Below are 986,043 nucleotides of genomic sequence, written 5' to 3' on the forward strand. Positions count from 1 at the left end.
AAACGAACGAGGTATGGGAGCACCCCGTTCACAGAAAATAACCCATCAATAGATTCTCATCCAACTGCAAGAGACTCAACATCATACTGAAAACACAGAATAAACCTAGGATGTGTGCATCACTGAAAGCCACACGTCCATCAACCATATGCCCCAACCTCTCCACTCTGAGGTATCTACCTAAAAGAAAGCCTTATGTCCACACAAAGACTCAGACACACATATTCATGTAGCTCTGTTTCTCAGGTGCAAACCTGGGAACAACCCAAATGTCCGCCAATAGGTGACCGGACACACATAGCGTAGAAGATCCCAACAAGAGAATACCCCTCAGCCACGAAGAGAAACGAATGACTGATACATGCGAACCTTACGACAATTATTCTGAACGATGCTGGAGTTGTGGGGAAAGTGCAGGGGTACATCCTGTACGTCTCCATTTATCTAAAATTCTGAAAACTCAAAATTCTAGACAGCAGATCAATGGCTGCTTGGTGTGGAGGTGGGGAGCAGAGGGGACAGGGAATTGACACTACAGTCAGGAATGTCATCTCTCAAAAAATTAATAAACACTAATGTGGTCTGTTTTATATAACTTATACTTCAATAAAACTTTTAAAATCTATCATGTGATATCCTGTCCATCAACCAGACTGACTGAGACAACATTGTGACTCCAGGAATCAGTCCTCTGGCTACAGGGGGAGGAAGCAACCCCCCGGGATACACAACAGCGGGGCAGAAATGGGCAAAACCCTTGAGTAGGAAACTCAGCAGCTGCCAAAATGTGCCGTGCACCCACCTTTGGACCCGCTTCTAGAAGAGTTACCACTTAGAGAAATTGACCTCTGTTAGTTTTCTGTTGCAGTCCTAACACACTACCAGGAGTTAAGTGGCTTGAAACACCACCCAGTCATTATCTCAAGGTCCCAAGGCCCAAAGTCCAGGTACAGCGTGACTTGGCCAGGTTATCTGCTTGCAGCCCCACGAGGTGGAGAAAACCTGGTACCAGCTCCTATGGATCCTTCCAGAGAATGGGACATGTTAACAAGCAAGTACATCCAGGGCCACCTGGGTGGCTCAGTCGGTTAAGCCTCCAACTTCGGCTCAGGTCGTGATCTCACAGCTCATGGGTTCGAGCCCCGCGTCGGGCTCTGTGCTGACAGCTCAGAGCCGGAGCCTGCTTCGGATTTCTGTCTCCCTCTCTCTTCCTCCCCCACTCACGCTCTCTCTCTCTCTCTCTCTCTCTCTCAAAAATAAACAAACATTAAAAAAGCAAGGCTTAGCTCCCAGGGGCTGACCTCACGCCTTCGCAGGCTTTCCTTGCAGCCCCCACCATGCTTCCAATGTTTCCTTCCACTTTATCTTTCTGCCACCAGCCAGAGAAATTCTCTTGTTTTTCTCATTGATTTGTTTAATGTTTATTTTTATTTGTGTTTTGATTGAGAGCACGGGCAGAGGAGGGGCAGAGAGAGCGAGAGAGACAGAGGATGCGAAGCGGGCTCTGCACTGACAACAGTGAGCCCCACGTGGGGCTCGAAATCACGAACCACAAGATCTTGACCTGAGCCAAAATTGGGCACTCAACCGACTGAGCCACCCAGGTGCCCCTGAAAGTTCTGGGTTTTTTTTAATGTGTTCATTTTTATTTATTTTTGAGAGAAAGAGAGTGAGGAGGGGAGGGGCAGAGGGAGACAGGGGACCCCAAGCGGGCTTCGCGCTGATGGCAGAGAACCCGACGCGGGGCTCCAACTCACCAACCATGAGATCGTGACCTGAGCTGAAGTCGGACGCTCAGCCAACTGAGCCACCCAGGTTCTCCGCTTTCAAAGGCTCACAAGACAGAGGGCAGTAGGAGTTTCCTGTTGCTGCTATAGAAGTTACCACAAACTTAGTGACTTACAACAATACAAAATTTTTTTTCTTACAGCACTGGAGGTCAGAAGTCTGATGTGGGGGCGCCTGGCTGGCTCAGCCGGTAGAACCTGTGGCTGGTGATCTTGGACTTTTAAGTTTGAGCCCCATGTTATGTGTAGAGATTACTTAAAAACAAAGTCTTGGCGGGGCGCCTGGGCGGCTCATTCAATTAAGCATCCAGTTCTCGACTGTGGCTCAGGTCATGACCTCACAGTTTCATGAGTTCGAGCCCTGTGTCAGGCCCTGCACTGACAATGTGGAGCCTGCCTGGGATTCTCTCCTTCTCTCTCTGCCCCTCCCCTGCTCACAGTCTCTCTCTCAAAAAATAAATAAATAAACTTGAAAAATAAAGAAAGAAAATTATTCTCAAAATCTGGGGGGGGGGGGGGCGGCGGGAGGGAGATGTGGGTCTTAAGGAGCCAAAAATCAAGGTATTGGGAGGGCTGATTTCTTTTGGAACCTCTGAGTGGAGAGAACCCATGTTCTTGGCTTTTCCAGCTTCTGGAACCTTCCTAAACTCATTGGCTTATGGCCCCTGCCCCTATCTAAAGGATTATCCGGGATCATCTCCCCATCTCAAGGTCCACACCTTTATCCAAAGTCCCTTTGGTCACCTAAGGGTAACATTCAGAGGGGCTGGGGATGAGGAGGCGAACCTATTTAGGGGGCCATAATCAGCTCAACAGGTGGGGCCCACCCAGGCAAGCCAGAAAGAGTCTCCCTACGGGAAGGTCTGCAAGCTTCATCGAACTGCCACATCCCTCTGGCCTTGTACTCTAACAGCTGCCCTGCTCACCAGATTTCCACCATGCAGAGAAGCAAGATGCGGAGGCTTGGAGGTTTTAGGCCACCGTCAAGTGTTAAAAGGCTGAAGCCAGAGACACTATGTGTGTGTGTTTGCTTGCTACTGTCTAGAACTCTGTGGGCAAGGACCTACCAGGAACTGTTAACTGCGGCTTTGTCTCGGGTGGGCGTGGGGAGCCAGAGGTGAGAGGCCATTCTCACTGCACCATTTGAGTTTTGCTCGGGGACCTATGCTGCTTAGTCAAAAAATAACTGTTTATGGGGGCGCCTGGCAGGCTCAGTTGGAAAAGCATGAGACTCTTGATCTTGGGGTTGATGGTTGGAGCCCCATGTTGGGTGAAGAGATTATTTTTAAAAAATAAACTTTTTTTTTTTTTTTTTTTAGAGAGAGAGAGAGAGAGAGAGAGACAATATTAAGCTCAGGGCAGAGTTCGACTCAGGGCTCGATCCCACGACGCTGGGATCACAAGCTAAGCCAAAATTAAAAGTTAGAGGCTCAACGGATTGAGGCACCCAGGTGCCCCCCAAAATAAACAAACTTAAAAAAAATACTATAAAAGAAATACTGGGAACATTTTAAGAAAAATTAACTGTTTGAAAAAAATTTTTTAATGTTTATTTTTGAGCGAACATGAGCAGGGGAGGGGCAGAGAGAGAGGAAGACACAGAATCCTAAGCAGGCTCCAGGCTCTGAGCTGTCAGCACAGAGCCCGACGCAGGGCTCGAAGCAACCAACTTCAAGATCATGACCGCAGGCGAAGTTGGATGCTTCACCGAGGAGCCCCCCCCCCCGGGCACCTCCCCAAATTAACTGTTTATGAGTGAGAGGTCAAGAAGTCCGCATGTGATATCGGCCGCTCGTGAAGAATGAGGGACGAGGAACACGAAAGGGATTTGGACGCTTTGCAGAAAATCTTGTATCCCTCATCTCAGGATCAAGGCTGACGCAAAATCAGCTCTTTCGAGTTGCTGTGCGGACCTGTGACCGCATGACAACCCAGCTCATGCCTGGAGTCTGCACATTGAAGATGTGCAACCCAGCCTGAGGCTCCCGCCCCAAGTTCCTGCTTCTCTTTCTCTGGGGGCACCTCTTACAAAAATCACTTAGGGTTGAGCACTCTAAAGTTAGTGCCCTCCGCCCCCATCACCTTCCAAGTAACAGGTGCAGGCCACCTGCTCTCCCTCTCCTGCTCCCCCTTGACCTGAGATAGAGGATTGGCCATCCCCCGGCTCATGGTGCACCCCCCCCAATTCTTCACATCATAAATCTTGGGACTCTACTTCCTGTGCGTCGGTAAATTGAAACTGCACCTCCAATCAGAACGACCCCATGGGTGTCACTTCCCCAAGGTGGGAGCTCCCACACCACGGGAGCTGCCTGCCCAGGGACCCCACGTGGGCGGCCCTGTGCCTCCGTATTCAGCTGGTCATCATCTGCATATTGTTGATGGTGGGGTTTTAAACCCAAGCTTTACACCCAGGGCTGGAACTCATGACCGTGAGATCAAGATGTGAGCTGAGATCAGGAGTGGGATGCTTAACCAACTGAGCCACCCAGGTGCCCCCGCATACCGTGAATTTAACACATCAGTTCCAGCACCCCCCCTCCCAAGTACAGACACCGCTTTGCTGGCAAGGACCGAGGACCCACTTCAGCTGCTGTCAGCTGGGGAGCAGCCAGTTCAAGCCACAAGGCCAAGATGACACCTTAAGCCTTTGCTCACCCACTGTGATGGGGGAAGTGGGACTCCCCTCTCCGGTTCTACTCTCCCCAGGGAACCGCCCTGTGCGGGGGGGGGGGGGGGTCTTCCCAAAATAAAAGGCTCTGGGTGCTTTGTGGACCTTGAGCTGGAGGGGGATGTGGGGTGTGTGGGGAGCACTGAGCTCCGAGTCCAAGTGGGAAAAGCGTTTAAGGCCCGCCCCTCTGTACTCACCATAAAGAGCCACCTGAAGGAGACGCCCCCTCCAGCCTCAGATAAATAAACTTAGGAAGGGACACCTGGGGGGCTCAGTCGGTTGAGGGTCCGACTTCGGCTCAGGTCATGACTTTGTGGTCTGAGCCCCGCATTGGGCTCTGTTGTCAGCACGGCTCCCACATCGGGTCCTCTGTCGCCCCCCCCCCCCCAAATAAATCAGTAACTTAAAAAGGGAAAGAGAACGAGACTTAGGAAGAAAGGCACCAAGACCAAGAACGTCGCTTTGCCAAGAGCACGGCAGGCCGGGGGCCTGAGCCCTTTGGGGACCCCCTCGGCCTGCCACGCGGTGCTGTTACCAAGCCCGCTGCGGGGAGGGCAGCTCTCCTGCGAGGTCTGCCTGGGGTCGGGCCGGAAAAGGCACACGGAGGGGCTTCGCTAAGGCCTGGCCTCCTCAGCGCCCGGATCCAGGGCCTGCTGGAACGACACAGCTGCCTGCCCCCACCTGCCCCAGGAGCGGGGAGGGGGGAGGCGTCCACACCTCGGGTTTGCCTAGGACGGCCCCCTCTCACACCTGCCGTCTCGTATCCTCATCAACAGCACTCCCTCTTCGTTCTCAGAAAAACCGTCTAACAAGCCATCGTCTTAGAAAGAGGACACAGCTACTCCTTTTGTCCACAGCCGACACAGGGAGCGGCAATTTTGGAACCATGAATTCCCTCGTGGTAAAAGGAAGCCATCGACAGAGAAACCAGAGGCGGTGCGCCCACACGACAAAAGACTGACGGATAGGCAACAACATGGACGGACCCTGAAAAGGCCAGGCTAAGGGAAAAAAGAGCCAGACGCGAGAAACCACACACTGTCTGAAATGTCCGGAATGAGCAACCCCATAGAGATGCAGATTAGCCGTTGCTTAGGGCTGGTGGGGGTGGAGGGTTGCTGGGGAGAGATGGGGGGTTGATAACTGTCGGATTCGGGGTCTCTTTTCGGGGTGATGGCAATGTAAGATTGATGGTGGTGATAGTGGCAAAACCCTATGAAAGAACAGACCAAAAAAAAAAAATCCTCCCTGATCACACACTTTAAATGGGGGCAGAATATCTCCATAAAATAAAGCTATTACCCTTCCCCGCCTTAGAAAAAGCTCTTACCTTGAAGCCCTTTGTCAGTGGCCATTTACAGAGGAAATTCTAGGCGGCGGAGTGGGAAACCACCCTCCCCCGCCCCTCCTCGCCCACTTTTACCCCAGCAGCCACCTCGCCTGGGCCTCAGCTCTATCGTCTACACCTGCTTGCCAGCCCGCCTCTTCCAAACGAAAGTACACCTGTCCGCATCCCATTCACTCCAGCTGCGGGGCCTGCAGGGTCCCACGTGAGCTCCTGCGAGGACCGTGACTCACGTCCAGGCATTTATTTGGTCCTGCTTCCGCGCCCCGGGCTCCGGGAACCATGACCCCGGGAAGAAACGCCTGGCCTGAGGTCCAAGAACGCAAAAGAGACGCTCCGATGGTGGCGTTCGCAGACTAGAAAGGAAGGCGGCCCCCATGACCCACCGGTAAAGGAATGTGAAGGCTTTTCGAGGGACGTGCAGAGGTGGCCACGGCTCCGTCCCCACAGGGAGCCCCGCGTGCTGAGGCACACACTGTACCTGGCAGCAGATGGTGGGGAAGGGGACACGGGCGGCCAGTCCTCGTGATTACTCTCACCCGCTGGGCCAGGCTGATCCTGCTAGTCAAAGCTGAACGCTGCCTGGTCCTAATTGAGACTGACTTCTCGGTGCCCGGCCTGCGTCTTGAGAAGTTTCCTAGCTTGCCAGCCACCGACAAGTTCCAGCACGTGCCACGGCCTTTCCCTAGAGCCCCACACCCCCCCACCCCCATTGCCCAGCGCAGACTTTTAGAGCTGGAAGGATCCGCCTGCCTCTTTTTAGAGAGGAGATGAACGTGGCCCAGGGAAGTTAAAATGACTTGCCCCAACCACACAGCAGGTTGTGGGGGCTCAGACACAGGTCTTGGTGGAGACCCTCTCCACCCACTCTTTTTCCTTCTCGAGGTCGACAAGCACACACCGCCCCCTTCCGCCGTGCTGTCCTGGCTTCCCAGACGGTAGTACGGAGGCCCTGCCCTCAAATTCTACCCTTTGCTCTCCAATATTATTTCATTATACGCTACACTCTTATTACACTTGTGAATGGTTACCACCTTGTTTACGTACCCCTTCTGATTACACTGGACGCACAATTAATTCACTCCGGCCCCATTTGACACACTGTCACAGTAAATCACCCAAATTGGCACATTTGGCATGAAGGTAAAACTCAACTAACATGAAACGAATCATTGTGTTTATTTGTTAATGTTTATTTTATTTTTGAGATGGAGAGACAGCACGAGTTGCGGAGAGGCAGAGGGAAACGGGGAGACAGACGATCCGAGGTGGGTTCCGTGCTGGCAGCACAGAGCCCGATGCGGGGATTGAACTCACAAACTGCAAGACCATGACCTGAGCTGAAGTTGGATACTTAACCGACTGAGCCACCCAGGCGCCCCAAAACGAATGATTTGACTTGATCTTCTTCTATTGTTATTACTTTTTAAAACTCTTTTCTTTTTTATTATTTTTTAACTATTTATTTTGAGAGAGAGAGCATGCGAGCAGGAGCAGGGAAGGGGCAGAGAGAGAGAGTCCCAAGCAGGCTCTGCTGTTAGCAAGGCAGAGACGGACACGGGCCTTGAACTCATGATCAGTGAGATCATGACCTGAGCTGAAGTCAGACGCTCAACCGACTGAGCCACCCAGGCGCCCCTAGAGGCATTTTTGGTTGTCACGACTGGGGCGAGCGCTATGGGGCGCGAGGGGAGAGGGCAGAGAGAGAGAGGGAATCCCAAGCAAGCTCTGTGAGGTCAGTGCAGAGCCCGATACGGGGCTCAAACTCACGAAACCGTGAGATCATGGCCTGAGCCAAAGTCGAGTCAGATGCTCCACCGACTGACACCCACCCAGGCATCTGGCCCCTGTGCTTTCGGGAAGGTGTCACACACCCGATGAGCACCTACTGGATGAAAGAGGCATGAAGAAGACCGTCACGTCAATGAGAAGGGCTTTGAAAGCAACACCAAACCCCAGACAAGGATCGGCAGACAGGGGGCACGTGGGAGCCACTTGCAGACATCCCTGGGCTCCTCCTTCCGCAGTAATGTCCAACTCTCTCTCTCTTTTTTTTTTAATGTTTTTAATGTTTATTTATTTTTGAGTGAGCAAGAGAGAGAAAGACGGAGTGTGAGTAGGGGAGGGGCAGAGAGAGGGAGAGAGGATCCCAAGCAGGCTCCGTGCCAGCAGCACAGAGCCCGACCTGGGGCTCGAACTCACTAACAGCGAGATCATGGCCTGAGCCAAAGTCGGAAGCTTAACTGACTGAGCCACCCAGGCGCCCCAGCAATGTCCAACTCTTGGTCTCAGCTCAGGTCATGATCTCCCAGTCCATGAGATCAGGCTCCACACTGATCACGGAGCTTGCTTGGGATTCTCTCTCTCCCTCTCCCTCTACCCCTCCCCTGCTCCAGCTCGCTCTTGCTCTCTCTCTCCCTCTCTCTCCCTCCCTCCCCAAAAAAGTGTAGTTTACGACTGCATTGGTAGAAAGAGGAATGTAATCCAGGTTGGATTCCTTATTGCTATTTTCAGGCTTTTCCCTTCTGATTACAGAAAAATAAAATCAGAGCATTTCCTTGAGCCCCAGAAGTATCGTGGGCCCCCGGCACTGTGCCCACGGTGCCCAGGGGAGAGGTCACCCGAGGCCTGGCTGCACCTTAAAGCTTCTGATTCAGGGGGTCTGGGCTGTGGCTGCAGCTGGGATTCACAGGTGCGGCCCCAGGGGGAGCGCAATGGCCTAGGCTGGTCCCACCACAGGAGCCTCAGAGGGGCTCCCCGCCCCGGAGTCACCAGCCTGAAGCCTGACGAGGGCGGTGACTGTCAAAGCCCGAGGCCAGGAGGCCAGGTGGGTCCACACCTAGGCAGTATCCAAACAGCTTAAATGCAGGAACGACGACAATCATTCGGGCCCTTTAGTCCTCAAGATCCACCCCCCCCCCCCCCCCGCTGGGGTGGTTGACCCGGATGTCCTTGCAGGGCCCCCCCCCCCCCCCCGAGCTGGAGGACTGAAGGCACAGCCAGGAAGCCACGTGGCCACGTGCAGGACGTGGCTTCCAGGAGGTACAGCCATGTGGCTGCCCTTTGCCTGCACACACCCAGAGACACACACACGCAGAGCTAGACACAGCAGCTAGGGAGACTCCCAGAGCCCCCCGAAATGCCCACAGAAACACCCACCCATGCACCGACCCACTCACACATAGCCAGACCCCACACACCCTCACAAGAGGCACGCACACTCTCACTTGCACTCACACGCATGCACACACATGCGGTCTCACTGATAAACCACTTCGCTGATGTAAGCGAGCAGGCTCAACATAAAACAAGGAGGGAAGGTTTCCTAGTTAGAAAAGCGACAAAGCAGGGACAGTTCCCCGGGCCGGCCACAGAGAAAGGCTCTCAGTGAAACGGGGCAAGAATCCTGTAATTACGTGGTCAAGATGCCCGCACCAACCACGCCAAGATCACACACACACACACACACACACACACACACACGCACACAGAGTTTCCTGCTGGGCTAACAGCTTCGGGTTTGAGAATGTGCAGAAAGCCAAGACGAAAGGAACCCACGGGTGAGGTTTTGGGGTGATGGTGGGGGATCTGGAGATAATGACCAAGAAAGAATTCTTGAAGGCATCTTTGGTGCAAAAAGGTGATTCTCATTAGACGGGACCCGTGGGCAGGAAGAGCTGCCCCAGGACCATGAGGAGAGACTAGTTATATACTATGGGGTTGGGGGGTAAAGCTCAGGGAAGTTTCCAGTGAGATTTGCATATGCTAAAGAACACTCCCAGGATAGGGGAGGCCTAGCTGTTGCCAGACTAGGGTCGTTTGTCCTCTAGCAAAGCATCAGCATGAAGACATAGGGAGTTCCTGGAGAAAGTTCTACTCTGCCCGCCTCCAGCATCTGTCTACGGGCTGCAGGTTATAAGGAAATTATAGCCGAAGAAGCTTGTATTTGTACCATACGTGCTTTCCCCACTCTCTGGGCCTGGGAGCCCACTGGGAATGAAGCAACAAAAACATCCCCACTGGGAATTGTAAGCGGTCGTCAAATGTTTCCTGCAATGTCCTCACTGGGGACGGCAAAGTCTGCTCGGGTGAGCCAGCTTCAAGAGGGGGCGCCCGCATCCTCAGGGGCACACGCCTGGGAGAACACGGCAGCCCCGTGGGCAGAGGTCACGTTTTCCACTGGTCACAGGCAGGTAGGTAGGCAGAGCCATACCCCGCCCGCGGCCGCCCACTTACTGGAAGCCAGCCCCAGGCTTCCTGCTTATCGACAGGAAATCAGGAGACAAGAGCTAGGGGAAAGGATTATGTTTCAAGGACTACCGCTCTTCCACAGAAAATGGCCAGAATCCGGTGATTGCACCCGGGGAGGAAGAAACAGCAAATTGAATCACACAAAGGCACAGAACAACAAACACACTTGCAGACTGTGGCCAAAAAGCCCAAGGGCTGCCCTCCTAAGGCAGAAGGACTTGATCGTCTAAAGGATAAGGCACCCCTCCCTGCAAAAGCCATCACTGCCCTTAACGCTGTTGGCCTGTACTTTGTAACAGTGACGAGGGGCCATAAGGCAAGCTGAGGTCAAGCACAGGTGGGATGTGGGTGACATTCCTTGGGCTCTCCTGGCTGCCCGAGAACAAAGGAAAGGAAAGAAAACAGACAGTAACTGACAGCGATCACAGTCTCCATCAGTTTACAAATGTCTTCGTAAATTACAAGAAAAAGGCAATCCTACCCATGGCCTCATCTCCAGAAACCTACAGGCTCAGTTTCCTGGAGCCCCAACATCACCCTCCCTCCACGGTGATGTGGGGAAACAAAGGCAGAAGGAAACGGCAGATAAAATTGAATTTCCTTATTCACCTGCAGTCCGTGGACAGATACTTGAGGCAGGCAGAGAAGAACTTTTCCAGGAACTCCCTAAATCTTAATGCTAATGTTTTGCTGGAGGGAAAAACCACCTTAGCTCCACAATAGCTAGGCCTTCAGTAATCTGTGAGTCTTTAGCATATGAAAGTCTCCTGCTCAGGGTCCCTGTCCCTAGTGCTTTAATAAAATCATATATTTTTTTTTTTTTCTGGCGCCTGGGTGGCTCAGTCGGTTGAGCGACCGACTTCGATTCAGGTCATGATTTCCCGGTTCATGAGTTCAAGCCCCGTGTCGGGCTCTGTGCTGACAGCTCAGAGCCTGGAGCCCTGCCTCGGATTCTGTGTCTCCCTCTCTCTCTGCCCCTGCCCCACTCATGCTCTGTCTCTGTCTCAGAAATAAATAAACATTAAAAAAAAGTCTTTTTAAATCACCTTTTTGCACCAAAGATGTCTTCAAGAATTCTTTCTTGGGCATCGGCTCTGAACCCCACAAACCCCACCATCACCCCAAAAGCACATCAACAGTTTTGTAATGTTAGGTTTTCTTTTTTTTTTTTTTTTGTAAATGTTTATTCATTTTTGAGAGGGAGAGAGCGAGAACAAGAGAGAGTGGGGGAGGGGCAGAGAGAGAGAGAGAGAGAGAGGGAGACACAGAATCCAAAGCAGGCTCCAGGCTCTAAACTGTCAGCACAGAGCCCGACGCGGGGCTCAAACCCACGAACCGTGAGATCGTGACCTGATCCGAGGCCAGATGCTCAACCGACTGAGCCTTTCTTACTTGATGTCTCTTCCCTTCTACAGTCAATTGCACAAGGGAGGGGACAGCAGAACCCCAGCTGTACCCCCAATCAGAGCGCATAGATAAACAAGTGACCGACAGCACCGGAGGACTCTATTTTGGGGTTCATAGCACCTTCTCGAAAGAAGGTCCACACAGAGGGGCTGAATGGGTTTCAGATCAGCTAAGGAGTCAGGGCAAATCCCTGTGGCCACGGGGCTGCTCCAAGAGCATATTCAGAATGGGGAGACCTTGCTAGATGCGGCTTCGCAATAGGGAACATTTCTTTTTTTTTTTTTTTAAATTTTTTTTACATTTATTTATTTTTTGAGAGACGTAGAGACAGAGCACATGTTGCGGAGGGACAGAGAGAAGGAAACACAGAATCTGAGGCAGGTTCCAGGCTCCGAGGTGTCAGCACAGAGCCCGACGCGGGGCTCGAACTCACAGACCTCGAGATCATGACCTGGGCCGAAGTCGGACGCTTAACCGCCTGAGCCACCCAGGCGCTCCAGGAAACATTTCTTTAAGAAGCAACTAGGAGGTTCCTCAAAAAGTTACACTGAACCACCGGATGACTCAGCAAACCCGCTCCGAGGCAAATACTCCGGAAAACCAACCACAGACATCCGCACAAAAACCTGCACACGTACGTGCACAGCAGCGTTCATTACTCGTAACGGCCAAAAGGCGGAAACGACTCGAATGTCTGTCAACAGACTACGGGACTGCCAAAATGTGGAATATGGCCACACCGTGGCATATCTTTGAGCCGCTAAAAGGGATGAAGCACGGATTCACGCGACAACGCAGACGAACCTCAAAACCGGGCCGCCGGGTGAAAGCAGCCAGCCACGGGAGGCCGCGGATCATGGAGGCGCCTTTACGCGAACTATCCAAACTAGGTAAATCCAGAGAAACGGAAGGCAAATGGGAGGCTGCCGGGTGCCGGGAGAAGAGGCAGAGGGCGTGGTGTTTTGCGTTGGGCCGCCGCCGAAGTTTCAGAATTTGCTAGCGGTGACGTTTGCGCGGCACCGTGGATGTGCCAAATGTTGCCGCATCAGACACCTTAATGGCAGGTGGATTTTAGCTTAAAAAACAGTCACCGCCAAGCAATGTTGGCAGGGCCGTGCTGGGCCCACTGCTCCCTCTTCCCAGGCTGGGCTGTGCTTGGTACCCGAGCTGCACAAGGCCCCGGATCCAAGACCCCTACGCCGATACGGCCTATCTGGGAAAAGGTGCATCACCTGGGAGACCCCGCGGCGCCCTAAGAGGCTTGTTTGGATCTCCTTGGCTGCGTAGTACATCCGCACAATGGAATACCACTCAGCACTCAAAGCCAATGAGCTCTCAAGCCACGGGGAGATGCGGAGGAACCTTAAATGCCTCATGCTAAGTGGAGGAAGCCAATCTGAAAAGGCTCCACGCTGGACGGCTCCCACTCTGAGACATTCTGGAAAAGCCAAAACTATGGAGACGGTAGAAGGATTAATGGTTGCCAGGGGTTAACGGGGAGGGAGGGAAGAACAGACAGAACACGGAGGATTTTTAGGGCAGAGCAAACTACTCAGTGTGATGCTATCACAGTGGATACCTATCATTACACATGTGTCCAAACCCCTAAGTTCATCAGTTCTAACAAATATAGCCCCTGCGGGGGGGTGGGGGGAGGAGGAGAGGCTGTGGTGAGGGCAGGGGTGTATGAGAGAGCTCTGTCCTCTCCGCTGCGTTTGGCCGTGAACCTAAAACTGATCTCAAGTAGCTTATTTAAAAGGGAAATAAAGTAAACGCGTGAACATTTTCCTAATACCGCAGAGAATAGTCCCCAAAGTTAGTTAAATGCACTAGGCGATACACTTGGCTGTGAGCTGTGGTTTTCTGTGTGTGTGTTTAAATCTGACCCTCAGAATCTTGTTTCTTTAAAATTCTTAGGCTGGAAACACACACACAAACTGGTTTCTCTTTCATCACCTTGCTGGATCTAGTTACAATCCTCTCCTGCATCTATAAAAAACAGACGACTCTTTGGAGAACAGTTGAGTCATAAATGCAGGAGATAACTTTAATAGGATCCCAAATGCAAATCAGAACTTTGCAAGTAAAATTCCAACGTCGACATTTACTCCTAACAGAGATCCTCGAGCCCAGAGAGTCAGAGAAGGATTTTAACAACCTGAACACGAAAGAGGCTGCCGCCAGGGAGAAAACCGAGGCCAAACTGCACATGAGTGTATGAAGCCACATTTAGGAATCGTTCGGCGCCCCGGAGAGGTGCTCTCACAGTAGAAATTGGGAAACCAGTTATCCTGGGGAAAACATTTTTGTGGGCAGTGCAGCGGGCGGCCAGGAAAAGTCATGGGCTTCCAGCTGGCTTAAATAGATGCCATCCCTGAATACTTTTTTGTTTACAAGACGCCAACCAACACTGATGTATTAGGCCACCTCTCCCAGATGGACGAACGGTATATGAGACAGCTGCTTGGCGTTTGAAATCGGTAAAATTCTTGAGGTCCTAGTAGACATAAAGCTCTTTCGTTCATTGGATGTGGTTCAGCGTTGGCGACACACTCAACTCCCAACGTCCCCGACAAACACTGGCCACACAAAAGAGCCTTGTAATTTGTAAACATGTATGAGTGCGCCCGCGCTCGGACCAACACAAAGGAGCGACCCATGAATGCTTCCTACTCCAGGCATCTGATGTCAGTTTCAGTTCCACAGAGTGTACGTCTTCTGGTCCCTGAAACAGGGCTCTTGTCTTGTGGACCCTGCATATGTAATTAATCCCAGCTTGAGACCAGTTCTGTACCACCATCCGCCCGGCCCCCATCTTGCCCAATGAGACCATGCGATCGAGAGGAGGTCGGTGGCGATTTTTCAGGACTGTTTAGGTTAGGGTTTAAACGACAACGTAAGCCACGCCGAGATGCCGTCATTTTCCCGTGCTTTCCGAAACGAGGCTCTGTGACCAGGTAGGACAAGGGGGGAGGACATTCATATTCCTGGCGAGTTACAATGCCCCTCTTTTCTCGCAACTCACAACCACCCTGATCAATGAACAAAGCAAGTGTTGTTTGGAGAATGAATGAGGACAGCTCTCTTCTGTGCATTTCATTAAAACCTGAAAGCTATGGTTTCCTGCCAGAGATGATGCCTAGTGAGTTCCAACAGCCTAACATTCAATTCTGACTCACTACCAATGCGCCCAGCTCTGCCCTGGTCGTCCTGAAGTGGAGGGATATTCAGCAAGCCTGACGTTTGTTTATCATGAAGGATTTTTCTACCGTTAGGGACCAAATAAAGGTTCTTTGTGGCAACGGCTGGAAACGCAACACGAGACCTTTCTTTACACCGTTAAGAATGGACAAATAGTTCACCGAGTAAACCAAAGACTTTATTTTGTAAAAGCAGATAACACCAAAGTACTATGTAGTATCCATAAATCGTTGCAAAAATAATTACTTTCAGAACATCCAATGTATAAGCTGAATCAATGGTTACAGCTAGGATTTTCAGCCAATATACAGATTTTTGTTCAAGCCCTAGGCTTGATTTCTACATATCATTCACATGCACGCCCTGTGCATATTCAGTATCAAAACGGGGACTCTTGAAAGCCGGACCCCAGCTTTATCTTGATTTCGAAGATGACACAACAGCCAACCGAGGACTCTGGTTTGCCGATTGAGTCCCAGAAACATGTCTTCCGACGTCCTACAACAAACTGTATCTCTGAAAAATAAAATCAGAATTTAGATTCCCTTGCAACAGTCAGGTCCCCAAGCTCTCCAGCACCGCGGTACCGGGATGTGCTGAAACTGCTCTTCCTTGGCCTTTCTAACCACTGGGAACCCAAATGGGGTCCCTCTTTAAGAGCGCCATTATAGAGGTTTTTAAGAACCACGCTAAACCCAAGGAGAAGCAGTGGATGAAATTATCCATTACTTTTTCCGTTAAGGACCAAAAACAAAAAAAGAGAGAAAGTGCACTGGCAAATGGGAACGTGGTGACAGTCATATGGTTAAGAAAAATGGTTCTATAAATCCCTCCTTTCAAAATGAGGTCCCAAAGTGTTTAAGACCAAAAGGGGGTCATAAGAGCGGTTAATACAAACAATTCCTCTCCAAGAATAAAAAAAAAGCCCTTCATGGAAAGCAACTGAGGGAAACCAGATCCATGGGTGGATCCGGCCCTACGTTTTCAGCATGCATTTCTGACCTCACGGACATGTGTCTGGCGGGTGTGAGTAGGTCCTCCTTGCACTTAAGAAGGAATGAAGAAATTAAAGTGAATCGGTGTGCTAATGAAAAGCCCGCCGTTACAGACTCTGAGAGCCAAGCCCTTAGTTTATAAGGCAAGATTTTTTGTCGCCACAAGGGGGGCGGTGGGGGCGGGGGGACACAGATGAGCCTGAAGGCAAGCACTCAAAAGGCTGGGTCAGCTGTATTCGGTATCTGGGCCAGAACGGTCTCAAAAAATAAGGCAACGTGCGGCTTCTCGGTTTGAGACTGTCCCCCGGAAAGGCCCCCGAGGCAAGAAAAGGGCCCCGAGGCAGCCGGCCACCGGCCAATCACCAGAAGATACTTGGACGGGGCAACGGTCACAGTTGGACGGGGTGACTTGGGGTCACGGTAGGCGGGAGGCCCTTGAACCAGCACTCAAGGTGAACGTCTTTGCGTGTCCTGTGCACGACGCCAAGCAGCAACGTCTGGGGTTCTGGAGGTGGGGTGCGTTGGCGATGTATTTTTTTGCCCCCAAAAGAAGACACGAAGGTGAAGCCCCTGGGGAGACGAGGCCGGCAAGGTGGAACCCCCACCAGGGGCGGGACTGGGTACGAGTCGGAGAGCACTCCCTGCGGCGCGCGGCTCCCTCCGGGTCTGGCCGAGTCCTACAAGCGCTTGTAGGTCCCCAGGAGAGCTTTGCAGTTGGGACAGTAGTGGTCCACGTCCTGTAGGGCGTCCACGCAGAAGGGAATGAAGCAGCAGCCTGCCACGCACCTGGAAGAACACAAAGAGCCACACGCGGAGCATGCCATCCTCCGTCAGGGTTTCGGTTCGGGACGGGGGGGAGGGGGGGGTGGATCCGTCGACGTCCTAACCCCCCCAGAACCTACGGCTGTCACCTTCCTCGGAACAAGGGCCTTCGCAGGTGTCAGTGATGATCTCAAGATGGGATCATCCGGGATTATCGAGGTGGGCTCCCTAAACTCAATGACCGACGTCCTTGCAAGAAGACAGAGGAGAGGGACACAGAGATGCGGGGACGGACAGGGTGAAGACGCAGGCAGAGACCGACGTCGTGCGGCCAGGAGCCAAGGGCCACCTGGGCCACCGGACAAGGAAGGATTCTGCCCTGAGAGTCCTCAGAGGGAGCACGACACTTGATGTTGAACCTCCGGCCGCCAAAATTGTGAGAGGACACGTTTTTATTGTTTTAAGCCAACGGGTTTGTGGTTGTTGGCAATGGCGGCCCCAGGGCACTAATACACCACCCAACGCCAAGGCTGCTATCTCAGACAGACTGTCCTGGGTGTGTCTTCAAATCCTGGCTCATCTGGGCATCTTTCAAAGTCTCAGACTGGGGCCAGCAAACTTGTTTTGTAAAGGGCCCGACAGCACATATTTTGGGCCGTCCTGCCATCATAGCCTGAAAACAGCCATAGATACAATCTGTAAACAAATGGGGGGGGGGGGTGTTTGTCCCACTAGAACTTAAAACGGGCTGGATTCGGCCCCAAGGCTAAAGTTTGCTGACCCCTGTCTAGACTGATCACTCTTCCATATGGAGAGGCTGCAACCAATCAGAATCCCCCAAAGAACAGCTCTTAACCTACGTCATCTGTTATCAGTGCACACAGGCAGGACCTTCAGACAGCCTGTGGGATAATAAGAACTGCAGTTGGTCTTTGTCCCCAGTTCCTGGCAAGGAGCTCCAAAACTCTAGGAATTTCCGGAGTGACCGGAGTGCCTTCTGTCACGCAAAACAATCCCCTTTCACTCACACCTGCTTTTCTGCTAACAAGGCGACCAGGGCAGGGTTCCTGCCTCAGGATGGGGCTGCTGGGCTTCCTAGGTTAGAACTCAGGAGGGGATAGGTAGGGGCTGGGGCTGTAAAAACCCTTGAACAATCTATTTGGAGAGCTTCCGGATTGAACACATCCATGGGCCAGGGGAGTGGTGCACCCCAACTCCACGGGGACAGCGGCTCCTGCGCCCGGGACCCTTCTGGACCTCACTCTAGGTATCTCTTCACGTACCTGCTGTTCATTTGTATGTACCCTTCATGACAAACTGGTAAATGTTAAGTACAGTGCCTTCCTGAGTTCTGTGAGCCAACAGCAAATAGTTCTGTGAGTTCTAGCAAATTATCAAATCTAAAGGGATAGTGGGACACCCCATTTATAGCTGGTCGGGGTCAGAAGGATGGATGGCCCGAGATTTGTGACTCGCATCTCTACTGGGGCGCAGTCTATGGGACTGGGTCCTTAAGCTTTGGGGTCTGTGCTAACTGCAGGTACTCAAGTGTCAGAACTGAATTGAATCACAGCTGGGGTTGGAGAGCTGGATGGTAACAGAAAACACCCCCACAGGCAATGTTTGCCCAAATGTAGTTAAAAATCAGCATTTCACAATGCACAGGACAGGGAGCGTAATCGACATTATTGTAATCACTTTGGTCGGTGACAGATGGTCGGGAACTAGACCTACCGTGGTGATCATTTCATAATATATGAAAACACTGAATCACTATCTTGTATGCCTGAAACTGATCTAATAATGTCTGTCAATTATCATTCAATAAAAAAAAATCAACAATTTACAGGAAGACACTGGCTTACACAAAGCAGAAACAGGATACCGCCTGGTGAGGAAATAATCTCAAGAAAAAAAATTCCCCCTATGGTCTAAGGTTACCCAACTTCAAATAGGGTCAGCCAGTGCCTTGGAGCTAACCCTCACTACCCTCGCCAGGGTCTTACGCATACAGACACAGCTCCAAGCTGCGGGATGCACACATTCACTTATTCTATCCCCAACAACCCCTGGGGGCAGGGGCGGGGAGCGTTATCACCTCCAGTTTTCAGAAGAGGGAATCAGAGCAGAGAGGTGAAGTCACTCGCCCACAGGCACACAGTACTGAGGCAGGACTTGACCCCAAAACCCTACAACCCTGCATGTAATCAGAAAAGGAGGGAGGGACAGAAAAGCTGCCCCAATCTGAAAGCTAAGATCAGCAGAGTCTGACACTCATCAGAAGTTCCCTTTCTGGGGGCGCCTGGGCGGCGCAGTCAGTCGGTTAAGGGTCAGACTTCGGCCCAGGTCGTGATCTCGCGGTTTGCGAGTTCAAGCCCCGCGTCAGGCTCTGTGCTGACAGCCTGCTTTGGAATCTGTGTCTCCCTCTCTCTGACCCTCCCCTACCCCTCCCGCTCTGTCTCGGTCTCTCTCAAAATAAACGTTAAAACAAAAAAAAGAAAAGAAAAAGAAATGTCTAAGGATATCACCCCGCCCAGACGCAGGGGGCTGCTGTGTCTGCCCGAGAGGGGTGTGAGCAGGCGGGCCAGACGTGGCGGATGGGACAGCAGTTTCCAGCTGTGATGTGCTGGAGAGCGGTGGTCCCCCACTGGGGACGACTTCTGTCGGGGGGGGGGGGGGGGGTGCGCGGAGGGCAGGGGTGCCGCTGACCCTCCTGCGGTAGACCCCCGGGGGAGAGCCTGGGGGCTGAGCACGCCGGACTTACCCCAGCAGGCACAAGCTCCCGCAGGAGAGCCAGGTGAGGGCACCGGCGTTATAGGACAGCTGGGTCACGATCATCTTGTTGCACGAAGGACAGCACATCTGGACTGGACGGTCGAAAAAGGACACTGGCTGCTGCACGTAGACGGTCTGCACAGCAACTGAGGGAACAGGAACAGGCGACCGGTGAACGCGGGGGGCCACTGGGACAACCGGGTGGTGGGGGCAGGGGCTTGGACACCAGAGCCACCCGAGCGTCCCCAGTGAGCAAGTGGATAAGCACGAAGGGACCTCTCCAGACAGTAGAGCCTCACTCGGCCTTCGAGCGACATCCTGGGGCACCTGGGTGGCGCAGTCGGTCAGGCGGCCGACTCTTGCTTGAGGGTTCAGGTCATGATCTCACGGTTTTGTGAGTGCGAGCCCCGTGTCAGGCTCTGTGCTGCTGCTTGGGATTCTCTCTCTCTCTCTCTCTGCCCCTCCCCAACTCACCCTGTCTCTCTCTCTCTCTCTCAAAAATAAATGAAAAATTAAAAAAAAAAAACAAAAAAAAAAAAACAGGAAAAAAAGGACATTCTGACCCGCACTAGAACACGGATGAACTTTAAGGCCATCACACGGAGTGAAATCAACCAGCCACGGGACAAATACCGCGTGATTTCTCATGGACGAGGCACCTAGAACCATCCACTTCACGGTGGAAGGCCATGGACGCCGGGGGCTGGGACAGGGGTGGGGGAAGGACACGCGAAGCAGCTGTTTGACAAGTTTAGGGTTTCAAGTTTTGTGAGGTTTCAAAGTTCTAGAAAGGGACGGCAGTGATGCCGCGTGAGAACGTGAACGTGCTTAACGCCACTCAACCACGTTATGTGTGTTTTACAACACGTGGCATCTTTCCAGCATCATCCTGCGACGGGCTCTCGACCCCCCTCACCCCCGCACGGGGGTGGGGTGGGGGGGGTGGGGAGAAGTTCCTGCAGCCGTTTGCGGCTCAGCCCCGACCGAGCTTTCAAACTTGGAAACATGTAGCAAGCTTGCTGCCCACCCCCCGGCACTTCCCACCTTGCCCAACACAGGCTGATTCAGCAAGACTGGGGCAGGGTCCCCAAAAGGCTCTTTAAGCTCCCTAAGTAGCTCTACGAAGGTGGTCTGCGGATGGTTAATTTCAGAAACAGTGATACGCTGGGGTTTCACCTCAATTTTCTTCATCCACGGATTAGTGGTTGCCAGGGGCTGGGGGACGGGGAGGGACGGCTCACGGGTACGGGCTTTCTTTCTGGAAATGTTCTGGAATTAGCGCTGAGGGTCGCACAAGTCTGCGACTTTACTGAAACCCCTGAGTTCTGTACACTTTAAAAAGAGTGAGCTTTACGGTACGGGAATCGTATCTCAGCAACGCTTTTATCTGAAAACATGAAGTAACGGTTGTTGCCAGGGTTACGCGAGATAAGGGGGGGCAGGGGGGGAAGGGGGTAAGGAACCCCACGCCGTGTCGTGGGCGCGGTGAACCCTCGATAAATAGTTTCGTCTTTTCACACGGGGCTCCTGACGAAGTCCAACGGCCAGCGATAAGGCAGGAGTTTCCCGCCTCATCGCTGGGCTGGGAACGCCGGCCCAGACTCTGGGGCAAGTCCAGGGAATCGAGGTGCCCGTGGCCCAAGACGTAAACTCGTGCTAAAACGAGGAAACTATGTAAAGAACACGTACAGGCGTTCACAGTCACCAGAGGTGAGCCTCGAGTGACATAAATCGTGAAGGCCTTAGCACTCAAAATGGTTTTGGTTTTTGGCAAAGCTGTGCAAGCTCGTATTCCTCTCAAAGTGACTACCTTCTGTTCCAGCTGGAACGCCATTTCTGTAATCCAGGCAGGAGGGGAAATTAACTGTCGTCCAAGCTCACAGAACCTAATACTCCTCGAAAGTCCCAGAAAGCCTCTCCTTCCAGAAAAGGAGTATGTAAGCATCTGCTAACGCTCACATGTGAGCTGTGTTAAAAATCTTTTTTTTTTTTTTTTTAACTTGGTGCAAGAATGAATTATTGATCAGAGCGTGATGTGAAACTGTCTAAAGTCACCTCGCTCTCTTCCAGCTGAAGGGGTCAAAGTTGCTCGAGCACGTCAACACTGGCTCCCTTTTATCAAATGATTACTCATAGAATTTTATTTTTATCTTAACAACCACTGATGTAGGCACTTGATGAGCCCAGTTTTACAGGTGGGGAAACTGAGGCCCGAAGCCATCGGGTGAGCCCAGGCAGTCTGACTCACAGCCCTTTCTCCGAGCTGGTGATCTCCTCCCGAGTGGCTTGCGATACTGAATCAGCTGTGTGCCTGGGCACACCTGGGCAGCAGGAAGGCCCAGAGGGCAAGGCCATGAAGAAATTGCTGGAAGGCCGGGAAGCCAGGCGGGCGGGCTGGCGGGTGGGCTGGGACAGGGTCGGCTCACCGGTTCCTAACCCCTGGCTTTCTGCTCCCTCTCCTACTCCAGCCCCGGCCTCGGGGCAGAGGTTTGAGCCTCAGCGGGCAGGGAGGGGACCCTTACAAGCAACCCCCCCCCCCCCCACTTTCCCTGGGATTGCCGTGTGCCTCTGCGGTCAGCGCCAAAGGACTGGTTTGTGGCGGACGTGGGAAAGTTCATAAACGGTACTTTATCAGGGAAATGACAGGAGCCCCACAGATGTGGAACCCAGAGGACTAGATGGAAAATTCCAGGACAGGGTAGAGGTGGACTGGCCAGCATTTCACTTAGACTCAGGCCGAGGGACTCCGGTGGCTCCCCTGATTCCTGCAGAGTCCCCCAAAGCCAGGGCGGAGGGCCAAGGAGAGGGGAAGGGGGCGCGGGAGGCGGCACGTACTTGCGTTGGCGTTGGGGACGGGCACTGGCTGGGTGTAGTACGCGGGGGGATTCATGCCCTTCCCGTCTGGGCCCGTCACCAGCCCCGTGGTCGGCCCTGGCACAGGTGCAGGAGGCACGGGGAAGTAACTGTTAACCGCCACTGTCTCTTCATAGGACGGGGGTGCGGACGGCACTGAGGAAGGCCCCGCGGCCGCCTGATAGGATCCCGGAACAGACATGTTATCTAAAGCAAAACAGAAGACACCAGATCAGAAATGTGAGTGACACCTCTCCCTCTCTCTCTCCCCCACCCCCTTCCACCCGAATCTTCCAATCCCTACCAGACAGAAAATGAGGAAATGGCTTGTGTCCAGCCGCGTCCAAAAGCCAGAAAGGGAGTTAATTAACGTCCCTCCACGACCCAAGAACTATCACCTGAACGAGGGATTCCCCAAATAAGGCTACAAGGGGAAAAAATCACCACGCCAAATCATTAGCACCTAGAAAACTCCAAGCACACATCACCCCCAAATGGAGCCGAAGCTTTTTTCTTCACCCTTCAAACTCCTGCCCAGCGGTGGCCCGCCTTTCACATCTAGCGCCTTCTTTTTTTACCCACTGTGGTTTTTACGGATGGGGTTTCAGGAGCCAGAAAAGACCCAGGCGTTCGAACTCAACCACAACCTATCACCAATGGAGTGTCTGCGTGAAGGAAGCCAGAAACGCACACCGTGTGATACCATTTTAATACAGTTCAGAAGCAGGCGAGAGGAGTCACAGGGGCCAGAAGTCAGGAAAGCCGTGAATCCTGCAGGGGTGAGGGGGGGTGGAGGCTGGAAGGGGTGGGCCGGGTGGGGGGAGTCTTCTAAGGGGCTGGTCTTGTTCTTCATGCTGGGGGGTGATCACGTGGTATGAACACTGTGTGAAAATCCAAGCGATACAATTAAGGCGTGTGCGCTTGTCTGTTGGTAAGTTACAGGTTTCTCTTTTTCAGTTTATTTATTTTGAGAGAGACAGAGGGAACGAGAGAGAGCAGGGGAGGGACAGAGAGAGAGAGAGTGAAAGGGAGAGAAAGAATCCCAAGCAGGTTCGGTGTGCGGGCAGCATGCAGAGCCCCACACGGGGCTCGAACTCACAAAACGGTGAGTGAGATCATGACCTGAGCTGAAATCAAGAGTGGAACGCTTAACCGACTGAGCCACGCAGGGGCCCTGTTACGGTTTTTAAAAAGTAAACACACACACACACACACACACACACACACACACACACACACACGGCTCCCATTTTGAGAAAGGAGTAATCAGAGAAGCCAGGCACATATTTCCTTTTGTGAGGGCAAAGAAAGGGTGCCCCCACCCCCGCCGCCACCTCGCAGAGCTGATGCCCGCCTAGAATTACGTGGCCTGTACCCAGAGTGCATTCCTGTCTGAAGCCCCGTGCTCAGCGGCCCCAGGGCAGCTGGAGAAGGACACAGTGCCGCCCTTTGTGTGGCTCTGTTTTTCTAAAGGGGCAGGGCTAAGGCAGCCTTAGAAGATCCATTGAAACCTGTCTCAGGAGAAATGGGGAAATGGGCTGGAGGGCGGTGTGCACGAGATCCCCTGCACTCTGCCTTGTCTTCTAGAACCCGTGGGAAGCAGAAGCAGCAATTAACTCTGCCGCGGGGAGAAGGGGAGACTCCTTCGAGGAAGCTCAGCCTTTGAGCTGCGACCAAAAGAGGACATTTCTCTGGGGGAAGAGAGGGGAGGGGGTTCCAAAGCAGAGACAGAGGCAAGGGAAAGCGAATCTGTGTAAAACAAAGTCAGTGAATAAAGCTAGACAGATTGGGGCCGGATTGTTGAAAATCTGAAAGTCCTATGGAGGTGTTGGGGCTTAACTGTAGGTGTCTGCCCGATGGAACCCTCTGGAAGAATGGAAATGCTCTCCATCTGGGTTGTCCAATATGGCCATCCAGCAGCTGCTGGACTCTCAGAATGTGGCTGGTGTGACCTGGGAGCTGAATTTTTAAATTGCATTTCAAGTTTAAGCGCTTTAAATTTAGAATCTAATAGGCAGGAGCACCTGGGTGGCTCAGTCGGTTAGGCGTCCAGCTCTTGATTTCGGCTCAGGTCATGATCTCATGGTTTCATGGGTTCGAGCTCCTTGCAGTGACAGTGTGGAAACTGCTTGGGCTTCTCTCTCTCCTTCTCTCTCTCTCTCTCTCCTTATCTCTCTCTCTCTCTCTCTGCCCCTCCCACACATGCTGTCTCTCTCAAAATAAGTAAATAAACTTAAAAAAAAAAAACATCTAATACGCAATGCAATTATTGGAAAACTTATGGAAGCTCTTCCACCTTTCCGAAGGACCCCTCGGCTATGTGAATCGACTTTATCTACAGCAAATTTAAGGAGCTCCGAATCTAGATCAAACATTTTTGACAAAATATGAGCATCCAACTTAGGATATGATGTCAACATAAAACACACCCCGGATTTCAAAAAATTTTAAAACACTGACGTGAAAGATTTCATTCCTAATTTTTCAAACGGACAGTTATGTTGAAATAACAATATTTTAGCTAGGTGGAGTTAAGTAAAATGTGTCCTTGCAAGTCATTTCACCTGTGTCTTTGCACTTTTTTAGATGTAACAGCCGAAAAATTTTCAACTATCTATGTGGCTCACTTTCTGCTTCTCCAGGACGGCAGGACTATGGAACACGGGGAGCCATGGAAGGTTATAGAGGAGTGGTCCAACCCTAGGAAGTGTAGCTGAAGCTGGTGTGTAACAGAAGCAAGAAACAAACCGTGGAAGGCCCCTACATGTGGGTGGAGGGGATGGTGGGTGGCGGCTACATTCAAGTCTATTGCGGGGGGGCGGGGGGGGGGGGACAGCTAGTCAGGAAGGCAGGGGCATCTGTGAAAACAGGTCCAGGGTTTAAAAATGGGAACCTTGTGAAAAGTGGTCACGGTATGTTGTCAGTTTCCTCTGACACAGGGAAACAGAAAAGCAGAAGAAGGGAGACAGAACACAAACATCAGCCCCAGGATCAGCCGGCAGCTGCTCCCGGCCCGGCATGGGCTCCAGGGGACTGAGGCTGGGGGGCGCTCTGGAGAAATTCCCGACCTCGCTGAAGGTCAAGGACTCGCTGTCCCTTCTCGTCTCAGCAAAGGCAGACCCCGAGCTGCCTCCACAGTTTATTCTAAAAACTGAGTCATAGAAGAAAACCACAAGAGCCGAAAACACAGGTTGTACAGAGAGCCTAAAATAGCACCGAGCACTCCGGCTGCAAGGGAGCTGCTCTGGGAGGGAAAACTATGGTCTGGGGGGGCCTTGGGGGGCCCTAAATTGTGCAGAAAAGGTTTGGGTCAAACGGCCGGGAAACAATGACTCAACTCGGAAGGCCAAATCCCTCCGCTTCAAAACCACTGCCCCTTCCTCCCAAAGTGACAAAAGGCAGCCAGAAACTGTGTGGTCAAGGGTGAACGTGGGGGTGTTGGGGGGGCCTTCTTTCCCCTAAAGGAAGGAAGAAGGGCCTGCGCTTCTAGAAAACGCTTCTGGAAATCAAGGCCGGGCGGCTTAATTGTCCAGGCATCGTGGGTCTGGTGGCCACATCCTAGCTTCTGAACTTCGGGACAGTGTCTCTTGGGAACACTGACTTTGTGTCAAACAGCCACATGATAAACACTTATAATCGTGAAAACGTACAAGAACAGGCTAGAATAGTGGGGGGAAAAAAAACAACATCCAAAAACATAGCCAGCTGGTTTGAAGGCTTTCTAAATAAATTCCAGGGCCTCCCCTCCCCAGGCCCCAGGCCAGGAAATGCCACTTCAGTCCTATTTCTTTTCCTTTTTCTCCCCACATTCCCCTGTTTCTTTGTAAGTTGGTTTCCCCCCCAGGGGTGGGGGGGCAGCAGGCCCACCTAGCCGCCCCTCCAGAAAGCTCTGCTCAACCGGCCTCCGCCTCCTGGTCCTCACCCTGCAACGTGAAACTCTGAAAAGGCAGCCAGTCTTCTCTCACTCCAACACACACGTACACACACCACACACACACACACACACACAGACCTACAAGACAGATACACAGACCACACACACACATACGCACTGCACGGTCACCAGAGAACCCTTCGTCCCTCCCGTCCCTCCAGGTAAGTAAGGCCCCCTACGTGCTGAGGTGCTACCACAGTCATATCTGACTCCGGCACTCCTCCCTCTGGGACCCACAGGAAGGCATCTCTGAGTTTCACAGAAGAGCAAAGCCACAGTGCTGCCACATAAAAGCACAGCCTTGAGAATCCCTTTGGCGGCCAGGGAGGCCAGGGAGGCGGCTGCGGATCCCAGGTTGCCATCGTTACCGGGAGCCTGGGCGGGGGAGGGAATAAAGGAAAAGACGAGGGGGTCTCCTCCCTGCCTCCCCACTTGTTTAACTTTGTGACTAGGCCCCTGAGAGTGGCTTCTCTTGACCGCCCATTGAAAAGGACACGTTGAAGGCAATTCTCCATCCACTTTCCACCACCTTCCACCACCTTCCACCACCTTCCACCACCTTCCACGCATCCAGGAAACGCTCGGGGCTGGGGAGCTCTGTTTTCCCCACCTCAGAAGGGCTCCGTCATCAGCGACTTTGAATCCACAAAGGCATTCCAAACCCATTGTTCAGACCCAGAAAATGTCACCGGAGCGTGGCAGCCCCGGGGGGCCCAACACCTGGGGGGGGGGGGGGGAACCCGCGCTCAGCCCGATCCTCTGCTGTCCCCAACTTGAAATTCTGAAGACTTTGGGAAGCGGGGCCCTGGGTTTCCATACTGCACTGGGGCCCAATGTCACGCAGCCCAGTGGGGCCACGGGTCACAGAAAAGGAAAAGGACGCGTGTCTGATGCACACAGAGGCATTTCTAACACAAAAAGGCCTGGACTTGAACCTAGAAATTGGCCCGTGACTGGCTGCACCATCCCAGCCCCCACTTTATCACCTGTAAATGTGCCACTTGGAATTTTGGGGTCCCTAGCTGAAAATTCCCCTTGTTCGCAGTCTCAACGGATTTCCTCAATGAGAGATTCTCTCTTAAATGGGCAGGGAGGGGTATATAACGGATACTTATTCCTGGGCTTACAGGAATGAGTCTGGGAGTAGCTCATTCATCAAACCCTGGTTTAGAACATGATTTCTCAATCTTGTTTTCATTATAGCTGCCTAACCCCCTCATCACCCCCAAGGAAAAAATTAAATTACATTTAAATTTAATTAATGAATTTAAATGTAATTTAATTTCTACCTAACAAGAGAAATTAAATACTAAGAAATAAGATTTCGTTGGATAGGGTTGAGTTTTGGAGGCCCACACAGCACCGTACTATCTAAGACTTTTTTTTTTAACCTCTCCCCCACCCCCCAAACCTATTTTCACTCCCCTAAGTCCCCACTGAGAAAGGGAGAGAGAGGTGGGCAATGAGGTATTTGGGGGCCAATGAGTTTTCCAAACCACTGACATTTATTCATTCAGTAGTCCCAAAATGTGTTTCCCCTCTCCTTGCTGTCATGAACGCAACTGTCTGAACGAATTTTAACCTTTTACTGACTGAGTCCTGGGGTCCCTTAGGTCCGTATTATGCCCAGCCTCTCATGGTTTCATCTGGTGAGTCACAACCAAGGGAGGTGGGCAGAGGGAAAGTGATCAGCCCAGGGAGCCCTCCCCTCTGCCTAAAGGGGCCAACCAGGATTGGACTGGCTGGCGCCCACTCCCTCCAGCACTGGAGTCTTGAACCTGCAGGATTCTCCCCCAGCCAGCAAGTGAACAATGCTAAGGGTACCAGATAACCAGGCTGTTTGAACCCTATTTGGGAATCTCTGAACCCAGAGGTCCTGGTCTGAGCAAAACCTGCTATCTGTCACCTGCTCCCCACCCCCCCACCCCAGGTTCACACTAAGATGTGAATTCGCATTCACCCAGCACCGGATTACGATGAACTATAACTGGAACTATAAGGGGCTCTCGGTACTGCAGCCGCCTCCGTAATTCACAGCCTTACTCGTCACCCCACGTGGTCCCGCTGACTCAGGAATTACTGTTGTCATCCCAACTCACACACGAAATAAACTGGGGCCCACAGAGGCGAAGCTGCTTGTCCAAAGTCACACAGACAGAGTGCATCGGACTATGGTTTGAACCTGCACCCATCAGACTGCAGAGGACTTCTTTATTATTACTATTATTGTTCATTTTGGACAGAGAGAGACACAGCAATCGCGGAAGACGGGTAGAGAGAGAGGGAGACACAGAATCAGAAGCAGGCTCCAGGCTCTGAGCTGCAGGCACAGAGCCTGATGTGGGGCTTGAACTCACACACCAGATCATGACCTGATCTGAAGTCGGACGCTCAACCGACTGAGCCCCCCCAGACGCCCCTAGGCCCTGGAATGCTTCTGACCTCACCCAACACCTCCCAGGGAGACACAGACACAATCAGCAGCCTTGTTTTGCACACCTGACCCCCAAATGACACGTGAAAAGAAAAACAGGGGGGGCGACATTATTTGAACGCTCTGCCTCCCTCACATGTGTAAAAAGATGCATTTTCTGCAGACGCTCGCACCACACACTCAGGACGAGGTGACAAAAGGCCTGCCTGTTATGGATTCCAACTCATTTTGTCACTGGCGACTTTGCCATGCAAAGCGATCTGCTTCTTTAATAAGGATGGAGGGGCGGGATTGAGGACCTTAATATCAGCCAAAGGCAGATCTCCAGGAAGCTCTTCCTTCTTGTGATGGGAAGAGGTCAGAACCTCCCCAAGATACAGTGTTGTTCTGCAGCTTCATATGTACGGGACCTCACGGGGCCGGGCCGGGTCGGCCAGCCGCCTCCACACCCGCTCGGGGAAAGGCAAAGGGCCCTTCCCCGAGGAGTCTCAGAGCAGCTCAGCCTCGGCTCTTTAATACCTGCTCTGTTGAAAGAGAAGGAAAAGGCCCTCAGCATCCTGGAGAGAAGCCAGGCCCGCCGAACCCAGCGATCCTCACATCCTGAGCTGATAATGAACCGGTCCTGAAGCCTCGGGACACGGGAACAAACCCAGAGAGACCTCCTGCTCCTAAAACGTTCGGCCTGACTGGGCTCAGAACTCTCTGGAACACCCTGGTGGGACCTACTTCGGGCCTTCAGGTCCTCCTCGCTCTGTTCCCGCAGAGCCGCGCGTTCGGTGTTGGCGGAGCTGAGCCCGGCCGCGGTCCGCGCGGCATCCTCAAGTCCAAGGGTAAGGGCTGACCCCGGGAAGTCTGGAGACGACCGGCAGACAGGCCTTCCCACCGCAAAGCTGGCCCCAAGAGATCGCCGGGTGAATCTCGACAATGCGATGCCGCGGGGTGGGGGGGAAAGCCAGGCGCAAAGACCACGTAGGGTAGGAGTCCCTTGACATGAAACGCCCAGAACAGGTATATCCGGACCCAGAAAGTCAGGGCAGGCCAGGAGCTGGAAGGAGGGTGCTGGGAGGAAACAGGGGTGACTGTTAATGGGTGGGGGGAAGGGCAGAGGCGGGGGTACAGAGGATCTGAGGCAGGCTCCACGCTGTCAGCACAGAGCCCCATGCGGGGCTTGAACTCATGAACTGGGAGATCATGACCTGAGCCAAAGTCAGACACTCAACCGACTGAGCCACCCAGGCGCCCCTGCACATTTTTATGCGTCTGCAGCCTCGCTTAGATATCCCCACACATGCCCTGGGCATGCTCTTTCCACTGCCCTCGGTTTCCTTCCTTCCCGATGAGCTGCAAATTCCTCCCATCTGTCACATCCCAGCTTGTGCATCACTTCCCCCAAGAAGCGATCTCTGGCCTTCCGAGGGGAGAATTAAACCTACACAGTGCGGAAATCAAGGGTGCAGGGTCTATAGCCGGACTGCCTCTGGCCAAAAGGCATGCCTCAGGGCATGACTTTAGTGCCTCATTGATCCCATCCGTAAAATGGGGACACTGGTAGTTTCTTAAGGCTCTTGGGAAGATTAAATGAATCCACTTAAAAAAAAATTTTTTTTTAATGTTTATTTATTTTTGAGACCGGGAGAGACAAGAGAATGAGTGGGGGAGGGGCAGAGAGAGGCGGGGAGACACAGAATCCGAAGCAGGCTCCCGGTTCTGAGCGGTCAGCACAGAGCCGGACGTGGGGCTCGAACTCATGACCTATGGTATCAACATCTGAGCCGAAGTCGGACGCTCAACCGACCGAGCCACCCAGGTGCCCCTGAATGAATCCACTTGTGAAAAGCACCCAGAACAATGGGGGACACAGAAGCACTCTGCTCTATTTGTCACAGAGCACTTCTCTTTACTGGTCTCTCTTCCTGATCAGTCTGTGGGCCTTGTAAGGGCAAGCACTGAAATGCCTTCAAATCTGCATCCCTAGCATCTAGAACTAGGCTCACAAGGTCACGGGTGCTCTGCGGGGTGACCCTCCACGCCAGTGCGCCTGAGATGGAGGGGTTCCTCTGGATACGGGATTCTGGTGCTCACACGGGGAGCACAGGACAAGCTGGTCATCCTGACATTTCAACAACATATGGGGAGAGAAAATAAGACCCATCCAGGAAAAAGGGAAAATAAGATCCCATCCCGGCATCAACATTTGGAAGCAGACATCATTGAGGGTCTTACCCTAACACCTCCACCGGAAGCTGAGGACGTTTTTTGCAGGAAGATGCTTATCTAATGACAAGCCTCGGTAACAGATGGTCTCCTGGTTCAGCTCAAGGTTAACATGAGGCTTTGGCCAAAGTGGCACCAAACACACCCCAGAATTGGAATCACTTGACTGGGTCTGAAACCCTTCATTTCCTCCAGGATTCCTGGGGAGGGTGGTGTTTCTCAACGGGGCACCCCGGGGATGTCAAGGCAGGAGATCGAGTCAAGACATGGGTGGCAAAGGAAGTGTGGAGGCGGGCAGACACGAACAAGATTGAATCAGAGAGGAAAAAAAAGAAGCCACGGTCTCTGAACGTCAAGACGGGCTCATTTCTATTCCTTGATGGAAGCTGATGCCACTGATGAAGGTCAGGGCTGACCTGCTCTGCGAAGGTGCCCCTGGTTTGTGCCAACGCCCACTCCTGGTTCCGGCTGGGGTTACCGAAGAGCGGGAGGGGTTCGTCCTGTGACTGTAGCACCCGTCTGACATCTGGAGGACTCGTGAGCAGGCTCCACACTGCCACCACCCCCCACTCAGAAACACCTGTCACTCCATGCTCACTACGGGGTAACCGGATGATGACTCATCGACTCTCCAGAAATGACCATCTCTCTTTTTTTCATGGTGTCAAGAAAACTCAGAGGCTCCATCCTGTACCCCCAAGAGACCATAAATGTCAGCAACTAGTGCTCACGCGTGGGGACAGGAAAGGGGACAGGAAAGGGGACGCGTGGGCACAGGACAAGTCACACCTTGGCTGGCACCTCCCTCCTCGGGGCTCGTTTATAACCAGGGAGGACCGAAGGGATGGGCACTCTTGGCAGATGAGGGGCTGAAGGAGTCTCGAGTCATTTGCCCTTCCCACCCCCATCCCTTTCTGCTGAGAGGACCAACAGGCAGGTCCAGAAGCAGGGGAGGAGGACAGAGAGACGATGCCCGACGTTCAGAGGTCTTGTGGCGCAAGAGTACAGGACATAACAGGCTTCACCGCAGACTCCAACCAGGAACTGACCTGGTGGAGAATCTGAGGCCGTGACCACCGAGCTCAGAGATGGTGCAGTGGGCCTCGCACCCAAGATACCATCACACGGTTTCCAGAAACACCTGCATGTACCCCCCAAGTCATTCACAAGAGTGGGGAGGCACCAGCCGTCTCCCGCGGGTCACTAGGAACGGCACGGACTGCGGCCTGGCTTGCTGACTCGGAATGATGTAAGCAGGTGCGTGCGGCATGGAGAGGGGAACGTCAAAGCCCAAAAGAAAATCCAGATGATGGAATTTAAAGGCAGGTGGGATGTGTAAGAGCCAAAAACTCTGGAACTAAGCTCCCGTGGCTCAAACCCCCAACTCTGTCCCTTCTAGGCTTGGTGAACTCGGGTGAGTTGCTTCACCGCTCTGTGCCTCGGTGTCCTCATCTGGAAAATGGGCTGATAGTACCCAGCCCTCAGAGGGGTGCATGCGGATGTGCTCAGAGCACTGGGCATGACCATTACAATACAAGCGCTCATTCTAATGACGTACAGGGAAGCGGAGTAAGGAACAGGGAGGGGTCGCTTGCCCACAGTGACACAGACGTGTCACTGCCAGAAGGCAGGAAGATTCAAGCATAGACAAGGCTCCCAGAAGAGGGAGGCAGGAGGGCCTGAGGAGACAGGGGCTGCTCCCCCACTGGCTTTGGAACAGGAGCAAGGGGCCACGAGCCAAGAAACGCAGGTGTCTCTGGAAGCTGGGAAAGGCAAGCATGGAGTGTCCCCTAGAGCCTCCAGAGGGAACGCTACACCTTGATTTTAACCCAGTGACATCCATTTTGGACTTCTGATCTCCAGAGCTAGCAGATAATGGATTTATGTTCTTTCAGCACCCCCCTCCCCACCCCCCGCCCCAGCTTAGGGTACTTTGTTACAGCAGCCATAGGAAATGAATACACCCACCTCCCAGCTGGGCGGCCCAGATTCCCCACCTGTGGATTCTCGAGGGGACTCCCCTCCTTCCCACAGTGGGGGCCCCCTGCACCTCTGACCACCCCCCTCCCCCCGCTGACCTGACTCCCTGAACCTCCCATCCGAACTCCCAGGCGTCCGTCCGCCTGCCCTCAGTTCCGAAGGAGGCCTTCTCTGGCTCAACTTCATTTAACTCTCTGAGTGTGGCCACCCTGGCGTCTGCATGCCCGGCCATCTCCCCGGGGACTGTGCTCCAACGGTGTCCCCTCAAATCTTTCCTTATCAACATGTCAAAATGAACACCTCTCTTCCCTTTGCCTGGGTGCTCGGACCCTCCGTCCCCCTGCTTCTCTTCTAAGTGCCCAGGTACAGCCCCCGCCTCCTCTCCACCCCCCTGCCCCGGCCTCACTCCTCCCTCAGCCACAACCCCACTAAGCCCGCTTCCCACTTCCTGTCCTCCTCTTCCCAGGCTGGAGGGCTTTCCTCATTTGGCCGAGGCCTGCACCTCTGTCTCCTTCAGGGGCTGCTCTTTCCCCACCAGCCGTCCCCCAGAAGATCCCCAGGGACTTGGGTCTACACCCACTCCTTAACCCCATACCCTTCAAGCTGATCCTGGGCCACCCACCCTGGACAACTCCCCTGGGGGTATTCACACACGAAAAGATGCTCATCTCGCTCCAGGAGACGCAGTTAAAATGCGGCAGAGAGACAGACAGTCAAGCCCAGTATCGGTGAGAAGTCCTGCGGACATCACGCACCTGCTGGCAGGATGGGGTGACAAATGCCCGTCAGTTCTGTGGTCTTCCTCCCCCAGACCCTTGACCCAGGCTCATCAGGAGAAAACATCAGACAAACCCAGACTTTCTACAGAGGACCAGGACAGTACTCCTTCACAAACTGCCTCAAGGTCGCAGAAACTAAGTCCGAGAAACTGTCACAGACCAGAGAATGAGACCTAACAGCTAAATACAATGCAGGATCCTGGACTGGATCCCGGAACAGAATCCAGTAGAAGAAAGTTCCTCCTCTGAATTCAAATAGTCTGGAGTTGGCTAAGAGCAAGGCACACCAATGTCAGTTTCTTACTCGTGACAAATACACCCTGATGCCGTGCGATGTCTATCTTACAACGGGGGGAACTGAACGGGGTGTATGCAACTCCTGAACACTTTGCAACTTTTTCTGTAAATGTGCAACGGAGGCACCTATCAAACTGTAACATGCACGAACGCTTCGACCCAACAGTTCCTCCTCTAGGCATGCAGGGGAGAGATGTCTCACGCGTGGGCGAAGAGACAAATGATGAGCCCACAGGTGCATTCACTCTAATGTGGCTAGAAACCACCTAACTCTCCATCAGCAGGAGACGGTGCACATCGGTGATGGGCCAACCGCACAAGAGAACAACAGTACAGCAACCATCAAAACAGAACAAGCAAGAGTTTTATGTGTGGAAATGCATCTCTTGGATAGATCACTGCATTAAAGAAAGTCCAAACAGACCATCATTTGGGTACACGGAAGGAGGATATATATATATATCTCCTTGTATAACGTGCATAAAATGTCTCCGAAAGGGTATATAAGAAACTCTAAGGGGCGCCTGGGTGGTTCAGTTGGTTGAGCGGCCGACTTCGGCTCAGGTCACTATCTCGACGTTCAAGAGTTCCAGCCCCGTGTCGGGCTCTGTGCTGATGGCTCAGAGCCTGGAGCCTGCTTCCGATCCTGTGTCTCCCTCTCTCTCTGCCCCTCCTCCGCTTGCACACAGTCTCTTTCAAAAATAAATAAGTATTTTAAAAATAAAAAAAAAAAAGAAAGAAACTGATAAAGTGGCTGTGAGCAGGGGAGGGAGGTGGACTGTGGGAAGGACAATCCTTCGCCTACACCTTTCCTGATCTTCTGTGTACTGACCCATAGCAGTACTGCATGATCAAAAACCAAATCAAGAAAAAAGTCAATGCAGTAAATTATAACTTATTAAGCAGACATCGTTTAATATGTTTATTAATTATAATATAATATATTTATAATTAAGTAATTTAATTTAAAATAAAACTTTTTTTTTTTTTTTTAGTGGGGAGAAAGAGCCTCTGCAAACCCGAATCTGTCCTCCCCAGGCCAGCCTCCTGGGTCCTCCCACCCGTGGGCGAAATGATGTCATCACAGCCCAACTGTCTCAGGTTGCTGGCGGGCACCTGGCCTTAGCCCCTCCCTGAGTGTTTGCAGAGTGATTAAAGCTTCTGATTACCTCTATTTGGTGAGAAAACGTATAAACTGCTGTTTTCACTATATCATCCCCAAAGCCATACAACAATCTCCTATTTACCAGAATAAAGTTCTTCTCTTTGAATTTTGTGCTCTGACCCAGTTCTGAAGCCTGATGGTTTATATCAGACCAGGGAGAATGGGCCCTCCCTCACCAGCCTTAAGGAATCCCTTTGAGGAGGCAAAGTTAAGCAACATAAGGGAGACAGGGGAGCGGACCCAAAGGGGAAACTGAGTCCAGATTCTAAGGCAAGTGGTGGGTCTCGGGGACACAGGCGAGGGCAGGCCAGGGGGTGGGGAACAGCATGGTTAGACATGCAGAAGCGGACATAGACTTGTGTCCCGGGGGGAGGCGAGCAGCGCTTGGCCAGGAGCGTGCGGTCCGGTCACGGGGGCCTTCCCACCAAAAAGCCGGGCCCAGGCGAGGTGGGCACCAGGCTGGACCTTCCAGGGAGGGACCCCGCACGTAAGGGTTCTGCTTAATGAACCAGCAGCCCAAGAGGAACTAGAAAACCCCCTAAAAGTATTCAGCGCCTGCCAACGAGAGTTAGTCTCTAAAAATAAGCCTCAAAACTTAGAACACGAAGAGAAACCAGCCCCAGCAGAAGCCACGCGGGCAGCGGCGGCCCATCAGCACAGACAGCATCAGACAGGCCAAGGGGGCGTCCCTCTCCCCAAATCCTGTCCACAGGCAAGGAAAACTCCAGCCTCGTAACTTCCGGTGCTGCTGCCTTCTTTCAGCATCCCTCCCCCAAGAGTATCTGAACCATTTTCTAACATCGATTCTGCGTTTCTCTCTGCTTCCTTAAAGTCTGCAAACAGTAAGAAAGACATACCTGGGTCGGCAGGCGGAGGTTCCGCGCTATCCCACACCCTGGAAGGTCCAGCCTGGGGCTGCTGGCAGCTCCCATCCCCCCCCCCGCTGCTGTGCCAAAGCCTCGAGCCTGGGAAACCAGCACCCACTGGGTAAGAACTCTGTGCAGAGGAAGAAAGAGTTACTACCTTCCTCAGGTGCCTCCTAGCAGTAAGGTAAACACGCTTGGGCGTCTGTCTTGAATGATAAATATCTGTGTTACTCGGGAGTCTCCTATTTGCTTATTTCCTCAACTCTGGCTATATTCCAGTTGACCGTGGGGAGCGGGGATTATAACTGTCCCGTCTTTGAAAGTTAAGGGAAATATCCGCCTTGCCTTTAGCAAGACTTAAGGTGAGAAGAGGGTGGGAAACGTTCCCCGCTGAGCTCTCTTAAGTCCTTGAGCCTCGCTCCCCCGGCCCATCCCACACAATCCAGCCCTCTGCGACATATGCCCTCCTTCAGCGTCCTAATTGCTTCCGGCCTGCAAGTTAGATTGCGTCTCCCTAACTGGACCACATTGCACCCCTCCAGGGCAAGGTCTGTGTGCTACATTTCTCCGGGGTCCCCACAGGGTTTTGGGAAGGCGATGCCCACACTGCGTCCTCGTAGAAGGGAGATTTTACATGCATAGAACAGTATGTATCCTCCACATAGGAAAGCCAAGTCTATTGTGCAAGCTCTTTAGAACTGTGCATTTTTTCAATACAGAAGAAAAGACAAGTCTTCCTTCCAGAGGAATTCCAAATAGTGTGTGCAGACGCCCCTCCCTCCAGGGGGTGGAGCTTAGTCCCTCCATCCCCCTCCTGGGTGTGGGCTGCATTTTGTATCTCGCTTTTAGGGGATAGTCCACCAGACAAAGACAGGAATTTTGCAATGAAAAAACCTGGCAACCACCACCTCAGGCTAGTGGTGAAGGTTCATGTTATTAGGACCCCCTGAGGTCATGAGACACATCCATGCCAATTCTTCCCCAAACCCCTAACCCCAAGTGTGACCAGAAGAAAAACCCCAGACAAACCCAATCTGAGGGAAATTCTACAAAATCCCTGATGGGCACGCCTCAAGAAGTCAGAGAAACAAGACTGAGGCACCGTATGACCAGAGGATGATAAAAAAGGGAATAAACGGCATGGGGTCCCAGGGATGGGACCTCGGGAGAGAAAGAGAATGTCAGTGGGAAAACTGGTGAACTCCAAACAGAGTCTGGAGTTTTGTTAATGGTGAAGCACCAATGTCATTTCCTTGGCTTGACAGAGGCACTGTGGGGATGACAAAGGACATTATAAACAATGGGGGAAACCAGGCGAGGGGTCCCCGGGGAACCCCCTATACTAACTGCAACTCTCCTATAAGCCTAAAACTGAACCATAGGGTGAACTGGGGCAGGCAGGCCTTGCCCAAAGGCATTCAATTCAAATTTTAAAAGACAAGTTTTTTTTTTTAAAAAGGGTTCTGTGTGTTTTTTTTAAAGAAAGTAATTTTGGGGGGCGCCTGGGTGGCTCAGTCGGGTGAGCGTCCAGCTTTGGCTCAGGTCATGATCTCACGGTCCCTGAGTTCGAGTCCCGCGTGGTGCTCTGTGCTGACAGCTCAGAGCCTGGAGCCTGCTTGGGATTCTGTCTCCGTCGCTCTCTGCCCCTCCCCCACTCTTGCTCTGTCTCTCTCTGTCAAAAGTAAATCAACATTAAAAAAATTAAAAAAAAAAAAGAAAGTAATTTTTTAAAGTGCATTTTGGTGAAATGCAAAACGTTACGTGGGAGCCGGTTTCTGTGACCAGGGTTTCTAATATTTCTAAATGGGGAGGAGAAAGGAAAGGAAGAGAAAGAGAGGAAAAGAAAAAAAAAAAAGAAGAAAGGAAGGGGGTGGAAGAGAAGAGAGGGAGAGGGAGAGAGGAGGGAAGGGAAGGGAAGGGAAGGGAAGGGAAGGGAAGGGAAGGGAGGGAGGGAGGGAGGAAGGAAGGAAGGAAGGAAGGAAGGAAGGAAGGAAGGAAGGAAAGAAGGAAGGGAGAGAGAGGGAGGGAGGGAAGGAGGGGGAGGGGGGAGAGAGAGGGAGAGGGAGAGGGAGAGGAGGAAAGAAAGAAAGAAAGAAAGACAGCAAGCAAGCAAGCAAGCAGGCAAAAGGAGGAAAGAGAAAAGACAGAGGGAGGGAGGTAGACAGAGGGAGGGAGGTAGACAGAGAGAGAGAGAGAGAGAGAGAGAGAGAGAGAGATGCCCAAATGTAAGCAAATGTCCAGACCCCGAGGTTTGGGGACTCTCCAAAACACCTCAGCTGCATGTACAAGGACGCCTGGCCACACATCTGTACCCCTCCCTTAAAACATCAGATTTCCAAACTCTCACAAAGCGGTTTTAAACACATGTGGGCGATAAACTCTTCTAAAAATACATCAGATCAACACGGAAAAGGGCAAGGCCTTCAGGGAGAAGATAAAGCAGTTTGTTTTTTTTTTTTAATCACCAACCGAATCCTCCTTCTAAAATCAGTTCTTTCAAGGAGAGAATAGGAAGATTATTCAATCCTACAGCCTGTCCCCACCGTCCAGCCCCAGAAAAGGAACCCAGAGACCAGCTCTGATTGGAATATTGAAATGATGGGGGGCGGGGGGATTCCTTAAGCCAAAAAATAAAAGCGGGGGGGGGGGGGGCACTCATGTCAGGACGGACATCTAAGAAAACAGCCCCTGTTGGTACACAGGTGGAGAGCCAGCTGGCAAGGCCAAAAAGATCGGGTCTTTTGCGATCTCTGGAGAAAAATGTTCTCTAACAAGAAGGCAAACATTAAGTGAAACCTGATTATAAAAACTCTAAGGAACTACCGGACTCGTACATGTAGTGAATCGAATAGTGCTCCAAATGCTTAAACTGAGACTAGTTAGCAGTCTTGAAAACACACAGATTCTGCAAAAGGCCGGTTTTGTTAGAATGGAATTTAACCTGCCTACGGTTCCGGAAAAAATGTCCAAGGTGAACGGGACTTCCTAAACTCTAAATTACCACAGGGGAGGAATTTCGACAAAAGGAGAAAACGGGATCTCCTGCCTTCTTCGGAAGACGAAGCGGGAACCCTGTACGACAGTTCTTAGGCTATGTGACCTCAAACAAATTCAGGCTCATAGGAAAGATTTCAGAGAAATATTTTCAACTGCCATCATCTGGACTCAGTCTGTTTCTACAGGGGGACACGTCCCACAAATCAAAGATAAAGTTACTACAATCTGAAGGCCAGGTTCAAATATGGCATAAGTACAAATTACAGTGATTCGCGGGATGGAAAAAATCCTTCCACTGGGGAGGTGGGCTTCTCCTCCCTCCCCGCCCCCCCCACCCCCGCAATTGGGAGAGGGGAACTTCCCTCTGGATTCCTGGTGAAACCACATCCCCAAGTTTCCACAGGAATGATGAGTTTTGATGAAACGGCACAAGAACACAAACACGACTGCATCGGGATACAAAATTGTAACGGACCCTGATTACAGCTTCAGAAAAAAACAAAAAACAAAAAACAAAAAAACAACAGGCTCCATGATAACAGACCAAGCCGTGCAACCAGGTAAACTGAGGCTAGCCGTTTGGTTCACAGGCTGAGATCGTCCCCCATCTTCTTTAACTTCCACACTTTCTGCAATATTGTTATTTTTTACATAGCTTTCAGAAATATCACTGCATCCTCTACAAATAACCTCCCTGCACTCAAGGTTACGGCAAAAGTGAATGATAAGCTCTTAAATTTATTTCAGGAACACTGACAATTCTAAAGTTCCCTGAACTAAGCAGCTGAAATTCTTTGGCTGTTCCTTTCTCGAAAGTTAACGCCTATAAGGAAGGAAGACATAAAGGACACAGTGCCTTGAGCCTTTAGGATCCTGGTGAATTAACTTCCCACCCACTACAGGGAAGCAGGGAAACCACCAAGCACATACCCTCTATATTTCCTTTCTTCTGTGTCTTTTTTTTTTTTTTTAAGATTTTATTTTTAAGTAATCTCTACACCCAACATGGGCCTCGAACTCACAACTCTGAGATCAAGAGTCGCAGGCTCCACCGGCTGAGCCAGCCAGGCGCCCCTCTGTCTGTATCTTAAAGCCTGTGAAATCACACACAGTTCTTCTACTGAAATTCTTGCACGCAGGGACGACTACATTAGCCAAGGGAGTGTTATCACGGCGGCCCAGAATACAAAGATTCGAATAATAAGACATTGTGTGGACCCAGGAAAGTACCAATTGGAGCTCAAGTAACAATTTTAAGGTTAAGCAAACACCCGTCGAGCTCAGAACGGACTATGGCAGGCCAAATGGGCACCAAGGACATCATAAACACGTCCGCACTAGAGAAATGCAGAGTCAAGGGGGTCTCTGCCTGATGAGACGGACCCCCTCACCCACTGGGCTGTTTTCATTGCAATAAAAGCAAAAACAAATACAACACAAGTTGCAGTGCCCGGACTCTAGGACTCCCTCTCATGAATCTCCTTTCTTCCAACCATCACTGTAGCTCCGGGTTGATTCATGGTTGGCAGCAGAATTTTAAGTCCCAGATGGGCACCAGCCCATTCTCACAGTGGTATTGTGGTTAATTAACAGCAAGAGGATGTGCTGCTTAGCTCCTTGAAAATTAACTTAGGCCGGAAATGCCTTCTGGCTCCTTCCCTCCCAGTGGTTCCCCTTTTCCGACCCAACCCTTGTCTTGTCTGTGCCTCCTCTGAAACTTTGCTGAGATCCTTCTGCTGCTTCCACATGTCCCCCCACGTGTCCACATATGCTCAGGCCTCGGCTTTGCTACTAAACCCACAGTGGCTATTCGCCTCTTGCTCACACCTCCCTCCTTTCCACTCCCCTCAAGCTCCTTCCAGGCATTAGAGAGCACTGACTTTTTCACCTGCATGCGTTTCCACTTTTAACCCACAGCGTAAATCCTTCAGGACCAGGAGCCATTTCTTCCAAGTCCTTTAAAGGGCAAGGGCGGCACTTTGTTTCTTCACAACCAGCCCATAAAAGAGACTGAAGGGGTAAAGGGAGGTATACTCACCAAAGTATCTAGTATTTTAGAGACCTAAGAAATTGATCCTGTTTCAGATCAATCACCCAGTCACGTAATCCGCAAAAACATTACAAGGATACTTTTTCAAATGTGAACAAAAGCATCTATTATTAATGCCTTAAAGTAACAGGAAAGAGAGAAGACGGGCCTCTCTCTAGTAGATTCTACAATTAATATTTCTTAGAGAGGCTGGTGCACTTTTTGATCCCACACAAAGGCTGGCTGAGCGGTAAGCCAAGTACAGCATGGGTGTTACTTCATGCAGGTAGAACAGGTCACCTGCTCTCCAGAGTCTGATCCAACTATGAGAAAACCAAACACGGTCGTGGAGTCCCAGATACCAGCTCATGCCTCTCTTTACAATGGAATCCAGGTTAGTCCTACTTTAAAAGAACCACCCTAGAAGGCTGCGGGTGGGGACAGGAAGGTAAGCGAGCAAGCGAGGCAGTCAAGCATACAATCATGCAAACCATGCCCTTGCTTAAAATGGGCCCCCGGGGAAACTGCAGAGCCAACCCCCCTTCCAGGCTGCCCCTGAATCAGCACCAGCCCCCCAGGCCAAGGCCAGGGTTTGTACCCCCTGGGGAGGGCTGGTGGGACAGTCTAACCTGATGGGGTAAGGGAAGGCCCTTGACTTCCAGAAACTGGATTTCCCAACCAGCAAGCTCAGTCCAACAGGTAATGACATCAGCCCCACGAATCGGAAGCACAAAAGTGATCAGAAAACTAGTGAAGGTCCAACTGGCCTGAGCCCTGAATGCTTGGCCTTTCTAGAATGGGCCCATTTCCCCATCCCCTGACCTTGACCAACACCACTGCCCAGATCCATACTGACCTGGAGAGCAGAGGGGAGGAGGCCACCTGCCTAGCTTGGTCGAGAGGGGTGATGTCCACCTCCGCCACAAGTTCCCCAGCCGGAGCCACCAGCACGCATCGGGCACCGCCAGTAGGTGGGTCTGTCGGGGCTCATCCCTGAGCTCACCGGGTGCCCACCTTAACCCGCGGGGAAGGGGTTTGGCCAGGGCCAAGGCTCCCTTCTCACTGTGTCCGGATTTTCGCCTCTCGGGGGCTCCCTCGGCCCCCAGGTGTCCACAAAGGCACGCGCTGACAGTGGCAGAGGCAAAAAGCGCCGATGCCGCGGCCCCTAAAAGCCGACTTTCCGGGACCGGCGTCCGGAAATTGTTTCGGACGACCCCAGCGCTGGCGCTGGGCCCACTCGTCGGGGCAGGGACGGAACCCGGCCTGTCCCACGGCCGGGACAAGCGCCGGGAGGCTGGACACCCGGCCCCGGGAGGGCCCCGCGCGCCAGATCTCGGCCGGTCCCCTACGCCCTCCACCCCCCCTCGACCCCCGGGGCCCGCCGGAGCCCCCGCCGCCCCGCGACCGGCGCGATGCCCCGGGTCTCCCGGCCTCGGCTGCTCCCGAGCCCGGGACCAGTGCTCGCGCCGCCGAGCCCCGCTCCCTCCCGGGCCGCCGCGCCCCCCGCCCGCGCCCGCGCCACACTCACCGCCGCCCGCGCAGCCAGTCGAGCCGGGAGGTCTGAGCGAGCCGCGCAGGCGGGCGGCCGGGCCGGGGTGGGGCGGGGCCGGGCCGGGGTGGGGCGGGGCCGGGCCGGGGCCGGGGGCGGGGCCGGGGCGGGGCTGCTCAGGCTTCCGGCTCCCCCTTCAGCCCGCGCGCGGACCCACCCCGCCCAGTGCGGCCTGGAACGTGCCCGAGGCTGTCCCCCCCTCCGGGCTCTGCCCGTCCCTTCCGTCCCGCGGAACATCCCCAGAGTGCACCCCGACTCCGCTCACTCCCTGGATCCTCTAGGTTCTGCCGAGGCTCCTCGCGATGACCTGGGGGGGGGGGGGGCCCAGACTCCCCATCCTGTCCCCCTCCCCCCACTGCGGATTCTGCCCCTGCACGTCGATCCCCCTCCCCTCCTGATTTCCTCATCCTGCTCTCCCCATTCCCCTAGGTCCCCCATCTCTGGCATTCCTAACCCCTCCCACCGTCAGACAAGGTGGACCACCAACTTCTGAGTCCCAGGTTCAGGGTTCCCTGCTTTCAGCAGAGCAGCCCTTACTCTACCCGTAACAGTTCCGTACCTTCAGACGCATCCGGATAGCCCGAGATACACGGTGTGCCTTTGGAAAAGTCCCCCACTCTGGGCCTCAGTTTCCTGTCTGTAAAATAGACATTAACAGTACCTGTCGCATATATCTAAGAATGCATTGAGATCTTGCAAGCAAAGGGTTTAGTACAGGTTAGGTGTTAAATGAAACCAATGTCCTGTCTTATCACCTTCTATGTCCCCAGGGAAGTCCACGCCCCCTAGGTACTTTCTTATTCCATCACTAAAATCTCTCTCTCTCTCTCTTTTTTTTTAATTTTGAAATTTATTTTTGAGAGAGAGAGCATGCGCGTGAGCAAGAAGAGGAAGACAAAGGATCTGAAGTGGGCTCTGTGCTGACAGGAGGGAGGCCCATCTGGGGCTCAGACTCATGAACCATGAGATCATGGCCTGAAACACCCAGGTGCCCCTGCCCCTAGAATCTGCAAATCAATATCTCCTGTTTCAACATCCACTCAGTCCTCTGCCCCTAAATGGGTGCTGCCTGCCTAGCCGATAAGAGCCCCATTTGCCTGGTAAGGTCGTAACCGCAGCCCTGATCCAGCAGGGTTCTGGGAGAAGTCATTACAAGCCATTAAGGAGCTTGTGTGGCTTTCAGAGTACACAGTCTTGGAAATGGGAGGAACCCTGATGCGGCCATCTAGAGAAATGCCACTTGGGCGGAGAGCCTCTGAGTCCCTCCAGGGATTCATAGATTTGGATCCTACTGGATCCTAAGACTCTTCCGGTGATGGGATCCTCTGCCTTCACACGAAGACCCCAGAGACACTGAGACCCAGACAGGTAGAATGACTTGTCCAAAGTCCCAGAGCAAACTGTCCTCTCTGCCCCTGTTCAAAGCTCTCACCACCTTTTACCATATGGACCCAGCCACTACCAGCCATGAAAGGTATTACTCATTTGGGGGAGGGGATTTCAAAGTCCTCCCAACTGTGAGTAATCGCCAGGGAAAGGTTATTAGTGAGGCCAATCTTTTATTTTAAAACTATTGAGGAAGCTGGAATAAGCCCAGCCTCTGCCATTCTCCATTTTCAAGGTGGGCAAAGAGGCATGTTGTCCTGACATAAAACCAGAGTATCACGGACTGTCACTAGCAAGATACAAGCCCTACAGAAACTCTGTCAGAGCAAAATGTTCAAGAAACAGCCTGTGTGAATGCTTTCCCCCTCCCCTCCCCTCCCCTCCCTTCCCCTCTCCTCTCCTTTCCTTTCCTTTCCCCTATCCCCCACCTCTTTCTTTCCTTCTTTTTCTGCAGAGGGAAAAGTAATCGCACATCTGAATTACTTCTGTCTTTTACTCAATGCTACCACGTCATTCCTTTTTCTCCTTCAACAACTGAGCATCACGGGAGCTGGCTTTGTTTGTTTTTTTTTTTTTTCAGATGTCCTAAACACTTAACTGCGCCTGTGAGCTAGCGATTATTTATGGGGAGAGCTGTAAAACTGTGACTCTTTTTTTCAATCCCCAAGAAAACATAGAGATTGAATTTCTAACCCAGTGCTTCTGAGAAGCGAAGGAAAGTAACCCAGACACACGATCATTTCAATAGACACAGAAAAAGCATTTGACAAAACTCCAACATCTTTTCATGAGAAAAATACTCAACAGGGTAGAAACAGAAGGAAACATTCCACAACCTGATAAAGAGCATCTACTGTGACCAACATCCTCCATGGTGAAAGACTGGATGTTCCCCCCCCCCCCGCCCCGAGATCAGGAACAAGCACTTTTGACACTTCTACTCAACATTGTACCAGAAGTGCTAGCCAAGACAATAACACGAGAAAAAGAAGTAAAAAGCATCCAGAATGGAAAGGAAGAAGTAGGAACTATCTCAGTTCACAGACAACATGATCTTACACAGAGAACATCTTAAGGAATCCACAAAACATCATCAGTGCGAATCAACAAGGTCAGCGAGGTGGCAGGGTACCAGATCAACATACAAAAATCAGTTGCATTTCTGTACACTAGTAAGGAATGACACAACAATGAAAATCAGAAAATAATTTAACAAAGTCTGACTTATACGGTGAAAACTACAAAATACTGTTGAAGAAATTAAAGACCTAAATGAAATGGAAAGACATTCGTGTAGTATATCAGCCAGAGTTCTCTCAGAGAAACAGTACTGGAAGGAGATGATAGATGGGTGGATGGATAGATAGATAGGATGGGAAGGAAGGAAGAAGGAAGGAAGGAAGGAAGGAAGGAATAGATAGATAGGATGGACAGATAGATAGATAGATAGATGGGATGGACAAGTAGGTAGGTAGGAAGGAAGGAAAGGAAAGGCTGGATGGACAGACAGACAGATAGGATGGGTGGGTGTGGTTGATGGATGGATAAACAGTGATAGATGATAGATAGATAGATAGAAAGCATAGGTAGGTAGGTAGATAGACAGGATGGGAAGGAAGGAAGGAAGGAAGGAAGGGAGGGAGGGAGGAAGGAAGGAAGGAAGGAATAGATAGGTAGGTAGATAGATAGATGGACAGATAGATGGGATGGATAAGTAGGTAGGTAGGAAGGAAGGATAGGATGAATGAATGTGGGGAGAGAGAGAGAGAGGTGAAGCCCTCAGGCAGGAGTAGACGCTTTGGTCCACAGGTGTAATCCTTTCTCCAGAAAACTTAAGTTTTGCTCTTAAGGCCTTTTAACTGATTGGATGAGGCCCAAATTACCAAAATAATCTCCTTTATTTAAAACTTGTTGTATGGAACATGACTCACTCATCGCACTGTTTCAAGTACAGTCAGACTTTGGATTGCGAGCATAATTCATTCCTGAAACACGCTTGTAATCCAAAGCACGTGTATATCAAAGTGAATTTCCCCACAAGAAATAATGGAAACTCGGATGATTCATTCCACAACCCAAAAATATTCATATAAAAATGATTACAATACTGTAATATAATGCAAAATAATAAAGAAAATGAGAAATGTACAGAAAAATAAACTAACCTGCACTTCCCTTTAAAAAAAAACAACAAAAACGTGTTGTAGAAGTTAACCCCTTCCAAAAATACCTTCACAGCAAGACTTAGATTAGTGTGTACTTGAATTACAGGCCACTATGGCCTAGCCAACTTGACATTGAGGCTAACAACCATCACAGGCGGCAAGACTCCCCAAACTGAGGTACAGATTGGTGTGATGTCTTTCAAAATCTCAGCTGCCTTTTCAGGCAAGTGTTATGTCCCACTCTGGTGCGGACTGTTGATAACGGGGGAGGGCTGTGCCTTTCGGGGGGCTGGGAGTGTATGGGGGGGAGTCTCGGTGCCTTTTTAAAAGAGTCTTTTTTTTTTTAATATTCTGGAGCTGGATGGTGCTAACAGTTGCCCAACACTGTGAGCACTTTGTGCCACTGAACTGTATGCTAAGAAATGGTTAAAAGGGTACGTTTTACCATCATGCACATTTTCCCATGAAAACTAAAAGCTATAGTAAAAGTAGGCAAAGGACCTGAGTAGACATTTCTGCAAAGAAGATACATGAGCGGCCAAGAATCAGCTGAAAAAAAAAAAATGCTCCACATCGTTAGTCATCGGGGAAATGCAAATCAAAACCATAATGAGATACCGCTTCGTACCCGCTGTGGTGGCCATAAAAAAATTTTTTTCTTTTTTTTCAATGGAAAATAACAAGGGTTGGGAGGGACGTCAAGAAATTGAAACTCTCACACATTGCTGGGGGCCATGTAAAACACCACAGCTGCTGTTCCGGCCCCAAATATATACACAGAATGATTGAAACCAGGCATTCAAACAAAAAGGTACAGAGGAATGTTCTTATCAGCAATATTCGCCCCCCGTCAGAATGTGGAAATGACCAAATGTCCACCAATTGATAAGTGGGTGAATGAGACGTTGTGCATCCACACGACAGAATACCGTTCGGGCACACAGTGGAAGAAAGCACAGGCCCATGCTACAATGTGGGTGACCCTTGAAAACATTGTGCTCCGGGCGCCTGGGTGGCTCAGTTGGTTAAGCGTCCGACTTCGGCTCAGGTCATGATCTCATGGTCTGTGAGTTCGAGCCCCGCGTCAGGCTCTGTGCTGACAGCTCAGAGCCTGGAGCCTGTTGCAGATTCTATGTCTCCCTCTCTCTCTGCCCCTCCCCTGTTCACGCTCTGTCTCAAAAATAAATAAACGTTAAAAAAATTAAAAAAAAAAAAAAGAAAACATTGTGCTTATTGAAAGAAGACTGACACACGAGGTCCCATATCATAGGATTCCATTTGTAGGTTATTTCGAGAATAGGCAAATCTACAGTGGCAGAAGGCTGATTCGTGGGGGCCTGGGGCTGGGAGGAGTGGGGAGCGACTTCTAATGGGTATGGGGTTTGTCTACACATGTTCTGGAAGCTGGTTGTGGTGATGGTCACACTATTTTGATGTACTAAATGCCACGAAATCATAGAGTTTAAAATAGTTGAAACACTAGGGCTCCTGGGTGGCTCAGTCAGTTGAACATCCAACTCTTGATTTTGGCTCAGGTCGTGATGCCAGGGCCATCCCCCTGCACCTCTCCTTCACTTGCACTCTCTCTCTAAAATAAAAAAAAAAAAAATGGGGGGGCACCTGGGTGGCTCGGTCAGTTGAATGTCTGACATCAGCTCAGGTCATGATCTCACAGTTCATGGGTTCGAGCCCCGAATCAGGCTCGGTGCTGACTTCAGATTCTGTGTCTCCCTCTCTCTCTCTGCCTCTCCCTCACTTGTGCGCTAACCGCCCCCCCCAAAAAATAAATACATAAACATTTTGTAAAAAAAGAAAAAAAATTTAAATAGTTGAAATCTTAAATTCTGTATTGTGTGCATTTTATTTCAATTAAAAAAAAAAAAAAGTAAAGCAGGGACTCACCTATGCCCTGTTAGGACACAGCCAAAGGGGGCCACATGGCTTTTCATGACATCTGTGGTTGTTTCTGTTCCCACTGAAGAGTCTGCTGTTGTGCTCAACCCAAAAAGTCTCGGCACGAGATCCGGGCCGTGAAGACACATGCGCCGATACCCCGGAATCACATGGGCAGACAGAAAGGGAGAGGCGCCCTCGGGCTGTGCTCTGAGACATCAGAAATGACAGCAGCCAGGAGAGAAGAACGAGCTGCTTGGAGAATGCAGAGAACGATCCCATTTTTTTGTTGTTGTTAAAAGAGGGGGGAAAAGATACACACACACACACACACACACACACACACACACCCTGGGAAAATGCCTTGACACTTTCTCAAGGATAAAGAACACCGCCAACGGGAGCCTCTGAGTAGGGATTCTTTGTCTCCTTTTGTTCCCGGCCATTTTTCTGATATTTACAGGACACATACAAATTGCTTGTTTAAAAAAGCTGATCTTCAAAGAAGGAACTCAGTAGTCAGAAATAGCCTCCACTGGCTGGTTTGTGCTATTCATAACAACAAGTTCTGGTAACTAATGTTTCCATAACACCTTTTCCATTTTCAAAACATGGTTGCTGCACACATCACATGACTCATCCTTGAAGAAGCCCTTTGGAGTAGCGAGTCTTACTGCTGAGACACACAGATGGGGAAATGAGGCCAGGGGACCAGAAGCTTGCCCGTGGTGGTGGTGGTGGTGGTGGTGGTGGTGGGAAACACCAACTGTGCCCCCGCTGGCTGCAAGGCCCCGGGCAAAACACTCGTACATTCGTCATCTCATTGTCTCCTTGCAAAAACCCTCATATTCTCGAGATGGGGAGATTGAGGTCCGGAGAGGTTCCAGCATCCGGGCCACCTGCGGAGACAGAGGCGTAAGAGGCACAGGGCTTCCGTGGGTGCCCATGGTGCGGGAAGAACAGGCAGGGGGACTTGGGCTGGGCTGCAGGAAGTCGGCAGAACTGTCTTTTCACACTGGAGAGGGCACGGGCTGGCTTCCACTCATACAGAATTGCCTATTTCTCTTTTGTGGGTTGGAACTCTGTAGGAGAATATACTGGGGGGAAAGGCTCTGAGGCCCTAGCCTGAAAGCTCTCAGTGATCTGGAGGGCTCTAAGCTCCAAGAAGCTCTCCACAACATGGGGGCTAAACACAGGCATGGAGCCAGGCAGCCTGGGTTTCAAACGCCACTGCCACTGTGACCAGCTGGGTGGCCTTTGGCAACTCGCTTAACCTCTCTGGGCCTCAGCTGTCACCTGTATCAAGTGGAAATGGTAATACTTGCTCATAGAGTTGTTTCTGTTCCCACTGAAAACTCTGCTGTGGGTGCACCATGTGACCATGTGTCAAATAAATGGGATTCTGGGATTTATCTTCCACTCACCCCTGCACGGCCCGCCCCCGCCCCCTCCGCCGGCCTCCAGTCCAGAGCTACGCAATGGACGTGTCTGTCCACGGCTCCCCACCTGGCTTCCAAAGGGACGTCCTTGTCTGCGACTTTCACCATCGCTGGGCTCTTTCTGCGTTTTGTGGAATTGGAACCTGAACAGGAGTTTTCATCCATCAGCTCCGGGGCGCCTGACCTCAACTGCAGAACTTGGTTCAAGGCTGGTTTCCCCTCCGGCCAGAAGGAGACAGGCAGGCCGGGGGCTGGGCTTGTGGGTCCGGGGAAGCCTGGAATCGCCCCACCTCCAGAGGGTCTGACCAGGGCTCAGGGGTGGGTTGGGGGGGCTGGTGGGCGGTTTGAGGAAACGGAGCAGTGGTGATGCCTTGAGTCCGGCACGAGGCCTGGGCCAAAGTTTCCTTGTTGGCTCCTTCCCAGGAGCAAGGCCTCAGCCGGCCCCTCCCTGCAGACTCCCCTGCTCCCTCAGCTGTCCTGCCAGCTCCCAGTGTGTCCATGACAGTGAGAAGAAGTCACGAAGGGAAGCAGCGTGGCAAGGTGCCGGCACAAAGGAAGGCTTCGGGGGGTTCAGAGCTGCTATTACTGACCTGCTATTGTTCTTAAGCGCCCCTTCCAGCAAACACAAAAACCCACATGGGGCGCCCGGGTGGCTCAGTCGGTTGAGCGTCTGGCTTCGGCTCAGGTCATGATCTCGCGGTCTGTGAGTTCGAGCCGCGCGTCCGGCTCTGTGCTGCCAGCTCGGAGCCTGGAGCCCGCTTTGGATTCTGTGTCTGCCTGTCTCTCTGCCCCTCCCCTGCTCGTGCTCTGTCTCTCTCTGTCTCTCAAAAATAAATAAGCATTAAAAAAAAATTTAAAACAAAACAAAACAAAAAAAACCCACAAGTCCCATGAGAGTGCCTCCCCTTGTTCTCGAATCAGTTTTGATCCACTGGCCTCAGACACAGCTCCGTGATAAGAAAATGGTCCCGCTCAAACAAATGAACTCTGGACACAGATCACCAAACACCCCCTACCTGAGCTCCTGACTCGGTTTCCCCACAATCCAGAGTGCTGTCAGGACCCTCCCTAAGGCCTCCAGAATGCTATACGATCTGAGCTCTGTTCTTCTCTGCCCTCAATTTCCAGACACCCTCGACCTCACTCTGCTCCGGCCAAATAGGCCTCCCTGCTGTTCTAGCACAGCCCTGCCCCAGGGCCTTTTCACTGGCTGTCCCCTCTCTAAAATGCTATAAATGAGGAAGCAATCAAGACTCAAGGTTTTTGCCACTGGTGTCAGAACTGGGATTTGAACCTAAGGTAGGACTACGAATAAATTCTAATGTGAACTGCTCGAATTCTCACTCTAATTCACTGCAGCCAAGTCCCCGCCCATTCCAAATCGTGCGCCTCTGCAGGGAGCCAACTTGTCCCCCCTGGGAGCTGACAAGCCAAGTCAGTAGAGCACGAAGGCCCTAAGGCCCCTGGACAGAAATCCCCAGCAGCAGGGAACAGCTGTGGCATCAGGGCTGAAGAGGGTCCCCTCGAGTGACAAAAGAGGAAGCGAAGAAGCAGAAAGGAGAAGCGGACTGTAGCCCTGCCTCATTTCTCAGACCCACATAGGTAGTTCCCAGCATCGCGAGAACGAAACAGAAGTGAAATCCTGTAGAGTCATCGGACTCAGGGCGTCCGGGGTTGGGGGGCTGTGGGGAGGAAATGATCCTACCGTATCTCCCTGAGCCCCTCTCTGGGCCAATCCCGGCGGCCGTGGAGATGTTGGAGAGGCGCTTGCTTGTAGACCTGTGGGCGATCCGCACTGAGAACTCACTCACTGCGCAGATGTCCCGGTGGCTGGGCACAGATGGGTCACCCCACGGAGCCTGCACAGCCCAGAGTGGAGATGATGCAAATGGCTATTAAAAGGGAGCCGGACAAACCCATCATGAAAAATCAGTGCGGAAACTGCTCTGCCACCATTTAGGAGGACAAAATGGCCCCAGCCCCGTCTGTCCAGTTACAGAGATCGGGCTGTGAAATCCTCCAGGGGGAAAGACAAGCTGTAGAGCAGGGAGGGGGTGGGGTGGGGCTGGGCAATGGACACCGAACGGGAACATGTATGGTACCTGCTTCCTCGAAGGTCACGCCAAGCGGTGGGACATGAAGCCATATGACTGGGTCATGACCAGCCACCTTGCCTTTTAAACAGAACGGGATGGGATGAGATAGGACAGGACAGACAGGACAGGACGGGGAAGGACAGCATCCAAGAGACAACCCCAGATGGCATTTCTTATAATAAGTAGCATTGCATAAGTTTTCTATTTAGTTATACGCCAGCATCCGCGTATACTGGGTTACGATGCAGAATCTATTTTTTCACTGCGGCTGGGAGCTAAAAAAAAAAAAAAAAAAAAAGTTTGAAAACCCTGGAAACGGAAAAAAATGAAAAGAAAGAAAGGACTCAAGGTGGCCCCCTCTGAAGAGAAGGAGGCCACGGGAAGCAGCCTTACTTTACACAATTCCGTGCTTTTTTTTTTTTTTTTTTAAACAACGAGCACGCATTGCTGGGCTTCTGCAATAACATAAAGAACTTTTAAAACCTTTTAGAAAACATAAACATGCCTGCCTCAGTCTCCAGGAAAGAGGCTGGGCTGTCTGAACTGTCAACTAGTTTTTGATGTGGAAAAGGCCAAAGCCCTGTCCCGAGGGGCGCTCCCTCCCAGAGGGTTTCCAGGGCCTCCCTGGGTTTTTTCCACTCGTCCTTCTCTTCCCCTCCAGAAAGCCACGGGACCATCCAAAAAGGAAACACGCCTTAAGACGTCAGTCTTCATTTTCGAAAACGGAACAGGCGCCCCCCACCCCGCAATGGCCATTGTGTTTTCTGTTTTCTGTTTGGCATTACAGAGTCCATATTTTCCATAAAGAGCCTCCCTGACTTCATTTTTAAAATGCCTACAAAGGTGACAACCTACGGTCGCACCCAATGATTTCCTATTGTACTTGTCACCTTGGTAGATATCCCTGGGTGTGTGGTCTTTCTTTTCTCTTTTTTGTAGGATTAGTTCCTTCGGGCAAATTCCCAGAAGTGTGATCGCTGGACAGGGAAGCGTCCACCTTTCCAGGCCCCTGATACACTCCGCCGAGCTGCTTTCCGAAAGAGCTGGGGACTCACGCCTTTTCAAGGAACTGCCCGCTGTGAGGGTGGTTAGGTCATCGCCACCTTTATCTCCCTGCGGGACACATCTGTGACCCAGGTGCCTGTGTCACGGAGCCCGGAGGAAGGCGGGAAAAAGCATTCCCCTCTCCGCCACCAGGCCAGAGCCTGGAACCGGCGGGTCTCGAGGACTCCAGAGGGTGGGGAGGGCATCCCTTCCCCACCGTGGAAACCTGGAGGCCAGGCCGGCACCATCTGGAAGCCAGGGCTGGGAAGGCGGGTGTGTTCTCTCACTGGGCCGCTTTGTGCACCGCGGGCCCCATCGGGAGGTTGCGAGCATGAAGAATGTGGCCCAGAGCACGTCACGCTGCATGTCTTGGAGGGTTTGGGCTCCTAGGACAGAAGGCCCCAGTAGGACCGGCTCAGAGACAACGCAGATGTATTTCTCACAGTTCCGGAGACTGGGATGTCCCAGGTCAAGGGGCCAGCCGATTCAGTGGCCGATGACCCGGATGTCATCATACGGTGCAAGCCCGCAGGGAGCTCCGTGGGGTCGCTTTCATCAGGGCACTGATCCCACTCATGAGGGCTCCGCCCCCATCCCCCAGTTGCCTCCCCAAAGCCCCACCTTCTCACACTATCCCGCTGGGGGTGAGGTTTCACCTTGTGGACCTGCTTGGGGGGGCGGTGGGGACACACACATCTGTCCGTCGCACTGGGCATTTCTGAGCAGAGAGGATCAGGGCCATCCGTTGTCCAGATGGGGATACAGGTCAGCATCAACTCTGCCTTCGGGGACCCCCACGGACCTCCTCGGGGCCTGGGGTTCTCATAGCTAAAAAAAAAAAGATGAAAAGCTGCTGCTTTCCCACGGGTTAGCATCAAGACCAGACGACCCCGTGACCTATGACCCAGACTCCTGCTCCCCACCTTCTCCTTAGGGCCTCGCTCATGCAAGGTGTGCCATTACCCACTAAGTTAAGGGATTGCAACCTTGCAAAACTCACATCCCACACAGCATCCACCGAGGCTTCACAGATCTCATCCAGGTCCCCCACGTCCCCTCTGCCACTGGATTTTTTTTTGCTTTTAATAAGCTGGTCCAGGGGAATCATTGTCCTCTTAAAGACTGCCATGACTTTGAAGCAAATCCCCGACATCGGATCATTTCATCTGCAAACAGGCTGGTTTGAGGCTCTCAAAAGATGAGGATTCCTTTTCAAAACACAACCACGAAACTACAATGCGCTGCAAAAAGAAAAAGAAAGAAAGAAAGAAAGAAAGAAAGAAAGAAAGAAAGAAAAAGAAAGAAAGAAATGAACACATTGCTGAATTCCATCCAATGTCATCCAGTCTGGGTTTACATTTCCCCAGCTGTCTCATAAACATTTTTTTTTTTTTTAATCTGGCTTCTTTGAAACAGGATCCTGCCCCCTGGGCCTCCAGGACCTGGCATTCGGCTCGTCTGGCACATAGTAGGTGCTCTGTAAATCCTCGCTGGGTTGAACAAATAAGGCTAAAGAATTTTCCAGGGGCAGCTCCCGTTTTCGGAGCGGTTCTCAAGCTGGGCAACTCGGATGTTCCCATCTAATCCTGACAGTCGTGCTGAGGGGGAAACGCTTTCTGTGAGCCCATTTTACAGAAGACACAGCTGAGGCACAGAGAGGTGAAACGACCTGCCCCAGGCTGCACAGCAAGGAGTAACGCCCGTAGGAGCAAGTAAAGAGGGCCCAGGACATAAGCTCACTGTGCCAGATGCTGTGATCTGTAGGGGAGGCTGTGCCGGGCTGGCCTCACCCACTCCCAGAAGCTCCCTAGCAGCATGAAGACACATGGGCGAGTGGCACAGCTTCTGAGGCCAGGAGTCAATCCCTCTTATGGACCGACACCCACGTGGGCACCCTCAGCCACATCGGTGCCCTGCAGGCGTATTCCTGACCTCTGTCTCCTCTAGGAGGACCCCAGGAATGTCCTCCTCTGGGCCCCAAAAGGAGGAACAAGGACATCTGAGACTGTCCTCTCTCCGTTTGGTCACGCAACAAATAAATACTGATCGTTACAAGATGCCAGTCACTAATCGCAGGGCCTGGAGAACAAGTGAGAGCCAAGAGCAAGTCTGAGTCCGGTGGAGGACTTAAAGAGGCCACGAAATGTATTTGTAAGGGCCAGTGGGAAAAGGGTACAAAGGAAGGATGTAGAGGTTCTAGGGGCATGGGCGGGGAGCAGTCAGTGAGGGCTTCCTGGAGGAGGTGAGGCCAAGAGTGCTGAATGTAAACTCCTGAAGCTAGTGGCTGAGCCCTCTTATTATTTTGAACAATGCCGATGAGCAAAGTACTATTAACAATAATATGAACAAGAATCGCGATGGGTGACAATCCCTGGATTCTGTTGGTGTGTTCATTTACCGATGGCATCTCCCTTAGTCTTTATAATAACCCAACAGGTAGAGACCGTAAAGGTAAAGCCCATTCTAGAGAAGAGCAAACTGAGCCTCAGAATGGTGAAGTGATTTAGCCAAGTCACAGAACTCAGCAGGTGGTGACGCTGGGATTTGAACCCAGGCCCGCTAGATCATCGAGCGCCTTCCTTTCTGTTAAGATGTCCCGCTTCCCAGACAGACTGCTGGCTGAGCCCCTCCCTGGGGCTTCATGGAATCATTCAAAGTTGTCTCCCTTCTGCAAATGTGACCCTAGGTCCCTCACGAGGGGTTGGAGCATGAGCGGCCTTCAGAGTCAGAGGCCCCAGCAGCACTGAGAGCCTGGCCACTGCCCGCACCAGTTCTGCAGCGGGGAGGATCTGAGTCCTTCCTCTGGGGCATACTGGCTGTGGGACCCGAGATAGGTTCTGCAGCAGCCTCTCTGAAAAGCAGGGATGACAATGGGGATGACCTTGGCGGGGGGGCTTCCGAGGCCGGAGGAACGAGGGCAAGGAGGTGGGGGCCTGTGGGACATATATTTGGGGACCAAATATGCCCTGGGACCCAGGGCATGGGGTAGGGAGACAGGGGACAGAGCTGGAGAACTCTGTTAGGGCGGGTGACTGAGCACTTACTTGGTATGAGGGCTGGAGACATGGAAACCCAAGGGTAGGGATTTTGTCTGTTTTGCTCGCTGCTACAACCCCAGTGCCTAGAACAATGGCTGCCACATGATAGTTCCCCAGTCCTCGATGGGTGAATGAATGATGGATTGCATCAATAAGTGAGTGAGTGAGTGAGTGAGTGAATGAATGAATGAATGAGTGAGTGAATGAAAGAAAGAATAAGTGAGTGAATGAATGAGCGAATGAACGAATGAATGAGTGAGTGAGTGAATGAATGAGTGAATGAAAGAGTGAAAGAATTTGTGAATGAATGAATGAGTGAATGAATGAATGAATGAGTGAGTGAATGAATCAGTGAATGAATGAATGAGTGAACATGCATTCTGACAGCAGACTTAGGGGAATACCTGGGGAGGATACAAGGAAGAAACCACTGTTCCCTAGTGGGTAGGAAATTCAACACTTTTTAAAGGGGCTGAGGGGCGCCTGGGTGGCTCAGTCGGTTAAGCCTCCGACTTCTGCTCAGGTCATGATCTCGCAGTCCATGAGTTCGAGCCCCACATCGGGGCTGGCAGCACAGAGCCTGCTTCATATCCTCTGTCCCTCCTCCACTCATTCTCTCTCTCTCACTCTCTCTCAAAATAAGTAAATAAACTTTTAAACACTTTGAAACAATAAAGCGGTCAATGCTTCGAGCAAGTCTTACTACGTGAGCGAGGCAGACGTGGGAAGAGGACACTGCACGAGCAAGGCCTGGTGAGTTGACGATGGGCTGGCATCCGGAATTACTATAGGATGCAGGTGGGTGTAGAGTGGAAAGGTTGGTGGTGAGTCAGGGACGAGCCCCACGTGCCTGGGATACAGCATTTGAAGGCTGCTCTCCTGCGACGAGGAATCAGAGAAGGTTTTCAGCAGGAACACAGCAGGATCATAACTGACCGTGTCTAGCTGCAGGTGTCCCACAGCCCAAAACCTTCCTTGCACTGCTTTCCAGGGCGGGTCTGGATCCCATAGCATGTGCCCCACCCCGAAGGCTGAATCCTTCACAACGCGTACCAAATGCAGGGGTTCCGAAAGTATTTACCAAGCACCCTCCGTAAAGAGAACAAGAGTTGATATGCATTAAGCATCTACATTTGCCAGCATTGGGCTCAGCCTTGGGTACGTATTATTTCATGTCATTCTGCCATCAGCCCTGTAAAGTAAGTAGGAGCTCTACCCCACGTGATGGATAAGGAAACTGAATTCAGAAAGCTTCAGTGAAAGGCCCAGGGTCCCACAGTTACCTGGGGAGAAAATCCGGATCCTGACCCCAGGCGGTCTGGATCCAGAGCCCCTGTTCCCATCAGCGTTCTGAACTGCTTAAAGCACGGGGCTTTGCCTTCTGCCATCATGTCGGGAAAGTAAACCACCAGACTCAGGTTAGATGCTTAGAAAAGGGCTGCCTTTGCCGAGCTGGCCTCAGCCTTAGGTCACAGACCTGCTTTGGAGAATGTGGCACTCAATACTGTGTAGGGCTGCTGTTGAGGACAGTGCTGTCAGCTTGAGCACATTGCTGTGGCCCCTGTATAAAAGGCAGACAAGAGAAAAGCCTTGAGTTCTTCAGATCCAGAAAAGCCAGACTTCCCTTGCGCTCTTAATTTGTTTTCAATTTTGGAATGGTGAACATCTTGAAATTGATTGTTTCCCTTTTTGCTCTGGCCACTGGGAAGCTCAGACCACATGTACATCCCAGCTCTGTAAGCAGTAGTGTGCTTTAACATGGGTGATGTTTTATTTTCCTTTTCTCCTATTTTTTTATGACCGTTTCCTCATTAAAAAAAAAATCCTAGTGTTTTTTGCTATCTTTGTTAGTTACTTTTTTAAGTTTATTTATTATTTTCTGAGAGAGAGAGAGAGAGAGAGAGACAGAGGGAACGTGGGAGGGGCAGAGAGAGAGAGGGAGAGGATCCCAAGCAGGCTCCACAGCTGTCAACACAGAGCCTGATATGGGGCTTGAACTCACAAACCGTGAGATCATGACCTGAGCCGAAATCAAGAGTCTGATGCTTAACTGAGTAAGCCACCCAGGCACCCCTAGTTATTTCTAATCCATTTCGGTGAAGGGCAAGTTTATAAATAAATATATACAGAGATTTACTCCAAGGATGCAAAGATGGTTCAACATCCACAAATCAATCAACGCGATGCACCACGTTAACAAAAGGAAAGAGAACAATCATCTATCATCTCAATAGATGCAGAAAAAGCACTTGACAAAATTCAACATCCTTTTATGATAAACACTCTCAACAAAGTGGATATGAACAGAATATACTGCAATACAATAAAGGCATGTCTGAAAAGGCCACAGCTAATATCATACTCAGTGGTGAAAAGGAAGTGGTGATCTTCCTTTAAGATCAGGAAAGAGACAAGGATAGCCACTCTCACAACGCTTATTCAACAAAGTATTAGAAATGCTAGCCACAGCAATTAGGCAGGTAAAAGAAATAAAGAGCATTCAACTTGGAAAGGAAGAAGTAAACCTGTACTATTGGTAGACAACAAGATTTTATACACAGAAAACCCTAAAGACGCCACAAAAAACCATTAGAACTAATAAATTCAAAAAAGTTACAGGGTACAAAGTCAATTTGCAAAGGTTGGCTGCATTTTTATACAGTAATGACAACCTATCAGAAAGAGGGACTAAGAAAACAATCCCATTTAGAATGGCATCAAAAAGAATAACATACCAGGGTGCCTGGGTGGCTCAGTTGGTTAAGCGTCTGACTTTGGCTCAGGTCATGATCTCACAGTCCATGGGTTCGAGCCCCACGTCGGGCTCTGTGCTGACAGCTCAGAGCCTGGACTCTGCTTCGGATTCTGCGTCTCCTTCTCTCTCTGCCCCTCCCCCGCTCATGCTCTGTCTCTCTCTGTCTCTTAATAGTACATAAACGTTAAAAAAAAAAAGAATAAAATACCTAGGAATAAATATAATCAAAGAGATGAAAGGCCGGTACACTGAAAACTGAAAGATATTGATGAAAGAAATGGAAGAAGACACAAATAAACAGAAAGATATTCCATGCTCACAGGTTGGAAGAATTAATGTTGTTAAAATGTCTAGACTACCCAAAGCAACCTACAGATTCAATGCAATGCCTGTCAAAACTCCAATGGCATTTTTCGCAGAAATAGAACAAACAACCCTAACATTTGTATGGAACCGCGGAAGATCACAAACAGCCAAAGCAATCTTGAGATCAAAGCCACAGGCATCAAACTCCCTGATTTGAAATTATGCTACAAAGCTACAGTAATCAGGACTGTGGTCTTGGCATCGAGACAGACAGCAGTATCAATAGAGCAGAACGGAGAACCCAGAAAAACACCCACGCATACAAGGTCAGTTAATTTGCGACAAAAGGAGGCAAGAACTTACAGTGGGTAAAGGACAGTCTCTTCAATAAACAGTGCTGGGAAAACTGGACAGCCACATGCAAAAGAGTGAAACTGGACCGCTTTCTTACACCATGCACAAAAATTAACTCCAAATGTATTCAAGACTTAACTATAAGACCTGAAACCATAAAACTCCTAGAAGAAAACAGGTGGTGAACTCCTTGACATAGCTCTGGATGATGATTTTTTCCTGGAGCCGACCCCAAAGGCGAGGTGAACAAAAGCAAAAACAAACAGATGGGACCACATCTAACTATAAGTCTTCTGCATAGAAAAAAAAAATTGGGGCGCCTGGGTGGCTCAGTTGGTTGAGCGTCCGACTCCGGCTCGGGTCATGATCTCGCGGTCCGTGGGTTCGAGCCCCACATCGGGCTCTGTGCTGACAGCTCAGAGCCTGGAGCCTGCTTCGGATTCTGTGTCTCCCTCTCTCTCTCTGCTCCTTCCCCGCTTGTGCTCTGTCTCTCTCTGTCTCTCAAAAATGAATAAATGTAAAAAAAAAAAAAGAAGAAAAAAAAATTAACAAAACGAAAAGGCAGCCTACGGAATGGAGGAAGCTATTTATAAACCATATACCCAGTAAAGGATTACTATCCAAAGCAAAGAAAGATAAGAATTCATACAACTCAATATCAAAACAACAAACAATCCAATTTTAAAATGGGCAGAGGATCGGAACTTTTTTTTCCCAAAGAAAACAGGTGGGCAACAGGCCCACGAAAAGAGGCTCATCACCACCCATCACCAGGGAAATGCAAATCAAAACCACCAGGAGATACCACTTCACACCTGTCAGAGTGGCTAGAATCAAAAAGACAAGAGCCAGCAGGTGTGGGCCAGGACGTGGAGGAAAGGGGACCCTTGTGCCCTGCTGGGGGGAACGCACACTGGCACAGCCACCGTGGAAAACGGTGTGGAGGTTTCCTCAAAATATTAAAACCAGACCTGCCACCCGATCCTGCAATTCCGTTCTTGGATATTGACCCAAAGAAAACACAAACACTACTTGCGGAAGACATCTGCACTCTCATGCCCACTGCAGCGTTATTCGCAACAGCCAAGATACGGAAACAGCCTCAGTGTCCACGGATGGATATGTGGGTAGAGAATACGCGGTGAATATATACAGAGTAATACTGCTCGGCCATTACCCAGAAGGAAATCTGGCCATTTCCGACAGCGCAGATGGACCTTGAAGGCATCACACGAAGTGACGTAAGTCAGACAGAGAAAGACAAACACTGGATGATTTCACTCACGTGTGTAATCTAAAAAACAGGACAAACAAATAAAACCAAACAAAACGCACAGATGATGGAGAACAGCTTGGCGGTGGCTGGCCGCGGGCCGGGTAGGAGGCCGAATGGATGAAAACGATCAAGAGGTACAAACATCTAGTTATAAAATGAATGAGTCACGAGAATGTCATGTTAAGCGTCCGACTTCGGCTCAGGGCATGATCTCGCGGTCCGTGAGTTCGAGCCCCGCGTCGGGCTCTGTGCTGATGGCTCGAAGCCTGGAGCCTCCTTCGGATTCTGTGTCGCCCTCTCTCTCTGCTCCATCCCCACTCGTGCTCTCTCTCTGTCTCTCAAAAATAAATAAACATTAAAGAAAACTGTTTAAGTAATACTATCGAGGTGTGTATTTGACAACTGCTAAGAGAGCAGATCCGGAGCATTCATCAAAAGAAAAGAAAAAGTTTTTGTGACTGTGGCGTGACAGTAATTACACAGTAGCAATTATCGTGGGGATCATTTCACAACATATACAAGTATCGCCTCCACAGGCTAGAACCTGAAACGGACGCAATGTTCTGTGTCCGTCTGCGTCAACGAAAAGCATTTTGATGAGAAATAAATGCGCACACGAAAAAGGAGTGACGATACTATCGTTCGATCAGGCGCTGTTAGCAGGTGGAGCTGGGTGGATATTTCTCCGTTGGGGGCCGTCCTGTGCCCTGAAGGACGCTTGGCAGCCGGCCTGGCCTCCATCCGCCAGATGCCAGGAGCAGCCCCCGCCCCGCTGTGACAACGGAAGAGGCCCATTGCTAAATGTGTCTCGGCGGTAAACTTGCACGCGGTTGGAAACCTGCACTCTCGCACTGCTCCTTGAAGGCAGGCCGAGGGTGGCTTAGGACAACAACCAAGGCCTGCTTGGGGCTGGAACTTGGGCCGGGTAAGAACCCCCAGCTGGAGAGGGCACGTCTTCAACGCTCCAGGCTCCCAGCTCACAGAGCTCTTACCGTCTCGTCCCCCACAGCAGCCCCACGGGGTCAGACTTAGGTCCTCATTTCACAGATAAAGGCACTGGGGTCCAGAGAGGCTGAGTGAGCAGCCCGACATCACACAGCAAGAGGGTAACGGGGCAAAGGACGCAAGGGCCGAGCAACCTCCCTGCCTCTGACGGAAGCTGAGAAGAACAGAGAGTGACCACTGTGAGAAAAGGGATGTGCGCTGGGGCCGGAGGCACAGGTCAGACCTGACTGGGCAGGGGGGAAGCCCAGGGAGGGAAGTCCCGGCAAGAGAAAGGCACAGCGGCAGGCACCAGAACAGCTTTCTTAGGAACGGGGACTCCCCAGAGAACGGAAAACCTGCCTGGAACGTTCATGGCAGCACTATTAACAATAACCGAAAGGTGGAAACAACTCAAGGGTCCATCCACGGACAAACCCATGACTTTGCGGTCCGTCCACATCAGGGACATTACTCGGCCGTAAAAGGAATAAAGCTTGACACACGCCCCGATGCGCACGATGTTCCGTGAAAGAAGCCGGACACACAACGGGCCGCATTTTGTCTGATTCCATTTACATGCGGTGTCCGGGAGGGGCAGATCCATAGGGACAGAAGGCAGGGGAGGGGAGGGGTCAGGGGGACTGGAGGTGACCTAGAAGGGGGAAGGGGTGCTTTTCGAGATGACGAGAGCATTCTCAACCTGGCTCTACTGACCGCTGAGAGCTGCACAGCTCGAGATACTGAAAGCCACGGAGGGCACTGTGCACTTGAACGGGGGAATTGCATGGCACATGAACGGTATCTCAGCGACGTTCTTCTTTAAACAAGCGACAAAAGACTTGGGTAGGTGGGGGCACGCTCACGGTTGAGGATTCGGGCTTCGGTGTTGGCTATGCCGCTCTCTCGCCGCGGGACCACGGGCACTTTATCTCCTGGAGCCTCAGCTTCCTTATCTGTAAAATGGGTGTATCAGAGGTCGCCCATCTGCTACGGTTGAGGGAAGACAAGACAAAGGGAGAAGCTTGCAGCCAGAGGCTGGCACACAAGTGACATCAGTCACAGGACACTAGCCTCCGGCTGTGCCTCGTCCTACCCGCTGCTCCCTCGAACTCCAGAAGCCTGGAGAACGCCCGTTCCAGGAATGAGGCAATTCCTTGAAATCTGAAAAGACCACGTAAGGCTTTCCCGGCTCGGGGAGGAAACAAAAGCCTTCACTGTCGTCCAAGCTCCGGATCCTAAAATCCTGCCCAGGCCCAGAGGCCCTCATCCATCACTTAGTTTCAAGACACCAAATGACCTCAGCGACGCGCGAAGGGATCTTCACAGCCATCGCGACTTGGGGCCCTGGAATCCATATCCCCTCCCCCGTCCCCACTGCTCCTGGGAGCTTTGGGGGCCGCAGGAAAGGCAAAGAGAAGCTGGCACGAGCCCTGCAAAATAATCCAGCCCGGGTGGGATGTGGTGGTGGGGGACCCCACAAAGGAGCAAGTGTGTGAGGGGCCTGTCCGTGTACAATGGCCCCTCAGAAACCTGTCCCCAGGGAAAACAGAGGATCTCTATTGGCATGGCCTAAGAAAGAAATGTCTGTATTCTTTTAGGAACTGCCCCCACAGGCTCCAGGCCAAGAATGTGCGGCACAGCATCTATTAAGTTTCTAAAATTATGCCTAGGTTGGGGGGTTGGCCAGGCCCAGGAGCGGGAAAGGATGTGGAGGGCGGGCAGGCGGGCAGGAAATCTTTAATCCCACTCTTTGCGCACTCCGGGCAGCGGGAAGGGAGTGCCCCTCCAGCAGATGTCAGGTCGGCGCTGAGAATCAAAAGCCCTTCTGTGCACAGCCTGGGCACTCAACTGTTTTTAAACACTGCTACAGTGCCTTCCCAGATTGCCCGAGTTGTCCTTGGTTGGAGAGAATTAGGAATAATGGGATGGTGTCCCTTGGGCGGCCTAATTTGAGGAGTAAATGAGAGAAAGCAAGCTCCTGGTGGTCAAAATCTAGACATACAAACTGGGTTGCTATATGGGGTTGTGCAGGTTGTGCAGGTCGTGCACTGCACAATTGCCGAGGGACGTATTTTCAAATATGGCGTTGGGCTGTGTACAACCCGTACGACCATTTGAAGTGGCCCATGATGTCCCAGAAGGAGGAACAGCTGGCTCCTGTGGCCGGGGTCTCACTCTTGGGTGGAGCTGGGAGGACGTGAATTGGAGGCCGGTTTGTATGTGAGCAAAGTTGACACAGCAAGACATACATCACCAATGTCAATACAGATTGAAATACTTTGAGCCCCTCTCCCCCAATATGCACAACTGAATATAAGGCAGCGGGAAGGAAAAGCCAAGGGGTAGGAGCCTCAAAATCTGTGGGTTATCCTACCTCCCAGATATGGTTACCAGAAAAAAAAACAGAGGACAGGCAGTTAAATTTGAATGTTGGATTAACAATGAATATTTTTTTTTGGCAGAATTATGTCCCAAATGTTTCACGGGCTATATCTACATTAAAAATTATCTGTTGTTTATCTGACCTTCCAATTTAGCCGGACATTCTCTGGTTTTAGTTGCTAAATCTAGCAACCCTACCTTCAGAGGACATGCCTATAAAAACTCTCCCACCCACCACCGCCTGGAAATAGCCATTAAAGCAGCAGCTAATTAGAGCATGTTCCCCCAAGCCTTTTTGGCCGCTGTTCTGTAGGCAGGACAGAGGACCGTGAGCACCCCCATCTCCCGCGCCCTCTCCCTCCTCCCCTGGGGGCTCTGACATGACCACCTTGCCACCCAGCCTGGCTACGAGGTTCGTCTGCACGTAGGTGCCCGGCGTGGCCACATGCCCCGTGGGGAAGACTGGAAACACAGCCTCACCGCCCACGCCACCGAAACTGGAGGAGTGGATCTTGCACAAACAAGGCTGGCTGGGCCCAGAGTTACCAGCGGGCCTCTCCAGGTGGTTCCCCAGGACCGTGACGCCGTGGCTTCCTCAAGCTGTGGCGGTCATGGGCTCCAGTGTCTCCTCTTTGTTGGCAGTGGGGCCACAGCCGGGTCAGCCTGGGGTGGGGGTGGGGGGTTGGTGCTCAAGTCCAAGCCAGGCCGGTTTTCTGGAAGGCGGGCAGAGAGTGAGGAAGGAGAGGCCTTAGTCGTCTCCCAGGCGGCTTCCACAGGAACGACTGGCCTACCTCTTGGGGAGCCACCTGTGGCCAGAGCAAACTGCATGTGGCCAGCGGTCGGTGGAGCCTATCCAGCAGGCAGGACGCGTCCATGCACGGGGAATCTGCACAGAAAGATATCCAAGGACGGAGCAGGAAAGGCCTGGACCCTGAGCCCCCAAAGGGCCCTGGCAGAGAGAAAGAGGGTCTCTCGGCTCCCCTGCCCCAGCTCACAACCGGCCACTGACTGCCTCACCCCCCTTCCCCACTCCTCTGTTTGTCTGAGTCCCTGGGAAGGGCAGGGAGGCCAGGAGGGGCTGAAATGACATGTGAGGGGTGAATCAGCCCTCTCTGGGAATAAATTCCACCTGGCTAGGTCGGAGGTGATTGGGCACCGTCGGAGCCTCCCCTGTGGCTCCTGACGGCTGCGGGTCCCCTCCCCTTCACCCCAGAGTCCTGTTCCCTGGAGAGGCACAGGGGCACGTGTTCCCTGCAAAAGCTGTCCCACATGGCGCACGAGGGCGCAACCAGAAGGCGCCCTCTTCCCACGAGAGGGCCAGCCAGTCGGGTTCTTGACTCTGGTTTATGTTTCCACGTCTGATCCCCGTGGCGGGAGAGAAGGAAGGACACTCACCGGGGCAGAGGGACCAGAGCTCCTGTATCACCTGGGGCGGGTGGGGAGACAGTCAACGCAGCCAGAAGCCAGGTCCCTCGGGCTGCTTTCTCCGAATTATCCGGGTAATTCCTTCACAGCTGGGTTTGAGGTGTCAGACTCTGTTCTTCTGCCTGTTTAGACCTGCCTCACTGTGGAGGCATCAGTGATTCCACACAGTGCCAACTGCAGGAGGGTAGGGCCCCTGATGATTCAGACTGGGCTCCTGGGAGAGCCCCCAGAGGGAAAGGGCAGTCAGGGAAGGCTTCCAGGGAAAGGGCAGTCAGGGGAGGCTTCCAGGAGGAAGCAGCTCCGAGTGAAGCCAGGGTTCATTGGGAGAAGAGTGGGAAGGGCATTGTCTGGTGGGGGGGGGGGCAGAGTTGAGATATGCAAGGTGTGGCATGCGCACAGTGCCCCCCAGGGCAGTTCAGGCTGGTGGAACTAGAAACATGCGGCTGAACAGAAAGAACATCCTGGAACAAGGGATGGGGACTCAGAGAGCCAGCCTCGCCCTGCCACGAGCCAGGTGTCTCTGGGCAAAGCCACCTTCACCTCAGTTTCCTCGTCTCTAAGATGGGAACAGTAATGGAGGTCACCGCTGATCTGTGTGGCCCCTTGGCCCCCCGCCAGGCCATTCACACATGTCCCTGCTCATCTCATCCACTCCCATGGGGATCCCCACGTGCAGAGAGGCAGCTGAGGTTCAGGTTTAGAAAGGTGTCCCACAGGGACAGTATGCTGGGCGTCCGACTTCGGCCCAGGTCATGATCTCATAATTCGTGAGTTCGAGCCCTGCCTCGGGCTCTGTGCTGATGGCTCAGAGCCTGGAGCCAGCTTCGGATTCTGTGTCTCCCTCTCTCTCTGCCTCTCCCCCACTCATGCTCTGTCTCTCCTTCAAAAATAACGTTAAAAAAAAAATAAAAAAGTAAAAAAAAGGAAAGAAAGGTGTTCCAGGGCCCAGGGCCCCAGGTGATCCTCTCCAGTAAGGATGAAACATCTTTAAGCTGAAGGAAGCTGGGAAAACAGTAGAAGCAGGAAGGGCATCTTAAAACGTATGTATCTGGTGTGTTGGCCGGGGGGGGGGGGGGGGGACGGGGACCCTAGGTGACTCAGTCAGTTGAGAGTCTGACTTCAGCTCAGGTCATTGCCTCTCGGTTGGTGAGTTTGAGCCCCACGTCGGGCTCTGTGCTGTCAGCACACAGTCTGCTTCGGATCTTCTGTCCCTCTCTCTCTGTGTCCCCTCCCGAAAATACATAAAACATTTTTTAAAAAGTATGTATTTGGTCTTTGTCCTGGGTTCCTACGCAGAGCCCCTAGAACCCTTGGGATTTCCTGAGGGATAGAAGGTCTTTCGTGTGTTAATGACATGACTCCAGGCAGGGAGCCTAGACAGTTTCAGGATGGGGGCTGGTCACCAGAAAAACCAGCCAAGTGACTGAGATCAAGATGGGAAGGTCCCAGGAGGGGAGAGGGGCCAGAGACTGGGTTCACTCCCCAGTGGCCCATCTTGCCTATGGAATCATGAAATCTCAAGACGAACCCCTAGATGACGGGTTCAAGGGGCTTCCGGGCTGGTGAACACAAACATGTGATGTACCCCAAGTCCACAGGGACTGAGGACCCTGTGATCGGGACCCTGCCGGACCCTACCTCCCTCTTCATCGGGCTGTTCCTCTGTACCCTTTGTCAGAGCAAGAACGGCACTTTCCTGCGTTCTGTGAGTCCTTCTAGAAAATCATGGAACCTGAATGGGAGCTAGCCACAGAGCATCCTTGGCCTATAGTCCTCTTTCCCACCCTTGAAGGGGATGTGAACAGAGAGGGATGTTTGTTTTCGGTATGAAAATCAGCCATACGCGAATGAGGACTCAGGGAAGGAATCCACGGCCCCCTGCTGGGGAGACAGACCCCACGGAGGGTGGGGGGGACTGCAGCAAAGGGCCGAACAAGGCCCCATCTAAAGGGTGCAGCGGGCGCTGGGGTGGCCCTGCCCACACCCCCCTGCAGCTGACCGTCAGGTACGTCAACAGTGTGTACATGATGGTGGCTCCCCATCCGTGCCCATCGGGCAGCAGGACTCTGAGGCGTGTTCCGTGTCGTCTCCCAGAGGTGCCCAGCGGGCCCGCAGCAGCGCCTGCCCACTGATGCCCGGTCTCCCCGCATCCTCTCCTCCCCACCCCCGCCTCGATGCTTCCAGGGATCCCCTCCCTAATAATTAACTTGCACCCAGGTCCGGGGGTCACCGAAACTCAGATAAGGGCCCAAATGCTGCCTAACAGGGGCCAATTTTCGCCGCTGGGGGCAAGGCAGACCCCATATTGCAGGACCTTCCGATCTGTTCAAGACAGACCAGAATCCAGAGTTCCCCGGGAAGCCTCCTGAGTCTTAACTGCCAGCTCAGATTAAACAACACAACACAAAAGAAAACAGAACAAAACAGAACGCATCTGTGGGCTTGCTCTGGTCCTTGAGCTGCCAGTTCAAAGCGGTTGGTGGCGGGCGGGAGGGGTACAGAAAGTTCTAAGCGGTGGGGGACTAGGTTGGGGGGACAGGGGGAGTCGCCTTGGCAACCCACACCAGCAGCCTGAGTGGGGAAGGCGGGCGAGGCCCCACGGTGGGCCAGGCGGCATGGCCAGCTGGAAGCATCTGGAGGGCCCGGTGTGGCCACCGTGGGCCGGCAGTAGACAGACGCAGAGTAAATAATCGGCTGGGATGCTTTTCCAAACACGCAGACCCCGAGCCGCCTGCGGCCTCCCCCTGGCTCGCCGGGTGGGGAGAAATCCCAGGACACCCTCCACCCGGCCCCACATCTAAGCTCAGTCCCAGGATAAACTCAGGGCAGCCAAGGAGGAGGAGGAGGGAGGGAGGGACGGAGGGAGGGAGGGAGGAGGTGGCCGTCACAAGAGCAGCACTTCTAGACCTCACACTTGTGAACTGCTTTTTAATTCTGTGCAGATGGATAAGACTGTCTTTACAGATTTCCATCTCTCCACGCTGCCCCGCTTCCCTCCTCTCGCAGAGCGAACACAGAGGATGTCTCTTGAGGTTGTTTTGGTACCATTTCCCAGGGTTATTCCAAGCCACCGCTCTTCTGCTGCATTTTCGGAATTTAGATTAAGAATGCAGGGTGTCAAGGGTACAGGTGTTAATGTCAAAGTTTGGTGTTGCGTGTTTATTCTACTACGACCAGCCAGGCCCATCCATGCCTGTCCTAAACTGTTTTATAATATGTTTAGAAGATTTTAACTTGGAACTACATTCACTGGAGGTCGGGGGGGGGGCGGGGTGGGCGGCGGAAGAGAAATTCCTGACAGCTTACCTTTAACGGGCCCCCTATGAGCCATGTATTCTATACACATCCTTAGCTCATTTAATCCTGATTGTGACCCAAATAGCTGCATCACATTGTCTCATTAAGATGTCTTTCGGTTGCAAGGGGTGGAAACTTACATCGAAGGCAATTTATCGACTTACATAAATGCAAAACCCACGGTGAGGGCTTCAGGCATGGCTGGATCCAGGAGTTCAAACGCTGTCATCAGAAATCTCTCTCCCCCTCTATCTTTTGGCTCTGCTCTCCTCTGTGCCTGTCTCATTCTCAGGCAGTCCCTTCTCTTCTGATTGCAAAGATGGTCCCCAGCAGTTCCAGGCTTCTAATCGGCCAAGCAATCCAAAAGGGTGGAAAGAGAACACCTTTTTCCCAACAGTTCGAGCAAAAGCCCCATGACCCAATCTCACTGGTCCAGCGTGGATCATGTGCCCATCCTGTGACCAAGCCCTATGGTAGGATTCCTGACCACACGCCCATACCTGGAGTCTGAGAGTGTCAGCCCCACTAAAATCAGGTAGGGATGGATGGCTAGCTACCACACCCCAAAAGGAATGCTGGACACCGGGCATTCAAAAATAACAACTGCTCGGGCGCCTGGGTGGCTCAGTTGGTCGAGCGTCCGACTTTGGCTCAGGTCAAGGTCTTACGGTTCGTGGGTTCCAGCCCCGCGTCAGACTCTGTGCTGACAGCTCAGAGCCTGGAGCCTGCTTCAGATTCTATGTTTCCCTCTCTCTCTGCCCTTCCCCAGGTCTCTCTCTCTCTCTCTCTCTCTCTCAAAAATAGACATTTGCAAAAAATTTAAAAAAACAAAACAGCTGCTTACCACGGCGAGGTGTGTGAAAACAGCAGGGTCGTCCTCACAGTTGCACACATTGCGCACTGCACATCCCCCGCGGGCTCCATTTACATTCACTGTCATCGTACACAAATACATTTTATCGAAACAGACTTCCAACGATGGCAGTTGGGTGTCTCGTGATTGAAAAACGGCCACGGCACTTTGTAATTCTTCCCATCGAGAGAAGGAATCTGCTTCCTCACCCCTCAGATCTGGGCTGGCCTCGTGACTGGCTTTAACTAACACAAGGCAGTAGAAGTGACCCTCCAGATTTTGAGGCTAGGCCTTGGGGGGTTTCCACAGTCACCCTCTTGGAGTCCTGCCTGAGGCCAGCGCGTAAGGCGGCCTCCGTGCAGAGGCACGGTCCTGTGAGGGAGAGCCGGGGTACCCAGCTGCCCGGCTCTGGACCGGAAGTTGTGAGGAGACAGGACAAGTGTGCCTTGTCCACTCATGTCAGCTGGAAACTCAGTTTCCTGGGATGCTCTTCCCACGTGGCCCCAGGTCAGAATTTGCCAGAAGAGGAACACACGAGAGGCTTGGAGAATGGAAGCAAAGCAGTGGATGAGACTCTGGGAAGGCAGGCGTCGTCTGATGAGATGAGGCCATGCCCGGGGATGACGTCCACCCAAATCCTTGTTTCTGGGGGAGCCTGAGCCGCCACCCCCCCACCCCCCCACCCCCCCCACCCCCGCTGTGTTGAGTGCTGAGGGAACCCAGTGAGGGAGCTCAGGGCACAAAGAGGGAAGCCCGGGGGCGCCTGGGTGGCTCAGTGGGTTAAGCGTTCAGCTCTTGATTTTGGCTCAGGTCATGATCTCACGATTCGTGAGTTCGAGCCCCGCATCAGGCTCTGCGCTGACAGCACGGAGCCTGCTTGGGATTCTCTCTCTCTCTCTCTCTCTCTCTCTCTCTCTCTCCCTCTCCCTCTCTCTCTGCCTCTCTCTCTTCCTCTCAACATAAATAAATATTTAAAAATAAAGAAAGAAAAAAAGGAAGAGGGAAATCTGCCCTCCATTATTTTTTCTCCATTCATTCAACAGTCAACGATCTCTTGCTGTGGGTCAGCACTGGGGACAGAAAGAGCCCAGAACTGGGGTTAACCAAGTTGGTGCTAACCCTACCCTGAGATCCGGGCAAGACACCCAACCTCACAGAGCTTCATTTAATCCTCACGAAGGTCCCATGAGATAGGAAATGTCGGGGCTCCATTTTTCAGGTGAGGGAGTGGAGGCACAGAGAGGTTGAGTGACTGCCCCAAGGTCACACAGCTAGTCAGTGGCAGAGCCAGGATTCCTCCCTAGGGGTCGACTCCCCGAGATCCTAAGTTCTCAGCCACTTCCTTAAAAGTTCTGGAGACTGAGCCTACCAAGGAAAGCTCCAGAATTTAGGATTCGCTCCCGGTAAATGGTATGAATTTATTCCATAATACTTGTGAGAAAGATCTCATGACTTTACTTTTCTAAGGCTGATGACATTGGGATCTGACCCTCCCTGCCTGCCTCCCTAGAGAACCCCCTACAAGTCTCTTGCAGACAGCCAGTCTCCACCCCCTATGATTCTGGGTATAGACAGCACGTCTCGTCATTGCTGCCCAAACTCCCCTTCTTCCTAGTCCCGCCCCAGGCTCCCAGGGCTGAGTCATGTGCGTGGCCAAGGCTGGCCATGGCGATGGCTTCAGTAATGGGCACGTGACCCAAGCTGAGCCAATGAGACTCAACCTCCAGACGCTGACTAGAAGTTTTGAAGGGGACATCTCAACGAGGCCAGTGAGCTAAAAGCCTGGGGCTGTGAGGCAGCATCCCTGCCAGCACGTGCAGAAGGCCCACGAGCGAATGAAGGGAAGCAGGGCCAAGAAAGGGAGACAGATCCCTGGCGACTCTGCCTGAGCCCCTGGATTCAGCCATGCCTGAAGCTGTTGCACTCCCAACTTGCCAGTGACACAAAACATAAGCTAATTTCAGTGGGATTCCATTATTTGCAGCTGGATGAGTCCTGACTCAGGTACTAGGCTCTGTACGAAGGTACCAAGGCCTGCTGACTCTAGCCCAAGGCAAACACAGCCCTTCAGAACACAGAGACCCGGTTGTTCTTTGAAGGAGATGCGGAGGGAGGGGAAAATACCTCCCATTCTTTCGTGATGAATCAACAGCCAAACAAAGACCGGCCCGTTTCTCAAGCAGGTTACTCTGCCTAACAACGATTAATCATCCAGGCCCAGCCAGCCCTGAGGTTGCTGTGGCCCCAAAGAACCTGCTACCCTCAGAGCCGCCCCAGATTTTCCACGTCCGTGTGAAAAGAATGTCTGTGCCATTGGTCCTTTCTCCTCCAGCTCAGAATCCTGGGAGCTGGGTTTTCTAAAGCTCCAAGAAAACACTTTGTAGAATGTCCAGCCAACAAATGCTTGTGAGGCACCCGGTGGGGGGGGGGGGGGGGCTCTGGAACTCACATCTCTTTGGAGAGGGTCCCAAGAAGCTGGTCCTGCCCCTTCTTACTGAGTGGTGGGCTAGCCCAGGACCTCAGAAGCCAGGGGGTGGGGGTGGGGGTCAGCTGGGGACAGAGGAGGAATGGTATCGAAGGCTGAGCCACGGAAATGAGACTCTTCCTGGAAGGACGGAGACCATGTGGGAAGATTCTAGGCTGGGGAAATGAGACATGATCTCATCTAGGCTAGGTCCCCTAGAAACAGAGCCCGAGATGGGGATTTAGGTGCATGTGGCTTTTGCAGGGGGAGGTTCTCAGGAGGAGGGGGCTGTCTTTCCCTTTGGGCTGCAGAGGGGGGTAAGGGGGTAAGGGAGGCGGCTGAGCGGCTGGAGCCTCTGCTTCCAGCAGCCGGCCCAGTGCAGCCTGGTGCGCTTCCTTCCTCCTCGGAACCCCATGCCTGCTTTTCAGGGAAGGGACTCATCCAGTGGCTGCAGCTGGGCTGGGAGGGATTCACCAGGGACAGTGTGGCACCGTGGTTGAGCACCCAGAGCCCAACGTGTGGGAGGTGCCCCCAAAGTGTTGGCTTTGCGCACATCTCTGAGTATTCCGGGCCTGGGGGGGTCTGTGGTGCAAGGTTTGGAATCAGTCAGCAGGGGTGTGTGTGTGCGTGTGTGTGTGTGTGTGTGTGTGTGTGCATAGCGTCTTCCTGGGCCCTTCCCAGCACCTGCAGACACTGACCTTCCTTATGTGCCAGACGTTACCAAAGCCCCAGTCTTTGGGGTGTCCGAAACCTGTCTGTGTTGGGAACCCCGGCTCCCCACTTCCCCTCCCACCGTTGGTCCCTCTGGATGCAAAAGCATTGGCATGAGAATCAGGTCTGGACCATAAAGCTGGGGGGTACTGGCAGAGGAGGAACTCAGGAAGAGACACAGGAAGTCTGGCCTTGGCCTTGAACCGGAATTGCTTCAGTGATCCTTAAGGCCCTCAGGACAAGCCCAGACCCTCACAGGCCAGGCTTCTAGGGGAGACCTCTTGGGCCTCATCGCTCACCACCACCCACCTCCTGGCTGCTTGGAATACTGAGGAGTCACTATTTTTCCACACGCTCCTGCCCCTGGGCCTTTGCATCTGCTGGGCTCGCTGCCTAGAATGCCTTCCCCTGCCTACGCCTGGCCTATTTGTCCTCTGTTCTGGCCTCGGGCCTCCCCTGACTCCAGAAGGCCTTTCCTGACTTAGCTCTCCTTCCTGTCCCCTCCTCCCCATCTTGTGCTGTCGCTGTCCCTGTTCACTTGCCTCCCCAACAAGACTGAATGCCCTGAGGGATAGCCCGCACGCTTGACTGCCTGAGGGTCCGCGGTGCAGACACAAGGCACATAGATGCTCAGGAAGTAGGTGTGGCGTGAATGAACGAAGCTGGTAAGTGGGGTGGGCGGCCAGTCATACTATCCTCCAGGCCGATGTTGCCCATGGTTTGTGACGGCCAAATCGTTCCAAGATACGTTTATCTGTAATGTACACCCTCCCCATCAAATTACAATTTCCCATTGCCTCTGATGAGTGGGCGACAGGTAGCGCCTGTGAGCAGCAGTCCCCTGCGATCCGTGCTGCCCTCGACGGATCCGGCTCAGCTGGGCAATGTCTGAGCAGTTTCGTTATTACCGTCCCTGGTTTTACACTTGTGGAAACTGAGGCTTAACATGGTGAAAGAGACTAGGAGCAGATCTGCAGAAAACAAATAACCAGGCTGCAGCGGGCGAGGGGCACCCATGCGGAGGCGGCTGTGGGTGGCTGAGCAGGTTCCCGGGGGGCTGTAACAGACTGCCACAGGCCCCGTGCCTCGAAACAACAGAGACTTCCTCTTTCACTCACAGTCCGGAGGACAGAAGTTTGAAATCGAGGTGACAGCAGGCCTTTGGGAGGCCTTGGGGATGGACGCTGGCCTCTCCCAGGTTCCAGGGTCCCCGGGGGCTCCTTGGCCCGGGCCCCTGCAGAGACCCTGTTTCCAAATAAGTTCACAGCGACAGGTCCCGGGGGGTCGTATCTTTTTGGGGGGGGGTGTCACCATCGACCCGCTACAGGTGCAGTGTCAACTGCCCCTGACCCTGTGACCCAGAGCCTCTTGTGACACCTCCCTCTCTGGCCCTGTGGCCTGGCACATGGGGTCCCTTGGCGGGGCCCTCGCGGAGGAGGCCCTGCAGTGCCAGGCGGAGGCTGCGACCAGCCGGGCTCTAGGCCCCAGTGAGCTGTCACCCAGACCCTGCTTTGGCTCTGCAAACATCACCGTCCAGTGCCCTCGGAGGACAGACTCCAGCCCCCACAAGTGACGGGGCCGCGTGCCCTCAGCCCTCACCCGGCCTCCAAAGGCAAATGCCTAGAATTCCATGGGATCCCACGGCAGCCGCAGCGGGGCCCCAAGAGAGGAGACAAAGGCGGGCTCTGGGCCCGGTGGGGGGTGGGAGGGCCTGGGGGTGGCCCGGGGCTGCCTTGCCCTGAGATTTGCTCTCAGGGCAGCCGAGCCAGCGCCCACGGGCCCCTCTTGGAGCCCCCACTCAGGGCCCAGCACACGTGCAGGGCCCACACATGTACGTGACCCCCACACCCGTCCACATGCGTGCCTGACCACACGCCCCCGTCCCCGGGGATCGCTGGGATGGAACACGGGTGGACACATTTCCAGGGGGGTGCCCGTCTGTGTGGACATGGGCAGCCCGGGGACCCCACCTCTGGAAGTCACTCGACCTCTCTGGGCCTCGCTCCCCTCGTCCGAACATTGGGATAAGAGCCCCGACCTCAAAGGGTCGTTGAGGGGGCTAACCGAGGTCATACGCGTGAACTCCCGGGAGCCAGGCACACAGGACACGCCATGGAAGCATGAACAACAGGCAAGCGTGAGGCTACCTACCGACATGCAGAGACACACGCAGGGGGACAGATGCAGCCGCAGAGGAAACCTTACGTGCACACGCACACGGATGCACACAGGCGCGTTCAGAACATAAACACGGTCGCACAGGGGCCAGGGGCACAGGCGTGTGCGGAGGTGGGCACACACGCGTCCACACGGGTGCCCACGCGCGTGCGCGCGGCCCCCCTGGCCAGCCCCCCATGTGGTTCACTCCTTTCCAGTGCTTCCCCTCCCCCAGCCCCCCCCCACTGTGCCCAGGACACATCTGGGTGTGGCCACGGGGCCCAGGAGGCCTCCCCGTTTTCAGAGAGGCGCTTGCGGCATCTTCCCGGTTACAACACGCCGTCCCACACAAGGTGGTTTCTGTCTGTCTGACCACGGACATCCCACAGCCCCCTGCCCTGCCCTCCCCCCCCCGGGGCATAAGCTGACCCCCGCCCCCACTGCAGCGCCCCGAAGTGGGAAATGAGGCTGGGCCAGGGAACAGAAGAGGGACCCAAGCCGCAGCCCAGGGGCTCCTCCAGCCTCCCTCCTTGGATCAGGGATCAGCGTCTCCAGCGGGACCCCTTTTGCCATCAGCGCCCCGCCCCTGACGCCGTGGACTGAAACCACAAAGGGCATTTCTGATCCAGGACCCCGACCTCGGCCTTCGCCTCAGGCATGCCCCCCTGGGGCTGGGCGAGAGTGGCACAAAGCCCCTGAGTGTTTCTGGGGGAGGCAGGAGGTAGGAAAGTGCCAGACAGTGGGGCCCGTGCCCCTCACCCCCGCCCCGAGCCTCGGTCTGCTCATCCGCACGCTGGGCAAGAAGCGAACCATCTGTTTGGGCGGTGGGCGTTGTGTGGGGGCTGCCCAGACTGTGCCCTTCCCACACGTGCAGAAATGCCCACCCTCTGGGTCTCAAGGAGGCGCAGGTCTGCTTCCCCCTGGGAAGACCGCGGATGATGGGTCCCGCACTTCACCGGCCTCCTGGCAGCTAGGATGTGGACATGTGACCCAAGCTGGGCTACTGGGTCCACAGGTGCCAGACAGAGCAGGCACCGGTGCCACGAAGAAGCAGGGATGGACGGGGGGCTCCAGTGTAGGTGGCAGGGACAGCCACCTTCTGGGGCCAGGCCTGCAGCCCTGGGGACAGAAGGAACCCCGCCTGAAATGCTCCTGCCAAGAATGCACTTTCTAGACCATAATCACAGCCCTTAGATGGCACTTCCTGTGCACCAGGCTTCCCAGCCAGCCCTCTTGGCAACCCTCGGAGGCGGGCACTACCATCTTGACTTGCAGAAGAGGAAACTAGGCACAGAGAGGGTGAGCGACCCCCCCGAGGTTGCAGAGGTGAGATCTGAACCCCAGCTGGCTTCCCTCAGTCAGTCTAGATCACCGTCTACAGAGCCCCTTGGAATTTCCTGGGTGATGGGAGTGTCTCCTGCTTCTCTGAGGTGACTCTTGGTGGGCTCCTGGATGTGAGTTGCTCTCTAGAAAGATCAAGCCGTGATTAGAATCTTGGAATTCTCAGCCCCATCTTCCCCCCTCAGGGAGGGGAAGAGGGGCTGGAGCCTGAGGTAATGATCCATCATGCCTAACGTGATGAGGCTTCTATAAAAATCCCTAAACTGTAGGCGTTGGCCAGCTTCCGAGTTGAACACATCTATGGGCTGGGAGGGTGGCACACCCCAACTCCACGGAGACAGAGCCCCTGCGCTCGGGACCCTCCCAGACTTCACCCTACGTATCTCCTCACTGGGTTGTCCCTATGTTTCCTTTATCACATCCTCTACGACCAAACGGTACCCATCAGCGTCTCTGTTGCGAGCTGTGCCACAAAATTATCAAACCTGGGTGGCGTGGGGAATGAGAATCCTCCACTGCGGCCAAGTCAGACAGAAGTGGGGGACTCTGTGGGGACCGGCTATTTGTGACCGACGTCTGAAGTGGGGTAGTCTTGTGGGACTGAGCCCTTCACCTGTGGGGTTAACTCCAGGTAGTTACGGTCAGAATGAAATTGAACTGTGGGACGCCAGAATGGCGTGCGGAAAGTTTGAGAACTGGTTGGGGCAATCCCTAACATTTGATGTCAGAAGTGTTGTGAGTGGAGAAACAGTTCTCGTTTGTCCTCATGGGAACGTTGCAAGGATTAGGTAAGATAATACACATAACGATGGTCAGAATTTCTGCCTTGGTAGCACTTGCCGTAGCATGGTAACGGCATGTTTTCCTTGGGCTTCCTAATGCAAGAATGAAGAGTGGGTCCTCAAATTCAGAGGGTCTGTGGATTTGGAGAGGAAAAAAAATCACCTCTTCATTTCACTAGCCTACAACTGAAATTTATTTATTTATTATTATTTTTTAGTGTTTATTTATTTTTGAGAGAGAGACAGAGCGTCAGTGGGGCAGGGGCAGAGAGAGGTGGAGACACAGAGTCTGAAGCAGGCTCCAGGCTCCAGGCTCCAAACTGTCGGCACAGAGCCTGACGTGGGGCTCGAGCACGCAAACCGGGAGATGGTGACCTAAGCTGAAGCCGGACGCTCAACCGACTGAGCCTCCCAGGCGCCCCTACAGCTGGAATTTAGTATGTAATTTCAATTCCTCATGTAGCAACACCCACAGACCTGTGACTCTGTCATCATCAGGAATCACAGGGACTTTTTTTATCCCATGCCTGTCACTGTAGATATACTTAGCTAGCTTCTTTTGTAAGCTGTGTATTTTGCAGGGGGAGGGGGCGGGGCGGGGGCATTGAAAAAGATCCTGAACATTCAACACTAGTTATTGAAATACATGCCAAAAACAAAAACAAAAAACATGCCCAAGTGTCTAAGGAGAGGGTACGATGTCAGCAACTTACTTTGAAATGCATCAAGGGGCGCCTGGGTGGCTCAGTCGGTTGGGTGGCCGACTTCGGCTCAGGTCATGGTCTTGCGGTCCGTGGGTTCTAGCCCTGCGTCGGGCTCTGTGCTGACAGCTCGGAGCCTGGAGCCTGCTTCATATTGTGTCTCCCTCTCTCTGACCCTCCCCTGTTCATGCTCTGTCTCTCCGTGTCTCAAAAATAAACGTTAAAAAAAAATTAAAAAAAAAAAAAAGAAATGCATCAAAAAGGTACATGGAGAGATGGAGGGTGGATGGGTGGATGGAAGGATGGATAGATGGATGGATGAGTGGGTGGATGGATGGGTGGGTGGGTGGGTGGATGGACGGATGGATGAGTGGACGGGTAAGTGATAAAACAAATATAACAAATGTCTCTGGGTAATCGGTACATGGCTCTTTGCCGGACAATTCCTTCAACTCCTCTATATGTTTGAACATTTTCACAATAAAATATTGGAGGAAAAGATTTTTTAAAGAGAGAAAAGGATGAAGAGAACGTTCAAAGCATGGGCAAAGAATTTTTTTTAAATGTTTATTTATTTTTGAGACAGAGAGAGACAGAGCATGAACGGGGGAGGGGCAGAGAGAGAGGGAGACACAGAATCCAAAGCAGGCTCCAGGCTCCGAGCCGTCAGCCCAGAGCCCGACGCAGGGCTCGAACTCACGGACCGCGAGATTGTGACCTGAGCTGAAGTCAGACGCTGAACCGACTGAGCCGCCCAGGTGCCCCAAATTTCCTCTGCTGCTTTTTCGCGTTTTTCAACACAGGTACAAGAAAATTTTAATGGCACGTGTGGCTTGCGTTGGTTATATTTCTACGGGGGAAGACCGGCCTAAAGGAAGCGTCCACCGTGAAAATTCTGATACACGCGTTTCTCACGGCACGCAGATTTGTTCTTTCAAAGGCCAGTCAGATGTGGATGTGCCAGAGAGAGCGTAATCGCTGCCCTCTGCTTACCTTCGGGTACATGACTTTATTTTATTTTATTTTATTTTATTTTATTTTATTTTATTTTATTTTATTTTTTTCATTCTTCTAGTGGTCAGTACTTCTGGGAGACAGTGTCAAACTAGAACCTAGGATGTTTACAAATAGGGTAAAAAGTGTATGTGTTAAATATTTTTTCGATGAACTGTCCACCCATAAATCAACAGAAATAAAATCCAGGTACATCGTGAAACATGACACAAGGGCTGCCCCAGTGGCTCAATCGGTTCAGTGGCCAACTTCAGGGCAGGTCATGATCTCATCGTTCAGGGGTTCGAACCCTGCACCGGGCTCTGTGCTGATGGCTCGGAGCCCAGAGCCCGCTTCGGGTTCTGTGTCTCCCTCTCTCTCTGCCCCTCCCAGGCTCGCGCTCTGTCTCTCTCTCTCTCTCTCTCAGAAAGAAAGAAACATTAAAAAAGAAACACAAAACAAGCCTAAATTTGGAAGGGGTCCCTGGGCTTCTCCAGGCCGCCAAAGGAGCCCTAGGGATTCGGGGACATCTCAGCTCAGTTCCCTGCTCTCCTGCCCTTTGAGGGTCATGTGGTTTCTGACCGAGGTTTCGTATTTTCAGATGACTCTACCACACAGAGATGGTCACCATGTAAACACGGGGCAGCATGTGACAGTCGCCTGACCCTGCTGCGTGGGCAGTGGCCGGAGCCCGCGAGGATTTGGCCTTCTGGTCCCTGCTTCAGATTAAGGAAACCGTGGGAGGCACCAGGCCCAAGTGCCAGTGACCCCTTCCCCCCGCCGGAGCCTGGCATGGGGCTAAGTCAGGCCCCTGCACCCCGATATTTACCCCAAAGGGAGCCTGGCCAGTGGGGATACCTGAGCTCTGGGCCGTGGGTAGCGGTCACATCGACACAACTCATAGGGAGGTAGTTCCTGCCATCGGGTCCCTCTGCTGCCCACCTCTTCACGCCTGAAGCTTTTCCTTCCTTATTTTGACCGTGTCCCAGGTCCTGGCCCCAGACAGACATTATCTCATTTCATCCCTGCAGACCCTGGAGGGAGGAGCTATCATCCCATTTCCTATCTCACTAACAAGGAAACTGAAGCACAGAGAGGTTATGTGAATGGCCCTGAGTCACACAGCTCCGGGCCTTTTCTTTTTTCTTTTTTCAAGACTTCATTTTTAAGTAATCTCTACACCCAGCGTGGCGCTCGAACTCAGGACCCCGAGATCAAGAGTCACGTGCTCCACTGACTGAGCCAGCCGGGCTCCTCCTGGCCTGAATTCTTCACAACCACTCCGTGCTGCCTCTTGGAAGAAGGGCCAGAAACCCAGGTGCGGCAAAGGGACCCTGCTCCACCCCGGTAACAACCTCAGGGAGGGCACCGTGCGAACAGAACTGCTCGTCCCCATGCGCCCCGCATCCTGTGGGCATTGCCACCCACTGGTCACCCAGTCAGACACCCGGGAGTCGCCTCCAGCCACCCCCAACCTTGACAGTACTCAGCCTCGTTCTCCAATCCCTCCTCCTATTACCGAGAGAGCTGGGGCAAGCCGCTTGACCTCTCTGTGCCTCATTTTTCCCACCTTTAGAACGGGGATAATGATAGGCCTGTCTCAGAGTCATCATGAGGTTGAAGTGTTTTTTGTTTTGTTTTTTTTTAATTCAAACAGACACATACGACGGGTGCCTATGTGGCTCAGTGGGTTAAGCACCCGAGTTCACCTCGAGTCACGATCTTGCAGTTCGTGGGTTCGAGCCCCGTATCAGGCTCTGTGCTGACAGCTCGGAGCCTGGAGCCTGCTTCGGATTCTGTGTCTCCCTCTCTCTCTCTGTCCCTCCCCCACTCACGGTCAGTCTCTCTCTCAAAACTTAATGAACATTAAAAATTAAAAAAAATTCTTTTAATGGTTTTACTTTTCACTTTTGAGACACAGAGAGACAGAGTGAGAGTGGGTGAAGGGCAGAAAGAGAGGGAGACACAGAATCGGAAGCAGGCTCCAGGCCCTGAGCTGTCAGCACAGAGCCCGACGCGGGGTTCGAGCCCATGAACCGTGAGATCATGACCTGGGCTGAAGTATCAGCCAATGTGGCCTGGTCCCGATGCTTGTTTTGCAGTCCGGGAAACCAAAGGGAGGATGAGGTGACTTCACAGGTCACACATGTTGTGGGTGACAGAGCCAGCGTCACCTGCACGACCGAGGTCATCATTATGAAATCTTGTGGAAGGACAAAGGGAAATACGCAAGGCGGACACGGCTCTAGAAGATTCCCTCTTTGATTTGCCTCCCAGACCTGGGGGTGCAGGCAGCGAAAGGTTCCCGCTTTGGAAGGACAGTCACCCTGGGTGTGGCACCAAGACACGGACCAGCTGCTAGGTCTCCTTCACTGATGCTGGGATGGGGGTTCCTGATGGCCCCGCTGGCAGGTCACGGGGCACGCCCCACCCCCCCGCCATGGCACAGGAAGTAGCATCCTCTCTGCTGAGTCATAGCCAGGCGGGCAGAGCACCTCATTCACAACCATGACACCACAACACCATGACATGCATTCCAAATCCAGCCCATCCCCCGCCCCTGCCCCCACCATCCCTGCCCCCCTCCGCTCAGCTGTCTTTAAGTCTGCTCACTGGCAAGAGCTGCCCGGGAGGAAGGAAGGAAGCAAGCTGGAGAGGGGGGAGGACCGATTTGCGGTGGGCGGCCTGGACGGACGTCCCGTGTGCAGGGGAGCGTGGGGGGCAGGACGCAGTCACGACTCCAAGAACAGCTAAGGCGCACTGAGTGCCTGCAGGGTGCTGGGTGCCGCTGAATCCTTGCTGGCCCCCCTGGGAAACAGGCAGAATGGTTCCTGCCACCTCACATGTGCAGAAAGAGGACTCAGAGAGGTTGAGGGCCTTGCCCGCGGTCACACAGCTGGCCAGAATTCCCCCGGGGCTGGAAACTCCAGAGCCTCGCCCACAGCGTTCCCACTGAGCATAAACCACTCGCCCGCCCGCCACACTGCCAGGTGCTTAGGACATGTCACGGCCTTTCATTTTTTACAACAAACCTACAAGGGATGGGCTGTTGTTGGCTCCATTTTCCAGATGAGGAAACTGAGGCTTGGCAGGGGAGACCACGCGCCCAGAGTCCACAGTCAGGGACTGGCAGATGTAGGATTCGAACCCAGTGCGTCTCCAGAGCCCCCGCGTTTCCTCTGCACCCGGCTGCCTCCTTCCTCATCTCACGGGTCACGGGACTCTTGGCTTCTGCATAGTCAGGCCGAGGCAGAAAAGTGACTCATGCCGTGACTTCCGAGCCAAGGACCTGGGACCATGGCCACCCCTGCCCGCCTCCCTCCTACTGCCGGGGCCCCTGGAGCAGACAAGCCCGAACAGCAGTGATCTGAGTCTGCACACAGTAGAGGAGGGACAGACTTGAAGGATGTTTGTCACTGACACCCAAGGAGGAAGTCACAGCTAGGGAGGGGCTGAGGAGTTGGTGACCTTCCCATTTAGGAGATCGGACAGAGAAGTTGGTGACGGTCCCCTCCCCCTTGCCCCATCACATGCTGGGGCACCTCTCACTGTCCCCAAGAGGCCATCTGGTCAAGCCGGCCTCTCAGGACATTCCCCACTCTATGCTCCATCAACCCACAGAGCCCGCCTCCCTTTCCAGACCCAGTGGAAGAAGCCGGGGTATTTCTCCCACTCTCTGAGTCTCCTGTCTCCTCTGAGGTCAGAACCCAGGCCTCAGGGCTTCGGTCACCACCCCACCTCCTCCTGTCCCTCTGGCCCCAGGCTGCCTTCCAGAACTCTGGCTCTCCCAGCATGGGGATAACTGGTCCTTCTGGTCCCCGGCCATGACCCCACCTGATCTGCTGGCCCGGGAGCCCCTTTTAAAGAATGAAACAGCTGGGACGTATGCTAAGGGAAAGACAGAAGGACAGTCTTGGAGGCAGATGGGGACACAGCCAGGGGACGCAGACAAGCAGGCAATGTACAGGTGAAATGCTGGTGCCAGATGTGAGCGAGGCAGATCCAGGAATAAAAATGCCCTGATTTTTCATCAGCCGAACACGGCCCCCTGGAGGCCAAGTGTGCGCTGTTTGAGGAAATACCCTGAAAACTGGGCTCGGCTCAGCCAGGAGCCTTGGAATCTTTTTTTTTTCTTTCCTTCCTTCCTTCTTCCTTCCTTCCTTCCTTCCTTCCTTCCTTCCTTTTCTTCCTTTCTTTCTTTGTTTTTCTTCCTTCCTTCCTTCCTTTCTTCCTTTCCTTTCCTTCGTCCGTCCTTCCTTTCTTTCTTTCCTTCCTTCCTTCCTTCCTTCCTTCCTTCCTTCCTTCCTTCCTTCTTTCTTTCCTTTCTTTTCTTTCTTTCTTTTCTTTCTTTCTTTCTTTCTTTCTTTCTTTCTTTCTTTCTTTCTTTCTTTCTTTCTTACAGTTTTATCAGGGTGCAATTCACATACAACTCACCCTTTTATTTTTTTAATGTTTCTTTACTTTTGAGAGCCAGCGAGTGAGCGGGAGAGGGGCAGAGCGAGAGGGAGACGCGGAATCCAAAGCAGGCTCCAGGCTCCGAGCTGTCGGCACAGAGCCCGACACGGGGCTCGAACCCTTGAACTTAGAGATTGTGACCTGAGCCGAAGTGGGACGCTCAACCGGCTGAGCCACTGGGTGCCCCACGACTCACCCTTTTGAATGTACATCACAGGGGTTTTTAGTCTAGTCACAGAGTTGTGCGACCATCGCCACTGTCAGTTTCACAACACCTTCAACGCCCCCAAAAAGAAACCCTTTAACTGTCACCTCCCTATCCCTTACCCCTGCTCGCTCCAGCCTTAGCAACCACTAATCTGACTTTCCGTCTCTATGCATTTACCTATTCTGGCCATTTCTTACAAATGGAGTCATGCAATTTGGGTGCTGGTCCCAGAAGGGGCTGGGGACCTGGGTGGGTAAAACAGTATAGCGCCCACCACAGGGCCCTGCCTGCCCGCTCCAATGTCCCGGGGCTGTAGGATTCTCCCCTCGGACCTCCATGCTGCAGCCCAGGCCTCCAGGGAAGGGTCTGACTGGGCTGAGAGCACAGAAGAGCCCAGAATTCCAGGCCTGCCACGCGGGCCTTTGCCCCACCAGGTTCTAACGCAGCCGGGGCACTGGCCTGTGTGCAGAAGGCCACATGGGCACACATGGGCACACAGGGGGCGAGTTAAAAAGCCACCCCCATCCGGGGGAGCACCTAGTCACGGTATGATCTGGACGAGTGACTCAGTGTCTCTGTTTTCTCATCTGTGAAGGAGGAGGAATAATCGAACCTCCCCCTAAGTGGTGACCGAACACATATAAAACGCTCGGCACAAGGTGCGGCCCACGGCAAGTGACACACACGTGTTCCTCGTCGTCACTGTCATGGCTGGTATTCCTGTGGTCCCGGGAGCAGCCTGGGAGGCGGGTAGTCTCCCCCCTGCCGCCCTGCAGGGGAGGAAAGTGAGGGAGAGCTCTGTGCTTTGGGGAAGCCAAGAATCATCAGACGGTAACTTTGTGGAAACTGCCTTCAGGCGCCGAGAACAACCCAGGCTGGTGATCGGGTCACATCTGTTGCCTATCACCGAGGGGGAGGCCCCACGCTTGTGCCCGCTGCACGGTGGTCTTGCGGTCGCCAAGGAAAACACAACCCTGTCAAGCGCCGGATGGAACAACGCTCCGTGTGCCTGGAGGAGGGACAAGACGCAGCTTCAGCAGCAGGCTTTGGTCCCCCGCGGCCTGAGAGGCCCTCGCAGCAGCCGATGGAGGGCCTGTGGGCCGCACACACCCTTCCTGTGTCACAGAGTGAAGGATCCTGTGCCCTCCCCACAGGGGACAGATACAGCGGCCGGGGTGGCCAGGTGCCGTGTGACGTCCGCACGCGCTTGGGCAGGACAAGGAACGCACGTGGGGTTTGAAACGGGGAAAGCATCCCCCACGAGGCAACAGGCTGGCGCGGGCTGAGCGGGCTCCTCCCGGCCGGGTAAGGAGGTGATCCAGGCCCAAGCCCTGCACGCGACCATCCTGAACCCAGGCCACCGCCCTGGGAGGTAGGTATTGCCACCTCCCTTTCAGACTCGCAAAATCTGAAGCTCAGAGAGGCTTACGAGTGACGTGCCCGGGGCCACACAGCAGCTAAGTGGACGTCAGACCAGGCATCCCCGACTCCAAGCCAAGCAGCACCCCCTCTACCCGCTCCGTGGGCTGAAGGGCAACTTCACCGAGGGACTTTTGGCAAACAGGCGACAAAGGCCGGCAAATTCTTCACTCCCATCTGCTGACATGTCTGTTGTCAGCTGCAAACATCTGTGTTTCTGCTGCCATCCGGCTGGCTCCCGCCGGTCTCCGCCGTCTGTCGGACAAGGGTGGGCTCCCAAGCCGGACCTCCGTGCTTCTAAGCTGACGGGCCACCCACGGCCCACATTATCGCAGGTCTCGGTGGGCAGGCGGCCCTCGTGAGCGTGTGACCATCTGTGATAGTAAGAGATGGGCACACACTCAGCGTGTACCTGGGTTTCCCAAGGGGGAAACTGAGGCCCGGGGCGGGGGCTGGGGGGGGAGCCCCCTGCTCTAGGCTGCCCAGAGAGCTGGAGCAGGGCTACAAGGGGAACTAGGGTGCTTGCTGCTCGTTTGCTTTACTTTAATAGCTTTATGGGCATGTAATTCACAGACCACACCGGCCTCCCATTTACAGGCTCTGCGGTCTATTCACAGCGCCGTGTCTCTGTCACCAGGGTCAACCGCAGACCATTTGCATCCCCCTTCCCCCAAATCCATACCCATGAGCAGTTGCCCCGACTCCGGTTTTCCCTGAATTCCCCCTCCCCCGCCCCGGCAACCACGAGCTAACTTCCGTCTTCGTGGATTCGCCTATTCCGAACGCGCCGTGTACACGGAATGGCACAGCACACGATCTGTAGCGATCAGCTTCTTTCCCTTAGCACCACGACTGCAAGGCCCCCCCCCCCTCCTTGTTGTGGCAGAAATAAACCCTCCGTTCCTCCGTAAGGCTGAACGACGCTCCCCCGTATGGACAGACCACGCACTATCTATCCACGCGTCTGCGACCAATCCTGTGGTTGCACTGGTGTTGGGTGCTTTCTTGTTAACCCCTGTGGACCGACAGCTTCCTACGGGTCAGCCTGACCACGTGCCGTGCGGACAGACCACACAGCCCTCCAGGAGGCAAAGCTGTTCCCGTGTCACAATCATGGAAACTCAGAAGAGCCACAGGCCCGGCTCAAGGATCCGAGTCAGAGCTACCCCCCCCTCCCCCAGAGGTCTCAAACTGGAGCCCTGGGGGCCAACACGGGATGCGTGGTTTGCTTTGGCCTGAAAAGCATTTCACAGTTGTTTGATGAGCTGCCCACATTTGAAACTTGGCAGTTGTCGTGTTTTTTAAAAAAAAAAACAACTTTCTAAGCGTTTTTTGAAACAAAAAATAGAAATCACGAGATCTGGCCACACGGACCCTGCTTCTCCCCTTCTAGGAGGCTGGGGACAGCTGCTGAAGACTAACGCCACCCCCTTTGGACAAGCCCGTGCTCTCTCCTACCCATCCCCCACCCCAGTTCACCTGCTGGGTTAGGGTGCCTACCCAACACGGTTTGCCCAAGACCATCCCAGTTTTCTAAATTTTATTTTATTCTTTTAGCACCGCCCCAGGTTTTTTTTTTTTTTTCAGTTTATTTATTTTGAGAGCGAGAGCGTGCGTGTGTGAGCGTGCGTGAGACGGGGAGGGGCAGAGAGAGGGAGAGAGAGGAGCCCAAGTAGGCTCGGCGCTGTCCGTGCAGAGCCCGACACAGGGCTCAGTCTCACAACTGTGAGATCATGACCGGAGCCGAAATCAAGAGTTGGACACTTAAACTGGCTGAGCCACCCAGGCACCCCAACTCTGTCCTAGTTTTAAACTGAAGGTCCAGGACCCGGGAAACCCCTTCGGTCCCAGGCAAACTGGTGACGGTCGGTCACCCTGCTGGGCCCAGGGCCTCATCACCCGCTGTCCCTTTTCCCCTAGCATCTTGCACTACAGAACCTCACCCCTGCTTTTGTGGGGTGGCTGCTGTTCTCGGCCACGGTCTGTAACCATTTCTCATTCTGCCCACATCCTCCAGGGCTAACACCAGCCCCCGCTTCCCACGGGTCCTTGGCGAGATGAGAAAAAGGAAGAGTCTGAATTCTTTGTTAACCTGGACTCACTCCCCGCCCACTCCTGTCCTTTCTTCTGGAGACCAGAGAGCCTCCTGCTGTTGCAAACATCCTTCCTTTTCTGAAACAGCTCAAGGGGGGGGGGGGGGGGTGGGTAATGGGCTGGTGAGATTTTTTAACGTGTTCATTACTAAAAACAAAAAGTTAGCAAACTCATGGCCACCTGCAAAAACTTGCTTTTTAAAAAAATTTTTTTAAGTTTATTTATGTATTTGGAGAGAGACAGAGGCAGTGTGAGCGGGGGAGGGGGAGAGAGAGGGAGAAGAGAGAGAATCCCAAGCAGGCTCTGCACTGTCAGCACAGAACCCGACACGGGGCTCAAACTCATGAAACCCTGAGACCGTGACCTGAGCTCAAACCGAGAGTTGGATGCTTAACTGACTGAGCCCCCCAGGTGCCCCTCAAAAATTTTCTTAATAACCTTCGTATTTTAATAGACTCTCAGAGTCTGTGAAGGTGGTTCAGCATGTTCCAGGGACACTCACATGCACTTCCTGTACCATTAACGCCTTCCGGGGCACTGGCCACAGGTAATGAACCAACACAAATACGTTCTTATGAACGGCAGTCTGTGCTTTCTTTGGAGTTCCTTTGTTTTTCCTAATGTCCTTTTTCTTTTCCAGGATCCCAGTCAGGACCCCACATTATGTGTAGCCATCACGAGTCCCTAGGCTCCTCTGGGCTGGGGACAGTTTCCCTGGTTGGATCCCCTTGACGGTTTTGAGAAGTATTTGTCCCGTACTTTGTAGAATGTCCGTCCACGGGGATTTGTCTGATGTTTTCCTTGTGATCAGAACAGGGTTGTGCGTTTGGGGAGGGAGACCACAGCAAACAAGGGCCATTTTGTCACAGTCGTATAAAGGGTATATGCCTTTGGGGCGCCAGGGTGGCTCAGTCGGTTGGGCGTCCGACTTCGGCTCAGGTCATGCTCTCACGGTCTGTGGGTTCGAGCCCCGTGTTGGGCTCTGTGCTGACAGCTCTGAGCCTGGAACCTGCTTCGGATTCTGTGTCTCTCTCTCTGTCTCTCTTTGTTCCTCCCCTGCTCGCACTCTCTCCCATTCTCAAAAACAAAGGAAGATTAAAAAAAAAAATTATTTTTTTTTTAATTTAAAGGGTAGATGCCTTTGAGATGACCGATCACCGCTGGTGTTAACCTTCTCACCAGGCTGATGGAGGCAAATTATTTGGAATTCTGCACGGGAGATTTACCCCTCTCCCAGTTAAGAAAAAAAAAAAAAACAACAACCAGTTATCAGCAAAGCCCCAAATTCTTGGCTCCCAAGGCTGCAGACTCCAGCCAGCTAAACGGGGTCTGCCAGAGGAGAGAGAGCCCCCTCTGTGCACCAGGCCTGCGTGAGGCATGTTCATTTCCCACATGAGGCTGCTTGCTGGCAGAATGGGGCCCGGCCTCCTCCCCTTACTAGATGAGGCTCAGAGAGGGGACCGCAGAGCCGCGGGGCCACAGGGGGGCAGCTGTCCCGTTTGAACACACCGGCTTCCCACCCGTCTCTTTGCAGGCTGTACTTGCTAAAGCCACCTGCGGGCGAGCAGGAAGAAACCCAGGCCACGGAAGGGGGGCCATTATACCAGCCTGGGTCCTCTGCCCTCTGTTCACGGGGCACCACGGGTGCCCACGTGTGTGCACCTTCAGAGGCCTCCCCCGCTACCGCTCCGGAAACTCCAGTTAGGAAATTAAAAAGGTCAAGAGAGGAGCTGCAGGACGCCCCGCCTGAAGGCGCCACCTGGCACCGTCCCTCCCCCTCCCCTTTATACAGGGCTTGGTGGCATAATGGGTACCCACCCGCAGGGAAAAGCCCCTGCATTTCATTCAGGGAGGTTTGACTGCTCCCTGGATCATGCCCCGAGGCTCATCGCCATCATCCCCCTGCCCCCCTAACAGAGCAGGGCTGAGCATCGGTGAAACCAGAAAGGCTTACTCCTAAGGGGGGACCTGGGGGTCCTGAACCCCACTCTTGATCTCCAAGTGCTCCCTGGCAGAGCACCAGAATGGGAGAACCCTCAGGTTGTAATGTGCCCCTTGGGAGACTCGGGCTCCCAGGCCCTCGGTGGGTCCTTCTTTGTAAAACGGGGTGAGAGCTGGCCCCCTGCGGACTGCCCAGTCCTGCGTTCCCTTCCCCCCACCCCACTCCGGGGCCGGCAGGCCCAGCAACCCCGCCCCCGTGCCCGCCTCCTGTGACAGCAGCGCCCCCTTCTGGCCGGGTGCGTCCTGGCCCCCGTGGCGCATCCCTTGCTCTCTGCTTCCCCCTGCAGGTCATTCGGGGAAGGGCAGGTCCGTTGAAAATCACCCCGAGAGAGACCAGAGCCCAGTTTCCAGATTTGGGGCACTCCCGGCTTCAGATCTGGGCTCTTCCACCTACTAATGGAAACTTAAGTGTGCCCCTGACCCCATCAAAACTTAACCCGATGCTCTGTCATTTGTAAAATGCATATGACATATTTTTTATATCTTTATTTTGGGTTGAGGCATAAAACTCTTACAGAAATAAAGACACGAATCTTACTTAAGTCCCGGCTCAACGGACCCTCATAAAGAAAACACACTGGGGGGGGGGCGGGGTGCTGGGGTGCTTGGGTGCTCAACTGGTTAAGCGTCTGACTCTTGATTTCGGCTCAGGTCATGATCTCATGGTTGTGAGACTGAGCCCCATGTCACGGTCCCTGCTGACAGCGCGGAGCCTACTTGGGATTGCCTCTCTCTGCCCGTCCCCCCACGCGCGCTCTCTTTCTCTCTCTCAAGATAAATAAATAAACATCAAATAAAAGAAAACACACTCGGGAACTACCCAGGGCAAGAACCGAAACACTGTCAGCATCCCAGAAAACCCCATCCTTCTCATCCCCAATCACTGCCGCCTTGCTTCGTCCCCCCCACATGCAGCCACCAGCCTAAATCCCAACACTGCCTGCCAGGTGTATTAATACTAACACCCCCCCCAACCCCCTGCAGGATTGTGATGAGGATCGGATACAGGAAATGTGAGCCACAAACCGTTGAGCGTGTACGAAAGCGCCCCATGCGTGGCTCCCTTTCTCTCCCACACTCCCCACGCCCCGGTCAACAGGGGCAGAGTCCCTCCCTCAGGGCTGTTTTTGTAGCCCATGCTGAGCGCGACAGAATGGCTGAATCGCCAGTGAGCAGAACATCTGTGCCTCCCTGGGCTAACATCTGCCCAGGAAATGACTGCCCCGGAGCCTGGTCCATTCTGCATCCTCAATGCTGCCATTTCCACCCGCCCACCCCTGGGTCCCTGCCCGGGCTAGCCTCTCTCTTTCTCTCTCTCTCGGATTCCTGCCTCATCCTTCAAATGGCCCCCAGGCTCCGCTTCCATCTGCCCTCGGAACTGCAGCCAAGGTTCTTTTTCTAAAACAACAGATCTCATGAGCCATTCCACTGCCCGCAACACTCCAAGGCTCCCTAGCACCCTAAAGAGAAAGTCACGCCCTGCCCAGCATTCAAAATATTTCACTTCACATCTGTTTGAATGGCTATGAGAGAGAGAGAGAGACAGAGATAACAAGCATTGGCAATGATGTGGAGAAAAGGGGACCCTCTTGCACCATCGGTGGGAATACAGACTGGTACAGCTGCTGTGTAAAACAGTATGGAGGTTCCTCAAAAAATTAAACACAGAACTACCCTACGGTCCGGCGATTCCACTACTGGGTGTTTATCCCAAGACATGAAATCACTCCCTTGGAAAGATATCTGCACCCCCAGGTTCACAGCGGCATTATTCCAATGGCCAAGACACGGAAACAGCCTCAGTGTCCGTCAGCAGACGACTGGATAAAGAAGATGTGTATATGCAATGGAATACCATTTGGCCATTAAAAAAGAAGGAAGCCCTACCATTTGTGACGACACGAGGGCTTTATGCTCAGGGACACAAGTCAGACAGAGAAAGACAAACGCGGTATGATCTCATATGCGGAATCTAAAAAAGCTGAACTCGTAGATGCAGAGAACAGGTCGGCGGTTGCGAGAAGCGGGGGTAGGGCTAGGGAGCGGAATGGGTGAAGGTGGTCCACAGGTAGAAGCTTCCAGTTACGAGACGGGTAAGTCCCGGGCATGTCGTGTACAGCATGGCGACTACAGTTAACAATACCGTGTCGTATATTTGAAAGTTGCCAAGCATAGATCTTAAGGGTTCTCATCGCGAGAAAAATCAGTTGTAACTGTGTGTGGTGAAGGATGTTAACGAGTTACTGTGGCGATCGTTTTACAATGTAGACCTATCTCGGGGCACCTGGTGACTCAGCTGGTTAAGCCTTCGACTTCAACTCGGGTCACGATCTTACAGTTTGTGAGTTCGAGCCCCACTTTGGGCTCTTGCTGTCAGCACAGAGCCTGCTTCAGATCCTCAGTACCGCCCCCCCCGCCCCCGCTGCCCTTCTACCCCTCTCTGAAAAATAAATAGATATTAAAATATATATACAGGGGCACCTGGGAGGCTCAGCCGGTTGAGCGTCTGACTTCGGCTCAGGTCATGATCTCACGGTCCGTTGAGTTCGAGCCCCGCGTCGGGCTCTGTGCTGACAGCTCGGAGCCTGGAGCCTGCTTTGGGAGTCTGTGTCTCCCTCTCTCTCTACCCCTCCCCCACTCTCTCTCTCTCTCAAAAATGAATAAATATTAAAAAAATTAATATATATATATGTATACCAAATCATTATGTCAGACAACGAAAATTAGTACCGTGTCAGGCCAATTATATCTCTGTAAAACTGGAGAGAAAAATCTTGTAGTGCAAGGCCCTGTCCTGTCTCTAATCCAATCATTTACCGTTTCCTTTTCCATCCTAGCTTCCTGCATGCTAAATTCGCTCTGTACCCCCTCCTCCTGTGTGATTCCTGCATCTGGGCCTTTGCACCTGCTGTTCCTGCTGCCTGAAAGACCTCACCTTTGCCTCTGTCCACAACTTGTCTTCCAGGGCGCAGGCGAAAAGACCTCTCCTCCCCACTCCCTGCGCTGCCCAGAGAAGAGTGGGTCCCTCCTTCAACTTGTCCTTCAAGCTTCTGCCCAGTCTCCGCCTCCTCCGGGAAGCCATTTCTGACTACCCCCACGCCCCCAGAATCCTTCCTTTAGTCTCGGCACTTGCGCACGCTGGGTTGGAGTATACTGGGGGTATGCTGGGTGGGGATGTACCGGGTTATTTTTGGTCTCTCTGCCTTTGGGGGCCGTGAGCTCTGTAGGTCAGGGGCCATGTCTGAGCACGCGGGTGTCTCCCGCACCTTCCCAGGGCCTGGCATAGAGCAAGAAAATCAGTTGGGGGTTGGTGCGTGGACAAAGGAACAAACGAACGGTTGAATGCACGAATCTGGATGAGCGAGCCAGAGCTTGGGAGCACAGGAACGGCAACTGAGAGGGGCCTCTTGGCCTCGTGGGACGTGGAAAGGGCTTGGCTCCTTTCACCCGATCGGAGCCTCGGTTTCTCCAGATGCCAACTTGGGATAATAGTAATACACTTCCCAGGTGGTTGTGAGGACTGAAGGGGGTCACATCGTTGGTTCTACCTGCCAAGCTGTCACCGCCTGGACCCGAGCGCCTGATGTGGGGGCTCAGGACGGGATACGCGGAAAGAGTGTCTAGGGCACATTGTGTCGAGGTCATCCAAGGTCACCCAGCCGGGAGGCCTGCGCTCTCTGTCCTCAATCCTCCAGGCCCCTTGCCTAACACAGGCACCAGGCTCTTCCTCTAGCCGAGCACCCGGGTTTTTCTTGGATCTGGCGTGAGCTTTTCTCAGCCCTCCAGACTTCCCAGGGATGCCCGCATCCTGTCCCATCCATCGGTGTCACAGCCATCTGGCCCCAGGTCCCCCCACTCCCCCATCCCCCCGCCCCCTACCTCCCCACCCCATACCCTACACACCCCGCTGTTAATAGGCAACCCCTTCCCCGCAGACAAGTTGACAGAGCCCTTTCATGGGCATTGTCTTCAGGGGGCGTCACGGCCACCCAGGAAATGTGAACCCGAGGCCTGTTTTCACAGCAGCAATGACAGCTGACATCTACTGAACGCTGACTGTGTGTCAGACCCTCTGCCAAGAGCACGCCCCTCCTCTGCTAATTTAATCTTTAAAACAAACAAACAAACAAAGCAAGATCCCCAGGAGGTTGGTTCTACTCTCCCACCTTCTAGGTGGGAAGACTGAGGCTCAGGGAGATGCCGTGACTTGCGCACGGTCTCGCGCGGGGAAGCGGCAGACCTGGGATCCACACCCAGACTGAACGACTCTGCAGCCCATGTCTCGGTCCACCGGACACGGCCCCCGGTGGAGGCACAGGGAAGGCGGAGGGACATAAAGACCGAGGCTTGGAGGGATTCTAGACCAGAGAGGCGGTCACGGGAAGCTCTGAGAGACGCTCCAGAGGGTGTCAGGGGGCAGAGAAGCCCGAGGAGGTGTGCTTAGCAGGGGAGGCAGCCCGAGTAAAGGCTTGAAAGTGGGGATCTGAGTCAATGTCAGTGTCACGTCCGAGAAGGAAAGCGTCTGAGAGACTGAGAAGGACCCCCAGAAACATGCACACACACACACACACACACACACACACACACACACACACAGTGCGAGCGTGAGACCTGTCTATGTGACTGGGGCATGCGTTAGCATGACTGTGTGTGCACAGACACATATGTGCGTGTGCACATGTGTCAGTGTGTGAAAGATGCAACATTTTGAAACAGGCAAAACAGACAACCAGCGCCTTCTCGGTGCGTCGTTTGTGGTTATTGCGGCCTCTCTCAACTTTAAGGCATCTTACAACTCTTACATCGTAGCAAGCCCATGGTAAGGCAGATTGTGCCCGGATACACTTTACTGCCCTGTGGGTAAGGACCAGCTTTGCCCCTGTTTGTACATCCCCAGCAGCGGTCCTGATCGCCCACGTGTGTGTGCTTTTTAATTCTCCTTGAGGTCAGTCGTTACGTCGTATTAGTTCCCTCATTAATGGAGGCATTAAAGAAAATCTTTGACACACGCTCAAGGATCTTATGTTTGCACGGGAGTGGTGGGTTTCCCTTTGCAAAAAGCGGATCCTTTGATTACGCTCATGTGCCCGCCCTCTCAGGGGCTGCAAAGCTGCGCACAAGCCGCTCCCTGCCCCCGAGCCCCTCACCGCCTCTGGCCTGCCCAGCTGACCGCACACAACATCCCCCTGGGGCGGGGACGCCAATTGTGACATTCGGCAGCACTCTCCACGTGCCCAGCTCTGGACCGAGCTACTTAAATGTCTGAGCTATTTAAACATCATCCCACGCTCCTGTGGGGCAGGCGGTCTCACTACCCCCGCTTGACAGGTGGGGAAACTGAGGCTCAGAGCCTGTGAGAGAGCTAGAGAGGAAGTGGTGAGGCCAGGCTTTGCAGCTCAGCAGCCCGACTTCTGCGTGTGCAGTTTCCTCCACTGTCTACAGGCAAGAGGGTTTGTGGGACCCTCCCCCCCCCAGACCTGGTGCAGGCAGAAATTAAGTCCGGTTGTGAAGGATCCCGTTTGCATGTCGTGATTTTCCCGTCAACCTCTGGGAACCGGGCACCTGGGATCGTCCCGGGTGGGACCGAGGGGCGCACTGTGATGCCGGCGTGTGACCACCTCCTCTCCAGCCCGACTTCCTCTCAGACTCCATCCCAGAGCAGAGCCCAGCGCATCCTACTCGCCCCGGGGCTGCCACGAGCTGAGCACCAGCACTGGCCCGGAGCAGCTGGGGGACGCTGTCCCTCTGCAGGTCCGCAGGGACACAGCCACTCCGAGTACGACGACCGTGTGCCAGTGCCGCCCGGGTACTTCACACGCCCCTCCGTGTCCTCACCATCGTTAGGCAGGTCCTGCCTCACTGCCATTGGACAGAGGAGAGGACCAAGGCTCAGAGAGGTTAAGCAACTCACCGAAGGTCAACAGGGCAGAGCTGCAGTTTGAACTCAGCTCAGCGTGTCTCCTAGTCCCGGGACAGAGTCGGGCTGCCTTCCCCTGGCTTGCAGGGGCGGCGGTCCTTCTTATCCCAGCCAGAGCCCAGAGGGGACTGCAGGCAGTCGGCAACAGTGGATACTGGTCCCTCGGCCCCCACCCGCTCCCTGCCCGGGGACACAGGCAGTGCTTTCACGGGGAGCTGGAGGTGGCCCCCTGCTCCAAGACCAGTCTGGGGACACCGGGACTTCCCGATCAGCTGCGACCGGAGCATTCTGCTACAGGGATGCTCCTCCCTACCTCGGCCTCCGTTCCCCCAACACCGGGATCCTGCTCCCGCCGCCGTGCACAAAGCTAGCTCATGTGCTACCCTACGGGGTGCGAGGTTAGAAAGAGCCGCCCCCCTCTGCTTCCTGTCTCAGCAAGTGGCACTTCCACCCACACGTGTGCACAAGCCAGAGAGCGAGGAGGCCTCCTTACCACCTCCCTCTGCTCCCCTCCCCCACCTCCAAACCCGCCCAGTGGCAGAGACTGCAGGCTGAGCCCCAGCCTCTGCCGTCCCTTCTCCCGAAGTGATAGAACCTCTCATGTGGAGCTGGGTAGGGCCACTCAGAATTAAACTACATTTCCCAGCCTCTCTTGTAGCTAGGCAGGTGTCCTCAAACGATTAAATTCTGGCAAACGGGGATGTGAGCAGAAGAGAGGCATGCAACTCCCCGGGAGGCCCTCCCCCTTCCCTGCTCTCCCTTCTGCTTTCCCTTCCCACTCATCATAGTGCAGGACATGGTGTGATCCATTTGGACCACAAGAGCAAAGGCAGTGGCATGGGAATGGCAGGGCAACAAGGTAGAAGGAGCCCGGGGCCTTAACGCCCTGGACCAGCCAAACCAGAACGAGAACACTTACACCAGGACTATACAAAAGAGGGGACATAGAGTTCTATCTTGTTTAAACCAGCACTTTGGGTCTCTGAAGTGGCAGGTGAATCTAGGTCCCAACGAATAGAATGACCAGGTTCTGTGCGTTTTATCTCCCAATTACCACCCACGTTCATCTTCTTTCAAATCTCCACCAACTTCACCGCAAAGGCATGGCCCCCTCACTCCCCTCCCTTTCTGAGCTCCAGCCTCATGGGCCTTCTGTCAATTGCTTACATATATCATGCTCGCACCTGCCACAGGACGTTAACACATCCTGCTGCCTGGAACACTTCTTCCTCCTCTCGTCATCTAACCATTTCCCACTTTTCCTTCAGACCTCAGCATGACCACCACTTCTTCCTCAGTGACTGAGGACTCAGGGAAGTCCTCAGTGACTGCCCTGACTAGGGCAGAGCCCTTGTGACACCCCCCCCCACCCCCGATAGCATCATGAATTCCTACATAACATGTGCCACAGTTACAATTAAAAATCCCATGAGGTCCCCTCAATTTTGCTGGGAATCTAAAACTGCTCTAAAACAACAGTCTTAGGAGAGTTAACAAAACCAAAAATTCCATGAGAGCATCTAGAAATCTATCTTCAAAATGCACTGCCCAAAGTATGAAATTATGCATGCACCAGGCTTTTGTTGCTGCACTGCTAGAAACAGCAGAAAACTGGAAACCAAACATCCACTGAGAGGGAACTGGTTGAATAAACCGTGGACTGCCACATAGGAGAGCACTCTACAGCTGTGACAAGGAGCAGGGAAGTTTTTCTGCCACTGCCCTGGAGTGATCTTCGGGATGTGGGATTCATGTGAGAAAATAAAAAAACAAAATCGACGGGACAGAAGTGTGTTCGCCATCTTCTGAATATGTGCATGGGGTATATACACCCTTGCTTCTTTTTTCAAAAAATACACAATGGAAGAATAAAGCATAAACGAACAAAAATGGTCACCTGTGGAGGAGGGAGGCAACGAGTAAAGGGAAGGGGAGTGGAAGTTAGTCCTCCCCGAGTGTACCTTGTTTCTTATTTTATACATGTAAACAGCTTACAAGAGTGTAAAGCAAAGACAAGAAAAAGGAATCCCTTAAAATAAATTAAAAAAAAAAAAAACGAGTAAACCTGGCTGAAAGTCAACTTGGCAACCACACTAAAAAGGATGATTGGAAGTGATTTTAAAACAGCACTTTGGTTGTACATCCCTAATGGGCTTTATCCTAAGGACCAGAGAACCACAAAGAAACAGAACCACAAGGCAATCTTCAACTGCCCTCCATCATTTTATAGGTAGTGATTATAGTGGTATCATTATGTTGAAACTATTAGCTTTATAATATAGGCTGAAGAGAAAAAGAGATACAAAGGCAGAATCGAAGGAGTTAAATGACAACCCTGTCATCTTGAAGGTGAATGAGTTCTCACTTCCTCCAGCTTGAAGCCCCGACTCCGTGAAAACCCAGGGGCAGTGAGCACCCCTGAATGTCCAGACTGTGGTCCCTAATTCCCAGTGATCACCCAAAGGAACAGGACTCCCATGAGAAACAGCTGATTCCAGGTAGAAAGTGTGTAAGATGATCCTAGGAGGGCCGTATGTTATGTTCATTTTACAGATAAGGAAAGCGACTGCCAGGGAGATTCAGCGAGCTGCCCAAGGTCATGCAACGGGTAGGGGGCTGTATGAGGATCTGAACTGGAGTTCATGCCCTTAACCATCTTCTCAGTTGCCTCTTCATTAATGTTGGATGTTCAGCATCAAAGTAAAAAAGGAAAATGAGGATAACAGCCCCAAGCTTGGCAGAGGCCAGTCGGGGAGGGGGGAGGGGGGAGGAGGAGGAGGAGGAGAAGGAGCGTTCAGAACCACGGACAGCACCCCCAATCGCTACCCCCATCATGGGTTCAGTTGTGCCTATACCCAGGGTGCTCAGGCTTGATCAGGGACTGGCTGGGAGGTGCAGACCCAGGTGTCATTATGCCAGCCTTTCTACTGGCCGCTTGTCACACCCTCCTGATGTGCTTGGGGCCAACCAGGCTCTCTCCAAGACCACCACCTTAAGAGCAGGGATCACCACTGAATTCCTCACGGCACCCAGAGAAGAGGCATTCTCACTGCCCAGACGGGGAAACTGAGGCTCAGAGAGGCACTACGCTGACTGAGGTCAGGCCACTGGGAAGCAGCTGATTCTGGTCATTCCCCTTGCCCACCCCGCTTTCCTCTTGTTGGCTCTTTGGAAGGCTGAGAGTGGGGTGCTGGTGGCCCATGCTGAGCGTGAATCACCCTCATCTTGTGTGTGTGTGTGTGTGTGTGTGTGTGTGTGTGTGTGTGTTTGAGATTTCCCCAGCTGCAGCTGTGAGCTGGGGAGAGGAGTCTGGGCACATGAGCTCCAGGCAAGAAGGCTGCTTTTCCCAGCAAAAAAGGAGCAGTAAGCCTGGCATGACTCCCGCCCTCCTCATCCATACAGCACCTGACCAAGTCTACCTCCAGAATATTCCTGGGCACTGTTCTGTCTTCACCCTGACCCAGGCCACCATCTGCTCTCTCTCTGAGAAGCCGGCAGATTTGTAGATATGCTTTGAAGGTGGGATTGACAACACCTTCAGGAGATGCACAAATGAATATATTTAGCTGCTGCCAACGTCAACGTGCCTCCGGTTTTCTGCCCAGACCTAATTTTCTTTCTTTGCAGACAACCACTGAAGTGGAAATCCCAGGCTCTCCATAAGGCCTGGAGGCTGGGCCAAACCCTCCCCTCAAACATCCCCTACCCCACCCATCCCCCACCCCACCCCCCACTTCTGCTGGAGGCCATTAAAGAGGCAGCAAATCAATCAAGGACTCCACACTGTGTGCAATGATCAAAACGCGAGGAAATAAAGAGGAGAGAATCATTATAGCTTAAAAGGGATTTAGGAGATCTACCAGCCAAAAGCAATGTAGGACTTTGTCTCCCAGGGTGAACCAAGCACCCATCAAAATACACTCAGGAAACAATGACAGGAAGGTGGGATTTTCGAGGATATTAAGGGATCACGAACTTCGGGAAGGTGTGAGAAGGGTAATTCCATGAAAATGTGGTTACTGAAGGGAGAGTCCTTATCTTCTAGAGATATGTTCTGAAGGATTTATGGGTGAAATGACCTAACGATATGATTTACGACAGGATAAGCCAGCAGCCGTGGGGAGGGCCCCCTACCCTCCCCAGGCCGGCAAGTGGGCGGGGCTGGCCCCGAATCAAGATCATCTAGAGGAAGCTGCACCTGAAAAGAAAAAAAAGAAAGAAAAGAAAGAAACGTGGAGGAAGTTGCACCTTTCCCAGAAGACCTACTTCACATGATTGCAGTCAACGCCCTGTGTCAGGAACGGGGCCAGCCTGCGGTTTACCGATGCGGAGGAGAACACGGCGGGACCCGCCCACTGGCCCCCTGTGTGGTGACACTTGTTGATTTTTATACTATAATCCTCTGTACTTTTGTGAGTGTGGTGGGGGGAGTGGGTAATGAGGGTTTGGGTTACCCTGTGTGGTTCAAACCCTGCCTCTGACACTTCTGTGACCTGGGCGAGTCACAGTGCCACTCAGTGCCTCAGTTTCCCCATCTGTCAAGCAGGGGATGATAATGTCAGCCTGACGGGGCCGCTGTGAGCCACAGGAGTCCACACTGAGAACAGAGCCTAGCATGTCACCCGTGAAAAAGAAATCCTAGCTCTGATCACTGCTACGAGGTAGCATTTGAGCGTTTACGCGGTATTTTTTACTTTTCATGTGTCTGAGCCGATCTGGACCCCACCTCTGTGGAGGAGGACACAGGACAGCCTGAAGGGTTTTTTTTTTTTAATCTATTTTTTTAATGGTTATTTTTGTTTTTGAGAAAGAGACCATCAGCAGGGAAGGGACGGGGACAGAGGATCCGAAGCTGTCAGCGCAGAGCCCAATGCAGGGCTCGAACTCACGACCCATGAGATCACGAGCTGAGCCGAAGGCGGACCCTCACCGACTGAGCCACCCAGGCTCCCTCAACCTGAGGGCTTTTTCAACAGATGGGGATGTAATTCATATACCATGCAATTCGCTCATTTCAAGCACACACCGCTGTGGACTTCAGTGCATTCACGTAGCGAGCACCACAATCAATTTTGGAATATTACCCCACCTCAGGGCACTGCTCCAAGGTAGGGTGGTGAGTCTGAGCCCTCTTCTGACTTCTCTCACGGCAGAAGGGGCGGGCTGTGAGGACCACGACCTCAGGAGCTTCTGGGGGAACTGCCAGCGGGCAGGGCCTGGGGTGTTCTTTAGGGACCTCGGGGAACTGTCCGCTGGCCCGGCTTAGAGATACGTCGCATGTACAGCAATCACGTGAGCTGTATCTTTAGAGAAAGGTGCCCACAGACCCCAGTGCGGCTTTCTCGAGATCAGTGATAACCTGCCACCGTTTCCCAAGAGGGAGGGAGAGAGAACCTCTACCTACATAGGGGGGGTTCGAGCTGCTACGAGGCCCATTGAGGGGCGTTTAATGACCGGCCCCTGGAAGAAGGGCAGTGAGGGAGGAGTCGCACGGCTCTGGGGTGTCTGACTGAGCCACTGGGGAGCTGGTAGCGACATTTGCCACCATGGGAAAGTGGGACAGCGAAGGAAGGGGTAGGAAAGGGACAGATGAATCTGTAACTCCTGCCATCATAAAACTGTCCTGAGGCGGCACCTGGGTGGCTCAGCCGGTTAAGCACGGGACTCCTGATTTCTCCTCAGGTCACGATTTCACGGTTCGTGAGCTCGAGCCCCGAGTAGGGCTCCACACATGGGATTCTCTCTCTCTCTCTCTCTGCCCCTCCCGGTTCACAAGCACACACTCTCTCTCTTTCTCAAAATAAATACATAACCATTAAACACACACACACACACACACACACACACACACACACACCCCCAACACTGTCCTGAGGCTCCGACGGGGTTTGACAGGCCTTTGGGATGCGACCGAGCTGAGTTCAAACCCTGACTCCTGCCTTCTGAGTCACGTGGCCTGGAGAAGCCTCGCTGGCTGCCTAGGTCTCCTGATCTGCAAAATGCAACAGCTGTGAGGCTCTGGGGGGCTCAGACCTGGCAGGTGGAAGGAGGTCCACGCGTGTGGCCTTCACCCTGAGCACTAGCTCCCCTCTCTGGTTCAGCTCCTGGGGAAATCTCACCCGAGGGAACACCTGTAACGGGGGAAAGGGGTGATGCTGGAAAGACCCTGGGAAAGGACTGACACAGGGCACTGCAGGTGAGGGGCTTTCCATGCTCAAGTGGAAGGGAGGTTCTGGTGGCTGAGAGGAGAGAAACCTGCCACACCTCCAGGGTCACGGTGACGATAGTCTCCACTCTCCCCTCCCCCCACCTCTGCTTGGCCCCCATCACATCACTGTTCCAGTAGTGACCCCTCTCTGAAATCTCTCATACGATTACCTTATTAACTTGCATGTGCCCTGCCTCCTTCTCTAGGATGTCAGCTCTTCCTGTAGCGACCTGTCCCCAGGACTTGGCATGTGCTTCCCGAATGGCTGAAGGGACACTCCCCACGCGGGGCTGGGCTAAGCAGGACAGGGGCTTCCTGGGAAGGAGCCCCGGGTTCCCAAGGAAGACTGGGGATGGCAGTGGGCTCTCAGCCCAGAAGGCAGGTGAGGTTCCCTGCCCAGCGAGGGTCACCCAGCAGCTTCCAGGAGGGACGGCAGGGTGGGGCTCAAAGGTCTCCTCCTCAGGGCACCAATTGCTGGGATTCTGGGAGGGAGAAGGGTGTTGGCTCCTGGAATATGTTTTCCATGGGGACAGGGTCAGCACCCCTTGTGTCCCCAGGCCCCTGGCTCTGGGGGGACTCCTGTCTGCTTGGTGACTGGTGGGCGGCCAGGGACTCCGGGCTTATTAGACCTTGTTCCTGACAAGGGGCTGCTCCTGGCTGGCCTGGCCCCTGCTTAGGCAGGACCAGGCCTCAGCCTGGGTCTGCCTGTTCTTCTCTCCGTAGAGCCAGTCCCCACCCAGCCAGGGGTGGGGGTAGCTCTTTGCTCAAAACCCTCTGAGCTCCTCATCCTTCCATCCCTGCCTCAGTCCCAGTGGCTCAGGGGCTGTAGGAGCCTCCTCCCTGTTCTCTCAGCCCCTTTGATCTGTTTTCCATGTGGCAGAACAACACGGCCATGTTCTAAAATTTGACTGGAGTCCCACCCCAGGGATGCCAAATCCTTGAACGTCCTGGCATTTCTCTGAGGGTAAAAGTTCAGCCACCCTCCCCCTCAGCCCCGACCCTCCCACCCTGGTCTCTGTGCTATGGTGTCTCACATGCTCCCCTCTACGTTTTCCTTGACCACTGGGCCTTTGCACATGCGGTTCCCTCTGCCTGGTTAGTTGTTGATTCTCAGCTTGCAGATCAGGCCTCAAATGTCACTTCTTCTTCTTTTAATGTTTTATTTATTTTTGAGAGAGACACAGACAGACAGAGGGAGATTGGGGGAGGGGCACAGAGAGAAGGAGACACAGAATCCGAAGCAGGCTCCAGGCTCTGAGCTGTCAGCACAGAGCCCGACGCGGGGCTGGAACTCACAAACCGCGAGATCATGACCTGAGCCGAAGTCGGACGCTTAACCGACTGAGCCACCCAGGGGCCCCTCAAATGTTATTTCCTCCAGGAGACCTTCTCAGACCCCTGACCAGGTCACATCCCCCTGCTACACACTCGAGGGGCACCGTATTTGCCTTCAGGGACTGTATGGGGTAATTATATAACTATTTGTTTAACATCTGCCTCCCCTTAGACCTCGAGTGCCCGGGGCGTGGGAACCCTCTCTACCCAGCTTCCCTCAGGACCGCACCTGGTATCTCAAAGTTTAGGGACTGGGAAGACAGGTTCATTCCTTCACGCACTCGTGCGTTTGCTTCCAGTAAGCGCTTACTGAGAATCCACTGTGGCCGGGCTACAAAGTTGGCAGAGACCTGACCCCAGCCCTGTGGGGCCCACAGAGCAGGGGCGCAGGGAGGGCTTCCTCCTGAGAGTCTTAGACAGTGGGCAGGGGGTCTGAAAGGCTGGGGAGGGGACCACTTGCTCGGCAACAGCCCATGCAAAGATCTGGAGACTGGGAAAGACACGCACGGTTGTGGGTATGTGGGGCTGCGATGCAGGGAGGGAGGAAGGGGGCAGAGAAAACAAGGACAGACGGAAAGGCTGAGGCCCCAGGAGTCAGAGCAGAAACTCAGGGCCTAGGGCCACCTTCCTGCCTGAGCAGCTCACTTCCCTCTGGCCTCCCAGCCTGGCAGCTCAGGGCCTGCAGGAGACATGCTCGCTGGCTCCAGCCCCTTCCCTCGGGGGCCCCTAGCAGCAGGGACAGGGCCTGGCAGGGGCCCAGGGCAGTGTGCGCGGGTTTTCCTCAGTGCATCAGCAAGCAGGGAGCCCTGAGGGGCACCAGCTCTGCTCAGAAATGATCCTCATTTTCGGGCACACCCCAGTCGGCCAGGGCTCTCACCGAGTGCTCAGGCCACCCGTGGACCAAGCCCAAGCTACAGATGGAGAAAGTGGGGCTTGGGGAGGTGTGGGGGGGGGTCTCAGAGCTGGGATGGGGCACAGTCAGGCCTGAACCCACAGCCCGTGTGGCTTTGAGCGCAGAACAACGCTCTCTCAGGAGCCGGTTCCGTGTGGGGCAGTCTGGTCCCAGGCAAATCCCCTCCCCTGAGTCACACGGGGCGTGTTGGGGCTCAAGGTGATCACAACAGCTTCAGTGCTTCTAGGTCCGGCTCTGAGCGTTCTGTGCACACGAAGGCACGGACCTCACCATACCCCAGAGGCGGGTACTATGGTCAGCCCATCGGCCCATTCCAGAATCACAGGCATTTCCTGACAGGACAGGCACACTGCCTGAAATCGCAGCATTTGTAGAGACCCTGAGGAGCCTGCCGGCTCCGGATCGCCCTGAACAGGAAGGAGCAGCTAGCTGGCTGGGCACAGAAGGTTCTGGGGCTTGGAAGGTGGGTTGTGCTATAGGAACGTGCCCTCTACCCATCTCTCATCTCACACGTGGAGGCCAGCAGGCCAGTTCCATCTTGACTCCTGGCACCATCTTCCCTTCTGGAAGCTTCTTCCTGCCTGGAGGGAGATCCGAGGGGGCAGAGTCCCGTCCTTGTGCCCCGGTATCCCAACCACAGCCTCATCCCCAAGCACAGGGTCTCAATCCCTGCAGGGTACCTTCTCAGCTCTCCCTGATGACGTTATATTCTTGTCACTATATTGCTAAATTGTAATGACCCCATATTAATGAAATATGATATCACTATACAGGACTATTCTATTATCCTGGTAACTTTGGCAGGGAGGTCTCTCAGACCCTACCATCTAGTAATATTGCCATCTGGGACTTAAAATTTCCCTGAAGTTAGTAGTTCTTATTTTCCACCTGTTTATAAAAGCTGCTCATGAACCTGAACTGTTTTTTGGGAACAGCACCCACACTGCGGGGTTGTGAGGACGATCGGATGAGTGGGCTGGCGATCGGGGCGGGGGGGTGTTGGCGCTCAACCAACGCCAGGTTCCGTTTCTCTAGCTCGGCAGCACCATGTTTTCGTATGTTCCAAATTATTCTTTAAAATCAAGAAATCAAACAGAATAAGGCCTATCCATATGTGATGATGGGAAGTGAGTTCTGAGATATATTTTCAAGTAAGAAGCGCAAAGAACAGCATGTATAGAAGATCACCATCTGTATTTTTAAAAACGGGGATATCTCATCCATGCAACTCAAGAGCAGAAAACAAACATCTCATTTACAAATGGGTAGGGGGATCCGAGTAGGCATTTTTCCAAAGAAGACATACAGACGGCCAAGTACGTGAATGTACTCGCCAAGTATGTGTACAAGGTACGTGACAAGGGGCTCAGTGTCACGGATCGCCCGGAAAACGCAAATCAAAAACAAGACGAGGTGCTACCTCACACATGTACAAGGGCCATTAAAAAACAAACAAACAAGGGGCGCCTGGGTGGCTCAGTCGGTTGGGCGTCCGACTTCGGCTCAGGTCGTGATCTCACGGTTCGTGAGTTCGAGCCCCGCGTCGGGCTCTGTGCTGACAGCTCAGAGCCTGGAGCCTGCTTCGGATGCTGGGTCTCCTCTCTCTCTCTCTGCCCTTCCCCCACACGCGCTCTGTCTCTCTCTGCCTCTCAAAAATAAAAAAAAAAACTAATAAAAAAAATTAAAAACCAAAAAACAAACCAAAGAGGAAACCGGTGTCGGCGAAGATGCGGAGAAAAGGGAAGGAACCCTTGCGCGCTGCTGGTGGGAATGTAAATTGGTGCAGTTCTCAAAAAGTAAATAAATAAAAATAGAACTACCATATGATCAGTAATTCCACTTCTGGGTATAGATCCAGGAAATGACATCACCATCGCTAAACAATATGGATTCACTGCAGCACTATTTCCAATAGCCAAGACATGGAAACGACCTACGTGTCCATCGATGGATGAATGGATAAAGAAAATACGGTGGATACGTGTACAGCGGAATCCCATCCGGCCATAAAGAGAGAAGGAAATGCTGCCATTTTCAACAGCGTGGATGGAACTCTGAGGGCTTCCCGCGAAGCGAAATCAGTCGGACAGAAAGTTAAATGTTGTGTGATCTCATTTACATGCAGAATCTGAAAAAGCCGCATCATGGAAAGAGAACAGGTTGGTGGTGGTCAGGCACCAGGGCGAGGGATGGGGCCGGGGGTGGACATGGTGAAGGCGGTCAAAAGGTTCAAATCCCCAGTTACAAGAGAAGTCAGTCCTGGGGCTGTCGCATACAGCGTGGCGACGACAGTTAATAATACTGTATTGTGTACGTGAAAGTTGCTGAGAGAGTAGATCTTAAACGTTCTCATCACAAGAAAAGCACCTCTGTAACTCTGTGCGGTGACCGACATTAAGGCCACTTACTGTGGTGATCTTTTTGCAATATATGCAAATATCGAATTATTATGTTGTATACCTGAAGTTAATATGCTGATTATGTCTCAAAAAGATAAATAAATAAAAAGGAGCAGGGGAGCCCGGGCAGCTCAGCTGGTTAAGGATCTGCCTCTTGGTTCGGCTCAGGTCATGATCAGGCTGTATGTGAGTTCGAGCCCCATGTAGGGCTCTGTGCCGACAGCATGGGGCCTGCTTTGGATTCTCTCTCTCCCTCTTTAGCTGCCCATCCCCAACTCGTGTTCTCTCTCTGTCTCTCTCAAAATAAATAAACATAAAATATATATACCAAAAGAATGGGGACATATCTAATCTGTCCATCCACCCATCCATCTGTCTCCTGTGTTCACACAGGATAAGTCTGGAAGGGTGCACAGGTGACATAAAATGTACCCCTGGACCCCCACCCCTCACGCTTTTCTCTCTCTTGTCACTCTCCCTAGAACGTACATGGCATACTATACATTTTACCTCCTTATTTGTCATCTGTCTCTTCCAGAGAAGAGCCCCATGAGGGCAGGGGTGTTTGTCCGCCATGTTGGCCGCTGTGACCCCTGAGCCAGAGTGGCGCTGTCCCAGGGGGTAACCAGCAGGCACAGGCGACGACTGAGCACTTGCAATGGGGCTGCTTGGGACAGAGATGTGACATGAGTCAAATACACACTGGGTTTTGAAGGCTCCGTGTGTGCTATGACTCAACTGTGTCTCCCTCCAAAACTCATATGCTCAAGCCCTAATGCTCACTTGGTCAGAAAGTGACTGTATTTGAATTTTTTTAATATTTATTTATTTTTGACAGAGAGAGAGAGCGCGCGCGAGCACAAGCGGGAGAGGGGCGGAGAGAGAGGGAGACACAGAATCTGAAGCAGGCTCAGAGCTGTCAGCACAGAGCCCGACGCGGGGCTTGAACTCACGAACTGTGAGATCACGACCTGAGCCAAAGTCAGGCACTTAACGGACTGAGCCACCCAGGCGCACCTGAATGTGACTGTATGTGGAGACAGGGCCTTTAAAGAGGTGATGAAGGTAAAATGAGGCAGTTAAGAGGGGCCCTAATATGATGTGACTGGTGTCCTTATAAGAGGAGATTAGAAAACAGGGACACAGGCACAGAGACAACACAACGTAAGGCCTTGGCCAGAAGCAGACCATCTACAAGCCAAGGAGAGAAGCCTCAGGACAAACCAGTTCCTCCCGCGCTTTGGTCTTGAACTTCCCGCCTCCAGAGCTGTGAGCAAGTACATTTCAGGTCTGTAAGCCACCCAGCCTGTGGGACTTTGTTATGCAGCCGCAGCAGGCTAGTCCAGGATGAGAAAACAATGTAAGCTATCTCATTAATAATTCTTAAATTGGCTCCACATCCTGGGTTTGGATATAGTAAACTAAAGAAACATATTATAAAAATTAATTTCACCGGTTTCTTTCTACTTTTTTTTTTTCAAACGCACCTCCTTGAAAAGTTAAAATTTCACCTGCGGCTCTCATTTGAGGTTCGTTATCATATTCCTGTCGGACCTCACAGCCTAGCACGGTGTCTGGAACATAGTAGGCACTCAACAAACATCTGATGGATGAATGAATGAGATCGCTGGCTTTGGGAAATGACTGGAGGACAGAAGGGAGGGAGCCTGGCTCGTCCCTTTGGTTAAGTATCTTGTTAAAAAAAAAAAAGATCTAAATTAAAACATGATAATATACTCCGTGCGATGACTTAATATATCACAACATAAGTGACATTAACACTCATGCACTTAAAAGATGCCCCTCATGGGTATAGACCTAATAGCCAGTCAGCAGGTGCTTCGGATGGAGTGCCGGAAAGTTGTGATTCAGAGGGCAGGGGCATCCCTCCCCACACCCAGCCTCAGGGGGGGAAGCAGACCCCAGAGTCTGTGCACAAGCCCCTTCCCCAGGATGAACAAAACACAGGTGGGGCCCAGGTATAGCCCTCAGGGTCAATGACCTAAGTACCACCCATCCCAAACTCCCTCCAATCCTCCTGTCTGCTTCTGGGGTTTGCTTTGTCCATCTGTAAAATGGGCACATTCGGCTCACACCGTTAAAAAATAAAAAAAATTTCTTATTATGGAAAATTTCAACCATTGGCAAAGGCATAGGAAATAGAAAGGGAGCCTCTAAACACCACACTTACCCTCCACAACCGTCAACTCGTGGCCAATCATTTTGTTTGACATATACACCCCCTCTCCACCTGATTTTTTTTTTAAGTTTTGTATTTATTTAAGTAATCTCTACATCCCAGGTGGGGCTCAAACTCACGCCCCCAAGATCCTGAGCTGCACGCTCTTCGGACAGAGCCAACCAGGCATCCCTCCACCTGATGATTTTAGTTGTTGACGTTTATTTATTTATTTTGAGAGCGTGCGAGCAGGACAGGAGGACAGAGAGAGAGGGAGAGAGAGAGAGGATCCCAAGCAGGCTCCGCCCTGTCAGCACGGAGCCCGACACGGGGCTTGCACTCAAAACCGTAAGGTCACGACCTGAGCGGAAACCGAGAGTCGGGCACTCAACCGACTGAGCCACCCAGGCACCCCTCCACCTGATTATCTGAAAGCTTATCTCCAACTGTGGTATTATTATACCAAATAAAAGAGAACAATAATACCCTAATATCATCCAAGATCCCTGTGGTATTCACATTTCCCCAAATATCAATGAAAAAAACACAATATGTTGTTCAAATGAGTGTGTTCAAATCGGAATCCAAACAAGGTCTACGCCTTGAACTTTTCTCAAATCTCCTTTAACACACATTCTAGATTCCTCCTGCAGTTCCTTTGGTCCTGCCAGTATCCCCCCTGCTATCAGTTATCTATCTGTTGCACAACAAATGGCCCCATAGCTTAGCGGGTTAAAACAGCAAAAGTTATCTCACGGTTGTTGTGGGGCAGGAGTCCGGGCGTGGCCTCCTCCAGCTCAGGGTCTCTCACAGGCTGTCGGCCTGGGCTGTGGTCTCATTCGCAGGCTGGCTGGGGAAGGATTTGCGTCTAAGCTCACTCACTAGATGTTGGCAGCATTCGGTGCCTTGCCGTTTGGTCCCCTCCAGCGTGGCAACTTGTTTCACCAAAGGGAGCAAAGGAGAGAGAGGGAGAGAGAGAGAGAGAGAGAGAGAGAGAGAGCGAGCAGTGAGTCGTGGGTTTCTGGCTTGTGCACCTGGAGAAGCTGCTGAAACACAGCTTGATGGGGCTCCTGACTCAGTAGGCTTGGGTGGGGCCCAAGAATGTGGATTTCTTTTTTTTTCCCTATCTATCTATCTATCTATCTATCTATCTATCTATCTATCTAGCAAGGGAGAGAGAAGGAGAGAGAATCCCAAGCAGGCTCTGGGCTGTTAGCACACATGAACCATGAGATCATGACCGGAGCTGAAATCAAGAGTCAGACACTTAACCGACTGAGCCTCCCAAGGAGCCCCAGAATGTGCATTTCTAACAAGTTCCCAGGTGACGCAGAGGACCATGCTTTGAGAAGTACTGAATTATAGGGACCTCCCTTCCTTCGGTTTTAATTTCTTCCTTACATTTTATCTGTTGGTGGGTGACTTAAGAATTCCCAGGTCAGGCCACTGATTTCAGCCCTGGTGGCGAATAAGAATTACTTGGGATGCTTTAAAAAAGATGGGGACTTAGAGGCCCCATTCAAGACCTACTGAATCAGAAAATGGGGTGGGAGTTTCAGAGATGGGTTTCTATTTCTTTTTAACGTTTATTTATTATTGGCAGACAGAGAGACACAGAGCATGAGCAGGGGAGGGGTAGAGAGAGGGGGAGACACAGAATCTGAAGCAGGCTCCAGGCTCTGAGCTGTCAGCACAGAGCCTGACGCGGGGCTGGAACTCACAAACCGCGAGATCATGACCTGAGCCGAAGTCGGTCACTCAACCAACTGAGCCACCCAGGTGCCTAAATGGGTGTTTCTATTTTTAAAACTCTGTGTGTGATCCTCCTGTGCAGCCAGGCAGGGTTGAGACCCACTGGGCAAAGAGAATGGGGGCTAACCCTGGGTAAGTCCCTTTAAATACTCACAGTGTTATCAGTGACTGGGGTTTATTGGGGTGTCTCTCACATGACAAGCCCTGCACTTGTATCTTCTTGTCTCATTGTCACCACGGCAATTGCGAGGCAGGTGTGATGGCTCATTACCCCCGTCTCACAGATGACAAGAATGAGGCTGACACAGAAGGGACTTCCCCGAGGTCACCCAGTGTGGGGATTTTCAAGTACATTCCACGGGGGATTTTCAAATAAATTCCTTGACACCCCTTCCCTCAAAAAGTGGAGCTGTGAGCTGGACTTAGTGACCACTTCTAGGGAACAGAATATGGTAGGAGTGACGGGGGGTGACTTCTGTGACGAGCATTCTGCTTGCTCCCTACCTGGAATCACTCAGGCTGGGGAAGCCGGCCGCCATATTGCAAGGCCACTCAAGAAGCCCTGTGGAGAACCCCTCTCCGTGAAGAACGGAGGCCTCCTGCCTACAGCCAGGTGAGTGAGAGCCGCGTGGAGGTGGGTTCTCCGACCGTGAAGCCTTCATGTGACTGCAGCTCTGGATGGCCTCTTGTTCGCAGCCTCATGAGGGACTCTGAGCCGGAACCAACCAGCTGAGCCACTCGGGAATACCTGACCCATAGAACCTCCAAGAAAAAACATGCCTGCTAAGGGTTGGGGAGTTTGTTGTGCAACGATAAACTCATACACGCCAAAAGACAATCTCAGGTCTGAGTGGTTCCGGGGGACTCCACTCTTACTCCGGCCCCTCAGGCAGAGTCTTCCAACAGGCAGGTGTGGGGGACATGGGCTTTGTAGTTTCAGGGATGGGTGTTCATGAGTCCCTACCCCACACATGCGCAGACCTGGGAGCCCTCTGCCCCCAGCCCATGTCCCAGCGTGGCCGTGGACTGACCCCGGGAGGTCTCCCCTAGCAGAGCCCCGCGTTTCCTGGGGCACTGGACTGTAAGGGCCACGGAGGTGGGGACATGACTGGTGGTCACCACAGAAGCTTATGGGGCACACAGCAGGTGTTCAATAAACAGCCGTTTCATGAATCATTCCCTTGAACCAGCTTCTTCGGGGGGACGTGTTGGCTGATTAGAAGCCGTTTTTTGCATGCAGCGTATCAGGGGTCTGTCTCCTGCAGGAGGCTGCAACTCCCTGAGGGGTCACTCTGCCTTTATACCCTAAACGGGGCTGGGACACCGTCCCTGGAGGAGCAAATGTAGTAACAGCACCTCCAGCGATCAGTAACTGGAAAGTGACAAAGCTGGGTTCAAAGGCAGCTCCGAGCCCCTTGTCTACTGGCGGCCACAGGCCTACAGCACGTGCTGGAGTCTCCGTGTTCTCTCGGTGGGAAGCCCCCAGCCCTCTGATGTACACAAGGGGGCTGTGTGCTCAGGCTCAGCTGTGGATAAAAGCCTCGGGGAGCCGGGCCTTGGGAGTAATTCCTGCCTGACCCCAAAGCCACCCCAGGCCCAGGATGGCAGCTGTGAATAATGGGTGACCCTGGGGGAACATTATGGCCCGTGATTCATCTGGTCTATGGCCTGTGGAGGGAGAGGCCGGATGGACTTCCCCAACAGCCTCTCATGAGTTCAGAGTCAAAGGCAGGGGCCCCAGGGGAATCGGGGGGGGGGGGTCCACCTCACTGCCTACCGCTCCTCCATTTCAACCTTCAGATGCTTCCTCCTGGAGAGGCAGCCATTCTGCTCCCCAGGCCCAGGGGCTGGACTCTGGACTACGGAGGAAAGGAAGGGAAATGGCTTTGATGGGTCGTGGTGATGGATGAGGGGGTCTACAGCAAGACTGCCAGGGTCCGAGTCCTCTACTGCATGCTAGCTGTGTGCCCTCAGAGGATTTACTCACCCCCACTGAGACTCAGTTTCCTCATCTGTAAACGGTAAGGAATAACACCTATTTCATGGAGTTGCCAGGGGCCCACTGACTTAATAGCACATATCAAGTACTCGGCAAGTGACCTGGCACACAGTAAGTGCTCAATAAATGCTAGTCAGTATTCTTATGCTGTGTACCAGGCAACGTGGGGAGCATTCTGCATATTTTAACTCATATAATCTCCATACCCAGGGCAGTATCCACTGTCGTACAGATGAGGAAACTGAGGCTCACAGACATGGAGCTTAAGATTTCACAGGCGACAGTCCATGCGAGAAGCAGAATTTGAAAAAGCAGAGTTTGAGAAAATCCGGTGAGCAATTTCCAGTACGCTCCAGAGTTCCAGTCGAATGTCCTGTCCCACTGTTCCCCAAATACACCTGCTACCCTACAAAGGCCCCTGAGATTATACGACCAATCCCTACCTCGTACCATCTATACAAAGCTCAACTCTAGATTGAAGACTTAATGCCAACGATCAACAAAAAACTCTTAAAAGTCTTCAATAGAAATTATAGGTAAATCTCCTTTAGAACTCAGTGTTGGGAAGGATGACAGATTATGAACTCAAATGTCTAAAACAAAGCTGCAGAACCTTAGTAGAAAGTATATGTGAAGATGTTTTAGTCCGTAGGGTTGAGAAGGATGCTCCGTATCATTAGTGACCAAGGAAATACAGATCAAGATCTCAATTGGAAATAATTTTATACTCAATTGGCAAACGTTTTCAAATCTAAAAATACCAAGCGTCAGAAAGGACATGGGTGGCACATGCTGAGGGTAGGAATGTAATTAGTACAACCACTTGAGGGACGCCTGGGTGGCTCAGTCAGTTAGGTGTCCAACTTTGACTCGGGTCATGATCTCACGGCTCGTGGGTTTGAGCCCCACGTCGGGCTCTGTGTTGACAGCTCGGAGCCCAGAGCCTGTTTCAGATTCTGTGTCTCCCTCTCTCTCTGCCCCTCCCCCGCTGGTGCTGTCTCCCCCTCTCTCTCAAAAATAAATAAACATCAAAAAAAAATTAAAAAAAGAAACCCACAAAAACCAAGTGGGACACGACCCAAATGGGACATGGCCCAAAAGGCCATCCGCAGGAGAGGTGATGGATCAGGGGTCCAGTGACCTGGTGGACTAGGACAGAACAGCTAAAACAAGTGAACTATTATGGGCCAATCCTAGCTACATACTATTACATGAAGAAACTAAGTCCCAGAAGATTCATATGCCCTGATACCATTTTTTGGTGGCCTGGATGCCCTTTGTTGTGGATTGAATTGTGTTCCCTCTCCTCCAAAACATACTCAAGTCCTAATCCTTGGAACCTGTAAATATGAACTTATTTGGAAACAGGGTCTTTGCAGATGTGATTAATTAAGTTTAGATGAGGTCATACTGGGTTAGAATGGGCCTCACCCATACGTGGTCGACTAATTTTTTTGACAAGCGTACCAAGAACACACAGAGGTGAAAAATAAGTCTCTTCAATAAGTGGTATTGAGAAAACTGGATATCCACATGCAAAAGCATGAAACCAGACCCCTGTCTTATATCACTCATAACATTTAACTCAAAATGGATCAAAGACTTACACGTAAGACCTCAACTCATAAAACTTCTAGAAGAAAACATTGATGTTAGTCTTAACGTTAGTCTTGGCAATGATTTCTTATATAAGATACCAAAAGCACAGGCAACAAAAGCTAAAACAAACAAGTGGGACGATATAAAACCAAAGAGCTTATGAAAAGCAAAGGAAACCATCCATGAAGCGAAAAGGCAATCTACAGAATGGGATCCCAAATATATAAAGAGCTGATACAACTCAATAGCCAAAACAGGAAACAATCCGAAGAAAAAATGGGCTAAGGACCTGAACAGACATCTTCCCGAAGAAGATACATGAATGGCCAACAGGTAGATGAAAAGGTGCCCAACATCACTCACCACCAGGGAAACGCAAATTCAAACCACAAGGTGATACCGCCTCATATCCGTTAGCATGGCTGTCATCACAAAGAGAAGAGACAAGTGTTGGGGAGGAAGTGGGGAAGGGGAGCCTTGGTGCACTGCGGGTGAGGATGGAAACTGGTGCAGCCAGGAGGGAAAACAGTATGGATGCTCCTCAAAATATTAAAAGTAGAACTACCCTACGATCCAGCAATCCCACTTCTGGGTATAGATCTGAAGGAAAGGAAATCAAGATCTTGAAGAAACACCTGTACCCTTATGTCTCTGCAGCGATATTCACAAGGAGCAAAGACAGAGGGTGACACAGAATCCAAAGCAAGCTCAGGCTCTGAACTGTCAGCACAGAGCCCAATGAGGGGTTTGAACTCACAAAATGAGAGATCATGACCTGAGCCGAAGTCGGACGCTCAACCGACTGAGCCACCCAGGCATCCCTGTACCCTTTAAATATATAGTTATATTTGTCGATTACTCTTCAATAATGTTGGGGGGTGGGAGGGAGAGACAATGACACACAGGGGAGATGACTTGTGACAATGGTGGCAGAGACTGGGGTGACACGTCCACAGGCCAAGGACTGCCAAGCCTGGCCACCAGCCACCAGGAGCGACAGGGAACAACAGATCCTTCCCTGGAACCTTCAGAGGGAGCACGGCCCTGCCGACACCTTGATATCAGATCTCTGGCCTCCTGGGCTGAGAGAGAATAAATTTCTATGGTCTTAAGCCGCCAGGTTTGTGGTTATGCGTCCCAGCGGCCCCAAGAAGCTAATACACTCTTCTAATAAAGTTAGCGAGAAGAAACTAAAATTAAAAACACAGGGAGAACTTGTTTTGTCACGCTTCGCTTCACTGTGCATCACGGACACTGTGGTTTTTTTTTTTTACAAACTGAAAGTTCGTGGCAACCCTGTGCTGAGCAAGTCTATGGGTGCCTTTTTCCCCAACAGCATCTGCTCGCTCTGTGTCTCTGTGTCACATTCTGGTAATTCTTGCAATGTTCCGCACCTTTTCATTATTGTTCTATTTGGATTGCAGCAGTGTCATGATAAAACTTTAACGGATGAGGAGCTGCTTCCTATGAAGGAGCAAAGAAAGTGGTTCCTTGAGATGGAATCTACTCCTGGTGAAGATGCCGTGCAGATGGTTGAAACGACAACAAGGGATCGAGAATATTCCAGAGACCGAGTGGAGGAAGGAGCAGCGGGGTTTGGAGGACTGACTCCAGTTTGGACAGCAGCTCTACACTGTGGGTGACATGCTCACGAGGAGCGTCACGTGCTACAGAGAAATTGTTCTTGAAAGGAAAGCCATCGATGCAGCAAACTTCACTGTTGTCTCATTTTAAGAAACTACCAGAGCCATCACCCCCACCTTCAGCAGCCACCAGCCATCAACATCGAGGCAAGACCCTCCACCAGCAGAAAGGTTATGACGCACTGAAAGCTCAGACGATGGCTAGTGTGTTTTTAGAATTGCTAAAGGCATGTGCATCGTTTTTTTAGACCTAATATTATTGCGCACTTAATAGGCTCCAGTGTGGTGTACACATAACTCTTACATGCCCTGGGAAGCCAAAAAAAATGCATCTGACTCGCTTTATTGGGGTATTTGCTTTGCTACGTTGGTCTGGAAAAAATCGACAATATCTCCACCGTGTGCCTGTATATTTTTTAGGATGTGGGTATGATAAAACCAATCAAAAGGGAAAGCAGGCTGAGATACAGACAGGATACAAGGCAGGGATGGGAGGGCTGCCTCGGGATTAGATGTTGGCCATTGTTAGGGTCCTAGCTTTTGATGGATGGGCGTAGTATGTGACTAAAATAATTACGGCAATTTTTAAGGGGGCTTGGGTAGCTCAGTCAGTTAAGCATCCAACCTCAGCTCAGGTTGTGATCTCACAGTTTGTGGGTTCAGCCCCGCGTCGGGCTCTGTGCTGACAGCTCGGAGCCTGGAGCCTACTTCGGGTTCTGTCTCCCCGTCTCTCTGCCCCTCCCTGCTCGTGCACTTTCTCTCTCTCAAAAATAAATAAACCCTTAAAAAATATTCAAGAAAACGAGAGCAGGTCCTGCAAGGACCAAAGAGACTACACCATGATCTGGATTATGATGCGCCCGCAATTCTGTGCACCTGGGGTTCCTAACCTGAGTTCTGGCCGGCTGGACAGGTTCCCCACCTCATCCAACCATCTGCCACCGTCCCCTTGCTTCCCTGTTCCCATGTCACCTCTACACTTATCTTCCGTTACATTCTGCTTCAAGGTGACTCACTCTTCCCACCCCACTAAATATTAGGGTGATGTAATAAGCTATGGGTATATCACTATCATCAATGGCAAAGCAATGCCTGTGCCACAAAGAGAAAGTAACTGCAAACATACATAGGCAGAGAATGACACGCTATTAAGTTCTAGGTCAAGGGTGTAGACAGAGCAAGATTCTGAGCCCAGGGTCTGCTCTCTCCGGGTGACAAGGGGCTGAGCCAGCCTTCAGGGGATGTTACAGCTGCGTAACAGGAGGTGAAGCTTCTTCCCCTTGAACCAGACAATCGCTGTGTGATTCAGAGCTACGTGACGGCTTCTCTGTGCCCTACCTAACCCCACCCTGCAGACCTCACCAATGGGTCACCTTTCCCTTTGGGAAACGGCCCGAAGGCTCAGCCGTTTCCAGTTGTATTTAGGCCTGGAACCCTTTTGGGAGGAGACCCAGCCTGATAGCTGTGGCTAAGCAGGGAAGCCCAGCTGGAGTCAGCTGGCTGACACCTCTCTGCTCCCCAGAAAGCCCCTCCCTGGTTCCGGCCCCTCCAGCACCCCAGGGAAGCGGGCACAGGGCCAGGCTGGCACAGGGCAGGCCCAGCTGGGTCTCAGCAAGCCCCAGGGAGCCAGGGTGAACTCATCGCTCACCCTTAATTATCTTCCTGGCTAATGAGCATCTGAGAAGCTCCACGCCATCAACAGAGAGGACCCCCCTGGGAGATGCTGGGGGCTGGGAGGTTCTAAGGGCCAGATGTCACCCTAGAGGAAGGTGGCAGGGGCCCTGACAGAGGAAATGGGCTTGGGGAGGGGACCTACGCTTCCTGCTTCTTCTCCGTAGGGGAGAAGGCCGGGGCCAGGCAGGAAGTTACAGCCACGGTTAAGGGCACTCGGCAGCCTACGATGTGAGGACGAAACAGGCTCGGGGGGCCCCCCACTTGTGTGACCTCTAGCCAAGGGCCTCACCTCTCACTGCTCCAAGCACAGTTCACAAACCATCACTACCCCCTGGGAGCTTGTGAGAAAAGCAGAACTTCAGGCCCAGACCTACCGAGTCAGAATATGCATTTTATCACGACTTCCAGGTGATTTCTGTGCCTCAGTTTCCCCATGCCTCAAATGGAGTTAAAATGTGCTTATGCATATGTGGTGCTTGCTGTCTGTTGCTACTGTTACTCGTGTTCTTGTTATTGAAACAACTCACTCTGGACAAGAGGAAGCCTGGTCCCAGGTCGCCTACGACCAGCCCCCCACCTCTGAGCATTCCCACGGGTGGGTTTCATGGGACCCCCTGTGAAGAGGAGGAGGCTGAGGCTCTGAGAGGTGCGGTGACTTGCCCCAATTCCATATGGTGAAGCCCAAGTTCACTCTACACCTGTCTGCCCCTGTTACTAATGTTAAGAGCCGGGGCGCCCAGGTGGCTCAGTTGGTTGAGCCTCCGACTTCAGCTCAGGTCATGATCTCAGTCTGTGAGTTCGTGCCCCACATCGGGCTCTGTGCCAACAGCTCAAAGCCTGAAGCTGCTTCAGATTCTGTGTCTCCCTCTCTCTCTCGCCATCCTCTGCTCATGCTCTCTGTCTCTCTCTCTAAAACAAACATTAAAAAATTTTTTTGTAAGAGTGAATGGGTAGGATTGCTTCCTCTGCATCGGAACCAAGCATTTGACGGGCTCACAATGACCTTGTGATGGTGACCTAACTCCCACCCCCATTTTCACATGAAGGACAGAGAGGGTAGGCTGCTTTTCCAAAGCTAGCCAGCAGGAAAGGCTGGATTTGAACCCAGCGGTCTCTCAACTTTTAAGTCATGGGGCATTTTCCCAGAATCTTTCTCCCCAGAGCGTCCCTGGCCTCCTCACTCATCTGCCAGTCCTGGCACTGGGGTTCTGAGCTCACCCCTGCCATGTCCTCACCACTAATGAGGTCTTTGCCAACTAAGGACGGGGCTGTCCAGACCCGCTAGAACTGGCTCCTTGGGAAGAACCTGTTTCCTCCTGCTCTGGGCTCCCAGGTGTGGCTCCTCTGGGCAGGGGCCAGGAGCTGCTCTGAGATGCTTGATCTGGCCTCAGGGGTACCTGACCTCGAGCTGGGCTTCCCTGTGCCTCTCTGTCCCCTGCTCCCGCTTAATTACACCCCCTCCAGCCACCCGCCCCCCCCCCCCCCCCCAGTTCACCATCTGGATCTCCTGGGCTAGGGTGTAGTGGGGCCGGGCCCGGAATTCTGCAGTGTGATCGTTCATTCATTCATTCACGCATCATCCCCATATTCGGCACCTACTGGGTGCCGGGTGCGATTCTGCAGACTTGGCAACGAAAAGGACAGACCCAGTCCTGAGGGGGAGAGACAGACCAGGGAGAATAATGAAGGGGACTGCTGTGGAGATCTGAAAGGTGAAGGGCAAGAATGCTGCAGCAGGAGGAAAGAGCACTGCCAAAGGCCCAGAGCGGGGAAACAGCTGGGTGCGTGCAAACCTGTAAAGAGGCCAGCTGTGCTGGAGTGGGGGGAGTAAGGAGGGCTTGGCCACCAGGCCTGGTGAGCTGGGTCCTCCCATCTTCTCCCAGAGGCTTTGCTGGAGGCTGGGAAAGACTGTTACAGCAGACAAGCCTTCCAGCTCCCAGGATGAGGGGCTCCCCCTGCCCCCCTCCTGCCTTCCAAACCGAGGGGCCCTGGAAACTTGGGCCACAGAGGCTTTGGAGGACCCACTCTCACCTCTCCTGTAGGCCCCAGCTGGCCACAAAGGGAGTGTCATCTCGCTGGACTGCCTTTTTGGGTGGACAAATGGAGATTACTAACTGGCACCTTGGGGTTTATAGGCAGACAAGGCCTGGCCTCGAATCCCACCTCTATCACGAGAGGGCTGGGGGTACTTCAGTACTTTGGAGCCTGGGTTGGGTCTTCTGTCCCAGGTCGGGTGGAAGAAGTGTGTTGAGCGGTTAGTACAGGTCGTGGCACCTGGTGGGGGCTAATCGCAGGGTTCGTAGGTTAAATTCCGTGACTACAAGCGGCCAAATGCGCCGCGGCCTCAGCCCGCACCTGAATGAGAGCTCCGTGCGGGCAGGGGCGTTGTCTGTCGTGTTCGTGTCTGTTCGCGTGGCCACCGGCGAGCCCGGCACCCGTGGGTGTTCCGTAGTGTGGAGGCAACGGAAGCACGAACGATGAATGAATGAATGAATGAACGAATGAAGGGACGAATGAATGACCTGCTCCCTCCCCAGGCTGCCCCGGCCCGGGGTTCCGCCGCTCCCCGTTTCCAGGCTACACCCTTACCTGCGGCGCGCCTCAGTTTCCTTCTCCGTGAGTGGGCGGGAATAGGGGCAGCGTCGGGGCGCTGGAGGGACAGCTGCCGCCGGCGTCCCGCACAGCCCCAGGCGCCCAATCCGCGCGCGCCGAGGCGGAGCCCGCCCCCCGCCCCCGCCCCCGGCCCCCGGCCCCCGCCCCCAGGGCTGCCAGCTGCGCTCAGCCCCCGCCCCTCCCGGGCCGCCCCGGCCCGGCGCGCACGTGACCCCGCCCCGGTCCGCCCCGCCCCGCCGTCCCAGCGCGGGCTTCCATTGGCCGCTCCCAGCGGGCCACGCCTCCCGCCGGGGCGGAGCCGGAGATGCTCCGCCCGCCGCAGAGCGGGGCTCCAGCGTCCCGACGGTGCGCGGCTGCCGGACCGGGCTAGCTGGCGGGCGGAGCCGGGCCCGCGGGGCTGCCGCGGGGCGATCGGGCCGGGCTGCGGGCGGCGCCATGGTGAGCGGAGCCCGACGGGCCGGGCGCTGGGACCGGGCGGGGACGTGCGGGAGGGGAAGGGGCGGCCCCCGATGGGCTGGGGGCTTGCGAGGGGCGGCTTGGCCGCGGGCCGGGGTGGGGGTGGGGGTGGGGGTCGCCGCGGCGGGGGAGGGACGGCCTGGGCGGGGGCGCGGCTGCGGGGGGGAGCGGAGGGTCTGTTCCGGGGGGCCCGCGCCCGCGGGCGGGGGTTCTTTGTCCGCTGCGCTGCGGCGAGATCGGGACAAAGGAGGCGGCGGGGGGCGGCGGCCGCTTTGCGGGGAGCGGGTGTTTCCCCTCACCCCCATTGCATGCCCGCCACCGCGGCCCGCAGTTCCGCGCCCCAAGCCGGCCGCCGGGCTCCTCGGGATATTTAAAATTAACGGAGAAGGCGGGCGTCCTGGCATCCCCCAGGGTGGTCCGGAGGGCTCCGGGGGTTAGGGGTGGGAGTGCGGCTGCTGGCGACGTCTGGCGCCCATTTCGCAAGTGGGGAAACTGAGGCCGGGCCGCAGCATTTGGTGCCGGGTTCCATCGGCAATGACTGCGCGGCGTGGGCATGACTGGGTATAGTGGGCCCCCCCCCCTCCGTCCCCCCGGGCGGGCAGACTGGAGTCGCTTCTCCAGCTGTCTCTCCCCCTCCAGCTGTCCCCCAGTAGGCTGAGCCCCTTCGTCCCTCTAGCCTCACTCAGCTCCTTGGTGGAGGGGTGGAGATGGCGTCGCCTGGCAGGGTTAAATGAGAGGGTGCGTGGAGCTCGTCTGGCACCGCGCCTGCACGTCGACCGCGCTAGGCACGCGGTAGCTGCCGGGCGCCTGTCATCCCTGTGTCCCCAGCATCGAGCCCTCCTCACTCTGCCTGCCCCGGTGGGACAGGGGTTCACCTGGGCCTGAGGCAGGGGAGTGGGGAGGTGGGGGTCAAGAATATGATATTTCCCTGTTAGGGTTGAAATCTGGGATTCCAGATGCAGATTGCCTGGGTTTGAATCCCTCTGCGGCTACTTCTGAGCTGTGTGACCTTGGGCAATTGACTGAACTTCTCTGAGCCGCATATTATCTGCAAAGTGGGCATGGTGATAACACTAGGGTTGTTTTGAGGCTGAAAGGAGAGCTGATCCGTGTGAAGCATTCAGCATCTCAGCGTCTAGCACAAAGTAATCATTGCCAACTTTTGTTCAGCATCTACTGTTATTGCCAGAGTCGTTGGGCCAAGTGGCTGACCCTGTGAGAATGACCAGTGGCTGATTCACAGGGTGGGGGCATGAGCCTCAGGCCTGGGCCACGCAAGACCAAGACTGACCTTGGGGCAGTCCCTCGGCTCAGTCTGTACCAGCTTCCTCTTCTGCCCGCGGGGAACCTAGGGGGTTCTGGTGCCAGCTTCCTCTTCGGGGGGGCTGGGGTATGGTTGGGTGGGTGACGGAGGCTGAGGGGACACTGGCTACGTGGCTGGGCACAGCCCCGTGATGGTTAGTTTCCCATCGGCATCCCTGCTGCTCTCGATCCTGGGTTTTGGAGTGCAGGAACCTCACGGGATGCATCCTTGGGTCCCCGCGCCTGCTTGGGCCTGGCACGGAGTAGATGTTTCAGCCGCGTCCTCCCTGCAATCCTGTGTTCCTAATCGGAAAACCAGGCGGGAAATGTTTCTGGCTTGTGACCTGGGGTCCCCCCCAAGGGGCAGAGTCTGGTTTCTTGGCACACCTGGCAGATAGATGGCTTTGTTGTCGCAGGGCATGGCGTAACCCCTAGGGGCAGTGCCACAAGCACTGTAAACAGGGGCCCATGTAAGCAGGGTCGTCCCAGAGATGGAGGCTGCAGGGTTGGGGTGGCGAGCTGGTGTCCTGCTGGGCGGGGTGACACTCGTGATATGCCCAGTTAAGCGAGAAGGTGGCAGGTGTCCTTGAGGAAGAGACTGTGTGTGGTTACAGGCCCGGACCAGGCTCTGTACCCTCCTGGGAGGCAGGTCCTTGGGGACAGGAGGCGGAAGTGGTCCCAAGGGCTCACTGTCCTCCCTGTGGCACCAGGAAGGCGTGCTGCCTGGTGACATGCAAACCCCATGGCCCCATGGCCCTTCCGTTTTCCCATTGCTTATCACCGCTCATCCTCCCCACAGCCTGGGGGGTGAGGTCAGGGCCTCATTCCCACTTTGCACGCTGAGAAACTGAGGCCATGCGGGGCAGTGTGCGTGGCTAGGTCAGAACAGCTCCCAGTAGAGGGGGGAAGGCGGCGGGGGAGGTGGGGGTGTGAATCCTGTTGCTAGCCGTGGCCCCCCTGGGCCTGAGTGTGTAAGGTCACCCGTGGACTGGGGTTAAGGCTCCGTTTTGGGGTCCCATGAAGGGGGCAGGTAACTGGACCCCAGTGCTACATTGGGGAAGACCTAAGTTGTGGGCCTTTGAGGGAGAGCAGGACAGTGAAAGGCATCTGTCCTCAGCTTGCTGGTGGCCGAGGTGGGGACTGTCCTTTTGAACCTGCTGGTGGGCAGAGGGGGCAGGGAATGGGGGGCTCAGGGGGGGCGGCCTCAGTAGACTGGGAGGCGGGGCTTCAGAGCCTGTTTTTGCAGGAGCTGTGGGGGAGACCTGAGGGACAGGCCACCCTGGTCGAGGGAGGCAGGGCCGGGGGTCCGCAGAGTGGGAGGGTGGAGGGTTGGTCCTGTATGTTCCAGGGAATCCAGATGGCCTCAGGTTTCCAGTGCTGATCTTTGTCCTGACCGAGGGAGCTTGTGAGGACGTGCTGCTGAGGTGGGGGACGAGGGAGTACGTTCTGTTGCCCACCCTCCTCCCCCACCCCCGCCCCCACCCCCTCACCAGTCTGGCCCCATCCTCTGCATTTGGAAGACCCCTTCCTTTGGTCGCCTGGGCTTCCACTTCTGGGGGCACATCCTGCTTTCTGGCTCTTCACTCTTGAGCAATCTACTCGAACTCTCTGTGCCTCAGTTTCCTTATCTGTAAAGGGGGGGTTGAGACCGGTGAGCAGGGTCATTAGGAGGATTAAACATATGGGATGAATGTTAACTCCTTGATGATCGTTCTCAGGGGTCCGGGTCTCCCACACGCCATCCCGGGCATCCATCCGGCCCAAGCTGTGGCCCTCCTGATCCCACCCCGTGGGCTTTCCTAGATCAGGGCGAGGCGTCTGCTGATTGCAGGAGCTACTTTGGTTCAGAAGGGCATGAGGGAAGTCCAGGAGAGGTGGGGTCCAGGCCGGGCCAAATGGGGTGCAGGGGGAACCAGCCAGCCGCCCTCATGCTTCAGGTTTCCTCTGGGCTCTGATTCTCGGTGGCCCCCTCCTCTCCCTGCCCCCCAGCACGTGGAGGCAGCTGCCCTTCATGGGCTCAGGCCTGCTGTGGATCCACCTGCACACGATGGCTCTGCCCTCGCTCTCAGGCTGCCAGCCTCTGGCAGGAGTCGGTTGGGACAGGTGCGGGGACCCACGCGTAGGGTCCCAGTAGTGGCTTTGGGTTGGAGAGCTGGCTCGTGGGGGGGGGGATGCTGCTGACCATGATCCCCATGAGGGCAGGGGCCCCTCTATCTCATCACTCTGTCCCCAGGCTCAGAACTCTCAGCAGACATTTATTGAGCGCCTGCTGTGTGCTGAGAATAGGGCTGGGGATCAGCCGTGGGCAAGATGGACAATGCCCTCTGCTTACAGACTCAGAGTCCGCCAAGGCGGCACGTTCTCTGACCCGAGAGAACTTCAGGTAGCAGGGAGCCCTAGGGAGTAACACAAAGTTGTGCAAGGCGGTGGCAGGCGTGGGGTGGCGGGGCATCTGGAGCCAGGGTGGTCTGGGAAGATATCTTCCCAGAGGCACCTGCAGAGGAAGTCCCATATAATAGGAAGGGGCCAGTCATGGGACAATCCAGGAAGAACATTCCAGGCACAAGGAACAGAAAGTTCAGAGGCCTTGAGGTGGGAAGACGAGGGGGAGGGGCGGGGGGGCAGGGGTTTTTGATTCTCTGCTGATGCCAGGGAGGATTCTGAGCAGCGGATGACGCGGTGAGATTTTTTGTTTTTTAATCAGTTCCCAGTAAATGTTGCCGAGTGAATGAGGGAATAAGCAAACGCATTCCGGGGGGGTGCCAGGGAGCACAGGCCGGTCATGACCATGGCCTGGTCACCCGGCTCTATGCTCATGGTGGGGAGAGGCCCATACCTGGCTCTGCCCAGTCCTCCTGGCCTGGGGCAGGTGCAGCAGACACGGCTTGGAGGTCACCACTGCTCTCGAAGGGTCTCTTTAAACTGGGGCTGCTGCTGTCTCCATTTCCTCATCAGTCCAGGGGCCACTTGGCTTCCCCCTGGACTTGTAGGTGCCTCCTAGGCCCCCCGGCAGGTTCGGCCCCTGGGGTCCCCCCACCCTCCATCTTGCTGCCACTGTTTGATTTCCCACTTCCTGCCCCCAAACCACCCCCACTCCCCAAACACACACACACTTCCCCTTCCGAATTGATATACCGCGCTGTCTTCCTGTCCGGGGGCCTGGTGGGAAGGCAGGTGCCCCAGCAGGCCCTGGACACAAGAGGTCCGGGGAGAGGGACGAGGCACGTGGGTTGTCCTCCCTAGCAGGAGGAGAGCCTGGGGGTGGGGACAGGTTCCCCGGCCCAGCTGGCAGGCCGTCTTGGGGTGTGCGGAGGGGGCGGGGGGCTACCTGTCCCGTCTGAAGGCCTGGGGGGACAGGCTGAGAGGGCTTGTGGGAGCCGATGGCAGCCCTGCCGAGGACGGGGGACAAGCCAGGATAAGCCTGTGCACTTGGCAGCACAGAAGTGTGCAGGGCCCCTCCTGGAGCACACAGCCCGATGGGGGAGGCGAGTGCTAACCAGATGGCCGTGCATTGGGAGCCAGGGTTGCGCACTGAAGCAAGCGCCCTGGAGGGAGTGGTGGGCAGGGGGGATGGGGAGAGCAGGTGCAGTTGTAGAACAGGGAGACCCTCCTGGACTCTCCCCGCTGGACTGCGGAGCCTGGAAGGCGTCCCCCCCACCCCCCGAGCTGGCGTCAACAGCATCAGGGCTTCTCACCCTCCATCCACACTGTTGATGTTTGGGGCCCGATCTCTGTTCGTGGAGGGCACTGTGGGATGTTTAGCACATCCTTGGCCTCTGCCCACTCCATAGCAATAGCACCCCCACAGCCAGTGGTGACGGCAAAAATGTCTCCAGACATTGCCAAATGTCCCTTGGGAGGCACAGTCGCCCCAGCTGAGAGCCACTGAACAAGGGCGAGGGGAGCAGAGCGTTGGGGCAGAGGAGGACCTGTGGGGCCAAAGGCCTGGAGGTCAGAGGCGGTGGGGTCACTGTGGCTAGGGAGAAGCAGCAGGTAGGGATGCGTCCCGTCAGGCCCTGTAGGTCACTTGTAAGGACTCGGGGCTTTTCCTTTGGGGGACCGGGCATTGGCTACAGTGGACCCGTACAGGTGGGCCAGGGAGCCTGTTGACCGTGACCACAGCAGCCTGACCCTGCAGGTGGGGAGAAGGGAGCAGACTGCAGGGACAGTGCCACCCCCCCTGCCCAGGACGCCTCTGCAAACGTGAGCACCGGTGGCAGGGCCGTACTCGGGGGGGCCCTGGTCCCAGGACAGACTCCAGGGGCGTGGACTTAGCTGCCTCTGACCTTCAGGCTAGCCAGGCCTTGGGCGGGTGGGGAGTCTCCCTGGTGTGGGTGAGAACCATTTCTAATTAAGGTGGTGATTGCTCAAGGACGTCAAGTTCCATCCTGTCTGGAGGGAAAACCTCCCCATCCAGTGCTGCGTCCTTGCGTTGACGTCCCTCTTACCAGAGAAATGGATCCCGCAGCTGGCTCTTACCGCGTGCCCGGCAGGCGCGGGCTTTTCCCTACCCTCACACCAGTCGGGTGCGAGTCACTATCATTTGGTTCGTGTACGGTGAGGAGGAGAAGCCAGAAAGTGCAGGGTCTTGGGACCCAGGGGAGCCCGCTGGCTTCAGCACCTCCAGCCTCGGCCACCATCACCGGAAGAGTCTGGGTGTTTTGTATGTGCTGTGCCTCCCGCTGCCGGCCGCCTGTGCCAGTCCCCAGCCCCGTTAACAGAGGAGGATCCCGAGGCCCCGCGAGGCGGAGGGGCTGGTCTGAGCCTGCAGCAGCCAGACGGTGGTCCGGCCGCCCACCGGCACCAGCTGACGCCTCGGGTCCAGCTGCCCACCGCCTGCGGCTCCTGCGCCCTCTCAGCAGCAGGCCCTCTCCTGCCTCAGAGCCTTCAAAGACGCCACTCCCCTGCCAGGAACGCTCCTCCCCAAGGGCCGGCCCCTCTTGCCAGCTCAGCCTCCGCCTCGCCTCCCTGGGTCTCACCCACCCCGCCCAACGTAGCATCCGGACACCAGGTCCCCTGTGTCCCTGGCGTGGCCCTGATGCATCTGTAGTGACAGGCACTGGTGTACTGACCCGTGTGCAGTCTGGGTCCTGTGCCTGCCGCTGAGCTTGGAGCCCGTGGGGTCCGCTCTGTCCCGCCCTTCCCTGCCCTCCCCAGAGCCGTCCTGAGTGCCTCCACAGTCCAGGACCGGGCTGCTTCGGGCTCTTCCCAGGCCGGCTGCAGCTCCCTCTCCCAGGTGTTCCAGAAGACTGGGTGACTTCCCCATGCCGCCTGTTTGAGAGAGGGACTGATGTCATTTCCCAGTGTCTTTCACTGGGATGAGGGCAGGGTGGTCAGGCCTGAGATCTGATTACAGAGAGACCCCGTGGGAGAGCCGCCGTCCCCCACCCCGAGCCCGTGAGCTGTGGGGGTCCCGCTGGCGCCTCACCCCTGCTTTGTCTTCCAGGGCCCTTGCGTCCAGCCTGAGTTCCAGCCTCGCTGAGCTGACCGCCCTGCGAGCTTCCTCCCGCGGAAGCGTCCCCAGGCGCTGACCATGTCTATTATGGACCACAGCCCCACCACGGGCGTGGTCACGGTCATCGTCATCCTCATCGCCATCGCGGCCCTGGGGGCCTTGATCCTGGGCTGCTGGTGCTACCTGCGGCTGCAGCGCATCAGCCAGTCGGAAGACGAGGAGAGCATCGTGGGGGATGGCGAGACCAAGGAGCCCTTCCTGCTGGTGCAGTACTCCGCCAAGGGACCGTGCGTGGAGAGGAAGGCCAAGCTGACCCCCAGCGGCCCAGAAGTCCACGGCTGAGCCGGGATGCCGAGGCCCCCAGGCCCGCTTGCAGCCGGTGCGGAGGCGCGGGCGGGGGCCGCTGAGAGGCGGGGCTGACGCTTGCTGGCACGGCCTCGCCGGGCTTCGTCACCGCATGCACGGACTCCCGACGTCCCGGCCGTCCTGAGCCAGGACCCGGTGGCCCCGGGCGTCCCCTCGGCCTCCTGGTGGGACTGCCCATTGCAGGCAGTGGGCAGGCCTGACCTCGCCGGGGCTCTCGACCCCGTAGCGCTCTTGTTACTTGAATGTTTAGCTGAGCCTGTTCCGGACGGAGCTACTTCTGTAACGCGGGGACTCACAACCCTCCGAAGTGTAAATAGGCCCCGGAAGCATGTGCTTAGAGCCTCGTTTGCTGATTTTTAACGATCCCGTGTAGAGCACGTGGGACCGACCGTAGCGATGATGAGCCGACGCAAGGCTCCGCCGGGGGCGGGGGCCTGGGACACGGGAGGGCCCGCGGTGCACGGCGCAGGGGTCTCCACACGGGCATGTGCAGGCAGAGGACGTGACCCGTCCGTTCTCAGTGTCGTGGCTCAGCAGCTGGGGTGCTGTGGGGATTTCTGCTTGGCTGGCAACGGATGGAGGAACCACACGCCCCTGCTTCAGTCGCCGGAGACCAGTTCCTGTTGAGAGCGGAGTTACTGCAAGGAGGCCACTGCCGCTGGCGCGCCGGTGAAGGACGAGTCAGGGCACGCGTCCCGAGGGCTGCCGGGCGGCCTGGCGGCGGAGCAGTTTCTCGAGCAGGCCGAACGCTCTCCCCCCTGCCCCCACCCCGTGCTGTCCCCCTCCCCGGCATCACTTAGCGCAGGCTTCGCTGGAAACACCAGAGCCCATGGCCCCGACCTTCATCTGAAACCCAGCCCACCCGGGAAAGAGGAACTGGTGCTTTTTTGTTTGTTGTATTTAGTATTTTCTGCACTGGAGGGTGGGGGGAGCTTCGAGGGGTTTTTCCCTCCCCCGTTCACACATTAGTTTCCTTTCTTCTCAGAGTACCACCCACCTGCTGGGTCCCGGGCCCCTCCTTCCCTGGCGGGCCACCTGGGAGAGTACCCCCGACCTGCCTCGGAGAGCCCCGGAGTGTGGCCCAGGGTTGTGAGCACATCACCTGCCTGACGGCCCCCTGGTACAGGGCGCCTGGGGGAGGGTGCGGGGGGGGGGGGGGAGTGAGTGTCAGGTTCAGGACTGGGTTTCCACGAAGATGAGTTGGTGGCTGTCTCGGTGAGGCCGGCACCCCCAAAGCCTGCATCCCCAAGGCGTCCCTCTTGGGTGAACTCGCTAAGATTGTGAATCCCAATCCCGAAGCACATCCTCAGCTATGGTGATTAAAATGTGGCTTGTGTAGGCATCCTTCGTAGTAAACTGGGGGCCGGCCCGGGCTTCACCTGGGAGCCCTGGCGGCTTCCACCCCACTCCCAGCCCACCCCTTCCCCCTCCCAAGCTCTGGCCTCCTGCTCAGGCTGGCCGAGGCTCCTCTGGCCTCACCAAGTCTCTTCAACAAAGCATGTTGAACTCATCTACTTTCTGGAACCCCCAAGGAAGGAGCTTAGGGAACACTTCATTTTGGCGGCACTTAAACTGGGGGTCAAACGTGAAGTATCAGCTTGCGGGGAGGGAGGAGGGTAGCTCTTCAGCCGGGTGAGCTGAAGGCAGGAATGAGATGCCCCAGGGGGCTACCCAGGAGCCCGGGCAAGACAGGCGGCTGGGCCTTATTTAGCCCAGGAGAGATGTCGGCCCCTATACGGGGATGGCCGAGCCTGCGAAGTCAGGCAAGACCCCCTCGGAGCCCCCGGGGGCCGGAGGGGGCCAGCTCGTTCCAAGATGCTGGGCAGAAGATCAGGGAGATGGCTGGCCTGCTGAAGGGCCCTCCAAACAAACGTGGAAGGCGTTGGGGTGTCTGATCCGTTCTCCCCGTATTTCAGAACTTCCAGGCTTTCTACCTCTCCTTCCCGCAGCCAGCCAGCAGCACACGCCCAGGTTGCGTCCCCTTGGGGAGCTGAGGACCCCGGGGCTGACCCCGACCGGGGTGGTCCCAGGGAGGTTTGGGTTTTGAAACCATGAACCGCCACTTTGTCCTGGGTTCCACTCCTGGCGGGTCCTCGATCCCACGATGCCCCGGTTGCCAGGGGTGACATCCCTGCCGTGGTGGTGGGTGGGTGCCCGGTCACGGTCACAGGCACAGTGGGGCACCAGTGGCGGGGAGGGGGGGTCTCTGTGGGGCCATTGGGAGTGCCTGGAGAGGCCGAGAACCACCACATAATAGCGCTCATTGTTCCTGGATCGACAGCTACTTTTTTTTTTTTTTTTTAAGCATAGAGGCCAGAGCCACGAACCACATGGCTTAGTCACGGCCTCTCATTCGGTTCTCTCTCAGGAGCCCGACTGTTGTGCTGAGGTCTTCCAACGGGCCGGTCAGGAAATCAGCCTTTCATCCCGAGAGTCCTCACAGAAGCAACAGGGGGGGTGGGGAGGGAACCCGGTGGCTGAGCCGCGGAGACGCAGACCGACGTTTCAGCCGCATCTTCACAAACGGGCTGGGCTACTGCTTCCGTCTCAAAGCTACCAAATCTGTGCCATGAGCGTAGGGATGTCATCCCTGTTCAAGAAAAGCTGAATGACACTCAACGTGATTTTCTAGACCACTGAGAAAATCTTTATTTACAATAAATTTCAATAAAATTTGCATAAATATATTCCCAACGTACAGCTTTCTCCTCGGATTTCTTCGTGTCGATTTACAAGTCAGCCTGTCCTGTTCTCATCACTCCTTTCGGACGCCGGCGCGGAGCTGATGTTGGGAGGCGGAGGGGCGCTGCCCGGGAGCCGGGGGGGACCTGAAGGCTCGGGGCGGTCGGGGCGGGCCTCTCGCGGGGGAGCGAGCTCTTCCGCTCCGTCCCGGCCCTCCAGCTTCCGCCCCATGGTGGCCACGAGGATCTTGAGCCACGCGTTCTCCGTGAGGAGGTCCTGCGAGGCGTCGGCCAGCTCCTGCAGCCTGCGGGCCAGCTCCTCGAGCTCGCGGGCCTTGCGCTCGGCCAGCGCCCGCAGCTGCTCACTGTGCAGCCGGAGCAGCCCGTGCCGCGCCTCCAGGCTCTGCTTCTGCCGCAGCAGCCGGTGCCCGTCCCTGCGCGCACTCGAGAGCTGGGCCTCCACCTGCCCCTGCGCCCGCTGCAGGGCGCCGATCTCCGCCCTCAGCTTCCGGATCTCTCTCTCCAAGTGGGAGATGTGCCCCTGCTGGAAGACGGCCTCGCTCTGAACACACTCTTTGGTGGGAGGATCAGCCCGGCTCCGAGGGGAAGAAGCCGGGTCCGAGTGATGCAGGATGAACCTCAGCAGATTGGGAAGGGTGATGGGAAGGTCTTCGGGGTACTTCACACTGCGGTCCTTCCTGGAGAGAGAGGGAAAGGAGTCAGAGGGGACAGCCCCGTCAACACGCTCCGTCCGGACGACACTGCCACCGGAGGCCAGGCCGTTGGCTTCCCACCAGGAGACATTCTGAGGATTTTACTTACCGGAAGTCAGCAAGGAAAATGTTATCTGGGCAAAAATGTTTCTACAAGGCGGAGCCTGTCGCCTGTGCTTGTTCTGTAATTAAGGCCGCTTATCTCAACTGCGTGTCTGTTCCCAGGACAAAGAGCTCAGTTTCTGTTAACAACCTTCTAAGCAAGACAAGGAGCTCCCAGGCCCAAGAGGGCACCGGCAGCGTGTGGGCAGAGGGGCCTCTTCGAGCTCTGGGAGGCCCAGTGGCCGGTAAGGAAGGGCGTCCCCGGGCAGGACGTCACCTGTGTCACCCCGTGGCCGTCAAAGTGCTTGGTGAAATGAAGACTGAACACTCAGCCAGATTTCTTCAGCCAGCCGGTAGGACGCATTATTCAGAGCAGGAGTTCTTACCTGGGGGAGACTATAACCCGCCCCCTGCCACGGGCATCTGGCAACATCTGGAGACACTGTTATTAGCAAAATGGGCGAAGTGTCACTCAGGCCCTGACTCCGGTCAAACAGACCCACCAAGGGACTGTGAGAAAGGAAGGCTGCCCCGCCCTGAGAGCACAGAATAAGGAAGCAAAGTGACGTAGGAAGGGGGTTTTCCCCAAAACTCTGTTGCAAGCCCTGATGCAGAAAATTCCTTTTGAGAAGTTATCATTTAACTGCCTGATGACCAAAATGTCTGGCGTGTGTACAGTGACCTGTGTATGCACAATCCGGCCGCACTACATCAGAGCCACCAGCTTGACGCACAAGGTGGGCAAAGAGCAGCTATGTTGTCCTGAAGCAACGGGGGTGAGGCAGGGCCACCTGCCAGGCAGACCTGTAAGGCTGCCGCCCACCGTCGTGAGTGCCCAGCCCGGCGGCCTCTCTGCGCCCCTGCACCCCCTCACCCGTGGAAGGGGTGACGAGAGTGTTGTTGCCCTCACGGGACTGTTGGAAGGAGGGCACGAGTTACCTGAAAGCTGAGCGTTAGCCTAAAATCAATCATACTGTTCTTTCAAAGCCCAACCAGAAACCACTCATTACAAGCTCACGAGCCCTCACCACACACAAAGCCAGGGGCCAAATACCTAAGACAAAAGGTGTTCTACTGATGGGTAGCTCTTTCCCAATGAAATAAGTATCACAGGGAAATTAAAATCGCATATGCCCCATTTTATACCACACTCAGGGAGACTTTCAGGGAAATGGAAAAGTCAAATATTCAGAGTAAATATATAACCACACCCTACTTTAAAACATGGTTTTCTTAACCTCCAGAAGCTTTCTTCGACTGCGCCCTCCCACCCATTCGACGACTACAAATCACCTGGTGCCTGTGGGGCGCAGGCGGGGAAGGATGAGCAGAAGCCGGATCGGCGCCGAGACCCGACTAGGCGGCGCAAACCCGGTCTTGTAGGGCAGAGTACCCAAACTGCCCCGGGAGGGGGCTGCCGAGGGACCGGAGCGTGGGTGGGAGACCTTCACGTGACTGAAAATGACCTCTGTAAGCACGCTATTTCAGAGCAGAGTTCGGGGCGCCATCCCCGTGAGTCTGCCTAACACGCGTGCTAAAGTGCTTTCCCACTTTTTACAAGTAGCAAGGACACAGGTGTGAACAAACTCCCCAGGAAAGAATCATTTCGGAAATGTGGTGGTAAAAGGCCCCGCGGTCCGACTCCCTTCGGAATTCCCTAGGCGTGTGTTCATGTAGCTCTAGCACCTAAAGGGCCAAATAAAAACCTGACCGAGGGTGTAAGGCATCTTCTCCAAAGACGGGGCCTTGCTACTGCGGCCGGGCGGGCTGCTCCTCTCAAGAGGCCCGGTCCTTGCCAGGGCACATGCTAGAATGAACCAGCCCATCCTTGTGACGTCTTCACCCAGGCGCGTGCCACGGCGCCTCGATTCTGAAACGTCACACGCAGTGGTGGCAGGAAGAGCGGCTCTAGGATGCACCTGCACAGGAAAGCCAGCGGGCGCAGGAGGCAGCCCAGGGCATGCCCTGTGGCAGAGGACAAGCCCTTGCATGTGGCTTCTGTTCCAGGACTGTGAAACACGTGCTGGCTGGAGGCAATGTGCACAGCAAACGAGGCACCCCCCCCCATCACCTGGAATCCTCCTCCAAAGTAACTGTCAACATCTTGACACTCCCCTACTTACTGCGCACGTAACCTAGTGTGTGGGCAGGCTGCTCTTATCAAAACGCACATATGCTTTTGCATTCTTTTCACTGAAGATGACGTAAGCACAGTCACCGTGAAAAAGGGATCTCTCCTTTCCTCTCTTGCCAGCGGTCAGCTCACACCCTTTGCCTGTTCATACCCTCTGAGTAACCTGAGCACTCATTCAATCTGGACCAGCTAACGGGGAGCTCACTTCTCTTGCGACTACTCTTTACTTTTAGGAAATAAGGAAAATTCCATTCCAGAGCAGTAATGAGGTTTTTTGGTTTACTAAGCTCTCTGCGTTAACAAAGAGCTGGACATGGGGCGCCTGGGTGGCGCAGTCGGTTAAGCGTCCGACTTCAGCCAGGTCACGATCTCGCGGTCTGTGAGTTCGAGCCCCGCGTCAGGCTCTGGGCTGATGGCTCGGAGCCTGGAGCCTGTTTCCGATTCTGTGTCTCCCTCTCTCTCTGCCCCTCCCCCGTTCATGCTCTGTCTCTCTCTGTCCCCAAAAAAAATAAAAAAAAAAAAAAGAATAAAACAAAGAGCTGGACACTCTTCTCACGTTCAGTATTTACATTCTCGACTTTCCAATACTAAGGGGCCACAGGGGCGCCTGGGCAGCTCAGTCAGTTGAGCGTCTGACTTCGGCTCAGGTCACGATCTCACGGTTCGTGGGTTCCAGTCCCGCGTCGGGCTCTGTGCTGACAGCTCAGAGCCTGAAGCCTGCTGTGGATTCTGTGACTCCCTCTCTCTCTGCTCTTCTCCCACTAGTGCTATCTCAAAAATAAACAAACATTAAAAAAGCTAAAAACAAAACACTAAGGGGCTGCAGGGATCACCAATGCACATCCTCCCATGGACAATCAGGCAACTTTCTACTGCAAGGCACTCCAGCCTGACTCAGTCCCCCAACACACACCCCGTCACCAATTCTCGGTTATCTCTTTCTGTCTCGCTCAAGACATACTCATGCATTCTAGCTGCTGGCACCTGCTGGGTGTTAGGACTTTAATACTTTTCCAAACTATGTTTGAAATTCGAAAACCATGCTTCATTAAACTTCCTGCCCAACATCCATCCCACACAGATGAAACTGCTTTATGGTCCATGATTCCTTGACTGTGCAGCACTTTATTTCTTAGAAGGAAAGAAGCTCATGACAACAGCACAACAGGATGAGTCACGCTCTGTTTTTAGTGCATGATGTGACAGGACCCTACTACCCCAGGAAGTATTCCAGCAAAAATTCCTTGAGATAAAGAGGAAACAACAAGGAAATGATTAGGTATCTATGAGAAATAAAAAGAGAAATAAAAAGTATGGCAGTGGCTGCCGTGAACAGTAAAAGTGAGGGCAGGAAATTAAAACAGGAGACACCACATACATGAAATAAGGACCTCGTTAGAGTAACCTGCAAATGCTTTTTCCCTAAAAAGATACCATCAGAGTCGTGTGACTAGGTCCCTGAGGACCCTTTTGAAAACAAAAGAGAATCTTTTTTTTTAAAAAAAGAGGTCAGAACATCTCGTTTATCAGGCTTTTAAAGGCCAAGAGTTCATTTCCCTTTTAGCAAAACATCCGCACCCAACATTTACTAATTGCCAAGTTAGGCCGTTCGTCCTCCTTGCTTAGGTCCCGTCCCCGCCTGCCGGGCTTTCAGGGAAGTTGCTGTCATCACTGGACTTGGAGTCCGCCTGCACGATGTGAAGAGATCAAGGGGAGAGCCCCGTGGCAGACGTTCACGGAAGTCTGCACACGTGGGGAGAAGGCTCCTTGAATCCCATGAACGGGGTACAGTGAGGAGTCGTCTCCATTTCCAGCTTGCACAGGAGGGACAAGCCGGGCATCAGGAGAACTCAATGGAAAATGACGCACATGAAAGCCTGGGTCAGCCAGGGCCTGACGCCCGGGGGGCTCAAGAGATGAGCTGCTGTCTGGCCCAGGTGAACGTGGCTCTTTGCCATCCATCTCAGCATCCACTGGAGGCTCATAAGACGGAGAAGGCAAACGAGTTCTGACGGCCACATGCACGCTCGTGAAAACACTGTGGGAGGGGTGAAGTTCTTACCAAAAACCACCTCCGACCTCGTGACATGAAAGCCCTTTTACCCCGGGTCCCTGATGGCGCATTTTTTTTTCTTTTTTTTTCCCCTCAATGGAACATTTTTTTAACAATACATTTTATTCAAAATAGTTTAGTAACAGCTAATGATTTGCATTTCATTTCTGTGAAGCACCTTAAACCCTTTTCATTTTCAAAACAATCCCATCTGCCCAAATATTGAGTAAAGATCGAAAACAGTGAAAAAACTTACCTGCTGCAGGGGAAAAATAAGATAGTAGGGAGACGGTCAACCATGAATTCCCAAGGAAGGTCATTCTGAGATACATCAATCCTGACAAAGGCAGAGGGAAAGATGAGAATAAGTAAAAGATCAGCCCAAGACACTCCGACCTCAAACAACTTTCTCCAATAAATGAAGATCCTGGAGCATATTCCGTGGCCATACTGGTCAGGCCCTCTGAGTAAACGTACTACTACTCCAGGTTGGGTGCAGCTCAGGGGACAAGAACTGATGCTTCCAGAACATGCAACTTTCTCCACTTTAACTTACGGAGCAGAAGGGACATGTCCTGAGAGTAAAAATGAACTTTCAAAAGAAAAACACCTCACTGACACCTCAGGAGCAGTCCACGCTCCCCTCACGGGGTCTGGGCAAGCAGTGAAATCCCTGGACTAGCTCTGGAAAAAGGAAATCATTGTGCAAAATACATCAAGCCTCTGAAGATGTAAGAAAACTGGAGAGTAAAGGTGATACTCTATTTTATATTTATATTTTGTAACTCCGGATGGAGGCCACAAAACACGCATCTTCTTAGCAGATTTTAGATTAATTTTCTAATCTGGAAAATGCCACGTGTGCTGAATTACCCAACCTGGGGTTTATTACTGGTGAAGCAGGTAGTGGCCCCTCCTGCAGCCGGCACTCAGCTCCCCCCCAACCTCAGCTGGCAGGCACTGCTCAGATGGAACGAAAAACACAAACAAACAAACAAACAAATAGTAGTCCTCGAAGAAGGGAGCAGACCTTGGAGGGCCACTCGGACAGGTGGTTCGGACATCAATCATCACAAATAATGCATACAAAAGTGGGGACTTTCTGAATCATTAACTTGATAGTAGTTCTCCGAGAATCATGGCCACTGGGCGTCAACCAGCGCCATGCATTCGCCCAAAAGGGTGACCACTATAGAATGGTTTTAAACAACTCAACGGCACTCCCGTCTCTGCCTGGGCGAGCCTACCTGAAACGTCAGAGTTCCGTTTTTTAAACAAGTGGTAGGGCACGCTCTAGCCTATCATCAAATACCGTTTTTCCTCCCGATTTTCACTCCAAAATCATGTAAAATTGAAAGAAAAACACTGTTGTAAGTATCACTCAGAATTCCATTGGGCCAATCGGGCCTTCTTTCTGGGATTCTCATTCAGGCTTGGTGTATATACCCACATGTTGTTAAGAGCAGTATTCATATATTTCAAATGCAATTCTTTTCAATAATTCTACGAAAAACATTGTTCTAATAAATGGGCAAAAATCCCATCAAACGCCCAACTGTAATTTACTTAGCTGTGCTTCTACCATTAGATACAAATAATGCTACAGGGAGTGACTAGCTCATGCTTCTCTGCCAGTCCTAGTTCCTTAATTCCCCAAAGTAAAATTAACTGGGTCAAAAATGTATAACAATTTTTGTGCTTTCTTACAAATGTTGCTAAAATGCCTTCCAAAAAGGTGGCGCCAATTCACTTCTGCTATTAGCTCCATCTCTCTGTGCCAATTTCACTCCATTTTATTAACACAAGATTCTGTCACGTCAAAGCATCTGTTAATAAGTGTAAATGATACTTTGTTATTGTTTTCATTTACATTTATTAGGCTGTAACTTCCACACTTGCTTACTTATACTCTCCTCCTCCGGCCGTGAAAAAGCCTATTCGTGTCTTTTCTTCACACAGGAGTCCCTCTCGGCTGTTTCTCCCCGGACCCCCAATTTGTCACTGCGGTAAAATACACACACAACGTGCCATCCAAACCACTCCTGAGCGCACAGTCTGGTCGTGCAAAGTGCATTCATAATGCCGTGCAGCCGTCCCCACCACCCAACTGCAGAAGCGTTCTGTCATCCTGAAAAACTGGGGAATCTCTACCTGCTGCACAGCCCCCACCCCCGCTCCCCCGGGCACCCACCATCTCCTCTCTGTCTCTGCGAATGTGACTGCCCTGGGTGCCCTGCATATGTGTGATCGCAAAGGATGTGTCCTTTCGTATCTCTGTATCTCACTTTGCACTGACGCCCTCAAGGTCTGTCCACCTCGTAACGGGTTTCAGAATGTGCTTCCTTTTTAAGGCCGAGTAACATTCCACTGTGTGGACTGACCGCATTTTCTTCTCAGCAGCTCCTTAAACCTTTGTCATTTCTCAGGGTCTAGAGTAGGAGCGCCTGACCGGGAAGCCTGGGCCCTCACTTACAGTCTGTGCGACTCTGCGAAAATTACTGCATCTCTCTGTGCCTCGGTCTCCTCCTCGGTAAAAAGAGAGTGACAGCCGCGCCTGCTTCACCGAGTGCGGCGACAATGAGGTCAGAGGATACGTACAAAGAAAACTCTCACGGCGCAGTTTGGCTCTATGCTGCTCAGAGCAGACCCAGCGGGTGAAACAGAGATGCTGTAAAATATACCTATTTTTCTTTCTTTCTTAAGCCTATTTTCCTTATGTCTTTCACTGCACACTTTTCTAGTGCAATCTGTCCATCTTTCTTTAATTATTTTTTTTTAACTGCTTCACTTTGGGAAGTTTCCATCTCTCAAACTAGCAAACTCAATATTCTATGTTCTGTTGTTTTTCCTATGATTTAATCTTTGTACTGAATTCTAATCTGTCTGGAAGGCTGAAATCCAAACACCACCTGCCCCCCCCCCCCCCAACAGCTTAGTACCTATCCAAACAGTCATTTCAGACTTGTCTCTACAAAACAGTGATTTAAAAACGGTTTTGCTGACTACGGAGCCCACATCCGGTACCCACGGAATCACAAAACCAGAACACAAAGGTACCAACCAGCGTTTCTTCCTAATGTGAGGAGTGAGGAGGGAGGCCAGACCTAGCGGAGGGATGTGCTCCGGGTCCCGGGGCTGGCGGGCGGCACGTCAGGACCGCCCCCTTTCACCGGGCCGAGGCCACCGTGCCACGGAGCTCCGTGGGCACCCTTCCCATGGGGTTCCTGGGAGCCGGCCGCTGGCGGGGAGGGGTCAGCGCCGCCCCCACACTCGCCCTCCCGGGAATTCGGTCGGGGCTACACACACTTGGCACCACGGAAGCAACACTCAGAACTCACTGGGAGCATGCGGGTTTCGAGGAGGTTCTGCTCTGGCTTCAAGCTGACAATCAAACTGCACCCAGTCTCACCCAAGGTTTATGAAAAGCGGGCAGGCCCTTGCCAGCCACACGGCTACGCTGTGAGAGCGAAGACGGGCAGAAGGGGCTTCCTTACCGGGCCACGGTGAGAGCGTCCGCCGGCAGGAGGCGAGCTAGCTGGATGAAGACGTGATTGAGGGATGGACAGAAGCCGCACCACTGTGCGTAATAGAGCAGCAACACGTCCTGGGGGAAGGGAAGACGGTGGTTACAAAGGGTGCACGCGTGTCCCGACCGTGCCCGGAACCCAGCGGGCATTCAGGAGCTGCTGCTTACTGCTCCCCTGCCAGGGAATATCTCCAGCTTCACATCGTTCCAATTCTGTGCTTTCTTAAGGACTTTCTGCGGTGAGAGAAGCGTCGGGTAACGCGTATGTCGTGCAGGGAGACCGTCCCGCGACTGACCTGGGCCTTATCAAAACCCAGCCTTCGCCCCGACGCCCGCAGCTTCGGCAGCTACCTCACCAGGGGGAGGTGGCTGGATTTGTGCCCCTCCGACTCCGTACCTGTTTTTGAAGGACCACTTCCCAAAAGGTATCAGTTGTCACTTCAGTGATTAAATGCTGAGGAGGGAACTGGGCAGAATCACTTCCAATAAGGTGCCTTTTCAAGGGACTGTAGAGAACGCTGAAGTTTTGAATAAAAGACTCTAAAAATAAAGAGAAAATGAGATCAGCTCTTGGCGAAGTACAGGGGGAGTAGCTGGCCTACTTTACACTCTGCATGTAAAAGCTGGGATGGCTTCACAGGCTGGCACTCTGAACACCTCGCCCACAGGGAGCGCCCTGAACGAGGCTGCCCGGGGCGGGGGGGGGGGGGGGAGGCACTAGGTTCAGCTCTGAGTGCGACCTCGGCAGACAGTAATCTAGCTACCAAAACACCACGCGGAGTCACAGGCTCTAGGATTTACAGGTCAGGAGTTCTCTTTTTTCCTAACGGGGCTGGTCCCCAAACAGACACCCGATCGACATGCCACCACCCCGAAGAGACTTCAACCTACAACGCTCAGACCTTTAGACAGCACTACAGATGCGGCTAACTCCACAAGGTACTGGAAGGTGACAGGCGTTTAATACTTGAGGCGGGGAGCTGTGGTTTTTGTTTCCTTTGTTCAAGTCCTTCAAGTTTCTTTCTTCAAAGTGTAGGAAAAATAAACTCAATTATATTTCGTGGAAAATCCCATAAGGCTCACAAATAATCCAAAAACCTAACTTGAACCAACAGCTTTCCCCTCCCACTGCCTTCAGACTCCTTGGCACCTGTCTAGAGCAGCACTGATCGGCGGGTCCCTTCTTTCTCTCTCTCCTCTCTCCATTTTGAGGTCCTAACGAATAGTGAGTGACACTTTCCACAGAGGGAGGAGGAAGTGAAGGATGTCCTGTGCATACTAAAGAGAACTCATTATCTGCATCTGAATAACTTACTTGGCTATGTTTCTGAAACATAAAACCAAAAATTATCTCCTAATGTGAATGAAACCTCAATTCTGAAACTGCCCCAGAAACAGCCGACTTAACAGTCAACTCTCCAAACCAGCGAGACACCGGTACTTTTTCACAAGGACCCTTACAAATTTTGTCACCAACTCCAGGACAAAGAGCTGAGCTACATGTACATTTCAGAGCAGATACAGAAGAGGAAAAGAAATTACGGGGCGCCTGGGTGGCTCAGTTGGTCAAGCGTCTGCCTTCGGCTCAGGTCATGATCTCATGGTTCGCGGGTTCAAGCCCCAGAGAGGGCTCTCTGCTGTGCGTGCAGAGCCCGCTCCAGATCTTCTGTCCCCCTTTCTCCCTGCCCCTCCCCTGCTTGTGCACTCTATCTCTGAAAGGAAGAAAGGAAGGAGGGAGGGAGGGAGGGAGGGAGGGAGGGAGGGAGGGAGGGAAGGGAGAGGAAAATAAATCTGAAAAAGGCTTCTTTCAGATTACCCTCAAGTTCAAATTGAACACATTATGAGCTCATTGAATGCTTGTGTATTACTGAACATAATTCGGGAAAGTCCAATAAACACTTCAAAAATACAGGCTTGTTTCACTTTAGAAAAACTCAGAACACCAAAACGTAACTTTAGAAAACACCAATCAGGAGTAATTTACAGTAACGATAGAGAATGCAATTCATAAAGCGATAGGTCACAGGTTCCTTTAAACACTCGGGAGCTTCATGTTTATAATGCAGACCTTGACACAGGACAAGAATCACCATTTACATGAGCCTTTCCAAAGGTGGCCATTGTAAGAAACAAGCTTCGCCTGGGCTTAAAAGAAGACAGCTAAAAGGACTGTTATTTAGGGGGCTTGGAGTTTCCTTTTGCTTTCATACCCTCTAAAACTTGGATAAGAAAGGTTTCCCTCTCTACCAAATTGCTCCTGCCTCCATCTGGCAAACGCTGGCTTCCCCCACATTTCCAGTGAGGCTGAACTAACACGGCTTTTGAATTCTCACTTCCTCGTGTGGACATCAAGGATGTCAGCAGAGCCCCGGGAACAGGACAGCTGGTGTTCCTTACAGCCGCTGCCACCGCCGAGCCCCGAGGTCGAGCTCCCGGACGCTTTCCCAGAATGGGCCTTACCCACTCCGCCCCCAAAAGTGGTTTCTGCTGGTCTGCAATGTGACACGTGTTTGTGACAGTCTAGGCACCCAAGGTCACAGCAGCATTTCTCAAGGAGGTACAAACAGCGGCAGAACAAATTAGGTCTGGCGGCCTGGAAATTTCTACATCCAAACCCGTGGGCCAAAAGGGAGGACAGGCTGCTGTGCGGGTTCAGTGCCTTCTGTCTCAGCTCCTCTAGAAGGGACCCCGCTGTCCGGGCTCAAATTCCTCAGCCCCCGGGATGCTCCCACCCCATGCAGCTCACTCCACCTCCAAACAGGACAGGGACCGCCAATTTGCAACGCGGACTTCTACCCACCCCCCAAGGGGCTGCATGAGAAACTTAGCCACAATTTGCAGTCAGGAAGTTTCCGGTCCACTTAACAGACAAAACCAGCTTCTCTTAAAACTATGACCAAGCGCAGTCTAAAGAATTCAAATGAGCTAAAGAGCTGACATCACCCATGACCAAGGGTACTGCCATCCCCGGAGGCAAGTTCCCAGTGTGAGGTTAAGGGATCCTTTTTACGCCTGGGGAAGGGAGGCGCCCACGGTACCTAGGGTGAACTTCCTAAGAGCTTCTTTTGGATCCAGGACATAGTGAGACTCTTCTCTCACATCGACAATCGTGGCAAATTCCTTCACCCGGGTGGCGCTCGGAGCCCCCAGCCTCTCTGCATACAACCAAAATAAATTCGAATCCAAAAGGTAGATGTTCAGGGTCTTGTTGGTTCTGCAGCTCAGGCCTGTGACGTTCGTGCTGCTCGCGTCCACCTCAGGAAAGAGATAGTCGTTCTCCTCAATGTGAGGAAGGGAGCCCGGGGTCTCAACATGGCATTTCTCCTCCAGGGAAGAAAACGCAACGGCCGGGGTTTCAAAGACACCTTGCGCAGAATCCACGAAGCCCGTCGCGGCCCTGTTTATCGTCCTGCAACATGCAGTGTAGTAGCTGAAAGGGCTGTAGGAGCTCAGGAAGTTGCTGCACTCCACGCTGTGGGACACCACGTGATAAAAGGTCTGTTCCTTGAGGTAGAAAGAATCCAGAGCCGCCGCCATCTCAAAAAAGCTGCACTGCGGCACGCCGGCCGAGCTGGGCCTGAGGCCCACCATGGTCTGGTAGACGCACAGCTCACAGACGTTGTGGGTCCTGGAGACGGGGCGCCACTGGGGCAGCACCACGGTGTTGCAGCAGGGGGACGCCGCTATCGGCGACGGGTCCGGCAGCTGGGCAGGGGGCTCGGGCGCCAGAGACCGGAACAGCGGGGCGTCCACTCGCCGCAGGTGCTGAAGGAGCCGCTCGACCACCTGGTCCCCGTGACAGTTGTTGTACTCCAAGGCCACTTCGGTGATCTGAAACACAGGGCGGAGCTCGTGAGAGGCGCAGCGAGGGCCGAGGGGCGACCCCGCAGCCGTCAGGCCTGGAAAGCATTGGAGTGTGAGTCACAAGGAGCCCCGGCCGGACGCGTCGCCCCGAACAGGAAGCTGCCACACCAAAAGCCTGAATCAAGAGGCTCGGGGTCTCTTTCAGAACACGCACCTCTATCGACAGGGAACCACCCGTGCAGAGAAGGGGCCGGAGAGGCAGACGTCTCCGTCCAGCACAGGACCAGCGTGAAGCTCGCCCCTTGACGTGCATCCGGGCCGTCGAGGGACCAGCAACAGGTTTTAAATCTCAACGCCCAGGGGAGCGCCTTTTCCTTCACACCTCTGCCCCTCTCCATACAAAGGATGTCTTCCTTCTTCACCTCCACTAAGTCTAAAAACTTCCCAAACACCTGAGTAGATCAAAGTATTTCAAGGCATAGGGGTTTCCAAATAAACCCACACCTCACAGGAGGCTCTGAATTCAACCTGCTCCAAACCATTCACCAGGTTTGGATCAAATTTGAATTTGGATCAAATTTGCCAGTTAGTTAAAAGGTGTAAAGTCACTCAGGACTTTGTTTCATTAAGGTAGGGGGTGTGTGTGTGTGTGTGTGTGTGTGTGTGTGTGTGTGTACACGGACGTGTGTAGAACCATTTAATGAGTGCTTTTCCAATTTCAAAAAAAATCTACAAATTTTATATATGGTATTTACAGACAATGTTAACTCAAGACATAGGCAATCATACAGAAAAATACCCTGAATAATTCTTGGGCATAAAAAAAAAGATCATTTTAGATGATAAACCAGTGTTTCACTTTCTTCCCCATACAAAAACCTCTCAACCCTTTCTGGATAAGGCTCTGAGAGCACACCGGACTAACCAAGTCAAGCCTACATGATCCATAAAGGGCCCAGCGACCCGCCGGCCCCATCTGAGGACTGCTTTGCACTCAAAGACACAACAGATCACTACTCCTAGCCATGCCCCCAGCCCCCAGAAAAACCCCACAAAAATTCAAGTATTTACAAAGTCCAAGTAGGAGCATACTAAGGGCAAGATTCCTGAAAACGCATTTTTCCTCCTCTCTTTTCACGACATTGCTCATAAGCAAAGCAGCCACGTAAAGGATGCTTTTATATTATTTATTATTTCATTAAAAAAATATTTTTTGACACTTATTCATTTTTGAGAGAAAGAGACAGAGTGCAAGTCGGGGAGGGGCAGAGGGAGGGAAGACAGAGAATCCAAAGCAGGCTCCAGGCACTGAGCTGTCAGCACCAGAGGCTGATGCGGGGCTCAAACCCACGAACCTCGAGATCATGACCTGAGCCAAAGTCAGAGCCTCCAGGTGCCCCAATTTCTTCCAACTGAAGAAAATATCTTGGGGGCACCTGGGTGGCTCAGTCAGCTGAGTGTCTGACTTTGGCTCAGGTCATGATCTCACAGTTCCTGAGTTGGAGCCCCGTGTTGTGCTCACTGCTGTCAGCTGGGAACCTGCTTGAGATCCTCTGTCCCCCTCTGTCTGCCCCTCCCCTGCTCGCTCTGTCTCTCTCAAAAACAAACAATGAAAATAAAAGAAAGAAAATACTCTGTGTAGAGTAATGCTCTTAAAAAGTGAGGAATTCTTACTTTTCTCCTGTAAACTGAACTGGTTTTTACTCTTCTATTACTTTGACACAACAGGCGGCTTTACACGTGAATCGCTTCATGTCCTATTTAATTTCGCATGAACGAATAAGGAAAATGTGACAAATAACCTGAAATGTCTGTGCTATAAATGCCTGCCTCCATTTTCTTTAATCAGATAAATGTTCAAGTCCCAATAAGACAACCGTGACTTTGCTTATCGGACTCCCGTGCCGTGAATGCCTCAAAGCAGTGCTGTTCAAGCTGAAAACAAGTCACCGGGTCTTTTGACAAGCACACTGAGATGTCTCAGGACCCCTCTAGGACTCTCTCTAGACACACAAGGGGGTCAGCGGCCTGACGCCGTGTGCGGCCCATGCCGTGTCCTCCGGAGCCGGGAGCGTGTGCGAGCAGCTGCTGGTCCTGGACCGGGCCTCGCAGTGCAACGACCACACGGCCACCCGCCCATGAACCCCCCGCCACGCCCCCCACCCCAAAGCCCCGATTCTACCGCCCTCGCCGTATGCTGCCTCCCTGCGCTCAACAGCCCGTAAGCTTCCTCAACCGTCTGCCACATCCCCACCACCATCCAAGTCGAGCATTTTACATCTTCCCACTTTCCTGGAAAACGTCGATAATGGTAACACACGGTTCTGCTGACACCTCTCCTTGGTCAGTGAGGCTCCGATGGCCACGATTAATCCTGAAGTCCTCAAAGCAGCCCCCAAGGGCCTCTCCTCATCAGGCTTTAACTCTGTGTCTCTCCAGCCAGCCCTTTATGGGGGTCACCACCCGCACTACATCCGAACACTGGACCCGCAGCAACTTCCCTACCTCCACCCACCCAGAAACTCTGTCCCAAATGCCTGCCCCTTCCGAAGCCTCTCCCAGCCTCAGCCCCGCCCAGCCCAGCCCCCAGCTTCCTGGGACGGAGCCCTGTCTCCTCCAATTCCCCCCAATCCAAACCTGGGGCTGACCTTCCTGTGCCTTGAATTACAAAGAGCAAGCTCGTGCTGCCCTACGGCACAAGCCTCTGGGACCATGAGAGCAAGGCTGTGTCTTCTCCATCCTTCTCCCCACGGCTCCCTGACATAGTGCTCAATAAACATTTGCTAAATTGATCTAAAACAAAGAGGGAAATGTACTGCACAGAGCACTCTGCTTGGCTAAGGAGTCCATAATACTGCTAGGATGCCATCTCGTTTTCAACAACCCCTCAGCCATACGCTGATGTTACGGGAATCCACTCACCTTGCGGGGACACTCTGAGCCTTGAGGAAAGGAGCCACAGGCAAACTCTGATAATACAAGGCGGCCTGGCCGCAGATGGAGGAAGTGGGGGAGAGAAGGGAAAAAGGCAGAAAACCAAGTGCCTTCCCACCAAGGGCCAAAATCCAACCACGACCCCCTGAACAGAGGAACTGGGCTCTGGTCACAGACCACCACCCCATCCAGGACCCTGGTTTGCCCAAACCAGACAAGAATAGAATTCTCCAGAAAGAAATTTTAAAAGCTGAAGCAAAGATCCAAAACCAGAGCTAACATCTTGGTTAAAAATCCCATCTCTCCTACAAAGAGCCTTCAGGCTCTTATTAGATGCAGTGAAGGCCGAGTAATTTGGGAGAAAGTCTCAGTCCATAAAATATCTGAGCCAGTGAAGGTTGTCTGAAGAATTAAGTCTTATTACATCAAGTCCTCCCTAATCAGAGGAGAAGAAACAAACCGATTTCATTTCTCTCCTCTCTTCCACTAAGCCAGGGTAGCAGCAGGAATAACAATGTTCATAAAGAGGCCCCCAGAGTGGCAAAGTCAGGGGTCTGGCTGGGCAAGAACCCCATCTCGCCGTCGCCTCCAGGCAGACCATCAGGCTCACATGGAAGGGCTCAGGGAGAGGCGGTGTCTGGTTAGCCCCGCCAGGGCCACACTGGCTGTCTGAAATTGGTTCTGGCCAATGAAGGGATCCTTGAGGGAAGGGAAAAATAAAACCCCACAGTAAATCCAATTTAGCAATCCCAGGCGCTCCCCGGTTATTGTCATTACTCTCTTTAAGTGCCTCCAAATGACCCATGTAGAAAATAAACTGACATCCAGAGAGAGTGAGAGCTCGAGACGAAACCAGAGAGGCAGGAGGAGGGGCAGGGACTCCTGACAGCGGCTGTCTCTGGGAACCGCTCTGGTTACCCACACGACAGGAAGGGCTCAGAGAAACAAGGGGGCCAGTGTCACCACTCCACTCGGGCTGCTGGCTGAGGACGGCCAGGGCTTGCGGTCGGGCATCCCCGAGGCCACACCCGCCCGTGCCGCTGGCCAGCCCCTCTATCCCACTCCCTGAACCGGTCATCACAGAAGAGCGACACCTGGTCCTTCCCCGGCCAGGCGCGGTTCGGTGTGGCTGTCCCCGCCGACTCCCCCAGACCCCAGCAGCTGTCGGTGTGGCCACAGACGCTGCGGCGGACCCTGTCCTGGGCACGGACGGACGGACGGACGGAGGGAGTATCGCCACGGAAACGCGGAGAACCCTCGGAACGTGGAACGTGGAGCGAGACGTCCAAGTTCACGAGGTTCTCCTGCTCCTTACAGGGTGTCTTTGAACATGACGACTCTTACCTCATCTATTAAAGGGTGGCTTTCAGCTAAAGGATTGAAAGGCAGAAACACAAGCAGCGCCGGGCCCTTCTTCAGCTCGTTGTTCAGCAGGAGGCTCTTGCCGCCGTGTGGACGCAACCAGCGGAGGAGCGCCTCTCGGTTCTCCAGGGCCCACTTGTGGATGTTCTCCGCCGTGTAGTTGACGGCCTCCCTGGGAAAGACCTGTGGAGGGCGACACAGGGTAGACGCGGGGCCGGCCCCCCGTGGCCCCCACCGCCCCACCACTGCCCGGGGGCAGACGGGAGATGCGGGGACAGGACCTGCCCCCGCTCCTCCAGACGCAGCGGCGCCTACCAAGTGCTTGGGAAAAGCAAAAAGTGGCTGCGAGAAGGGATGTTCCCATCACAGATGCCTCCTGCTCCCTTCAGACAGACCCAGCCATGAGCAAAGAACTCTCCCTGTCTGCCTCTGGCAACAAGGACCTCTTCTGCCCTGGCCAAGGGGACCTATTTCATTTGACTGGGTTCTTATAGAAGCATCAATGGATGAATCAGAGAAATTATCAAGTCAAGGAGCCTTTAGATTTTTACACTGCTTCCTCGAAAATCGGCTCGTAGGGCGGAAGCAGACCCTCCACTCGGGCAGAGGCTCGCATCTGTTCTGGTCACCTGTACCCCCCAGGGACTAGAAGAACAAATACTTGAATGAATCTGTGAATGACCTAGAACTTGTATCGGGCCACAGATCACACTTAACGTGTACGGAATGAAGCAAAGAGACACTTAGATTTTTTGCTTTTTTTTCCTGAAACAACCAAAGAACATCAACGTAAAATTATTTCTGAAATTCCAACGAGATGAATCACTGGGTTTCAAACAAAACTGCCGCCCCCCCCAAAGTGCTTTGGAGGGCTCCACGAAACAAGATATTTTGTACTCTCCAAAGCAGAGACTTTGCCTCGTGACGAAGACGTCCACGGCTATTTTAGAAAACCGGTGTCCCAGGAATACTTCATTTGATAAGAGGAATTCTGCTGTTCAACCAACCAACCAACCTTAGAGACTACAGACCTGATCAGTAAAACCCACTGGATCTGTCAGCGCCGTTCTCACAGCCCTACCTTCTCTTCTCTATTTTAAGTTCCTTGCTCAGCGCCCTCCCCTGTGAATGCACCCGCCCTGTGCTGGCTCTACGAGGAGGATGGAGAAGAAGGGCACACAGCGAAAGCAGAGCAAGTCAGAAGCTTAGACAGAGGCATGAGGAGAGCGGGAGAGAAACCACCACCACAGTGACTCTCCAAGTGGGACGGCGGGAGGTTGAGAAAACATATCCAAACGTCACATATGCATTTCTATTTGGAAAACGCAAAAATACATTGGACTCTGGGAACAGGAACTACAAGAAATAAAGCACAGCATCTGGGCTAGGAGGGACCTGCAGAAGCCAGGGGGACTGGCCACCAAGGGGGCACCCTGGAGAGGGCCTAAAGGCGCCCCCAGAGGCATAAGACTTGCACGCTGGGCTAAGGGGAGCGCAGGTTCAACGGGCTGCGTACGGAGGGTACAGAGACACTGGCCTTCACTCCACCTGTCAATCAGTGACCCTGTCAATGAAGTCAGAGACAGAAAATACTTAAGAAAAATCAACTCTTGGTGATGGGACTGAGGATGCAACAATAAATTAAGCAGAGGCACACGACTAAGCAGGATACATACAGGTCAAAAGCTCAGAAATAGCTGAGTTGGGGCCGGTCCAGCAAAAAAGCAAGTGAAATCAGGGAACAAAGACGACAATGGAGAACTGAGGTGCTCGGGTGAGAAGCCATCAACTTCTCAGTGTGACTTAACGAGAACTTCAAAACCCCTTTCATCAGCTAAGGAGAAAAGTGTATCATGTTACTACTCCTGACCAATGGCACAAATGAACAACCAACATCGTCGTCGCCTGATGGAAGCTTAACCTCTGAAGACATGGGCCCAGAGCAACAGCTCTCCAACAGATTATGCCTGCAGTTGCATCCGAGGAGGAAAACTAATGAGGCCAGGCCCAAACCAAAGAATATAAACAAAGAATTTCTCGATGTTACATTCGAGAGCCCTCTAACGCCTGGGTTCGTAAGTGGGGACAAGGGCTCCAGAGTGGGGTTGCAGAAACCCTAAGTTTGCATATAAAATCATGTTCGCTTTCCTAGGGAGAGTGCCCAGAGATTTTATCCAATTCTCAAAGAAGTCTGTGACCTAAATAAGGTTAAGAACCACTGCACTAATATAAATGTGATTTCAAAATACTTACAAGTGATGTGTTGAAATGTCTATGTAAATACACACTTCCAGAGTGTACTAAGGATACCAGTTTCGCAAGATGTTTATTTGTGATAACCCCAAATCGTACTGTTCCTAGGTAATCTGAAACAGAAAATTTTCCTTTATTAAAGAAAAAGCCTATGCCTTAAAACCACCACAAAACCCAATCATCAAGTCTTGACGCACAAATTCCCCAGAGCAAAGCTCTTTCTGGTCACCTAGCCTAGAAGAGGAGGAGGAGGAGCTGGAGAAATCTCCTCCAGAAACAGACCTCACGTCTACTCCTGAGTAACGTCTCTGATCATCACCCGCACGCTGTCTCCCTGCGACGACCTGATCTCATCGCCGGCTACCTGGTTCCCCTCACTCATTAGCCCCACTGGAGAGCCCAGGCGCATGATGCTCTGTCTGGATACTTCCACGGCTGGCCTCTCGTCATTCAGATGTCAACTCCAGCCCCACCTGCTCCGAGAAGCCTTCCCTGACCACCCCGCCTCAATGCAAACATTTAGAGGATGAAGTCCGTAACGGAAAACTGGGGCTTCCTCCCCGACTCACGTAGATGCTCTACCAGTACTCCAGTGCTTTTTTTATAGCACTTATTAACATCTACAGAATCTGGTTGATTTATTTTTCTCTTCTTCAGTCCAGCTTCCTCGGAACTTCTGTGAAATTAGGAATCTTGTTTATAGCTATTACCCCAGTACCTGTAGTGGTGCCTAGGCATATTAAGAGCTCAAAACATATGGGTTAAATGAATGAACCTAGCATGAACAAAGAACTCATACAAATTAATAATAAGAAGAAAGCAATTAAAAATGGGCAAACCAAAGGAAAAAATGTAAAAGGCTTAGAAGTACATGAAGACACACTCAACTTCCCTATTTCAGAGGAAAGCCCATTAGAACAAAATACCCCCTTTTCCCCTCCAACTGCCCCAAACTTGAGACAACGGGAAGTACCAAGCACAGTGAGCTGTAGAGAGATGATACTCGGATACAACGCTGGTGGGAAACGGTGACACGGCAGCTGCTCGGGAGCACAAGCAGCTGCACCTGTCACAGGGAGGTGCGGACACAGGCTGCAGCCCTACTGCTTCTCTGCACACGTGCACCAAGAGGCACACGAAGGACAGTCACCAGGAAGTACTCTGCAGATGTGAAAAACAATGGGGCAGGGCTGTCCACACAATGCGAACATTTTTTAAAGCCATATGTGAGTGAAAAAGCAAGCTCAAGAAAGATAAAGTGTACCTCTTCATTTAAAAGGTTGGCTCGGTTGGTTAAGCGTCTGACTCTTGGTTTCGGCTCAGGTCATGATCTCTTGATTCATGAGATCGAGCCCCACTTTGGGCTCGGCGCTGGCAGCGCAGAGCCTCCTGGGGATTCTCTCCCTCCTTCTCTGCCCCTCCCCCACTCGTGCTGTCTCTCTCTCAGAATACAAAAAATAACTCACACCTGATGGAACAATATACGTTTGTTTCTTACAGGCACATGTGTTCAGAAAAGTATAAAGCCTCCAAAAAGTAAGAAAAATAGTTGTGGCCGGGGGGTGGGGGCGGGGGGAAGAGATCAAAGAAAGTATAAGCTTTCTTTCCCTCAAGGGGTACACACAGCATTTGTGTGCCTAAAAATTGACTACAATATCTAGTATTCGTGGAGAGCTAGCGGATAAGACGATGTAGGAAAAGGTACATTCTTTCCTATCCCCTTTCTGCTTTATTAGATGTGAAGTAAGACATTGGTTTAACTTTAAATGTTACCAAGTTATACCCAAGCAGCCAAAATATAAAAATATTAAGGTACTGACCACACCAAGCTTCCAGCTTAACCCCACTCCCTGGCAGAGGTGCCCTCTTCCCCTCAGACAAGGTGTGACCAGCAGGGAGGAAGCAGGAACAGCAATCTCTGAGGCCACGTTGGACCATCTATCTTTCCCCCAAATCTGAGGAGTTTAAAATAGCACAAAACCGGGGCGCCTGGGTGGCTCAGTCGGTTCAGCGTCCGACTTCAGCTCAGGTCATGATCTCATGGCCCGTGAGTTCGAGCCCCACGCCAGGCTCTCTGCTGTGGGTGCAGAGCCTGCTTCAGATCCTGTCCCTCCCTCTCTGCCCCTCCCCCACTTGCACATGCACTCTCTCTAAAAAATAAACCAACATTAAAAAATAATAACAAAAACACAAAACGGCACAAAACCAAAGAAACACCAGAAGAATAAGTCACAAGTGACAGAGATTGGTTATGTGTGGAAGGAAGGGGGGCCAGGACGGGAAAGGAAAGGAAATGGGTTCCGGAGAACAGGGGTGAGGCAGCCTGGTCCTGCTCAGAGACCTTTGTGTATCGGACCCTTGGAACCAGAGCATGGTTCACCCTTCACATACTCAGAAACGAAAATCATTAAATTGACCACTACGTGCGGGAGCCCAATGTGGAATACAAGCACTAACAAATAAACGTAACTGTCACTCCATGGTGGAGGGGGTAGGGGTGGAGAGTTAAGAAGTGAGTCACTGACACAGTGTCCTGACCAAGCACTGTAAATCTAAAGACTGAGAGCCAGGATTCTCAGGGTGGGTGGACGAAGTTTGACACTAACAGAAGAGCGCTCTACTCTGGTGTGAGACTGGAATCAGAAGGAATTTTGATAAACTTACAGCTTTTCACACATACATGCGTGCACACACACACACGTAACAGAAACAGAACTACAAACATATACATACATGTGGGTATAAATACATAGATGTCCTAACTCTACCTGCTGAAAAGGCCTAAAAGTTATGACACCTCATACCAAAGAGCACACCCAACACCCAGATCTTGGTTTCTAAATGCCATTCTTCAATAAAAGAAACCAGGGCTCCCTGGAGAAGAAGCTAATTCCAGAGCTGAGGCAAGGAGAGTACAAAAGGAGATTGAAACGTTTTGTGTCACAATAAAAATGTGCTCATAAAAAGAATGAAACTTGTTCAAAGGACACAGGAGCGAACCCAAGACACTCCTAAAGGTGGAACCTGCAACTATCTGAGCAACAAAATAAACAATGACCACTATCCCTGAAAAGCGTCAAGGTCATACAAGACAAGGAAAGACTAAGGAGATGTCACAGGTTGGAGGAGACGGAGAAAAAAGAATTAAAAGTGATGTGGAATCCAAGATTGGATACTGGAACAGAAAAAAAACATCAGTGAAAACATGGGAAAAATGCAAATGAGCTCTGCGGTTCAGTCAATGATACTGGGTGGCCTGGGTGGCTCAGTCGGTTAAGTGTTGGACTTCGGCTCAGGTCAGGATCTCATGGTTTGTGGGCTCGATCCCCGTGTCGGGCTCTACGCTGACAGCTCAGAGCCTGGAGCCTACTTTCGGAGTCTGTGTCTCCCTCTGTCTCTGCCCCTCCCCTGCTTGCGCGCGTTCTCTTTCTCAAAAATAAACATTAAAAATTTTTTTGAATAAAAAATATAATAATAATAATAATAATAACCATACCAATGTTATGTTCTTAATTCTGGCCCAAGCACCTTTATAACAAATGGTTACATAATATGTGAACAATGGGGGAAGCGAGGTGAAGGTAGAAATTTGAGGAACTCCCTGTCCTATTTCTGCAACTTTTCTACAAGTACAAAATTGGCTCAAAATCAGAATTTTAAAAAATGGCACAGCAGGTAAGCTCAGATGCCAATCTGTCAGAAGAAAAAGCAGGACGTAAGAGAGGGTATGAACTGATGGAAGACGCCACCCTCTAGGAGAAGGCTAAATCTTGGTCGATGCCCACAGCTAAGAAGACAAGAAGGAAAGGAAGGAGGCAGCCAGTGACGAAGTTCATTTGAAAGTCTGCCAATGTCAGCAACATGGTTTATTGGAGCAGAGGAATAATAAGGGACAGCCTGCCCCGTAAGTTGAAAAGGCCCATTCAAAAACCTGTTTAACTGCACTAAAAAGAATGCACAGCCTGCCTGCCTGCACACAGCAGATTCTCGCACGTCCGAACATATCACAATTTCAAAATTTTATTTTTCACACATAGAGAGATCTACGAAAATCACACGTCTATTTTAAGTTCCTGCATATAGCGGAAATCTTGCTAGAAGAAGCAGCTTAAATTTGCACTCTCATGTGTACAAGGAGTACTTGAATTAGCAGGGGAAGTTTATAGCGTAAGAAAGACACAAAAAAATAACACTTCTTATCTCTATGCCCAGAACATTTTCTGTTAAGCAGGGCCCCAAGGCTTTCTACAGTAGGGAATCTCTGTCATTTATAAAGTGAGTAATTTCAGGGGTTCCGAGGTGGTTCAGTCGGTGAAGTGTCTGACTTTGGCCCAGGTCATATCTCACAGTTGAGGGGATCGAGCCCAAAGTTGGGCTCTGTGATGACAGCATGGAGCCTGCTTGGGATTCTCTCTCCCTCTCTCCCTGCCCCTCCCCTGCTTGCTTGCACACATGCACGCTCTCTCTCAAAATAAATAAACATAAAAAAACTTAATTAAGTAAATAAATTCAGAATAATGCTCTCCCCTCCTCCACCAAAAGGTCAAACAATGACATAACATGATCATATTCAATTAATTTTTAAAAATGTAAAGTCTCTTCACCACCCAGTGAAAGGTGTCACAGAGACCACTGCAAGATACAGCAAGACCAGGAAAGAACGTCTGGGCAAAAGCAGTGGTCTCTGAGCAGCTCCTGCAGCCGGTCCCTCAGGCAACTACGCGGGTCAAGGTGACCACCGCGTCAAGACTGGCGATACGCATCCATCGCTTGCTACAAAAGGCGCTGAGCCCCTGCCCCGGGTCCGTCGGCTGCGAGGCCCACAGCACACACGGCCACCATCTGGGCCCCCTGCGCCACATCACGGTTGGCGTGCACTCGGTAACAAACGGTCTCACTTGGATCCGATCATCGGGCCTCTACTTTTGGCGCTTAGGCAAACCGCCCTTGCCATCTTCTGGGGCTGGGCTGCTTCTGTGCCGCTGATGGAAAGCTCCACCCCTGCTTCCCCCACTACTCCCCCCTAGAATGGCTTCTGCTGACCTTCTTGTGCCTTCCACCTTCCACGGTCACCATTTACCTCGCGGCAGCCACCAAGGACGCGCTGAGGATACGAGAATCTGAAAGTCCGTTTGGTTTCTATTCGGATCCATCTGGCTCATTTGGGATCTCTGGTTTACATCAAGATTTTTGTTTTGGGGCTTTTGCAGACTGTTTTAACATCAAAGTACTTTATTTTACTTAAAACCACATGACTTAAATTCAATTTTTAATATTAAAGCTTCAGTTTGGTACTGGGGTAAAGCACATACACACCGAGGCAAGAACTACCTCGTGGAGGCAAAAATGTTAAAATTCTCAACCATTCCAGAAAGAGTAACAACAGTTTCTTTTGTTAGCAAAGAGGACAGAGTTTTGACGGTTTCAAAATTAATAGTACATTTGCCTGAAGGAACATTATACAACTCACACTCAGCAATGACAGGTAGCCGGGAGCACAAATCTGACACATTTACCTCGGGGATGTGCTCGCAGGGGACTCAGTAGCTCAAGAAAAATTTGCATCACGCTGGGACACTGGGGTCAGAGGCCTCTGTCCACAGCTGCACAATCCTATATGGGAGCCGCTACACTAACAAGCACTTGAAACATGAGCAAGTAAGGGACTCAATTTTTATCTCTATTTGATCTTAATTAATTTTAAAGCGACACTCAACTCAGTCCCTGGACAACTGTGAAGTATATATAAAACAACTTGAGGATATACCTCTTTTTCCACTGTAATTTTTATGTAATCTAAACAAAGATCAGGTGTTTCCAATGAAAATTCAGCACCTGAATTGAGACATGCTGTTAAGTGTAAAAGCATAAGAGACTTGGTTCAAAAAGTATCTATAAAATATCTCAATAGTTTTTATACTGACCGCCTGTTGAAATGGCAATAACCTGAATACACTGGGCTAAACAAAATGTATTATTTTATAGACAGAAGTTATTTTTACCAGTTTCTTAACTTAAAAAAAATTTTTTTTAATGTTTTTCTTCATTTTTTGAGAAACAGAAACAGAGCATGAGGGGGAGAAGGGCAGAGACACAGAACTCAAAGCAGGCTCCAGACTCCAAGCTGTCTGCACAGAGCCTGACAGGGCTCAAACCCATGAACTGTGAGATCATGACCTGAACAGAAGCTGGCCACCTAACTTAACTGACTGAGCCACCTAGGTGCCCCTCTTCTTAACTTTTAATGCAGCCACAGGTAAATTTAAAAATATCTATGTGGTTTATGTTACATTTCTATTGGACTATGCCACAGTGGTAATCATGAAAAAGTGAGATTCATATAAACTCAGGAAGAAAATTAGGCTGAGATAATAAATCTAGCAGCCAGTATGTCTTTTTTTTTTTTTTTTTTTTTTAGAGAGAGTGAGCGCATGCATGTAAGTAGGGGAGACGGAGGGAGGGGGAGAGAGAGAATCTTAAGCAGGGTCCACGCTCAGCACGAAGCCCGACACAGGGCTCCTATCCCAATGACCCTGGGATCATGACCTGAGTCAAAATCAAGAGTCAGACACTCAACCGACTGAGCCACCCTGGCGCCCTTAGCCAGGAAGTCTTAATGATGGGCAATGATCTGGGAAGGAGACCTAAGAATATTTCTCACACTTTTTTCCCCACAAAAACCCCTCCAACAGCAGAGAATGATTACTTTTAAACTTTGTTAAGTTTATTTATTCTTGAGTGAGTGAGAGAGAATCAGAGGCAGAGAGAGAAGCCCAAGAAGGCTCCACACTGTCAGGGCAGAACCCGATGCACGGCTCGAACCCACAAACCTGAGCCGAAATCAAGAATCGGACATTTCACCGAGTCACCCAGATGCCCCAATTATTTTCATTTTTTAATAGTGTGTGTCCCTATCTCTCCTTCAGGAAGGAAAAGGTGGGTCTCCAGATCTTGACTCTAGGTATAAAACCACTGAGCTTGTGAAATTCTCTCAGAAGCCTAGAGCTAACAGCACCCGGTGCAGTGCAGAGTAAGGCCCCCAAAGATACACAGAAAGAATGCGCAGAAACACTGGAGCTGAGCAGTGCAGAAACTTTGACATCAGGATGGGCCATGTGCTATCCAGGAGACATCTGTGTGAACTAATCTCTCAGGGATCGTGGAGCAAAACATAGTATCAGGTCAAGAAAAATACTCCTAAAGAGAACTAACAAATAAAGCATGCTGCTTTAATCCCACTGGATCAAGTCTTTTCATCAGCATAGTTAGGAGGCCATGGACCCCCTGGGAAAACAGCTCTCCAGTCTGTATTCTGGGCAACAGTGACATCCCAAGAGGCAAACCTGCATCACGGAACCTTCCACCCTGGGAACGATCCTCGTTTTCCTCCATACTTTGCCATTTCTGTTACCTTCTGCTTTCCCGGTCTCCTTTCCAAGGTTTTAGACAAGGCACAAAAAAAGGGAAATGGGATTATATTAAAAGGAATAACCACTCCCCTCCCGTTATTCAGCATTTACACAGTGATTCATAATTTTTCAATGGATGATTTCCCACATTTCCAATAAAACATTCATCCAAATGCAAAAAACCTTCAAAGAAATGTAATAGATCACAGAAATGTTTGTTTTCAACATAACGAACTAAAGCTATTACTTGCATTTTGTCCCTAGAAATGTCACTTTGAGATGTGTGTATTTTCAAAAGTCAATATAAGGCACAAAGCAATCATCTAGAAATTAATCTGGCACTGGGTGCCCGAGATGACAACACGCGCATTCCAGGGCTTGCCATGACACTGCTGAGTGCTAAGTAAATATGGAACTCTTTCACTGTGACTTCTTTCTCTTGAATTAGGGAGGACAGAAACGTACCTCCAAATGCATTCAGGGGAACACAAAATGCAGCGATACACATGTCATGCGCACTGACATGACCGTGAACTGACACCCGCACCCCCTCCGTCCCCATTTAACCAAAGCACATTACAACGATCAATTCAAATACCTTCCTTGTGCGTACTGCACTTAAATTCCTTCCTGTTTTTACACCTTCAGAGAAGGAAAGACTTCACAAAAGAAACCCACTCGGTTACAAATCCCTCCTCCAAACCCACTTAGGCTGCTCTTAGTTAGGGGTCACAGCTCCTGTTATTTTTTTTCTCACCAACAACCCTTCCCCGATATAAAAACAATTCTTGGCTCCCAAGCTTCCAAAAACAGGCCAAGGTCCAATGCAACCAGGGCATCTTACAGATGGAAGACCAGCTGGAAGGAAGGACCGGGTAGTCTGTGGTCCCACAGGGCACCTGCCACTAAAATGACTTATGAGGAGACTCAGTCTGGGCCTATGGGAACTTTGTGCTGGGAAGACACTAAGGAAGCTCAAGGGAACATTAGAAAACAATGCCAGCTGCTGAGTGGGAACACGGCCAACTAGTGCAGCACGAGGTCCAGGAAGGGGGCTGGTGGGATGCATGTCTCCACTTCATGTCCCTAACGTGCCAGACGTAATGCTAGCAAGGCAGTGTTTATAAATGCCACAGGCTTTGAGGCAGGCCTGGAGAAACCAGAAAGGCGGATGTTAACTAGGGAAAGGGCTTCCAGTAAAGCAGCGTCAGGGGCAAAGGCCAGGAGGCGGGAAACACCATACTGGGTCATCCTCCTCATCCCAGGACAGCACGACAGTAAATGGGAGGAACGGGATCCTGGCTTCCTACCTCAGCTCCCCTGCACTGCTTCCTGACTGAGTCAGCTCCCTCCACCGTAACAAAGTTGCACAGATTCAGGAGATTAAAAGACATAAAAGGACACAAATTAATCTCACGGTTCTGGAGGCCAGAAGCCCAAAACGGGCCTCACTGGCCTAACATCACGGGGTCAGCAGGGCATGCCCCTTCGGGAGGCTCCAGGGGAGGAGAACCCAGGTCCTGCCCTTTCCAGCTTCCGGCGGACCCCCTGCGCTCCTTGGCTCGTGGCCCCTCCCAGCTTCAAAGTCAGGGGCGGCAGGACAAGTCCTTCTCAAATTGCATCACTTTGACACCATTCTTTGGCTCTCAATTCCAACTTTTTTTAAAGTTCATTTATTTGAGAGAGAGCCGTTTAGGGCGGGAGGCGGGGGGGCGGCACGGAGAGGGAGAGAATGCCAAGCAGGCTCTGCACTGTCAGCACAGAGTCCGACGTGGGGCTCAAACTCACAAACTGCAAGTTCAGGACCTGACCCGAAACTAAGAGTCAGACACTTAACCGACTGAGCCACCCAGGTGCCCCTGCTTCTCAATTCCAATTTCAAGGATCCTCTTGATTACACTGGGCCCACTCAGATAATCCAGATAATCAAGGTCAGCTGATTAGCAACTTGGGCTCCTGCTTGCCATGTAAGGTACCATACTCACAGGCCGTGGTGATTACGGGGTGGGTATCTTTGGGGGGGCATTATTCTGCCCACCGCAGTGGCCTCCAGGGCGTTAACAACCTCCTGAGAGCCTGTTCCCCACCTGAGACAGTCACAGCTCCTCCTTCAGAGACTGGCAGTGAAGACTGGCTCATCCAGAGAAAGGGCTTGACTCAGGGAAGGGCTCAGCCCAGCATCAGCTTACCTACTCAACTTTACATCAAAAGTGGTCAAGTAGAGACTGCAAATGGGTTTGTCTGCACTGAGTTATTTCACTATAAGCTTGTGACTTCATTACAGAGGATCCCTGAGAGTTTTTCAAGATTTTAATGTTTTTGATTCTTTGGAGTCTTACTCCAGCTTCAAAAACAAAAAACATCAAACAAGCAAACCAAAACCTTGAAGAAATAGGATTCTCTCTCTCTTCCCCCCCCCACACCTTCAAATAGGTAGAAATAGGACCACCTTCAAAAGGTAGAAAACATCAGAAAACAATTAGAAAACGAAGATGATGCTATTTTTAAAACACAAGGAATTCAAAAAACCAAAATATCTATATTCCTATATGGGTTCAAGGAATCAAAATAACTACAGATGACCAAATTTGCTCCTCAGCTTCCTGCACAATTTCTGCTTCCCCCCACCCCTCCATCTTCTAATTTCCAACACACTCACCTGAAGGCTGACAACTCACTCTCCTGGGAAACCCTTCCCACACCAGCACCATCCCCTCTGAGCAGCTTTCCACGACCTGATGTGGATGTCCCGCCTCCTCGCTCCAACAACCTGTCACAGACCCATCCCTGGACTCACACTGTAGGCGACCCTACCTGCCCACCACACTATCTGGCGGTACTGACAGGTACTGGATTTATTCATCTTTACGCTTGGAGCACAGATCTCAAACGTTTGTTGAGTTAGTCACGCTTCTGAACCTGAGAGTGCGGGGAGGTCTGCTTTTGGCCTTAATTCTTACCTAGCAGCTTTTACAAGGCTTAAGAGAGAAATCAGAATGGGAATAAAAGCATCTCCTGTGAAATATAATGACATCCTTGCTAAAATAACGGCACCGAAGAAAAAAAGCAGTTTTAAGTACAGGAACAAAAAGTATGGAATTTCTAACACGCTTATTCTAACGTGCACTAATCAGTACCCAGAGGGCCTCAGAACACAGGGCGATACTTAGGAAAAGATTTCCCTCTATGAGTGAGTACAGTGACAATGAGTGAGATCATCCAACAAATCCAACTGACCCTAGAACCTGTTTCATTCACGAGAATTGTTAAACCCAATGCCTGATCCAAACTCCCAAGAGTCAGACCCAGGAACCCAGGAAAAAAAAAGGAACCTCAGAATCAACGCTGCCTAAGTTAGAAATCAGTCCCTCGTTTTTTCTATACCTTTGAGAATATGTCACAGAATAAGAAAACCCTACCCTTCAGACTTCTTGATGTTGTATAAAATTTCAGAATCTAACAGAAAAGTGCTCCAAAAAAATTAGCTTTATTCACGAATAAGGATATGGAGGAGACCATTTTTTCTGTGCCTTGACCCAATTCAACCAGCAAATCACAGCTTAATCTGACGCCACCTGGTGGAGTAGAGGGACCCTACACTGGAATTTGAAGTCCTTACTCTAGCACCTGGGTGGTTCAGTTGCATTAAGCGTCCGACTTCAGCTCAGGTCATGATCTCATGGTTTTTGGGTTTGAACCCCCCATCAGGCTCTATGCTGACAGCTCAGAGCCTGGAGCCTGCTTCAGATTCTGTGTCTCCCTCTCTCTCTGCCCCTCCCCTGCTTGTGCATTCGCGCGCTCTCTCTCTCTCTCTCTCTCTCTCTGAAAAATAAACAAAAAAAACCCCTTCCTTTAATAAATTCCTCTGTAAAAAAATTCATTACAACAGTTATTTCCCAAAGGTTCCCTAGTCATATATGTTTAGGAATTCTGAACGGTGGCAGAAGAAAGTAGAAAGGACATCCTAAATTCATGGTTTAGTGTATTCTCAAGGTAACATTTAAGTACCATGTGAATTTCAGTTCAATTCATGTGTCAGGGGACTGTGAAACGTCAGTGGAAAGAAAGCGTTAAGAAGAATGCATCAGGCAGGGGGGCACCCAGTCCAGCTGTGACCACTGCCTACACCCTGGGCTCAGGAACCCAAAAGTCTAGGCATGAGGAGAGGTGGGGGGAGGGGCCCAAGGTGACTTTACATCTCATTGTTCAAATCACTCACTTGAGCAATTTCAAGGTACAGTGCCCTGTATTAGAGCCATTCGTTCAACCTTTCCACGACAACACTGGTCAAGCAGGGTGCTGAAGCTGGAGGAGGGGAGGACAAAACCCTGGCCTCAAGACACTCGATCGAAATACTATCTGAACAAAGCAACTCAAATCCTGGTGGGAGAGGGCTGTAGTCGCTCCCACAGAGAGAACACCAGCCCGCTCAAGGAGAAGCTACAAGCAAAGGAAGGCCTGTCCGTTCATTAGTCAGTCAGGGTACACGATACCTGGTGGAGGGATCAGCCGAGGAAACAGACCCAATACTTATTTTAAGCCCTTTCCACCAGCTGGCTTTCTCATGAAGCTACTACAGACATTAGGGCTATGATCTTACTCACAAGGTATCGCACACATGACCGAGGCCTTATAAAGCATGCTTTACTCTTCTCCTCACCTTCCCCAGTATCAGTTAGACAAACTCAAAGAAAAGTTAAATGTTCCGTTCAAGTTTACAGATCCCGTCCGTGGCGGACAAAAGGACCAGGTAAGCACCAGGCAGCGTGGGCGCCCAGGCCACGGCTTCCCCCGCTCACCGACGCCGCAGCCCTTTTGTAGAGGCCAAATGAAAACCAGGATCGAAACTGGTTGCTAATTTTCTTTTCAGAAAGTCACTGAATCAAAGCAAACTATAACAACATTGTACCAGAACAGTCTTATAGCAAATAATGAAATAATCATAAGATGGGAAAAAAATCAAGTAAGCAACTTAAAAACACTGACCCTTCTACCAAATTTTCTTTGGGCAAAAGAAGAAAGCCTGCCTGCCAAGATCAAGTGGGAAATGGTTCGAAGAGGCTTTGCGGTCTGGGGAGCGTGGAGAAGTGGATGAGACTGGTTTCCCTCCAAATCCTGAAACACACACAGACTGCTGGCTCACAAGCCATCAATCACTCAGCACTCAGAAATGATTAAACATTAATGAGGAATGCCTAAGGCCTATTATAAAAAACAAAAAGGTTTGAATAAATGAATAATCATGCTGTGATCCTTTTAGAAAAAGGGAAGCCAAATATTGTGAACGTGGCCCTCGCCTCTAAGTCAATTTATACCTTTATACAATTGCAACCAAAATCCAGCGAGATGCACGGATGGATTTAAAAGAAGATTCTAGGGACACCTGAACCAGGGCTCAGTCGGTTAAGCGTCCATTCTTGGTTTTGGCTCAGGTCACAATCTCACAGTTTCGGGAGTTCAAGCTCTATGTCGCACTCTGCGCTGGCAGCAGGAAGCCTGCTTGGGATTCTGTGTCTGCCTCGCTCTCTGCCCCTACCCAACTTGCATTGTCTCTCTCTCTCAAAATAAATAAAAATAAATTTAAAAAAAAAAAAAAAAAAAGAAGAGGAAGAAGATTCCATGGGACACAAGAACCAGAGGAAGTGAAGTCCTGACTTTACCAGGTAGCAACTTACAAAGCAAGGAATGAAATGGTATTTACTCATACAAAAAGAGGGATCCAGACCAAGAGAAAACAAAGAAATAGACCCAGGGACACAGAAGAAAACCCTCTGTGATAAAGCCAGGCATCGTCAGGATGAGGAAAACCGGAAGCATTGTTTTGTAAATGGTGATTACCTAGTAAGAAGAGGAGGAAAAATATATTCTGCCTTGTATGTTAAGCCAAAAGAAATCCAGGTAGCATGAAGAGCTAGACAATTTTTGAATTTAAAAAGAAAACGAACTAATTAGTGATCAAATTTTTAGGAAAAAAAAATCAAAGAAACCAAGGAAAAAAACCACAGGTTTAACTACATGAAAATACAGAAGTGTTATATAAAAAACAATAAAAGTAAAATGAAAATGGCTAGGGAAGAAATGTAACAAAGGGACCCACACCTCCTAACAGGGGGACCTACATAAACTCACAAATCAACACCAAGACTTGAGATTAGCCGGTGAAGCAAAGGCCTGGATAATTGAGACGAGCGGAAACAGTTAAAACAAGAGAAAGCAGTCAATATTAAGTGGTCAGGTGGAAAGCCAGTATTCCCTATTTCCCTTATAATAACGTGTAAAACTATCAAACATTAGACAAACAGTTTTAAGAGAACAGCAAAGGGGCGCCTGGGTGGCTCAGTCGGTTAAACATCACACTTCAGCTCGGGTCATGACCGTGGGGTTCGTGGGATCGAGCCCCATGTCGGGCTCTGTGCTGACAGCTCAGAGCCTGGAGACTGCTTCCGATTCTGTGTCTGCCCCTCCCCAGCTCGTGCTCTCTCTCTCTCTCAAACGTAAATAAAAACATTAAAAAAAAAAAAAAAAAAAAAACTTAAGAGAACAGCAAAGTACCACGGAACCAGATCTCACAACCGAACGCCTACATTCCTGAGGCAGGCGTGTACTCTTAGCACTCTCCCAGCACCGAGGCATGAGGCTTCACATACGGGACATTCTCCAAATCCTTGGACAGCGATGGCCGGCCGGCTAGCTTCGAGACAAATGTCAGAGTCCTGGCTGTTTCTAAGTTACAAAAAGACTGAGGCAAAGGAAAGGTGTGTGCATTTCGGGAACACCCGTGCACTGCGCCCGGACATGTGCTTTCTACCGCAACAGTCTAAACGCTTCTTTGGTTGAGCTCTCTACAATCAAGCGTTGAGTATGGCAAATGTGTGTTAGGCCTCAATCTGTGGACACAATCTAAACACAGCCCTGCCCTAAAATTTACATTTCAAACTATAACATAAAACAACAACGACAACAAAACAAACAACCAGCGGGCACGTCTCTCTTACCGAACACCTACTATTAAAAGTAAAACACCATGTAACCGCTGGGTATGAGAAAGCAACATAGAAAACAAACCAGACGCTCAAGGCAAGATTTCTTTTAGGGCACAGATTATGGAAAGGGATCATTCCAAATTTGTCTTTTGCTTCTAAAAATGGTTCGTTCACCTTAAGTGAGAGGTGAAAAACGATGAATTAGAATGAATCTCAGCTCTCGCAAAGTTCACAAGCAAGAGGGTTTTACCAGGCCCAACTAGAGTCGCAAGTAAAGGTAATCTGACTGGATTTATTCTGAGAAGAAACGTCATGTAATCATTTGTCAATATTAGTGATTTGGCCAAAGAGGTTCGTTTTTGTCCCTCTGAGTAGTTTTTAGCCATGTATCACCCTCCTTGGCTTAGAAAACAAAAAGAAAACACAGGCGAAAAGTTACTCTCTTTACTTGGAAAGGTTTTTCCAAAAAAGAAATCCTATTTTGGAAACCTCTGAATGACAAACTAACTTAAGATGAATCATTAGCACATAATATAAGCTAACTGGATAATAAAACATCCATCCATGATCTAGAAACACCCTCTTCAACTCAGAACTTGGATGCTACCATCATTTCCGGGAATGACTGCAGATTAGCCTTACACGTACAATTTTCAGTTGGGACCTCTGAAGAGCTTTCAATTCTAAGAACATTTTTGAGGATCTGCTTCTTAAGCTTTTTTATTTTGGCAGTATGTTGCTTCCAAAATTCAAACTTTCACTAAGTCTTCTCAGTCACCTGAATCTGTGCAGCTCGGAATCTTTCAAGTGGACAGACACATACTCATGTGACGGCTTAATTTCCTCTTGCAGTGTCGCCCAAGATGAAAAACATGAAAACAGTACATTCTCTGTGCACAAAACCTTAAGGCAGTGTGTATCTTAACATGGCCAGTCATACGATTGTTCAAAGTATTAATACTCTACTATTCTAATTCCCACCCCCCCCCCCAAAAAATGTTGAGGCAATTTAATACCCCAGTAACAGAAGGACAGTTACGTGTTTTCGGTTGATTTACTGGGGGAAAGATGACATAACTATCAGTCTGGTCATTCAGCAAAAAGCAACTGAAACCCCACGATGTGCCAGATGCTGAAGAAAGAACACTAAACCGAAGACACACAGGCCCTACCCTCAGAAGTCTCACGGTCTGGGGAGGAAGACAGACGTTACACAAATCTCACAACTTCATACGTAAACACAAACCATGTCCGGCACTATGAAAGAAACCAAGCGGGTAGCCAAATGAGATGGGGGGAAAGTGTGGGGTGTTTGAACTGGACCCCGAAGGGTGAACAGGGGGTCTGCTGTGTGGGGAGCTGGGCCCGAGAGGCCGGGGAGAACAGACTCCCGTGTGAGGAAGAGAGGGCAAGAGAGGAGACCAGTTAAGGGCCCAATGGTCTAGTCCAGGGGGCGGGGGAAGGGGCCTGGACCAGAGTGGTAACAAAGGAGACAGAGACAAGGGAGCAGAACAAAGCGTACCGGACAGAGAACTGAAAGGAGGTTGTGACTGTAACAGAGGAAGAACATGGGCAATGTGAAAAGGTGGCCAGGACGCAATGTTTAACTTCACAAATAGGGACCTCAAATAAGAGAGGATTCCACCAAGTAAAAGAATAGATAGGTAGGTAAGCAGGTAGGTAGGTAGATAAATAAATTTGAGAATAGTGAAACTGTCAGCAGGCTTAGGCTATAATGTGGTATGACCTTCCTACTTGTAAAAACACTTCCTGAAGGAAACATATTCCTAAATCATGCTACATCCAACTGGCAATAATACAACCACTAAAAACTCTGACCAAACCTTGTACCTACACACTCAAAAAAATGTTATGCGATCAACTCTCAAGTACAAAACACGGACTTGCAGACACAGGATGACCAAGCCACATTTTTAAAAAGCTAAACATCTAGGAGACTCTATTTGAAACAGCATGGTATTTTGTTTGCCAATACAACACAAAACAGTGTAACCATTTAATAAAAAATACAGAGAAAAGGAATCAGAACATTTTAAACATATAAACACGAAGACAACGTACACAAAAGAAGGTATCAATATACACGCATTTGCTACAAGTACTGATGTCTAGATACGAATCGTGTTTACCTTTCTTTAATGAAAGTAACGCTGAAGTGAAGAAGGTCAAATAACCAGGAGGCTGGGGTGAGCCACTGAACTCAAAGTACCCGAGGACTCCAGGCTGTGGGAACAAGAACAGAATTGGGTGACTGACATACGGTTGGCCACGGCGTGACGCGAATATTTTAGGACATCATGATTTGGCAAGTGCCACCTGTCGTGCCTCAGTTCTTAAAAAGCCTAAACACGTGGGGAAAGCTGGGGATAGGACTCGGCTTTCCCTCCATTTCGGCAACAAGCGGGGAAAGGACGGAGGCGCAGCTTACGGGGGGGTGGGGGGGGTGGTGTCAGAGCTGACACTTCCTTCCCTCTCCCCAAGGTCTCTCCAGCCTCTGCGGACAGTTCTCCTAGGTCCCTGGCGAGAAACCTCACCATCAAGCTCAAGTACTCACGGCTTTTGTTTAGCGTCTCCAGGCATGTCGTATCAATGATTTCTTTGTAACCTCTCTCTGACTTTGTCCTCAATCACTTCCTCTCATTCACTCCAAACATGCTTCCCACTTACTGGACATCAGGTTGTATCTTTCAAGGTCATCCTTCCAGGGGCTCTTTCCTACCCCCCCACCCCACCCCAGAAGCCCGCCGCCCACACAACGGCAATCCTCCTGGCTCATCAGGTCGGTCTGCAGAGGGCTCGTCTCTTGCTCTCTTGCTCCTCCCCTCCTTCCTATACATGTATTGCCACCTGCTCATCCCATTTCTCTTAAGCTTCACCACAGGGCACCCCTGCATCCTGCCAAGCCAGTTAATTGTCCAGACGTATTCTGCCTTCCAGGTCAGGATAATTTCTTCCTTGTCTGAATGCTCTGTGGCACCCATTCTGTCTGGTGTTGTTCTAACAGTATCTAACAGTCAAGAGCCAAAGGGGGAAAAGAGTGCCAGGCCTAGAGTCAGAAGACCTAAGCTCCAGTCTGACACTGAAGGGTCTTGGGTGGACCATTCAACGGGAGGCCCCGGCTTCCTTCTTGGGCAAACGGGGACAACGCATCATGGGGTTACTGAGAAGAATGGGCCTGAGAGAGCACTAGGCAAATGTAGACTCCTTTTTGGCCCGAAAGCATGCTCTTAATACATAACTGGAGCTCATTTGATCACTGGGACAAAACCAGATCCCAAAGCTAAAGGAGAAACTTTATCTGTTGGTAAAAGTTTACATCAGCACATGGTATAAAAGAGGAAATTTCTCATCTGTAGTGGAACACACGATCTTTCCAATCTAAATCACTTGCTTAGTCTCTTAACAAATGAACTGGTTTTAGAAGCTGAGATAGTCAGAATGTTTACTTCTAACACCTAAAAAAAAAAAAATCATAAAAATAATTTATTTTTCCAACAACTGAGGAAATCAAAAAGCAAAGTTATTGAAAACAGGATTTTCTTTCACTTAACTCCATCAAAATGTGTTTAACAAGCCAACCCAGAACTGGCTTAAAGGAGAATTACAGCGTTTGGGTTCCGAATGTTCCAAGCAAGGCTAGGACGGTGTAACAAGCCTTTCTACCACGCACAAAGGAAGACAAAATCCCGAGAAATTCTAGGCACTTAGTTAAAACTGGGCACAAAGGTTAGCAAAAATGTAAACTGATAGAAAACAGACTCATTTAAGTTTCTTTAAATTCTGACCAATGTTCCAAACCCAAATCAAATGGAATAACTCCAAACTGCCTATTAAAAATTTCGTGGCTAAAAATCAAATTCACTGCTCACTCGTGTGGCCTGTGAGCATGCGCATACCTACGTGCACGACACAGCTGCACACGTGGTTCTGCACACACATGCACACGTGTGCACACAGCAATGCAAATAAGAAAAATGTGAATTCTGAGTCTTCAGGGGAAACCCAAATTAAGCCTTCAAACACGAGTAATGGTTGGACCATTCGCAGGGGTCCTGTGTAGACACCTTGACAGCGTAAAGGTTTTCTCTTGCTGATGGTGTCACTGCTGCTGTTTTCTGAGGAGCTACATAGTTCAGATGAAGGAGACTCTCTTTGCAGAAGAACTCGTAATGAAATTTTCAAGCAGTTTGACCAAAGTAATTCCATAAACAATACGAAGCACACAACCCCGTAAGAAAAACTATTTTCACTTCTCATTGCCAAAGAAATGAAAATCCTAAGATTCAACAGCTACAGGAGATGATAAAAGGCTACAGAAACTGTAAAAAAAGTAGCCACCTCAAACACGAGAAATGGGCAAAGTCGATTTCAAGTGTTACTTTTCAAGTATTCACAGTACCATTAACGGTCTGTATTAAATTTTGAAAACTGGCATGTTCCAGAATGTAACTTGAAATATTTCAAAATAAAAAAAGCAAAGAAGTGAGGTGATAATTACCTGTTTATTTCTACTGCCAATTATCACTTAAACGTTACTAAACTGGCTCTGGTTGTGCTTTAAGTAAGACAAATATACCGACCACGTCCCTAGAACTTCCATGTCTCCCAACAGCTGTCTCTGAGCCATGATTAGGTTCCTCCATGGTCCTTTCTTAAATCTGCAAAAGCGGGACTTTGGGGAACACAACATATGCACATTCACATACCAGGACCTTTCCAGATCCAGGCCCCTTGTCTGCTCAGCCGCAAATAAACCCAGGGGGCGCTACAGAGCAGACAACCCTATCCCGCCCCCCCCACACCTGCAAGGCCCTTTCGGATGAGCTGGGCGAGCACATAAACCAGGCGCTGGGACACAGGCTGTCCCTTCTCACTGGATGCTGACCCACGTGTAAAGGTCTTCCGACCCCAGGTTCCCACCCCAGTGTCCCGTGAGTCTGCTCCCGGGATGCTTAAGCAGCCACCACGCAAACAGTCAGAGGAACTCAGATGCCAGTGTTGTTCTTCCTTCACGTGTGCAACTCATCACAGGTTTAATCAGGACACAGGGCAGCAAAGCAGCAAGACCCCTCTGGGACCTCGTCTCCTACCAATCTCCCCTCTGCTCTGGCTCCACCAGCCCGATTTCCGCCTCAGGACCTCCGACTTACCGCGCCCACCCTCTGGAGCACTTTCGCCAAGTTTCCTCAGGGCTGGGCCACACACAGGCTTCACTGTGACTTTCTGCTCAAACCTCATTTCCTCAGAGAGGTCTCCTCTTCCTTCCGAAACAGCTACACCCTACCTCCCCGCCCTCGTGTCTATCCTATCCCTCTTCTTTGTCTGGGGGCACTTATCTGAAATGACCTCGTGTGTTAGCTTCCTAGAGCTGGGGTAACAAATTACCACACACCTGGTGGCTTAAAACAAGAGAAATGCATTCTCACAGTTCTAGAGGCTGGCAGTCCAAAATCGAGGGGGTAGCAGGACCGTGCCCTCCCTGGAAACTCTAAGAATCCTTCCTTGTCTCTCTCCTAGCTTCTGGGTGGCTCCAGACGGAACTTGGCCACACCCCTCCTACGTCTGCCTGTGTCTTCACCCGGCCTTCTTGCCTGTGTCTCTGCGTCCTCTTATAAAGACACCGATTAGCGGGGTCAGGCTCCACTCTAAGTCCAAGATGATTTCATCTCGTGATCCTTAACTAATGACACCTGTAAAGTCCCTATTTCCAAATAAGGCCACGTTCTGATGTTCCGCGGGGAGGGGGGGGTGGGGGGGGTATAGGGATTAGGGGTGGACACTACTCAACTCCCTGCACTTTGTCTGTGTTCCTGTTTGTTATCTCCGTGTTTACCCCCATGAAACAGAGGGACTCTTTCGTTCATCACTACATACCCAGCTCAGACAGTACCTGGCACAGAGCGGGCACAAAATAAACACTTGTGAACGAGTGAAAGAATGGAGACAAAAAGATAAGGGAGACAAAGCTCCCCCATTAAGTTGACAATTCAGCAAAGAATAAAATATGATGAATACCAGACTCTAACTTGACCCAGTTTGCATGTTTTTAATTCCATTCCATGGGGGTAGAGTATATTCAGCACCTGCTATAATGAGGTTGGAAACAGGCTATTTATAGGAGGCCAGCATATCCTTGTCAGCATACAAGAGTTCTCTACTAAGTGAACACCATTTGCAGGGTGGCATAAATTTCAGCAAATGGTGCACACACCCTCTAGTGGCCGTAACACTAGTTACTTCAGAGTGCTTCTAGTCCAAGGCAATTGAAATATTTCTGTACTGTTATTATCACACCCTGAAAATTTAAAACCGTTTCGCTCAGTGCTGTCAAACTATGAATTGATAGAGGCAGTTATCTGTTAATTCACTCAACATTCAGAGTTGACTTTTACTAACAAACAATAGGACGGCAGGTGCCAGGCATTCTACTACATTTTCTTCCAAAATACCCGGGTTTTCTCTCTCACCTGGCAATTTTCCTAACACCTGCTTCCCCCACCAAAAGATTCCTAAGATTCTCCCCATGCCACTTAAACTTAAAACAATGGTGGTTTGCCAAAACTGCTAAGAATGAATGACAGGATATATGCTAAATCACTCATCTTAAATGGATAAATTATAGAAATTCATTAAAAATTACAAGGAAAGAGTTCTAAATAAACTGTTGGCACTGGTGGGTAGATTGATTATAAGGCACAAATCAGATGATTCTGTCAAGGGTTTTAAAAAATAAAAAAGAAAGCATTACTGATGTAGAAGCTAGTGATACCAAAATCAAATGATACCTTAAGAAATACTAAAATTAGAACCGTGTTAGATCTAGTCTCTTTGCAAGTGACATTACCATCACTGAATCCTATTCCCTAACCACTGAACTCAAGAGCCACCAAAATGACCATGTCATATGTGTGTCCATGCTGTCCACAAGTCATCAACTAGACTCTCCTGTCTGCATCTCAAATAGGCAGGAAGAACCCTCCAGGAAGAGGGATTCCAGTTAGTTGGAGTGAATGCAGAAAGGAGAATGTCTTAACATGGTTTGTCAATGAGAGGACTTCCAGCTCTTCTCCCTCGTTGGTGAGTTTACTTCAGTTTTTAGCTACATTCATTATTTATGAGGCTGGTATGATTTATTTTATTTTACTTTATTTTTTTTAAGGAATCTCTACACTGGACATGAGGGTCAAACTCACAATCCCAACCAAGATCAAGAGCCGTGCGCTCCACCAAGTGAGTCAGCCAATTGCCCCAAGGTAGGTATGACTTTAGTGCACATCCGGGAAGAAATTCTAGACCATACCCGGCTTCAATGTTGGGGTTACCAACGAACACTCCCAACCCTGCAGAATAAATGCAAATGGGCCAATTAATAACAGGAAATGGTAAAACTCTGCTGCTTTAACAGGTCAATAGCCATGGCCCCATCCTTAATCAGCATTCTTAAAAAACACTCCTAAAAATGAAGGTAAGAAAGTTGAAGTCAAATTAAGAGGCCGACACCTTCAAAATTTTTCTATCCTGAAAGAGAAAGGCTCAAAAGTGACATAAAATAGTTAAATATCCCAAGTTTTGACCTCTAGATACATAGTCAAGTTTCAACTCTGGGACCTCAAACATTTCTTCGTATACAAGGGAGAATCTGGGGAGCAAGAAACTCTAAGCCATAGTCCAGTCTCCACTTAGGGTTAAATTACACCCTCTGTACCCCAACTTCTCAATCTGTTCAGAAGGATCTTATCATTTCTGTCTTACACGGCTATTAGGAGGATCAGAAGTAAAAGCACGTGAACACTGGAGGGCACTTACCAGGGCTAGTTTACACACTCTCGCTTGCTAATAATGAGCTAAGTATTTTGGAATTTACAGAATATTTACAATATTCACCCTCTAATGTCTTTCTGTCATGTTCCATAAGTTAAAGGCAAAATTATTTTCCTCAACATTGCATCTGGGCTCAGAGTCCTACTCTACAAGCAGAAAACCGGGGTTAGTGACAAACGGATTCGCACAGGTTTGAGACATCAGAGCGACATAAGCATATACACATACGGTCAGGATGCGTACAATATAATAAAAGTTTACATTCAAAGTGGTTAACTTCAGAATATCATCACTTCCCAAGTAATAAATACTAATGGCACAATTTTGTGTCGGTCCAAACTACTCACGAATATCTGGATTAGAGACAAGCTTACAATTAATCAATATGGTTTTTCTAAAGAGGGGAAACTACCAAATGCATTCCTACAAGATGTCACGAACACACCTAGAGACATAAGCAAAAAGCAAACAAACCCCAGAAGTACCACAGAAACATTCATGATTCAGCCTAATTCGGATATACTCAAATTTAAACACACTTGATACTGAAATCCCTATTAATAAAAAATATAAATTAGGAGATGAGGGTTTTGATAAAATTATCTTTCATTAGTAAGATTTCTTTAAATTAGCAAGATCCTTAAGATATTTAGGAGGCATGCTTTTGGGGGAGGTGCACCAACAATGTGAATAAAAGGTCGAGTATCAGGGAAAGCTCTACTGATGACAATACAAGTCATTCCTGGGGCGCCTGGGTGTCTCAGTCGGTTGGGCATCTGACCCTCGATTTTGGCTCAAATCATGATCCCAGGGTCATGAGAGTGACCCTGTGTCAGGCTCTGCACTGAGCGTGGAGCCTGCTCAAAGATTCTCTCTCCCCGCCCCCCACCTGTCTCCCCTGCTCATGTGTGCTCTAAAATTTAAAAAAACAAAAAAACCACCATATACACACACACACGTACGTATGTATACATATGTGTGTATGTATGTATACATATGTGTATATATGTGTGTGTACACGTGTATACGTATATATGTATAGGTATATATATAATTTCTGTCTCTAATCTTCCACAGATAACACTCCAGAATTTTCTAGTCAAGGCACTGCTTTATTTTCATATGCTCTGTGCCGTTATACGCGGATAAACTTGGAACAATCAGATGGTGGCATTCTGTGTGCTACATGAAAAAAAAGATGTGTTTTTACTAATACCTGTGAGACACTGAAGGCCTTCTTCGGAAAAACAGTAATTGAAAACAGAGGTTCTCAACTGAGGCGATTTGTCCCCACCCCAGGGGACATATAGCAATGCCTGGCTATTTTTGGTTGTCACAGCTAAGGGGGGAAGGGAGAGCTACTGGTATCTAGCAGGTGGAGGCCAAGAATGCTGCTAAACATTCTGGAAATCATGGGACAGCCCCCACCCCCAAACACAGAATCACCTGACTCCAAGCGTCAATCAAGCTGAGGTTGAGAAACCTTAACTGAGAGGAACATCCAAAAGTATATGGTGCTCTGGAGTGGGGCCTCCAAAAATCCCTGTATCCTTGCTCTCTCTACTCAACTCTCAAAGCCATGACAGTGGCTTCATTTCTGGATCTAGAATTGTGCCGTTGTGCTATCTTATAGACAGCGTGTATGAAACCCAGACCACATCTATGCAGTGTTGGTACGTCTCACAAGTTGAATGGTTTCACGAGCCCTGTGCTGAGCCTGACTCCTGAATTCTTCCACCATTGATCAAATATTGTCTCTTGCCAACCAGACAATTTCACCTCAGTGAGAAGCAGCCCAGTGACAAAGATGAGACCAACATAATAAAAGCAATCTACCACTTCGGGAGGAAGCGTTTTCAAAGCCGGCAGAAACCACACAGGGCCCCATCCTGGCCCTGTTTGAACGACAGGCTAATCATCGTTGGACATCATTCTAACTAAGTGGGCTGCTGGAACACAGCCTTGAGTAATGTCGCCGGCACGTCAGTGCATCTGATGTGGACTCTGTCAAACTCGGAGCGTCATCTCTGAAAGCACCGCTGAAAAGCAGATTCAGAGAACGCGGAGGCTAAAGGTTAAGGAATCAGCCTTGCTGCTGTCACTATGAGGGACTTGTCTCTCTCCTGCAGAGCCAACCACAGAGACATTAGAGAGGTAATAAATACAACAAGATGAGAAAGAACACTGATACAGATGTTCAAAGGCATGGTCTGAAAAATACTTCCCAACCAACAATGGATGAACCTTCTTCTACCTGCCTCTTTCCAGCCTCTAAACTTCACCCGGCCAAGACCGGAGGGATTATCTGAGCCAATTCACTTAACTCAGAGATGAGAAATCTGCGTAAAACTCAGAAATCAGAGACCGCAAATGTCAGGGCTACAACGCAGGCCTCTAGCAATCCCTCCTTATCATGCGATCCCTGCTAAGAACTGGCTCAGAACTTTCCGGATACAAATCTCCAACAGGGCATTTGAAGATAATGAAGCCGCCTCTTGGTGCTCTTATTACAAGGCTAAATGGTATCAACTTTTTCCATATCTTGTGTGTGTGTGTATGTGTGCCATAGCTCCTCTGGCATTCTGCTTTACTTCTGAGGAGAGACTGAATGAAAATGTAAAGAAAAAAAAGAAGGTTGTGTTCTGTAAAACCCCTACAGAGCCTACCTACCTGAAGGAAAACCTCTTTGCCCCTGCAAACAAAAGATTTCTTATGTAAGTAGGGAGTTCCAGCAAGTACCATGCACATGGGGGGGTTCTCTCAATAGTGCTGAATATCCAGGATTTTTCCATGATGTCATTTCTACTGCTAAATTTTCGTTTCTTGGGACTACATCCACCAGGCATTTTCATGTCTTACGTAAGTCCGGTTTATAGATGAAAACATGGAGACTTAAAGAAGTTAAGTAGCCCACAGGCCACACAGCTAACAAGCGACAGAGCTTGGTGTCCTAAGTCACCATTTGGCTGTGCTGCCTCCGTGCCTCTGTCATCCACTGCAAATCTACATGAAAACCCACTTCCCACACAATTCTTACACCTAACTGTCCTTGTTACACCAAAGGACTAGGCCCAGGTGCCCTGCCTCCCGGTATGGTTCCCGCCCACCAGCGTGCCCGGGAAGAACGAGAGCCAAGCCCACCAAGGGCACAGAAATCTATGCAGTGTCCATGTAAGGTCAAGGGCACATTCGCACTAATTCACATCTGGGAACTTACAGGCTCAGTACCTAGATATTAACACCGCCGCCCAGGAAATCTACCCACAGTTAACAACACATCAAAGAGTGTTGCTAACATGACTGAAAAAGCTGTGAGGTCCCAGTAAAAGAAATTCACGTCCAGTCTACAGAAAACCTCCCTAACGCAAAAGGTAAAATCCAACCCAGTCACAATTAGTAAATCCCTCAGTGAGGTCTGGATTCATAGGGTTTATCGCTCAGGTACTTATGGTCCTGATTTTGCTTTATCTAAGGATCATTTTTACTTTCTATACCCAAATGTGATTTACACTTGTTCCAGGGAATATTTTTGTGGAACTATTCTCATAATCTACTGAGATTATTTTAAGCTTTGTACCGGCCTCTGAAATAATAAGCTGTCCTGAACACACACTGAAGATCCTACGAAAATGATTTACCACGGGATGAAGCTGGCAATGGGAAAGCAGCAGAGAACCATGTTAGGAAACTTTCTGTTAACAAGGCCTGGAAACAGTTATGCACTTTATAAAACAGAAAGGCACATATTCGTAGGTTTTTTTAAAGCTAAACTACAACTAACACAAAAAAACAAGGAGTTCACAGTAACATGCCATGAGAGTCAAATAAAATGTTTAGACATTTGCAGTGCGTAAAAATTGTAATTTAATCCTTATATCCTCTAAATTCATCACAAGACAAATTGAAAATTGCTGGAAATTCCCAAATGAAAAATTCACAAGGTTTTACAAGTGTTCTATTCCCTTAAAACTCACTTGGCCAAACCATCCCTATAATCAAGTATCTCAAAAAGCATTTAAGTGGAGCTTATCTATAATGCGATCTTTTCAATGCTGAAAATCAGGAGGTATAAAAAACCCTTCCAATGTACACAATCCAACACCACCCGGTGAAGCCTTGGGGACGGGAGGAGATATGAAAGACAAGTACCTCGTAGTTTGAGAGAAAATCTAGTAACTCTGATTGAGATGGGATGTAGAGAAGTGGTTTCATCACCCGGCGGACAAACTTCTCAATGTAAACAGCACTCATGGGGCCTTTGTATTCGATTGGTCCAAAACTAGTTCCAAAAAAATAAAAAAAAATAACAAATAAAAATAATACACCATGCATTAGACCTGTTACGTGTAACTGAAATCATCAACACCACAAAACGAAAATGTCTCGCTTTAGGATCCTGACTGCTTCACAGGGAAGTAGCCTTCTGTGTCCCAGCAGGTGAAAGGAGGGCAAACTAAGCATTTCATGTGAGGAGAGGTACAAACAGCCACTGCCCTTCTATGAGCTTAATTCAACTGCAAATGGAATTTCAAAGCAGAGAACGTTCATTCATTCTAACCTCTAGAAAAGAAAAAAAAAAAATCCCCAAACAATATGTCTAAAAAAACGAAACCAAACAGAGAGGCAATCCTGGAAACTGACCAAAACTGCTAAAGGATTCCAGGATCTTAAGTACGTAATTCAACAAGCAGAATTTACTTTTACACATCACTCTTAATGTTTTTTTATTGTTTATTTATTTTTGAGAGAAAGACAGAGAGAGAGACAGAGAGCGCGCGACAGCATGAGTGGGGGAGGGGCAGAGACAGAGGGAGACAAGAGAATCCAAAGCAGGCTCCAGGCTCTGAGCCGTCAGCACAGAGCCCGAAGTGGGGCTTGAGCCCATGAGCCATGACGCCAAGAGCTGAGCGCAAGACAGAGGCTCAATCGAATGAACCACCCAGGCACCCCATACACATCACTCTTAAATAAGAAACAAGGTACGCAGTTGGCCCTTGACCTACTAAAATGTACTTATTAAATATTCCCACAGGCACTTACACAAGGGATCACTAAATCATCTTAAGCCTATTTAAAGTTTTATCGCAACAAAATAAGATTATGTGAAGGGACAAAGCCAGGGACCTGCAAAAATGGTCTTATTTTCCTTTCCAGCTGTGCTGAGGGATGCCCAGGAATTGGATTTAGCATTGCTAAGCAATAATACCAACATTCAGTTATCCTTCTAAGCTAATCAGAGTCCTCACATGGCTTTCTTCAATCTTGCACAATACAGACATTCCTCAAATATAACTGAAGGGTATGTGGTGGAGAAGTAGAGTAAGGTGAAATTCAACAACTCCATAACCATTCTTCTGTCCACACAGAAACTGACATTATGCTTCCTGTTCATTGCAGCAATAAACAGTCAAGAATTACATAAATGCTGCGAGATCCCAATAGTAAATGGTTATGTAAATGAACACACACACATAATGTGATGCGATGACCACAATTCCTCAGTGTGTACTGCAAAAGATGAGCCCAAACAAAAGAATGTTAGCATGAAAAAGGTAAAAACAGCATTCTACGTGCACAGCTGGGAGACAGAGTTAACAGTTCTATCAATTCAAGACTTGTAACTAACTTAAGCTCAAAAATTACCACCGCCACGACCCCGTCGGCTGCCAACAATGCTTAATTTAAAGGAAGAAATCGAAAAATCATCTGATAATTTATTTTCTTCCGCAAAAAGGGGTCAAAAATCTGGAAACCTCATCTACTCAGGCAAACAGGCTCCGGGAGTGTTGCTATAAGGGTCCCAGTGACTTGTGTAAGCGGAGGGAACCTCGGAATGCAGGACGCACAGTGCATTTTACCAACACGCCACCACTGCCACGACCACAGGACAAGCTGGTCTACGGCTGCAGGGCCTTGGGGAGAGTGTTTTAAGAAACGACTCCCTGCTTCAGAGCCTTTAAAAAACTTTCCTCCTCACTGGTATCAACACACGCCAAAAAATGAAATCCACGTAAGCAAAACAGAAAATCTACTAATTTCTTCAAGCAGCTACTACGACACTAGTTTAGCCGTTACAAAAACAGCAACAACAAAAATACAAACTGCAACATCCTGCCCAGTGACGGGGCCTAAGTGCCACGTGTGCAAGCGCTATTAACCAAAACAACCTCAAGTCTACTGACTGGTCACAAGAGAGCTTGGGTGAAGAAACGCATTCGTTCACATGCATTATGTATAAAACAGAGGGCTTTTTAGGTACTTCTGTGCCTGAGCACTTTCTTCTGTTTCAGGTACACTGGGCATGGTGGATACTGAAATGAGTAGGACGAGGTCTCAACTAATTTAAACAAGTAACACTCAACAGGCGAAGAGGAGGGGCCACACTTCGAGGGCAGCAGCAACCTCAAATCCCTCATCAGGAAAATGAGAAGGCTGGACTAGATGCTTCTAAGGTTCTCTGCGTGGCCTTGCACTCTTTCTATAAATCTAAGAAAACAGGGTAAGACAATATACTGCACAGCCATACGGCCCAAAATGGTATTTTGCACTGTGTTCAAGGGAACTCTCCTGATTGCAGTATCACATCAAGCTAAGCCCACCTCTGGGCAGCTGGCGTGCTTACCTAGAGTTGCAAGGCCTATCCTCCTCGCTAGGCACCTGTGCCCTATTTCCTAGCCCCCCGAAAAAGAAATGCAGGGACCTTCGCAGGGCAAACTTATTGATCCCATTACAGAGCACAGAGCTTTTACATCTTCAAATCTAACATTACGATATGAGAAGGATTCTTCTATCTAGAATAGACTTTGAAGGTGGAGACGGGGTAAAAAAGTGCATTTTTGCTCAAGTATTATTTACCAGCTCCTAACAAACAGTTCTACGAGCCACACAACATTTTGTACTGGAAACGTGAAGTGTGATGGAGCATGACAGTCCGCAAGTGATACTTTGATGATGTCTGTCATAAATCCCCACTGACGGAAACCCGAGAAGTTCAGACAGAGGAGGGAAAAATGCAGCATAAAAAGTAAAGCTCTTACTAATGAAAGCTTCCGTGCCCATTTTACCTTCATTAACAAACTTCAAGCCAATTACACTGAAGCCGTCCCCTTTCTTCAAACTTCTTCAAGTCACATTTCAGACATTATTTAACACACGCAGCAAGGTCTGGGCAGTACTCCAAACTCAAACACCAGTATTTGTGCAGCATAATAAACGGACTCCCTAAGTGGGATACAGACTAAAGGCAGCCTCTTGTTACTTCGGGCTAGATGAATGCACTGGGGGACAAAATTTATGAAAACCTTTTAGGGCTTCAAAGCTCTCTGGGTTTCAGTATTATGGGCACAGGATTGAGGACTCGTAGTAATTTTGGTCCCAGCTGAAAAGATGCTACGACTCCCTCCTGACTAGGCTATGTTGCCAGGTAGCAGGGTAAGGACTTCTGTGTATTCTCACACAATAAAATACTTGTAGGTTATCCGCAATACACAGCCACACAATGGGGTGCCAGAATTACCAAAAGCAATGCTGTAGACTATGTAATGGCATGACAAGATTTTCACAAAAGCAAGAAAAAGCAGTTGAGAAAATACTATCACTACATGACCCCCCCTTTTTTTTATTAAAAAAAAAAAAAGAGGGTGGGTAGGTAGAGTGACAAGAAGATATAAATCAAAACACACAGAGGTTATCTAAGGTTGATAAAATATCCAGACCCTTTAACTGATGTAGTTTTGCTTCTCTGTACTTTCTCAATTCCCCACAGTGAATATCTAATACTTTTAAACAGAAAAAAGAATTTGCTTTGGAACTTAACTGGCATTAGAAATCAAAATCTGAAAACTAGTTAACAGTTCTTACCTCCGATGATACAGATGTATTACAGGGAAATGAAAGAAGTGCTTCTGTCTTCTGCATTTCCCCTGGTTCCACCAACAGTTAATTGCCACAAACAACACCTGCAGAGCCAAAAAAGGTTTCAAATGACTATGAATAACAACTGAAAAATTACCAAGATTTTAAAGATAAAATTATAGAAATGGAACTATTCCTCTCTGAAACACAAAGTATGAAAAAAAATTATTTTGAGTATTCACAGAAGATCATCATTTACCTCTGCAATTAAAAAGAAAGACTCTCCTCTATGTGTCTAGCTCGGACACTAGCATTTTAGTAGCATTTTATAGTTTAGCCCAAGAGGGAAATGGTTTCATTTGAAACCTAAAAAATATTTTTCATGTTTATTATTGAGAGAGGGAGAGACAGAGAGAGACAGAAGGTGAGCGAGAGAAGGAGGGAGACAGAATCCGAAGCAGGCTGCAGGCTCTGAGCTGTCAGCACAGCGCTGGACACGGGGCTCGAACTCACAAGCCTTGAGATCATAACCTGGGCCGAAGTCGGACGCTTAGCTGACTGAGCCACCCACGAGCCTGGATTTGCTTTGAATTCTAAAGTGAATGAGCAAGCATTACACTAAAACTTAGTAGAAAGAAAGACAGGTCTTTTGATAGTCAAACTGAGGGTATGAGAAGGAAAAAAAAAAATACCTGCAAATAAAACATCGCTAAAGCCAAAGGACCGTTATTAATGACTATATTAAACACGAATAAGGATAACAGATGATTAAGGCTTGCTCTGAAATGGAATATTACACAGCAAAAGTATGAGTTAAATACATATTTATAGGTAGATGCTGCAGTATTTAAATCTCCAATCTACTTTGAAACGTCCCCAAACCAAGATGAGTTAATAGATGAGAGCAGAGTTTCTCAGCTTTTGCACTACGGCTATTTTGGCCTTCCGTTGTTAGGAGGGTCTGCGTTACGTGCATTTCTGTTGTGCGGGGCCGTCCCCCACGCTGGGGGCGCCATGGCCGGGAGTAACCTGGCCTCTACCCACCCCAGGCCAGCAGCTCCCCCTCCAGAGCAGCGGTAACCAAAAATGGCCCCAAACCCTGCTCACGGTTCTCTGGGGGAGAAAACGTCCTCCACGTGAGAACCACTGACTAGAGGAGTAATAAGATGAATAAATACATGATAAAACAAGCACAATAAAATGTGAATAGCAAAACTCTCGTGGCAGGTACATATAAACTCCTTCATCTTTGCTACGTGAAGAAATTTTCATAAGAACATTGAAAAAATATGAAAACTACAAATGAAAAATCACTTTCAAATGCCTTCCTTGTACTTACTAAGTAGCAGTATTGCTCTAAACTCTGTAGAGGCTCTATGGAGCCATTTACGAAAAAGAAAAGCAACAAAATCTTTACTTAAGGGGACATCTCACTTTTTTACTCAAAAATAGGGCACACTATACCACATCTGCTAATTTTACTAAGCGGTATGGCTTAAAAGATTTTTTGCCTGTTTCCAAGAATAAACCCCCTCCTTCTCCCTAGTGAGAACACAGAATAACTTAAGCTCTCCATTTGGAAGGAGCTGGAAAAAAAAAATGTGAAAAAAGCAGTGCCCATTAGTCGTGGATGGCACCATCACCTCCGCCACTTGTCATGTGATCTCTAGCCGAGCGGGCCACCGTGGAGGTGTGAGGTCCCGCTTCCGACAACAGGGACGTGAGTGCCAGCCCCAGAGCTGCCGGGAGAAAGCACAGAGCCCGGCACACCAGAACGTCGTGCCCACCGTCACTCGGAAGGACGGTTAGACGGCAAACAACCGACACCCTGGAACACAGCACATTCTCCCCGTGTTCCCCACACGTTCTCTAATTTCAGAAAACTTGGGGAAGGCCTGGGGAACGCCTGCCTCCCAGGGCTCCAGTAGAGTTCCTGTTTCCTCCCTGGAAGGGTCTACCAGGTTATTTGCATTTTTTTTTTTTTTTTGAAGTGAGCTCTACTGCCCAACGTGGGGCTTGAACTCATGACCCTAAGAATAAGAGTCACTTGCTTTGCCAACTGAGCCAGCCAGGTGCAGCTCTTACTAGCCATTTTTCAAGGGGGAGGAGAGTAAAGGGAGCACAGGGAATTGACTGATCCCCTGGGTCCCAAGTCAGAGCACAGAATCACACCCCTGAGAATCCATGTCATTGGAAACAGAGGTATAATGAAGAGCTAGATTTAAACAGTGCTTTGCACCACATTCAGGGATATATATAACGGTTTGAAAGGCTTTGCCAGGCGGGGCCAAAAGCCTCACCAGCATTTATAACATTGTTACTAAGAAGAACCAACCCAGAGTTCCAAAGAAACTTGGGACCCCAGCTGCCTGCATGAGTTACCTCAGATCAGTGGATCCCAGCAGCCGCCTCTCAGAAATCTGTGGGAGGCTCGCTCTCTGGCTTGTTGCAATGACCCAGCTGCTGCAGGGCATGTGTGGGCAGGGGCTGCAATGACCCAGCTGCTGCAGGGCATGTGTGGGCAGGGGCTGCAATGACCCAGATGCTGCAGGGCATGTGTGGGCAGGGGCTGCCCTAGGGGTAAGTCTGGGATGATGTTGCATCATCCCAGAGCAGCTTTAAATGTCCAAACGATGTGGGGGGAAAACCCGTTTATCACTCAAGCCTAGGACCGAACTCCTTTTTATATGTGAATCCACACTATGGCTTTTGTATTCACCGAATTTCTCCGGAAGGCAACGCCTATATAAATACAGGGCAGAAAAGACTGGTTCCGGACCTTACCAAGAGTTGTTCACCACTTAGGAAACTCGAATCACCGTTAAGCAGAGCCCCTCCAGTAACTGAGTTTCTGACACACCACACCTTTATGAGTCTGCATTTCCAATCGCCCACCCGCAGTCGTTCCACATAAACGGACAGAAACTACCTTGCCTGAGCATTTACATAGGGAAACACACATGGTCTAGTTATACATTATTTTGGTCTCCCCCACCTTTATGCGGTAATTAGTGTATTGGATTGAGTATCTTGAAATCATATGTGTAGGGAAATTTTATCACCTATGAATTTCTTTTCAGGACAGAAAAAAAATGGCACATCACAAAATACTTGCTGTATAAATGGCAACGGGGACCCACTGAGTTGAAAACCACTGCCACAAAGAGGACTCACGGGCCCATATATCCCTCGTGTCTAGCAGAAAGGTGACCTTCATTAAGTATCTGTTGCATATGGCTCTCTGGTCCAAGTATTTTTATTTTTTTTCAAGTATTTTTAAATACTGCTACGTAGTACTCGTGACACATAAATTTGTCTTACGGTAAACAACTAATCAAATACCAAAAGGAGAGTCAACTACGTCTTCCAGCAATGAAACCAAACAGCACGGCCCCTTCAGTGAGCACTGAGCTGTGCTACAGGGAAATGCACCTTCGGCTTCCTCTCCGGCCGCTACCCACCTATGACCCTCCCAGCCAGAAATCCTGTTTCTTTACAGAAGCCTTCACGATGGATGAAGCGAGGCTCCTGGCCTTCACCCGGGCTAACTCAGCCAGCGGGACAACGTGTGCCTCTGTGGGAACGACCCGCCCAGCACACGGTCACTCGATTCGATTCTCGGGTTCAACGTCAGCATTACCTGGTCCGACAGCTGACTCGCTGCTTGCTCAATCTCTGACCTGGCAGCAATGGACTGTCCACACCACGGAGCGTAGAAAAACAGCAGCACCACCTCTGAATCCCGGCGAACGTGCTCTGCGTAGTCCAGCTGCCCCTGGAAGAGGTCAAGAACCGGAGACCTCGAGGAGAAAAAGCTGACAGGTGGCTTTGCTGGTATTATCACATCTTTTGCTCGACTAAAAAAGAGCAAACACAGACAAGATCGCTAAGTTTATCTTCTTCTGAGGACAGCTTCGTGTGCAAGGAGAACAGAGCTTAAAAGACAAATCTCTGGCGTAAGGAAAAGGAGTTCCCAAAACATTGTCCTGGAGTAAAAAATATTCTGTGCTAAGGCGATATTTAGCTGAGAGAAAGCAAGCAAGACATAAACGATAAGTTGAAAACGCCTTTCTAAAATTGTCTCCCCAGATGTGGGATGGAAAGGCAGCAGACAAGGAGGATGTCTTGGAATAATCTATATTCTTCCCTCCCACACCCCAATCACTCCATCCTCGGCTCTCTGTGGCAGGAGCCACAACGTCAGAACAACCAGCGAGCTGGCTCAGAACTAAGGGGAGGGAGCACACGCGGGCTACCGCTACTAAGATTTGTATGGCAAATTCTTACATCAACTGAACTTCGAGAAAACATTAAGTTTCTTAGCTGGAGTTGGCCTGTACTTATCCAGGGCATTCTGGCAGAAGTAATACATATTGGGAAGCATCACTATAATGGAGTTGGGGGGCCTCATGGGGGGAGCCAGCACCTCTCCAGGTCAATTACAGGGAAAATGATCAATTACAGACTCCAACAGGAGAATCCTCAACAGGAAAAGAAATAGGGGTCCCAAGAGGAAAAGACAGAACACCTCCTACCCAAAACTGACCACTTCATCAGCGATGAGCCAATGAAAAACTGTCATCCCCCTGAACTCTTGCTTCTCTCCAATTTACTTTCATTCACAACAACCCCTCCCAATTTCCTCCTTCTCCATAAAATAATGTTCCTCTCCTTTGTATGTGGGACTTGCCTGTGGCTTGCCATAGCTTGTATGTCCCAGATTACAATTCTCTGCTGTTCCTGAATAAACCCACTTTTCTGGTAAAGTAACTTAAAAAAAATTTTTTTTTAATGCTTATTTATTCTTGAGAGAGACAGAGGGTGAGTGGGGGAGGGGCAGAGAGCGAGAGGGAGACACAGAATCTGAAGCAGGCTCCAGGCTCCAAGCTGTCAGCATAGAGCCCGACGCGGGGCCTGAACTCACAAACCACGATGATCATGACCTGAGCTGAAGTCAAACACTTAACTGACTGAGCCACCACAGTATCATGATCCCAAGGCTAGTAATGATGAACAACAAAGTAACAGCCCATTTTAACTGGACACCAGGCTTCCTGAATCCCTGAGGTTCTCAAAAGGAAGAGATCAAGAGGAGACAGGAAAAACCGAGTGATCTGAAGTCACAGAGCCGCCACGACTTTTCCCATCAAGACAAAAACGGTCTTGGCTGAGGCTGCATATCCCACCACGTGAAAGGACCCTATGAACACCTTGAGCTGTTCACACATCTGCACTAACATGGCATAAAACCATAATGGTGGTGTAGCCAAGAAACCAACAGAATAAAAATGGGACCCGAGAAAATACTCCATTAACCCAAAAAGCAGAAGGATCAAGAAACGAACAAAAATGGAAAACAAATAGCCAGAAAGTAGACTTATTTCCAACAATATCAATCATTCCATTAAACATAAAAGGACTAAACCATCCAGTTAAGAGGAAGAGAATGCCAGACTGGATAATGAAGCACTTCCCACCGTAAGAACTGAAACAGGGGCGCCTGGGTGGCTCAGTTGGTTGTGTCCAACTTCAGCTCAGGCCATGATAGCACAGTGTGAGGGTTCGAGCCCCATGCATCCGGCTCCAGAGGGACAGTGCAGAGACTGCTTGGGGTTCTCTCCCTCACACACATGTGCACACACACGCTCTCTCTCTAAAAAATAAATAAGCAAAACTTAAAAAGAAAAAAAAAAAAAAAGAACTGAAACATACTATAATTGGATGAGTCTCAAAATAAGTACACCAAATGAAAGAAGCAAGACACTAAAGAATACGAACAACATTAATGCATTTATACATTTCCAGAAAGGACACTTTCTGGAGAGAAGGAAATCTTAAGCATCTCAACTGAAAGCATGGAGGTGGTTAAACTTATGTCATCAACCTGTACGTGTCACATGTGTAATTCCACTGAGTGTAACATACACCACAATGAAGCTGATGAGGAAAAAAGCTTGGCCGCTGTGCCCCCTCGTCAGCAAGGCTTGCTCTGACAACTGAAGCGGGAGCCCTGACTTCTTCTCTCAGCTCCCTATTCGTTGTCTTTATACCCCTCACCACAATCGGTAACTTACTTCTTTTACCGATTATTTATCTACCTCTACCACGTCATTAACTGCATGAGGGCAAGAACCCTATCTTTTCCACTGGTAGATCCTCACGATTTATAGCGCCTGGTACTCTGAAGTTCAATAATTTGTGAAATGAACAAACCCACCCTACTCACCTCACCTGAACATACACAAAAGGAAATTAAATATAAACCCATACAGATAGACATTATGAAGAACACTCAGAACGCAAGTACCAGAGGCCCATGTGTTTTACTAGGGACGATCCTAAGGGCCACATCCTTATGTTCTAACTTCACAGATGTGTCCAAAGGAACCCGATGATCTGGTTTCTCAGAACACAGCAGAGGAGCAGGAAGGAAGAACGAGGAGGGAAGCACTGCCAGCTCTGAGACATGCAGCAGACAGACAGGTATTTAGAACCAAAAAAGAAAGTGTCAACACCCAAGACCCAGACTCCTCTAAGAGTCTTGGGTCATATAGCACAAGGGAAGGAACCCACACCTTCCTCTGCATCAAGAAGTTGTTAGCTTCCTGAATTAAGACAGATTTAAAATTACTACTTCCCTATTTTAACCAAAAACTATCAATATCCTAAAGGAGTGGTAGTACCAAAGAGCAAATCCCCTATTTACTCACTCAAACTAACGTTTCGACCCAGCAGTCAGGGAGCTTAGGCAAAATGTCTTTATAACCTGAAAAACTCGGTCACTTACACAGTAATTCAAAAAATGCTCATCAAGCACATGTTGTTTACACTTCAGAAACTGCACTACAGGTACCAAGGCTATAGCAGAGGGCGTAATAACATCCTCAAGGGACTTACTTTCTCGAGGAAGGAGACAGGCTGACAACCAAACACGTAAGCAACAGACAAAAAGATCACGGCTGCGTGGAAAATGGAACAGGGTGATTTGGCAGGTGACAGGGCATCTTTTAAGCTGAGACCCGAAAGACAGGCAGTCATGCAAAGAGATGACGGAGGCCCTGTGTGTGACACATTATTAAAAGCCCCCAAGCTCCCCTCCTTGGAAGTCCTTTTCTACTATTCAAACTGGGTGCAGAGTGTGAAATGACGCAATCTGAGGAAAAACGTAGGTCTGTGACAGCCAGACAAAGGGCACTGACGAACGCAGTATTACTGCCCGGCGTGCTCAGAGCAGGTCCTAGACTAAGACAGCCAGGTAAACACGTGGCCCATCAAAAGGGAAACATTAACCAGGGAAGAGAAACATCTGCGTCTGCTCCACCAGAAAGGTTGACAAGCTTCCATTTAACTCTTAAGTTCGCTACACATTTTTGAGACACTGTATCTAGATCAAAGATTTCCTGAAGCTTTGAAGGTTAGTAAGTAGTCTCAGGTACAAAAGACTCCAGAGCTGCTTGCAAACAAAACAGGCAGGCTGCAACTCCCAAATTTTATAAGAAATACACACACCCCTATACCTCCATCCAAAGAGGACCTGAAGCAGCTTTGAAATTAGAAAATGCGATAAAGCAAAATGAATATAAGCACAAGTACATATATAGATACAGACACACAACTTTTTTCCCTCCAAAACCAGGGTGAAAGGAAAGAGAGCAGGATGAAACTATGGGGATCCACTGCAGAGAAAGGCAGGTAAATAAAGATTAAAGGGGCGCCTAGGGGACTCAGTCGGTTTGAGAATCTGATTCTTGGTTTCAGCTCAGGTCATGATCCCAGGGTCATGGGGTGGAGCCTGCTTAAGATTCTTTCTCCCTCTCTCTCTCTCTCTCTCTCTCTCTGCCCCTCTCCCCCGTTCAAGTGTGCTCTCTCTCTTCCTCTAAAAAAAAAAAAAAGATTTAAGGCCCCCCAAAATGCAAAATTATTGTTTCAATGCCCAACCTTTTTTTTTTTTTTTTAAACGTTGAGAAAGACAGCGAGCAAGGGACAGAGAAAGAGGGGTACAGAGAATCCCAAGCAGGCTCCGCGCGGACAGGGGCAAGCCCGATGTGAGTCTCCAGCTCACAAACTGTGAGATCATGACCTGAGCCAAAGTCGGACGCTCAACTGACTGAGACACCCACGCGCCCTTAAATCAACCTTTTTTATGTGATCTGGTTTGAACTCAGCTAAGCCACCAATACTGACAAGGGCTGTCACCGATCTGAAGCCTGGAGCTATTAATGAAAATAAATTTTTTTAAAATCCTACTCTCCCGGAAACCTGTCTTCATTAATGCAAAAATCTTAAAAGTAAAATAGAAAAAGGGGACCAGACATGTTAGTGTATGTAACAGATGATGACACCCTTCAATCAAACGAGACTCTCCAAAATCAATCTCAGCCTACTGAATGACGGTCCAGATTTGCCAGCAGCGAGCAAAGCTGGACAGGCAAGCAGCCATTCACCGCTCCCTCCTAGCCTGACGCAGGAAGGGACCTTGCTCTGCCTGCTCCAGTAACTCGATTTACACAATTCCTGCTTCCCCAAATCTCAAAGGACCTTCTTAGCCATTTAAAGTCAGGTTCTTTCAGAACAAACACTAAGCAGTATTTCTACAGATGAACAAGCGGTAAACTTCCCACCCTGGAGAGGGGGAACCTCTCTTCCTACTTTGAACCCACGTGACACCTTGTCACTTCACGATGTAAAATACTTCATCCGTTTTCCTTTGCACAGCTTGTGATGAAGAGCAAGGTTAAGAGCCTAGCACTGACAACGAAGGATTCAAATTCCAGATCAGCCACTTAATGGGGGGGCGGGGGGGTGAGATTTCGGGCAAGTCTGTAACCGGACCAAAGCTCAATTTCTTCATCTATCAGTTGGAAGCATAAAAATATACCCAGACTTTACTGGGGATTGAGATTTAAAGGGTCCAGACCAGGCTCTCAGATTATGCGTTGAATGAATACATGCACTGATGTTTGCTACAGTTCTCGAGGAGGCAATTTTGTTCCCCAGGAGACAGTGCCGGTTATCATATCTAGGGCTGCATGCTACTGGCATTTAGTAGCTACAAGCCAGGCTACTGCTGGGCACTAACATGGACAGGACAGCCCCCTTCGCCCAGCGGGCAGCATAGCACCTGGCACTTGGCAAATGTTCAAGGGCGGTTATAATCTGTTCTCTTTCCACTAAAATTCCCAAGCCTCTGACGCCTCTCTGACAACGGAGGCCAAATACTATGCAGAACATACTCAGTACAAATGCTCCAAGGGGAAATCTTCCTCTTAGCTAATATGCCAGTCAGTTGCAACCGAGACTTCTACAATGGAAGTCCCGGGAGATAATACTGAAGACTTGGGAGACCAAAAGTACTCCTGAAATTTGTCTTATTTTATTTTTTTTTAAATTTACTTTTTTTGAGAGCGAGCGAGTGCCCAAGCAGGGGAGGGCTGAGAAAGGGACAGAGAATCCCAAGCAGGCTCTGCGCTGTCAGCACGGATGTGGGGCTCGAACTCAGGAATCAGGAACCCTGAGGTCATGACTTGAGCCGAAAGCAGATACTTAACTGACTGAGCCACCCAGACGTCCCCAACACTCCTGAAATTTGAATTAACATTTGTACCTGCGTCCCTTCCCCCAAAAGCAGCACATAAACTTTTAATTTTTCCTGTTCACTGTGCTCCAGCCTACTCGGGCTTTCCTTCCAGTTCCAGGAAAACACCAGCTTGCCCACGCTTTGCACTTGCGCTCCCTCTACCTCGGACACTCTTCCCCCAAATCTTCCCAATGCCGGCCCCTTCCTCCTTCCTGTATGAGCTTCCTGGTCGCTCCGTCGCGAAGGCCTATCTGCCCCACCCTCGTATCCCTTCTATTATTGCCTGCACAGCACTTCCAAAAGTCCTTCAAACTGACATGAAGTTGTTTTCTGCCTGTCCCACCCACTGGAAAGGAGCGGGTGATTTTTTATCGTCGACGCTCCCCCGGATGAGCGCTCGCCGCACGGCACGTGGGGATAAATAATCTTTAGATCGATGGATGCACGAATTCTCCAAGGGCTCCAACAGCTGTGAATCATCACACGCGACGCACAAGGGCAACAAAATGCGTGTTAAATGAGGGCCCTACAGCCTGGGCAGAAGTGACAGGTGCACCCCCAAGAAACCCCAACAGGTGACGAGCAGCTCAGAAGCTGGCGCACTTCCCTCGCTGCTAAAACGGGAGGAAGGGGCCCCGGGCAGCGCCCGAAAACCTCTCCCGGTGGCGGGCGGGCGGGCCAGGTGGCGGGCTCGGCTGCAGGCTGGGGAGAGTCGAGCCCGTCGCTGCACGCGAAGGCCGCGACGACCCCCGACCCTGCGGGCCCGGAGCGGGTCCTGCGCCGCCGCCGGGCCGGGGCCCCAGGGACGCGGGCCGCCTCACCTGCAGGTAAACTTGAGGGCGACGAGCAGCGCGCAGCCGAGCGCCACGGCCCCGCAGAGCAGCTCCGGCCGCCGGCGCGCCATGAGGGAGGCGCCGCGCAGCCCGCGGCGGAGCCGGCCCGCCGAGGACGCTCCGGCCGGGGCCGGGCTGAAGGAGCCGGAGCCCGCGGAGCCGCCGCCGCCGCCGCCACCCTCGTCCTCGGCGTCGTCGCTGCTGCTGCTGCTGTTGCCGCCGCCGCGGCCTCCGCATTCCGACATTACATGCTCCCTGTCGCCGGCTTTATACCGCCGCCGCCGCCGCTTCGGGCCACAGGGCCCGGCCCGGCCCGTCGCTCCCCAATCCCGCAGTTCGCCGCGCCCGCTAACCCGGACCCTCCACGTCAGCCCCGCCGCCGTCGCGAAGCCCGCCCCCGCGCAGGCGGCTCCGCCCCCGCCCGCGGAGCCTGCGCGGACGCCGACACCTCCCGGCGGACCCCGCCCCCCCCGCTGACGGAGTCTGCGCGCACGCCGGCCCCGCCTGACAGCCCCGCCCCCGATCGCGCCACGCCCCTCGCCCGCGGAGCCTGCGCAGACGGCCTCCCCGCAAGTGCCACCTGCGGCCCGGCGGTCTTCCCACAGGCCCCGCCCTCCGTCCGCGGAGTCTGCGCAGTCGCGGGTCGAGCGTCTTTCCAGTCCTCACCGGGATCCGCTCAGTGCGCGTGCAGGCAGCCACCGGCCGTCTGGGCTCCCAGCTTGGCCTGCCTCATTTTAGGTGCCATAATGACGACGGCATTCGTGCCCGCGAGTCCGTACAGGCTCCGGGGACATAGGTACCGTTCATTATCTCCGCCGTATTGAAGGAAAATACGGGCAGAGATGAGAAGTGTCCAAGGACCCAGGAGTGAGGCGGGCAGGAGAGGTCACTCGGCCTGGGTTTGCACGTCTGTAAAATGGGGGTAATAGGAGTGCCTCTCTGACAGGGTTGTTTTGAGGATCAATGGAATTTATGGAAAATGGCAGGCCCATAGTGAGGTCTTATTCTTAGTTACTGTAGTCTCCCAGTGTCCATGACCTGCCTCAATTAAGCCTACTATTATCCCTTCCACCACAGCCCTTGGGGGAGGGTGCGTGCCGCCTGTACTAGCTTCATAGATGGGAAGAAGAACTGAGGCTTGGAAAAGTCACTTGCATGAGGCGGCAAAGCTACTAGGTGAGAAATTCAGACTCAGAGGCAGCCCCCACCCCCACCCCCAAGAAGCTGCTCCAGCGACCCACTGCTGACTCTCAACACTTCCCTGACTCTGAAGGTTAGGTCCTTTCTGAATACGTTTTGTGATTATAAAGGACAAGCCAGGGGATGAGATGGGATGGAGTCGTTTCCATGAGAGAGAAGGACAACTCCATCTGGCACTAATCATTAAACAGCTCTGGGGGCCATACATCTCTGTAAATGACTACAAACTAGGCAAATAAAACGCAGAGGGAACAAAGCAGTTATGATTGCAGGCAAAAAACAAACAAAAAGCATGGCTCAGACCCAGAAGTTAGGGTGAGACCTCCCCTCTGCCACAGGGCAGCTGTGTGAGCCTGGAGTCTGGTTTCCAGGGATATAAAATGTGGCCACCAGTGGCTACCTTGCTAGGGGCCCAGGACATTCAGCATGTCCACCACTGAGGCCCAAAACGTTGGTAACTTATTTACATATGTAGTACCATTTTACTATTTGTTTTATATCTCTCCTTTTGTTCGCTCTTCCTTTTTATTAAGTGGATGTTTGCTAGTATATTAATTCCTTTAATGATTTTTTTTAATGTTTATTTATTTTGAGAGAGGCGGAGAGAGAGAATCCCAAGACTCTGGTCTCCATCCTATGAACTGTGAGATGATGACCTGAGCCAAAATCAAGAGTCAAATGTCACCCGGGCGCCCTTCCTTTAATGATTTTAAACCTTTTTGTTGTTGTTCTATCCTTAGCAGTTGCTCTGGGGATCGCTGTATACATTTTTTTTCAGAATTTCAGAATTTCTACTTGAGATTTCTACTAGCTTAATTCCAGGAAGATCTGGAAACTTCTCCAAACTAGCTTTTACCTCTTCCTGTTCTTGTGCTATTATTACTTTTCCACCTCTTCGATTACAAACCCGGTAATACCGAGTTCTATTACTGTTTTTTATAATCTTGTTTTTATAGACTCCGAGAAAAAATGTATTTAGAAATACATTTTTGATATTAACCTTATTTACCATTTCTAGTCCTCAATTTGTCCGTGTAGATCTGAATTCAACAGTGTATTACTAATATGGTCAAAAGTCACCCGGTCCCCATTCACTGTAGGTTGCTAGGACAGAATCCACCCTACACTTCTATAAGACACCTGTCATTTGCACAGGCCTGTATAAGGTTCAAAGAACTTTTGCTGCCTGTGGGTTGTCTCTTAAGACCCACAATACCTTGTGGCAATACAACGTGATGTCTTATAGGCCAGGAAACCACCCTGGATTAAAAAAGGCGATTGATTTCCTTTTCTCTGTGTAGACATGTGGCTGCTTCTCTGACACGAGAATGTACTTCTGAAACTGACAAATTCAGTTCTGAATATCCCAGGCAGTCAGGATCAGGCTGCACTGCTCTACAGGGCTAAGTCAGCCCTAACTTGTCCACATCAACCTGTATGTGAGTTGTCATGGTCACTTTTTATACCATACTCAAGTTGGTGGAGTTGGAGAAGGGCGCAGGGAGATTATATACCATATATAAACGCTTTCTTAGAACCAGAGACAAGTATGCTCATTAGCTTTTAAAGCTTCTAAGCATTTACCCAGCCAACAGGATGTGCCTGACGAGGTCCAGGTTGGCAGGTATTTCGAGAGGGAAGCCGACCCCTGAGCCTGAGTGGTCCAGGCAGTGGTGGCTATGCTTCCTGGAGACTTTGTGTCAAGACCCCAGAATTGGCTTTCCAGAAATTAGCGTTCTTTCCTTGCAACAAACACCCACAAGAAGTCTAAATTCTAATCTCTCGAGGCCAACTGAAGAGCATTTCCATTCTCATCTTGGACACTCACAGGATCTCAAACTTTAAGTTTCTAGCCTGGATTCTGAACACGATGACAACCAACTTTTTTTTCTTTCTTTTTTTTTTTTTTTTTAAAGAGAGAGAGGGAGAGCCCATGTGCACGTAAGTGGGAGACAGGTAGAGGAAGAGAACCTTAAGCAGTCTCCAGCCCAGTGCAGAGCCCGACTCGGGGCTCAATCTCACCACCAGGAGATTATGACCTGAGAGGAAATCAGGAGTCGGACGCTTAACCACTGAGCCACCCAGGCGCCCCAAGACAACCAACTTTTCAATCTGTAAACCAAAGCAGAACACCAGAGACAACTTTTGAACACCTGCTACTCTCCCTGGAAAAAGGAGTCGGGAAGCAAGTACAAAGAAAAAACGGAGTGAAGGCCTTCTGCCTAGAGAGACCTCGTACAAAACTAACACTACTGGTCTACTCTCCAGAAAAGGTCACTTGTAGCAGATTATCTGTTTGGCAAATAAGAGGCACTCCTGACACATCCACCAAGTCAAGTGGGTTCCAACTGCCTTGTCACACATGGAGGGAAACCAGTCTGTCCTTGAAGGAGTCATGGGGCTTGCTTGTCCGTCTGCAGCCTCTGGTTCTTCTAAATGCTCTATTTGTCTCGTCTCACCACCACCAACTGTGCCCTCCTCTCCACCCTGGCTGGACTCACATGCAGAAAAAAGACCCTTCTCTGTTACCCCCTAAACCCACTTAGTCAAGGCTGTCTGTCACGAGGGAGTGGCTTTGCCCGACCGTTTGGAGGCTGGTTACGTCACAGCCCAGCAGATCTCTGTCTTCCAAGTCCGTCCACCGCGCCCCCTGACCCCCGTCCCCAGCAAGGACTCGGCACTGGTAATATCCTCAGGATGTAGCAGCCGCAGGCCCGACTGTCGGCCCTTCTCTTCTAGCTGGCTGGGTCTCAGCCTCGGAAGCAGGTCAGGGTCCCACAGGACAGCTTAGCTCTGTCTCTGTCTCTGCCGGCCGTCCTGACCATGCCTTCGGTGCTCTCCAGCAACCAACAACGCCAGTCATCTGTAGAAGCCCACACCTGAATGAAACAAAGAAGAGCCCCACAAGGGTTCACACATCCCTGAACCAGAGAAGCTGCTTCTCACGCCACATCTGGGGGAGCGCAGGACAGAGTGAAAAGTCGCTTTCGTGTCTAATTTGCATCCTGCCACTAACTGCTTAAATAAAAGTGTTGAGAAAAATCAAACCTTGTGACGTTAGGTCCCAGTTTCAATAATTCTTTGTGGGCAAAGGATGACAGTGAAAAATGAAAGACCTCTATATATAAAATGTTTATTACAGGCAATATTGGTCCATACACTACACAATACCAACAGTACAAGTGTAATCTTTCAAAATCATCGTTTAAACAGCAAAAGACCAAGAAATAAAATTTGAGTCGACTGATTATTTTTCAAAATATTCTCAATGCACATTATCCTTAGTTCCCTTATTATAGTGAAACATACAAATACAGAAAAATACCCCATTTAACATGTACTAGTGTTAAATGGTTATTTGGCTTAAAATCTGAGTTAAGAAAATCCTTTTTAGCAACCTACGTACAGATAAGTAGCAAACTTTATTATATTAAACAAAGTCGTTCCGTTTCAAACCTGTGAAGAATTTCATCCATCATGTATTCTGGCCCTAGTGTCTACTCTCTCACCGCCGTGGTTCTGATCCAAAGGACCAACTCAAGGAGTCGTCTTAGACACAACCTCATCCTCTTCCCCAACACGCTTCATCCAAAAGTCTGTTCAACAGATGGCAACCGGGTAGCGGTCACTTCGCCATGCGATGCCAATGGTGCCACGAGAGCATGGCCAGACCTGTCAAACAGCCCGTTTTCCTACCTACTGTGGGTTGCTGCTCAGGAGGTACGATAGACGCCAATACAAGCAGAAAGTCTGCGGCTTCTCTGCCACGTGCCTGAGAACACTTTCCATTTTTTTCTGGTCGATGCTCTGATTAGGTAACATACATAAAAGCCAGCATGTTAGTTTAAATCTTTAAACAAAAAACTATATTTTCCAAAGTCATTATCATTTGGGGCGATTAAGTGATCTTTTCTTGCTTTGTTGAGCTTCATCTTTAGGGCGTCCCTCCGCTCTTCCCACTCGTGGAGCTCGGCGTTGCCGTGTGCAAACTTACAGCCGCTTCCTTCTGTGCAGGTGCCGTTCATATACCTGTGGGGCAAGTCAGTGCGGTGAGTGCCCGCAAGTGATTCACACAAACCTGAGGAGCACCTGCTTCACCAGCAAAAAAAAAACCCCTTAGTTCAAAACCTTAACCCTACGGGAGTGACTATGACACAGCCGTGACATCCACAATGGGAAAATTAGTACTTTTAAATGTATTAATGAGAAATACCGATTGATGGGGCGGAAAAGACTACAGTCCTTCCTGATGCAGTGGAAGGAAATCTGAACTGGCCGCGAGGAAAAGACACCTTCCATGGTGTGGGGTATCATGTGCATCTAAACGGGGAAACTAAATATGAAGAGTGATTTAACAATATGAGGAGCAATTCAAAATCGTGGCTGGTGGCTAAAAGATGTTCTAGGTCCACTGAAAACAAAGGAGCGAGAGTCACGTTCTCCTCTGACCTAAGTTCCACACGTGCACTTGAACAGTCAGTCATTCAAAGGCAGTTTCAGCACTCACACACGCCAGCTACAGGGCAGGTTGTGCTTAGCGACCCGCCCTTGACGATGGGAAGAGGGTTGGGGCAAATGCGAACACACGTACTTCTCTCTTCCGTTATCTCAAGACACTTCGGACCCGTATCAGCAGACCAGTGACTCTTGTCGCATGACCACAGAAGAGCGAACGAGCGTCCAAGGAGCAACCACCACTTTGAGCCCCGATCCGAGCACCCAGTGTTGGAGGACTCCACCCCCCGGATGATCCCCGCGCCGACCCAACGACCTGGCCTAACGCCGACGTAATGGCCAGGAAAACGGCGGGAGACCCGCCGTCCCCGCGGGGGGGCGCGCTACGTACCTATCGCAAACACTAAAATACCCTGTCGGAAAGCGGTGCTGCCAGCAGTACTGGTCGTCCTCGGTGTGGAACACCTTCTCCTTGTGCTTCTCCGAGGAGATGTGGCCTTGCCACTGCTTCTCACTGTTGCAGTTCTTCCCACACATCCAGCAGTGAAAGTCGGCCTGGAGTGCACGAGAGGCACGCGTGCCATCAGGGGTGCCGTGTGCCCCTGACAGGCCACACGCCGCTCAGGGAGGGCACCCAGACTGGGCACCACTTGACCTACAACCCCGCCTCCACTCTCGGGGAGCCTGTCTGGCCGGGGTGGGAGAGGGGGGAACCAGGCAGGAAGATCAAGTTCAAGCTCTGGGTCAGAAACAGGACCAAGAAAGGGATCCCGACACCGGGAGGCGGGCCAGGACACCGGCAGCAGAGAGTGGGGGTGATGGATTCGGCCAGGTTCCGGGAGATCTCTGGCAGGGAGGTGTCGGACTGGTGTGCAAACAAGGATGTCTGTGGGGAGGACGAGGGTTCATGAGAGGACCCTGGGGAGGAGGAACTCTTAAGGAACAGCAGAGAGGACGTGAAAGCCCGGGGCTCTGCAGCTGCGTAGGGAGCAGCAGCTGCTCCATCCAGGGCACGTCAAGTGAGCCTCCTACTACGGGCCACACTCGTGCCAGGGACCAGGGAAGTCCAGATGCTGAGAAGACACTGCCCCTGGGGCACAGACCGCACAGAAGGAACTGTGCTCAGGTCGCTGTAGGTACGACCACAGACGCAAGCTGTAAGGTCTGAGCAGTGGTTACCAACTGGCTAAGAATCATGTGCACACAGGTAAGAACAGATTCCTGAAGGCTTCCTGCGAGATCGTCACTATGTCTGGGGAACACATGAAGATCCACCTGACTGAACAGCCCAGGTAAATCTCACGACCCAGGAAGTCCAGGTGACCCTGCTTTGGGAACACAGGAACAAGGTGTCAAGGGAGTGAGTGCTGCACCCTGGCACAGGAGGGAGAGTTCACAGGGCACATCCCCAGGCACACACGTGGGGCAAGGCCAGGCCCCAGACGTGAGCCAATCCAGCTGAATCAATTACGGGAAATAGGAAACGGGATAATGCACACGCCCATGTCATCTTTAAAAAACAAGCCAGGCAGGGGCGCCTGGGTGGCTCAGTCGGTTAAGCATCTGACTTCGGCTCAGGTCATGATCTCGCGGTCTGTGATTTCAAGCCCCGAGTCGGGCTCTGTGCTGACAGCTCAGAGCCTGGATCCTGCTTCGGATTCTGTGTCTCCCTCTCTCTCTGCCCCTCCCCCGCTCGCACATGTGCTTGTGCTCTTTTTCTCTCTCTCAAACATAAACAAACAAAAGCCAGACAGAACTATGGATGAGAAAGAAATATGTCAAAGATATGTAAACATAGCCTGGCAAATACACACTGGATCTGGTCCGTCTGGGAAGGGGGACAAACGGGGTTCTAACTCTGTAACATTTTATTTATTTCACAGAAGAAAATACAACAAACTGCTAACATGGTAGCTTCAAGGTATTCATTATATTATCCTTTACTTTTATATAAAAAAAAAAATGTAAAAGAAAACCAAAACAGTACAAAACCACAGATGACTTAATGTCTCCAGTGAACCTTGGCGCCAGAGGCCAGACGCTGGCGCGTAAGGCGGGAATGCGGGCATAGCACCCACATTTCCCAAACATCTTCTGGGGCCCGGCACTGGGGTAAATGCTCCAGGACCCATCCTGCTTCGCTTACCCATCACAACCCCACTCAGGGGCGCTCGATTACTCGCCCAGGCTACAGGCTAGTAAGAGGGGACACAAGCACTTAGGCTCAAAATTCTCTGCCTCCAAAGTCAGGAAGAGCATTTTCTAGAATCAGGAGGCGTAAGCTTGGGGCCCAAGGCCACCTGAGGGAGGAGCGTGGGCAGCAGGGAGCCAGGCTGCGGGAAGGAGAAAAGAAGGATGAAGATAGAAGGACCCCTGGGGACTCACAGTAACTTCAGCGTAATCTGTCGGCATGTGGATTTGTTTTCCGTTCTCCTTGTTTGATTGACTGGCTACATCATCGCTTTTTTCATTTTTTTGACTCTTTAGCCAGAGCTCATAAAACTGCTCCATATCTTGTACTAAAGAAAAATGAATCGATTTCAGCAGATTTGAATACACCATTGAAATACATACAAGATCATGCAGACCTTTTGTATCAGGTGGCGTACGTTTTCAAGAGGAAAGCGAGACGGTGGAACAGAGACGGATTACAGTAGGCGTGGAGAGGGGCCACATCCATGCAACGGGTAAACTCTGGTGGGTCTGAACCAAATTCCGGACTGTTAGACCACAAGCACTAGTCTTCAAGATGAATTAACTCCTCCCTACGTTTGCAAGACACCTTGGGGGTGCTGAAAATTCAGTAACTATTATAAGGATATTGCTAAAAAGAAAGCCTCACAATGCTTCACACTGCCCCCAGATAAATACTCATGATCACTGCCATAACCACATAGCCACTTACACGGCTCGGGGCCCGAACAGATATGCTCCTCACTGTCTACTGAAAAAGACGAGAAACGCACTACCACTGGGACCATGATTCTGACCCCGACGGGAGCCCATCGAGTGAAGCCGCCATCCCTGAGGATTCACACGCTGGGGTGCAATTTACAACAGCACAACTGTGACCAGGTCTTGGGCAGTGGCCACAAGCTGCTTCCTACAGTACGAGCAAGTGCATTCAGCAGTACTGGCGAGTGCTAACGCCAGGTTTCTCAACCTCAGCGCTGGTGACATTCTGGGCCAGATAATTCTTTGCTGTAGGGGGCTGTCCTGGGCACTGTGGGATATTCAACGGCATTCCCGGACTCTACCCGCTGGATGCCAGTAGGACAACCCACCTAAGTCACAACAATAATAACGTCTCCAGACGTTGCCAAACATCCCCGGGGGAGAGGGGAAGTCTGGCCAAATTCATCCCCGGCTGGGAAATCTGGGAATGAGGTTACGATCCAAAAACTGGCTTTGAGGGGGCGCCTAAGTCCGACTTTGGCTCAGGTCATGATCTCACTGCTCGTGAGTTCGATCCCCGCGTTGGGCTCTGTGCTGACAGCTCAAAGCCTGGAGCCTGCTTCGTGTTCTGTCTCCATCTCTCTGCCCCTCCCTCGCTCATGCTCCCTCTCTCTCTCTCTCAAATATAAAATAAAATGTAAAAAAAAACTTTTTTTAAATGGGCTCTGTTGCCTACCCAAGTGTTTCTTACAATACATCATCAGACTAGGAGGAGAGATAACCCAGAAATCCTTCGTTCGGACCACTGGTGACAGGAATCACCGCCAGAACCCTGGTGTGCAAGAACACCTTCAGTAAGGCCCGACCGCATGTCCCTCCTCCAAACAAGACAGCGGGAAGGAGTCCCCTCCACACGTCCCCAAATGGGAACACTGGTTAAACATGGTAGGTGACACGCTTAAATCTGAATGGTTCACGTAATTCAGAGATCACGGATCTTCAGCAGTTGGTCAATTTCCATCACTCTGCTAGAGACTAAACAACACCCATTCCTGCCTTTGCAGCCAATCTTTCTGATCAAAAGTCAAAGGCTGCCTGAGGCTCCTCTCAAAGACTCCCACAATGAACATGCAGTGTGACCAAGGCACACATTCTGCGGGCCTCTGAATCTGAGCCTGTTCTCCCGGTGAGGCCTCCTTGAAGAAACTTTTGATTCTAGCCCGATTTGGGGGTGGGGGGGGGGGCTTGGCTATTCACAAGAGGAGCAGACGGTCTGGCGCAGGTGGTCAGGAAGGACTGAACTTCCCAGACCACCTTTCAGGAACACATCTGTGTCACATGCAACCCTACGGATCCGCACCCAGCTCTGCCCTGAGCAAACACAGATCAGAGGTCAGGCTCTGCTCCCCTGACTCAACGGCACGACTGTGCGGGATGCGAGCCGCTCTCTGCGTTCGCAGTGAGCTCGCATGTTTCCAGGGAGGAAGGAGACTTCCCCGCAAGCTAGACTTCACGGTCGACAGGCCACAGTCAAGACAGCAACTTACTGCCGTTCTCCTTCATGTACGTCCACACTTCCCGCTCCTCGGGGCTATGAGCAAACGAGCAGTTCCCAACATACTGACACTTCTTCCCGGAAGCAATATGATTGCACAGCTGTACCAAAAAAAAAAAAAAAAAAAAAAAAAAAAGAATATGCTTTAAGACAAGAGTACATTCACTAAAACTGCCTAGTTTTACTGAGGCCAAATAAGCATTATTCTCTGTGCTAGTGCTGAGTAACATAATTATTAAATAAGATTACTTTATATTCAAATGGACTCTAAGCCCAACATACAGGAGATGAGATTAAGCTTTCTATCTTGAAATCTTTCAAAACAGTATCTCCAACGGAAAAAAAGTAAGGAACTGGGAGATGGAACATTTTCATACAAGAAAATGTCGACAATCTCCCTTGTTCAGAGTATCCGCTTTTAACGCAGCAGAGCATTTGACCTCCACAGCGCAGCTCTCCGGCCCCCGTGGTCTCTGACAGCTCCCACGCTCTCCCTGCCTAATGCCCACCAAGCCTCCTTGTCAGCTCCTGGGAGGCAGTGGAGAAGCTGCAGGTACTAAAGAGTCTCGGGAAAAATCTCGGCCACTCAGCTGACCCATCACCAACACTGGCAGCGAATCTCAGCCCTCACGCATTCGCTATGCACTGTCTGGAGACGATTATGACAGTGGCCAGGCCATCCAGCTACATAGCGTTCAAATAATACCCCTCTGGTTATTTGCATTGTGCTTTTACAAAGTAAACACAGGGAAATTGGTAGGAAAATGAAGTGAGAGCGATCAGCAGGACACAGACGTCTCTAAGGACCACAACTATCAAGAAAACCTCCATCACTGAGACAGCTCATTCTTAAATAGCATCAGTGTGCTTGTCTTCACAGAGCACACATTCCAGTACAACGAACCTTTGGCTTAGTGTGTGCTTCAACAGATGCTGGCCCAGCCTTCCAATCTTCCGCATAAAGCGAAACCCCAGTAAGTACTTAGTCGGGCACTACTAGGGAGACATTTACCACCGTCTTTGAAAGTTCAACGACAAGGAACAGGGAAAAGAGAAGATAAAGGAGAAGAGGCCGGCCACTGTGCTGGGTTTTTACATAACACCATCTCATGTAATCTTCCCTATGACGTAAATATTCCCATTTGCAAATGAGCAAACTGAGGCTGAGTAACTTGACCAGGGCCCTCCTGGCAGACCCTGAGGCCCATTCTCTTTCCACCTCACCATACTGTCTACACACATGCACACACAGAGTATTATTTCTTCTTTTAGGAAAAGGATCCCTTAGCAATAAAAAGAGAGAAAAAAAAAAAAAAAAGAGGAAATGAGCCACCGTAGCATCGCACAGCAGTACGGCACGTCCAAGATTAATAAGGAATCATGAGAAGTCCTGGCGGCTGGACTAAAACCGTTCTCAGTCGCCTTCGTGTTAACAAAGAACGAGGAGCACACGCACCACCTCGTCTTTTAAAGCATCAGATGCCAATGGTTCCAATAAGCCTTCTTCCCCTCCTCGGAGGCCCACTGATGACATCACTTGGATGGAGGGGTCTAAAACCACGGTGGATGAAACACAAATGTACCGCCTCCTTCAGACACTGACCTGGGGACCTGCGTAAGTTTACAAAACGCAAGGCACTCTGGGTGATGGGGAATCAACGTGCCTCTTCCTCTTCCTTCACTCTGTTGGGCAATTCAGAGGGGGTGGGGCCTCATTTACGAGGGGGGTCTGTGATACATCCCACTGCTTCTCTGGGAAAATCTCTCTTCCTGTCTGCCATCGGGACAGACAGTTTACTACCTGTCAATGCTCTAAGTGTCCCTGTTCACTCACACAGTGGAACCCTCCGCTGTCTCATGAAGGGCGAAGTCCAGAGCCAACTCAAGGGCTTTGCTCAGACGGTCATCGTTAAAATCACGTAAGGCACCAAAGGGTAGCGAGATGAAATGTGCCCCCTCCTGAATGAAATACTACCCTAACGGTCAGCTGGGTCTGCTATTTTCGTTCTCCGGGTTTTTGACGATCACGTGCCTCTCACGTGCCTCTCACACGCTCAACATTTTCCCTGGGGGTTACTTTTAGAAAAGCCTACAAAGGGGGGTATCTTTTAGCTCATATCCATGACTTGAGTCAAAGAAACTTGTCAATAGTATTCGTAGTAACACAAGTTTGATGTCAAAGCCAAGGAATCAGATCTCAATGAAATTCTCTCCCACTCACTCCCCAAGTAATTCATCTGAAAAATAAGTTAGGTCATGCCCATAATTCTTTCTTGAGTCCACTGTCTATTTCCTTTTTCTGAGTAACTCCTCCAATCCCAGTCAATCCGAAAACTGTCACAGAGCCGCACGCACAAAAGGGGAAGGAAAGCAACGGGACCATTGGAAAATTGTGTCATTTCAACGAGCGTTTAAAGGTCTCCAAGTTTCGTTCTCAATCACTACTACTTTCTAATGATTTGAAATGCCTAATAAAAAAAAAAAAATTGGCTTAAAAATTACGTATGTACATCAAACTGTAAAGGCATTTGTTTCTTTGTGGGGAGAGGACGAATGTTCATCCACTTCTTACGTTCGATGGACATCACTCTCATCGCGCGGCGATCTCTGGTCCACCTAAGAAACATGGAGTTCAGAAAAAACAAAGACACACTGGCACAGGCAGCATATAAGGAATATAAAGGAACAGGTACAACGTTCGTACCTGAAGGACCAGAGATTTTTCTCAACCCTTCTCAAAGAAATGCCTTATGATTCTCTCATTTCACTTCCTATTGATATTTGTTAACAAACATTCCCTTTGAACCCTGAACAAAGAACCAATGAGGAAAGATCAGGAATCTGACTGAATTCTTATCTATGAAATCGTAAAAATCTCTTCCCTTTGCTTTGCAATCACTCCTACGTTATCTACTTTGCTCTGCTCTCTTCAAAGTCAATCGTTTTTTCTTATATGTATGATTTTATACCCAAGTAACAGAGAATCATGAAACAGGCAATGTTTACACACACTCACACACACACACACACACACACACAAGTGTGCACATGCACACACACACACAAAGACATACACACTACTTACGAGTGCCTTGCTTTTGCACTACAATATTTTCTGTTCTTGTCTGGTTCAATGACTTGACCATTTCTCAGACACTGAGCACACACAAATTTTATCTTCATATTAAGAGATCCAGGCATTAGCTGATTGCCAAGTACCTTAAACAATTAAAACCGAAGTTTTACTTTTAACAGAATACCAGTTTTCTGACAACAAAATTCTCAATTGCCACGTATTTACTTTTTCATAATAGCATACAATTTCTGGTACCGTCTGGTTTGATGAGTTGACCATTATATACATTATCTGATAACGAAATCTCCAGTTCCCACCCAAACACAAGAGAATATGATAGAAGCAAATTATCGATGCCACACCTCAATTTGTGAAAGCCAGCTCTGAAGGGAGACGACTAGAAACCGGGGGTGGAGGGGAGAAAGCACTTCTGGCAGCTGGGACACAGAACCACAAACAGTCTACCTCCCTTACTCCCGGGGTCCCCATGGTCCAAGCACCCAATTGTTTTGCCAATTAAACTCAGTAAGAAAACAGTATCCTGCAATATTGGCAGGTATCATGGGCTGGCTGATTTTTTTTTTTTTTTTTTATGATGATCACCTAAAATCTGGAATTCGTTTTCACATTAAACAATAACTCAAGTCACTGAACAGTAAGGAAGGAAGCTGACTGCAAGTGGAAACCACATCTGCCAAATGACCTCCGTTAGGCCGCTCCAGAAAGGACACCAAACGCAGCGAGTCTCTGAGAGAACATACCTGAGCCCCAGGTACGCTGGCTTCCAGATTTTGCCAGTATCGTTTAGATTCTTGAGCGATGGCATCGTGTGAGATACCTGTGAAACGTACAAGCCTTCCTTTAGGCTCACCCTCTACATATCAACAGTCCACCAGCCCGATCACAGCCTCAACTCCCCCGCCATCCCCTACGCAGCATAATCCGTCACCAAAGGTGAATGCTCGTCATGTCCCTCTTTTTCGCAACAGGATATTTACAAATACAGCTTTTGGTGCCTTCTAGGGTGTCTCTCGACCTCACAAAAGCATACTACGTGCGTGAACGGGTTCCAGCAATTAAGTGCATGAGGCGATTCTGAAAATAAGCCACTCTAAAAATAACGGTTTATAGCCGAGGATAAAATGAACGGTGTTGCCGTATCGGGATGATGGAGAAAGTTGTCTGATAGTGTTTTGTCAAACCCTGACGGCTCCTGAGGAAACGTTTTTTTTAAATTGTTTTTAGTCTTCATTCCGGTACAGTTAACATCCAGTGTTATATTAGTTTCAGGGGTACAACAACTCATTGAGCACTTCTATACATCCCGGTGCTTATTCCCATCATACATCCTGCCCACTCACTCCTTAACCCCCATCTCCTGTTTTACTACCCCCCCCCCCCGCCAGCCCCCCTCCCCTCTGGTAACTATGTTTGTTCTATGACTTAAGAGTCTCTTACTTGGTTTGAGGAGCCTTTTTTTTTTTTGCAATGTTTAGTTATCTTAGAAAGACAGGGCACGAGTGGGCGGGGGTGGGGCAGAGAGAGGGGGAGACACCGAATCCGAAGCAGGCTCCAGGCTCTGAGCTGTCAGCACAGAGCCTGACCGGCGCTCAAACCCCAGAACTGAAACCATGACCTGAGCCGAAGTCGGACGCTTAACCGACTGAGCCGCCCAGGCACCCGGTGAGGAGCCATTTCCTAATCATGCACCGACCTACCGGTTTCATTTTGCAGTATCCAGACTTTCAGTTCTACAAGACTATGCGCATAAAAGCACTCATCTTCCCTTAAGCAGCCATACCGGACCTCATGGCGACATAAGTCAAGCTGACACTGACCATGAAAAGAACGTATTTTGGAGTATTTTACCGTTGTCTCTCGCAAGATGTGGACAAGGCACCTAAGACAAAAACGGAGTGACACATTATTGTTCTACCCTAGCTTTTTCAAAGGAAAACAAATAACGTCAAGTTCTAGACTGAAAATACATGCTAAATCTTTACCAGAAAAAACAAGTCCCTTTACACAATTGTTGGATTAACAGGGGGTGGGTGGGGGGGGGGGGGAGGATAATTACACCATAAATTAAGCCATAAAATACTGAAATCCATGTCATGAGAAGCTACACATCAATAATGCCTTTTTGTATTAAACATAAATTTCATAAACCACTTAAAAATTCCCAGCAAAATATACTAACAGACATTTTTAAATAGTCATCATCTTTCAAAACAGCAACAAGGAAAAAGCACAGGGGGTAAAATGCCTGGGCAAACACTACTCTGGTTTTATTTGGGTCTAAAGACAGAATCTATTGCGTCACTAGAAAAATTAGAAACTACCAACATACTTATTGTCTTCAAACTCATGCTTTGTAACCGGGTGAGAACAAGAAGTAGAATTATCTTTATTTCTTTTACTTATCATTCTAGGTTTATGATCAAAACATTTCTGGAACAGACAGAGAAAAAGAATTACCACAACAACATCACACAAATTAGAACTTTTGTACCATACTTATGCACATACTTATACATTACAAACTGATGCCAACTAATGTCTCATAGGAAGTTTTTGCATTCTCTTGGATACTGGGAGGTGCGACTATTGACTGAGTGAACGCTCACCAGGTAGCAGGACGTGTGCTAAGTGTTTTATATTTCTGGGCTTGCAAGTCAGGAACGATCACCAATTTTACGTCAGAAAATAAGGTTTGGAGATAGTACCTCACAGAGGAATATAAACTCTCCAAGATGCTCTTGGAGAAGTTTGAATACAGTGAGGTTGATCTTTCCATTGCCACCAAAGAAAGCCTCTCTGCTGAACGCCCCTTTCCGCTCCAGTGTCCAGATATCTATCTCTTCTTGGCAATAAGCAAATGTGCAGTGGCCTGAATATCTACATTCCTCCTCAGCAGCAACATCTAGAAAGACAGACCATCAAAAGACATTTAAAACACAGCCATTGGTTTTGGTTTTTTTGGTTTTTGATTTTTTTTTTTTTTTTTTAGTGTTTTCTTTCTTTTTGAGAGACAGAGAAAAACAGCAAGTGCTCAAGCCGGGGAGGGGCAGAGAGAGAGGGAGACAGAGGATCCGAAGGAGGCTCTGTGCTGACAGTAGAGAGAACGATGCAGGGCTCAAACACACGAACCATGAGATCATCACCCGAGCCCAAGTTGGACGCTTAACCGACTGACCCACCCAGGTGCTCCTAGCCGTTGTTTCTTCAAAGCCAATGATTATGAAACATTTTTAGGGTACCAGCTGAACCTCTGTAGCTCACAGTTAGCTTCAAGCAATGATACACATTTTACTATGCAGGGATGGAACTCACTCTAGAACGATAGCACCACGGGTCTGGATTGTTTTTATTTTTGATGGGGAAAAGGCTCTCACATACTCCACCTAAGTTTAAAAAATCACTTAAGAGACATTCAAAGCACATTCAGATGAAGCAATCTGACAAAAATGAATACAGGGGTGCCTGGGTGGCTCAGTCAGTTAAGCATCTGACTTTGGCTTAGGTCATGATCTCATGGTTCGTGGGTTCGAGCCCCACATCAGGCTCTGTGCGGACAGCTCAGAGCCTGGAGCCTGCTTCAGATTCTGTGTCTCCCTCTCTTTCTGTTCCTCCCCTGCTTGTGCTCTGTCTCTGTCTCTCTCAAAAATAAATAAAGATTAAAATTAAAAAAAAAAATAATTGAATACATAAAGTTCTCTCAAAAGCAACTTAAAAGAACATTTTCAAAGCCTCAGTTCAGTATTCTGATTCTGTTTAGACTCAGCCAGGGAACCTAAAGCGTAAGACGGTTTTCTGTTTAAAACCTGTTTAAAATCTGCCAAAGCCCGGTTTCCATAACCATCTATACACACAGGCACTGGGGTGCCTGGTTGGCTCAGTCGGTTAAACCTCTGACTTTGGCTCAGGTCATGATCTCACGGTTCGTGAGTTCGGGCCCCACGTCGGGGTCTGTGCTGACAGCTCAGAGGCTGGAGCCTGCTTCAGATTCCGTGTCTCCCTCTCTCTCTGCCCCTCCCATGATCATGCTGTCTCTCTCTCAAAAATAAATAAACATTAAAAAATCCACACACACACACACACACACACACACACACACAAGCACTGAAAGAAGTTAAAAACAAAGGTAAAAATAATACAAAAGGTACAAATGTCTCAACCCAAGGAACTTTTAATTCTACCTACACATTTTTAGGGGCACCTGAGTGGCTCAGTTGGTTAAGCGTGTGACTTCAGCTCACGGCATGATCTCACAGTTTGTGAGTTCAAGCCCCACGTCGGGCTCTGTACTGACAGCTCAGAGCCTAGAGCCTGTTTCGGATTCTGTGTCTCCCTCTCTCTCTGCCCCTCCTCCACTCGCTCTCTGTCTCTCTCTCAAAAACAGACATTAAAAAAAAAAAAAAATTAACTCTACCTACACGTTTTTAATAACAGTAATACTGGGACCATTATAATAAATGTAACAAATCATTTATCACTTACGTCATGCACACCAATTAATTATAGTACATACCTTTACATATATAATAAGGTCCTTCATAATTTGTTTTTGTTGGTCTTGGGCGTATTTTTTTCCATGATTTATCTTCAACATTCTTTATTCTACCAATTAAAATATCTTTCTTACATTTATGATCTATATTAGCATGGTAAGTGAAATCCATTAACTTAGGGCCTGAAAAAGATGTAAAAAAGGATTGCTCATAGGCACAAAGAGCGACATTTCATTTTACAGGCACATTTACAAGCAGACGGATATTGATTATTAAATTCCCACAAAAACCCTGTTTTTATAACCCCCAAATGTAAATAAGCTACCGAAGTAATTTGTGCCTTTTATATGCTATTTGTCAGAGAACACGAAGTTTTATTCAACACCAGTGCCCTGAAAACATACTTATTTAACTATGAGGACAGGAATTCTGATGGCTTCTAAAGGGAAAAAACACCCTGAAATATACATAACTAAGAAAGAAAATGAATTTAGGCTTTGGTTTAGGATAAGTTGTGTTTATATCACCTGACTTGGGGGTAAAGGTATGAAACAAACCAGCAGAAAAGACTTTACCTTTATAAACACTGGTCTTAAAATGCTTTTTTTCTAGTTCTTGCTTTATTTGAAAATGATCACATTTTTTAATAAATATATAGAAAAGTAAAGAATTTCATAAAAAATTTCAGTAAGACTTCATCATCAGGTAAGGTATTCTAATCCATATGATTGTATAAATGAAATTATATCAAATAAGAACAGACTTATCCTATCCAGAACTCAAACGGGGACGGAAAAACCACGGTAGCTGGTGTTCTCCACGCGTATTTATGAGTCCGGAACTCTCAGACTATCGACTAAGCTCCCCTGTTTGGTCCTGACCTGATTTTACAAAACACATCTGACAAGCTTGTCTCAGTTCATGGGTTCCTTCAAGGGGGTGTCTTGGGGTCATGGATGAAGGTGGTTTAGTAACTGCGCTTCCAAAGAAGTTTCCAAAGTCATTTCTAGGGTGGCTTGAAATTCCCAGGAAACTCTCAGAAGCAAACAAGTTGCCTGGTCCATTCATCTGCAAGAAGGAAAAAAAAACAAAACAAAACAAAACAAAAAACCAAAAAAAAAAAAAAAACAGCCAACAAATATTGCACTCTCACTAAAGAAGGAAACAAATTTGTGACAAACAAGACATTTCTTCACGTACTGAAATCGGTACTAGTCTGCCGTTGCTGTGCTTCTATGGAAAAGCTGGTTCTTTCTGGGTTTTCCACTCTTTGGGTCTCTGGGCCCCTCCCCCACCTTCCTGGCTTCTCGCGAGTTGACAGAAGTAACAGGTCATCGTTCTGCTCCTACGGCACACACTCTTCCTATGCCCTGATCTCATCTTGCCTGTGTGGGTTCTGCGGTGCTAAAGCCTCTTGCGCCCCGTGCCACCGCGAGGACTGTGCCGTGACAGGCGCGGTCTTACGCACGCGGCGTTCGTCCCTGGCTGCTGCTCGAGGGTCCTGTCTCACCACCATTTCCCCCGGCACACGCGAGATGTAAGGGAGACCATCACGTCCATTCGGGTAATTCCATTACTTAAGTAAAAGACCTACGTTCAATTTAAGCGACGTTATTTACAAAAGAGGAAGTGGCACTTACAAGTAAAAGGGAGGAATTACTGCCGCTAAGCGCTGTTCCCTCTCTAGAAGTTGAGGTGGGCACATCTAAAATAATAAAAACACTTCAACAGACCTCATTCTAATCATGTCACAACAACATCAGGGCTCAGTGGCTGACTACGCTTCCCCCGTGTTACTTTCCCTCCCGCTCCCGCTTCCAAGGAGCTTTCTTGCTCATCAAGGACACTCGCAGAGGGCAGTGGATGGTCTCCTTCCCTCTGGAAATTTCCAGGGGCATACATACATAACCCTCAGGCAAACTGTTTTCGGAGACATTGGCTGAAGGAGGGCCTGCCGAGTGGGGCTGTTAAAAAGACCAAGAAAATAACTCCTGTCCGAAATGGGAAAAACAGCCTCCTCAAACTACAAAGCAGGAATTCACCACAACATTAGGAAAATTAGTAAGGTGCAGTGACTTTCTTTTTCTCAAGCTGCCCCTCGATTACCTTCTCTCTGCCCTCTGCTTCCCACAAATTTTAGTTTTTTCAGGTGTCAGTCTTTAAATCAATCGTTCTGATTTTTCTCCCTTTAACCACCTAACAATACCTTGGGAAAATTGGAAGATTTTGATCAATGTTGTTGAAAGCAGATATTAAAGAATTACAGAGGCAGGGGCCAGACCAAAAACTCAGCAATCTCTTGCAAAACTAAGGAACCACACACAGTTTGGGGCCCTCTGGGGATGAAGCCTAAAGCAGACAGATCTCATTCTATGGGTTTAATTCTGAATAATTCCGCCTTAAATTAGTCTTTTAACTATTTGCTTCGTTCAGAATTTTACAAGGATAGCCTGCCTTTAAGACCCGTGAGGATGGGGTACGCCTTTCTTGGAGAAAACATTTAAGCCATTTTGTCCCCCAAAACAATAGACACCCGGCTTAGCAAACTATCTTGTTTACAAACTCAAAACACCAAAATAAGTACCACATACATTCCTGTGTATTCCCCTGCTCCTTCATCTCCTGAATGGCATGGTTACGCCCAGGCGAATTAAAATTGCAGATTTAGTTTTCATTTTTACAGCCACAACGAAAGTAACTCAAGCACCAACTACCTAAAGTGAGTTACGTAATTGCCAAACAGACTGCCTTCTTTAGAAAACGAACTGCGGTTATTTACACAAGCGGCTTGATTCTTACCTCGCTTGGAATCACTCATTGAAAATGAACTCAAAGAAGAGCAGAAATCTTCCAAGGATGAGGTCAAAGGTGGATACAGTTCTGAGAAGGAGGGCGGAGGGGCATACCTCGCACCAATGGGCAAGGTGCCCAACAGAGATGCCGAGAAAGGCATGCTAGGGGGGACACTGGCTGCGGGAAGGGCTCCTCGGACTAAAGCTGACGGCTAAAAAAGAAAAAAGATTTTGTTAAACCCCAGGAAACTTGATTACAAGTGGGCCAACGTGCTTTGAACATCAGCGTACAGAAACAAATTACTGCACTGGGTAATTACGTAACAAAGCTGAAATCAGTATCAAGACTCAAGAGAAGAATCTAGGCTACGGGGGTGCCTAGGTGGCTCAGTTGGTTAAGCCTGCGACTTTGGCTCAGGTCACGATCTCACAGTCTGTGGGTTCGAGCCCCACGTCGGACTCTGTGCTGCCAGCTCAGAGCCTCGAGCCTGCTTCGGATTCTGTCTCTCCCTCTCTCTCTGCCCCTCCCCTGCGTGTGCTCTATCTCACTTTGTCTCTGAAAAATAAATAAATGTTAAAAACAAAACAAAACAAAACAAAAAAGAAGAAGAATCTAGGGTATGGAGCTTCTTTCTTTCCAAGCCCACTTTCAAAAAAGGATCAAGGTCTCAGGAAACGAACCGTCTTGCACTGTTGGTGGGAATGCGAACTGTGCAGCCACTCTGGTAAACAGTGAAGAGGTTCCTCAAAACTTAAAAATAGAACTACCCTACGACCCAGCAATTTGCACTACTAGAAATTTAGCCAAAGGCTACAAAAAAATGCTGATTCAAAGGGGCACATGTACCCCAATGTTTACAGCAGCGCTATCAACAATAGCCAAATGATGGCAAGAGCCCAAGTGTCCATCAACTGACAAACGGATAAAGAAGATATGGTTTATATACACAATGGAATACTACTCGGCAATGAGAAAGAATGAACTCCTGCCATTTGCAACAACATGGATGGAACTGGAGGGTCTTATGCTGAGTGAAATATGTCAGTCAGAGAAAGATATGATTTCATTCATATGTGTAATTTGAGAAATTTAACAGATGAACACAGGGGAAAGAAGGAAAAATAAGATGAAAACAGAGAGGGAGGCAATCCATAAAAGACTTAAATACAGAGGACAGACTTCGGGTTGCTGGAGGGGAGGTGGGTGGGGGGATGGGGTAAACGGGTGATGGGCAATGAGGAGGGCACTTTAGGGGCATCAGCACTGGGCATCATATGTAAGCGATGAATCACTGGGTTCTACTCCTGAAGGCAAGACTACACTGCATGTTAACTAACTTGAGAATAAAAAAATTAGGAGGAAAAAAGAAAAAGGCAAATGGACTAGAATAGACTTCAGAATCCCAAATAAATGCCCGTGAATACTCTGTGGGGGTCAGGGTGTGATGTCCATCCAATATTGTCTCAAACCCAATGTTACATTCACGTTTCATTTCCTTCCGATTCCTTACACGAGGCTCAGAAGAACTGGCTTTATTAAGGAGCAATAGTGTAGGGGCAGGGGGAAATGGAAGGTCCTCAAGAGAAGGGAGCCAGAGAAGGCAGAAGCGCTGGGCCATCTCTCTGGGGATGTGAATTTACGATCTCACAAGGACACACGGAATGCTGCCCCTCTCTTCCCCCATCACAGCGACAACTTACTGAGGGTTTCCCTGTGCCTTCTAAGTACTGATGCAAGTTCCACGCTATCTGTTGAATTCTTCAACTTTCCAAGATGCATCCTACCTACTGTGATCGCCATTGTACAGACAAGGAAACTAACGTCCTGAGAGGTGAGGTAAAGCCGCCCAAGACCACAGAGGTGGTAAGAATCAAACCCAAACAGGATCAGTTAACTGCCCACTGACATCATCTATCTCAGCCACGCTGGAACCAGCCCTGAATTGCTCCCCATCCTCCTCATGACAGTGTTGCTGCTCTTGCTGCTAGTTTAATATACTGTGTGGCAGGGGTCAGTAAACTTTTCCTGTGAAGGACTAGATATTCAGTATTTTAGCCACGCGGTCTGTTTCAACTACTCAGCTGTGTTGCTTCAGTGCAAAAGCAGCCACACACAATGCAGAAGTGAATGGTCATGGCTGTGTTCCAATAAAACTTTATTGATGACACCGAAATATGAATTTCATATAATTTCCATGTGTCACAAAATACGGGTCTGTTTTTCTCCCTTCCAGCCATTTAAAAACGTAAAACCCATTCTTATTTTGCAGCATTTCAGATATGGCCGGACCTTGGCTACACAGTTACCCTGAGGCATTTATCCTTTAAGCCTTTAATCCAAAACAAACAAACAAATTATTTTTCTTTAAATAAAAATAAAAATAAAGAAATTATTTTTCTTTAAATACCAAATGCCAATTCTTTTTCAGAATTTTAAGTTTACCCTTTCCATACTATGTGATTCCAACAGGTGTTGAGGAAAACTGGCTCATTACTAGACTGGCGTTTTGTTTTATTTAAAAAATAACCACACGGACATGGTACTCCCAGAGAAGGACAAAAGTACCTTTTAAGCTAAGTTTAACCTACAGGAAATGCTGAAAATACCGAGGAGGTCATACGGCAATTTTTTTTTTTTTTTTTTTTTTTTTTTTTTTTTTTACAAAATTAAGCCTGGCTTCAGAAGAGAGGAGTGACGCTGACATTTACCATAACAGTTTCATTGGCCTCAGGTGCCGAATCAAGAAGGTCATCTATTTCGTCGCCGAGGACCATATCTCCGTCATCCAGAAAAGGTTCCGGCATGGTGAAGGGGGCCTTTCCTCCATTTGCCAACACCGCCGATGGCAGGGGGCTCTCGTCCACTTGCAGGGGCAGCATAGAGGGTAAGGGCATGATAGGAACTGAGGCCAGCTCACTTCCGACTTGGTGGGAGAAACTGGACGCAGGCACAGAGACGACAGGAACTGCTTCCTGCCTCGGAGTTAACAAATCTGTAACACGGATCGAAACGTACCCACTCATCTTCGGTGTACTTACTCACCGAAGACTAGCGTCAAGAGCCAATAAGAGAGAAACGGAAGAGCCAGGTGAGGGTACGAAAGCAATGATAAAAATAAATAAGACGAGACAGTAGCAGAAGCAGGTCAGAGACAAGGGTAAAAATAATTCTCGAAGTCGTTGGTTTTACCCAGGGATAGACATAGCGGCTTATGAAAACTTATCCTTGTGTCTCAAAATGCCCGGGCGCCTGCCGGGCAGAGCTACGAGACGCTGGTAAAGCCACCCGGGGCGCTCACTGACCGCTTACTGACACGCAGAATTACCAATCACTGCCAGCACGTCCAGAAGCGCTAAGGTGGTTTTCAGAATTATTCTTGCTTTCACACCAACGGCCGCATGGTAATCGTATTTGACAACGCTATCACATCTAGAGCGTCTAACGCCGCCACTTTCTAGACCAACATGACGCGAGAAAACGTACCTGGCTCGATATCTTCCACAGAACAGCTCAAAGCCTGGAAATGAAACCAAACAACCGATCATCGTGCGTACGGTCAGGATTCCAGTCTATGAGGAGTCTGTAAATCTCACTCTGAGACAGCAATGCGAGTTCTCGCAGAAATTTTACTTCCTTCCAATGGAGATCCAAGAGATAAATGGAGTGGGCACACCTCGGGAACGAGTGGTTAAGCAGGGCGGGCCCAGCGGCGTGACCGCTGGGCCCTCGTGGACGGTGCTTCCCAAAGGCCGTTCAGGAGCGTTCAAGTTCTGGAGGGCCTCGTCTAGCCACCGTTCACTCCCCAACTCACAAAGGCATCCTAACAACTCCACGAAGACTTACCTTTTAAAAACCAACCGCTTGGGACCCGTGTTCAACCCAATGGCTCCCAACATTAATATCTGGCCCCGGGCCAATTTTCTAATAAAACCTAACATCTATGAATGTCCTGTAAAATGCGCCATTGGACTTGAGGAAATGCTGGTTGAAAGATACTACTTGAGTTGTTTGTTTCTTTTTATAGGACAGGAAGCTCTGGCCAATTATGTGTCTGAGAAACAAAAAGCTCTCAAAAATAGACACAAACCAAAAATATTAAAAGCAAAACTGCTAACGTGGCCATCTGCTCCTTTTTCCCAAAAAGTTACGCGTCTTACAGGAGCAATAACTTTACCTTGGTAGCCCCGTCCCCAGGAACGGATTTTAACGCGAGCTGAAAGAAAACAAAGATGCTAATTAAAAAAAAAAATTACGTGAAAAACAGAACTGTAACCAAGTTACAACCAAAGAAAACGAAAATACCCCGTGGGGAGAACTCCAGCTTACCTCAGCCCTAACATACGCTTTTCTTATTTTAAATCCCAATTTCTGAGCTAGTTCTTGCGTTAGTTTGATCACATGTTCATCCTGAAAAAAAAAAATGAAAATATGCCTAACGGAGGGTTATATTTACCAACTGTGGAGGCAAATCGCAAAACAGCTAGAACTCATATTCCGTGGAGACACTTGCTTGGTGGGCAGGTAATCCCAAATAAAGCGGGTGGACCGCGGACTGGAAAATGGAACTCTTTAGACGCCCCTTCTCCACAAGGAAGCAACAAAATGGTTACCATGTCAACCAGTGAACTCAAATATAAATTCCGTACCTGAGGCACCGCCAAGGAGCACTTTGCTACGGAGTCATAAGCCTCTCTGTATCTTCCTAAGTCACTGAGAGCCTTAGATTTCCGATACAGAGCTTTGCAGTTACTGGCATTTAAACTGAGCACTGTGTCACAGTCTTCTAAAACTTTATCGTGCAAACCCTGGGGTGTAAGAGCAAACAAGGTTAGCAACAATTCCTTCTGGCACACACGTCTTCCTGTCGATGCAGACAAATTAAGACCCTGGACTAATGCCCTCCTTTCAAACTCTGTTAGCGGTATTATTTTTCTTTGAAAAAAAATATTTTCATCATGAAACTCCCAAATGGAAAAAGTACAAATATCATGAACTCCCACGTAACCATCATCCAGACCAGACAAATGTTAACCTTTGGCTGTAAAGGCCCCAGGTCTCCAAGAAAGAAAGCTTTCCAGACGCAGTTGATGCCCCAGGCAAAACTCTCCCTTCCTGCTTCCTCCACTAGCTACCCTTTGTTGGAGATCATTAAAATGTCGACTGAAGTTAACTCCCAAACAGCTAGCTAGCCCGAGAAGAGTCCATTAGAAAAAACAAATGAGCCATCGGTGAACCTTCACTCAGTAAGAATCGGGTGACAACATGGGCACCTTGCTTAAATTCAGTTAAATGTTACTGAATGTCCACGGTGACAATTCAAAGTGCACCAAAATATTGCTTTTCTCAGCTCAGACATGTGAAAGGTCATGTTAAATCTCTTCAAGGTTAAACACCACGCTGCACTAACAGGGCTCCAAAGAGGACTAACACACTCTTGACCAAGTGTGCTGTTGGGACAGGGACTTGACTGATGCATGGACCTGGGACCTGCGTCCTCCTGGGCTGATTTTTGTTATAAGCGGACACACCCCAGAAACCAGACTCACGTGGCAACTCCAAGGACCAGTCACCAAGAAACAAATTTTATTTTTAAAATTCCTCAACATTTATCCAAAGCTGGCTTTTCAAAACTCCAGACCACTCTAAAAGCAGGCAGTTAGAGGGGCACCTGGGTGGCTCAGTTGGTTAAATGTGTGTCTTTGGCTCAGGTCATGAATGTCATGATTTGTGAGTTTGAGCCCCGTGTCGGGCTCTGCAATGAACAGCTCAGAGCCTGGAGCCTGCTTCAGATTCTGTGTCTCTCTCTCTCTCTCTGGCCCTCCCCTGCTTGTGTTCTATCTCTCTAGCTCTTAAAATAATAAATACGTATTTTTAAAAAATGTTTTAAAGCAGTAATACGATTCTCTTAAAAACTGAAATTAGAGGGGTACCTGGGTGGCTCAGTCGGTTAAGCATGCAACTCTTGATTTCGGCTCAGGTCATGACCTCATGGTTCGTGAGTTCGAGCCCTGAGTCAGCGCTGACAGTGCAGAGCTTGATTAGGATTCTCTCTCTCCCTCTCTCGCTCTCTGCCCCTCTCTCCCGCACAAAATAATTTTTTTTTAATTGAAATTAGCAAACTGACTTACAATGTACTTTTCTTATCAAAAACATTTTTTCCCTCTAGAAACCCTGTTCTGTTCTAAACAAAAATCACCACTCACCATATTAGAATAGCAAGCAATACGATTTATATGCAGTTTTTCAATTATTTCTTTAGGGATGACAATTTCTTCCGACTTCGCATAACCAGCTATATTCAGAGCTTCTGTGTACTGGCTTATCGAGTTGTTCCAATCGTGTTCCCGATAAACATCATTTCCTTCATTAAAAAGATTTCTCACAAGAGCACGTAAATATACCTTTAAAAAAAAAAAGAAAAGAAGAAAGAAAGCGACCACTTGAAGCCCTTTACGAAACAGGACAGGGTATAGGGAAACTTCAATTTTTGTACTGGAGACTTGTGGTCTTAGATGTGACGCAGCCGTGAGCGCTGCTGTAAGAAACGGGGAACCCAGGCCACCTCGCTACCGTCTCAGCGAGGCCCTCACCTCGCGTGCTTTCAAGAGAAAATGCAATTTCCCATCAGGAGGAAAAGTGCAGCAAAAGCACCTCGTAAAAACCTGTTCACATCCCCAACTCTGTGCCTACAACGAATTCCTACGAGTGGAAAGTCTAGGTCGGAAGGAAGGAGCATCTTGGGCCTTGGACCAGTATTTCTAAACTGCCTTCCGAAGCGGCGAGAACAGTGGACGCATCCAGCGGTCCGGTCCCCAGCCCACAGCACCCCCACCAACGCCGGGCAGCGTGTGTGCACCTGTGTGGGAAGACACAGAACCCCTACTAATTTCTAGGTGAAAACCCGTACCCTTTCTTATCCCTGTGCCTGATGACCAAGGATCTCTCACATTTTTATGGACCATTGTCTTTCCTCTCTGGTAAATGTCTGCTCAGGACTGGTCCGGGGAGAGGGGATGTTAAACCTTTTTCTCGCCGAGCAAGTACAGTACACAAGGTTCTTTTGGTACATATAAAAGTTCTGGAGGTTCCTTCGTGATTTCCTATCGCTGTGCTAATGTTTCACAAGTCAAGATCAGACACGTATTACGAGATCAGGTAAATACTCAGGTTCTGGGTCTCATTTTTTGAAATTCGTGTCTAAGCTGACAGAATTAGTAAAGCAAACTGGACAGATCAACCTTTAACAAGGGCGGTGGCTCGGGACAGGCCACTTAACCTCTCGAGATCCCGGTTCCAGTTATAAAAGTCAGGAACGTAAAATGAACTGTACAATGAACGGATTGTTCCCAGTGCTTTCTAGCCATAATACTCTATGATTCTACATCTGTTTGGAGAGAGAGAGGGCAGGGGCAAGGAAGAAGACAGAGAAGGAAACAGGGAAGAGGGAGGGGGAGAGGCGGAGAAAAAGAAGGAACATTGGCAAGCATCAAAACCCTTGGACACCAAAAGCCGCAGGTGAACTAACAGCCTGCACACACGAGGCCCGGTGAACTGGGCTTTCTCTGGGTTTCTAACTAGTTTCACCTCCGGCTGCTCTCTGCTAGGATCCAGGTATCCTTTGCTCCTAGGAGAACCTCTTTTCTCCTAAATAAAAATAGAAGATACTGGGCTCTCTCCTTCACAACATATTCTGTCCAACTTGTCTTCGGTAAACGAGAGGGAGGCTAAAAGTAATTTTCGAAGGAGGCGCCTGGGTGGCTCAGTCGGGTAAGCAGGTAAGCGTCTGACTCCCGATTTCGGCTCAGGTCATGCTCTCACAGCTGGTGAGATCAAGCCCCGAATCAGGCTCTGCGTGGACAGTGTGGAGCTTGCCCGGGATGCCCTCCCTCCCTCTCTGACCCTCCTTCATTCTGTCTCTCTCTTCTCTCGCAAAATAAATAAACATAAAGAAAACTTTACTTAAAAAGAAAAGTAATTTTCACGGGGCTCGGAAGACAACTTAGGCAAACTACACTCATGGAGGAAAGAAAATGGAGGACAACTGTCCCCATGTGCCAAAAGCAAAGTTGTCCTCTATATGGAGGAGATTGACTAATTCTTTCTGTAGGTGCCCAGAGAGTAAATACTTTAGGCTTTGTGGGCCATATGGTCTCTGTCTCAACTACCATATGTCGTGAAAACGGCCACAGATCGTAAATACATCACCAAATAGGTGCGGCTGCATTCCAATAAAACTTTATTTACAGAAACAGACAACAGACCACATTTGGCCCACAAAGCTGGAGTCTGCCAACCCCCACTATTCATTATGGTTCACAAGTTACTTGAACAGCTTTTAAGTAGATGTTCCCAATCATTACCGCATATTGTTCCTGTGTCCCTGGATATGACAGCGGTGACCTAAGAAAAAGAAACCAATGAATTTTAATTATCAGACTCTTATCAGGATTTCTTCATCCAGACGTCATTGTAAAGCTAAGGTTCTATCAGCTTGCTACGGGTTCAAAGCACATTTTAAAGACCTACCTTCCTTTACGACTATTGTTCACATATGCCATATTCACACACAACATGGTGGGGGGGGGGGGGGGATCTGTAACTATTCCCTTATATTTTCTTAAGTATAACACTTTTTTCCCTAAACCTACTTCTACTAAAAGAAGGCCTAATTCTTCAAATACCAACAAACTTTTTCTACAGCACAGAACCACTAATACTTTTTGATTCAATTCGCTGCAGTACAGAGGAGAATGTCTCCTCCCAGGACAAACAGAGAGGGACTTCTGCCTGCTCGTGTCCGCCCAAGGCCTGGGCTGCCTTGTCACTATCCTGCTTCATGGAGGCCGGTTAGAGACTGAGCTTCTTAAGAGAAATGTCTGATTACAAAAGCCCTATGTGCGTGGTGATTTCATCACTTTTCAGTCATCAGAAGCGCTCTGATGGGATTAGGTTCTGATCCTTCTGGGTCTAATATTTTCCAAGACACTACAGGATTTTAGCTCTAAAGATCAGGGACAGGAAGGTAGACTTCAGAACACATGGGAAGTCAAAAGTGCCCGAGCCAAAATATTGCTAGACAAAAATATCTAATTTCTAACCCAGATTAAGAGGACTTATAAACAGGACTAGAGGTTTGTTAATCTAATATAAAAAAGTACAGTCGACTCTTGAACAACACGGGTTTGAACTGTGCGGGTCCACTTACAACGTTATCTTTTTCAATAAACCTAGGACGGTGCTGTAAATGCATTTCCTCTTCCTAACGAATTTCCTAACTTTTTCTTTTCTCCAGCTTACTTTATTTTAATACGGTAAATAATACGCATAACGCACAAAACGTGTTCATCGACTGTTTACGCTATTGGCAAGGCATCCGGTCAACAGTCGTAGCCTGCTCGTAGCCCTGTTTTGGGAAGTCAAAAGTTACACATGGATGTGCAACTGTGCAAGGGTCTGCGCCCCTGACCCCGCGGTGCCAGTTGTATACGTGGCGTGAACACACGCGAGTCGGGCCCTTACTGGATAAACTGCAGTCCTTCCTTAATGTTCTGCTGCCTTTTTCTTCTCTCCTCGGACACACTGGACATGTTACCCCGCACATCCACTTTCTAAACGATCGACCTGGAAAAAATGAGGCACAAAGTCGCGTGAGGCACAGAGCTCTGGACCCCAACTAAAACACCCACAGTCCGCCGTCTTGCCATGCTATCAGCTGTGGGCACGTCCCTCTCTGCTGACTTGACTCTGGGCTGCTGGACACCAGGAACCCTGGCTCATCCGCACGGTCCCCGCTGCCCAGCACACGAAAGCATCTGGTTTTCACTCTCCCTTAAGGCTGCACAGCCATGCGGACTTTGCTTCCTCCTAAGTCATCTCCCCCCACCCCCTGGGCTACAGGTTTCGTTTCTTCCGTGTCTATATGCACGCACGCATGCACGCGTATGCTGCACTGGAACAGTCCTGGCCTTGTTTCGCTTCTGGAAGTGCTCCAGAAGTGAAAAGGTTTCACATCCGCTCGCCTCCGAGGGAGTCTGACTTCCTGGTGAGCAGAGCTGAAACCTCACACACGTTTTGTTACACAAACTTGTGAAATAATCCTTGCTGATTCAACTGATAGAATGAAAAATCTAAATGAAGTCATTCGGTTGGAATTCTCGAGAAGGTAAGGGTTCACCTTGCACATAACAGTGGCAAATGTCAACACAAAACAGTGCCGTTGGGATCTGCACCCCCCCCCCCCACTGGCCCGCCCCCATCAATGTTCATTAAGCAATTCCCAGCAAGTTAAAGGAAAACCACAGGGAAGAGATCCATGATAAAACACCATTTCCCAGTGTCCTCAACCAGGGTTTGGCGACCTCAGCAGCTCGGGCCAGACAGTCCTTGACTCTAGGGGCCCGTGCTGTGCACGATATGCCGCTGGCCTCCACCCACGAGATGCCAGTAACGCCCCTTCCCCCAGTTGTGACAACCAAAAATTCCTCCAGGCTTTGTTGTGTGTCCCCTGGCAGGGACGGGGAGGGGGCACATCATCCCTCCAAGATGAGCGCTGGGCTCTAAACCTAAGAGGACATCTTACCACACAAACCGTGTCTTTGAATGCGCATGACGGACGGGGAACTTGCATCCAGGTTTCAAGCTCAAATGTTCTAGTTTCATTATTGCTTGATGTTCATAGTTTTATTATAGAATCTACCTTTTTCAAAGTGTAGAGGTGGGGACAAGGGTTGAAAGGCCCCGAAGGCTGGTAACTGGTGATCATTTTTTTCCATCTTTTAAACACTGGAGTTCTACATGTTTCGATCTTCTAATCTCAAAGTTGTTGACTTTCCTGGGGCACCTGGGTGACTCAGTTGAACGTCCAACTCTTGACTGCAGCTCAGGTCCTGATCTCACAGTTTGTGAGTTCGAGCCCCATGTCGGGCTCTGCGCTGACAGTGCAGAGAGCCTGCTGTGGACTCTCTCTCTCTCTCTCTCTCTCTCTCTGCTCCTCCCCCACTCACGCTCATGCTCGATCCCTCTCTCACTCTCTCACATAAATAAAATAATTCTAAAAAAATGTTTAATAATAAAAGTTGTTACTTTACGGAAGTGTTTACTTGTGAAATGATCTATCCAAGATTTGTCACGAAATATTCCAGCAAACAAAAACAAAAGGGGGCTGGAGGGGGTGAAACAGCTGAATGTTCTCAAAACTAGTGACAAATACAGGGAATCTCTGTACTTTGTCAACGTCTGAAATGTTTCAAAATAAAAAGGGTACAAAGCCCAGGATGCTGAAGCAAGATGTCATTATTTCTGGAATTTGTGTTTCAGACAGTCTAGCTTAGAGGGGGATGAATGGGTAGAAATGAAACAAGACCGCCAAAAACATGGACCACTGTCCTAACATGTGATGGGGAGGTGTGAGGGCGGGGGGTGGGGAGGGGGGGCGGGGGTCTTTCTAATCTTCCACTTGAACTCATCCGACCATTTCCTTAACAACAACAACAAAAAAGTTAAATCATACTTGGATGTACAAAGGTATTTAAGGAGGTGCTATTTGTAAGAGAAAAAGACCAACAACGTACCCAATATCTATCAAGAAGGACATGGACTGTGTTGGGAAAAAAGACCAAGTAAAGGTGCTGTATCCCCAATAGGACCCTGTTCTGTTTAGAGAAAGGGTCGGGGGAGGCTGTCTATTCATATTTCCTTGTACATCCTCGCAACAGCTCCAGAGGGAATCTCAGAAAACCACAGCAATGGCAGAAACCTGGAGGCTCAGGGCGCGGTGAGAAGGGCCTTTGCACTGCATACCTACCTTTAAAACTTCTTCCTGAACGCTGAACGTGAATTACCGCTGAGAAAAAATTTGAAGTATTTTTTAGAAATCCACATAGCCTCTGACCCCTTCCTTGGAAAGACGACTTAAGGGACCACCAAGCCTTCTTCCTATTTTATGTAAGATGGGGCCGACGTAGAGCCAGAACCGACTGCCCAAAGGCACCCAGAAGGGCACTTGGGGGTGTCACGGCAGTCAGGCCTGAAAGACGGGGACAAGGAAAGGGTTACCCAAAGCAAGAATTCTTGCCTGTCCTCAATGATTAGTCACCTTTCTCCCAACCCCTGCACAGGCAAGGTGAGGAATTAGTTTGAGGTTCACTCAAAAGGCAAATCTGCTGGCACAGAAGGGACTCCCAGGTAATGATAATCCACTAAGTTAATAGCCTTAGAGCCATTTCCCCAGAAAGTGCCAGAAAACCTTGAACCTCAACCTCTTAAGGACAAAGGGCATGTGGCAAAGAGCTGACAACTCAAGTAGGTGATTAAGAGGAAATAAGACGCAGGCTCTTTTAATAGCATGAACCACCTCTCCTTTCCATGTTTAAAGATTTGCGAACGGATAATCAGGGGAGAGTCAAATACAGTAGGAAGGAGAATTTCACGTTCTTGTAGTTTTGCCCCCAAGTTAAAAATCTTTCTCGGTGAACACTGTACACCTACCTATGGTCTACAATTAATGTTTTGCTGTTTATCACATCTGCCCACCTTTCTCTTTCAATTTGAAAATATTTATTAATGGATTTTATTTTTAATAATTTATTTATTTCCACAATGATTTCAGGAGTAGATTCCTTAATGCCCCTTACCCATTGACCCCATCCCCCTTCCCACCACCCCTCCAGTAATCCTCTGTTTGTTCTCCATGTTTAACAGTCTCTTCTGTTTTGTCCCCCTCCCTGTTTTTACATTATTTTTACCTCCCTTCCCTTGTGTTCATCTGTTCTGTGTCTTAAAGTCCTCATATGAGTGAAGTCATATGATATGTGGCTTTCTCTGACTAGTTTCGCTTAGCATAATTCCCTCCGGTTCCAACCACGTAGTGGCAAATGGCAAGATTTCATTCTTTTTGAATGCCGACTAATACTCCATTGTCTACATATATCGCATCTTCTTCATCCATTCATCCATCGATGGACATTGGGTCTCTTTCCATACTTTGGCTGTTGGCTATAAACACTGGGGTGCGTGTGGCCCTTAGAATCACCACTCCTGTCCCCCTTGGATAAACACCTAGTACATCAACCATCTTTATCCATCCGCCCATCCCTCTGTCCATCCATCAATGCACCTTATTATTTTGCTAAACTGCAAAGTGGCAGACATCAATTACAATTCATCGATAAACGCTTCAGAATATGTAGCATTACTTAGGTTTCAAGATTTATGGGTTTTCTTAAGCCCATATGCACGAAACCTTTTTCCCCATAAAATGCACAAATTGTAAGGGAGGATTTGACAAACATCACACTCCTGTAACCCAGACCCCAGTCTTGAGTTCACCATTACGGTCAGTCCAGATAGTTTCTCAGCCAATCCCTGCCCCACCCTTACCCCCCGGCAATCACTGTTCTGACTTTCTTCCACCACAGATTAGTTTCACCCTCCCACTTCCCACTTTGAAAGAAAGAAAAGATAAACGCTTGATACATCATCTTATTTGGGGACCCAGTTAAAATCTGGCATCAATTTTAAAGTGAGGAAGAACGTGATAAAGTTCACCCAACAGCCCCCTATCTCATCCTAACTCAGCAGCACACAACAGGTGCACACTCCGTCCTTGAGCCTGGGGCTCTGTCCAGCTGGTCTCTAAACGTGCGAGCCCTGGGGCTTCACTGGAGCTCCTTCCCTCCCCCAGCCACACGCTCAGCTCTGGGACATCCCACATGGCCCAAGGCTGGAGACCGCCTACCTGCCGTTCTGATGGTTCTACTAGACAGCTCACAGGCATCACAGACTCTTTATTTAATAGTGTTTAATGTTTATTTTTTGAGAGCGAGCGGGGAGGGACAGAGAAAGAAAGAGAATCTCAAGCACACTGCACTGTCAGCACAGAGCCCAACACGGGGCTCGAACCCACCAACCACAAGACCATGACCTGAGCTGACACCAGAAGTCGGGCGCTTAACCGACTGAGCCACCCAGGGGCCCCTACATCGCATAGTTTAAAAGGCAAGATTTTAATATCAGGACGGAGGAAAAAAAGGATGGTCTCCTCTCCTGTCACTCAGCACCCACCCGCCCTTCCCGAGGACAACCACCCATTGTGTTACTGGGCTCTTCGTGTCCTGCCAGAGGAACTCTGCGGAATAGTGTGTCTCAACTGTGTTGACTGCGGTGGTGATTACGTGAATCTACACCTGGGATAACATCGCGCGCGCGCGTGCACACACACACACACACACACACACACACACACACACACACAGGTGCATGTCAAAAAACCTGGCAAGAGTAAGCGCCCCCAGTCTGGTTAACAGTACTCCACTAACACCAGCTTCCTGGCACCACTGGGGGAAGTGGACGAAGGGAGGCTTTGTGGGAGGCTCTACATACCCATCGGGCAATTTCCTGCGAGCTTATAATCATTTCAAAATAAAAAGTTACAAGCATCCTGTGCCTATGTTATCTTTTGTACAAACTGAGGCTCCTGACGTGTCTGCACCCTGCTTTTTTTCTCCCAGTACCTAACCTCAAAGGTCACTCCCCGACAGGACACGTGAAGCGGCTTGACCGGCCGCGATCCGCGATATGGCTGCAGGCCACCAGAGACGCACGTTCTGGTGGCTTCCAGTCTCTGAAGCTCCCCAGGGACCCAGGGCATTTCACAGAAGTCCGTCTTCAGAGGACGTCCACGGGCTGAAGGGAGCGTGTCTTCCGTCTACTGTACCTGCTCCTGCCCACGTGTGACACCACCCTGCCACCAACAAGGCCTGAGGGCCCCCATTTCGGCACGCGGCTCCCTCGCGGTTCACTCCACTCGTGCCAACCGGGGAAGGGACAAGCATGCGACAATGGGGAGACAATGTGACGAGGTTTTGTCTGGGCCCTTCCGTCACCTGTGAGGCTGCACAGCCCTTCAAGTTTCAGAGTCGCCGGTTCGTCCTTCTCCGTAAACTGTCTGTTCGTGCCCTTTGCCCATTTTCCTTCCAGGCTGAGCTTTTCTCATTCAGGAAGGCACTTCAGATGTTGACGAAAGCAGTCTTCTGGGTGTTCTCCTAGTACTCTTGGTTTTGTTTTGTTTTGTTTTGTTTTGTTTTGTTTTGTTTTCATTTGGGGAGGGGGCACCTGGGTGGCTCGGCTGGTTGAGCATCTGACTTCAGCTCAGGTCATGATCTCGCGGTTTCTGGGTTCAAGCCCCATGTCGGGCTCTGTGCTGACAGCTCGGAGCCTGGGGCCTGCTTCGGATTCCGTGTCTCCCTCTCTCTCTGTCCCTCCCCCCGGCTCATGTTCTCTCAAAAAGAAACATTTTTAAAAATTTAAAACTTGTTTTTAATTTTTTAAAAACTAAAATTGTTTTCGATTTTTTAAAAATAAAAAAAAGTAAACAAACATTTTAATGGGCTCTACCAGGTGACTGTAAGGAGTGATGTAGGGATATATATATATTCCTTCACTGTTTACAAAAAGGCCATCTAGTCTACACTGCTATGCATACAAAATTCTGGGCTGCCCGTGATTTTTACTCAGCATTTCCAACTTAAAGGGTCCTAACCCCAAGCTCTCCTGCCAATCCTATCCCTCTGCCCGCTCTTACCTTTTCAAAAGTCCTGAAACCACCTGCTAGCCACCTGCTCAAACCAGACCCAGAGACCTGGCATCACGCCCTTCTTTCCCCCACACCCACATCCATCACCCTGCTGATGAAGCCCACCGGCGACACTGCAGACTATGCACAGGGCACCCCGACTCTGACCACTCCCCACGAGCTCCCCCGCACCCCCTGGCCCGGTCACACCATCTCGAGTGACGCGATGTGGCAGCAGCCTCCTGTCCCTGCCTCCCCTCTAAGCTTCCGGTCCTCCCCCTGTCCCTCCCCCACCCACTTCCCACACTAAACTGAAAACGTCCACCAGCTATTACAGCCACGCTCTAAATCCCAGCACTTAGAGTAAAACCCAGAGTCCTCACCCTGACCTCTCAGACCGAGGACAGTCCCAAGCTCTTTCCTCGGCCCCGCCCCCACGCAGGCGCAGCAGGCTGGCTGTGCTCCCGCCCCTCCGCCCCGCCCCGCCGCCCGCCAGGGGTGTGCAGGAGTGCGGGGCTCCGCCCCTGGGCACTGCGCGCTAGCCCCTCCCCCCGCCCATAACACACTTCCCAGAGGGACCCAGAGCTGGTCCTTCCTTCCTGGAATCTTGGTTTAAATACCACCTTTCGAGACCTTCCCTGCCGTGCCCCCTAAGTGGTTGCCCCACCTCACTCTCACTGTGCTCTTGACTTCCACAGCTACCTCGTCTTAGTCCTGACCGCATTCCAACATCTGGGTCCAGGTCGATACATATTTGAATGGAAGAACGAATGAAGTGGCCAAGCGTGGAGAGAATGCTTCACACAAAGTTCAGAGGCGCAAGAGTTAACGCCTGATACAACTGTTCATGAAAAGGCAAGCACGACGGGGGGGGAGGGGGGGTCCCAGGGAGGGAATGACCAGGCGGGCAGACTGGGCTCTGGTGCACTCTGCCTGGACCCTTTAGGGGCACAAGGTGGGGAGACAATCGACAAGGCGGGGATCGACCTGAGACAGCCACAGAGAAAGACCACAAGCGACCCAGGAAGTAGTGCAGGGATGGGTTTCCTTCATCACCAACCGGGGTGGGGAGCAAGTCAGACGTGCTGTCTTCTCCCTACGCGAAAGGGAAATGGAGTGGGAGGGCTCTGAAGAGTACACTGCAAAGTAAGAAGCCCAATTAAATGTAAATTTCATTAAATCATCTAAAATTTTGCAGCTGGAACATTATCTTTTGCTTATCAGCTGGTCTTAAATGTTACTCATTCTCACCTTTTATGTAAGGAGGAAAGGTACCCCTGATCTTCATTATAATTCCTTAAGTACATACTCAGTGCCTGCTTTACGTGAAACTGATTATACTCACCATGTTCCAGGCTAGCAACCGGCTGTGTATTCCTGCCCATGACACAAGGTAACTTAAGAAACTAGCTCCCATTAGCACAAGACACGGAGGCAAGTGAAATTTGATTGCAACATGTTGTATAGACAGATACAATAGCTAACACTTAGCGCTCTTACTGGATGCCAAGCATCGTCCTAAACGCTTGGCATGTATTAAATCATTTAATCCCGTGATAGTCTTAAAGGATAGGTACTAGGAGGAAACCGAAGCACAGACAAGTGACGCAAGCAGTGCACAATCATGGCTAGGAAGTGGCTGAGCTGGATTTCAGAGCCAGACAGTCTGGCTCCAAGCCCGAATCCTGATCCAGCACCCTATTCTGCACTGTAAGTGCCAGGGACGCCAGGAGGAGGGCGAGCAGTCTAAGTCAGCCCTGGGCTGGGCTCTGAAAAACAAACACAGCTCTAACAGACAGGTGGGCATTTCAAAGCCACTCAAGGCGAACAGAATAAACACACCCTTGTACACACACACACACACACACACACACACCGACATGCTCAAAGAACATCATTTGAAGAAACTTAGACAAAGCAGAGGGTTTCCGGGGGAATGCAGTGGACACAGAGGGTTAAAATACCAGTCCAGGGAAACTTTGCATATGGAAATATGCTCCACCCACACCATAATATCTTTATACACAAAGACTGAATATTAAACAATCCTACAAGACACACACAGGAAGAGAAAGTGGTCCGACGGTATACGGCACAGTGCTGGTATTTTTGCCTAAAAAGGTATTCCTAAATTTCAAGTGAAAGATTGTAATACCACTCTGGATTAAATTCTATCCTCAGACTCCCGACTGGGGTGTGTAAGGGCATACACAAACAAAAAGTAGTTTCAAAGTAACATTACTGTCAAGCCTGTCTGGCAACAGTTAGTTTACTCTGGTAAACTTATAAAAGCATACAGCTACAATGTAACCTTCAGAGACTACAGACCCAGATAGGGCAACATCACAGATGTTCTACCATCTTCTTGGAAGAGTGACTATTCTACTGGATACTTCAGGAGAGCAATGATGAGCCCCCAGGCAAAAGTCACAATAACTCAAAGGAAGGCATGGGCTTTCCAGTTCATTTCAGGGGCAGAGGCCCTGAAAATTAACATGCTCTCTACAGTAGTCACATAAATACTGGTAATACTGAGCCTCGACAACTCACCATCTAATTCTGATTCGAACCTAACATAACTGTTTCCAGACTCCAAGAGACAGCACAGAGTGAACATTTTTCAACAAAGAAAATTCTAATAACTTGAACTATTCTGCAAATTAGGACAAGATCCTCATTTGCAATCAGCTCCACGGTTCAGTTCAGCTCAGGGGAAGGAAGAGGCAAGGGCCTCCTTGAGAGCCTAGGGGACAGGAGGCCACATGCCATCAGAGAAGCAGGGAAAGATAAGCAGAGGGCACAGGCTCCCAGCCAACCTGCCCCCACTCAGATGCTCTGTTTGAGCGCGGTCCAATAGAAATACAATGTGAGCCACATATGTAATTTCAAATTTTCAAGGTGCCACGTTAAACAAAAGTGGAAGGATACTGGAGGGAATTATTTTAACGCTTTTAATTAACCCAATTGTGTTCAAAATATCATCTTGATGTGTATTACTTACACACACACAAAAAGTATAAATGTGATAACCTTCCCCCCCCCCCCCCGCCATACCAAGTGTTTAAAAAACCACGTATGTATTTTTCACCCTGAGCATATCTCACCTGGGTCTAGCCACACACCAAGTGCTCCACAGTCCCGAGAGGCCAGCGGCCACCCTCCAGGGCCGTGCAGGTCTAATGTCAAGCAGATCCCCGCTCTCTCAATCCCTAAGCGAGGGTGCCCCCTCTGATCTCTAAACACTGGGGGACGGCGCGGGGGGGGGGGGGGTGGAATGCCGGAGCACGACAAATTCCCCAACCCGGGCGCAGGCGCAACTCTCGGGCCCAGCCGGCACTTCGCTGCTTGACCACACCCCTGCGATGACCGTCCCCAACCGTGAATGCGTGCTAATGAGAACTGACAGGTCTCCATTCCTTAAGGGTGGGGGAAAGAAACCTAAAGCCCGGCGGTGTCCGCATCCCCGGTAAAGACAGGAAACCATTCGCCGAGGGTCCTAGATGTGCGCCCGGCGCAAAAGAAAAGAGGGACGGCGCGCGGGGGGGTGGGGGGGGATGAAATCAACGAGCCACGCACTCTGCGCGCATCCTTCCCGCCCCCCAAACCCGAAATCCTCAATTAGGGGACCCACGGTCAGCAGACACACACAAATGATGAAAACACACTGTTGGTGGGGGAGGGGGGTAAGCAAGGCGAGAGGAGGTGCGGAGCCAGCGGAAACGCATGCGGGCGCGGAGGGCAGCGAGCCGCAGCCCTTCGCGCCCCCGTCCCGCAGACGCGCCCCCGAGGGGGGGGCCCCCGCCGCCCCGAGGGCAAGTGGAGGGTAAGGGGGGAGGAAGGGACCCCGGGACCCGGCCCTCCCGCGTCCGCCGCGAGCAGCCGGGCCCGGTTGGCGGCGCGCGCTCCGCCCTTCCCGCCCCGGGGGGCCGCGATCCCCACCCCCCCCCGCACCCCCGCTCCGCCGCCGCTGCCCGCGCCCCTCCGCGCCGCCGCCCCTCCCCCGCCCGGCGTCCGTTAACGGCCGCGCGCGAGCACGAGGCGGCGGCGGGCGCGCGCCGGGCGGGGGCGCCCGGCGGGGGAGGGGCGGCGGCGCGGGCCGGGCCTGAGGCGCGCGAGGGCCCGGCGGCGCCCCCCTACCTGCGGGGACGGCCGCGCCGGCCGGCGGGCGGACAGCGGCGCGCGGCGGAGCGGGCGGCGACGGCGGCGGCGGCGACGGAGGCCTGGGCGCTCGCTCGCTCGCAGCTTCCCTCCGCGACCGGCGGCGGCGGCAGCGGCGGCTCTGCTGCGCCCGCGCGGCGCCCTCTGGCGGCGGGAGGCCGCGCCCGGCTCCCGGCACAAGCCGCCATTGGCTGCGCCCGCGAGCGTCGTTGCCGGGGGCGGCGGCGCCACGTCGGGCCGGGCGGCGGCGGCGGCGGCGGTGGCCCCGGCGGCCCCGGCGGCCCCGGGGAGGGACGCGCGGGGCGCTGCGGGCTGCGGCCGCGGCCGGAGCCGGTGGAGCGCTCGCTGGGCCCGAGAGCCGACCGCTGGCTGACGCACGTTCACATTTCCGGGCGCCGCGTGTGCAGAGCAGCGGGGACTTAGCGCGGCGCCCGGCCAGGAACTGACCCACTTTCGGGGATCGCGAGGACTCCCCGACACCCTTGGCAAGCCCGCCTCCGGTGCTTCCTACTCTGCGAATGGAAACTGGAGGGCCGCGGAGCAACCATATTGTACCCCCCCCCCCGGCCCCCCGCCCCGTCTTCCAGAGGCGGAGCGCTAGGGGGCAGCTGTGGATGCCAGGCCCGCCTAGGCCGCATTCCGTGTGCTGGCTCTCCGAGGGCCTGGCTCCCTGCCCTGCAGGTGCCAAACAAATGCCACGTCACCCACCGCACTTGTAACAGCCAGGTGCCCCTGGGGGCCAGGCCCTGCCCTGTGCTCTGGGGCTCAACCGCGGGCAAGGCAGAGTTACCACCCAGAAATGGGATGGGGAGCGGGGTGTCGACCGTTTAGACCAGTGAAAACCAAAGACACTGAGGCCAGGTGACGTGACCGTGATGGAAGGCTACACCGAAGGTGGGATCTGAGTGAGGAAAGGCCTCAGAAGGTGACAGCCGTGTGCGGAGATGGGGAGCATGCCCCAGGCGGAGGGAAGAACAAGTGCAAAGGCCCTGAGGCTGGAGCTTGGTGTCTGGGGAGCGGGAAAGGCATATATGGTGAGTGGGTGTAAGGGGAGAAAGGTCTGAAAGAAGAGAGGGGCCGTGATTGGGAATGTGGCGTTCTGTGTGGTGTGGGAGTTCCTTGACAAATCAGAATCCAGAGGGCCTAACCTTGGTTTACATTCTGGAAAGTTCTCTTGGGCTACTGTGCAGAGACTAGGCCGAAGGAGGGACAAGACAGAGCAGAGAACAGACGGACTAGCTAGGTGGCTCTCACGGTCGCCAAGGGGACATAGATTTACAAACCAGATGTGTTAGCCTGCGTGGGCTGTCCTAACAAAATGGCCACAGACCTGGAGGCTTTAAAACAAGAATTAATTTTCTCACAGTCCTGGAGGGTGGAAGTCCAAGATAAAGAAGATAGTATGGGGGAGGGGGTGCCTGGGGGGCTCCCGTCCCTTAAGCGTCCAACTTATGCTCAGGTCATGATCTCCCCGTTAGTGAGTTTAAGCCCCACGTCAGGCTCTCTGCCGTCAGCGCGGAGCCTCCTTCAGATCCTTTCTCTCTCTCTCTCTCTGCTCCTCTTCCAGTTGCACACTCCATCTCCCTCTCTCTCTCTCTTTCTCTCTCTCTCTCTCTCTCCCTCTCTCAAAATATTTAAAAATAAAGGTGATGGCACAGTTGGTTTTGTGAGCACTCCCGTGGCTTGCAGGTGTCCACCTTCTCGCCGTGTCCCCTTGTAGCCTTTCTTGCATGCACACACGTCCCTGGTGAGTCATAAGGATTCCCCTCCTGCTGGTTTAGGGCTCACTCTTGTACCCTAACCTTAATCACCTCGGCAAAGGCCTTAATCCCCAGATACAGAGACATACGAATTCGGAGGGGACGCAAATCCGTCCAGGGAAGCGCTGTGACAGAAACAAGCAAGGAGCGCTGACCGGGGCTGGGACTTCAGCGAAGGGTCCTCTCAGAAGGAGGCTCTTCTCCGGGCCAGCAGCCTGTCAGGTCTCCGTTCCAACAAGGATGTACAAGAAGTCACGAGCTGCCGGGCTGCACGGAGAGAAAAGGAAACATTTAAGTGGGAAGATCCTGAAATCGCCAGGTGGCCAAACCACGGCCAGCTGGGCGGGGCACCAGGGCGACGACCCGAGCAAGGGCCAGGCCCTGAAGGACATCGAAAAGCCACGGGAAGTTGCACGCTATTCTGCCAGTACGAGGAAGAACTCAATGGGCTCGTGTCAGTCGCCTGCACCTGCTGCTACCGAATCACCACAAACTCAACGGCTTGACGCATTCATTATCTGACAATCTGGAGACCGAAATGGGCTTCCCCGGGCTAATGTCAAGGCGCCGACAGTCCTGGTTTCCTTCGGGAGGCTGCAGGAGAGAATTCTCTCGCTCTTCCCAGCTTCGAGCCGCCGCCCGAGTTCCTGGGCCCCCGGTGCCTCCCCGCAACTGGACGCCTGACTCAGACTCCTCTCCGGCTCTCTTCTTCCTCTCAGAAGTACCCTCGCGATGACACGGAGCCCATCCAGGTAACCCAAATGCCCAGCTGTCCGACTTCATCCTGTGACCCGACGATCTGGATTCTCAAGAGACACCATTCCTTTTCTATAGGTTTGTTTTTCCCAGGGTGTGTTCCGTCAGTCTGTGCTTTCAGTCTCCTTACTTCCCTTGGATATGACGGGGTGGGGTGGGGGGTTTGCCCTCCTTACTTGCCTGTATTAGGAGTCAGTATATAGGACTCTTTCTGGTCCCCTTGGTTTTCTTTTCAGCTGGGCACTAAAGTAGACATCTCAATGAAGGAAGGTCATCTCCAGTGCTCATCTGGAAATGCGGGAGTGACTGCCCCCTGGGCCGTCTCAGGACACAGCTCCCACACCCTGGCAGGGATGGCAGTGTTAGCTCTGTTTCGGGTATAGAGTTCTCCAAGATTTGGGGCGCCCAGGTGGTTCAGTCGGTTAAGCATCCAGCTTCGGCTCAGCTCATGATCTCACGGTTCCTGAGTTCAAGCCCGCGTCAGGCTCTGTGCCGACAGCGCGGAGCCTGGAGCCTGCTTCGGATTCTGTGTCTCCCTCTCTCTCTGCCCCTTCCCTGTTCGCTCGCTCTCTCTCTCTCAAAAATAACTATTAAAAAAATTTTTAAAGAAAATAAAGTTCTCCAAGATTCTCAGCTGAAGCTGGCCTGCACTACACGATGAGAATGGTTTTTGTTTTACCTATTTACATCCTAAGTTGCCTCTAAAGGAAAAAACAAGAATGTTCTGTATTGTGATAAATACCACACTCTCACTCAAGCTCCTCCAAATAAATACAAGGTGAATGTTGTGGAATAAATTTGTGTGTCCCCCTGAATGCCTAGGTCGGAATCGTAATCCCCAAGGTGATGGTGTTAGGAGCTGGGGCCTTTGGGGAGTAATTTGGTCATGAGAGCAGAGTCCTTCTGAATGGGGACTGGTGCCCTCCTACAAGAGGCCCCAGAGAGATGACGTCTGTCTCCACCATGTGAAGGTGGCCGTCTGCAAGTCGGAAGAGGGTCTCACCAGACACCAGACCAGCTGGCACCTTGTTCTTGGATTTCCCAGCCTCCAGAGCTGTGAAAAATAAATGTGTATTTCTTTTTAAATTTTTCTAATGTTTACTTACTTCTGAGAGAGAGAAGATAAGCAGGGGAGGGGCAGAGAGACAGATACACATAATCTGAACCAGACAATCTGAAGCAGGCTCCAGGCTCTGAGCTGTCAGCATAGAGCCCAATGTGGGACTCGAACCCACAAACTGTGAGATCATGACATGAGCCGCAGCCAGATGCTTAACCGACTGAGCTACCCAGGCGCCCCTGAGAAATCAGGGTCTTTAAGCCCTTGAGTCTATGATACTCTGCTAGAGCAGCCAAACGGACTAAGACAGTGAACATCTGAGATCTAGGAGGGAGCTTAGTGGTGAGAGGAGAGGGGCTCTGGGGCCTGGGAAACACGGGCTAATTGTCAAGTTGTTCCCTACCATGTGGGTGGCCCCAGCCAGCATCTCACAGCTCAGAGGCTTGCTTCGATCTCCTGGAAATTGTGGATAACGACCCCTCGGGCGTGGTCAGGACGGAATAAAGTGTGTGTAGGTAAGGCACCTGTCTCAGAGGGGGTGTTCAGTTACCTTTCCCTAGAGGAGCTAATGAACAGAGTAAGCTTTCCAGCATAATCTTGGGGGTGGGATGGGGCACTTGCAATGCTACACCACCTCCCAGACATGGGGAAGCATGTTCCCTGGTCTGTTCCCCCCCCCCACCCCCCACTGCCCCGGAGTTAATGACTTCGGAGAAACTGTTCCTGAGGGGCATGACGGAGGGGTGACCTATCTCTTCGGTGCACTGCAGCAGGGAAATCCTTGAGACTCACTGCCTTAAAAATGGAGCCTCAATCTTGGGACCATTATCACTACTTACGGAAATGGACTGACCAGAGGGACAACGTCAAATAAAAAAGAATAATGGAGGCGCCCGCGTGGCTCAGTTAAGTGTCTGACTCTGGATCTCGGCTTGGGTCATGATCTCACGGTTCATGGGTTTGAGCCCCGCGTTGGGCTCTGTGCTGACCCGCTTGCTCAGAGCCTGGACGCTGCCTCAGATTCTGTGTTTCCCTCTCTCTCTGCCCCTTCTCCCCCAAATAAATAAACTTAAAAAAAAAAAAAAGAACAAGGAGAAGAACGAAAATGATCTGTTTTCTCACATTACATACCTGTACCAGAAAAGGAAATTTGGTAGCACTCAGGATGTGAAAGACATATGCTAAATGTTTTGCCCAGCAACCATATGATAAGCGTACAAGCGACATGCATTGACATTTGTCAGTTAATCATATGGAACTCTGTGCACAGCATAAAAAAAGTTTAATATTATTCCATTCCTTCTTGAATCATCAAGTGAACTGAACAATATCTGCGAATCACCTAGGCTATACTTCTTCCAAGTTAAGCTCTGACAAAATCCTGAAGGGTCAGAAACCTACAAAAATATTGTCTGGATTCCTTTATGTCCCGTAGGCTGGTGGCTTGGACATTAAGTTGAATACGTAACTAACTGCAAAGCTGGCTCCTCAACGTGAGATAAGGGAAGAGAACCCTAAGTATTCAAAGGGGGGAAAAAAGCAGTTACGTAAGTGGATTTGGGGGCCAATAAGACAGCCTTTGTATTTTACCTGTCAGCACTTTTTTTGCAGTAACTTTTCAGGAGCTCTCCAGAAGGATGCCCTGCACAGTGATAGGAAAGCAGATCCTTGGGGCACCTGGGTGGCTCAGTCGGCCGGGCGTCTGACTTCGGCTCAGGTCACGATCTCGCAGTCAAGACCTTGCAGTTGGTGAGTTCGAGCCCCACATCGGGCTCCATGCTGACAGTGCAGAGCCTGCTCGGGATTTGCTCTCTCTGCCCCTCAGCCGCTCATACACTCTCTCTGTCAAAATAAACAAACGTTAAAAAAAAAAAAAAAACAAAACAGGAAAGCAGATCTTTGCTTCTGAAGGACATTTAGTCTTTCTGGATTTGACACCTAGTTTAATGTCACAGTGTATCACAGTTGCCTGCTCGTATTGGGGGAGACAACACATTTACCAGAAAAAAGGACCCCATTAAATCGTAGTAGCTTCTGAGAATGGAGAAGCATGAGAAATGAGGGGCCCTCCCTTCCGAGACCCAGGCTCAGTTCTTGCCCCTACTTTTTATTTATTTATTTATTTTTGCCCCAGTATGGGCACAGAGGATCCCTTTCCCCTGTGTTCTGTCTCCCCTCAATACCTATCCCCAGCTGATTTTTCCTCCCCTACCGTGTGATTATGGAGTTAATCCTGCCGTTATTTTCAACTGCCTCCAGGCTCTGGAGCTCAGGCCACTGGGAACTGGTCCTTCCAGAGCTGTGGATAGAACCTAGGGACCTTCATTCACCTTTTCAACAAATACAAGCGCCAACTACATTCAGAGCAGTTTTCCAGAAGCCAAGTCCCCCAGTCACGGTTCCCACAATCCAGATACTTAGAATAAAACATGCCATTCGAAGGGCCTCCGGGACGTGGGTTTGGAAAACGGAGTATGGAACCAGCAGGAACACCAGGACCCTGTGACGAAGCAAAAACCTCATCTGTTTGAATGTAGAGGCCAGGATCTTTGTCTTTCAAGATGTGAGGTTGGGGGGGGGAGGGCAGGGGCGCCTGGGTGGCTCCACCTGGTAAGCATCCAACACTGACTCAGGTCGGTTTGTGAGTTCGAGCCCCAAGATGGGCTCTGTGCTGACAGCCTGGAGCCTGCTTCGGATTCTGGGTCTTCCTCTCTCTCTCTGTCCTGCCCTGCTTGTGCTCTGTCTCTCTGTCTCTCCAAAATAAGTCAGCATTAACACAAAAAAATTTTCTTTGGAGATGCGAGGTTGTTGGGATGCGTATAAATGACGAAAATTAATGTGACATCAGAAGGTAACTCACCACCAACACTGCAGTTGAAAAAACACTGCCCTCAATGAAAGGGAAGTGCCGTCAGGCTCCATGAATGCAACAGATCGACAAGAGAGGGCTGACTTTTTTTTGTTTTGTTTTTTTAACATACTCAAGGATCATAAATTTTACTCAGTCATTTATATCCCTTGGCAGGGTGCCAAGGCTTATTAGGAAATTCGCAGAAACCATAAATATAAAGAGGGCACACCTTCCCCCTTGAGTAAACCCATGAATGTTTCCAAAAATATGTCCAAAGCCATTTTTCCCTTCTGCGAAGTTGTTATAAAATGCACTGAGCACAGACCTCCATCTGCTGTTCTAGACTGACTTACAGCAAAATTGAAGTCAACATTTAAAAGACATTTGCCAAAAGGCATAAATGTGAAAGCATTCTAAATCTAAGTCACGGTGGGGGCGCCTGGGTGGCTCAGTTGGTTAAGTGCCTGACTTCGGCTCAGGTCACCATCTGGAGGTGCGTGGGTTTGAGCCCCACTGTTGGGGTCTGTGCTGGCTGCACAGAGCCTGCTTGGGATTCTCTCTCTCCCTCCTCCTGTCTGCCCCTCCCCACTTGGGCATGCTTTCTCCCTTTCAAAATAAATAGATAAACTTCAAAAAAAGAAAAACAACATCTGACTTCAGTTCAGGTCATGAGCCCACGGTTTGTGAGTTCAAGCCCCGAATCGGTTGGCCCTACTTCCTCTCCTCTCTCTCTCTCCCTCTCTCTCTCTGCCCCTCATGGGATTCTCTCTCTGCCCCTCACTCACTTGAGCACTCTCTGTCCCAAAACAAAACAAAAAAGCTGGTTGTGAATATATGCTCCTTGATGACCACTGGTCTGCAACAGGGATTCTAAGGGGATTTTTTTTTTCAGTTTTATTTGTTTGAGAGAGACAGAGACAGTGCAGAGCCTAGAGCGGGGGCTCGAACTCACGAAGCCCCAGGTCAACACCAGAAACCAAGAGTCGGCACTTAACTGCCTGAGCCACAATTTAAAAGGCCATCCTGATGTCACCTGTACTTCAGTAATAAAACAATTTTTTTTTACAAAAGTAAATAACTAAGTAAAAGGCCATCCCAAGGGTGAGTGTAGCATTTTGTATTTAGTTGGGGAAAATCCAGCAAGTGGGAGATCGCGGTACAGCCAGACTGATGGACAGGTCAGCGCGAGAGAGAGGCGATGCTCCCCGGGAGGAAATAAAGCAGAAACTGATGAGATCAGCAAAGGCCCAGGAACAAAATGCAAAAACAAGGAAGGAAAAGTCAACAATGAGATGTGATGAACCAAGGAGCAAACTGTCCTTCAGGAAAGCCAAAGCTTTCTGAACAAAGTTCAGGGTGTTTACCAACAGAAGCAGCGAAGCGTGGGGGTTTTGAATCTGTGCTTTTTACAACCGAAAAATTCAGCACTGGCAAGGATTTGCCTCATGAAGGCAATTAAGTCAGAATTCTGAAAAAGGCTGTGAAGTAAAACAGCTTTAAAAAATTTGTTTTAATGTTTATTTATTATTTTTGAGAAAGAAAGGGACAGCATGGGCAGGGGAGGAATAGAGAGGGAGACACAGAATCCGAAGCAGACTCCAGGCTCCGAGCTGTCAGCACAGAGTCCAATGCAGGGCTCGAACTCACGGACCGCAAGATCGTGACCTGAGCCGAAGCCAGACGCTTCACTGACTAACCCACCCGGCCACCACATAGAATAGCTTTAATACAGTGAAGAAATGTTAATATTACAAAAGCCATTCACATGAAGAATCCATTTTGGAAGGCAGAAGACCCAAGAGGAGCACTAGAATGTTCTAGAGCAAATACAGAAGTTAGGAGGAAGGATATGGAAAAGTGAACTGCACTCATCAAGTGCTCTAAGAGAATGTAGTGGGTCTAGAAAACATCCGTATCAGAAGATTAAAAAGTAGAAGCATTATTGTGGAAAAGTGAACTATGAAACTCTGAAAGCTTTATCGCAGAACCTTCTGAGAGAATCCTGGGAACATTTATACTTCCGTAACAACCCCAGTCTGAAGAAAGGAGGGGACATCTGACACACTCTTGGAAATCAGTAATTATTAAGTGATAATAGAATATATTATTTCACTGCAAAACCAACAGATTGGGGTAAACCATTATCACTAAATTATTAAAACCATGACTAATGTTTTGCCTTGAGTTTGTACAAGGCGTTATCACTAAAGTTCTGTTGTTGTTGCAAGATCAGAACCAAAGTTTGATGTGTAATAAATATTTAATACAAGGCCTATGTTTTATGTGTCTACACCTATCCCTACAGACATTATTTTGTGAGTATAATCAGAGCCACTGCTGGGCCAGTGGCATCAGCCCTTTGAGCTTGTTGGGAATCCCACTCAGTAGGTCTGGGGTAGGACCTGAGGTCTGGCGTTTCTTACCAACTCTCAGTGCTGCCAGTCTGTGGACCACACTTTGGAGAGGGAGGTTCCTTTAGACAATGTCCCATTTGCCTTAAAAAAAAAAATTATTTATTTTCAGAGGCGCAGAGAGAGAGAAAGAGAGAGAGAGATCTCCAAGCAGGCTCCGTGCTGTCCGCGCAGAGCCCGACGTGGGGCTCGAACTCACGAAGACTGAGATCGTGACCTGAGTCGAGATCCAGAGCTGGATGCTTAACAGACAGAGCCACCAGGCGCCCCTCACCCTCCATTCCCCACCCCCAGGCAATTTGCCTTTTTCAAACTCCATTCCTTTTCTTAGGGTTTTTCTGTGTTTTCACCTAAAAAAGAGTGGGACACTGGGATTTCACAATGCTCCCAATCAGAAAAAAAAAACTTTGTTTGGGGTGCCTGGGTGGGTCGGTTTGTTGAGCATCTGACTCTTGGTTTCCCCTCAGGTCATGATCTCACTGTTTATGAGTTCGAGCCCCCCCATCAGATTCCGTGGGAACAATGTGGAGCCTGCGTGGGATTCTCTCTCTCTCCCTCTCTATCTGCCCCTCTCCTGCTTGCTCTCTTTGTCTCTCAAAATAAACTTAAATGTAAAAAAAAATTTTAGAAAAAAGTTACGTTTGAATACAGAAGTTTTGGGGCACCTGGCTGGCTCAGTCGGCATCAACACGTGACATTTGATCTTGGGATCGTGAGTTTGAGCCCCACCTTGGGGGTAGAGATTACTTAGTAAGTAAAAGTCAAAAAATCCATATGGCAGTTTTATGCTCTTAAGTCAAGTCGTTTCAAGAGCAACAGGGATCAGAGACACCCCCCTGCATGGGAGCCCTAGAAGGTATAGAAAACAATGGTTTTCAAGTTGCTGGACCACGGACCAGGCTGGCCAGCGATCCCAGGGGGACAGGAAGTAAACAAGCAAGACGAGCCTCCTATGAACTCTTAGTGTCCCCCCTACAGATGCGTATGTTGGAGCCCTGACCCCCAGCGTGAGGCCATAAGAGGCGAGGCCTACCTAAGGTGAGTGGATCATGAGGGCGACTCATCCAGAATGGGATGCCCCTCTTCCTGCCACGTGACCCACCAGAAGTCTGCAGCCTGCAGAGGCCCTCCAGAACTTCGAGGAGTGGATTCCTGCAGCTCATAGGCGCCCCCAACCCCGACTGTGGTCTTTTGTTGCAGCAGCCCAGATGGACGCAGACAGAGCCCCACATTTGTCCCCAGCTCACTGCCTAGAGAGAGATTGCAGGCCACAGCACAGGGAGGGGACAGAGGCACAGCCCCGCGGGCTCCCTGAGGCGGAGGGACCCAGCCGAGAGGGTGGGGAGGCCGCCAAAAGTACACTTCTCGCGGCAGAGCACCAGAGAAGAGAGGGCTGTCCAGAGAGAGCCCCAGAGCCCTCCAAGGGGCCCTTCAAGTATTCAGGGGGACACTGTGTGTGGGGGAGCTGGGGCCAGGGAAGAACCACTCCAGGGGGTGCAAGGTGCAACACCCAGGACTCAAGCAGGCCTGGTGACTGCCAGTTCCACCAGCCAGAGGAAACTTCGTGATTCCCTGGGGCGGGGGGAGGGGAGGGAGCACTGGGTAGAACATTTTTCTGTGGCAGCAAGTCTCAGCCTTATCCTCTGGTCCTGCTTAACAAGCCTTAAAAGCTAGACCTGAGAGCCAACGATTTCAAGTAACGTAGCTGCGTTCCCAACAGAGCGCAAGAACAGTTAGAAGCATCCAGAAAAATATCGGACACGCAACCACTTGACAACGGCAATGCGGGGCAGCCAGTGAAAACCTACAAGGCAGGCAGGAAGTAGAACAGAGTGACCCAGTCCTAGCCGATCCAGGAACGACGCAGCAAATAGTTATTACAACTGCATCCCACGTGTTCCAGAAAGTGGAGGAAAGCCTAAATATGCTTAGTAGAGATATGGAAGAGGTGTTTAAAAAAAAAAAAAAAAGACCCAGGGGCGCCTGGGTGGCTCGGTCGGCTGAGCGTCCGACTTCGGCTCAGGTCATGATCTCACGGTCTGTGAGTTCGAGCCCCCCGTCGGGCTCTGTGCCGACAGCTTGGAGCCTGGAGCCTGTTTCGGATTCCGTGTCTCCCTCTTTCCCTGCCCCTCCCCTGCTCACGCTCTGTCTCTGTCTCTGTCTCTCTCAAAAATAAATAAACATTAAAAAAAAAAATAATAAAATGCCCAATATAAACTGCTAGGGACGAACCCTATCATGTGTGAGATGAAAACCGCGCTGCACAGGAGTTTACAGCAAAGCAGACGCAGCAGAAGAGATCCGTGCCCTGGAAACTGACTTCCTGTTACCGCTGTAACCGACCGCCACAGACCTACCAGCTTCAAGCAACACACGTTTATTCTCTTACTTTTCTGGAGGCGCCAGAAGTCCCAAATGGGTCTCACGGGGCCAAGATCAAGGTGTCAGCAGGGTCGTGTTCCTCCTGGAGCCCCGAGGGGAGAGTCTGTCTCCTTGCTTTTCCCAATTTCTGGTGCCTGTGGGTTCTGTTCCCGCACCTCCCCGGCCTCTGCCTCCGGTTCGCACCTCCTTCCCTCTGACCTTCCTGCTTCCTCTTCTACAAAGACCTTCGGGATTACAGTAGGCTCACCCGACTAAGATAATTTCTCAATTTCAAAGTCCTTCACTTAGTCACACCTGGAAAGTCCCCTCTTCCATGGAGGTTAACATAGCCACAGGGTCCAGCGATTAGAACGTGGATACCTCAGGAGGCCGTGATTATTCCTTCCACGGGTTACGTCTAAGAAAAGAGGAGAAAAGCAGTAAGTCAGGCAAGGACTTCACAGCAGACTTCAATGTAACTATAACGTCTTGTTTATTTTATTTTTTTAAAGTTTATTTATTTTTGAGAGAGCGAGGGACAGAGCAAGAGTGGGTGAGGGACAGAGAGGAAGACACAGAATCCAAAGTAGGTTCCAGGCTCCGAGCCATCAGCACAGAGCCCGACGCGGGGCTCGAACCCACAAACCGTGAGATCATGACCTGAGCCAAAGTCGGACGCTCAACCGACTGAGCCACCCAGGTGCCCCTAATGTCTTAGTTTTTTTTAAAGTCTAAAGTACGTAGGCAAATTGTTAAGATCTTGCCCTAGATAACAAGATAGTTTATTTTATTGAGATATAGTTGACATATAAAAAATTATAAAGATTTCTCAAAGCCTGTGGTACCTGGGTATTGATTATATTCGTACTATTTTTGTATGTGCTTAAACACTTTTAAATGTTTATTTTTATTTTTTTTAAATGTTTATTTATTTTTGAGGGAGAGACAGAGCATGAGCAGAGGAGGGACAGAGAGAGAGGGAGACACAGAATCTGAAGCAGGCTCCAGGCTCTGAGCTGTCAGCACAGAGCCTGACGTGAGGCTTGAACTCACGAACTGAGAGATCATGACCTGAGCAGAAGTCAGACACCTATCTGGCTGAGCCACTCAGCCACCCTTAAATGTTCATTTATTTATTTTGAGAGAGAGAGAGAGAGACAGAGAGAGAGAGAGAGAATGTGTGTGTGTGTGTGTGTGTGTGTGTGTACTCGTGAGCAGGGGAGGGGCAGAGAGAGAGAGAGAGAGACAGAGACAGAGACAGAGACAGAGAGAGAATCCCAAGCAGGCTCCACGCTCCGTGCAGAGCCTGACCTGGGGCTTCATCTTACGACCGTGAGATCATGACCTGAGCCAAAATCAAGAGTTGGATGTTTAACTGACTGAGCCTCCCAGGCATCCCTTAAACATTTTTATGACAAACGAACTTGAAATGCCTAATCAATAGTCAAGCCTGGAGTCATATGATAATCTTCAAACAGTGCTTTCCTAATATGTGACTTCTTCCAAATATGATTTCTACACCTGCAATTTAGTAAAGTCACTCCTCTCCTGGAAGGATAGACCATTTAACATGAAGTGTTAGTTTCCTTAAAGGGGAGACGGTCTGATATACTTTATAGAGTTCTAGACAGGATCCTGGTTCATTTGCTTCCATGACTGATACCTCTATTCCTCATTGATAATACGAGAATCTACTTTTTCTTCCAAGTAGAAAAATTATATGACTAGTACATTGGTCTGCTAGGACTCTTATAACAAAACAACAGAGATCGAATGGCTTAAGCAACAGAAATTTATTTTCTCACAGCCCTGGAGGCTGGAAATCCAAGATCAAGGTGTGGGCAGATTTGGCTTCTCCTGAGTCCTCTCTCTTGGCTCGTGGATAACCACCTTTCCCCTGTATCCTCAGGTGGCCTTTTCTCTGTGCCCATGCACACTTGATTCTCTTCCAAGAGAACGATCCAATAGGACAATCCAGTAGTGGTCCTGTTGGATTAGGGTTCCAACCATATGACCTCGTTTGACCTTAATTACCTCTTTACAGATTCCATCTCCAAATACGGTCACATTGAGGGTCAGGGCTTCAACAGGGGTTTTTGAAGGGACACAACTGAGCCCATAACAACTCTTAGAAGGTATGATGTGAAGGGATACCAAATAGAGAGCTCGGTCTAAAGTATCGTTGAGGTCCTTTAAAGACCATGAGGAACTCACAGAAGGGTCATAAAGAAGCCAGCCAACTTTTCACTGAGCCAAGGTCTCCTTTCTTAAGGTGGTAAACTTCCCGAGAATGAATTCTCCTCCTCTCCTATGGGAAGATGGGGGCTGGCAGTAAATGTGGACGAGAAGGCTGACTGCCCAGTTGACATGGTTGACCTTGGTCTTAGACCAATAAGAAAGAGTCAGTTGGAACACAATGTTTAGCTACGTCAGTACAGACACCCAAGAGGTCATTCGTAAAGTGGACCAACGTTTGTGTATTTTAAGAAGAGCCGCGGAGCAGGAGAGAGAGGAAGAGGGGTTTGAGGGCACGTGGAAAACAGTGATAGTGGAATATGGACTCCAAGTCAGATAATGGGAGCAGTAAAGACCCTACGGGACTCGTGGAAAATAAGCAATTTGGCAGTGGTCGTGCTGGGGGTCTTCGGAGATAAGCATTTCCACAGTGGGAACAGTAGTGTAAATGATCTAAAAGATTGGGAAGCTGTGGTCAGAGACTAGAATGACTGAAGGTGGGGATCCAGGCTCCTGTGTTGCGGGTGACAGTGTCTGGAGTATGGCAAAAAGGCTGGTGCAGAGAGACACGGCCAAAAACCAGTGGCTGTCCATCAAGTGATGACCGGATGCATAACAGGCAGTCTAACCCTAACAGTGGAATATTGTTTGGCAATAAAAATAAAAGTGGATGAACCTAGAAGGCATGATGGTAAGTTGCAAAAACCCATATATTGTGCAATTCCATTTACATGAAAGGTGCAGAGTGAGCAGAGCTATAGAGCCAGAAAGTAGATCAGTAGTTACCTACGGTAGGGGGGCAGCAGGAAGTGACTGCTAATCTGGATGAGATTTGGGGGGGGCAATAAAAATGTTCTATGATCAATTGTCATGATGGTTGCACAACTCTGAATATACTAGACACCCCTTATTCCCATAGGTGGATCAATTGGATACTATGTGATTTTTGTCTCAATAAAGTCGTTTAAAAAAATACCAACGAGGGGTGTCTGGTTGGCTCAGCTGGTTGAGCGTCTGACTCTTGATTTCGGCTCGTGTCACGATCTCATGGTTCATGAGCTTGAGCCCCATGTCGAGCTCTGTGCTGGTAGCGTGGAGTCTACTTGGGATTCTCTGGCAGGTTTCAGTGACCAATGGGGAGGGGGCAGCACATGGGCCGACGGACACTAACAGGTCAGCCATAGGAAGGAGAGAGGGGCTGGAACCAGATAGCATGAGCTTTAGAAAACTCCAGAAGGAATAATCAGTTCCAAGTAAGGTGGAGATGTTAAAAATCTCTTTCACTTTAGTTTTCAGGGTCTTATTTCAAGTTTGAGAATGGTGCCTAATACAACATTGGAGGTGTAGAGACAGTCAGGTTCCATATAAGATTACAAGCAGGATGGGGTGCCTGGGTGGCTCAGTCAGTTGAGCGTCTGACTTCGGCTCAGGTCATGATCTCACAGTTCTTGAGTTCGAGCCTCACATTGGGCTCTGTGCTGACAGCTCGGAGCCTGGAGCCTGCTTCCGATTCTGTCTCCCTCGCTCACTGCCCCTCCCCCACTCATACTCTGTCTGTATCTCTCTCAAAAATAAATAAATATTAAAAAAAAAAAAAAAGATTCCAAGCAGGTACTGGCCTTGAGGTGGAACCTGATACAAGACAAGGTGGATGTTCTCAGCTGCTTCTTGTGCTCCAAAGGATCTCTGGAAGCATGTTGACACTTCCAGAGATAGTCAGAAAAACGAGTACGATCCCGACGATGACCACTATATATGTTGTCTTAAGCTCCGATTGTGATGGCAATGCCCATAACTGGAATCACCGATCCCAGGCTGGTGAGGATGATGGAGCCCAGTAGTGAGTGTGAAAAGGCTTTCGCAGGGCGCTCTTTGGTAACCTTATCCTCCAGATACTCAAACAGACCGCGTCCTTGCGGGAGAAGCTTAAAAAAAAAAAAAAGTCATGGGTTAGGCAGGCAAAAGATGAATCATAACCCTCCTTTTTCCATTTGGAGGCATATTAGATTTAGATAGAATCTGAAATCTACTCTCATGAATATGACAGGATAGACTAATAGTTGATTGAATCTGATCTTCTCAGGGTGCAAGAAGGGCTGACCTCTTACACGGTACTCTTGTCCTCCCTAAACAATCTTTGCAAGTGTTTTTTGTCTGCGATACCTTTTTAGGTGACCTCAGGAAGCCATCTGTCTTGATCTTCAAATCCAGTGAGTTGCCTCCAAAAAAACCAATGGTTTAGTCAGTACTCCTGAGATTCACGTGAAGCACAAGGAACCCCAGGGAGAAGAGAGAACATGGGTTCGAGAAACTTCGTATAAGTAAACCTATATAAATGTTAGGATAGGATGAACACTCTTTCAAATTTAAGAAGAACAGGAACAAGAGGGGAACTTTATTCTTCCCCCCTGGAAAACTGGGTGACTCTCTCCCACCAATCCAGCGTATGGATAGAAAGATAAGGAAGGAAAACTTTCAGAGGGGGGAAACACTCCCAGATGTTTCCTGTCACTGCTGTTGACTCGGGGTCAAGTTCCCGGGAAGGGGGAGCTCACGTTGCCTTGGGAAGGGTCAGCCGTGATTGAAACACTAAGTACAAGAACCATTAAGATATCTCGTGTCCGGCGCCATTTTTGCTGGGCAAATCGGCTGCCGGGATTATATTTATGTTCTGTGTCCCTGGATCCACGTGAGGACTGAGGCTTGAGCCTAGCAGGCCATGGTATGAATTCCAGGCTCACAATTCAGCAGCTTCCAAGTGTGAGGCCAATACCAAAGTGCCCCAAATAAATCTGCAGGTCACGAATCTTCGGAGGTTGGTGGATGCATGGAATTCTACAAGAGAAGTCTGTCTCAGTAGCATCCTTTTTACGGAAAGACTTCACTCCCTGATCCATACTCCCACGTTCTCTTCTTTCACTAAACAAGAGGGCTCACCTCTTTTCTAGAAACTTCCAGACTTTTTGATTTTGCATTCAAGTCAGGACATGACCTCTGGAGTGACTCCACTGCGTTCACCTTACAAAAAACACTCACTACAGAGAGATGTTCCCATAACAGTTTCCTTGAACTCGTGGACTTCAAAGTCTAAACTATGTATCTCTGAGTATTTTTAAATTTGTCGTGTTTCTTTTCAAGAGCTTTTTGAGGTATACTTTATAAACTATAAAGTTTACCTATTTCAAGTGTGCAATTCAATGATACTTATTACATCTATAGAGTTCGTAATATCACTACAATCATTTTTCTGACATTTCATCGCTCAGATGATCTGCTATGTCCCTTTAGAGTCAAGCCCTGTTCTCAGCTTCCGCTCCAGGCAACCACTAATCTACTTTCTGTCTCTTTAGGTTTGCTTTCAGCACGTTGCGTGTGAATGAGATCTTACAACATGCGGTCTTTGCACCTGGCCTCATTCCCTTGGCATAATGGTTTCAAGGTTCATCCATGTTGTAGCAGGTGTCTGGATTCATCCCTTTTATTTTTTTAAATTTTTTTAATTTTATTTATTTATTTTGAGAGAGAGAGAGTGAGAAGTGGAGGAGAGGCAGAGAGAGAGAGAGAGAGAGAGGGAAACAGAATCCCACACGGGCTTTACACAGTCAGCACAGAGCCCTAACCTGGGCTCAATTTCACGAACCACAAGATCATAACCTGAGCTGAAACCAAGAGTCCCACACTTAACTGACTGAACCACCAAGGTGCCCTGATACAGTCCACATTTTTTTAAATGTTAATTTACTTTTGAGACAGAGAGAGAGAGAGAATGAGCAGGGGAGGGGCAGACAGAGAGGTAGATACAGAATCAGAAGCAGGCTACAAGCTCTGAGCTGTCAGCACAGAGCCCGATGCGGGGCTCGAACTCATGAACCCATGAGATCATGACCTGATCTGAAGTCGGATGCTTAACCAACTGAGCCACCCAGGTGCCCAAGCCCCCATTTCTAAGAGTCAATTTATCTCTCTTTTCCAGCTTGATGGTGTTTTTTTGGTTTGTTTTGTTTTGGTTTGGTTCTCCAGCTTTGTTTAATAAAAGAATTTAAGGTCCTAATTTTGTTTTCAGGAATGAAACTGAAAACAGTAATTCAACACAAATGGATTATTTTCACTCAACAAAAAAAGAACAAATGTAGAGGAAAACAGAGCAGACGCCAAGTCAAAGGCAGGGACAGAGCAGGAGGATGGTTCTACAAGTTGTAACAGACAAGAAACTACACTTGAGCCACTGGAAGGAAGGGCCAATGAGGAGAAAGCCAAAACCCAACAGACAAACAGACCAAGTTCCAAGCCAGAAACACAAGTGAGGACAGGCAAACGGTAAAGCAACACATGCTGTGATGTTCCATCCTCACTAACAAGGGGGTTATGGGAAGAGCCAGGGGACAGGCAGCCTCTGGGTCTCCGGTGATGCTGAGAGGCCAGCAATAAGCAAGAGGAAACTGATTTCTTCACCTGACACGACTTTGAGAGCCAAGGATTTCTGCAGGAAGAAAAAGAGATTTCACAGAGGCAATACGGTGAACGAGAACATTCCGAAATTCAGGTAACAAGCTTTTTAGAAGCCAGAGTTTATTTCTACTCAAAACAATGCTCAAAGAGGTTTAAGGGGATCCAAAGGCCCAAAGATATATGGGTTTAACATAAAATTATAGTCAGGTGCTTGCTCTGGACGCTTCCATTTTACAATACCAGGAGTAGTTATTCTAAGCCTCTGGGCACTTCTAAGATTTGCTAATTCTTCTAGGCTGAAAGATGAATTTTCTGGAATTTTGACATGCTCCATACAAGGTGAACATTGAAGCAATAACAATAAAAACAATTCCAGAGGCATCTGGGTGCCTCAGTCAGTTAAGCATCTGACTCTTGATTTCGACTCAGGTCATGATCTCATGGTTTTGTGAATTTGACCCCCATATCGGGCTCTATGCTGACAGTGTGGAGCCTGCCTGAGATTTTCTCTCTCTGTGTCTCTCCCCCCCTCTCTTAAAATAAGTCAATAAACTTAAAAATTTTTCAGAAACATCATCATCGCAAGAGAAAGAGTTATGTGATCAGACAAGAAAGCCACTGCAGAAAGTTCCAGAAGAAATGAGTAATCCAAAAAAAAGGATACATTTATAAAAATTCTGTGGAAACCCTTCCTGCCATCTTCTCAGCAACCAGCTCCCCTGGGTATCACCTCAAAAGCTGAGGTCATGAGGAGTCTCGTCTGCAGAGATTAGGAGGAAAAAATTAAGGTTAGTAAGTCAGAAGTTGACTAGGAACCTATCTCCCCATTGGGCATGACATTTAAAAAAAATTAACTAATTAATTTTTAAATTTACCACCAAGTTAGTTAGCATATAGTGCAACAATGATTTCAGGAGTAGATTCCAGGGACTCATCCCCTAAATATAACACCCAGGGCTCATCCCAGCAAGTGTCCTCCTTCATGCCCCTTACCCCTTTAGCCCATCCCCCTCCCACAACCCCTCCAGTAACCCTCTGCTTGTTCTCCATATTTAAGAGTCTCTTGTGCTTTGCCCCCCTCCCTGTTTTTATATTATTTTTGCTTCCCTTCCCTTACGTTCCTCTGTTTTGTCTCTTAAATTCCCCGTATAAGTGACGTCCTAGGATATTTGTCTTTCTCTGACGGATTTCACTTAGCATAATACCCTCTAGTTCCATCCACGTAGTTGCAAATACGCCATTGGGCATGACGTTGCTTCCAGGTGAAATTTTAAATTCCATTCGCTGTAAGTGAATCCAGGATCATAACGGAGTTAAAAACAGAAGGCTAGAGGTAGGGATGAGTAGAGAAGGTTGCCAAGAAGTTAGGGATGGTTCATTCATATTCTTCATTTCCCTTTCATACTCCTTCCAATAACCTTCATGAAGCCATCACAAATGCCTAGAAGAGATCCAGGAGAGACCAGTATGGAACTGGGGCACTGCCCACAGTCTTGAGCGTTGCGTAGGGATGCGTATACACTAGGGATGCACATGGCATTTTATGGGAGTGTCAGCATTACTCAACGGTATGTTTAAAGTTGTCATACTAGTCCTAGTACATACAGGGTGGAACATAAAGGAAGGGCCCTGTTAATTAATTTCGTTTCAGATTTAATGGACTGGAGGCTGAACGCCACAAAGAAGACAAAGATTTAAGACCCTTCATATACAAGGGTACCTGGGTGGCTCAGCTGGTTAAGCATCTATCCGCCTCTTGGTTTCGGCTCAAGTCATGATGTCACAGTTGGGGAGTTCGAGCCCTGCGTTGGGCTCCTCGTTGATGGTGCAGAGGCTGCTTGGGATTCTCTCTCCCTCCCTCTGTGTCCCTTCCCTGCTCACCTGCATTCTCTCTCTCTCAAAATAAATCAACTCTTAAAAAAAGATCCTTTATATACAAAAGACGTTGACAAATAAAGAAATAAAACAATAGAAAAACAGAGTATAATAAGGAAACATCTAAGGAATCGCAGTGGTCCATGAACCTCAGAAGAGATCCCTGCCACCCCTCCCCAGGAATAAGAAAAAGAACATCTTTAATGACTTTAAAATACACCACTACTTTTAATATAGATACAGAGAGATCTAGAGATGATATAGATATGGATAGAGATGTAGATGTAGATGTAAATATAGATAGATCTCCACCTGGCATGACATGCAGCTTTTTCACAACAGAAACGGCCAAACACAGCTCTTCGGGCCTCTTTTAACAGGAGATAGGATCTTGATTGGATATCGGAACAGCATGGGTTCTCGTGGCAAAGCCAGTTCCCCCATCAGCTTAGCTTTCTCTCAATTGACCCAATAATATAAATGCTGACGATCTGAGAAAACTCCTTATAGGGGAGCGTGGAGGACCCTGGTTATACGGTAGCTAAGGTAGTTTACCCGGGTAAAACAAAACAAAACAAAACAACAGGAAATCATAATTGATTTCCTCCTGGCTGTTGATGGTGGTGGTTTCATGTGGCTCTCCATGGTGATGGTTTGGTCGAGATGAGGGAGGCCTCCCGCCCTCAGCTCTCACCCACGTTATACCCCTGTTTCCTCCCACCCCCTCCCCCCAGGCTTGGAAAATCTCGGGGCCCGGGTGGAAGGCACAATCCTCCAGATTGGTTCACAGAGGACCAGCTTTCCTCAAGCCCCACAGGGACTCTTAATGCTGAAGAGAACTAGCGAGACAATGCTCTAAAATTATTCACTCTCTACTTCCTCACTGCTTCAAAGAAATACAATAAGGTACGAGGATCGGCACCGTTAAGATCATGAACACATCCGTCACCCCTGAAAGTCCCCTTTTGTAAATCATGCCTTCCTCTGTCCCGCCTGCATTCAACCACTGATCTGCTTGCTCTTTCTTTCTTTCTTTCTTTCTTTCTTTCTTTCTTTCTTTCTTTCTTTCTTTTCTTTTCTTTTCTTTTCTTTTCTTTTCTTTCTTTCTTTTCTCTTTCTTTCTTGTGCAGAAAAGGTGTTTTTATTAAAGCATGGGGACAGGACCCCGTGGGCAGAAAGGGCGGCCCAATATCCGCTTTCTACTGCTATGAATTATTTTGCATTTTATATAAATAGCACCATTGAGTATAGACTCTTCTACATTCCTTCCCTCGGCATAAATATTGTGAGATTCATCCCTGTTGTTTTGGGCATCAATAGTTTGTTCTTTTTTTCCAGCTTTGTTGAGGTACAATTGGCAACTAAAAATTGCATATATTTAAGGTATACAACTGGATGATTTGAGATATATATAATATATATATATATTATATATATATGTATGTATGTTGTGAAATGATCGCCATAATCAAGCTAATTAACATACCTATCGCTTCCCAGCGATAAGTATTCTTTTTTACTGTTGCTATGAGAACGCGTAAGATCTACCCTCTTTGCAAATTTCATGTATACAACACAGTATTGTTTTTTAATATATAGTGAGTTTATTATGGTTATTTTTAAGTATCCTTAATACAGTCAGCATACCGAATTTTACATCCCTGGGTCTTATCTCATTTTGCACGACCGAAACTCTGTGCCCTTTGACCAACTCCCCATTTGTCCCTCCTCGCCAGCCCCTGGCAACGACCATCCTACTGTCTCCTTTTAGGAGTCTGTTTATTTATTAAAGTATTTTTTTTTTTTTTGAGAGAGAGCACAAGAAGGGGAGGGTGAGAGGGAGAGGGTGAGAGAGAGAATCCCAAGCAGGCTGCACACAGGCAGTGCAGAGCCCAACGTGGAGGTGATTCAGAGGCTCAGTCTTCCACTCAGGTCACGATCTCACCATTCCTGACTTTGAGCCCTGCATCCGGCTCTGTGCCGACAGCTGGGAGCCTGGAGCCTGCTTCGGATGCTGTTTCTCCCTTTCTCTCTGACCCTCCCCGGCTCACACTCTCTCTCTTTCAAAAAAAAAAAAAAAAAAGTAATACATATGTTCCTTGGAAAATTCTGGAAAATAGAAGATTCGTGTAGAAATAAAGGTCATTGAGTATTCCACCACTCAGAAACAATCACTATTAATGATATCCAATGTATTTCTGTTTCCAGCTTTATTGAGGTATACTTAATAGACAAAAAAATCATATATATTTAATGTATATATTTTGATGAATTTATGGACGTATGCATATACCCATGATACCATCCCTGCAGTCAAGGTAATAAATGAACCCATCATCTCCGCGAGATTGCTTGTGTTCTCTTGCTTTTTTTTTTTCCTTGTCTTCTTTTTTGGTAAGAACAGTTAAGAAGACATAAATTTAAGGGTAAAAAAAAAATTTTTAAGTGTATTTATTTTTGAGAGAGACAGAGACAGCGCGACTGGGGGAGAGACAGAGAAAGAGAGGAGACAGAGAATCCCAAGCAGGCTCTGAGCTGCCAGCACAGAACCCAACCCTGGGCTCAAACCCATGAAACCCCTTATCATGACCTGAGCCGAAACCGAGTCGGATGCTTAACCAACTGAGCCACCCAGGTGCCCCAAATTTAAGTTTTTAAGTGTGCAATGCCATTATGTTTGGATTTTTTAAGTAATCTTTATGCCCAACATGGGGCTTAAACCCCAAGATCAAGAGCCACATATTACACTGACTGAGCCAGCCCGGCGCCCTGTAATGTTTGGATTTTTTTTTAAATGTTTTTATTTATGTTTGCGACACAGAGAGACAGAGCATGGATGGGGGAGAGACAGAGAGAGGGAGACACAGAATCCGAAACAGGCTCCAGGCTCTGAGCTGTCAGCACAGAGCCCGATGCGGGGCTCGAACCCACGAACCGTGAGATCATGACCTGAGCCCAAGTCAGACGCTTAACCGACTGAGCCACCCAGGCGCTCCTAGATTTTTTTGACATTCACTTTAGGGACAATAAAATGTTTCAAGATCATGCCCCATTGTATGTGTGTATGAGTGTTTGTATGTGCTTAATCACTATTTTTGGACATTGTTTTCAGTTTTCCACATTGCAAATGGTTGTCCTTCAATATAGCCCTACACCTTTATCATACAAAAAATTTTCAGTTTTTAAAAAAAAAATTAATGTTTTTAAATTTATTTTTGAGAGAGACCAACAGAATGCAAGTGGGGGAGGGGCAGAGAGCGAGGGAGACACAGAATCCGAAGCAGGCTCCAGGCTCTGAACTGTCAGCACAGAGCCTGATGCGGGTCTCGAACTCACGGACAGCAAGATCATGACCTGAGCCGAAGTCCGACGCTCAACCTGAGCCACCCAGGTGCCCCTATGTTTATTTATTTTTGAGGGAGAGAGAGACAGAGCATGAGCAGGGTTGGGGCAGAGAGAGAGGGAGACACAGACTCTGAAGCAGGCTCCAGGCTCTGAGCTGTCAGCACAGAGGCCAACGCAAGGACTGAACTCACAAACTGTGAGACCATGACCTGAGCCGAAGTCAGATGCTCAACCAACTGAGCCACCCAGGTGCCCCCCAAATTTTTCAATTTTTAAGTTCTATCCTCATTTTTTTTTTTTTTTGAGAGAGAGAGAGGGAGAGAGAGCATGTGCAAGTGGCAGAGAGGGGCAGAGGGAGCAGGAGAGCCAATCTTAACAGGCTCCACGCTCCGTGTGGAGTCCAACGTGGGCCTCGATCCCACGACCTGGGATCATGACCTAAGCTGAAATCAAGAGTTGGACACTCAAGCAACTGAGTCACCCAGGTGCCCCTCTGTCCTTGTTTTTAATTCCCAAGAGCTCTTGCTTTTTTCTTTATTGATCCTTTATAACACACTATTCTTACGTCTCTTACGTAATTTGTTCCCTTATATGTCTGAAAATACCAGTATGAACTATCAATACCAATATATTTTTTCTGTTTCCTGTTCCCTGCCCTGGCTCTGTGTCTTCTAAAGTCCTTTGAGTTTGCAGATCATGGCAGGCGGAGATGCTCCTTAAAAGTTTGTCTTCCTTCATATTTCAGAGAGAGGGGCTCGGGGGCTGTTGGATAGGGTTTGGGGATGGGTAGGGCTCCCAGGGATAGGAGGTAAAATGGTAAGCCATCCCTATCATTGTGGGACACCCAAATGCCCATCGAGGGAGAAGGAAAGACTTTTCATTGGCCAACTGTCCTACAAAAGACTCTCTCAGACTCTTGGCAGAGTTGAAAGCATGATCGGACAGAGTGGGGACTGCCTTTTGAGGTTAGTGATCACGATTTGAAAGGCAGCCAGTCAACCTTAATCTGGTCAACCTTGGATTTGCTCCAAGATGTTTGCCCCTTTGATTTCATGTGCCCTGGTGGTGGTTTGGTGGGGGTAAGTTTATACAGGACCAGGCACGTAGAATTAGAAGGGAGGGAGGATTCTCAGGTATTTCTAGAGGGAGCACGAATCAGACAAGAAGAAGGGCAAGTCAGGGAAGCCAGGGCACCTGACCAAGAAGGAGATGGGCTGTGTGGTGAGAGAATGGGTATCTGAAGGGGCTCACAGGTGGCAGTGATGACGGGACAGGACAGGACCATGGAAGCGGGAAACTGCTCGCAGAGGTAAGATTAGGGCATCTCATCCCAAGGCAAGTGACGAGGGCATGAGCTGGGAACCTTCACTCTCGGGCAGGTCCCTGATGTGCATGTGAAAACCTGCAGGAGGTGACATGAAGAGACAGAACAAGAGGCACAAGTAGATCCTCGGCGACGGTAGGAAGATGACAAGAAGGTCAGGAGGGGCGGCAGCAGGAGAGAGAACGGGTTCCTTTGTCTGTCATGAACTTGACAGAGGGCTTCCCCACGAAGAAACTTCACAGAAGCAATAGGGAACAAGAACATTCTGAGACCAGACAAGCTTTTCAGAAACCAACGTTTGTGTCTTTCAAAACGCTCAGGAAGCTTTAAAAAGGCCCAAGGGTCTAAAGACAGCCAGGTTTCGGGCAAGTTTACAGGCCAGCGCTGACCGTGGGTTTCCCTGTCGCTAAGTCTAAATTTCAACCTGTTCCATCCTGTACCTCCACGATTCTTCTACACGGGGAGTGCCGATTTCCGCCGACCGGCAGCGTGCTCCGAAGGCGAGCGCTCCGAGAATGACGACATAAACCACGGCGGTGGCAATCACCATCACTGCCAAGAAGAACCTTCTAGGATCCAAGGAGACAGCTGCCGTGGCAATTCCAAAAACCAAAGCCATTAATCCGGTGAAATGAAGTGTCAGCAGAATCTACCCGAACACAACTTTTGGATGAATGTGGATATTGTCTGCAACCAAGCATGCTGACAATAAGCCCGAGGTGCTGAGATCAGGATGAATCTTAGCTGCTGGGATCAGGAAAGAACGAAATGAAGGTCAGATACATCGACAGGTGTCCTAGGAAACTGTTTTCCCTGTATGGGGTGACATCGCTTTTAGATGATGCTTCGAATTCTGTGAATTACAAGTTACCCAAGAACCATGGTATGGTTCAAAGGGCCAGCGGTCAGGACAGCCTGGAGACGGACTTCCGTGGAGTCAGGATGTGCTGGACAATCAGGGGGTCTTAGTACGTATTCTTGATTTGCTTTGGACATTTCTTTCAACAACCTTCGTGGAACGGTCACAAACTTCTGGATTCTATAGAGAGCCCACTACTGAATTGGGTGCCCCAATTCTGGGTTGCTTTGCTAGCAAACACGTCGAGACTTGGAATATACATTGCATTTTATGGGAATAGCAACCCTGTCTGGTGGCGTATTTAAGATTGTGGTACTAAACCGGATACCCGTGGAACGGAGCACAAAACAGGAGTTGTGTTATCGAACGGAGACGCTGAGAGATCACAGAATAGGTGCTAAAAGCCATATGTGCCTCAGACGAGGCAGAACGGGGAACTTTGAACTCAGTACAGGGGTCCGTTCTCCCCTCCTCTGCCAGTGGGGAGACCCGGGTGCCGCGTTTGACGTGCAGGAGGGAAGAAAGCTTGTAGAAGTTTCCCACTGATGCTCTTGTCCTGGCCTGAGTGAACTGAAGGGGTTTCTCGAGTTCCCCAGACTTCAAAGGGCCACTGGTGAGGGGCAGAGTTAAGGCCAGAGCCACGGGGAAACCCCGCTGTGGTTGGCATTTCAGCAGATAGACGGGCTGCCCGCTGCCTGAGGACCGTGAAGGACCCAAGTGAAGACAGACGTTGTGTCTCATCCCTGTGGTTAACAGCGATGATCTCAACTCAATCAAGGGACTGATTCAATCAACTCAATCGACTCGTCCTCTTTCCTATTGTTCATCTTCCTTTTTCCAGGCACATAACCCAGCAGCAAATCCTGGTGCTGGGCACGATCTGTGACATTTGAAGACATTTTTAAGAGGCACGTCACAGTTAGGGGTCTTCTGTTTTGATAACTACCTTACTCGTTTTATTTTATTTTTTTCTAATGTTAATTTTTTTTTTTTTTTGACAGAGAGACAGAGGGCAAGTAGGGGAGGGGCGGAGAGAGAAGGAGACAGACTCTGAAGCAGGCTCCAGGCTCCGAGCTGTCAGCGCAGAGCTCGACGCGGGGCTCGAACCCACGAACCGTGAGATCATAACTGAGCTGAAATCAGACACTTAACCGACGGAGCCACCCCGGCGCCCCCACCGTATTCATTCTAATCCACAGGGAATTTTTGTACATTGCTCACATGGGAGTCTATGTTTTCCTTCATACCAATCGGTGCTGATATTAAGGGAATATGAAGAAAGTTAAGTGAGTGACTTTTTAAGAATGGGAGTCACCGAAACAAGTACTTTTGCAAGCAGATGTCTCTTACTCTTCTTAACAAAAAATGGAAAAATTAATGGATTGCCAGCTCAGTGAGAAAAACTTGATAAAGGAGCACCCGGGTAGCCCATTCGGTTAAGCGTCTGACTCCCAGTCTCGACTCAGGTCATGATCTCACAGTTCGTGAGTTCCAGCCCCACATCCGGCTCCACTCCGACAGTGCAGGAGCCTGCTTGGGGTCCTCTCTCCCCCCACCTTTCTGCCCCTCCCCTGCTCACTCAGGCTGTCCCCCCCTCTCTCAAAATAAGTAAATAAACTTAAAAAACAAACAAACATGAAGAAAAGGATAACTTGATAAAAGATTACGTGATTTTTGCGCGTCGCCCTGAAGAAATTCACAGAACTCAGTGACAGCATGAACGAGGCTCTGTTCCCGTACTTTTAGGAGTGTGAACAGATGTTTTCTGTTCCTACGAGAAACATCCCTGACCTCACCTGGTAGCCACAACAAAAAAATCTTCACGACTTCCAAACACACGGCGACTCGTATTTTTCAAAAACACAGTTTCCTGTACCTGATGAAGTGAATCTCCTTGACAACCAACAGCCAACTCGCTTCCAGGGAAACACCAAATGCGGCTCTTGGAGTGTCTCTTGTAGGAGGTAGGATCTGGATTGGGTAATTGCGGTAATGTGGGTTCTCACGGAAGTCACTTCACCCATCAGCTTAGCCTCCTCGCCATTCAGCCCATCAAAGAAGATGCCGAGGAGCTGGGAAAACTCCTTCCAGGAGAGGCTGTTGGGACACTGTCCTGCTGTAGTGATGGCTCTGGAGAAAAAAATCAGGAAATCATCGTTTGTCTCCCCCTGGCTGTGGATGGAGGTAACTTCATGTGGTTGCTCCTGATGAGGGTTTGGTCGAGATGAGGGAGGCCTCCTTCTAGGCCCACGGTATACCCGTGTTTCCCATCGTCCCTCAGCTCGAGAATACCCACGTCCCTTGTTGAAAGCACAGTTCACCTCGTGCTTCATGGGGATCCAGGAAAGTAGACTTTCCCCAGCACCCGGGGCTTACGATCTGCAAAGACTGGGGAACACTGCTTGGAACCGTCCACTCTCTGCTGCTTTATTCACAGCTTCACGGAGGTAATAATGAAGGAAAAAACTTCACACAGTTAAAGTATCCAATCGAGGGGCACCTGGGGGGGTTCAGTCAGGTGAGCCTCTGACTCTTGACCTCACATCAGGTCTTGACTTCAAGGTCCTGAGTTCAAGCCCCGCACTGGCCTTCATGTGAAAGCATTAGCACACGAAAAACACATCCGTTGTTCCCAGAAGTTTCCTTGTGCCTCCTGGTAATTCACACCTCTCTCTCTCCCCTTGGCCCAGGCAACCACTAATCTGTTTCTTGCAGATTAATAAAGAAGTGAATTTTTTCTTACTTTTATTTAAATCTGGGGCGCCTGGGTGGCGCAGTCGGTTAAGCGTCCGACTTCAGCCAGGTCATGATCTCGTGGTCCGGGAGTTCGAGCCCCGCGTCAGGCTCTGGGCTGATGGCTCGGAGCCTGGAGCCTGTTTCCGATTCTGTGTCTCCCTCTCTCTCTGCCCCTCCCCCGTTCATGCTCTGTCTCTCTCTGTCCCAAAAATAAATAAACGTTGAAAAAAAAATTAAAAAAAAAAAAAAAATAAATAAATAAATCTCTGTTAGTTAAGGGGCGCCCGGGTGGCTCAGTCGGTTGAGCGTCCGACTTTGGGCTCAGGTCATGATCTCACGGTTCGTGGGTTCGAGCCCCGCGTCAGGCTCTGTGCTGACGGCTCGGAGCCCGAAGCCTGCTTGGGAGTCTGTGTCTCCCTCTCTCTCTGCCCCTCCCCCACTCATGCTGTGTCTCTCTCTTTCTCGAAAATAAACACTTAAAAAGAAAAGAAAGGAAATCTCATGAACAAAAGCTTGAAAATGTAACTGGCGAAAAAGAAGGGACATGGAAAACTCTAGACACAGGGGATAAAGACAGAAAGGACACGATGCTCTGTTTAGAATCTTACAGATTTCAGTCACTTCAAAAACACGTATCACTACTTCAGGGATGGAGAAGCCAAGGCAAAGCATTTGCAGCTGTTGTTAAAATAATACCAACGAAGTGCCAACAGGACAGATTGGCAGGAGAACTTCTAGGTACCCACTTGCCAGCTTCAAGTTCATTGTCACCGGAGGGTGCAGGAAGTCTCTCATTTGAGGAAGGCACTTCCTTTTCCTGTAATCTTCAACTTGACACAGATAAAGCCATTTTGTTTTGTTAAAAACACAAAGTAGATCCTGACGTGAGCCGAAGTCAGACACTTCACCGACAGAACCACCCAGGTTCCCTATCTGCTTCCCTTTTCATTTCTAAGCATTCTTGATCCTTTTGCTGACGATACCCTATTCTGACTTCATGTGTACGATTTCTGTACACGTGGACAACGTCAGTTACCGGGAGCAAGACGTTTTTTCCCGCCGACTGCTCCCTGTTCCGTCTTCAGGTCCCGTCCATTGCTTTGAGTCTGGGGTCGTAACAGAGGCGCTGCTAAGGGGTCTAGTTTCAGGGCTCTCCATTCATCTGAAGAAGCGAAGGGAGATGTTTGGGGGACTGTTGGCTGGGGCTTGTGGACTGTTTCAGGGGGAGCAGCCGGCATGCTAAGTCCCCACGTTCATTGCGGTCATGGGAAGTGCTTAATTTTGGTAGTTTAAAGGACACCTTCCCACACATTTCATGAAACTATCTCATGACATCCAGATGCTGCTTCTGAAAATCAAGTTCTGTGTCAGGTAGACTTGACCTGACATCTTCCTGAAGCACGACCACTACTTGATGGTGCATTTAGATTCCTACGTGTTAGATACAAGCGATCACATTCAAGATGAAAGGCTAATTTAAGAGGAAGGACTGGGGGCCCCTCAGTCGGTTGAGCATCCAACTCCTGATTTCAGCTCAGGTCATGGTCCTGGGATCGTGGGGTCGAGCCCCGAGCTGGGCTCTACACTGACCTTGGAGCCTGCTTGGATTCTCTCTCTTTCTCTCTCTCTGCCCCTCTCCTCTGCTCATGCTCTCAAAATAGAATAGAATAGAATAAAATAGAATAAAATAAAATAAAATATTAAAATAAAATAAAATAAAAATATTAAACTAAAATAAAATATTAAAATAAAATATTACAATAAAATATTAAAATAAAATAAAAATTAAATTAAATTAAATAAAAAATTAAAATTAAATAAGAAATTAAAATAAAATAAGAAATTAAAATAAGAAATTAAAATGAAATAAAAAATAAAATAAAATAAGATAAGAGGAAGGAACCTTTGGACAATTCCCCAAAAGGGAAATTGTATTTTCCATACTAATTGTCAGTAGGGAACCCAGGGCCAAATTTAACAAGCACGAAGTTGAGCGGGGACGAGGGTTCCCAAATGTTTCCCGCTGTTGGTATTGCCCTGGCCTTAGGCACACTACTGAGCAAACTAGAAAGTATCACTTGTGAATCGCAGAATTAAATGGCCACCAAACTAACCCAAGTCTTGATGGGTATTTTAACAGATAAATGTGTCACTTGGCATCTTCCAAACACACCAGGACCCACGTGCAGAATAACGCCATCTCATCAGTGGGGTTATCGGCCAACTCGCCCATCGATGGTTTTTCTTAGAGTACGGAGACAAAAGCCATTTCCTGAATGAGCGCATCTTGATACAAAATTACCACTCATGATCTTGGGCCAACACAAATGGCCAAATCCTGGGTTTTCCAGAATCTGCCCACTTCCTGAAGTATGGGTGTATGTTTTCCCCCAAATGAATAACCAAGAATCCCTAATTCATTTGGAAAATTTTGTTTGTTCTCCCTACTGTGAAAAACCACTATTATAGTAAATTCCCCAAAAACAGACCTGTGTGGCATTACCACTCCTCTCTATTTCTTCTTCGTGTGTGTGTGTGTGTGTGTGTGTGTGTGTGTGTGTGTGTGTTTTCCCGCACCATAGAGCAGAACTTTGGAGCTTTTGGAACCTGGTTGGAAATGTTTTCTCCTCAACAGCCTTCAGGACTTTTCCCATCTAGTTCCATATGCTTCCTTTTCTAGCAGCTTTGACTTCAATTTGCCAACGTCATCCTCAACACGCCTATTCAAGTTTGGGGTTTTATCAGATTTGAAATAGAGCACCTAGGGAAAAGTTACATCTTCTGAGTCCACAGGGACCTTGGGAAGAGGGAGGGTGTCCTCTTGCGGAGGGTCGACTCTGTCCTTCGGCACATGGCCAAACTTTTTTTTTTTCCTGCAAGAGACTTCTCGATTGCGCTCAATTTATTTGTATGTATTTTCTCCATCTACTTGCGGTTGTAAATGGGAGTTTTGTTTTGTTTTGTTTTTTATCAGTTCCAGTTATAATTGGTCTTTACTCCCAGGAAGGAAAGCTACCTGACCTTACCTTATGTCTAACCGTATTTATTTGCTTCCTCCTTTCTTGTTCTGGTACATCCCCTATCACTGTGGTCTTCAGAATGGGCCACACAGTCCCTGGGGAGGATCCAGGCACTTTCCAGGTACCACACAGACGTGACAGCTTTAAGGGAATAATTTCCAGGTCCTCCCTTCTGTATGTGCTCGAGCTTTGTTGTTGTTTTCCGTTTAGTTTTAGTAATGCCTACACCCAACACAGGGCTTGAACTCACGACCCCGAGATCCAGAGTCACACGCTCTTCCGACTGAGCCAGCCAGCAGCAATACCCAACAACCTGCAGGGTGTCCCCTTTTGAAACTGCCCTTGTCCTATTTAAGGGAAGAAAAGCAGTGGACAGAGGCTTTGTTTTCATTTGTTTTTGTTAAACCTCCAGGACAGGAAACCTCGGAAAAGTTCAAAATATATGCTATCTGTGCTAAGAAAATGAATGACTAGTGACTGGCAGTATTGTTCAAGTGACTGGGCGTTTGCCCGTTGTTGCTTTCAACCCTTCTTCGCCCTCAAATGGAAGGAGAAATAGACCCTCCAGCTTGGAAAAAATAATTCAGTGGCACGTCACTGTAATGGATGTGCGTGTCTAAGCAACTCTGAACAAAGCCAAAGAACGGAGCCACGTTGCTAGAAGCCTCGTTCCATTTCTATCTGGCAGTGTGAGGTTTTCTGCACTTAAATCTGTGATAAAGAAACACAGGAGGCAGAGAACCGTGTCTCCTTGCAACCAGAAGGAAGAGCCATTCATGGAAATGTGCACAAGGGGAAAGAAAGACCCAGCTCACTGAGAGAGGCGCTGCTCGTAACAACAGATCATGAAAAATGAAATCTTATGAAAATACGTAGTATACGGGCGCCTGGATGGCTCAGTCGGTTGAGGGTCCGACTTTGGCTCAGGTCATGACCTCACCTCCGTGGGTTCGAACCCCGCGTCAGACTCTGTGCTGAGCGCTCAGAGCCGGGAACCTGCTTCCGATTCTGTGTTTCCTTCTCTCCCTGACCCTCCCCCACTCACACTCTCTCTCTCTCTCAAAAATAAAATAAACATTAAAAAGTGTTATATTTAGGAGCGTCTGGGTGGCTCCATCAGTTAAGCGTCCGACTTTGGCTCAGGTCACGATCTCACAGTCTGTGAGTTCAAGCCCCGTGTCAGGCTCTGTGCTGACAGCTCGGAGCCTGGAGCCTGCTTCGGCAGCTCAACCGAAAACAATATTGTAAAAAGCATTTTTAAGGCACTTCCAAGCACACAAAACAAAAGCAAGCTACCAATTTTATACAAGAAATGGTAAGTTTCTCTCACCTGGTCCGAGAGGCAGCTTTTTAGTCAAAAATTATATATATATCTTGGAAATAATTTCCTGCGAACGGTCCGATAACACTCAAGATGAAATGATTTTAGATGAAAGGCGAGTAAAGCCGTCTCAGCGTTTCTTCTGTATGAATTAGGCTCTTGATTGGATTATTGAAATAACATGGATTCTCAAGAGAAGCAATTCTCATGCATCAGATCAGTTTTTTTCTTAATTAATGCAATAATATACACGCCTCGGTCCTATAGATTTGGAAGAAACGCCTAACAAGGAGAGACTGGGGCCAAATGCACATGCTAAGTAGCTTACTTGAATGTCCTAAGACACAGTTTGTAATAAAAAGAGGAAAGACAAGATGTTTTCCTCAGGTTGTCTTACACTTGGCCGTCTCATTTGGTTTCACCTGCAGAGAATTTGCTACAGATGTTACTAAGTGTAGGAAACTTCTAGCTACCACTCGCGTTGTACCAGTGTTTCCCAAACCTCTCTGAGGATAGGAATCACCTGCTCTTGGGGCGCCTGGGTGGCTCAGTCGGTTAACCATCGACCGGACCCTTGATTTCAGTTCAGGTCATTGTCTGTCGGTTTGTGAATTCGAGCCCCGCATCTGGCTCTGTGCTGATAGAACAGAGCCTGCTTGGGATTCTCTCTCTCTCCCTCTCTCTCTGCCCCATGCTCGCTCGTGCGCGCTCTCTCTCAAAATAAACAAAAAAAAAAAAAAAAAAGGAATCGCCTGCCCTCTTGTGAAACATATAGATTCTGCAGGCTGCCATGTGTTATCTAATCAAGTAGGTCTGCAGTGGGACCCGGAGTGTATATTTTTTATTTTTACTTATTTTTTTAGGAATGTATAATTTGGAAAATATAGATTGGAAAAAAAAAACACTTATGCCCAGGAAAAAAATATTGTCAAAAACATACCAGATATTAAAATATTAACTGTGTTTATCTTTGGAAGATAGATCTATGGATATTACTTACGGATTCTCAGGCTAAAAAGGACAGAGCACATTAAAAAGATTTCGTGGCAGTAGTCCCACTTCAGAGATGGAAAAAACAAGCACAGAAGCTTATCTGCAGACGTTTCAAAACAATACCTTGGGGCGCCTGGGTGGCTCGGTCGGTTAAGCGTCTGAGTCGGTTTCGGCTCAGGTCGTGATCTCACAGTTCGTGAGTTAGAGCCCCACATCGGGCTCTGTGCTGACAGTGTGGAGCCTGCTTAGGATTTCTCTCTCCCTCCCTCTCTGCCCCTCCCCTACTTGCTCTCTATCTCTCTCTCAAAATAAATAAGAAACTTAAAATAAAATAAAATAATATAAAGAACCCTTAAAATGCACCAAGAAAACAAGCCGATTAAAAAAAATGGCCCAGGGGCGCCTGCGTGGGCTCGGTGGGTTGGGCGTCCGACTTCAGCTCAGGTCACGATCTCGCGGTTTGTGGGCTCGGGCCCCGCATCGGGCTCTGTGCTGATGGCTCGGAGCCTGGAGCCTGCTTCGGATTTTGTGTGTGCGTGTCTCTCTCTCCCCCTCCCCCATCGTCTCTCTCTTTCTCTGTCTCTCAAAAATAAATAAAACGTTTTAAAAAAAAAAAAAAAATCAGTGGCTGCCAAGTTTCCCAGTGGGTAGGGGAGAGGGAGGAACAGGTAGAGAATGTGGGATTTTCACATCAGTAAAATTACTCTGTATGATAGTAAAATGGTGAGACGTATCATGATACATCTGTCCAAACCCACGGAATGCACACCACCAAGAGCGAACCCTTGGAAACTACTAGACTCTTGGTGATGATGACGTGTCCGTGGAGGTTTATGGGTTATAACAAATGTACAGGGATATTGATAAGGGGGGTGGCCCATGCATGCGCGGGGCAGAAGTATATGGGAAATCTCTGTACCTCCCTCTCAGTTTGACTGTGAACCTAAAATTGGTCTTTTAAAATGAAGTCTTAGAGGGCACCTGGGTGGCTCAGTCAGTTAAGCGTCTGACTCCGGCTCAGGTCATGATCTCATGGTTCTTGAGTTCAAGCCCCACGTCGGCTCTATGCTGACAGCTCGGAACCTGGAGACTGTTTCGGATTCTGTGTCTCCCTCTCTACCCCTCCCCCGCTCACGCTCTGTCTCTCTCTCTCTCTCTCTCTGCCAAAAATAAATAAACATTAAAAATTTTTTTAAAAAGAAATATTTAAAAAATATATAAAATACAATAAAATAAAATGAAGTCTGAGGAAACAACAGACTAGCAAGAAATGACAATGACGGGAAAACCAGATGCCTTTGCTGACCATCAACCCATACTGTGCCATGTGGGGGTTACAAGTGCCCTTTGACAAGTTGAGAATGTATTTTCATTTCTTGGGATCTTTCCGTAAGGCGTGAGGATAAAGAGAGAAACTCGATCATTTTTCTTTTATTTTTTAAAATTTTCTTTTAATTTTTATTTTAATTTTTTAAAATTACTTTTTCAAGTTTACTTACTCATTTTTGAGAGAGAGAGGGAGCAAGTAGGGGTGGGGCAGAGAGAGAGGAAGACAGAGAATCCCAAGCAGGCTTCAAGCTGTCAGTGCTGAGCCCGATGCAGGGCTTGATCCCATCAATTATGAGAGCATGACCTGAGCCAAAGCTGGACACTTGACTGAGCCATCCCAGCACCCCTTAAAATAAAAATCTTAATAAAAACAATCTGAGGTCCTTACCCAGAAATAACCATTATTAGCATTTTGTGGGTATCTTCCCATCTTTTGAGGCCCATTGGGACTTTAAGACAAAATTCGAAAGAGATCGTGTGTACCGTAACTTTCTTTGTCCCACTGATAATACATAGCTAACATCCCACCATGTTTATTGATTTAAATGTTTATTTACTCCTGTGTTTGTTGCTCCGTATCATTTGTAATGATTGCATAGTTTCTCAATGAATTGATCTGTGTTTACTAAGCATTTTGTAGGCAGCAGGCACTGTTCTAACAAGCGTGGATTAAGTCTCTTTAAAAAAAATTGTAGCTGACGTTGTGTTCGCTTCAGGTGTCTAACGTAGCGATCTGACAATTCTACACGCTAAGCTGTGAGCATTAGATAACTGTGGTTCCCATCTGCCACCATACGCCATTACTACAGTGTTACTGACTCTATCGCTACACTGTACTTTTCATCCCCCTCATTTATTTTACAACTGGGAAGTTCGTATCTCTTAATCCCCCTTCGCCTAGTTTGCCCATCTCCCCGCCCCTCACACCCCAGTTTTTCCACATCCATCTTGTTACTGTCTTTTGTGTTCTTTTTAAAGTTTATTTTGAGAGAGAGAGAGAGAGCAAGTGGGGGAAGAGGAGAGAGAGAGAGAGAGAGAGAGAGAGAGAGGGAGAATCCCAAGCAGGCTCCCAGCTGTCAGCGCGGAGCCCAGCCTGTGGCTGGATCCCATGAACCGTGAGATCATGACCTGAGCCTAAATCAAGAGTTTAACCACTGAGCCACCCAGTACCCTCCACTTTGCTCATTTTAAAAACTGGATTGTCTTTTCATTGTTGACTTTCAAGAGTTTCGCTCATTTGGGGGTTTTTTTGTTTTTGTTTTTTTTTTGTAAGCTCTACACCCAAAATGGGGCTTGAACTCATGACCCCAACATCAGGAGTCACATGCTCTACCCACTGAGCCAGACAGGTGCCCCTTGTTAAGAGTTGTTAATACATTCTTAATACAAGTTCCCCATCAGGTAAGAGATTTCTGAATATCCCCCCATTCAGTAGGTTGTCTTTTCACTTTTTTGCGAAGCACAAAGTTTGTTTTAAAAAATTTTTTTAATGTTTATTGTTGAGAGAGAGAAAGAGTGTGAGCAGGGAAGGGGCAGAGAGAGAGGGAGACACTGAATCTGAAGCAGACTCCAGGCTCTGAGCCGTCAGCACACAGCCTGACGTGGGGCTCGAACTCACGGACCGGGAGATCATGACCCAAACCAAAGTCAGACGTCTAAACGACTGAGCCACCCAGGTGCCCCTACACAAAGTTTTCAGTATGGATGAACTCGTTTTTCTTTTTCTTTTTTTCACTTGTGTTAAGGTGTCATAGCTCCAGAAACTAGGGCCTTAACCAAGGTAATGGAGATTTACACCCGTGTTCTCTTCCAGGGTCCCATTTTGAATTATTTTTTCGTGTCCGGTGTTGGATAGGGATCTTTCTTTTACGTCTAGATATCCAGATGTCCTAATGCCATTAGTTGAAGACCCTTCTTCCCACTGTCTTGATAGGCTTGGCAATCAGCATACAAGCAAGGGGTTATTTTCTGGACTCTCTATTCCATGCCACGGGTCTGTATGTGTACTTCTCCTTCTAGCTCCCTCCCGTGGTTGCCATTAGCATTTCCCTCCGAACACACACATTCTAAGCTTAACCCTCAGTTATGGGCAGATGGCAAGTTCCCGAGCCTCTGGACCCCCTCCTCCTCGGGGCCGAACACAGCCCCTATTCCAAACTTCTGGCGCCATCACAAACTAGACCGGGGCTCTCTTGAAGTTCAAAGCTGTGCTGTATGCATTAGTTTCTCAAGCCCAGCCCCACACCCGGCAGGCTGTAGGAAGTTGGTGGTTAAACGGCAGGTAGATGAGTGGCCAAACGAAGGAAACGAACACTGATGTAACCCGGCAGCTGAATGGCTAGTTCAGCGAAGTTTCTGACTCTGTGCCACCGTGAGGCTGAGGACGCTGAGGAAACGATTTTATGGGAAAATCTGTACAGAAAAGTTGGGTATCGAATTCACATCATCAGCTAGTTTCTTCTGAAAGGCTTAAGAGCCAGGTTTTTAGGGGACTCAAAAGAATACATATGGCCTGATTACTTCCTGGGTATTTCAAGTATAGAAAATGCCCCCAACTGAGTCAAACAGATGTTAATCCCCCTTTTTTTAAGCTTATGTATTTATTTTTAGAGAGACACAGAGACAGCTCAAGCAGGGGAGGGGCAGAGAGAGAGGGAGAGAGAGACAGAGGAAGAATTCCAAGCTGACGCCCCACTGTCACCACAGAGCCCGACGGAGGACTTGAACCCGTGAAACCGTGAGGTCACGACCTGAGGCACAACCAAGCTTAACCAACTGGGCCACTCAGGCGCCCCCGGATGTTGATCCTTTTAAGACAGCATTGGACTAAGACGTCGAGTCTGTGGTTAAACATAAGCACCCAGTTTGCCATTTTCTCTCCGAGACCATCATCCTGAAGTCATCGCTATAACCCAAATTATATCTGTGGTCCTTCATCACACGCATGAATTCCTTCAAGACCCAAGGCTTGACGAGGGCTTCTGATGGTTCGTAAAGTCCTGCTGAGAATCTTGGTGCTGTACATGTGAACACAGGGAAAACCGTAGCAATTTGAGGAGAAAGAAATGTGGGTGGTACAGAACCTTCAAACATCTAGTAAAACGGCCAAATATTTCTTGGCTGGTTAAACCCTTCAACGCCTGTGAACTGGAAGTGGCCAGGGCAAGGGTCTGGGGTCGGTAATAAGATAGCAGGACTCAACCAATTCCTTTGGTCCCTCATTTTTATTATTTCTCAAGGAGACTATGAAATACGATGTGATCTTCACTAAACAGCGAGGCTGTCTTAAATACAAAACATTTAAAAATATTTTTGCAGGGGGGGGGGTGGCTCAGTCAGTTGAGTATCTGACTCTTGATTTCGGCTCAGGTCAGGTCACGATCTCACCGGTTTGTGAGTTCGAGCCCCACGTCGGGCTCTGCGCTGACAGCATGGAGCCTGCCTGGGATTCTGCCTCTCAAAATAAATAAACTTCAAAAGTTTTTTTGATGGTTATTATGGTTCCTTAAAAAAAAAAAAAAAAGAAAGAAAAAGAACCAAAATTCAAGTATTTCTTCAGAAAGGTTGCATGACATTTCTCCCACCAGACCCGGTTTTGTCCCTTGAAATCTCCATGGCATGGCGGATGGGTCCAGAAACCCAGCACTGACTCCCAGTATAGTGTCAGCCACACACCCAACCTTTTAACCCCAAGAGCGTGACTCCCCGTAGCAGCGGTTTCCCGTTCCTCTCGGCCCCAGGTCGCAGCCCTATCGGCCAACTGGGGACGCGCCTGAGCCTTAGAGAGCTAGCAGCTGGATTTGTGCCTTGTTGTTGCAATTCAGAATTTTGACCCATTCCCGAGCCGTGGTTTCCAGTTGTCAGAAAATGAGCCTCCTGCTTAAGAAGTTTAAAATAAATCTGCTGTTTTCAACATAACTTGAGTGACCCCTGATGTACAAAGGACAGGAAGGTAAGCAGCTGCCCCACATTTCCATCAGGAGGAAGCCACAGACCAAAGAGATCACTTGTGTCGCAGAATCCTTATTGGTTGGGTGGAGGGTGGGTAAAAGACCGAATGCTGTCCCCTCCCCCCATCAGGTCACGTAGAGAGGAGCAGCACTGTGTACGCGATGACCCATGCCAAAGAGGACTTCACCTTCACGTCTCAAGATGTGAAACAAGGCTGGCCTGTTGCCGTGGGACATTTCTGTGGAAAATTCAAAGCGACTGTGCTAATCCTCTATGTGAAATGTGTACTGGAAAGCCTACAAGGACAGCGGAATTACAAAGTAGTGTTATTCGAGAGGATTTGAGGATTGTAAGTTAACGTCTGAAAAGCAAAAGCTCTCCCTCCTCTAACTTGATGGAAGACGGTCTGCAAGTTGACTGCTTCCCGAGCCACGTGATCCCTGAAAGTGTGCCTCACTTCGGCCTTTCCGGTAGGACAGGGAACCCATCGCTTACCACCAGGGATGGGGACCCTGATTCAAATCGAGGGAAAGGCCAAGCACCTGAAAAGTCACTGACTACCTCAGAACACATTTGAGTCACCCCAAATCCACAGTCCACCCTCTCCAGCTTCCTGGCCTAGAGTCGGCACACGCAAGCGAATCCACACAGGCCGAGGAAGGGTCTGGAGAAAGATGGCAAAGCTAGAAGGATTTCTGGTCTCTAGCAGGCGGGATTCAACTCCGTGTCTCTGAAAACGGCTCCCTGTTAACCAGTGTCATCAAGTGCACGCCCCCTCGGCGGCCCCGGCCCGGGCCGACTACCACCAACATCGACTATTTGATTCCGAAACCCGCCGAGGGCTTCTTGTAAGTTGCACAGCTGAGTGCCAGGCAGCGAGCCCCTCCCTGCCGGCGGACAAGGGCTGGGAAGGTTCGCACAAACTAGGGTAATGGAGCCTAGGCAAAACCCACGGTGACAGCAGATGGGGACAGGGGTCCCATCGCAGGGATTCAAGGAAAACCAACAAGATAGGGAGCACCAAGAGTTTACTCAGAAGCCGTTACACTTTAATAACAAGCAACCACACAGAAGCACTGTATTTTCCCTCTGTTACATTAGCAAATACATGGAAAAGGAACTTAAAAAATGGGTCTCCTTCACAACTACTCCTTCCCACGCCCACCAACATCCGTCAGAATTGCTTGCGGAGGTTTTACCAAGTATTTAAGTCTGGCCCTCACTCCTCGAGGAGACTGCGCCGGGCAGGGGCGGGATCCAGGCATTTTTTAAAAAGCTCTTTAGGAAGTCTGGAGGATTCCTTCTGCTTGAGTCTCTGATTTTTAGGTCGACTGGGGCACTCTGGACTTTTTGGGCCACTGTTTGGGGGCGTGGGGGGCTTTTTTCGCAGACTTACTAGGAGTAGTGAGGAACTTGGCCCCTGGCTTTTTGGTCACCTGTCTTGGGTCTTTTTTGCCCAGTGAAGAGTTTGGTTCTTTTCCCGCCTCTTCTTTGATTCTTGGCTTCTTGCCCGGGCTGCTACCTGGGGTCTTGGGCTCCGCAGCCTTCGGGGTCTCGAAACTGGGAAGGGCCTTTCTCTTCTTCCCACGAGGTGCGCTGGGATTGGGACTCTTTTTTGGAGACTTCTTTCCTGCGGCTTGTTTTTGCATCTAAGAAAAATAAGAGTTAAGTGCAGGGAAAAATGGCCCCTGACAATGGAACTCCGAGAGTGACTGTCTTCACCAGGTCTGAAAGGTTTTACAGGCAGGACCCAGCACCCAAGCTTGCCCTTGCCCTGGTACATTTCCAAAGATTAATCATGTGGTGACCCGGGACTCACTGTCAGAAACTGAACCAGTGCCCAAATGTCTGCCCCGGCCTGCTTTTGAAAACCACAGGCGATGTGTCCCAGAATTATTAACAAGACCACCCCTCCCCTGAATCCGAGATACACAGACGAATGTGTTCACTGCACATCACTCCAATACAGGGCAAAGGAAGCCCCTCCCAGGCTTCTGGGTCTACCTGGTAAGTTTCATCTATGACCTCGGGATCTTTGCTACGACAGATTCTGCTGGAAATACACTAGGGACAAACAATGCCCCCGTCCTTGCAATGCCTCTTACACGCATGGCTCAGTGGGGCCTGCCTGACACACGGGGGCACTGAAGCCATCGGCCACTAGCACCAATAGAAATACCTCTCCGTTTTCTTTCGCTGGAGTCCTCTCTATTGGTACCAGTTGAGGAAGCTCCTCTTCGGATTCGTCCTGCACTTTATTCTGGGCTTTTACTCGACTACTCTCTTTCTTCCCACACGCTCGGGCCTCCTTCGGGGGTGTGGGGTCCTTCACCGGAGCACCGCCAGTCCCAGGGCCTGCCTCCTCTTTCTTCGGGGCCGACGAGGCCTTTCTGGCCTGCTTCGTAAGCCTTTTGCTTCTTTTCTTCTCCTTCTGTTTTTCACGATACTCTTTTTGTTTTTCTTTTTTCTTTAATTCCTACCAGAACACCAAACAAAAAACCCAGTAACAAAAAAGCCACACCAAGCTCCAAGCCTAACTTTAGTAGGGAATACACTTGTTGGTCAATAAATGTCATAGACTTAGAACTTGCAATTCTCATTATTCATAAGCTTCTGGAAAGTGCTTTGATCTGTGGCAACTCTAAGCAAACAAACCACAACACCAGCACTGGAACCTCAATTGCACTTGGCTCTCACAGAACTACATATGGGGACTTGGAAGCAATGAGGTGTGCAGTCAGAGCTTCTGCAAGGTGATCTGATTTATAGGTGAGTTAAGAGTTATCCTAGGGATGCCTGGGTGGCTCAGTCGGTTGAGTGTCCAACTCTTGAATTCGGCTCAGGTTGTGATCCTAGGGTTGTGGGATCAAGCCCTACATTGGGCTCTGTGCTTTTGTGCGGACTGTGCTTAAGGTTCGTTCTCCCTCTCCATCCCTCCCTCCCTCCCTCTCCCGCTCTCTCTCTCTCTCTCTTCCCCTCTCTCTGTCCCTCCCTGGCCTGTGAGCGGGGGCGCGCGCGCGCGTGCACACGCACGCACGCACACACACACGCACACACACACACTCTTTCTCTCTCTCTCAAAAAAAAAAAAAAACCTAAAAGGAAAAGAAAAAAAAAAGAATTATCCTAAATTGTAGAGTATTCTGATGTGAATTACATCTCAAAACAGTTTTAAGAAAAAAAAACTGATAATTTTTCCCTACTTCAGACTGGGGCAGAAGTTAGATTAAGAAGTTTATAGAACCAGGGGTCCACTGTCCTTACCACAGACCACTGTTAAATGACCCCCATAATAGTGTGTAAATTCCATGTTAGCCAACAATTCCAACATTTTTGCAAACTCCTCAAATCAATGTGCTGACAGATGGCAAAAAAATTCACATGTCCTGCTTCTGATAATGGCAGTCTTTTATTTTGGGTCATTCTCCCAATGAAAACAAGTAAAAGTGGGATGAAATACTTAAAAATTTTTTTTCTTAAAGGCATCAATGAACCAACTACCTGTGAGACATCTAAAATAAGGACCCCATGGGTAAGTGAGTCCAGAAGCAAATTTTGCTGTGAGTACTGGCTAATCAATAATTTTTGTTTTAACAGGGGGTGGGGTGGGTGGAAAGATATCAAACTCCAGTGTCCACACCAGGCAGGGGTCCTAGGAGGACCCCCCCCCCCCATAAGCTGGGACCCTACTGAGTCATGCTCTCAGGGCGAAGATGAACAGAAGTGGAGGAGTGCAGATTCTCGGCATGGTTTGCTCCGAATCACTCAGGGAATCTCAAGCCTTTGATCTGCCTTCAGGGAGTCCCAAGCCAAGGCCCAGAGACTTAAATGGAAATCTTCTAGAGAAAGACCTTCACCCTACACCTCAAATTAGTTCTACAAATAATGTTCCAATGCGACGACCACGACATTGTCAAAGATGACCGAGTCCACAAGGAACCAAAGGGCACAGAGAACAGGCTGGGATACCAGGATCTCCACTACTCGAATGACCAGACAGTGAAGCAACTGTGCTTAAAGTGTTCCAACAATGAAGGTGAACAAGAGGACTGATAGGTAACAGGAAATTAAAAGAAGTAAAGCCAGTGTGAAAAAGAACAAACATACAACTTCCAGAAGCAGGGGGTGGGGGGGGCGGTGGGGGGGTGTAATTAAAATACCAAAATTAAAAACCCACGGAACATGATTAACATGGCTAAAAAAAAAAAAGGTGGGGGGTGCCTGGGTGGCTTAGTCAGTTAAGCCTCTGACTTCGGCTCAGGTCATGATCTCATGGTTGGTGAGTTCGAGCCCCGCGTCGGGCTCTGTGCTGACAGCCCAGAGCCCAGAGCCTGCTTCAGATTCCGTGTCTCCCTCTCTCTCTGCCCTCCACCGCTCACGCGGTCTCTAACATAAATAAACATTAAAAAACAAAAAAAATAAAAAGCGTCACCAAACTAGGAGACTGGTCCAAAACAGAGCAAAAATAGCAAAATAATTTGCTCTCATTCTACCGATAGTACTAAAAGCCTACAGACCCAAACTGACGGCTGTCTGTTAGCCTCACGCAATCATCAAAGCTGTCCACAGGAAAGTTCTTAACACGCTCGATTTTGGTTTTCTTTCAGCTCCTCCTGCCGCTACACAGGCCCCTACCGAGCTGACTCACCCCACTCAAGGGAAACCAAAAATGATCAACAAACACAAGATATTTACATCATACCTCAATATACTTCATTCACACCACCATGAAGTGATCTCGGAGGAAAGCGGGAACAAGGCACCTAAAAGCACGAGCCCTGGAAACCGCGGAAGGTCAGGCAGGAACGGAACCCGCTCTCCTTGGGCCACGATCACGCCTGCGAGGAAGCCCACCTGGTGTTTCAAGTTTGACTCACCTTCTTCTTCTGACTAGGAGTGCGCACTCCTTTGGCTTCGCCCTGACAGCTGACAAACGAGGAAAAGATGGGAAGCGAAGCGGACCTCTCGGTTTTCACGTACAGGAGCTTCACGCTCTCCCACTTCTGCAACAGAGACAAGAACGACACTGTCGGTCCACGTCCCGTTTCTCCTGCGCGAACCACCGACTGCTGCACCTGTTAAGACCGCACCTCTGGCAGCTTCTGGGAAAGCCTCTTCGTGACCGCGATGATGTTATCAATGATGTGCTGGACCTCCATTCCCGTGTGACCAACGCGGATGGTACTGAAATGTAACACGGCAGCAGACAAGAAGGTTTTCAAGAATAAGTTGTTTAAGCAATAATAATGATTTGTTTCTCGGGGAGCCTGGGTGGCTCAGTCGGTTAAGTGTCCGACTTGGACTCAGGTCATGATCTCACAGTCCTTGAGTTCGGGCCCCGTGTCAGGCTCTGTGCCGACAGCTCAGCGCCTGAAGCCTGCTTCGGATTTCCTCCCCCCCCGCCCCCCCGCTCTCTGTCCCTCCCCGCTTGTGTGCGCTCTCTCTCTCACTCTCTCAATAATAAATGAACGTTAGAAAAATATATGAAAAAAATTTTTTGTTTTTCAAAACGCAGCACAGGCAGGTATGTGAGAAATCTAAATACACAATCCTAAAAAGAAACGTAAGGTAGAAACATTATAATCTTTAGGGTTTCAACAGATTTTAGATTCTCTCTCTTGCTCTCCCTCTGCCCCGCCCCATGCTTGTGCGCACACGGGCATGCTCTCAAAATGAATAAACAAATGTTTATTTAAGGTCACCTGGGTGCCTCAGTCGGTTAAGCGTCTGACTTTTGGCTTGGGCTCAGGTCATGGTGAGCTCAAGCCCCGTGCCAGGCTCTGCACTGACAGTGCAGAGGCTGCTTGGGATTCTCTCTCCCCCTCTGTCTGACCCTTCCCGGCTTGTGTGCATGGGCGCTCGCTCACTCTCTCTCAAAAACTAAATACTTCTAAAAATAAAAATAAATAAACATTTTTAAAAGGCGGCGGGGGGGGGGCGCCTGGGTGGCTCAGTCAGTTAAGCCTCTGACTCTGGATTTCAGTTCATGAGCACACGGTTCAGGAGTTTGAGCTCGGTGTTGGGCTCTGTGCTGAGCTCTGAGCTCTGTGCTGTCAGTGTGAGGCCTGCTTGTGATTCTCTCTCTATCCATATTCTGTATACCCTCAGTCCTATATAGAGAACACTGATAGAGACCATTTACATCACTGTGGAAAGCTCTAAGGGGCAGCTGCTTCCAGGGAATGACATGCTTGGTAGGGATGGACTTTAGTTTTAATAGAAAGATCTGGTTTTCATTCACACAATCTCGTAAGAGACAGCTTACAAAATTATTACCGAATGAACAGGAGACTAAACAGGCACACACGAGCACCTTTTTCCCTACCTGCAAGAACCACTTTTTGAGATGTTCAAGACAGTCCCGCCTATACAGGTGTTGATCTCCTTGGATAAATTCTTGGCCAGAAGGTTTACAGGAACGGGAACCCTGTAACGACACGCAGGCGCTTGGAGCACAGTGCACGCGCACGGGTGACGTCCACGGGGCTCAGACGCAGCCACTGCGAGGCAACCTACTTCTTTCTGTGATAGAAATGTCTCCCCAGGTGCGACGGCAGGAGCCGCCGGATTCTCGCATCAGTGAGGAAGAAGTCAAAGCTGCCCAGCAGGCGAAGCTTGGCTTCATAGGGTTTGTATTCCGTCTTTAAAGTTCGCAGAGGGATGATCTAGAAACGTAAGAGGAAAAACCCCAAAAGTTAAGGACTTGACCAAGAAGGAGAAACACTCAAGCGGTAACTTGGGTCTGGATCTTAAATCGTCATAGAGCCACACAGTTCAGTCAACCTGCGGTGAGAACCCGCGACGTGCCGGGAGCTGGGCTCACCGACGGAGGCACAAATGGGCTGGGACCCACATCAAGAAAGGACACCGGTGACTACAAGCCACGACAGTGACCTAACGGAGAAGTCTTTTGTGAAGTCTTCAAGATAATAAAGGTACTGCTGTACCTGTGAGCTCTGGGGTCAAGAAACCTCAACAGCTCATCCATCACAGAGAAGATGAAGCCGTCCTACCAAAGCCAGCGAGAACCGAAAAGAAAAAATTAAATTAAAACTTAAATTCCCAGGGGCACCTGACCGGCTCAGTCAGTGAAACGGGCAACTCCTGATCTCGGGGTTATAGGTTCAAGCCCCACGTTGGGTACAGAGATTGCTGAAGAACAAAATCCTTAAAAACTAAAAAAAACAAAAACTAAAATCCCTAGGAAAGAAATACTAGATTATAAGGTAGTGCAGGAATATGTGATTTAGCACTTCAGTCAAAAGAGTGAATCAGATCTTTTCATTGCCCTGAAAATATTAACCACTCCTGACCTGAGAAATGGTTTTAATTCCATGTTTGTTCAAAAGCTTCTTGTAAAACCGTTCTGTCTTTTCAGGAGTTAAATTGGGTTCATCCTTGGTAAGTAAACAAATATCTGTTAAATCTGATCGAATACCATGAGGCAAGGACCTGCAAAATACATGAGAAGGAAGTGAGGGATAAAGCATTATAACAGACAAAATATATGTTTCTACTCCACAGAATATACAATAAATTCAGTCACTTGAACAAACTTCATTCATGCTAAGCAAATACTCTACCAAGAACATTTAAAAATACATCTAGTTTTCAGCAGTCTTGACAGATTTAAGATTCAAGTAAATGATCACAAATACCCAGCATCCAAAATATCAATTAATATTTGAGATATAACCAGACTTAACATATAATCAAAGATACCCAAGACAGCACACACGCAGTTATCATTTTATACGATGCTACAAGTGCATGTGTTCTAAAATGTGAACAACCTGGTTTCATGAGGATAGTTCTGCTTCAGAACTTTACCCTGCAGAAAACCCTGGATTCCATAAACAACATAACCCTTAAGAGCTGAGCAGAAGGGGCGCCTGGGTGGCTCAGTCGGTTGAGCAACTGACTTTTGATTTCAGCTCAGGTCCTGATCTCATGATTCGTGAGACTGAGCCCCTTGTCGACCTCAGCACGGGAGCCTGCTTGGGATTCTCTCTCCCTCTCTGCCCTTCCCCTGAAATAAACTTAAAAAAAAAAAAAAAAAAAAAGGCTGAACAAACCAACAAGGACCAGAAAACTTATGTTTTTTTTTTGACAGGAGACAAAAGGACCCCACAGAGGCAGGGGTGCCAGAGAGAACACAGGACATGTTATATACATATATATATATATATATATATATATATATATATATTTTTTAGTATAATTATGTCCCAAATATTACATGGGACCTACTTATACGAAAAAATTACTTCTATTTTTATTTGCTAAGTCTGTCAACTCTGCAGAGAAGGGATCTCTGACCTAAAAGTCCTAGAGCAAGAAGAATGTGTGATCACCATAGATTTGTTTTCCAGAAGGAGCTCACTGCCGTCTGTAACCATCTCTGCATGTAGGAGCGAGTCGGGGACCTCACGAGTTTAGCTTGAAACTAACATGACATGGAAAGATAACAGAATGTATACAAATACAAAAGCTGTACTAATTTATTCTAAACCCAGGTTTCAGATTCAACAGAACTGTACATCAATCCCCAGAAAACTGGTGACATTTTTAGAAAATTTAAGCATGTGTGAATTCTTTTTTTTTTTAAGGCGCAATGACACATTTCAACTCATATTTTTATTTTGAATTTGCAAAATGTGCACTAGAAACAAAAGGGCGATGGTTACAGACACACAGAACGACCAAGCCGGTAACCGAGGCAAAGGCAGAAAATCAGAACTTACAATCTGACCCTCAGTTCTTTACTTGGAATCTTCCATAACACCACCATTAAAAAGAAATTTTCATTCTCATTCAGAAGCAATCCATTCGCGTTTTTCCTGGACTTGGAATGTGCCAACAGAGCTTCCACTGCCTTTCTTATCTGCAACGTGGAGATACACGAACAAATTCATTCTCAATCTGATTTATGATTTAGCATTTGTCCCCTCCTCGCGTCTATTTTTCCTTTTTTTTTTTTTTTCCTCCTCAAATTCTATTTTAATGGGCAACCTCCATAACCATCTCTATCAGGATCCTGCCATTTGGGATCAGAGGAATGTCAGACTCATCAGAAACCACCTAAGGATCCACTCAGCGCCCGTCTACAGAAAAGAGCCTCTTTCTTCCACGTTAAGGCGACTATCGCGCCAGGTGGGAACATGCTTCCCGGGAACTGGGTGGCGAAGGCGGCAATGCCAGGAAAAGGGCAACACGCAGCTAGCGTATACTGGGGCCATTACTCTATGCCAGGGACCTGACCGAGACCAGCAGAGACACTTTCTTTAAACCCAAGGTCACGGAGGCTTGCAAAATTACCCGATCTGCCAAAGTCAAAGGGTAGGGGAACAGAGCCGGGTGGATCTCACGCCGGAAGCCCAGGCTGTACCTGCATCCACCTGGAGGGCCAGGCCGCAGGGCTGGGGGCGGCGAGCGCCCCCCCGAGCGCAGGAGGAGCGGGCAGGCTGAGCGCGACGCGACACGGCGACCCTCTTCCCAAAGCTCCGGGGACGTCGGCGAAGGCCAGGGGCCCGGCCCGGCCCCCCGCGTCTCGCACGGCCGTGGCCACCCCGCCTCCCAGCCCCCCTCCCCACGGGACCACTCACCTGCCCTTGATCCAGCTGATCCAGGGAGGCAGGGGTCTCTGGAGCGGTGGCTGAGGCCGCGGTTGAGGAGGACGGTGGGGTGGAAGTCGAACCCTCCATCTCGTTCCCACCTCGTGCAGACGCTCGCGCGGTACCGGCAGGGTTCCCTGTGCGCACGCGCGAGCCCAGGCCCGCAGCCGGAAGTTGGGGGGCGGGACCGGGCCCTGATGTCACGTCCGGGAGCGCGGGAATCAGGCCAGGGGATGTGGCACCGGCGAGGTTTGGCGGCTGCGCCGGCTGTCCGAGTCTCCGTCGTCAGGCGCGGGAGCGGCCTCGGTGACACCTGGCTCTCATTCTGTACCGAGCGACTCGAGCGAGCGCCTGGAACTGGGGGAGGAGGCCTGGCCCGCCGCCCACCTGCCCCGCCGCCGCCGCCCCTTGGGAGGCCGACGCGGTGGGGGCGCGAGTCGTGAGCCAGCGCTGGTCTCTCCTGGGCCTCGGCTCCCAGAGAGGCGGGAGGTCAGTGCAGGTACGCGGAAGCGTGCAGGCTGGACCACCTGCGGCCGCAGAAGGTAGAGTCCCCCGCCTCTCCGCAGCCCCAGTGGTGGCCGCTGTTCCCTGTTCCCCTGGAGCCTTGCGGGGATGTTCCTAGGCACGTCTAGAAACGACTCTTCTTTTTCTTCTTTATGGATGATGGGTTTAAACTTAATCTTTTTTTTTTTTTTTTAGACAAATCGTAGCCTCGTAGACCCATTCTTTGTTCTGCACGTTGCCTTTCTCTCCGAATGCTTATTTCTTGGAGGTTGTCTGTGCCGCTACCTCATGCCCTGCCTCATTTTTAAAAACTGCCCAGTGGCCTTCCATCCATCATGTGAATAAACAGTTTATTTAGGAGGTTTGGGTGAACGTGCGGGATGGTTCTAGTCTTTTTGCAACCAGCTTTGGGCATTTTTGAGAGATGAAAGAATGGGAGTAGGGGGCTTTCCATGTCTCTTGCTTCCCAAAAAACCCGCCTTCCATATTGCAAAGCTGGAAGAAGGCATGTTCTGCTGCTGGTCCCTGATAGTGACTTTGTCCGGCATCAGCTTGTAGAGGAAATGTTCTTAAATCATTGATACCCACTGTTACTTGTCTATTCTAGAATGTTGTGTAAGATGGAATTCGTTTTAGCACAGCATTGAGTTGTTACGTTAGGCCTCGTGTATCAGCGTTTTCTGGTATTCTGAGAGGAGCATTAGGGATGTCACATGTGTCATTTGAATTCAAGTTTGCGAGCCAGATTTCTAGACCAAAGGAAAGGCATGAATTCAGGTACAAGAGCAGAGTGATGTTTGCAGGTGGTATTAAGAGGCTGGAGAAGGGCCATGCAGAGGGGAGGGATGGGAGATGGGGCTAGAATGGTAGGTTAGGGAACTAATGCATTTCCAAGGCTGATGGCTTGTCTGTACCTTGGAGAAAACTATACATACAAGATTGTTGAATTGCCGGATTGTGATTGAAAAAATGATTCACCGGGGCACCTGGGTGGCTCAGTCCGCTAAGCATCCGACTTTGGCCCAGGTCATGATCTCATGGTGGTGAGTTCCAGCCTGAAGTCGGGTTCTGTACTGACAGCTCAGAGCCTAGAATCTGCTTCAGATTTTGTGCCTCCCTGTTTCTCTGCCCCTCCCCCACTTATGCTCGGTCTCTCTCTCTCTCTCTCTCTCTAAAATAAACAAACATTTTAAAAGATTGACAGAGAGATCAGAAGGGAGCTCATGTTATTTCACCACCTTTTAGGAATACTAAATGGTCTGTGTTTGATAATAGCTTTAATAAAATCAGATAAACAGAAAAGATGAAACTTCTCTGGTTTATTTACTTATTTGCATTTCTAATGATAATTCAGAGAAGGCTGTATTTGCAACCATGACAGAATCTTAATTGGGAAACAAAATTAAACCTCCTTTCAAGGAAGGATAAAAAATTCTGGGATATTCGTAATATAAAATGTTGGTCGGCAATAGGGAATAAACTACTGATACAACATGATTCATCTCTAAAACATGATGTTGCTTCAAAGAAGACAGTTGAGGGCCTCGTGATTTCCATTTATGTGGAGTTCAAAACCAGGCAAAACTAACACGGCAGAACAGTGATCCCCCTTGGCAGGAGGAATGAACTGGAAGGGGGTGAAAGGAACTTCAGTGATGGAAATGTTCTCTGTGTAGATGTGGGTGTCTACATAATTGTATAGACTGGACAAACTCATTGTAAAGTTCTATGTATTCCACTGGATATACATTTTACCTTAATAAAAAATTCCTCTTGTACACAAGTTCTGTCTGCTGGACCTTCTTTACAAATAGTAATTGACTCCTAAGAATCTAATTCTTTCAAAAATTTCTTTTTCTGAAAATTTAGTGTATTTCCCGGGGAAATAACAAAGCTTGGTAATGGAGAGATTGCTTTTATTCTAAGTAATTTGTGAAATCTACAAGCCAACACAAAATACTTGAATACTTCGGGGCACCTAGGTGGCTCAGTCGGTTAAGCATCTGACTTCAGCTCAGGTCATGATCTTGCAGTTTGTGGGTTTGAGCCCCATGTTGGGCTCTGTGCTGACAGCCTACAGCCTGGAGCCTGCTTCAGATTCTGTGTCTCCCTCTCTCCCCTCCCCTGCTCATACAGTCTCTCTCTGCCTCAAAAATAAACGTAAAGAAAGACTTGACTACTTCAATTAAAAGGGGTTAAATCACCATAGTAAATCTCAATCTAAATATAATCACACAATAAAGAATGCAAAATAGGTTGAATATGTAATTTTTCCCATTCCCTCTCTAGCTAAACTTTTACCAGTAGACTTAGATAATCAGTAGCCTCACTCTTAAACCAGAGAATGAAACTTTTTTCGTAAAAATGCTTTAAAATTAAAACTCATATCATTAAGTTTGAACTACTTTTACTGCTTCTTTATTTGGGCACTGAAGTGAAATGTTTAAGAGATCAAAGGTAAGATGGGTTATGAAAATGTGCAACGAACATTAAATGGGACCCAGTGTACAGTGAGAGGGGGAAAAGTTTTTGCCTCATTTTTTTTTTATCTTAGAGCAAGAGAGGGGGAAGGGGGCAGAGGAGGGGAGACAGAATCCCCAGCAGTATACATGCTCAGCACAGAGCCCAACATGGAGCTTGATCCCACGACCCTGGGATTATGACCTGAGCTGAAATCGAGTCAGATGCTCAACTGACTGAGCGACCCAGGCACCCTTAACAGAAGGATCATATCATAAAAAATAGTACTTGATGGGGCGCCTGGCTGGCTCAGTCGGGAGAGCATGCGACTCTTAATCTCTGGTTCATGAGACCAACCCCAGTTGGGTGTGGAGCCTACTTTAAAAAAATATATACGGTCTTATAAAAAATTACTAATTGAGTAACAGCACACTTGTCAGTTCCGAGGTTTTTGTTTCCTTGTTTTAACTATTTCTAGCAGAAAACAGGAAAATATTTCATGCAAGGAATTTGGGCACAAAGAGCCTTCGGAAAGAATTTAAAGGAAATACATGTTCATGGTAACAAAAATTTCACTTTCTAGACTGGATTTACAGGATGAATATAAGGAAACAAAAACACGTGCCACTGCAATACAGGACTTTTCAAATTCGTCATGTATGGTCACAATGGCCATAAATGGTCAGAGACTTAAAATAGATGAGCTTGTCACTAACGAGGTTAAAGACAAAGTATCTTCCAGAACCTGGTTTTTCCCACGGTCAAAGAAACTGCCGTTTTGTGGGTTTTTTTCAGGTCTTTTTAAATTCGGAAAACTTTAAACGTCTTTTATTGTAACCTGGCCATCATTTATCCTAGATCTCTCTACTTCTTCATTACAAAGCTACCGAGTCCAAGGTATTGATGCTTTTTTTCTGCTTTAAGACGCATGGATAGAACGGGTGTCTCTGAAACCACTTCCATGGGCCAGGAGATCTAGAATTCTCTCCGGTCAGCCTTTACACACCGCAGTCCAGTGCCCATGAGTGGTTGGATGCCCAGACACATTTAGGCCACGGGGTTTGCCATGCGGGGATGGTGATCCTGTCCCTAAAGAGTAGAAACGTGTTGACCCCTGTGGTTACTCACAAGCCACTTAGAACTTTCCTAATATGAACCCCTGCTTTAAGAGCAAGCTTTAATAGCAAGCCTTTAAGACTCATTCATGCCAAACACCTGTACTGCAGACCGATTCCCAAAACCTGTCACCTAAGATTGTTTAAGCAAGAACTCATTGTCTCACAGAGACAAAGGAATATGCAGGAACATACTGTTGCCATCCCCCGAACCACTGTGTTTACTGCCTCTCTACCATTAATTTCTTCTCTCTGGGCCCTTCCTTTCTTGATTGTTACTAAACATCCTGAACATAGAGGTTCGTACTTGTGACGGAATCCCTGATGGCTCCCCAACTCTGTTCATGTAAAAACCATGTACTGTGATATTTATGATTAGGCACCTCGGACTTCCTACATGGCTGTTGTTAAGACTCAGTCACGTGGGCCATATGGAGGCCTTTGCTTACCATGTGCGAGCAGACCACACATGTGCAAGTTCCTCGGTCAAAGAGCTGAGGAGACCCGTCCACATCCGCTGCTAGATAGTTCCAGGCCCTGAGGCAGGAAGAAAGGATGTGAAGAAGGGACAGAAACACACAGGGTATGACAGGATAGGCAACTGTAAACACACAGACAAATCCTTCAAAAGGGAAGATGACAATCTTTATTGTTATTACAAAAGCAATTTTTTTTTTTTTAACTTCAGTCATTTGAATAATTGCAAGAGCGACTAGGGGCTTAATCCTCACACAGGCATCAAGTCAGGCACAGTAGGTAGCTACAAATCATAAGAAAAAGGTTTCTCTACCTTGGATTCCCACCGTTCCTACCTAGAGAGCATTCTGCCACGCTTTGGAATCAGGTTAAAAACCCCAGCAGACCTACTCCGTTCCCTTGAATTCTCTGGCTTTTTTTTTTTAAATGAGAGCTAGGTATTGTCCTATGCTGTCTAGTAAAACCTAGTCGCTAAATCCTGGCCTGAGAGAGATCCCCATTTCCTTTAGAACAGAAGAAACTTGTCAACTCAGGGGAGTCCATTTCTGAGAGCCCAGGGGGGGTCCCTAAAACGCAGACCTTGGGCTCAGAGCGCAGGTGCACCTCAAGCATGGGGATGGTCCCCTGAGGAGCGCGGGAGCCCCGGGCAGCGGGAAGGAGGCCGCAGGGACTCGGGGGGACGTGCGGAGCCTCGGGAAGCACGAAACGTCCTTCCACCTTGGCTGGCCACAGACCTGAGGTTTCCAGTGGTAGGTTTTAAAGGGCACAGTGGCGTGTGTGGCAAGGTAGAAAAGACAGTTCCCATTCCGACGGCTGCTTGCAAAATTCCGCCTCATCGGACGTGGTGCCTATCCGCTTTTCCCGGACGCTGGAGAACGTACCAGGTCCTCCTGTCCACTCCCCCACCTCCAGGCGCTGAGAACATTCCTTAGTAATTGGCTCGGCTAGCATATTACTGTTTCAAGGAAGCATCGGATTAGAGGTATGTGAAATAGCGTATTGACTGAAGGGAAGTCTCAGTATGTTCTAGGATACCAAAAGTCAACAGTACCCTAGAACCCAAACCATCACAGGTTGAACCAAACCTCCCCGATCTGAATTCTGGCAGTAAATTGGTTCAAATGGAATCCACTCAACTGTCGCGAGGCAAATAAAACCAGTTCCGATTCCACTCACTAGGAAATCTAACCTAACCAACTGACGGCTAAATTGAAACCTACCAAGAAGTCGTCTGAGTTGTGCATGTGAAATTACATTTATTTATTTACCAAGCGGCTGCCACGGCGATCTCTGAAGCAAAGCGTGGACGTATTAGACGGCATCGTGCTAGGGTCACTGAGAAAGGAGGTGGCGGAAATAGAAGCCATGGCATTTGGAGACAGAATACCGTCCCCTAAATCCTTCTGACTGCCGTCTGCCTCACGCACGTCTGTGAGAGGATTACTAGCACAGTTTCTCTGAGAAGGTAGGCCAACCCTGTCCAGAACATCAGATCGTTCAACAGTCCGCTCTAGTGCAGCAAACCAGAATGTTCACAAAGGGTTTTAAAGGTGTCAAAGTCGCCGGATGGTCAGAGCGGTCCTAAGAACGATCTGCCCCTCGACTACCTCAAGTCCCTCCCCAAGGCAGCGAAGCCACCAGGGACGCAGTGGCGGGGCCGTGAGGAAGGCTGACAGCAAGGAGGGCAGCTGAAACGCTGCCCCGTGGGACCGTCCTCACAGACCGCGGAGGGGTGACAGCCGGGGACTAGTGTTCCCGAAGATGCCAGGGAGTCTAGCGGGGTTTTGTCAAGAGTTCATCACGGAAGCCGCGTTTGACCGCAGGCTCGCCTTGTTCTTGGGTTGCAAAACCACATCTGATGGAAAGTATGACCCCAAATATCCCGCAGCACTTCCGTCACGGTCCAAGCGCATCGGCCCCTTCAAAGTCCATCGCATCCCGGAAAAGCCGTTCTCGTGACCAGTGTGAATTACCACTCGTTACGGCGAACCGCCTGTACTTTCACAACTTACAAAGGTCTGATATCCGGGTGTCACAGATTTCAAGACTTTCAGTTCCAAACGAGAAATACGCACGGGCTTCACTATTCAAGAACACTTTACTCTCTGTCACCTCGTTTCATGGCGACAGCTGCTCGGTCCGACTCTTTGGGTTTGGTTTTACGTGGACTTTCGCTGGACAAGTCCTTTTTGGCAAATTAAAGACAAGAAACAGATGCTAGCTTTACCCCTCTCCCGCAGTCAAGGGTGGAAGATGGCAGTTACTTAAGATGTTCATTTCAAGGATAGCTTTCTTGTCTTAAATTCATTAATTTAAAAAACTATGAATAATCAAGCATGAAAGTTGTATCCAGAACATGAATGCAAAGAGATGCAAAGAAAGTTGTGATTCTAACGTATCTACGCCAAAGCCAGAGAACAAACTGTTTCGGTCTGTATCTCCCTCATCTGCGGTCAGCTACCCTGTGTTTGCACCGTCAGCCACAGCAGCACACGTGCGCTTGCAGAGAACAGAACGGCAGCACAGGAACCCGAACTGCTTTGGAAGGGCCCGGCATCGCCCACGGCCAGCTCCCTTCACACGCTGCATTTCCCCAACCAGGTCACCGGCCAGGGTCACCAGGAGTTTAAAATCCATCAGCGCTCTTCGACGTGCGCGCACTTCCCGAAGAACTTCAAAGCCCACAGAACGTAAGGTGGTGGTTAAATTAAACAGCGAGGTTCCTTTTAAAGCATCTGATTATTTGCACAAACGTAAAACAAATCCGGTGAGATCTTTCTTTCGTCATTTTACTTATCTTCGTGATGTTTTCTTTTTGAGACGTAGGCCCTCCACAGCCGGCATCCATTCGTCTTGCGGCAGAGTCTTGGCAACGTGTGCCTGATATTCTAGAAGTGTAAATGTTGTAATAGCAAACAGAACTGGTTTTCAAAAATGAGTTCAGTTTAAAAATGGAAATCTAGTTTTGGAAGTAATTTCAACAACTCTTACACGTTTAAAGATTCATTAAAATCTAGGCAACTGCTATTCTGTTCCTATTACCTTGCAAGTACAAAAAAGAGGCGTTAAGTACGGATTAGACCTCCCCTATTTCCCCGAAAAATAAAAGCCCAGAGATTTGCAGACATAGTAAAATTTAGCTAAATTTCATGCACTTTAATAGCCACGAGTATGGTTCTAGGGAGCTTTAGGGCAAGAGCTTTGCTCCGTCCCTACGGTACAGCCTCGTTCATGAAATGCATGGTAATTCGAAAGTTAAGAGAACAGGATTAGATTAAGGTTTATATTTTGTGACTGGAAATACAGTCTGACTAGGCTTTTCTTTTCTGAGGAAGATTACAGGGCACACTACATTAAATACACAATTACAAAGTATCTTATTTCGAGATAAACCACAGTCTAAAAGAGGTCAGGTCTTTGACAAACGGCAACACTGAAAATCAAGGGCGGCGGGGGCGGGGGGGGGGGTTTCCCAGGAAACGCAGAAAGCGGCTCTTCCATTTCCCACTTACTCTCGTTAAAAATTTCAAAGTCACGACAGCTGCAGTCGAAAGTCAGCCTTCCATCTAAAAACCCCCACAATGCTCCAGTGTGGCTCTTCCAAATTACAGGTTAGCAAATTTCAGCTTTGTATTTAAGAAAACAGTCAGTCTCAAATAATAGAAAAACGTCGATACTGTGCTTGATTCCACTGATCACTGCTAACTTCCGTCCGTGCAGATGCGGGTGGCTCTAAATAGGTGTTCGTTTATAGTTGCTGGACGAGATGCAGCTTTCGCCCGCAAGGATCATCCAGCCTTTAAAATTACCGACACAGATAGTAAACGGTGTCGTTTGTAGAAGTGGCACTTGCGACTGATACGGGTTTTCATACTAGATGCATGCAGCTCTTATAAATACTAAAGGAGGCATTTTTTGCCAGGTCTCAACATGCGGTCTTTATTGCAAATTCCACTAATTTAACGAGTGAATGGAATTTTCCGTAGGGGTACAATTTCATTATGCTTTACTTATAAAAACGACAGTATGCTGTTCTTTAACTTTAAGACAACTTACTGTGTTTAAGAAGTCGTGTTAAAATACAAACTGGCGGAACGTAAGGGACAGACCTACGAAAGCAGCGTCACCGTCGCATAAAGGCGTTTAACTGTATGTATGCATCAGCCATCAAAAGGAGGGAACCAACGAGTTCTTTCCTTTAATACAAACACGAACATCGTTTGTAAATGCCTCATTTAAAGTAGTGGATAGGGGAAGGAGTTTAGAAAAGTCCAAGCAATAAAAGGTACTCAGTTACTTGGTAAGTTAAAAAGCTAATGCAACAATGTTACATCCAGATAAAAAATATTATTCAAAAGCAATTCAAATACCGAAAAGGATTTCAAATTGAATATTTTATTAACATGGTAGTTGTCTCTGTAACATGTGCACACACACTCGCACACTCAGAATGATCTGCCTGGGGGAAAAAGACTAAGTAGGTCTAAGGGGAAGATGAAAAATAAAAAAATTCCGGTAAGTTTTCATTATTGTAGGCAATTATGTCCACATCACTTACAAAGCTATTGCCAAATCTGTCCAAGGAAGCAGAGTTTGGGAGGGGAGGGGAAAAAAAACCTGGGGGAAAATTCAACAGTGGCATAGCAGAGCTCTCAATATGAGAAAGCTGACATTATGTGGACTTTTGCTGTGAATTTCGTCTTTGCAAAATATGGGGAGAAGTTTGTCAATGGGCAGAAAATGAGAGAAGGCGGTGTGAAGTAGGCTTTTGCAGTCAATTTTCCTCACAGTACTGTGCAGGGTCATCAAGAAAATGCTTAGTCTTTCTCTGGAACCAGTTTCAGAACTTTTCCAATTGCAATGGTTTTACCTAGAAATGAAATTTAAAAAAACACAAACAAAAACCCTTTTCAGTAGTTAACAGCAAAGCTACGTGAGGTATTAAAGCTGATTATTGTAAAACATAAAACTATTTTTCACAATGCAAATTACTGACTGGTTTTACCACCAAAGGTGTGATTTCTCATCAGGTCGTGTCAGTAAGTGGATCTTTGGAGGGTGGGGGGAGCCGAAAAGAAACTACATTTCCTGTTATCACAAACCTGTGTGTGGACAAGTAAATCGTGGAGCGCCTGTACCATGGCATACGATTTGGCAATAAAAAGGAGTGAATTACATACGTGTCCTAACAGAGCCGAACCTCAAAAACGTGCCAAGCAAAATAAACTAGATACTAACGACCACAAAGCGTATGGTTCTATTTATACGGCACGTCCAAAAAAGGCAGAGAGGGAAAGGTTTGCGGTTGGCCGGGAAGCGGAATACCAAGCGACCGTAAACAGGTGTAAGGGCTGTTTTTGTTTTTTTTAAGATGTTGTGAATACTCCACAATCAGAATGTGGTCATGACTGTACACCCTGCAAACCTACAAAAATTCATGAAATCGTACACTGAAAACAAGTCAATTTCAACGTATATAAATTCTCTCAATAAAGCTGTTAAGAAGGGTTCTCAGTCCTATTTTAAGAGGTACGAATCCCATCAGGTCACGTGAAGAACTTAAAAGCCAAGCACCTCCTTAGGTAAACAAGTAACTCTGGGGTTAAACACTTTCGCTAGGTTACTTTCTTCTGGCCGACTGATTTTTATCAGGTTCTAATCGGCAACTAAGGTTCTCATTTTGTTATGTGAACAGGACAAACCCAGTGACCAGCTTCACTAGTACTAGATACAGACTTTAAAATAAAATGGAGCCAGTCTCCGTACAGATTTCTCTGAAGGAAGGTTCAGGACCTGGACACATTGTGTTCCCCGTGCTCTGCACAGCTGCTGACACGCAGGAGACACATCGTTTTCTGTCCAACAGAACCGGGACTAACTAAGCTGCCGATTCTGTATCTCAGCTGAGCCACAGTGTTTTATGTAAGGTTTTCCACCGTCTTAAACTTAGTTACCTAAGTCAGAAATACTAATCAGCCACAGGGAGCCATTTACTAAGAGCCGCTGTGTTTTCATGCTACCAAAGACTTTCACGGCCACAAAACAGGAAAAGCACAGTTGTTCAGATTCACTGAGAAGTAGGCAGAAGGACACCCACACTCACATAAAAACGCTACTAAACCTCTGTAAAAATTAGGTGCCAAAAGACCATCAGCTTCTGTATCCCTTTTATCCCCCCCCAATATCCATGTAGTGAATGTTTTATCAGACTTGATTTTCAAATGTCCTCTGACCACAGAAATGACAAGGGTTTACTGCAGAGGCTCGTATGGCAAAAAACGTGCCTTCCAGGGTTAAGCCCTCCAGGATGGGCTTTAATCACTCACGGTACAAAGGATTTCCTCAGAGAAGGTCTTGCTTAGTAAATAAACTAACTCTCAAAGCCCGCTCCTTGCAAGAGATCAAAATTAAGATTCTTACAACTACAGCATATACTGCTAAAACGCACGGCCGATTCGGTCTGCTGTTCAATTCCCTCCACTCATAAAACGTTACAGGAAGCTGTCACAAAACACGCACCCAAGTTTTCTACAAACTCGTGATGCGTGCGGTACTCTTACCCTCATCCCTTAAGGTAAAGCGCCCCATCTGAGGGAAGTCTTTGAAGGTCTCAAGGCAGATGGTTCCCGCCGTCCTTAAGCGAGCAATGCATACTTGATCTTGTTTCACGAAACGGGGTCGGGTCTTACTTTTCTCTCCTGATTTTTTGTCTACCAAGCAAATTAAGGCCTGTCCAAGAAAGAAGGAGGAGGTCACAACAGTGCCGAGTGAAAGAACCTTTAAGACAAGGAGTGCAGATACAAGTGCCTCACTGGTGCCGATCCGAAATGATCAAGATGAGACGGTCTCCGAACCCATACACAAACAAAGCCCCCGGTGCTCTTAATGATCAAAGAATTTCGACTCACTGTTATTTCGACTTCCTCAATGCAGGTGTGAATGTGCAGCACCGCGTTATAGCCTGGGCAGATGATGGACTTGTGCTCTATGATCACTATCTGTCAAACAAAACAATGCACATCTTTATCCCTGGGGTGAAACAGACCTGACCGTCCTGCAGAGCCACTTCGTACCACCGGAATGTGGAACTCACCATCTCGGCAGGACACCAACTGAACTTATTTTTGAGTTAGAAGTGCTGGGTCAAGCGGCCTGATATCCAAGCGTGACCGCGGAGATGCTTCCCCTACCCATCTTCTAGGCCACAGCCCGACTTTAGAAACCCAGCAGGCAGACTACCCGAAGAAGAAGCCTGTCTCTCCAAGCCATCTCCTCCCCGAGGAGTGAAAGAACTCACTGGCACTGCAGCTGGTTCTCATTTGTTTTGTTCCAGCTGTGAACTTCACAGTTTTATCCAATTCTCAATGACTAAGGCCCAGCAGAAGTAAACAGCCTCGTACCCAGCATCAAAACCTATCCTGCCTAGTCATAGGAGCTCGCGACAGAACTCGAAAATTCTGTGAGTTACGCCAGTTGTGCTCTGTCATCCCTGTGGGGAGGTCACGTAGCTAAGAACACGGACACCCTGTGTCTTCGTGTCTGGAAGGGGACTTACTCTGAAGAAACAGACACAGCCTCATTTCCAAGGTGGCTGTGCTCTCCTCAAGGGAAGGACGCTCTGAGCAAAATGTTAAGTCGTAATACTTCTTACCAACAGGTGACCAAAAATAAAAAGGAACTTCCGAAGAATACCACCTCTTGAAGACTGGGTGTGTGTGAGACATCGCGGTGGCCGTGATATGTATGTATGACCTCCCCTATCTCATTCCCCTGCTACACACGATGGAGGGTCACCAGTGATCAGGCAAAGAGCATTTACATTCTGATTGCACGTGGAGGGTGAAGACCGCTAAGGCAATTACAATGACTAGTCTACCTGGGCATCAAATGTGCGTCCAGAATGACAAAGATTATTAGGGTCACAAAGGATGAATCCTGGGAGAATCTCTTCCTCTTCAATTCCTTTCAGTCGGATTTTGAGGTTTTCACCTGGGGCTACAGAATCAGTTTCTACATCATCGGAAAGGATTCCAAGAACTTCCACGTTGTGCTTGAAAAAACAAAAAACAAAAAACAAAAAAAACACATGCAAATAAACCCCAAACTGGAGGTTTTCGGACACACACGCTGCACGACAGAATGTAACGTGATCCGAATGGTCCCTTCAAGCCACATTTTCCTGCAAATCGTGGATGAGCCAGAACGTTTATTAACACTGAATCTAACATCTGGATTTGAATTTGATGAACGTCATTTTTATTACGATGATTACATTCTAGGACTCCAAAGGACACCGTTTCTACTACCTCTCAACCCCAGATATCTGAAGAGTGTACGTCTCCAAGGTTTTCTGAACAATTAAGCTTTGAAAGAACAGTCACTAGGGGCACCTGGGAGGCTCAGTCAGTTAAGCGTCTGACTTCGGCTCAGGTCATGATCTCACGATTCAGGAGCTCGAGGAGCCCCGCATCGGGCTGCAGTCTCAACGCAGAGCCTGTCTGGATCTTGTCTCGCTCTCTCTCTGCCCCTCCCCCGCTCTATCTCGACAATAAACATTAAAACTCTGTACATTGAAAAAAAGAATACTGACTAATGGGTACAGAATTTCCTTCTGCGACGTTGAAAACGTTCTGGAACTTGACAGCGGTGACAGCTATGAACGTACCAAACGTCACGAATGGTAAAACTGCCATCTCTTACCAGTTACTTAAAAAAGAGCACACCAGTGGGAAAAAGTGTGAAAAGCAATACCCCCAAGCGTTGCCTTACTTTACTCCGTCTCTGCCCCTGGAGAGAATTCGTCTTTTTAAAACACACACCCCAAAACAAAACAACCTGGTGACGGTAGGTAAGGGGCGGCGAATCCAGAATGCACTCCTCCCCCCCGCGGCGGGCTGAACTCCAGTCTCTCCCCGCCCCGACCCAAAACGCTCTCCTTTCCCAGAAGGCAGCTTAGACCTTTTTGACAGCTGTCGAAATTCCTTCCAAGAAGTGAGATTGAGCCAGATTTGTTAGCTAAAGTCTTTACGGTAACAGGACAAAGGGGCAGAAACCAGCAGTCCCACCGCACACAAACTAACAAGTACTGTCTGCTACTTTCTGTCCAATGATCCAGCGGGACCATCCCTCTCCCAAACACACTCTTCTACGGCTTAACGCAATGCGGCCAGCCCAATCTTTAAATTAATCCAGTTTCAAAAATTAAGACAGAGGCCAACAAATTCTCTTGGTTTATGAAAGGTAAGGGGCACCTGGGCGGCTCAGTCGGTTAAGTGCCCGACTTCAGTTTTAGCCACGATCTCATGGTTCCTGAGTTCGGGCCCCACATCGGGCTTGTTGCTGTCTACCTGTCAGCACAAAGGCTGCTTGGGATCCTCTGTCCCCCTCTCCCTGCCCCTCCCTTGCTTGCGCGGACTCTCTCAAAAAGTAAGTAAAAAAAAAAAAAAAAAAAAGGCACTAAGGATTGTCTGCTCTAAATACCTCACCTAAGTGGAATCATACATCATTTATTTTCTTGTGATCGGCTCCATTCACTTGGCACAAGGCCCCTGAGGCTCATCCATGCTGTAAGCCTATGTCAGAAAAGCTGAATGACAGTCCATTGTACGTACAGACGTTTCGTTTGTCTCATCGGTCAACGGCCACAATCGGCTGCTTCTCCATTTCAGCTTTTGTAAGCGGTGCTGCGGATATCGGTTCTTGGTTCTTCGAGGTCTGCCTTCCATTCTTTCGGGCACATGTCCTGAAGTGGAACTGCTGAATCGTGTAATTATTCTATTTTTAAAATGTGGAGCAACAAACATCGTTACGTTTTGGCACAGCCGCTGTGCACGCTTACATTCTCGCCAACAGCGTACGAGGGTTTTCCAATTTCTCCACACCCTCACCGACATCTGCTATTTGGGGTTTTGACGGTAGCCACCCTGATGGGTGCAAGGCGCCGTCTCGCTGTGGTTCCGATTTGCATTCCCCTGATGATCAGAGACGCGGAGATCTTTTTCAGGTGCCTGCTGACCAGCTGCACATCTTCGGAGACAGGTGTAAGACCCCTGCTCATTGTTTAGTCGATTGTTTTTTTTTTTTTTTTTTTGCGGACTTGTATTTTTTTTTTTTTAATTTTGAGAGACAGCAGAGCGTGAGCAGGGGAGGGGACAGAGGGAGATGGAGAGAATCTTCCGCAGGCTCCAAGCTCAGTGAGGAACCCAACCTGGAGCTCGATCCCATGATCCTGGGATCAGGGCCTGAGCCAAAATCAAGAGTTGGACACTCAACCAACTGAGCCAACCAGGCAGGCATCCCGTAGTTCTTGATATATTTTGGATTTAACCCCTTCTCAGATTAATGATATACAATTACTTTCTCCCATTTCGTAGGTTACCTCCCCATTAATTTTTTAACGTAAGATCGGCATCTGTGTCTTTTAAAATATTGAACTGTGTTCCACGGAGACTCAGCAGGACTAAAGCGAACGGAGTTTTTAAGGCTTCCCTAATGGCCACAGCCCTGCTACAGCGACCTGCCCAGCAAGCAGCTCTAACGGGCCTACGAGGACGCCTCCCCTATGGCTAGCGCCTGGCACTAGGTCACTTGCTCACAGCAGACTGTACTTTTCTTTCTGTTGTGGTGGCACACTCATGAAGTTTACCTTTTTCAGCCACTTTCCATTGTACAATTCAGGGGCAGCCACTTGTCATTTCACAATATTGTACAACCATCACCAGTTATCTAGCTCCAGAACATCTTTATCACCCCAAAAGGAAACTGTGCCTTTCATTAACCAGTCACTCCCCATTCTCTGTCCCCTCACCTCTTGGAACCACCAATCTGCCTTCCATCACCACGACCAAACTACTCCTGTGACTGCTCTATTTTCATTCGCTGTCCCTGACATTCAACTGCAGCGATAAATACCTTGGTAAAAAGAGACCAGGAGAGGCTACTCCAGTCTCCAATGCATAAGGTATCAAGAAACCTCAAAGTACAATTTGTAAGGCGCCAATTATACCTAAACGTTACAGTGGCAAGGGATACTTTTCCTAATTCACTGTGCCTAGAATAAGCATGGTGAAGAAATTCTCCCTTAAACCCAACAAAATCTCTATTTGGAGGTTCTGATGGCTCAGGCCTACTTTCCTACACAAACATCTTTGGAGCTGGGAGAGAAGGCCGCTTTGGGAGGCAGGTAACAGTTCCTTAGTTACATATCTGTCATTATCAGCAACTGAGCAGTCAGACGTAACACAAAGGAAGAATTCCTGGGGGTTCTGCGTGTTTGAATGAAACCCTCTCCAACAGTAAACAACTTACAAAACGATAGGAAGAAAGAATTCACACGAGACTCATTTACGATTAAGGCAAACCCTCTTCTCTAAAAACAGATAAGGAACACAGATGGGATACATTATTTTATAGTATCCAACGTAATTGTGTACAAGAAGAAGAAAAAAAAAAAGGCCAATGATACCATGGTTAAACCAGACTCTTCGTCCCTGGCTTGCTCGATAACCCAATGTGTTAAGAGCAACAGGTCACTTAACCACTCCAGACCCCTACCTGCCTCTTGTGAAAGAACAGAGGCAGAGCTGTCTTGATAAACCTTTGGCTCTAACATGGTGCCGGCCCCTCCCCATCTGTCACTGGGTCACTGTAATACCACTTACTCTGTAGTAAACTGTGCACGTGACGTTAATAAAATGTAATCATGGATTTTAAAAGTTTTCTTTTAACGGAAATCCCTAATTTTTTTTAAAAGTTCTAGCTCCTTGTTTCAAGACGAAATCCAAATAAGACCATTACTAATTCTTACCTTGTTTGGCATCATCACAAGCTGCTGGCCTTTACAAATAGATCCTGATTCCAGCTTTCCCAGGACCACGGTGCCCATATCCTGTTTAAATTCGAAGTTAAAAACACGGAGTTGCAGACTTTTATTACTATTCTACAACAGTTCAACAACCCCAAGTGAAATCTTATGGGGCTTACTCATAAAAGAAAACCTATAGCTCAAGTGGCAGAATGCTTAGGACTAATCTTAAACACGGGACAGGTAACAAATACTCCATATTGTTTGGCATCAGCACATGTACAGTTGTAACACTAAGAAGGATGCCTGACATCTAAAAAGGCATGCTACTGGAAACAGCACAGAATTTTACATGTGAAGATCTGAATTATTTGTTTCAATTCACTCTGATTCTCTGAAAATCTGAGCCTGCTTCCTCATACAAAAAATTAGAAAAATACTTGTTCAAAAAATGTAGTAGGGAGCTACTGACAGAATGAAGTATTTGAGGAGGGCAAAGCATGACATCAATAAAACTTCCAAAGCGCGCTGATGAGGCTGCGGTCCGACCAGCACTCACGTACTCTGCTCCCAGTATCTGGAAGGCTACTGGTCAGTATCCATCAACCGTAACGTGTAAATCCTCTGCCTCCAGCAGTTTTTCCCTGTATGACTTTCTCTCTAAAAAATGATTATTGGCTTAGTGGGGAACAGCTTAAATGAAGTAGGCTGGCTGATTAAATAGCGATCCATCTATATCACTAAACAACATATGGCCACTAAGGAAGACCTCCAGGGGCGCCTGGGTGGCTCAGTCAGTTAAGCCTCCGACCTCGGCTCAGGTCATGATCTCACAGTTCATGGGTTCGAGTCCCATGTTGGGCTCTGTGCTCCCAGCTCGGAGCCTGGATCCCGTTTGGATTCGGTGTCTGCCTCTCTCTCTCTGCCCTTCTCTCACTCCCTCTCAAAAAAAAGAAATAAACATTAAAAACAATAAAAAAGAGAGACATCTATGCTATGTTGTTAATTATCAGGACTGTTTCATGATGTAAAACACAAAACAATGACTTCACCTCCCATAAAACCCAATTTCTTGAACATTCAGGGTACCTTGTACTTATCCACAATTGGCAGCCTGATTGGTCCATCAACTGATCTATTGAAGTTTGGCAGATTATCCAAATATGGAATAAATGGCAAACCACTGAAAACATAATAATATCCATTAAAGAGCATCAACAGAAGTATTAAAATTTTAAGAAATTACAGGACTGTAACTTTATACAAAAAACAGTTCTAATAATACTTCCATTCTACCCACGTACTCGCTCATTCAACCAATTTATTCTCCAGTTCATTTCCTTCATTCTTCAGAAAATGCAAAAAATAACAAAATAGTTCTATAATATAGAATATATTATAATAAATATTATATAAATATAATAAAAAAGCTTCCTCATAAACTTAAGATTTAGAAAATATTTTATAGCAAATGGCCTACAGTTTGTAATAAATTGGCTACATTCTGCTACTTCATTTTTATGGACTTTTCCAGCTCTAAAATCAGGATTCTATAAAATCATTTCCTCTGTAACGCTACAGTGTATGAATTGGGAGGCTTAATACTGCCAAGACAGCAATGCTCCCCAAAGCGATCTACAGATTCAGCACAATCCCCATGAACATCCCAGCTGCCTTTTGGAACAAGGTGACGAGTTGATGTTAATGTTCGTGAAGATATTCAGGGGACCCAGAATAGCCAAAACCACCTTGGAAAAAAAAATAATAATAGTAATACTAATAAAATTCAGAGACACTTCCCAATTTGAAAAAATCAGAAAAGCTCAGTAATCAAGACTTTAACAAAAAAAACGAACCCAAATTGCAGCAGACATCTAACTGTAAGAGCTAAAACCACAACAGGTTTCGAAGAAAATAGTGTGGCTCAGTCTTCATGCCTGAGTTAGGCAACGTCTTCCCAAGTATGTCCCCACAAGCACAACCAACAAAAGAAAACACAGACTGGATTTCATCAAAATTAAAACCTTTTGTGCTTCAAAGGACACCATCGAGAAAGATGTCCCCGAGGAGAAAATATCTGCACATCATTTATCTGATAAAGGACTTCTACTCGGTACATAAAGAACTCTCCCAACTCAATTAACAAAAAGAAAACACAATTACCAAATGGGCAAAGGTCACGGTATTTTTGAAGCCGAAGTCAGAGAAAGTATTTACTGAGATTACTTATAAAGACATAAATTTTTCTACACGGAAGCAAAGGTTACTTACGTGTACCAAGGGCAGAAATCTGATTGCTCTTTAAGATTTGCTCCGGTCAGTCCCGAGCAGGGCATAAAGTGGATGTCCTTTTTGGGATTGAAGCCAACTTTCTTCAAAAATGGCACTAGCTTCTCTTTGCACTCTTCATATCTATGAATATTTATAAATAACTCCATCACAATATGAAACAAGTGAACTCCAGTTTCATTATTAAACACATTAAGGTTAAAAAAATTTTTAATGTTTATTTATACTTTTGAGAGACACAGAGACAGAGCATGAGAGGGGGAGAGGCAAGAGGAAGACAGAATCCAAAGCGGGTTCCGGGCTCTGAGCTGTCAGCACAGAGCCCGAGGCGGGGGCTTGAACTCACGAACCGCGACATCGTGACCTGAGCCAAAGCCGGACATTTAACCCACCGAGCCACCCAGACGCCCCCGACAAATTAAGGTTTCAGAAAAACCGCAGGGGCAAACAGCACTCGGTTGCAAAGCCACCCTCTGTCCCACTAAGATGCCCGTACAGACCAGGAAGATGGCAAAGCTCACCTCTCGCTGCTCCAGTTCACTGTCGGGTCATCCATCTTATTAATGAGCACGATCAAGTGCTTCACACCTGCCGTCTTTGCCAACATCGCGTGTTCCCTCGTCTGTCCGCCCTTCTCAAATCCAGTTTCAAACTCTCCCTTCCTAGCAGAGATGACCTATTCCAAGAAATCCAGTTTACTCTTACACATTCACGTCTACCCTCCGAGTAACGAGGTATCTTTCCTTTCAGTTTTATCGACGTTTTTTGCAAGAAAATAAAAATAAGTGAGTTATAACATGCATGCTTTTGAACATCCCGATATCTAAATGGCTGAAGATTTTGGTACACGTTTGTACCGATCCCCTAATTTTCCAAAATCTAGCACGCCTTTATAATTGACAATTCACACCTGCATGTGACAGTGCCGGCACACGGACAAAGCGAACGACCCTGCAAAATGCCCGAAGGCCGTGAGAAAACAGATCATTTCTTACTCAGTTTTGTACCCAATGCACATGGGAAATGTGCAAAACGGATCAGGCATGAGACTGAGCAGACACTAAGTTCTGACACGGTCATAGATAGGAGTGACGGCAGAGAAAAGATGAAACGCTGTTTTCCTACGTGAATCCGATTACAAAGATTGCTTGAGAGCAGGTGAGACAAAAGTGACGTCTGTGACCGGAGGCTACAGCTTGCTGCAACCTGAGTTCTAGCTGTTCGAGGGTAAAATCAAAACACTTCACCACGAAGCAGGGCTGCTACCAAATACACAGGTGGACCGGAAAGGTCTTTCTTACCAGAACAGCCAAATCAGCTTGAGAAGCGCCACCAATCATGTTTGGGACAAAACTCTTGTGGCCAGGGGCGTCCAGGATCGTGAAATGCTTCTTTTCCGTTTCAAAATAGGCACGGCCCACTTCGACGGTTTTACCCTTGTCTCGTTCTTCCTGATTTGTGTCTAAGGCCCAAGACAAGTACCTGAAGTAATTTAGAACAGTAATGTCACTAAGAACATATGAGTTTTTAAGATATTCTTCTACTGCTAAAGGTATAATGAGGACATCCAGCTTTATGTCCAGAATACAACATTTAAATCGTGAACAGGACAGCAGCACCCGGCTGGCTCAGTTAGTGGATTGTGCGACTCTTGATCTCGGGGTTGTGAACTGGAGCCCCACGTTGGGTATGGAGATTACTTAAAAATTTTAAAAATCAAAAAAAAAAAAAAATCACGGGGCGCCTGGGTGGCTCAGTCATTCGGCATCTGACTTTAGCTCAGGTCACCATCTCATTATTTATGAGTCTGAGACCCACACAGGGTGAACTCAAGCCCCGCTTGGGTGAGCCCTGCTTTTTTCTCTGTCTCTCCATCTCTCCTTCTGCCCGTCCTGGGATTCTCTCTTTCTGTCTCTGCCTCTGGCTTACTTGTGCGCTTGCTCGCTCTCTCTCAAAAAAAAAAAAAAAAAAAAAAAAAAGAATAGGACTGGGTAGAAATGAAAATTGATAGAATAAAACTTTTATTATTGCGATTCAAACATTTAGAGCTTTTACAAATATCCAGGCAATTACAGGTATCCCGATTTTTGAAAGTTCATGTTATGCCACTTTGCTTTTACAAACAACCTACCTTAGTACCTGTTCTTACAAACTGAAAGATACTCAAAGAGGATTTTTTTTTTTTAACGAAAAAAAGTGAAAAGCAAAACTAGCGTTCAGCGTTTGTTCTGCAGCGAAGGGCGAGACACGGCACTGAGCGGCCAGGGCGACACCACACGCTTCTGCCCCAGGAGCCTCTCAGCATCTCTGCATCAAGCTGTTGCAGCTTTGAACTGTGTCTGCGCATCTGGGCTGTATCGCCATTTATTGTGTGTATCCGTTAGCACAGATGAGTCCTGAGGTATCAGAAAAGCCCGAGAGATTATTCTCTGGGTCTGGGAATGCTCAAAAAATGTTTTCCAGGTAAACTGATGACAATTGCTTCTTTGCTTCACGCCATTTTGGCTTACAAAAGATTTGAAAGGAATGTTCTACTTTTGGATATACAGGGGGAAAACCCGTATATATATTCTATAAGCAAAGAGTGTTTATGGAAACAAGCTGACTACACAGAAAGGCTACTTAGTACCAATGCCAATATCACTGTGAGTTCTTATAATCGCCTGGCACCAAGTATAATACAAGTAACGCTATCTAGGGATATTTTTCAAAAGTGAAAGCCACAAACAACCATCTGGGAGCAATGGTTACCTGCTAAAAATTATTCTTGTATTTCTTTGCCATGTGAAAACAATTTATGAAAGTTCAAAGCATTCATAATAGTACATATTAATTTAGATAACTCATCATCTGTATTTCATAGTAGATAATCCATTTTTAGTACATTGATAAAGATCTTTTCCCTTAATACAGAGCAATTAAAAAACAAAACAAAAACCATGAATGTCCCAGGTAAATCTGAACTTTTAAAAGAAAGGTAAGATCAGAAAGAAGAAAAAACTGACCCTTTCTCTCACCACTCAAAGGCAAGCACTGTCAATAATTCTGTCCACTCTTGTTTCTTTCCAGGGTTTAATTTACATCGTTACTAATCACATTCTAAGTAAGATCACGTCACCTGCTTTCTCCCCAAATTCCACTGTAACTTGAGTTCTGTTTCTGGTTATCACAAATTCTATAAATGCAGTTTTTTAGTGTTTAGGTAATGACCCCGTCAAATGGATGGTTTAGAATTTATCCCACGAGTCTATTACTGACACTTGGATGTTCCCAGGCTCCCTGTGTAGGCTCCGAAGTCATCAGGAGCCAATATACTGTGCAGTATGAGGGCAAAGGACCCCTCTCCTGTATTATGACACCATCTCAGACCTCATGCGCTTATATCACAGGAGACTAGAGAAGCAGTAGGCAGGGTTTCCTTCAAAGTAATTTATCGTGCCGTCAAGGTATACTATACCAGGTTTCTCTGTTTTTTTCTTTAGCTTCTCTTTCATATTTCTCAAGTGTCCTTTTGTCAACCATTCCAGTCAAATACCTGCAATCAAAGAAAACAAAAGTAAACATTCCATTGCTCATAAATTACTCAGAGAAGTTTAAGAAAATTCTAAAGGTCTTTAGGGGAATTTCAACCCCAGAAAACAGCTATTTTAAAATAAAGGAACCACTGATGGATGCTCAAGCCGTGGAACGTTTCAGAGGAAAAGATATTTACATAGTCTCAAATTATCTCCCTACACTTAAAGGGGAAAAATAATAACTTTACAGTGGAGAATCCAGGCAGACAACACATGAACCAAGTAATCCTGGCTAATATGACCAGTAGTAGAGAAAACACACTAAACGGTGCCTGGGTGGCTCAGTTGGTTAGGTGTCCAACTCTTGATTTCGGCTCAGGTCATAATCCCAGGGTGGTGGGATCGAGCCCCCTATCAGGCTCCACACTGAGCATGAAGCCTGCTTGGGATTTTCTCTCTCTCTCTGCCCTTCCCCCGCCCCCGTTCATGCTCTCTAAAATTAAAAAAAAAAAAAAAAAAAAAAAAGAATAAAACAAAATTAAAAAAAGAAAACCCATTGAATACTGACATGAGGCACCCTTGACAGGATGCTGAGAAGAGCACAACATCCCGTGTGAGATTCTTGCCCAAATGTACGGCCACAATCTAAATGTGAAAAAGTATCAGTTGAACCCATACTGAAGACCGTCCTAAACAGCACCCTTCAAATGATGAAGTCATGGGAGACAGAACGAGGCAATGTCACAAGCTGGAGGAGACAAAGATGGGAAACTGGAGGACAGAACAACTAAACACAACGTGGAATTCTAGAACCGAAAAATGCCATGTGTGGAGAAACCGGTAAAATTCAAGAGCCAGAGTTTAGTTAATAGGATTATTATACCAATGCGAACTTCCAAGTTTAACGACTGTACCATGGTTATTTAACAACGTTCACATAGGGCAGGCTGAAAGAAAGTTATATGGGAACTCGGTACTATTCCTTTGTAAACTTCTAAGTCTAAACTTATTTCAGAATAAACATTTCTTCAAGGGCAAATAGAAATACTACATAAAAGAAAATAATTCTAACAGTGTTGCTCAGGCAATTCAGTCTTATTAATACATTTCAACATTCAATACTTAAAAATATTGTCAAAGTAAGATTATAATTTTAAAACAATTCCTTAGTAATACTGAACTGCTTCCCTGGACTCAATCCAAACCAAAGCCTTCCTCTGAGCTCTCATCTCTGTGTTCTCTGCAGTCATCTACAGTGCACGCACCAGTTGAGCACAGAAGCCTAGTGAAATACCCGTGAAAATTACAGCCCATAAGCAAGAAATATACATTCTCCTAAGACACAAAATCAAACGGGCCCAACACTTCCATCCATTGATGGAAGGATCTCTATTTATTACCCTATTTTAAGGCGTGTTGTAGACATTTTCAGAAGTTGGCCAAGATTACCAATAAGATTACTAAATAATGAAGATATGCCCTTGAGATCCTCTGATGGATGACACGGTTTAAAGAAAAGGGGTCTAATGTAGGAGGGATTAAAACTGTAAAACCTTTTTTAAAAACGGGGGGCGCCTGGGTGGCTCAGTCGGTAAAGCGTCCGACTTTAGCTCAGGTCATGATCTCATAGTCTGTGGGTTAGAGCCCCTCATTGGGCTCTGTGCTGACAGCTCAGAGCCTGGATCCTGCTTCGGATTCTGTGTCTCTCTCTGTCTCTCCTTCCTCGGCTCACACTCTGTCTCCTCTCAAAAATGAATAAACATTAAAAAAATTTTTAATATAATTAAGAACAACAACAATAATAATCTCTATCCCAAACCCTGAGTTCAAGAATCAAATGCTCTAAAAAAAAAAAAAAAAAAAAAAAAAGAGTCACATGCTCCACCAACACAGCCAGCCAGGTGCCCCCAAATTCTAAGACCTGTTACTTAAAACAATTTTTCAGGGGTGCCTAGGTGGCTCAATCAGTTAAGTGTCTGAACTCTTGGTCTCGACTCACGTCATGCGATCCAGGTTAGTGAGAGAGAGCCCCATGTCAGGCTCTGCACTGACAGCACAAAACCTGCTTAGGATTCTCTCTCTCCTCTGTCTGCCCCTTCCCCACTTGTGTGCGCGCTCGCTCGCTCTCTCTCTCTCTCTCTCTCAAAATGAATAAACTTTAAAAATAAAATTTTCAATACTAGAATATATTGCAAAGGTCAACCATGATGTTTGCATACTTACATAGCTTCTACATATGATAAAAGGTTATCTTAGCATGTGAGCCAGACTACCTGTCTTTGATTAATCCACCTAGGATTTAAGAGCTGATGAATATAGAAAAATGAGATCCCCCTGCCCAAGTACCCGATTTAAGTGCTGGTTTTCATTATTCCCAAGAAAATGATATTCAAAGCAAACTAAGATTGCCTATAATCTAGGGTTCTATTTTAGTTTTTATTTTAAAAAATGTGAAAGACAGCATTCAGAAACACACTTAGTTAATGTTCTATGAGAGTGGGACAGTGATAAAAGAATTCTAGGGAATGCCTAAAATCCATCAGAAAATACTAACGATTGGGACACCTGAGTGGCCCAGTCAGTTAAACGGTCGACTTTGGCTCAGGTCATGATCTCACTGCTCATGGGTTCGGGCCCCGAGCTGGGCTCTGTGCTGACAGCTTGCAGCTTGGAGCCTGGAGCCTGCTTCAGACTGTCTGCGTCTGTCTGCCCCTCCCCGGCTCAAGCTATGTCTGTATCTCTCTCAAATATAAATAAACATTAAAAAAAATGTAGAAAATACTAACTGATCACACTGCAGAAATTCCTTCTTAATTAACATCAGCTTTCCTTACAGGTAACGTCTTTGTAACTTTTTCAGGTGACCTGTTTGATTTCCTTTGTATGACTGTATGTTCACAATGCCCAAAATTTATTCAGTCAAATTAACTCTATTATTTAACAAAAAATACAGACTTACATTATCTGTCCTCCAATGGTTGACTTGCCGGCATCTGAAAGTAACAACATCATCAATAATATGCAAACCACGGGTGTACAAAAAAATAAAACAAAACCCACTATATACACTAATACAACTAAAGGTACCACTTAGCACATACAATTACATGATGTCGTTGCAAAAGAAGCTGCTAAGACCCCTCCCAGCTCAACAATGACGAACTCGTACTCGTGGTAGAGAAGAATGGAGAACTACTTTACTGATAAAGAAGATTCTTGAACAGACTGCTCTCTGACCTTCAGCTAAGAGCACAGCAGCAACAGAATATCAATTACCCAAGGGCATCCTCAGGGGAGAGCGAAAGCACCCGAAGAGCTATGAACTACATTTAGGTCGTGTGCCTTTCCCTAATTTTAGCAAATACAGGCATTCCTTTATAAATTTCAGAGGGAGTCCTTGCTACTACAATAGTGTGGTATAGCATTATATTCAGGAGGAAGCAGAGACAAAGGGAAGGAAAAAAGAACACATAATTCTGTGTTTTCTCACAATTTGGGGGATAAGTCAGATGGTCAGGGAATGTGTGAGTCTGTTAAACAGGGTTTTGTTTTGTGCTAACCAGCAACTTGACAAGCATCCAGAAGTCACAACAAATTAATTTCCTAGGTCAGACAAAATGAAACTATCTAGGTTAGATGAAGCCCATAAAATAAACAAATTAACTGAAGTCACCCCAAAAAGGAAGCACATTATCTAGGATATTAATTCATAAATGTCTTAAGATGTTCAGCCGCCATCAGTGTGGATCACATACAAATATACTGAAGCTAATTTTCTTCCTGCTTCTGTGCCATCACAAAATTATTTCTCTGTCCCACCTTCAAAATCAAAGCATTGGCAATTTTTTGCCAGCTTAAAAAAACCTATCGAGTTAAAAATCAGAAACCTTTCAGATTAATTAAGTTCAGTTTCACTAAACATCTCCAAGTAGCTGTTTGATGTACCCCAATGACCGGTCATTTCTTTCACCGCTATGAGTGCAACTTACCTACGTGCCCAATGAATACTACGTTTACGTGTTCTTTTTTAGGAGCCCCTGGCGGTGCAACCACGGATTTAGGTTTTGGTATTTCCTCTTCCTCCTCCATCATTTCTTGGGCGCTCTCCTCTGGGGGTCTCCCATCTCCCAAGGAACCACCCCCTGGCTCTGCGTCACTTATTTCTTCTTTGTGCTCCCATGATTCTTCTGGGGACATTTCTGTCTCCCCATTTTCTACTGAAATAAGACACTTAACTTAGTACTCTGAAAAAGAATCACAGTCTGTACTCTAAAACACAGATGCCTTCAAACAACTAACGTATTTTGCATATTTAGTTCCATTTCCTAATGTCTAGCGAAACATAAGCAAGAAAATCTTTCACAACAGAAATGGATTATGGCTTTCAAGCCCGGCCCCACTCTGGTATCAGAGCCGACACAGAGACTATGGGCGATTGCCATCCTCACGAAGCTTCGTTTCCATGAGGCCACACAAGATGTAAACAGGAGATGTACCATTCCTAACAGCCCAGTTGTCCCAGGGTCAGGATGCCCTGACAGAGGGCAAGCAGCAAAGTTTAAAATCAGAACACAGGATTTACGAGATCTCTGCTTCTTCCTCTGCAAGTATTTTGGCATCAACTTCATCAATCACCTTGGGAACAGGACACCCTTAACAGTAAGCAAATGACAAAAAGGAAGGAAACCTTTCACCAAGGAAATGGAACAAGCCCAAGCCCTTAAACTGACTTTCGCACTCTTGCCCTCCGCTCGTCTCTATCTGCCGTCGCTCGGTTTATCGCGGCAGCGCTGACGTCCAGCTAGTGCTTTCTAAATCCCAAGAGCCAAGACTCAATGTCAGGTTTAAACGTAGGCATTCCAATAACCATAACACTTACATTTGTACCTTCTATCTTGAGAGTGAAAGGGTTTCATATTACTGTATTAATACAGTCAGAAATTTTCTTACCAACAGGTTCTGAAAGTTCCATGCTAACAGCTGAATTTGAACCTAGACAAGAAAGTGAGATATAATACATTTACGAAACAATATCTAGGCTTTACACAGAGACAACTTAATGTTTTCTCCATTAAACATTAGAAGGGTCATAGCATAGAAAATTACCTTCGCATAGCAACGACTGTTCCTCTTGGGAAGGTTCCGCAGGTGCTGTTTAATAGAAATAAGTTCTATTAAAAATTAAGTCCTATGCATCCATTTGTGCGTATCTTTTAAGACACAGTAAAAACAGGATTTCAATAACACAACAAAAACCTCAATAATGTAAACCAACGGGAACTAACTCAGGTGTTCAAATTAGAAGTCTGTTTAAAAAAATTCTTTTAAAAAATCTACTGATACAGCCAATTTTAAAACATTTTTGTCAACTGAAATGTATTCATAAAGGCACAGTTATTCTCTTAATTTGCTTCATAAAACTCTTCCTTCAAAGATACTGTAAAAGCAAGCCGCAACCCAGTGCTGATCAAATTAACCAGACTGCCTAACCGATTCCCAGTGCTTCTCTAGATTCTCTCTTGGTAGCTCCAGCCTGAGAAGGCTATGATTAAGCTCTTTTTAAGATTCTATAATCACATATGTTCTCATCAAGGTGCTTGAATAAATTCTATCTGATATCAATAAACTAAGAAGGACAGTCACATAGAGTCCTCGAAATGCAAACGACCCCTTACAACATCTCAGAAAAGGTGATGACGATGACGCCAGTTTTGTCCTATAGCAGAATTCTGAGATCAAGCAACAATCCTGTTTCCACAGCTGTCACACTTCAAGTCTACTTATGACCCCGCTGGAAGAGATGTAGGACAAATATATACAGACACCCAATCGCATAAGTTTATTTTTCATATCTAAATGATACTCCAACATGAAAGCGCCCTGGCTTCAAAAAAAATCTCCAAGATGCAAAAGGTATCAGAGAATTTGAAGTCACCTGAATCCTACGCACGAATTAATGAAGAATAATGAATTCACAAACTGCACAGCTCATATTTAAAATCACTGCCCAGAAACACCTGTAAGCCAAGAAAAAGTTTGGGGCCCAACCTTCAATAACGTGAAGTGTGGAAGAGGGTCATTTCCTGTTCCTGAAAGGGAAAAGAGCAACCAGCTTTTTCCGAGGAGGGAAGTGACAGGCTGAGCGTCACCTGGGAAGGTAAGGGTAGCGCAGCGTTCATCGGGGAGGGAAAGAACACCACTGGCAGAAAGACCAACATCTTCACTGCAGGAAGGCAGGTCATGGGAACAAGTGAGCAGTACAACTAGAGAGGAGGGGTTAATCGCAAAGATAACAGAGGCATCATCGGACAGGAGGGGGAGGAGCGAAAGGTCTGAGTGACCCCGGCCTACGTGATTAGCAGCATATTAACAGAAGAGAAGAAAAAAATCATTTGAATGAGGTTTGGAAGGGGGCAGGAATCATACTTCAGACAGAACTGAGGTTAACCTTTCCTCGTTTTCCATTTCAAAGGAAAGTTCATGGGCAGGGTAAAGAGAAACTGCTCCATTTTCAGAGAAAGCCAGCCAGTGCCAAGGGCATCAAGTCCACATGCCTCCCGAGGGCCAGAGGGGGCGGCAATGGGTAGCGGTGAGGGGCCAGCACCGAGCTGACCCCCGCTCTCCGTGCTGGCTTGTCGCCTGACGTCGTGCGACGCAGTTATTTCGCTGCAATTACAGACAGGACATACCACCCACCCGACAGGACTGCCGACAGGATTAAAGGAGGGAACACACTTGTTCGCCGGTGTCTGTGAAGTAACTCCTGGCACCACGCAGATACTCAACAGGTGAGTCTCGACCCCCTAACACGCGCTGGGAATAAACTCAACCCTATCAACCAGCACAACGGACTACAAAATGCGGGCCAGACCGGACAGAAAGGCTCACAAATCTACACGGTGCTGGAGGTGGGGGCCCAGTACCTCCCAATGATTTCTAACAAGCCCTGAGGCGCTGACTCACTTGATCCCCCCACAAGCGCCGTGCAAGGGACGGCTGCCACCGCTCCCATCTGACGCTCAGACAAATCCGACCCACTAGGCTTTTCCAAGGTAGACAAGCAGCAACTCGCCCTTCGTCAGACAGCGTCTGCTGAGAAATCACTCAGGACAAGTACACGCAGTCGGCGAGGAGGTAGTGTTTGTTGTAAGGCAGGAAAAAGACGACTGGCACGGTGGGCTCCCCCATTGCGCAGTAAGACACCCCGAAGTGCAGCCGACCTTTACAAAACCAAACAGCACGTACCCCTGACCACCCCGTTCCAGAACCGGCTCGCGGGCTAACAAATACACAATACTGCAGAAGACCGCGAGGCACGTCTCCGGATAGTGACACCCGTCACGAGACCACCTCCGTGGCTGCAGAATGCGGCATACTGAACATCTGTTCAAGGTTTTATTTTTCAAAACACCTTCCATGTATAATACGTTTGCCTTAAGTCTGTACGGCTGGTACAGAGAGAGTCAAGTACCAAACACAATCAAGTGCTTAATATATACACAATGAGAGGGCGCCTGAGTGACTCAGTCGGTTAAGCGTCCGACTTCGGCTCAGGTCATGATCTCGCAGCTTGTGGGTTCGAGCCCCGCACTGGACTCTGTGCTGACGGCTCAGAGCCTGGAGCCTGCTTCGGATTCTGTGTCCCTCTCTCGCTCTGCCCCTCCCCCATTCGTGCTCTACCCCCCTCCCCCAAAAATAAAACTTTAAAAAAAATTATAGTATCACACAATGATGATATTAAAGAGCCCCCCCAAAATAAGTTGACCATACTTTCCCAAGATGGAAAAAAGCTTTCCATACATTCAGACATGAATCACATTATAAATCTAATGGCAATGCTAGTGACATTCGTGAACTGTTATTTTTGGAAAAATGAACCAGAAAAATCAGATATAGCCAAGATATTCTTTTAAATTTAAACTTCTCGGGGCGCCTGGGTGGCTCAGTCAGTCGGGCATCCAACTTGGGCTCAGGTCATGATCCTGCTGTCAGTGTGGAGCCTGCTTCGGATCCTCTGTTTCCCTCTTTCTCTGTCCCTCCCCCAACTCGTTCTCTCTCCCTCTCTCCCCCACCCCTCAAAAATAAATAAACATTTGAAAAAATAGGTTAACTTCTCAATATAGTTGTACCCAGTCTTCTCATGCGCACACATGTACAGACAACCTTTTCCAGCTCCTTCTACTCAGGTCATATTCATGATGCAGATCACATCCTGATGTTACTGGCTACTGAGGAGTCTGGGCCCAGAGTCATTCATTTGTTCCTGGTTAGCAAACAGATGATGTGATTTCTCAAGTCCTGCACAGGTCATACCCAATAGCAAAAGAACAGTAAACCTCCCAAGGAGTGAGGAGCAAAATCACGGTTTCAGATTTTCCAAAGGTGTTTCCATGTTCAGAAATACACCCTGGTCAAGTATTGGATAACAGAACAAATCTCATCAAGGGGGAGAGTTATCAGAGTGTATCAGTGAGTAAAACTGCGATACCCCAAATTAAAAGGAAAACTAATACTATAATTTACGATAAAGGAAGATTAATGAACCGGCTGTGATACTAGGTACATTATCACAAATTTTAAAACAGGAAGTGAAAGAATTCACCAGAACACTGTCAAGCGAGAAGCACTGCCTGTGGTTTAACAAAGATGAAAATCCGAATCTTCAAATTATGAGAGAAAATTTGACCATGGTGAAGTAAGTCAGACACAAAGGGTCTCCTGTTGTAAGATTTCACTTACGTAAAATGTTCACAATAGGTAACTCCACAGAGACAGAAAGCAGGCTGGTGGTTGTCAGACGCTGGGAGGAAGACAGGGGACTAGGAAGTGACTGCTTAATGGGTATGGAATTCCTTTTGGGGTGATGAAAATGCTTTGGAACTAGAGAGGATGGTGGTATAACACTGGCTAAATTATTCACTCTAAAATGGTGAATTCTAGGGGTGCCTGGGTGGCTCAGTTGATTAAGCATGTGACTCTTGATTTCAGCTCAGGTCATGACCTCATGGCTTTTGAGTTCCAGTCCCGCATCTGGCTCTACGCTGACAGCATGGAACCTGCTTGGGATTCATTCTCTCTCTCTCTCTCTCTCTCTCTCTCCTCCTCTCTCAAAATAAATAAACATTTTTTTAAATGGTTAATTTTAAGGGGCGCCTGGGTGGCTCGGTTGGGCCACCGACTTCGGCTCAGGTCATGATCTCACAGTTTGTGAGTTCGAGCCCCACGTCTGGCTCTGTGCTGACAGCTCAGAGCCTGGAGCCTGTTTCAGATTCTGTGTCTCCCCCTCTCTCTACCCCTCCCCTGTTCATACTCTGTGTCCCTCTGTCTCTCAGTAATAAATAAACGTTTAAAAAAAATTTTAAGGAATTTAAAAAAAAATAATAAATAAATGGTTAATTTTAAGATTTTACCTTAATTTTCAAAAAGAATACAAATATTTTTAAAAGATCTGATCATAAGGGGGAGCCTCAGTCAACAGAGTGTGAGACTCTGTTCTCAGGGTTGTGAGTTCAAAGCCCCACATTGGGCACGGAACTCATTCATCAATCAATCAATCAATAAAACAAATACAATAAAATAACTGAATAACTAACTAAAGAAAAGCTGTGTTCATGGATCAAAAGGACTTCAACATGCAGACTTCTACTACGCTAGCTCATCGTACGGCACAAGTCGGTCAAGGCCCTGAGAGGCGGTAGGTTGAAAGCCACGCTTTCACTCAAGCTACATGTTTCCAACACAAATGTTTGGCCGATTCTTGAAAAGTGCTTATTCTGTATAGTTCATAAATTAGTAATTTAAATTTGTACCGCTGTAGATATAAAATTGATTTTTAATCTGCCTTATACACTAAACAGCAATATTAATTTTTTTAACATTTATTTTTTTTTTTAACGTTTATTTATTTTTGAGACAGAGAGAGACAGAGCATGAACGGGGGAGGGGCAGAGAGAGAGGGAGACACAGAATCGGAAACAGGCTCCAGGCTCTGAGCCATCAGCCCAGAGCCTGACGCGGGGCTCGAACTCCCGGACCGCGAGATCGTGACCTGGCTGAAGTCGGACGCTTAACCGACTGAGCCACCCAGGCACCCCTAAACAGCAATATTTAAAATAGCTACCCTACCTAAAATTCCTTAGTCCTATTCGCTAAATGGTGTGCTCATTCAGGAAAAAAATAAACAACTTCAGTGCTGTCACAGACGCCCCAAGTGTCTTAACACTGAACAGAAATGAGAAACAGTGTGACAGAATTCTGCCCCATACAAAGTTGCTGCAATGATGGAAATATTCCCAGTGCTGTGACAGGAGAGTCACTAGCCACAGGTGGCTATTAAGCGCTTGAGAGGTGGTACCGCAACCGAGGAACTGGACTTTAAACTTCATCTAATTTTAACTGAACAGCCTCACGGGCAGTTTGAGCCTCGCATTTTCATTCTCCTCAATTCTGGCACAAACTTGCCACACCTGATCTTCCACTTTTTTTTTAATGTTTATTTATTTTGAGAGAGAGAAAGGGAGGGAACAGGGGAGGGGCAGAGAGAGAAGGAGAGAGAGAGAAAATCCCAAGCAGCCTCCACAAGGTCCACGCAGAGCCCGGCGCGGGGCTCGATCTCAGGACCATGAGTTCATGACCCGAGCCGAAATCAAGAGTGGACGCTTAACCCACCGAGTGACCCAGGAGCCCCGATCCTGCACTTTTATCACACTCCCCGGCCGGCCCACCGCCTGAAGGCTAAGGATCCCTCGGCAGAACCCCTCCGGCTAGGACCCTGCCTTCAAGTACAGGTGCACACACGTCAGTCTGGTTCCCAAGGACAGGACAGACTTCCGGAGTGACCGAGCCTCCCTCCGTTCTCTACCCCTGCAGTTCCCACAGGCTGGTACAGAGCCCGTCCTGTAGGGCCCAGAGGCACCGCTGGCCGATTCTCCCGAGTTAACCCCGGCTTCCCTTTGGTCTCCAGGGGGCTGCTTCCCCAGCCCGGTCACGTCCAGGGTCACGTACACGGAGTCTGTGAGGCGGTCCCGGCCCGCCTGCCTCACCGCTCTCCCAGGAAGGCCCGGGGCAGGCCCATCTTCTCCGCGCCCACTTTGGAACAAGGGCTCAGAGAAACAATACTCAAGAGATGCTCAAGTACGGTCTGAGTGAGGAACTCAGAATTCGCCAGCGCTCGGGCGGCCACATAGTGTCACCCAAACTGCACGCGGGGGGATCTGTCTCCCAGACACAACACTGGAAACCAGTAAAGGCAGACATCAGAAACGAGAGGCCACAGGACACACACACAGGTCCGTGGTTTTGCCTTAATACCGAACACTCTAAAATTACAAGGCACGATGTCACAGACAGCAGTGACCAGAACCACTGAAATCATTTAAGTCATCGTTTCCCAAAATGTACAAAGAAGCAATTTCAAAGTATTACTTTATTTTTTTAACGTTTATTTATTTTTGAGACAGAGGGAGACAGAGCATGAACGGGGGAGGGTCAGAGAGAGGGAGACACAGAATCTGAAACAGGCTCCAGGCTCCGAGCCGTCAGCACAGAGCCCGACGCGGGGCTCGAACTCAAGAGCCGTGAGATCATGACCTGAGCCGAAGTTGGGTGCTTACCCGCCTGAGCCCCCAGGCACCCCTCAAACTATTCCTTTAAACGAGAGCCTCGATCCTTCTCAGAAGGCCGCTCTGCTACCACTGAGCCGGCACACAGAGACTGTGCCACAGCCCACGAACTCCTGGGCTCCATTTCGGAAAAAGTATCGCAGCTAAAAAGATCTTTTAATATCAAACCACAAGAAAAGGGCGAGTAGGATAACCGTTACTAGAATAAGCTTTTATTTTTTATTTTTTTGAGAGAGGGAGGGTGAGCAGGGGGAGGGGCACAGGGAGAGAGAGAGAATCCCAAGCAGGCTCCACCCTCAGGGGGATCACGACCTGAGCTGAAACCAAGAGTCAGATGCTCAACCAACTGAGCCATCCAGGCGCCGCTAGAATAAACTGTGAAATCAGACCTAGATTCTAATCCTAGCTCCTTCGTTTATTCCTGGATGTCACTTTGCTCATTTACTTAGCTTCTCTGAGGCTGAATTTTCATATCTGTCAAATGCTTTTAACAGGACCTATACCTCAGGAGGGTATAGTGAAGGTACGGGCACATTAAGCAAGTGGTAACTGCTCAGTAAATTTATTACTACAACGAGCGTGTCAAAGCCCCATAATAATCACAGGAATTTAAGAATGAAATACAAGGCAAGTTTGCGAGCGAGAAGATCCATGCTGGTTGGAGCACCACCTCTGGGAACACCCTCCTCCCCATCATTAAACAGTGGGGTGCATGCAGAGAGCACTGAACTAGCAGTTAGCAAATGTGGATTCCAGAACCAACCATGTCATTAAAGCCGCCAGAGACCTTTTGCGTTCCCTTAGCATCTCTAGGCTTCAGTTTCTTTATCCACAAACAGGTTATTACTTTATCCAGAGGCAGCTGTATTACTGCTAGGGTCCTGTCTGGCCCTAACATAGGACCCCTAACAAGGTCCTATTTATTCAGTCCCTAAAGCAATGCCACATACCAACGTGAGCAGGCTTTCTCAAAGAGCAAAATTCCACTACATTTTCCAAACACCCCTCAAACATACGTCTGGAAGTCATATCCCACCCACTTCAAAAACAACTTGGGGGGGCGCCTGGGTGGCTCAGTCAGTCAGGTGTCTGACTTCGACGAAGGTCAGGATCTCTCGGTCCCTGGGCTCGAGCCCCGCATCGGGCTCTGTGCTGACCGCTCAGAGCCTGGAGCCTGCTTTGGATTCTGTGTCTCCCTTTGTCTCTCTGCCCCTGCCCCACTCATGTTCTGTCTGTGTCTCAAAAATAAATAAACATTAAAAAAAACAAAAAACTAGAGGCATACTTAAAATACACACAGTGAAACCATTTCAGACAGCCCCAATAAGGTACAAAGAGAAAACAGCTATGCACAACCCAAATCACTACCCAAAGGAGGCGGCCACAGACCGCTTAACAGCACGGTAACCCACCGGAGTTCTACAGCGCCGGTCAAGCAGGAAACACCCCAGTGACATTTAAGGTATGCACTTTGTTTCAAGTGAAGGGACACAATTACCTAGTCGGTATGTCGTTTGGAATTTGGTGTCACCACTCTTAGGCCAGGCTACTGAAAGATGCTCAGAAAATCCTTACTAAGTGTTCCTGTCACCTTGAAAGTAGCATTACGATGGGGATCTGGTTTAAACCGGAGCAATGAAACAATGAGGTTTCCTTAGAACAAAGCCATTTACGAAAAAAACCAAATACATCTACAGCCCAGCCCTGCTTGGTTAAAATCTGAAAACAAAGACAAAATTTTTAAGCAGCTTTGGTACGAATCAATGATTGCAGCTAAAAAAGGAGGCTAAGGATCTCAGAACTATCAAGAACCTTCGACTAGTGGCCCAATTCTTGCTTCCCAAGGATTTGTTAAGAACTGGGCACGGACCGTGCGATCCGACATCGACCGACCCCAAAGACACCACCGGAGCTGCGGGTCTCGCTGCTGTTTGACATGAAAGCCACGGCGCGCGGTGGGAAAAGAAAAGTGTCGCTCACGGGGATGAGAGGCACAGCACGGGAACGTGGTCAATGGCATCACAACTGCAGTGTGGTGACCGGTGGAGCTACTCACCGCGAGGGGGACCACGACGCTGTGCACCTGTAACTAGTCACGCCGTGTGTCAACCACCCTTCGATTAATAAAAGGTAACCGATGCTCTACGCCAGCCAATTCCTAACAAACTTAACAGAATACAGAAACACAAGAAAGGGGGACTGTACATGTGAATTACAGCTCAATCCAAAAAACACCCAGGTATTCATACAGAACACTTAGCAGAAAACAGAGCTTTAGTTTTAGGATTAGGGTGACAAGACTGAAATCATCACACACGGCAATCTAAGAACAGCTCCCCCTCTTAGCTTTGAAAGCCCTCCAACCCCACTGCACGGCCCTCTTACCACCTTGTGTCTCCCAGGAGAGGAAAATGGGTATTTGATCACTTACTAGGCTCCTTGAGGATCACAACTTAATCATCTTGGCGGCATCCCTTCAAGTGCCTAGCCCAGGATCCTGTGTTCTGTAGGCAGGCAAACGTTTGTTCCTTAACTGCTACATATGTGTATATCTAAGCAAAACAGATTCCCGGCTCCAAACATTCCATTCTAATTCTGCTAACCCACCCCCAAAAGGATACCCAATCTCTTTTTCACTCCTCTTTTTCAACCAGGACACTACTATGTTAACACTTTAAGCCATTTTCCTCCCCACTAAACAAAAGCAAGCGAAACAAGGCTTAAAAATCTGTCCTCTACATTTCCCTAACTCACACGACAGATTTTAATTGCTGTCTTTTCACGCAGTACAATTCCAGAAAAGGTGAGAAATAAGCAAAGGACAAAAGAATGCAAAAAGTGATGTACTATCTACGCTAAAGAAAACCTGCCCCAAAGAGGGTTTCTTCCCAAACATTCAACAGTTTCAAAAGCTGCTGGGCCCGGCACAGGACTATTGACACCTTACTTGTTCCCTAAACCCCCACGCGCCAGCCAACCCAGCATGTGAAATCATAAAACAAGAGCCCAAATCTGGTAGTCTAGAAATCAGCAAGTCAAGAAATGAAATAACCAGGTAGAACACTCCGTAGCAAAAGTAACACCCCAGTAACAATACTCTTCCCCGATTTCCTCTGCTTACTGGATGCCATTTACTAGCCCATCAAAGCCTAAAAAAGCCTTAACATTGGAATTGTTATTGAAAGGAAGGCATTTCAGTCTTAAAGAAAAAGAAAAACAGATCATAAGAACCTTATCTATCATCTATATAAACATATCTATCAGTTTCGACAGGCACTGTTTAATGTAAGAGCTCTTCTGGACGAAACACTATTACTTTGATTCTGGATCTTCTCCACTCTGGTGGCTCTGAACAGGTCACCTTTGAGAGACTAGGGATTAATGAGCATCCACCAAGTGGTGAGTTTTAGGGGCACTTGGGTGGCTCAGTCAGTTAAGCGTCTGACTTCGGCTCAAGTCATGACCTAGAGGTTCATGGGTTCAAGACCCCACTTCGGGCTCTATGCTGACAGCTCAGAGCCTGAAGCCTGCTTCAGATTCTGTGTCTCCCTCCCTCTCTGCCCCTCCCCTCCTCACACTGTCTCTCTCTCAAAAAGAAATAAACATTAACAGAAAATTAAAAGGTGAATTTTATGATGAGTTAGAGCGCAATCGTTAAAAAAAAAAAAAAAAAGAAAATCCTTCCCCTACAAAAAGATACTCAGTGGGGTGCCCGGGTGGCTCAGGTGGTTAAGCATCCGACTTCTCCGACTTCGGTTCAGGTCATGATCTCCCACTCTGAGTTCGAGACCCCCGTCGGGTTCTGTGCTGACAGCTCAGAGCCTGGAGCCTGCTTCGGATTCTGTCTTCCACTCTCTCTGCCCCTCCCCCACGCATGCTCTGTCTCTCTCACTCTCAAAAATGAATAAATGTTAAAAAAAAAAAAAGATACTGAGTGAAACCCAAACACTACAAAATAGAACATTTCTCTTTAAAATTCCAGTTCCACGACACAACGTGCAACATCTTGGAGACAATTACTCCTCTGAGGGCCTACAGAGGACTGCTGGTTTTGTTCCATACTGTTTTCACCGGCAGAGTTTTGAGAGGTGCTGAGAACGGGTTGGTGGAAAGAACACTACCCCCCCCATTTTAGAAGCTCTGGCCCTTCTAAAAGGTCCCAGTGCTATGTATGGTCTGAATACCTGTTTCCCCCCCCCCCCCCCAAGCAAATTCCTATGCTGAACTCCCAGTGCCCAATGTGACAGAATTAGGTGGGGCCTTTGGGATGCCTGAGAGGTCATGAGGGTGGAGCCCTCATAAAGGGATTAGTGCTTTTATTTAAAAAAAAAAAAAAAAGTCCCAGAGAGCTCTCTTGCCCCTTGCGCAGCGTCCACAAATGTCAGCAGTTGGCTATCCAGAAGAGGGCTCTCTGACCAGGCCGGAACCCGGATCTCGAACTTGAAGCCCGCAGACCTGACACCAACAGACTTCTGCGGCTTACAAGCCACCAGGTCTGTACTACTTTGTTACAGCAGCCCGAACACACCAAGTAACCCTCATCACCACCGCTGAATCTGTCATTTAACAAAGAAAAGACCGACCTGGGTGCAAAGCGGAACTGTGAGTACATTCTATGGGAGAAAAATGTTAAGTTTTAATCCAAGTAACCCCCGTCTTCTACATGTTAATTCATTTCAGGGCCTCCACTTTAAAGGGCATCACTTAGCCAATGCACTTACTTGGATCCGTAGGGAATTAAATGAATTTAATGAACTTAAGTGAATTATACTTAATTACACTTAAATGGGTTCCACTTAATGATTCCTTTGGAAACTTGTATTAAATTTTCAAAGAGATCTAACTAAGGTCAGTACTGAATCCCCAGTTCTGACCTGGGATGGCTAGAAACAGGCATACGTATGAATGAGCCTTCCAGAAAGGTGAATGGCACTTTGGGCAAAAGCATCTTCTTCCTCCTGCTCAAGCCACCACTGAAAGTATTTTCAAAAAAAGAGACAAAGGAAGAAAAAATGAACTTGCCTGTTTTTGGGAGAAATGACAGATATCCATTCTACACACATATATTTTACAAGTCAGTCATCCTAGTGCTCTCCCTCTAGACTCTGTCAAGAGTTCTCCTGGTATTTAGTCTAAAAACACACCCACCACAAATTTCAGCTATGGCTTAACAACAAAAGAAAACAGGCTTACCCTCCTGACTATTTCCTCACTACAAAAAACTTGCAAATTTTATGGCTCCCACTTTGTAAATTTCAATCCAAGGCCTAGTTTCAATTTTTTTCCTGCTTATTCCAAGCACAGTTCCCTGCTCTGATGGTGGTCTTTTATGGACCTGAATGGGCTGGAACATGTAATCCAACAGTCCCACGGAAGTATGGACCTCAGTTTAGAAAAACTATTCTTGGAGCGCCTGGGTGGCTCAGTAGGTTGAGCGTCTGACTTCAGCACAGGTCACGATCTTGTCCATGAGTTCGAGTCCCGCATCTGGCTCTGTGCTGACAGTTCAGAGCCTGGAGCCTGCTCGGGATTCTGGGTCTCCCTCTCTCTCTGCCCCTCCCCCGCTCATGCTCTGTCTCTCCCTGTCTCAAAAATAAACATTAAAAAAAAAAAATCCATTCTTTTCTAAATTGACGTCCTATGGAAGATTATGTTTTGACATTAATGGGCATTTTGTAGAAGCAGCTGGTAAAGTCAGTAACACCAAAATAGGTTTCTGATTAAAAAAAAAAAAAAAGAAAAGAAAAAACTGACCACAACGTAGGGAGTTTTCCACCAACTTCCCCACATACTTTTACATCTCCAACTTCTAGCAGTGCCACAGAGAAAGGGTTAAGAGGAAGGCTGAAAGTGGCAACTACCAGGAAGAGAAAAGACAGTCCCCAGCATAAGAGGTCACTCAACAATAACCATCATTACTGACCGCTGCTCAAGGGTGCCTGTCCTCTGACGGCTGAGGACTACGTGGTCTGGAAAAGGAGCACTCGGTGAAGCCAAAGTGGTGGTGGTGGCTCCAGAGGGAGGAGGCAGGGCCAGAAAGAGAAAATGGATGGACAAAGGCAATCTGCACGGTAAAGTACGCGGAAACAAATACGGAGCTGGTAATGAACTAGTTTAGGCAGCCAAAATGGCTGGGTCTAAGCAACAAAATAAAATGAAATAAAGCTAACAGTGATAATAAATAGTAATAATGGCTGAATTCCCTTATTCAAAAGGAAAACATCAACCACTCACACAAATAAATAGCAGTCAATGAAGCAACCCAAATCCAAACTGCGTGCTCACACACAAACTTTGTGAAACTATTTCTCCAAACTTTCTGCTTCTAAAGACAAAACTACAGCAAAAGCTGCTGAAAAAACTAACTTCCGAGAGCACTTTTATGATGTCCACTTACCTACGACATGCCACAACACAGAACTCTAAAGAGAAATCAACAATCTACTCTCACTGGCAAATTGCTGGGAACCTCGAAGACCCAGTTCCCAACACCCTGGTTAAAGAATTGGAAGGACAATGCACCTTTTCCTTTCTCTCTCTCTTCCAACAGATACGGACAGTTCCTTAAGCAAGCGCCTTTATATGGTACGCATAGAGTTCACTCATTTCACGTTGCTATACAATCAGCTTCTACGCATAGAGTTCACTCATTTCACGTTGCTATACAATCAGCTTCTGAAAGCGTGCTGCCCTGCAGCAGAATACAGGAAGATTTTAAAGACCCGACTCAACTTGAAACCACAGAAACAATGTCTACTAGCAATGATGAAAACGGCACATGACAACTATTCGTTCTAACAAAAGCTCAAGTGTATGCACAGATTCGTTACTGACACGTGAACAGAAAGAGCGACTTACACCTAGCAGCCTGAATAAGGTATCCGATCGTAACGCAACGAACATTCTAAACGTGTCACTAAAGAGGAAAGTCCGAGCCCCGCTTTGAGAAAAAGGTCACACCAATCAAGGCAGTTACCTAACACATGAAGGCTTAAGGGAGGAACTCTGACTTTGTGACACTTGTGAACTTTACAGGCTTACAAATGCTGAGAGTGAAAAAGATCTTTGTATTGATAGCCAACAGTTTCTGCCGGATCACAAGACTGCAATGCATCTTGGGATTCCTTCAGGACGGTTCCGTGTCACAGATATTTAAAACGTAATTACTGTCTCAATAATAGAAACTGCAGCAAGAGACGCTCTCTCGCCTCGCCCTAAGGTGAAGCGAGAACTCGAGCATTCATTCGCCCTCCCCAGCTCCTCGGATCTCTCAACGTCCCCCCCGACCCACTCCTGACCCCATCTGTCCTCACTTCTAGGCCTCGTGGCACTGACCGGCCGCGGGCCATCCCCCCCCCCTACTCCGTCCCATACGGTCCCCACTCCCAGCGGGTGACTGCGGCCCCCCGGGGGAGCGGCGGCCCCTGGTCCCGCCGGTGTCCCCCCCCCGCACGCCGCCCCCGCCCCGCCCGGCTCTCCGCCGCGCCCGGCCCGCGCAGGCCGCCTCCCGGGCCACGGGCCGCCCCACCCAGGGCTGCTCTCGCCCCGGCGCCGCTGTCAGCGCCCCACGTGCCGCCGGGCCCCGCGGGACGCGCCGCCCGAGCCCACCCCACCCCACCCCCGTCCCCATCCCTGGCGGCGGGGGGGGCCCGCCGGACCCAGGCCGGCTGCTCCCGCCACCGCAGCCCGGCTCCCCCCCGCGGCTGCCCCGCGCGTCCCGGCCCTTTACCCGGAGGACCTCCAGCGCCGCTGCCGGCTCCGTGGTTGGGGGCGGCAGCGCCAGCTGGGGACAGCGGCTGCTGGGTCGGGCCCCGCAGGAAGGACGGCACGAACTCGGCAGCGTGGACGTTGGGCACGAAGGGCTTGGCGTTGACGTTGAGTTGCCGGCTGAAGGCCGCGCTGAGGTGCTCACGCTGGGCCTCGGTCGCCGCCGCCGCCAAGGGGCCGCCGGCGCCACCGCACGGGCCCGGCCCGGGAGTTTCCATGTCCGCTTGGTCCCAGCAGTCGGGCGCCGAGTCGCTGCTGCTGCTGCCGCTGCTGCTCCCGCCGCCGCCGCCGCCGCCGCCGCCACCACTGCCCGGATCCATGATCGGGGGGGCCGTGTGTGTGGTGAAGAGAGGGCGGGAAATGGAGGCGGGGGCGACGGGCCGGGCAGGAGCAGGCCGCGCTGACCCGGCGAAGCGACGAGGCAGAGGGGCCGGGGGCTAGCGACACAGTCCCCGGCGTCGTCGCGGCGAAGGCTCCGGTCGCAACTCCGCACTCGCGACGACAACGGCGGCACCAGCTCAACCCTCCTCGTGTGTGCGAGCGGATCTCCTCCCACCCAACCCCAACCACCTCGGACCGCCTCAGCTCCGGCCCCACGCCGGCGCGGATTGACCCCTCCCCGCCACCCGTACCTTCGCCTCGGTAGTTCCTGGCCCTGTCCGTCCCCGTTTCTGGCTATGAACCACGGCTGCAGACGGAACTACGAGTTCCGGCAGCGCCCGCGCGACCCCGCTGCGGTTTTCCCGTGGGCCGATGGGAGTGGGAGTTCGGGGCTCCGGAGCAACCGGAAGCGACTCCGGCTCCCGGCAGGCAGCGCGGGGAGGCGGAGGTCTGGTCGCAGCCCCGCGGCCCCACCTGTCACCGGGTGGGGGTGGGGGTAGGGGTGAGGGCGAGTCCTTGCCTGACTCTTCAGCCGCGGGGTTGGTCCACGCTGCCCTGTGGGGCACAGGCTGCGGGGAAACGGATAACAGTTCTAACGCGCAAAGCAAAGCTCTCGGCTCCTGGAATCCCCGCCTTCTCGCATCACCGGTTTTTGCGTTCTCTGCCTCCCCAAGTCTCCCTACCTTCTGCTCTTTCTTTCCACCTTCCTTCTCCCCGCCCCCAGCAAGAATCTGCCCTACATTTCGAAGCCGACGCTGCGCGTCTTGGCGTTTTATGTATTCATTTGGTGGAAGAGAATAAAACCGTGAGACAGTACAACTTGAACTGCAATGTGGCTCGTAAAGCGCTCGGGCCCAGCCTCTGCCCCGGCAGAGGGGATTATTAACTGGAAACTTTGAATGACTCACCGTCTGTTTGACTAGTCATTTAAAGCCTTCACCCAAACTTTTCCATTCCTCCCCTCCTCCCGGCCAAAGGCTTTGCAAATCAAACAGAGGATTGCCATATTCCATGTTGTATCCAGTTGTACCCACCTAGTTAAGATTTTTTCCGGTGCGTCCAGCTTCTTTATGCACCATTAGGTGAAGTGGTTTTCTTCTGAATGATGGGATTTCCTCCAGTATTCCGTAGTGCTTTATTGACTGCCTCTCACTCACCCGGACACTGTGCGTTTAGGTAAACACGGAGGAGGGGAGAAGCAAACCCTTAGGTCAATTACATGAAGTAGGAAAATAACGTTCTGAGTACCTGTTAATTTCCTGTCATTCACCCACGTGGAACCCAAGACTGTGGCGGGGGGGGGGGGGGGGGGGAGACCTATTGTTGATATTTTTCTCAGAGGAGTCTAGACAGCTTGCAACTAATCTGCCAAAAATTACAGAGTAAAGGCGTAGACTGCACACAGAATAGATGATTCTTAACAACCTTAAGGTCCCAAATCTAGATCTAGATATGAATTTAAAATTCAAATATCTGTACCTTAAAGATAAAAGAGGATCCAGCCTAATGAGACAGCTCAAAAACAAACCTGTCAGTTACCTTTCAAAACAAATCCTATGCTAAAGTGGTTTGAAATTGTGTTTAATATTAAACTAGCAAATTTTATCAATGCCTTTTTTTTTTTCTTTAACTCATAACAGTTGGAATATCAACTGCTGTAAATGTAAAGAAACCAGAGACCTCCATTATAACAAGGCTGGCTTTAAGTTTATCTTTAGATCTGTGGTCCATACTGCCTGAAATCTTCTGGACATTGATTTCTTTTTTCCCCCACGACAGATGATGTAATCCTCTAATTAATACAAAGTTCAGGTTACAGCCTATTAATATAGTTCTCTGAAGACCTGTTTGAATCTTTCTTAAGAGCATGCCCCTTCAGGGATACCTGGGTGGCTCAGTTGGTTAAGCCTCGGGGTCTTATCTCGGCTCAGGTCTCGATCTCACAATTGGCTCCTGAGACGGAGCCCCACCTCAGGCTTTGCGCTGACAGCATTGGGCCTGCTTGAGATTCTCTTTCTCCCTCTCTCTCTGTCCCCTCACCCACTCACACTTCTGTCTCTCTCTCTCAAAAATAAACTTAAAAAAAAAAAAAAAAGCGTGTCCCACTTTAAAGTTGGTATTAAGTGATTGCCCTCGGGTTTACTGAGAGGTTGTTAACAATTGATATAAAAACTCAGACCTTCCTTCATATAAGGGAGACTTGAATTGCTACTGAGTGAGATAAATATTTTTATTTTCTAGTCACAACAAGAAGAAAATACTGTGTCCAAAATAAAATGCCTTCTCACTCAAGATTGGCACTCCCTAACCTACTCCTTAAAAAACGTCAACACAAGCGTCTGGCTCAAAGAGTGAACCGTACTGTCCTTCAACCACTTTGTCATTGGACACTATACTTCACCGTGGACCAGCCACAGGGCACCAGAGGACGGGTCCCTCTTAGGTTAGTTCTTCACGCTAATTAAATTAGCAGCGTCTTTGTGGCTGCGGCTTTTTCTAGAGACAAAGACAAAAACTGCTGAGACCGCAGCTTAGAAAAGCAGTTGATGTCGTTAGCTGCCATGTCCCTGAATAGGATCATCATTGGAAATTCAGGAAAGAATCCACTCCGCTGGTTTTCAGAAGCTTTGACCTGCCAGGGTTGAGGCACTGCTCTAGCGGGCAAGTGGGAGGCTCTTCTTGATAATCGCATGCCCCATATGATGTGCGGCATAGAAAATGTGCTTAACAACCTCTTTACTTCACGCCATGCTTGTTCAAGGTCTGAGTCGTTCCGGGACAGAGAATTCCCGTCTTCCAACGCAAGCCCCACCAGCTGGCGTTTCTAGTATTCTCTCTCTTTCGCTCTCTGCATTCCTCCTATCCTCCCTTGGTTATTCTGCCTTTAAAATGAATCAGGGTGGGGGCACCTGGGGGGCTCCGTCGATCAGCTCAGGTCATGATCTGACGGTTCGTGGGTTCGAGCCCCACGTCGGACTCTGCACTGACAGTGCAGGGCCTGCTTGGGATTGTCTGTTTCTCTCTCTCTGTGTCCCTCCCCACCCCCTTTCAAAACGAAAGAAATAAATATTTTTAAGTAAAAAAATGCTTTAATAAGTAAAATAAAATAATAAAATAAAATGAATCAGAGTCTTGGGGTGCCTGGGTGATTCAGTCACTTGAGTGTCTGACTCAATTTCGGCTCAGGTCATGATCCCAGGGTTGTGGGATCGAGCCGCCTTGGGATTCTTTCTCTCTCTCTCTGTCCTCTGTCCCTCTCCCCTGCTCGCACTCTTTCTCTCTCTAAAATAAAAATAAAAATAAAAATGGGGCACCTGGGTGGCTCAGTGCATTAAGCATCACACTCTTGGTTTCCTCTCAGGTCGTGATCTCACGGTTGTGAGATCAAGCCCCTCTTGGGCTCTGCCCCAAGCACTGAGCCTGCTTAGGATTCTCTCTCTCCCTCTCTCTCTCTCTGCCCCTCTCCCTTACTATGTAAAGGAATGAATGAATGAATGAATGAATGAATGAATAAATAAATAAATAAATAAATAAATAAACTTAAAAATAAAAACAAATAAAATGAATCAGGATCTCAGTACCTGCACCTTTGAGTTTCCCACCCAGTACGTTGTTTTGTTTCTTTAATCTGAAAGTTTATCCTTCTTTGCTTCCAAACACGAGGCTGATATGAAAACTCACGGCCATCCCAGGGTTTTAGCAGATGGAAACGTGTGCACACAGCTGGACACTTGAGATGACGTGGGCATCCCGCCAAATGTTTTCTGCAGAAATACAAACACGAGGGTAAAAGCCTGTCCTTTCCAGCATTTTTGCAGTAGCTCCAAAGCAGGAACAACCTAACTATCCATCAACAGGGAAATTATGATTAAATGAGTGATGGTATATCAATACCGTGGAGTAATATGCAGCTATCAAAAAGAGTGACAGACTAGGTGCCAACGTGGAAATTCACTTCTAGTATATGGTGAAGTAGAGGAGGAACGCTTTGTGTTGTATGTGGAATATGTAGTAGATCAGTGTATCTAGTACAATCTAAGTCTTTAAAAGCATCTAGATTTTTCCTCTCCCTAAAATGTTCTTTCCCCAGATCTTCACCTCTCCAGCTCACTGTCGTTCAGCTCCGAGATGTCCTCTCCTACCCACCTTGGCTCTCCACCAACTCACATCACTCTCTACCCTCATACACAGTTTTATTTTTTTCAGATGCCTTATCACAATCTGAAATTCTTTATTGGTTCCCATGCTTACTGCCCGTCTCCTCCTTCCGGAAAGTTAATTCCGTGACTGTCTTACTTGCTACTGCCTTCCTATCACCGACAACAATGCCCGGCATGGAGAAAGTGATCAGTAGACATTTGAGAGAGAAAGAGACATATGTATCTCTTTGTATGTTGTAAACATTTTTAAAAGTGTGGACAGTTACATATTAAACAGTTCATGGAAGGTGTACTTGTGAGGTGGGATTGGATGTGGAAAGGAAAGCAGCTAGAAGAAGAAATTGTAATTTTTTACTTCTGTTTTATGTTTGGGTTTCCCTGCAGGAAGCAAATGGCTTGAAAAAAATTCTTTTATTGGGGCACCTGCGTGGCTCAGTGGGTTGGGCTTCTGACTTCGGCTCAGGTCACGATCACACAGCTTGTGAGTTCAAGCTCCAAGTTAGGCTCTGCGCTGACAGCTCAGAGCCTGGAGCCTGCTTCAGATTCTGTGTCTCCCTCTCTGTTTGCCCTTCCCCCACTTGTGCTCAGGTCTCTTTCTCTCTCTCTCTCTCAAAAATAAACCTTCACAAAAATAAAAAATAAATAAAAAGAAGGCTTTTATAGGCAGGAGGGAGCAGGAACAAGGAAACGATAATAGCAAAAAGGCAGATTGGTTGTGGCAAGGTCCCTTTCCTTGGGCGGATGGCAGGGGTCTGTTAGGCAGAGGACCTCATTAGTGCTGACCCGGTGATTCTTGATTGACTGATTATTAAGATTCCATTTCTGGGAGAGACCAACACTAGAATTAAGACTCATTTTGGTGACATGGGCTTAGCATGTGACTCTACGTTTGGGCTGTTGCCTTATTTATAAAAATAACCATCATGTATGGAAAGAGCTCAACTGTCCATTGACAGATGAATAGATAGAGAAGATGGGGTATATATTTATGATGGAGTATTACTCGGCGATCAAAAAGAATGAAATCTTGCCATTTGCAACTACGTGGATACAACTGGAGGGTATTATGCTAAGTGAAATTGGTCAGAGAAAGACAAATATCATATGATTTCACGCATATGTGGAATTTAAGAGACAAACTGATGAATTTATAAGGGAAGGGAAGCAAAAATAATACAAAAATGGGGGGGGGACAAAATATAAAAGACTCCTAAATACAGAGAACAGGGGCACCTGGGTGGCTCAGTTGGTCAAGCATCCGACTTCAGCTCAGGTCATAATCTCACGGTTTGTGGATTCGAGTCCATTTCGGGCTCTGTGCTGACAGCTCAAAGCCTGGAAACTGCTTCGGATGCTGTGTCTCCCGCTCTCCCTGCCCCTTCCCCACTCATACTCTGTCTCTCAGTCTCTCAAAAATAAATAAATGTTAAAAAAAAATCTTTTTTAAATACAGAGAACTGAGCGTTGCTGGAGGGGTTGTGGGCAGGGGCATGGGCTACATGGGTGAGGGGCATTAAGGAGGACACTTGTTGGGATGAGCACTGGGTGTTACACGTAGGTGATTAGTCAGTGGAATCTACCCCTGAAATCATTATTGCAGTATAAGCTAACTAACTTGGATGTAAACTTAAAAATTAATTAATTAATTTAAAAAGTGAAGAATAAAACTAAAAAACTTTTAAAAAGCATGTGACTCTTAATTTTGGCTCAGGTCACGGTCTGGAGGTCGGTGATATCAAGCCCCTCATTGGCCTCTGTGCTGACAGTGCAAAGCCTGCCTGGGGTTCTCTCTTTCTCTCCCCCTCTCTCTGCCCTTCCCCCGCTCCCACTCACACACGCTCTAAACAAACAAACAAACAAACAAACATTTTTAAAAATACATAAAAAGAAAAAGAAACCCTAAGATAGGACTTTCTTGTTATTTCATTGGCTCAGGAGCTTAATGACATCAGGGGCCCCTACCTTTCCATCCGTCTGCTGGCCTGGGTGTTGGCTTCCTCTCCAGTCTGGTCCCAAGGCAGCTGCAGAGTCCCAGAGGCCAAGTCCAGAGAAATAGTAGAGAGCATCTCGACCGGTATCTTCCTTCCAAGAATGAGAAGTTTCTCCCAGAAGCCCTCCAGGAGGTATCTCCTCCCATGTCATTGGCAGGAATTGGGCCAGATACCCATTCTTTTTTTTTTTTCTCAATATATGAAATTTATTGTCAAATTGGTTTCCATACTGGATACCCATTCTTGAAAAGGACATCTCTTTTTACTGTGGTGAAATACACACACAAAAATACTAAGATTTACCACTTTCACCATTGTAAGTGGATACTTCAGTGGCATTAAGTACATTTCACATTGTCAGAGCGCCTGGGTGGCTCAGTCAGTTGAGAGCCTGGCTCAGGTCGTGATCTCATGGTCTTGAGATCGAGCCGCACATTGGGCTCCGCACTAAGCATGGAGCCTGCTTGGGATTCTCTCTCTCTCTGTCTCTCTCTCTCTCTCTCTCTGCCTCTCCCCGCCCCCCTCAAAATAAAGAAATAAACATTAAAAAAGTGTATTTCACATTGTTGTGCATCCACCACCACCATCCAGCTCCAGACCTTTTTCGTTTTTCCAACCTCAAATTCCATCCCTACTAAACACCAACTCCCCATTCTCCTCTCCCCCGTTCCTGGTAACCACCATTCTGCTTCCTGTTTCCATGCAGGTACCTCGTGTAAGTGGAATCCTACAGTGAGAAACATTGTATTACTTAGCATAATATCCTCAAGGTTCATCCCTTGTCAAAATTGTCTTCCTTTTTAGCGTTGAATAATATTCTGTTGTGTGTGCGTGTGTGTGTGTGTGTGTGTGTGTGTGTGTATTTTGTTCATTCATCTATCGGTGGACGCTTGGGTTTCTTCCACCTTTTGGCTGTTGGTATGAGTGGACAAACACCTGCTCAAGTCTCTGCTTCTGCTGCTTTCAGTTATATGCCTACGAGTAGAATTGCCAAATCATAGGGCAATTCTACGTTTCATTTTCTGAGGAACCTCCATACTGTTTTCCACAAGGCTACACCATTTTGCATTCTTACCAGCAGGGGCACAAGAGTTCCAATTTCTCCCCCTGCTCACCAGCGTGCATTACTTCCCGTTTTGTTTGTTGTAATCATAGCCATCCTAGTGAGTGTGAAATTTTATCTCACAATCGGGGTTTGCACTGTTGGTGGCACGTTAAAATCACCTGGGGGAACTTTGAACCTAACCCACCTGGGCACCGAGACATGTTATCCTTTTTCTTTAATTTTTTTTAATGTTTATTTATTTTTGAGAGCGAGCGAGCGAGCGAGCGAGCATGAGCGGGGGAGGGGAAAAGAAAGAGGGAAACACAGAATCTGAAGCAGGCTCCAGGCTCTGAGCTGTCAGCACAGAGACTGACGTGGGGCTCGAACTCACAAGCTGTGAGATCATGACCTGACCTGAAGTTGGAGGCTCAACTGACTGAGCCACCCAGGAGCCCCGGCATTAATACATTTTAAATATGAGGTCTCTGTGTGAGGCCAAGCTTGAGAACCACTGGTCTAAAGACAAATCATCTAGAAGGAAGGAAGGAAGGAGGGAAGGAAGGAAGGAAGGAAGGATATTGGGGAATCAATTACCGCATGAAATACATCTCAGAATTGAAAGTACAGAGTCCTCAGTTGGGTTTCTAACTCTAAATTATTCATAGAAATTTGGAACCAGGGTAGCACATCAGCCCAGGTAACCATAATGGATATAAAACATGCCGTCTGCTGCGAAATTTCTTCACCCAGCAAACATTTAGTCACCATTGGCAACACAAGCTATGGTAAGTTGACTGGTGCTGCACTTTGGCTAGACTCTCTCCTTTCATGCGGTTTGTTTGTTTGTAACAGCGTTTGGAGATTCCATTCACGTGCCATACAATTCCCCCATTTAGAGCGTACAGCTCAATGGTTTTTTAGTGTAGTCACTGTTGCTGTGCAACTGTCCCCAAACCTCATGGCGTTTGTTAGTGTTTGAAGCCTGGATTAACGGAAACGCAGTTTGGAATGAAATGACCCAATGGCTGACCTCCAGCAGAAAAAGGGCGGTAAGTCGCAAAATACGTAAGCAATTCTTTACAAAGAAGACCGCACGGAGCAAGGCCAGAAAGGTAATGAAAGCAGGGGAGGGGCACCTGAGTGGCTCAGGGATTTGAGCGCCAGGCTCAGGTCATGATCTCACGGTTCCTGAGTTCAAGCCCTGCGGCGGGCTGGATGCTGTCCGGACAGAGTCCCCTTGGCATCCTCTGTCTCCCTCTCTCTCTCTCTGCCCCTCCCCCGCTCTTGCTCTCTCCCTCAAAAATAAATAAACATTAAGGGCACCTGGTTGGCTCTGTGGGTTGAGCCTCTGACTTCGGCTCAGGTCGTGATCTCCCAGTTCGTGAGTTCAAGCCCCACATCCGGCTCACTGCTGACAGCGTGGATCCTGCTTCGGAACCTCTGTTCCCCCTCTCTCCCTTCCCTGCCCCCGCTGACACTTTCTCTTTCAAAAATAAGTAAATACACATTAAACACATTTTTAATAAATAAATAAAGATTAAAAAAAAGAAAGGTAATGAAAGACTGAATCGATAGCGGATAACAGAGATATTGAATTTGCTAAGGCCAACCTGAGCGCCATGACCTTGGGCTCCAGAGCTCCGTCTAAAGGAGTCAGTCACCCAGTTCCTGTGCCAAACTGGCTTCCTCAACCAGCTCCTCTGGGTTAACCACCTGTCCAATGAAACTGCCACGAAAACCAGTTGTTCTGGTCTCCCCGGGACTTGGAGACGCTTCCACGAGTAAGTTTCCTACGTCGCGTTGCAGGCTTCGCTTTCCAAGACCATCCGCCCGGAGGGAATGCTTGTATTCAGAGATCTTAGCCAACATCATCCTGGGTGCCCTCCGTGACTACAGTCCGGGAGGTTTAATGATTGCTGACCCCTGCTGGCTTTCCCTGCCAATGGTTTGTCCCCACCAAGCAGAAGGAAGCTACCAGGAACCCCCCGGAGACCTGCCTGTTTCCTCAGCCAGCCTGGCCCGGCTCTGCTCCCCGAGCTAGCAGAGCTTGGCCGGTAGAAAGGTGTCTAAAAGACAGCAGTCTCCAGGTTCCACGGGCCTATTGATTTACATTTGAAACGGGCTGTGTCGTGGCTAATGATTATCGCATTACATCCCCTTTGTGAATGTAAAAGACCCAGAATGGAGAGCACAGAGAAACTCTGATAATGATCAGTTAACTCAGATGAAAAGTTGATTCATTCGGCAGAAATCAGGGTTCATTATTTCCGAGGGAGCAACAGATTGCTAATTATGTTTTACATCTAAAAGCCTGGCTAATTTCATTCCAGGGTCCCCGGCATGTTTTTACAGACTCCATGTCGGGGAAGGGGATTCATAGGTGGGAAGAGGAAAAACAACTAAAATCAGTAGCTTTAAGCTGCGCAGCTTGCCTATTAAATAATGTATATATTTTACCAATACGTAATAACAGCAATTATTATTTCATAGTTTTCATTGAACCATTCAGTGGCATTAAATACATCTCCGTTGTTCTGTAAACATCACCACCATTTATTTCCAGAAATTTGCATTGTTTCTAACGGAAACTTTGTGAACAATAGCTCCTCGGGGCTCCTGGCTGGCTCAGTCCATTAAGGTTAAGGTCCCGGAGTCCAGCTCGGGTCATGATCTCACATTTCCAGAGTTGGAACCCTACATCGGGCTCTCTGCTGTCAGCGCAGAGCCCGCTTAGGATCCTCTGTCTCCCTCCCTCTGCCCCTTCCCTGCTCACACTCATTCTCTCAAAAATAAATATTTTATTTAATTTATTTATTTTAATTTTTTTTTTCTTTGAGACAGAAGGAGACAGAGCATGAGCAGTGGAGGGGCAGAGAGAAAGGGAGACCCAGAATCCAAAGCAGGCTCCAGGCTCTGAGCTGTCAGCACAGAGCCTGACGTGGGGCTCGAACTCACGGAATGTGAGATCATGACCTGAGCTGAAGTTGGACGCTCAACCAACTGAGCCACCCAGGCGCCCCAAAAATAAATATTAAAAAACAAAACAAAACAAAGCCACAATAGTTCCTCATTCTCCCTTTCTCCAGTCTCTGGTAACCTCTATTTTGTTTTCTGTTTCTGTTAATTTGCCTACTCCGGGTGTCTCATAGACGTGGAATCACACATTCCGTTTGTGTCTGGGTGATCTCACTAGCATGTTTTCAGGGTTCATCCGTGTTGTAACCTGTATCAGAATCTCATTCCTTTGTAAGGCTAAATGCTTTGTAAGGCTAAATAATATTCCAATGTGCAAATGTACACCATTTTGGTGGGGTTTTGGGTTTTTTTTTAATGTTTTTTATTTATTTTTGAGAGAGAGAGTTAGAGCATGAGCAGGGGAGGGGCAGAGAGAGGGGGAGACCCAGAATCCGAAGCAGGCTCCAGGCTCTGAGCTGTCAGCACAGAGCTCAACGTGGGGCTTGAACTCACAAACTGTGAGATCATGACCTGAGCTGAAGCCGGACGTCTAACTGACTGAGCCACCCAGGCGCCCTTGTGTATCAAGATTTATTGAGTGAGGAAGGCTACAGGGACTGGTCACAATACTTAACTCCAAGTTCCTCAGCCCACAGGGAGGAGAGAGATGGGTGGATTGTGTACCCCTCTTCGGTAGTAGAGAATACACTAGTTTGTTCGTTCATTCATTCATTTTATTTCAATTCATTGTGACTCTACTGAGGGCCAAGAAACTTTTTACTCATCCTGAAGTCATTTCCTGGAAATTGAGGTTAGCACAACACAACACAACCTGGGATGTTGGGCCCCACCCCGCCTGCCCTCCCTGACCTCTGACCTCCCCAGATGTGACTGGCATCCATCATTGACGCCAACTTTGTCTGGGTCCTGACAAGCACTGGAGCACACTCGGGAAGGCAGAAGACATTTACCAGCGTGTGATGCTACATAAGCCGACTATGCGGTTTTCAGGACATGGGTGGCATTGAAGACTGTGTCCGTCCTCCGTTCATTTCACCATAATTCTTCCTTATATCCTTACTGATTCATCAACAGCCATCTAGTTCTCTTGCACCTTCTGTCATGGGATTTTCATAATTCTTTTTTATTTGAGAGAGAGAGAGAGAGAGCGTGAGTGGGGACAGAGAGAGAGAGAGAGAGAGAGAGAGAGAGAGAGAATCCTAATGCTTAACTAACTGAGCCACCCACGCGCCCCCAAGTGTTTCAAAAGTTTTAAAAGTGCGACTTCTATGGCAAAAGGAACCTAGACAAGGCATTCTTTAGCTGTTTATTGTTATTTTACTTTTCGGCTGTATTGAGGTATCACAGGCAAGTAAAACCATAGTATGTCTGGGGCGTGGGGAGATAGGCAAAATGGGTGAAGGGGAGAAGGAGGTACAGGCTTACAGTTATGGAAAGTACCGCACAGGTAATACGGTCCATGGTGTTGCAATGGTGTTGTATGGAGACGGATGGTGGATATGCTTGTGAGCATAACATCACATATACACCTGTCAAATCACTACGGGGTATACCTGAAACCATTGGAACAGAGTGTGCTAACTATATGCCATTTTTTAAAGGTTTATCTTAAAAATTTTTATTTATTTATTTTGAGAGAGAGAGAGAGAGAGGAGGGGCGGAGAGAGAGAGAGGGAGACAGAGAATCCCAAGCAGGCTTTGCAAGGTCAGTGTGGAGCCCGATGCGGGGCTTGAACTCACGAACTATGAGATCATGACCTGACCTGAGATCAAGAGTGGAACGCTTAACCAACTAGGCCACCCAGGTGCCCCTGTACCTCATTTTTGACAAGTAATATGTTTAAAGTATATAGTGTGATGATTTGATATCTATATACACTACGAAATTATACTCAAGGTAATTAACACTCCACATAGTTACTGTGGTTTTTGTTGTCATTGTTCATTTGTTTGCTTTGGTGAAAATGCTCTTTGCCAAGTTTAAGGGCAGGGAATACTTAATTTCTTAGCTTGGTTGTGACCCCTCAGCTGGGTTGTGAAAGATGGTTAGGGGTTCACCAAGGGAAATGATACTCAACATTAACTTGCGTGATATGCATATCCAATTACTAGAGACTTTGGGGGAAATGTATGGCTATAATTCTTTTTTTATGTTTAATTTTTAAAAATAATTAATTTATTTTAAAATTTACATCCAAGTTAGTGCAACAATGATTTCAGGAGTAGATTCCTTAATGCCCCTTACCCATTAAGCCCATCCCCCTTTAGCCCATCCCCCTTCCCACAACCCCTCCAGCAACCCTCTGTTTCCTAAATTTAAGAGACTCTTATTGGGGCGCCTGGGTGGCTCAGTCGGTTTAAGCTTCCAACTCCGGCTCAGGTCATGATCTCACAGTCTGTGAGTTCGAGCCCTGTGGGGGGCTCTGTGCTGACAGCTCAGAGCCTGGAGCCCATTCGGATTCTGTGTCTACCTCTCTCTCTGACCCTCCCCCATTCATGTTCTGTCTCTCCGTGTCTCAAAAATAAACATTAAAAAAAAATTAAAAAAAAAAGAATTAAAAAAAATAATAATAAAAGTAAAGAGTCTCTTATGTTTTGTCCCCCTCCCTGGCCATAATTCTTATAGCAGAATAGGGTTACACTTATTTAAAATGGCCTGATTATTGAAGGTAGCAGAATGTGTCATCCCAAAATATGCCACTTTGGCATAAGGACTATTTCGACCTGAGGGCAACTGAGAAGAAACAGATTAGAGAAAAACTCTCTGCCTTTTCCCTACTTGCTTAACAAGTAAGACAGAAATTTGCAAAGGCGTCTCCCCTGCCCTGATGCCAGGAAGCACAGAAGTTAATCACTGAAGACAGCTCTAGACCCTTATCACCAAAGAGACATTTGCATAACGAACCCAGGTAAACACTAGCCCTCGGGGGCACCTGCGTGGTTCAGTTGGTTAAGTATCCGATTCTGCTCAGGTCACGATCTCCCAGTTCCCGTGAGTTCAAGCCCCAGGTCGGGCTCCCTGCTGTCAGCGTGGAGCCCACTTTGAATCCTTTGTCCCCCCCCACCTCTGTCCCCCTCCCCTGCTCATGCTTGCACTCTCTCTCTCTCTCTCTCTCTCAAAATAAACAAACATTAAAAAAATTAAGACTAGCCCCCACCTACCACTAGGGTCCCCATATACTTACCTTCCCAGCATTTGCTGCCTGTAGAAGCTCAAAGTCCTTTTCCTTTAAGTTGTCCCTTCTCCCCAAATGTTGTTCTTTTGTTAAGAAGCCCCGGTCTCACTTGCGGTCTCACTTGCGTGAGGGCTTCCGCTCGCACACTTAATAAACTTCTGTCTGTTTTGCCCTTGTCCGTCTCGCCTGTCTTTTGTTAGTTCAATTTCCCGGGCCCCAGCTGGAGCACCCAAGATGGGTTGAGGAAAAAGGCTTTTTTTCCTCCCCTCCACTATCAAGCAGCGGCCAGGGCAGACCCGTCCTGTGATCCAGGGTGATGGGTGAAGGGGGAAACGGGAAGGAAATGAGGGATTAGCTCGGTGAATTACCTCGGACCGGTTTGATCCTGCTGGATGTGTCATTCGTCACCCTGGGAACTCTGGAACAGAGTTTCCGTCTCTGGGGCTCAAGGCTTGGGTTCCCAACGTACCTGGCTGCGGTGGTTCTCGGCTTTTAAAGCTATCTGATTCACCTGCGGGCTTGCCAGGAATGCAGACTCGGGCTCCCAAAGACACTGGCGTCAGGTGGCCCACTCCAGGAAGGGAAAGAATGTCGGGAAGGGGGAGCGGCAGGAGGGTGGGGTGTGGAATAAAAGGAGATAGAGGCAAAGCGAGTTCCTGTAGAGCCTCAGTGGTTTGCAGAGCGGTGGGTTGTCCAGCAGAGCTCGCTCCCCACACTGCTGTCATGTGTTACTCTTGTACTCAAAATGCTATGGGAGATCATTTCCCATCTCCCAGCGATGCAGGTCAAAGTCTTCATCACGGCCTGCCAGGCCCTGCATCACTCGGCTCCCTGCTGCCTCTCTGATCGCTCCGCTCGGCCACACTGACCTCGCTGGACCTTCACCATGCCAAGGGTACACCCACCTCAGGGCCTTTGCACTTGCTGTTTCTGCTGCTTGGAGGACTTATGCGCTTACAGGTCCCTCAAGTGATCCCTTGGCAGAAAGGTCTTCTCCACAGTATTTATTACTACCTGACATACAACTTGTTTTAGAGATTTAATCTCATCATCGTCCACTCCGCGAAGGCAGAGATTTTATTTCATGTCCCAGTAGCATGATGTAATAGAGAGCTTCCCTGAAAAAGCAGTTTAAAACAAGGAATTGTATTTTGCTCGTTTGTTTAGGAATTGCTATATAAATATATACGTATATTTTAAGTACTCTCAAGGCCCAACGTTGGGCTTGAACTCATGACCCCAAGATCCAGTTGTGTGCTTTACCGACTGAGCCAGCCAGGTGTTCCAGAATTGTGGTTTTGTGGGTTTTGGGTTGTTTTGTTTTGTCTTTTTCAAACAACAGCTGGTGCCCCTGGATGACTGTCGGTTGAGCGTCCAACTCTTGATTTCAGCTCAGGTCATGATCCCAGGATTATGGGATCAAGCCCCATGTTGGGCTCGGCACTAGGCATGGAATCTGTTTAGTAGGATTCTCTCTCTATCTCTCTCTTTCCCTCACTCTTGCTCTCTTGCTCTCTCTCCCCCTCTGCCTCTCTCCCCTGCCCACGCACGCTCTCTCTCTAAAACCAAAAACACAAACAACACCTGCATGCTTCAAATCTATAAATATGCTTTCATTTGTCAATCCCTTGAGGTGGGACAGACCCTTTCTTCTAGAACAGGTCCGGGTATTGATTGTGGATCTAGTCTGAGCGCTGTAATATCTACCTCTGCCTTACTTATGCTCAAGGGCATTGGTGACAAATGTAGCCGCTAGCTGCTAGCACAGTCCGGCCAGCACACCGATGTCCCTCTCACCTCTGCTCAACTCAGAGTCCAGGGTCACGGCTGCCCCCCCGGCCAAGCTGTTGTCACATTCTTTCCCTGCCCAAGGGGACCGTGGAAGGCGCTCATGCGGGACCGCTTCCCAGCAAGAGAAAGTTTACCCACCAAGGTATTTCCTCAACCTGAAATTGATGTGTTATTAAAAAGAGGGAGCGAATATGGAATAACCAAAAATAACAAATGCCAGGACAAATACTGTGTGACAGACACTCACAACACGGGCACAGCGTGACAAACGCCCGGGCATTGGCCCATTCCGCCAAAGTGGCGGAATGTGATCCTTCCTGCTTGGCTATTCATTTAACAAATGTTTAAGTCAAATCTACGGTATTCAAGACTTAAATAGGATCAGTGTACCTTTGGTCATGCGCTGAATCCAGTTTTGCTGATTATAAACCTTGCAAGTAATAGTAAGCCATTGAGACTGACTTTTGATTCGCCCTGCACAGGGCAACGTATGGTGAGCAAGATAAATCAGAGAACACTGTGGACCATCTGTACAGAGAAGCGCCGAGAGTCTATAGGTTTAAGAAGAGCCAGGGGAGAAATAGAACGTAATAGAAAGAGCCCAACTTGGAGTCAGATATACCTGAGCCTGAATCTTCTCGGAGCATCTAGCTGTGTGACTTTTGACAAGTTACTTAATCTCTCTGAGCCCTTTTCCTTAAAATATATCTCTTGTGCTCGGAAATTATTATAATATGTTAACGGACAAGATTGCTCTGCTAACCCCTCTATATTATTACTGAAGTCGAGGCAACAGAAAACGGACTCAGGGGGCACCTGAGTGGCTCAGGTGGTTAAGCGTCCGACTTCGGCTCAGGTCATGGTATCATGGTTCATGGGTTCGAGCCCCACATTGGGCTCTCTGCTGTCAGTGAAGAGCCCGCTTCTGATCCTCTGTCCCCCTTTTTCTGCCCTTCCCTGCTCTCACACTCTCTCTTTCTCACTCTCAAACTCAACAAATAAAACTTTAAAAAGAAAAGAAAAGAAAATGAGCTTAGATTGTAGCAAGACTGATTTCAGTCAGGCATGATAAATTACACTTGTTAGCGTGTAAATGTATGGGACTTAAGCCCTGGGACCCAAGTGAAAGGACAGGGCCTGGGCTGTTAGAGGATCCAGGCGGGGAAGCAAAGGTAGAGGCTGAGGGTGGGACCATGAGGGTGGCCTGAAGGGAAATATTTGCCTAGAGACAGATCCATTTTTTTTTAATGTTTATGTATTTATTTTGAGGGGCAGAGAGAGAGGGAGGGGGAGAATCCCAAGCAGGCTCTGTGCTATCAGCACGGAGCCTGAGGCGGGGCTCAATCCCACACTCCTCGAGATCATGCACGATTTGAGTTGAAATCAAGAGTCAGATGCCTAACCAGCTGAGCCACCCAGCTGGCCCCGGATCTGGGTTTTGTGTAGACGGTGGGCCAGGATCTCTGTGGACCCTCAGGACCAACCCACCCCCATGCTCCTTTTCCAGCTTTATTTCCTGCCTCTCTCCCCATGGCTCTCTCTACACTTCAGCAGCTCAGACCTCCTTTCTGATTCCCCGATTCTCCACGGGGGTTTCTTCCTCAAGTCCTGTGTTCTGGAGGCTCTTTCTGCCTGGCGTGCTGCGATGCCTGAATCTCACACGGCTGGTAACTTCTCATCATTCAAGTGTCAGCTCAGGTGTTACCCCCTCCTGAGAGAGGCTCCCAACTGCAAACTATCTCCCCCACCCTGCCCCCCAGCCTTGACCACATCACACTGACTTATGGTCGGTCTGATCATTTGCACGTAGATTTGGTATTTGCGAATCTGCCTACTCGCTAGAATGTATTTGTAACCCCCCAAATCAATACTCATAGCGTTTTCACAATCATCGGCCGAGGCACGCAGAGTGGCAAAAAATTTCAGTCACCCCTCGTGCACATTCCCTGCTGGATTGGAGCAAGGCCGTGTTCTGCCTCATTGTTTCTGCTGTCATCTTTATTATTTTTGTTTTTAATTTTAGTTTTTTAAATTTACATCCTCCTTTATTATTATTATGTTTTTAATTTTATTTTTTAATTTACATGCTTCCTCCTTTATTGTTATTATTTTTTTAATTTTATTTTTTTAAATATACATCCTCCTTTATTATTTTTTTTAATTTTATTTTTTAAATTTACATCCTTCCTTCCCCCTTTATTGTTATTATTTTTTTAATTTTATTTTTTAATATACATCCTCCTTTATTATTATTATTATTTTAATTTTATTTTTTTAATTTACATCCTTCCTTCTTCCTTTATTATTATTATTTTTATTTTCTTTAAAAAAATTTTTTTAACATTTATTTATTTTTCAGACAGAGAGAGACAGAGCATGAATGGGGGAGGGGCAGAGAGAGAGGGAGACACAGAATCGGAAACAGGCTCCAGGCTCTGAGCGGTCAGCACAGAGCTCGACGCGGGGCTCGAACTCACGGACCGCAAGATTGTGACCTGAGTGGAAGTCGGACGCTTAACCAACTGAGCCACCCAGGCGCCCAATTTTATTTTTTTAATTTACATCCTTTCCGCTGTCATCTTTTTTAAAGGTTTTTTTTTTTTTTAAGTTCATTTATTTACTTTGAGAGAGACGGAGATAGCATGGGTGGGGAGGGGCAGAGAGTGAGAGGGAGAGAGGGATTCCTAAGCAGGCTCCATGCTGTCAGCATGGTCCCCAACGCGGGGCTTGAATTCAAACCAGAAGATCATGACCTGAGCCAAAACCAAGAGTCGGATGCTGAACCAACTGAGCCACCCAGGCGCCCCTCCAAGCAAATGTCCTTTTCTGGAGAAGACGGGGCACAGATGATCTGAAATTGACTCATGTCTATGGGTCTTCTTGATTATTATTATTATTGTTTTTTTTTAATGTTTATTTTATTTTTGAGACAGAGAGAGTCACAGCATGAGCAGGGAAGGGGCAGAGAGAGAGGGAGACACAGAATGTGAAGCAGGCTCCAGGCTCTGAGCTGTCAGCACAGAGCCCGACGTGGGGCTCAAACTCACAAACTGTGAGATCATGACCTGAGCCGAAGTCGGACGCCTAACCGACTGAACCACCCAGGCGCCCCATTATTATTGTTATTATATGTGGTTCCTATTGCCCGTCTCTGCTTTGGGAATGTAAGTGTTCTGAGAGCGGCAGCCTTGTCCTCCACGTTCCTTACTGTCCTCCCCCAAACCCTTGCCTAGCAGGCACTTAATGAGTATGTGTCACAGCAGTGAGTAAAAGAAAAGATTGGGCTGTCTGCGTTGGGGAGGAAGGGTCAGGAGCCAGGCGGCTCCGTCGATGGGTGGCCACACCGGGCAGGACAGTCACGTCAATGCCATCCGCAGAGCGAGCTGGTTTTATGAGCCAGTTGGTGTGCTGGTGTTTGGCTTACATACATCTCTCTAAACCACACAAGGACTCTGCAGGGATGGGACCATTTCCTCGAACAGGTGGACTCACTCCCTGAGGGTCACGGAGCCACCAAGGGGCCAAGCTGAAATTCAAACCCAGGCCAGTCTGATCCCAACCCGGGACGCCTTGGCCACCACGATCTGTTTCTCAAGCTTGAGCCTTCACGTTTCTGCTGTCTGCACCTACCACGTGTGCTTTTATTTACTTCATGTCTTTTCTTTAAACTGCCACCCTTTTTTTCACCGAGCGTATGTTAAAAGGAGACTTTAGAACTACAATCAGTGGAAAACAGGTGTCCCTTCTTACAGAAAGGGTATCATTTTGACAATACATATAAATTTTTTTAAATTTTGTTTAATCTTTATTTATTTTTGAGAGAGAGACAGAATGTGAGCAGGGGAGGAGCAGAGAGAGAGGGGGACACAGAATCCAAAGGAGGCTCCAGTCCCCGAGCTATCAGCACAGAGCCCGACGTGGGGCTTGAACTCATGAGCTGTAAGATCATGACCTGAGCCGGAGTTGACGCTCAACCAACTGAGCCACCCAGGCACACCCATTTTGACAATACATATAAAGGAAACAAAATAGCATTACATTCTGGCCAGACACGGCTCTGGGGGCTTGAGGCTCACTCTCTCGTTCACAGTGGAGGTTAGCAGGCCTTGGAGGGGTGTTACAGACAGAGGAGAATTCACCTGAAGCTGTCTTCTGGAAGCAATCAGAGGGTGTCTGAACAGAGCATAGTTGTCTCACTGGATGGCTCGCTATTATTTACTGCCATGCCTCTCCACCATACATGATCTCCCCGTAGTCCTAAAATCAAGTCATGTGACGTCTGACCAGCATAGGGAGGCAGAGTTTATGTCATGGAAAGTTGTAGAGGGAATTTAAGGAGCCAGAATGTCCTTGAGCCGACATTCGATCCAGTCTCGGAGGACAGGCCGAGGGATCAGTCGTCCCAGACAACGAGTATCCTGCTGTGTTGACTTTCTAAGAATGCATCAGTCATGATGTATGGCTTTGAGAACGGTGGTAAGGATCATGGGCAGAAATAAAAATTCATAATAAGGGCAGAGTAGGGGCACTGGGTATTGAGGAGCGGCTCACAGTCCTTAGCAGGTGGAGAGCCAGTTTAGAAGACTGACATAAGATCTCCGTCTTCCAGTCTCTGCCTTCCTCTGCAGGCCTTCTGGAAAACAAGTCCATCACTTACTGCGTAAAGAGGGACTGAAGACATACCGAAATGGACAAAAGCAGAAGGGAGGGGATGTCATGGTGGAGAAGCCATGGGATTGCTTAAGTTACAGGGCCTGATTGTCAGAAGTGATATCAGATCAGATGCTGTAATGTACGTGCACCAGCCTGGGGTTTAAAGCCTATGGGATCTTGAAGGATCTAGAACGGGAAGGTAGCTAGCTGGATGGTTGGGGGAGAGGCTGCTAGAGGGGCTTTCTGTCTTCCTCCTGTGCTTTTCATCTCTAGTCATTTTATTTTTATATGTTTTTTATTTTTGAGGGGGGTGGGTAGGGGCAGAGACAGAGGGAGAGAGAGGGAATCCCAAGCAGGTTCTCAGCCTTCAGAGCAGAGCCCAGGGCGAGGCTTGAACTCACAAACCGTGAGATTGTGACCTGAGCCAAAATCAAGAGTCGGATGCTTAACCAACTGAGCCACCCAGGTGCCCCTCATCCTTACTCATTTTAGAATGAATGTACCCTCAGGGGCGCCTGGGTGGCTTAGTCAGTTGAGCATCCAACTTTAGCTCAGGTCAGGATCTCACGGTTTGTGGGTTCGAGCCCCGCCTCGGGCTCTGTGCTGACAGCTCGGAGCCTGGAGTCTGCTTCCGATTCTGTGTCTCCCTCTCTCTCTGCCCCTCCCCCACTCATGCTCTGTCTCCCTCAGTCTCAAAAATAAATAAACATTAAGCAAAAATTACATTAGAATGAATGTGCCCTCATTTAAAAGGTGGGATAAGGGGTCTTTCTCTGCACTCCATTAATATTCAATTATTCAGCAAGAAGTACTCAGCACTTGCTATGTGCCAGTCACTGTGCTGGCCCTGGGCAGCCACAGATGAATGAGACCGTCCATGATCGCCAAGGGCTGCGTGGTCTCCACAGGGAGATGCTAGTGATAACTAGATAACCAGAAAATACAATATAATAGTTAAGACAACGGAGTTTAAACAGACCTGCCTGAGTTTGGTTCTTGCTTCTTCCCGGTTGTGTGTGTTGCTTTACTTCTGTGCGTCTCAGTTTCCTCATCTGTAAAATGGGGATATCCGTCGTGCCCATTTCACGGGCTATTTGTGAGGCTGGGATGAATTAATCCAAGTAGCACTTGCCCAGAGCCTGGGATACTATAAGAGCTACATAAGGCAAAACTATTATTATTGGTATTTTAATCGGTGGAGGAGGGAATAACTATCTGGGCAGTTGGGGAGGCTTCCTGGAAGAGGTGATGGTTTCTAAAGTGAGCTGTAAAGAATGACTAGGAAGCCCCATGCGGGACTCGAACTCATGAACCGTGAGGTCATGAAGTCGGACGCTTAAACGACTGAACCACCCAGGCGCCCCTGCCTACTCCTTTATTAGAAGCCAGGAAGGACACACAAAGTGGTGAGCCAGGGACACCAAATGGACTGTTTAAATTGGTTCATATAACCTGTGGTGTTTCATACTTATAGCATGTGGAGGCGCATAACTTCTTCAACTTACCAGCGCTCATTTTCTTTCTTTCTTTCTTTCTTTCTTTCTTTCTTTCTTTCTTTCTTTCTTTCTTTCTTTCTTTCTTTCTTTCTTTTTTAAGATTTTATTTTTTAAGTAATCCCTACCCACAACACGGGGCTCGAACTCACAACCCCGAGATCAAGAGTCACACACTCCACTGACCGAACACCACCCAGGCTCTTCTCCCACCCACCCCAGCTCCCGTTTACTAAACAGCATTCTCCCTTGTTTGTCTACAAGAGAATTCGCTGGAGGACTTCGTGAATAATGCAGAGGCACGGGCTCCCATCCTGGAGATTCTGGCTCAGCTGACCCGATGGGAGGCCCAGGACTCTGTTTTTCAAATAAGCATCCTGAGTCATTCTGTTGCCAGTGGTCCCTCCCCGCCCCCCTACACTTTGGGAAACTCTATCCTAGGGTTTCAACTCTCAGTCTGAAAGATACCTGCCAAGGGGCGCCTGGGTGCCTCAGTCGGTGAAGCGTCTGACTTGATTTCGGCTCAGGTCATGATCTCGTGGTTTGTGGGTTCAAGCCCCGCATCAGGCTCTGCGCTGACAGTGTGGAGCCTGCTTGGGATTCTCTCTCTCCCTCTCTCTCCGTCCCTCCTCTGTTAGCTCTCTCTCTCTCAAAAATAAATAAACACCTTACTTTTTTTCTTTTTTTTAAAGAAAGCTTCTTGCCTAGCTCTATAATGTAGACAGAGATTACACCTGAGCCCCTGAGTAGGAGAAAATGGCATATAATCAAAATTGGCTTTGACTATCTCCTGAGAACCATTCCTTTGGATCTATCTACCAGCTGTAACTCTGAGCACACTTTTAACCTTCAGCATTGGAAATGCTGTTGCTGTTTCCTTGCTTCTGGACTTGGCTTGTATTAGGGGCCCATGATATAAAACAAACAAACAAACGTATTTCTAAACCAGTGTGATTTAGAAACTAGAAGTTTCTGCGATGATGCAAATGTTCCATATCTGTACTGTGAGTATCCAGCGCTTGAAATGCGGCTGCAGTGATCGATGTGCTGAACATTTTATTTTAATTAATTTAAATGGGTTTAAATAGTCCCTCGTGGTTACCACTGTGAACCAGGGGCTTCTAAGCCCTGGAACTGTGCTGAGCACAGAGAGCACACACACTGTGAAGGTCTCAGGGACTGACACAGCTTTGGGGACCAGCAGGTGCATGTTCCTCCTCTTGGGCTCACCCTGTGGGTTCTGTGTTCTTTGGAGGGAGCGGAGGGCAGAAAGTCCTGCATTACTCAAAGGGCAATTTTCTCTCTCTCACACATACAGTTGGATTTTCCAAATTAAAGACACGTATAATATGACTCCACTGTGGGGCTTGTCAAAGCATCCCTTCATGGAGCGCCTGGCTGGCTCAGTCGGTAGAACATGTGACTCTTGATCTTGAGGTTGTAAGTTCAAGCCCCATGTTTGGCATAGAGATACTCAAAAATAAAATCTTAAAAAAAAAGCATCTTTTCATGATCCTGTTTTTTTTTAATGTTTATTTTTGAGAGGGAGAGAGTGGGGAGAGGCAGAGAGAGAGGGAGACACAGAATCTGAAGCAGGCTCCAGGTTCTGACCTGTCAGCTCAGAGCCCTACTCGGAGCTCGATCTCACGAACCACGAGATCATGACCTGAGCTGAAATCAAGAGTTGGACACGTAACCAACAGGGCCACCCAGGTGCCTTGGCATTGATGTGATTGGAAAGGAGATGATTCTGAAGCGGGGTCAGGGTTGAGGAACCACAGTTTGAAGGAACGTGGTTTCACACCCGCTCTTCTCAAAGCCTGGGATCTTCCTGCCATGGCAACTTTGGCCTCAGCTCAAATATCACTTCCTCGGAGACACCCTTGAAAATACTTTCTGGAGAAGGCTTGTCTCTCCCCGAAGATACTGTCTACCTAATCACTCTCTTATTTTCTACAGCACTTTCGCCGTGTGAAACGATCACTGCTTTATTTTCTGTGATATCGCGCCCACTAATCCCCGACAGCAGGTATGGTTTCTATCGTGTTCCCGCAGCACCCCCAGGGTCTGAAATGTTCCTAGCACACAGAAGACACTCCATACATATTAGATGAACAGATAATTAGGTTTCTTTATTCGCAGGGACGTGCTATTCCCTAATCACTTTGAATGGACTTGGTATTCCTCAAGTCTTTGTCAGTAACACATTGATAAACTATGTGCTGAGAGTTTATTTTAGATCTGGCTAATTTTGTGTGTTATGCCTGTATTTTTTAAAAATGACAAAAGTCGTACAAATATGTGTCCATTATAGTAAAAGGAGAAGCAGTGGCACCTGGGGGACTCAGTCGGTTAAGGGTCAGACTTCGGCTCAGGTAGTGATCTCGCGGTCTGTGGGTTCGAGCCCCGCATCAGGTTCTCTGCCGACCGCTCAGCGTGGAGCCCGCTTTGGAGTCTGTGTCTCCCCCTCTCTCTGCCCCTCCCCTGCTCACTCTCTCTCTCTCTCTCTCTCTCTCTCTCAAAAATAAACCTTAAAAAACGATTTTTTTTAAAGTTTAAAAAAAGAAAAGAAAAACTAGAAGCAAAAGTCTCAAGTTGAAAATAAACTGTGGTAAAATATCCACGAGGGTTGCCTGGCTGGCTCAGTCATTAAAGCATGTGACTCTTGATCCTGGGGTTGTAAGTTCGAGCCCCAAAGCGGAGCCATACAGTGTTTGTCTTTTTCTGCCTGGGTTATTTCCCTTAGTGTGATGTCCTCAAGCTCGTCCACATTGTAGCGTGTCAGCACGTCCTTCCTTTTTAAGGCGAAGGAATATTCCACCGTATGGATAGACCGCATTTTGCTTCGCTACTTGTCTGTCGATGGACATTTGGGTTGTTGCCACGTTCTGACCATCGTGAATGAATTTTTGGCTATTGCTCTGCACGGTGGCGAATGTCTGTTGGAGTCCCTGTTTTGAAAATGGGACTGCTGAATCCTGTAGTAATTGTAAGTTCAATGGTTGGAGGAACCGCTATACCGTTTTCCACAGCAGTGGCGCCATTTTACATTCCCACCAACGGTGCCCAAGGATTCCCATATCTCTACATCTTCATCAACATTTGTTGCTTTTTTTGAAACAATTTTTTAACGTTTATTTTTGAGACAGATAGGGAGAGAATGTGAGTGGGGGAGGGGCAGAGAGAGAGGGAGACACAGAATCCGAAGCGGGCTCCAGGCTCTGAGCTGTCCGCCCTGAGCCCGACGCGGGGCTCGAACTCACTGCAAGATGGTGACCTGAGCAGAAGTTGGACACTTAACCGATGGAGCCACTCAGCCGTCCCGTTGTTGTTGTTTTTACACTCACCATCCTTACGAGTGTGAGGTGGTATCTCATTGTGGTTGTCATTTGTTTTTCTCTAATGATTACTGGTGTTGAGCACTTTTCCGTGTTTGTTGTTCATTTGCATATCTTCTTAGGAAAAAGGTGTCTTCAAGTCCTGATTTCTTTTCTTTTCTTTTTTTTTTCTTGACAGAGAGAGAGAGAGAGAGAGGGTGAGCATTGCAGGGAGGGGCAGAGGGAGAAAGACAGCCTCAAGCAGGCCCCACACCCAGGGAGGAACCCGACGTGGGGCTTGATCTCATGACCGTGAGATCATGACCTGAGCGAAAATCAAGAGTGGGACGCTTCAGCGAGTCACCCAGGTGCCCCGGGGCCTGATTCCAAGTAGCCACCCTCCCCACCTTCCTTTTGTGTCAGGGTATCTAGCTATGTACCACCTTTTACATAGTTGCATAGTACTCTGTCGCAGAGCCGTTCTACATTTGATTAAACCAATTTCTCACGGTAGGGCTTTTCATGATTTCAGATAATATAGTGGTAGCGTTCTTGTTATTTGATGATGGTTCCTGAAAACGCATTTGGTTTTTGTCTCCACGTGCCCGTGGTCTTTCAGCCTTGCAGCGTTAGATACAGCAGCAGCACCAAAGACCCAGCTGGGAAATGATGTTCAAATGAAAAAGGCTTTGTCACCGTGCGCTGGCTCTCACTCTTCTTCTGTCGGCATGGTGGTTACGTTGTTTTGTTATGTCACCAGCCATGAACAGAGTTCTAGGAAGACAGCATAAAAAATAGCCATCCAAAGCCCCAGACTCGGAGACGTTTGGATCCATCACGTATCAGCCGTGTGACCATGGACAAGTCATTGAATCTCTCTGTGCCTCAGGGTCATGTTTAAAGAGGCATAAAGGGGCGCCTGGATGGTTCAGTCATTTGAACATCTTGGTCTTGATTTTGGCTCAGGTCATGATCCCAGAGTCATGGGATTGAGCCCCATGGTGATGCTTAAAATTCTCTCTCTCTCTCTCTCTCTCTCTCCCCTCCTCTGCCCCTCCCCTGCTTGCGTGCATACACACACACACACACTCTCTCTCTCTCTCTCTCTCTCTCTCTCTCTAAAAAATAAAAATAGGGGCGCCTGGGTAGTTCAGTCGGTTAAACATCTGACTTCAGCTCTAGTCACGATCTCACGGTTCCTGAGTTCGAGCCCGGCATCAGGCTCTGTGCTGACAAGTCTGAGCCTGCTTCAGATTTCGCATCTCCCTCTCTCTGTCTGCCCCTCCCCCGCCCATGCACGCGCTCTCTCTCAAAAGTAAATTAACATTTTGGGGCGCCTGGGTGGCTCAGTCGGTGTCCGACTTCAGCCCAGGTTCACAAGTTCAAACCCACATCAGGCTCTGTGCTGACAGCTCGGAGCCTGGAGCCTGCTTCAGATTCTGTGTCTCCCTCTCTCTCTGCCCCTCCCCGTCTCACTCTCTGTCTCTCTCTCTCTCTCTCAAAAATAAATAAACATTAAAAAAAGTAAATAAACATAGAAAAAAATTTAAAATAAATAGATAAAATATTTCAAACATTAAATAAAGATGCTTAAAAATAATAGCCTCCCTGCAAATGGCAAAATGAATGTAAAAATGCTCAGCGTGCAGTGAGAATGTAAGACCAGCCCCTCGGTGAACATTCACTTGTATTCTGGTTGCCACCGTTACCGTCACTGTTGTCGCCTTCAGGATCTTCCGGTGGAAATTTGCAGTAGAACATCTGAGAACAAAGCAGAGAATGATAAGCGCTATGTCCGCAGTGAGAACATCTGTTTCAGTCCCTTAAAGCGATTTTGGGTTCTAGCCTCCCTGGGTGAGGGACCGTTGAATGTTTCTTTTCACCATAATCAGGGCTCTCAGTTCTTGTAAAGGAGGTACCTTATCAGCTCAGTGTTCACATGGGTTAAAGACGGATAGCTGGGCACTTACACGGAATTTACACGCTAGTGCGTTCACAGAACAGGTGCTCGGGAAGCACCTGTCGACGACTGCCCAGGGATCTTGCCATTGGGTGGTTCCCTATTCCCCATTTCATGATTGCTTTTCTTCTTCTCTGAGCAGGCTCCAGGCTCTGCACACAGAGCCTGCACACAGGCTCTGCTGACCTGTCAGCTCAGAGCCCTACTCGGAGCTCGATCTCACGAACCACGAGATCATGACCTGAGCTGAAATCAAGAGTTGGACACGTAACCAACAGGGCCACCCAGGCGCCTTGGCATTGATGTGGCATATTCGTACTGGTTTTTTTCTTCCACCTACTTGCCACCAATGATTGAGCGAAGGTGGGCCCGTGGCTCAGAAACCGTCATGTTTCTAGGGAAGAATCCTCCCTTGCTTTTGCTAGCTTCTGGTGACAGAGGGCAACTCTTGCTGTCCCTTGGCTCATAGAGTGCCCCCCCCGCCCCACTGCCGCCTTGAGTCTCTGCCTCTGTCTTCCCGTGGCCTTCTCCCTGTGTGACTGTGTTCAAATTTCCTTTTTTTTTTTAAATTAAAAAAAATTTTTTTAATGTTTTTATTTATTTTTGAGACAGAGAGAGACAGAGCATGAGCAGAGAAGGGGCAGAGAGAGAGGGAGACACAGAATCTGAAGCAGGCTCCAGGCTCCCAGCTGTCAGCACAGAACCCGATGCGGGGATTGAACTCACAGACTGTGAGATCATGACCTGAGCCAAAGTCCGACGCTCAGCCGACTGAGCCACCCAGGCCCCCTTCAAATTTCCTCTTCTTAAAAGGACAACAGTATTGGACCAGGGCTCACCTTAATAACCTCGTCTTTAAAATTTTTTTAACATTTATTTATTTTTCAGAGAGAGAGGTGGGGGGAGACAATGTGAGTAGGAGAGGGCCAGAGAGAGAAGGAGAGAGAATCCCAAGCAGGCTCCACACTGTCAGCACAGAGCCTGACATGAGGCTCGAACTCATGAAACCGTGAGATCATCACCTGAGCTGAAACTAAGAGTTGAACATTTAACTGACTGAGCCACCCAGGTGCTCCAGATCTCCCATTTAAATGCTAATGAGAAATTCACATTGAAACAAAATTCACTGGAAGTTGTCCATTTGCCGGATGGAGTGGGAGGAAGGAGGGTAGTCAGGGATGGCATCTCAGAAGAGGTTTTGGAGGCAGACTAGGAATAAAAAATAAAGGACCAGTCAAAATGTGGACTGAGGTAGCTCCCTTCCCCCTTCCTCGTTGACCAGTGGTCTCCTCTGCTTTCCTTTCTCTTCAGAAGTCTGGAATCTTGGGGCGCCTGGGTGGCTTAGTTGGTTAAGCGTCCGACTTCAGCTCAGGTCATGATCTCACGGTTTATGAGTTCGAGCCCCACACTGACCTTGTTACTGTCAATGCCATCTGTCTTAGGAGAGTGCTTAGGACTGTCTGTCCCCTTCTCGCTGCCCCTTCCCTGCTTATGCGTGCACGCTCTCTCTCTCTCTCAAAAATAAAAATAAAACATTAAAAAAAAAGTCAGTTCTTACGGTCCTCTGTCCTCTCCTCTTCACACAAGCCCACCCAGCCCAGCCGTAGGGGGTTTCTCAGCATCCCGAGAGAGGCATGGAGGGACCACCTCGGGGACCGGCACACCTTGGCAGAAGCTGCTGGAGGATTTGTCGACAGTTCCCAGCCACTTGCCTTGTTTTCCCAGAGAACTGGCGGTGGTCCCAGTGGTTCGCCTGGTAGGCACACGAAAACCAACCGTTCCCCGGGTGGGATTGCGGGATAGATGCCAGTTATTCCTGCTTTTCTGTCTGGATGAGTCCTGGGCTGTGACTATAGCTGTGTGTGTGTGTGTGTGTGTGTGTGTGTGTGTTCTGTCACTGAGTGGGCTTCGAGGTGTGGGGAGGGGAACCCGGAGGCCCAACTGCAAAAATGGCAAGAAGTTGGACGTTAAGTGCTTTTTGGGCATTAGGAGCTCGGGGCTCTAACACCCTCTGAAAGCTTGATCCATGGCATGGTCAGTTTCATTTGTCAACTTGAGAGGGTACAGGGTGCCCGGATATTTGGTTAAACATTACTCTGTGTCTGTGGAAGTGTTTCTTTCTGGAGGAGATAAACATTGGGGGGGAAAAGCTTTTTTTATTTGTTTGTTTATTTATTATTTATTTATTTATTTATTTTTAATGTTTTATTCATTTTTGAGAGACAGAGAGAGAGACAGAGAGACAGAGCATGAGCAGGGGAGGGGCAGAGAGAAAGGGATACTGAGAATCCGAAGCAGGCTCCGGGCTCGGAGCTGTCAGCACAGAGCTTGACGTGGGGCTCAAACCCACAAACTGCAAGATCATGACCTGAGCCAAAGTTGGATGCTTAAGGAACTGAGCCACCCAGGCACGCCAAGGAGGTAAACGTTTGAACAGGTAGACTGAGGACATTGCACTGCCCTCCCCAGTGTGGGCGGGTTCTTCCACTCAGTGGGGGGACCGAGTAAAACAAAAAGGAGCGGTAAGGGAGACGATTTTCGATTTTTCGAGCTGGGTCGTCTGTCTTTCCTGCTTTCAGACCTGGACTCACACTGGAAATTCTGCCATCAGCTCTCTTGAGTCTCCGGTTCGTCACCTGCAGACACTGGGGCTTCTCAGCCCCCAGAACCCCGCGAGCCAATTCCTTGTAGAAAACGTCTGTTCTCTGGAGAGCCCTGACGCATGCAACCACTTTCCCGTAATTGAAAAATTCCCCTCTTTTCGGCGGTCACAATCCACAGAGAAATCTTCCCAGTGAAATGAGTCTGTGGCTGGTTTAATTTGGGGAGTGGAGCTCATTCATCCATCCCTTTGTTGAGCAGATGTGTACGGACTAATACAGTCCCTTATGTTGCGCACTTCTTGCCGGTGAGATGCACAGAGAACACATGGGACTCGGGAGCCCCCAGAGCTGTGTGGCTTGGCAACCCTGTGCCTGTTATGTTAGGTCCTGGCTGTGTGCTGGGCTCTGGGGACATATCTGACTGAACCGATCCGAACGCTTCCTGCCCGCTGGAGCTCACCTGGACCTGTTGTAAAATGCTGGAAAGCCAACCAGTTCCCCAGCTTCAGATGCCTCTGGCCTAAACATAAGGAAAATTAATAGTCCTGATCACAAACTGGGGCACCTGGGTGGCTGAGTCGGCTAAGCATCTGACTTTGGCTCAGGTCACGATCTCACGGTTCATGATTTGGAGCCCCGCATCTGGCTCTGTGCTGACAGCTCAGAGCCTGGAGCCTGCTTTGGATTCTGTGTCTCCCTCTCTCTCTGCCCTTCCCCCACTCTGCTCTGTCTCGCTCAGAAATAAATAAACATTAAAAATCCATTTAAAAAAATAGTCTTAATCACGAACTGAAGTCTTACACTTTGGGGAATCTGTAGGGAAACCTTCTGCTGGGCCTCTTATCACCCCCCCCCCCAACCCCCAGTCTGGGTTGGATGCCCCTCTCTTTGTTCCGGCTGCATTCTCTACTTCCCTGATCACAGCCCTTATCTTCCTGCTTGAATGTGTAAGCACAGAGGCCAGTTACCAGAACCCAGGGGAACTCGAGACATAGGAGAACGCGGCCTGGCAAGAGCTGTGGCATCTGCTGGAGGAATATCCCGAGCAGGCTGTGTCTGAATAAGAGGGAGACGGCGGTATTAATACCCCAGGCTCTTTTCCCCAGTGCTGTCACGCCGGGATCTCCTACTGGCCGACCCCAACTCTAAGCAAGAGGGCAAGGATCAACTAGTGTTGATGTAGAGCCTACTCATCAGCCCCCTGGGACAGAAAGCCGGCAGAGGAGGTAGAGAGTAGATCTGGAGAGGTAAATGGAATGATTGTCCTCTGCAATAAAGCAGAACTTTCTAACTCTCCAAAAGATGGAGTGAGCCACCGGATGGGAGTGCATGGTGTTTATAGACATCCTAGTGGGGTCAGCCGCCACCCACCCGGAAGACAGGAATACGTGACCACTCAAGTCCTTTACCAAGGACTTCAAAAGAGTAAACGCTTTTGTGATACCTCCAGCCCCCAGCTGCCCTTCTCCTTTATCCTTAGATGAGACAGCAGTGATAGTAATGGCAATGGTAGTCACATAATAATAATAGTATTAACAACCATCACCACTGGCAACGTGGCTGCTGTCATGTAATTAACACCTAATGAGGTAATGGGCGCGCGCGGTTGGGGGGGGCGGTGCTAAGCCATTTGCAGGTTTCACCTTTATTTCTTCCTCATAACAACGCTACCAGGTAGCTGCTTTTACTGATTCCATTTTGTAGATGAGTAAATGAAGCTCAGAAAGGGTTTCAGTAACTTTCTGGAGGTCACACTAGTAACTCGCAGAGCTGGGATTTGCACCCAGGCCCCTGCGATGGATTGGTATAGTCTGGAAGCCTGGAACCGGGAGAGTCTTGAAGTGAAGAGTCAGGAGGGCGTAGGGAGTTGCTCTGAAAAGGACAGAATCCCTAGGAGGAAGCCTCTCCAAGAGTGGGACCCAGTTTGCTGGAGTCTCTCCCCACGTACAGATGCATGGGCTTTGCTGACTTCCAGATCAGCTGAGGTCATCAGTTTCAGTTCTTGCTGATGGTTCACCAGTCTCCATGGGCTTTTCAGTCTCTGGCCGAATCTTCCGGCAGCTAAATACACAGACAGAGCTCCCCCTCCAGCTGGGGAAAGGAGAGCTCTACATAATAAGGTTGGGGTTCTGCCTGGAACCAGAGTCTCACGGGAAGAGAACACTGGTGACGGCCAAGATCCATCACTCTTCCTCTTTGCTGGCTTCCAGACTTGGTTTCTGCTCGTCCGTGTATCTTGGCATATTGAATGGGAATGATGCCCTCCAGGGTCCTCCCACACCGGTCAGCAAACTCTTGGTGCCTGTGGCCCATGGCAGAGCTTGGAGTCTTGTTTTTTAGAGAGGGAGATACTGGCTCTGGGACCACATGATTCACAGCGGGGAAGCATCCTTCACGGTGAGCGTCCATAAAATGGGGATCATAACAGAACCACAATAGAATTGCGTAAGGCAGGTAATAAGGGCTAAACAGTACCACCTAAGAAGGGCATCTAGCATGGTGCTTAGTACATAGTAGTCACTCAGTAAGCAATGAATGAAAATGCCTCCCCTTATAATTCCTGAAGGGACACTACTTTGTTATTTTGACTTCTCTGTATGACATTCTTTATGTTTTAAAAATGTTAAATGTTTATTTATTTTTGAAAGAGAGAGACAGAGAGAGCACAGAGGAGGGACAGAGGGAGAGAGAGATGCAGATTCTGAAGCTGGCTCTGGGTTCTGAGCTGTCAGCACAGAGCCTGATGTAGGGCTTGAACTCATGGAGTGCGAGATCATCATCTGAACCGAAGTTGGAGGCTTAACTGACTGAGCCACCCAGGCCCCCTGCTGTATGATATTCTTGATTGAATGATATCAAATTCTCTCTCTACGTGAATTGTGTTAATCATATGATTTACTCTGCTTAGCCTGGTAAAATGATGTATTAACAATGATAGGTTTTCTTAGTTTGAGCTCTCCTTGCATTCCTGTGATAAACCCTACTTTTTATTTATTTATTTTTTTAAAGTTTATTTATTTTTGAGACAGAGAGAGACAGAGCCTGAATGGGGGAGGGTCAGAGAGAAGGAGACACAGAATCTGAAACAGGCTCCGGGCTCTGAGCTGTCAGCACAGAGCCTGATGCGGGCTCGAACTCATGGACCCCGAGATCATGACCTGAGCCGAAGTCGGCTGCTTAACTGGCTGAGCCACCCAGGCGCCCCTAAACCCAACTTTTTAAAAAAAGTTTATTTATTTATTTTGAGAGAGACAGGGCACATGCATGCATGAGTGAGTGAATGGGAGAGGGGCAGAGAGAGAAGTAGAGAGAATCCCAAGCAGGCTCTGAGCCATCAGAGCAGAGCCCAGGGCGGGGCTCAAACTCACAACCATGAGATCATGACCTGTGCTGAAATCAAGAGTCGGGTGCTTAACCAACTAAGCCACCGGGCGCTCCATGGCTTTTTTCACTTATTATAAAGTCTAAATAATATTCCACTGTATAGATATATCCCACATTTTCTAAATCAAGAGGAAGTAGAAAGCCTGAACAGATCAGTAACAAATAGGGAGATTGGTCAGTAATCAAAAACCTCTTAACAAAGAAAAGCCCAGGATGAGATGATTTCATGGCTGAATTCTACCAAACATTCCAAGAACTAACACAAATCCTTCTTAAACTCTTCCTAAAGTAGACGAGGGAACACCTCCAAACTCATTTTATGAGGCCACCATCACCTGATACCAAAACCAAAGAGATTTCAAGAAAAAAAAAAACTCGAGGTCAGCATTCCTGATGATCACAGGTGCAAAAGCCTCAATATGATCCTGGCAAGCTGCATTTATATTTTATTTTTTAAAACCAGACCATCTATTATCTGTGACGAATTGTTGAAATCCTTAAGAAGAACCAATGCTACAACAGCTTCCCTCTTGGGGTTAGGCGTTGCTCCTTCACAGAATCCACGCCTGACTCCACGGTACACAATTTTTACATGCCTGGTTCGACTGGTCCTAGTGGTTTTTCGTCTTTTAGCCTTGGCGCTCTTCTGCTCGGCAGAATAGTAACATTTGCCACAGGTTGATTTCTTTCTTTCTGCTTTTTTAATGTTTATCTGTTTGTTTTTGAGGGAGAGCGAGAGAGATAGCATGTGCGTGCATGTGTGCAAGTGGGGGAGGGGCAGAGAGAAAGAGAGAGAGGGAGACAGAGAATCTTAAGCAGGCTCCAGACCCTGAGCTGTCAGCACAGAGCCCAACGTAGGCCTTGAACCTATGAACCTCGAGATCATGACCTGAGCCGAAGTCGGACACTTAACCGACTGAGCCACCTAGGCGCCCCTGGCACAGGTTGACTTCTGAAGGTGGCAGGCCTTAGGGCAGTGGCACAACACGTGTGTCTTATTGCAGTGCTTTCCAAATGATGATGTCCCCTTCATCATCTTGTTTCCGCAGCCAAGACCAAAGAGGTAAACTGCATTTAGCAGTACATTAAGAGGACGATGTACCATGGCCAAGTGGGATTTATCCCTGGAATGCAAGGATAGTTCAACACTAGGTAGGATTTAGACATCTACATTCATAAGTGAAATGGGCATCTAATTTTCATTAGAAAATTGATCTCTGGTTTTAGACTCAGGACCACACCAGTTTCATGTTATCCGGGAAGCTTTCTCTTCCTTTCTCTCTCTCTCTCTCTCTGTCTCAAATTGTTTCTTGGCAGTTTGGTAAAATCCACTTAGAAAACCAAGAAACAGACCCCTAACTCTAAGGACACACTGATGGTTACCAGAGGGGAAGGGTGAACTAGGGGACAGGGATTAAGGAGGGCATTTGCTGTCATGAGCACCAGTTGATGTATGTTGGTGTTGAATCCCTATATTGTACACCTGAAACTAATATTACACTGTATGTTAACTACCTGGAATTTAAATAAAAATTTAAAAGAAAAAAAGCACCGACATGGAATTTTTGGGGCAATGGAGGTCTTGGTGACTCTTCAGCTTTCCTAATACTCATTCATTTATTTTAGCGCTCTATCTTGTTTTCATGTCTATTTCTACAACTTCATCTATTTCCCAAGTCATTGATGGTAACGGTTGAATAGGAGTTCATCTAGTCCATCTACATGTATGTAACTTAGACAGCAGCTGGAGGCCCTCCTGCCACAGAAAGTGTAGGTGAAACAGGAAACCGTCTTTCCATCATACTTAACAAAATGCAAGTAGCAGAAAATCCAACTCAACGTGGCTTCAACCACACGAAGGACTTAACGGTTCCTGTCACTGAAGAAGTATGGAGATTGGATGGACTTTGAGTTGGAGCTTCGTGTCGGGTTTTGTGCCGACAGTCCGGAGCCCGGAGCCCGCTTTGGATTCTGGGTCTCCCTCTCTCTGCCCCTCCCCGCTCATACTCTGCCTCTCTCTCTCTCAAAATAAATAAACATTTAAAAATAGTGTAAACAGAAATTTACCATATGATCCATCAATTTCCTAGGTATTCATAACTGAGAGAAAAGAAAACCTATGTCCACGTAATGACTTACACAGAAACATCCATAGCAGCGTTATTCACAATAGTCAAACGTAGAAACAACACAAATACCCAGGAAGTAATAAATGGATAAACAAAGTATGAGCTATCCATGAAATGTTGAACAACAAAAAGGAATAAGTCACTCGTACATGCTACAACATGGGTGAGGCTTGGAAACATGCTAAGAAAAGAAGCTAGTCACAAAAGACCGTGTATTATATGATTCCATCCCTATGAAATGTTCAGAAAACACAAATCCATTAGGATGGGAAGGAGATGATGAGTGGGCACCTGGCTGGCTCAGTTGGTAGAGCATGTGACTCTTGATCTCATGAGTTGTGAGTTCAACACCCATGTTGGGTGTGGAGCCTAGTAGAAGGAAAGAAAGAAAGAAAGAAAGAAAGAAAGAAAGAAAGAAAGAAAGAGAGAAAGAAAGGAAGAAAGGAAGGAAGAAAGAAAAGAGAAAGAAAGAAAGAGAAAGAAAGAAAAGAAAGAGAAAGAAAGAAAGAGAAAGAAAGAAAGAAAGAAAGAAAAAGAAAGAAAGAAAGAAAGAAAGAAAGAAAGAAAGAAAGAGAAAGAAAAGAAAGAAAAAGGAAAGGAGATTAGTCATTGCTTGGGGCCTAAAGTAAAAGTGGGAAAGACGGGGAGGCTGGGTGGCTCAGTCAGTTAAGCACCAGACTCTCCCTTTCAGCTCGGATCATGATCTCCCAGTTTTGTGAGTTTGAGCCCCGACTCGGGCTCTCCACTGACAGCTCAGAGGCTGGAGCCCTCTTGGGATTCTATGTGTGTGTGTCTCTCTCTGTCTGTCCCTCCCCGACTCATGCTCTGTCTCTCTCTCCCTCAAAAAAAAAAAAAAAAAAAAAAAATTTTTTTAATTAAAAAAAAGAAAAGAATAAAGATGACAATAAATGACCATGAGGGATCTTACTGGGGTGATGAAACTATCCTAACACTCTATTGTATTGATAGTTGCACAACTAAATAAATTTTTAAAAAATCACTGAGTTGTACGCTTCAAGCGGTTTATTGTATGTTAAAGGGGGAGCAATGAGGAAGTGTTTGTTTCAGAAGCTCCCCCTGTGACTCACCGGCCCAAGCTGTGGCTCGGGGAATGGCGTGTCCCGACTGGTCTGGGTCCCGGTTCTGGCAAGGGAAAGCCCATCCCTGGGATCGGGGCTGTGGTCAGCCCCTGTAGCACACAGACTATGGACAGGGATCACTGTCACTACCTAAACAAAAACAGGGTACACGAGGAACGTGGCAATGGAAGATTGGTGGGTCACCAGCAAAGTATCGACGACACCCAGACTGGCTGCTGAACACCACGGCTCTGTCCCTGCATTGTCCCATCCGTTACCCACATTCTGTCTCCAGGCTCTGCCCAGGACAGAAAAGGGAGGCACGGGTCATGAGAAGAACCACTTCTTGAAAATGTGGAGCCTCGGTTAGGGTCACTGACCGTTCTGGGGAGTTTGGGTTGGAGTGGTTTCCCGGGATGCAGGAGTGAAGGTACCAACATTGAGGAAGTCCCAGGCAAAATGGGAGGGGCTGGTCACTGAATGACCTCACCAGGTAGATAGATAGAAGCATGCCTTTTTTTTTTTTTTAAATAAAGTAACTATGGTTCTTTATATTTTTCAAGTTTATTTATTTTGAGAGAGAGAGAGAGAGAGAAAATCCCATGCAGGATCCTCATTGTCAGTGCAGAGCTCAGTGCCATGAACCACGAGACCATGACTTGAGCCGAGTTCAAGAGTTGGACACTTAGCCCGACTGAGCCACCCAGGCGCCCCAGACCTACAGAAGCAATCCTAGTGGATTGGTGAATCCTGGCGTCAGGCTGCTAACAGCACAGAAAGACAACTGGTCATTGCGTGCCTCTCGTGAAAGTGTATTCAACACCTCTTTTGAAATTTTCTGTTTGTTTATTTATTTGCGTAATCTCCACACCCAACATGGGGCTCGAACTCATGACCCCAAGATCAAGGGTCACATGGTCTACCTACTGAGCCAGCCAGGTGCCCTGACAAATGCCATAGTTCTTCAACAAATAAGTTGGAAAGGGGAAAAAACAGAGGCAGAAGGGAACCTATAAAGGCACTTAATATCAACTAATTGCAATGCACGGGTCTCGTTTGGATGCTGATTTTAACAAATTAGGCAGAAAAATTTGAAATTGAAATTTGAAACTTAACAGGATATTTGGATACGAACAGGATGTTAAGAAGTTGTTGGGGGCACCCGGGTGGTTCAGTCAGTTAAGCGTCCGACTTCGGCTCAGGTCACGATCTCACTGCTTGTGAGTTCGAGCCCCGCGTCGGGCTCTGTGCTGAACTTTCAGTCCTGCTACGGGAGAGGCGCGTTGGCCTCATCTTCTTTCAGAGTAATGGGTCCTTGCATCTGGCCACCCTCAGTTCACGAAGGCCACCAGACGTGTTTTCTTTGGCTGCACTGTGTTTAATACTCTCAGATTAATCGCCAGCATTTAACATTGGGCACAGGTGGCTAAAAATCCAGATTCCCAGCATCTTCTGAGAAACAGGAGCTCTGGCAGCGTTGAAGCCACATTCCTGGACCGCGGTGACGAGGAGCGGATGGGGGTGTGCTCCCCACTGCCCGCCACTGCCTCCCATGTAGCCCTAGGCCTGTGTTGTTTTTCTAATGCTCCTCCTACTTTATTCGTTTCTATTGCCTCCTTCCTAAGGATTGACACCCCCACCCCAACCTTTGTCACCCCTCCCCCGGCTTTGGCCCTGGGCTGGAGACCACGGGGTCTCTGTACATTTTTCCTAGGTGGCATTTCAGCGGCCGGCTGGAACATATTTTGCACAGTACACACATCTGGATCTGTGTGTATCTCAGCCTTTTCTGTTCCGCCCACACCGTGGCCCTGAGATACTCTGGGCTAGCTTTGCCTACAGAATTCGCTTCTCTGTGGTGCCTTGCCTTTAGGAACTTGCCCCATTTTACAGATGGAGAAGCTCCAGGGGACACAAACACGGGGATGTGTCCGAAGAAGAAACGCACCGGAAGCCTAGCGTGGTGTCCGAGCGGTTGTGGGCGTAGAGGGGTGTCCTCCGTGCAACGGAACATATTCAGCCACAAAAAGGAACCAGGTTCTGATACGTGCCACAACACGGATGGTCCTGGAAACGTTTTGCGAAGTGAAATAAACCAGTTACGAAAGGGCACATTTCGTACGACTCGTGCGAGGTGCGTGGACAGAAAGTCAAATAGAGGTTACCAGCGGCTGGGAGGGGCGGAGGATGGCATGAGTACAGAGCTTCTGTTCGAGGGGATGAAAAATTTTGGAAATACGGATGATGGTTGCATAATACTGTGAATGTAAGTAATGCCACTGAACCGTTCCCTTAAAAAGGCTTAAAATGGCACATTTGATTACTTATTTATGTTTTAAGCTTATTTATTTATTTAGGGAGAGAGAGCGAGAGAGAGGGAGAGAGAGTATCCCCAGTAGGCTTCACGCTCAGCGTGGAGCCCGACACGGGGCTCGATCACACAAACCGTGAGATCGTGCGTGGCCTAGTTGAAATCAAGAGTTGGATGCTTAACCGACTGAGCCGCCCAGGCGCCCCAAGGAAGTAAAATTTTTAAAAAAGTTCTGTTGTCATCTAAGACACCAGGGAGAGGGCGGGTGACCCTTCCCTTCCAACTCTTGATATGTAATAACTCGTGCTCGTTCCTCACACGTTGGCTCACCTGTGGCTCCCTCTCCCTGGCACTCCCTGTCACATCCATGGTGCTCAGTGGCGTCTCACTGTGTCAGCCTTTAGGGTGATGATCGATTCACGTGTCTTCTGTAAGCATTGCACATCATGTGAGCAAAAATCGTCCACGATGAGGAGGAAGGAGAGGGAGGAAGGGGAAGTGGGTACCATGTACATTTTCTATTGCTGCTGTAACAAATCACCACAAATTTACTGGCTTTAAACACCCAAATTTGGGGCACCTGGGTGGCTCAGTCAGTTAAGCATCGGACTCCTGATCTCGGCTCAGGTCATGATCTCACAGCTCGTGAGTTCAAGCTCCACCCAGAGCTCTGTGGCTGACAGCACGGAGCCTGCTTGGGATTCTTTCTCTCCCTCTCTCTGCCCGTCCTGCCTTGTGTGTGCTTGCACCCTCTCTCTCAAAATAAATAAATGAACTTTAAAAAGAGAGCTTTTTACTAAAAACAAATCAACAAAAAAACAGACAAATTTCTTCTCTTACAACTCTGTAGGTCAGGAATCTAAAACGGGTCACCAGGGCTGTATTCTTTCTAAAGGGTCCGGGGAAGAATCCATTAGCCTTCTTTAGCTTCCGAAGGCTGCCCCAATGCCTTGATCCCACATCATTCCAACATCTGCTATGGTCGTCACCTCTCCCCCCACTTGCGTGTCCTTGACCCCCTCTGATGAGGACCCCTGGGATTGCGTTGGGGCCATCTGGATAACGCATGACAAGCTCCCCACCTCAAGATTCTTAGCCCCATCTGCAAACTCATCTGCAAAGTCCCTCCTGCTGTGTAAGGTGAATATACCCGGGTTCTGGAGGATTAGGCTGTGGATGTCTCTGGAGGGTTCTTCTGCAACCTACTGCTCCCTGTGCCCAAATTTCGGTTTATAACCATTTACACAGAAGGTTCCAAGATAAAGAAATAATCTCTTCTGCCTTCCAGTGGCTTCTAATCCTGCTGGGGAGACGGAATATTTCTGTGTCACAGAGAGAGTCCGCAAAGCCCCAGGCAGTGCAGTCAGTGCTGTCGTGGCTGGTGGCGGGTACGCTGAGGAGATTAAGGTCAATGCAGGGACCCGTTCTTTCTCTCGGTATCTCCTCTGCTCTGAGCTGCAGCTACAGCCCTGAACGCTGTGCTCCCCACCCCAAGCTGGGGCCCACCTCCCGGGAACCGCGGGTCTTGTGACTGCTGTCCCCTGGCGGTATGTGACACAGCCTCCCTTCCTTCTCATAGGAAGAGAAAGACTAGAAGTTGGGCAAGACTTGGCTTTGGGAAAGGCGGGATGGCATCTCCTAACTAGGTCCGCAGAGTCCTTGGCTTTCTACTTGCATTGATTGCAATGGTCTGAATGTTCCCGTCCCTCCCCAAATCCCCGTGGTGAAATCCTGATCCCCAAACGGGACGGTAATAGGCGGTGGGGTCTTTGGGAGGTCCTTAAGCCTTGAGGGTGAGTCCTTGGGAATGGGATGAGCCCTTTGCAACGAGAGGCTTCAGAGGGCGCCCTTCTTCCGCCACGGGAGAAGATACAAGAAGTCTGCAATCCAGAGAAGGGCCCTCACCTGAACACCTCGCACCCTGCTCTCAGACTTCCAGCTTCCAGAGCCGTGAGCGACAGATTCCTGCTGTTTACAAGATGCCTGGTCTGTGGTATTTCGTTAGAGCAGCCCACACGGACCGAGACACTGAGGCTTTGTTCGTTTGGACTCCGGGGACAAGGTTCTCAGTGTTCCGCTAACGTAGAGTCCGGAAGGTAAGTTGATGGTAAAACGGGGTGTGGTAAGGGTGAGGGCCTGTCCTCCTCCTCTCGCTTCGCAGAGCCCTGGAGAAATTGTATCCCTTAGGAACGGGGCAGGACGTGGGGCGCCTGGGTGGTTCAGTCGGTTGAGTGTCCGACTCTTGATTTCGGCTCAGGTCGTGATCTCACGCTTGTGAGTCTGAGCCCCGAGTTGGGCTCTGCGCTGGCAGTCGGAGGAGGCTGCTTGGGATTCTCTCTCTCCCTCTCGCTACCCCTCCCCCGCTTGTACTCATGAGCTCTCTTTCTCTCAAAATAAATAAATCAACTTCAAAAAAAAAAAAAGAGGGACACCTGGGTGGCTCAGTGGGTTGAGCGTTTGACTCGGCCCAGGTCATGATCTCACCGTTCGTGAGTTCCAGTCCTCCATCGGGCTGACTGCCGTCAGCACAGAGCCCGCTTTAGCTCCCCTGTTCCCCTCTCTCTCTCAAAAAGAAATAAAACATTAAAAAAAAAAAAAAGCTAGAAAAAAAAATTTAGAAAACAAAAAGGAAAGAAAACAGGGCACGACAGTCCAAAGTACGGGAAATCAGCTACTACATTATACACTGTGTGAGCGGCTCCGTGAAAGCAAGAACATTGCAGATCCAGATAGTAAAACCCGCTGCCAACAGCAATAAAGACAGGCTGTGAGCAATTTAATTGAATTATCTGGAAGGGAGACCGCCAACCGTGCGTCCAGTTTCCAGGTAACTGACTCTGGGTCTGGCCCGTGGCCGGAATGCGCTGGGCCGTTCACGGGTGGGTAGTTACTTTTGCAACCGGTGTCTGTCCTGGGGCCTGGTTCACGCAACTCTACTTGCCCAGACTAAAAATTGTGACGTGTGTGACTCAGTAAGGATTACTCGATGCGTGTCAGCTGCGTGACAGATATGGCAGCCCTAAAACGTATTTACACATTGAATCTTTCCTTTAAAAATAGCTTCATCAAGGGGCGCCTGGGTGGCTCTGTCAGTTAAGCATCTGACTTTGGCTGGGGTCATGATCTCGCAGTTCGTGAGTTCGAACCCCATGTCGGGCTCTGTGCTGACAGCTCGGAGCCTGAAGCCTGCTTCAGATTCTGTGTCCCACCCCCCCACCTCCGCTCCTCCCCCACTCAAGCTCTGTCTCTCAAAAAATAAATAAATGCTAATAAATAAATAAATAAATAAAAATAGCCTTATTGACGGGTGCCTGGGTGGCTCAGTCGGCTGAATGTCTAACTTCCACGTAGGTCATGATCTCACAGTTTGTGAGTTCAAGCTGCGGGTTGGGCTCTCTGCTTTCAGCCCAGAGTTCGAGTCATATCCTCAGTCCCTATCTCTCTACCCATCCCGTGCTTTGCACTCTATCTTTCTTAAAAACTAAACGTTAAAAACAAAACAAAACAAAACCTTTCTTGAGGGGTGCCTAGCTGGCTCAGTTGGAGCACGTGACTCTTGATCTCGGGGTTGTGGGTTTGAGCCCCATGTTGCATGTAGAGATTCCTTAGCAATAAAATCTTAAAAAAGGAAAAATAAAAATAGCTCGATTGAGGTAAAGTTCATGCAGCCTACAATTCACCCATTTAAAGTAATTCTTCTTAAAAAAATTTTTAACGTTTATTTATTTTTGAGAGACAGAAAGAGACAGAGCGCTAGCAGGGGAGGGGCAGACAGAGAGGGAGACCCAGAATCCGAAGCAGGCTCCAGGCTCCCACCTGTCAGCACAGAGCCCGACGTGGGGCTCCGACTCCTGAACCATGAGATCACGACCTGAGGCAAAGTTGCATGTTTAACCGAATGAGTCACCCAGGTGCCCCCACCTGTTTAAAGTAAAGAATTCAATTTTGGGGGCATATTCAGAATTGAGCCACCATTACCTCGATCAATTTTAGAACATTTTCTTAATCCCCTAAAAGAACTCCAAACTTCTTAGCAGTCACTCGTCATTTCCTTTTCGTACCCACTCCCCCGGCCCTGGCAATAACTAATTTATTTTCTGTCACCATGGGTTTCCAGTTCTGGACCCTTCATATACATGGAATCATATAATATGTGGTCTTGAATAATGTTCCTTTGTATGGATATACCACTTCTGTACATCCACGCATCGGTGGATGAACGTTTGCGTTCTTTCCACTTTTTGGCTACGCGCAGAGAGTAATGTGGGTGTAGAGAGTAAAGTTGCTATGAATATTTATGGGCAAGGTTTTGCATGAATGAATATTTTCAGTGCTCTTGGGGCCACGCCTACTCGTAGAATTGCTAGGTCATATGGTGACTCTGGGTTGAACTTTGTGAAGAACTGTTCTCGTCTTTCGAAGCCGCTGTACCATTGAGCACTCTTACCAGCAGTGTATGAGGCTTGAATTTCTCCATATCCTCCCCAGCACTTGTCATTGTCCATTTTGTGGTTGTGGTGAGGGTTATTTGATCGTCTGTATGGCCATGCCAGTGGATCTGAAGCGGTATCTCATTGTGGTTTTGATTTGCATTTCCCCGACGTAACCCCCTTAACAGTGTCGAGCATTTTTTCACGTGCTTATGGCCACTTGCATACTTTTCTTAGAGAAATGTCTATTCAGATCCTTTGCCCGTTTTGTCACTGGGTGCATTTAATCCTTTTTTATTTTTTTAATGTTTATTTATTTTTGAGAGAGACAGAGTATGAACGGGGGAGGGGCAGAGAGTGAGGGAGACACAGAATCCGAGCTGAGCGGTCAGCACAGAGCCCGAGGCAGGGCGCGAACCCACGAACCACGAGATCGTGACCTGAGCCGAAGTCAGACGCTTAACCGCCCGAGCCACCCAGGCGTCCCGGGTGCATTTAATCTTGAATAGTCTCCATAACAATTACACATTGGAACCACTATTGATTTGTGGTTCACAGTGGACACTCTGAAGCTGATGGCCTGGATTAGGATCCCAGCTTGGCCACTTAATAGTACATGACATCGGCCACTCATCTGGACCTCAGTGTGTCAGACACAATGGGGATAGAAACGTTAGCTAATTCACAGGGTTGTCATAAGGATTGAAAAAGGCCAGGGTGCCTTGGTGGCTCAGTTGGCTAAGTGACACTTGATCTCGGCTCAGGTCATGATCCCACAGTTGTGAGATTGAGCTGCACATCGGGATCTATGCTGGGTGCAAACTCTGCTTGAGATTCTCTCTCTCTCATTCCCCCGACCCGTCCCCAATTTGTGTAGCATGCTCTCTCTCTCTCTCTCTCTCAAAAAAACAAACAAACAAAAAAAACCCCACAAAACACAAAAAAACACTGCGTGTCAAAGGTTTAGTAAGGACTCGAATGTTACCTGCAATGGTAAGGCCATCAACACTCACTAAGCTTTTCCTATTTTATTATGTGCACGTAGGTGATCTTATTTAATGTACCCGGCAACTTTGCAAAATAGGTCTCATCGCCTCCATTTTACAAGGGACAAAACTGAAAGCTGCTGGAGGCGAAGGAAGGTGTGCAGGGCTCCATCCTTGGTAAGATGCAGGGCAGAGATGCCCCTTGGGTAACTCTGGAGACCCTCTGGAAGTGTTAATCTTGGGAAGGTTTTCAGCCGGAATAGGCACGTCCTCTGGCGGCTTCTGCTATTCAAATGCAGCTGTAATTAAGCAAATGCCATCAGAAAGGAACTGGAGAAGAACCCAGTAATGAAATCGTTAACGGCTTATTCAGGCAGAGAAAAGCCACTGCAACCCCGAGAAGAATGGGCTCATCTCGCTCCGCTCCCCGGGCAGGCTTCTGAGTCATGGAATTTTGCACAAAGTCCTGGCGAGCTTGCCTCGTTTGGCAAAGGCCTCTGAGAACTTCACGGAACTAATTGGAGAAGTGAAAGCCAAGGGTCCCGCTTTGCCCCCTCTTCTGGAATCACTATTTACGATTTCCCTGTAGTTCCCCTTGGCGACATTGGGTGTCACCTCTGAGTTGTCTGAAGCCACTCGTCCCCTGGACATTGACAAAGTGCATTGTTTTCCCAGAGTTTCTGTCTCTGTAGGATCCAATATGGAGGTATCCATCACCGGTACTCATGCCCCCAAGACAGCATGGCTAATCTGGTTTTTATTTGTGGGGCCAAAGCACTGTCCTGGACGAAGTCTCCCTGCAGCTGGATAAGCTTTGAGTTTGAAAACAGGCTCCACAGTCACTTTGCAATTGGTTTTTCTTCCGTTCATGGGGGAGTGATGAGAGATGGTTTAGGCAAAGCCCCGGTAGCTCAGAACCCTTTACTTCCAGAGTTCTCTACTTCCCAGAAAAGCTCGTCTGCTCCAACGACTGTGTCTGTGCGGCACTGTGAGCAACTGCGAGCAACTTGGGGACAGGAACTCTCTCCCTGTCTCTGTTTCTCCTTTCCTTCGTTCCTTCCACTCCATTCACGTTTGCCGAATCTGTGTTACGTGCCAAACACTGGGGCAAAACAGCCAAGTTCTCTTTCTCCATGGAACTGACCTTCTAATTTCTTAATTATCTGTATGTTCACAGCACCTAGGACATAGTAGGCGCTTAATAACTGCTTTGGTGGCTTGGTGCATACACTGCTCTTCCAGGTTTTTTCCTATGCATGGACTAACACATATACATGATATTTAAATTTTAGATGGAGAGAAGATCACGCCTTAATGGTATCCTGTGACTCCCCCCCCCCCCCCCCCCCCACTTAATAGTGTATTTTGGCCATGTTTCTATGTTAGAACATAAACATTGACTTCAGGGGCGCCTGAGTGGCTCAGTTGGTTAAGCATCCAACTTTGGATCAAGTCACGCTCTCATGGTTTGAGATTTCGAGCCCCGTGTTGGGCTCTGTGCTGACAGCTTGGAGCCTGGAGCCTGCTTCAGATTCTGTGTCTCCTTCTCTTCCCCTCCCCAGCTCCCACTCTGTCTCTCTCTTTCTCTTTCAAAAATGAATACACATGAAAAAAAATTTTTTTAATTCGACTTCAGTGTTTACATGTCCCCAACTGCTATTCGGGGTCTTTCTGCCCCTTGGAATCTAGAAAAGACCGGCTTGAATCTATTCCCTGTAGATTCTCAGGGTCAGGTTAGGATTGCTCGTGTTCTCATGGTCATTTATGGTGTCTTTCCATGCTTCTGCTGTGTATTCCATACAATATATTGAACCAGTTTCCTACTGATGGACATTTAGGTTGTTTCCAGTCTTTTGCTATTATAAACACTGCTGCGCTGAATAAGCTTGTTCATCCTTTGTTTTATGCACATTGAATAAATTGCTAGAAGTCGCATTGCTAGGTCAGTTTAGCAATAGATGCTGCTGTAGACACAGATACTGCAGTATGTATGGATGCTGCTAAATTCTCTCCACAGTGCTTGTACTAATTTTCATTCCTGATAAGATGTGCTAGCAAATTATGATCTTTGCTTACTGTCGCATACTGTGAGTCTGGAGTTCTCTCTTGTCCAGCAAGAGTGCCGATACAGAATTGAGTACGAGAGAGGCTAATGCCCAGGAGGAGACAAGAGCCCCGAGCAGGGGTTTCGTCTCCATATTTATTGAGCTCACAGGATGTTACCTGCGTGGTGAATGTGAGGAAACCAAGATCTTACACACGTGAACGTGGAGAAAACAATCAGACAGTAATCATTAACTTGTACGTGTAAGAAGCAAAGGGTCTGGGGGGGGGGGCAGTGGAGTTTGTGATCAAAGCACGATCGTATATTGGCGTCAGGTGGAAAGTAATTTCTTGCAGGTGATACAACAAGTTACTCACGATTGCATTCCAATATCTCACTAGGTAACCTCGAGTGCTTTTCGCACCGTGGTTGGCGGCATGGGGACGGCTTTCCACCCTAAGCTTCTTTCTAACCCACTTATGTAAGTAGAACTTATTTCCCCACAGCCTACCTGTGCAAATACACACATACACTCACACCTTGTTTTTTCATATCCTTTGCCCTTTTTTTTTTTATGAGTTGTTGATCTCGAAGAAGCTTTTATACATTTAGGGGAATTATCCCTTTGTGATTTGAAATGCAAATATATTTTCTTAGCTTATTATTTGTTTTCCTTTTTTTTTTTAATGTTAATTTATTTTTGAGAAAGAGAGAGCACGTGAGCGAGGGAGGGACAGAGAGAGAGGGAGACAGAGGATCGGAAACAGGCTCCAGGCTCTAGGCTCTCAGCTCCAGCCCACGAGCCCTGAGATCATGATCTGAGCTGAAGTCAGATGCTTAACCGAATGAGCCACCCTGGCACCTTTATTGTTTGTTTTCACATCCTTTTTTTAACCAGCTAGCTGGTATTCCATTAAATGGTCCTACCATAATTTTAAGCAGTCTCTCATTTCTAAACATTTTGGTTGTTTCCAACCTTTTGCTATTATAAACATTTCATTTATTTTTTTAACTAAACTCTGTACCCGATGTGGGGCTCTCAGGCACGACCCTGTGATCAAGAGTGACATGCCCTACCTACTGAGCGCAACTTTTTGCTGTTATAAACTGCACAGCTCTTTCCACCACTCTGCATTGCATCTCTAAATCTAGGCTAAATTCCTAAAAGTGCAATTGCTTGGTTACAGAATGTTTAAAAAGCCTTTTGATGTGTATTGGGCTTTGGATATTATACTTCTTTCTTTCTTTCTTGTTGTTAAATTTTAAAACAGGAAATGTTCATTGGTTTAAAAGAAAATCCCCCACGTGCTCGCCATTCACCCAGACCGGCTGGTCTAATCTGTTCTCCCACTCGCTTCAGCTTCTTTCTCGTTGGATCAAAGCAAATCGTTTCATGCATCAAGATGGAAGGATTTAGAGAGAAGCTATCTTTGGATGAGAAACTCCCCGCCTCCCCTCCCAGTTCTTTCAGAGAGTGGCAAGGGAAAGTTACCCACTACCCAACGCTGCTGTTTGGAAACCTTCCACGGTGGGGGGGGGGGGGGGATGCAAGGGGATGCAAGGGGGTGACTGTGCATTCCCACCCCAAGGGCCCCTTCTGCGAAGCCCCACTCTTCTTTTGCAGACAGGAAAGAGCGATTCCCCACGTGGATGACTCAGCCAGCCCCGGGCCACTTTGGTCCAGTACAGAAGCCCCAGGGACCCAAAAGCTTTGCTTCGACCATCAGTTTTCACTTAGTTTTGATTCATCCGGTCCCAGAGGCCGGCAGGAAATTGCTGGCAGTGTTGTCAGTCACGTAGGAGACTTTGCTCTGCCCCCTGCCATTTGGATATTGCTTCCTTGAACAATACCACTTTGATGGGCACCCCCTGCCCCATGCCATCTCATCTGGATGTGCACTGACATCTGGCCGGTGGGGGGCTCTGTCTATGTCATGGCTGAGCCGCTAAGACCCAGGGAGGGAACAGTCTCCCAGCCTTGCCAGCCAGAGAACCAGGGTTCGAGCCTGGCTCTGCGGGCTCTTTCCATTAACCTATATCTCGTCTCCAAAACGGCTCCTCCCTGTGGAGCTGCTCCCAGTAGCCACCTGGATGGGAAACAATGTCAAATACAGTCTTCAGGAGGGTGAATAAATGACCGAGTGACAGCACCTCCTACTGGGGTTGCACAGGCGGCCTCCTCCCTGGACTTTCCAGGCTGGTTTTTGAAAATTCTGCTTGCTCTGGACAAGTTCCCAGTCTCCATCCTTGGGTGGCTTCCCCACAGGGGTACCGGGTGCCGAGGGGTGCAGGGCAGGCACGTGGCCAGCCAGGTCCTCAGGAGGGCTTCACGGCCACCCCTGCCTCTTCGTCTACACAGCACCGATTATTGCCAAAGTGGCTGCCGGTCCTTAGGATTTGGGAAGCAGAGAATCCTTAAGACTGAAGCAATATCCAGAGTTTTTCTTTTCTTTTTTTTTTTTAAGCCTGGAGATTGCTGCAGCTGTCTGCCTGGAAACGTGAGCCACAGCCTGACTGTCTCTACATGAGTAACATGAGCCCAGACTCCGACCCTGGGCAAGCCACCGTGGCACCGGGGCCTTACCACTGAAGCCTCCCGTACCCTGTAGATGAGCATTTAATTATTCTTGTTTTACTCAACAACAGTAGGAGGCTCTCAGAAAGAGTAAGCGGGGCGCCTGGGTGGCTCAGTCAGTTAAGCACCCAACTTTGACTCAGGTCATGATCTCCTGATCCGTGAGTTCGAGCCCCGCGTTGGGCTCTGTGCTGATGGCTCAGAGCCTGGAGCCCGCTTCAGATTCTGTGTCTCCCTCTCTGCCCCGCCCCAACTCACACTCTGTTTCTGTCTGTCTGTCTCTCTCTCTCTGTGTCAAAAAACAAACATTAAAAAGAAAAAAAAAAAAAAGAAAGGAAGAGTAAGCAACTCCCTGAAAGTTACAGGATGAGCAAGTCCTGAACTGGGAATTTGAACCCAGGTCCTTAAGCTGGAATTCTGACCCCAGGCGCTTTGTCTTACCTATTGATTTGTGGTTTTTTTTAGGACGAATAAATCAGATAGAGGTCATAGTAGAGACGCCACCTGATAAAACCTACCTCTGAGGCTCAGCCTGGGGAACTCAAGAGAACTAATGTCAGCTAAGAGGTAACATGAATACTGGCCAATGACACTTTTCCAGGTAGAGGTGGGGTTCAGGCACTGGAGCCTTCTGGTAGGAAGTCTGTGAGCAATGACTTCTGGCTTCTTTGGGGTCTGCTTTCTTTCAGCTCCCATGATTAGCACCGTCTAGCCAGCCCCAGGCCATTTGCACTTGTAGCTTTCTCAGCTATACCACTTATAAGCCTGGTCCTTCTCATCCTTCAGGACCAGTCACTCAGAGCTGCTGAAGTGACAGTCGCTGAAGTGACAGTTGCTCAGAGCAGGCTTCCCTTTAATCTCTCTCATCTAAACAGGTCTCCTCTCCACCCCCCCCCCCTTTTTAAATGATACACTTGCATTCATTTTCCCCCTGTAATTTACCCCCGGGTTAAATTATGTTGTCCAAAAAGGTATGTCTAAGTTGTAACCAATGGGACCTGTGAAAAGCAGCCTTATTTGGAAATAGGGTCTTTCCAGATAGAATCAAGTTAAAATGAGGTCATACTGGATCAAGGTGGGCACTAATCCATTGGCTAGTGTCCTTATGAGAAGAGACAGACAGACACAAGGACACCATGTGACTATAGGAGCAGAGACTGGAGTGATGTGTCTACAAACCAAGGAGGGCCAAGAATTGCTGGCAGCTGCCACAAGCTCGAAGAGACAAGGGATGGTTCTCTTCTAGAGCCTTTAGAAGGAGCATGACCCTGCAGACACTTGACTGCTGACTTCTGGCCTCTGGAGTTGTGAGAACATCAATTTCTGTGGTTTGAAGCCACCAAGTTGTGGTGATTTGTTACCTAGGAAACTAATTGGTGGCAATTTTATTTTGTTTGCTTATTTGCTTATGATTTTTCTTCCACTCGACAAGAAGTTTCTGTCTTTGTTCTGTTGCGTATCCCTTGCGTCCAGCTGTGTGTCTAACACAGAGTAAGTGCCCACCGTGTAGTTTCGGATGAATCGATTCCCTCCCATAGTCAGCCACAGCGTCGTACCAATTTGAGCTTGTCTTTTGTTCATCGCTCTGGATTACGTGTATTGCTTCTGCTCTGGTTCATCATCTCTCTCTCAATTATTGCAAGAACCTTCCATGCTTTCTCCTTGCTGCTTCACCTTTCACCCTCTTTTGCTCTTTACAATTTTTTTAACGTTTATTTATTTTGAGGCGGAGAGAGCGAGCATGAGTGGGGGAGGGGCAGAGAGAGGGAGAGAAAGAATCCCAATCTAAGATTCTCACCCTTTTTTAACACAAATTTGAGGGTGTCTGGGTGGTTGAGGTAAGCGTCTGACTCTTGATTTTGGCTGAGGTCGTGCTATTACTGTTTGGGAGATCCAGCCCTGTGTCGAGCTCTGTGCTGACAGCACAGAGCCTGCTTGGAATTTTCTCTCTCAACCTCTCTCTCGAAATAAATAAAGAAACATTAAAAAAAAAAACAAACCATAAATATCTCACTTCTCTCTAAAAATATATTTTTTTAAATGTTTAGTTTTGAGAGAGAGAGAAAGACAGAGTGTCAGGAACAGGGGAGGGACGGAAAGAGAGGGAGATACAGAATGCGAAGCAGGCTCCAGGCTCTGAGCTATCAGCGCAGGGCTCAGTGTGGGGCTCCAACCCACAAACTGCAGGATCATGATCTCAGCTGAAGTCGGATGCCCAGCCACCTGAGCCACCCAGGTGCCCCTGATCTCAGTTTTCTACTTTAAATTCTGTTTTTTCCCTATTATCCTACGCTAGCTATTGGACCTCCGGCATGCTCCATAAACTCCGAGCCTCAGCCTTAGTCTTCCCATCTGTGGAATAGGAGTGACAATGACATCTACCTGACCAGGTTGATATGCACAGGAACTGAGAATCATTGCAAAGTGTGGAATGCAGTGCCCTGCACATCACAAGAGCCCTCGATTAATTTCAGCATTTGTTTTGGACTGAGGCTAGAGGCCCACGGCTATATAAAATGAGTCCTTTGTTAAGATGGAAAAAAGCAGTTGAAAAATCACATGTTCAAGGCTGGCTTGCCCAACGACTGTTCAAAAATAATGAAGAAGCAGTTTGCCTAGCATTTTGGCCCGTTGAAGTTTGGAGAAGAAGTTTGAGAGCGTGAGTCTGCATATCATTATACCAACAACACAGAGACAGTAAGTGAAAAACTTAAAATAGGCTCACATGTATATTAAAATCATATCATTTGTACCATAGGCATAATCATAAATATAGAAATAAAGGGATTCATCTTAATCATGACTCAGAATTGATGTTCTTCATCTATGAAAACCTCTTAATCAGGAAATTTCAAAAAAAATTGTTTAAAATGCATGGTAACACATTTCAGAGCAATTCCAAAATCTAATGTGTGCAAATTATTCATATATTCATAATTTTATTATAGCACATCAGATTTGGGGAATCAACTGCAGGGTAAAGAGAATACCCATTAGCTGCTAAAAAAAAAAGTCCATAAGTGAAATGAATTTAAGTACTCTAACTTCCTTCCTCTTGAGTCAGAACTCTCGCCCAAGCACTAGCCATTTAATAAGATTGGAATTTCTCCTTGATTTGAAAGGCAAGGTGAGAACTTTTCTTATTCATTTATTTATTATTATTTTTAAGTTTATTTATTTTGAGAGAAAAAAAGAGAGAAAGAGAGAACAAGCAAGGGAGGGGCAGAGAGAAGATGAGACAGAATCTCAAGCAGGTTCCGTGCCATCAGCACAGAACCTGATGTGGGGCTCGAACTCACAGACTATGAGCTCATCGCCTGAGCCGAGATCAAGGGTCAGATGCTTAACTGACTGCCACCCAGGGGCCCCAGAACTTTTTTTTCTTTTTATAAATTTTTTTTTCAACGTTTTTTATTTATTTTTGGGACAGAGAGAGACAGAGCACGAACGGGGGAGGGACAGAGAGAGAGGGAGACACAGAATCGGAAACAGGCTCCAGGCTCTGAGCCATCAGCCCAGAGCCGGACGCGGGGCTCGAACTCACAGACCGCGAGATCGTGACCTGGCTGAAGTCGGACACTCAACCGACTGCACCACCCAGGCGCCCCGGGAACTTTTTTTTCTTAAAAAAGCTTCCTTTCAAGAAATCAGGCTTTCTGTAGAATTGAACTGAACTGATGTGGTCAGCTGCTTTTGTTTGATTTGGGAAATTATTGTTGTTTTTTTAAAGTTTATTTATTTATTTTTGAGAGAGAGAGAGAGAGAGAGAGAGAGAGAGAGAGAGAGAACGCGTGCTCATGCGCTGGGGAGGGGCAGAGGGAGAGGGAGAATCTTAAACAGTGGCGTTCAATCCCAACATGGAGTTCAATCCCACAACCGTGAGCTCATTACCTGGGCCAAAATCAAGAGTTCCGTGCTCACCCAGGTTTCCCAAGGTAGTATGTGATTTCTCATTTGCGTCCTTTAAAATTATAAGTTGTACTTGCTCATAGTTTAAAAACCAAATCATCATCAGGGGAGCCTGGGTGGCTCCGTCAGTTAAGCATCCGACTGTGGCTCGGGTCATGATCTCGCGGTCTGTGAGCTCGAGCCCCGCGTCGGGCTCTGGGCTGACAGCTCGGAGCCTGGAGCCTGCTTCGGATTCTGTGTCTCCCTCTCTCTCTCTGCCCCTCCCCCACTTGTGCTGTGTCTCTCTCTCTCTCTCTCTCTCAAAAATAAATAAAAGGTAAAAAAATAATAATAATACAAAAATGAAAACCAAATCATCATCCAAGACTGTTTATTGAGTCCTTACTTAGTGCCAGGTACCGAGCTACAGCGGTGTCCCAAGTCAACAGTTTCTGTGGGTGCCTCCTTTCCCTCTGGGGGGACCACGCCCAGCTGACAGTCCCCAGCGGTGGTGTCTTAAATATAATCTCACTTAATCTTCCCACTGACCCAGGTGCTAGGTGCTGTCCTTAGTGTTTGTCTCTGACAAGTTAGAGAAATTTGACCGAAGCCCTGTGACCGGTAACGGGCAACTTGGCGGAATCTCAAATCAGGCGGTCTGGCTCCAGGGCAGGGAGACTCCACGCAGGAATGTTTCCTGTGGTTTGAAGTGGCTCCTGCGTTCAACTGAGAGCAAAGCTTGGGACGAAAAGAAATGGGTTGGAAGGTGAAGCAAACAAGCATGATGCAACTTTGCATTCTGTGTCCCGTGACACCTTGAATCATGCCAGAGTGTCGCCCTTCACACTTCATCGCAAGTATCGGTTCTGTGACTGCCGGTGCCCCGGAGAGGAAGCTTCATAGAAGAGGGTTGTGATAAAATAGCCATGCATACTGCATCACAGGACGCAGCCGCTGCTTGGGGAACGTTGTCTGCCTCCGGTGGGTGGAGGTCAGGGAATCCACTAAACGTTCTACGATGCCCAGGGCAGCCCCCCAAACAGAATGATCTGGCCCCAGATTTCAGTAGTACAGAGGGTGAGAAACTGCTTTAGGATAAACATCCAGAAATGGGATGGCTGTGTTGTATGGTAAGTGTGCGTTTTAGTTTTTTAAAAAGGTTTTATTTTTATCTTATCTTACTTTAGAGAGAGAGAACGAGCATGCGAGAGCAAGGGAGAGGGGCAGAAGAAGAGGCGGAGAGAATCTTAAGCAGACTCCACGCTCAGCATGGAGCCCGACGCAGGGCTCAATCCCGTGAGCCTGGTATCATGACCTGAACCGAAATCAAGGGTCAGACATTCAACCAACTGAGCCACCCAGGCACCCCAGTTGTTATTATTATTTTTTTAAGTAATCTCTGCACCCAGCGTGGGTCTCCAGCTTACAACCCCGAGATCAAGAGTCCGATGCTCTACCTACTGGGACAGTTCAGGTGCCCTGGGTTTGATTTTATAAGGAAGTACCACAGTGTTTTCCGGAATGGCTGCACAGTTTTGCATTCCCACTTGCAACGTAGAAGAGGTTTGTTGATGTAAGTCGCTCACCAGGGCTTGGTATCACTGATATCTATATCTGTATGTATATCTATACCCCTTTATCTTTAGCCATTCTAATATGTTTGTAATGATAGCTCACTGTGATTTTAATTGCATTGCCCTAATGGCTCAGGATACCAAGTATCTTTCCATGTACTTATTGGCTTCTTTACTTAGGTGAAATGTCTTTTCAAGTCTTTGCCCATTTTAAAATTGGGTTATATGGGTTTTTTTTTAAGTTTTGTTTATTTATTTATTTAGAAAATTTTTTGATGTTTATTTATTTTAGAGACAGACAGAGCACAAGCTGGGGAGGGGCAGAGACAGCCAGAGACAGAATCTGAAGCAGGCTGCAGGCTCTGAGCTGTCAGCACAGAGCCTGACGTGGGGCTTGAAACCATGAACTGTATGGATCATGACCTGAGCCGAAGTTGGACACCCAACAGACTGAGCCACCCAGGCGCCCCTAATATTTATTTATTTTTGAGAGAGAGAGAGTGAGCAGGGGAGGGGCAGAGAGGGAGACACAGATTCTGAAGCAGGCTCCAGGCTCTGACTTGTCAGCACAGAGACCTATGCAGGGCTCAAACTCATGAACTGTGAGATCATGACCTGAGCCAAAGTCAGATGCTTAACCAACTGAGCCACCCAGGCGCCCCGCGTTGTTTGTTTTATTACATACCACCTTTGTTACTGTTGAGTTTTCGTTATTCCTTATATATTTTATTTTTTTTTAATTTTTATTAAAAAAATTTTTTTTTCCAACGTTTATTTATTTTTGGGACAGAGAGAGACAGAGCATGAACGGGGGAGGGGCAGAGAGACAGGGAGACACAGAATCGGAAACAGGCTCCAGGCTCCGAGCCATCAGCCCAGAGCCTGACGCGGGGCTTGAACTCACGGAGTGTGAGATCGTGACCTGGCTGAAGTCGGACGCTTAACCGACTGTGCCACCCAGGTGCCCCATATTCCTTATATATTTTAAATACAAGTTCTTTGCCAGGTATATGATGGAAAAATTCTCTTCTAGTGCATATTTATTCTGTTAATGTGTCTCTCACACAGCAAAAGTTTTAATCAAAATGAAGTCCAGTTTATCAATATTTCCTTTTATGGACTCATTCTTTTGGTGTGCAGTCTAAGATCTCCTTACCTAGCCTCAGGTCCCAAAGATTTTCTCCTATTTTTTTCCACCACAACTTTTGTAGATTTACATTTTACATTTAAATCTATGGTCCACTTTGAATTAATTTTTGTATCAGATGTGAGGTTTAGCTTGAGGTATGTGTGTGTGTATATATATATATATATACACACACATATATATATGTATACATATATATGTGTGTGTATATATATATATACACACATATATATACATATATATGTATATATATATTTGGTATGGATATCCAGTTTTTTCAACGCAATTTACTAAAAAGACTGTCCTTTCAGGGAGCCTGGGTGGCTCAGTCGGTTAAGCATCCGACTTCAGCTCAGGTCTTGATCTCACGGTCTGTGAGTTCGAGCCCTGCGTCGGGCTCTGTGCTGTCAGTTCAGAGCCTGGAGCCTTCTTCGGATTCTGTCTCCCTCTTTCTGCCCCTCCCCACTCACGCTCTGTCTCTCAAAATATGAATAAATGTTAAAAAAAATTTTTTTTAAAGACTGTCCTTTCTCCACTGAATTTCTTTTAATCAAAAATCAATTGATTATATTTGTATGAAATTATTTCTGGATTCTCTATTCTGTTTCCTTTTTTTTTTTTTCTTCAACGTTTATTTATTTTTGGGACAGAGAGAGACAGAGCATGAACGGGGGAGGGGCAGAGAGAGAGGGAGACACAGAATCGGAAACAGGCTCCAGGCTCCGAGCCATCAGCCCAGAGCCTGACGCGGGGCTTGAACTCACGGACCGCGAGATCCTGACCTGGCTGAAGTCGGACGCTTAACCGACTGTGCCACCCAGGCGCCCCTCTATTCGGTTTCCTTAACATATGTGTTCACCTCTCCATGGTCTTAATTATCATGAGTCTTTTTTTTTTTTTCTTTTTAATGTTTCTTTCTATTGAGAGAGAGGGAGAGACAGGGCATGAACTGGGGAGGTGCAGAGAAAGAGGGAGACACAGAATCCGAAGCAGCCTCCAGGCTCTGAACTGTCAGCACAGAGCCCAACATGGGGCTCAAACCCACGGATGGCGAGATCATGACCTGAACCGAAGTCAGACGTTTAACCGACTGAGCCACCCAGGCGCCCCTTAACTATTGTAAGTCTTAAAATTGGATGGCTTGAGTCTTCCATTTTTCTTTTTCTTTTCTTTTTCAAGATTGTTTTAGCTGTTCTCGTTCCTTTGCCTTTTCGTATAATTTTTTGGGATCAGCTTGTTTTTATCTACCAGAAATTCCACTGAGAATTTGCTTGGAATTGCATTGCATGGATAGATCAATTTGGAGAGAACTGGCATTTTTACTATGCAAGTCAATCACATACAGGGTATATCTCTTCATTTATTTAGGTCTTCTTTGATTTCTCTCATCAGTGTTTGGTGTTTTTCAACACTCATATCTGTATGTGTTCTGTTAGTTTTCTATGTGATTATTTCATTTTCTTTTTCTTTTTTTAAAGATTTTTTTTTTATGTAATCTCTACACCCAACATGGGGCTCGAACTTACAACCTAGAGATCGAGAGCTATATGCTCTTCCAGTAGAGCCAGCCAGGCGCCCCAAATTATTTCATTTACTTGGTGGGGGGCTGTTGTAAATGTATCATTTTTTGAATTTCAGTTTCCAGTTACATATTTTCAGTACATAGAAGTACAATGGATTTTTGCGTGTTGACCCTGTATCCCATGCTAAACTCGGTTATTCGTTCTGAAATAAGGCTTTTTTTGGTAGTTTTCTTGGTTTTTTTCTACAGGCAATCATGTCATGTGTGAATAGGGAGAGTTTCATTTCTTCCTGTCCAATGTATATTATGCCTGTTATTTATTTTTCTTGCCCTTCTTTTCTAAGGTACTTACATTATTATATTTGAAGTAACTTTCTCATAGATAGTGCATAATTGGGTCATGCTCCACCAACACCAATCTTCCCGTTTTCTCAATTTCTGTCTTTAATTGATTTTTTTAGACCATTTACGTTTAATATAATTATTAACGTGTTTGGATTTAAGTCTACCACTTTATTATTTGTTTCCTATGTGTTCCCTTTGTCTTTAACTCCTCTGTTTGCCCTTTTCAGCTTGGGTTAAACACTTTGCTAGTATTCAAAAAATAAATAAATAAATAAATGGATGTCAAGATGACATTGCTCTAGGCGGCAATCAAGCTAGTTGGGTTTAGGGTAAACATTTTTATCCATGTTCTGTAGGTTGTGGTCCCAATATCAGTTCATTCTTTCAAGCTTTGTAATGCTAGTCAGATCTGTCTCATATGTGTGCCACCAAATGACCAGCATGGGATCTGGACAAGGCATTAGTCTTAATGTTCTCAAAGTCTCTTCAACATAGAGAAGTTCAGGAAGTCATAAATGACTTTATAGAGTCACTTTGCCTTTCTGTAATATCCTCAGTACTTTCTAGTCCTCTGAGGGCCCCCTTTTTGCTCTTAGGGCCCCAATTCGACATTTTAGTTATCACACACTGCCATGTGCTTCTTTGGCTGCACCCACGTTCTGGCCCAAACAGTAAAAGCATTGGAGGGCTCCTCTCTGGTTTGCTAGTACTTAATCTTCTTTTCATCTCCATTTACGGGCGTTATTTACATTTCAGAGTCCTCAAGTAGCTACATTCCATCCAGTTTTATCGCAATAATCAGTGGGAGACACAAGAGTATCCTTACTCCATCTTACCTAGAAACCAGAGCCCTTCATATAATTTTAGAGAACATCTTGAAGAACTTAAATCAGAACTGGTTATTATTCAAATCTTTAAAAAAATTTTTTTTAACGTGTATTCATTTTTGACACAGAGAGAGAGACAGACGGACAGAGAGTGAACAGGGGAAGGGCAGAGAGAAGGAGACACAGAATCCAAAGCTGTCAGCCTTGACGCGGGTTCGAACTCACAAACCGTGAGATCATGACCTGAGCCGAAGTCAGACGCTTAACCGACTGATCCACCCAGGCGCCCCAGGTTGTGAATTTTTAAAAATTGTGGTAAATTAAACATAATGTAAATTTACCATCTTAACCATTTCTCAGTGTACTGTTTAGTGGCATCGAGTACATTCACGTTGCTGTACAATTATTACCACTATCCATCTCCACACTCTTTTTTTCTTCCCACACTGATGCTCTGCACCCATTAAACGCTAACTTGCCATTCCCCCTTCCCCCAGCCCCTGGCAACCACCCTTCTACTTTCTGACTCTGAGGTTGACAACTCTAGGTGAGTCATATACGGGGAATCATACAGTATTTGTCTTTTTGTGACTGGCCTCTTTCACTTCGCATCACGTCCTCCAAGTTCGAATGTTGCAGCACGTGTCAGAATGTCCTTCCTTTTGAAGGCTGAGGGATATTTCAGTGCATGGATAGACCACATTGTGTTCATCCATTGCAGTCATACTTTTATTTAATTCTTACAACAGACCTCCCAAGAGACACGTGTCTGTAATGAACACAAAGTACGTCCTGCTCTGAGGACCTCGATGCCCTTCTCCTGAACCCTCACCGGCTAGCTACATCTGACTAGTCACTTGCGTTAGGAGTCCTGGACCCACCCCTGCAGCCAGGTCGACCAGCTGGCAGTGTAGTTTCTGGCTCCTCCTGTAATTTTCAGATGTGGATGAACTCCCACCATCCCCTGTGGCCAACACCTGTTATAAAACCCCCACCTCTCGTCCTACAGGGGGTCCTGCCTGGTCTGTGCCCTGCTCACCTCCCTCTGCCCTTTTCCAGGTCCTCCAGCTCATCTGCCTCCTTCCTGACCTTCGGGGCATTGCTTTTTGCCTTCCTGTTCCCGGGAACACTCTCCCCAGGAGGCTTGCACAACTGCCTTCTCTTAATCTGGTGGGTCTCAAACTAAACATTACCTTTTATATTCGTTTCCTCCGGGTTCTGTGACAAAGTACCTCAAAAGTGATTGCTTAAAACAACGGAAATTGATGGTCTTGCCATTCTCGAGGCCAGAAGTCCAAAATCAAGGTATTGGCAGGGCCAGGCTCCTTCTGAAGGCTCTGGGGGTGACTCCGTCCTTTCCTCTGCCAGCAATGCCTGGTGTTCCTTGCTTTGTGGACACATTAGTCCCATCTCTGCCTCTGTTTTCACATGTCCTCTTTCCTTTGTGTCTCTGTATCTGTCTCACCTTAGAAAGACGCCGGTTGCTGGATTTAGTGCCTACCCTCATCCAATATGACCTCATCTTAACTTGATCCTATCTGCATAGCCCCTATTTGCAGATAAGGTCACATTCACGGGTGCCAGAGGTTAGGACTTCCATGTACTTTGGGGGGACGCAGTTCAGCCGCTACCACCTGTTTATAACAGTTCCTCTGAGCACAAGTCCTGAAGAAACGTGTTCCTTAACTCTATATAGGGGGCTTGAACGGCCATGAAAAAGGTGCTCCCCAGATCCCCACTGTGGGGAGCGGGGTTGAACGGTCTCAGCTGCTGCCAGTGGTTTATCCTTACAGGGATCCGTACCTGCCCTGGGTTAGTCTGGATACAGCATGGCCTTTCCAACTGGCAGATGCTTAGGCGGTAACACCACTGCCTGGAGTCTCATGGAATGCCTGATCCATGGGCGTGGAATCCCACACAACGTGGCATTCACCCAGAGGACTTGCTTCACAGTGAAGGAGGCCCGGGAGGGGGCCTGTGACCACCGGTCATATTATATTCTGTACCATCCAGAAGCAGCCGGTCGCCTACAGAGTTGGAAAGACCACCTGAAGTCATGGCTGAAATGCCATGTTATATGCAGTCCTCTGCAAGATGGGCTGTCATCCTTCCAAATGCAGTAAATCGGAGACCTCCCGAGGGTGCTGTGTCCCTGACCGGAAGCATATGTGGGTGCAGGTACCAAGGGAGGGTGTTGCTCAGCATGAGTCACTGGGGGATTTTCTGTTTCCTGTCTCTGCCAGTCTGGGTGTTCTGCAGTGTGGTAGGTCCTGGTCCCCATAGGGCATGCACTGTCAACTGGGAACGCAGCAGAGGTCTGCACAAGCTGTGCCCAGTCACTCTGGACACCTGTGCCCAGACCAGTGGGGAGATGGGGAATCACCATCTTCCTGGGGGTGATTGGCCTGGTCCTTGAAAGAGGCACGGGTGCTTGTATGTGATGGGGGAAGGGAGGAATATGTGTGAAACCCAGGGCATCTAGTTGGGGGGCCTCCTGGCACTTCCCTGCCCCCCCGAAACTGTGAATGAACACGTGCAGTAAAGTGGGCCCGAGAAAGGTGTGATTCGCTAGGAGTTCACACCTCTTAGGAGCGAAGGTTTGGGCCACATCAGCAGGTGCAACCTCAAGACCAACTGCAGTGACAAAGGCCTTAGTGTGACTTTTTTTTTTAAATTTTTTGAGAGAGAGAAGGTAGGAGGGTCAGAGGAAGAGAGAGAGAGAGAGAGGGAGAGAGAGAGAGAATCTCAAGCAAGCTCCACACTTAGAGTGGAGACTGATGCAGGGCTCTATCCCATGACCCTGAGATCATGACCTGAGTCTAAATCAGGACTCAGATGCTCAACCACCTGAGCCACCCAGGCGCCCCAACAAAGGCCTTAGTTTGAACCATGAACTTCCCTCAGGGAGTAAGACCCATGGAAGTCATGGCGGGCTGCTCCCCAAACATACCCGAGAAGTCCAAGTGTCAGCCATGAAAATGACCTCAGGGATGTGCTCCAAGGGAGCACGCCTGACTGACCGCCCTGGCTGTGTCAGTCACTTTTCTTTTCTTTTCTTTTCTTTTCTTTTCTTTTCTTTTCTTTTCTTTTCTTTTCTTTTCTCTTTCTTTCTTTCTTTCTTTCTTTCTTTCTTTCTCTCTTTCTTTCTCTAATGTTTATTTATTTTGAGGGGAACAGAGAGAGAGGGAGACAGAGGATCAAAAGTGGGCTCTGTGCTGACAGCAGAGAGCCTTATGTGGGGCTTGAACTCACCAACTGTGAGATCATGACCTGAGCTGAAGTTGGACACTTAACTGACGGAGCCACCCAGGCGGCCCCACCAGTACTTTCACACTGAGACCAAGCTTCCGTGCCTGCTTCCAGCCAGGCCTGAGCACGGTAAACGCATTAGTGTCCTGGGCCCATTTCTACAAGACATGGGATTCCTCTGATGGCCAACTTTGGCTCAAGAACTCTCCAACAGGGGCACCTGGGTGGCTCAAGTTGGTTGAGCATCCGACTTTGGCTCAGGTCACTATCTCACGGTTCATGCATTTGCACCCTGCATCGGGCTTTGTGCTGATGGCTCAGAGCCTAGAGCCTGTGTCGGATTCTGGGTCTCTCCCTCTCTCTGCCCACCCCCACTCTCTCTCTCTCTCAAAAATGAATAAACCCTTATTTAAAAAAGAGAGACAGAGAGAGAGAGAGAAAGAGAACTCCCCATCAGACTGGCCAAACCTCTGTGGCCCTTGCATTTCAGGCAGGCTGAGGTCCTTCCTAACCTGACTGCCCTTCCCTCCCCTCTCCTGGTTCCTCCCCTTCCTCTGGCTTCCTCCCTTTATCCCTCACGAGCACGACCCCCCGCAGAACCTGTTATGGTCTAATTCCATCATGGCTACTGCTTCTGGGAAGACCCCCAGCTAACACTGAAATTTCTCTGCACCCCACCCCTGCCCCACTTTTTTTGGTCTCAGTAGCGTGCTTTTTCCTTGAAAGCACTTGCACGGTCGGATATGCTTCCTCAGATCGTCAATTCCGTTAGGGCAGGAGCTCGTCTACGAGGAACTCACTGTTCTAGCTGGTGCCCAGCACAGAGCCTAGCACATGGTGGGCAGGCGGTCCGTATCTGTCATATCTGTCGACTGGGAGGCTTTCCTCTGCCTCTCCAATCCCTCAGCGATGTGGACACCCCGGTCAGGATGTTCCGGGGCCTGGGGCTGTTGGTGTTTCAAGTGGGGACATAAAGTGTCACCGGGAGACGTCAGCGATTTGCAAAACGAGAAATCACCCTTCCCCCGCACCGTGAGCCTTAGACCGGCAAGCAGGCAGGGCATTCTGGAAATCAGAGAAATCAGAGCGAAGCCACTTGGAAAAGTTCTAAAGAGCGGACAGGATGTGGCTCTTCTGATAGTCCAGAGGGAAAGCAGGAGTTCAGACGCGCTCCTCTTCAAAGGGAATCTTCCCTGAGAAGGAGCAGCCTTGGCCCTGAATCAAATCAGCCTTTTCATGTCCGCAAGCAAACAAGGCTTCTGAGTGATGTGCCCAGAGCTAAGTGAGGGGAAGAGAAGGAGGGAGTAGGGTCTTTGCATTGGAATCTTCTGGTGCAGGGCTGCTCAGCGGGGCTTCTGGGCTCTGCTTCCTCAGATCCTGGCTCTGAGCCTGGGGGGGGTGGGGGGGGATCTCCTCCAGCTCCCCTCAGCGAAGGCCCGCTTCCCCCAGGCTCTGTTTCAGGTTGAAGAAGAAATGAAACCGTCTGGAGTTTGGGGACGCTCTGGTGGGCCAATGGTTCTGGCTAAGTGTTTGCTGTTCCTTTGTGTTCTTTGGGATTTCTTTCGTTTTGGACTGCACTGCGCTAGAAAGGGCTTGTTCAGTAAGAGCAGGTCTCCGGAAGCAGTTTTTAGTGGCAGTGAGGAGACTGCGCTGCGCGGTGGTTAATTCCATGGCTTTGGGGCTCTGTATCAGTCAGGAGAGGTGAGGTCATGTCGCAGTAACAAACACACCCAGATTTCACTCATGCCGTGTGTCTGTCTTAGCTCGGGCTGATGTAACAAAATATCATAGGTGAGGTGGCTTAAACAACAGACCTTTATTTCTCTCTGGAGGTTGGGGAATCCAAGATCACGGTGCTGACTGACTTGGCTTCTGGTGACAGCTCTCTTTCTGGCTTGTAGCTGGCCGCCTTCTCACTGTGTCCTCCCGGGGTGTGAGATTGCTTGAGAGAACGTTCTCTGGTATCTCTTCTTTTAGGGGCACTAATCCCATCACGAGGGCCTCCTCCTAGAGACTTCATCTAAACTTAACCACCTCCCAAAGGCTCCCCCTCCAGATACCATCACCCTGGTGGCTAGAGATCCTACAAATACATTTTGGTCCCATCGGGGCCTTGCCATTCTGTGTGGCAGAGGGAAGGGAATGTGATGAATCAAGCACAGCCTCTATGTCTTCTGTTTACATTCCCTTAATCAAAGGAAGTTACACATGCACGTGTAACTTCAAACAGGGGTATGGGAAGTACAGTCTGGCCTTGTACTCAGAGGAAAGAAGTATATTGTGTAACAGCTCTAATGATCACCAGAGTGTGACAGTCTAGGTATTGTTGTGAGGGTAGTTTTTTTTTTTTTTTTTTAAGTTTGTGTATTTATTTTTGGGAGAGAGAGACAGAGCACATGGGGAGGAGCAAAGAGCAAGGGAGACACAGAATCTGAAGCAGGCTCCAGCCTTTGAGCCGTCAGCACAGAACCCCATGCGGGGCTTGAACCCACGAGCCGCGAGATCACGACCCGAGCGGGAAGTCAGATGCTTAATCGACTGAGCCACCCAGATGCCCTGCTGTGAAGGTGTTTTTAAGGTATGACTAACGTTTAAATGAGCACACTTTGAAGGAAGCAGATCACCCTCCATAATGTGGGTGGGCCTCATATAATCAGTTGAAGGCCTTAACCACAAGGACTGAAGTTTCCCAAGGAAAGAATGTGGCTTCAAGACTGCAACCTAGAAACTCTGCTTGGGTTTTCAGACTGCCTGGCTTGGCCTCTGGATTTTTGACTCAAGACTTTGAGTCTTTTGTGAATTTTCAGCCTGCTCGCCTGTCCTGTGGATTTTGGACTTGCCAGCCCCCCAAACTGTGTAAGCCAATTCTTTAAAATATCTATCTATCTCTCTTGGATTTTCGTGGTTTCAAGCCTGCCAGTTCTTGGACTGGAATTTACACTAACACTGTTGATTCTCCTGGGTCTCTAGCTGGACAGCTATAGATCTTAGAACTTAGAAGCCTCACTAATTGTAAGTCAATTTCTTATAATAAGTCTCTCTGTCTCTGTGTATATATTTATGTATATGTTTGGCTATACACCCACATACACACACACACATCCTGTTGGTGGTGTTTCTCTGGAGAACCCTAAATCAGGTTTAGATTTTTCTCTCCAAGTGAAAAATCTCCTAAAGTCCCTGGAAGAAATTGTGTACTTTTGGTTTGAAGTTGAGAGCTAAAGGTCAAGGGGCACCTGGGTGGCCTAGTCGGTTAAGTGTCAAACTTCGGCTCAAGTCGTGATCTCATGGCTCGTGAGTTCGAGCCCCGCGTCGGGCTCTGTGCTGACAGGTCAGAGCCCGGAGCCTGCCTCGGATTCTGTGTCTCCCTCTCTCTCTGTCCCTCCCCTGCTCACACTCTCTCCCCGCCCCTCTCTCAAAAATAAAGAAGCGTTAAAAAAAAAAAAAAGAGCTAAAGTTCAAAGTGTTCTGCTGTGCAAACTTGATCATAGTTTAATAATATAGGGAGAAGAATCTTCTGGTTGGATGGAGTTCTCCTTGCAGAGAGTGCTGATGGCTTTTCAAGTTTGAGGGAGCGTCTCTGCTTTTTCAGAGCTGTAAGGAAGCACAGAAGCTTGGGGCTGACTTGGGAGGCTGGTTTTCCTCCTGGTTTTTTTTTTTTTCTTTCTGTATTTTCCTCCTGTGTAGAGTAAGGTCAGACCCAGCAGTCTTTTGGTGATGTTATCACATCAACAAACTCTATCGTGAAACTTTAAAAAATCCTTATTTTAAATGTTGGTCCGCTAAGTCCCTACGTCACAGTCTTTGAGACCTGGGGGGAATCGTGGAGCTAATCCGGACTCATTTTTCTCAAATTGTGTTCCATGAAACATACATTCCTAAATGTTCATAGGTGGTCCTTGAAAAAAGGGATTCCGTGACCAGGTACGTTTGGTAAAGGCAGCGTGCACTCTCTCCCTTGTCGCAAATCCAAATGCTCTTCAATAAAGTTTGAGGTGCTTCTTATACTTGGAAGTAGAGATATCAAGTAGTCAGTTAGTAGATGGGTCTGGATTTCAGGGGCAAAGTTGTTGCATTTGTAGATTCGGAAGTTAACACATTTAAAACCATGGAAACAAGGGCACCTGGGTGGCTCGGTCGGTTAAGCACCCAGCTCTTGGTTTCGGCTCAGGTCATGATTTCACGGTTGGTGGGTTTCAGCCCTATATCGGACTCTGCTCTGATAACGTAGTGCCTGCTCGAGATTCTCTCTCTCCTCTCTCTCTCTCTCAAAAATAAATATTAAACATTTTAAACATAAAAAAAAAACACCCACTCACAGAGAAGCAGATGAGATGACCCTGGAGAGGGTTTGGCAGGAATAGGAGGCGTGATGTCTGGAGGTGCTGCAGCTTTGTTGTGACCATGAGGTGAGGGCCCAAGAATTGAGGCAAGACCCAGAAGATGGCATTGCTGAACCAAGTGACAGAGAGAAACCAGATACTAAGACAAAACTCAAGCTACTAGAACCGATTCTACCTCTGGATTTCTCAGCTGGACGCCGATAAATTCCTTTTTGAGTTTTTATGTGATTTTATGTGATTTCACTGTGTCCTGACTAGTATGACATCTCCCAATCTCTTTTGCACACTTATCTCTGTTTCCTCCTAGTCTCTGTTTCCCCATCTCCTACCTGTCCCGCAGGTGGACCAACTGACCCCGAGATGTCAGAATTAACTAGTCGCTCCCCTCTTGAGGAGCAAAGGAGAGGGCACGCCTTCCCCCAGTCTGTGTCTGTTGTCATTTCAGACATAAGTGGAGCGATCAGCTAAAAATCGGTTAATGTGGCTAAAGATTTTAGTTTTAGTTTTAGATTGCTAGCCGCCAACCCAAACTGACTCTGGCGAACCCAAGCCGCAAGGGGAGTTTATTGGAAGGATCACAGGCTTCCCCCCACAGGATCAAAGGCAGAGCTGGACACACTGCACAGCAGCCTTGGGGAAGCGGAGTGAGGGGAGGTGGTGCGCGTCCTGGGGAGTCTCAGCAGGTTTCCATCAAAACCCTTTCTGGGCTGACCCACCGCCTTGGTGCTCTCTCTGTTCAAGCTTGGAATGACTGGGAGAGAGAACATGTTCTGAGGACAAAGGCGTGATGCAAGATGAGCCTCTTGGCCCTGGTTCCCAGGAGCCCAGCCTGCACATCGGAGAAGCTTGGTGGCCCGCCAGGAAGGGTCTGCCAGATCTCTCTGTGGGTGGAGCTGTCCCTGGGCTTCTCGAAGCGAAGCCGAGAGGCTCACAGGTGGTTAAGAACAACCTGTGCAGGCCTTCCCTGCTCAGTGGGAGCCCAGTGGGGGCTGGGAGATGCTTCCCTTGGTGCTTTTGGCTTTCAGGACTCACGGTGGCCCAGATGCTGCCCATCAGGGGTCTCTCTGACATCTTTAATCTTTATCCCTTTTCCCTTGGTCCAGGCTATTCATGCCTTTTGCTCTACCTTCTTTCCTTTTCCAAAAGCCCCTCCTTCTACAGACTGAATGTTTGTGTCTCCCCTTTCCCCCTGCCCCCCATTCATGTTGAAACCTAATCATTAATGTGATGGTACTGGGAGGTGGGGTAAGTTTATTTATTTTGAGACAGAGAGAGAGTGGGGGACAGGCCGAGAGAGAGAGGGAGAGAGACAGAATTCCAAGCAGGCTCTGCACTGCCCAACACAGAGCCCGATGAGGGGCTGGAACTCACGAACTGTGAGATCATGACCTGAGCCGAAACCAAGAGTCAGATGCTTAATCGACTGAGCCACCCAGGCACCCCTGATTAGTGTCCGTGTAAAAGAGACTCTAGAGAAATCTCTTGCTTCTTCCGTGCTGGAGGATTGTGGCCAGTTTAGCTTTTCCCTTAGATTTCCCTATTTCTGCCTGAATTCTGGGATTCTCCCTAGGTTCAGGAAGCGGGCTCTCACCAGGTGCTGAATCTGTGAGAACTGCATTTTTGTTTTCCGGAACAGAACTGTATTCTGTAGTATTCTGCACAGAGCGGCCTGAATGAACTAAGACACCATCCTTTAAAAAAGCGATTCTTATTTAAAGAATGATTCTTCCAAAAGAATGATTCAAACAGTACCAATGATTTTTCAACGAAAGTGAAGTCTTTTTCCCAGCCTATACTTCCTGTCTCTTGTCAGTAATTGCGATCAGTTTTCTGGGTATCTTTCCAGACTTATCTTGTGTCTCTACCTCTATATACCTTCTATATTTTACTCTGTCCACCTGCTGTCAGCAGAACGCATTACACACCTGCTCGGTAACTTGGATTTTCCACTCAGTGATGTAGTGTTCGTATCAGAACGCATCTAGCGCATTCTTTTGGACGGCTGTGTAGTATTCCACTGTGAGGCCCCCACCGACGGACAGGCTTTCGTGAATACGAATGACGTGGCAGCGAACATCCTTCTGCACCTGATGTCAGGCCCCTGAGCGAGCCCATCTGTCACAAACAACAGTGCCTTCCTTCCCCAGAGTTATCACAGCTTTGGTCGCCCCGAGGCATCGCCCACACTGACTGCTTCCCTTCCTCCCCACTCGTTGAAGACTTACCATATGACTTCCGCCCATGGATATCCTCAGAGGACACCGGTGACCTCGTGCCTTGGTGTGTCAGCTCCGGCTTTTCTGTAGGATTTGACCTCACTGCCTGTCCCGTTCTGAAAGTCTCCTCGCTTGGCTCCTACGGCGGATGATCTTTGTCCTCCTAGCTTCTCCGTGTGTGCTGTTCCTGTGACCTTTGTCTGCCTTATTGTCTGGTGGGAGCTGGATGGAATGGAACCTTCTGGGTCAGTCCTTGGCCCACCCAGGCGTCACATTTGTTTACCTCACTGCCTGGACCCCACAGGAATATGGGGTTTTGATCAGTATCTGAATTCACGCTCTCTTTTAGGCTCCAACCCTTCATTAAAAAAAACAAAAAAAGGGTTGTTCTTAATTCCTGCATTTTATGTTATTATCACTCTTTTATTTATTTTAATTTTTTTAATGTTTATTTATTTTTGAGAGAAAGAGAGAGACAGAGTGCGAGACGGGGAGGGGCAGAGAGAGAGGGAAACACAGAATCTGGAGCGGGCGCCAGGCTCCCGAGCTGTCAGCGCAGAGCCCGATGCGGGGCTCGAACTCAAGAACTGTGAGATCACGACCTGAGCCGAAGTGGGAGGCTTAACCGACTGAGCCACCCAGGCGCCCCTATTATCACTATTTTAATATTTTTATGTACCATTTAAAAAAATATGAAAAGGTGTCACGAATAACAAAGAATAAGGGTACCTGGGTGGCTCAGTCAGTTAAGCATCTGACTCTTGGTTTCAGCTCAGGTCATGATCTCACGGTTTCGTGGGTTCGAGCTCCACATGGGGTGTGGGGGGGTGTACCTCGCTGGCTGCTTGGAGCCTGCTTGGGATTCTCTCCCTTGTCCCCTCTCTCTCTGCCCCTTCCCCACTCGCTCTGTCTCTGTCTCTCTCAAAATAAACACATTAAAAAAAAAAAGAATAACAAATAATACAACAAAAGAATTCCACAGCAGCTATCAATGTATCCACCACTCGGCTTAATAAAAATGTGAGTCTCTTTTGTATCCTCCCTGTACCCCAGAGATAATTACTGTACTGGATCTGGAGTTTGTCATTTTCTTGCATTTTACTCGAGTCCTGAATTTCTGGCTGACCTCTCCGGATATCTCTCCATGGGTATCCTACTCAGTATGGCTAAAAGCAAATGCAAACACATTTAGATTAAGAGGAAAATGCGCCCTATCTATCATCGATCTTCAGAAACCCTTCCTGAAAGATCTATATCAGCAGTCGATCCAATGACACGGCAGCAGGCCTGTTTGCAACCTCTCTGGTACATCAACGCGTTGACTCTTTCTGGATGCTGGGACTGTGGGTAACTTTTCTGTCTGCTCATTTGCATTTCCTAAGTTTTCGACAGCGTTGTGTGGGCTACGTTACCGCTACCGCTCGCGTTACTCCTGATACCCCAAACTTTTCTTCCCCTCAACCCTCTTCCCAACTTCGCTTTTAGCCTAGACGTCCCTGTTTCTGTTGGAATTCTGGAATTCTTCACGGGTCGGAAATGTGGTAGCCGAGCTTGACTCCTTTTTCCCTTTTTCACAGGCCATCAGCTTTTACTACGCTCCGTGGTTGAGTGGATTTCTATTCCCCTCACCCCGCCGTTAGATTTTAAGTTCTTAAGGGGCACAGACCTCATCTCATCTATCTCCCTGGGGCCGATCACACAGCACAGCTCTTCAACAGATGGGCCCAAAACGGTTTTCAAACCTTTCTGCCTGACGCCTCAGGCTTGCCTGCGTCTTGCAACTGTCACCTGGCTTATTTATAGACATTTCCTCTATAAATAAGCAGTTTCTGTTTCAGGTCTGGTTTGTCCTTGGTATTTCCACTCTACCTCTTGCCCCACCCCTAGGTCTCAAACTTAGAATCCGGAATTGGAGCTGGTATTCAAATCCTTCACCACAGTACGGGGAGATAGCCCCCGCAAGAACTAAGTCATCGTGGTGAAGTTCTTTTTCACCCTCGACACCCTAGCTGCTGTCGTTAACGTTTGCTGCGGACTTCTTGACGAGATTTTACTTGTCCTTCCATGCTGTTCGTTCTGAGGTTTGCTTCTTTCTTTTTGCGATCCAGTTCCGGATGGCTCAGCCGTGCTTCCAAAATGAATATTTTGACAGGTTGCTTAATATTTGCAAACCTTGTCACCTTCGATGTCTTAATACCCCTCCCTCACCATGTCAGCGATATTGCAACGCAAGTAAGTAGTTCCGCTTAAACAATTAATTCATTCGTGTCAAGGAGTTTCTCTACATCGGCTCTTTACTCAAAGAAGAAACGTTACAGGAAAGATGGTGAGATCTTCTGAATCAAAAAGTGCAAGGAAACAAGGCGAGCATTTAACTGCCAAGCGGAGCCAAGTAATTATTCAGAAGTGAACTCAGTTTTATTCGGCACCGTTAGCAACATAGGTTTTACCGACTCTTCTAATTAAGTGTTATTTAGAATCTACAAATCCGTGCTGATGAATTAGGGGGATTGGAGGACAGATCACCTTTGCTTGCTGTGGATGTCCCGTTGTCAGTTCATTATCTCTCTGATATTGTTTTAATGCAGTGAAAGGAACAAATACAATTCTCTGGACCTGTCTGGGCCTGAGCTTGACGGTTTCTTTGACGGTTTTCGTGTTGATGTTCTTGCTAAGGAAGATGAGCTCTGAACCATCAAAAGACGCATTTAAAAACACAGGTTGGTTTGATGGTCCCTCTTTGAAATCTATTTCCAAGAGCTGGCTATTGTGAGTTTCAGTTCCTCGTCCTTTTTTCATGTTATTTCATTTGGTTAGAGTCCTTTTGAGTGTGTTAGAGGACAGTTATGTTAAACGAACTTTTGGCGTTTTCGGTGTTTGTATCTTCTCTGGAGGTACCCTACAATGTCAGCCTTCCCCCAGATTCTTCCCTTGGTAATTACTCTTTTGACGTACTAAGGTTTTCTTGGCAAACATCCAGCTCTTTGACCAAAGTTCGCACCTTGACTGGATGTGCAGAAACTGCTAGCCAGGTTGACGACCATCAGGAAAAATGTATTTGGCAAGATCCCTGGCCATATTTTTAATACAAATGTTAAGTGCTATTTGCTTGGGTGAACATTTTGCTGCCCAAACGATGCTAGAAATGAATAATAACCAGTTGTCGTTAGATTGTTTGAGGAGTCATTTCAAAGATTATTATCTTTATTAGGCGGTAGAGAAGCGGCCTCAGAGAAATGAATGCTCTACTTAAGGGCTTTTTAAGAAAAAAATATTTCTGTAGCACCTTTGTCTGTGATCCGATCCCCAAACACTTTGCAGCCATTGGCTTATTTGCTTATGCACTTATTTTCCATCCATAACCTGTAAAGCACTCACCTCATTTGCTTCCTAGTGCAGTGAAGAGAGTTGGATGGCTGTTTTACATAATTTATTCATTTTTTATTTCCTCCCCTCCCCCCCTTCCCGCCAGGGTCTGAGAGACAGGTGGGGAGTGACTTTAAGTAGAACATTTTGGGAGATGGAGTTATTCTGTGGCAGCTTGGAGAAGTAGTGAAACTTGCCTTCACAGGCATATAAATGGGGACATAATAGAAACTCCTACCTTACGTGATCATGAAAGATTCATGATAAAAAAATTTGATATGCTACCAAGTGCTCTGTAAGAGAAGCATCTTTATTTTGAATTCTGAAGTGTGGCCCAAAGGCTGGGTTTGGTGTGCTAGAACATATGGTAATTTGTCACCTTGCGTGTGTCAAGTGGGGCCTCAATGCCTCCAAGGGCCAAGTGGGTACCCAGTGAATGCAGTGGGCCAGGTGGAGACTTCAGCCGTGGATGCCCTTCTGAAGGAGACTGGTGCTCTTGACTCTGGCCATTTGTTTCCGTGGAGGAATGTTAGCTCCAAGTTGCCACGTTTTATTGTTGTTGTTGTTTTAAAGAGACCAATCCCCTAGATTTGTATGGGACACCTCTGGAATTTTTTAAACTCTTGCAGAAATTATTTATTTATTAAAAACGGTTTTAATGTTTACTTATTGTTGAGGGAGAGAGAGAGAGGGAGGGGGGAGGAAGAGAGAGAGAGAGAGGCGGGGGGGGAGAGAGGGGGGGGAGAGAGAGGACATGAGCGGGCGAGGGGCAGAGAGATAGGGGGAGACACAGAATCGGAAGCAGGCTCCAGGCTCTGAGCTGTCAGCCCAGAGTCCGACGCGGGGCTCGAACCCACCAACCGTAAGATCATAGCCTGAGCCGAATTTGGACACTCAACCGACTCAGCCACCTGGCGCCCCCCCCCCCCCCCCACCTTGTAAAAAACATCTCTTGATTTCTAAACGTGGGCCAACAGAACATGTAAGCAAACACTTGAAAACACTGTGTGGCCTAAACAGACTCTGTCTCCAAACCCGCTGTGGCCCGTCGGTTCGTGACTTCAGGTGCTAACATACTCGTTTTGTAGATCTGTCTGCATTGCTTTGAGCCCTAATGTGTGTTGCTGAGACTGTCGTGACCCACCTGTCAACCACCTGGGGAGTTCAGGTTAACGGTTCTGTTTCCGCATCACCAGGATCGGCTCTCCGGAACGAGGCAGAGGCTGACCAACGCGAGAGCCGTGAGAGCAGGATTGGAGCGAAAGTACTCCTCTCGAGGGGTCTGGAGTACACAGTCGAAGAATGTACCTGTGAAGACTGTGTCAAGAACAAATCCACGGTCGATTCTGACCATTCCTTTCCGCTCCCGGCTATGGAGGAAGGTGCAACCATTCTCGTCACCACGAAAACAAATGACTACTGCAATAGCCTGGTAGCTAGTGTCACAGAGATGGAAAGATCCATTTTTACCAGATAATTGACCATGTCGCCTGGTATCGAGCTGCTTTGAGCATCTTTTGTCAGAAGGCAGAAGGGCGATGTATCCCATCTCTTTAGGATGATTGTATGTGTCAGTTGCCGATAGAGCTTTTTTGGTCCTGTAATTCCAGCCAATCGTTATGTTGGCTATACTTCCCTACTTCATTGTTGGGAGCCTAACTGCATAAATTTCCTTGGTTTCATGATTAAATTCTTGACTCACTGAAAAAAAGCCCTGCAGTGTGTAAATCGCATAGTCACACATTTCTCTGGTAGCCACCTTCTCTCCTAGACCTTCACGCATACATTTAAGGCCAGATTGGAATTTTCTCTTTATTATTAAACGAAAGCAAGGTTGTTCTATGTACTCCTGTAGGTAGGAGGAGCCTAGAGTCAACCACAGTAATTTAGTGCGCGAGGCAGGAGTGCAAGGTTCCTGACCTTGTAAGCTTCCAGCTTAATGGAGACATCAGGCATTATTATAATTGTATAAATAAACGTGGCACCGCAAACTGTGACAAAGGCATAGTAGGTATCACTTTCAGAACCCGAATGCAGGTAGTAATAATTATAACTAAAACCTAGCCTAATGTGCCAGGAATGTTCTATATGCTTTACCTGTACTAACTCACTTAATGCGTACAGCAAATCACAAAGTATGTGGATGATTATTATCTCCACGTTATAGATGATGGCAAAGACGTTTTACAGATGTTAAGTCAGAGCAACTTAACATAACCAGTAAATGGCAGAGCCAGGATTTAAACCCAGGCATCCTGATCTTTTTCTCTTCATATCAGTTGAAGTCCATTCGAATTCCCCGAAATCTTTTTGGGCTACAATTTTAGTCATTACTGGGGAGCATTCCTCTCCCGGGGTTGTTTATAAAGGTCCTGGGGTGCTATGGAAAGGTTATGCAACAGGTGATGCCTTCTGGTAATGTTGACTTTGATCATTAAGATGCTCACTGGTACACTGAGCATAGATCTCTTGGGGCATTGTGACTTTTGTGTCAGGTTTGGGATATGGGCTTCCATTTGGGGCCCATAGTGGTTCCATTCTAGGCTCTTGAGGGCTACAGGAGACAATACAGTACAGTGGTTAAGGCATTGGCTCTCGGAGCCAGACTGCCTGGGTTTGAATCCTGGCTCTGTTGCTAGAAGTTATAAATGTTGGGTGACTGTGAGAAAGTGACTTACACACTTATGCCTCAGTATCCCCATCTGTAAAATGGGAATGATAATAGTATCTCCTTATAAGATTGTCTTAAGGATTGAATGAAAACACACTGACACACCCAGTTGTATACACACGTGTACATATATTTTTTCCATGAAAGTTATCTGGTTCATAATATTTTGAGTCAGTTATGCTGCTGTAATGATTAGTCCCTTTGAGTTGCAGTATCTCTGAGAGCAGGCATACGTTCCCTTTTAATATACGGAACGTGGCTCCTAGCTTCTCACAGACCCTTTTCCTTCTCCCCTGCCCCCCAGTACAATCTCTTCAATAAGTAGTTTTTCAAGGCCAAGAAGAGTTGTAGACTTTAAGCTTTTGATTCTTGGTCTTTGAGGACCGGGCTAAAATCTCAGAAAAGAGGAATCACAGTATCTAAAGGGGGTGAGTGGAGGCAGAACACATAAAGCACAGACTGCAACGTCAATGACTTACCCTGCGTCAAGTGCCAAGAAGAAAAGGCACAGAGTGCTACGAGGGGGTCTAACAAGTTAGGCTCACAACAGCTCCATGAAGCAGGTGTGCATTGCCTTACTGAAGGTTTCAGAGGCAGGTGGACCTAATTAGGGGTGGGGGTGTGCAGGGGGTAGATGTAGATACACAGACTCTTCAGAATAACAAGTTTATTTATTTTGAGGGAGAGAGAGAACGAGAGAGAGGGAGAAGAGAGAGAGAATCCCAAGCAGGGAGCCCGGCACAGGGCTCAATCTCACAAATCATGTGACAGTGCCCTGAGCCAAAATCAAGTTGGATGCTTCACGGACTCAGCCACCCAGGTGCCCTTCTTTTTCCTTTAAATTTTTATTTAAGTTCTAGGTAGTTAACATACAGTGCAATATTGGTTATCAGTAGAATTCAGTGATTCATCACTTACAAACAACTCAGTGCTCATCATACGTGCCCTCCATAATACCCAGCCCCCACCCACTTCTCTCCCATCAACCCTCAGTTTGTTCTCTATCCTTAACAGTCTCCTATGGCTTATTCCCCTCTCTCCTCTTGTCTGGTGGGTTTTTTTGTTTTGTTTTGTTTTGTTTTGTTTTTAAAGTATTTTCATCTTTACGTTCTCTCAGTCCCTACACATAGCCATATTTTGCATGTTTGTAATCATGGCATACAGACTAATTTGCGTGGGCTTTTCCTTACTTAATGTATTATCATTGGCTTTTCTCTGGGTTTCCGACTTTATAATTAGCATTTTCAACTACTCCAAGAGATTCCTTGTGAAGTGGGCCATGATCTGCTTAGCTCTTCTGTAGCTGGGCTTTGGTGCTTTCCCCTCTTCCGCTATCATATTATTACTTTTTTAAGTTTATTTATTTTTGAGAGAGACAGAGAGTGTAAACAGGGGAAGGAGGGAGAGAGAGAGGGAGGGAGAGAGAGAGAGAGAGAGAGAGAGAGAAAATGAATCCCAAGCAGGCTCTGCAATGTCAGTGCAGATCCCGATACCGGGCTTGAACTTACCAACTGTGAGATCATGACCTGATCTGAAACCAAGAGTCGGATGCTTGCCGGACTGAGCCACCCAGGTGCCCCCCACTATCATAAATAATGCTGCCCGGCAACCTTCTCCAAAGAGCCCTTGACCTCTGTTGAACCCAAAAGATCAATTCCCAGGGGCCAGAGGTTTTGTGTTGAGAGGCAGTGTAGTAGGAAGACCAGCCGGCTGTGCATCACACAGAACTGGGCTGGAATTCCGGCTCCATTTCCCTGTGGGGTCTGGTCCCTCAATTCAGTGTTCTTAACTGTGGGTCAAGATTTATCAGCGGATCAATCAACGGTCTCAGTCAGCATGGAAGGAAGGAAGGAAGGGAAAGAAAGAGAAAGAAAGGAAGAAAGAAAAGAAAGAAAGAAAGAAAGAAAGAAAAGAGAAAGAAAGAAAGAAAAGAGAAAGAAAGAAAGAAAGAAAGAAAGAAAGAAAGAGAAAGAAAGAAAGAAAGAAACAGGAGAATACACTACCCACAGAACTTTGTTAAAACGTCTCCTTTAACCACGCATGCGTGTACTGGGTTGTGACGTAAAATACATTGTTACTCCCAGTTGAGGGCAGGACAAAGAGGAAAAATGCCCTTTTAGCCTTTCTGGGTCCTTTCTCCCCAATCTGTAAAATGGGCAGTAACCTGGGCTTTATATTATGCGCACGTGTTGGCACATCATTCATCCGACTTCATCTCCAATGTCACCACCGTAGCCCCAGGCGTATTATTTCTCGCTGGGCAACTGACTGAAATGGCTCCCTAACCAGCTGCCTTCTTTCCAGCCTGTTCCTCTAAAACTCATTCTCAATCCAGGAAGAGCGATCGTCTTAGCACCTCATTCAGATCGTGTCACTCTTCTGCTTCAATTCTTGCAATCCTTCTAGTTCCCTTACCTACGTAAGAGCTACACAGAACACAGAAGAGTCCAGGCCCCTCAGCACGGCCCTCAAGGCCCTCCGCCCAGATCTCCTATCTCCTCTCTTTGAACACTCTCTTCTCACTCACCCTCTGGCTCCAGTCAACCCGTCAAGTCAGGGCCTTGGCGTTTGCCGTTCCTTCTGGAACATTTTTCCTGCGCCATCTTCCCCGACCGTCTCCCAGCCATCATCCCGGTCTGGGCTCAAAGGTCGTCTCCTTAGAGGCGCCCTCCAGAACCGTCCGCCTCCCCCGTTCCCACGCTTTGGCCCATTCCCCTTTTTTATTTCCCTTCTCAGCTCCTATTACTCTCTGGAAAGGTGTTGGCCCATTTCTCGTGGCCTGGCCACGGTCTCCCGACGGGGCTGTGGGCCCAGGAGGAAAGCGTTGCTCTCGCACCACCGCGTGGCCCTGCGGGCGCCTCTGACCCGTCCCGGCCCCCGCCACACCACCTCCCCGCCGGCTCCCCTGTTTACCTTCCGGGTCGGTGGGCGGGGCGGCGGCGGCGGCGGCGCTCCACTTCCGGGGCGGGGCGGGCGGGCGGGGCGGCGCGCTGTCTCCCGGCCTGTCTGGAGCCCGGCGGCGGCAGTGGCGGCAGCGGCGGCAGCGCGGCGCAGGCACCGGCCCGGGAGCAGCACCATGAGCGGTGAGTGGCGGCCTCGCCGCTGTCACCCGGCCGAGCCGCCCCGGCTCCCGCCGCTCCAGCTGCACACTCCGGCCCCCGAGCCCCCGCGTCCCGCCCGCCCGCCGGCCGACCCCTGTCCCGTCGCTCGCAGACCCCTGTGTACGCCCGGGGGCTGGACCCTGGTCACCTGCACTTCTCTGGCGACCCGAGCCCAGGCACTCCCAGCCCCCAGCCTCCCGTCCACCACTTAGCCCGCTCCTGGACACCTGTCTCCAGACCTGCAGTCTCTCCCAGCGCTCCGACCCCCGTGCCCAGTCACCACTCTCCCCGTCCTCAGTCCCCCGGGTCTCAGTCCCTCCTAACTCCTGGACGCCCCCAGTCCCAGCTTCAGCTCCAGGGCCCTCTGCTCCCTCATCATTCCCGCTTCCCAGGCCCCGTGTGTGCGGTCCCTCCAATCCAGGCAGGCAGGGAGGGTGTCGTCTCCAGACACTCTTAGCTTGCTGGCCCCTGAGCCCCGAGCCCCCGTGGCTGTCGGTCCCCAGAGGACTGTGAGTGCTCCAGCCTCTTTGTCTTCCCCGCGCCTCCCATTCCCTTGCGCCCTGTCCCCCGGTGCTTTGCTGTCCCAGTCCCCAGTGGTTCCCAGTTACTCGCTCAGTTTCCCTACTGGCCCTTGCTTCTTACATTTTGGTTATTATTATTATTATTATTTGTTTCATACTCCCGCCCCTTTCACTTCTTTTCCTAGCTCCTTTGAGGTCTCCTTGGCCCTGTCCTGCACCCCCTTCCCTTCTGGTTCCACACCGAACCCATCTGGGGACCAACGCGTCGCAGGTCCTAGCCCACCCCCCTCCCGCCCGCAGGGAGGGGTGTGGTTTTGGTGGGGAGGCCGGCAGTGGGAGGGAGGTGGGTGTGGACAGCTCGTCCTCGGTGTTTCTGAAGTTTAGTCCCTAGACTTGGACGCGTGTTCTCAGCCCTTCTCTGAAGCGGTCTGTCGGTGTTTTGGTGCTAAGTCATTCCTGGGTGGTGGTGGACGTTCAGAGTGACTCCGGGAAGCCTCTCAGCCCGCCCTGACTGGGATCTGCATTTTCTTAGGAGGATCCGCCTACCCTCTCCCTGCCTGTTTTCCTCTGAACTGTGGGATTGCCTCTTAAGTGTCCCTGCATTCCCCCCCCCCCCCCCCCCCCCCGCCCGTAGCCCTAGCCTTTCACCCAGGCATTTCTGGAGTTTGGGGGGTGGGGGCAAAGAGGTGAGGATGTGTCTCTCTTAGTTTTTAACGTTTGAGTTATCTCCATGGGTCACTTTTTTTTTTTTTTTTTTTTTACAAGACATGCGCCTTTTGTTTTGCCTTTCAGAGCAAGATGTGTGAAATTGTTGGTCCTGGTGAGGGAGCTGGGAAGGGGGTTTCCTGGGAGATAGGCCAGCTTCTGTTGTCAGAGCAAATGATTTTTGGCCTAATTAAAGTTTCTGGCCCCTGAATGTCAGTGATCCTGCAGCAAAGATGTGATGAGCTGGTTTCCACCCAGGAGATAATACACGCTGGTGTTAAGTGTGGGCCCTGGATGGAGCTAGACAGCCTGAGTTCAAATCCTGACTCTGCTATAAAAAGCTGTGTGATTTGACCATTCTGGAAGTCCCAGCAAAATAGGGGTAGATAATAGTACCTGTCACCTAGTCGTGTTGCGATGACTAAATAACTCTACCGGGTTATTGGTACTGTGCTTCGTGTGGTGTGTAGATGGGAACTTAGTGCGGTTGTTGTGGAGGTAAGGACCCAGCCGAGGTTCAGGTGGGGTGATTTTCTGACCCAGCTCTGAGACAAGGGCTGGGACTAAGTACGCCTTGAAAACCTCTTGCTTTTAATATAACCAAGGAGACTGTGCCTCAAATTCTGGACCATTCTCGGGCCTTGATCCCAGGTGCCAGTGAAATTGACAAGCCAAGGGAAATTGATCAAGGTAGCCTTCAAAAGCCAACTTAATACCAAAGATAAGGACGTTTTAAAATTTATTAAAAAAAATCATTACAAAAGGAAACCAACAGATGGCTTTTTAAGGAAGCAGTGTTCAGGATGGATGACAGCCTTCTTTTGGAAAGATTGTGATTGAGGCTGAAAAAATGGTTGCTGAGGGCAGAAGGGAAGTCCGAGGTATTTTCAATTTTTTTCTTTCCCCTAGTTTTATTGGCAAATAATTGACATACATCACTGTAAGTTTAGGGTGAGCAGCGTGATTGCCATTTATTGTGAAATGATTACCTTGATGGGTTCAGCTAACATCCATCTTCTTTGGATACAATAAGAAAATAAGAACATTTTTCTCTTTGCGATTAGAGCTCTTAGGATTTCCTGTCGTAGCTCTTTTCCTAGATATCGTACAGCTGTGTTGACGTGTTGTCCTTGACATCTCTAATGCTTACATATCTTATAACCGGACTTCTGTAACTTTTGACCCCCATTCTCCAATTACCCCTTCACGTTTCTTTTTTTTTTTTTTTTAATTTTTTTTAATGTTTATTTTTGAGAGAGAGAGGGAGAGACAGAGCACGAGCGGGGGAGAGACAAAGCGAGACACAATCCGAAGGAGGCTCCAGGCTCTGAGCTGTCAGCACAGAGCCCGATGTGGGGCTTGAACCCATGAACTGTGAGATGGTGACCTGAGCCAAAGTAGGACCCTTAACCAACTGAGCCACCCAGGTGCCCCGCCCCCCTTCACGTTTCTTGAGAATACAGTTAAAACAAGGTTTTCTCACCCTTGGGGTTGATGATTGGGCACCATAAAATAATGTTGCATGGAAGTATGTCTTCTCTTCCCTCTGTCCTTCCTTTTTTTTTTTAATAGAAAATTTCAAACATCTCTAACGTGGAGAGAATAGTCTAATGAGCACTTACCATCTCATGATCACTTCCCCTTTGTACCTATTTCTTACTTCTGTCCCCAGTTTATTTTGAAGCAAATCCCAGACACTGACTGGATCCTTTCATCTGTTACTATTTTAATGTGTATCTCTAACATATTGGGACTCTTTTAAAAAAAAAATATAGCTCAATTTCATTATCATACCTGTAAGAAATTAGCAGTAATTCATTAACAGCAGATATTCAAGATTCAAATTTCCATGATTGCCTTATAATTTTAGAGTTTTTTTTTTTAAGACTCAGGATCTAAACAAGGTTTAAACAATGCAGATTGTTGTGTTTTTTAAGTCTTCAAATCTCTCTCTCTCTCTTTTAGTTTAATTGCTATCTTTTTAGTGTTTAGTATATTCACAGAGTTGTGCCTGCATCAGCATAATCGGATTTAGAACTTTTTCATCAGTCCAGAAAGAAACGCTGTACCTCTTAACTGTGGTTCCTCATTCTCCCTCCCCTTAGCCCCAAGCAACCACTAATCTACTCTACCTATGGATTTACCTATTGCCAATATTTCATATAGATTGAGTCACACAATATGTAGCCTTTTGTGTCTGGCTGTTTTCACTAAAAGTATCCTTCTAAACTTTGCCACAGTGTAGCATGGAACTCAGGTTCATTCCATTTTGTGTTTGAATAACATCTCATTGTTCTGTTTTGTTTAGCCAGTCTTCAGCTGATGGACATTTGACTTGTTTCCACTTTTTGGCCCCTTTAGGAATAATGCTGCTGTGAACATTCATGTACAAGTTTTTGTGTGAGCATATCTTTTTATTTCTCTCGGGTCGATATCTAAGAGTAGAATTGCCTGTCCCGTCTGAGGAATGGTCAGACAGTTTTCCAAAGCAGCTGCACCATTTTCCATTCCCACTAGCGCTGCATGAAGGTTCTGGTTTCTTCACACCTTTGCCAACAGCCTTTTGATTATAGCCATTCTGAGTGGGTGTGAAGTGGTGCCTTTTTGTGGTTTTGATTTGCATTTCCCTAATGATCAATGATGTTGAGCATATTTTCATGAGCTTATTGGCTGTTTGTGTGTATCTTCTTTGGAGAAATGTCTGCTCAGATTCCTTTGTCCGTTTTTAAATTGGGTTGTTTTTATTGTTGACCTGTAAGAATTCTGTATAGTTTCTGGGTACAAGTCCCTTAGATGTATTACTTATAAAAATGTCTCCCATTTTGTGTGTGTGTTTTAACTTTCTTGATATTGTCCTTTGAAGCAAAAAATCTTTTTTTTAGGGGTGCCTGGGTGGCTCAGTCGGTTAAGCATCTGACTTTAGCTCAGGTCACGATCTCACAGTTGGTGAGTTCAAGCCCCGTGTTGGGCTGTGTGCTGACAGTTCACAGCCTGGACCTTGCTTTGGATTCTGTGTCTGCATCTCTCTCTGCCCCTCCCCTACTCCTGCTCTGTCTCTCTCTGTCTCTCTCTCTCAAAAATAAATAAACATTAAATTTTTTTTAATTTTTTTAAACTAATAGGTTGCCGTTTCATCTGTCTTTTTACCCCTTGCAATTTTTGATGAAGGAAATATTTCATGTCTTTGTGGGATTTTGCTGATTGCATCCTTTTGGTGTGGTTTGACATGTTTCTCAGTCTCTTGTATTTCCTGTAAATTGGCAATTAGAGTCTTCTGTATTTTGTAGTTGAAAACGTTTGAGTCAGAGGTCAGCTGGTTTCAAGGCCAAATGCATTAAGCGCAAATAACCAGGAAGTGGAATGCCTAGGTAATGCATACACAAGATAAATGGGTGTCGTGAGGCTGAACAACCCTGATGACCATTAACAGGGTAGATGAGACATATATGTGGTATGGTCACATGATGGAAAACCTCAAAGATGTTAAAAGGAATAAAATGGATTTATACATATTACTGTGGCTATATCTCAACATTAACGTTCTCTAAAAAGAAGCAGAGTGCAGAAATATACCAAAATATATACCTTGATGCACATTAAACCATGTGTATGAAACAGTGTTTGTGGATTCGTATGTGTGTGTAGAGGTAACATAGCCAGTAGGAAGGATGCCTGCTACGTGTGGGTGGTTGTCGGAGGTTAATAGCTGGTCATGATTTATTTGTTTCTCTTTAAAGAATCCAGTAGGTAGGAATACTTACTTGATGACCAGCCTGCGAGAGCTAAGGAATTATGATTGCCAGATAATTCTTCTGCTCTTATTTAGAAAGTAGAACTTGAAGGACCAGAAAGTCATGATTCTCAAGCTTTTTTTTTTTTTTTTTTGTAAGACTGTTTGAAGGACCTTGTGCTCATTTCCATCAGTAATTAGTCTGTCAAGGATCTTTAAGTTAGTTAAGACGCTAAAAACCCCGTTTCAAGGGTGGGGAAAGCTAAACCTAGAGAGGTCACATATGTCCGAGTTTGGGGCTTCGTGGGTCATTTGCTGCTGTTTCTTGCCTGATGTTTATGTACATTTTGGCAGCTTTATCTTGTTTTTCTGGAATGTTGAGGCTCATGGTTTTCTCTTTGGCATTGACTGGGTTATTTTCAGCAGTAGCTTGTGTTTGGGATGAAGAATCAGCTGAAGCGAGTGAATGGAAAAAAAGAATGTGTGTGGTTTTCATTCAAAGAAAAAGTGATGATATCAACTTTTTTCCCCTCTAATGAAGGCATTGGGTTGATCTGTTATGGCAGATTGCAAGAAGTAAGTGTTCTACCATCAGCAAATATTTGACCATGTCCTGTGCTAGTAAGTGGCAATGGACTAAAACCCATTGACATCACCTTTCCTGCTTCAATAGGAAATTAAGTTCTTAGAGTTCTTAAAATATGGGAAGTAAAATCTAAGGATCTGTGGCCTTCTCTGAATTCTGGCAAATGTAAACATGATTCTAGATAAAGGATAAAGTGCCTTCCATCCCACTGCCATCTTGTCTCAATGGGGGTGAAAAGTGGTTCTCGAGAGAGAAAGAACTTTTAATGTTATGTGGAAAACACAGATATGTATGCAGTATGTAAACAGATATACACTGTATTTGCGGTATTGAAAGTTCATGGAGGGATGATTAAAAAAATGTCTGAACGAGATCTGAAGGGGGAAGGTAACGAATAAAGGGTTGAGAAACACTGATAAGAGCTGAAGTAATTTTACCATTACTGTAGAAATTTGCATTTTGCTTTTACCCTTAACATTTTTGGGTAAAGCTTTGCCACATTGCTACATGGTCTTTGTATTGATCACTTTTATAGGCTTCATAATCCATCAATCCATCTATCTGCTTGTAGTATAATTTTTTAAAAACATGTGTTTTTAAATTTATTTTTGAGAGAGAGAGAGAGAGAGAGAGAGCATGAACAGGGGAAAGGCAGAGAGAGAGAGAGAGAGAGAGAGAGAGAGAGAAAGAGAGAGAGAGAGAGAGAAAGAGAGAGAGAGAGAGAGAAAGAGAGAGAGACACAGAATCTGAAGCAGGCTCCAGGCTCTGAGCTGTCAGTGCAGGGCCGGATGCGGGACTTGAACTCACAAACTGTGAGATCATGACCTGAGCTGAAGTCGGCTGCTCAACTGACCAAGCCATCCAGGTGCCCCACATGTAGCGTAATTTTTAAACCATAATATTTGATTCTACTTTTGGAAACTTAGCTTATTTTCCCTTTTCTTTCTTTTTTTGGTTCTTATTATAAATAATGATGCAGTGAATGTTTTTGTTCAAGGTAGTGTTCTTTCCTTTTGATTGATATGTCCTTAGGATGATTTCCCTGAAGTAGCTGTAACATGGAAATGTGGATAGTTCTTGATTTCGAAGTGGTTGCAGTAACTTGAAATGCTGCTGGAAGGCGTGAGGGCTCGGGTGGCCACAGAGCCTGGCCGGAATTTCAGGGTTCAACATTCAGCAGACATTTACCGAATGACAGTTTGATGCTTCATCCGTCACTTAGCAGAGGGCTGCACTGTTGGTGTCTGTGGAAGCACATGGAATGAATGGACCAAAAGGTTTTGTGGGAGTAACGGACATGTCAGCCAGGACTCCTCAGTTGCCTGTGGCAGAAGTTGATCTGGGAAAAGCTGGAGTTTAAAACATCTTGCAATGGAGAGGTCTAGGGATAGGACTGTCCTCAGGCCCAGTTGCATTCTGGTGCTGAGAGCATCATCAGGACGACCTTTCTGTCTGTTTCGAAACTCCACTTTCCTCTTGGTTGGCTTCTCCTCCAGCAGCCTCTGTCTACCCCGTAGAGGCAAGATGCCTGCCCGCAGCTCTCGGGTCACAGCCTACCGTGTAGCAACACCCAAGCAGAGGGTGGGCCTCTTTCCCAGTTGCTCCCGCAGAAGCCCTGGGGCTGACTCACAGCAGTCTGGCAGGCTATGTGGTCATCCTGGAACCCATCACTGTGGCTCTTGTTGGCCGGGTCTGGGTCGCACGCCCAGTCCAGAGCCCGAGGGTGGCATCTGACTACTTGTTGTCTGGATAGAGGAGGAACTGGCGGGAGAGGGCTGTGAGGAAGGTGGGTTGTGAGCAGAGACCTGAGGGAGGGGAAGGGTTGCTCCTGAGTTTTGCTCTTGAGCAGCTGAAGGGGGGGTAAGCCTTGCCTCTCACTGAGCTGGGGAGGGTGGCGGAACATCAGTTTGGGGCGTGGGCGGTAGCAGTCGGAAGCCTTAGGGGGAGTGAGGACTCTTCCTGGGCCCTGACTTCTGCTTGCCTCTCTGGGAGCCCTCCAGGGGTCTGGCTCTGGTGCTTTGCCCGTCCGTCCCTGCAGCGCCCTGCTGGGCTGTGCTCCCTCCAGGCTTTACTTGGAGGGAACCTTGTCCATTGCATCTTATTTTTCCTTGCCTGTCTGCATGTTTTAGGATCTGCTCTTTTCTCCCTCGTCTTAAAAAATAAATACATAAAAAATAAAAAAGCAAAAAACCCCAAATGACTTTAAAGATGATTGTGAATACATGGAATATCCCTATAGACATACCTTCCAAGAACATTAGGATATTTAGATTTTTAGTTATTGCACTTCTGTCTCTGCTCAGTGCATATGCATTTTACATAATTGCCTTGAGTCTACATCTGAATTAGTGTTTCCACTTACATTATAGCATTTATCCATGTGTCTTCCTGTCACCGTTATTTAAAAAGGCTGCATAACGTTCCACCAAATGGATGTACCATTGTAGGAAAAGAGAGTAAGTTCCATTTATGATGTTCAAGGATAGAATTGGCAAGCGTTTTCTGTAAAGACCCAGATAATAAATATTTTCTGCTTTGTAGGCCATCTGGTCTCCATCCCAACTACTCATCCCTGTTGGAGTATAAAAGCAGCAGAGGCAATCAATAAATGAAAGGATGTGGCTGTGTTCCAATAAAACTTTATTTAGAAGAACAGGCAGCAGCTGGATTTGCTGTGTTTGCTGACCCCCGTTCCAGAATACCCCGGGAGGAGTCTGAGTGCCCCTGATGCTGTGCTTGGGCTGTTACTGTGGCCTAGTGGGATAAAGTTGGGACTCAGTCCTGGATTGAACTCCCTGTGGAAGGACCTGAGCATGTTCTGGAACTTCTCTGACTCTTAATTCCCTCATCAGAAGATGCAAGTTAAAGCAAGCGATGGACCTGTAGTTCCTTGGTATCTGGAACATAGAGGAACTGGTGAAATAGTCACTTCTTCCGTTTCTCATTTCCCCTCTTCCTCCTCTTTAGCTTAGTTTCCAGGGTGTCAGGAAGGTATTGGGATGGTTTGTTAACTTTTTGTGTGGACTTCCCCCTTGCTCTTTGGAACCTACTGCTGCCATACGTTGTTGGCAGTGAGTGCTGTGTGTGCCTGCTTCCCCACACTTTACCGGCAGCAGAGAATTGCATCCTCAGTGTTCCTTGGTGAATTGAGTAGTTATATAATGGCAACATGTGGCAGCTAATTTGGTAGGTTTATAATTTGCATTTCTCCAGCCGTGACGGAAGATTCATTTTCCCTTCAGAGTGCTTGCACAGTGCCGTTATAGTGTTTTTTTGTAAGCAGAGACTGGCAAACTGTGCCGGGCACCTGTGTTAACGTTAATAAAGTTTTATTGGAACACAAGCACATCCGTTCATTGACTCTCGATCACAACTGCTTTCGCTGTCCGGTGGCAGAATTGAGTGGCCGTGACAGAGAGACCTTATGGCTTGCAAAGCCTAAAATATTCGCCATCTGTTCTTTACGGAAAATGTTTGCTGAGCCCTGCTCTAGAGTGAATTCTTTGCCTGTTGATGAATATGCTGTTGACTTAGTCTTTGGTCTTAGACATCACAAGGCCACTTGGATGGCCTGAGGCCATCTCTCTGCCTTGAAGCGGAGCCTGCCCCTTTCCATTGTGTGGTGACGACACTCTGTCCTTTTGTCCTGGCCCAGCTGTGCCACTTTACCCCACAGTACAGGGAGCTAGCGCCTGGACTTTGGGGAAGAATGGAGTCTGTTTTATCCCTTCGTGCGCAAACGCTGAGCAGACAGAACGGCTGCTTCACTCCACCCGTTACCCCCGCGTGGGGCTGCTGCCGTGTCCTGGCTCGCTGCGTCTTCTCCATTTAAAGCAGCCACTTGGGGAGCCACAGAACCTACCCCCAGAGCCCTGAATCGACCACTGTTGAGCTCCTTCCATGAGTGGGGGCATATTGACGCTGGCTCCCCCCTGAGCGAGAAGGCTCACAGTCAAGGATAGGCGTGTGCCAGGAGATTTCTGATTCCCCATAATCCTTTGTGTGGTGGCGATTATACCAGGGGTGTGGTGTGGCTGCAGGGTCGTGGGGACACCCTGTAGAGAGCAGTGTATTGTGTCGGGGCAGGGAGGTTTCTCACAGAAGGTGACACTTGAGCCGGCCACTGGGAGGTTGGTTTGTCTTTAGTGGCCCTTTGTGGAGTCCCTTTGCCTGTATGCAAGCTGGGCTGCCCAAGGTTAGCCTGATCTTGCGGAGGCTGGAAGGCCTGGGTGTTGGGGTCCAGTGTTGGGGCATTCTTCCTGGGACAAGGGATCGATATCTCCAAACCTCGGTTCCTTTATCCGTTAGGAAGGGGTCACGAGCACACATCTCATGGGTGGATATAAAGGTTTAATGTGTATCTCAGAACAGAAGATTTGTAGCAGATCTGGCCCCTGGGTGTCTTGTGTCTGGTTCAGGCAGAGGTGGCTGAAACACTGCTGTAAAATTAGGTGCCAACTGATTGACGTGAAGACCTGAGTTTCTGTCTCCTTTGAAAAACCACAAGATGGGGCAAGTGCAGTTGGTGTTGCTGTGCGGTGCTGTCCCCTGTGCGGTGCTGTCCTCCGGAGCCCGGTAGCAGCTGCCGTCTCTCCAGAGGCACCCCTCAGTCCCTTCCTGTCCCTCTTTTCTGCCCTCCCTGCCCACTGCACTCATTTCCATCCTGCGCCTGACCTTGGAGGCGTGGGGGTTGGGAGGGAAGATCTGATGTTGGGCTTGTACATGCCTCTCTGGCCTATACGAGGCCGCCCTTTGTGCCCATTCTCTCTTGCTTCCGCTTTGGAGTGGTGGTGGGTTTTTGGGCATCGTGGAAACTAAACAAACAACGGCACTAAACTCTCCACTGGGCTGAGAGGGCCAAGCATCCTGTATGCCTGCAAACATGAGCGAGCCGGCCTTGCAGCGGTGGCCACGCGTTGGTGGTGTACCTGTCCCTTGCCAGGCTCTGATGTGGGCCGTTGGTTATAGGGTGAGGGAAGATTAAGGGGTGGGTCTGGTCTATAGTCTTCCGGAAATCCCTAACGTGTAACCGTCTTACTGCTTACTGGGTAGCCATAACGTCTAGAAACGCAGACAGTGTTGTGTTAATTTTTAAAACCTCCATCTGATTAATTCTGCTAGGGCAGTGGTTGGCAAACTATGGCCCGTAGGGCAAATCCAGCCCAAGGCCTGTTCTTGTAAACAGCTATGCTCGTTCCGTAATGTATTATCTCTGGCTGCTTTTGAGATGTCAGAGCAGAGTTGAGGAGTTGGGACCCCATGACCCACAAAGCCTAAAATGTTTACTGTCTGGCTCTTGACGGAAAAAGTTTGCTGACCTCTGTCCTGGGGCACATTAAAGGTGCAGGTTTATTCAGTGAAAACCAGAAATACAAATCATCTGAGACAGCCCATCACATGCTTAGGACTTGATAGAAACTCATTGTTAGCTGCACTTTTGCAGGGTGCGTTGCATGAACAACTCATATAATATCACTGAGTGTATCGTGTGTTTGTTGTATAAGATCACTCAGTCATTTGCTGCCACCTGTGCCGCTGTGTAGGTAATCGGTGCAGGGTGAAGGCCATGGGAACAGAAGGGCACAGGGCCACAGCCCGGAGCAGCAGTCACAGCAGGGCTGGCTCTCCCGTGAAGGAAGAGCTGTGCTGGCAGCTGGAAGCATGTGCAGGCGCGGGCGTGGCTTTTGGTAAACTTGCGGGGAGATATTCTGACATCCTCGCATGCTGTAAGAATTGTACAGATGAGGGGCACCCGGGGGGCTCAGTCGGTTAAGCATCCAGCTCTTGGTTTCCGCTCAGGTGAGGATCTCACAGTTTTGTGGGTTCAAGCCCCACGTCAGGTTGTGCGCTGAAGGTGTGGAGCCTGCTTGGGATTCTCTTTCTCTCTCTCTCTCTGCTCCTCCCCTACTGTCTCTCTCAAAATAGATAAATAAACTTTACAACAAAAGAATTGCACAGATGAGAAGAAAAGACTAACTTGGTGGGGCAGTTGCTGGATATGTCCTTGAGCAGATGAGAGGAGACAGGAGTCAGAGCACAAGTGGAGGTTTCAGTTATTTAGCCTCTCAGAGCCTCAGTTTCTTCATCTCTGAAGTGGGATAATCACATGTACTTTCAGGAAGAATTTCCTAATTGCAGCATTGCTGACAGGCCAGATAACTCTGCCGTGGGGGCCGTCCTGTGTGCTGTCGGAGGTTTAACAGCATCCCTGGCCTCCACCTGCCCCGTGCCCCCTCCGACTTGTGCCGACAATATCTGCAGACATTGCCCAATGTCCCGTGGTGAAGGCAATATCACCCTGGTTGAGAGCCACGTATCTCCACCCACCGTTCGTAGGGCCCCTCGTAACCAAACCTCTCAGAACTTGCTTTATTGGACTGTGCCTGTTCCCCGTTATTAGGCTGATGATGCAGAAGTGAAGGACTTCTTAGCGTCAGACCCCCTCAGTGGAACCAGAAATATGGAAGGGAAGTGAGGCGGGGGCTGGGTGCTGCTATCTGGAGTCCTTTTGCCCTCCTGCCCCCCCCCCCCCCTTAACAATTATTAAACCAACCATTTCAAAGTGAACAATTCACTGGCATTTACTACATTAATGATGTCGTGTAACCAGCATCTCTGTCTAGTTCCAAAAGATTTTCATCACCCCAAAGGAGACCCTGGACTCATTAAGCACTTGTGTTCTGTCTGTGTGGTTTTACCTATTCTAGTTCTTTCCATCTTTTAAAGCACAGCTCAAGTTCCTACTTTTTTAGTAAGCCTCCCTGGGCCCTGGCAGAATGGCAGTGCAGCATGGTACAGGGAGCACTAGTCCAGGAGTCAGGCAGACCAGGGGCTTAGCCTCTGTTGCACCACTGATTTTGCCACGTGACCTTGGGCAGAATTCCTGGCATGCAGCGGGCACCCAAAGAACATTGCCCTTTTCTTGCCTTCCAAGTACCTGTTCAGTGCATTGCAAGGATTAGCCTTCAACCAGAGAAATACTTGGCGTGACTTTACGTCTGCCGCTGCATGGAGAGCCAGGGAAATACTACTGTTTGAGTGTGTATGTGGTCTTGATCAAATGACCTACCTCCTCTGAGAGTGGCACCTTTATTTAACCTTGACCTCCAGGGTCCTTGCAAGGATTAGAGAAGGAATGTACATAGAGTTCCTGGTATATCTTGATTGTTTTCCCCTCCCTAGAGTCCATGGGGACTTTATCACTTTTATCCCCCTCAGGGCAGTGAGCACAGAGGCCTGGATTGCGTAGCTTCCCCGTGCTTCAGAGAGAAAGCAGCCAGTTGAAAGCATTTCTTAGAGCCAGATGTCTGACACCCCTGGGGGGTATAGGGCTGTCAACAGCAATAATAATAGCTAACATGTAAAAAGTGATTGGTGTAGACTAGGCACTGTTTTAGGTGCAATGTGGATGCTTATTTATTGAATAGATCTAGGAGGTGCAGAGAGGATAAGTAACTTACCTATGGTCACATAGCCAGTGGTAAGGAATCTGGGCTATCCCATTCTTTTTCTTTTCTTCCTTTTTTTTTTTTTTTAATGTTTATTTATTTTGGAGAGCGAGACTGAGTGCGAGTAGGGGAGGGGTAGAGAGAGAGGGAGATACAGAATTGGAAGCAGGCTCCAGGCTCTGAGCTGTCAGCACAGAGCCTAACGTGGGGCCCGAACCCATGAACCGCGAGATCATGACCTGAGCTGAAGTCTTAACCGAGGGAGTTACTGAGGCGCCCCTGGGCCTTCTTAACCCCTGCTCTTTCTCCCTAGGAAGTAACTGAAGGCTGGAGGTTTGTGGTGGAAATTGATTTGGGATCCTGAGGACTCTAAACACTAAAAACAACAAAGATGCACATACACATGTCATATCTGTGTTAGAGCCTCAGAGGATCACTGCATGTCTCCGACAGTTTTGTGGCCCCCTGGGGGTATTCCCTGGGGTACCTTTCCATTTTCTATTTTCATTTTGATAGTGATCTACCAAGAAATTCAAAAGAAGCCTGTTCTGGCCCTTGTGGTCAAGGGCGTGGACTGAGGGCTGCCCTTGGAAAAGGCAGAGAGCAGGAAGGCTGGGGCTTGCTTCACAGAGAATCACAGAGAAATCCTTGCTGAGTCGGCAGTGGGGCTGTGACTGCAGGTTTGTTACAAGGCTTGAAAGCCAGCAAGATTTAGCAGACGGCCGAGCCAGGAGCTAGTGGACTTGAAACCGAATCTCTCCTTGAGAACTTCCCATGAGACCAGCCTTGGGTGCTCCCCACTGAGCCTCAGGGCTCCGGTGAATGGAGCCACTTTATCTGTGTCAAGGGTTAAATGTCCATCCCTTAATGGCACCCCCCGCCGCCCTTCTTCACTGGAAGAAGGCAGGAAGGACCCTGGTGGCATAGATTCTTCTGCCTGCCTTGTCTCCACCAGGGCCCCATGTTCCAGACTGCAGAGTTAGGAGAACATGATCTCATGCAGAAACCAGTGCCCAGAGAAGGGAAGTGAGTGTCCCTGTCACATGGCCAGCAAGCAGCCCTATGGAGATAACTCATGATGCCTTGTGACTTTCCACTGGTGCCCCTTCCACTGCTCCTCAGGGCCGTGGCCTCCCGGGCACCCCCTGCAGTGGCTGCATGCCCCCAAGGCTGCCTGGGCTCCCTTTGCCCTACGACACTCTGTTCTCTGAGTCCGCAGTTAGGGCCAGCGTGGCCACAGGTGCCTCTTCTGAGGTCAGGATGGTGTCACACAAGTGCAATTCTTACCCGCAGAGGGATTACAGCCAGGAAGGGTGAATGGAGGGCTGAGGCCCGCACAACCTCAGATCGGTCCTCCGTAGTGAACAGACCTTTTTTCGCACCACAAAGAGAGCCTTTGCAAGGTAGGGCAGAGGAGGCTGCTGACATCTCATCTAGGAAAAGCAGTGGCTCAAGACACTGTAGAAGAGATATGGGATCATCATGCCTGTCAGGAAGCATAGGCTGTGACGTCCTTGCTGTTCAGGTGTGGGTCAGGAACCAGCGGCCTCAGCATCACGGGGAGCTCGTGAGAAATACCAAATTCCAGGCCCCACCCAGAACTGCCGAATCAGAACCTGCCTTTGGACAAGACCCCAGGAGATTTGTGTGAATCCAAAAACTTGAGAATCACTGTGCTAAAAATGACCAGTAGCACGATGATGGAGATTTTTATTTTCTTGGCACATTTTTTTCTCCTGATTTGTTTTTTACTGTGGTAAAATACACGTAACAAAATTCACCATTGTAACCACTTTTTTCAAAAAAAATTTTTTTTCACGTTTATTTATTTTTGAGACAGAGAGAGACAGAGCATGAGTGGGGGAGGGTCAGAGAGAGAGGGAGACACAGAATCTGAAACAGAATCTGACACAGAATCTGAGCTGTCAGCACAGAGCCCGATGCGGGGCTTGAAGTCACGGACTGTGAGATCATGACCTGAGCCGAAGTTGGACACTTACCCGACTGAGCCACCTAGGTGCCCCTTTTTAATATTTATTTTTGAAAGAGCGTGAGCACGTGCACATGCATGAGTGGGGGAGGGGCAGAGAGAGGGAGACACAGAACCCGAAGCAGGCTCCTGGGTCTGAGCTGTCAGTACAGAGCCCATCCTGGGGCTTGAAGTCAGGAGCTGTGAGATCATGACCTGAGCTGAATTTGGACGCTCAACTGACGGAGCCACCCAGGCACCCTGCAGTATTTATCTTTTTGGGGACTTAGCATAATGTCCCCGAGGTTCATCCATCTAGCAGATTGCAGAATTTCCTTCCTTTTTACAGCCGAATAACAATGCATTGTGTAGACAGGCCACATTTCGCTTATCCCTTCATCTGTCGATCGACACTTGGGCTGTTTCACATTTCAGCCACTGTGAGTGATGCTGCTGTGAACATGGGTGTACAAGTATCTCTTCGAGACCCTGCTTTCAATTCTTTTGGGTGTCTACCCAGAGGTGGAATAGATGGGTCATGTGCTAATTCTATCGCATAAATTACTTTTATGATAAAAGAAAATGGCAAGGGCATTTCGGGGTGGAAAGCCTTGTCGAGTTTCCGGCTGGCACTGCCCAAGGCCAGGTAGCGTTGTTGGATGCATCACTCGGAAGAAGGAAGAAGGAGAGCCCGACTTGTCCGTCCTGGCGTTAGAGAAGAGCGGGAGCCAAACATGTTAAACAAAGAGTAGGATTTGTTGACAGACACAGGTATCAAGAGAGCTGTTTGGGGGGTCTTGGGCAGGTGGCATCTTCAGGCGTCCTGAATGATGCTTCATCATGGCCTTGTGAGGTGGGAATGACATGGAGGCCATCCTTTCTCAGAGCCCTCCAGAAAAAATAACAGTGGCACAGTTCGGGAAGTCAGTTGTATCACCGTGTGTCCGTGACTGGCTTTATCTCTGGGTCTGGAGTGAGGCAGCAGCCTTGTGTGGTGGCCTGGACATAGACTCTGGAGGGGCATGGTCTTGACTGAGGATCACAGTTCCACCAAGTGGTATTCAGATGAGAGCAAAACCTACCCCAAGCCTGTGATTTTGGTCCGAGAGGCCCTTTGTAACCGGCTCCTGCCTGCTGTCTCCTCTTTACTTCCTCCTTTTGGCTTTTAGCTCAAGTCACAGCTGATTTCCTTCTGATCCTGGAAGACTAGAAACCAAGCTTGTTCCTGCCTCTGGCATCTACCCTGGCTGCCTGCTCTGCCTGGAATGCTGGGCTGCCGTAGCTCTCCAGGCTTGTTCCTGGTCCCCATACAGGGCTCAGCTCACCTGTCGGGTGGGTGGAGAGGCCTTCCACCGTCACCCTGGCGGCCGGGGCCTCTTGCTTCCTCCCTGTCTCATCACCCCATCTGCTTTTCCTCTGACTATGACTCTCTGACGTCCTCCCATTGTGGGTTTACTTAGGTGCTCTGGGTTTCTTCCCTAATAGAAGTTTTGCTCCATGAGAAGATGGCTCTTGTCTACCACTTAACTCTTGTGTCCACAGCACTTGGGACACTGCCTGGCACACGGTAGAAGTTAGATTAATACTGAGTGCATCGCCCACAATGCTGTTCTCCCTGAGCTTCACCTTCCCCGTCTGCGGTGTGGTGCCGGGGGGGGGGGGTCCCAATCCCTTGGTTGCAGGGTGGTTGTGGAAATTACAGGGTGTGATCATGCCGAGCACTGAGTGTAGCGGCTGGCACGCAGGAAGTGCTCCACACGCGGTCACAGTGGTGGTCAGCCCAGTGGCCCTGGCATGATTTGGATGAGTCGCTGACCGTCTGTGGGGTGATGCCCAGCTGGTACTCCCTGGTGAAGCCCGTGTTTAGTTGCCCAAGAGAGAAGTAGCTTGGTGGCACTTCCAGGCTTATGGCGTGGGGCGTCTGCTCTTGTACCTCTGAATTTGAGTCTCGTTTGAAATGACTCTGTTCTGTGTTTGGTGCGTCACAGTACGTAGCCGTGTCTCTGTTGATTGGGGTCCCTGGGCCTCGCAAGGGACTGCAGATGTAGCTCTGACAGGGTTCTGCTTGGTGCTTTAAAGTGTGCCTGCCTTTGACCCTCATAAATGGAAGTTGAGCACACGCTACGTGCATTGGTTAGGAATGCTTTTGGCCGCAAGTAACAGCCCGGCATACAGCGGTTTGAGCAAACAGGGTTGTTTGCTGTGTGAGAGAGAGGTGGGAGATTTCTGGTATTGGTTCAGCAGTGAAATGGCATCAGGGCTGGAGTCTCTGTGATTCCCTTGACCTTCCTTCCAAGCTTGTTGCTTCATGGCTGCCCGGTGATGCTCTGGCTCTCCCCAGGGTGTTTATGGTGAAGGCGTGAAGGATGGAAGGAGGAATGAAGCGATTACCATCTGTTCTTTGATCAGGAAGGCCTGGTTTCCCCAATGCCCAGGGCCCTCTGCTCTCTAAGGCCAGCCTTCCAAAAGAGGCTGAGAAAAGGAGTAATTTGGTTTTGCAGCTTGTACCGCAGGAAGTGGCCTGGGGAAAGGATGCTGGAGAGAGTGAGGTCAGCCAGTGGGCAGTGCCTGCCATACTAGGGAACCTCGGTTATAGTTACACTGTGGGTTCTCACCTGGGGGGGGGCAGTTTGTCCCCCGGAGGACATTTGGTAACATACGGAGACATTTTTGTTGCCACAACCAGGGTGTGTGTATGTGTGTGCACTCGGTATCTGGTGGGTGGAGGCCGGGGATGCTCCTAAACACCCTGCCGTTCACAGGGCAGCCCCACCACAGAGAATGATCCGGCCCAAATGTTAAAAGCGCCAAGGTGGGGTAACCCTGGGTTAGACTATGCTGGACATGTTCTTCAACTTCGGGGAATACTAGTTTAGCTGCTTTCCTGTGATGCCTAACAGGCAGATGGCCAGACTCCATTGTAATGATGTAGATTATTGGTACCTGGTCTTGTTGTTCTCGCAGAGGCGGCTGATGCTAGGTGGGGACAGCCCTATACCATGTGGCAGAAAGTCTCAATAAAAGGCTTACGTGCAACAGAACTAATGACGCCTTGTTGCATTTTAGGATCACAGAACAATGACTTGAAAAGACAGTTTCTGCTGGAGCGACTCCTGGATGCAGTGAAACAGGTAAGAGGGAAGCTCGCATTTGCCTCTGAGGTCGAGTAACGGTGCCAGGCAATTCACATGGGGTCATCTCTGCCCTTCCACGTGCGCGGACTTACTCCCACTTTCTGGGAGCAGTGAGGCTGGCGGTGTTCCCCAGGAAACGATAGGGCAGGTGAGGCAGTCCAAAGCAGCGAGGGAGGGGCGCCCGCGTCCTGACTTTCTGATACCTTTGGAGGCCCCCGTCCTTCGTGACGTCCCCGTGGGAGGAGCGTTGGTGTTGGTTTCGAAGTCTCCCTCCAGGCAGTTTGATGGCAACGCTTCCAGGAGCTGAGGTCGTGGTTGGAGTTAGCCCCTCCTGGGCACAAGAGCAGGGCAGACAGGAGGGAGGAAGCCTCGCCCAGGGTCCGGAGGGCCCTCCCGGAGGGCTCTCCTCAGTGCCGCTTTTGGCGTCCGGCTTTTGGCCGGGCCTGGAAGCAAGCTTTGGCTTAGGCTGGCATCAGCGTGCCGGCCTGGCCTGCGTGAGTCACACGTGCATCATTTAGTGCACGCTCGTCACGTGCCAGGCCCCCTGCTAAGCGCTCCCCGTTGAATCCTTCCCACCAGCCTCTGAGGCAGTTCGTATATTTAAGTATCTTTAATTCGTACATTTAAATATCTATATATTTAAGTGTATTTATTTTGAGGGGAGGGTGCGGAGGGGAAGAGAGAGGGGGAGAAAGAATCCCAAGCAGACTTTGCCCTGTCAGTGCAGAGCCCAGTGCAGGGCTTGAACTCACGGACCTGGAGATCATGACCTGAGCCGAAATCAAGCGTTCAGCGCTCAGCCGACTGATTCACCCAGGCGCCCCTGGCACCACTTTAAGTGTAGCCGTTGAACAGAAATAAATTGGAGCTGATGCCCAGAGCTGCTGTTATTATTATTGTTGTTAAATATTTTAGTGGGTGAAAGTGTACATATGGTTTTTAAAAATCAATCTTACTGACATATAATTGAGGCATGCAATAAAATACACTAATTTTAAGTATGCGGTCCCACGTGTTTTGACAAATACATCATTTAAATTCATTAATGCATTCATTCTTTGGATGAATAAGTTCCGGAATCTTGCGAGCCTGCTCCCCACAGGGGAGAGAGTGGCTGATGGCTGGGCGATATTGTGAATTGAATAGTGTAACTAAAAATGGCTAAGATGGTGAATTTTACGTTATCTATATTTTACCACAATTAGAAAAGAAAGAATGGTTTGCTTTCATCTGTATCCACCCTGGGTGAATTGTCATTCGGCACAACCAGATGACATGTTTGAGGCTTGAATCATGCTGCCATAATTTCCTAGCCAGTCATAACAACTCTGGGGCCCTTTCCAAAGGCACCCATCACCACAGATTTGTGTAAGTATTAATTGTCACCCGTGGGGAGCTCTGTGTTCAGACAGTCAGCTGCTGACACACAGAAGCTTCCTAGAAAATCTGCACAAGGCTGTGTACTTCAGTTTTCCTCTTAGCACTGTTTTCCCACACGCCTTCCTTCTGTGCAAGTGGGAGATAAAGGCTTCAGTAGGTGGCGGCTGGAAGGCTGCCTCACGTCTCGGCTTGACACCTGGGACAAGGGGACACCCCGCCTCGGTACCTGGAGTTTCTGGCCCTGTGTGTCCCATGACCCCGAAGACTTGTGTGGGCTGTCAGTGACGTTTGAGTGTCCCATCCCAGCCGCTAATCTCAGCGGCTTCTTTTTCCGTGCAGTGCCAGATCCGCTTTGGAGGGAGAAAGGAGATCGCCTCGGATTCCGACAGCAGGTAAACGTGTCGCTTCTAAAACCATCTACTGTCAAGACCAAAAAGGCGGCCAGAGCTGAGTCGCTTCTGTGTTGTCTCTGCAGCCGAGAGGTGCGGTGATTCAGCTTGGGTAAGCTGTGGACCACCTACGCAGTGACGGCTCGTGTCGCGTATTCGCGGCTTCCTGTACTACTCCTGGTAGTCCATTCTGAGGGAATTGTTTGAAATACCTTTCTGCATAAGGTTATCTTCAGGGTAATTGATAATGACGGCAAGTCAGAAATCTAAGCAGAGCATCAGTAGAACAGAATGTCACATAGCCATGAAATTGACGTCCACACAGCGTTGACTTGAAGCAGAGAAATGCACATGTAGTAATTTACATTTTATGTAGTTAAAACAAAAAGACCAGGATATAAAGTTATGTCGATGCAGAGTGATGCTAGCTATGTTAAACCACCACTCTGGCGAAGAACATACCAGAATGTGAACACAGGTAATCCTGGGTCTAAGAATACTGGGGATCTTTATACTTTCTGTTGGTCTTCATATTTTATACTGTGATTGCTTGTTTCCTTTATATATATATAAAAAAGAAGCCCCAAAATTGGCATTGACTTTCCTGACCCGGGAAGGACTGACATAATTGTGTAAGCTTCTCACATTGCCTGGGAGGAGATGGGAATGTTTTGGCAAAGGTAAGAGACACACAGGCATTTGCTTTGTGAAGTCATTCAGTGATTCATGGTGGCGGGAGGAACATTCCCGCAAAGGAAGGGAAATGAGGGAACTCGCTTGCCGGTGCTCATGTCATTCCGGAGACTGGCCGTGGCCCGGCCCACTCACCCCAGCCCGCCCAGCAGAGCCCGTTCCTGGTCTGTCCTTTCAGACCCATGTCTGTGACACACTTTACCAGCCGGAGCAAAGCGCATAGCGCCACATTGTCATAGAGCTGCAGGGACTATTTGAAACTGGCGCAGATTTAACACTGTATCCCTCCCGTATCCTGTCTCTCCTTCACCTGGTTTTTCTCCCTGGCACTTACCACCAGCTGACAGCCTGTATGTTAGGCTTGTTTATTTTGTTGGTTTCTGTCTCTGGGTGTTGTCATGTCAGCTTTGTGCAGACAGGGATGTTTGCTGTCTTGATCACTGATGTAAGTCTGGTGCCTGGAAGCGTGTAGAAGGTGCTTAGGAAAGACCCGTCAGGGTGAGCGACTGGGTGAGCGCGTGCACGGCATCGTATCGTAGTCAGCTGTTTAATCTGTGGCACCACGAGGCTTGTGAGCTTTGAGGGCCGAGGGGCGACTCCTCTAGTGTGTATCTCTCTCTTTTGCACAGACATTTTGTGCCTGTCGCACATGTGGTTGTTAGTATGTGGTTGTGGCATCAGATCATTAGACTGATTTATTGTTTCAGTTCTCTTTTGTTTCAGTAGATGAAATTATTATTATTACAGAACTTGCCATGTTGCATTGTAATAACTGGTTTATGAATGCTTTTGTGCCTTGACTGTGAACATGGAGACAGCAGGCAGGCCCTGGGTCCTGACCTCTCTCCTTCCCAGCGGAGTACTCATAAGCAGTAAGTAAAACGGACGTAAATCTGTAGGTGTTTGCTGGAAGATAAAATAGCCATGGAAAGTGCCAGAGCAAAAGCTTTATCCTTAAGAGTATAAAAGCTGTATCCTTACTGAGATTTTTATTTACTTACTTGTCAGTGTCTGTTTCTGTTTCATTGGTCTTTTTGTCTGTCCTTCCACCCCGTATCATACAGTTTTAATAAGTGTAAACATAGAATAATTCTTTTTTTTTTTATGATTTGCATTCTACAGTTGTTCTTGAGGCTCTACTATGGGGCCTGGCCTTGGTCAGCACGGGGGTCCTGATTTGGGGACACAAGGTCCACCTGCATCAGAATCATCTGGGAGGCTCGTTCATTAATGATGCAATTCTCTCTCCCATCCTAGACCAGCTGCACATATGCGTGTGAGTGCGTGTGCATGCATGTGTGTGGATGGGTGAGGGGTGTGTGCTCAGGACTTCTCCATCACTTTTTTATTTTCGTAATTATCCTGTTCTTTTCTTGAGAGAGACAATCCATCTCTAAATGTTAAATGAATGTGTTCTTATATAATGGAATATACTCCTAAAGTTTTTAGTAGGTAAAATATTACGTTTCATAGAAGCTAGAAAGTTAATTCCTTCAATGAGAGCTGTGGTTTATGGCTAAAAGGAGGGTGCTGCTTTATGTGAATAATAATGGTTACTGCTTATTTATTTGGAGAGGGGGAGAGAGAGAGAGAGAGAGAGAGAGAGAGTGAGTGAGTGTGTGCCTGCATGCACACACATGGCAGAGGAGCAGAGAGAAGCAGAGACCGAATCCCTGGCAGGCTCCACCCCATCAGCACAGAGCCCGATGGGGGGCTTGAACTCACAAACTGTGAGATGGTGACCTGAGCTGAGATCAAGAGTCAGATGCTTAACCAACTGCGCCATCCAGGTGCCCCGATAGTTACTGCTTCTCACGTCTCTGGCCACTCCTTGTGCATGTTGACGCTTAGTCTCCTACACAGTGTCTGGAGTGGTGGTGTTATTCCTTCTTCACGGACGAGAAAACAGACTCAGTCAAGTAGAGTAATGCAGCCAAGGTTAGACATCTGAGAAAGTTAGAGTTGAAAGTGGGACCCTAGTTTCTTGGGCTCCAAAGTCCGTCCTTCCCATGTTAGGCTACAATTAGTGATTATGTTGATTTTGAAGCTGTGTTTAAAAAAAATTGTTTTGGAGGAGACTATAGATGCTGGAGAGGATGTGGAGAAACGGGAACCCTCTTGCACTGTTGGTGGGAATGCAAATTGGTGCAGCCGCTCTGGAAAGCAGTGTGGAGGTTCCTCAGAAAATTAAAAACAGACCTACCCTATGACCCAGCAATAGCACTGCTAGGAATTTATCCAAGGGATACAGGAGTACTGATGCATAGGGGCACTTGTACCCCAATGTTTAGAGCAGCACTCTCAACAATAGCCAAATTATGGAAAGAGCCTAAATGTCCATCAACTGATGAATGGATAAAGAAATTGTGGTTTATATACACAATGGAGTACTACGTGGCAATGAGAAAGAATGAAATATGGCCCTTTGTAGCAACGTGGATGGAACTGTAGAGTGTGAGGCTAAGTGAAATAAGCCATACGGAGAAAGACAGATACCATATGGTTTCACTCTTATGTGGATCCTGAGAAACTTAACAGGAACCCATGGGGGAGGGGAAGGAAAAAAAAAAAAAGAGGTTAGAGTGGGAGAGAGCCAAAGCATAAGAGACTGTTAAAAACTGAGAACAAACTGAGGGTTGATGGGGGGTGGGGAGTGGGGGTGGGTGATGGGTATTGAGGAGGGCACCTTTTGGGATGAGCACTGGGTGTTGTATGGAAACCAATTTGACAATAAATTTCATATATATATATATATAAAAAATTGTTTTGGGGCGCCTGAGTAGCTCGGTTGGTTAAGCATCCGACTGTGGCTCAGGTCATGATTTCACAGTTCGTGAGTTCTAGCCCCGCGTCGGGCTCTGTGCTGACAGCTTGGAGCCTGGAGCCTGCTTTGGATTCTGTGTCTCCCTCTTTCTCTGCCCCTTTGCTGCTCACGGCCTGTCTCTCAAAAATAAACATTAAAAAAATTGTTTTTCCCCCAAGACTCAGAGTCTCGGTCTTATCTTTGCAATATGTTTGGGTAGAGGTGGCACCACCTTCATACAGGAAAGGCCACATCATTGTCCTTATATTGTGACAAAGCTTAACCTTGCAGTTAAGAACATTTTGTTGTGGAGTCTGGAAAGATAGATGAGTCCCCTTTCTTCTTCACCCGACAAATGGCCCAGCACCAGGGGTCACCTCGCACGTATTCACTGCTTTCCAGCTCCCCGCGATCACCCTGTCCCGGTCACCACACCCCCCATAGGATGGCTGCCGTCGACTGACTCCCTTCCTTTTTGTCCTGCTTCCTCTGCACAGAGAGACTTACGAAGAATGCAGTGGCTGTCCCTTCACTCTGCCACAGAGAACCTTCGCTCTTTGGAAAAAGACTCGCATCCCTGATACAGTCGGGCTCTTTGCTCCAGCTACTCCGGCCTGGCCTTTTCTGGTTTTGTTTTGCTTTGTTTGTTTTCAAAGTCTTTGAATAATTGTCGGGGACGTCTTCAGTTCTTCCCCTGCCCCACCAGACCCCGAAGTCCCAATTATCTGGAGCTATCTTCCTTGCTCTGTACCATGAATCTGCACGCTTTCTGCGAGGGGTTGTCCTGTGTGACCCCTGCTCAATACTGTCAGAGTCTAGAAATCTCTGTTTCACATTACGCGTTGGTACGAGGGATTGATTACGTTTATCTGTTCAGCTGCATGACAAGCTGGAAATAAACCTATTTTGCGCACACTGTGTCCACAGTGCCTGGCACATAGTAAGTGCTCAATAAATATTTATTGGATCACTCATTTGTTCAGCAGTTAGTTGCTGACTGCTTAGCTGGTGTCAGGTTCTGTGCTGGACACGGGGCCTTCTCAAGTATTTCAGGAGTGTTTCTACCCTTCAGGTGACTTTCTTTCTACTGGGGAAGATAGCCCAGTGAGGCAGTGATTACAGAACGTGACTTGAGGGCTATGTCTAGGAGGTTGGGGATGTGCCCTGGGCAGGCTGGCGGGAGAGAGCTCTGGCTCTCACTGCCTGGCTTCGAGTCTGGCTCTTCCCCTTTGCGGTTGAGCCACCTGCCTAACTTCTCAGAGCCCAAGAATTAGGTCTACTGTGATATCTTGATTTAAACAGGAAACATATTTGTTCTTTGCCGTTCTTGGCCTTGAGCTGTAAAACCCCTGGAATTTCCAAAGTGATGAGAGCCATGAAGGTGTCTTCTGTTATGTGAATACAGTGACTTTTAGAAAGTCCCAAAGGTTGGGGGCTGGTGGCCAGGAGAACCAGCCACGCTATTAGAGGGTTGGAACTTTCTTTCCCAGCAGCCCCCCCCCCCCCCCCCGGGGAGAGGTGAGGAGCTGGAGGTGGAGTTCAGTTGCCAGCTCCTGGTGATTTAATCAGTTGTGCCTATGTCATGAAATCTTCATATAAACCCAAAAGGATGGGGTCCCGAGAGCTCCTGTGTTGATGAGCACACAGGGGTGCAGGGAGAGAGGTGCTCCTGAGGAGGGCACGGAAGTTGCGTGTTCTCTTCCTTTACCTGGCCCCACGCAGCCCTCCCCCCGGCTGTTCCTGAGTTCACATCATCCTCTTATAATAAGCCGGTTATCTAGTAAGTAAAATGTTTCTCTGAGTTCTGTGAGTCGCTGTGGCAAATTCATCTAACCCACGGAGGAGGTCGTGGGAATGTTTGAGATACACAGCCGGTCAGGCAGAAGTACAGGTGACAGCCTGGGCTTGTGACCGGGGTTGGGGGGGGGGGGCGGGGGGATGTGTGGCGTCTCATAGAACTGAGAACCTTGTTCTGAATAGTACTAATTCACGATAGCCACACTTTTGGTTTCGTGGAGGAAAGCTCTATTAATTATGAGGGAAAGGGAATATAAGCAATTCAACAATTCCAGTAAACATAAAGAGGGAGAAAAATACAGAGAAGAACAGAGAAGGCTAAATTCATCAAATCGGGTACTCACAACATCCAGCCTTCTGGCTGGGGGAGCCCAGCGGCGAGCAGCCCCGTTGGAGTCCCAATGGAGCATCCTGAGCAGAGCGCCCTCCCCTCAGGTGGGACTTCCGACTAAGTCTTCCCACCGGGGCAACATATACACTTACCCATATGTGATTTATTAAGTCTGCCTGAGTGCGGTCCTGAGCAAGCCGTTTTTTCCTCTGTTTCTCTTATTGTATCTCACAATCTCTGGAGCCCGGGTGTGTGCATATATCTCTGCCCTCCCTGATCCCTCCCTGATCCCTTCCAGGAGGTGAGGCGAATTAATTCTTCTTGGCGTCGGGGACAGAAGGGCCAGTTCTGATCCTGAGCCCGGATACGGAGCACAAGCCGACTAGTAAGCCCCCCATGACTGTGTGTGTGCGGCTCTGGGCGGAAATGCACGACAGGCCACACCAACAGCTTCTTTGCAGAACAGACCTTCACCTGTGGGGTCTCTAATGTTGTCTCCAGGTGGAAAATGTCCGAATTGAGTTGAGGTGTAGGACACCCAGCTGGTGTCAGAGAATCGCTTGGTGGTGTGGGGAAAATGCACACATCTGAAAAGGTGGTCAGAATTAGAGCTGCCCTGCCATTTGGGAGGATTAAGTCAGATACTGTGTGTAAAAGTGCCAGACATGTCGGAGTGTTAATTTCACTCCATACGGAGTGAAGTCTGGTGGGGACGGTCCTCACTCAGCTGGGACTCCTGCCATGCTGTCTACTGATGCAGGCACCAGTCTGCAGATGGAAGGGAAGGGCAAATGTGTATTAGCGAGACTTTTTGATGTTCCCGAAGGTGGAAGATTTCTTTCCACATAACTCTGGGTACAGTTCTCAGACCCCACGTCCTGAGACGTGTCTCTTCTGTGTCATTCTCCTATAGAAAACTGAGAACAAGTGACTACTAAGATATAATGGATAGTTGGAAGGGATCTTCTCTTAAAAGGCCAAGTGTTACCTTTGAAGGCCATTGAAAATTGACTGTCGTAGGTAAAGTTCTGGGCATGACTGTGAGTGTTGGCTTAGGGTCATAGCCAGATTCCAGTTGGTTGGACGAACACCAGTAGGAACTTTTTTTTTTTAACGTTTATTTATTTTTGAGAGAGAGAGAGACAGAGCATGAACAGGGGAGGGTCAGAGAGAGAGAGAGACACACACAGAATCTGGAACAGGCTCCAGGCTCGGAGCTGTCAGCACAGAGCCCGACGCGGGGCTTGAACTCACGGACCGTGAGATCATGACCTGAGCCGAAGTCGGACGCCCAACTGACCGAGCCACCCAGGCGCCCCACCAGTAGGAACTTTTGAAAGGCTGGCACACAGCTGTATCTGCCAAGACTCTTGGGCAACAAGCAACAGGAATCTCCAGCTAAGGATGTTGTGGGCTTGTAGAATTGATGGAAGGCCGGGTTTGGAGATGGGAAGGAGTCAAGACAACTTTGGAAGGCTCCTGTGCTGGACACAGGGGCCCAGAGGTGTCTCTTAGCAGGAATGCTGGTCCAGTTAAGGTGCCGCTGCCAGAGTGACTCTCATTCTGGTCAAGATTGAAGGTCTAGGGAGGAAACACCTGACTGGCCAGTCTCAGTCTCAGGTCACGTGACCACCTGCTCGCCACCAGCAGAAGGATTTGGCTGAAGGAGCTTCCTGGGAGCCCGCTGGCTTGTGTAGTGCGAGGTGTTTCCTCGGGTCACCATCCCAAGACAGGATCCAGTGAGGCAGAAGTAAACTTTCAAGTGAAATCTGGGTGCTGTTATGAAGGTGGCTGTTATGAATGAACACAGGGTGGCCATAATGCCCACCAGTTGTCCCCTGTTGCTGCTGTATTGTAGTGATAGGCTTTCTTGTGACAATACCATGCGGTTTAAAAATGTTCGTGTCTAGGGGCACCTGTGTGGCTCAGTCGGTTAAGCAGCAAACTTGGGCTCGGGTCATGATCTCGCAGTTCACAAGTTGGAGCCCCGTATCCGGCTCTGTGCTGACAGCTCAGAGCCTGGAGCCTGCTGTGGATTCTGTGTCTCCCTCTCTCTGCCCCTCCCCTCCTTGTCCTCGGTCTCTCTCTCTCTCTCTCTCTCTCTCTCTCTCAAAAGATTAAATAAACATTAAAAAATAAACAAAAAATAAAAATGTTCATGTCTATGTGATTGGTGTCCTTTGATCCTTGCAATGACCCTGAGGGGTAGGCAAGCAGGAGCAGGGAAATTTCCCTGCTCTTACAGCTGTAAAACCTTGGAGGCTGGTCATGTTTGTAGCATTGACTTTGTATCTAGTACCCATTGGTGCTGGAGCATGCACTTTGGTTAGGTGGGTCACGTGGTTTGTAGGTAGTGAACAGGATTGGAGACAGACTTTGATTTCCTACTGTGGTCCTGTTCTCTGACACTATAGCCCCTCGTGGTTTTCCTAACACACCGTTTCCCCAAAAAGTACTTAATGTTAAGTGTTAAATGTCAGGGCATTCAGTTCCCCTCAGCTGCCTAGTGGCTCAGTGTTTCGACTTTTGTTTTCCAGTCTCAGCGATACTGGGGGAGAGACCTGGTTTGGTATTAATGGGAGGTTGAATGAAATGAAATTACTGATACTTGGTCCTTTTGACCTGCGAAGACAACAGTAGCCTACGGTTCAAAGTGTGTCCAGCACAGCCCCCTCCTCCTGTCTAAACAGAGGCTTCAGGCTTAGCCTTCCTCCAGCAGAGCAGCCCAGGGGCTTGCTCTGTGGGGCCCAGTGCTGCAACAGCGATAGAGTTTTCCCTTTTCAAACAGGCGTCTCTCCCCGTGGAAAACAGGAGTCAAACCCAGGACAAGTAAACCAGGCTACCCATGCTCGGATGTAACAAAAGTTGCCCATCTGTTTGTGAATGGCTCAACTGTGGGAAAGAGCGCTGCCCCTGCGCCTTTTGTACACAATGTTATTCTGTTACAGCCAAAATCGCAAAGTGTGAGCGTGTGGGAGGCAGATGTGTTTGATCTTTCGGAGATGACACAGCAAGATGCCACGGGCCTCATGTAAAGCATCAGACACCATGGACATGAAAGGAAATGGCAGGCGAGGCTCCTGGCATGATTTTGTCCTCCGAAAGCCCCCCAGGAGGAAGTGGGGCAGTCAGCAGGCTCCCGAGCACAGCATTTCTCCTCACCCCTTCCTGTTGGAGTTGCGGTCCTGCTCTGTTTGGCCCTCAGAACAAAGACCCATTCTTGTGTTTCATGAAAATTATTCCACGTACTGTCAGTCACGCTGGCCTTGGGAGAGGCTGTAATGTGTGTTTTGAATAGTTTGCCTTCCGGAAATAATGGCCCAAGGACTCAGCAGGCACTGGAAGTCACCTCAAGGGCCAGATACGTTACTGTTCCTCAGAAGCGTCTCCTTCCTCCGTGGAATTACAGAACACCGTCTGGAAGGTGTCCCTTGGAATTAGCAGCAGCGACCCAAACTTGGGGCCGGCAGGATGAGTGTGGGAATTGGAGCTCAGTTTGAATCCTCGTGTCGCCAGTCCCCAGTCATGTTGGACTGTGGGCAAGTTTTGACTTTCTTGTGCCTCAACGTCCTCATCTGTAAATGGGAACAGCAGTAACTTTATCGGCTCAGTAGAGCTCTGAGTCAGTTCATGTGAAGCCGAACAGCTAGTATGTTTCCAGAAATTGTTAGCTATTGTTACTGTCGTTGTAATTTTATGTAAAGTGTCCGGACACTTGGTAAATATTCTCTGGGCAACTGGGTCTCTTTGCCGTGATGGGTGGCAATGGGTTGGCTTTGAGTATTTGTCTCAGAACATTTAGGAAATGTACATTTTTGTGATCCTTTCGGGGAATGTTGTCAGAAGAAGTCGGAGAAAGGAGGGAAGAGTGATTTGTTTTGGTGATTTTTCTTTACCTGTGAAGAGTTAGAAACATTCATGAACTTTTCAGGAAGCTACAAAACAAAACCAGCTGACCTTTGCTGTTCCTTAATGTTATTCTCAGCACAGTTGAAAACTGTCGTAATGGATTCCTCTGGACACTTATGAAACCAAATGGCTTTGTCAGGCATTCCTTTTCTTCTTTTAAAGGTCTTGTTCATCATGTGATTTTTGTCTTCAGTTTGTCATGGGTTTCTTCCCAAGCTATTAGTTTGAGGTGTTGCCTGGATGTTTTAATTCTTCTCATCCTGCAAGAAATCTTGGGGTTCATTAATTGGATTTTCTATCCTCCTATCTTGAGTACTTCATTTCCACTTTGAGGATCTGTAGTAGGTGGTTCCACATTATGTGTGTGTGTGTGTGTGTAAATAATTTTTTTTAACATTTATTTATTTGAGAGAGAGCGAGAGCATGCCCAAGAAGGGGAGGGGCAGAGAGAGAGGGAGACACAAAATCCAAAGCAGGCTCCAGGCTCTGAGCTGTCAGCACAGGGCCCAACACAGAGCTCAAACCCACGAACCGCAAGATCATGACCTGAGCTGGAGTCGGATGCTTAACCGACTGAGCCACCCAGGCGCCCCTGTATATATATATTTTTTCATGTTCTATATTCTTTTATTTTACTGTAGTGATCAAATGAATTGATTTCTTTTTGGAAAAAGATTATTTTTAGCTATAGGGGAACTCTAGGGCATTTAGCAAGTCTGAGCACATTTCCATGTCTGAATATCAATAAATATTTGTATTGTTTATAGCCACTGACAATAGTGCTTGGCCCAGGGGAAACAATATGTAAGCACTGTCATCACCATCACCATCATCATCACTGACCTGATAGCAGAGAGAGGCCATGAGCCTGAAGTCTAAGCTCTGACGTGAGAGGCCCACCCAGCCACAAATCACCAATTACCAGCTGTGTAATTTTGAACTTGATTATCTTCTCTAGGCCTCTGTTGTATCATCCGGAACATCAGATGATAATCATGGTCCCCGCTTCCTTATATATAACAATGTTTGCTTGGCACAGCCAGTAAGAACTTACTAAAACTCAATACATTGTCTCCGTATGACTTGACATACCAGTGTTTGGGCCAATTTGGAAACGAAAGGCTAGAATGATCGCTCATTAATTCCTCTATGCAACAGTTATCTATCGGTAGACTACTGTGTTGGCATTAGGGATGTAAACTGGACGAGATGTTTCTGTGATTGAGTCCAGGAGACGGGCATGTAAATTGTGGACAGTCAAGGAGGCCTGTAGTAACAATTACATTGTATAGACGTGCGAGGTGAGTACTGGGTCTTTAGTGGTCACATGGGTAGAATGGGAATTCCAGCAGCAGGAGTAGCAAGTGCGAAGGTGGAGGCAGGCATGAGCAAAAGCGGGGATTGTGGATGATGTGTTATAGGTGTTGGGAGGTGATCTGGAAAGTCACTAGGTGTTTGAACTTTATCCATTAGAGTATCATTGTTTTTCTTTTTCTTTTTTTTTTTTTAATTTTATTTTATTTTAAGCTTATTTATTTATTTTGAGAGAGAGAGCGAGAGCGAGCGATTGAGCAGGACCTGGGGAGAGGCAGAAAGAGAGGGGGAGAAGAATCCCAAGCATTGTTAGTGCGGAGCCTGACCCGGGGCTCGAACTCCTGTACAGTGAGATCATGACCTTAGGTGAAACCAAGAGTCCATTGCTTAACTGACGAGCCACCCAGGTGCCCCTAAAGTGTTTTTTTTTTTAATGTTTTATTTATTTATTGAGAGGGAGAGCGTAAGTAGGGGAGGGGCAGAAAGAAGGGGGACAGAGGATCCAAAGCGGGCTGTGTGCCGACAGGCTGACAGCAGTGAGCCTGATATGGGGCTCAAACTCATGAACCACCAGATCATGACCTGAGCTGAAGTCAGACGCTTAACTGACTAAGCCACCCTGGTGCCCCTCTCTTTTTTTTTTTTTTTTTTTTTTTAAATTCATTTTGAGAGAGAGAGAGCAGGGGAGGGCCAGAGAGAGGAAGAGAGAGTCCCAAGCAGGCTCCACACTGTCAGCGCAGAGCCCAGTATGGGGCTTGAATTCATGAACTGTGAGATCACGACCTGAGCCAAAATCAAGAGTTGGACGCTTAACTGACTGAACCCCCCCAGGCACCCCAGTTAGTGTATCATTTCTTAGGCTGTGGCTATTTGCATACCATTTTCACAGTTTTTGCCATTTCTCTATACCGTCTGAGCCAGGTGTTGGCTTGTGGTGGAATTTGAAGGCCCTGTCTTATGACTCTGGTCTTGTCCTAAGTAACAGCATCAGTGATATCAAAGACGGACGGCTGGTTATAGATTTTCTTGATGCATTGAAGTGATTAACATAGAAATGTTCATCTGTGTCCCTTCTGAAATTGTGTCATGGACTGTATGCCATGGCAAAGTGTGGCGTGGGTGAGAGAGAAATAAAGGACAATATAGTCAGATCTGCATTTCCCGAGGAGGTGGGGGGATGGGTGGGGTGCGATGGGGCCCGGGGAGCAGGGGACAGGGGGGCTGGGTGGAGGGAGTGCTCTTGGGAGGAGAGACGGAAGGATCGAGAAGCATTGTGACTGAGCCTGAGGTGCTGACTGGACACGGAGGATGAGACGTCCAGTTCTCTGGCTCTAAGGTGCGGCCAGAAATCAGAACAAACTGGTTTTCAATTGTTCCCTTTTGTTTGAAAGCAGGCTTCGGCGTGAAGTTTTCTTTCTCCCAGACTGTGGGTTCCCACCAGGCTTGGAGACCCATGGGCCACTGGCTTAATGTCCCTTCTGTGTCTCATTTCCCATTTATTCCCTCCTTCTGCATCTAGGGACTCTTGTCTCTGTTCTTTTTCCCTTTTAATGTCACCAGCCCCTTCAGCTGATTTCCTTCCCAGCCGCCAGCCCCTGTTCCTGGTTTTGAAACGTCTCTTCTGCCGGGAGAAGCCGGGACAGTGTTTGCTTCTGGAGAGAGCTGGAGGTCTGTCCACCCCAGAGAAGACAGATCCTGTGTTGGTGTTAGTAACTTGTGAAAATGGTCAGAAATTATGATTTAACCCATTTAAGAGTTGCTCATTGTTTTGATTTCTCGCTCTTCTGGTAGAACATACATTTGATTTTTTTAATTTCTTTTTACACCCTCAAACGTTCACACTTGACACTGTCTTGAAAACTATTGCCTTGTGAGTTTTCGCCCTTACCAGGCTTGCATTCTTTTTTCTGGTTCTGTGTCAGCTTTTTTTTTGCTCTCTTTTTTACTCCCTTCCCTCCCTCTGGGTGCCTTGTGTTCATGACCGAGATTTATTTGTTCTGCGGTTTTCTCCATGTTCTCAGAATTTTTACAAATAAAACACAGGTTTTATTGCTATTGTTTTACGAAAATTGAATCATATGTAACGTTCTGCTTCTGCATTTTCTCTCTTGGCCGAACCCTTTCCAAGTTACGGCTACCTTTCCAAGTTACGGTTCCAATAATCGTTCTGATTATTTTTAGTTTTTAATTCTACTAGTTTTTATTTTTTTTAAAGTTTATTTATTTATTTTTGAAAGAGAGCGAGTGAGCGAGCAGGGAAGGGGCAGAGAGAGAGGGAGAGAGAATCCCAAGCAGGCTGCACACTGTCAGTGTGGAGCCTGATGCAGGACTCAAACTCCTGTACCATGAGAATATGACTTGAGCTGAAATCAAGAGTCAGGTGCTTCACCAGCTGAGCCACCCAGGTTCCCCTTGAGCATCTTTTCTTTTTCTTCTTTTTAAAAAAAAAATTTTTTTTTTAACATCTATGTACTTTTGAGGGACAGAGAGAGACAGAGCATGAGCCAGAAAGGGGCAGAGAGAGAGGGAGACACAGAATCTGAAGCAGGCTCCAGGCTCTGAGCTGTCAGCTCAGCTTGAGCAGAGCTTGAGCTTGTGAACCACAAGATCATGACCTGAGCCAAAGCCAGACACTTAACCAACTGAGCCACCCAGGTGCCCCTCTTTTTCTTCTTTTGAGAGAGAGAGAGAGAGAGAGAGAGAGAGAGTACGAGTGAGCAAGGGGCAGAGAGGGAGAGAGAGAGAGAATCTCAGGAGGGCAGAGGATGATGAATCCTGAAGTGGGGCTGGAACTCAAGAACCGTGAGATCATGACCTGAGCCAAACTCGGATCCTTAAGTGACTGAGCCACCCAGGTGCCCCTGCAGTATTTTTTATTTGTGGGTTAGAAACACTTTTTAAAATCTTTTTGTAGATCTTCTTTTTTTTGCTTAACATTATCATCTAAACTTAAAAAGAAATGTATTTCAAGTTCTCTATAAGCATTTAAAATAGTAGTACACTTTTTCCTCATCATAACTTTTAAGTCATATTTCTTCATTTGTTGTAGCTCAAGGTAGCAATATTTCTGGTTTTTGAGATAAGAATATTTCTTTAATGCTTATTTTGGAAAGAAGCTAAGTTCAGGAAAACATAAAGGCAAGAAAGACATCAGCAGTAATTCTCTTACGAAGTGGCTCTTAATTTTTTTCACCTAATTCCCTTTAGGATTTTTTTTTAGCATGCTTGAGAGCATACTTAGTATGTAGTTTTTTAAAAAAAAAATTTTTTTTTAACTTTTTTTTAAATTTATTTTTGAGACAGAGAGAGACACAGCATGAACGGGGGAGGGGCAGAGAGAGAGGGAGACACAGAATCAGAAGCAGGCTCCAGGCTCTGAGCCATCAGCCCAGAGCCTGACGCGGGGCTCGAACTCACCGACCGCGAGATCGTGACCTGAGCCGAAGTCGGACGCTTAACCGACTGAGCCACCCAGGCGCCCCAGTATGTAGTTTTATATCCCGCTTACTTTTCATTTTATATTTTAAACCTGTGAGTCTTCACTAGAAGCTCTTGGTATGAGTTTTAAGGGCTAAATGGCATTTGATGATATGCTCTGTTACTGTTCATTCAACTAGTTCCCAGTGTCATCTCGTTAGGTGTTTTTTAACTTTCCACAGGTGCAGATAATGTTGTTTCGAATATTTTCATTTGTAAATCTTTATCCGACTTGTAGATGGCAGTGGGGGACTGGTCTTTGCCAGTGAAATTCACAGGCTACAGGATGTGCCCTTTGGAAAAGTTAGTTCATTAGGCACAAATACAGAGCATAGCCGCTGCAAATGGTTGTCATGTCACGGCCTTGCCTTAGCAAGGCTGGTGTGATCGTGCTGCCTTAAATCTGGCACAGGGCTGATGCTGTTAATTGCCTGATTTTTAGGGGTACAGTTGACTCCACTCCAGGTGACATTGGAGCTTTCCACATGAGGATAATCCAGTCTATTTTCATAACTGTACTTGGTTTTCTCCAAAAGGTTCCTCTAACACGTGAAAGGAGCGCTTTGAAATGTGCCCTCCTTCATAAGGTTACTTTTATTGTTGATCCTGTCTGTTGTTCTAACGTTTGCCATAAAAAAGTAGAGGATTCTTAAGAATCTTACTGTAGATTGATGTGGCAGGTTAAGGAGTCTTGAAATACAGGTCGCAGCTTGCAGAATTTCAGCAGTAAACTAGTTAAGCTCATGCCGTGTCCCCCTGTGCTGGTGGTAGATAACTTTCACATTCAGCCGGAGCAGGCTATTTGATTTTCCATACATGAACTCCTTTATCAAGCTTTACTGAGCACCTTGAGGACCATTTTTTTTTTCTTTTTAAATAGCTTTTTTTGAGTCTAATACACATACCATACAAATCTACCTCTTGTAAGGGTGCAATGCACTGATTTTTTTTTTTCAGTACTTTTATAGAGTTGTGCAACCATTAACCACAATATAGTTTTAGGACATTTTCATCGTGCCAAAGTTTCCTCCTGTGCCAATTTATAGTTAACCCCTGATTCCAGCGTTAGGCAACCACGGATTGACTTTTGGTTTGTATGTATTTACCTTTTCTCAGCGTTTCATGGAATCCTGCGCTGTGTAGCCTTTTGGGTCTGACTTCTTTCCCTTAGCATAGTGTTTCCAAGGCTCATCTTCGTGGTAGTGTCAGTTTTTCACCCCTGTAGGGGGTGCTGAGCAGTGTTCTGTATCGATACACCACAGTCAATGTATCTCTTCATCTGGTAAACAGTTGTATGTGTAAACACTTGAAGTGATTTTTTTTTTGACTAGTGCTTTTTACTTAAATTTCTTTTAATGTTTCATTTATTTTTGAGAGAGAGAGATAGAGCATCAGTAGGGGAGGGGCAGAGAGAGAGGGAGACACAGAGTCCGAAGCAGGCTCTGAGCCCTGAGCATCAGCACAGAGTCCAGTGTGGGGATTGAACTCACGAACCACGAGATCATGACCTGAACTGAAGTTGGATGCTTAACTGAGCCACCCAGGTGCCCCTAAATTAAAAAAATTTTTTTTTCTTAAAGAGAGAGTGGGAGTGGGGGAGAGAGGCAGAGAGAGGGAGAGAGATGGAGAGAGAGAGAATCCCAAGCGGGTTCCATGCTTAGTGTGTAGCCTGATGTGGGGCTCAGTTCCATGACTCTGGGATCATGACCTGAGCCGAAATCAAGAGTCGGATGCTGGGGCACTCGGGTGGCTCAGTTGGTTGGGCGACTGACTTTGGCTCAGGGCATGATCTCACCGTTTTGTGGGTTCAAGCCCCATGTCAGCCTCTGTGCTGACAGCTCAGAGCCTGAAGCCTGTTTCAGATTCTGTGTCTTCCTCTCTCTGCGCCTCCCCTGCTCACCCTCTGTATCTCTCTGTCTCTCAATAATAAATAAATGTTAAAAAAAAAAAAGTCGGATGCTCAACTGAATGAGTCACTCAGGTGCCTCTTGATTGGTGATTTTAAAAATATGAAAACAGGGAGACTCTTAAATATGGAGAACAGAGGGTTACTGGAGGGGTTGTTGTTACTGGAGGGGTTGTTGGGGGGGATGGGCTAAATGGGTAAGGGACATTAAGGAATCTACTCCTGAAACCATTGTTGCACTATGTGCTAACTAATTTGGATGTAAATTAAAAAAAAATCAATTAAAAAAATGAAAACAGGGGTGCCTGGGTGGCTCAGTCAGTTAAGTGTCTGACTTTGGCTTAGGTCTTGATATCACAGTTTGTGAGTTCAATCCCCACGTTGGGTTCTGTGCTGACAGCTCAGAGCCTGGAACCTGCTTCGGATTCTGTGTCTCCCTCTCTCTCTGCACCCCCTGCCCCTACTTGCACTCTTCCTCTCAAAAATAAACATTAAAAAAATTTTAAAAATATGAAAACATTTGCTTGTTAAGCCCCCCCGCTTAATTAAAAACATGCCCAATTCACTGACTTACATTAGAAGTTGGATGTGATGAAATGCCATGGAGGCAGCCAGCCCACCACAGTGATGCCAGAAAGCATTTAGCAGAGAGCATTCTGGGAAATAGGAGAGACCAAGCTGAGAAAATGAAGAGCCCCGCTCAAGCAGGTGCCCCTTTGCTATGCAGGAATTATCATAGAAATGAGTAAAGATGAGAAGAAATGGAAGCCTTAGGGTGTGAGGTCATAAATCAGCGCCTGTAGTGTGTCCGCCATGCGTTAACGAGGTAGAGATGGCGTGTGGTTGGACAAGTGTGTTCTGCCTGATTCAACCGACCTGGGCCCGAAATACGAATTGTACAACATCTCCTGAGACGCGTCTCTCGCCTGAATGTGCAAGTCTGTATTCTGAGTCCCCCAGGGGAGGCACCATTTTGGCCACGGTTACCACACTTGTGCTACATACTGGGACAGGCATTGTGCTACACACTGGGACACTGAAGATGCATGAGGCATGATCCCTGGTGTCTGGGAGCTCAAGTTAGCGAGAGGAGACAGCTCTAGGAAGCAGCTCATTAACAGAGAGGTTGGTCAAGTGCCGTACTAGAAAGAAGCTCAGAATGAGGAAGCACTCAGGAAGGCTTCCTGGTGGAGGGGACCCTCGAGCCAAGTCTTGAATGACCAGTAAGTAGGTACAAGGTCAGGTAAAATGGGAAGTGAAAAGGGGACATGGGGAGGGTGATAAACAGAATGGCCTTTGGCAAGGCAGTCATCGCAATGAATTAATTATAGGATTAGTACCCCCTGTGGGTTTTCTGCTGTATTAGGTTGATTGTGACATGTCTGCATCTGGAAGGTAATACTGATGATGTAACCTGAGCCTTGGGGACTGGGTTTGTGCTGTTCACCTGCATTCCATTCTCTTTAGGGGCCAGATATTATCTAGAGTTGGCGGGGCAGTTACTGACTTGTGCACTAGAACCAAGCAAACTAACAGGGATTGTTGATTTCATTACCATATTTGCCGATAATTTGTTTAAAGGTACAGGCTGTGGTTTATTATGGAGAATAATAATTCTGGTGTATTCCTCCCGGGATGGGGCTTTGGCTGAGCTCCATTTTGCATTTTGCCATACGTCTTTTGGTTGCTGTGGAATTTAGATAGTTTTGCCAGGTGTCCCAGCTTTCAGGAAGCCCTTAAATGTGTGCCTGGGTAAACTTGTAGAGAGACTGGCATAGGCACGGCTCATCTTTAAGGGTGACATGTGCCCAGCAAAGAGGGTTGTTCCAGTGTGGGGGAGTAATCTGGGACTCGCGGTTCAAGATTATTTACTCATTTTCCTGCCCGCTGAGAAAGGATTTAGGGAGCACGTCCTGTGTGCCAGACATGGAGCCAGTTGCAGGAGAGCCAAGGTAGGAGCTGGAAACCAGCATAGTTGAGGACACTTGTTCGGTTTGGGATGCCACGTAGGTTTCTTTCCTGTGGAGGGCCAGCTTTGATCATTGGCAGTGGTCGCCTGGAATGCTGCGATGGATTGGTGATGTCTGTCATGAGCACAGGCTGGAGAGTGAATGTATGAATGCTGGGTATTTGATGCTCTGTTAGGGTTTTCTGGTGCAGGCAGAGGACTCGAGTAAAAGTGGGGTATGGGAGAGAGAGGACATTTGTCTTAGAATAAACATGTTTGTCTTGGTATGGGGTGTATTGGAAACTACCTTGGATCAGTTCAGGCTTGGGCAGGACTGGAGTACAGATGTTGTTAATTATGTACTGTCTTACATTGCTGCTTATTATGTACTCATGTTACTGTCTCTGAAATGTCTTTAGCCTGTTTTTTTTAAGGTGTAAAATGGATGTAATACCACCTGTATTATAATGTTGGTGGAAAGAGTTAATGAAATAATGGCTATGAAAATATTTTACCACCCACAGAGCAATAAACTCTTGGAGTATTATTGCTACAGGTGTGGAGGTGAGTGGATCAGGAAATGCCTGAAGTTAGGCAAGGTTGAGCCAGATGGTGATGGCCTCTGGGCCTTTGCACTGGGTCCCCCTGCCCAGCCTGCTATGTCTTGTCACATCCAGGTCATAACTCCAAGGTTACCTCCATTTGGGCCACCGAATCCAAGCCTGTTCCTGACGTGTCTCCACCTATCACCTCGTCTTGTTTTATTTTCTTCAAAGTTCTCATAACTGAAAGGGTCTGCTCAGTTTGTGTATCTCTCTCTGTTAGAACCATGCAGATGTGGCGAGGCAGAGACCTTGGTATGTCTTTGTATCCTCAGAGCCTAGATTAATAGAGCCTGGCACAGAGGAATTCAGGATTTCTTAACGTATGTTGTATGAGTGAATGGAAGGGTCTCTGAAGTCCACAGACCCGATGGGCCTTGGGGCCTGAGAGCCCTGGGATGGTTGTTAAGAATAGGACATAGTAGCTGTGACCTCCTCTCTTTGCCAACATCATCTTGAAACTCCTACTTCCTTGGTTATTGAGAAATAAATTTAATTGAATCCACAGTAGTTGTAACTTAATTGAAAATTCTTTCCATTAATTCTGGATCTGACTTCACAATATTCTTGCAACAAAATAAAGAACAAGAATCAGAATTCATATTATTTTTTTAGTGTATGTAACAGGCCATGAAATTATACAATGTTTCCAATTTGGCAGGCTGGTGCATTCAATCTCTTCAAAGATAATCTAATTCTTTAAAGTACATGTGATATGAATTAGAGTTGGAACTTGTGAATTGGATACAGTTAGCAGCCAGCCCCTCCCTAAGCCTAACTGATCTGTTTTTAAATTGGATTTTATTCTTTTCTCCTCTGATGGCTGGCACCAATTCCATTTCCCTTGTTTCCTGTGAATTGTTACTATGCGTTCAGGAGTCTGATGAATATGGCCAGACTTTGTGGGGCTTCCTGGACTTATGTGAAATGAACAAAAACGGGGAGAGGTGTGTGGAGAGGCCCCAGTCAATTCCATGTCACTTACCTGACTGCCAATCCAGCTGTCCGGTGTGTACCTTCCCGCTGAGCTTTACAACCGCTGACACACCCCCTCCCCGGAGGTGCTGGGGCTGCCCTGGTTGTCTGTCTCCCTTCACAGATGGACTGATGAATCACTGGTTCTCTCGCAGGGTGACCTGTCTGTGCGCCCAGTTTGAGGCCGTCCTGCAGCATGGCCTGAAGAGGAGCCGGGGATTGGCGCTCACGGCGGCCGCAATCAAACAGGCAGCAGGCTTCGCCAGCAAAACAGAAACAGGTACTGCTTGGCCTGATGCAGCGCCGAGGATGAGGTCTTTTCTGTTGCCCTCCTTTTAAAAAGTTTTCATTTATTTTTTAATCGTGTGGGACGGGGGTGGGGGGAGTGTGGTGGTGCAGAAATCCACGAGTGAGAAAGTCTTACTCGCGGTCCCTATTGGCGTTGTCCTTTGCGGACCCCTTGGAGCCGCGGGTTGCCATCTTTGGGGGCTCGGGGTGCTGCAGCCAAGGTGCATATGTGACCAGCGTGGCTGGCAATTGCTGGGAACTCAACGTGTTCTAATTTTGTGCGTGGGGATAGCACGCCATTCCGCGGTCAAGTCTGTCTTCAGCAACAGCGACAGCAGGTCTCTGAGCTTATGCCTGTGCTACCGTCCGTATGCGTGTTGCCAGAGCCTTTTCCGCGTGTCCTGCTCCTGTGAGTCTGACCGACGGGGCCAGTGTTAATAATGGCTACCGACACATAGGAGCAGTTTGCACAAGCTTGGAACTTCGTCAGTCTTTTATGTCAGTTAGCTCATTCGGCAGCCTTGTGAGTAGCAGGGACCTTATTTTCTCCATTGTGCAGATGAGGAAACTGTTCGAAGCGATTTGCTTTGGATCTGAACCTAGAAACATCTCATGTCCTATAAGATACGTACTCTGCCCTTCCTCCAGGACATTTTATTTAAAAAAATTTTTTTTTAACGTTTATTTATTTTTGAGACAGAGAGAGACAGAGCATGAACAGGGAGAGGCAGGGAGAGAGGGAGACATAGAATCTGAAACAGGCTCCAGGCTCCAAGCTGTCAGCACAGATCCTGACGTGGGGCTCGAACTCACGGACCGTGAGATCATGACCTGAGCCGAAGTCGGACGCTTAAGCGACCGAGCCACCCAGGGGCCCCCCTCCAGGACATTTTAAAGAGTAGGTTCTTTCAGACCCTGCTTGTGGGTGCTGCTCTTAGTTCCTGAATCTTGTCACTGTGGCGACGTGCGTGTCACTGCTGATTGAAATGCTCAGAGGGCCCCTCGCTCACAGCTGACCGTTGGCCCTCGCCGTGTCTGGCCGGGGCGTCTGTGGGAATTCTCTGCCAGACAAGACAGTTCTCTGCCTCTGCCTCTCCCCCTCCCCCTCCCCCTCCCCCTCCCTCTCCCTCGTGTTGTGTGTCTGCCTTCCTTGGATTCTCAGCTCTGTCGTTCATCTCCCCAGTTGCTCCTGTTCACAAGCGAACGTGCTTCCCCTTGGGGTCAGCGGACAGCCACGAGAGGGATTCCCATCACCGTTGATTTTTCTTCTGTGCTCTTGGGTCCCTTCTTTAAGATTTGGGGACATACGGGGCCGGGTCAGACAGGAGCCGCCTGCAAGGGCCTCATTCCTCGTGGTAGCCACCGCTGGCTGCCTTGGTCGCCTAGGATGTTGGCCTCTGCCGTCTTGGTGGCTTCTGTCCTCCTCATGCAGCTGGCTCAGTGCTCTGGGCTGGTTGATGAGCTGCTGGAGGACGTACCTTTTCCCAGGGTCCTCCTCACCATGATGCGCCCTCGTGTTTCTTCTCGTTTCCTTCTTCCCTGTCCGTGTGCAGCTCCTTGAGAGAAACCAGTGTGGGGTAGGCCACGAGGCCTTGGGTCTGCTTGCGTCCGATGAGGGCAGCCGCTGGCCCGGTGGGAGGCAACGTTGGCTTTGGAGTCAGGCCCTGAGGGTAAGGCTGGTAGACCCTAGGGCAGCGCCCTTGCTGCGCCTTCGTTGTTTTCACCGGTGAGGCTGACGTACATCCCGTCTCCCTGGGGGGCTGTCCGGAGGCTTCCGCCGAGGCCGCCTCGGTTCCTAGAGCCTAGTCACCATGTAACCAGTTACCCTCCTCTCCCGAACACCCTTTAAACGCGTAGACTCTTCCTCTGTCTCCTCCCACGGGGGCTCCAACCTTCGGCCGTGCAGGATGGCTCTGTCTGGCCCTACCCGGACTAGGATTCGTGTCTTTCTCTTACTTGGGCCTGGTGACCAGAGGAGCACCAGCACACGTGTGAGGCTGTGGCCACCGTTCGTTCATGCCGCTTCCCGGTGTCTCGGCGCCCTTTCCGCACCTGCATCCGGAACAGACCCCGGCCGGTGAGAAGGGTCTCTGCTTTGCTTTCTGCCGTGGAAGAGGTTCCGGGCCTCCTGGCAATTAGGTGCGGGGGAAAGACCGAACTGGCTTAGCCCGCGAGTGGCTGCCAAGGGCTTCCTTCAGTCTTGTCGCGGTGCAGTTAACCAGTCACTGGTACACATGGTCCTGGGCTGATTAGAGCCTCTTTCCTCTTATTGAATGTTTTATTAAATCCTCCTATGGGGGGTGGTGGTGGTGGTGGGTTTTCAGCTGCTAGGAGTCAGGAGGAATCAGATTGGTGGCTGTTTACAGCTGTTCGTAAAGCCATTGGAATGACCGTAGCAGGCGGAATGGAGAAAATGAAATCTTGAGAGGAGGGTTGGATGTGAATGAGTGTCACTGTGCTCCCTCGTCCCTGCTGGCTGCTGGCCTGGGCCCTTTATGTAGCTTTGCAGTTAATACCAGACCCTAGAGCCGGTGACATGTGACCCTAGAAATCCTGCTCTGTGACTCGTCACACGTGAGCTCCCTGGGACATCCTCTCTCTGAGCTTCCATTTCCTCGTGCGTAAAATAAGGTCACGGTTTTGTGGTGGGGGCTTGATGAGAAAGCGCGTGCAGAGCCCAGGCCTGGGCACAGAGCTGCCAGAGCTGGTGCTTGATAACCTGGCAGCAGCTTTCCAGGCTGGGTGATGATGCCCTTATTTTTCGGATGATGCCACCGAGGCTCAGATAAGTGAATAAGTTGCTCACTTTCGCATAGCTAGTAAATGGCAGAGCTGAGGCTTCCAACCAGGTCAGACTGATGTCAGATTCCTGGCTGCTGTCAGCTCCCCCCTCTTCAGGCAGGAACCCTGGTGCCCTGCCCTTTGTTGCTCCTCTGTAGACCACTGTAGCTCAGTTAACTGGACTGGAAGCGACAGGGGACAATAGGATAACAGTGAATTAACCCACAGGCTGTTGCAGTAGCTCTGTTTACACATGAGGAACATTACCTTTTGAAGAGAGGAGAACGGAGTTCAAGGTAATGACTGAACATAATGATACTGTCGAAAATCACAATACAGTCCATAGTACTGAGGGTCTGCCGGTCAGGACTGCGTTTGTTCAGCTGGGGTTGGGGTGCACGTTGGGCTGAGTTTAGAAACTGGTGCCCTTGTACAGTGTGCTTAAAAAATTTTTTTTTAAAGTTCTCAACATTTAAAAATGATGAGATTTTGTGCCGAAAGATGGATTTCTAGCTTTTCTTCAGCTTGAGGATCTCTGGCTCTGGGCCCACATTTACTGTTGACTATGCCCCTGACAGCTGAGATAGTGTTGTGTTGTTAGCATTCTTGCTGTTCTTACCTGAAATTTAGCAGTTTTCGAACAGAAACACTTCTCAGATGGTAAACCCCTGAAGTCAGTTTCTAGAGTGCGGAATGGTGGTCTCTTTCATTTCTGTCTAGTTATAAACTTGCTTTCTAGGGAGAGGATTTGTTAACTTTTCACTTGGCTATCGCCAGAAGCCCCTTATTTTTTGTTGTCGTCTTGATATTGAGTGCATTCTTGTCTTTGGCATGTGCTTGGTAGTTTTGACTGAGTCCCAGGTGTTGTGTATGTTTTGTATGTGACTGAGTCCCAGGTGTTGTTGGAAGCTTGGGATGATGTTCTCTTTCTTCAGAGAGAATTCACTCTTGCTGCTCAGGCAAGTACAATAGAGGAAGATCAGTTTTCTCCTGTCGAGGACTGAGCATTTCATGCCTGGGCTTCAGCATTTGCGAGGGCTGATCTATTTCTGCTTTTGCCTTACTGCTAGGACTAGTTATTTGGGGTTTCCAGCGTATATCCGTTTCCTAGAGCTGCCATAACAAACTTCCACACCCTGGGTGGCTCAAAACAGCAGAGAGAAATTTATTGTCTCCTGGTGTAGAGGCCAGGAATCCAGATTCTGGTGTAGAGGCCAGAATCTGGGTGTTGGCACGGTTGGTCCCTTCTGGATGCTCTGAGGGAGAATGCGTGCCCAGCTTCCGGTGGTTGTCTTCCGTCCTTGGCGGTCCTGGTTGTAGCTGCTTCAGTCCAGTCTGGGCCTGTGTCTTCCCGTGGCCTCTTCCTTCTGTGTCTCTGTCTCCTTGTCCTTCTCTCTCCTTAGAACAACAGCCCAATGGGATTTAGCCCCACCCTACTCCAGTATTACCTCAACTTAACTAGTTACATCTGCAAGATCCTTTTTCCAAGTAAAGTCACATCCTGTGGTTTCAGACGGACAGGAATTTTCGGGGGACACTGTTTAGTCCAACCCACATTGGATCCCTGAGCTGTTTACCAGTTTCCATCCTCGTCTGCTGGTTCTGAGCTCTAATTTTTTCCTTTCAGACCTTGTGGAAATTCTGAAAGCTCTGTTTAGCTTCTCGTCAGAAACTCTGTAGCCGGAAGAAGCCTCAAGGGCGAAGTAAGGCCCCAAGCATAGGACTGTCTGTGGACTCCCCTTCTCTTTGGGATCTGAGTTCTTTAAGTCTTGCCTGGGCAGCAAGGTCCTCAGGACCTCCCAGGTCCTCAGTTGTGTTTCAGTTAAATAACTGCCTAGCGTTTTCAGTTGTTTTGTGGGAGAGGTGGTCTGTCTGGACTCCTCTTTCAAAGCTGAGAAAGTGGCCCCTTGAAGTGACACTTTGAGTGTGTGCCTTTTCCTGTTGCTAGATCGCCCGCCCCCTTCACGTGTGGCCATCTCGGTTACTTTCCTATAAGTCAGGCGTCAGGTTTTCCTTCTGTGATGAACTGTAGTCTGAGACAGGGGTTGTGCAGGCAGATTTCCTCCAGTTTTGTGAGGTTTTTAGCCAGCACCTGCATCCACCTCTCTGCCCCCCTCCCCCCCGCCCCCCCATCCCCTAGTTTGCTTGTCTGTTAGGCATTTTTGATTTGTTTTTGGCTTAGCATTCAGGGTTCATTTGTTTGTTTTTTGACTTGGGGAGTTTTTGCCCAAACATCCCTGAATTGTGAAATGTTGGTAGGGCAGACGTGATTACAGCTCAGCTTTGTCTTGTCGCGCATTGTCTGCAGGTGTGGGAGCAGTGTCCAAGCCTCGCTGAGATCTCCTCGAATAGATCGTGCAGACATGTGGGTTGTGTGGGACCCAGAGATGCTTGGGATGAGGTTACCCAGTATGTCGTCTTTGGGATTTAAACCCCAGATGTGAGAGCCTGCTTGTGTCTGGGGGAACTGTTTCCTCTTTGATAGGTGGCTGGATTTATCTACACAAAAGATTGATTTGGGGATGGCGAGAGGGGAGTCTGCATTTTCAGAGTCCGGGCCTGCAGTCTATGTGCCTCGCAGTGAGGCAGGTCAGTGTGAATAATCACAGCAGGCATTGGTTATTCCTCCCCCAGCAGTTCTGTCCCTTCTTGCTGAGAGAATGCTGATTTTGTTCAGATGTTGGGTGGCCAAGAGCTTCAGGCCTGGAGCTAGCTGCAGGGGCAGTGAATCCAGACCAGATCAGGCCAGCCGTAATGATGATCAGCTTGCCAGTAGCTGCTTTTAGTACAGACCCAAGACGCCGTTAAGGAAGGAGAAGTCTGCTGTGGGCTTCTGAGAAAATTCATTGCTACCTGAACGGAAATAGGAGAGAAGACTTACTTTGTGGCCTTGGGTTGTTGCTTGAGACTGTGATGTTTGGAACTTTGGCAATGATCTTGTGATGAAGGGGGAGAGATCTGAGGACAGAGCAGCTCAGAAAGATGGAAAGTACCTGGTTCCTTGGTAGTGTCACTGAGCTTCTGAATTAACCAACTCCAGACCTGCCTTACCTCTGGACTTGATGTGTAAATGTCTAAACGTTTCCTAATGGTTTAAGCCATCTTGAGTTGGATCTCTGTTGACACGCATCCAAACACGTCCTAACTTAAACAGTAGAGAAAAGCAAGACAACTTAAAAAAAAAGTCAAAGGCCTGTGTTCCAGAAATGAGAGGAAAGTTGTGCATAGCACGTTAATCTTGGAAACAACACTGGGATGCTTTCTCCTTTTTAATCAATTGGCTGACCACAGGCCTGGCTTCCTTGTTTGCTAGTGACTCATTCTGAGCATCTCCCGTGAGCCAGGTGATTCGTTAGACCCTCCGTTCCTGATTTCATTTTATTCTTGAAACGTCTGTGCATAGTGAACGATAGTGTCCCCGTTTTATAGGTGAAGAAAATATGGCTCAAAGAGATGAAGTTGTTTTCTTAATGCTCCAGAACTAATGATTGTGGCAGAGCTGGGATTTTTACTCAGGTCTACATGATTATGATTGTGTAGCTCCTACTCTTTTATTCATGATGGTATGTTTCCAGAAAGAGGGCTCTCTGAGAGATCCTGATCCTTTCCCTTCCCCCATTTGAATTCATGAGTAAATTAAGCAGCAAGTATTAAGTTATGATCACTTAGGGCAGAGGTCAGCAAACTACGTCCTGCTACTTCTTTTTATAGATAAAGTTTTATTGGAACACAGCCACATGCGTTTATCTACTTAGTTTGCATGGTGGCTTTTAGGCGGCTGTGACTGAGACTGTTGGTCCCATAAAGTCTAAAGTATCTGGTATTTGACCCTTTGCAGAACAAGTTCGCTAATCCCCATCTTTGAGAACAAAGGACAGGGATTCCATTTTACCTTACCACACCATATTCACATGTGTGTACCCCCACTGGATGGTAAGCTTTGGGACTGCAGGGTATCATGTGCGTCTTACTTCCTCTTGACTTTCCAGCTCCTAGCAGAGTTTTTGGGAAATATGTAGGTACTTCAATAAAAATGTATTCATAAATGCGATATTTCAATTTGCACAGTCCTATCTTTCGTGATTTCTGAGGTACCAGAGTGCTACCAAGGAAGAGACCAAAGATCCATTTTTAAAGTTACTAAAGATGAATTAAAAGCGGCAGAGAGCTCTGCATAGGCTTGGCTTGGGATTGGAGGGTTTTGCCCAAAGTTGTCAATGTGGAATGCGGTGTGGAAAAAGGAATTATTTTTCATTGTACTGGAGAACGGAGACGGACCCACTGCAGCTTGTGCCTGTCTTGGTCTGCTTGGGCTGCCGTAACGAGAGACCACAGCCGGAGGAGCCTAGAAGCAACAGCAGTTTATTTCTCACAGTTCTAGAGGCTGGGAGGTCCAGGATCAAGGTGCCGGCATGGTTGAGTGAGGGCCCCTTCTCTGCTCCATAGCCGGTGCCTCTCTCTGTGTCCTTACAGGTGGAAGGAGCACGGGATGCCCTGGAACCTCTTTCCTAAGGTCCATGATCCCATTCCAAGAGGCCTCCACCTTCTTGGCCTAAGCGTTCTCCCTAAGGCCCCACCTCCTAACACCATCACTTTAGGGACAGGAGTCTTGGAGGGACACGTTCAGACCGCACGGGTGACATTTCTCTGCAAAACCTTGGAATTTGCTGTTTTTGTGAATCACTAACATATCGTCATGAGGTGATGTGTTGGCGGTCTGTGACAAGCTCATACGCTTGGTTCAGGACATACCAGAGTCGCACCTGCTGTTATGGATCTGCCTGTCCTGTAGAGCGTAAGTCTGATCTTCCTCGTCTGTTCAGCAGCCTTGGGCAGCAAGGACCCTCTGACGTTGAAACAGTTTCCCCCTCTCTGCCACCACGTCCTGGCATACTTACTGCTGCTTTGTGCATCCTTCTATCATTTCTACACCCTCAAATATTAAATATCGTTCGTCTTCTCATTCTTTTGTTCACTCTTGTTTCTGTGCATACAAGTACTGCCCGAATTGCTTGGTGAAAACTGCTGTCCGTGTGTTCATTACTGAGAGTTCTCCCTCCCCCGACCCCCTCTTTTACGTGTCTCTGTTTGGGTGTACCGCAGGCTCATCGCAGGTTCCAGGACGGAATCTTCCTGACCTCCCCCATTTGCTCCTGTATTCCTTGCTTAGCGAATGGCTCTGCCCTTCACCCAGCTTTCCTGACGGCCCCTGGGCTTCCTTGCAGCCTTCTTGTCCTTCCCCTCTGCCCTGTTTTGTCCTTCTGCCATCCGTTGCCATCTTCTCTAGTCCACTGTGCACGTTGTGCCAGGCGGGGGCGGGGGTGTCTTCAGTGACCAGCCTGCTCCCCTGCCTCCTACTTGAAGTTCTGTCATGGTTCTTTTCAGAGTGGGGCCTGAGGACACACACCTTGTCATGGCTTCCGAGGTCTCTCCCCTCCCTGCTTTGTCTCTCCCCGCCCTGCCACACACCCAGGGCTGACATGGAGATGGCAGGTAAGACATTGCAACACTCGGATCCAGTCGATAAACCACGACCCGAGCCTTGTGAGTTCCCCTCCTGCCACAGCCCCTGCCGGGGGTGGGGCTCCTGGGACCTCTTCATGATTCAGCCCCTAAAGTGTTAATGCTAGACTCTCTGGGGGAGAAGGTCTTCAGTACCTCTGTCTTTTCGTTGCTCAGTGATCGCTTTAGATGGTTAAATCCTAAATTTTGAACGGCGCTGCTGGTCTCTGCAGTCCTGACGCTGTCGAGTCTGGAAGTGTACTTCGTTCTTACCTTTCCATTACCCTCCTTCCTCCCTAGCCCTCGCTCAAACGCTAACGACTCAAACTTCTCTTTCGCTTTTAAATTGTGGCAAAGCATATATAACTTAAAGATGACCATTGTAACCATTCTAAGTACGACCATTCATTGTACGACCGTCACCACCATTCACCTCACAACCTTTTCATTTCCCCTTGTTCACAGTCCATCCCCATTAAACACAGACTCTCCATTCTCCCTCCTCCCAGCCCCTGGCACCCGCCATTCTCCTTTCCGTCTCTATGAATGTGTCTTCAGTACTTCTTGTAAGTAAGGTGTACTTATACTCCACATGGATAAGGCTTATTTCATTTAACATAATGTCTTCAGGGTTTGCGCCTTTGCAGTGTGTCAGAATTTCCTTCCTTTTCAAGGCTGAATAATACTCCATTGTGTACACACACACACACACACACCCCACTTTACTCATCTCTGGCTGCACACCGGGGTTGCTTCTATTTGTAGTAATGCTGCCATGAACGTGGGTGTCGACAGAACTATTTGCATCCCTGCTCTCCGTTCTTTTGGATAAATACCCAGAAGTAGAATTGCTGGATCGGGTGGTAATTTTATGTTTCACTTTTTCAAGAGACGCTGTAATGCTGTTTTCTGGAGTGGCTGCCTCATTGTACATTCATTCCTACTGGCCACAGGCAGGGGTTCCAGTTTGTCCACATCCTAGCCAACGCTCGTTATTTTCATTCATTAAGTAATTATTTAAAAAAGATGTTACTTATTTTTTTTTAAGTTTATTTTATTTTGAGCGAGAGACAGAGAACGAGAATGTGCGGGGGGGGGGGGGGGAGGGTCAGAGCGGGAGAGAGAGAATCCCAAGCAGGCTCCACACTCAGTGTGGGGCCCAACGCGGGGCTCGATCCCACCGCCGTGAGATCATGGCCGAGCCAATATCAGGACTCAGGTGTTTAACCAACCGAGCCACCCAGGTGCACCCATTAATTTATTTTTTGATGATACCCATTCAAATGGCTGGGAAGTGGTATCTCATTGTGGTTTTGATCTGCTCTCTCTTGCAATTTCAGATTTCTCCCCCAAAAAGTCATTCGTGAGCTCTTCACCCAGTTCACCTGGCCTCTGCCCATCCTCTAGGTGTCTTCTTCTCCTTTCTGCCCTCCCCCCACCTCTCACACCCAGCAGTCTTGAGTCCTTGTCTCATCAAACCTATTTCTGGCGCTATGTGTTTTCCTGACTTTCTCTCTCGATGGTCAAGGGCTGGATCTATTTTTGCCCTTTGTTCTTTCTTGTAGCCCCAGTGTATTGCAAGGTGCCTGGCCACCAAAAAGGATGTTCAAAACAAGGACTCCAGGACCCAGACTTCAGGACGTGGGGCTCATGGTCCTGGGAAGCCTGACCCCCCCCCCCCCCCCCCCCGCCCCCGTCTGTATCTCTTCACAGTCAGCTGGAAGCAGGTGGTATTAATATACACCCAGCTGTAAAATTAGAGAAACCGACTTCCTTGATCCTCAGTGGGGCTTTTTGAAAATGGTTGATTGCATTTAGCTCAAAGCAGAATTTATATTTTGCTTCATTGGGTCACCTTGGGTAACAATTTCATTTCTGTAGAAGAGTATTTTTGGAGGAAGCTTCATGTGCCGGGAGAAGCCCGGGCCCATCCTTTTGATCATGAGGGGAAGTCCACTCCCCACCCTCCCACCCCTGTAAGGGTTTCAGTTCCCTCTTTGTGTTTCTCTGTCATGTTTATAAACTTGCAAATCAGCTAGTTCTGGCACAAAGAGCCTTGGAAGGATGTCTGTGGAAGGTGTGAAGGAAACACTGAGCTCTGTCCAGGGGTGGTGATAAACATGTTTAACAGCTGGTAGAGAACGCTGGCCTTGGGGGGAAGCCAGAGCCAGAATGCTAGCCCTCTTGGGCCAGGTGTGCACCTGCGAGCTCCTTGATTACAGGGATGTCCACAGTGTCCTGGGGAGGGTCCTTGACAGTCTGGGTGGCTAAGGGCGTGGGCCAGTGGCTACTTACTAAAGGGCACGAAACCGTGCCAGCACATAAGGATCTGCTGTAGCCGGACTGAGGCCTCTGAGCCAAACCTTTGGCTGTTTGAAAGGTGTCTCATTTTATTTTATTATTATTTTTTAAAGGAGGCTTCATGCCCAGTGTGGAGCCCAGCGTGGGGCTTGAACTCAGGGCCCTGAGCTGAGTTCAAGAGTCAGATGCTTAACTGACTGAGCCACCTAGGTACCCCTAAAAGTGTTTGATTTTAATGTCTAGTAAATTAACTCACATTTGGCCTCAGAGTTGTCAGTTTTCAATCCGTAATTGCCTGGCCTGTTGGACCCATGAGTCCTTTGCTTTATTCCTGTCAGCATGAACACGAGTCTTCAGCAGAGGATGGGGTCCATCCCTAAATGGAAACAAGGCACAAGCCTTAGAAGCCCTTCGTGTGGCCCGTTCCCCCTTTTTAGTAAAGGAGGTGGTGTAGACTCGCATGTTCTGTGGGTGAATGCCAAGTGCTCTCTGCTGCGTTGTTACACCTCGGGACTTCAACCCCGGATGTGCGCGGGGGCCAGGCAGACGACAGAGATGAGCGCATCAGGCCGGTGAAAGGCACCTGGGTTGGTGCCCACTGAGTTGTCTGGCCGCTGCAGAGCAGGCTGGGAAGGGTTGTCTGTCTGGGGGTTCAGGACGAAGAGAGATTTCGATGAGCAGCTAGCAGCCTGGGACGGGGTGGGGGTTCAGTCTTCTGCGTAGAGCGGTCAGAGACCGTCTCTATGGACTTTTGAATAGAGACCTGAGGGAGGGAGGGAGGGAGCCATACTGTTACCTGGGGGAAGACGTCTTAGGTAGTTCAACACGTTGAGAAGCCTGTAGTCCTTTGCCTGTTTGCTCTCAAATTTATTGTCTGCCTTCCCTGCAGACTGTGTTTCCCAGGCTCCCTTGCCCACTGTCTTCATGCTCGTCCAGAGGGAGATAGTGATGAGGTTAGAAGGTGGGAGGAAAAGGGAAGCTAGAGCATTTCTTCCCGGCCTCACACGGCATCTGTAGCAATGCCGTGCTTCCTCTGTGGTCTGTCGAGGTCCCACGAGGTCCGCTGGTTAGGCCTTGGCCTTCCTGTTTCACCGTCCTCTCTGGTGCCAATGCCACAGTCCAGCCGTTGCCCGGCTGGCATGTATTTAGGAGTGGAATTGCTGGACCATACGGTAATCCTGTGTTTACTTTTTGAGGAACCACCGAACTATTGTCAACAGTGGCCGTGCTGTTTTATGTTGCTAATTAATTTTTCTTTGAGTAGAGATGGGATTGCCTTTATTTCTTTGCAATTGAACTTAACTCTGCTGTTAAATCTCCTTTCAGTTCTTATACTCTTTTTTTTTCAAGGTTTTTAAAAAAGTTTGTTTATTTTGAAAGAGAGAGAGACAGAACTAGTGGAGGAGGGGCGCAGAGAGAGAGGGACTGAGGATCCGAATCAGGCTCTGTGCTGACAGCACAGAGCCCGACATGGGGCACGAACTCACGAACTGTGAGATCATGACCTGAGCCAAAGTCGGAGGCTCAAGTGACTGAACCACCTAGGTGCCCCTCAGTTCTTACACTTTTTTAAACAACAAAAAAAATTTTAATGTTTATTATTTATTTTTGAGAGAGAGAGACAGAGCACAAGTGGGGAAGGGGCAGAGAGAGAGGGAGGCACAGAATCTGAAGCAGGCTCCAGGCTCCACGCTGTCAGCACAAAGCCTGATGTGGGGCTCGAACCCACAGACCGCGAGATCATGACCTGAGCTGAAGTCAGACGCTCAACCCAGACACCCTGGTTCTTATACTTTGAACACTACCTCTTGCTTTTGTTCTTCTCGCTTCAGGGATGGGTTGGCTTTCTGCCATTAGTAATTTCTGTGGCCTCATTATTCTCTTATTTGGCCTCGTAGCTCTTGCAAAGTCTTCGTAACAAATGGCCTGTGTGAAATTCCTTCAGTGGACTCCCTGGTGTGGTTTCTGTTCATGGCCGGGGAGGCCCCGAGGTGGAGCGTGTTTGGCATGTTGGACGAGTGTCAGGCACATCAGCGAGGCTACAGCAGGGTCAGTCGGGGGGAGAGGGGAACAGGGTGAAGCCCACAGGTGCGGGAGGAGCCAGGCCACAGCCGGGCAGTAGGTGGCAGTTTATCCTCCTTATCTTACTTTGTTTTTCTGATCTCCACCCATCTCCACCAAGATAATTGGCCCTTGTTCTCTGGAGTCAGTAGGGATGTTTAGTGTTTATCTATCCATCTATCAATTCATTTTTAGAGAGATGCCGATGGCGGGAGGTGGGGGGTGGGGGGGTGGGGAGGGGCAGAGGGAGACAGGGCAAGAGAGAGAATCTCAAGCAGGCTCCATGCTCAGTGCAGAGCTCAATACGGGGCTCGATCCCATGACCCTGGGATCATGACCTGAACTGAAATCAGGAGTCAGGTGCTCAACCAAATGAGCCACCCAGGCACCCCGGGATGTTTAGGTTTTAGATGTTGATAGACTGGAGTCTTCAAAAGTGATCCAGTATCTGTGACTATTGTGCCTTTGTTCACTCTTAAAAATGTACCAAGTTCTGAATTATAAGCTTTAAATTGGCAGATTTTATGTTAAGTAAGTCTTACCACAGTTAAAAAAGGAACCTAGGGTGGAGCCTGGGTGGCTCCGTCGATTGAGCATCTGATTCTGGATTTCAGCTCAGGTCATGATCCCAGGGTTGTGGGATTGAGCCGTCTGTTGGGAGTCTGATTGAGATTCTTTCTCTCTCTGCCCTTCTACCCCACTCGTGTGCACACACTCTCTCTGTAAAATTAAAAAAAAATCTGGAAGTGGCTATAGTTACCTTTAATTGGCAAGTTTAAGGTTTTTTCCTAAGAGAGAATATAATAGCAGAGTTAATTTCAGTTGCACAGAAATAAAGGCCATTCCATCTCTATTAATAAAAAATATATCAATGTAAAATGGTATAGCTGCTCAGAAAGGTAAATAGCGGCACCCGGGTGGCTCAGTCTGTTAAGTGTCCGATTTCGGCTTAGGTCAGGATCTCACCACTTGTGAGTTTGAGCCCCATGTCAGGCTCTGTGCTGACAACTCAGAGCCTGGAGCCTGGTTCGGATTCTGTGTCTTCCTCTCTCTCTGCCCCTCCCCCACTCAGACTGTCTCTCTCCCTCAAAAGTAAATGAACTTAAAAAAAAAAAGTAAACGGAATTATTGTACGATCCAGCAATTCCGCTCCTAAATACAGACCTAAAAGAATTGAAAGCAGGGACTCAAACGGACACTTGTATACAAAAATGTTCCTGAAAGCATCATTCACAAGAGCCAAAAGATGCAAAAAAGGCAAATGTCTGTCGACAGATGAATAGATGAATGCAACGTGGTATGGCCATATAGTGGGGATATTACTCAGACAAAAAGAAATGAAGTACAGATGAATACTGTAATGTGGATGATCCTTGAAACGTGATGCTAAATGAGAGTAGCCAGACGCAGAAGGTCGTATGTTGAATGGATTCCACACAGAAGAAGTATCTGGAATAGTCACATTACCAGAGACGGAAAGTAAAATACAGGCCCCTGGGGAGAGGGGACGATGGGGAAGTTAGTGTTTAATGGGTACAGAGTTTCTGTTTGGGATGATGGAAAAGTTACATGGTAGTCATGGTCGTACAACATGGCGACTGTACTTAATGCTACTGAATTCTAACTTAAAAATGGTTAATGTGTTAGAGGCGCCTGGGTGGGTCAGTAGGTTGAGTGTCTGACTTCGGCTCAGGTCATGATCTCGCATTCCATGGGTTCGAGCTCCACATCAGGCTCTGTGCTGACGGCTCGGAGCCTGGAGCCTGCTTGGGATTCTGTGTCTCCCTCTCTCTCTGCCCCTCCCCGACTTGTGCTCTGTCTCAAAAATAAAAAAATAAACATAAAAAATTAAAAAGAATGGTTAATGCAGTACATTTCATTATGTATATTTCACCACGATTTTTAAAAAAGCAAAAAAAAAAAATCAAGTTTACGTACTTTTTACAAGTCTTTTTGATGTGACGTTTAAACCACACTTCCTGTGTCCTGCTTTCAGGAGGCAGCCTTGTGGCTGCTTGGGGGATGGCTGGGTGCAGCCCCTTACTGGGGACTCCGCTTTGCTGAGCCAGTGGTGTCTCATAGTCAGGCTCATCCAGATTTGGATGTGACTGGGTTTGGGGGGCACCTGTGCTCACCTAAGCCTGAGGCTGGACTAAGGGGGTGCTTGGTTGCCTTTTGTCCCTGGAATCATTGACAGCGTGTATGCGTGACTCTGTTAGTTTTTTAACACTTATTTTTTTACGTTTATTTATTTTTGAGAGACAGAGTGAGACAAAGTGAGAGTGGGGGAGGGGCAGAGAGAGCGGGAGACACAGGATCCGAAGCAGGCTCCAGGCTCCGAGCCATCAGCACAGAGCCCGACGTGGGGCTCGAACCCACAGACCGTGAGATCATAACCTGAGCTGAAGTCGGACACTCAACCGACTGAGCCACCCAGGTGCCCCTGTTAGTTTTTTTACTTAAAATCCATGACCCATTTCTTCTTTGGCTTCACAGATCTTGATTTTGCCTGGGGCTGTGGGATGTCTTCTAGGTAATGGATCCTAAGTGATTAAGCCAGTCTTGACAGTCTGTATCTCTGCTCCCTTTGGTTTTCTGGGATTCCTTACGCCAGCCTGGAAAAAAAAAGGGGTGATGGGGCTGGTTTTATCCTGTCCTCTTTCTTTGTGCTCTGATTGTGGATGTGACGCCCAGCGTGGTGGCAGCGCTCCGAGACAGTGAGGGGAAGGTCAGGAGCTCGGAGATTCTCCCCGCGACAGAGCCTTTGAACCCGCTGCCTACCTCCAGACTAAGTGTGTGAGAAGAACAATCCTTTCTTCGTCTACAAGGAGCCTGGCCCCCTGTTGTTGGGTTTTCTGTTTCTTGTTGAGCAGGGCTTTTTTTGTTTTTGTGTATTTTTGAGGGATGCATTCTTCACTTTTCTGCATGCGGCTATTGCTCGGTGCCTGGCGTGTCCCCTGTCCCCTGTAAATGATTGTCAGGTGACTGAAGAGCATACTCTCTGTCACAGCCTCAGGCTGCTTCTGCTTGCAGGGGACAACAAGCCCCTTAGATGTCAGCGAAACAGGGCACTTCTAACTCAGGTAACAGGAAACTGAGGGCGAGCTGGGTTCCGGGGCTCAGCACCCCCCGCACCCGTCTCTGGCTCTCAGCCCTACTTCCGTCTGGGGGGGTGTCTTTCCAGGTGGGTGCAGTCTACAGGAGAGGGAGGAAAAGAGCCCCAGGTGGCTCCAGGTTTACAGGATTATTAGAGCTCCTGCTTCTAGCACAGTGGATGGCAGCCTCTTCCTTGAGGGATCACATAGTAGGTATTTGGGGGTCTGTGGGCAACTCCCCAGCTAGGACTGTGTAGCAGGAAAGCAGCCACAGACAGTATGTCTACACATGGGCACGACTGCGGTCCAGTAAAACTTCACTTACATAGACAAGTCGTGTGCCAGGTTTGGCCCTTAGGCCACTGTTTGCTGACTTCGGTTCTGGAAGAGACAAGGTCTCTTCTCTAGTGGTTCGTGTAGAAGCTGTGGGGAGAAGCCTGTGGTCCAAGGCTGGGACTGGGGTGAGGCCAGTAAGGCATTTGCTGCAGCCTCAAAATTTATGGGGGCACAAAAATTTAGCAACCAAGAGAAATGACATCTTCGTGCAATATTTTTAAAAAGTCAGAATTAATACAGAAAAAAAAAAAATGATGCCCAAGATAGTAATCAGGGCCGGGATGAGCACAGGGTGGTGAGCGAGGCCAATTGTGGTCTACACCCTGCTCCTCCAGGTGGTTGCCCCGCTGGGTTACCTGTCCACCCCGGTGGGCGGAGAGCTTCACAGGCAACCAGATGGAATGTGGTTCTCCTAGGAAGGAGGGACACGGCTCCCGGAAGAAAGGGGGGAAGGGATACTGCTTGCCTGCTGTGGTGCCTTGGCCCAAAGCTTTTTAAGCTTTATTTTCTCATTTTTTCCCCTTGTCACAAACCGTAAAGGCGGGTACTGTTATCCCCATTTTACAGATCAGGAACATGAAGGACAGAATAAGTTGCCCAAGGCCACACGGTGCCTGAACTAGAATTTGAGTCAGGGTTTTTGTCCTTGTCCAAAGCGTCTCAGCATCTATTAAAGTTGAGTCCTGTTAGAAACTTTGCCAAAGGGCCTGTGGTGTTCGTCGTCCTCTGTGAAAAGTGCCCCGGGAGGGAGCTCGCCGCAGCGCCCCCTGCATGGCTCTCGTTTGTGTGGGCAGACGGCTTTCCGGCGTTTGGAGAACCAGGAGCCCTCACCCCCTTTTGGAATCAGCCCCTGGTTTCGGGCCATAAGGGATCGATGTTAATCCTGAAATTAAGTTACGGACACTGCAAGCCTTAAGTGGCAGGTGAGGTGAGAGGCACTGGAAATAGACCGTATTAATGCTGGCAGTGCAGGTGGAGCCCTGCTGGGATAATTCTTATCATCGCCGGCATCACTTTGGCAGGCTTTAGAAGGATTCTGTAGCGCTAAGCAATTTACGAAATTGAAAGGTGAAAACACACGTTCAGGTGCTGCGTACACATTCAAGGTCAGAGGTAGGTCACGGCAGTTCTCGAGAAAGACCGGATGCAGGTGAGAGTCACCTGATTTGAGTCATGACAGAGATGCAGACAGTTGTTTGGCATGTTTCAAAACAAGCGATGGGCCTTTCGGCCTGGGCTCTTGCTCTCACCGTCGCCAGTCCTGGTTTCCGAGGGAGGCTTTGAGTGGAAGAAAGTCCATGATGCACACGTGTGGTCTGGGCTGACCTCACGGGCTCGGGAAGGGGATTCGTGTGGCATTTAGGGATTGAGACACAAGGTAGTCCTGAGTGAGTGGCTCCGTTGGTTTTTCCAGTCATTCCCGAGGTGTTTATTACGTCTGATCCTGGAGGTTAGCTGGATCCACAGGTCCCCCTGTGTACGCATTCAGTTGCTGTTACCAGAAAAAGGAGAAGAGGAAACAACACAATTGCTTTGGTTCGAGAAGGTAGTCCTTGAGCAAATGGTGGTTGGCCATCATGGCCCGGGCGTCGTGTTCAGGCTTTGCTTCCCTGTTCTCCGGTCTCCCCGAAATCTCTGAGTGATTCTGCACTTTGGGGCTTATTTGAAGGGAGAGGAATCTGAAGCTTAGCGTGGCTGAGGGAGCTGACCAGGGCCATTCTGTTGATTGGTCTCTTCACTGTTGTGTGGCCTGCTGGACTGGAAGCTTATTGGGCGGGCGTGAATCCTTATCTACCTGGTAGCCCACAGCCTTGCCCGGCCCGTGGCAGCTCCCACGAAGCAGTCCAGGGGCGCTTGGGAGGCTCAGCTGGTTAAGGCCCTTCTTCTGATTTCGGCTTAAGTCATGATCTCATAGTTCGTGGGTTCGAGCCCTGTTTCGGGCTCTGTGCTGACATGCTGAGCCTGCTTGGAATTCACTCCCTCTCTGCCCCTCCTCTGCTTGTGCTCCCTCTTTCTCTCTCTCTCTCTCTCAAAATAAATAAACTTAAAAAATTAAAAAAAAATGCAGTCCAGGGGCACCTGGGTGGCCCATTTGGTTAAAGTGTCTGACTCTTGATTTTGGCTCAGGTCACAATCTCACGGTTTGTGAGGTCGAGCCCTGCATTGGGCCCCTCACCTGAGAGCATGGAGCCTGCTTGGGATCCTCTCCCTCTTTCTCTGCTCCTCCCCTGTGTGTTCTCTCTCTCTCTCTCTCTCTCTCTCTCTCTCTCTCAAAATAAGTAAGTAGAGGAAAACTTGAAAACAAATGCAGTCCATGCTGACTGAGCTGAACTGAATGCTTCCAGCGAGCTTACTAACCTGGGATACAGTTTATGGAGATGCGTGTCTTTGCATTCTTCTAGAAGGAAGGTGGAAAGATCACGTCTCCTTCTCAGAGGGGTCTGTGATCCTGTTTAGCTCCAGGAGTAGAATCGCCGTCTGTCCGCAGAGACTCCGCATTTCCCCCTTTGGGATAGTAAGCAGTTGTGAACATGACCGTTTTGATGAAGGTAGAGCCCTCCCTCATTGCGCAAGTCTCTCTGATTTAGCGGTTTGCAGTCAGGCGGCTCCCTGGTCCCATTCTGCTGTACCACTTACTGATCGTGTATCCCTGGGTGAAATTAACACATTGGTCAGGCTTTGGACCTTGTCTTTGACACAGAGATGGCCTTGGTGCTTAAGAGGACTGAGGTCAGGTGTAAAGTTTTCAGTGCGGTGGCTGGGACTTAGCTCATAAGGGTCCATCCACAGTTCCAGCTGCTGTTGTTGCTGCTGCTGTTATTGGCAGCATGAAAAAGTGTTGACGAGCCAATGTGCAGAAAATTGATCACAAGATTAGGTAGATACTAGAATTAGAATTATGAAAAAATCTGTTGTGTGTGGATGAAAAAGGCAGGAGGTGAGGAGATACAATAACTTTCTTAGCTCTTCCTTAAAGCCTCAAGTCTGTTCTCCTTCAGTCATATGGAAATCTTTTGTAGGGAAGTAGAAATGCGGACAGTTATGTACAAGAATGTTCAAAGCAGTAAGTAGGGATAATTGGCAATATATCATGTTTCCAGCAGAAGAGAAATAGTTCAATTATGTTTAACTGGGAGGCTGTCAAATACCATGTCTTCAAAGATCTTAAAAACTTTTTTTTCAATGTTTATTTATTTTTGAGAGACAGCACGAGCAGGGGAGGGGCAGAGAGAGGGGGAGACACAGAATCCGAAGCAGGCTGCAGGCTCGGAGCTGTCAGCACAGAGTCCGACACGGGGCTTGAACCCACGTACCATTAGATCATGACCTGAGCCGAAGTTGGACACCCAGTTAACTGAGCCACCCAGGTGCCCCGAATGTCTTCAAAGATTTTTAAATGTTATAGGAAAACTTTGTGATCCAGATCAGTAAGGAAACAAACCAGGATTCAAAATTACACTCTTTGGTACCTTTCTTTTTCTGCGCTAAGGAAGTAACTCTTTTGCAGAAATGACTGGGAACTGTGAAATGCCGCGCGTCCCAGGCTGAGTGCCACAGTGTCCGTCCCTCTCTCTGCAGAGCCCGTGTTCTGGTTCTACGTGAAGGAGGTCCTCAGCAAGCACGAGCTGCCACGCTTCTACTCCCTGCGCCACATCGCCTCAGACGTGGGCCGCGGCCGGGCCTGGCTCCGCTGTGCCCTCAATGAACACTCCCTAGAGCGGTACCTGCACATGCTCCTGGCCGACCGCAGCAGGCTCAGGTACCCGGGATGGGCACCTGCGGGGAGGGGTAGCCGAGCGCTTGGAATTGCGGAATCTGACTGCCCAGGTTTGCATCCCAGTCTCCCCATCGGGGCGGGCGGGTTCCCCTCCGATAGTCCCTGTTGATTCAGCTGTGCTGTGGGCACGGTTGGTCAGAGAATTAGTGCCAGAGTGGAAGCTCATAAAGGGCTCAGCATGGCACCTGTAGACAGCAAGCACTCCATAAATGTTTATTATTATGTAGGTGTGGGACGCAGAGGGAGCTGTCATCCCGGGACATAGCCTGCTCTTCCTTTGGTGGTTTAATCTGGGCTTCTTTCAGATCCAGAATTTCTTTCTCTTCAGATACTGGGTGTTCAGAATAAGTTTCATGTGTATTTTTCCTTTGTGCTCGGTTCTTTACAATTCCTTCTGGTTTTTTTTTTTTTTGAGTTTAATCCCATACTGACTGAAAGAAATAGGGAAGTTTTGTGTAGGGGATAGAAGTCAATTGTTAGTTTAAAAATAGCCATTTTATGATGTTTCCTCTTTTTGTTTTCCCCTTGATTGTAGACTTAAAGCTCACTCCATCAGTTAATATAGGTCATTTTTTGCTGCCAAAACAAATATCATAAAACCCTCAGTGACTTGAGATAATAGCCACATTTACCTCTCCCCCTGCTACGTGTCTGTCGTGGATGAGTCTGGGTTTCCCATCTCAGGGTTCCAGGCTGACATAGGCTCCGTGTGAACGTTGCTTCCACGGTCGCTGAGTAGGAAGAAGGGATGTGGGTTGAACTGAGTGTTGGTTTTTAAAGCTTCTGCCCAGAGAGAACCTTCACTTCCACTCACATTTCATTGGCCAGCAAGTCACATGGCGGCGGCCTAGCTCGGCAAGGTGGGGGTGCCTGGCTGTCACAGAGCAGTGGGGAGAGGGCACCGAATATGGGTCAACTGTGGTACGGTCAGCCATGTTCCTTTCAAAACCGTGTGACAGCGCTGTCATTTTCTTATACTCGTGGTGTTGATGATATCTCTGTGTTAGTGGCTGTTATTTACCACCTGAGAATGGTGGACGAGACATGTCGTTTTGTGTCACCTGATGATGCAAAGGGACGGTGATCCATCCCACACTGGTGACCTGAATAGCTTCCACATTAGCAGTGCCCAGATCCTCAGTAGTGAGGATTTGATTTCAGTGAATTAATCTCATTTAATTCAGTAAGCTGGCATTTCATCAGTGTTGTGATGCATGGCCACGATTTTATCTGCTGCCACGTGCTCCCTGGCTTGTCTCCCCTTCTGTTTTTTTTGTGTGTGTGTGTGTGTGTGTGTGTGTGTATGTGTGTGTGTGTGTGCTGCTTCTGGTCATCTCCCTACCAGCAGTTTGTTATGTGTTCTGGGATGATCCTTACAAATACCCCTGAAGTTCTCCCGGTGATGATGCTCCTGGCCCCTCGCTTGGCTGGACACTCAGACTGTGGGTCTGAAATGGGAGGCATGGGGGCCAGGAATGCCATGCTGGACAGCACCCGTGTGCTGTTCAGCTCTGGGCTGGGAGGCTGTGAATGTCTGCGTGCACCACCCCCCAACCCCACCCTGAGCATTAAGCGGTTTTAGTTGAGGAGAACATACCCCGTTTCTTACATTTCCAGGAAGCTCCTCCCAGCAGATCAGTTGCAAGTAGTTCCGAGTTGTCCCACACCATTTCAAGGTGGACTGTTAACAACGAACAGCCGAGTCACAGTTGAACGTAGCTGAATCACTAGCCACTTATCCACCTAGCTGTGGGAAAACCAAATTCACTTATACGCGTGGAACCTGGCTTAGATTTTTAAAGAGTCACGGCCTTGGGAATTGGAGGTACAGTTGGCATGCCAGCTCAAACACGTTTGTGCTTCCGCTGACGTTCTGCTGGGTGAGTCTGTTGAAAGTGGGGCGTTTCTTCTTTCCTGTTAGTTGTCCTCAGTCACTCGAGCGGGGAATGCATCCCGTCTCCTGCTGAACCCCACGACCCTCACCACTGATGGTGCTTCAGTGATTTGAGCTTTGAGGCAATTAACTGAGCGTTCTCCTACCTGGTGGCCTAGTCAGGGGTTGAGGATATTGGCTTGCTGTGGTTTAGCAGGGGTTGGATAAAGAGCCAGGGCACTGGGCTGGGAGACCTGCTTCGAGCCCTGCCTGTACCATTACTGCCAACGACCTTGGACAATCCCTGTAGGCCTTGCTGACCTCTTGCTACAGCCATTTAGATTCATGGGGCCCTTTTAGCTTCCCAGCCCTTTCCAGGGATAACTCGGGCTTTTGGGTCTGCAGCCCAAGGAAGTATTTCATGCAAATGTTGTGGTTGCTGGAGCCACAGAATTCTAGAATTTCTTTCTGAAGTTGTTTCTTGCAGTAGCTTGGTCAGGGGGCCAGCTTGGATTTCTTGTGTGTCTTACAGACATTCCCTGAGTGAGCACTACCTCTCTGTTTGTGTCCTTCCCCTTTGCTTCTTGATATAAATACCCTGTTTACGTTGCCCATTTCAGTACACTGGAGCTCAGGGCACCAATGAGGAAGTCGTAGGATATATACCTTCAGTCCTTTACAACCAGAAGCTTCATCCCCACGGAGACCTTGGATTTCTGCTCTGGGATGACCGGGCGTGGATTTTCCAGGGAGCCATGTAAGGGAATTTATTTGGCTGATGGATGCAGAGAACTACTGTTCAGAGCTTTTCCCCTTTCTCTTTCAATTTGCAGCACTTTTTATGAAGACTGGTCTTTTGTGATGGATGAAGAAAGATCTAGCATGCTTCCCACCATGGCAGCTGGTAAGCCTGGCTCAGGCCAGGATTGATGAGTCCTTGAAGTGTGGTGAGCACAGTCGGCTACCTGGGAGGGAATTTATAACTCCAGGGGATGCTGCCATTTCCCTGTCCCTTGCTGACTTAATGGGTCACTGGCCACTGCCCTTCCTTTGGTGGAATTGATTACTGAGCCCATTTGTCTTGAATTGGATACCCTGGTAGGGAAAGCCTGGGGGTGGGGGCTTTGGCCGTGGCTTTACAAGTATAACATGAAGACCTGGGGATTTGGACGCAGGAGACCTGCCTTTGAAGCCTGGCCCTACCCCTTCCTGGCTGGTGGCTTGGGGCAGATCCTGTGAGCTCTGTCACCCTTACTGCCTGCTCCTCTGCAAGGCAGGGGTCTTGATAGCATGGGAATTGTTTTCATAGTGCCATGAGAGAATCACACGTGACGAGAGTAACATGTGATTTATCATCGTGAGAGCCCTGGATTGATGTTAGTTGGTGAATCGTTAGATTATCATTTGACTTTCACTCAAAGGGTGAGCCCAACAGAAGTGGGTAACTTGCTTCTTTCTTTAAAATCCTTCCTTGCCTCCCTCCTTTTTTTTTTTTTTTTTCCCTGAAGTTTCACACTAAGGCCCACATATTGAGAGTTAATGTTAGTCGTGTCCACTGAGGAGGAGAAGTCAGGCTCTGACCGTGAATTCTGGGTAGGCCAGAATTCTGCAAGCTTTTACCTAAAGTAATTGTGGTAATGATACTGTTTGGCGCACATTTTTGGTTGCGTACTGAGCTGAGTGTTCTTGGTGGGTGATTGTCTTTGACACCCTGTGAAAGCGATGCTGTTGGCCCCGTTTTACAGATAAGGAAGCTGAAGCTCAGGTGGTGCATGGCCTGACCAAGGTCTCCTAGAACGTGGTAGGATTCACCGCAGGCCCTCTGACCCCAGGGCTTACATCTTAACCTCCCCCCAGGCTGACCTCCTGTCTTCCACAGATAGGGAGAGGATTTGGAAAGACTCCCCTCCTGCCATCGCTGGTGTCTACTGACCCCATTTTGTGGGAGGTTTTTTAATCCGTGTTTAAGATTAGCCGGTCCCCTCTTGCGTGTTCTGCCAGGCCCCACGTGTTCATCGTGGTGGGGGCGTGACTCTCCCATGGCAGACACTCCAGACTTTTCCCTTTTTTGGGGCAGGTCTGAACTCTATCCTCTTCGCAATTAACATCGACAACAAGGACTTAAATGGGCAGAGTAAGTTTGCTCCTACTGTCTCAGACCTCTTGAAGGAGTCCACGCAGAACGTGACCTCCTTGCTGAAGGAATCCACGCAAGGAGTGAGCAGCCTTTTCAGGGAGATCACAGCGTCCTCTGCTGTCTCCATCCTTATCAAACCTGAGCAGGACACGGAGCCCCTGCCCGTCGTGTCCAAGCACGTCACCACCGGTGAGCAGGATGGGGCGTGCACGGTGGAACAGGGGGTTCGGGTGAAAGGACGACTGGCCGCGGCCAAGAGGGATGCATCTGGTGGTCTGAAAGTCCCAAGGGGAATGAAATCTATGTTCCCTTCATTTTTAGTTCACGTTTGTGTTTATTTTTCTTCCACTAACTCACTCTGGAAGGGGCTGAGAGCCCTGCTGAGCTGTGGAGATGACATGGTGGGAGAGCAGATAGCTCACCGAGAGCACACTGAACGTGAGGGTGTGTGAGTCGCATGAAAACAGAAGAGCTGGAACTTCATGCATTTATTCCTTCCTTCGTTCACATGTTGATTCATTGCGTTCTGTGTGCTCAGCGGGGAACTAGGAAGATTGCTCACATTTAGACCGCAGTCTCTTTTGGGCTGGGTAGGGGTACCCATTTGATGGCAAATTATACAAATAAGTGAGTATCCTCTTGATAAATGGGATAAAAGCCAAGCAGGGAGTGCTATCAAGAATGTGTACTCTTTCCGGGGGGGAGGGGGAGGTGACAGGTGCAGGCCAAGGGGGAGGGAGGAGTTGGTCAGCTTTGACTCTAGGCTGTGGGGAGGCAAAGTTGATTTAGTTGAGATCAGTTTTATGAGAAGTCTGTGATACGCTTTGAGCCTTCCGGGGCGTCCAGAATGTTGCTACAGCAAAGTTGGAGATGTGGGGTTTAAGTACGTAGTCCTAGTATTCTCAAACCTCTTAAACAAGGCAGTGATCATGGGCATCTCTTTGGAATTATTACTGACGGTGAAGATTCAGAACCCATGGGGTCTTTGGTATACATTGGCTTTATCTGTCTGGTCCTCCCCTTCTCTGGCAGAGACCCCCAGCAAATGACAGGAAATAGGACCGTTGGGGGCTTTGTGAAGCAAAGACCCTGGAAGTTGTATACCCCAAGGAGTGTTCTTTCCATCCATTTTGGGGACTCTGCTTTTGACACTGTCTCAGCGTTTGATACACTGGTGAAGCATCCCCATGTGGTTCAGACGGGAAGGAGTGTCTGGAGTCAGCTTGAAGTGTCTCACACCCAAGTTTGACGATTAAGATGGGTGAACAAACTGGTTCACATAAGTACTAGTCACCAAGACAGCTTTGATTTCTGTTTCAGGTAGTCTTTGCTGTGTGACAAACAGCTCCAAAGTGTAGTGGCTTGAAACAACCACAATTTATTATTTTTTTGATGACTGTGCATTGATGGGATAGTTCTGCTGGTGTCGCTTGGGCTTCCTCATGGGGCTGTCCCGAGTGGTGGCTGAGCCGGAAGATCTAAGACGGTCTCACTCATGTGCCGGGGAGTAGTGCCCACTGTTGGCTGGGGCATCTGTTTTTCTACACGTGGCCTCCTCTGCTCTGATTAGCTCGACTGGCTTCCTTCCCCGGTAGTTTCAGGGCAGCATTCGAGGGGGTGTAGCACCTACTGATGGCTGGGCTACAGAGTTCCCCGTTACTTGTGCCACATGCTGCAGGGAAGATGTGAGCACTGAGCCAGCCCGTGCTCAAGGGGGTGGGGAAATAGACACACCCTCAGAAGGAGGAGCAGCCGAGTCCCATTGTAAAGGGGACCATTGACCACCACCCCAAACGGGTGTTCTTGGTCTCATCAGTCAGCCAGGAGAGTGCTTTCCAAAGTGAAAGTTGTCTCAGGAGTGGGGGCACCCTCTGAATCAAAGTGCTCAGAAGGGACAGTTGTAATGTGTGCTCTGTGGTGTGTTTATTTACCCCGGAAGTGTAGTCCCACATCCATTTTGTTCAGTCTCCTGTAGACAGGTTTTTCTCCCTCGAGGATTAAAAAAAATCTGAATGTATCTGAAGTGTATTTTTCCGTTGACCAACGGAGGAATTTCCACGATGTAGACGCCACATGGCTCAATTGTGGCTTTATCTTGCCTACTTCTTGTGACACCGTATGTTCTTTTACCAGATGCCAAATGTAAAAAGGAGCGGAAGAAGAAGAAAAAGGTGACCAACATCATCTCGTTTGACGATGACGAAGAGGAGAACTCTGGCGATGTTTTTAAGAAGATACCCGGGGCCGGGGAGAGTTCAGAGGAGAACTCCGACCGCTCCTCGGTCAACATCTTGTCGGCCTTTGAAAGCCCCTTCGGGCCAAATTCCAACGGAAGTCAGAGCAGCAACTCATGGAAAATTGATTCTCTGTCTTTGAACGGGGAGTTTGGGTACCAGAAGCTCGACGTGAAAAGCATCGATGACGAGGATGTGGATAACAACGAGGATGATGTGTACGGAGGGAGCATGTCCGGAAGGAAGTGCCTGGGACACTCGGGGTCGCCTGAGAAGTAAGTTCCACTTGGAGCTTTTAGCGTAGGGTTGGCGCGTTAACGGCTTTCTCTTTCTGCAGCCTCCGGTGAAGTGAGCGCACACACGGTTTATGGGAGGCATCATTCGCTTTTCTGATCTTGAGTTAGGAGGAAGGAGTGTTAGCTTACTGTCTTCCTGAGAACGAACTCGAGGGAAGGGAGTGCATTTGAAGGTCCTTCTTCTAAAGTTGGTATCAAGACGTGTGCCTTGACATTCTCGCCTTAGGTACGTGTCCTTCATTCCTGTTGCTTGGATGTTGCTTGTGTCTCTAACTTGCTCCTCGCACAGGAAGCTCGGGAGAGAGGCAGGGTTTTTCTAGAGCACAGTCGCAGGCTGCCAGTTTCTCTGTTTATGTACCGGGGCGTGAACAGCAGGAATTTGCCTGCACTTGCTGCTTGAACAGTGGACTTGGCCATAGGTGGATGTTTGGAAGGGCCCTGATGCACACGGGGGCAGAAAAGCACAACAGCACAGTGCAGAGCGTGGATCCTGGAATCGACACAGCCTGGCTTCTCATTTCCTAGCTGCGTGGCTTTGCTTGGACACATTTACCTCCCAGAGCCTCAGGCCTCATCTGAGACCTGGGAGCAAAACAGCACCTGCTTCTCGGAGTCGTTGAGTTAGCGGCAGACGTGCGTGGGGCCTTTGGCAGCAAGAAGGCACACAGGTCAGCTGCTTCTGCTCTCGCTGCTCTGTACTCATTCCTGTGCTTGGTCTTGCTCTGAGCACCGGATGAACGAGCTGCCCCTTCACTTGGGCCTTGCGGTGCACGGGGCCATCGTCACGCTGGCTTCACACCCAGCCCGTGACAGCATCACCTGGAGACGCCGACACCCCGCGGCGGGGCACACCGTCTCTGGCTGTGAGCTTCTCATGTCCCGCCTCGTTCTGTCTCATGACACGGTGCCTGTTTCTGATTTCTGCTCTTTTGCCCTCATTCACACGGGTGCCCGTCTGAGCAGCGCTACCGTATCGATCACCTGTGATAGGCCGGGCACGGCGGGCTCCTCGCGTAGCCGCCCTGGGAGGTTGGTGGGTGCCACGCTCGCTCGGTGGATGAAGGCAGACAGCAGAGTTGTGTCAGAGCAGCGGCAGGGCGGGCCCTAAGGTTCGGTTACGCTGTGCTCCCACGCTTTTACTGTCAGCTGTTTTCCACGTTTCTGCATGACGTAGGGATATCGCTTGGTTGACAGTCCGTCGGATCAAACTTGTCACGATTTGCTAACGTCTCTTTCCCCCGCGTTCAGTATTTCGGTTGTTGGCCTTTGATGTTGTTGCTGCCGTTTTTGCCTTTCTTGTGATCAGCCACTCTGAACTGGACGTGTTCACGCACGAGTGTTTCTTATACTCCTGGAGGGTGTGTTGGGGTAGGTCCCCCGGAGTGTTGCTCTTGTCCAGAGGGATGAGCGTTGGCCACCTGGGACCCACGTGCTGTGACCGGCTGTATGAGTCCGGGTCTCCAGAGAAGCAGAACCGATGGGGGCGGCGTGCGTCTGCGTGTGGGCAGGAGTCCTGCCTGCTTGTCCGCGGTTCCACTTGCCACGGTTTCCTTGCCACGGTTTCCGTTCCCCCGGAGCCAACCGTGGTCCTGGAGCAGTGGCGCTCCTTCTCCCGGCTCATCATGAGGTCCGCAGTGGCCTTGCGCTGCATCACAGCGCCCACATTCACTCTGCTTCATCTCACTGATGCCGGCAGGCTGGGTCTGAGGACCCAGAAGGGCTCCCACAGGACCAGCCACGAGCGGCCCTGGCTGCACACAGGCTAGAAATCAAACTCGAGCCAGCCGCAGAGGAAGACAGAACTCGCTGAAGGCGTGGAGTACAGGGACGGTGTGTTTGGGAGACACAGCAAGGGAAGGACGGAGTCACGTCCTTGCTTGGAGCCCGGGGTTTTTTACTGAGGATTGTGCTGTGGGGTATGTCACCTCTTGGGTGTCCGGGAACCGCTTAGAACAAAGACCAGGATCCAGGTGTTATGCCTTGGAGCCAGGGGGTTCTTGGCATCGAGGGGTCTAGCGCCGGTGGTCTGGAATACTCTCTGAGACCTTCCTCCGGCTGTTCTAGCCTGGTCCTTCCTTGGATGTGATCTGGTCTAAAGAAATCGTTTGCTCCTTGTCCCTTACAAGGAGGACGTCTGCTATTTGCATTTTGAGGCACGTGTAACGTGGGGTTGTGGGTCCTAGCAGGAAAAGCAGCAGGAAGGGGAGCAAAAGCCGATTTCTGTGGAGTCCTTCAGCTTCCCTGCCTCCTCATCACGTGGGCAGTGGGTCATCTCACGTCATCAAGAGAAGGGTGACTACAGTGCAGTATGATATTTTGAGAGAGAGAGAGAGAGACCACATTCATGAAACTTTTGTGGCAGATCACGGTTACAGTTGTCCTATTGCATTGTAAGTTACTGTCGTTAATCTCCTAACGTGCCTCATTTATAAGTTAAACTTTACTATAGGTGTGTATGGATAGGAAAACACAGTATATCTATAGAGGGCTCAGCAATGCGTGTACTCTTAGGAACTCCTTGGGGGGTCTTGGGACGTATCCCCTGCGGATAAGGAGAGGGGGATGCTACCGTCTGTCTGGATCTGTCTGTCTAGATAGATTTTAAGGAATGGGCTCATGTGATTGTGGACGCCTGACATGTCCAGGATCTGTAGGGCGTAGGCCAGTGGGCTGGAGACCCAGGGAGGAGCTACATTTCCAGTCCAGAGGCAGGCTGCTAGCAGAATTCCTTCTTCTTTTTTTAAAAAAAAAAAATCTTTTTTAATGTTTTTATTTATTTTTGAGACAGAGAGAGACAGAGCATGAGCAGAGAAGGGGCAGAGAGAGAGGGAGACACAGAATCTGAAGGAGGCTCCAGGCTCTGAGCTGTTAGCACAGAGCCCAACGCGGGGCTTGAACTCACACACTGCGAGATCATGACCTGAGCCGAAATCGGACTCTCAACCGACTGAGCCACCCAGTCGCCCCCAGAATTCCTTCTTCTTTGGGGGACCTCGGTTTTTCCTGTTAAGACCATCAGCTGATTGGATGAGACCCAGCCAAACACGGAGGGTGATCTGCTTTACTCAGAGTCCGCCGTCTTAGGTGTTAATCTCATCTGAACATACTTCCTCAAGCAACTGGAACAACGTTTGATCAGATATCTTGGTGCCGTGGCCTAGCCACGTTGCCACATAACATCCACATAAGCCCTTTGTTCTTAAGCAGGGCCTTTTGGGACGTGCCACTTGCATTCAGTGTCTCTGTGGGTGAGTGCATCTCTGAGTTGATTCACCCTGTGTATTTTTTGTCCCCAGACACAGTCATTTTTCTTCCTATTAGCCTGGGGCCATTGAGGGAAGCCTGAGCGGGAGGGCAGCCTGCGAGCCAAGGTAGCCACCGCCGGCATTGTGATGTGTAAGACACAAAACAGTGCAGGGTGACCTTTACAGGGGCCCGGGCCCTTCCAGGCCATTGGGCCTCCTGCACAGTCTGGACGGACTCTCCCTGGCGTAAGGCGGGGGATCTTGATTGAGCATTCTGCAGAGCCCCTTGGCGAAGAGTAGAGAATGATGAGATGGCCCACTGAGTAATACTTTTGATTCTAAGCTCACGTTCATAGGAGAGGTCTGGGAGCTGGAGGGGCCGGCGTCTTAGCAGTTGAGCAGCACAGCCAGGTTTGTGAGGGAAAAGTGGCCCTTCCTGGAGAAGCTCTCTGTGGATGTGACAGCCTCTGGCCAGTCAGTGCCTTGATTGTCTTTAAAATGCTCTGTTGGCCAAAAGCTGGGTTTATGTTTCTGTTTGCTGGCAGTTAAAACGCTTCTTTGATGACCGAGGGAAAAAAATCTTGTCCCTCCCGCCTCAATATTTACAAGTGTTTGGTTTGCCTGTTTTTTTTTTTTTTTTCCTTACAAGAGGATAATATCTTTATTATAGAAAGGGGTTTTTCTGTCACTTGACGTGTGTCCTTGGACAACCAGTAGGGAAGTGGGGTGAAAACATAATTCAAAAAGAAATACAAACAGGGGAAACTGTTAACATCTTGCTAGCAATTAAGCAAATGCAGAGTGCAGCAGACAGCTGGAATTTTCCCAGGGATTTAAACTGAGAACCGGAGAAAAGGAGAGCCCTAGGTTAGTGCCCTGGGGGGAGGGCTTGCTCTCCGCGTGTCCTCAGCTGCTTGGTACCTTCTAGGCACACAGTAGGCCTTAATTGTAGAGTGGATGATGGGGAGAGTCTGGCGCACAGGGCCGCTGGATCCTCACAGATCACGTCCCTTGTGTTGACCGCCTTGTGGAAAGACGGTTTGACACGACCTCAGGAGCCTCCAAAATGTTTGTCCCACCTGATTCAGCAGTTTTGTTGCTGGGAATCTACCCTGAGGAACGAGCCTCCGGAAAGGAAAACCCGTTGCTGCCTCTTGACTCCAAAGTCCTTGCTCACAGAAGTAGAACACTGGAGCTGACCTCAGCTCTTGTGTAGTTTAAACTCAAACGTCTTAATGATGCAGATCTTGGACATCTTTTTTTTTTTTTTTTTAAGTTTTTAACGTTAAATCCAGTGGTTAACGTAGTGTTTCATTAGTTTCAGGTGTACAATATAGGGAGTCAGCAGTTCCATACAGGACCCAGTGGGATCTGGAACATCTTAAATGACATTTAAGAGTGTCTTAGTAGTGTGAACACAAACTTATGAATTAATATGGAGTGGGAAAGAGCAAAATATTAATGTTACATTGAGTTTTGTTATGACCTCTTAAAGAAAAATACGTGTAGAACGAAGCCGCTACGGGAATGGTGTCTAATGCAGTTTTGCTTTTGGTGTATCCCCTCCCCCCGCCGCCACCCCCCGCTTTTTGGCATTTTCTAGCTTTTAAAAGAAATGTCTGACTTTTTTGATGAAAAGCCACACCCATTACTGGTTTTAAGCCAGATGTCGCACCACGTTCTGAGTGGGTCTGTGCCTTAGGAATCACTTCAGTATTAAGTCATTTTGGGGGTGGTGGCCCTTGGGCCCTTTTGCTTGGGTTCTGAATCTCAGCTAAGGGGACCTGGCTTCACCTGTGCTCTGCCTGTGTTGCTGAGAAGTGGCAAAATTTCCCCTTAGAAAGAGCAGAAAATCCCATCTGCCTGGAGCAAATGATTCTGCCGCCTCCTCCTGAAGGGCCCCCCTGAGCGCCTCTGGGTGTCTGGGAGTCCTCTGGGTCACCAGTTGCTAGATTGGAGCCCCAGGAGGGCGGCTCTGTACGGATTCTAGAGGCACAGCCAAGTTCACCCCAGAGCCCGGCCCAAGTTTGGTTCTGCTGGTGCACCCCACCCAGTCTGCTGAGCGTCTCATTGTGGGTGTGACCTGCACGGTTAAATGACGGAGTTTGCAAAATTCTGGTAGGATTATTTCCCGTTTGTTCTGAGCCAAATGTTTGACCAAGAGGTATACAGGACTGAAAGGAAAAGCTCTAACCGACTCTGGAAGCAGCACAGGCTTGCCCCCAGAGGCGGGCCCTCTCCCCTCACCCCTTGTTAAAATTTAAATTCTAGTTAGTTAACTGTCGGTTTCAGGAGTAGAACTCAGGGATTCATCACTTCCATACAACACCCGGTGCTCATCACATGCCCTCCTTAGTACCCATCACTCATCTAGCCCAGCCCCCACCCACCCCTCCCACCTCCCTGGTTGTTACTTTTTAAAGGATTGCTAAGGACAACAACAAAGAAGAATACTTATGCCAGAGCCTAAAATATATCCCGTTTGGTCCTTTACAAAAAATTATTCTTGATCCCTGCCCTGAACCAAAAGAAAAACTGCATACATCATGCCACATGGTGGGCGGCAGCCACGGGGCCCAATGTGATTGGATTTGGAAGATGTGGCCTCAGATCCTTGAAGCCTCGGTTCTGTCCAGGATGCTGAACTTGCACTAGTGACATAACCTCCTGGAACTGGTTTCCTCTCTCCCGCCCCTCACTTCCCCCTCTTCCTCTCCCATTCTCTTACTCCTCCTCCTCCTCCTCCTCCTCCTCCTCCCTCCCTCCCTCCCTCCCTCCCTCTGTTAAGTAGGCATGACCATGGTTTGCTTTGGATTTCTTTATAACTGTGTCCCAGAAAAGAAACTGAGTTACAGAAGGAAAGGAAGGAAGGAAAGGAAGGAAGGAAGGGAGGGAGGGAGGGAAGGAAGGAAGGATGGAAGGAGGATTCTATGAACTTTAAAGCCTCTGCAAACACATTCTGGTATTTATTCATGTCTCCTACTTGCCCAGAGACAACTGCTGCAGTGGGGAAATCCTTTTTCAGACTCACTGAACTGAACCAGCTGGTGTGACAAAGATGGTCCAGGTTGCTCTTGTACTTTGTGGATAAGGGGACAGCATGACAGCTCTTATGAGCCTGCTTTATGTTTAAGCTGACCCCCTTTCTTGGAAGGGACCCAGACACGATCTGGTCTGATTCTGCCATTTTACTAATGAGGGCTCGAGAACCAGCCAGGCAAAGGGACACTCGCCCCGGGTCTCGTGGCTGCCGTCACTCCAGAGCCTGGGACACTCTATCCTTCCTCCTGCTTCAGGACTTTGCACATGCTTTTCCCTTGCCTGCGTTCCTCTCGTCCTTCTCTTCACTTGGCTGACCTTGCGGTCTCACTTGCAGCTCTCATCTGTCACCTGTCTTCTTCAAGGAAGCTTTCCATGGCCTTCCTGACCAGCTCCATGGATCTGAGCTGCTGTCTTATGTCTACTTGTGGGATCGTGTGGTTCATGTCCTGGTCCCCCTATGACTTGTAAGCTGCCGGAGGGCGGGATAAACACTATTTGCTGGCTCTTTGGCCAGCACAAAATATACGTGAGCACAGAGCCTGGCATATAGTAGGGGCTCAGGAAACACTGGTTGAAGGCACGAATGTACGAGGCCTGGGTCTGGACCACACGCTCCTGCTCCCAGCCTGGGCCTCCTGTCTTCAGCTCAGTCATGGTCTGGTTGGTTCCCCAGAGGGAACTTGAGGGAGGCTGGAGGATGCTCGTGGCCCTCAGAGGCTCTTCAGTCTGTCACGCAGCTGTACTCTCTCACCTCAGGCCGCTGGATGCGAACGCCCGCCTCGCCCAGATGCACAGCTGGGCCCCGCTGCAGGTGCTCCAAGGTGACGCCGATGTCCTCTTTCCGGTCAGCGGAGTGGGCTCGTATGGCCCTGCAGGTGGGTGTTCCCCGATGACGTGTTCCGTCCATTCATGCATGAGCTTGGGCCCCGGGAGCCAGCAGCAGGGTCCGGGTCCCCTCTGCAGTAGCACTGCACGAAGGGGTGTGGGGCCCAGGGCTGCAGAGGCTTGTTGAGGTTGGGACTGCCTGAGGCTTTGGCTTCTCTTCTTGCTCAACCCGAGGGCTTGACTTGCTCTCACCTGAGCGAGTGCTGGGCCAAACCAGCTGACACGTCATGAAGGAGCCCCCAAGCCTGTGTTTTTTCCTCCCCAGTGATTTTGTTTTGGAACTTGGTCATATACAAGCAGACCACCAATGGTGACGGTTATTGTTGCCTCTTGGGGAAAAAGTTACAGCACCCTTTGCAACCAAGTGCTTGGGGTCAGAGAGTAGCTTGCTTGAAACCTGCCTTTAGAGTGGATGAGCGTTTTGGACCCCTTCCATTTGGTTGCGTGTGCTCTTGTGTGGTTTGTTACTCTTTTCTTTAGCTAGAGCAGGTCACAGGGAGCAGCGGGAGAGGGGCGAATGGGACGCGGATGAGCCCGGTTGGTCGAGGGGTGGGCGTGTGGTGCAGCCGGTACGGTGCCTGGCGGCTGTCACGGCCCCGCGACACCACCGGGTTAGTGAGGCCCCAGCCTCTTCCCCTCCCCTGCCCACAACCCCCTGTAGAGGCCCCTTCTCACCCTCCCAGGGCCGGGTCTGAGAGGACGTAACAGGGCCCACCAACTGCTCAGGAGGCTGTTGACATTGTGAACCGGGTGGTGGACTGTTCTCGTCACCAGCGGGGGACAGAAACTCCCTCCAAGTAGCTGGAGCGCAGGGGTGGGCGGGCGGGACCCTCACTGGTGGCAGTCTAGAGTGGGGGTCAGGGAACCTGGCTCCGGGGGCTGCGTGAGCCGGTCACCTCTCCGGGTGGCAGTGCTCCTGGCGGAAACTGAGGCTCCAGAGCATGGTGGCTGAGTGACTCGGTCCGCCGGGCCGGGCTCCTCTTCAGAAGCTGCAGCCGGTGGTGATCCTGACAGCTGAGGCGTGCCAAGCCCTTGGAGCGAGTCCGGGGCTGCAGGGCAGCTGGTGTGGATGAACGCGTCCCCTCTCGCCCACGGCCCGTGAGGAAGGGCTGGGCGGTGGCGGGGACTCCCCGGTGAATGTGGGGAGAGGCGCCAGGCACCTCCCGCGGCCCCGAGAGAGCCTGCCGTCCACGTGGGCGTCTCGTGCTGGGGACTTGGAACGAAGGGCGTTCGTGTGTGTCCCCCATTGCGCGCCCCGCCCTTCCTCATGTGGTCTGTCCTGTGTCCACTGCCCTTTGACCGTCTTGCCCTCTCTTCCCTCTCCCCTTTCGGCCTGAGCCGCGCGGCCTTCTCAGCAGCCAGCGCTTCTCCTGGGGTCTCTGCTGAAACCGCGGAGAGGGGCCGGCTGGTGGGCCCGGCTTCCCCTTTCCCTCAGGTGGCCGTCCGTGGTCCCAGCGGCCAGCGGTGGGGTTGGGTGCCTCGCCATTGTCCACTGAGCACGGTGCACGTGGGGGCTCGCAGAAGGCAGGTGGTCCTGACGCCCACGTGGGACCCCTGTGGGACTTCCAGCTGGTGACCCAACACCCTAGTCACCTTGTCGCCCTCCCCACCGAGGGGGCCTTTCTGCCCAGCTGCCAGGGGCCCGCACTAGGCACGCTGTCTCGTTTCTGGCAGCCCCTTCCTCTTGGGGCTGGGGGCTGGGGGCTGGGGGCTGGCTGCTCCGGGGGCGCTGCCCTGTTGCCCTCTGTGCTGGGGTGGAGTCTTCCAGAACCCAGCACTCCTCCTCCCTCTGCAGGCTTCCTCCAGGGTCTGCGGGGAAAGCGGCCTCTGGCCAGCCTCCAGCATCCTCTCGGGAAGCTTTCCCCTGGTCCCGCCTCTGCTTGTCAGCCTTCCAGACCCGAGGCTTCACCTTGTCACTGTTGGGGGACCCCGAGCTCCAGCTTATCTCCATTATCCTCATCAGACATGCTGTGTGTGAGCCGCCTGCCAGCTTGTTAGTTTACTGTGGTAACAAAGCCGCCAGGAGTCCCGGGAGCCTGTCACAGCCTTGGGCAGACTCGCCGTGGGTACGAGTTGCATAGGAAGACAATTATGCTTAGGCTGCAGAAGACAGGAGAGACAGCACCGGAGTCGATCTGCTGCCCGACTGGAAGGCCAGGTGGCATCGAGTCCCTCCCGGCCTGGCCCCCGTTTCCCTGGGAGGTGGGCGGACCTCTGATGTCAGGACTCACCTGTCAGGGAAGCCTTTCCCTGGGCGGCTCTGAGTGCATGCTCTCGGCATTTCTGTTCCAGACTCCTTTGCTCCTGGTGACTTCTGACCGCTCTCCTTTCTGAGTGACACCCTTCTACTTGAGCAGGGTTAACATAGTCTCTCATTCTGGCCAGGGAGCCATTTTGTGTCTTTAGTGACAGTTTTGGACCCAGATGGCTCTACTCTTAGGAGACCTTCCCATCATCTTTGAAAGTGTTGGTATCTGTAGTGTCACTGCCCGTGGGGACATTTAGAGGAAGATGGAGCGAGGCACGTGGTGGAGGAGGAGTGTTTTGGTGGCCACATCTGGAGAGAGAGAAGGTGGCAGAGAAGGGGACTCCGGACACAGAAGTATTGTCCTGATTCGTGGACGGGGAGGCTCTGTGGCTTAGGGGGCCGTGCTTTGGAGCTGGGGTGGGAGGCTCAGAGAAGGAAGACACCATTCAGGTCACATGGGACCAGGGTGTGGGATTAGATACAGTCATTCCTCTGGGCGTGTCTGTCACCTGCAACATAGCAAAGCACATTTACCATTTCTTTGAAGCTGCATGAAGCCCCAGAGTTCCTTTCAACCAAGAATACTCAACGGAGGTGAACACCCATTTCTACCCATTGCACACATGAAATTGTTATTGCTCCTGTCCTCATCGAGGGTCCTGGGGTTGGTGGTGGGTCTTAGCAACTTCAGAGTTAGTTAGCCTCTTTTCTTTTCTTTTCTTTTCTTTTCTTTTCTTTTCTTTTCTTTTCTTTTCTTTTCTTTTCTTTTCTTTTCTTTTTTCTTTTCCCTTCCTCCCTCCCTCCCTCCCTCCCTCCCTCCCTCCCTCCCTCTCTCCCTCCCTCTCTCTCTCTCTTCCTTTCTTTCTTTCTTTCTTTCTTTCTTTCTTTCTTTCTTTCTTTCTTTCTTTCTTTCTTTCTTTCTTTCTTTCTATTTATGTTAGAGAGACAGAGAGCATGCACACAGGTGGGGGAGGGGCAGAGAGCAAGAATCCCAAGCAGGTTCCCTACTGTCAGTGCAGAACCCAACCCGGGGCTCGAACTCACCAACTGTGAGATCATGACCTGAGCCGAAATCAAGAGTCAGACACTTAACCGACTGAGCCCCCCCCCCCCCCAGGTGCCCCCCAGGTGCCCTCCAGGGTCCGTTTGAGGCCTTGTTCGTTCATTTGAGACCTTGGGTCCTCAAACCTTCATTTCCCCGGTTCTTCAACTTCTTGTCTCACGTTGGGTCTTTGGGGTTGCTTGTTGGGATCTAGGAGGCTCTGTTGTAGCACCGCACTGACCTGAGACGGTTGATCCGGGGCTTGGCTCCCAGTGGGTAGTGTTACTGTTGGGGATGTCAGGACCCTGTGGTGCCCCTGGACCTGCATGATGTGTGGTCCCCACACCGCTCATGAAGGTCGTGTGCCACTCAGGGCTCGTGGTTTTCTTTATGCAACCAGTGGGTGTCCTGCTGTCTACCGGCCCTGTGCTGGGCTCTGGGGGGATCCGGAGATGAGCCCTCCCAGCCCCCGGAGTTTTGCGTGCAAGGAGAGGACAAGGGACATCGACAGCTCCCTCTGCTCCCACCCCTGCCCCCACCCTGGCCACTCTTCGCACAGCAACTGGAGTAATGTCTTAGAACTTGAATCAGATCGCCTCATTCCCCTGCTTCAAGCTCTTCTAGTGCCCTGAGGATAAGATCAGGAACCCTCACTGTGGCCCCCGAGGCCCCGGCTTGCCCCACAGCTTGATGCCCTCACGATGCCCCAGCCACACCAGCCCGCTTGTGCTTCCTCGAGCCGAGCCCACCGCCGTCTCTCTCCTCCCGCCTCCTGCAGCCTGTGTGCGTCCTTCAGGTGGCAGCCCAAGTGTCACGTGCAGAGGGCTCCTCCGCCCCCTTCCCAGGCAAGCCGGGCGTCCTGTTCACACTGCCATAAACCTCGTGTGTCCCCATGCCCTCACCTCAGCTTGGAACCGTGTATTTGTGTAATTACTTGGTGATGCCCATCCCCCTGCTAGTCTTTGAGGTCCTCGAGGGCGGGGCTGTGTCTGCCCTGGTTCCGGTGTGACCCTGACCCTGGTCAGAGCTGGGCCCACAGTGTGGGCTCAGGAAGCCTGTGCTGAGTGGGGGCGCAGTGGGCGGACCGAGTACCTGGGGGTGGGGCTTGCCGACGGGAGTGGACACCTGGTGGTTGGAAAACGGATATCCAGGTGGGGACACGGTATAGACAGAGGAATGGGGTGGGGAGTTCAAGGACGCCTAGAGAGAGAGGCACGTGGCCCAGATCAGCTGTGTGAGAGATCACGGAGGGGGAAAGGGCTTAGCTCTGGCTCTGGGCAGAGTGAGGTTCAGACTCTCACACATTAGCTTGTGATCTCGGACAGGTCACTGAACTCCAGGGCCGTCTCCACATCTGAAAAATTAAGATAATAGTAGCGGGCACCTCCGAGGGCGCCTTGAGGGCGAGTGAGGCAGCCTGGGCGGCCTGTGTTCCTGTGGGACATTGCTGGGCTGAGTCGGATGGAGGGTGTCTGGAATGCTGGCGGACGATGTGGGCCTTTACTCCAGCCGTGGGTTTCTGCTGTGTATGTTGGAGTCCCCATTTCCGCTCCAGGGAGGGGAATCTGATAGCCGTGAGTGGGTTGGACCATTAGGGGTGAGGCAGAACTGTGGGGGCTCCTGCAGGAGACCCCTGGAAGGTATTGAGCCTCAGCACTAGGGTGGCAGTGGAGACGACTCTGGACAAGGAGTGGGCGATAATGAGGTGGAGCCGGCAGGTCTGGGGCTCCCTGGCTCCATGATGGAGGGAGGAGGGCACCTTGCTCTGAGGGGAGAAGGCCCAGTGGAGAGGGTGACAGAAGGCAGCAGTTTGGACGTTACGATCAGTTGGTGGGCCCTGCAGGGTGGCCCGGTAGAGCTTTCAGGCGGGCAGCTAGCACCGTGGGCCACGGGTTCCGGATTGAGGTCTCAGCCAGAGGTGCTTGCTTGGGACGTGTCCCCTTTACACAGCCAGGGGCCAGGGCCCAGACCCTGTTGGAGTGGCCAAGGGGGGCCCCTGAGCCGGGATCCAGAGGCACGGTGACAAAGGAATCAGAAAAGATGAAGGTGGGAGGGCGGGGATGATGATGGCGGTGGTGATGGAGCCTGTGGTAGGCAGGCTGGGCTGTAGGGTGACGTTTCCCCCTCAAACTCCTTTAAAAAAGTAGGAGCGAGTGGAATAGCTTGATGGGGATGGCAGGGTAGAAGAAAAGGTGGCAAAACATTCTCTCCTTAGGACTCCCCAAGTGCAACCCCTTTAAGAGCTGGGGAATCTCCAGCAGGATGAAACTCCGGCCAAAACGGGAGGAGGGACAGGCAGGAGGCCGCCTAGCTTAGGGCAGTGAGATGGGCTCCCTCCCGCCTCTGCCCCGTGCCTGCATCCGGGCCTGGTTCTGCAATGGCTGTCGAAAAGCCAGAAATTTCTCCACTGGGCAAGTGTTAGCCATGGGTGATACCGGCCTTAATGTCACCGTCCAGCCCAGGGGGCCGTGATTTGCACTTTTTTCTGAAAAGAGACTTGAACAGCAACTAACACATTTATGAAAATCTTTAGTGCCTCTAGAGGTGATTTGTGGCCTCTCTTGTTCCGAATGCCTTTCTCACACACCACTCTCTCTGTGCTGGGTGGTAGCTTTTCAGAAGGCCGCACGGCCCTGGGTTTTGATGTAGACGCTGTCGGTGATGGGACTGTGCTGCCCCCTTGTGTCTGTCATAAGCCACTACAGTGCAAGCAGTTTTGTCCAACAGAAAGCTGATTTTTGTTCTCTGATCCTGAGGCTGGCTCTGAATATGGACTTGGTGCACCATTCCAGGTGGCTCAGGGTCAAAAAGGTTAAGTGGGATGTTGGGGCCCCCTGCCTTGTGTCAGTTCCTGGTGGTAAATCTGAGATTCTGGCCAAAAGGACGAAACAAGTAGCAGATTAAAATCCGGCATGCAGGCCAGGAAACATTTGTAAATCGACTGATGTAGAGGGGAGCCCGTGTCTGCACCGTGCCCGTGCCTCCTGGAGAAAACGAAATGAAAACAGACTGCTGACTTTCTCTCCGCCACTGCTCTCTGTGCACAGATGCCCCCCTTGGGAGCCTGGAGAACGGGACCGGACCAGAAGACCATGTTCTCCCGGAGCCTGGGTCCCGGTACAGGTTAGTATTCAGAAGCCAGATCGCCTTTGGGATTGAATTGTCCTGTTGACAGCTGTGCCTTTGATGCTTTTTTGAAGGTGGGAGCATACCTGCTGGGATTCAAGGTCAAGGCCTTATTTCACACTTATGTTCAGGTTTAGATGGGAACTTACCGAGGGTGTCCGCGTGAGAAACGGCGTGTTACCAAACTTCATTTGTGGACCTCCTTTCCTTTTTATGATTTTGGGGGCATATCTGGGTACCTCGTCTACTGTCATTTAATGGGTTTTAACATTTGGTCACAATATTAGGCAACTTTAATATTGTGGAATACTCGAGCCACTTAGCTCTCATGTATTTGAGAAGTGCTTCGTCCCGAATAGAGTAGTAAGCACCATGTCGGGTTTCTGATTTTCAAGTAAAAGTATCTCAAAGGGAAACTGAGTTGCTCAAAGTCGTTGGATATTTGGTGGCAGAGCTCAGATGGACACTGAAGTCTCCCTGATGCCACCGCGATCTTTGCGGCTCTTAGAGTTGTTTCTTCTTCTCTCTTCACGGTTTTAACTGGGCGCAAACCAGGGGTCGATCACACCTGCATTTTCAACCTCAGCTCCAGGGTGGGAGTCACTGGTGACATCAAACCATGCTTGGTGTTACTGTCTCTCCCTGAGTCAACGGGGCTCTGCTCTGTGACAGTGACACCACCTGTAGGTTCCTGCACGGTCAGTACATTGTCAGGGAGGACGGGTGTCACCAGGTCCATCCAGGATGCAGAGTCCTTTCTGCTGTTTCTTAAAAAAATGTTTTTAATGTTTTATTTATTTTTGAGAGAAAGAGACAGAGTGCTAGCAGGGAGAGCAGAGAGAGAGGGGGACACAGAATCCGAAGCAGGCTCCGGGCTCTGAGCTGTCAGCACACGGCCCGATGCGGGGCTCGAACTCACCGACTGTGAGATCATGACCTGAGCTGAAGTTGGACTGAGCCACCCAGGCACCCCTGCTGTTTGTTTTAGAAGAATACTGAGTGTTGATTTCAGGGACACAAATCAGCATCAGCGAGCAGGCAGATTTGCAAAGAGGGAGTCTGCAAATGATGAGGGCTGACCGGGGTTTTGAAGGGCTGCCTCCTGCGCCTTCTGGTGGTTGTACCTGAAAACGCTGAGTCCCTGCTAGTTCTGTGTTCATTTTGAGTGGCTGAGTGTGACTTGCTCCCGTCTGCTTTTTCCCAGTGTGGAAGCCAGTCCTCCTGGCCAGGGAGGCCCTCTCAGCAGCCTGCTACCTTCCTCCTCGGTGCCAGAGTCGATGACAATTAGTAAGTACCTGCTGAGTATCCTCCCCCAAGGCCGGGTGACTCTCGGGCCTGCGCCTCAGCGGGTGCCGTGGCGCTTGCCCCTGTGTGACTGTGGACTTCACGAGATATGGGGTAAAGTCAGGTGTGTGTGTCCGTGGTGTGAGTGTGCTGTGCCTTTCTAAGCTTCCTGAGCTGTGGTTAATGACCAGTTTGGGCGTGTGCCCGCTCTAAAGGACACGCTTCAGAGCTGGAGCGGCACTGAGTTTTGAGGGGTTTGGGGGCTTGCCTCCTGTACGGTCATCAGCCACAGAGGAACTGTGCTGATTGGGTAGGTCTGGAGGAATCATTTTTATAATTAAGGAAGAGTGTATCTCTTAAGTGCGAAGGTTGTTAAAGATCAGGTTCAAACGGTTTCGAACCTTCCTGCTGGGGAAAAAGTATTAGAGATATAACAAGATTAGGTTTGTGTGGTTTTATATAATAAAGAGAAAGCCAGCTGTAGCTTAAGGAGATAGAAATTCGTCTCTCTTTCCAGAAGTAGGCAGGCTGGGGCTGGTATGTGGCTCCATGTTCGTCAAGAGACTGGGACTCCTTCCATCTTGTCTCGTAGTCCAAAATGGCTGTTTTAGCTCCAGCCATCCCAGTCTCATCCCAGGTAGCAGGAAAGAGGAGGGAGCAAAGGAGATATTTCCTCCATTTCCATCGATAGGATTCAACTTTTTCCTCTAGCCTCTGACTGAAGTTTACATTTCCTTCAATTATGAAAGTACCGGCAAACCATAGAAACCACATTCGTGTTAACAAAATGGGTGACTTTATCGCCGATAGAAGTCGCAGGCCCCCGTGAGAGCTGCAACATGAAAAAAAAAATCTCAGATTATTGTTTCTTCTGGAAAATAGAGTAGTTTTTAAAATGTGATAATAAAGAATTCTGTGTATTTTTGTGTCACTTTTATTTTTTACATTTTGATAATCCTATTTCAGTATAATCTGTTTCCTTTGAAATCTTGTGTGTTTTATTTTCTGTATTTTAAAATCTTTTTCTGAGAAGAGGTCCGTGGGCTTCACCAGACTGCAGAACGGGTCCACGGGGTACAAAAAAGTTGATGCCTGCCCCCAGCTGCGAGGACCCTTCCTAGAAGTGCACACAGTATCCCACTGACTTGGCCAACATCAGTCCCATGGCCTCCCCGACCGCTAGGGAGGCAGTGCCCCCCTACCCCCACCACAGGGTTTTCGTTGCTTAGGGAGGCAGTGCTCCCCACCCCGTCATTAGGGTTTTCATTGGTCTGGGAGACGGCCAGCACTGTCTGAGTCAGGGATCAAGGAGGAAATGAGGTTGGTCGGTGGGAATGACCAGTCTCCCTCTGTGCAGTGAAAGCGTGCAGTTCATTACGACGCTTCTCAGGCTTGAGTTCGGCTGGGCAGATATTTGTCGATCTGTATATGTGGGGCGCACGGGCTGGGAGAACACTGAAGTCGCTGGCTTTCAAATTTCAGTTATTTATTTACCACTGTACTAGTATTTATCCTGTAATTTTTTTTTTTTTTAATGGGCGCACTTAGGAAAAGTTGAGTGCCTTTATTTAAAAAGGGAACTTTCCATGATTGTAGTAAATGGAGAGTCACTCTTAGTTGACCTAAATAGCAGGTAACTGAAAACAAAGGCAGCGGAAAGGAGCCAATGCTCAGTCGGCCTGGATGTCTTTGCCTGTCCCAGCTTCTGTCTGAGACCCCCTCCCATTGTTAAAAGGAGGCGAGTAAGTGAGCAGCACAAGGAGGGTGTTGGGGATATCCTAGTGCTAAACTCCGATCTTTTTCCTGGAAGTAACCAGAAGGATTGAGAAGGGACAGAAGGCGTCTTGTCCGAGTCCCTGTGACTTCATGCCTCGTCTTTCTGCATCTGCAGTGTTCTCTGTTTGTGTGGCTCCCACCTCACATAGAGGGACGAGACTTCACTCTGGCCCTGAGGTGTGTCCCCTCCAAGGAGTTTCCGTTTGCTTTGCAGAGAACGGCGACCCCGAGATCGCGCACCCGAGTACCATGCTTCATAGGGGCCTTGCCGTGGGTGCTTTACTGGGGTGCGGGCATCTCCGTGCACCCCAGCAGCTGTCCAGCACTGTGTTCCCTGGATGAAGTCCCTCCACCACCGCCGAGCTCGGGCCGCGCTGCCGGCTGGCCTGTGGGTCTCCCTCAGCCACTTTGTGCCAGAGCAGGTAGCTGGCCCTGCGTGCCCACCGGCAGTAAGGTCGTCCGTCCAGACAGACTGCAGTTGCGCCGACGGCTGAGATTTAGGCTCTGTTTTCCTTGTTTTGACTCAGACGGTTTTCCGAAAATGTAAATCCGGTTGTATGACTTGCGATCTTCGGCAAGTAGGGACTTACCCAGAGTTCGTGACTCGAGTCTCGGAGGAGATATGTCAGCACACCCGCATCTTGACCCTCGGTACTTTGTGGTGGTGAACGTGTGCTTCCTGGGGCAGGGGCAGGGGGTGGGGGCCCTGTTTGCTGAGGTGGCGGCAAATTTCAGCGAGCCTTCTGGACGCAGCCCTGCATTGCCCGTGTGTGTTCCGGGTGAGAGGTCAGGATCCTTAGAAATTTCGGATGGAAGGTGGGTTTGACTCGTGGCCCCCTCATCCTGCCTCTGGCACCGTGTCGTTGTAGAAAAATGAGAAGCGTGAGCCGGTCCGGGTGTCCAGGGTGTCAGCTGGGTGTCAGCTGGGGTGGCCCTAACAGAGCCCCACAGACTGGGTGGCCTGAAAACAAACTTCTGTCTTGCAGTTCTGGAGTCTGGGAGTCCAGGTGACTGTGACGGCTCCTGGCAGGGCTGCTGTCCTTGCCTTGCAGCTGGCCTTTTCTGTCTGCCTGTGCATCCCTGGTGTCTCCTCCTCTGCTGATAAGGACCCCTGTCCTGCTGAATTAGAGTCCCACCCCTAGGACCCCATTTCACCTTAATTACCTCCTTAAAGGCTCTACCTCCCAGTATAGTCCCACTGAAGGTTAGGGCTTCACATATGAATTCTGTCTGGCTGCGGGGGGGGGGGGGCACCTGCAGTCCTGGGGAGTCCCGAGAATGGTGTCCTAGGAGCTGCCCACCTCCAGTTCAAGGATTGCATCCCAGCATGTGAAGCACGTAGGATTCCACTCAGGGGAGATGCCTGCCTCTCTAAAACCCCGAAGAGCCTGGCTGGGGGGCCCCATCTCTGCTCTGTGAAGCAGGGAGCATTTCCCTCACATCCTGCCAAGCGGCTTCCCAGTTCCTTTACTGGTCAGTACAGGCGGCTGCCTCGGTGCTGTGACGAAACTGGAGTCCTGAATCCTCGGTGCTTGGGGATAACTCACAGGTCCCCTGCCAAGCAGCCTTCCCCTCGAGAGCTCTCTCTCTCTTCTCTCTCTCTCTCTCTCTCTCTCTCCTGTGTCTGTCTCTCCTCTCGAGACATGTCTCTCGATGTGGCAGAGGGTTTTGTCCTTGGCTTTTTGGCTTGTCGGCTTGTTGTTATTAAGGGCCCAAGAGAGGATGCTGTGGCCAGGCCTACGTTGCTGCCCTTTCTGCAGGCCCTTTGGCACTTAAGAGCACACAAGGCCTGTTGGGAAGAAATGGTTATTTCGTGAAGTACTAGAGGCAGTCTGGAGCACCCCAAAACAGCCACAGTTCTGCCCGGGCACTTCCATTTCTGCAGCTAAGTTTGTGTGTATTTGTGTTTCGGGTGCGCAGGGGTGGGAACCGCGGCCCGCCTGTTGCTTTGGCGGGTGATGTGCTGTCCCGGCCAGGAGGCCACACTCTGAAACCAGGCCGCCTGGTTCCCCAGGCTCCCCTGGGTGGACGGAACCTCTCGGGGTCTGTCATCCCAACCCAAGGATGCTGCCAACACCCGTCTTTTGCTGAGAAGAGTATTTGGGTCAGAGCTGAGAGTCGGTGAGCAGCAGCTCTTATCAGTGAGCCTGTTTGTATTGTTTCTTAACGTTATTCCCGAGGCCTTTCCCCCTTCATCTCCCGGATCATCCTGCCGCACGACTGTAATATTCCGACTTACTGGATTGTTTGGGCAGTTGGGGTGCGCCAGCCAGGTATTTTTGTTTTTGCACTGACTGTCTTCACTCAGTTAAAAAAATTTTTCTGTTAAAAAGTTTTTAATTTTTTTTAATGTTTATTTATTTTTGAGAGAGAGAGGGAGAGCAAGAGTGAGCACGAGCAGGGGAGGGGCAGAGAGAGAGGAAGACGCAGCATCGGAAGCAGGCTCCAGGCTCTGAGCTGTCAGCACAGAGCCCGACGCGGGGCTTGAACTCACAGACCGTGAGATCATGAGCTGAGCCGAAGTCGGACGCTTAACCCAACTGAACCACCCAGGCTTCACTCATTTTAAGGAAAGAATGGGCAGCACCAGGCTTGTAGTAAATTATTTTTTTCTGCTTATGTGTTCCTTCCCGGTTAGTTCCTGGGCTGGGGCGTGAGCAGGCCACAGGTGAATCCTGTATTTATGGGCCTGTTACCAGTAGCCTTTTTATGTTCTCAGTTAAACGCATTGCCAGTAGGGTGACAGCTGGTGACAGCTGCCGGGTTCTTGTCAGTTCACCAGCAGTACTTGCGAATAGTTTAATGCAGTCTGCTACTTGAAGAGCTGGAAAAATGGGGCTTTGAGGCTGGGTGGCTGTGCATTCCCTGGAGGGGCAGCCCCTCTCCATGCTTTTGTATGACATTTGTAGCCCCCCCACCCCGCCTTTTGTTTCTATCCTTTTGTTGGGGACTCTGGTCCTCCCGTTGGCTCTTCTGCCTGATGTAGAGAGGAAATGTGGAGGGGGGTGGGGCACGGGACGCTGTTCGCTGCTCACAGCGTTGGCCGTGTGGCTCGGGGAGAAGGCCAAGAGGACAGGCCGACGGCCCCCACCTCCCCGTGGTAACCTTGGCCTGTATGTCAGTGAGCAAGGAGCCAAAAAGCCTGGTCCGAGGAGTTGCCAGCCAGAGGGGAAGACCCACAGTGGCGACGTTAACAGACACGTGAACTTGGCTGGTGAATCTCAAGCGCTGGAAAGGGGGGCTGTTTCAGGGTATATTATTAAGACAGGTTGGTCTCAGGTGATGGTGCAGCTGAGGCCTTCAGGGTGAGGGGGACGGTGGGGCTCTGCTGGTGGGTGGTGATGCCGGAGGTATGGCTGGGTAGCGGGAAGTGGGGAGCCCTGAGCTGGAGGATGCTGGAGACGGTCCTCAGTCGGATTTTATGCCAAGAGCAGCGGGAAGCCGGGGCAGGGTGTTAAGCAGAGCGACGTGATGGCTCCCGCTGGCTCTTGCAAAGGGCAGGTTGGGAGGCTCGTCTGCTACCTAGGGCACCCTCAGTAGTACACCCTCCAGGCCTCCAGTCCTCCCCGTAAGTCCCCGCTGGCCCTTCCTTGCTTGGTGGTTCGTGAAGGCCTCCCCTGTGCCTCTCAGGCTGGGACTCCTGACTTGGCGTGCGTGCCCCCACTCTCTCAAGCTGCCAGCAATCCACAGTCGGTGTCCTGAGCGCTGTGCACAGACACCCACAATACAGCAAGGTGCTAGGTGCTGCGGAGAGCTGGGGGGGGGGGGTGGCGCAGCCTGGGGTCTGGCCCTCCCTCCAGTGCTTCCTGACTAGGCGTCCCTTTCTCTTGCTTTTTTCTCCCCCCAGACTCTCTGGGCCCCGTTTCCTCATGTGTAAAATGAAGACACTTACACTGGCTTCTCAGGGCCATTCTGAGGGTTAAATGCAGTGACCTAGCACGGCAGGAAACCCGAGTGCTGAACCAGGCATTACACGGGATGGGCGCCCCTCCGAGTGCTTGTAAGCCCCACATGTGGTGAGCCTTGCCGTTCTGGGTTCCCGAGTCTGCTTGTCGCCCAGCAAGGCGTGGGGACCAGGTCGAGACTGAGGACAGTGAGAGAATCGCCATGAGTGTCCAGCATCACGTCATGATGTTTGGGTGGCATCTCTGGAGGAATGCCAGTTCTTTCTGGAATTATTTCCGGAGACCCTCTGTGGGGGTCAGTTTGGAACCCATTCAGTAGCACCAGGGGTCAAGCTCTGAACCCTAGTTGGAGCCCAAACTCCTAGGGTCGTGAGCCTGGTCCTTGGCCAGTTCCCTCCTGGTTCTTTCTAGGTGACCTCTGCCAGCCTGGCTTCAGACGGCACACCCCACCCGTGGGTTCAGACCGGTCTCTGGGGCAATTCCAGTCTCCTTCGAGGAGTGCCCCGAAGAGGTTCATGGTATGCTGTCTCCTCGCTTGTTTTGCCTCCTGTGACCCAGGCTTTATTTACGCTGTTGCCCAATTGTCACAGCATCCCTGCAGGCGGGCATCTGGGCCTCGGTTCGTAGTTGAAGAAACAGGCCGAGAGGTGCTGCGGGAGGCCTGAGTGCCAGGATGCGGTGGGACCGGGCTTTCCTCTCTCCCTCCTCCCTGTTCCTGGAAGCCCAGGGCTTCTGGAGTGCTCCGCCCTCAGAGGAAAGCATTTGGGTCTGCCGAGTTGTCCCCCCTTGAAGAGGCTTCCCTCCCGAGCACTCGTCTGGAAGAGCTTTTCCTGCACCACCCGTGCTATTTTCACGTTTGCAGATTCCAGGTTTTCAAAGCCTTCCTGACCTGAAACCTGAATATGCTTTTCCTTGGATTTGCGTGTCCCCACGGGGATGTGAGCTCCTTGAAGCCAGGCGCTTTGCCTGCTCGCTTAGGGCCTGCATCCCAGGGCCTGTAATCCTGCCTGACATGTCGTTGTGGCTCAGGAGACCTTCGTGGAGTGGATGAAGGAATGGAATGGTATTTATTCGAGTTCTGACAAACATGGAGACTTTGGAAAGGGTTCTGCTGGAATGACCTGAAAGCCAGTTCCCCTCCGTCTCTAGCTCGGTCATGCAGCATGAGCCCGGGACTGTGAGTTACACATGGGGGTGAGCGGTACCCCCCGCCCCCGTCAGGGAGGAGGCAGCTGGTGGTGGTAGAGGGAGCACTGGCTTGAGAGTCAGGAAGCCTTGGCTCTGACTGCCTCTGATAGTAGTGGGTCCCTCGATGTCCCCGTGCCTCAGTTTCCCCAGCTTTGACTCGGAGGAGACTGCGCTCAAGGATTCCTTATGCTTCTCCCCATCTATTCTGGGAAGGGAGTCGTGATCCCTGTGTTCTGTGCAGCTGTGAAAGCCAGGTTGTTGAAGTCTGGATGTTTCTAGTGTCTTGTCTTGTTGGGCTTGTTGGTCTGCGGTCAAAGCCAGACCTTGTCATTTTCCCCATGCTCACTGGCTCCCTTGCAAATGTGCTGACCGTGGAGCTGACTTTGCATGACCTTTGGTTGGTACACTCGTAAGCACAAGCACACTGACGTTGACATCTGGCCCGTAGCTTTTCCTCCTCTAGGCCAGGTGCTGGCCGATGTAGGAGGCATGGCCATTTGGAAAGAGGCAGGATGGTATGTGTGTGAGTGCCCGGATGCCTGCGGACTGCTTTGAAAAGACACTGCCTTACAGAGTTGGTACAAGGTGAATTAACCTTCGTGAGAGGCAAATATCACCTTCAGGTTTTAATTCTGAGTGGCCAGCAGCCCCTTTTACATGGTCACTGCCAAGTTTCTATCACCAGTGCTGCTGGAAGATGAGATCTATAAATCCGTTCTGTACTTTACGCGTCCTTTGTTTTTATAGTGTTCTGGCGTGGGTGGTCGCAGATGAATTGAGTTGAGAAGGCAGCCTTTTGGGGTGGGAAGAACACTGGGGTCAAGCTGACCACAGTGCTGCTGTTGAAGAGCTGTGTGACCTTGGGCAGATGCTTTACCTTCTCTGAACTCGGTTTCCCCATCCCCGAAACGAAGTGAAATACCACCTGCTTACAGGATTCTGAACAAGCTGTGTGAAATGTGTAGCACAGAGCTTCGAGTATATTATGTGCGGTGTTTTACTGGAAGCCTGGGGATAGTTTCACAGACTGCAGAAGCCCTTGCCACCGTGTGCAAAACTGTGTTAGGGAGTTTGTGCTCATACATGGATTTTTCCTGGGGAGAATTTCTTTGCTTTCGTTATTCTGCTTCAGAGGGCTCCAGACCTTGGAAGAAAGTAAGAAACACGTGGGTGCTCAGTGTGTGGCGATTACACACGATATCTGCAGCAGCCCTAGTGGGTATGGTGGTGTTACCCTTGCTGTCGCAATTCTGCTCTGATGTTACTACCGGTAGGCTCGCTGTGTTCTTACCCACATCCCTGCCCTGAGTAGCAGTGGGAGCTTGAGCAAGGTATCTAGCCTGTCTGTGCCTCCGTATTCTCATCTGTAAAATGGGGCTATTAGAAGTACTTGTCGAATAGGGTTGTGAGGATTAAATCAATACATACATGGAAACTACTGAAGATATTTTATGTAAATTACGTCTTGGTAGGAAAAAATGGAAAAAACATGTTTGGGAGAGCGCCTGGCATATTAAGTGTTCAGTAACTGGTAGCTCTGTTATTAACATCCTCAAAGGGTACATTTCTGGCTAATCATCCTGAAGGCAGGATCTGGGCCTTCTTGTTGAGCTGCAAAGGGAGAGGCCTGATTTCCTGGTTTACTGAAATCCTCCCTGCTGCACAGGCCCCTAAAGTTCCCTTTATGCGGCTTTTGCTCCTGAGTCTTCCCTCCTAGTTAAGAGGAGAAGAATGTGGTTGGTCTGAGAGGCTGGGGGCCATGAGAAAAGAAGTGATTGGAAGGACGGTGGTTCTCAATTGGGGGTGCTTTCATCCCCAGAGGACCTTGGGCAACACCTGGAGACGTTTTTGGGTGTCACACTGGGGTGGGGATGCTGTCAGCTTCCTCCTGTGCACAGGACGGCCCCCAGCAGAGAATGGTCCAGCTCTGGAGACAGCAGTGCCCAGGGCCCGAAACCCTAAGGCCGGAGAGGGAGGCAGTGGGGCTGTTTTCCGGGATCCGTGTTTTGTTGTAAACCTTTTCCTTTTTTTTTTTTTTTTTTCACCACGTGCCTCCTGCGTGGCCCAGGGACTAAAACTTAGGAGATAAATGGACTCCAAACGAACCCAAATGAAATGATCGTTCTCCGAGAGCATTTGTTCTCGGGCATGACCTTGGGAGCCATTGAGTTCCATCAGTGCAATGAGGATGATTTGGGGGGGAGGGGGCTGTAGATGCCTAAGAATAAACACCTGTAGACTGTGCTGGAATAAATGATAGCTGGATCTGATCGCTGTAGAGACATGCACATTCAGAACGTGCAGCTCCTTGGGGCTCCACTTACTCACAATTCCTTCAGTTGGTCCTTGTTGGTATTCATGCCTTACATTCCTTCACTTCCCCTGTAAAAATGAGTGTCTACTCCTGAATTAATTTCTTTGTTTGAATATATGATTATTTGGAAACGGGAAGTTGAAGTGGCTCAGCCTTGATTCCCGCTGATTGCAGGAAGGGCAGCCCTGCGGCCACCAGGGGGCACTCTGGCCCTTTCTCTGCTTTGCTCAAGACCGCTTCCCTTCTGCAGCTGTGGGGTGTTGCTGTCTCAATTTTGGATGCCCCGTGCTTGTGCCCTATTTTAACTGTGAGGTGGGGGTGGTGATGGCAGTGGGAGCAGCGGTCTTTTCTAGTCGACACACATCAGGCACGCGCAGAACGTTGTATTTGCTGTTCGCGTGACTACAGTTGTACATTGCTGGCGGCTTTCTGAGGAGGGGTAGGTGTCTGGCCCTGTTTTGAAAAGGCATCATACAGCTAATTAGAAAACAGTTCTCCTCTGTCACTGCTTTTCACGAGATATAATTCATTATCGGTGGAGTGTTACTCGGCATTGCAATCCTAACTGTTGCCTGCTTTTTCCTTTTTTTGGGGCGTGGGGAGTGATTGATAGGTCGTAGAGAGAGGTAAGCCCAGATAATCTACTCGATTGTTTCCTTTTGATGGCTCCTCACTTTTGAGAATGAGCCGGGGCAGAGGGTGAGAAACACCTCCTTGGTTGTCAATAGGCCTTGTTGAGCAGGTCCTCTTCTGTCCTGCTCTTCCTGGAAGGGGTTCTCAGTGCTAGCGAGGAGGTCTGGCTCATCGCCTGGCAACACAATTCCACACATTCTGCAGCTTGAAGAGTGCTTTGTAGCAATTCAGAGGGGGCGGCGAGGCCCGACAGCCGGCCCATTGCTTGGCTGAGCATGTGATGATTCGGTTTCAGGTGGGGAGGGCGGGCCAGCAGGCCATTGCCCTGGTTGCACTCTGAGCCCCTCGCCCACTCCCTTAAGCACAAGGAGTGCATCTGGTTGGTACGGCCAACACACGTTGGGAAAGTTTCTTTAAAGGGGAAACTTCCCACTGAATGTTATCTACTAGACCTTCAGTTGTTGTCTTGGTACTTAGAATGTTCCAGATGGAATTTAGACATGCTTCACTTCTTTATTGATGTGTTTATGTAGTCCACAACGTTTACTGAGCATCTCTCACATGCTGGGCCCTGCTGTAGGTGCTGGGGAGTCAAAGGTAAAGGAGGTTCAGCTCTGCCACTCAGAAGCACTCTGCCTCAGTTTCCCCATCATTAAAATGCAGCATCCTCTGTCGTGGTGAGGACTAAGTTAATCTAAAGTGCTTATGCCAGTGCGCTCAGCATCTGTGAGTTCTTGCTACATGGACCCGGCCCACAAGAAGTTCAGGGTCTCTTGGAAGCAGCCACGGTGAGAAAGCCCAGAAATAAACAAAGAAGGGTTGCATGGGGCAAGGAAGGCAGTTGGGTTACGCGGGGTGATGTATTCCTTGTTGCCTATGGGCACCAAGTGACTGGCACAGTGACCTTCCCTCACCCCCACCTTGAATGCCCCCCCCCCCCCCAGAACCGGAGAGGCCTCCGGCCCCACGTGGGGTGCCGCCTGGAACTGACCTGCATGGCTGTTTCCCTGTTGCTGCTTTGAGGTGGAGGCTGCTGTCCAGGCCAACAGGGGGGAAGGGCTCAGTGGTGGGTGTAGGGGGTTGGGGGGCACTCCAGGGAGAGGGCAGCTGTGTGCAAAGGCTCCTGAGGGAGGAGTCCACCCAGCCCCGCACCCCTGGGGTCTGGAGGGGCTCTTCCTGCTGCCAGGCCCTCGGTCCCCTGCCACGTGCACTCACCCTTCGCAACATCCCCGTAAGGGCGGAGCCGCTGCCACCCCATCTTACAGAGAGGGGAAGGGACTTGGCTGGAGCTGGCCTGTCCCCCGGGGTACTGCCAGGAGTCTCTCTTCCACGGTGACCTCTTGCTTTAGGCTGGGGTCGCTCCCCCGTGAAGCTCTCCCTTGACCCTCATCACCGCGGCTGCCGTGAACTACCGTCACCTCCCCAGGTCTCAGCATCATGTCTGTGCTCGTGGTTCTTTTGAGCCAAACATGGTTTACCCCCCTTTGGGATTTCATGCTTCTAGTCTCAGATCTGTTGTGTTCCTGCCGGCTCCCTTAGCAACGCACACTCCTGATTTGCTTACGGACAGGGGTGCTCAGGGGTGGGTGTTGATCGCCCCTCAGCCAGGAATACTGTTTGGTCTTGAGCTCTCCAGTGGGCTCTCAACCTGGTGGGCAGCAGCTTAGGTAATGTAACCGTTTGTTGCAGTTCCGAGCTGATCCAGAGCCGGCTTCCTGCTCAGGGGGTGAGGCACCCGTTAGACTTGTTTGAAATGCCAGCTTTGCTGGAAATGTGCCACCAGAAGAGCTGGGGCAGCTCAGCGTGTGGTCACATCACAGGGGCAGTTACCAGGTGTGACTTTGGCGGGGGAGGTGGCCTGCTGGGGCGGGCATCCCGTGGAAGTGGTGGGTCCCCAGAGCAGTGAGGCTGGAGAATGCCCCAGGCTCCAGCGGGGATTCCAGTCCTTAAAGGTGGGAGTCCCCCCCCCCGCCCCCCCGTGAGACGGCCTGATCGATAATGGGAGGCGTGCCAGGGGTTCTGGCACAATTCTTCCTTTCCCTCCATCTCTTCCTCTCTGCGGGATCTTCAATATTACCTTTTTAAGTTTTATTTATTTATTTTGATGGGGGGGGAGAGAGAGAGACAGGGAGAAAACATGCACAAGTAGGAGAGGGACAGACAGAGTGGGAGAGAGAGAATTCCAAGCAGGCTTTACATGGTCAGTGCAGAGCCCGATGTGGGGCTTGAACTCAGGAACCCCGAGATCATGACCTGAGCCGACATCTAGAGTCAGCCGCTTAACCCAGTGAACCACGCGGGCGCCTCAAGGGCAACCATGAAAGTTTGTTATTTGTGTGTGAATACATTTGCACGGAAGAAACTGAAGATACTAACAGGGCGCAGTAAGGGTTTGCCTTCCCCCTCTTCCCAGCCTCCCCCCCGAATCTAACCTCTGTGGAGGCAGCATCTGGAAGAGTGCAGCTGCCGGCCTGCAGGGACAGGGCTGGCCCTCGCCTTTGACCCTTGCCCTGGGACAGGGTGTCAGCTTTCTTCTGAGCACACCCAGCTGCCTCAGGCGTCTGCACCCACTCAGCTTCCTGGTGCCCATGACGCCGTCCCTCTGGTCCTTCTGCTGGGAGCACTGCCCACCGCCTCTGCCTCCCAGCTGGTGGCCTGGAGAGCGCTGGCTCATTTTTAAGACTCAGTTTCGGTGTCACCTCTTCTACACGCAGAGACATCACAAATGGCCGCCTCGTTATCAGTAAAGCCAGGAGCACGCAGGCTTGCCAAAATGTCAACCCTGCGCTCACTGCTCAGGTGGACACCCCGCTGGGGTCGGTCCTGAGTGTCCCCCTCGGGTGGGTGGGTGGGTGTGTGGGAGGGTCCCTCCCTAGGGAGAGAAGAAAACAACAAAACGCCAAGGCAGCCTGGTCATACACAAACGGGACAACATCCCTCGCGACCTTGTAACCCGAGACCCCTTAATCAGACTACGTGTTTGTATGTTACCACATACGGGAGGCGACGAAGTAAAAAAATATACAAAAAACTACGCCACGTGGCCTTTGGGGCTCAGCTCTTTGGATACGAACCCAGCTGAGCGGTGCTGGCAGGAGTAGCTGTCAGGACTCTGTGCGAGAATCCTGCTACATGTGAGCCCCGAGAGAGGGAACCTGCGAGGGCTGAGCATGTGCGGCCCCTCCTCGCAGGCTGCTGAGCGGGACACGTCACCCGTGCCTCCCTCCCTCCGGGGAGCAGGGAGTGAGGGGCAGAGAGAGCGGGGTGGGAAGGTGGGGACATCTGTCCCGCATGGAGGTGGACAGTGGGAGGCGTGGTGGCACCTCTCCAGCACAGAGCACCTCACTTGAGAAGGCACTTAGATTTCAGGCTGTTTTTAGGTCTGTGGTTTGGGTGGGTGACTTTCCCGAGGCTCTGTTTTCTCTTCTGCAAAACGGGATCCATAATCTCTCCCTCACAGATTTGCTGGCAACGTCCGACAAACTAGAGCTTGTCGAGTACCTGAATCTGCTGGGTGCAGGCCGAGTGTGAGGTCCAGGACCCCTTTCACTGGCGTCCGGGTTTCGGTTCGTTGTGCCACCCTTTTCCCCCGATCCTTCCCGAAAGGCCCGCCTCCCCTTGTCCCTGAAGCACGGAGATGGGAAGGGCAGCTACCGAATGGGGTTCCCACTTACGTCTAGAGGGGAAGTTAGGTTCCGGTCCTGGGACATCAGGTGACAGGTCATAGTCAGTATCTAGTGACGCTTGCCCTAGTGCCCTCTGTGGCCGCAGCACACGTGCTGGGTGTTTGTGGGAGGCTTAGATGAGATGGGAGGGAGAACTCGGCCAGGGCCCAGGTGGGTTTTGACCTCTCCCCTCCCCATACACACACATTCTCCCGAGTTTCCGATGGGTTTAGCCAAGAAGTCAGAGCTTAGGGGAAATCAGGAGGTGGCAGGGAACAGGAGACACAGCCTCTCTAGGGTGGTGGTTCCCCGGCCTGGGCTCCTTCTACAGGATTCTGCCGGTCTTGGCTCCTGCTGCCGGTGGACTCCTGGCTTTGAGAAGGGTCATCACTGGCCGCCTGTTCTCAGACGTCCACCGCTGTTGGCGAGAATCGCACGGGTGCCCTGTGCGCATCTGGTGCGGGGAATGCGTACCAGTGGGGCTTCTCTGGGGGACCAAGCGGAGCGCCCAGGGGTGCCTGTGCCTCCCGGAGGCGGCACATCCTGCCCTGCTGTCCACCTCTCTGGGACCTCGGGCCCTTGCACCGACCTGGTTCTGAAAGGGGCTGGGAGTAGGGCACCCTGGACTCAAACCGGGGCCTCTGGAGTGCGTTAGGGACAGTGAAGGCCAGGCCGCAGGGACTCCACGTGAACACGTGCGTGTGAGCACGTGTGTGCTCAGTGTGTCCTTGGTGCCAGGCTCCACTCTAAGTGTGTTCCATTTATCCCCCTCCTCTGCCCTTCCCACCAGCCTCACGGGGCAGGTGTTGTCCTGCCCGCCTTACTGACAGCCAGAGGCTGAGCCTCAGAGATGAGGGGGCGTGCCTCACCTCACACAGGCGCTGAGTGCTTGTCGGGAGCGCCTGGGTTCCCCCCCTGTGCCCTGCCGCCCCCGGCCGTGTGTATCCACTCGGGCGTTCATTCAGCAAGTACTAAGAACCCGCTGTGGGCAGAGGTTCCCACAGTGCCGGCACTGCTGACCTTTGGGTCGGGTCATCCCGTGCTGGGGGGGCCGCCCTGTGCGCTGTAGGATGCTGACCAGCGTCCCTGGCCTCTCCCCCTCAATGCCGTAGCACCTCCACTCCAGTTGTGACAGTCAGAGATGTCTCCGGACATGGCCAGGTGCCCTGTGGGGTGGGCAGCCCGCCCCCTCTCAGGTGAAAACCACTGCTCTAGGGGGGAAAGCAGGAAACACGGAGCTTACCTTTTATTGGAGAGTTTCGGAGACCACAAACGTAAATAAATCTATCAGGGGATGCTCTGTCCTTTGAAGCAAAATGAAGCAGAACAGGAGCACAGATGGAGGCTGACTGGAGGGGCTGCTGTGGCCTCCTGTCTGTGAAGGCCCTTCTGATGAGGGGCCTTTTTTTTTTTTTTAACATTTTTTTTTTTTTTTAACACGTATTTATTTTTGAGAGACAGAGCGCAAGCGGGCGAGGGGCAGAGAGAGAGGGAGACACAGAATCGGAGGCAGGCTCCAGGCTCGGCTGTCAGCACAGGGCCCCACCTCAGGAACCGTGAGATCATGACCTGCGTGAAGTCAGATGCTTAACCCACTGAGCCACCCAGGCGTCCCGGGTGAGGGACCTTTTGTGCAGAGGCCTGATGCAGTGAGAAAGGGAGCCGTGAGTATATTGGAGGAAGACTGTTCCTAGCAGAGGGATAGCCAGTGCTAAGGCCCTGGGGTGGGAGAGTGCCCAGTGGGGCATAGGCAGATGGAGCCAGGGGAAGGGGGAGAGGAGGGCAGAGAGAGTGGGCATGGCTTCAGCTGTCTGTATGGGATGGGACACCCACCGGGGCTCTGGAGCAGGGGAGAGACACAGACCTGTGTTTAGGAGGATCACTGTAGCCCCTGGGTGGAGAGTCGACGATGGGCCGACTGGGGGGCAAAGAAGAGACGCTGGCAGATGATGGTCGGGGTCGAGGCAGCAGACCCAGACACCGGAGGCGACTCTTGGGCTCTCTGCTTAAGAGGATGATCTCTAGGCGCCGGGGTGGCTCAGTCACTTAAGCGTCCTGAGGGTCACGATCTCCCTGTCCGTGCATTCGAGCCCCGCGTTGGGCTCTGTGCTGACAGCTCAGAGCCTGGAGCCTGCTTCAGATCCTGTGTCTCCTCCTCTCATGCTCTGTCCCTCTCTGTCTCAAAAGTAAACACTAAAAAAAAAAAAGAGAAAGGATGCCCTGTGGGCTCTTTTGAGATTCAGATGATCATTGTGATCCCTGCCCCAGTTTGAAAGCCCCGGCCAGCCCCGGCTAGTCCTGTCCCTTCCAGAGCTGAGAGCGTACCTCTTAATCTTTGAGCTGTTCCTTCTGCAGTTCAGTCCTCTTCTTTGACCCCATTTCTTGAACCAGCACTTTTTAAAAAAGGTCAGTTAGCTTCCTGCTAGGAAGGGCAGGCACTGTGTTTCCTGATCTGAGGTCCCTGATGGGCTGAAGGAAGCATCTTCTTCTGTGCTTCTTAAGGTTACCGTTTTTTTTTTTTTTTTTTTTTTTTTGCCTCATTCAAATCCAGTTGCCCTCAGATAGCTTTTTTCTTTTTCTTTTTTTTAAAGTTTATTTGTTTTCAGGGGCATGCACACGTCGGGGAGGGGCAGAGAGAGAGGGAGAATCCAAGCAAGTTTCACGCCATCAGCTCAGGGGCCGACACGGGGCTTGAACTCACGAACCCGTGAGATCCTGCGCTGAGCCCCAGTCAGGAGTCAGATGTTTAACCCATGCAGCCGCTCAGGCATCCCACCCCCAGCCCCCCCCAGATAGCTTTCTGCCTCAAGTTGCCTTGCGGGCCTTCAGCTGCCCTCGAGTTACGTTCCTCTCTCCAACAACTGCGTTTTATCGATCCCCTAATTAATTTTAATCACTTTATATTGGTAACCTTAGTCACAGCTGCCCTTGATAATAATGAAAAAGTAAAGTGTCTCTGAACGTGTCCTTGTTTTCATTTATCATTCCTCCGTGGCATTCTTGTAATCGTTAATTTATTCGTTTATCCCTAGGGGCCTGTGTGATTAGGGCCCTTCTGAAATTCACTGATAAAAAGATGCACTATGCTCGAAAAAAACCAATCACCTCTCCTCACTTCAGTTTCCTGGAATTGGAAACCACGTCTGAGGCTTTTTTAATGAGGATGAGGCAGCAAAAAATCAGAATTGGTTTTCTCGAACTGTGGCCACGACTTGGTCTCAGGCCGTCTGACGGTTATGTGCCTTATTTGAAAAATCAAGGCACAGTTCGATGCTTGTGGGCACTTGGATGCCAGAAGAATCTCTTCAAGGGAAACCAAATGCAGAGGTTCCCCTTGCTAGAGTTCTCTTGGGCCAGTTCTTTCTAAACAGTTGTCACCCACATTTACCTGGTGGTGTGGCTTCATCCAGGATTGTTCCAGGGTTAGCTTTGGGTTGAGGCCATCATGTGGTGAGCTATAATCGAAGTGTTCTTTATAGCACACGAAATAGTTGAGGCACTGATCCCAGGAATACCGGAAATCTGCATTTTTCTGTGCCTGTCTTTGTTAAAATTAGTTGCTGACCCTTGTCCTTATTGCTGTATATTGTATTCAGAGCATTCTCTGCCTTCCATAGATGGGTCCAAAAGAAAAAAACCTCCTGGGGGAAAGGAACCGGAAAGAGACCGTGGTTTCTGCTACTCGGGGATGTCTGCCCGGAATGTGGGCGTGGTCCAATTCCGCAGGTGGGAGGAGTTGGCTCTGAACTCAGGCCCACTTGCGACGATCAATGTTTCTTTTTTTTTTTTTAATGTTTTTATTTATTTTTGAAGGGGGGAGAGAGAGAGATGGAGAGAGAGCGCGCATGAGCTGGGGAGGGGCAGAGAGAGGGAGACACAGAATCTGAAACGGGCTCTAGGCTCTGAGCCGTCAGCACAGAGCCCCACACGGGGCTCGAACTCACGGACTGTGAGATCACGACCTGAGCCGAAGTCGGACGCTCAACTGACTGAGCCACCCAGGCGCCCCCGATCAATGCTTCTTTTTGCCTCTTCCCTGGCCGATCGCTGCAGGAGGGAGGTTGAGGTTTGCTTTGAGAGTTTTTAGGAAGTCAGCCTATCTCCCCAGAGTGTTGGGACAGTGCATTGGGCAGGTGTTCACAGGAAAGGCCACAGTTAACTCAAATACAAAGCCAGGCTGCTGTAAGAATTTGATTTGAAAAGAGCATTTTTTGGGGAAAAAAAAATCCACCAACATATCTTTAATGAAACTCGACCCTTTAGTCTACATTAGAATTTTTTCTTTCCCGAGTAGGATGGATAACTTAGAGCAGATTCATTTTTCTCCAGGTAACACGTGAGCCGTGGAAAACTCAAACTGGTGCCAGGGGCTGTCTGTCTGGGGATTCCTGTCCTTCCTCCCTCTCTTTCCAGAAGCCCTCAGATGCACCAGTGTGGTCCTGTCACACAGATGAGTCACAGTCCCTGAAGTGGAGAGAGTACTGTGGAGAGGAGAGTTTTACCGAGTTCTCTTTGTGCAGATATGAAGTTCAGGTGATTGAGTTGAGGAGTTGGGGCCCAGGGACCCCAACTGTATTTAACAGAGAGCTCCACAGTGGGCGTGCTGCCTGGCCTAGCGTGGGAGGAGGTGAAGAGTGAGAAGAGTGATTGCTTTGCGGAGGCGGCCCTCCACCATCCATCCTCACTAAGATGGCTCCTCTGGAGAGACAGGGCCTACGTCTCCATCTGAATCTCGTTGGGGAGGAGGGAGAGACGCGGAAGCACGATTGTCACGGCTTAATCTGCACTGCTTTCACCAGGGACCCGAGGAGTTTGGCTTCTGTAAATTTCCTTTGCTCATCCCCAGCTTGCGTGGGCTGTGGGATGCCACTGAAAAGCCACCTTGCTAGTGCGTTGGCGGCCCTGTCGAGAAATGCATATGGTAGCACGCGAGGCAGGAAGTCACTCCGGCTCCTGTCACAAAGACCCGTGGTAGAGCTGGTTTAACGAGATGGAGCTTCACCCCTCCCCACGTCACAGTCTGGGACCTGGATCCCCCGTATGTGGCTGCTCCGTTGTTTCTCATGCGTTGCCCTGGTCCACATGCCCATCACATTTACGTTTCTGCCAGAGAGGTGGCAGGGCCCCTCAGGTCCAGCACGGGTTCCCACTCAATCCCTCTCTTCTCTCATTTGCCTGCATGTCTCCAGCACCTTTACTGTGTCTGGCACCTGGTGAGTGGTTGGCCCAGTGAGCGCAGCCGAATCAATCAGCGGGTGTCGACTGCTCACCGGGTGCCAGGCCTCTGCTTGACTTTGACCGTCACCCTTGCGCATCTGCACCCTGACGCTGCAGGCATGTGTTCTTTTGTCACCTATCTTACAAGTGAACGATCCACGGTCCGTAGAGATGAAAGAACTTGTTTGCAGTGATAGCATTTCTTACCGAGAACCTATGGAGACTTCTGGCGTGGATATTTTTTTAAGGCCAAGAATTGATTGACAGCCCTGGAATGAGGTGTAGAACTGTATTAGAAATTGCTAGAGAAAGACAGGAAAAAGGGGAATGTTGGGATAAACCATAGAGATTGTCCTATCGATATATCAGTTGCCGTTTGCTTTCCCCAAGAGGATAATCACAACATTCTAGCCGAGGTGGTAGGCGGGCTTGGCATCGGAAGGCCAGGATCTTCTTGGACCATCCGTAGGATGCAAGAAGCCCTCTCGGTGGCAGGAAAACTCGACTTTTCCTAACCTTGCCTAACACCCCTTGAGAAGCACTGATGGAAATGAGGAAGGGGTCCACGTGAGGCTCGGGGAGAATGCCACCTGGCTCTTGGGGCTGGGATGCCAGTGCTGATGCCCTCTTCAAGGGACATGCCATGACAAGCCACAGGGACACTTGGTTAGTGGCTTCCAAAAGAAGAGAGGACTGGGCCGGACCTGCCCACTGGTGGCCTCACAGGCCCTGGTGTCTAGAGCCCACGTGCTGCCGTCAGCTGTCCCGCCAGCCGCCTCTGTAAGGTCTGTGGCTCCAGCCCCATTAAGACAGGCTGGCGGCCCCGGAGGCAGACGATTAATACGAGCTGGTGGTTCCTCTAGGGGCCCAGGGACTCCTAGAAAGACCACCACACTCTCATCCTCCTTAGGAGACGGCCCCTTCCCTGGTAGACGGGCATGTCCGCCCCTCCTGCCCTGGCTCCCTGCCCCCCTTAGAACCCGGCAGGAGCTTTTTTCTGCACTTGGGGCCACATCCACATTCCTGCTGCTACACAACCCTGCCTTTTTCTCCCGTAGGCCGTGCCTGTCACTCTCCCCCCACACTGACCTTCAGGCAGCTCCTTGGATGTGCAGAGTTCATTCTTGCCTGGGGGCCTTGAATCCGGCCCTTCCTTCTGCCTGGATGCCCCCCTCTCCCCCGCCCCCCATCACCTTTCAGTTATTGCCTTGTTTCCCTCAGGCTCGCCTGCCTGCTCCCCCACAGAATTCTCTCCTTCCTGATCTTTCCCTTCCCAGCCTCTCTGTGGTGAGTTTCTTCTGTGCCTGTGTAGTATCTGTCTCCCCTCAGGCTCTGAGGGGGACCCTGCCCTGCCCCCCCTCCCCCCCTCGACTGGCGCCATGGATGGCACATAGCAGGGGCTTGGCAATGACTGGCGAATGAATGAATGAATGAATGTTCCCGCAAGGGGCCAGTGCTCACCAGCCTGGTGGTGTCGTGGCCGCCCAGGGAGGACAGCAGTGAGAGTTTGGAGCTGCCTGATCCTCAAGGAGCTGCCCTTTTTGGAGCAGGTGACTGTGAGCTTGTCCTTCGAGGAGGGGCAGGGCCAGGGGGTGGAGGCCAGGGTGTCCCTCCCGAGGCCGTGAACATAGTGGCGTCTTTTGCCCCGGCTCCCCTCCCCTCCGTGGTTTTAGGAGCCGTTGGCTCGTGCTTGGCAGAAGCCTGGATTTGGGCTCAGGGTGCAGCTCAGTTCTGTGTGGTGCTCGCCCTGCGACCTTGGGCCGACCCCAGGGTCCAGGTGGGTGCGTTGGGGCAGCCTCACCCGACGAGGGTGCTGCGCTGTTGGGGTCAGTGGGCGTGCTGCCCCGTGCCCTCGTGCCTGCAGGCTGTTCACAGCACCTGGTCCCTTCCTTGCGTGTTCTCAAGCCGGGAGGACGCCGGACTTTTGGTTTTGGTTCGCGGCCTGGGGTGCTCCTTTGGCTTCTCTGGTGTGTGCCCCCCAACTCCCCTGCGGGTGGCTTTGGTGGTGTGGCATCTCCCTGTAGGAGTCTCCGTGAGTGATCGGCGGGGCTCAGCATGTGTAACTCTCGCACAGAGAACGCCCAAACCGCGGGTTCCCACGGAGGGGGTCATTCCCCCCCTCCCGGAGGAAATAGATGATGGTGGTGGTGTTCCTCACGCTGTCTCCTTGCTGGCCTCTGCACCATCTGAGGGTACGATGGCCTTCCCTTTAGGTGTTGGAAACGGGCATTTAGCATGAAAGAAGGGAGAACATTCTCTGGGGCTGCATTTTGTCTTGGGTACACGATCCCCTGTTGAGTCTGGGGGGCTATTTCTGCCGGGACGGTTTCTCTGCCTGTTTACTGTGTGCAGTGCCTTCCCCTTCCACCTCTCTGCTCCTGGGAAAGGGAGCCAACAGATGGGCTGCACTGAGGGGAGGTGCTGGTCTCCTCTTACTTCCTTTGGAGGATTTGTTGTGAGGCGATTCTGCCCCCGGGCGGGGGGGGGGGGGAAGCTGGGGCAGCGGGTGGAGGCAGGGGTAGGAGAGGGGAGGGGAATGGCCTTCCAGCTCCTGCTGCCACCTGGTGTCTTCCAGTAGTCTCCTTTAATCCCCATAACTGCTGCAGGAGGCGGAAGATTCTTGCTATTTTATGGGCGAGAATTGGTTTCAGAGAGGTTAAATCACCTGCCCAAGGTAGAACAGCTGGTAACCGATCTGAGCTCTTCTGACCATCAGGCAGGAGTGTTTATTTGTTTTGGCTGTGTTGTGCTGCCTTCCAGGGAAATCGGTAACTATTGAGAACCTACTCTGTGTGAGAGGTGGTCACATTCTACCAAGGATTTCTTTTCCCTTAGTCCCCAAGGCCAACCTGCGGCGGTCCCCGTTGTAAAGTATGGCAGCTCGAAGGCTCGGAGAGAACCCCTATCTCGGTTCTGAGCGGGATTTGGGCTCAGGGTGGAGCTGAGACAGCTTCAGAGGCCAAGAGGGCCCGTGTCCTTGCTGAGTTCCAGGTGGGCCTGCTGGGGGTGCTGGGCGGAGCTGGGAAGTCAGGCAGGGGCGCTGTCAGCTGCAGGCACCCGAGAGCCCCCTTCATGGTGGTTTAAGTAAGCTTGTTTTCTTCCTGTACCAGACGGTGGGGAGATGGGTGCTCATTGGCATGGTTCAGCCGCTCAGTGCTCCTAAGGGCTCAAGTTTCTTCTGCCCCATCTTCTTTATTTTATTTAAAAAATGTTTATTTTTGAGAGAGAGAGAGCGAGCGGGGGTGAGCATGAGTGGGGGAGGGGCAGAGAGAGGGAGACAGAGGATCCCAGGCAGGCTCCCCACTAACAGCACAGAGCCCGATGTGGGGCTTGAACTCATGAACCGTGAGATTGAGACCTGAGCCCAAGTCGGGTGCTTAACCGACTGAGCCACTCAGACACCCCTCTTTGTTATGTTTATGGGAGTGTCATTAACAGAGTGTAATATTAGTTTCAGGTGTGTGATAGGATTCAACAACTCCATTTCTCAGTGCTCGTCAAGATAATTGTACTCTTAATCCCTTTTATCTGTTTACCCGCTTTGCTTCTGGCCACCCCCAGCTCTCTATATTTGAGTCTCTTTCTGTCTGCCTTGTGTTTCTTAAGTTCCGCATGCAAATTGGTGCAGCCATTGTGGAGAACCACATGGGGGATCTTCTAAAAATTAAAAATAGAAATCCAGCGTGCTTTGGTAATTCCACTGCTGGGTGTTTATCCAGAGAAAATAAAAACACTAATTGGAAAAGAGCTATGCACCCCAGTGTTGATTGCAGCATTACTTAAAACAACCAGGATACCGAAGTTGCCCCAAACTTCTTAGGTTGTTAGTTTTCCATTCTCGTGTTTGCTGCTCCCTGGGTGCAAGCTGCCAGACCCCTGTTCGAGCTGGAAGCCAGGGAGAGAGGGTAGCCCCTGCTGTTTCTTCCTGGGAAAATAAAAGCCCTCTCACCAGTCCGTCTACTTACTAGACTCGCTTTTGTATCTCGGTGACCAGAACTGAGCCACGTGGTCCCCTCCAGCTACAAGGAAAACCGTCAGGCCGTGTGCTAGGCTGGATGTTGAGAGAGGATAGGCTTGTTTCTGCTCCTACAGATCTCCCCCTCCAGTAGGGGAGGTTGTTAGAGTTAGGGCTGAGGTCTTTGGGCTGCCCCAGGATGGGGAATTGGCTTCATCTTGGAGAGTTCAGAAGGCTTCCTCCGGGAGAGGGTATATGAGCCAGGTTTTACAGGTGAAATAGAAGGGAAAGGACAGTGAGTCCAAATCACTAATGATTTTCCATGTGCAGTTGCTTTCTTCTTCCAAGCTGACTGGTTCTGCCTGTCCTGCTCTTAGCTCACGAGTCTCCATTCCCTACCCCGGGGGCAGCTTGACCTGTAACTCCCATCTCCTGCCTGTGTTCTGCCTGATGTTTGACATCCGCCCTTCAGCGGAGTCCTTGGTGCCCTGAAAGCGTGGCTGCCTGGTGCGCAGCCACGGAAAACCCTGCGACTCAGAGACTGTGTGGTACACGTGGGGTCACAAGGGTCCAAAGATGGCCACTCTGGGGCTCCTGGGTGGCTCAGTCCGTTGAGCGTCCGACTTCTGCTCGGGTCATGATCTCGCGGTTCGTGGGTTCGAACCCTGCGTCGGGCTCTGTGCTGACAGCTCGGAGCCTGGAGCCTGCTTCGGATTCTGTGTCTCTGTCTCTCTCTCTCTGTCAAAAATAAATAAACATTTAAACAAAAACAAACAAAAAACCCCAAAACAAAGATGGCCACTGTGTGTTAGCCTCTTGTGTTCTGAGTGTCTCTGGTCCCTCCACCTTTTCGGGCCTCCCTGCCAAAACTTGGGAGCGTTGTTAGGCTTCCCTTCCTCGCTGTCCATGGCTGAGAGGAGGCGGCTTGGGGGGTGACTACCTAGCCAGACATTAGCATCCCGTCGTTCCTTCACAGAGCGCCTCCTGTCCTCTATCCCATCAGATCACCTCTCACTTTAGAGGGGGAGGGTAGGTGCCATCATTCCCACTTCAGAGTCGGGGAAACTGAGACTCCAGGCAAGTGAGAGGCCCATGGTGGCCTCAGGAAATCTGCAGTAGAGCTGGGACTGGAGCCGGGTCCGTCCTGGCCATGTGGAGCTCATGTGCTGGGTTCCAGACCTCGAAGCGTCTGAGCGTAGAGGAGGACAGCAGAGTGTGGCAGACGCGGTCTGGTGTGAGGTTGGCCTGTGTCCCCTCAGTAGCTGTGTGCTTCTAATTAATTGCAGATTAAGTGTGCGGATCTCTCTGAGAACTGGCCATACATAGGCTAGCACAGCCTGAGGGCCCAAGGAAGCTGTGCAGCTGATGTCTTAATTATTTATGGGCACTTCACATGCAATTCATCTGCTCTCTGCCGTCACTTAACCCCACCCCTCCGCTGAGCGTGAGGCCAATTGCAGCCAACGTTGGCGTTGGAGCCCTCGGGGCCCTGGCCGACCGGGTGCTTCCGACAGGTCGACAGGTCGAGGTCATGTTTGCGCTGGTCACCTTTGGCGGTCCCGCTGAACACAGCCGGTAGGTAAGAGTGGATGACGGGGCTGCCCGGCGGTCTGTGTTTGCCTCCAGGAGGCAGAAACTAGCCAGGCCCCTCTGCTGTTCCCGGAGAGCCCCAGCGTTGCAGAGCTAGGGGGCTTATAGAAGACCAGCGTGTCTAACCAGCTCACTCTCCACATGGGACGTCTCCAGCCCCAAGGGGCTGTAAAACGCCTAACGCACCTTGCCGTTTAGCGGCTGAGCCAGCCGAGGGCTGGGAATCCAGCCCAACAAGTAATTTGTTACTTGTCACATCTCCCATCTTTGCTGACAGCCTTTAATCGTCCTGCGTGTCTCTCGGCTCTGTGGACCCTTTGGCTCCCATGCCCACTCCTTGTAGGTTCCAAGGTGCAGCTTGTGGGGCCGGATCCGTTTGTTTGCAGGGGATGGGAACCTGCTTCAGTCAAGTAAGGGAACGCTCCTCTCCTGTCTCCCGCGGCACCCTGGGATCAGGTGGTCTCCGGGGCTCCCTGCTGAGGGCTCTGTTCGTAGAGGAATAATGAGGAGGAGCTGGGGAAGGTGTGCCCTGACCCCTGGCCCAGGAGGCTGCCTAGACCCTGCCGAGGCTTTGTCCCCGATGAAAATCGGGAATGTTGACCTGTTTGGGGGTGTGTGTGGGGCGTGGTAAATATCGCCGGTACGGAGCCCTGACCTCCGTGAGATCCCACCGTGGGGCTGTGGGGTTGGGGAGACTGTAGGTATCGCATGGTAGTTGCAGTTGTGTGTGTGTCTCATTGTCAGGTCGCCTGCGTTGTGATCAGTGCCTGTTTCCTTACCGATAAAGTGGGTTTGCTTCTAGAACCTGCTTCATAAGGCTGTTGGGAGCACTTAATGAGACCGTTTCCGCTGCATCCGATCCGACGTCTGGTGCGTACGGGCAAGTATCCTGCTAGCTGCTGTCACTGGAAGAGCTCTTTGACTTCTTGTTTCTTCCACCTCTAAAGTGGGGGATGACCCCCTCAGCCCCAGGAAACAAGGAACTTCTTGGTTCCTTTAATACAGCTGAGCCCTGACCTTTACTCCCAGGTCAGCAGTAGAGGCAAAATTATCGCGTGCAGGACAAGTGCTAGAACCCGGGGCCCTGGTCCGTCCCTGTGGGCTCTGCCCTTCTGGCTCTCTCGCCAGTCACGCTGAAACCCCAAGCCGCCTCTGGGGGCGCTGTGTCCCCTTTAAGTTGTAGCCCTGCCACGGGCGGCTTGCTCTTCATGAACACCTGAGAGTGGCTGGAGTGGCTACTGGGCTTGTCTGAGCATCGGGGTACATGCATCCTTCACCTTTGCCTGAAGGGGCCTCCTTCATGACAAAGGACAGAGCCCCCCCCCCCACTCCCCCCAGCTGGCTATGCAACCTGGTGATGGGGAACACAGGCCCTTGGCCTGGCAGGCTTCCCCAGTGTCCTAGCTGTGTGACCCTGAGCAGGTCATTTAACCTCCCTGAGCGTTTGTTGGCTCATCTGAAAAATAAGAACAGCGGCAGCTTGTAGTTTTGGGGATTACTGGGGGGCTCGTCTGAGGTAACGTCTGCGAAGTTCTGTGGACAGTGGCTGGCCCCCAATGGGGGCTCTTGAATACCGGCATGTGGCCCTCTGCTGCTGTGCTGAGTCGTCTGCAGCCTGGGGTCTCCTGGCCACCCTCCGCTGCGTGTTGACGTCGGCTGAGCTTTACACCGACGCTGATGCCCTTGTCCCATCCCTGGAGATTCTGGCTTACATGCTCTGTGACGTAGTCTGAGCCTGGGTGGTGTGGGTATGTATGCATGCTTTTTTAACAATGTGTTTTTAAAGTTTACTTTTCAGAGAGAGAGAGAGAGAGAGAGACAGCATGAGCGGGGGAGGGGCAGAGCGAGGGAGAGAGAGAATCTCAAGCAGGCACCGCTCTGCCAGCACAGAGCCTGACGTGGGGCTCAAACTCATGAAACTGTGAGATCATGACCTGAGCCGGAACCAAGGGTCAGACCCTTAACTGACGGAGCCACCCGGGCGCCCCATGTTTTTAATAGCTTCCTAGGTGTTCCCAGCGTGCAGCCCAGCCAGGCTGGAGAGCCATTACCCTCCAACATCTGCTGTCCCCTGCTCTGTCCCAGGGTGGTGCTGACCCCACCTTCCCTCAGCACCTGGGTGCTCCCTCACTCTGTTTAAGCCCTGCCAGGTCCAGCTCCTGGAGAGTGAGATCTGGGGAGGGAGGCTTTGCTTTTCTCAGGGGTTGAAGCCAGGGAAGCCACCTCTGCCAGCAGAGACTTTATTCTCTGTCCACACCCATGATGTAGCACCAGAGCACAACTCTGGGACCCGTGGAAAAGCCACACCAAACAGAACGGGGTGGTGGTGTCCTTTTGTCTCTTGATTAAGGCAGTACACGAACGTTGTGGATGCTGACCGGATCTGGGTCAGTCCCAGGAGACCGTTTTCCAGAGCGGGTCTACTTCTGATTTCTGCATGTTGGTGACGTTGTGGGAGCAGAGAATTCTGGCAGTGGTGTCTCTGGAGTAGTGGGGAGGGCACAGTGCTGCCAGGGTTGTGTTCCTTATGGTGAGAATCCTTTCCTCTGGTGGAGATCGTGTTCTCCACAGCTGCAGAGGGAGAAAGTGGTTTCTCCATTTACCTGGGGCTCAGAGACCCGAGTGCCTTCAGGGGTCAGGCCGGGGCGGGGCCCGGCGGGACAGGACCTGCTCTAAGATGAGTTTTGGTTGGGCCTCCTGCACAGCGCAGGGCAGGGGGGTAACCAGGTGGAATCCCACCGGCCCAGCAGCAGGACGGAGTGACCCGTGGGGCCAGGCGAGTTCCTCTGTGGAACGTTCACCTCCTTCTGGGCGCCTGCTGACCCAGCTGTCGTGCACTGACGAGCAGGTAGGCCCTGCTTTCCGTAGCCTCACATTTATCCGATGCCATCCAATTAACACCTGTATCCTCCTTGTCACCTTAAAACCAGCCATTGGCCTGGTTTCTACTCGGTGTTTCTCACCGGGCCTTTCTTTATGAAACGCTTGAGCCCGTAACACTGAAGGGGAAGAGCCCAGGCTCCAGGTAGGATGGTGAAGTAAAGCGCCTGCCCCTCCCTGCGGAATCCCCTTGGGTGAGCCTCGGCCTCCTGCCCCTTCCGTCTCCACTGCCTGTCGTCTTCTCCAGAATCCATTTCTGAACTGTGTCCGAAGTGGTTTCTTGTTGGAAAAATACTTGGCAGTGAACAAGGATGAAAATAAGAATGGTAGGAATTGACCAGCCTGGGTGGTGAGGGCCCTGGGTGGCTGCCACGCGCATCTGAGTTCTTCTGTGAGGGGCGGCGGTTTTAAACAGTTCCTGCCTCAGTGCGGAAAATGGTTTGGCGGTTTTTCTAAAAGTGCGACAGAATTCCCCTGTGACCCCACAATTCCACTCTAGGTGTCAACCCCCGAAGAGTTGAAAGTAGAGACTCCATCAAGTTCGCGTACACAAATGTTCGCGGCAGCACTGTTGACGATCCCCCAGCGGTAGAAACAGCCCGCATGTCCGTCGAAGGGTGAACGGACGAACCGATGTGGTTTATCCCTGCGGCCCGCTGGTGTCCAGCCCTACAAAGGACGCGGTCCTGACACCAGGGCGAGCCACGGCAACCGAGTGGCACAAACCCTTCTCAAAAGAGTACGTGTTGGAGGCTTGGATTTGTGGACCGTCTGGGGAAGGAAATTCCAGAGGACCAGAAAGCAGACGGGTGGTTGCTGGGTGGGGGGACCTATGGGAGAAAGTGCGTCGCAGGAAGGGGCCGGGGAGAAGTGTTTGACAGCTAGGTCAGGGTGGTGGCTGTACGATGTGCGGTGTGCTAGGCATCGCTGAATTCGTCACTTTAAAGTTGATTTCGGGATGCCTGGGTGGCTCAGTCGGTTGAGTATCTGACTTTGGCTCAGGTCGTGATCTCATGGTTGGTGAGTTCGAGCCCCACGTCGAGCTCTCTCCTGTCCGCACAGAGCCCACTTCGGATCCTCTGTCTCCCTCTCTCTCTGCCCCTCCCCTCAAAAATAAATAAGCATTAAAAAGTTTCACCTCGGCGCATTATTAAAAAAAAAACAAAACCACAACCTTATGCCCACCCCCCACCCCCATCTACTGTCTCACCAGGTAAGTCCCTACATTCTATTTTTTTCTGCTTCAAGCAACCTTTAAAACTGCTTTTAGTTCTTAAGGCAGATGCCTCTTTAAAGGTAGATGGTATCCCGATACCTCTCTTTTTCTTTTTAACATGAGAAAATAAATGTAGAGACTATACTTGTTGATAGGGAAAAAAATGTGTGGAAAGAGCCCTCCCCCGACCCCCACCCCCGAGTCCCTCTCGTTCCTTCTAAGCTGATGGTTCTGTGTGTGTGTGTGTGTGTGTGTGTGTGTGTGTGTGTTCCGCTTTTCGAGGTGTCTCTGAGAGGGCGGGGGCGCTTGGACCCTTGCTTCTCCCCAAGTCCATTGCTTTGAGGTTCCTGGGGAGTTTTCCTGGGGTGCTGAGTCATGCCAGCCCTTCCAACTCCACACTTGGGATGTTCTCTAGGAAGCCGTTTTGTTTGTGTCTCAATGGCTCCACCTGTGTGCCCCGCTTATCTTGCATCTCCAGGCTGGTGGCAGTCAGGAGTTCCAGCTACAGGGCACGGCTCTCAAAGTGGTGGCCCGTGGCCATGATGCATTGGGCCTGTTTGTTGAGGCCTTGTCAACCCCGTTTAAAATCTGATTTACCTAAAAATGTGGTTGCTGGCTTCGCTTGACAAATCCAAATCGGTGGCAGCCCTGGATGTGCCCTGTGTGGGACAGTGGACTGGAGGCAGGGGCCACTGCCTTGTTGGGGGTGGGGGGCATGCTCTCCCCTCCTCCAGCTTCCCCATGTTCCTTTGAGGACCCTGTTGTGTCCACTACGGTTACTTGTGGGGCCCGGTCTGCCTTTGCTTTTTGGACACTTGCTTTAAAGTTTGTGTTACAGTTGCTGTGAATACACTGTGTGTGTGAGAGTGTGATGAGAGAGAACCCCCAAATTACACCTACGGAGAGGATGATAACGGTCTAGAACTTGATCAGATTGTTGCAAGGTATTTTTCTTTCCCTTGTGACTTTCTCATTTTGTTCCCTTGGGTTTCTCAAATCTTTTCCTTTGTTCTACTAGATTTTGTAGAAACGGTAGAGTGAAGGGTGGGGCGGGTGGAGATTTGAATCGATTCCTCACGTTTCCCTCGCCAGCAGAGGCTGGGGGAGCGCAGGCCACAGGCTGGGGGCCCCATCCCAGGGGTGGTTTGGCCTGGTGCTGCCACTGCAGGTTGGGGACAGGCTTCCCAGGGAGGCCGGCCCCTGGCTTTGTGGCCTGCGGCAGGTGCCTTTGCTTTTTTGGGCCTTTGTTTCCCCATGCACGGAATTGGTGCCGTAGGCCTTGCTCTTCTGGAGGTAGCAAGAATTAAAGGAGATTGTGGATAGAAAGTGCGTTCCCCTGGCTGGGCCCGTAGGAAACTCTCTGCAGGGTAGCTCCTGGCCCTCGGAGCTCAGGCAGCCGGTCTGGGGCCGTTTCATCCCCAACTTACCAAATGGCACAGTAGAAACCCTGGGTGGGCAGGGGAAGGGGGAGGCTGGGAATGGAAGAGAAAGCAGCAAGGGCCTGGATGCATCTCAGAAATTACAGTGGAGCTCGATACAGTCGGTCCTTTGTCCTGGAGTTGGGCAGGAGCGGGTAGACAGGCAAAGTTAGAAAAAGCAGTAAAGTCTGAAAAAAGACGGTGTAGGTTAAGTATATAGTGATAGAAGCGTATTATTTATTTCCGTGCATGTGCCCTCATGAGCGGTCTCTTTAAACAGAACGGAGTATGGGCCCCAGGGGAGCATTTGTAAAGGCTCTTTGAGGTCTTTGGGAAGAGGTGCTTTTTATAAAGGCAAAGAACTATTACCCAGATCTATGCATGTGTGAGTGTGCACGCCCACGTGCACACCCTGATAGACCACATCTAGTTCGCCTATTCCTGGACTCCCTCTTCAAATGATCTTTAACTCCCTTTTCAAAATTACTGTCAAGATAATTTACCCCCTTCATTGAAGGGCCTTCAATGTCTGAACAGGGGAGGGCTGTCCCCTTCCTGCCACATCGCTGTCTCAGTACTTTCTATACTAACCCGACCCCCATAATCACTGTGTGAATGGGGTTATCCACGGTGTGCATCCGCGTTTATGTTGGTCCCTGCTCTGCTGATCTGTTTGAAATCAGGGATTCATGTGGGTGGATTCATGTGCCAAGGAGGAGGGGAATGGTCCAGTTTTAGGTCCTGGTAATGATAAAAGAATTCGTTCCCTCCCTTCTGTGGGTATCCATTCCCAAGAGGCATAGGAAAAAGGTGTGTTCGAGCCTGAACTTGTGTCATGGGGACAGGAAATTATAGCTGTGAATCTGCTGGTTAGTGTTTTCTGGGGAGGCTGTGAACTTTTGATTACACGCAGTTGTCATTTCTGCCTGGTCCATCGTATGCTCTGCGCCTGTAGAAGAGCGGGCTTCGGCAGTGGGTGTCGCTCACTCCTTAATCCATCCCGCCCTTCACTCATTCCTAAGGTCTTGCGTATACTGTGGCCAGGGGCTGGGGCAGGTGGGGGCTTCCTCTTCTGCTCCCCCACTCCCTCGTTCCGGGCTTTGCTGCTTCCGTGGAGGTGTAGACGAGGGCTGGCGGGGCTTAGGGAGAGCCGGGTCTCAGTTGGCCTCATTGGCTGTGAGGACTTAGAACAGCTGAGGTTTCGGACATGAGGGCAGAACAGTAGGGGCTTCCGGGAGCCTGGCAGGAGTTGGGGTGGCCCTTCCTCTCTCCCCGTGTCATTCTTGTGGCTCTGTGTCTCTGAAAGTGACCCTCAGAGAGCTGTGCTGGCTCGTACATCTGTGCAGTAAGAGACCAGGTCAGCCACTGCTGCCTTTCCCAGGTCGGTAGGGATTCTTCGTAGACTTTGGGTTTCCCTGTGGCCTTGCCCCGGTGTTAAGCAGCACTCTGTGGCTCACGTTAGACACTTGAGACACCACTCCCTTTGTGAATCTCCATATTTTTTCAGTGCTGGGTTTGCTTGGAGGGGTTATAATGGTTTCTCTCTTGGGGGGCCTTCTGTCCCTGTGTCTGTTAGCTCCTTTGTCCCTGGCCTGGCCAGTGGCCCCTCTGCTCAGCTTCCGGCATGTGGATCTTGGTGGAGCAAAACTAGAACGGTTTTCTCTTGGCCAGATGCATCTGGTCGAGTCCAATACTGGCCCATCCCAAACTTCTGGAGGACTCCCTGTGATTGGCTCGGTTTGGGGTAACCAGCCATCCCAGATTTCCCTGGCTGTAGTTGGAGGACTGTGGGGGCGGACTCCTGAGGAGGGTATGGGTAAGACTTGTTGTTCCCCCTGCTGGTGGGGGAGGGCCTCATGGAAGAGGTGCTCTCTGGCCCAAGCCTGGAGCAGGCTCTGAGTCCTTCAGGACTGCCTGTGCCAAGACGCAGAGGCATGAGAGAAGGGGAGTGGGTCCGCCCTGCGGCCGACAAAGCAGGGAAGAGTGGAGGAGTTGGTCAAGGTGCGAACCGTCCAAGGGGCTGTGGGGCACGTGTGCTGGAGCTTTGGGTGTCCATGGGGTTCAGGTGGTGTTTGAGCCTTGGGTGTAGATGCAGCCTGTCCTGGGAGCCGGTGAAGGCACACGGAGGACATCTAGGGCAGGAGGCTGAATGAGGACAGTCGGAGGGACCAGCAGCAAAGCTGAGGAGACCTCTGAAGGGGTGGGGATCGGTCCGCAGTATCTGAAGCAGGAGCCGCTCCCCTGCCGCCTCGCGTCCGTTTCAGTCTGGTCGACCGTCTTACTGGGGTCCAGCCAGTGAGCTCCACTGGCCAGCCTGAGCGTCTGGCAGGCCCGTTCCTCACCGCAGACCGCTGCCCCCAGCCCGGAATGGAAGGAGGCTGGCCATGGGACGGGCGAGGGGGAGTTCCTGGACGTCCTCCGACGACAGGCAGACCTTTTCTGAAAGGGGCCAGATGGCAACCAGGTGAGGCCGTGCAGGGCCCTCCGTGTCTGTCATGACAGCTCAGCTCTGCCCTTGCGGCACAGAAGCAGGCGTAGACCCAGACAGAGGAGGGTGGCTGAGTTCCAGGAGAATGTCTGCCGACCCCCGCCCTGTCCCGGGAGGCTGGCAGTGTGAGCACCGTTCTTCCAGCTGAGGGGCCTGACCGCCAGAGGGTGCCCAGGGTCCCTGAACAGAGACTTGAGGGATCTGGGATTTGACGGGAAGACCTGGTTTTTCTACTCTGCCCGGGACTGCCTTGAAGAGTGTCCAGTTTCCATAGTGGATCGGTGTTGTGTTAGATTGGCCCTCCATGGGCAGAAGTTAAAAAGAAAACAAAGCAAAAAAACACGAGCAAGACAAAACATAATTTGCTTAATGGGCTTGTTTGCTTTCATGTCAAGGTCTCTGCTGCTGTGGCGTAAACGTGTGTTCGCATAGTGACACTGTTGGGTTGCCGCAGCTCACGTTGAAATGACGCGTTCTGACATTTATTTGGATACAGAACAGAGGCAGGGATGAAGTCCTGTTTCTTGCTCCCAGAATGGTTCTCTGCCCCAGTAACATTTACAGATGAATCCGTCCTTTCCACAGTGGTTAGAAATGCCACTCATTTGCCCAGATCAGTTTCTTGCAGTTAAAATGAACATTCTCCTGTGTGCTGGGTTGGATTTGCCATTCAGTCCTCTGCAGCTGAGCAAGGAAGCGATTTTGAGGTGGATGGTCCTCCCCCTTTCAGCCCTAGGCGAGGGGGACCCCCCGCTCCATAGAGAGGCGTCTCCGTTGGCCCTTGAAACGTGTGTTGTGGCAGGTAACGAAGAGGAGGAAGGCCACGATGCTAGACCTGAAACCAATAATGGGATGCGTGGTGCTGGGGAGAGGAGAAAACTTACCAGTTTGGGAGGAGGCCCTGCCGGCCTGTGTCACTGCTGCTCAGAGAAATACTGTATTTCTGTGATCTGTGCAAACCAACCCCAACGTTACCTGCTGGCTTTACTGCCTGAGAAAAATCAGCAAGGTGAACGTGTATAAAGTAAAGCCTGTTGAGAGTGTTTGTCAGGGAATGCCGCTCTCTTGGGACATTTTGTTTTTAACCCTGACTCTGAATGGCGATGGGGGGGGGGGGTGTGTGTGGAAGGTGGGAGGGACTGTCTGACGACACCCTTTTCTCTTGTGATTCCCGGAATCTGAGTACTGTTTGACTTGTGTTTGTGTCTTCCATCATCCTGATGTTGATGCAGACGCAGGGGCATGGTCCAGGAGGCCGGCATGCACTGTGTGTGGGGCAGGTGATGTCAGTGGGATGGGGAGCTCAGCCTTGGTCATCCCGGTGTTTGTCATGGTGGCTCCGGCCTCGTGGGACCGGGGCCCCTCCGAGGCGAGCCTGTGGTCGAGCTCTCATTCCAGCTACTGTGGTTCCTCTTGCCAGAAGAGCACATGTGTTTGTTGGGACTTCGTCAGGATTGCTTCTCGTTCCTAGTTGTCTTTCCCCCACCGAATACGCAGTTTTTAGGGGCAGAGTCTGAGTGGCAGTATCTGGGATCCTGCACGTCGTATGTCCCCAGAACCCGGACACTCAGCCTCCTCTAAGTGACCCCTCCCTCTCTGGGTTTGATTTCCCACGTGGCCCACGGTGATCTTGTTTGACACTTTAGAAAATTCTATTATCTAGTCTGCTGCTTTAGGGCATAGACCACTTAAAAAAAAAATCTTTTATTTCCCAAGGTCGAGGTATACAGGAACTCAGTGAAATCTCCTAACTCCTGAAAATGTGCTCAAATGCACCAACTCCTACTTGGGCAGTCTCTGCTACCTTGTCCTTGTCTTTCTGTCCCCTGCTGTTGAATGAAAAGGCACTAATTATAGGGATAGATAATGCATCGTATGTTTTCTATTTGCTGAGCATTTTCTTTTCTTTTTTTTTTTAAATGTTTGTTTATTTTTTTGAGAGAGCGTGAGTGGGGGAGGGGGTGCTGAGCATTTTCTAAGCACCTAATTTACGTATTACCTTATTGAGTTCTCATGGCATTTGTATGAGCTGGTGCCCATTGAGATCCCATTTTGTAGATAAGGGAATCGGTGTTCGGAGAGGGTGGGTTACTTGGTCGGAGTCACCTGACTGCAGAGTCAGAATTTGAACCCGGTCGTACGCTCTAGAATTCGGGATCCTGAACCAATTCTCTGCATTGGCCGCCGTGTGTCCACCATGCGGGGAACTCCCGTGAGTCTTGGAGCCAGTCTCCAGGGAGTGTGGTGTGGTCACCATTCTGCATTTTGCACAGATGCAAGCCCAACTTAAGGTTACCAGGCAATTAGGGGCTGAGCTGGGGTTTGAACTCCGATCTTCTCAGCTCAGGAGCCTGTTGACAACAGCTCTTCTTGGGTACTGCTCTTATTGGAGTGGAAGCTGCTAGAACCTGTTCCTGACCATCTTGCCACTCCCCACGCCCCACGAAAGCACCTCCTCTCCAGCTCTTGGTCCTGCCAAGGGCATTTTCCATAATTCTTGGCCTTAGGGTGGGGAAGGTGAGTTGAGACCCTACAGGGCCTTGTTCCGGTTTGGGTTTCGGCTCTGTACTCAGCGCCCTCATTAGGTGGCTGTGAAAACTAAAACAAGGCTTGTCAGGTGCTGAGACTTTGCACGTAGAAAGTACTCATCACGTAGCCGCTATTACTCTTGTTAGTTTCAGGGGTATTGTCGTTGGATATGAATAGTCTCTCTGGATCACTCCTTTTCCGTGAACCTTGACCAAGCACCCGACTTGTTGGGCCTCTGGGGACCCAAGATGCCTGACATGTTGTATGTCTATAAGGAGTTGTGAGTTAAGTGCAGGAGACAGGTGGTTACTTACTGCACACTCTGCAACTTGTTGAGGGATAGGGAAATCACAGAGGGCTTCCTGGACATGACACCTTTTCATCTGGACCCGAATAAAGGAGTTGGGTTTTATCAGACTGGAAGTTGGGCATGAACTTGAGAAAAGACGGGTTCCGTCCATGAAATCCATGAACCAGTTCATGGGTAGGGTCAAAATAGTTAAAATCGAGAGGGTCTCTCAGGAAACCTGGTCAGAGGCTGCTGTCCGTGCAGGTGAGGCCAGGTACAGAGGCTGGTGATGCCTGGTGACACCAGGAGGGGCCTGATGCAAACCGCTCAGCATAAGGATCATGTTTCTGGGTGGTGAAGGGCTCCCTCCTGCAGAGGCGAGCAGAGCCGGTGGACTGAGCAGTCGGGGGCACCCTGTGCTGAGCACACTGGCGGTGGGGAGGCCCTGCTGTGCACATGGGCTCGGCAGAGTTCGGCTTAGATCCAGAGCAAGTGGTTTGTTAGCATCAGTCCCACCTGTCTGTGATGTGCAACTTCCGAATGGAAGGCTGATGGGTCGAGTGGAGATTCTCTGATTCACAGAAGGTTTCAGCGGGGGTTCGGGGAGAAAGGGATAAATGGGCGGAGCCCAAGGGATTTGGCTGGGCAGTAAAACTATGTTGTGTGTTACTATAATGGTGGATATATGCCCCTACAATGTTCCAAACTCCTGTGATCTACAAGTCCCCTTTGGGTGGTTATGATGTGTCTGTGCGAGTTCATGAAGCATAACAAATGCTCCTCTGTGGTGGGGATGCTGACAGTGGGGGAGGCTGGGATTGTGGGGGGGGGGACAGAGGGTGCCTGGAAAATCTCTGTACTTTGCAATCTGCTGTGAACCTGAGATGGTTTTGAAAAGTCTATTGAGGTAAAAAATTTCACTCTTGCAGCCTCCTGGCAACTCCCTGCAAATGAGTATCTTCTTCCTTTGTCCCTGTAAGAAAGCTGAGACCAGTAGAAAACCTCAGCAGGAAGGCAGCTTTGTAGGAAGATTCAGGATTCAAGCAGTCGTTGGAGTAAAGGAATGATTCCCAGGTCTGTGTCCACAGTCCATAGCTGCTCGCCACTTGTCCTGGGCTTCTTGAAGAGAAAGACAGATCTTATCCCGGTCTTAATAAGTCTTTTTTTTTTTTCCCCCTTTCATGGCTATGACATCATGCTTGACCGACTGAGCCACCCAGGTGCCCCCTATCATGGCTATGACATCATGGAACAAATTACTGGGTTATGCTTATGTGTGGCTTTTTTTCTTTCTTGAGCTTTTTCAGATAATTAACAAAAAATTTTTTTTAATGTTTTTATTTATTTTTGAGACAGAGACAGGGTGCGAGCATGGGAGGGGCAGAGAGAGGGGGAGACACAGAATCTGAAGGAGGCTCCAGGCTCTGAGCTGTCAGCATAGAGTCCGACGCGGGGCTTGAACTCACAGACTGTGAGATCATGACCTGAGCTGAAGTCGGACGCTTAACCGACTGAGACTCCCAGGCACTCCCAGATAATTTTTTTTTTTAACATGATGATTTCTTCTGAGTTCTGAATGCACCTGCTGCAGTGTGTAAGGGTCAGTGCCTCGACTGAGGGCCTGCCCATCTCCTTGCTCCTCTGAACATCCTAGCACCCCAGGGAATTGGGGAAGGTGGGTGCTGCTTTTGCTGCTTGTACACAAGGGAAAGGCTCAGAGACACTGAGACACTGGTAGGAGGCTGAGAGTCAGGAGTGTAGACACTTGGTCAAGTTCAGAAGACAAAGTCCTGTAGACCATTTCATGATGGGCATATGCGAATGTGTGTTGTTCTCCATTAAGAGATTCTCCTTTAAAGACATTTCTTCCTTAGTTCAGTTGGGAGCCTGGCTCTCTTCTTCGGAAGGTATCTTGTGCCTACTGGGTGCCCAGTAGGTGCTGACCGATGAATGAATGAACGAATATGTGAGCTCTGGGCTGTTGTAACTCCAGGCAGGGCACAGCTGAGGCAGGTACACGCTCCTCGGCTTTATCTGCTTTGCGTGCTGGTTCCCGTCTCCCAGGGCAGGGCTCTGACGTTCACACGTGTGTGCTTGTGTGACGTAACCTGCCAAGTGTGCACTTCCACTGTAAGATGGATTAATGTCCCTGTGAGGCGTCGATAAAATCCAAGTTCTTACATCTGTGCACGTGACTTGTAACAGTTAACTGTTCTCTGGGGTCGAACACAGACTTTGGAATTGGATGGATCTGGATTTGAATTCGCTGCTCTTGGCGTTGAATCTCCTTCATCTTGTTGGCGTGTCTGTAAGAGGACTGGAAGATAGGGACCCATGAAGTTGCTCTGTGGCCCTGGTGAGGTCGTGGGCCTCAAATGCTTTGCCGGGGGTGCTGGCATTCTCATCCAGTCCTCCAGAAGGGAAGTTTCTAGAACTCAGGGCGGCGTGCTGCATCTTCCCTCCATACCCCTGGACTCTGGCAGGGTCTCTGTCTGCTGGATTCGGCCCTCCTGGTGTGCTGCTTCTTCCGTCTCCCCACCCCCGTCCCTTGGAGGAGTGCCCCTGCCCCCCTGGCCCAGTGACCAAGCTCACACCAGTCTCCGGGCCTTTGCATGTGCTCTTTGCCATGTGGCATGTTTTTCCTCCATGTAGCAGCGTGGCCGGCTCTGCTCGGAGGGGTCTTTCTGGAGCACTTCGTGTGCAGTGACACTGCTGTCCCCTCATTTGCCCTTGGCCTTGCTTTCCTTTCCTCTTGGCATCCCTGACCACCCTCGGTGCCGTGTGCCTGTTGGCTGGATTGTCTCCCCTGCTAGAGAGGAGGCCTCCTGCAGGCAGAGATGTGGGTCTGTTCTGGTCACTTGCCCTTCACCAAGAAGAGTGCTTGTACCTTGTACGGGCTCAGTGCCTACGTGTCGACCCAGTGATTGTTGGCGGTCTTCCTCACTGACCCCTCAGTGACCCAGGACAGGGACACCTCAGACCTCCCTCCTCACTGACACCTCACAGGGTCCACTTTGTTCCAGTACAATGCACAGGTTTCGTACCGTCAGAAGCTTGATGGGGGAGTCAGGGTGATGACCGCCTACTTGTGTCCATGTGGTGCCCAGGGGACTGCTCTGCTTTTAGAGACAGGATGGTCTCTTTCTTTGTTGCCACCTCATCCAAATGGAGCAGCCTCTAGAGCTGAGGAGGAGCCTCTCTAATACCTTTCCTTCCTTTTCTTGCCCTGAGCCCCGGACCGTGGAATATCCTTTTCCCTCCTGCAGCCTGAGGACAGCATTAGTCCTGTGGCCCCATTTCTTGCCTCGGGGTCTTTGGCGGGCGTCTTTCTCCCTGGGCATTCTGAGTATGAGGGGACCCAGAGGGCCCACCTGTTGGTCTCCCCCCCCCCCCCCCCCACTTCTCTTTCCACTCCTGCAGTTTCTTCATACCCCGGGAGCAGGGATGGTGACGTGCATTTCTTAGATGTGCATAAAGAATTAAATGAGATAGTGCCAAGGGCCCTGAACTAGAGCTTGGCAAGTCGAAGGATTTCAATTTTAACTAAAAGGAAGAAACCAAAACTCCTATCTCTTTCCAAAAGAGGATTTGAAGTAGCGTCTTAAGATAGCCTTTGCAACGTGCCACAGGTTGTGAGTACTTTGGCCCAAGGTGGAGATACAGGTTGGAGAAGATGGGTGGGGGAGTGTTAGGGCACATTGTGGTTGCCACACGGATGTGAGCACTTCCCCGATGGGCAGTTTTGGCTGGGAGCTTCCTAGCAGCCAGTCCCAAGGGGGGAAACCATTCACAAGGTTTGTCAGGGGTTGAAAAACAAAACAAATCCAGAAGGTCTGAGTCTTGAGATCTGAGGGATAGGTGAACGACGTCTTTGACATGAGGATGGGTTGAGACAACAGTTACGTTTGCAGATCAGAAACTCGGAGGCTAATCTAAAAGCATGGTGTTCTAGCCATGCTTTCTTAAGTTGAAGGTGTCCAGAAGAGTAGCCCCCATAAATAATTACGGACTGTGCACTGGACAGGCAACCCCTTTACACTGTCGCCTGTGTACGAACTAGAGAGAGCCATGTAGGACTAGACCAGATCTCTTCGTAAACTCGGGTAAGTATTTGTAGGTCTGCGTGGAGCCCTATGTCTCTCAATCGGCTCTTTCTCCTCTGTTGATAAACAGCTATAACTGGGGGTGGGGGGGATCCTTGTTCAGAGCGGGTGTTGTCCAGTAGCAGGGACTCGGAACAGCGAGTTTAGGAGCTGCAAGGCCGTCTCGTCCCGTAGCAGCCGACCGAGGGAAGCCCTCCAGGCTCCTCGTGCGGCCCCGCCCTCCCGTTTTCGTGGGGCTGAGAAGTGATCAGCTTGGTCCCGTTGGGTCTTGCAGACTGTACAGGAATTAATCTTGAAAGGGAAAAGGGGAGCTCGTCTAGACAGCTTGCCCTCCATAGCACTAGATGCATGTCTGTGAGGGGACAGCTGTAACACGCGGGGTCTGCTGGTTAATCTCAACCGTGTTTTCTTCCCTCAGACGAGCTGCGCCAAGCCATCGTGGCCATGATGACCCGGAAAGACGAGCTGGAGGAAGAGAACAGGTAGCCTGACCGTCAGGCCTGGGGGGTCATCTCTCCGACGTCCCACCTGGGGAACGTGGGGGGTCCCAGACGGAGGGAAGCGTGCTTGGGTGACAGAATTGTGATCGGTGGTTCCTTTTAGTGTGAGACGAGCCACTTTACTGTTGGCAGGGGATGAAAACCTTACGATCCGGGCTCTACCTTGGAACAAACTAAGAATTTGGTAAAGCAGTCTTTTAAAAAATTTCTCTTGTAAAAGAGCCTCTGGGATACAATTCACACATTACATCATCGACCCACTTAAAGGGTACAGTTGAGTGGTTTTCGGTGTTTGCGGACATACACAGCCATCACCAAGGTCCGCTTGAGAACGTTCTCCCCTCCTTGAAGTCTTCCTCCTTCCCCCCCTAGAGCAGTCTTTAGAATGATCTTCAAACTGAGAGCCTATCTTTCTGTGTTCTGAGCATTCATACACTTACTTTTCTCGAATCGGGGGTACCCAGGGCAGGCTGGAATCCGGCTGCTTGATCAGAGTAAGGCCCCCTGCAGATGGAGAAAGGAGCAGGGCTCTGTTCGTGTGTGGTTTCCCGTTGAAACCAATGGTAGATGGCCACGTCGTTGCCATCTGGCTGCCTTGAACGTGAACTTCTCAACCGCCAGGACCTTGTCTTGGCTCCAGGGCGGTGGGTGGAAGGATTTGCCCGCAGTTGTCGGTGAGGCTTCTATGAGCCTGACAGTGCTGCGTCCTGGGGGGTTCGGGCAGGTGCCCACGTGAGCCTGCACGTGCGGGTTCCTGGGACTTTCTCACTCTTTCCCTCAGAGTAGGAATTCGGTGTCCGTGGTGCCAACCCATCACAATTGTCCTTTTTAAACCTCCTCTTGGGCCCTGCTTCCCAAGCTTCTTCCCCATCCTGTATGGAAACCCATAAAAGCAAACAAGCATGATTTCTAAAAACAAAAGATAATTTTTTAAAAAAGAGATCTTTAGACAGCACGATTTTCCAACTAAAATAAGGAGGGGCTTTAAAAGGAGGGGCTTGTAGACATTAGAGCATTGTTTTTCCTTGCTGCAGCTGGCACTGTTCTCTTGCAAGAAGCCATAGGTTTTGTCTTACCTTATGAAGAAAAATAGTCCCTGTCTGTTAATTTCTCCTTTCCAGAAAACAAAAACAAGAACCACACCATGTTTGTGTTGGGGGGTTCCGGGCCCCAGGAAGGGAATTTTCTCAAAACCCTGAAGGAACACAGGCCTCAGAGTTGAATGAGCGACAGGGCTGGGTGCGTGCCAAGCTCACCGCCATCCCTGTGCCTCTATCCTGGTATCAGCTGGCATGTGTACAGATTTAGGATGTTAGGTGCCCCAAAGTCAGTACATGTTTGCCAGAAATAGCCATTTGAGGTCCACGAGACCATCAGAACCATGTATGGCTCACTCCTTGGCGGCAACCTGTGGTTATTTCTGGAAGAGCTGCCATCTTGTTTGCTTTGCAAGACCCAGGGTGGCCAACAAATGGACGTATTTTGGAGGGCGAGCTCCCAAACATAGTGTGAAACGGGATCCACGCGATGTCTAACTAGACCGCTCCATAGAACGTTGTATCTGTCTTTTTCACCTGGAGATGGCAAGGGGCAGGGTTACAGCGTACGTGGGGCAGCTTTGGAGTTAAGGGTGGGCCTCTGTCGGTATTCCTCACGGACGTCTCAGAGGACGCATGTGGCCTGTCCTGGTACCCGCTCCTGTCTCTTTTCTGGAGTGACTGTCACAAAATGGTCTCCCTTAATGTGCCGCCCCTTTGGGTGGGATGCCTTGAAAGGGGCTTGCCTGGGATTCTCTGAACTCTTTGTCTCCCCTTGATGGGCCCATCCTACGGGCTGTCGGGGACACAGATCCCGGGCCACGTCCTCCTCCTTACTCTGAGGCCCTTCAGCCGAGTTTGGGATCTCTGTAAATACCCTGATGCGAGATTCCAGTTTGCGGGGGCCCCTGGAGAAAACGGAGGGGTTAGGACTTGCGTAAACAGCTGTGTTCTGGCCCAGTGGACTCTGCCGACGGCATCTGAACGGATCGGGCCCCCTCTTCCCAGGTCTTTGCGGAACCTGCTCGACGGTGAGATGGAGCATTCCGCTGCACTCCGGCAGGAGGTTGACGCGTTGAAAAAGAAGGTGGCTGAGCAGGAAGAGCGGCACGTCACGAAGGTCCAGGCGCTGGCAAGGTAGGGGGGCGGAGGGCCCGAGAGGCGGGCGTGGGCGGCGGCCGGGTAAGAACCCAGGCACGGCCTTCACTGGCGCTTGGAATGAAAAAAAAAAAAAGAAAAGGAAGAAACCAACGGAAATCAGCGCATTTGAAACCTTCATGTAACTTTTTGCATAAGTACCGAATGATGTGTGTGCCCACAGTTCAAAACGCGAGGGGCAGTAGGTAGGGCTAAGTGATCCCCAGCCGCCCCTCTGGCCCCCCGGAGGCGGGCCGTGGGAGCGATTCTGGAGACGCTCCTTAGCTCCATGTGGCCACTTCGTTTCTTCTTTTCACCTCCTCCTCCCTCCTCCCTCCCCCCTCCTCCCTCCCCCCTTCATGAAAAGTGGTCGTGTTTTGTACAGTGCACTCACTTGGCCTCACGGAGCTTGTTCTGTGTGGGTGCACGGGGGCCTGCCGGCTGTGTGAAAGCTCGTGACATTTCTCCGTCTGCGCCAGAGTTCATCCGACCCGCGTGCCGACTGCCAGCCATTGGAGGTGGTTTGTGACCCTTTGCTGATAATGGTGTTTGTGGTAACGCCGCAGTGATTTGCGTTTGTGACTTGATTCTCCTATGACTATATTTATTGGAAAAACTGCCGGAAGTAGAATTGCTGGGTCCAGGTGCCGTAGTTTTCTAAGGTGAGTGGAGGGCACCTGTCCCCTTTCCTCGGAGGCTGGGCCAACGTGTACCCTGGAACAGCAGCCAAGAGGCCTGCTCCGGCCCGTCTGGGCCCGAAGGGGCCGCGTCCCCCCCTGTGGGTCCCGGACAACATCACCGGGAAAAAGTGGCCCTGACAGAATTTTCGTCTGCGTTTTTCTGATGAAGAGTAAGGTTAAGCCTCTTCTTGTTAAAGAGCCATTTTATTTCCTTGGCTGTGATTTAGTTTATATTTCATTAAAGAAAACTCATAATCTCCAGTCGGATAAAAATGTGGATTTTCCTGAGTTTGTTCACGTGTAAAGATCGTTAGGTACTCCACTTTGTCAGTCTGCTTCTCTGAACCACTTCCATTTCATGTTAATGACTTACATGCCCGGATGTGGCCTTTCATTGAGTTAATGTCCCACGTTAAAATAACTTCTTACCTACAACTGCCTTTTGTAGGTAAGATAAGCAGTTCATTGGTGGTTCTTTAAAGCTACTTGAAAATAAGACCAGGGGCACGTGGGTGGGTCAGTCGGTTGAGCTTCCGATTCTCGATTTCAGCTCCGGGTCACGTTCGGTTCCTGAATTTGAGGCCTGCATCGGGCTCTGCCCTGACAGCCCAGAGCCTGCTCGGGGTTCTCTCTCCCCATACTCTCTCTGCCCCTTCCCTGCTTGTGCGTGCGCGCGCGCTCTCTCTCTCTCTCTCAAAATAAATAAACATTAAAAATAAAACCAGGAGGTGGGGTTGTCTGGGTATGTAGGGGAGTCCAGAGCTCGGTAACCGATAGCAGCATTTACTGCCCTGGTGCTGCTGGGTGATGTGGCACTAATGGAGTTGTTACATACATGTCCTCAAGAGGTGGTGCCCTGATCCCGTATCTAACTTTAATTAGAATGTCGTCATGTTTTACAGTGACCTCTCAAGAGCATCCAACAGTTAAAGGACGATGATGGGTCCAGTCCTAGGTTTTCTCCCCTGGACCACCATTTAGCCTGGCCACGCCAGGAACCGTGTTATCATTGTGTTTGCTTACAATAAAGGTTGGCGTCTATAGAGACTCTGGTTCTGAGCCACAGACTTCTGTTCTCGGTCGTTCTTGGGTTGTGTCAGGAGTTGGCTTAGCCTGGAGTCCCCGCTGCATCGCTTGCAGATTGTGTGTTTCTGGGTGATTTCTTAGTGGAAATGAGTGTGCATTTCCTCGTTTGCGAACTAGGATGGTCGTATGCAACAGAAAGGACAAAATGATTGTATTTGAAAGGACGTGAGGCCCTAGACACAAGCACTTAGGTGTATTTTACAGTAAGTGTGTTTCAGGACCTGATAATTCTGGGGAGAATTTTAGCCCATGAGTGGAAAAGAAAAGCTTTTTTTTTTTTTTCCCCTCACTTAAGAGAGGGTGTGAGTGGGGGCACCTGGGTGGCTCAGTCGGTTGAGCGACCGACTTCTGCTCAGGTCCTGATCTCATGGTTTGTGAGTTCAAGCCCCGCATCGGGCTCTCTGCTGACGGCTTGGAGCCTGGAGCCTGCTTTGGGTTCTGTGTCTCCCTCTCCCTCTGCCCCTCCCCCACTCATGCTCTGTCTCTCTCTGCCTCGGAAATAAATAAACACTAAAAAAATTTTTTTTTTAAAAAGAGAGGGTGTGAATGGAAGGAAGGGAAGGAGAGAGGAAGGGAGGATCTTAAGTAGGTTCCATGCTCAGTGCAGAGCCCCACATGGGGTTCGATCCTATAGTCCTGGGATCATCACTTGAGCTGAATTCAAGAGTCAAACTCTTTTTTTGTTAATGTTTATTTATCTTTGAGAGAGAGAGAGAGTGTGTGGGGGAAGAGCAGACAGAGAGGGAGCCACAGAATCCAAAGCAGGCTCCAGGCTCTGAGCCGTCAGCACAGAGCCCGACTTGGAGCCCAAACCCACAAACCACCTGATGGTGACCTGAGCCGAAGTCGGATGCTTTACTGAGCCACCCAGACTCCCTTCAAGGTCAAACTCTTAACTGAATGAGCCATCCAGGTGCTCCTTAAATTCTTTGTTTTCTTAGCTGTCAGATGAGGATAAGAAAATCCTGTATCTCACTGTTGTTGCAGGATTAAATGAGAACCCATATGTCGGCTCAGTAAATGTGCCTCGTAAATGCTCAGTAAATGTTACCATCATTTTTCTTTAGTACAATAATTACATTACTAAGAAACCTTACCTAATCAAAACCTAAATTTTAATGGCAGTGGTGCAGAAAGAATTAAATGCTAGGCTCTTTCAGACCCTAAGAAGTGAAATTATTTCTGCTGTATATATTGGAGTACTCAGGGTGTTCGTGTGGATGTGTGTTTTACTGGCTCTGAGTGTGGTTGCACAAGTGAAAAACCCCAGAACAAATTCAGCATTTTATCACATTCCTTTTTGCTCAAAATTAATGGCTTTCCTTGGTGCTGTCGTGGCTCAGCCAAGGACAAGGTCATTAAGCCAGCCCAGTGCTTTTAGGGCCCCAAGCCGCTGCTCAGTCCTGAGGTGGACATATTTACCGTCAGCAGCACGTCAGGGCATGTGAATCTCCTTCCCTAAATGATTGGCTCCCTTCCTACTGAATTAAGAATGCTCAAGTGATGAGACAGGTGTTCACAGGAAGAAGACCTTTCCGTGAGAACTGCCTGGGAGAGAAGCAAGTGACCTGGGTTGTTGGACGCTTGCTGGCCTGTTGTCTGTTTAGGCTCATTTTATTAGGTAGCTTTTGCTGTGTAAAAAATTATTTCTAAGCTTGGCCGTTTAAAACGCACAACCAGGGTCCTCTACAATTCTCGTGGGTTGGGAATCTGTGAATGGCTCAGCTGGGAGGTGGTCCGTCAGAGTCGATCACAAGGCTGCAGTCCTCTGATGGCTTGGCTGGGACTCGAGGGTCAGCTTCTGAGCTCACTGGTGTGGCCGCTGGTGAGAGGCCTGTGTTCCTGCCACAAGGGCCTCTCGAGTAGAACTGCTCACAACACAGCAGCTGGCTTCCCGGAGTGAGTAAGCAGAGAGCGAGAGCACCTCCCCCACCCGGAAGCCACAGTGTCTCTTGCAACCTAATGTTGGGAGTGAGACCCTATCAGGTTCACTGTTCTCTGTGGTCCCAAAGATCAACCCTGGTTGAGTGTGGGAGGAGTCTACACATGAATGTGATGACCACGAGGCAGGGGTCGTTGGAGGTCAGTTTGGAGGCTGCCCTCCATGCCCACCAGGATTCTTTCACCCCCTGGGGTAGACCCTATCCCAGTCTTTCTTGGTGGGTGTGGTTCTTCGTTCCCGTTGTGTGTGATTCGGTGGAAACGACCCTACCACTGCCCAGCTGGGTTCCAGAGCAGGGTAGGTGGACCAGGCCTGGGCAGCCGGCTTGTTCTGTTTCCTGGTCACTGTGATTGGCTCACAGAAGGTCATGTAGCCAGGTTGATGAGGTCTTCTTGAGGGCCTTCTTGAGAAGGTTATACTATAAGCCAGGAGTTGTTGGGTGCAGTCTTTGCTGCTATGTGGGAAGATCCTGACCCCAAATGGCAACAACACAGTGAAAAATGGAGACAACCTGGCAGGTTCTAATGATAGACCTTGAGCTCCTGGATCCAGCCTTTCCAGAAGCTGTTGTCCTTCTGGACTTGGCAGTTACATGAGCTAATACGTTCCTTCTGTTACTTGGGCCTCTTTGTAACTGGTCTTCTCTGTTAACAATCCCGAGTCCTATCTGACCAGACTTCTTTTTTTGGATAATAGCGGATTGGAGTGAGTTGTGTTTCCTCCATACCTAAGTAAAATCGCTGCCTTAACCATGAACCTGTCAGGTCCATGAAGAGACGTGCATCTGGTCATGACTGTGAAGGCCACGTCCTGAGGAGAACCCGGTGGGTTGACGGAGCCCTGCTCGAGGCCTTGTCTTCCTGTGTTCCGTCAGCACCAGCCCCACTATTACTCTTGGTCACACCTTTACCTCCTGTTCTGGACGTTTGGTGTGCGAACAAGAACGTGTAGCTGGTTGTGTGATGGAGCCATTCCCTTTACGCTTCGGAGCCTCTGGTTCCTCGTCTATTGAAAATGGAAGAGGTGGTGGGTGTGCCTGGGTCCTCTCCCTGCCTCCCGTGGGAGGACGAAAAGCAGGATGCTGTGTGATGTGTCGTAGTGATGGCTGGCGTGCCAGGGCTGTGTCTGACCCTTGGCTGGGGAAGCAGCGCAGCGACCCTTCCCCTGGCTGGGCCACCTCGCACATCTTCATGTCTCCCTTTACCTGTCTGTGAACTGATGCATGATAATCTTAACCAATGTCACTAAGCTTTTGGCTGTAGGAACCCGAACCAAACTAGCTTGGATCAACAGGGCAATTTTATGTTGATGTGACCGGTCCCTCTCTTCAGGACCCGGGTTCTCTGGGGAGGTCCTCGCTCTGCCCTTGGCCCCGTGTCCTCTCTGTTAGTGTTCTTGGGCAGGGCCTTGGCATGTAGCAGTAAAGAGGGCCTCTGCTAACGCCAAGCCTCGTGCGGGATCTGAAGAGAAGAGACTTTGTCCTGATATCCAGGTAGAACATCTTCTACTCCACTGGGCCTGTTGTGGGCAGCAGCGAGCAGAAGGCCATGATTGACTGCCATGCGGCGATGGGCAGATAAATCCTGTCTGTTGCACTTTGGCCTAAGTTGGTGGGGACAAGGACATGAGCTTTTTTGCTCCTCAAGCCCTGAGCAGAGCTCCAGGCTCCTTGTAAACGCTCACTACGTCGTCCCTAATTTCTTCTTGGCTGGCGCATTGGCCATGGGTGGCTACAGATGCCGAGGCTAGAACAAGAGCTTGTGGGTTCTTGCCTTATCCCAGCTTCTCCCTGCAGTGAGTACCTCAGAGCCTTTGGCCTCTCACTGGCCTTCACTTGACCTTCAGCTCCTCCCGGTGTGATTTTTGCCGCCCCGTGTGCCCAGCGTCCCTTTATTGGTCCCTGTGGGGCTGCTGAGTAGTTGCCTGCTGTGACAGTGTCCTGTTGGTGGCCAGAACTGTACTACACCATCTGTAAGGGAAGGGCTGGATGAGGATCTTGGGAGCCTCGATCCTGTCATTCCACTCGCTGTCCCCTGGGAGACTTTGATTGGCTTTCTATGAAGTCTTTAAATCTGTTTCTGCCCTAAGTCTGTCTCTGCCTTTTTCTCGTTGTTAAATTAGAAAAATGAGATGAATATGCTTTTTGTGGAAAAGGACACAATGTGTCTTCAACGTCCATCTGAAGGCATTGATGGTTTTGTTTTGTCTTAGCAAGTCTTTATTTTAATTCTAGTTAACATACAGTGCGATAGTCGTTTTGGGAGTAGAATTCAGTGATTCATCACTTACATACAACACCCAGTGCTCATCATATAGATGCTGCCCTACCCACACTGATGATGTTTTTAATCCCAAGAGTCCAATACTCAGCGTTAAGAAGGTCACACGCAGGTCCTATGTCCTCTTTTCTGTCTTTCCTTGGTTGGATCCTAATGTCCAGTGATAATTTGACCTCGTCAGCAGTCACCGAATCTTGTGGACTTGGGGTTCTCAGGCTCTAGAAGAATCTCTATTCTTTTTTAAAAATAAATATTTGGGAAAAAATTTTTGATAAGGTCCCCTTTACTGTAATGAAATGCACAGTTACAATAACCTATGGATGGGAGCTAATTATTTAAAATTGAGTATAACTCCCTAACTACTATGAAGGAGAAGGCTGAGGAAAGTAACATGTAATAAAAGGTAGATTTCAATACATTATTGGCCGGGCATGGCTTTGATGGAGAACATGATGCGGTTGAGTGCTTGCACCTACTTACAACGCATGAATTTGGTTTTAAAGGCAGTACAGTAAGAAGATCACCAGGCATCCTTGATAAGAACAGAAAATGACAGAGCAGAGTGTACGTGGGTGGATTCTTGGGTAAAAACTAGTATGTTGTGTGTGTGTGAAATGAATTGTAGACTCAGACTGTAGAGGAACGTTGCACCCATGTGAAGGGTCCTAGGACAGTTGAAAGGACAATGGGATGTAGGTTGCTCTAGGGTGTGGGGCTGCCTTGGCCACCAGGACTTCTGGTGTCTCTGCTCAACCCCCCCCCCCCCCCGCCCGCCCGCCCACCACAGTCACCAGGGGGGCTTTAGAAACACCAACGTCCACACCTCTAGGAGGCATTTCAATGCCACTTGCAAATGTGCCATCACAACTGGGTGTTGAAGAGCCTTCTGGTCCATTTTCACTTGCTTGAGTCCTTGAGAGTCCTTAGCCAAGAACTAGACCATGACCACACTGAATTCTCTGTGGAGCCCCCGCTGTGTGTGCCAGCCTACTCTGGTGCTCTTGTCCCTCACTTCCCCTTGAACACGAAGCTTGCTTTCCCCAAGGTCGCTGGTTCTTACACTTGGCTGAGTCGCATTAGCTGAATAAGGTGTGCTCTTCGTCATTCTCCACAAGCCCTTGTCAGCGGCTGACAGTCCTTTATGACTTACCCTGGAGCAGCCAAGGAGAGTTAAGTGCATGGGGTGGAGCAGGGAGGAGTAGAAGACGCACACGTCGGGGCTGGAGACAAGATGGTCAGGGGGAGCCGGTTTCCTGAAGTTTAATGCTTCCGAAATTCAGTGAAGGATGGAGTCAGAGACCAGATGCAGCTGGCTGTAACCTGTAGGTGTGACAATGGAGGGACAGATATATAGATATCTTCATATATATGTGTGTATGTATACATACGTATGTATGTAAAGATTTTAAACTTTTGGCTGACATTTTTGCTTGTATTCCAGTAGATTTGGCTCTTCTTAGCAGGAAGTGTAGTGTAATGGTCTGGGGCAAGTCTTGCATTGGAGCCCTCCTTCTCAAGGTCAAGAGTAGGGTAAGGTGAGTGAGAAACTCCGTCTGAAGGTCATGCAAGTACTTTGGCCACTTGTATTGTGTGATTTCAGGTGGTAATTGTACCCCTAATGCTTCTCATGTAGAAAACTGGGATAATCTTCTCACTCTTACAGATACTATTCAAGAGCTAATGAATGAAGAGGGCTAAGCGCAGTGAGTACCCTGAGTAAGTACTTAGGAGAAGCCAGCCGTGGTCGTTAGTGTTTTCGTGGAAGTAAATTATGCCTCCGTCCAAGCTTGCAAAGAGTCATTGTCTGGAGTTGATCTAGCCTGATGTTGCTCAGATGTAACTAACTTTCTAATAAAGAATTCTTGGGGTTGAAGTGCTAAATGCCTCGCTTAGACTTGGCTGTATATTAACATTCACCAGGGGAGCTTTGAAAACTGTGTCTACCCAACCCTCCCAGAGCTCCCCCCGCCCCCCGTCCCCTAGGAAAAACCTGTCCACGCTGCCCCTCCAGACCAATTACGTCCAAATCACTGGCAGCAAAACCCACCCTGCCCCAGTAAGTAATTCCAGGGTGTAGCCAAGGTGGCTGGTGGTGGTAGAGGTTTAGAGCAGCCTTCCTCAAACCCGAATGTCTCCACCAGTGCCCATGGCGATCGTGGCTGGGTGGGGCCTGTCAGCAGGTGTCTCTCACAAGCTCCTGGTGCTGTTGATGCCTTGGGTTCCTGACCCACACTCTAAGCTGTAGGGATGTGAAAGGGGTAGTTCTCTGAAACCACCTGGGCTTGTGGAAGGCTCAAGGCTCTTGTGATTGTTTTTTTTTGTTTCTTTCAGTGCCAAGGCGGGAGTTAGTTTTGTTTGCAGGTTTTTTTTTTTAATGTTTATTTAATTTTGAGAGAGAGAGTGAGAGAGAGACAGAGCAGGGGTTGGGGAGGGGCAGGGGGAGACAGAAGGAGACACAGAATCCAAAGCAGGCTCCAGGCTCTGAGCTATCAGCCCAGAGCCGCATGCGAGGCTCGAACTCACGAACCGTGATTTCGTGACCTGAGCTGAAGTCGGCCGCTCAACTGACTGAGCCACCCAGGCACCTCTTGTTTGCAGTTTGAAAACTAGAATACTTTGATCCACTACAAGAATGATTTACCATTCCCATTTGCCATTTTTGCTTTTGCTTTTATTTTTAAGCTAATGATGAGGATACCATGTAGGTTTGCTTTTGGTGGGTTTTGAAGGATCTGCATTTGAGCTTTTAGCATGAGCCCAGCATCCTGTGGCTTGATTTGCTCCTTTGATGTGGAATTGGATGCTTTCATGTTCAGATGCACGCAGGTGGGATGCCAGGGCAGGATTCTGCCGTGACTAGGCAGCTGGAGAGTTCTTGAGAAAGCTCTGGTTTCCATGCTTTTTTTTTTTTTTTAAATCACCTTTAAATTGTAAAAGTACCATATGCTGAAATGGAAGAAAGCATCCCAAATCTCCCAACACCAGCCTAACGATGTTCTCCCCACTTAGTCCATTTCAGTACGATTTGTACCTGGTTCTACCACCATCAGTGTGTGCGTGCATTTTTAAATAACATTTTCTTGCGCTCCTCTGTAGACTTCAAATTATGTTTAGAGATCTCCCCCTCCCCCAAGAATATAAAAATGTACAAATTGTAGTCCTTAAGTCTGAGACTAAGAGAGGTTTAAAGAAGAAAATCCTCTGGACGCAATTACCGTTCATGTCTTTTATTTATTACTGATGAGGCCCTTTATCCCAATTCATCTTATGTATGTATTCATTTTACATAATTCAGATCATTCTGAATCTGCAAGTTGGTCTGCTTTGAAAAGCAATTAGGCATCCCATCATGCAGGTTTCCTCACGCTGTTCACTTCTGTGGGCATCCCTTTCAGAGGCCGTGTGGAAGTCTGTTTGGCTTTGGCCTTGTTTCTCACACTATTTCCTTAACCATTCTCTCCACTCTTTTCCAACACCCACACCACCCCCCTCCACTGTCGGAGTAGGATTTCTACTAATGTATTTTTTGGTAAAGCTCTCTAACGTCCTTAATCTAGACTTCTAGAAGCTGAGTTTCGATGTTAGAAGGTATCTGTAAAGGCCCTTGCTCCATAGGGCCAAAGTCCTTCCCGGGAAAGAGGTGTCACCTGATAGCCCCTTGGTGATAGGTGGAGGGCCTGCCTCTTTGTCCTCTGTGAAGGCTGTGAAGGAGGCCGCCATATCTGACCAAGTGGTTTCCACATGGGCCAGTGTTCGGCTGCTTCTGGTTTTCTGAGATTATAGCCTCGTGTCTCACTTGTTTTCGCCTCTCTCAACATCTTTCCTCTGTGTGTATGGGCAGGAAAAGGATCGCTGGGCAAAGGATAGGAATGTGTTAATGGCCCCAGTCCTGGGTTGCTCTGGCTCCAGGGTGAGGCAGGAGGAGCCACCCAGAGAGCTTCAGTCGGTTTAGTAACCTTCTCCCCTCAGCTCCTGCTTCTCAGAGTGCAGAAGTTGAAGGTGTGTTTGGCACGGATGATTTTCCAGCTGGTTTTTCTTTAGGAAGTAGAGACATGGGGATCATCCTTTCCCCAGACAGAAAAATGAAGAAGCCAAACGTGTTAACACCTGAACCAAAAATGATGAGACAACCTTCTCAAACACCGTGCGAGGTGGACGGTCCTAAAGGTTCTTTCACCCTCCTTTCACAATGCCATGACCCATGTGAGTTTCCTAGACACTTTTTCCGTATGAAAATCAGGGACCGGAAGAGAGGAACTGGAGCATCGTGGCATCTGTTAGAGCAAAATCACGTACAAGGGAGAAAGCCATGTGCTTGTTTATTTTCTCTAAAGCTTCTAGAACCCAATCAAAGACTCCGGTTTTGTTGATGAACTAAAATTTTTAGGGGGAGGAAGCAGCAAGGTATATTTGCACGAACAGCTGCATTTTGCAGCACGTGCCCACGTCGAACGGCTAGGCGTTAGCGCCATTAGCGGTTGGTGCCAGATGTTCCCCGCAAAATGTGCACCAAACATGGATTTGGGCGGTTCATCAAGATGCAGAAAAAATCCGCAGCTGCCAAGGGAACGGGGAGAAGGTTGTGTCTGAAACATTGTTGCAGCCCATCACTTTCCCCATCAGAGCACAGTAGCGGGAGATAAAAAAAAATTACCCAAACCAGTAACTGTGATAGAACTCTGATTAAAAGGTCACGATGATTATCCATGGAGGAGGGGAACGCGTTTACCGTTCATTAACGTTCCATTTGCTGTATTTTCTAATGAGAAGTCAGTAGAGAAGTCTGGAGGAGTCAATAAAAATAACAGAAGGGTTTTGAGGGGAAACCGAAGCAGAGCCGGGGAAGGGAGAACAATCGGAAGAGAGAGCGGCTCCCCCGAGCGAGTGTCAGTGTCTTTGCTACTCGAGGGAAGTGGTTGAAAGGCCCCAGTCGGACCTGGCTGACCCCAGAACCTGGAGCCTGGTGCTCAGTTGAACACCCTGGCCTGTTTGCCTGGGGAGAGGCAGAGTTTGTAACCTGGTTATCCGTAGAGAAATTTTCAAGCCTTGCCTTTCCGGTATGGTTCACGAGGTGGCAATTTCCATGTCCCCGCGCGTGAAGCCTGGGTCTTAAATATAGCTGGCATGTGGATGCCCTGCAGGCGGTGACAGGGACAGTGACATCACTGCCAAGCAGCGCCTTGTTATTTTGGAGCCGGGGAGGGGAACAACAGGAAGCTCAGCAGAGGGGAGATATTCTTGGCAGCGGCAGGAATGCGGTTTAAAGAGCGACAGCCGTCAAGTCGAGGGCTTGTGGAAGGTGGCGGAGCTTATTTGCTCAGTCACCTGAGTTCGTGCTGGGTCCCAGACACAACGTACAGACGCGTGAGACGCTCCCCTCCCGCCACACGGCTCCTGTGGCCCAACGACCCTCGCAGAAACCTTTCAAGCGGGAGAACTATTTCTTCGAACATGGTCTGTCTCCAGCGCTCCAAATGCAGCCTCATGGAGAGCAGGGCCGCGCAGTTGGAGGGCGGGGGTCCCGGAACACCACCTCCTGAGCTTTAATAAAAACTCCATCGTGAACCATGCTGAAAAGGCACGTTGTAAATGATTACCTAGAGTGGAAAGAGGTTGGCCTTTCAGTCCGGTTGCGCCTTGTTGCTGCTGCCTCGTGGGGCTGAAACCACACGTGGCCTCTACACCTCCTCTCCACTCGACGGTGGACCCAGGGGGCTTCACCAAGCGCTAAGTTAAGGGCGTCTTTTGGGATCGTGTTTTTCTCTTCATGGACTAAAAACATTTGTCTGTCAAATTTCCCAGTGGGATCCCTCTCCTTCCCTGTCTTCTCAGTCCCCCTTACTTGCTTTTTTTTCCCCCTTAGCCCTGTTACGATGTGCAGTCTGGCTCCTTTTTTTTCCTTAAGTTGCAAGCCTCGTGAGGGCAGGGACCTTGGTCTCCTTTGTTGACTGATCTTTCTTAGGGGCCTGCACAAAGCCTGGCACGTGATAGAGCCCAGAAATTTCTTGAAAGAGCAAGTGGGTATCAGTTTCCTTTATATTGCTCTGCTGAGTTTGGCTTACCTTTCTAAGGTCCTGTCATGGTCTAAGAAGGCTGCTGGATCCCTAGCCGTTACATCTGCATTCTGTGCAGCAGGAAGGATGAAGCAGGGGAAGGGGGAAAAAAACAAAACCGTTCTGACTTGTTTTAAGGAGGTCACCCACCACTCAGAAAAGTTTCTTATATTTAAGTGGCTTGAACTATTTCTGTTAGGGATGGTGAAAAATACTTGTTTTTAATAGGGTACCTCGTCACCCCAGACAGACTGCGGAAGGGAAGAGTTGATATTTTGGAGGGCAGATTGTGGTCTGTGCTCAGTGCCTTGCGTGTAGGCCTCCTGCGTTGGAAAAGGTCACTTTTGTTACATACAACGGTGAGGTTGCTTTTTGTGGTCAGTGGTATATTCACTTGCCCCCAAGGTGCTGAGCAGAATGGCTTTTGAGTCAGACCTTGGCTCAAATCTTTGTACTAAGCACCGGCTTAGTGCACTAGCCGTGTGACCTTGGGTAAAGTCACTTTACCTCATTGAGCCTCAATTTTTAAAAGTCTATAAAGCAGTGATAATCTAGAGCATTTTCACGCATGATGGCAAGGATTGAAGGAGATGATGGGATAAAGAAACGTGGCAGGGTGTCTTTGGCAAAGGAATCTGTATTCCCCCATCGTCTTGATCACCATCTTAGCTTGTTTTGTGGTGTCTAGATTCCAGGGATCCAAGTGTGACAGACGTGGTCTCTGTGTTCCAGAAGCTCACAGAATGGCATGCTGGGCAGGGAGAAGAGTTGCTGTAAGGGGAGAGAGGCACAGACACGGCTGTTAGGTTGAAGAAAGCTGCAGGTAGCTTGGGATGGCCACAGCGCGGACTGCTAGAGTCCCGTGTGTGTTTGCGGAATGACTATGGAAGGTTCTGGAAGAGCAAACCGGAGACAGATTCCCAAGGTCCCAGTGAGGAGTTTGGCCTTGGTTCTGTGAACGGTGGGGAACTGGCCAAGGCCCTTAAGAAGGAGAGTAATTGATCAGGTCTGTTTTGTGCGTCGTTCCCTGTCCCAGGCCCTGTGGAGGACTGGATGGGACAAGGCCGGTCTTAGAGGTCTGAGTGTAGACTGGAGCCATTCGGGCAAGAGGTGGCGGTGGCCACGTCTAGGTAGGGCTGGCGTTTCCAGAGAGAAGACACGGTGGGTGAGACCATGGTGGGTCAGCACTGAGGGGTGTGGTGCTGCTTGCCCCGCACTGGATTAGGGTCTGTCTGCCCAGCGGACACCATTTCCTGGGGGTGAGGGGAGGCTGAACAAGCCGTAGATGAAGGACTTGAGGAGCTCCTCCAGGCAGAAGACCATCTCCCACCCGGGTCATTGCTGCCCGAGTGTTTTCTCTGCGATGTGCATTTCCTGCCTGAGCACCCTTCCTAGTGCCTGGTCTTTGGGAGAGTGAGGTAGCATGGAAACGTTACAGCCCTGTGCCCGTGATGGCGTGAGGCCCCAGCTGCCGAGCTCATCACTGCCCCGTGATCACATCCCGAAGTTGGGTGTGCGGTCCTGCACCCCTTTGTGATGACGGTGGTCGTCACGTCAGCAGGCCCTAAGCCCACAAGGAGGAGGTTGCCCCTGGGTCACCAGGGCGGTCACAGCTTGTGATTTGGGCTCCTTTGTGCATGTTGAGGCTCCTCTGTTTTGGCTCTTTTATCTGAGTTGGAAATTGTTCAACTGGTCAAGAGATGTGGTTTTTTGTTTGTTTGTTTGTTTTTGTTTTTTGTTTTTGTTTTTTTTTTTTGCAGAGGGATGCACTGCGGTTGTGGCCAGGGTTGGGGTGGTGGGGGGAGATGTGGCGGGGATTTTCTGCCCGGGTGGGCTGCTCATCAGGACCTGGCCTTGGCTTTCAGAGGACCTGAACCGAGCCAAGAGGGCTCTGCCTTTCTCTGCCACAAGGCTGTACGGTGAAACTTGGGATATCTGCTTGCTCATGTTTCTTAACTTTTTTATGGAGGCATTTTTCAAATACTTAGAAGAGTCAAACCTACCACCCAGGTGCCCAGCAGTTACTCACATGCTGTCACTCTTGTCTTGCCTGTTCCTCCTCACTGACTGCTTGGGGTTGTGCTGGAGTACTTTAAATTCTAGATACCACATCACCTGTAAAACGGGTTATATATAAATCTCTAACAGATAAGGACTTGGAGGGAGAAACATAACCATATGCAGCGCAATTAGTCGCATTTAATACAAATACCAGCGATCTCTTGGTATCCTCTAGTTTCTAAATTCAAAGATACTTGTTGTCTCAAATTCTTACAGTGACTTCGTTGAATCTATTCTGATTTTACTTTCAAAAGTGTAAATCTGCTCACGCCATTCTCCTGATTCAAACTCTGTGCACTCAGGAAAAAAAACCTTGCCTCCTTACCGTGGCCTGCAAACCCTGCACGATCTGGCCTGAGCCTGCCTGCTGGGGGTCTTTGCTGTTTCTTCTGCCTGGAACGTTGCCCCCCTAGGTCTTGGCACGGCCGCTGCTCTGCCTGGTTTCTGAAGAGAGGGCAGCCTCATCTAAGCAGGCGTATCTCCCTTTCCTAACCTCTTCTCTCCCTCTCTCCTGGTCTTATGCTTTCTTATTGTTGTTGTTGTTTTTTTTTCAAAATTTTATTTAAACTACAGTTAATGTAAGGGTAATATTGGTTTCAGGAGTAGAACTGATTGATTCATTATTTACACGCAACACCCAGTGCTCCTCACCACAAGGGCCTCCTTAGAGCTCCTCCCCCTTCTAGCCCATCCCCACGCACCCCCATCCTTCAACTCCCTTTGTTCTCCATCTTGAAGTCTCTCCTGGTTTATTTCCTACGCCCTCCCGTATGTCCACGTGTTTTGTTTCTTAAGTTCAAGGTAAGAGTGAAATCATGCGGTATTTATCTTTGTCTGACAGACTTACTTTGCTTCACATCGTATACTCTAGCTCCGTCACTGCAGATGGCAAGATTTCATTCTTTTCGATGGCTGAGTGATATTCCCCTGTATAGTCTGTGTATGTATACATCCGCATCTTCTTTATCCCTTCCTCAGTTGATGGACATGGTGGCCCGGTGCGTAGTTTGGCTATTGTTCACACTGCTGTAAACACCGGGGTGCAACTCTGTATTTTTGTATCCGTTAGGCAAATACCTGATGGTGTAGTTGCTGGATTATAGGGTAGTTCTCTTTTCAGGTTTTTTTTGAAGAACCTCCACACTCTTTGCCAGTTTGCATTCCTCCCAGCCATGCAAGAGGTTCCCCTTTCTTCATAGCCTCACCAACACCTGTTGTTTCTTGTGTTAATTTTAGCCATTCTGACAGGTGTGAGGTGGTATCTAATCATGGTTTTGATTTGTGTTTCCTGATGGTGAGTGACGTTGAGCATCTTATCATGTGTCTATTAGCCATCTGGATGTCGTCTTTGCAAAAGTGTCTGTTGATGTCTTCTGCCCATTTCTTAACTGGGTTGTTTGTTTTTTGGGTGTCGAGTTTGGTAAATTATTTGTAGATTTTGGGTTCTAACCCTTTATCAGATAGGTCTTTTTAAAATGTCTTCTCCCATGCTCGAGTCTGCCTTTTGGTTTTGTTGATTGTTCCCTGTGCAGAAGCTTTTTATTTTGATGAAGTCGCAATCGTTCATTTTGCTTTTGTTTTCGGGCCTTTGGTGACGTGTCTAGTAAGAATTTGCCATGGCTGAGGTCAAACTCCCTCCTGGTTTTATTTATTTTTTTTTAAAAAAAATTTTCTTTTTCAAAGTTTATTTATTTTTGGGACAGAGAGAGACAGAGCATGAACGGGGGAGGGTCAGAGAGAGAGGGAGACACAGAATCTGAAACAGACTCCAGGCTCTGAGCCATCCGCCCAGAGCCCGATGCGGGGCTCGAACTCACGGACCGCAAGATCGTGACCTGGCTGAAGTCGGACGCTCAACCGAGTGTGCCACCCAGGCGCCCATCCCTCCTGGTTTTAAACTTCTTCACACTGCCTGTCCTTGGACATTTCTTAGTGTTCTTGTTTGATGTAGACCTCCTTCCACTCATGGATGTCTGCCACCTAGGGCTCGGCCCAGGCCTGCTTGGCTGTTCTGTTCCCCCAGTGCCTGGCACTTGAGCCGTTCAGCCAGCACTTGTTACATGAGTGGACGATTATTGAGCACAGCGCCTTTGCACTGTGTGGCCTGGGAGCCAGGAGCACTCACGTCTTGTAGGGAGGACTCATAAAGGGAGTTGGCCTTCCCTTTGTCTTTTTTTTTTTTTTTTTTTGTACTCATAATGTTGGCACAGGTAGGTCAGGCCTTCAGAAAAAGCCATGCTAATTATTATTTACGTAATAGTGTATTATTTTATATATTATAAATATATTTATCTGGCAATATATTATAGTTACTATTTACATAATACTGTTTTTATATCAATATAATTTTATACATTATAAACATAATTACCTTATAACATATCATAGTTATTATTTACAGAATAATACTCTGTAGGGCACGCAGAGTAGCATCGTTGGTTTCTGTAACTCTCTCCCATTAAGAGGAGGTCCCAAATGAGATTTTGAATCCTCCCCTCCCACATTCGGGCTGGGAAACCGGGTTACAGATTGTGAAGTCAGGACCCCGACGGGTGGTCATTTCAAGGTTTGGCCTCCCGGTATCCGGAGAGCAGACCGTGCGGCCTGACGGGTTGCACCCCGGGCTTCACAGGAGGACTGTTGGGGGAGCCTGCAGGTTGTGTGCTACAAGCCCCAGGTGCCTCCCTTCTGAGGACCTCAAGTTGCTCCTGCAGAAGGTGGGGCGAGCCAGCACCTCCAGAGCAGCGGCCAGCAGGGCCTTCCCCGGGCTCTTTCTGTGCTGCACAAGGGCCGCTGTAACTGCTGACTGTGTCCGGCCTGGAGATGAACGAACGTGGCCACAGCTCCCTGAACAGATGCTGTCCGTTAACCGGAGCTGAAACGTGTTTTTTAACTACTTTTCTTCCCCCCCCTTTTCCGAAGTGTTTTCTGTGCCCCAGGGATTGTTTGGTCTATCAGCTCAGCTATTCCTCACAGCAGCCAGTGAGTCGGGTCCTGTGCTTCTCCGTTTACAGGAGGGAGGCCAAACTCACACACCTACACAGAGGCGGGGCTGGGGTTTGAACCTGTGTCTGCCTCCCGACTCTGTTGTCAGGTGCCCTTGACATCCCTCTTCACGGTCATCAGGGTGGTTTTAGCACCGTGTGAGAGTCACAGTGGGTCTCTTGCAACGTTGTGATTTGTTTTTGTCCCAACCCTGGCTGTTTGCAGTCCAGGATAATGATGGTTGAAAGGGGGTCGCCTCCTGCATTTTCGTAGTCCCAAAATAGCGCCTGGTTCTGAAGCTTCTGTCTGGCTGCCCCTCTCAACCCCTCGGCCACTCTCCTGCTACGTGTGACGCAGGCTTAAAGCTTCTTTCTGGCGACTGTCCCCTGTATTGCTTTTCCGTGAATCTTCACGGAGAACTTGAGAATGCAGCTTTCCTGGAAAGTTTTATATAGCAAGACATGTTGACAGGAAGACCGATCGTGGGGCTGTAAATTGAAGAAAAACAGGCGGCAATTTGTCTGATGCGTTCCAGTTCTTTTCTTTTGCCTTCTTCGAGTCTGAGTTATGGAGACTGTTTGCTCTCGCTTCGGAGGTTAAACTGCTAGGTGGTGTTTTATTGGGGAACGTTCTATTAAAGCATTAAGAACAATTAGATGCGGAGTCCTTTTTTATTTTTGCAGGTTTTGACACTTAAGTAATTGGAAGTTTGGCTCTCTCTTTTGCTCTTCCTTTAAAGAATTCAGAAAACGCTGGAAGAAGATGTATTTCAGGGGAGAGTTTGGTGGCATCCTTCCTGTAATCGCCCGGAGAAGGAGAAAAAATGTGGGCTTTTGGAGTGGGAAACCTCCAGACCTGAGGGGCTTTGCTGGGGCAGCCGTGCCCTCCCCGCCGAGACCCTCAGGATGGAACAGGCTGTGCTTGTGTAGATTCTGGCAGGCTTTTGTTCATAGCCCCGACTGTGAGCTTCTAAGTACATATGTGGGGCCTCTCTGATGATGGTCTGTCTGCTGCGGGACTCAGACTCCCATGAGAAGGAGGGTCCTGGCTCTTTGTCTCGGCTCTGACTCTTCCGACCTGAACCCCACACCTCACGCAGCAGATGCTGGGCACCTTGAATATTTGAGGAGTGAATGAATGAAGTTCGACTAAGGCTTGTCTTCTTTCATCCTACTCCCCATCCCCCTGTCCTTTCACCTATGACAGCCCGCTGGATGCCCCTGTCCTCTTGCTGCTGTCTGACCACTCCCTCCCCCGCAGGCCACTCTGGTGCCTGCTGTAACAGTGCCGATCAGAGGAGAAAACTCCGTCCGGGAGGAAGGGACTTTGGTGAGAAAGGTTGGGACAGTATAATTATGTGTCTGCGAGTGCTTGGAATATTCTGTACATTCTGTGGAGAGAAAAATATCGTGTTAAGTCGGTGAATTCAGAACACGTAGGATTTAGCAAGTCTCTGGGAACCGCTGACACCAAGAGCTCCTGAGTGTTTATCTTCGTGGGAGCAGAAGAACGAGGTGAGCCAAGGACTGTCCCTAACAGGTACAGGGGAGGGGCTGGTGGCGGGGTGGAGGACACCAGACCTCTCCGGTGGCCTTGGTATAGACACTGGCGCTGTGCTTTGATGGAAAATGAAAGGGTGGACTGAGCTGGTTGAGTGCTGACAGCGACGTGGACCCGGGACTTTGGTTGCCCTTCTGGAGTGGCCACACCAGCATGAAGGCACTGAGTGATCGTGAGCCCGGTGGCCTCCCCTGCCCTTGTGGTGACACCGCTACGAGGAAGGGACCCGTGCCCACGGGCACGATGTAACGTGTGCTCGAGAGTCCGACTGACCTGTGTGGAGTCCCCTTCCTTCACTTCCTGCCGTGTGACCTTGGGCCCCTCGGAGCCTGCTCCTACTTTGTAAGGCGGAGTATGGGGATGAAAAGAAATGGAGCCCTTAGCCTTGTGCTCAGTGCGTGGTTCTTGGCCACAAGATCGTGAACTTTGACCTACTTCCCCAGTGAGTTGTTGACGCTGACTCTCCCCTGAAAACAAGTCCTCCGCTTGTGCAGTTGAGTCGTTCCCTTCTTCCCGGGGAGTGGGTGGAGGGCGTGTTGGCAGCACCTGCTGGGTCCTGTCCGTCCTTCCGGCAGGGAGACTCATGCGTGGGTGTCTGTGGAGAGCCCTTCTTGTTCCCTGTCTCAGCGACTACGACGAATGAAGCCGCAGGTGGCCTCTCCCAGGGACACTGGTCCGACGGAAGGCCTCTTCGGCTCCCAGGGGTGGTTGTCGTGTCTACAAGTGTGTGGCGACCCCCTGCGAGGTTAAGGCCCGGTCCTGCCTACACCCCAGTTCCTGGCGGAGCCTGCAGAGCATTATGGGGCAGCTGGCTGCGTTCCCCGCCTGTCCAGAGACGGTGGCTCAGCTCGTGGTGGGTTTGGCTGCCTCTCGGAAAGGAGGCGAGAGCGAATGGCTGGCGATCTGAGGGCCCGGCGTGGGGAAGATGCAAGAGGGCCTGGAGACCCCCAGCCGCTTCACGTGCCGGGCTGTGGCTTCCGAGGTTTCTCAGGAAACGTACATTCCCAAAGATGGCGAATTTTCGCCAAACCGGAGACTGTATCTCTTTGGAGACACGGTGGAGTGTTAGAGGAGATGACCTCACCGGCGGGAGGAGGATGGAAGTCTGCACCGACTGGTAAGCTCACTCCTCGCGGGCACTGGCTTCCTTGCCCCTGATGCACGTCTCCGGGGGATGAAAGTACACGGAGTCTGCAACTACTCCCGCATCCCTCGCTCGTGACAGACCTGAGTCCTCAATCTCTGGAGTCGCGGATGACCCCCAGATTCCTCGTAATCCCACCCCCAGGTATCCACTTCTGATCGGAGTTGGTTCTTTAGGGAAAAACTGTTCTTTACCTTTCCTGTTTCTTTGAACCCTGAGACAGGTCCTTTCCAGAAAGGGCAGGCTAGCCAAACATCTCTGACAAACGGTTCTAAGGCCGCGTGGGGATGATGAGCTTGGCCAGAGCTGGGAGGAGCGCCGAGGTGGTCACGATGAGCAGGCCCGGTCTTTAGGCCAAGGTGTTGGTCGAGTTGACCGTCCCACCAGCCCCCAAGGACCGCCTCGTGTCCCTTCCTCACTGTGTTCACCCTGCAGGTGGCCATGGTAGGGACAAGTGTCCAGTCTTAACATGAAGAAACTTGTCTGGGTGGAGTATGCTTGGCTTTCACCTGGTTTGGATTCACAGCCTATTTCAGCCTCTGTGTCTTCCTCCTGAGATACACAAGCAGAGGGTTCATGTGGCCTGCTCGGCCCACCGACTTTGAAGGGTCCTAGCCAGCAAGATGTCTCGAAGCATTTAATGATAACTTAGAGCTATTACAATTCCATTTAAAGATAATGTCAAGAATAGGCAAATTGGTGGAGACAGAAAGTAGACGGCTGGTTGTTGGGGAGGGGGTTGGGGGGCCGTTGGGAATGACCACTAATGGATACAGAGTTTCTTTGGGGGGTGGATGAAAATGTTTGGGAATGCGAGTTGGTGGTATATATACTTGGGCATATTGACACATTACAGACGTACACGTTTTCAAAGAGTGAGTCGTGGATCGTATCCTAAGGAAAAAGGTGGGAAAATTACGTGGGGATTTGAAGCAAAACAGTGCAGGTTTACTAACGGCTACTCTTTGTTGAGCACGTAGAGGATGACTTGGTGATCCGAGTGCTGTGCCACTCCCCGTTTATTCTTTCCAGAACGTTACTGTGGGGACAGGAAGATGGTGGCCTTTCCCTTGCGGGTCCCACGTGGCAGAGAGGTGTATGCTTTTATCTCTGACCTCGCACAGAGAACAGCTAACGTGCATGTGATTTGGAGAAAGGCAAACTGTCCTCTGCTTTCCCGGTCCCTCTCAGGAAGGTGGACACATTCCAGCCGAGCAGGGTACACACCCGATGGCCTTTTTGACAGAGCAGTAGGAAAAAGTTGATCTTTCGTTCGCCTAACCCTTCGTCCTCCCGAAGAATATGTCTCTCTGGTACCTCTCGACATCCTGTGATGTTGGAGACATTGTCTCCACTGATGGCCTGTGGAGCCACATTTTCGCCTTCACGTGGGTAAGGCGATGCCATAGAGATGACGTCTTCTCCTCTGGATGTAACATCCTCCCTTCTCTACCTCATTTTGTACCCCGGGAAATGCACCTTGATGGACTCCATCACTGGGCTCCTTTTCCCCACACCTTGCAGGGAGGGTTTGGTCTGCTTGGTAGATGGGAGGCCGTGGCCCGAGGAAGGTGGGGGAGGGGCGAGCATTTAGTCCTCTGGCCCCGTCCCTGCCAGGCCTCAGGTTGGTGGTGGCCGTGTTCCTGTCCTGGAGATCACAGGACCTTAGGTGTTGGCCTGTGTCCTGCTGGGTTCTGGTAACTGCTGCCTCCCTCTGACCTTCAGGCCTGGAGGAGTATGGGCTGGGTGGCTTCCTCCCATCGCCAGCTCCTGAGTCAGTCACCGTCCCTTGTTGGTTTCTCTTCACTTTGCCCGTGTAAAGAGTTTCTTGATGAAACCCCGTGGTTTCCCCCTTGTGTTCTGTTTTCTGCTGAGCCATGACTGAAATGCCGGGCTCGACGCAGTTATCTGGCTTTGCACTTGCTTGTTGCTCTCCTGGAATACTCTTTTCCCCAGATCTCTGTGGATACCCAGGCTCCGTGCAGATGGTACCACCTCAGGCAGGGGGTGGGGAACCTCACCTGTGTACCTTCCTACTCATTCTATCCAAGGACCCGACTTATTTATTTTTTTTATAGCACTTGGACCCCTGAAATCCTCGTTTCCTTGGTTGGCTGGTTGGTCTTGTCGAGGACATCGTGGCTCTGCTAAATAGACCAGGGGTTAGCAGACCTTTCCCATAAAGGGCCAGAAAGTAAATACTGTCAGCTTAGCAGGCTAGATGGTCTCTGCTGTGGCCAGTAAAGTCTGCTGTCCTAGCAAGAAAGCAGTCACAAAGATTAAATGAAGGAGCATGTCCGTGTTCCAGTAAAACTTGCGGTAGGTACATGCCCTCTTACTACAGCTATTAGGGTAGTAACAAAACAAGCTGCATGATGGATTTGGCCTGCGGGCCGTAGTTGGAGAACCCTCAACTGGACTGAAAGCTCCATGAGCATTGGAACCTTATTTGTCTTGTTGATTTTGGTCCCCAGTGCTTGGCCTGTGGACCGTCCCATAGGAGATGGGTCGTAAGTGTTCACCACATGCAAACACGTAATAAATGCCTGCCCTATGCAGGTCATTGTGCTGGACAGTGATACCAACGGGAGAGAAAGACCAAATCCTTGTCCTTGGGGTCCCAGGGAGACAGACAAACATGTTGATTGTACAACTTACTTGGTGGTTCTGAGAGATTGAAATGGCTGATGGGAGCCCCCAAGTGAATCGGCTCACTCTGCTGGGAGGGTCTGGGACTGGCCTCCATGTGGAGGGAACCTCGAGGGTGCATCTAGAGGGATGATGACTGGGTTGGCAGGTGGACAAGGTGTGTGTCTGGGGGCCTGGGCAGAGGCCAGGTCATGGAAAGTCTGCTGTGCTGTGCTTTCTGGTTCGCTCGTTGTGTTATAGGTTGTGGAGGGTCCCTGGAGGAGGCTGAACTGAAAAGTTCCCATGATCAGAGAAGTTTTTCATTGAGAGCAGCAGGGAGACTGGGTTGGAGGGGGCTGGTAGCAGCGGGAGACCAGGAGAGGAGAAGCTTCTTGCCTGAGAGTGGGTATTAGTCTGGGGCAGGGTTTCAGGAGGACGTGGATTTCCTAAAGCTAAAGTTTATGCTTCACCAGGTCTGGAGACTGTTCCCTGCCTTAGAACTTGGATATGGGAGGACCTAGACGATAGGTTCATATAGACTGTTTCAAGCTTGGTGGATGGAGGTACTGTTCCCTGGAGCAGGAGGGCAGGTGGGTGTGGATGAGGCAGAGATGTGTTCAGAGTTGATGCAGCGGGTTGGGATGGGGAGGAGAGGGGAAATAAGAATGATAGGAAATATAAGATTTTGGATAGTGTAAGTATTGAGAAGACAATAAAAGATGGTTGAGATGAAGCTGTTGGGGACATCTGGGGAGAAGCCACCTCTTTGTTTTGTTTGTTTTTTAATATAATTTATTGCCGAATTGGCTAACATACAGTGTATACAGTGTGCTCTTGGTTTGGGGGGTAGATTCCTGTGGTTCATCGCTTACATTCAACACCCAGCGCTCATCCCAACAAGTGCCCTCCTCAATGCCCATCACCCATTTCCCCTCTCCACTGCCCCTCACCCATGAACCCTCCGTTTGTTCTCTATATTTAAGAGTCTCTTATGTTTTCCTCCCTCCCTCTCTGTTTGTAACTATTTTTTTCCTCCTCCCGTCCCCCATGGTCTTCTGTTAAGTGTCTCAAGTTCCACATATGAGTGAAAAGGTGATATCTTTCTCTGACTGACTTATTTCACTCAGCATAATACCTTCCGGTTCCATGCACATTGCTGCAAGTGGCAGGATTTCATTCTTTTTCATTGCTAAGTAGTATCCATTCATCAACGGATGGGCATTTAGGCTCTTTCCATAATTTGGCTATTGTTGAAAGCACTGCTGTAAACATTGGGGTAAAAGTGCCCCTATGAGTCAGCATTCCTGTATCCTTTGGATAAATTCCTAGTAGTGCTATTGCTGGGTGGTAGGGTGGTTCTATTTTTTAATGTTTTGAGGAACCTCCACACTGTTTTCCAGAGCAGCTGCACCAGTTTGCATTCCCACCAACAGTGCAAGAGGGTTCCTGTTTCTCCACATCCTTACCAGCATCTGTTGTTTCCTGAGTTGTTCATTTTAACAACTCTGACCGGTGTGAGGAGGTATCTCCGTGTGGTTTTGATTTGCATTTCCCTGATGATGAGTGATGTTGAGCATCTTTTCATGTGCCTGTTGGCCATCTGGATGTCTTCTTTGGAAAAGTGTCTATTCATGTCTTATGCCCGTTTCTTCACTGGATAATTTGTTTTTTGGGTGTTGAATTTCCTAAGTTCTTTATAGATTTTGAATACTAACTTTTTATCTGATATGTCTTTTGCAAATATCTTTTCCCATCCTGTCAGTTGCCTTTTAGTTTTGTTGGTTGTTGCCTTTGCAGTGCAGAAGCTTTTTATCTTCATGAGGTCCCAGTAGTTCATTTTTGCTTTTAATTCCTTTGCTTTTGGAGACGTGTCAGGCAAGAAATTGCTGTGGCTGAGGTCAAAGAGGTTGTTGCCCGCTTTCTCCTCCAGGGTTTTGATGGTTTCCTGTCTCACATTTAGGTCTTTCATCCATTTTGAGTTTATTTTTGTGAGTGATGTAAGAAAGTGGTGTAGTTTCATTCTTCTGCATGTTGCTGTCCAGGTCTCCCACCACCATTTGCTAAAGAGACTTTTTTCCATTGGATATTCTTTCCTGCTTTGTCAAAGATGAGTTGGCCATACGTTTGTGGGTCCAATTCTGGGTTCTCTATTCTATTCCATTGGTCTGTGTGTCTCTTTTTGTGCCAGTACCATACTGTCTGGGATTGTTATGCCTCCTGCTTTGGTTTTCTTCTTCAATATTACTTTGGCTATTAGGGGTGTTTTGTGGTTCCATACAAATTTTAGGATTGTTTTTTCTAGCTGGGAGAAGAATGCTGGTGCAATTTTGATTGGGACTGCATTGAATGTGTAGATTGCTTTGGGTAGTATTGTCATTTTAACAATATTTTTCTTTCAATCCGTGAACATGGAATGTTGTTATATTTTTTTAAATGTGTATTTGTTTTTGAGAGAGACAGCTTGAGTGGGGGAGGGGCTGGGAGAGAGGGAGACACAGAATCCGAAGCAGGCTCCAGGCTCTAAGCTGTCAGCACGGAGTCTGATGTGGCGCTCAAACTCACGGACCGCGAGATCATGACCTGAGCCGAAGTTGGATGCTTAACCGACAGAGCCCCCCGGGTGACCCTGTGTTTCCATTTCTTTGTGTCTTCTTCAGTTTCCTTCATAAGCTTTCTATAGTTTTCAGAATATAGATCTTTTACATCTTGGTTAGGTTTATTCCTAGGTATTTTATGGTTCTTAGTGCACTTGTAAATGGGATCAATTTCTTGATTTCTCTTTGTTCTTTTTGTTTCATTATTGGTGTACAGAAATGCAACTGATTTCTGTGGACTGATTTTGTACCCCTTGACTTTGCTGAATTCATGTATCGGTTCTAGCAGCGTCTTAGTAGAGTCTTTCCGGTTTTCCACTTAGAGTATCCTGTCGTCTGCAAAAAGTGAAAGTTTAAGTTCTTTGCCAATTTTGATACCTTTTATTTCCTTTTGTTGTCTGATTGCCGATGCTAGCACTTCCAACACTACGTTAGTTAAACAACAGCAGTGAGAGTGAACATCCCTGTCGTGTTCCTGATCTCAGAGGGGAAAGCTCTCGGTGTTTCCCCATTGAGGATGATATTAGCTGTGGGCTTTTCATATATGGCTTTTATAATGTTTAGGTATGTTCCTTCTATCCCGACTTTCTTGAATGTTTTTCTTAAGAAAGGATCCTGTATTTTGTCAAGTGTTTTTTCTGCATCCATTGACAGGATCATATGGTTCTTATCCTTTCTTTTATTAATGTGATATATCACATTGATTTGTGAATATCGAACCAGCCCTGCAGCCCAGGAATGAATCCCACTTGATCGTGGTGAATAATTCTTCTGATATGCTGTTGAATTTGATTTGCTAGTATCTTGTTGAGAAGTTTTGCATCCATGTTCGTCAGGGATATTGGCGTATAATTCTCCTTTTTTGTGGGCCCTCTGTCTGGTTTGGGAATCAAGGTAATGTTGGCTTCATAGAATGAGTCTGGAAGCTTTCCTTCTGTTTTTATTTTTTGGAACAGCTTGAGAAAGATAGGTATTAACTCTGCTTTAAATGTCTGGTAGAGTTCCCCTGGGAAGCCATCTGGTCCAGGACTCTTATTTGTTGGGAGATTTTTGATAACGGGTTCAATTTCTTCACTGGTTATGGGTCTGTTCAAGTTTTCTATTTCTTCCTGCTTGAGTTTTGGAAGTGGGTGGGTGTCTAGGAATTGGTCCATTTCTTCCAGGTTGTCCAGTTTGGTGGCATGTAATTTTTCATAGTATTCTCTGATAAAAGGCCACCACTTTCCTACTTAAGGAAATCCTCTTGGTGGTTGGAAGGAAGAAAAGGAGCCAGTTATCCCAAGATCTGGGGGCAGGCGATTTGACTTAGAGGGATGGACATATGCAAAGGTCCTGAGGTAATAATGCATGGAAAGTATTCGAGGAAAGTAAAAAAGGCCCATGGGACCAGAATAGACCATGTGGAGGGGAGTGAGCTACGGAATTAGGCTGACGACACTCCAGAAGTCCCATGATAGAGACCACTGTGAGGAGTCTGGGAAGTAGAATTTCCAGTTAATGGCGACTTGTGGTTTGACAGGATCCTAGTTTGGCCAGCTTCAGAAAACCTGTATGGTAGTGAAGAGTTGCGTTAACAGATTTATAAGATGTGCCTGGGCACCCTGGGCTGTGTGGGTTGGAGGCTTTCAGAAGTTGAGCCAGTACATTTGCCCTTCTGGCCCCGTGTCCCGACTTTGAGAAGATTCACTACTGTTTACGCCTGTGTTCCTTTCTGGATGATGATCTGTGTCTTTTTTCAACTTCTCACTTGAAAATGGGCTGGCATGGGAAAAGCTGTGGGAGCAGTCTGAGCATTTGGCTTGTTTTTAATCATGGAATTTTCTTCCTTGGGCAGTGAGGTTTGTACGGAATGTGTTTATTCATGCTTTCTTGACTGCCTGCTCCCACGGCTATTCGTGGATTTGCACAGCCACTGTGGAATAAATCCAGAATCTGTCCTGTTGAGGCTTTTGAGGAACATTGATCACAACTTTCAGGGAGAGGTTAACTTTTTACGTGTATGGTTTTACAGGGAAGGGAGTATAACCGTGTCGGCCTGTGTTTTGGCTTTCGAGTCATTGTCATTTAGTCGGCCCTGCAGACGTGGTTTCTCTAGGTAATCTTCCTGAAGGGTAGAGTAGCTCGAGTGATGCTCATCTCCACAAACACCTTTTTCCTCGTTGCACCGCGCTTTCTAGCTGTTAGGTGGCACGTGTGTGGCCTGTCGAGCCCTTCGGCAATTGAGTGGCATGAAAAGGTCACTTGCCTGTCATTTTCTGTTTCTGCTCAGCTCACGTACACCTAAGGAAAGGGGAAAGTGACGAAGGTGGTAAAAATTGCCCATGCTGTAGTTTCTGAGTGCTTACTCAGCTCACCGTCTTTTATAGGCCTGCTTTCATAGGCCTGTTTTTATCATTCAAATGATAAAAAGAGACTTGGACGCCCTGAGCACTTCTGGAGGGGTTCTGTGTCATTTAGGGCTCTCGACGGTGTCAGGAAATCTAATGCACATTGGCTAGAGCAGAAAGGGGATTCGTGGGCTTGTATGAACCAGGTAGATTTTGTCTTCAGGCATGGCTGGATCCAGAGTCCACCTCTGTTCCCCTCTCTGTGTGGGTCCCAGACTTCCCATGGTCTTACTTTTATATCCAACAGGCAGGCTAGAGCTTTAGCTCTTTGTAGTCAAACAGAAATCTTAGGCTTGACTCTCATTGGCTTATACTCCGGCCAAATGTGTGCCCATCCCTGAGTCAGTCCCTGTTACTGGGGGAGAGTGAAGGCCTGATTAGCCAGCTCCGAATTATCTGTCTGTGGAGGTGAGGTAGGGTCAGCTCTCAGGTGAGCATAGGGTGGGAGGAAGATCTATGGAGGTCCTGTTCTTGCTGTGAACAGAAACATGAACTGCCCCCTGAAGTTGTATCCTCTTCACGTGTGTATCCCTTCTCCCTGGCCCCCATGTGCCCAGCGCAGTGCCCTGCCGGTCCCGGTTAGATTCAGTGAGTGTCCCCAGAATCGAATTCTACACCTCAGACTGCCAGTTAGACTGTGCTCAGGTCGGCCAGAGGGGGCGCTGTGGCACTGGCCGCGGTCTCCAGTTGGGGAACTAGGAGGGCTTCTCTAGTTGTACAAATATTTTTTATTTCTGTAATTATATTGGGTTTTTAGAAAACATAACCCACCAAACGTGTGATGTTGCAGATTTTCTTGCTTAGGACAAGGTGATGTTAAAATGTGGGTTGACTTAAAACCGTTAAGGGAATCCTAGCACAGGTGCCATAGGCTATGACTCATGCGTGTGCAGGCCTGGCCCGGTAATGGTTAAGAGTGGGGGGTCTTTGGGGCCGACTGCCTAGGGTCAGCTGACTGCCTCACCCGAGCCATATGACTTTGGGCTCGCTGCCTCGCCTGTGTGGGGCCTGTTTCCCCCCGTGAACTGGAGGGTTGTTGGAAGAAGAGTAGAAGTGCGTAAAGTGCTCATCACCACAGTTAACGCGGTAAATGTCGAGCGGATAGCAGCTATTTTTAATAAGAGTAGTGGCAGTATAGATATGGCTCAAGGTTAAAAATGTGTTGAGGAGGTTCAGTGAAACACACACGTTAATTCGTTCATGAAATGAATGTTTACTCAGCGCCTACTGTGTGCCAGGCGATGAGCAGAGTACTTGGGATACACAGGTGAATGGGTGTTGGAAGGGCATCTAGCCTAGCGGGAGAGAACAGCGGAGAAGCCGTGCTGGGAGCGTTCTCAGGCGTTAAGGGGAGGGTGTGTGCCAGCACGGAGGAGGAAGCCTTCCCGGAGGGCAAAGGCCGGAGGGGGCTTTGGAGCTCTGCCTTGAAAGTGGAGGAACTGGCTAGGGAAACAGGGTGAGGGAAGGGCCATCTACCCAGCAGGGCTGGCGTGTGTCAAGGCTGAAGGCATCAACAGCTCGATCTTGCAGCCTGCCGGCAAGACTGGAGTGCCGGGGGCAGGCGTGTGGCCCTCAGTGCATTTGCAGCTAGGTCGTCTGGGAGATTTCTTCATCACAGTCTTTCCCACCTGCTTCCCAGGGGACTGCTGTCTGTTGGGGGCCTAGCAAGGGGGCACATTGTTGCGCAATTCGCAGCAACAGAACATTCTTTTATTTTAAAAATTTTATTTTTAGAGGGTGAGTGTGAGCAGGGGAGAGGGGCAGAGAGAGAAAGAGAGAATCTTAAGCAGGCTCTGTGCGGAGTGTGGATGCGGGGCTCAATCCCACGACCCTGGGATCATAACGTGAGCCGAAATCAAGAGTCGAATGCTCAGTCGACTGAGCCCCCCAAGGTGCCCCAAAGCTGAGAAAATTCTGTGTGCCCTTCTTCCCTTGGAGACCCACCTATTTCTTTTCAGAATTGCCACCAATAGGTTCAGACATCCAGAGTGTGGTGTCTGTGTACATGTGAGTATGTGTGTGTTTAAAATCAGGAGGATGTGATACAGCTTTATTGGAAGATTACAGGGAATCCCTGATCCAGCTGAGCACTGTGAATTTAATAATTGCAATTATTGGTCTGTTGGGGCAACTTCCATATTTATTGTGCAGAACAGAACTGAAGCCTTACTTTATTTTTTTTATTTTTTTATTTTATTTTTATTTATTTATTTTTTATTATATGAAATTTATTGTCACATTAGTTTCCATACAACACCCAGTGCTCATCCCCAAAAATGCCCTCTTCAGTGCCCATCACCTACCCTCCCCTCCCTCCCACCCCCCATCAACCCTCAGTTTGTTCTCAGTTTTTAAGAGTCTCTTATGCTTTGGTTCTCTCTCCCACTCTAACCTCTTTTCTTTTTTCTCCTTCCCCTCCCCCATGGGTTTCTGTTAAGTTTCTCAGGATCCACATAAGAGTGAAAACATATGGTATCTGTCTTTCTCTATGGCTTATTTCACTTAGCATCACACTCTCCAGTTCCATCCACGTTGCTACAAAGGGCCATATTTCATTCTTTCTCATTGCCACATAGTACTCCATTGTGTATATAAACCCCAATTTCTTTATGCATTCATCAGTTGATGGACATTTAGGTAAAGCCTTACTTTAAACAATGAAAATGTTTCCATCCTTGCTTGGGGTTGCCGCATGGATCTCCTGCTGTTTGTGGGGTCAGCCAGTCATCTGTGATGGTGGTGAACCAGCTAGTTGGTGTTAGAACCTTCCCCCTTGGCTCATTAGTGCCACGCCTGTCTCATTTGCATCCAAAGGGATTTTTGACATTGTGGGGACCCTGTGATCAAGTCTCAGCTTTGCTGCTGGACCAGGAAAACTGACTTCCTGGCCATTGTCCTCATTTGGAAATGGAAACCGTCCTGTCCTTTTTCCTGGTCTCCCTGACTCTTGAGAGATGCAGTTGCGGTGGCCCGTGACCGCACCAGCTGCCTGGCCAGTCCGGAGCGGGCGTCACCCGGTGGTGCTCGTTTGACCTCTGCCAGGAAAGCAGGCGGGTCGGTTGCACAGAGGTGACTGTGGTGAGCCCCACTCGTCTGGCCATCCGGACTGTGCAGGTGTCAGATGTCATGGAGGTTCTGTGCACCCAAGTAGATGTCTTGGAATCACCTTCCTTCCCCGGGCTCCCCCGGTTGCCTCTTTCCTTGTTGGGACTGGCTTCGTCATCCTTGTCATTGCGGCCACCAGCGTGGCAGCCACCACTTGCCAGCTGCTTAGGGTGGGATTCTCTTGTCACTACCACCGCTGACGATGACTCCTGTGACTCTCATAGCTCAGTTTATTGAGTGCTTACTATATTCTGGGTGCTCACTGAATCCTCCCGGAGCTCAGTGCGGTAAATACTAGCATCCATCCCATCTGACAGGGGACTGAGGCCGAGAGGGTTTGAGTGAGCTGTCTAAGGTGTTTCTGCTGGGGGGTGGCTGAACTGGGGTTTGAGTGCAGACCCTGCCTCTAGACTGGGGGCTGGCGAACCCCAGCCCACGGTGCTGCTGTGACACATGCATTTCTGGATCGTGCACGGTGGTGTTGGCATTGCCACGGCAGAGCCGAGCGGTGGCAGCAGAGAACGTCGGGCTCACAGAGCCTGAGGTATTGACTGCCTCACCCCGTAGAGCAGAAGCCGGCGGATTTCTCCAGTAGAGTCCAGGCCATCAGCCACCATGCGCACCGCCTCTCCATCGACAAATAAAGTCCCTGATTTCCTCCGGTGTGCCAGCTGCGGTGCCAGGCTCTGGGAGAGGGTGATGAACTGGCAGACGTTTCTCATGCCGCAGTGGGGCAGGCAGGCCATGTGCCTGCCTGCCTTACATACACCTTAGCAAATGTCTGCTTACGAGCAGACTCGCGCTCTGAAGGAAGCGTGCGGGCTGTGTGAGGGCCACGAAGAGACGCATAGTGCTTGTACATAAGGTGGAGGGATCCGGGAGGAGGCTCTTGGGGAAGACATGCCTAAGCACATAGAGTCGGTGGGGAGAGGGGTCCTCGGGGGAGACAGCAGCAGATGAGGAGAGAACTCTCCCTTCAGATGCGGAAACTGCGGCTCAGAAGCTGAAGTTGAACCCCCTTTGATTCTAAACTCTAGGTGGTTCCTTGTGTTGTGTGTTCCTGCACGTGAAGTGTCCCTTTCCTCACACGCCTTATCCTGGCTGGAATCCTCTTTGAACGGGTGAGGCCGAGGGGTCTCCCAGTGACCCTGGGATGAAGCCCGGACAGAGCTGACAGCAGCACAGGTGAATGGGGTCTCCGAGACCCTGCCAGTGCCTTTTAGGGCCTGACCTGCATGCCTCTCCCGCTCTCCTCCTCAAGAGCGACCGCTCGTGTCTTCTTTTCATCCTGCATCACAGTGAGGCCAGTAGAGCGCATTCCTGAGTTCACCTTTGCTGCTAGAATTTTCTTAATGAACCACCTTGAGTTACTAGATTGTAACATAAATTCTTATCAATGCATTCGGGTAGGTTGCCCTCTGAAGAGCTCTTTTGGAAGATAAAAGGAATTCACAGAAAAACGATGTGAGTGAGTTCAGGTTACTGGAAGGCTGGTTTATTCTTGCCCCGAATCGTTGCTGGAAAAGGCTGAGCGTGGCAGGCTGGAGGCTGTGTGGGGACGTGCCGCTGCCCTCCCCCCTGCACCGCTTGGGGAGGACGGTCACAGGAAAGGGTCTGCGTCTCCAGGGACGGTGTCCTAACTGAAGGAGGACTTTAGGGGTGACCTCGGCACCAGCCCTCTGCTAATGGCTGTGGGTTTGGGAGATGAGGAAGTTCTTGAAGACAGATGATGGGGCTGGTGGCCCTAGAAATCATTTATTGTTGGCTTGGAGTAGGTGAATTGCCTGGCATGTGAAGTGCATCTTCGTAGAGCTGTTAGTTAACGAAAAGGGACTGGACGGGAAGGAGAAAGCCCCCCCTGCAGCTCATCCAGGCTCAAAACACGAGTGTGAGTGGCATACCAGGTGATTGGCCAGAAGGTGTAAGAGGTGTCTGATTCTAGGAGGCTCTCATCGTGTCGATAATGGCGACGGGACCCCCGTTGCAGACAGAGCCTGACAGGCTCCTATGGTGGACTCAGAGCACAAGGCCGACTGGTCTGTACACAGGCCTCTCGCGGCCCCGCACGGACATGGAACATGCCAGAAGGCACCTACTGTGTGTGGAACCCTTGAGGGATTTCTCCCCGGGAAGGAGCCCAGGGATGCCTTGTGGGGCTGGTCAGTGGGGCACAGGCTTGGTGGGCCTGGGTCGGGTCAGGCTTCTCCCACCTTCTACCTGAGGGACTTTGGTACAGTCCTTTGCCTTTGGGCAGGACACAGTCTGAATGGGGGAGCGTGGTGGGCCTTGAGGAATTCACGTTCGGTGTACAGGTACCTGTGCACCGGGCACTGGGGGAGGTCGTGGAACAGGGAGGAAGGATCTCCCCCCAGGGGAGCTGAGTTTACGGGGAGGTGTCTCCCCCTCGCTCTGCTGACGTCAGGGGTTGAAATTCTGTGTTGGGGGCTGTCCGCTGCCCTGCAGGACGTTGAGCAGCTACTCTGGTCTCTACCCACTAGATGCCAGTAGCACCCTCCTCTTAATCGTGACAATCAAATGTCTTCGAACATAGCTCGCTGTGCCCGGGTTGGAATTGGCCTGGTTGAGAACTAGCTCTGGGGCTCGGGGGGTGGGGGACACCTTGCGCCACGCCCCTGCACCGGAGGAAGCTGGCCGTGCGTGGGTGCGGGAGGCGCCCCACAGATAAAGGGCAGCAGGGTCCCGGTGAGCTCTGGCGCTCTGCACGCGAGGTGGTCCCTGGGAAGGCCAGCGGCGGGCGCGACACGTGAGAGCCCCGGAGTGGGGCGCTCGGGGGAACCCTGGCTCCGCCTCTTCTCTCCGGGGCCCTGCGAGCCGGTTTCAGGTGTGAGTGGGGGGGACGCTGTCCCCTGCGCCGGCGTGGGAAGGAAAGGGCTGTGGGTGTGTGGCCCCGAGGGTGCCTGCCCGTGTCATGTGCATGAGGCAGGCACGTGCAGGGTGAGGGGGGCCCACGACATGCCCAGGGCTTGGGAGGGTCTTAGGAAGACGTGACCTTTGATCGCTGGGAATCTTGGGCTGAGAGGGCGTGGCGTGCACTTGTGTGCCGGTGTGTGCTCACGTGCCCACGTGCACTTGCATGCGGGCGGGTGTGTGTACGCCCCTCCTGCTGGGCAGAGCAGCCAGGGAAGGCCTCTCCGGCACGCGGGTCCCGTGAAGAGTGCTCAGAGCCCAGAGAGACGGCGGCACGTTCCAGCAGCTGCTTCTGGTTCAGCGTGAGGGAGGTGGCCGGTAGGGCTGTGCTGTTTGGTGGGGGCAGGGCTGACGGGACGGCAGGGTGGAGGCAGAGAGGGTGGTGGTGATCCCGGGGGTCAGATGGGCCGCCCTGAGGATGTGCTGGGGCGGGGTGTGGAAGGTGCTGTTGGAGGAGCTTGGGAGGCAGGCTCCGTGAGATGGGTGGGTTATGACCAGGGAGCAGTGGAGGATGATGGGCTCTGGAGGTGTGTGTGCCTGTGTGTTTGTGTGTGCGCGCACGCGCGTGCATGTGCCTGTGGGTCATGTGTGTGCATATGTGTGTTGGTGATGCCAGCCAGGGACTTGATAGACATCCAGGAGACCTTCAATGCCAGTGGTAGGATTTATTGATGGCTCTGGAGCTCAGGAGAAAAATCATGGCTTTTAGGTGCTTTTCAGGTCTCGGGGATTTTCGTATCTGAGATCACTCGGGTGGTTTGGAGGAGGGCTAGGAGGACCTTTCACTGGGGCCAGGGTGCCTGCTGGTGGTCTGATTCCTTCTCTAGCTCCGGACAGACCCCACAGGAGAACACCAAGGCTCTCTGCTAGTCTCTGGGTTTGCTACAGGCTCGTATAACTGCTGCCATTAATTGGCAGTTTCAGAAAACTGCCCACGTCATCTTTGTGTTAAGGCTGAGAGCACCACATTGAACTTGGCTCTGCAGTTAGCTTCTGTATCACTAAAGCCTTGCCAGAAGGCTGAGGTTTATTAACAACAACAACAACAAAAATAAATAAAAGGAGGGGATAAAAACATTCGGTTATTGCCATCTTGTGATCATCCTGAGTCAGGTGGAGATGTATACTTTTGGTAGGTCTTTTCCAGAACATAGGTTTTTTAGGTGCTTTGGGTGGGTTCTCTTATTTTGAGCCTGTGCTGTTGAGAACCAACTGCCGAGGGCGGGAAGGCGGGAGCCCCCCAGCTCTGACTGCAGCCGTGTTCCAAAGTCCACGCGGTTGTCTTTGCCAAAGAGGAGAGAGTCGTTGAGGGCTGTAGCCTGTGGGTGCTCTCTCTAGGAGCGGCAGATATAGAGGAAGCACTGTGTGTGAGGCTTACCGATAAAAAATCTGAACTTAAGTCAGTTTCCATACGACAAAACAAAACAAAACAAAAAAACAGCAACAAAAAACCAAGGAACGTTGGTCAGTGTAATGGGAAGCCCGAAAGGGTGGTGTCAGCTTCTGATGTGGGTCCAGAACAGTAATGAAGTTCCTGGCCTCTGAGTCTGTCCCCTGGACTTTGTTTCTGGAGTGACGTCTTACTCAGGTGGGGATTCTCAAAAGGTGGCACATGTGACCTTGAGCAGCTCCAGGCTTAGGTTCCTGAAGGTTTTCCACAGAGTGAGTAACCCTGTTCCTGCACAAAAGACCCCTGGCTCGGGCTGTATGGGTCAGTAGGCCCTCCCCTGGTGTGGTCGTCCATTCCAGAGAGAGGGGCTAGCCAGGGTCAGATGCCCACCACTGGTAGGTAGGGAAGATGGGGCTATGGATTGACAGGCCCACTGGAGTCTCATGAAGGGCAGTCTCCAGAAGGAAGAGAATGACCCCCAAGGCAGAAAAGCTTCTTTGACCAGAAACTTGGCAAATGCCAATACCCCAGGATCCTGGATTTCAGGTCTCTGAAGAGTAGAGGGACTTCACCCGGTTGAAGGGTAGGAAGCCTTACTTTTAGGCTCGATACTGCATTTAGGTCCAATTCAGGTTTGTAGGATAGTTGTTACAGGTGCTCAATTTTGACATCTGCCTCTCATGTCTCCTGAATCCACGACTCATGGCTTGGGGCCTGCAGGTTGTCAAATCTGGTCTAGGACTTTGTTTCAGTTCTCAGCCCCGTTCCTTACAGGCTGTGTACCTTCGGGAAAGTCTCTTGTTCTCTCTCTCTGCCTCAGTTTCCAATGAATACCCAGCCTACCTGCCTCATGGTGCTTTGTGAGGACCGGATGGGAACCCAGACTTGGTTAACTGGGAAGTTCCTAGAGGACATTCCCACTCCCGCTGCCTGCTGGTGATGGTCTGGGGCACGCATGGTTTTTGTTTTTGTTTTCCCTAAATTACACCAAAAGTTTTGAAACTTTGTTCGGGAAGTATTACGCTCTCGGACAAGTTGTGTGTGTATGTGTGTGGTAAAATCGTACTTATTTTTATCTACTTAACAATGTGAAGTGTTGCGCGAGAAGGAAATGCAAATCGTCCCCCAGGTGGCTCTCAGATGGTTTGGCTTTGCTTACCCGTTGAGGAGAAGTAGGTTACGTATGTGTCTTAAAATAAAAGATGGCTAACTGTTCTTAGCTATTGAAGGGGGAAGGGAATGGCAGGAAGGAGAGGGGGCCAGGCTGGAGGGAGAGCACGGGGACAGGCCAGGGGGTGTCAAGGTGCCTGGGTGGGGCTGAGATCTGTCCTTGGCCTGCTCCAGTGGTCAGCACCTCCACCTGTGTCCCCAGGGCCTGAAATAGAAGTGGGTTAGGAGCTTGGGCTGAACCTCAGCTCCACTGTTACCTTAGGGGTGTGAACTTAGAGGTGTTGCCTTGGTCACCTTTCTTCTCTGAGCCTCCGTGTCCTCGTCTGTGAAATGGATTCATAACATGACTTTCCTCATAGCGTTGTCGTACGGACTAAATAAAATCTGGGCAATGTGCTCAGAACTCTCAAAGAATTGTCATTGAGAGTATAATGTTACAACGAATGACTGTGAGTTTTAGATAGGAGGGACAGATGGCCGTGCAATTCTCATTTTAAGGGAAATAGACATGAAGATTGGAAAATTGAAAGTAGCTTATGTGAGGTGTTTGCGTGGCTCATGAGTTGGCAAACTTCGTCTGTAAAGGACCAGATAGTAAATACTTCTGGATCTGTGGGCCGCATGATCTCTGTCGCAACTACTCAGCTATGCCATTGTCCTGTAAAAGTCGCCACAGGTGACACATCAACTAGCGGTTGTGGCTCTGGGTCAGTAAAAGTTTATTTGCAAGATACTGTTACTAACAACACTTAATTTATGATGGTTGTGGCTGCATTTGGCCGGAGGGCCTCGTTTTGTCCCCCCACCCCCCTACGCCCCCCATAGCTGGTAAGTTGCCAGGTGCTGAGTTAGCCACTTGCATGTAGGTCTTGAGACTTGAGATTCTAGCCGCGTCCCACTGTGACATGCAGCTTCCTCTACATGCGAATCAGGAGAAGCTTGTCTGCCACCAGGGGCCAACACCTGCTTTGGGAGCCGGTGGGAGCCTTTGGGAGAAGGGAAGGGCTTCATTTCCCAACTTGTGAGACGCTGGCGAGATGTTTCCTCTCTTGAGAGCTTCATGTATTTTATTTTTTAAATGTTTTTATTTATTTTTGAGACAGAGAGAGACAGAGCATGAGCAGGGAAGGGGCAGAGAGAGAGGGTGACACAGAATCTGAAGCAGGCTCCAGGCTCTGAGCTGTCAGCACAGAGCCGGACGTGGGGCTCGAACTCACAGACCGTGAGATCATGACCTGAGCTGAAGTCGGACGCTTAACCGACTGAGCCACCCAGACACCCCTCATGTATTTTAATTCCTTCGACACTTAGGTGGGTTTTGCCGCCCTGCTGCTGTTGGCTGATGGTTCAGCAGAGGTGAATGAGATGGACTGAAGTCTTCATCTGGATGGGCAGGCAGGCTCCCGCGAGCTGCCAGCTGAGACCAGGTCAGCACCTCCCTGGTGGCCCATCGCTGCCACACAGCAGGCTCCAGCGGCCTCTCCTGGGAGGTAGCTGGGGCCCTGGCTGGCTTTGTGCTCCTCAGCTGCTGGAACATCCCTGTGGAAGGGGGGTGGAGTGAAACCCTTCGGGAGAGCAGGTGGCTCCCGGTCATCTTGTGGACACTCTGCTCAAAGGGCAAGAAGAAGAAGGTCCCATAGGGGCAAGAAGAAGTCATTAGAGTCTTTCAGCCTTGACCTCTGCTCCAAGGAAAGGGCGAAAGAATGCATTTGTTGCTGTCACTGTCTGCTCTGGGAGGCGGGAGGCAGAGGGATTTCTCCTTGGATTCCTGCTGACTCCACCTCCGTGGCCAGTTAGTGCCAGGTGACCCGGGCTGGGCGGGGAGAGGATTGAACGGTGACAACACAACGCCTCGTGTGGCATTCGCCTACCGTCAGGGCAGACCTGGAACCGGCACAAAAGAATCCTTGAGGCTCATTTAAAAGCCGAAGGAATAGGTGTATTTTCCATGAGATAACACTGTTGGTTCTTGAGAAATACGAATAATAAAACGATTAGGAGGTTAAGAATGAGATGAAAATGGAATCTGTGCTGGGTGGCTTGCTTGAAAGTTGCTAAGTTCTCCCTCTGAGTAATAAACAGCATGTTGAAGGAGATTGTGTGTTTGGCGGTATTGCTCTTGGGATTTTGGAGGGGAAGAAAATGGTTCTAGGAGTTGAAAATATGAATCTATTGCATATCTTAATTCTTTTGTTCCTGAGCTAGGAGAGACCTAGCTTAGTGTTCTCTCCTGAGCAGAAGCGTAACAAAAAACATTAATTATATTTCGTGTACCGCTTAGGTAACTTCCAAAGGGAGATTGGGTTTGGGAATAATTATTTGGGGATTATTCTATTTTTAGTGCTGACATTCGGGGATTAACTAAATTGTTACTAATCTGTTACTTGCCGGCATGTTCTTCACCGCCTGTCTTATAAACTTGACGTGGGTATTGGCCCCGTCAGAAGTGGGTCACTATTTGTTACAGACTGAATTATGTCCTCCTAAAATGCGTATGTTGAAGCCCTAACCTTGATGTGACTGTATTTGGAGATAGAGTCTTAAAAAAATTTTTTTAATGTTTATTTTTGAGAGAGAAAGAGAGAGAGGGAGAGGGAGCGTGAGAACAAGGAAGGAGCAGAGAGAGAGGGAGGCACAGAATCTGAAGCGGGCTGCAGGCTGTGAGCTGTCAGCACAGAGCCCGATGAGGGCCTCGGACTCACAAACTGGGAGATCATGACCTGAGGTGAAGTCGGACGGTTAACTGAGCCACCCAGGCGCCCCAGAAAATAGGGTGTTGGAGGAGTAATTGAGGTTAGAAGAGGTCATCCAGGTGGGGCCCTGATCTGATACGATGGGTGTTCTTTGGTTCTCACGAGAAGAGGAAGAACTGGCCGAAATGCAGGCACACGGGGGATAGACTGTGTTGAGGACACGGGGAGAAGGCGACCTTCTGGTAGCTGAGGAGAGAGGCCTCGGGAGTAAACCAAACCTCCAATACCTTGGTCTTGGGCCTCCGGCCTCCAGAACGCTGGGAAATAAATTGCTCTCGTCTCAGCCCCCCCGGTTTGTGCTGCTTGGTTATGGCCGCCCCTAAGCAGGCTAAGACCTTGCCAGCTGATGGCTCTTGTCCCAGCTTTTGACAGGTGCCGGTTCAAATCCTGGATTCACGGCTTACTAGTTGTGAGTGCTTGGGACATCTCGTGCTTCAGTTTCTTTTCCTGTAGAATGGGGGGGATGGTGTATGTCCCAGAAGTGGCGTGTTCTGTGATTGTGTGGTGTTGTAGTGTGAATCGTGAATGGGTTTGACTCGGTCTGAGCCTTGCTTCCTGATGACCTGCACGCTGGTGTTCCCTGTCCCTGCGGGATCTTGACTGGTTTTCAGTGACTCACATTTGTCAGTGATGGAGGCAAACCTCTCCCTCGGATTTATGGCCAAAGTGGAGTAGTAGAGTGAGAAGATAAGCTAGTTCTGGGGTTAGGCTGCATGGATTTTCAGGCTCCTGTTGGGTGGGACCACCGGCTGGCTGCTTTCCTACTCATGGCCGCAGTTGGCTCAGCTGTATAATGGGGCCAGAGTGGAGCTGGGCTGGCATTCTTGCGTGTTGTACAGACGATGGTTCTGTGACTCCATTTTAATCTGCGTGAGACGAGATCCCTCGAGGCTGTCCTTGTGGTTTTTCTCCCCTGTTTGGGGGATGATCCTAGGTAGAGGGTCTTTTCCTAAAGTTTGTTTGTTTTGAGAGGGAGAGAGTGTGAGCAGGGGAGGGGCAGAGAGAGAATCCCAGGCAGGCTCCATGCTGTCAGTGCAGAGAGAGCCCGATGTGGGGCTCAGTCCCTCGAACCTCAAGATGATGACCTAAGCCCAAATTGGGAGTCTGACGCTTAACCGACGGACGCACCCAGATGCCCCTGTATAGAAGGTCTTAATAAAAGACTGATCAGTCTTCTCTAGAGGTGGACCTTGTTGGCTTAGATTCTGGCACATCCTTGGTGCCTGGTATAAAGTGGATGCTCACTTATTTCTATTAAGTTTTATTGGTACACATTTCACACATCCCAGAATTCATTTACCTCAAGAATGTGGTTTTGTGGTTTTGAGTACATCGGCAACATTCAGTTACTTTCTCGATGTTTAAGTACGAAGGAGTGAATTCTTCGGCGCTTCATGTGTAGCCTTCGTCGGGTCAGTCATTGTTTGCTGTATCCCTGCTCTGTGCAAGGCCAATGCTAGTTCAACCCTGGGGATCGAGCTGTGTGCCAGTCGGAGGAGATGGTCTGCCTTCGTGGGGCTCACGTTCTTGTGAACTCGGGACGACACAGGCCAGGATTTGGTCGTGTTTGGCCTTCCCTCTGTCATGGAAGTGCTCTCTAGCTATTGAACAGAGCTACCTAGCAATAACTCAGTCTAGTCTACCGTACATTTCATCATCTCTGCCGTTCCAGAAGTTGCTGATGTAGGTTGTCACTGTAGTTTTCATCTGATCAATATTCACTGGACGTGGGGAAGGGGACCGAGGGCAGGAAATACCGGGGTGGAGGTTCCATGCTTCTGTGAGCTCCAAGGAGGACATGTGAGGGGACCGCCCAGGATGAACATTGGGTTACGGGGAATGGCTGCAGTGGAGGGTCGGCCGCTCTGGTCTCTTACCACGTTGTCTTGCATTTGCCGTGATCTGTGGCTGCTTATGGTGGTGAGAGGGGGCTGCACTGAGCTCTTACTACAGTGGGGGGGCGACGGGAGGCTGAGTCACACTCATGTGAGAGTGACGTAGGAGGGAGCCCTTGTCTGTGATGCTGTGGCACATGGAGCTCCATCAGGACATCAACCAGATCCCAGGGTTCCACAAACCGTCTTGGCTCTGCTGTCATCATCTTTCAGGTCAGCTAGGACCACAAAGGGCGAACCCCACCCCCCCCCAGAAAAAGGCCTTGTGGTCATGGAAACAACATGGAACCCTAAACAATCAGGAAGTTCATCGCATAGGTCTTTTTGTCTTTATTTTGTAGAGGGGAAGGGCACGTAATCAGACTGACCAAAGATGAGTCAAAACAGAACTTTGGATTGTATACCGCAGTCTCCTCTCCTTTTCACCCTCTGCTCTGTGGCCATGGTCACTTGTCTTTGTGGGTCCGGAAATCCTATCCAAGTCCTCAGAATTCAAAAAGTTCCGACGAGCTTGAGTGGTGTTGTGTCGTTTCTGCACAGTCACGTAAGTGGGTGTGATTTGGAAGGATTGATTTGGCCAAATGGTCACATGGACTTCTCCTTGAGTGTCTGCTCTGGTAATAGTGGCATTCTGGGACCGTTGTGTATATATCATGGTACAAAGCCCACGAGTTACCCCAGGATACCCTAGAGCCAGCATGCTATGTGTCGTTGCCATACTCTGTATGAGGAGCACGGGATATAGAAGCGGCAGCGTCAAAGAAATAAACTCCGTAAAACTGCATTTGAATCGGAAAGAGCAATAAGAATAATGAGGTATTTTATCTTAAGAAGAGATACTCGTGTGTATATTCCTATGTGTAGATAATTTGTAAAGTCTCAGAGTAACACCCCTGCTACTGCTACAGTATAATGGTTTAGAACAGAAACATTTTTACAGATGCTTTCCCCGTTCTTGAAAAACAATCCTGCTGCATCTGTATTCCCTGAGCACGTGGCCAGTAACTTCTTGTTTCTCCTTAATCCTTGTTTAGTCTCCGTTCCGTAAGCTTACGTAAAGTCGTAAGGTTTTTCCCCAGCTCTTTGGTTATCTCGCCAGTCCTTTGGGCTCTCACAAGCTTAGGCTCTGATATTTTGTGGGGGGCCAGGCGGGTGGGGTGGCGCTTATGGGAACAGCGGGCTCAGAGTTGTTGCGTGCTGTTACTGGTTTGTGCTCTTTATATTTGAAAGTAAATTTGGTGGATCTGAAAGCCCTTAGATCTCGATTTCTCGAAAGCCCCCAGTTTCTCGATTATCTTAAATACGTTACTATGTCTTTTGGAAGTATTGCATTGAAAGCTGGGCCATAATCTAATTTTCTTGCTCTGAGAAGTCCCTTGCCCCAGGGTGTTCTTCACTTTTTCTGATGTTCGATAATTTTCCTTGACTGAATCTTGGTGTTCGTCACTCAGGACTTGTATTCCCAGGTATGTGGTATGCTCTTGCAATAGGTAATTTCAAATTTCTTGCAACAAAGTTTATTTGCCCTCCAGGGGCTTCTGTTTTCTCTCTGCTGGATCTTCTTTGTTGTTCGTATTTGTCACTTTCTCTCAAATCTTTTTTTTATTTCCCTTTATTTCTTTTTCATTTTTTTAAAGGTTTATGTTGAGAGAGGGAGAGGGAGAGAGAATCCCAAGCAGGCTCTGTGCTGTCAGCGCAGAGCCCAACGAGGGGCGTGACCCCACGAACCGTGAGACCATGACCTGAGCCGAAATCGGGAGTTGGATGCTTAACCGACTGAGCCACCTAGGTGCCCCATTTTCTTACTATTTTTCTAAAGCTGTTGTCTATTTATTTATTTGACCTTCTAGGTGTTCCTTCTGGGATGGTCTTCATTTGTGAAATGTTTTAATTGCCTCAGTTTTGTCACCTCATGACTGAGTCTTTGTAATTTAGTTCCTGTTGTTCTTTGCTGTGGTGTAGCATCTCCGCATGTCTTTGAGCTTCTTCGGAAATAGAAGGTCACAGTTACATGGGTATTTTTGGCATGCTTTCATTACCTGTGGGTATGTTCCACTTAACTTCTTACAACTTGGGATTTTATCTGGATCCTTCTCTGTTGCTCTTTATGTAGACGCAGGAAAGTAAACTTCTGGAAGGAGGGGAGGTTGAGGGCTGCATTTTCCAGCTTGGTAGAGCTCCCTCTTGTGTTCCGACGGTGCGCTCAGGCGTGTGGCACACTTTTTCCCGAAGCTTTCTGCCCGTGTTGTGCTCCCCTGCTTGTACCTAGGTCGCCTCTGGTGTCTCTCCCCTCCATTACGATTCTCACCAGTGCATGGTGCCCTTGCCACAGGGCCCTCCCCGGGAAGGGTATCCTCTGGGCCAGTGTGCAGGATTAGCGGAGGCCAGCCTGCGTGAGCCCCTCAGGGTCACGGTAGGTCCCTTGCTCCCCTCCCTCTGCTGTGGGGAGAAAGGAAACCTGCCCCAGCGCTTCTGTTGTTGGCTCAGCAGGTTGTCCTTTCCAGGGGGCATCTGCTGGTGACCGAGGGGTTCATTTTGCAGGGTATGTTCTCAGATGCCCACGTTGCTTCCCTCTGCACTCGCCTGCACGCACACAAGCTCACACCATGGTGTTAGTTGGTTTGTCCTCTCCTGCTTATATTTGAGGGTTTGTGGGGTGCCTCGTCACCCACCTTCACCTCCTCGATAGGCTTCGGTTTTGCCATTTAGCTATCGATATATTTAGAGAGATTAACAAATTAGGCTGCTGTCACTACTGTTTTCCTAGAATCCCTTGCTGAGCAGACCTTTAAAGTAACACTAATAGGGGTACCTAGGTGGCTCAGTCGCTTGAGTGTCCGACTTCAGCTCAGGACACGATCTCCTGGTTCGTGAGTTGAGTCCCGCGTTGGGCTTGCTGCGGTCAGCCTGTGAGCGCACGGCCTGCTTCCCATCCTTGTCCCCCCTCTCTCTGTCCCTCCCCCGCTTGTGCTCTCCCCAAATAAATGAATATTAAAAAAAATAACACGAATAAATCCCCCCTTAACAGTGATTCCACCAGAGCAAGCACAAAAGAAGGAAGTTGCCAGTGAACATGAAATTGGAGCTGAATGGTCAGCTGGTCAGAGCCTCACGGGTTGCTGTGGATCAGAGCTCATTTTCCTTCACACAAGCGATGCCTCTCTAGACTCCCAAGCACCACCTGTCATCCGCGGCAGTGCTTCCCCCACAGGGTGACGCAGACGGTTCCTGGAGGCAGGGATAACGATGCCTCAGCCCAAGGGGCTGCCAGTGGGACCGAGGTGGCAGGAGTCCCTGGCCAGTCACCTCCACCCTGAGTGGGGCATAGAAAAGTCATTTTGAGTGAGCCTTGGTTATGGATCGCTTTGTTCATTAAACCCTCCTTATTAAAAGAGAATTGCATGACTTTTTATTGTGAAAAATTTCAGGCCTTCCCAAGAGGTGTAAGGCTAGTACCATGGATTTGGGTAGGCATGCCCTTTTCCTAGATTCACCCGTGGCTCCCACTTGGCACATTGGTCTTTATTTCCACTCTTAATAAATGAATAAACTGTGTGTGTGTGTACACATTTTTTCCCCTCAGCAATTGGAAAAATGGTTTCAGACCTTGTGATTCTTTACCCGTAAGTCCTTCCACATTTATTTCCCAAGAATAAAAACAGTCTTTTCTATTACCACTGTAGTATGATGCCCGAGAAGATTGAGAGTTCCACAATATTTAACATACACTCCATCGTCCTAATTCCCTCATTGTTCCTAAAATATATATATATATATATATTTTTAGTTATTTTCCCCCATAGAGTCAGGACCTCCGTGAAATGGCTGCATTCCTTAGCTTTGGTTGGCCTGTCATCAGACCGTCTTTGAGCCTGGATTCTGTGCTGTGCCCTCGCTGCGTGTCGCACAGGGTCAGGGTCCTGCTTCTCAGGAGCTTCTGCCTGGAAACAGCCGCATTACAAATAAAAGCTATGAAGATTCGGGCTTCCGAGAGCTTCCCGCTGGTAGCTGTGCTCCTGAATTTGAGTCCCCTTGGTAACAAAGGCCATCAGTCCCTGCTAGACTTCCAGACCCCTGTGTGCCGTCAGCTTCCTGGAACGCATAGGATTTCATTCGCATTTGGGCACTGGCGTTTTAAAGCCATCGTAAGAGCTTTCCAGGCACAGGGTTCTGGCCCTTGTGAATTCTCAGGGAGCCTGGAGGCCAGAGAACGAACACTCCTTACGTTTAGGAGCGTCTTCTGTCGTTCTTCAGTAATTCATCCCCAAGGTGTGGGGCAGAATCGAACACAGCAGCAAACTGTTGGCATCACGTCCAGACGAGCCACAGTGACGGGCAGCTTGAAGGAGCCTGGTTTTGGGTTTTGTTTTTTTCTCTTCTGCTTTGTCAACTTGTAGTCATTAGCTGTTCAGGGGAAAAGAAAAGTGTTTCCTCAGGAATGCGTTATAGTTGGTGAAATCCTCTGGGACTGATTGTGCATCCCCGCGAATGTGCCTTTTTGAGCAAGTTGTGCTGTGGCCACTGAACCCTAAGCCGTCGCGTATGGAGGGCCGTGTGTGTGAACGTGGATTTACAACCCTGGGGGAACCTGATTTTTATATTCTGTCTTTGCTTTGATGCTGAGATTTTCATCCCATAGCCGTCTTTGAAATTGGTCGGAGTGGCCGTGTTTATGGGCTGATGGGCTTGGGTGGCTGGGGGGCGGGGGTCTCAAACTGGAATTCCTAGAGGGGCCAAGTGGGTAACGGAAGTGAATGAAGCAGGCCCCAGGAGAGAAGAGGGACCGGGGGGAGGCTTGGGGAAGCTGGAAAGCACTTGCCCTGTCTGAAGGAGCTGCCACCCCCCGGCACCACCCACGAGTGGCCACCAGGCCCGCCGCCCCGTGTGGTCAGACCCTGGGCTTTTTCAGCATAAGCTGAAAAGATACGGGAGAGATCTCGATCTGTAATGATTTGTATCTAATAAAACTGCATCTCTCTCTCTGTCTCTCTCACACACACACACACACACTCTCTCTCTCTCTCTCTCTCACACACACACACACACACACACACACACACACACACACACACGCCATCCACACCCCCTGAGGCTCAACAGAGCACGTCTCCATGCCACACAGCCCTCTACAGTCACCTTTGTCTTTCTCTCTCTCTGCTACTTGGCCTCCATTGTTGTTGTTTTGTGGCTGCCTTTTAAATTTTGCGTTTTTCATAGTCTACATTTCCTGCTCGTGGTCTCAAGAGGTTGGGATTGGGTGAGGGTATTGTGACCTACTCAAGAGCCAAATCGAGTGTTCAACTTGGCATTCACGTGCCAGGTGCGTCTGTCTCCCAAGGCTCCTCCACAGTCCATCACATTCCCAGACGCCACACCACCCGGAAGGAGGGGGACCGTTCCAGGCCTTTCCCGCCCTTCCTCGTACGCAGGCGGCACAGTAATGGTGACTGTGCCCCCTTGCTCCCTGGTGCCCCTGGAAGTGTTGGCCAGGTTCTTGGCACCAAGGAGGTGGGCACATTTCGTGAACCGCACCCCCTGAACTGCGTGGCATTTATCCATGTAACGCCCTACCTGGGCCTTGTTACTCTCAGATCCTTCGATGTGCTGTATTTACTTGACGAAGCAAATTTTTCAGTGCCAGTTGTAAGCTATTTAATCCTTCAAACCTTACTCTATGGGTTGTTTTTATTGTTGGTTGAGAACCTTTAAAGTTTTTTTTTCTCTTTATTTTGAAATGATTTAAACATTGCTAAAGAATTGCAAGAATAATAAGGACTCCCTTTCGGCCAGATTAACTGGTCATTAGTATTTTACCATCTTTGAGGTTAATGACTCTATATCTGCCCATAAGAACCTTTTTGCTGGTCATTTAAGAGTTGCAAACATCATGACCTTTAACCTTTAAGTGCTTATGTTTCCTAAGAACAAGGGCACCTGCGTAGAGACCTATTGTGTGATGAGAAGATCCAGGAGATAGTGATGTGATAGAGTGTAAAGCTATTTTACCACTGAGGCTACTGAAGCCTTTTATGGCCATCTTCTTTGATCCAGAATCAGGCGTTGCATTGAATTGTTGCATCTATTAAATCCCCTGTAATCTGGAGCCCTTCCACAGTGTCTGTGTTTTTCATGACCTTCTGTCTCTATTCCTTTCTGGCCATTTGCTTTGTAGACCATCCCTCAATCTGGGTTTGTCAGCTGTTTCCTCATGATTAGATTCAAGTGATGCTTTTTGACAGGCCCTGAAGGGTTTTAAATCCGTTTCGTCTTGGTCTAATTAAGGGACACTAACTAGCAAGTAGACTTCTGGTCGTGAGAGTGAAAAGCCATGGGAGCCCTGGGGCCCCAGCCAGAATTGGGCTTACAGGTGGGTCTTGCTGGGCAAGTGAGTTGGCTTTTTTAAAAAAGTTGTGAATTAAAGTGTTTTGAGACCTTAAAGCTTGACAGAGAAATCCAGATTGCTAGCTGCTCTTGAAGATCTGGCATCCCTGGGGTCACAGTCCCACATGCCTGCTCTTGGGTCACGGATGGCCCCTGAGACGGGCATGTGCTCTCTCCTGTGACCCTTACCCACACACGATGCCCGACGTGCATTTCTCCTGCCTGCTTCACTCCTGTGTGTTAGTTGCCTGGCCCCTGTGGGTCTGCGACTCTGAAACCTCTAGAATAAACCTCTAGAATAGGCTTGCAGTTAAGCTCTCTCTCTATTCTGCTCTTGTACACAAGTCCTGTGTTCTTCTCGGGAACATCCTTCTTGAGGGAATAATTGGCTATTGCATTACTGCTCCTTCTGCTCCTTCTTGCCTCTTTTGAGAGGTTGGTTTTTTGGCTATATTTGTCATCCCCCTGCAGTGAAACTGCTCGTGTTCACTGTTCCCAAAGGTAGATTGCACATGGAGGACCTTCAGGTGTCCTAAACTGGCTCCCAAGGAGACCCGGTTGAGGGAGAGGCTCCTTCAAGCTCCCAGTCAGTGTGGAAGAGGCTCCATCCCAAGCCGGGGAGGGGGGGCGGCCTACAGCAGCCTAGGGAAGTCAGGCGAGGAGGGGAGGTTGAGTTGGTGTTCGTCCAGAGAGCTCCGGAAGCGCACTGCCTGTTGATGCCTGACCTGGAAATACTTGAGGGAGGACTTGGGCATTGCTGTGCATCATCCCTCGCCTTTCCGCTGCATGGAGAAAACAGACCTTTGTAGGTTAGAAGACCATGATGGCGGAGCTTCCATTTACAGTTTATGAATAATGATAACAGAAGAGAATAGCTAGCATTTACTTAGTACTTAATATTTTCCAGTCACTTGATACATATTTGCATTTGTGCGCATGTGTTTGTGCGCACACACACTTATTTTAATTGTCCCTGTCAGTTTCTAAAGTAGGTATTAGTCTCCCATTTTACAGTGATAAAACCAGGGCCCAGAGAGGTCAAGTGACTTACCCAAGGTCACACAGAGGCAAAGACAGTGTTTGTGTTATGCCTGTTGGGCCTCAGAGCAAACACTGGGATGACACAGAGGACTGGGGAAGGCAGCTTACTGCTCACTTGAAAAGTCAGTGCCCTAAGAAGTAACTTGAGTTTTGAGTATAAATGACAGTCAAGTATGATGCAGCTATTAAGTTTGGAACCCTATGATTTTCCTGTTGTGCTCTGGATATTTTGGGTGTGTATCATCTGCAATTAATTACCTTCATGAGTTGCTGGCGTTGTTTGGGCTGTTTCCCTGGCTCTGGATATGAAATGTGGGGCCATCGTGCCATTCTGAGTGGCATTTACCAGGTGGCTAATGAGATGGGGTTTATAAAAGAAATAGTGAAATGGTGGGAATAGGGAGCAAGCACTAAAAATCAAACAAGCTTTTTACGACCCTCTTCCCCGGCCCCCCTCCAGCTGGCAGATGAGACACCATACAGCTCAAGGAGAAATGCAGACTGCTCAGAATTCGGCCCCCCTGGCTGCCTTTGCACTGTCTTTTTAGAGAAAATGGCTGGAAAGCAAGAAGTGGTCAGATTTCTTGTGCATGGTAAGGGATCACTGCTTCCTGAACCACGTCACGAGAGGTATATTGTGCCTCTCTGGACTCTGGTTCCGATGGGGTGTGCTGGGAGAGCACAGGGCCGTGCGTGGTTCTTGGGTTCACGTGTGGCCCGGAAGTGACCTGGGGACTGGTTAAAATGCAGATTTCAGATCTACTCCAGAGTGCAAATGTTGAGCTGTGCAGCGGGGCCTGGAATTATTTTTTAACTCCTCACTGTACTAGTGTTGGCCATGAACAAAACATTCTCCTCCATAATGCATACAATTCGTCAAAATCAGAAGATCAACATTAGATTTTTCTATGCAGTCCCTTTTTCATGTTCAATCTTTAGTGGTGGTTCCAGTAATGGCCTTTCTTGCAAAACGATTGAGTCCAGAATGAGTTGTTAACATGTAATTTCCTAGCTGTGGAACAGTTGTTTTTTGAATAGTCATTTCCGTTGACTTTCATGACCTTGACATTTTTGAAGGTTATTGGCCAGTTGATTTTGCAGAATGTTCGTCGGTTGGTTGGTTGTTTCCAGATTAGCTTCAGTTTATGCATCTTTGTTATTAACATCATGGTGGTGATGCATGCTCTTGTGAGAGCATCCTCGTGGGTGGCACACGCCTTCAATTTGTTCCATGAGAAATCATGTTGACTTTGATCCCTGGATCTGATGGCGGCTGCCCTCCTTCCCCACTGTGAACAATTCCCCTCTTTATAGTTGCACACTATTTTGTGGGGAGGTAGTTGGAGCCAATGTAAATATCTGATGAGGCATTAAACTTTCCACTTATTCATTTTTGGGTTCGTGGATGTCTCTTTTGTTCAGTGGCTCATCATCCATTACTCTCAACATTTTGGTGGTCAGATCGTCCTGGATTGGTCTGGTGGCAGTGCTGATGAGTTGGCTTCTGTGTCCTTTTGAAATGACCTCATGAGTTTACACTGACACCCACCCAGAATTCCAATCCAACACCACACTGTCAACCTCCGGTCTTCTCAGTTTATGTTGTGACTCCCTTCTTTGAAGTGAGAACCTCGGCTCCTGCTGTCTGTATGTTTAGGGATTTGTTTTAAAGATATCATTATGTTTATTTTTGTTGTTTTTTTTTTTACCGTAAATTTTTGGTTTAATTCCATTTAACATACAGTGTAATACTAGTTTGAGGTGTATGGTGTAATAATCCAATAGTTGCACACATCACCCTGTGCTCATCGTGACAAGTGCATTTCTTAATCTCTGTCACCTACTTCACCCACCTCCCCCCCCCCCGCCCCCACGTCCCTTCTGGTAACCCATTGGGTAATTCTCTATAATTTAGGATGTTTCCTGCTTTGTTTTTCTATGTGTCTGTCTCTCTCATTTTTTTCCATTTGCTTGTTTGCTCCTTAAATTCAACATATGAGTGAAATCATAAATTTGTCTCATTTCACTTTGCATTATACTCTCTAGCTTCATCCATGTCATTGCAAATGTCAAGATCTCATCGTTTTTCATGGCTGGATGATAATCCATTGTATTCATACGCCACATCTTCTTTATCCATTCATCAGTCACAGGACACTTGGGCTGCTTCCATATCTTGGCTATTAAAAGTAATGCTGCTATAAACATCAGGGGTCTCTTTGAATTAGCGTTTTTGTATTCTCTGTATGACTATCCAATAATGTAGTCACTGGATCTTAAGGTAGTTCGGTTTTTAACTTCTTTGAGAAACCTCCATACTGTTTTCCACAGTGACTGGACCAGTTTGAATTCCCACCAGTAGTGCATGAGGGTTCCTTTTCCTCCACAGTCTCGCCAACCCTTGTTTCTTGTGTTATTGAGCTTAGCCATTTTGACGGGTGTGAGGTGTTATCTCATTGTAGTTTTAAAAATATTTTTTTTTTGAAATTTTATTTATTTTGAGGGCGGGCGAGAGAAAGAGAGAGAGAGGGAGCACGAATGAGGGAAGGACAGAGATAGGGAGAGAGAGAATCTCCAGCAGGGCCCGGCACCTGATGCTGCTCTTGGATCTCACAAACCATGAGATCATGACCTGAACCACAGTCCAGAGTTGGATGCTTAACTGACTGAGCCACCCAGGTGTCCCTCATTGTAGTTTGGATTTGCATTTCCCTGATGATAAGTGATGTTGGTTAGCTTTTCATATGTCTGTTTGCCATCTGCCTGTCTTCTTTAGAGAAATGTCTGTTCATGTCTTCTGCCCATTTTTTAGATGATTTGGGTTTTGGGTGTTGAGTTTTGTAAGCCCTTGATGTATTTTGGATACCACGCCTTTATCAGGTATGTTATTTGCAAACATCTTCTCGTAAGGCTGCCTTTATTTTATTTATTTAAAAAAATTTTCTTAATGTTTACTTATTTTTGAGAGAGACAGAGACAGAATGCGAGTGGGTTAGGGGGAGAGAGGAGGGAGACACTGAATCCAAAGCAGGCTTCAGGCTCTGAGCTGTCAGCACAGAGCCTGACGCAGGGCTTGAACTCACAAGCTTTGAGATCATGACCTGAGCCAAAGTCAGACGCTCAACCGACTGAGCCACTCAGGTGCCCCTAGGCTGCCTTTTAGTTTTGTTATTTCTTTTGCTGTGCAGAACCTTTTATTTTGATGTAGATCCAGTAGTGGATTGTCACTTTGGTTTCTCTTGCCTCAGGAAACCTATCTAGAAAAAGGTTGCTCTGGCCAGTGTCAGAGAAATTACTGCCTGTGTTCTCTCCTAGGATTTTTGATGGTTTCAGGTCTCACATCTAAGTCTTGCATCTATTTTGAATTTATTTTTGTGTGTGATGTAAGAAAGTGGTCCGATTTCATTGTTTCGCATGTTGATACCCAGTTTTCCCGGCACCATTTGTCGAAAAGACTATGTTTTTTCTCCTTTGGTTATCTTTTCCTGCTTTGTCAAAGATTAATTGATCATATTATTGTGGGTTTATTTCTGAATTTTTTGTTCTGTTCCATTGATCTGTGTGTCTATTTTTGTACCAGTACCATACTCTTGATTACTGCAGCTTTGTAGTAGGTTTTGAACTGTGGAATTGTGTTGCCCTCAGCTTTGTTGGTTTTTTTTTTTTTTTTCTTTCAAAGTTGCTTTGGCTATTTGGGGTCTTTTGTGGTTCCATACAAATTTTAGGATTGTTTGTTCTAGTTTTATGAAAAATGCTGTTGGTATTTTGATGGCAATTGCATTAAATGTGTAGGTTGCTTTGGTGAGTGTGAAGATGCTAACAGTATATATTCTTCCAATCCATGAGCATGGGATATCTTCACATTTCTTTGTGTCTTGAATTTCTTTCATCAGTGGTTTATAGTTTTCAGAGTTAAAGGTATTTGACCTCTTTGGTTAGGTTTATTCCTAGGTATCTTATTTTGGGTGCAGTTGTAAATGAGATTTTTTTTTTTTAAATTTCTCTTGCTGCTGCTTCGTTTTTGGCACATAGAAATGCAACAGATTTTGGTACATTGATTTTGTATCCCGTGACTTTATGGAGTTTGTGTCTTGGTTCTAGCAGTCTTCTAGTGGAATCCTTATGGTTTTCCATATAGAGTATCACGTTCTCTGCAAATCGTGAAAGTTCGATTTCTTCCTCACTGATTGGGATTCCTTTTATTTCTTTCTGTTGTCTGATTGCTGTGACTAGGATGTGGGCTGCTATGTTGAATATGTTGGTGAGGGTGGACATCCCGGTCTTGTTCTGACCTTAGAGGAAGAGCTGTTTTTCCCTTGGGATGATGTTTGCTCTGGGTTTTTCGTGTATGCCTTTATTATGTCGAGGCCTTTATTTCATATGTGGCCTTTATTATGTTCCCTCTAAACCTATTTTGTTGAGGGTTTTTATCATGAATGGATATCGTATTGTGTCAAATCCTTTTTGTCCATCAATGAAATGATCATCTGGTTCTTACCCTCTTTCCTACTGATGTGATGTATCACACTGATTTGTGAATATTGAACCACCCTTGCAACGCAAGAATAAATCCCACTTAATTGTGGTGAATGATATTTTCAAATGTATTGTTGAATTCATTTCACTAGTATTTTATTGAGAATTTTTGCCTCTGTGTTCATCAGGGATATTGGGGTGTGTGTGTGTGTGTGTGTGTGTGTGTGTTTTAGTGGGGTCTTTATCTGGTTTTGGTGTCAGAGTAATGCTGGCCTTGTAGAAAGAATGTAGAAATTTTCCTTCCTTTTCTATTTTTTGGAATAGTTTAAAGAAGGATATAGATAGGTATCCTTTAAATGTTTGATAGAATATTTGCCTGTGAAGCCATCTGGTCCTGGACTTTTGTTTGTTGGGAGGTTTTATTTATTTACTTAGTTATGACTCAATTTCTTTGCTGGTTATCAGTATTTCCTTCTGTTTCACTTCTGTTTGTTTATAGGAATTGATCAACTTCTTCTCGGTTGTCCAATTGGGTGGTATGTAGTTTTTCATAATCTCTTATGATTGTATTTCTGTAGTGTTGTTATTTCTTTTTTCTCATTGATGATTTTGAATCTTTTCTTTTTTTTTCCCCTCAGTAAGTCTGGATAGAGGTTTAGCCATTTTACTGATTTTTTTTTTTCTTCAAAGAACCGGCTCCTGGTTTCATTGATCTGTTCCATTATTTTATTTTATTTTTTTAGTTTTTATATCATTTCTTTGTGCTTTCATCTTTATTACTTACTTCCTTCTGCTGGTCTTAGATTTTGTTCCTCTTCTAGTTTCTTTAGGTATAAGGTTAAGTTGCCTGAGGTATTTGTTACTTCCTGAGCAATACATTGCTATACCCCCCCCCCCCCTTCGGGCTGCTTTTGCTGCATTCCAGAGATTTGGGGCCATCTTGTTTTCATCTCCATGTTTGTATGTTCTTCTTTATTTCTTTTATTTCCCAGTTGACCCATTCATTTTTGAGTAGCATGTTTCACCTCCACGTATTTGTGGTCTTTCCAGATTTCCTCTCGCGGTTGACTTCAAGTTTCCTAGTAGTTGTGGTCAGACATTAGGCGTGGTGATTTTGATCTTGCATTTGCTGAGGTTCGTTTTATGGAGCAATAGCTCATCTTTTCTGGAGAATGTTCTGTATGCACTTAAAAAGAATGTATATTTTGCTACGTTAGGATAGATTGTTTGGAATGTGTCTGTTAAATCCATCTGTTCTGGTGTGTCATTCATAGCCATTGTTTCCTTGTTGATGTTGTATTTCGATGAATTCCTCTGCTAGTATTGTGTTATTATCAATTGGTTTCTTGATGTTTGTTACTAATGGTTTTATGTACTTAGTTGCTTTTGTGTTGGGTGCAAAAATATTTAAAATTGTTACATTTTATTGTTGGATGGCCCCTTTATTATTATTATTTTTTTAATTTTTAAAGTTTATTTATGAGAGATAGAGATAGCATGAATGGGAGAGGGGCAGAGAGCATGGGAAACAGAATCCAAAGGGGGCTCCAGGCTCCGAGCTGTCAGCACAGAGCCCGATGCGGGGCTCGAACCCATGAACCGTGAGAACCTGAGTGAACCTGTGAACCTGAGCCGAAGTCGGATGCTCAACCGACTGAGCCAGCCAGGTGACCCGTCCCCCCCCCCCCCCCCCCCGCCTTATTATTATGTAGTGTTCTTCTTTGTCTCTTGTTACAGTCTTTGTTTTAAAGTGTTACTACTCTGGCTTTCTTGTGACATCCATTTGCACTATAGATGTTTCTTCATTCTTTGCCTTTCCCTCAGCAGGTGTCTGTAGGTCTAAAATGGGTCTCTTGTAGGCAACATATGTAGCTGGGTCTTGTTAATTTTTTTTTTTTTTTAATCTGTCACCCTGTGTCTTCTGGATTAGAACATTTAGTCCCTTTACATTCAAACTAATTATTGATAGATATGTATTTATTGCCATTTTGTACATTGTGGTTGTTTCTGAAGATTTTGTTTGAACGTTTATTATCTTTTTCATGCTTTGCTGATTTTCTTTAGTGATATATTTGGATTTTTTCTCTTGCATGTTTTTTAGTGTTTTTTGGCATATGGTTACCATTAAATTCATACATGACCTCTTCTGTGTAATTAGTCTATATTAAGTTGATGGTCATTCAAGTCTGAACCTATTGTTTTCTGTTCTCCACATTTTTAGATATAGGTAACTATATTTTAATCCCTTGTTTGAGAGTTTCTTGACTGATTTTTTTTCTTCTACAGAAATAATCATTTTTACTGCTTTGTTTCCTGTCTTTATGTTGTCACTTTTTGTCCCTCCTTTCTACTCAGAGTCCCTCTTAATATTTCTTGCTGGGCTGGATTAGTGGTCACAAACTCCTTTAGTTTTTGTTTGTCTGGGAAACTCTGTCTCTCCTTCTATTTTCAATGGTAGCCTTACTGGATAGAGTATTCTTGGCTGCAGGTTTTTCCCATTCAGCACTTTGAATATATTGTCACTTCCTTCTGGCTTGCCAGATTTCTGTTGAGAAATCTCCTGCTAGCCTTATGGGTTTTCCCTTGTAAGTTAATGACTTGTCTTGCTGCTTTGAAAATTTTTGTTTTATATTTTGCAAATGTAATTATGTCTCAGCGTGGCTCTGCTTTTGTTGATTTTCTCGAGAGTTCCTAGATCTGTTCCCTTCCCCAGGTTAGGGAAGTTTTCAGCTATTATTTCTTTAATAAATATTCTGCCCTCCTTTCTCTTCTTCTGGTACTTTGATAATATGAGTGTTGTTATATTTGATGGAATCAGTGAGTTCCCTAAGTCTCTTCTCATTTTTTATAATTATTTTCTCTTCTGTTCTGCTTGATTACTTTCTGTTCCTTTATCTTCTAGGTCATTAACTGGTTCCTCTGGGATGTGTGGCTGGGCAAGACACACAAGGGTGGCTAGGGGCTTAGAGCTCGGTGTGATGCAGCAGATGTGTGGGGTGACATCTGTCTACCTGGCTGGCTTGGTAAGGTGCCCGGAAGGCCTTCACAAAGTTTGGCCTGAGCCCAAGACGAAGGGCAGCAGGTTTGTGGTGGGTGAGTCCTCTGAGAACTCAGGGTGTTGTGCACACTGCTAGCGGGTTAGGTAGCAAGTGTATACACAGCCCTGCCTCCAGCATGGGTCTCTGTGCTTATTCTGGGGTGAGGGCAGGAAAATGGCACTTGTCATTTCCCTCATTTTTGGAAAAGTTCTCGACAGGCTTAGAAATCAGTATGAACAGATGTTTTCTCTTTGCCCCTGGTGTTGTGTAAACTGCCCTTTTTATTTTGCTTCTCTGCCCAGGCTGCTATCTCTTTAAGGGCTGTCACTTGCCTTCCCGGCTCCCCCTGTGCCGAGTCAGCTGATCTCCAGAGCTCCAGGTTCCACACCCTGTTGGTTTTACAAACCGAAAGAATTCAGCCCCTGTGGTTTGTAAAGCCAAAAGTTAGAGGGATTAGTCTTCTCTGTGTGAGGGCCCATTTCTTGCCTTCCTTCAGGCAGCCTCCTTCTACCTTTGTGATCTTCCTAACTTTTCAGATGCAGCTTGTTGTCTATATTTAGTTGTGGCGTTTGTTCTGCCAGTCTTCAGGTGGCTCTCCAGTTTAATGACTTGGATGTGGATGATATCTACTTGAAAACGTGGGACACAGTGAGATCAGGGTTCCCCTGCTCTGCCACCTTAACATATCAGGCTATGTTTAGTTAATTTGTTACTTCTCCTGTATGTCACTGGTCTCCAGTGGTTGAGGAAAAGCAGGGCTGGAAGATCCCTATTTTCGGATAAACTCCTCCCGCTGATTCCCTTTTAGGGCATTCTCCATTCTTTGAGCACGTCACAAGAACCCTGGCCTGTTGGAAGGTGTAGACTTTGGGGTTGCCGAGATAACAATCCTATTTCCACTCCTGGGTGACCTTGTCTAGTCCCCGAGCCTGCTGAGCCCCCCTTTCATGTGGGCATTAGTAATACTATTTTATAAGGGCTAAAAGAAGAGAGATAGGATCTGACCACTCTCCTCAAGGTCTCACAGTCTAGACTGAGGTGATGAGCACAGGCCAGGGGTATTAATGTGTTTTCCTTGTCAGGAGGGAAGCTTCTCTGGGATATGGTGGAGGCTGAAGAAGGGGTGGTCTCAAACCTCTGATGGGGGAGGAAGGGCTTCAGAGAGAACATGCCTTTGAAGAGACTCTTGCAAAACCTGGAGTGTTCACCAGGGAGCGGGGCGGGGGGGGGGGCGGCGGGGTGGGTAGTGTTGTAGACAGAGGGTCAGATCAGCCTTGGCAAGGCACAGGTGTCAGGAGTAGCCTGGCTGCTGTGGGTGGCAGTGATGAGCTGATTGCCAAATCCCAGAGTCAGGGTAGGGTTCTGTGTGGCTGGTCATCTGAGCTACTCTGGGAGCCCTGGGCAGTTGCAAGAGGGGATGGGGACAGGTCCAGCCTGAAGAGCCCTGTGTGTTGCAAGGGTCAAAAGCCTGCACGGAAGCCTAGAATAGGCTCCCACAGTGGCCTTCGATGGCCACCTCTGAGCCCATTACCGCCTGGGTGCTGGCTGGCCACCTCAGTTTATCCCCCCGAACCTCTTTGCCTTGTTGATGGTGTTACAAAGGCGGCATAGGGAGAGCTTGGCTTCTGGCTCTGCCGCCACATGGCCCCCATCCGGGGCCTGGTTCTGCTGCTTGCCTGCTTGTTAGCTACCAGGAGAATGACGGAGTCTCTCTGTAGATCTAAAAACCCTGGCTGACCCTGGTCCCCTTCTCTGCTGTCCCAGTCAGTGCTGGATAAGCGTTAGCTTCTGTTGTCATTATCATGGTGAAGAGTGAAGAGGGTGTGAATGCCCAAGTATGCATCCTTGTGCCGGGGAGCAGGAATTCCTGCCACTTCAAGGGTCCTTCTAGCTGGACTAAGAATCAAATTGATCTGAGTCAGATGGGCAGGAGAAAATACAATTTAATAGTGTGCGCACAGGGAATCCACACAGGATGGAAGTTCCAAAGACAGGCATAATGAGGTGTCTGTGGTCATCTTGAACCAAGGAGAAGGGGGTGGGCGTCTAGGACTTCAGAGGAAAGGAGTGGAACTCACAGGGCGATGAGATGAAAAGATGTTTCGTAATTCGATGTTTGCCCTGCCATACAGATGGGTCATCCAGGCAAAAGTTAACTTTGCTAATACCACTTTCTCTGCAAAGACCCTTGAACTGAGATTCTTTTATGTAGTTAAGGGAGTGGCTAAAGTTTTTCTTGAGCCCACACTTTCTAGATCGCCTTCAGTTCAAGATAAGGTACACGTCGAAGTGGTACCTTTTGGAGGAGGGGGACCTGTCCTGAACTCCTTCCCAAGCAACAGACTTGAGAGATCATAATGCCCCCAAAAGGTGGTGGCGCTAGAATTGGTGAGGAGACTCATAGGGGAGCACACACAGTTAGGAAAAAATGATTTTTCCGCTTTGAGTAGTTTTGCAGCGAGCTTGACCTTGCATGCTGAGGAGTGGCTATTTAACACCCCAAGCCCAGCCATTGACGCCACCCTTCCTGCCTTTTACCGGTGGCTTCTTGGGACAATCATTGTCCTTTCGGGTAGCCTGGCCACACTTAGCCACATGCTTTTTAATATTCAGGTGTGGCTGTGGTGAGTGCCTGCTTGGTACCCGGCAGATAGGTGATGTGAGGTAGCCTCGCTCTAGCCTGAGGCTGGCGGAAGCGGAATTCCTGTAGGTGTTTCTAACTGTGATGTTTTGATGCCTGTGAATTACCACATGCACTTAGCAAGTTCTTTGGTTTTGTTTGGGGTAATTATCTTTTGAGTAGCGCTGTCTGGGGTTGCTGGTTGTTGATTCTGACTTTGGGGCAGGCGTAATTGCTTTCGCTTACAAAGATGAATCACTGCCGTCGCTGGGAGCTGTTGGAGAGGTGCTTACCACCTGCTCCGTGATTGGCTTCCCTCACTCATGCTTCTGAAGAAAACTGCAGGGTGGCCAGCCAGGTGTTTTCGGGGCTGGGGTGGGAGTTGGCCAGACGTTTTGGAACCCTGCAGAAGAATATCTGAATATTTCTGCCTCCTCTGTCATCACCATTGTCCTTTCTCGCCTGGATGAGTGGCCACAGTCGCTTTCGTCTGGTCTGCCCAACTCGTTTCTGTCGCCTACTCGTTTTACTTTTTCTCACATACCATGTTGTTTCCCTGCTGAACACCTTTTATTGGCTGAATGAAATTCGTAATTTGGGGTCCATCAGGATTCCTCGCCTGCTTCGGCCGCCTTGGCTGCCCTGAGTCCTAGGTCCAGGCTAGACGTAGGCCGGCCTGGGGGCTTCCCCCCACCCCACCCCCTGGCTGGTCCCTCTGCCCAGAACTTTCTCCTCCACTGTCTGGGAGTACTGGCATCCCCTGGGGGCTTGGTAAATGTGCCGACTCTCAGGCCCCACTCCAGACCCTCTGAATCAGAACCTGCATTTTAGCGAGACTGCGCCCTTCCTTACTTGCTACAGGTGGTACATCTTTGTCCCCTTTGTGAAAGGTCATCTCAGACTGTCCTGTCTGAAATACTCACTTACCTTATCTCTTTTTCCCCTCCTTCCTTGCTTTGTTAATAAATAGACATTGGGGAACAGTTTTAGATTTTCGGAAATGTGACCAGAAAGTAGTGAGTTCCCACATAACCCTTCTCTGCCCTTGTCCCCAACTTCCCCTATTAACATCCTGCATTTGTGTGGCACGTTTGTTAGAATTGATGAACCAATATTGGTAGTTTATTTTTTTTTTTAGTATTTATTTTAGAGCGTACAAGTGAGGGAGGGGCAGAAAAAGGGTTGGGAGACAGAGGATCTGAAGAGGGCTCTGCGCTGACAGCAGGGAGCTCGACATGGGGCTTGAACTCAGGAACTGCGAGATCACGACCCAAGCCGAAGTCGAATGCTCAAGTGACTGAGCCACCCCGGCACCCCTTGATATGTTATTATTAACTCAAGTCCATAGTGGACATTAGTGTTTGCTCTTGCTTGTGTATGTTTTGTGGGTTTGGACAAATGTACAGGGACCTGTGTCCGCCATTGTAGTGTCATACAGAGTAATTTCACTGCCCTAAAAATCCCCTGTGCTCTGCCTGTTGACCCCTCCCTCCTAGTCACTGATCTTTTTACTGTCTCCATAGTTTCGCCTTTTCCCGAATATGATGTCATTGGAATCCTAGTCTGTAGCCTTTTCAGATTGGTTTCCTTCGCTTAGCAGTATGCGGTCCAGTTTCCTCTGTCTTTTCATGGCTGTTGTGGCTCCTTTCTTTTCATCACTGAGTAATACTCCTTGTCTGCATATGCTGGTTTGTTTAGGTAGTCACTTAGGGAAAGATGTCTGATGGCTCCCCTCTTGTGGCAGTTAGGGAGAAGACAGCTATAAATATTATCTGCAAGGTTTTGTGTGGACATAGTTGCAACTCCTTTCGATGAATACCAAGGAGTGTGATGGCTGGATTGTATGGTAGGAGTGTGTTTAGAGTGTAAGAAACTACCAGACTGTGTTCGAAAGTGACCGTACCATTTTGCCTTCACACCAGCAATGAGAGTTCCTGATGCTCCAGGTCTGTGCCAGCATTTGGTGTTGTCAGTGTTCTGGGTTTCCGCCATTCTGTCGGTGTGGTTTGGGTTAGCTTTTATAGTCCTCATTGTTTCTAAAGTCTGTTTGTTTCCTGGTTTGCATACCTCCCCTCTGTGATTGTCTCCTTCCTGAGGGTAGAGACCTTGTCTGTCCTGTTCCCCTCACCATCTCTGTTCCTGAGATAATGCCTGGTAATGAGTTGAACAAATCAGGTACCTTCTACAACGTCCTGGTTAAGTCCTCAGTATTTTTACCTTATTGAGGCAAGTGAACTGAAGCGTGGACAGGGACATCCATGCTGCACACATTTGCTGAGACGTCGCCCTGACTGTGAGACCGTGACACGGACAGATGAGAGATGGGTCGGAGGAACTCATCACCTCGGGCACGTTACTTGTCCTCTGTTCTCCTCACCTCTGTTCTGAGATCCGGGATAAAAGGACCTCAGAGAATTGTTGGGATTAAATGAATGAATATATGTAAAGCATCTTAGTTATCAATTCTGTAAAAAGTGACCCCACAACGTAGCACATGAAAACAACAGTTTCGTCTCCTTGTTTATATGGGTCAGGAATCTGGACACGACTTAGCTGGACTCTTGTGGCTCAGGCTCTGGGGAGGTTGCGGTCAGGTGTTGGGGGAAGCTGCTGTCATTTCACGGCACCAGTCGGCCCTGGACCATCTTCCGAGCTCGCTTACTCGGCTGCTGGCAGACTGCTTCCGTCGTGGGATGGGCCTCTCCATGGCTGCCCTTTAGGGATTGCCCACCTGGAGGCGTTGAGAACAGACCTTGAGGCCCGTTGAGCACTAGGTGCATTCAGGTGGTGGTGCCACTGTCCCTGCTGCTGCCGCCCGTCGTCACCTACCACCGCCACCCCCCTTGCCCTTCAGGTGTCGTTACAGAACTGGTAAGAACTGGAGCTGAGAGCTGTCCGTGTGGCTTCATTGGTTAAGCGTCTGCTTCTTGATTTCTGTTTAGATCGTGATCTCATGGTTTCATTAGTTCGAGCTCCACACTGGGCTCTGCGCTGACAGTGTAGAGCCTGCTTGGGATTCTCCCTCTCCTTTTCTTTCTGACCCTCCCTGACTTGTGTGCACGCATGGGCCCTTTTGCTCTCTCAAATAAGCATAATAAAAATGTTTGTTTTGAGAGAGACCAAGTGTGAGTGGGGGAGGGGCAGAGAGCAAGGGAGACGCCGAATCTGAAGCAGGCTCCAGGCTCTGAGGTGTCAGCACAGAGCCTGGTGCAGGGCTTGAACTCATGAACTGCCAGATTATGACCTGAGCCGAAGCCAGATGCCTAACTGACTGAGCTACCCAGGCACCCCTCAGATAAAGATAGAAAGACAGAAAGAAAGATAACGAAAGGAAAGATAAAGATAGATAAAGATACAGAAAGGTAAAGATAGAAAAGAAAGAAGGAAAAGAAAGATAAAGATAAAGAAAGAAAAAACTGGAGCTGAGGGTCGAATCCAGGTGTGTCTGACCCTAGATACTTGGTTTCCTATGTGGGCCGCTGGAGTTGACTCTTCTGCTCCGCTCGTGGTTGCCAGGGCTGGTGTCTCTGGCCCACTGCCTTGTGAACCCCAGGAGGGTAGAGTGTCCTTGTCTGTTTTGTGCAACCTCAGGCCTTCTGCACCCAGCCCTGTTTAGTAGATGCTTTTTGATAACCTTGTTAGCAGAACCCACCAGCACTGTACCCTCTACGTATTGAATTGGAAAAATAAAATTGAGAAATAAATGCAGCTCCAAGAGGCCAGAGAATTGTCTTTTTTGTTTATTGATGCATTCCCTTCTCCTTACATTGTGCCTGGCCCTCAGTCAATTCCTGCTGAATGAACGAGAATGAATTGATAGCCCCTTGTGGCAAATAGTCCGGCCGCTCCCTGGTCAGGATGGACTGAAGGTTGTGGGTAACACTGTGCAGTGTTGAGTGGAGGTTAAATCCAATCGTCCGGCTCTGTTCTCGCGCTGGTTTGTATTGCATGCAATTGAAGACAAGTTATGTTCTGGATGTGAGGTGTCAGTTTTCAAAGAATTGAAAGGTGGCAATAAAATAGTCGAATCTAGAGTTGAGCTTCTTCTTGGATTCTAAAGTCAAGTCAGGGTCTCAGAAGGAGACCTCAGGCTTCTACCCAATCTAGCGATTTTGATGGTGCTGAGCCAGCGTGGGAATGTGCACCTCTGTGCGTTGGAAGCCTGAGCAAGCTCGGCTAGGCTGGGGGCTTGTCTTGTTGAGAGGTCCTAAAATGGCTCTTGATCATGGCTCACAGAGTCTTGGGAGCTACGTTTCAAACCGAGTTTTGAATTGCGACAGGCCGCCTCATTCCCCAAAGCTCTGTTCACAGGTGTACCACTGTTGATGGTGACGCTGGGCCAGTCCTCCCCTTAAAAGCTAAATGGGTATTAGTCACAGAGACAGACAGTGGGATGTGGGTGCCAGGGGCTGGCGAGGTGTGCGGTTGGGGTGGGACTGGGGAGTTGTTCAGTGGGTACAGTGTCCATGCAGGATGACAACAGTTCTGGAAATGGCCGCACGACACTGTGAATGTACTGGGTACCACCGAACGGTACATGTAAAAAATAGTTGAAGGCGGTAAATTCTATGTTGTGTGTATTTTATTAAAAAAAAAAAGAAAAGATGCAGAAAAGGTACAGAGATAGTGGAAAGGAGGTGACTTTGTTACTCTTAGTTTTTTTTCCTGCCCGCAATTAGCAGCCAGCTTTACGGTGTCTTTTTTAGGTGCCCATATGATGGATGGGGGTCAGTGGGGGGATGCCCCGTGGCTGGGCCAGTAGTGAATATGGTCTTACCTTCTTTTCTTCTATAACTTACTCTTTTATATTAACCGGTTTTTGGGTTTAATGTACATACGGCGAAATTCACTTCTTAAAGACATATAGTTGGGAGTTGTAAGACCTGCATGGATGAGTGTCACCTCCCTGCCGCTGCGGAATAGTTTCATCAGCTCCGGAAGGTCTCACCTGCCTCCCCTTTGTGGTCATTGGTGCCCCTGCCAAGTTTGTCTGCTGCTGACCTGTTTTCCACCTCTGTAGTTGGGCCTTTTCTAGAATGTCTTGTACATGGAATCATAGAGTGTATACCCTTTTGAGACTGCTTTTAGCAAATGCTTTTGAGATTAACCCAAGGAGCTACCCATCAGTAGTACATGGCCTTGCATGATGAGTGGTGGTCCTTTGTGTGGATGGGCCCTTGTTTATTCAACTCTTGACCCCCCAAAGGACACTTGGTTCCAATTTTGGGGATTGTGAATAGTACTGTTCTCAACATTCATGTAGAAATTTTGTATGAACAATAAATTTTTATTTTTCTGGGAAAAATCCAAGGAAGGGAGTTGCTGGGTTATTTGACAAATGTGTTTGACCCGGTAAAACACTGCTGTGCTCTCCCCCATTTCCACCGGCCGTGTAGGAGCGTGTCCCTTCCTCCACACTTACTACTGTCCTTAGAAAGTTTTTTAGGTGTTTTAGTAAGTTTGTAGTGCTCTCTCCCTGGCTTTAATTTGTATTTCCTTAATGATTAATCATACTTAGCATTTTTTCATGTGCTTGTTTATTGTCTGTATATCTTTTTTTTTTATTAAAAATTTTTTTAAACGTTTATTTATTTTGACAGAGAAAGAGCATGAAGGGGGGAGGGTCAGAGAGAGGGAGACACAGAATCTGAAACAGGCTCCAGGCTCTGAGCTGTCAGCACAGAGCCTGACGCGGGGCTCGAACTCATGGGCCGTGAGATCATGACCTGAGCTGAAGTCAGCCGCTCAACCGACTGAGCCACCCAGGCGCCCCTGTCTGTATATCTTTGATGAAATGTCTGTTCAAATGTGTTTGCTTCTCCTCTTTTCTTATTGGGTGGTAGTATTTCCTTGAGTTTGGAGAGATCTTTATTAAATGTTGGATACAAGTCCTTCGTCATCTGTATGATTTATAAGTATTTTCTCCCAGTCTGTAGCTGGTCTTTTCATGCTAACAGTGTCTTTTGCAGTGCAAATCCAGTTTAACATTTTTTTTCTATTACAAATCCTGCTTTTGGTGTTAAATAGAAGAACTCTGTGCCTAATCCTGGTTAGGCGGGCAGATTTTCTAACAAGTTTTAGAGTTGTATGTTTTATGTTTATCTGTCATCCAGTTTAGGTTAGTATTTGTAAAAGGTGTGAGGTGTTAGTTGAAGGTGAGTTTTCCACAAATGGATGTGTAGTTGTTCCAAAACCAAGTGTCCAGAAGACCATTATTTCTCCTGAGTTCCCTTTGTACCATGGTCAGAAATTACTTGGCCATGGGCACCTGGCTGGCCCAGTCGGTGGAGCGTGTAACTTTGGTGTCAGAGTAGTAAGTTTGACCCCAATGTTGGGTGCTCAGATTACTGAAAAGTGAAATATTTTTTTATTTTTTTTTAATGTTTATTTATTTTTGAGAGAGAGTGTGAGTGGGGGAGGGCCAGAGAGAAAGGGAGACAGAATCTGGAGCAGCCTCCGGGCTCTGAGCAAGCTGTCAGCACAGAGTCTGGTGCGGGGCTTGAACTCACAAACTGCGAGATCATGACCTGAGCCAAAGTCGGACACTTAACCAACTGAGCCACCCAAGTGCCTCTGGAAAGTAAAATCTTAAAAAAAGAAAAAAATGACCTGGCCAGATTTGTGAGTTTATTTCTGGACTCTTGGTTCTATTCTATTGGTCTCCCATATTCTTTGATTGCTGTACCTTTATAGAAGCTCTTAAAATTCAGTAATGTGAGTCCTTCAAAACTGTGCTTCGATTTCAAAATGATTTTGATTGTTGTAGTTTCTGTGCCTTTTCATATGTATTTTAGAATCAGCGAGGGCATATCTATAAAAAAATCAGGGATTTGAGTGCATGAAATTGATGGATCAGTTTGTTGATTGATATCTTAACTATACGGAGTCTGCCAACCTATGAACCTGATGTTTCTTGTATATGTAGTTATGTTTTTATTTCTTCCATTTGTGCTGCGTAGTTTCCAGCCTCCATCTCCTGCATGTATTTTATTGAATTTACACCCATCCATTTCCTCTTCTGGAGCTATGATGAATGACTCTTAGAATTTTGCCTTCTAATTTGTTCACTGCTAACGTATAGCAATGCATTTTTTTGCACGTGGCCTTTAAAAACTCACGCAACTTAAAGGTGCTTGATTTTGGGGATTTCCCGTGTAGAAAATGAGGTCATCTGCCAGGAGGGGCTGTTTCACTTGCTCCTTTCCAAACCGGATGCTCTCTTTTGTGGCTTGCCTTCACTGGTTAGAACATGTAACACTGTGCTCAGTGGGAGTGGTGATGAGGGTGACTTCCTTGACTTGTTCTGGGAAAGCATTCAGTCTTTCATCGTGAAGTGGATGCATTCGATGGAGGGTCCCTCCCCCCCCATTAGATCTAATCTTATTTTAAAGTCTTCCCCCCCCCCCCCAGTTCACCTGGTAAAGTATATTGATGGAAAACTTAAATTTGTCTCCTGATAGCATCGTTGAGAAATGAGTGCTGCCGACGTGTGGTTTCCATATTTCTGTGGTACGTACCAAACCATACATGTAACAGCTCCACAGTGTCTTGTTGTACATGACTTCTCTGTAATTTATCCACCCCCCATACTCACGCATAGAGTCTGTAACCAGTTTCTTGCAGATACAGTCATCACATCCTTGTGTGTGTTTTGAGACTTCTCCTCATTTCCGGAGCGTGGATTCCCAGACCTGGAATTGTAGGGTCAAAAGGTGTACAATTCTTGAGGCTGTCGATTTCCTGTTTGCTAAAGCTCACCTCTGACCTGCCATTTCCATTCGTGAGGTTTCTGATGATGGATGGCAGAGGCTTTGCTGTGCAACTCTTGGAAAGTCCACCTCTGAACAAAGCTTGGCGGTGGGGAGAGTCTTGTTCATGTTGGCCCAGGACCTGACCAACCGAGGGCGTGTGCATACCCGTGCTCTTCAGCCCTCCTTGTTCAGTGGAATCCTTCAGGGCTTGAAGTTTTTGGCTCTGCCCATTTGCTTAATTCCCTAAATGTATAGGGAACAACATGAGACTTGGGAGGTAAGGGACATCGGTTTGCATCTCAGGTTTGACTCCCCGGGCCTTGGCTTCCCCATCTGTAAAATGGGCACAGTGAAACCAACCTCCTGAGGTGATCCGCTGAGATTGAGTGTTGACACAGTAAAAGACCAAGGACTTGGAGATGCTTCTGTGTGAATTGTGGCCCTGCCTGGAACTTCCTGTGTGATTTTTTGGGTTGGTGACTGAACCTCTTGGCGCCTTGGGTTCTTCATCTGTACGATGAAGGTGATAAAATTGGGGGATCATCCTGACCCATCTTGCATGGTTGCTGTGCAGACTCCCCAAGAGCCTGTCTGCAGCGTCTCTGCCATTGGGTGCTTCACACAGGCAGACCCTGTTGTGTTGTGGATACGAGAGGGATGCTTGTGAGTGAGGCGCAGGGCTTTCCTGTGGGAGGACTTGGCACTGAGGTGCTTCTCATTTCTTGGCTGGCACGGAGGAATTTCAAGGAAGACCTGAAGATCTCAAATGCCCACCTTTGCCACCGTCCACACGGGCCACACTTTTCTAACAGAGACTTGGTTCTTTGCCACTAAAATTTGTCTCCCGGTCTTAGGGGCTGTGTCCAATCTGAAAAAGCAGCATCTCACAAACCATAGGGTTGGAGGGGTTACTGGGTGGCCAGTGTGCATAAACACATTAGGGCCTCTGAGGAGCTTTGAGGCGACGGGGGAAGGGGTGGGCAGTGGGGGGTGGTGAGAGAAGGAAGTTGTTCGGCACATCTTTCTGTGACTGTGTCTAACTGTAATCCCCATCGTCCTCTTTCCACGCCCTTTGTCACCCCCTGGAGTGCAATTTAGGAAGTACACTTAAAATACTGCTCTGTATTAAGGATCTGCTTCTCCAGATTTTGGTCACTGTGTATCAGGTTCATGGTTTGGGCCATGCCTGCGTGCCCCCTGCATACTTCTCAGTTTTCTTTCACTCCACTGATTTTTGCAAACCTTTAAACTTGTTTTGTTTTCAAAATATTCTGTATATCACTGCAATATGAAAATCAGCTCTTAAAAAATCTAGAAGACTAAATATTTTTTTAAAAATTTTGGTGAATTGCTCAATTGTCTTGGGAATGTACCACATTTGGAAAATTATTTCTAGTTCATTCTCTTTCTGTGTGTTTGCTCGTTGATTGAGGGAGTTGGGTCCCACTGGCGGGGGGGAGAACTGGACAAGGGGTGAGGAAGGGGGCTTTCTGTAAGTTTACCTTTGTGAGGTTAGATTCCCGCTACAGTTGCTTGGGTCCCGAAGACTGGGTCTGCCTGATGGAGCCCCTACCCCTCCCTGCTCCTTCTTGTTGAGTGGTTTTCTCATTGTCGCCATTGTGATGACTGAGCCGCACCCCCCCCCCCCCCCATTTGAGGCAGAGGGTGAGTTAGAGCTGAAAGACCAGATCCTTGGGAAGAGGCCACCTGTTAACAAGTGGGTCACTGACTGATCCCATACAGGGTGTGGAGCTCCCAGCTGTACCTGCAGCAGCAGTAACTTCTCGGGTGGATGGGGAGAAAGTGGTCACACCCTCAGGACTCTGGAGCTGCCTGTGCCCCTGGAAGGTCCGGGTGTGGGCAGTTCTTAGCAACGACAGCATCCCACCCCAAACTTTTGTAGATGGTTCTTTGGATGGCACATCAGGGTTTAATCAACTCCGTTGGTTACAAAGAGAGCTAGATGTGGTGGGGTGATGTTCGTCTGAGTGATGTGCACCCTGGCAGCAAAGAAAGGGAGAGTCCTCTGAAAGGGAGAGGAGGGGCTTGCTCTACGGTCTTACTGGACAGGGAGGCAACCATCCGTGCTTCCTCCATCAGAGCTCTCTTCCTCCCAGGCTCTCCAGCCACATGTCGCCAGTGTAGACAGGGTGGGGGTGCCTCCCCACACCCAGAAGGTGAAGCGGTGACCTGCTCCCTAGCAGCTTCCTCTTCCTGTTTAGCATTTTGTTTACGTTTTCTGAGCAGATTCTTTACATCTCCAATTTAAGAGACTAGGCGGTGCGGGTGTTTTTTGTTGGCAAACATGACTTAGCTCTAGAAAATCAGGGATCGACCAAGGGAGGAAAGGGTTAAAGGTAAAAGCCCTGTGGCCTCATCCTTCAGAGGAGTCTGTTGGAATACTGCCTGCATGCAGAACCTTCTGGGCTGTGTGGAAGTGGGTGGGGTGTAGCAGAGAGGCTAGGTCCCCCCAGCTCTGAAGACACCTTGCCCATGAGCCGATGCACCCGGAGCCGCCCCCAGGCTTTGGTCTGCCCTGCTCCCCTTGCCCCTTCGCTGCTGAGGCTGACCGGCCCCTGGCGGTGGGGCGTGGGGTGGCTGGAAGGCCCTCGTGAAAATGGCCCCACATGGCCACCTCCGTCTTGCACACGCTCAGAGGATCTTGGAGCCCTTGTCTAGTTAGGGCTCATTTAATCGACTAACCCATTCCGTTGTCTCGTGAGGTGTCAAACAGAAAGGCATTTTTAATTTGATAATCATAACAGACCTGTGTAATAAGAATAATGGATTCTCTGTGGCTCTTCTGGCTACAAATTAAAGTCCTGTCAGCTAGTTGCATATTAGTCGTCCAGAGCCTGGGAATTATTTTCTTGGCCTGGTAATGTGTGTGTGTGTGTGTGTGTGTGTGTTTAAGTTTATTACTATTTTTTTTTTTTTTTTAGTGGTCTCTGTACCCACTGTGGGGCTTGTTCTTCCAAGTGGCTGAGCCAGCCAGGCATCCCAGTAATATTTTAAGTTTTAAAAAAATTTTGTAGTGGGGCAGGAGCTCCCTGGTTTTCATAGCCTCCTGCCCCCTACTCCCTTTTAGACCTGCTTTGCTTTACTCGTTGGTGTAGCCTGTGTGACTGTCGTGCCATTTTAGTCTGTATTCCACGTTAAGAGACACACTGTGGGAGAGGATTCTTAGGGGCATCAATGAAGGTAGTGGGCTGGACAGAAACACACACACACACACACACACACACACACACACACATTTCATGCCTGTGTCAGACTCCTGGGTTTACTATTGCTTCGTAGGTAGGATGTAAGCTGTAACCACTGGGGACACTGGGCCAAGGGCATAGGAGCTCTTGGTATTATCTTTGCAGCTTCATGTGAATCTCTGTAATTCTTTCAAAATAAAAATTGAACAAAAAAGGGGCACCTGGGTGGCTCAGTCGGTTAAGTGTCCTATTTCGGCTCAGGTCATGATCTCACAGTTGGTTGGTTCAAGCCCCGTGACGGGCTCTGTGCTGACATCTCAGAGCCTGGAGCCTGCTTTGATTCTGTGACTCCCTCTCTCTCTGCCCCTCGCCTGCTCACAGTCTGTCTCTTCTCTCTCTCTCAAAAATAAACATAAAAAAAATAAAGAAAAAAAAATTGAACGAAAAGGACTTCATTCCTAGTGACCTGAAAGTGTTAACTTCCTGCAAAAGGCAGACAAGTTGACTGCTGCAGAATTGTCTGGGATGAATTTGTGCCTCTCAAAGGTATTCATCCAGTGGTTTGATGTACTCTCACAGTTTCTCATCATTTTGATGGAAATCCGTCTATATTAAAAACCTTGGTTTTCATCTCTCACATCTAATTTTTACATGGAATCTTAAGAGACTAGTAAAAGATCCAAACCAGAAAAGGGAGTACCTGAGATGTTTCCATGCTGGCTGCGGTGTCACTGAGGTACAAGGGGGCTGAGGGTCGGTCCATGTGCTGTGAGCACATGACAGGAGCCTGAGCAGCCAGAACTCGACACAGTTCACCTGTCCGTCAGCCCAAACCAGCCTGCGTGTTCCCCCATGTGGAGGATGGATCTGCCACGAACCCTTGTCAAATTAGGACATATAGAAATGCAGATAAATAGCGTTCCCTACTTTTCAGGTCCTGTGTGACTTGAATTCCCACATGGGGTGAGGAACAGATCGGGATGAGTGACAAGACCCTGCAGAGACAATTCCAGAAAATAAGCGGTATAGTCCACGTGTGTTGGGAACGTCTCCCTCCCACAGGCCTTTCCAGGACTTGGTGCTTAGCTTCAGACATTGGCTGTTCATGTCACAGGTGGGGAGAGTGTGGACGCCTTGAGGAACATCTGAGAGGCGCTGTCTGCGAGGGGAAGGGGGTGATTAAGGGACCCTCTGTGGTGTACTCTCTAGAGCTTCCAGGATGAATGCAGTGTCCTCAGCGGTTGCCCAAGTACGGGGTAGAGTCTCTACTTGGTGATGTTCTTTCCGCCAAAAGTGCAGGAAAACGAAATAGCAAATCCAGGGCTCAGGTGTAGCCGGATGCATCGAAAACAGAACCAGTGACGGGCAGTCTAGAGTTTTTACACTGCGTAAATGTGTGGTGCACATCATACCAAGGACTGGCATTTCCATCCGTAAATGGATTGAGTTGAGTTAGAAGCTTCCTGTGGTGAATTGTTAAACAAGGCAACCCAGTTGTGACAAGATTTATAACAGCTGGTTTTCTGGGTTTCCACATTGGTTGTCATGAGGAAGGATGGTGAGTGGAGCGGTAAAAAAAGGAAAAAAGACTTCAGAAAGAAAAGAGTGTGAAAGATGCTTCATCCAGGAAAAATGATACTTAATTGGTATATAGGTCCATGCCTAGAGAGAGGTGTGATACAGACAGCTATAAAAATGTCACCAGAGTTGATTTCATGGTATTGGGCTCTCACGTGACTTTTACATTCCTGCTTAAATCTCCTCTGATTATTTTGTGGTGAGCATTTAAATTTTTATATTTATAAAAGAAACCCAGTCTTAAAGCTGTTGTCATACTGAGGAAATGGTCTCTGGTATTTAAAGGCATTCAGGTTCAGGACGCCTGGGTGGCTCATTCGGTGAAGCGTCCAACTTTGGCTCTGGTCATGATCTTCATGGTTTGTGAGTTCGAGCCCCACATTAGCCTCTCTGCTGTCAGCTTGGAGCCTGCTTCAGATCTTCTGCCCTCCTCTCTCTCTCTCTTTCTCTCTCTCTCTCCCCCTCCCCACTTCAAAAATAAACATTACAAAAAAAAAAAAAAAGGCACTCAGATTCCAGATCTTTGGGTGGGAGGAGTATAAGCAGAGAATGTGGGAGAGGCACCTCTCACTGTGGCTGGAGGGTAGGGGGGTGGTGATACTTATGAGAAACCAAGTCCAACTCCCAAAGGAGACTGAGGAAAGATCCTCTGGGCCTTGTGGGCAGAGCGACCTGGGTTTGTGTCTTGGGAGTGTGCCTTACTTTTGACCTTGACCTTGGCCATGTGACCTTAGTCACAGACCTTATCTGTGCCCCGAGAATTTCTGCTCTGTCACCTGAGAAGCATAATATTGGATCATTGTGCCTAATACATGATAGACACTCAAACATTTTTCAAACAAATGAAGAATGAATAAATGCATGCATGCTTGACTCACTGAAGTGACCTGGGTAAAGTCTGATCTATGTGGTACATAATAAACAACATTTTTCTTCTCCTGGTTCTCGTGTTCTTTTCCTTAGCCAGTATACCTGGGGAGTGAATTTTGTAGAGTCTTCTTGCAGCCTGAGTTCTGTATTCCGTAGTATGGTCTTATGTGGAGGTAGGTGTGGGCTTAGCTGCTTCTCCTCTTTATGCCTCAGTTTCTTCATGTGTAAAATGAGCATTGTGGCAACACATTGGAAGCGTTAGATGATAAAGACTTTACATGATGCCTGGCAAATGCTAAATGTTTGTTGCATGTAGCAGTTAATAAAAATAATGAGTATTCCCCAGGTTGAGTACATGGTATTTAGTACATGCTTCTATAAATGGAGAGAATATTACCTAGTGCCTGATACAGAATAGAGCACAACACACGTCAGCATCTTGACTTTGTGGGAACTGGAACCAGTTAGTACTGATTTTCATTATGAGTGAATGGTTTTTGAAGGGATTCTTCAAATGTGCCCTATGTGGTATAGTCTTCTCCAGTGGTGATCGCTAAAACAGAAAAATGTAATAATATTTATAAGATGCACCTTGTGTGTTTTTCTTTACACAGTTTCCCCCTCCCCCCAACTTCGGTCTATATTACCATTTTTTAAAAACGTATTTTTTAACATTCTTGTACCTGCAGAGAAAACGAGGTGCTCAAAGTCCAACTGAAGAAATATGTAGGAGCTGTCCAGATGCTGAAAAGAGAAGGTCAAACAGCTGAAGGTGAGGAGGAGACTGAGCTTGGGTGGGGAGCGGGCCAAGCTTTTTAATCTTTATAGCCTCTGTGCCTGGCACACAGTAGGCACTCAACATGTGATGAGTGCATATGCAGGTGAATTACAAACACAGTACTTTTCAGGATTCTAGAAAACTAATCAGATGGAACATCCTGTTGTATTTTCTTGCTGAATCCGGTAAGACATCCTTGCTAGATCACTAGCAACAATTGTATCAGTTTGTATACTTAAGGAATTTTATATGTTTCGGGTCTTGAGATAATTGCCAGATAGCAAACCTTATAGAATGGTTAAGTCCCATCAGGCTAGTGGTGAAAGCAACAGAACCCCAAAGTGGTGGAGAATCAGATCTGTGGAGTTAGGCTGACCAGGCTCTAGCTCCAATTCTGGCTTTGTTTTGTTTTGTTTTGTTTTGTTTTGTTTTCAAGCTCTCTGTATGATAATTTCTTCATTGGTAGAATAGGGTTAGTTGACAGTCCCTACCTCACGAGGTAGGTACATAGACATCTTAGCATATTGCCTACTATAGGCTAAGTACCGAGTAAATTGTAGCTAGTCAGAAATAAAAGGGGATAGAAAAATGATCTCTTGACCAAGATTTCACTAAATGAGGTGATACCCTATGCTTCCTCTCTGCATTTTGGCTACAGTTGAACTGTCATGAATCAACCAGAACATTTCTCAGTTCAGCAGGAAGAAAGGGTGTTTAACTTTGGCTGAAACGTCCTGCAGCCTTTCAGCCAACTTAGCATTAAAAGACTGTCTTACATGCAAGTGAGCTCTTGGAGTGTAGACATTTTAACAAAGGGGTAGACCTTCCGGGCTCCCAGGTCTTGGGTGTCAGCCAGACCTGCACTTGAAGCCAGGCTCAGCCAGTATAACTTGATGTCTTGGAATTATTTTGCCATGTATAAGTGGAAACATCCCACCAACATCACAGAAGTTGTTGTGGGGTTTTCCTGAAACAATGAACGTGAAGAAGTTTCCATTATTGCACCTGGTGTGTAATTAGTGTTCGGTAAATGGTAGTTATTTTTCTTTGTTCCAGAGGGAGACAGGATTGGAATCGGGATGTGGTTTGTATATGAATAACAGAAAGGCTTGAGTTTTGTTTAAAGCTTTTGTGTTTATTACGGTCTCTGTTTGATCGGCCTCAATGTGTGTGTGTTTTTCTTTTTTCCTCTGATCACATGCCCGCTTCATTTCCAGTTGGTCTGTGCCTGTTAGCAGTCTAGGGGGTTATCACTACAGAGTCAGTTGAGGCCTCCTCACCTTCTCAAGGGCTCATCACCTTCTCAAACAGATACTGCTGTTACAGCCCTGCATTCTTTTCACCTCGTGCAGTTAGGTGTGCGTGGGTCTTTTACTTTTCGCTCCCCATCTTTGTGTCCCCAGCACCTAGCTTTGTAGCTGCCTGGCCCACCCATGACGTGTCTCAATGAGTAGTATTTGTCTGTCCTTTACCATTTCCAGGCAGCTTCAAGTCCTTTTTCATTTGACTCCATCACCCTGTGAGGACTGGGTATTTTTGCTCTACTTTAAAAAGTTCCTTATTTGAGGCTCAGGAGAGCTTAAGGGGCTTGTATGTGATTCTCAGGTGGAAATGAACTCAGGTCATTTTCTCCAAATCCTTGGTTCTTTGCTTATAGGGTTCTTTGTTTTAAAATTTTTTTAAAGATTTATTTATTTTTGAGAGAGAGACAGAGCACAAGCAGAGGAGAGGCAGAGGGAGAGGGAGAAAGAATCCCAAGCAGGCTCCAGGCTCCAAGTTGTCAGCACAGAGCCCGATGAGGGGCTTGAACCCATGAACCGTGAGACCATGACTTGAGCCAAATTCATACGCTTAACCGAGTGAGCCACCCAGGCGCTCCTGCCTTGCAGAGTTCTTAAACTCTTGTGTGCAAAGGGAAGTACCTGAGGAGCTTGGTAACTATGCCGCTTCTCAGGCGAGAAGAGGGCTCCTCCTTTCAGGAGCTGTTGCATTGGATCTCGGATGGACCGCACGTTTGCTTGTCTAGATACGTGACTCTTACGCCCGTAATGTGTAGTCTGCACCCCACTGCCTTTGGAGATATCTGTACTCTGCCTGCTCAGAACTTTGACTTGGTGCAGTAAGAAAATTAAACCTAGGAAAAAAGGACCCCTGCTGGGCTTGTGTTGGATTTAAAAACCTCAATGCTGTAAAATGCATTTTGGCGTGTGAGCACTTTGGGAGTCTTCCTCCGGCAAATGGGTCCATGGAACCTGCAGTGTGCAGCATAGTTTTTTTGTTGTTGTTGTTCGTTTGCAGCTGAAGTTCCCTGTCCTAAGACATAGGCTGAGAGTTCTGAGCCAGAGCAGGGTATGTGCCTTCAGGCAAGACAGCCCTGGAACGGATTGGAGCTGAGACCATGTAGCGTATTTTGTACTCCGTGTGGTAGCAGTTGTTAACTGCTCTTACTACCGGGAATGCCCTTCAAGACCATCTACTTTACCTGTGGGTCCTGTCAGCAGAAGGTTTTTATGAAAGCCCTTGGGCATCGGCATACCCTCACGGAGGCTCTGTTGCTTATTAAGTGCTGTAGTTTGCACTCAGAAATGCTAGTGAGCGCCTCCTCCGTGCCCGGCACCGCGAAGCAGCCTCACTACAAGTTACTCTCTGGGGGGGTGGGGGGTGGGCACCTGGGTGGCTCAGGAGGTTAAGTGTCCGACTTTAGCTCAGGTCACGATCTCACGGTTCGTGAGTTCCGGGCTCACTGCTGTCCGCACAGAGCCCGCTTGGGATCCTCTGTCCCCCTCCGTCTGTCCTTCCCCTGCTCATTCTCTTTCTTTCTCTCAAAATAATAAACTTAAAAAAAACCCCAAAGCAAGGGGCTCTTTCAGAGAGCTTTTACCTCACTTTCACGTGATGCCCTCTGTTAGTCCAACAAAGTGGGACTCCGTGCTCAAGCCCAGCTAGTTGCCGACTCACGCTGAAATGATGAGCGAGGACCCTTATCAGGCTGTGGCAGCTTGGGGTGTCTTGGCCAGGCTGGGATGGCGTGGGGTGTGTGGGGCATTGGAGGGGCAGGGGTAGGGGCAGTAGGAGAGCCCGTGAGTCGGTTCTGATCTCTGATTGCCGTGGCTCCTGGTGTTATGGGGCTGGAGATGGGTGCCAGCTTCCCAGATTCCAGGTGGGGGTTCAGAATGCATTTTCCACAATATGAGTCTTTTAGTTCAAGGATCTAAGGATCCTTTTTGTCTTTTGGCAACAATTTCCTTATGAAAGTGTGAGCACTCATCAGTAGGGAAAAGAGTGAAAAACCACTTTAAGCCCTAAATGCCTTCAGGGCTGAAGAGAATTCTGAGGGCTGTGTTGAGACCCCCACCTTCATTGTTGTGGAAATGCCTCTGGGAGTTAAAACAAAAGCAAAAACGAACCTTGAGAATAGATTGTTGACACCCTTTAATTTTCTGGATCTTAGATTTCAGATTTGCACCCTTTTCCTTTTTTAAAAGAATGGTGTAATTCCTCCAAGAAAACCATGGTTTAGTCAGCGAAGTCTGGACTAGGATTTTGGTGGCCTCATGAAATAACTGAAGGAAAATTTTTGTTTTTTCTTAATGTCCAGAAGTGAGGTTGGGTTGTTCCTCCCCTCAAGTGCTAGCTTTCCTCAGTGAGGTCAGCTTTCCAACAGCTTAAAACACCTTCACCTGAGGTTTTGGATCTCTTGTCATCCCCGGGTGTGTCGTCTGTTCCCCTCCAGCCTTAGAGCTGTGGCGTAAGGGCTTCCACATCCACAGAGAACTGGCTGGACAGTGAGGCTCACAGCGTGACTCTCCCTGGGCCTGGGAGCAGTTGTGTTAAGGAGTCGAGGCACCGACTCTCTGCTCCAGCACCGGGCGCTGGCACTTACGGAGGGGAGGGCCACAAGGAGATCACTCTCCAGACGAATGTTTTCCTCTCAGGCTTCACTGAATTTTGAAGCGTACTCTGACAAGTTGGACTCTTGGCCGAGGAGGCTGAGGAGCAGGTGAACCTATTCGGATCCCTGATAGGTTGTGTCCGCAAGACCGGCTCATTCTCTCAAGAGTCGACTCACATTAGCCAAACTTGCAGGGAATGATGTATAATCAGATGCAGTTCATCCATCAGTAGGGAGAAGCTGGAAGGCCCAGATCTGATGCTCAGGTACTTCATTCCTCTGGCCTTCTCAACTTGGGGAGCTGGAGTCTGCCCTGATGGTGGCCTGCTGAGTCAGAGAAGGGGGGACTGGTTGGGCACTTCAGCTGTTCAGTGGCTTAATGTGTCCCAGACCTGGTGAGGGAAAGGTCTCGACCGGGGTAAGCCTTTACTTGGAGAGACGCTGTCACCTGCTGGTCTTTCCGTGGTCCTTTTTCTCCTTTTCAGCTTGTGGTTTAACAGGGTGCTGTGCTAGTTGTGTCACATGGTAGTTGATGGTGAGAGTGAGGAAGAGAACGTGATCTTCTGAGATACTTACATGTTTTGTACTTGGCTCCTAACCAGTAGCCAGCAGATGACTTTGTTGCAGCTTCGAGATGCTACTTAACGAAGGCTCCTCTCCCTGTCTCTCCAGTTCCCTGTAAGACACAGACACAGGACTCTCTAGGAAACAACAGCGTGACCTGCAGCCATTGTCACCGTCCCTCACATACTGCCCCACGTGTAGACCCAGGGACTCCCCTTGTGAGGGCTTGTCGGGTCTGCAGAATTCCTTCTCCCCCGGTGGGGGCCGGGAGGGAAGAGAGTCCATGGGGGACCTTTGAGTGCCCTGCACACGATCAAGAATCTCCCCAACCAGCCACAGGGTGGGGGGTGAGGCTGAGGGTATTTCGCTGATGGAAGTCTCCATGGGGAAACGCAGCCCCCGAATGGAGTCCACCTGCCAAGAGCTGTGAGGGCCGCAGCCGCGGAGGGGCCTCCGGAGGGGAGATGCTGGCGGGGCTGGGTCGGGAACATAGTGTAGCGACAGGGCTTCTGCTCTGCTGCTTTGGCCGTCGGAGAAAGAAGGAAGGCTTGTCCTGCCCTTGGCTGGTGTCTTTGTCCAAGGTGCCGCTTCATCCCGCCCGTGGCCCCGGAGCGAGACAGTTGCGGCCACAGCCTTGCGGAGACCTGGCATCCCACCTGGTCCTGGCATCTCACGATGGACGTGGGTGGATGAGTGACTTCTGTGTAAGAACACTGAGGACGCCCCTGTACAGCTGACTCACGGGCCACGTGGCCTTTCTGTGACTCCGTTTCTTCTTCTGTAAAAGGTGAATTGCCGTAGTAACTTCCTCGCAGGCTTTGCGGGAAAGCAGACATAGATCAGTACGAAGCCTTTAGAATCTTCTCTGACTTGTAACCGTTCAGTACGAGTTAGTAGTTGACATTATGGTCACTCCTTATACCTCTGACAGCCCTTTGGTACAGTCTTAAAGTTAGAATGAAAACAGTATGTACTTGATAAGCCCTTGTGAGGATTATGTGTTAGATGAGGGGGTTGAGATCACACGCTCGTATCAGAGTCTGGCATCTGGAAGATACTGTGGCAGGCAGAATGCTGGTCCTGCAGGGACATCTGTGTCCCAATCCCCAGAACCTGTGAATATGCTACCTGCTCTGGCAAAAGGGATGTTTCAGCTGTGGGTAGGTGAAGGATCTTGACGAGGGGAGATTATCCTGGTTTCTCCTGATGGCCCCAGCGTGGTCACAAGGGTCCTCACAAAAGGAAGGAGGAGGGTCTGAGAGGTTCCAGACGCTGGGAAGACCCAGGGAATGGGCTCTGCCCTGGAGCCTCTAGGAGGAGCACGGACCTGCCTTTGGCCTGACCGGAGCCTGTAAGACCTTCGAGACTTCTCACCTCCTGAGCCATGAGGTAACAATTTTGTGGTGTTCTAAGCCCCCGAGTTTGTGGTTGTTACAGCAGCTACAGGAAACGAGCACAGCTACTAAGCTGACTCGAGGTGCTGACTCGACCGTGGACAGGCCCTGGGCCCATCGTCATCACGGTCTTATGGAGCTTGAGCCGGGGTGCTGATGTTTTGAAGGTGGGGTTTTTTGTCAGAGTTTCCCCGTGGGCAAAATGAGACCTCAAAGGAGAGCTGTGGCCTTTGCTGGGCGGCACACATGGGACAGGAAAGCTCACTGCCCCGGCGCGTGCCTGTGCACCGTGTGTCCTGGGGTCACCCGTGCCAACCCCTGTGGATGGTTCCCGTCACTGCCTGCCCTGGACGCCGGAGGCGAAGCCCCCACGCCGTGTGGTTGGGACCTCACTGCTGGAAGGACCCTTGGTGTTACTCTTCAGATGTGGGCGGTGGCCGCGGGTGAGGTCGACGAGGCTGCTTTCTCGGCGTCCCGTGGGATTTCTTCTGGGCTCTTTGCCGCTCAGCAGAACCTTGCTCAGTGTCGGCCTTCTCTTGGGCTCCCCTGAGGAGCATTTACCTGTGAATCGGAGCTGGCTCTCTGGGCCAAGGAGGAGCGGTGTTCCTGCCAGGGGCACCCTTCTTTCCTGTTGGGGCCTGGGAGGCTGGGGCCACTACAGTTCTCTTGTCTCCATGTGAGGCCGTCACGCACAGGGAGGAGCTGAGCCAGGTGGCAGGGAAGAGCTGGGTTCTGATCATGTCCTTTGAGCCTCCGAATCCAGCCATACTTGACAGGAGAGTGCAGCCCTGAGTTCCCACCCTCGCTCCCCGGCCCGTTTTCAAGCTTGAGTTGGGTTTCGGTAGCTCATAGGCTTGTGTGAACGATCAGCTCTTTACTGGATGCGGAATCCCTACTGTCCTGGGACAGGGCTCTTAATTCTTGGAATCTGTTTTTGCAAATACCCCTGTCTGTGGTGTGTCGGGGCTCTTGCTCCTGGCCTTCCCCTCGTTGGGCTCCCTCCACTGTCCTGCCTTGGCCACCGTCGTCTTCTCCTGTAGCGATGGGTTTAAGGCTGCACGCTCTTGTCGGTGGCTCCATTTAATTAACATGTCATGGGCTCAGGGACAGAGGGTTCTGTTGCTAGTGGCCGTCATAGTCACCGGCGGTGAGGCAGGAGGTACAGTGGGAGGAACTTGACAGATGATGGAAGTTTGGGAGCAGTTTAAAAAATTTAAGAAACGGAAGAAGAAGAAAAAAGTCCTCAGCCTCTCTGATTTGTTGCATCTCTGCCTGCGTGTGGCCTGCTCGCTGATGCCCCGTTGAACATGGTGTGTGCTTCTTACTCTCAGGGACCTGTGTGTCTCTGGGGTCCCAGAAAATAGGGCAGGACAGTTGAGGCCCCGGTTCTGTGGAGATGGATGGCCATGGGTGGGGTATTGCTAGAGCCTGCGTGTGTCCCTGGGTGTGGGGGGGCCTGACTTTGTGTCCAGTAGTGTAAACCACAGCAGGTGTGGGCCATCTCTGCTTGGGTGGCCTTGCGTCCTGCCCCCCGTGTGCACAGATGTCTTGATCTGCGGCGGGCGGCTTTGGTCACGAGGAAGGCTGGCTCCTGATTCTGCCTGTGCTTGTGTCTGGGTGTAGTGGGACAGGTGTGGAACCTCGTGGAAGCATCCACCAGATGCCATCACTGTGCTCTTTAAAACCCGCTCCAGGCCTTTTGATGCTGGCCTCCAGTGCTGGCTGTCGCCCGGCCCTCCCCCACCACCTTCCAACCCACCTCCTCCTGGCCTGTCCCCGCCCCCGCACTCTCCCCCAGCCACATTGGCGTTCAGGCTCTTCCCCAGATGCACCAGGCTCGTTCCTGCCTCAGTGCCTCTGCGGTTGTTCCTCTGCTGGAATGCTCTTTACCCGTGTCTGCACGGCTGACTCACCCCGTCAGGCAGGTCTCTGTTCAGGGGTCCCCTCCCCTGACCGCCCTCTCTCATGTTGTGTCTTCCCCCTCCTCTTTTATCATGTTACTTCATCACAGAGTGTATCGGGACCTCGGAGTATCTTGACGCTTCACCCTGTCCTGTGCTTGCTGTCCGTGCCCCTCTGTGCAATCCACAAGAGCGGGGACCTTGCCTGTTCTTTCTTCCCCTGTGTTCAAAGTGCCTTGAGCAGTGCTGGACTCAGGTACGTGCTCCATGAGTGCTCACATGAATGAGTAGAAATTTCAGAGGGGCTGTTGTAGGACCTCGTGGCAGGTTAGGTGACAGAAGACCCATGGCCGCTCTGCAGGGCGCGGCCGTGGGCGGGTTGGTGGGTCAGTGCCACGCTGCCAGTGTGCTGGACCCCACGTAACCGCTTCTGATGCTTGGCCTCCAGTCAGATTCTTACCACGTGTTGCTTGTTTATTGTGCCTACGGTTAGCACACGATTTTGACTCTGCTCTGGTGTCATCGTTCAGGGGTCTTGAGGGTAGGACTCCTACAGTCCGATTTTATCTGGCCTAAAAAAAAGTCTAGAAGTGCCTGTCTTCAGGGATGTCTTGATCCAGGGGTTCAAATAACAGGACCCCCGCCCCCCCGCCCATTTCTCAGGTCTGGTTTCCCCCCCACACTTCTCCCCCTAGTGTTGGCAGTGTGTGCTGCTACATGTCGGACCGCTAGTCCTCTGGGGGACAAGTCCTCCGGTTGAGGGTGCTGGCTGATGCTCCCCCCATGGCGGACCCCAGGCTGCCAGCCCTGTGTCGCTGAGTGCCGCGTAGAGAAGAATGCACAGCCTGGGCTCCTGTGACTGCTAGGCCCAGCCCCCGTGCCCCAGTGGGCCCTGGCCCATTCTCAGCAGGCCTTCTCATGCCGGCAAGAGGCTGCCCGCAGCTCTGGGTTTCATCTGTTCGGCAAACGAGCGGAAGAGAGTGCTTCTCTTCCCCAGCAGTTTCCATATAAACCACTCTGCCATCTTTCCCCACGTGGAGCAGACTGGTGCTTCCCAGCCTTGGCTCCACACTCAGTCACCTGGGGAGTAAAAATGCCCGTGCTTGCCCACAGGAACCACTGCCTTGGCGGATTATCACCTGCACACGAATGAAGTTTAGGGCCAGCCGGTAGGCTACAAATGTGACCGCTTTCTGGCTCCTGGCCGGCGGCAGGCGTCCCAGGTCAATCAAAGCTCTGTCTTTCATCTCCAGTCCAGGTGTGGCCTCAGGACTCGTCTCCAGATAGGTTCTAGCAATTATGAAGGGGGTGGATGGTTAGGGAGGTGGGTGTGTAATGGAAGGTGTTCGCCCCCACTGCTGAGTCAACACGGTACTTGTACTGTGCCCGCCCCTGCCACCCCCCACCTCCCAAGGACCCACAGGGGGCGTCAAGCCCGTCTCCTTTGTTTCTCTGACCTTTCCCTTCCCCCCAGGAGCGTGGCCCTGGTCCTCCGTGCCCAGCGTCCTTCCCCTCTGGGTGGCGCTCATGAAGCTTCAGTGCATTCTGGCCATGTGCCCCCATCCTGACCGCTTTCTGATCCCTCCTGTTGGCTTATCCAGTGTCCTCTTCTGGAAGCACCACTCCCTTCTCCCTGGCCAGGCCAGATGTTGCGTTGATTATAAGAGCCAGCTCTTCTGTCCCCATAAAGAAATGTAATCACACTGGTCTTCGGTTTGCTAAACTCCTCTTGCCCTGGGGACCAGCAAGCTAGCCCTGGCATTTGATTGCCTGCCTGCCCTCAGGACTTTGTAGCCCTGTCTCGGGTATGTGGTCTGTCCGACGGCACAGAGGATCGTTACTTTAGTTTGTGTGTGTGTTGACCAAGGGCACAATAAGTATTTGATAAAACTTGTTGCCACATTCCATCCACATACTCTCAGCAGTGATTTTGGAGTGGTGGGCAAGTTGGCATAGACGGGAGCGGCATTCTCTGAGAGGAGGAGAAGTTGGGGGGAAGCAGCGTTACTCAAGAAAAGGAACAGAATAATTGTTCCCCCTTCTTTCAGCAGTGGCCCGCACCACTCTGCCCACAGCCCACGGCCGGGGATTAGGCCTGGGGTTCCAGCTGGATGCGGATGGGTCTGGGGACTGTCTTCTCTGGCTGGGTGGCTGCTTCCCAGCAGGAGTTCAGTACAAGGGAAGGGGAGCAGAGGTTCATGCCAGTCATAGTGGGCACTCGCTTGGATGCATGTGGGGGTCTGTCTCCTAAGCCACTTGGGTGGCTCCTGAGAAAGGGACCTCAAACCCAGTATGCTTTTTGTAGGACTTGTACCTTTAGAGTCTTGGAAGGAGTGCTTGGTAACTTGTAAGGGTCTGCAGTAGAAAGAGCGTCCAGGAATGTGGCCGAGACGTGTCTGTGAGGAAGACTGATGGCCTTGCCGGTCATTAATTGGGGTGGAAAGGCCATGTTGTACCTGCCCCGTGTTGAAAGGTGTTTCTGGTGTCCCCTGCAAATCTTGGCTTATGGATGGGAAGAAAGGATCCCCTGTGATTCTCTCAGTAGATTGGACGTGTGCCAGGCACAGTTGTGGGAATGCTTCAGTGACTGACAGGTACAAGCTCTCCACCTGAGCTGACTGCTTTGTGAGGGCACGGACAGTGAAAAGTAGACACACAACTACAAATGCAGGCCATGAAACAGCTCTGCCTTTTCTGACGAGACCTGGAATCACCTCGAGAAATACCCGGTCGATGGTGAAAGCGGAAGCCTCCATTCAGTGGGTACCCGTAACGTGCTGGACCTGTGGCGGGTTCTTCGGCCTGTAGCGTTTCTGTTGGTACTCCCACTTGACGTGTGTGACGAGACCGCGGCTCTGAGAGAGGGATGTGCTCAAGGTCCCCATACTAGGGGTCTCCAGAGAAACCGCTACATATATACGCACACGCACATAAGCACGCATGTATGCACGCATACATATGTGTATATACACGTACACACGCGGGTTATGCGTACAAACACATGTATATAGAGCTGTGTCTATGTCCATATACAGTTGTGTGCACATGCCTGCCTACCTCTCTATCTCTGTGTGATGTGACTGATCGATTTTTAAGGAATTAGCTCATGCTCTTGTAGAATCTGGGAGCTACAAAATCTGCAGGGTAGGCGGGCAGGCCGGAGACCCAGGGAAGACTCGATGTGGTAGTCTTGAGTCCGAGGCCCTCTGGAGGCAGGATTCCTCCTTGTGGGGGAGCTCCGTCTTTCCTCTTAGAGCTTAAGGCCTGCTTCCCTTCCATGCATTGAATGAGGCACACCCGCATTATGGAGAGGAATTAGCCTCGAAGCCTACTGTTAAAATGTTAATCTCCTTTTAAAAAGTACCTTTATAGTGGCAGTTAGACGAGCGTTTGACCACACACGTGGGTGCCAGGGCCCGGGCACGTTGTCATGTGAAATTAACCATTAGAGTCCTCTGTCTAGACAGAGGCCAAGCCGGGGTCTTAGCCAGGTTTAGGCTGAGTGCATGCGTTTCCCGCTTCTCCACGTCCGTTATGCTAGCGGGAGAATGGTGTCCTAGGTGGTAAAATCTGTTGCGTCACCCTGGACCTCCGAGGTGGGGTGTAGCTGCTGACCAGGAGCTGCCTGCCTATGTGGGGCAGCCTGGGGTGGGGTAGCTCAGCGGGGTAGCATCTGCCCCTTAACTTTATCCTGAGAAAGGTCCATTCCCTGTCCCTCCTCTCCCCGGACGACTGAAACCTAATGTGTGCTGCTGGGTCAGAACGTGACTGCTTCGGGACTGGCCATCAGACTTGGGGAGAAACCACTCCTAGTAGCAGTGGAGACGAGGCGGGCTATTGGCCTTGTTTTCTTCCTCAGCGAAGGCTCCTCCTCCCACAGTAAAAGGAGAGGAGGTGCCTGAGGAGGCCACAGTAGAACACGGAGGCAAAGACAGGCTTGGGTTTTCCAGCCAGTGGGGTCTGGGATGAATCTCCACACTCTCCTCGATTAGTTCCAAATTCTTAGAATAAGTTTTTAACTCAGAGCTTTCAGTGTGTTCATTTGGGGGGCAGAGGTAATAATGTAGTGTTGACTTGTGCAGCTATTTGAAGTCTCAAACGGGTGACGTGTGTAAAGCACCAGGCAATTGTTGACGTTATTTTGGATCGGAGGTGCGTTTTGCAGGGCGTCTAGTATGCGGAAGGTCAAGGCACATTAGCAGAACACCTGTATGTTAATTTCTGAAAGTGGGTGAATAATTGCGGGGATAATCGTAAAGTCGATCTCCTTGAGAGCCTTGCAGTCCTGGTAAATGATTTGTGTGATGAGCTAGTTTACTGACCTTCAAATAAATAACCTAAACCAGTAGCTCAGTCCCTGGCCCCTTACACAGGGATCAGTACTGGCAGCACCCAGGGAGCCATTTGTGGGACAGTGGCCCAAACTCTGATTTTTTTTTTTTTTAATTAGAATTTACTGGAAAAGCCTGGGGAATAAGGTACCCAATACCCAGTGTATTCACCCCCCAGATTCACTGGACAGTTTTCCGTATTTATTTCAGATCAAGGAAAAGAATTAAGTTTCAAGTGCCATTTAGGTAGGACGTCCTTACTGATGACATCCATATGTTCCCAGATGAACCCTGTGCCCCAGCTTGCGTCGCCTGCCTCCCTTATGGTAATCCTGTGGATTTCAGAGGAGGGTTAGAACTCTGATGGGCCATGCCAGGCTCTTCGAGTGCCCACTCCTGGCGGGGTTGGGGGGAGGTGAGGTAGGAGCAGCTCCACCCAGCACACTGGATTGAGAATGGGAGGGAGGCAACCCCCTGAAATGAGAAGGGAGACTAATGAAGAGGGCACATTGGGTAGCAGAAGCACAGGTGGCCATGCAGCCCGAGTGACGTGGGGAATGTAACCTCTCCAGAATTTTTACTCAGGAGAGGTTTGGTGGTTTTGTTGGGTAGGGGTTTGGAGGCATTGTTTTGACACTGCGTCTGCATAACATGGGCTCTGTTACTCTGAATTTTGTATGTTTATTTGGGCTAGTGGATCAGGTGGCAACCTGTGGCTGCCTTAAAAAAACCAAACCAACCCAAACAATGACTTGTACAAGATTTTTCTCTTACTTACCAAAAGTCCGGAAATACATCGTCTTGTCTGGGGCTGGTGTGATGGTTTTATGATCATCAGGAACTCGGGCTGTTTTTTCTTTTTGCTCTGCCATCTGCGGTACGTGGCTTTTTATCGTGTTGATTGCCTCATGGCACCTACAAGGCAGCTGGTGTTCCAGCCCTTACATCTGTATTTCAGGCGGGTGGAAGTGGGAAGTGGGGAATGGCCGAGCGTGCATTTTGTAGCTGAATTGTATAAGGATTTAAAGCTTCAGGGACAATCTTTAAGGAATTTTTCAGAGTATCGCCCCTCCTCCAGGGCCTCTGCTTCTAGCTCTTGGGCTCCCCTGATGGCAAGGAAACCTGGGAAATGTGATGGCGTCATTGGCACACCAAGAAGGAGGGATAATGGATATTGGGTAGGCAGCCGGCAGTCCTGGCCCCAGGTGGCTTGGGGGAGGGTCAGGCTGATGGAAACTATGTGGCAGGGGTGGGGGTTGCCACAGCCCCCCCCCCCCCCCCCCCCCCGTTTCCCACCATCCCCAACCAGCCCTTAGCGCTGTCTGTCAGCATTGAGAAAAGCTTCATCAAAGGCACAGGGGTCATCATTGCAAGAGGATCTGGTCCCTGGTCTCTCCGGGGACTGCCATAAAGGGTAACATTTTATTTACTCGCCCTGATTTTATCCCCTGCAGGATGCTTTCCTCTGCTAAGTCATTGCAAGAGCAATTGCCTGGAAATACCAAGTATCGATTCATGATTTCTGTTCATTTCTTTTTTATTGTTCGGTGGGAGATGAAGGCCCAGAAACAGAATAGGAGCACTTGGAGGGCTTCAGCTCCCTCCTCGGAGGCGGAGGCCACGGCCAGAGGTCCATGGATCATTGTTGCTGTTACTTTTTAGGGCCGCCTTGGCCTTGGGTTGTTGTGCAGTTTGTCAGTCAGCGTCTTCTTTGGTGTCTGGCTCCTCTCCTTCCAGGGAGCTGACAGGTGGCTTGTTTTGTTAAATGCCACTCTAGTTCTGAAAGCTGCTCTAAGTTTCTAATCAGAGCTTTCATCAGGCATCGGGTCTTTGTGCTTTGCTTGTGTGGGTAATGACGCCTTGTACCTCAGGTGAGAGTTGCTTGTCTAAATGGTTTTTCTTGGACCGAATAGAAAAACAGACATGCTGTAAAGAGATAAAGCTCATCTCTCCATCTGGAGTTGTTTCATGGGTTTACGGCCTCGATTTCACACTGTGTTTGGGTGGAAATCCCCTTCCTCCTCCCCTCCCCTCCCCTGCTCCCTGGAAGGCGTCCTTACCCGTGTGCCTCCTGTTGACTCTGTCTAGAATCTTCCTGCTGCCCAGCATACCCCCTGTTCACAGACCTCACTGCCCCACCTTGATTTCCCTCACTTCTGTAGTATTGCTGCCTGTTTTGTACTTATATGTACTTTTTTATTTCTTCCTTTCTTGAGTGACGTATTCACTAAGCGTTTATACCAGGATTCGGGTTCCTTGTGAGGAGCATTGACTTGGTTTTCATACTGTTGGGCAGACACCTTGCAAAGACAGATGCCTGACCCCTGGGAGGTGACAAATAGCTTTTTGGTGAATGAGTGACAGAATGAAATGTGTTGAGCCCCTTATGATAATAGCTCATGTGGATTAAGCCTCATATGCCAGGCCCTGCTCTAACTGCTTGATAGGCACCCTTCCTGCGGGCTGACTGCTTCATTGTCCCTGCTGTGCAGGTGGGGGAACTGGGACTTAAGAGGCCCGAACATAGAGAGGGGACGAACTGGCTTACGGCCCCTGCCATCCCCTGTGTTTTAGATTGTTGTTCCTGTCGTTGGCGCGGCCGAGTGCTTTGCCCAGGTGCACAGTGGGTGAATGGTGTCCCGACGCAGAGGGGAATGACGCACAATGTGTGCCCCTCTGGAGCCCGCAGGCAGGGGTGACTGGGTGGGTACACTTGGTGGGCTCCAGGAGACGGAGCACCCACATTTCTCCCGGGCAGCCAAGCCAGTGGGCAGAACAGGACCGGATGCGGACATCGAGCCACGTGACACGCGTCCTGGGTGCACTCGACCACGGGACCCGGGAGGCTTTCCAGGTACGTGCTGTACCTGAGACTCCTCACCTTGCCGGGCTCCCCGTTGGCCTTCTCATTTCCCTCTGACTCATCCTCACACTTTTCCTGGGACCCGGTCCCTCCAAAAACACACCCTCCTTCCCCCAGGTGGAGCCGATGAGGCCCAGCTCGGCTCTACCTTCATTTTTTTATTTTTATTTTTTGCAAACACATGAAATTTGTTGTCAAATTGGTTTCCGTACAACACCCAGTGTCGGCTCTACCTTTAATTACTTGTGCCTTCGTTTGCATCTGGTTCGTCTCATTATAATGCCATTAGCAGAGTGCAGGGGTCCCCGCTGCTGGGCAACCAGGAGCGGTGCCCGCGCAGTTTGAGGCCTTGCTTCTGTGCTCTTGGCTTCTTCCCGATGAGTAAAATGAAGGATTTGGAATAGACAGGAAGCAAACGTACGTCCAGGGGCCAAAAGCAGTCTGCGGAACTGGCAGCTTGCTTAAAAATAGTTTTCCCGCAACTTTATTGTTGAACGTTCAACAATTTGCGTTTTCTTGTTAAAAAAGAGGCCATATTTACTGTAGAGAATGTAAGACGATACAGAGAGGTGGAAAGCGAAAAAATAAGTCACTTACAAACCCTCGGGTGTCATTAACCATCTGGAGCCCACCTTTCCGGGTAGGTACGGCGCTTTGCCGTGTGACCCCTCCTGGGGTAAGCACCCCCACCTGAAGACGGCTTTGTGATCTGTGACCCCCCCTCCCCTTCTGACACGTGGACTTGATGGGTGAAGAGAAAAGCTGATGGCATGGAAGAAACCCACAGTTAATGATAGTAAAGTCAGGCAGTGGTGAAATACACCTGTACCTGCAAAGTGCATCAAGTGTTGGCGACCAGTCACATGTGGGCTGAGTGACTGGAAAGAGGGTTTGATGGGGTGCAAGCTGGCTGCCGCTGGCTGTCTTGCCTCCTTTCTCACCTCTTTTCCAAAGTAGAGTGGGACAGCCTTCACGGAGGCAGCCTTTACCCGAAAGTGTTAGAACATGAACATGAGACCATGGCTCAGGCTCCGAAAGTCCCAGGTCTGCCCTCTGCCAGAAGCGTGACCTTGGGCAGGTTACCTGGCCTTTGGTTTTCTGTGTGTGTATTTCATTTTGGGTAGTTTCTCCTCCTGAGTCTTCCTGTTCACGAACCTTTTCTGCTGCTGTTTGCCCATGACACATTCATGTGGCCTCACGTGGCTGCAAGGGGTGCTGGGAAATTGTCTTTGTTTTCCATCCAGATGGTCAGGTGCCCGGCAAAAAATTTTTCTTGCTACGGAAGAAAGAATGGCTAGGAGGGGACGTGAGCCCTTTGTGCCACACTTCGGAATTCGCAGGTACACAGCTTTTACCCGAGGGAGCGGCCAGCAGGGCAGCAGTGGGGTCCGTTTCAGTGGAGAAATGGGGAAAACTAAAATCTGAAAGATGCTTTGTGCTCACCCCTTTTGGAACTCTCCCCATTTGTGTGAAACAGGACAAACGGGAGTCCCCCTTCTCTTTGTTTAAGCCGTTCTCTTTGTGTCCCATGCTTATTTGTCCTGTGAGTCCAGGGTGCCCTTGTAGCGTGCAGAATCGGAATTACCACTGACAGTTGTCCTGTTGACCAGCTATTGGTCAATACTGTAAGACATTGAACTAGAATTCTGAGGCCCAGGTGCAAACCCTGACTTAAGGCTCGCTGCTGTCATTTTGGGATGATGTAAACTGAGCCACTCCGCCTGTAATGCCCACCTGGTAAGATTCATTCCTTCATTCCTTCGAAAGAAAGTGCTAGAGGGGGAGAGAGAGAATCCCAAGCAGGCTCCACACTTAACATGGGACTTGATCCCATGACCCTGGCATCGTGACCTGAGCCAAAATCAAGAGTTGGATGCTCAACTGACTGAGTCACCCAGGCGTCCCTGAGCTTAAGTATTAAATTACTCTTTGTGTATCATTTGGCCTCCCATGGGGAGAGGAAAATAAAATTCATCTTGGTTTCCTCTGACTTTCTTTTCTCTTTTCATCTTTTTTGGCAAGTTGTAGCCGGAGAGCTCTTGACATCCAATTAAATATGAATTATAGAAGGTACCTTTTATAATATAAAGATGTACAGAAGCACAGTCACTCTGTGTAGACATGAGTTCGGTGCCCGTCAGTTGCCTTTTGGTTTAAAACCTAACAGCAAAAGTGGTTTTCGATCCTTTTTGACTATGGCTCACGATAAGAAAGAGGCTTTTAAGTGCACACGTTCATGCATTAAGGAATTGAGACACTGCCTTCCTAGAACATTACTTACTTAACCTTTACTGTGTGCAAAACATTCTTATGTTGTATATTCCATTCTGTTCCATCATAACAAACAGTTGTGACTCACTGAATTACTTTCACCACCCCACTAAAGGGATGCAATCTGTAGTTTGAGAAACATCATTTTATAGAAGGGGGTAATATTCCAGAATCTTGTAATCTAGTTAATACGTTCAGTATTTTTTCTGTTGGTTAAGACGTTTCCTCCCTCCTCCCTTATTTAAGGTGTAAACGTTATTTCTCGTAGCGAAAACTCACTCAGATTTTAGTACATGATGTGTTTATAGTTGCAAGGCGGGAACAGACCAGTTTCTTTTAGAAATAGGACTTGTTAGGTCTCTTCACATTTCCCGGGGGAGAGTGGATGTGGGGGCTTTACTGCCATGCGTTGTGGGCACCTGTGAGCCAGGCCACCTCACAGGTGATTTGTCTTTTCTGGGATCCAGCCCAGTCCTTCCTACATAGATCCTGAAGACCCTCTGACCCCAGCAACTGGAAGTAGGCCCCCGGTTGCAGGTGTGGCTCGATCTAGGCATGCAAACAGTTTACCAGGACCATGTATCCCTCTGCCCCTTGGTTCTGTCTCCAATATAGGTTTGTTTCATTGTCGGACAGGTCTTGTTTCTTGGAGGGAGAGAGAGGTAAGAGCGCAACGCAGGGGGTCAGAGCAAGTAGCACCCCATATGACTTGCCAGCGGTGTGGATTTTATGCTCCGGCTCGGGGGGCCTGGTGAGAAAAGAAAAGCAGGAAGGGACATGAGCCAGTTGGCATGTTTCTTCCCCTCAGACGAAGATCTGCCCCATGTGTTGTTTCTGTGCACGACAAAAATGATTCTTCCTTTAGAGGGCTGGTTACTTTTAGACACTGAAAATATTTTTCTCCCCCCCCCCCTTTTTTTTGAAATTTCTGACATTGTTTGAATTTAATGATTCATATTACGAATTATTCATGAAAATGATCTTTTAAGCTTCTTATAATAGCTGAAATTATCCTTCATTAGATACTGACAGGTCCTGTGATGGGTGTAATTATAAAAAAATATTCTTAGGCTAGCTATATTCTGCAGTGTTAAAATTACGCAAATGAGCAGGGGATAAGAATAGAAGCTGAGTAGGATGGTCAGATTTTATGGGAGCGGGGAGGGTGGCGGCTTTGCAGATTTTTTAAAGATGAATAAATATGTGCTGCACACATTAAGTACGTTTTTATTAGCGTCTGCCTCAACGCTTACCTTTTCCTCATCGGCAAGGGAGCAAATTAATTTTAGCGCCCCCAATTGTTTGTCACTCTTGCCCATATATGAATCGCACGAAGGAGAATTTTTTTTCCCTTTCCTCCTTCCTTCCACTCAGCATTTTCTGCAAGGCGCTCTGTAGTAATCTGACGGTCCTGTGGAACGGCAGACCTGTCGCGGAGACAGCTGAGCGGGGAGGGGAGAGATGGGGGGGGGGTGGGGGCAGCGAGTCTTCATCCTGGCGCCCCGCGTGGTCCTCTGGCCAACTGAGCCCGAGAAATCAGGACCTGCTCTCCTTCCGGTCCTGAGGATGGCCAAGTGGGATGGTCCTGGCTTCTCTAGGGGCCCCCCGGCTTCCTGGAACTAGCCTTGGTGCTTGTGTAGGGAGATGCTGGGAGAAGCAGCCCTGAGCAGCCCATCGTGTTTGGTCTAGAACCATGGTGCCCGTGGCCCCCTGTGACCTGGCCCTGCCTGCCTCTCTGAGGACTCTGTCACTAATGCCACCTCTCTACCTCTTGGGCGCTCCCATCCCTCGTTGGGGGCTGTATGGCAGAACCCCTGAGAGAGGGGGTGGTTGGCAGGGGGCCATCATGGACTCTACAGTCTAAGTTCTACTCACAAGTAAGGCCAACGGAGTGGACTCTTAATTCCTTGTCTTTGAATAGCACCGTTCAGCAAAGCGTTGGGTAGGGAGGGTGCTGGGGGGGGGGGAGCTAACATTTAAGTGGTGCTTACTCTGTCAGGTACTGCATGAAGACCTGTCCACTTACTCACTTAATCCTCATATCTTAGATGGTGGATGCTGTTACCACCAAGATGGTGGATCTTTGTTCTGCAAATAAGGAACATATAGCTTAAGTCAGTTGCCCAAGGTCACACAGCAAGTTAGGAAGGTGAAGCACCGCTGGTGGATTCGCATTGATGCGGGTGGGGGGTGGGGACAAGGAGAGACCCCTGATGTGCTCATCCAGGAGGTTAGCAGAAAAGCTTGGGTTTATTCGTGGAGGCAGCTTTTCTAGAGTTCTCCTTTCTGTTACCTATTGCTTGCTTGCTTGCTTTCTTCTTCCATTCATTTATTGTTTATTCCAGAGAGAGAGAGAGGGAGAGGGAGAGAGAGAGAGGGGGAGACACAGAATCGGAAGCAGGCTCCAGGCTCTGAGCGGTCAGCACAGAGCCCGATGTGGGGCTTGGACTCACCAACGCAAGATCATGACCTGAGCCCAAGTCGGATGCTTAATCACCTGAGCCACCCAGGCCCCCCTCTCTCTTACCTCTTTAGATTTCATCCTGGATCTCTCGCTACCTGGGCAGGTTTTGGGCGCACACTGTGCTGCCTACAGCTCTGCCCGAGTTTGGTCCCGCCGTCCCTTGTACGTCCCTGTAGGACAGAGATGGCTTGGTGTCCTCCCTGCCTTGTGCCTGAGCAGCCTTCCTTGCTGTTGGGTTTTCTTCCAAAATGTGCACAAACCTCGTTCTGCCTTCAGGTGACAGGAGGTGAATGTTCACTGTGTGTTGTATCTCAGACCAGAGGTGAAGGCCCAGAAGCACATATGTGGGGCATGGTGGATGGTCTGTCTCCTTGCCCTCTCCCTCCTCCCGCTCCTCTCCCTGAAATGTGCACTACTCACAGTATAACAGACCACAGGCTGGATTTCACCCAAAGGGTGTAGTTTGTCAGCCTTTGTTACAGACATTTGTTGGTGTTAAACTGCCTCTTAACAAATCTAACTGTCCTTGTTCCTGGGGGTCTGATTTTTGCCTCTGGTTGTTCTTCTCTTATGATGTCTTCTTTTGTCCCGAAGTGCTGTCAACCCACCTTTGTATTTTCTCCCATTCGCCCTTCATCTCCCGTCTCTCCGGCCACACTGGTGCTCTAGAAATTTCTCGGAGATACGGAGGTAGTGGGGTTAAGGGTGTTCCTTACTTTTTCATGCTATCGTTTCCATGGTAGACAGGCATTACTTGCATCAGAAAGTAACTGGATTAAAACATAACCTCTAGCCTGTGTGTCGATGTCAAAGGGATATTCGCTTGGGACAGCTTTCCCCCCAGCTTCCCGTGTAGGCTAGAGGAGGAGTTGGGTCGGGCCCTTCATGTGGGCGTGAAGCTTTATGGGTTACAGAGTGCCGTCGTCTGACTGATGGTGTGGTCACCTCACGCAGTCACCAGTGTCGATGTTCCTCTGACTTGGCACGTGAGCAAGCTGAGGCTTCCTTACTTGGCACAGGGTTCCGCAGCCAGCAGGGGGCAGAGCTGGAAATGGAGTCCAGGTCTTGGGATTCGAAAGCGGGGCTTCCGGCTGTTGCCTTCTTGACACCCCAGTAGTTCTGGAATGCTTTTTCCCAGTGTGGGTTGAGGTTGAGAGTAGGGTTTCTGGAGTCCGACTCTGAAGGGATGAACCCAGATCTGCAGCTCAGCCGCGGTGTGTGACGTCGGAGAAGCTACTTCTCTTCCCTGGACCCCGGCTTTCTTACACCTGAAATCGAGATAACGGGATTGTTATGACTGTAGAACGAAATCGGTGAGAGCATGCTCTGTAAACAGTAACCCTCATCGCTACATCGTTCCGTAGTTTGTGTTTTTTGCTACAATTAGTAGGAAAATACACAGAACAAAATTCACCAGAGTAACCATTTTTATGTGTGCGCTCGGGCCGCGTTCAACACATTCGCACTGTTGTGCACCCCATCTTCAGAACTCTCTCTTTCTTGCAAAACCGAAACTCTAAACCCGTTCAACAATTCCCCATTCCTTCCCCACCACCTGGGTCTTTGCTGTGCTTTTCCTTTATGTTTGTCACGCTGTTGAACGCCGCACCCGACATCCGCGGCCAGTGGTCGTGCTCTGGGACGAGGCCTGTGACCAAGCCGTTTCAACGGAGAAGGGACTGTCCCTCCCTGGCTGTCACAGCGCCTCCATTTATGAAGCGCTTGCTCCTCACCGGGGTGCGGGCCAAACCCTTGATGGCGAGCGCCTGGCACGAGCCTTGGCGTGGGAGTTTGCTCTGTGTTCTCACTGCCCACATGGCGTGTGAAGGTGCGGCCCCTCCGAGGGCCTGAGCAGCTGACTCAAGGTCCCGTGGCTGGCAAGGGGCAGAGTCGGCGAGGACACCCAGGGCCACCCCGGAGCCGGCTCTGTACCCTGGCACTGGGACTGGCTTTGCTTTTGGTGGTTTCTCCTTGCTGCCCAGTCGCTGGTTCTTGGGCGGCTGTGGTGAACTTGTTTCCATCTCCTTTCTCAGCGTGTGACGTACGCATCCCCTCAAGGGGTACGTTATCGGGGCGTCTGTGTCAGACTTGAAGACCGGAGTGGACGGAGCAGATGGGGCGAGTGGCCCGCCCTCTTCCCGTTGCCCCTTCCTACCCCGTGGCCACCGCCTGAGTCCTTCCTGCTCCTCCCTCGCCCCTTCTCCTCACGTCACTGCTCTCTGACGCGTGTACGGAGGGCCCGCCGCAGACCAGGCCCGCTGAGGACACGAGTCACGGTCACTGTCCTCGGAGCTGATGGATGAGAAGGGCAGGCAGACGAGTAGGGAGGTCACAGCACCACAGGCTGTGTCCCCTGAGGTGGCCCTGAGGAAAGGCCACGTGTGACCAGAAGGGTTCTTGGAGAAAGTGCCGTCTGCTTTGAGGGTGGAAGTGTGAGTAGTTGTCCAGGTGGAAGGAGGAGGGGTGAGATGCTGAGCACTTTGAAGAACCCGAATGGGCACAAGCGGGAGGCTAAGTGCAACTGACCAACCGATCTTTCTGCAGCCAAGACTTTTTCTTTTAATGTCGCAAGCAGGCAGAGCTCCAGACAAGCTGAATGGGTCCCAGCTCTGTGTCCTCTTGGATTCCTCCCCGCTACCTCATGGATGAGCCCAGGGCCAGTGACGGTGCTCTAGGGCAGTCAACACCGACTCGGGCTTCAGATCCGGGCCTGAACACAAGGCCCGTTCAGAATCCAGCCCGGGGACCTCCCAAAGGGTGAACGCTGTGGGGGCTCCTGGACGTTGTACTCAAAGCAACCCAGGACCGAGTGTCTCTACACAATGTTGCCAGCTAATCTGTGAGCCTTGAACTCCTCTTCCTTCCATGAAAAATCTTTACTAACACCCATTATTCTCATTCACAAACCTTTGCTGGCGGTCAGGGATCAAGACCGTTGAAGTCTGCATCCTTCGTACTTGGCTGGCGATGTGTCGTAGAGTTACAGTAGGCATCTGGGTCCACACAGACCCGGAGGCAGGGTAGACGCAGCGTGGAAGGTTGAAGTTCTTCCCCCAAGCTGTTGGAAGATTCGAGGAGCTGACGTAGGTTCTGACCAGATCTCAGCAAAACCTAAAGAGGGGTTGTTCTTAGGTCGGAACTCGGCAGGCTTTCCTCGATCTGTTAGGAAAGTGTTGCCTCTCCAGCATCCGACCCCGCCTGTGTTTATGTGGCTGTCCTCATCTGAGTTAAGCCTGTGGTAATACCCTGGAGCTGATGATGAGACCCTCGTGCCTTTTAACTAACACCAGTTAGACAGATGAAGTAGTTGAACTCTGTGTTTTGTACTTGGAAACCAGCCAGAATCCAGCCCTCTCCCCCAGCATCCTGGCCAGAGGCAGCGTCATGCATGGTGCGAAATCCCTTGCATACAGATGACTTCTTTGTCGTTCCACCCCTTGCTAACCATTAATTCTGGTGATGATTAATCTTTTCACCCTTACGTTATCTGACAAGCAATCTTGTTCAGTGCTCTGGAGACCTGAAAAGTGCTATGTGTGTTTAATGTTAATACGCAGCTGCTCCGAGATGTACAGAGTACACGGGAGTTGGGGCTGCTGTAACCCACAGAGGCTCAAAAGTGAGGTGTGTGCTGGGAGAAAGCATGAATCACCTCTCTGCAGCAGGAGAATGTTCTCATGATTTTTTAATGGCTCTCCGAAATGAACGTGCTCTATTAAGGTAAACTGTTTAAAAATTAAGGCTTTTGACATTCTGTGAGTTTAAAAGGGAGAGAGGGAGAGAGAGAATCTGTAGACTGATGCATGGGACGCGGCTCTTGGGGCCGACAGGGATGGCCTGGAGCCTTGGGTCTGTTTCTTTGAGAAAAGGGCTTTGGTTTCCAGGGAAGCTCAGTGCCGTGGACTGAGCCTCCAGGTTTTGGGGATGTTTATTTAACACGGAGTCCATTGGCCATCTGATGTTACGTGCGGGCAGCTGGGTCTGGCTCCCACCCTGGATTCCGAGCTGATTTGCATCTGTCTTTAGGAAGGAAATTTGGACTTAGTTGATGTCCATGACAGTTAGGATTATGGACCAGGAGTGTGGGGGGTTCCACACACAGGATGTAAACTACCCTTGGGAGAGTTTACATCCTGTAAGAGCTAGCATCCCCCCACCGCCCCCATCCCCGCAGTGATCGTCAATGCAATAAGGATACAGAGGCCCGCAGAAAACGGACGATACATACATATGACGTTTGTCGTATTCTAGGGTGATTTTTTTTTTTTTTTTGCTCAGCTATCCCTGGAATCTTTGGGACTCGTCTTCGTAGCAGTTGAGGGCTGAAAGTCACACACACATGCACACACCCCAGCTCCATTCAGTCAACACCTCTCCAGTGTCCTTCTGTGTCAAGCTTTGGGAGCTGGTGCTCAATCTGATAAATCTGTGGGGACAAAAGAGCGCAAGTTCTCGAGATCCCCACTATTCAGAGTGAGGCCTCCGGGCCAGCAGGACCGGCGTCAACTGGGAGCACACAAGTGCAGCTCCTCGGGCCCTACCCCAGCCCCACCCCAGCCCCATTCTCTTAGGATCGGTGCTCTGAGTAAAGGTCTCCAGGTGAGTTGCCAGCATGTTACCGTGCGAGAAACACTACTGGAAGTTTCTGTAAATGGAGGACAGGTACGGAAACAGGTTGCTGTTTCTCCTCCTGCTCCTGGAGCAGGCATCACTGATCACACTGGATACTTCTTCCCAGTGAGCCCTGTCTGCACCTCACAGCTCTTCTCAGAGCAGTGGTCCAGGCGGCTGCTTCCAGCTGCTCAGAGCAGGTCCGTGAGGTCAAGTTCAGCCTCTTCACCCCAGTCCACACTTCTCTCTTACTGGACAACAGCGGCATCCTGGTCCCCTGCTTCCCCTCTTTCCTCCTCTCCACAACCTAGAGTCCTCCTTGAAACATACAAAACCGCCCTGCCTAGAACCCTTTAGTGACCTGCTGTTGCCAATAAAGTAAAACTGTGCCTGACCAGGCCCTGGTCACCTCCTAGCCCTGTCTTGGGTCTCCTCCTGCACTTGCCTGCTCATCACTGCCTCTCTGGCCTTGTTTGTATCTGTCTTCGGAGCACGCCCACTCATTGTGCTGCTGAGCTGGGACATACCGAAGTCACCGTCTCCCTAGGTGTCCCCGCTGTCCGTGTGAGAAAGCCGAGGAGGGCAGAGTTTTGATTGGCCTGAGGCCACATGGCGGTCAGAGCCCCCGCAGGCTCGTCTCCAAGCCTGAGCTGCTTGTGGAAGTTAACCCCCTCCAGTGGCCACACCAGGGAGCCACAGCAGGTCCTTGAGTCTTCTTGTGCTTCCTGTATCCACACTGTCAAGAATGCTCCTCTCTCGGGACGCCTAGGTGGCTCAGTGAGTTAAGCGTCCGGCTTCGGCTCAGGTCATGATCTTGCCCCTCATCTGTCTCAGTGCTGACAGCTCAGAGCCTGGAGCCCGCTTCAGATTCTGTGTCTGTCTCTGCCTCTACCCCTCTCATGCTCACTCTCTCTGTCTCTGTCTCTGTCTCTGTCTCTCTCTCGAAAATAAATAAACAAACAAATGCATAAATAAAGAGAATGTTGCTCTCTCCCCCTCTCTCCAACCAATGCCTTATGTGGCTGGCTTCTCTTTATCTGTCACGGCTGGCTTTGGGCCTGTCACCTTCTCAGATAAGCCCTCTCTGGCTGTCATCGTCAGGCAGCCCACATCGTTCTGTCTCAGCAGATGGTTTGCTCACCAGTAGTTTGCTTCAGAGCCCTTGTCATAATTCACAATTGGTTTTTATATATCTATTGTTTGACTTGTTTTCAGTCTCTCTGCTTAGGGTCTAAGGTCCATGGTGGCAGGAATTCTGTTTGCGTTATTGGCCCCGTACCCACAGCACCATCACAGTGCCTGGCACATTGTCAGTATTTAGTAAATGTAATCTGGGCTTAGGCATGAATGGATCATGGGAGTGGAGGACAGTCCTAAAATTTAGGCTTGGTTTGGACCCAGAACCGTGTCTCACGTGGTTTCCACATTATGTACACAATAAAGCCAAGAAACAGAGGTCTGACCTTCCTGAGGTCAAGTGGCTCATCAGATCCAGAGTGATTTTATTTCAATACTAGGATACTTTTTAAAGTTACCTACTCCCAGTGGGCCGCATCAAATAGCCCCAAATACCCTATTCTTCTTACCCTTTTTTATCTTACTTCCTTTGAACAATGGTATCTTTTGAGACACTCAAATAACCTTTTCCTCAATCAAGTAAGATACTTTCTGTGTTGCACAGAGATCTCCTATCAGTGAATTACCTAGCATTTGAAGTAGGGGGTCTGCTTTTCTTGGGTGAACAGTCAGTCTCCATGGGGTGTGCCCTGAGCCAAATCCAAACGGATGAATTGTGTTGCCTCTGACTTCTGTAGCTATCGCTGTCTCTTGCTGAGACCTCCACCCATAGCCCAGTCCTGTCTCCTACGAAGTCTATTTGGACCCATAAGGGTGACTCATGTGAATTGCCTTGATTCTTTCTTGGACAGGGATCAGCAAATGTTTTATATAAAGGGCCAGTTAGTACACATTTTCAGCTTTGTTGGCCACACAAACCTCTAGGGAAACTACTCACCGCTGTTGTTGTGGCACAGAAGCAACCCTAGACCTTCTAGAAATGTGTGGTCATAGTTGGATATCAATAAAACTTTATTTACGAAAACACTGTCAGCCCAGATTTCGCCTGAGTGCCATGGTTTGCAGACCCCTGTTCTGGGATGTCCAAATTAAAAATCGAAACCAAAGAACTTTACAAGTTAGCTTTCATTTGTTCAAATTTGTTTGTAACGTACCTTGAAAGATGACTTCAAGGGTGCTGTTCTTTGGATGGGGAACTGGTTCTTAAACTTAAGAAACAGAGTTGCTTTTGGCTTCCTGTGTGGGCAAAGAGTCAAGCAGTGATTTATCACTTGCAAAAACAGTTTTGATTTTTCAAACAAATAATTGCATTCTCATGAGTAACCCACCTGCCAGTCCGTCAGCAGTGTGAGGAAAGATTCATCCTTAAACATGGTAGCAGGATCGCATAATCCAACTAACCTGCGTTGTTTAGTGATAGCTCTGTTTTGGAAACTGGATTGCTTTGCACATGGGTCCATCGTCCTTGCCCGAATGCTGGGAGGGCCCATTCAGCTTTCTTGGAAATGCCAACCTCCTATGAGATAGACTGGGGGAAAAAAAAAACCCTGCACGTGGACCAATGTCAGCGTTTGTGTTTTTGACAAATGAACAGTCGGTAGGCGTTGAATGCCCCAAACGCTGATCTTTGAATTAGGTTGGAGAAAAATAGAAAGCCAAACCCAAAGTATTACTCTATCCCTTGGGAATGACTTGGGCTGTGAGTAACGTCAGCGGCTTTTAAGAATAAGGGTTGAGTTTTCCCTTGCAACAAGTCATTTAAAGGTTACACTGGCTGACGACAACACTCTTTAACCAGGTTGATTAAATAGGGTACAACGTTGACTCTCTTGGGCTCCAGAGCTTGGTCTTCTGCTGCCACACTATGCCACTTCATTAGAGAAAATAAAACAGGACTTCCTTCAGAAGAGTTTTCCTCCCGCTAACACTTTGAAAAAGATATTGAACTCACACCGTGCATGCAGTTTTGAACCTTGCTTTCTCTGTAATTGTCCATCTCAAGAATTTTTAAGTCTTTCATAGACTGTGTAACTTCCAATTCCTAACAACAGCATGTTATTAGATCTAGAGTATAGACCAGGGTTTATTTAGTCAGTTTCCTATTGTGTTAGACCTTTTTTTTTTTTAAATGTTATTTTACTGAAAAATGCTGCAGAGAATGTCTTTTGTATACAGAATTTTCCCATGTTTCTAGTTACTTAGGAGGAGTGGTACCATAAATGCAACTGCTGGGTGAAATGGCATGTTTTTTTCTGGCTCCTGTGATGGATTGCCACGTTGCTCTTTGGCGATCTATCCATTTGAAAGTGTCCCCAGAAACAGGTCTAGTTGGCCGCTCTCTGCCGCATTAATGAATGGTTACCATTTAAACACCATCAGGCAGAAACCTAGCTGATTGCATTTGATTTGTATTTCCTGAGTTGCTATGGAGATGGAATACTTTTTTTTTTTCTCTGTATTGATAAATTGAATTTCCTGTTGGTGAATTGCCAGCTCATTTCCTTGGCATGTAGAAGAATTTTTCCTAGGGGTTATATGAGGGCTCGGCGTCCGTAAAGATGCTGGCTGTGTGTTTTAACCAGCTGTGCCTCTTTTGTGAATTAACCCTATAGCACAATAGTAGCTGGCTCTGTTTTAGTCCGTTCCCCGTTCAAGTGTCTGGCATAGTTCTAACTTCTCCTCCCCTTCTGGAATGTCCTCGGTTTGGGTGTTCAGCAGTTGGCCTGGTGTAGGCACTCGGACGGTCAGGATTTTGGGAGCGAAACCTTCAAGCCTTTGTTTGAAGGGACTTACAAAGGCTTATGGTCATTAAGGGGGAAAAGGACATGTAAAGCCCTGTTGAAATCCCCCTGCCGTCTTTCTCATGGTATAATTACTTCCGTAGTGGATGTGGTTTAAAACCTTGAATCCTGGGCTCACTTTTCCTTTGGTGAACGAAAGAACAGCTCTGGTTCGTAATCTCCCATTGAGCCTCACGGTGGGTGGCTGAGACTGAAGGAAATCTGGCTCCTGACCGGAGTGTCATTCTCCCTAAGCTACCAGGGTGCTGATCCCCAGTTGCCTTGTGAAACCCTTGACTGTAGGAACAAAGCAGGGGCTTGGAGCAGGAGGAATGCGGATTGACCGCCACCGCGCGTAATGAGCGCTTGCTGCGTGAGCCCTAGAGGCGTTGAGGGGAGAGGTTCCGGGATCAGGCTGGCTGCCAGCTGGGTCCAGGCCGTGCCCGTTTTTGAGCTCTGTGCCTTGGGCAGGCCACTCTGCTGAGCTTTATCGCCCCGCTCTGCAGAGCAGGTATGGTTCACTGTTCCCTGAGAACTGCCCTTTCGAAGATGCGACGAGCTGAGCCAGTTCAAGCCGAGCCCTGCACTGCCTGGGGCGGACTCTCCTCTTGAGTTTTTCTCCTTGGTTCCCCGTCTCGCACGGAGGTGCCCAGAGTCCATGAAGTGCGTTCATGTCTACCACCTGTTTGATTCTTTCAGATAACTTGATGGGTTCTGGTCTTTTTAGCATGCAAATCGATATATACCATCGTGTCCCTGAGTCCTGCCCTTCACTGCCCTGTCATAGCTCCTGATCTCCGCTGTCTTCAGCATAGGCCGGCCTGTGGTCTCTATAGCCCCCTCCCCACATCCACACACCTGTTCACCTTCTCTCTCTGCTCTAGCCCTCTGGACTGGTCTCTTCCTCCCGTTACAGGACCACACTACGCCTCTCAGGGCGTTTGCACTGACCATAGTCTTTGCTTGAACCTCCCAGGAAATCAAAACCAGCCAACTCCTTCACCTTTCTGACTGGCCTGTAGGCCCCAGCCAAGTACAAGGCCTGAGGGTCTGGGCAGTCAGAAGGCGCAGGGACAGATGATTTCTCCAGCACGTGGGTGGGTTGTTGGTGACCCTTAGCTGGATTGCAGTTGTGTTGTCATTTATGTAATTCTCTGCTCCAGTTCTGTCTTCTCACTGGAAGCAGACACTCCTTCCCCTCCCTCCAGCCCCAGGCAACAACTAATCTACTTTCTGTCTCTATGGATTTGCTTTTTCTGGGCCTATCTTATGAATTGAATGGTATGATCTGTGTCTGTCTTCTTTGATTTAGCATCATGTTTTCAAGATTGATCCAAAATCATAGCACGTTTTAGTACTCTGTTCCTTTTTATGACTGAATAATATTCCACTGCATGGCTGTATGCCATTTTGTTTATCCATTCTTCCTTTGTAGACTCTGGTGCTGTCTTTGGCTGTGGTGAACAATGTTGCTTTGAATGTTCATGCACAAGTTGTTTTGTGGACATGTCATTTCTCTTGGGTGTGCCCTTAGGGGTGGCGTTGCTGGATCACATGGTAACTATTTCACTTGTCAAAGAATTGCCCCCCTGTCTTCCTAACTGCACCTCCCGCTAGCAGCGAATGAGGATTCCCATTCTTCCCCGTCTCTGCCGGCTCGTGTTATCATCTGTCCCTCTTACTATAGATGTCCTGGTGGAAGTGAAATGCTGTCTCATTGTGGTTTTGACTTGCATTTTTGTGATGGCTAGTGATGTTGGTGATTTCTCACGTGCTTTCTGGCTATTTGTGTATTGTCTTTAGAGAGCTGTTCCTTCAAACCCTTGCCCTTTGGTTTTCAATTAGCTGTATTTTTTATTGACTGTGTGTTATTTGTATATTCGGGACAGTAGGCCCGTACCAGATGCATGATGTGCTAATATTTTCTCTCATTCTCGTTTCACTTTCTTGCTGGTATCCTTGAAGCTCACTGGTTTTTGATTTGGATGGAGTTCATTGATTCTTATTTTTGTTGTTGTTATTTGAGCCCTCATATTTTTGGTGTCTTGCCTAATTGAGTTTGTTTTAAAAATCAGTGTTGCAGTATTATGCCTCAGAATGATTCACTATTTGGAGAGTAAATACTCTGGCTCTGGCCCAATGATTTTGGGGTTCATTTGGGGAATTGTTCATTCCCCCTCTGGACTCACCACTGTGCTACGTGGACATACCTCTTGTGCCGGGGACTCACGCTATTTCGGGTACAGTGGTCTCCCTTCTGAGCAATGTAGCGGGCGCCTGGAACATACCTGTTGACCACATGACCGAATGATGCAATGCTTCCTCTGGGTCTCGATTCCTCATGTGGCATGTCTGTGTCCCTTCTTTGTTTCTCAGTTACTGTTGTTCTCCCCCTTCTCCCCGCCCCCGGTCTCTCTGAGTGTGTGCGTGCACTTGTCTTTCTCTCATTCCTCCCCTTCCTCCTCTGTGTCTTCCTCTCTTTAGGTGCCCCTGGCTTGGTCTCTTTTATTTCTCTCGAAGTATTTCTCTCTCTCTGCCGTGCCTCTTTGTTCATTATTCCTTACCTTTTTCTTCCACTTTACCCCATCAGATGGCTACAGCAGGTGACCGGAAGTGACCCTCTCTCTGCATTTCTTTCTTTCCTTCTTTCTTCTCTTTGGTTGTCTCTAGTGTTTTAGAAGTTTGGGGAACTTAGACACAAACTGTTGAATTCCTCGTCCCTGCTACGCCCCCGGCTTGGCAGGAGGCACTCCGGAACCAGCTGGCACAGTGCTCAGGTTTGCAGCTTGCCGTGTGCGAGCCTGTCCCCTAGGCCTCCGGTACTTAATTTGAGATTCAGTTACGAAGCCGCAGCGATGCCTTTGCACTTTCTGAGCTACATCTTTGGCATGTCGGGTGGGAGCAGCGCGGGCAAGTTTTCCCGTGTGTACCCCTGCCAGAGTTCGTTAGGAGCTTTATTATGGAAATGACTGCTTCTGCCTTTGCATTTTCCTGTGTTACTCTTCTGTATTGATATATTTTCACCTGCGCAATGTTGGGATATTCTTCAGGGTTCTTGCTTTCTGATTGAGTGGCAAGCCTCAAATTAACCCGCGGGAAAGGAATGGAAAAGCCTCTGGGTAAAACAGATTTGCACTCCACGCTTCTTTTATTGAAAGGAAAAGTAATCAGTGTTTGGAACAGAAAAACTTAAACATAATAGAGAGTGGGTGAAAACCTAGGTTGTAAATTTGATCTGGGTGTATATGTATATGTTTGGAGTATAGATTCTGATTTATGTTCCCAGTTCTTTTTGGCAGGGTATAGAAGCCTCAGGGAACTGAAGAGAAGCAGGTAAGGATTTGGAAAAAAATAACAATTTAGGGGTTATTGGAAAAGTACAATTTTCTGTTTCCGTAGGACTTGTGTCTGTGCTGGGGGGGATAGGGAGGGATATGCGTGACTTAATAACTGATCTCTCTCTTGAATACAGCCACCTCTGGTCTCAGAGATAACTCAGAACTGCTTTACATATATATTTCCCAGTACTATAGGTTTTGATTTTACATCTCCGCTTTCTTCGCATCAATCCGACACAAATCTTGTTAAATAAATATCCATCAGGTGTGTTCCAGCAGTTACCGCTTGTTGTTGGTTTGTCCAAAAGACCGGACTGGAAAAAGAAAGGCAGTCGTTTCAGTTGGCGAGTATTGACTTTAAAAGTCTTCGTCTGAACGCGCGTCTGCGTGAACAGGGCTGATGGTGATGCCTGCTGTCCATCCTCAGGTTAAGGAGCTTTCCTGGAGGCCCCATCTAACAACCGGGGCTTACAGCTTACTGGCTGGTGTCTCTTAGTGGCACCACTCACGTGAGGGAGGTGTGACGTGATCTTCTGGCCTTCCTGAATAAGGCTGGGTTCTGCCATGACGGAAGAAGGAGGCACGCTGGCCTGCCCTGGCCGTAGAGGGGTTGCTGGCAGTAACTAGCGTTCATCGGGCGACGCTGTGTACCAAGATGTACAGCGAGCACGTTAAGCGCGTGGCATGTGGGTAACCAGACGGAGCCGACGTCTGCCTCGGCATTTAGTGTGTGGTTGGCTAGCAGGCTTGATAATCGTTCAACCCCGTTTCCTGGGTTGTACCTAGCTCCCTGGACTCGAAGCTCCTTGAAGACTGGAGGATTCGCTTTTGTCCCCCAGAGCTTACCTAGCTCGGTGTTATGTACCCAGGAGCTAGCCAGCGAATGTGGACTTACTAAACCAAGGCTATTTGTACTGAAAAGTGTGTGTGTGTGTGTGTGTGTGTGTGTGTGTGTGTGTTTGTGTGTGTGTGTGTATTTTGATTGCCAAGAGCTGTGCGTTCATTAGAATTTTAAAAGCAGGCACTAGAACAACGAGAGGAAAAATCCGCTTTTAATGTCATCACTAGTTTAGAGCCACTGTTCACATTTTCGAAGTGCTTATTTCTAGTCTTTTATCTTTGTGTGTCTGTGTGAAACAAATTTGGGGCATTCTATGTATATCATTTTGAATTCTCTCACTTCCCTTGGGATTACATCATGAGCATTTTTACATGTCGTTAAATGTTTTTCCTTAGCAGTCTGTGTGGCCACATCACGTCTCCTCCTTGCTACGGCCTGGAATTGGAGTTGTTTTTTATTGTTACACTGACCCTCGTCTATTTCTGTATCTGTGTCTCTATATCTGTATCTATCCACACGCACACATACACACATACTTATATGTATATACATATACACACATACATTTATACATATATTTATACGTTATACATTTATACATACGTGTATACACATACATTTGTAATATTTTTTTAAGAGCACGAGAAGGGGGAGAGGGGCAGAGAGGGAGAGTCTTAAGGAGGCTCCATACTCCGTGCACAGCCTGACGTGGTGTTCAGTCCCACGACCTTGGGATCGCGACTTGAGCCGAAACTGAGAGTTGGACGCTAAACCTACTCAGCCACCGAGGCACCCCGTATGGTGACCGTCTTTCTGTGCACATTTTCGTATGTGACTCCAATGATTTCTCTAGGGTCAGCTCCTACAAAGCGGGTCCCTGGGCCGTTCAAGGCCCTCGACAGAGATGACCAGCACTTTTCCGGCAAGAGCGCGTCGACATGGGCTTCGCGTGCTCGCCTGCTCTGCTTCCCTCTCTTCCACATGGGGTGTTAGCATTTTCACTTTGCTAATTGGATGACATGTCTTGGGTGTCTGTGGCGATGAGATTTTTCCCAAGTGTTAACCATTTGTGGTTGTTTTTGTTGGTGTGAAGAGTCCGTTTATTGCTGGTCTTGATTGTTTTTTTCTTACCACGTCTTTAGGCTTTTCTCTTTATAATTGGGTTGTGCTTCATATTTATAAGAATTGTGGTAACACGTGGCCACTTTGGTGGCAAATACTTGTTTTCCCTTCATTTTTCTGTGTCATGTGTTTTTTTTAATGTTTATTTATTTTTGAAGGAGAGAGAGACAGAGTGTGAGTGGGGGAGGGGCAGAGAGAGAGGGAGACAGAGAATCAGAAGCAGGCTCCAGGCTCCTAGCCGTCAGCACAGAGCCCGACACGGGGCTCGAACTCACGAACTGCAAGATCATGACCTGAGCCGAAGTCAGATGCTCAACTGACTGAGCTACCCAGGCGCCCCTTCCCTCCCTTTTTAATGTTTATTTATTTTTGAAGGAGAGAGAGACAAAGCAAGAGTGGGGGAGGGGCAGAGAGAGGGGGAGACACAGAATCGGAAGCAGGCTCCAGGCTCTGAGCTGTCAGCGCAGAGCCTGACACGGGGCTCGAACTCATAAACCGTGAGATCATGACCTGTGCCAAAGTCGGACGGTCAACCGAACGAGCCACCCAGGCGCCCATCTGTGTCATGTGTTTTGACCTATATAACATTTAAAATTTTTCACCTGATCACATTGGTGGACTTTTCTTTCTGATTTTGTCTGTTGATTTGGAAAGTTGTTACAGCTCCTGAGAACGAGTGTTTACTTCTTGGACTTACTTAAAATTTTCAAGTCTCTGCAATACATTGGGAGTTTATTTTAGTGTTAAAAGTAGAGAGAGATTCTGACTTGGTCCCCGTTGTCTCCCTCCAGCTCGCTAATTAAGCAGTTACTTCGTTGTGTGCTGTTCACTAACACTTGGTCTCCCTCGGTTTGTGATGCTTCCTTTCTGTCTTTTTCATAACTTAAAAAAAAAAAACATTCTAGGGTCTGTGTCTGGTATCTTTCTGTTGCCTTGAATCTGTTGATGGACTCTTGAGGCCATACCGTAGCATGTTAATATAGTCTTGTAGTATGTGTGTGTGTGGGAACAAGTCCCTATTCAGTGTTCTTTTAAAAAGAACCTTTTATTTGCTCCTTGTCAAGATAAGCTTTAAAATTTGGTCAGATTAAAAAAATAATGAGGATTCCAGTTGTGATCTCATAACATGCCTAGGTGGCTTTTAAGAGGATTAATGATTATTGATTAAAATTCTTGCCTGGGCTTGGCCTGGTGGTCCTGTGGAAGTCATTGTTGTGGAGCGGGGGAAGTTGACTTTGTATTAAGGCAAGAAACCCTAAAAATTACTAATACTGTTTTATATTAAGAGGGAATTTATTGATTACTTAGGTAACAAGTTTTCTGGGTTTAGGCACTGCTTGGTCAAGGACCGGCTATTATTAGGGCCTAATTTGTGTGTGCTTGTATGGCTATTTGTAAGTCTTCGTTTCTCTCCTTGTTTGCCTCCGTCTCTCTGTCTCTGTCTCTGTCTCTGTCTCTGTCTCAGCGTTTCCCTGCTTCTGCTCCACGTTGGCTCCATCATCAGACAGGCCAGGCTCCCCTCCTGAATATAAGATTGCAGCAGTTCTGGGACCTGGGCCATTTTAGTTCACGTCCAGTGTGGCCTAGGGGGAGAGCCCCTGCATCGGCATCGCACGGCTGTGCACAAGTTTCCTGGAGCTTCTCTGACCCGAGCGTGCGCGTCTTGGAACCAGCACTTGGCTGGGAGACTGCACGCCTTGGTTGGCCCAGCCCCGTTTGCGTGCCAGCCTTGGCCCAGGGCCGGAGTCAGGCCCTGCGTGGAATCCGTGGTGAGGGAAGGTTGGGGAGAACTGGCCTTCCAGACAAAAGTTGGGTGTTCTTTCCCAGAAGTTGAGAAAATGGGATCCAGGCTTCCAGTACCTAGCACGTGCCGGAAAGTTGGGTGTTCTTTCCCCAGAAGTTGAGGAAATGGGGTCTGTGCTTCTAGTACGTAGCACCTGCCCATGACTGTCTCTTGCGAGCAGCTCAGCGCTCTCCAGCAGCATGCTTCGAGAGAGCCCAGGGCAGGCCAGGTGCCTGTCGGAGGAAGCCAGCAGCACCCTGACGTTTCAGGACAGGGGGTTCCTCTTGGTCCCGACCTCAAATCCGGTGAGCACGGATGTTTGCCGTCCTCTGGTCTTCTCTCTGGAAAGCAGCTGCCTCTCCCCCATCCCTGGTTAGAGGAGCCCTGGGCCGCTGAGTTTCACAAAGAAGGGCATCGATCCCAGAGTTGACCTACGTCTGCCTTGGCTGTCTTCTGTTACGGGTAGAGAATCCAGATCTTGCCAATTTCTTCCAGCTCTCCTGATGGCTGATTTCACGTAAGGGTCAAGCAGAGCCGAGCGAGGTGCTGCTGGTTGGTCCGCATGAAATCCCATCAGGACCTCAGAGGTTAAGGGTGCACGAGGCAGGAGGAAAAACAGAGGCTTCGAGGAGGCGGGTCAGTATCAGCTGAAGCACGAGGTTCAGTGGAAACAGGCCCCGCTGTCAAAACGCAGAGTTAATTTTTACGATTTTTTCCCTGTCATTCGTGTTTCTCCAGCACCTGATTCCACAACCTGGGGTAGCATTTTGTGTTCCCGAGAGAGGGTTGGCCGGGCCTCTCAGTAAGAGGCTCTGTAGTCGAGTCACTGGTGGGCTCAAGAGACGCCTCTTGTCTGTTCAAGGATGCTGATGGCCTGTTTGGGCCTTTGTTCTGGCCCAGACACCCCTGGGCATTTAATTGGGTTAAACAGTTGTTCGGTTGGGTTTCGGGTCCGTTTAGAAAACTCCGAGGGCGTTGATGGCGGGGTCGGCTCTGTCCTCATGGATGTGGGCGGGATCGCCAGCCCCTGGAAGCCCTGCTCGTTACCGTGCGTGGACGGCATTCCGTGAGTCACGTGGGTGACGTCGGAGGATCCCTGTTGAGACTTTGCACCCAGTGTCACAGGGTCCCTTGTGGCTCTTGCAGGGCTTGGGTTCTCACCAGCGTGGACAGTGGGAACCCCCAGTAGTTAGAATTATTCTGGGAAATCCCTTGGGAAGGTATCATTTTGTGGGTGTTGGTGCTTCCGGCAGCGGAACGGATGGTTGATTCTGAAGTCAGAGCCCACACGCGGTGGCTGGCGGGCATTTAAGAGCTAGGTCGTTCCAGCACCCACACTCTCACACAATGTCAAGCCCTACAACCTCTCCTTGAGTAGGAGCCTCCTAGTGGTGGGGGCACGTGGCCGCCAACACTCCGGGGGAGCAGCAGGCCACGCGTCTCTTATGCACACGTCCTGGCGCCCGAGCTTGACGAGCGGAAACGTGGGGTGGCACCCGGTAGTGGTGTTCCTTTCTCCTTTCTCTCTTGGTGCGGGTCTGGTGTATCATGTACACACCGGTGCGTGCACCTAGCTGCACGTGCATGAACTGCGCGTTTGATGTCACTCTGGGACGTGTGTTGCACGTAACCACAGCCCAGTCCCCTCACCCAGGTGGTCATGTAGCTGGTAGAGCGAGTGCTGGGGGCAGGGTTCCCGTCTGGCCCCGCCGACCCCTGAGCCCCAGCCTTCTCCCACTCTGCCGCCTGGCTCCTGGTGTCTCTCCCGTGCCTGACATCTCCTTTGCAGACAGATAATAACTCCGATGCCTTGTGATGAGTTGATGAATGAGTAGCTGAGAATACATGGGGTTGAGGGTCTCACAGGATGGGAGGTCGCTGGGTAACCTGAATATGACCCTGGAGGTTCCTCTTGTCCCCTCAGGGTGATCAAGTGGGTCTAGCTCTGAGAGTGGAAGAAGATTCTGTTTTTTCCTTCATACAATCACATAAGTCACATGCGCTAAACAGAGTTTCTTGTGCTTCCTAGAAGCAAAAATCTTCCTCTCAGTACTGACTGGGACAGTATTGTGTAAATGAAAGATGGTTTTACCATTTTTGAGAACCCGTCCCCCGTCTCTGAGAATTGGCTGCGGCTGGAGGGAACGATGCGGGCGCGCTCGCACGGGAGGGTGGCTGGTTCATGTGCAAACACAGATGCGCGTAGCTCCAGGAGCCACATTTCTCACCATTTGTTACTGTTACTTAATTGGAAGTGACAGTTTTGTGTTCCCAAAAGAACAGTCACGTTTCTCCTTCCAGATTTGTTGTGGCAATTTACCAGTGGATCTAATTACAATGTTTGGTGGGGCCTCGGGTGGAGGGCCCACCTAAGTGGTAATCACACATTTTTCTTATGATACAGAGCACTGGATTTTCCCCCCCTTGTAAAAATTGCTTCTAAATGGTAAAGCTAAATTGAAAAATGTTGCCCTTTTTTGGGGGATCCTTTATGTGATGGTTGAGAGCTTTGGCCATGGAATCGGTCAGTCTCAGGCCGAATCCTGACGCTCTACCTTACTCGCTGCATGCCCTTGGCTGGGATGTGATGTGACCCAGCCTCAGTTTTACCACCTGTCAAATGGTGAGATAAGAGGAGCTCCTCAGAAGGTTGATAGGACACTTCCTTGTCTGTGGCAGACTGTGACCATGCTGTCAATCACTGACTAGTGTGGTGCCCGTCTCCCAATATGTGTGACTACTATCTTTTTTTTTTTTGATGATTGCAAAAAGATGGCTTTTTTATTGTTGATTATCTTACTATTCTTTTTTATCATTAAAATTAAAAAAAGTTATTTAATTTACATCCAAATTAGTTCATAGTGCAACAGTGATTTCAGAGGTAGAGTCCTTAATGCTCCTTACCCATTTAGCCCACCCCCCTTCCCACAACCCCTCCAGTAACCCTCTGTTTGTTCTCCATATTTAAGAGTTTGTTGTGCTTTGTCCCCCTCCCAGTTTTTATATTATTTTTGCTTCCCTTCCCTTTTGTTCATCTGTTCTGTCTCTTAAAGTCCTCATATGAATTAAGTGATGATATTTGTCTTTCTCTGACTAATTTCACTTAGCATAATACCCTCCATTTCCATCCACGTAGCTGCAAATGGCAAGATTTCATTCTTTCTGATTTCTAAGTAATACTCCATTGTATATATGTCCCACATCTTCTTTATCCACTCATCTATTAATGGACATTTGGGCTCTTTCCATACTTTGGCTATTGTTGATAGTGCAGCTATAAACATGGGGGTGCATGTGCCCCTTCAAAACAGCACACCTGTATCCCTTGGATAAATACCTAGTAGTGCTGGGTCGTAGGGTAGTTCTATTTTTAATGCTTTGAGGAACCTCCACACTGTTTTCCAGAGTGGCTGCACCAGTGTGTGTTCCCACCAGCAGTGCAAGAGGTTCCCCTTTCTCCACATCCTCACCAACATCTATTGTTGCCTGACTTGTTAATGTTAGCCATTCTGACCGGTGTGGGGTGGTATCTCATTGTGGTTTTGATTTGTACTTCCCGGATGATGAGTGATGTGGAGCATGTTTTCATGTGTCAGTTGGCCATCTGGATGTCTTCTTTGGAGAAGTGTCTAGTCATGTCTTCTGCCCATTTGTTTGCTGGATTATTTGTTTTAGGGTGTTGAGTTGGATAAGTTCTCTGTGGATTTTGGATACTAAGAAAAATACGGAAGCTTTGCGAATCTGCCTGTCATCTTTGTGCGGGGGCCATGCTAATCTTCTCTGTATCGTTCCAGTCTTAGTACATGGGCTGCCAAAGTGAGCACTACTTGTGACTATGTTATGATGACTTTGTCTTAATTCTTTCCATCTGCTTGTGTTTTGAATGACAGTGTCCACTTAGGTGTTTCCCCTAGCACAGGCCATGTGGACTTTTCCTAGATACATAAGGGAAATTTCTCTTCCACATGGTTAAAAGTATAGCGCTTAAAGACATTTAATTTTGTTTTTATTTTCTTCCTGCCCAAACCGAAACCAGTGGTTGAAGGTTAGCTTATAACCCTTGCACCTCTCCTGACTGATGATGACGGAGACCTTGGTCAATGAATTCTGAAATAAAAGTTGTTTCCTGCAGAAGCAGCTTCTGTTTCTTTTATGGGAAACAATGAGTTAGCTGCTCTGGGGGCAGGCTGGTTTGGTGGTCGATGGTGTGTTCTAGAGAGATGAGTTGGTTGGGGGAGGGCACAGCATTAGTCATTTCCTTAAGGTTCCCCTTTCTCATCTGTGAAATAAGGATCTTAGTCACAGTGTTCACTCTGTAGAGTTTTGTGAAACTTCAGGGAGCCCACAAAAGATAAGGAACACAGTGCCTGGCACATAGAGAGCACTCCATAAATGTTAGCTGTTGCGTTTTTATTTCTGTTCTTACTTTCCTTGCAAAGTTCTGAGGATGACTGAGAGAGGCACCCCACGTGTTGATCTTGTCATCTTGTTCCTTGGAGTTGGTAATTTGGACTGCTGCAGGTTAACACTGAAAAAAGTTTGGTGTGAAATCATGTGGTGCCTGATTTCGGAGAAGCACACAGCTCTTGAGGTCTCCAAGGACGTGGAGCTGGCAGACGTTGTGGCGTATGACCTTGGATGGTGTGAGGAAGGGACAGGATGCTGGTGGAGACAACTAATTATCATTAGAGCTAGTCCCTCCTCCGTTTTTTGGGGGGGGGTGTCACAGCTTGGGGGTCTTTGGATCAAAAACAGCGCTAAGTTGAGTTCTAGAGTCAAAGAGGAACCTTTCAGTATCAGCAGTACAGAAGGGCCAGTTTGTGATGTGCTGGGACCGATGACCCCGGCCCACCGTGGTCACCGTCAAAGACCAGAGCTGTGACGCATCTACTCAGGTTTGCGGACTGGGGTGTGGGTCAGGTCTAGCTCCGGTGAGGAGGAGCTGGAGCTCAGACCCGAAAGAGGAAGGCATTCCCCTTCCACACCAGGTTTATCTCGTTGCCTCGCAGGGGGAGAAAGTCCAAAGCAGGAGGAGGAACCAGGTGGCAGACAGACCGAGGAGAGGCCGGTATTGTCAGGGCCCAGGGTGAAGGAATGGGGGGCGGCCCAGAGCACCCCAGGCCTCACAGGTTCCGGGAAAGGATTTGGTCTTTGCTTTAAGAAGAATGGAGTGTCTTTCAAGAGTCCTAAACAGAGATCAAGTTGGCCTTTTAAGCTTGTTACATTGTCCAACTGTGGAGAGAGAATTGGTGACGGCCAAGGTCTGTGCCACTTGAGCTCTTGGCCCCTACAGCTTTCAGCAAGCCAGGTGCAGTGGTTGGAAGTTGGGGCGAGGACGATGGGAATTAAGGGAAGATGCAAGGATTTGGCCGAGGAAACGGACACGACCAGGGCTCTGTGTCTTACGTTTTTAGATCGAACCCTTTCCTTTCAGACTATATTCTTGGTACAGTCTTTCTGCCTCTGCTTCATTTCCCTATGGCTCGCACGGTCTCTTTCCTCCTGCTTTTCCCTGAAAATGATTCTTTGGGTAAAAATAAATACCTTCCTGCTTAGAGCAGCTCCTCTTCCAGATGAAGCAAATAAGTGAGTGACTGAAATGAGCAGTGACTCGTAACGAGGAAGGCGCCCATGGTCCGTGATTGACACAGGTGCAGCTTTTCCTCCCGGAGAGCCATCGGTTCAGTGTTCCATTTACAAAACGCGCAGCAGGACCCGCACTTCGTAGTGGCTTTACCCAGCAGAGCATTACAATATTGTTTATTTTCAGGCTCAGTGAAGGCTGAAAAAGTCCCCCTTTCAGGCGGTCTCCAGGCTAGGTTTGCTTGTCTTTTGATTGGGTTCCTTAGGTGGCATGCTTGGGAGGTACCCTTAGTGTGTGTCTTCAAAAAGAAAACCACATGTGATGGCAGCCACGTGTGTTTCGTGTTCCAGCCTTGCAGTTGTGCAAGAGTGACGCTCTCATTTTTGTCTCCGAGAAAGGTGGACAAAGGTGAGACCCACAGCCCTGAGCCCACCTCAGGTGCTTAAGCACCTGCTGGGTGCCAGCCCTGTGCCTGGGCTCTGGGATACAGGAGGTCCCTCGTGGGGCTTGCGGGAGGCCGGGGAGGGCATGTGGGGAGGTCAAGAAGTCTTCTCAAAGCGTGTCGTGGGCCGGGTTGGAGGGCTTGGGGAGCCTAGAGTGAATGCCCTCACCTGGGCTGGGGCAGGGCCGGGCCGAGAAGACTTCCTGTGGAGAATCTCGTAAGACAATCCCTGAAGGATAAGCTGGGCTTTGGTGGGCAGAAGTTTCCAGTTAGGAAAGGGCACATGGAAGGGCATGTGCAAAGGCCCAGAGGAGGATGAGGAAGCATGGTCGATAGAGGGACTGAAAAGTTAGGGTCAGGAAGGGCCGGGCACAGTCCCCCAGACACGGACCTGCAGTTTGTTACTTCTTAGGGTTTTTAATGCCTGAAGTTTGTGATGCAGAAGCCATTAACTTAATATTTTTAGTTTTTACTTTACTTTTTTTTTAAGTTTCTTTATTTATTTTGAGAGAGAGTGAGAGCAGTCGAGGAGCAGAGAGAGAGGAGGGAGGATCTCAAGCAAGCTCTGTGCTGCCAGTGCAGAGCCCAGTGTGGGGCTCAGACCCACAGACCGTGAGATCATGACCTCAGCCACAGTCAAGAGTTGGACGCTCAACCGACCGAGACACCAACTAGTAATTAGTCGGTGCCCCAACTAAATATTTTTAAAGAAAATTGCCGCACTCCTCCAGACCCCCTTGTCACAAATGATCCATGAGGACTTCCAGAGAAGACTGTTCGCGGGCCCCATCCTCAAACTTCAGAGTGACAGATTTAAAGGAAGGCTTTTTACCCCTCCTTCCACCCATGCCTACCAGGTCCCAAAGCATTTGAACTTCCTGTCTGTAAGCCGGAAAACTGGGAGGTCCTGCTTGAGAAATTCTGGGTTGGGGTTCCCCCTTGGTGACCTCATCCAGTGTCCTCTGAAAGTATGAGACCTCCTTGGTCTGCTTCACCACCCACTGGCTCTTTGATTTCTCGGGAATCCGGTCTTCCCCTCTCCAAAACGGGGGGCTGTATGAACTTGATAGGCTGGAGAAGAGAATTAAATCAGGTGCTGTAATCACACTCTCGTGCATGCTTATTACTTCTCCGTGAACATGGGCTCAGCCCTGGAGGAACCCGTGCCCTGGGTTTCTCGCCCCTGTCCCGACACCTGCCTCGTAACCTCCTCCTGGTGCTGGCGGCCTCCCCTCAGTCCTCGGGCGTCTCTGGGAAAGCTCCCTGCGTCCCCTGGTCACACCTCTGAGAGGCAGCAGCTGCCTGAGGGGCCCCGGGCACCCAGCCACTCGGAGCCTTTGGACCACCGGCTGCTCCTCCAGGTGGCACGGCGCCCGTCGCGGGGGAGCCCCTGCCCCTTCCACCTTTGTAACTGTTGCTCAGATCCACTTGGGCGCCAGCCCAGCAAACCTCAGCCCCGGCCGGCTTTGTCCTCGCGATCTGGACTGCCCGCTGGGGATGAGGGTGGAGGAGGGTTTGCGTGTGGGGTTCTCGGAATTCTCAGACCCACATGGAGAAGCTGGTGGTACTGGGGCTCATCTCTGTGGGTCTGACCCACAGGAAGTAGTCATTTGTCCGTTCAGCTGGTGCCCTCCAACCCTTCCACGTGCTGGGCCCAAAGATGGGGGGGACACAGTCCTTGGGGCTGTGAGCCTCTGGGGGCCGGGCATTCACCTGGAAGTATTTGTTTATTTTTTCATCCATTAATTCCTTTTTAAAAACACTCGTTAACTGGCAGTCATAGGCCACTCTCCTTGCCATTTGGGCTCACAGTGAATGAGCCATGTGAAGGTCCCTGTCTTGGTGGGCTTACCTTCTGGTTGGGGGAGACTCACTGTCATCAGCAAATAGGGTAAAAAAAAATGTATGTCCTGTTGCAAGGTGATAGTTGCTCTGGAGGAAAAGTAAAAACGGAGCGGGCCGAGGGGACCGGGAGTGTCTGACCAGAGGCACGCAAGGAGGAGCTTCGCTGAGAAGGTGCTGCTTGAGCGCGAGCTTGAACGAGGGAGCCGTGGCCAGCAGGTGGGAGAACATTTGAGGCAGAGGGAGGTGGCCTGGAAACGGCCTAGGGTGGGAGTGTGCCTGGCACATCCCAGGGACAGCAAGGAGTGACTAGGAAGGAAGTGAAATCACAGAAGGTTCCAGTGGCTCACCTCCTGCAGAGCCTTGTGCACTGCTGTGAGGAGGTTGTGTTTTTTTCTGTGCAGAAACTGGGGGGGGGGGGGGGCGGGGAGGGGAAGCCACTGAAGGATTTTGAGAGAGGAGTATCACCTGACTTAGTTGTTGAGGATCACTTTGGCTGCTGTCCAGAGACGAGCGTCTAGGTGAGAACGGCCAAAGCAGGGAGGAGAGCAAGGCGGTGGTCACAGGAATCCAGGTGGGAGGTGGTGGCCGAGACCTGGGTGAGCTCTGGCTGGGTGTCGATGTTGGGTGTCCAGGAAAGGATTTCCCGAAACTTGGGCGGTGAGGTGTGAGCGAGAGCAGCATGGGATGGCTGGGAGGAGCTTGCCCTGAGCAACCAGTAGCTTCTCCCTGCAGTTGAGCAGGACGGGGATGGCTTTGGGCAGAGCAGCCCTCGAGCAACCAAACGGGAGTTCTGGTGCAGACGTGCTGTGTTGGAGATGGCTGGGTGTGGGAGAGGAGACGGGAAGGATACGTGTGCATCCTGGGCTGGAAATACACATGGAAGGTGTGGACAAACCAAGATGCTTAGGGCCCCGAGATGGGATGAGATCCCTGGGAGAGAGAGTGTAGATGGGCCAGGACTGAGCGCTGGGGCCTTCCACCTTGAGAGCTTGTAGGAAGGAGGAGGATGTGCCAGCTAGGGTGACGGAGAGGCAGTGCCTGGGGAGGGGGGGTGGACACCGAGGGAGAGCGTGCGGCCCTGGAAGCCCAGTGAAGAACATGCTTGAAGGTGGAGACTGTGAACACCGGTGTCAGATGTTGCTGATGGATGAAATGAGATGGGGGCAGGTGACCTGTGGAATAATCCAGCGCCCGCCAGCGGTGACGTGGGCTGGAGCAGGTTGGGGAGAGCCTGGTGGGAGAGCGTTCAGACAGTGGGAAGAGAAGTGCCACGAGGACCTGGTTAGGCGGCTCTTGGAGGAGGTTGGCCGTGGGTGACGGTCCACATTCACGCCGCCGGGATTTGTGGAGGACACGCTGTGCCGCCGTCTATCTTAGCTCTCTTGCAGGTGATGGTGGAGGAGGTGGGCATGACTTGAGGCCTCTCCGCTGTCGTTCCAGCTGTCCGTGCCCCCCTGCCTTCTGGCCTGCTCCGCGGATCTGCGATGGCGGAGCCAGAGGCTTTGGTCTTGCCACCTGGCCTCCGGTTCCTCCTCTGTCTTCCCGGTTGTATTAGTTTGCTTCTGCTGCAGTAACAAACGTCACGGCCTTTGAAGCCATGTTAGCATGTTATTAAATGTCTGATGGTCACAAGTCTGATGTGGATCCCTCTGGACTGAAACTGAGGTGTTTGCAGGATTGGGTTCTTCTCCGGAAGGTCTGGTGGAGAACCCATTTCCTTGCTTGTCCAGATGTTGCGGAAATAATTTCCCAGTGATCATAGAACTTAGGTCCCCATTTCTCTGCCGGCTGTCACGGGCATTCCCACCCCCGCAGACCTCTTCCAGTCCCCGCACGTAGCCTCTACGTCCCCACGCCACCAGTGGCATACTGACTGCTTGTCGCACGCGGAGTCTGACTTCTCCTTTGCAGCATCCCCTGCCTTCCAGCCAGAGCAAGTTCTCTTCTTCGAAGGGTTTGGGTGACTAGAGGGGGCTCACTCACATAACCCGAGATAATCTCCCAACTCAGAGTCACGGAGGTGCTATGTAAGGTGACACATTCCCAGCTTCCAGGGATTCGCGTGTGGTCACTTTAGGGAGACCCAAACCACCGAAACCACACTGCCTACCACACTTGTCTCCGTGCGTGCCGCTAACTGGTTGCTCAAACCTGGGAGTCAACCTTAGATTCTCGACAGACTGCACCTCTCCCATTGTGGTCAGGAGGTCTTGTCTCCTCCATAACCCGCCCCCAACCGACCTCAAAGAGGGCCAGCAGCTTCTGCCATCTCACCGCCGTGAGCCTGGCTCAGGCTGCCACTGTGTCTTGTCTGGAACGTTGTAGCAGCTCCTAACTGCTCTCTTCTCTTCCAGTTGTGTTGTTTAGTCATCCATAATTCACACAACCATCAGAGCAACTTAAAAATAAGCAAACAAATGATATTCTAGAAACCCTGGTTTTGCTCGTGAGAATAAGGTGGAACATTCTCCCCGTGGTCCCTGAGGCCCCGTGTGATGCACCTGATGCCTGCCCTCTGGGCTCCTCTCCCCCCACACACCCTGTTCACCATGCCTCAGCCACACCGGCCTCCTTTATGTCCTCGAAGAAGCCCCCTCTATCCCGTGCCATAGCCTTCACTGTTCCTTTGCCAGAATGTTGTCCCCTGCGGTAGTTCTAACCCGTCTTGTCTCCTCGGAGAAGCCGAATTCTCCCCTTGTCTGAGGAGCTCTTCCCCATGGCACTTCCTCCTGGTTTTTATATTTTGCGTAGCCATTGTTACCACCGGAAATTATACCCTTTTTTGGCTCGTTTGCCACCAATCAGGTGCCAGTTCTAGGAAGGCAGCAGCTTACTGTGTCCTGCTCCCCGTGGGGTCCAGAGCATGTGACCCACGGCCACCACTCCACATGCATGTACTGGGGGAACAGACGAGCTTCTGGCGTAAGGATCCTAGAATGCTTTTGGAGAATGAGCTGTGTCTGTAACAGCAAAATATGCTTTCTTCGACTCGCAACACTGCAACACCAAACGTGTGGGGATTTTTCCCACACGAACCATTCCCCAACTCTGGGGACGCCAACCGGGTGTCCTGAAGTTGAATTCAATTCTGATGAACCAGAGTGAGTGCAGACACCACAGCCTCGGGGCCCATCCCAGAAGGTGGCCTCCGTTTCAGATGCCAGTCGCAAGTCCAAGGTCTCCACCTGCACTTTGGAGTGACTGGCTATAAATTGGAGTTCCCACCACCCCTTCCTCGGGTTCAGCAATTTCTAGAATGGCTCCAAGCACTCAGGGAAATATTTATTTACATTGAATGGTGTATAAAAAATATTAGAAGGGATACAGGTGAACAGCCAGATGAAGAGGTAGACAAGGTGAGGTGTGGTTGGGTCCCGAGCACAGGAGCTTCTGTCCCCATGGGGTTGGGGTGTGCCACCCTACAAGCACATGGACGTGTTCACCAGCCCTGAAGTTCTCGGATCCTTCTAGATTAGGAACTTTTGTGGGTACTTGATCACATAGGCATGATGGATCATGATGAACTCAACCTCTGACCCTTCTCCCCTCGAATGAGGACGGGGGTGGGACGGAACGTTCCAAGCTTCTAATCACCGCTTGGTGTTTCTGATGACCAGACCCCTTCCTGCAGCCCACCAAGAGTTACCTTATTGGAACATAGGATACTTCTCTCAGGAAATTCCAAGGGACTTGGGAACCCTGTGTCAGGAACTGGGGTGCTTAAGACCAGTGTTTATATGTCTTACACAGTTTGTCTGCCTTTCTACCTTCCTGGCCAAGAGGAAGAAACACTTTCTATCTGCTCATGATCCGTGGGACTTGTCATAGTTTGGGAGTCAGTTCGCACATCCAGCATCTCCTCAGGGGCGCCAAGTATGGAGGGAGTGGTTATTTTTTTATTTACTTTAATCTAATACACAGTCAGACACCTTAGATGACTTCTAGCCTCCCTTAGGAAGTTTCCTTGGTTCTCAGTATGAAGAGGACTTTATTCTTCCATCATTATCTGAATGTAATAGTCATGTATGAAGACACTACCATATGCGGACCAGAAACAGCCCATCCATGCAGAGAGAGGTAGATTCAGCCCTCTGGCTTAGAATGTTCCAGTTCCTTCCCTGGATTTCTCCTCTTGTCCCTTCCATCGTCGGCTTCCTCCAAATCTTCCTTGCTTTGGGTTCTTAGATGTAATTAAGATTTTTTGAAAGTTGTCAGGGTTGCAGAACATCTCTGTGGTCTTTTTGAAATAGCCTCCTGGTTTGTCATATATTATCACGTTCCAAATATGTCAAAGTCTGTTGCTCACGTGGGAAGGAAACGGTCAGCTTCTAGATATCCAGGGAATTGTTGAGAACACAGAGCGGTCAAGGCCAGGCCGCATGGTCCATCTGCCCCAACTTTGAGGGGAGGTGGCATGGGCTCCTTCCCAGTGTGGGTGGGATTGGTGACGTCACTGGTGGATTGGAGCCCTCCCTCTTTTTGCCTTCCATCAGCTAGAACAAGCCCTCACTATGTTACGTTGTGCTGTGGCCACTGCCAAGGTATGTCTCTGGCTTCCCTGGCCCAGCAGCCTGGGTAAGAGCCGTGACTGAAGGTGCTGTGCCTGGTGAGCTCCGCGGAGCCCCGAGGAGGGGATGATTGAGGCTAGCCCTGGAGGGTCCCTTGTGGCCCCTATGGGTGAGTGCGGGGATATGCCTGTTCTCTCAGTTCCTAGTTGCTGTGCATAGGACTTCTCTCATTGCTTACTGCACTGGTTCAAACTTCATGCATTGAAATCACCTGAGTATTTGTCAAAATGAAGCTTTCTGACTCTCCCCTCAGACTGATTGAAATAATTCTGGGAGTTGGGTCTTGGAACCTGCCTTTTACCACTTGCCACTCCCATCCGTCCCTCGCCAGGTGATTCTGATGAGGGTGGCCCACGGTCCACCCTTAGAGTCCCACCAATCTAATGGACCTGCCTGTGGTGTCACCACTTTGTCCACGAGCACCCTTCCCTTCTCCCTCCCTCCCTCATCTCTCCTGCCCCCTAGCTGCATTGGCCTCTGTCCTGCTTGGACCTTTGCTCTTCCCCATGAACATGGATGTTCCCTGTTCTTCTGTCCCCTTAGGAGACAGCTGCCACGTTGAGGCTCTTCCTGTGCTTCTCTGTGATCCCTCTTTTCTTTCCACGGTGACTTGACCTTGTAGCATTCTTGAGAATTGTAAGCGAGGTGAGCTTTCAGAAGGATTTCTTTTCTAAACCCATCAGTAGTCCCCCACCCCCGCACCCCATCTGAAACATCAGCTCTGACCTTGAGTCTCAGGGATGTGGATTTTTCTTTCCTGCCTCTGTTCTGGGCGTCCCTGTTTCAGCCTTGACATTGCCCTGCTGTGGGTGCCTGGAACAGAGACAGATTGTGAGTTTTCAACATGAATTGTGTGAGCGTTAAAAAAACAAACAAAAAAACTCCTCCCCTTGACAAAAGTCCCTTCCTTAAATCTTTTGTATTACTGGCTTTTGTTGACTGGCTGTGTCCTTGTGGCTTCAGGCGTGGTGAGTGTCCCGTAGCTGCTTAACGTACGTGCTGCTGTTCCCTGTGGGCTGGAGAGGTTGCTCCTCCGAGCCCAGGCTCCGGTCCCTCACCTCGGGGGTGCATGTCCCTGCCCTGCAGCTCTCCAGTCTGGGGGCACCGAGCACATGCGTTTCAGCCCTCTGGCATCTCTGTCCTTCTGCCTGCTGCCTTGGCCTTTCTCGGGTGCCTGGCTGCGGTGGCCGTGCCGTGAGCTCTGGTTTGCCGCTTGCCCCAGCGCCCCTCCTATCTTGTCTTGCTTCCTGTGGATCTCCTGGACTGAAAATGAACATCAGAACTGAAATCGACTCAAAAGCCTTCTGCTTGGTTTCATCCACGATGATGCGGAGGCCCACGGCAGTGAGGTGACAGTTCAGGGTCACAGAACACTCTGGAAATCTGGGCGGTGGGAACCTTTTGTCAGTTATTACAATTTAAGTTGTACATACCCTTTGACCAAGCGGCTGTGTTCCTAACCGTGCGTAAAGACAGGCACAAGGCTGTGGATTGTGGCAATTGAACTGGGATCCGTTCCAGGCGCTGGTGGAAAAGATTGTGGTTGCACCCTGTGATGAATGACGAAGCCCGTCTGCCTGTGCTGGCTCGGGGTGGTCGCCAAGGCTGGTTGTGGAGTGATGGGGGGTTATGCAGCGTGTGCCCCAACCTGTAAGAGCACACAAGCATGTACGTATGTGCACATAGAATCATGTAACAACAGTGAGGGGCGGGCTTGGGTTGGAAGGGGAGACCGTGGTGCTTGCTTTGCTCTATAGTTAGGCGTTGGAATTTTTTTTTTAAATCGAGGTAGAATTCACATCACCTACAATTTGCATGTTTTAAGTACACTATTGAGTGTTTTCTAGTATATTCACCAGGATGGGTGACCATCACCGCTCTAACTCCAGAACGTTTTCATCACCCCCAAAAGAAATCCTGAACCCGTTAGTGGTCACAGCCGTGAAACCACTTTCTGGTTGTGTGAGTTTGCCAGTTCTGGACAGTTCGTGTAATTCCCTGCTCTCCAAAGGTAGGGTGTTACTAGGAGGGCTTCCTTCAGCTGAAATGATCTCAGGTGGAGAGCATCCCTGCTTTCTGAAAGTTCGTGTCTTGCCCTTGGCTTTCACAGAAGACCTGCATCAGTAGGGTGACAGCTTTTCTCCTGTCTCACTGTCCAGATGCTTTTCACTGAAGGGGAAAGTTTCTCTCAAGTTTCTCTCAGAGCCTCTGCTAGGCTCCATCACATGAGTAGGTGAAAATGCGTTCGGCGAGGGTGTGAAAACAGTTCTGGTTTTATGCTGCCGTCATTCCCAGCTACCCTTGTGCCCGTGTTGTATATTTAGATGAGCTCTTGGAACAGAGATGCGGCATCTGAACAGGTGAGCATCTTTGTCTGGAGAGACCTAGGCGGGATGGAAGTTTCTAATGAAGAGGTTTTCTGTTTTGAAAAAGAAGGCAGGCTCTTACTTTGCCTTTGTTTTTAAGAACCTATCCTATCTTTAATGCTTGGAGTGGGGATATAAGATGCTTTGTAGTCTTGTCTTGGTTAATCCTCACAAGAGGTACCCTCCCCATTTTACAGAGGAAGGAACCGAGGCTCAAAGAAATAAAGTGATGTGTGTAAGGTCTCACTCTAGTTGGTGGCAGGGCCAAGATGTGAACCTAGGGATGCCCGTGTGTCTGCACACACTTCCCGTCATACATAATGCGTCGCCTGTTACTAAAAAAAAAAACCTATGTCTCTCAATCCCTTGGTTCCTGGTTCTGATCTTCAGGGATACAGATGAGTCCGCACTCTTTGGATAGATCACGCTGGCATGGATATCCCACCCTAGGGCATTCTTTAGATCACTTTCTCTTGGCCTGACTATCACACAGGCCCCCTGCTTTTTTGCTTATCTCTCACTCTTTTTTTTTTTTAAACCAGAGAATCCTCTGTGAGGTGGGTGGGTTTATGTGAAATTTTGGAAGAATTTGGTTGCAACTCTCAGGAGAACTGGAAATTTTTAGTATTCTTACACCATGAGGCAACCAAAGCCGTTAGGGGGTGTGTGTGCACATAGGAAAGTAGGTCTCCCTTGGAGTTGTGGCGCATGGCCTTGGAATGGGGACCGCCCTGGTGAGTAGGCTCCTCCAGATGGCAGGGACGCAAGTGTGGTGAAGGGGGGGTGTGTAGCACGGGGTTTTGAGACCAGACCGACTGGGGTTTGTATAACAGGGCTGATCATTTACCCTGTGTGTGTGTGTGTGTGTGTGTGTGTGTGTGTGTGTGTGTGTGTGTGTAATTAAACCCAAACCTCTATTTTCTCATCTCTGAAATGGAGATTTTGGGCAGCGATGTTCTGAGCCTTAAGTGAGAGGCTGCGACTCAACGTGGGAGTTGTGTGGTGTGTAGGGCTCGGGTAACAGGAGCTCATCTGGCTCTTGACTGCTGCCAGTGGTGTTGGGGCTGGAGCGTGTGGCGGAGTCAATGTGAGCGAACCGTTCCCGCACCAGGAGAACAGCCGGCTTTTCAAAGCCACCTTCTTTCCCAAGTATGAGGGCCTGGCTTCTCACGAGAAGTTCAAGGTTGGATAAGGATGTCTTAGCTTTTGGGGACTTCCTACTCCAAGATCAAAAGTAGCTGAATGGCATCCATGGTTCATCTTTTGCCCTGTCCCTGGAAAGGCATGACATGTTGAGTGCTGAATGAGCAGGCCCCCAGAGCATCTGTCCTGAGAGACTCCAGGCTTGTTGTCCGGGCAGGCGGCACCTGATTTGGTGAACCTGGGGCCACACGGGGGCCGGTGGCAGCATCTTTCCTCCGTCTCTGTCACAGCCCTGGGGTGGGGCGAGAACCACCGTGCCCCCTGTCCCCTGCCCCCTTCTTTCCCGAGTTCTCCTTAGCCTTTGGACCCCATCAATGCCTGCTGGACTGAGGACTGAGGACTGAGTGAGAACGTGAGCAAGATGCTCACTTACTCAGCTGCTGACGGGGATGGACAGGCAGCATGTGGCAGGGGGAGGGCACGGGTTGACTTTTTTCTGATCCCATTGCTTGATAGCTGTCTGACCTTGGGCAAGTCATGGAACCCCCTGGAAGGTCATTTTGGGGGTTGTTAGTACCCACCTTGCGTGTCTGTTGTGACAACAGGAAACGCCGTAAAGTGCCGAGTAGCATGGCCGGCAAGGACGCGTCACGGCTCAGTGGCGAGCTCAGCAGTGAGAGCATCGGTGCTCCCAGCCCCGCTGAGCTGAGTGTTTGCCCACGTCGGGGTGGCTCCTCCCGCGGCTCTCGGGGGTTGGGCTCCTGCTATTTCACAACTGAGGAGACTCCGCTTCCAGGGCATGGGCGATCTCGTCCAGTCCGGTGGTGTTACCGTGTCTACACCGTTGACTTCTGACTTGAGATGCGCAGCCTCCCGTCTCCCTGCAACTCTGGACTCACACGCTCCCGGGCTCCTGCTGCCTGTTCTCACATGGCCGGTGGTTGTGCCAAACCTGACTTGTCTGAACACCAGCCCCCTGGTGGGCACCCGCCTCTTCTCCGTCACACCCGCCCTTTCCCCAGCTCGGTGAAATGATGGCCTCATGGGTTCAGGTTCCTGAGGCCAAAGATAGTGGTGGGAGCGCGACTCCTGTCTTCGCTCTGACCCCACATCGGATATGTTAGCGTCTTCCCTACACCTCTGGGAGTGCTGTAGCTGGAGGTTGTCGGCTAACTGCCCTCCTGGAAACAGAACGGCAGGTTCTGCCCTGAAGGGCGACCTGAGCTGTGCCTCCCGCCCCCAGGCCCTGCACACGCCCTCCCATTTTCCCCACTCGCCCCTTCGTGTGGCTGGTAGAATGATCTTTTAAAAAATGTCTGATTTTCCTGCCTTCTGTTCTGAATCTTTGGGGGGCTTCCTGTTTTTGCTCACAGTAAACCATCCTCCCCTCCAACCCCCTGCCCCCTTCTCTGTGGTCTCACTTCCTGTTCTCTCTCTCATCCGTTATCCTTCAGCCGTCCTGTCACCCTTGCTCTTCCTGGGAATGCTCTCCCCCAGGGCCTCGTATGGCTCATTCCCTCACTTTATTCTGGTCTCTGCTCAGATGGCATCTCTTTGGTGAGCCTTTCCTTGCACTCACACCATCATTTTCTCACGCTTAACCTCCCCCCACCTCCGGCTGCAGCACTTTTCACGACCTGATGCATTACGTAGTTCTTCATTTGCCGAGGCCCACCGTTGCAGCGTAAGCTTCTTGTTGGCATTCAGTTTCCCCCCTTAGTACGTGCCTGCAGGTCCAGTGTCTAGTGCCTGGCACGTAACGAATCTTCAGGAGCTAGTTGTTGCATGAAGAAATAAAAGACTTGCCCAGGGTCACTGCCTGGGGCGTGGCGGAGCTAGACTTGGCCCCTGGTCTCTGATTGCGGAGCCCGCACTCTCACCATCAACATGCTCTCCCCTTGCCACAGCGGGCACTTGGAAAAAGGCGGATGCCTTCCTTATGAGGACCGTCTCCTTGGCTGGAACAGGGGTGGGTACCCATTGTCCTGTAGGGATCATCGTCGCTCACCCAGGAGGGACCTTTCTACTTTGGAACCTCCAAGTGTCCCAGATCTCCCATCACCCCAAACCTGGCCTGCTGTTCCAGGACCCGCACCCTTCCTTGTGTCCATCAGAACGTTCTGGGGAACCGTCTCTGAATTTAAAGTGGCTCCTTACCCTCTTCTGCCACCAGCGTCACACGCTGCTTGCATCTGGGGTCCTGCTAAGCTTGTTGCATTTGAAAGTAAAACAGTGGCCTTATCGTGCTGTTTGCCGTGCCGCTCTCCGTGGCGTTTGGAGTTTTTGCTTAAAATAATTGAGGCAGAAAACCTCCTGTGTTCCCCGATGCCTGCGAGTGAGACCCGCATAGCGGCTGCCTCTTTCAGATGACTTACCACAGACACCTCCAGACTGTAATGGCAGGCTGCGAGGAGGTGAAAACTGTGTCATGTTCACTAAGTTTAAATGACCTGTGGGTGCTCACAAACCCACAGCTTTTCTGGAACATGAAAAAATGGTTCTGATTGGAAGTAAATATCTTTGTGCTCCTACCGAACACGATTTTAGTTGTCTACTAGATTTACAAAGAAAAGGCTTACCGGTTTGGCCAAACATTCCCGTTTGGAGTCTCGCTTCTATAATTAGGCCATGGTGGAAATACAAGAGAAAATGGCGGACCTCTCAGAGTGGACGCATGTAAACCAAGTGTAGGTTGTCCTGTGAATGATGTGGATGTTAACCGGGTTGCCTGGGCTGATGGGGCGTCTCCTCTACCGTGCACATTACATAGATCTCTCCCCCTCTGGCACAAGCATACGATGGCCAGACCCCCCGGTGCCTGGAGGCTGCAGTGAGATGACGCATTGGAAGGTGCGTGGTAAGTCATAAAGTGCTGCGTCAGAGGAAGCACTGTCACTGTCGCATTTTTATGGGCACCTGCTGTACGAGGATGTAGCTCTCAAATTTTTTTAGCACATTAAATACAGTTCTTTCTTTTGCTTTTGGACCTATCTCTGTGCCTTGGCCTTTTGAGTATAACTTAAGTTCCTCATCCCAGTGGAAGTAGCCAACCACATAGATGGAAGTTTCTGTCTTGTTGGGTCCTGGCAGCTGCACTTGACTTGCAGTCCTTGACTGGGGCAGGCCGTGAAGTTCTGAATGCTGTCAAAGTAACTCAGAACACGGACTGGAAATGTGAATGATGAAATTGTAGATTTGAGACTGCACTGCTGGGACGCCTGGGTGACTCGGTCGGTTAAGCGTCCAACTCTTGATTTCAGCTCAGGTCATGATCTCACCATTGTAGGCTCGAGCCCCGAGTTGGGCTCTGCAGTGACAGCACAGAGACTGCTTGGGATTCTCTCTCTCTTCCTGTCTCTCTGCCCCTCCCCGACTCGTGTGTGCACGTGCAGTCTCTTTATCTCAAAATAAATAAACATTAAAAAAGAGAGACTGCATTGCTAACCTCTTTTCAAGCCTTGTGTTCTTGAATTCAGGAAGAGCTGTTTTTGATAGGAATAGAAAACTGTGCTTTCCTCTTGGGCTTAAGTTGTCTTTCTCCCCCTTCCAAACTAATAGATCATTCAGGAGATGCGTGTCTTTAAAACACCCTGTCACTCCCTTTTAGTTGGATCTGTCACAAATGTTTGTGTTTGTCGTGTGGGTGTGACTTTCAGAGATGAATCACGTTGATGCTCCCCACGTTGATTGGTGTGTTGGGGAGTGTGCAGAAAGTCTGGAATGGGGGTGTAGCGTGCTATTTCTGGCTCTCACACAACTTGATGTTACTCGGGCTTTGATGGCATTGCCTTCCTTGAACACCCAAACGTCCCCCTGCTCCCCAGGCAGATGAAGTGTTTCTGACTGGAAAGTAAAGAAAGGAGACATGGCCCTGTAAAACTTGAACTAACGGGATGGCTGGCTTCTCGTGCCTCACGGTGTGCGCTCCTTGCCGGCGGAGAGGTGGAGAGTGTCTGACCGAGAAATGGCTCCTTTCACTTTCCTAGTAACCCTTAAGCCATAGAGATATACCAGCCAAGTTCACTTTGTCGTTGTCGTTTTCATAAACGTCATCCACGGGGAACCACACCATCGTTGTCCTTTTTGTAAATGCCATCTGTGGGGAACCACCATCGTCCTTGGGACTCCAGGGCCTAAGTCAGAGTCTCACCACAGTGCTCTCTAGGAACTACCTGTTGAGTGACTAAAGGTACTGTATTGTTGATCTCTTGGCGTGTAACAAATGACCCCAAAATTCAGCAGCTTAACACGACACTCAAGTCACTCCCTTGAGTGTGTGGGGAGGAGCAATCCAGGCGTGGTTTAGCCGCGTCCTCTGGCCCAGGGTCTCTTACGGAGCTGCGGTTGTCCTCTCCAGGCTTGACGGGAGGAGGACTCGTGTGGCTGCCGGCAGACCCCAGGGCCTTACTGGCTGTGTGTGTGGGATGCATCATGGCTCTCTCCATAAGGCCGCTCACAAGGCGGCACCTGATTTTCCTCAGAGGGAGTGAGTGGGAGTGGGCACCCAAGACAGAAGCCACCGTCTCCTAAAACTTAATCTCCACAGTGACATCCCTTTGCTTCCACCACATCGTGTTCCTTCGAGGTGAGTTAGTAAGTCCAGCCCTATACGCAGGGGTGGAGATCCAATGACGTGAGTGCCAGGAGGGAGGGATCACTGGGAGCCATCTTGGAGGCTGCCGACCAGTGAGAAGATCGCGATGTAGCTGGGATTTGCTATTTATTATTTCGTGCATGGAATAGAAGTCTCTGACATGCTTGTTAAAGCTGCAGGAGCTGGACCGGGGCACCAGGAGGTCAGAGAGTTGCAGGGGAAGGTTGGCTGGTTCGTTTCTCAGAGACCTTTTATAAATTCATGACTGTCCAGGGTCTGGTTCCTAGTCTTCAAGGTTAACAAGCTTATTCATGCATCTGCCTCCTTCAGTGCAGAGGACCGTGGCTTGCTCTCACATGAACCTACAGAGGGGCTGGTATCTGAGGAAGGAAGGCCAGTGGCTGGATTTCTAAAGAGATGTGCAGACCTCAAGCGGGTTGGAAGGCCACGTCTTTCTGAGCAGCGGGATCTCCTTGTGGCGGAAAGCACCCTCGCTCAGGCGAAGATCAGGTCGTTTGGAGAGCGCCTGCGGACCGTGCCGTTAGCCCGTCCGTCACACCTTAGATGCGGACTGGCCCCGGACTGTGCTGATCAGCCACAGCCAGCTTCGTGCTGGGGCGTCTGCCCTGCTTTGATGGGCACTGTTAGTGTCTGAACTTTTCTAAGTGCGGCTTCCTCTCAGATTCTTTTCCTTAAAATCAATTCCGCCCTTCTGTTTTCTAAGTCCCACGCTGGCACGTGGCCTTACCGTAAAAGACCTGGTACCTCTAGCCGCCACCCCTCCCCCACCCCCATTTCCCACACCCCACAGGCAGCTGCTTCAAACATTTACCTTACGGTTCTGGTACTTACCTTAATGTCTCTCAATAATACGTGTCTACTGCTCCTTGTTGATTTCTCAGTTGTAGGTATTCTTGACTGATTTCTCACTGTGGAGCGGGGAGGATAGCTCTTGGGTCCCTCTCCCCGCAGGGACCCCTCTCCCCACCCATCCTCTAGCACAGACATACCCTCTTTTTAGTTTGGTCCCTCTTCGGTGAATACATTACTAGGATCCCAAAAATGCTATCTAGCCGAGCTGCAAGGTACGGGATCGTTATTTTGGCACAACTTCTAAATTTCTTTTGAGTTCCTACTGGAACAAAACCAAACAAACATGGTTGGTGTTGTGTGAACTTACTACTTACTAATCAAAATGCACGTGCTCTCTCACTTACGGAAATGTGAATATGTGAAAAACCGGGCCCCTGTGAGGCCGTCTCTCCTGCAGTCCTCTGCCCGCCGTGGCCCGAGGGAGGCTGGCTGCTCCGTGGGCTTGTCCCCACCAGCTCTCTGGTCTTACCGCTTCTTCGGTCAGATGTAGTTCGCGGGCCACACAGTTCACCCTTACAAGGTGTGCAGTCCAGTGGGTTTCAGTGCATTTACAAGGCGTGTGACCGTCCCCTGTCTCTAAATACAGAGCGATTTCGTCATCCCAAAGGCGAACGCCATCTCCATTAGCGGTCATCCCTTATCCCTTCCTCCTCCCGGCCCCTGGAAACCCATACCTGTTCTTGGCGTTTTGTATAAATGGAATCCTGCCGTCCGTGACCTTTTGTGTCTCTTCTGGCGTCTCGCCCTTTGCGTGACGTTCTCAGGGTTCATCCGTGTTGTAGGCGGTGTCAGTGCTTTACTCCTTTTGTGGGCTGAGTGGTCTTTGGCTGCAGGGACGAGCGCCTTCTGTTGATCCATCAGTCCTCCACGGTGGCTGTGTGGGTGGTTTCCACTTCCTGGTTATTAATAATCTCCTCGCTCTTGTGTCGTATCTTCTCTTTCGTAGAAACTGTGTTCTTTTTCTTAGATTTTTTTTGTCTTTTTTTTTTGGTTGGGGGCAGGTTAAGATTTTTGGAAGATTGCATGTCTGAAAATGTTTTTACTTTCTTACCACAGGGTTTGGCTTGGTGCCTAATTCCAGGGTGGAAATAATTGCCCTCAGGGTGTTGACAGCAGTTATCACTTGATCGGTTGCTAGCTTACAGGGTTGTTCGGAAATCCAAGGTCATCTAGAACTTTCTGTCATCTGTAAAAGTTCTGCCTCCGCTCCGGAAGTTAGCACCCTCTTCAGTTTGTCTCTCTTGACCTGAAATTTCCCTGTGAGGTGCCTGAGCATGGTTCACCCCTCGTGCTGTGTGCCCACTGGGCTCTTCTGTCCCCACACCCGCCTCTCTGGTTCTAGGACATTACTTGAATGAAGTCTTTGATTTCCTGATCTCTGTTAACTTTTTTTCCCCCCTTCCCTTTCTTGGTTCCTCTCAAATGGTAATTCTCCGTTTCATTTTTTTTTCCCTTTTGTTATCCCTTGGCTCTGTCTTCCAGACATTTTCTTACCGTCTGTCCTTTGTATCTAGTGTTCCGTTACTTCCGTCCCAGTTTGGCTTTCCAAACGAGTTTGTCTTTTTACTCTGTGCGTGTGTGCCTCTTTTTCTTCTTTTTAGACTCCTCCCTGTTCCTGTTTTCAGCTATACCATCATCTTCTGTCTCTGGGACTGTGACCAACAGTTTGCAGATTCTCGAGTGTATTTTTCCCTAACTTGTGTCTCCCCCTTACAAGATGTTCTCTTCTGTCTGTAGATTCTGGTCCGGGTTTTCCGTCTTAGGTGCTTGTCTCAGACATGAGGGGATCTCTGGCCATGTGCTCCGAGATAGGGGTGGGGTGCCACAGAGCCGAGCTCTCTGTGTAGGAGCTGTGCTCGTGCCCTGGTGGGGTGATCTGGCTGTGCTGTGTCACTGCAGAGCCCCTCGTATCAGCCCCTTCCGGTCTTTTCTTCAGCCTGTTAAAATTCCAGGACAATCCTTTGTACGATGTTGGCTTCTGGCTGCTGGGGAATGGGAAAGGAGGAATGGAAGAAGTTCAGCAGTACTGTTTCTCACTCTTTCCTGTGGGGTACCCATGCCTTCAGCTCGGTCCAGACCACTGTTTTCACCTTCTCTGGAGAATAAGCCCTTAATTTTCTGCAAATGGTTCCTCCTTCTTCTCCTCCTCCCCCTCTTCCCCCCCTTCCCCCTCCTCCCCCTCCTCTCCCTCCTCCCCCTCCTCTCCCTCCTCCCCCTCCTCCTCCCCCTCCCCCTCCCCCTCCAGTGTTTGTTTATTTTTGAGAGAGAGAGGAGCGGGGGAGGTGCAAAGGGAGAGGAAGACAGAGAATCCAAAGCAGGCTGGGAGCTGTCGTCACAGAGCCTGATGCAAGGCTCGAACCCACGAGCTGTGAGATCATGACCTGAGCCGAAGTCTGACACTCAACTGACTGAGCCACCCAGGCACCTCTGCAAATTGCTTCTTAAACAGACTTCTTTATCTTTCCTCTTCACATTCAGCCCCATGTTTACCCTTCCCCCCCACTTCTAGAAATGTCTTGTATTAGCACTTTGTCAGCTGTTGGCGAGTTGTCCCGTTTGAATGAGATTGTATTTTGGTGTTGTGCACCTGCAGCCCAGAAGGAAACTCTCTCAGGTCTGTCTTGTTGCTCGCCAGTGATTGGCCTGCTTCTTGGCTTCTCGAATTTTGTCGTCTTGTCCCCTCTCTCACTCCCTTTCTTTCTCAAGGGTGATGCTGCTAGAATTTTTAAAATTGGTATTTCAATGGGACTCAGAGGATGCAAGCGTAAATGAATGTGTTCAGTCTGTCATCTTGAAGTGGAAGCCCTTTAAAGGTTTTCTCAGTACCTATTTCAGGTTGCAGAGGGTTCCTGGGTCACTGTCCTCAGCACTGGCTGGGCTGCGGTCACTCCTGGGATGGGAGCAGCTTAGGACGCATTCCAGTGGGATGTGTGTCGTCATTCAGGGCCCTGCTGCCTCTTGGCCTCTATCTCGTGGCCTGATGGAGCCTCCGGGAGAGGGCTGAAGGCGGAGCCGCAGTCGGTGCAGACTCAGTACCCCCAGTTTTGCTTAGCCTTGGCCCACTTTCTCGTCCTCCCCCAGTCTGTCCAATTGCTGGTGCCAGAGGGGGGCTGGCCTTCACTACCATCTCCTCAGCCGATGGGGTGTCCGGGAGTTCCGTCTCCTGGAACACGCAGGAGATGGAATCCGCTTACCTGATGCTTCTTTCTGGGCTTGGGGCTAATCCACATTCTTGATCCACGCCAGTGGGGCACTTCCTTCCTGTCCGTGTTCCCTTGTTTTTCTTGGAATTCGCCTGCTCGTTCCCAGTTCTCACTTCTTGTCCTTTTCTACAAAGCAAGCATTCATGGATGCGACTCTCAAAGGAGGAGAGGCACCTGCCCATGTCTTCTGTGCTCCTAACTCCTGCGCTGGCCTGGGAGCCAGTCTCTTGTTTGGATGGCCTTGCTGGGGATTCTGCATCGGTTGTCGAGTGTTTCCCGAAGCTGCCTAGCTTCTGCCCTAAGCACGGTTGGTAAACGTTCATTCTTAGCGGCTCTGCGTCTGCCCTGACCCCTGCCGTTGACGTCCAGCTGTAGGTGGGCGGTCCTGCGCTGGGGAACTGTGATGTTGATGTTGGAGAAAAAGAAATGTGACCAACATAACAGGTGGAAACGGAGGCTCCTACGTCTTGCCCGTGCATCGTCTGTTTTGCTCTGGGATGGGGAGTGGTGACCGGGCGGTTCCCCAGACTTCTGTGCGTCTGTCCCTGTGACACTTCCATTCTTACCATTCACTTCACTGTACTTGTGTGAAAATGTTGGAGGGGTGAAGTCATTAATAGTTGGGATCTTTTTTCTGCCTCATCGAAAGCACTCTCTCTGTGGAGAAACCATTTGGCAAAGACCAAAACATTTTTTCACTGGGAGAATAACTTTTGGTTACTGTGAAAATATTTATGGGGTTTCTTTGTTTTCCTAAAGCTGTCCCAAACCTTTGGAACGTTGATGGAGAAGTTGCAGTCACTGAGCAGAAGCCGGGAGAAGTCGCCGAGGAGCTGGCGAGCTCCTACGAGAGAAAGCTCATCGAGGTAAGGCTGGCTGTCCCTGTGCGTTTACCCCCATGGTGGCTGCTTCGTGGACTTTCCAGAAACAGGTCCAACCTGTCACACAGATGGTAGCAGAGCATTCAGACCCTACCCCCCCTTCCCCACCAACAAAGCAAAACACAAAATGGTGAAAGCATTGTGCTTGGTGAAGAAAACCTAGAGTAGGTTCTTCGAAAATATTTAATTAGAAAGTCTTGGTGCCTGTGGCAAGGAAGGAGAGAAAACGAAAATGTGATGTTAAAAGTAAGCAAACAAATGGACCCTTGGATTTGGAGATTACAGACAGGAGAGAATATGACAAACGACTTTGTGCTCAGCAGTGCGCACGTGTGGATGAGATGGTCTCTTTCCGAGGATAACATGGATTATCCACATGAATGGAAGACGAGGCCAGCTTGCCTGCAGGGCACCAAACAACCGGAAGAAGGTTGTGAACATAGAGGAGGTCCCTAGGAGATAGCAAACCTGGATGCTTTTATGGCCATTTTGCTCTTTGTGCTTCCTTAAAGCATCATCTCTGTCTTTATATCCACGTGTCTGTATCTTGGTTCAAATGTGCATTATGCCAATATCAAAAAATCACAAAGACGGCATAAAAAATCTATAATCCACATTAAAATGGGACTTATTTAGAATTTCAAGGATGGCTTAATGTTAGGAAATCAATCAAGTCAGCTTATTAATAATTAAAGGTGAAACACCAGATAGTGATCTTGATTAGTATTAAAAAGTGATTTGATAATGTTCATCATCTCTATCTATATCTAACAAAAATACTTTTCATTGATGTAGAATTGATATATAATGTTTCAAGTGTACAACATAGTGAGTTGACAGCTCTATGATAAAAATATTCCTGATAAAGAATAAAGGCGGGCACTTGTGTGGCTCGTTGGTTAAGCCCCTGACTCTTGACTTGGCTTTGCTCATGATTTTCCGGTTCGTGAGTTTGAGCCCCATGTCAGGCTCTGCCCTGACTGTGCGGAGCCTGCTTGGGATTCTCTCTCTTCCTCTCTCTCTGCCCTTCCCCCTCTCATGCTTTCTCTCTCTCTCTCTCTCTGTCTGTCTGTCTCTCTCAAAATAAATAAACTTAAAAAGAAATCTTTAAAATAATTAAAGGGACTTCTCTGATAAACTTTTTTTTTGTTTTTAAATAAGAAGCCATTAATTGTCACCGTACTCAGTGGTAAAGCTGGAGGGCTAAGTTTTCAATTAGGTAACTCCTATGTAAAATATATACTGTATAAGTGCATATCTATGTTGTATATGTTGTGGTCACATGGTGATAGTATTTATCAGAAGTCGGGCACATATATACCTATAAGTATACAACTCTACTCATAGTACTTTCTGAATATTCTACGGTGTGTTTTATTTTGGGAATCAGGAAAATACCCACTATTACCCTGGAGACATGCCTGACCTTGAGGCAGGGTCTTTGAGGAAGAGCCCCTAGGCTCATCTCTGGTTCCCATGGCCTTGTGGTCTGTTTCATTGTGTTGCTAATGAAATCTAAAGAAGGGAGGTGAGAAACAATTTGAATTCTAACTCAAGGGAGCTCAAAGGGAAAGAGCTGGGGTCTTAGCACAATAGGCTGATGGGGGAAGAGTTCCAAACCAGGATGGAAGGGCCTGGGGAGACTGTCCCCTCAGGGCCTCTCGTCACCCAACGCCTATCCTTGAAGCCCTATTCACGGGGGTCTTTGACCAGAGTTGGCTGCTGGTGCTCTCAGGTGCTGGGCCATCAGTGCCTTCCCAGAAAGCCTGGGTGGAGAGGCGAATGGGCCCCCTTCCTTCAGGATTGTGGTAGCCTGTGTGTTTGTCTCCCCCAGGACCTCGAGTCCCCGGAAGGCAGAGACCATCTGTTCTCATCTGTGTATACTCAGCTACCATTTGTTGGCAAGTGGTAATGCGAGTATTTTTAAGTTCTCCTAGGACAGGCATGTCTCTGGTTCGTTGAATGAATGAAGAGCTCTTGAGCTCAGAACGGTGGCAGGGTTCTTCTCAGAGTGGAAGTGGGTTGGTAGCTTGTGTCCCTTCAGGAAAACCAGGGCTGAGTGTTGAGTTGTAAGGACTTGGTCAGACCTGCTCACATTGCGGAGATTAGTGCTCCTGTCCCCTGACTCCTTTGAGCATGCTCAGCCCCAGGCCTGAGACAGCGATCCACCTGTAGGTTGGTCCGGCCGGAGAGCTGACCTGCTCTTTGGTAACTCTGGCTGTGAAGGCTCGAGAAGACCTTGGCTGGCTGCTTGGCCCACTGAGCGAAGCACCGTAGTTCATTTGTTCCGTGGGACATTAGTTGCTTGATCTGGTGTTTAGTGGGTTCCTGCTTTCTGCATAGGAAACGGCAAGGACGAAGGTCCTGCCCAGGGAGAGAACAGGCAGGTTCTAGGACCAGAAAGGAGACCCTCATGTCTGGAACAGAGCAGACATGTGGAGAGATGTAGCGCTGTGGCTGCTGAAGTCGGTGGGCCAGATGACAGTGCTTGGGAGGCCGTGTGTGGCCGTGCCACCACCTGCTTTGACTGTGACAGAGTCTCCCCATCTCCCTGAACGGAGTTAGTGACGTGCAGGGAAGGTGGCGGTGGGGTGCGCTTGCGTTGTCGTTCTCGTTAGCTGCCGCTAACGAGGAGGGGGTGGTGGTCGGGGGCTAAGAATTGGTCTCGTCAGCCTTAACTTACTGTCTTGTCATCTGCAACCTCCTTACTCCGGGACCAGTAATAGAGTTGGTGGCCACGGAGGAGGAGCGGGGAGGGACAGGCTTGGAGCAGAGATGGTCCTCCAAAGGCATTCGGTCCCCCAGACTGATTTTTCGTTATGTTTCTGATGGCACAGGGAGGTCCGTCTGTCAGTGATCTTTTGTCCGTGGCATCTCTTTACCCCAAGACTTTTGCCGAACCCTTTAGGTTACCAGTAATTGAGTGCTTTTCAACGTTCTTTGTGATGCTTGTCTGTCATTTCATTATGGTTGGCTGTTACCAAGGGGTTCTAAACACGTGTCTGTGTGAAGTAATGAAAGCATGTGGGGAAAGAGTTGATGCACTTCCTTAATTTCAGGAGCAGAGGGAGAAGCGACCTTCCATTTTAAATAATAAGACTGTTTGAAGAACCCCAACAACTGAATTACTTTTTCGTGATTCGTTCCAGTGAGAAGGGAGTTCCTGAACATTCTTTTCCTAGATGTCTCTCAGCGTTGAAGCCGCCTCGTCCACCCGTGCACACTGCATACACATCGGTGCTCAGTGACCTGGATCCCACACCCCTGGCAGCTCAGGACCCAAAGTCTACACCATGAGTCGCCTTTTAATGGCTGGAGAGCATCAGGGACCAAAGACTGGCAATCGAGAGATGGTTCTTGACACCCTGTGATGGTTAACTTTTGAAAGCAAGAAGGAAGGGAGAATGCTGGCAGGTGTAGGCTCACCTGGCGAGGGGGGAGAACACGAATATAAAGACACCGATTATTTGCCAGCCACTGTGATACTCACAGCTCGCTATTGGGTGCACGCTTCTTTCCGGGCCACGCGCTAAGAAAGCCTTTACGTGGATGAACTCATGTGATCCTCAGCAGATTTCGTCAAGGAGGAAGCTGTTCACAGATGGAGCTTTGAGAAGTTGAGGAACGTGCCCAAGATTTTTCGGCTTGCTAGGCAGCAGAGCTGGATTCGAATCACCCAGGCCGCCCAGCACGAGAGCGCAAACCTGTAATCTGTCTGCCGTGCTCTGGAAGGCCACTCTCACGGGAGAAACAGAGGCTGGGCCTGACCGAACAGAAGGGGTGGTCCCTGGTTGTGTTGGAGAGAATGTGTGGAGGGAGGAAAACGAGCGGTAGAAAACAGGGATGGTATGGCGCCCGCCGTTCACAGCGGTGCTGCGGGGAGGGCACACCGCTCACCCTTCCTTAGTTGCGGCAGCAATTACCTGCTTCTGTAGCGAGTGGAATAGAGCCCCAGGCTGGGAGCTCCTCGAGGGAACCGTAGATGTTATCTTTTTAACTGCATGTTAATTGCCCCATGTGGTTCCAGCATACAGTAGGAGCTCCCTAAATAGTGAGCCGAATGACAGTCTCTCGAGCGGAATCAGCTGTTCACTGCAATGTTTGTAGAAAGTGGTAGATGTGACTTAATGAAGCCCTGGGTTGCGAGGGTGTCATACGGAGCACTGCTATAGCTCAGGAGGGATGTGTGATGAGAGGAAACCGGGGTTGTTCAGGGGAGGCACACTTGTTTCTGGCCCTCAATTTCAGGAGGAATTTGAGCCTGGAGAGGACACTGAGGGACAGACAGACAGACCGTTCCAACTCCTATAGCACGTGTTTATTGAGGACCTTCTAAGTGTCCAGCCCCTTCTTCCTTCCTTCCTCCTCCTCTCGTGGCCTTCCCATCCCTGGGAGCCGTATGTATGGCTGATGGTTCCAGGAGGTGGTCATAGAAGATGTGAGTTGAGGCAGAGACGCCTCTCAAATGGCATTTACTTCCCTGGGTTGCGTTTTCCTTCTTTTCTGGTGGCATCTTTGATGTCTCACTGGTGGGTACCACTGGTTCCTCATCGCCCCCAGGCTTGGTCTTGGGTCACAAGGATGAGGAAGAGCTCAGGTACCTTATGGGAGCTTCTAGAATGTGCCTCCCTTTTTCTTCCATTACTGTTAGTAAGGACGCTTGAGATTGCTTTTGTAAACTTCGTATCTATCTTGAGGATCTAGCCATGAGGAGCAGTTGATTTGTGCTCACCAAGGGCCTTGAGGGTAAAAGACAATGGATGCGTCCAAGGAAGATGTGTTCTAAAAGTCTGCTTTACCTCCTTTAAGGACAGTTCCTTCAGTTTAGAGTCCTTTGTAGAGGTTTCCCGGTTCTTTTCCGCCAGGTATGTCAAGAAGAGTGTAAAATGTCTGTGGCATTTGACTTTGTTCCTGCATTTCTTCAGCCCCTCCTTCTCCAGCTTTGTGGCCTGCAGACCACACCTGTCCCCCATCAGAGAGACGGAGCACAGGTTGTCACTCCCTGCCGTGTGTTCCGGGGCGCTCCTGTCCTCTCTAAGTCCTCATTTCTCTGTCAGTAAAATGCAGCCAGTGATACAAACGGGTAGGGCTAATTTGAGGAGGCATCTTCGGGCCTTCTTTTCTCCCTTCTGGTTTTTGTTTTGTTTTGTTTCGTTTTGAGGGTTGACCTCGCCACAGCTTGCTTTCACGGAGGGGAGAAAAGCCAAGTCCTCTGCCCTTCCTTGGCACGGGGGCGGGAGGGTGCCTGAGCCAAGACAGAGGGGCTTTAACTCTTGCGTGAACAGCAGCGGGGCGTGGGAGGCCCCTTCATTCAGAAGCGGCTGCCTGCGTGCTCTCCGCATTCCCGTTGAACTTGGCAGCACTATTCTGGGTCCGGTCCTTTACCGGAGCCCGTTTTCTCCCACTTCTCTGTTCACAGTGATGATTTCTCAGTAGTTTAGAGTCTGTTTCTGTTACTTACCTTCAAAGTACCCCAGCTCATAAGAAGCTATATATATGCAGTTGACCCTTGAGCAGCCGTGTGGGTCCACTTACATGGGGATTTTATCCAGTAAATACGGTATAGTACTGTAAATGGAGTTTTCTCTTAACATTCTTTATTGTAAGAATACAGGATATAACATACACCGTACGTGTTAATTGGGTATGTTATCGGTGAGGCTTCTGGTCGAGAGTCAGCCATTAGCAGTTAAGTTTTGGGGGAGTCGGAAGTTACATGCAGATTTTTGACTGTGCGAAGGTCACGCCTGTAATGTCCACGTCGTTCAAGGTCACCTGTGTGTGTGTATTAGCAGTAGATGACATTTCCGTTCATTTCCCCTTACAGTCTCTGCTTGCCAGGCCTCCTTTATACCTCCCTTCTCTGTACCCAAGTTGGTTTTTTTTTTTAATTTTTTTTAACGTTTATTCATTTTTTTGAGAGACTGAGACAGAGCGTGAACGGGGGAGGGGCAGAGAGAGAGGGAGACACAGAATCGGAAGCAGGCTCCAGGCTCCGAGCTGTCAGCACAGAGCCCGACGTGGAGCTTGAGCCCACGGACCGTGAGATCGTGACCCGAGCCAGCGTCAGACACTTAACCAACTGAGCCACCCCCAATCCCCTCCGTACCCAACTTCTGAGGTATGGCCCTGCATCCCTGCTGTTAAATCGCGGGTTCACCTGCTTCAGAATTGCCAGCCCCTCCTCTCTGCAAACAGGTTTTTACTTCCTCCCGTGTGTCAGGACTCAGCTAGCTTTTGATCGATTTCTCAAATTATAGGATACTTATCATTTACTGTGTGAGTGTAGTTGGTCCCTGAATTTTTGCTCATGGGTGAAATAAATGGTATATTAGCAACATTTATTCTCATTATAATGGCAGGTTACTATTAATGGAAAAGTAAGCTGCAGCTGGCTAAAAAAAAACACATTCATAACCACATGCTGGAGATAATGGAAAAGTTCCCTGAGGCGACCTGGACCTTGGGAACGGTCAGACCGCCAGCACTTGATTCATAAATTGGCCCCAGTGGCAATCTGGGCCCCAGGCCATCTTGATGGATCTGAGAGTCCTTTTTATACGAAAGAAGGATGATGAAGTTTGCAGTGGAGTACCAGATTCCATGTAAGGACTCAGGGTGAAGAACCCTGAGCTGAGATCTACATGAGACCTCTGCTCCTAATGAAAAATAGGGTGTGAGTTTGTTTTTGTTATTTTAGTCACAAGGTGCTGAGTGATTAAGACCAGGCTCTCCCCTCGTGGTGGGGCGTGGAAATGTTTTCTCAGAAAGTAAGACCGTTGAAGTGTTGTCACCTATGAGTGAAACCTGGCAAGGAGTTCTCTTTTCTGGAGGGGTAGGTGTAATTCTCACTAAAATGTGAATGACAGACAAGACTAAACCTCTAAGGACTTCTCTCAATCTTTTTATTTTGGAGACGTGGCAACATGTACAAAACCCAGAATAGTCTCATGAGCCTGTGTGTCCCCATCTCCTGGCTTCAATAGTGACCCACCTCTTCACCACTCTTGCGTCTTCTTTGTCCCAGTCTCCTGCGCAGTCTTTCACGGTATTGTGAAGCAAACTCAAGATTTCATGTAACTTCATTCCCACTTATTCCAGAATGTATTTGTAAAAGGTAAGAGGTTTTAAAATGCACACACACACACAGTCCCGGTGAATCTCAGATGGGAATATCGGAGAGAGGAACTTCTGTGAACGGAGCACCTTTCAGAGGGCCCCTTGCTTCCGGATCCCCCTCCTCGGGACAGAAGGAGCCTGGGAGAGGAAGCTTAGCCTCTAGTTCGTTGAGGACCGCCCAGCTCGGGTCTTGTCTTCCTGTGTGCCCCTTGCTTCTGTCAGACATTGATTACAGCTGCTACTGACCATGGCTGTGTCTCCAGCACAGCCACACTGGCCCTGCGCTGGGAGCGCTGGGAACTGAGGAGTTCAGAGAGGAGTGACCGGGGCTTACGAAGTTTCCACCAGCGCCCTGGGCCTCCCGGCCTCCCGTGTGTTGATGAATGAGCTCATTCCCTGATGATGACCTCAGAAGAGACAGGCTGTCTCCCACAGGCGGCTCTGCCGGTAGTCGTTAAAAGGGTGTTTTTGCTGTGGATTCTACACATGTATTTAAGAGTAGACAGGACAACACATGAGCTTCCGCGTACGGTCCGTGAACCTCCACCCTTGTGAACTCGCGTGGCCAGTCTTGCTTCGTCCGTGTATCTTTCCACTTCCCCATCTTCTCCTTGTGTTGGAAGCAAATCCAAAGGATGGCCTTGATTTCATCCCAAAGTATTTTAATCTCTTATAAAACATAGGGTTTCCTCCTTTTTAAAAAAGAAAAACAGCCTACGCATATCACTATCCTACCTACAAGTCAGCAATAGTTCCTTAATATCATCAAGTCTCTGGTGACTGTTCAGATTTCCAGTCCAGACACATGTTTGACTCATGTCCAAATGGGATCCATCCACATACTGTGATTGGTTCATAAACCCCTAAGGTCTCTCAAACTACAGGTTTCCCACCTGTATCTTCCCTGGCCCCCTTGTTTTACTTGTAATTTATTGAAGAAACTGGAGAATTTCTCCCACCAGTGTTTTTGAGGGCTTATTATGTACTTTGATTTTTCAAATTATAGGATGCTTATCGTTTATCGTATGAATGTAGTCATTCCCTGAATTTTGCTCATGGGTGAAATAAATGGCATATTAGCAGCATTTATTCTCATTATGATGGCAGGTTACTATTAATGGGAAGTAAGCTGAGGCATAAAGCTGATAAGAACACTCTGTGATCTGTTTGGCTTCTGGTGACATTTATGTAAAGAAAAGCAGCCAATAATCTATGATAATGATGGTGACAGCAGTTAGCATAAATTGAGGGCTTACTCTCTTTCTAGGCGTGTGCTGATGGTGGCACCTTGGATTGTTTAATGTTTGGTACATCCTCACAGATGAGGAAACCAAGGCTTGGAGCAGAGAGCCCCGTCCGAGGTCACAGGGCTTGCGTGCGAAGAGCCAGCACGCGACCCTGGCCGTCTGACTCCCACACCAGCGCTTTTGCTCTTAGGGCCTCCTGATACCCAGCTAGGAGGAGCCGGGCCTTCCTGGCTGGCTCTAACTTGGCTTTTTCAGAGCCTGGGCTGTGAAGGCACTGACGAGTGAGCTGGCCATCAGCTTGTCAGACCCGGGAGTTACGGCAGGGATGAGGAGGGGTCATAGAGATAAATTCTCACTGACACGCTCCATACCCGCAAACAAACCTGAGTGCTTGCTCCCACGGCGGGCGGCTCCTGGTGTCGGTCGTGCTCAGCAGATGTCCGCAATCTGCTCCTGTGTGCACACGCTCCCCACCCAGTGCGACAAAGGAGGAGCTCCACTCTTCTCAGCGCCCCTTTTCACCGGGCGGGCCGTCTTTCTTCGCTCTGGCTCCCTGGTCTTTCGGGGGCACGTTGCCCTAGGCAGGGCGTCGCCAGCTGCAGGTGACATCTGTGTCCCTGTGCGGCACGTGCACGCCCCAGTCTTGTTAACATCTGGCCTTGCCCATCTTCTGATTTCTCTGAGACCTTCGGGCCTCTCATTTCCCATGTCCTGGTGGAGTCACTGCCCTCTGGTGATGGTGACAGGCCCTGCGGTTGTCTCCCTGTCTCCACTTGGCTGCCTTCCCGTTCTGTTGAAGTCTCATTTCTGGTTTTGTCTCTGTCTGGCGTCCTTGACAGTGAATGGATGAAACTTTCTTAGACGCCAGGGAAAATGATCCACTCCTCCTTTTTGGGAAGTAGATTAAAAAAAACCTTGTAATTGGGGTGGCTGGTTTTGAGCTTTTCAGACCCACACTCTTTTGGGCCTGTTTTATATTTGCTTTCCTCCTTGAAGCGGGAAGTGGCTTCTTGGAGCTACTTCTGGGTCCTCAGAAGGAATCGTCTCTACAGAAGTGGGTACAGGAGGCATTGTCCTGTTGGGGTTGGGCTCAGTGTTGAGAATAGGCCAGGTGAAGGGACAGAAGTGTCCCACCCCAGGCCACCAGCCAGCCCACCAGTAGCATCTAGGAGGTATCCCTGGCAGAGTGGAGCTGTAGCAGGTGGGGGGTGGGGCCAAAGGCTGAGACGTGGAGGAGGGAGGGGTTGACTTTAATGCTCGAGGATGGAATGGTGAAAAACGGCTCTAGGCCGGGTTGGTCCAGGCTGTTTCCCTGCGTAAAACTCAAAATGGCTCACCTTTGCCTTTAGACGGATTTAGACGAAACACGTTTTTAACATGTTCACACCGTAAGACCCTGTGTGTTACAGCTCGTGCCTTCTCTTTGAGACACAGGTCTCCCCTCCCTCCCAGCTTGTTTCAGTTCGCAGGTGTGTGTGTTCTCCTCTCCAGACCTGCCCACAGGCTGCTCTTCACCCGAATCCCTGTTCTTTCTCCGTGCTCCCTCCCCATTTGCCCCGGCTGCTGCCTTGCATCCTTCAGATCTTCTCCCAGGAGCTTTCCCCGTCACCCGGCTGCCCTGCCCAAGGCCAGGTTCGGTTCGCCAGGTGTCTCGTCGCAGCCCTGTCTGCTGTCCTTGGCGTGCGAGTGTCGTGTTGTGTGCTGGCCTGCCTGAGTCTTTGTTTCCCCTCCCCCTCATCCTCTTCCGTTGCCTTGTTCACAGTTCTTGTCCTGGCCGCTGCTGGTGCTTATCTCACGGAGGAGGCTTTTGGTTGTAGGTGGCAGGGACTCTGCTGTGTGTTTATCAGGCCTGGCCTGTGTCATTGCTGTCCTCCAGGACGAAGACGACTGGGGCCTTCCCTGCCTCCCTTATGGTTTGGTCAGGACCCTGGGACGGCTGCTGGCCGTTGGGCTGTCAGTAGAAGTGGCGAGTGTCACCCAAAGCTGAAGGCTGGAGTGGATTTTCTTCGCGTTTCTCCTGTGGTGACCCTGGAAGCTGTGTGTTCTGTGTGGCGTGGCTACAGACAACACCAGCCTGGGTTCCCGAGTCGCTGCTTGGAGGGCGCGGTGCGGCACGGGCACGCCGCTGGGCCCCCTACAGGCTGGGTGAGAGCAGGAGCAGACCGGATCTGCCAGGCTTTGCTTGTTACTGTGTCAGAGCACCACCTACCCTGACTGTCCCCAGGAAGAGTATTCCTTGATCCCAGGGAGACACCGGCTTTAGGTGTGGCTGAATTGTGAGATGCGAGCTGTGTTACCAGGTGCCTGTTGCCCTCTGTCTGGCCCCCGCCTCTACCATTTCTGAGTTGGCATCATCTTCTGTGGATGTCCCCCTCTCCTCGGCCTGGTCATACATGGCTGTGATAACCCCTGGACAAATGTTCTTGTTTGAGGTCCCCATGCAGAGGAAAAAGCAAGAGTTTCCCTCCGTTCCCAGCAAGAGGCTTCAGCTGACTCGGATAGAGCCGGCTTAGATCCCACGCTCCCTTTCCAGCTGGCCACAGGATCTCACTCATGTGCTAGGCTAAGGGAGGGCCCTGTTCACACACGCAGGCGGAAGGCTGGGGAGAGGGGGCCCCACATGAAAACTGAGACTGTTGCTAGACGGGAAATGGGTGCCAGAGAGGTGGATGCCAGCGTCCACGTCGGTGCTCAGTGAACATTTGAATGAGTATATGAAAGAACAAACAACGTCTTGAGTTGCCAGCCGAGTCGGTACATGGATGAATGACCCTCGTCCTTGCCTTAGGGGCTCACAGCCTAGTGGTGGAGTCAAGCAGTGATCTCCAGCAGCAAGGGGTCGGAGAACCAAAACGAGTACCACAGAGAAGAGAGGGTTAGCTGCGAGGTCTGGTGGTGGAGGGGACATGGTTTGGCCTAGCCCGGGCAAGATAACGCCAGCACTCTTCCATTTCTAAGCTGGGGCCTGCAGGCGGAGCAGGCATTCACCAGAGAGACAAAGGAAGGACGGTCCCGGCTGCGGGAGCAGTGTGTACAGGGGTCTGACCAGGTTGTCAGGAGGACACTGGCTGGCGGATGACGGAGGCAGAAGCCGAGCGTCCTTTATCAGCACTGTATCCATTGGACACACCTGCTAGCGTCCTTTTCGCTGGCTCCGATTAAGATTTGTTTTTCCAAAAGTGGTACGATTGGAAAAAGTTCTCTTCCCTCGGCCTTCTCCTCTCCTCCTGCCCCTCACACGGGCATCCGTGGGCTGTCACACGTCCCTCCTGCTCGCCACTCTTGGCCCGTGACAGCAAGCCCCTCGCAGAGCCCGGCCGGCCGTCTCCAACCGTGCAGGAAGATGTCGTTTTCCGGGTTCGGGCGGTGGTGCCGAGAGACTTTGGTTTCTTAACATCGCTCTGCAGTTGGGTCCTGGGGGTCGACGCCTGAAGACAATCAGCTGGAGGGGGTTGCAGCCCTCTGGCTCGGGTGTGATTGGTCAACATTTTGTGCTAAGCGTTGTCTGAGGGGGCCCTGTCATTTTAGACGCGGGGCCCGGCTTCTAACAGCTTGATGTCATTGTTTGCTTTATCTAAAAGGAAGTAAAACCCTCTCTCCCCTGCCCTTTCTCCACCACGGAGAGGCTGGTGCAGCACCGTGGCTCTGGGGATAGGTTTGCAACAGCCCGAGGTTCGACTGTCTTAGCTTTTGTGTAAGAATTGCTGCGGACGTCCGTGCCAACCGCTTTCTCATGTGGAATAGGTAGAAACCTTCCCCCAAAGTGCCTCACGCACCTGGAAATGGAGCCGTAAATGAACGAATGGTTAGGTGCAAATGAATACAGTTGATGGCACTTAATAGGCCCCTACTGTGTGTCAACAACTGCACTGGGACATCCCACACACCCTCTCATTTAATCAGCATAGCCGGTCAGGAGACCCAGGCTCAGAGAGAGAGGTTGAGCAGACCCTCCCCAGTCACACCGCTGGGACGTGGCAGTGCCGACATCGGAACTCCGTTCCCATGCCGGGGGGGGGGGGGGGGGGGGGGGAGGCTGTGATCCTGCCACCTCACCCTTCAGACGGTGCCTTTGTGTACGGAGGTGCCCCTGGGATTGGACGGCCGTCTTTGGAGGTTAAGCTTAGCATTCGTTTCCTGACACATTTTAGGACTGTCCTCTAGTGGAATACCTTTCTAAAATTGGAAATAGCCCCAAGACGGGAACGGGAGCGGCTTTGAGGTTTCTTGCCTCCTCCTTGCTCATTACAGTGCAAATTAATCAAATGAATTATGTAGCTCAGCTAATAACTCGCTTTGATCCAATAGTTCTGTAGAAAGAATGAGTGGAACATTTTTATTTAATCCACTTTGGGGGCATAGTTGAGTGGATAAAAAAAAATAAAAGCACAGAGAATCCATTTTATCCATGAGTTTTCAGCCTTCCTGTTGTTTTGGGCGGGTGTCTTTCTTCATAATTGTTAAGGTCCTTGTCAGGCTGGCTAGCTTACATGTGTTCAGCGTTTATACTGTGTTGGGCATTTTTCTGAGCCCTTTGTGTCATTTGATGCTTAAAATCACTCCCTGTGGTGGTGTTACTGGGCCCCGCATTTTACGGGGGAGGAAACTGAGGCGTGGTGACACTATTCCCATTTCAGGTCCCACGGGTACTTGGTGGCAGAGTTGGGAGTTACATTCCAATCCCTGCTGGAAGGAATTGATTTTTGAATTTGAACTACAAGTGATGATGGAGGTGGTCTGTCCCCAGTTCCAACACGGCCTGAGGCGTGTGCCCTGGCCGTGTTACCTAGCCTCTGGCTGCCTTGGCTGCCCCTGTTGATGGCCTGGGAAGAATCATTTCTTTTTTCTTTTTTTAATTTTTTTTTTTAACATTTATTCATTTTTGAGAGACAGAGCGTGAGTGGGGAAGGGGCAGAGAGAGAAGGAGACACAGAATCTGAAGCAGGCTCCAGGCTCTGAGCTGTCAGCACAGAGCCTGATGTGGGCTCAAACTGATGAGCCGTGAGATCATGACCTGAGCCGAAGTTGGACGCTCAACCGACTGAGCCACCCGGATGCCCCTGGGAAGAACCATTTCTGAGGCGTAGTGTTGAACGGGGATAGGCATCTCTTCACGCTCTTCCTCTTCTCCATAGGTGAGAGAAGGACTCTCTCGTCTCATTACCTGCTGGGGACAGACTGTGTCCGTCCTGCACGAGCAGCCTGAGCTCCAGCCATCACAGAGCAGCTGTGGGTGTAGTCGTGTCCCGGGCCTGTCTCTGCTGATGGGCTGAGAGTGGCCCCAGCGTGCTTACTCAGGGACAGGGGGCCATCCCTGGTTTCTGTGGATGCACCGCTCAACCTGAGACCGGGAAAGACCCCGGTCCTCCTTTCTCTGCAGTCTGCGCGGGAATCTGGAAGGCTCTGGGCTCCCGCCACAGCTACTACGCTGCTCCCTGAGAGCTGGTCCTGACTCCCTGCCCCGTCCTCTTCTAGGGGATGAGGACACACTTCCCCTCTGGGGAAATGCAGACCTTTTCATGGGCGGTGTCCCCAGGCCGGCCCCTGCCTCCCTTCTGGCTTGCCATCACACGGCCGAGGACTGCGCGTCCCTCCCAGAACTGCTCTGGGTCTCTGGATCCAGGCCCAGACAGGCGGGGCCCCAGGGAGGAGCTGGCTGTCCATTCCCACCAGCTCATCGTCCACGTCTCCGGGCATTGACTAGAGGGGGATGAAGAGCACTGTAGGGGAGGGGGGGGTGTCGGGGTCACTGTTCCCCCTAGGGCACCCACACCCGCCACGGGGCGCTGAGGTCCACCCCTGCTCGTCCCCCTGCGCCAGCCGCTAGTTGAGCTTTCCACGAGCCTGCTGTGTTAGAGCGCTTGCCGCTCGTGCTCTGGGCCACGTGCCTGAGCCCCTCTTCCTGCCAAACCAAGGGCGCTCGCTTGCGCAGTTGCCCGGCCCTTTGTCGGTTCTGCCGTTCACCAGACAGCTCTCTCGCACAGCTTCAGGCTGATCCCCCCCTCCCCGGCACCCTGCTTTCTCCGCGGCTTCCGCTGACGAAGGTGAAGGTCACCCCTGCAGCGGGTGAAGGAGGAGCTGAGCGAGCCCGGCTCCGTCTTCCTCGGCGTGAGCCACCCGTTCTGGTTCCGGTGCCGCAGACTGCGCTTCGCGGGTGCCGGCCGTCCGCCACTTTGACGTGGTGACAGGAGCTTCCCGAAAGTTCCTTCTCCCCTCCACGGAACCTTCGGACTGCCCCGGTTCACTTACGTCCCTGGGCCACGCAGGCAGCTCCGTGGCCGGTTACTGGAGCAGAAGAGGTTGAGAGTGGGCTTTGCTGAATTTTTCTTCTCCTCCACGTTGTCCAGGTGGCTTAAGAAAATTGATTTTTTTTTTTTTTTTTACATTTTAAAGATAAAAGAGGGAGACCAGCCTTACAGAAACTTTTTCTCCCACAAACTGCACCTTCTGTGTACCAGCTCTTTAACTTCCAGGTGCCTGAGAGTCACGCTTCTTGAAAACGAGTCTTTAAAACTCCCTTCCCCTCCTCGACATGAAACGTGTTTGGTGGGAACGATCCAATTCCCGCTCTGCAACACGGAGAAATTCTTTTCCCTTGGGGAGGAGAACTGAATTTAAATGCTGAAACATTACCCTTTTGTTTTCTTGAAAGATCTTTTCTGCTTTCGGTGGAAGAAGCTTTTAAAATTAATGGAAAATTCCTCTATCCCTTTGCTGTAGCTCAGGAGGAGAACAAGGTACTGGTTTCTCTGTCAGTAACGTCACTGCTGCCTTCCTGGGGTTTGAGGTTTGAATTGCTGCGGCGGCATATATTTTAAAGCAAGGTGGTGGTCAATTTGGATGAAAGGTGATAAAATCGAGTGGATTAAATCGGCTGTCAGCCGTTAAAATGCCATTTTGCGTCTGAAACTTTCTGCCAATAGCTTTTATGTATGTAGGGAACGAAATGTAAATTTCCCCCCATTTTTTTTGACACCTCAGAATTGTAACTTTGTGCACGAGTGTGTGCACGTGTAGCACTTGACAGCTGCTAGAGGGTGGGCCTGTAGACTTCTATAAAGTGCCAAATAATAAATATCTGGGGCATGCAGGCCACACAGTCTGCATTGCAGGTTCTCAGCCCTGCCACTGGAGGCCCCACGACAACCCTAGACAGTAAGCCAACATGGGTGTGGCTGTACCGGGGAAACTCTTTACCAAATCAGGGGGCCGTGGGCCGGTCCCTGATCTAGGTGGTTCTCCAGCTGCCTGATGCTGGCGATGGCGGTGATGGGGGGCATTGTGTGTTAGAATTGGCTACCGTTTTGAGTGCCTGTCATGGGCCAGGCAGAAGGCATGTTTCACGCTCCTGCATGCTTGAAGGGAGGGTGAGAGTGATTATTGCCACTTTACAGAAGAATAAAGTGGGGTTCAGCTACGTTGTCATAAAACTTTAAGAAAACTGTGAGAACGTGAAAAATCTACAGTTCAAAGGACACCTACTCTTGTGTGTGTTTTGCACTGATAGACTTTTCTGTTATCGATTGTATTGTCTGCCAGCTTTCTGGGAGCTCTGTGTGTGGTCCCTTTTGCAAAGCACAGTGGACTATCTTGGAGACAACATTTTAGGGTGAATATGTTTTGAAAGAAATCTCATCATAAAAAAAAAGAACTTTTAGTTGGAGAGGATCCATTTTGGGCTCTTGAGGAGAAAAGCCATTGAAAATGAAAGGTAACTTGATTAGTCACATTCTCATGACACTAGGAGGGAAGTAACCTATCACTGAAAAAAATACAGAGAAGTAAAACTTAGGAAAGAAAACACACTTGCTGTTCATCCCGGAGATCATCACGTCGGGGTTTGTTACGACAACATTTTATTTCTATGCATAGATACGGTTATCTATGTCTTGTATAGGTATATAAATAGAGGTATTATCTGTCACATAATACACTTATTTTTGACGGCAATGTACTGAATTTTTAAACTTGGAATTCTACTCTCTGCAGAGGTGTGTAACTTATCATTGAAATCAGATTCCCACTCTGGAGGCGTTGTCAGCAGCTAGTGGCTTAATAACACCACTTCTGGGTGCATAATGTGACCTTCCAACAGGCTGTCAGATTGCCCTCTGACTCGGTAGGCTTTGAAAGGGTAGGGACCTGTCCTTGGTCAGCAGCACATAGGTCTTCCCTCTGCGTGTGTGGGGATGAGTATAAGGTGAAACTTTCTGCTGTCCAAAAGTCTTCATTTAAGAAATGGTATTCATGAACTCCTGCCCAAAGGTCCTCTGGTCTGTCCACGTGAGACCCTTTTGTCCTTGAATTAAGCTAGATCACGGGCAGGAGCAAATGTGGTCTGAGTTGCTTTACTGCTTAGAGAATGATTTCACAATTCACCATGAAGCCGTCGGCCTCTTCTTTCTGAGTTGGAATTAGTTTGGCCATGACTGAACTCTAGAATTTAGCCCTACCTTGAAGCGTTGTCCACGTGCACCAGGAAAGACATGTACAGTCAGATCCATTGTATTGCTTATTAGGTGACACATTCAATACAACTCACACCTCCATCAGCAACAGATTAGAGTTAAAAGAAGTGGAATGTCATGTAGGAATCAGTGCAGCGGTGAAAATGGATGTTGTTGAGCTGGTGCATCATGAGAGTAGGTCTCATGAAGAACGTGTGGCCTGAAGAAAGCAAGTTGTAGTAGAAACCTGTTTCTATTAAAGACCAGAATAGTGTAGAATGGAACAGGAGACAGGGTGGGAGTCCACACATGTGGTGAACCATACATCCCCAAGGGGGTGACGCATTTAAAAACCAGGCTAGTGATTGGGGCGCCTGGGTGGCTCAGTCGGGTAAGCGTCCGACATCAGCTCAGGTCATGATCTCACGGGTTGTGGGTTCGAGCCCTGCGTCGGGCTCTGTGCTGACAGCTCAGAGCCTGGAGCCTGCTTCCTATTGTGTGTCTTTGTCTCTCTCTGCCCCTCCCCTGCTTGCACACGCTCTCTCTCTCTCTCTCTCTCTCTCTCTCTCAAAAATAAACATTAAAAAATTTTTAAAAAGTAAAAAAAAAATTAGGGTAGTGATAATAGATGGGGAGAGGGTTTCAAGAGTACAAGAAGGTTCTATATCTTAAGCGATATAGGAAGTGAGTAGGTATACAGATGTTTGCTTTATTATGGTTACTTATTTCCTAGTCGTATGTGTTCTTGTTGCTTGAAATCTTTCGTAGTTTAAAAATTGGATTTGTCGGGAGCATGGGGCCCATATTCCCACACAGTAGCCCTTGGCTGGAGCTGAGGTACAGATTCCTGCGTTAGGTGCTACGCAGACTTCCCAGCTTGTCAGAGCCCCTAACTGTCTCCTGTCCTCTGCTGTGCCCCTGGCTCAGTGTACCTCCCCCATTTTCATTGGCACTTGAATTTTGATCTCTGGCCTTGGGGTGATAGAGGAGTACGGCTTACTGAAAATCATCGTGCTTCTTCCTGCAGCATGGAGGTAAGGATGTCGTGGTTCAGTCAGATTGTGTGTGATTCTTGTGTGAGAGAAACTTGAGTTTGGTAGATGGACCAGGAATGATTTTTTTGGCTAAGTAGCCCGTTCTTGTGTGTGGTATGAATGTTGTCACTGGTGTTTCCTTCTTTACCTTGGCTGCTAGGAAGCTCAGAGGCAAATGTGGGCTCGTCTCTAGCTAAAATGGAGGTGTTGAGGCATGTGTCTTTGATTCCGACCTTACTATTGGCTCCGTCTATTTTCCTGCCTCTCCTTCCTCCTCTGTGTCCTCACTTAATTTAAAAATACTATTCCATAATATACCCGTTTATAAGTGGCCATTATTCTTTTTGGGAAAAAAGAGGATATAAATTAGAAACCTCTCACTTAGAATGATGGCAGAATATGGGTTTGCGAGAACATTCTGGAAATCTGAGTTTTATCCAGAATGTTTTATTTACAAAGCTGCCTTGGTGATCTATTTCAGCCATGTGGGTTACTAATTTCCCAAGAATGAGAATATAATTAAAACACACTTACCGCTAAAACGCAACTGAACATAATTTGATCTTTGATAATTTGGAAGGCAGCTAAGGAACTTGCCTTGCCTCAAGGCCATAATTACAAACATCAGTTAGGATAGTGTGACACTATAAAAAAAAGGCTGGTTATTTCAGCTTTCTGATGATTTCCAGTCTGTAGGAACGAGAGTTGAGAGTCTGTGTGCAGTGTATACATAGGTCTTGTGAGCGCCTAGAAGTCGTTCTACGTGATTTTGGGCAGAAGCATATCCGGAAAGGGGTTGTGCATAGAAAGGGTTCCGTTCTCCAAACACGTACTAGGCAGTGCCTACCTGAGTGCTGGGAAAAGCCTCGCCTTTTGGTTCACAGCAGCACATGAGAAGGTAAATAGATAGGTTTTGAAGAAGCAGCGGGAGCACAGACTGGTCTCTGGCCTGAGCATGAAGGGAGTAGCTGAAAGAAGTCGCTTTCATGGGAAGGAGCGCGGCCCCCTGGGAGGCAGAGTGTGGGTGGGTTGGGATGCGTGGGGGCGGGGGGGGGGAGGATTGAGGGAGGCCTGAAACAACCTGGTTTGTTTTAGACGCTTGTCTCTTTTTTCATCCTTATCCTGATGGTGCTAGAGGAGGTGGCGGAAATGATGGAGGCGGCCGTGTGGGAGATGGGGTGCTGGCTGCAGCGTTTAGGGGGCTCAGATGTGCCCGGAACTGTGCTGTGCTCTTGGCACACGTGATCACAATTCAGTCCCCATAGCAACCGCGTGGGGGTAGGTGTTCGGTATCCTCCCTTCCGCGGATGAGGAAGCTAAGTACCTTCTCAGGAGGCGGGAGCGAAAGGAGACGGATAGGGGCTCACTTGCCCATGTCCTTGGATGTTCGCTCACACAGGGGTCCACCCCGCACAGAGCCCCTCCCTCAACACCCCGTTGTTGCCCCAGCTTTATCGAGTTCTTACTCATGCATCAGTTGTGTGCGTGGAAGAGGGGTACAAGGGGATGATTTGACACGTGTGTGGCATGAAAAGCTGGCCACAAAAGGTTACTTAACACCTCCATCCTCTCCCATAATTACCGTTTGTGTGTCCACGGAGAGAACGTTGACGATCTGCTCCCCAACAACTTTCAAGTATGTGGCACGTATCATCAATGACAGTCACCGTCCTGTCCATCGATCATCAGGATGCATCTTAACAGCTGGAAGTTGGTACGCTTGGATCAGCATATCCCCGTTTTCCTGAGCCCCTGGCAACCTCGACTTCCTATTTCTGGGAGTTCAGCTGTTTGAGACACCGCAGCCGAGTGAGACCTTGTGGAATTTGTCTTCTGCTCTCGGAGTCATTTCACTTAGCATAATGCTCGCAAGGTATATCCGTGGTGTCACAAATGGCAGAACTTCCCTCTTTTCATGACCACCCTATTCAAAACTGCTTCCTGCTCCCCACAGACAGCTCTTCCTGTCCCCTAACCCTGCTTTGCTTTCTTCCATATCTGCTATTTTCTGGCTTGTTCTCCGTGTCACCTGCTCTGCTGACTGTGTGTCCCCACTGGCATGTGAACGGTGCATGGTCCCTTTGTCCACTGTTGTGTGCCCAGTGCCTCGAAGAGTGCCCACATGGGGTGGGGCTGACACTTCATGGAGAGCTCTTGTTCCCCTCCCCCCATCGTGGGAAAGTTGGGCTCATTGTCCCAGAACCACTTCTTTGTTTGTTTTTTTTTTTTTCTTTTTTTTTCTTCAACGTTTATTTATTTTTGGGACAGAGAGAGACAGAGCATGAACGGGGGAGGGGCAGAGAGAGAGGGAGACACAGAATCGGGAACAGGCTCCAGGCTCCGAGCCATCAGCCCAGAGCCTGACGCGGGGCTCGAACTCACGGACCGCGAGATCATGACCTGGCTGAAGTCGGACGCTTAACCAACTGCGCCACCCAGGCGCCCCCAGAACCACTTCTTTAAGAGGAGTCGAACATCTGGGTTTTTCTGAAATCTTCATTTCAAAATGGTGGGAGCCGATTTTAATTGGAAACACTCAGGGACACCAACAAAATGCAGTTGTTGCTGGGTTCACCTTGCGCCCGCTGCCTGCACCCCTCCGTCAGTCTGGGAGTGGCCTCTGCCGACTGGAAGCAGAGGTGTGTCCGACCCGTCCTGCCGGTAGCCCTGTGACGCCATGACTGGAGTGGGGACGGGGCGCTTGGTACAGGAACCCTGCCCCAGGTGCCTGGACTCCCGACAGCACGGGGTGGAGGGGATCTTAGTTCCCAGTGACAGTGTGACTGTGACAAGTCACTTTGCTTTTCTGTGTGTGTCTTACCATCCCCAGAAAGAGGAGCAGCGCAGAGCCCAGCCATATCCGAGCCTCAGGCAGGAGGAGGAAACCATAATACTGGTCCCATATTTCCTTACAGTTCTGCTCTTTTGTTCGTTAGAGACCCTTAGGCCTTAATTTTGGTGTTTCAGAATATCGCACGAAAACATTATCATGATGGGGGAGTTTTTTGGCGTCCCCTTAACTTTTGCACCTGGCCCCTGGTCACCCCAGTCCCACCCCGAAAAGCAAAAGAGGATTGCTTTTGACGTTGGAGCCCATTTGGGCTCAGAAACCTCTGACATGGTGCAATTCCAGTTTTACAGTTAAGGCTCCCTGGGCCTTGAGGAGGAAGAGACTGTGTTTCCACGTAGAATTTTGTCAAATCACTTGTCCTTTTACGTGGCAAGGCAGAGTTCCAACCAGCTCGATAACCTATCCTGACACATAATAGGCCTTTAAATAACATTTTGTGATTTGTTGAAATCTTTGGCTGGAGAATTAGATTATTACAGAGCGTTTCCAATCTTTGTCCTGCTCTTGCGAAGACAGAGTGTGTGAATGTCTTTGAGTGCATATTTCGCCGCCTTTACAACCACGTTCCCTCCGGCTGAAATTGAAGGCAGCTTCCGTGTTTGATGATGATTGCTGGGAGTTAGCCCACTGCTAATGGCAGAGCTCCTGCTGCAGTGGCCTGGCCTTCGGGGATAATGGCAGAATGTTCGATTTCGCTTCCCCAGCCCTTTGGAACTTGTTCAAAAAAGTTACTCTGGGTGTGACAGTAAAGGACAGACTTGCTGGGCGAGCTGTCCTGTTGAGCTCACCGGGGGCGGGAGCCCCTGGTTGAAACAGAATGTTTGTCTTGGTTGGGGGTGGGTGGAATCGCTGCTCTTGAAGCTTCGTCCTGAGACCGCATCTGGGGTTGTGGGCACATGGCCGTGGGCCACGTGTGCCATGGGGGGGAAGGCAGGGGGGAAGCAGAGTGGTGTCTTAGAGCATGACGTTCAGAGGGGTCCAGGCTGGATCCTGAGCCTGGTGTTTTCAAGGGTGGGTGTGCAGGTGACCAGAATCAGGTCCCTCTCCTTCCCTGCGCCTCGGTGTCCTCGTCCTTAGTCGGCCAAACAGGCTGTTCTGCGAAAGGATTGCAGAAGCCCTAACAGACAGGTACGGGTTCAAATTCTGGATACGCTTCACTGCTAGGAATCTTACTTTTTCTCCTCCGTCAAATGGAGTAGTGATCCCAAGTGCGTGTTGTCATGAGTGTGACTGATGATTTGTATCGGGTGCCTGGCGGACAGGATGTGGGGTGGCCGGTGTGTTCTGTTGCTGGGGCTGAGGGAGCTGTTTGCTCTCATGGGCCCCATGGGTACGGTTCCTGTCCCCACGCGGGATGATGTCACAAACAGTGTGCAGCAGCATCAGGCGTGTGGAGTTGGCCCCACACCCACGTTGCTGGAATGTCGGATGGGGGGACGGATGCACGAAGTCCTTGTGTCGCGAGGGGCTCGTTTCTGTCCGCTGTTTCATCCCGTGAGTCTGGCCCGGAGTGGGGCAGCTCAGCGGGTGCACACTTGCCACGTGCACATCTAGGCCAAGAAGGGACAAGAAGCCATCACTGGTGGAATCCGTGGAGGCTGCCTGGTCTCCTGCATGGTCTCGAGTGTGTTCCAGCCTGGAGCGGCTCTGGGGAGGGTGGAGGCCCATCTGCATGATGGTCTGTGCCCAGCCGCCTTTGGTCAGGGCTCCGGATTAGCACTCATGTGGCTGTGCCAGTCGTGACAGTGGTGAACTACGTCCCCCACCTGTCGGCGATGTGCTGTCATGAACTTCCCATGTCGTCCTTTACTTCCCCACTGACCTTGACCCTCTGGACTCTCGACCCACCAGCCACCTGTGCTCTGAGGTTTTTTTGTTTTGTTTTTTACCACCGGCAGCAGGGGTGACACTTCACTGGCTGTGGTGGCACCTGACAGGCAAAAGCCCAGGACTCATCTATCATACCACCAGCTGGCCGGCCACCCAGCCTCTTTTCACAGTGGGACCTTGGGGACCTGCAGACCCTGTCCCATCGTGACTCTTCCCCACAGGGCCTGGGGTTGTCCCAGATTTGGAACAGGCTCCAGGTTGTGTACTATCCATATGCTAGGTGAGTGCTGTGGCCTAGCGCTGCTCTGGGCCCTGTACACGTGATCCTCTTCAACCTCAAACACTCGCGAGTAAGGTACCATCATCGTGTCTGCCTTGCGTGTGTTGACTTCCTATACGAATACCGCGTGCTCGCGGCTCACCAGTCCCTGCTCTGGGTGTCTGGGATAAACTGAGCAAAACACGAGAGGACCCTTGACTTTGAAGGTGGAAGGCAGATTGTCGCAATGCGTGTGTAATACTGCCTCTTGCGATTTACACATAAACGACGTTCTAGATGGGTACAAATGACAGGCCATCCCGCCAGATTTTTAGCCGGAGGGTCTTGACAACACGTAAGGATTTGTTTACCTAATAAGCAAAAGCAGTAACAATGCCTGCAAGGCACGGCGATCGTACGCGTGATTGTGTAAGCTGTCGATTATGGAATCCCGGAAACCTGTTGCAGGGAGAGGGGAGAGGGGCAAATCAGAGCGATGCAGGTCACAGTTGGCTGGGGTTCATGGGACCGACATGAATGCTTCCTAGCAGACTATTCAAAAGGAAGCCTCGCTGTGATGGAGGCTTGTCAGTCTTTAGGGCTTTAGCATTGGCAGACGCTGCTCTAAGAGAGGATGATCCGCCCAGTGTGCTGGGGAGAGATTTTGGTTTCCGAGGCCCTGCTGTGATTCCTGTGTAACCTGAGACGGAGGGGTGAAGACCAGCACGTCCCCCAAGAGCTGAGGGTCCACTGGAGTTGTGTTCGGCTCACGGCCCTTGGTCTGAACCAAGGGCTGTGTGAGCCCCGAGCAGAAAGGTTCCCCCTGCCTCCCAGGGGCTCGAACGGGGAAGATGCACAGACACTCGCTCAGGTCCGGCCAACCACACCCCATTACGTGCGTTTCTGGCTGATAAGATAACAGCAACCCGCAACCCGCGAGGGTACACAGCGCTACAGGCATCGCATGGTCTCTGCTCAAATGTCTGCCTCTCTGGAGGTCCTTCTTCCTCCATGCTCCCTCCAGAATCACCTGCCTCCACCCATTGTGCTCTGCCCCCCTCCGCACACTTATTTTTCTTCCCTGCACCTGCCGCATTGGTTTATCTGTGGCCCATCTGTCTTCATCAGCTCGCTTGTCCGCTTGGTGACAGCGAGGACTGCTTTGTGCACAGTGCTCTCTGGGAGTCTGCTCCAGTTCCCGGCACATCGTAGGTACTTGGTAGATGTGGATTGAACAAACCAAGGCTCCCAAGGACTCCTGGGGGTGGATTCCGTTGTCTTCAGGGACTGTGGGGCCTGGGGCTGAGTCACAACTTCAGTCTCTCCTGCCAGTTTTTACGGGGCTGGAGGTGTGTGGTTTGGAGAAACCAGAAGACTGGCCTTAGAAGGGACAGGGCAGTTGAGGGCCCCATAGAGGTCACGCGGTGCCTCTGATCTTCCTCGGTGTTGGCCTAAAATTTATGTGCACCTCCTTCAAGTCCACGGCTTAAGTCACAACTCAGAACTACTTGATGTTTTGTCCTCCGACTTCTTGAGCCAAATATGCAGGGATCAGCGTTCAGTCAGAGAAGCAGAACCACTGAGAGATCTGTCTGTGTATGTATTAAGGAATTTGATACGGGAACTCGACCTCACACACTTGGCAGGAGTCGGTTAAGCAGACTCGTAGGGCTGCTGTCTTCACCTCTGATGTCGGGGCATGAAGTCCTAAGGGCAGGCCGTCAGGGAGGGGAGCGCAATGTAAGCTGGGGACACCAAGAGCATCCTGGGAGCCACACTGGAGCCAAAGGCCCAGGGCATTTCTCATTTCATTAGCCGTGGTGCTGTGGGTGTCCTGAAATAGCCAGCATGGTGCTTTGGGTGCCCTGAAACAGCCAGCATACTGGGCTGGGTTCCCTGAAACAGCCAGCGTGGTTCTTTGGGTGTCCTGAAACAGCCAGCGTGGTGCCACGGGTGCCCTGAAATGGCCAGTGTACTGGGCTGGGTTCCCTGAAACAGCCAGCGTGATGCCACAGGTGCCCTGAAACGGCCAGCGTGGTGCTGCGGGTGCCCTGAAACAGCCAGCGTACTGGGTTGGGTTCCCTGAAACAGCCAGTGTGGTGCTTCAGGTGTTCCGAAATAGCTAGCGTGGTGCCTTGGGTGTTCTGAAACAGCCAGCGTACTGAGGTGGGTTCCCTGAAACAGCCAGCATGGTGCCGCGGGTGCCCTGAAACGGCTGGCGTGGTGCCACGGGCGCCCTGAAACAGCCAGACCCTCCCTCACAGAGGAAGTTTGCACACTGGAGAAGTAGACCCAGAAAGTGGAGTCTTGCAGGAGCATATGCACAAAATACATTAAAATAAAGCCCTGAGAGCCGGCCTAGCATCTTGACTGAGCATGCGGAGCCACTAGCCAGGCGGTGGGTTCAGATCCTGCCTCTACCCGTACCCACTGCAGCGGTCTGGCCCCTCCTAGTTCGCAACGTGGTGATGAGAGTGATACCTGCTTCATAGGACTTTGAGAGGATTAATTCTCTCAACAACTGGAAAGAGCTTATCATGGCCTGAGATACACATCAAGTGTTCAAAAGGTTAATGGTAATAACAGGATGAAACGTTTACCTTTGCCCTCACTTGGATGCATGTTCCCTCTCCTGTCCAAGATCGTAGTTGTGCTGTACTTGGAGACTCAGCTGAACGCTGATCCTGGTATTTGAGCCTGAAAACGAAAGATGCACCACAGGGATAATACTGCACCTTCAAAGCCACGGTTGGCCTTGTGCTCTGAGGTTTTTATCCACGAGAAAAGGCAATACACATCTGTACAAAGACTTGTGCACAAACGCTCTGGGCACCTTCACTGGTGATCGACCCGCACTGTGAGCACCCACATGGACGTTACTGGTGGGTAGGTCCCCCCTGGTTGTCTGCCTGGACAGAGGGGAATGAACCAGCACTATACTCAACAGCACGGATGGATCTCGGGTATGCTGAGTGAAGAACAGCCCGACCCCCCAACAGAGGATACTATGTGATTCCATGTATCGAAAACTCTAGCAAATGCAGTCTAGCCTCAGAGACAGAGAGAAGACAGCGGCTGCTGGAGGTGAGGGCGTGGCTAGGAGGTGCAAGGAGGGGATATCCCGAAGGCCCGAGGAAACTCTTGGAGGTGATGGGTCTGTTCACTGCCTGGATTGTGGTGGTGATTTTGTGCATGTGAACATGTGTCAAAGCTCACCCGTGACACTAATTAAGTGCTTATTGTATGTCAGTTGTACCTCAGTAAAGCTGCCTTAGGGGAAAAACGGTGAGGCTAGAACGACCTAGGCTGCCCTGGAAGGTGGAGGAACACTGGCTCCACTGCAGGAGCGACTTCCTCAAACCCCAGGGTTTGGGGAGAAATCAGTGAGCACGCGGCACGTCCCCCAGAGGAAAGGCTGTAGTCAGTAACCACTGTGCGAGGAGGGAGGAGATCATGAGGCGAGGTATCTCCGGGAGCCCCGTAACTAGTGACAAATTGCAGTCAAAAGAACGTAAACAAGGCTTGCTTTCGAGAGTCATAAGCGAGCGCTGGTCGTTAATAATCACCTCCTCGGGGCAAAGGTCTGTGGCTAGAGAACCAAGCTCTTCATCTGGAAGGCGGTTGGGGACTTGGAGGAGTCATTTTCCTAAATCCGCCTGGAAGAGGAAACTTTCCTCCCTCCTCTCGAGTGTTAGTCCTCCCAGAGACTGCCGGACACGTGTCATGGTGTCATCCACCAGGTTCCCTTCTGAGGGGGACGGGAATTGAAGGCTCAGGGGGCATCTCTTGATCGCCTTCTGTGACCCACAGTCTACGCTGGGACAGTGCCCGTCATACCTTGGCTGGCGTCCTGTCCTTTCCCTTTGCGAGCCGTCTCAGGTCTTAATCTGTGGCGGTTTGTGTGAGCGTTTGTTTTTTGGTCTGTTACCTCGTGACCACAAGCCCCACCGCCCTGAATCCCTGCCCTGGAGTAATGGTCCCGTTACTACTGGTTGAGAGAGGAGTCCGGACGTGATAGTAATGGATGCTCAGGAAATTGGAGCCGCTTGAATTGAGTCCCACAGCAGTGAGTTCCTGTGACAGAGAGAGTATTGATGATCTTGTTTTACAGTGGCTGAGGCTCAGAGGCCGTCAGTGGCAGACCCCAGACTCAAGCCAGCTCTTTGGTGTCCAGGGCGATACTGTTCTTTTACACATCACGGCTGTGTTCTAGAAATAGGCGGTGGGCAAAGGAAGCACAAACGGGTCCTGTCCGCGTTGCTTGCCGCTGACCAAGAGGAAGGAAATGGTGGTTGGGAGCAGACCGTAGAGTCAGACAGCCTGGGCTGGAATCTTCGCTCCTTGAATTCGTAGCTGTGTAGACCATGGCCGAGCTGCTTAGTTTGCCTGAGTCTCTCTTTCCTCACCTGTAAAATGAGGATCACAACAGCGCCCCTCTCATCGCTTCGTCATGGGTGTTAAACGAGTTAATGGAAATGAAGAGGCTCGAACATTGCCTGGTGCCCAGGAAGCACGGTTTAAGTGTTTGTTTTTTGAAAAAGAAAGACATCTAAAATCAGGTCTTAGTATTGTCCCTGTGAGCCTTTGAAACCAAGGCTCTTTGACTCTAATTGAAATTGCGGTTGAGTAGAAGGAAAAAAAAAAAAGGACGAGAGAAATAGAAGCCAGTCGTGTCTGTGGCCCTTAATAGATGTTGGTGGATAAAAAGTGACACGCATGACGTTAACCTGTCTCGTACCAGAAGGCCCGAAACACCCAAGTCCCTTGTCTTGGGAACGGTCCTTGACTGGTTTCTGAATTACAGCGGAAGGGGCGTTAGCAAACCTCGTGCCCTGCCAGACCGGTCCGGGGCCAGCATTCGGCAGGTGATTCTGTTCGCCAATTCCCCGGGTATTATCTCCGTTCTGACTTCGTGGGCTTGCATTTGTCATCTCTAGTTTCCTGGTCCAGAATCTCGAGAGACTTGGTAACCGGCTTGGGAGGGACAAAACTGTGGCTGATGGTAAAGCAAAGCGCCCGGGTGCTGTGGCTTGGATTTTAGGTGGGATCTTCTGATCCAGCCGTGGGGAAAATGAGGACCGTTGTGACATGCCACATGTAACGGGGCTGTGTTCTGGAGAGGAGTTTGCAGACTTCTGTGAAAGGCTGGGGAGTAAATTTTTCATGCTTCGTGTGTCTGATGCTTCGTGTAGCAGCAGTTCCTCGTCCAGAGGCCGTGTGTAAACAAACGAGCGTGGCTGTGTTCCGTGAGGGACTCACTTACATACACCACGCGCCCCCCCCGCCCCGCGCCAACTCCTGTGTTGATCCCTAACCCCCAACGTGACCGTGAATGGAGATAGGGCCTCTAAGGAGGTAATTAAGGTTACATGAGTGGGGCCCTATGTCACTAGGACTGGTGACCATAGAGGAAATTTGGGTACAAGTGGAGACATCAAGGCCGTGTGCTCACGGAAGAAAGGCCCCGTGAGGACACAGCAAGAAGGTGGCCACCTGGAGTCCGGAGAGGAACCACCCCTTCTAACACCTCCTTCTTGGGCTCCTGGCCGTCAGAACCGTGAGCCCTAAATTGGTGTGGTTGAAGCCACCCCTGTCTGTAGTGCTTGGTTATGGCAGCGGTGGGACACTTGCCACAGTGCCAGCAAAACCTTATTTACAAAAACAGATGGCTGCTGGGTTGGGCCCACCAGCTGTACTTTGCTGACCGTGCTCTAGACGATCGCCAGCAGTAAAGAAGTCTGTAAGAAGGTTTGGAGCACCCATCCGGAGCAAGGTGCTGGGGACGTAAGGGGGTGATAGGTGATGCACAGGTTCTCTGCTGGAATGGAGTTGACGCTCTCGCGGGGAGACTGGCGGCCAACAAATGCACAGAAGCGAGGCTAGGCTGAGAGCAAGTAGAACTGACTACTCTGGAGAAACAGGGGTGACGTGTGGTCAGGTGACTAGGTGGAGGCGGGGGTGGACGGAGGATGGTCAGGGGTCTCTGAGGAGGTGATGCTTGAAGCGCAGAGGTCCCGGAGTAGAGTGCCCCAGGCAGCGAGGCAGCAAAGGTCAAAGGCCAGAAGCAGGACCGAACTTGGTAAGTGGAAGGGACTGGCAGTGCCCTCGCAAATGGAAGCATTTGGGGGAACTTCCCTAGGGAGGGGGCTGACCTGCATCTAGACTAGCGTCAGCTGCACAAGGCCCTTTTGACCGAATCCGGGTGTTACTCTCCACCACCTCGGGGGCTGTCCCTGCGCACCTTGGGTGACTGTCTCTGTGCCCCAAGGTCCTCGCTTGCCCACTTTGAGGCCCTGCTCGCTGTGGGCACAGAGTGGGCCCATCTCCTCCTCTGTCCCCTGCTCCTCCTCCTCCCTGTTATGCTGCCTGCTGTTCCCTCTTGGCTCCTGGCTCCAGCGCTCGTGTGGATACGATGGTAAGGGCAGGGCTGTGCCCAGTGAGCTGGGAAGATGGCAGAAAGTGAGATCTTCGAGGCCACGTGGGAGCTTCATTGGAGTGTTTGGAGCAGAGACAGGTTTTAAAAGGCTCATTCTGGCTGTTGGGTTGAAAGCGGACTATGGAGTGGTGGCTAGGGACAGAAGCCCCATGTCTCTAGGAGTTAGAAACCTCACATTTTATTATTAGTGTTGTTATTTTTATTAAAGAAATTTGACTTGTACTCTGTGTGTGCGCCTTGCTTCCTACTTGCCCTGTGTGGTGGATATCACATCAGTCATTTTTGTTCCTTTTATCTCTAGAAGTTTTTCTTTCCACCTTGGCATTGTGCAAGGACCCAGGGCCTCTCCAGAGAGGGGGCTGGTGGGTGGTCTTCTGGACTGCCCTGCACGGAGGCGGCTGGTCCCGGGCCTCCGTGCACAGGCCACGTGCAGGCAGGAGCCTCTGCTGCGGGCTGATCCTTTCTCCCTGCCACGCTTGGCCACAGGGACGTTTCTACAGGCCCCCAGTACATGAGGCTCCCCCTCCTTGCCCATCTCAGGGTCCGGTCCCCTGAGCTCATGGGGGCCCTTCTCCTCCATCCCCTCATCCCCTCTCCTGGTTTCTGTCCTTGGTTCTTTTCCATAGCCCCCACAAATAACCCATATTTCCTTGTCCCGTTCCTTCTGTGATAGGGCATAGTGACTCATCTAGAGGTGGGGGTTGGGGCATTGGGGCCACAGATCCTAGGAGCTCTGAGGACCTGGGGGCCTTTCTGGGGTTCTGCCTGCAGGCCCGTACTAACCGCCAGCCTCTCATCCCCTAAAGATGGTAACATGCTGCTTGTACAGCCACAGAGAACAAATCACAGGGTTTACACTCCTACATTCTCCACTGTGATGTGCTCACTTCCTCACCTAGTGGGCAACTCCGTGTTCATTTAATACCTGATGTGGTCTAAGTGTGGGACTAAGTGTGTAGTCACCATTGTATGTGTGGTGACTTGGGCACAGTAGACACCTAATACTTGTGGAACGAACATGAGAGGAATCAGATAAGCATTGTTAACTGCACAACCCTGGACATGTAACCGAACCTTTCTAAGCCTCAGCTGCTTCATCTGCAAGATGGTGGTGGTCCCAGCACACCCCTCCCTGCTCTGGGATCGAAGGCGGTAAATTAGGCACGTTCTCTGGGAGTGGAGTTGGCGATCTAGTGGGGGAGATCAGCAGCTCCCCCCGGCTGAAGTGAGATACCGCCCAGGAGGCGCTTGGCCCAGGACCTGCTCATACTGGTATTTCCAGCTGCCGTGGGAGGAGCCACACTGGATTTCGGTGGTCACAGCAGCTGGGTCAGCAGTAGAAATCCCCAGTACGGCCACGCTCTGTATGGAGTTCTGACCTCCGGCGAGGCCCGCTGCTGGCTCTTCACACCCTTGGCTCTCACCAGTTCTGCGACGGAGGCGTCGCCAGCCTGTTTGACAGATGAGAGTGTGAGCCGCTTTCCCAGAGAGTGCCCTCCGAGCGTGGCGGGAAGCCAGTCCCACACGGCAGGGCCGGCATTGAAATTCACATCTCGCTCGGGGGATGCACACGCTTGGAGAGCTTTGCGATCTGGCCAGAATCAGCCAGCCAGGCCCCTGTTGGACCACAAGCAGCAGCGGCCTTGGATCAGGCTGCTGACGTTCCTTAGACATCGTTACTCTAGGTTTTCTCCGGATGACGGAGACCCCATGGGTGCTGGGTGTTGCCCACTCACGGGTGCATCATCTGCTCGGGTGGGAAGGGAACCAGCAGGTGGAGAGCCTCAGCTTGCTGTCTGCCTCACGTGGGAGAGTGCTTGTGGCTTAGGTTTAGACTCCCTGGAGGGAGGAGAGAGCTGCTTCCAGGGCAGAGGAGACCGAGCCGGGAAGGCAGAGCCGTGCAGCTTTATTCTTGTCACTTGTTCGAGAGGATGCGGGGAAGATGCAGGCTCAGCAGTTAGAATCTGTTTTCTTAGGATGTGCAGTTTCTCCCAGGGCAGCAGAGAGGTCAGAGTTTAAAAGTTGAGGGATCCCATCCCCCCACTTCAGAGGGACCCTCACGAAAGTAACAGCAATGTTTTAGCTGTCATGGGTTGAGTGACAGTGTTCTGAGAATCAGGGCGACACTTCATCTGTGGTGCTGCTTTGACCCATGCCGGGAGCCAAGAGAGGAAGCGATCAGGTGCCCATTTTATAGACGGGGAGACCGATGCCGCAGGAGGAGAGGACGTACTGTTGGCAGCCACCTGCTCCTCGCGTGTGCTAGCTCACATCCCTTCAAGAGAGCTGCGAGGTGAGCGTCCTCACTTGCTTTGTGAGCTGTGGAGGCCTTAGGTCAGGAGGAACTTCTTTCTCTGGGCAGTTTCCTGGACAGCAAGGAAACTTGCTGTCATAGCCTAGCCCTATGGCTAGGGCTCAGCCATAACTGGCTTCTTGGTGGTGGGTTTCTTTAACCTCCCACACAGAGAGAACTCAGAGTGTCGTGAGGAGGTCCCCGCGCCTGCCGGCCCCAGGACTCTGTCCCCTGGCCTCCCTTGCTCTGCAGGACCGGCTACCTCTTGTCAGTACATGACCCCAGCACAGTGGATATGACCCCGGGTCGACAGTGCATTAAATCAGCGGCTCCAGGCTGACTCATTGAGAAAACCATTCTTGTATTCGACAAAATGTTTGTTGATTGACCAGTGAATAAAGCAGATGGGTAGAGCATACTTCCTAGTGGGGCGGACACAGAGGATGCGTGTCTGTGCCTGCATTCCCAGCAGAGGACCTGAGATGGAACTCCTAAGGCCAGTCGTGCTGGTGGAAGCAGTGAGGGAGGCTGCCCTCGTTGGCTTAACCTCATCCCGCACTCCACCCCGGAGCTGGGTGAGGTCACAGGCCCGGACTTACACAGGGTCCCCAGGGGAAATCACAGGCCATCCCAGGGAGGGGCCAGGAATGGATGCTGGGGAGGCCGCCCAGTGACCACTCACTGCGCTGGTGGGTTTCTGTCTGTGGGAAGATGCGGGGAGTCTTGTCCTGGGGTGAACAGGCTCCGTTGATCGTGGGTCCCCGTTGAGAAAAGGAATCTGCAGTGTATGTGTTTTCCCACTGCCCCCCTTGCAGTATCCGTATTCCCCACCCCCCCCCCGCCACACACACTGCAGTATACATGTTTCCTCACCCCCCACTGCAGTGTATGTGCCCCCCCCACTGCGGTATATGTGTTTCCCCACCCCCCCGCCCTTCCCCCCACTACTATGCATGTTTGTTTGCACTGTACGTAGCTAGATAACTTATAACGTACAAAACAAAACCTGGCAACCTAAAGATGATGAATAAAAGTAACTCTGGATTGGAGCTCTGATACTTCTCAGTGTCCCGGCAGATTGCCCTGAGCACCCTGCCCTGGGGGGCCCTGTCGTGATGCCCTTACCTAAGGCTGAGTCATTCTCCTCTCCTTGAGTTCACTGCTGCTACCTTGAGTCATTCCCCTGCTGCTGTCATGACTTCTGCTGTCTGCCCACCAGTACTGATTTAATATTCTCCTCAAATGGGCTCCTATTTTATTTTTTTTGCCCAAAGTCACTTTATTTATAAAGAAAAGCAGTATCGTTTGCCACAAAGAAAAAAGGCCTGCAGAAGCACCACGATGAATACCAAACACCTGGTTGTTTCCAGCCAGAACCTGTTGGCTGCCCCAAGATAAAAAGGGAGATGAGCCCTGGACCGAGATTTTGTTCTGGAATCTTCAGAGAGCCTGGGAGTGTAAAAAGAAGAGCTTTGTCTCTGGTCTTGCATCTCTCTGGTGTGTGAGATACATGCTTGCAGGCAATACCGGTGGGCTAGTTAAGAGCTTGGGCTCCCGAGAGGGGTGGATAGGAGTATGAATACTGACTTTATCACTTCACTGCTGTGCCTCAGTTTCTCCATCTGTAATAGGAGTCTACCTCACAGGGTTGTTGGATTGAATGGAATCCTATTTTGAAATCTCTTCACATGTAGTATGCTGTTGACAAATATAAGGTTTTATTGTTATTGGTTTGAATTATTTGAGTTTGTAACATGCTTTTTAAGAGCTACTTTTAGTTTAAAAATATTAAAACAGAGATGGATTTTAAGTGCTTTTTGAGCCAACTGACCCCTTAGAAGAATCTAGCAAACTTTGCCAGTTTCCCCATGGGAACTGAGATCATGCTGGTCTTCAGAGGTCCAAATCGAGCCGTCATAGGTGTATTTGGTTTTCTCACCGTATGACTTTCTCACGGGAAACCAGCCTCCCCTGGGCTCTTTGGGCTGCCCTTAGTTTACCTGAGGACGACATCCTGGGAACCTCAGGAAGCAGTAGCCCCTCATCAGCTGGTCCTAGGGAGCTGGGAAGGCAGGCCCTGGCAGTGCAGAGGGTCCAGGCTGGCGGCATTCCACGGGGATGGAGAACAGAGAGAGAGAGGGATGTCCTAAGAGGTTGACCCTCCTCCAGCTCCAACTGATTCTTGCTCTGTGGGTATGTTTTTGGCATTTCAGTGCTGGCACCTGGCTGCTGTCCTCTTTCTCGAAGATAGACCGGGCGAGCCAAGGCTATGGGCACTCTGTTGTCTGAGCCCATCTCTTACCCATTTCATCCTCCTTGTTGTCGCCACATCGTTGACCTTGGAGTTCAATTCTTAGCTCCTTGCTCATCTCCTAGCCCCTTTGATGGTAACCAGTGCCATGAACACAGCTCAGAGCTGGCAGGCGCTCCTGCTGACCTAGTGATCCATCTATCTGGGAAATGACCTAAGCCCCCCAAGCATCCTAAAGCCCCTGTAACAGCATCAGATAATGCCAGCCATCGAGGGAGATGAGAGCAGCAGAGATGGCAGCCTCAGAGTCTCAGCCAGGACTCAAGCTCAGAGCGACTTCACCCAGAAGGTTCTCTTTCTCCTCCTGGCCCTGCGTGTAATCCCCTATGACGGTAGGCACATCACAGCGACGTTGTGGAACAGCCACCTCAGAAAAGGTACTGAAAACATCCAACTACCCCAAAGTTTTAACTGTGTTTCCTTTGCAAAAATGTGTCGACTGGCACTCTGTCCCCTTTCTGCACGTCTGCAGGCCCCTCTCTGGGAAGAGGGGAGAAAGGTCTGAAATGCCTACGTTCTGACCATAGCCCTTCCCGTCCGTCCCTTCTGAAAGGCGTTTGTGAAAAGGAGCAGCCTTGTTGGAAGGTTGCAGGACATGTATTTGCTCAGTGTCCTGGCAGATTTCAATTTGGCAAGGAGACTGTGCCTGAAGGGGGCATTAGAGAGCCCTCGTAAGGGGATTTGGAAAAGGTTTGCTTTGCAAAAATTAGTGAAATGCATTCTGGTAGCTCTTCTTGGAAGGGTAATTGTGATACTGACTGTTAGGGAAAACCTAATTAATAACAACGGGGAAAAAAAGCTACACTTAAGTAATATTAAGGTTGTGACAAGCACTTTATAAAACCAAGAATTCAACATTAAGGTTTAGACTTGATCTATCAACCTGTGGCCCATTGTTCCCAGGTGGCGAAGCAGATAAAATGCCTTAATTAAATACTTGGGAGGCACTTTGCTGGTTCTTCTTATTTATTATCTTGTGTGCCGTTGACATCTTGGCAATTTCTGAGAACAAAAGAATCTAGAGAAATTTGCTTTCTCTTTAGTTCATCATTTGGATTATATTTAAATACAATTTTTGTGTTTTCCTTCTTTCCCACCCCCCTCTGGATGTGAGGGTTAGGGAGAGTCCTGGAAAGGTTGAATTGGGTGGACAGGGTGTGGGGTCCCTTGTCTAGACAAGGCCAGCAGACTTTCTGAAAAGGGCCAGATAATAACTAAGTTCCGCCTAACGGACAGAAGGTCTTTGCTGCATGTATCTACTCTGTAGACAGGCTCCTATAGACCACACAGAACCAGATGGGCCGGGCTGTGTTTCAGGAGAATTTTACGTGCACAAACAGCGGGGCTGCCCACGGACCAGAGTTTGCCGCCCCCCGCCCCCCCCCCCCCCCCCCCGGAGCCTGGACTCTGTGGCCTGGGGGGGAATCTAGGTCACTCCCTTGTCTGCCACCCTGGAGAAGTGCTTCAGGTTTCTTGGGCGGAAATGGGGATAATATTATAGTATCTACGTGGGGCGTGTGGTACGGGAGACACAGAGGCCTGAAGCCATGTGGGGGGTGTGCGTGTTGTTTGTGTGTGTGCTTGTGCGTGAGTGCATGTGTGCACAGCAGGGGTCCATGTGGCAGCCCTAGTTAGGTGGAGCCCAGTGTATTTGTCACTGTGAGCCACTGTCAGGGACATTTGGGAAATGCTGGACTAGGGGGTGGCAGCGGCTGCTGCAGGTGGGGAGAGACAAAGCCTTGCAGCTCCGTGCTGGGCTGATGGGAGCTCCCGGCTGTTGCAACAGAGAACTGGGGTTGTGGGGGGGGGGGAGTCCTGTAGGCTGGGCTGCTGCGACAGAGAACTGGAGGGGTGATCCTGTCGGCCTGTCCAGGCAGGTCTCTCCCCACAGGGCGGGATTTCAAGGCTCCTCTCTTGGTGGCACTTACCCTTGGTCGGCGTTCATGACAGAACGTCCCCTTGCTCTCCAGCTGCCTGTGTAGATGATGGGGTCCTCCCAGGCTTCTGGGGGCTTTTAGCCTTCGCAGCAGGATGGGAGCTCCTCCAGTTGAGCAGAAGAGACCATGTATTTGTTGGCTCGGGCTGCCGTGACAAAGTAGCAAAGGGTGACAAAGGGTGCTTAAACAGTTGGCATTTATTTTTTACCGATTCTGGAGGCCAGGAAGTCCAAGATCAAGGTGTCATCCGTGCCCGTTGCTTCTGAGGCCTCTTTGCTTGGCTTGCAGACGGCCACCTTCTCCTCGTCATCCCTCCATGCGTGTCACTGTCCTAATCTCTCACAAGGACACCTAATCTCTCACCAGGTGGATTAGGGTCCACCCCAGGGACCCGTTTTTACCTTAATCACCTCTTTTTTTTTTAAACAATTTAACGTTTTTTTATTTTTATTTTTGAGACAGGGAGAGACAGAGCATGAACAGGGGAGGGTCAGAGAGAGGGAGACAAAGAATCAGAAGCAGGCTCCAGGCTCTGAGCTGTCAGCACACAGCCCGACGCAGGGCTCTAACTCACGGACCGCGAGATCATGACCTGAGCCGAAGTCGGCCGCTCAACCGACTGAGCCACCCAGGTGCCCCCTTAACCACCTCTTTAAAGATACTGTCTGTAGCAGTTGCCTTTTCTGGTCCGGAGTGTTAGGATTTCAACCTAAGATTGGGGTGGTGGGGCTGGGACACACGCAGTTCAGCCCACAACAGGTGGAAGGAATCTCTAAGTGCCTAAAAACTCTTCGTGAGACAGAGTGCACAGAAACCTTCAAATTCGAGTGCATTGATGTAGGGAGGGAGGGCAGGGAGGAAGGGCCCCCAGTTGGGCCACCTGCTGGGCTCACTCCATTGAGGCGACCCTTCCGGATTAGGTCTGAACAACACTCCACTGAACGCCGGGTAGATGGAGCCCTTTGTGCCTCCAGCCCGGGTCACAGCAGCATCCTCTTGGCTCCTCCAGGACCTCCCCGAGGAAGCTCAGCCCCACCCAGACACCGCCACCTGGTGGCATAGCAGCAAGCGTCGTGGGGTCAGACTGGCCGGGCTGTGCTCGCTGCATGCTCTGGGGCGGGCGGCCACTTGGCCGAGCCTCCCTTTCCTCATCGACCTTACAGTGTGTGTACCTCCGCGGCTCCCGCCGAGAACGCCTCCGTGAATGTTAGCTGCTTCGTTGTGACTATTGGCCTTTGTCGTTTTACCACTAGCATTATTTCTCTCCACCATAGATGCTTCTGGCTTGTTAGCATCCCTTGGTCTTTCTGATAAAAAGCGTTCGTTAAAGCAGCTACTCTCGAAATGGACCCCACGATGGTTCCGAGCAGCTTAGCAAATGTAAAGAGAGTTCTTCTACAAGCGAAATAGCAAGCTTTTGGCCGCCTCGTATCCCCAGTGACCCCATTTTCTGTGCTGGCAGCAGCACTCAGAAAGCAGAAGTACGGGCTGTGAGCCCGGCCCCGAAGCTCTTCGCTCTCGGCCCCGGGGGAGACTGCGGACGGCAAGGCTTTGTGGAGCGTGCCTGGTTCCGGTGTGCTTGGGATTTGTGGTTCTGTGTCCCCAGAGGACCCGGCGCTCTGACTCCTCGGTCCCCCTCCCTTGTCTCGCCACGTTCAAGCCTCTCCTGAGGAGGCTTGTCGATCCCTTCCCTTGGGCGTCCGCTAAACCAGATTCCCCTTCTGTCACAGCTCTGCTGACTGTGCTTGGATCTTACTCTTCACGGATGCGTCTCACTCGCTCAGCTTCTTGTTGTTACGGTTGCCAGAGACCTGTCCTAATGCGATGTTGGCGCTCTTGCAGCCAAGTTGATTGGCGCCCATAAAGAAGTCTTGGAGGGGCGGTGGCTGGATCCGGGTGCCCCGGCGACGGACAAGGACGCCACCTCCCTGCCTCTCCTAGCTCGCTCCCTCACCCTGGTGTTGTTCTCAGCAGGCTTCATGTGGCCCAGGCTTCCGTCCTGGCAGCTCCATAAGTCCAGCTGAAGGCGTGGGATGGGGTCTTGGTGGCCTTGGTGGGGGCAGGGGGCCGGTGGGACCCCGGCTGGGGCTGCCGTCGTGCACGTTGGAGGTGGGCAGATGACGGTTCCCCAAAAACCTTCGTGCTGTGACAGTAGACAGGATGGAGATGTCAGGCTGCCCCGGCAGCTGACGCCTGCTCACACGCCGTAAGAGCGGGGAGCTCTGGCTGCCTGGATTATGTGGTCGGGCCCTTGGCGGAGTCCTGGCCAATGAATCCCACGCGCTGAACAGAGTTGTCACGTGAAGATAACTTGGATCCTGGTGGCTTCTGTGGTGTGTTTCGGTGGCACAAATGACCCGAGTGATTTGTATCGAGCACAGGCCTGTGCAGTAAACAGGAACATGCGTTATTTTAGCATCTCTGCTTGCCAAATGGGGAGCACGCTTCCCTGGATGGTGTCAGCATTCTCGAGTTCACGGTTCCCTGGCACCGAGTCCTGCTTTATGTCCCTCAAGAGGGCCGTCTAGAGATGTGTGCTCACCTGCGGAGCGGCTCTTGCCTGTTGAGCCAACATGGAAAGACGGAACTCATGTTTTTCAGCGTGTTCCTTCGTCATTCTTACCCTTGACAAAGGGCCCTCTTCCCAGAGGGGTTCAGATGTTGGTGTCTTTGAGGGTGCCTGTGTGTCCTGCGGGGCTCCAGTCTGAGAATGAGGTGCGTGCCAGGTGCCGTCCTGAGTTGGGTTACGCAGGGCCTTTTCCCACAGGCAGACGTAAACGTGTGATCTGGTCCCCAGCTGGCCCACCTCACCCTTTTGACCCAAGTAGATGTCACTGAGTAGCACGAAGAAAATCGTGAGAATATACCCCTGCTCCGTCTAAAAAATGCCACCAGTGGATGCCTCCAGTAGCCCTGGGTTCTCATCCTCAGATGCCACCTTGCTAAGCTTTCCGAGCCACCCGCTACCACGGATGAGGACTCCAGGCTCGGGGCCCACATAGAGGGCTTGGTCCGCCCGGCCCACCTCGCGCCTGTGCCTGTGACCGGCCAGCCTGGGGATTCTTTGTGTGGTGGTGGCAGGTGGTGGTGACTGTGCCCCAGGGGACATGCGGCAACGTCGGGAGGGGGTGCCACTGGCCCCGTGAGTAGAGGCCAGGGATGCCGCTAACATCCTATGATGCACAGGACACCTCACAGCAAGGAACTGTCGAGCCCCAAACGTCAGCGGTGCTGAGGCCAGGACACCCTTGGCCAGTCTTATCCCAGTCGCACACGTGAAGAAATCAGTGCAGGACGACTAGACGATTGGTCTTTCACCTCCGATCATGCAGTGGGAGTGGTAGGGTCCAGATGGCGCTCAGGGTTGGCCTGGTGGCCAAGTTCCCGCTCTCCTTGCTGTGCTGGCCTGGGCGCACTAGTGAACCTCCCAGCCACCACCTGCCCGTTACTCTCAGCCAGGGGTGGGTCGACTTTTCCTCTGAGGAGCCAGATGGGACGTATGGTAGGCTTTGCGGGCCCTGTGGGCCCTGTCATTGTGACGCACACCATAAACAGTATGTAAACGATGGCCGTGGCTGTGTCCCCATAAAACTTTGTGTAGGGACACGGGCCACAGACTGGATCTGGCCCGTGGGTGGTAGTTTGCCGTAGTTTGTCACGGACTCCGGTCTGCGTCCGTAGAATGGGGACGGTAGTGCTGACCTCGCGGCGGTGTTGGGACTTACGAGGGAGCTGGTACAGAGATGTTGCCTAGGAAACAGTGACCCCCCCCCCCACCGGGGCCTTGAACAAGTGACGTAACCTCCCTGGGCCTCACGTGCCTCATCTGTGGAATGGGCTTGGTGGTTCCAGACAATAATGGCTAAGGCCCCCACAGTGCATCTCAGAGCCAGACTTTCTGTAAGACGTGCACCATGTAATCCGACCGCCTGGGAGATAGGCGGGCACTGTTGTCACCACTACGGAAACTGAGTCTTGGAGAGTTCAAATAGTGGCCTCAGGTGACCTCCAGGCAGGTAGCCGGGCCGGGCAGCCGAATCCCAGAGCCCTGGTTCTTCACCACCGCTCAAGTTCCAGCTCTCAGTGCCTGTGCCTGTGGCAGGCTCTGGAGCTGATGTCAGCACCCCGGCTCTCAGGAAATCATGTCAAATATTTCTAGCCACGGGTTCTCATTACTCAGTGGGGTAAGTTTGGGGGCAGTTTTATCTTTGAAAGGAAAGGCTTGCTCCCCGCGTTTCCTTCCTTCGTTAAGATTCGGGCCAAGTCTTGGATACAGAACATGGGTGTCCACCCCACGCCCGCTCCCTCTTCTTACAAGCTACCAGAGGATTCCTTATCCGCCTTCCACAAGCTGAGAACAGTTCAGTTGATCTTGAGGCCTGGGAAGCCAGCCTCAGCTTCTTGGTCCACAGTTGCATCTGTACTTGGCAGAGGGCTGTGGCTTCACCCCACAGCCTCCCACCTTGGGCCCCGGCGCACGGGAGCTGGGTACGGGTAGGGCCCACGTGCCAGGCCTGCCCAGCCTTCTCCAGAAACAGCGTCTTGGCCTCAGCTGCTCTTGAGACCGACTTCCCAGGCTGCCGGACTTGGTCGGGCTTCGTTCTCAGAACCTCCTGCATGGAGATAACAGGGCGGAAGAAACACTAGTGCCTTCTCTCTGTGCTCCAGGTCGGTCTCCTTGGGCACAGATTGCTTTGACTTGGGTGTGCCGAAAAAGGATTGGAGGCTGCCCCAGAATTAACTAACTAACTAATTAATTCTTGTTCTGAAAAGCATCGGAAGCAGCTTGTCTTTCATACAGGTGCTAGCAGCGTGGGTGTTATATCACCTATGCTGGGTCATTGTGGGCATGTTCTTTAGCTTCCCCGAGCCTCACTTTCCCCGTCTGTGAAGCGGGAGCAACGGAAGACCTTTTTCAGGACGCGATGATAATTAAGCCATTTGTAGCATAAGCGTTTGTTACTTTGGTTGCTACTGCTATCATCAACATTGTTACCGGTCCCCTTGGGATAAAATGTGATGGTCCAGGAGGATGAACGAGTAGTCTGGCTCCGAGCCAGGTGTGTGTGTGTGTGCGTGTGTGCCTCCAACAGGTGCACGCAGGTGTGCCTGTCCTGGCCTCGTTGCCACATGGCTGCCTCTGGTTTTTCCTTGCATGAAGCACCATCCTTTTCCACGGAAGTTGGGGAACATTTAACATTTGCTTGTAGCCGAGAAGCTCCTTAGTGGTCGCGCCTGTCAGGAATGTCTGGTTAAAGCAGCTTCATTGGCGGTATTTTAAAAATGTGTGTTGTTCTCTGTGTATCCCTTTTGCCTGTTGGAATAAGGCCTTCAAACTCTCTCCCGTCCCGATCATAGTGAAGGCCATGGTCTAAAAACTTGAGAAAGACCTGGAGCTTGGTGGGCTGGCTCTGGGCTCCCCCGGGATCCTTCAGCAGATGCTTCTGGCTCGTGAGGGCACCAGCTCTAGGCCTGCCTTTCACGTTCACCAGCACCGGCAGCCCCTGGATGGGCACCCTGTCTCTGCGTCACTCACTCAGCCTGACCTGTGTCACTTGCCTTTTTGCACACTTTTTCTGCAGACTCTTCCTCGGCCCTCACGGTCCTGTCTGCTTTTCTTTGACTTTCCCTTGGCTTCAGCCACCCTCCTTCTTCCTCGAGATACCTGCTCTGGTCCTTCAAGCTTCACCTCCGGCCGGTGCAGCTCCTCTCCTGGGCCAGCTCTGAGACCCTCCCGGCTGTACTTCTGCAGGTGTCTGTGCCCGCTTACGCCAGTTTTCCCTCTGGCAGTTCACACAGAGGGAACGGAAGGAAGGAGGCAGGCGAATGTATGACACCTGGGGAGTGCCGGGCGCCCTGTTGTATTGTCCCCTGACTGCTGTGTGTATGGTGGTGGTGTTTTTCCTGTTTGAGAGATAAGAAACCTGAAGCTCAGAGAGGTGATGTTATTCCGCCAGTGACATGAGATGGCAAAGTGAGGAGGTCAGACTGCATGCATTCATTCATTCATTCATTCATTCATTCAACACCTTTTCGTCAGGTGCCCGTGGTGGCTCTGCAGTAATGCAGGAGCTGGGCTTGTTGCTGCGAACGAGAACTTCCCTCCTGGGGGGCTCACGGTCCAGGTCCAGACCCAGTCCTGTCGGACTTCACATCTCTGTCTGTCTTTGTGACAGTATCCTCTGATGAGGATTTCCTCCCGAGCAGGTGGTAAGGCCCTCCTTGGACCGCTTCCCGCACCCCCCACAGAGCTTGCGTTTGGGGGACTGGGCAGGAGTGGGGCGCTCCCGTGATGTCACATGGCTCTTGCATGTTGATTGTGGAAAGAGCACGTTTAACTAGAGCCGTCGGGTTGTCCTGAGAGCCCCGGCAGAGTCCTAACAGCAGCCACTGGACTGGATGCACCCGGCCTGCCTGTGCCCTGTGCCTGTTGCTGTCATTTCTCTGCCCGTAATGCTGTGTCATGGGAGTGCTTCTTTCCTCGTGTAGCTGGTGGGTCTGTTGGTTAACATTGGCGGGGGGGGGGGGGGTGGTCATTTTTCAGAGACCCTTTTAGGAAAGATAAAAACAAAGGGATCATTGCTTTCAGCCAAAAAGAAATAAGGAGTAAATTGTATTTCAAAGAGAGTGTCTCTTCTGAAACCCCCTTTCCACATTTTTAAAAGTTTTGGCTGAAGAGTGGCATGATAGGATGTGTATGTTGATTTAAAACCCTCCCTCAGGAGATCTTTGGGATGGGCTGTTTCAAAAGGAAGCACAGCATAGATGAACCTTCTTAACTTGGGGCAGCTCCAGTGTAAGGGCTTGTTCACAGGCCTGTTTGTTTTGAAGTTTTGTAAATGTTTGTTTATTTTTGAGAGAGAGGGTGCAAGCGAGGGAGGGGAAGAGAGAGAAGGAGACAGAGAATCCAAAGCGGGCTCCGGGCTCTGAACTGTCAGCACAGAGCCAGACGTGGGCCTTGAACTGAAGGACCACGAGATCATGACCTGAGCTGAAGTCGGATGCTCAACCGACTGAGCCACCCAGATGCCCCTAAACTTAAAAAATGTTTAATTGATTTTACTGACAATGTTCAGCAACCAAGACATTCCCCATGAAATCTTTGAATTCCAATTTCTCTTGAAAAAACGTGGAAAGATCCATCAGGAGTGGGTCTGTGCTTGCTTGGGGCTAAGTATCCGCTGCCCCTTCTCTAGGAGGTGGTCCCCTGTCTGGCCTGATTGTGTAGCTGTTTACCTGCCCGGCCCCTGTGGGCATTTGCTTTAAGTAATCAGCCTCCCAAGCCCTTTTAAAGCAAGAGTTTCTCAGGTTTGATTTCATATACAGACTTGGAGGTATGTCATTCACTCAACATTGATTGAGCAACTATGTGCCAGAAAATGGAACCTGCCAAGATGCCTCTAGGGAGATGGACCGCTGTCTCCTGACTTTCTGTGGGAAATGACTTAAATTGTAACGGGGAGAGGCCGGCAGGACCCTCAGCAGCAATCCCCACAGTGATGTCCTGTGGAAGCACGATTTCTGTGGACTGTCCGGGCTCAGTCATGTTTGTCTTACATGGCTAGGCCGTAGGTCATAGGTCTCTGAGAGCCTTGGACTCCAGGCAGGCCTGGGGCGTGGTGGGAACGTTCTTACAGACATGGAGGAGAATCGGTTTTACTTGGAACTGTCGCTGGGTGAAGAATTCGCTCGCCAGTCACGGAAGGTTCCATGCAGCGGTGTTCATTCGTCCCGGTAGTAGCCGCTAGTGCTGCGAGAGTGTGCGTCCTAGTGTCAGAGCACTCGGTGCCTTACTCAGATCGCGTCTGTTGCTTCGAATGGTCGCCCCATCCTGTGGCTACCACGGTTATCCAGGTCTCACTTGCGAGGATGTCAGGGCCCGGCGAGCATCTGTCATGCCCAAGCTCATACAGCTCATAGCTGGCGGGATCGCGGTTTTAACCCGGCCATGGCACCTGTCCCCTCCACCCTCTCCTGCCTCCGTTCACAAACATTGCAGGTCTGGGGGCGAGGACACTTTGTCTTTGCTGAACCATTATATTCGAAGAAGAACCGGTTAGCGTCCAGTGAGGTAGAAAAACAATATTTACGTTTCAGATCAAGTTAAAGGAGACCATCACCAGAGTCCCAGAGGCACTGGCTGTTCATAGAGCAGGAAGCAGAAGGTTGAGATTACCTAGTGTTGCAGTCTTTCAGCTCTTAGGGAGCGAGTTTTGTTTCGGATTTCACTGTAACACAGGTAGAGTCACGGTATTCAAAACACAGTCTCTGCTCAGCATCCCAGGATGGCATGGGAGCCGGAAATGAATTTGACTGCAGAAGCGTTCTTGGCAGGAAAAACAACAAAAAAACAGAAACCAAAACTTGCAGTGGGGGACGTGAAGCTCTGTTCGCCCTCCCCTTTATCTGTTCAGATCGGCCTGGGCGTGTTGGCCCATCTCACTGGCTGTTCCTTTCATTGTATTGACTGTAATACCATAGAATTTTATTCTCTTATCGAAAAATGATTGCGATCCTGTGTTTTCTTTGTTTCCGGGGTTTGTGCTGAAACGAGTGACTTGTGTATTTTCTTAAAGGGTATTTTGAGGGGCGCCTGGGTGGCTCAGTCAGTTGAGCGTCCGACTTTGGCTCAGGTCACGATCTCGCAGTATGTGAGTTCGAGCCCCGCGTCGGGCTCTGTGCTGACTGCTCAGAGCCTGGAGCCTGTTTCAGATTCTGTGTCTCCCTCTCTCTCTGACCCTCCCCCGTTCATGCTCTGTCTCTCTCTGTCTCAAAAATAAATAAATGTTAAAAAAAAAAAAGGGTATTTTGAAAGGGTGGCAAATGACAAATCCTCGATCCTCCCGTTGTAGTCGAAGAAGACTGCCGTGCAAGGAAGTGCTCTTTCCTGTAGCTGTACCCTGAGGCGGACATTAGCGGAAGCCACGGAAGGCAAAGGGACTGAACAGTAACTGAAAACCAGGCTTGGCCAGGCTCTTGAGGGTTTTCTCTCAATTTTACCTTCTTAACCACCCTAGGCAGCAGTTGGCAGTAGCCTCTTTTATAGACAAGGACCCTGAGTACATGACATTGAACGTTAAGTTGTGTTACCTGTTCAGGGTCAGCGAGTACGTGATGGAGCTGGCATCCAGATCTAGGTTTGTCTTCCCTTCGAAAGCCCCATTCACGTCACAGTGCCACGTTGTCCCCAGAGCTGCTAGCCGGAGATCTTTTAAGGTTCCCAATGAGGGTCTGCCTTTCCCAAGGCACCATTTTTGACTCTGCTTTGAGCACAGAGCGGTCTTTGCAGAATGTCCTAGAAAAGGCCACGGCAGGTGAGGCACAGTCCAGCAGCTCGGGAGTGGTCACCGAGGCACCCACGTCCCTCGCTGCTGTCCGCTGAGCTCCCAGGGTGTGCACCTCCATCACTGGACGGCACCTCCTCGCAGCTCTGGAGCTCCCAGCCTCGGGTCATACCATCTGCAGGGAGGTGGAGCCCGCCAGTCTTTCCAGAAGCCTCTGCAGCCATCTCCTGCCTTCTCCTGCACTGTGATATGGCTGTCCCTGAGCCAGTCACTTGGGATAGGGGCGGCATCAGTCCTGCCAGATGCCTGTGGTGAGAAATGGGGCAGGGACCGTTTCACTCGATGATTCTTAAGAACTCGTCATCTGCGTTACAGAAATATCTCCTTTGGATCTGTCCTTTGCCCCTGGCACGGCCGGCTGCATGGTCTGCAGGGCCCAGTGCAGAATGAAAATGCAGGCCTTTGTTGAAAAAGTAGCATGAAAGTGTCTTCCTGCCTTCCACCCTTTCTCTCTCTCTTGACCTGTCAGCGTGGTTTTTAAAGTTTTTATTGGCCCTTGGACGTTGCGTTCCCTTGGGGACCCTCAGACTCCTTGTGGCTGTGGACCCTCGCAGGCACCAGGAGCCCAGTGCCATGGCGTGACCTGCACGGGCCTGTGCCGTACGTGGGCCCTGTCGGGAGTGGAGCCTGGCGGCCCTTCCTAGGTGGGGGCCGGAAAGCAGGCAGCCAGGACTCCGCGTGTCCCTCTGCTCGTGCACACATCCCACTGTCCCTCACGCTTCACTCAGCATCGGTTCACAGGTGAAATTACTAAGAATTTCAAGGTGCTGAGCACAGAGCTTCAAGCCCCGAGTGAAGGGCCCACCCTGCTGGTCACCTACCCGTGAAGTCGGCCCTCGACTGTTGACTTGGTTTGCGGTCATTTCCATAGCAAGTGACACGTGGTCTCCTTTTGTTTTAGTTTCTGGATTCCGCAAAGGCAAGTCCAGGTTGCGTCATGAGGAAGAGGAGTCCATGCTAGGCGGTCGTTCGCAGAGTTCACGGCAGGGAGACGCCTTCAGGAGGCCAGAGGCCGTGTGTGTGTGGGCGTCAGGTGTTGTCAAGGGATGGGGCAGACGCGGGGATGGTGGCTCTCGCCACTGTATTGATTCAGTCGTGCCTGTTGCAGTGGCACAGCTTTCCCCCGAAGACCCTACCTTGGCACAGTCAGTGCGTCGACCAGTCTGCTCCTCTGAGTGGGGGCTCTGCATCCTTTCCGTAGAGAGAAGCTCTTACCTCCCTTTGCAGCCAGGCACGGGCTCAACGTGGTCCCGGTCCTAGAACACCTCCCCCTCAGGCAGAGCCCTGATGGGGTCCAGCCCTGTCCCCACCCCCGGCTCATCCCCAGGGTCCTCCTGGGATGATTGCTGTTTCCCGTACCGAAGCCAGTGACAGTTGGTGTGTTCGTGCCCCTGGGAGAGCAGCGGGTCGTGTTGAAAGACCCGTTTTAGTTGTTGGTTTCTGGCCTGACTTACAAAGCAACACGCGCCTGCCTCAGTGTATTGGTGCTGAGGTCACACGCCCGTGCCTTCTCCAGGACAAATGGTGCCGAGACAGGGGACGCCTACACAGCTGCCCCCGCCCTTCTGAGTAACTTTGCCGAAGCAGGAACGTGAAGTTCAGGTTGGTGTGGAGGGAGGTGCCCCACGTGGGGAATCAGACAGACCTGGCTTCGAGTCTGACCAGCAGGTGGCTGTCCGTTACTTGAGCAGCGTGGGTCTCCGTTTTCTTGTCGGTTAAACGAGGGAGGAGGAGTCCTCCCCCCTCGTGACAGGATTGTGCGACGCCGCTCACCTAAGGCAGGCACAGTCAGCCGTGTCCACCGGTCTCCCGGGCTCGCTCGAATGTTGGCTTCGATGGCCGGAGCCCCCGTGAGGAGCCTCCCCCGGGGGACTGTGCCGGGGCCTCACGTCCAAGCGTGGCCGACGTCCCAGAACCCTGACGCCGGAGGGAGTGGAGTCCAGAGACGTCCTGCTCTGACCTGACACGGAAATTCCGTTGGCGTTGTTTCCGTTTCACAGATGGCGAGTGCCTTTGCCGGTCATGCCAGCCACACTGGGTCCTGCCTCTCTGGAGCTTATGTCGTAGCACAGGGAAAACACTAAAAACAAGTCGTCAATCAAGAAGGTAGTCTAGGGGTTTTTTTTCTGTGCAAAAAAAACCAAACAAATGCCTCCCACGCTTAGTGGTTTTAGACATTTTGTTGTTCTGTGGCAAGGTTTGCCATCCGGCATGTGAATGTGCCGGCCTGTTCCCCTTTGGGCCTGAGGGCCTCGCTGGCCAGGGGCCGCAGACAGCCCTCCGTTCCTGGTCACTGGGGCGTCCCCTTAGGACAGCTCACACGTGTCCGCCGCTGGGAGGCGGAGAGGGTGAGAGCGAGACGGGGTCAGTCTTCTGTAACTTCCCTTAGCGGTGGGGTCGCAGAACTTGTGCCATGAGCTGTTCGGAAGTCGTCCCTGGGTGCAGCCCACACGTAAGAGGAAGGGGCAACCTGAAGGCCCGAGGGGCACAGAACCCCGTCTTGTTGGGAAGAGGCTCTGTAGACGGGGTGGTCAGGGAACACCACTCCCAGGAGGTAACGTGTGCGCTGGGTTCTCCGTCATGGGACGGAAGAGCAAGGAGGCTTGAGGGAGACTCTGCAATGGGGCAGGGCTCAGCAGAGGGACCGGGAGACCATCGTATCAGGGCGTAGTGAGTTAAAAGCAAAAATAAGTGTGAGGATAGGCTGGGAGGGTTGGCAGGGACCAGCCTTTGCTTGTAGCTATCTTTTGGTCACAGGGAGCTCACCGCCTTACAGAGCAGCCTGTCCTGTTGAGGGGTAAAGGTCGACATCAGGAGTTTTGCTCTCACATTGGGCGGGGACTGGTCGTCTTTGCACTGGCTGCAGGTGCCTGGCCCTGGTCCTCTGTACCTGAGTCACAGACACGAACTTGGAGGGCCTCCCGTGTGCAGTGCAGAGGGCCGGGCATCACGGGATTTATAGTGAGGTCAGCCTGACAGTGTCCCTGAGCTGGGGGAGCTTCTGGGGCTGGAGAGAAGGATCCAGGCACAAGGTGGAGGCTGCAGGAGCCGCTCCGTAGGAGACGCGTGGCCCGCTGAGGTGTGAAGGCAGAGTGATCACGCCCCGTGGACAGGTGGGTAGAGGCTTCTGGACGAGAGAGCCCTGAGGGCGTCTGCCTTGTGGGCTGCCAGACAGAGATCCTCCCTGTGCAGGATGCGAGCCGTGACCTCAGGAAAGCAGTGCATGGGCTGTTGGCACAGATGGGGTGGGGCTGGACGTGGTTTGTGCCTGGGAGGGCCCGGGTCGGTGACCCAGAGTGTCAGGGAGATTTCTCCGCCATGGGAACGGTCCAGAGATGATGTCACGTTCGGAAATTCACAGCTGCCTCTGTCGAAAAGGCTCCAGAACTTTCCTTTGGCTTCAGAACCAGCCTCTGTGAGTGCGTGTGCCCTCTGGGAAGCCCGCATCCAGGAGCGTGTGGCCTGTGTTTTATTTTCTTCTTTGTTCCTCACTCTTGTGTGTGGTACACTTGTAATACCCCAGGCACTGTCCTTGGAGCTCTGTGTACACGGTCTGACCGTCGACACCCCCCAGCGATCGGGCATCAGTGCCTCCTTCAGGGCGGAGCCCCAGGCCCAGAAGCTCCGTCAGCCTGCCACATCTCACACTGGGGGCCGTGGAGGTGGGTCCGCCCTGAGGCCCCCCTGCCTGCAAGCCTGCCCCCTTTCTGCTCACCTCACACCTCCTTTCCCTTGTCAAAAGTCTTGGGTCAGAAAGCATCCCTGGTGTCCATGTAAAACATCACCACAGAAGATGCCAGAACCCATGGAACAGGCATAGAGAGAGGCTTAGTTTTGATGTGGAGGAAGGTCCTGTAAGCAGATAGGAATGAGGGCAGCCATGATGGTTGCACCTGCTGGACTGTTTTGGTGACCCTCCCCCCCCATCCCTTTATTGGTGATTTCTGAGCCTCAACGGTGTCAGGCACCACGATTTGGCTCTGAGATACAGCGGTGAACAAAAGCACAGTCCCTGCCTGAACTGCACCACCCCTGGTCTAGCGTGAGCCCCCAGTGCACCAGAAGAGGTAAGCTTGCAGGCTCAGTGCTACGATCTGGCAAAGGAAGAGAGGGCCACCTTCCCATTGCCGTGGGTGATTCGGTGAGCTGAGCTATGTTGCCCGCAGGATAGGACCCAGGAGTCCCGGCGCCATCGACAGAACCCGTGTGAGCTGCGCCAGCCAGAGAGGAGAATCCTGGCGACGGCCTGAGGCTCATGGTTCCCACCCCACACGGGACTCTCCTCTTCCCCTGAGTGAGCTGTCTGGGTCTGTTAAGGCTGCTGAAATGATACCCCAGTGTGAGCAGCAGACCTCGGGCGCTGGAAAGTCCCCAGTCAGGGCTCCAGCGGGTCCATGTCTTGGTGAGGGCCCACCTCCTGCTTTGCGGACACCGTCTTCCTGTTTCCTCACACGGTGGAGAGAGACGGCAAGCTCTGCTGCTCCTTCCTCTGAGGACACTGCTATGGTCTGAACGTTTGTGTCCCCCTGCGCCAAAACCTAGTGCCCACGGGGGTGGTATTCGGAAGTGGGGCTCATGGGGGGCGGTTAGATCATAAGGACGAGTCCTCAGCAGGGAGGCTGGCGCCCCAATGAAAGATGCCCAAGAGCCCCCAGCCCCTTCCACCTGTGAGCACACACTGCGAGCAGTGTCATTCTGCTGCCCAGAGAAGTGCCGTCACCAGAGCCCAGCCCTGCTGTCACCCTGCTCTGGGACCTGCAGCCTCCAGAACAGTGGAGGAATGCGTTTTGGTTTTTGTTTTTTGGAATTTACCCAAATACTGTTCTAGCAGCCTGAATGGTGCAAGACAGGCCCGAAGTCCATTCATGGGATTCCATCCTCATGACCGGTCCCCTCCCAAAGGCCCTCCTCATAACGACGTCACATGCTCGGTAAGCTTGGACACAGGACTCTCGGCCGGGGACACATTCAGTCTGCGTCACTAACTTGCATTGCAGCTGGCGGTGGTGGGTGCAGATCATTCTTTGTGGAAGGAACTGTGGGGGTGCCTCATATTCACCTTTCTTTTTTTCCCTTTAAAAAAAACCGTGAGTTTATGTTGAAAGAGAGAGAGAGTGTGTGTGCCAGCAGGAGAGGAGCAGAGAGAGAGGGAAAGAGAGAATCCCAAGCAGGTTTCACACCGCGAGTGCAGAGCCGGGTGCCAGGCTCCATCCCGTGAGCCCTGAGATCAATACGTAGCCGAAAACAAGAGTCGGATGCTCAGCCAACGGAGCCACCCAGGTGCCCCTAGTATTTGCTTTTCTAACACTTAAACATTTAACATTGCTCACATCTAAAAAATGCTTAGAAGGGATTTATATTCCTCTCTCTCCACGTGTTCTACACACTTGTGGAGCCCTTGCTGTGTGCCAGGCACTGTTTGGGGCCCTGGGGGTATGGCAATGAACACCACCAGAATCCCTGCCCTCCTGTTGCCTCCTTCTTGTGCAGATGAAGTGACCATGAAGATGCGTAATCGGCTGATAGGCAGGGTTGTACCGGAATCAGACCAGGGGTGGGGAGTGATGGGGGTAAGGGGAAATAGTTTGTACAGTGTGGACATTCAAGGTCATACTGAGATAAGCCAGGAATAAAGGTCCACGGGTGGAAGAGACAATGAGCCAGGTGGTTAATTATCTGGGGGAAGAAAGTCCTATGCAAAGGCCCTTGTGTTTAAAGAACAGAAACGAGGCCCATAAGGCCGGAAACGGTGTCGGGGGCCGTGGTAGGAGACAAGGGCAGAGATGGAAGGGCCTGGTCAGGTCAGGCCTCCTAGGCCCTTGTTGGGACATGCCTTTAGCTCTGAGTGATGTGGGAGCTGCTGGTGGATTTTGAGCAGTGACAGTGCGGGTACACTGGCCACTCTGTTGAAAGCAGGTGGACGGTGGGCAGGGCAGAGGGCGGTGAGACCACCTAGGGACTCTTGCAGGAGTCCCGGTGAGACAGCGTGGTGGCTTGGACCAGCGTGCTGGTGGGGAGCGGTGAAAGGGAGGGCGGCCGGTTCTAGACTTGGTTTGGAAGGAGAGCTGTCTGAGTTTGCTCTGGGTTGCATATGGGCCACAAGAGAAGGAGGAGCCTAGGAGGATTCCAGAGTTTCTGGCCCACGCAAATGGAAGGCAGCGAATCGTCATCCGGTCTAACGGGGACATCTGCAAGGGGAGGAAAGTCAGGTTTGGTTCTCAGGCCGTTTACTTTGAAGGAAATGGGCGAGCGGTGGGATATGGGCATCCGGGCTTCCCCCGAAGATTTACAGTGATTGGTCCTCAGTGTACAGATGGTGTTTAAAACCACACGCCTGGCCGGGGGCATCGAAAGAGGTTTTCAGAATCTCCGTCTGTGAAGCAGAAAGCTTGCACACATCTGAGGAGATGTTTGCACACGTGTGGAATGGGGAGGTTGATGTAACCTGTCTCATCTAGCTTCCTCGGCCATGAGGGGGGGGAACGTGATCCCTACTTCCCATGGGTGTTTGTTGTAAGGCAGCCTCTCACATGCTTCTCTGGGCTTTATGCCCTTCTGCAGACTTGCAGGCCCACAAGTCTGGGACATCCAAGCTTGTGACCTGGAAGGATTGTGTTAGGATAGGCCTGGTTCTGCTGCAGTAATGAGCACTCCCCAGTCTCAGGGATTTAATGTAATAAAAGCGCACTTCCGTTGACACCGATGTCCAGCACGAGCTGTCCAGGGCCAAGGGTGGGGGTGTTCTGCCCCATGAACTCACTCAGGAACCTGGGCCGCCGGAGGCTCTCCTGTTGTGCGGCCACACCGGGTGGAGACTATGGCCTCCTCACTTAGTGTGGCAGTGGCACAGAGCAGCAGCCCTTGGCTGAGACTCAGAAGGGACCCGTGTGACTTCTCCCTGGAGCCCATTAGCCAGAGTAGCCAGGTGCCCGTGCCCAGCTGAGCCCGGGGCGGGATGGTGAGCGCTGGTCTCCCTGCCACAACGACTCCTCGGTCGGTCATTTCCACCTCGGGGCTAGAGCGGCCGTGGGCTTGGGCCTTCAGGCCGCCTGCAGACCAGTGCTTTCTGCTGGTAGCGAGAGAGATTTAGGCCTCACTCCCACCCTTCCACCTTGGTACTCCGTGTTGAGCAGGTGAACTGCCTTTTGCTTCTACCAGATTCTGGGGAAGGGGGCATGGTTTCGCCTGGTCACCAGCTGCTCAAGTGATAGAAGACCCGGACAAGTCACGTTTGAGGCCCTCTGTTGGGGTCACTTGTGGAGAAGGACTGTGTTACTGTTTCATTTATCTTCACTAAATATGTCATGGGCTTAAGGGACCCAGAGAAAAAAGCTGCATCCCCTGTGGGCCTCTGCAGAAGGGGGAGAGGTAACTGATGTTTCCTGAGCGCCTGCTGCCAGCTGGCCATATTCTCGGTATTTCAAAGTACACAGGATCTTGGTTACATCACGAGCACCCATTGGAGGGAAGAGGGTATGGTGTCCACAGTAAGATTTAGAAATGTTCAGAACTGTAAGGAAGTAGCATCTCCTGTTCATGGGACACACCTGGCCGAGTGTGGCCGTGGAGTCAAACCCAGTCTGTCTGCCTTGAAACTCCATGTTGTTGGTTTGTTTGCTTTCTCAACCATTCTGTCTTGTCTTTCCATTGTGAGAACCTTGGCGCATAAAGAAATCTTACAGGTGCACACATTTTCATGTGTGACCAGAGGCTGTGAGAATCTGAATCCTAATTGCCCCGTTGTTTATTGAGCCCTCGTTGTGTCTGGACTCTGAATCCTAATAGCAACCCTATGACTTTACATGATTCTGTTGCCACCATCTTATAGATACAGAAGCTGAGACCCAGAGAGGCTGAATGATTTGTCCAAGGTCACCCAGCAAGTCACTGGCAGATAAGGGTTTGAACCCTGGTCTTCCAGGTCCAAGTTCATCGTCCAGACCACTACCCTACACTGCCTGCTGAAAACTTGAGCACGCCCTTCCTTCTGTACAGGTGTTCATGGCCCCAGCTCACCCATGGGTAGTGACTTGGTTTCTCCACGCAGGGAGAAACTGGGCGGTCATTACCTGAAGGGGGCCTCTCTCAGCTTGAGGCGAGTGCCATGTGGTATGAGAAGGGGACTCTCCAGGGAGGCAGACTTTTTTCTGAAGCTCATAAAATTTAATGTTTTTCATTTACTGTCTTTGTTTTGAAACTTGGGCATAATACATAGAGCCGTGTTTGAAATATTCAGGAGGTCTCTGTAGTCCTTCTGAAGGAACATGATTAAGAATGCAGGCTGGACTCCCCTTATTTCTCGAAGACATTGGAATATGACAAAGAGCCATATAATTTCAGAATTTACATCTTTATATGAAATTCTGTGCTTTCCAGCACCCTGCACAATAAATGTTAAAGCAACACTCCAGGGTGAAATATTTTTTGAAGAAACCTCTGGAATGGGGAGCGAGTGTTAGATCCGTGATATTGTAGAACTTCCTGGGTCTGGCAGCTAGTTCTGCGGAGCAAGCAGCAGCTGTCCTGTGCTGAGGCCCTACTGTGTGCTGGCCTGGGTGCCCTGAAGGCTGTTCCCTGTGACAGATCCCCACCTCACAGCTGAGCAGGCAGAGCTCAGAGCAGGGGCTTGGGGACGGGGGCCTGGCTCTCATCTTGTTCCACATGCCTCCTGTCCTGCAAGCTTCCATGTGATGTAACTTGCGGACTCCTCACCAGGCCCCCAGGGGCGTCTCCTCCATGTTCCTGCCGCACCACAGGCCACACGGTGTGGGGACTGTCAGAGGCTGAATCCTGTGGAGACCGGGGGTCCCTGAGGTCACCGCTGATGCGGGGCACCCAGGACAGTGCGAGTGGCTAAATGAGCAAATGAAGAAGTAATTCTAGAAGTGTGCGGGGAGGCACATCTGGCCTCAGGAATAATAGCTGTATAAAATAACAACCCCAGAGCCGCAAGAGATTGTACCCGTGGTAGCTGGGAGTATGAGCTCCGGGTTTGGATTCCAAGTTCTCTGCGGATCCGTCTTGACTAGGACTTAACCTCTGTCAGCCTCGGTTTCCTCGTCTCTTCCCTGGAGACGGAGCTAGAACACAGAAACCACCAGGGCAGGGCTTTCTCTCTCGTGTTGGCTGCTGTCCACAGTACTGAAAACAGGGCCTCGTGGGCGGTAGACGGTCCAGAGAAACTTGTGGAAGGGATGAGTGTGCGCATTTTCAGGCGTTTCCAAAGAAGGGAATATGCTGTGACCGGGCCTCACAGGTTGCCTGCGTGTGAGCTAATGAGTGGGTGATGCTAAGAACCAGGTCTGGCCCAGAGTACGTGCCGAGGACCTGTTGGCTCTTAGTGAGGAAGGAACCCCCCGCCCCACCCCGCGCCCCGTTCGTCTTCCTCCTCCACTGCCTGTCGTGCCTGGCCTGCAGGCTGGACAAGGTGTTCTGTGCTCGGAGGTGGATGAGGCCACTGTGGAGCTGCCTTCCAACTGTGGGGTCCTTGGGAATCCGTAGTCGGCCTCTGTGAGCTGGCCTGTAACAGCGGTAGTTTTGAAAGGGGAGACCAGCAAAGCTGTTCGACGTAATTCTGGATCCATTTCCCCAGGGTTATGTACTTGTAATGGGTTATAATTGCACCCGTTGTGTGATGCCAGGTGAACTGCATTATCTCCTGTGTTACCAGAAAGGAGACTTTGTCCTCTTCTCTACCGCTGACCCTCCCCTAATCCCGCAAAAATAAGCCCTGGGAGTTTCTGGGTCACTTGGCAGTGATCCCAAGTCAGATGTATGGAGACGGAGATCTGCGCTCCATGCAGACACTGTGAATTGCGTGGGAGACAGCATTGTCTGCTGGGTGCATGAAGACTGGTCACACCATTGCTGCACCTCCTTCTGTGGGAGTTTTGTGTAACAAAGAGTGTGTGGATCCGGGTGTTAGCTATTGCAGTAACTACTTTGTGCTTATGGGGAAGCGTTCTAGCCCCTTTGGACCTCGTTTTCCTCCCCTGCGAAATGGGAGCAACAGTGGCAGCTGGCAGAATGTCTCAGGCCATTGTGTACAGCTGTACAGGTTGTATACTGCACAAGGGCATGTGCTTGGGGACCAGTAGGAGCTATATGTAGCCCATACCATGCTCACCGAGCTTAGGCTTCATGAGACTGTAGCTACTCAGAATACACACCTTTTTCTTACCTCTGCAAAAGATCCTTTAACTATGCCCCTGCAGATGCTTCATCTGTATTAAGTGTTAGGAAAACAGTAGCCGCTTTTGCTACTGTTGATGAGTCATTTATGGAGACAGTGGATGAATGGATCAGAAGAGTGGGGGAAGGAGATCACAGAGATTTGAGTCAAGGTTTGAAGGGTAGATAGGATTGTTGGAGGGGGAGCATGTAGTCCCATTTGGTCAGTGGCCATCTTTCCCTTGAGATGTTTTCCCCCCTCCCCTTCCCACGTCTCTGCTCCTTCTATTGGCTATATGCTATGCAAGGAAATTAATGGGATGCTGTTGAAAGTTACTATAAAATTTGGGGTTCTGGAGAAATGTCAATGCAGACAAAATGGTATAACATATCTCCCCATGCCCGTTGCCTGCCCACCCGGCACCTTCTCTTTGGCCAGTCCTGCTGCCTGCCGACCCTCCTTGACCACCCCCTCCGTATGATCTTGAGGTAAATTGCAGGCATCTTGTCGCCGTATTCGTCCACCTCATTGACAGGTGTCAGGCAGAGAGGAGTGTGGTCTGGCTTGGGTTTTACGGGGACTATTTGAGCATCAGCTCACACGCAGGGCAGAGAACAAGTCGGGCAGCGGGGGCTGCGCTGTTTGTCCAGGTGGGATATGAGGCTGCTTCTGACCCAAGGCTTGGGGGACTGGCTGGAAGAGAGGAAACGCATCTGGAAGGGGTTCAAGCCGTACATCGTGCAGGGCCTTTGGCACTGGCTGCCTTTGGGAGCACCTGGTTAATAGCAAGCAGCGGCTAGCAGTGTGGAGTGCTTAGTGCACGCCAAGCCCCAGGCTGATCACTCCTCACGTGTTAAGTCCTTTAAATGTCACAGAAGCCCTGTGACATTTACACTGTCATCAACCTCATCTTATGGATGAGAAACTGAGGCCCAGAGAGGGAAAAGCGACTTGCCTGAAGCCTCTGCCAGGAAGGGGGAAAGGTCTCCCGGTTCCGGGTGCAGCACGCCCTGAACACCCTGCCGGCCAGCCTCTGTGCTGATGCTCCAGCAGGAGGGGGGACGGATGGCGGCACCTGTTTCAAAGCTTCGCGGCCGCATGGCGCGTCTGTGCTGTTCTTGGGAGAGCGCATCTTTCGTGGTTTTGTCGGGCTTTGCTCTTCCTCCTCATTTGTCTCAAGCAACCGCTGCGAAGGTGTCGGCTGCTCCTTTATTACCGCGGTTTCTCAATATTCTGCCTTTGCTCTGGAAGGGCCATGAGCGAAGGCAGGGAAGAAAAGGTGTGATCTGGGCTGTGCGCAGCTGCTGCTCCCTGTGACCTTTCTCCGCAGCTTGCCTCTGTGTATTCTCAGAAAGGTCGTGCGTCAAGAGAAGTGAGGACCCACGTGTTAGGGACTGGGACCCAGCAGCTCTGTGGCGGACCTGTCACAGCTACCTGAACATGTGTTTCTCAGCGACATCCCGGTATTAATTGAGCTGCGGTTAGTTCTGGGTGTTTCTTCCCCTCCCCCCTCCATGAAATCGTAATCCCAGCCAGATGTTTCCAAGTATTACTTCTCGCAAGCTTGGAGCTGCAGGCACAGCGGGGCTCGCTACAGAGGAGGTGAAGGCAAGCTCTTTCAAACTGAACTAACCACTAGGGTTCCCTCCCCAGTCACTACTTATCTCAGTGACTTTGCAGACGGAGCCCACACGGTCCTATCTCGGTGGCACCTGAAGGTGGGTCTGCCTCACAGGCTTCGGCCGAGGGTGTCACTTGACAGCATGATGTACTGTCGAGGAGGCCCAGTGTCAAGGTAGCAGAGCTGCTGCCTCGCCGAGAAGGGAGGGTGTGGACGGCTCCTGGGCTCAGCCCCCCCCTTCCCACCAGCAGGAGCAAAGCAAAAGGAGCAAAGGAAGGAGGAACCTGGAGAGACTGGGAAGATAGGAGACCCAGTACTGTGAGCTCTGGACTCACACACCCCTTCTTGCAGACAATCGCTTGCCCTTTCTGAACCTTGGCTTCCTCGTCTGTAAAATGGGCGCAGAGCTACACTTCTCAGGCGGGTTGTATATGCTAATGTATGAAGCCCCCGCAACGCTGCCTGACCCCAGAAAGTACTTGTTGTGATCACTTAGGGCTCGTTCCCTGGGGCCGGCACTGGGCAGCGGCCGAACTCTCTTTCTCTGTTCCCCATGACAAACCTGTACAGTAAGGGACAGTGTCCTCAATTGACAAAGAACATAGCAAGAATCAGAGATGTGAAATTATTTACTCGCGGTCACACAGCAGCGAGTAGACAGAGCCTGGGTTTGACCTCCTGGTGCTGGAGTGCTGCCGGAATCTTCTCTGAGTTTCTCCCTTGGACCCCGAGTTCCCCAGGAGGGTCTGCCTTAGCAGGGGTTCTGACTCCCTCTGGGTGCTCTTTCCCTTACTGCCAGGGTCTCTCGGGGTGGGTGTCTGTAAAATGGTCCGAGGCCGGGTGTCTGGAGGCTCCGAGGGCAGTGGGAGGAGGTCTCCATGCTGGTGACAGCGTGCCCTGTAGAGCTGATGGTGCCTTTTCCTGGAGGGTGTGTGTCTGGTGGTGCTTGTTCTTCGGGGTGGGGGGGGGGGTGTGTGTGACGGCACCTTGTCCCTGGGGGGTGTGAGTGTGCCGGTGCTCTCGTCCTGGGTCCGGGTCCCTCACTCCTGGTGGCCCCATGCTGCTGAGACTGCGCTAGCATCCTGGTGATGGTGGAGGGAGAGGCAGGGGGGAGAGTCCAAAAGGAGGACTCAGAACTTTTGAATCTTGGTTCTGATGCAGCCGGCTTGCTGTGTGGTCATGGGCAAGGTGCTGATTATCCTCTCTGTGCCTCAGGTTCCTTAGCTATGAAACTCCAAGTGAAAGCATCACCTCCCATGGAGCCATGGCATCGATGAGGTGCTTCCTAAAGCGCTGCTAGAGCAGCTGTTGTGCCGAGGAATTGCCCTGTGAGCCTGACGCCCCTTCCCCACGGTCGCTGTCCAAAATGCCCCCTCATTTCCCACCTTGGGAGTCTCATGGCCCCGGCAGAGGAGGAGGAGACCGGGTCTAGAGTTGTGGCCCTGGTAGGAATAAGCCCTGTGCCCTTACACGGGGCTCTCAGCCTTTCTCAGCCCGGGCTTCCTCTGTCCCCACACGGTCACAATATTGCTCTTGCTGGCTAATTTATCCATCGCCTGAAGGGTCACGTGATGGAAAGACTGTGGGCTGTGGAGCCAGGATGACTGAGTTCGTCTCAGCTGTCACTCGTGAACTCTGTGACCTGAGACAGTTTGTTACTTAGTTCCTGAGCCCCACCTTCCTCCCCTGGAGAATGGGCATGATCAGGCAACTGTAGGAAAAGTTCAACACACGGGGGTCAAAGAAAGTGATGGCAGCTATACTTTCCCCAGAACTTCTGAGACCTGTGTCCTGGGCTGGGTCTGCATGGGTCTCATTATTTTAGTTAACTTTCCTAAATTTGTTTAGTTTTCAAGCCCAGAGTGACACTGTACAAGAAAACAACACAGAGGTACCTGAGTGGATCATTCGGTTGACCGTGCGACTCTTGATTTCCGTCCGGGTCATGATCCCAGGATTGTGGGATTGGGCTGCACATCAGGCTCCGAGGTGGGCAGGGAGCATACTTGAAATTCTCCCTCTTTCCCTCTTGCTGCAAAATAAAATTGAAAAAGAAAACGCATATCCATCTGATAGACTGACAGTTGATAGTGTTGGTTCTGTCTCTGTTTTTTTAAAGTTTACTTATTTTGAGAGAGGCCATGCGAGCAGGGGAAGGGCAGAGAGACAGAGAGAGAGAGAATCCCAAGCAGGTTCCTCGCAGTCAGCACCCGGAGCCTGATGCAGGGCTCAAACTCACAGAACTGTGAGATCGTGACCTCGGCTGAAATCAAGAGTCAGATGCTTAACCAGCTGAGCTACCCAGGTGCCCCAGGCATCCCAGTTCGTTCATTCTTTTTCTTTCTTTCTCTTCCTTCCTTTCTTCCTTCTTCCTTTCTTTCTTTCTTTCTTTCTTTCTTTCTTTCTTTCTTTCTTTCTTTCTTTCTTTTCTTTTCTTTTCTTTTCTTTTCTTTCTTTTTAAAGAATTCAAATATCATCTAAAAACGATCATAGTTGGGCTTCATTTATCATTAACTCATCATTGTTTCTGATAATTATTAATGCAAGGCAGAACTGGGTTTTTTTCTTAAACTTCCAATTCTTTGCAGACTGACACCTATGTACACCCCCCCCCCCACAAAAACCCCCCAGAAAATCTATGGAATTCCTGGATTGCATTGCAATATGAAACTGTGTCAAATATTTTTAGCTCTTTACTGTGAACTTCTGTTCTTACCTAGTCCCACTCTGGTAGCCCACGGTCCCCCTTCCACATCTCGGCCCCGGTTCACGGACCCCTCTGGGTAGCACCTGCCGCAGGCTCACTGCACCGTTTCTGAGCGTTCCACCCGCCACACTGCGCGTGCCACTTGCTGCTCTTAGCGCCCTGGGGTAGTTGTTCTCTGGCTCGTGGCCTGGTTCACCCCCGCAAGGAGTTGGAAGTGGACAGCCGACAAGTGGAGACGCTTCCGTGACACTGCTGTTTTGCAAATAGGAGCTGAAAAGCTAGGTTTTCTGCAAGTCAGGACCAGCCCAACTGCAGTTGATACGCTGTGTGTGACTTTGAAGGCAGCTGCCAGAACTGAGTGAACATCATGGCTGGTGGGGCCTTCAAAAAGTACTTGGTTGGATTTCCTACTCCCAATGAGTCAAAATTTCTGAGGGTGAGGCCCCCAAATCTGTATTTTTCTCTTTTTTAATGTTTTTTATTTTATTTTATTTTATTTTTGAGAGAGAGAGAGAGACAGACAGAATGCAAATAGGGAGAGGGGCAGACAGGGAAGGAGACACAGAATCTGAAGCAGACTGCAGACTCTGAGCTGTCAGCAGAGAGCCCACTGCGGGGCTCCATCTCATGGACAGTGTGATCATGACCTGAGCCGAGGTCGGCCACCCAGCCAACTGAGCCACCCAGGCGCCCTCTCAAAATCTGTATTTTTCAAACACCCTCCAAGTGGCTAATGATCAGCTTGGTTCGGGAGCCTCTGGCCCGCACTGCCCTGCTTCCCTCTACCCCGTGGGGCAGGCTCCTCTCCTTCACCCTCAAGGGGCACAGCTTTCTACCATAGCTCCAGATGGAGCGCAGAGAGCGCAGACAGGGGCCTTCCCGCCTGCTGCTTCCCGACTCTGACTCTGACACTGACACTCAGTCCCCTAGCCCCGCCTCTCTGAGCCTGAGGCTCATCTTTAGGAAGGCTCACCCGGCCTCCAGGAGGCATGTGGGCGGAGCGAGGATCCTGTGAACGGAAGGATGTAACTGCCTGGAAGAGGCGTGGCATGCAGTTGGTGCTCAAAAGCCGATGCAGACAGGTGGGCGCTGGCCAGTGCTTGGTCCTCACTGAGCAGGTGCAGTGTCCTCATCCCAGAGAGAGGTTCTCAAACCCTGCCTGCAGCCTGTGTACATGGGACCAAAGAAGAGCTTGTGCGTTTGATAAAACTTAGGACACTGAGACCTCTCAGTGAATGTTTTTGGATCCTTGGGGGGGGGGGTGTGACCAGAACAGCCTCAGTTGCTGTTAACATTTGGGGGGTGTCTTGGTGTCGTTCATCAGGGAAGTGTCTAATCAGGTAGCTGAGGGAGGGAGAAGCATGATTTGCTCTGAATGTGATTAGATAGAGCATTCTGATATCAAAGGAAATGCCAGAGGCATTTTTTAAAAAAAATTTATAATTCTTTCATGATTTGGCAGGTAATTATGATAATTCCTGGGATTTTCACAGACTTAAAGGCTTTTTCACAGCCACTTTGTTTTTGGAAATCATCTTCTCTGATGCTCCAGCTGGAATGGATTGCTCAGTCCCCTGACGTTCCAAAGGCATCGTCTTCCAAAGCCCGACTCAAATGTCACCTTCCTGATGGCACTTTCCCGCATCCCTTAGGCCAGGGATACCAAGCAGGGGTCCCCCACGGACCCAGATGCTGATCGGTTGGTAATGGCTGCCTGAGTGTTTTCTTGAGGAAGGAGTGCAGCAAGCAGCTAGTGATGTCTGCCAGGGGCTGGAGGTGGGAGATAGGAGGTGAGCCTGGTGAAGTCTATCAAGCCATGTGGTTGAGCATTTAGGTGGGTTCCAGCTGTTTGGAGTTAAACTGGTGCTTTGGGCACAGGGGCAAGTAGAGGCACCAGATAACTCCCAAACAGAGGTGTGCCAGGTCACAGGTGAGTGATGTAAAAGTTGGATAGATGTTGCCAGATCGCCCGTGACTTAACACTTCTTGAGTCTTTCTACCTTCCATCTTTGTTCTCTCTGGGGGAGGCCTTCCCTGACACCCTGTCCTCTTCCCCAGTCTTTCTCTCTCCCTGAGCTGTAAGTTTGTTTGACCTGGAGGATGTGAACCCCATGACATACCTGCCTCCCCCCACCACACGTGGAACCGGGCCTGACACGTGGTTAGCAATTCTGTTGGTGACGTTGCCTCAGTGGGGGACAAGGAGTCTGTCTCCACAGCTGAGCTCCTTGGTAGAGCACGTGTGGCCCCTTGTATCCAGCTTCAGCAGGCATCCTTTTCCTTTATTTCCCTTCCATGCCATCACCCATCCTGGAAGGCCGGCTCTCCCTCACTGAGCGCTCACCATGCCCAGACACAGTGCACCCGCTCAAGGCAGCAGCTCCGTGGCCCCATGCAGTGGGTATGGTTTTGAACCCTCATTTCGTAGGTGAGTGGCTCTAGGCTCCTCGTCATTAAGTGATGTGCCCTAGAGCTGACTGTAAGTGATCAAGCGCAGGCCTATCTTGCACCGGAATCTGAGCCCTTAACTGCCTTGTCTCAGCTGCCCACGCCACCCCAGCAACTTCGGGGTCTTTGCACCTGAAGTTTCCTCTGCTGAATGTGCCTTTTTCCTCCCTGTCTACAGGGCGTCCTCCTAGAGCTCAGCGCGTTTATGGGATGTAGATCTGTGGGTCTGAGTGACTTTAGATGCCAAAGGTGGGGGGGCAAGCGATGGGGGGTTAGAGAGAGGCCGGCACCAGATCTCAAAGGTGTTTGGGTTTTATTTATCTTCAGGGCAGCAAGAAGCATTGAAGGTTTTAAACAGCAGGTGACAGCATCAGATGTTGCTTTGGGAAGATCACTGGGTCTGCTTGGTAGAGGAGGGACTTGAAGGGTAGCTACTTAATGTCCCTCCCTCCCCATTCCCTGCGAGTTTCTGTGGCTGCTGAAAATCAGGAATGGTCAGGTGGGACCTGTAAGCACCCTCAGAGCCTAATAAAAACTCCAGCAGGCAGTGCTTGAGCTTCCTGCTTTCGTTTTTATGATCTCCGCTTGGTCTGGAGGCTCTGGGAGACTTGAATCCATTTTTAGTTATACTGGACTTGGAAGGAGGTACTCACGGAACAGCATGCTCGGCATGGTTTGTGGAAGACGAAAGCTGTGTGTCTCAGTGCCTGTGTGTAGGGATCTCTCGTACAGAAATTCAGAGTTTCAGAGCCTGGCTGAATAGCTCTGTAGTTTTCATGGCTGCTCGAAATGAGCGCATCAGATTTTGTCTCCTCTGTTCCCCTGGATCTCCACCCCTTCCCCCTGCCTCCTTCCCTAGTGAAATGAAAGCTTCGTCTGACACGGTCAACTCACTCTTCTGGCTGCAGAAGAGAACAGCTCGTGATAAATACCCTTTGAAGCTGGGATGTGTCGATGTTTTATGCATTTATGGAAAATTTGTTTCAACACTCTGGCTGCCCCTGCAAAACAAAGCAAAACAAAAACAAAGCGAAAGCCCTGCTTTGCTTTGGAAATGACAGTGGCATTTATTTAAAGCTCTATTTTGTGGGGGCACGTTGGCAGGTATTTAGCAGTGATATGGGTAGTTGTGTCACAGTTTCCTGTTTACTGTGTGGTAAACGGATTCTTAGGCCCGAGGAGGCTCATGGGGGATTTACGTGATTTCTGTGTGGAGGATCCACACATGCATTATTAGCGATACCGTGTGTGTTTGTGAAAGGCCACAAGAAGACCATCCTAAGCTTTTTTTTTTTTTTTTTTAATACAAAAGGGATAAGACAACGGGGAAACATTAATTTTGGGTCTATATACAAGGACCCTGGGTAGGGGCTCCCTGACTTACTCTCCCGTTGTTAATTGCATGGGACTTGCAGTGTCTTTCCGGCCCTTCTCACCGTGCATGTCGCACTGGTTTGAAAGAGGTGGGCACCTGAGAGACGGGGGCCACCGTGGACAGGGTGGGGGTTCACACAGCAAGTCGAAGGAAGCCTCAGAATTTGATCGGGAGCTCGGTACGTTTCATGTTGATTGTACCACGGCTGCCTTTAGTTTCAGGCCAAGAATTTTAATTCTTTTAAAGAGCCCAAGTGATTATACCTGCTGGTAAATGGAACAGTGTTCATTATCAGGAAACTAAAAAGTAAGGAAAAGTAGAAATAATGGAAAGAAAATCTGTCCCTTGACTAATGGTAATATCTTGTGTATTTCCTTTTATGCCTTTTACCTTTTATATAACGATGTATCAAAAAAAAAATAGAAAAAAAAGGGGGGCCCTTCTTTACTCCTCCTGAGGCATCAGGACTTAGGTTAATGATCCTTTCTTTTCCCACAAAGGCGTCCTTAGATCCCTTCTTTATTCTGATGGTATGTTTTATATTTCATATATAATACTTATTACAAATGGTCTGGTAATATTTTTGTCTTGACTAGTGTTTATACTAAGTACCTGGCTGCAGTCTGTGGTATGTAGGAGGAGGTCATCTCTTGGGAAAAGCAGGGAGACAGGGTTAGGTGAGGGTCTCCTGACATCTCCATTCTCGAGGGATTCTCTTTTGTGGTTGTTGTTTATTTATTTTTGAGAGAGAGAGAGAGAGAGAGAGAGAGAGAGAGAGAGAGAGAGAGAGAGAATCCCAAGCAGGCTCCACACCACCAGTGCAGACCCCAGTGTAGGGTGAACCCACAAACCATGAGATCATGAGCCCAAGTGGGACACTTAACTGACTGAGCCACCTGGGTGCCCTGGAGAGGGGTTCTCTTTAAGATACTTGCAAGATTCTTCTTTGAATGTTCCTGAAGAGCATGGCAAGAGGACGTCTCACATTTCTCTAAAAAGTTTAAATAAATTATAGCTGAATTTGATTTTAAGCCCGGTCAAGATTGTTCATGTAATCAGGGAAATTACTTAATGTTTTGGCCTTACAGGAAGACATCTTTGTAAACAAATAGCTAGAAAGGTCTGTTGTTGATTCTGTACATCAATCATAGACTACCTTGTGGCAACCTCTGTTTCTGTTTCTTTGGGATGAGCTGGGGGCATTGAATAAACGTGCAACAATTCAAGGGCTCACTGTGGGCCACCATCAAGTGGGCTGCACGTGGGGCACGGTAGAAGTGGTAGAATCGTGGCAGGTAGCCCAGTGGTCGAGAGCCAGGGTCCTGGAGTCAGGCCTTCATTAGCGGTATGACCTTGAGCTAGCTTCTTCCACTCTGTGACAGCCTTTCCCTTCTGTAAGGCAGAAATGACAACGCCTGCCTTATAGAGCCCGCGTAGCAAAGATGTTAGCAGCGTGTGGAAAGGATTTCCTGGCGTTGACTAAGCAGTGACTGAGGGGTAGCTGTGCCATTGCAGTTCTGTCTGTCATCATTACTGTTCTCATCGCTTTGAGCTCTGGTTCTATTTTCTCGGGTTTCAGAACCAAGTTCCTGAGGAACAGAAATGGTCAGTCAGTCCAGCTGTACCATCAGCAGCGTGATTTTTGGCAGGCCCAACTCAGATAAGCAAGAAAGCCTTCGCTAGGAAAGTGTCCACGAAGGAGAAAAACCTTAGGCCCCAAATAACCCGATAACAGCACCGTCCTGACCGTGAACGGTCGACCGTAGATTCTGTAGTGTTAGAATGAACCAAGTGCAAGACGTGTTCACCTTACAGGTGGATTTGCACGACTCACAGGTGAGTGGCGTTCTGTCTCCAGCCCAACCAACCTCCCAGTGCCTTGCTGACAAGTGACAGGACCAGAGAAGGTGGGACAGGTGACTTGGGTGAGGGGAGTCAGCCCTCTGAGCCTCACCGTTCGGTGCTTGTGTGTTCCAGGTGGCGGAGATGCACGGCGAGCTGATTGAGTTCAACGAGCGCCTGCACAGGGCCCTGGTGGCCAAGGAAGCCCTCGTGTCCCAGATGAGGCAGGAGCTCATCGACCTGCGTGGGCCGGTGAGTGCTCCCCCCCCGGGAAGGTCCCAACCCTGCCCTCCTGCCTGCTGTGTCGGTCTGTCTGCCCAGCCTCCGCGGCCCCCAACCCTGCTCCTCAGCTTGTTCATTGTTGACTGTGTCAAGGGTGTAGAAGAAGAGTACAGAGATGGCCAGAGTGAGCTTCCGTGTACCCAGCGTCCAGCTGTTACATGTGCATTAACCTTCACTACGCTTGGTTTTCTTTGGATGGAAGGGGGTAGAATAAACACGATGATACCAGTTCCATTTGAAGCCCCCCTTTGTAACGTTTCATGCCCCGGCACCCCATAATCCATATTCTGAAATGGGCGTGTAGCCTTCTCCTTCCTATTTTTATACTTTGCTACATACATACGTTTCAATTAGCAATAAGCAGTCTTGGTTCTGTTTAACTTTCACCTACATGATGTTACTGTGTAAATCCCGTGGCCCCTTGCTTTTGCTGGTTTTTAACTCAATTTTGTGGTTTGAGGACTGTCTCACAAAGATCTAGTACAGGATCTTTAAACTGTGGCTCTCTCGATACTTGGGGCCACTTAACGGTAGTCCCCCCCATAGCCGTGGTTTTGCTTCCTGTGGTCTGGAAGCACACCACACTCCTTCTGGTGAGTTGTGAGAAGGTCAGCGGTGGCCTCATGCTACATCACGATGCCTGCATCACTCACCCGCCTTGATCCCGTCACTTAGGCCTTGGGTCATCGCACATCATCACAAGAAGAAGGGGGAGTACAGGACAGTAAGATTTTGACAGAGGGGCTCATTCACATCTTTTATTACAGTATATTGCTAAAATTATTCAGGTATTTTCTGTTGCTAACCCCTTACTGTGCCTGATTTATAAATTAAACTTTGTCATAGATATTCATGTGTAGTAAAAAGCACAGTATGTGTATGCTTCAGTGCTGTCCATGGCTTCAGACATCCACTTAGGATCTTGGAATGTATCCCCCGCAGATACATAAGGGGGGGGGCGACGGTAGTTACTTGTTGTGGGCTGTCCTATGCATCCTGGGTGTTTAGCAGCACCCCTGATTTCTACCCACTGGAGGCCAGCAGCACTCCAGGCTGTTACAGTGACCAAGAAGGCCTGCAGACATTGCCCGACGTTTCCTGAGGGGCAGGGGCCAAACCACCCTGGTTACGAAGTCCTCGTCTAGTTCATTCACTTTCTTGACTCTAGTTCTCTACTGAACAACGTATTGCACTATTTTTTTTTTTTCAAAACATTTTTTAGTGTTTATTTTTGAGAGAGAGCGAGAGAGCGCGCAAGTGGGGAAGGAGCAGAGAGAGAGGGAGACACAGAATCCGAAGCAGGCTCCAGGCTCCGAGCCATCAGCACAGAGCCCGACGCGGGGCTCGAACTCAGTAACTGTGAGATCATGACTGAGCTGAAGTCAGCCACTTAACCAGCTGAGCCACCCAGGTGTCCCAGTACCACAGTATTTGTAATCCCGTCGTGTTTTATTGGACATTTGGGTTGTTTGCATTTACTTAGCTGTCACAAACCCAGATGCTGAGAGTGTTTCATCCTCCTGTGCACGTTTATGATAGCTTCTTCATCTCAGAGCTTTTATCATGTTAAATGTCAGATGCCCATAGGTAGGCAGGTAAGTTTAAAGCATGTCCTGTATCCCTGTGAAGTAGAACTGTCCTCAGTCGAGGTCAGTTTGTTTGAAGTTCCGCACCTGCTTCTCCCTTCTGTATTAATTTGAATCAAATACTGGGTGTGACTTCATCTGTATACAACTCCGTGTAGATCTTAGAAATAGGAAACCATGAATATATTACCATCGTCCCCTGTCTGTGACCATTAGTTCCTTTATACCATCAAATATCAGTGTTCATACTTCGTACTGTTCCATACCTTTTTATAGCTTTTTAAAAATTAGGATCCACATGAGGTCCACGTGTTGTAATTGGTTATGTCCTTTATGTTTCTCTTTTTCTTAAAACCCTTGTTTGAATTTAGTAAAATACGACATAAAATTTACCATGTTAGCCAGTTTGACGTGTGCAGTTGTGTGGCTTTAGGTACATTCACGTTGTTGTGCAGCCCACACCACCGTCTGTCTCCTGACCGTGTTCATCTTCCCCAGCTGAACCTCTGCCCCACTCTACCCCGACGCCCCATTCCTCCCTCCTGCAGCCCTTGCCAGCCAGTGCTGTGCTCCCTTTGTCTCTGGATTGAACCACTCGCTTATGTTTCTGTTCATCTGTGGAGTCCTCCAACTCTCTTTTCCTTAACACGTGTCTGCTGAAGACCGGGTCGTGTCACCACCTGAGACTCACAGATCGCACCTCTACAGTGTTACTCCGCACGCCCCTCTGTTGCCTCTATTTTCTTAACTTGGCACTTGGGTCTGGGCACTTGGATGTTGGTTTAATTTTCCCGCTATCGTTCCTGTCGCTGGAGTGGTGTTTTCTATCAGGAGATGGATAGCTTCTGCTTGTCTCCCTTTACTATCTTAGTGGCCATTTATTAGCACTTCCTGCCTCCACTACGCAAATGTTTCCTTGAGATCCGTGTTGTTGTTGTTGTTTATCACCTGTTGATTATCCCTCTATCAGTGTGTAGGAGTTCCTGCCAACACTTGAACGTCTCTACGAATGCTTCTGGGTGTGAGGTGGTTTCCCTGGGATTTTTCTGATCACGAGCGGGGTGGGCCTTCTTGACCTTTGCTGCCTGGTTATTTTGGCTTCCCCTTCTGTGACTTGTAGTCTTTGTCCACTTTCTACTGGGCTGTGTGTGTGTTTTCTTGCTGATTTCTAACAGTACTTCACATATCTTTTCAGTTACGCACGTTGTGAATATTCCCTACCAGCCTCGGGCTTACGAACTTTTAATAAAATGGCAATTGCAAACCTATGGGAAAGGGAGAATCATTTAATGAAACCCCGTCTCTCAGCTCTCCCAGTAATCAGCTCTGGGTCATTCTTGATTCATTCCTACTCAATTCAATCCCTTCCCAGCTCAAATTATTTGGATGCATGTCCAAGTCATGATACTATTTCAGACATAAATATTTGAGTATTTATCACTAAAAGATATTTACAGTACGATTATCGTACCTGAAAAATCAGTGATAATTCCTTAGTGTCTTCAGATATCCAGTCAGTGGTTAATTTTCTCCAGTTATCTGAAAAAAATGTTTTTGATTTATCTGCTGTAATCAGGGTCTTAATGCAGTGCATACGTTGCAGTTGGGTGATAGGTCTCTGAAGCCTCTTAATTTGTATATTCCCTTCCATAGTCCTCCCTTCACCACCTTGTGTTGCCACTATTGACAAACTTGGCCCTTTGAACTCTAGGTTTTCCTGTTTAGGATTTTGTTGATTGTGACCCTATGGTGATCCTTACCGTGTTCCTCTGTCCTTTGCCTTTCCTTTGAATTGGTCATTAACTGTAGAGTCTTGATGAGTTTCAGGTTTGATTTTTTTTTTTCTTTTGGACATCTTGCTTTCACAGGTGGCGGTTTGTCCTTCCAGTCAGGTTGCACGTAGGCATCGATGTGGGAAGGCACCACTGGAGGTACCTTCACACCAGACCCTCTTTGTTTCTCTGATGCCAGTGTGTGAATGTTGCCTCCTGTGCTTAAAGCCCTGTGGTGCATCCCTGATAGAGTTTGTTTCCCTCGCTCCTCACAAGTCCAAGATTTGTACGAGATCTCTGTGGAGCTCTTTCATTAGGGAGAGGCACATTTTCCTAAGACGGAAACACATTTCGTAAGTACCTATTGTGCACTAAGAACCCTTTGTGGCAGTTGATATCATCTTTGTTTTATAGGTTGACCGAGGCTCAGAGAGGTCCCCGAATCTCTGAGTATGTTGTGGAGCTGGATTCAAACTTGGATTTAATCACAAAGTCTGTTTTCTTTCTTGCGCTCCACCAACTCTGGGCAATTGGGGGAACAAGTAAGGGGGCTTCCCTTGTGTTACCCATCAGCCTTCCAAGCAAGATCCCAAGGTCCCTCTGCGTGTCCTTCCCAGCTGTGCCCCATGTTAAAGACCTCGGCAATGTGCCTTCACATTTTACTGCATCTGTGACCCCGTAGCTGAGAAAGGACAGTGGGGTTGTAGTAACGGAGAACTCCCGGCGTTGACTTGTGTTTCAGAGTGTGGGCGGAACTGGTGTGGGGTGCAGGCAAGTGTCTCCCATATCCCTGCCCAGTGCAAGGGGTCCTGGCATATTCCATGGCCCACCTTACTGGAGGGGGCTTGATAGCAGGTGCAGACCCAGGAGGGCTCCCGTTCCTTAGTGTAGGTCGGATCCTATAGGAGTTGTCATGTGTCCTTTATGCTGAAAGAAAGATAGGTGGCTCTTGTCGCCGCAGATGCATTTTCAGAGTGCACCTTCGGTGCATTATTCTCTGTGTGAATGACAAATACTACTAACCAGTTGTTATAAATAAGCAACTCTGATTTTAATAGGTGACATTTATTGAGTAATTGATGTATACCTCAAATTTAAATACCTCTAAAGTATTAGCCCTTCATTTAATCCTCACCGACCTCAGTGGTGATTACCATTATGACACCATTTTGCAGAAGCAGCACCTGAGGCTCAGACATGAAGTAACTCAGCCAAGCCCCCACAGCAAGAAGTGGGGGCTCTGTCTGCCTTGCAAGACTGGATTTTGCTTTAAACGATTGAAATTTGAAGACTTTTGGACTCTTGACAAATCTCGTTACACCCATGCTAAAAAGTCAAGCAGTGTAAGAGCATTTAGTGAAAAGTGAATCTTCCTCCTGTCGCTGGCCCCCTCGTTTTTCTGCCTGGAGTCACTAACAATGACCAGTGTTGGGTTTGTCTTTTCAGAGATGAGGGATGCCTGGGGGCATCACACACACAGTCCTCCATGCTTTCGTAACTAGCTGCCGACTCCGTATAGGACTCCCCCCAGCCCCATTTAGCAGGGGGGGATCTTTTTATTTTACATGTAGCTCTACCTCATTCTTCTGTTGAAGAACTATGTCATGTTCCCTTAAACTGGCAATACCATAATTTATTTAACCAGGCCCCTATTGATGGATATTGAGTTGTTTCTCGTTTTTACTTCCATGACAATGTTAGCATAACATTCTTGTGAAATCCTACTTTTGGATTAGAAGATTGTCGGGCAGTCTATGGGACTTAGCTCAGCCAGCTGATCCCCAGAAACCTTGCCTTGGAAGATTTCCAAGGCACTGGGGAGGACCACCCCCTTCTTCCATCCTCCCTGACCTCATTGCAGGAAACCCGTCTGGGGGGCCAGCATCCATCACCAGCTCACGATGTATCAAGTTCTGACAGTGTGTCAGGCACACATTGGGTCTTCGTGTTCATCCTCACTTAATTTTGGAGAGAAGCCTGTGAATCAAGTTGGGGTGTCACCCTCTTTTATAAATCTGGCAGCGGAAGTACAGAAGGGTTTAGGTCCCACCTGCCACCTCGTTACGGTGCCCCACAGTGGTGGGCCTCCAGCCTGTCGGTCGTCTTCAGCTCCATGGCCCTTGCTTCCTCGTTCTATGTACCCTTTGCTCCTGCTGTTCCCTCTGCCTTGAATAATGCTCTGTGCTCAGGCCTCAAACCATCAATATCAACTCCTCACTTCCTCAGGAAACCATGCTGATGCCCGCGACAAGGTCACATTTTCCCTGTAGAGTATGATGCTTACAAGCCTCTCTCCCTTCTTCTCTTAATGTAATTCTATGTGGATCTGTCACTGATTGTTATCTGTCTTCCCTGCTCCGGAAGAGCAAATTCTATGTCTCCTGCTTGCTTGGGGCCCAGTGATTCATGCAGTAGGTGCTGAGTTCATGTGGGTTGGCTCGTTGAGTGAATCATCAGATGAATGAATGAAAGTCCCAAGTAGGAAGTGCTGGAGTCCAGACTTCCCTGGAACCTTTGACGTGTAAGCCCACCTTCTCTCTGCCCTGCCATGTTTTTGTCTCCTGTCTGAATGTCCTTCAGGGCAGTGGCATCCATTCACACAGAGGTAGCTCTGACTGTCACAGGATCCTTTCCTGGGGGCAGGTGGTGCTGGACACAGGGAGGAGAGAGAAGAGAGGTCATTTAAGGGCCTGAAGACTGTGGGAAGAGCTGGCCATTTGAGCAGTGGTCCCCAGGGCACGCTTGACCTTGTCATTGCCCTGGGTCTGCTCTGCTTACCTCCCCAGAGTCAGACCACTGGGGCAAAAGGAAGGAGGAAGTTGTAAGCTCAGCTTCAGTTCTGGAGCCTTCTATGCCTCTGTGAGAAGCATCTACCTTGGGAAGCTCAGGCTCTCCTGCATTCATTTCCACTCGGCCCGGCTCTCTGCTCACCTTGGGTTTGACTTCCTCCTACACTGCCAGAGTGTCAAGGGCAGCCCTGGTTTTGCTGTATTTGGAAGCCCCACCTGGCCCTTGTATCAGGCGGGGATAACATGGCTCCCCTGGGCGGCTCGTGGAGAGGCTGCCAGTAAAACCGCTCGGTCGTGGGCTCGTGGCGGTGGCCTGACCCGTTTTCATGTCCAAATCACCAGTGCCTAGCACCGACGTGCACGTAGTAGGTGCTTGCTGAGCGTTTGCTGAGGGAGAACTTCGTTTGCACGGAGCTCAGGAGGAGTGTGTGGCCCGGATGGTTGTTTTCAAAGATAGGAGCAGGGACATAGTTTGCTCCCACTGCTACCTTTTTGTGATGTTACAGACTTTGAAGCCAAGTTGCTTATTTTAAGAATGAGTTTGGGATTAGGGGTTGAAGTTTTTTCGTTTTCTTTTTTTGAATGTAGGTATTTTTAGGACACTGCTCATTATTCTTTTCTCCCCCTCTGGTATAAGATGTGAATGAATGCCGGAGTTTTTTCTTTTTCTTTTTTCTTTTCTCTCTTTCTTTTTTTTTTTTTTCCACTTTTAGTGGGATTTGATTACAGCCCTGAGAGCTCTCTGGGAGAACAGCTCCTGCTTTGAATAATAAATGGAGACAGGGAAGTAGAGCCTTGTAAGATTTTGAGGCGTGCGGGTCCATTAGAGGGGAAAGCTTAGGGCTGAGCTAGTCATCACGTGGGGGTTCGTTCCCCCTGGGGGAGCAGACATGGTCTCACTTCACGTCGTTGAAGTTGGATTACTCTTCTCTTTCTTCTGCTCCTGCGCTGGGTCTCTGTCTCTCCATCCTGAGCATCCTTTAATTGCATCTGCCCCCTCCACCCAGGCGTCAGAAATGGCCCAGTGTGTGTGACTTGAGGCGGCATTCACATCCTCTCCCCGCAACAGCAGCCCTGTGTAATGTGTATCTTAGGTCCAGGGGTCACACAAGCTGACAGAGATGCAGGGAGCTCTTATGACCCAGCCTGAGGCACATGGCTTTGCGGTGGCACCCAATGCAAATCCGGGCCTTTCTCCTTTTTCAAACCGTGCCTCTGCCTCTTTCATTTTTGCTTTTTCATTTCAAGCAAAATTTAGTGTCTGATGTGCTCTAGGCCCGACACACTGGGTGGTTTTAAAGATCCACGTTCCTCTGTGGTGCCCACTCCCTACCTGCAAGATGAATCTGTCCCTTTCTTGTCTCCAGCTCATTCTGGACATCCAAGTAGTTTTTGTTTTGTTTTGTTTTTAAGGCATACTAATCACTTCATCTTCATCTCAGAAAGGGCTCTTTGGAAAACTTGGAATCTAGAGAAGGCAGTTTCCCAAAAGCAGAACACTGATTCAGAGGGCATGCAAAGCTGGTGCCTTTAGAAGACGGGAGTGCAGTGGTGGAAGGATCCAGAAAATGTTAGATCAGAGCGTGTTCACTGGGCTTCCTTGCTGTAGCACTTCCCACAATGGTGCCTCCCCGCTCTCCAAAGGGGGTAGGTACAGCGTGCGTTACATGCACTATTTCCCAAGATCATTTCCCCAACGAGCATCTTTTTGAAAATTTTTTTAATGTTTGTTTATTTTTTTAAATATAATTTATTCTCAAATTAGTTTCCATACAACACCCAGTGCTCATCCCAGCAAGTGCTGTCCTCCCTGCCCATCACCCACTTTCCCGTCTCCCTCACGCCCCATCTACCCTTAGTTTGTTCTCAGTCCTTAAGAGTCTCTTATGGTTTGCCTCCCTCCCTGTCTGTAACTGTTTTTAGCCTTCCCCTCCCCCATGGTCTTCTTTTAAGTTTGTCAAGATGCACATATGAGTGAAAACATATGGTATCTGTCTTTCTCTCACTGACTTATTTCACTTAGCATAATACCCTCCAGTTCCAGCCACGTTGCTGCAAATGGCCAAATTTCATTCTTTCTCATTGCCAAGTAGTATTCCGTTGTATATATAAACCACATCTTCTTTATCCATTTGTCAATTGATAGACATTTAGGCTCTTTCCTTAATTTGGCTATTGTTGAAAGTGCTGCTCTACACATTGGGGTACAGGTGCCCCTCGGCATCAGCACTCCTGTATCCCTTGGGTAAATTCCTAGCAGTGCTATTGCCGGGTCATAGGGTAGGTCTATTTTTAATTTTTTGAGGAACCTCCACACTGTTTTCCAGAGTGGCTGCACCAGTTTGCCTTCCCACCAACAGTGCAAGAGGGTTCCCCTTTCTCCACATCCTCTCCAACATCTATGGTTTCCTGATTTGTTCATTTTAGCCACTCAGACCGGCATGAAGTGGTATCTTAGTGTGGTTTTGATTTGTAGTTCCCTGATGATGAATGACGTTGAGCATCTTTTCATGTGTCTGTCGGCCATCTGGATGTCTTCTTTGGCAAAGTGTCTACTCATGTCTTCTACCCATTTCTTCACTGGATTATTTGTTTTTCGGGTGTTGAGTTTGTTAAGTTCTTTACAGATTGTGGATACTAGCCCTTTATCAGATATGTAATTTGCAAATATCTTTTTCCATTCCGTCGTCGGTTGCCTTCTAGTTTTGTTGATTGTTTCCTTTGCAGTGCAGAAGCTTTTTATCTTGATGAGGTCCCAGTAGTTCATTTTTGCTTCTAATTCCCTTCCCTTTGGAGATGTGTCGAGCAAGAAATTGCTGTGGCTGAGGTCAAAGAGGTTGTTGCCCGCTTTCTCCTCTTAGGGTTTTAATGGTTTCCTGTCCCACATTTGGATCCTTCATCCATTTTGGGTTTATTTTTGTGTATGGTGTAAGAAAGTCGTCTAGTTTCATCCTTCTGCATGTTGCTGTCCAGGTCTCCCACCACCATTTGTTAAAGAGACTGACTTTTTTCCATTGGATACTCTTTCCTGCTTTGTCAAAGATTAGTTGGCCATACACTGTGGGTCCACTTCTGGGTTCTCTATTCTATTCCATTGGTCTCTGTGTTTGTTTTTGTGCCAGTACCGCACTGTCTTGATGATCACAGCTTTGTAGTAGAGGCTAAAGTCTGGGATTGTGATGCCTCCCATTTTGGTTTTTTTCTCCAATATTACTTTGGCTATTTGGGGTCTTTTGTTTATTTTTGAGAGAAAGAGAGAGAGAAAGAAAGAGTGGGGTGGGGGGGGGATGCAGAGGGAGGGGGAGACAGAGAATTCAAAGCAGACTCCAGGCTGTCAGCACAGAGCTCAATGTGGGGCTTGAACTCCTGAACCGTGAGATCGTGACCGGAGACGAAGTCGGACGCTTAACCAACTGAACCACCCAGGCGCCCCAAGGAGCATCTTTTCTAAGATGTCTTTGGAGGAAGGCATTTGGGAAAGTTAGGGCCCAGTTACACACCGTTTTCGTTACCCACGCACCAGCTGGCAAGGGGATCAGGGAAGCCCGGTTTGTCTCATGGGCCTGTCTGGGCGTGCAGGGTGCAGGGGCTGGAGGGGAGGGAGTGACGCTGTGTGGCTGTGGGGTGCAGCGGGGTCTTTCGGTCCCGGCTCCGACTGGCTCTCCGCTCACCCCAGCTGGCCGGGGCCTCGGTCACCTGAGCAGCGCTGAACCCTGGCACTCGGGGCCTCTTGCACAGGTGCTCTCGAGGAGCTGGCACTTCTTATTCTCGCTCAGATTACCTTCTCTCTCCTGCTCTGTCTGGTTGATTAACTATTTCTCTGTTTCTTCTGTCCCATTGCGCTTCTCTCTTGCTGTTCTGCTGCCTGCTTCTCTTTCTCTCTGTCTGCTCCTTTCTTTCTCCGTCTGCCTGTCTCGATCTCTGGCTCTCTCTGACCTCCCAACCCCACTTCCTGCGTGTGCTTGGTCTCCGTCTGCCTGTCTGTCTCTTGCTCATGCCTGAACCCTTCTCTGCAGCCGGCTCACTCTGTCTCTCCCCTCCCCGCTCCTTCCCATTTTCTCTCCTTGGGTGAGCGTTCGCGTTGCCTGGTGATGGGAAGATGCCTGCTGTGCGTTGCAGCGCGGCTCGACAAGCTCACAGCCTTTCCGTTTCTTCCTTGTTGCCCGACTTGTGTGTTCTGCACAGGGCCCCTGTGTGGTGGTATACCTTAGGACCAAGCTCCCAAAAGCCTTTGCAGACTGTCCCTTCCTGCCTGCTGCAACACGGTTCCCCTCTCTTGTGTTGAACTTCCTTTCCCACGCAGACTGGTAGCTTTCTTGAGATGGGTCTGTGTTCACGTGCCTCTCCTTGGGCTGCCACCGGAGTCACTCCCGGAGCGTATGATGTGTAAATCTGACCACGTACCTGTAGGATCCATGGTTACACTCTCTTAACCACCATACTTGGTTATCCAAGGTGCCTTCCTGGATCCTGCAGGATAACAGACTTGCTGTTAATCCTTGCTCTAAGCTGCTTGGCGTCTCCACAGGGCACCCTTCCTCTACTGTGGAAATGACTGTGCCTGGTGGGAGAGCAAGACAAGTAATTTAAAATTCAAGGTTGAGATCGATGGCGGAAAAAAAAAGAAACTCATCCCAAGTTTTTTAATATGGCTCACTTTGAAATGAAATGCTTCCTGGGACTTGCTTGGGATCGTTAAAACCTTCAGAGGGAATGCTTTCATTTGTGGGCTGATGCTATTTAAGTACAGAAGCTTAATAAGAAATATATTTTTCAGCTGGGCGGCACTTGCAGAATATCTAATGATCAAGTACCAAATTGTCTGCTGCCCCACAGCAGCTCTAAACGTTGAGTTCCAAATTATAAGAGGCTTTTAAATTCAGCACTTGGACATTGGTGTTTTAATCGTCTACCGTCTTGAAGGAGATTATTTTTAAAAGTGCCATTTAAGAGAGGCTACTAAAAATATTTCGCACATAGAGGCTTAGCTTAGAAATGTTAGTTTTTGACACAGAATCCTCCAGAAGGATGATTGCAGAACCCACTTTAGACCTCTCTGTGTCCCAGAATCAAAACCCCTCTTTCAGTCCAATATCTTTTTCTGCCCATGGGCACAGACCCTGAGTGATCGCACGCTCCTTGGCTTTAAAGCAAAGGGTTCTTCGGATCGCCAGTCTGTGTTCCCACATGTGCCCAGGTTAAACTCTTGCCCCTGGTTTATGCTTGGCTTGCTCACCACCATTGGTAGTTGGGTTCCATAGGAGAGCCCCGAGGGGCTACAGTTTGGGGTCCAGGTGGGCAGTACCTGGCTACCCAGGACATACGGGTATGGAACTTTGAAAGCACATTTTCGTGACGATCGGGGTTTTGTGTCTGTTGGCAAATGCAGCACGTGCAAGCTTTGCCCCGAAGCTGGTCTCCTATGGATGCAACCAGGAAACACTGGCAAGGTGCAGAAGAGTCCAGACTTAGACACCTGGTGCTCCACAGTGATGTCAGCTGTGCGTTGAGAGAGGCACTGGCTGCCCTGGCTGAGGCTGCCTATGGGTCGCTCACGTTTTGTGTGTCTGTCTTACATAGAGTGTGGGCCCATTGCAGGGAGGTGGCAGACGTGGAAGAAAGGGGCTCTGGCTTTGACGAGGTCAAAGGCGAGAATATGTTCTCTGTGACGTGCATTGTGACTTGGCTTGGAGACAGAGGTCTACGCGGACAGAGGTCTGACTCTGGCACCTTTCCTGCCACTGCTTCTGAAGAAAGAGAAGCCACAATTACAAGGAGGCTTTTGGCCCCCCTGTTACCTTTTCTCCCTTCCCCAGCACAGCTTTGCGAATGGCTCGTTCGCCTTTGCTGCCCACAGCTCCACCAGCAGAATTGGCAGCCAAGATGCTCCCGTGCTGACAGGCAGGCACTGTGCCCCATTGGATTCTCTACCAAGTCCTTCTGAAACAAGCCTATCTTCCTTGTTTGTTTCCACCTGACCCGAAAGTTCACATTTGGATGAAGCAGAGTCCTGCGCTGGCGACACACACACGTGATTGGCACCAGCAAGGCCTGCTCTTACTTGGCTAATGGGGTGGCTGTGACCTCACTCTGCCCTCTGCGGAAGCTGCTCCCGGACTCCACTCCTGCCTCCCACAAAAGGACCTTGTGTTGCTTTGCTCCCCACTGTTGTGTATTTTATCGGCCTGTAAGTTTCTCAGTACGATGTCATTAGCACGGAAAAGGGGCTCCTGTGATTCGGGCCTCCAGTGGGACTCCTGTATGGGTTGTTCTGGGCCAGGACCTCTGTCCCTTGTGGTGGGAATGAAGCACTGTCCTTGACTCATTTTTGCAGACCTCCCCAACCTGCTCTAGTCTGTCCCCACCCTGCCTTATAAATCTTTCTGACCAAGACATTAAACCCTAATGTAATTTCTTTTATTTCTGTTACATTAACACCGTATTTCTGAGGACACAGAACCACATGATTACACTTGTACAAACCCTCTAATTAGATATATTAGATGTACTTATGCCTTAATTTAATAAATTTTTCTTTGTGATGGTAGAGTTCCCTTCCCTACCAGTTACACGTGACTTTCTCCATTTTTATTTTTTAGGTTTCTTCCTAATTTTTATAATCTTTTTTTAAAAAATAAAGGCCCATCTGTACTTCCTGCTTTCCTGGCCCGTTATAAATTTAGGGCTGCTGTGTTGGGCAGTGAACACTTTGAGCTGAGTGGCATCTGGACATCAAAACGATCTTCCAGTTGGCTCTGGAAGCTTTCCCCGTCTTCTTGAAGTAGATTTATGTAATCTCCCCGTAAAAACAAATGGTGTTTTTGCTCTGTGTTTCTTGCAAGTTGAGTCTCTGGCTAGTTGGTTTGTGGGATCCAGAGTTGATGATGGCTGGATATGTTGCTGTCTTTCTTTCGGGAGATTATGCGATTGGATTGGAACCAGATGCATCTCAGTAAAGGGATTCCTGATGAATTGGCACAAAGCCAAGCCATTGCCTCCCTTGATCTGTTCGTTTGGAAACGACCTCTTGATATACAGCGTCATCTTGGAATCCATGGGGTTCTTGAGCGCCCCCCTTGCCTGAGCGCCCCCCTTGCCAATGGGGACTGCAGAGCTGCTGCGCTTATTTTTGAGGAAAATGATTTTACTGACCAGGATTCGAGTGGTTTTCTCCCAGATACTCAAGGGGCTTGTCCACACCAAAATGAGGGGTTGTGATTTGAGTGGTGTTTCTAGCGGGGCATTTGTGATCTGACTTGGCCAACAATTCTGATGAAGTTGGAAAAACCTCAGGTCCCCTTGGGCTTTTATTTCCGTTCTGGGCAAGTGGCTTTCTTCTTGCTGTCCTGGGGTATCCCTGCCTGTGGCGGCATGGGGGCGTGTAGCCTCTAATGGGAATCGCCTCTTTCCCGTTACAGGAAGGTCCACAGCCATCTGTTGGCCCCAACACCTTGATACAGTGCTGATGTCTTTTTAGCTTTGTTGCTCAAAGAATCTCGTGGATGCTGAAGCAGGACCTGGCTGTCACCTTCTTCCTCGCCTCTTACTAATGGCCCTTGGGTCACAGAGCTCTGCCCCTTCCGTTTGATCTCCATGCTAGTGGCAGGGCCTTGCTCCTCTGCCTTCTGAATTTCGGAAGACCTACTTCCATTTTTTTTTCTAAGTTATATAAATAGGAATATATTCTTGAAAGAAATTAAATAATACATATATATAAAATGTACACTGGACAGAATACAAAATACAGGTGTCCCCCTCCCAGAGATCTTTCCTGTGAAGAGGTTTGGTATCTATCCTTCCAGATATACTTATGCATCTACATAAAGACAGATGTATGTACCTGTACTTTACTATTTTTAACAGCCGGTTGGGACTGGCTTTCTCCATTCATAAGCATGAGTTGGCATTTCCTTCCTTCCCTGTCTTCCAGATCTTTTCTGTCCCTCACAGACCAGCTCGTTCTCAAGTGCTTTTTGTGGCTTTGTCGGTAGTGAGTGGTTTGTATTTTTAACTTGCTCAGAATTTCTGTAATCCTGTTTTCTCCGCTGGGCCACCCATTTTGTCTACTTTTCTTATGGCCTCCTTTGTTGATTCATTTGTTCTCTTGAATTACACTCAGGTAATTGCTTCTGCCGCTCGACAGAGGCTAGTTGTACAATGGGGGGAGCCCAGAGATACGTTCACACGTATCTGCAGTGGCGTGTGATTGTGTGTGACAAGTGGTAGGCTCTCCAGACCTGGTTGTTGAATGAATGAGCAAACTGGAAAGACTTCTTTCCACTGGAAGTGGGTGTAATGGTGGCACAGGGGTGGGTGAGTTAACCGCTGGGATTGACTGGGAAGGCTTCAAACGGGACATGTTTGTCTTGGGTTTTGAAGGATGAGTAGAAATCAGTCAGGAGGATGGGCCTGTTAGAGGAAACAGCGGTGTAAGTCAGCACGGTTTGTGTGTGGATATTATCTGCTGCTTTGGTGGGGTTATCTTTTTGCTTCTGTGTCAGATAATGAGGTCCTTAAAAATGGGAGGGGCATTTATGTTCCTCCTTACAACTACTATTTTTTGAGCACTTACTGTATACCCAATTCTTTCGCAAGTATTTTACTTCCAGCAGCAAGCCCGAGTAAGTGCTCTCCTATCCCTTTTAGGGATGAGGAAATGAAGGTGCAAGTGAAATAGATACTGTCCCTAAGTCCTTGTGACAAATAAGGGACCGAGCTGGTAAGTATCCGCTTTTTTCAGTCTTCTTGTGCTCGTCTGTAAAGAGGACTGGGAGGCATCTGGATGGCTCAGTCGGTTAAGCATCTGACTTCAGCTCACGTCATGATATCACAGTTCTTGGGTTCGAGCCCCACGTCGGGCTCTGTGCTGACAGCTCAGAGCCTGGAGCCTGCTTGGGATTCTGTGTCTCCCTCTCTCTCTGCCCCTCTCCCTGCTCGCGCTCTGTCTCTTTCTCTCAAATAAACTAAAAATCAAAAAGTTAAGCAGGACTGGGGATGCCCACCAGAGAGAGTTGTATGAGGCTTGAGTTAAAGGAGATAACGCTTCTCAATCATGCACGGCAGGGGGTCAGATACCGCCTTGTCATCACCCTAATAAAATAGCACCCCCGTGCTTTATGTTTCTACATAGCACTTACCCTGCTCGGGGTAGAGTTGTTTAATTGCCGTCTTCCCCTTAATCCCTTTATACTCCACTGTGTCCCCAGCTCCGGGTAGAGACTTTTAAGTATTTGTTGAATGAATACATATTAGTTTCCGCTCCTCACTGTAGCGTCTGAAGTTTGGATGCCCGGGAAATACTCGGTGAATTTGCCTCAAGCTAAACATTCTATGCCAGTTGCCTACGCCAGCAAGGGACTGTGGATTTATGTGTCACAAGACGATCAACATTGCTGTTTTCTTTTTTTGTTTGCTGTCATGTGTGAGGAGCTATCATATGTCTCCCGCCCCTGATTTTCCTGATGGTCTCGATTTAAACGGTTTCCAATTTGAGTATGAAATTATCCATCAGTCACAGCGCGAACTCGTGCTTTCCTCGGTGGCTCGTCAGAATAAGCCAGAGCTTAATTGGAGAGACAACTCTTGGGAGAGTAAGGGCTCGCTGGGGAAGACATGCCCCTTCTGCCCCCCAGCCCCTCCTCTGGAACATTGCTTCTCTCCCCGGATGCTGGTCCCAGTCTTGTCCATCCCCCAGATCGAGTGTGGATGGTGCCTCGTTAGTTAGCGCCCTCTGTGAGTTGGGGGCTGACCAGGGCACTGGCGATGCAGAGAACAGGTCCCAGACTGTCTCCTGGACCCTCAGCCTGCATTGCGGAGGACACCCCACGTGCGCTGAGGTCTGCCCCTAGCCTGGGGGTGTCTGCTCGTCTGCATCTCAGTGTTCTGAGAGGACACAGCAGGGAGGAACGCCCGGTCCTCGGATCCGTGCTCCCCAAGGTGTGAGGCATGTGGTCCTGCTCTTAGGCGGGATCATTTCAAGTGGCTCATGAGCCCAGTGTTAACTAACATGGGCCCTGCAAGGGAGGGGAGTGGTTTTCTTTGCCTGGGGCTTTCAGCAGTGCTGGTGTCTTGAGTGCTTCCGTGACCCCCTCACACAGTGAACAGGGGCCTCAGGGGCAGGGTGCTGGTTGGCCGTGGCGTCTAGAAGTCTAGATGCTGTGGCTCAACCCCAGGTCAGCTGGAGGGGTGTCTCTGAAGTGTGGCCAGGACATCCCTTGGCGACTCAGGTGCTTCTAAGGCAGGCAGGGGTCAGAACCACTGACGCTTTGAATTTCAGAAAGTTGCACTCGTTGGCTTTGGCTTTCTATATATAGCAAGTAACATCGATCGGCTCTTTGCTAGAGTGATTCCACTTATAAGTAGACTTTGTAAGAAAAAAGGCGGGTTGATTTGAGAAACTACATTAGTAAACAGTAGTGCAGATGGTACACGAGTGTGGCGCAGTCGTGCTGGTGCCTCTTGATGGGCTCGGGTCGATCACAGTGTCAGCACTTGAGGCCCCGGTATTTTGGCTCCCACAGGATCCCTGGGGCTGATTCCCCCTCAAGGGTAGCCCGGAAACAGCGCCCACAGCTCGTTAGCACATCTCCTCGGGGATTCTGCTGGTTATCCATCTCCGCGTGGCAAGTGGTCCCAGAACTTAGAGGCAGAAACAGCATCTTGAAATAACCGTACTTTATGGTTTCACAGGAAGCCGGGTGCGCTTGGCCTTCAGCCTCCCCGGCTGCAGACTTCGCGAGGCCCCGGGCCGGGAAGGGTCTGCTTCCTGGCTCTCGAGTGTGGTTGCTGGCAGGACTCTGTTTCTCACGGCCTGTCAGACCCAGAGGCTCAGTCCCTGTTGGGCTGTGGGCTGGAGGCTACCCTCCTTCCTCCCCACCCGGGTTTATTGCGGCCATTTGCCTCACCGAAAGCAAGCCCAGAAAGCGGCGGACACGAGGAAGACGGGGGTTACCCGTAACCACTCGGGGAAGTAGCACCCCATCACCTCTACCCTCCCTCTTCATTAGGAGCCAGTCGCCGGGGCCCCCACACTCAGGGAAAGGGGGCCATGCTGGGGCAGGAAGGTCAGGAGACGGGAGCCACCGGGATGCATTTGGGGAGGCTGCTCAGCACAGGAAGCTTGCCGAACACACCTGCTCCTTCGTGTCCCCGTCACCTGCAGGGGCGCCCCTGGGGGAGAGTTCTTGCAGGTCCTGATGCCAGGAGATGTGCCACTTTGAAGCCATCGTGGGTGATTTTGTGGACTGAGAGGATCCTGGGGCTGGTTTTATTTCACTCTTTGGTCGCAAGGCATCTGGGTCAAAACGACTGCTTCTCTTCAGTTGACTGTGTAGAAAGAAGCGATCGACTGTGGAGAAATGGACAACCTGGAGCTCCCGTGGCCGGACTTTGTGTGCAGAGCCTTCTGCTCCAGTCCGGAAGTCCTACTTCTGTCTTTATCTTGTCCCTGTCTCCTTGTGGCTTGCTTTATTCTACCCCATTGCAGATACTGTCACGTGCCTGAAACTTCACGGGTCTGGGGGTTTAGAGAACGTGGGATCTGGGAGTTGCGTTCTGTTTAGGGTGGGCTGCGGGTTTCTCAGGCGCAGAGCTGACCATATTACCTCTGTCCTGGTGCCTGGGGACTCCAACCAGGAGCAAGCAGGCGAGGCTGGCGTTGAAAGCCCCCCGCTAGTTGGCTTGCCGCGGAATCACCACTCACAACCGGAGGAACGGTGGCCACGGCTTCTCGTGTTCTGCAAGCCTCTCTGCTGCAGTAACAGCATGGTTCTGGACAAGGCGTGTTACCTCTTTGAGCCCCACTTTTCCCGTCTACAAAATGGGGTGTAGGCCTTCAGTCAGAGGAGGGTGGGTTGTGTTGTAGTCACAAACAGCTCTAAAAGGTCGGTATGGAAAACACAGAGGTTTCCTTCTCAGTCATGTTCCGCATCCTCACGGTTGGCTGGGCTGCTGCATCGTCACCATCTTCGCACCCAGACCCACATTACAGAGAGGGAAAGAGTCTGGCCAGGCACTCGCACTCCGTCTCAGAGCTTCCACCCAGGTAGGGCACACGTCCCTTCTCTCTCCATTGGCAGAGCACGGCCCACGGACGCATGTCACTGCAGGTGGGAGGGGGAGCGCGGCGTTGCCAGCATCCGGAAGGAGCGTCGCGGGTGGCCTTGGTGACTTCTGCAGGGGGCACCTTCTCAGGGTGGTGGTGAGGGTTCTGTCAGAGGACGCGTGCAGAGCGCTACAGCCTGGCGTCCAGTTCCCGCTCGTGAGCGGTGATGCTGTGGTTATGGCCGTGGTAACGATGCTGGGCAGACAGGTCAGGCTTATCTAGGGCCCCGGCTGACAAGCCTTTGTCTTCGTGATCTTTTCCTCCAGCGCCTGTGTCGTGGGGTCCTTGGGTTCCTGAGTTCCGAGTACTGTGCTTTGAACTGGGAATCGGAGGCGAGACCGACGTGGTCTGTGTCCTCAGATCGCTCACGGTCTGTCCTTGGCAGCAGGAAATGGAAGGATTTCCTTTGGGTTTTCATTTTCATGGCTTGACCTTTGTAGGGAACCATAGAGAATACAAGAAATGCGGAGCTGGAAGGGGCCGTTGTTTCTGTACCAGTTAGGGTGTTTTTGGGGACAGAAGCACAGAACCGAAGCTAAAGCAGGTTCAGCCAAGCCAGGAATTGGTTTTTCTGGATGACTGAAAAGTTTAGAGCTTGGTGAGCAGTGTGCCTGGCTGTTCCTCCTGTCAGTCGTCCTCAAGAGAAAGAATACAACTCTCTGTCCAGCGCTGCCCCGCACATCCCCAACATTGCCTCCGATCAAACCAGCTTTGTTGTGGGCCAGTCTTGAACTGGTCACTAGGACCACGTGGGCAGGATGTGCTGTTTGACCTAAGAGATTTAGTGCCTCTTCTGGGGTCGAGGCATAGGGTTTTTTCCACCCAGATCTCTTGTAAGGTGATTTCCCAGGAGGGGAATGTGTCAGGCTGTGGACAGCCATGGTCTACACCTGTATCTTGTCCCTCCCTTTCCTTGAGGGAAAACAAGCTCAGAGCAGCGAAGTGACTTGCCTGCTGCCCCTTGGCACATGAGAGACAGAGCGGAAGCTGGCTGTGGTCTAGGACTGTGTGCTCCTGCTGCTTTGACTTAGTTCCAGAAACATCTTCTTGAAGAGTTGCCCGTTTCAAAGGGTTGGGGAAACTTCCCATGTTGGGAGATGTGATTATACCACAGATGTTAAATGACACTGTGCCTGGTGTCTTTAATCAGCAAAACTTCATTATTTATTGCCTGGTTATAGTAGATTGAAAAGTAGGCAGATTTCTCCCTGGCAGGACTATGTCTTATGTCCTGTCTGTGTGGGTGGCAGTTTGGGGCTCTGATGGAGGGTTTTGGTGATTGGCTCCCTCAGTCATCAGTACCAGCGAGTGGGCACTGCCCAGTGGTGACGAGGCCATTGTCAAGCTGGTTGTGGGAGGCACTGGTGTGGGGGGAGTGGGGCAGTTAACCTTCATGGATGAGTATTCCCGGAAGCGGCTGTCTTGGAGTTATTGCCAGTCTCCAGCGTTGAGCATCGCGGTGCAGGTTGTCCAGGAGGCGTGTTCCGGAATGTGCCATTTTAGTGTTTGAGGACAGAGAGCTCAGCTCAAGAATTCTTTCCCAATTTCTTCTCTCAGTGCCATAATCTTTGAGTCGTGCAGACTGGATCTCCTGAGGCTAATCACCTGCGCGACTGTTCTGTGGGATTTATTTACCCTCCCACCCCTCTGGCCTTTCCAGGAGCTGACAGCACAGTGGGACAGGTCAGGTGGGTGAACTTAGGACACGATCTGCCCCTATAGTCACCACGTTCCTCATAGAAGAACACGTCTTCCAGCCAGCCCCTACCCCCCGGTCTTTGGAAATGACCATCCTTACCAGTGAGGGACACCGTGACCCTCCCTTACTCATGCGTTGAGATACTTTCCAAGTGCCTCCTGTGTGTCAGGCCCTGGGATACAACCCACCAGTATGCAATTTCTTTGACTTAATCCATAGTAAGCCCAGCAGGGGAGTAGTGCCTGCCTGCTTCACCACTGGGAAGGGCGGGGCTGGGGACGCCGGGACTTTGGGCATGCTGTGTGGAGACAGTGTCCTGTCCTGGAGTGGGTCCTGGACCCCACGCTGCCTGGGTCCTCTCCCAGGCACCCTGCACCCTTAAGCAAGTCGGGTCACCTCTCGGAGTCCTGAGTCCTCGTCCTCATCTGTGCATAAAATGCACGCATAGCAAGGCCTGGTCTGGAACGAGAGGGCAGTCAGCGTAACAAACGACCACAGGTCTGGTGGTTGACGACAGCACAAAACGCATTGGTTGTCTCTCGGTCGTGGAGGCCAGAAGCCTGAAATCCAAGCGCGGGCACCAGCAGGGCCTGGCTCCATCTGGAGGCTCCAGGGGCGGATCCTCCCTTGATGTCCCTGGCGGCTGCTGGCCATCCCGTCCGTGACCGCCATTCCTCCTGCCCTGCCCTGAGCCCCTCAGCCTGCGGCTGCCAGATGGCTGTCCGGTCGAGCAGCTGCGGTGTGGCCACTAAGGTTGGGGTTCCTGGTAAAACGTCATTCAGGAGGAGGGGTCTGCCTTAAAACCACTGGAAGCCTCGAAACTACAAGGAATGGAAAATCCACGGGTACGTTTGTAGCCTGGGATAAATCGTTCCCACACGTGTGGCAAATGCAGATGCGAGCTCAGTGTAAATGAGAAAAGAGGTGAAGGGTGAGAAAGAGAATAAAAAGCCTTTATTCCAGAAGAGAGGACACGGCAAAGAAGAGGTGCGGCAGCTGGGCTTCTGTTGTGACAGGTGGAGCCCGGGTTCGGTCCTCGTGTCTCTGGCCCCGTGGGGAAGGCGGGCCGTGTCCGTTCTCCACTCCTCACGGCGCGGCCGACAGGCTCTAGAAAATGCAGGGGCCGGGGAAAAAGCCGACAGCTTGCTGTCGCGTCCCACCTCCCCACGGGGGCTGGCGCACTCAGGCGTGGCCGGTGAGCGGGCCCTGAGGGGCCCCGGACAGATGAGGACATGGGGTGCGTTGTGAAAAGTGGAAAATGGGTTCTGATCAAACATGAGCCCAAGGGAAAGACTGAGGTTGTGAGCCGCCTGTGATGGTTTTCCTGTTGTCCTTGTGCAGGGAGGTGGGAGGGCGGCTTGGGATGGGAGGGTGACGAAAGCAGAGTGGCAGTGCCCTGGGCAGCGTGCAGACATGGCGAGGTTGTGGGTGTTGGCTCCAATTTACAGACCAGGAGACCAGGGCACAGGGATTCTTGGTTAGTAAGTGGCGAGACCCAGGTCTGCCTTACCTTAGGACAGCAGGCCGTGTGTGTCCCTGAGGACCTCTGCAGCCCAAAGTGATCAGTACAGAGCTTCCTGAGGAGCAGACCTCTCTACCCCTGCCCCCAGGTGCCTGAAGCGGCGTCCAGGGTGTGGCTTTCATGTTTGTAAGCAGTAGAAGTGAGACCCCCCGAAGGAGGCATTCCAGAGCCATCTGGCTTTTACTTGAACATGAGCAGCGCCTGCTCAGTGCTGATGGGATCACTGCGCTCGCGACGGTAAAAATACTGTCCCTGTGTGTCATTAGCGGCATCCCGCCTGGGCGCGCCGTGCTCTAACCACCCAAGCGCCTTCTTTGCTCGTGACAAGAAGCCGCCTTTCAGAGGCGCTCAGTCTTCCGGGTTCCTTCCTTCCCAGATGAGCCTGTATGCTTGTTTTGGACCCGTGTTTCTTGGTGGAGAGGCAGCAGGTGTAGTGGAAAGAACGCGGCCTGGAATTCAGCCAGACCTGGCTTTGAATTCTCGCTGTGTCCCTGGGCGCATCACTCAGCCTCTCTGAGCCTCTGGCAGGATGTGGGACACCATCTACTGAGAGCTCCCTCTGGGCATTTCATGGATAAAAGCGAGTAAGTGACTGGATCTCTAAATGCCATATATCATCAGTCCTCTCGGGCACGATCCAGGCCCTCCTTTCGTTCTTTAGCCTCTCAGAATCATTTCATTGGGCTGTGGAAATCAAATCATTGGTTCCTCCCCGCCAAGAAGAGTTGACTGTTACCCTGAAATTACCAGTAATTTTTCTCTGGCTGTTCCGTCATCGAGTGGATCAGGAGTTGGCCAAGTTTCTCTGTAAATGCCCAGATAGCACGTGTTTTAGGAAGGCGGGCCACATTGTTTCTGTCACAGTTGCTCGACCTTGTGGAGGTAATGTGAAGGCCGCCCTAGATGATAAAGGTTGTACAAGCATCCCTGTGTTCCAGCGAGAATTTATTTACCAAAGCAGTCTGGGATTGGCCCACGGGCCGTGGTGTGCCGGTCCCTGATCTGCCGTATGGGGAGGCCCTGGGTTTCAGGCTCAAATTGGCAACGTGAATGTGCCACTGTCTCTGCCCTGGAGGGTTGCCCCAGCGACACGCCTACCCTTGTGCACTCAAGGGGCTGGGCGGTGGAAGGGGGGGGAGAAGCGGGTGCTGTTTGCAAGGAGACAGCATCAGAGGTGATAGACGTGGCAGGAACCTTCTGTTGTCCCTGTAGTCTGATGTCTCCAATGGGTTCACCCAGACGTACCCTCATCCGCTGCTGGGCGATACTGAGCTGCTCAGACCTGGTGCTCTAACATCCACAGTACCTGTTACTGCTCCTGAGTGCTGCTTGGTGGCCCCTGCTGGGCTCTAAGTGACCATCACGGTTGTGTCTGCACGTGCTTGGAGAAGTCCTGCACGCACACTCCACTTACCCATGATCCTAGCGAGGCCGGCTTTGGATGCTCGTGTTTGCACCTCCTGGTTGCCCTGTGCCTCGTTTTCTCTGGCCGCTCCATGGGAGGTAAGGGTGAAATGAAAATGAATGAAGCGGTTCCTTAGTGGTTTCTGAACGTTTTTCTTCTTGAAAACATCACACTTTTTTAACTCTTTGTTTAAGAGGATCTCTTCCTTAGATATGCGAAATGGGGGTCCGATCAAAGAGGAACCTTCTCCTGCTAAAGTGGGCCTGGGGGAGGGACACAGCTACTAGAAAGCTGGGAACCTGTCAGCAGCAGGTAAGCACCTTCCCACCGCCCGCACGTGGTGTGAGGTTATAGGAGCCTGCAGCGAGGAGCCCCGGTGAGGCCGTGTGTCCCAGCTCCCCCCCCCACCCCGGGCCTCAGGGCCCTCCTCTGTAGCAGGAGTGAGCTCAGATGAGCTGGTGCTCCCGGCTCTCCTGCACCTTTCACTGGAGATTGCTGAGGATTCTGAAGAATTGCTTTATGTCCTGGTAAGTTAAGCCCAGAGAAACTGTAGACAGTTGGTGATTTGTACTCTCTTACAGGCGAGCCTTACAACGGTCTGTCGATGGAAAGGCAGAGAGGGTGGCAAATGACCCTGTACGCACTCACGATCAGGGGTGTGTGTGAGAAGCGTGTGCGGGGGGGCCCCCGGCTGTTCCCTCCTGCCGGCCTCCAGCCACCGCTCTGTGGCCGCAGAGACTGAGCGAAACTCCAGCTGGCCCAGGCTTCCCTCGCTTCCCTCCCGTCGGGACTTCTCACTGTCCGAGCGAGGACCAGAGTCCTGCTGTTTTCCCTCGTGTTTCAGCCTTCTCTCCAGCCGCTTTGCCCTTCCCCCTCCTGGAAGCCTTACTTACCCTTTGCTTCTATGCGGACCTGGACACTTGACGCCATTGATGGGTTTATCTGGAGACCGTCTCTCCTTATGGATTGTAGGCTATGTGAGCCACAGGGCTTTGTCCCTGCTGGCTGTCGCCTCCCTGGTACCAGAGTGTCTGGCCCTTAAGAGGAACTTAGCATAGATTGGTGGACCAAACATCTAGCACTGGCAGGTGTGTGCGTCTGTAGAATGGGGCCGTTGGCCCTTCACTCGTGGGTGAGGGCTGCTGGGTCCTGACCTTCTGTCTGTGCAGCACCCTTGAACTCCACCCATGAATGATGGGAGTGGTTGCCGCTTAGCGGGGGGCGTCTGTTCTCCGCCAGATGCTCGGTGGGGTAGGTCCTGGGGGGGCCTTCTGAGCCCTCCCGGCAGCCCCATGGGGCAGCTGCTTTTGCCCTGTTCTGCAGCAGGAAGGAGGGCTCAGAGAAGGGTAGAGGCTTGTTCTTGGCCACGAGTGAAGTCAGCTCCATCCCAGCTGACCCATGTCCCGACCCAGTCATTTTTTTACCTTTTACAGCAATTTGTTTTTGAAAGAGCACATGTGCCTGTGTGCACGTGCACACACACACGCACGCACGCCCCCTCCCCACCCTCCAAACACACTCGAGCCGGGGAGGAGGCATAGATAGAATCCCAAGCAGGCTCCGTGCCATCAGCACAGAAGCCGATGTGGGGTTTGATCCCATGAACCGTGAGATCATGCTTGAGCCGAAGTCGAGAGTCGGACGCTTAACCTACTGAGCTACCCAGGTGCCCCAATCCCTTCCTTTAAAAAACAAAACAAAACAAATTTGATCAATCACAACACATTTTCATTTTTTTTTAAATTTTTTTTCAACGTTTTTTTATTTATTTTTGGGACAGAGAGAGACAGAGCATGAACGGGGGAGGGGCAGAGAGAGAGGGAGACCCAGAATCGGAAACAGGCTCCAGGCTCCGAGCCATCAGCCCAGAGCCTGACGCGGGGCTTGAACTCACGGACCGTGAGATCATGACCTGGCTGAAGTCGGACGCTTAACCGACTGCGCCACCCAGGCGCCCCTCACATTTTCATTTTTAAACACGTGATAAATACCACTAATGTCTCAGAATCCAGAGAAACAAAGTAGTTTTATTAACCACCTGACACACTTCTGTAATACTTTCTCTCCAACATTTTTAAGCTGTAAACTGATATTTTCTTTGTAAGACAGCAATATCTTGTCATTTTCTCTGCAGAGACTAGAAAGGTAATTCCATTGTTCTACGTGGTTGATCAAAACTTGTTTTTTCCTAACATTCTATTAGAAAATTTTAAAAGAGTTATCTTGAAAAATTTTGCCATAAACACCTGTATACTCATCGCATGGAGTCCACCATTAACAGTTGACTATACATTTCTCTTCCATCCCTCCACCCATCCCTTTCGCTCTCTTCCTTTATATCCCATCGATTCATCTTTTAAAAATGCATTTCAGGGGTGCCTGGGTGACTCTGTCGGTTAAGCTTCTAACTTTGGCTCAGGTCATGACCTCACAGCTTGTGAAGCTGGATCCTGCTTCAGATTCTGTGTCTCCCTCTCTCTCTGCCCTTCCCCCCACTTGTGCTCTCTCTATTGAAAATAAATAAACATTAAAAACAATTTTTTTTTAAAAAATGCATTTCAAACTAAATTACAGTTATTAGTATATGTTTCTTCCTAATGACTTTAGTGAGGATATCATTGACTGGAGTTCAGTGTTTCTTACTTTTTTAAAAAAGCTTTTGATGGAAAGTTTGCATAGAGTGAAATGTAGACATCTTGACCGTATGCTCACTGAGTTCTGACAATTGAACACACTTGTGTAGCAGAAAACTCAGAACTTTGCCGTCTCCCCAGAATGTTCTTTGATGCTCCTTCTTGGTGACTCCCTACACCTCTACCTCAGAGATAGTCACTGTCATGTTTCCCCCCATCGTAGAATACTTTTAATTTAAAATCTCAAGGTTATGGGGCACCTGGGTGGCTCAGTCGTTTAAGCGTCCAACTCTTTATTTTGGCTGAGGTCATGATCCCAAGGTCATGGGATTGAGCCCTGTGTCAGGGTCCTTACTGAGCTGCTTAAGATGGTCTCTCTCCCTTTCTATCTACCCCTCCGTCACTCACTCGCTTGTGCTCTCTCTCAAAAAATAAGTAAATAAAAGCTAAGATAAAATGTCGAGGTTGTTACATTTATTTTTTGAAAGGGTAACTTACTCCTGCGTGTAATTGGTAAGGTATAAAGTTGTACAGTAAAAAATAATTCTGTCCCCCTCACACCCTTGCTTTTCAGTGTCCTTTGAAGGCATTCACTGTTGCCAGTTTTCTGTGTGTCTTTCTAGAAATGGTCAATGGAGATGCAAAAGCACACATGCGTGTCTGTCTTCCAAGTCCTTGATGAAAACAGTACCTCAGGTCGCCTGTTGTGTTGTGTGTTTGTTGTCATTTGACACTACATCCTAGAGGTCATTTATTGTGTATCGTTGCTAGTTCCCTGGCTCTTACCGCCGTAAATGGTGCTGCAATGTATGTTCTCGGACAGGTGAGTGTACCTATGTAATTCATGCATCTTTTACTTGGAGAGAAACTAGTTGTCCGTTCTTAGTTAACTGGATATTTTCCTCATGCCCCTTCCCTGAAATTCCTGTTCTCCTCCAACCATGCATTTACCCATTTACCCATTTCTTTTTTTCTTTTTTAACATTTGTTTATTTATTTTGAGAGAGAGAGAGAGAGAGAGCGAGCGTGTGAGCACAAGCAGGGAAGGGGAAGCTGGGGTGGGAATTCCAAGCAGGCTCCATGCTGTCAGCGCAGAGCCTGATGGGGGCGCTCAGTCTCACGAACCGTGAGATCATGACCTGTTCCTAAATCAAGAATTGGGGGCTTAACTGACTGAGCCAACCAGGCGCCACTATCCATTTCTGTATGTGTTCATCTTTCTATCCAATGGGAATATTCATTGAGCAATCACTAAGTGCCTGGGACCAGGATGGGCTCTGGAAATACTGTCCTTGAGATCCTCATGGTCTTTGGGGAGAAGCAGACACATGAAAACCCACATCACAGAAATGTAATAGTCTGCATTTGTTCAGGCTTCCAGAGTTTCCCGGAGGACAGCATAAAAAACTCTCCGAAGCTCTTCCTTGCCAGTTCTCTACTCCCCATGGAGGGTCTTTGACCTCAGCTGATTTTTTAAACCATGCAAATGCCTCTAATTGTTTGTAAAACAAAAGAACAAATAAATAGATAAACCCAGAAGCCTGAAAGTGGTCCAGCCCTGGGCTGGTTGCCTCCTGTGGGGCCGGGAAGCCCAGGCCGACTTAGTACTCAGAGCACAGCCCTGGGTCTGTCTGCTCTCTGGCTTGGCCAGCCATGCTGGAAGACAGCTGTGCCATGGCACATTTTGTTCCTTATTAAAAAAACAAGACAAGAGAGCAGGGGTACAGTTGGGCTGGGAAATAGTTGTGTTTGGCAACACAAAGTGAGAGCTAATTGCTTAAGGGAAGGCTTTTCGAGAAGAACCATGATGGAGAAGGTGACTGTGGAAAATGTAAACCATGGGTGTCATTTCGTGATTGGGACACAGGTTTGCTGCTCCAGAACGTCTGCCTTTTGCTTTTCTTCTGAGCGGTAAATCTGAAAGCCATGTAATTAGAAGAGAGAGAGAGTACAGTTGTCTTCCTCTGGTTTTTCTTAACTCCAAACTAAGTTATCCTTATCATGCACGAGGATTGCAAATTTGCTCCAAAGCAGTTTAAAAATAGACATTTCAGCGTGGAAAGACAGCTCACATCATTCTCCGTCTCGGCAGTCACAAATACTAATTCAGCGTCCTCAGTGTGACGGGTGCCGGGCGAGGCTGCCGTGACATACAGTGCACGTGTCCCCCAGCTCACAAGGAGGGACCGGTACACAGACTAACCAGAATGGACTAATGGCCAGCCGCACAGCGTGAACCATAGAGGTGGCAGCGGAGATGTGTTTAGTTTCTGTGGTCTAGGCGGGTGTCTCCCGGGAACGCACATTTTAGCTGAATCTGGAAGGGCGTACAAACAGGTTGTGGGAAAGGGGTAGGGGAACGTGACTTGAGATGTTACTTGCTGCACACGTGATTTGAGGATTATATGTGAGAACACACTGGCACACAGTAGGTGTTCAACACATGTTGGGTGGTCCTTCCCATCTTTGTTGATTGTCTCTAATAGGGCACTCGGAGACAGGTTGTCACAGGGTAGGTGAGGAAGAAACCGGGATTTATTGAAGCCAGGTGACTTCTCTCGCAGAACATCCCATTTTTTGTTAGTCCACTGAGACTTGACGCATTCTGCTCAGACTCTAGGCTGACGCGTGTATTATCCGAAGGTGGGAAAGGACCTGGGGTTTCCTTGGGAGAGAGCCAGCCACTTTGGACTGGGTCAGGCCCGTGCCTTGTTCCTCCAGGCCGGGCATCTGCCAAAAATCACCCTGTCCCGTCAAAGAAAACAGGCTTGTTAAGGAAGGCTTCGGATTTTAGACTCACGTGGACACTTGTGCACATCTGCTCTTGAGCGATTGAGTCCTTCCGGGCTTCCTTCACTCCATCCGAGGTCTCTGTACCAGCAGAGCCCCTTCCGGGTGAATCTGGGTTACTTCATGTCCTGGGCTTCTCCTTTTGCAGAAGCAAAATGCAAAGACCGGGGATTTTGTAGTGGGAGGTGGCGTAGCTTTAGGGGTAAAAAGTGCCATTCCCTCCTCGATCACTTACCAGCCGAATGACCCTGGGAAAGTTACTTTTTGGGCTACCTATTGCTGCATGTCAAGCCACCCCAAAACTTAATGACACCAAAACACAACCATTTTCTTGGATTTCATGGTTCTGGGGGTAACTGAGTGGTTTTGCTCCACCATACGCTGCGGTCTGGGGCTCACCTGAGCTGGACATCCACGATGGCGTGCTGATTCATCTGGTATTTGGTGCTGGCCTCCTGGCATCTCTGTTGCTTTTGTTTATTCACGCTGAATCCCCTTGTCCTTGCCTGCGGAATGGGGTGGACGGGGAACCCCTGTGCCCACAGGGCTGGGATGGGGAGGATCTGGGATGATTTTGATGTGAAAGCACTTTGTGACGCAGGAAGCCTTTGATGATGCCTGGTGGTGATGTGTCTGTGTTTGCAGCCCCTTGGGACTGGAAGTCAAGACAGCTCCAAGGAAAGGGAAGTTTCTCTGTCCACTCTCGCTGCCCCTACTTGCATCCTGATTCTGAAAGGGGGAGGAGGGAAGAGATTTTCCTGTGGCTCTAGCAGTTGCCTGATTAGTTCTTTCCTCTCTTCCTCCTTCCTTCCCTTCCTGTTTAAATAAGCACTTACTTAGTACGTTTGTTACTGTTTTTGGCCAAGTCTCAGTTCTTTGAGCCCTTATCCCAGGTCTGAGGAATTCTAGGTCAGAACAGCAGGGTGAACCAGCGTCTGGATTCCATTTTGGCCCAGTTGTGAGGGGCTACGGTGAGCTGGCCGATCTCTGCTCCCCCGTCCCCAAGCAGCTCGTGAAATCCTGAGTTGGGAAAGACTGGGGAAGCTTCTTTGCTAACGCAGCCCAGAAGAGTGTTTTCTGTGAGCCTCGCCTGTCTCCCACCCCCATCCATGTGTGTGCAGCACCTGGGGTGTTTGTCCAGGAGGATCCGGGAATGCTGGCTGCTCTGTGTCTCCAGAAACAGGCTCTGCCTTTCCTGCACCCACATGCTGCCACGTGAGTCCCCAGCCCACAGGCCAGGCGGGGACCCGCCTTTTCTCCAGGGCCTGAGAGAAGTGAATGAGAACATCCGTGTTGCTGATCCCTGTTTTATGCCCCCTGTTGAGGGTGAAGCCAACACAGGCCATATCCTAGAGACGTGTCCCTCCAGGCTTTCCTTGTAGCTTCGGGCGGTCACAAGGGATGTTGTGGCCCATGTCCTAATTCAGAAGGGTTTAACACCTTCCAGCTACTTAGATCCATTGTCCAAGATGATTCTTAAAAATCAGCACCCCTGAGAGTTAACGTATGTGTGAAGAAAATACTGCCTTCTGAGAATCGATTCCTTTTTAGAAGCGGCTTTCTTTGTTCTTAGCCTTGTAAAGTGATGTCTGTCCTTAACACCCTCACCTTCTCTTTTCCTTGAGTCCTTCTGGTCTCCTTTCCTTCAGCTTTGTGGGGTCGATCCAGTCAGAACCTTCCCTCTTGCGAGTGCAGCTCCCTGGGTCCGAGCTCTGTTCACTTCCAGTGTAAACCAGGCTGATGGAAAGATGGCGTCACCATGCACGAAATGGTGTGGCAGCCGTCTTCAGTCTGGCAGTCCCTTCTCCAGTATGCGTACCTGCTTCTCCTGTCGTGCCCGAGGAACCTTCCCAGACCCGGGTGTCAAGGGGGAACCTCGGAAAAGAGAGGCCAAGGGCCGCCCCACGGCCATGCCAGAGAAGGTGCTAGAGTCCTGGCCGTGCCACGGGGTTCTGTGTGGAAGAGCCAAGGGGAGCCTGGTGTGTGCGCGGTGCTGGGCCTTCAGAGCCTCCCCTTGTCTTTCTGCATCCCGGACTCCAGAGCATTTGAAGGCAAAGTCTCTACTTTCTTCACGGCTTTCTGCATTTCAGCCAAGTGCATTTTGCAGGGGGCGGGCTGGGCATCGGGCAGAGTATTTTATTTACTTTACACAGTTACACGAGAGACACTTATCACATAATATGTGTCTGTTTACGGTTACGTGATCAATGCACTTTCAGTGTAGAAAGTCCAGAAAAGTGCAATCCATGTGACCTCTCCCTCCCCGGTGTCCCCTTTCCCCTCGTTTCATTCTGACCTTACTGATGGGTGGACGTCTTAAGTCGTGCTTAAGAATTCACAGTTCCAAGCAGCGTTTTGTGAAACAGAGGCAAGGAGCTGTTGGCTATGCCATTAAAAATCTATCAGAAGCTCTCTTCTGGCGGGATAATACACTTTCATTTAAATGTTCAGTTGGCAGTATGTTATTTCAGAACTCAAAAGATGTAAAAGGATATTTAGTAAATAGACTCGTTTTCTTTTTTTAATGTTTTTTTTTTTTTTTATTCTTTGTTTTTGAGAGTACAAGTGAAAGCGCTCAGGAGATATGTAGAGAGAGAGGGGGACAGAGGATCCAAAGTGGGCTCTGTGCTGACAGGAAAGAGCCCGACGCGGGGGTTGATCCCATGAACCGTGAGATCATGACCTGAGCCGAAGTCAGATGCTTAGCTGACTGAGCCACTCAGGCGCCCCTCATTTTCTTTTTTCTAAAGTGTTTACTTATTTATCTATTTAGAGAGATTTACTATTTATGTATTTACTATCTATATATTTAGAACTGGAAAGTAGGGGAGGGGCAGGGAGAGAGATAGAGAATCCCAAGCTGACCTGACTTGGGGCTCGATCTCATGAACCACGAGATCATGACCTGAGCCAAAATCAAGAGCCAGATGCCTAACCGACTGAGCCACCCAGGCACCTCCAAATAGCCTCATTTTCAGTGTCTTCTGCCGGCTGCCCAGGCCCCCACTCCCACACCCCGGTGCCCACTGGGTGCTCCTTTTCTGGGTGTCTTAAATTTCCCTGCTAGTGCTTCTCAATGCAGGAACAGACGAATACAGCTTGGTAGTTACCTCTGCACTTGTGCGTTAAGGATAGTACGTTAGACCCACCACCTGCACCCTGCTTAGGCTTTCTCTTGATCTTTCCTGGAGATCTTTTCATGACCGCACACGGAAAGCTATTTTGTTCTTCAAAAGCACATTTAAAATTTTTTTCTAAAGCAGTTCATTCGAAAGATAGATTATTTTAGTCTTATGGAAATACAGCCAATGCAAATTTGGTCTGTTTCTCTCCCCACTCCCACTCCTACTGTATTATCAATGATAGCCACTGTTAATGTTCTTCTGTATTTTTCCAGAATCGTTTTCACGCTTGTACCCTCACGAGTGTGCACGTGTAACCTATTTTTTGTTTAATCTGGCCATCTCGTACAGACATGCCATCATTTCCTGAATGGTTTCTCTACAGTTGGACCTTTAGATGATTTGCAAAAATCTCAGCCATCGAAAGAGGAATGATCTTTGATGTAAATTTTGGTCTGTGTCTTTGGTTATTTCCTCCAGAGAAACCGTAGGAATGAGGTATCTGGGTCAGAGCATGTGGATGTTCTTAGGGATTGGGGGACACAGTGTCATGGCTTCCCTAATAGATTAAACCGTCTTCCCAGCCGTCCACAGGAAAAATGACGGACGCCATAACAGAAGGGCCACACCAACCAGCCCAGTGAGTTCCTCGTCCCTTTAAGCTGAAGTTTTCTCAGGTTGCGGGGTAGGCATGTACCTCCTTGTTGGGGTTGAAGGAATCCCTCCCATAGCAGCTTCTAAGCCACACCTGCTCATGGAGCCCATTTTAATTGCTTGGCTGCACACATCTGTCCAGGGCTCAGGTTGGGTGTCCTCCCCCTGGGCTGTGGGGAGAGACGGCCTTTGGGTTGGCAGGACAGATTCTCTGTGTCAAGGATAACAGAACATAGAGCTTTTCTCCGTAACGGCCATACTGTTAGTACAGTGCAGTTACCGTGAACGTCCTACCTCCCAGGTGTTGTTCTGGGTACTCTGTAGGCATCAGCTCATTTTGTCTGTAGGTGAACTCTGAGTGCTATGACTGTCCTGCCTGTTTTACAGGTGAGGGCAGTGTGACCAGAGGAGGCAAGTGATTTGCTCGTGGCTACAGGGTCAAGAACAGCTGGGGCTGGGGTTGACCCTGAGCCTTGTGGCCCCAGAGTGTAGGCTCCATAATCACGGCATCCTCCTGCCTCGGAGAGAACCCACTGTGTCTTTAAGGAGTGCCTTCTGGCATCTCCAGCCCCCAGGAAGGGGTCCAGGTCTCACCTCCTTCCACCCCACAGCTGGTTTTCCCTGTGTTTGCTGAGGGTTTGGCAGAAAAGCCTTTGCGGTTGGACAGATCTGAATTCAGACCCACTTCCTGCATGTGTGGCCTTGGCAAGGTCTCAGCCTCCCTGAGCCTGTTTCCTCATCTTTGAAGGGGTTGGGGGGACAGATTGTTATGAAGAACGATCCAGATTGTGGTAACAGGAAAGCTCTGACAGGTGTAGTGTGTGAACTAAATGCTCTCTTCCTCAGTTGCCCACACCCTCCCCCTTTGCACTCTTTTCTCTTGGTTTTGATCCACATCCTTAAATTCTGGCCACTTCAGATCCGATCAGAAGCTCATGCCCTGGCCGTGACCGTAATACCGCCATTTATTGAACATCTGGTGCTGACCATTTCAGTACCTGCTTTACGGGGTACCTGCCACCCTGCCAGGCAGTGGAGTTTCTTGGACCGAATCGTGTTCTCCTGGGGCCCTTCTGAGTCAGGAACGGCAGCTGTGCTGTGCCTTCCAGGTGCTGGTGTATTGTGACAGGGAAGGATGGAGCTGTCTGGGGGCAGACGTTGACCTTTTGTGTTTATGTCCTCGGTGCGTCTGTGTTCATCATGGTGGCAGTGGTTGTTTTGTCCACTACTCATCTGGTATCTTGTATCTCAGATCCTAACCAGGTCTTTAGAGCTCCAAAATTACACGATTTTATAGGCCTGCTATTATCTCGATAGGATTAACAGTCCTTTTTCTGTTAAGGTAATCAAGATTCCTCATGGTGACATATTTTTATTACCCCAACACCATCCCTAACCATCCTTCCACACAGTCTCTTCTTGTTTTCCAGTAATTGCTTTCTCACCTTGTTCTGAACAGGAAATGTGTAAGCATCATTGGGAGGCAGGATTCTTGCATGATTATGCCAACCACGGTAACCAGGATGCATTTTCTCTCTCCCTTCTCCCCTTTCCTGATGGCAGGTGCCCGGAGATTTGAGCCAAACATCCGAAGACCAGAGTTTGTCGGATTTTGAAATGTAAGTCCACGGCATCTACTCACGAGGGCCCCTTTAGAAGTAGGACTTAGTGGTTTGGCTTGTCTCCCAGAAGACCGTGGTGGGGGGAAACAAAGATCACTGTTTCAGTCTGCGCAGGGCAATTTGGTTATCATAGAGGGAGAGGCTGTTCACCTGCAGCCCAAGTCTGGCCTTCAGATGTGCCGTGGTTCTCTTCTTGGGTATTAGAAAACAATTATATTTTTGGCTGACATTTTAGACTTGGAAGCTATCACATAAGAATTTAAATTTCGCTTTAAAAAGAAAACAAGGGGGGCTCTGATCCCTACCAGGCCACAGTCAGAGCCGAGTAGCAGCCGCCTCCTTCACGCAGGGCAAGTACTCTTTCACTTACCACAGTCCCCCCTTTTCCCTGTTGCCTGACTCTGGCCTGCTGCCCTCATTTCTTTCTCTGTGTGTCTCCTGGAAGAATGAGTTCGCAACCCCTGAGTTAATGGAAACAGCAGTGGTTTGGTGCATGGGCCTGATTTGTGACTGGATATGACTCTGGCTGGTGCCCCTGATGATAAGCTCCTAAAGAACTTAGTTGGTCTTCAGACTGTTTCACAATCAGGTTGCTTTGGGGTTTGGGTACTCGTGCGTAGTTCCTCGGCCCAACGAGAACAGTATATACTTTGCTTCTTATTTTTAAATACATATTTTTAAATGTTTATTTTGATTGAGAGAGAGTGTGCACCAGTGGGGAGAATGGGCAGAGGGAGAGGGGGAGGGAGAGAATCCTAAGCAGGCTCCATGCTCTCAGCACGGAGCCAGACTTGGGGCTCGATCCCACCAATCATGAGATCATGTCCTGAGCTGAAATCGAGAGTCTGATGTTCAACTGACTGAGCCACCCAGGAGCCCCTCTTCTCAAGTGTACTGGTACGTTCTCCAGGATAGATCCTATGATACACTACAAAACAAGTCTCCCTCACCTTAAAAAGATGGAAATTCTAGAAAGTACCTTCTTGGACCACAGTGAATTACTAACCAGAGGGATTTGTCTCTGGGTCGTCTTGCTTCCGTGCTCTGTCTCCAGGACCTAGAGTAGCCACTGGCACATAGTAGGTTCTCAATCAGCATTTATTTAATGCATGAGTGAGCCAACAAAAGACGGAACAAGTGAGTTAATATCAAGGAGGGAAATGGCCCTGTAAACAGTTCTCATGCTGTGGGGTGAATGTTCTGAGACGGAGAAATGCTGAAGCCAGTCGGGGATGTCTCACACTCACTGATCAGGAAGGTGAATGCAAAGCAGATCGTTGGGTCCGCTGGTGCCCGACCCACCCCCGGACAGAGATGCAAGGGAACACTTTAGGCGCTAGGACCCTTGGGAGGACCTTTCCAGGAGGGACGGGGAGGGATGGCAGGGGTGCCATTAATGTGCAAACCAGCTTGACGGCTCAGAATTGCCATTTGGACTTGGAGCTCTGAGAGCTGATGGATGATTTTGCCCCGTGGAGGAAGTCAGCACCTCAGCTCGGAGCTTGGAAGGATGCCGCCTCAGGAGAGAACCATCTCTCTGTGAGACTAAAATGCTCTCTACGCCTGAGTTGGGGAGACCACTGAGTCCCGGGCTCTTCCCCCATCGTCTCAGATTGTGTTGTAAGCACAGAAGTCTGGTACATCTTTGTGGGCTGCTCCTTAGAGAGAGGGAGAGTTCAGGAGGGGGCACTGAGCCCGGGCACAATGCGAGGTGGAGGCCCCTCCCAGAGTTGTGCGGTGCCCTCGTGATACCCGTCAGGACTGACCCTCAGGTGTTAGAGACAGGGTTTCCAGCCTGCACACCTGGCCTTCAGCCTGGTGGAAGATCGCTGGAGTGGGCCCGTGTACCCAGCGACTCACAGCTAGGTGACAGCCGTCATGTGAGGCAGAGCTCACATACCCCAGGGGACCCTTGAAGGACCCCTTAAATATCCCATGAGGATTCCCTGAGATAATCCAGGGAAATCATGAAATCATACGTTGTAGGTGCTCAGGAAATGACTTGCCCTTGAATTTAAATCTTGATTCATTGGAGCCACACACAGTGGTTTTGGAGAGTTGCAAGGCGGGTATTTGCACCTGGCTTCCTGGTATCCCAGCCTGCCATTTTCTCTTTCCCCTACCCCCACCCCAAAGAGCCGTTACCTGCATCGCCATGGATGTCGGTCTCCTGAGCCCCTGGGTGGAGTCTGATCTTAAAACGGGGGCCAGGGTGTAGAAGGGCACAGTGAGGAGACAGTGTGACCCCTCTGGGTGCCCCAGGTACCCTGCAGTCATCAGGTCACATGACCCTCCACACCCCCGTGGGGGCCTCCAATTATTATCCCTCTTTTCAGAGGAATAAACTCAGGTTTAGAGAAAGTAGGAGTCACGGTGACTCAGTTGTAAAGCTAAAGTCCATTTCTTATTCCAAAGTACACACCGTGTGTCTGAACAAAAAAAATACACATAGACTTAAACTAAGTCCCTGAAGAATGATCCTGGGGGCTGGGTGAACACGCCTACCCAGGCCCTTCGTCTTACTCGTAGACATGATCAATGTTGTCCTAAATTCTGGTGTATGATGCCTCTTAGAGGAGAAGTCTGTTTTCCTGCGATCCTCATTGTAAATTGAAATGACTAATTTTGATCTTTGGTTTCGGTCAGATCAAACCGGGCACTGATCAACGTCTGGATCCCATCAGTGTTTCTGCGGGGCAAAGCGGCGAATGCCTTCCACGTGTATCAGGTGAGCGTCTGGTTTTTGGCCAGATGTCACTGCTGGGGTGGAACCAACAGCCTTTTGTTGCACTGTGGTGCCTCGGCCTCCCGATGCCAGCCTCCCAGTTGCCGGGCCTCCCTGAGGAAGGGGTCCTTCCTTCATGCAGACAGGAGGGGCCGGGGTGGAGCTTCCTCGTGTCGGTCAGGCCCGTTGGTGCAGATGCTGCAGATCTGAGCTTGGACAGCAGGAGCCAAAATGGGATTTGTTGGCTTGTGTTGCAGCCAGAGAGTCTGAGTGTACGTGCGGCCCAGGCATGACCGGGCCCATGGCTGGAAACCTGCTGCCATCCGCTCTGTCCTTTCCTCAGGTGTCCTTCTCGGGCTGGTGCTCTCTGCGGGTTGATGGGTGGCTTTCAGCCTGTCTGGGTGTTTCAGTATCTCTCCCGGGCCTGTCTTGGACCAGGATCCCCTTCCTGATCCTCAGGGATGGGTGATGGACCCGTGGGATGGGCCAGGTTTGGATGTGACCCCTGCTGGTGCTGGGGTGTGTCTGACGGAGGGAGAGGAGTTCTTCTCTGAATGAAAAGCCGGGTACTCTTCTCAGCAGAAGGGGCAACAGTTACTTGACGTAACCCAAAGAGCAGACGTCTCCTCCTCCTCGGGGGAGAACTGGTCGGCTCCTGGCTGGGACTTGGGTGTTGGGGACTGAGGGGCCTGTGCGTGCTTTGGGGGTGGTTTATCCCCAACACGTGGGACCCCAGTCTTCCATATTTCCTGATTTCCCGATGCCTCTTTCTGCCCTGCCTTCCTACCATCTTTTCCTCTATTGTCTTTTACTTTTCTTACCTTGGATTCTGATCTCCAGCCAGTGGTGTTCACCTGTCCTGGACTGGACAGTTTTCACCACTGACTCTTAGCTGCTTTCTTCTTCCGTCGTCTTGTGTCACGACAACACAGACAGAGACAGAGCGAGACAGAGAGAGACAGAGCATGAACGGGGGAGGGTCAGAGACAGAGGGAGACACAGAATCCGAAGCAGGCTCCAGGCTCCGAGCCATCAGCCCAGAGCCCGACGCAGGACTCGAACCCACGGACCGTGAGATCATGACCTGAGCTGAAGTCAGACACCTAACTGAGCCACCCAGGTGCCCCACATTTTTGTTCTTACTCCCCATCAGCTCTGTGAAAAGTCTTGAGTTTTGTTGCTTTTTTTTTTTTCTTAAGTGGGGAATTGACCATCAAAGAAGACATCTTCTCACCTATTAAGATATTTTTCTCCAGACGCTGGATGGTTAGGGGAAAGAAAAAAAAAAAAAGACACTGACCTTGAAGATAGGAGCCCTGGTTTCAGTTTTGTAACCTTAAGTGAATCTCCATTTCCTCACGAGTAAGACGGAAATACTACCACTCCTTGCCTTGCAAAGCTCTTGTCAGCGTGAGGGGCGTGTGGCAGGTAGGACACATTCTGTATTCTCGTCTTGGAATTTCTGCTGTTCCCAAATGCTCGCCCTGTGTAGCCTTCGGTGGCAGGTGTGGTGGCAGGTGTGTGGTTTATAGGAACAGGCATCTGTATGGGACACGCATCTTGAAATCTCACAGACAGGTGAGCTAGGGTTTGGCAAGGAAGCTTGCACCAGAAAGCGACTGGAGTTTACTTGTTTGGCAACGGCACTTAGTAAGTAACTCGTCAGTAAGTGTTGGAGAATCTGAGTGCTCCGGATGCTCTCACCTTTGGCTTAAGAAGAGAGTTAGACGTGACAGGTTTCCATACATCTCCTTGGTTCTCTTTCTCTTTCGATGCCACACCAACCAAAAACCGTCTTTGGTGAGTGTCCTTTCAGTTCTGCTTTGCGGCCATCAGAGAGCCGAGAGGTGTTGCCCAGGGGGTGAACAAAGTGAAGCAGAGAGCTTTATCTTAGACCAAAATTGAAATGTGATATGGGGGGTGTGAGGTAGCACCTCTTGAATGCAGCTGTCTTTCTCCTCTTAGCTAACAGTGCTTCTGGTCAGTATCTCACAAGCAAAATCCACACAACATGTTTGGAGACATTTGAGAAAGCTTTTTACGGGGTTCTTACCGTAAACGATAAGGGAAAGAACAAGTCACTGAAAATGCTGGTACCATTGGACATTATTTTTCTTAGTTTAAAAAATGCCGTCTGTATATTTCCCCAAAAGATTTGAGATAATTTCTAGAGGAACACCTGTAAAAGAATGATAACATAGATGTAAAAAATGAAATGTCAGGGTCTGGGAAAACGTAAACTGGTAACACTTCCATTAAGGAAATCACGGAACTCTGTCATGAGATCCTACACCAATGTTCTCGTTGCTTTGTGTATTTCCTCTAGGCTTCCTGGCAGCCAGGGTAAAAATGGAAATGTGCCTATTTTGGATACTACCATTGCTAATGAGAAGAAAATACATGAGCTCCTCAAAGGGAGCTCTAAAAGAAATTTCCACTGTAGATTAAGCAATATTAAGCAATATTGAGGGATGTAGTAGACAGTCCCCAGTTACATGCCTGTGACAAGTCCCTGTCAGGTTCCATCACATCTCCCTCAAAGGAAGACAAGGGTGTAACCTCCAAACAGATATCAGTTCATTCGAAGAGCCAAGATCAAGGGATCATCGTGTCTAGTTTTCTCAGTAGATCTGGGCTTTCCAATACGACAGCCACTAGCCACACATAGCCATTTACATTTAAATGAACTAAAATACAGTAAACTTAGAAATTCAGTTCAAGTCCACTAGCCACATTTCAAGTGCTTAACAGCCATATGCTGCCAGTGGCGACTTTATGGGGCAGCACGGTTATAGAAAGTTTCCATCATTGCAGAAAGTCCTCTTGGGCAAAACAGTGTCTCCGAGAGTGTCGGAAAGCAGGATAATTTTATGTGTGCTTAACCAGGTTCTAGAAAGACAGAGGCTGGACATTAACAAATCCTGCTGGGAGAAAGCCACTCCGTTTTCAGCTCTTCCACGGTTTGGGATTACCAGGGGGAGAAAGTCTTCAAATGTTGACCTTGTGCCGTCCACACCCTTGAATCTTTCTGTTCCGCGGTGACAGGAAGGAGCAGACTTGAACTTGATCTTACTTGTTGTCTTGTTTTAATTGTGTTTAGTTTTTACATTTCCCTTCTAGTTAAGGCACAGAATCCTATTTTCCATTTACCACAGTGATGCATTTTTTTTAAGTTTTTTTTTTTTTGACAAGGGGGTGCATGGGGGAAGAGCAGAGGTCAGGTGGGGGGGGAGGGAGAGAATCCCAAGCAGCCTGCATGTTGTCAGTCCAGAGCCTGATGCGGGGCTCGAACCCACAAACCGTGAGATCGTGACCTGAGCAGAAATCCAATCCAGTCGGACGCTTACTGACTGAGCTACCCAGGCACGCTGCATTTTCCTTCTAAAATAAATTTAAGAAGAAACAAAGAGACTCTGCTTGTAGAACAATGCTAAATGATAATGCAAGCAGCCAGAGTTTGGGACAGTGTTATGTATTTGGGAAACACCGCGCTGAGGGAACAGACTGCTTGCAATAAAACAGTAATGGGCAGAATACTAACAAGAAGCCGTAGCGGCCGCTGCCTCTCGCTGGTGTGTGTGCATTATGTCAAATAGCTCATTGAGTCCTCAAAAGCACCCTGTGAATAAACTCTTCTTCTCCCCATTTTATAGACGAGAAAACAAAGGCACGGAGAAGCATGGCATTCAGTAACATTTTTGGAGCCCAGATAGCATTTTCTCACAAGGTGCTGGTTTCCAGAGGTTCTGAGACTGAGGGTGAAGCTCTTTAAAAACCCAAGAGGCAATTGGGACAGTTGCCTTCAATCTGAAGGGAGGGGCCCGGCCTGCCTGGGTGGCCGCCCGCGTTTCTGAGAAGGTGGACCTCTGCAGCCCAGCAGGGAGTTTTCTCTAGAACTGCGGCAGCCACCGCAGGGCCCAGACATGTTACCCATCGAGTCCCCCGCCTCCACAGGCCGAGCCGAGACGGTCTTGCTTAGGGAAGTTGTCCGAGCAGGTGTTGGCGTTGGCTGCTCTGGCTGTGGGTGGGTTTCAGGGAAGCTCCTTCAGAGCTTCCTATTTGGGCAGCGTCAGGGCCTGGAGAGCCTGCCCGGACGCCTGGCAAAGGTAGTCCTAAATGCCAGATGCGCTGAGATAGCCCACCTGATGCACGTGGTACCAATGGCTTTCACCGTTGGTGTGGCGGGAAGAGGTCTGGAATTCTATTTTGCGCACGGGGTTCTGGCAGGCCAGAACGGACGGACGGGGGTGAATGCAAGGTCTTAAAAAGCGGCTTGCGCCTTTGAGCGCCAGGATTTCCACGCTCCGTCCCCGAGTCCAAAACGGGGGCTGAGGGGTGTTCTGGCACTAGCAGGAAATGGCCGCGTTTGAGCAATCCTCAGGACAGAGGTAAAACGGGTGTCCAGAACCTTCCCAGTGGAAGGTTTGTGTCCGTGAACGTCTCTTACGCTTCTGGCCGCTGCTGATGCTGGGCTGCTAACAGACACCAGCCAGAGACACGGTGATTGAACAGCAACACGTGACCAGGAGCAACTATTTATTTCATTATATTTTCAATTTTTTTTAATGTTCATTTCTTTTTGAGGCAGAGAGAGACAGAGCATGAATGAGGGAGGGTCAGAGAGAGGGAGACACAGAATCCGAAATAGGCTCCAGGCTTCGAGCCGTTGGCACAGAGCCCGACGCGGGGCTCGAACTCACGGACCGCGAGACCGTGACCTGAGCCGAAGTCGGACGCTCAACGGACTGAGCCCCCCAGGCGTCCCATGGGAGAAACTGTTTAATAACTGGTTTTCTTAGTTTCTCTCTCCTTCTTCTGTGTTTACACAGCATTGCGCTTGTGGGCTCAGTTTTCTGTCACTTCCATATCATTTGTTGTTAGTCAATTAGCACCTGGTTTGTACCTTAGCAGTTGTTTGATCTTCTTCTCCAAGTACCCCCACTTCTGAAGAAGATTGAGGTCCGCCGTCTTTAATATTCTGCTGTAGTGTTCATGAAGGCATGGGAGACCTTCAAACAACCTGCCTATTTTGTTCTTAAGCAAATATTACAGGCACTAAACTGGAATGAAATAATCCATCCATGTGCTTACGTTCAGAACCCTTAAGTCTTTGCCTTTGAAAAGTACTGTTGGTGTAAGTACAGCCGAAACCTGTCCTCCGTGTGGGATTAATTTCAGACTTTGAATTCAGCCACCGGAAACACTGCCTACTGTAAAATACTCCATTTGCACAGCACAGCTAATTAGGTCTCCTTTGTATATATATAAAAAAAAAATCATTGCTTTGTTTCAGCCAAGCTCTTCCCTTCTGGATGGAAGAGGTCCCCTTTTCTAGAAGCCACAGCGTGTGGTGTTGGTTAAAGGTGCCCCAGGAAGGCCCAGTGAGTATTTGTGGTCTCACCCGGAAGGACCCCGTGTCACCTGGGCAGTCCTTTTGCAGGTTTATTCCATCGGGGCGTGTTTTTGTATGTGAGGCCGGGAATCCATCCTTTCCCCTGTTAATAATACATCACACGGTCCAGGTGGGCTGCACGGGGTGTGGAGGAGGGTGACGCGTTTGTACTCGAGGCTGCAGGCTTCTCAGCCATTCCTTTTCATCCCCTTTCCTAAGAGGCTTACCCCGCGGGCCCTCCAGTTCTCTTCCCTGCGGCTCTGTCTCGAGGCTTGCTCTGCCGCTCTGCAGAGAGGGAGGAATTCGTTAAGTGGAGACGGATGAGACAGACACAGGACCCACAGCTGCAGTAACATGGGCTCTGAGAAGCCTCTGCCCAGTTCCGGATTTGGGGGGAAACAGACCGGCTCTGAGGCAGAAGTGAATCTCTCTCGTCCGCGTCTGCTCCCTCCTGCCACCCCTGTTGTGCCCGAGGCAGGCCCTGGGATTGCTCAGTGTCGTTCTGGCCCCGTCGGCCTTTGTGCTGCACGGTGGGCAGCGCCCTGGGATGGCTGGCCTTGGTGCTTGCGGTCCCTCCCCTTGAGTACGAACCGTCCCACCAAGTGCAGCACCTGAGCGCCTCTACGGTTCACGGCATGTCGGCCTCCCACTGTTCTGGGATGCTCAGGGCTTCCGAGAGAGCCTGAGACCGGCAAAAAGAAAAAGCACCTCCCTTTGGACGTACAGGTCCCTGTTACTCTCTGTTACTGCTTGTGTCTTCCCAAGCAGGAGGAACTACTTTTTCGCTTCACAGTATAAATCCTGTATCCATCCGAAAGCTGTTTATCGAGGGTCTCCTGTATGCCTGGCTTGTGCTAAATTCAGCAGAGCCAGCGGCGAGCGAAACCTCCTGCCCTCCCCGACCTGACCGTCTGTGGGGGAGACACATGCTGTGGAGTAAACGTACCTCTCGTCGTAAGGGCTGGGGAGAGAGGTACGGGTGGGAGGGACGGAAGGCCACTCACCTCGCACAGCGACAGGTCCCGTGTTGGGTGCGGTGTCTGACACGCCCCTGTGAGATGACTACCCTTAGCACTCCGGTAACCGCTTGACCGTGATAAGCTACTATACCTGGAAGCAGACATTAAAAGAACATTCAGTTGGACGTCTCTGGGCACGTTCACACGTTGAAAAAAGGCTTTATTTAGCATCTACTTGATCAGGGGCTCCGCATCGGCTACCCGAGGAGCTACGAAGAGCCAGATACCTTCGTCCTCCGTTTCCGGGGCTGCTGAGGAGGTGGGACCGCCATTCAAGCAGCTGAAATGGAAGACGGTGTCCGTGCAAAACTCTGTGAGGCTTTGCCCAGGGCTGAGCTCTTCCAGCCGGGGCGCCAGTGCCCAACAGATACCTGATATCTAATATCCAAATACCTGATATCAACAAATACCAAATCACATGGGATTGCACAGAGGCCTGAAGTATTGAATGCCCAGGCCCCAGTACCTGAGGGTTTGGCCAGCTGGGACGTGCCCACGTGGTGCTGGCTTTAGTCTTGGTGTGGACTGAAATTCCTTGTTGCATTGGACCAGTGACATTATTCGTCAGCATCTCCAAGGTGCCTGTTCGTGATTCCTTCTCTGCCCTTCCTGGAGAGGTTTTCCTGAGATGGTTTCCTGATACAGCTTCTTTGTCAGGAGCTGTGAGCGGGGCTAACGTGCAGACCCAAACGCACGTGTGTCCTCGGTCCCTGTCACTGCCCGAACTACAGCTGGGGGCTAGTTTCCAGGTGGGTACCGCCCCCCACTCCGATGTTCCCATTTGCTGGCCCCTGTGCTTGTTCCCTCGTGGGCATGTTTACGTGGGGAGCCGTGACTTGGGCCGAGGGCACGAGTGGAGGCAGTCCCGGGTACTTGGATGGCAGGGTCCTCAGGATCCAGCCGTCACCTCAGCAGAACCCAGCCTGATCCTCTGACGTGACTCCCCCCCGTTTGCAACCAGGCCGGGGCTCCTCAAATCGGAACAGTGTGGGAACGAGCTGACCACCCCTCTTCTGACCAGGATACTAATTCCCGAGGTAACACCTGCCCTCTCCTGGTCGTAGGAGAGCGACACCCAGCTCCAGGGCTTTGCCACCTGGGGCACATTGAATCGAACGCAGTGCAAGGAAGTGTTGAAAGCAAAGAACTTGTGTCACTTGTCACAGGTAAGGAGACGGGGAGACGGGTGTCAACACACCGTCTCTCCTTGGGGTTAGTGCTGGAAGCTTTTATTCAACGCATCACAAGGCGAGGGCAGGGAGTTGGGGACATAAGCAATCGGTACGTTTTCTGTTACTTAGACGCTTAGGTTCACCTGCGCCTGTCATGCTTCTGTCATGCCCGTCAGCCTGCTAGTGTGCACATCGTATGTTCGACCCAGTGGTGGAAACCCCCGCCCGTAGGAGGAGAGCTGAGACTGTAACGAGCTACAGGTAACTGGGGCAACATGGGGGCTTCTGCGCAGGCCCTGAGCTCCCTTCCGGCTCAGACGGTCTCATGCAGGGGGTTTTCAGTGGAACACTTGGCCATATGTGTCCTTGGTAGGAGCTGTAGCTTCTGCAAACCAGACACATTCTTTTTCCGCCTTCGTCTCTGTCCCCTCCTCTCTCCTGCTGATAGCTTTCAGTCCTCCCAGTAACTCTGCACTGAGTCCTAACAGAACTTAACAAAGGGGATTCATTGGCTTGCCTCATGGAAAAGACCGAGGGCAGACCCAGCTTGAATCTCAGGGACTCTGTGTCCTGAGGGCTGGTCTCCCATCTTTTGAGAACGTAACTTTTCCCTGGCGTTGGCTTTGTTCCCAGCCGGGCCGCAGTGGCACGAGTGTCGGTGGGCACCTACAGGCTGACCTCCCCTCGGCTCGGCTGACCCCAGTGGAAAAGGCCCCTGTTCCTTTCAAGGCTGGCAGTGGTCCCGGACCTGGTTCTGACTCTCGGTGGCATGGGCCATACCCCTGTCTGCTCATTGCCTTGTCCAGGCGGATGGCGTGCTTTTGGGTTATATACCTACTCCTGACGCTTAGGGCAGTGGAATAAGGGTGTTTCCCCAAAGGAAAATGAGGATGCTCTGACCGGCAGTGGGGGACTTGGGCTGTGCGTCACCTGGGCTTCTCAGGAGCCAGCTTGCTAGAAGACATCTTCACACCAGGGTTTCTCTGCTGCAGCACAATTGACATTTTGGATTGGATAATTCTTTGTGTGGCGGGGAGGAGGAGTCTCACCTGTGCATGAAGGGATGTTGAGAAGCATCCGTGGCCACTACCCACTCGCCACCCACGCCATCTCTCTGGTTGTGACAACCCACAGTGTCTCCACACTTTGCCAAATGTCCCCTGGGGGCATAATTTCTCTAGGCTGACAGGTACCACTCCACACGGATCCCCCGAATGCTGTTACGGTGTTATTTTGTTGAACGTAAATGGGATCCTGTGATACATGCCTTCTTTCTCAGTACTCAGACCTCTCTCTTCCTTACTCTTGTTAAACTTCGCCACATTATTTCCCAGTATGAGGGAGCCTTTACTTAATGGTCTGATGACGGACATTTAGACTGTTTTCATTTCCTGGCCATTGCAGACAAACCTTCCAGACTGTTCTCGTACAGACCTCTCTGTCCATATCGTAGGCAGGTCTTTAGGATAAATGACTAGAAGTGGATTTGCCAAGGTGCAGGATGTAGACCTTTTTTATTTTAAATAGGCCTAGCTAAATTGCTTTCCCAAAGGCTGAACCAATTTTCAGTCCTTCCAATGCCATAAAGGAATATTTTGTCCCCATGTCCTTGCCGTCACTGGGTATTATCAATCTTTTAAATACGACCATTCTGATAGGGGGAACAATGACATTCCATCGATGTCTGGATTTGCATTTTCCTTATTGCTAGGGAGGGTGAGCGTACGTCTGTACTTTAATCTGCCATTTGTGTTTTGCGCGTGTGTGTGAATTGCCTGCTGGTGTCCTTCCCTATCGTTGTATGGTACTGTTCATCCCTCTCTTACCCATTTGTAAGAGTGCTCTGCATAGTAATCCTTTGTACTATACGTTTCAGGCTTTTGCTTGTCTTTTAGCTTTATAATGAGGATTATCGACTGTTCTTCTATTTCCTGGTCTTCACATCTTGGGAAACCAGGAATTTCTTGGTTGACCTCCTGAAGCATACTGCGCCTTACTTATTCTATGTGTGGTTCACCAGCCCTGAGGTATTGTGGATGTTCTTTCCATTTTAGAGGTGGACAAAGACGTGTTCACAATGGTAAGGAAATAACTTGTCCAAGGTCTCAGCGCAAAAGCATCAGAGCCAGATTCACTGTTGGTCTCCCCACCCCAAGTCTGGGGTTTTCACCTGGACTCCCAGCTGCCTCCCAGAGGACAGAATAGAGACCAGAGAGGGGAAGTTGGAGAGAAACAGGTTTGGGCTCATCTACTGATCTCTCCAACTGTGTGTTCATCTCTCTGTGTGTCCAGCCATCCTGCAGTGGGCTGGGTGCTGGGGATATTGTGAAAGATAGAGACGGAGCCTTGGCCATTGACGACTTGATATAAGATTGAATGTGGAGAGCTGTTTAATGGCAGAGTGGGCTTATCAACTACTGATCTTGACTGTGCGGGAGAGACCACATGACCACTGAGGCCCCTTTCCAAGTTTATCAGTTTGTGAAAACTTGACTGTCTGATCTTTCTGGTCTGCATGGGTAAAAAAGGAATTTTTTTCTGATTTTGATTTCACAGCCTGAAAAGTAGACACACAGGTGCGCATCCATCTTGAGACTGACCCAAGCGTGAGAAGCAGCCAACATGCCGACTGCCCCCAGCCTTGGACTGCTTGGAGGAAGCACCTTCTGGGCTCCTCACAGCCAGCAGAGTTAGGACTGTAGACTAGGACTTGGCCAGAGAGCCGGGTGCTGCACAGCAGGGGTGTGCCAGAGCCCCGTTCCATGCCATGGTGGCTCAGCAGAAGCCAGAAGCCCAGCTTCTCTCCATGGTTCTCATGGGGTCATCATGGCCTTGGCTGCCATGTTTATACTTGAAGTCTAGACCCAAGGCTTGTAGCGCACCACCCTGTGCAGTTTGTAACCTGTAGCTTCGTGTGGCCCTGCTCTCCTGAATCCCTGCTGGTCCTCTGGCAGGAGGTCAGCCCCACAAAGCCACCGCTGTGTGTCATTTTTACTCACACCTGTATCTCCAGTGCCTAGAATTGGGGAGCAGGCTCAGTACATGTTGGATGGGTGGATGGATCAACAAACCATGTTGACTCTGATTCTCCAGTATATTCTGATAGGCCCCTGTCTTCAGAGTTCTCACTTTGGATTTGTTATCAAACTCTTCCCCAAACTCCTTGGCCCTCTTGGATCATTTCTCTTGTTATTCACTCTCAGCCTTGCCTCACTTTCCTCACTGATTAAAACAACTCTCCGCATTGTTTATTACTAGCCCCGCCCTGGTTCAGGAAGTTTTACCCCCAGGTAATAAGCTGTTTTATGGTATAGTAATGGTTTTAGTTTCTCTAGAGTTCAGTGGTCAGGGTGGTCTGTACTGCTGACTGTAATCCGCGGACTTTCCCAGAATCACCTGTGCACACTCGGGGCTCCAGTCCCAGCACCTGCCCCAACATTTTAGGTACTGGGACTAAGAGTTCAGGATTGGCAGGCAAGGCCTTATCAAGGTCCAACAGTAAGGATTCATTGAACTCCTATGAATCAGGCACTGTGCTAGGTCCTGGGGATACATCAGTGAACATTGTACAAGGTACCCCCACACTGAAGTTTATAATCCCACCAGAAAAGAGCATTAAACATACTAATGTACGCATAACATACAGATAAATCTATAGTCACAAACTGTTGCTGTGAACAAACACTGCACAGGGTTCCAGAGATTGTAAGAAAGGCCCAGTTACACCGGGATTAAGAATGGAATTTTTGAGAACATCTGCTCATTCCTGCACAACAATTTGGAGTTAAGTCAACAGAAGAGGAACAGCCCAGGCAGAGGGGATTTCCTTGAAGTAGGAAAGAGCTTGGGGCATTAGAGGAGTTGGAAGGCTGCTGCATCTGAGGTGGAATGACAGAGGGGAGAAGACAGAAGCTCAGGGTGCTTCAGCCAGCTGGATCTTCCAAGGCTTTGCAGTGAAGCCTGCCTGATTGCCTGCCTGTCCATCCACGGAGCCAGCCATCCCTCCACCCAGGCAGCCAGCCAGCTGTCCAGGCATCTACCCGTTCATCCACACGTCCGCCCGTCCACTTACCCATCCACCTGCCGACCTGATCACCACTGCAGGAGCTAGGTGAAAGGAGATGGTAGCTAAGACGTGCAAAATGGCCATGACAGCAGAGCAGATGCTGTGTCTTGAGGTGTGAGTTCATCAGGGTTTCGGGTACCTGGGACAGCTAGCAGTTCACATGTAGACTCTAGCCTCAGTCCCAGCTTCAATCCCCGATCTGCCTCTTGGTTCCTGGTTGGATGACCTTTTATGACAGCAGCTTTCTCGTTCTGCTGAAGCCACAACGTTCTCACCTTCAGAATGGGGGATGCTGCGTCCTTCATAAGATGCTTGAGAGCCCCCGATGAGTGTGTTTCTTTAGTGCCCTCGGCCCAGTGCTGCGCCTACTTGGTGAATGGGAAGGGCCCAGAGGGTGCAGCCGCTCTTTGTTCAGCCAAACCAGTGTGCAGCTCAGGCACGCTCTTAACACGCACCTGTGACTTGAGATACACGTGTGTGGTGTGAGTCTTTCCACGCGCAAGTAGGCCCTCCTAGACACACAGTGGTCCGCACCCTTAGAGATGTGTTCCTCTCCAGCGGGAACCCAGACCCATATGACCCTCTCCTTCATTCCACATGGTTGAGCAGGTCGACACGCGGTCTGCTGGTCCCTGCTTTGCTGAGGCTAGAAGACCCGCACGACAGCCCGGAGCTGCCAAGCTGGGCAATGCTGTGCTGCGTCTCCTCAGTGGGAACCGGGTAGCAGCCCTCTCCCCCACCCCCCAGGCCCTCTCCCCCACCCCCCATGCATGCCCTGAGGTCGAAGGGAGGCAGTACACGGAAACAGTTGATGAGCAGCTAGGCAGCTGCCCAGATGTCCACTGTGATCATTTATGTTCACGTGATGCGTGTTTTCCCGAGACCTGGGGCGTGGAATCATAACTCCCGTATTTCTGTGTTTAAAAAAGTACCTCTGCATTGGGGAGTACATGCCTTTCCTGGCCCGGGTGAGCCCTCTTCGGATCTGTAGGACTTGAGCCATACCGGTGTCGGAGGGCTTTCACACCCCCTTGAGCCTCCGCCTGAATGGATGCACCCCCACACATCCGGGCCGCCGGTTTTTCCCCTGAGCTGGGCTTTTTCAGAAGCCTGGGGCTCATAATGAAGTAGGAAGGGTGGGGCTGTTGCTTAAGCCTTGGATCTTTTTCTACTCCTTGCAGATACAGAAAAGCGTTTTGAATCCAACCTTTAAAGGTTATCTCCTTGTGCCGCCGGCAGACTCATCCCGAGAGACTGTGAATTCCAGCTCCCTGCCAGACTTCCCAGCAAAGTGAAATTCCGTCAGACTGCTCTGGCTGTCTGCAGTCGGAAGAAGCAGCTCAAGTTGGTGGCCTTGTGGAGGCTGCGTGTCAGGGCCGGCGGAGAGGGGTGTGTGAGAAGTGTGTGGGCGCTAACTGGGGTCTCAGGAAGGCTCATAACGGTCTTAGGACTGTGAGCGCAGCGTGATGGAGACAGGGGGAGGGGTATCTCCCCCCGGCGCTATGTGGCTGCTGGTCCACGGTGGCCCAGGGGGTGCCGGGCCAGTGTGGTGGCAGAGGGCCCCTTGAAGACTTACAGGGAAACCAGTCTCTAACACCTCAGTTGCCAGAATCACAGAAAGGAAGATGAGCTGTATTTTGCAGCATGTGATCGGGAGGAAGCTACGTGCTAGACTGCAGAAGTCAGTGAGTCGTGGGATCACGCCTGCCCCTCCCCTGCCCACTTTTACGTTAACCTCTGGGCGAGACACAACATAGGCGAAACACAGATCAGGCCGGTGCGAATAGTAAGCCCCGATATTTATTGACCCTTTCCCACACACAGTTCTGACCCTTGCCGCCACCCTGTGAGGGGAAGCGTTTTCACCTCTGTTCACAGGTCGGAGAGGTGAAGCAAACTGCCCAGGGTGGCACAGCTGCTCGGTCTCAGGGGCACACTGCAAGCCTAGGTCGCGATCATCCTCCAGCCCTACGTTCTTTGAGAGGAGAAGGCTGCTGTGTTCTTATTGATGGGCTTTCCCCCAAAGTAAATGTGGAATAAAGATAATGACGAGGGTGCTGGTGATGTGATGGCGATCGATGGTTGGTCCTGACCGGCCACGTGGACGATGAGGGTTGGTGAGGACAACGATGGTGATGATGGTTGACGAGGCGGGTGGTTGGTGAGGAGGGTGGTTGGTAACATGGCAGCAGCCGCGTTTCCCGTGCACCCGACACTGTGCCAAGTTCTCTCCATGTTTTATCTCCTTAAACTCTCACAACACTCTGATGGGAACGTTCTAATTATAGCGGCAGGAACAAGAAGAGGCCCATGTTTTCCCTGAATACCCTATTTGTGTTAAGGAAAAGCTTATCAAGAAAGAATCCGGAATCTTTTCACAGCCGAGAGAAATTTTTCTACACACTACAGCTGGTTTTCAAGTAGTCCTCGTCAGGGGCCTAGCGGAGCCTGGGGAGCTGAAAGCCCTGGTTCGTCTCCAAACCTCCCTGGCTAGATTTTGGCCTGGACTTGCCCAAAGCACAAAGCAGGCCCCTCTTCGTTTCCAGCCCCCTGGCCTTGAGGAGTAGCGCTCAAACGCTTTGGACTTCCAGCTCTTCTCACCAGAAAGAGGTTGTGGCTGGCTTGGCTGCCGTCGGTCTGCTTTTCAGACGCCTTGGGCCTTAGAGCCCTCAGGATCGGGATGTTATTTACTTGCCTCTGTTATCGACCAGCTGTGTGTTTACCACACGTGTTCCTCGTCTGTAAAATGTAGCTGCCAACCGCCTCAGGTATGGGATTGGCATGAGAATTGAGTGAGATCTAGAGGAAAAGTGCCAGCCACCATTCTTGGCATATGGTAGATGCTTCATAGACCTGTGTTCCCATCTCGCCGTCACTCTGCACTGCTTATCTTCATGTGCTTGTTGTCTGTCACACTTGGTCCTTGCACACCCTCTTACTTTTCTGCTGCATCCTGGCGCGTAGGCTAGCGCCTGTGGGAAATGTCTCTAGAATGAATGGATAGGCAAGCATATGGCCTGGGGAAACCAGTGTTTGCACCAGGAGTCAAGGCGTGGAGGTGAACGATGAAGCTAGTGAGGTGGGCTTGAGCCCTGTGTCTGGGCCGTTCGTATTTTTCACTCTCGAGCGTGAGTCCCACAAAGTGAAGTTAATAGCCGTGTGTCTGAACGTCTGAGGACCGCGGGCAGCCTCCGCCATGCACGTATCCGAGTTAGAGCCTCACGGGTACGAGTTTTCAGAGAATGATGGACGTGCGCTCTTCAGATTCCAGAAGCTCATTTCTGTTTCCATTTGGCAGAGCCGTAGTTTCCTCCTGTCAACCTATGTCAGAGGTAAAAGCGAGAACCCTTCAAGATCTGAGTGTGGAATCCAGTTGGGGCGTGGCCGTCGCCCAAGGCCTGAGTCCCTGGCCCGGAGGAGGCCTTGCTAGCACTTTCTATCCTCCACCTGTTAGAGGAGTTGTGTTTTCTATTTTCATTTTCCTTTGTGCATTTACAAAGAAAATGAAAGAGATAATGGAATTGTGACTGGTTTTATCTCTTGAACGTGCTGTTAACATGAGGATGATAATGTTCTGTCTCAGGGCCTGTCCTCAGGCAAGTCGGATCTTGATATGCACCCTATTTCAAGAGCCGGACTCTTCTGGTATCAGTAAATTATTACTAACAACAACTAAGTATCTTTATTGGCAGTAAGAGGCAGGAATCATGTAAGAGCCTAGGGGGTTAATTTCATGTGACCTATGTAGGGAGAGAAGAATTTTTATAGCAAGCAGAAACTGGGAAATTATCTTGATTGTTGAAAACAGACCTTGTATCTGGGAGTGGGGTCCTATCATTGGGCACACTAATAACTTGTATTTCCTTCCTGTCTGCTTCCCTCCTCCTCTCCCTTCCTTTCTTCCTCTCCCATTATGGGTCAGTCACTGTGCTGAGGACTGAATTACAGTAACGAGAAAGCATAGACCAGTTTCTTGTCATCATAGAGTCACAGTCTACTGGGGGGAAAACATATCAACCATGTAAATAAGTGCAAAATAACGAGCACGACCTGTCCATCCACAAAAGAATGAGCACATAGACTGTGGCGTATTTACACGATAAAAGACTGGACAGCAAGAATGAAGATGTATCATTGCATGCAACAGTACAGACATTTCACAACCCGGTTGCATGAGAAGCCAGATACCAAAGAATGAAAAAATGTATATCAGGTGATTGCATTTATCTGAACACATATGCAGGCAAGACTACTCTGTGCTGTTGGTGGTGCAGTGGTTAACAGGAGAAACCAGCTTGGCACCTGTGCCATCACCAAGCTCCCTGACCACGGAGTCAGTCCTGAAGAGGATAGAAGACAACCCCGTTCTTGCATTCCATGTGGCTGTCGAGGCCAACAAGCCCCAGATCACGCAGGCTCTGAAGGAGCTCTGTGACACTGACCTGGCTGTGGTCGGCGCTGTGGTCAAGCCTGATGGCTTGAAGAAGAAGGGCCTTTGCTCCGTTGTTTCTTGACTGATGCTTTGGACGTTGCCAACAAAATTGGGATCATCTATAAATAGTCCAGCTGGCTAATTCTAAATATAAACATTTTCAACATTAAATCCAAAGCAAAGCAGGACCTCTGGGGTCCTGGTGGTAAGGTGTGGCTAGTATGGGTCACTTAGGTTAAGTGGGGGGCTCAGGGTAAAAGTGGAAGGCCTAGGAGAAAGGAGCAAGCTGGAGCACCCAAGACATGCCTGGAGACCATGACCGAGCCAGGGCGTGTCACGTTCCAGAGAGGTTAAGCAGATGGCAACCTGTTGATGGTCATTAGCTCAACAAATGTCATAAGTTACAGAGTCCCCCTGAGGACTCCAGCCCCTGGGTTATCACTCGTATATCTATTATTGAGTCAAGGGAACAGCAAATCGTTGTGGTTCTGACTTCGCAGGGCCCATGGAGGAGGAGAACGACCAGGATCCTTGGGTGCACAGGTAGTTCCCGGTGCAGTTTCACTGAGATGAAGTTCACTTTCTTCATTGATCACAATGGTTTTGTTTTTTTAAGGAATGGAAAATGGGAGGGGGTGTGCAGTGGAGAGATGGATATATGGCCTCGTTTGAATCTGAGGGAGGCCTGTTCTACTCAAGGACATGTGCCCTGGAATGTACGAGAACCACACGGGGGTGAGGGCAGATACCGCCTCTTCCCTTGGTCCATCTTCCTTCCTGAGTTCTTTTCATATTGTGAGCATCTTGCCACTTAAAGCTGCCTGTTTGGGGTTCTGCCTTCTTCAGCCTTTGGACACAGTAACGAACGACCGGTGACACAACTGCCTCTGTCTCAGCTGTGACACTCGGTGTGCTTTCTGCAAGGCCAGCTGGACCGTCCCATCCTGCAGCCAGCAGACCACACAGACCCACTGCTGCCAGCCCCATCAGGGCCAGGCTGGGGCACTGGCCAGAGACCTTTGTGTTTTTGGTTTTTAAGTTGATTTGGGGGGTGGGGGGAGAGAGAATCCTAAGCAGGCTCTGTGCTGGCAAGAGTTGGATACTCAACTGACTGAGCCACCCAAGCACCCCCAGAGACCTTTGTTAATGGTTTATTTGAAGTTATTTTAAAGAATCTTTTAATACTGGAACGTATCAGTCAGCTGAGGCTAACGTACTATGCTGTCACAGTAAACAGTCCCCAGATCTCAGCAGCTTATAATACCTAGTTTATTACTTGTCTGCATAGGGTTGCTGATTTATGATGCTTTCACTTAGCATTTTTTAACTTTATGACAGCGGGAAAGTGATAGGCATTCAGTCACTCAGTAGAAACCATACTTTGCTTTTTGTGCTTGGGTCTTTCCTTGGGCTAGTGAGAGGTGGCAGTGGTCCTCTCTGGCGATGCGGGGTGGCGGCACTCGCCACAGCCCCTGGTCAGCCCCGCGATCATGAGGGTGAAGGACCAACACACTGAAAACCATCCTGTCTGTAGCCATATAACCGTTGTGTTTCTCACTTTGAGTACAGCGTTCAACAAATCACAGGACACGTTCAATGCTTAATTATAAAACTGATTTTGTGGTAGGTGGTTCTGCCCAACCAGCAGGCTGTTAGAACCGTTCTGAATACGTTTAACGTAGGCTGAGCTAAACTGTGATGTCCAGCAGGCGAGATGTGATAAATGCATTTCCCACCTACGATATTTTCAGCTGAGAATGGGTTGATTGGGACATACCGCTGTTGGAAGTTGGGGAGGATCCCTATTTCCCTTTCGTGCTGCATGACTGCCGGTCAGCTGCCGTTCTTCTCCACGTTGTCTCTGTGCCAGGACCTAAAACCAAGAAGCAGCCCTGAGCTGGGGCATTCTTTCCTCATGGCAGAGGGAGACGAGAGGATAGCGGACCACGTTTGCTTCTAGAAGCTTGCGCTCACAAGTGGCAGGCATCACTTCCACAAGACCACCTGGTCAAGCCTGATGGTCAGGGACGGGAAGAGTAATCCTCTTACAGGAAAGGGCCCTGCAGAGAGGACAGCTGGACCGTCTGGTACAGGAGTAATATGATAGACCTCGCGGAGTAAACGCTCCCTCCTTAGGGAGAAATCAGGAAAGGTAGGTAAATACTGTATAACCATCAAAGATGATGATGTAGATTCTTTTATATGGCAGCCTGAAAGGTTATTTTTCACAAAAGAGGGGGAAATAGGTAACTAAATAGAACATAGAGTGCTATTAAAAAGAAATTTTAGGGGCGCCTGGGTGGTTCAGCCAGATAAGCATCTGACTTTGGTTAGGTCATGATCTCACCGTTTGTGGGTTCAAGCCCTGCGTTGGGCTCTGTGCAGACAGCGCAGAGCCTGGAGCCTGCTTCCGATTCTGTGTCTCCCTCTCTCTCTGCCCCTCCCTTGCTCAAGTTCTGTCTGCACAATGAATCATCGCTAAAAATTAAGAAATAATATTAAAAGTGTGTGCATTAGCTTGGGAGGATAAAGTGGAAAGATCTAGACCTTTTGCCGGAAATTTACACGTCTGCAGAGTCCAGGCAGGAAGGGAACCAGGCCAGCTGCCTCTCATCACCAGCTGATTGTCACCACGCAGGAATATGGGCCTCGTTTCTCCCCATCTTCCAGGATGTTTATTTGACATGGGAATCTGGATTTAGATGTGAAAAACTCTGGTTTTGAAATGTTGGCAAGTCATTAAAATGTTTAACCTGCATGGGCTACCAGTTTTGCAGCCTCTGATAATGAACCGGAAATGATTTTCTGAGGGTGGAGGAGGCCACAGGGAAGAGAAGCTCAGAGTCCTTCTGTGTCGGACTCGCATCACCTCCACCAAGTGGAGGTCACTTGGTGACCTCCAGCATCAGGTTTCTCCGTGCTGGCTTCCGTTAACCCCCTGCGTGTCTTGCTGAAGGTGACTCTGAGTTTGGGGAGCCCCAGCAGCTGTCTTCAGGGGAGAATGGCAAGCCGTTGTGCGGACCAGCTCCCAGAGCGCTTGCTGAAGGAACTCGGGTGACGTCCTGGGGCTCCTGCTTGGGAGCAATTTGAAGCATGGCCCCCTGCAGTGGCTCCATTTACCAAGCACCTGTCACCTTCAACGAGATGGTGCAGAGTGGGAAAGGGAGATAGGTTGGGTGTGGATGTGAGTGTGGGAGAAGGCTGGAGGTTCAGGCTGCTGAATATTCAGGGCTGGTTTTCATTTCTCTTCTTCCCCAACTGTAATTCCCTGCCTCACCACCCGTCATGCAAATGTGATTCTTGTGCATTTTCTAATGTTACTCTCTCCCTAAACAAGTAATCAAAACAAGGCTTTGAGCTGTATGGGAGCCGCAAATAAGTTTAGTATAAAATGCGATTATTCGCCTCAAAAAAAATCAACAGAGACAATTTGGACATTTGAAAGGACTGAATTACCCTTCATCAGAACTCAGAATGGCAACCATTCCAAGGATTAAAATAAGCTAGGACTCAGCCCTAGTTGATAATAGCCAGTTGCTTAAAAAGAAAAAAAAAAAAAACTTTTAAAAAAGGCTAAAAGTAGTACATGCTCGTTACAGAAAAATTGGAAAATAGTGAGAAGGAAAACAACTGACTCATGACTCCAATATGTAGTTACAATTACAACTCATGTCTCTTTTTCGTCTTTCCTCTCTGTATTTTCTCTCTAGATCATCCCATGCGTGAGCTTATGTGTCCGGCTTTTTAATGTAACATAAATGTTTCCCACACTACCCTACACTCGACGTCAGAGTCCTGTTTCACAGCCATGTAATATTCCACCACAGGGATGTCACACACTTTCTCAGATCCCTCCGTGAAAAGGCAAACTCTGTCCTGTAGAAAGTTCCCAGAGTTTATCGGGGTGAACATGGGTGTCCGGTGAGCAGTGCCAAACCAGAAGTGGTTGTCGGACCTGGGTTGAGTGGTTGAGCAGACGGGACGCAGAGGCAAAGCAGGGAAATCTTTGGTTGCAGATTTGGTGGCTGCGTTATTTGGGGGGCGCTGGTTGGCCGCTAGAGATCGGTGGTTCTTCTTGACCTCTTGGCGTTTACAAGGACAGGTTCTGGCATGGCTTTCCGTTTCCTTACGTGGGCTCCTGACGCGCCACGGCCACCTCAGTGTCCTGGCCCCCTTGTTCTGTTAACTGAACAATTCCTCTTGTTCCACATTCAGGTTTTTTCCAATTTCTCCCTGTCCGTAAACAGTCACAGATTATCCTTCGGGCCTACTAGGGATTTTAGATTCTTTTTTTCTCAATAGGTCTGTGGTTGGAGGAGGGGCTTAGGACTTCTGGAGTAGCTCAGGTGTATACACATTCCAGTCCTGGCCTACTGTTTTCTTGTTCTGGGACCACAGGTGACTTTGGAAGCTGCACAGCGGGGGCAGGATCACCAAGCAGCTTGCAGGGTCATTATGAAGTTGCGAATAATGACTGTGAGGTGCCCGACATCTAAGGGACACTTAGGTAACTTGATAGGTGATCAGCCACAAGGAACAGAAGACTTGATTGGCCATGACCTTCAGATCAGACACACTGGCTTCAGAATCCATTCATTCCTGAGTTCATATTGCAGTTCTGCCCTGAGAGAGCTGTAACCTTGGGAAAGTTATAGAATCTCCCTGAGGCTCAGTTTATCTATTTGTAAAATGGGAATAGTGGCACAAAGCTCCCCAAGTGGTCATGAGGATTGAGGGACTGACAACATGAGATCATGTGTATAATTGGCATAGTACTCAGACTATAGGTCATACTTGCTGCGTGGCGGCCATTGGTACTGCTCTCTAAGCCTTATTCTTACCAGTGGTGTCGGCAAACTCTACAGATGCTGGCATGGGAGAATGAGGACAGACCCTTCACTCTCTTTGAAAGGGGTCGTGGAAGGTCACAGAAGCTTCCAGGAGGAAGTGATGCCTGAACCAGTCCTTCTTCTGAGTTGGGACGAACCAGGTGGGTGAGAGAGGCTCTCAGCCCCCAGATGAGACCAAATGGGATGGCTGTGAGAAGGGGTCCTTAGGTGAATGGCCAGGACCCCCAAGCAAGTGTCAGATCTGTGCAGGCCCTGAGGGCATGACTCCAACAGACTGAGCTCAGAGGGTTCTGGAGGAAGAGGAGAGTATTCATATGGTTTTGTTTTCAGGGGCTGGAGCATTTCTTGGGTTCTCCTGTTGCTGTAATCGATCTGCGATGTATGGATGATGCTCTCCAGCTCTGGGTTGTGATGAAAACACTCACCTTTGATGCAACACATTGAAAAGTGAAGTACTCCTTCCCCCTTAAAAATACATTGGGATATTACTCAGCGATCAAAAAGAATGAAATCTTGCCATTTGCAACAATGTGGGTGGAACTAGAATGTATTATGCTAAGTGAAATAAGTCAGTCAGAGAAAGACAGATATCCTATGACTTCATTCGTATGTGGAACTTAAGATACAAAACAGATGAACATAAAGGAAGGGAAGCAAAAATAATATAAAAACAGGGAGGGAGGGGCTCCTGGTTGGCTCAATCAGTTAAGCGTCTGACTTCAGCTCAGGTCACCATCTGTCAGTTCATGAGTTGGAGCCCCGCTTTGGGCCTGTGCTGATATCTCAGAGCCTGGAGGCTGCTTCGGATTCTGTGTCTCCCCCTCTCTGTCCCTACCCTACTTGCACACTGTCTCTCTGTCTCCTTCAAAAATGAATAAAGATTAAAAAAAATTAAAAACAGGGAGGGAGAAAAACCATAACAGACTCTTAGAGACAGAGAACAAACTGAGGGTTGTTGGAGGGATATTGGGTGGTGAGATGGGCTTGAATGGGTGAAGGGCATTTAGGAGGACACTTGTTGGGATGAGCCCTCGGTGTTATATGTAACTAATGAATCAGTAAGTTTTGTTCCTGAAGTCATTATTACGCTACATGTTAACTAACTTGTAGATTTTAAAAAATAATACTAGGGGCACCTGGGTGGCTCAGTTGGTTTAGCATCCGACTTGAGCTCAGGTCATGATCTCACAGTCCGTGAGTTCGAGCCCCGCATCAGTCTCTGTGCTGACAGCTCGGAGCCTGGAGCCTGCCTCGGATTCTGTGTCTCCTTCTCTCTCTGCCCCTCCCCCATTTGTGCTCTGTCTCTCTCTATCAAAAATAATAAAAACATTAAAAAAATTTAAAAAATAAAAAAAATAATACTAAAACAAACATATAAAAGCAGAAAAAAAGAAATGTGATGGTTTGCCAAGAATTTCAGAAAACGAATCCCATACAGTGCCCTCTTATTTTCTCCCTCAGTTGAACAAAATCACAGAATAATGACGTAAATATTTTCTGCTTCAGAGTGTTGAGAATTTAGTGCCCGGTGCCTTCTGAGCTGTTACCTGAACTCTTAGCTGGGCCCCATGAGATCAGTTACTGCTCACCATGTACGGACGGCTCACAAGCTCCTTTCTGGAAGTTTGTTCCTTCATTCATGCATTCTTTCATTCTTCGAATTAACCAACCAAGGGAACCGCCAACAGTATTTATCGAGCACCTTCTCTTGTATGCTCTGGGGATACTCTAACGAGGCCAACTAGATACGATCCCTGTGGCCACTGAGCCCACATCCTAGTGAACAGGCCCACTCAGTAAATGAGCCCCGTGGTTCCATTCAGCAGTTAGTTGTAGGAAGCAGATAAAGTGGGTGCCGTGGGGGGAGCCCCGGGGTGTGGGCCAATACAGGCTGCTGCACGCGGGGTCAGCTTTCTGTATTGGCTGGCGTGGCCTTTAAGCTCACTGGCAACCAAGTGAATCGGTCCTCCCCACTCTGAGGTTCAGCCGATGGTCATTGTTACTTGCGGATCTTTGAGTGTGTTTGTACTTGTTCTTCCAGGTTAGCCAGGCCAGTGGGCAGAGAACTTCCACCCACGGTGTGACGGTTTTACTTTCGGGAAGGACTTAGAGGGCCTCCTCTTGCATGAACTTGGCCAGCCTGTGGACACAGGGCGTGGGGTGGCAGGGTCTGCCGGGCCTGGGCCCATGTCCTGGAGGCCAGGGTGTGGGTGGAGGTGAGCTCTGGCAATGCCACACGGAATGGTGTTGAGGGCGTTCTCAGGGGAAGGGGTGCCGGGCAGACAGAACCCACCGTGCTCTCCTGAAAAGCGTGCGCGTCCCGTTCCTCTTGGGCCGTCGCAGAGGTCTGCTCCTGCCGTGGGGGGGTGACCGGTGTCCCGTCTGGGTTAGCCGGGCTTCTGGGCGGCTCTTGTCAGTTAAGAACAGAAACCATGCAGGGCGGACGCCCTGAGGGGAAATAGCAGTGAAGACGTAATGAGTCTTCACCCCTGCTGTCGTGTCCGCTAACGGGAATACGTCCCTTAGTGGATCTTCTGGTAGGAAAGTCATGAGAATTGTCGATCCCGTCTGGCCTCCTGGTGTTTGCAAGGGAACATTCCCAGATGCAGAACAGAGGTCGACCTTCAGCAGCCTCCACTCCCCACTCTCTCTGGACTTAGATTCCAACCCTAGCTGCTTCCTTTCTGAGGACCATCGCCTCTGCCTGACTCGCCTGCTACAGTGCGTGTCCCCCCCTGGAGTGCAATCAAGGGCCCTGGGCTAGTCTCTCGGTTTCAGATCAGCCTCATTCGTTGGGCAGCTGCTGGGATCGGGTGGAAAAGGGGTCCGTGGTGTTCGCTTGGGGCCCACACGCAACCCCAGGAGTCTTAGGCTGAGATGCAACCGTGTCTCAAGATGGGTTTTCCAGAGGAATTAGAGCCATTTTGTGGGAAATGCCTGAGGGTGCTGCCCGAGATCTGCATGAGCAGCGGAGGCACAGTCGGGGGCCACATCCCCTGTCTGGGCCCCGGCCTCAGGCTCGGGACGGGAGGCAGCGGGTTAGGGAGCTCACAGACAGACGTTTCTGTTCAGAGAGCGGGAAAGGAACGAAGACAGGAACACGGCACCATTTTTAGTACAAGGAGACGTGACAGCTTGGCATCGGCACGATGCGTGACATCTGAGCGTGTAAGGTGTGCGGCTGCCTGCTGGAGCGGGGAGCGAGCACCTGGCTGCTTCCCTCGCTGCCAGATGCCGTTTCAGGAAGGCACGTGTGTTGCTCAGACAGGCGTTCACACCCCCGACTGCTCAGGCACTGACCTGGCTGAGGATTCCGGGAGGCCAAGGGGGCCTCTCTGACCCCACTTGGGCCTGAAGGGTCTCTGGTGGGTCCTTGGCCCCTGGCCGCCGTGCCCTGGCTGTTGGTCCATGCTGCTTCTTGCCTGGGTGACCTTGGCCTGGCCCTTTCACTTCTGCAGGCCTCACTTTGCTTTCCTGGACTGTGAACTTGAGGGTTGGCCTGGCGCGGGGGGAAGGGTGGGGGGTGGCATCTGGGAATATATGAACAGAAGTTATCAGACCTAAGACTCTGAAAGACCTTTCTTGTCGGGCTTAGAATGACAGAGTGTGTCTGCAAAGACACAAAAACAATATTGTTCTGGACGATGTTGCTGAGAGCCTATATTGTTTCACCGTAGCCAGATGTAATGCGATGTATTTCTTTCTCCCTCCGCCTCTTCCTGTTCTGTTCCTCTCTCTCTTCTTCGCTCCTCCTGTTTTCATTCGTTCTCTGTAGCCTCCGAGTACCGTAGCAGGCCCCTGCTGTGCCCTCTGCTGAGGATGGGGCACAGGGCCCCAGGCCTGCTGCATTGCATCCCTGTTCCGGAGGGGGAGAGAATCACGTGATCAGGTCCTTGTGATGTGGCGGGTCAGGCGTGGAGACAGAGGGGGGTCCCAGGGCAGTGGGAGTGCAGGGGTAGGTGGCCTCTTCCAGACCTGGGAGTCAGGGAGGTCTTTGTGGAGGGCACGTGTCACCTGAGCCCAGTTGGGGGCCGCACGTCTGAAATAGGTTGGCAAAAAAAAGGGGGAAGGGTGGGGCTGGGAGCAAGGATGACGTCTGTCGCCCTGCGCCAATCCTTCTTTGCCGTGTCGCCCTGGCTCCTTCCCCACCCTCCTGACCAGCCAGGCCCAAAGGCTCCGGGAGATGCCAGGAGCACACCAGCACCCTGGATCTCCCCGCCCCTCTTCCCTTTACAGGAGGAGACTCAAAGCTTGCCCTCTGGGCGTGCGGGTGCGTGGGGGGCAGACACAGAGCCTTGTGCTCAGCAACACATGACAGAGTCTGAGCCTGGGACTGCCAGGACAGTGGAGTTTACTGCTGATCTCTCGTACGGTCCCGGGGACTTAACTTTTGGGCTGGCTTGTGGGGCCTCTGGCTGTGCTCATTCTCAACCTGCTCAGTGGCGTCAGGTGACCAAGGTGGCTACCAGTGTGGCGAGGCCCCCAGGCTCAGTACAGGCCTGCCCGTCCCCGCCCGTCCCTGCCCGTCCCCACCCGACTTCCAGCTAAGGCGTCATCCCTCCTCTGGGCCCCTGCACCTGCTTCATAAGTTCAGCTGGACCCCGTGCCCCCTTGTCCTTCTGTTGTTCCTTCCCCTTTTCTCGTCCCTGAGCACTTTGTGTCTACCTTCCGTTAACCCCTCTCACTTTAACCTGTCCCAGTTGCTCCAACGGACTCTGTATTTTAAGTGATGGTTTGATCTCACCTTACACCCAGTTAGCCGTGTGCCCCCAGGGCCTCTCAGGTGAAGGTAGCACAGACTGGGGCCTTCCTTGGGCACAGACTCACCGAGTGCCAGGGGGGCCGGGTGCCGAGCACGTGGGAGACAGGAAAAGCTAACGCGGTTCCCGTTCTCACGGACCTTTGGGAGCTTCTGCACAGGGGGAAGAGCTAGTTTCTCTGCGGGCGCTCACGGTCACATGCACACCATTAGGGAGCAGAGGGGCTGCTCAGAGCACCAGGACCACAGCTCCATGAGCACCTTCACAGCAGAGGCGGGGCAGGTCACCAGGTGCAGGGGTGCAAGGGGCGCCCTAGACTCCTGGAAGGTGCGGGGGCGCCGTGTGGAGGCCCGTGTGGCTGGAGAGGGCGGTGGGGCCCCCTGGCTGGCCATGTAGACTCCTGTTTTCTGTCATGGCCTCAGGCTGGCAGCCCCAGCGTCTGGGGGGTGGCCAGGTCCAGAGGAAGACTTCCCCTCTGCTCTCATTAATGTGGCCCATCTTTCCAGGGTCATTAAGCTGCTGTGGGAGGTGGGAAGCCACCTCAGGAAGAGGGTGGGAGCCCTTGTGGGCCCAGAGCAGGAGGGTCTGACCTGCTGAGAGATGGGTCTCAGCCTGAGCACTGAGTTAAAAGGCCCTCTGAAGTCTTCCACAGGAAGTGGCAGCACCCAGTATGCAGGGGTGCAGTCGGGGCGGGTCCCCTATTGGCTGGGCCCTGAAGTCTGGTTTACTGACTCTAGTCACTTCACCTCCCAGAACCTGAGTCTCCCCTTTTACCCAGAGGCAGCGATAGGTCATCCCCACTGGAGGGAGTCAGAACGCCAAACGGCCCAGTGCGTTTTGTGGCTGATGCTCGCCAGCACCTGGTCCTGGTTTTCCGGCTCCGTCCTGGTGCCTGGTGGGCAGACCGCACACAGCAGCGGGGAGAGCGGCCGTCCCGTCCAGCTCGTAGTGGCGCAGGGGGCGCGGGCAGACGTCTCGACTTTGCCTCCCCACTTGCATGGCCTTGCGGCATCGCCTCTCAGAGCCCGAGGTGTAAGAAGGCCCTGTCACCACCTCCCTGGAGCGTTTTGAGGCTGACAAGCTGATGGTCATGAAGGCCAAAGTCAGAACGCAGCAAAGAGCAGGGCCGATTTCCCGTCCCCTCCTTGCCTCTGACCATCTCTCTTCTCTCTCCCTCTTGAAAGTTTGAGGTAGAAATCACGTACGATAAAACTGACCTTTTTGAAGTGTAAGGTCACTCACTTTTTAGTAGGTTCACAAGATTGTGCAGAACTGTCCCACTGTCTGGGGCACCTGGGTGGCTAAGTTGGCTGAGAGTCTGACTCTTGATTTCGGCTCATATTGTGATCTTGAAGTTCATAGGTCTGAGTCCTGAGTCAGGCTGAGACTGACAGCACAGAGCCTGCTTGGGATTCTCATTCTCTCCCTCCCTCTCTCTCTCTGCCCATCCTCCCCTCATGCTCATGCGTTCTCTCTGTCTCTCAAAATAAATTAAAAAAAAAAAAGTCCCATTATCTGATCCCAGGACATTTTCCTCAGCCTCAAAAGAAACCCTGGGCACATTAGATGTCACTCCCCATCCCGACCCTCTCCCCCGAACCCCTGGAAACCAGGAATTGACTTTCTTTACCGGGTTCCCTTTTTTGTGACATTGCGTGTCCGTGGAATCATCTAAATCGTACATCACGTGCCTTTTGTGTCTGGCTTCTTTCAGTCAGCATAACGCTTTTACTGTGTCCGCGCTTCGTTCCGTTCTGCAGCTAAAAACATCGTAGGGATCTATAGCTCGTTTTGGGTATCCGTTCATCCACTGACAGACTTTTGGGTTCCTCCTTTTTGGTTGCTGTGAATAACGGGGCTGTGTTTGCTGGGTGCTGGGTTTCTGTCCTCTCGGGTCTACACTCAGGGCTGGAGTTGCCAGGTCGTGGATCACTTTTTCTGGTCGCAGCCATCCCGGCAGTATCATGTAGCGTCTCGCTGAGCTTTGGATTTTCTTTTCCCTGCTGGCTAACGGTGTGGAGCATCCTCTCGTGTGCTTACTGGCTGTTTGTATAATTTCATTGGAGGAATGTCTGTTGCAGTCCTTTGCTCATTTTCAAACTCGGCTATATTTTAATTTGATTTTTGAGCCGTAAGAGTTCTCTTGTATATCCTGGATGCAAGACCCTGATCAGATACACGGCCGGCAGACGTTTTCTCCCTTCTGTGGTTGTTTTTCCACTTTGTTGACGGTGTCCTTTGAAGCACAAAAGATCTTAATTTTGATGAAGTCCAGTTTATCTGTTTTTTTTTTTCTTTTGTTGTTTGTGCAGGTAAGAATTGATTCATAAAATATCGATTGAGTCTGCAGGGTACCCGAGACGAGGCTGCGCAACTAGAAAGCTTTTGTTTTCGATTTTTAAAATTCCGCTAACAACAGGCACCCAATGATGTGTACTTCTGTCTGTTTACAGAAAAAAGCCAGGTAGAAAGGTACCCGAAGGTCATGCAGATGCCCCGTGAGCCTCCTTGAACTACCTGAATGCTTTGGGAATCCTAGACTCTATTTGAAGGATGCTGCTAGTCTGTGGTATTTATCTCCAATAACCATTTGAAGCACATTTTCTAGAAACCTTCACCTGGTCCCTTCCTGACAACCGTGCCAGTGTGGACTCCCCATAGTGTGCCGAGGGGGGCACCATGCCCACTTCATATTGTCTCTGGCTGCTTTTCTGCTACAGCAGCAGAGTCGAGTCTTTGTGACTGGGCCCGTATATGCCAGAAAGCCTGATACTTACTGTCTGGTCCTTTACCGAAAACACTGCTCCCTGCTAGATGTCCCCCTTCAGGGCGCTCACACACTGGGGCTCTGTTCCTCTGTTCTGCACTTTCCAAGCTGTATCCTCCCAGGCCGATTCTGTGTATGTCTCCCGATCAAGTGCGATCCCCTTGAGGGCAGTGGTGCTTTCTTCCCAGGCCCCGTGTCTCGTAACACAGACACGTAGCCTGTGAGATGCTCAGTGCCTGTGAGATGGCTGGATGCCTGCCTGGCTGAATGCATGAACAAGCTAAGCGAATGGTTGACTAGGGTGACATCAACCTGGGAAGGGCCCAGAGGAAAGCTGACACCTTAGCTGGAAGCTTCCTGGGTGAACCTAAGCTCAGTTTTCTCATCTGCAGAAACGTGGCCTCCGTGTAGACTTGGCCCAGAAATTCTCCATCTGCAGTGTGTCAGCTCCCCCCTACCCGCCCCCCCCGTCTTAGCAACCCTCACAATGAGTGGGTGTCACCGATGAAAGTGGCTGACCCTCACCGCAGTACCTACTGTGTGCCTGGCCGTCTACTGAGAGCCTCTTGGATGTTTACCAGCGCCAGCTTCGGGACCCTCCTCGGAGGGAGGTACTGTTACTGGTCCTCTTCTACAACGAGGAGGTCAAACGCCAGGAGGCTAAGCAGCTTCCCCAGAGTAGCCAGCTAGTAAATGCGTGTGTGAGCGGAGGAGGCTGCATTCAGACGCACACGGTTGGGTTCGAGTACACGCCCCTTGCCGTGCACATCCTGCCTCTTGCGCAGCCCCCTGTCCCCCGCCCGGATGTGCAGCTGAAACAGTAGCTTCTTGTTCCATTTGTTTTAAGACCAGGAAGCTCCTTTCAGAGTCTCTCCTTCAAATCTTAAAAGCATAGCACAGTCGGTATTGTTCTTTATCATCTGGTGGCGTATTTAATGCGTTAACCTTCTTTAATTGAATGAGTAATTCAGGATTGATCTAGCACTCCAAGAGGCACCCATGGTGTGCTCGATGAACAGAAGAGAGAGTTGAAAGAGCTTGTCAAGAACATTTCTCGAAATAGCGAGCAGTAAATGTTTTCCTCTGAAGGAGCTGGCTGTGTGGAGGAGGTTCTTTGCAGGGCTTCATGGCAGAGCAGCATTCATGGCTTCCCCAGGAGCCCTGGTTTTCCCTTCCTGGAGGTGTAGTAACAGGTTGGTTGAAAGTAAGGTCGAGGGACAGGACCCTCAAAGCAAAACCAGGATGCTGTGATCATAAGCCTGGGGACACCCTGGGAAGAAAAATCAAAACCGCACAAACAAGAAGGCTGGCTCCCGTCGTTCGTTTTGGGGACGGGATCCGAACTACTGCAAGGTGTGTGTTTACACGTGCCTGTGGTGTTATTGTTCTGTTCATTCATTCTTTCGGTCCGTAAATACGCTGATCACTGCGTCCAGGGCTGGGTGCGAAACACTCCCATCCTTTGCTTTCATGGGAAACCTGGTTGTGACCCGGGTGGTCGGACACTAGGTAGAAGGTTGCTGCATATTTCAGACGCCGGGTCCCATTAGGTGAATTGCCTGTCGCTAGGGCTGAGCTAGGATGGATGCATGTTTCACCTCCCGGTAGAGAAGGGCTTCCCAGTGGAGTCCGAATGACCGTTGGGAGGAATTCTGTCTCCCCGGGACAATGGTGACAGGGGCAGTGCCATTGCCCACTTCCTTAAGCTCGACACAGTACTTCTTAGAAAACTGTTAGGTGGAATTACATCATCATTGTGGTTTTGTGTCACACCTACAGAATGTGGCCCAGCCTAACACCTGCTTGTAGGGAGGTGCCAGGCTGATCCTGCAAGCTGGTGGCATCTCCCTTTCTCGAAGGTGGCATCCCGTGCTCGGATCTCTTGTTTGCAGCTTCCGGGGACAGCCACCTCCTCCAGCTCTCCAGACTCTTGGGGAAAATGTCTCCCGTTACCTTTACCTGCCAACTGAAGACAACTTCACTGACATTTGATAGGCCAGATATTCATGGTGGCCCCGTGGACTTGACGTGGACTTGATGTGAAGACGTCCTCCCTAAGTCAGGTCTGAAGCATCAGCGCTTCCTTCCTCTGCATTGTGGCCACACTGTTGTTCGTTCTCTCACTCCTCTGGTCTCTGTGGAATTCAGATGATGTTCGCTCTGACTGCATTTTCTCTCCCTGTCTTCCTCTCCATTCCCCGCCTGCCCTCTGTGACTCCTCTGGAATTTTCTTACCTGGCTAGATGTCACCTCTTCTCCATCCCCATGGGACTGTTTGGGCCCGCCTTACAGCATATCCACAATCAGTCTTTTGAATGGCACTGATGAGGGTGTGTGCCAGGGCAGGGGGTCGGGCTTTGGGTCCTGATGGCCCGGCTGTGCTAGCTGTGTAGCCTTGGACAAGTGAGGTCACCTCTCTGTACCTCAAGTTGTGAGGCTTCAGTGAGTTAACTCAGGGGAAGCACTTCGAACCGATGCCCCTATGTACCGAGCTTTCTGTATAAAATGCCTGCTTGGGGTATCCTGCTTTATGAAATGTATCCCTGTAAGTTGCCTTAAGTTCTTTATTTAACAGGGCAGGATATAAACATGGTAAGTACCACAGACTAGGGCCGTTCCTTCAAATAATAACTGTGATTCCTGAAGTATTTAAGTAGGTGAAGAAGGCCCACAGGGCATTAGCATGAACCTCAGGTACTTTTCTACCTGGCCTTTTTCTATAAATGGACAGAAGTTCACGTTAGTGGGTGTTTGTTGTTAGCGGAGTCTAAAAATCGAAAATGAAAACCGGTTGGTCAGGAGGCCTAATTGGATGTGTTTTGGAAATTCCCCGTTCTGAGTTGAAATGCAGGTTAACAGATGAGGCTGTCAAGTCATGTGTTGTTTTTCAAAGCTCATTCCGGAGATTGTTTTTGTGATGTGACTAATTACAATGCTTCATTTTACTGAACAAAAGCTAAAATAGCCCTGCCACTCACAGAGCCCCTCCTTCCCTGCCCCACTCCACAGAGCTGGAAAGTCTCCAGGGGTAGTAGCACCGTTGTCAGAAAGAGACAGGGCGGGGGGGGGGGGGGCTTCCAGAGAACGTGCTTCACATGGTTACCTAAGATAAAAACCCCTCCAAGTCCTGTTATAATCGCTGAGACTGCTCTCACATAGCCCAGGGCCCGGGAGAGATCCTGGAGAGATCAGGGACGACTAAGATGTTATTCGTGAGAGTGTGCTGGTAATCGTGAGTATACGTGCCTCTGCCTCATAACAGCCCTGCAGGGCAATGGCAGTGAGAACCTCTCCGCTGAAGAGGAGGGCGTCGAAGTTCAGAGAGGTGGAGCGAGCTGACCGAAGCCCCCCCAGCTTGGAAGTGACAGAACCCAGGCTTGGATCCAATCTGTCTTATTTCAGAGCTTGTGCATTTCCTGAAAATCACCCTCCCCCACCCCAACTACAGCGAGCCACCCCAGTTCCTGTAGCTGAAATCCTCTCTTAGAGGTGACGGCGACTGTCGCTGACACCAGCTGAGTATTGACCGTGTTTTTATGTGACACTTCAGTTGCTGCAGAACATCTTTCTTAAACTGCAGATTCTTAAAATTGTTCAAGTCAATTGGGCATTTTTGTCCTTAAACCACCAGCCAGCGATCCCACTTGACTTATAATCATCTTTCACTGTGACATCTCCTATTTATGTGCAGCTCAACATCTGGGAAATACTCAAGGTTCTAAGCCAATGAGGGGGAGAAAGCAGGTGATTTTTCCAGATAATCCTCTGGCCCACCTTGTTGCCTAGAAAAGCCTGACTCCGTCATAGGACCTCATCCTGTTCATTCAGATGTTGGTATATCGTGCTAATTATAGCAGTGGCTGCCCAACACCCAGAGAGACAGCCGAGACTTCCCATGTGCCTGGTTCGGAGTCATGTATGTCTGTCTTTCTCCACCACAGGAAGCCATTCTGATGAGTTGCTTTGAATATGAGGCCCTCGTCTCCAGCCCTGTCCCTTTCCTCACTTCATTAAGTGTTTTCCTTTCCCGTTTGGACAGTAGTGATTTCTTAGCTTTCACAGTCACTGACCCTACCCAGAGTTTGATTCCCTGTGGTCAATTATTCAAGGTACTGAAACGCTTACCGGCTGCCCTGAGGTTTCCACTGGAGCAAAACTCAGTTCAGATTCAAAAAACGTTGTCCAAGTGACCCACTCAGTGCCGAGTGTGGTGCTCAAAAGAGGGGTAGAGAGATGAGGACACGCAGCTCCTTGTCCTCAGATGGTGCCCAGTCTAGGGGAGACAGAGAAGACAGGCCCGGCAGCAGGTGACAGAGGTTGGCTTAGGGCACCATCGGGAAATGCAAATAGGCTACCCCAGGGAGGAGGAGAGAGCAGGGAAGGGCATTCCGAGGAGAAGGTGCTTGATGAGTAGGACTCACCAGGCGAGGAAGGCAGCGTGGGGACGGGTAAAGAGCTCAGGCTGAGAAGAGGCATAGACAGGAAAGGGAGCATGGCACACGTGGGGAGCTTGAACGAGTCGGGTCAGCTAGATGATGCGGTGCAGCGTGGCCAGCGAGGTTTCCGTCTGGCCCTTTCACGTGGAAATGGCGGAAAGCTCAACCGAAATTGGCTTCAGCCAAAAGGGAATGTGTTAAGCCCTGCAAGCAAACAGCCTTGGTGTAGGGCTGGCTTCCGGGTTGACCAGGGGCACAGACAAGTGGGCCTGTTCTCAGCACGTCCTATGTTCTCTGCGGGCATTCTCTGTGGGGTTCTTCTCATCAGCACAAGTGGCCAGTAGGAGCTCTAAATACACTCCCCTTCAAGTCAGCGAGGAAAGAGAATCTCTTTCCCATTAATTGCAGCCAAAGCCTCACCACATCATAGGTGGTCACATGTCCATTCTTGAACCAATTGCCGTGGTCAGGGGAATGAAGGCATGAGCCAATGGACTTATGCCTGGGTCACAGATACCACCCAGAGCATGCAGTGTGAGAGGAGAGGATGGCAGCTTCCGGAAGAGCTGGCAGGCCCGGGTAACCAGAGGGAACCGGCTGAACCAGGTGGCCCAAAGCAACACACGTCCGGTACAGGCTGGCAAGGGGGGCCTCGTCTGCTGTGCCAAGCGGGTTGGGCGTTACGCAGCACCTGATGAGGGCCCCGCGGAGTGTTTCAGAGGGGAGTGACACGTGGGACTGGTGACTGAGGCCGATCACTGTGGCAGTGGAGAGGTGGGGTCAATTCCAGGCCGTTTTTGAGAGTCCTGGCAGGAGTTGATGAAGGGACTGAGCTCAGGAGTGGAGAAGAGGGAGTAAACCCGAAACACAGGAGGAGGTAGAATTGGCCACACTCCATGTGCTCATCTGCCGGCCAGAAGACAGAGTTTGAGCTGCACTAAGCAGTCACACTGGGGACCTAGCCCTGGGAGGCAAGGCTTTTGATCATGAATTTAGACCAAAGGCTTACCTTCTGCAAGCAAGGGAGAGAGTCCACGCATTGCCAAAACAGCGGCCGCTCTCTCCTTGAATCGGAGATCTCCTGAGGGGCTTACTGTTATTTTTATGTAGTCCACAATGCTCTGCCCACTGGCCCCCAAACTCTTGAGATTTATGTTCTCATTACTACTCAGCGCATTGCTCTAAAGTACACATTAGGTTCATAAACACAATTTCAGGGCTCTGTGAGAATACGGAGATGCACGGTGACAGAAAATGAGCTTCCCTGCCGGCTCCGGCGGGTTGAGACTTCATTTCCTTTGACGGCAGCATTCTTGGTGGGGGGCAGAAAGGCGCCCTCGGGTTAGAAGTATTAGTAACTAATCGCCGAGCGGTAGCCACCTCCTATAAGCCATCATTTAACGATCTGGTGGTGGCCCGGTGTGCGGGGTGACCCGTGACCCTCTCTGTTTATTTACCAACGAAGAGCTATCCCCTGCAGCAGCTTTTGGGCCCTCGGAGGCAAACAAAAGGCCCTCATGCAGTGATGGCCTCGCTTCAACAAGCAGCTGGTTTCCAACGCACACTGCTTTGCTGAGCGCCTCCCACCCTCCCTGTCCTAAAACGGGATAATCTATCTGACCGCGTCCCAGCAGCTTGAGCCCCACGGGCCTTTCGGCTCCCGTTCTGCAAAAGGGCAGTTTCCAGCTGTGTGGGCAAGCTGGTGAGCCCCTCTGAACCTCAGTTTAGTTATCTGTAGGCCAGGGGTAGCTGTACTCGCTCTGTCAAATTACCGTGAAGCTTAAAAGAGACACGAGAACAGCTGTAGAGGTGCTTGGCACAGGTACTAGTTGTATGACTCGGGCACGTCGCGGGACTTCTCTGAGATGACGTCCTTCAGTGATTCTCCACCAGGAACCATCTTGTTCCTGAAGCAGCGTTTGGCAATGCCTGGGGGCACCTTTGGGCGTCCGAACCTGGGGGCTGCCGCTGGCCTCCAGTGGGTGGAGGTTGGAGAGGCTGCCTATCCTAGAGCGCACGGGGCGACTCCCACTGCACAGAGTCATCTGGCCCAGATGTCAGTAAGGCTGAGGCTGAGAAGCTCTCTCTCACACACACACCCAGGAAATACTTAGTGTAATGCCCGGCTGCAAGTATTTCAGGAGAGGGCATCTATCCAGGGGTGGGTGCTGAGTGTCAGCGACTGCGCTAAATTTAGACAGGCAGAGAGCAAAGACGGTCGTCCCCTGGATGGTCGGAATGAAAGTGCCAGAGCTCGGAGCAGACTCACCTGACCCGGCGTGGGGGAGTGGGAGTGGGGGAGGGGGTCACGGGCCACTTGGTGGAGGAAGAGAGCTCAAACGATGTCACAGGAGGGGCACCAGCCGTAGGCGCTGGGGTAGAGAGGCGGGCGGCTTTCGTGTGTGACTCCTGGACCCCTCTGTGTGTCCATCACATGGGCCCGTGGGGGAGGGGCTGGGCGGCGAGTGTGTTGGCAGGCCTGGCACTCCGGGACGGGAACTGTCACCTCTGCTCCGGTCTGAGATCACGGCTCTGTCCTCGTAAGCAAAATAAAATAACATCTTGTTCTGACTGTAGCTGTCGCTGCTTTTGTTACTTTTGAGGCTATTTGCTAATAAGAGGCATAATTTAGGCCTCGCAGGTGGCCTTCATTTTGGCAAGTTGCTAAGCACCCACTTTCTGAAGGCACAGGGGCCCTAAATGCTGAAAGGATTCCTAGCAGCAAGAGCTGGGGCTACCTCGCGGCATGGCAGCCTGTGCCTCCCCTCCCGCCCCCTGCAGACAGACAGCAGCGTTCAAGTGCGGTGTTTCCACAGGCAAAGCCACCACCAGTAGTCTCCCAGATCGGGGTGCTCCACACACGGCACTCCCCACCCCACCACTGTGTCTGTGGCAGACATCGCTAATCAATCAGGACCTTGTTCAGGGAGCTGATCCTCCTCCACATGCCACTGCCTGCCTCAGGCAGCCGCACTAATGGGTTAGAGTAGGCGGGCGACTCTAGACTGGGCAGACCTGCCAACTTTATTCTAGACCCTTCCTGACCCTGTGGCGCCGGGCACATCACATGACCCCTCCAAGTTTGTTTCCTCTCCTGCAAAATGTGGGGAATACTTACCTACTTTGCCTGCTTGTTATGAACACTGGAGAGTTAAAGTGCCCAGCATAGCCCTCCGGTATACAGTAAGTGCCCAGTAATTGTCAACTGCCTTCCTGTGTGCATAGAACTTCCCCTTCCTAGACTGCAGCGGGACTCGTGGTCCGTTTTCTTCCGACCTGATCTTGTCATTCATCTTCTCCGCTGCATTTTTCTCAGAATGTGGCCTGGGCAGGACAGGGATGCTGGCTCAGAATCCTTTTCATCTTCCAGGATTCCCTTAAGATGTGGTAGCGGGTTATAGGAACGTGGCAGAGACTGCTGTTGGCTTGTCCGGAACACCCATTTCTCATTTACTCTTGGTCACAGAACCCTGGGCAATGTGCCCAAGTGGAAGATCCTAAGTTTCCCTGCCTCCCTTGCAGCTGCAGCTGACCAGGTGACTGAAACCTGGCCAACCAGATACAGACACTCGTGGTGGGTCTTGCTCAGGAGATTGGCTCAAAGAGAGGAGCCTCATCTGGGTGGTACGTGCCTCGCCCTTCTCTTCTTTTTCCTTCCTGCTGCTTGAAACTCAGACACGATAGTTGGAGCTCCAGCAGCCGTCTCCGCCCGTGAGAAGACCATTACAGGTGGCAGAGCAGGATAGAAGGCACTTGATCTCAGGGACTTGGTGGACCGGCCATACCAATCCTGGCTTGCCTCCCTATGAACTTGAGAAAATAAACCCCAAATGATAGGCCTCTGCTATTTTGGAACCAAATGCAATTCCTAACAGCTACAAAGATTTCTTCAAAAGAGGTTGAGAGAATTGTATGCCCAGCACCCTAGAGATGTTAGGCGCAGAACGTTTAGGGATCTGGAGTTTAATTAATTTGACAGCTCTTCATGAGTTCCCACGTGTACCAGGTGCTGCTGGGCACTGTGGCCCATTGCTGGGTTTACCAAGGAAAACGAAGAAGAACCCTGGAAGAGAGGTGAGCAAGGGAATATCCTGCTGCACCCTTGAAGGCATGTGCAGGAATTCAGGAATTGAAGGCATGTGCAGGAATTGAGCACCATGGAGAGCGACGGAAGGACTTCAGTGCATCATTTGGAACCTCTCTTCTGGGTGTGGCATGGAGCAGGGGCAGGACGGGAGAGAGCTGACTTGATCCATGCTGGCGAGGATTCCTTCTCCCTCCTAGAAGATGTGAGCCTGCTAGCCATCTCTGAGACCCCCACCCACCCACCTTCTACACCAGAGCCCTAAGTCTTACATTTTACATGGGTGACCAATCAGACCTTAGTATATTTCTGGCATTTTCTAAAACCCCCACAGCTCTTGACCTTGTGGGCTGGGCCTTCTTGGTCCCGGGTCTGCCCCTGTCAAAGGCATTTTAATTGAGACCCTTGTCCTTTCTTGGTCAGCCACAGGCCAGGCAAACAATGGAAGTTTGGTCGGCATCCGCTGTGTCTATAACTGACCTCTAGGTGGCAGTGGCTGCCTGCTGCCGCTCCCACTCTCCATACCATGGCAGCGGAAAGTCCTCTTTCCCCCCATCAGCCAGTCTTCCTTCTCTTTCCTCCCTGGATTTTGGATCCAGACACCTATTTCTCTCTCTGTCTTACATGCTGTCCCTTTGGACTTGGCACTTTTCACTGCTATTAGCGTCGTGTGTCTTCTTTACAAAGTCTTTATTTGTACCACGGACCGGATGGGGCATCACACAGTCTGCATACGGAGACTTTGGTCCTTCCTATCAAAGACTTCCATCCCTGGCTCACTGTCAGACAGTCACCAATGAGGATGGGCATTTTTATGTGTAGGTGGGTGGCTGGATGCAGAGGATGAGCAATGTGCCTGCCTGCCTTCTTTGTTTTTGTCTCCTTTTCCTTGTGTTCATCCCTGCATCCAAACATCCATCTATCCCCGCACTCGTGTGCCCTTGAGGCCTTTGAGTACCTTGAGGCCCTGAGAATTCCTAGGAGCATCTAAATCATGGATTCTTGACCTCAAAAAAATGTATCCATGGTAAAGCTACAAAGACTTGTACAGGTACAAATACAGGTAAATGTTCAGGTGACATTCATTTGTCCCTTCAGTCCCTGAACCGTGTTTATTGGGCAGCTATTTTCCAGGCACTGGGAACTGAGTGTGGGTACTGGGTCCTGCGGTGTAGTGAGTAAGACTTAGGAGTTTTTATGCTAGTTGAGAGGAGACAGCAGTCAATAAATAAATATGCATAATGATTATTAATGATGCCACATGCTAGGAAGAAACAGAATACCGTGGTAGATGAATTGGGGGCAAGGAGATGATTAAACCTTTTATAGAGTCCAGTGGGACAACCACCTGAGGAGAAGGGAGCAGAGTTGTGTGACCTGAGTCGTGGGAGATGTGTGGGCTTTGCCAGGCAGACCGTAGCGGGAAAGGCATTGCAGGCAGAGGTCCTGGCATAGAAAAGGCCACTTGGAGTGGAGCACCCATGTGGGGGAGGGACAATTCAGGGGTCTCTGGTGACAGCTCAGCGTGGCGGTGGCCCAGGCTGCAGTTTGGAGTATGAATGGGGATGGGGCTGCTGAGACAGGCAGCAGGGAGATGGGGGAGGGACCTCACATGCTTTGTCCAGGGGTGTGGACTTGATCTTAGAACCAGGGGGCTTCCACTGGGTTTGTGGTGGCCTAGTGCTGCATAGACGTGCCTCAGACTCCCCCCCCCCCCAACCCTGGGTAAAGAGGGGCGGGGCGGGGGAGGCCTAACTCTCCCCATGCTCTTGCCATAGCTGTTCTAATGCCTCAGACCCCCCCTGGGTAACGAGAGGCAGGGTGGGGGGGCCTGATTCCCCTCCTACCCCACCCCCACCCCCCGTGTTCTTGCCATAGCTGTTCTGTCTTCGTCTCTTAAATCAGTCATATCTACACAAAGTGTCTGGTCCAGGCAGAGAGTGGGAGTGGGGAGGGACGTTTGAAGGTCTGTGGGTTGAGCGTAGTTACTAGCCATCTGGGCTTTTGCCCTCGGATCTGGCTCTCTGGGCCTCTGTTTGTGTGTGAAAGAGGGCTAACAGCAGTGCTGCCTTTGGAGTTTTCGTGAGGATTAAACAGGGCATGCGGTGAGGTGCTTACCCTCACGAGAGCCCGTTCCAGGGTCCGTGCTCAGCAAATGCTAGTTGTAGGCTTGGTTCTCCCGTGTATTCCTCTCCAGCTGCTTCTCCAGCACCTCACAGGGTTGTGGATACACAATGCTCACATCGTTAATGTTGGTCGTCACCTCTCGTCCTTCTCACCCAGGATCCTGTGGTGACATCACCTCTCTGCCCCTTTCATAGTCAACATAGTGGAGGCCAAAGGAAAGTCAGCGTAGCACGGCGGCTCAAGAGCTCAGGTTCTGAAGGCCGGACAGAGAGAGGTAGGATCTCTGCTCTGCCGCCTTCCAGCTGTGCGAGTTTCAGCAGGAACTCTAGTTGTCAGACGTGGCCTAGTTTTTGTGACTTCGTGGTGGTGGCCAGCCGGGCCCCAGGACTCTTCTGAAATGCTCTGAGATGATTTGTAGAAATGTGTGCACCTAGTGGGGGTGTGCGTGTAAGTGTCTTCTCAGAAGAGAATCCATAGGCCTTGTGAGTGTTCTCGGGGAGTCCCCAGGAAGCGTGGAAAGATTCCAAATGGTGGCCTGCAGGGACACATGGCAGGATACGACAGCTGCTCAGGGGCTCCCCCTGCACACGAGCTCCTGGCAGGTGGTGGCCCTTCACCATCTAGGCCGCCAGACGATGCTTTGTGTATCTCCGGGCCAAAGGAGTGTTTGACTCAAGTTGCTGGAGTTCACTGTGACAAATCCTTGGCCCCCATGCCACCTTCTCTGGGCAGTAAGTGTACGTCTCAGACAAGGCCCGCCTCCCCTTTTCTTCCCTCCCCAGCTCCAGTGCCTTCACGGAGAGTCCAGTCCTGCACGTGTCTTTCTCACATCCAACAAGAATTCAGTCCCTCATTGGATTACTAATAACACGATAGATGTGTCCCGCACTGTGTCACGGGGCTGGGACACCATCCTGTGAGGTCGATGCTAGCGTGTCCCCAGTGTACAGATGCAAAAACCAAGGTTCAGAAAGGTTAGGAAGCTGCTTGGCCTGAGTTCCCCAGCCGGATGAGCCCTGGGCTGTAACTTGTGTTCCCTGGAGAGGGCCCTCCCCACTCTGGGCCGTCAGGAAGGGCTCACCCAGTGTTGCAAGCCCGAGACGTGAATAAATGTGAAGAAACGTTCATCCCGGCCCCATCTTAGACATCAGCATCTTCTTTTTATTTATTTATTTTTAATTTTTTTTTTTTAACGTTTATTTATTTTTGAGACAGCGAGAGACAGAGCATGAACGGGGGAGGGTCAGAGAGAGGGAGACACAGAATCTGAAACAGGCTCCAGGCTCTGAGCTGTCAGCACAGAGCCCGACGCGGGGCTCGAACTCACGGACCATGAGATCATGACCTGAGCCGAAGTCGGAAGCTTAACCGACTGAGCCACCCAGGCGCCCCTGCATCTTCTTTTTAAAGGAACGAACGCTCCCTTCTGGGTGTCATGATGAGGGAGACATGAGTACGTGGAGCGAATTAACCGTGTTACGACGTTTGTGGTCTCCAGGCCGGCACAATTTGGTCGTGTGTGGAGACAAAAGAGGTTCTTGCTAATGACTACTACGTCTCCTTGAGCGTGCATCAGAGAGAGGTGCACCGAGTTCTCGCGTCACGTCGGAAATGTTCTATTGTTCTGTTTGTTTTTCATTACTCTGAAATGATTACTGCAAAAATTCTTAAATTGGATGCTTTTCAGAGAAGAAGATTAAAGCCCATAAGCACAGGCTTGCAGCTGTGTAAAAAGCGTGCATCTGTGTTCCTGTGGGACGCTCCGGGCAGAGCCGTGGTGGCCTCACCTTGGGCTCTCCCCCCGGGTGCAGGGGGTGTGCCCGCCATGCTCCTTCCGGGAGCCTGCGTGGAGCTAAGTTGACATCTTGTGGCATTTTCCTCAGCCGTCCTTGTGGCATAATTGAACTGCATTTCATGGGGAATGGCCCTCCGGGTGCCAAGACCAGGAGGCTGAAACGTACTCTTGCTTCAGCACCTGCCTGAGAATCTGTAGCTGTTTGATTAAGGCTCAGTTCTTTTTTTTTTTTTTTTTTTTTTTTTTTTTTTTTTGGTATTTGTTTGGTTTATTCATTTGAGAGAGTGTGAGCGTGCATGAGTGGGGGAGGGGCAGAAAGCGAGGGAGACACAGAATCCCCAGCAGGTTCTGCACTGTGAGCATAGAACCAGACTCGGCGCTCGAACCCAGGAACCCCGAGAACGTGACCTGAGCCTAAATCAAGAACTAAATCAGCTGAATCAGCGCTCAACCAACTGACCCACGCGGGCGCCCCAAGGATCAGTTCTAATTAGAGAATCTAGTTAGAGTCATTATCTACAGACTGTGGTGGTTGTTAGAGTCCCAGCTCCTCCTGTGTATTGAGTGAGGAGGGAAGTATTTGTACTCCTGCTGTTGGCTCTAAAGTAGTCCCAGCCTTGGTAGCCAGGCTCCCGGGGAGGGAGGGGTACTTGAAAAAGCTTTGCCTTGTTACGCAAATGAGTTAAAGGACCCATTCAACGTAGAAAGGGGAATACTTTGAGGAAAAAGGAGTAGGTGTCCTTTAGAATGCTTTACTATCTGCTTCTCTGAGAATTGCCCCTCCCTTCCGCAGACACACTGAGCAGAGGCACAAAGGAGACACTCGCCACACTCATTGGCTCGTGGTGGACACCCAACTAGGGGAAAACCGATCTGGACACTGGCCTTATCACATTCTCTTTTGGTCTGAGTTCTTTTGAGTGTAGGTGGCAAAAACTTTATCTTAAACTGGCTTAAAGAGAACAGTTAGTTTAGGGGCTTCTGTAGCAGAAGCGTTCAGGTGTGGCTTGATCCAGGTGCTGTCCCCCTCTGTTCCCTAGCCCACAGTTCTGCTTTCCTCTGCATTGGCTTTATTCTGTGGTAGATTCCCCTTCTTGTGGTCATCAGCAGTACTGAGCTTATAACCTCACAGGGCAAGAATAATGAAAGACTGTCATTTCTTCCCCAGTCACCCAGGCTGCAGATTGGCCTTGCTTAGGCAAAATGCCTGTACTGTAGTGCACGCAGGACTTTAACTGGCCAAGCCTTGATATCACGCCTACCTGTAGGGTCAGAGTTGGCCTGGGATTCACAGGAAGCCCAGAGACTGAGATTGGGTGGAGAGCGGGTCCCTGGAGGAGAGCAGAGTAGCTGATGTCAGGCAGAGAGAAACAGCCCTGTTCACTGTGGACGCTCTCTCCTGGACCTCCGAGATTGGGCAGCCTTGACTGGGTTGGTGTGAATGTATGTGGTGCTGGGTTTGAGAGGTGTCATGTTTGGACCATGAGCTTAGAAGTAGCGAAAGCAAGCTGTGTGGAGAGAGAACTGAGTGGGTGCACAGAGAGCAGCAGAGTGTGGGATGTGCAGCTCCCTGCCCCTGTTTTGCCCGGCGTTGGGGCTCCCGGTCCAGCCCCTCAGAGGGCCCAGCGGCATCTCCAGCCCTTGGCTCCCGGAGATGCCCTCGTGTCCTTCCAGTACGTCTGCATTTCCTCGAAGGCATCATGAATTGGTTTCTCTTCCTGGCGATCTAGAGTCCATGACTCAGAAGACAAGGGCCAGGGACACTGTTAGACCAGCTCCTGGGGGTTTCTCTGCAGGAGAGAGGCTCCTGGCTCCTAGTCCTGGTGGAGATTGAGGTGCCCAGAGCAGAATCACGATGAGACCCAGCAGAGCCCGGCATGGGTATGTGTGAGGGAAGTTCTCCGTTCCTTAAAGGATAATTAGCAGCAGTAAGAGAAACAGGGTCATTCTTAATCACGTTAGAAAGTGACCGTGTTTTCTTTCCTTGCTGAATTATGACCTCCCTTCCCCATTCGTTTATACAAGAGCTGCTTGCCTGCCTGACCCTTGATCACACGGCCCACATCTCAGAGGCCAGTGCAGTTGAATAGTCCTCGCATGGCTGAAACGCTTCAGAAGCCCTGAAACCATCTTTGGGGAGTGGGGGTAGTAGCTATTTCTCTGCTGCCTCCAGAGTTGAGTTCACTGCTTGTTCAGATGCCACGTTCCTTTATAACGGTTTCTTACTAATTTTCTATTCTCAAGAATATTCGATGTGGGAAGGTCATCGTGTACTCCAACAAAGTAGAAAACTCCTTCTGTATGTAGCTTTGGCCTGGACAGCCCCTCCCATTCCCCCTTCCTTCCAGCCAGCTTTTCCTCTTCCTTCAAGACTTTGCTTAGATACCACCACCTCCTGGAGGCCCTCCTTGATGCCTTCCACACCAAATCATCTGCCACTTCTCCTTGTCTCCCGGCCTCCTGTGCTTCCCTCTGTCATGACACCTCTTCTACTAGACCGTAGTTTTTGTCTGTTCGTCTGCCTCACAAACGTGTGACCTTCTTGAGAGCAGGCCGCTAGCTTTTGCTAATAATAGCTAACTTTTGTGAAATGTTTACATGCCAAGCAGAGTGATTGATCTCAGACACAATCCTAGAAGGTGGGCGCTAAAATCGTCCTCATTTTGCATTAAGAAATCAGGGCACGCGGAGAGGCTTCCTAAATTGGGTAAGGTCACATCGCTAAATAGATAAAGTGAAGTCAGTATTTGACTCGAGGCATTCCTTGTCCCCAGACTGTGTTCAGCATCATCACTCCAGCTGTCGGTCCACCTCTGTCTCTGTGCCTGCAGCCAGCGAAGGTCCTGGCAGGTAGTAGGTGCTCAGTAAGCACGGGGTGACCCGAAGGAGATGGTCCCAAGCTGCCTGTGCTCTGCCTGCCCTGCTCCATGGGGAAGGCCCGCATCCGAGGGGGTTTTGCTGCTTTTATTACCGGGACTTAGAGGCAGGTTGGGTGCCCACTTCGGTACAGGCATGCATGCTGTCCGAGAGCACGTTCTCACCCCGGCCCTTCCCCTCAGCGAGGCACAGAGACCTACTCTGTTTTAGGAACTTCTTTCCCATGCCGGCAGCTTTCTTACAGGCTTTAGTGGTGAGCCCACAGAGGGAAAAGCAACTTCCTATGTATCACAGCAATATCACAGCTAGCTGTTCGGGGGCCACAGACGAGTTTGGAGCCTCAGATCTCCCAAGAGGGTTTTACTTCCAGTTGCCCTGTACTGCATTCAGGCACGTATGGGGGTGAGTAGGGCAGACCTCGGGGCCCCGGCTGTGGCTTTGCACAGGCTGCTCAGCCTGGTCTCCTGGCCCCGGGCAGGCGGCCGCTCCCCAGGCTGTACTGAGTGTTCCTGGCCTGGCTCCGGGGCCCAGCTCCCTCGGGGACAGGAGGCTCCTCCTCTTTCCTCCTAAATGGCAGAGATAGTCCTCTGGGTTTGGGACCAGGCCGTGCATTTCAGAAGGTCTCTCTGTTTGAAAATTTACCCAATTTATTTGGAGAAAAGAACGAGGGTCAGCTGTCTCTTTAGGGTCAACCAGAAGTCCCATTTACTTGAAAAATGTCACTTAAGCTTTCTATTACCAAAGTTGATATTCAGTAGAGGAATGAATTTCTGAGGAACTCAGAAAACATTGAAGAAGCCATAAAGATAATAAAAACCCATCAACATTATGAAATAACCATGGTAAATGTTTTGATTTGAATCCTTCTGGCCTTATTTTCAGCAAGATAATGGCACATATTGGTACATGTGATTGGAATGTTCCATTTCAGTACATCATAAGTAGGCCCTGAATTATTTCAGAATAAACAGATACCCAGTTTCTGCTCCCCCCTTTCCCCTACCCCAGGAAGACTCAGCTAGTATTAGTATCTGGGAAGAAAAAGCCAGAAGACTTTTCTACTTTCTCAGTGAGTCTGAAATGCCATTTTGTAATTTCTGTGCTGCGGAGTAACCAGCTTTCAACAAGAGAATGTCTCTTAGCACATGGCCAAGGGGATATAATATGCATGACTCAAATATTCAGATGGCAACATGTGACCACTGGATGAAGTCATATTTCCTTTTAAAATTCCCTAAATGTGATCATTGGAGCCCCCAGCAGCTTGATTGCCGGAAATTAGCTCCCATCAAAATGGCTCCAGCTATTTCTGAGCTCCCCGGGGACTGTCTCCCGCACCCTTAGGGACTCGCTCCTTGTGATTTTCTCTGTGGCCCCCGATCTTGCGGCCATGCTGAAGGTGACCATTGTGAGGCGGCCAGGCCCCTGGGCCCAGCTGCCCACCCGTGATCGCTGCCCCTCCGGCTTGGGGCGGGGGAGGGATTACCGTGTTATCTCGTCTCTGCTGTTCCAACCCAAATATGGCCTCTGTGGCTGTTCCTTATGCTCCTTCCAGGCCAGGAAGCAAGACCAGGCCAGAACTTTGATTAAAACCGTGCCAACAGTTTAGGGATCGTGCCAAGAAATACAGCTTGGGGAGATCTCTGAGTTCCTGCTGCTAGGTGTCGCTCTCCTCAAGTCCAGGCCGGTGTTCAGGAGTCTCTCAAGTCTGTCTCCCTGCCTCGCCTCTGGTGTCTGACTTTCTTGAAAGGGCCGGCTTCTCCCCCCCCGCCCCAGGGCAGGGCTCTGCCTGGAGCCCAGGGCCAGCGGGCTAGGAATCCACAGTACTGGCAGCTTCTCCCTTGTCTCTGACGGAGGGTCCTCGGTGGGCTCTGAGGGGACCGGAAGGGCATTCACTTAGCAGGTGTGGCAGGGAGTGGAGCCTGGGCCCACCAGTCCCCTGTGAGAGCCCCTCTGCATCTGGCCGTCAGTGGAAGTGGTCTTGCCCATGATTGTATCTAGTGCCAGGTTTTAATTTTGAGCCGTGGTGTGAGGGGTGGGTCATGAACCCAAGAGTCAAGGGATCCAGAGTCCCCACCTTTTTCATTAGCATCCCTTGGTCTTGGCGAGACAGGGTCTCAAAGGAAGAGCGAATGCCCCGAACCCTGGGTCCAGTTCTCCTCAGCGCAGAAGCCACTTGGGTGCAGTCCAGTGGGAAGGCTGCTCTTTGGCGGAAGTACTGAGACCACTGTCCAGTGTCCAAGATGGCAGAGCCTGGGCCCGAGTGCAGTTGGCATCCCCGGTGTGCCACGATCCTCTCCGCGAAAGAGGCCGTCCACAGGTCAGCCAGTGCCCGTGATCGTGGGGTCACTGTTCCAGGTAGAGCCGAGAGTAGGCTGCGTCCATTCTCCGAAAGCGTCCATTCTCTCGCCTCCTTTAAAAGATGTGCCGGGGTTGTGCTGGCAATTCTTAGTAAATAATGCGTTTCCTGCTTTGCTAGCCTACCGCATTTCCATAACCCAGTGAACTGAAAAGTCATGTTTCTCCAGCGAAGTTATTCATCCTATTCTTGGCATTGGGCTGCTGTAATATCGCTCCATCAGTGTGGTCATACGGTAATTCAGGCATTTTGTTCTAGCAACGAGGACACTTAGAGTTAATAACACATGAAGCCATTTCATTAAACGGGAAGTTTTGTTAGGACACATTAACACAGGCCACCAACCAAAACACAAATCATTCGTTGGATATTAAGGAAGCAAGATGAATTAGGAACCTAAAGGCATTTTTAGAAGAGTCTTTGTCATCCTGATGTCATCGGACTGTCTTTGCGTTCAGCCATGTGCAGAAAGGGCATCGGAACTGGGAGTTCATAACTTTTCTTTCCTTTCAGTTACAGACGGCATCGCTCTTGGGTGTAACCTCAGTTTAAGCACCTGTTCTGCTCCTCCCTCCCTGGGTCATATTGGGCATGTGTCTGGGTTGTTCCGAGTCTCTGTTTGAGGGCATATAAAATTGGAGGGCTGTGGTGAAAATTGTAGGGAAGATACCTGTCACATGACAGAGGCCACTAAATGTTACATCATTTCATAGAAGTCCGAGGAGTTCTCACCGTGAATGCCATGGAGTATCACGACATGCAGAAAGAAGTGTTTGCTGCCCTGGTGGGGGAGTTTGGATAACTGAAAAGTGGCCTGTAGTTTGAAATGGAGAGGCATGCATTTGACTTAGGCTGCGAAGAAAGCCGGGCCACCTGGCGTTTTGTTTGCAAAACCAGCCGTGTGTCAGTGTCAGTGAGCGTTCATGTCTGAGGTCTTGCTGCCTTCCCATCAGCAGTTTCTCTGTGGGCTCTGACCCTTGCTGTAACCATCAAGTATCTCCTGTGAGGTCCTCCTCCTAAAATAGCACTCTCGCCCAGAATCCTTGGTGCTGGTCTGGCAGGGGCTATATAACTGCCAGGCCAGCCTGCAGCCAGCAGAGAGGTATGCTGAGCTCATTCCGAGTCAGAGGCCCCAAGAACACATCGCAGGTTTTGTTTCAATACTCGAAAACCCACCCAAGAAGGTCACGCACTGAACTCTCCTGTTTCTGTTGACAGATTTTTGGAAGCACAGGGAAGGCTTAACTGCCCAACCCACAGACTGTGCATTATGTTTATGTTTCCTCGCCTGCCTAGCATTTGACAATTAATTAGGCATGGTAATTACCTGCTGTAATTTTGTGATTGCACATCCTATAATTACCCCTAATTCTGTAATAGGGAAGTTCATGTACACAAAGGCAAATGACGACGGAGGTGACGGTGTTAGAGTATTAACAGCTGCCACTGCTTACTGCCTGCCAGGCACAGGCCAGGCACAGCATCTCACAACGCCCCAACACAATTGCTATTGTCCCCATTTTACAGATGGAGAAGCTGAGTCTTGAGGTGGAGTATCACCTTCATGGTCACAGCTAGCAAAGGGAACAGCTGGATTTTGAACCCAGGCCCCTCTCCTTGCCCAGCCCATGCCCTTTGCTTGTCATTCTGCCTCTAGCAGAGGAGGCCTCAGGTGTGGCTAAGACCCAACAGGGCCTCTGCTTGGCAGACCCTTAAAGTAGACCTGGAACTTCAGTCTCCTGAAAAGTTTTTAAATCTTCATTCTCCCTCTTCCCTATTCCTCCTTTATATATACTGTAATAAATATGTATACATTATACATACGTGTGTGTATATGTGTATATGTATACATGTCTGTATACGTATGTGTGCGTGTATGTGTGTGTGTATATGACCCTCCATGTATAATCGAGGCTTGAAGAGGTGAGTTAACTTACCCAGGGTCACCTGGCTAGCAAGAGGTGGGGCTGGAATTCAAACCCACATCTGCCTTAGGCCTGGATCTGGTCCCGGGACCCCATCTCCCGACTCTGACATCTGGTTGCATGTCAGGTCCTCGTGGACACCCGCCTCCTACAGTCTCTTCACAACCTGCTGAGAACACAAACTAGGGTAAAAACTCAATCTCCTGAGAATACTGAAGACCTGGCTTTTGAGGGGGGAGGGGGAAACTTTGGTTTTAAATTCAGGTTTACTATAAAATCAGGTGCACACGCCATAAGTGTATCGTTGAGTTAATCTTAACTTCTCTACATATCTGTGTAACTACTTCACGGAGATACAGGCCATTTCCAGCACCCAGAAGGTTCTTCATGCCTTTGTGGGGGCTCTGTGTAAGAAACCTCTCCTACCCTGAAGGTCATAAAGGTACTCTCGTATGTCCTCTCCCCATAGTTTTACAATTTTACCTTTCACATTGAGACCTATGATCCCACGAGACATGAGTGTAGAAGCCAGGCGCGTGAATGCCCGTAACTGCCTCACCTACAACAGCCTCCCTGGGATCGACTCGAATGCCCATTCCAGCAGAGCAGGTCAACAAACCGGGGCGTGTTCCTACAGCAGAACGTCCTCGATGGCAACGAACGAGAACACAAGGGTGCCATGCACCATAGCAGGGAGGTATCCCCCCAACACAGTCTGGAACGAAAGGAACCAGACACAAAGGAATACACTCTGTATGAGTCCGTTTAGACGAAGTTTAAAACTAGGTGAAGAAACCAGAGGGTGAAGGGTGCGGGGTGCCCAGCAGAGAAGCCAAATGGCATTGACTGCTGAGAGGGGCACAGAGCGGGCAGAGAGCACTGCTCCATCACATGTTGCTAGTCTAAAGAAAAAGTGTTTCAGGAGGCCCTGTGTACACAGGCGTTTTTTTGGATTCAATTCATTGGGGGACTGCGGTTCCCCCCGCCCCACCTCTCCTTACCCCCCATCATTACAGGCATCGCTAGGGTCATTCTTCCCACTGGAAGAGAAACCTCAAGATTCAAACTTCCTCTTAAAACAGAGAAGAGACCATTTGCCCTGATTCCTGATCACAGATATTACCCTCCTATTTTATTGGCTTCTGCTGAGTGGAGGAGATCGGACTTGAAGTAGCTTTTTATTGCTTGTTTTAAAAGGGAACTTGCTTTTGCTGGAAGAGGTCAATTCTTGTTATTCCTCCAAGGAATTATCTTTACAGCTCAAGCAGAAGGAATTGAGACTTATCAAACTCAATTCGGAGCGGGGAGCCCTTAAAATAAAAATTAAAATCCCAATGATTTTGGACATGAGCGCTTTTAATTCTTCAGTGAAATAAATGCACAATTTGGTTAAGTGTAATTCAAGGACAACTTAACTTACAGAGAAAGTTTCCCTGTTGTGGATGCTAAGAGCATTGCTGTTGAGGACGTGTGATCTGCCCACAAAAGGGGCATTTGGGCCCCAGAGGTATCGAGCAGGGACCTTCGTTGCCAGCTGCTCTTCCCAGCTGCCAGCACTACTGGCTTGGGGTTCTTGGATCTTCAGGGGCCTTGAGTACCGCAGCAACGTGCTACAATAGAAGATGCCAGGCCTTAGCGTCAGGCAGACCCAGTCCAGATCCTCTGTCTCCCCATCTCCCAGGGCAAGTGACATCCGCCTCGGAGTCCATGACCCTATCTGTAGAAGGCGGCACGGTCGCACCTTCTGCCTTGCAGATTGAGATGAGGACGGCAGGTGAGGCGGAGGGAGTGCCCGGCCTCGTACCTGCCACACAGTAGGTGCTTCGTAAATGGCAAGCCAAGCGGGAGTGTTGAAGATAATTATGTTTTATTGGAGCTCTGAAAAATAGTTTACTCTCTTGGGTCCGGCGGTGGGCAGCTCCACTCTCGCTCACTTTCTCCTGGAGCTTCCTAACTTTGCCTGCCAACCGAGGAGGTTAGGATTTGACCAGCGTCCAGACAGCAGAATCTGAGAGTGGGTGATTGTCTCCTCTCCCCTCGCTACCTTGTGGTCTCCAGATAATAAAGGTGGTGCTGAAAGTACCCATTGGCCATTTTTCACCTTTGCCTAATGCTGGCAGAGGCAGAGGTGAGGACAGTCACCAGTCTTGACAGAAGCATCTAGAACCCCCTCTGCAGGTGGTTCTCTGGTGATTGTCTGTTCTCGGTGCCCAGTGTTCCCAGGCAGCACACTCTGGGCTTGGTGGGGTGAGTCTCAGACAACTGAGCTTTGAAGAAAGAGGCTCCAAGGATAGTTGGGCATTGGCCTTTCCCTTGAGTATGAGATCGTCCTAAGTCAAGCTCAGGTCAGGCCCCCTGCCTGGTTCTCGGAAGCCCTTGGTCCCCAGCGTGAGGTGGCTGTGGGATGTGGCTGGGGAGAGGCCCGTCGAAGTACATGGAGTTTGTAAATCACCTGAGGACTCAGAGGGTAGGAACTTGAGGACTGTAAAGTAAAGGGACCATCTGGTCCCACCCCCGCACTTTGCGCACTGGGAAACAAGGCCCAGAAGAAGCAGGGATGCTCCAGGAGCGTACACGATGGCTAGGAGGGGCCACATGTGGTCTCACTTGTACTTCCAGGAAATAGGTTTTGCATTGTGTATTTGTGGAGCTCTTTAGGTCAGGAGCACTCTGATTTGTGTTTCTATTTAAAATTTTCAGTGACCCACAGAATACTTTGTTCTAAGCCCCAGGTCTAAGACTTAGTGGTAATCTACGCAGTTATTTGCTGAGCAAAACCCTTACAGTAGAGAGCATAAAGCCAAGACAGGTGTTGACTTCAACAGCAGTGCTTCTTAAAGTTTGCAGAATGTCATGCTTTTGATGGTGATGACGCCGACAATGACAGCAGCTGTAGTTAACATTTGTGGACGCCAGGCGCTGTTATGCTTGCTTTTAGGCATCTTTTTATTATGATGATGATACCCGCTTCTCAGATGAGTAAACCGAGACCCGGAAAGGAACCATTTTCGGGTTGGGGGGAGGAGGTACGGAACTTCTGGGAGGCCGCTGTAGTTTCTGGGCCAGGCTCAGATTAGCTGATGTCTCACTGCAGCCCAGTCTCCGTCAGTCGGACTACAAGGGGGGTATTCATGTTAAAGCTGATTGCAAGGTCAGAGACTTCCAAAATCCAGATCTCTGTCATTTCCTGGTGGCGACCTCACCAATAAGTTTACATTTTTGTTTGTTTATCGAACACTCACCTGGCACCTTCTGTGTATCAGGTTCTGTTCTAAGCCTATTACGTGTGTGAACATATTTAAATCTCCTAAGACCCAGCAAGGGTGGTAATGTTACCATCTTCATTGCTCAGGGAGGAAGCAGGGCACAGAGACATTCATGGGTTTTTTGTTGAATGCCTCCTGTCACCCTGGCAGGAGATACAACCAAGGGAAGGTTGGAAGGTCAGGGCATTTCCTTTAATCCGAACATTTTTTTAACGTTTTAAAGAATGCAGGCAAACTGGCACCATCCTGCTTTGCCACAGCCTGTGGTGGAGCTTGAAGGAGGACAGTGCGGTTAAGCAGGAGCCGTGTAAGCCCAGAGAGGCCGCCCGCCGTACCTGCTCTGGACCTGTCTTTGGCTCGCAGGCATCCCTCATGGACAGTCGCTGAAGGAGTGTGAACAGCGAGATGAAAACGAATCGCACAGGGGAAAATGCAGGTCCAGAAGACCATCTAGCGGCCTCTCACAGTGGCCCAGGCAGAGGAAGGGACAACTCCAGGGTGGGTCAGCAGGCCTTGTTGTTCAGTACTTGAACATGTGGGTGAAAGAACAGAAGTGGTCAAAGGTGCTGCCCAGGTTTCTACCTCAGGCAGCCGAGTGGTCCATTCGCTGAGAGAGCGAGATCCCAGGAAGAGGGAGGAGCGGATCTCCAGTGCAGTGTGGGGGATCAGATGTAGACATGATGAGTTTGACCACGTCTGGGCCTGCAATTGATAGCAGAAGTCCAAACTAGAGACGCAGATTTGACCTGGCGTGAAATGTGCAAACCAGAGAGTTGGGTGCTCGTGTAGGGGAGAGAGGGTGGTGAGCAAAAATCTCCACCTGTGGCATGGGCAGAAGAGGAGGCATCCGTGTGGAAGGCCAAGAAGGGGCCATCAGAGAAACGGGAGGGACTCAACATTTCCATGGTATGAAGCAGTTGGCTCTTGAACGTGTTCCGAAAAACAAAGAGTCATGCTTTGTCCTTCATGCTATAGATGCCTGTTTTCATCATTACGTTAGAGGTTTTCAAGATGTGCGTTGATGTTGACTGCTTGCAAATGATACTAGCTGTTTGTCACTGGAGATTTTACTCTAGGCTCTTCTTAGCTCATGTAATTTTTTAAAATGCGTCAATCTCTCTCCTACTGTTTTCCCTTCCAGTGTAGTTGCTGTGTTTCTGGAAGGTGTTAAGGCCCGTAAAAAGCTGAAGAAACAGCCCTTACATTGTGTACCCCCACAATGTCCTCTTGAGAGTCCCATTCTGATGCAAATAAATTTTATGCCCCCGTGGTGCCTATCCCATCTGGACGTGACCATCCATCCAGCTGAGCTGATGTCAACTCTGGCCTCTCCTTCCTGCCCCAGATTGGTTTCCACCTCCTCTGTGTGGGGGTCGACGCGATCCCCGGCATAGCTGCACTGCTTGTGTGTCCAAGTATTCCCCACACTCCTGGGAGGAGGTGCTGTTGGTAAATTCCATTTTATAGATGGGGAGACCCATAGAGAGGAGACATGCTTTGCCTGATACCTAAGTCTGTGCTTGACCTCAGGGGTTACCCAAATTGCCTGCTGCCTTAGTCCATTCAGTCTACTGTAGACTTGAGGGCCTTAGACAACCTTTATTCCTCATGGTCTGGATGCTGGGGAGTCCAAGGTCAAGGCATTAAGTAGGTTTGGTGTCTGGTGAGAACCCACTCTCTGGATCATAGATAGCATCTTCTCTCATGGCAGGAGGGGTGAGGGATCTCTGTTGGGGGATCTCTGTTTTTAGGGCACTGATCCTGTTTTTGAGGGTTCTACCCTCATGACCTAATCACCTCGAAAAGGCCCCCACCTCCTGACACCATCACATCAGGGGTTAGCATCTCAACATATGAATTCTGGGGGGACACAAGCATTCAGACCATCTACACATCAGAATCACTAGGGAAGCTTTGGAACACTACAGATTCCTGGGTCCCAGATGGGTAATACATCCCACCCAGGGGCTGGTAATATTTGGAAAGCCCTGCCCCTTTCCACACCAGATCTTGGCTATGTCAGTGGAAAAATAACAATAATGAGTGCTGAGTATCTAGATCAGAGGGAGGACAAAGTGTTTTTTGTAAAGTGTTTTTGTAAATAAGTATTTTCAGCTTTGCAGGCCATATGGTCTTTGTTGGAACCATTCCGTTCTGCCATTGTATTTCAAAAGCAGCCATAAACAATAGGTAAACAAATGGATGTGGCTGGATTTGGCTCATGGGCCATAGTTTGCCTCTCCTGCTCTAGGTAATTAACCTTGTGCATGATGATCAGGCAAGTAGCTGAACTTGACGCTCTCTAGGGGATACCTGCATTTGTGTAACAATATGCAAGCAGGTACAGTCCATTTGAGATGTGGCAGATTGGAACTGCATTCAGCCACCAGGACAAAGACCTGTAAAACATTAAGTTTGAGTAAATTCAAGGTGAATATTTCTCTTTTGTTAAAAAAAAAAAAAAACTGAGTAGATAGTCTAGTAATTGGCGTCGTGGCTCCATAGTGTCATCAGAGACCCCACAATCCCTTCTGTCTTCTACCATAATCAAGATGATCTCGTGATCGTAAAATGACTCCTGGAGCTCCAGTCATCACATCTGTAGGAAAGAAAGAAAAAGAGAGGGAGAAAGGTAAAAAGGCACCGTAGGCTGAGGCAGATCTCTCCTAAGGACTTTCTTAGAAGCCCCAGTGATTTTTGCTTACATCTCATTAGCTACTCTTACCTGCGAGGCAGACAGAAAAATGTAGTTAAGTCTCCCTGAACACATTGCTATCCCCCCAAATAGTGAGGGGAAATGGATGCTGGGTGGGCAACTAGCACTTGCTGGGACCTGAGGGGACCCAGCAAATGCCCTAAATGTGCTGTGTGAAATTCCCCTGAGCTCTGCTGGGTTTATTTGCGGATTCATCATGTCTCAGCTTATATAGAGACTGGGAGAGCCTGAAGTCCCTTTTCTCCCCCAACTAGCCAGGCCCTTGCAGATACTTTTGGGTCTCTACACATCAAACACCTGGCTCATCGGGGTAACCGTCATACCACTGCGGGGACCTTCAGTCCCAAGAAGCCTTTCCTCTCGGCAGCTTTTTGTCCCTATGGAATCTGTCTTCCTCCAGGTGGTACCTGCTCACAGTTGTGAGCATTCAGAGCACGTCATCCTGGGTTTCCTCTTTCTCCGTACAGCCTTCCCAGGAATTTTGAGATCTCTGCCCCCTCTACCCTGAGGCTTGGGTTGTCGCCCTCCACTGCCTGTCTTCTTATAATTTGGCTGCAGATCCTCTCCTAGGGCCCATGCTTCTCAGAGTCCGTGTGTGGTGTGATCCGCCTGGTTTCTAGCTCTGAGCAGTGCATTTGGGGTGGAGCCCGAGGCGCTCCATTCCTGACATCTCCCACGTGATGCCGATGCTCCCAGCCCAGGGACGGCCCTTGTAGCAAGTGACCTGGGCCTTTCTGAACATAGTTCATCTTTTAATAGGTGGCAGCCAAAACCTAACTAAGTTGCTGTGGTCGATTTAGGACAGAGCAAGACTCTCAAGTCGCTTATCCCAGAAGTTAGCATACAGCTTTTTTTAACGAGGCCTAAAGATTACATAGGTTTTTTGGTGGCCCTCCCACATTATTTACTTAGCTCAAATTTACCGAAACCTGTAAGTCTTTGTCCCACAGGCCGCTCCTGTGCCCTATTTCCCTTTTACTTATGATGATGGTTTTTGGAGTTTTAGTGTACAACCCGACATTGGTCTTTTTGAATTTCAGCACATTGGATTAGACTCATCCCTCAGGCCAGTTGAGACCACCTTGTTTGCCCCCCAGTGCATTTACTGCCTCTCTTAGCTTGGGGGCTTCTAATGAATTTGATAGACCTCCATTTCTCTATCTGATTGCGCTGGAAACTTGGGTCCGTTAGTTGAAGTTGTTTGGTTTAAATCGTTCGTCCATCTTGTTCACAAGAGGATTACAAGAGGCCTCAATGGTTGTCTTAACCAAAGTTCCGATGTATCGTGTCTGATTTGGGAATACTGGGTGGTTTCCACGTAGAGGTGGAATCTGTCGCTCACATGAGGGATACCTATGTTTACCGTTACATGAAAGGTTTTTGAGATGCGTATTGACGTTCGCTGATGACCGGTCACAGTAGCCGTTTATCATTGGGAACTTTGCTCTCTGGGCTGTTCTTGTGTAATATTTTTAAATGCATCGTTCCCTCTTCCGCTTCAGTTTTCCCTCGAGATGTGGTTAGTGTGTGTCCCTAGAAGGTGTTACAGTCTATCAAAAGCTGAAGAAACAGCCCTTACATTGTGTACCCCCCAGAATGTTCTCTTGAGAGTCCCATCTTGATTGAAAATAAAGAAGTTTTATGCTCCCAGTGTGCCTGTCCCCTCTGGACATGACCTTCCGTCCAGTTGGGTTGATGTCACCTCTGGCCCCTCCCTCCCTCCCGCCCCACATTGGCTTCCCCCTCCTCTATGTGGGGGTCTACGCCATCCCAGGCATAGCTGCCCTGCCTGTGTGTCTGAATGCTCCTTGGGAGGAGGTGCTGTTAGTCAGTTCCACCTCATAGATGATGACATGTGTCGCCTGGGAGGAGTTGGATTCTCAGCAGCAGTCACCGCCACAGCATGCATGTGACCATCTCAGAGATCAGCTGGACTGTTCACCTCTGCTGATACTGGGAACTGGTACACGGCGTGTTGTTCCCATCACCTGCCTGCTTTGTTCTTTTGTGGACCCCTTTGTTGACGTGGTACCACTGAGGCCCTCCTCTGCCAGGCTCTGGGCGTCCAGTGGCCTGAGGGATGGCCGCGGCCCCTGCTTCTCGCAGAGCTGGCTTTCATGGGTGGAGCATCCCCGAAACCCCACCCCTTTGTAACGAGAGCTTTAAGAGAGGTTGACATTTTCCTTCTGTGTGCCTTTCTCCGCAGGTCTACATCCGGATAAAAGACGATGAGTGGAACGTGTATCGGCGGTACACAGAGTTCAGGGGTTTGCACCACAAGTTACAGAACAAGTACCCTCAAGTGAGGGGCTACAGTTTCCCACCCAAGAAGGCCATTGGAAACAAGGTACTGTCGCCACGGGGAACCGGGGACACCCCGGTGCCTGATCACCCCGGTGATCACCCCGGTGCCTGATCTACACGCACGTGCCCCTCTAGACACAGGTCTCGGAGGTTGGCACATAGAAGAAGAAACAGGGACAGAGAAAACACCTTTAATTCCACAGCACGTCATGTTTTGTTTGTGCACGCCCTCTTATTTCTCTAGGACAGGGGTCAGCAAGCATGTTCCGCTAAAGGGCCAGAGAGGAATTGTTTTTGGCTTTGCAGACCATACTCCCTTAGCTGCAAAAACTCAGCTGTGGCACTGGAGTGTGAAAGCAGCCACAGGCTGTTCTGACCTGGATGGGCGTGGCCGAGTGCCAATAAAACTTGATTCATAAGGTGGCAGCTCGATTTAGCTGATGGGTCTGTTTTCTGGTGCCTGTTCTTGACCAAAAAGATGTTTTCTGGCTTTTATCCGTAGTTGTCAGGTTAGTTATTTGGACTCATGAATGTGGGTGGGGTTACTTCCCAAATACTTGTGTCGGTATAGGGTTGTTTTCCTTGTGAAGGTTAGTGATTTAATGACGTCATGTGTTTCTGGGGGTTCATCCAGGCACCCTGGAGAAAGGAGGTGCTAGCCCTCCACGGCCTGCCAGCCGATGAGTGCTCGTTGGTGCAGAAGTGTCTCCCGAGCACCATCACATATTACGGCGGGGAAGACGGGCCCAGGCCTTGTCGGGGGACCTCGCGTCGCCCGCTTCGGCCACTGGTGTCATTTTGTCCTTCACATTTGCTTAGAGCAGCACCTCTCCGTCTGGGCCACACTTGGAATCCCATGAGTACCTTTAAAAGCTCCTAAGACCTTAGTCCCTCACTCCCGGTGAAGTGAGGCAGGGGCACGGAGGGCTGCAGCACGCAGCCGCGCTGGAGAACGCCTGGCTTCGTGTCTGATAGGGGACGGGGACACTTGTGCAATCGCAGATAGTGACGACCTGGGCAGGGACAGTTGAGCCAGAGGAGGTAAGATCATGACCCTCATGAGGACAGGTGAGAAACTGGGCCTTGCACGAGGAACCCCTCTCCTACCGTGGTTCTCAGAGAGTGGCCCCTGACCATCAGCATCACCCGGCAACTCGTTAGAAATACCGATTCCTTCGGGTGCCTGGCTCATTTGGTTAAGAGTCCAACTCTTGATTTTGGCTCAGGATCTCGAGGTTTGTAGGGTCAAGCCCCGCTTTGGGCTCTGCACTAACCGCACAGAGCCTCCTTGGGATTCTTTCTCCTCTCTGTCTCTGTCTCTGTCTCTCCCTCTCCCTCTCCCTCCCCTCCCCCCTCCTCCCCTTGTCTGCCCTTGGTTTGCTCACTTGCTCTCAAAAATAAACATTAAAAAAAAAAAAAAAGAAACACCAATTCCCAGGCCCCACCCCAGACCTACTGAAATACCAGCTCTGGGCTGGGGCCCAGAAATCTGGGTTTAGAGCTGTGTGGTGGTGATGCCTCAGCAAGCGTAAGAACCACGATGCTGTCGCACTGACAGAGTCATGTGGCAGATCCTGTGTGTGATGAATTTCCTAGTTTCTCTCTTGAAGGGCCACCTTGCTAGAGTTTTCCTTGGATGTTTGTCTCCCAGAAAACCAGAGCAAAAGTTTCGATAACCACTATGAACACTTGGGAATTCTGCTGGGAATACTGTTACTATGATGTTTACGTGTTCATGGATTTCTTTGCTTTTAGATTAGAAATCCTATCATGTCAGGGTCTGTTAGATCTTAATTTAAACAGTTATAAAGCAAGTTTATCTGAGGCCTAGAATAAATGTGCCATTCCGTTATTTTCCTGAAGATAAGTGAAGTTGAGCCCATAAAAACAGAAGGCTTAGAAATTCTACACTTACGCAGAGCAAGGAGGACAATAATTCTTATGAAAAGGGGGAAAAATTATATACTGGTTTAATCTAATGACTTGCAGGCTCATACAAATCTTGGGACCCATCCAGAATGCCTGAGAATGTCATAAAACAGAATTCTGTGTAAGCAGCTTATTATCATGATAAGATAGTGTCATTTGCAGGAAGCCTTCTGCTATAGCAGCCACTCCATGACCCTCGGGGAGCTCGGCCTGTCTGTGTCTCACTAAGGGAAATTAGGACAAGGCTGAACCAGAGACGTTCAGGTGGCGAGATGTGTTGCATTCTTTTTGCCTCCCGTGGCTGCCGTACGAACGTGGCCCCTGTTTAGGGGTCTAAAAAACACAGATGTATTTTCTTACACTTCTGGAGGTTAGGTCCAGAATCCATCTCCTGGGGCTAAAATCAAGGAGTCAGTGGAGCTGGTTGTTTCTGGAGGCTCCAGAGGAGAGTCCTTTCCTTTTTTAGCTTCTGGAGCCTGTCCGCATTCCTCAGCTCAAGGCCTCCTGTGTCTTCAAAGCCAGCAACCTTGCAATGCTGACCTCATTTTCTGTCATATAGTATCTCTGTGTAGTACCTCACATAGATCTTTTCTGACTCCTCTCCCTCTTATAGGACCCTCGGGATGACACTGGGTCCACCCAGATAGCCACCATAATCAGTCTCAGGATCCTTAACTTAATCACATCTGCAAAGTCCCTTTTGCTCAATAAACAGAGTATTTTATACTCTCAGGTTCTGGGATTAGGCATCTTTGGGTGCCACAGGCTTTCTCTGCAGAGCAAAGTGACCCCTCCCACTCTGGATCTCCAGGCAAGCCTAATAGTTATGCAAAACTTACTTCAGACCTAAGAAACTTACCAACACCACCCTCCCAGGGACAGGGATGCAGTGACTTTCCCCTCTGCGTGCGACGTCCCCAGCCTAGCTTCACGCTGTCCCATTCTTGTCAATCCTGGGACTGACTCAGCGGCTGTGGGCTTTTGCCCTGTGAAATCTGTGTGAGTAGGGCTCTGTCCACCCTCCACCCCCGACCCTAGTGCGACCCTATTTGCAAATAAAGGAATTTGGGAATTAAAGATACCATGCTGGTGGGCCTGGCCTGGTTCTTCACTACATTTTTGGTCCTGCTTCCCATGTTCAGGGGTGGGCCTGACAGCTTGCCTGCAGTCACAGGGCCTCTGCCTCTTGTCCAGTCTGTGTGGCCCTTTGCTTTAGAGTTGGCCGGTTGGCTTCTGATTCTCTCTCTCCCTGCACATTTGGCTCACTAAGACTTACCCACTTCCCTGAAGTACACTTTGGCTGCTCTCCAGGACAGATCTGAGGGTTTATCTGATTGTCAGGAGTAGATTGAGTTAGCAGGCAGGACTTCAACATCTGACAAAAGCTACTGATGAATCCTGTTAAGAGACAAAGCCTGCACTCGCCTCACCAGGACCTACAGGCTCAAGATACCTGCCTTGATACCCTGAGGGTGAGTTTTCTTTCTAAATTGGTCCAGAGAAGTCAGCCACCTCAGAAGCTTTCCCTTGACTAGGTCACTTCAAGAAGGTCTCCCTTGCCTCTTGTAGCATTAAGGTACTCAGGCATGACTTCTTTGTGTGGATTGAGTTACAAGTAGGTTGCTGCTGTTAAGTCTTGGACCCATTAAGAGATTCAGTCTGGGATCCATGGGCCTGGACAGGAAAAACTAACTATAGTTTTTTCAGATTCGTCATATGAATATCTTCCTAGCCTGAATTTCTAGGTATTTTCCCAACAGTGCCACCATTGTCGATTGCCACTTACAGAATCAAAATGTGATCTGACCCCAAGTTTGAACTTTTTTTTTATGTGTATTTATTTTTTGAGAGAGAGAAGGCAGGAGAGGGCAGAAGGAAAAGGAGAGAGAGAATCCCAAGCAGGCTCCACGCCCCCAGCACAGAGCCCAGCTTGGGGCTCAAAGTCATGAACCGTGAGATCATGACCCGAGCTGAGACGAAGAATTGGACACTTAACCTCCTGAGCCACCCAGGCGCCCCAGTTTGAACTTTTTTTAATTGGTGAAACAGCCCATTGTGTAGTTCATGGATGCAGGATTTGTCTTTAGCACAGAATTTCTTTTGCCTTAGTATGCCATGCATGTGTTTAATCATAAATACCCACAGCACTCACTAGAGCCGCCCATGCCTTTAGGTATCACATCAAACTTGAGTTGTGTTGAGGTAGTTTCCTGAACATCAGTCCACCGCTTGCTGTTCATTTCTTCGTAGCTGAGTCAAACAAGCCGCAGTAGTTGTGTATTAACGTTACTCATTAAATCTGAAATATCACAGGCATGGGGCTTGTATCCATTGTGAGATAGTCTGGATTAGGCTGAAGTAATGACTTTGTAGTCTTGGCAGCCTGAGCCAACCAGGATTTATTTTTGGCTCGTGTTTTATGCCCATCATGGGTTGGCTGGGAGCTCTGCCCATCATGACATCAGGAAACTAAGGACAAGGGAAAATCATACACTGGCTAATAGAGCTTCTGCCCAGACGTGATACATGTCAATTCCACTCCTTTTTCATTGGCCAAAGCCACTTCCTCAGCCATGTGTAATGCCAACGGGGAGAAGGAGTCCAGTCCTCCCATGTGCCCAGGAGAATTCGAGTTTTTACCATCAGCTCTCATGACCCCTACAAGGTGGGGGGGCACTTGTCTCGAGCCACATTTCTGAGCAGGGTGGGGATAAGAGGAGAGGACGACCCCACCAGCCTAAGATGGGCATGCCAGGTCCTGTGGGTCTCCTTCCACAGAGTCCCAGTTGAGGTGTGTCCCTCTACCCCTGCTTCAGTTATCCTCACCCAAGCCTGGTCCTCTCTGGTGTGGGCATTTGCAATGGTTGCCCTTTTCACTCTTGCCTGCTCCCATCCATCCCTCATGCTGGGCCACAGTGAGGTTTGTATGACATCAAATCAGATGATGTCATTGTTGCGTAAACCCCCTCTCCCAGTAGCACCTTTGGCAGTTAAATTCAGGACTCCTTATGGCCTTCGAGATGTCTCCTGACCTGTCCCCCACCTCCTCCCGTACCTTATCTCATGCCCCGTCCTCCCTTCTATACCCAGCCACACTGCCCTCCTCAGACTTCGATGCTTTTCTTACCTTATGGCCTTGGCATCTGCTGTTCCTTCTGCGTGGATTGGCTCCCCCACCTCTGCATGGACAGACCCTGCAGGTCATTAGAACTCCCTTCCAATTGCCCTCATCAGTGCTGCCCCTTGAGTCACTCTCCAATCCATTAGTCTACTGTAATTGTCCCCTAGCACGTACCATCACTCTAAGTGATTGATTTATGACCTTGAGTAGTATTGTCTCTCTGCACTGGAATGGAAGCTCATGACAACAGGGCCTTGGTCTGTTCACTGCTCTCTCGCCAGCTCCTAGAATAGCTTCTGCTCCCCAGAGAGACTTATGGCCTGAATTAAGGAATAAGGGAACATACATTAAATGGAAAAGTTTCCCTGTTATTTTCTTCTTCAAGTTGCTGGGTCTTGGCACAAATTTTTTAAAAAACTGAATTGCCCCACTGGGTATAATAGCTTTGGGGGTGACTGGGGAGGTGCTTTTGCAGAATGGGCCAGAGGCCGGCAAGCTTTTGCAGAGCAGAAAGGTGGCTCTCCAATGGTCCAGGGGAGTTGGCCGTCAAGCCTCCCTGTCTAGGGAGACTCGGCCAGCATGAGGGGTTAAGGAAAAAGACTCATTTCTGATGATGCTACTGCACGTCTGCCTTATTGCTCAGCAAGAAATAGATTTGAGAGGCTGTCATTCCTTCTTAGGGTAATGGAGTCAGTCTCTGAAAGTTCATTTGGCATTAAGGCAGGGCAAATCGCTTTCCCCGGAGCCGCAGATAATTCAACTTGTTGGACGAATTATGCGTCAAAATCCTCATTAAAAACACATAGACCAGTGTGTGCTGGAGGAACCAGCTGGCACTCACGGAGCCATGGAAGCCCCTTTGCAGCTGAGAGGCGCAGATTTAAATGCAGCTCTGGGGGTGTCCAGCGCCCAGCGGAAGGGACTTTCAGCGGTGGGAACAAGTGGGTACCTGGAACAGTGTTGAAGGTGGTCGAATTTTCCATTTAGAAAAGCTTCTGGAATGTAGGGCTGTCATGCTAGGTGTGAGGGGGACAAACGTTGTCCAAAGCAAGGTCTCTGCCCTCACAAAGTTCATGACTTTGTGGGGAGAAAGACTAGTAAATAGGTCCTCGCAGAAGAGTCCTGCGAACTAGGGGAACCAGGGCCCCTGGGGCGGTCTGGAGGGGGGCGGTGAGCAGGGCTGCCTTCTGCGCCGGGCCAGCAGGATCCTGGCGACAGAGCTTACCAGTGGGAAAGCAGGCTCAATTCATGGGTATTCTTTCCTTCTTTGTGCCCCATATTAGTTTCATATTGCTGCTGTAAGAAGTCACCCCAAATCTAGTGGCTTTAAACAGTACACATGTATTGTATGTACCTTTGAGTTGAGGAGGTCCAAAATAGACATTGGGCATTAGTGGGTTGAAATCACGGTGTCAGCAAGGGTTGCGTCTCTTTCTCAAGGCTCTAGAGGAGAGTCTCTTTCCTCGCCTTTTCCAGCTTCTGGAGGCTTCCCAGATCCCTGGGGTCTCCCTCCATCTTCGGTGCCCCATCTCTACGCCCATTCTTGCGTAGTAACATTTTTGACTACAGTCAGGAAAGGTTCTCTGCTTTGAAGGAGCGTGATCAGATTGGGCATACCCACATAACCCAGGATAATCTCCCCATCTGAATTTGTGACTTCTTTTATCACCTTAGTCCCCTCTGCAGAGACCCCTTTGCCATGTAAGATAGCACATTCACAGCGATCGGGGCAGGGAAATTTGGCAGGGGGTAGGGGGACATTTTTCTGCCTACCTCACAGCTCTCTTTCCTTGCCTGAGGTATAGGTATTTACGCATGGGGAGGGGGAGGCATGGGGAGGTAAAGTGACTTAACCAAGGCCATCTCGCTGAGCTGGCCACTTAAGGTGATAAGTGGCTCCAGGCAGATGGTCTCCAGAGCCCCTGGCATGCAGGGATCCACAGAGCTCCATGGAGGGTGGATGAATGTAGATTGACATTGACTCCTGGAGGTCACTCCCTCAACCCTGCCGATGTGGAAATCTGCCTCTCCCTCTGTGGCTCCACCCCCCTCACCCACCCCCCCCCCCCGCCCTGTCTGACTCAGGAGCCATTGGTACAACTAGAAACTGCCACCCTCATGGTTGATAGAAGCTTGTATAAGCTTTCCTCGCAAACCGAAGCGTCTGGAGGGATGGTCGTTCGTCCATTTGTCCATTTATTCATTCAACAGGACTTTGCCAACTGTGACAATCAGACACAGAAAGGAAAAGGCTCCTACTGCTTCACTAGATGGATGGCATCGGGCGAGGTACTTGATCGTCCCTGCCTCAGTTTCTCGTCTACATACCGCTTCTCTCTAGTGTTGTCATAAGGACTTACGGTGGTAAAATTGCTAAAATACTCACAACAGCGTCCACACAGGGTCAGTGCTGTGTACGTGTTGCTGAAGGGGTGCAGAGGCTGGCGGTGAGGCCGAAGAAGCTGACACAGGAGCACGTCCTCATGGCAGAGTTTGCAGTGGGTGAGCCTGACACAGGTGGTCCTTCCAGAACCCTCACAGCCTGTGTTTCTGTGTGTAGTAATACCAGCCATCACGTGCCAGGCGTGTGCACGGTGGGGGCTGTGTCTTCAGTCCTTCCCTGTGTCCTTCTTGTTGAATCCCATGCAAGAGGTCTTAGAGGTGAGGAAGCTGGGCTCAGGCTGTAAGCATCCTGCCCGGGGTCCTGTGGCCCCCATCGGAATTGAGTCACACGCCCATCCCAAAGACCATGCAAACTGGGGGGAGAAAAGAAGCTCCAGTTGAATGAAGCCATAAACTCTAGTTTGTTTCTCATTTGACACTCTGCCAACCGCTGTGTAAACAGTCCCGGCACTTAATGCATTAAGCGAGAAGAAGAATGACATTGGGCTCATTATACATCACACATTTGTGTTACTCTTTAATACAGCAAAAGCCTCTTAAGATATTTTCCAGGAGAGCAGTTGCTAAAACCATCTTGCCAGAGCAACGGTCTCGGGAGAGAGACACGGAGGAGCCTCAGGCTTGGAGTGTGTATATGGATACGTATGCAAATATGCATAGGTATTTAATAAGGGGGGGTTCCTGGGGAGTGCTTCTCTGTAATATCAAATTCAAATCCAATAAAAAAAATTAAGGTCCGTTGATAAACCAAAAGTCCAGAGCCGGCAACTAGAGTGTACTTGCTGCTCTGTTGGCATCCTGCCTGTTTTCTGCGTGTAACACGTGGAGAGGTCAAATCCAAGCCGACCTTTTCGGTGATCTCGGGCCACAGACCTTGCAGGCGCCTCCCCATCCCGGAAGCCTTCCCCAGACTCAGAGTGTTGGCTGCCCCACCTCAGGTTCCTTCCCCAGACTCCCTCATGGCTGCCTGATGCACCCTTCTCTCTCTCCACCAGCCCCATGGAATTAGAACAGCACCTGGCCTGTTGGGTCTCAGTCTTGCGGCATTTGACGCAGTGCGTGGCCCGTGGTAGGTGCTGAGTGAAACATGTTTGATGAACGTAAAACCCAAGCCACATAAGAGCTGGTGAGCCGGACCATTGTTGTGCAGTTACTGGTTCCCTTTCTCCCCTGTTCCCTCCTTCCCCTTAACTTCAAGGTCTTTGGTAACCGTTCGGATGAAGGATGCACAGGCCTTAGCGGCCCGCTGGATATGAACACTGCACCATGAATGTTGGCATTGTCCACGCCTGGTGACAGAGATGAGAGCTCCGTGACAGATCTGGGGTCCAGCCTTGCCAGGTCACCAGCCACACTGGGCCGCCTCCCTGGACTTGGCCCATCTCAGGCCGAGCTCAAGGCCTCTGATGCAGCAGCGGTGAACCCACTGGTTTGGAAACTGACGTGAATTACAAGGCACTTGATTCTCCACTGGGCATGAAGTGTTGTCCAAAATATTTCTGGGGCTGTTAAATTACTTGTAGGTCATTACTTACTCCTCCTCCTAGCTCTGAAGGCCTTCAGAATATACTTAACCCATGTTCTATCTGTTATTTTCCCTCACATTTTTGGACAGCTGATTAAAATCACAATGTAGAAGAGTACTTGTGAGCTCTTACACGCTTCTTGAATAATTGAGAATAATTGCTACCTCCCACCTCAGGATTGCCATTAATATTTGGGGACTGTGTATTACGGTCTTGGTTCATCCTTAGCAAGCCGGAGAAAAACATGTTTAGTTTCTCAAGTCGCCCCCATTGGTCTGTGAGAGTCCAAAATGCCTCGTGTATGGAGGAAGTTGCGTCCTTCCCCTCGACCATTTGCATTTTTAGAAGGCGTACAGTACAGGGGTTAAGAGTTTGGGCTTTGGCATCTCACTGGCCTCACTTCAGATGCGGTCTCTGGTACGCACTGGCTGCATGACCTCCGTGTGCCATCGGCCTCCACGATACGCAGCTGTCTCGGCTGTCACGTGGGTTGTGGGTATTGCATCATGGGATCTTGTGATGATCCACCCAGCACATCCTGAACCCTCAAGTGCTAGCTTAAAAAACTACGTCTCAGCGGAGGCTCGCTAATTGGGTTTCCATTCTCTTGTAATTCGTGCTCTGACCTGACCAGGCTGGGCTCTCCTTCCTCCCCTCTTCATTCTTCTCCTTGATACGGTGGGGTATGTGTTTTCTTTCTCCTCTTTTTAAAAATTATTTTAAAAATTGAGTTATAAATGCTTTCAGTCTTAACGTGTATAGATGACAGATTTGCACAAAATGAGCGTACCTGCACAAACAGCACGGACACCGGGAAATACATCATTGGCAGGACTCCAAGCCTCCTTCTGTCACCCCGCCAGCGTGGCCACCATCCCCCTATCTATTCCACAGGTGGGTTTTTCCCATTATAGGACTTTATGTAAATGGCACCATAGGGCATGGACTCCTTTTTGTCTAGCTTCTGTCACCGTTACATCTGTTGACATTCAACCGTGTTGTTCCAGGTAGCAATTGTTCTGTTTTTTTTCATTACCGTGTAGACTTCCATTGTACGGATTTATCACAGTTTATCCTCTCCTTTGATGGATGTTGGGTGGCTTCCAGTTTGGCTCAGTTACACATACTGCTGTAATTAACACCTCTGTGTATGTCTTCTTGTGGTGGTTAAGTGCTGGTTTCTGTGGGTCCACACACAGGAAAGGAGTTGCTGGATCACAGGACGCTTACGCCCACATCAGTAGAGAGTGCTGAAGAGTTTCCCGAAGGGGTCACACAGTGGTGATTTCTTAAAGAAAGAGGGGGGAAATGCAAAGAATAAGGTAACAGGCACCCATATCCCACAACCTAGATTTAACCGCTGTTCACGTTTTCTCCAATTTGCTTCTAAGCTTCTAAAAATGTATTTTCAAATACACTGGGTATTTCAAATGTGTCCCAAAATGCATAGCCAAATATCATGAACACACACACGTATCGTCATCCTCATTTAATAAAGTTAGTGTTTAGGAGTTAAACATTACAGATCTAGCTGAATCCTCTCGGAACCCTCCCCCTGCCACAGGGAATGGTTCGGTGGAGTTGTTGTGTGTCCTTAGTGTCTGTGTATCCTTCCTGTATGAAAAATACATACCTTGTCTTTTTCACCAGTACTCCCTTTTTGAGGTTGATGCGTTCAGATGCATAGCATTCTAATTCGTGAACTTTAGCTGCTGTACTTACTGACATTCTGTTGTATGAATATTCACCGTCGTATTTATTTTTTCTCTCTTTGATGAGCAGTTAGACGGTTCACAGTTGTTTTCTGTTCAGTTTCTCCCGGGTACGCACCGATGAAAGCGGCTGCATACTCACAGCGCCTGCCTACCTTCACCTTTCCTGGCTGTGGGCAGGTTGGTCTCCAACGGGATGGTACCAGTTGTTCGCTCCCAGCCAGGGGCATCAGATTCCCAATGTTTCACGATGTCAGCGACACTCGGCATCATCAGACTTACAACTGATTTATGTTTTGCTAACACACTGTGTACAGAGTGTCAGCTCCTCGTGGTTGTAATGCCCGTTTGCCTGGTCACCGAAGAGGTTGACGATCCGTTCATGTGTTCAGGCCATTCAGATTGCCCCTTCCCTTCCTTGCCTATTTGTACCTTGGGGGTATTACTCTGCTGGAGTTTCTGTCGGACTGGTTTTAGCATCTCCTTTTGTTTTCCTGATGCCAGCCTCTGTGCATGCCTTTAAAAAGACGTGACTCTTGCGTCCTCCTCCAAGAAGCCCCTCTTGCTGGCCTGCCTCTCCTTCCATGTGTCTCCCCTTCCCTCCGCAGTGCCCCCTCCCTCCTAACGCTTTCGTGCGCACATTAAATGCTGCCTTGCTGGACTGATTTTCCACGAGCAACAACCGCTCATCGTCCTGCACACAGCAAGATGCCGGCCTGGTGTCACGATTGGGGAAGGCAACATCAGCGGGTATTTGCGTGAGAGAACACTAGGCCCCGCATTGTGTTCTCTCATGTGGACCCAGAGTAGACCCACTCCCGGCTCCTGTCTCTCAGATGAGGTCCCGAAAGCTTTGACCATCCACGGACTGTTGGGCACAATTTCCTCTGCCACTTCAAGGAGCGGCTGTTCCCTGCCAGTTACAACTAGGTTAAGCTTGGCCGCCCCCTTGGAACTTTCTCATTGTTTAATTTCTCAGCTCTTCCCCTTTCTGAGGGAAAGTGAAGTTCTTTTTTGTAATGAGTTTAGAAGCTTTTTTGAGTTAAGTCCCGGATCCTCATAAGCTCATGGAAATGGAACCGTTTCATATTATAAAGGAGCCCTTGATGCTGGCTTTTAGCTCTCCCTCATGAACTGGGCAGCCTTCTTCTCTGCAGCAGGAAGTAAACAAACCCTTCTTCACATCATCACTGCCATCTTCCTAAGAATAGCGACTATTTATTGAGTGCTAACTACATGCACCGTGGGGCGACAAGGGCTTTGCACGTTCATTTCATCCCGCCAGCATCCTGGGGGCCCAGGAATTATTATCCCTGCCTCCCCTCCTGCCACTGTGCCTAAGATCGCCCTCTTAGATCTTGAACCCTCTAGCTCTTTCTTGCCTCTGGGGCTTTGCTCACACAACTCTTTCTAGAATATTGCATCCTCCACCTGTCCCCTGGGTCTTTCTCATCTGTCAGGCTTCAGCTTAAACTCTGCCTCCTCAGAGAACCGTTTCCCAGCTGTCCCGCAGAAATGACCCCTGGCCCTGCCCCCCCCCCCCCAAAGTGGGCTTTCCTGGCCCCTTGTTTTTTCCCTTTGAAGCATCAGCTATAGTTACTCATTTAAACATGGCAGGTGGAGGGGGAGCCCTTGAAGGATTCTAAGCAGAGCAGTGACAAGATTTGATTTGTGTTTTGGAGACATTGCTGCCATGTGAAGGATGGCTTGATGGGGGGTAAGCAGGGAGACCCTTGCCGGGGCAGGGGCAGAATGTCTGTACCTGGTGCCAACAGGTTTGGGTCAGTGTAGAGCCCCTGAGGGCTGGGAGAGCGAAATTAGCAGACCTGGAGATGTGGCGTCTTCCCAGAGACAGGGTCCTACGGAAAAGACAGATATATGCAGAGGTGACTATAACCTGTGGTGTGATGGTCCTGTACTCACTCCGTGGGCAAAAGCCCCAGCTCAGAGGTGGTCAGCTGGCAATCCACAAGACCATATTCCACCTGAGATAGGTGCCGAATGGTGAGGACAGTAACAATGATAGTGATAATAGTAAGCCCCTGTCTGCAGCTTGGAGCCCACCCATGCCCCAGCAAGGAGAGGCTGGTCTTTCTCTTGATCTCAGATTTCCTTGTGGCAGCAGCTGGCAGAAGCTGACTGGGGGCTGGCCCTTAACAAGGGGCGTGTGTGCCCCGGGTCACCAGTCTGCCCTGTTTCTCTCATTTCCTAGTCCCTGAAAGCTTTTGAATTTGTCACCCTTCAACTTGAGGGTAGACTCACTGGAGGGGATGGTTTTTCATCTGAGCTTTGAAGAATGAGTAGAGAAGACAGGGAAGGATGTTCCCATCAGAGGGCAAGCATCAGCAGAGGTACAGAAGCATGACAAATCACTGAGTTCGGGTGCATGTTGGAGTTTTTATGTCCCAGGGCTCCAGCCCCTCACGGGGGAAGCATAGGGGTGCAGCACTGGCTTTAGCCTTGGTTGAGGTCCAGGTGAGCAAGGTGCAGCAGTAGTTGGGCTCTGGGCCGGGTGCTTTCTCACAACCTTCGACTTGCCACTTGTTACCTCCAGGATCTCCAGCTTTGGAGAACTGAAAAACAAGCATTCGGGGGAGTAGAGAATACTAGCAATGGTCAAGAACCTGAGAAGTCTCAGAGCTCTTACCAGGAAGGCCACGAAAGTATTCTGAAGTAAATGGAAATCTTCATTAACTTTCAGGTAAATGTTTCTTTCCAGTTAGACATACCCTTAATTTATTTTTTTAATTTTTTTTAATGTTTATTAATTTTTTTTAGAGAAAGAGACAGAGAAACAGAGCAGGAGCAGAGAGGGGCAGAGAGAGAGGGAGACACAGAATCTGAATCAGGCTCCAAGCTCTGAGCTGTCAGCCCAGAGCCCAGCGCGGGGCTCAAATTCACGAGCTGTGAGGTCATGACCTGAGCCAAAATCAGACGCTCAACCGACTGAGCCACCCAGGCACCCCACCTTTAATTTTCGTTTTTTAATTTAAAAATTCCTTTGGGGTATTTATGATACAAGAAGTCTTGGGGCTACTGAGGCAAATGAAATGTTTCTTGCCCTCTGGGAGCTCACAGTCCAGTAGGGCAATTGGTAGATCACCTCCCAGTAGGTGCTTTGGGGGAGATTAAATCAGGATTCTGTGGGAGCACAGGGAACAGTGTATCATCTACGATGCTTTCTGCTGCAACTATAAAAACCAGAATCAAACTATTTTTACTCTAAAAAGAGAATTGTCTTGTGTAACTGGGAAGTTTAGGTCTCACTTCAGGAATGGCTGGACCCAGGAGTTCCATGACCTCATATGATGTAATTAGCTCAGCCACTCGCTTTTGCCTTTGCTTACTTACTCTCTTGCTTCTTACTTGTCTCCCTGTCTCTTTCTCTCTCTACTTGACTTTTTCTGTGAGCTGGCTGTGTTCTCAGGCGGGCAGGCAGGCATCCCTTTCATAGCAGAAATGGTCACATACCTCTTGACTTCTTTCATACTACTGTGGTTACCTCTTGACTTCTTTCATACTACTGTGGTAGCCCTGGCAGAAAGAGTAAATCTCTTTCCCAATAGTTCCAGTCTCAGTGCCAATGCTCACTGGCTCAGCTTGAGTCCTATGCCTATCTTAACACCAATAATAATGATTGTGGTGGGCCAGGTCATGTGCTGAGCCCTGGGTCAAGGGGCGGAATCAGTCCCATCCCAAAGCCATGGTTTGAGAGTGAGAAACATTGATTGCCCAGGGTAAGATGATAGTGCTGCCACCAGGAGAAAAAGACATGGGTGCTGAGTAGGAGAAACCAGAGGAGCCAGCCTGGGGTGGGAGTGGGGGCCAAGAGGGTGGATGGAGAAGGAAAGGAGAGACACAGAGAAACTTCAGGATGGAGGTAATACCTGAATTAAGCCTTGAAGGGTGAACAGGATCCAGCTGTTGAGTGACATGGGGAACTCCAGGCAAAGGAGACCACGGTTTGGGGGGCAGAGTTTATGGAGCAGCTACCCCCTCAGGCTCATGATGCCTCCTGAGCAAATGGCAGGTACTACATGTACCAGATGTACGTGACACTGTGTGGCATGTGAAGGGACCACTCCAAAGAGCTAGGCAGCAGCAGTTACCTTGCATGCTCAGCTGAGGAGTTTGGATTTTTATCCTGAAAGCAAATTACTTGGTTTTAAAAGATGGTTTTGCATTTTTTAGAAACGCTCACTTGGAAAGCAACATAGAGGATAAATGTCAGTAGGAGAGAATAGCCTAGAGAAATCCCCAGAGGGCTACAAACATACCAAGAGGAACATCATTCACTCATATCTCCATTCAGGAAATCTTCCTTCCTTCTTGAACACCTACTGTGTGCCAGCCACTGATAAGATGGCAGGAAGCTAAATAAGGGCCTGGTCGCATCTAGGGCTTATCTATCTACTTATCTATCTATCTTATCTATCTGTCTATTGCATTTAGGGCTCATTGTTTGCTACAACAATTATATATTGTTGTATACATATAACATGTATATATATAATGCTATATATAATATATATTAAATAATATATACATATATATAATATTTTTTTTCCTCACTACTGCCAACCAAAGTTAAATTACTCAGCTCCTTCTGCAAGACAAGGGTAAAGATAGAGAGGTGGTGGGTTTTCAGCTAGCACTGAACCATCATTTGTGCCTGACCTTCTGCTTGACGCTGGAAGTGGCTCTTTGTGCTGGGTAATGGATCTGTAGTGTGTTTTGGACAGGTGCATAAATCTTTGTGGGAAGCTAGAAAAATGAGCTAGCCAGGAAGACCTGGCATTCTGCTTAATCTTCATTTCCACCTTTTATCTCCCCCTGCCCCCCCCCCCACTTCTCCCTCTGTTCGTTCCTCCCTCCCATGGCAGGAAGTCCCCATAGAACGCACGAACTGGAATTTCGTGTAGGCATTCTTCAAACTAGAGCAACAAATAAGAAATGGTTTTGCTATGTGGGGCCTTCCCCCTCAATCATACCGTTAGTGTGCAAGCAAGTCTGGAGAGCTGTAAATCAAGCCTTTCGCTCTGGCTTCGGGGACCGTTGCAGATGCCTCCGATGCATTGATTTTGGAAATAATTGGACATAACTGTTTTCCCTTTTCCAATGGGTTAGGCTTCACTGCTGTGCTACAGGTGACTGATGGATATGCCAATAATGCCAGTACCTAAACAGAGCAAAAATGTCAGCATCTTTTCCGGATTCTCAAACAATGTGGTAAATTATCGCCTCCCAGATCCCCTAAGTCTGTATTTAGGCCACATTACAAGTCACCGGTCAGCACCACGGACAGTTCCACCTCGGCTGCCTTTTGTCTCATGGTTTCCCACTCTGGATGCAGATCTGAGTCATAGGGTTTAAACAAATGGAGATGCTCAGACCACACCCCAGATGTGGTGAACTAGAAACTCTATGGGTGAAGCCCTGGAGTCTGTATTTAAAAAAAAAAAATCTTGGATAATGCTGGCACAGCTAGTCTGCAGACCAATGAGTGGGGACGCGGACCAGAGGCCCAGGAGGAGGAAATGACTTGCCTGGGATTGCATGGTGAGGTGTTCAGAGAGCCAGGACTGGAGCTCTGATTATCTCCGCTTATTATCTCCGCAGGCTCATTCGCTCTCCATCTTGTGCTCTTAGGCAGAGGAACAAAGAACATGGGTGGATATTTGTACGAATTGGTAATCTGGCTTGAGGTTAACAGTATCAGTTAGGACCTCCAAGAAAGCTTTTACAGATCTTGTCTTCGGGTGGGCTGCATCAGTCTCCCCTGAGAGTGTTTTAGGAATGCAGAATCTCAGGCCCCACCCCAGTCCTACTGAGTTGGAATCTGCATGTTAATATGCAGGTGAGTTGTGTGTACCCAGAAGTTCAAGAAGCACTGTTCCATATTATTTCTGTGTTTATACCTGGACCCTTGGAGCAGCACACTTGCCCATCTCCTTCCTGTCCTGCTCACCTCGATCCCCTCAAGGGGTGAAGATCGCTGCTCAGGTCATCGGGTCATCAGGCTTTGAGCCACACCTGTCAGTGGGCAGAGTCACCCTGTGTTTAATTGGTACATCAGGATGCGCCCGTGTCCAGTCTCAGCCTCCCGGGTTGGAACAGGAAGCTCCCAGCAGCCAGCTGGCCTAGTGTCTTGTTGCTTTCTTTTTTTTTCTTCCTGTATGATATTCACCCATATTTACTCAGTTTGCACAGTTGTGTTTAAGATGGTGGGGAAGACAGATATGGGTCCTGCCCTCTTGGAACTTCTGGTTTAGCAGAGACAACCATTAAACAAATAAACCATAAGTAACCTTCAAATGGTGCCAAGTTTCTATGCAGGAACACTGCAGGAAGCTGTATGTAACACAGAAGACCTGATGTAGTGAAGGTATCCAGGTAGGGACATTTAAACTGAAATGTAGAGGCTGTGCGGTGTTTGGCTAGCAAACAACCTGGGAAGTGTGTTCCAGGCAAAAGGAGGCCTGCATGCAGCTCCACCCTGGACGTCGGGCCAGACACATGCTCTCTCTCTGCCTGGCTCATACGGCCTTTCGTCTTGCTGGAATGGAAAGGTGTTCTTGGTGCACACTCGGAGTCGGCTTTGTCTCTGGGCTCAGGACTGCCTCTGACCCAGGCAGAACACATGTTCCACACAGATATGCAAGGGTTGGAACAGAGGCCTCTAGCTCAAAATTAAGTGCGACTCAGCTTTTCTTTGTCTCCTCTGGGCTTTTACCTCTTTGGGATGCTAGTGAGGGTGGGGGAGCAGGGAGTAAGAGGCAATGGAGAAGGGTATGGGTCCTGGGGTCAGAGTATTTGGATTTGAATCCCGACACCAGGGTACATCAGCCTGTCGTGTCTCTGCGCCTTGGTGCCCATGTGAATATAACTTACACAGAATTCTGGCGGCTCCTGCTCGAGGCTATTGTGAGGCTTCATTGAGGAAGTTCAGGGGACAGGCCAAGAACACATCCTGGGCCACACCAAGTGCTCAGAAGCCACAGTTGGTGGTAACAGGGCTCTCCCAGCCACACTTCCCTGTTAACGCCTCGCCTCCCCACATGGGCAGTGCACCGTTCCAGAGAGGCCTGCTTGGGGGCTCAGCCTGATCCAGCCCACGAGTTCTTATTCTAGGGTCTGAGCATTTATCCTCAGACAAATCCTCAGACAAGAATCACACTTTTATTTTCCCTAACATCTAATTAAAACATGAACTCGGTCCACAAACCGTAAGAGTATCCCTAATACCTGTGGCTTTATCTGCGGTAGAAATCAGTCTTACATATTTTCATATCACACGACAGTCGCCATAGATGGCCCCAAATATCCTCAAAGCTCACTTCAAATATCCTTGAAGTTACAGTGGTGATAAGACCTGCCCCTGCATCTTGTTATCCAAGGCCTCAGCAAAGAAGTTCTTGTGTTGCTTTATCAACATTTTATAAGTCCTTGTCTGTCTAAACCTGTGTTACCTTGTTTCGTGCATTTAAAAACAGTTCTGGGGGTGCCCGGGTGGCTCAGTTGGTTGAGCGTCCGACTTCGGCTCAGGTCATGATCTCACTCCGTGAGTTCAAGCCCCGTGTCGGGCCCTGTGATGACAGCTCAGAGCCTGGAGGCTGCTTTGGATTCTGTGTCTCCCCCTCTCTCTGCCCCTCCCCTGCTCATGCTCTGTCTCTCTCTGTCTCAAAACTAAATAAAAACATTTAAAAAACACAAAACAAAACACAGTTCTGATTAGGAGCTGGTAGGCTTCATCAAGGCCATACAGAGAACCCTGCTGGTGACCCTCCCTGGGGACCCCTCTCTCCCCCACATCATGTAACTCCCAGCTAGGGCACCTCTGCTGTTTTTGGCTGCCTTGCTCTTTCCAGACTCTTCTCCCTATTCCTTCTCTGCCAGGTTCTTTTTTTGTGAAGCAGGTGCTAGATAAATAATTAATAGGGTGGGAAAACTTGTTGGAAATAACACAGCTCGCATTTATTTTTAAGCATTTGAGTTATAGAGCCCTGCTCCAGGTGCGTTCCAGGTGGGGACAGTGTCTCTGACTGAAAAGGAGGTTCTGTGAGGTGGATGGGAGGCCACGGCCAGCAGGAGGGAGAGGACTTTCAGAAAAGCCCGTGCCCTGGGAAAGGTGGAGTATGGGGCAGGGGGGCTCCAGGGTGGGAAGTCCTGTGAAGGGGGGGGGTGACCTGAACAGTGAGTGGAGGATGCCAAGGAGGAATCACAGTTTCAGTGAGGAACTGAGCTAACATCCTCCCACACTGAAATCCTGGGAGGAACTTGATTTACGTGATTGAAAAGACCAGGAATGCATTGCAGCTTCAGGCATAGCTGGCTCCAGGGCCCACGTGATCTTGTCAGAACTTGATCTCTCTCTCCTTCCCATTCTCCTTTGTTTTCCTCTCTGCGGGCTGCTTTCTCAGACAGGCTGTCTCCAAGCTGCCTCTGGCAGTTCCAGGTTTATATCACCCCACCGGCAGCTCAGGAAGAAAGCACTGCCTTTCCTGGTGGTTCCAGCAGAGTCTAGGAGTAGATTTCACTGGTCTGCCCGGGCTGTGTGCCCTCTTGTTGTTGTTTTAAACAGCCATAATCTACTTTTTGTATCTACAGATTGACCTATTCTGAAAATTTCATATAAATGGATTCATACGCTCGTCTTATGTGACCTCACAAAAGCATACTGTTTTGTCCATGTTGCAGTATGCATCAGAACTGTGTTTCTTTTTACTGCCAAGTACTATTCCATTATATAGGTAGACCACATATTTATCCAGTGGTCTGTTGATGGGCATTTAGGTTGTTTCCGTGTTTTGACTGTTATTGAGTCTTTAACATGGACATTCGTGTGCACTCTTCTGCGTGGACACACGCTTCTCTTTTCCTTTAATTTCGTTCTTCTGTTGATTTTATTCCACGTAGGAGTGAAGTACGGTCATGTGGTAACCCTTATTAAGCATTTTGAAGTACTCTGTTTTCCAAAGTAGCTGCACCATTTTATATTGCCATCAGCAAGGTATGAGGATTCTAAGTTGGTCACATTCTTATCTTTGGTTGTTACTGTGTGGTGTGTGTGTGTGTGTGTGTGTATGAAGTGATGTCACGTGGTGGTTTTCATTTGTGTTTCCCTATTGACAAATGATACTGATGGAACATCTTTTTGTGTGTTTATTGGCCACTTGTATATCTTTAGGGAAATATCTATTCAGATCCTTTGCCCGTTTTAAAATTGGGTTGTCTTTTTATTGTTGAGTTGTAAGCGGTTTTTGTCTATTCTGGATACAAGTCCCTTATCAGGTATATGATTAACAAATATTGGGGCACCTGGGTAGCTCAGTCGGTTGAGTGTCCAACTTCGGCTCAGGTCATGACCTCACAGTCCGTGAGTTCGAGCCGCGCGGCGGGCTCTGTGCTGACAGCTCAGAGCCTGGAGCCTGTTTCAGATTGTGTCTCCCTCTCTCTCTGAACCTCCCCCATTCATGCTCGCTCGCTCTCTCTCTCTCTCTCTCTCAAAAATCAATAAAGGTTAAAAAATTTTAAAAAAAACCAAATATTTTTTTCTCATTCTGTGAGTTGTCTTCTCCTTTCTTGATGATGTCCTTTGCAGAACCTAAGGTTCATTAATACTGATGAAATCTAATGTACGTATTTTTTCTTTTGTTCCTTAGGCTTTCTGATGTCTATTAAGAAAGCTTTGCCTAAAACAGGGTCACTACAATTTATTCCTGTTTTCTTCTAACAGCTTTACAGTTTCAATGTTTCGATTTAGTTCTGGGACTCATTTGGAGGTATTTTCTGTATGTTATCAAGGAAGAGGTCCAAGTTTACTTTTACATGTGGATATCCACATGTCACAGGACTCTGTTGAAAAGACCATTCTTTCCCCCACTGCATTGTCCTGGCATTCTTGTGGAAAATCAGTTGTTAGCCATGAATGTGAGAGCTTATTTCTGGAAGTGAAGTTATTTTCCATTGATCTAAATCTCTATCCTTACCTCAGCACCATCGTGTCTTAATGACTAGAGCCTCTGTAGTAGGTTTGGAGTTGAGAAGTGAGCCCTCCACCTTCGTTCTTTTTCCAAGATTAGCTTGGCTACTCTGGGTCCCTTAAATTTCCCTATGAATTTTAGGATAAGCTTATAAAGACTGTTTAAAAAAAAAAAAACAGCAACTGAGATTTTGGTAAGGCATTACATTGAATCTGTGATCAATTTGAGGGATGTGATTTTTATAACAAGGTGGGATGTTTTTCCATTTATTTAGGTCATCTTTAAGTCATTCAGCAATGTTTTGTAGTTTTTAGAGTCTGAGTTTTGTGGTTCCTTGGCTCATATGTACATTCTTGAGCCAATCTCTGTGGCCAGGGGTATGGAACATTCCAGTAGCTGGACCTGACTCAGGTGTCATGTCTGCTTCTACAGATGGGGAGCGGCAGCAGTGGGGGGGGGGGCAGCCTCTCCCCCACCATGTGGACTGAGAATAGGGAGCAGGGGATCTTTGAGAGGATTGTTACAGTGCTCTTACCAGTGGCATGGAGGGGATGGCTGCTGGGCAGGCAAAAAGAAGAAACTGTCGGTCATAATATCTTAAAATCGAGGCTTCAGTAAAGGCACCTAAAGGGATATGGGTTTAAAAGGTTCTTGTCCATTTGCTTCCTCCATAAAAGAAGACATGAAGGGAAATCCCTGAGGTCTGTGGCATCTTAGGATACAGAAGTGAGATTGTGGAATCTTCTATTTACCAAAGGCAGCACATTAAAGTAGGGATTTAAAGTAGGGTGGGTTTGGGCATGTCAACTCTGGTCAGTGAATGGAGGTAGTGAAGGCTTAGCTGGGGAGGTGGGATCTCCCTGCCCAGACAGCCTAGGCTGATTCCACACCATCCCCCACTTCCGCCCCCAAACAAACAGTGCATTTACTGAAACCGCATTCCGCCTTCCTCGGGTGCCGCTCCTGAAGCTTCTCCTTCATGCAACACATGTCTGTTCCTTCTAATCTTCAGTTTTGCATTCTTTTGTCTGACAAAGCTGTGAAATAGTGAACGCCACGTCTCATGCGCTCATCAGCTAGTAGAAATGATGATTGTACTAAACCCACATGTTATTTTGAGATAGAAATGCCCTGGCAAAGTGATAACAGCAATGGTAATAACACAGACGGAGCACTTACTCTGTGCAGGCACTGCGGCTACTGTTGTTATCCCTCTTTTAAAGATGATAAAACCAAGCACCTCTTCCAAGGCTACAGATCCAGTAAGTGGTAGAGTCGGGATTCCAACCCGGGTGGTCTAACCACACCACCAGCTCAGTTTCTTTACCGGCAAATCATGGAGTTGAGCACAGTGTATGGCACAGCGTATAGCCTCAGTAGATGATAGCTACTGTTTGCAGTCAGAGAAGAATCTTTACTGCGCAGAGCAGGTGACACTTGGCCCCATTTTCCCAGGTGTGGGCAATGACCAGTGTAGAATCGAGCCCTCTGCCTCCTCCATTTCTCCGCTCGAATTAGCTGGGGTAGGGCTAGCTGCCACAACGACTTTCAACCCCAGACTTTGAGTTTGTTCCTTGTTGACCTTGTTGTCTGATGTTTGTGGTCAGCAAGTGGTTTATACAAGGGCCCTGAGTAGACTTGGAATATCACTGAGCCCAGCTTTGAGGTTTGCCTCTTTTCATTAAATAGCTTGAATTTTTCTAAGTTGGTTTGCATCACCTACTCGCTTGCTGACTGCAGTAAAAGTTCTTTTCGTAGAGTGGCTCCTTGGACATCTGCTGACTCAGCACCTGAGATGTATTCAGTGCGATCTCGTGCAAGGAGTTCCAGGCTGCGGATTGAGAGGATAAACCACGCTGGGCTTTCAGTTCCTCTTCTGTAAGAGGTGGTGTGGGCACCACCGTTTCATTTTTAACTCCCTTAGTTTTGGCATTGGCACCCTCACGGGACCAGAGGGCATGGTTAGATACGTGGATTCTGAAGTCAGAGGGGCCCGGGTTTGACTTGCGGTTCCTGTCGTTGAAAGGATGTTTTCACCTCAATGTAAAATGGGTTTTCCTCGATTTCCTCATCTGTAAAATGGGTTTAATAATAGTGTCCACCACCAAAGGTAGGATTAAACAAGTGGAAAAACTGTGTTAACACCGAGCCTCACACCCAGTCAGCTCTCAGTAAATGGCTGCTATTGTCACCACCTCCAGTAGTTTAAACAGAGGAAGGGGAGCTGCTTTGTTGAATTAGACCCTCCCCTCAACTCCCAGTTAAAGCCCCCACCCAAGACACTTCTAGGGAACTCTGCAGGAACCTCCTTGGAAATGATTTTTGTAAAGTGATCTCTACACCCATCGTGGGGCTCGAGCTCAGTACCCCGAGGTCAAGAGTCACACGCCCCACCGACTGAGCCAGCCAGGCGCCCCTGCAGGGACCTCCTTAGAAGACTCCTGAACGTCAGAAGTCCCTTTGGTTTCAAGGGACGAGGTCGAGGAGCCCGCATTCAGTCTTGGCTGTCAGGCAGGTCTGTGCCTCGGTGGCCCCCTCTGGCAGTGGGGTTGGCAATGGCTGTCTTGGCATTAGCAGGTTATTTGAGGTTGGAGGGGAGCATCTTTTGGAGGAGGTTTGAGAGAAGCCAGAGGAAGGGGCCGCAGTGCCCCCAGGTCTCTGCAGCATGCCCGACAGAGAAACGGGAGAGACACAGCATCCCTGACCTCGGACCCCACCAGCCGGTGTATGTCCCTTCTGCTTGCTGCCCATTGGCTAGAGCTGCTCTCCTGACCCCAAACTCCCTGCAGAGCGTATAGAGCAGAGAGGTATTTTGTGTGTACCAGCTTCCTACGCTACAGTCTCATGCACTGGTGTGCCCCAGCTCCTAGCACCTGCTTGGCACATCATGTTGGTTGAGTCAAGGCACGATGACAGCTGCCACTCTGTTACAGAAAAAGGAGCAAAGACCTCCAGCTGGGGCGTGTCTTGACTAGCTAGGTTGAGTCCGTATCTGACTCTGATTTTATTTTTACTTCTTAAAAGAAAACTCCAGGGTCCTTGTCCAAGGTAAATAAAACTCCGAAGTAAAACTCGAAAATAATCCCTTTATCCTTCCTGCTTTATCTTCCCCATTTGTTTTTTTTGATATTGTGATACGATAAGAAATATATGTTTAGTCTTTGTCCCTGGTTCCTGGCACAGAGCCCCTAAAATCCTTTGAACTTTCTGATGGGGTGAGGGGAGAATCTTTTGATACAGTGTTGGACTCAGTCTTGGGTCCTGACCCAAGAGCTTCTAAGACCCTGGGGATCTCCTGAGGCTAATGAGATGAGTGGTGGCTGGGACCCCTAGAAGCCTGTGGAATGGGGCTGGCCTCCAGAAGGGCCAAGACATGATTAGAGGGTTAGAACGTTCAGCCCTGACCCCTGACCTCTGAGGAGGGAGAAGGCTGGAGATTAAGTCATTCCCCAGCGGTCGGTGATTTAATCAGTTGTGCCCATGCACTGGAATCTCCCTAAAAATCCTGACCTGTGAGGTTGGGAGATCTTCACGTGGGTGAACACATTGAGGACCTGGGTGGGCGGTGCCCCCAGGGGATGCAGGGACAGTCCACACCTCTCCTCCTCATCAGTACCTTGCCTTATGCTTCTCTCCCATTTGGCTGTTTTTGAGCTGTATGCTTTATAATAAACAGGTGATGTTAAGTAAATTGGTTTCCTGAGTTCTGTGAGCCATTATAGCTAATTATTGAACCCGAGGAATGAATTATGGGAATCTTTGATGTGTAGCCAGTTGGTCAGATGTACGGGAGCCTGGGACTTGGGATTGGCGTCAGAAGTGAAGACAGACTCAGGGGACAGAGCCCTTAACCCGTGTGGTCCTATGCAGACTTGAGGCCATTAGTGTCAGAAGGGAGTTGAATCATTAGACAACCAGTTAGTGTCTGGAAAGCTGGAGAATTGATTGTTGGTGTAGAAAAAAAAAAAAAAAAAAAGAGGAAAAACCCCTCCCCATATGGTATCAGAAGCATCGTGGAGAAACACAGTTCAGGTTTGCATGAAACTCAAATGTCCTCAAAGGTAAGGCTGTTGCCCTCTACCTCTCCCACCCATCCAGTGCCCAGCTTGGTAGCAGGCCCAGTGCATAGGCTTTGTGAACTGAATGGAATTTTTGGAAACTTCTCCTCTTGAGAAAGGGGATGGTGTGGGACAGCAGAGTGGCTGGGCCTAGAAGTTAGAAGGACCATTCTAGCATGAGCATAGACAAGTTAATTCCTCTCTGTCTCAGTGCCCTAAAATAGAGACACCCTCCCCCCTCCCAACCACAGAAGTGTGTTTTTGAGGGTTAATGCAATGCCATATTCTGAACACCTGGCCTCAGGTGGGTGTGCTTGCTGTTGAGTCTATAGCAGTTACGGTCAAGGGCCCTGTTACAGCCCCAGGCCTGCTGCGGTGGGTGAGCCAGCCCCACCCCTTCCCAGGGTGTCTGGAGCCTTTCTCCAGAAAGCCGCTCGGCCTGCAGAAGCCTGGAACCAGCCCCTCTCAAAGCCCAGCTTGATGGCCGCCGGTGGGGTGGGGGCCATGGAACCAGCCTTACAGGGGTCTCTTTTTGATGACCTATCGATTTTTTTTCTGTTGTTTCTGGATGGCTTGCAGATGTATTTTCTTTGGTCTGCACCATGATCTCTAGGCGTTTGAGTCAGCGGCCAACTGATCTGAGAATTGAGAGATTTTGCCTTCATTATGCGTCTCCCAGCCTGTGGCACGAGCAGTTAAGAATTGATAGTCATCATAGAGGCTGCAATTAAGGCAGAGATGGTCCCCCATAATGCCGCTGTCGCTGCTCTTAAAACCTCTGAGAATCTCCAAACCAGACCCCGTGCGACCATCACACTTGTAGCCACCAGACTGTGAAATGGTCTGGGGCCTCGTGAGGGGACCGGCCTGTCTGTCACGAGGGAGCGGCTCTGTGTGCCATCTCTGCCTGAGGGCTGCATGGAGGACTGTGGACAGGGGGAGAGCGGGGCCCTGTGGGGCCCGCAGGCAAGGCTGGAACATAAACTACGGGAGAGCACTCCGAATCTCCAGCTGGACTGTCACAGCTCGGTCTCCGTGTCTGCAGTCGTCAGACTCGGAGCTTTTTCAGGGCGGAACACACGTGCACCCCAGATCCTGCTGGGGACTTGGGGTCTGATGGAGGCAGGGCCTGGCCGTAAACGGGCGCGGCAGGAAAATACTGCCGCTCTCCTCTCTGTTGCCTCCTTACCTCGGGTACAGAAAAAAGCAAGTGAAGGCTGTTCTACAGCTCCAGTAACCTGACCCCCCTGGTCACCCGGAGGCCCCCAGCTCTGTGTTTCTCCTCTCTTAGCCCGTCTGCCTCCCGTTCTCCTCCCTGCCTGCCGCCAGCGGCTGCTCCAGCGGGTTTGGCTGTGGCTGCAGACATGTTGGTTTCCTTCTAGACTGTGTTGCAGTTGCTGTGTTTTTTTACTTGCCTTCACGGGTGTTGCGCGTGAGTCTCTGTTCCTTTACTTGGCGTACTCAGCACTCTCTCTCAGCTCCATTCACAGGGCTGCCTCTACCTACACTTTGCTCCTGTACGTGGTGATTGTATCTTGGGGGGAGCGTCAGCCACGTCTCACTTCCCCTGTGGCCTGGAGGGGCCACCCAGTGGCCCCTGACTCCAGAACCAGGCAGCGGTGAATCTCGCTGGGTGTGACCCCTGTGGTCCTGCGTGAGCGTTCTTCCAGGATAGATCTCAGGATGGAGTCAGTCTGGTGCGTAGTCTACTATATTTAATTTGACCAAATAATGCCAGGTCGCTGAAAAAAAACGTAGAGGCAGAGGGAACCTGAGTTGAGCTTCATTCTAAAAGAGGAAATTCATTGCCTGTGGAGTGTCCACTGGGTACTGAGAGGACCCCCAGTTTCTGCTTTACAAGCATGATCTCACTTCGGTCACACAGCGATTCTCTGAGTCTGGCATTCTCCATATCTGCATCGTGCAGCTGGGGAAGCTGGGGTCCAGGGACAGCTAGTGACTTGGCCACGATTACTCGGCTAAACAGTGGTAGGAGCTGAGCCCGCCTCTGAGTGGCTCTGGTGGGCGCATGATGCGACTTTCCCGAAAGAATCCCAGGTCCTGGGGCTGGCTGTTGTGAATTTGAGGAGAGCGTCCTGAGTTCAGGAGCCTCTGACGGGCTCATCTGTCTCACACCAGTGGCTTTGTGTGGCATGCTCTTTGTGTGTTGTTTGCTCTGCCTAGTCTTTAAATACTTTTATAATTTTTTAACATTTTAAAATCTGAAGTTTCACATAAAAATCTCAGCGATCCGGCAACAGTGGGCCCGAGTTTATGCAAGGCCAAGTTTCCGGGATCACAGGAGTGGTACCCCTTCCCAGCTGGCCCCGTCCCCGTCGCCCGTCCTGTGGCTCGTGTCACCCACAGTTCTGCCGAGTTTGTGGTTCTGGAAGAGATTTTCGTCTGTGGGCAACACCCTTCTTTCCTTTCTGAGTTCTTCCTATTAAATGCATGAACCAGCCTTTCCCCCGTCCCCAGCTGCTGGGCCTGCACTGTCCCTCGGCTGCAAAGTCAGTGACGGAGAAAAATCGTGCTTAGCTGCAGCGGAGCCTGCTCCTGGCCTGCCAGGAGATCATTTGTCGTGTCCTGCCGAGGGCCCAGCCTGTGCCCGGCACCGTGGAGGGGGTAAGAGATGCCGCTCCTGTGTGGCACGGGGATTGGGCGGATGGCGAGAGAGGGGGAAGACAGGCCGCCATACCCAACCCGTCTCCAGCAAAAGAGGAAGCGGCGAAGCCTCTGGTTCTGTTGATACAAAGATGAGAATTCATCCAGCCACAGCCACTTCTCACTGTGTGGAGCGGGGGCCGGGGGAGTGTGTAGAATGACGGTCTTTGGTTCCCTGTGTGCGAACTATAGGACCAGTTTCTTTTGGATTTCTGTCTTTAGTAAAGCTGTAGGTCCCCTGCAGTTGGGAATCCATTGATGCCGAGAGGCAGGAGAGTATTGTGGCTGTGAGCTGAGCCCAGCTCTGTTCCCCACCAACCCCTCACTGTAGAGAAGGCGCTTAATCTCTTAGAGCCTCAGTTTCCTCATCTGCCAAATGGGGGTGTGAGTAGCCAGTTCCTAAAACCCTTGCAGTGAGATAATGCAAGGAGGCACTTCAACTAGGGGTGGCACACAGGAAGCTCACAGTAAACCGTGACCTAAGTATTGCTCTTTCTGTTGCTCTCAGAAGCTTCTGGGAGGAGGGTGTACACGTAGCTCGGGCCTGTGTGGGTTTTCTGTTGCTTTTCCGAAAGAGCGAATTGCTTTGTTTCCTGAACGCGCAGTCGGCGTCTCGCGTGGGTACGCCTTCGATGCAGGCGGGGTCAGGGTGTGCTTTCTGTTCTGACGTTCGGCGAAGTCCACCGATAGCGGGTGAGTGCTGATGGCCAGCCACCGTGCTGTACCTGCTGTATGCCAGCCCCAGGGGTCCGATCTGCCTCCCCCGTTTAGTTAGGTCTCATCACCCGTGGGGCTCAACACAGCACGCTCAGCGGTGTGAGCAGGAGGAGGAGGGGCTCTGGGACCAAGGGGAGGAGCGAGGGTGCCAAGCCTGTGGCCTTTTCCCTGAACGAAGCGTGGACAGGATCCGGGTCCAAGAGTCCTCTTGAGTCTGCCCTTTTCTTGCCACCACAGGCAATATTTCACCCCGAGACCATCAGAACACAGCCTTGGGCCGCCGACAGAGTCTTAAATCTACCTGCGCGTTGTGCGGAAAGTCCTGATTCAGATACGGCGGGGGGGCAGTCCGGCTGTCCGCAGCCCCTTGGCCTTTCCATGGGGGTGTCAGCATGCGCTTTTGACAGGGTCAGACGACCTGGTTCGCACTCCACCTGTGTGATTCACCGGATCCCAGAGCTTGGGCATGGCCCTTCTGCCCCCCACACCTCTGATTCCTTGTTTGTGAGATGGGCTCATGGTAGGACCTACCTCGGAAACTCATTTTGAGGAAACTCTGCTTGATAGTTAGGTACAAAGCACTTAAAACACGTCACGCAGTAAGTACTCCTGTGTTCGATATTACTATGCTTGCTGTTACTCTGTGTGCTTCTGCTGTGCAGATGTTTTTAGGTCGTGGGAGCCCTGTTACTCATTAGACAGGCAGGGTTCATGGTTCCTTTGCCTTCCCCACACCCAGGTGCTTCACCAAATAGGCACCCTCACCAAATAGGTTGAGGGCAGTTTAACGAGTGCAGACACCAGGGTACAGTTTGGGTCTGGAAGTCCAGATTCTCAGTTCCAGCCTTCCGTGTTTCCTACGGATTTGGGAAGCGAGATCACCTTGGAGGTCGTCCGTTACCACCTGTGCAGAGGCTCAGCAGTCCAGCAGACTCTGCGAGCTCCCTGTCTCTGAGACCTGACACTCCTTCTCCGTCCAGATCCCAGTACCGCTTGTCGCCTTTGGGTCCGGCGAGTAACGTCTCTACCCTCTGCCCGGGAAGGAGGCTGCGGGGTCCTGGACCTGTCCGCTCCCTTCGCACGTGAGGAAGCTGAGGCTCAGAAGGAACCCGGCATTCCCAGGGACATGCACAACATGGGGGGCAGCATGAGACCAGGACCCGGGTGCCCAGCATGTGACCCCTCACCTGCCCCAAGGCACAGGGAGCCTCAGCTGCATGAGACAAGGAGCTGAGATAGGTTGTCACCCCGGGCTTGAGGTGAAGACACTGGTCTCTCTGGTGTCACCTCGTAACGGAGAGTTCTAGTCACTAGTTTTTCATGCCCGTGAGCTTGGAGGGTTTGCCCCGCACTCACCTCTAGAGCTCACGCCAGCTCCATGCTGTGGGAAGACGCGGTGGGAAAGGGATGGGCAGTGGGTAGGAGGAGGCTTCTCTGGGAACCGCCTGGGTCTGCAGAACAGATCCATGGGGAAATGCAGGCTGGACAAGAGGTAGACCAGAGCTCACCCACAAGGCAACCCAGAAGCCTGCGATAGTAGAGCCTGGGACCCCTCTAAGGGCAGATGCAATTTGCATCTGGTGACGTCCCCACCGGGGCCCCAGGAGTCTGCTCTTCCAGGTAGCCTAGGGGCCCTGCTCTCGTTCGTGGCCATCACCTGACAGTTGAGAACGGCTTACCCTTCCGGGAGCAGAAGTACATGTTAGCGGGGACTCTGGCGGCACCGCTGCGGGGAACTGGAGCCCCAGCTCAGTGGTTGTGGTGTGGGCTCTACACCGAGCCGTGACCTGGGCCTGCGTTCCACCTCCAGACCGCTCACCCATTAGCTCCGCGAGCTCAGGCCGACTCCTTAGCTTCTCCGTGCCTAACTGTGCAGCCGGAGAGGAGCCGAAGGGGCCTTGGAGGGAGCGGCACATGCATCAAAAGGTTCAGCAGAGTCTGGTCAGTCCACACTTACCAAGAACCTGCTGGATGCCAGATACTGTCACCAGGCACCGGAGACATTATTGTCATCACCGCACAAAAATAAAGGGGTAGGGAAGGTGCCAGAGTGGATAAGAGGGCCTCTTACTTGAGCATAAGGGACTTTGGGAAGAGATGGGGAGATGCTGACAGGAGCCATGCAGGTATCTGGATGGAGGGCATCCAGACGGAAGCAGCAAGTGCAAAGGCTCAGAGATAGAAGCAGGCTTGGCGTGTTCTGGGAGGTTCCCCAGTAATGAGAGTGGGTGGAGTCCACGTGGTTCCCCAGTAGTGAGGGGAGTGGGCGGACATGGGACCCAGGAAGATGGGAGGAGCTGGGGCCCGGTGGCCTTGGTGCCGCATTGAGGACGTGGGGATATTCTAGATGGGGGGTGTTGGGTGGGGCAGGAGGCGTTCTGGCCCCTCGTCTGCCAAGAGCCATGCCTGGTGCTCGGTACTGCAGATGGAGAGGGCAGTGAGCATACCAGTCCGTGTCCTGGAGAAGCTCCTGGCCAACAGGAGAGACTTCCGTGTGGAGTGACGTGAGGCCACCGTGCACTTGGGTCTGGGGTCTGTGGCCAAAAGGCGGCAACCAGCTGTCCCAGGGGTTTGGGGGAAGCGCTTACGTTAGACAACGGAGCTTGAGTTGGGAGGTGACAGCCTCTTCCTGGGGTGTGGGACCAGAGCCCTGCCCAGGTGAGAGGGGGCGGCCGACAGGCCCGTGGCAGCTGGGTGACAAAGGGCCTTTGGTGCCGTGAGAGGGACCTTGAGGTTGACCTCGGAGGCCCCGGGGAGCCCCTGGAGGTTTCTGCCCAGGAAGTGGACGGGAGCTGAGCTTGAGGTGACTCCTTGCACCGGATGCCGAAGCACCTCTGCCCAGTCACTGGGACGTTTATCCTGGAGGCCGAGAGGGGTTTAGGGTCTGCCCTTGATGTTCCATGACTGGCCCATTCTCAGCCCACCAGACTCAAGAGGCACTCTGGGGCCGCATGACCTGGTGGGTGTGCTCCGCAGCCCCCCCTCCACCCCTGTCCAGTTTCAAATCCCAGCTCTGCCCGGACTCTTTGTGAGCCTAGCAGGCGTTCATCTCTCTGTGCCTCCATCTCCCCAGCCGTGCGGTGGGGTGGTGGTCCCAGCCCCACAGGAGGCAGCCAGGAGTAAGGGGTAAGTTCATGGAAAGCTCTCAGAGTGGTTCCTGTGAGGTGGAAGCATCAAACCGTCCCCCCTTCCTCTCCCCTGCCGAGTTCCCCAGCCCCCATGTGCACCTGTTCTCTCCTTCACACCTCAGTGACTTCCGGCCTTAACCTGGGACTCTCCCCACAGCCCAGCTCCAGCCCTCCTTCAGTCTGTGCATGCCTCCACCCAGCTTCCTCAGTCCTGCTTGCCACCTCCCCCAGACCCTCATCCTCGGGTCTCCTTCCTCCCTCCCCCTCGAGAGCCTCCCCTGGCCCCTGGGCCTTCCCCCTGCCTCCCCCTCGGGAGGCTCCCTTCGCCCCTGGGCCTCCCCACTGCCTCCCCCTCGGGAGGCTCCCCTCACCCCTGGGCCCTCATCCCTGGGCCTCCCTCCTGCCTCCATCTATGGAAATCCCACTCACCTCCCCAGACCAAGGCCCAGAGTGCCTCCTGCTTCCCAAACCCTCTCCCACACCAGGCTGGCTAGAAGGAAACACCACCTTCCCCTAGAAGCTCTTTTGTTTTGCCACAGAGTTTTGTTAATGAAATGCCTGCCTGTTGTCCACCACTGGGCCCGAGCGCTGGCGCTGTGACTTGTCATGAGTCTCGTGGGCCCCCAGCTCAGCTCTGGGCCCGTCGGCCTCCTGGAAACATTAGAAGAACAAAGAGATTCTAGGTTGCATCTCTCGGGGAGCTCTCATGGTGGCCTCTTCTGGCATCTTCTCCCCACAGGCCCTGGTGCAGCCTGGCGTCTAGGGAGCGCGGCTGGTGAAGGGAGTCCAGTGTCTGGTGCCTGCCGGCTGCTTGGATGTATGAACGATGTGTAGAGCATCTCCTGGCCGTGGGCTGGCTGTTGGAGAGGGAGACTGTGACGTCCGTAGGGTTACGCCTGTCTCTTGGATTGCTCTGTCCTTCCTGGCCCATCACTGACTACTTGTTCAGTGATTGATGCTGGGCTTGAGCTGCTGGGGTGAAGTAATTATAATCACCAGGACGTTGCTCCCCTTGTCCCTTCAGAAGGGCAGTGACTCTGACTCCTGAATTTGTGGGTGTCTGTGGAGACTGAGGGCACGGGGTCCTCCCCAGGGACACCTTAGAGACACATCGCAGGCTTCCTCTCCCTCCCCTGCCCGAACTCTCCAGATGAAGCCTTCTCCTTCCCCTCTTGGCTTCTGCATTCCAGTGCAGGAGCACCTGGGAAACAGCCTAAGCGAGGCCTCTTTGAACCAGCCAGGTCACTCATCCGGCTGTTCAGCCCCGGTGTGATCCTCGGGACACCCCCCACCCCCTACCATGGCCCCTTGGAGCCTGTTCTCAGCGTAAAGATGAGAAGCACAGTTACCTTTTCCAAGTTTGCACCCTTATTGTTTCCCTGAGTTAATCAAGTAGAGATACTTCCTGTAGCTTCGCTAAAGATACCCGGTCAGAGGCTTACACAAGGGGCTCGGTGCCGTTCAGGAAGCTGTACGGGGGTCCATCGTGTGCGACAATTCATTGCTCTCGGTTGCCTCCATGGAAAGTGTTGAAAGTGGCAATTGCGTGAATTTTCTCTCCTCACTTCCCAATTAGCGATTGCATAACAGTCTCCCTGGAAACAAGTGCTCAGGCATCACACCCGGAACACAGCAGAGCTTGCTGCTTTGCAGCCCGCGAGCTGTGCTGTGCTGTGCCTGCTGCCAGGGGCGCTGAGGCCTGTCCCCGTGTCCCAGGAGGGCGGGCCTGGGCCTGCGGCTTCCATCGGCAGCGTCTGCACCTCCCGGCTGACCCACACGTGAAAGGAGAAAGGCAGGTTTTCAGTACCCCTGAGATACAACCCAGTGACAGAGACCAAACAGAGCTCATCAAGTCTGAGAGTCAGAATTGCTTTTCTGTCTCAGGGAAGGAGTAGCTGATGGTCACTCTCTTGCTTGGAAACACCCATGGTCCCGAGGGTAGAGTCCACGTTCTCTAACTTGACCTCTTGGCCCGCCCCTGCCGGCTCCCCCCTCCTTGTTCCTGCATCTGGGCTCCGTCCCGCCACGGCCCTTGGCCCGCCCTGGCTGTTCCCTGACCGGCACCTTTCTGTCCCCCAGCCTGAGAGCAGACGGATGCGCATGGGCCCAGGAAGCAGGCGCAGGAGTTGTGAGCACGTAGGTGCCGACTTCGCCCTCTGCCTCCGCCTCCTCTCTCCAAAGTGCCGTCTCCGTGGGCCTCTGTGGATTAAAGCGCCTATGGAAGAGGTGCTCCCCGGGGGAGTGGTAACCACCACCACCCCCACCACCCGGGCCAGTCTGTCTTCTTTCCTCCTGTCCAGCCCACACCCATCTCTCCCGGAGCACTCACTGGGATGTATTCGTCTGCCCGCTCCTGGTCTCCTTCCCCAGGAGCCTCGAAGCTCCTCGAGGGCAGGAGCCCTGTGTGTTAACCGGCGCACATTCTTTCGAGGCACGCCGCCTCGGACAAAGGCAGGCATACCCCGAACACCAGTGAGCGTGTCATGCGTGAATCCGCAGAATTGGCCCGAGTACCTCTCCCGGCACGTGGCGCAAATCTGGAACTCTGTGGCTTTGGCAGCGAAGTGAATCTCTCATTCAGGGCACACCTGGTGCAGAGAGGGTGGCTCCGGTGGCCCTCCTTCCTGCAGGTGGTTCTGCCACTTGCCCGTGTGGCCTCCGCACTCCCAGAGGAAGACGAGAGTGGGGGAGGGTTGCAGGGTGCTTGCCTTTTTGTGGCAAGCCCTGGACATGGTTGCCTCACGTGGCATCCACCAGGCCCGGTCCGTGGCTCCCACCTCTGCACAAGGACACTGGGAATCTTGTCTTGTTCCCAGGAAGAAGAAATGGGCTGGGTGAGCCAGTCCCCTCAGAATTGGGCCTGGGAGGGGCTCTCCTAGCCGGAGGATCCTCATGCTGGGCGCCTTGGGAGTCTGATCAGTGTTGCGGAATTCTCCAGCCAGTGACACAGTGTCAGGTCAGCTGACTCTGGAGTAGCTGCTTCTCAACAAGGCCTGAGCTGCTCACTCCTCCTGATGGAACCAGACCTCCAGTTCATTTTATAAAATGCCATGACATTCTTCGATGAAAAGAAAAACGGACTCTGGAAATGCACAGGCACTTCTGCCCACTTGGCAGGCAGCTCCCAGGAAGGGTGGCCCCAGGGCAGGTCCCCTCAGGGGGTGGGGGGGGGGGCATTTGGCTGAGAAGGCCAGCCCAGGGAAGACCATGCCAGAAAGTGGAGGAGCTGGGGGTGCCGAGCATTTGCTCTAGGAAGCGTGGCTTATTGTCTTGTTTACAGCGTGCCATTGTTTTTAAAATTGCTGCTCTTGATGTGACGGTATCCTTGTCTTCTCGAGGCTCAAAATGAAATGAACCTTTCTGGAGGAAGGCAAATGCTCATAGTAAGATAGCCCGGAGTGTTCTTTTCAGAGGCGGAGGCGAGGACTGAGCCCCAGCACTGCTAATGGCTCTAGGGTCACAGAACAATAGCAGGGCCACCACAGCTCAGGAGGGGGCCCCCAGAGGAGTCTGGCAGGTTCCTTGAGCTGGCTTCCATCCCCTCCCTTCACCTCTCACACTGCAGCCCCAGGAGCCCAACCAACGAATGGAAATCTGTCCTGTCCCCTTAAGCACTGAACCGACCCTGTGGGGACAGGCTCTGACAGGACAGTGATCTCCTCCAGGGCGCCCCCGTGTGACAAGTGGAGTCTCTGAAGAACCAGCTCCCGGCCTTCTGTCTTCTCCCTGCCTGAGGGCATTTGGAGGCTAGCCTCCTTTCCTCCATACCACTCCCCCTCTGGGGTCTTTGTCCTCTCTCCTTGGACTTGGCAACAGCTTTCCAACCACTCTGCCTGGTGGCCTGCTTCTCCGCCCCTGAATTCATCCCCTATGTTTATTCTATTATCTTGCAGTGAATGCTTATGGGGCTTCTCATGATCTCCACACACTGCATTGGGCTCTGTGATACTGTGGGGAACCAGACAGGTAATGGCCCTGCCTCCCTGGGACGTAGATCGTTCAAGGAAGGTGGGGAAGCTAGAGGCACATGATGAAGCAGTGGTGAGGACCTTGAAGAACAGAGAACAGGACATCGTTAGCAGGGCTATCCTGGAGGGTCTCTCCGTGGTGGGGGCACAAGAGTAGAGACTTAAATGTCAAGGTATTCCAGGCCAAGAGGACGGCTTGGGAAAGGCCTAAGGCATCAGAAGCATGGGTCATCACCTCATCCACATAGAAGTTGCTGGTGGATCGGCATCAGTCACAGCCTCCAGAAGATGCTGATTACCAGGCGCTTAGCCTGGGTTGTCCTGAATGAGGTGGGCCCATCCTTGCCACCATTTTATGGATGGGAAGCCTGAGGCTCCCACTGGTTTAGCCACCTGACCGTAGATGGCAGTGTGGGTCGCGCTTCCCGCCTGAGGGACTGTCATCTGGTGTGATCATCCCGCAGTGCGGTCTCTTGGATGGTTTTCTAGGGGCCCACGGAGGCCAGGGGACCAGGGAGAGCGGGCCGGCAGACATGCTGGGTCTGTGCTTCCAGCCAACGAGGGCAGGACTGCTTAGCTCTGAAATCGTACCAAAGCCCTTAGTGGTGAAGTATCACGGTGGCTATCATTTTCTGTAAGATACCTTCACCAAAAACAACTGTGAGGCAACCGCGGAAAAGGGCTAAGACTTTATTAGATAAAGGGTTGTGGGGATTTGTGGTACCGTTTGCTCCGCTTTATGCAATTTCCAGAATAAAAAAAAAAAAGGTAAAAATGAAAGGACAGTCACGGGAAAAAAAGGTCTTTCGTGAACGGTTCTGCCCTCTTCCCTGCCCCACGGAGCTCTGCCAAAATCACGGGCGAGGACTCATGAAGTGGATTGAGACCCGAGGGAAGCGATGTCCCTGGTAGAGGTTGGCAGTCGGGCACCAGCGTTCAGGGGACAGGCTTCCTTCCCTCTGCACGATACATGGCTTCAGCCAGAGCTGACCCCAGGTGGAATTTCTCTGAACTGATTTCTGTCTTAGGGAAGCCTGTGGTTTGCAGGACCCGTAGGTTTCTCTGCTATAAATTGGAGAATGTCTTCTGGATTGGGGGTGGCTCTGACTGTGCACTGGTTGGAGACCTGGGACCCTGCCCATCTGTCTCCCGATTCTGAGCCCTCGGGCATGTGCCTTATTCTTTCTGAGCCTCCGTCTCCAGCGTCAGATGGGAGCGTGCGGCCCAAAGAAAGAGCTCAGTGCACAGCGTGAGTAAAGATCCCGCAAATACCCGCGCTTGCTCTGAATGGCTCAGGTAAAACTTGCCCACATGTCAAGTTTGGTGCTGCCACGTCGGGTTTTCTCAGGGGCTGGTTAGGGTTCCAGGGCCCGGCGCTCTGGAGCAATGAGTTCTTGGAAGGATTTGGGATTCTTCCAGGGTGATCATCTTTCCGCCACGTCACTCCTGCCCCTGGGACCTTGGTGAGAAGAGGCACTGAGACCAGGGAAAATAGACACTTTCCACCCCTGGGTAGCTTCCTCCCACCTTCATTTTGAGCGTTTTGGCCTCCCTAGGATCCTGTTGCCCAGCTCAGCCCCATAGGCAGAGTGGGGAGCCTTCCCCCGTCTCCCCTTATTGCTTGAGAGGGTGTTGAGTATTCCCTGCTGCAAAAACAGAGAGACTTCTGGGCCTCACAGGCTCCTTGGTGGTCCTCCGACAGCCTCTCAGGCGGGCCTGTGGGCTTCTTGCGCCCCTTAGAACTTAGGCCCGATGGATTCCGTTTGGCACTACGTGGCCACGTGAATCCCCTTCCCCAGAAGGAGCATCTCAGTGCCTAACGATGGGTCGAAACTCAGAAGCCATAGAGCAGCACCTGGCCATCAGACCAGGAACGCAGCACAAGTGTCTGCAGCTTGTGCCATGACTGGCCGCTGGTCTCCGGCCTGGCGCGCCTCCCGCCAGGCCGCGGGAGCCCAGAGCCCCTGTCTGGGGCCGCGCTGGGCCGGGACTCGGAGTGGCTTTGGCAGCCCTTAGTGTTCTCACCCTCTGGAGGAGGGCTGTGCTGAGGCAGCTCGCGGGGTGGCCCTGGGCAGGAACCCCTTGCTGTGACCTGGAAGGGATCCGGGGAGCCTGCCGGCCTCAGAAGCTCTGTGACCTTTCCTCTCACCCCATGTCCTGGAAGGGCTGCCGGGTGAAATACAGGATGCCCGGCGAAATATGAATCTCAGATAAACAGTGAGTAATTTCTTAGTTCCAGTGTGTGGCGTAGAGTTGAATACTGAAAAATTCTTGAATCATGAATTATTGAATATTGAGTTATGAATACTGAAAAATTATGCGTTGTTTATCTGAAACTCAGATATCGCCAGGCATCCTGTGTTTTCATCTGCCAAATTGGGCAGCACTAAAAGAATCCTCCTGCCGTGCTCAGGTCCTTGGCAGGGCCTTGTGGGGACTCTTCTCTGGAGATCCGGGCACATACCGGGATCGGGTGCCTCTGGGCACGGCCTCATTCAGCTGACTGTTGACTGAGCCCCTCTTTGAGGTCACCTCCATGCTGGCACAGGGCAGAGGGCGGGGCTGAGGGCCATGCTCCATCCATGGGACCTCGTGCACAATTCACCCAGACCCTCTTAGGCTGCCACTTCCTCATTTGTCACATGAGAGTAGTCCCCTCTCTTCTCATGTTCTTGTGAGGTCGGATGACCTCATTCCTCCCCCTGCTCTCTCTCTCCCCTTCCCTTACTCACCTCATGTGGTTCTTCCATCTAGGAAGAGCACCACTCTCACAGAGAAGGAGTCTCCTGCCCCTCACGGTGGCCAGGGTTTCTTTGTCATGAGCCACGGCCCCCCATTGCAGATCCGCATGAGCAGGACAGGCCACACAATCTCTGGGGATCCTTGCTTCGATATCGTTAAGGATTTCAACCCTGGGACGGCAGACGGTCACGCAGTTGTAGTTCTTGGCAGGCATGCTTGGGCCACCAGCCCCGCCGCCGAGGGCCAAGCAGACATGACGGTGGAGGGTCAGAGGACAGAGCCCCAGAACACCGAGGGTAGAGACTGCATAGACCTGGGGCCCTGTGCCTGCCTCCCGAGCCATGCTGCACAGCCCCCAGCCTGGCATGGTTCCGTGCTGCCCGGTATCCTGGTTTTTCAAGGGAAGATGGAACTTCTCAATACAATCTTTCTTCTTTCTTTTTTTAATCTTTTTTTGTGTGTGTGTGCTTATTTATTTGGAGAGAGAGAGAATGTGCACGTGCCATTGGGGGAGGGGCAGAGAGAGGGAGAGAGAATCCTGAGCAGACACGTGTCAGCACAGAGCCTGACGTGGGGCTTGATCTCACAAACCATGAGATCATGACCTGGGCCAAAATCAGACGCTGAGCCAGCTGAGCCACCCAAGTGCCCCATCAGTAAAAGCTTTCTTTCTTAAATAGTGATGACTGATTCATATTTTAGAAACTTCCTATGATGGTAAATCAAACACTGTCTCTGGGAAGCAGCTTGGACCTGTGTGGTGCCTGGATTTATCTGTGAGTCCTACACTGGCCTGTGACCTCCACCAGCAACACAGCAGTGACCAGCTTTGCTCACTGTTAGGTCCCCTGGCCCCTTCACCGCCTTGGCACATTGTAGGTCCTCTGTAAACAACAGACACAGTTGCTAAGACTTCATTTATTCATGGGAACACACTGTAGGTGGTTTCATGGATCTGTTGTCCCCCTCTTAGTAATAATATCACGGACGTCTTCCCTGTTGATTCAACAGGATCGCACGTGGGAAGCCTTATGTACACCCTTTGCTCGCGGCAATCGCTCAGGTCGACTTCAGCCGTCTGGGTGGTGATGACCGGTCGCTGTATCTTCTATGGGTGGTTTTCTGAAGAGGAAAGAGTGAGCGCCTGAGCGGCCCTGTGTGTCTGTTTTCTCAGGATGCCAAGTTTGTGGAGGAGCGGAGGAAGCAGCTGCAAAACTACCTGCGCAGCGTCATGAATAAGGTCATCCAGGTGGCCCCCGAGTTTGCCGCCAGCCCCAAGAAGGAGACCCTGGTGCAGCTGATGCCCTTCTTTGTGTAAGTACTGTTCACATGGGCGCTCTGCCCAGCACTTCCTCCTCCCCCTCCTCCGAGGTTGGCAGGCAAAGTGCGTGGCCATCGTTGACACACCGGGGCCCAGGTGTTGTTCCCCGAGCCGCATGAGCTGAGGCGCTGTGCACTTCCGAAAGGGCTTCAAGACAGCGGGTCAGCCGATGAGCGCTGTTGAGCTGAGGTTTGCAAATAAATGCAGGCCTGCATGGCTTTCTACTTTCCACCTTTCGATCAAAGCAGAGAGTAATTTTCTCTGCAGCTCACAGAATCTTCCAGAACCAAATCAGCCTGTCAGCGTTGCTTCAGCGGGTAATGGATGCAAGGGAAGATTCTCAGACTCCCACTGCTGCTGACTTAAGTAATACTAATATGAAAATAACTTTAAGTGTGAGCTAACTTAAAAAATCAGGTATACATTTCTTACTCATATATCTCTTAAAAAAGTGAACAGGAATTGAAAGACGTTTGTTGACGTGTCAAGCACTTACAAAATCATCACAATTTAAAACTGTCAGCACAACAGATACTGATGTTGTTTTGAAACCAAAGCTTTGCTCACGTTGGCCTGGAGCACACTCCTTCCTTTGCCGCGTGCGGCGCCCGTGTGTCTGGGGGCCAGCTCCATGCCCCCCACTCTTCTCTGGTCACATTGCTGGGGACATGTCTGTGCAGCACCTTGGGGCAAGTGGCCGTCCCTTGGTGTCACTACTTGATCGCTGAGGAGTCCGCTATACCATAGAACTGGAACAGAGGTGATGGAATAGTTGTGTTTTTTTAGAGCCTTCAGATGCTATAGAACATAATCGTATCATTTCTAGAATGTTAGCATCATAGGGAAACTCAAGATGTAAAACTCTGTACGGCAAACCTGTGGATCCCCAAAAGTAGGATTGGGACCGATTAGTTGAGATGCGCTGGTTGGGGCTGTGTGACGTGCTGGGGTGAAATAAGTGTTTCTTTTCAGCGTAGCTCTCGAGAACAGTCCGCTGAAGGTCCAGGGGTCTGTCCTCATTAACGGTGATGCTGTGACCTCAGCTGGGCTTACCCTGTTTATGTCTGCCTTGGGTCCCACCTCCCGGCATTTCCAGCTTGAACTTCCGACCAGGCCGACGTTGGCCAGCTGCCCCTCTCGATTGCAGCTTGCTCATGTTTTCCTGATTTTTTCAGGGCTTTTGTAAGACAACAAAATTTGTATTCTGCATCTGGTAAAAGGCACCTTTTTTTTTCTTTTATTTTTTTAAGGGTATATTTTTGAGAGAGAGTGCAAGTGGGGGGCAGGGGAAGAAAGAGGGGGGCAGAGGATCCAAAGCAGGCTCCCCACTGACAGCAGAAAGCCTGACGCTGGGGCTTGAACTCCCTAACCACGAGACCACAACCTGAGCCAAAGTCAGACGCTCAACTGACAGAGCCACCCAGGCACCCCACAAGCCACCTTTTTTTCTAAACGCTTGCTATGGAAAACCACATTTTGCATTCATTCCCTGGTGATGCTGGGGCTTAGTCTCGCTGTTTGGAAAGCGCCGTAATGGTTCGTGAGGGGAGTTCCCGTTCTTTTAAAGGCAGCCACCTGGACTGCGATATGTGTTGCAAATTAACCTGTCCCTGAGTCCTGTGAGTTTGGGCTAAATTCCCCATTGAAAACCAAGTTAGGCGGTCCTAAGACCCTGATGCGAAGCCAGGCCGCCTGCCCCAGTCTGAGGAGAAGAGACTGCTCGCAGGCCAGCTGGCGTCCCTCCTGCCTGCCGTGGGCAGCCCGGGTTTCTCTGATTGGGCTTTTACCAAACAGCGGCCTGCGGGATCGTGGAAACTGTATGTTCACCGAGCAGCTCAGTGTGCTGGGGGAGCTCGGCCGTGCGGCTACGTTCATCAGAGCTGAGGGAGAAACCTTCTGTGTGTAATTAGCACAGAGAACAGAAAAGCACAAAGAATCTCAGTCAGAGATTGTGGCAGATGACGCCATGTTGACGCCAAACTTCCACGGAAACGCTAGCCTAGACCCCGGTCAGAATTAAACCACTTGCTCCCTTTGGCTTTCCCGGGGTCCAGATGACGCTGCCTGGCCCATGTCTGTCTTTTGTGAGTGAGGTGGGGATTCCGGGTTGGAGTGTGTAGATTGGTTCATTTTGGGGTAGACAGAAGGTGAGCAGCGGCCCGATTTGTCGCTGCTGGTAAGTCTCCTTGCGATGATCTCCTGCTTGTGCGTGCCTGGCGCTCAGCTCACATCTCACCCTGAGGAATTTCTGATTTGAAAAACCCAAATCTTTCTTGGTTAAGGGCATAAACCCTACAAAGGATAATTATTCTCATAAAGCTTGACAGACGTCCTCGGTTCTTTCAAATGCTGACTCAGGATTCTAAAAGCCCCTTTTAGCTACTGAACAGAAGTAGGCGTGTTTACTAAGGAAGGTGCCTCCGGTCCCCTTCCATGTGCTGACTGCTGACTACAGGCACCGGCTCAGGGGTCCCCTACTTGAACTCATCTTCCCAGTCTTCCTGAGAACCTATTAGGTGGCACCCTATAAACCTGCCGATAAAAGTGGCAATTTTGTAAGGTTCCACTCAAAACTGCTGAGCAGAGCGAGGCCCAGAGAGGTCCCCCGCTGACCCCAGGGTTACCCAGCCAGCGCACGGGGAGCCCCAGGTGTTCGGTGCCACATCCCATGTTTCGGGGTAAAACTTGGAGCCTGTGGAATGAGCCCGCCCCGCCCCCACCCCCGATCTTTTATCTGACCAGTCCAGTGGAGTTTTGGTTTTTGTTTACTTTTACTGAAGTGTCCTCAACCTCAGAATAGCAGTGTCAAATCACGTATCAGGCTTCTCTGGAAAACTGAGACTTGGTCCTCGTGTGTTAGGGACTGCACATGTGTGTCCTCCCCAAAGTCACGTGTGGAAGCCCTAACCCCAGCGTGATGGTATTTGGAAGTGGGGGTTGGGGGAGGTAATGAGGTTGACAGGAAGTCGTAAGGGCGATACGATGGGATCAGCGCCCTTACGAGGAGGAGAGGAAGAGGCGCTGGCGTTTGCTCGCTCGCTCGCTCTCTCTGCCACGTGAGGACACCGTGAGCGGCAGCCATCTGCAAGCCAGGAAGAGAGCCTTCACCCGGAACTAAATCTGCCAGCACTTTGGCTCTTAGCCTCCAGAACTGTGAGAAATCAGTGTCTGTTGTTGAAGTAAGCCACCGCAGTCCGTGGTATTGTGTCACGGCGGGGGGCAGACGCATACGCCCCCATTCCGCGCCCCGCCACCCTTGGCTGCCGCGGAGCAGTGCTGCCTGCCCTCACCGAGACCCCCGCCCCGTTGCCTCCTGGACCCTGAGCCAAGCCGAGCCGAGCCGAGCCTTCCCCTGTTGGCCTTTGGCTGCTTTTCTCCTACGCTCGTTTGCGTTTCCTGCCTGGCCCCCAGCAGACACTCGGGCGCACAGTCCTGCCTCTCACCCGCTGCTCAGACGGCCTCTCCATACAGGCCGGATGGGAGACCGGACCCTGTGTCACCCAAGATGCGTTCGGTTTGCACGCTGCTCTTGCGCGTGTTCTGAGAGCTGCCCCACTGCCAAACTTCCGAAAGGTGGTCCCTCTCTATTTGGGGTTGGCGAGGGGCGGAGGGCAGGGGACTCAAAGCCGGTGTGTAGAACTTGCTCCGTTTTCTTCATAAATCTTCCTTAGAGCCTTTAGGCTTGTGGGGTCCAGCATCCAGCAGGACCCGCTTTTGCACACACGTCTCCACTTTGTTTTTCTTCTTTCGGGTGTCAGTATTGCTCTGTGTTCTGCAACGGGCGTCCCGACCTCCAAGTAATCTGCCATCTGCTCCGATCTGGGAGCTGAAGAATCGGCTGGTCGGATCTGTTCTCCAAACCTCCCCGCCTCCCACCGCCGTCCCCGCCAGGGCCGTCAGCAGGCCGAATCAGAAAGCCGGGCGGCGGGAAGCAGACCGTTTCTTTCCCATTTTGAACTCTGTGTGTCAGATGGGGACCGGAGTCTGCCCGCCCCCCCCGCCCCAAGATGGTGAGCAGGGGAAGAGCAGCCCCCTCTGGCCCCCTCCTCGGGAGCCCCGTGTCGTTTGCACCCCCCAGCATTTCAGGGAAAGGTGGGCGCCAAGACGTGACACGTGGCAGATGTTAGCAGACGCCGCGGGGACGTCAGGTGCTCTTTTGAAAGTGCGTTAATGAGGGAGGCTTGGATTCCAAGAACTCATCCTGCGGAACTGGACCGCACATTGGTGAAGGCTCACATGATTTCTTGTGCTGGCATTTAGCGCATTATTAAAATGTTTACTGCAGAGCAATTCATCCTGGGGAACTGCATCACGGTCGGCTGTTTGTGAAGGGGAGGGAAAAGTTACAGGGGTGAGGGCTGGAGTAATGTAGGTCACAGCACCAATTCCCAACTGAATTTTCAGCAAAAAGCATGGCCGATGTTTGCCCCTCTCACCAACCCCTCCGCTGCTGCACTTGCTCCGAAAGCTTGTCGAATGTATTTTTTGCCGAAATAGGAGCTGCCATTTCTCCCAGTGAGCAGGGGTGTAGCCTGGGGATGAAATGCCCCCCGCTGCTCACCACGAAAGGATCACGTGAATCCCAAGCTGAGACCTTTCACTTTGCAAGTTGCCGCTGATAGAAATTACTTAGCTCCCTCCTAGGGACTTTTAACTCTCACTGCTTCTCTGGACGAGCCTAAACCTTCCAGGCTCCAGAGTCCTCACCGTGGCCCAGATGCCACAGAGGAGTGCAGACCCTATTTGACAGATCTCAAATGTGTGGCCAGACCTGGGAGACTGGTTAGGTGTGGACAGTGTTTAAAGTAAAACATGAAGGTGAATGACTTTTGATGGGACAGTTATGCCCCACATTGGCACCTTTCCAACTACCCAGTCGGGCTTCCTTGATTTCCATCAGCTGCCAGGCCCTCCAAGGCAGATGGGTCTGAGGTCCCTCTAGCCAAACAGAAAGGGTGGGGAGTGTGGCGTCTGAGGTTCCCCAGCTCTCCCTCTAAGGTGGAGGATGGCCTCAGGCAAGGGTCTGGCCTCTGTGTCTCGTGTCGTGAGGTGTACAACAGGAAGAACAGTGGCAGGACCACCGATCTGTCGGGGGTGAAGTGAGCTCACGTGAGAGAGCCCAGTACAGCGTCTTGTCTGAGATGTCCGCTCGTGAGAAACAGGAGGAGAGAATCCTTATAAAAACCCCACGGACATTTCTGGGTGTCTCTTCATCCAGCCACATATGCATCCATCCCTACAAGTGAAATACTGGAGGCCCAGGAAGTTTAAATGATTTGCCCAAGATCATTCTGAATTATGCCCGTCCCCCTACTAGGGATCCCGCACTCTAGACAGTAACTCAGGGCCCGCCTCAGGGAAAGCGGCTGCAGGAGCTGAGCTCTGGCTTTCCGGGTGCCCGAGAGGTCGGCCTGGGCCCGTGGACATTGTTCTTCCCACGGGAAGGCACCCCCAACCCTTGGAAGCCCACCACCAGAGGCTCCTCCCCGGCGACCTACCGCCCTGTCACCTGGAGACAGGAAGTATAAAATGCCACCCAATCACCTCCAGCCAAGCCTGGCTATTTCTTTTTCTTTTTTTTTTTCCCTCAAGTTTATTTATTTTGAAGGGGAGGGAGGAACAGAGAGAGAGAGAGGAAGACAGAGAATCTCGACCCAAGGCTCAATCCCACAACCGTGAGATCATGATCTGAGCGGAAACCAAGAGTCGGATGCTCAGCCGACTGAGGCACCCAGGCGCCCCCAGCCAGGCTATTTCTGGGGCTGCTGCTAGGGTACGTGGAGGCAGTGCCGCCCCCAGGGTGCTGGCCCTCCAGATCCCAGGGCTCCAGTCCAAGGAGAGGGGAACGAGTCCCTCTGTTTGAAAGTGACAAGGACAACAGCTACTCTCGTCTAACATTCAGAGAGCCTTCATGTCCCCAGGCTTCCTACCCTCAGTACTTAGGGTCTGACTGCCGTCTCTTTCTGTTTGGTGGGGAATGGGGAGAGGTCAGCTCCACAGAGGAGGGACAAGAGCGGGGAGGAGGAGGATGGTGTGACTGTAACGAGTGCCAGAAAAAGTGGGGGACTCTGGCACACGTCCAGGACAGAAACTCTGCTGACTGGACACATGGAAAGTACCCCTCAAAGGAGCCTACATTCAGCAGACGTCTTTCCCATCTGGTTTATCGTAAAGAGCAAAACAAAAAAGATTAAAAAAAACACCACCACCTTCTGCTTTGATGGAGTAGGGGAGTGGAAAAATAGACAAACTCATACACTGCCAAATAATAAGGTCTTTGAAGAAAGTTCATGCAGAGTCAGAGGCTAGAGAGTCATACGGTGGTATTTTCCAGCAGATGGTCAGGAAAGGCCTCTGTCAGGGAAGGATCTTGCAAATTTCTGGGGGAAGGGTATGCAGTTAGAGGGAACAGTAAGTACGGAGGCCCTGGGGCGGGAGCAAGCTGAGTGTGTCTGAGTAAGGCCAGGGTGGCCAGATCACAGATCATCTGGAGCCTTGAAATCCATAACAATGACTTTGGGCTTTATTCTCAGTGAGTTGGGAAGCCCCTGAAGGGCTTGGGGGAGGGCTGTGATAAGGATCTGGTTTGCATTTTTAAAACTTCACTCTGGATATGGGATAGAGAATGAAATTGGAGAGGAGCAGGTGGGACGGCTTTTGTAGGGTGTGCGCAGGAGGAGTTGGCATCTTGGCGGAGGTGATGAGAAGGGCAGGTGAGCAGTGAGTGGACCCCGTTGTGTTTGAGGACCGGCTGTCCAGGTGGGGAAAAGTGACGATGCACCCAGCATGTTGCCAGGCCGGGCAGATGCAGCGACGCCCCCACGTCCGCTCACTGGGGACGGTCTCGGTATACAAGTCAACAGGCATGATTGAGCGCCAACTGTGTCCAGGCTCTTGGGTTAGCAGAGAGGTTGGCAGGGCTACTAGACCGATGACTAAGATGTGGACCTGGCACCGGGGGCCCACATACATATGGGGCTTGATATCATCGGGCCATGTGTCTTTCATCCATTCACTAGGAACTTGCAGAGTGCCTCGTTACGTGTCACAGTGCCGGGTCCGGGTCCCAGCTCTGCTATGGACAGGCCGTGTGGTCTTGAGCAAGTCACTGAAGCTCTCCCGGGCCTCAGTGTCTTCATCTGTACCATGGACATATTCGTAGCATCCGCCTCGCGGGGGACCACGCGGGTTCCACGAGCGCACGTATGTCAGGCTCGTCAAACAGCCCTTTGCACGTAGTAAGCACGTATGTGTGTCACTATTTTTACCAGCAGAGAGGAAGCACGGGGGAAGGAGAGTCTGGGGAGCAGACGTTTTGGAGGAAGTGATAAACTTAAGGTATTAAAAAAAATGAGACACTACAGAACGAGAGGCGATTGAGAAGTAAACATCACTCTGCCGGGTGTTGTGCCCCCAAACCCCCCGTGGCCACCGGGGAGCCGCTTGCGTCACGTTGTAGAAACTGTTAATCCTTTGTATGTGCAAGCCAGATCCTACACCGCGTTCCATAGTTTGCCTTTTTAATTTCATGAAGCCGGCTCATTCCTTGTGGAAGCCACGCAGCATCCAGTGCAGGGGCTGTTGTGTCATCCATTGCACCATTGCTCTACTGGAAGATTGAAGAGCTTTCCAGATTCTTCCCCCTCACACAGTGCTGGCAGGAATGCTGCAGCAGAGCTACATTTTGGCAGACAGGCAGCGAGGACCGATCTTTCCTGAGAAGCCGGTCTGGCTCAGAGGGCAGGTGCTTTTAAAACTTTTGACAGATGTCACTAAACCCCACCCCCTTGTACCAGCCTGATATGCAGAATTTCAACAGGCGTCCAGAGGGGAGACGGGAAGGCCGGGACCTGGGAGTGTGCAGGTCTCGAGACAGTGCCTGTCCTGGTCTCTGGAAGGGTTACCCGTGCAGGCCTTTGGGCTCAGGTCTGTGTTTCAGGAGGAGCACAGCGGCAGCCGGGGGAGAGTGGAACGGCGGGGGGTGGCGGGGTGCTTTCGCGGCAACCCAGAGAAATGGTGCGGACGGGCCCGAACCAGGTGATGCCAAGTGTTTGAGGCCGAATGTCTGGGCAAATGATGGTTCAAGGGGACAGAAGAGAAGCTGGTTTGGGAGCAGACAAGGTGAAAACAAGGCATTGGGTTTAGAAGCTGGTCTTGGGTCCTGATCGTGAGTTGGGAGCCAGGTACGGAGGGATGAGCGTCTCCAAGGAGTGCGTGTGCTGAGCTTCACATGAGCTGGAAATGCCCTCCTGGTGCTCAGGAAACGTACCTGTTCACATACCAAGAAAAATCCGTCAAGAGATGGGGGCAAGCATTGCATTTCTCTCATGGAAATTAAAGGGCAGCGATCACCATTCGTGGTTTGAAGGAATCTACCCCAAGGAGGCAAAAGGGAGATTCCCGACACACGGACGTGGTTAAGGGTGACATTTCCAGGAACCAGGGCAGGAATTCAGAGGTGAGAAATGGTCACGGTCTCATCGGTCAGTCTTGCTTTTAGCTGCCACCGCGTCTCTGGCGCATGTTTGTGGTTGTGTCTGTGGCAAACAATGAGTCCTTCTTGCAAAGGAAATAAATGCTAATCGGCTTAGGTGCATAGTATGCTTGATGTGAATGGTATTCCTAGAAATAAGTTTGGAAGCGCAGTAAGTCGTTACTTTGATTTTGACCCACAATTCCGTGCGATGCTGTCCACTTTGGCAGGAGATCCGTGCATCGCGCTGTTAGGGGAACAGTCCCCGGTTACGCGTGCAGGTGTCATCCGTTGTTCGGGGCTCGTTCGGCCGCGGGTCTTGGCATATACCTCCAAACTTCCTGTTTCTTATTTAAGAGGTAAATCTTTTTAGATCTCCAGAGTAATAAACGGTACGAAGAATATTGGGAATATTTGAAGAATAAGTTGTGACTTGGGCAGTTGCCAAGAATGTCCCAGAACCCTGCTTCGTGGCTCTGGAACCCTGGAGAGTCCCCTCTTGCAGGAATGGGGAGACACTCCTTGCTTGGGATCCGGTCTCCTGATACAAGCTTGGCACCGGTAACCACGGAGGTGGGGAAAGAAAAAGGGAGAGGAGAGGAGGAGAGGGCTGAGGATAGAAGCGGGGCCAGGGCAGGCCCCGTGGAGCCAGCAAAGCAGCAGGACAGGGAGGCAGGACCCCGGGAGGAAGCTGGGGCGGGGTCGCGAGGGCAGGGTGTCTTCTGAGGCAGCTGCCCTCCGCATGTGAGAGCTGTGAAGTTAGCACCGAGTCCCCGAGCAGGAAGATCAGCCAGCTGGCCGCCGCCTCCGCTGCCACCTTGGCTGACGACTCTCAGAGCAGGTGGCTCAGCACAACCACGGTGGCGCCCCTGTCACCCTCGTTGGGGAGAACGCGGTGAACAGGTCATCCAGGGCAGCCCAGGGGAGGCAGCACCTTCACCGGCCGCAGCCTGCCTGTCACGCCTCCGGGCAGGGACGGGCTTTTTGCCAGGCAGGCCTGTCTCTGCAGGAGCCGGCTTCTGGACCTGGCAGCTGGGTCCAGCCTGGTTTTGCACAAGGGAGCAGCATATTCTATGCAGGGCACTTGACACAGTTCATAGCTTCTGCCTGGAAGTTCAGTGGCTGCGGCCCCCTCCTCAGAGTGTGTGCCCTTTGGTCCTGGAACAACTTGGCAGCCGTTGGGGCTTGCAGAACCTTTGACCCGTTTTCTGACACGCTGGTGCTTTGTTGGGACACACCAGGGGTCAAGCACTAACGTGCCCCCTGCCCACCCCACCCCCCCAGTTCACAGGGGACCTTGAGCAGGCTGGTATGGAGGGGAAGCTCGTACCCACGGCGGCTGTGGTCACTGTTCCTTAGCCTCCACATCTTGCCACGTCGTTCCTAACCAGGTGTGCGATCCGTAGGAGGAGGCAGTGCGCCTCCCGGCCGGACACCCTTACCTGGGACATAAATGCCCCGGTGGGACGTCCCCTCCTGACTTGCTTCTGTGATCTCACAGCCTCTTGCTCAGTGAAGCCTTGCACCTTCCCCGCATCCGGGAGCAAGAGAGCAAACGTCCCCAAGTCCACCCCTGTCAGCTGGGGCATGGCGGCAAGTACAGGTGCCTGTCGGGCCAGGCAGGTCATGTGTAAGCGAGTAACGCCACTGACGTGTGACCTCAGGTAGGGGTGTGGATCCTGTGGGAGAGGGTCGGCCACTGCCCCCCCCCCCCCGTTAGTTTCCTGTATGTGGATCTGCAGGTGGCCAGACTTTCTGTTTCTCCACATGGCAGAAACCTATATCTCAATAAAAAATCTGATTTGAAAATTAGGCGTCCGCTGATTTGTGTGTGGGCTGCGTGTGGCCCCCGGTATATCGCAGGGCTTTGCCAGGCAAACGGGATATGTGTTAGATGAATCTGCTCAGCACACGAAGAAATGCAGGGTAGGGTGGAAGGAGGCGGCAACCCCCTCAATCCCAGGGGACAATGACCACTGGATACCGACCAGGGTAACTGACAACCAGCCCTCAAGACACAGCACTGCCCGCGGTCCTGACCGAGGTCCCCCCAGCACTGGGCCTGACAAGCTGTGGGTCATAGGAACAGTCCACAGGCAGGAGATGTCTGCTCAGCATCCAAGTGCAGCCTGTCTGCCCTGCGCTCTCCCTGTGTGGCAGCTTCTGGATCCCCAGAGCGGGCTCGGTCCCCGGCCAAATGGCCGTCTCTTGCGGGCACAGCACCTGCCCGAGCTGTCTCCATCTTCTCTGTGGCACTTCTTCCTGTTCCTTGCCATGTTTCGGTGCCTCTTGGTGGCAGTTGTTTACCTACAGAGAAGGAACACAGCCAGTCATGATGTGGTTTTCCTTCTAGAAGCTCTCCAAGAACCGTGCCGTGGGTCCATGGAGGGCAGTTGTGTCTATTCCGGGGGAATTGGTCACAAGTTACCGGGGTTGAAAAGGAAGTGTGGTATTTTCACCTATGAAGTCCAAGAAACCACTCTTGTTCACAAGTAAAACTTGCCTTGAGGGGTTGCGCACAGAGCAGCCACAGTGGGCCCTCCTGTTTCTGCTGACCCCCAGGTTCTCAACTGGGAGCTCTGTCACCTTCCTCCCAGCCCCAGGGACAGTTGGCAGTGAATGGAGACAGTTTTGATTGTCACAACAACGGGAGGGGGGCATGCTACTAGAATCCAGCGGGGCGGAGGCCAGAGATGCTGCTGAACATCCTACAGTGTACAGGAAGGCCTCTCACAACAGAGAGTTTTCTGACCCAAGGTATCAGGAGTCCCAGTGGTGAGAACCCCGGTCTTGTTCAAGAAGCTGGTCTGTCATTGACTCTCATAAAACCGGCTGCAAACCTGTGTGGCCCCATGGCCGAGAAGGAACCAGGTGTGAGGCCGCGAGCTCTTCTGACGTTAAGTGCTCACATCTCCCCCTGGAAGTCGGCGTTCCCGTGCCCTGCTGCCTGGAGAGGAAACGGAGCCTCCCACGGCGAAGGGGCCTGGCCGTGGGACGGGGACTCGCAGCTGGCACAGGGTGGGGTGGGGAGCTCAGGCTGAGTTCACGTGGCTGTCCAGCCTCTGTGGCCATTGTGTCCAAATGAAACAGAGTGTTGGTAAATAGCTTCATGGGCGGTGATTTCGAAGCTCCCGGTTGTAGGTCTTAGCATCCCTGGGAAGGGAAGCCTGGACTCCGTCGCACCTGCCTGTGGCCAAGCCGCCTCTCCTCTGCAGGGTGTCCAGTGTGGGGCTCACGTCCCTGGCTTTAAACCTGCCCCCCCCCCCCGTGGCCTCTGAGCGCACACATCTCAGTACAGCGCCACTGGTTGGTGCTGCCCAAGGTCCAACCCATCTCCCCCTACTTGGGGTTAATTCCCAAAGTGGGTGTTGCAGAGAGGCCTGGAGGTTGGGGCTGAAAGGGGTAAAGCACTAAGGCGGGGTTTTGACCCAGGTCAGAGAAGTGGGTGTAGCTACCTACCCACACACGCTCTCCAGCCATCTCCTTCCTCCCTGTCTGCTCCTGTCCCGTGGCCCCCTCCCATCCTTGTGAATCTCATATACCTGCGATGTTTTCTTGGGACTGGAAAAGAGAGCCACGTCCTGTTTTGGCCCCAGGAATGCCATCCTTTGCGCAATCAGTGGCTTAGCCAGCGTCACTCAGAGGATAAAGCAGGTCACGGCCTACTGAGGGAAAACACAATTCCTTGTTTTCATTTCTCTTTTTTACACATGGGAACTTGCTGTGACAGAGTTGTGGATGTTTTTCTCACTAGCTTGTCCTGGGAAGGCAGGTTGAGAAATTACTAATGCACCAGGAAACAAGCCATGCTGTCGGGGTTTGGGATGCAGCTCGTTTTGTGAGTTTGACGTTGAAGGGATGAGCAGAGTGGCATCACCGTTCAGAGAAAGGGCTGTGCAGTCCCACAGGCCTGGGTTTCGAGGCCAGGCTGTTTACCAGCCCAGTCATCTTGAATGAGGCCTTTGAGGGACTCTGTGCCTTGATGTCCCCATCTGTAAACGGGGACTGGTAACAGGCCCTCCTCCCTCAAAAGGCTGATTCAGAGATTTAACAAGTCTCTCCCCCAGTGATGAACACCAGGTGCAAAGTAGGCCTGTGGCTGTGGCCGCAGGAATGACAGCCACCGCTTCGGCTGCTGGCCGAGTACACGCAGCTCCTGTCTGCGTTCTTAGAACCAGCGCATGCCTTGGAGCGCTGGGGCTTTCAGAGGAACACCCAGCAAGGACATTCACTGAGGACTTTGGGGGGATGTGAGTCTTGATGTGTCTCCCCACCACTGTTCCTGCCTTACTTTCCAAATATCGTCCAGTTGATCTGAGAAGCCAATGCTCTGTGATCTCGTCTCCACGAAGATGGTCTCCTTGTGGCCAAGCCCGCCCTTGCTGAATCCAGGCTGTAAAGTACGAGGCTCCCCCCCCAGACAGCAGACCTTTTCACCCCCGTCAGTGGTTCTGTTTCATGGGTGGATTTCCTTGTGGTAGATACGGCAAAGCTCAGCTTTGAGTTTCTCCCGGCTGTGCAACAGCAGTGTGGTACGTAACCGAGAGAGCAAGACCTTGGATGAGTCGGACCCGGGTTCAAACGTCAGCTGTACCACCAGGCTTGGGGCCTGGACCGCTCTGTGCCTCAGTTTCCCCATCTGTAAAACGGGGCCAGTAGCACAGGCCTCTCGGGTTTGGCAAGAGGATCAAATGTGGCGTCACCCAGTAGGAGCTTCTCCAAGGGGCTTCCACTGTGGTCACATTTCAGGTAACCCTTTGTTCAGACTTTCCAGTCCCAGAACGAGTCGAGTTGGCAGCTTGTCTTGTATTACAGTTGCTTGTCCTACTTCCTGTCTTTTATTTTTAAACGTCGGAGCATCTGAAAATTCAGTCTGGAGCGAGGGAAGCAGATGACGTTATTTTGGGCACAATAACCCCCGTCCTATTTTGGGGTTAGTAAAGAAGTGACACTAATAAAAGCTCTCTGGTCCCAAGGAGGCGAGGCACACAGGAAGTTGCTGGCCCTCTGCCAACCAGGTGGCCTCTTCCCACAAAATGCGATCGATCCGCCGTCACTTCCCGCTCGGTGGGCCGGTTTCCGCCCGGGAGGCCGGCCGGTCGTGGCCTCGTCTGCCTCCAGGTCTGGGGATCAGCTGGCTGTCTGCTGGTCCAGGATGGCCTCGGCTGGGAATGATGAGGCAGCCAGGGCCCTCGGGCTGGCCAGGTATGCGTGGCAGAGCGAGAGCGGGAAAGGCCCACCCCCTGTAGCACTTTCCAAGCTCTGACTGTGTCACGTTCGCTAACTTTCCCCTTGACCCCGGCGTTCCCCAGGTAGAGACCAGAGTCAGAGTGGGAGGGCCCTGCAAAGTCACAGGGCAGAGGACGAGGCAGCAAGTGGTGGAAAATTGGGGCCAATTTTACAACTAGCACAGACAAGTAACTTGTTTTAGGGAGGAGAGGGGGGTGTGGGAGATGGGGTGGAGGGCGCACGAGGGTGGGTCTCTAGGGTGAGTGAGATTTCACTGAGGGAGAAGGAAGAGGGAGGCCAGGGACGACTGCGCCTGCACTGGGGCTCACTCCACTGTGCTCCAGAAAGGGCCACACGAGGGCCTTCAATGTACCTACCAGAGTCCCGCCTGCCTTGATGTAGCCAAAAGAAAAATGAAATTAACACGCAGTAAAAGGAGCTTTTTTGGCTTGGAGTTGAGGTCTGTAAACTTGAATGCACGTGTAGTCAGTTGAGTATCCACACCATCACACTCAGGATACGGGACAGTTGTGTCGCCCACCAGTACGCTCTCATGCTGTCCCTTTACGGTCGCACACTCTCCCCAGCCCTAACCCTGATCTGTTCCATTGCTGTGGTTTTGTCTCCCGAGGACGTCCTCTGCGTGGAATCCACAGTGCCCTCTGGAGACCAGCTTCTCTCACTCGCCACCGTTCTTTGCGATGCACGCGAGTTGGGTGTACCTGAGGTTCGGTCCTCTGATGGCTGAGGAGCATCCCAGTGTGTGGAGAGACCACCGTGGAGCCATTCACAAGGCGCCTGCGTTGTTTCCGGTTGTTGACAGTTTTGAGCGAATACAAACACTCGTGTGCTTTTTATGTGGACTAAAATGCTCATGTCTTTAGGGTAAATACCTCAGCGGGGGATGGCTGGGTCATGTGGTAAGTGTACGAAAGTGGCCAGCCCGTGTTCCCGCGTGGCGTAGGGTTTCAGGCGCTGTGCACCGGGGGTGGAGATCTCGCCATTTCCCTCCTGATACTGAGCATCTTTTCATGTGCTGATTTTTCTTCAGCCTCTTTCCTCTGGGAAAGGTCTATTCGTGTCTTGTCCCCATTTTTAAAAATTAGGTGGCTTTTCTTTTCCTGTTGTGTTTTGATGGTCCTTCTATATTCTCTGTGTAAGTGCTTCATCGGAAGGTCATTTGCACGTATTTTCTCCAGTCTGTAGCTTTTCTTTTCCTATTTCTGAACAGTGTCTTGTTTGTGACAAGACTCGGTAATTTTGATGAAATCCAGACCTCGGTTTTTTGATCATGCTTTCGGTGTCCTGAGAACTCTTTGATTAAACCAGGGTCACAAAGACTTTTCTCTCAGGTTTCCTTCTAAAATTTTTACAATATGACGCTTAGATCTGTGATTGCTTTTGCGTTAACTTCTCTGTAAGGTGTGAGGATGTGGTCAGGTTGACATACTCCCCACGACTGCTCTCGTGCCCAGAGCCAAGTGGAGGGGACCCAGAGAGGAAAAGGACCACCGTTCTTCTTTTAATGGTTATTTGTTTTTGAGAGAGAGACACACACAGAGTGTGCAAGCGGGGGAGGGGCAGAGAGACAGGGAGACACCGAGTCCGAAGCAGGCGCCAGGCTCTGAGCCGTCAGCACAGAGCCCGATGTGGGTATTGAACCCATGAACCAGGAGATCATGAGCTGAGCTAAAGTCAGACAGTCACCCGACTGAAACACCCAGGCGTCCCAGGCCCAAGGTCTTCTGATGCAAGAGGAAAGTTTCCTCCTGTGTGAGTTTCCTGTGGCCACTGAAACTGAACACCAGAAACTCAGGAATTTATTCTCTTAGAGTCCTGGAGGTCGGAAGTCCAAGATCAGTGTGAAGTCAAGGTGTCAGCAGGGCTGGCTCCTCCCCAGGGCTCCAGGGCAGAATCTGTTTCCTTGCCCCTTCCAGTTTCTAGAACCACCGCAATGCGTCCTCCTTTTGTCCAGGGATGACCACTTCTGTCGGCTGCTCTGAGACTCTGCTCTTGTGCCTCCCTCATTTACGGGCCCTTGTGACCACCCTGGGCGCACCCAGAAAATCTGAGATCACCTCTTCCTCTCCTGGCCTTAAATTAATCACATCTGCAAAGTCCCTCTTGTCATATGAACAACAGCAATGAGGACATGGCCGCCTCGGGGGAGCCCTGGTTCCTCTTACCGCACCCTCTCTCAGAGTTCTGGGCATGCAAGGACAGCTGCAGACTGAGGCACAACAGAACAGAGAAAAGCAAGAGAAACACAGGCTCCCCTTCCCCACCACACCCAGCATTCAGGGCTACGTTCCTGCCCTTTGAGCCAGAAACAGAGGGCTCACCTGGAGGCCTGTGTGTGCCCCGTGCCATTTCCAGATGTCGGGCTGACTCGAGTCCAGGCTGGACGGTCCTTGAGGGAAACGGTGGTAAACTCGCTGCAGCTTCGATGGTACCTCAAATTCTGGTCGTCTCCCCCCAGTCCACCTGCCATTATTTCCTTTCCAGAGCCCATCAGTAGCTGCCTCATGTACTCTGTACGTTTTCGTAGCTACATTTGGTGGCATTTACTCCATCTTACCCAGATCTGGAATCTCCAGTGTTTTCTCCACCAAAGTGTTGTGCGATAGTTGTGCATGCGAACAAGGGATATGCTTTGTGAACATGCGTTATGTCAGGGAGTGAACGCTCAGTAACGGGGATATTACTATTATGGTGGTCAGCGTTTGTTGAGCACTTTGTGACTGCCAGAATTATCTCATTAGTTTTTAAAATTTTCCTTATGAGAGTGATTACCATGTTTTGGCCCATTTTACAGATTAAGAAACTGAGGCTCAAAGAGGCTAATGAACTTGGCCAAAGATCCATACTGAGTGAGTGATGGTGCCTGTATCTCACACCAGATCAGTGTGACTTGGGGGACCCCAGGCTGTAACCGTTCCCTCTTGCAGTTTTAAACCTCCCTCCTGAGTGCAGACCTTGGCCACGTCTCTGGATTCATAGAGTGTCCTTTGGCTGTCCTGACACCCCATTACTGCTCCCATCAGGTGAGACTTTGAACCCCACCTCGACAGCGCAGAGACTGCTTGGGATCCTCTCTATCCTCTCTCTGCCCCTCCCCAGCTTGCTAGCGCTCTCCCACGCTCACTCGCTCTCTCTCCCTACCTCTCTGAAAATAAATAAACATTAAAAAAAAAAAACTTCAAAAAAATGGGGGCACCTGGGAGGCTCAGTCGGTTAAGCATCCAACTTTGGGTCAGGTCATCATCTCACGGTTTGTGAGTTCCAGCCCTGCGTCGGGCTCTGTACTGACAGCTCAGAGCCTGGAGCCTGCTTCAAATTCTGTGTCTCCCCCTCTCTCTGCCCTTCCCCCACTTGTGCTCTGTCTCTCTCTCTCTCAAAAATAAATAAAAACATTAAAAAAAAAACACTTCAAAACAATAAATAAAAATAAGTTATTAGCTAAATGGCAAAATAGGAGAAAGGCATCTAGTAAGGTGTCTTGACCCATGCCAGGCACTCAAGATGCTGTCTGCATCTCTAAAGATCCCAGAAGCATGCTGTGTGTCTCAAAGGACTCTGGTTTGCAAAATTTCCGAAACCCACTTTGAATTAGCCTAAGCTGAAGAGAAGTATTGATTGATTCACGTAACTGCAAAGCCCAGGGATAGTGTAGCTTCAGTGGCTGGATCCAGAGGTTCACATACTGTCAACCTTCGTTTCTCAAGCAGGTGTCCTCCATCTGGCAGAACTGTGGCCCTTATGGAGCCTGTAGATGCGGGTCCTGAGAATGCGCACTCCCTCACTGGCTCCAGCCAGAGTCTAGAGAAGACTTAGTCATCACATCCTTCCCAGTAGGCCCAGCCGAGATTCCAGAGAAGTTTCTGATGGGCCAAGCCTTGTGTCATCGGCTCGTCTCTGAGCCCATGTCTGAATGTGGCCTGGAGCATGGAATCCCGTTAGCCAAATTTGGTGACTCTGGGCTGAAGGGCTGGGGCATTCAGCCACCTCAACTTCTGGACTGAACATGGTTTCAGTGGGGGCCATCCCCTGAAAGGAGAGAAGGGGAGTGGACACACATGTCCATTCTGGGGGTCTGTCCTCCAGCTGTGAGTCAAGCCACAGCCAGCTACCCCAGCAAGCATTTGTGTAAGAAGCCTGTGATGCCTCTGGGCCGGGCATCCACGCCCAGGGAGCCCCGAGATCTTGCTTCTGGGCTGGAATCTTCTGCATGTTCCCGACTCATCACTCCTCACGGAGCGGGAAGTATGCCTTAGCCCTCCTTAGCAGGCGTCTTCTATCTGGCAAGGCAGTCTGGTTGTATTCACCAGGATGAATTAATGAACTTGGGGGCTGCAGGGGGCTGCCTAGGGTTGTAGATGCCCCAGGTGTGACTGCTGCTGTAGAGTTTTCTCCCAGCCCGTGGGCTGGGCACCGGAGAGACTCTGAATGTGGAAGAGTCGTCCAGGACGAAGGTCCTCTTACCACCTGTCAGGGGCTCTCCCATCCCTGCAGGGAGAACCAGGGCTTTCACGTTAAGGGTGAGGAACAGACCCACTGGGGAGAGGGGGCGGGGTCAAGGCAGGTGGGAAAGGGCTAAGCCCTGGGCACACCATGAGCTCCCAGAGGAGGCCTTGGACTCTAGACCCAGCTGCCTTGCCACATTCCAAAGCCACAGGAACTGCTCACATCAGCAGAGGCAATTCCATTAAGGGATTCATTTGTTCCGCAGGAATTTTTTTAAATACTCATTTACTTAATTGGAGAGTGAGAGAGCACAAGAGGGAGGAACAGAGAAAAAGGGGGAGAGAGAATCCCAAGCAGGCCCTGTGCTGTCAGCAAAGAGCCTGACACCGGGCTTGATCCCTTGAACTGTGAGATCATGACCTGAGCCGAAATCACGAGTCTCACGCTTAACCACCCAGGTGACCTCAGCAGGAATTTTTTCATCAGTTTCCATTCCTTGTTCCTCACTGACCCTGGGGTCAGCGGTTCATGAGAGATCCCCATTAACGGCTTTAAGAGAACTGTTGCGGTCATCATCTTCCCTTACCCCGCTTCCGGTGAAAATGAAGCCCAGAGAGGCGTAACGATTTGCTCCGGGCCGCATAGCTGGTGAGTGGCCCAGCCGAGACTCCAAAGCAGGGACTCAGGCAGGGAATCCGGCAAGGTCTCCCTGGCGAGATGCCCACAGCTTCCAAGGGAAGGGTGGTAATGAGCTCATTTGCAATCCTGTTGTAGAACGTCAGAGCTACGCAAGTCCCAAGGATTAGTGGAGTAGAGAGTGCCGAGCAGACTCAAATCCAGAAACCGAGGAAGGTCACGACAGATCGTTCCTACGCAAATAATCCTGGGGTCAGCGAGATGTCACCCAACTTGTGTGGACAGTCCCTGGCACGAGTCACCAGCTGTTAGACACTATCGTGGCCAGCCTCTGGATGTTATGCACAGACGAGACAGAGAGTCGGCAAAGTTGAGCAACTTGCCCCCGTTCGCACAGCTTGGAAGCATCACAGCTGGCTTTCAGTAGCCAGCTCTCCGAGACTCTAAGGCCCAGGCACGCTCTTCCCTCCTTCCTCCAAGAGTTACTAAGCACAGACAGTCGGTAGCCTTCAGAGAAATACAAACGATCAGAAAAAGAGGCGGTGGGGGCAGATGACAAGGGGGCAGCCCCTGCTCTCAAGTAGCTTCATAGAGTTCCCTTGAGTAACTGGCTTACCAAGTGTATCCCTTTAAACACGGAGGGCCTGCAGCCCCCTAAGGAGGGTGTGACAGGGACTCCCACTGCGCACAGGTGGAGGCAACCCCTGTTACACGGCAGGTGCACAGTCATCGTCCCAGCGCGCCCTGCCTGGCTTCTTCTCGCTGGGACTTTTGCTGCCAGAGCTCAGGGACTGATTGGCGACCTTGAGCGAGCCCGTGCCCTCCTGTAGGCGGCGTGTTTTGAGAGAGCAGCGCTCAGCTCCTAGTTGGAGGTGATGAGGGCCTTGGCCAGCAGGGGGTTTTTGGAGAAGCTAGTTTCCAACAGACTGAGGAGCCCCCTTCCTCTAGAATCCTTACATAAAGAAAGCAAAGACCAAGCCGTTTTCTTCTGTTCTCTGAGTCCAGACTGGCCCTCACCCAGCTCATAGCCTCAGTAAAGGAGATTGGATGGTTCAAAACTGGCCGCATTATTGTCTAACCCACGGGTCCACATGGGGCACCTGGGTGGCTCAGTTGGCTAAGCGTCCGACTTCGGCTCAGGTCATGACCTCACAGTTTATGAGTTCCAGCCCCGCGTCGGGCTGTGTGCTGACAGCTCAGAGCCTGGAGCCTGCTTCCGACCCTGTGTCTCCCTCTCTCTCTGCCCCTGCCCCACTCACGCTCCGACTCTCTCTGTGTCTCAAAAAATAAATGAATGTTAACAAAAAAATTTAAACCACGGGTCCCCAGATTACAGCCTGGGGGCCAGATCTGGCTTGCTACTTATTTTGAAAAAGGTTAATGGGAACACAGCCACGGCCATCCACTATATACCTTCCATGGCCGCTGCGACATGGCAATGGCAGAGATGAGTATCAGAGCCCGTATGACTTTTGCAGCCTAAACTCCTCACTGTCTGGCCCTGTAGAGAAAAAGCTTGCCAACTTCTGCACTGAACAGTCGGCAGCAACGTCCTCCAGGGTGATCTGCACAAGGAAGGACAGCTTTATGATTCAGATGTGTATGTTAAAGAGGGAGGTTGGTCCTCACCTTGGCAGACAGTGTAGGACAGTGACCCAGGGCCGGGAGACTCCGGCCCTAGAACGAGTTCCTTCACCTCTTCTGGCCTCAGATCCCTTGTCTGTAAAATGCAGTTATCAGTAGCCCATGCCTGGTTGTGCTGGAGTGAGGCCTGACCCCGGGCCACTGCCTGGCCCATCGTGAACGTGGTGCACATTCCTGCCGTCTCTGTTGCTGCTTCCATGATAATTATCGTCCACGGCACGGGCATGGCTTCCTGCGCGTGGTCTAAGTCCTGTTGCTCAACAGGCCTGTGCGCAGGAGGAGGTCACTGGACCTTACTGGGTCTCAGTTACCTGCTCCATAATGTGGACACAACTGTACATCCTCCCTCTCGGGGCTACTAAGAGGGTTACCTCATGGCCAGGCACCGGGGTTGTGCTTCGGAAATCAAGGGTGTTTTTGCTGCAGACGTGTCGCATTCTGTCTAATCCTTTTTCTGCATCTGTTGAGATGATCACTTCCCCCCCTTCATTCTGGGAATGTGGTATATTACACTGAGTGATTTTTGTCTGTTGAACTATCCTTGCAATCCAGGAATAAATCCTACTTGATCATGGTGTAGAATCCTTTTAATATGCTCCTGAATTTAGGTTGCCAGTATTTTGCTGAAGAATCTGGCATCAGTGTTCATCAGGGATACTGGTCTTCAGTTTTCTGGTAGTGTCTTCAGCTCGTTACCAGGGCAATGCTGGCCTCGTAGAAGGAGTTAGGAAGTGCTCCCTCCTCTTTGATGTTCGAGGAAAGTTTGAGAAGGGTTGTCGTTAGTCCTTTAAATGTTTGGCAGAATTCCCCAGTGAAGCCATTAGCTGCAGGCCTGGCCTTTGTCAGACTCTGGATCACTGATCCCATCCTCTTACCAGGACAGGTCTCTTTGGATTTTTTATTTTTTGGATACAGTCTTGGTAAGCTTTGTGTTTCTAAGAATTGGTCCATTTCATCTCAGTTATTCAACGTATGGCACAGTCATTTGCAGCATTCTCATGGTCATTTTTGTTTCTGTAGCATCAGTGATCATGTCCCCATTTTCATTTCGGGTTTTGGTCATTTGAGCCTTCCCCCCCTTTGGTCCATCTTGCTAAAGGTTTGTCAATTTTGTGGATCTTCTCAAAGAACCAACTTTTTTCGTTTCATTAATTTTCTCTCCTTCTTTTCCGTTCCCTATTTTGTCTGTCTCTGCTCTCACCTTTATCATTTTCTTCCTCCTGCGAACTGTGGGTTCAGTTTGTTCTTTTTCTGCTTCCTGAAGGTGTAAAGTTATGTTGTCGATTTTAGATCTGTTTTTTTTAAGGCGAGTGTTCATAGCTGTAAACTTCCGCCTCAACACTGGTTTCACTGGATCCCAGAGGTTTTGGTATGGTGTGTTTTCATTTCCATTCAGCTGGAAGCAGTTTCTGATGTCCCTTGGGATTTCTTCTTTGATCCATCAGGTTGTTTAAGAGCGTTTGAATTTCCACAGATAGGTGACTCTTCCAGTTTTCCTTCTGTTCATGATTTCTGACTTCATCCTGTTGCAGTCAGAGAAGATAATTCTTAAATCGCTTGAGATCTGTTCTGTGAGCTAACATACGGTCTCCGCTGGAAAACATCCCTCGTGCACTTAAGAATCGGCCGTTGCTGGGTGGGGTCCTGTGTGCATCTGTCAGTTGGCCGTTCCGGCCTCTACTTCTGTCTGGTGATTCTGTGCATGATTAACAGTGGATACGGAATTCTTCACCTATAATTGTAGAACGGTTCCTCCTTTGACTTTTGTCCATTTTGGCATATTTTGGTGGACCGTTATTGATGGGTAAATGTTTGTAACTGTTCCGTCTCTTTGCTATATTGAACCTTTTCTTAATCTATAACGGCCTTCCTCGTCTCTTGTACCTTTTTTGATGTAAAGTCTTTTTTGTGTTACATCAGTACAGCCGTGCCGGGGGTGCCAGCGTGAAAATGAGACCTGCGGTCCCTCTACTTGGAGATTCATTCCTTCGTTTAAAACTCCTCCCCGCGACTCCTCTCCCCCGTCAGGCCCCAGGCACCGTGCCAGGCTCCAAGACCAAACCAGCCGTCTCTGGCCGCAGGGAATTGTGGGTCAGCCTGGAGGCTTGGGGAGGGGCAGGAGGAGCAGTCAGGGGAGGGGTCTGCCTGCCTCCTGCTGTGACGGCACTGGGGGCGGCCCCCTGGCACAGCCAGCATCACAGGGAGCGGCCACGAGCCCCGTAGCCAGGGCAGGTAAGCCCCCTTCCTCTTTCGAGGCCTGGGGGCTCCTGGGCAGGTTTCCTCATCAGACACAGGCCCCCCCCTCTGTCCAGCTGAGCCACCAAAGCCCTGCAGGTGCCAGCCGGGTCATCTCCCAGTCCCCTGGCTGCCTCCTCCAGCCTCAGCAGGACACGGGCCGTCTCGGGTCTGGCTGGTTGCCAGGAGGCAGAGGTTGGAGGTCTGTGACCACCTTAGGGTGCAAGTCGCTTCTGAGTAAAGAAACATCAGGAAGTGGCGAGTCCTTGGGGAGCCTGAGCAGCCCAGGTATTTGGGGGAATTTGACAATAAGGGCGAGACCTATGCTTTGGTGGGGACCGAAGTTTGTCGTTTTGGCCTCCAGTCTGCACGTGCACAGTGGAAAGTGGGGCAACTTCCCAGTCAGTCTCTCAGCTCCATGACCCTGGGCAGTGTTCCCTCTGTGCCTCCCATTTCTTCATCCACAGAAAGGAGCTAATCACCCAGACCCCACAACGTGGCCGTGGGGATTGACCCAGGGAACACAGAACCACCCCGCCCGGAGTCGGTGTGGAGCTCTGTGGAACAGAAACAAAGCCCCCCTTTCCAGCCTTGGTTCAACCCAAGCAGCATAATGCGAGCAACCTAGAAATACAGATGGGTCACTGTAAACAGAACTAAGGGGGGAATCTTTACGTCTTACTACACGTAGAACCCCTGCCATGAAAGCGATCATTTTGACTGGAAAACCAAGAAAACTCAATGAGAAACGAGGCATTTAAGCACCTATTTCTGTGCACGTACACTTGTTAACAGGAATTTTAAATATAAATGATTAGGATTGCCTTAAAATATGTAAAATATAGAGAGATAATTAGTCTAAACTCTAAAAGGTAAGACCGGGCTAAGGCAGTTCCCCACCCCCACCCCCCACCCCCGGTCTGCCAGGGCTCCAGGGACAGGCCCAGCCGCTGCACCCGGGGCTGGGGCGGGAGAGCAGCCTGCAGCCCTAGAAGCACGTGAGCAGGTGTGGACCAGAGCAAGAGTCCTCCGTCCATCCCCCCCGTCCCTCAGCACATGCTGCCATGTGCCTACTTGGGACCATTTCAGATACTAGTATTTACTCAGCAGTGAATGAATGTCCCTGCCCTCATGCACATTCTAGTGGAGGAGAGACACGTTAAATGAAGAAGTAAAGGGGGATATGTCAGATGGTAATTGCTACGGAGAAAAACAAAATGGCCAAAGACATCTGATGGGGGTGCGTGGTGAAGGGGCCTGGTGGGGAGGTGTTGCGTACGGCTGCGGCAGGCCACCAGGAGAGTTTGACACTGTGTGGAGACCTGAGGGATGTGTCAGGCAGAGGAAACAGCATGTGCCAAGGCCCTGAGGCAGAGCTTTCTTGGCCACAGCAGGCAGCCAGGATCAGGAGCAGAGTGAACAAGGGGGAAGAGGCAGGGCAGTCAGGGAGGCAAGGAGGAGGCCCAGTCACATAGGGCCACGGAGTCCAGGGAAGACGCTGGCTGCCACGTGGAGTGAAATGGGAGCCACCACAGGGAAGAGCTCTGTTGTGAATGAGGATGTGGGATCGAGAAGGGAGCAGAGAGGCCAGGTGGAGGATCATGTGGCCACTCGGGCGTCAGGAGAAGGCGGCTGGGCCGGGCTGGTGTGGGCAGACAGCACTGATTCAGGAGGTGCTCTGGAAGCAGGGAGGACGGGATTTGCCCCTGGGTCGATAGGGGCATGAAGAGAGAGGAATCAGGACGGTGCTACGGTTGCTGGTGTAGGGGACACGAAGGAGACAGTTGCCATTTATAAAGTGGGGATGGCCATGGGGGAGTCAAGGAGGTGGCTTGGGACACGTTACACCTGAGATGCTGGTGAGATATCCCAGGGGAAATGGTGAAGGGCCCTCAGTGTAAGAGCCCGACCTTCAGGATGGAGGTCTGGGCTGGGAACCGACTTACAGGGGTCACCACGTGTTGGTGGCACGTCATGCTAGGAGCCTGGGCAAGGTGGCTGAGGAAAGAGATGGGATGGACCCCCGCCCGCCTTGTAGAAGTCGGGCCCTGAGAGGGAGCAGCAGAGAGGACGGAGGAGGAAGAGCCAGGGGGTTTCAAGACGAATCCCCACCCAGAAGCCCCAGGGGAAGGTGTACCAGGCAGGAGGGCACACGGAACCGGATCTCGGCACCCTTGACGGGAGCATCCTCTGCACTGTGTCCAGGAGGCAGCGACGTGTGGAAGGGAATTGCGTCTGGGACTCAGGCAGCCCTTTCCAGTTTTGGGCGTCCCGGGCAGGTCCTCGCCCTCCACGAGCCTCTTCTGTCACAGGATGCTGACACCCTTCTCAAGGGGGACTCTGGCAACCTTCCTTTCCACTTCCTTGGTCCTCTGTGCCCAGGACCCATTCACAGGTGCCATCTCGGACCCCTGGGATAGCCAGCGGCCTCCCGCCGATGCTGCACACAGTGTCTGACGTGTGGCCGGAGCTCTTTCCGCACAGCTGCGCGCCTCGTCTTCTGTCACCTCCGTGAGGAGCTTGGTCTGCCCCTGCCCGGGGCCCGCCCACCGTTCTCAGAATGGCTCGTTTGGTTTTCAAAGCGCAGCAGCGGGATCCTTCAGACTAGGTGGTGTCACCACCACACGGGGCTCTGCTGGGGCCTCCGAGACCTTAAAGGTCCCGTCCTCTACCAGGCCTCCCCAGGGCTTGTCCATGGAACGGCGCTCCCAAAGGCTGTCCGATGCCAGAGGACGACCCCGGGCTGGGCCGAGTCCAGACGGCAGAAAAATGGCCCAGGGAGCAAAGGGAGGGCTGGACCTTAGCGGGAGGGAGACCTCCCCGTGTCCTCACCCTGCGCCTCAGTCCCTCACTTGGTTCGCCTCGGGGGAGGCAGCCTCCCCCCACCCCAGGTCCAACGTGCGGCCGCCCCTTCCTCCCACCGCCAGCAGCGCCCCGGTCTGGCGAGCCCGAGGGGATGGGAGCCCGCTCTCCGGGCCCAGGCTCCGGGCAGCCACGGCTGTGTGAGCAGGGGTGGGGTGAAGACGGAGCGGATGCGTGGCCGTTACAAAATAACTGGGGCAGTGACCGTGATCGTCAGAGCTGTCCGTTCTCCAGGGCCTCCTGCCCGTCCCCACCCCCCGTCTGTGGACCCGTAGGAGACGCTGCCCTGGCCCCTTCGGGTCCGGCCGCAGCCCCGGAAGGTAGCTACCCTTGTTGCCCGCTCCCAGGGGAGCAAGTCATGGGTCTGTGGGGGGAGGGACTTGCCTGAGGTTCCAGGCCTGACCCCTGACCCCAGCGTCCGGGCCTTCTTGGCCCTGGCCACCTCCCCTCTTCACACCCCCCCCCCCACCCCGGAAGGCAGCGAGGGCTGCCCTGTCGCGCCAGGGCTAAAAGCGCAGTGTGGCTGCGGCATGTTCTGCCCGCTCTACACGTAGAAGGGCGGCACAGAGACCTCCTTCTCTGCCTGACCTGGAAAGTCCCCCCTTCTCGGGCTCCGGGGCAGAACGCACCTTGCCCGGCTGCTTTCCGGCGAAACACGGTTGGTGTGCTGCCGGCCAAGGGCCAGGCCTGCTGCTCTCCTTGCTCTCAGTCCTTCTGGACAATCACTCACGTGGGGCGCTCTGCTTTTTAAGCCCCGTTGAAGAAGCGAGGGGCCTGACACTCAGGGTGCGGGAGTCCCTCCCACCTGGTCCCTCAGGATTTGAACCCAGGCTGGCGGCTCCTCTTCCTCGAGCCGCGTGGGGCCGGCTGCGTGGACTCCGTGCGTCCGGAAAAACAGCCGGGACAGGGGAGACTGTGCGGGGAGTGCGGGCGCTGTGCCCAGATGGGCCGCCCCTCACTGCGGGTCCTCTCTGAGCCTCAGGGCCCTCCTCTAGAAATGGACTTATTAAAGGTGGGAGCGGGAACATCTCACTTAAACCTCTGTGGGGCGGAGCCTGCTCTCAGCACCTCAGCTGTGTTAACTCACTTGCCCCTCCCGTCACCTAACGGAGGGGGGCACAAGGGGCTGGGGAACTTGGCCCGGGTCCCTCCGTCTCTGAGCGGAGACCTGCCCTTGGCGGTCTGCTTCCTCAGTAAAACAAGACCTAAGGCCTGGCATGTGGCCAGCCACACGGCAGGCTCAGAAGTTTGCTTCCCTTCAGCGAGCGCTCCGAGGCCCACGGCCCCGCGCCCGGCTGGCCCTCGCCCAGCCCTGGCACCTCCTCATGCTGCAGTGACTGTGCCATTGCCGCCTGGCTCCGGTGGGCGCGTACAGACGGTTGGTTGCAGTTTCCCTCACCCCTCCCAGGGTGAGCCCTCTGGGAGTTACTTCTGTCTGGTGCCCACGAGAAGTTCTCCAAGGTGGCTTGAACTGAAGCCCCCACCCACCCCACCCAGCCAGCCAGCCCCATGACCTTGCCAGGACAGTGGGTGGGGCCCAGCGCCCGTCTGGTCCCAGCGCCACGGGGTGCTGCTGGGCAGAGGTGGCGTTCCTGGACTCCACCGCCCTGTATGAGCCTCGCTCTTGGCTCAGCCCTGGGGGACTCAGGGTGGGCCTGGTTCTGTCCGGCTCTTTCTCGTCTCTGGCCGTGTATGCTTCCGGAAGGTGCCAGGTCTCACTGGAGCAGCAGTGTGGGCAAGCAGGTGCTTGGGCACAGCCAGCGGTAGGACCAGGGAAGCCCTGCTCTCCTGGGGCCTTGGTTTGCTTGGGGGCAGAAACTTGAACAGGTGATTCTACCTGCCGGCGAGGGGTCAGGGCCGACTTCTCACAAGGGAGAAGTGGGCCCTGTAAGGGCATCTGGGCAGGCATTTCAACAAGGAGCAGCCAGGACAAGGAGAGGAGGGCCCAGAGGGGCGAGCACGGACAGATCATGTAATATCTTGGGACTCATGGCCACACCTATAGCTGCGTATTAATCATAGCGTTCGGCTTTATGTTAAATGATGGTTTCTTGGGGACATAGGAAAATCCTGGGGTAGGACCTTGACCTTAACAGTTTTTGTCATCATCTGTGCCATTGGAGTGTCTGGGGGCCAGGCCCCCCGAAGCTACTGAGCATTAGTGTCTTCTGAGTCCCACATAGCTGGGAAGGGGTTGGAGCAGGGTTTCGTTCCTTGTCCCAGGAGCCCAGCCCTAAGGCCGGTGTGTCCGCTACCCCCTGCCTCCTGCATCTTCATAGCTCTCCACCTCCACAACCATCTCTAAAAAGAAAAACTAGCTGCTTGCATCAGCCTGAGGTGATCACGGGGGCTGGCATGTTGGTGTCCCGGGTGATGCTCAGGGGGGACAGGAGAGTCACCAGGCAAAGTCTGTTCCAGCGTTTAGCGTGAGACGCGTTGGGTGGTGATTTTGTTGGTGGTCACATACTCCTAAAGGAGAGAGCCCATTGCTGGCCCTCGTGCTTGGGGCCGGCAGGCCGTGCCATCTTGGTGTCGTGCAGCCACAGAAGGATACAGCTGCTCCCTGGCTGTAGAGTGTGGTCCACCGGCCCGATCCTACCCACTGCCCGTTTCTCTAAATTGTGCTGGAACACAGCCACACACATTCAGTCACGGACTGTCTGTGGTGTCTTTACACTCCAAAGACTGAGTAGTTGTCACGGGAGTGGCCCACAGAGCCTGAAATGTTGACTTCACTCAGAAGTTTGCCAATCCCTAGACCTGCCTGGGGTGGGATGGAAAACTCGCCACGGTACATCTTTCAGGGGAAAAAGCAGGAGCACGGTGCACACGTTTCCACTTTTAAAAATAGCAAACAGTATATACGCGCAGACACCCTCACCTGGCTTTATGTACATGCTCTATACGCAATGGATCGTTCTAGAAAGATACACCGAAAAATAACTGGTGGCCTGGAGGATGGGGGTGGGAAGCCTCACTTCGTACGTTTATCTCTGCATGCTTTTTTATTTTGCACCACTTTTTGTGTTTCTTACTCAAGAAAATAATTTAGTCCCAAAGTATACTGAAGCTGAAGAGTGGAGATAAGGAAGACGGAGAAGGGAGTATCTTTTGCCTTATTTACCTTTTTCAGGAAGATGGAGTCACTGTCTCTTTATACGTGGGATGCTTCTTATTTGAATGGCATTTTCATGACTTACTTGAGAGAAAGCTGTAAGAGAAACTTGGAACGGCTGGTTATATTGAAATGCACATAAACTTTCAGTTGAACCCTCGAGGTGGAAAGGCTTGGGGGCACCAAAGAGAACGATCTAAGCCTGTCTTCCTCTTGAGCTGCGCGAGGCATCCCTGTAAGCAAAGTGCCATTTTGGTGAGGGGAACAGAGCCTTTTCGTCTTCTGATGGTCGTCTCGTTCCTTGGATGAGTCCTGATCTGGTCTTGCATGGTGAGACAGGGCACACATCGGCCAGGAAAACACCAGAAAATCTTCACCAGCCATGTGCATCTCATACCCGCCAACCTTCACGGACCGTGCTCAGATCTGCCCTCTTCCAAGGAGAGCTTAAAATTCTTTCTCCAGAAGGTCCAGATACAATCAGATGTTCAACCACTTTGCCATCTCACCACAATACCTGCCCTTGACCTCAAGGATAAATGGAACAGTTGTCCTTTTAGCCACTCTTCCGGTTTGCAGAATCACCCCCAAGTGACTTGGTTACTTTCAATCTGTGGCTCTCAGCCATGGCGCACGCACTGGATCCACCCGGAAGGGGTCTAGTAAGACAGAGGTCAAGCCCTGCACGGTGCCATAGGACTTCTTATTTCTGTGTCCCACTGGTGATTCTTAAGGGTACCCAGGGTGGAGAACCCCAGCTTGAGGGAGGTGTTGGAGGAGACGCTGGGAAGGTGGTGGAGTTAGAAGACCCTAAGCTTACCTTGTCCCATGGGTACAACTGGACGGCACATCAGCATAAATAACCCACAGACTCTGCGGGTACTGGCAGAGAAGACGATGCATTAAAGAGGACAGCAAAGGGCAGAGACGTGCTGGGGAACGAAACAGGCCCTTGCTGTCCACAGTCAGGAGGGGGCAGCGGCTGTGGAGAAGGGCAAGAAATGGACAGTCACACCAGGGAGCCTGAAGGAGGAAGACGAATTCCCGTAACCTTTGGCTTTGAAAGTGGTATGTGCTGAATTCTGGGAGTTTTAAAACCAGAGGGGTTTAAAGCCCGTAATTTTTAAATCACCAGCTTCTGGGAGACAGGAAACGGAGTCTCCACCCCTAAAGAGAGAACTGGACAAACAGCCCACAGAAATAGGGCAACGAAGCAGCAGTTTGAATAACGCCTGGGGCCTGCCGGGGGCGGGGGCAGTTACGTACTCACCTCAAAGCAGGTCCCAGGGAGGATCCGCCAGGAACAAAGGAGCTGGCGGGTGCCATCTCTGTCCCCCACCCCCACACGGGACCATCTGCTGGGACCAGTGCGAGGCCAGCATCCACCACCCAACTTGCTTACGCCGAGCCTCACCCCCCTGCGCTTCGGCAGATGGGCCCTTTCCGGTCACCTGCCCCCAGTCTCCGTGCTGCGGGTCCCCTCCCCCAGAAGACCGGTGCACACCTTGCCAACACCACGTCTGCCACACCGCGCTCTGCGGGGCCTCACCCAGGTGGCAGTGGGGGCAGGCCCTGTGGAGGCTGGAAGCAGACTTCCTTGACAGTACACGCCATGCCCTGGGACCGAACAGCGCCCCCAGCAGGCCAGGAGAGCCTCTGCAGGTGACTAGACTGAAGGAGGCAGCAGCCCGGACAAAACCGGGTGCATGCAGCTCGCCGAGGAAACACCCCTCGGGGCGCCGGGTTCTGGGGGCCAGGGGACCCTGCACTGCAAGGCCTACAGCACCCCTTATTCCTAAGACAGTTACTTCCGAGAGCATGAGATGTAGCTGACATTCCAACCCATGGGACACAGAGTTGGACCGGAGGAGACAGAAGACTACGTCCCAGAGGAAAGCACAGCACAGAGTCACGGATGAGATGGATACAAGTCATATGTCAGTAGAGAATTTCATGGTCATAACGATGCTCATTAGACTTGAAAAAACTGGAGGATATCTGTGAGAGTCGTAATGAGATAAAAAAAAAAAGAGCCAGTCACAGATAATACAATAAGTGAAATTAAAAATGCTCCAGATGGAATAAATGGCCACAGCTTCAGCAGCAAACAACTCGGTCCCACAAATGCTCCAGGGTCCAGCATGGCAGCGGCCATGCGAAGCCACCCCCCAGCTGTGGAAGGCAGCTCCCAGCAAATGGAATATTGACCGGGTCTCTACACTTGGTTTATAAGCGAAATGAAAAGCAAATCTCTCTCAGTGGCCATTTTTCACTGATGAGCGGCTGAGACCAACGGATCGATGGCACCCATGTGCTGGGGCCTAGGACGCCACGGTGGAGCACCCCAGTAGCTTATTAAAAAGAACGGGCAATCCTAGGGCTCCCGGCATGTACTACTCAAGCAGACGTGGATTCCTTTGGTGCCGCGACAGTAGCCAGCGGGAGCAGAAGAGGGAGTTTCTGAAAGGTTTGCCAAGGGGACACGTCAGGTCCAGAAGACCCTACAGGTCAAGGAGTACGTACGTGGGGGACATCTGGGCTGTGTCCTGGGTGACCAGCAGTACTCCCTTCCAGCTGAGGGCCTGGGCCAGGCTCTGGCTGAGTGCCAGGTGCACAGTGTCCGTCACCGGGACGTGATGTCCCCACCGAGCTCCCCGTCTCCATGACAGTGCATCCCTATGGCCCAGGAAGTCCACGTTTTGCGGGCCGGGGGCAGGAAGCTTCTCCACCATGTTCTCCCTGGCCTCCCGCCCACTGGTTGGAACACTCCATCCCCGCGTGAACCCCAGGATGGCTCCACCAGGACCAGAAGGACGGGATTCCACTTGGACCTGGGAGCCGTCTTGTCCGAGGCGAGATGAGCCCTGCTGGAGGTGGCAGGAGGGGACTTTTATCAAGCACCCAGAACGGTGTCGTGCTCTATCACACAGACCTGCCAGAGAGGGTCCTGCAGCGTCCTTCCTTGAACTCTTTTGTGCCATTTTGTAAAACAGCCTTGAGATGTAGTTCATGTTCCATGCAATTCAGGCACTTTAAGCGTGCACAAATTACATTTTTATCACGTCCTGAAGGAAGCCCGTATCTCCCCGGCTCCCGGCAGCCACATGCTTCCTGTTTCTCCAGATCGCGCTATCTGGACGAATGGAGTCACCGAGTACGCGGACTTTGGAGGCTGGCATCCATCACAGCAAGCGTTTGCAAGGTTTGGCCCTGCTGCGTCCCGCATGGAGGTGGCCCTGTTCCCGTCTCCCCCCGAGGGGTTTTGTTTGGCCTGAGAGGTCAGTTAGCACGTGCCCCCTGCGCAGGGGGAAACACGGATTCCTAGGTGTTCCGTGACACGGGGGCATAAGGAAGTAAAGACCCCACACTGGCAAGACCCACGTGCTCTCCTGTTAGGTATAAGAGTGAACTGGGTCCTGTGGGGATGCAAAAGGAAGAGGAGAATTTTAACAAGATCTTTTTGTATAGAACACTCCGGGCTTCAGCTTCTCCTCCTTGATCACACTGTGACTTTACTTGCTAGTAGAGAGGGGACGTCGTTCACGGGGGAGTTTTATTTTCTGCTTTTAAGGAAAAGGAAGGTCAGAGTCCTTTCCTTGCGTTTGCCGCTCTCCGAACCCGTGGCCGCAGCGGTGTTCTGGAGCGGAGTTCTCTGCCACTTGTCCCTCGGAGCAGAGTTTCATTACTGCTGCAGCTGAGTGACAATACTGCCTTGTACGGCTAGGCCACGTCCTCCATTCTGCTGATGTTTGGGTTGTTGACGCTTTTTGGCCATTCTGACTAACGCTCAACGTCCAGCTTTCTGCGTTGGACGTGTTTTCATTTCTCTTCGGCAAGCGTCGAGAGCTGCCAGGTCCTGCGGTCACTGTAGTCACTTGAGGAACGGCTGTACCGTCTTCCAAAGCAGCCACCACACTTAGCATTCGCGCCGATGGGTAGTGGGGTTCTGCTTTCTCCATATCCTCCCCAACATTTGTTGTAGCCACCTTGGGGCTGCAGAGTGATACTTCATTACGGTTTGGATGTGCGCGTTCCGAAAGCTGATGACGTTGAGCACCTTTTCACGTGCTTCTGGGTTATTTGGATATTGTCCTTGGAGAAATGTCTTTTCAGATTTTGGCTCCTTTTGTAATTCACTTGTCTGAATGGCAGTTTTTACTATGATCCAGCTTATGGAGGTGACTCGGAATCCCAGGGTGCATCAGTGACCTGTCCAGGTAGTCCAGCTGGTAAATGATACAGTGCAAGATTTCTGTCCCCAGGTCCCCTGCTTTTTCTACCCAGGCAAGGGGACAAGGTCATGGTCTCCCAGGAGACGCAGAACAGAGGAGAGACGCCCCTTCGTGCTGAAGTAGATCTAAAAAGATTACCTTGGGGAACCTGGGTGGCTCAGTCGGTTAAGCATCTGGCTATTGACTTCTGCTCAGGCCAAGATCTCATGGTTCATAGGTTCCAGCCCTGCATCAGGCTCTACTCTCTCTGCTCCTCCCCCAGCTCATATGCTCTGTCTCCCTCTCAAAATCAATAAATAAAGTAAAAACAACAGCAGCACCAGCAATAATCTGCCTTATTTCAGGGGGTCTCCATCAGTGTGAGGCTTCCTGCCTCCCTGGACTGGCCTGTGCAACAACCTTGGCCCCAGCACTCTCGAGGGAAAGGACCCAGGGAGTGGGCAGCTCTCCTTCCCTCTCAGAGGGGGCTCAGCTGTGCTCCAGGCACCGCGCCCCCTGCTCCTTCCCGGTGAAACAGACCCACCGTCTCCGGTCTTCCCATACTATTCAGTTGCCAGTGTTTGACGTAAAAAGAATTGTACGGTGGTAAGAACATGTGATCTACCCTGCTCCGTTTTAAGAGTACAGTACCTTCTTGGGGGTTCACAGGGACAGTGTTGCAGCTAAGGGCTCTAGAAAGGATCCGGGTTTGCTTCCTAACTCCGCCCTCAGGAAACAGCTGTTCCACTCTTGATTCCGGGACTGTGACTGGTTTCCACACCACCTGTAAGTGGAATCCCGTGGAGTTGTACCCTCTGCAGACTCCCCTCACTTAGCATAATGTCCTCCAGGTCCGTCCGTGGGGTCGCATGGGTCAGAATTTCCTTTAAGGCTGAGTGACATCCCGTCATACGTGTACACGTTTTCTTCATCCATTCATCAGCCTCGGGCACTTAGCTCGTTTGCAGGTCTTGGCTGTTGTGCGTAAGGCTGCCGCGAGCCCAGGGGTGCAGATACCTTTTCAGGATCCCGATTTCAGTTCTTTCGGGTACACACCCCGAGGGATGGCTGGACTATGCGGTGCTTCCCTCTATAATAGTTCGAGGAAGCTCCATGTCGTCTCCCGTAGCAGCCGTAGCGTTTGATACTCCCACCGACAGCGTGCAAGGCTTCCGGTCCCACACTTGCTCAGCGAAACTCGGTGTCTTGTGAGAATTGCCATTCTGACAGGTGTGAGGCGAGACCTTATTGTGGTTTTCATTTGCGTTTCCCCAGTGACAGGACCATCTCGGCACTAAAGTGGACATTTCTCCAGAGACAACGTGCAAATGGCCAACGGGTATAGGAAACTATTTGGGACAGTTTTTGACCTACAAAAACTGTGGCCTTAGGGGCTGCCAGCTCTTATCCAACTGCTTCTCGGTCTCCCCAGCCGTTACTACGGCTTCCTGCTCCCCTTGGACTTTCTCCGGAGGTCACACACTCAGTAGGAGGCCAGCCTCCCTCCTCCAGTGGCCTCCACGGCCCTGGGTTTACAGAAGTCACTGCAAAAGCTTCTGCCCATCGCAACCAGCAGTGCGGCTTAGCTCATGGTCACTGCTTGCCGTGGCCTTGAGGATGGAGCTCTCCCTGGCCCCAGTGTGGCCCCTGTCCCACCTACGTTCACCGTCAGGCCCTCAGCCCCAGCGGCAACTCTGAGAGACCACACGCATCATCCCAGTGATACCTCACTGCAGCCCCGTGGAAAATCCTGCCTCCTGAGGAGAAGCAGCTGGCCGTGTCTGGCGGGCTCCCACCCCCACCCCTCCTGGCCCAGGGCCCTTTGCACCATGAACCACACAACTCTCTTCTCATCCTTTTCAGCTCTTCCTCCTCTACCCACTGCGATGACCCAGTCTGGTGCCCTGCTCAGAACACCGTGTGTTTACCCCTGCTGGGGCAACTTCTCTGGGGTCCGCCCTGCCTGTCCCACGTGGGGCTGGGGCCCCTTTCTAGCTAGCACAGTATCTGGCAACATAACTCACGTGGTCAGAGTGGCTAACTGTCCCTGGAACTCTCAAAATATCTCCACCTTTAGTGTGTCCTGGGAGCTAAGGTTCGAGAACAAGGCACTTGCCTGAAGAAATGCAGCCAGCCTGTGGCTTTCCATGTGGCCGACTCCCCATTCCTGGCCACAGCATCCTGACGGCCACATGCTCATCCCCCTGTGACAGGTAGGGGAGCGAGGCTCAGATAGCAAGGCACCCTGCCCGTGGGCCGCAGGACTGGGACCTCCCAGCCCGGGCCCTAATGCCAAAGGCTAGGCTGCGTCCCCACATAGCGGATGCCATTTCTCGACAGAATGATGTTCCTACTGACTTGTAACTCTCCCTCCCAAGAGCCATTTACCTCAGGGCCAACAGGCTCTGGCAGGACTCACCCCTCCCTCGCATGTCGTGCCCAATAAGGGTGGCCACAGAGCGAGGGGCAGCCACTTGGACCCTGGATCCTGAACAGGGGCGGGGTGGAGGGGTAGTTTCAAATGACATTTATATCCAAGTCCTCCTGAACAGTGAGCACCACAATTCCTTCCAGCATCTTCTACCCATCATGTAAGGCGCCTTCTGGGATAAAGAGGCCTTTTGGTAACTCAGGTAATACCGACAGAGAAGGACAGGGTGCCCTTGGGCCTATGGCCAAATGTCCTTCTGAAGGAGGGTTGTGTGGCTAAGCAGCTGGCCAGGCCGCAGGAATGAGGAGCCACAGCTCACCCTTGTTCAAAGTCATGTGTGTCCTCTCCCTCTGCACACAGAGCAGAGCACCACCTCCCCCCCCCCCCCCGACTCCTGAGGGAGAAGGGAGACACTCGAGGGAAGTTTTCATTTTGTCCTGGAGATGTTGTCCTCAACAAGGGACTTCTCACTGAGCACAACGCCTATGTCCCTGAACAGGCGTGACAATCAGATCATTGTAAGCCGGACCAGTGCCAAGTGGCAGGAACGAATTGGGAGACTGCGCAGAACTCACTGGGACCCCCGGGGGCAGAGGCAGATTCTTTTTGAACGTGAGCCATCCCCTAAGTCATCTAGATGGGGCCCGGCTGACCGGGTCTGCCACCTACACCTGGGTGGCCTCGGTCCTGCCGAGCCTCTGTGCTCCTCGGTAGATGGGTGGTCTTCCCTTGCAGAGTCTGGGGGGACCCAGGTCACACATCTGGAAAGGTGCTGGCACAGGGAGGCTCATGACCTGAGTTTCATCTCAGCCTGTTTTTTTGCAGGTATTTTGTGCCAGTAAGATGTGTACCGTGGAAGTTTTTCTTCTCATTTTTGACCAGCTTAAGCTCACCCTTCAGAGAGCATTGTTGTTCAAGTACCAAATCTTAATGATTCCACTATTCAGATCTCAGTCTTTGCCAGACAGGGTGACCCCAAGAATGTCCACGTCCCAGTGCCCAGAACTTAGGACTGTGTCCGCTTAGGCAGTGCAGGGGACTCCGCCGATGTGGTTAAGGGTCTTGAAAAAGGCAGAGGGCCTAAGTGGGCCTCGTGTGATCGCAAAGGTCCTTTGAGCAGCGAGAAAGAACTGGAAGCACCGAGGAAGCACTCTCGGCCGGGGCCTCCAGAAGGAGCCAGCCGTGCCGCCGCTCTCTGCTGAGCTCCGTGAGACCGTTTTGGACGTACAGCCTCCACAACCATAAGACGGTACATTTTGCATTAAAGCCACTAAGTAGGGGGTCACAGGTTACAAGAACCGTAGGAAATAAGACCAAGTTCTCCACCTCTGCATTCATGGCCACAGCCTGGACCCCTCAAGTTCCCCCTCCACCTGGCAGACAGGGGTCACTTTAAGTGCATCCGGACCGTGGCCTCCCCCGGCGAGAGCCTGCAGGCGGGGCCACCTCACAGCCCTCCACCCTGTCCCCGAGAGCCAAGAGCCTCCCGCCTGGGCCCGCATACCCTCTCGGGCAGCTCCTGCCCTCCTGGGGGCCACAGCCTCCTGCCCCTTGCTGCTCTGGCCACCTCTGTGACTTATCTTACGTGTAACGTCCACCTCCCCCGGGGCCTGGGGGTTTTGTCCACTGTTGTAGCTGCAGGGGCTCGAACAGGGTCCCGCCCACATGGGTGCTCAACCACGGAACAGAGGGACAAAGCGACACATCCCACAGGTTCTTCCTGTGCCTGGTAGGTCGCACGCCCTTCCTGTTGCGTCCTGGGTCCTCATGACCCGTCCTCCCCAGTCTGTAGTGCTTCTGCTGTCCTGCTGTCACATAGACCATTTGAAACCAAGTAATCGTCCCAGTTGGACTCTGGTGGCTCGTCGGCTCTTCGACACAACGCCGTGAGGCGCGTCCTCATAATTAGACGTTGGTCTAAATCCGGGTTATTCTCTCAGGATGAGTTCCACCAGAAGCGCCCGTTATTGCTACGCCCTCCTTGACGTTAAATGCAATGTTCTCCAAAGCATTTTCTTTTTCTCTCGTCTCCCAGCCAGGGCACGCTTCAGTGACGACGGGGGAGGAAAGCCACGGCCGGCCTGTTCTTTCACAGCCTTCAAACTGGGGCCGGAGCTAACCCCCCCCCAAAGCTAGTTGGACGCACACCTAACGCTCGGGGGCTTTTGAAGACGGAAAATGCGCATGATCCGGGTTTTCCATTTCCCCTGTTGCACTCACCAGAGCTGGGTAGCGACTGTCCCCTCTGAGACCACTCCTGCCGTCCTCACACACCCGGCTGGTTGGACGCCCCGCCTGGAGCCGTTTGCATTTGGAAGCCCTAACTTAATCAGATTCTCCCCTGCTCTGTCTTACAGCGACATTACTCCTCCCGGAGAACCACTGACCAAGAACAGCCGACCCAAAGCGGCTTCCCGCTTCCCCAAGCTGTCCCGAGGTCACCCCAGAGAGACACGCAACGTGGAGCCCCAGAGCGGCGACCTCTGACCTCAGCAGCATCCCAGACTCGGGCCCTATGTGCCGCGCCAGCTGCCTCTCCCCAGCAGCTCTGCGTCCGGCCTGGCCGCAGCGGCTGGTCCCTTACTCCCTGGAGTGACAGCCATGTCCACCCGGTGACCCCCCAGGGAGCTCACCCTCCCCACCGGCTCCAGGACCCTAATTAAACTGCTCAGTCTCAGAGGGCAAGGAGGCTCCTCGCTGGACGGCCACACACACATTGTCCCAGGGCCGGCGCGGGGCTGCGGGAGGGTGGGCGCCAGGTCGAGCTCGCAGCCCGTTGGGTGACGTGCACAACTCTGAGATTCCGTTGGGTCAGAAACCTTGTCTTGACTCTTTCCCACGTGGGAATTAGAAGGACTGTTATTACCCTTTTTCCTTTAATGTCACTGCCTGCTGTAACCTTTGGACACGTGGGGTGCAGAGCGGGAGGTCTTCCCCCTTCCCCTTTCGCTCTCCATCAGTGGTCATCAGACAACCTGCTGTGGCCCCCGTGGCCAGCAGTGGCCGACGCGGGCTCCTTGTGAAGGAGCCTTTAGCGATGCTGAACTGGGGTGCTTGCAGCACTTTCCCTGCCTTCCTGGGTTGGCTTCTGGACGTACCGGCCCACTTACGAAACCTGAGGCCGCCCCGGGCCCACGCGCACCTCCGTGGGCTTGGTGGCACCTCCACCATCTGGGCCAGCCCTCGGCAGCAACCCAGGGACCCTAGGCTGGCCAGAATCCAGGGCCTTGACCTCACTAGCCAAGAGGCCTCGAGGTCATGAGAGACATTCCATTCTGCGAACCATTGTGGAAGAGGCTGTGGCCCCGGGGCCTTGCACACCTAGCACCTGGGCCCTGTGGTGCTCAGTGTGGCTCCCTGCGAACTTGGACCGTGTCCACTCTGAACAGATCATGGTCCTTCCCTAAAGACATGCTCGTGCTGGACTCTCTACCCCCCACGTGCTCTTGGTGCCCCCAGCCCGGATTCTTTGATTCCCCCATCTCAGAGTAGGCCCCATGGTCTGGGGCGGAGTGGGGAAGGGGCTGAAAAGAAGCAGCTCTGCCCGGCTCACGCTCCACTGCTCCCACATCAGATCACCTGAGAACCAGAGCCCTTTCACAGTGTCAACGCCCAGAATCACACAACTGTCATGCTCAGCTGGTGCGTATAGTCACGCGGAGCTTGCGCCTTCGGGGGGAAATGCTGACATACTAGATCAGATGTGAGACGGAGCAGGAGGAAGATGGGGCTTGAGGTGTTTGTGAAAAATGGCCAGTGGAAGGCTGACGACGTCCGCCTCCTGGGGCTGCTTGAGTCAGCCTGAGACTTGGCAAGCCACCCGGTAAGCATCGAGCCTTTCCCCGGTGGAGGGGAACTCTGGAAGGTCTTCGTGCAACCCCCTGCTCGCCAGAAGGAAGCGGAGACCGCGGACGCACAGCTCTGCAGGGCAGCCGATGGGCCTGAACTGCTTGTGAGGGGACGTTCAGCCAGGTGAGCCAGGCCCCGGTCCAGAACGAACGCCCTGTTGACGGCGGTCGGAAGCCAGAGGGGCCCCACCGTCAGCTCCTGGGGGTTCAGAGGCCCTGAGACGCCAAGTCCCCGAATGGCACCACGGGGTGTTGTTGGCCAGTGTGCCCACTGCACATGCCTTGCTGTCAGCTCCAGCCCCTACGGTGCCAGGCGGCCCCCGTCGCTTGCTGTGCCATCGGAGTCCTCGTGGACTGAATCGGGGACCATCTGAAAGCTCAAGCAGCCCCAGGCCTGCCTCCACCTAGGTCAGTGGGAGGCAGGTGTGTGGTGCTCACAGAGGGACGGTCCTGCACTGCCTGCCTGGGAGCAGAACCCACCCCTGCGCTGTCCCCTGTTTGCATCAGATACGGAGTGGAGCCCCCTGTGTCTGACCACCCCCCGCCCCGCACCCCACGCCGCCATCCCCACCCACGGGCAAAGGGTTCGGATCACCCAGCCTGGTGGGGACCTGACCTGAAACCAGTCTGCGTGTAAATCTGACCTCACCTTCTCTGAAACCCCTCCCAGGAACAGGCTTTGACACTCTGTGCAGGGATCCAAGTGCCCTGAACTGTACGGACAGATGCCAGGCCTGGATAAACACTTACACACTCTGCCTCTATTTACAAAAAGAGAATCCCTGTCTTTTAAAGCTTAACTCTTCATGGAGCACGGGCCCTACACACAGACCACCGCCTCTGATTTCGGTTCAGACACGCACGTGACACACGACAGCAGCTCCTCCGAGCCTTAACTCTGGAGTCACGGAGAATGTTCGGCTGTGGTTCGGTCTATCCAGCTGCTTAGGACCCCCTGCCCTACTGTCTGGTGAGGCGGGATGGATGGAGAAGCAGTGGAATTCTGGTTCCTGGAGAAAGAACCAGAGACCCGGGTCCAGCCCGGTGCAGGCTGGGATCGGACGCACAAGCCCCCCTCAGCCCCGTGCCCTGTCAGAAGGAAAGAACCAGAAATCGTTCCTGTCTCCTGGATCCAGTAAGATCGTTTGGTGCCTCCAAAGGTGGCATCCGAGGAAGGGGCGGCAGTGTTCCCCTGGGAGAGGACATTCTGTCCCGTTACCTTTAGCACCAATAACGAGGCACATGCGAGGGCTTTCTGGGGACAGAGGGATCACCTGACTGAGGTGTAAAGACGGAACCCATCGTATTAGGACACCGGGCACGAGATGGGAACAGAGGGAGGGGTACGGGCCATGGTCTGTGGACGGGGTGTGACTGCACATGCCGGGCTCTGCTCCGTGGCTTGGCCCTGTGGAGTTCTCGGAGAACCACTCAGAGTTGGCACTGACCGGCAGGTGTGGCTTCTGCCTTTCAAAACAAGAGGCGGCCCAACCTGTCCACACCGCAGGCTGGATACAGCAGCAGCGGCCCATGCTGAGAGCCGACAGGCACGGCCGGCCTGGTAATTGATCCACTTTGCGGCCGAGAGTCAGGAGACAGGAACGAAGAGCCACCAGGCCAGTTGCTCAGAGAATACCCTGACTGCCCAGCTCCCAGAACCCAAGTCACACTAAGTGTCCCCTTTTTCTCTCAGCTCCACAGGGGACAGTTTGCAAGCCTGAGGCCCAGGTCTCTAGGCCTTGAACCGCACCCCACCCCCACTCCACCCGCTCCCCTTCACATGGGGCACCAGCCAGCCCCCCACACGGAGGCCAGGCCTTATTCTCTGAGGTCCCAGCAGCCACCCTCCCCACCAGGCTCTTCCAGAAGCCTTTATGCTTCAGCCTCTGGCCCCTCTGTACCAGGGGCAGAGCCCGTTCCCGTGAGGGGCTCCGCTCCCCCGGGAACAACTCGCCTTGCCGCGGTGTGGACCTGACGCAGAGAACAGGCTCCCTTTTCCAACCGGAGCCACCAGAGAAAGACACTGCGAGGGCCCCGCCTGCGCAGGAACAGCAGGCTGGCCCGGAAGTGTCCCCGAAGGGTCACACCTCAGGCTCCCTCTCAACCCCCCAGGCAGTAATTGTCTTGAGCTTTCCTCAGCGTTTCACTGGGGCCTGCCACGCATGGAGGACTCCAGAGGGGCTGCCCGCAGGCAGGCATCTGCTCCTGAGCAAGGTCTCGCACGGCGATCATTCTTCCAAGTATTTTGCATTGTTTCATTAAAGCGAACATTAAATATTTGCTGTTCGGTTTGGCTTCCGTGCTAATTTTGCACAATTGTAGCACTGTATATTTTATCTAACACTTCTGTGCCAGAAAGTTCATTTCCATGTTTCTGTAACACGTGGTCTTGATTAGGTTTCTTAAATACAACTTCAGCTACGGGCTCAGGAGGCAAGAGTGGGGGGAACACCGGTCCCCCCCCCCCCCAGCCCCTGCTCAGAGCAGACCAGCTACAGGCTCACCCTGCCGCTGCCCCGATGCCCCCTGACCCATTCCCCTCCGGGTTTCACCCCTTGCCGTCAGCCTTGAGCCATTGCTGGGTACGGGCTGGATTTTTGATAGCTGGAAGTTAGGCCCAGGGGTCTTTACTTCTGTGTCTAAATCCCAATCCCCATCCTGAATCAGTTTCCTTAGCGGAAAAAAGAAATCCGCTTTCTCTGCAAGACGGTTGAGCCTACAGCATGGATGAACACACCCACTGGTAGAACAGGCTGAACTAGTGTCCTGAGGCCCAGGGGGTCAGTTCTTGGGGGCACATGAATGCTTTATCATAACTGGAAAACCACTACCGACCTGTCCAGGTACCACCCTTCCCCTTGGAACCAGGGCCGGTCTGCTTCCCACCTCGATGAATTAAGTGGAGTGGCCACTCCTTCACCTTGAAGATTCTTGATCACCATCAAGAGAGGCCATGCAGGGGGGAGGCCCTTGCAAAAACTGGGACTGGGCCATGGAAGGATACAAAATGGCAGATTGCACATTTGCACCCAGAGGGGCTGAAATCAGCCTGGAGAGCAGGAGTTTCCAGGAGTGAGGGGATGTGGACCTCCTGAGGAGCTTTTATGATCAAGGATTCATCCTAGGAAGGATGGCTTTACTCCACAGCCTTAGTGGCACCATCCCCGGTGTAGTCATTTGGTACAACACTCTGATTACCTTAGTAGACACGGATGTCTCGGAGGAGGGAGATCTCGGAATGCAGGAGCCGTCACATCCTGGGGGAAGGACCCCCAATGTCTGGGTCCCCGTGAGCCCTCTGCAGGGGGGTAAAACGGCAATGTATCTAGAGCCTCATGCACTGTCTGGACGTGAGTGGGGCTAGCAGGTCACAGGTTGGCTCTGAAATGTGTAATAGTATGTTAACTACCCTCTTATGTTAAAGTTTACACAATAGAATTTTTAAACAAATGTGTTTAATTTTCTAAAATCTCTTATATTAAAGTTTTCTTTTGGAATAAGTTGTGGTAATTTTGTTACACTCTGGTTGAGACACACCTCTTTACAATGACAATAAAAATGATCACGTTTTATAAATTAGATGGCCCACTTACGGTTGGCTTCTCTGTGTTCTTTTTCAGCAGTTGGGGATTAGGTGAACTTTCAATATACACATCATGAATATTTCCAGAAAGGTCATTCCCCCATTTCATAGGAGAGCCTGGAACCAGAATTTGCTCAAACCAACCTCAGCCGAAATGGAGCAGAATCCCATTTTGAGTCATTAGCCCTGTAGAATCAAAATACCATACACAAAATCCCTCATTGAAGGTTCCTATTCACCTAGACCATTACTGGGCACCCAATGTATACCAGGCATGGGCACAGAGAAGAGGACATGACAGAGGCACACCCCCCCCCCCGCCATCTTGCATTTGTGTTCAAGGTGAGACCATGAAGAATGAAGATTTTCTGAGTCAGCCATCCAGGTAAGTACAGCCTGTGTTAGGTACCACGAAGTAATAGCTGGGCCTGGGGAGCCAAGAACAGGACCCAGGACCTACTCTGAACCACACAGGTGGGGGTAGGGTCTCCTCTGTGGCGCTGCTGACCCTGGGGGCTGGAGAAGGCTGTGCTGGATAGACCAATTCCAGCAAGGAATTGATACGAGGCTGTTCTAGAAGGGAGAAGAATATGATTCGTGTGCTGTAGGCAGCTCTGAGGGATGTGGCGATCAAAACTATTAGTAGGGCTCAGGCATTGGTATACGATCATAAGGTCTTAATACCAAAATTATGCAACGAATTCCTAACTTAATACTGGGTTAATTGAGCAATAGAAGCAATAATGCTAGTATGAGTAACAAGAAATGTTTCTCTTTGCATAAGCTTATATCAGAGCTGATAACCACTGATAGTTAACAAGAAGATAAAAATAACTAAGTATCAAACCAATTGTCGACCAATACAGGTATGCAATCAAAGAAAGATTAAAAGAAGTAAAAGGGACTCCACAAACACAGACCCCGCCTGTTTACCAATAACATCACCTCTAGCATTTCTAGTATTAGAGGCACTGCCTGCCCAGGGACATTCGTTACACGGCCACGGTATCCTGACCGTACAAAGGTCACATAATCACTTGTTCCCTAAATAGGAACTCCTATGAATGGCCACACGAGGGTTTTACTGTCTCTTACTTCCAATCCATGAAACTGCACCCTATAGAGCATTAATTCACTGGCCCAAAGAGACTACACCAGTACAACCAATAGGGACCACAGACCTCCCCATGGGCCAACAATTTAGGTTGGGGTGACCTCGGAGAATAAAATAACCTCCGAGGGACTTAGATTTAGACTTAGCAGTCAAAAGTGCAACATCACTTATTGATCCAAAATACTTAATCAACAGAACAAGTTACCCTAAAGATAATAGTGCAACCCTAATTTAGAGTCAATATTGACAATACAGTTTACGACCTCGATGTTGGATCAGAACATCCTGATGGTTCAGCAAAGTTTCATTTGTTCAGCAATTACAGTCCTGTGTGATCTGAGTTCAGACCAGAGCAATCCAGGTCGGTTTCTATCAAACAACTTGGTACTAATTCTTAACATCTCCATATCTGTGATACAGAGATTTAATTCTTACATATTTTTTTTCTTTTTGTTTTCTATTTTTTTCTACTTTTCTTCAAGTATGCCTGGGTGCTGGACAAGCTGAAGGCAGAGCAGGAAGCACTGACATCTCCCTGTGGAAGTTTGAGACCAAGAAATACTACACCTCACCGTCATCGATGCCCCAGGTCACAATGACTTTATCAAGAACATGATCAGTCACCTCACAGACTGCGCTGTGCTGATTGTGGCAAGTGGTGTAGCTGAGTTTGAACCTGGCATCTCCAATAAAGGGCTGACCCGTGAGCATGTTCTGCTGGCCTATACACTGGGTGTGAAGCAGCTCATTGTGGCAGTCAGTATGACAGACATCACGAACCTCCTTACAGTCGTGCACGCTTTGAGGAGATCAGCAAGGAGACGAAGGCCTAAGTCAAGAAGATCAGTTTCAACTCTGAAGCTGTCGCCTTCGTGCCCATCTCGGGCTGGCATGGGGACAGCATGATAGAACCCAGCAACAAGATGCCCTGGTTCAGAGGCTGGAAGATCACCAGGAAGGAAGGAAACGTGGTGGGCATGACCCTGCTAGAAGCGCTGGACTCCATCATGCCCCCTGCCCTCCCTGTGAACAAGCCCCTGTGGTTATATATAAGATTGGGGGCATTGGCACCATGCCCATGGGCCGGGTAGAAACGAGCTTCCTCAGGCTAGGCACAGTGGTGACCACTGCCTCCTGTAACACTACCATGGAGGTCAAGTCTATAGAGATGCACCATGGGGCCCTGGCTGAGGCCCTGCCTGGTGACAATGTGAGCTTCAATGTGAAGCTATCTGCGGGGAAGGAAACAGACAATGAAATCCAAGAGGCACAGAGAACTCCCTTTGGATGTAACTTGCATCCATCCTCTGCATGACATATCATAGTGAAACTAGCAAAATACAAAGATAAGGAGAGAATTCTGAAAGCAACTAGGGACAAACGGGCATTCACCTACGAGGAAAGACACATAAGGGTAGTAGCAGACCTATGCACAGAAACTTAGCAGGCCAGAAGGGAGTGACAGGAAATATTCAATGTGCTGAATAGGAAAAATATGCAGCCAAGAATCCTTTATCCAGCAGGCTGTCATTCAAAATAGAAGGAGATACACAGGTTTCCCCCCCAACCAAAAAAAACTGAAGGAGTTCATCACCACTAAACTAGCCCTATAAGAGATCCGAAGGGGACTCTGTGAGTGCAGTATTCCAAAGATCACAAAGGACCAGAAACACCGCTACAAGCATGAAACCTACAGATAACAGTGACACTAAATCCATATCTTTCAATAATAACCCTGAATATAAATGGACTCACTGCTCCAATCAAAAGACAGAGGTTATCAGAATGCATAAAAAAACAAGACCCATCTATTTTCTGTCCCATTTTAGACCTGAGGACACCTTCAGATTGAAAGTGAGGGGATGGAGAACCATCTATCATGCTACTGGAAGTCAAAAGAAAGCTGGAGTAGCCATACCTATATCATACAAACTAGATTTTAAACTCAAGGCTGTAACAAGAAATGAAGAAGGGTATTATATCATCATTATGGGGTCTATCCATCAAGAAAAGCTAACAATTATAAATGTTTATGAACCCAATTTGTAGCACCCAAATATATATAAAATGATCACAAACATAAGCAATCTTATTGGTAAAAATGTGGTAATTGCCAGGTGACTTTAATACTCCACTTACAACAATGGACAGATCATCTAGACAGAAAATCAATAAGGAAACAATGACCCTGAATGATACACTGGACCAGATGGACTTGACAGATATATTCCCAACTTTTCATCCAAAAGCAGCAGAATACACATTCTTCTTGACTGCACATGGGACATTCTCCGAGAAAGATCACATACTGGGTCACAAAACAGCCCTCAATAAATATAAAAGAACTGAAATCACACTATGCACATTTTGAGATCACAATGCTATGAAACTTGAAATCAACCACAAGAAAACCTCCAAATGCATGGAGGTTAAAGAACATCCTACTAAAGAATGAATGGGTCAACCAGGTAATTAAAGAAGAAATTTAAAAATATGTGAAAAGAAATGAAAGAAAACATGACAGTTCAAACCCTTTGGAATACAACAAAATGCAGTCCTAAGAGGAAAATACATTGCAGTTCAGACCTGTCTCAAGAAAAATCCCAAATACAAAATCTAACAGCACACCTAAAGGATTAGAAGCAGAACACCAAAGAAACTCCAAGGCCAGCAGAAGAAGAGAAATAATAAAGATCAGAGCAGAGGGGCGTCTGGGTGGCTCAGTCAGTTGAGCGTCTCACTTTGGCTCAGGTCATGATCTCGCAATTTCTGAGTTCGAGCCCCACGTCAGGCTCTGTGCTGACAGCTCAGAGCCTGCAGCCTGCTTCAGATTCTGTGTCTCCTTCTCTCTCTGCCCCTCACCCTCTTGTGCTTTGTCTCTATCAAAAAATAAATAAATCTAAAAAATTTTTTCAAAAAAAAAGAAAATAAAAGATTAGAGCAGAAATAAACAATAGAGAATCCAAAAAACAGTAAAACAGATCAATGAAACTAAGACCTAGGTTTGTGAAAAATAAAATTGATTAACCCCTAGCCAGACTTGTCAAAAAGAGAGAGGACCCAAATAGATAAAATCAAGAATGAAATTGGACTTCTCACAAACAACCCCTCAGAAATATGGTTATCAAAGAATACTATGAAAAAGTTTATGCCAACATACTGGACAACCTGGAAGAAATGGACAAATTCCTAAACACCCACACACTACCAAAACTCAAACTGGAGGAAATAGAAAATTTGAACAGACCCATAACTGGTGAAGAAATTAAATCCGTTATCAAAAATCTCCCAACAAGGGGCGCCTGGGTGGCTCAGTCGGTTGGGCGTCCGACTTCAGCTCAGGTCACGATCTCACTGTCCGTGAGTTCGAGCCCCGCGTCGGGCTCTGGGCTGATGGCTCAGAGCCTGGAGCCTGTTTCTGATTCTGTGTCTCCCTCTCTCTCTGCCCCTCCCCTGTTCATGCTCTGTCTCTCTCTGTCCCAAAAATAAATAAACGTTAAAAAAAAAAATCTCCCAACAAATAAGAGTCCTGGGTCAGATGGCTTTCCAGGGGAATTCTACCAGTTAATACCAATCCTTCTCATGCTGTTCCAATATGTAAAGAAAACTTGTGGACTCATTCTATGAAGCCAGCATTACTTTGATTCCCAAACCAGACAGGGACCCCACAAAAAAGGAGAACTACAGGCCAATATCCCTGATGAACATGGATGCAGAAATTCTCAACAAGATACTAGCAAATCGAATTCAATGACATATAAAAAGAATTATTCACCATGATCGAGTGGGATTCATTCCCGGGTTGCAGGGCTGGTTCATTATTCCCAAACCGATCAATGTGATTCATCACATTAAAAAAGAAAGGAGAAGAACCATATGATCCTGTCAATCGATGCAGAAAAAGCATTTGACAAAATATGGCACCCTTTCTTGATAAAAACCCTCAAGAAAGTTGGGATAGAAGGAACGTACTTAAACATCATAAAAGCCATATATGAAAAGCCCACAACTAATATCATCCTCACTGGGGAAATACTGAGAGCTTTCCCCCTGAGATGGGAACAAGACAGGGATGTCCACTCTTACCGCAGTTGTTTAACATAGTGTTGGAAGTCCTAGCATCGGCAGTCAGATAGCAAAAGGAAATAAAAGGCATCAAAATGGGCAAAGAAGAAGTCAAACTTTCACTTTTTACGGACGACATGATACTCTACATGGAAAACCTGAAAGACTCCATGAAAAGGCTGCTAGAACTGATACATGAATTCAGCAAAGTCATGGGGTAAAAATCATTGTACAGAATTTGGTTGCATTTTTATATACCCAGTAATGAAACAACAGAAAGAGAAATAAAGAAACTTATCCCATTTACAATTGCAACCAAGACCATAAAATACCTAGGAATAAACCTAACCAATGATGTAAAAGATCTGTATGCTGAAAACTATAGAAACCTTATGAAGGAAATTGAAGAAAACACAAAAAAATGGAAAAACTTTCCATGCTCATGGATTGGAAGAATAAATATTGTTAAAATGTCAATACTTCCCAAAGCAATCTACACATTCAATGCAATCCCAATCAAAATTCCATCAGCATTCTTCTCAAAGCTAGAAGAAACAATCCTAAAATTTGTATGGAACCACAAAAGACCCCGAATAACCAAATTAATATTAAAGAAGAAAACCAAAGCAGGAGGCATCACAATCCTAGACTTTAGCCTCTACTACAAAGCTGTCATCATCAAGATAGCATGGTATTGGCACAAACACAGACACATAGACCAATGGAATAGAATAGAAACCCCAGAACTAGACCCACAAAAGTATGGCCAACTAATCTTTGACAAAGCAGGAAAGAATATCCAATGGAAAAAAGTCTCTTTAGCAAATGGTGGTGGGATATCTGGACAGCAACATGCAGAAGAATGAAACTGGACCAGTTGCTTATACCAGACACAAAAATAAACTCAAAATGGATGAAAGACCTAAATGTGAGACAGGAAACCATCAAAACCCCAGAGGAGAAAACAGGCAACAACCTCTTTGACCTCAGCTGCAGCAATTTCTTGCTCATCACGTCTCCAAAGTCAAGGGAATTAAAAGCAAAAGTGAATTATTGGGACCTCATGAAGATAAAAGGCTTCTGCACTGCAAAGGAAACAACCAACAAAACTAAAAGGCAACCGACAGTATGGGAAAAGATATTTGCAAATGACATATCAGATAAAAAGTTAGTATTCAAAATCTATAAAGAACTTAGGAAATCCAACACCCAAAAAACAAATAATCCAGTGAAGAAATGGGCATAAGACATGAATAGCCACTTTGCCAAAGAAGACATCTAGATGGCCAACAGACACATGAAAAGATGCTCAACATCACTCATCATCAGGGAAATGCAAATCAAAACCACACTGAGATAACCTCCTCACACAGGTCAGAGTGGCTAAAATGAGCAAATCAGGAGACTATAGATGCTGGCGAGGATGTAGAGAAATGAGAACCCCCTTGCACTGTTGGTGAGAATGCAAACTGGTGCAGCCGCTCTGGAAAACAGCGTGGAGGTTCCTCAAAAAATTAAAAATAGATCTACCCTGTGACCCTTCAATAGCACTACTAGGAATTTACCCAAGGGATACAGGAGTGCTGATGCCTAGGGGCACCTGTACCCCAATGTTTATAGCAATGCTTTCAACAATAGCCAAATGGTGGAAAGAGCCTAAATGTCCATCAACTGATGAATGGATAAGGAAGATGTGGTTTATATATACAAAGGAATACTACTTGGCAATGAGAAAGAATGAAATCATGCCATTTGCAGCAGTGTGGATGAAACTGGAAGGTATTATGCTGAGTGAAATAAGTCAGTCAAAGGAAGACAGATACATGTTTTCACACATAGGTGGAACTTGAGAAAGTTAACAGAAGACCATGGGGGAGGGGAAGGGGGAAAAAAGTTACAGAGAGGGAGGGAGGCAAACATAAGAGACTCTTAAAACAAACTGAGGATTGATGGGGGTGGGGGAGAGGGATAATGGGGGTTGGGCATTGAGGAGGGCACCTGTTGGGATGAGCATTGGCTGTTGTATGGAAGCAATGAATCACGGGAATCTACCCCCAAAACCAAGAGCACACTGTACTCATTGTATGTTAGCCAATTTGACAAGTTATATTAAAAAGAACTACTTTGAGCCAAATGAAAATACAAAATACTTAAACTTCCGGGGCAGCAAAACCAGTGCTATGGAGGAAATTCATAGCTACATGCTCACATTAAAAAATAAAATCTAAAATCAACCTAACTTTAGACCTTTAAGGAACTAGAAAAAGGACAAACTGAACCCAAAGCTAAGGGGGTGGGGGGACACAAATTGCTCAAATCAGAAGTGAAAATGGGGATGGTATTATGGATTCCTTAGAAATAAAAAGGACAATGAGAGTGCGGTGAACAACTGCATGCCAGATGCTGAATAACCTACATGTAACAGACAAATTCTTAGAAACACAAAACCCTGAATCACTAAATTCTACCCCTGAAACTAATGTTACAGTGTATGTTAACTAGAATTTAAGTAAAAACTTGGAAGAAAAAAAAAAAACCTATGAAGACTGAACCCCCAAGTAGCAAATCTGAAGAGACCTATAACCAGTAAGGAGACTGAATCAGTGACCAAAAGTCTGACAGTGGAAAGGCCTGTACCCAATGGCTTCACTAGTGAATTCTGGTGAAATTTTAAGGAATAATGCCAAATCTCCATCTTTTTCCCAAAAATTGAGAACACTTCCTAACACATTCTATGAGGCTAGCATTGCCGTGAAACCAAGATAAAGACACTATAAAACAAAACAAAACTACAGACCATCATCCCTAGTGAATATTGATGTAAAATTCCTCAAGAAAATACTAGCAAACATTCAGCAGCATATTAAGAGAACTATATACCATGACCAAATAGTATTTATTCCTCGAATGCAGGAATGGTTCAGCATATAAAAACAGATCAACGTAATGTGCCACATCAACAGAATGAAAGGAAAAAAACCACGGGATCATCTCAACAGGTGCAGAAAAAATGTTTGACAAAATTCAACACACCTTTCTTGATATCAACACTCAATCGGAGCGCCTGGGTGGCTCATTTCCTTGAGAGTCAGGCTCAGCTCGTGATCTCACAGTTTGTGAGTTCCAGCCCCACACCGGGCTCACTGCTGTCAATGCTGAGCCCACTTTGGATCCTCTGTCCCCATCTCTCTCCGCCCTTCCCCCACTTGCCCTCTCCCAAAAATAAACATTAAAAACTCAATAAACTGAAAATAAAGGAAACTGCCTCCACATAATAAAAGCCATATATGCGAAATCCACAGTAACCCTCATATTTACTTAATGGTGAAAGACTGACCACTTTCCCTCTAAGATGCGAAGCAAGACAAAAGTGCCTAATTTCGCCACTTGTCTTCAACATGGTCCTACGAACAGAAGTGCTCTGGCTAGCGCTTCTTGTACCTACGGTGAGACATGTAGTCAAAAATCAGAGACAGGAAGCACAAGGGTTGCCCCGGGCTGGGGGGAAGGGATGGGAGTCGTCCTCTAACAACACAGAGGACACTTTGTGCAGGGTGGGGAGCCTTTGGAGGGGAAGGGTGGGACACTTTTACCTAACAGGTCTATTTAACACTACTGAACGATATGCTTAAAAGTGGTTAAGGGGCGCCTGGGTGGCTCAGTCAGTTAAGCGTCCCACTTTGGCTCAGGTCATGATGTCCTGGTTCGTGAGTTCGAGCCCCTGGTCAGGCTCTGTGCTGACCGCTCAGAGCCTGGAGCCTGCTACGGATTGTGTGTCTCCCCCTCCCTCTGCCCCTCCCCTACTTGCACTCTGTTGGCCGAAAAAGTAAGCATTAACAAAAGTGGCTAATACAGTTTTGTTATGTTTCACCACTGTAAAAACACATGTTAAAAGTAAAGAGCTTTAAAATCAAAAAGACGGGAGTTTGCAACAGATCAGCTGTAGAGCCTCAGGTCAGGCACCCACACCCCAGCCTCTGTTTCCTCATCCGTTAAAGGGACACCGGAGCTCAATCCACTCCAGGCTGTGACAGGGAAGACCCTGCCAGTAGTGGGGGTCCAGCTCCCGGCCCCTTGAAGCAGCAGCAGCCCCAAGGGGTCTCAACCTTCAGTCCTGGGCATCAGGCCCTCAGCTTCCTGTCCCCCATCCATCATGCGCAGAAACCCCAGCACCCTGGTCTCAGGGCTGGAGGGACATCCTAAGTGGGCATTACCATCGCTCAGATGCCCAGGCCAGCCCCCAGCACCCTGACCCCGGCTGGCTGATCGAGCCTGACCATGTGCATCTCCGACCAGCTCCCTCGACACCCCTTCCCCAGACCTGGGCACACGCTGGAGAACACAGGCAGCAGAGATCCCAGCGGTGGGGAGGGAAGGACCGGCTTTGGGCACCAACATCCACTGCACGCCTGTGAGATCCTGGCTGGGCTCTGAGCCTCTGCGTAAACCATTCAGTGCCCACCACGCCCCAGCAAGACAGGCACCATTACTACCCCCATCTCGCCAATGGGCAAACTGAGGCACAAGGAGATTAAGTCCACAGTAAGCGGCACTGCTGCAGAGTCTAAGAATATTTGCATCAGGGAGACTGAGACTGCGAGGTGGAGGGCCCTCATGACTCCTTCTCCCCCAGAGGCACCTGTTCCAAGGCTGTGTGGCCACGTTTCCTAGAGGGGGTCCTCCTAAAGGTCCTGTGTGTTTCTGTTCCCTATTCACATGCTCTTCCGGTCAGGGACCAGTAGGTTGCAAGACATCTGGGGCCCTGCAGGGGCAATGGGGGTTATGGGAAAGGGATTCTATTTGGTCTTAAACCTGAACAACTCCATCCAAGCACCATTTACATGAGATTGGCACCGGGTGGGGTGGGGGTGAAAAACACCCCAAGGCCAAGCGCTGCCTCAATGCCCACAGGCCATGCTCCCTGGGTGGGGTGGCCCCCGGGTACTGGGGCTGAACAGCTAGGATAGGAAGCAGGATTAGCGCACGGCTGGGTCCCAAACCTACACATTTCTCCCCAGGTGCATGGTTGCTTTACACTCACGTGACACGGGGAGGATTTAAGCCAGGACACGGAAAGGCTCTTTGGTGGCAGTATTTAAGCTGAGGCCCAAAGGGGAAGAAGCAGCAGCTAATCTAGCACAAACGAGAGTAAGAGTAGTCAGGACGAGGGAACAGCATGTGCACAACCAGAGGCCGAAAACTCAACAAGGACCAAGTAGGCTTGCAGATTTGAACTGACCATTCTTTTGTCCCCCCAGCTGCAAGGTCTTCAGGGCTTCAAAAGATCTTGGCTTTTTTGTCTAGCTCACTCTAGTAATTGTACTATATTTGGGTGCCGTGTGCCACATCCCATTCTTAGGATCGAATGTGGACTGTTTCATTTAATCCTCCCCAAAATAGCTGAGGTAGTCGCAATTATTCCCATTTTACAGACGAACACGTGAGGCTCAGATGGTTTGAGCACCTGTCCCAAGGTCGCAAAGCTAGTGAGTGGGTCATTGGGGATTCCAGCCCTCGTCTTCCCGATTGCAGAGATCACTGTACCCCAGCTGTAACCTGACTTACCAGCAGGCAGGGTCTGTTTCCTGCTCTGAGCAAAGGCTTTCTCTGTGCCTTCCCATTTAACACTCTGAGCAGCCCCGTGTGGTGGGACTCAGCATCCTCAGCCTAAAAACCGAATCAAGCCCAGGAAGATTAAGCCACGAGGGGAGGGAGCCAGACTCTGATCCCTGAGGTCTTGCATGCCCCTGTGCAGGTGCAGGGGTCCTCAACATATCCTTGCATCATCACAAGGCTTGGAGTAAAGACTTCTTCCACATGTGGTCACAGGTGATGCCTCAACCCTCCACCCCACACCCACCTGTAGGGAGGGGAGAGGGCCTGAGGGGCCAGAACGGGGGCGGCCACTGGGAGGAGTCTCCAGGTGAGCAGATACCCAGCCGAAGTGGCTGGAAACTCGCCAAGTTCAGCAGGCAAGTCACCTAGACAGAGCAGGTGTCCAGCAGATACTCTTCAGATGTTTCAGAAGGTGGGAGGGTGAACGGGTCAGGGTCAGGGGCTGCGTGGGGCTAGGGTGGAACAGGAGCACCAGGATAAGAGCCTGAAGAGCTGGTGACTGGGAGGAGAGACGTTCAGCACTTGGATTTGGCTGGCTCTCAGGCAAGTGACGGAGGGGCTGGGCTCAGAAGCTAATGAACCCCGGGTTTTAGGGCCTGGTGACCAACTCCCCTCTGCCCTTGCCCCTTCCTTTCTGAGGACTCGGCCATGCCCCATGTGACAAGGACAGAGCAATCTCTCCATGCTAGGCACATGCTATGCCCCTCACATTCATCTCCAAATACCTCCACATCCCCTCTCCCAGGCAAGATCCCTGTGATCAGACAGGTTAGGGGCTTGCCCAAGGTCGCGCAGATGGCAAGGGGTGAGGCCAGGACTGAAACCTGGGCCTGGGAACTCGAGAGCCATGTTGGCATCCGGGGGACCCTCTGAACCTGTGATCACTGTTCCTACAAATCCTCCCTGGTGCACGCACCCGTCTTCAGTCCCCTGTGTTCATACTCTGGCCCCAGCCTAGTTGTCTAAACACAATTGTGCCTTTTTCTCCTCTTCTTCTCATGACTCAAGTATGCCAAGCCCTCACCTACCCCAGTCCCTCTGCACAGGTCAGTCCCACTGCCTGGATCGCTCTTCCTGCCTGGCCCCTTCCTCCTTCGTATCTTCAACATCACTTTCCCAGAGAAGCCTTCCCCCACTTCCCGGCCCCCTCTCCATCGTTGTCTTATAAACCCTGTAGCATATATGTACTTTGACACCAACAAGTCTGCTTACTTGTAATGGCGGCCACCACTGCTCTAGAAGGAAGGGACTGTGCTGGGGTTATGCACCATTGCAACCCTGTTGCTAGAACATAGTTGACCTTGAGATATGGGACCACGAGCCCTCATTCAACTTCATGTCCACACTCCTCCAGACGGCTCCCTGCATTTTGTTCCAAGAGCATTCTGTGTCAGATGCAGAATAACTTCTCCTGGGAAGCTAGGGGGTGACTAGTGATGCTGGACGAGGAACACAAAACCTCCATTAACCAGAGGCTGGAAATTTCCTGAGGTTAACAGAATAGCTTTTCTGTTCTTGGAAATAACAGACATGTTTCCTGGTCCCACATGAAATGAATTAGATGAATTGGATGAATTGTTGATTTGTCAATGCACATGAACGCGTGGAACATAATTCTGACTGACCTCAGGGCAACTGCAAGGTCTCACCATGCCCCTTTTCTTGATGGTGACTCTCACTCGCGATTCTGCTTCTGTATGTTTGAAGGCTCACAAATTCTGCTGGTTCTCTTCTCCTCTTCCCTCCCGGCATTAGAGACCCAAGGTCAGGTGGCTGCCTCTTCCCCAGGGGATCTGATCCAGTGCTTGGGACACCGTCTACACTCTCGTGACTCCCCAGTTGACTCATTCAGAGCCTTCCATGAGAATGTCTGAGAGCCATCTCAAACTCATTGTGCCCCAAACAGAACCCTGGGGACCACCTCCCCCCGCCCCAGCCTCGCTTCTCCTCCAGTTGTCCCATGGCATGGTCAAAGGCGCCTTCCCCCAGTTGTTCAAGCTAGAATTTGAGTCACACTTGACTTCTATTGCATTTGCTGCATCAGCAAATCCCTTCAGCTCTGGCCTCCTAAAATCTAGCCACACGGGTTGATCAGCGTCCTCCTAAAACCCGGGTCCACCCAAGGCGCAGAGTGTGGCCTCATTTGGAAACAGGGTCTTTGCAGATACAATGAAGATGAAGTCCTACCGGACTAGGGGGGTCTAAATCCAATGGGTTGCTGTCCTTCTGAGAGAAGAGGACCCCCGGAGAAGGCACAGGAAAACAGAGGCAGAGGTCCAAGTGAGGCAGCCCCATGCCAGGGAGCCCCAAGGACCGCCAGAAGCCACCTTCCGGAAGCTGGAGGGGGACAAGGGAGGGATTTCTTTCCCTGAGCCTTCAGAGGCAGCACGGGGCCTTTGCAGATTCCTCAGTTTGGGACCTCCAGCTTCCAGAATTGTTGGAGAAGGAATTTGTTCTTTTAAGCCATCAGGTCTGTGGTGGTTACAGCAGCCCTAAGGAGAAAGGGGGGCGGTATCCAGACCCATCCACCTGTGCCAGTGTTGTGTTCCAAGTTCCCATCAGCCTCGAACGGAACAGCCCCAACAGCCTGCCAGCTGGTCCCCATGCCATTGCCCCTCAAGACCTTCTCCCCTCAGTGGTCCAGATGATCGCATCTGTCATTTACACGCTGAATCAGGTGCCGCGAGGTTTAAGAGGGCATGTTGGCTTGAGGCGCCATTCCATCCCTACCGCTGGGACATACACACTCAGATGTTTGTTAAGCAAACAAATCCACAGATGAATGAATGACACACAGCCCCAGTTTAATGTGCACAGCCCATCCCACTCCACTGAACGCCAGGCTTGTGTTTTCTTTTTTTGAATGTTTGAGAAAGACAGATGGTGAGTGGGGGAGGGGCAGAAAGAAGGGGACAGAGGAGCCAAAGAGGGCTCCACACTGCCATCAGTGAGCCCGGGGTGGGGCTCGAACTCACGAACCGTGAGGCCATGACCTGAGCCAAAGTCGGATGCTCAACCGACTGAGCCGCCCAGGGGCCCCCAAGCTTGTGTTTCCATCTGCTCACTTGGCAACTCCACTTGGTGGCTCCTCGACATAGCAAACTTAACACGTCCACACAGAGCTTCTGATCTTCCCCTCAGATGGGCTCCACCCCTGGTCTGTCCCCACTCGCTGTCCCCGAGTCCTGAAGACAAGAGGCCAGAGACGCTGGAATCACCTCTCACTCCTTCCTGCCTTTCCTGCCTCCTGCATCCCACTTGGGAGCAGTCGCCGCCCTGAGGTACCTCCAGGAGGCCACCACTTCTCACCATCTCCTTGGTTACCTGCTTGCTCCAAGCCACCTGGACTCCCACCCGGATTAGTGGTCTTGCCTCCTAACCAGCCCTGCTTCCACCCGTACCCAGTGATGATCATTTTCAACCCAGCAGCCTAAAAAAAGCCATTGGAAAACGTCACTGGTTAGCTCCCTCCATTTCTCTCAGAGTAAAATCCAAAATTCTTAACTAAAGCGCATAATGCAGGAAACATCCAGCCTGACAACCCCCTGGCCTGGTCTCCTGAGATGCTCCCTTCATTCCTGTAGCCACACTCACCTCCTGGGGTGGGGGTGAGGGGTCACAGTCACACCTCAGGGCCTTTGCAGTTGGTGTACATTCTGCTAAGGTTGCTTTGACCCCAATCTGACCAGTCTCAGTAATGTGGTGGGCAGACTGCTAAGACCCCAGTGACCTTCTAGAGTGGACGGAACCTAGGAAATGATGGGCTGTCACTCCCGTGTTACATGAAGCCAAAAGGGGATTTTCGGATATAGTTATGGTTCCTAATTAGTTGACTTAGAGTCAATTAAAAATGGAGATTATCGGGTGGGTCTGGCCTTATGAGATAAGCCTCTTACATCTGGCTCTAGAGGTGGGGAACAGAGGAAGCCAGAAATTTGAAGCATGAGCAGGATTTGACGTACCATCCACTGGCTTTGCAGGTGGTGGTGGCCATGTGGGAGGGGTACACAAGCAGCTCCCTAATCACTGCCAGCGAGGAAATCGGTGCCCCAATCCTACAGCCAACAGGGGACCGAGTTACTCCAGTGGCGAGGAGGAGCTAGGAAAGAGATTCTCGCCCCCTGCCATCTTCCAGAGGAGAATGCAACCCATGGGACGCAGTGATTTGGCTGTGGGATCCCCTGAGCAGACACCCCGGCCAGACGATGCTAGACTCCCGATGTACAACTGAGCCAATACAGGCGTGCTGGTTTAAGCTGCCATAGTTTGTGCTAATTCTATGTGCAGCAACAGAAAAAAAATACAGATAATCTTCAAACTTCTGGAGAGGGAGAAGATATTTTCAGTTCATAGACCCTAGAAGCTCAGATCCAGAATATAAAGAAATTCTAAAGAAAGAAAGAAAGAGAGAGAAAGACAGAAAGACAGACAGAAAGACAGACAGAAAGAAAGAGAGGAAGAAAGAAAGAAAGAAAGAAAGAAAGAAAGAAAGAAAGAAAGAAAGAAAGAAAGAAAGAGAAAAATACAGGCAACTCCATAGAAAAGGACCAAAACACCTGAAAAGACACTTTACCAAAGAGGATACCCAAGGAGCTAACAAACATCAGGAAAAGATGAAAACTGAAACAAGTTAGGACTCACACCCACCAAAACCCACCAGTGACAAAGCGAAGAAACACCCAGCGTTGGCCAGGATGAGGCACAGCTGAGATCCTCCTACACTGCTGGAGGAGGTCAGCTTGGCAAACATACTCTCAAGACGAATGATCTACTGAACTTGAACCTATGGGTAACCTGTGGTCCAGCAGTCAGGCTCCGGAATGTGTATACTCAACAGACACGACTACACAATCCCATATGCCACACGCACATCATTCACAGTGATGTACAATGGCCTGGCCATCCGAGGTCTCTCCGACCTTCCCTGGTCCCCACGCCTCCCTTGGCTGCACCCCCACTGGCTTCCCTGCTGTTTCTTGAATGCAGCAGGAACCCTCCTCTCTCCTGCCCTGGCACCTGTTCTGTCCTCCACACGGCAGTCTCCTGCCCCAGAGCACTTCTCGACATCCTGGCGGACAGTTTGGGAAGGTCAGGAAAAAGCTTTGACTTCCACGCCTGGGGATCTGCTGCTGTCATCTGGCGAGCAGGGACCACGGATGTCGCTACACATCCTACGATGCACAGGACAGTCCCCCCCCCCCAACAGAGCGTCCACAGTGCCGAGGTGACTAAGTCCACCCCGTGGATCACAATGGCTCAGTCCCCAACTTCCTTCAAGTCTGCTGGACTGCCACTCTCCCAGGGAGCCCTTCCCAAACCACCCTGGTTAAGATTTTACATGAGCCTTCAAGAGGGCACACCTTCCCCACACGTCTTTGTTTCTCTATAATAGTTACCATCAGTTGACACACTGTTCTACTTGTTACAGTCTCCCCTTTACCCACTAGAATATACACTCACAAGGCAGTGAGTTGTGATCGCTCTCCACATCCCTAGACCCCTACAACAGGTGCTCAACCGACACCGGTTGGATGGAAGGAAACAGTAAATGAGGAGGGAAGTCACCAAACTTCACCGTGTGCCTGGCACTTTTATTCGTTCTCAATTGAAAGGTGCGTGAATATTGTTAAGATGCCAATAACCACCCAAGTCTTTGAGAGGAAGGCCTCTCCTCTGCCTGTATCCTACTCGTTCTAAGTAGTTTGCTTCCAAGGTCTGTGTGCTTCACGACTGAAATCTGACTATAGTTTTCCAGGCAGATTATTGCCCATAAACTCGGGGTGGGGGAGGGAAAGGCAGAGGTAAAGACCACACACGTTCGGGAAACAGACGGCACTCTTTGGGTGCAAAGCCCATGAAGGCCTAGAGAGAAACTTGGTGCGAGATGGTGAGCTTCTGTTTCTTACGCTAAATCATCTGGACTCCCTGAAGTAGCCAAGTGGGCACTTTAACACTGGTGTGGAAGACACACCCCCTCTGTGATGGTGACATCCGAGTTTCAGGAGGGGTCTCGGTGAGAACCTGGGCCATCTCTGAGGGTCAGGAGCGCGGGGAGGGGGGCTACGAGGGGCCTCAGCTTGAAGAGCAAGGCTCTGACGTCAGCCTCTTTGATGCAGTGCTTGCTTCCCCATGTCCTGGCTCACAGGACTGGTCTGCAGATTTCTGAGCATGAACTTGCAAAAGTTTCTTAAATTTAGAAGCGATGAGATGTGTTCAAAAATACTGTGCTATTTTTAATACATACCCCCGAAGAGGCATTTTCAAAGAATGAGATTTTCGGAAGTGGAACTTTTCTATTTGTTGTTCTTCCCAGTGAATTGTCTTAACCGCCCTCTGTGGACGCGGACTCCGTCCTGGCAACCGATGCATTAGATGGAGATTCTCCTCGACTGGCGCCATAAGAGCAATCACAGCAAATGATGTGGAGCCCAAGCAACCCACGTTGTGTCCTAAGAGGGTCATCAGCCTCACAGCTGTCACCAACCACATTCGGTCACGACAGGGACTCTGGACCTAAGAACAAGAGAACCTGGCAGGAGGCATCTGGGACCATTTCCATCCTTTCCTTTCATCTGTACCTCCTTGGCCTCTTCTTCCACCCCCTTCTAGAGCTTTCTAGGTTCTTGCCAAGAGGGTATAAGCATCAGTGATGTTTACGGTTTTTAAGTTTATTTATTTATTTTTGAGAGAGAGAGAGAGGGAGTGCAAGCACACACAAATGAGGGAGGGGCAGAGATGGGGAGAGAGAGAGAATCCCAGGCAGGCTCCGTGCTGTCAGCGCAGAACCTGATGCAAGGCTCGAACTCATAAACCACGAAATCATGACGTGAGGTGAGATCGAGAATGTGACACTTAACCAAATGAGCTACCCAGGCACCCCATGTTTGCGATTTCTTTCAAGGGAGAGATACTTGTCCTCCTCTTTCCCCATCGTGCTGGCTAAAATGTGGCCAGGAGGGGACACTTTCTTGGGCCACAAGGACAAGAACAATACATCAGGGATGGCAGAGGAACAAGACAGGAAGAGCCCGGGCCCTCGAACAACCTGCAGAGCAGAGATGGTCTCAAGCTGGCTTAGGCTCCTGTTATTTGGTGATCTTGTTTGCAGGTGAAATTATGTAACAAGACATTATTACACTAGAGAAAATCCTGGAAAGGTCCACCAGATAATGTGGGGTTGGGGGCCTATGTCTTGATGTCTGAAGGTATTAACAGAAATTTAGCTCAGGGGAGAGAAGATTAAGGCAAAGCATGGCAGCTAGCTTCAGACGCCCAGACAGAACAACCTGCAGAGCAGAGATGGTCTCAAGCTGGCTTATGCTCCTGTTATTTGGTGATCTTGTTTGCAGGTGAAATTATGTAACAAGACATTATTACGCTAGAGAAAATCCTGGAAAGGTCCACCAGATAATGTGGGGTTGGGGGGCCTATGTCTTGATGTCTGAAGGCATTAACAGAGGTTTAGCTCAGGGGAGAGAAGATTAAGGCAAAGCATGGCAGCTAGCTTCAGACGCCCAGACAGCTGTCCCCAGGGAAAGGGTGGTCTTGCTCTGGTGAGTTCCAGGTATTTGTTGAATTGGTTGATGAATGAGTGGATAAAACTTGACACGTACAAGTTTCAGGAAGGTATATTTTGATTCCACAAAGAAAAGTCACTTTGAACAAGCGAGGCTAATGGGGAAGAATGTAATGTTTAATTGAGGAACTACTGTATGCCAGGAAAGGCATTAGGTGCTCAGCATCCTGCTTGCGAGGCCGTCCCATCCAATATGAAGTCCAAACTACAAATTCATTCACCGTGTGCACCTTAATTCAAAATCCTCCCTTTCTCCAAAGTAGACTAAGGGTCATTAAGCACATGAGAAGATTCTCAGCAGCATTCGTCATTAGGGAAATGCAAACTGAAATCACAATGAAACACCACTCCACACTTACCAGGATGGCTAAAATAGAAGAGACGACAGCAAATGTTGGCAAGGATTTCGAGAACTAAGAAAGCTCATGCATTGCTGGTGGGGTTGTGAAACAGGCTGCTTGGAAAAATCTGGAAGTTCCTCACAAGATTAAACATAGTCTCTATACAACCCAACTATTCTCACCTAGGAATACACCCAGGAAAACTAAAAATAAACACTGGTACAAAATTTATACACAAAGGCACGTAACATTCCCATGAGCCAAAATAAAAAGCAGAAACAACTTACATGTCCATAAACTGATGAACATTTAAACAAAACGTGGTCCATCCATACAGTGGAACACTAGTTGGCCAGGAGAAGAAAAAGCATAGCCACGCTACACAACGTGGGTGAACCTTGAGAACAAACTACGTGGAAGAAGCCAGATGCTCAAGGACAAATACGGTACGATTCCATTTCCATGGAATGTCCATAAGAGGCAGTTTCACGGAGACAGAAAACAGATTGTTGGTTGCTAAGGGCAGTAATGAAGGGAGCATTTTAAAATTAGATACTGATGATAGAGATCACAAAGACTGTGTCCACCTACTGAAATATACGTTAAAGAGGTGAATTATAGGTTATGTAAATCTCTCAATAAAGTGGGGTTTTTTTAATCCTTTAGCTGCCCTGCTGCCTAATGCTGTATCCATGTATACCATTATTTACCTAATATTTTCCTTTAAAGCCACTTAATTTTTTTTTAATGAAATTTTACAGGTTTATGGGAAGATAGCAAAATAGGAGCATCCTAAGTTCAACTCATTCCACGGACACACTGAGACAACACCCATGTCAATGCAGCTAACCCACAAAATGACTTGAGGACCAGCATTAACAAACTTCCCCAGTTAATTACAGACAGGAGGCCGTGTCAAAAAGGTAGAGGGGGCAGACACACACTTGGGACCTAAATCCCTGGGGAGATGAACCAAGAACAGGAAGGATACCATAAACAAAGAGAAGGGAGAAAACAGATCCAACACCAGGCATCCCAGACATGGAGACCTGGACTGAGGAGGGAAGTCCCTGTAATATTTGGCTTTGAGAACCAGTGGGGCTTAACTTGATGAATTTCTTTAATCAGGAGGGCTTACAACTCTGGGGACTTAAAAATTGTTGAGCTTAGCTCTTGGAGAGCTGGAGGACAATAGGAAACTGAGTCCCATCCTTTAAGAGCCAGTTACAAAGAACTGGGCTGAGATACAACATAGAAACATGTGCCTTGGGTAAGAAGGAGATTTATCTATTAATCTCAGAGCATGTCCTGAAGGGGCAAGGATCTTGAGATTTCTCCAACAAGAGCTGGCAGGCCCCCGTTCTCCACCCTGCCCCCAACCTAGACAGCCTGACAGTTGCAGGAACCAGCATGAACACCTCCAACCCCGACCTTGCTAACACTGCAGACCCCCCACCTCTACATTTCCCTGCAGATCTGTCCCATCCAACCTACACCATTCAGGAGGAATCCCTCTAAAGTGGCTCCTTGTGCATTGCGTCCTGTAAGCATCCCTGGCAAGGACCACCCACTCCAAAGAGACTCTTGCCCCCAGGAAGAGGGGAAGATAAGCACATATGCCAGGGTACCCACAGTCCTAGCAGCCACACTGGAGAGCTGGCAGTACAGAGAAAGCATTCTGCTAACTAGGGACTGCAGCCTCAGCAGGTGGACTGGGGCCAGGTGTCTGGGCTGAGTGCTCACATCACCCAACTACAAGTCTAAGGCAGCCTCACACTGGCTCCTTAACAGCACAGGGGCCCAAGTCTGCCTGATGTGTCAACAAAAGGGGCCACTGCAGATGACTGGACTGAAGGTGGATGTGGTTCAGCCACAATAGTAGGGCACACATAAGCCCTGAAGTGCTTGGTTCTGGTGAGCAGGGTCATTGTGCTAAGGGACACCACAGGATCTCTTCTTAATAAGGCTGTTACTTTCAAGATCAGGAGATGTAGCTGACTTTCCTCACACGTAGAAGCAAACATGGAGTTACTGAAATTGAGGAGACAGAGGAATAGATCCCAAATGACAGAAGACGACAAACCCACAGCAAGTGAGTTAAGTGAAACCGATTAACAATACACCTGATGAAGAATCCAAAGTTATGGTCATAAAGATAATAGACTTAAGGGTGGGGAGGATCTCAGTGAGAACTTCAACAAAAATATTTTTAAAAAGATCCAATCAGATGAAGAATTCAGTGACCGAAATTAAAAATACACTTGATGGAATCAGTAGTAGACTAGAGGAAGCAGAACAATAGATCAGCAAGGTGGAAGACAGTAACAGAAAGTAACAGAGCTGAACATCACAAAGAAAACGGAGTAATAAATGAGAGTTGGTTAAGAGAACTCCATGAAATCTTCAAGTGTGATAACATTCACAGTACAGAGATCCTGGGAAGAGAGAAAAGTGGGAAACAGCAGCTGTAAACTTCCCTAACCTGGGGAAGGAAGCAGACATCAAGATCTAGGAAGCACAGAGAACCCCCAACAAAATAAACCTAAGAAAGTCCACAGGAAGAAATATACCCATTAAAATGCCCCCACCCAAAATAGTGATAGAGGATTTTAAGAGCAACAAAAGAAAACCATTACATATAAGGGAAATCCTATAAGGCTATCTGATGACTGTTCAGCAAAAACTTTGCAGGTGAGAGAAGAGTGGCAGGATATATACAAAGGGCTGAATGGGAAACACCTGCAACCAAGAATACTCTGTGCAGCAAGGCCAAACTTCAGAATAGAAGTGGAGATCAACAGTTTCCCAGACAAAAATGAAAGGAGTTCATCAGCATTAAACCAGCCTTACAAGAAACGTTAAAGGGAATTCTTTGTGTGGAAATTAAAGGCTTTACAGGGTAAGGAAATGAGAGGGAAAAAAATTCACACACAAATGCAAACACAACAGACTAATCACTTAGGAAACCAGTACGGAGGTTAAAGCAAAAATGCAACTTTACCTGTAAAAATCACTCACGGGATTTATCAAATAAAAGTATGTGAAGTAGGACATCATATATATACGATGTGCAGTGGGGCAGTGGTAAAAATGTGCTTTTAGAAGGGGTTCAAACTTCAGCACCCATCAACTTAACACAGACTGTTACAGGCAGATGTTATATATGAACCAAATGGTAACCACAAATCAAAAACCTGTCATACTTCCACAAAAAATAAAAAGGCATCTAAGCAGATCACTAAAGAAAGCCATCAAACCATGAGGGAAAGGAGCAAAAGCAAAGGAACAGAAGAACTACAAAACAGCCATAAAACAAGTCACAAAATGACGGTAAGTATATGCCAATCAATAACTAAACGTAAAGGGACTGAAAGTTCTAATCAAGAGACAGAAGGTGGCTGAAAGGATAAAAAAGAAAGACCCATCTATATGCAGACTACAAGAGATCTACTTCAGAAATAAAGACTCCTGCTGATTGAAAGTAAAGGAATGGAAACCCATTTATTAAGCAAACAGAAAGCTGGGGTAGCAATACTGATATCTGATAAAATATCAATATTTTATCATTTAAAATGACTTTCACACGAGACAGAGAAAGACACTACATAATCAAACGGGACAATCCAACAAGAGAATATAACAACGTAAATATACACCCAACATAGGAACACCTAAATACATAAAGCGACTATTAACAAACAAAAGAAAAAAATAATACAATAATACTAAGGCTCTTCAACACCCCACTTACATCAATGGTTAGATCATCCAGATAGAAAACTCAACAAGGGAACAAGGACTTTGAACAACACACTGGACCAGATGGACGAAACAGACACATTTAGAACATTCCATCCCAAAACAGTGGCATACATTCTTTTTGAGTGCACATGGAACATTCTCCAGAATAGATCACATGCTAGGTCACAAAACAAATCTCAATTCATTCAAGAACACTGAAATCATATCCTGGATCTTTTCTGAGCACAACAGTATAAAACTAGCAAACAACCCCCCCCCAAAAAAAAACCAAGAACACAAATACATGAAGCCTAAAGAACATGCTACCAAACAATGAATGGGTTGACCACCTTATGCTTTTAGTCTCAAACTATTCCAAAACAGAGGAAGCAAAGCTTTCAAATTCATTGTAGGTGGCCAGCATTACCCAGATAATAAGACCAGATAAGGACACTACACAAAAAGAAAACTATAGGCCAGTATCTCTGATGATCATAGATGGGAAAACCCTCAATAAAATGTTAGCCAAACAAATCCGAAAATATATTAAAGAACACCATTCACCATGATCAAGGGGGATTTCTTCCAAGGATGCAAGGGTGATTCAATATTCACAAATCAATGTGATATATCACATCAATAAGAGAAAGAATGAAAAAAAAAGTATGACCATTTTAATAGATGTACCTGACATATGTCAGAATGTCTATTATCAAAAAAAAAACAACAAAGGGGTGCCTGGGTGGCTCAGTTTGTTAAGCGTCTAACTCTTGATTTCAGCTCAGGTCATGGTCTCACGGTCATGGGATGAAACCCTGCATTGGGCTCTATGTTGAGCATGGAACCTGCTTGGGATTCTCTCTCCCTCTCTCACTGCTCCTCCCCTTCTCAGGCTCACTCTCTCTCAAAATAAATAAGTAATAAAACATTTTTAAACACACAAGTAATTATTGGGAGGATGTGGAGAAACCACACACTCACTGTTGGTGGGAATGCAAGCTGGCACAGCCACCGTGGAAGACAGTATGGAGGTTCTTCAAAAAGGTACAAATAAAACTACCTTATGATCCAATAATCCCCTACTGAGTGCCCCAAGAACACAAACAACACTAATTCAAAAAGATAAAGGCACCCTTATGTTTACTGCAGCATTATTTAAAACAGCCAAGATACGGAAGTGATCCAAGCATCCATCCATCTGTAGACAGACGGGTAAAGTATAGGATGAAACATCACTCAGCCGTAAAAAACTGAAATCTTGCCAATTGCAACATGGATAGACCCATAAGGTTTAAAGTTAAGTGAGAGAAGTCAGAGAAAGAAATAGCAGAGGATTTCACTCCTATGTGGAATTTGAGAAACGAAACAAATGAACAGAGACGAGAAGAGAAACAAAACAGACTCATAAATAGAGACAAGGGATGGTCGCCAGAGGGGAGGTGGGTGGGGGCAGGGGTACAATAGGTGAAGGGAATGAAGAGAACACTTACCACGGTGAGCGCTGAGTCACGTACAGCAATGCTGAGTCACTGTACACCTGACGCTAATCTAACACTAAGTAAATTACACTCGAATAATAAAGAAATGATCCAAACTGAAGCAGAGAGAGAACAGCCACCTGGGTGGCCCTTGGGGGAGGGGGGGGTAATCAAGTCATCTAACATCCGTGCGATGGGAACGTCAGAAGAACAAAGACGTGGGCAGCTTCCCTTCTAAAGCAGGGAATAGAAATCAGTTACAGAGAAAACGTAACAGGGAAAGGTTTTTAGGTTGATTCTTTGAAAAAGTTAACGTTAATACGCTACTAGCTTAGAAGGATTAACAGTCTAAAGGGAATACTACAAGTGAAAACACATCACTACCGTCTTATAGACATTAAAAATAATTTTATGAACACTTGTTTCAATAAGTTTGACAAGTTTTTTTTTTTAAGTCCCTATGTTCCTGGAATTAAACTAATTACCAAAACTGACCATGAAGAAATGTAAAGTCTCAAGAGTTTTTTTTTTTTATGTATTAAAGTAATTGAATCCATAATTTAAAAGCATCCCGCAAAGAAAACTCCACGCCAAGAGGGCTCTACTGGTGAATTTTGTCCATCATTTAAGGAATTTTACCAGACAAAAAGGATGCCATACCAACGCCTTCATGAAAGAATATTCCCAACTCATTTTAAGAAGCCAGCATCATTCCAACACAAAACCAAGCAGAGACATTGCAAGAAACAGCTGCTACTGATCACTATTTCTTGGGAATAGATACACAAACATTCTCAACAAAATATTCAGAAAATTGAATCTTGCAATCAGGTGAAGTTTAATCCTGGAATACAATATTGGTTTAACATCTGAAAATTACAAAATTCATCACCTTAAGAGATAAAGGAATAAGGCCACAGAATTATTTCAATAGATGCAGAAAAAGCTTCGAAAAACGATCAATATACACTTATGACAACTGTCAGAAAACCTGATAAAGTGTATCCACAAAAACCTACAGCTATCATAATTTGGTGAAAAGACTGTGTCCCCCCCTAACATCGGGAACAAGGAAAAGAGGTCTGTTCTGGCCAGTTGGATTTAACATTTTACTAGAGATTGTAGCTAATGCAATAGAAAGAGAAGTACATGCAATTCACAAAAGTTAGCAAGAGCTAAAACTTTATTTATAAATTATGATCATTGTGTATGTAAAAACTCCTAAGCATTCTATCAAAAACAGAACAAAGCCTGACTAGATATAAGAATCAAATTTAGCAATACTGCAGGAAAGGAGGTCAAAAGATAAAAATCCATTTTTTCCTAGGATATCAGCAGTGAATAGTTGAAAAATGAAACTTAATACCATTTAAAATAGCATCAAAAAAAAAACCACTCAAATAAATTCCAAGAGCTAGAAGAAGCTTCACTGAAAATTATGTCCCATCCCTAGAGAAGATCTAAATGAAGATCTCTCTTCTGTCATGGGTTGGAGAATTCACTGTTAAGAGGTCAATTTCTTCTCCAATCCCCCTGCAGATCTAAAACAATCTCAAAAAGTACAGCAAGATTTTATGGTAGAAACTGACAAGATGAATGTAAGTTTTATAGGAGAAGACAGGTGACCTAAAGCAACCCAAACAGTTTTGGAAAGCAGAGTCTTGACATAAGGACCAATAGACCAACAGAATGACAAGCTGTGAAATAGACCCACACTTACAAAATAAAGTTCCGAAAAGAAGTTGCCGGACAATTTAACGCGGAAAGGACAATTAACGAACAGTGCAGAAACAACTAGGTATTTCTATAGAACAGAAGGGAACTCTGAATTCATAGATCATTTCACACACAAGGGTTAGAACAAGATGGACCAAAGCCATCCACAGAGATTCTAGAAACATAGGAGCATAGGGGCACCTGGGTGGCTCAGTCGGTTGAGCGGCCGACTTCGGCTCAGGTCACAATCTCGCGGTCCGTGAGTTCAAGCCCCCCATCGGGCTCTGTGCTGACAGCTTGGAGCCTGAAGCCTATTTCAGATTCTGTGTCTCCCTCTCTCTGACCCTCCCCCGTTCATGCTCTGTCTCTCTCTGTCTCAAAAATAAATAAACGTTAAAAAAAAATTAAAAAAAAAAACATAGGAGCATAACTTCATGATCTTGAGATAAAGAGTTCTTCGCCAAGAGGCAAAAAGAACTAATCACTAAAGTTGTAAAACGTTTAACTATACCTCATCAAAAATGTATATACATATCCATGCATCAAAGGACACTGGTTAAAAAAATAAAGTAAGCCATTAACTAGAAAAGAAAGTCATAACACATATACCAGACAAAGGACTTACATCCATGGCATATAAACAAATATTACATACGAATAAAAAGACAAAGAAAGAAAGGAACAAAAGACCTGAAGGCCCCTTTACAGAGGAGGGTCTAGGACCGTAAACATCACATGTGGGCAGACATGTAGAGCCATTCACCTCCCCCACCACCAGTGGAGGTGTGGAAAACGAAAATAGGACCAGAGAGTCCCTCGAGAAATGAAGATCCCTATCCAAAACCAGTCTTGTACAAGAAAGGCATAAAGGTGCTGTGTCCAAATAGCCCAAAGCTGAGCACAACCCAAATGTCCAAGAAGCGGTAAATACATTATGTTCACACTGCAATACCCTTCGGCAATTAGAGGGGGCGCCTGGGTGGCTTGGTCGGTTGAGCATCTGACTCCCGATTTTGGCTCAGGTCATGATCTCCTGAGACTGACCCTGCATCGGACTCTGCACTGACAGCAGGAGGCCTCCTTGGGAGTCTCCCTGTCTGCCCCTCCCCAACTTGCGCTCGCTCACCCTCAAAATAAACTTTTCAGTGGAAGAAAACATACTGTTGCCACCTGTACGATTTCAGGTCGTCTCGAGCAGAGATTCCTATGCAGAGAGTGCACCGGATCCTAGTATCCTCGTCACAGCAGGTCACCCTTACTGAGCACGATGTCCCGGGCACTATTCTAAGTGCCTCAGAGAGATTAACCACCCAAGACTGATGAAGTCTCTGCGACATTCACTTTGCTTTAACAGGTGGAAAAAGCTGACCCACACATTCACACTGAGGGCCTCACCTGGGAGTCACTTAATGAAGGCATTCAATTAGTGACAGTGACCCCTAGCTCCTGGGAGGAACGGCTTTGCCGCTGGCGAGGTGATGTCACGCTTCGTATTGTACATCAGGTTCGGGACTTACAAGCCCAGAGTGAAACACAGGTTTTTGTGGAGCCCAGGCTGTGTGGCTCCCCTAGGGAGAGGGACGTGGCAGGACCCCATGCTTGGTGAGACAGGCTCCTCCTTGCCCAGGGACCTCAGGGGACATGTTTGGGCCATAACAAGTCCTCCCACAGCCCCACCCAGCCCATGAGGGACAAACCTGACCTGGCAGGCTATGGTGGAAGGAAGTGGGGAGAACCCTCAAGTCTGGGGACATCGGTATGTAAATTTCCCATTGCTCTTTGGAAATCAATTATAAACAGAGCCCATTATTTTGAAGCACACGAATGCCCGTGTCCATTTCTACATGTGGCCCAAAATACAAACCACAGCGCTTTACGGTCCCTGTCTGTGTAGATGTAGGGCAGACTTGCTTTCCAGGTCTCTGTTGGAGACTGGGGGGAAACTTGCCATGCTACCCTACATGCGTGGAGAGCTTCAGTTGCCCATAACATGCCTTTGTGCAAAGGAGAAAGAAGGCGGCCTTTCCCCGGGCAGAGGCAGCCCCATGCACCCATGCAGGACCCTCGCCAGGACGAGAGAAACAGGGCTTGGATGCCATCTCCCACCTGTCGCACTGACAAAGCATCCTAGAGCTGAAGGTCACCTCCCCAAACACACGTGGCAGGCTTTACAGAGGCCACAGATTTCCATCCGAGGGGAGCTAATAAAAGCCTTCAGAATTCCGCCTTCCATGTAGAGCTTGGCTATGGCAAGCATGCCTCTGTGAAACTGTCCTTCGGATGAAAGCCCTATTGAGACAACAAAAAATCCACTCCTGGCGGATGGCTAAGGGGTTGTTGCTGCGTGGAGAACACTAGTGATGCGTAACTGGCCCAGCTCCAAGGGTCGCAGTGCGTCATCCTTTCTGGGCAGAGGATCAACGTAGAACCAAGCCCAGGCAGAGAGCCGGGCCTTGGTTCTGCAGAGTTCTCAAAGGTGCGATGGCTTAGCTCAGGGACCTCCTGCACTCATTCTCACACACAAGACTCCCTGTTCCCTGGTTTGGCTACATCAGGCAAAGACACGCTTCTTGAAAGCACTCTGAGGGGACAAGGGAGATTCAGCAAGCGTGGGTCCGGGGCCACACAGCCAATCGATCCAAACTCAAATGCAGGGCTTTCGACTGCACATCTGGTGTTTTTCCCACATGCTTCCCCTACGTGGGATCCAAGCCAGGAGGACGCCCCCAACGTCAACAACTCTTAAGAGTGTGGTACTGCTGCCTCTAAGCCCAAAACATGCATCCAGCAAATCCGAGGTAAGAGGACCCATTCACGCACGCCACGCAGGCAAAAATTAAGTCGAGCAACAGACTGTGACAGGTGTAAAAACAGCTCCTCAAGATACCCGCGCCTCCATCCCCAAATCGGGGGTGGGTGGTGGGTAGGTCCTGCACGTGGCGAGGGGGAAGGAAGTACGCAGATAGAATTACTGTGCCCAACATAATCGCAGGGGCCCGTAGAACAGAAGGGGGAGGGTGAAGGGGACAGAGAGGCCCAGGGAGGATTCTACCTGCGGGTACGGGCTACGGGGGAGCAAAGACCAGAGCCAAGAAATACAGGTGGCTTCCAGAAGCAGGAAAGGGCCAAGAAATGAACCTTGAGAAGAGAACGCGGCCCTGCCAACACCTTCGTTTTGAGCACAGCGGGACCTTGTTTCAAGCTTGTGCCCAACAGAACTGGAAGAGAAGTTCACGGAGTTTTTCAGCTGCTGCGAAGGTGGCAGTCTGCTCCTACAGCAACAGGACATGAACGCGCCCAGAACCTTCCCAGGCTCCCTGGTGCTGGGTGCTATGGGAACACAAGACCCCAGACGGAGCGATGGAAGTGCTGGTGGCACCAGGGTCACCCAGCCCATGTGCTGGTGGCAAGCAGACCATGGAGGAGGCCGCCACAGCATCCATGCAGAAGGGGACAGGCCAGGACAGGTACCGGCAGAGGACAAGACTCACGGATGGACCAAGGGGACAGTCGTGGTGGCTGCTCGCAAGGACTGTGGGTGGGCAGGGCGATGAAAGAGGCAGGTGGGGTCTTGTTGGAGGTTCTTGGCACATCCCTTTTACCGCAGGGGCTTCACCGGGTCCTACTGGGAGTCTCCAAAAGCTGTTCTGTACTCCTTAAAGCTGCTGCATGTCCCTGTCCCCAGAAGCACATGTGCCAGGGCACAGGGGTTGTCGTTTACCATCTGCGGGGTGAGGCACCAGTGAGGGAAGAGGTGTGTTAGTTAGGAGGGGTGCAGGTGAGGGAGAAAATGACCACCATCTGCTCTGGTGCTTTGGGGGAAGGGGCAGGACAAGGATGAGGACACGGGCTTGGTGACCCCAGTTTAGTTGCAAGAACAGTCTTGAGGATGGAGCATAAGGGACCCTGGTATCTGTGGCAATGCCCTTAGCTGTCAGTTTGTGGTCCCCACCTGGAAAGCCGCCTTGGGCCTGCTCACCAAGCAGGGCCACCTGCCATGGCTGGTCCACACTGGGAGGCCGCGGGCAGGGCACTTGGGTGGGGGAGCTTGACTGAGGAGGGGTACAGCAGTGCAACAAGGGATCGGCTGCCTAGAGAAGACGGTCCATACAGGGAGGTGGAGAAGGGGAGGCTGGCCCCAGGACACAAGGATTCAGGAGGGGGAGCCTTCACGTTAGACGATGGATGCTATTTCCAGCCACAGTTGGGAAGAAAGGGCTTGTATATCTCCAACACCACAGAAGTTCACTTGTTTGAGGTTCTTGGCGTGAGACATGAGGTAGCCCAGGCTTCCTGCTGAACAAGTCAGCCCAGTAAGACTGGGATAGAGGCTCAAGAATCAGAAGAGGTCATCATAAGCCCAGAGGAAAACTCTGAAGATATAGGGAAGTTTTGTAGGGTACATTTTCTGTTTTTAAATACAATTTATTGTCAGATTGCTTTACATATAACACCCAGTGCTCATCCCAACAAGTGCCCTCAATGCCCATCATCCATTTTCCTTCTCCCCCACCCCTCCTTCTACCCTCAGTTTGTTCTCTGTATTTAAGAGTCTCTTATGGTTTGCCTCCCTCTCACTCTGTTTGTAACTCTTTTTGTTCCCCTTCTCTTCCCCCATGGTCTTCTGTTCAATTTCTCAAGATCCACACATGAGTGAAAACATTGGTTATCTGTCTTTCTTTGACTGACTTATTTCAGTCACCATAATACTTTCCAGTTCCATCCACGTTGCTGCAAGTGGCATAGTTTCATGTTTTCTCATTGCCAAGTAGTATTCCTTTGTATATATAAACCATATCTTCTGTATCTATTCATCAGTTGATGGAAATTTAAGCTCTTTCCAGAGTTTGGCTATTGTTGAAAGCATTGCTATAAACATTGGGGCGCATGTGCCCCTAGGCATCAGCACTCCTGTATCCCTTGGGTAAATTCCTAGTAGTGCTATTGCTGGGTCATAGGGTAGATCTATTTTTAATTTTTTTGAGGAACCTCCACATTGTCTTCCAGAGCAGCTGTACCAGTTTGCATTCCCACCAACAGTGCAAGAGGGTTGCCATTTCTCCACATTCTCGCCAGCATCTGTAGTCTCCTGAGTTGTTCATTTTATCCACTCTGACCAGTGTGAGGAGGTATCTCAGTGTGGTTTTGATTTGCATTTCCCTGATGATGAGTGACATTGAGCATCTTTTCATGTGCCTGTTGGCCATGTGGATGTCTTCTTTAGAGAACTGTCTATTCATGTTTTCTGCCCATTTCTTCACTGGATTATTTTTTTTTGGGGGGTGTTGAGTTTAAGTTCTATACAGATTGTGGATACTAGCCCTTTATCCAATATGTAATTTGCAAATATCTTTTTCCATTCCATCAGTTGCCTTTTAGTTTTGTTGGTTGTTTCCTTTGCAGTGGAGAAGCTTTTTATCTTCATGAGGTCCCAATAGTTCATTTTTGCTTTTAATTCCCTTGCCTTTGGAGACATGTCGAGCAAGAAATTGCTGTGGCTGAGGTCAAAGAGGTTGTTGCCTGATTTCTCCTCCAGGGTTTTGATGGCTTCCTGTCTCACATTTAGGTCTTTCATACATTTTGAGTTTATTTTTGTGTTTGGTGTAAGAAAGTGGTCTAGTTTCATTCTTCTGCATGTTACTGTCCAGGTCTCCCCCACCACCATTTGCTAATCAGACTGTCTTTTTTTCCATTGGATGCTCTTTCCTGCTTTGTCAAAGATGAGTTGGCCATACATTTGTGGGTACAATTCTGGATTCTCTATTCTATTCCATTGGTCTGTGTGTCTGTTTTTGTGCCAATACCATACTGTCTTGATGATTACAGCTTTGTAGTAGAGGCTAAAGTCTGGGACTGTGATGCCTCCCACTTTGGTTTTTTTCTTCAATATTACTTTGGCTATTCGGGGTCTTTTGTGGTTCCATATAAATTTTAGGACTGTTTTTTCTAGCTTTGAGAAGAATGCCAATGGAATTTTGTTTGGGATTGCATTGGCTGTGTAGATTGCTTTCGGTAGTATTGACATATCAACAATATTCTTTCAATCCATAAACTTGGAATGTTTTTCAATTTTTTAATGTTTCTTTTTGAGAGAGAGAGGGAGAGAGAGAGAGAGAGAGACAGAGCATGGGTGGGGGAGGGACTAAGAGAGAGGGAGACACAGAATCCAAAGCAAGCTCCAGGCTCTGAGCTGTAAGAACAGAGTCTGATGTGGGGCTTGAACTCATGGACCATTAGATCATGGCCTGAACCGAAGTCAGATGCTTAACCAACTGAGCCACCCAGGTGCCCCTGTTTTTCCTTTTCTTTCTGTCTTCTTCAGTTTCCTTCATAAGCTTTCTATAGTTTTCAGCATATAGGTCTATTATATCTTTCATAGGTTTATTCCTAGGTATTTTATGGTTCTTGGTGCAATTTTGAATGGGATCAGCTTATTTCTCTTTCTGTTGCTTCATTATTGGTGTATAAAAATGCAACAGATTTCTGTACATTTTTTACCCTGTGACCTCGCTGAATTCATGTATCAGTTTTAGCAGCCTTTTAGTTCAGTCTTTCAGGTTTTCCATGTGGAGTATCATGTCATCCGTGAAAACTGAAGGTTTGACTTCTTCTTTGCCCATTTTGATGCCTTTTATTTCCTTTTGTTGTCTGACTGCTGATGCTAGGACTTCAACACTATGTTAAACAACAGCGGTGAGAGTGGACATTCCTGTCTTGTTCCCATCTCAGGGGGAAAACTCTCAGTTCTTCCTCATTGAGGATTATATTAGTTGTGGGATTTTCATGTATGGCTTTTATGATGTTTAAGTACGTTCCTTCTATCCTGACTTTCTTGAGGGTTTTTATCAAGAAAGAATGTTGTATTTTGTCAAGTGCTTTTTCTGCATCTATTGACAGGATCACATGGTTCTTCTCCTTTTATTAATGTGATGTATCACATTGACTGATTTGCGAATATTGAACCAGCCCTGCAGCCCAGGAATGAATCTCACTTGATCATGGTGAATAATTCTTTTTATATGTTGTTGAATTTGATTTGCTAGTATCTTGTTGACAATTTTTGCATCTATGTTCATCAGGAATATTGGTCTATAATTCTTTTTTGTGGGGTCTCTGTCTGGTTTGGGAATCAAAGGAATGTTGGCCTTATAGAATGAGTCCAGAAGTTTTCCTTCCATTTCTATTTTTGGAACAGGTTGTAAAGAATAGGTATTAACTCTGCTTTAAATGTCTGATAGAACTCCCCAGGGAAGCATCTGGCCCAGGACTCTCATCTGTTGGGAGATTTTTGATAACTCATTCCATTTCTTCACTAGTTATGGGTCTGTTCAAATTTTCTATTTCATCCTGTTTGAGTTCGGGTAGTGTGTGGGTGTCTAGGCATTTGTTCATTTCTTCCAGGTTATCCAGTTTGTTGGAATATAATTTTTCAGAGTATTATCTGATAAATGCTTGGATCACCAAGGAATTGGTCATGATAAATCCATTTTATTTTTTTTTAATTTTTAAAAAAATGTTTTCATTTTTATTTTTGAGACAGAGAGAGACAGAGCATGAGCAGGGGAGGGGCAGAGACAGAGGGAGACACAGAATCTGAAGCAGGCTCCAGGCTCCGTGCTGTCAGCACAGAGCCTGATGTGGGGCTCGAACTCACAGACTGTGAGATCATGACCTGAGCTGAAGTCGGACACTTAACTGATTGAGCCACCCAGGTGCCCTGATAAATCCATTTTAATTTGTGACTTTATCTATTTGGATCCTCTCTCTTTGCTTTTTGAGAAGTCTGGCTAGGGGGTTATCAATTTTGTTCATTAAAAAAAAAAAAAACAACTCTTACTTTCATTGATCTGTTCTTTTTTTCTGGATTCTAAATAGTTTGTTTCTGCTCTGATCTTTATCATTTCTCTTCTTCTGCTGGGGTTTCTTTGGTGTTCTGCTTCTAGTTCCTTTAGGTGTGCTGTCAGATTTTGTGTTTTGGATTTTTCTTGTTTCTTGAGATAGGTCTGGATGGCAATGCATTTTCCTCTTAGGACTGCCTTTGCTGCGTCCCAAAGGGTTTGGGTTGCTGTGTTTTCATTTTCATTTGTTTCCATATATTTTTTAAATTTCTTCTCTAATTGCCTGGTTGACCCATTCATTCTTTAGTAGGATGTTCTTTAACCTCCATGCTTTTGGAGGTTTTCCAAACTTTTTCCTGTGGTTGATTTCAAGTTTCATAGAGTTATGATCTGAAAGTGTGCATGGTATGATTCTTTTATATTTATTGAGGGCTGTTTTGTGACCTAGTATGTGATCTATCTTGGAGAATGTTCCATGTACACTCGAGAAGAATGTGTGTTCTGCTGCTTTAGGATGACAAGTTGTGACTATATCTTTCAAGTCCATCTGGTCCAATGTATCATTCAGGGCCACTGTTTCTCTATTGAAATTCTGTCTATATGATATGTCCATTGTTGTAAGTGAAGTATTCAAGTCCCTTGCAATTACTGTATTCTTACCAGTAAGATTGCTTATGTTTGTAACTGTTTTATGTATTTGGGTGCCGCCAAATTTGGTGCACAAATATTTATGACTGTTAGGTATTCTTGTTGGATAGACCCCATAATTATTATATAATGCCCTTCGTCATCTCTTGTTACAGCCTTTAGTTTAAAATCTAGTCTGATATAAGTATGGCCACTCCAGCTTTCTTTTGACTTTGCAGGGTACTTCCAGACGTGGAACAGGGGTTCAAAAAAATCCACCTCGTCTTGATCTTAAGGGCAAGAAGACGTCCAGCTGACTTCAGGGTCCACACCACAATATTTAAAGTTGACAAGGGAGCTGCTGTAGTGGAGGTGGGAATGGAAAGACCCAAGGAGCTCCCCCAAAAGTCCCTGGCTAGATGGTGCTTGGGGTTCAAATCTCTTAACCTTAAGATTTGATCATTAGAGTACAAGTTGTACCTTAAATGAACATCACCCTCAAGCCAGAAGGACAAGATCGCTTCTGGGCCTTTTGGTGAAGATCAAGGGAAGCCAGAGAAGCAGGAAATCAGGAAGGTCATTACTCCAAGGGGAACAGTGTAGACCAGGAGGGGTTAGTTCTGTAACCTAGCACACACTTGGGTGCCTGCGCCCTTGACCTCAAGGACAGACATATGGGACTGCTGCTCATGTTTTTCTACACCCCACACCACCGCTGGCTCACCAGAAAACTTCCTGTGGCTGCTGTGTCTAGTGTACATGATCTACAGAGAAACTTCAAAGCATCTTGGTGTCTCAGGAGCAAAGGTGCAGCCACACTCAGCAGTTTGCTTCTGAGGCACACATGTGGGTTGTGGCAAGCTCATGAAATACCAGTCTGTAACCACAGATGCGCAAGAACCCCAATTCTGAAATCTCATGCATGTTTCACAGTGTGGACTGGGATCTGGGCATGCATGACACCCAGTTTCTCAGGGACACAGTTCACATTTCCTGGTCAAGTGTGACTCCTTCCAACAGGAAACAGTCCATGACCATGGTCTGCATCTTCAATGACCCAAGTTATCTAACACACACAAGTAAGTTCACAGTCCATGTGGGAGGTTATCCAATGGGAGATACTCAGATACTCAACAGAGAAGGACTGGCAAAAGGGGGTAAGTGGTCCAAATGCAATTTATTTATTTCTGGCCCCAAAGCTGGAATAAATAACGACAAGAGCTAGAGTAACTAAAAGTGGCCCAAATGTATTGGGTGCATACAGTGGGCAGGTTCTCATTGACCTGGAGGCTGGAAGTCCAGGATCAAGGTGCCAGAGAGCTGCTTCCTAGAGAAGCACTGTGAGCTCACACAGCCCTTCCCTTGTGTGGTGTGGTCCTCGTCTCTTCTTAGAAGGACACCAGTTGTAGTGATTGGATCCACACTTTCAGGACCTCATGTAACTCTAAGTATCTCCTTAAAGGTCTGTCTCCAAATATGGTCACATTGGGGGCTAAGAATTTGTGTCACGGAGAAGACTATTCAGTCCACAGCACATGGATTCATCTACTCCTCACCATCTCGTGGGGAGGTACTATTACCTCACATAGAAATAGAGGCACGAGGTACACAGTGGGCATTCGGGGTCCAGAGCCTGTGCTCCTGACCACCAGGTGATCCTGCCTTCTCTGGACACCAGTGCACTTCCGGTAAGCACACTGGAGGAACATTCCCCGGCAAGGATATTTTGAATCATCTGGGAACCTTCCTAAGTGATCAGCCAAGTTGAGAACCAGGAGTTAAGAAACCTAGCCTCTGCCTTCTCTTGGAGTCGTCACATCTCCAGATGCTACAGACAATCCTTAGTTTGCCTTGTGTAACTGAGGCATTGAACGAGGAGGGGACTCCTTCAATGCAGGACCATGGTGACATGGCAGATGTGGCACAGGGCCCTCAAACCGTTAGAGATGTGCAAATAGATGCCACGGTCAGTCCTCAGTCTTAGTTTTTAAAGGTTCGTGGCACTGAGAAAGACCTTAAATCTTTCTTGTCTAAATACAGCCATGCCTGGAGAGTCCCTCATTACAGCAGAGGGGAGCTGATGGGGTTCAGTGAAACCACAGCATGGTGGTCACCATCAGAGTTGATGTTAATTCATTTATCCAACAAAGAGCAAGATGCCAAAGGCCAGAAAGCAAAGGAGGCAACAGACAAGGAAGAGAAGAAATAAGAATGGGTCCTAGAATGGATGGTTTTCCCAAGAAACTGAAAAGCCCCAAGTTTCTAGGTTAGAAGGCGCAATTCTGAGAACATCCAGGAAGATAAAATGAAGGTTAACCACAATAGGCCACAGACTTTTCTCCAAGAAAAGTTAAGAGTAACACAAAATCTGAAGGAGTTTGAGAGAAGCCTTGAGTTAACAATTTACACCCAGCCAAGCTGTTATTTGTACATAAAGCAGAGGAAAAGGCATTACTGGAAGATTAAAGCAATAGTCAAGAAAAACATTAACAAGTGTGGTCTAAACCATTATATTACAACACAATATAAAGCTGCAAAAGATAGAGCAGTGGGAGGTCAACCTAAGAATTAACCCTCCAGTCAATGAAGCTGAATAGCTTTAAAATGGGCCCCCAATAGAATTTTGTACAAGTTAGGTACACAGATTCATGGGATCACTATTTTTCAGGCTTATACTGGAGGCTGTAACACACATAACAACTCCAAGAATCAGAAACAAAGTCTACAACATAGAATACAATCCTAGGAAGAAATTTACATACCATTTATAAATGAGAACAAAGTGGGCAGATGGTAGAAACACCCAAAAAGACACGATAGAAAATTTAAGAATTGGGTAGCAATGAAACTTAAAAAAAGAGGTTAAAGAGACCAGGATCAAGCTCTCCTGATTACCAAAAGCCTCATTAATGGGATGGTATGTGTTCATGAAGGAGAAGATGATCACAAGAATGCAAGTCCTTTCTTCCCAAGTCATTTCATAAATGTAATACAGTCCCTGTTAAAGTCCCAGGAACATTTTTCATGGAGTTTGACAAGATTATTCTGAAATTCAAAACAAGACCCGGGACCAGTTTTGGGAAAACATCAACAAATGACACTGGCCTCACCAGATACCAAAAAGAGATTACAAAGCAGAAATATACGTAACTATGAAAGACAACACAGACCCAGGTGTGTGTGGGGGGGGGTACTGTGTTAAAGGAGGGATTTCACAGAAGCAGAAAAAGATTCTTCTATAACTTGTGTAGAGACAATTGGGTGTACTTATTTAAAAAACAAAACAAAACAAAACAAAAGGTTGGAGCCCTACCTCATGACCCACAGAACTAAGTTTTAATAAAAACGAAAACTATTACAATAAAATGAACAAATGTTGAGGACTTTAGGGTTTTAAAACCCTTTACAAATAAAAGGTTTTAAAAGCCATGGAAGACAAGACTGGTATTTGTGAGCATATGAGGACATTAGGGTTCCACAGAAGAAAAGCACAGTTCAGGGGTGCCTGGCTGGCTCAGTCAGTACAAGGTGTGAATCTTGATCTCAAGGTGGTGGGTTCAAGCCCCATATTTGGCATAGAGATTACTCAAAAGTAAAATCTTCAAAAAGTTAAAAAAAAAAAAAAAAAAAAAAAGAAAAGTTCAAAGGCAAGGAACATTCCCCAGAAGATATTAACACATGTGACAAGCAATCCAAAATAATTATATACATTTCATTTCAGGGGAAAAGGGGATAAAGCCTCTTATGTTGAAAAATTATTTCACTCAGGTGCACCTGGGTGGCTCAGTTGATTGAGCATCCCAACTTGTGATTTCAGTTCAGGTAATAATCTCATGGTTTGTGAGCTTGAGCTCCACATCAGGCTATCTGCTGTCACTGCAGAGCCCTCTTTGAATCCTCTGTCCCCTTCTATCTGCCCCTCCTCCATTTGTGTTCTCTCTTGCTCACTCTAAAAAAATAAACATTAAAAAAAGTTTTTCAAATAATTTCATGCATATATGGAATTTTAGAAAGAAAACAGTGTTGGAAAAGCACTCCTCCCCCCTGAAAAAGGAGCTGGACAGAAAGTGGAAAAGTGGAAACAGCTGCAGGGACCGAATTAAAAAGGAAGAAAGGAGAAATTCCATTAAGACTCTAAAAACAGGGATGGCAGAGTCTGAAACTCTGCAGCTTGTTACCTGGTGGGGCTCTGGTGGGAAGGGTGGATCCCCAGGAGCAGAGTGAAGGCCAGTTATCCTCAGGCTACATAGGGAGAGGTGGTGCCCCTGATGGAGGACATCTGGTGGGGGTTGTGTGGCCACCCAGTCCCAGGAGACCCTGGAGAACAACCACATTTGCGGGTGCTGGAACAAGGTCATTAAAGGCGAAGACTGTGGCCAGATGCGTGTTGTGATTTTCCATGATCCCTGAAACACCAATGCTACACAACCACGTGAACTTTTCCTGGGGCGAGCTGGTGCCCAGCTGCAGTCTCTGGGCATCAGCAGGTCCCCAGAATGTTTCTGGGTGAGGCTGGCACCTGGCCATTGCTCAGGGAGACCCTGGGGCAGAGGATCTGAGGGGGTCCGAGCCGCAGTCCCTCAGAAGTGAGGGGTCGGGAAACACAGCCACAACAGAGATAAAACTCAGGAAGGAGGTGCTGCCTGGCAACCTGATGGCTTGGTAAGAGTCAGTGTAAAAGCAGGAGCGGAAAAAGGCAGAGACAAAGGCCGGGTATGCGATTGCTGCTCGGGGAGAACAGAGTTCTGATACTAGAGACTGGGTAATTGGTTGGTGCCATTTTCACTGCTCCCGTGCATGAGCGTACACACCTGCAAATACCACAACAGTCCCGTCCAATAAACTGAGCAGCGCCATCTAGTGGAGAATGAAGTCATTACACTAAGCCCCACCCACTGGGCCAACCTCGCTCTTCAAGAACACAAGTCTCTCCATCTGCTTAGTTTATGGACTATAAAGTGCTTCCTGGTTAGACTTCTAGGGGAAAATGATGTAATTCCAATCACATTTCAGTCTGTTCACTGGACCATCTATTCAATTTTTTTTCTTTTTTGTTTCTTTTTTCTTGAAAACAGAAAAAATTTTTCTTTTCAGTTTTTATTAAAAATATTTTAAATTTTTTTCTAATATATTTTTTACTTTATTGTGAAATTTTCAAATTCTATTTTACTTCCATCATTTCATTTTATTCTATTTCACTGTATTCATTTTTTCAACTTTTCAAACGTCTTCCTTTATATATATATATATTTTTTTTTTTTCTTTTTTTCTCTCATCTGTCAAGCTCCTTTCAACACCCAGACCTAAACGCACCTAGGATCTAGCATCATTTATTTGATTTGTGTGTGTGTGTGTGCGCGCGTGCACGCACGCGCGCAAGTGCATGTGCCTGTGGGCCAGTGTGTTTTTTTAATTGTTTTAATTTTAATTTTTTTTACCTTATTAATTCCTTTTCTTCCCTCAAAATGATGCAATGAAGGAATTTACCCCAAAAGAAAGAGCAGGCAGAAACGACAGCCAGGGACTTAACACAGATACAAGCAAGGGGTCTGAACCAGAATTTAGAATCATGATAATAAGAACACTAGCTGGAGTCAAAAATAGATTATAATCCCTCTCTGAGGAGATTAAAAAAAGTAAAACCTAGTCAGGATGAAATAAAAAATTCTATAACTGAGCTGCAACCTCGAATGGATGCCACGGCAGCAACGATGGATGAGGCAGAACAGCGATAACAAAGCACAAACTTCTGGAGAATAATGAAGCAGAAAAAAGAGGAATGCTAAAGCAAAAGAGCATGATTTAAGAATTAGAGAAATCAGTGACTCATTAAAAAGGAACAACATCTGGCTCATAGGGGTCCCAGAAGATGAAGAGAGAGAAAAAGGGGTAGAAGGGTTATGTGAGCAAATCATAGTGGAAAACGTTCCTAACCTGGGGAAAGACACAGACATCAAAATCCAGGAAGCACAGATGACAAAAACCGACCATCAACAAGGTATATCATAGTCAAATTCACAAAATACTCAGACAAGGAGGGAACCATGAAAGCAGCAAGGGAAAAAGTCCTTAACCTACAAGGGAAGACAGATCAGGTTTGCAGCAGACCTGTCCACAGAAACTTGGCAGGCCAGGAAGGAGTGGCGGGATGTATTCAAGGTGCTGAATCAGAAAAATATGAAGCCAAGAATTCTTTATCCAGCAAGGCTGTTATTCAAAATAGGAGAGATTAAAAGTTTTCCAGACAAACAAAAATTAAAGGCATTCATGACCACTAAACTAGCCCTGCAAGAAATTTTAAGAGGGACTCTCTGAGGGGGAGAAAAGACAAAAAAAAAAAGGCCAAAAGCAACGAAGACTAGAAAGGACCAGAGAACACCACCAGAAACTCCAACTCTACAAGAAACATAATGGCTACAAATTCATATCTTTCAGTACTCTAAACATCAACTGACTAACTCTAATCAAAAGACATAGGGTAATAGAATGGTTAAGAAAACAAGATCTATCTATATGCTGTTTACAAAAGACCCTCTTAAGACCTAAAGATGCCTTCAGATTGAAAGTAAGGGGATGGAGAACCATCTATCATGCTAATGGTCAACAAAAGAAAGCCGGAGCAGCCATACTACATCAGACAATCTAGACTTTGAAATACAGACTGTAACAAGAGAGGAAGAAGGTCATTATATCATAATTAAGGAGTATATCCATCAACAAGACCTAACAATTGTAAACATTTATGCTCCAAATGTGAAAGCACCCAAATATATAAATCAATTAATCACAAACATAAAGAAACTCATTGATAATAATACCATAATAGTAGGGGACTTAAATAGCCCACTTACAACAATGGACACATCATCTAAACAGAAAATCAACAAGGAAACACCAGTGTGTGAATGACACACTGGAAGAGATGGACTTAACAGATACATTCAGAACATTTCATGCTAAAGCAGAGGAATATACATTCTTCTCCAGTGCATGTGGAACATTCTCCAGAATATATCATATACTGGGACACAAATCAACCCTCAACAAGTACAAAAAGATCAAGATCATACCATGCATATTTTCAGACCACAACACTATGAAACTCGAAATCAACCACAAGAAAAAATTTGGAAAAATAACAAATACTTGGAGACTAAAGAACATCCTACTAAATAATGAATAGGCTAACCAAGAAGTTAAAGAGGAAATTGAAAAGTACATGGAAGCCAATGAAAATGATGACACCACAGCCTAAAACCTCTGGGATGCAGCAAACGGGGTCATAAGAGGGAAGTATATAGCAATCCAGGCCTTCCTAAAGAACGAAGAAAGGTCTCAGGTACACAACCTAAACTTACACCTTAAAGAGCTGGGAAAAGAAGAGCAAATAAAACCCAAAACCAGCAGAAGACAGGAAATAATGAAGATTAGAGCAGAAATGAATCCTATTGAAACCAAAAACCAAAAACCAGACAAACAAAAAAACCCAGAACAGGTCAATGAAACCAGCAGCTGGTTCTTTGAAAGAATTAACAAAACTGATAAACCCCTAGCCAGTTTGATCAAAAAGGAAAGGACCCAAATAAATAAAATCAAGAATGAAAGAGGAGATCACAACCAACACAGAAGAAATAAAAACAATAATAAGAGAATATTATGAGCAATTATACACCAATAAAATGGGCAATCTGGAAGAAAAGGACAAATTCCTAGAAATGTATACATGACCAAAACTGAAAGAAGAAATAGAAAACTTCAACAGACCCATAACCCATATAGAAATTGATTTAATAACCAAAAACCTCCCAAAAAACTAGAGTCCAGGGCCAGATGGCTTTCCAAGGGAATTCTACCAAACATTTAAGGAAGAGTTAATACCTATACTCTTGAAGCTGTTGCAAAAAATAGAAATGGAAGGAAAACTTCCAAACTCTTTCTATAAAGCCAGCATTACCTTGATTCCAAAACCAGGCAAAGACCCCATGAAAAAGAACTATAGACAAATATCCCTGATGAACATGGATGAAGAAATCCTCAACAAGATATTAGTGTGCCTGATCCAACAATACATTGAAAAAATTATTCACCACGACTGAGGGGATTTATACCTGGGATGCAGGGCTGGTTCAATATCTGCAAAACAATCAATATGATTCATCAGATCAATAAAAGAAGGGACAATGTTAAAAAATAAAAAATAAAAAACAGGGTGCCTGGGTTGCTCAGTCGGTTAAGCTGCCAACTTCAGCTCAGGTCATGATCTCGCGGTTTGTGAGTTCGAGCCCCGCGTCGGGCTCTGTGCTGACAGCTCAGAGCCTGGAGCCTGTTTCAGATTCTATGTCTCCCTCTCTCTGACCCTCCCCCGTTCATGCTCTGTCTCTCTCTGTCTCAAAAATAAATAAATGTTTAAAAAATTTTAAAAAAAATAAATAAAAGAAAGGACAAGAACCACATGATCCTCTCAATAGATGCAGAGAAAGCATTTGACAAAATACAGCATCCTTTCTTGATAAAAACACTCAAGAAAGAAGGGATAGAAGGAGCATACCTCGAGATCATAAAAGCCATGTATGAAAGACCCAACGCTAATATCATCCTCGGGAAAAACTGAAAGCGTTCCCCCTAAGGTCAAGAACAAGACAGGGGTGTCCACTCTCACCACTGCTTTTCAACATAGTACTGGAAGTCTTAGCCTCAGCAATCAGACAACACAAAGAAATAAAAGGCATCCAAATCAGCCAGGAGGAGGTCAAATTTTCACTCTTTGCAGATGACATGATACTCTATATGGAAAACTCAAAAGATTCCACCAAAAAACTGCTAGAACGGATCCATGAATTCAGCAAAGTGGCAAGATATAAAATCAATGCTCAGAAATCAGTTGCATCCCTATACACCAACAATGAAGCAACAGAAAGATAAATCAAGGAGTTGATCCCATTTACAATTGCACCAAAACCCATAAAATACCTAGGAATAACCTAACCAAAGAGGTGAAAAATCTATACACTGAAAACTATAGAAACCTTATGAAAGAAATTGAAGAAGACACAAAAAAATGGAAAAATAGTCCATGCTCCTGGATAGGAAGAACAAATATTGTTATAATGTCAATACAACCCAAAGCAATATACATATTCAATGCAATCCCTATGAAAATAGCACCAGCATTCTTCAGAGCTAGAACAAACAATCCTAAAATTTGTATGGAACCAGAAAAGACCCTGAATAGCCAAAGCAATCTTGAAAAAGAAAAGCAAAGCAGGAGGCATCACAATCCCAGACTTCAAGCTATATTACAAAGCTGTAATCATCAAGACAGTATGGTACTGGCACAAAAACAGACACTCACATCAACGGAACAGAATAGAGAACCCAGAGTTGGACCCACAAACATATGGCCAACTAATCTTTGACAAAGCAGGAAAGAATATGCAATGGAATAAAGACAGTCTCTTCAGCAAATGATGCTGGGAAAACTGGACAACAACATGCAGAAAAATGAACCTGTACCACTTTCTTACACCATACACAAAAATAAACTCAAAACGGATGAAAGACCTAAATGTAAGACAGGAAGCCATCAAAATCCTTGAGGAGAAAGCAGGCAAAAACCTCTTTGCCCGCAGCAACTTCTTACTCAACACGTCTCTGGAGGCAAAGGAAACAAAAGCAAAAAGGAACTATTGGGACCTCATCAAGATAAAAAGCTTCTGCACAGTGACGGAAACAATCAGCAAAACTAAAAGGCAACCGACGGAATGGGAGAAGATATTCGCAAATGACATATCAGATGAAAGGTTGGTATCCAAAATCTATAAAGAAATTATCAAACTCAACACCCAAAAAAACAAGTAATCCAGTGAAGAAATTTGCAAAAGACATGAATAGATATTTCTCCAAAGATGACATCCAGATGGCCAACTGACACATGAAAAAATGCTCAACATCACTCATCAAGGAAATACAAATCAAAATCACAATGAGATACCACCTCACACCTGTCAGAATGGCAACAACAGATGTTGGCGAGGATGTGGAGAGAGGATCTCTTTGGCATTGCTGGTGGGAACGCAAACTGGCACAGCCACTCTGGAAAACAGTATGGAGGTTCCTCAAAAAATTAAAAATAGAACTACCCTATGACCCAGCAATGGCACTATTAGGTATTTACCCAAGGGATGCAGGTGTGCTGTTTCAAAGAGACATAAGCACCCCAATGTTTATAGCAGCACTATCAACAATAGCCAGAGTATGGGAAGAGCCCAAATGTCCATCGATGGATGAATGGATAAAGAAGATGTGGTATATATAGACAATGGAGTATTACTCGGCAATCAAAAAGAATGAAATCTTGCCATTTGCAACTACATGGATGGAACTGGAGGATATTATGCTAAGCAAAATAAGTCAGAGAGAGACAAATACCATATGACTTCACTCATAGGAGGACTTTAAGATACAAAGCACATGAACACAAGGGAAGGGAAGCAAAAATAATATAAAAACAGGAAGGGGGACAAAACATAAAAGACTCTTAAATATGGGGAGAAAACAGAGGGTTACTGGAGGGGGTGCGTGAGAGGGGATGGGCTAAATGGGTAAGGTGCATTAAGAAATCTATTCCTGAAATCACTGTTGCACTATATGCTAACTAATTTGGATGTAAATTAAAAAAAAATTAAATTAAAAAAAATATTCAGATGCCTATGAAAAATAAATAAAATAAAATAAAATAAAATGACATAAAATAAAATAAAATAAATAAAGGGAAAAAAGGAGAGAGGGAGGAAAACCCTAAGATCTTTATTTTTTTTTTAATTTGTTTTTGAGAGCACACAAGCAGGGGAGGGGCAGGAAGAGGTCGGGGCAGAGAGAGGGTGACAGAGGATGCAAAGCAGGTTCTGCACTGACAGGAGTGAGCCCAATGTGGGGCTCGAACTCACGAACCATGAGATCATGACCTGAGCTCAAGTCGGACGCTCAGCCAACTGAGCCACCCAGGTACCCACATAAATGACTCTTCAAATAGAGCAAACTGAGGGTTCCGGGAGGGGAGATGGGGGGTGGGAATGGGCTAAATGGTGACAGGCATTAAGGAGGGCTCTTGTTGGGATGAGCACTGGGTGTTAGAGGTGGGTGATGAATCACTAAATTCTACTCCTGAAGTCATTTCTACACTACGTGTAAACTTGGATTTAAAGATTTTAAAAATTAGAAGTACAAAAATGAGCCAAAATAGAAGTGGGCAGTAGTGATGAATGAGCAGTTCAAAGAGCAAATCCAAGAACCCAACCATCACATGAAGAGGCATTCACCCTACTTAGCCGACAGAGAAATGCAAATTTAAACGAAGTAACATTTCTACCCATTACATTGCCAAAACCTGAAATACAGTACTTTCACGCATGGCTGGCCGGCAATTGCTAGAAACACTCTGGAGACCATGTCAGCTGTAATGCTATGTGCCTACCTAGGATGGAGCCATTCTGTTTTTCACAGTCTCCCGTGGAAGAACATTTGCCCATGTCAGCCCAGAAAGCCTGAAACACGGTGGTCATCGTATCACATATAAAAGTGAGTCAGAGGACAACCCAAAGGTTCAGTGCTGGGTGGATGGCTGGATCAACCTTGGTGTATCTGTACCATCATGTACAGCACAGCAGTTGCAAAGAAGGAAATAAAGCATACCGGTATACTGGTATACCTCAGATACCAGAGGTGAAAGAAATTTACCAATACATTCAGGATGGTCCTGTTGACAACAGGATCCTGTGGACTTCTGCCCACAGGAAGATGACTGGAAAGGAACCCACTTAACCACGGACAGAGAAGAGAAAGGTGGGAAGTCTGGATGGTGGCTAGTGGTCAGAGAGGACTTTGGTTTTGCGAGAACTTTAGAACATCCAGGTTGTAAAGAATGTAGTTGTCAAAAAAGATTAAGAACTCACACTTGGTAAGGAGAGTTAAGATCTTGACCGGCATCTTCAGAAATATCTGCTGGTCTACTAGGAATTTATCCAAAGGATACAGGAGTGCTGATTCACAGGGGCACATTGTAACCCAAGGTTTATAGCGGTGTTATCAACAATAGCCAAAATTATGGGAAGAGCCCAAATGTGCATCAACTGATAAGTGGATAAAGAAGATGTATTTTATATATACAATGGAATACTACTTGGCAAGAATGAAATCTTGCCGTTTGCAACAACGTGGATGGAGCTGGAAGGTATTATGCTAAGTGAAATACATCAGAGAAAGACAGAGATCACATTTTCACTCCTGTGTGGAATTTGAGAAACTTAACAGAAGACCATGGGGGAAGGAAAGGGAAAAATTAGTTTCTAACACAGAGAGAGGCAAACCAAAAGACACTCTTAAATACAGAGAACAAACTGTGGCTTGATGGGAGGAGTCGGGGAGAAGGGAAAGTGGGCGATGGGTGTTGAGGAGGGCACTTGCTGGGATGAGCAGTGGGTGTTTTATGTAAGCAGTGAATCCTGGGCATCTACTCCCAAAGCCAAGAGCATACCATATACACTGCTTGTTAACTAACTTGACAATAAATCAGATTAAAAAAAAAAAAGTATCTGCTTGTGTCCTAGAAAAATGGGCAAGGGATGGGAACAGGAAAGTAGACTCTGAGATGTGGGAGGTTGGGTCTGCTTCAGTCGAGTAAATCAAGGTCAGGAGTAAATCATGCTTCTTTTTCAAGGTCATTGTAAGATAGTGTCATTTCTTCCGGCCCCTGGTGACACAGCAGGTGTCTGGTTACAAAAATCAGAATCCCAAATTCAAGTCCCAATGGCACTTCTAAATGGGTGATCTCTGGGTGAGCCATTCATATCGCAGAGTCTATCATTACTATATGCATAAAAGGGCATTCCAGGCCACCTTGTCTCCTTTCTGGTCACTTTGATTCAGCTACAACATATGAAGAAGTTCTCTGAAAGCTATAAAAAACTCAACACACAACAGTTGACTCCCTTCCAAACACACACCAGGATAATGTGTATACCCACTGAGTAATTAAAGACACAGTTAAACTAGTTTTTCCCCCTCAAATTTCCCAGGAGTTCAATACCTCACACCAGATTCTAAAAGAATGCCCAGAGGACATAATCAAACACTAAAAATGCAATCATATAAAGATCCAAATCCAAACAGTATCTCCTTTACATCAAGCAATAGAGGCAAAATAAGGCTGACAACAAACTTTGAAAGCAACAGACCGCACATGTAGTACAGAAAGGCCTTCCACAAACCAATGTGAAAAACAAATTCTCTAACAGAAAAAGAGTTGCCAGAATTCTAAGCCAATCAACCTCAAAAAAAAAAAAATGGAAAGTGAAAAATCAAGGAAAGAACAAATTAGATGCTTTTTTTGGCTACCATATTGGCCAAAGTCAAAATACCAGTAATATTTAATACTGCCCCCAAATCAAGGAGGATGGACCCCTACAGTCATGCCATCCCAGGAGTTACCTGCCAGCCAGATATAGGATTTAACACTTTCCAGGATTCATGTTAAACACAAAAATAACCAAGCGAAATTTTAATATCTTTAACCCGATATAGCAAAAGTGCTATTTTAACTCGCTACGAAATTAAGATTCTTACATTTCCCCCCCGCCTTTTTGGGAGAGTACTGCTTCTTTGTGAAATTTGTTATTTTAGACTTACAGCATCTCTCAATCCAGATGCTAGACTTTTGTTGGATAGGTTTTGAGTTTCCTAAGATTTTCTGGAGAAAAGGATTCACATACCCATTTTGTCCCAAACATATTTAAGTCTCCCAATAACAAGATTGAGCATCAAGTTTTAAAATTAATTCCAGATTAATTAAAATTCAAACCATTCCTCAGTCCCCCTAGCCACGTTTCAAGCACCTGAAAGGCACGCAATGCTGGTGGGTACCATTCTAGAGGACATTGCTCTATAGGAAATCTGCCCAACTACCTTCCTGTCCCACCCGGCAGTGGGAAAAGGCCATCATCCTTTTCTGTTCCTGCTGGGATGGTTTTCTAGGGGTCCCCCCAGCCCAGTCCTTAGTTGGTGGGCACCTATTTGGTTCTCATGCTAGAAAGAGGAAATAATGATGGGAATAAGGAAGATAAGAATACAAAGTGGTAGGTTCCATCTACTGAGCGGCCCAAGGTACTCAAAGCTTTCTATTCATCAGCTATCTGCACCCCCTCCAGTTTGCAGTCAGGAGACTGGCTCAGGAAAGCAGCATGTTCAGGTCATGCTGGAAAAGTCTCACCACTAGTGGAGCCACATGCAGTTGGAACCAGAGCTAATAGCCCCCAGGCCCTTCCCAGGCTGTTCCCTGTTCTGTGTTCAGCTCCCTCCCCCAGTCACCAACAGGGCCTCCCAAATCTCCACGCAGGGTCAGGGGCACCCGGAGGCCCTCTGGGGCACTGCTTCTTTCCAGAACAGCATTAGGCCCAAACAAAGACGAAAACTACCACGTGAGAACCTACTAGGTGTTGGGCACTGTGCCAAGCCCTCTACGCAGACAATGCTCACACCAACTTGTGAACTTGGGACGGTCATTTCTACCATTTTCCAGAGAAGAGACTTGCCCAAGGGCAAGCAGCAAGCAGGAGGGCTGGGATTTCAGGGTGGCACATGAGTCCCATGCTCTCCCCAGGTGACCGGTGCTGTGTGCGTGCAAGACCACCAGGGTAGGGGGCACTGGGTTCCCCACACCTCAGTCCCCACCTCCGAGATGATCAGATACCGATCCCTGGGGTCTGCGGTCATGGCCGAGTGAGACCTGTACTTTGTCAGACGAAAGCATTCACAGCAGTTTTCTGCGTATTGTATGTGCGACGAGCCATTTCCAAGACAAGCACGTTGGGGGCAGGTTATCGGGCACCCACTGTGTGCCAGCTCTCTGCTAAGTATTCACGTGGCTTTCACATCTGAGTCTCTTCACAAGTCTGCAGGCTGGGTAACACATCCCACAGAAAACTCAGGTACAAAAGGCAAAGAGACGCATCGACGATGACCGAGTAAATGGCAGAGTCGGGATACAGAACCACCTCCCAAAGTGGGAGGGACTTTTTCCAGGCAAGCATCATTTATCCAGCCACCTGTGGGTCCGGCACTGACGAGGCACCCAGGACCCAGAAAGGTAGGGCAAACATGACACACAGTCCCAGGGGCTTCAGTCCCCCAGGTGGGGACTGTTTCAGTGTCTTTTATGGATGTCAGAATTCCATGACCACCTCCCTCCTGATTTCTCCAGCCCCTCTGGATTCAGGTGGCTGGGACATGAACACTGGTTCCAGCCTGTAAGCCCTCAGTGGCAGTGAGGGAGGTCCTCTCTAGGCAGAAGCAAACAGGAGTCAGGTACAACGCAAACTCTCCTTGGAAGTCAGGTTCAGCCTGGTGGAACCAGCCTCCCCACAGGGAGGGAGGGTGAGGCTCCCACATGCCAAGCCAGGGAGAGGAGAGGGAGTGGCTGCAGGAGGGCCAAACACAGGCTGCAACACGGGGAGACGGGATCAAGTTCTAACCAAAGTTGCATCATACCTTACAGGAGAAATGAGCACGGTGAGATTGTCACAGATGGCTTTGGTCTTGCTGGGGAAGGCAACCATTGGTAATGGGAAGATGGGTAGGGGGTCAGACAGACGAGGACAATGGCAGGTCCTGTTGGTTAACGTGCCAGGCATAGTGCAGCTTTGTGAACATCTGAGTCAAAGCCAAGCTCGAAGAGCCTCACGTTTGGGAGGGGGTGGGAGGCTAGGAGGTTGACCCTGGGCATATGGTTCATCAGGCACAGGTCACGGTCCACTTTCACGGGTTTCACACCACGGAACAAGGGGCGTAGTGGAGAGGGAACCTTCAAGGAAAGCCTCTCTGGAGACGTAACAGCTGAAGGCTGGAGGGGAGTGGTGAGCTCTGGACCCAGGGTCAGTGAGAGGAGGACATTCCAGGGGATGCCTGGTGGGTTTGTGAACCAGCAAGGGGCAAACATCTGACAATGCCCAGAGATGCCACCAGCTTCTGTGAGGCTGGGGGTGCTGCCCCAGGTCCTGTGATGCACAGGACGGCCCCATAGCAGACTACAACCCGGTCCCAAGCATGGTCAGGGCTTGCTAGAGAGTAGAATGCAGAGAGAAAGCAGAAGGAGCCCAGTCAGGCTACTGAGTAATTCAGACAAAGTAGTGGCTTGGGCCAGGGTGGCAAGAATGGAATTTCTGATGCTCTTAGAAGGAAGAGCCAACAGCATTTCTGCAGGAGAATTCCAAGGGGAACGAGAGAGGGAGAAGTCAAAGACAACATCAAGGTTTATCATCAGAGCCAGGAAAGAGGCATTTATATGGAAAAAGGGTTCGTTGAGCACCTAATAGGTGCCAGAGAAACAGGCATTAAAAAAACCCTTCCCTCACTGACACCACTGAATAGGAAGGAAGCTGGCAGGTAAGCCAACACACAGTAACTTCTAGTAGCATTAAGCCCTCTTAACTACGATTTGATACAAGACTTTACCAAGGGTACTTGGGAAGTTTCTTTGAGGAGCTGCCATCTGAACTCCCATCAGCCAGGAGATCTGGGGTAAAGACAGGCCAGGCATGGGGTACGGTGGGTGCAAATGCCCGGAGGCAGGAACGTGCGCGTGTTTGCAGAGCTGAAGAACAGCGTGGCTAGACGGAGCGAATGGGAAGTTGGGGGCACCGGGCAGGTAGAAAGAGGGACACAATCCCCCCGTCTTCCAGCTACGTCAGATTTCCTTTTCAGTACAGCTGGTTGCCATTTGATGATCGAGCTGAGAACCATATTAACTCGCTCCTTCAAGGAGGTCTCCAAGCTGCCACCAGGGAAGGGACCCAGAGGGCATCAGGGGAAGCAGGGGGATCCACCAGGAGACTGAGCCAATGTCAGGAGAGGGGACGTTCTCTCGGCCTCAAAGCCTGGGAGTCAGAGGAGCTCACAGAAACTCAGAAAGTAAGATTCGGACACCGGGCCGGGGCCCTCCGCCTCAAGGTGACCCCAGGCCTCCTCTGCACCCTTGCTGGGATCACGTGGCGTTCTTCAAACAGCAACCGTTCTCAGCCACAAAGCCCTGCTGTAGGGGTGCTCCCAGCATCAGGGGCTCAAGAGGCCAGAGGCCTGGGTGTTGGGTCTTGACCACCAGACCCCAGCCAATTCCGTGAGTTTTAACAGCCAGGGTGCTTTGGTGGGACGTTCCCAGAGGTGTGCCAGTCAGTCTCGGCGTAGAATCTGGACCCCACCTGCCTGTGCTCTGGCCGAAGCAAAAAAAATGTTTGCACCTGCCACTTATTGAAGGCAGTAGAGTGCCCAACACATAGCAGGTGCGATCCTCTGGTGTGGGGATTCAGGTACTGACATGTGCAACCTGCCCACCCACTTTCAGTGCATAAGCTCGAGGCCATAACGTGTTGGATGGGAAGTCAGCAGGTCGGTCTTGCTGAAGCCGGACCTCAATGGGGGCTCGGGTGGCTCCTTTGATTCTGCGGAAACTCTGGGCTCATCTCTACAGTGGTGGTAACACAGCAACTGCCTCCAGGGCGGAGGCGTGCCCTCGATAGACGAGCACCCTGAAGCAGGTCAGCGTCAGACTGGAGCTGGGGTGCAGCCAGCCGGGTTTGAAAAGCTGGACACAAACTACACGGGGGGACCGGCTGCCTATGGTAAGCAAGCAACAGGTCCCCCTCCCAGGCATCCACATACACCGCCTAGAATCTCTGCACTCAGGCAAAGCCACGGGCCAACCCTGCCGAGGGTGTGGGATGAACGGTCCTACACTTGCTGCTCCCAGCACCTGTTGTCCTTCTGCTAACAACACGGAGGGCTATGGGCCTGTAGGCAAACTTCACCCAAAGCTGAGGATGCCCCCCTCACTCACAAGGGCCCTTTCTATGACCCAGGAACTGATTATAGGTCTAGGTACAATAATTTTTTAAGTTTTTAAGTTTATTTTTTAATTTAATTTTTAGTTTAATGTTTTAAGTTTATTTGAGAGCACGCACACGCGAGCAGGGGAGAGGGAGAGGAGAGAATCCTAAGCAGCCTCCACCCTGACGCAGGCCTTGATCTCATGAACTGTGAGATCACGACCTGAGCCGAAATCAAAAGCAGGATGCTGAATTGACTGAGTCACTCAGGCGCCCCTAGTTTAAAGGATTTCCAAAGAGACCCAGCAAATTGCACAAACTCCAGGCCCTGAAACATGTCCACCTGCTGTGGTCTAGACAGGCGGGTGACATTACCCGAGTGCAGACATTTCCATGGCTAAATAACCATGGCCGTGCTCCTCAGACTTTTCCATGCATTAAGCATCCCCAGGGGCGTCTATTAAAATCTATTTCATTAAATGCCACCCTCAGCATTTGAGGCAGATCCAGACGGGACCTGAGGAGATAGATTTCCAACAAGCTCCATAAATGATGCTGATGGTGCAGGATTGCAGTCTGAGAACCCCCGCGCTGGGAGGGTTCTTCCTACCACCATCGGCCCAATGCCTCAGCTAGAGCTTCTCCATCAACCAGTAAATGCCCTCGACTTCTGCCTCCAAGGAGCTAAGGCCTAGCTTGTCCACCCCCTCCAGGAAGCCCTCCCCGACCTCGCAGGCAGGTCCTGGGGGTCCCCTCTCCCCCGAGGTGAGCCAGAGGGGGATCCAGGTGCCGCCAGACCTGGGACACAGGTGTCTGTGTCTCGCGAGTTGAGTTGTGACCTGGGAGGCGGTGGCTGCTCCCCGCACGGCAGTCTCGGGACACAAGCCTCAGTCCTCGCTCTCCCAGAACAGCCCCTAGAATGTGGAGCTGGCAGTGCTGAGAAGACCTCATCCAGCACCATCTGGGGGCCTGCCTTCCTCACCTAGCCACGTGGTCTATCCCTGCAGCCCACACAGGGACCGGGGTCCTGCTCACTTCACCCGGTCCCCCACCCAGCTTCTCTCAGCTAACCCCCTCTGCTCCCCAAACTCCAGCAGCAAGGCAAGTCCCCAGACCTAGGTGAGCCTCCGAGACCCGGTGTGAGGCTGGGTCACCGGAGACAAGGACACCCACGTGAGGCCCACAGAAAAGAGAAGAAAAACGCCACTAACCTCTTTAGCTTCCAGGAACGTCCTCCTAGGCCTGCGGAAGATCTGGAAAGGGCCAGCCGGGAAGGATCGGATAAGCTCAGCTTGAAGCCCGACGGACTGATAGGATGACCCTGGTGCAGATTTGCAGCCGGCCCCTCGGGCCCCAGGGCGGAGCCCTGACCTTGAGCACCTGGTCTAACTCACCCAGACAGCCCCGCCCAAGACCCATGAGTCACGTGGGCATCTGCTTTTCACAAGCAACTTCTAGCAGGTGCCAGTGTGTATATACACCCATATCCGGGGGAAAGTTTGGGGACCACTGTTCCCGGATCTGGATTGCCAGGTGTGAATTTTCAAGGCTGATTATCATCACGGCATCTGAGGGGCCTCAGGTGTGAGGGGTGTGCTTCTTTCTTCAGGTTTCGTTTACCTGCGTTCTCTCAATGAGCAAAGACGGTGGCAGTCGTTAGCTCTCCCTGAGACCCAGACACATTACAGACAAGGAAGCCACGCTGTGTGATTACAAATCACCCCATTTAAAAATAGCAGTCTCCCCCATTTGTTCAAGTCGTGCGTGGCCATTATAGAGCCACTACAAAAATATTACACATTATAAAAATAAAAGTGATCATCGCCTTATAATCCCACCAGGTACAATACCAACGCTCAGTGATATCTTGATACATTTCCATCCAGTATTTCTTCTATACATGTTTGACATAATTGGGAGCTTATCAAATGCGGTTTTTTTAAACAAGAAGCTCAATTAAGATATAGTTAACATATAATAAGCTGCACATACTTAATGTGTATAATTTAATATGTTTTGACACATATACACTTATGAAACATCACCGCAGTCAAGAAGTTGTATCCATCACTTCCAAGTCAGTATTTTAGGTGGAGTTTTTATTTTGGAATAGATTTGGGTTTACAGAAAAGTTGCAAAGAGAGAGTTCCGGTATACCCCAGGCCCAGTTTCCCCTGACATTAATATCTCACGTCCCACGTACGTTTATTAAAACCAAGATTTTGATATTGGTACATTACTATTAATTCAACTACAGACTTCATTTGGATTTCACCGCTGAATTTTCCACAGTGCCCTTTTATCTGTTCTAGGATCCAACTCAGGATACCAAACTGCATTTTGCCAAATATAATTTTATAGCTTATCTTCTGTTACTTAACATTATCCATCTTCCAAAAAAAAAAAAAACCTTTGAAAACATTGTCTTAAATGACTGCTTTGTATTTCTTGATATCAATTTATCGTATTGCTTGACTTAGGTGATCTCTAAGTTTTGTTCTTATAAGTGATGTTGCCATGAAAATCTCTGCACCTAAATCTTTGTTCACATCTTGTATTGTTTCCTTGGGATATTTTCTCTCCCTGCTCCCCTGGGTTTATGGAGATATAAGATTATTTTCCTTGAAATACAACTAGTAGGTCAAAGTCCTTTGCTTGCTTCCAGTTTTCTCAAGAAGGCAGTAAGCTTTGACAACCATTATAATACTTGTTTCAGGGCAGAATCATCAGCAGAAACCAAAATTAAAGTGTGAAGGCTTGGGGCACCTGGGTGACTCAGTTAAGTGTCCTGAGATTTCAGCTCACGTCATGATCTTGAGTTCGTGGGTTGGAGCCCCTCGTTGGGCTCTGTGCTGACAGCTCACAGCCTGGAGCCTGCTTCAGATTTTGTGTCTCCCTCTCTCTCTCTTTCCCTTCTCTCTCTCAAAAGTAAATGAACATTAAAAAAATAAAATGTGAAGGCTTGATGACAAATGGGATATTCACATGGTCTCAGACTAACTCCCCACGTATTATTCCTTGATTACAAAGGAAGGAGTAGCCACTTTAAGCAGAGAAACCCGGCAGGCACCATCATAACTGAGTGATCAGCGTTGAAGACCTTGGAATGACACAGGCCAACATCTGAGCCTCCCTGCCTAACATGCAAAGAAAACCACGAGATCGATCTGTGATATTCGTGCCAGAGTTGCATCACCTGAATCTAATAAAGAGAAAACTTCAGGCAAACCCAAACTGAGGAACATTCTACACAATAATTGGCTGTACTCTGCAAAAACGTCAAGGTCATGGAAGGCAAAGGGAAGCTGAGGAACATTCTAGATGAAAGGAGATTAAAGAGACATGACCACCGAATGCAATATATAATCCTGGCTTGGATCTTGAACCATTAAAAGAGGAACTTTTTTGAAAAAAAAATTTACATAGAAGACATTATTGGGAAAATTGATCCATATATTAGATAATAGTACCATATCAATGTTAATTTCCTGAGTTTGAGATATATATATATATATATATGTATATATATATATATATATATATCTTATGGAGGAGGCAGTGTGGACTTCCAACTATAAGGTATTCTGAAGAGACCTGATATTAGACTTTTTTTTTTTTAAGTGCTAAGAGGCATATTCTGATGCTTTAGGATTCTAGCATCAGAAAAGTCTTACTATCCCACCAAGGTGATGGCAAGATGCTTCCGCAAATCCTTGAAGTTTCCAATTTCCAGGAAAGTTGCAAATTCCAACAAAGAACTCCCATCTGCTTCTTACCCAAACCTTATTCAAATTTTAATAATTGCCCAATGATGCTTTTTAGCGGAAAACATCCAGTCCATGATCACGCGTGTTGTAACCAAGTTTTATGTCTCTCCTGCCTCCTTCAATCTGAGCTGAATCAGGAAGGAAGAAAGAAAGGAGGGAGGAGGGGTGGGAGGGTTGGTCTAGATGTTTAGAGAACCCTTTGTTTTCTCGACATCAAAGTTTCTGAGTAGGAAAATCTGGGAAACATAGCAAAGACAGAGAAGAAACTTCTCTCAGATCCACTGCACCAGATAAGCATTCTTCACTCTTGGACGAATCCCTCATTTTTTGTTCTCTGATCTGTGTTTGAGATTGGAGTGAATATACACCATTTCAGGGGTACATGGCATCTCTTGGTGAGCTTGCTTAAAGTACAGATCTTTGTCCTTGCTCTACCCCAAGTCCACTGAGTTGGCATCTGTGGGGTTTTTTTTGAGGGGGGGCAAGGGCAGAGAGAGAGGGACACAGAGAATCTGAAGCATGCTCCATGCTGTCAGCACAAAGCCCAACGTGGGGCTTGAACCCCTGATCCGTGAGATCATGACCTGAGCCAAAGTCAGATGCTCAACTGACTGAGCCACTCAGGTGCCCCTGGCATGTAATTTTAACTGTTTGCAGGGATGCCAATGCAGTTTAAGAATTTGAGAATCATCTTGGCATTATGTATTTGTCATTTAATATTTATTATGTCATAAACATTTCCCGTGACCATGAGACAGTCTTTTCAATCACTTCTATGAGCAGATATTAGTTATTTTATCCTAATGATTTCAAAAAATCTTTTAAAGACCAGCCATCCCGGATTCCTGGTTTATAAGTTGTGTTCTAAGGATTTACCTAGAGGTGGACACACAGCAGGGGCTGAGGGAGGGTCTATGGAATCCCAGTGACACGGGACAGACGCACATTATCAGGAAACGGAGTGAAGCGGCACCCGCCCCACAGACTCACACATCTGGGCATAAGAGTGAGCTCTGATGCCATTGCGGGGCAGGATCTGTTGAAATTAAAACTACACTTAGCCATCGGCCAGCGTTTCCATCACCAGGAATTGGTTTCTTGTGGATATTCTGCACATAGAAAGGCGGATGATCTAGGAAGCTCACTGCAGCATTGCCGGTAAGAGCAGATGACAGGAGGTGACATAAATATCTGCAAGTTCAAGATGGAGACCACGCCACAGAGGGCCGGGCAGCCCTGATGGGAATGTGCCCGTTTGGCATGTAGGGACACTAGGAGTTGGCCCTCATCAGCTGGGCAAAAACCTTCTGTGGATGCCTTTTAAAGGATTAGATGGAGACCTTCGGTGGCTCAGTCAGTTAAGCGAATTCGGCTCAGGTCATGATCTCATAGCTTGCGAGTTCGAGCCCCGCATCGGGCTTTGTGCTGACAGCTCGGAGCCTGGAGCCTGCTTCGGATTCGGTGTCTCCCTTTCTCGCTCTCTCTCAACCCCTCCCCGGCTCGTGCTCTGTCTCTCTCTCTCTCTCTCTCAAAAATAAATAAATATGAATAAAAAACTTTTAAAGGATTAGAGGTAACTGTCCGTTTGCAGGTTTGTATATACCTAAAACATTTCTGGAAGGACACACGAGAGACTGTTAAGATAGTCGGGGCTGATGGGGGAGTGGCCTCAGAAGTCTGGGGCAAAAAGATCTGGTTCTTTATCGTATATTTTCTTGTGCTGTTTGAAAATTTCACCTTGTGGTTGTATGATCTGCTTAGGGGGGAAAAAACTAGCAACGAACAAATAAATAAATGCTAATGAAATGTCAGCTGGAGGCGGGGAGGCAGTGATTCGGGTTGCACGCGGTGTGGCACGTGCCCTGGCATGGTATTTCCAGGTGATCCTAATGGGTCCTGACTGCAGTGTGTTGGCCGGTCTGAGACGCCTCTGTCATGTGTCCCCGCTGCAGCGGGGGCAGGAGGGGGAGAAATCTGCGTGCTGAGCATGTGCAATGTAGAGCCTCTGTGCTACCGGCTGGGGAGCTCAAGTCCCATCGCCAGGTTTCCACATCAGCTCCCAGACCCCTGGGCTTCTTCCCGCTGCTCTCGTGTGATCTGACGGGCCTTGCTGTGGCCCCTTCCTCCTGGGTTTATGAAGCGGCTCCTGGGCCTGAAGCCCAGCCCGTGTCCTGCCTAATGTGGTGGTTGTGAGTGGCAGCACAGAGGGCAGGGTGCAGGGTTCTAGGCCCGCTTCCACTGCTTACTGTGTGGCCTTGGGAAACTTAGGCAACTTCTCTGAGCCTTCCTTCCTCATCTGTAAGATGGGGTTCATACACATATCCATCTAAGATGGGGTGCGTAATCATATCCATCTATCCCACCGGGCTGTGTTAAATGAGACACTCTGTAGAAAGAGCTCGCCGCTCCTCAGCGATTTATTCCATTCACAAACATTCTTCAAGCCCCCTAGTAAACGCTACATCCTTTGCCAAGAACTGGGAGTTAAAAATGTGTTTAAAGACCTTTATTGTTAAGTAACTCGGGAAAAGGGGTAATTCATCATATTTAACAGCTACTTTTCAAAATGCTTCCACATTTATTATCTTCTTTAACTTTTGCTATAAACCCTATGAGGTAGCTATTATTATTCAGGTTTTTTCTCATACGTTTATTTGTTTACTTTGTGGTGGGGGGAAAGGGGCAGAGACAGAGGATCTCAAGCAGGCCCCAAGCCTTCAGCATGGAGCCTGATCCGGGGCTTGATCTCCGAAACCGGGAGATCAAGACCTGAGCTGAAATCCAGAGTCAGACGCTTCACCGACTAAGCTACCCAGGAGCCCCTTACTTTGATTTCTTTTTTTAATTTTTTAATGCTATTTATTTCTGAGACAGAGAGAGACAGAGCATGAGGGGGAGAGGGACAGACACAGAATTGGAAGCAGGCTCCAGGCTCTGAGCTGTCCGCACAGAGCCCGACGCGGGGCTCGAACCCACGAACTGTGAGATCATGACCTGAGCTGAAGTTGGTCGCTCAACCGACTGAGCCACCCAGGCGCCCCCTCTTACTTTGATTTTCTAGATGAGGACACTGAGGTTCACAGAGGGACAGAGCAGTGAGTGGGGGTGAAAAGGATGACGGAAAACCCTTGCTGGGCTCCTCCCCGCCCTTACTACCACCGCACCCCACTTCTGACGCCAGATGCGTGGCTTTCCCACGCAAGCAGTTGTCTCCCACGGCAGCCGGGCAGCCCACAGTTCCATTCTGGCACTACTCAGACCCCACAGGTGAGAGGCTGTGTCTGTCCCACGAGCCTGTCCCCTACTTCGGGTGCCAATCACAAGCCATAGGTCCCCAGGCACTCACAACTTCTGTCCTCCTTGGCTGCGGATCCGAGGTTCCCACAAGCCTCTCCTTGGATGTGTTGTCATTTGCCAGACCAGTTCACAGAACCCAAGCAATGGGTGATGGGTGGCATGGGGCACGGGTCCGTTTGGCAGCCCCAGTGGTGCCGGAGTGTGCAGAGGACAGACACGCGTGCCGCTGAGATCCCCACAGAGCCGTCCGTCTCCCTGCAGCAAGTTCGGGGGCGGGGCCTTCCTGAGTGGGGAGGGGGAGGGCTGCTGAGGGCACTCGCTTGGTAGTCAGGTGCCACAGCTGTGTCCCTCGGCCCCCTGGCCAATCCTCCAGTTCCCTTCTAATGATGGTCAACAGCTTGGGCTTGAACAGAGTGCCTGGCTGAGAGTGGCGGAAGCCACCTGGACCTTTACCATGCCCTTGAATAAGCAGCCCCGGGGATAGGTGGGTCCAAAGTTGCTTAACTCAGCCCTTGATGATGTCAACACGGGCTCTGGGAACTGCTTCTCTGCAAAAATTTTTTAAACTTTGCCCCCTGGAATTGCAACCTCATGATGCCGTAAAGCAGGCTGACTCTCTCAGAACATGTCTCACTTTGAACCAGGAGGGAAAATCTTTCCCTAGAGCTCCGGCAGACTTCCCCTTACATCTCATTGGCCAGAACCGGGTCACGCGCCCTTGCCGAGACCAATCGCCAGTGTGATCTAGAAGGCTCTACAAGGTCTTGGGTGCCGCTGCCCTGACCAGCCTCGCCAGATGCCCCTCTCCCCACAGCGGCTCTTTTCAGTGCCTTGAATGACGTGGCCCCCTCCTGATCTCCCCTGTTAATTCCAATGCACCCTGCCTGTCTTGCTTCAGTTTTTAAAGGAAGTTACTAACCTTCTCTGCCTCAGTTTCCTTCTCAGCAAAAGGCATTCGTATCAGTTGCTTCTACATTCTGTGGGGACTGCTTGGGCGGGCGGTTCTTTGGTTCCCCTTAGGGTGTCATGCAGCTGTTGCCAGATGGTGGCTATGGCAGTTGTGCCCAAGATGGCTTCACTCATATGGCTGGTACCTTGGAGGGGCCTGGAAGGCCCGACCTCGTGGCCTCTTCATACCCCTTGGACTTCTTTACCATGGCGGCTGGATCCCCAAAGCACAAAAGTGAAAGATGCCAGGTCTTCTGAAGGCTTGGGTCCAGAGCTAGCACGCTGTCACGCCTATTCACTTCCATATTCACTTGATTAAAATGGGTCACAGGACCAGCCCAAATTCAAGGGGAAGGGGTGCATGCAGGGTCTGAACACTGAGAAGCACAGGTCCCTGGGAGCTAACTTTGAAGACTAGCTTACGTACCATTTTAACGGGCTACCTAAAGAGAATCGGTAGCTTCCAGAACCGATAAAAAATAATCCCTCAAGTTCACGGGCATCAGAAGATATGCTTTGCCAAATGAACAAGTCTGCTAAAGCCACGCTTCTTCTTCTTTTTTTTAAATTTTTTTTAACGTTTATTTATTTTTGAGACAGAGAGAGACAGAGCATGAACAGGGGAGGGTCAGAGAGAGGGAGACACAGAATCTGAAACAGGCTCCAGGCTCTGAGCTGTCAGCACAGAGCCCGATACAGGGCTCAAACTCACGGACCGCGAGATCATGACCTGAGCCGAAGTCGGCTGCCCAACCAACTGAGCCACCCAGGCGCCCCGAGCCACGCTTCTTCTAACCCTAGACAAGGTTCTGTTCCCCCAAAGTCCGTATGGCATAGGAAGACAGCTAAAATAATAACCTAACCTTTTCTTTACAAGGGCCCAACATCTAAAATCCTTACTCAAAGAACTGATTTCTCTCTCTCTCTCTCTCTCTCTTTTTTTGGGGGGTGGGGATGCAGGGGGGATCTTGAGACACAGCACTGACATTGAAAGAGCACTGGGACAAAAGTCAGGAATTGTACATTATAATCCCAACTGGGCAACTAAATAGCTAAAGCTTGGGGAAATCTCTTCCTCTGTCTGGGCACAAGCCATTCCTCTAGGAGGCACGGCCACATGGCAGTAAATAATATTGTCACTAACTGAGACAGTTATCTCAAACTTTTTTTCAGTCCTTCTGCTTATACCAAGGTACGGTATGTCTTTAACCTCTAACACATGGGGAGTAATCAGAATAAGTAAGATTAGCTGCTGTAACAACTCCAGGATCTTATTGTCTTACACCCGGATGGCAAACAGACCCATGAACAGATGCTCCACATCACTCATCAGCAGGGACACGCAAATCAACACTACCATGAAATATCACCTCACACCTGTCAGAATGGCTAAAATCAACTACACAAGAAACAACGGGTGTTGGTGAGGATGTGAAGAAAGGGGAACCTTCTAGCACTGTTGGTAGGAATGCAAACTGGTGTAGCCACTGTGGAAAACAGAATGGAGACTCTTTGAAAAGTTAAAAATAGAACTACCTTACGATCCAGTAATTGCACTACTGTATTGTATCTACTCCCCAAAATACAAATACACTAATTCAAAGGGATACATAAACCCCTATGTTTATAGCAGCAATATTTACAATAGCCAAGTTATGGAAGCAGCCCCAGTGTCCATCGGTTGATGAATGGATAAAGAAGATGTGATATAGGTATATAGACATATAGATCATATAGATCATATATATGTGTATATATAGCCACACAATGGAATATTAGTCATAAAAAAATAATGAATGCTTGCCATTTGCAACAACATGGATGGAGCTAGAGGGTATTATGCTAAGTGAAACAGAGAAAGACAAATACCACGTGATTTTACTCATATGTGGAATTTAAGAAACAAAACAGGAGTGCCTGGGTGTCTCAACTGGTTAAGCACCCAACTCTTGATTTCAACTCAGGTCGTGATCTCACAGTCATGAGATCGAACCCTGAGATTCTCTCCCTCTCTCTCCCTCTGTCCCTCCCCCACTTGCACACTCTCTCTCTAAAAATGAAAACAAATTTTAAAAAAAGAAAGAAAAATGAGCAAAGGAGAGACAGAGAGAAAGAGAGAGAGAGAGAGAGAGTGAGAGACCAAGAAATAGACTCTTAACTACAGAGAACACACTGATGGTTACCATTGAGGAGGTGGACGGGGGGGATGGGTGAATAGGTGATGGGGGTTAAGGAATGCACCTGTCGTGATGAGCACCAGGATATATATGGAATTATTGAAAGCACTATATTGTGTTCCTGAGACTAATATAACCCTGTGTTAATTATGCTGGAATTAAAATTAATACTTAATAAAAAAAAAAAAGAAGAAGAAGAGAAAAAAGTCTAATGGTCTTAACTCAATAAAGGCTTAATTCTTGCTCATGTTTTGCTCCACTCAGTGACTCAGGCATCCCACCTCCATCCACCTACGGGCTCCACCAAACACCAGGCATGGGAATCTTACTTAAACCTCTGCATCCAACTGGTAGGCAGAGGAAGAAAGGTAGCTTGAGGGGAGGATTACTAGAGAATTTCTGAGCTGCCCCTGGAAATGGCCTGTGTTGCTTCCTCCCATATTCTACGGGTGCAGGCTGCCATGGGACTTCACCCATGACTAAGAGGCCTGGGGGGTAAGGCCTAACACAGAACCAAAGAGAGAGATCCTTGATATACCAGTGAAATGTTAGCCAGCCACTGCCATACTTGCTAGTCTTTAGGGCCAGAACATTCTGGAAGCAACAGTATCTCAGCAGGCATTGTTCGGCTTTCAGTGTGGCCATGTACACTGTTACCTTCTCTTTAGGGTAAACAATGCTTATTTTCCATTTCAGTTGCTAATGTGAAATTCCCATATTAAATAATTACCTTTTTAAAAAGGGAGTCGATGTGGCCAAAGTATACCAATGCCCGACATTGGGGAAACAGTGGTGGAGGGCAGCATTGTGCAGTGGAACTTTCTGCAATGATCCACATGTTCTGTTCTGTGCTGTCCAATATGGTGGCCACCAGCCACACGTGGCTCTTGAGCACCTGAAATATGCCGGGTGCGACTAAGAACTGTATTTTTCATTTAATTTTACCACATAAGACAATGCAGATCCAGGGTCATAACTAAGATTGACAACGAATGCCTGGAACATGTCTGAAGGAGAATTCAGAGGGCAGTGGATTATTGACGTCTAGGATGGGTGTGAGAGAAAAGTGATGGTGAGTGTGCCATTTACTAGTCATCCCTATGCTTGATTTTCTTAGAGGGTCTTTCTAGCTCTAACATCCCAGTATTACAGATACTTCTCTAAACCTTCCACAGAATTTAGCACCTACTTAATGATCTAACCCAGGATATACTGGAAATATTTCTCTCTGGTCTCTCTGTTCCTATTTAAGACGTCTTACCATCTGCTCCTTTCCCAATAAGTGTAGAGACTATTGATTAGGGGGATTAACTTGCAAGTTTTTACCCATATCTATATGCATTTGCCCTGGAACTCATGATTTCAGGCCTGTGAGATGTGAGTCACCTTCTCTTGTTCTCAAGAAAGACATCGAAAAGCCACCTCTTTAGAGGCAAGGGGTCATTACCAACGGAAAAGGGAAGGACCCCTTCTGCTTAATGTACGGCTAAAAGGAGGAGGCTGGAAATAACCTTTCACCATGTGATGGCAGAGGTGGGGCAGGCTGTCAACAGGCTCTCGTGGTGTTGGAGAGGAACCCACAGTTTCTGCTGTAGAGAAAGGAGGCAGGAGCAGAAGCCGAGTGTTGGAAAGACTGGCAGCTTTTCCACAGCCCTCCCCAGTGTCCCTGTCGCGCCTGGAGGGATGGGTCACGGGGCTGACCCTGGCTGGCATTTCAGACAGCTTCATAATTACGCTATCTGTTCAGCTTACCGTAACCTTCTGATCGGGTCTGAACGCGTGCGTGTTTCAGATGTGTCCTTCGTCTTAGCCGGATCTCCTGATCATCGTTTTCTTTTCAGTTCCTCTCTGGCCTCCTTTATCACTTGGACCACAACCCTGGGTTGTAGGGGTCAACTCAGTTTCTCTTTCCTTCCACTTATTCCTATTACTGAATTACCCCGAACGAGCCCCATCACCTCCTGACCTCAGTTTCCCGTTTGTGAAATAACATATTTTGATGGGATCATAAGAATCGGTGACAGACTACTCTTGACGTGGCTCACCTTGTTTTTGTCACCTGCTGTCGTCACTGCCTCCGTCCAAGTCTTCATCCTCTGTCAAAGTTAGGACCATGGTCCTAACACACTGAACGGGCATCCCCCCAGGCCCCTGGGCTCCCCCCCAATCCGTTCTCCAACCTGAGCTGGAGTGAATCTTTTCAACACGTAACCTGGGTGGTGATTAGGTCACAAGAGTAGAGCCTTCATGGGGTTAGTGCCCTTATAAAGAGATAAGAAAGAAAGCTTGCTTTGTCTTTCTCTTCTCTGCCACGAGAGACCATGAGCAGACGGTGAACTGAAAACCAGGAAGGAGAATCTCACCAGACACCAGATCTGACAGCACCTTGACCTCGGACTTCCAGGCCTCCAGAAATGTAAGAAATAAACCGTTTATTATTGAAGCCCCGTAGCCGATGGTAATGTTACGGCAGGTCAAGTGAAGCAAGTGAGGCAGCTGGTTCTCCTCCCATTTAGCCAGTTTCCAGTGCTGTGGACGGCAGGAGAGCAGAGAGGGGAGAAAGCTGGACTTTGGGGTTTAAATACTCGCTCTGACATGTGCCATCTGTAGACTCTAGGCCAATTATCACCTACAGCCTCAGTTTCTGCCCCTGTGAACTGAGTGTAAAACCAGGGAAGGAGTTCATAGCGTTCTAGGGAGAATGGAATAGAAGGTGTATGTAAAGCTCGGGGAATAGAGCCTGCTGCTCCACAGATGTCTATGCAGCTGTTAAATTTCTTAAGGACAGTGCAAGTGGGGGAAGTGCAGAGAGAGAAAGAGACAAATACATACCCATCATCTAGATGCTACCTTTTCCGTAGAATTTTCTGTATTTGCTTTATCACCTCTGTCCACCCATCCATCCCTTTATCCACCCCTTAACCCATCTAATTTTTGTTACATTTCAAAGTAAATTTAGGGCGTCCATACCTCATATATTTGATCCCTAAATACTTCTGCTTGCATATCATTAACTAGAGTCCAATGTCTGCCTGCAGCCTCTTTTGATGCATAATCTATGTACAGCAAGAGGCAGATCGTGAGTGTACCTTCACTGAGTTCTGACCAATGTATACACCTGTGTGACCAAAACCCCTATCAAGACATGGAACAGTATTATCCTCAGAAAATCCTCCCTTGCCCCATCCCCGTCAATTCCTGGCCCCACCCTCAGAAGCAACTATTGTTCTCATAGTCTCCATTCTAGATTGGTTTTGCCTGTCCTACAATTTCATATATATGGACTAATACGGTGTTTGTACAGTACCCTCCTTTGTGCAAGTCTTCTTCATTCCACATATTGTTTTCAGGATTCACATCAACAATTTTTTACCAACTTGGGCTGCCATCCATAATACCGTGGACTGAGTGACTTAAACAAGTTTAGTTCCTTATAGTTCTGGGGGCTAGAAGTCTGAGATCGGCATGCCAGCGTGGTTGGCTTCCTGGCAAGGACTCTCTTACTGGTTCCCAGATGACTGTTCTCATTGTAGCCCCATCAGCCACCAAAGGCCTCGCCTCCTACTGCCATTACATTGGGCATTGGAGCTTCAGCATATGAATTTTGGGGAGATACAAACATTCAGTTATGGACAAGGTTAAGGTTTTTCCTTTCCATATTTAGACATCTCTTTTTTTTAAGTTTATATACGTATTTTGAGGGGGGTGGAGGGGCAGGAGAGAGGGAGATCTTGAGAGAGAATCCCAAGCAGGCTCCTCGCTGACAGAGCAGGGCCCGATGTGGGGCTTGAACTCACGAACGGTGAGCTCATGACCTGAGCCGAAATCAAGAGTCGGACACTTAACTGACTGAGCCGTCCAGGCAGACATCTCTTGAAACTCAACTGGCCAGGCTAATCCAGCCAGATCTCCTCAGATGAAAGATATCAACAGAGAGGAATATTGTGCTATTAGATAGCTTATCATGAATTCAAAAGCTGTAAATGGCATAGATTTTGAAAAACATAAGAGTACCTATTGTATTTGGCAGAATAAAGGCCACCCAAGTGGCAATCTCATGGCACAATAAAGGTACCTGGGGATTTTCATCTGTTTTGATGCTCAAGTAGGGCAGGGAGGCCCTGTGGCAACTGTTGCATGACATGAGGGTTTTGACCAGACATACAAGCCAGTGGACTTTACTTAACAAACAAGCAGGGAAGGGATTCCATCTCAGTTTTCCACTGCTATTTCCCTGGACCCGGAAGGGGGCCTGGAGTAGGTGCTCAGTAAATATCTGTAGAATTAGTTGAGAACCACAAATGTGCATCTATGAAACACAGGTTCATCCTTCCCAATAGGTTGGTCCTGACATTCTGACGACTGTCCTATGAGTCTGTGCTGCTCCTGATCAGTCAGGACGCATTACTCCCCCACCATGCCTATAATCCCCTTCCCCCAGCCTCCAGTTCTGGCTTATGGGAATAAGTTGCAGAGGTAGGATGGAGAAGACAAAGTGAGTCAGGCCAACAAGCGGATGGTATTTTGGTCAGGTCTCTTTTAGTTTGTAAACAACAGAACACTGAAGCAAAGAAGGAAAGCTGTTGAATTGTTTCATTGAGCAGTCAGGCATTGACTCGCTTCCGGCACAGCTGGACCCATGAGCTCGTTTTGGTTTCTGGGGTCTGCTTTCTTGTTCCCTCTACCTTTCCCCCATCTCTCTGCCCTAGTTTCCTTCATGATGCATCATTCCCGGCAGGTTCTGCCACAGGTGGAGCCCCCAGCAGAAAGAGAGCCTCTCCTCCCAGTAATTCCAGCAAGAGTCCTGGGACTGCATCTGCTTGATCTGACCTGGGGCCTGTGGCCTTGTCTGCCACCCTGGTACAAGAACCGTGGCACTCTGATTGTCACAGGTATTCCTGCTTCCTCTGTGGGCAAAGGCCAGGAATGGGACCAGTGCAACCAAACAACATAGACTAAAGCGGGGGAGGGGAGGCCTCGCAAAGTAAAATCAGAAGGGGCAATGGCTGCTGCACAGATAACAACAGATGTTAGTGGCATGGGGGTGGTTCACATGGCCACTAAGTCATCCTGGTTGAAGGTTAGACTTGATGGGGGGAGAGGAAGACTGTTAATAAGGTCGCAAAGCCTTCCACAAAAGAGGGATGCGTTGCCAGAAGACTGGTAGATGATGTCAATGACCAGGAGCCACGAAGTGTATCCCCAGGGCAGAGCATGTGGCCGAGAATTAGTGGAATGAGCACAAGTGAGCAAAAAGTGGTGTGGGCGCCGGGGTTGGGGATACGAAGCGGGTAACTGGCAGCACACCAGTGTCACCTGTGTGAGGTGTGGTGGGGATGCGGAGGGGAGGGGACAGCTTGCACTCAGAGGGAGCTGTAGGCAAATTGGTCAGCCAAGTAGGAGGGGATGAGGGTGTCCCGAGCCCAGAGAAGGGGCTGCAGAGGCAGGCGGATTTGTTCCAGAGAAACAAGAGCTCCAGGGCCTTCGATGGAAAATTTTGACAGAGGGAGAAGGTATTGTGAGAACTTGGAACGAGCCTCCGCGGCCCTCTGATGGCGCGTGGCTTCTCTCTCTCAGATTTCCTGGAACTGAATCATGTGAAGCAGGAAGACAGCATTGTTGCCAGACTGACATTTTCAGGCCATAATTAATTTTGTTAAACGTCTTTACTTCTCCAAAGCTCAATGGAGTCCTGCCACCGGGGAGATCAAATTATTCCCCTACCCTTTTTCCTTTTGAAACAAAAGCATATTGTGAAATTTACCAGAATCAATTAATATTTGTATCTGCTCTAATCCTTTAGGTATTGAACCGTTTTCCTTTCTGCTGGGTTTGATTTCATGACAATAGATGGTACCCAGGGGCATGATGATTGCACTGACAGTTTAATCTGAATTTCTGATGCTTGGCAGAGTTCATCCCAATGCAGATGATTAGCTTCGGAGCCCATGAAGAACCCAACTGAAGCCAAGAATGGCAAGGTGTCCTGAGTTCCTAATTTCTAGTTCCCCAGGATCTAGCGTTATCACCTTCAGAAAAGCCCATCATGCACCGAAAGGGTGTTTCAATTATCAGCCCTGTTGGGAAGATGTTGCCGAACTGTCTTCACAACATCAGAAAGCTTGTTTTCTTGAATGATAATTAGAGCGTCTCCATGGGAGGGCTAGTTCATAAAGACGCTCTCTATGAAACTGCTCCATCCACACAAACAAGCCAGACGGGGTACGGCAACCAGGAGAGCAGAGGCCGCCACTAATTAGACAGGACATCAGCATTTATACTCCACTGGCCAATTATGTCAGGAGAAGTAAATAAAGCACATGAAACTTTCTTTTCATCTGTGCCAGGAGCTAGAGTCTCCTTAGGTGAGTACGGTTGGCCCAGACACCCCCCCTGCTGGAGATCTCATAGGGAATGTGTGACTTTATTGCCAGAATTCCTTGGAGAGGGGGAAAAAAAAGTACTTGATTGGATAATTAAATAGATAAACTGCGTTCCATTTGTCAAGGAGAGGTAATTTTAGGATGGAAAGAATTAGTGTTCCAGTCTGTGACTCGAGAGGGACCTCCATGTTGGATGGAGGACAGGCCGGGGTCCTGTTTGGTAACAGGGTCCAGCCTGTGCAGCTAAGGGGGTACCTGTGTTGTTCCCCCCCTTCCACCACACAAGGTTGGGGGCTGCCCCAGGGCGAGACCCCCTCAGGCCACTTTGAGGCTTGATACAGTGTATGAGTCCTGGACTCTAAGCGCACGGCTTGGGTACGAATTGACCCTGCCACTCTTGAGCTGTGTTATCCTGGGCAAGTTCCTTAATGTCTCTGTGCTTCAGTTTCTTCATCTGTAAAATGGGGGTAATAAAAGCACTTACCTTGGTGGGGTTGTCGTCAGCATTCGGTGAGTTCGTGCACGGCCAGCCGTGTAGCTGACGTAGCTGACGTCCCCGAGCCTCTGCGACCCCTCCCTGGTGACCAGAGGGCAGTTTCTTGTTTCCTTTGGAGGATGAATTAGAAAAGCACCAACTGCTGCTTTGCTGTTCATCACAACTGCCTTTTCCACAGCCCCGTTGTTTCCCGTTTTTGCCACCTGTTGTGTTTATTGGCAACCATGTCATCTTAGAAATTCCGGAATATAATTCCATGTTTGAGGAGCCAGTCTGGGAGGCAAAACACATGAGGGCACTTGCAATGCACTGCTGGGCTCTGCGCTGGGGTAGGGGTGGGAAACCAGGCGTGTGGTGTTTGATGATGGTCAGCATGTTATTATGACACGTCACGTGCTTACTCTACACCTAACAGTACGCTAATGTATTCAGCAATCAGCTCATTTAAACCTTATGGAGAAAGGTACTATATTGCACCCATTTTATAGAGAAAGAAACTGAGTCCCCCAAACAGGACATGACCCGCTCAAGGCCTCCGGGTTACTGGACAACGTTTCCTCCCTGGCTTGGAAGGGGCAAGACATTTTAGAAGCAGAGAGGCAACGGGCAGGAGGCCGTGGCAATGATTCGGTGACCTGAATGGCAGCTGTGGCTGTGGGGGTGACACTTACTGATTGCTCACTGCGTTGTGGCCTTAGGCTAATGGCTCAACCCACACTGTTTCACTCCATCCTCATCCAGGTACATTATTATCCTCCTTTCACAGATAAGAGTGTGGACAAGGTTTGCAGAAGTTAAAAATACCCCAAGTCAGACCACCATTGGAGGCCCAGAAGGGATTTCGGGCCAGGGTCTGCCTTTGAAGCCCCTGCTGTCACCGACTGCACCAAGGATCCAGGGGCCACTGAGGCATCAGCAGCTGTGAGAGGTGGAACACGGTACCTGGATAGAGGGAAGAGGTAGACGCTGGGTTTCTGATGCCGGGCAGACGAGTGAGTGGGGGACGTTGCCACTTGCCAAGGTGAGGAAGAGTAGATGCGGAAGCGTTTTTTAGAAGGATGAACTCGATTTTGGAAATGGCCGAGTTGTCTTGGGGACAATGTTTCACTGTCCACTTGGCCTTTACAGTATATAATACAGAGGCATGGACGTTCATCTCATCTTAAAAATGGTTTCTGTAGGGATTGCCATCACACAAGCAGTCATTAAGGCTATTGGTACTGACTGTTTCCTAAGGACAGAAGGGAGCAGAGACGGCTGTCTGGGACGTAAGAAAATCAATATTTAAATTGCCTCGCTGAAGCCGAAGGCTGCTTTCTGTTCACCGGTGCTTGGCTCAGGCTGTGTGTTTGGGATGGATGAATACTTGCCGAGAAGGTATGTCAACAGATATTTATAAGGAGTGCCAGGTCCTGGGCCAGGGGACAGGAACACAGTGGCCAACGAGACACTGTTCCTGTCCTCGGGATCTTGTGCTCTCGTCCAACAAACCCTGGAGATCAAGAGAGTACAGGACTACGTGACAAGTACAGTACGATTTCATTTAAATGGCTTTTCAAAATCTGTGACAGCTAAAATATGTGCTTAGGGACACAATGTTCCAGTTTGGTAGTGTTAAAAAAAGCAAATCCAGAGAGCCTTTCAAAGATGTTATAAGAGATGAAATCATCTAATTTCTTCCTGAAAGCTTGAAAGAACACTTTCAAAGCCCGGGGAGAGACTTTTTCTACAGCCGGGGAGTAAGCCACACCTTGCGTTCACTCTTCCTCAACGTCTAAAATGCATCCCATATGGCCCACCTGGAGGCAGAGCTTCAGTAAAAGCCAGATGGTCTGAGAGGCCTGAGAAAATTGAAACTTAAAAGCTTAAGTTATGGGAAACTGAAACCTAACCAAGCTTAACCAGCTTGTTCCGCTTCTGTACAATTGCTTGGCGTGCCCATGTATTCCTGATCAATCATTATTGCCTGGCACATCCGTATATTCTTGATCAACCATTGTTACTTGGCACATCCGTGTACTCCTGATCAATCATTGTTGCTTGGCACATCCGTGTATTCCTGATCAATCATTGTGATACCCGTACCCCCGGTTGTGGTCTGACCTAAAGGCAGGAACCAATCGAATACTGTTAAGTGTCCAACTTTAAACACCAACCAATTGCAGTTCTGTAACTGTGGAAAATTCCTGATTTCCCCATGACTTGTTTGTACCTGTCTATAAAAGGGGTGTAAAAACCTCTCTCAGGGCCTCTTGGCGTCACCGGCAACGGGGGCGGCAGAGGTCCAGGTTCGAACCTGCAATAAATGACCCTTGCTGCTTAGCTTTGACTCTGGACTCTGGTGGTTTGTTTTGGGGGGTCTCTTAGACTCTGGGCGTTTCAGGTCACCAGTTCTACACAGATGGTGGCTTTTGCCTGACGAGACGAAGGTGAACTGTGCATCAGTCCAGAAAGCCTTACCTGTTTCACAGCGAAGCACAGACACGGAGCCCTTCTGAGAAAGGCATCAGCAGGAAGTGGGCTATACCTGCCAGCCGGCCAGTCACCCCATGGCTCCGCCCATGTTCTCAGCCTTATCACCCATTTGGCCTCTTCATTCTTACTTCATGCAAGGCTGTGCTCCCAAGCCCATTTCTTTCCCCTTCCAATACCCTTGTCTTACTGGGTATTGTCCCTTTCCACATCCACTTTCAGCCTTGTTCTCACTCGAGGCTGCTCAACCTGCACTTTTCTCCACTTACTCTCAGTCTCCTCCCCTCCTGTGTTCCTGGGAAAGGCTGGTCTCTGCTGACACTTTTTCTTTCTCACCACTCACCACTTGAGCAGTTTGTATGCAGTGTGGCTTTCATGGGCACAGCTAGGTGCTCTTTCACAATTACCGGCGGGCTTCATCCCTTATCCTAGGGTCTCTTTTCTGTGACTGTGATGGCTGTTGGGTTGTATTCGTGGCATTTCTGTTTCTGGACAATGGGACTTACGATGCAGAATCGGTTGAGGGCCTCTGGGTGAAAACTTCCTCTTGGATAGAAAAAGTGACTCTGGAGGTAGAGACCCACCCCACCAGCCCTTTCTGTCTTGGACTTAATGATGCTTGGAGTTGGGCGGCCATGTTGTCAGCAGGAATCATGGAGCCATCGACACAGAGCTGACACGCTTTGCTGCTCAGACATCCCAGAGCCACCATCGGACTCAGGACTGATGTTGTGGGAGAAAAACAACCCCCTTACTTATCAAGCCCTTTCTGATCTGATATTGTTACCATCGGCTGGAAGTGTCCCAACCGATGGAGTGTGCGGATACTGAGGTATAGGGAGGTTAGCGAGTCTTGTGAGAGAAACCATGTGAGCATGGTTCACAATCTGAGAGCCTGGGTTCAAACCTGGGTCTGTCTTCAGAGGCACAGGAACTCTGGAAACAGGTACCTCACATGACAAAATGCCTCCTTGGCTGCAAATGACGCTCCTTCTGAAAACACTGCCTTCCCCCAAGCTGGATAAATCTCTCTTCTTTTTAAATTATTTTAAAACAATTTTATTGAGATACATTTTACTAAGCTACACACATTTATTTCTTTTTTAAGTTTATTTATTTATGTTAAGAGAGAGACAGAGAGCGTGAGCAGGAGGGGGGCAGAGAGAGAGGGAGAGAGAAAATCCCAAGCAGGCTCCGCACCGTCAGCACAGAGCCCGACGCAGTGTTCAAAATCAGGAACCGTGAGATCGTGACCTGAGCCTAAGATGGATGCTTAATCCACTGAGCCACTCAGGAGCCCAAAAAATTACTTTTTAAAGAGAAGTATCAGAACACAATAATGAAAGGTAACTTGTGATTGTTCGTGTTCAATCCACTTTATTTACATAGGCTTTGTTTTTGTTTTTTAATCTACATGGGTCCTTTAGGATTTATCTAAAGGAAATATCCTCAGGGCACCTGGGTGGCTCAGTCGATTAAGCATCTGACTTTGGCTCAGGTCATGATCTCAGGGTTCATGAGTTCGAGCCCTGTGTCAGGCTCTGTGCTGACAGCTCAGAGCCTGGAGCCTGCTTCATTTGGATTCTGTGTCTCCCTCTGTCTCTGCCCCTCCCCCACTTGTGCTCTGTCTCTGTCTCTGTCTCTCTCTCTCTCTCTCAAAAATAAACATTTAAAAAAAATTTTAAAGGAATCACCCAAACTGTATATATGTGTATATGTGTACGTGGTCACTAATGGTAAAGAAATAATGGAAATAAAAATCCATGGAAGGAAAAAGAGAATTTAGTCAGTAAAACCTTTCCTAGAAAGATGTTAGAAGTCATTATTATTCCAAGAAAAGAATCATATATATATATCCCTAAGAGCTCTCCAATGACAGAAGACAGTATTTTATGAAGTTATAAAAAAAAATCAATATTACCTGTCAAGTACTATCTCTTGCATGTGTAACCCAAACTACTAAGGTTATGTGCAAGCTTTTAATAGAACTTGCCTTGATGATTTATTCCAAAATCTTTCTTTTCCCCCCAGCTCAATACAATGTCGCTACTTAATTTCACGACTGTGCAAAGCTGTTTTAGGCACTACTTGGGGAATAAGTATTAAGAGTTCAAGTAAATGCAAATGATGTTTTTGCTACCTTTCCTCAACAGATTTCGATTATTAAACTGTATTATGTGTAATTATTATTATGTGTATTATTATTAAACTGTATTATGTGTAATACAGTTTCCACAGTTATATGTAACTTGGTGTCTTTTGTACTACATAAGGGAAATGGTCCTAGCGTTATTATTCAGGCTTAAAACTAGGGTTTGCCCTGTAACTCTCTATCAGGGCCTGACAACCACGTAATGCTGAAAATCACAAGACAGTATGAAACGTTCTGTTTGCTCGCTTCCATAAGGTTTACTATAAACCTTTCCCCTCTGTTCTCCAACCTGAGGGCAAACAGGACGGAGTTCTAGACATCCACTTACTTATTGTAAAAAGGTGAACACAGTTAGGTATCTCCCCAACCCGTCCGCAAGCCTGCTGGAGTCTTGAGAACCCCATTTTAGGTCTCCTTAAATAACCTTCTCCTTTTAGCAGCCCTTATTTCTACCGCCAAAGAAAACGACGCATTGGAAGGGGAGCGTTGGGTGGCATTGCTTGCCTTGAGAGAGCCATGGCTTTCCTACTCCTGGGGGCAGGAACCACGAGCAAGCAGTGAGCGTCATCCCACGGAGTACTTTACTGTTGTGGGCAGAGCTGTGTCCTGTGGCCTCCCAGACAGGAGTTTTCCAGTATCCTCGGGGAAAATTCTCTGCCTGGGACAACCTGGACAGGCTTTGCCACCCTGGATCTGGTACGGTCAGAGAAGGGGTGTCCGGGCTTTACAAACCCTGGGATCAAGCCCCATGGCTTCCTGCTAACACCGGGTCATTGTCCAGCAAAGGTGGTCAGAGGTGCTAAATGTTGTCGTGTTGCCACAGGCTGAGCTGCTGCAAACCTCTCACTGTGAGAAATGTTTTCTAAGAGAGATGATAGTGTTAATGAGGAGCACAGGCTAGGCCGTCAGACTGCCTGCATCTCAACCCTTCCTTCCCCACGGGTGAGCTGTATGACTGTGGCCAAGTGAGCCCCACCTCTCTCAGTTAAAGCACTGAAAATGTACTTAGCACATAATAAACATTCAAAATCATAGCACTTAGGATCATGGAGTATTTTATTGTTTTCCAGAGTATAAGGCACTTATTTTGTAATGTGTTTGTTTCTTTTAAAGAAAAAGCAATCATAAGTGAGTACATTGGTAATTATCTATTATCAGAATGATACACACTCATCTACAAAATCATTTCCTAACTTCTTCTGAACCAACTACCATTAGGGAATATTGGTGGTTACTTAAAAAACGGTTAGAATTTCATAGGATTCCCTACTCTTAGCATATCTTTGCTGTATCTTGAATCCATTTTTTTACATATTAGGTTTCTGGGGAAGGAGACTCAGATGTTTCATTTCCATTGCGTTTAATTTAATCCATATCCTCCCCCAAATAAAATGAAACAAAAAGTTGCACCTTTTACTGAACTGCTGTTCCTGACCTCCTCAATCCACACCTGTTGTAAAGAAAAATGGAACACAAATCAAGACTGCAGCAAAGTCCTAAAATAAGGGCATTCTAATTTTGAAAAATTCTAATTTTCTTGTGCCACACAGCGAAGAGCTATGGTGCATCACGGATCTGTAGTATAATTAACTTCTCATCTTTTTTCCTTATGAATTTACATATCCAATTATCTTCCTATTTAATGTCTCACGGTTTTGCCACATTGACTAAAACTCTGTAACACGAAAGTCTTGTGGTTTAATGGACTTTGCAGCCCATCTGTATGCGTATGCCAGCACACTACTGCACGGCGTTGTGAAATATTCCCGGCAGGACAGACAGCCCAGGCTCCCCGTCCGCCAGGGCGACGGACGAGATCGCGCCATGGTCAGTGGCGGTGGCAAAGCAGCAGCAAAGGAGATCACGTGAAAATGACACTGATTTCAAACTGCCCGTGCTCCTTCGTCAAGGGATACAGTGCATTTCCTCAAAGCCAGGGCTGATTTAGATGATGTGGCCAAAAGCTCCATTCCTGCCCCACCAGAGTCTCTGCTTTGCTCCCTTGGAGAACTCCGCAGCAACTCCCACTTGTTCTGTCCAAGCGGACACAGCGAAGAGTCTCATAAGCGGAGGGCCACTCCCATTCCACAAGGATGCCAATCTGCAGGGTCGCCACGCTGTCAGACGTGAATGTGAACGAAGCCAGGGTGTGGGGCTTCAGTTCTAGTCTCTGTGATGAGGTTTCTACAGATGGCCCGTTCATGTGCCAAGCAGGATTTTCTTGTCACCCAGAAGGCAAGTTCAACTTTGACTTGTACCGACCACATTGTCAACAATGCCGGGAGTCTCAAAATTTAGTAGCAAATGTGGTCTACCCAGCTCCTTATAAAAGCAAGCCTGCGTAGCTCTAATGGGTTACAGTCATGTGCTTTGTTAGGAAGGAAAGGAGATGACCCGTGTTTTGCCTAGCACTTTGGGAGTCGTGACCACAATTTAGTACGATCGGATGTGGTCTGATCACAGAATTTTCAAACACCACACTTGGCTATCAAGGTGGGATGGAGGTCGACAGGTAGACATTTATCACATGCTAATTCACAAGCACTAATTCACAAGCAGAGCTGAGGGACACAGCACTCGGAGAATTTATTCAAGCATCCAAGCAGAGAGACGCTAGAATCATTTATTCTTTTATTTTCCAGTTCCCCCAACTCCTCTTTTTTAAAGGGAGGGAAGCTCTACTTTGAGTACAATTTAGGATAGGAGGAGAGGACCCAGCTCTCTGATTTATGCAAAAGGACAAAAATCCACAAATCGGCTTGGAGAACTTTTACGTTTCAACAAGGGACGGTGCGTACCTGCTGCTTCTGGTAAAGTAAAAAACCAGGGGAAGTGAAACACGAGATCGCCAGCCACCATCACTTTTCCTTCATCAGGCCCATGAGGTCGTCTTCTATCCCCTTCTCACTCAGCTCATCCAAGCTGTAGTAGCGGTGAACGATTTTCTCGGCAGTGACCACGACGACTCGGAGCCCGTGGGTGTCCTGGCCCAGCTGGCATCCGATGGCAGATGACACCACCATGTCCAGGTTCTGGTAGGTGCCCCCGGCATTCCTGTGGTAGTGGCCTGAGAACACAGCTGTGACACCTGCGGGGGGAGGGAACAAGACATTAGGGGGCCAAGGATTTCCATATAGGGAACTTGGGGGACTCCCCTGTTTTCTTCTAGGCACAACACGGTATGTTATTAAATTAAGTGTGTAATATTGACTCAGTGCCTAAGAAATGAGAAGGCAGCCTCGTGACATCCACAATCCTTTCAGGGAATAATTCATCGATGTAACATATTAACACGTTTGTTATAACCGGCACAAGAAAGTGCCAGGGAACAAAGGGAGAGGAGGAAGATAAAGTGAATGATTTCGGGAGAGATACAGGAAGCAGAAGGAAATATTCTGAGGCCTGTTATCGACAGCCACAGGAGACAAGTTAAATGTCTACAAAAAATCATGTTTATGGAGTTCTAATCAAGAAAGTAGAGCATGCTCAGCATTTAATGTACCTTCTCCTCCCCACACTCAAGAGCCATGGTGGGTAAGATAGAAAAAAAGAAAGACCAAAGGACAGACGTCACCTCAGCACCGAAATCAAGAGCTCTGTGGATGAGAAACAAGACAGAAACGCAGAGTAATGAACGGGGTTGCAGTATTGCTGGGAATGAAGCTCCTGTAGGGTAACAGAGACTGAAAGCAGTTTCTGTGAGATGAGCAAATAAAGCCTGGCCCCTGTTTGGAGGAGGGGTGGCCTGGGGACCTCTGTCTATGGAAGGAGGATGCAGAAAACCGTCGCTGTCTGGGGCCCGGGCAGTGGTGTGCAGGTGTCTTTAACAAGTACTCCAGAAAATAAGAGAACCGATCTGTAATGCTCACTCATTGCTGTGGGTGAATGCTCTCATCATGGCTGCTATCAAATCACCCGCATGATGTCAATGACCCAGACATGGGAAAACATGCGGTGAGCACATCACTCTATGGCACCTCTTGCCACACAGATACACAAGCCGTGAGCAACCAGGCAGCATTGTAATAGCAACAAGTAGCAAGGTAATTAGAAAAGAGTCAGTTTTGAGTATTTACTACTTTTGCTTTTCAATAGAATTTATTCACTGGTGAGTTCGGAGAATTTAATTTTTAGTAATTGTTGTTTGAAAATGAGCTCACAGAATTCCTTAAAATTTAATCACTGGTTTTCGTGAGCTGGATAGGAGGAGCTGTCTCGAGCACACCACTGGGCTGGGGCTTGTAGTGATCTATGGGTCTAGGAAGGAAGGACAGACATAGGCTCAAGTCTAGGAAATGAGACATGTTTTCTCAGTGTTACTGTGGGCAAAGGCCTTCCAGCTCTACTGTAAGACCTGGTTCCAAATGGGGCTGGAGTGGAGAAGCCCAAACCACCAGGCAGGAGGAAGCTATTCAAGAGACAAAGTGAAAGAAAAGCCAAAGAAAAAAAAAATTATGTCTTACTCAAATTGAATCTGGAAGAAAATCCCACCACCTGTGAAGAAATCTCATGCTAAGTAAGACAGTCTACGGACTCCTCAATCAGGAATATGAATTCACTCCAGATGAAATGAATGACATAAAACTGCCTGACAAATACTTAAAATGAGTATGTTTAAGGCATCAAAAGGTCCTCGATAAAGGACTAATATCTATGAAAAACAACATGTTAGGAAAGAAAACAGGCATGATAGAAATGAGAATAATTGGTAACAAAAGCTCAGAGATAAAAGACAAGCCATTAAAATATAAAACAAAGACAACTCTCAATAAATGGGATAAATTCTGGACGGGACACTGTTTAGAGAGGAAATCAGTGAATTAAAAGGCAGAATGCAGGCAGTGAACCAAAGACAACACAGAGACCCAGACACAAGCAATAAGAAGACGCAGTTCAAAGAACCCACAGAATGGATTAAGAGGTATCAATGGATGCTTAAGAGGAGCTGGAGCAGGAGAAAGGAGGAAATGACAGTAAGAGTAACTTACAAAGGAATGACAGACAGCAGACACCCTTAGCAATAACAGAATCAAAGAGTGATACCTTCCAATGCTGAGGGCAAGCAACTATGAACCTCAAATTTTATATCCAGCTAAACCATCATTCAGATTGAAGGGCAAAATAAATACATGCTGAGACATATAAAGAGTTTACCACTTCCAAACCTTCACTGAAAGAATTATTAGGAGATCTGTTTCAGCAAGGAAGGGATGAAATTAAAAAATAGTGATGAGCAAACACTAATAAATAGATTTTGGTAAATTTAATTAACTACTGATTTCCCTTGAAAAAACTATTTTTTAATGTGAAACTGAAACTAAAACTCAAGAATGTCAGGATGGGAAGTTCAATGGATAATTAAAGTGCATGAAAGTTATTGTCATGTTTGGAAGGAATGCGAAAATAATAAGTAACTTTGTATTTGCTAGGAAAAATGCGTAATTAACATGCTTCTTAAAAATGGGCACAAGCAACCAAACTAAAAATAGACAAAGTGTACCTATCAAAACTTTAAGGTTTTGTGCTTCAAAGAACATTATCAACAACATGAAAAGATAACCCATGGAATGAGAGAAAATATTTGCCAATCATATATCTGATAAAGATCTAATATCCAGAAAATATGAAGAATATGAAAACTATGAAAAGATGTTCAATGTCACTGATCATTAGAGAAATGCAAATCAAAACCATAATGAGGCGCGCCTGGGTGGCTCAGTTGGTTAAGGGTCTGACTTTAGCTCAGGTCATGATCTCACAGTTTGTGAGATTGAGTCCTGCATCGAGCTCTGCATGGACAGTGCAGAGCCTGCTTGGGGTTCTCTGTCAGCCCCTCTCTCTGCCCCTCCTCCACTCACATGTGTTCCTTCTGTCTCAAAAATAAATAAACTAAAAAAAAAAAAAAACCATAATGAGATACCCCTTCACATCTACTAGGATGGCTATAAACAAACATGGAAAATAACAAGTGTTCACAGGGATTTGGACACATTAGATCCCTCATATAGTGCTAGTGGAAATGTAAAATGGTACAGCCATTCTAGAAAACACTTTGGCAGCTCCTTATAATGTTAAACATAGAGCTATCATGTGGACCAGCAATTCCACTCTTAGCTATGTACTCAAGAGAAATGAAAACACACAGCCATGTACAAACTTGTGTGTGAATGTTCACAACATTACTCACAGTAGCCTAAAAAGGAGCCTACATGTCCAATTAATCGATGAGTGGATAAACAAAATGTGGCACATCCATACAATGGAAGATTATTCAGCTGTAAAAAGGAATGAAGTGAAAGAAGATTCTTGTATGTCAGGGGCTGGGGGAAGAGGGAAAGAGGAAGGGAGAGTGACCACTAACAGGCACAGCATTTCTTTGTGGAATGGTAAAAACTGTCTAAAAATGGTCTGGAATCAGACAGTGGTGATGGCTGCACTATTAAAACCAATGAATTTAGGAGTGCCTGGGTGTCTCAGTCGGTTAAGTGTCTGACTCCGACTCAGGTCATGATCTCACAGTTCATGAGTTGCAAGCCCCATGTCAGGCTCTGTACTGAAGCCCAGAGCCTGGAGCCTGCTTCAGATTCTGTGTCTCCCTTTCTCTGCACCCTCCCCATGCCCCTTCCCGCTGCCCTCGTTCATGCTCTCTCTCTTTCAAAAATAAATGAATATTAAAAAACCCACTGAATTTGTACTTTAAAAGGGGAAATTTTATGGTATGTGAATTATATAATACCTCAATAAAAAATGCAAAAAATAAAATATGTGGGATGAGGAGGAAGCTAGAATGAACCATGACGTAGTGGATTGGAGGTGGAGACATCAACAGGAATTCATGTTTACCTTAATATCAGATGCTAAAAACAGATGAGGACACCCAGAAACGTTTACAGAGGTGTACAGACACAGGTTAGTAAACAGGATACATCCTTCCCAGCCTAGAAACAAAGGTGCACACTAGCAATGTGCACACCTAGTGTCCAGATCTTGGTTTCTAACACCATTCTCCAGTAAAAGGAGATGCAGATCCTTGGAGAAGTGACTGTCGTAGGGCTGGGGCAGGAAATACACAAAATGAGCCTGGAGCAGCTTGTCGAGCCAGAAAGTAAGAAGTGCTGAAGTTCTCAAAAGCTCACAGTAATGGGGCGGGGGAGGGGGTGTCAGAAGGGACAGAGGGGTCAACTGAAAGAGCTCCCCATAGCCAAAGCTTAACAATTTGAGCAACAGCTAGTGCTGAATTATAACCCAAAGTGTAAGAAATAGAAATCCATGAGTCTGTGTTAATATAAATAAACATGTAAATGTGGGGAAAAGGGACGAATCTCCCATAGAGAATAACAAATAATTTACTTAGATATTCTGCCGTCAATCAGGGGGAACATAACTCCCCACCCGTAGGTGCGGACTGTGCATAGGGACTTCGGTCCAAGAGGAAATTTATGGTGGAGACACTGACCGAACATCAGCAGGGATGACAGAGTCCGGTTGACTGCCCGCACCCCACAATGTACCTTGACGATGGTGATGAGAACGACACTTTACATCCATGTGATCTTCTTCCCCCAAACCCAGGGCTCCAGCATGAGAAAGCCATCAGACCCATCCCAAGAGAGGGACAGTCTATAAAATATCTGACCAGTACTTCTCAAAACTGTCAAGGTCATCAAAAATGGTCACAGCCAAGAGGAGACTAAGGAGGTGTGATACTTAAGTGAGGTGTGCTATGCTAGATGGGATCCTGGAGCAGAAAATGGGCATTAGGTAAAAAGTAAGGGAACCTGATTATGGACTTCATTAATAAAAGTGTTATCGATATCAGCTCATTAATTGTAGCAAATGTCTACTGGTATAAGATATAAATAACGGGGGAATCGAGGTACAGGGCATGTGGGAAGTCTCTGTATTATCTTTGTAATTTTTATGCAGATTTGAAGGTGTTCTAAAATTTGAAAGTTATTTAAGGGGAGCCTGGGTGGCTCAGCTGGTTGAAAGTCTGACTCTTGATTTCAGCTCAGGTCATGATCCCAGGGTTGTGGGATCGAGCCATGCATGGAGCCTGCTTAAGATCTCTCTCTCTCTCTCTCTCTCTCTCTCTCTCTGCCCCTCTCCCCCACTTGCATGCTCTCTATAAAATTTAAATAAATTTAAATTCATTTAAAAAAATATGGATAATTTCCAAAAGAAAAAAAATGGAATATGTGGCTTTCAATCAGCAAAGAGGTGGGGGGAAAAATCACAATAACTACAACAAACGAAAAAAAACCAAACACGAAATTTTAAAATGTTACAGACACCAAATGCTGGCTCTGGTGCAGAGACACTGGATCACTCCCACAGCGCTGGTGGGAATGTAAAGTGACACAGCAACTCTGGGAAACACTCTGGCAGTTTCTTACAAAACTAAATGTGCATTTACTGTTATGACCCAGCAACAGAACTCTTTGGGATATTTATCCCAGAGAAGTGAAAACTTAGGTTCAAATATCTGTACACAGATGTGTTCTACAGCTTTATTTGTAATAGCCGGAAACGGGGAACAACCTAAATATCCTTCAGTGGGTATACGGTTAAACTGTGGCACAACCACACCACGGAATACCACTCGGCAATAAAAAAAAAAAAAAAAAAAAAAAAGGAATGATTGACTGATACACACAACAGCTACAACAGATAGCAAGGCAATTATGCTGACTTTGAAAAGCCAAAATCAAAAGCTTCCATCCTGTGTGATTCCATTGACACAGCATTCTTGAAATGATGGAGGTGTAGACACGGCTGCTAGGAGTGAGGCACAGGGGTTGTAGGGGTTGGGAGTGGGTTTGGCTATAAGAGGGATCCTCGTGGTGATGGAACCGTTTGCACTTAACAAGGATTCTGAAAGGGCTGAAGGAAACACGTTCAAAAATGTTGACAGCAGCTCCTTCTGGTTAAGAGGATTCTGGGAGAGTCTGCACAGAGCCCTGTGACAAGAGCCGCCATGTGCTCACAGTAGGAACGGAGACCCACCTGTGGGTAGGTGCGGCCGTCTGCCCGCTGAGGTCCACGCCTCGGGATGGGAAGGAAGGGGACCCAGGTTCTTCTGTTTAGAACAGCCGAGGGTGGAGAGGATCAGTGAGTTCCATTTACTGTTATCAGGATGCAAACAGATACAACCCATCTCAGAGAGGTGCTATCTTCTCACGTTCCCTGATGTGTTCCCCTTGACCCAACACCAGCAATTCCATTGAAATGCCTAGAGAAGAGTCCACAGATGCAGATGTGTTGCGTCTGGAGGCATAAATACATAGTGCAGTGTTTGTGATGCTCATTTACAGGAGACGCGATGGATGACGGGTGTATTTTACACAAGAGGTAGATTTACATGTGCTGGCATTGACAGTCACCAAATATGTTAAGTAGGAACAGCAAGATGTTAAAAAAAAGCATCGTGTGATCCTGGTTTTGTCGAAGAGAGCGCATGCACAGGAGGGTTTGTGCGCACTGGTCTGTATCCCCCAACCCAATGGGGCTATGTTCCCACTGCTCCCACAGGTGATTTCATGGAGACAGTGCGGGGGGGGGGGGGCTGGGATTAGTGAGGGGGCATCACCTTCTACTCCTTATTTCTGTGGTACAACGTTACCAGTGATCATGAACACACACGTCCAGGCGACCTGAACAGCGTGGTGGTGGCGTGCTAGGTGCCCCGGGGGGGAAGGGTGACAGTAGGGAAGGGTGGAGGAGCCACCACGCCAGGGCCTGAGCTTGTGGGTCAGAAGCTGCAGGTGAGGCCCTGGATTGGGCGCCCAAAGGGTCCTCGCCACAAACAGAGGATTGGACAGTCCTGGCTGCACAGACTGGAGGACCGTGGACAAGGACCGTGGACGTGAACCTCTTCCTCGCCTTCCTGGCCTTTCAAAGCTGCGGGGCCTGGGCCATCGGACCCACCTCAGGGAGTTCCTAATGGCCAGACAGAAACCACTCAGTGTCGTTCTTATGTGGTTGTGTACTAGATTGTGTGCATGGAATTTGGCTCTTTCTGCCTAATTCCTAGCTGCAAACTGTAATATTCTGGAAGGCATGTTTGGCAATTTTGAGAGTGGCTCGCATTAGCCGTAATTAGCTGTAAGGACTCACCGATGATCAAGTTTCACGCCATTTTTATCGGCGCCCACAGAGACAAGAGCATTAATGGGGACCGTTTGAGTGACTGGAGGGACTTTCAGAGCGGATCTCTGAGGACAGCTGGGCTGGGGGGGGGGGGTGCTGCAGTGAGTGTGCTATCCATCGTCCTGCTGCAAGCCCCTTAAGGCTCACCATTTATTGCTAATGTCCCAGGTCACAGCCAATGTGACTGAATGATGATTCTGGCATTAGCAAGGATGCCTAAGAGAGCTAGCGATAACGATGGGGGAGTCTGTCGGTGAGCAGGGCCATCGTGTTCAGGATGTTCTCCCCTCTGGCAAGAGATCGTCTCCACCCCCACCACTGCCATTAGAAACTTCACATCTTGGAGGCCTGAATAAGAAGCAGTGAGAAACGGCCACGGAAGAAGGGCACAAAGGGACGGTCAGGCAGAAGGCTAAAGTCTGCATCAAAAAGGAGGAGGGTAGGCCTAACTGTCCTTCCTGCTGGGTTCTGGTGCGGAGTTTAAGGCTCTGGGACATTCCTGGCTGGCCCAAAGGCGCGTGAGAGACCTCTTCTTGGGCTGGACCCAGAACCAGAAGCAGCCTGGTGGCTGACAGACGGAGCTTCTATCTCCCACCTCCTGGCAAGTCCAGAAGTTTTGAACCCAGATCATGTTCTCCCAGTCCTGCCTGGAGTCAGGGCGGAATTGAGGCAGGATGAGAGTGGCTTAGAAGCAAGGACAGCCACAGGACGTGAGGGCCCTTCCATCCATCATCTCGCTGGATTGTCCCAATGGAGGCTCGAATCACCGTTTTTCAGAGGAAAAACCCAAGGCCAGGACGAGGAACAAAGAGGCAAAGTTACACAGCTGGGAAACGGATGTCGGAGCCTAAGTTCTGAACTGACCTTGCGGGCTCTGTTTCTGTTCTTTTTCTTTTTGTTTATTTATTTTGAGTGAGAGAGAGAGTGAGCATGGGAGGGGCAGAGACAGAGGAAGAGAGAGAGAATCCCAAGCAGGCTCCACGCTGTCAGCGGGGCTCAAACTCACAAACCCGTGAGATCACGACCTGAGCTGAGATCGAGTCGGAAGCCTGGTTCTGTTCTTTGGGGACCTCGGGCAGGGTAGTACTGACCCTTGAGAGCCTCCGTTCCCTGGCTTGTGAGACGAATAATGAAGATGACTCATGGGTGGCAGGGAGGTTTAAAGGAGAGCATGGAAACGGGTACCACAGTAGATACTCCTGAACCCTCGGGGCTCCATCTCGGGCGGGGTTGGCGGCTGGCAGAGGACAGACACACCACGTGCTGGCTCTGCCACGTGGTCTCCTGTCCGAGTTACAATCCCCTCTCAGGCCGACAGGCCATGAGGACCCATCTCTGCTTTTCTATTAGCCTTTGATGGGGAAACATTGATTCACAACTCAACGGAGGTAGGGGATGCATTAATAAACCACAGTTTCCTTGACGGGGGATTGATTCTAGTGGTGTTTTCAGGAGTTGGGCAGAGTTTCCACCCCGGCTATTCATTAGTCATCTGTGGCCAACATGCTTCTACAGTTCCTTAATTGACTGTTACGTATGGATTGTTTTTGAATTATGAACTGCTGTAAGGGGATGACAAGCATCTTCCTAAATTACCACCAGAGGAATTCCCAAGCAAAAGGCAGCCCCTGTGCATCAGGGGAGGACCACTTCTGTGGCATTCGCTTCATGCTTATTTCTCCATGGTATCAAGTCACAGAGATGCTATAAAAGCTATTTTTAAGCTGTCTTGATTCAAATTCATTTCAAATCAATTGGGAAGGGAATGCAATCTCCATGTAATTTAATATTCGAATACTGGAAGTGTGCCTCAAATCAGTCAGGAAATCAGGAGGCTCCCCAGTACAATTCTAGTATTAAGAACCAGCTTCCTGAAGGCCTTAGTGTTACTTAAGGCTGGAAAGAGTAAACAGATTTAAATTGGACAGCTTTTGCTTTTATCCTGAGTAGATATACATTTATGAAAATGTTATGCATCCTTCACATTGCCGGCTGGAATAGTGAAAATTGTGTTGTAAATCATTAGTCACAATTCCCATTTTTCCTGCCTCAGTGGTAAGAAAAAAATGTGCTGGAAGGAAAGAAAAGAAAAGAAAGAATGAAGGAAAGAAGGAAGGAAAGAAGGAAGAAAAGAAAGGAAAGAAAGAAAAGGAAAAGAAAGGAAAAGAAAAAGAAAAGGAAGGAAAAGAAAGAACGAAAGAAAGAAAAAGAAAAGGACAGAGAAAGAAAGAAAAGGAATGAAGAAAAAGAAAGAAAGAAAGAAAGAAAGAAAGAAAGAAAGAAAGAAAGAAAAGAAGAAAGAAAGAAAAGAAAGGACAGAGAAAGAAGAAGGAAGGAAGAAAAAGAAGAAAGAAAGAAAGAAAGAAAGAAAGAAAGAAAGAAGAAAGAAAAGGACAGAGAAAGAAAAGGAATGAAGAAAAAGAAGAAAGAAAGAAAGAAAGAAAGAAAGAAAGAAAGAAAGAAAGAAAGAAAAGAAAGAAAGAAAGAAAGAAATGAATCAGTAGGAACATACAAAAAACAGGTGCAAATAATCCCTGCTACAGGGAAAGGCTTTCCTCAGCAGGTAGCTGAGAGGCAGGCCTTGAGACGGTGATCCCTGCCAGCAACCGGCGGCCTGGGGTGGCCTGTGTGGCAAAGGGGCAGAAATATGTTTCTTCAGCAGGGCTGGGAAGTGCAGCCACGAATCTGAAATCAGGGTACGGTCCACTACTGGGTCAGGGTTTTGAGCTGCCAATTTGGGAATTCTAGGTTCCTCTAGAATCACTTTCCTTACATTTCACTGGCACGCATCTCCCCAAATGCCTGAGAGCCCGTGGCCCAGGCAGGCAAGGGAATGTGCAGGAGGGGAAAGACCAGCTCCACAATCTCTGGGTGAAGCTGGAGGCTGTTTCTTCCGCCAGCTCGGGGCAATAAACACTTGTGGAGCTCCCCCTTGGTGGGAGGGTAGTGGGGGAGGGTAGTGGGGCACCCAGAATGACCATTCCTAACAACTGAACGCTCAAGGCCTACAGGTGGATAGTAATATAAACAGCTATCCATAATAAAAGGCAGCAAGTGATAAGTGCACGGTTTGCAGTGTTTTATTTACTGAACGCCCACCCTGAGCCGAGAACTATGCTTATTATGTATCGTTTCAGTTAAGCTTCACAAGGACCACCATGAAGACATTTGCCCCCTTTTGCGGGTGAGAAAAATGACACACAGAGAGGTTAAGGGACTTGCCTGGGGTCACAGAGCAAGGATTTGTGTGACCCCACACAAGGGTCAGGCTGACTCAGAAGATGTTCTGTCCATCACCTTCGAGGTACAAAGTGCCAAGGATCACGACACGGCAGGCCCAGTGAGAGGGCTTCCTGGAGGAGGTGGCTTTGACCTAAACACACCCTCCACTTCTGCCGGTTCTTTGTTCACATCTGTCCTGGGACTTGAGGTAGGATAATCATTATGGTGGTAATGACAGTGATAATAAGTGGTGTTTACGGAGCGCTCCTATCAGACACAGTTCTGAAGAGCACTTTATGTGTTCTCAGAAGGCATAATCCCCACAATTTCCCTACAAAGACGGCATGGCTATTATCCCAGTTTGGCAGATGAGAGGACAGATGTAGACACATTTCACCGTTTGCCTAACTCAGCATGTCCCCGGCAGGGCTGGGGTCAGAACCCAGGAGTCTGGTCCAAGTGGATAGAAACTAAAAGCCTGTGAGAGACGGGGCACACGAGGGAAGGACAGGAGTTGGGATGCTGGGAAAGCAGGGGCAGGATTCCCTCGCTATGCCTTTGAACGCTCCCCAGTTGTGCGATACAGAAGAAATTCTTTTTATTTCAAGCTTCTTTATTTTGAAAGAGAGAGAAAAGGTATGGGAGGGGCAGGCAGAGGGAGAGAGAGAGTCCCAAGCAGGCTCCACGCTGTCAGCACAGAGCCCGACTCGGGGCTTGATCTCATTAACTGCGAGACCATGACCTGAGCCGAAATCAAGAGTTGGATGCTTAATTGACTGAGCCACGCAGGTGCCCCCATGGGGGAAATTCTCACGCACGTCCTCCAGGGGAGTGCATGGTGGCACCAGGACTCCAGGTCAGATTCCAGCTCAGCTGGAGGCCAGGGGGCTGCACTGAGGGCTGGCCGAAATGGAGACAGGGGAGGTGCAGGCTCACATCTGCATCCATCTCCTCCACGTGGGGGGCATCAAAGCACCCTGTCACTCCCAGTTTCGGCCTTGTGTGAATTCAAACCTTTCCATCCCCAAACTCCCATTAACCGAAGCGGGATCTTAAAGACATTTCCATGGAACGTCCTCTGGGGATCGCTTGTACTTAAGTGACCTGGGGTCTGCCAACATTTTCTGTAAAGGGTCACAGAGTATTTTAGGGCCACGTGGTCTCTGTGTAACCACTACTCAGCTCTGCCCTTACTTCATCGCAGGGAAGCAGCCGCCATTCATGGTTATGTAAACGCATGGGCATGGCTGTGATCCAATAAAGCTTTATTAACAAAAACGAGAGGAGGGTCAATTGGAGAAAAAAGCTTACCATCTTGAAAAACAAATACAAGGATTCGAGGGAAGATGGCATTATAGGAGGACACTGGGCTCACCGCGCGTCCTGCTGATCACTTAGATTCCACCTACACCTGCCTAAATAACCCAGAAAACCGCCAGAAGACTAGCAGAACGGAGTCTCTGGAGCCAAGCGCAGACGAGAGGCCCACGGAAGAGGGTAGGAAGGGCGGCGAGGCGGTGCGCGCTGCACGGACTGGCCGGAGGGAGCCGGGTGGAGGGGTGGCCCGCCGGCCAAGCAGAGCCCCGAGTCTGGCTTGCAAAAGCAGAGGGGCCGGACGGAGTGTGTTCCAACAGCAAGCGGGACTTGATATCTGGGAGGTCATAAGTTAACAGCTCTGCTCGGAAAGAGGGAAGGCTGGAGGACAAAGGGAGGGAGAGTTGCTGAGCCCCAGGATAACAGAGCTCAGTTTGGCGGGGAACAAAGGTGCTCGCCAGCGCCATCTCCCTCGCCCATCCCCCAGCCAAAATCCCAAAGGGAACCAGTTCCTGCCAGGGAACTTGCTTGCACCGGGCAAACACCCAACACTGTGCTTCTGCGGAGCCACCCCTCTGGCGGGTCTGACTCCCTCTGGGTGCCGCAGGGCCCCCCCCAAAGCAGATCTCGGAAGGAAGAGCGAGCTGAGCCTGCCCCTCCTGCCCCTGTGCACCTTGCCTACCCACCCCAGCTAATCCGCCAGATCCCCAGCACCACAAGCCTGGCAGTGTGCAAGTAGCCCAGACGGGCCACGCCACCCCACAGTGAATCCCGCCCCTAGGAGAGGGGAGGAGAAGGTACACACCAGTCTGACTGCAGCCCCAGCGGTGGGCAGGGGGCAGACATCAGGTCTGACTGCGGCCCCGCCCACCAACTCCAGTTATACACCACAGCACAGGGGAAGTGCCCTGCAGGTCCGCATCACTCCAGGGACTATCCAAAATGACCAAACGGAAGAATTCCCCTCAAAAGAATCTCCAGGAAATAACAACAGCTAATGAACTGATCAAAAAGGATTTAAATAATGTAACAGAAAGTGAATTTAGAATAACAGTCATAAAATTAATCACTGGGCTTGAAAACAGTATAGAGGACAGCAGAGAATCCATTGCTACAGAGATCAAGGGACTAAGGAATAGTCAGGAGGAGCTGAAAAACGCTATAAACGAGATGCAAAATAAAATGGAAATGACCACAGCTTGGATTGAAGAGGTGGAGGAGAGAATAGGTGAACTAGAAGATAAAATTATGGAAAAAGAGGAAGCTGAGAAAAAGAGAGATAAAAAAATCCAGGAGTATGAGGGGGAAAATTACAGAACTAAGTGATGCACTAAAAAGAAATAATATACGCATAATTGGTATTCCAGAGGAGGAAGAGAGAGGGAAAGGTGCTGAAGGTACACCTGAAGAAATAATAGCTGAGAACTTCCCTGAACTGGGGAAGGAAAAAGGCATTGAAATCCAAGAGGCACAGAGAACTCCCTTCAGACATAACTTGAATCGATCTTCTGCACGACATATCATAGTGAAACTGGCAAAATACAAGGATAAAGAGAAAATTCTGAAAGCAGCGAGGGATAAACGTGCCCTAACATATAAAGGGAGACCTATAAGACTCGTGACTGATCTCTCTTCTGAAACTTGGCAGGCCAGAAAGGATTGGCAGATCTTCAATGTGATGAAGAGAAAAAATATGCAGCCGAGAATCCTTTATCCAGCAAGTCTGTCATTTAGAATAGAAGGAGAGATAAAGGTCTTCCCAAACAAACAAAAACTGAAGGAATTCGTCACCACTACACCAGCCCTACAAGAGATCCTAAGGGGGATCCTGTGAGACAAAGTACCAGAGACATCGCTACAAGCATAAAACATACAGACATCACAATGACTCTAAACCCATATCTTTCTATAATAACACTGAATGCAAATGGACTAAATGCGCCAACCAAAAGACATAGGGTATCACAATGGATAAAAAAACAAGACCCATCTATTTGCTGTCTACAAGAGACTCATTTTAAACCAGAGGACACCTTCAGATTGAGAGTGAGGGGATGGAGAACTATTTATCATGCTACTGGAAGCCAAAAGAAAGCTGGAGTAGCCATACTTATATCAGACAAACTAGACTTTAAATTAAAGGCTGTAACAAGAGATGAAGAAGGACATTATATAATAATTACAGGGTCTATCCATCAGGAAGAGCTAACAATTATAAATGTCTATGCACTGAATATGGGAGCCCCCAAATATATAAAACAATTACTCATAAACATAAGCAACCTTATTGATAAGAATGTGGTAATTGCAGGGGACTTTAACACTCCACTTACAGAAATGGAGAGATCATCTAGACACACGGTCAATAAAGAAACAAGGGCCCTGAATGATACATTGGATCAGATGGACTTGACAGATATATTTAGAACTCTGCATCCCAGAGCAACAGAATATACTTTCTTCTCGGGTGCACATGGAACATTCTCCAAGATAGATCACATACTGGGTCACAAAACAGTCCTTCATAAGTATACAAGAATTGAAATTATACCATGCATACTTTCAGACCACAATGCTATGAAGCTTGAAATCAACCACAGGAAAAAGTCTGGAAAACCTCCAAAAGCATGGAGGTTAAAGAACACCCTACTAAAGAATGAGTGGGTCAACCAGGCAATTAGAGAAGAAGTTAAAAAATATATGGAAAGAAACGAAAATGAAAATACGACAATCCAAATGCTTTGGGATGCAGCGAAGGCAGTCCTGAGAGGAAAATACATCGCAATCCAGGCCTATCTCAAGAAACAAGAAAAATCCCAAATACAAAATCTAACAGCACACCTAAAGGAAATAGAAGCAGAACACCAAAGGCAGCCTAAACCCAGCAGAAGAAGAGAAATAATAAAGATAAGAGCAGAAATAAACAATGGAGAATCGAAAAAACTGTAGAGCAGATCAATGAAACCAAGAGTTGGTTTTTTGAAAACAAACAAACAAACAAACAAACAAAAAACCACAATTGATAAACCTCTAGCCAGGCTTCTCAAAAAGGAAAGGGAGATGACCCAAATAGATAAAATCAGGAATGAAAATGGAATTAGTACAACCAATCCCTCAGAGATACAAGCAATTATCAGGGAATACTATGAAATATTATATGCCAACAAACTGGACAACCTGGAAGAAATGGACAAATTCCTAAACACCCACTCTCTTCCAAAACTCAATCAGGAGGAAATAGAAAGCTTGAACAGACCCATAACCAGCGAAGAAATTGAATCAGTGATCAAAAATCTCCCAACAAGTAAGAGTCCAGGACCAGATGGCTTCCCAGGGGAGTTCTACCAGACGTTGAAAGCAGAGATAATACCTATCCTTCTCAAGCTATTCCAAGAAAGAGAAAGGGAAGGAAAACTTCCAGACTCATTCTATGAAGCCAGTATTACTTTGATTCCAAAACCAGACAGAGACCCAGTAAAAAAAGAGAACTACAGGCCAATATCCCTGATGAATATGGATGCAAAAATTCTCAAGATACTAGCAAATCGAATTCAACAGCATATAAAAAGAATTATTCACCATGATCAAGTGGGATTCATTCCTGGGATGCAGGGCTGGTTCAACATTCGCAAATCAATCAACGTGATATATCACATTAATAAAAGAAAAGATAACAACCATATGATCCTGTCAATCGATGCAGAAAAGGCATTTGACAAAATTCAGCATCCTTTCTTAATAAAAACCCTTCAGAAAGTCGGGATAGAAGGAACATACTTAAACATAATAAAAGCCATTTATGAAAAGCCCACAGCTAACATCATCCTCAATGGGGAAAAACTGAGAGCTTTTTCCCTGAGATCAGGAACACGACAGGGATGCCCACTCTCACCGCTGTTGTTTAACATAGTGTTGGAAGTTCTAGCATCAGCAATCAGACAACAAAAGGAAATCAAAGGCATCCAAATTGGCAAAGATGAAGTCAAGCTTTCACTTTTTGCAGATGACGTGATACTATACATGGAAAATCTGACAGACTCCACCAAAAGTCTGCTAGAACTGATACATGAATTCAGCAAAGTCGCAGGATACAAAATCAATGTACAGAAATCAGTTGCATTCTTATACGCTAATAATGAAGCAACAGGAAGACAAAGAAACGGACCCATTCACAATTGCACCAAGAATCATAAAATACCTAGGAATAAATCTAACCAAAGATGTAAAAGATCTGTATGCTGAAGACTATAGAAAGCTTATGAAGGTAATTGAAGAAGATATAAAGAAATGGAAAGACATTCCCCGCTCATGGATTCGAAGAATAAATATTGTCAAAATGTCAATACTACCCAAAGCTATCTACACATTCAATGCAATCCCAATCAAAATTGCACCAGCATTCTTCTCGAAACTAGAACAAGCAATCCTAAAATTCATATGGAACCACAAAAGGCCCCGAATAGCCAAAGTAATTTTGAAGAAGACCAAAGCAGGAAGCATCACAATCCCAGACTTTAGCCTCTACTACAAAGCTGTCATCATCAAAACAGCATGGTATTGGCACAAAAACAGACACATAGACCAATGGAATAGAATAGAAACCCCAGAACTAGACCCACAAACGTATGGCCAACTAATCTTTGACAAAGCAGGAAAGAACATCCAATGGAAAAAAGACAGTCTCTTTAACAAATGGTGCTGGGAGATCTGGGCAGCAACATGCAGAAGGTTGAAACTAGCCCACTTTCTCACACCATTCACAAAAATAAACTCAAAATGGATAAAGGACCTGAATGTGAGACAGGAAACCATCAAAACCCTAGAGGAGAAAGCAGGAAAAGACCTCTCTGACCTCAGCCGTAGCAATCTCTTACTTGACACATCCCCAAAGGCAAGGGAATTAAAAGCAAAAATGAATTACTGGGCCCTTATGAAGATAAAAAGCTTCTTCACAGCAAAGGAAACAACCAACAAAACTAAAAGGCAACCAACGGGATGGGAAAAGATATTTGCAAATGACATATCGGACAAAGGGCTAGTATCCAAAATCTATAAAGAGCTCACCAAACTCCACACCCAAAAAACAAATAACCCAGTGAAGAAATGGGCAGAAAACATGAATAGACACTTCTCTAAAGAAGACATCCCGATGGCCAACAGGCACATGAAAAGATGCTCAACATCACTCCTCATCAGGGAAATACAAATCAAAACTACACTCAGATATCACCTCACGCCAGTCAGAGTGGCCCAAATGAACAAATCAGGAGACTGTAGATGCTGGAGAGGATGTGGAGAAACGGGAACCCTCTTGCACTGTTGGTGGGAATGCAAACTGGTGCAGCCGCTCTGGAAAACAGTGTGGAGGTTCCTCAGAAAATTAAAAATAGACCTACCCTATGACCCAGCAATAGCACTGCTAGGAATTTACCCAAGGGATACAGGAGTACTGATGCATAGGGGCACTTGTACTCCAATGTTTATAGCAGCACTCTCAACAATAGCCAAATTATGGAAAGAGCCTAAATGTCCATCAATCGATGAATGGATAAAGAAATTGGGGTTTATATACACAATGGAGTACTATGTGGCAATGAGAAAGAATGAAATATGGCCCTTTGTAGCAACATGGATGGAACTGGAGAGTGTGATGCTAAGTGAAATAAGCCATAGAGAGAAAGACAGATATCATATGTTTTCACTCTTATGTGGATCCTGAGAAACTTAACAGAAACCCATGGGGGAGGGGAAGGAAAAAAAAAAAAAAGGTTAGAGTGGGAGAGAGCCAAAGCATAAGAGACTCTTAAAAACTGAGAACAAACTGAGGGTTGATGGGGGGTGGGAGGGAGGGGAGGGTGGGTGATGGGTATTGAGGAGGGCACCTTTTGGGATGAGCACTGGGTGTTGTATGGAAACCAATTTGACAATAAATTTCATATATTGAAAAAAAATAGAAAAAAAAGAAAAAGAAATACTTTTGGGTGATCAGCCATGGTTTCTCAGAATTCTCCAAAAATTATAAGTTTCTTTCTGTACTTCTCACAAATCAAGAAAACAGTAATTTGTAGTTTTTAAAACTAAGAACGCCATTCTGGCCAGGGGAGATGATGTATTTGCCCAGCAGAGAACACTGCTTTAACGAACATACAAGTTATTTTATTAGCAATTACTCAATTATTCAATAAACAAGAGCATTTGTCCTAATGGTCAGAAAGAGACTTCTATATTTACTTGAAACTAAGAGTGTCTGCATCCTTCCATCTAAAACAGTAACTCAGACCTGAAACATTAAAAAGACTGTGTGTTGAC

At 49.7% G+C, this 986,043-nt stretch overlaps 9 protein-coding genes, 6 long non-coding RNA genes, 2 other non-coding genes and 1 pseudogene across 30 annotated transcripts in view; 9 read left to right on the plus strand and 9 right to left on the minus strand.

Moving 5' to 3' along the window:
- Positions 1–11,924: 11,924 nt before the first annotated feature.
- LOC128313589 (uncharacterized) lies at positions 11,925–16,269 on the plus strand. Its single transcript, XR_008294503.1, has 2 exons — positions 11,925–12,925; positions 13,579–16,269. It is a non-coding gene; the product is annotated as an uncharacterized LOC128313589 (long non-coding RNA).
- LITAF (lipopolysaccharide induced TNF factor) lies at positions 14,819–42,357 on the minus strand. 2 transcript variants are annotated; one of them, XM_053213028.1, is made up of 4 exons: positions 42,271–42,357; positions 22,030–22,254; positions 19,184–19,340; positions 14,819–16,443 (listed from the first exon to the last, which is right to left on the minus strand). In XM_053213028.1, exons 2-4 carry the CDS (start codon positions 22,247–22,249, stop codon positions 16,335–16,337), a joined length of 486 nt encoding a protein of 161 aa, XP_053069003.1. In that variant the 5' UTR covers positions 22,250–22,254; positions 42,271–42,357; the 3' UTR covers positions 14,819–16,334. The 2 variants fall into 2 exon arrangements, with proteins under 2 accessions (XP_053069003.1, XP_014943115.1); XM_015087629.3 differs by lacking the exon at positions 42,271–42,357 and adding an exon at positions 41,599–42,072.
- Positions 42,358–48,034: 5,677 nt separating this feature from the next.
- LOC106989166 (uncharacterized) lies at positions 48,035–118,639 on the minus strand. Of its 3 annotated transcripts, XR_008294593.1 has the most exons (7): positions 118,518–118,639; positions 108,018–108,196; positions 56,056–56,913; positions 53,315–53,555; positions 52,161–53,142; positions 51,277–51,545; positions 48,035–48,634 (listed from the first exon to the last, which is right to left on the minus strand). It is a non-coding gene; the product is annotated as an uncharacterized LOC106989166 (long non-coding RNA). The 3 variants fall into 3 exon arrangements; XR_008294592.1 differs by lacking the exon at positions 48,035–48,634 and having other exon boundaries at positions 51,112–51,545; XR_008294594.1 differs by lacking the exons at positions 48,035–48,634; positions 108,018–108,196; positions 118,518–118,639 and adding an exon at positions 58,088–60,342 and having other exon boundaries at positions 51,112–51,545.
- On the plus strand, positions 59,086–59,170 carry TRNAR-CCG (transfer RNA arginine (anticodon CCG)). The gene has a single exon. It is a non-coding gene; the product is annotated as a tRNA-Arg (tRNA).
- Positions 118,640–118,828: 189 nt separating the features above from the next.
- Positions 118,829–126,149, plus strand: SNN (stannin). Its single transcript, XM_027043238.2, has 2 exons — positions 118,829–118,979; positions 125,746–126,149. Exon 2 carries the CDS (start codon positions 125,833–125,835, stop codon positions 126,094–126,096), a length of 264 nt encoding a protein of 87 aa, XP_026899039.1. The 5' UTR covers positions 118,829–118,979; positions 125,746–125,832; the 3' UTR covers positions 126,097–126,149.
- Positions 126,150–128,744: 2,595 nt separating this feature from the next.
- On the minus strand, positions 128,745–188,557 carry TXNDC11 (thioredoxin domain containing 11). Of its 3 annotated transcripts, none has more exons than XM_027043234.2 (12): positions 188,169–188,554; positions 181,411–181,627; positions 177,777–177,874; positions 174,066–174,195; positions 164,225–164,318; positions 147,683–147,795; positions 145,412–145,612; positions 140,368–141,160; positions 137,727–137,869; positions 137,298–137,407; positions 134,060–134,140; positions 128,745–129,499 (listed from the first exon to the last, which is right to left on the minus strand). In XM_027043234.2, the coding sequence occupies exons 1-12, from the start codon at positions 188,423–188,425 to the stop codon at positions 128,857–128,859; spliced, it is 2,880 nt and encodes a 959-aa protein (XP_026899035.2). In that variant the 5' UTR covers positions 188,426–188,554; the 3' UTR covers positions 128,745–128,856. The 3 variants fall into 3 exon arrangements, with proteins under 3 accessions (XP_026899035.2, XP_026899036.2, XP_053069425.1); XM_053213450.1 differs by lacking the exon at positions 128,745–129,499 and adding an exon at positions 133,252–133,788 and having other exon boundaries at positions 188,169–188,557; XM_027043235.2 differs by lacking the exons at positions 174,066–174,195; positions 188,169–188,554 and having other exon boundaries at positions 181,411–181,554.
- A 130-nt stretch (positions 188,558–188,687) lies between these two features.
- LOC128313665 (uncharacterized) lies at positions 188,688–193,194 on the plus strand. Its single transcript, XR_008294673.1, has 2 exons — positions 188,688–190,819; positions 191,297–193,194. It is a non-coding gene; the product is annotated as an uncharacterized LOC128313665 (long non-coding RNA).
- Positions 192,494–228,499, minus strand: ZC3H7A (zinc finger CCCH-type containing 7A). Of its 4 annotated transcripts, XM_053213449.1 has the most exons (24): positions 227,341–228,197; positions 220,469–220,690; positions 218,185–218,286; positions 217,026–217,065; positions 214,869–215,066; positions 213,312–213,470; positions 212,992–213,072; positions 212,840–212,878; positions 212,149–212,182; positions 211,374–211,657; positions 208,672–208,876; positions 207,513–207,577; positions 206,754–206,940; positions 205,893–206,054; positions 204,088–204,284; positions 203,712–203,812; positions 203,080–203,261; positions 202,123–202,199; positions 201,371–201,504; positions 200,796–200,901; positions 198,278–198,386; positions 196,221–196,354; positions 194,227–194,390; positions 192,494–193,409 (listed from the first exon to the last, which is right to left on the minus strand). In XM_053213449.1, the coding sequence occupies exons 3-24, from the start codon at positions 218,250–218,252 to the stop codon at positions 193,220–193,222; spliced, it is 2,916 nt and encodes a 971-aa protein (XP_053069424.1). In that variant the 5' UTR covers positions 218,253–218,286; positions 220,469–220,690; positions 227,341–228,197; the 3' UTR covers positions 192,494–193,219. The 4 variants fall into 4 exon arrangements, with proteins under 4 accessions (XP_053069424.1, XP_053069423.1, XP_026899034.1 ...); XM_053213448.1 differs by lacking the exons at positions 220,469–220,690; positions 227,341–228,197 and adding an exon at positions 228,374–228,499; XM_027043233.2 differs by lacking the exon at positions 220,469–220,690.
- Positions 228,500–268,041: 39,542 nt separating this feature from the next.
- On the minus strand, positions 268,042–276,800 carry RSL1D1 (ribosomal L1 domain containing 1). Its single transcript, XM_027043230.2, has 9 exons — positions 276,636–276,800; positions 275,775–275,914; positions 274,344–274,482; positions 273,547–273,695; positions 273,356–273,457; positions 272,121–272,214; positions 271,908–272,033; positions 269,210–269,506; positions 268,042–268,679 (listed from the first exon to the last, which is right to left on the minus strand). The coding sequence occupies exons 1-9, from the start codon at positions 276,732–276,734 to the stop codon at positions 268,353–268,355; spliced, it is 1,473 nt and encodes a 490-aa protein (XP_026899031.1). The 5' UTR covers positions 276,735–276,800; the 3' UTR covers positions 268,042–268,352.
- An 8,779-nt stretch (positions 276,801–285,579) lies between these two features.
- GSPT1 (G1 to S phase transition 1) lies at positions 285,580–319,746 on the minus strand. Of its 3 annotated transcripts, XM_053213863.1 has the most exons (16): positions 319,611–319,746; positions 318,828–319,145; positions 303,914–303,958; positions 303,758–303,799; positions 302,797–303,024; positions 301,767–301,800; positions 298,750–298,827; positions 296,594–296,774; positions 295,814–295,968; positions 295,275–295,415; positions 294,093–294,186; positions 293,007–293,087; positions 289,077–289,250; positions 288,109–288,198; positions 287,761–287,929; positions 285,580–286,070 (listed from the first exon to the last, which is right to left on the minus strand). In XM_053213863.1, exons 4-16 carry the CDS (start codon positions 303,777–303,779, stop codon positions 286,018–286,020), a joined length of 1,500 nt encoding a protein of 499 aa, XP_053069838.1. In that variant the 5' UTR covers positions 303,780–303,799; positions 303,914–303,958; positions 318,828–319,145; positions 319,611–319,746; the 3' UTR covers positions 285,580–286,017. The 3 variants fall into 3 exon arrangements, with proteins under 3 accessions (XP_053069838.1, XP_053069839.1, XP_026899030.1); XM_053213864.1 differs by lacking the exon at positions 318,828–319,145 and having other exon boundaries at positions 319,611–319,690; XM_027043229.2 differs by lacking the exons at positions 318,828–319,145; positions 319,611–319,746 and adding an exon at positions 318,158–318,791.
- Positions 319,747–359,276: 39,530 nt separating this feature from the next.
- Positions 359,277–367,350, plus strand: LOC128313674 (uncharacterized). Its single transcript, XR_008294685.1, has 4 exons — positions 359,277–359,471; positions 364,506–364,585; positions 366,570–366,769; positions 367,145–367,350. It is a non-coding gene; the product is annotated as an uncharacterized LOC128313674 (long non-coding RNA).
- A 1,358-nt stretch (positions 367,351–368,708) lies between these two features.
- Positions 368,709–372,640, plus strand: LOC128313668 (uncharacterized). The gene is made up of 3 exons (XR_008294676.1): positions 368,709–369,376; positions 371,755–372,140; positions 372,434–372,640. It is a non-coding gene; the product is annotated as an uncharacterized LOC128313668 (long non-coding RNA).
- A 14,871-nt stretch (positions 372,641–387,511) lies between these two features.
- On the plus strand, positions 387,512–391,137 carry TNFRSF17 (TNF receptor superfamily member 17). Its single transcript, XM_015067250.3, has 3 exons — positions 387,512–388,022; positions 388,379–388,510; positions 390,353–391,137. Exons 1-3 carry the CDS (start codon positions 387,905–387,907, stop codon positions 390,631–390,633), a joined length of 531 nt encoding a protein of 176 aa, XP_014922736.3. The 5' UTR covers positions 387,512–387,904; the 3' UTR covers positions 390,634–391,137.
- A 3,626-nt stretch (positions 391,138–394,763) lies between these two features.
- Positions 394,764–891,385, plus strand: SNX29 (sorting nexin 29). 4 transcript variants are annotated; one of them, XM_027043227.2, is made up of 21 exons: positions 394,764–394,910; positions 412,954–413,018; positions 414,741–414,793; positions 434,701–434,825; positions 454,489–454,669; positions 457,394–457,464; positions 458,638–458,886; positions 460,831–461,206; positions 468,271–468,389; positions 474,737–474,812; positions 476,020–476,102; positions 515,684–515,747; positions 517,811–517,939; positions 590,230–590,312; positions 650,928–651,034; positions 716,457–716,573; positions 750,242–750,297; positions 752,947–753,028; positions 809,275–809,415; positions 848,498–848,637; positions 886,302–891,385. In XM_027043227.2, exons 1-21 carry the CDS (start codon positions 394,904–394,906, stop codon positions 886,429–886,431), a joined length of 2,454 nt encoding a protein of 817 aa, XP_026899028.1. In that variant the 5' UTR covers positions 394,764–394,903; the 3' UTR covers positions 886,432–891,385. The 4 variants fall into 4 exon arrangements, 3 of the variants coding, with proteins under 3 accessions (XP_026899028.1, XP_053069833.1, XP_053069834.1); XM_053213858.1 differs by lacking the exon at positions 886,302–891,385 and adding an exon at positions 885,980–886,295; XM_053213859.1 differs by lacking the exons at positions 750,242–750,297; positions 752,947–753,028.
- LOC113594846 (uncharacterized) lies at positions 526,235–533,099 on the minus strand. The gene is made up of 3 exons (XR_003415299.2): positions 532,888–533,099; positions 532,009–532,094; positions 526,235–530,750 (listed from the first exon to the last, which is right to left on the minus strand). It is a non-coding gene; the product is annotated as an uncharacterized LOC113594846 (long non-coding RNA).
- LOC113595030 (U6 spliceosomal RNA) lies at positions 629,268–629,374 on the minus strand. Its single transcript, XR_003415503.1, has one exon. It is a non-coding gene; the product is annotated as a U6 spliceosomal RNA (small nuclear RNA).
- Positions 891,386–892,756: 1,371 nt separating the features above from the next.
- LOC106970476 (elongation factor 1-alpha 1-like) lies at positions 892,757–899,914 on the plus strand (annotated as a pseudogene).
- Positions 899,915–967,658: 67,744 nt separating this feature from the next.
- Positions 967,659–986,043, minus strand: part of CPPED1 (calcineurin like phosphoesterase domain containing 1) — a 108,005-nt gene continuing 89,620 nt past the window's right edge. The window contains exon 4 of the mRNA XM_015067249.3: positions 967,659–968,137. Within this exon, the coding sequence (XP_014922735.2) occupies positions 967,908–968,137 (230 nt within the window). The 3' untranslated portion in view covers positions 967,659–967,907. The remainder of the gene's footprint in view (positions 968,138–986,043) is intronic.

This window comes from Acinonyx jubatus, chromosome E3 (genome assembly GCF_027475565.1).
Source record: "Acinonyx jubatus isolate Ajub_Pintada_27869175 chromosome E3, VMU_Ajub_asm_v1.0, whole genome shotgun sequence".
NCBI classification, from domain to species: domain Eukaryota; kingdom Metazoa; phylum Chordata; class Mammalia; order Carnivora; family Felidae; genus Acinonyx; species Acinonyx jubatus.

Bases quoted from the DNA above. Each gene is read 5' to 3' on its own strand.
- TXNDC11 (XM_027043234.2), bottom strand. From the start codon at position 188,425: ATGTCGGAATGCGGAGGCCGCGGCGGCGGCAACAGCAGCAGCAGCAGC. The intron at 177,875-181,410 runs GTAATGCTGACG...TTGGCTCTGCAG, and splicing joins CGAGTCAGCTGTCGGACCAG to GTGTTGTTTGTGGCAATTAA. The intron at 137,870-140,367 runs GTACCGTGGGCG...CTTTATTTTTAG, and splicing joins TCTTAGGAAGTTCACCCTAG to AGTCTTTTATTCAAAACTTC.
- GSPT1 (XM_027043229.2), bottom strand. From the start codon at position 318,515: ATGGATCCGGGCAGTGGTGGCGGCGGCGGCGGCGGCGGCGGCGGGAGC. The intron at 295,416-295,813 runs GTGAGCTTTGCC...AAATATTCATAG, and splicing joins GTGAACTGGAGCAGCGAGAG to ATATGAAGAGTGCAAAGAGA. The intron at 287,930-288,108 runs GTGAGTCGAAAT...TTTCTTGGACAG, and splicing joins TTGAGGAAGTCGAAATAACA to GCCTTAATTTGCTTGGTAGA.
- ZC3H7A (XM_053213448.1), bottom strand. From the start codon at position 218,252: ATGTCCAGTGTGTCCGAGGAGAGAAGAAAAAGGCAGCAGAACATTAAG. The intron at 207,578-208,671 runs GTAAGAATCAAG...TTATTATTTTAG, and splicing joins AATGAGTGATTCCAAGCGAG to ATGTGCCCACCTCAACTTCT. The intron at 202,200-203,079 runs GTAGGTCGGTGC...TACGTTTCACAG, and splicing joins GATACTGCAAAATGAAACCG to GTATCTCACACGATGCCATC.
- RSL1D1 (XM_027043230.2), bottom strand. From the start codon at position 276,734: ATGGAGGGTTCGACTTCCACCCCACCGTCCTCCTCAACCGCGGCCTCA. The intron at 274,483-275,774 runs GTAAGTTCTGAT...TGTATTTTGCAG, and splicing joins AAAGAACTGAGGGTCAGATT to GTCCTTGCCTCATGGTATTC. The intron at 272,034-272,120 runs GTGCGGTCTTAA...TCTCTGTTGCAG, and splicing joins TTTCCCAGAAGCTGCCAGAG to AAGTGGGAGAGCGTGAAGCT.
- LITAF (XM_053213028.1), bottom strand. From the start codon at position 22,249: ATGTCTGTTCCGGGATCCTATCAGGCGGCCGCGGGGCCTTCCTCAGTG. The intron at 19,341-22,029 runs GTACGTGCCGCC...CTGTTCCCTCAG, and splicing joins CGTCCCCAACGCCAACGCAA to TTGCTGTGCAGACCGTCTAC. The intron at 16,444-19,183 runs GTAAGTCCGGCG...GTGTTCTTCCAG, and splicing joins GGGAGCTTGTGCCTGCTGGG to GTGCGTGGCAGGCTGCTGCT.
- SNX29 (XM_027043227.2), top strand. The intron at 458,887-460,830 runs GTGAGCAGGATG...TTCTTTTACCAG, and splicing joins GTCCAAGCACGTCACCACCG to ATGCCAAATGTAAAAAGGAG. The intron at 809,416-848,497 runs GTACTGTCGCCA...CTGTTTTCTCAG, and splicing joins AGAAGGCCATTGGAAACAAG to GATGCCAAGTTTGTGGAGGA.
- SNN (XM_027043238.2), top strand. From the start codon at position 125,833: ATGTCTATTATGGACCACAGCCCCACCACGGGCGTGGTCACGGTCATC.
- TNFRSF17 (XM_015067250.3), top strand. From the start codon at position 387,905: ATGGCTCAGCCGTGCTTCCAAAATGAATATTTTGACAGGTTGCTTAAT. The intron at 388,023-388,378 runs GTAAGTAGTTCC...GTTTTAATGCAG, and splicing joins TCAGCGATATTGCAACGCAA to TGAAAGGAACAAATACAATT. The intron at 388,511-390,352 runs GTTGGTTTGATG...CCGCATCACCAG, and splicing joins AGACGCATTTAAAAACACAG to GATCGGCTCTCCGGAACGAG.